The 1,153,433-nt window shown below is 46.1% G+C and overlaps 1 protein-coding gene and 1 long non-coding RNA gene across 2 annotated transcripts; one reads left to right on the top strand and one right to left on the bottom strand.

Annotated features, from left to right (window-relative positions):
• The first annotated feature begins 130,196 nt into the window (after positions 1-130,196).
• On the top strand, positions 130,197-161,032 carry LOC141066304 (uncharacterized). The gene is made up of 5 exons (XR_012226430.1): positions 130,197-130,295; positions 130,373-130,448; positions 130,541-130,653; positions 131,056-131,090; positions 160,721-161,032. It is a non-coding gene; the product is annotated as an uncharacterized lncRNA (long non-coding RNA).
• Positions 161,033-184,990: 23,958 nt separating this feature from the next.
• On the bottom strand, positions 184,991-944,716 carry LRRC52 (leucine rich repeat containing 52). Its single transcript, XM_073558055.1, has 2 exons — positions 944,143-944,716; positions 184,991-185,383 (listed from the first exon to the last, which is right to left on the bottom strand). The coding sequence occupies exons 1-2, from the start codon at positions 944,714-944,716 to the stop codon at positions 185,091-185,093; spliced, it is 867 nt and encodes a 288-aa protein (XP_073414156.1). The 3' UTR covers positions 184,991-185,090.
• Between the last annotated feature and the right edge of the window lie 208,717 nt (positions 944,717-1,153,433).

The raw sequence follows: 1,153,433 nt of genomic DNA, 5'->3' as shown, positions 1-1,153,433 counted from the left end.
ATGCTGGGAACAACGTCTTTGCTGAGCAGCCTTCTCTGCGGCTGGGACTGAATGGAAGACTGCAGATGGCAAGGCTCGAGATTCCTCCTGTGCAGAGGCAGGAATCTGACGCCTAACTGTTACACCCGGTCCCTGTCCTGGTGCTGCTCCCAGGTCTGCCACTGTTACATCTGGCCTTCGTCCTGGCGCTGCGTCCAGGCCTGCCGCTGCTCTCTGTTCTGGTCACTCACCTCGAGCCTCTCATGCTGCTGCTCAGCATTCTGTCCTCCCTCCTGCCACCTCCTCCTGGCGTCCTGTGAGGAGATCTGTAACTAAGGCTATTAGGGCACGCCCGCCCGCTCTCTTGCCTTCTTAAAGGGGCGGCGTGCATTATTCAAAAAATGCAATCAACCAATGGCAGCACACTGGCTGCTATTTCTGGCCTCCTCCATAGGGAGAACGCCGGAGCAATGAGTATCTATCATTGCTACATCCGGTTCTCATGCTAACCTGTCTGCGCTGCATCTGCAGTCTCTGTGCATTTTCTAATGCTCTCTGTTTCCACAGCATATCAGTATCCTGTGTTACCTGGTTATATCAGCAACCATCTGGGCCTAAGCCATCACGTTCCGCCTACAGCCATCCGAGTCCAAGGACTGTGTGAAGGTCACTGGAACCGACTCCTACCAACTAACCGGATCCAGGACCCAGCGCATTATGGACTCTGCTGTAACTTTTTTTTATCCCTTTTGGTCCCGCTGGGACAGCTGCCACGTGTTCGGGGTCTAACTGGAGGTAGCACCTGTGTCCTCTGGGTATTCCAGTCTAGCCCTGCCTGAGGGGCTTTACTACGGGTGCCCGGGGCTCACTAGTCACGCCCAATTCGGAGCCCCCCGGACCGTGGTCCCGAGGTTCCACTTAAAAAAATAAAAACGAATGTGAACTTCACCATCTCTGCCTCCGCTTCCATTCGTTACACTAACATTACCCCCCCTCCTAGGGCCCCCTGTGCCTCGCTATGCTCGAAGGCTGCAATGAGCAGGGAAGCACGAATATTCTCCACAGGGTCCTATCCTCAGGGCCATGACCTGGGACAGCTGCCACGTGTTCGGGGTCTAACTGGAGGTAGCACCTGTGTCCTCCGGGTATTCCATTCTGGCCCTGCCTGAGGGGCTCACTAGTCATGCCCCCTTCGGAGCCCCCTGGACCGTGGTCCCGAGGTTTCACTTAAAAAAATAAAAACGAAGGTGAGCTTCACCATCTCTGCCTCCGCTTCCATTCGTTACAGATTGCTCCGGCCATGGAATCCACTGGACCCCAGAGGCCTCCGATGTTGGAGTTGTGCCAAGAGGTGACCCGTTTAAGAGATCAACAGGATAAGATCACGACGTATCTACGTAACCTGTCCACCCGCATGGATTCTCTGCAGAACCCGGCTGCTCCTGATTCACCTAGCAACACCCAGGTACCTGCTGTCATGACAAGCAAGGGCCCCCGCCTGGCGGCTCCTACCCGCTTCCATGGTGATCCCACTCAGTGTCGGGGTTTTCTCACTCAGTGTACCCTACACTTCGAAATCTTGGGGCATGTGTTTGCTTCTGACCGTGCCAAAGTGGGCTTCATTATGTCACATCTAGCAGGAGATGCTCTCGCCTGGCTGAATCCATTATGGGAGAGAGGAGACCCGCTGGTTAATGATCTTCAATCTTTCCGAGAAACTTTTTGCAGGACCTTTGATGAACCTGGCCGGGTCACGTCGACCGCTTCTGCCCTGCTTCGCTTACACCAAGGAACCCTCACGGTGGCTCAGTATGCTGTTCAGTTCCGCACCCTCTCGTCTGAGTTATCCTGGAACAATGAGCCTTGCTGGCTACCTTCTGGGAGGGCCTATCTGGAAAAATTAAGGATGAGCTGGCAGGACAGGACAGGCCTACCATCTTGGATGACCTGATTTCCTTGGCGACCCGGATTGACCTGCGTTTTCAGGAGCGTTCCATGGAGATTAAGCGTGACAGGAGGTTCTTGCCACCTGGACTCTAATTCTTCCAAGACGTCTACCTCATCCTCTTCTCCCAAAGCTATGGAGGTAGATCGAGTAAGTCTGGCCAGCTGCCGCCAGGAGGCGCGTCGCAAAAACGGAAGCTGTCTGTACTGTGGTAGTTCCGAACACCTGATCCGCTCCTGTCCAAAGAAGTCGGAAAACTCCTGTGCCTAGGCTCGGTAGGAGAGGCCACCCTAGGTAGAGAACGTTCCTCTCCTTCGTTGCAGATCTCAGTCTCCGTGACCTGCGGAGCAATAAAATTTTCTGGACTCTGTCTGTTGGACTCCGGAGCCGCTGGAAGCTTTATCCAGCAGACGCTTGTGGATCGCTACCACTTACCAGTTCAGGCTCTTCCCAACCCGTTGCGGGTAACCGCTGTCGATGGCCAGCCTCTGACCGAACCCGTCCAATTCCAGACTGAGCCAGTGGAACTCCGGTTAGGTCTTAGGCATTCTGAAAGAATCCGTTTTTGTGTCCCCTGGTTTGTCTCACCCGTTGCTTCTAGGTTTGCCTTGGTTTCAGAAACATGAACCAGTCCTTAATTGGAGAACAGGCGAAATTCTACGTTGGGGAGATTCCTGCTCGGACCGTTGTTTAACCCGGATTGAACCAGCTTCACTCCCGGTCCAACCTGCTACCCTGCCTGGATTACCATCCGCTTACTGGTCCTTCTCGGATGTCTTCGGGAAAAAGGAGGCTGAAAAACTTCCTCCCCACAGGTCGTATGACTGTCCAATAGACCTTCCTCCTGGAACATCTCCCCGTGGGAGAGTTTACCCTCTTTCCCAGGCAGAGACTCAGGCTATGACGGACTACATCCAGGAGAACTTGGCCAGAGGTTTTATCCGAAAATCGTCACCGGCAGGAGCAGGCTTCTTCATGAAGAAAAAGGACGGATCCCTGTGGCACTGTATCGACTAAGGAGGACTGAACCTGATCACGGTAAAAAATAGGTAACCTTTGCCTCTATAATTTCAGAACTGTTTGACTGTCTCCGAGGGGCCAGGATCTTCACCAAGCTGGATCTCAGAGGGGCTTACAATTTGATCCGAATCAGAGATGGAGACGAATGGAAAACAGCCTTCAACACCCGTGATGGCCACTACGAGTACCTGGTCTAAGCAATGCTCCCGCTGTTTTCCAAGAGTTCGTCAATGACATTTTCATGGATCTGCTTTACACCTGTGTTGTTGTTTACCTAGACGACATTCTGATTTTTTCTACTGACTTGGTCTCGCATCGCAGACAAGTGCGCCTGGTCTTACAGAGGCTCAGGGAGAACAGACTGTACGCCAAGTTTGAAAAGTGCCTCTTTGAACAATCCTCTTTGCCTTTCCTCGGTTACATTGTTTCTTCCACAGGATTAAAAATGGATCCAGAGAAATTATCGGCTGTACTCAAGTGGCCTCGTCCATCTGGGCTGAAGGCCATACAGCGATTCCTGGGCTTCGCCAACTACTACAGGCAATTCATTCCTAACTTCTCCACTCGAGTGGCGCCCATCTCAGCTCTAACCCGGAAACGTACAAATCCGAAGGATTGGCCTCCTGAGGCTGAGGAGGCTTTTGTTTCTCTCAAAAAGGCCTTTGCTGTCGCACCTGTTCTTCATCATCCTAACTCCAATGAACAATTTTTTCTTGAGGTCAGTAGGTGCGGGAGCTGTACTAACCCAGAAATCGTCCTCCGGGCGAATGCATTCCTGTGGTTTTTTTTTTCCAAGGTTTTTTCTTCCGCAGAGAGGAATTATTCTGTTGGAGATCGGGAATTGTTGGCTATCAAATTGGATCTGCAGGAGTGGAGGCATCTTCTAGAAGGAGCTCTTCATCAGGTAGTCGTATACACCGATCACAAAAACCTTGCTTTCCTCCAAACTGCACAAAGGCTGAATCCTCGTCAAGCCCACTGGGCTTTGTTTTTTGCTCGTTTTAACTTTGTTCTTCATTTTCGCCCAGCTGACAAAAATGTCAAAGCTGACGCACTTTCCAGAGCCTTTCTACCTCCTGATCAAGAAGAAGAACCGCAACACATCATTGAACCCTCAAGTTAGTTGCGGTCGCTTCTACTGATCTTGCCCGGCTGCCTCCCGGGAAGACTTTCATGTCAGCTTCTGAGCGTACTCGTGTCCTTCGGTGGGGTCACTCGTCCAAGTTGGCTGGTCACGCCGGCCAGAGAAAGACTCTGCAACTCATCTCCTGGTACTACTGTTGGCCTGCCATGGCTAAGGACATTCTGGAGTACGTCATAGCCTGTCCTTCCTGTGCTCGTAACAAGACGGCCAAGCATCTACCCGCAGGTAGGCTTCAGCCTCTTCCAATTCCGTCTGCCCCCTGGCAACATATCGCGATGGACTTCATCACAGATCTCCCGATCTCATCTGGCTGTTCTGTGGTGTGGGTAGTGGTGGATCGCTTCTCTAAAATGGCTCACTTCGTTCCACTACCCGGTCTTCCAACTGCTCCTGAGTTGGCGGACCTATTCATTCGGCACATCTTCAGTCTCCATGGTTTCCCTCTCCACATCGTGTCCCACAGAGGAGTCCAGTTCACCTCAAGATTCTGGAGAGCAGTTTGTAAACTGGTAAGAATTGAACTGGATTTTTCCTCAGCATACCATCCCCAGTCCAATGGACAAGTGGAGAGGACAAATCAAATCCTGGCTGGATTCCTGCATCACTTTGTCAACGCCCATCATGACGACTGGGTAGACTTACTGTCCTGGGCCGAATTTTCTTACAACAATCAAGTAAGTGAATTTTCTGGAAAGTCTCCCTTTCAGATTGTCTTCGGATTACAACCTGGAATACATCTTCCCATCTCCGGATCATCTGGCGTTCCAGCTGCCGATACTTTCTCCGAAGATTTTTCTAAGGTCTGGAGGGATACCAGAACTGCTCTGGAGAAAGCCTCCCAGCGTATGAAAAGTCATGCGGACAAGAGACGTTTGGATGCGCCTATCTTTCATCCCGGAGACAAGGTATGGCTCTCTTCTAAGTACATCCGGTTAACCCCTTTCTGCCATTAGACGTACTATCCCGTCCATGTGCCCTGGGACTTAATTCCCAAGGGCGGGATAGTACGTCTAATGCGATCAGCGGCGCCCACGTGGTGAGCTCCGCTGATCGCGGCCGGGTGTCAGCTGATTATCACAGCTGACACCCGGCACAATGTGTCAGGGGCGGTCACGGACCGCCCCCGACACGTTGACCCCTTGTACACCGTGATCAAACACGATCGCGGTGTACCGGGGGTTAAAGGGAAGCATCGGCAGGGAGGGGGCTCCCTCCGTGCTTCCCTGAGCCCCCCACAGCAGCGCAATGTGCAGCGCTGCTGCGGGGGACTCCTTCCCTACAGGCCCCCGGATCCAAGATGGCGACGGGGGCCTGTAGGGAGCTGACTTCCTCACTGCCTGCAAAGCGCAGGCATGAGGAAGTCTGCAGAACTGCCTATGACAGATTGCTGATCTGTCACAGTGATCTGTGATGTGACAGATCAGCGATCTGTCACAGGACAGTGATGTCCCACCTGGGACTATGTAATAAAGTAAAAAAAAAGTGTAAAAATAATTTAAAAAAAATCGCTAAATAAATTGGTAAAAAAAAAAAAAAGTATTCCCCAATAAATTCATTTTTTGAAAATAAAAAAACAAACAAACAATAAAAGTACACATATTTGGTATCCCCGCGTCCGTAACGACCCGCCCTATAAAACTGTCCTATTAGTTAACCCCTTTAGCGAACCCCTTAAAAAAATAAAAATAAAAAACGAAGCAAAAAATTATGATTTATTATCATACCACCGAACAAAAATGCAATAACGCGCGATCAAAAAGACGCATATAAATATCCATAGTACCGCTGAAAACGTCATCTTGTCCCGCAAAAAAACGAGCTGCCATACAGCGTCATCAGCAAAAAAGTAAAAAAGTTATAGCTCGCAGAATAAAGCGATGCAAAAATAATTATTTTTTATATAAAATTGTTTTCATTGCAAAAAACCGTCAAAACATAAAAAAAGACCTAAATGAGGTATCGCTGTAACCATGCTGACCCGAAGAATAAAACCGCTTTATCAATTTTACCGCACGCGGAACGGTGTAAACGCACCCCCCCAAAAGAAATTCATGAAACGCTGGTTTTTGTTAATTCTGTGTCCCAAAAATCGGAATAAAAAGCGATCAAAAAATGTCACGTGCCCGAAAATGGTATCAATAAAAACGTCAACTCGTCCCGCAAAGAATAAGACCTCACATGACTCGGTGGGTCAAAATACTCAAATACTAAATATTCAAAAAATTCCTGTGACGCACCTAAAGGGTTAATAAACTTCTTGAATGTGGTTTTGAGAACCTTAAGGGGTGCAGTTTTTAGAATGGTGTCACTTTTGGGTGTTTTCTATCATATAGACCCCTCAAAGTGGCTTCAAATGTGATGTGGTCTGTAAAAATAAAATGGTGTTGCAAAAATGAGAAATCGCTGGTCAATTTTTAACCCTTATAACTTCCTAACAAAAAAAAATTTTGGGTCCAAAATTGTGCTGATGTAAAGTAAACATGTGGGAAATGTTACTTATCAAGTTTTTTGTGTGCCGTATCTCTGTGATTTAAGGGCATAAAAATTCAAAGTTGGAAAATTGCGACATTTTCAAAATTTTCGCCAAATGTCCGTTTTTTTCACAAATAAACGCAAGTTATTTGAATGAAATTTTACCATTAACATGAAGTACAATATGTCACGAGAAAACAATGTCAGAATCACCGGGATCCATGGAAGCATTTCAGAGTTATTACCTCATAAAGGGACAGTGGTCAGAATTGTAAAAATTGGCCTGGTCATTAACGTGCAAACCACCCTTGGGGCTTAAGGGGTTAAAATCCGCCAAAAAGGCGGAAAGCGGATCCGTTCCTAACTGATGTGAACGGATGCCACCGGATCCGTTTGTTTGACGGATCCGCCGAATTAAGAATTTTAAAGGAACCGCTGCCCGAGAGAGAGAGAATTTTTCTTTGTCCGCCAGAAATGATTTCAGGGTTAAATTTCCTCCTGACTTCATTTCTTTGGGCATGCGCTGTATAAAAATGCGGATCCTGCAGTAAAAAAAAGTTACATGGTCCGTCCAGGCATCTCGGCGGACACAAAAAAATTGACGGATCCGCAAAAAAACAGATGCAACGGATGGCCATCCGTCAAGATCCGCCGGCAATGCAAGTTAATGGGGGAAAAAAACGGATCCGCCAAAAAAAAATGGCGAATCCGTTTTTTTGCAAAACCGGCGTATTTTGACTGATGGTCAAAAACGGAAGTGTGAAATAGGCCTTAGGCTATGTGCACACGCTGCGGATTGGTCTGCGGATTTGTATCTGCGGGACCGCAGGTAAAATGACCTGCGGATTAGCCTGCGGTTTTCCCCTGTGGTTTATCACCTCTACAATGGAGGAGATGGTAAACCGCAGCAGAATCCGCAGAAAGAATTGACATGTCATTTCTTTCTGCGGATTCAAAACCGCAGCTTTTCCGCAGTTAAAAATCCGCAGCATGTGCACAGCAGAATGTAAATCACATAGACTTACATGCTACTGTACACTGTCTGCAGAACTGCTGCAGATCCGCAGCGGCCAAAACTGCAGCGGATCCGCAGCAAAAACCGCAGAATGTGCACATAGCCTAATAGGGTGTGTGCTCACACTGTGGATTAAGGCTACTTTCACACATCAGGTTTTCGGCGTCAGGCGCGATCCGGCGTCGTGCCGGAGCGCCGGATCCGGCAAATATTTCGTAAAACCGGATGTGACGGATCCGTTTTTCTGCCGGATCCGTCTTGTTCTTCACAGACAAAACCGGATCCGTCTCATCCGGTTCATCCGGTTTTTGTTCCGTTTTTCGACGGATTACGCCGGATCCGGTTTTTAAAATCGCCCCTTGTGGCCTTCCGAACGGGATTGGCTACTGAAAAACTATATATAACATGTTCCTACAGCCCTTCTTTGACAGGTTGGAGAGGAGAAAGTGCAGGTTGGAGAGAAGAGCAAGTTACTGGCGAAGATGGATGTTGTGATTGGAAATATTTTGAAGAATTTGGCGGATTTTACAGCGGAGGCGAATCGTTTGAGGGTGATTGTTCTGGAGAAGGAGAGAGCGAGACAGCAGCGCATCAGGCATCGTAGACGACGTTTGTGGATCCACCCCATCACAGCCAAGAGAATGACGCGTGGGGTCTATTCTACACTCTGCATGGACCTTAGATGAAACCCGGATAAATTTTTTGGATATGTTAGGATGAAAATGGAGAATTTTGATTACTTGGTGGAGCGCATTGCACACCTCATAAGAAAAGCGGACACCTATTGCCGCTTCTCCGTTTCACCCGCAGAGCGTCTGATGGTGACTTTAAGGTAAGCCACATTTATTGGATGTGCTCGCATCAGAGCACACTTTCACTGCAATCTTGTTGGTGGTAGTTTGTATCTCCAAGTGTTATAGGTGAGTTTTGGTATGTAATGCTGTGATTTTAAACTAATTGATTGTTTTTTAATTCCCCACAGATTTCTTGCAACTGGAGAATCCCTTTCGTCACTGCATTTCCAGTACAGACTCGGGATTTCCACCATATCTGGAATAGTGAAGTACACATGCTGTGCACTGTGGGACTCCTTAGCTGAAGAGTTTTTACCAGAGCACACAACAGAGAGGTGGATTGAAATTTCAGAAAAGTTTCAACAGATATGTCAGTTTCCCAACTGCTTGGGCGCTGTGGACGGGAAACATATCCGCATTGTAAAGCCAGCGGGATCGGAATATTTCAATTACAAGAAATATTTTTCCATTGTCCTCATGGCCATCGCTGACGCAGAATACAAATTTATTGCTGTTGATATTGGGGCCTATGGCCGCTCCAATGACTCTCAAGTTTTCAAACTGTCTGCCATGGGGCGTAAACTGTATGGATACACCTTCCAGTTCCCACCCCCTAGACCGCTGCCGCAAACATCTGGTCCACCTATGCCATTTGTCTGTGTAGGGGATGAAGCCTTCCAGCTGTCAGAACACCTTTTGAAACCGTACTCTAGCAGAGAATTGTCAAGAACAAAACGCATTTTTAATTACCGCCTCACAAGAGCAAGAAGAATGGTTGAATGTACCTTTGGTATTCTGACAGCCAAATGGCGGGTCCTATTGACTGCGATCAACCTCAAGACAGAAACTGTGGACGAGGTGATCAAAGCTTGCTTGGTACTCCACAATTTTGTTATCTGCAAGGAACCCATTTCCATTGAGGACACCTCTGAAGAAACCACCTTGCAAGATTACCAGGACATTACCACTAGAAGTTCTGTGACTGTTTCAGTAATGAGGGACAATTTTGAACTATACTTTATGTCACCTCAAGGCAGAGTACACTGGCAGGATGACAGAGTGTGAAAGATTTGTGCCCTTAACCAAACTTGTGTACAAACAGTATATACCTTTGCCAACCAAAGTTGGCTATCTTGTCATGGTCTTACTATTTTTACCTTTAGGCCACAGGTGTGTACCTGGTTGTGTTTTATGCAAAGTATTTCACCTTTTAACAAAAGTTGTGTACATTGTTAGGAAATCACCAACAATAAACACAACTTTTTAGGTGAAATACTTTGCTTCAAACACAACCAGGAACACAACTGTGGCAAAAAGGTCAAATTTACCCACAGTTATATACCAGGTTTTGAATACCATTTGACCTTTGAAATTATTTTACCTTTTTTTGTAAACATATTTCGCCGCAGAAAGAAATGACAGACAACCATTGTAAAAGTAATTTAACTTTTATTTAAATTTTTTTTTTTTTTTTAAATGTTTTTAAAGTTAAAAAAACTTTTTGAATAAATGTTTGAAAACAAACAAATGGCCATTTTTATTAAAAAAAAACATTACAACTCGGTGTAGTGTGGGGTGGAAATACTGCTGGAGGGGCTGCGGGACACTTCCACACTGGGAGTGTGGAGAGAGGACTGGGATCGTGGTGGGGAAGGAACAGTTAGAGGTGAAGGTGTGGAAAAAGCTACAGAATGGGTGGACATGTGGGAGGCAGAAGAGGTGGTGGGCGGTGGAGTGGAGGGTTGGGCAGGGACTGTAGGAGCAGATGATGTTGATGGCAAGTTGTATGGGGAAGGAGTTTGGTACGGGGCAGGTTGCTGGAAGTGGGGAGATGTCTGGTACTGGGGAGGTTGCTGGTACTGGGGAGTTTGCTGGTACTGGGGAGTTTGCAGGTACTGGGGAGGAGGCTGGTACTGGGGAGGTGGCTGGTACTGGGGAGGTTGCTGGTGCTGGGGAGGTGGATGGTATGTAATAGGAGGGGGAGGATGGAAAGTGGCTGGAGGGGGTGCAGGTGGAGGAACTACTGTGGTGGGAGGCGGAGGTTGGGAGGTAACGTGCTGGAGAGCACCGTGGCATGAATGCATTACATGCATCTGCTGGGTAGGAGAGAGCGTTTCCATGCGCTCCACAACAGACCTGAAAAAGGTGTGGTTTGGTGAAGATCTTGCTTCTGAATGCATGGTTTGCAGAAGTGTCTTCACCTCCAGAATGCTGGAGTTGATCTGCTGAAAGCCTGCGGAGATTTGCTCTGACAAGACTTTTAGACAGTTCTGGAAAGATGCATTCAGATGCAAGAACTCTGGCGCATAAGTCTTTTCCTGACCCCTCTGCCGCTGCCGCCCAGTACCCGCAGGTGTACTAGAGGTGGCAGGGGCAGAAGGGTGGGGTAAAGGGAAAGCGATCTCCTCACCAGCAGCTTCATGTAATGTAGGCGGCCACGATGCTCCTGTGCTGGTGGATGGGACAGATGGGTCGAATGTGTGGGAAGGCTGGGAAGGTGCAGATGTACAGGGGCGGTCGAAGTGTCCCTCGGTGCCGGTCTCCTCAGGGATCGCCTCAGAAGGGTCCAATCGTGCAGGCTCCCGAGTGCTGCTCACCGTGCTGTGGAATAAAGAGAAAAAAAAACAATTAAAATAGTGACATGGTATGGCCCTGGCTGAAAAAAAAAAGTTACATCTAAACATTTTTTTGTCACATGTGGTGAGTAATATTTACCTTCTGGTGACCATTGTATCCCGGAGGAACGACAGGGCTCGTGCGTACTTGTACTTGCTCCTGCGTCCTCCAGATCCACTCGGGGCCCGCATCTCTTTATTGAACTCCTTCTTGAAACGATCCCTCACAGACCGCCACCGCTTCACAATTCTCTCCCCTGAAACGAGAAAGGACAAAGTGGTTAGTATACAACATCAGTGTTTCCCAAACTCCAGTCCTCATGGTCCCCAGGGGTCATGTTTTCAGGATTTCCAAAGTAAATAGAAATCCTGAACACATGATCCGTGGGGACCACGAGGACTGGAGTTCGGGAAACACTGGTTTAAATCAAGCAACCGGTACTGTATATACTTACGCTCTTTAATCTGGGCCCGAGCATCGAGGTCCTCCCAGCGGTCCACAAGGAGCGAACAGATTTCCTCCCAGAGTCGTCGGGTAACGATAAGGTCAGCATGGCGGCGGTCAGCCATATTCTATAGCGGCTCCCTTTCTCTGACGAGATCGATGAGGCGGTCCACATCAATCCATCCTCACCGTCAGAGTCGGGAGCACGCTGTGAAGGCTGTTAAAGAAAAAGACAAAATAACATAATTAGCCTCCACAAAAGAAATGAAATAAAAAGTGCAAAAAAACAAAGCAAAAATATTTATACTTACACGCTGGTGACCGCCGCGTTGCTGTCGCCGACGACCCTGGGAGGCACTGCGAGGACCTCTTGGCCGAGCACCAGATTGGGAAGACTAGAGAAGAAAACAAAAAATGTTATGTCTTTGGATGTAGGCATTTGTTTGCTGTGTGTGGTCTGCAGAACATTGTTTTCTATGTGTTGTGTGTAGTGTGATGTTGTGTTTCTGCGTTTGATGCAAAAATCTTACCAATTGTGAGCCCACTCCAGGTGTCTGTCCACCCCTTCCTTCTTCTTCTGGGAGCTCCTCTTCATCTTGTGATTCCTGTTTTGAAATAAAAGGCAATGAATAGACATATATTACAGAGATGATGGATTTTGGAAATAAAAACTTACCGTCAAACGCTGACGATGCGAGGGAGGGCTCCCAGAAGAAGATGTGCTGTCTTCCTGCTGGCCAGACTCCATGCCTGTGGGTGGTGTTATTGCTGCTGCCATTGCTGCTGCTGCTGCATCTCTTGGGCGGCTGTTGAATAAAGAGAAACAAAGGGCCAATGAATATCTTTATATTCCATGGCCCTAGTTTGGAGGAATGGGGGATTTGATAATTACCGTCTCTCATCTGCTGCTGGACTCCCCTCCCGTTGTTCAGCATGCTGCTCCATTTGGGGTGGTGGTGGTGCTGATGGTGCTGCTGCAGATGTCTCCTGCCTTCTCCTGCTCCTGGTTCTTGGCTTGGGTGGCATGTTGGGTGTGGCTGAGGGTCCCACTGTCTTGCTTTTATATATGTCTTGTGGGCAGAGCTACTGAGCATGCTCAGACCAAAAAAACCGGATCCGGCCACCGGGTCCGGCTGTCGCCGGATCAGGCGCATTGCGGCGCTCATAGGCTTTCATTGTGTGAAAAAGCCAGACACGCCGGATCCGGCGTGTCCGGCTTTTTCGCCGGAGACAAAAAACGTTACAGTAGCCGTTTTTTCCAGACGCCGGATTGCGACACATTGCCGGATCCGGCGAAAACCGGATGAAACGCATGGCCATCCGGCTCGATCCGGCTCTAATGCAAGTCAATGGGGGGGAAACCGGATCCGGCATTGCATTTCGCCGGATCCGTTTTTTGTCAAAAGCGCCGGATCGCGCCTGACGGCGAAAACCTGATGTGTGAAAGAGGCCTAATCCGCACGGATTTAGCAAAATCTGCAGGTCAAAAGATCTGCGGATTAGCCTGCAGTTTATCATCTCTACAATGGAGGAGATGGTAAACCGCAGTGGAATCCGCAGAAAGAATTGACATGTCAATTCTTTCTGCGGATTAGAAACCGCAGCAAATCCGCGTGGAAAAATCTGCTCTGTCTGCACAGCGGTTTCCATTACCCATAGGATATTATGGTACTGTACACCGCAGCAGAAACTGCTGCAGATCCGCATAACCAAAACCGCTGCGGACCCGCAGCAGAATCCGCAGCGTGTGCACACACCCTAAGGGTTGGCGAAACGCACCAAATAAAATATAATAGTAAGGTGTGTTCGCAACCCGGAGTCCACGGTGCAGAGATGGTATACTGCTGCTCGATAATGGCGAACACTGACTGAACACCGGTGGGTAACCGCTGACCCGGAGTGTACAGGAGCGAACTCGGTTACTGCACAGAGCCGCAGAACACAAGTGCCGGAGCCTGTTAACCTCACAGGGCTCGGCAAGGTGAACACTAATTAAGAGACAAAGGACTCTGCCCCAAGGACGCAGGGTTAGAGTCCCTCTATCCCACTAGCGTTCGACACAACTACGATGCCTAAACTAAATAATATAGTCGCACCATGTGCGCACTGCATCGGTTCAGCGGACGCCACCAACCACCCAGAGCAGGGAGGTAAGCGCTAGACTTGCGCACGGCGCCCCTGAGAGGAACGCTGCTGCACATGCGGTCCAGTGGTGCCTTGTGCTGACTAGCGCTATCTGGTGCTAACACTCGTGTAAAGAGCGGGATGCTCTGCAGCACATAGATTATGCCACTACTGGCGTTGACTCTAATTCCCTAAACCCTAACTCATGTGTATGAGTTATGAAACCCGAGGGTAGGGGTTTCATGATGAGTCAGTCACCAATCTCATACATCCGTCATCACACACAACTAACCATCAGAGTCTATATTAGCGCATGGCCAAGCGGCCATGCGAACCTTTTATAGCAGCGTCCTTCCGGGACCTTCCTGATGGTCCAATCCGAGCTGCTTGAGAACCTGAGCATGTGACCTCCGACCTACAATGAGGTCGTCCCACGGGCATACTCAGTAGCCCGAAAGAAGTACTTAGTCCCAGGAACTGCTTGCTGCTGAGCAGTGCAGGCTGCTATCACTGACCCTGAGATAGCAGCAGCAACTGGACCGACAGCACTGGCTTGATCAAGATGCTGGGAACAACGTCTTTGCTGAGCAGCCTTCTCTGCGGCTGGGACTGAATGGAAGACTGCAGATGGCAAGGCTCGAGATTCCTCCTGTGCAGAGGCAGGAATCTGACGCCTAACTGTTACACCCGGTCCCTGTCCTGGTGCTGCTCCCAGGTCTGCCACTGTTACATCTGGCCTTCGTCCTGGCGCTGCGTCCAGGCCTGCCGCTGCTCTCTGTTCTGGTCACTCACCTCGAGCCTCTCATGCTGCTGCTCAGCATTCTGTCCTCCCTCCTGCCACCTCCTCCTGGCGTCCTGTGAGGAGATCTGTAACTAAGGCTATTAGGGCACGCCCGCCCGCTCTCTTGCCTTCTTAAAGGGGCGGCGTGCATTATTCAAAAAATGCAATCAACCAATGGCAGCACACTGGCTGCTATTTCTGGCCTCCTCCATAGGGAGAACGCCGGAGCAATGAGTATCTATCATTGCTACATCCGGTTCTCATGCTAACCTGTCTGCGCTGCATCTGCAGTCTCTGTGCATTTTCTAATGCTCTCTGTTTCCACAGCATATCAGTATCCTGTGTTACCTGGTTATATCAGCAACCATCTGGGCCTAAGCCATCACGTTCCGCCTACAGCCATCCGAGTCCAAGGACTGTGTGAAGGTCACTGGAACCGACTCCTACCAACTAACCGGATCCAGGACCCAGCGCATTATGGACTCTGCTGTAACTTTTTTTTATCCCTTTTGGTCCCGCTGGGACAGCTGCCACGTGTTCGGGGTCTAACTGGAGGTAGCACCTGTGTCCTCTGGGTATTCCAGTCTAGCCCTGCCTGAGGGGCTTTACTACGGGTGCCCGGGGCTCACTAGTCACGCCCAATTCGGAGCCCCCCGGACCGTGGTCCCGAGGTTCCACTTAAAAAAATAAAAACGAATGTGAACTTCACCATCTCTGCCTCCGCTTCCATTCGTTACACTAACATTACCCCCCCTCCTAGGGCCCCCTGTGCCTCGCTATGCTCGAAGGCTGCAATGAGCAGGGAAGCACGAATATTCTCCACAGGGTCCTATCCTCAGGGCCATGACCTGGGACAGCTGCCACGTGTTCGGGGTCTAACTGGAGGTAGCACCTGTGTCCTCCGGGTATTCCATTCTGGCCCTGCCTGAGGGGCTCACTAGTCATGCCCCCTTCGGAGCCCCCTGGACCGTGGTCCCGAGGTTTCACTTAAAAAAATAAAAACGAAGGTGAGCTTCACCATCTCTGCCTCCGCTTCCATTCGTTACAGATTGCTCCGGCCATGGAATCCACTGGACCCCAGAGGCCTCCGATGTTGGAGTTGTGCCAAGAGGTGACCCGTTTAAGAGATCAACAGGATAAGATCACGACGTATCTACGTAACCTGTCCACCCGCATGGATTCTCTGCAGAACCCGGCTGCTCCTGATTCACCTAGCAACACCCAGGTACCTGCTGTCATGACAAGCAAGGGCCCCCGCCTGGCGGCTCCTACCCGCTTCCATGGTGATCCCACTCAGTGTCGGGGTTTTCTCACTCAGTGTACCCTACACTTCGAAATCTTGGGGCATGTGTTTGCTTCTGACCGTGCCAAAGTGGGCTTCATTATGTCACATCTAGCAGGAGATGCTCTCGCCTGGCTGAATCCATTATGGGAGAGAGGAGACCCGCTGGTTAATGATCTTCAATCTTTCCGAGAAACTTTTTGCAGGACCTTTGATGAACCTGGCCGGGTCACGTCGACCGCTTCTGCCCTGCTTCGCTTACACCAAGGAACCCTCACGGTGGCTCAGTATGCTGTTCAGTTCCGCACCCTCTCGTCTGAGTTATCCTGGAACAATGAGCCTTGCTGGCTACCTTCTGGGAGGGCCTATCTGGAAAAATTAAGGATGAGCTGGCAGGACAGGACAGGCCTACCATCTTGGATGACCTGATTTCCTTGGCGACCCGGATTGACCTGCGTTTTCAGGAGCGTTCCATGGAGATTAAGCGTGACAGGAGGTTCTTGCCACCTGGACTCTAATTCTTCCAAGACGTCTACCTCATCCTCTTCTCCCAAAGCTATGGAGGTAGATCGAGTAAGTCTGGCCAGCTGCCGCCAGGAGGCGCGTCGCAAAAACGGAAGCTGTCTGTACTGTGGTAGTTCCGAACACCTGATCCGCTCCTGTCCAAAGAAGTCGGAAAACTCCTGTGCCTAGGCTCGGTAGGAGAGGCCACCCTAGGTAGAGAACGTTCCTCTCCTTCGTTGCAGATCTCAGTCTCCGTGACCTGCGGAGCAATAAAATTTTCTGGACTCTGTCTGTTGGACTCCGGAGCCGCTGGAAGCTTTATCCAGCAGACGCTTGTGGATCGCTACCACTTACCAGTTCAGGCTCTTCCCAACCCGTTGCGGGTAACCGCTGTCGATGGCCAGCCTCTGACCGAACCCGTCCAATTCCAGACTGAGCCAGTGGAACTCCGGTTAGGTCTTAGGCATTCTGAAAGAATCCGTTTTTGTGTCCCCTGGTTTGTCTCACCCGTTGCTTCTAGGTTTGCCTTGGTTTCAGAAACATGAACCAGTCCTTAATTGGAGAACAGGCGAAATTCTACGTTGGGGAGATTCCTGCTCGGACCGTTGTTTAACCCGGATTGAACCAGCTTCACTCCCGGTCCAACCTGCTACCCTGCCTGGATTACCATCCGCTTACTGGTCCTTCTCGGATGTCTTCGGGAAAAAGGAGGCTGAAAAACTTCCTCCCCACAGGTCGTATGACTGTCCAATAGACCTTCCTCCTGGAACATCTCCCCGTGGGAGAGTTTACCCTCTTTCCCAGGCAGAGACTCAGGCTATGACGGACTACATCCAGGAGAACTTGGCCAGAGGTTTTATCCGAAAATCGTCACCGGCAGGAGCAGGCTTCTTCATGAAGAAAAAGGACGGATCCCTGTGGCACTGTATCGACTAAGGAGGACTGAACCTGATCACGGTAAAAAATAGGTAACCTTTGCCTCTATAATTTCAGAACTGTTTGACTGTCTCCGAGGGGCCAGGATCTTCACCAAGCTGGATCTCAGAGGGGCTTACAATTTGATCCGAATCAGAGATGGAGACGAATGGAAAACAGCCTTCAACACCCGTGATGGCCACTACGAGTACCTGGTCTAAGCAATGCTCCCGCTGTTTTCCAAGAGTTCGTCAATGACATTTTCATGGATCTGCTTTACACCTGTGTTGTTGTTTACCTAGACGACATTCTGATTTTTTCTACTGACTTGGTCTCGCATCGCAGACAAGTGCGCCTGGTCTTACAGAGGCTCAGGGAGAACAGACTGTACGCCAAGTTTGAAAAGTGCCTCTTTGAACAATCCTCTTTGCCTTTCCTCGGTTACATTGTTTCTTCCACAGGATTAAAAATGGATCCAGAGAAATTATCGGCTGTACTCAAGTGGCCTCGTCCATCTGGGCTGAAGGCCATACAGCGATTCCTGGGCTTCGCCAACTACTACAGGCAATTCATTCCTAACTTCTCCACTCGAGTGGCGCCCATCTCAGCTCTAACCCGGAAACGTACAAATCCGAAGGATTGGCCTCCTGAGGCTGAGGAGGCTTTTGTTTCTCTCAAAAAGGCCTTTGCTGTCGCACCTGTTCTTCATCATCCTAACTCCAATGAACAATTTTTTCTTGAGGTCAGTAGGTGCGGGAGCTGTACTAACCCAGAAATCGTCCTCCGGGCGAATGCATTCCTGTGGTTTTTTTTTTCCAAGGTTTTTTCTTCCGCAGAGAGGAATTATTCTGTTGGAGATCGGGAATTGTTGGCTATCAAATTGGATCTGCAGGAGTGGAGGCATCTTCTAGAAGGAGCTCTTCATCAGGTAGTCGTATACACCGATCACAAAAACCTTGCTTTCCTCCAAACTGCACAAAGGCTGAATCCTCGTCAAGCCCACTGGGCTTTGTTTTTTGCTCGTTTTAACTTTGTTCTTCATTTTCGCCCAGCTGACAAAAATGTCAAAGCTGACGCACTTTCCAGAGCCTTTCTACCTCCTGATCAAGAAGAAGAACCGCAACACATCATTGAACCCTCAAGTTAGTTGCGGTCGCTTCTACTGATCTTGCCCGGCTGCCTCCCGGGAAGACTTTCATGTCAGCTTCTGAGCGTACTCGTGTCCTTCGGTGGGGTCACTCGTCCAAGTTGGCTGGTCACGCCGGCCAGAGAAAGACTCTGCAACTCATCTCCTGGTACTACTGTTGGCCTGCCATGGCTAAGGACATTCTGGAGTACGTCATAGCCTGTCCTTCCTGTGCTCGTAACAAGACGGCCAAGCATCTACCCGCAGGTAGGCTTCAGCCTCTTCCAATTCCGTCTGCCCCCTGGCAACATATCGCGATGGACTTCATCACAGATCTCCCGATCTCATCTGGCTGTTCTGTGGTGTGGGTAGTGGTGGATCGCTTCTCTAAAATGGCTCACTTCGTTCCACTACCCGGTCTTCCAACTGCTCCTGAGTTGGCGGACCTATTCATTCGGCACATCTTCAGTCTCCATGGTTTCCCTCTCCACATCGTGTCCCACAGAGGAGTCCAGTTCACCTCAAGATTCTGGAGAGCAGTTTGTAAACTGGTAAGAATTGAACTGGATTTTTCCTCAGCATACCATCCCCAGTCCAATGGACAAGTGGAGAGGACAAATCAAATCCTGGCTGGATTCCTGCATCACTTTGTCAACGCCCATCATGACGACTGGGTAGACTTACTGTCCTGGGCCGAATTTTCTTACAACAATCAAGTAAGTGAATTTTCTGGAAAGTCTCCCTTTCAGATTGTCTTCGGATTACAACCTGGAATACATCTTCCCATCTCCGGATCATCTGGCGTTCCAGCTGCCGATACTTTCTCCGAAGATTTTTCTAAGGTCTGGAGGGATACCAGAACTGCTCTGGAGAAAGCCTCCCAGCGTATGAAAAGGCATGCGGACAAGAGACGTTTGGATGCGCCTATCTTTCATCCCGGAGACAAGGTATGGCTCTCTTCTAAGTACATCCGGTTAACCCCTTTCTGCCATTAGACGTACTATCCCGTCCATGTGCCCTGGGACTTAATTCCCAAGGGCGGGATAGTACGTCTAATGCGATCAGCGGCGCCCACGTGGTGAGCTCCGCTGATCGCGGCCGGGTGTCAGCTGATTATCACAGCTGACACCCGGCACAATGTGTCAGGGGCGGTCACGGACCGCCCCCGACACGTTGACCCCTTGTACACCGTGATCAAACACGATCGCGGTGTACCGGGGGTTAAAGGGAAGCATCGGCAGGGAGGGGGCTCCCTCCGTGCTTCCCTGAGCCCCCCACGGCAGCGCAATGTGCAGCGCTGCTGCGGGGGACTCCTTCCCTACAGGCCCCCGGATCCAAGATGGCGACGGGGGCCTGTAGGGAGCTGACTTCCTCACTGCCTGCAAAGCGCAGGCATGAGGAAGTCTGCAGAACTGCCTATGACAGATTGCTGATCTGTCACAGTGATCTGTGATGTGACAGATCAGCGATCTGTCACAGGACAGTGATGTCCCACCTGGGACTATGTAATAAAGTAAAAAAAAAGTGTAAAAATAATTTAAAAAAAATCGCTAAATAAATTGGTAAAAAAAAAAAAAAGTATTCCCCAATAAATTCATTTTTTGAAAATAAAAAAACAAACAAACAATAAAAGTACACATATTTGGTATCCCCGCGTCCGTAACGACCCGCCCTATAAAACTGTCCTATTAGTTAACCCCTTTAGCGAACCCCTTAAAAAAATAAAAATAAAAAACGAAGCAAAAAATTATGATTTATTATCATACCACCGAACAAAAATGCAATAACGCGCGATCAAAAAGACGCATATAAATATCCATAGTACCGCTGAAAACGTCATCTTGTCCCGCAAAAAAACGAGCTGCCATACAGCGTCATCAGCAAAAAAGTAAAAAAGTTATAGCTCGCAGAATAAAGCGATGCAAAAATAATTATTTTTTATATAAAATTGTTTTCATTGCAAAAAACCGTCAAAACATAAAAAAAGACCTAAATGAGGTATCGCTGTAACCATGCTGACCCGAAGAATAAAACCGCTTTATCAATTTTACCGCACGCGGAACGGTGTAAACGCACCCCCCCAAAAGAAATTCATGAAACGCTGGTTTTTGTTAATTCTGTGTCCCAAAAATCGGAATAAAAAGCGATCAAAAAATGTCACGTGCCCGAAAATGGTATCAATAAAAACGTCAACTCGTCCCGCAAAGAATAAGACCTCACATGACTCGGTGGGTCAAAATACGGAAAAATTATAGCTCTCAATATGTGGTGATGCAAAAACTATTTTTACAATAAAAAGCGTCTTTTAGCGTGCGACAGCCGCCAAACATAAAAACCGCCATAAATAGTAAATCAAACCCCCCTTTATCACCCCCTTAGTTTGGGAAAAATAATAAAATAAAAAAAATGTATTTATTTCCATTTTCCCATTAGGGCTAGGGTTAGGGCTCAGATTAGGGTTAGGGGTGTGTTGGGGTTAGGGTTGGAGTTATAATTGGGGGGTTTCCACTGTTTGGGGACATCAGGTGCTCTCCAAATGCAACATGGCGTCTGATCTCAATTCCAGCTAATTCTGCGTTGAAAAAGTCAAATGGTGCTCCTTCCCTTCCAAGCTCTGCCATGCGCCCAAACAGTGTTTTACCCCCACATATAGGGTATCAGCATACTCAGGACAAATTGCAAAACAACTTTTGGGGTCCAATTTCTCCTGTTACCCTTAGGAAAATAAAAAATTGGGGGCAAAAATATCATTTTTGTGGAAAAAATGATTTTTTTATTTTCACGCCCAGGCGTTATAAACTTCTGTGAAGCACTTGGGGGTTCAAAGTGCTCACCACACATCTAGATAAGTTCCTTGGGGGGTCTAGTTTCCAAAATGGGGTCACTTGTGGGGAGTTTCAATAGTTTAGGTACATCAGGGGCTCGCCAAAAGCAACATGACACCCGCAGACCATTCCATCAAAGTCTGCATTCCAAAACGTCACTACTTCCCTTCCGAGCCCCGACGTGTGCCCATACAGTAGTTTTCTCCCACATATGAGGTATCAGCGTACTCAGGACAAATTGGACAACAACTTTTGGGGTCCAATTTCTCCTTGTACCCTTGGGAAAAAGGAAAAATTGGTGACTAAAAGATCATGTTTGTGGAAAAAATACGATTTTTTTATTTTCACGCCCGGGCGTTATAAACTTCTGTGAAGCACTGGGGGGTTCAAAGTGCTCACCACACATCTAGATAAGTTCCTTGGGGGGGGGTCTAGTTTCCAAAATGGTGTAATTTGTGGGGGGTTTCTACTGTTTTGGTACATCAGGGGCTTTCCAAATGCGACATGGTGTCCGATCTCAATTCCAGCCAAAAACGTCAAATGGCGCTGCTTCCCTTCCGAGCTCTGCCATGCGCCCAAATAGTGGTTTACCCCCACATGTGGGGTATCAGCGCACTCAGGACAAATTGCACAATATCTCTTAGGGTCCTGTTACCCTTGGAAAAATAAGAATTGAGGGAGAAAAGATCATTTTTGTGGAAAAAATATGATTTTTTAATTGTACGGCTGTATGTTATAAACTTCTGTGAAGCCCTTGGGGGTTCAAAGTGCTCACCACACATCTAGATAAGTTCCTTGGGGGGCTCTAGTTTCCAAAATGGTGTCATTTGTGGGGGGGTTTCCACTGTTTTGGTACATCAGGGGTTTTCCAATCGCGACATGGTGTCCGATCTCAATTCCAGCCAAAAACGTCAAATGGCGCTGCTTCCCGTCCGAGCTCTGCCATGAGCCCAAATAGTCATTTACACCCACATATGGGGTATCAGTGTACTCAGGACAAATTGCACAATAACTTTTGGGGTCCTGTTACCCTTGGAAAAAAAAAATTGGGGGTGAAAAGATCATTTTTGTGGAAAAAATATGATTTTTTTAATTGTACCGCTGTACGTTATAAACTTCTGTGAAGCCCTTGTGGGTTCAAAGTTCTCACCACATATCTAGATAAGTTCCTTGGGGGGTCTAGTTTCCAAAATTGGGTCACTTGGGGGGGTGTCCGATCTGAATTCCAGCCAATTTTGCATTGAAAAAGTCAAACGGCGCTCCTTCCCTGCTGAGGTCTGCCATGCGCCGAAACAGTGGTTCTTCCCCACATATCAGGTATCAGCCTACTCAGGACAAATTGCACAATAACTTTTGCAGTCCAATTTGTCCTGTTACCCTTGGTAAAATAAAAAAAATTGAACCTGAAGTATTTTTTTTAGTGAAAAAAGTTAAATGTTCATTTTTCTTTTTAAATATTCAAAAAATTCCTGTGACGCACCTAAAGGGTTAATAAACTTCTTGAATGTGGTTTTGAGCACCTTAAGGGGTGCAGTTGTTAGAATGGTGTCACTTTTGGGTATTTTCTATCATATAGACCCCTCAAAGTGGCTTCAAATGTGATGTGGTCTGTAAAAATAAAATGGTGTTGCAAAAATGAGAAATCGCTGGTCAATTTTTATCCAAAATTGTGCTGATGTAAAGTAAACATGTGGGAAATGTTACTTATCAAGTTTTTTGTGTGCCGTATCGCTGTGATTTAAAGGCATAAAAATTCAAAGTTGGAAAATTGCGACATTTTCAAAATTTTCGCCAAATGTCCGTTTTTTTCACAAATAAACGCAAGTTATTTGAATGAAATTTTACCACTAACATGAAGTACAATATGTCACGAGAAAACAGTGTCAGAATCACCGGGATCCATGGAAGCGTTTCAGAGTTATTACCTCATAAATGGACAGTGGTCAGAATTGTAAAAATTGGCCTGGTCATTAACATGCAAACCACCCTTGGGGCTTAAGGGGTTAAAGATGCCATCCTACAAATTGGGTCCCCGGTTCATCGGACCATTTGAGATCTTGAGACAGATCAATCCAGTCTCGTACAAGCTGAAGTTGCCCACTTCCCTACGTGTGCCTAACTCCTTTCGTGTTTCTCTCCTCAAACCAGTAGTTTTGAGTCACTTCTTTAAGGATCCGGGTACCACTCCTCACCCTGTCTCAGAGGATGATGTTTTTGAGGTAAAACATATCCTGGCCATAAAAAAAGTAAGGGGTAAGACCTACTACCTGGTGGACTGGTAGGGTTTTGGTCCTGAGGAGAGATCTTGGGAGCCTAGGGAGAACATCCAGGCTCCTCTTCTCCTTAAACGGTCCTACGCAGGCTTGAAGAAGAGGGGGTGTAAAGAGCGGGATACTGTTACACCCGGTCCCCGTCCTGGCGCTGCGCCCAGTTCTGCCGCTGGTACACCTGGCCCCCGTCCTGGCGCTGCGTCCAGGCCTGCCGCTGCTCTCCGTTCTGGGCACTCACCTCGAGCTTCTCATGCTGCTGCTCAGCATTCTGTCCTCTCTCCTGCTTCCTCCTCCTGGCGTCCTGTGAGGAGATCTGTAGCTAAGGCTATTAGGGCAAAGCCCGCCCGCTCTCTTGCCTTCTTAAAGGGGCGGCGTGCATTATTCAAAAAATGCAATCAACCAATGGCAGCGCACTGGCTGCTATTTCTGGCCTCTCCTCCATAGGGAGAGCGCCGGAGCAATGAGTATCTATCATTGCTACATCCGGTTCTCATGCTAACATGTCTGTGCTGCATCTGCAGTCTATGTGCATTGTCTAATGCTCTCTGTTTCCACAGCATATCAGTATCCTGTGTTACCTGGTTATATCAACAACCATCTGGGCCTAAGCCATCCCGTTCCGCCTACAGCCATCCGAGTCCAAGGACTGTGTGAAGGTCACTGGAACCGACTCCTACCAACTAACCGGATCCAGGACCCAGCGCATTATGGACTCTGCTGTAACTTTTTTTTATCCCTTTTGGTCCCGCTGGGACAGCTGCCACGTGTTCGGGGTCTAACTGGAGGTAGCACCTGTGTCCTCCGGGTATTCCAGTCTAGCCCTGCCTGAGGGGCTTTACTACGGGTGCCCGGGGCTCACTAGTCACGCCCCATTCGGAGCCCCCCGGACCGTGGTCCCGAGGTTCCACTTAAAAAAATAAAAACGAATGTGAACTTCACCATCTCTGCCTCCGCTTCCATTCGTTACACTAACATTACCCCCCCTCCTAGGGCCCCCTGTGCCTCGCTATGCTCGAAGGCTGCAATGAGCAGGGAAGCACGAATATTCTCCACAGGGTCCTATCCTCAGGGCCATGACCCTTTCAGTCCACTAGATAATATTTTTTGCCCTGTACCACGTTACACCCCACGATGGTGTTCACCTCGTACTCGTCCAAGGACAAGCTTGATGTCCCGGTAGATGACTCCGAAAACCGGGACATGTGAATGGGCTTATGGAGGGACACGTGGAAGGTGTCAGTGACAACCCAGCTGTGGAGGAAGGGCCAGACAGTAGACCACAGGGTTAACCTGCTCAAGGACCTTGAAGGGACCTTTAAAGCGAGGCGCGAACTTGGTGGACTCAACCCGCAGCCTAATGTTACAAGCGGAGAGTCACACCAAGTCGCCGGTGAGAGCGGGGCGCCGGTGTGCATCAGTGGAGGACCTCATTCTCTCTTTGGAGGCCTGGATGGCATCCTGAGTGCGGTCCCAAATGTCACGTGCTTCCACCGCCCAGTTTTCCACCCTAGAGTCGGTGGACGACACGGGCATGGGCACAGGAATGCGTGGATGCTGGCCATAATTAAGGAGGAATTGGGTCGGACTGGTGGAGTTGGCCACAGCGTTGTTCAAAGCGAGCTCTGCCCATGGCAGCAAGGATGCCCAGTCAGCCTGCCTAGCCGAGACAAAATGTAGATATGTGACTAGGGTCTGGTTGGCACTCTACCAATCCGTTCGTTTCAGGATCATAGAATCGTAGAGTTGGAAGGGACCTCCTGGGCCATCTGGTCCAACCCCCTGCTCAAAGCAGGATTCGCTAAATCATCCCAGTCAGATGTCTGTCCAGCCTCTGAAGACTTCCATTGAAGGAGAACTCAGTACTTCTCGTGGCAGCTTGTTCCACTCTGATCACTCTAACTGTCAAAAAGTTTTTTCTAATATCTAATCTGTGTCTCCTCCCATTCAGTTTCATCCCATTGCTTCTAGTCTTTCCTTGTGCAAATGAGAATAAAGTTGATCCTTCTACAATGTGACAGCCCTTTAGATATTTGTAGACAGCTATTAAGTCTCCTCTCAGTCTTCTCTTTTGCAAACTAAACATTCCCAAATCCTGCAACCTTACCTCATAAGACAGGGTTTGCAGACCGGTCACCATTCTGGTCGCTCTTTTCTGAACTTGCTCCAGTTTGTTGATGTCTTTTTTAAAATGTGGTGCCCAAAACTGGACACAATATTCCAGATGAGGTCTGACCAAAGAGGAGTAGAGGGAAATAATGACTTCACGTGATCTAGACTGTATGCTTCTGTTAATACATCCTAGAATTGCATTTGCCTTTTTTGCTGCTGCATCACACTGTTGACTCATATTCAGTCTGTGATCTAATAGTATACCCAAGTCTTTTTCACATGTGCTGTTGCTTAGCCCTATTCCTCCCATTCTGTATATGCTTTTTTCATTTTTATTGCCAAGATGTAGTACTTTGCATTTTTCCCTGTTAAAAACCATTCTGTTAGTTGCTGCCCACTTCTCCAGTTTATTTATATCTTTTTGAATCCTCTCTCTTCTCTAGTATTAGCTATCCCTCCTAGCTTTGTGTCATCAGCAAATTTAATCAGTTTACCCTCAATTCCTTCATCTAAATCATTGATAAAGATGTTGAACAATACAGGGCCCAGGACAGAGCCCTGTGGTACCCCACTTGAGACATTCTTCCAACTGGATGTGCAGCCATTTACGACCACTCTTTGGGTCTGATCACTAAGCCAGTTATGAATCCACCTAACTGTTGCCTTGTCCATTCCATACTTAGTCATTTTTTCAATAAGGATTGTATGAGATACTTTGTCAAATGCTTTGCTGAAGTCAAGATATACTATATCTACAGCATTTCCTTGATCCACCCAATCAGTGATTCCGTCATAGAAGGAAATTAAGTTAGTCTGACATGACTTATTAGTTACAAACCCATGCTGACTCTGTTTAATCACTTCGTTCTTATCCAGGTACTGACATACATGTTGTTTAATAATTTGTTCAAAGATCTTTCCTGGTATAGAAGTCAGACTCACCGGCCTATAGTTGCCTGGGTCCACCTTCTTCCCCTTTTTGAAGATAGGAACAACATTTGCTCTTCTCCAGTCTTCTGGGACTTCTCCTGTTCTCCAAGAATTTTTAAAGATTATGGAGAGGGGTTCAAAAATTTCTTCTGCTATCTCCTTCAGTACTCTGGGGTGTAATTAATCTGGACCTGGAGACTTGAATTCATTTAGGTTAGCTAAGTGTTTCCTCACTATCTTTCTGTTTATAGATATCCTGGATTCTTCTATTCCCTTAATAGGACAGTGAAGAACAGTTGATGTTACATTTCCTTTCTGAGAGAAAACAGATGCAAAATAGGAATTTAAAAGTTCGGCCTTCTCAACATCCTGTCTTACCATTTCATCATTTTCATCCTGTAAAAATCCTATAGCATCTTTGACTTTTCTTTTACTTTTGACATATCCCCAAAATCCTTTATTATTGCTTTTGACATCTCTTGCAAGCCTCAATTCATTGTCAGCTTTAGCTAATGATAGGATGATAGCCCGAGGAGGCTACAGAGCTCTCTCCAGAACCGAGACAAAAACTGGGGACCTTGGTCGCTGACAATCTTGTCCGGCATGCCGTGCAGGCGGAAAACGTGCTTAATAAACAACGCTGCCAGGCCCCATGCAGAAGGTAACCTGGAGAGAGGTACCAGGTGTACCATCTTTGAGAAATGGTTGGCGACAACCCAAATGACCATGCTGCCACTGGACTTGGGCACTCCCACCGCAAAGTCCATACCGACCATCTCCCAGGGCCTGTCCGCTACCGGTAGGGGGTAAAGTAACTCAGCGGGCCGCTGCCGAGGGGACCTATTCTGGGCGCAAGAGACGCACGCCTGAATATAGTCCCTGATGTCACAGGCCATATGCGGCCACCAGTACGTCCTCGCCAGAAGCTCAGAGGTCCGTTTTGTCCCGAAATGTCCACCCATCCTGGACGAGTGAGCCCAAGAGAGGGCCTCTGGTTGCAGACAGGCAGGGACAAATGTCTTGCCCAGAGGTACTGACTCTAGGGCGACCGGAGCCACGGTCTTCAGGCGCTCGGACAGGACAATCAGCCGAGGCTCCGATGACACCACGGAGCAGGAGAGAGCATCGGCCCGGATGTTCTCATCGGAGAGAAAATGGAGGGTGAAGTGGAACTGGGAAAAGAACAAGAACCCTCTGGCCTGGTGAGAATTTAGCTGCTGGGCTGTCTGCAAATACACCAAGTTCTTGTGGTCGGTGAACACCTGGAAAGGGTGGCGAGCCCCCTCCAGGAGGTGTCTCCCACTCCAAGAAGGCCAACTTCATCGCTAGCAACTCCCTGTCCTGATGGAATAATTCCTCTCCCCTGTGTGAAGGTCTTGGATAAAAAGAAGCATGCGTGCTTCCAACCTTGCGTGTCCTTCTGGAACAGGACCGCTCCAGCACCGACGGAAGAGGCATCCACCTCCAGAATGAAGGGTTTATCTACATCGGGGCGATGTAGAATGGGAGCGCTAGCGAAATGAGACTTAATGGAGGAGAAGGCCTTGGAGACAGGTTCCGACCACAACTTGGGATTTGCACCCTTCTTGGTGAGGGCCACCAAGGGGGCTACCAAAGTTGAGAAATGGGGGATGAATTGGCAATAGTAATTTATGAACCCCATAAAGCGCTGCACCACTTTGAGAGAATGGGGCTCCTGCCAATCCATCACCACTTGTAGCTTGGCAGGATCCATGGCCAATCCCTGGGTGGATATGATATAGCCCAGGAAAGGCAAGGACCTCCACCGTCAGAGTGGATGAACCAAACCCAAAAGTCCCCTTAAAGGTCAGCTTGGAGGAAAACGCCGCTGATTCTAGTGAGCCCCCTCCTATGACCACTAGGGGCGAGCATTTTCCCAACGGCTGTGGGCACTGGTTGGCAAGGTGACTACACTGCGGGAATACATGACATACCACAGGTGCTCGAGCGGGCTGCGGCCTGGATCCCGCACGAAGAGCTTCCCGCGGCTCAGACGCCCGATCGGGAGATTCCAGAGGTTTAGCAAAACTGGGTGCCAATCTAAACCTCTGCCTACACTGGGATTGCTCCAACCTTTGCTCGGAGAAGCGAAGGTCTATACAGGTGGACATGGAGATAAGCTCCAGTGTGGCAGGAACCTCCCTGGTGGCCAGGGCGTCCTTCACATGGTCAGCCAAGCCTCTCCAGAAGGCCAGAATGAGAACCTTATCTGGCCACTCCAACTCAGAGGCCAGCGTCCGGAACTGGATGGCGAAGTGGCTGACCATGGACGAGCCCTGTGACATAGCCAGCAGCCGGGGCTCGGTGTCATGGGTGACTTGCGGTCCCAAGAAGACCTTCAGAGTGGTCAAAAACAGAGAAGCACTCTGCACCACATGATCACCACGCTCTCACAGCGGTGTGGCCCACTCCAAAGCCCTGCCCAACAAGAGGGAGATGACAAATTCCACTTTAGCCCGCTCAGAGGGGAATCGTGCAGCCAGCAGCTCTAGCTGTATAGCGCACTGACTCACGAAACCCCTACATGAGGCACTATCGCCCGAGAACTTCTCGGGTAGCGGGAGGTGGGACAAAGTCGGGGGCAGGGATGGCAGTGGTCACACGGGAGACAGCCTCTGTGGCTGCCTGGAGCGCGACCGCAGTAACATCTGCAGCTGAGGCTGAATGCTCAAGAGCCACCAACCTGCCCTCCAGCTGCCCAATGTACGCACGGAGTTGCTGTTCGTCCGCCATCAGAGTCAGACTCTGGCGCTAATATACTGTTAGGGTTGGCGAAACACACCAAATAAAATATAATAATAAGGTGCGTTCACCACCCGGGTCCACCGTGCAGAGATGGTATACTGCTGCTCGTTAATGGCGAACACTGACTGAACACCGGCGGGGTAACCGCTGACCCGGTGTGTACAGGAGCGAACTCTGTTACTGCACAGAGCCGCAGAACGCAAGTGCCGAAGCCTGTTAACCTCACAGGGCTTGGCAAGGTGAACTGTTATGAATGAGTCACCGGAGGAGGAAAAAACAAAAATGCAAGCTAAGTCCTGAAAACCGGAGAGGTTGGTAGCTAGCGGATTGCAGACCCCTGATCCTATTCACAACAACTAACAGTAGCCATAGAGCGTTCCTACGGTGGTCCTAGATTCCTCTTCACAGCCGGAGAACTAAATAAGCCTAAAGAAAGAAAGGAGAAGTCTAAACTGCCCCAGAGCAGACCCCAAAGCAATAGACAGGCCCCAACATGTATTGTCGGTGAAAACAGATGAAAACACAGACAGAAAGACAGGCAGAGCAAACGATGGGGCCCAACTAACTAGATAGGAAAGGACAGAAAAGATGCTGGCTGCAATCCGGAAAAACCCTACCAAAAATGTCCCAACACGTCTGATAGGAAAAACGGCCCTGAAGTCACTAGACTTCAAAATCCCTATATCAGCACTCCGATATATTCTGAAGACAGAGCAAAAGAGATTTAACCGATCAGGGACAAAAATAGAAATTCAGCAGAGCCCCAGCCGGGGCTGGCAGAACACAAAACTAAGCAAATCAGACAAAATCTCATGGAAAAATAACGGAGCAAAACTTAGCTTTAGAAGACAGGAACTGAACTGGAGGCCAGAGCTCAGAGCAGAGAAATGACCAGCAACCCTACAGGGCGTCGGCTGCCTTATATCAACTCAGAGATTCCGGATGTCCAATCGCAATCCACCTGTTCAGGTGACAGGTTTCTCCCATCCAAATCCGTTTCACCACCTCCTTTCACCAGCAGAGGGAGTTCATCGGACATCAAAGGTGAACGAGAAAATGAGCTTACAACAGTGAACCCTAGTTAAGAGACACAGGACTCTGCCCCAAGGACGCAGGGTTAGAGTCCGTCTAGTCCCACTAGCTTTTGACACTGCAACTGCGATGCCTGAACTAAATAATGTAATCGCACCACGTGCACACTGCATCGGTTCAGCGTACGCCACTAACCACCCAGAGCAGGGAGGAAAGCGCTTGACTTGCGCACGGCGCCACTGAGAGGAACACTGCTGCACATGCAGTCCAGTGGTGCCTTGTGCTGACTGGCGCTATCTGGTGCTAACGCTCGTGTGGAGAGCAGGATGCTCTGTGGCACATAGAGTCAGCGCCAGTAGTGGCATAACCTATCTCCCTAAACCCTAACCCATACACACCCGAGGGAAGGGGTTTCATAATGAGTCAGTCACCAGTCTCATACATCCGTCATCACCCACACAACTAACCATCAGAGTCTATTTAGCGCATGGCCGAGTGTCCATGCAAACCTTTTATAGCAGTGTCTTTCCGGGACCTTCCTGACGGTCCAATCCAAGCTTCTTGAGGACCTGAGCATGTGACCTCTGACCTGCAATGAGAGGTCATCTCATTGGCATTCTCAGTAGCCCGAAAGAAGGACTTAGTCCCAGGAGCTGTTTGCTGCTGACCAGTGCAGGCTGCTATCACTGACCTGAGATAGCAGCAGCAAAAGAACTGACAGCACTGGCCTGATCAAGACGCCAGGAACGACGTCTTTGCTGAGCAGCCTCCTCTGCGGCCGGGACTGAATGGGAGACCGCAGAAGGCAAGGCTTGAGATTCCTCCTGTGCAGAGGCAGGAATCCGATGCCTAAATATCTGTCACCACTTTTTTCGACTATGAACCGCCGTCACCGACATCAGGGGCTTATCTACAGCATCTTGGTCTTGGTCCGATGGGTGTTGTGGTCCGGCGCCTCCCTTCTTCTAATGGTGACGTCTTCTTTGCTGCCTGTTGTGGCTCCTGCGCAGGCGCACTGCTCTGATACCCGGCAGGGGGGCCGGTCGCTGATCCCCGTCACACACAGCAATCTCACTGGTGAGATCGCTGTGTCGTCACAAAATCAGCGATCTCGCTAGCGAGGTTGCTTGTGTAACGGGCCTTTAATGATGTGTCAGCAGGATAGGGGAATCCACATTAACAGGAGACATGTTTACCTGAAGAACAGTGCTGTTCCCCGACGTGCGTTTCGCATGCTTGCTTCTTCCTGGAGGGTGTAGTTATGAGGATTGTACCTATGCCGCTTTTTATAGCATATCTAATCAGTGGTGGCAGCGGTAGGAAGCGGCGCCTGCGATGACAAAGCGGACGTGACGTCACCGCCTATCAGCGTCCCATGACTCCAGACCACTCCCCCATCTGACGCGTCAGAGTAGGAGACTGGGCCGGACACATGATAGAGACGTGTCACCACGGCAACACACACCCGGAAGTCAGAGACAAGTGCTCACCGCATAATAGGTTCTCAATGAGAAAATGTTTGCATATGTGCATGAATATCCGTGCCAACAATTAAAAGAAATTGTAATTACATATATGATACACGTGCATAAATAATAATAGCGCTGCCTGAAATTAAATTAATAGTGTATTCCTAATTGTGCTTGAAAAAAATATAATATATGAATCATGAACACTCCCAATAACCCATATGTATATATATATATATATATATATATATATACAGAACTACTGCATATATCATACATACAATGTGCAGTTATACTATATATAAACAATATATAGTGCTAAAACAATACTTCATAAAATGTAAATAATATATAATTTAATATATTATGTCAATCTATATATACATATATCTAGTGCAAAGATGAAAGTACTTAACAAACTACATTACGTTATTAAAATTTATATTTAGTGAGTGCTAGACTATATAGTGCATAAATACAACTAAATATGTGCAAATGTCATCACATAATCCAAATTAGATTATTGGATAAATTTAATGAGTCTCAATGAATACCGTATTTCTGTGAAAATATTTTGTGAACAGTATGTACATAGAAAAAATCCAATCACATACACATATCAACTTATTAAAATCAGAAGTAGTAGACTGTTCCGTAGGTGATTTTCAATGGATAGCACTGAAGATAAGAACATCATATCACTCAAATTTTAAAAATTCAAAAACTGAAACTAAAGAAAAATACTGTTATTAAAACATACTGAAAAAATGGAATCTGTTGTGAGTTCATTCTCCCCTTCACCTTTGATGTCTGATGAACTCCCTCTGCTGGTGAAGAGAGGTAGTGAAATTGATTGGGATGGGAAGAACCTGTCATCTGAACAGGCGGAGTGTGATTGGACATCTGGTATTTCTGAGTGGATATAAGGCAGCCGACGCCCTGAGGGCTGCTGGTGATCCTTTCTGCTCTGAGCTCTTGCATCCAGCTTGGTTCCTGTCTACTAAAAGCTAAGTTTTTGCCCCGCTGTTGTTCCATGAGATTTTGTCTGGTTTGCTTAGTGTTTGTGTTCAGCCAGTCCCGGTTGGGACTGGCTGAATTCCATTTTTGTCTCTGATCAGTTGATCTCTTTTCTCTGTTTTCAGGATATACCTGAGTGCTGATATAGTGATTTTGAAGTCTAGCGACTTCAGGGCCTTTTTCCCTATCAGACGGTTGGGACATTTTTGGTAGGGTTTTTTGCGGATTGCAGCCAGCATCTTTTCTGTCCTGTCCTATCTAGTTAGTTGGGCCCCATCGTTTGCTCAGCCTGTCTTTCTGTCTGTTTGTGTTTTCATCTGTTTTTCACCGACAATACATGTTGGGGGCTGTCTATTGCTTTAGGGTCTGCTCTGGGGCAGTTTAGATTTCCCCTTTCCTTCTTTAGGCTTATGTAGTTCTCCAGCTGTGACGAGAGGTCTAGGGCACCGTAGGAACCCCCCACGGCTACTGTTAGTTGTGGTGTATAGGATCAGGGGTCTGCAATCCGATAGCTACCAACCTCTCCGGTTTTCTGGACTTAGCTTGTATTTTTGTTTTCTCCTCCTCCGGTGACTCATTCATAGCAGAATCACCAGCCATACCGCAGATTCTAGGGTGCTCAATAGCAGGAGAGAATTGTAAAGAAAAAAAAGAAAGAAAAAAGTGTCCGAATTTTTTTTTTTGTGTGTGTATATTTTTTCCTCTATTTCTCTGAGGCCGTAGGGGGAATTTTCTCTCAATGGAGATTAAGCAATTGTCTGATCGTGTGGAGCAGCTTACTGCTGAAGTGCGGGGAATTTCCGCCTATCTTGCTCATTCACATGCTGCTGAACCAAAGATCCCTACTCCTGATGTGTTTTTTGGGGATCGGTCTAAATTTCTGAATTTTAAGAATAATTGTAAATTATTTTTTGCCTTGAAGCCTAACTCATCTGGGAGCTCCGTGCAGCTAAAATTGTCATCTCTTTGCTGCGCGGCGATCCCCAGGATTGGGCGTTTTCTTTGAAACCTGATGATCCTATTCTGACTGATGTGAACACATTTTTTCAGGCCTTGGGGTTGTTGTATGATGAACCTAATGCTATTGATCAGGCTGAAAAGGCCCTGTTGGCATTGAGCCAGGGACAGGATTCTGCAGAGTTGTACTGTCAAAAATTCCGAAAGTGGGCGGTCCTTACTACGTGGAATGATGGTGCCTTGGCAGCTCTCTTTCGGAAGGGTTTGTCAGAAACCGTAAAAGATACTATGGTGGGATTTCCTGTTCCCTCTGGTCTTGACGATTCTATGTCTTTAGCCATTCAGGTTGATCGGCGTTTGCGTGAATGCAAAACTGCACGAGAGGTGTTGCCACCTGTTGAACAAATGTCTGAACCTATGCAATGTGATAGAGTTTTGTCTAGGGTGCAACGTCAGGAGTTCAGAAGGCGTAATAAGCTGTGTTTTTTCTGTGGAGATGCCTCTCATATTATTTCTGTCTGCCCTAAACGAGAGAAACGTTTTGCACACACATTTGCTGTGGGTGGTGTTCAACCTAAGTTTCTTCTGGCAATTACTCTGATCTGCTCCCTGTCCACATTTTCCGCTAAGGCTTTTGTGGATTCGGGAGCAGCTCTGAACCTGATGGACTTGGATTTTGCTAAACGTTGTGGGTTTCCTATGACACCTCTGCGGACGCCTATCCCTTTGAGGTGTATTGATGCTACTCCTTTGGCGAAGAATAAACCTCAGTTTTGGACCAAGGTGGTAATACGGGTCACCTCAGACCATCAAGAAAATTGCAGATTTTTGGTGTTCCATAATTTGCATGATACCATCGTTCTGGGGTTTCCCTGGTTGCAAATCCATAATCCAGTTTTGGATTGGAAATCTGTGTCTGTGGTGAGTTGGGGTTGTCGGTGTGCCCTTAGTGACGCTCCTATTTTCTCCACCTCTCCCCAGTCGCATGATGTTCCTGACTGGCTGATTTTTATGATGTATTTAGTGAGAATGAGTCTGCGTCTTTGCCTCCTCATAGGAGTTATGACTGTGCAATTGAGCTGAGCCCTGGGTGTAAATTTCCCAAGGGTCGACTTTTCAATTTATCTGTACCCGAGCACGAGGCTATGCGATCCTATATTAAGGAGTCGTTGGAGAAGGGTCATATTAGACCATCCTCTTCACCCTTAGGTGCTGGGTTTTTTTTTGTGGCCAAGAAAGATGGTTCATTAAGGCCTTGTATTGACTATCGTTCCCTCAACAAAATTACTGTTAAATATCAGTATCCGTTACCCCTGATTTCTGATCTGTTCTCCAGAGTTAAAGGTGCTTGCTGGTTTACCAAGCTTGACCTCAGGGAGGCGTATAATCTTATTCGCATTAAGCAGGGGGATGAATGGAAGACGGCGTTTAATACTCCGGAGGGACATTTTGAGTACCTGGTGATGCCTTTTGGGCTCACTAATGCCCCTTCTGTCTTCCAGTGCTTCATGAATGATATTTTCCGAGACTTTGTGGATAAATTTTTGATCATCTATCTAGATGATATTTTGATCTTTTCCAAGGATTGGGACTCTAATGTGGAACATGTTCGGACTGTGTTCCGGATTTTGAGGGAGAATTCCCTGTATGTCAAGGGATCGAAATGCCTTTTTGGTGTACAGAGGATTTCATTTTTGGGATTTATTTTGTCTCCGTCAACTACTGAAATGGACCCGGCCAAGGTACAGGCCATTTATGATTGGGTTCAGCCCACTTCTTTGAAGGCCCTCCAGAAGTTTTTGGGTTTTGCTAATTTTTATCGGAAATTTATAGCTAATTTTTCTGTTATTGCCAAACCATTGACTGATTTGACTAAGAAGGGGGCTGATGTGCTGAATTGGTCTCCGGAGGCTGTTTCTTCTTTTCAGGAGCTGAAGCGAAGGTTCACTTCTGCTCCAGTTTTGCGGCAACCTGATGTCTCACTCCCGTTTCAGGTAGAGGTGGACGCTTCTGAGATTGATGCAGGAGCTGTTTTGTCCCAAAAAGATCCTGTAACATCTAAAATGAATCCCTGTGCTTTCTTTTCCCGAAAGTTCTCCCCATCCGAACGTAACTATGATGTGGGGAATCGGGAACTGTTAGCCATGAAATGGGCATTTGAGGAGTGGAGACATTGGTTGGAGGGAGCTAAACATCAAGTCGTGGTCCTTACTGACCACAAGAATTTGATTTCTGCGGATTGCAGACAGCAGCTTTTCTATCCTGTCCTATTTAGTTAGCTTGGGCCCCATCATTTGCTCAACCTATCTTTCTATCTGTGTTAGTGTTTTTCATCTTGCTTCACAGTCATTATATGTTGGGGGCTGCTTATTGCTTTGGGGTCTGCTCTGGGGCAGTTTAGATTTCCCCTTTCTGTCTTTAGGCTAGTTTAGTTCTCCGGCTGTGATCGAGGGGTCTAGGGCACCGTAGGAACCCCCCACGGCTACTGCTAGTTGTTGTGGATAGGTTCAGGGGTCTGCAATCCGATAGCTGCCAACTTCTCTGGTTTTCTGGACTTAGATATTATTTTTGTTTTTTCCTCCTTCGGTGACTCATCCATAACAGATCTGATTCTTCTCCTAGAATCTCCCAACACTGACCCTCCACGACCTTGGTCACTGAACCCTCCAGGTACACAGTCTCTCTCACTGACCCAGGTCAGTACAACACGAACACCTGTCCATTACCTGTGTCAGCCCCACAGGTCCTCGGAGACCTCTTCTCCACAGAGGCACCCTAACAATCACCAGTCTCTTTCTCACTGACCCCGGTCAGTACAACACGGTTTTCATGACCGTCACCTGCTGGCCGCGCAGGTTCTCGGACCCCTCTACCGCAGAGGTATCCTATAAGTCTCTTTCTCCTGGGGAAATGGCTGCACTGGGCTCACCGATCCGGACAGTGCCTTACTCACTAGGCCGCCCCACGGTTCCAGAACCACAGCCGGGCAGTGGCTTCCCCAATCGACTTTGCAGTCCTCTTCTGTTCCTCCCAGCAACAAGGCTATAAATGCCCATAGCTTTCTCCACCAATTGTGAGGTAGCGCTGTCATTTAAGTAGGGAATTACTCGCTTGGCAGCCACAAAATCAGATCCGGCACAGGTTTTTCATAAACCAGTATACACTCACTGGCCACTTTATTAGGTACACCTGTCCAACTGTGTGTTAAGACTTAATTTCTAATCAGCCAATCACATGGCGGCAACTCAGTGCATTTAGGCATGTAGACATGGTCAAGACAATCTCCTGCAGTTCAAACCGAGCATCAGTATGGGGAAGAAAGGTGATTTGAGTGCCTTTGAACGTGGCATGATTGTTGGTGCCAGAAGGGCTGGTCTGAGTATTTCAGAAACTGCTGATCTACTGGGATTTTCACGCACAACCATCTCTAGGGTTTACAGAGAATGGTCCGAAAAAGAAAAAAAATCCAGTGAGCGGCAGTTCTGTGGCCGGAAATGCCTTGTTGATGCCAGAGGTCAGAGGAGAATGGGCATACTGGTTCGAGCTGATAGAAAGGCAACAGTGACTCAAATTGCCACCCGTTACAACCAAGGTAGGCAGAAGAGCATCTCTGAACGCACAGTGCGTCGAACTTTGAGGCAGATGGGCTACAGCAGCAGAAGACCACACTGGGTACCACTCCTCTCAGCTAAGAACAGGCATCTGATGGCTACTTTCAGCAGGATAATGCGCCATGTCATAAAGCTCGAATCATCTCAGATTGGTTTCTTGAACATGACAATGAGTTCACTGTACTCAAATGGCCTCCTCAGTCACCAGATCTCAATCCAATAGAGCATCTTTGGGATGTGGTGGAACGGGAGATTCGCATCAGGGATGTGCAGCCGACAAATCTGCGCCAACTGTGTGATGCCATCATGTCAATATGGTGCAAAATCTCTGAGGAATGCTTCCAGCACCTTGTTGAATCTCTGCCACGAAGAATTGAGGCAGTTCTGAAGGCAAAAGGGGGTCCAACCCGTTACTAGCATGGTGTACCTAATAAAGTGGCCAGTGAGTGTAGTCCATGTGGTTTATTAAACATCATAAACCATGACCAGAAATATACAAACGGCATAGCGTCCATGACAGAGCTTCACTCTGTCACATGACTGACCTCATCAAAGGTCCTTCAAGCATTTCCACACTCTTTCCAACAGTACTTTAAACACACCACCTGGGTGGGTTTGTAGGTAACCAGGTCCGCCCATCTCTCTAGTTACCTGGAGACTTCTCCCTTACACATTGAAACAACACCTCAGCAATATCATTGCTGAACAACACATAAGTCTCCATAAAAAAGCCACCCACTTTGGGATACATAACGGCCATTCCGCATTCTGCCATTCATCCTTTCTCCTGGGACATCCACACAGCGCCCCCTAGCGGAATCAGTGGTTACTACACTACCGTATGGGTCCCTATTACTGTATGCAATGCCCCAATACTGAGCCGCTGCTGCCGTATGTGTCCCTATTACTGCACCCGATGAACCAATACTGAGCCGCTACTGCTGTATGTGTCTCTATTACTGCACCCGATGTCCCAATACTGAGCTGCTGCTGCCGTATGTGTCCTACAGCGCCTGATACCCCAATACTGAGCTGCTGCTGTATGTGTCCCTATTACTGCACCCAATGCCCCAATACTGAGCTGCTGCTGCCGTATGTGTCCTACAGCGCCTGATACCCCAATACTGAGCTGCTGCTGCCGTATGTGTCCCTATTACTGCACCCGATGCCCCAATACTGAGCCACTGCTGCTGTATATGTCCCTATTACTGCACCCGATGCCCTAATACTGAGCCACTGCTGCCGTATGTGTCCTACAGTGCCTGATACCCCAATACTGAGCCGCTGCTGCCATATGTGTCCCTATTACTGCACTCAATGGCCTAATATTGAGCCACTGCTGCCATGTGTGTCCCTTTTACTGCACCTGATTCCTCAATACTGAGCCGCTGCTGCCGTATGTGTCCCTATTACTGCACCCGATGCCCAATACTGAGCCGCTGCTGCCGAATGTGACCCTATTACTGCACCCGATGCCCCAATACTGAGCCACTGCTGCCGTATGTGTCCTACAGCGCATGATACCCCAATACTGAGCTGCTGCTGCCGTATATGTGTAAGGGGGTGAAGTGCAAGAAGAGCCAGGAGAGGGCTGCCTCCTCTGCTCCATGCCCAGAACCATTGGATGGGGAAGGGGCTGAGCACAGGGGGCCAGGAGAGGGGAGCAGAGAGAGGGAAAGCAGCGCAGGCTTTTCCTCAGAGCAGCCTGGGGAGCTGAAGGGGGAGAACGCTGACAGAGACTGCAGAAGAGACAGAGCTTCCGGTCACAGAGTAATGTCCGGGTACCGCGCATAGGGACAGCAGATCGTGAGTACATGAGACTGTGTACTGTGGAGACAGCAGAACTGCGCCCTGACCCCCCGTGGACAGACTGAGACCTGCAGAGAAGCAGAGACAGTAGCCTGTGACTACATACAGTTGGAGTCTGCAGTAACAGATGAGGTGTGTCCTGATCGCCGTGTGAAGCCTGTGTCCTGAGCAAAGGCTGCAGCTGTAGAGGAGACAGCAGCATGTGCTGAGAGATCTAACAGGGGAAGTTGTTTCTCAGGGAGAGGCTGTATGCTGTGATTAGACACTTTCCTGTGACCTCCTAAGAGAGACTGTGACCGTGTTATGTGATGAGACGCTCCCCTGTAGCGAAGTGGCATACAGTAATGGGGCTGTGACCGGTACAGAGAGACTGAGCCCCGTACATGGTTGCGGTGACCTGTGTGCTTACGCAGAGCCCCTGATTCCGGTGGAAGTACTCCGCGGCAGAGCGAGAGAGAAAGACTTGGAGCTAAGGGGAATATCGTTAGTCTCATACCACCCTGGCTCCCGCAGTAACCCCTCATATCCCGGCTGGACCACTGTAAAGGCCCACGAGACAAAGGACTGCAAGCGCCGCTGGTGCCTCGGTGCCATCGTTGGACAAGAGTGATCCCTTCAAGCAAGATTCCTGAGGACTGATAAGTTCCCCCATAGGAAAATAACTTTTATACTGTTTGAATTCCATTTATGCTTTTTTGCCGCTGGTTTAACCTGTTCATATCATATTCTTTCTGATACTGTTTATTTTACCAGTATTGTCCCCTGTAAATAAACCTCTCCTTTAACTGTTGGTCCGTTTGTTCCATGGTGACATATTGCCATTCCTGTATGCTCTTACATTTGGCGTAGTCGGCAGTATGTCACACGAAGGCGCGGACGGGGCGGACCAAGCAGTCAGGGAAGGCCCCAGGGCTAGCATTCCACTTGGAGCCATGTTGAATAAGATGCCAAGGTTTAATGGGAGCAATGTGATGTTGTGGGGTTGGACGGAGCGTATCCGGGGAATGATGCGGATGCATCGCATGACACCAGCCCTGGAGGCAGAGATAGCATTGATGGCCCTGGAAGGGGAGACACGGGATTCTGTCATGCATAGGTGCTCCCCGAGAGAGATACCCTGGACAAAGTATTACAGATACTTGAGGAGACGCATGGGGACCCCGCTGACATAGGGGAGCTGCACATGCAACTGTTTTGCCGGGTAGAAAGAGAGGGGGAGACCGTGATTCAGTTTATGAATGCCCTACAAGAGCTCCACACTGCTATTAAACGGAAGGATTGTTGTTTCCTCAGATTGTCAGCTCTTGTGATCAGGCCCCTTCTCCTCGCTCCACTCTCTCCTGTACAGTGAGGCCTCATTATACACCTGTATAAGGATCTAGTGACGCAGTGTAGACTGTTATTCAGCATTGCTGTTTCCTCAGATTGTCAGCTCTTGTGATCAGGCCCCTGCTCCTCGCTCCGGTCTCTCCTGTACAGTGAGGCCTCATTATACCCCTGTATAAGGATCTAGTGATGCAGTGTAGACTATTATTCAGCATTGCTGCTTCCTCAGATTGTCAGCTCTTGTGATCAGGCCCCTGCTCCTCCTCGGTTGTAGTCTTAACATGTATTGTGGCATTTTTTGTTCATGTCCTTTGTGAATTAGTAAGTGCTGTGATATGTGTTGGTGCACCTGATGCATCCTGACCCTGATGCAAACGCAGGTCCATGAGTCCCTATGTTAAGTATAGAGATCTAATCTGGATCAGGATGCATCAGGATTGCTACGCATCACAACGCACCGTACCAAAACACTAGTGTGAACGCATCCCCACTCGTACAGCCCGTAACCAGGAGCCCCCATGTTATATACATGCTCTCAATACAATTTATTATCATTACCACACTGTAACATAGGGCACAAGCCCTTCTAGTGAGGCGGGAAAGATGACTGTATGACAGAGCAGCATACAGACGTAGTCTACACTCACTGGCCACTTTATTAGGTACACCTGTCCAACTGTGTGTTAAGACTTAATTTCTAATCAGCCAATCACATGGCGGCAACTCAGTGCATTTAGGCATGTAGACATGGTCAAGACAATCTCCTGCAGTTCAAACCGAGCATCAGTATGGGGAAGAAAGGTGATTTGAGTGCCTTTGAACGTGGCATGATTGTTGGTGCCAGAAGGGCTGGTCTGAGAATTTCAGAAACTGCTGATCTACTGGGATTTTCACGCACAACCATCTCTAGGGTTTACAGAGAATGGTCCGAAAAAGAAAAAAAATCCAGTGAGCGGCAGTTCTGTGGCCGGAAATGCCTTGTTGATGCCAGAGGTCAGAGGAGAATGGGCATACTGGTTCGAGCTGATAGAAAGGCAACAGTGACTCAAATTGCCACCCGTTACAACCAAGGTAGGCAGAAGAGCATCTCTGAATGCACAGTGCGTCGAACTTTGAGGCAGATGGGCTACAGCAGCAGAAGACCACACTGGGTACCACTCCTCTCAGCTAAGAACAGGAAACTGAGGCTAAAATTTGCACAAGCTCATCGAAATTGGACAGTAGAAGATTGGAAAAACGTTGCCTGGTCTGATGAGTCTCGATTTCTGCTGCGACATTCGGATGGTAGGGTCAGAATTTGGCGTAAACAACATGAAAGCATGGATCCATCCTGCCTTGTATCAACGGTTCAGGCTGGTGGTGGTGGTGTCATGGTGTGGGGAATTTTTTCTGGGCACTCTTTGGGCCCCTTGGTACCAATTGAGCATCGTTGCAACGCCACAGCCTACCTGAGTATTGTTGCTGACCATGTCCATCCCTTTATGACCACAATGTACCCAACATCTGATGGCTACTTTCAGCAGGATAATGCGCCATGTCATAAAGCTCGAATCATCTCAGATTGGTTTCTTGAACATGACAATGAGTTTACTGTACTCAAATGGCCTCCTCAGTCACCAGATCTCAATCCAATAGAGCATCTTTGGGATGTGGTGGAACGGGAGATTCGCATCAGGGATGTGCAGCCGACAAATCTGCGCCAACTGTGTGATGCCATCATGTCAATATGGTCCAAAATCTCTGAGGAATGCTTCCAGCACCTTGTTGAATCTCTGCCACGAAGAATTGAGGCAGTTCTGAAGGCAAAAGGGGGTCCAACCCCTTACTAGCATGGTGTACCTAATAAAGTGGCCAGTGAGTGTACATTATGTCTGCAGTCTGTTCCCATACAATTTCATCACTTTCCCATACAGCACATCCCTTGCTTCCAAGCATGCTCAGTGCCACAAAATGGATCCCTGCACACGGATCGGTGCTCTCCTGGATCCGTGCTCCATAGAGCTCCATGTTAATTCCAGACGTGTAGCCGCGGGTCCGTGCGTCTTCCTGTGCCTGCGTGTTTTTAAGATGACACAAAACTGCAACAAGTTGCGTTTTTGTGCATCTGATAAAATATGCAGACACAGCGATCCGTGGGAAAACGGTGACATCTGGATGCACACGCAAGACCCATCCGTCACCACTGAAAGTCAATGGAGACGAAAACGGATCCGTGTGCAGCCATTTTCACACGGATTGCAAAATATGCAAGTGTGAAACCAGCTTATCCCTATATAATGATTGGGGCTGGACCCAGATCTATCCACAGGTTTTGCCTAAAATCACTTTATATTACTTTCCCTACCCTTAGGGCTCATACTCACTTGCAAGAGACTCGTGTGATTCTCATGCGAGTCTCTCGCATGGAAACCTGGCACTGCTGCCGGCACTCGGACCAGAGGGGGCGGCTGCATAGAAGTACATGTAGCCGCACGCTTCAGTCCCAGTGCTGGTGGCAGTGCCAGGTTTCCATGCGAAAGGCTCGCATGAGAATCACGCGAGTATCTCACAAGTGAGTAGGAGCCCTTAGGAGCAACAACTGACGTTGTCTATCCTCCTCCCTGTAGTGTTGTCCTGAATCCTCCTGGCCCTGCATTCAACGGGATCTGTTACATAGCGGCACTAACGCTATGTAACAGATGTGTTAACACACCCTTTGGCCGCAATGATACTAATGCATCCAAAATCGGCATGATGCATTACTTCATGACGCACCCTTGAACGCGGTCTTCAGCATTTGGGGGTGCATCATGAAGTAACGCATCATGCCGATTTTGGATGCATTAGTATCATTGCGGCTAATGGGTGCGTTAACACATCTGTTACATAGCGTTAGTGCCGCTATGTAACGATCCTGTTGAACGCAGGGCCATTAACGCAATGTGAACCTGGCCTAACACTATGAAAAGATGATATACCAAACAATGTGCTGAGTCTCTCCTCCTGCACATACTATATACTGTATGTATATGGCATGGATGAGGGGCCAGTGAAGTATATCTTTATTTGGGACTAAAGGTAACGCACAGGTCATTGCAGATGATGATGATGACAATTTGCTGAGTCCCTCCTACTACACATCATCACATGCCATATACTGTATGAGGAACTGGCAGGATATATTTGGTACTGAAGGGTTAACTCACATGCATTTATTCACAGTACACAATTCCACATGTCCTCCTCTCCTGTCTGCTCTTCCCCCCAGATGAGTCACAGTCAGGCTTCACTAAGCTGCCAGGCGCCAGAAAAAAAAAAAAAACTCGGCTCGTTCACCCTGTAGAGCCGAATCATTTCGTTCACAGCAGGGAGCCGGCTCTTTGAATCGGATCGTTCACGAACGACACATCACTAGTGGGGCAGGTATGGAGCAGGGAGGTAGCTGCCCCTCAATGGGTGGAAGCCCTGAAAGAAGAGATTAAGCGGATCCGTGAGGAAATGGCCGAATATAAGAGGGCCCCTGCTGTAAAGACTGACCCCCAACATGAGACTACTGCCGCTCAGCGAAGAAGACCGTCTACATGCTACAACTGTGGAGTACTCAGCCCAAATGAAGAAGAGACGGCATGGACCCGGGCTTCCCGGCAGAAGATAAGAAGAATCTGGAAGGAGATTGAGAGTCTGGAGGAAGCCCTTACTGCTGTTTTGGGGACCAGCGGCATGTCATGAGGTAACCTGTGGAAGCACACAGAGAAAGATAGAGGAGAAGTGCGGAGCATGAAGAAGACTTCAGCGATGGCTCCAGAGCGTAATCATGTGTCCAGGAGTAAAGAGCAACCACCGATGAGAGACGCTTCCCACCGAGGTTGGCGATACAGATCAAAGCGCCCTCCAGATAGATGCAGACGTGAGTGTTTGGGCGTGCGGAAGAGTGGGACACCTGTCCAGAAATTGCCCTACCCAAGAACGGCAGTGGCAGAGATCCGATCACCCCTCTGAGGGTCCTGCTAATTGGAGGGAGCGTCGCCCCTGGAAGGAAAGGTATGGCGGGAGAAGGAGAGCCCAGCGCAGAGCAAGACAGTGTTCTGTTGTCAGACACCAAGAAGAAGTGGAGAGGATGTCAACTGTCCATGAACATATGTCTGTACTGTCCCAGCATGTGGAGGCGGGATTGGAAGAACCCCAACCTGGGTCTGGAGGCCATGACGGTAAAGTTCGACCCATAGAGGAGGAAGAGACTATTGCCCGAATGGTCCATCGAGATGAGTTACTATTGGACCCACCACAAACTACCGGCCAAGGAGAAAAGGAGACAAGAGTGTTGTGAGTTCATTTTCCCCTTCACCATTGAGGTGTGATGAACTCCCTCTTCTGGTGAAGGTAACATGGAATATGAGGTAGAGAAGATACTGGATTCCTGTCTGGCTAGACGGAGACTCCAGTATTTGGTTAAGTGGAAGGGTTATGGTCAGGAGGATAATTCCTGGGTCTCTGCCTCTGATATTCATGCCAAAAGTTTGGTGCGTGCCTTTCATCGGGCTCACCTTGATCGCCCTGGTGGCATGGATGAGGGTTAGGTGACCCCTCCTCAAGGGGGAGGTACTGTTGTGAGTTCATTTTCCCCTTCACCATTGAAGTCTGATGAACTCCCTCTTCTGGTGAAGGAAGGTAGTGAGGCTGATTACCAAGCACCTGAGCAGAATGATGATGACTGGGTGACTGGAATTGCTGACTGGATATAAGGCAGCCGACGCCCTTCTGCCTTGCGGGTGATTTCTCTGAGGGATTCTAGGAGACCAGTCTGATTCCTGCTCCTCAAAGCTAAGTTTTCTGCTCTGCTTTTTGCATTTGTGTTTTGGTTTTGTTTTGCCTTGTTTTTCTGGATTTCTGCCATTCCCTGCTGGGGTGAGCTGAATTCCTTTTTGCTCTGTCTTCTGAAAATACCTGAATACTGATATAGTCTCAGGGCTTTTTTCCCTATCAGTCTGTTGGCTCTTGTTTTGAGAGGGTTTTGGCAGATTGCAGACAGCAGCTTTTCTATCCTGTCCTATTTAGTTAGCTTGGGCCCCATCATTTGCTCAGCCTATCTTTCTATCTGTGTGAGTGTTTTTTCATCTTGCTTCACCGTCATTATATGATGGGGGCTGCCTATTGCTTTGGGGTCTGCTCTGGGGCAGTTTAGATTTCTCTTTCTGTCTTTAGCCTATTTAGTTCTCCGGCTGTGATCGAGGGATCTAGGGCACCGTAGGAACCCCCCACGGCTACTGCTAGTTGTTGTTGATAGGTTCAGGGGTCTGCAATCCGATAGCTGCCAACTTCTCTGGTTTTCTGGACTTAGCTAGTATTTCTGTTTTTGCCTCCTGCAGTGACTCATTCATAACAGAATCACCCGCCCTACCGCAGATCCTAGTGTACTCAACCGCAGGAAAGAACTGTAAAAAAAAAAAAGTGTGTATATTTTTTCCTCTATATCTCTGAGGCCGTAGGGGGAATTTTTTTTTCTCTCAATGGAGATAAAGCAATTGTCTGATCGTGTGGAGCAGCTCGCTGCGGGAGTGCGGGGAATTTTCGCCTACCTTGCTCATTCACATGCTGCTGAACCAAAGATCCCTACTCCTGATGTGTTTTTTGGGGATCGGTCTAAATTTTTGAATTTCAAAAATAATTGTAAATTATTTTTTGCCTTGAAGCCTAACTTATCAGGGAGCTCCGCGCAGCAGGTTAAAATTGCTGCGTGGCGATCCCCAGGATTGGGCATTTTCTTTGAAACCAGATGATCCTATTCTGACTAATGTGAACGCATTTTTTCAAGCCTTGGGGTTGTTGCATGACGAACCTAATGCTATTGATCAGGCTGAAAAGACCCTGTTGGCATTGAGCCAGGGTCGAGATTCTGCAGAATTGTACTGTGAAAAATTCCAAAAGTGGGCGGTCCTTATTACCTGGAATGATAATGCCTTGGCAGCTCTCTTTCGGAAGGGTTTGTCAGAAGCCGTAAAAGATACTATGGTGGGATTTCCTGTTCCCTCTGGTCTTGACGATTCTATGTCATTAGCCATTCAGGTTGATCGGCGTTTACGTGAACGCAGGACTGCATGAGAGGTGTTGCCACCTGTTGAACAAGTGTCTGAACCTATGCAATGTGATAGAGTTTTGTCCAGGGAGCAACGTCAGGAGTTCAGAAGGAGTAATAAGCTGTGTTTTTTTTTGTGGAGATGCCTCACATATTATTTCTGTCTGTCCTAAACGAGAGAAACGTTTTGCACACACGTTTTCTGTGGGTGGTGTTCAACCTAAGTTTCTTCTGGCAATTACTCTGATCTGCTCCCTGTCCACATTTTCCGCCAAGGCTTTTGCGGATTCGGGAGCAGCCCTGAACCTAATGGACTTAGATTTTGCTAAACGTTGTGGATTTTCGATGACACCTCTGCGGACGCCTATCCCTTTGAGGGGGATTGATGCTACTCCTTTGGCGAAAAATAAACCAGTTTTGGACCCAGGTGGTAATGCGGGTCGCCCCAGACCATCAAGAAAATTGCAGATTTTTGGTGTTGCATAATTTGCATGATACCATTGTTCTGGGGTTTCCCTGGTTGCAAATTCATAATCCAGTTTTGGATTGGAAATCTGTGTCTGTGGTGAGTTGGGGTTGTCGGTGTGCCCTTAGTGAGGCTCCGTTTTTTTCCACCTCTCCTCAGTCGCATGATGTTCCTGACTATTTGGCAGACTTTTATGATGTATTTAGTGAGAATGAGTCTGCGTCTTTGCCTCCTCATAGGAGTTATGGCTGTGCAATTGAACTGAGCCCGGGGTGTAAATTTCCCAAGGGTCGGCTCTTCAATTTATCTGTACCCGAGCACGAGGCTATGCGATCCTATATTAAGGAGGCGTTGGAGAAGGGTCATATTAGACCATCCTCTTCACCCTTAGGTGCCTTTTTTTTTTCGTGGCCAAAAAGGATGGTTCATTAAGGCCTTGTATTGATTATCGTGCCCTCAACAAAATTACTATTAAATATCAGTATCCGTTACCCCTGATTTCTGATCTTTTCTCCAGAGTTAAAGGTGCTTGCTGGTTTACCAAGCTTGACCTCAGGGGGGCGTATAATCTTATCCGCATTAAGCATGGGGATGAATGGAAGACGGCGTTTAATACTCCGGAGGGACTGTCACGCGGGGCTTAGGTCAACTAAGGCGAAAATACCCGGGGCCCCTGTGGTGTCCCTTTCACTAGGGGAAACCCTGTCTGACCCTCAACTCAGGGTTTTTGCTGAAGGTGCAAATGCCTGAGCCTCCACCCTTTCCTTATCTCCTGCTCAGCCCTGCACTTAACCCTCCACCCTCCACCCAGTGAGGAGACACACCACCAAAGCTCCCACACAAAGACAGACAGGGAGAACTTAAACTGCACTGCGCCGCACACACACAGGAATATACAGTAATGTGAACAGGGCACAACTAAACACAAATATGGGAAGGAGAAAGGATAAAGACGGATCATACGACACCAGATACGAATCTTTCTCTCTCTGCAACACCTCCACTCCAGACCGGAACCACTTGGTATGAAACACAAGCTATAATCGGCGACGCCCATAGGCCAGCATGACTATTTAAAGACCGTGGGCGTGACTAACCATCCAACCTGGTCCCAGCAGGATTAACCCCCGAGAGCCTGAAGATCAGGCCGGCGCCACTGAGGCTATAGTGGCTGGAGGTGGAACTACCTCTGCCTGCCGGACGCTGTGGTGTGAACAGCGTCCGACATGACATTACCCCGTCTTCTACGAGGGACCTCCGGACCCTCAAGACTCATAGGACCCGGCTTGTCTGGATGACAACGGTGAAAAGAACTGACCAGCCGATCTGCATGTATGTCCGAGGCTGGTACCCAAGACCTCTCCTCCGGACCATACCCCCGCCAGTGTACCAAATACTGAAGAGTACGGCGCACTACTCGAGAGTCCACTACCTTGGAGACCTCAAACTCTAAATCGCCATCCACCATGACTGGAGGTGGCATTGGCGTCGTGTCCACAGAGCCTACCACCTTTTTCAATAAAGCCCTGTGAAACACGTTGTGTATCTTGTACACCGCAGGAAGTTCCAACCGATAAGCAACTGGGTTAATGATGGCAGCAATCTTAAAAGGCCCAATAAACCTTGGACCCAATTTTAAAGATGGAAATTTGAGTTTTATATTTTTAGTCGCTAACCACACCCATTCACCCACACACAGGTCCGGACCTGGCACGCGTCTACTGTCAGCCACCCGCTTGTACCTCGCACTCATGCTCAACAATCGCTGTTTCACCCTCCTCCAGACTGATGATAATTGAGCTCCTAGCTGGTCCTCCTCCGGGACGCCCCCCGAGTCACCCTGGCGTAAGGTACAAAACTGAGGATGTTGACCGTAAACACAAAAGAACGGAGACTCTCCCGATGACTCTTGACGGTGATTATTTAACGCGAACTCAGCCAGAGGAAGGAAAGTAGACCACTCCTCTTGGTTGTCGGACACAAAGCATCGTAAATACTGCTCCAGATTTTGGTTCATGCGCTCAGTTTGACCATTTGACTGTGGATGAAACGCCGATGAATGTGACAACTTGATCCCCAAACGTGAGCAAAAAGCTTTCCAAAACCTCGCAACAAATTGAGTTCCCCTATCAGATACTATGTCCGACGGAACTCCGTGGAGTCTGACCACCTCCTGCACAAACACCTGAGCCAACGTCTTCGCATTGGGCAAGGAGGGCAATGAGACAAAATGCGCCATCTTTGAAAATCGGTCAACCACCACCAGGATGACCGTGTTCCCCGCCGAGACTGGCAAGTCAGTGATAAAATCCATGGAGATTTCTGTCCATGGCCTATTAGGTACCCCCAGAGGCTGTAGCGTGCCAGCAGGACGGGTTCGGGGCGACTTGGCCCTTGCACACGTGATGCAAGCTGCCACGTACGAGACCACGTCCTGCCGGATTTTGGGCCACCAGAAACAACGCGATACCAGCTCCAAGGTGCCCTTAACTCCTGGATGACCAGCCAGTACTGAGTCGTGATGTTCCCTCAACACCTTAAGACGAAGATGAAGGGGTACAAATGATTTGTTGGCGGGAAGTCCTGGCGGTACCTCCTCTTGGGCCTCGGCAATCTCCGCCTCTACCTCAGTCGTGAGAGCCGAAACCACTACACCTTCCTGGAGGATGGGTACCGGCTCTTCCCGAGGTTCTACCCCCGGAAAACACCTGGACAAGGCATCCGCCTTGGTGTTTTTAGCCCCGGGACGGTAAGTCACCAGAAAATTGAAACGTGTAAAGAACAATGCCCAGCGGGCCTGCCTAGGAGACAGACGTTTGGCCGACTCAAGATAGAGCAGGTTCTTATGGTCGGTGATGACTGTGACCTGGTGAGCCGCCCCCTCCAAGAAGTGTCGCCATTCCTCAAAAGCCAATTTGATGGCCAACAACTCCCTGTTGCCGATATCATAATTCCGTTCGGCCGGCGACAGCTTCTTGGAGAAGTAGGCGCATGGATGCATATCGCTCAAAGATGAGCCCTGTGACAGTACTGCCCCCACTCCCACCTCAGACGCATCAACCTCCACCACAAAAGGTTTAGACACGTCCGGTTGCACCAGGATGGGGGCTGAAGCAAAACTGTTCTTCAGACGCTCAAATGCACGTATCGCCACCTCAGACCAGCTAGTCAGATCGGTACCTTTTGTTGTCATGTCCGTGAGCGGTTTGGCTATAGTAGAAAAGTGTTTTATAAATTTCCTATAATAATTAGCAAACCCAAGGAACCGCTGGAGCGCTTTCAGATTATCAGGCCTTTCCCATTGTAGCACCGCTTGCACCTTCGCGGTGTCCATTTTAAACCCTGCGGCGGACACAATATATCCCAAAAAAGGCAACTCCTGAACAAAAAATAAGCATTTTTCTAGCTTAGCATAGAGCTTATTCTCACGGAGCAACTGTAACACCTGCCTGACATGCTCTAAATGAATGTCCCGGTCGCTCGAATAAATGAGGATATCATCCAGGTATACAATCACAAATCTCCCCAGGACATGAGCAAACACGTCATTAATAAAATGTTGGAAAACAGCAGGCGCGGTGGTCAACCCAAATGGCATAACCAGGCTCTCAAAATGACCCTCAGGAGTGTTAAAGGCCGTCTTCCACTCATCCCCTTGATGGACCCTTATGAGGTTATACGCCCCCCTAAGGTCAAGCTTGGAAAACCACTTTGCCCCCGCCACCTGGTTGAACAAATCAGGGATCAAAGGCATAGGGTATGGATCACGGATCGTAATCTGGTTTAACTCCCGGAAATCCAGACACGGCCGTAACCCCCCATCTTTCTTCTTAATGAAGAAAAACCCCGCTGCTACAGGCGAGGACGAAGGCCGGATGTGTCCTTTGCTCAGACTCTCCGCGATGTAGTCTTTCAGAGCTTGTCTCTCTGGACCAGAAATATTAAACATCCTGGCCTTAGGTAATTTGGCCCCGGGTTTTAACCTAATCGCACAGTCATAGGCTCTATGTGGAGGCAGTTCTGAGCAACCCTTCTCAGAGAAAACATCCGCGAAATCCTGCAAAGCCTCCGGAAGGCTGGGCGTCACGGCGGACACACATGTGGCCAAGCAATTGTCCTGGCAGAAACCACTCCATTGGACTATGTCCTGAGTTTTCCAATCAATCACTGGGTTGTGCCTGGACAACCATGGAAAACCCAAGACCATTTGTGCTGGGAGATTACGGAGGACCCTACATGTAACCCACTCCGAATGTAGGACCCCAATGTGGAGTTTCACCTCAGCCACAAACTCCGTAATCTCCCCCTGAGGGAGGGGAGCGGCATTAATGGTAACCACCTGAATAGGATGAGGGAGTTTTTCGATCTTAAACCCGGCAGTGCGTGCAAACTCCTCATCTATGAGATTGGTGGCGGAACCGCTATCCACAAACACTGATATTGGTAGCTCTCTGCCCGCGATAATAACCTTGGCAGGGAGCATACATTGAGATACCATCATGGAGGATATGCATACGCTCAGTTGGGTCTCCTCCATACCCACTGAGCTTAGTAGTTTTCCGCCGGTGTGACCTTCTTCGGTAGCACAGGACAAGCGTTAACATAATGATTCCTTTTACCACAGTAAAAACATGCTCCGGGCTTCGTGAACCCAGGGACGCGACACTTAACCTGTGACACCCCCGTAATTTGCATAGGTTCAGTGGGCTCACCTGCAGCAACCACACTTGCACCCCTGCTTTCCCCCAGGGGTAGCGTCTCCTGTGCCCCCTGACGCAAACGGCGATCAATACGTATAACCAAACTCATGGCAGACTCCAACGATGCAGGAGTCTCATACATCAGGAGGGCCTGTTTAACTCTTCCTGAAACCCCATGAATAAACTGACTCCGCAGCGCTGGGTCGTTCCACTGTGTGTCTACTGCCCAACGGCGAAATTCGGAGCAATAGTCTTCCGCCATACGTTCCCCCTGACGGAGGGCGCGGATTTTAGATTCTGCTAGAGCTAATCTGTCGGGATCATCATAAATGAGCCTGAGTGCAGAAAAAACATTATCGACAGAATGAAATGTAGCAGAGTCAGCTGGTAAGGAAAATGCCCATGCTTGGGGGTCCCCACTCAGTAATGATAACACCAGGCCCACCCGCTGAGCCTCATTACCTGAGGAGACCGGGCGCATGCGGAAGTATAACTTGCAGGCCTCCCGAAATATGACAAATTTGCTGCGTTCCCCTGAGAATCGTTCTGGCAGCGGGATCTTCGGCTCTGCACCGACACCTGCAGATGCCGTTTGCACCTTCGCTACTACCAGGCCCTGCTGCTGAACTGCCCCTTTCAACTCGGAGACCTGTAAGGACAGCGCCGCCAACTGGCGGGTTATGGAATCCATGGAATCCATGGACTCCTGAAAAATGTCGGCCGATTATAATGTCACGCGGGGCTTAGGTCAACTAAGGCGAAAATACCCGGGGCCCCTGTGGTGTCCCTTTCACTAGGGGAAACCCTGTCTGACCCTCAACTCAGGGTTTTTGCTGAAGGTGCAAATGCCTGAGCCTCCACCCTTTCCTTATCTCCTGCTCAGCCCTGCACTTAACCCTCCACCCTCCACCCAGTGAGGAGACACACCACCAAAGCTCCCACACAAAGACAGACAGGGAGAACTTAAACTGCACTGCGCCGCACACACACAGGAATATACAGTAATGTGAACAGGGCACAACTAAACACAAATATGGGAAGGAGAAAGGATAACGACGGATCATACGACACCAGATACGAATCTTTCTCTCTCTGCAACACCTCCACTCCAGACCGGAACCACTTGGTATGAAACACAAGCTATAATCGGCGACGCCCATAGGCCAGCATGACTATTTAAAGACCGTGGGCGTGACTAACCATCCAACCTGGTCCCAGCAGGATTAACCCCCGAGAGCCTGAAGATCAGGCCGGCGCCACTGAGGCTATAGTGGCTGGAGGTGGAACTACCTCTGCCTGCCGGACGCAGTGGTGTGAACAGCGTCCGACATGACAGGGACATTTTGAGTACCTGGTGATGCCTTTTGGGCTCACTAATGCCCCTTCTGTCTTCCAGTGCTTCATGAACGACATTTTCCGAGACTTTGTGGATAAATTTTTGATTATCTATCTGGATGATATTTTGATCTTCTCCAAGGATTGGGATTCTCATGTGGAACATGTTCGGACTGTGTTCCGGATCTTGAGGGAGAATTCCCTGTATGTCAAAGGATCGAAATGCCTTTTTGGGGTACAGAGGATTTCATTTTTGGGATTTATTTTGTCTCCGTCAACTATTGAAATGGACCCGGCCAAGGTACAGGCCATTTATGATTGGGTTCAGCCCACTTCTTTGAAGGTCCTCCAGAAGTTTTTGGGTTTTGCTAATTTTTATCGGAAATTTATAGCAAAATTTTCTAGTATTGCCAAGCCATTGACTGATCTGACTAAGAAGGGTGCTGATGTGTTGAATTGGTCTCCGGAGGCTGTTTCTTCCTTTCAGGAGCTGAAGCGAAGATTCACTTCTGCCCCGGTTTTGCGGCAACCTGATGTCTCCCGTTTCAGGTAGAGGTGGACACTTCTGAGATTGGTGCAGGAGCTGTTTTGTCCCAAAAGGATCCTGTAACATCTAAAATGAATCCCTGTGCTTTCTTTTCCCGAAAGTTCTCTCCATCTGAATGTAACTATGATGTGGGGAATCGGGAACTGTTAGCCATGAAATGGGCATTTGAGGAGAGGAGACATTGGTTGGAGGGAGCTAAACATCAAGTCGTGGTCCTCACTGACCACAAGAATTTGATTTACCTGGAGTCGGCCAAACGCTTGAACCTTAGACAGGCTAGGTGGGCCTTGTTTTTTACATGTTTTGATTTTGTGGCCTCTTTTCTTCCTGGCACTAAGAATGTCAAGGTAGACGCCCTCTCTAGGAGCTTCTTTGCTGATTCTCCTGTGGTGACCAAGCCTGCTACCATCTTAGGCGAAGGGGTAGTTCTTTCTGCCATCTCGCCCGATTTGAGACGTGCTCTGGAAGAGTTCCAGGAGGACAAACCTGAGCGTTGTCCCAGTGGAAAGTTGTATGTTCCTGACTAGTGGAAGAAGAGAGTGATGTCTGAAGTTCATTGCTCTGCATTGGCTGGTCATCCAGGTATTTTTGGTACTAGAGATCTGGTGAGTCGGTCTTTTTGGTGGCCCACCTTGTCTCGTGATGTCAGGAATTTTGTGCAGTCCTGTGGGACTTGCTCCCGGTCTAAACCTTGTTCTCGCTCTAGTGGGTTGTTGATGCCTTTGCCGGTCCCCAGGAGGCCATGGACCCATATTTCAATGGATTTCATCTCTGATATGCCTGTCTCTCAGAGAATGACTGTTATTTGGGTGATTTGTGATAGGTTCTCTAAGATGCTTCATCTTGTACCACTCCCTAAGTTGCCATCTTCCTCTGAGTTGGTGCCCCTGTTTTTGCAACAGGTGGTTCGCTTGCACGGGATTCCTGAGAACATTGTATCTGACAGAGGAGTTCAGTTTGTGTCTAGATTTTGGAGGACTTTCTGTTCCAAGCTGGGAATTCAGTTGTCCTTCTCCTCTGCTTTTCACCCTCAGACCAATGGGCAGACGGAGAGAACAAACCAGACCTTGGAGTCGTATTTGAGATGTTTTATTTCCGCTGATCAGGATGATTAGGTTTCATTTTTGCCCTTGGCCGAATTTGCTTTAAATAATAGAGCTAGTTCTGCCACTTTGATGTCACCTTTTTTTTGTAACTTTGGGTTTCATCCTCTATTTTCTTCAGGGCAGGTGGAGCCTTCTGCCTGCCCAGGTGTTGACACTGTGGTGGAGAGAATGCACCAGATCAGGGACCAAGTGGTGGATAAGTTATCTCTCTCCCAGGAAAAGGCCCAGCGGTTTTCCAACCGACATAGGACCATTGGTCCCCAGTTTAAGGTTGGTGATATGGTTTGGTTATCATCAAAAAATATCGCTATTAAGGTGGCTTCTCCTAAGTTTAAGCCTAGATTTATTGGACCTTACAAGATTTTGGAGATTATTAATTCGGTCTCTTTTCGTTTGGCTCTTCCTGTCACATTTAAAATCCATAATGTGTTTCATAAGTCCTTGCTGAAGAGGTTTGTTGAACCAGTTGTTCCTGGGGTGGCACCTCCGGACCCTGTATTAGTTGAAGGTAACATGGAATATGAGGTAGAGAAGATACTGGATTCCCGTCTGGCTAGACGGAGACTCCAGTATTTGGTTAAGTGGAAGGGTTATGGTCAGGAGGATAATTCCTGGGTCTCTGCCTCTGATATTCATGCCAAAAGATTGGTGCGTGCCTTTCATCGGGCTCACCTTGATCGCCCTGGTGGCATGGATGAGGGTTCGGTGACCCCTCCTCAAGGGGGAGGTACTGTTGTGAGTTTATTTTCCCCTTCACCATTGAAGTCTGATGAACTCCCTCTTCTGGTGAAGGAAGGTAGTGAGGCTGATTACCAAGCACCTGAGCAGAATGATGATGACTGGGTGACTGGAATTGCTGACTGGATATAAGGCAGCCGACGCCCTTCTGCCTTGCGGGTGATTTCTCTGAGGGATTCTAGGAGACCAGTCTGATTCCTGCTCCTCAAAGCTAAGTTTTCTGCTCTGCTTTTTGCATTTGTGTTTTGGTTTTGTTTTGCCTTGTTTTTCTGGATTTCTGCCATTCCCTGCTGGGGTGAGCTGAATTCCTTTTTGCTCTGTCTTCTGAAAATACCTGAGTACTGATATAGTCTTTTTGAAGCCTAGCGTCTTCAGGGCTTTTTTTCCCTATCAGTCTGTTGGCTCTTGTTTTGAGAGGGTTTTGGCCGATTGCAGACAGCAGCTTTTCTATCCTGTCCTATTTAGTTAGCTTGGGCCCCATCATTTGCTCAGCCTATCTTTCTATCTGTGTGAGTGTTTTTTCATCTTGCTTCACCGTCATTATATGTTGGGGGCTGCCTATTGCTTTGGGGTCTGCTCTGGGGCAGTTTAGATGTCCCTTTCTGTCTTTAGGCTATTTAGTTCTCCTGCTGTGTTCGAGGGGTCTAGGGCACCGTAGGAACCCCCCACGGCTACTGCTAGTTGTTGTTGACAGGTTCAGGGGTCTGCAATCCGATAGCTGCCAACTTCTCTGGTTTTCTGGACTTAGCTAGTATTTCTGTTTTTGCCTCCTACGGTGACTCATTCATAACACAAGAGTTTCTGAAATACACATTCCTGCGGTTCCGGTCAAAAAGGAGGAAGAGCCACTAGTGTCGTCACCTGATGTGGGGCCTATGCCAGCTTTCGGCTCACAAGATTCCGACTTGACAAATAAGATAGAACAGCGGTGCGAGACAGGGAGTGTGGCTGAAAAATCCTGTGAAGTGACGCCCGCAGAGCCCAGTGTGGATGGTGAAGATTCCCGCTTGTATGATCCTAATCCATCCAGTTCTAGTTTTGACAAGGGTACTCCCATCAAAGAGGGGGGAGCTATGGAGAAGAATTGCCAGGACTAAGTCCCCAAACTGAGGAGCCCAGGCAAGAAGTCCCTTCGTTTCCCGCTGATGGTAAAGTAGAGAGCAAAACGCCTGTTAGCGGCAAAGCCAAGAAGAAGAAAAAAAAGAAGAAGACATTAGTTGCTGTCGGAAAAGTTAATGCGATAACACAAAATGCGTCTGAGTAATTTTCTTGTATGGCTGCCGATGAAGTAGAAGAAGAACATCCCAACCTAACTGATGCGCAACTCCTAAACCAGTTAGTTCGGGAGTATCTTGCAGAAGAAAGGCAGGAGCAGATGCGAGGTTTACAGGTATCTGTCTGCCCTCAACAAAGCAATGAGGAGCGCAAAGACCCCTCGCCCATGGAATGGCGAGCTAAAAGAGAGAGGGAATGTAATGGGGTGAAGTGCAAGAAGAGCCAGGAGAGGGCTGCCTCCTCTGCTCCATGCCCAGAACCATTGGATGGGGAGGAGCTGAGCACAGGGGGCCAGGAGAGGAGAGAGCGGGAAAGCAGCGCAGGCTTTTCCTCAGAGCAGCCTGGGGAGCTGAAGGGGGAGGATGCTGACAGAGACTGGAGAAGAGACAGAGCTCCCGGTCACAGAGTAAAGTCTGGGGTACCGCGCATAGGGACAACAGATTGTGAGTACGTGAGACTGTGTACTGTGGAGACAGCAGAGCTCTGCTCTGACCCCCGTGGACAGACTGAGACCTGCAGAGAAGCAGAGACCGTAACCCGTGACTACATACAGTTGGAGTCTGCAGTGACAGATGAGGTGTGTCCTGATCCCCGTGTGAAGCCTGTGTCCAGAGCAAAGGCTGCAGCTGTAGAGGAGACAGCAGCATGTGCTGAGAGATCTAACGGTAAGCTGTTTTTCAGGGAGAGTGTTGTGAATACTATCTCTGGCTTCCCTCTGGTGATTACTGAAGATAGTGGAGCTGGTTAGATTGAGAGTTCTTTTTCTGGGCTCCCTCTGGTGGTTACTGGAGGTAGTGGAGCTGATCTGATTGACAGAGGCTTGCCACCTGATAATGAGGAAGATGATTGGAGATCTGGGGTTTCTGACTGGGATTTAAGACAGCTGACTCCCTCTATCCCTGCTGGTGATTTTCTTCCTGTGCCTCTTGAGGTCTGATGTCTCCTGCTCTTTCCCTGCATGTTCAGCTAAGTGGTTCATTTGCTATTCTGTTTGCATTTGATCTGGTTTTGTTTATCTCTGCTTGGTGCGGGTCAGCTAGCTCTGGCTGGGGCTGTGCTGAATCACCGCCCATATGTTACTGCATGTGCCATTTTGCTTTGTCCCCTTTTATATTGGTCTCTTTTTTCTATGCTTTCAGAATATACCAGAGTGCTGATTTAGTGGGGGGCGAAGTCGTGCGACTTCAGTGTTTTTGTGCATCAGACGTGTTGGACTTTTGCAGGGTTTTTTGCGTGATTGCAGATAGTGTCTTCCCTTTCCTGTCCTGTCTAGTCAGTGTGGGCCCCATTGTTTGCTCAGTCTATTTTTCTGCCTGCGTTTGTGTTTTCATCTTGTCTCACCGACAATATATGTTCGGGGGCTATCTATTCTTTTGGGGTTTGCTCCGGGGCAGTTTAGATTTCCCCCTTCTTGCTTTAGGCTTAGTTAGTTCTCCAGCTGTGCCAAGGCGTCTAGGATCATCGTAGGTATGCTCCATGGCTACTGCTAGTTGTGTGGACAGGATCAGGGGTCTGCATCCGCTTAGTTACCAACCTCTCTGGTTTTCTGTGGTTTAGCATGGGCCTGCTATCCTCCTTGGTTACCCATTCATAACAGAATCACCAGCCTAACTGTAGACTCTAGGGTACTCTAAAAAAGGAAAGAATTTAAAAAAAAAAAAGTGTCAGAATTTTTTTTTTTTTTCATATATCTTTTCCTCTTTTTTTTTCTTGGGCTGTAGGAGGATATTATTTGTCTAAATGGAGACAAAGCAATTGTCTGATCGTGTTGAGCAGCTCGCTGCTGAAGTGCGGGGAATTTCTGCCTATCTCGTTCAATCATCTATTTTTGAACCAAAAATCCCTACTCCTAATGTGTATTCTGGGGATCGGTCTAAATTTTTGAATTTTAAGAATAATTGTAAATTATTTTTTGCTTTGAAACATAACTTATCGGGGAGCTCTGTGCAGCAGGTTAAAATTGTTATCTCCCTGCTTCGCGGTGATCCCCAGGATTGGGCCTTTTCTTGACACCCGGAGATCCTATTCTAGCTAATGTGGACGCGTTTTTTCAAGCCTTGGGGTTGTTGTATGATGAACCTAATGCTATTGATCAAGCTGAAAAAACTTTACTTGAATTGAACCAGGGTCAGTATTCTGCAGAGTTATATTGTCAAGAATTCCGAAAGTGGGCTGTCCTTACTAAATGGAATGACGATGCCCTAGCAGCTCTCTTTCAGAAGGGTTTGGCAAAAACCGTAAAAGATGTTATGGTGGGATTTCCTGTTCCCTCTGGTCTTGACGATTCTATGTCATTGGCCATTCAAATTGATCGGCGTTTACGTGAACTTAAAACAAAACGAGAGGCGCTGCCGCCTTTCGAACGAACCTCTGAACCCATGCAATGTGATAGGGTTTTGTCTAGGGCGCAGTGTCAGGAGTTTAGAAGGCGTAATTAGTTGTGTTTTTTTCTGCGGGGACGCCTCTCATACTATTGCTGTCTGCCCTAAACGAGAAAAGTGTTTTGCTCACACATTTGTGGTGGGCAATGTACAGCCTAAGTTCCTTTTGGCGATTACCCTGATCAGCTCCTTGTCTACATTTTCCGCTAAGGCTTTTGTTGATTCAGGAGCAGCTTTGAATCTGATGGATTTGGACTTTGCTAAACGTTGTGGTTTTCCCATGATACCCCTGCAGACTCCTATCCCTTTGAGGGGTATTGATGCTACACCCATGGCGGAGAATAAACCCCAGTTTTGGACCCAGGTGATAATGCGGGTCACCCCGGACCACCAAGAAAATTGTAAATTTTTGGTGTTGCACAATTTGCATGATACTATTGTTCTGGGTTTCCCTTGGTTGCAAACTCATAATCCTGTTTTAGATTGGAAATCTGTGTCTGTGGTGAGTTGGGGTTGTCAATGTGTTCTTAGTGACACTCCTGTTTTCTCCACCTCTCCCCAGTCTCATGATATTCCTGACTATTTGGCTGATTTTTCTGATGTATTCAGTGAGAGTAAGTCTGCGTCTTTGCCTCCTCATAGGAGTTATGAAAGTGCAATTGAGATAATGCCCAGGTGTAAATTTCCCAAGGCTCGGTTTTCAACTTATCGGTACCCAAACATGATGCTATGCGATCTTATATCAAGGAGTCATTGGAGAAGGGTCATATTAGACCATCCCCTTCACCTTTAGGTGCTGTTTTTTTTGTGGCCAAGAAAGATGGCTCATTAAGGCCATGTATTGACTATCGTTCCCTTAACAAAATCACTGTTAAATATCAGTACCCGTTACCCCTGATTTCTGATTTATTTTCCAGAGTTAAAAGTGCCTGTTGGTTTACCAAGCTTGACCTCAGGGGGCATATAATCTTATTCGCATCAAGCACGGGGATGAATGGAAGACGGCGTTTAATACTCCGGAGGGACATTTTGCGTACCTGGTGATGCCTTTTGGGCTCACTAATGCCCCTTCTGTCTTCCAGTCTTTTATGAACTATATTTTCCGGGACTTTGTGGATAAGTTTTTGATCATTTATCTGGATGATATTTTGATCTTTTCCTGTGATTGGGATTCTCATGTGGAACATGTCCGGACTGTGTTCCGGATTTTGAGGGAAAATTCTCTGTATGTTAAGGTATCGAAGTGCCCCTTAGTGTACAGAGGATTTCATTTTTGGGATTCATTTTGTCCCCGTCGGCTATTGAAATGGAACCAGCTAAGATACAGGCCATTTATGATTGGGTTCAGCCCACTTCTTTGAAGGTTCTTCAGAAGTTTTTAGGTTTTGCTAATTTCTACCGTAAATTTATAAATAATTTTTCTGGTATTGTTAAACCACTGACTGATTTGACCAAAAAGGGCGCTGATGTGGTGAATTGGTCTCCAGAGGCAGTTTCGGCATTTCAGGAGCTTAAGCGGAGGTTCACTTCTACTCCGGTTTTGCGGCAACCTGATGTCTCACTCCTGTTTCAGGTAGAGGTGGACGCTTCTGAGATTGGTGCAGGAGCTGTTTTGTCCCAAAAAGATCCGGTAACATCTAAAATGAATCCCTGTGCTTTCTTTTCCCGAAAGTTCTCCCCATCTGAACGCAACTATGATGTGGGGAATTGGGAACTGTTAGCCATGAAATGGGCATTTGAGGAGTGGAGACATTGGTTGGAGGGAGCTAGACATCAAGTTGTGGTCCTCACTGACCACAAGAATTTGATTTCTTTTGAATCAGCCAAACGCTTGAATCCTAGACAGGCTAGGTGGGCCTTGTTTTTCATGCGTTTTAATTTTGTGGTCTCTTTTCTTCCGGGCACTAAGAATGTTAAGGCGGACTCCCTTTCTAGGTGTTTCTTTGCGGATTCTTTTGATATGACCGAGCCTACTACCATTCTAAATGAGGGTGTAGTTCTTTCCACCATCTCACCTGATTTGAGACGTTCCCTGGAGGAATTTCAGGAGGACAAACCTGAACGTTGCCCTATGGGAAAATTGTATGTCCCTGACCAGTGGAGGAAAAGATTAATGTCTGAAATTCATTGCTCCGCTTTGGCTGGTCATCCAGGTATTTTTGGTACCAGAGATTTGGTGAGTCGGTCTTTTTTGGTGGCCTGCCTTATCTCGTGATGTCAGGAATTTTGTGCAGTCATGTGGGACTTGTTCTCGGTCCAAGCCCTGTTCTCATTCTAGTGGGTTGTTGATGCCCCTGCCGGTGCCCAGGAGGCAATGGACTCATCTCAATGGATTTTACTTTTGATCTTTCTGTCTCTCAGAGAATGACTGTTATCTGGGTGATATGTGATAGATTTTCTAAGATGGTCCATCTTGTACCACTCCCAAAGTTGCCATCTTCTTCTGAGTTGGTGCCCTTGTTTTTTGAACAGGTGGCTCGGTTGCACGGGATTCCTGAGAAAATTGTGTCGGACAGAGGAGCCCAGTTTGTTTCCAGATTTTGGAGAGCTTTTTGTTCCAAACTGGGAATTCAGTTATCTTTCTCCTCTGCATTTCATCCTCAGACCAATGGGCAGACTGAGAGAACAAACCAGACTTTGGAATCCTATTTGAGATGTTTCATATCTGCTGATCAGGATGACTGGGTCTCATTTTTGCCCTTGGCCGAATTTGCGATAAACAATTGGGCTAGTTCTGCCACTTTGATGTCGCCCTATTTCTGTAACTTTGGGTTTCATCCTCAATTTTCTTCACGGCAGGTGGAATCTTCGGCCTGCCCAAGTGTGGATTCTGTAGTAGAGAGAATTCAGCAGATTTGGGACCAAGTGGTGGATAAGTTGTCCCACTCTCAGGAAAAAGCCCAACGGTTTTCAAACCGGCATAGGACCATTGGTCCCCGGTTTAAAGTGGGTGATATGGTTTGGTTGTCTTCAAAGAATATTCCTATGAAGGTTGCGTCTCCAAAATTCAAGCCAAGATTCATTGGACCTTATAAGATTTTGGAAATCCTTAATCCCGTTTCTTTCCGTTTGGCTCTTCCAGTTACGTTTAAGATTCATAACGTGTTCCATAAATCCTTGTTGAAGAGGTTTGTAGAGCCAGTAGTTCCCATGGTGGTGCCTCCTGACCCTGTATTGGTTAAAGGTAATTTGGAGTATGAGGTAGAGAAAATATTGGATTCTCGTTTGGCTAGACGGAGACTCCAGTACCTGGTCAAATGGAAGGGTTATGACCAGGAGGATAATTCTTGGGTCTCTGCTTCTGACATTCATGCCGAAAGATTGGTTCGTGCTTTTCACCAGGCCCATCCTGACCGGCCTTATGGCGTGGATGAGGGTTCGTTGACCCCTCCTCAAGGGGGGTACTGTTGTGAATTCTCTCTCTGGCTTCCCTCTGGTGATTACTGAAGATTGTGGAGCTGGTCAGATTGAGAGTTCTCTTTCTGGGCACCCTCTAGTGGTTACTGGAGGTAGTGGAGCTGATCTGATTGACAGAGGCTTGCCACCTGATAATGAGGAAGACGATTGGAGATCTGGGGTTTCTGATTGGGATTTAAGATAGCTGACTCCCTCTATCCCTGCTGGTGATTTTCTTCCTGTGCCTCTTGAGGTCTGATGTCTCCTGCTCTTTCCCTGCATGTTCAGCTAAGTGGTTCATTTGCTATTCTGTTTGCATTTGATCTGGTTTTGTTTATCTCTGCTTGGTGCGGGTCAGCTAGCTCTGGCTGGGGCTGTGCTGAATCACCACCCATATGTTACTGCATGTGCCAGTTTGTTTTGTCCCCTTTTATATTGGCCTCTTTTTGCTTTGCTTTCAGAACATACCAGAGTGCTGATATAGTGGGGGGCGAAGTCGTGCAACTTCAGTGTTTTTGTGCATCAGATGTGTTGGACTTTTGCAGGGTTTTTTGCGTGATTGCAGACAGTGTCTTCCCTTTCCTGTCCTATCTAGTCAGTGTGGGCCCCATTGTTTGCTCAGTCTGTTTTTCTGCCTGCGTTTGTGTTTTCATCTTGTCTCACCGACAATATATGTTTGGGGGCCATCTATTCCTTTGGGGTCTGCTCCGGGGCAGTTTAGATTTCCCCTTTCTTGCTTTAGGCTTAGTTAGCTCTCCGGCTGTACCGAGGCATCCAGGATCATCGTAGGTACGCTCCACGGCTACTGTTAGTTGTGTGGACAGGATCAGGGGTCTGCATCCGCTTAGTTACTAACCTCTCTGGTTTTCTGTGGCTTAGCCTGGCCCTGCTAGCCTCCTCGGTGACCCATTTGTAGCAGGAGAGGCTGTATGCTGTGATTAGACACTTTCCTGTGACCTCCTAAGAGAGACTGTGACCGTGTTATGTGATTAGAGCTCCCCTGTAGGTAGCGAAGTGGCATACAGTAAAGGGGCTGTGATCGGTACAGAGAGACTGAGCCTCGTACATAGTTGCGGTGACCTGTGTGCTTACATAGAGACTGTGGGGCTGAGGAGAACCAGAAGTGAACCCGCAGAACCGCGACGACGAACCTCCTCGGGGCGAGCTGGCCAAGTGGACCACCCCCTATACAGGGAGCGTCTGAGGTAAGCCTCGGGGAGACTATCACCGCGGAAGCTGATACCCGGGGACAAATAGCAGGAGGAAGACCAGAGGAAACCACAGGGGCTGCGGCAGGACCAGCAGGAGAGGGTTTTGTGGACAGGAACGGATCAGACTGACGGCGGTAGATACTGCAGGAGAAGACTTGAGGACAGGTACGGGCGAAGCAGGCACTAGGAAAGAACACAGGGAGATTACAAGGAGGTACGGGAGCACAGGGCGCAGGACAGAGTGCAAGGCTGGGAGGGCGCAGGGATGCGTGGACCTGAATCAGAAGTGCAAGACACAAATTATAGTCAGGCACCGGGCAGGAGGCGAGGCTACCTGATATAGGACTGCTGGCAGTACTTCCGGGTCAGGGTCAGCCAGGAGGTGGAGCAGCAGCAGAGCAGGGGAGATGAGTGGCAGGGTCACTGGCGCGCAGTGCGCAGGCGCACCCGACGAGCATGGAAGGCCGGCTGCAGCGGCGGTAGTGAAGGAGCAGGATGACGCGCACGCACCTCGGGAGCGCGCCGGGTGAGGTGAGTGCGCCGGTATTCGGGAGGAGCCGTGGAAGCGGAGGGCGCAGCCGCAGGTGGCATGACAGGTGCAGTGGGAGCGGGGAACGCGGCAGCGGGCGGCATGACAGTACCCCCCTCCTTACGCCCCCTCTTCTTGAGACCGGCAAGGAACCTAGCTAGAATCCAAGGAGCTTGGATGTTCTGCCGGGGTTCCCCAGATCTTTCTTCGGGACCAAAACCCTTCCAATCAATTAAGAAGAGGGTTTTTCCTCTAGATTTTTTTACGGCAAGAATGTCTTTAACCTCAAAGACATCCTGGGCAGAAACTGGCTGAGGAGAGTGACCCACCGACGCATGGAACTGGTTGAGTATAACAGGTTTCAGGAGGGACACGTGAAAAGAATTGGGAATTCGTAGCGAGGCGGGGAATTTTAACTTGTAGGCAACGTCATTGATGCGGGCTAAGACCTCAAAAGGACCGATATACTGAGGACCTAGCTTATACGAGGGAACTTTAAGACGAACAAACTTGGAGGACAGCCACACTTTATCCCCGGGATGGTACAATGGGGAATCCAGGCGCCTTTTGTCCGCGTGTTTCTTTATTCTGTCCCGTGCTCGTACAAGCGCGGACTTGGTCTCCTGCCAGACCCTGGAGAACTCCTCAGTCAGAAGGTCGGCCGCCGGCACACCCGAGACAGGGGGTACCGGCAGAGGTACACTAGGATGTTGCCCATAGACGATGAAAAAAGGTGATTTAGACGAGGACTCGGTGTGGTTGTTGTAGGCAAATTCGGCCCACGGGAGCAGGTGGGACCAGTCATTGTGGTGAACGTTGGAGAAGTGGCGAAGATAGGTTATCAAAATTTGATTTGTTCGTTCAGCCTGACCATTAGTCTGGGGGTGGTAGGCAGAGGAGAAGTCCAAAGTCACATCCATCAGTTTGCACAGAGCCCGCCAGAACCGTGAAGTAAACTGGACTCCTCTATCTGAAACGATATGCTGAGGAAAGCCGTGAATCCGGAAAACATGGGTAATGAAAATTCTTGCCAATTCAGGAGCAGAGGGTAGTCCAGGCAGGGAGATGAAATGGGCCATCTTGGAAAATCGATCTACGACCACGAGGATGACTGTGTGACCCGAAGACCGAGGCAAATCGGTAATAAAGTCCAGAGCGATGTGTTGCCAGGGAGCAGAAGGAACTGGGAGCGGGTGAAGAAGACCAGCGGGTAGGTGTCGGGGAACTTTATTTTTGGCACAAGATGGACAAGAGGCGACAAAACTTTGAACATCTCGAGCAAACAAGGGTCACTAATAGTAACGAGAGATGAAGGAGAGGGTCTTTTTGAGACCGACATGACCTGCTAGCTTGGAGGCATGGCTCCAATGTAAGACTCGCTTCCTATTGTTCTCCCGTACAAACGTCTTACCCAGGGGCAAGGAAGTCAGGTTTACAGGAGCAACCATAATGACCTTGTTAGGGTCCACGATGTGTGAAGGCTCCTCCTCACAGTCGGTAACCAAAAAGGATCTGGATAGAGCATCCGCTTTGAGGTTCTTATCGCCGGGGCAGAAATGGAGTTCGAAATCGAACCGGGCAAAGAAGAGTGACCACCTGGCTTGTCGCGGATTAAGTCTTTGCGTTGTCCGGATGTATGCCAGGTTCTTGTGGTCAGTGTAGATCCTGACTGGGTGCACCGCTCCCTCGAGGAGGTACCGCCATTCCTCCAGAGCCAACTTGATAGCGAGCAGCTCTCTGTCACCAATGGCATAGTTCCTCTCCGAGGAGGAGAATGTCTTGGAGAAGAAGCTACAGGTGACCAATCGTCCAGAGGGTGACCTCTGAGAAAGTACTGCACCGGCTCCGGTGGCAGATGCGTCTACCTCCAGAATGAAGGGTTTATTGGTCTCTGGGCGATGGAGTATGGGAGCCGCAGCAAAGGCTTGTCTCAGGGTGCGGAACGCGTCTTCGGCCTCAGGTGACCAGAGGTGGGGATTGGCCCCCTTACGGATCAGAGCGGAGATAGGACTGGTCAGGGTGGAAAAGTGTGGGATAAATTGCCGGTAGTAATTGGCGAACCCCAGGAATCGTTGGATGGCTTTCACCCCCTGGGGACGCGGCCAGTTGAGTACGGCAGACAGTTTTCCCGGATCCATACGTAGACCAGTATCAGAAATGATGTAGCCCAAAAACGGTAGAGAAGACTGTTCAAAGGCGCATTTCTCGAGTTTTGCATAGAGACGATGCTCTCTCAGGCGCAACAACACTTGACGGACGTCTTTTCTGTGAGTAGCCAGGTCCAGGGAAAACACTAGAATATCATCCAGGTACACCACCACGCAAGAATAGAGAAGATCTCGAAATACATCATTGACAAATTCTTGAAACACGGCGGGTGCGTTGTACAAGCTGAAGGGCATAACCAGATATTCATAGTGGCCATCGCGAGTGTTGAAAGCAGTCTTCCACTCATCTCCCGGGCGAATGCGGATTAGGTTGTAGGCTCCACGCAGATCCAATTTGGTAAAGATTTGCACCCCTCGGAGACGGTCGAATAACTCCGGGATGAGAGGAAGCGGATATTTGTTTTTAATTGTAATATCGTTGAGGCCACGATAGTCAATACAGGGACGAAGGGTCCCGTCCTTTTTCTTGACGAAAAAGAAACCCGCACCTGCGGGTGAGGAAGACTGACGAATAAAGCCTTTGGCCAAGTTTTCTTGAATATATTCGGACATGGCTTGGGTTTCAGATGGCGACAGCGGATAAATCCGGCCTCGGGGTGGAGTGGAGCCAGGAACGAGATCAATTGGGCAATCGTATGGGCGGTGCGGAGGCAGACTCTCTGCTTCTTTCTTGCTGAAGACATCCGTATAGGCCCGATAGGCCGAAGGTAAATCTGGAGATACTGACGTTGGACGGGGAGTGTCTCTTGGCTGGACGGAAAGCAAACACTTACTCTGACAGAACTGTCCCCACCGCAAGATGTCACCAGACCGCCAGTCTAAAGTAGGTTTGTGTTTTCTTAGCCAAGGAAGACCCAACAGGATAGTGTGTGATAAGGTCGGCAGCACATAGAAGGCTATCCTCTCCCGATGCAAGGCTCCGATATGAAGTTCCAACTCTTCGGTGACCTGCGTAACGGACACCCGCAGGGGTTGGCCGTCGACCGACGCAATCTGCCGAGGAGTCTCCAGGGACCTGACTGGAATACGAAGCCTCCTGACTGCCTCAAGCTGAATTAAATTTCCGGCCGCACCAGAATCTATGTACGCCCACTTGGAGGAACGTTTGGGACCCAGATGCCTAAGAACAGAAAGAGTCAAGGGTAGAGAGGAGTCATAGGTACCTAGGGAGGCCTCTCTTACCTGTCCTAGGCGGAGGCGTTTCCCGGGCGCTCAGGGCAGGAACGCAGGAAGTGTGATGCACTCCCACAATAGAGGCAAAGACCCTGAGTGAGCCTCTCCTTTCGGCGTTGCTCCACCGGCTTGAGATGGTCTACTTGCATGGGCTCAGGTGCGGAAGGTGCCGAAGCCAGAGCAGGGCGCTAGCGAGGTGGGCTGCGGTTAGCTGGTGGGAAGCGAGGAAATCTTCTATCCCTGGCGGTTTCTCGAGAACGCTCCTGGAAGCGCAAGTTGATGCGGGTAGCCAGGGAAATTAGATCCTCCAAAGAGGTTGGAGTATCCCGTCCCGCCAGTTCGTCCTTAATTCGGCCCGAGAGTCCCCGCCAAAAAGCTCCTACCAAGGCCTCGTTGTTCCATCCTAACTCGGAGGCCAGGGTACGGAAGCGAATGGCGTACTGGCCTACGGAGAGCGTGCCCTGATGCAAGTTAAAAAGTGACTCGGTGGCAGAGGCTACGCGGCCCGGCTCGTCAAACACTTTACGGAAAGAGTCGAGGAAGATGGAGAGTTGGGAGACCAAGGGGTCATCACGCTCCAAGAGAGGGTTTACCCAGGCCAAAGCCTCACCCTCCAAATGGGAAACGACAAAGGCCACCTTGGCTGTCGGTGGGGTACTGTTGAGGCAGCAGCTCAAAATGGAGCTGGCATTGATTTAAAAAATCCCTGCACGACTTAGGATCGCCACCATAACGCGGGGGTTTTGCCAAACGGGGCGGCGGATGACAGACCGCAGCCTGGGCCGGGGTCGAGGCCACAGATTGCAGGGCAAGGAGACGGTTATCTATGGATGCCATATAGTTCAATATATGGGCCTGGGTGTCTCGCTGCTGAGCCAGCTCCTGCTGGAGGCTGCCCAGCTGGGAGGCAGTCCCAGGATCAGAGGCCTGTAGAGACGACAAGCGGGACTCCATGGACTTAAGGAAGGACATTATCCTTGCTTGATTCTCCCGTAGGAATAGGAGCGCCTTTTGGGTTGGGGTCGGGGTACCAGCGGGTCCATGGCCTGACTATACTGTGGGGCTGAGGAGAACCAGAAGTGAACCCGCAGAACCGCGACAACAAACCACCTCGGGGCAAACTGGCCAAGTGGACCACCCCCTATACAGGGAGCGTCTGGGGCAAGCCTCGGGGAGACTATCACAGCGGAAGCTGAAACCCGGGGACAAATAGCAGGAGGAAGACCAGAGGAGACCACAGGGGCTGCGGCAGGACCAGCAGGAGAGGGTTTTGTGGACAGGAACGGATCAGACTGACGGCAGTAGATACTGCAGGAGAAGACTTGAGGACAGGTACGGGCGAAGCAGGCACTAGGAAAGAACACAGGGAGATTACAAGGAGGTACGGGAGCACAGGGCGCAGGACAGAGTGCAAGGCTGGGAGGGCGCAGGGATGCGTGGACCTGAATCAGAAGTGCAAGACACAAATGATAGTCAGGCACCGGGCAGGAGGCGAGGCTAACTGATATAGGACTGCTGGCAGCACTTCCGGGTCAGGGTCAGCCAGGAGGTGGAGCAGCAGCAGAGCAGGGGAGATGAGTGGCAGGGTCACTGGCGCGCAGTGCGCAGGCGCACCCGACGAGCATGGAAGGCCGGCTGCAGCGGCGGTAGTGAAGGAGCAGGATGACGCGCACGCACCTCGGGAGCGCGCCGGGTGAGATGAGTGCGCCGGTATTCGGGAGGAGCCGTGGAAGCGGAGGGCGCAGCCGCAGGCGGCATGACAGGTGCGGTGGGAGCGGGGAACGCGGCAGCGGGCGGCGTGACAGAGCCCTTGATTCCGGTGGAAGTACATCGCGGCTGAGCGAGAGAGAAAGACTTGGATCTAAGGGGAATATCGATAGTCTCATACCCCCCTGGCTCCCGCAGTAACCCCTCGTATCCCGGCTGGACCACTGTAAAGGCCCACGAGACAGAGGACTGCAAGCGCCGCCGGTGACTCAGTGCCATCGTTGGACAAGAGTGATCCCTTCAAGCAAGATTCCTGAGGACTGATAAGTTCCCCCATAGGAAAATAACTTTTATACTGTTTGAATTCCGTTTATGCTTTTCTGCCGCTGGTTTAACCTGTTCATATCATATTCTTTCTGATACTGTTTATTTTACCAGTATTGTCCCCTGTAAATAAACCTCCCCTTTAACTGTTAGTCTGTCTGTTCCGTGGTGACATATTGCCATTCCTGCACGCTCTTACATGTGTCCCTATTTCTGCACCCGATTCCCCAATACTGAGCCACTACTGCCGTATGTGTCCCTATTACTGCACCTGAAACCCCAATACTGAGTCACTGCCAGAGTTGGACTGGCCCACCAGAGAACCAGAGATTCCTCCGGTGGGCCCTGGCTTCTTCTTCTGGAGAGTTCACAGTGCAAAACCGTGAGTGGGGGAGAAAGGTGGGCCCTCAGAATCAAATCCTCTGGTGGGCCCAATGTTCTTCAGTCTGACACTGGTCACTGCTGCCGTTTGTGTCCCTATTACTGCACCCGATGTCCCAATACTGAGCCGCTGCTGCTGTATGTGTCCTTATTACTGCACCTGATACCCCAATACTGAGCCGCTGCTGCCGTATGTGTCCCTATTACTGCACCCGATGCCCCAATACTGAGCCGTTGCTGCCGCATGTGTCCCTATTACTGCACCCGATGCCCCAATGCTGAGCCGCTGCTGCCGTATGTGTCCCTCTTACTGTGTAGGGTTCAGACAGTTTCTCAGGATGCAGTGACGAGACACGAGACTGAGTGTGATTGGTAAAATAAAGATTTATAAATTGGTGCTGCTGGGGCTGTGCTGAACAAATCAAATGGGCAACAACAAACTGTCCTCGCAGGGACTCAATAACATTTACAACACTTTTCCTTATACTAAATGCAACTAATCTGGCTAGACCGGGTGTTGTAGGCCACGTACGGCCAAACTAAGGGTCCTTATTTCCTATGGACAACTTATTCTTCCAGGCGTCGTTCAGGATCACAGATGCGGCCGCTCAGAGGTCGCTGATGTGGTTGCCTTGACGCCCCGATGTCCCGGGATGATTTGGGTTTGACGGGCCCTGGAGGATCTGTGCCAGTGGGGCACGACAGGCCCTGAAGAATCCGTGCTGGCGGGGCACAACAGGCCCTGAAGAATCGGTGCTGGTGGGGCACAACCGGCCCTGAAGAATCTGTACTGGCGGGGCACAACAGGCCCTGAAGAATCGGTGCTGGTGGGGCACAACAGGCCCCTGAAGAATCGGTGCTGGTGGGGCCCAACAGGTCCTGAAGAAACGGTGCCGGTGGGGCGCAACAGGCCCTGAAGAAATGATGCCGGTGGGGCACAACAGGCCCTGAAGAAATGATGCCGGTGGGGCACAACAGGCCCTGAAGAAATGATGCCGGTGGGGTGCAACAGACCCTGAAGAAATGATGCCGGTGGGGCGCAACAGGCCCTGAAGAAATGATGCCGGTGGGGCGCGGTGATGACGCAGTCTCTAAATCTACCGTTCACCAGTCTCTGCCCAGAGTCCCTCAGCAAACCAGATGGGGGCCTCTACTGCCGCCTGTAGCGAGGTGGCGCCCCCTGGGGCTGGTGATGACAGGGCCACAGCTGTGGAAGAAGGCAAGGGGGCAGTGTCCTGACCGCTGTAAAGGAATGGTCTATAGTCGCAGTGGTCAGTGGAGGTCGTGGACTTGTCACAGCAGGACGGGAAACAGCGGGGGCGGCTGTATGCGACCGTATGAGGGGAGCGGCCGCCGGTGCAAGGCTCTCACGTGTCACTAGTCGGTAAGTCCGCGGCTTTGCTTTCACAGGGCCCTGTCGGTCTCTCCACAACACACCGTTCGCTCCCTCGGTCCTCTCTGTCTCACCCGACTTCTTGTCTGTTGTCTGGCTCTCTGTCAACTGCCACTTCAGCGCGCCCCCTGCTCCTGTTAAGCTTGCCCCACCCCCTGTTTCCCTGACAACTTCAGTCAAGTCTTTTCTTTTACTGTCCTCCCAGCATCGTTCCCTCAGGAACCCTGATGGCGGTCTCCTGGGCACCTGCCCCTTCACTGTCTGGGAGTCCTCCTCCCCACACCCCCCCACCCTGTAAGCTCGCCAGTCCTCGGGCGAGGGCTTTAGTCTATTGAGTTCGGTCTGTAGGGGTTTCAATGTTCGTTGCCATATGAATTGATCTTGCTCATATCGTTCAGGGGGTTTGCCGGCTGTTGACTGCTCAGAGCGTCTAAGTTCAACCGGGATAGAGTCATCTGGGGTGGTGGACATCGGTGGGCTGGTTGGTACAGGCGGGCTAATTGTGTCAGATGATTCATTACTGAGTGGAGGGCCTCCGGGTCCTGGGAGATAATCTTCGTTGTCGTCCGGGTCCCAACATACGGAAGACGGTTCAGATGTCGACGGGATAGGCTCCGGTTGCTTCGGGTCGGAGGAAGAACATGGGCGTAAAATATTACAATCCACAACACGAGTGGGCAGTGTTTCATCCTCTTCAGGTCGTACTTCGTACACCGGTCCGTCAGGATGGATACGGCATAAGACCCGATAAGGACTTTCTTCACAACGGGGCTCCAGTTTGTTCTGGGGGCATTGATCTAGTACAAGCACCCGGTCCCCGCTTTGGAGGTGAGGAGGTGGGGTTGCATTCTTCCCTGGGTGCTCCCAGTCTCGGAGCTTGGTGTGTACAATCCGGTGAAGAGTTTGCAGCTGGTGGCGATGATTTCGGACCCAAGACGACACTCCAGTCCAGTGCTGAGGCTCTTCGGGGTCTAACTCCACCTCCGTGATCCCTTTACCTTCCCGCCCAAACAACAGGGAATAGGGGATATAGCCAGTCACTCAATGTACCCTATTGTTATAGACCCAAACTAATTCGGAAGCATATTCGGGCCAACGAGCCTTCTTGTCACTCTCCAGAGTGCGCAACATCTGAATCAATGTCCGATTAAATCGTTCACAAGCCCCATTCCCTTGCGGGTGATACGGTGTGGTCCGGGATTTGTCAATTCCATAGAGGTGATGTAATTCTTCCATGACTTTTCCCAAAAAACATGCTCCCTGATCAGAATGTATTCGTTGAGGACAGCCGTATACTTGTATAAAGTTTCTACAAATTGCGGAGGCAGCTGACTCTGCGGTCTGATCCCGAGTGGGGGTGACCACAGCGAACTTGGTGAAATGATCTACCATAACGAGACAATGTTCGTATCCCTGAAATGCGTGTCCAATGGTCAGATAATTCACCGTCAGGAGCTCAAGGGGGGCTGAGGTCACAATAGTCTGTGTTGCGGCTCGCTGAGCGGGTGGTTTGGCTAGTTCACACAGGCGGCAGGTCCAGCAAATTTCATCCACAACAGCCGGCAAGCGCGGGTGGTAAGCTTTCTGTTGCAGCCATTGCAAAGTTTTTTTTGTTCCGAAATGGGCCCCTTTTTCGTGAGCCTCCCGAGCCAGTACGTGAAGTTGGGCTCCTGGCGTAACCACCTGCCAAACCGTCATTGAGGTTGTTTGTGATGTTATTTTACGATACAATAATCCCTTTCGGATAACCAACCTCTCCCATTGTTGCAGGATAAGCAACAGGTCATGGGTCAAATTTTGCCGTTGAGAGTCAGTGGGTAATTGCCCAGCGGCGACCCATGTCCTGAGAAGGCCAGTCTCTTCGTCTTCTTGTTGCAGTTGTATCCACTTATCCCGGGATTGTTCCAGTATGCCCCTTGGGGTCTCAGAGGAAGATATCTTTTTATGGTCGGTTGTGAGCACGGTATCAGTGAGAGTGAACGGTATCTCCTCTCCTTCCAATTCTTCATCTCGATTCTGCCCTGGAGTTGTATGTTGAATCCTGGAGAGGGCGTCTGCATGGATATTCTCGGCCCCTCTTTTGTAGATAATCTTATAATTGTACTTCGCCATCCGGGCCACCCATCGTTGTTCCAGAGCCCCCAATTTGGCGTTTTCCAAATGAGCCAGCGGGTTGTAGTCAGTTCGCACTACCACCTCGGAGCCCGCTAGGTACTCTGCGAATCTCTCCATCATAGCCCACACCACTGCGAGGAGCTCGAGCTTAAAAGAGCTGTAATTGTCAGGGTTACGCTCGGAGTCATGGAGTGAGCGACTTCCAAATGCGATCACTCTCTCCCGGCCATCCTGAACCTGTGACAACACAGCCCCCGGCCCGTGAAGACTCCCGTCAGTGTGCAAGATGAACGGTTGAGAGAAATCCGCATAAGCCAACACTGGGGCATCCAAGAGCACAGCCTTGAGGTCTCAGAAGGCCTCTTCCTGAGGGTGTTGCCACTGGATCTTTCGCCCATGAGCCCCAGCGGGAGCCAACTTCAGCAGGTCGTGCAGGGCTTGAGCTCGACATACAAAATTCTTTACGAAGCGACGGTAATATCCGGCTATCCCCAGAAAAGCCCGCACATCTTTCACCGTCTCGGGGGTAGGCCATTCCTGGATAGCAGCCACCTTCTCCCAGGATGGCCTCACACCCTTCGCCGAAACGACATGACCCAGAGCGAAATAGGTGGCATTTCTGAGGCTTCACCTTCAACCCGTACTTTTGCAACCGGCTGAGTACCTGTCCCAACCGCTTCAGGTGGTCCTCAAAGGTGGCGGCATAGATGATGATATCGTCCAGATAGATCAACGTAGCCTCAAAATTGAGATCTCCCAGACACCGCTCCATCAATCGCTGAAAGGTCCCGGGGGGCGTTGGCCAGCCCAAACGGCATCCGATTAAACTCAAACAGTCCCATGGGCAATATGAACGCCGTCTTGGCTTTATCTTCCTCTGACATGGGCACCTGCCAGTACCTACTGGCCAAGTCCAGGGTCGAAAAATATGTTGCCTTCCCCAAGGCGGACAGGGATTCTTCTATGCGGGGCAGTGGGTATGAGTCTTTAATAGTGCAAGCATTCAGTTTACGATAATCCACACAGAATCGTAGTGTACCATCTTTCTTCCGGACCAACACGATTGGGGCCGCCCAGGGGCTTTGACTTTCCCGTATCACCCCTTTTCGCAGCATTTGGGCCAGCAAAGTTTTCACCTCTTGATAGAGTTGTGGCGGAATCTGTCGATATCGTTCCCAGATAGGGGTCGCTCCTGCTGTGGGGATTTCATGAGTGATGGCGGTGGTACACCCAAAATCGTCCTCATGACTAGCAAATACTTCATGGTACTGTCCCAGCAATGTTTTTATCTGTGAAAGCTGGGCTGCAGTTAATCCAGAAAGCTTGGCCCACATCTGCTCCAAAATATTTCGGCCCTTCTCTTGTGCTGAGACTTCGGGGGCCTGTAAGGTTCGTATTGTTACTTCCCAAGGATCCTCGGGGTGTACTCGTAATTGAACCGCAGGGGCTGGCAGCACTTCTTCTAAAGGCCTTACTAGTTTGGCAGTACAGTCCGTACATTCAGAACGGTGTCTCGGTCTTCAAGGTTAACGCAGCGCACCAGGACTGCTCCTTTTTGCACAGTTGCACAGTAGCCAGGGAACGAGCCACCAGTATGCCAGGAGGTAAGCGCTCTGAGAAGACACGGCTCCACCTGCACCTCCACACTCTCCAAGGGTATCGGGGCTCGAATGGGCAGGGCCACCAAAGTCTGTCCAGGAGGTAACACAAGCAGGTGAGTCGCTGGCGTGATGACCTTACCCAGAGCCTCGCCTTCCTGACGGTCCTGATGTACCCATGCTCCCCAGACGAGCTGCTGGAATACCTGTCCCTGGGCTGTGCGAGAACCCCACTGCTTCAGAATCCTCTGTGTAGGGTCATTGAGCAGTAGGTTGCCGAACTCTCGTAGGACATTCATGCCTAGGGTGACGGGGTGTTGCTTATCAGCTTCTCCTTGAGTCAGTACCACTCCTCTGCGACCAAGGGATTTACCGCACAGCGTCACTTGCACCCACACCACCCCGGCAACTGGCACCGGCAGTTAGTTGGCAGCTACTAGTCTGATCACGGGCCCCCACTGAGGCCTGGCTGCTTCCGGGAAGTTCTGTTGAAAGTACGTTGCAGGCATAGTGGTTACTTGTGACCCCATGTCCACCAGGCACCGGACGGCCCGGCCCTCCACTTCTGCCCAAACCACCGGACATTTTGCTACCAAATCTTCAGGACTTCCACCACCCCTAGTTGTGGTTTTCGGCTCCCAGCGGCGTCCCCCCAGCCCGGATCCCTTTAGTTTTAATGGCCGCCGGGGTGGGTATCTCCCACACCGCGGACACTCTCAGGCAAAGTGGCCTGGTTCTCCACACTCAAAACACCGGGCCTGTGTAAGTTGACCACCCCGCGGGGAGCGTGATCCCCAGAAGCCGGGGTTAAAGCCAGGTCGTCCAGTCCCGGTCTCGGTTCTTCTCTTTACTTCAGCCAACTCACCCTTAATACTTTTCAGCTCTTGCTTCATCTCTTCCACCCACTGAGGCTCCTCGACTACATTCGCGGAGGCCCCCACACCTCGGACTTTTCCCACGGGGACCGCCATCCCCTGCTCCTGCTCTCGAGCACGTGCCTGACTTCCCACCTCTGAAAAATCTATTTGGGGATTCATTCTGATCTGTTCCCGCAGTGCCTGTTTGTCTAATGGATCTCGGAAACCAGTCACCAGTAGGTCACGTAGGGTAATGTCAACAGGTCCTGCCCCTACCCTGTCCTTTCTTTCTATAGCCGTATGCAATTCTTGGAGGACATTCATGTACAGTACTCTGTGATCGTCTCCCCCTCTACTTGCATCCGACTAAACAAACGGGTTCTTAATTATCCCAAATCAGTAGGGTCCCCATGGGTCTGTTCTACTTTCTGTAACAGTTTTTCAAAAGTGTTACGGTGCCCCGGAGGTTTCAACATCACTGACCTCCGCGCCTCCCCATCCAGTGCCATGAGTGCCACCTCGGCCTCCAGATCAGGGGTCATTGGGTGCATCCGGAAGAGCTACCGCATCCGCTCTGACCAACTCCATAACATAGTATTGGAGCCGGAAAATCTAGGCAGGTTGTTCAGCATGGCCCCCAATGATATGCTGGTACGGGGACCCTCCTCATTTGTAGAGTTTACAGCTCTGCCCTGATCTGGGGCAGCACTGTCTGTGCTCGGAGACTGCATCCTGCCGACTACACCAAGTGTAGGGTTCAGACAGGTTCTCAGGATGCAGTGACGAGACACGAGACTGAGTGTGATTGGTAAAATAAAGATTTATAAATTGGTGCCGCTGGGGCTGTGCTGAACAAATCAAATGGGCAACAACAAACTGTCCTCGCAGGGACTCAATAACATTTACAACACTTTTCCTTATACTAAATGCGACTAATCCGGCTAGACCGGGTGTTGTAGGCCACGTACGGCCAAACTAAGGGTCCTTATTTCCTATGGACAACTTATTCTTCCAGGCGTCGTTCAGGATCACAGATGCGGCCGCTCAGAGGTCGCTGATGCGGTTGCCTTGACGCCCCGATGTCCCGGGATGATTTGGGTTTGACGGGCCCTGGAGGATCTGTGCCGGTGGGGCACGACAGGCCCTGAAGAATCCGTGCTGGCGGGGCACAACAGGCCCTGGAGAATCGGTGCTGGTGGGGCACAACCGGCCCTGAAGAATCTGTACTGGTGGGGCACAACAGGCCCTGAAGAATTGGTGCTGGTGGGGCACAACAGGCCCTGAAGAATCGGTGCTGGTGGGGCCCAACAGGTCCTGAAGAAACGGTGCCGGTGGGGCGCAACAGGCCCTGAAGAAATGATGCCGGTGGGGCGCAACAGGCCCTGAAGAAATTATGCCGGTGGGGCACAACAGGCCCTGAAGAAATGATGCCGGTGGGGTGCAACAGACCCTGAAGAAATGATGCCGGTGGGGCGCAACAGGCCCTGAAGAAATGATGCCGGTGGGGCGCAGTGATGACGCAGTCTCTAAATCTACCGTTCACCAGTCTCTGCCCAGAGTCCCTCAGCAAACCAGATGGGGGCCTCTACTTCCGCCTGTAGCGAGGTGGCGCCCCCTGGGGCCGGTGATGACAGGGCCACAGCTGTGGAAGAAGGCAGGGGGGCAGTGTCCTGACCGCTGTAAAGGAACGGTCTATAGTCGCAGCGGAAACAGCGGGGGTGGCTGTATGCGACCGTATGAGGGGAGCGGCCGCCGGTGCAAGGCTCTCACGTGTCACTAGTCGGTAAGTCCGTGGCTTTCCTTTCAAGGGCCCTGTCGGTCTCTCCACAACACACCGTTTGCTCCCTCGGTACTCTCTGTCTCACCCGACTTCTTGTCTGTTGTCTGGCTCTCTGTCAACTGCCATTTCAGCGTGCCCCCTGCTCCTGTTAAGCTTGCCCCGCCCCCTGTTTTCCTGACAACTTCAGTCAAGTCTTTTCTTTTACTGTCCTCCCACCATCGTTCCCTCAGGAACCCTGATGGCGGTCCCCTGGGAACCTGCCCCTTCACTGTCTGGGAGTCCTCCTCCCCACAACTGCACCCGATGCCCCAATATTAAGCTGCTGCTTCCGTGTGTTCCTATTATTTCACCCAATGCCTCAATACTGAGCCACTGCTGCCGTATGTGTCCTACAGCGCCTGATACCCCAATACTGAGCCGCTGCTGCCGTATGTGTCCCTATTACTGCACCTGATTCCCCAATACTGAGCCGCTGATCCCGTATGTGTCCCTATTACTGCACCCGATGCCCCAATACTGAGTCACTGCTGACGTATGTATCCTACAGCGCCTGATACCCCAATAATGAGCCACTGCTGCCATATGTGTCCTACAGTGCCTGATACCCCAATACTGAGCCACTGCTGCCGTATGTGTCCCTATTATTGCACGCGGTGCCCCAATACTGAGCCGCTGCTGCCGTATGTGTCCCTATTACTGCAACAGATTCCCCAATACTGAGCCACTGCTGCCGAATGTGTCCCTATTACTGCACCCGATACCCCAATACTGAGCCGCAGCTACCGGATGTGTCCCTATTACTGCACCTGATTCCCCAATACTGCTGCCATATGTGTCCCTGTTACTGCACCCTTTACCTCAATAATGAGCCGCTGCTGCCGTATGTTTCCCTGTTACTGCACCTGATGCCCCAATACTGAGCCGCTGCTGCCGTATGTGTCTCTATTACTGCACCTAATACCCCAATACTGAGCCGCTGCTGCCGGATGTGTCCCTATTACTGCACCTGACACCCCAATACTGAGCCACTGCTGCCATATGTGTCTCTATTACTGCACCTGATGCCTCAATACTGTGCTGCTGCTACCGTATGTGTCCCCATTACAGCACCTGACACCCCAATACTGAGCCGCTGCTGCCGTTTGTGTCCCTATTACTGCACCCGATGCCCCAATACTGAGCCGCTGCAACCGTATGTGTCCCTATTACTGCACCTGATACCCTAATACTGAGCCGCTGCTGCCATATGTGTTCTTATTACTGCACCCGATACCCCAATACTGAGCCGCTGCTGCCGGATGTGTCCCTATTACTACACCTGATGTTCCAATACTGAGCTGCTGATGCCGGATATGTCCCTATTACTGCACCCAATACTTCAATACTGAGCCGCTACTGCCGTATGTGTCCCTATTACTGCACCCAATGCGCTAATACTGAGCCGCTGCTGCCGCATGTGTTCCTATTATTGCACCTGATGCCCTAATACTGAGCCGCTGCTTCCGTATGTGTCCCTATTACTGCACCTGATTCCCCAATACTGAGCCGCTGCTGCCAGTTGTGTCTCTATTACTGCACCCGATGCCCCAGTACTGAGCCACTACTGACGTATGTGTCCCTATTACTGCACCTGTTACCCCAATACTGAGCCACTGCTGCCATATGTGTCCTTATTTTGGCACCTGATTCCCCAATACTGAGTAGCTGCTGTCGTATGTGTCCCTATTACTGCACCTGATACCCCAATTCTGAGCCACTGCTGCCGTATGTGTCCCTATTACTGCACCCGATGCCCCAATACTGAGCCGCTGCTGCCGTATGTGTCCCTATTACTGCACCTGATACCCTAATACTGAGCCGCTGCTGCTGTATGTGTTCCTATTACTGCACCCTATACCCCAATACTGAGCCGCTGCTGCCGTATGTGTCCCTATTTCTGCACCTGATGCTCCAATACTGAGTCGCTGCTGCCATATGTGTCCCTATTACTGCACCCAATGCCCCAATGCTGAGCCGCTGCTGCCGTATGTGTCCCTTTTACTGCACCTGTTACCCCAATACTGAGCCGCTGCTGCCACATGTGTCCCTATTACTGCACCTGATACCCCAGTACTGAGCCGCTGCTGCCGGATGTGTCCCTATTACTGCACCTGATTCCCCAATACTGCTGCCAGATGTGTCCCTATTACTGCACTCTATACCCCAATACTGAGCCGCAGCTACCGGATGTGTCCCTATTACTGCACCTGATACCCCAATACTGAGCCGCTGCTGCTGGATGTGTCCCTATTACTGCACCCGATGCCCCAATACTGAGCCGCTGCTGCCGGATGTGTCCCTATTACTGCACCTGATACCCTAATACTGAGCCGCTGCTACCGTATGTGTCCATATTACTGCACCTGATACCCTAATACTGAGCCGCTGTTGCCGTATGTGTTCCTATTACTGCACCCTATACCCCAATACTGAGCCATTGCTGCAATATGTGTCCCTATTACTGCACCCGATGCCCCAATACTGAGCTGCTGCTGCCGGATGTGTCCCTATTACTGCACATGATATCCCAATACTGAGCCGCTGCTGCAGCATGTGTCGCTTTTATTGCACCCGATGCCCCAATACTGAGCCGCTGCTTCCGTATTTGTCCCTATTACTGCACCCGATGCCCCAATACTGAGCCGCTGCTGCCGTATTTTTCCCTATTACTGCACCCCATGCCCCAATACTGAGCCGCAGCAGCCGTATGTGTCCCTATTACTGCACCCGATGCCACAATACCGAGCAGCTGCTGCTGGATGTGTCCCTATTACTGCACCTGATGCTCCAATACTGAGCTGCTGCTGCTGGATGTGTCCTTATTACTGCACCTGATGCCCAAATACTGAGCCGCTGCTGTCGTATGCGTCCCTATCACTGCACCTGATACCCCAATACTGAGCCTCTGCTGTCGTATGTGTCCCTTTTACTGCACCCGATGCCCCAATACTGAGTTACTGCTGCTGTATGTGTCCCTTTTACTGCACCCGATGCCCCAATACTGAGCCGCTGCTACTGGATGTGTCCTTATTACTGCACCTGATATCCCAATGCTGAGCCACTGATGCCGGATATGTCCCTATTACTGCACCCGATTCCCCAATACTGAGCCGCTACTACAGTATGTGTCCCTATTACTGCACCCGATGCCCTAATACTGAGCCACTGCTGCCGCATGTGTCCCTATTATTGCACCCGATGCCCCAATACTGAGCCGCTGCTTCCGTGTGTGTCCCTATTACTGCACCTGATACCCCAATACTGAGCCGCTGCTGCCTTATGTGTCCCTATTAATGCACCCGAAGCCCCAATACTGGGCCGCTGCTGCCGTATGTGTCCCTATTACTGCACCTGATGCCACAATACCGAGCCGCTGCTGGTGATGTGTCCCTATTACTGCACCTGATGCCCCAATACTGAGCTGCTGCTGCTGCTGGATGTGTCCTTATTACTGCACCTGATGCCCAATTTCTGAGCCGCTGCTGCCGTATGTGTCCCTGTTACTGCACCTGATACCACAATGCTTAGCCGCTGCTGCCGGATGTGTCCCTATCACTGCACCTGATACCCCAATACTGAGCCGCTGCTGCCATATGTGTCCCTATTACTGCACCTGATACCCCAATACTGAGCCGCTGCTGCCGGATGTGTCCCTATTACTGCACCTGATACCCCAATACTGAGCCGCTGCTTCCGTATGTGTCCCTATTACTACACCTAATACCCCAGTACTGAGCCGCTGCTGCTGGATGTGTCCCTATTACTGCACCTGATGTCATATCATCGCATCAGCTGTGCACACTGGAAATCAGGGAGAGAAGTAGAGCACCGGTGTACAGGACCCAGGTGATTATATGGTGTATTTTTTTATTCTTGTGTATGGGCTGTTTGGTTGGGCATGGGAATGCGATGGGGGGTGACATGGTGCTGCGGGGGGGTGAAATGGTGCTGCACACAGGGGGGTGACATGCTGCATATGAGGGTAACATGTGGCACATGGTGCTGCATATGGAGGCAACATGCTGCACATGGTGAGGCTATGGGGTGACATGCTGCACATGGTGAGGCTATGGGGGTGAAACATCGGGAGGCTATGGGGGCGACATGCAGTGTATATAGGGAGGCTGTGTGGGGCTCATTCAATGTATATAGGGAGGCTGTGTGGGGCTCATGCTGTATATGGGGAGGATGTGTGGGGCTCATGCCATATATGGGGAGGCTGTGTTGGGCTCATGCTGTATATGGGGGAGGCTGTGTGGTGCTCATGCAGTATATAGGAAGGCTGTGTGGGGCTCATGCTGTATATGGAGGAGGCTGTGTGGGGCTCATGCCGCATATAAGGTGCTGTTGGGGGGTCTCATACGATATACTGAAGGGGCTGTGCTTGAGTTCAAATGAAATATTGGGGGATGTCAGCATACTTAATTCTGCTCAATATTAAGTGATACAATTAATATTAATAAAATTATTAATAATATAATTAGTATATCAATATTAATATTGAGCAGAATTAATTTTGGCATATTGGTTCGGCCCTTCACAACAGTCACGGTCTTTCATGTGGCCCCTCGAGAAAATTAATTGCCCACCCCTGCTCTAGAATATAGTAATGCCGGGAGCAAGTGCCCTAGAAAACAGTGCCCACATTTTATCCCCTAAAAAGTAATATTGCCCTGTGTGCCCCTTTGACAGTCACAGTAAGCTGAGTTCCCCTATAACAATAAGTGCCCACTGTACATTTAATAATGTCTCAATTCCCCCCCTGTACAGCTCCCCTATACACAGTATGATGCTCTCTTATACACAGTATAATGCCCCCTCACTGTATAGTACCACCATCAGTATAATGACCCCTTAGTAGCCCCCAGACTGAAGGCTTCAACACTGATGGCCCCCTTACTGTAATCTCCACACTGTATGATGGCCCCTAGATTGCCTCCATACATATAAATCACCAGACAGTCCTCAATATAGTATAATGAACTCCCCATATGCCTCCATATAGTATAATGCACTCCTCATAGGCCTCTACAGTACATTGACTCCCCATAGGCACACTGTATAGTATAATGCTTTCCCCATAGGCAGACTCTATATAGTTTAATCCACCACCCATAGGCGGCAGACTCCATATAGTATAATACACCCTCCTTACAAAAACTCTGCATAGTATATTGCAACCCCATAGGGTGACTCTATATGCTATATTGCACCCCCCCAAAGTCAGACTCTGTATAGTATAATCACCCCCCCACAGGCAGACTCTATATTGTATAATGCATCCCCCTAGGCAGACTATATATTGTATAATGCACCCCATATACAGATTCTATATGGTATAATGCACCCCCTATAGGCAGACTCTATATTGTATAATGCACCCCATAGGCAGATTTTATATTGTATAATGCACCCCCCATAGGCAGACTCTGTATTGTATAATGCACCCCCATATGCAGACTCTATATTGTTTAAAGCACTCCCCATAGGCAGACTTCATATTGTATAATGCACACCCCACAGGCAGACTCTGTATAGTATAATACACCCTCATAGGCAGACTCTATATTGTATAATACACCCTATATGCAGATTCTATATGGTATAATGCATCCCCCACATGCAGACTCTATATAGTATAAAGCACCACAATAGACAGACTCTGTAGTGTAATGCACCCCCCATAGGCAGACTTTATTGTATAATGCCCCGCAAAGACAGACTATAATATAAAGCACTCCCCCCATAAGCAGACTATACAATATAAAGCACCCCCTTAAAATAAATGCACCCCCAAAGGCAGACTCTGTATAGTATAATGCACCCCCCATTGGCAGACTCTATATAGTTTAATGCACCCCCATAGGCAAACTTTATAATATAATGCACCCCCATAGGCAGACTATATAGTGTAATTCACTTCTCATAGGCTGACTCTATATAGTACAATGCATCTCCCTAAGCAGAATCTATATACAGGGTGTTAGGTGTCGGGTTCCTGTCGCTGAACTGCGAGAATCCCGAGCCTTGCATTCGGCAGTCTCCCATTCCTCTCCGGCCGCAGAGGAGGCTGCTCAGCAGACTCGTCGATCCCGGCGCTCTGCTCAGACCAGCTCTGTGGGTTTGGGTGCTGCTGCCACCTCTGGTCCAGCTATAGCAACACATGCTGGTCAGCAGCGAGCTACTCCAGGGACTAAGTCCTCCTTTCGGTCCACTGAGCATGCCCGTGGGACGATCTCTCATTGGAGATCGGAGGTCACATGGTAAGGTCCTTCTCCAGTTCGGATTGGACCATCAGAAAGGTCAGGAAGGTCCCGGAAGGATGCTGCTATAAAAGGTTTGCATGGCCGCTCGGCCATGCGCTAGTATAGACTGCATTACCAGACTATGAGGAGTGAGTGATGTGTGCATGTATGAATGTCTCTGGTGAATGATTCATTAAGAAACCCCTACCCTTGGTTCGCATGTGTTGTGCAGCCTAGCCTGTTAAGCGCCCAGGCTTAGGTGTAGGCAGAGTCTGAGACTGGCATCAGTGACCACCACTGGCTCTGCACGCCACGGTGCACGTGCTCGACACTCCACAATAGTCAGCGTCTATAGTGGCGTCCGCAGGTGCGACACCACACGCCCAGAAGGTCTAGAGGGACTCTGACCCCGTGTCCTTGGGGCAGAGTTCTGTGACTGCATTCTGTGTGCTCCCTTGCCGAGCTCTGTGAGCTTTAAACAGGCTCCGGCATTTATGTTCTGCGGTAGTGCGGCTCTGTGAAGCAACAGAGTCCGCCCCTGTACATACCGGGTGACGCTAACCCGCATGTGTTTTTCTATTATACCGCCTTATAGCGTCTGCCATTACTGAGCAGCAGTTTACCACCCCTGCACGGTGGACCCCGGGCTGTGAACGCACCTTATTACCATCTTTTAATATTTGGTGCGTTTCACCAGCCCTAACATTATACTAGCGCCAGGGTCTGGCTAGTAATGGCGGACAAACAATGACTGCAGCTGTACATCCAGCAGGTGGAGGGTAGGCTGGTGGCTCTTGAGCGCTCAGCCTCAGCTGTGGATGTTACCGTAGTTGCTGTTCAGGCAGCCACAGAGGCTGTCTCCTGTGTGTCCCCTGTCATCCCTGCTCTGACTTTGTCCCGCCTCCCATTGCCCGAGAAGTTCTCGGGCAATAGTGCTTCTTGTAGGGGTTTCGTGAGCCAGTGTACCATACAGCTGGAGCTGCTGGCTGCACGTTTCCCCTCCGAGCGGGCTAAAGTGGGATTTGTTATTTCCCTCCTGTCGGGCAGGGCTCTGGAGTGGGCCACTCCACTGTGGGAGCGTGGTGATCATGTGGTGCAGAGTGCCTCGCGGTTCTTGGGCACTCTGAAGCAGGTCTTTTTTGGGACCGTGAGTCACCCATGATATCGCGCTCCAGCTGCTGGCGTTATCGCAGGGCTCGTCTCTGGTCAGCCATTATGCCATCCAGTTCCGGATGCTGGCTTCAGAACTGGAGTGGTCAGATAAGACCCTCATTCTGGTGTTCTGGAGAGGTCTGGCTGGCCATGTAAAGGACGCCCTGGCCACCAGGGAGATTCCCGCCACACTGGAGGAGCTTATCACCATCTCCACCCGCATAGACCTTAGTTTTTCAGAGCGAAGGTTGGAGCGGTCCCAGTGTAGGCAGAGGTTTAGGTTGGCACCTAGTTTTACTAAATCTTTGGAACCTCCCGTTTGGTCGTCCGAGCCACAAGAGGCCATGGGGAATTCTTGCGCGGGATCCAGGTCCCGGTCCACGCGGGCACCTGTTGTCTGTCACATTTGCCGGCAGTCTGGTCACCCTGCCAACAGGTGCCCACAGCGGCCAGGAAAGCGATTGCGTCTAGTGGCTGTTGGAGGAGGCCTACTAGATACTACAACGTTTTCCTCCAAGCTGTCCTTTGAGGGCACGCTTGAGTTTGGCTCTTCCACTCTGACAGTGTAGATTTGTGTGGATTCCGGGGCGGAGGGCAATTTCATGTCGTCTGCCTTCGCCCAACGGCATGCAATTCCTCTGGTTTTACTACCTCAGCCAGTCACCATCAGAGTGGTGAATGGAGCGATACTACCCTCTCAGATCACACACCAGACCACCACGCTGATACTCTCTCTGTCTCCGTTCCATCAGGAGACGCTATCTCTCCTTGTCATGCCCGAGGGTATCGGCCAGGTCCTCTTAGGGGTCCCTTGGTTGCGTCATCACTCTCCCCACACAGAGTGGTCCTCAGGGAGAATTCTCGGGTGGAGTAAATCCTGTGAGGGAAGATGTCGGAGGGAGTGCATTCAGGTTGCCTCCACTGAAGTCCCCGCAGATCTTTCCTCTCTCCCCAAATGCTATCGACAGTATGCAGACGTATTCTCCAAGAAGGCAGCGGAGACCCTTCCACCTCACCGCCCCTACGACTGTCCTATTGACCTCTTGCCTGGTGCTGAGCCTCCCCAGGGTCGAGTCTATCCCCTATCTCTCCCGGAGACAGAGGCCATGTCTCAGTATATCAGGGAGAATCTGGCAAGAGGATTCATTAGGAAGTCAGTGTCACCAGCGGGGGCGAGATTCTTCTTCGTCCAGAAGAAGAATGGAGAATTACGTCCCTGCATCGATTACAGGGGTCTTAACGCCATCACCGTTAAGAATAAGTATCCTCTGCCCCGGATATTGGAACTGTTCGATAGGCTACGGGGAGTGAGAGTGTTTACTAAGCTTGATCTGCAGGGGGCTTACAACCTGATTCGCATCCGTGAGGGGGACGAATGGAAGACAGCTTTTAACACCAGGGATGGGCACTATGAATACCTGGTGATGCCCTTCGGGCTCTGTAATGCTCCGGCAGTCTTCCAAGACTTTGTAAACGACATCTTCCGGGGTATGCTCACCACCTCAGTTGTAGTCTATCTGGATGATATCCTCATCTATTCTCCAGATATTGACTCTCACCGGAGAGATGTTTGCAAAGTTTTCAACCTCCTACGGGCAAACTCCCTCTACGCCAAGTTGGAGAAGTGTGTGTTTTAGCAGAAGTCCTTGCCTTTCCTGGGCTATATCATCTCTGCACAGGGATTGGCCATGGATCCTGCTAAGCTACAGGCGGTGATGGATTGGCAGGAGCCCCATTCTTTCAAAGCGTTGCAGCGCTTTATGGGGTTCATAAATTATTACTGCCAATTCATCCCTCACCGAGAAGGGTGCAAATCCCAAGTTGTGGTCGGAAACTGTCTCCAAGGCCTTCTCCATTAAGTCCCATTTCGCTAGCATTCCCATTCTACATCGCCCCAATGTAGATAAACCCTTCATTCTGGAAGTGGATGCCTCTTCCGTTGGTGCTGGAGCGGTGCTGTTTCAGAAGGACACGCAAGGTGGGAAGCACCCATGCTTCTTTTTCTCCAAGACCTTCACACCGATGGAGAGGAATTATTGCATCGAGGACAGGGAATTGCTAGCGATGAAGTTGGCCTTCTCAGAGTGGAGACACCTCAAGGAGGAGGCTCGTCACCCTTTCTAGGTGTTCACCGACCACAAGAACTTGGTATATTTGCAAACAGCCCAGCGGCTAAATTCTCGCCAGGCCAGATGGTCCTTGTTCTTCTCCCTGTTCCACTTCACCCTCCATTTTCTCTCCGGGGAGAAGAGCATCTGGGCCGATGCTCTCTCCCGCTCCGTGGTGTCATCGGAGGAAGAAGAGTGGCCTCGGCTGATCGTCCCATCCGAGAGCCTGAGGACTGTGGCTACGGTTGCCCTTGAGTCAGTACCTCCGGGCAAGACTTTTGTCCCTGCCCGTCTGCGACTGGAGGTCCTCTCTTGGGCTCATTCGTCTAGGGTGGGTGGACATTTCAGGACAAAACGGATGTCTGAGCTTCTGGCAAGGACGTACTGGTGGCTGCATATGGCCCGTGACGTCAGGGACTATATTCAGGTGTGCATCTCTTGCGTCCAGAATAGGTCCTCTCGGCAGCGGCCCGCTGGGCTACTTTACCCCCTGCTGGTAGCGGACAGGCCCTGGGAGATGGTCGATATGGACTTTGTGGTGGGGCTACCCAAGTCCAGTGGCAGCACGGTCATTTGGGTTGTCACCGACCATTTCTCCAAGATGGTGCACCTGGTACCTCTCTCCCGGTTACCTTCTGCATGGGGCCTGGCAGTGTTGTTCGTTAATCACATTTTCCGCCTGCACGGCATGCCGGACAAGATTGTCAGCGACCGGGGTCCCCAGTTTGCATTTCGGTTCTGGAGAGAGCTCTGTAGCCTGCTCAGCATTGAGCTAAATCTCTCCTCGGCCTATCATCCCGAGACGCACGGGTTGGTAGAGAAAGCCAACCAGACCCTGGTCACATATCTACGACATTTTGTGTCGGCCAGGCAGGATGACAGGGCATCCTTGCTGCCATGGGCGGAGTTCGCTTTGAACAACGCTGTGGCCAGACCTCATTCCTCCTAAATTACGGCCAGCATCCGCGCGTCCTTGTGCCCATGCCCGTGTCGAACACCGATTCCCAGGGTGGCAGACTGGGCGGTAGAGGCACGTGACATTTGGGATCGCACTCAGGATGCTATCCGGGCCTCCAAGGAGAGAATGAGGCCCTCTGCCGACACGCACCGTGCCCCGCTCCGACCTTTGCTCCTGGCGACTTGGTGTAGCTTTCCGCCCGTAACATCAGGCTGCGGGTCGAGTCCACAAAATTCGCACCTCGCTACATTGGCCCCTTCAAGGTCCTTGAGCAGATCAACACTGTGGTCTACCGTCTGGCCCTTCCACCACATTTGGCTATCTCTGACACCTTCCATGTGTCCCTCCTTAAGCCTGTCCTCATGTCCCGGTTCTCTGAGTCATCTGCCGGGACATCTGACCTGTCCACGGACGAGTTTGAGGTTAATGCCATCGTGGGATATGGTAAAAATGTTATTTGGTGGACTGGAAGGGTCATGATCCAGAGGCTCGGACATGGGAGCAGGTGGAGAACATCCCCGCTCCACTTCTCATTGCAACATTTGAGCGTAGCGAGGCTCAGAGAGGAGGGGGGGTAATGTTAGGCGTCGGGTTCTTGTCGCTGCACAGCAGGAATCCCGAACCTTGCATTCGGCAGTCTCCCATTCCTCTCCGGCCGCAGAGGAGGCTGCTCAGCAGACTCGTCAATCCCAGCGCTCTGCTCAGACCAGCTCTGAAGGTTTGGTTGCTGCTGCCACCTCTGGTCCAGCTATAGCAACGCATTCTGGTCAGCAGCGAGCTACTCCAGGGACTAAGTCCTCCTTTCGGTCCACTGAGCATGCCCGTGGGACGATCTCTCATTGGAGATCGGAGGTCACATGCTCAGGTTCTTCTCCAGCTCGGATTGGACCATCAGAAAGGTCAGGAAGTAAAGACTGCATTACCATGAGGAGGAGTGAGTGTTGTAAGCATGTATGAACGTCTCTGGCTCATTGAGGCTGTGTGCCCACGATGCGATTTTTAAGCGTTTTTGCCTCGATTTTCGGTGCGAAAACGCTGCAAAAACGTTTAAACGCTGCGAAAACGTTTAAAAATCGTGTACATGACGCACCCCATGCATTCCTATGGCATTCCGCACATGCTGTGCTAATGCTGCGCTTTTTTCTGCGACGGAATCGCATTGCGCAAAAAATCGCAGCGTGATCTTTCTTTTGTGCGGAATCGCAAAGAATTGCCGCGATTCCACACCCATAGGAATGCAAGAGAATCGATTACTTCCCGCATGTGGCTATGCCCACCATGCGGGAAGTTAAGCGTCTCATGTGCGGTTGGTACCCACGGTGTGGAGGAGAGGAAACTGTCCTCCAGGCCCTGGGTACTATACCCCTGTAAAAAAAAGAATAAAAAATCAGGGTATATTTACCTTCCGACGTCCCGCGCTGCATTCCCGGCCTAAGCGTTCCCAGTAATGCCTTGCGGCAAGGTCCTGTGATGACGTAGTCTCGCGTGACTCTAGCGGTCTCGCGAGATCGCTATAGTAACGCGAGACCAACGTCATCACAGGTCTCGCAAGGCATTACTGGGAGCGCTGAGGCCCGGGATGGCAGTGCGGGACGTCGGAAGGTAAATATAACCCGATTTTTTATTTTTTTATCATTTTTAACATTTTATCTTTTACTATTGATGCCGCATAGGCAGCCTCAATAGTAAAAAGCTGCTCACACTTGTCAAACACTATGTTTGACGAGTGTGACCAACCTGTCAATCACTTTCCAAGCGATGCTTCAAATCGCTTGGAAAGTGCTTGAGAAAATCACGCCAAAATCGCGAACAGAATCGCGGTAAAATCGCTGTGAAATCGCGCAGAAAAAAACGCGCAATTTCTGGGAAGGAGTCCGGTTTTCAGTGTGCGTTTTAACACGCAACGTGGGCACATAGCCTGAGGGTGGTTTCACATTAACGTTTAAGGCCACAGCGTCGGCCTGCGCACGGCCGCCACTAAGTCCCACCCACTGCTGCGCCTCCGCCGGTAGCTCCGCCTACGGGCGCATGACGCTGCATGTGTCCTGTGTCCCCTATCTTTAGCACTGGGGATGCAGGCCATGCGCAGGTATGCGTTTGGCGGCGCATGCGTCCTTTTGACGGTGCGCCGAGCGCACCAAATTGCAACAGGTTGCTTTTGCCGCTGGTCGGCGCACCCGTCAAAAGGACTTAGCGGCGGCCGTGCGCAGGTCGACACTGCGGCCTTAAACACTGATGTGAAACCACCCTTAGAAACCTCTACCCTTGGTACGCATGTATTGTGCAACCTAGCCTGTTAAGTGCCCTGGCTTAGGTGTAGGTAGAGGCAGAGTCTGAGGCCGGAGTCACACTGGCGAGGAATACAGGCGCGTGAGAGGCGCAAAAAACACGCATTACACACGGACAAATGATTTTCAATGGGGTCACTCGCACCAGGCGTATTTTTCTCTTCCATATCCTACGCTCCGTGCCAATCGCAGCATGCTGCGATTGTCAGCGTACTACGCCCGTAGTACGCCAATGCAAGTCAATGGGTGCGCAAAAAATACGGATTACACACGGAACACACGTGTGACCTGCGAGCAATACGCAGGTCTTTTGGCTGGTGACAGGAAATGGGCCAATCCATCATCAGGAAGCCTAGACATGCAAATGAGCTCAAAAACTGCTCCAGACATCCAGGAAGTACGCCTCCACGGAGTACAGCAGCAGCATGGCGTCCACATATATTAATGTTGAGATGCTCATTGTGCTGGTGCAGGAGCGTCCCGAAATATGGGACCCACGCGATGCAAATTATGCGAACCGGACAAGAAAGGAGGCGTCATGGAGGCGCATCTGTCGCCAGATGTACCATGAGTTTGGTGACAGACCACGTGATGAGCAGCATAAAATTCGTAAGTGCAACCATGAAAACATCATTAACCTTAGCGCACGCTTAAAAATGATTCTACAATCAGCACCCCCCTTCCTGGGCATGTAATTTTATTAGCCTCATTAGGCCGTTACATTTGGATGTGACACGTGGCTTCACACAGCCATAATTAGGGGTTAGGCCACAAGCTCCTCATCCTCCTAGCCAATAAAATTATTTTCAGTGTAGCTAATGAGACCCTGTGTATCGGCCCAATTACATATGCCACCATGGGTAGAAAGCACACCCCAGAAGGCCCCATGCCTAGACTACTGTTAGAAAATGTGACCTCTCAAATATGTGATTTTGACAATCTTTCCTGTCACATTGCAGTGGAAGATGTGATGAAACGCTGGCGAAGCATCCGGGACCAGTTCCGCTGGGAACGCCAGCAGCGGTCCAGGAGTGGGAATACTGGGCATGTGAAGAGAAAATATATCTACTATGACCGGCTGAACTTCCTCGCCCCAATTCTGGATCTGAGACCGTAAGTACATAGCTCACACCACATTACACAAATACATTACACAAATACTTTACAGGGACAAAAATATTGATGTATTTTTGCCTCTGTTCTATTTCATAACAGAACTCAATCCAACCTTACGGATCGAGGAACGGCCTCAGAGGCAGAGCCCATTATAGATCCTGTAGGGGATGAGGTGGCTGGCTCATCTTCTCCCCCCTACAAGAAGGATGGCTGAAGATGAGGCATCACAAGACCACACAATGGCTGCCCTACACACCACACCACCAGGACGGTCTGCTGCTGCCACCTCACCCATCCTGGAAGAGCCGGGCAACTTGAGCAGCAGCCCAACTGCCCAGATCAGGTCCTCCCCACAGGCTGCTGTAGTATCACAGCGAACAAGAAGAAGGCGCCAGGTCACTCTTCAAGAGAGCAGGACCAATGTGGACACAGGGGTGCTAAATTATTTGTCCAGAGTAACAACAGATGATGGTGAGGAGGCCTATGCACGTAGCCTCACCCTTTATCTCCGTGCCCTTACCCGTGAGGTCAGGCTCCGTATTAGGGGATGTATTCAGATCCTGCTTGATGCAAGCACCCCCCCAATACCCCATATGAGGTTTTTGAATTTCTGGAGAGGTGGCAGCTCTCACCACGAAATTGAATGCGCATGAGACCATCTACACAGATGCTTGCTCAAGCAGGGTCTGAACAGCCCCTAATACGTGGGCCAACACCTCAACCCCTTCCTCCCCTACCCAACCGTCTATACCGCAGCACCAAATGTCTTCCTCAAGCCAACCCCACCAATATGGCCACTTGTACCCACCCAGTGTTGGAGGCTGGTCCCAACCTGGTTGGGGATGATCTGGCTATCTTGGTGGGTATGAGCCACGGGCCTACCAGAGCCAACAAGAAGCCCCTCACCATCATCAGTACTCTGGCCAGTATCCCCAACAGTCCCAGGAGGCTGGACAATTCCAGCATCATGGGCACCAGTATGGCCCCACACAGGGCGATGTTGGCCACAATGTCCAGCAGCACCCACAGGCTGTTGATCCACGTTCCCCTTCCCCAACATATGAGGATTTATGATTTTGATGGTTGGAGATGTCCAGTCAGATGTAACTGGTGCTCCTAATCTAAATGTAAAAACAGGTGTTCTCCTTCACCAACATTTATAACATAATGTAACATTCACATTTTTAAACAATGTTTTCCAAACATATGAAACAATCCATCATGACAGGCAACGCTACCTCACGCCTTTCAGACAGATATTACATGTGTGTAGAAAAGAGAATCTTTAAATGCGCTATGCTGTAAACTGAAAGGATGAAAATACACTACTCACTTGCTAACGCATAGGAAAGGCGTGCTCGCCTTAGTTAAGTAGTCACCTTTTTTGTTAGCAATCTCTAGGACAAAATTTCTAGGCGACAAGCATTCAGAATAACCCGCTTTCTCTATGTATTAACAAGTGAGTTTTGTATTTTCATCCTTTCCGGTATAGCATGCTTAAATATTGTCTGGTGTACAGACAGGTAATTGTTAAATATTAATAATCCGTTAATTTCTTATAAGACTCAGTTCTGTACATTGCTTTAGCTTACACGACATAGGCTATTTTTAAGCTTGGCTCATGGTACAGGACAACTCCATATATACCAGGATCACGTGCTTCAAGAGACGTATATAATTCATGGCTAACTGTAGAGGTCGCTCGATCATTCCCTCACCATCATGAGACACAGACGCAAGATGTCATCTCTGCACGGACATAGCTGAACAGCTGGTATGTAACCTTGCTATTTGAGAAGCTGAACAGAGCCAGATGCCATTTTACCATTTGCCATCCCAGAGAAAGAAGGTTACAAGCTTTTGCTATGAACTAATGGACAATCTCTCTTTCACCTATTTTTATGTTTTTCTGTAATAATCTTTTCTTTGATGGAAGAATCCAAATAAACCACTACATTTTTATCTGGTAACTAGTCCTGAGTATTTTACAGGATAAGCATTATTTTACATTGGAGAGCCAGCCAGATCTGAATTTTTGTGTTTTTTTGCGGATTTTCCTCAACTTGCCCAAAAGGGGATTGAACTTTGCTAACGTCAGTCATATGTGCAAGTTATCAGGAACTCCACTACTCACAAGAATCAGACAGAATCTAGAAGTGAGGACTAAGAATTGCCAGATAGATTGAGAAGTACTGCAAGTGCCAAAGTGCCAGACGTGCTGAAGCCAGACGTGTGAAGACAAGAGCCCAGCGTTGTCCATCAAAGGAACAAGCTGAGACATTTCAAGGTAAGAGAAATAAAATGGATGTCATTAATTCTCTTGCTAAGCAGAGTAAATTGAAATTTAAGTCTGTAGACAAGTCTAATCCAGAAGTATTATGGCTTAGCTTATATGCAGAGTGTGAACTGGAGAATCAGAAGTTAGATTGTAAGTTTTTCAATAGAGAAAGAGAGAGATTAAAAAATATTCTACAGATGGTAGATATATATCATAGATCTGTGTCAGAGAAATCCAAAAATGATTGTGTAAAGGAAAATAGTGATGTTCCCGAGATTCACTGTAATGTGGAGAAACAGTTACAAGTAGCAGCAGCTATTGAAGGTGACCTTGCAGACGTGGAACAAGATGGAGAAGTAGGAGGAGACTTCAGAACTGACGTAGAGGACGTACAAGGGAAAGACGTACCACTAAAAATAGACGACTCACAGGCCCAAATCCGAAGGAAAGTAAGGAAAAGTTTGCTAAAAATATGCAAAATCATTCCTGCATATGATAACAAAATCCATGTTTGTAGAAACTCTGAGGTTTTTGAAAGCTGTGTTGACAAATTTGATTTATCTAACGAGGAGAAGAATCAGTTGTTCAAAATGTGGATCCCTGTAAATTTTGCTAGGAGATTGACTTTAAAGTTATCTGGTGAAAAACATGATAATTTATCTGATAAGGATAGATTACAAATTCTCATTTTTTGTTCAAATGAAAATCATCCAGATATTGATATTCTTCAAAAATTAAGGATTGGTCGGAAGGAATGTACTTTTACGTTTATGTCCATATATGAACGTCTGTACAAAATGCTGAGTGAGAATGTCAAAACACAGTCCCTCATAAGGAGTTTTGTAAGCAAATTTTGGTTTTTAAATCCTGCATCTCGTGTTATTGCGTCACAAAAAGATTCTTTATTTGAATGTGCGCAATCCCTTGATTTTGCCAGAAAACACGAGAATCGTGAAAGGAAAGTAAATTGTGCTAATTTTGTGAAGACAGGCAGAGTAAAATCTTATCAGAAGCCTGTATTAGCAAAGCCTTCTAAAATGAGTTTTCCCCAAAATCAAATCTATGAAGAACGAAGAAAATCACATGTTTGTTATAAGCCATATGGAATGATGCAAAGGATCACCGAAAAAACTTCACAGTTTAAGCCCTATAAAATTCCAAGTTCTGATTTTCTTTCTGTAACAAAGATGGCCGAATTTGACAGACAGAAGCAGGTGGTGAGTGACATCATGGCCTGTAAACTGAATACTCTGCTCCAAGAATCTATCAGCTTCAAAATGGCAAGAACTTTTCAGGATATTTTTTGCAGAGAAAGAGTGGGTGTAGGAATTGGCTAAAAAAAAGTATATATATATTGTGTAAAAGTGTTATACAATGTATTAGTCAGTTATATGTAATTATTTTATAGAGTATAATCCTGTAGTTCTATGGTTTGTGGGTATATACGTATTCATACAGTATATATAGAGTGTTTGTAGGAGTAGAGATTGTAGAACTGTATTTTTTAGTGAAAATTAAAATCTACTTCAGTAATAATATTTAGAATTATGAATATGATATTAACGTTATCTTTTATTTTTCCTTAGAATTTTTATTTCAAAGCAGGACTTAATCGGAAAAATTCTCTTACAAGGATTTCTGCCTTTATTTACACAGGAAGTTGCAACAATTGCATGATTTTATATTTAACACTTAAAAAGAAAATAACTAACTGCATTTTAAATGTGTTCTGTGTGTGCCTTTACTGCATGGCATGACATGACAACCACAGGATGTGAAATTTGAACCTTATTCTAATAATAAGTATACCAGTATACTACGTCCCTGTTCTTTAGGAAAATAATTTTAAGGGGGTCTCAACTTTTGCAAACCAATGGAATTTTTTTTCAGGCCTAAATGTCAAGTATAGCTATACAACATATATTTATGTCATGTGTATTTGGGGAATATTCAAAGAAATATTAAGACTAAATTTAAATAGTTTACAATGCATTGATAATTTGGGTTAAAATACGTGTATTCATCACACCTTCGTATGTGAGGTATTTGGTTTAAACTTAAATATATGACACAGTCTGAGTGACAGTGACTGAGTGTATGAGCAGCTGCTGAGCAAGTAATGTGATACGTTTGATGTATGAGGCCTCAGGATTCTGAATGCAAGAGAGAGAGAGAAAGAAAAAAAAAACAAAAAAACTTTATCTTTAGAAGAAATATGCAGATCAGTTAAATTATTAGAATATTAAGATACATAATGAAATATTATCTACACAACATATATTTCTATATTTCTATAGTAATTATTATTTCTTGACTTAGTTAATTGTGAATAAGTGCAATCGCACATCAAAATGGTTTATGAAGAAAATCTACATTTAAATTAATTTTTCCAAAGGATAATTTTATGATATTCAAATTAATTTTAATGGTCACACATCTTCCACCAAATAATGGTATAAGCAAGTATAAATTCACACAATTAATAAATTAATTATTTTTCATTTTGGTTTTGATAAATGAATTATTTCATGAAACAATATTTTTTGGTATTAAGGGGGAAAATATGTTTTTGATCCTGACTACATCATCACATTTGATTAATACCTCTTCTTCACACATTTTAATAAAAAATAAATATTAATAAGGTACAATGGTATAATATTGGGTATAATAACAAGTATATAAAGAGTCATTTCTTTACACTAAAAGGAGTATTACATGCAAAGTTGCATAATTTGAATATTTTGGTAACACAAGTTTATGACAATTATGAAATAATCCAGATCATGGAAATATTAAGGGTATATGTTACTGAAGACATAACTACTCTGCATCAACATAAAGGCCTTATTTTTATTCTTATTCTTATTCTTATTTTTAATTTTCAATTTTTTAATCTATTTTTATTTTAATTCTTAAATTGTTATTTTTTCTTTCATCATGATGATATGGTTTTATTACAAAGGAAAATGTTTCACTTCTGAGTTATATGCAACAATTCTTTTATTCATTCATTCGCTCACTCATATATTCTTATTTTGGTTCATGGCTATACATTCCTACATATTATTAGTATAATAAATATATTCCTTATTAATAAAGATGAAAACACTGGTTACATAAAACACACTGACACCTATGGGTTGAAAAAAGGTAATTACACCTGTGACATAAAAAATGTTCTATCACATGAAGAATGTGGATAATAATGTATTATCACTTATTATTGGTTTATTATTTCAATCATTAAAATCCATATACGGTACAAATTCTGATAATAAGATTACTGATTGCTATGGTACGCTGTGATATTATAGGATAGGAAAATTACCAGATTTGGTATAGAATAGGGAATGAAGACTTCAAGCAAGATACTGGAATTACGTTAATAAAGACTTTTTATATTTCTAAACTTTATTGATTCTTATCAGTTGCAAGAAGAAGAATGCTGCTATCCAGAAGTCCCAGAAGGTAACAAAGCTATGATTTCTGTGTTACTCACAAGTGCAGAATCTACCACTGACAGTCACAAGTGCAGTATCCACCACTGACAGTCACAATTAAAGTGTTAAAGTGTCTAACCTGACAACCAGAGGACGATGATCCTATGATGCTGAGATGAACTGTGTTATCACGTTCTTATCAAGTTCCAGAGGTTTCAATCACCTGTAAAGCTTCGATGAAGGCTGGTGAACAATAAGGTAATTGTCAGGAAGCTACAACCCTGACATGTGTCCTGTGCATTAGGACAAGGACTGGTTATGGTGCTATGTTTAGCAAGGAAGAGTCATTTTAACCCTTGCTTTGTTGACCAAAGATGTCACACCTGTTCAAGGACCAGTACCGATGGAGGATTCCAGAATATCCAAGGCGAGCCAATGTAAGCCCAGGTTTTTAAAGATGACACTGCACAGATATTAAAGCTGCATTTCATTTATAAACTTTGTTTTCGTATTAACATTTGAATTTATGGACTTTGATTTGATACACAACACGATTTCTACAACATCTATATGCTATAGAAAAAACTGTATTTTTAAAAGAACCAAGAAGAAGACAGAAGACATCAAAATGAAGACCAGATGATACCAGATAATGATGACTGGACCTGAGATGCTTCAATTTAGACTTAGGGAAGTATAATTATACATATTTTATATGAATATTGTTCACGGCTTACCATAACATGAATTCACATCAATTATGTCATTGAGTACTTATAACAGTAATCTGATATTATTATTATTATTGATATTAAATTATTTTGTCAAAGAAGAAGAAAAGAAGAAAGATCTTGTTATATTTTGAGGGTTCCAATTAATGTCTGTCTCCCTCAAAAGGGGGAATTGTTAAATATTAATAATCCGTTAATTTCTTATAAGACTCAGTTCTGTACATTGCTTTAGCTTACACGACATAGGCTATTTTTAAGCTTGGCTCATGGTACAGGACAACTCCATATATACCAGGATCACGTGCTTCAAGAGACGTATATAATTCATGGCTAATTGTAGAGGTCGCTCGATCATTCCCTCACCATCATGAGACACAGACGCAAGATGTCATCTCTGCACGGACATAGCTGAACAGCTGGTATGTAACCTTGCTATTTGAGAAGCTGAACAGAGCCAGATGCCATTTTACCATTTGCCATCCCAGAGAAAGAAGGTTACAAGCTTTTGCTATGAACTAATGGACAATCTCTCTTTCACCTATTTTTATGTTTTTCTGTAATAATCTTTTCTTTGATGGAAGAATCCAAATAAACTACTACATTTTTATCTGGTAACTAGTCCTGAGTATTTTACAGGATAAGCATTATTTTACAGTAATATCTGTGTGAAAGCTGTGAGGTAGCCTTGCCTGTCATGGTGGAATCTTTCTATGTTTGGCTAACATTATGTGGAAATGTGAGTGTTATCTCGTTGCCTTTATTTTGGTGATGGAGCTCACCTTTTGTTGGCAAATCTAGGTTAATCTAGTGATGCAGCAATGTTTTTTTGGCCTAATGTTTATGGCTGTTTTGTTCTGTTATGTTCATTTTACAACAAGTTAAAGAAGGCACAAAGGGTCATTTTGGCCATTGCCAAATTTGTGTTATGGCAAAATTATGTTTGCCTTTAAGTGAAAAAAAAAAAAAAGGCAAAACGAAATATTTGTCTACTCTACTTAACGTCTCTGTGTGATTTTTCACAATCCCTCACAACATACTAACAGACACCAACCAATGCACTGAAACACTCATAGAATCATAAAGGCTTGAGTAATATATATTTTGACACACTTAAAGCAACAAATTATAACATAGACACAGCATGCTCTTGCCAAGAAGTTGCCCCCTCAGGTGAGATAAAGTAATTAGTGAAAATATCAAGCACTTTGAGGCCAGAGAGCGGTCTACGTTGAGGGTTGATAGGTGGTCTCACCCTGCGCACATTGTCCGGCCTACGCACAACACCATCAGAGGAGGAGCAATCATGTATCCTGGTGAAGTTATGCAGAACAACACAGGCTTTCACAACTTCATTCACATTTTGCTCACTCAACTGAATGGCAGACTGGAGTACTCGCCATTTGGCAGAAAGAATCCCAAAGGAACACTCCACCAGTCGCCTAGCACGTGATAGGTGCAAGTTAAAAATTCTGCGCCTGTGGTCAAGGTTGCGCCGGGGATATGGCCTCATGACATAACTGAAAGGCCTCATCTGCCACAAGGACATAAGGGACTGATTGTTCGGGGGAGCCTGGTAGCTGGCGTGGTGGTGGTAGATCCAACTGGTTGGTGCGTAGCCGCCGAGCCATTATGGAAGTATTGAAGACTCTAGAGTCTCCCCTCCTTCCATAGGCCCCAATGTCAACAATTAAAAACTTATATTGAGGGTCTACCAGAGCCAACAATACAACAGAAAAGTATTGCTTATAATTGAAGAATTGGGAGCCTGAGTTCGGCGGCTTACGCACCCTGATATGTTTGCCATCCAGGGCCCCAATACAATTTGGAAACTGGCAGTCCTCCTCAAACTCCCTTGATATCCTTAACCAGTCTTCCATCCTGGGCTCGAGCATGACCACTTGATGGAGTCTTGTCCAGATTTGTGCACATGTAGACCTCACTATGCCTGAAATGGTTGATTTTCCTATGAGAAACTCATGGTGGAGGGCGGCATAAGACAGGCCAGTGGACAGGAAGTTGTAGAACAACAGAAATAATAAAGATTAGAATGGCTAAAGTAAAAAAAAATCATTTACATGCCGACCAAACTTGTTAGGAAATGATAGAGAAGAACACACACATATTTGGTGGCACAATGACTGATATGCTGGACATATTAGATGTAACATTCTGCTGTGTCAGGTGATTCATATTTGGAGTAAGATGATGGCATTCAACTTTGTCCAAGAAGGGCAAAAACCATAATTTAGCACACACATTAGGAATATAGAGAATGTGGTTATGTAGTACATACCGTATTGTGAGTAGAAGTCGCTCCTCTGCAGATATGGCTTTGCGCATCCTTGTATCCTGAAAGGTTATCCCAGGGCGCACTGTCTCCAAGAGTCGATCAAATGTGGCAATGCTCATGCGACAGTACTGGTAAAATTTCTCCGGATGCTCCCGCAGAGAAGAATAGAGGCGGTGAAAATGCCCTCTTGTGAGTCGTTGCCTCAAAAGTGGATGGACCCACATGCGTCTCCTCCTCCACGGATCCACTATCACAGGATATGGTTGCCCAAAGCGCCGTGACAAAAGCCAGGTAAAGAGAACCTGCTCAGTTGTATTGAATCGCAGACCCTCTGCCATGCTGCACAAAGAACACCAACACACCTCTTTAAAGCAAGGTGACAAATGTACAGAATGTAGGCATCCACCTGTTTCTGACTGTCTAAATAGGGTGCAGGCTAATGATTTAAATTGTTTGCAGGCCTGAAAACTGTTAAATGTCCATTTTGCAAGGCTGCGAGAAAATCTCGCCATACGGATTGCATACGGATGCCACACGGATTACATACGGATGCACACATGCGCAAAATACGCGACCTCACCTTGCTTACGGATGACCTACGGAGCACTATTTAGTGGTCATTCATCCGTATTACGCAAGTAAACTATGGACCGTATTTTGCGCAGGTTAGTGTGACTCCAGCCTGAGACTGGCATCAGTGTCCACCGCTGGCTTTGCACGCCACGGTGCACGTGCTCGACACTCCTCCATAGTCAACGTCTATAGAGGCGTCCGCAGGTGCGACACCACGCGCCCAGAAGGTATAGAGGGACTCTGACCCCATGTCCTTGGGGCAGAGTTCTGTTATCGCATTCTGTGCGCTCCCTTGCCGAGCTCTGTGAGCTTTAAACAGGCTCTGGCATTTATGTTCTGCGGTAGTGCGGCTCTGTGAAGCAACAGAGTCCGCCCCTGTACACACCGGGTGACGATAACCCGAGTATGTTTTTCTATTATACCGCCATATAGCGTCCGCCATTACTGAGCAGCAGTTTACCACCCCTGCACGGTGGACCCCGGGCTGCAAACGCACCTTATTACAGTCTTTTAACCCCTTCACTACCAAGGGTGGTTTGCACGTTAACTCCCGGGCCAATTTTTACAATTCTGACCACTGTCCTTTTATGAGGCCATAACTCTGGAACGCTTCCATGGATCCTGGTGATTCTGACATTGTTTTCTCGTGACATATTGTACTTCATATTAGTGGTAAAATTTCATTCATATAACTTGCGTTTATTTGTGAAAAAAATAGAAATTTGGCGAAAATTTTGAAAATTTCGCAATTTTCCACCTTTGAATTTTTATGCCCTTAAATCACAGAGATATGGCACACAAAAAACTTAATAAGTAACATTTGCCACATATTTACTTTACATCAGCACAATTTTGGAACCAAATTTTTTTTTTGTTAGGAAGTTATAAGGGTTAAAAGTTGACCAGTGATTTCTCATTTTTGCAACACCATTTTATTTTTACGGACCACATCACATTTGAAGCCACTTTGAGGGGTCTATATAATATAAAATACCCCAAAATGACAACATTCTAAAAACTGCACCCCTTACGGTGCTCAAAACCACATTCAAGGAGTTTATTAACTCTTCAAGTGCTTCACAGGAATTTTTTGAATATTTAAAAAAAAATGAACATTTAACTTTTTTTTCACAAAAAAAATAATTCAGGTTCAATTTTTTTTATTTTACCAAGGGTAACAGGAGAAATTGGACTGCAAAAATTATTGTGCAATTTGTCCTGAGTATGCTGAAACCTGATATGTGGGGGGGAACCACTGTTTCGGCGCATGGCAGAGCTCAGAAGGGAAGGAGCGCCGTTTGACTTTTACAATGCAAAATTGGCTGGAATTCAGATCGGACGCCATGTCACGTTTGGAGAGCCCCTGATGTACCTAAACAGTGGAAACTCCCCACAAGTGACCCCATTTTGGAAACTAGACCCCCCAAGGAACTTATCTAGATATGTGGTGAGAACTTTGAACACACAAGGGCTTCACAGAAGTTTATAACGTACAGCGGTACAATTAAAAAAATCATATTTTTTCCACAAAATGATCTTTTCACCCCCAATTTTTATTTTCCCAAAGGTAACAGGACCCTAAAAGGTATTGTGCAATTTGTCCTGAATACGCTGATACCCCATATGTGGGGGTAGACCACTATTTGGGCGCATGGCAGAGCTCGGAAGGGAAGCAGCGCCATTTGACTATTTTGGCTGGAATTGAGATCGGACACCATGTTGCGTTTGGAAAGCCCCTGATGTACCAGTGGAATCCCCCACAAATGACACCATTTTGGAAACTAGACCCCCCAAGGAACTTATCTAGATGTGTGGTGAGCTCTTTGAACCCCCAAGGGCATCACAGAAGTTTATAACGCCAAGGCGTGAAAATAAAAAAATCATTTTTTTTCCACAAAAATGATATTTTTGCCCCCAATTTTTTATTTTCCTAAGGGCAACAGGAGAAATTGGACCCCAAAAGTTGTTTTGCAAATTGTCCTGAGTAGACTGATACTCCATATGTGGGGCTAAAACACTGTTTGGGCGCATGGCAGAGCTTGGAAGGGAAGGACCACCATTTGACTTTTTCAAAGCAGAATTGGCTGGAATTGAGATCAGACGCCATGTTGCGTTTGGAGAGCACCTGATGTGTGCAAATAGTGGAAACCCCCAATTCTAACTCCAACCCTAACCCCAACACACCCCTAACCCTAACCCTAGCCCTAACCCTAACCCTAGCCCTAACCCTAACCCTAGCCCTAACCCTAACCCTAACCCTAGCCCTAACCCTAGCCCTAGCCCTAACCCTGGCCCTAGCCCTAACCCTAATGGGAAAATGGAAATAAATACATTTTTTTAATTTTATTATTTTTCCCTAACTAAGGGGGTGATAACGGGGGTTTGATTTACTGTTTATGGCAGTATTTATATTTGGCAGCTGTCACACGCTAAAAGACGCTTTTTATTGTAAAAATAGTTTTTGCATCACCACATATTGAGAGCTATAATTTGTCCATATTTTGACCCACCGAGTCATTTGAGGTCTTATTTTTTGCGGGACGAGTTGACATTTTTATTGGTACCATTTTCGGGAGCGTGACATTTTTTGATCGCTTTTAATTTTGTTTTTTGGGACGCAGAATTTACAAAAACCAGCGATTCATGAATTTCTTTTGGGTGGTGCGTTTACGCTGTTCCGCGTGCGATAAAATTGATTAAGCGGTTTTCTTCTTCGGGTCAGTACAGTTACAGCGATACCTCATTTGTCTTTTTTTATGTTTTGGCGCTTTTATGCAATGAAAACTATTTTATATAAAAAATAATTATTTTTGCATCGCTTTATTCTGCGAGCTATAACTTTTTTATTTTATCGCTGATGATGCTGTGTGGTGGCTCATTTTTAGCGGGACAAGATGACGTTTTCAGCGGTACCATGGATATTTATATGCGTCTTTTTGATCGCGCGTTATTGCACTTTTTGTTTGGCGGTATGATGATAAATCATTATTTTTTGCTTCGCTATTTATTTTTATTTTTTAAGGGGTTCGCTTAAGGGGTTAACTAATGGGACAGTTTTATAGGGCGGGTTGTTACGGACACGGCGATACCAAATATGTGTACTTTTATTGTTTTTTTTTTTAGTTCCAAAAAATGAATTTATTGGGGAATATTTTTTTATTGTCTTGAATTTATTTAGCGATTTTTTTAAAAATTATTTTTACACTTTTTTTTTTTACTTTATTACAAGCAGATCACTGTGACAGATCAGCAATCTGTCACAGGCAGTGTGCAGGTTTCTTCCTTGCCTGCGCTTTGCAGGCACTGAGGAAGCCAGCTTCCTGCAGGCACCCGGAGGTCCCCGCCGCCATATTGGATCCGGGGACCTGCAGGAAAGAAGACCCCCACAGCAGGGTTGCACATTGCGCTGCTGTGGGGGGCTCAGGGAAGCACGGAGGGAGCCCCCTCCCTGCCGATGCTTCCCTTTAACCCCCGGTACACTGCGATCGTGTTTGATCGCGGTGTACAAGGGGTTAACGTGTCGGGGGCGGTACGTGACTGCCCCTGACACATTGTGCCCGGTTTCAGCTATGATAATTAGCTAACACCCGGCCGCGATAAGCGGCGCTCACCACGTGGGCGCCGCTTATCGCTATGACGTAATATTCCGTCCATGGTAATTAGGGCCCAGGGCACATGGACGGAATATTACGTCCAATGAAGGAAAGGGGTTAATATTTGGTGCGTTCCGCCAGCCCTACCACAGGGTGGGCCATTTATATGAATACACCTAAATAAAATGGGAATGGTTGGTGATATCTTGTTTGTGGCACATTTGTATATTGGAGGGGGAAACTTTTCAAGATGGGTGGTGACTAGAGTTGAGCGACTTTTGCTTTTTTAGGGTCGAGCTTCATTTCATGAAACCCGACTTTTCCAAATGTCGAGTCGAGCAAAATCGGCCGACTATAGGGAAAAGTCGGGGGTCCAACCGAAACACGAAACCCAATGTAAGTCAATGGGGAATTGAGAGAGAGAGAGTGAGAGGAGGACAGGAAACACACCTACAGTGCCCATTTGAATGCCAAAAGCATCAATTCTTATTACTTAAGCTTGTCAACCTTAATTTACTTCATAAAACTAGTTACGCACTGAAAAATGGGGGTTATTTGGCTAAAGTTGTGGGGGGGGTAGGGCTGGCTCCAGGTTTGCATGTGCCCTGGGCGAAAGAGCGCCCCTTTAACACATACTACAACTCATGATGCTCCGATACAGCAGAGAAATAGCAGTATAGTACAATGAAAAATACTTCACTTTTTACATCTCATGACGAGGCCCATCTATTTCTCCATACAGAATCATTGGTCCCATATAATGTTTGAAACAGTATATGATGAGCTCCACATAATGCTACAGTATATGTTGGTCCCCATGGATGAAGCTCCACTGTCTTATGGGCCCAAATAATGCTCCAAACATAATGGGCCCCATTTCTAATGCTCTAGTGTATAATGGGCCCTGTAAATGCTGCTCCAGTGTCTGATGTCCACCTTTGGAATGTTCCAGTGTATGGTGGGCCCCATCTATCATTCTCCAGAGTATAGTGCTCCCCAAAAATTGCTGTCCCAACATTGAAAACAATCAAATAAGTCTCCTCGCTAGGGAATCCCTGTACTACTCTGGACTCCTCGTCGTCCCCATCTTCCATCTCACTGCACAGTATTTCAACCTTGCAAATGCTGTGATCCTGAGCAAGCAGGGGGGGCCCACTTGTTGGCGATGGCACTGGCACAGGGCCCCTGATAGTACGGTGGTGTGTCTGACGGCGGGTGGGCCGAACCTGCACTTTCATCTGCAGCTTCCTCTTTGTCACCGTGTAAGATGGAACGTATATGGGAAGGGTAACCTGAGTTTCATCAGGGTCAGATTCAGGCCGTGTAGCGTGCGAGGGGAATGTAGTGGTCTGGGTCAATGTACCAGCAGATTCATCGAGCAGTGGCTGGGCATCAGTGCACTTGTGTCGCCCCCAGGAGTACGGTCGCCACAGTGGCATTACCTTCCTCCTAGGGAGTGTGATGTCATGCCTGGGAGCAACGAAGGATCTCTCTAGTAGGTTAACTGATTGGGCGGCGTTATTCCCATGAGTCACGACCCTCCAAACAGCGTTCATGAAGGCAAAGTGTTTGTTTTACGTGGGCAGTATGGTTGCAAAGCTGAACCTTAAAGGAATGTCCAGAAGGGGAGCCTACGGCGTAATTTGACTCAACACGGGCAACCTCAACCATCCAGCAACAAAAAAGATGCACACATTGCAAGCTTAATTCCGTTAACTACCGAGACTCCGTCATGCCCCGCGGTCCGAGTCTGGCTTACTAGAGGGACACGCGAGGCTCTGGCACGTGAGATTGGCCAATAACTGGTGTGTCATGCCCTTACATGTCCGTGGCTGCATGTGTGCTACACTGAAAAGGCCAGCGTTTGTCGCTTACAGATGCAGATAACCCGCTGAACAACGTTAGTGATGGGGATCTGGGATTACAATTATTACCCGCGAACTATGATTTCCCAGTAAGTGCAGGTCAACCGCAGTTCCGGAATTAGGCCTAACCGTCATTCCTGAAAAAATGAAAAACTTACGTGTGCAAACCACAGGTGCTGTCGCTTGCTTAACAGCTCGCCAGCTGTTCTCAGGCCCAGTATGGATTACACGTGATTGCACAAAGGTGAGAAAGGGTGCCGTATCCCCGGATAACATGTATGGATAGCATAGTGTACACATTCAAAATATATGTCTATAGATCAGGAGGCAGGCTCAAACGGTGTCAGGCCCAGTATGGATTACACGTGATTGCACAAAGGTGAGAATGGGTACCGTATCCCCGGATAACATGTATGGATAGCATAGTGTACACATTCAAAATATATGTCTATAGATCAGGAGGCAGGCTCAGACGGTGTCAGGCCCAGTATGGATTACACATGATTGCACAAAGGTGAGAAAGGGTACCGTATCACCGGATAACATGTATGGATAGCATAGTGTACACATTCAAAATATATGTCTATAGATCAGGAGACAGGCTCAAACGGTGTCAGGCCTAGTATGGATTACACGTGATTGCACAAAGGTGAGAAAGGGTACCGTATCCCCGGATAACATGTATGGATAGCATAGTGTACACATTCAAAATATATGTCTATAGATCAGGAGGCAGGCTCAGACGGTGTCAGGCCCAGTATGGATTACACATGATTGCACAAAGGTGAGAAAGGGTACCGTATCACCGGATAACATGTATGGATAGCATAGTGTACACATTCAAAATATATGTCTATAGATCAGGAGACAGGCTCAAACGGTGTCAGGCCCGGTATGGATTACACGTGATTGCACAAAGGTGAGAAAGGGTACCGTATCCCCGGATAACATGTATGGATAGCATAGTGTACACATTCAAAATATATGTCTATAGATCAGGAGGCAGGCTCAGACGGTGTCAGGCCCAGTATGGATTACACGTGATTGCACAAAGGTGAGAAAGGGTACCGTATCCCCAGATAACATGTATGGATAGCATAGTGTACACATTTCAAATATATGGAAAAAAATTCCAGCATCCAGATCAGTAATTAGATTAAAAAATTTTTTATTCCTTTATTCCAAAATTTAAAAAAATCATAAGATTTGGACTTATTCAACACTATGCTTGATGTTAATCACTTTATGAGAAGATTGACTCTTAGGAGACATTTTTTTGCAGAAGATGTGGAACGTGAAAAAACTTCCAATATCAATGATGAATATGTTGATAAAGTTCCTGAGGAATTTATGCCTACTTCTTTCCAGGAGCAAGTTACCCTAAAGAATTTGAGGGACTTGTCTGAATCTGGTTCTAAGTTAATGTATTTAACTGATGTTAATTTTTCCTCTAGAGTCCCTAATCCTAGATATTATCCTGAGCAGTCAAAATTGCAAGTTATGGATGATTTTCAATTTCTTGTTGAGGATGAACTTATGAAAATCTATAATGCTAATCAGAATGGTCGTTCTAACATTTCTCGTACTGAGAAACAGGCACTTGATTTGCTATCTGCTAATGTCAATATTGTGGTAAGAAATTCTGACAAGGGGGGATCTGTGACCATATTAGATACTGGGCTGTATGAAAGAGAGGTGAGGGCTATGCTTTTTAATAGTGAGGTATACAAGGGAATTAATTATAACCCTACAGATAACATCAGAATGGAATTACAGGAATTGTTACATAGGGGTTTTAGTTTGGGAATTTTTAATCAAAAACAATGTGAATTTTTCTGTCCTTTATATCCCAGAGTTCCTTTGTTACATGCACTTCCAAAAGTTCATAAGGAGGTTTTTCCACCTTTGTTTCGTCCTATCATATCGGGCATAGGATCTCTTAATGAAAATTTGTCAGAATGGTTGGATGCAAGATTAAAACCTCTAGCCACTATTTCACCTAGCTATGTGCAGGATTCCAAGCATGTTCTTAGTATTTTTTCTCAGGTGGAATGGCGAAGTTCCTTTTGTTGGCTCACTTGTGATGTACAAAGTTTGTACACTTCCATCCCACATGATTTGGCTATTTTGGCTCTTACTACTTATTTACAGAAATACAGTAATTTTTCAGAAGATTTACAGATGTATTTGATTGAAGTGACCTATTTTTTGTTAAAAAACAATTTTTTTTCTTTTTTGGATGATCTTTATTTACAGGTGCAAGGCTGTTCCATGGGTTCCAAGTTTTCGCCGTCTCTTGCTAATATTTTTATGGCCTGGTGGGAGGAGGAGTATATTTTTTCTGAAAAAAATCCTTTTTCTTCTGATATTTTTCTTTTTTTGAGATTTATTGATGATGTTATAATTGTGTGGGATGGTGATGTATTTAATATTGAGAATTTCATGTTCTATATTAATAATAATCCATGCAATATACGTTTCACATATCAATTTGATGCCAAGACAATTTCGTTTTTGGATATTCTTTTGTCGGCAAATTTGGAAGAAAAAAAGATTGATTGTGATATTTTTAGAAAATCTACGGCAGGTAATTCACTGTTACACGCATCTAGCTGCCATCCACGTCATGTTATAGCCAATATACCTACAGGGGAGTTTGTAAGAGCAAAAAGAACATGTACCACGCCTAATTTATACGATAAACAATGTGAGATCATTGGTAAACGTTTTATAAAGAGGGGTTATACTAAGGTAGACATTCAGAAAGCTAAGCATAGAACGGATGAAAAAAGTAGAGAGGATTATTTGCAGAAGGAAAGCAGAAAAACACCAAATTCTGTGGAGGGTCGGTCACCTATTGTTTTTTCAACTAATTTTAGTACTGACTACTACAGGATTGTTCATATTATTAAAAAATTCCTCCCTATTTTGTATGTTGATGATACATTAAAGAATATACTGAAGGATGGGATCAGATTTGTTTCAAGGAGGAATAAAACTATTGCTAATAAGGTATCTCCAAGTGATCATACTAGTGCCAATAGACATGCTAATAAAATTTTTTCAGACAGTTCAGCAAGTATAACTAATTGGTTACCCACTTGTGGATCTTTTAAATGTGCTCAGAAAAACTGTGGGCTATGTAGGTTTATGTGGAACACAGAAAAAATAGTATCTTCTGTTAATGGAAAGGAATTTAAAATAAAATCTTTTTTGAACTGTGGTTCTACTGGTGTGATCTATGTCATAACATGCGTGGATTGTAATATTCAGTATGTGGGAAATACTTCACGCACCTTGAGACGTCGTATTTCCGAGCACGTTTATGACGTAGGTCACACTACCACACGCAGTTTGTCTGCTGCTTCTCGACATTTTTTGCATATACATAAAGGAGATCTCAGCAACTTTAGGGTTAATGCCATAGAGAAGGTGCAGACAAAAAGGGTAGGTGGAAATTTAAATGATTTATTATTACGCCGAGAGGCAAAATGGATGTTATTGTTACAAAGCAGAGTTCCAACGGGTATGAATATTAGGAGTGAGATTTTGAGTGTTTTGTAAGTGTGATTTTGACTTGCTACCCTCTATTAATCAGCTGGCTATGTTTAGTCTTGATTGTTCCTTGACTTCCTTTGTTTCCCTTTATAAGCATGTGTTCAGATGTATTATGTGTTGTCTTAGAATAAGGACTGTTTTTTTGTCCGAAACGCGTCCAACTACACGTCCTGATGCGTCTCTTATCATGATGGAGAATCTTATGATTTTTTTAAATTTTGGAATAAAGGAATAAAAAATTTTTTAATCTAATTACTGATCTGGATGCTGGAATTTTTTTCCATATTACGCTTTGCTGCAGAGGGATCCTGTTTCCACATTCCGTGCACCGATCGGACTTATAGCTGTCTTCTTTGTGGTGAGCTGAAAAAATTTTCTTTTTTTACCTTACATTTCAAATATATGTCTATAGATCAGGAGGCAGGCTCAGACGGTGTCAGGCCCAGTATGGATTTGACGGCCCAGACTACACAGCGGAGGAGCAGGGAGAGGTAAAGATTGCAAATGCTGGGGCCCTGCCCAAGCAAGGGGGGCCCACTCGTGGGCATCGGTACTGGCACTGGGCCCCTCATAGTATGGCGGTGTGTCTGACGGCGGGTGTGCACCACCACCGTCAGAGACACTTGATTGCACTATGAGGGACCCTGTGCCAGTGCCCGTGCCCAAGAGTCGGCCTACCCACCGGTCCAGGGCAACGGCACTCGCATGGTTTCGTGCGCTAGGTGGTGACCCCGGCCATGGGGGGGGGAGGCATTACAGTTAGGGAGTTTTAGAAAGTGGCATATGTTGATGTTGGACATTCAGCTGATGCAAAAGGTGAAATTGTTCAAGTCCCAGGAAGAGGAGGACCAAAGCAAGCCATTTTTCTGTCACCCTATGTGTCATCAGGGGATGGTGGGATAAAATCCTTGGAAACCCATGCATGGTTCATTTTAATGAAGGTTAGATCATCCACATTTTGGGTTGACAGACGAGTCCATTTTTCTGTCAGGATTGATCCAGCTGCACTGAAGACTCTTTCCGATAGCACACTTGCAGCTGGGCAAGCGAGCTCCTGTAAGGCATATTGTGCCAATTCAGGCCAGGTGTCCAGTTTAGCGGCCCAATAGTCAAAGGGGAATGACCTGTGCGGGAGAACATCGATATGGGAGGAAAAGTAGTTTGTAACCATAGTTGACAACTGCTGTCTCCTGTCACTTTCCATCGATGCAGTATTACCAGTTGTGTGAGCGGTACTTGAAAAATCAGTCCACAACATTGTCATGAAACCCCTGTCTCCAACGCCACTTCTGCTGTGTGCACCACGAACACCTTTGCCAAGCTGCCCCCGGCCCGTACGGCTCGTGTGAGAACCATCACCGCTGCTGTGTGCTGGGAATGCCTCAACCAACCGGTTTACCAGAGTTGCTTGTTTAGTAGCCAATATTAGATCAAGGTTCTCGTGTGGCATGATGTTTTGTAATTTGCCTTTATAGCGTGGATCCAGGACGCTGGCCAACCAGTAGTCGTCATCATTCATCATTTTGGCAATGCGGGGGTCCCTTTTTAGGATCTGTAAGGCATAATCTGACATGTGGGCCAATGTTCCCGGTGTCAATGATGCACTGCGAGTGCTGGTTGGAGGAGCACTTTCTGGCAAATCCACATCCCTCCAGTCACGCACAAACCCTGTACCAGACCTTGCCACGCCAACATTTTCACTTGCCCCACAAGATGCATCCTCCTCCCCTAAGTAATCATCCCCATCATCATCCTCCTCCTCCTCTTCTTCCTCCACCTCGTCCAGGAGAGTTCCCTGAGCAGACAATGGCTGAATGTCATCAAGGATTCCCTCCTCCTCTTCCTCCTTGTCAACATTGGCTGCAGACGCCTGCTCCTTAAGGTGCGTCAAAGTTTGCATGATCAGACGCATAAGTGGGATGCTCATGCTTAGGATGGCGTCGTCTGCGCTTACCAGCTGTGTGCATTCCTCAAAACACTGAAGGACTTTACAGAGGTCTTTCAGCTTTGACCACTGCACACCTGTCAACTCCATGTCTGCTCTCAAAGTGCCTGGCCGTGTATCCTCCCACAAATGCATTATGGCCTGCCTCTGTTCGCACAGCCGCTCAACCATGTGCAGGGTGGAGTTCCACCTTGTTGCAATGTCGATAATGAGGCAGTGGTTGGGAAGGTGGAGCAATCGCTGCAGCTTCTGCATACGAATGGAGTGTACAGGCGACCGGCGGATGTGCGCGCACAGTCTTTGCACCTTCTGGAGCAGGGCTGTTAACTCCGGATAATTGTTGAGGAAGCACTGCACCACCAGGTTCAAGGTGTGAGCCAAGCAAGGTATGTGGCTGAGTTTTGAAAGGGCTATGGCTGCCACAATATTACGGCCATTATCACTAACTACCTTGCCTGCCTCAAGATGTATACTGCCCAGCCATGACTCAGTTTGTCGCTGAAAGTACTCGGCCAGCACCTCCGCGGTGTGTCTGTCGCCCAAACACATCATCTGCAACACAGCCTGCTGACGCTTTCCACTAGCTGCTCGATAGGGGGACACCTCGTGTGCAACAGTGGCAGCTGCAGATGGAGTGCTCGTACGACTGCGCTCTGTGGACGAGCTTTTGCTTCTGGAGGAGGAGGAGGGTCGAACGTCTACAGCCAACTGTTTCCTATACCGTGGGCTAGGCAGCACTGTCCCACCACCGCTGTCCCCTGTGGACCCTGCAACCACCACATTAATCCAGTGCGCAGTGATGGACACGTAACAGCCCTGGCCATGCCGACTGGACCATTCATCTGTTGTGAGGTGCACCTTTCCACTCACTGACTGCTTGAGTGCATGGACAATGCGGTCTTTCACATGATGGTGGAGGGCTGGGATGGCTTTGCGAGAGAAGAAGTGGCGACTGGGTAGGTCATAGCATGGTACTGCATAGGCCATGAGTTCGCGGAAAGCTGCGCTTTCCACCAAACGATAGGGCATCATCTCTAACGAGATTAGTTTGGCAATGTGGGCGTTCAAACCCAGTGTACGCGAATGAGAGACTGAGTACTTTCTTGACCTACTCATAGTCTCTGGGAGGGTGAGCTGGACTTGAGAGTTGCATATGGTGGAACTAGCGGTGGACAGGGCGGACTGAGAGAGGGTTGATGATGGTGATGGAGTTGGTGTTCTTTCTGATGGCCTAGATTCAGTCTTTCGTTGATATAACAGTGGGATTCCCTGACTGCTTTGGCCTTGCAAGGACACCTCAACATTTGCTGCTGTGCTAACCGGTGGGCTTACAGTGGGGGAAACAATGTAGCATTGCTGACTACCTTCTTTGTGATCAGTTGCACATGTGGTACTTGAGGTTTGGTGTTGTGTCCACGCTTGCAAGTGCATGCTGGTTAAATGTCTAAGCATGCAACTGGTATTCAAATTTTTCAGATTTTTCCCTCGGCTAAAGGTCTTTGCGCACTTCTTACAGATAACCTTGGCCTGATCATGAGGATTTTGTTCAAAAAAGTGCCACACTGCACTCTTCCTACTTTGGAAGACATTTTGCGGCCTAGCACGCTGTGCTATTTTGACCGTCTGGACAAGCTGTCCAGCAACTCTTTTGATTTTTGGAACCTGTCTTTGGAGTGCTCCGGGCCTGCCAGATAACAGCTGTTGCGATGTCGATGTCTGCTGTGGATGCTCCTCCTCCTCGTCTGAGCTATTGGAAGCAGCACCCTCTTCCCCCAATGGATGCCAATCTGGGTCAACAACTGGATCATCCATCACCTCCTCTTCAATGTCATGTGCACCTTCCTCTGTGTCACCGTGTATGGTGGTATAGTATGCTGGAAGAGGCACCTGAGTCTCATCAGGGTCAGAATCTGGCTCATTACACTGCGAGGACAATGTAGTGCTCTGACTGAATGTACCAGCAGAATCATCTATCAGTGGCTGTGCATCAGTGCACTCCATGTCAGATTCATCTTGGCCTGGGTAATTCACCATTTCACTTGATAACCCAGGCATGGTATGTGAAAACAGCTCCATGGAGTAATCAGTTGTATGGCCTGCGTCATCCTTCAATCTTGGTTGGGGTGAAGGACACAAGGAAAGGTGTGGTTCATGAACATGAGCCTCCAATAACGACTCAGTGCTTTTATTTTTTACAACTTCAGAAGAGGAGGCGATAGAGCTGGAGGCTGAGTCAGCAATGTAAGCCAAAACTTTTTCCTGAAGCTCTGGCTTTAAAGCGGTTTGCCAACTCCTAGAAAACTAAGCCTTCAAGGCCTTGTGGAGCCAGACGATGACGCAGGCTCAACACCTCCTGCATTCGGTCCTATTTTGCTTTTGCCACTACCATCAGATCCACCACCAACACCATCATTACCAGCTGGCAACCCCCGCCCAATTCAACGGCCTCTTCCACCAGCCTTCCTCATTTTTGGTAAAAATGTACACAAAATCCCACAAACTATATAGTAATGTAAAACAAGGTACAAGGTGTCTATAGGACAGGGGAGACGTAGAATTTCTGAACACACTTGTGGACACTGTTGGATTGTGTGAGGCCCAGTTAATATCACACCGCTATGTCACAGGCTCAATGTCGCAGGTGTGAAAAATGTCACTATAGGACAGGGGAGATGTAGAATTTCTAAACACACTTGTGGACACTGTTGTGTGAGGCCCAATTAATATCACACCGCTATGTCACAGGCTCAATGTCGCAGGTTTGAAAAATGTCACTATAGGACAGGAGAGATGTAGAATTTCTGAACACACTTGTGGACACTGTTGGATTGTGTGAGGCCCAGTTAATATCACACCGCTATGTCACAGGCTCAATGTCGCAGGTGTGAAAAATGTCACTATAGGACAGGGGAGATGTAGAATTTCTGAACACACTTGTGGACACTGTTGTGTGAGACCCAGTTAATATCACACCGCTATTTCACAGGCTCAATGTCGTAGGTGTGAAAAATGTCACTATAGGACAGGGGAGATGTAGAATTTCTGAACACACTTGTGGACACTGTTGGATTGTGTGAGGCCCAGTTAATATAACACCGCTATGTCACAGGCTCAATGTCGCAGGTGTGAAAAATGTCACTATAGGACAGGGGAGATTTAGAATTTCTGAACACACTTGTGGACACTGTTGGATTGTGTGAGGCCCAGTTAATATAACACCGCTATGTCACAGGCTCAATGTCGCAGGTGTGAAAAATTTCACTATAGGACAGGGGAGATGTAGAATTTCTGAACACACTTGTGGACACTGTTGTGTGAGGCCCAGTTAATAACACACCGCTATGTCACAGGCTCAATGTCGTAGGTGTGAAAAATGTCACTATAGGACAGGGGAGATGTAGAATTTCTGAACACACTTGTGGACACTGCTGGATTGTGTGAGGCCCAGTTAATATCACACCGCTATGTCACAGGCTCAATGTCGCAGGTGTGAAAAATGTCACTATAGGACAGGGAAGATGTAGAATTTCTGAACACACTTGTGGACACTGTTGGATTGTGTGAGGCCCAGTGAATATCACACCGCTATGTCACAGGCAGAAATTGGCTAGTGTATGACAAACTACAAGGTGTATATAGAATTGGGCAGAATAGGAATCTCCCTAGAGTGTAGGTCTGTAAGAACGGAACATGTCCTCGACTTATCCTTACAGAGTGACACACAGATAGCTTCACTGTGGCCGTGATAACAGCCGTTACACAGTACTGAGAAAGGAGCGTGCACGTACACCGCTGTCCGGTGTCCGTAAAATTGTCAAGCTCCGTGTTTTTTAAGTATACGGACTGACACACGCTGTCTCTATAGTTTTGAATGTGATCAAACAGCAAATATTCTTAACTGTTTGAAAAGCAGACAAAACTAGAAGGTGGAGGTCTGTAAGAACGGAACATGTCCTCGACTTATTCTTACAGAGTCACACACAGATAGCTTCACTGTGGCCGTGATAACAGCCGTTACACGGTACTGAGAGAGGAGCGTGCACGTACACCGCTGTCCGGTGTCCGTAAAATTGTCAAGCTCCGTGTTTTTTAAGTATACGGACTGACACACGCTGTCTCTCTATAGTTTTGAATGTGATCAAACAGCAAATATACTTAACTGTTTGAAAAGCAGACAAAACTAGAAGGTGGAGGTCTGTAGGAACGGAACATGTCCTCGACTTATTCTTACAGAGTCACACACAGATAGCTTCACTGTGGCCGTGATAACAGCCGTTACACGGTACTGAGAGAGGAGCGTGCACGTACACCGCTGTCCGGTGTCCGTAAAATTGTCAAGCTCCGTGTTTTTTAAGTATACGGACTGACACACGCTGTCTCTCTATAGTTTTGAATGTGATCAAACAGTAAATATACTTAACTGTTTGAAAAGCAGACAAAACTAGAAGGTGGAGGTCTGTAAGAACAGAACATGTCCTCGACTTATTCTTACAGAGTCACACACAGATAGCTTCACTGTGGCCGTGATAACAGCCGTTATACGGTACTAAGAGAGGAGCGTGCACGTACACCGCTGTCCGGTGTTCGTAAAATTGTCAAGCTCCGTGTTTTTTAAGTATACGGACTGACACACGTGGTCTCTCTATAGGTTTGAATGTGATCAAACAGCAAATATACTTAACTGTTTGAAAAGCAGACAAAACTAGAAGGTGGAGGTCTGTAGGAACGGAACATGTCCTCGACTTATTCTTACAGAGTCACACACAGATAGCTTCACTGTGGCCGTGATAACAGCCGTTACTCGGTACTGTGTGAGGAGCGTACACCGCTGTATGGTGTGAAAAAATGCACGCTCAGTACCTCACCAGGACAAAAAAAAAATTTGGATTGCTTTTAAAAAAGCAGTTTGCAGAGCAGTGGGAAAACAGTAATGCAGCTATCAGGAAGGCTTATAAGGCAGCCTAACACCCAACACAGCTGATCCAGCAAAATATAGCCTCCACTTGCACTGCACAGACTGTGACTGGTGTGTTGTACAGGCAAAATCGCTAGCAGCAGAAGCAGTTTTTGGTGTCTTCTTCCCTGCCTAACGCTCTCCCTACAGAATCAGCAGCAGCAGCAGCTCTCCCTATTCTGAGATCAGCATGAGTAACATGGCGGTCGGCGTGCACGCCCTTTTATACCCCCTGTGACGCCCCCCAACGCAAGCCAATCACTTGCATGCCCTTCTCAAAGATGGTGGTGACCCCTGCCTATGTCATCACGTTCCCCACAGTGTCCGTGGATCCTGATTGGCTGAAAAAGGGCGGAAAAAAAACTTTTGAAACGCGACTTTGGCGCTAAAGTCGCCGAGCTCGTGGCCGACCTCACCCTAGGGTCGGGTTTTGTTTCATGAAACCCGACTTTACCAAAAGTTGGCGACTTTTTAAATTTTTCGACCCGTTTTGCTCAACTCTAGTCGTGACCATGGCGGCCATTTTGAAGATGGCCATATTGGATCCAACTTTATCTTTTCCAATGTGAAGAGGTTCATTTGACACATGAAACTTATTGAGAATTTCACAAGAAAAACAATGCTGTGCTTGGTTTTAATGCAACTTTATTCTTTCATGAGTTATTTACAAGTTTCTTTTTGCTTACAGCCATTAGCATGTCGCAGAGGTTAACACGTGAGGAGCTGATAGAAATTGTGTTGATGTCTGGTGAACGCAGTACCTAGACATTGCAGCGGATTTCAATGCAAGACACCCTACGCAAGAAAACTGTCACCATTCCAATTTTAGTTAGGTGTATCCATATAAATGGCCCACCAAAAAAAGTTTGCCTCATCACTGAACATAATGTTCTGTGTAAACTGAGGGTCCTGTTCCAATTTTTGTTTTGCCCATTCTGCAAATTCAGCGTGCCGATCTGGGTCACCAACCATTCCCATTTTATTTAGATGTATCCATATAAATGGCCTACCCTGTAGTATAATGTAACTCCTACAGGCAGACTCTATATGGTATAATGCATTCCCCATAGGCAGACACTATATAGTATAATGTACCACCCACAGGCACCCACCTTAGGCAGACTATACATAGTATAATGCACTACCCATAGGGAACCTCTATATACTATAATACACCCCCCATAGGGAGACTCTATATAGTATAATGCACCCTCCATAGGCAGACTCTATATTGTATAATGCAACCCCCATAGGCAGACTCTATATTGTATAATGCACCCCCCATACTCAGATTCTAGTATAATGCATCCCCTATATGCAGACTCAGTATAGTATAATGCATCCTCATAGGCAGACTATAGTAGAATGCACCCCCTATAGGCAGAATCTATATTGTATAATGCACCACCATAGGCAGACTCTAGTATAATGCACCCCCCATAGGTAGACTCTATTGTATAATGCCCCCCCAAAGGCAGACTCTATATAATATAAGCAGACTATATGATATAAAGCACCCCCATAAAAGATAAATACACCCCTAAAAAGCAGACTCTGCATAGTATAATGCAACCCCCATAGGCAGACTCTATATATTTTAACCCCTTCAAGACCCTGCCATTTTTCGTTTTTGCGTTTCTGTTTTTGCTCCCCTTCCCAGAGTCATAACTTTTTTATTTTTCCATCAATATGGCCATGTGAGGGCTTGTTTTTTGCGGGACAAGTTGTACGTTTGATCTACACCATTGGTTTTACATATCATGTACTCAAAAATGGGAAAAAATTCAAAGTTCGGTGAAATTGCAAAAAAAGTGCAATTCCACAAAGTTTGTTTTGATTTTATTTTACCATGTTCACCAAATGCTAAAACTGATCTGCCATTATGATTCTCCAGGTCATTAAGAGTTCATAGACGCCAAACATGTCTAGGTTCTTTTTTATTTAAGTGGTGGAAAAAAAAAAATCCAAATTTTGTTAAAAAAAATATGCGCCATTTTCCGAAACCCATAGCATCTCCAGTTTTCGTGATCTCGGGTCAAGTGAGGGATAATTTTTTTGCGCACCAAACTGACGTTTTTATTTATAGAATTTTGGTGCAGATACGATCTTTTAATTGCCCATTATTGTATTTTAATGCAACGTCGTGGCGACCAAAAAAAACATAATTCTGGCGTTTTGATTTTTTTCTCACTACGCCGTTAAGCAATCAGGTTAATCCTTTTTTTATTGATAGATTGGGCTGATTCTGAATGTGGCGATACAAAATATGTGTATGTTTGATTTTTGTTTTATTATGAATAGGGCGAAGGGGGGGTGATTTAAACATTTGTATTTTTGTATTTTTTTAAATATTTTTGAAGACTTTTTTTTACTTTTGGCAAGCTTCAATAGTCTCCATGGGAGACTAGAATCTGCGATAACCCGATTGGCTCTGCTACATAGTGGTGATGATCAGATTGCCTCTATGTAGTAGAATTACTGACTTGCTCATAGAAATCCGGCACTGACAACTATAGAGGTCTCTAGCATACCTCTGGTTGTCATGCCAACACACCGGTGACCCACAATCATGTGATGCAAGTCACCGGTGGGAGGATTTCCGGCCCGATAGCCAGGAAGAGCATGTTAAATGGGTGGATCAGGGAAATGCTGTAGATATAGTATATTTTGACTTCAGCAAAGCATTTGACAAAGTATCTCACACAATCCTTATTGAAAAAATGGCTAAGTATGGAATGGACAAGGCAACTGTTAGGTGGATTCATAACTGGCTTAGTGATCCGACCCAAAGAGTGGTTGTAAATGGCTGCATATCCAGTTGGAAAAATGTCTCAAGTGGGGTACCACAGGGCTCTGTCCTGGGCCCTGTATTGTTCAACATATTTATCAACAATTTAGATGAAGGAATTGAGGGTAAACTGATTAAATTTGCTGATGACACAAAGCTAGGAGGGATAGCTAATACTAGAGAAGAGAGAGAGAGAGGATTCAAAAAGATATAAATAAACTGGAGCAGTGGGCAGCAACTAACACAATGGTTTTTAATAGGAAAAATGCAAAGTAGTACATCTGGGCAATAAAAATGAAAAAAGCATATACAGAGTGGGAGGAATAGGGCTAAGCAACAGCACATGTGAAAAAGACTTGGGTATACTAATAGATTACAGACTGAATATGAGTCAACAGTGTGGTGAAGCAGCAAAAAAGGCAAATGCAATTCTAGGATGTATTAACAGAAGCATACAGTCTAGATCACGTGAAGTCATTATTGCCCCCTACTTCTCTTTGGTCAGACCTCATCTGGAATACTGTGTCCAGTTTTGGGCGCCACATTTTAAAAAAGACTTCAATGAACTGGAGCAAGTCCAGAAAAGAGCGACCAGAAAGGTGACCGGTCTGCAAACCCTCTCTTATGAGGAAAGGTTGCAGGATTTGGGAATGTTTAGCTTGCAGAAGAGAAGACTGAGAGGAGACTTAATAGCTGTCTACAAATATCTCAAGGGCTGTCACATTGTAGAAGGATCATCTTTATTCTCATTTGCACAAGGAAAGACTAGAAGCAATGGGATGAAACTGAATGGGAGGAGACACAGATTAGATATTCGAAAAAACTTTTTGACAGTTAGAGTGATCAATGTGTAACAGGCTGCCACGAGAGGTGGTGAGTTCTCTTTCAATAGAAGTCTTCAAACAGAGGCTGGACAGACATCTGTTTGGGATGATTTAGCGAATCCCACTTTGAGCAGGGGGTTGGACCAGATGGCCCAGGAGGTCCCTTCCAACTCTACGATTCTATGATTCTATGATTATGTGAAATGCCGCTGTCATAATTTCACAGCAGCATTTAACTAGTTAATAGCCACTGGTGGATCGCGATTCCACCTGTTGCTATTGTGGACACATGTCAGCTGTTCAAAACACCTGACATGTCCCGGGAAAGATATGAGCTCAGCACTGGAGCGCACATCAAAGGGAGGGAAGCGACCTCTGCAGTACTAGTACGGCGGAGGTCGTAAAGGGATTAATGCACCCCCAGAGGCAGACTTTATATAGTATAATGCACCCCCCATAGGCAGACTCTATAGTATAATGCACCCCCTTAGGCAGACAATATTGTATAAAGCACTCCCCATAAGCAGACTTTATATAGTATAATGCGCCCCGATAGGCAGACTCTGTATTGTATAATGCACCCCCATAGGCAGATTTTATATAGTGTAATGCACCCTCCCAAGGTAGACTCTAAATAGTACAATGCATCCCCCTAAGCAGAATCTATATAATATAATGCACCCCCCATAGGCAGACTATATATAGTACAATGCATCCCCCTAAGCAGAATCTATATAGCATAATGTACTTCCCATAGGCATACTCTATATGGTATAATGCATTCCCCATAGGCAGACACTACAGTATATAGTATATTGCAACACCCATTGGAAGACTCTATATAGTATAGTACACCCACCTTTGGCAGACTCTACATAGTATAATGCACCCCCCATAGGGAGACTCTATATACAATAATTCTTACCTCATAGGGAGACTCTATAAAGTATAATGCACCTCACATAGACAGACTCTATAGTATAATGCACCCCCATAGGTAGACTCCATATTGTTTAATGCACCCCCCATAAGCAGACTTTATAGTATAATGCACCCCCCATAGGCAGACTCTATATTGTATAATGCCCCCCCAAGGCAGACTCTATATAATATAAAGCACCCCTCATAAGCAGACTCTATATAATATATAGCACCACCATAAAAAAATAAAAACATCCAATACTCGCCTCTCCTCCTGGTTCCTCCGCTACTCCGAACGTCCACACATCTCTGAACAGCGGACGCCGAGTAGTGACGTCATTGTAACTGTGGTGGCGCCCCTGAGGGTCCAGTCGCCACAGAGGTACTGCACCTCAACCAGAGGTGTGGTATCCCACCTTTCAGGTAAGATGGAGACACCTGACCTGGCTCTGACACAACACTGCATCCACCACACGTGACAGCAGCAGGTGATGTGCTTCACCATCCCTGTTGGCTAGGAAAGGGTGCTAGAAGGTGGGTGGAGTTGGAAGGTTAGAGCGGGAGAATAGAAGGGAAGTTAGGATCAGTCTTCCCGTAGGGGAAGAAGGGGAAAGACGTGCATAGGCACCCTTCCCATAGAGGAAGGAGGGAAGAGATAGAATTGTACAGCAGACCCATGGTCTGAGGGGCTGCTGGTACGGACTGAAGGACTGAAGAAAGATCCCTGAAGTGGGAAAGGGATTCTCAGAGGCACAGGTAAGCGAGTGCTACCCGTGGGGCTTGTTCCATGCTGATGGATGTCAGATGGGGGAAATCCAGGTCGCAGAAAGGGTCTTGGCCCCTTAGCCTAGTGGAGTGGACAACAGGACTCAGCTAGCAAGCGACAGCTGTGGCAACTTTAGGGGCCACAGCCAACTACCACAGTTATCTTCTCCGGAAAGGCAGCCAGAAAGGATCAAGGAAACGCATTGGGCATGTTATCTGACAGGGTTCACGGCTGCTGGCCTCAGACACTGACTGTGAGGTGCTGGGAAGGAAGAGAAGTGGAAATCAGCACTGTGAGAAGGGAAGGCATACACTGACTGAGAGATTGGGAAAGGTGTTCTGTTATGAATAGGTCACCGAGGAGGATAGCAGGAATAGGCTAAGCCACCAGAAGACCAGAGAGGTTGGTAACTAAGCGGATTGCAGACCCCTGATCCTATCCGCACAACTAGCAGGAGCCTTGGAGCGTTCCTATGATGACCTAGATGCTTCGTCACAGTCGGAGGACTAACTAAGCCGACAGACAGAAAGATGAAATCTAAACTGCCCCGGAACAGATTCCCAAAGGAATAGACAGCCCTCAAACATATATTGTCGGTGAGACAAGATGATACACAAACACAGGCAGAGAACAGACTGAGCAAACGGTGGGGCCCAAGCTGTCTAGAAAGGACAGGACAGAAAAGATACTGTCTGCAATCATGCACAAAACCCTGAAAAAGTCCAACACTACTGATATACAAAAAACCTGAGATCACACGATCTCACCCCGCTAGATCAGCACTCTGGTACAAAACTGGCAGCAAAGCAAAAAGATACTAACATAACAGGGGACTGAACAAGCTGCAACATATGAAGCAGAGCCCAGCGCTGCCCCCAGCCCTTAACCCAGCAGGGAGCACGCTGAACCCTAGCAGCAAAACAGAAAGCAAAAAAAGACACAAACAGGTTAGATGCAAAGGATTAGCAAAAGAATCACTTAGCTGAACCATGCAGATCAGGCAGTGGACAAAAGAGCTCCAAATGCACACTGAGGAAATCACCAGCAACCTCCAAGATCAGCCAGCTCAATTATTTGCTCCCAACCAGTAATCCCAGGTTTCCAATTATCATCATCAGGTGGGGAACTTCCATCCACCTGGCCAGCTCCACTACTCTCAGCAACCACGAGAGGGAGGAGAGGGAGCTTCGGCTCAGAACTCCGAGCAAGAGAATTCACAACAGTGTTCTCTATCTGCCTGGAGGTTGGCTGGATCCCTCACCTAGAGGACGCAGCACCGAGTGGGCATCTGTGTGCACAAGAACTGTGAGTATAGCTTTGAAACTGCATTCAGCTGTGTCTTCTGCATTCGTCCTGCGTCACCAACTCAGCACTGCTACATCCCTTGCTCCACACTACATCACCATCTACTTCAACATCTTTCTTCTGCCCTGTGACTCAGCTCTGCCTGTGGAGAGCTATTCCAACTCTGCTGCATCCCACCATCTGTCCCAGAGGATCTGCACTGCAGCGCTGGTCACCTCTGACCAGATATCACAGGTGGCGTCACAAACACTCATTACAAAAACTCTTTATTTTTCATCCCTTGTAAATATACCCCTTTTATTGGACGCCCAAGGTCACATACCGGGTCACCGCCGATGTGAGACTGCCCCTTTAAGAAATGACCCGGTACCGAGTACCCCATGGCCCTGGCGGGTGCTCCAACTTGGCGTCACATACAGGATATCAAAGCCTGATGTCACCGGGTCATGTGTGCCAGAAATTTGACTGAACTGAGAAACAACAAACCAAAATGTGCAAAGGAACAGATTTATTGAACTGTGATTTGGACTGTGAAAATGGCTGCCATGGCGGTCCCACGAGGTGTGTGGTCATGGGCAATACCCAGGAAAGATCGCGAAGCAGCATGAACCTCCCCTACCTGTACTCAGTGACGTCAGACACTGAGAGGGGGATGATGGCAGAGGGAGCTTGACGCTCCAACTCTCATCAATGCGGTCAACCATATCGGCATCCAGCTGATACAGTTGAACTTGTGATGACGGGCTCCACAGTTTGCTCTGTGACCCCATAGCAGCGAGGTAGCAGAGCAGGGAGATCAAGTAGAATGTAACTGTATAGGTGCGCTGCAATACAGTTACTGTAGCGTAGCTCCAGGTGGGCCCCCTCAGAGCCAGGGCCTGGGGTGACTGCACCCTCTACTCCCCAGGCAGCTATGCTACTGGTCTGCAGTAATTCTGTGTAACTGAAGACTTAATAATCCCGGCATTGAACAGTGTGAGCGCTGGGGTGATTCATAGGGCTCATACTCACTTTCGAGAGAATCGCACGATTCTCATGCGAGTCTCTTGCATGAATACCCAGCACTGCCGCTGGCACTCAGACGGGAGCGTGCGGCTGCATAGAAATACATGTAGCCGCACGCTCCGGTCCGAGTGCCGGCGGCAGTGCCAGGTCTTCATGCGAGAGACTCGCACGTGAGTGTGAGCCCATAAGGGTATGTTCACACTGGGCGTTTTTCCAGCATTTTTTATGCTAATTTTCAGCTGCTTTTTACAGTACCAGCAAAGCCTATGAGATTTCAGAAATCTCATGTACACACATTGTTTTTTTGTGTCATCAGGATTTTGTGCTTTGCTGCTTTTTTTGGACATAGAGCAGGTCACTTTTTTCAGCATTTTTGGCTGGAATGGGTGTTGAGAAAATGCTGCAAAAGCGCAGGTATCATTTGCTGCATTTTTTCTGCAGAAAAGTCATGGACATTAGTATGGACAAAGAGACACAAAAAAATGCATCAAATCCGCACCAAAAAACACAGCAAAAATGCACCTAATCCTGCGTTTTTTCCGCAGCTTCTTTCCTGCCAAGAAATCAGGTTTTTCTGCAGAAAAAAAAGCCCAGTGTGAACTTACCCTAAGTGTGCAGTCACACAGAGTGACTGCAGACTTATTGGTTTTAACTGTACAACCCCTTTAAGGACATAGTGAGAGATTTGTTGGTGTAAGACCCAGGAACAGCCTCGCTCCATACACTGGTACTGACCCGAGGCCGCACACCGGCCCTGTGACACGAAAGGACAGTTGACGTGTCCGATTATAGAGTGCACCTAGCTCCATACAAGTGTATGGAAAGTGAGGCTACGCCCACTGGTCAGGAGTATGTATAAGGCCGGGGTCACACTGGCGAGGAATACGGACGAGTGAGAGGCGTTAAAAGCATGCATTACACACGGACAAATTATTCTCTATGGGTTTGCTCCCAACAGCCGTATATTTCTCGGGCGTATTCTACGGTCCGTGCCAATCGCAGCATGCTGCGATTGTCAGCGTACTACGCCCGTAATATGCCAATGCAAGTCTATGGGTGCGCAAAAAATACGGATTACACACGGACCACACATGTGACTTGCGAGAAATACGCACCCGGTGTCTTTTACAAAAGCCGGCAATTCAGTGCGCTATACAGTAAACTCACACTGACAGGTTTAACAAAGAAAGAAAGAATAGATATATACACATATCATATATATATATATATAAATATATATATATATATACATGTCATTGTGACAAACATATATATATTTATATTTCACAGAGTTCTTCATAGCAGAATAGCCGCTAATTAAATTGCCGGCTTCTATCAAATAATTCCCCAACCCGACATGAAATGACACATGGTTTACATTCAGTAAAGCATTTCATTTCATGTTTTTTTTATAAGTCCTTGACTGATAATTAGATGAGGGATTGTGTGCAAAATTTGGGAGTTGTAGTTGTTATTTTAAGGGGTTAATTCTTTGTTAAAAAATGCGTGGGCTTCCCATTGCCCTATATTGGTGGCGAGTGGGTTAATCTAACAAAGGGTTAATGTCACCATTCGATTGTAAGGTGACATTGACACTTTGCTAGATTAATTCATTCGCCACCGCTACAGGGCAATGGGAAGCCCACGCATTTTTTAAAAATGAATTAACCCCTTAATATAACAACTACAACTCCCAAATTTTGCACACAAACCCGCATCTAATTATTAGTCAAGGACATATAAAAAGCATGAAATGAAATGCTTTACTGAATGTAAACCATGTGTCATTTCATGTCGGGTTGTAGAATATATATATACTCACTATATTGTATGACCAATAGTAAATTAGGTGCTATTGGAGGTGATACCATCCACCATGTAAGAACTGGTATATAAACCTGGTTCAAAAAAAAAATAGATATATATATATGTGTCTGTGAGCAAACATTACAGTAGTGTGGGAATATTACAATGTATGACGATACTTGAACTAACCTGTAGATTTCAATGAGAAGGGGTAGTAGAGAAATATTCCAAACGAGATCATATACAGGATCTAACATGAACACAGTATACCCTTAGAACTTATTTAACCTTAGGCGTTATAATGTATATCATGTTGAGATTTACTCACTATTAGATCTGTGACTTTGAAAAGCTCCAAAGGTTGCACCAACCAGAAGTTGGCATAAACATCCTATGGCTATACCTGAAGGGAATTGTCCCAAAAGGGATTACTCGTGGGATCTAACATAAAGGAAAATGCAATCAATCATAATAATAGGCTCTGGGGCTCCCTATCCTGGTTATCAGGTATATCTTAATGAGCTTATACTCACTGTTAAATCCTGTGACTCATAGAAAACCCCAATTTCACGCTGTAAGAACAGCAGCTGGCTGTAGTTTCAAATGTCTCTGTAGGGACAGTGAGGGGATAAAACTGATAGAGTACTCATGGAACTCTTGCAGACTAAGGAAGCCAGCTTGCTTACTGTTGGTGGGTGGCAGCAGGACCTGTGTGAACACGGCATCCACCGCTCTCACAGTGGAACATTTGCAGGAAGCCATTAATACCAGTCATGACACCATTAAGAATATTGAATCACAATTGGCCTCGTCCAGTACACCTGAGGAACTCACCACTTTAAAAGATAAACTCAAAGGGGTCATTGACCAACATAGATGGGACACTGAACAGAGGAAGAGAATTAAATTCCAGAGAGATACTGAAGATTACAACAATAATAGGGTGTACCATTGGCGCTATAACACTACCTCTCGATTTAATTCCTCCAGGTTTGAGCAACAGTCTTCAAACGATCCCTCCACATCGGGTTCAGAAACAGATAGAAGAGACTATCGTTCAGGACATTTTTTAGATCAACGAAAAAGACGTCCATGCAGAAGAGGATCCGCCGCAGCCAACGGAGGAAGAGGCTCAGATTCCTACAGGATAACGAGGTCCCAGGTACGAATTCCCTAGTCATTAACATTTCCTCTAGATCTCTCAGTATTGCAGAACATAACCTCCTACAAAAGGGCCTGTCCTATTGCCCTTCATTCAGGTTCAGCACCTTCCAGATGGACATGGACTTACAGCGATTTTATCGTCGCATAAGGTTATTGGTGCATTTTACCAAAAAGGACAAGGAGATGCCCCCTTCCCAAACTACCACCCTGTGTCCCATTTCTATAGACCGTTTAGGGCTCCGTAATAAAAGTACCTACCGACCGCCACCTAGTTCACATGCGGTTGAATCTTTTATTGAATTCATTGACGGAGCCTTTTCAAAATTACGACAGAACATTGAGAAAGGAGTTCTACATGTTTCCCCTAACCTGGATACAGCTGATTTCCAGGCACTGGAGGCGCTATGACAGGATCCAGATATCATTATCAAACCCGCCGATAAAGGTGGGGCTATCGTCGTAATGGATAAACAGGACTATATAAGAGAAGTGATGCGCCAACTAAGTGATAGCTCGGTTTATACGGTTTTACCACATGACCCTGTGAGATCTATTAGAGAATGTATCAATACTGTCACCACTGAATATACTATAAAAGGAGTGATTGATATTAAAACACGCGACTTCCTGACTAAAACAGATCCTATCACCCCGGTTTTTTACATCCTCCCTAAGGTACACAAGAGACTGGAGCACCCTCCGGGCCGACCGATAGTGGCATCGACAGATTCTATTCTGTCGCCATTATCAATACTTCTGGAAAAAGTACTAACTCCCCTTACACGCCAGGCATCATCATTTCTGCTGGATACAGGGGACTTCCTTAGAATAATACGGTCCTTAGGTCCTGTCCCTGGAGATTCCTTTCTGGTGTCCTTTGACGTAAAGGACCTCTATACATCCAACCCACATGATTTGGGTATCAGTTGCGTAAGAAGACGTTTATTGAGATCAGAGATGGATGGTAATATGGTCAACTTCTGTATTGAACTATTGACATTGGTATTGAGTAAGAATTACTTTCTTTTTGGGGATACATTTTATTTACAGACGAAAGGGACCGCGATGGGGTCCAATGTCGCACCACCTTACGCTAATACGTTTATGGCGACCTTTGAGGAAGATGTAGTGTACCCCAACCCCCTCTTCAGGACCTACTGTCTAGTCTGGAAAAGATTCATTGATGATGTCTTCTGTATCTGGACTGGTCCAGCAGACACATTAGATGAGTTCCATAATACATTAAACACAGCTTGGTCTGGCCTGTCCTTTACCATCACTAGGGACACACATGAGGTTAGCTTCTTAGACACGAAGGTCATAAAGAGTGAAGAGGGACTACTGAGCACTGATCTTTTTGTCAAAACCACGGATCGTAACAGTTTGTTACATTACAGAAGTTTGCACCCCCTCTCTACAAAGAGATCAATACCTTCATACATCAATACCTTCAATACAGTTCAGGAGGGTAGAACGCATTGTCTCTGACCCTGTGGTCAGCAAAACTAGACTAAATGAAATGTACACGAAATTTCAGGCAAGAGGTTACCCGCCTGACCTATTGGACCATGCGCTCCAACCTCCAACTGCCACTCGTAGTTCAGTAACGGGACGGATACCATTTGTCCATACATTTCACCCATATGCAAACATCATACACCGTTCCATATGGAAATATTGGGGCATTTTGAGGGAGGCTCATCCGGAGGTTGTAGAATTTCACCAGAATTTTTTACCTTGCTATTAACGCCCTAAAAACATTAGAGACACTCTCATCAAGGCAGACATGGGCTCAGGAGTTAGAGTTACAACACAGAGATTTCTCTCTACACCTAAAGCAGGTACTTACCCATGCCTACACTGTAACCAGTGTAGTAACGTGTTGAAAGGTGATCATTTTTATCACCCTCACTCAGGCAAGCGGTATAAAATCAAAGACTTCACTACATGTTACACTACACATGTAGTATATCAGATCAAATGCCCATGCGGACTTCTTTATATCGGGGAAACTACCCAACCGATTAAAGATCGTATCAGCAAGCACAAGTCCACGATCAGATGTGGGAATACTTTACTGCCACTACCACATCATTTTATTACGGCTGGACATACTATTCCACAGTTGAGATTTTCAGTCATCGAACATGTCCCCCCTCCCCGGCGGGGTGGCAACCGTATCCAAATTCTTAAACAGAGAGAAGCCTTTTGGATACACGAATTACAGACACTGGCACCAAAGGGCCTCAACAGAGATTATGACCTATTGGCGTTTATTTAACAGAAGGTTTCCGTATTATGTGTCTGGCTTTTCTAATTTACTCATCTCCATACAATATGATGTAATTGTACTATATATGTGGATATTTTCTAGCAAATATCTTTTGAGGCACATTGTTTTTTTTCATGGAATTAGCGTGTTCCGGATATGTAATATCTAACATATTGTCTTATCTTTACAGAGTCGCCTATACTGACCGTCACGCAAATGTCACCTTCCTGATGTTGTTCTCCCCTTGGACTTCCCCTCCCCATTTCCTACAGGCTCACTTTTACCTCCCGTCTGCTTTTATTCTCTGAGAATGGTATTCTCTGCATGTTTTTCATGATTTTTTTTTTTTCTCTCTTTCTCCCTATGGCCTTCTATTCATTCCCCACTAGAGGGAGCCCAACACATAAATGTGGGCACGTTATATATAACAGCAGAGATATATGCAATTTCCTATAGGGCGATTTTAGGACCCTTTATATAACAATACATAGGGCGCTTGTCCAGTGCTACTTCTGATATAAGCACCAGATAGTAACGCTTTCATTTTCCCTTGCCTAACAGGCTTTTATAGTGACATTGTTTTTCCTATGACTCTTCCTGGTTTCTCAGGACAACAATCTCCTCCCCACAAGCTAGTGAAGCAGCCATGACGTCATTTCCTGGAACACGGCTCTGTCACTCCAGCAGTAGTCCCGCCTACTCCCTACTTAAATCACAGTGATTCTAGTCTGAGTCACCTGCCACACCAGCGGTGGATGCCGTGTTCACACAGGTCCTGCTGCCACCCACCAACAGTAAGCAAGCTGGCTTCGTTAGTCTGCAAGAGTTCCATGAGTACTCTATCAGTTTTAACCCCTCACTGTCCCTACAGAGACATTTGAAACTACAGCCAACTGCTGTTCTTACAGCGTGAAATTGGGGTTTTCTATGAGTCACAGGATTTAACAGTGAGTATAAGCTCATTAAGATATACCTGATAACCAGGATAGGGAGCCCCAGAGCCTATTATTATGATTGATTGCATTTTCCTTTATGTTAGATCCCACAAGTAATCCCCTTTGGGACAATTCCCTTCAGGCATAGCCATAGGATGTTTCTGCCACCTTCTGGTTGGTGCAACCTTTGGAGCTTTTCAAAGTCACAGATCTAATAGTGAGTAAACTCAACATGATATACATTATAACGCCCAAGGTTAAATAAGTTCTAAGGGTATACTGTGTTCATGTTAGATCCTGTATATGATCTCGTTTGGAATATTTCTCTACTACCCCTTCTCATTGAAATCTACAGGTTAGTTCAAGTATCGTCATACATTGTAATATTCCCACACTACTGTAATGTTTGCTCACAGACACATATATATATATATATATTTTTTTTTTTAACCAGGTTTATATACCAGTTCTTACATGGTGGATGGTATCACCTCCAATAGCACCTAATTTACTATTGGTCATACAATATAGTGATTATATATATATTCTACAGTTATAGGCTCCATTGATTACTTCTTAACAGGATAATTTTATTGATTTAAATCTTGTCTCACCATAGATGTCCAGAAAATTGAAGAGATAGGAGCAGTCTTGGTAGGTTTGATGTCTTTTCTTTTACTTTTATGTGTATTTCTGTTTCTTTTCCTTCCATGAGCCACATTTCCGATATACCTTGTCCTGTCCTCCCTACCACTTGTGCACATACCAGTACTTGTTTCTTCTGTTATTGATATCTTCATGGATTGATTATCTGTAGTATCTGATTGTATATTGTATATACTTTTGTCGACTTTGCAGTTTACTGATGAAGGCTAGTTGATACAGCCGAAACGTCTTTATTTGTGACTGCAAAATAAAAATAAAAATTCTTCATCTTTGCAACGAGTTGAGTGCCAAACATTTTTTGATTATTCTATACTTGTGTGGGAACCTTCTTTTGTGCACCGACACAGCTGTGCCACGTTATACTATTGATTGACGCATCTTAATACCCGGCACTGCCGCCGGCACTCGGATCGGAGCGTGCGGCTGCATAGAAATACTTGCAGCCGCACGCACCTCTCCCGGGTATTAAGATGCGAGACTCATCCCAGTTTCTCGCATGTATGATTCCGGCCTTACTCATACACACCCTCTGTTCCCCTGTATGAAATCAGTGAATCCTCACACCAAACAGTGCGTGAGCTGGGTGAATTCTTAAGAGTGACTGCAGATTTATTCATTTTGACCGGACAAGCCCTATAACAATGTTACAGAGATACTGTGAGTTGTTATGTGACACCCCAGAGTCCGGTTGTCACAGTGACATTGCCTCCCTCGAAAAGGTGAAGTCATGCTTGGAGGCAGGTGGAGGGCCCCCATGCCAGGTAACATAGATTAAATCACAATTCCTGCTGCAGGTCAGAAAAGGGAGCTGCCTTATAAATTCTGGCCAGCAGAGGGGGTTGGTGAGTCAGCTAGAAGTCAGCTGAGAGAGTTGTCATGGAAACGAGAGCAGCTGTGAGCTGAGAGGAAATGACAGGACAGTTAAACGTGAGCTAAAAGGATCTTTCTGGAAGATCCTGTCAGTTCAAGACAGGGAGCTGATCTGTGAAGAGGGAAAGGACACGAGCAGACCCCAGAGCGAAGCGGTAATAGAGAGAAAGGGACGCCAGAGTCCTCGGTGGGCAGGAGCTGTATGTCCTGCCGCCGAATCTGGAAGTACAAAGGATTGTAAACTCCTGAGCGACACTGAACACCTGAGGGCACAGCAGTAGATAAGGAGCCCGGGGCTGACGGTGAAAAGGACTATACCCGTGGAATAGGCTCATGCTGACAGCCGTACAGGTTAGTGAAATCATCACACAATTGAGGGTCTCAGCTTAGTTACAAACAGCAGAGACCCACACAAAAAGCACAGAAGGAAGGTCCTAAACCCCCACCTGGCAAGGTGGATCCCCTGAATGCCTCCAGGCGAGCTGGACTCAAGCCATCACCTGTATGTGTTACTCCAGATTGCAACCAATTGCCAGTAAAAGGTAAAGAAACTATACCTCTGTGTCCTTCTCTCATTTCTCTGCACCCCAACATTCATAGCCATCTTAACTATTAATCAAACATCTTTGCCCTGGGACTATTGCTCTACCTGTGGAGAGCTATTTTCACCTCAGCTGCGACACACTAACAGTCTCAGGGGAACAACACCGCAGCGCTGGTCACCTCTGACCAGAATACCACAGGTGGCGTCACGTATTTAATCATCTATAAACTTTATCTTCATTTTTACCACATCTAACAACATCACAAACAACTTCCCCCCCCTATTTTATTACTTAATGGACGCCCCAGGGCCACAGACTGGGTCACCGTCGCCGTGACAACGTCCCCCATTGAATTTGATGGGCCCGGTACCGAGTACCCCAAGGCCCTGCGCTGCCGCTGCGAGCGCGGGGCGCTCCAACTGGCGTCACGAACAGGATTTAGCAAGCCTAGCAAAGCTGGGTAAAGGAGCCTGGCAAAGCTGGGTACTGTGCGCCATAGACTTTATTAAATTGAGTGCTAAAGACTTTATTGAGCTTTCAAATAACCTCCATAACTGCGTCACACAGTGCGTGCGAGCAGAGAGGGGCGTGCCAGTGAAGCTGGAGCTGCGCTCTATTGTGAGCAAGTGAAACACAGGAAGAAAATGCCCAACTCGGGCGAAGATTTAGCAGCAGTCGCGGCCGCAGCCTCAATAATGCTGCTATCAATGCCATATATACCAGGAGCAGCCTGGTTACCACAGTACTCAGGGGAGTCTAACACCCTGAGCGATTTTAATGAAAGACTATGTAGTTTGTTCAAAGTGTACCCCCTGTCTGAGAGTCAAAAAGTCAGTATCCTCATTGGCCAATTAACTGGTGCGGCCCAGAGGGAAGTAAAGTCCTGGCCGCACTCTGATTAAAGAACTGTCAAACAAATCTTTGCCAGACTGAAAGACACTTTTGATACCCGCACTGCAACAGAGATAAAAATGAGATTCCTTGGGTGCAGAGAGTACAGGACAGTATACGGGACTATGCCCTTAATCTTCAGGAGGCACTACGGGCTGTAAAGCAGGTTGACACTGAGAGCGTGCAAGATGAAGATAGATTACTGACAGAGCAGTTCATAGAAGGACTCCAGTCTAACAATCAAAGGACACAGCTGCGCATAATGGCCCTACAAAATCCTGAATTGGACTTTGCACACTTTAAGGATAGAGCCATCTGAGTGCTGCGTGAACCGAATCCTAGCAGCACAGAGCCCTCTAAGCATCCTGCAATTACATACCAGCAGGAGGCAGCATCCTTTCCAAAGACCCCTATTGAGACTGACAAGCCATCCCAAGATGATGATTCTGCTGCAGAATTACGTCTCCAAGTCAAGGAACTAACCAAGAGTGTGGCTGCACACACAAAAACTGTGCAGTCCCTGCAAGTGACTCCAAAGAAGAAGATCCAGCTGGCCTTCAGTCCAGATGATGTCCCGTGGTGACAGCAGAGGAGAATCCCACCGACCAGAGGGAGAGACAGCGATCTTTACGACGAGGATGGACAACCCATCTGTCGCCGCTGCAACAAGGCGGGACAACTAGCAAGATCCTGTCATATAAACAAGCAACCCCTGGGGCAAAGGGCCAACCCCCAGGAGTAAGACAACCAGGCCCACCAAATTGTCAAGACCAGTATGTAGGAGGACAACCAGTCCTGCCTGTCGTGACTGACGGGTTTTCGATGAACGCTTTACTGGACATCGGAGGCTTATCTACAGCATTACAGAATGCTGTAGATAAGCCCCCGATGTCTATGCCAGCAGGTGAAAGGCCAAAAAAAGGGTGACAGGTTCCCTTTAACTACATGCCGTTCGGGCTCAGCAATGCACCAGGAACATTTCAGCGGTTAATGGAATGCTGCCTTGGACATAAAAACTGAAACCGTTCTGCTGTACCTGGATGACATCATCGTCTTCTCCAAAACCTACGAAGACCATTTGAAGCACCTGGCCAAGGTATTTGAAGCCCTGTTCAACTTTGGCTTGAAAGTAAAGCCGTCCAAATGTCACCTTTTGAAACCCAAGGTGCTACTAGGCCATATGATGAGCACGGAAGGTGTGGCACCCGATCCTGACAAAGTCACCGTTATCCGGGACTGGAAAAGACCCAGCACTATTCATGAAGTAAGGCAGTTTCTTGGGTAAGTAGGCTACTACCAAAGATTTATCAAGGACTTCACCAAAATAGCAGCACCGTTGCAAGATCTTCTAGTGGGCCAATCCAAGAAGGCCAAGAACAAGAGTCTTCCGTTCGAGTGGAACAAAAGGATAGAAGAGTCCTTCACCAAGTTGAAACTGGCCCTCACGGGAGATGAGGTCCTGGCCTACCCTGACTATGACCAACCATTTGTACTTTACACTGACGCCAGCAACGTGGGATTGGGAGCAGTGCTTTCACAAGTGCAGAAAGGCAGAGAGAGAGAGTGATTGCCTTCGCCAGCAGGAAGCTTCGTCCCACTGAGAGGAACCCCGACAACCACAGTTCCTTTAAACTGGAGTTCCTCGCCATAGTCTGGGCGGTAACAGAGCACTTCAAGCACTACTTGGCTTCAGCAAAGTTCACCATCTACATGGACAATAATCCGCTAACCCACCTTGAAACGGCAAAGCTTGGGGCACTTGAGCAGTGATGGATGGCCCGGCTGTCCAACTGTGAGTTCACCATCAAGTACCGAGCAGGACATAAGAACGCTAATGCGGATGCATTGTCCTGGATGCCCAATTCACCAGATGGGGAGAAGATCCAAAAGAACGAGAAGAAATCGAGTTACCAGCCTTCCACCGTCCAATTGCAGCCCCTCGCTCCCAAGGGGTGAGGAATAAGCGCTTTATCGTACGAGAGGTAATGTTGAACCCATTACCCCATCATGAGTGGGCAGAGACACAAGACAGTGATCCAGCTGTTCGCCTAGTAATGGAGTGGCTGACACAAGCTGATGCACACCCTGGTCCAGATGACCCACAGGAAGCACAGCAGTTATAGAAGGAGAGAGGCAAGCTGTTCATCTACGAGGGTAAACTGTGTCGGAGGAACATCAACTCGCGCACACATGAACTGGTCTGGCAGGTGGTAGTCCCGAAGAGGGATGCGCCAATGGTCTTAGAGGCGTACCACAATGGAGCAGGACACTTCGGTTGGAAGAAGTTAGAGGTCCTACTTCGTGAAAGATTCTACTGGGTTGGCATGAGGAGTTCCATTGAGAAGTGGTGCCAAGAATGTGGCCCATGCAACCTGCGCAGAAAAGACCGAAACAGCCAGCGAGCCCCATTACAGCGAATCATCACAAAACAGCCGCTTGAACTGGTAGCCTTGGATTACGTGAAGTTAACTCCGAGTAGGAATGCATACAACTATGCTTTGACCATCGTGGACCATTACTCAAGGTTCTTGGTAGTCGTGCCTGTTAAAGACAAAACAGCGAAAACAGCAGCCAAGGCATTTCAGCAACACTTTTGTCGACCGCACGGATACCCTGAACAAGTGCTCACTGACCAAGGTCCAGCCTTTGAGGCAGAAGTGTTCCAGGGGTTCTGTAACATGTACGGTTGCAAGAAAATCAGAACGACGCTGTACCATCCACAGACAAATGGCATGTGTGAGAAGATTAACCAGGTGGTAATTGACTTATTGAAGACCTTACCTCTGGAAGAACAAAACCAGTGGCCAGAGAAGTTGCCAGATCTGGTAGATCTATATAATCATATACCGGTAAACTCCACAAATTTCACTCCGGCCTACTTGATGAGAGCAAGACCTGGCAAGTTACGCATTGATTTGGACATGGGAGTCTTAACACCTGAGACAACATCACCAAATGCAGACTTGGATACAGAGCGGCAGCAACAATACCGCAAAGTGCAAGAATGTGTGGAGAAAAGTTTGTCCCAAGCAAAACAGAGGCAGGAAAGAAATTACAATCAACCCGCCCCTGCAGTTCCCTTGACACCAGGAGAACAAGTACTCAAAAGAAAGAGACGTGTCCACAAACTAGATGACCAGTGGGAGGCAGAGCCATACACCGTGATACCTTCAGACTTTAATAACACCAAGGTATGCCTCATCAGCAAAGATGGAAGAGAAACCTCAGAAGCAGTCTCAAGAGATCATCTAAAGGTGTGCCCTGATCAACTGAAGGATAAGAAAGAAGTCTAAGACACTCCACGGCCCACAGTAGAGGTGGAAGAAAAGATCCAAACTATACTTGGAGAATTTCCTCGGACGTGGGCACAAGTAAATCAGGCAATATTAGTGTCAGACAAACAAAAAGCACAGAATGACAAATGTGCAAAAATACTTTGCAATAAGACATATAGCAGTAATTAGCAAGTGCTGATAAAAGGTCATAACAAACACAGGGTATTTAGTCGATACTTTTTTTGCAAAAAAATGTATGCCAAGTTGCTTCACCAACGTCAAGGTAACCCGTATTGAAGCAGTCCCTATCTAATGTATTTAAAACCTGAACATATGAACAGTGTCTAAATGAGCAGGATTAAGACAGGCGCTTTCTAGTATGGGCACGTGGTGCAAGACAGCTCCTTATGTGCATGTCACACAAGAGAGGGGTGGGGTCTCTCAAATCATGCATAAGCACGAAAAAAACTGGATTAAAAACACACATGTGACATGCACAATGTGAACTAAATACCCTGTGTTTTTTTTTTATTACCTTTTATCAGCACTTGCTAATTACTGCTATATGTCTTATTGCAAGGTATTTTTGCACATTTGTCATTCTGTGCTTTTTGTTTGTGTTTCAGTCATGGTGGTGTGAACATGGTCCAACAGACTTGTTCACATTGTGCATGTCACATGTGTGTTTTTAATATTACTGTCAGTCCTAACCTTTCATCAGCCTACTGTCATGATCCAGGTTGGATGATAACAGTTAAAAGCACATGTAACCTTTTTTTTTCCTTAAGCTGTGTGCTTAAGTTTGGGTTTGTCCCTGGTGGCCATTAGGATTATTACACAGTGGTGTATTTTGCTCTAGTTTGCCCCCGGTGGTGGTTAGCGTTATTACACGGGAATCACTAACAGGTGTGATTCCTCTGGCTTAACTATAAAGGTGTGTCATGTGCTCTCACTGGTGTTGGTGATAGGGTTCATTTCCAACCATCCTTGGTGGAGGAAGGAGCGAGAGAGAGTTCCTTGCAGCACAGTCAGAGTCCTGGTGTGGAAGGAGTCAGAGGGGATTTCCTTGCAGCTCTGACAGAGCTTGGTGGCAGCTATTCAGGAGGAAAGCTGCATTCTGGTGGTGGACTCTTTTGCTGGGAGCAAGAGCGACAGAGCAAAGCTAAGTGGTGTTTCCCTGTTTGTGCCTTTCCTTTATTTGTGTTTCAGTGCAGTGGTGGGATTAGTCTCTGCACTGGCCATTTCACTAGAAAGGAGTAGGTGCAGGGTGAGCTAGGGTTTAAAGGTATCCTGATTGGAGTCCGGTGTGGAACCGGCCTAGGGATCGGTAGGAGTGTAGAAACACTGACTCAGGGGAGTGCAGGAGGTCTCCACATCCCTGTTCCCTATCGCAGGGCCCACCATTGTAATTGTTTCCCTGGTGTTTCCCCTTATTTAAATTCGCCCTGCTGGAGGCGGTGTATCCAGTTTCATGTGTATTTCTGAAATTCACCTGCTGGAGGTGGTGTATCAGGCTGCATGCCTTATTATTTAGATTCACCCTACTGGAGGCGGTGTATCCAGGGTCGTGTGTGTTATATAAATTCGCGCTGCTGGAGGCGGTGTGTCCAGTCACACATTGACCATTACACCTACTGCACCAGATGAAGCAGAGACTCATAATGAAATGGCTCCAGTAACAGATACCACATCTGCAGTGGAATGCAGAAATCTGTCCCCTGCTAACAGCGAATCTTTCAATCTCATGGTGAGTCTAGGAGTCAAGAGAAGGCAGTCTAGAATACCTATCTTACACAAGTCTACTTATAGCGTAGTGACTAGTGCACCAACAGTGGACAGCAGAGAACAGGTCAGGTCATCAGAAATATCTATACTGCGTAGATTCACTCGTAGTACTAGAGGTCAGATCCCTGCCCGTTACAGAGATTACATAAAGTAATAAGAATGTATAGTTGTAACCGTTAAGCATGAGAGCCTACAGAGACTTACTGTATGAACCTTTTTAAGTATTCGTAATAACCAGTTAAAGGACAATTGGGCCACAGGACTATGTGTGGTCAGAACTTTTATTTGTAAATCGTTACTCCAACGTGGCCTTGAAAATAAGCCGCTGGCGTGGCCGAAAAACAGGCCCATCTACAGAGTGCCCTGTAGTCACGCCCAGGGATGACACACAAAGTGGGTTAAGGCGGTTCCCACCAACCAAACTCCAGGTACAAGCACAAAGACAATTCCTGGATAGCAGCTTAAGGACTGGTCGCTGCAGTAACTGTGCTATTGTTTCTTTTTCTTGTCTGGTTTTTGATAATTTTTACATTTTAAGACTTTGTAGATTTTCATTAATTGTTGTTGTTAACAATTCTTGTTATGTTTTCCTCAGTCCGGGAGTACTGAACTTAACTGGGGGGAATGTGACACCCCAGAGTCCGGTTGTCACAGTGACATTGCCTCCCTCGAAGAGGTGAAGTCATGCTTGGAGGCAGGAGGAGGGCCCCCATGCCAGGTAACATAGATTAAATCACAATTCCTGCTGCAGGTCAGAAAAGGGAGCTGCCTTATAAATTCTGGCCAGCAGAGGGGGTTGGTGAGTCAGCTAGAAGTCAGCTGAGGGAGTTGTCATGGAAACGAGAGCAGCTGTGAGCTGAGAGGAAATGACAGGACAGTTAAACATGAGCTAAAAGGATCTTTCTGGAAGATCCTGTCAGTTCAAGACAGGGAGCTGATCTGTGAAGAGGGAAAGGACACGAGCAGACCCCAGAGTGAAGCGGTAATAGAGAGAAAGGGACGCCAGAGTCCTGGGTGGGCAGGAGCTGTATGTCCTGCCGCAGAATCTGGAAGTACAGGGGATTGTAAACTCCTGAGCGACATTGAACACCTGAGGGCACAGCAACAGATAAGGAGCCCGGGGCTGACGGTGAAAAGGACGGTACCCGTGGAATAGGCTCATGTTGACAGCCGTACAGATTAGTGAAATCATCACGCAATTGAGGGTCTCAGCTTAGTTACAAACAGCAGAGACCCACACAAAAAGCACGGAAGGAAGGTCCTAAACCCCCACCTGGCAAGGTGGATCCCCTGAATGCCTCCAGGCGAGCCGGACTCAAGCCATCACCTGTATGTGGTACTCCGGATTGCAACCAATTGCCAGTAAAAGGTAAAGAAACTGCACTTCTCTGTGTCCTTTCATTTCTCTGCACCCCAACGTTCACAGCCATCTTAACTATTAATTAAACATCTTTGCCCTGGGACTATTGCTCTACCTGTGGAGAGCTATTTTCACCTCAGCTGTGACACACTAACAGTCTCAGGGGAACAACACCGCAGCGCTGGTCACCTCTGACCAGAATACCACAGGTGGCGTCACGTATTTAATCATCTATATACTTCATCTTCATTTTTACCACATCTAACAACATCACAAACAACTTTCCCCCCTATTTTATTATTTAATGAATGCCCCAGGGCCACGGACCGGGTCACCGCCTCCGTGACACCGTCCCCCATGGAATTCGACGGGCCTGGTACCGAGTACCCCAAGGCCCTGCGCCGCGCGCTGCTAGCGCAGGGCGCTCCAGTTACCTGCCATAATCAGACTGCGACCATTCCTGTTTCACCTGTTTAGTACTTAAGGGCTTGGGCCAGTTTTGGATGGCCTCAATCTTGTTTACTTGGGGCTTGATCACCCCGCGACTGACCACGTAACCCAAGTACTGAGCTTCTGTGAGCCCTATCACACATTTCTTTGGATTTGCTGTTAACCCCGCGACTCGGAGCGAGTCTAAAACTGATTGTATCTGGGACAGGTGGGTCTCCCAGTTGGTACTAAAGATGACTATGTCATCTAAATAGGCCTATGCGTATTTCCGATGAGGTTCTAATACTATGTCCATCAGCCTCTGGAATGTGGCCGGAGCCCCATGTAATCCAAAGGGTAAGACAACATAGTGAAACAGACCCTCTGGCATGATAAATGCGGTCTTCTCTTTAGCCGATTCTGTCAGGGGAGCCTGCCAATACCCTTCAGTGAGGTCGAGCGTGGTGAAGTACTGGGCCTTTCCCAGTCTTTCAATTAGCTAGTCCACCAGAAGCATTGGGTAGAGGTCAAATTTTGACACCTCATTAAACTTCCTGAAGTCATTACAGAAGCGTAACGACCCGTTCGGTTTCGGTATTAGCACAATGGGGCTAGCCCACTTACTCCAGGACTCTTCAATGACTCCCAACTGGAGCATTTGCTTCACCTCGGCTTTGATGGCTTTCCTTCGGGCTTCTGGTACTCAGTACAGTTTCATCCACACCCTTACCTGGGGCTCAGTGATAATGTCATGTTGTATCACCGAGGTCCGACCTGGCAGCACTGAGAATATGTCCGTATTCCTCTGCACGAGGGCTCGAGCCTCCCGCCGCTACTGTTTGGTGAGCGAGTCATTTATTTTAACCTGTCCCCTGGCGGTGTCCTTGGCCAGTGCCAGAGGGCCCTCTGTTGGTACGACCAGAGTCGCCTCCATGACCAAACATTCCCGGTCCTTCCAGGCCTTTAGCAGGTTTACTTGGTACAGCTGCTCGGGTTTCCTTTTTCCGGGTTGGTAAACTTTATAGTTCACTTCCCCCATTTTCCCCCGTATCTCATAAGGCCCTTGCTACTTGGCCATGAGTTTACTCTCTGGGGTGGGTACTAGTACCAACACCCGGTCCCCTTCTTTAAAGGTCCTGACCGTGGCCCTTTTATTATACGTACGGCTCTGAGCGGCCTGCGCATCCAACAGATGCTCCTTTACTATGGGCCGCACGACCGCAATCCGATCCTGCATTTTTGCCACATACTCGATGACACTCTTATGGGGAGTGGGCTCCTATTCCCACGTCTCTTTGGCTACATCCAGCAGTCCCCTCAGGTGCCTGGCATACAGTAGCGCAAATGGGTAGAACCCCGTTGACGCCTGCGGTGTCCACGCTGTGCAGTTATGAGGCAGTGACCCAGCAAGTTCAAAAACAAAAAACTCACTCAGTGCACAGCACGTTGTATCTTCCAGATCGCAGACGGGAAGCAACAAAACAGTCCGTGGCCAGTTGCTGTGAGCGACCACGTTGCCTGGGTATGAAAGGGGTGCCAGACCTTGGCCCAGCTTGGCCCTGTGTTACCTCACACAGGGAGCTCTGCAGACCACTGCTTTGTCTCTGTGCAAGCCAGAACTGACACACCCAAACCCTTTCTGCAGGTTTTTTTTCTTTTCTCCAATCTGTGGCCATAGGCCACTTATAAGACCTGGGCTGGAGGAAACCCCACTACCTTCCTGCAGTCCGTTTAAAAAATAAAAGCCCATACCGGGTTTTCCTGAAAAAACTCCTTGATCTAAATAACTTGACCAGGCTCAAACTCACTTTTATTCTGCCCTGTGAGTCACAGGCACACTGCTGCGACAACAGGGCACTCCAGCGGATCTAATATGCTTCTGAACGCATTCTGGGGGACACATAGCGACCCTCACATATGACTCCGGTCGCTGCCTCACACTGTATATTGGCACTGAAATAGCCCAGTAAACAATATAATGGCCATCACATAGTCCTGCAAACTGTATAATGGCCACTACACAGCCCTCCAAACTGTATAATGGCCCCAACATAGCCCTGCAAAATGTATAATGGCCTCCATAAAGCCCTGCAACTATTTTGCACTCCCCACACAGATCTTCAAAAATTATATTGGCCCCATTGATTTAAAAAAATATATATTGTGAATCAGTGAGGGGGATCATATGCGAGGGTCGATATGTATCCCCCAAAATGCAGACAGAGTCATATTAGACTTGCTGGAGTGTCTTGTGGTCACAGCAGGATGCCTGTGAGTCACAAGTCAAAATAAAAGTAAGCATGGACCTGGTCAAGCCACTGGGCCAAGGCATTGTTCAGGAAAACCCGTTATGGGCTTTTATTTTTGAAACGGACTACAGGAAGGTAGCAGTGCGGTCAGTTTCCTCCAGGCCAGGTCTTGCAAGTGGCCCATAACCACAGATTCCAGTTTAAAAAAAAACCCTGCAGCAAAGGTTTGGGTGTGTCAGTTTGGAGTTTGCAAGACGGCTCTACAGAAGCTCAGCCTGTGTGTGGCTGTGATCTGGAGGATACCATGTGCTGTACATTATGTGAGTGTGAAAATTAAACATATTTGCTGTGAACTTTTCCTCTTGACATTGAACCAACACTGCTGCACTTCAATATATATTCACCTCTTCTTGTTCCTTCGCTGCTCCAGGCTCCATAACATGTGTTCAGAACACTTTGCACAGCTCTGCAGAGCACTCGCAATGTAGTGTAGAGGCATCAGAGCTCTGTAGCACAGGGAGAATGATAGAGCAGGAAGCTGACGACTCCTTCTTCCATAGGGATGAGTGAACCTGTAAGTAAATGCTCACACAGATATTTACTATAAGGCCGGGGTCACACTTGCGAGTGTGATGCGAGAAACTCGCATCAATACCCGTCAGAAGCTGCCGGCACTCGGGACCGAAGTGTGCGGCAACACAGAAATACATGCAGCCACACACTCCAGTCCCGAGTGCCGGTGGCAGTGACGGAAATTGATGTGAGAGACTCGCATCACACTTGCAAATGTGACCCCGGCCTAAGTCCAGTTTCATGTTTGGGCTTGCCAGTCTAATAAAACTTGCTGAAAGGCTGTAGCGCAGCCAATTAACATGCTTTTAGACTGTGGACACTTCTGGAGCCATCACAACCATGCCAAGTATTGTCATGGCTGTGATTGGCCAGCGCATCATGTGACCCATCCTATATAAAGGCCAAATCACCATTGGCTCCACCATTCTGCTCTTGCTAGTGTAGAGATAGGACGCAGCTGGAGTGAGGGACAAAAAGAAATGAGATCCTAGGGAGACAGCTGAATCCCACAAAACCCAAAAAGAGTGCAATACAACTCCAATATAAAAGTTACAATTTTTATTAAGGTGTTTATTAAGATCCAAATGCATAAAAACTAGTAGACAAGCAAAGAAGTTCATCTAAGAAGTTGGAACACAGATGTATCTATAAGGCCGGGGTCACACTGGCGATTAAATCAGACGAATGCAATGCGATAAAAAAATCGCATTGCATTCATCCCAATGTTATTCTATTGTAAATTCTTAAAATCGAACAGAAAAAAGTGTGGATAACGCAGTAAATTCACAAGAGACAAACGCGACTTTGAATTGAACCAGGTCTATTCCTGGAAGAAAAGCCGTCCTTTTCAAGAAGGTAAAAAACGATATCAGCATGGTTTTTCAGGCTTTCACCATAGAGATCGCAGGGTCAGCTTCACCAGGTCTCATGATTCAACAGTGTCTTCCAGTTCTAATCTGAATACGTCAGAAGAGTTCTTAGATGCTTCCTTCAACACTAATCATTCTGAGGATATCCGTAGCGATGGAATTATCGTAAGGAGATCAAAAAACGACGGAGAAGAGCGGGGAGGAAACATAAAAAGAAACTACCACTTCAGAAACAGGAGGAGATATCAACATGCCCTGTAATAAATCTTTCAAGCTATATTCTATCAGAAGCTCATATGACTCTCTTGAGCAAAGGCTTGGGATTTAGTCCAGTCAACAAATTTGATATTTATCAGACTCTTCTAGATGTGAATAAGTTTGCCAGAAATTTAACTTTGAAATGTCATTTTGACTACCAGTTCACCTCTTCAGAGACCTTGTCACGGTCTGGATCTACAAATATTCCTGAGTTAATTTTTCCCTATGGAAATTTTTCTTTTAAAGATCTTATAGGCTATTCCACTCTTAGAGACTTACAATCACATTCCTTACCAAAAAATAGGACTTTAAATGATCTCTTTAAAATGCCCAATCCAGGGTTTTATCCAGTTCAGTCCAGACCTGCTATTCTAGATATATTCCAAGAACTAATAGAGAAAGATTTAGTGGAGCTTGATAAAATAACAGAAATGACATATGACAATTTAACAGCACAAGAGAGAGCAGCTATGAAAGAGTTAAAAGAAATGCTGACATTCTGGTGAGACAGGCAGATAAAGGGGGTGGAGTAGTCGTGCTTAATGCTGGCCTGTATTATTCAGAAAATCTGCGCATTTTGAATGATTCTGCTACCTATTCCAAGATTTCTAGTGATCCCACGTCTAAATTTCAGTGTGATTTGTCAAAATTATTAAACGATGGTTTAGTCACAGGGGCCATAACACAGAAAATTTATGATTATGTTAATATCAAGAACCCTGTGATTCCCATTTATCATGCGTTTCCTAAAATCCACAAGGATTTGTTCCCCCCCCCCTTTAGAACTATAATTTCGGGGATAGGGTCTTTTTCAGAGAAATTGGCAGAGTGGGTTGATCATTATCTACAACCTTTGGTCATTGATCTTCCAGGATATATCAGAGACACCAAAATGTTAATCTCTGCCTTGGATGATTATCATTGGTCACCAGAATATTCATGGATTACCTGTGATGTGGTGGGTTTATACCCGTCCATACCACACAATGTGATTATTTCTAGTCTCACATTCTCTTTGGACAAATATAGTACATATGTGATAGAAATTCAATCCTTCATTGTGGATGCAGTTTCCTTTCTTCTCTCACATAATTATTTTTCATTTGATGGAATTTTTTTCTTACAAAAACAAGGAGTAAGTATGGGGGGTAAATGTTCCCCAGCTTTAGCTAATATTACAGTAGCTGTTTGGGAAGAGAAATATATCTTATGTAACAATAATCCCTTTTCACAAAATATACAACTATATGGTCGCTTTATAGATGACCTGATTTTGATTTGGAAGGGAGACATCTCAGGGATTACTGATTTCATTAGCTATATTAATATGAATGAGTTTAATCTTTCATTTACATTTACAGTGTCAGATTTTTCTATTAATTATCTGGATGTGACTTTGTCTGTGAATTCTGACAGCCAAAAGGTCTGCGTTTTTCCTTTCAGAAAACCCACAGATACAAATTCAATTTTACAAGCTTATTCTTGTCACCCCAAGCACGTGGTTAAAAACATTCCAGTGGGAGAATTAATTAGGTTAAAAAGAAATTGTAGTTCACCTATAACATTTGCTAAAGAATCAAACAAAACCCTCTCTAGACTTAAGGACAGAGGATATGCTAATTGGATGCTAAGGAAAGCTGATAATATTGTCAGCAGGATTGATAGACACACCCTGCTGAATGAATCTCCTTTGAGCCTTGTACACACTGGAATTACTGCTAACAAGAAAAAGAATCGCACACGGGCCCCCTGTAATAATTATGACCGTCCTATAGTTAGTTTTTCTACCATGTACAGTCCACAATTCAATAAGATAACGGACATTGTCAAAAAATACTTACCTATTTTACACAATGATAATAAACTTGGTCAAATTCTGGACAATACCCAGATACGATACATAGCCAGGAAAGCTCCTGCTTTGAGCGATATCTTATCCCCCAGTCTTTTTATCAGTAATAGGAGAACTAAAAATAATACTTGGTTGTCATATAAAGGCTTTTCCAAATGTGGACATCATCCCTGTAAAGTCTGCAACTATGTGGTTAAAACCAGCAGATTCACTTCTAGTGTTACTGGCATGTCATACCCTATTCAGTCTCACATAAATTGTAATTCAGAAGGAGTCATATATGTTATTGAATGCGTTTTTTGTAACCTACAATATGTAGGCTGCACAATAGGACCTCTTAAAAAGAGAATTAGGAAACACTTGTCAGAAGCTACTAGTAGCAATTATAATATTTCAGCAGTTTCTTATCATTGTAAAACTGTTCATGGAGGTAAAACTGATAGCCTCAAAATTATAGCAATAGAGAAAGTCTATAGATCTACTAGGGGAGGTGATTTCAGGAGAAAATTATTAAATCGTGAATCCTTTTGGATTTTTAAATTAAATACAAGAGTACCATTAGGTCTGAACAAACGACTTGATTTAATATTGCAATTAGATTGATATTTTCTTCTGTATATTTACATTCTACTTAGTCCTATTCTATTCTGGTTATTCTGATAATTTTTGTGATTGTTATTATATTCTTATGATATCTTTTTATTAGTTTTTTTTTTTTCTTGTTTTTCCGACTAGTTTTTGTTTCAGCTCCACATTAGGCTGAGTGTTTGCAAGAGTTAACTGGTAGGGATACTCCCTATTTTCATTAATTCTTTTGTCCAACACCTGTGATTTACTAGTTTTTGTACTATTTGTAGTCGTCAGTATTGGTCTAGTGTGAACCATGAGTAAGACCCTCTAGGTCGAAACGCGTTGGTTGGAGACCACCAGAGACCCCATCTGCCTGTATGTCCTTATCCACACTTTTTTCTGTTCGATTTTAAGAATTTACAATAAATGATATATTTTTAACTGAAGTCCAGCGCTGGAGATTCCATCCTTTATTTTGCTTCAGTCAACACCCCTGATCAAGGTGACTCCGTGCGCAGGAGGATTATGGATCGCAACCGAGACTGGTGAGCTGACCTCCCTTCATTTTCCCTATCCTTCTATAATTAATGTTATTCTATGGGGCAGCTCCCATCATGCGATATTTGATCTGATCCGATCCTCGGACCGAGACAATCGAAGCATGCTGCGATTGTCACCGATTTTTGGATCGGATTCGACAATACAAGTCTATGGGGGCGAGAAAAAATGGGACAAAAAACGGACTAGATGTGTGACTTGCGATAAAATCGCACCCGGTGTCCTTTAGCAAAAGCCGGCAATTCTTCCAATACAGTAAAATCACAGAGACCGGTTAAATAAAGAATGAATAGATCTAGACACACATATATATATATATATATATATATATATATATATATATATATATATATATATATATATATATTTTATACATGTCATAGAGACACATTAATATATATATTACAAATTCATACAGTTCATCATAGCTGAATAGCCGCAGAAACATTTGCCGGCTTTTGTATAATTATTCTCTTGCCTGACATGAAATGACACATGGTTTACATATAGTTAACCATTTCATTTCATGTTTTTTTTGTTATGTCTATCACTATTAATTAGATAAGGGTTTTTGGGTAAAATTTTGGACTTGTAGGGGTTAATTTAAGGGGTTAATTCATTGTATGAAATTACGGGGACTCCCTGCAGCCTCAGTGACGTCAGCGGGAGTCCCAGCAATTTAATACAACGAATTAACCCCTTAAATTAACCCCTACAAGTCCAAAATTTAACCCACAAACCCTCATCTAATTAATAGTGATAGACATAACAAAAAAAAATGAAATGAAATGGTTAACTATATGTAAACCATGTGTCATTTCATGTCGGGCAGGAGAATAATTATACAAAAGCCGGCAAATGTTTCTGCGGCTATTCTGCTATGATGAACTGTGTATGAATTTGTAATATATATATTAATGTGTCTCTATGACATGTATAACAAATATATATATATATATATATATATGTGTCTAGATCTATTCATTCTTTGTGTGGGGAAACCTGTCATTGGGCTCCATTATATGTCCATTTAGCTACCCTGCGAGAAAATCTCGCCAGATGGATGTCAAACGGATCCTTACATGCGATTAAAATCGCATCAATTAAGAAAAATCGCATCAAAAACGGATCAATGGTTAAGATACCTTTGTGCGATTTCGGACCGTTAAAATGGGACCTTTTTTTTAATGGTTGTGTGTAACTCCAGCTTAAATCAGAAAGGTGTATGATGGTGTACATTATAAGGACAATCAAAATGCTAGGCAGCAACAAATATACAGCTCAGGGAAAAATTAAGAGACCACTGCACAGTTTTATAAAAATCAGCTTCTCTACTTGTCTGACAGCCATTCCATTCCAGTGTCAATTGAATTCCAACCAGAGTACACCTCATTCTACTTAATGTGCTTCTGATTAGGTGATCACCTGAACCAAGTCTTATTTAACGAAGGAAAGTATAAAAAAAAACCCTGTTGTGGTGTTCACAATCCTCTTGCAATAGGACAAGCTGGATGGCAAAACAAGTGCTAGTAATATCCCAAAAGTAATAGGCATGAAAAAATAACTTTTAACCATGCCAAAGGAGTTGAAAAGAAAAGTCTTGAGTGAGGAAAAGAAGGGCTCAATTCTGGCTTTACTAGCAGAGGGATGCAGTGAGCATCATGTTGCCTCCATCCTTAACATTTCTAAGACGGCAGTTCATTACATCAAGCAGCAGATATTGGGGACAACAAAGCTACAGATGGGCACAGGGCGAAAACGACTCTTCACTGACCGAGATGACCGTCATCTTATTCGAATGTCACTCAGCAACAGCAGGATGACATCAAATGATCTACAAAAGGAATGGCAAATGGTAGCTGGGGTGAAGTGGTGTGCAAAAACAATGCGTAACAGGCTCCTAGAGGCAGGGCTCAAGTCATTTAAAGCTAGAAAAAAGCCTTTCATCAATGCGAAACAAAGGAGAACCAGGCTGAAGTTTGCCAAAGACCATAAGGATTGGACCATAGAGGTCTGGAGTAAGGTAATCTCTGATGAGTCTAATTTTCAGTTTTGCCCAACACCTGGTCATTTAATGGTTAGACGGATACCTGGAGAGGCGTACAAGCAACAGTGTCTTGCACCCACTGTGAAATTTGGTGGAGGATCAGTGATGATCTGGGGAAGCTTCATCAAGGTTGTAATTGGGCAGGTTAATCTTTGCGAAGGATGTATGAATCAAGAAGCATACAAGGTTATCTTGGAAAAAAGTTAATTCCTTCTGCTCAGGCAATGTTCCCAAACTCTGAGGACTAGTTTTTCCAGCAGGACAATTCGCCATGCCACACAGCTAGGTCAATCAATGTGTGGATGAAGGACCACAACATCAAATCCCTGTCATGGCCAGCCCATATCATGGTCATTCCACAAAATATTGATTTCTGAACTCTTCCTGAGTTAAAACATTAGTATTGTTGTTTCTAAATGATTATGAACTTGTTTTCTTAGCATTATTTGAGGTCTGCAAGCACTGCATTTTTTTGTTCTTTTGACCATTTCTCATTTTCTGAAAATACATACAAAATTTAGTGCTTGGAAATTCAAGGCCATGTTGTCAGTAGTTTATAGAATAAAAGAGCAATTTACATTTTACTCAAAAATATTCCTATAAAGAGAAAAATCAGACAAACTGAAAATTTTGCAGTGGTCTCTTAATTTCTGCCAGAGCTGTATATAATAACCCTAAAAAGAGTTAAAGATTGAGGTGTTCAAAATTTGAAACCGGGCATTCTGCATATGGTAAATGTTAATATACACAGTCTTTTTAAAGGGAACCTGTCACCAGAAATAACGCTGTTAGGCTACGCCCACACTATCTGTATATAGTCAGTATTTCACATCAGTTTTTGTAAGCCAAAACCCGGAGTGGGACAAACATGCAGAAATGGTGCACTAGTTTCAATTATACCTTGTCCTCGCATTGTTCCTCACCTGGTTTTGGCTTACAAATGCCGAGAAAAAATACTGAACAAATACTGATAGTGTGGCCCTAGCTTTAGGTTTATGTTCACACTGGGCTTTTTTGCATACTTTTTTTGCTGTGTTTTTTATGCTAATTTTCAGCTGCTTTTTCAGCTGCTCAACAAAGGCCTCTCACGTGCTTTAACTTTGGTGGACACGGACAAAAGGTGCGAGAGTGCACGCTTCGGGGAAGAGTTCAGCCCTGACATCTGATAAACTACAGGGCTCCACGTTGGGGGGACGTTGGCCGGAGCCAGGTCAGATGGAGAGTAGTGGAAGTCCTGCAAATTTAGTGGCTACGTGCCCTCTGGTCTGGGCTGAGTTTGACGGTCATGCAGTACGCTGACTAGTGGATATAGGCTTCCAAGTGACAACAATGCCAGAGGCCTATTTCCAGCAACATTTTTCTGAAATCGAACGACCCAAGTGGGGCCCAGTGATAACATTGATGGCTGCCAATCAATTACCCATTCCGGTCGCAGGGGTAGCATGGATGCAGATCTTCATGTGTGGCAAAGGCCTGGGACGTAGGGGTGTAGTGTGGACCCGTGGAGAAGTGAACAACGGACACACTGTTACTCTGGGTATGAACGTCTTAAAAGAATTTAGAAGTCTTCTAATGAATGAATCCTCCAATGAGACCCTGAAGCAGTGGAGTTCCCCACACACCTCAGAGAAGAATATTCCAAAAGTTAATCCGTGTAGCTCAATCGCAGGAGTCATACCAGGAGGGAAAAGCATTAGGAAAAGTGATTGTGCCCTCTTCTGACAAACTTGTGCTTCCCCCTGGACAAACGGTGGTGTCTCTGCCTGATCGAGCTCGTATTCCACTCGAGGGAGTCGAGATTCAGATTGAGCCTTCCTGGTCGGAGAAACTGCCTCCGGGATTTTTGGTAGCCTGTAATGTTGGCCACTGTACGAGATGGAGCAGTGCCCATACGATGCATTAATTTAGAGGACCAGGACATCACAGTTTGCCCCAGAAGTGAAGTGACCTGAGTTGTGGACATGCCTGAAGAAATAATACCATCTCAACCCGTGCAGTTGAAAGTACATCATGAAGACCCCTGGACCATAACAGGAAATGCTTTGGTGTCATCGGAGCCTTAGCATATTGAAGAGGGGGGAATTATCCTTGACCAAATGTGAGCAGAATTGGCTGAACTCACTCAGAAACAGATGCAGCAGGTGGAAGCTCTATTAGGAAGATATAGGGATGTGTTTTCTCATCATGAAGATGACTTTGGCTGTACACGGCCATAGCTCAAAAGATCCCCATGGAAAATACCACACCTATAAGAGAACAATATCGACAAATTCCACAATTATATCAGGAGGTGAAAGGTATGCTGGGACAGATGTTGCAGAAAGGAGTCATCAGAGAAAGCCAGAGCCCCCTGGGCTGCTCCAATAGTTTTGGTACGAAAGAAAGATGGGACTCTGCATTTTTGTGTGGATTATCGGAAACTCAATGCCTGTTCCGTGAAGGCCCGATTCTTTTCAACATTAGACCTCACCAGCGGCTATTGGCAAGTACCGATATCCAAACAAGATCGAGAAAAAACTGCCTTCATTCTGCCCATGGGCTTATTTGAATTCAACCGAATGCCTTTCGGGTTGGCTAATGCCCCTGGAACTTTTCAACGTCTCATGGAAAGATGTCTGGGTGATCTGAACTTTGAAGCTACACTAATCTATTTAGACGATATCATAGTTTATGCGGCTTCATTTGAGGAACACTTACAACATCTAGAGCAAGTGTTGACTTGAGTCGCTTGCAGAAATACGGGCTGAAGGTGAAACCCCCAAAATGTCATGTGTTTTGCAATCAGATTGAGTACTTGGGTCATGTTGTGTCGGCTGAAGGAGTAAAACCCTCTTGGGAGAAGATTGCGGCGATACAAGATTGGCCCACTCCAGAGACAGTAAAGGATGTTCAAGCATTCCTAGGACTGGCTGGATACTATTGCCGCTTTGTGAAAAATTTTGCTCGCCGGGCCAGACTGCCACAAGAACTGTTGAAATGAGCGCCCTCTGGCGCAAAGAACTGGAAGATTTGTTGGAAAGAACAACAAGAGGAAGCTTTCCAAGACTTGAACAAAGCCTTGACTGAAGCTCCTGTGCTGGCTTATGCAGACTTTCCTCAACCATTTATTTTCCACACAGACGGGAGTTTGCATGGACTTGGGGCTGTGTTGTCGCAGATACAGGGCGGAAGAGAGAAGGTGATCGCTTATGCGAGTCAGTCCCTTCACGATTCTGAACATAATCCGGTCAACTACAGTTCCTTCAAGTTGGAGCTGCTTGCGTTGGTGTGGGCTATGACGGAGAGGTTCGCAGAATATCTGTCTGGGTGTGAAGTTCTAGTGCGCACCGATAATAACCCTCTGGCTCATCTGGAGAACGCAAAGCTAGGAGCCCTGGAACAACGATAGGTGGCCAGAATGGCAAAGTTCCGGTATAGAATCACGTACAAGAGAGGAGCAGAGAACATTTATGCTGACGCTCTATCCGGGATAAAACATCGGGAACCTGGGCGGAATAGAGATGAGGAACTGGAAAGTGAAGAGATTCCCAGGATGGTGGTGGCAACGCAAGACCAGATACAAACACACAGTTCACTAATATAGGCATTTCAGTTTATTGTGATTGTTAACAATAGTCATATGCATTTTGGCCATTGGGTTTGGTCCTTTAAAACAGACAAATGTAAAAATAATGTTATTACACAGACAATATTTACAGAACATGCGGCACTAGGCACTTTGGATTTATATAAAATCATGATTTGGTGGTTGTGTGGTGGAATTCTGACAACTTGTTGTAGCACTAGCACTTTAATTTAATTTATTTGCTGCTGTACACTATTAATTTACTTAGGCACTGAAGCACTTTACATTAGTGTATTAATTACTGTTTTATCGTGTGTCTGTGTTAACACTTTGCTATATTTATCATGGATTAGCCCATATAAGAACTTTTTCTAAAGTAGTATATTGTGTAGCTTTGGGCTATACAGTACCTATATAGAGCTGGAATCAAATGTGATCTGTTTGGCTAGAGGCATCATTATAATGTGATTTGTCATCACATCAAAAAAACATTTTGTGTAAAAATAATAAAATATGTATTTTTAAACAATAACATTCCTGTGACTGTCCAGTTCATTGGGTAGCCTTGTTTAAAGTATATACTAATGGAGAGGCGTCTATAAGACATCTATCCATTACTTATCCTATAGTTGTATTGTAAATAAAGACACCGCCGGAATAAAGTCCTTTACTTGAAATAAAACAAAACGCTTTTACTTTTTTATTTAAAAATAACAAACAGTTATACTCACCTAACACCTAATTCCACTGAATCCCTCATCTCCTGTAATAAAACAAAAAACAACAATATCCCTCACCTGTACATCATTCTGTTCCACGCTGTAATCCATGTCTAGGGGATAAACAGTTTTCAACATAGATGGTGCCAAGATGTGACCATCCCGGCTATTAAACACTGATTAATGAACTGCTGGGAGCCCTGTCCATAACAACAACCCCACCCCCCTTATCTGCATTCTTTATAATAATGTCGTTATTATTATTCCTTAAGGAATTCAAAGCCATTTTCTCAGCTAAGCTAAGATTAGAGTGTTTTTTAAAACACCCCCTTTTTTAAAAAACACACTAAGCTTAGCTGAGAAAATGGCTTTGAATTCCTTAATGAATAATAACATTATTATAAAGAATGCAGATAAGGAGGGTGGGGTTGTTATGGAAAGGGAATGGTATATTAATGAAGGCCTCAGAATCCTGAATTATCCAGAGTACTATGTTAAATTGGAGTTTGACATCTCATCCACTATTTTCTCTCAGTATATTCTACTTATAAAACATGCCTGGTCCCTAGTAATCCTGAACAAAAAGGAGTTCAAATTCCTTAATATTTCTATGTACAAAATCCCTTTTTTTATTTTCTCCCCAAAATCCACAAAGACCCCATAAACCCTCCTGGCAGCCCTATCATCTCAGGCATCGACTCTGTCACAAGCAATCTTTCACACTATGTGGACTTATTTCTGGAAAAATATGTTTTAAATCTTGATTCTTACCTTAGGGACTCACCCCATCTAATTGATCTCCTATTATCATTACCCAGTACCCCCAATTGTTATCTATTGACTATGGATGTTCAGGCCCTCTATTCTAACATCCCCCATGAACTAGACCTTGAAGCGGTGCTTCAATTTTTGTTGAAGGATGACCAATTACCTACTTTACAAATCGACTTTCTCAAGACAGCGATAACATTTGTTCCCACTAACAATGTTTTCTCTTTTGAGGGGGCTTTCTATTGTAGTAATTGCAGGCACGCGGGAGGCAGTAACGAGACGGGAGACGGGATGAACTTAAGATGTAACTTTTATATATATATATATATATATATATATATATATATATATATATATATATATATATGCCTCTAGGGCTATCTCGAGCAACCAAACAAGCTAACAATAGTTATCCTTGCAGGGATCAAAACAAGAATAGAGTGGTAACACGAACACGACTAACCCGGCAAAGACCGGTCACTATAGAGCCACGGAATGGCCAACTACGGGTCCTGAGTCTTAACTACAACGTGTCACTTATCCTCTCTGACGTCCGGCAGAGCGATGGTCGATGATTAGTGTTGAGCTTTCCGATACCGCAAGTATCGGGTATCGGCCGATATTTGCCGTATCGGAATTCCGATACCGAGTACCGATACTTTTTTCGTATCGGATACCGGAATCGGAAGTCCAAAATGCAATGAGCCACTTTTGTGGCTCTGATTGGCTGCCGAAATGACGTCATCATGATGCGCTGTCTGTGCGCATCATGATGCGCCATCAGTTCGGGCCTTCGGGGGGTCTGTGCCGACTGTCCGGGGGTCTGTACCGGCCTGCCGGTGTTCTGTGCAGGCTCCGGTGGTCTGTGCCGGCCTGCCGGTGGTCTGTGCAGGCTCCGGGGGGCTGTGCCAGCCTGCCGGGGGGCTGTGCCGGCCTGCTGGTGGTCTGTGCAGGCTCCGGTGGTCTGTGCCGGCCTGCCGGGGGGCTGTGCCGGCCTGCCGGTGGTCTGTGCAGGCTCCGGGGGTCTGTGCAGGCATCGTCCGATGGGACTACAAGTCCCATCGGGCGATGCCTGCTACCATGACAGTGATTGACACATTAGCCAATGATGGGACAGTAGTAGTCCCATCATCCGGCTAATGTGTTGAATGTAAAAAAAAAAAAAAAAAAAAAATTTTACATGCTACATACATGCTACATGCATACTACATATATACTACATGTAACATACATGCTACATACATACTACATACATAATACATATATACTACATGCATGCAACATACATACAACATATATACTACATGCATGCAACATGCATACTACATATATACTATATATACTACATGTAACATACATACTACATATATACTACATGCTACATACATGCAACATACACACTACATGCTACATACATGCAACATACTACATGCATACTACATACATACTACTTACATGCTACATACATACATACTACATACATACATACTACATACATGCTACATACATACTACATACATACACTACATGCATGCAACATACATACTACATACTGTATATACCACATGCATGCAACATGCATACTACATATATACTGCATATATACTACATGCATGCAACATACATATATACTACATACAATACATACATATAGACATACAGTACATATAACATAGAGTACATACTCACCATCACTTGTCACTTTGATCCCCGAAGCCATTGTCGCCTGAGGAATAAATATCAAAATAAAAAAACACCAATATACTTACCCCGATCCGCAGAAGTCCACGAGGGTCCCACGTCCATCTTGCGTGGAGAACAGCAGCATCAGCTGATGCTACCGTTCTCTACCAGCTCCAGGAATACAATGACGGAAGGTAGGTATCCTTCCGCACTGTATTCCTCCACCACTGTAAAAAAAAAGTCCCTAGTCTCACTTTATGCCATTGCTGCTTGGGCATTTCCCACGCAGCAATGGCATAAAGTGAGACTAGGGACTTTTTTTTTTTAAAGTGGTGGAGGAATACAGTGCGGAAGGATACCTACCTTCCGTCATTGCATTCCTGGAGCTGGTAGAGAACGGTAGCATCAGCTGATGCTGCTGTTCTCCACGCAAGATGGACGTGGGACCCTCGTGGACTTCTGCGGATCGGGGTAAGTATATTGGTGTTTTTTTATTTTGATATTTATTCCTCAGGCGACAATGGCTTCGGGGATCAAAGTGACAAGTGACAGTGAGTATGTACTCTATGTTATATGTACTGTATGTCTATATGTATGTATTGTATGTAGTATATATGTATGTTGCATGCATGTAGTATATATGCAGTATATATGTAGTATGCATGTTGCATGCATGTGGTATATATGTAGCATGTATGTTGCATGCATGTAGTGTATGTATGTAGTATGTATGTAGCATGTATGTAGTATGTATGTATGTAGCATGTATGTAGTATTTATGTAGTATGTATGTAGTATGCATGTAGTATGTTGCATGTATGTAGCATGTAGTGTGTATGTTGCATGTATGTAGCATGTATGTAGTATGTATGTAGTATGCATGTAGTATGTTGCATGTATGTAGCATGTAGTGTGTATGTTGCATGTATGTAGCATGTAGTATATATGTAGTATGTATGTTACATGTAGTATATATAGTATATACGTAGTATGCATGTTGCATGCATGTAGTATATATGTATTATGTATGTAGTATGTAGCATGTATGTAGTATGTATGTTACATGTAGTATATATGTAGTATGCATGTTGTATGTATGTAGCATGTATGTAGCATGTAAATTTTTTTTTTTTTTTTTTTTTTTACATTCAACACATTAGCCGGATGATGGGACTACTACTGTCCCATCATTGGCTAATGTGTCAATCACTCTCATGGTAGCAGGCATCGCCCGATGGGACTTGTAGTCCCATCGGACGATGCCTGCACAGACTACCGGAGCCTGCACAGACCACCGGCAGGCCGGCACAGCCCCCCGGCAGGCCGGCACAGCCCCCGGAACCTGCACAGACCACCGGCAGGCCGGCACAGCCCCACGGCAGGCCGGCAAAGACCACCGGAGCCTGCACAGACCCCCCGGCAGGCCGGCACAGCCCCCCGGCAGGCCGGCACAGACCACCGGAGCCTGCACAGACCCCCCGGCAGGCCGGCACAGCCCCCCGGCAGGCCGGCACAGACCACCGGAGCCTACACAGACCCCCCGGCAGGCCGGCACAGCCCCCCGAAAGGCCCGTACAGACCCCAGAGAGGCTGTACAAGGCAAAAATAGGGTTTTTCTTATTCCGATACCGGAAGTCCCATAGACTTGAATGGGACTTCCGGTATCGGAATCGGCGATACCCGATATTTTTTTTAGATCGGCCAATCCATTCCGATCCGATACTTTTAAGTATCGGACGGTATCGCTCAACTCTATCGATGATGCTTCGGCGTATCAGCCGCTGGGCCCAGCCGACGAGGATTTGGCAGAGACTTTGGGCGTTCCTACGCCTGACAAAGTGGGGGCACAGCAGGCCCCTGAATAGTTCCTCTGCGTTGCACCTCCCAGTGGCGGTGGGACAGCGTTGCCCCGCGACCGGATGGTGAAGGCCGCAGCCACCTGCTGGGGACCGGCAGCTGCAGGTCACGGTACACAGGCCGCAGCTGCAGGCTGGAACCGAGCTGCGGGGTACGTGGGTGGCAGCAGACAGGCCGCAACCGCGGGCTGGAGTTGGGTGGCGGCTGCGGGCGACAGCGGACAGGCCGCACCCACGGGGTGGAGTCGGGTGGCGGCGGCCGTGGGCAGCAGCGAACAGGCCGCACCCGCGGGGTGGAGTTGGACGGTGGCGGCTGCGGGTGGCAGCGGACAGACCGCACCCGTGGGGTGGAGTCGTGCAGCGGCAGCCGCTGGGAGCGCGGGCAGGCGGTCTGTGCCACTCCATTGGACAGCTCGGTGCCGTCTCCCTTCTGTCGACGGTGAGTCTCCCTTCTGTCTCTCCCATTGCTGCTCTGCTGTCCTTGCTCTGGCTCTGGCTCTCTGGCGCCCTCTAGCTTCCTTGCTCCTTCTCTCCTGCTCCGTCGACTGCCCTCTGCTGGCGTCCTCAGCCCCTTTTATATTAGCTCCTCCCCCAAACTTTCTAGAAGTCTCTGTGTTCCGTCCATAAAAATTATGTCTCCTGGAAACAGTCCCCCTAGGAACCTTGGTGACATCCCCCTTAGTTCCGGCCCGGACACACAACGGGGACTCCTCCTCCTACACTCCCCCATCCTGTATGCTCGCCAGTCCTCGGGCGAGGGCTTTGGGAGGCCTGGGCCGGCTTCTCGAGATGAAAGTTTCCTCTGCTATACAAACTGGTCCTGTTCGTAGCATTCGAGGGGTTTAGATCTGTTGACCGCTTGGAGCACCGTGGTTCGACTGTGGTGGAATCCTCTGGGGTGGTGGAAAGTGGCGGGTCGGTCGGGTCTGGTGGGTCGATTGGGTCCGCTAGAATATTATTTCTCGAAGTGTCTGCTTGTACTGCTGGGAGGTCTTCCTCATTGTCCTCATCCCATACTGCTGACAGAGGTTCTGAGACCTGAGGTGTGGCCTCAGGTCGTGTGGGGTCGGTGGAAGTACAGGGCCGTAACATATTACAGTGCACGGTACAGGTAGGGAGATCCCCATCTTTTTCGGGTTGTATTTCGTACACCGGCCCATCAGGGCTTACTCGGTGCAACACTCTATATGGAGTCTCTTCCCAGCAGGGTTCCAGCTTGTTTTGAGGGCGCTGATCTCGTACGAGTACCCGATCCCCGGCCTGGAGGTCAGTGGATTGAGGCAGAGTCTCCCCTGGATGTTCCAGGTCCTGGAGTTTTGTGTGGATGATTTGGTGCAGGGTTTGTAGCTGATGTCAGTGGTTCCGGACCCACGAGGAGACCCCTGTCCATGGTTGTTGCTCTTCCAGATTTAATTCCACCTCCGTGATCCCCCTTCCTCCCGGCCAAATAGCAGCAAGTAAGGGGTGTAACCGGTGACTCGGTGTACCCAGTTGTTATAAACCCACACCAGTTCAGGGATGTTCTCAGGCCACCGGGCCTTTCGGTCGCTCTCCAGGTTGAGTAACATTTGGACAGGCCGCACCCGCGGGGTTGAGTCAGGCAGTAGCGGCCGGGGGTGGCAGCGGACAGGCCGCACCCACAGGATGGAGTCGGGTGGCGGCAGCCACTGGGAGCGCGGGCAGGTGGTCTGTGCCTCTCCATTGAACGGCTCAGTGCCATCTCCCTTCTGTCGGTGGTGAGTCTCCCTTCAGTCTCTCCCGTCACTGCTCTGCTCTCTTTGCTCTGGCTCTGGCTCTCTGGTGCCCTCTAGCTTCCTTGCTCCTTCTCTCCTGCTCCGTCGACTGCCCTCTGCTGGCATTCTCAGCCCTTTTATATTAGCTCCTCCCCTAACCTTTCTAGGGTCTCTGTGTTCCGTAACCTAATTATGTCCCCCTGGAAACAGTCCCCCTAGGAACCTTGGTGACAGCCACCTTGGTTCCGGCCCGGACACACAGCGGGGACTCCTCCTACACTATCACCAGGTGAGGGGCTGTGCGATGGGGACGAGATTCACCCCCAGTTATGCAAACTTGAATATGGGGGCCTTTGAGTCAGTCCTCATAGCGCAGTCCCCTCTTGCAGCGGGTAAGATATGCCTTTACAGCCGCTTCATTGATGATCTCTTTCTAATTTGGACTGGTTCAGAATCAGAGGCCCTACATTTTGTCCAATCTCTTAATAACAATACTTGGGGTTTGAAATTTACGGCCAATATTTCTAACACAACAATCCAATTTCTAGATCTTATCAGTCAAGTTGACTCATTTGGCTGTTTCTCAACCTCCACTCATTTCAAAAGGGTTGATGTAAATAGCTGCTTCAATTTTAGCAGCAGCCATCTCCCCAAGTGGATTTCAAACATCCCCTACGGACAGTACTGGAGGATAAGGAAAAACTGCACAAAAGACAGTGATTTTCTTAGAGAAGCCGTTATTTTGAAAAATCGTTTTAAGAACAAAGGGTATCCCAAAGAATTGGTCTCTGATGCATTTACAAAAGCAAGAGCTCTTACACAAAAAGATTGCATTGAGCGTATTAAAAATAGGAAAAGTAGGCTTGATGATTCCCCTGATTTTACTAAATAGAGTTTTATCTCCACTTTTAATCAATCGCATGGGGTGGTACGCAACCTTTTGAAAAAATATTGGTTCATTTTAAGAGCAGATCAAGTTTTATCAATGCATATTCCTGCACAACTGTAAGGTTCTCAGTCTTTTTGGACATGTTTGTGAAATTCAGTTTTTCCGTCTGCCATTTTGCTTTCTGTCCTGTTGCAGCTATCTTGCCCTCAGTTAGTATGGAGTTTCCAGCTTTCATGTTCCCACCCTGAGTCTCTCCCTTTTGCCTCTTAAGCAGCCTCAGCTGAGCAATCAGTGCTTCAGAATCAAGTCTGCAGTTAGCCTGTGACCTGCTCCTGGAAGTCTTGGACTTGGTACTCCAGCCATCTGCTGCTGAGGAACTTTTGAACACTTGTGGACACTGGAAACCTGCTGCCTGATAAATCCACAGTTGGAAGGGAAGTAACAGAGAGAGACCATGAACCTGTTGTGGAAGTTCTGCTGTGCTTAATGTTTACTCTGGCCTGCTGTGTCTCCTGCCTCTGTATCTGCAAACTGTGTGAACCCTTTTGGCTACTTGTATGAAGTAATAAAAGTCCTAATCACACCTGTGTCTCCTGTGTTTTTCCTCGCACCCAAGCACAAGATGCCATATGAATTGTACACAGTACATCACAACAACCAAGAACCATTTTTAGAAAAAATCGTACCCTTTGCAACCTTGTTGCCCCCAGCAACACAACCCGTAGACTCTTAACTTCTTCTCATCCCCGGACACTTCCCAATCCACGCTGCTTTTCATGTAAAACAGCCAAATGTTTATGCTGTATGTCCATTAATAATGGAACATTTGTTTTTCGGTCACACACCACGGGTTCAAGTTTCACTATCAATTGCTGTGTGAACTGTCAGTCCTGTTATGTTGTATACCTGATTGAATGCGCTTGCGGGCTGCAATATGTTGGGAGAACAATACAGACTATGCATGCGAGGATGAACAAACACTGCCAGAATATCCGTAATGGATATCTAATGCATGGTCTGTCAAAACATTTCCTTGTAGCACATAACAAAGACTTAAGTTCTTTAAAACTCACTATAATTGACCAGATACCAGCAGAGACCCCTGACCGTTATGTGGCTTTAATAAGAAGAGAGAGAGCTACTGGATTTTTAAACTCGACACTTTAGCACCTGAGGGGTTAAATCTTATTATTGAAAAAGTCATTTAACTATACCCCTTTTTTAGTATATTTTAATATAATATTTTATTCTGTTTTTTCATATATTGTCTTATATATTTCCCTTAATTTTATTGTTGTAATTGTGTTTTATATTATGCCTGTGTAATTGCTCTTTTCCTCCTTTTATTTTAATTATGCCTCCTACTCAAGTGTCCCTAATGATTGCACCTTAATCGTAATTGGCTGTCAGCCCTTTTTATGCTTCCTTTACCCCACTTCCTGTACCTACCACCTGATGAAGATGGAGGTTATCCGTCGAAATGCGTAGTAGAACTTAATAAAGAAGAAAACCTTTCAAGCTTCTCCCTTTCCTTTGCTCTCCCCTGCGATCGGGTTACCCTGCTTCCCATGTTTATATCCCTTCTAGAGACTCCCGACAGGAGCAGCATCGGATTACTTTTACCAACGCCCTGAGACCTGTCAGCCTGGCGCTCCATATATCTGTCTCACTCTGACTATTTCATAACGTGTATGAAGGCAGAACAGCTTAGCTGGGACAAGGACGTGGGTGGGCTTGATGATGGTGTTGGTTGACTGTGTGCAACAACAGGTGCAGGGCTGTATTTAAACTAAAGTGACAGCTAGGCCCAAAAACTAAAACAGCCGTAAACTGGCCAACGTTTGAGCACGCACAGATATGATCTGCCATGGAGATACCACTACACTGAATGTGTGGTGTTTTTTTAATTTGTGGGCAAAATACTGCTGTATTTAAACTAAAGTGACAGCTAGGCCCAAAAAAATAAAACAGCCATAAACTGGCCAACGTTTGAGCCCGCACAGATATGATCTGCCATGGAGATACCACTACACTGAATGTGTGGTGTTTTTTTTATTTTGTGGGCTAAATACTGCTGTATTTAAACTAAAGTGACAGCTAGGCCCAAAAAATAAAACAGCCGTAAACTGGACAACGTTTGAGCATGCACAGATATGAGCTTACACGGAGATACCAGTACAATAAATGTGTGGCTTTTTTTTATTTTGTGGGCTAAATAATGCTGAATTTAAACTAAAGTTACAGCTAGCCCAAAAAAAATGAAACAGCTGTAAACTGGCCAACGTTTGAGCATGCACAGATATGAGCCGCCACGGAGATACCACTACAATGAATGTGTGGCATTTTTTTTGTGGGCTAAATACTGCGGTATTTAATCAAAAGTCACAGCTAGCCCCAAAAAATGAAACAGCCATAAACTGGCCAACGTTAGAGCATGCACAGATATGAGCTGCATGGAGATACCACACCAAAAAATGTGCGGCCTGTATTCCAATTGCACCTGGGGCTAGCTATACATGGCTAATATAGCCCACAGGTAGCAGCAGCACCAGAACACAGGAAGGGAATGGACCCTCTTGATGTATGCAATGCTCTATATACACACATACAGTGCCTGCAGGCCTTGCATTGATGTGTATAGATTGACGCACACTACCCTGCCTGCCTAACACTGGAACCTGTATACTTCGGAATTAGTCCTTAGAAGGACTGTTGGTTTAGCTGGATGTGAGGATTTAGGATGGTAGACCCCACACTAACTAATAAAGCACCAATTCTGACCCTATTTTGGCAGCCCCTCTCCCTACAATTTCTGATTCCAGACGTGACTGTGCCTGAGCAGGGAGGTGTCCAGTCTCTTATACTCCTGATGATGCTGTGCGGCCAGCCAATCACTGCCCGACCACAACAAAGATGGCTATGGCGTTTCATAGCCTGGCAGACAATCCCTGCAGCGTGATTGGGTCTCTAAAGTCTGCCAAATTTGCTGGGTGGAGACCCGAGTTCCCGCTGCGCAATCCGGGAAATGCTCGCTGCTCGCCGAGTCATCCAAGTACACTAATACTCGGGTGAATAATGAGTAGTGGCGAACACGTTCGCTCATCAGTATCACACATCTAGGTCATTTCCATGAGGGTCTAGTTTACAAAATGATGGCACTTGTGGGGGATTTTCACAGTTTAGGCATATCAGGGGCTCTCCAAATTTGACAATTGTTCCTGCAAATTTTGCATTCTAAAAGTCAAATGGTGCCCCTTCCCTTCCAGCTCTACCATGCACCCAAACAGTGGTTTTCTCCCTCATTTGGGGTATCATCATGCTCAGGAGAAATTAAAAAACAAATTTTAGTGTCCATTTTTCCTATTACCCATGTCAAAATAAAAAAATTTGGATCTGAAGGAATTTTTTTGTGAAAAAAAGTTAAATATTTTTTTTTCACATTCCAAAAATTCCTGTGAAGCACTTGAATGGTTATTAAACTTCTCGAATGTGGTTTTGAGCACCTTGAGGAGTGTGGTTTGTAGAATGGAGTCACTTTTGGGTATTTTCTGTCAAATAGACCCCTCAAAGTCAATTCAAATGTGATGTGGTCCCTAAAAAAATGGTTTTGTAAATTTTGCTGGAAAAATGAAAAATCGCTAGTCAACTATTAACCCCCTTATAACTTCCTAACAAAAAAGTTTTGGTTACAAAATTGTGCTGATGTAAATTAGACATATGGAAAATGTTATTTATTAACTATTTTGTGTGACATATCTCTGTGATTTTAGGGCATGAAAATTCAAAGTTTGAAAATTCAAAATTTTTGCCAAATTTCCATTTTTCTCACAAATAAACTCAAGTCATATCAAATAAATTTTACTACTATCATGAAGTACAATATGTAATAAAAAATATTCTCAGAATCACCGGGATCCATTGAAGCGTTCCAGAGTAATAACCACATAAAGTGACAGTGGACAGAATTGTAGAAATTGGCCTGGTCATCAACGTGTTTACCACCTTCAGAGGTAAAGTGGTTAAATAACTTTTTAGGGGGCTTTTGAGGTCCAACTGTAGTACGCTAAATGAAGTTTAAAATTTTACAGAAGAGAAAAAAAAGGGTAGTCAGCTTACCTGTCTGTAGTTAAATCCCCCAGCCTGCCAACGCCCAGCACAGATTGTGGTGAGCATCCAAATCAAATAGGAAAAGGGAAGAAAAAAACTGTGATCCAGCTCAGGACAAAGGTGGCTGCAGCTTTACAAATTTTATTGGACAACTTCAAAATATATATGTGCTTTACAAAAATATGTGCATAGCAAACACCGAGCACACCAGTAGGAACGATCTACGCGTTTCAACTAAACAGTCTTACTCATGGCCATGAGTAAGACTGTTTAGTTGAAATGCGTAGATCGTTCCTACTGGTATGCTCTGCGTTTGCTATGCACATATCTTTTTAAAGCACATACAGTATATATTTTCAAGTTGTCCAATAAAATTTTGTAAAGCTGCAGCCGCTTTTGTCCTGAGCTGGATCACAGTTTTTTTTTCCCTTTTCCTAAAATTTCACAGCTCCAGAAAAAGGCTATATTACAATGCCAGGCAAATATGCCCAACTGATATGGACATATGAGGCTGCAGTATCAATATACCTATGCTATTGATATCCAACCAAGTCTGGCTGTATGGTTTTGACACACAGCTACCACAGTAAAAATTTAATATTTACCTGACCTTACAAATGCTCTTGTGCATGAATGGGCAAAAATTGTCACAGACACACTTCATAATCTTGTAAAAAAAATCCTTCCAATAAAAATTAGAATACAAGCAAGGTGCAAATTAAGGACCAGTTATGTATTAACCCCTTTCTGACATCAGACGTACTATCCCGTCCATGGGACCCGGGCCCCTATGCCCATGGACGGGATAGTACGTCTAGCGCGATCAGCGGCGCCCACGGGGTGAGTGCCACTGATCGCGGCTGGGTGTCAGCTGATTATCACAGCTGACACCCGGCACCGCCCCCGACACGTTAAACCCTTGCACACCGCGATCAAACATGATCGCGGTGTACCGGGGGTTAAAGGGAAGCATCGGCAGGGAGGGGGCTCCCTCCGTGCTTTCCTGAGCCCCCCACGGCAGCGCAATGTGCATCGCTGCTGCGGGGGGCTCTTTCCATGCAGGCCCCCGAATCCAAGATGGTGACGGGGGGCCTTCGGGGGCTTGCAGGGAGCTGACTTCCTCAGTGCCTGCAAAGCGCAGGCATGAGGAAGTCTGCAGCAGTGCCTGTGCAAATCGCTGATCTGTCACAGTGTGATGTGACAGATCAGCGATCTGTCACAGGACAGTGATGTCCCACCTGGGACTATGTAATAAAGTTAAAAAAAAGTGTTAAAACAATTTTAAAAAAATCGCCAAATAAATTAGAAAAAAAAAATATTCCCCCAATAAATCCATTTTTTTAAAATAAAAAAACAATAAAAGTACACATATTAGGTATCGCCGCGTCCGCAACGACCCGCTCTATAAAACTGTCCCATTAGTTAACCCATTTAGCGAACCCCTTAAAAAATAAAAATAAAAAACGAAGCAAAAAATAATGATTTATTATGATACCGCCAAACAAAAAGTGCAATAACACGCGATCAAAAAGACGCATATAAATATCCATGGTACCGCTGAATATGTCATCTTGTCCCGCAAAAAACGAGCTGCCATACAGCATCATCAGCGAAAAAATAAAAAAGTTATAGCTCGCAGAATAAAGCGATGCAAAAATAATTATTTTTTATATAAAATAGTTTTCATTGCATAAAACCGCCAAAACATAAAAAATAACCTAAGTGAGGTATCACTGTAACCGTACTGACCCGAAGAATAAAACCGCTTTATCAATTTTACCGCACGCAGAACGGTGTAAACGCACCCCCCCAAAAGAAATTCATGAAACGCTGGTTTTTGTTCATTCTGCATCCCAAAAATCGGAATAAAAAGCAATCAAAAAAGTCACGTGCCCGAAAATGGTACCAATAAAAACATCAACTTGTCCCGCAAAAAATAAGACCTCACATGACTCGGTGGGTCAAAATATGGAAACATTATAGCTCTCAATATGTGGTGATGCAAAAACTATTTTTACAATAAAAAGCGTCTTTTAGCGTATGACAGCTGCCAAAAATAAAAACCGCCATAAATAGTAAATCAAGCCCCCCATTATCACCCCCTTAGTTAGGGAAAAATAATAAAATTAAAAGAAAATGTATTTATTTCCATTTTCCCATTAGGGCTAGGGTTAGGGCCTGGGCTAGGGTTAGGGTTAGGGCAAGGGTTAGGGCTAGGGTTAGAGTTAGGGCTAGGGTTAGGGCTGAGATTAGGGTTAGGGGTGTGTTGGGGTTCGGGTTGGAGTTAGAATTGGGGGTTTCCACTGTTTGGGCACATCAGGTGCTCTCCAAATGCAACATGGCGTCTGATCTCAATTCCAGCCAATTCTGAGTTGAAAAAGTCAAATGGTGCTCCTTCCCTTCCAAGCTCTGCCATGCACTCAAACAGTGTTTTATCCCCACATGTAGGGTATCAGCCTACTCAGGACAAATTGCAAAACAACTTTTGGTGTCCAATTTCTCCTGTTACCCTTATGAAAACAAAAAATTGGTGGCAAAAATATCATTTTTGTGGAAAAAAATGATTTTTTTTATTTTCACGCCCGAGCGTTATAAACTTCTGTGAAGCACTTGGGGGTTCAAAGTGCTCACCACACATCTAGATAAGATCGGTGGGGGGTCTAGTGTCCAAAATGTGGTCACTTGTGGGGAGTTTCAATAGTTTTGGTACATCAGGGGCTCTCCAAACGCACATGACACCCGCAGACCATTCCATCAAAGTCTGCATTCCAAAACGTCACTACTTCCCTTCCGAACCCCGATGTGTGTCCATACAGTAGTTTTCTCCCACATATGGGGTGTCAGCATACTCAGAACAAATTGGACAACAACTTTTGTGGTGCAATTTCTCCTGTTACCCTTGGGAAAATAAAAAAATTGGGGACTAATTGATCATGTTTGTGGAAAAAATACAATTTTTTTATTTTCATGCCCGGGCATTATAAACTTCTGTGAAGCCCTTGGGGGTTCAAAGTGCTCACCACACATCTAGATAAGTTCTGTGGGGGGTCTAGTGTCCAAAATGGGGTCATTTGTGGGGAGTTTCAATAGTTTAGGTACATCAGGGGCTCTCCAAACGCACATGACACCCTCAGACCATTCCATCAAAGTCTGCATTCCAAAACGTCACTACTTCCCTTCCGAGCCCCGACGTGTGCCCATACAATAGTTTTCTCCCACATATGGGGTATCAGTGTACTCAGGACAAATTGAACAACAACTTTTTGGGTCCAATTTCTCCTGTTACCCTTGGGAAAATAAAAAAATTGGGGACTAATTGATCATGTTTGTGGAAAAAATACAATTTTTTTATTTTCATGCCCGGGCATTATAAACTTCTGTGAAGCCCTTGGGGGTTCAAAGTGCTCACCACACATCTAGATAAGTTCTGTGGGGGGTCTAGTGTCCAAAATGGGGTCATTTGTGGGGAGTTTCAATAGTTTAGGTACATCAGGGGCTCTCCAAACGCACATGACACCCTCAGACCATTCCATCAAAGTCTGCATTCCAAAACGTCACTACTTCCCTTCCGAGCCCCGACGTGTGCCCATACAATAGTTTTCTCCCACATATGGGGTATCAGTGTACTCAGGACAAATTGAACAACAACTTTTTGGGTCCAATTTCTCCTGTTACCCTTGGGAAAATAAAAAAATTGGGGATTAATTGATCATGTTTGTGGAAAAAATACGATTTTTTTATTTTCATGCCCGGGCAATATAAACTTCTGTGAAGCCCTTGGGGTTTCAAAGTGCTCACCACACATCTAGATAAGTTCGGTGGGGGGTCTAGTTTCCAAAATGGGGTTATTTGTGGGGGTTTCCACTGTTTAGGTACATTAGGGGCTCTCCAAAGGCAACATGACACCCACAGACCATTCCATCAAAGTCTGCATTCCAAAACGTCACTACTTCCCTTCCAAGCCCCGACATGTGCCCATACAGTAGTTTTCTCCCACATATGGGGTATCAGCGTACTCAGGACAAATTGGACAACAACTTTTGGGGTCCAATTTCTCCTGGTACCCTTGGGAAAATAAAAAAAATTGGTGACTAAAAGATCATGTTTGTGGAAAAAATACGAATTTTTTATTTTCACGCCCGGGTGTTATAAACTTCTGTGAAGCACTGGGGGGTTCAAAGTGCTCACCACACACCTAAATAAGTTCCTTGGGGGGTCTAGTTTCCAAAATGGTGTCATTTGTGGGGGGTTTCCACTGTTTTGGTACATCAGGGGTTTTCCAATCGCGACATGGTGTCCGATCTCAATTCCAGCCAAAAACGTCAAATGGCGCTGCTTCCCTTCCGAGCTCTGCCATGCGCCCAAATAGTGGTTTACCCCCACATGTGGGGTATCAGCGTACTCAGGACAAATTGCACAATATCTTTTAGGGTCCTGCTACCCTTGGAAAAATAAGAATTGAGGGTGAAAAGATCATTTTTGTGGAAAAAATATGATTTTTTTTTGTACGGCTGTATGTTATAAACTTCTGTGAAGCCCTTGGGGGTTCAAAGTTCTCACCACACATCTAGATAAGTTCCTTGGGGGGGGTCTAGTTTCCAAAATGGAGTCATTTGTGGGGGGTTTCCACTGTTTTGGTGCATCGGGGTTTTCCAATCGCGACATGGTGTCCGATCTCAATTCCAGCCAAAAACGTCAAATGGCGCTGCTCCCTTCCGAGCTCTGCCATGCACCCAAATAGTGGTTTACCCCCACATGTAGGGTATCAGCTTACTCTGGACAAATTTGCCAAATAACTTTTAGGGTCCTGTTACCCTTGAGAAGATAAAAATTGTTGGGGGTGAGAAGATCACTTTTGTGGAAAAAATATGATTATTTAATTGTACCGCTGTACGTTATAAACTTCTGTGAAGCCCTTGTGGGTTCAAAGTTCTCAACACATATCTAGATAAGTTCCTTGGGGGGTCTAGTTTCCAAAATGGGGTCATTTATGGGGGTTTTCCACTGTTTAGGTACATCAGGGGCTCTCCAAACGTGACATGGCGTCCAATCTGAATTCCAGCCAATTTTGCATTGAAAAAGTCAAACGGCGCTCCTTCCCTTCTGAGCTCTGCCATGCGCCGAAACAGTGGTTCCCCCCACATATCAGGTATCAGCATACTCAGGACAAATTGCACAATAACTTTTGCAGTCCAACTTCTCCTGTTACCCTTGGTAAAATAAAAAAATTGAACCTGAAGTATTTTTTTCGTGAAAAAAAGTCAGATGTTAATTTTTTTTAAATATTCAAAAAATTCCTGTGACGCACCTAAAGGGTTAATAAACTTCTTGAATGTGGTTTTGAGCACCTTAAGGGGTGCAGTTTTTAGAATGGTGTCACTTTTGGGTATTTTCTATCATATAGACCCCTCAAAGTGGCTTCAAATGTGATGTGGTCCGTAAAAATAAAATGGTGTTGCAAAAATGAGAAATCGCTGGTCAATTTTTAACCCTTATAACTTCCTAACAAAAAAAAATTTTGGTTCCAAAATTGTGCTGATGTAAAGTAAACATGTGGGAAATGTTAGTTATCAAGTTTTTTGTGTGCCATATCTCTGTGATTTAAGGGCATAAAAATTCAAATTTGGAAAATTGCGAAATTTTCAAAATTTTCACCAAATTTCCGTTTCTTTCACAAATAAATGCAAGTTATTTGAATGAAATTTTACCACTATCATAAAGTACCATATGTCACGAGAAAACAATGTCAGAATCACCGGGATTCATGGAAGCGTTCCAGAGTTATGATATCATAAAGGGACAGTGGTCAGAATTGTAAAAAGTGGCCCGGTCATGAACGTGCGAACCACCCTTGGGGGTGAAGGGGTTAATGTCTATGGATTTGGAATGGAAAGTTTTAAAACTCTTGTAGATGGAACATGTAGATGTTCATCACTTACACCTCTGCTGTTTTGGGGATTTTTGGTCCTGTGTGTGGTCCTACCAGTGACTGACAGCTATCTGTGTACAAGTATGTACACTTATGCAAAGAAACCTGTCAGTCACTGACCGGACCACCCACTGGGCTGAAAATCCCAGAAAGAGCAGAGGAGTAAATGAATAAAACACACGTTATTCACTACTTCTGTCTATATAGCTTAATACTGTGTTAAAATAAAGATAAAAATGCAAACCATTTGGTAATAATTTCTTTAATGTGCAGTATGTTTCTTGTCATTTAAATAGATCATGATTTAATAAAATATCCATAATCATACTAAATGGAAAATATATTAATTTATACAATAATGGAAATAGATATGTTTTATTATAAAATAACTTTAATATTCTAGATTGTGTTTACTGAAAAGGATACAAAGTTGTTTGGTTTTGATGACTGTAATGTATTTATTGCTGAAATTATAAGGGTGTGTGCACACGCTGCGGATTCTGCTGCGGATCCACAGTACCATAATATCCTATGGATATTAAAAACCGCTGTGCAGACAGTGCGGATTTTTCCGCACAAATTTGCTGCGGTTTACCATCTCCTCCATTGTAGAGATGTTAAACCGCAGGGCAAAACCGCAGGCTAATCCGCAGGTAAAACCGCAGGTCTTTTGACCTGCAGATTTACCTGCGGATTTTTCAAAATCCGCGCAGCCAAATCCGCAGAGCATTCCGCAGCGTGTGCACGTACCCTTAGAATTCTTGTTTTATGTGCTTATTTTATGGAGAATAAGAGACAATTCACACATAATATGTGATCTACATAAGATAAAATAATTGGGTAAGCTTGCAATTAATAGACATAAAAGAAATCTGTCACCCCATGGGACGAATATGACCTATATATATGGGCATACAGGTAATAGAAATGTTATACTAGTCCTACCTGTATGACTCATATTAATGGTCTTATTGCTGAGAAATATTGTATTCTGGCTTTATGTTAATGATTTCTTCCAAGCTCTGGGGCGTGCGGTGCCTGGAAGAAATCCCTGCCTCCTGACTTCATTGTAATACTTACCCGCTCCCATCAGCGCCAGTTGTGGACTCAGAATCCTGTGCCCTGCAGTTCCTCAGAAATACATATGACTCGCCCCCAGAGGCCATGGGGTACTCGGTGCCGGGCCCGTTGATTCCAATGGGAGATGTCACAGTGGCAGTGACCCGGTCCGTGGCCTCAGGCGGTCAATGTAAAAGGGGTAGAGTGATGAAGATAAAGTTATTGAGATGACTCGTGATGCCACCTGTGGTTTCTGGTCAGTTTGACCAGAGTGGTGCCCCTGAGGCTCAGTCGCCACAGAGGTACTGCACCTTCTCCTAAGGTGTAGTGCCCCACCAAATAGGTAAGTTGGGAACTCCTTTCCACACTCCAACACCTGCACCCCACACACAGGATAGTTCAGCAGGACCACATTGCGGCTCCATGCTTAGAGAGTAGCAGAGCACCTTTCGTGGGTCCTTGCTTCGTAACACGAGATGTGCTGGGAGGTGGGTGGAGTTGAGATATATAAAAGGTTGGGAAGGTTTAGAATTACAGGATCAGTCTGTAGGTTCAGTCTGAAGGTTAGGCTGACAGAGGGTCAGAGAGGAAGGAGGCCACTCGGGAGGAGTGGGGATCCCTGGAAAAGGGATGGAGGCAGGAGTGCTGCAGCTGCCTCAGTGACCTGAGCCAGCTGGCACGGGAAAGGAACAGAAGGAGAAAGACGTAGAACTGCAACCTAAGCTTCCATAAGAGAGAGAAGGAACAGCGCGGAGCGAAGGAGTAGGAGAACAGAGAGGAGTTGTGGGTTGGAAGAGGAACCCTGCCTATAGGTTCTCAGCGCAAGGCCGGGGCCCGGTCCCCGAGGTTGTATGGACACTTATGGTTCTGCAGCAGACACCGGTGGAGTAGTTGGCTGTAAATGCACTACTCCCATCCAAGACTTGGGGCACAACAGCAACTGAATAGAGAGCCAGGACTCCGGAGAAGGGAGTCCCCGAGAGAGGCTACAGCTGTCTGTCATACAAGTAGAGTTGTTAGGAACATCTGACAGGAGGAACTTCAGAGTACCACGGTACTGGAGCTCTTCACACTACAAGGCGCAATAGAGGAGTCGTTCAGGAGAGGTACATGTTGGCGGAGTGTTGGAGAGGAGAATCCTGACTTGCCCGGGAGGTTGATTGAGTCTCTACTCCGGAGGACACGGCATGGAGGCAGGCACCAGTGTGTTCCACGAACTGTGAGTAAAGCTTTTGAACTACAAGCCTTGGTGTCATCCATTCATTTGTGCGCCAACCCCGTCAGCACTGCTACATCTGGGTACCAACATTCCTCACACCGCCTGTGCCTATACACTGCCCTGGGGTTACAGATTCACCTGTGGGGAGCTACACCATCTATGCTGCAACACACCATCAGCCCCAGAGGATCTGCACGCAGCGTTGGCTTAACATCTTGCTTTCCAAACACCACAGGTGGCATCACAAACTTTCACATAAACTATATCTCAAACCACCATTGATTTGGGTGCCCAGGGCCACGGACCGGGTCACAGCTGCCGTGACATATCCCACTGACACCGGCCCGGTACCGAGTACCCCACAGCCCTGGGAGGGCGACTCACCAGCGCTGCAGGGTTGCTTCTCTGGGACAGATGGTGTGGTGCAGCAATGATGTTGAAGCTCCCCACAGGTGGAGCTGTAGTCCCAGGGCAGAGTAGATGAGGTTGGTAAATGGGGAGATAGTGTGAAGAAGTAGATGTAGCAGAGCCGGGTGCAAGGCGCAGGAATAAGTGGAGGACACAAGGGCTTCTAGTTCCATGGCTTTACTCACAGTCTGTTGCGCATACAGGTGCCCACTTCGGTGCCTTGTCCTCCAGGTCAGGGGCTCAGCCAGCTCCCAGGCAAGGTAAAGTCCACCTTTTCAGCACGCCTACAACATGTGCCTTCTCTGAACGCCTCCTCACTAGCGCTTAAACTAAAGTACTTGTAGTTGTGTATTAAACTCAAGTTCCTCCTTCCAGATGTCACTTGGAACTCCACTCGTACGGCAGATAGCTGCAGCCCGCTTCGGGAACTTCCTACTCTCAGGTCCCGACTCACACACGCTGCTATTGTGCCCCGAGTTTTAGATGGGAATAAAGTGGTGACAACTTCTATTCCTCCGGTTTCTGCTGCAGGAACCTAAGTATCCATACAACCTCAGAGACCGGACACCGGCAATGTGCTTCAAACTTGAGGAAGGGCTCTGCTCTGACCCTAGTCCCTAGTTCTCTTCTCCTTACGTTCCACACTAATCTTTCTTCCCTCTGAAGAATCAGGCTTCCTATTGCTCTTTCCTGTCCCAGCAGCTCCAGGTCACTGAAGTCTGCTGCAGCACTTCCTTTCACTCCATCCCTCTCTAGGGATCTTCACTCTCCAACTGACTCTTTCCTAATATTCTCCCGCTCTCTTGTGCAGTCTAAGCTCCACCCACCTCCCAGCACTCTTCGTGTTCCAAGCAGGGAGCCATAAAGGTTGCTCTGCTACACTACTGGTGTGCGTGTGGGATGTGAGTGTTGGAGTGTGGTCAGGTGTCTCCACCTTACCTGGATAGTTGGGCACCACACCTCAGGAGGAGGTGCAGTACCTCTGTGGCGACTGAACCCATAGGGGCGCCAAACATACCTCATCCTCCCTTCTGCAGGAACTGCATTCAGGGATCTTCTGCGTAGATGCTGGTGGGTCACTGTGACCTCCGGCATGTGTGATGATAAGATGCTCTCCCCACTTCCTCCCTACATAGTCATCACCATGTACACATGGTTCCTAGCAATGAATATGCAAGGAGCAAGTGGGGAGAGCATATTGTTGGCGTGCACACCGGAGGTCACTGGAGCAGAAGTCGATGACACCTGCGCAGAACTTCGTTAATCCACTGCCCATAGAAACGAGAAAAAGGCACGGATTGTGGAGTGAGTGCGGGGTGCAGGTGTGGAATTCTGGGGCCATAATAGATGTGCATGGAAGGAGGGTGATATTACAATGAAGACAGCAGGCAGGGATTTCTTCCAGGCACCGTTCATCCCAGAGCCTGGAAGAAATCATTAGCATACAGAAAGAATATAACTTTTCTCAACAACAAGACTGCTAATACGAGGCATTCTGGTAGGACTAATGTAACATTTCTATCTTCTGTGTGCCTATATTAATAGGCTATATATGTAATAGCATGCAGGAGCTGAAGATGTCACCACGAATCAGAGACAGACCAAGAGTTAAAGGGTTTATTTACAGGGGACAGAATCTCCTCACAGGGAGAAGCAGTGGGGGTTAAACTGACAGCGTAAACATGATTTAACAGTAAGATTAAGCTAAACAGGGTTATCAAAACAGTTTAGCAAAACAACAGAAGTTAAATGGGTATTCTTGCAACTTATCAGTCCGATGAAACCTTGATTGATAGGTCATCTTCTCCAACGTAGGCACCGTCAAAAACGGCACTTGTAGTCTCCGAAGTCTCTCTCCTCCATTGGGAAACAGAAACTCCGGAGTTAAAGCGGGAAGGCAGGGGGACGCTGTGGAACTGGGTCTCCTCTACTCTGAGTCTCTTTATGTCCAGCTAACAGTCTCTCCGCAGGAACGATGCTGCACACTCTGAAAAGTCTCTCTGCCACACTCAGGGGCTCTGGCCTGTCACCACGGGACACAGGGGCTGTGCGCACGGTTCTCTGTCTCTGTCTCTGTGCTGTCAGGGGGAAGCCTTCTTTGGTCACTGGGGCTTCTGTGTTCACATACTTACAGACAGCATTCTATATCACGTCCTTCTGCCTCAGTACTCTGACTGGGAGACCACTCTCTCCTGGAGCACAATGCTGCAGCCTGCTCTCTCTGTGATGCGCACTGCTGTCCCCCTCGCGCGCTCTGCTTTCGCACGCTCAGCCTCTCTAGCTTCCGGTCGACCGCACCTCTCCTTCCCCCACTGCTCCTGACTGTCACATGGTGCAGTCGGTCCAGGTCACTAAGTCTTCCCCCCTGGCAACCCCATTGCCCAGCTATGTGGTTCTGGACATGGAGCAGGGAAGGTAACCCCCTTCTGACTCTTCTTGCTCTTCACCCCCTTACTTGTACATCCCAGGGGGATTACAGATTTCTTTTAAGATAAACCTGTCACCATGAAAATGCAGTCGAATCTGCATCTGCAGTTTTCATCATTTACACCTCTGCCCTTTTGGGGATTTTTGGTCCTGTGTGTGGTCCTACCAGTGACTGACAGCTATCTATGTTTGTACACTTATGCAAAGAAACCTGTCAGTCACTGATCAGACTGCCCACTGGACAGAAAATCCCAGAAAGAGCAGAGTAGTAAATGAATAAAACACAAGTTATACATTACTTCTGTCCATATAGTTTATTACTATGTTAAAATAAAGGCAAAAATACAAACCATTTGGTAATTATTTCTTTAATGTACAGTATGTTTCTTGTCATTTAAATACCGTAGATCATAAATGATTTAATAAAATGTCCATAATCATGCTAAATGGAAAATACATTAATTAAGGCCTCTTTCACACATCAGGTTTTCGCCGTCAGGCGCGATCCGGCGCTTTTGACAGAAACCGGATCCGGCGAAATGCAATGCCGGATCCGGTTTCCCCCCCATTGACTTGCATTTGCGCCGGATCGCGCCGGATGGCCATGCGTTTCATCCGGTTTTCGCCGGATCCGGCAATGTGTCGCAATGTGTCGCGATCCGGCGTCTGGAAAAAACGTCTACTGTAACGTTTTTTGTCTCCGGCGAAAAAGCCGGACACGCCGGATCCGGCGCGTCCGGCTTTTTCACGCAATGAAAGCCTATGAGCGCCGCAATGCGCCGGATCCGGCGAAAGCCGGATCCGGTGGCCGGATCCGTTTTTTTTGGTCTGAGCATGCTCAGTAGCTCTGCCCACAGGAGATATATAAAAGCAAGACAATGGGACCCTCAGCCACACCCAACATGCCACCCAAGCCAAGAACCAGGAGCAGGAGAAGGCAGCAGACATCTGCAGCAGCAGCACCATCAGCAACACCCCAAATGGAGCAGCATGCTGAACGGGAGGGGAGTCCAGAAGCAGATGAGAGACGGTAATTATCAAATCCCCCATTCCTCCAAACTAGGGCCATGGAATATCAAGATATTCATTGGCCCTTTGTTTCTCTTTATTCAACAGCCGCCAAAGAGATGCAGCAGCAGCAGCAGCAGCAGCAGAAATGGCATCACTGGCAGCAGCAATACCCACAGCCATGGAGTCTGGCCATCAACAGGACAGCACATCTTCTTCTGGGAGCCCTCCCTCGCATCGTCAGCGTTTGACGGTAAGTTTTTATTTCCAAAATCCATCATCTCTGTAATATATGTCTATTCATTGCCTTTTATTTCAAAACAGGAATCACAAGATGAAGAGGAGCTCCCAGAAGAAGAAGGAAGGGGTGGACAGACACCTGGAGTGGGCTCACAATTGGTAAGTTTTTTGCATCAAACGCAGAAACACAACATCACACTACACACAACACATAGAAAACAATGTTCTGCAGACCACACACAGCAAACAAATGCCTACATCCAAAGACATAACATTTTTTGTTTTCTTCTCTAGTATTGCCAATCTGGTGCTCGGCCAAGAGGTCCTCGCAGTGCCTCCCAGGGTCGTCGGCGACAGCAACGCGGCGGTCACCAGCGTGTAAGTATAAATATTTTTGCTTTGTTTTTTTGCACTTTTTATTTCATTTCTTTTGTGGAGGCTAATTATGTTATTTTTGTCTTTTTCTTTAACAGCCTTCACAGCGTGCTCCCGACTCTGACGGTGAGGATGGAGGGATTGATGTGGACCGCCTCATCGATCTCGTCAGAGAAAGGGAGCCGCTCTGGAATATGGCTGACCGCCGCCACGCTGACCTGATCATTACCCGACGACTCTGGGAGGAAATCTGTTCTCTCCTTGTGGGCCGCTGGGAGGACCTCGAAGCTCGGGCCCAGATTAAAGAGCGTAAGTATATACAGTAACGGTTGCTTGATGTAAACCAGTGTTTCCCGAACTCCAGTCCTCGTGGTCCCCACGGATCATGTGTTCAGGATTTCTATTTACTATGGAAATCCTGAAAACATGACCCCTGGGGACCATGAGGACTGGAGTTTGTGAAACACTGATGTTGTATACTAACCACTCCTTTCTCGTTTCAGGGAACAGAATTGTGAATCGGTGGCGGTCTGTGAGGGATCGTTTCAAGAAGGAGTTCAATAAAGAGATGCGGGCCCCGAGTGGATCTGGAGGACGCAGGAGCAAGTACAAGTACGCACAAGCCCTGTCGTTCCTCCGGGAAACAATGCTCACCAGAAGGTAAATATTACACACCACATGTGAAAAAAATGTTTAGATGTAACTTTTTTTTTTCAGCCAGGGCCATACCATGTCAGCATTTTAATTGTTTTTTTTTCTCTTTATTACACAGCACGGTGAGCAGCACTCGGGAGCCTGCACGATTGGACCCTTCTGAGGCGATCCCTGAGGAGACCGGCACCGAGGGACACTTCGACCGCCCCGGTACATCTGCACCTTCCCAGCCTTCCCACACATTCGACCCATCTGTCCCATCCACCAGCACAGGAGCATCGTGGCCGCCTACATTACATGAAGCTGCTGGTGAGGAGATCGCTTTCCCTTTACCCCACCCTTCTGCCCCTGCCGCCTCTAGTACACCTGCGGGTACTGGGCGGCAGCGGCAGAGGGGTCAGGAAAAGAGTTATGCGCAAGAGTTATTGCATCTGAATGCATCTTTCCAGAACTGTCTCAAAGTCTTGTCAGAGCAAATCGCCGCAGGCTTTCAGCAGATCAACTCCAGCATTCTGGAGGTGAAGACACTTCTGCAAACCATGCATTCAGAAGCAAGATCTTCGCCAAACCACACCTTTTTCAGGTCTGTTGTGGAGCGCATGGCAACACTATCTCCTACCCAGCAGATGCATGTAATGCATTCGTGCCACGGTGCTCTACAGCAGGTTACCTCCCAACCTCCACCTCCCACCACTGTAGTTCCTCCACCTGCACCCCCTCCAGCCACTTTCCATCCTCCCCCTCCTATTACATCTGCACCCCCTCCAGCCACTTTCCATCCTCCCCCTCCTATTACATACCAGCAACCTCACCAGTACCAGACATCTCCCCACTTCCAGCAACCTGCCCCGTCCCAAACTCCTTCCCCGTACCAAACTCCTTCCCCGTACCAAACTCCTTCCCCATACAACTTTCCATCAACATCATCTGCTCCTACAGTCCCTGCCCAACCCTCCACTCCACCGCCCACCACCTCTTCTGCCTCCCACATGTCCACCCATTCTGTAGCTTTTTCCACACCTTCACCTCTAACTGTTCCTTCCCCACCACGATCCCAGTCCTCTCTCCACACACCCAGTGTCGAAGTGTCCCGCAGCCCCTCCAGCAGTATTTCCACCCCACAGTACACAGATTTATGATGTATTTTGTAATAAAAATGCCCTGTTGGTTTCAAACCTTTATTAAAAAAGTTTTTTTTAACTTTAAAAACAGTTTACAAAAAAAAAATATTTTAAATAAAAGTTAAATTATTGTTTAAACTGGTTGTCTGTCATTTCTTTCTGCGGCGAAATATGTTTAAAAAAAAGGTTAAATACAGGGTATTTAAAAGGTAAAAAGGTATTCAAAACCAGGTATATAACTGTGAGTAAATTTTAGCTTTTTGCCACAGTTGTGTTCCTGGTTGTGTTTGAAGCAAAGTATTTCACCTGAAAAGTTGTGTTTATTGTTGGTGATTTCCTACCAATGTACACAACTTTTGTTAAAAGGTGAAATACTTTGCATAAAACACAACCAGGTACACACCTGTGGCCTAAAGCTAAAAATAGTAAGACCATGACAAGATAGCCAACTTTGGTTGGCAAAGGTATATACTGTTGGTCCAGAAGGTACACAAGTTTAGGGCACAAATCTTTCACACTCTGTCATCCCAGTGTACTCTGCCTTGAGGTGACATAAAGTATAGTGGAAAATTGTCCATGAAACCGTCACAGAACTTCTAGTGGTAATATTTCCAATGACAACATCCATCTTCGCCAGTAACTTGCTCTTCTCTCCAACCTGCACTTTCTTCTCTACAACCTGTCAAAGAAGGGCTGTAGGAACATGCTATATCTAGTTTTCCAGTAGCCAATCCCGTTCGGAAGGCCACAAGGGTCAATTTTAAAAACCGGATCCGGCGTAATCCGTCGAAAAACGGATAGAAAAACGGATAGAAAAACGGATGAACCGGATGAGACGGATCCGGTTTTGTCTGTCAAGAACAAGACGGATCCGGCAGAAAACCGGATCCGGCACTTCAGGTTTTACAAAACATTTGCCGGATCCGGCATTCCGGAACGACGCCGGATCGCGCCTGACGCCGAAAACCTGATGTGTGAAAGTAGCCTAAGACAATAATGGAAAAAGAGATGCTTTATTATAAAATAACTTTAATATTCTAGATTGTGTTCACTGAATTGTTAATACTGAATCTATTCTCATTAAACCATGCTCAGCTCTCCTTGCTCTCTAACCTGCTGCTTGCAGATTGCACTATGTTTTCATGCTGACAAATTCCCTTTAAATTTTAGCATTTGCATGGTATGTTAAAAAATAACAAACAAAGTCCTACTCACTTTTCCGGCACTTACCTGGAGCCAGTACAGATCAAACTATAGTCTGCATTTCACACAGGAAGGAATACGTGTCACAGTTCAAAGCGTCAGCAAGACCGCTGCGGCCTGTGATTGGCTGCCATAGCGAGATGTCTTCATTGCTGATATCACCATTGACGCGTTGCTGAACTCCTTTGACCATTGCAGACAATCACAGGTCCCAGAGATTCATCTAACACCTTGAATGGTGATTATTCCTGGTGTAATCATGGACCATGCAGGGTTCTGCACTGGATCCCGGTAAGTGGCAGTAGGTGAGTATAGTTTTGTTTGATATTTTTCATTATACCAAGCCACTGCAAAATTTTAATTTTGTCTGTACAACATTTAAAGGAAATCATAAAGGACATAAAGTTCATACTGCAATAATTATGTAACATATTTCTCTATGACAAATGAGAGCCTGATATACACAAGAGCAGTGGCTAAAACAATGGCTCTGCCCTGCATACAGCGGCCCCTGTTCTCAGTGAGAGTGGAAGCTCCTGTCTGCATTATTGTATTGTGCAGAATTCGCAGGCTGAACTATTGAAATCTCTTAGCATCCTTTCCATACTCAACATCTGCTTTCTGGGAATTCATTATTACACTAGGTGCTGTAATCTGATATAGGCAAAATATTTGCACTGTTTTCTGTGACAACCAGCAGTCGTGTCAATACATATAATTTATGCCAGAAATTATCATAAATTAGAGCGCAAACCTACATAATCTCGTAGCTGCCACAGGATTGACTTTCTGGCACATGATAGCCACGACATGTCCAAGTTTATTAAGAGGTACGCACCTCTTAATAAATGAGGAGTTTCTTACTCCAACTAATTGCATATTAAAGCTGGAATATTGAATACCACTCTTAATAAATTCTACAAAGTTTATTAAATGTTTGTTAATGTTGTTCAAATGTTAGGCTGTGTTGACACGTAGCGCTTTTTTGCGTTTTTTCAACAGTTTTAAACGCGCAGTTTTGCCACAAAACGAAAAAAAAAGCATCCCATGCAATCCTGTGGGATTCCGCAATGCTGTGCTAATGCTGCGGATTTTCCCACGGCGGAATCGCATCGCGGAAAAATACGCAGCATGCTCATTTTTTGTGCGGAATCGCGGCAATTCCGCCCACATAGGAATGCATTGTTCTGCTTACTTTCCGCATGTGGCTGGGCCCACAATGCGAAAAGTAAGCAGAACATTTGCGGATGGTACCCAGAGGGTGGAGGAGAGGAGATTCTCCTCCAGGCTCTGGGTACCATATCCCTGTAAAAAATAGAATTAAAATTAAAAAATTGTCATATTCTCACCTTTCGATGTCCCTTGCAGCGTCACCAGGCCTCAGTGATGCTCCCGGAAGATCCCGTTCCCAGTGATGCATTGCGATAATGACCTTTGATGACGTCGCGATCTCGCGATACCGTAGCGGTCTTGGGAGACTGTGACGTCATCAAAGGTCATTGCCGCAATGCATCACTGGGAACGGGACCTGCCGGGAGCATCGCGATGATCGGCAACGCTGAGCGGGACGCCGGAAGGTAAGAAAAACCCGATTTTTAAATTTTTTTCATTATTTTTAACATTAGATCTTTTTACTACTGATGCTTCATAGGCAGCCTCAATAGAAAAAGTTGGTCACACTTGTCAAACATTGACGAGTGTGACCAACCTGTCAATCAGTTTTCCAAGCGATCTGTAGCATTCTGCAAGTTAATTACGCTTGCAAATCACTAGTTTTTCAGCGGGAAATAGGCGGAAATTAAAATGCGATTTGCTCACATATTTCCTGTGGAATGGAATTCAGGAATTCCTGCAGAAATTTCCACGGCAATTCTGCAATGTGTGCACATAGCCTTAATGTGTTTAACAAATTTTCATCAGTCTTCATTGCTGACATGTTTCATCTGTCCTATGGTCAAATATTCTGAATTGTTTCCTACATGGATTGCATCATCAATCAGAAGCAGAATGTAAAGACAAAAAGAGCATCATATAGGAAAACAAGTAAGAACAGAACTGGAGCTTCCACATTGTACATATGTGACATGTAATTACAAAAAACAATATTGGGGGGGTACAGGAAAGTTGTTCACGAGTCCAAATACAACAGTTATATGTCCCTATCTAAAGAATGTTTATGAAAATATTGCACTGTGACAACTTTTCTTTTGGAGCTGTTATTAATTGTGTCAAATGTTTATATCACTTTCAGTATTTCAGTTTATGCGTATTTAGTACATATTTTATTCTAACGTAAACTATTCACCACGACATTAAGTTTAATTTCTGTTTTAGATTGTTGAATATTGCCATAGGGTGATCATTAGTTTCACTGCAGGTTTTCTTTATGCTGTATTCTAGTACAATATAGTCTGGTTTGCATCTAGCTCTCCCCTCCAGATGAAAATGATCTCTCTAATTCCATAATTTTCTCACCCTGTAGGTGAGCTAGTTTTCCCATGTAGAAATTGCTTAAAGGAGTTGTTCCCTTTCATTAACAACTAATTCCCGGTTGCAGGCTATTATAATGGAACACACCTTGCTCTACTCACCTTCCCCAGGTCCACTGGCGTGTCTCAGCCACTGATCCTGGTGTCTGACTTTGACTGTGAAACTGACATCACTTTGATGGCATGGGAGCCAATCAGGGAGCTCAGTGGCTCCGTGCTGGCCGTTCTGTGTACTTAGGAAGCCAGCTAATAGATGCTGAGCTCCCTGATTGGCTGCTATGATGTTGATGTGATGTCAGCGCCATGGCCAGAGCCAAACATCGGGAAGCAGTTTGTTTCTTTATAACAGCCTACAGCTGGGTATTAAAGTATAATGAAAGAGAACAACCCCTTTAAATATGACTTATCAGCACTATACAATGTGCAGAACTGCAAGGACTAAAGAGATTTTTTCAGATTATTTGTGACTAATAAAACAATAGCAGAATCGGGTAGGTGACTTAGGCTAGGTTCAGATTTGCGGATGTTAGAGCTGCGGAGGGCTGCGTAGTTCCTCTGTAAAGCTCCGCCCACTGCCGCACCTCCTCCATTCAGCTCCGCTTATGTCTGCATGCGGCCTGCGTACCTATTTTTAACATTGGGTACGCAGGCCATGCGGATGTATGTGGATGCATCTGCATGTGTCATTTTGACGCTGCCGGGACCTGCGTCGAACGCAACATGTTGCATTTTGTTGCAGTCACTGAAGCGTCAAAACGATGCATGCGGATGCATCCACATACATCCGCATGGCCTGCGTACCCAATTTTAATGACAGGTACGCAGGACGCATGCAGACGTAGGCAGTGCTGAACGGAGGAGGTGTGGCAGTGGGTGGAGCTTCATAGAGGACCTCCGCAGCCCTCCGCAGCTCTAACATCCGCAAATGTGAAACCAGCCTTAAATACACATGGAAACATACCTCTGTGGCTGTTTATAAAGTTAAGGTCTATTTACTCTTCAAGATTATCCTAGAAACACTCATTTCACGATAATGCTCTACTCTAAACAGACTGCCAATCACTAGACGAACAAGCAAAACACTCATTTGATGAGTGAAATTATGTTTTATTCTGTAGAAAAGATGGCTGTTCTCGGTAGCTCAGAGTACAGTGTAAACGCTGCTGAGAACAATGATAGTCGATGCACCTTGAACGATCTATGGCCATGTTCACATACCCAGTAATAATCCATTAGAACACATCCAGTAGAAATCCGTTGACAAAATACTTGTTCAGACACAACTTTTTTTTTCCAGCTGAAAAAACTGATTTCCACTAAATATGTTTCATTAACATTTCAGTCTATAGAAGATGGATCCGTTAGTTAGCCATCCGTTTTTCATTCATTTGAAAAGGATCCATTTTTTGCTTACTGGATCAGTTTCTAAATGGAAGTAAACTGATGTCTAATTAACGGATCGCTTTGCCATAGACTTCAATGTTAAAAAACAGATCCAGATGAAATTAGGTTTTTTTTCAACAGACAAAATAGCTGCATCTGGAAAGCTTTGTTATTAATGGATTGCTGCTGGATCTGTTCTAATGGATGATTACTGAACATGTGAACATGGCCTATTACAGATCATCCAATGTGGATCTGAAGAGATGTTTGTCTGTGTGAACAGGCTATTAAATGGCCACTGCTTGGGCCACTGGTTGGTTTGTGTAAGTGAACTGCTGCAAAGTGTTAGACTTTCTGAGAAAATAACATTTTGTGCTCAGATTAGTTTTCTAGTGTCCCACTGTTATTTAACCAGCACCACGCTAATCACTTACAGCGAGATTATAGACTTAGAAAGCAAAGACCACTGTCTCCTCCATAAATGCAACAATTACATATTTTGGAAAATGAGATGTCCAAATAATATTGAGGAGCTATTTTAATCAGCATGCTTGAAATTCCTCTTCGATCAGTGCTTTCCACAGTATAGGTCTTCATATTGAATATACATATTTAAAGCTGCCCAGTATATCAGCATCTTTAGCTGTTACTAGAAAGTGACTTGAACTCTCAGAGTTAAAAAACTGTTCCCTATTGCTCAACCTGCTAGCACAAAACAATTCAAAATTACCAGTATACACAGGTATATATTTGAGAACCGCTCTTAATATTATTTCCTAATATGTTAGTTAAAATTGAACATCTTAGGAACTTTAATTTATTTTAAAGTATATGTGGTTTCATGATATACTGGTACATTGTTTTAATGAAAAGATTAGTAAAGTATCCAGTTAGGCAAGAGATTGGATTTACATTCAATAGACAAGTGGCAGTCATATTTCATATTTTTTTCTTTAAATCCACATCATAAAACTGTTAGAAGGCAGAAGGGGGTTGTTGCATTGATATAGAAGCTTTTTTTAGGCCTCTTCTTCCTTTTTTTTGGGTTTCGGAGGTGGCGGAGGTTCTTCATCGTCTTCATCTTCATCATCTTCACTAGGACCACATAATCGATCATAGATTACAACACAGACACCAGTTAGCCATGCTACTACTGTACCAGAGCCAAAGATGACAAATCCCACCAGCATTAGGAAGATGTAGTCTCTCTCATACAGATTGGTGAAACACATTAGATTAATATGTTTTTCTGTCTTTTTCAGCTGTTCTCCATGAATTTGTACAGGAGTTGTACATGTCATGTTTTCTTCATCTGAAAAAATCAAGAAAGAACACAGCAGAGTCAAATGTACAGTAGTTTAAGTACACAAGAAAATTATAAACATTATTTTAAATAACATGGTACAATAAAATGGTGAAGTTTTCTGGACATAAAGCGGTAGCTCATAGTAGCCAAAGAGACATTTGCTTTGATTGTCAAAAGGAGTCTTCAAGTTAAATCTTTATTACATAAAAAAATAAAATCAGAATTGCTGGCACTGCTAACACACCCTCCAGGAAAGCATTCATGCAAACATTGATTGCATATTGCCAGATATAGCGGTGCACGGATTGAGATAAAACAGTGCAAAACTGTGAGCCAAAACAGCATGAAAAACTGAATGACAGCGACACGCACCACTAGTACATGAAAAATTAGGACTTTATTGTGGTTGTCATGTAAGCAGGTTGCGGGATGCAATGACGGACAGAAGGCAGAGCAAGGGTTAACAAATTTAACAGTTTTAATTTAACAGGGTTAACTCCTTGCAGGGAGATGAATGGTTAAATGAGGGTTAAACAGTTCAATGCCAAGCAATAGAATAGGCAATAAAAAAGATAAGGGCTGTTCTTTACATCACTTATCGTGTCAAAGGCTTCCCAGTCCACAACTGAAGCTTTGAAAGCAGTGGCGCCAACAATGACTGGCGTGGTGCTGTTCCAGTGGGGTCCTGCAAATAATGGTCCGTCTTCTGGTGGTAGCGGTTGGTCTCCAGCACATTCCGCTAAGCCCCTAGTCCATAAGTTGGTGCAGCCAAAGCAAACAGGGTCGCAGCACTGACAGAGTTCAACGTGGACTGGCATGTGTCAACTGGCAAGGTAGGCCGCAAATGTCTTTCCAGTACTCAGCTTTCTCTATGTGGCATGTTGCTTGAACTCACAGTCATGGAGCGCACGTGTCTCTCTCTGAGCAGCTGCCATCACCTGAATGGCTGCTCTGCATGGCTCTGCTCGATTTGCACTGCTCTGCGCGCCCACCGATAACAGTAAAACTCTCACGCAGTAAGTCTCTCACACAGCTGTCCCAGATCTGTGCTCTGCGGCTGGGAGCTTTTCCCAACCAACTCTCGCTCAGAGTACTCTGACCAACACAGGTGCTGCTTCGCATCTATCAGTCTTGGAGAACATATCTCAGGATCCTACACTTGGACCCCGCTCCTACGCGAGAGCACCACACTCTGCACAGCCGGGCACACGGTGCTCTGCACACACACTGTCTCTCCAGAGCACCTGCTGAAGTTCTGCTGGAGCACAGCTCCACGTTACATCTCTCACTGCAGAGCATGCCGCACCTACCTGCCTCACTGCTGGTGGGGAACTGACCCTTTCTTGGCATGCTTTGTCCTCACTGATTGGCTTAGCCACACACCCTCTTCCTGGGTCATGAGGCCTGTCCTGTCCCCTATTCTTTTCCCCCTGGCAACATGGGAAGCAGCCTCAGCAGTTCCGAACCCAGCATGTTGCAGGCACCTGCAGCCTGGTCTTCCTCTTTACAGTTACCAACGAGAGAAGACATACAGAGGTAAATAAGTGACAGCTGTTTCGCATAGACTACGCTTCTTCAGGCAAATTACAACATAAAATACAAACCCCTTTTATTCTCCACTCCCAATGCCATGTGCCAAAATAGAAAAAAAGGGAGAAAAGGGGAAAGTACAACACGGTTAAATGCAACCAACTTACTGATAAAAAACCTATTTAAAATGTAACTTTTATTAAGTGTATTCTAAAAATGCAATAATACGGATATCCCCTATATAGTATACCTAACCAGAGTGGGCTTCTGAAATTGCTGTGGAAACATGAATCCTCCAAAAATCTTAAAGGGATTCTGTCACCTACTTTTGGCGGGCGATGAAAATGAGGTCGGTCCGGTCCGATGGGCGGTGTTCCATGTAAGCAATCTTGGCTAGTGCATGCGCAGCATGCTTTGCCCAACTGCGGGCAAAGCCGAAAAGCCTGACTGTGCATGCGCCGGTTAACTAAGCTCCGGAACACAGCAAAATACTTCCGGGGCTTAGTTAACTGGCGCATGTGCAGTCAGGCTTTTCGCCTTTTCCCGCAGTTGGGCAAAGCATACTGCACGTGCGCTAGCCAATATTGCTTAGCGCAAGCGTAACAAATGGCGGACACCTACTCCTATTCCTCAAGAAACTGCGGACGGCGTCCAATGATGGGGAGGCGGCACACATCGGGAACACCGCCCACCGGACCGACCTCATTTTCATCGCCCGCCAAAAGTAGGTGATAGATTCCCTTTAAAGCCAATTTCACCTGCCAGTACAATTATCTGGCCAAAAAAACTCTGTTTGAACGAAGTCAATAGATGCTGTAGAGATCCGCCCTGAAAAAAAACACCAAAAAAGAGAAAGAAAAAAAAAGGGAATGAGAGAAATAACTATAAAAAAGTGATAAATGGTGCTAAACACTAGTAAGGCCGGAGTCACACTAGCGAGAAAATCGGACGAATGCAATGCGATAAAAAATCGCATTGCAGTCGTACCAATGTTATTCTATGGTGTAGCTCCCATCATCCGACTTTTTATCGGATCTTTTCCTCGGGCCGAGACAATCGCAGCATGCTGCGATTGTCACCGATTTTCGGAACGGACTCGCCAATGCAAGTCTATGGGTGCGATTAAAAATCGGATTAAAAACGGACCACACGTGTGACTTGCGATAAAATCGCAAGACTTCTCCAGGTGACAGGAAATAGCATCAGGCAACGGTTATTTGTCCATTTTGGTAGCCTCCGACAAAATATCAGCAGATGGATGTCAAACAGATGCTTAGATGCGATGAAAATCGCATCATCGCTGGAAAATTGGATGACAGACGGATCACTGTTCAGGAAACATTTGTGCAATTTTGGTCCGTAAAAATTGGACCAATTTTATTGTCGTTGTGTGTGACTCCGGCCTATCAGTTTCACTCAACCGATGTGTGGAAAACAGTGAACTGACCCTACATATATTCCTGTCTGGACACCTACCTAAGTGCGGAGGTTGGCACCCTAAGAAAAACGAGAATTGTGCCCCCCGCTCGTTCAACGGCTGTCCCTTCTCTCCTATTACACCCTATAAGCCACAGTAGGCTTTATCTGCTCAGAAGGCTGAGAGCCTTCAGAGTTAGGGGGGCACTCCTTGCATCCTTCTTCAACTCTGTTGTGGCATCAGTCATCTTCTTTGGTGTGGCGTGCTGGGGTAGTGGCATATCAACCAGGGACAGGAATAGGCTGGACAAACTGATTAGAAGGGCCAGCTCTGTCCTGGGATGCCCCCTTGATCCAGTTCAGGAAGTAGGTGACAGGAGGATGCTGGCCAAGGTGAGCTACATGGTGCAGAATGATTCCCATCCCATGCATGAGACCGTGACAAAGATGTGCCGTACTGTCAGTGACCGGCTACTTCATCCTAAATGTGAGAGGGAGCGCTATCGAAAGTCCTTCCTTCCTGCTGCAGTTAGGCTGTATAACCAGCACTGTCCAAAACGGAGAACGACCCAAACAGTGAACTGATAGATCCAAAGTTGTGATAGTCCGGTTATATCTTTTTTTTTCGTATATGTACCTACCTACTGTCAATGTAATGCCTTTATGCATTTGTATTTGTACTTGTTCCTGCCTTGCTGCTGTAATGCTCTGAATTTCCCCATGGTGGGACGATTAAAGGATTATCTTATAAGACGTAAAGTCAGAAACAGAGTGCCAGATGGCCCGTATCCACTGGTTAACTAGGTTCTTGAGTCTTCATAGGTGCAAAGAGATGTATCCACAAAATCATATATAAATGTAAGAAAAAGTAGAGAGTCCAGACACACTAAATTACTGTACTTCAAAACACTCTCATTCAAATATATATAAACCACTAGTGTTTAGTTATCAGTATGGCACCACATCCACAATTGTCTCAATATCCCTAGACAAGGATTTCCACTGAAAACATATGGGGTTTTCATATAAATCATCTCAAAATAATAAGTTACATGTCAATGTACCTTATGAATTACTGCAGATAATACATGAAAGCCAATTCACCATGCTACTAAAACAAATATCTACAGTATATGGTGCTACATCCATATTGCTGAGAGTCCAGATGATATACTTCCTGACATGAGGGCTCAAAACTCTCATAACGTGAAATTCATATTACACCAGAGCACCAGATGTATTGTTGCAGATGTTTTCACATAACATACACATGAATTGGTCATAATAATAGATTCACATGCTGATAAATCCAGTATTTAGCTGTATACAAGTGGCATTGCATATAGGTGGCTAAAAATCCAAAATTGATATAATTACACACATGAGCGTTAACACCCTCATAAAGTGGTATTAATATTTTAACAAATTGCACACCATTGCCCCAAATGAAATGTAACAACTATTTTCACATAACACATGCAAATCAATTGGTCATGCTACTAAGTTTTTAGTACTTATCTGTAACCATATGGTACTGCATAGGGATAGCTGAAAACCCATAGTGATATAACTCCTCAAATGGGGTCCACACAGTCTCGACACGTTTCATCAGGAGATAGACATAACAGTATGGCAGTGGAGCGTTATCCAACTGATGAGGCTGCACATGTAGCAAGGCATCCCCTCTTTATATACAGTAACTATCTTACTCCATGCAGTGATCATTTCCTGTTTGACAAAATCATTGGGCATGTCATTAACAGCAATAGAAATTTCAAGAACTGACCGTCACATCCAAGTATAAGCATAGTGTGAACAGGTGCTTAACCTAGAGTCACTAACTCGTATACATTCAAGCAAAAAAGGAAGCACACTGTAGCGCCATAACATGCAAACATGAAAATTGAAAAATGAATTGCATTACTGCATTAGAAATATGAAAAATTGAGAAAGTTTAGCACATAAAATGGCCAAGTTATGTGTACCTGGAAGCCACGGTAAGGCATTTCTCATTTTCCATAACCCTATCTAATCTAATTAACAGCAATAGAGGCACACTCAATGTGTACCAGCAAACACCAAAGCGTCTTCATATATAAATTGCGCATGCCCGGTAAATACCCAGACGCTAGAGAGATCACATGACCGGGACTATTCCACATTAATGCACTGTATCGTGCATGTGTCAGGCGTCCAACCTCCTAACAGGAGAGGCCCAATCAAGCCATTCTAGCGCACACCGAGGTGTCCTCACGTTGATACTGAGCATGCCCGAGATACCTACACATGCCAGTGGTAGAGGTCACATGACCGGGTCCAGCCACGCTTCCTATACATATCGCGCATGCGTCAGGCGTCAGAGTACACACCATCATCACAGCCCACACCGCAAGCGTCATATACCAAGGCAATAGCTAAAAGTGCTTTGTGCACACAATAAAGCACACTGATATAGCGCCCTATTCAGAATTAGATGGTCGCGCAAATGTATACCTATATCCTATATCTTATACATATATTACATATCCTTAGGTATTCTTATTGAACTTACTATGGATATACACTATTGCCTAGGAGGCTTATAAATATCCCTCACGCAGATATATACATTATTACTACCTCCACATCCTAGTGCTTATCACCAAAAATAATAACGAGAAGAAAAACACAAAATGGGGTAAATAAAAAAATCAAAATAATAATCTGTCACATAACTGGGTCACAGGCACCAGTTCTGGTCCCGGCTTAATGATAGTGAACAAAGAATCAAATAAAACAGCAATAATTTTGCTGTTCATTAAGACCATCCGGCACAAGAGTACATATTCTAAATATCCACTGACAGTCTTTCTTTAAAAAAGACTTATCAAAGTCCCCACCATGTGGGTTACGCCGCACTACCTCAAGGACACAAAGGGACACAGCTTTAGGGTTATTCTGATGGACCGATCTAATATGTCTCACCAGAGGCGTATCTCTGTCATGTCTAATATCACCTAAGTGCTCCCCCACATGTCTACGCAGTTCTCTCTTAGTTTTCCCTATATAGTTACGTGGGCAGGAGCACGTGGCCAAATACACTACACCTTCCGTTTTACAATTGGCAAAATCTCTCATATATTGTAAATTCTCTCTGATGTAGTACTCTTGAACGATTTTTTTCTTCTAATCCAAGGGCAGACTTTACAGTTAACACATTTAAATGTCCCACAAGGTTTGCGATCTAACCATGTGCCCTGTGGTTTAGGCTTATCATAAAAACTGTGGACAAACCGATCTCGTATTGATGTACCCTTCCTATAGGTGATTTAGAGGGTAGGTGGAATAAAGTCCCTTAGTTCAGGATCAGCCCTTAAAATCCCCCAATGTCTTCTCAGTATACTGGACGGCATTCGATCTATTATCAAACATGCCTATGATTCTCAGTACCTCTGATGAGTCCTCACTAGGTATTGGATGCAATAAATCATGATGGTTACATCCTGCTGCATGATCCCATGCTTTATCTATTACTTCCCTCGGATAACCTCTCTGATGGAACCTTCTCCCAAGGTCATGAGCTTGTATATCAAAATCTTGTTTGTCCGAGCAATTCCTCTTGATGTGCAGGAACTGACTCTTAGGTATTCCCCTCCTAATGGGACCAGGATGGTAACTATCCCAATGCAAAAGACTATTTGTAGATGTCGGCTTCCTGAAGGTCTTTGTGATGATACCCCCCTCCCCATTTTTACTGATCTGGAGGTCGAGAAAAGTAATTGTGTCCCTGTGTATTTCTGATGTGAATTTCATATTAATGTCATTCTGATTAAGACATGACACAAATTGATTGAAGTCCTCAAGTGAGCCAGTCCACAGGATAAACACATCATCAAAAAATTTGAAGCAAAGGAGGATATATGGATACCACCACGCTTCTTCCAGAAAAACCTTTGTCTCCTGCCCCCATCCCAGGAAGAGATTTGCATATGATGGGCCACAGTGGCTCTCCATCGCAGTCCCCCTGAGCTGGTGGTAGGTCTTGCCATTAAAGAGGAAATAGTTATGATTAAGGATGCACGTCAACAGCTCGATAACAAAGTTATTATGCGCCGTCAGCTGGGATGCCCTAGTACTGAGAAAAACCTCAATCCCCTGATACCTGCCATGTGTGGAATATTACTGTTAAGTGCTTCCACGTCAATAGAAGCCAAATATGTCTCAGTATTTATGTTGATATCCTCAAGCTTCAACAAGAAGTCAGACGTATCTCTTAGGTAAGGCCTGTTTCACACTTACGTTTTTCTTGTCAGTAGTCATCCACCAAAAAGGCGGAGAATGGATCCGCAGCCGTGGAACCACCAACGGGAGCCACCGGACCGTTGGTGTGCCGGATCCGCCGACCTGGGACAGTTAAAGGAACCGCGCTGAAAAAATAAAAAAATACTGCCGATGTAGCCGGATCCGAGGGCAGGCAACTTGCGGTATCAAGAGCCGTGCCGGGATATCGTGGGATGATGAGCCGTGCCGGGATATTGCAGGATGACGAGCCGTGCCGGGATATCGCGGCATGACGAGCCGTGCCGGAATATCGTGGGATGATGAGCCGTGCTGGGATATCGCGGGATGACGAGCTGTGCCGGGATATCGCGGGATGACGAGCTGTGCTGGGATATCGCGGGATGACGACCTGTGCTGGGATATCGTGGGATGACGAGCCGTAATGAGAGAGAGAGTTTTTGCTGCGGCTGGTACGGTATTTAGGGTTAAATCTCCAGAAGTAGCATAAATGCTGATCCGACGTTGCAAAAAATGTTGCATTGTCCGTCCAGTGATGTCAGTGGATGCCAAAATTTTGGCGGATCCGCAAAATATCGGATCCAATGGATGAACATCCGTCAAGATCCACCGATAATGCAAGTCTATGGGGGAAAAAACGGATCCGCCAAGAAAAATGTTGGATCCGTTTTTTTTTCCAAATCGGCGGATCTTGACTGATGCTGACAAATGGATGTGTGAAACAGGCCTAAGATGGTAATGTCATAGCAAGCAGAAGAAGAATCTTATAAATATATGTCCCAATATTTTGACCTATTGAGTCAATACCTGAGAAAATAGGCCGTCCTTTCAAGGGAGTCAATCCCTTATGAATTTTAGGTAAACAGTAAAAGGCAGGTATCAGGGGAAAAGAGGGTAGCAGATAATCAAACTCATTCTTAGTAATAAGTCTAAGATCCAGTCCTGTTGTCAGGATCTCTGTCAATATGCCCAAGTACTGAGAAGTAGAGTCATTTTCAAGGACTTTGTATGTATCTCTATCAGTTGACACATCATGATGTACTGCACATGATCCATTAATACCAGGTTGTACATCCTTAATCATAATTATTTCCTCTTTAATGGCAAGACCTACCACCAGCTCAGGGGGACTGCGATGGGGAGCCCCTGTGCCCCATCGTATGCAAATACCTTTCATCATTTATTGCTTGACATGGCACTGATAGGAAGCTTTTTATTAGGATGTTGCTTGCATGGCAGACTTTAGTTCAGGTTGCAGCCACTTGGTATTAATGAATGCAGTGATCACAGCCATACATAGGAGGTTTTAGGATTGTGTTTTGTCTGCCTATTTACTGCCATTATCCCGTATACTAGCATTCTACTGATTGCATGATTTGGAATTTTTTCATAGTGCTATTTATTATCTATTTTTTATGCTTCCTATCGATTGTTATATATTTTTGGTCTCATGTTTTTGTGATTCCCTATGATATAGAAGTCCCTCTTCATTGGATCCAGCACCTTTTTTTCATCTTTTTTAATGTTTTTAATTGTATTATCAATAAAATTACATTTTATTCAAAGTACCATTATCTGGGGCTATTATTTATTAATATGGTCTCTTATCGTGAATTAAAATTACATTACTGACTGACAACATTATCTGTTGTTAAATTAAGTCTTTCAGGAGCCAAAGTACCCAATTTGAAAATCCATGAAAACACATAAAGAAAAAAAGTATATGCACACAAAAAGGGATCACCACAAGGATATGATAATCAAAAAGTATCAATTTTATTAATGGACACAACAGACAGACACTTTGTTTAAAAACAATTAAAAAGTCTGAACAACCAGACACTGATAACAAAACAAAGACAATGGGTCATTTGGGTCACCTGGTTTCTGAGGATGAACAAGCTACCGGGTAGGTTACATGGGACCCCCAAACCCACGCGTATCGACACAGTGATGTGTCTTTCCATCACTGTGTCGATACGCGTGGGTTTGGGGTCCCATGTAACCTACCCGGTAGCTTGTTCATCCTCAGAAACCAGGTGATATCATGCTAGGGAAAGGGACTTGTTAATGTATGTTTATTTGTGTTGGCAACATGATAAGTATTCAATTTTCTATTCATGGCATATGTAGAATCTCTATGTAACCATAGTAGTTATTGATAATATGGTATTTTTGATCCAAGGTCATGATTGTCATTACAATTGATTTGATAGACCCTAGGTTATGGTAACTAGCAGATACCTGGCATTATACTGAATGGTTGGCCTTGGGACCCATAGTATTTAACTATTTATCAAAATGACCCATTGTCTTTGTTTTGTTATCAGTGTCTGGTTGTTCAGACTTTTTAATTGTTTTTAAACAAAGTGTCTGTTGTGTCCATTAATAAAATTGATACTTTTTGATTATCATATCCTTGTGGTGATTCCTATTTGTGTGCATATACTTTTTTTCTTTATGTGTTTTCATGTCAATCTATTTATATGCACTAAGTGATCCCACCTAAATTGACATTGTGGATGGTGCCCGTTTATTCTATATCTTGTCAGCAATTTGAAAATCCAGTAACTTTCTTTATTAATGAGACTTCCCAAACGATCTGGAACATTGTCAGCGACCTGGTCAATGATAATGAGACTCAAAATTTTAGGATATTTCTGATGTGCAACACTAAAATGCTTAGATACACTATGCAACTGATACCCATTACGAATATTGTGACAATGCTTATTAAGCCGGGCGTGCATAGTTTGAATAGTCCGGCCTACATACTGCAGGCCACACTTGCATTGTAAAAGATATATAACAAAGGATGACTGATAATCAGCATGGCAATTAATAACAAAAGTAGTGCCCGTTGTGTTTAATGCAAAAATTTTTACCCCATTTAAAATGGTAAAACAACATAAAAATTTAGGGGTTTTGCAAAAAAAAAATAGTGGATTAGAAACATTCACCCCAACGAGTGATGTTTCAATGTAGTGTTACTTGGTGTTACAAAATTACGCAAATTACAATTCCTTCTGTAAATAACCTTAGGTTTATTGGGGAGTTGCTTAGATTTAACAGGGTCCCCTTTTGATATAAACCAATATTTATTAAGTAGATTCTGGATAGACATGTGAGCCTGGTTATATGTAGTCAGTAGACTCCATTTAGCAAGCTCAGAGGTGACCTTTGCACTAGTCACATTTGACTCGATTTTATTAATACAATCCTCTTGCAAAAAAGATTTCATTTTAGAGAAAGCATCACAAAGTAATTTTTGGGGGTAACCCTTCTGCTGGAAACGCTTATTAAGAACCTTGGATTCATCCACAAAATCAGAATAATTGGTGCAATTTTTTTGTATCCTCCAGTATTTGCCATAAGGTATGTTGGCAATTCATTTAGGAAGATGTCCACTATCAAAACGGAGATATCTATTAAAATCAACATGTTTAAAAAAATGTGGAAGTGGAAAACCTACCTGTCTCATCTACATGTACCATCAAATCCAAAAACTGGAAGGCAGTATCGGACCAAGAGGCTTTGATGGAAAGTCCCTAAGAATTTTTGTTGAGAGACTCAACAAACTCAAGGGCCTCTTTTTCTGTGCTAGACAAAATTAAAAATAAATCATCAATGAAACGACAATACACGGCTATTCGTCCTAAGGCCAGAGGGGACTGTGCGATGAAGACGGACTTAAAAACCCCCATAAATAGATTTGCATAACTAGGTGTGAATTGCGCAGCTCTTAATCTGACGATATGTAGAATTTTCAAATGTAAAAACATTGTTGTTCAGGATGAATATAACAGCAGCCTTCAAAAGTCTTTTTGTATAGAGGGCATTGAGTCATCTAAGGATAAAAAATGATCAATTGCACTTAGCCCAAGACTATGAGGAATGTTGCTATTAAGCACATTAACATCCATGGTGAGAATCAAACAATTAGGTAATGGCGAAGATCTCGAAGATGTCTAATTAATTGGGAAGAATCCCTCAAATAAGAATCCAACTTTAAAACATATTTTTGAAGAAAAAGATCAATATAGTGGGTCAAATTACAAGTGATAGATCCCACCCCCGAAATTATGGGACGACCAGGGGGATTTTTCGGGTCCTTATGCATTTTCAGGAGAAAGTAAAAGAAAGGAACCGAGGAATATTCAAATATTTTTTCTCTTTCTTATTAAGAATCCCTCTTGTATATGCATTTTTAATTTACTCATTTAAAGAGTCTTTAAAAAACAACCAGACTCGAGAAGACCTAACAGTTGGACTGACAACTTCCGTCTTGTTGGTGTTACGGGGAACGGTTCCCCACCTTCTGTGTGCGAACACCACACTGCTTCTTCCTGCATGTTGCAGTGCTACGCCTCCCTCCCCCTGTGTTCTGCTGTCCTCACTCTGCATGTCCTCCTGGCAGGATGGGACAGTTACTATATCATCTGCCACCTCGTCTTCCATTTCCGCACCCTGGTCCTCCTCCTGACTTTCTGGCAATTGTGTCTCATCATCGTCCACCTCTTGTGACATGTTCCCACCGTCGCCTTCATGTGACCGTGTCTGCTCAAATATTTGGGTATCGCTACATGCCATCTCCTCTTGCTTTGCTTCAAGTTGACCGGATGAGAGGCCCGAATCTATAAATGGAAACATGAACAGCTCTTCGGAGTGTCCAAGTGTGGGATCAGTTGTCTCCGGGCACTCAGCATGGTGGGAGGAAGGAGGATCAGGATGAGGAATATGCAGTCAAGACTCACGGCTACTGAGACTTGACCGTGTGAAAGACAGGGTGGTGGTGGTGATGACAAACTGGAAGCATTATCCGCTATCCAACCAATAACCTTTTGACACTGCTCTGGGTTCAATAATGGTGTGTCGCTAAGGTCCCCTAGTAATTTGAAGAAAAAGATCGGGCGAGAAGATGTGGGTGTTTGTTGTGGCACAATTTCAGTTTGGCCACAGCCCCGCCTCTACATGCACCAAAACCATCACATCCAGTTCCCCGTCTCTTGCCACGCACCTGGCCATTTTAAATAGAGGACAATATTTTCCACGTTCACTGCAAATGGCTGAATTTGGAGCGAATATATGGGAACCGTGTGATGATAAACCACAGTTTGAAATATCTGGCCTGTAGGTAACTATTTTTTTTGTTCAGAAAACTAGTCTCAATAAGTTGCCTAAAACACTGCCAAAAAATTAAATTGAGGCCTGAAATGGCACAATTTTGAGCGCACTTTGTGATCCGTTTGACAGACAAACCACATTTTGAAATATCTGGCCTGTAGGTAACTATTTATTTTCCAGAAAACTTGTCTCAATAACGTGCCTAAAGCAGTGCCAAAAAAATTAAATTGAGGCCTGAAATGGCACAATTTTGAGCGCACTATGTGATCCGTTTGATAGATAAACCACAGTTTAAAATATCTAGCCTGTAGGTAACTTTTTTCTTCTTCTTCAGAAAACTGGTCTCAATAACTTGCCTAAAACACTGAAAAAAAAATTAAATTGAGGCCTGAAATGGCACAATTTTTAGCGCACTGATATGTGATCCATGTGACAGACAAACCCCTGTTTAAAATAGCTGGATTTTTATGCTATAATATGGAAAGGATCTGGCTGTATTCTGCAGTGCCCACAAGCAAATGGAGCAGTAAAACGGTGTTCTTTGGATTGCTTTTAAAGCAAATAATCAGGATTAAGATCCCCCAAAAAATATTCTTGTCCCCTGATACCTGGGGCTATGTCTATAAATATCTGTAATAGGCAGCAACAGCAGCAGACAGGACCGGAATGGACCCTCTTGCTATATGCAATGAAGTCTGCCACATACACTGCCTGCCTGCCGAACACTGATCTCTATGCACCTTTATTAGTCCTCAGAAGGACTGTTGGTTGAGATGGATTTGTGTATTACAGATGGTATACCCACACTCTCTACTAAACAAATAACTCTCCCTATACTGCCTGAGTCTGGAGCAGACTGTGACGAGCATGGCGCTGCCCGGTCTGCTATAGACTTGATGACGCTGTGCGGCCAGCCAATCACTGTAATGCCACAACCAACATGGCTGCGGCATTAGAGTGTGTGGCAGACAATACTGGCATGTTCATTGACACTCTAAAGAGCGCCAAACATGCAGGGCAGGGACACGAGCTCCCACAGAGCAATTCCAGAAATACTCGGCAAGCTCCGAGCATCTCGAGCAGTGAGATGCTCGGGCAAGCACTGAGTAGTGACGAGCATGCTCACTCATCACTAACTATAATGTCCCAGACAGGACCCACAAACATGGAGAATAGCGCAATGTAAAAGCACTTTTGCTGCAATCTTTGTTAGTTAGAATGATCAAATCAACAGCTGGCCAAGAATTGTTTTTATTTATTTTTTATGCTGTTCACCATGCGGTATAAGTGATAAGACAACTTTATTCTTCGGCTCAGTATGATTACAGTGATACCACACATATCCCTGGCTAATACACAGCTACAATTTAGTCACTCTCTTGTCAGCAGTTCTCCATACACTGCCTGTGTGTGGGGTACAGTGATCGTGTCACCGGTCTCATATAGACCTGGTGACGCTATGCGGACAGCCAATCACAGTAATACCACAACGAAGATGACTATGGCATTACAGTGACTGTCAGGCAGTCCCACATGTTAATTGGCTGTGTACAAAACTCCAAACAGGTGGGACAGCGATTCGAGCTCCTACTCGAATATTCAAACAATAGTCACCAGGTAACGAGCATCCCGAGCACACTGATGCTCGAGCGAGTAACAAGTAGTGATGAGCACACTGGCTCATCACTAAAGTTTTCCCATCAGCCAGTGATTAAATCCATGGACAGATGAGTCCATGATCTTTTTGGAATTGGCAGTGGAGCCATTTCCATAGTGGCCAGTTATGGCAGAGTTAATTGCGTGTGCAGACTTTACAAGTGGATACAAAATCAATATAATATCATTAGAGTCTAATAATGGCTTTCAGTGTAACAGTAACGCCATGATGACCACTCAAAATGGAATCATGAAATTCCTTTAACAGATGCAATCTTGGGTACACAGGCACAAATAATTTGGAACCTGTGGTAGCAGAAGGGGCCAGTATCTGGACTTTAGGGATCTCCTCTTCCAACTCAACTTTCTCAACAATGAAGTCTCCTGAACAGAAAAACACATTCTTATAATTTAGCAAACAAAGAATTCTCCTTCAACCTTTGTAATACAAAACGGTCATATTCCTGATGAGAGTCCAAATTGGGCGAGAAAATTAGAACATCATATTGGTAAATCACAACATATCTTCCAATGCAATGCACTCAGGGAAAATATAACTCATAAAATTTTGAAAAACAGCAGGGTCATTGGATAACCCAAATGGCAGAACAAGATTTTCAGATAAACCCTCAGACGTTAACATCGCTTTCCATTCATCACCCTAATGGATGCATATCAAATATTTAGCTCCTCTAAGATCAAGTATAGAAAACCACCTTTCCCCCAGAAGCTGATTTATGTAGGTCGGGGATGAGTGAAAGTGGGTAAGTATTTTTATCCTTCGTCAGGCTGCATAATTTTACAACGTTAACAGGCTGCAGAGGTTCAATTGTACCTTCATATATACCTCCACTGTGGGAAGACTTTCTCCTTTACTTGGTTTCAGAAAATAAAGTTCATTCAGCTACAAATGTTATGCTGATATCTATTGGCCAGTGTTGTTACTGCTCACTTATGTTGCTGTCAATTATGTTGATTCAAACTGGGAGTGGCTTCTACTTCTCTTCCTGCCTCCCTCCTCTCAGTAGCCATTTTGCTGTTCATCTCATTGCTGTGAGCACACACATTTCTAGGCTTGTGAAGTCTTCAATTTCTTGGATACGAAGGTAGGAAAGTCTCACAGCATCTAACAGCCAGTTATACCTTCATTCGCCTTATGTGGGGACAGAACAGTCAGAAATTGTCTTTGAGCCTGGACTTGGCTTACATATATTTTATATGAAACTTATCACTATAGGTATGATTTTTATACAAAAAATGGATAATAATTAGTATCTACATATTGTTTTACGATGTTTTACTTAAATTCAGCACAAAATAAAGATGGTGGCTCTGTTACAATTTTCCTATTGGTCGAAAAAACAGTCGAAGATGGAATGAAAATTCTGAAACCGTATACGGTTTACATAATATATAAATGACATTTATAAATAATTATCACTAGAAATAATTTACTTTTTTATCTAACTAAATTACGAAGCCAAAATTCATCTACCAAGTCATCATGAGTGATTGTCATGCTGGATCTAGTTTCCGCCATAATCCAAGAAAACATGTTTGCAGGTTAGTATCATTTTGTGAAAAGCCAATAATGTAGTATTGTGTAGTATTTAGGAAAATTATTTATTTTTCATTTTTTCATATTTACAGATTTACGTCTGACAAAATAATGCGAATGCTAGAAGAATCTGATTCTGAGCACGAGGAAGAACCATATGTTGCATCTGATGATGAAAACTATGTACCACAAGTGGATGTTACTGAAGAAGATTCAGACATTGAACAAGAAATGGTCATAGAGCAGGAAAAAGAATACGACTCAGACGAAAGTGTTGAGGATGAGTCTGTGCCTCAAAGTGCAGGCGACATTTGGACTGCTAAGGATAAAACTCAATGGTGTAGTGATCCACTGCCAAATGCACAAACAATATCTCGTAATGTCCTACGACAAAGAGGTGGCCCTGCAGCAATCAGCAACCTGTATACAGCAAAAGAGATATTCAAGTCAATCATGACTCCCGAGATGTGTGACATCATATTACGAGAAACGAATCGAAAGGCCAAGAGAGTTTGTGATGCTTACAACAACGAACTGGTACAACGTTTTCCTGATTCTTCTGAACGGCCACCACAAAAAGCATTCAAGCAATTTACTGAAACTGAACTCCATGCATTTTTGGGCATACTGATTGCTGCTGGGGTGCACAGAGACAACAAAGAGAATCTGGAGGAAATGTGGAATGTTGATGCTCTGCCTCTTATACGTGCAGCCATGTCTCGTGACCGCTTCAAGATGATACTCAGATTTAACAACGAAAATACACGTGCAGAACATGTGCAAACAGATAAAGCTGCACCAATACGGGACATCTGGACAATGCTGAACAGAAATCTGAAGAGAGCCTACAAGCCATATAATTGTATCACCGTCGACGAGCAATTATTTCCATTTAGAGGCCATACTAAATTTACCCAGTATATACCTTCAAAACCAGCTAAATATGGCATAAAGATTTTCTGGGCTTGTGACTCGTCAAACGCCTACCCATTACAAGATCAGCTCTACACTGGGAAACCAACTGATGGTCCTCGACAAGTAAACATTGGTGAACGAACAGTATTGGACCTAGAGAGCTCGTATAAAGGCTCTGGAAGAAATATCACCACCGATAACTTCTTTACAACCATGGAACTAGCTAAGGTATGGAACTCCTGGAACATGACACAAGTTGGTATAGTGAGAAAAAACAAAAGGTTCCTACCTAACAACATGCAGCCTGCCAAAGAAAGGCCTGTAAACTCGACAAATTTTGCCTACAATCATGATGCAACAGTCTGTTCATATGTACCAAAGAAGAACAAATCAGTCGTGCTTCTATCATCTATGCACATGATGGGAGAAGTTGAAGAGACACTAGCAGCCAAGCCAGAGATAATACAATACTACAACAAAACAAAAGGCGGAGTTGATGTTATGGATAAAATGTTGGGAGAGTACACTGTGAAACGACGAACATTACGTTGGCCTCTGGCATTTTTCTACAATATGATTGACATCACTGGGTTTGCATCCTACATCATCTACAGAGAACACAATCCAAGCTTCAGGACAAAGGATCAACGAAGAAAGTTCCTGAAAGATCTCGCAAATCAGCTGTGTATGCCAGCAATTGAAGATCGTAGTACAAACCGAATGATGATGAGAAACCATTTTCTTCGAGGTGCAGTAGAAATGGTGCTTGGACAATGCATTCTGGTAGCATCGCAAGCAGCAGCTGGCCCTCAAATACCTCATGGTAGTCGTGGACCCTCCCCTGTTGTTGGTAGTTGCTATGTCTGCCGAGACCTGAGGCGAAAACAACGTAAGACTAGAAAGTCTTGTGAGGTTTGTGTGAAACCCATTTGCGATGAACACTCGGTAGCAAAGACAACATGCATTCTTGAGAAGAAAATCAATAAAAAAAGTTTTTTACATTTTCTTTTATAATGTAAATGAACAGTTTTTTTACTTGTTTATAATAATAAAATAGCATTATCATTAAAAAAAATATTATTCTTTTTTCCTTGCATTATCTTCATTCAAAATATATGAGGGTACATTTGTACCTATGCAGCTTGTTATGGATGCAAAAATATCTCGAACCCTTATCTCGGAAGGGGATGGAGATATTTTATTGAAATTTGGCCAATATATTCTGGACCAAAACTGCAGAGATGTCACGAAATTTCAGCCCTCTACGGCTTTTCGAAAAAAAAGTTATTGCAATTTTAAAACGGAATAGGTACAATTGTACCTACTCAGCCGGACGAAGGTTAATCATGAATTTGTTTAGATCTCAGAAAGCAAGGCTAGGACTGAGAACCCCATCTTTCTTCTTTGCTAAGAAAAATCCTGCAGCTACACGAGAGAAGAAAGGATGAATTTGACCCTTCCATAAACTTTCATTAACATTATTGTTATTATTTATTATAGCGCCATTTATTCCATGGCGCTTTACATGTGAGGAGGGGTATACATAATAACTACAAGTACAGTAATCTTAAACAATACAAGTCACAACTGGTACAGGAGGAGAGAGGACCCTGCCCGCGAGGGCTCACAGACTACAAGGGATGGCTGAGGATACAGTAGGTGAGGGTAGAGCTGGTTGTGCAGCGGTTTGGTGGATTGGTGGTTACTGCAGGTTGTAGGCTTGTCGGAAGAGGTGAATCTTCAGGTTCTTTTTGAAGGTTTCCATGGTAGGCGAGAGTCTGATATGTTATGGTAGAGAGTTCCAGAGTAGGGGGGATGCGCGGGAGAAATCTTGTATGCGATTGTGGGAAGAGAAGATAAGAGGGGAGTAGAGAAGGAGATCTTGTGAGGATCGGAGGTAGTGTGCAGGTAAGTAATGGGAGGCGAGGTCACAGATATATGGAGGACTCAGGTTGTGGATGGCTTTGTATGTCATGGTTAGGGTTTTGAACTGGAGTCTTTGGGTAATGGGGAACCAGTGCAGGGATTAACAGAGGGAAGAGGCTGGGGAATAGTGGGGGGGGACATGTGGATTAGTCGGGCCGCAGAGTTTAGAATAGATTGGAGGGGTGCAAGAGTGTTAGACGGGAGGCCACAGAGCAGGAGGTTGCAGTAGTCAAGGCGGGAGATGTTGAGGGCATGGACTACAGTTTTTGCAGATTCTTGGTTGAGGAATGTACGGATCCGTGAAATGTTTTTGAGTTGAAGTCGGCAGGAAGTGGAAAGGGCTTGGATATGTGGTTTGAAAGAGAGATCAGTGTCAAGAATAACCCTGAGGCAGCAAGCTTGTGGGACTGGAGAGAGTGGGCAGCCGATTACTTTAATGGATAGCTCCGTTGGGGGGGTCGTGTGAGATGGGGGAAAGATGATGAATTCTGTTGTGTCCATATTAAGTTTTAGAAATCTAGCGGAGAAGAAGGATGAAATAGCAGACAGACATTGAGGGATTCTGTTTAGTAGGGAGGTGATATCTGGTACAGAGATTTAGATCTGTGTGTCATCAGCATAGAGGCGATGCTGAAAGCCGTGAGATTCAATGAGCTGTCCGAGGCCAAAGGTGTAAATGGAGAAGAGCAGGGGCCCTAGGACTGAACTTTGTGGGACTCCGATGGACAGGGGGCATGGTGAGGAGGTGGTGTGCGAGTGAGAGACACTGAATGTCCGGTCTGTTAGGTATGACGCGATCCAAGATAGGGCCAAGTCTGTGATACCAAGAGATGAGAGGGTCTGTAGTAATAGGGAATGGTCCACTGTGTCAAAGGCAGAGGACAGGTCCAGGAGGAGGAGGACAGAGTAGTGTCGCTTGGCTTTGGCGGTTAATAGGTCATTGGTGACCTTAGTTAGGGCATTTTCAGTGGAATGGTGTGGCCGGAAGCCAGATTGTAAGCGGTCAAGGAGGGAGCAAGAAGAGAGGTGGGAGGACAGTTCAAGATGGATGTATTGTTCCAGTAGTTTTGAGGCACAGGGGAGAAGTGATATAGGGCGATAGCCAGATACAGAGGATGGGTCAAGAGAGGACTTTTTGAGGATAGGTGTGATTGAGGCATGTTTAAAGCTTGAGGGGAAAACACCAGTTGTTAGTGATAGGCTGAAGAGATGGGTTAGGGTTGGGATGAAGACTGCGGTGAGGTTTGGGATGAAGTGGGATGGGATCGGGTCAAGTGCACAGGTAGTGAGATGTGATCTTGAGAGTAGAGTGGAGAGTCGATCTTCTGTAATGGTGGAGAAGTTGGTTTTTGAGGAGGAGGGCTCGGCAGTTAGGAGGAAGTGCTCTGGGGGTTGTCAACCAAAACTGTGTCTGATGTTATCAATCTTCTCCTTGAAAAATGAGGCAAAGTCTTCAGCTGAGATGAGTGGGGAAGGAGGAGGTGCTGGGGGCAGAGGAGAGAATTGAAGGTGTTGAATAACTGTTTAGGGTTGTGAGACAGGGAGGATATGAGAGATCAGAAGTAGGTTTGTTTTGCTGCAGCGAGTGTGGCCTTGAAAGTAGTGAGGGACTATTTGAATGTGATGAAGTCCTCATTGGAGTGGGATCTTTTCCATCTCCACTAGCAATATTAACATATTCTTTCATGGCTGTCCGTTCAGGCACAGACAAATTGAAAAGATGAGCCTTAGGTAATTTGGTGTTAGGGACAAGGTTAATAGTACAATCATAAGGACAATCGGGAGGGAGTATCTCCACCTCTTTTTCAGAGAACAGATCTCCGAAGTCCTTCAGGTTCCCCAGAGACCATTCAGACTAGCATGGGGTGGAAAAAAAGGTTTGTGGATGGTTTTCATGCTAGCTGACAGCTATGACACATATATCCCAAGATATAAAACAAAATGGTGGTTTATTTGACGCGTTTCAAAGTACAAATGACTTCTTCATCAGGAAAGACCAAAAGTAAAAACCATCCACAATCCTTTCCTTCTACCCTTTGATGTCTTATGGTTAATTGCTGACCTGTGGATCTGCTGCAGCTGATATTTCACATGACATGCTTTCCAAATACTTCAAAAAGGTGAGCTTAATCTGATTATACCACCAGTTATATCTCTTGGATAAGATCCTATTTTTGCGCTGATCTGTCCTACAGCTTTTTGACTTTTGGAGCATATTTGTACAGACTATAGACACTTTTTCTAACAACTGCAGCTTAATTTAACAATTTCATTCTGACAACAATCAATAACAGGATTGTTAATAGGCAAACAAGGATGCACCAGTACCTACCCTGCAGGTAAATTATCCAAAACATAAAAGGAGATAGATTCAGAGTGGAGTGCTCCCACTGGGAGAGTGAAAACCCACCGCTACCCTCTTGACCAAATTCTGGGCTAATGGTGTCTTGTCAAATGTCAATGGCAAAAATGTGAATGGGTCTTTCGAAACTAAATGTCCCTAATCCTACCTCCAGAACCAGTCCCAAATAGATAAAGTTAGCATCAGACCCACGGTCAATGAACAGCAATGTTGATGACACCTGGTTCTTGAAGGAACACTGTGTTTATCAGTACTTTATCAGAAGAAGAAAAAGGTACCTGAGAGTCTGGGTGACCTCATTAGCCGTCACCCAGACTCAGAGGTTCTCCCGATGGTTTGCATTTCTGAGGAGGAGTTTGGTAATTCTTGAGAAAATGTTGCTAGTTTTCAGGTTCCTGTACTTGCATGTCAGTGCTCTGCTACCCCTCGCTAATACTGGTTTGTCTCCTCAGAGTGTTCTATAACTCTGCTACCTGCTTCTGCAGCTCATCTCCTGCCGGTTACTCCATTACTTGCAGTACCAGCCTGCCCGCCAGACTGATCGAGTCAGCTTCCACATACCCGGGGTCTAACTGGAGGTAGCACCTTGCATCTCTTGCACTTTCCATTCTGGCCTGTTTGAGGGGTCTTACTACAGAGGTCTGGGACTCACTTAGTCACGCCCCCTTCAGAGCCCCTGGGCAGTGGTCCCATGGTTCCACAAAAATGTCAATAAACGAATGTGCACTTCACCATCTGTGCCTCTGTTTTCATTCATTACAGATTGCTCAGGCCATGGAACCCCCTGGCTCTCATCTACCCCCAACCGCGGAGTTATGACAGGAAATCACCCGCCTCAAGGACAAGCAGGAGAAGACTACGACGTATCTGTGTAACTTAAACGTAGACACAGAAAAAAACAAGCGATCAAAAAAAGTCCAAAAGACTAAACGAATTCAAAAGGTAAAACATTGAATCTTTATTGTGATTTGACCAAGGTATAGGGAGGGTGAAAACAAGTCAAACATGACCATGGTAGCACGAGGGCGACCAAGTGGGGCATACATAGGGCTTATGGACAATGTAGGGGAGAACAGGTTGCTTAGACATAGTTATGCTAGTAACATTGGAAATATAGCACCCTTCCCCAAACTAAACATATTGCATACACAACTCAACAGGATGTACTAGTATAAAGATAACACTGAATCATAATGCAAACATCTTTACCTGTTGGAATGGTAAATGGAGGTCCACCCAGGTATGACCCCCCCAATGCACGTTTCGGCAAATGGCCTTTCTCAAGGGGTGATGGGAAAAGGGAAGTGAGGGATATTTAAGATAGAGTCCACCAATAAGATGGTAGATCACACACATGTGACAAATCAGGCCAATCATGCATATAACAAGAATCACTCACAAAGATGGCGCTTGTAACCATGGTTACAGCACATAAGCCACACAGCTTCATATGACAACATCTCATGTATCAGTGCCCAGCAGGGGAAAGCGGACAAGTACCACATCCGAGGTTTAATTATAATAAAAGCGCCATCACTATCCCATAGAAGATATCACAAAGGATCTCTAATATTGGGGCATAGAAAACCTGCGCTCCATCCTATATTGATGACATCAGCAGGCGCGATAACAATAAACAGTAGTAGCGTCAGATCGGCCGCTCCCTGTTATGATTGAGTCACCGTAGGAGGCAAAAACAGAAATGCTAGCTAAGTCCTGAAAACCAGAGAAGTTGGCAACTATCAGATTGCAGACCCCTGAACCTATCAACACAACTAGCAGTAGCCATGGGGGGTTCCTACGATGACCTAGACCCCTCGATCACAGCCGGAGAGATACATAGGCCTAAAGAAGGAAAGGGGAAATCTAACTGCCCCAGAGCAGACCCCAAAGCAATAGGCAGCCCCCCACATATAATGACGGTGAAGCAAGATGAAAACACTTACACAGACAGAAAGACAGGCTGAGCAAAGACGGGGCCCAAAAACTACCTAGATAGGAACGGATAGGAAGGCTACTGTCTGCAATCTGCCAAAACCCTATCAGAGACAAAAGCCAACAAGCTGATATAAAAATGGCCCTGAAGCAACTAAGCTTCAAAAACTAAATCAGCATTCAGGTACTTTCAGAAGACAGAGCTCACGGAACACTGCACACTCCAGCAGGGAGTGGCAGAATCCAAAAAGCAAGAAAAACAAAAACAAATCTTAGATGCAAAAAGGCAAAACAGAAAACTTAGCTTTAGGAGAGCAGGAATCAGACTGGTGTCCAAGAGTCCACAGAGAAATCACCCGCAGGGCAGAAAGGGTGTAGGCTGCCTTAAATCCAGTCAGTGACTCCACTCAGCCAATCATCTTCATTAGTCCCAGGTGCCTGACAATTAGGCTCACTACCTTCCTTCACTAGAATAGAGAGTTCACCAGGCCTCAGTGACGGAGGGGAAAATGAACTCACAACAGTAGCCCCCTTGAGGAGGGGTCACCGAACCCTCAGCAACGCTACCAGGGCAATCAGGGTGAGCCCGATGAAAGGCACGCACCAATCTTTTGGCATGAATATCAGAGGCAGAGACCCAGGAATTATCCTCCTGACCATAACCCTTCCACTTAACCAAATACTGGAGTCTCCGTCTAGCCAGACGGGAATCCAGAATTTTCTCTACCTCATATTCCAAGTTACCTTCAACCAATACAGGGTCCGGAGGTGCCACCTCAGGCACAACTGGCTCAACAAACCTCTTCAACAAGGACTTATGGAACACATTATGGATCTTAAATGTGACAGGAAGAGCCAAACGAAAAGAGACCGGATTAATAATCTCCAAAATCTTGTAAGGTCCAATAAATCTAGGCTTAAACTTAGGAGAAGCCACCTTCATAGCAATATTTTTTGATGATAACCACACAATATCACCAATCTTAAACTGGGGACCAATGGTCCTATGTCGATTGGAAAACCGCTGGGCCTTTTCCTGGGAGAGAGATAACTTATCCACCACTTGGTCCCAGATCTGGTGCATTCTCCCCACCACAGTGTCAACACCTGGGCAGGCAGAAGGCTCCACCTGCCCTGAAGAAAATCGAGGGTGAAAACCAAAGTTACAAAAAAAAGGTGACATCAAAGTGGCAGAACTAGCTCTATTATTTAAAGCAAATTCGGCCAAGGGCAAAAATGAAACCCAATTATCCTGATCAGTGGAAATAAAACATCTCAAATACGACTCCAAGGTCTGGTTTGTTCTCTCTGTCTGCCCATTGGTCTGAGGGTGAAAAGCAGAGGAGAAGGACAACTGAATTCCCAACTTGGAACAGAACGTCCTCCAAAAATTAGACACAAATTGAACTCCTCTGTCAGATACAATGTTCTCAGGAATCCCGTGCAAGCGAACCACCTGTTGCAAAAACAGAGGCACCAACTCAGAGGAAGATGGCAACTTAGGGAGTGGTACAAGATGAACCATCTTAGAGAACCTATCACAAATCACCCAAATAACAGTCATTCTTTGAGAGACCGGCATATCAGAGATGAAATCCATTGAAATATGGGTCCATGGCCTCCTGGGGACCGGCAAAGGCATCAACAACCCACTAGAGCGAGAACAAGATTTAGACTGGGAGCAAGTCCCACAGGACTGCACAAAATTCCTGACATCATGAGACAAGGTGGGCCACCAAAAAGAGCAACTCACCAGATCTCTAGTACCAAAAATACCTGGATGACCAGCCAATGCAGAGCAATGAACTTCAGACATCACTCTCTTCTTCCACTGGTCAGGAACATATAACGTTCCACTGGGGCAACGCTCAGGTTTGTCCTCCTGGAACTCTTGCAGAGCAAGTCTCAAATCGGGCGAGATGGCAGAAAGAACTACCCCTTCGCCTAAGATGGTGGCAGGCTTGGTCACCACAGGAGAATCAGCAAAGAAACTCATAGAGAGGGCGTCTGCCTTGACATTCTTAGTTCCAGGAAGGAAAGAGACCAAAAAATCAAAACGTGTAAAAAACAAGGCCCACCTAGCCTGTCTAGGGTTCAAGCGTTTAGCCGACTCTAGGTAAATCAAATTTTTGTGGTCAGTGAGGACCACAACTTGATGTTTGGCTCCCTCCAACCAATGTCTCCACTCCTCAAATGCCCATTTCATGGCCAACAGTTCCCGATTCCCCACATCATAGTTACGTTCAGATGAAGAGAACTTACGGGAAAAGAAAGCACAGGGATTCATTTTAGATGTTACCGGATCCTTCTGGGACAACACCGCTCCTGCACCAATCTCAGAAGCATCCACCTCTACCTGGAACGGGAGTGAGACATCAGGTTGCCGCAGAACCGGGGCGGAGGTAAATCTACGCTTCAGCTCCTGAAAGGAAGCCACCGCCTCCGGAGACCAATTCAACACATCCGCACCCTTCCTGGTCAGGTCAGTCAATGGTTTGGCAATACTAGAAAATTTTGCTATAAATTTCCGATAAAAATTAGCAAAACCCAAAAACTTCTGGAGGGCCTTCAGAGAAGTGGGCTGAACCCAATCATAAATGGCCTGTACCTTGGCCGGGTCCATTTCAATAGTTGCCGGAGACAAAATAAATCCCAAAAAAGAAATCCTCTGTACTCCAAAAAGGCATTTTGATCCTTTGACATACAGAGAATTCTCTCTCAAGATCCGGAACACAGTCCGAATATGTTCCACATGAGAATCCGAATCCTTGGAGAAGATCAAAATATCATTCAGATAGATAATCAAAAATTTATCGACAAAGTCTCGGAAAATATCGTTCATGAAGCACTGGAAGACAGAAGGGGCATTAGTGAGCCCAAAAGGCATCACCAGGTACTCAAAATGTCCCTCCGGAGTATTAAACGCCGTCTTCCATTCATCCCCCTGCTTAATGCGGATAAGATTATACGCCCCCCTGAGGTCAAGCTTGGTAAACCAGCAAGCACCTCTGACTCTAGAGAATAGATCCGATATCAGGGGTAACGGATACTGATATTTAATAGTAATTTTATTGAGGGCACGATAATCAATACAAGGCCTTAAAGAACCATCCTTCTTGGCCACAAAAAAAAAGGCACCTAAGGGTGAAGAGGATGGTCTAATATGACCCTTCTCCAAAGCCTCCTTAATATAGGACCGCATAGCCTCGTGCTCGGGTACAGATAAATTGAAGAGCCGACCCTTAGGAAATTTACACCCCGGGTTTAGTTCAATTGCACAGTCATAACTCCTATGAGGAGGCAAGGACGCAGACTCATTCTCACTAAATACATCATAGTAGTCCGCCAAATAGTCAGGAACCTCATGCGACTGAGGAGAGGTGGAAAAAAACGGAGCCTCACTAAAGGTACACCGGCAACCCCAACTCACCACAGACACAGACTTCCAATCCAAAACTGGATTATGAATCTGCAACCAGGGAAACCCCAGAACAACGGCATCATGCAGACCATGCAACACCAAAAATCTGCAATTTTCTTGGTGGTCTGGGGCGACCCGCATGACCAACTGGGTCCAAAACTGAGGTTTATTTTTAGCCAGAGGGGTAGCATCAATCCCCCTCAAAGGGATAGGCGTCTGCAGAGGTGTCAACGGAAATCCACAACGTTTAGCAAAATCCAAGTCCATTAGGTTTAGCGCTGCTCTCGAATCCACAAAAGCCTTGGCGGAAAATGTGGACAAGGAACAGATCAGAGTAATCACCAAAAGAAACTTAGGCTGAACCCCACCAACAGAAAACGTGTGTGGAAAGCGTTTCTCACGTTTAGGACAAACAGAAATAACATGTGAGGCATCTCCACAGAAAAAACACAGCTTATTACGCCTTCTGAATTCCTGATGTTGCGCCTTAGACAAAACTCTATCACATTGCATAGGTTCAGACGTCTGTTCAACCGGTGGCAACACCTCTCGTGTAATCCTGCGTTCACGTAAACGCCGATCAACCTGAATGGCTAAAGACATAGAATCGTCCAGACCAGAGGGAACAGGAAATCCCACCATAGTATCTTTTACGGCTTCTGGCAAACCCTTCCGAAAGAGAGCAGCCAAGGCACTATCATTCCAGGTAGTAAGGACCGCCCACTTTCGGAACTTTTGACAGTACAACTCTGCAGATTCTCGACCCTGGTTCAATGCTAACAGGGTCTTTTCAGCCTGATCAATAGCATTAGGTTCATCATACAACAACCCCAAGGCTTGAAAAAATGCGTTCACATTAGTCAGAATAGGGTCATCTGGTTTCAAAGAAAACGCCCAATCCTGGGGATCGCCGCGCAGCAAAGAGACGACAATTTTAACCTGCTGCGCGGGGCTCCCTGACGAGTTAGGCTTCAAAGCAAAAAATAATTTACAATTATTTTTGAAACTCAAAAATTTAGATCGATCCCCAAAAAATACATCAGGTGTGGGGATCTTTGGTTCAACAGCATGTGAACGAGCAAGATAGGCGGAAATTCCTCGCACTTCAGCAACGAGCTGCTCCACACGATCAGACACTTGCTTTATCTCCATTGAGAGAAAAAAAAAAATTCCCCCTACGGCCTCAGAGATATAGAGGAAAGAATATACACACACCTTTTTTTTCTTTTTAAACACAATTCTTTCCTGCTATTGAGTACCCCAGGATCTGCGGTTTGGCGGGTGATTCTGTTATGATTGAGTCACCGTAGGAGGCAAAAACAGAAATGCTAGCTAAGTCCTGAAAACAGGAGAAGTTGGCAACTATCAGATTGCAGACCCCTGAACCTATCAACACAACTAGCAGTAGCCGTGGGGGGTTCCTACGATGACCTAGACCCCTCGATCACAGCCGGAGAGATACATAGGCCTAAAGAAGGAAAGGGGAAATCTAACTGCCCCAGAGCAGACCCCAAAGCAATAGGCAGCCCCCCACATATAATGACGGTGAAGCAAGATGAAAACACTTACACAGACAGAAAGACAGGCTGAGCAAAGACGGGGCCCAAAAACTACCTAGATAGGAATGGATAGGAAGGCTGCTGTCTGCAATCTGCCAAAACCCTATCAGAGACAAAAGCCAACAAGCTGATATAAAAATGGCCCTGAAGCAACTAAGCTTCAAAAACTAAATCAGCACTCAGGTACTTTCAGAAGACAGAGCTCACGGAACACTGCACACTCCAGCAGGGAGTGGCAGAATCCAAAAAGCAAGAAAAACAAAAACAAATCTTAGATGCAAAAAGGCAAAACAGAAAACTTAGCTTTAGGAGAGCAGGAATCAGACTGGTGTCCAAGAGTCCACAGAGAAATCACCCGCAGGGCAGAAAGGGCGTAGGCTGCCTTAAATCCAGTCAGTGACTCCACTCAGCCAATCGTCTTCATTAGTCCCAGGTGCCTGACAATTAGGCTCACTACCTTCCTTCACTAGAATAGGGAGTTCACCAGGCCTCAGTGACGGAGGGGAAAATGAACTCACAACAGCTCCCCCTACTGAATCACAGGAAAAAACTTCCAATCATAGTGACGCGGTCATAGGACCGAGATCCACGTCACAAGCTCCTCCCCTTGATGAGTCATATGTGACGACGCGTCCAACCATGATGACGCGCTCCGTCACCCTGGCAACCCTGACGGCGGCCAGCGTCGGCATCGCCCAGTCATGACGCCACATCACGTGGTTGGTCACATGACCCGATGCCAAGAGCCGATCAACGTGTGGGAGACAGCGGCGCGTGCGCGTACGGCGGGAGCGCCTGTCACATAACAGGGGGATATGTTAATACAAAATCTATAGACATAAGGGTGCCAATACTATAATCACAAAAGGGGAAAAGGGACAAATGTGGTAATAACAGTTAGATAGACATATATGACATTAATTTCTAATGCCTGGAGCATATGTGGCTACTGGACCATATGTACAGCCATGTAAAATCCTGTATATACAGCGCCAGCAGAATGAACAAGGCATATACAAACAGAGGAGAAGAGACATTACATAGATATATTGTAAGAACATCATATAATAGCATGGGCAAAACTAAGCAATATATTAAACATCATTATAGGTACACTAGAGACCATGAATATACGATGTGCATTGCCACGAAGATGCCCATAGCATTCCTCATCTCCAAGATTCGATATGCCCGAATGTATCCAAATGTAGAAGGGCCATATAGATTTCCAGGAGTTAAAATACAGATGTGTAATATTGGAGAACTCTAAAGATAAAAACACACAAAATTAGAAACTAAAAATAATATATTAAAAACATGGGCCCAAGGCCACAACATGGCCACATGAACAGATGGAAGCCGTTTAAAGAAATGGAGCAAAGCTGATAGCCTCATTTAGTCCCTTCGGATGAACCGTATCTAATAACCAAATCCAGCGTGTCTCACATTGTAGGAGTCGCTGGGTTAGATTACCACCACGAACCCCTGGGTTGATAGCATCTATGCCGCGAACGCGGAGCAGCGATGCATCACAATCATGTTTCAATTTGAAATGACGCGGTAGCGTCCTAAGTGTGGCCGGATCATCATGGCCGACTGCCGCCTGTATCCCCAATACATGCTCACGGACTCGAATCTTCAATGGCCGGGTAGTCATGCCTATATATATCAGGTTACATGGACATAATGCAAAGTATATGACATATCGAGTAGTACACACTATACGATGCCGAATAGTGAATGTCCTATTCCCTGATGAGTTGAAGAACGTGTCCGCTTGGTCAATATTGGGGCAGGCGACACAACGGCCACAGGGAGCACAGCCACACCTAGGACGACTCACGTTCAAAAAACTATGTTTTGGTTCAGGCTGGTAGTGACTATGAACCAAATAATCTTTGAGGTTCATAGAACGTCGAATAGTAACACTTGGTTTATGTGGGATTATCTGGTTCAAAATGGGGTCCGTTTGAAGTATGGGCCAAGCCCTTTGTAGACAACTTTTCATTTTAGAAAATTGAGCGTGAAAATTAGTGATAAAGCGAATTTTATTACTAGATCTATTTTTTCTCTGCTTATATAGCAGAGATTGACGTGTAGACCATCTAGCACGATTGTAGGCTCTCTTAATGGCTCGCCTGCTATATCCCATCTCCAAGAACCTATCCGAAAGATCCTGGGCTTGGAATACAAAATCTTTATCGTTGGAACAGATCCTGCGTAAACGCAGGAACTGGCCTATTGGGATAGAATTTATCAGTGATTTAGGATGAGCTGAGGAGGCATGAAGCAACATATTGGAGGATGTTTCCTTCCTAAATATGCTAGTCTGAAGTGTGTTATCATTGTCTCTCCACACATTGACATCAAGAAAGCTTACTTTGGTCATATCATAATGATATATTAGATGAATATTCCTATCATTTGAGTTTATCCCCTCCATAAAATTGGATAGTTGTACCTCATTTCCCTGCCAGACCAGGAAAATATCGTCGATGTACTGCACCCAGAAGGGGATGCGGTCCATCGACTGATACTGGTCAGACAGGGGGAGGTCCCTCTCCCACAGCCCCAGGAACAGGTTGGCATAAGATGGTGCAAAAGATGCCCCCATTGCTGTCCCCTGGAGCTGCAGGTAGAAGGACCCCATAAAGGTAAAAAAATTGTGTGTTAGGGAAAACTCAAGCAGTTCAAGAACCAAAGAGACAATCTCAGGAGGCAGGTTGGACATATTAAGAAAATATCTTGTAGCTGATAGTCCATCATTATGCCGGATGCTGGTGTACAAGGATTCAACATCACCTGTCACCAGCATAATACTGGTGCTAATATGAAGCCCATCAATTCTCTTTAGAAATTCTCCCGTATCCAATGAAAAGGAAGGCAGGCTCTCCACTAGAGGTTGCAACTTAGAGTCAATCCAACGATTAACTCTTTCTAGATAGTTACCAGAACCAGAAATGATCGGACGTCCTGGGGGGGCCTCCAGACTCTTGTGTACCTTGGGCAACAGATAGAATGTTGCGATGGTTGGTTCCTGTACCTGAAGAGAGCCAGCCAGTTCCTTAGTAATAACCCCGTTGGAAACAGCGGAGTTAAGGATTTTATTTAGTTGTGTTACAAATGACAGAAGGGGGTTAAACGTTAGGCGCTTGTAACAGATATTATTGTTCAGTTGTCGAAAAGCCTCCTTCTCATAAAGAGATTTGGGCCAAATAACCACGTTTCCCCCTTTGTCAGCTGGCTTTAACACAACATCTGGAAGCCCCCTCAGGACGTCCAACCTACTACGTTCATCACGACTAAGATTGTCTCTGCCAACTCCTCTTGGGATATTCATAAAGTCTCTAGTGACTACCTGAACAAAGAGATCGACAGCTGAACATGATGTGAGAGGAGGACATTTTTTGGACTTAATTTTAAGAGATTGAGGAATCTTACCTCCCTCGCCAGATTCATGCTCGGTGGAAAGATCCTCAAGGTCTTGCAAGGCTAATTGTTCCTTTTCTGTGGGAAAAAGACTTTGCAAATCAGGGTCAAAAAAATGTTTTTTTAAAAATTAGGGATCTAGCAAACAAATGTAGATCCTTTATTGCCACAAAGGTGTTGAAATGAGACTTGGGAGAAAAAGTGAGTCCTCTGCTCAATAGTGACAAGTCAGAGTCGGTCAAAATATGAGAACTAAGATTAATTACCTTATTACTTTTCTTGCGTTCAGGAGACTTGAATTGCATCCGCTTGTAAGGATGGAAATTGACATCTCTCACTCTCTTTGGCCTAGGCCCAGACCGTGTTGTTATGGAAGATGTAGACCACTCTGAGGAGTCACTCATAAAGGATAGAGAACTCACTGAAGAGACTCCACGTAAATTTGGAGCTTTGATGTTGGATTTCCTCCAATAATAGACACTCTTATTTGCAAAATCTTTTGTATCACGTTGAAATTTGGAAGCCTGAATTTCATTTATTTTTTTAACACAAGTCCAGATTCTTCTCAATTCTAGATTCAAAGTCAGCAATCTTCTCAGATGGACATACTGCCTTAAAGTTGCGTTCTACATCATCTATTGTTTTATCAAGGTCTATAATGATCTTAGAATTACGTTCAATTAACAACTTCAAAAAGATTGAGGAGCAGGTACCACATGCTTCCTCCCAACGTTTGATGAAATCATCATCCTCAATTGGAAAAGAAGGTGTGACCCTAATCCGCAGACCCCTCGGGATCATTTTGGAGGAGACATATTTCTCCAGAAAAGCCCTGTTCCACCATATTTTTTTACGTTTTGTTAGCAACTTTTCAATCTCAAGGGCTTGGCTATCAAGTGATTGGTCCACAGACGGCTGTGACTCGATCCCACCGGATCCGAAAACCTGGTCAATTTGTCCAAGCCAGGCCTTGTCTTTAGCCCGGAAATCCATATCCAAAAAACAAAGTAAACCTGTGCATCACACAGAAAAATTAGAGCATAACCAAATTAAGGATAAGAAACCCATATACACTAATATGTACTATTGAGTATAGGGTTAATATGCAAAAGGAAAATATGGACAATCGCAAACAACATAAACGTAGACACAGAAAAAAACAAGCGATCGAAAAAAGTCCAAAAGACTAAATGAATTCAAAAGGTAAAACATTGAATCTTTATTGTGATATGACCAAGGTATAGGGAGGGTGAAACCAAGTCAAACATGACCATGGTAGCACGAGGGCGACCAAGTGGGGCATACATAGGGCTTATGGACAATGTAGGGGAGAACAGGTTGCTTAGACATAGTTATGCTAGTAACATTGGAAATATAGCACCCATCCCCAAACTAAACATATTACATACACAACCCAACAGGATGTACTAGTATAAAGATAACACTGAATCATAATGCAAACATCTTTACCTGTTGGAATGGTAAATGGAGGTCCACCCAGGTATGATCCCCCAACGCACGTTTCGGCAAATGGCCTTTCTCAAGGGGTGATGGGAAAAGGGAAGTGAGGGATATTTAAGATAGAGTCCACCAATAAGATGGTAGATCACACACATGTGACAAATCATGCCAATCATGCATATAACAAGAATCACTCACAAAGATGGCGCTTGTAACCATGGTTACAGCACATAAGCCACACAGCTCCATATGACAACATCTCATGTATCAGTGCCCAGCAGGGGAAAGCGGACAAGTACCACATCCGAGGTTTAATTATAATAAAAGCGCCATCACTATCCCATAGAAGATATCACAAAGGATCTCTAATATTGGGGCATAGAAAACCTGCGCCCCGTCCTATATTGATGACATCAGCAGGCGCGATAACAATAAACAGTAGTAGCGTCAGATCGGCCGCTCCCCCTACTGAATCACAGGAAAAAACTTCCAATCACAGTGACGCGGTCATAGGACCGAGATCCACGTCACAAGCTCCTCCCCTTGATGAGTCATATGTGACAACGCGTCCAACCATGATGACACGCTCCGTCACCCTGGCAACCCTGACGGCGGCCAGCGTCGGCATTGCCCAGTCATGACGCCACATCACGTGGTTGGTCACATGACCCAATGCCAAGAGCCGACCAACGTGTGGGAGACAGCGGCGCGTGCGTGTACGGCGGGAGCGCCTATCACATAACAGGGGAATATGTTAATACAAAATCTATAGACATAAGGGTGCCAATACTATAATCACAAAAGGGTAAAAGAGTTTAGGGACAAATGTGGTAATAACAGTTAGATAGACATATATGACATAAATTTCTAATGCCTGGAGCATATGTGGCTACTGGACCATATGTGTTAAAAAAATAAATGAAATTCAGGCTTCCAAATTTCAACGTGATACAAAAGATTTTGCAAATAAGAGTGTCTATTATTGGAGGAAATCCAACATCAAAGCTCCAAATTTACGTGGAGTCTCTTCAGTGAGTTCTCTATCCTCTATGAGTGACTCCTCAGAGTGGTCTACATCTTCCATAACAACACGGTCTGGGCCTAGGCCAAAGAGAGTGAGAGATGTCAATTTCCATCCTTACAAGCGGATGCAATTCAAGTCTCCTGAACGCAAGAAAAGTAATAAGGTAATTAATCTTAGTTCTCATATTTTGACCGACTCTGACTTGTCACTATTGAGCAGAGGACACACTTTTTCTCCCAAGTCTTATTTCAACACCTTTGTGGCAATAAAGGATCAACATTTGTTTGCTAGATCCCTAATTTTTAAAAAACATTTTTTTGACCCTGATTTGCAAAGTCTTTTTCCCACAGAAAAGGAACAATTAGCCTTGCAAGACCTTGAGGATCTTTCCACCGAGCATGAATCTGGCGAGGGAGGTAAGATTCCTCAATCTCTTAAAATTAAGTCCAAAAAATTTCCTCCTCTCACATCATGTTCAGCTGTCGATCTCTTTGTTCAGGTAGTCACTAGAGACTTTATGAATATCCCAAGAGGAGTTGGCAGAGACAATCTTAGTCGTGATGAAAGTAGTAGGTTGGACGCCCTGAGGGGGCTTCCAGATGTTGTGTTAAAGCCAGCTGACAAAGGGGGAAACGTGGTTATTTGGCCCAAATCTCTTTATGAGAAGGAGGCTTTTCGACAACTGAACAATAATATCTGTTACAAGCGCCTAACGTTTAACCCCCTTCTGTCATTTGTAACACACCTAAATAAAATCCTTAACTCCGCTGTTTCCAATGGGGTTATTACTAAGGAACTGGCTGGCTCTCTTCAGGTGCAAGAACCAACCATCGCAACATTCTATCTGTTGCCCAAGGTACACAAGAGTCTGGAGGCCCCCCCAGGACGTCCGATCATTTCTGGTTCTGGTAACTATCTAGAAAGAGTTAATCGTTGGATTGACTCTAAGTTGCAACCTCTAGTGGAGAGCCTGCCTTCCTTTTTATTGGATACGGGAGAATTTCTAAAGAGAATTGATGGGCTTCATATTGGCACCGGTACTATGCTGGTGACAGGTGATGTTGAATCCTTGTACACCAGCATCCGGCATAATGATGGACTATCAGCTAGAAGATATTTTCTTAATATGTCCAACCTGCCTCCTGAGATTGTCTCTTTGGTTCTTGAACTGCTTGAGTTTTCCCTAACACAATTTTTTTACCTTTATGGGGTCTTTCTACCTGCAGCTCCAGGGGACAGCAATGGGGGCATCTTTTGCACCATCTTATGCCAACCTGTTCCTGGGGCTGTGGGAGAGGGACCTCCCCCTGTCTGACCAGTATCAGTCGATGGACCGCATCCCCTTCTGGGTGCGGTACATCGACGATATTTTCCTGGTCTGGCAGGGAAATGAGGTACAACTATCCAATTTTATGGAGGGGATAAACTCAAATGATAGGAATATTCATCTAACATATCATTATGATATGACCAAAGTAAGCTTTCTTGATGTCAATGTGTGGAGAGACAATGATAACACACTTCAGACTAGCATATTTAGGAAGGAAACATCCTCCAATATGTTGCTTCATGCCTCCTCAGCTCATCCTAAATCACTGATAAATTCTATCCCAATAGGCCAGTTCCTGCGTTTACGAAGGATCTGTTCCAACGATAAAGATTTTGTATTTCAAGCCCAGGATCTTTCGGATAGGTTCTTGGAGAGGGGATATAGCAGACGAGCCATTAAGAGAGCCTACAATGGTGCTAGATGGTCTACACGTCAATCTCTGCTATATAAGCAGAGAGAAAATAGATCTAGTAATAAAATTCGCTTTATCACTAATTATCACGCTAAATTTTCTAAAATGAAAAGTTGTCTACAAAGGGCTTGGCCCATACTTCAAACGGACCCCATTTTGAACCAGTTAATCCCACATAAACCAAGTGTTACTATTCGACGTTCTATGAACCTCAAAGATTATTTGGTTCATAGTCACTACCAGCCTGAACCAAAACATAGTTTTTTGAACGTGAGTCGTCCTAGGTGTGGCTGTGCTCCCTGTGGCAGTTGTGTCGCCTGCCCTAATATTGACCAAGCGGACACGTTCTTCAACTCATCAGGGAATAGGACATTCACTATTCGGCATCGTATAGTGTGTACTACTCGATATGTCATATACTTTGCATTATGTCCATGTAACCTGATATATATAGGCATGACTACCCGGCCATTGAAGATTCGAGTCCGTGAGCATGTATTGGGGATACAGGCGGAAGTCGGCCATGATGATCCGGCCACACTTAGGACGCTACCGCGTCATTTCAAATTGAAACATGATTGTGATGCATCGCTGCTCCGCGTTCGCGGCATAGATGCTATCAACCCAGGGGTTCGTGGTGGTAATCTAACCCAGTGACTCCTACAATGTGAGACACGCTGGATTTGGTTATTAGATACGGTTCATCCGAAGGGACTAAATGAGGCTATCAGCTTTGCTCCATTTCTTTAAACGGCTTCCATCTGTTCATGTGGCCGTGTTGTGGCCTTGGGCCCATGTTTTTAATATATTATTTTTAGTTTCTAATTTTGTGTGTTTTTATCTTTAGAGTTCTCCAATATTACACATCTGTGTTTTAACTCCTGGAAATCTATATGGCCCTTCTACATTTGGATACATTCGGGCATATCGAATCTTGGAGATGAGGAATGCTATGGGCATCTTCGTGGCAATGCACATCGTATATTCATGGTCTCTAGTGTACCTATAATGATGTTAAATATATTGCTTAGTTTTGCCCATGCTATTATATGATGTTCTTACAATATATCTATGTAATGTCTCTTCTCCTCTGTTTGTATATGCCTTGTTCATTCTGCTGGCGCTGTATATGTAGGATTTTACATGGCTGTACATATGGTCCAGTAGCCACATATGCTCCAGGCATTAGAAATTAATGTCATATATGTCTATCTAACTGTTATTACCACATTTGTCCCTTTTCCCCTTTTGTGATTATAGTATTGGCACCCTTATGTCTATAGATTTTGTATTAACATATCCCCCTGTTATGTGACAGGCGCTCCCGCCGTACGCGCACGCGCCGCTGTCTCCCACATGTTGGTCGGCTCTTGGCATCGGGTCATGTGACCAACCACGTGATGTGGCGTCATGACTGGGCGATGCCGACGCTGGCCGCCGTCAGGATTGCCAGGGTGACGGAGCGCGTCATCATGGTTGGACGCGTCGTCACATATGACTCATCAAGGGGAGGAGCTTGTGACGTGGATCTCGGTCCTATGACCTCGTCACTATGATTGGAAGTTTTTTCCTGTGATTCAGTAGGGGGAGCGGCCGATCTGACGCTACTACTGTTTATTGTTATCGCGCCTGCTGATGTCATCAATATAGGATGGGGCGCAGGTTTTCTATGCCCCAATATTAGAGATCCTTTGTGATATCTTCTATGGGATAGTGATGGCGCTTTTATTATAATTAAACCTCGGATGTGGTACTTGTCCGCTTTCCCCTGCTGGGAACTGATACATGAGATGTTGTCATATGGAGCTGTGTGGTTTATGTGCTGTAACCATGGTTACAAGCGCCATCTTTGTGAGTGATTCTTGTTATATGCATGATTGGCCTGATTTGTCACATGTGTGTGATCTACCATCTTATTGGTGGACTCTATCTTAAATATCCCTCACTTCCCTTTTCCCATCACCCCTTGAGAAAGGCCATTTGCCGAAACGTGCGTTGGGGGGGTCATACCTGGGTGGACCTCCATTTACCATTCCAACAGGTAAAGATGTTTGCATTATGATTCAGTGTTATCTTTATACTAGTACATCCTGTTGGGTTGTGTATATAATATGTTTAGTTTGGGGATGGGTGCTATATTTCCAATGTTACTAGCATAACTATGTCTAAACAACCTGTTCTCCCCTACATTGTCCATAAGCCCTATGTATGCCCCACTTGGTCGCCCTCGTGCTACCATGGTCATGTTTGACTTGTTTTCACCCTCCCTATACCTTGGTCATATCACAATAAAGATTCAATGTTTTACCCTTTGAATTCATTTAGTCTTTTGGACTTTTTTCGATCGCTTGTTTTTTTCTGTGTCTACGTTTATGTTGTTTGCGATTGTCCATATTTTCCTTTTGTATATTAACCCTTTACTCAATAGCACATATTAGTGTATATGGGTTTCTTATCGTTAATTTGGTTATGTATCTGTGTAACTTGTCTACTCGTGTGGACTCGGTGATATCCACGACCTCGTCTGTTTCCGTTCAAGCTGTGACCACCTCAGCTGCTAGTCTTCTGGCTCCCGGCAATATTTCAGGTAAAGGACTTTGTCTAGAGGCTCCCATCCGGTTCAACGGCAATCCCACTCAGTGTCGGGGTTTCATTAATCAGTGCACGCTGCACTTTGAGCTTCTGGGTCATCTTTTCGTGTCTGATCTGGCTAAGATAGCATTCCTTATGTCCCATCTTGCAGGAGAAGCCCTTGCTTGGATATATCCAATGTAGGCGAGAGGAGATCCTTTAGTCAACGACCTCCAGTTCTTCCTAGAGGTGTTCTGCAGGACGTTTGATGAGCCCGGTCGCACCACTTCGACAGCTTCCTCCCTTCTCCACCCATGCCAGGAGAATCTCATGGTAGCCCAGTATGCTGTTCGGTTCGTACTCATTCGTCCGAGTTGTCCTGGAATGACGAGGCATTGATAGCTGCCTTCTGGGAAGGTGTGTCTGGTAGGATAAAGGATGAGCTGGCAGGACGGGATGCTCTTACATCTTTGAAAGACCTGATTTCACTCGTGAACCGGATTGATCTTCGGTTTCACGAGCGCTTCAAGGAGGCTAGGCAGGAGAGGAGACCTTTTCACTCTGCACCCAGTTTCTAAAGGCCTATTGTTTCTCATAACTCTGCCTCTTCCTCAGAGCCCATGCAAGGTGACTGTGAGACTGGAGTGCTCCGGGAGTTGAACCCTCAGGACCGCGACGACGAACCTCCCTCGGGCGAGCTGGCCAGGTGTACCACCCCCTATACAGGGAGCGTTAGGGGCAGGCCCAGGGGAGACTATCGCCGCGGAAGCTGATACCTGGGAACAGCCGGAGGGAAACACAGGTGGGGAACGTGCTGGCGGGCAGAGGGGAGAAGGCAACGACCACAGGGGAGACTGCTGTAGCCGTGGGGACGGAGGTTGACGGCAAAGGAGGTGGCAGGAACGTGCTCTGGGGAAGATGCTGGAACAGGCAGACACAAGCTGGAACGGTCTGGACCTAGAAGGGAACACCGAGAGGTCACAGGTGGAGGATCAGCGGAGGCCAGGAGGGGTACAAAGCGCAGGAACAGAGGAAATGCAGGAGAATGTGGACCCGAGATCAAACGTGAACCACAGTTGATACTCAGGGTCAGAGCATGGGGTGAGACTGCCTGATATAGGGCACGCTGCATGACTTCCGGGTCAGGGTGCACCAGGATCATGGAGGCCAAGGGATAGGGCGGCTCAGTCTGGGAGAGGCGCGCTTGCATACCTGACAGGGGGCAGAGACCGGCCGCAGGACAGGAAGGGAGGAGGCTGATTGACAGGCGCCTGCAGTGGGAGCGGGCCGAGTGAGCCAGGAGTGATGGGAAGCCCTGAGCGGCGCGGAGACAACGGAGGCTGCAGGAGCCACTGGCGCTGTGACAGGAGGAGCTGCGGCAGAGGCGGCCAGAGCAGAAGCCGTGGGGAGAGCGGGAGCCGTGGAACGGGAGGTAGGTGTGACAGTACCCCCCTTACCCCACCTCTTCTTAAGACCGGAAAGGAATTTGGCTAAAATACGAGGAGCCTGGATGTTTTCCCGGGGTTCACAAGATCTCTCCTCTGGACCGAAACCCTTCCAATCGATTAGGAAGAGAGTCTTACTTCTAGATCTTTTCATGGCGAGAATGTCTTTAACTTCAAAGACATCCTGTGCGGACACAGGCTGAGGCGAGCAACCAGTGGAAGGATGAAAGCAGTTAAGTATGACAGGTTTTAAGAGGGAAGCATGGAAGGAATTAGGAACCCGTAGGGAGGAGGGAAGTTTTAACTTGTAGGCCACATCATTGATACGAGCTAAGACCTCAAACGGACCTATGTACCGAGGACCTAGTTTATACGAGGGTTGCTTCAGACGGACAAATTTTGAAGACAGCCATACTTTATCTCTGGGTTGGTACAGTGGAGAATCCAGGCGTTTTTTATCGGCATGTCTCTTGATCCTGCCTTGAGCTCGTTCACGCGCGGTTTTTGTCTCCTGTCAGACCCTGGAGAACTCCTCGGTCAGAAGATCGTCTGCCAGCACACCAGAGACAGGAGGTATCGGCAGAGGAACACCAGGATGTTGCCCATAGACAATAAAGAAGGGTGACTTGGAGGAGGATTCACTGGTGTGGTTATTGTAGGTGAATTCGGCCCACGGGAGCAGGCTGGACCAGTCGTTCTGGTGGGCGTTGGTAAAATGCCGGAGATAAGTCACAAGGATCTGATTTGTACGTTGTGCCTGACCATTGGTTTGGGGATGGTAGGAAGAAGAGAAGTCCAATGTTACTGCCATCATTCTGCATAGGGCTCTCCAAAACCATGAGGTGAACTGAACCCCTCTGTCGGAAACGATGTGCTTGGGGAAGCCGTGAATCCGGAAAACATGGGTGACAAAGATCCTCGCCAACTCGGGAGCAGAGGGTAAACCTAGCAGAGCAATAAAATGGGCCATATTGGAAAATCGATCCACCAAGACCAAGATGACGGTGTGGCCAGAAGACCGATGCAGATCAGTAATAAAGTCCATTGCGACATGCTGCCAGGGGGCCGAAGGAACCGGAAGCGGGTGCAAGAGACAGAGGGTAGGTGCCGAGGGACTTTGTTTCTGGCACACGACGGGCAGGAGGCGATAAAACTTCGGACATCTTGAGGAAGAGATGGCCACCAATAGAAACGAGAGATGAGAAGGAGCGTTTTCTTGAGGCCTACATGGCCGGCTAGCTTGAATGCATGACCCCAGCGTAACACTCGCTTCCTCTCGCTTTCTTGCACAAAGGTCTTACCCGGTGGTAACGAAGTCAAGCTGATGGGAGTGACCACGACTTTACTGGGTTCTACAGTGTGTGATGGCTCTTCCTCATTATCGGAGACCAGAAAGGACCTGGATAAAGCATCTGCTTTGAGATTCTTGTCACCGGGATGGAAATGAAGATCAAAATCGAACTGGGCAAAGAATAGCGACCACCTGGCTTGCCGGGTATTAAGTCTCTGTGCTGACTGGATGTATGCCAGGTTCTTGTGGTCGGTGTAGATTATAAATGGATGCACAGCTCCCTCCAGAAGATACCGCCTCTCTTCCAAGGCCAATTTGATGGCGAGCATCTCCCTGTCACCAATGGCGTAGTTTCTCTCTGCGGCGGAGAACATCTTGGCGAAGAAACTGCAAGTGACCAGTCAACCGGAGGAAGATCTCTGGGAAAGAACCGCCCCGGCTCTGTTGGCAGATGCATCTACCTTGAGGATAAAGGGTTTGTTAACTTCAGGACGATGGAGGACAGGCGCTGTAGCGAAAGCTTATCTCAAGGTTTGAAAGGCATTTTCGACTTCCGGGGACCAGAGGTGTGGGTTAGCTCCCTTACGGGTTAAGGCGGAGATAGGAGCGGTCAAAGTTGAAAAGTGTGGGATAAACTGCCGGTAATAATTAGCAAAACCAAGGAATCGCTGGATAGCCTTGATTCCCTGGGGACGCGGCCACTTGAGCACGGCGGACACTTTTCCAGGGTCCATACGTAGGCCAGAGTCAGAAATGACATAACCCAAGAACGGCAGGGAGGACTGCTCGAAGGCGCACTTCTCGAGTTTGGCATAGAGATGATGCTCTCTCAAACGCAGTGAGACTTGGCGGATGTCCTTTCTGTGGGTAGCCAGGTCAGAGGAAAACACAAGGATGTCGTCCAAATACGCCACTACACAGGAGTAGAGAAGATCTCGAAACACGTTGTTGACGAACTCCTGGAACACTGCGGGAGCATTGCACAGGCCGAAGGGCATGACCAAATATTCATAGTGGCTGTCTTGGGTATTGAAAGCGGTTTTCCACTCATCTCTGGAACGAATGCGGATTAGATTAAGGCCCCTCGGAGATCCAACTTCGTGAAGACCCGTGCTCTCTGTAGACGGTCGAACAGCTCCGGAATGAGAGGCAGCGGATATTTGTTTTTGATTGTGATATCATTGAGACCCCGGTAGTCAATGCAGGGACGGAGGGATCCATCCTTCTTCTTGACGAAAAAGAAACCCGCTCCTGCAGGTGAAGACGACTTGCGAATAAAGCCTCTGGCCAGGTTTTCTTGAATATATTCGGTTATGGCCTGAGTCTCGGAGGGGGATAGTGGATAAATCCGACCACGGGGTGGAGTAGAACCGGGAACAAGGTTGATTGGGCAATCATAGGGCCGATGTGGAGGCAGGACCTCCGCCTCCTTCTTGTTAAAGACGTCTGAGAAAGCCCAATAGGCCGAAGGTAAATCTGTAAAGACTGAAGTGGGAGGCAAGGAGTTCTTTTAGCTGGACAGAAATCAGACATTTGTCTTGACACGATTGTCCCCAACGCAGGATATCACCGGAGCGCCAGTCCAAGATAGGCTTGTGGGTTCTCAACCAGGGAAGGCCCAAGAGGATGGTGTGAGATAACGAGGGCAGTACATAAAAGACTATCTTCTCCCGGTGTAAGGCTTCAATTTGTAGTTCCATCATTATTTTTAATCTTTTAAGATTCCATAATTACAGGGTCTGTACCATAGGACTGGTGTATAGCAAATGTGGTGCCAATATTCAAAAAGGGGACAAAAACTGAACTTGGAAATTATAGGCCAGTAAGTTTAACCTCAACTGTGGGTAAAATCCTGGAGGGTTTTCTAAGAGATACTATACTGGAGTATCTGGAGAAGAATAACCTTATGACCCAATATCAACATGGGTTTACAAGGGACCGTTCCTGTCAGACTAATCTGATAAGCTTTTATGAAGAGGTAAGTTCCGGTCTGGACCAAGGGAATGCAGTGGACGTGGTGTACATGGATTTTTCAAAAGCTTTTGATACAGTGCCACACAAAAGGTTGATACATAAAATTAGAACAATGGGGATATGGGAAAATATGTGTAAGTGGGTTAAGAGCTGGCTCAGGGATAGGAAACAAAGGGTGGTTATTAATGGAGCACACTCGGACTTGGTCAAGGTTAGCAGTGGGGTACCACAGGGGTCAGTTTTGGGCCCGCTTCTTTTTAACATATTTATTAATGACCTTGTAGGGGGCATAGAGAGTAGAATTTCAATATTTGCAGATGATCAGTACAGAGGAGGACAATTTTATATTACACGAGGATTTATGTAAGCCAGAAGCTTGGGCTGATAAATGGCAAATGAGCTTTAATGGGGATAAATTTAAGGTCATGCACTTGGGTAGAACTAACAAGATTTATAATTATGTGCTTAATTGTAAAACACTGGGCAAAACTGTCACTGAAAAAGACCTGGGTGTATGGGTGGACGACAAACTCACATTTAGTGGCCAGTGTCAGGCAGCTGCTGCAAAGGTAAATAAAATAATGGGATGCATTAAAAGAGGCATAGATGCTCATGAGGAGAACATAATTTTTCCTCTATATAAGTCACTAGTGCGACCACACTTAGAATACTGTGTACAGTTCTGGTCTCCGGTGTATAAGAATGACATAGCTGAACTGGAGCGGGTGCAGAGAAGAGCGACCAAGGTTATTAGGGAACTAGGGGGTCTGCAATACCAAGACAGGTTATTACACTTGGGGTTATGTAGTTTGGAAAATAGAAGGCTTAGGGGTGATCTTATTACAATGTATAAATATATGCGGGGACAATACAAAGACCTTTCTAATGATCTTTTTACGCTTAGACCTGTGACCGGGACAAGGGGGCATCATCTACATCTGGAGGAAAGAAGGTTTAAGCACACTCACAGATGCGGATTCTTTACTGTAAGAGCAGTGAGACTATGGAACTCTCTGCCATATGATGTTGTAATGAGTGATTCCCTAATAAAATTTAAGAAGGGACTGGATGCCTTTCTTGAAAAGTATAATATTACAGGGTATATACACTAGTTTCCTTAATATTGCGTTGATCCAGGGAGCTAGTCTGATTGCCGTATGTGGAGTCGGGAAGGAATTTTTTTCCCCAATGTGAAGCTTACTGTTTGCCACATGGTTTTTTTTTGCCTTCCTCTGGATCAACATGTTAGGGCAAGTTAGTATAGGATATTGGTTGAACTAGATGGACTTAAAGTCTTCCTTCAACCTTAATAACTATGTTACTATGTTACTCTGTTACCTCTTCGGTGACCAGAGTAACGGACATCCGCAAGGGTTGACCGAAGCAATCTGCCGAGGCGTCTCCAGGGGTCGGACAGGGATACAATGTCTCTTAACCGCCTCAAACTAAATAAAGTTGCCAGCTGCACCGAAATCAATGTAAGCCCACTCAGAAGAACGTTTGGAGCCTATATGCAAAAGGAGTCACAACTACATAGGGAGGCCTCTCTTACCTGTCCTAGGCGGAGGCGTTTCCCGGGCGTATAGGCAGGAGTGAAGGAAGTGCACTCCTACAATAGAAGTAGAGCCTCTGTTCGACCCTCTCTCCGGCGCTCCTACACCGGCTTGAGACGATCCACTTGCATGGGTTCCGGTGCAGGGGCCGCAGAAGCCGACACTGGGTGGGAGCGGGGCGGACTACGAGTGGCTGGAAGAAAGCGAAAAGGTCTTCTCTCTCTAGCTACCTCTCGGGATCGCTCCTGAAAGCTTAGGTCGATGCGGGTGGCCAAGGAGATCAGATCCTCCAGGGAGGTTGGAGTATCTCGACCCGCCAACTCGTCCTTGATTCGACCAGAGAGACTCCGCCAAAAGGCTCCCACCAAGGCCTCATTGTTCCAACCCAACTCTGAGGACAGGGTGCAAAACCAAATGGCATACTGACCTACTGAGAGTGTGTCCTGGTGGAGATTAAAAAGCAGTAGAGGCCAAGCGACCTGGTTCATCAAACACTTTACGAAAGGTGTCCAAAAAATAGAAAGTTGGGAGACAATGGGGTTGTCCCATTCCCAGAGAGGGTTTACCCAAGCTAGGGCCTCACCCTCTAAGTGGGACACAACAAAGGCCACCTTGGCCCGGTCAGTGGGGTACTGCTGAGGTGACAGCTCGAAGTGTAGCTAACATTGATTTAGGAACCCCCTGCACAACTTAGGATCGCCATTATGCCGTGGGGGTTTTGCCAAACGGGGTGGTGGGTGGGAGATCGCAGCCGGGGCTGGAGCAGAAGCCATGGTCTGGAGGGCCAGGAGGCGGTTATCCACTGATGCCATGTAATTTAAAATATGGGCCTGAGTGTCGCGCTTCTGTGCGAGCTACTGCTGGAGACCCGCCATCTGGGGAGCGCTTGCAGGGTCAGAGGCCTGTAAGGATGACAGACGATATTCCATGGATTCCTCATCTGATTCTCCCGTAAGAACAGGAGTTCCTTTTGAGTCAGGGGCAAGGTACCAGCGGGGTCATGGCCTGATTATACTGTGAGACTGGAGTGCTCCGGGAGTTGAACCCTCAGGACCGCGACGACGAACCTCCCTTGGGCGAGCTGGCCAGGTGTACCACCCCCTATACAGGGAGCGTTAGGGGCAGGCATCATGGAGGCCAAGGGATAGGGCGGCTCAGTCTGGGAGAGGTGCACCTGCGTACCTGACAGGGGGCAGAGACCGGCCGCAGGACAGGAAGGGAGGAGGCTGATTGACAGGTGCCTGCAGTGGGGGCAGGCCGAGAGAGTCGGGAGCGCTGGGAAGCCCTGGGCAGCGCGGAAACACGGGAGGCTGCAGGAGCCACCGGCGCTGTGACAGGAGGAGCTGCAGCAGAGGCGGCCAGAGCAGAAGCCGCAGGGAGAGCGGGAGCCATAGAACGGGAGGTAGGCATGACATTGACTGGGTGGACTTAGCGAAGCAGCGCCAAGAGACTAATCGTATTGACCTGGGAAGAGCATTCCAAAGAACTGGCGCAGCACGTGTATAGTCTTGGAGACGGGAGTAGGAGGTTCTGATTATTGAGGATGCTAACCTCAGGTCATTAGCAGAACGGAGGGCACGGGTAGGGTGGTAGACTGAAATAAGGGAGGAGATTGTAGGGTGGTGCTGCTGAGCCATGGAGAGCTTTGTGGGTGAGGGTAGTAAGTTTGTGCTGGATTCTGGAGTGGATGGGTAGCCAATGTAATGACTGGCACAAGGTAGAGGCATCGGTGTAACGATTGGCGAGGAATATGATCCTGGCCGCAGCATTCAAGACAGATTGGATCGGGGAGAGTTTGGTAAGAAGGAGACTGATTACAAGAGAGTTACAATAGTCCAGACGAGAATGAATAAGAGAAACAGTAAGAGTTTTTGCGGAGTCAAAAGTAAGAAAAGGTCGAATTCTAGAAATGTTTTGAGGTGAAGATAACAAGAGCGAGCCAGTGATTGGATGTGGGGGGCAAAGGAAAGCTCGGATTCAAGTATGACCCCAAGACAGCTGATATGTTGCTGGGGAGTAATAGTGGAACCACACATTGAAATGGCATTGTTGGGTATAGGTACATTAGTTGCGGGAGGAAACAAAAGGAGTTCAGTCTTTGACAGGTTCAGTTTCAGATATAGTGAGGACATGATGTTAGGCTAGTTTCACACTAGCGTATCTACATGCAGCGCATGGCGCTGGCCGTGCGCTAGTAGGATTTTCCGTGCGCTGCGCCATTTTGACGGTGCGCCGAAAGCATCATGTTGCATTTTGGTGCGCTCGGCGCACCGTCAAAAGGGCGGAACGCATGTGAAATCCTACTAGTGCACGGCCAGCGCACGATCTGTGCACCCTATACTAAAGATAGGGTACGCAGATCGCATGCAGCGATGTGCGCTAGTAGGAGGAGATGACCGGAGGGGGCGCGGCAGGGGCGGGGCTTAGCGGCGCCGTGCGCTGCGTGTAGATACGCTAGTGTGAAACTAGCCTTAGACACAGCGCTTAGACAATCGCTGGTGTTTTCTAAAAAGGCAGGCGTGATGTCAGGAGAAGAAGTGTATAATTGGATGTCATCAGCATAGAGATGGTACTGGAAATCAAATTTACTGATTGTTTGACCAATAAGGGCAGTGTACAAAGAGAAGAGGAGGGGGCCGAGGACTGATCCTTGAGGAACCCCAACAGTAAGGATAAGATGAGAGAAGGAGGAACCAGCAAAAGATATAGTAAAGGAGCGGTCAGAGAGATAGGAGGAAAACCAGAAGAGAACGGTGTCCTTGATGCCAATGGAGCGGAGCATAGTGAGGAGCAGCTGATGATCCACAGTGTCAAATGCTGCAGAGAGATCCAAGAGAATTAGCATGGAGTAGTGACCATTAGATTTAACTGCTAGTAGATCATTAGAGACTTTAGTGAGGGCAGTTTCAGTAGAGTGTAAAGAGCGGAAACCCGATTTGGAGAGGGTCGAGAAGAGAGTTATCAGAGAGATAGTGGGTCAGACGTGAGTGGACCAGGCATTTCAGGAGTTTAGAGATGAAGGGAAGATTAGAGACAGGTCTATAGTTAGCGGCACAGTTTTGGTCGAGGGATGGATTTTTTAAATAGTGGATGCACGATGGCATACTTAAATGAGGAGAGAAAGATACCAGAAGAGAGAGAGAGGTTAAATATTTTAGTTAGGTAAGTGATGACAGCAGGGGAAAGGGACTGGAGGAGATGTGACGGAAATGGGTCACTGGTGCAAGTGGTTGGGCGAGAAGATGCAAGGAGCCTGCTTACTTCTTCTTCTGTGACTGGTTCAAAATCAGAGAGTGCGCTAGATGCAGTGGGGGAGGGAGGACAGTACATGGTATGAGGTGATTGGGAGATAATTTCCTGTCGGATATGGTCAATTTTTTGTTTGAAGTAATTGGTCAGATCATCAGCTCGAAGCTCTGTGGTTGGGGCCTGCACTCTTGGGTTGAGCAGGGAATGAAAAGTGTCAGAGACATTTAGGGTTATTGGACAATGAGGTGATGAGGGTGTTGAAATAGGTTTGTTGGAGAGCTGAAGGGCAGTGTTGTATGTTCTAAGCATAAACTTAAAATGGATGAAATCTTCATGTAGATTGGATTTTCTCCACAGACGTTCGGCACACCTGGAGCACCGCTGCAGGAAACGTGTTTGCAGGGTGTGCCAGGGTTGTCGCCATCTGTGTCATGTTGTTCTATGTATAGGAGGTGCAAATTCATCCAGGACACTTTGAAGTGTTTCATTGTAATGCTTCAGTGCAGAATCAGGACATGAGAGGGAGGAGACGGGGCCAATGAAGACTGCAAGTTCTTCATAAGCTTCTGGGTGTTAATGGCCTGTATGTTTCTATAAGTATGAACAGTGGGGGTGACCTGAGTGGTCTGGCAGTTCTTGATAGAGAATGAAAGAAGGTTGTGGTCAGGAAGCGGGAGAGGGGAGTTTGCAAAATCATCCACTGCACAAAGCCGAGAGAAGACCAAGTCGAGAGAGTTTCCGTCTTCATGCTTTGGAGAATTAGTAAGCTGCGTAAGGCCAAACGAGGAGGTTAGAGATAAAAGGTGAGTAGCAGATGGGGAGAGGGGAAGAGCAATGGGGATGTTGAAATCGCCCATGATGAGGGGCGTCACAGGAGAGAAAATGTGGAAGCCAAGTGGCAAAATGATCCAGGAACTGATGGGAGGGGCCAGGTGGATGATACACCACCGCCATGCGCATGGAGAAGGGGGTGTAGAGTCTGATGGCATGGACCTCAAAAGAAGGGTAGACAAGTGAGAGTACTTGAGGGTTAAACTGAAAGGTACATTTTGGTGATAGGAGCAGACCAACGCCTCCACCTGCTCTATTGTCTGATCTTGGGGTATGAGAAAAGTGTAGTCCACCATATGAAAGAGCAGCAGCAGCGGTAGTGTCTGACTGCTGGATCCAGGTTTCAGTAAGAGCCAGAAGGTTAAGAGAATTTGAAAGGAAGAAGTCATGGATGAAGGAGAGTTTATTACACACTGAGCAAGAATTCCAAAGGGCACAATTAAAAGAGATAGAAGGCATGCAGGGAATATTAATAAGATTAGAGGGGTTTCTGAGTGTAGCAGTTGGGGGGTTTGACTTTCTATAACATGGGGGACCAGGATTGGGAGCAATGTCTCCTGCGACTAGGAGAAGGAGGATAGAAAGAATGAGCAGATGGTTAAGTGATTTGTGAGATCATCTCTGATGTTGAATGGTAGAACTGAATGGATCTGTGCAGTTTAGCAATGTGAAAAGAGTGAGGGGCTGATATGGATGGAGTGTAGAAAGTTAATGCCAGGGCCTGGATGTGTGTGAATACAGCGGCCAGGGTATAAATTACACAAATGCATATGGTATAGATTTGCTGTAATCCAAATGTACAGGGAGTAGATGTATATAAATGTTTTACCTGTCTCCTGCCCTGTCTAACTGCCATGTTATAACTGCCTCATACTTTGATCAAATGTACTTCATTTAAATGTGCATAAATGCCCCCTGCATAAATGCCTTCCCCAAGCTATGTCTGAATATATAGGAGGCTAAGGCTTAGATCTCCTTTTTTTTTTCTTCTCTCTCTTCTCGTTAATCAATCAAACTAAACTAAGACAGAAGGGCACAATAAATGTAATTATCAGATAAACCAATGTCCAGGCCTATCATAAACCACTTTGAAAAGTTTCTTGACCTCACAACATAAGGGGACAAGCAGAGTAAGTTGAAATAAGTATCTACCAGATATAAGCTTGCATAGTTGAAAAGACATATGCAGCATTCAGGATTAACTGCTTGCTGGCATAGAATGGAGTGTATATACACAGGAGGAATATTTATTACTCATCATCATTCTGACCTGTTAGGGTCCCGTCACACACAGCGATCTCGCTAGCGAGATCGCTGATTTTGTGACACATCAGCGATCTCGCCAGCGAGATCGCTGTGTGTGACGGGGATCAGCGACTGGCCCCCCTGCCGGTTATCGCTGATCGTGCTCGAGCGGCTTGGGCCATTTTTCGATCGCTGGTCTCCCGCTGCCCAGCACGCATCGCTGCGTGTGGCAGTGAGAGACCAGCGATCAGCGACGCTGGTTTCTAATGTAAACGACGGGCATCCAGGAGCCGCTGTTTACCTTGGAAACTGGCATACACGCTGGTTTCCAAGGTAAACAGCAGGTATCCAGGAGTCACGCGGTTCCTAGATACCCGATGTTTACCTTGGAAACCAGCGTCCAGCATCGCTGGTCCTGATCGCTGGGGCTGTCTATGTGACAGCTCACCAGCGGTCAGCCTAAGGATGTCCCAGAGATCCCATCCATGTTGGATCGTTGGTGGGATCGCTGGGACATCGTTATGTGTGACAGGGGCTTTAGGATATGCTTTGTGATGTATTCCCATGATTCATATTGTTTGATTTTTGTTATATGTATATATGTATATATTTATACTGTAGATACATATATGGGTTTTTGGTAAATCTTTTTTAGGTTTAAAATATTGTTTTTTGATTTAGGGCAATGTTGGTAGCCTATATATATTTATTTTTTATTTATTTTATTTTTCATCAGTATTATTATATTTCTATTTAATTTATTTTTATTTTATTTTTATTTCTTACTAGCTGAAGAGCCCGGCACTGCCTGGGCATCGTAACTAACTGTGGTTAGTTATAGCAAATTATAATTAACCTCCATCCCATAGTCCCGTGCCCATATACCCATCATACATATCCACGATCCCATAGGCCCGTGCCCATATACCCATCATACATATCCTCCATCTCATAGTCCTCTTCTCGGTTTATACACGAGTCATATAGCCAGGGGGTAGGTGGGGGAGGGGGAGCCGGGGTGTCACATCATACTGACCCCCCGGCGCGGTCTCTGCAGCCCTCCTGCTTGTCCCACGGTCTCCCTTCCATCCTACAGCGGTCACATGGTACCACTCATTAAAGTCATGAATATGCGCATATTTATGACTTTAATGAGTGGTACCACGTAACTGCTGAAGGAAGGGAAATGGTGGGAGAACAGGGCTGCAGAGACGTGCTAGGGGAAGGTAAGTATTTGCTATATTCACCTGTCCCGGTTCCAACGCTGCTCGCCGCTGTCTGCCCACTGGGTCCCTCTGTCAGTGATATTCAGACAGCAGAGGGTGCGTTGGAACTGGGACAGAATATCTCAGATGCCGGATCCTGAGCCAGCGGCGACACCTGTCCCCCATAGCGCGCCGGTGTCTCTGCCTGCTCAGCACACCGGCTATTATGAATGGGTCACCGAGGAAGATGGCAGGAACAGGCTAAGCCATCAGAGAGCCAGAGAGGTTGGTAAGTAAGCGGATTGCAGACCCCTGATCCTATCCGCACTACTAGCAGTAGCCGTGGAGCGTTCCTACGATGCCCTAGATGGTTCGTCACAGCCGGAGGACTAACTAAGCTTAAAGACAGAAATATGAAATCTAAACTGCCCCGGAGCAGGTCCACAAAGGAATAGACAGCCCTCAAACATATATTGTCGGTGAGACAAGATGAGACACAAACACAGGCAGAGAACAGACTGATCAAACAGTGGGGCCCAAGCTGTCTAGACAGGACAGAACAGAAAAAGATACTGTCTGCAATCACGCACAAAACCCTGAAAAAGTCCAACACTTCTGATATACAAAAAAACCTGAGATCACACGATCTCACCCCCGCTAGATCAGCACTCTGGTATAAACTGGCAGCAAGAAAAAGATACTAACATAACAGGGGACTGAACAAGCTGCAACATATGAAGCAGGGCCTAGCGCTGCCCCCAGCAGGGAGCACGCTGAACCCTAACATCAAAACGGAAAGCAAAAAAAGACACAACCAGATTAGATGTAAAGAATTAGCAAAAGAATCACTTAGCTGAACATACAGATCAGGCAGGGGACAAAAGAGCTCCAAATGCACACAGAGGAAAAAATCACCAGCAACCTTCAAGAGCAGCCAGCTCCATTATATGCTCCCAGCCAGCAATCCCAGATTCCCAATTATCATCATCAGGTGGAGAACCTCCATCCACCTGGCCAGCTCCACTACTCTCAGTAACCACCAGAGGGAGCAGAGGGATCTTCGGCTCAGAAATCCGAGCAAGGGCGTTCACAACAACCGGCACCTGGCTCCCAGGGACTAGAGGTGAGTATGTCTTTTTTTCCTTAATACCTGCAGTAGCGGCAGCAGCAATATATGGGGGCATAATCTATGGGGCATCTTATGCGGCAGCATATAGGGGCATATTCAATGGAGCATCTTATGGGGGCATATTCAATGGAGCATCTTATGGGGGCAGCATATAGGGGCATATTCAATGAAGCTTCTTATGGGGGCAGCATATGGGGGCATATTCAGTGGAGCATCTTATGGAGGCAGCATATGGGGGCATATTCAATGGAGCATCATATGAGGGCATATTCAGTGGAGCATCTTATGGGGGCAGCATATGGGGGCATATTCTGTGGAGCATCTTATGGGGCCTATTCTATGGAACATTTTATGGGGCAGCATATGGGGCATAATCTATGGAACATCTTATAGGGGAGCAGATGGGGCATAATCTATGGAACATCTTATGGGGCCATTATTAACCTTTGTGCAGCATTATATGGGGCGTATTTTGTATGGAGCATCTTATGGGGCCCATCATGAACTGTATGGAGAATTATATGGGGCTCCTGATTCAATATGGCTATTCAAAAACCTTTAACCTACTGATGTCTCAATTAATTTTACTTTTATTGGTATCTATTTTTATTTTTGAAAATTACTAGTAGCTGTTACATTTTCCACCCTAGGCTTATACGCGAGTCAATAAGTTTTTTCAGTTTTTTGTGGCAAAATTAAGGGGGTCGACTTATACACGGGTCGGCCTACACACGAGTATATACGGTATATATTTTCCATATAATTTTTCTATATTTTTCTATCATTCTTTAATTACTATTATTTTTATTCATTTATTTTTTATTATTCCACCTTTTTTCTTTATTTCTCTGCATAATCCTTCTTTCTGTTTTTCTTTTTGTCACCACCTTCATTGCCTATGCATACTTTTTAATTAATCTGTCTCCTTAATTTACATCATTTCCATTGATACAATTCCACAGCAGGCACTTTCATTGGTGACAGTGAATCCGAGATGTGCGCATGCGCCGCTCGTGCTCCGGCTGTCCTCGGCTTCCGGCGTCTCCATGGTTTTGGAGACGCTGAGTCGCAATCACGTGTACCCGACGTCATCAGTAACTTGACGCTGGGGTCGCGGACTTCCGGAATCCTCGGACGTGCGCACGCTGCATGCTCTCGGGCCTCCTCTCACCCTCATCACTGAGCCCCTATTTAAACCTTCTGTTTCTGGATTACACACACTCCCTGACGAAGGAGTTATACTGAAACGCGAGTCGGGGTGCACTGTGCACGCATATCATCTTTCCCAGGTGCATCCTTACTGCTATATATTGCATTGTCTCTTTCTAATTGCAGCAGGGCCTGTGCAGGGCCTGGTTTGAGCAATAATATTTTGTTTTTTAGCACATTATTGGCACAATTGCACTTTATGATTAATTCATTTTATTTCATGTGATTTAATATTACCTTATGTGTATACTGGCATTTAATATGGCTGTTTGGTCATTATATTTAGATACTTTGGCACTGGTCACTTTCTATGATTTTTAGTCACTTTTTAAGCCCCATTTGGTCCCTGCTGCTTTATTATTATGGACTATTGATAGCAATATATATTTCTGTATACTGGTGATTCTGTATATTTTATTATTTTAATGATATATATTTTTTTCGTGCACAAGCACTTTTTTATGTAGAATACTACTTACCAATATGAATAAAGGTATTTTAATCTTCCCTTCATCATGTCTGATTTTATGATTTATTATCTCTAGTTCGTGTCCAGGGTCTTGTTTTGTGTACAGTTCATTCGAATGATGGGCCATTCAATCTGACACATCATTGAATATTGGTTATGTAACTATTTTATTACCATTATATTTTATTATAATTATTTTTATTCAATTGGTGTGTTTTATATGTTTCATCTTCTTACTGGTCATTTTACGACGTCTTCGATAAGAGTGAAGCGGAGATGTTGCCAACCCACAGGCCATATGATTGCCCCATTGATCTGCTCCCAGGCACATCCCCTCCTCGGGGTCAAATCTATCCTCTGTCCCAGGCAGAGACTCAAGCCGTGTCAGAGTATATCAAGGAGAACTTGGCCAGAGATTTTATCCAGAAGTCGTCTTCTCCGGCGGGTGCAGGTTTAATTTTCGTCAAGAAGAAGGATGGGTCTCTATGGCCGTGTATTGATTACAGGGGTTTAAACCAGATAACAGTAAAAAACAGATATCCATTGCCACTTATTTCAGAGTTGTTCGACCGTCTCAAGGGGGCCAAAATTTTCACCAAATTGGATCTCAGGGGGGCCTACAATCTGATTTGCATATGCCAGGGAGACGAGTGGAAGATGGCCTTCAACACCCGAGATGGCCACTATGAATACCGGGTTATGCCGTTCGGGCTAAGTACCGCTCCTGCTGTTTTCCAAGAGTTTGTGAATTATAATTTTAGAGATCTTCTGTATTCTTGTGTTGTTGTCTACTTGGATGACATCTTGATCTACTCTCCAGACCTGACCACACATCGGAGGAATGTCTGCCAGGTTCTGCAGAGACACTTCGGGAGAACAGGCTGTACACCAAGTTTGAGAAGTGTGTCTTCGAGCAGCCTTCTCTGCCCTTCCTCGGTTACATTGCCTCGTCCAGTGGTCTGAAAATGGATTCTGAAAAGTTGGCCTCTATCCTCAAATGGCCTCTGCCGAGTGGGCTTAAAGCAATTCAATGGTTCCTTGGATTCGCTAACTATTACAGTCAATTTATTCTACATTTCTCGTCTTGTGTGGCTCCCATCTCTGCTCTGTCCCGTAAAGGTGTCAATTCCAAGGATTGGACCCCGGAGGCAGAGGACCCGTTCACTTCTCTAAAAAAGGCCTTCTCTTCTGCGCCCATGCTCCTTCAGCTAATTGCAGACAAACAGTTCTTCCTTGAGTTGGATGCTTCCTCCATAGGCGCTGGAGCGATTCTCACCCAGAAGTCTTCCTTGAGTCGGATGGTTCCTTGCGCTTTTTCTCGAAGGTTTTTTCAGCTTCCGAGAGACATTATCCCATCGGGGATTGAGAGTTACTGGCCATCAAGCTTGCCCTACAAGAGTGGCATCATCTTCTCGAGGGAGCAGTTCACCAGGTCGTCATTTTTACCGACCATAAGAATCTCGCTTATCTCCAGTCTGCGCAACTGCTGAATCCACATCAAGCCAGACAGTCTCTGCTTTTTGCTCAGTTTAATTTTGTACTTCATTTTCACCCTGCCAGCAAGAACATCAAGGCCAATGCTCGAATAGTGAGTGTAGCTTCTCTCAATCTGTCTCAGATTCCTCCCGGTAAGACATTGGTAGGTAGATCGGACAGAAGGCAAGTTCTTCATTGGGGTCACTCTTCTGAACTGTCTGGTCACGCTGCGCAGAGGAAGACTTTGCAACTAATTTCCCATTACTTTTGGTGGCCTACCATGTGCAAGAACATCTTGGAATACGTCTCGGCTTGTCACTCCTGCGCCTGAAATAAAACTGTGAAGCATCTTCCATCTGGACATCTCCTGCTGCTTCCCGTCCCTTCAGTCCATTAGCAGCACATTGCTATGGACTTTATTACGGACCTCCCCGTCTCCCTGGCCTCACCCGGTACCCACATGAGTAAGGAGCTTTATTGCAGTTTAGGTACAGCTATGTATACGGCTTTCTTCTGCGGCAGCATGACATTTCTGTATTAAGGGATAGAGATTACCTCTCTTATGATTGTCTGCATTTGCATGTGCTTCTGTGAACCATTGATTGTTGCATTTATATATGGCACTATTATGCACACTTTACTTGTTTACTACTTCTGCATAAGCATCAATCTGGGTCCAGCAGTTACATGCAAATGCCTATCTAAATTATGTTTGTTTACTGCCTATGTGTAAAACTGGGCACATTTGAATAAGGCCAGCTGTTATTCACACCTATCTGTATTTGCACCTGGTGAGACCTTGTTGTAGTCTCTACCATATAGACTCAATTTTATGTACTTGTTTTTATTAATATTTCTAATAAAGTGTACAATTTTCTCACACAATTTTGGGTGAATGGTGTATTGTTGTGAGTTCATTTTTCCCGTCACCATTGAGGTCTGATGAACTCCCTCCTCTGGTGAAGGAAGGTAGTGAGGCTGATTACCAAACACCTGGGCAGCTAGATGATGACTGGGTGGCTGGAATTGAGGACTGGATATAAGGCTGCCGACACCCTTCTTCCTGGCTGGTGATTTTCCTGCTGGATTCTTGGAGACCAGTCTGATTCCTGCATCTCAAAGCTAAGATTCTCTGCTCTGCTTTGTACTCTTCAGTTTTGTTTTTGTTTTGCCTTGTTTTTTTGGGAGTTCTGCCATCCCCGGCCGGGGGTGAGCTGAATTCCATTTTTGTCTCTGATCTGTTGATCTTTTGCTCTGTCTTCAGAATATACCTGAGTCTTTTGAAGCCTAGCGACTTCAGGGCCTGTTTTTCGGTTGGCTCATTTTAATAGGGTTTTTGCGGATGGCAGACAGCAGCTTTCCTATCCTGTCCTATGTAGTTAGCTTGGGCCCCATCATTTGCTCAACCTATCTTTCTATCTGTGTTAGTGTTTTCATCTTGCTTCACCGTCATTATATCTTGGGGGCTGCCTATTGCTTTGGGGTCTGCTCTGGGGCAGTTTAGTTTTTCCCCTTTCTGTCTTTAGGCTATGTAGTTCTCCGGCTGTGATCGAGGGGTCTAGGGCACCGTAGGAACCCCCCACGGCTACTGCTAGTTGTTGTGGATAGGTCCAGGGGTCTGCAATCCGATAGCTGCCAACCTCTCTGTTTTTTCTGGACTTAGCTGGTATTTTGTTTTTTCCTCCTTCGGTGACTCATCATAACAGTGTATGATCTGAATCATTGACTTGGGCTATTAACTCCATGTTCTGTTATAGGTTATACACTCTTCTAAACTGTCTGGTCACGCTGCGCAGAGGAAGACTTTGCAACTCATTTCCCATTACTATTGGTGGTCTACCATGTGCAAGAACATCTTGGAAAACGTCTCGGCTTGTCACTCCTACGCCCGTAATAAAACTGTGAAGCATCTTCCGTCTGGACATCTCCTGCCGCTTCCCGTCCCTTCAGTCCCTTAGCAGCACATTGCTATGGACTTTATTATGGACCTCCCCATCTCTTCTGGCTGCTTCGTTATCTGGGTCGTGGTGGACCGTTTTTCTAAGATGGCTCACTTTATCTCTCTGCCTGGTCTTCCTTCTGCTCCTGAACTTGCTGACTACTTCATCCAACATATTTTCTGTCTCGATGGGATTCCTTTTTACATTGTATCTGATAGAGGAGTCCAATTCACTTCGAGGTTTTGGAGGGCGATCTGTAAACTTATGAACATGGAGTTTGATTTCTCTTCAGCGTATCATCCACAATCCAATGGTCAGGTGGTCAATCAGATTGTGTCCAGGTTCCTGCATCACTTCGTCAATGTGCATCACAATGACTGGGTCAAGTTGTTACCATGCGCAGAATAATCCTACAATAATCATGTGAGTGAGTCTTCTGCTAAGTCTCCCTTCCAGATTGTATTTGGACTCCGACCCGGAATCTCTCTTCCTGTCTCTGTGTCCTCGGGCATTCCAGCTGTGGATACACTTCTTGAAGATTTCTGCAAGGTGTGGAGCAACACCAAGACCACCTGTCACGCCGCGGCCGCAGGTCCCGCCACGGTCCCCGCTGCTCCCGGCTCCCTTGCCGCCGCCATCCCGCTCCCTGGCGGCTTCCACGCCGCGGTCGCGCCTGCCCCAGTCCTCACCGCGGCTCGCTCGTCTGTCTTACCCGGCACCTGCTCCTGCCCGTACCCTCTGCTCCAGACAGGCGCACGCCCCTGCCCTGCTTCCTGCTCCTCGACGGGCGCGCGCCCACACTGAATTCAGCAGCGCGTGCTCCCTTCATTCCCCCTGAGCGCACGCGCCCTCCTCAGCCTGCGCCTGCTAGGGTCACGACCCGGAAGTCCCTGTTCAGATGCCCAATATCAGGCCGCCTCTCCCTCCTGACAGTGCCTGATGATCGCTTGAGCCCTGCTTGTGATCCTGGCCCCCTTGTCTCTGTGCGCACCTCTGCGCTCAACCGGGCCTCTGCTAATAGTGCCTCTCCCCTATTCTCTGTCTTAGGTTCCGGAGTTCCCAGCCTGTTCTGCTACGACCTGGTCCTCCAGCTGTCTCCAGTCCGTGTCGTCAGCCTGTCGGCCCACCCGTGTTCCTTATCTGTCCTCCTGCCGTGTTCCTCTCACAGAGACTTAACCTGCCGACCTTTCTTGTGTTCCGTTGGGTCCCCACGGCCCTCTCCCTGGGTACCAGCTGCCGTGGTGATAGTTACCCGTGGGCCTGCCCCAAACACTCCCTGTATAGGGGGTGGTCCACCTGGTCAGCTCGCCCGTGGGAGGTTCGTTGCCACGGTCCAGCGGGTCCACTCTCGGAGTACTACCAAAGTCTCATACCACCCTAGAGAAGGCATCGCAGCGTATGAAGAGATTTGCCGATAGGAGACGTCTGGATGCTCCGACTTTTGAGCCTGGTGACAAAGTGTGGCTCTCCTCCAGGTACATTAATTTGAAGATGCCATCTTATAAACTGGGACCTCGTTTCATTGGTACTTTTGAGGTCTTAAAACAAATTAGTTCAGTCTCCCACAAGTTGAAATTGCCTGCCTCTTTACATGTGCCTAATACTTTTCACGCTTCCCTCCTCAAACCAGTAATCTTGAGCTCTTATTTTAAGAACTCGGGTACCACTCCTGATCCCGTCAGCGAGGAAGATGTCTTTGAGGTAGAAAATATTTTGGCCACAAAAAGGGTAAGGGGAAAGACCTTTTTCTTGGTGGACTAGAAGGGCTTTGGTCTTGAGGAGAGGTCGTGGGAGCCTAAAAAAATATTAGGGCCCTCTCCTACAGGAGAAAGTTTTTGCTGGCTTGAAGAAGAGGGGGCATAAAGGGGGGTGCTGTAGCGCCTTCGTCCCCACCTATGGCCTCGGGTCGGTTGCTTTGGCGCAGTGCCCAGCAGGGAAGCCGGTCTCCTGGGTCTTCCGTCCCATGACCTGCGCTGTGTGCTCCTCCCGCTGCTTCCAGGAACACTCCCGATCTTTTAAAAAGAGAACGCACCATTTTCAAAATAGGTCTCAGCCAATGGCTGTGCCAGGTTCATGATTTAGCCTCAGCGACTTGAATCCTGTTGGGATCATCATAAATTAGATCTAAAGTGTCAAAAATGGCATCCATGGGGGAGTGTTCTGGTGCTTGAGGGGACAAGTAAAATGCCTAGGTCTGAGGATCCCCTCGCAGTATGGACATGATTATTCCAGCTGCTGGAATTCATCCTGTGACAACCAGGGATGCAGTGTAAAAAATAATTTATAGCTCTCCCTGAACACTGTAAACTGGTCTTTCTCTCCCAAAAAATTATAATGGAGGGCTATTGCTGGTTCAAGAGACCAACTATAAGAAGTATTCAATAATAATAATGTGAAAATAATTAACTGACCCTGCAACTGATATTGTGGTGACTCCAGACTCCGTCATTCCTTAGCCAGATCCTGAGTCAACTGCAGCAAATTTGCCAACTGGTCACTAAGCATGTGAACAGGATCCATAGTAGCGAAAAAGAAAAATGTACTGTTCAGACGTAATGTGACACTGAATCACTTCTCATGGACAAACAGTGAGAGTCGGGAGAATCAAGGAGTCTGTTGTCGAAAGCCAGGCGAGTACTTCATAAACAGAGGGAAGAAACAAAGTCATAGTCAGTCAAATGTCAAAATACCAGGAGGTTAGGAGATCACAACAAAGTGGTTAAACAGACAGAAGGTCAGAATGAAGTCCAAAGTCAGGCAAGAACAGATAATCAAGCAAAACACTAGGCACAGAGACAGCCAACTGCACTTGGCTAAAGCAACAAAGAGGTCTGGGACTAACAGTCCAGCTAAGTAGCCTTGCAATTACCTGGGACAACGAACACCAGGAGACAGCCAAGCAAATTCCAGTTTCAGATTGGACAGCCAAACTTTCAATCAAAACACCGACAGATGAGCATGCCTCTGAACCAGACTGAACACTACGCTGTCAAAGTACAATTTAAAGCCAATTGGAGATAAAATATAACTTTGTATCAGTCACTATTAAAAAATTCTCTTTTTATATATATAAAAAGCTTAGGAGTGTATCACCAATCCCCAAAAACAGTGAAATTCCAAAAGGTAAAGTGCAAAAATAGTGCTACTCATACAACTGCACCAAGCAATTTTCAGCCATAGATAATTGTAGTACAAAACCTATTAATGACCTAATTTGCATATAAAACCAAAATCAACCTACCTTGGCCTGTAATAGGTCAAATAACACATATGGTGCCTACAAGTAGTATTCAACGCCCTGCAGATTTAGCAGGTTTGATAAGATAACAAAAAGCAAAAAACACAAATATCCTGAAATAAAAAGTAAAAAATATACTGCAAATAATACATAAAGGTAATAATAATAATAAGGGTATTTAGTAAACATAATTTTGATCAAAATAATGTACAAGCCATCCCGCCACGTCACGGCAACCCTTGTGGGACAGTCCCTACTCTAGTATTTAAAACCTTTTCACTTGCCAAGTGGCGTGAATGTGAATAAGGGTCGAGCGGCTGAACCACTAGTAACAGCTTAGGCCAGACTGGATGGCTTTCCCAGCTCAGAAAGAGGGCGGTCACACCCATATATGCACTGAATGCACAATGAAATGATTAAAAAACAAATCTGAACTGAGAAAAGTAAGTTATTGTGTATGCACAATGTAAGTGCATATTAACACATGACAATTAACCAGAGAAAACAAAAAGCAAAAAACACAAATATCCTGAAATAAAAAGTAAAAAATATACTGCAAATAATGCATAAAGGTAATAATAATAATAAGGGTATTTAGTAAACATAATTTTGATCAAAATAATGTACAAGCCATCCCGCCACGTCACGGCAACCCTTGTGGGACAGTCCCTACTCTAGTATTTAAAACCTTTTCACTTGCCAAGTGGCGTGAATGTGAATAAGGGTCGAGCGGCTGAACCACTAGTAACAGCTTAGGCCAGACTGGATGGCTTTCCCAGCTCAGAAAGAGGGCGGTCACACCCATATATGCACTGAATGCACAATGAAATGAATAAAAAACAAATCTGAACTGAGAAAAGTAAGTTATTGTGTATGCACAATGTAAGTGCATATTAACACATGACCATTAACCAGAGAAAACAAAAAGCAAAAAACACAAATATCCTGAAATAAAAAGTAAAAAATATACTGCAAATAATGCATAAAGGTTTTCTCTGGTTAATGGTCATGTGTTAATATGCACTTACATTGTGCATACACATTAACCCCTTCATGACCCAGCCTATTTTGACCTTAATGACCTGGCCATTTTTTGCAATTCTGACCAGTGTCCCTTTATGAGGTAATAACTCAGGAACGCTTCAACGGATCCTAGAGATTCTGAGATTGTTTTTTCGTGACATATTGGGCTTCATGTTAGTGGTAAATTTAGATCGATAATTTTTGCGTTTATTTGTGAAAAAAATCAGAAATTTGGCGAAAATTATGAAAATTTTGCAATTTTCAAATTTTGAATTTTTATTCTGTTAAACTAGAGAGTTATGTGACACAAAATAGTTACTAAATAACATTTCCCACATGTCTACTTTACATCAGCACAATTTTGGAAGCAAAATATTTTTTTGTTAGGAAGTTATAAGGGTTAAAAGTTGACCAGTGATTTCTCATTTTTACAACAAAATTTACAAAACCATTTTGTTTAGGGACCACCTCACATTTGAAGTCACTTTGAGGGGTCTATATGGCAGAAAATACCCAAAAGTGACACCATTCTAAAAACTGCACCCCTCAAGCTACTCAAAACTACATTCAAGAAGATTATTAACCCTTTAGGTGTTTCACAGGAACTAAAGCAACATGGAAGGAAAAAAAGGACATTTTAATTTTTCCAATAAAAATTTTCTTTCAGCATCAATTTTTTCATTTTCACATGGGCAACAGGATAAAATGGATCCTAAAATTTGTTGGGCAATTTCTCCTGAGTACACCGATACCTCATATGTGGTCATAAGCCACTGTTTGGGCACACGGCAGGGCTCAGAAGGGAAGGAGCGCCATTTGACTTTTTGAATGGAAAATATGCTGGAATATTTAGCGCTTGCCATGTCGCGTTTGGAGAGTCGCTGTGTGCCTAAACACTGGAGCTCCCCCACAAGTGACCCCATTTTGGAAACTAGACCCCCCAAGGAACTTATCTAGATGCATAGTGATCACTTTGAACCCCCAGGTGCTTCTCAAATTGATCCGTAAAAAAAAAGTACTTTTTTTTCACAAAAATTATCTTTTAGCCTCAGTTTTTTCATTTTCACATGGGCAACAGGATAAAATGGATCCTAAAATTTGTTGGGCAATTTCTCCTGAGTACACTGATACCTCATATGTGGTCATAAACCACTGTTTGGGTGCACGGCAGGGCCCGGAAGGGAAGGAGCGCCATTTGACTTTTTGAATGGAAAATTAGCTCCAATCGTTATCGGACACCATGTCGCGTTTGGAGAACCCCTGTGTGCCTAAACATTGGAGCTCCCCCACAAGTGACACCATTTTGGAAACTAGACCCCTTAAGGAACTTATCTAGATGTGTAGTGAGCACTTTGAACCCCCAAGTGCTTCACAAAAGTTTATAACATAGAGCAGTGAAAATAAAAAATCATTTTTTTTCCTCAAAAATGATTTTTTAGCATGCTATTTTTTATTTTCACAAGGGTAACAGGAGAAATTGGACCAAAAAAGTTGTTGTCCAGATTATGCTGGTACCCCATATGTGGGGGGGGGCACTGTTTGGGTGCACGGCAGGGCGCAGAAGGGAATGAGCGCCATTTGACTTTTTGAAATGAAAATTAGCTCCAATCGTTAGCGGACACCATGTCGTGTTTGGAGAGCCCCTGTGTGCCTAAACTTTGGAGCTCCCCCACAAATGACCCCATTTTGGAAACTAGACCCCCTAAGGAACTTATCTAGATGCATAGTGAGCACTTTGAACCCTCAGGTGATTCACAGAAGTTTATAATGCAGAGCAGTAAAAATAAAAATTCTTTTTTTTTCCTAAAAAAATTTTTTTTAGTTGGCAATTTTTTATTTTCACAAGGGTACTAGGATAAATTGGAGCCCAAAAGTTGTTGTCCAGTTTGTCCTGAGTACGCTGGTACCCCATATGTAGGGGGGAACCACTGTTTGGGCACACGTTGGGGCTCAGCAGGGAAGTAGTGACATTTTGAAATGCTGACTTTGATGGAATGGTCTGCGGGCGTCATGTTACATTTGCTGAGCCCGTGTGCCTAAACAGTAGAAACCCCCCACAAGTGACACCATTTTGGAAACTAGACCCCCCAAGAAACTTATCTAGATGTGTGGTGAGCAGCACTTTGAACCCCCAAGTGCTTCACAGAAGTTTATAACGCAGAACCGTGAAAATAAAAAATCTTTTTTTCCTCAAAAAATGATTTTTTAGCCCGCAATTTTTTATTTTCACAAGGGTAACAGGAGAAATTGGACCCCAAAAGTTGTTGTCCAGTTTGTCCTGAGTACGCTGGTACCCCATATGTGGGGGGAACCATTGTTTGGGCACACGTCAAGGCTCGGAATGGAAGTAGTGACGTTTTGAAATGCAGACTTTGATGGAATAGTCTGCGGTCGTCATTACGTTTGCAGAGCCCCTGATGTGCCTAAACAGTGGAAAACCCCACAAGTGACCCCATTTTGGAAACTAGACCTTCCAAGGAACGTATGTAAGATGTGTTGTGAGCACTTTGAACCCCCAAGTGCTTCACAGAAGTTTATAATGCAGAGACGTGAAAATGAAAAAATCATTTTTTTCCACAAAAATAATTTTTTAGCCCCCAATTTTTTTATTTTCCCAAGGGTAACACGAGAAATTAGTCCCCAAAAGTTGTTGTGCAATTTTTCCTGAGTACGCTGATACCTCATATGTTGGGGTAAACCACTCTTTGGGCACACGTCAGGGCTTGGAAGGGAGGGAGCACCGTTTGACTTTTTGAACGCAAAATTGGCTGGAATCAATGGTTGCACCATGTCGCGTTTGGCGACCCCCTGATATGCCTAAACAGTGGAAACCCCTCAATTCTATCTCCAACCCTAACCCCAACACACCCCTAACCACAGCCCTAACCCTAACACATCCCTAACCACAAGCCTAACCCTAATTCCAACGCTAACCCTAATTCCAACCCCAACCCTAATTCTAACCCTAATTCCAACCCTAACCCTAATTCCAACCCTAACCCTAATTCAACCCTAACCCTCTTTCCAACCCTAACCCTCTTTCCAACCCTAACCCTCTTTCCAATCCTAACCCTAACCCTCTTTCCAACCCTAACCCTCTTTCCAACCCTAACCCTCTTTCCAACCCTAACCCTAACCCTCTTTCCAACCCTAACCCTCTTTCCAACCCTAACCCTCTTTTCAACCCTAACCCTAACCCTCTTTTCAACCCAAACCCTCTTTTCAACCCTAACCCTAACCCTAATGGAAAAATAAAAATAAAAATATTTTCTTTATTTTATTAGTTGTGCCTACCTATGGGGGTCATAATCGGGGGGTTTATTTACTTTTTCTTTCATTTTGATCACTGTGAGAGTGATCAAAATGAAAGAATGGAATCTGCAGCCGGCAGATTAAGGCAGGCGCACTGCGCATGCGCCCGCCATTTTCTAAGATGGCGGCGCCCATGAACCGGACCCGCCGGACACCGGGAGCGACAGGGGGACTTAGAAGGTGCCGGGGGAGGTGAGAGGGGGTGAGGGGGTTATCGGAATCTGGCGGGGAGCAGAGGGAATGGGAGGGGGGCAGATGATTACAGCGGCGGCAGATCGCCGCTGTCATTCAGTGGCGGGGGGGCGATCGCTGGTGTGGGGGGGTGGAATCGGTGTCTCCAGCCATGGCCGATGCTACAGCAGCATCGGCCATGGCTGGATTGTAATATTTCATCATTTTTCATTGATGAAATATTACTATCGCTCTGATTGGCTGTTTCACTTTTAACAGCCAATCAGAGCGATCATAGCCACGTGGGGGCGAAGCCACGCCCCCTGTGGCAAAGAACAAAGCCCCCTATATCTGCGGGTCGGGTGACCTTTCAGTGACCTAGGTCACCCGACCCGCAGGGGGGCTTTAAAGTCATGACGCCACATAGGCGTCATGGGTCATTCTGGCACGGCTTTTCATGACGCCTACGTGGCGTCAAAGGTCGTGAAGGGGTTAACTTACTTTTCTCAGTTCAGATTTGTTTTTTATTCATTTCATTGTGCATTCAGTGCATATATGGGTGTGACCGCCCTCTCTCTGAGCTGGGAAAGCCATCCAGTCTGGCCTAAGCTGTTACTAGTGGTTCAGCCGCTCGACCCTTATTCACATTCACGCCACTTGGCAAGTGAAAAGGTTTTAAATACTAGAGTAGGGACTGTCCCACAAGGGTTGCCGTGACGTGGTGGGATGGCTAGTACATTATTTTGATCAAAATTATGTTTACTAAATACCCTTATTATTATTATTATTACCTTTATGCATTATTTGCAGTATATTTTTTACTTTTTATTTCAGGATATTTGTGTTTTTTGCTTTTTGTTTTCTCTGGTTAATGGTCATGTGTTAATATGCACTTACATTGTGCATACACATTAACTTACTTTTCTCAGTTCAGATTTGTTTTTTAGGTTTGATAAGATGCAAATAAGTTAGAGCCTTCAAACTTCACACAAGAGCAGGATTTATTAACAGATGCATAAATCTTACAAACCAAAAAGTTATGTTGCTCAGTTAAATTTTAATAAATTTTAAACATACAAGTGTTGGTCAATTATTATTCAACCCCTAGGTTTAATATTTTGTGGAATAACCCTTGTTTGCAATTACAGCTAATAATCGTCTTTTATAAGACCTGATCAGGCCGGCACAGGTCTCTGGAGTTATCTTGGCCCACTCCTCCATGCAGATCTTCTCCAAGTTATCTAGGTTCATTGGGTGTCTCATGTGGACTTTAATCTTGAGCTCCTTCCACAAGTTTTCAATTGGGTTAAGGTCAGGAGACTGACTAGGCCACTCCAACACCTTGATTTTTTGCCTCTTGAACCAGGCCTTGGTTTTCTTGGCTGTGTGCTTTGGGTCGTTGTCTTGTTGGAAGATGAAATGACGACCCATCTTAAGATCCTTGATGGAGGAGCGGAGGTTCTTGGCCAAAATCTCCAGGTAGGCCGTGCTATCCATCTTCCCATGGATGCGGACCAGATGGCCAGGCCCCTTGGCTGAGAAACAGCCCCACAGCATGATGCTGCCACCACCATGCTTGACTGTAGGGATGGTATTCTTGGGGTTGTATGCAGTGCCATCCAGTCTCCAAACGTCACGTGTGTGGTTTGCACCAAAGATCTCGATCTTGGTCTCATTAGACCAGAGAACCTTGAACCAGTCTGTCTCAGAGTCCTCCAAGTGATCATGAGCAAACTGTAGACGAGCCTTGACATGACGCTTTGAAAGTAAAGGTACCTTACGGGCTCGTCTGGAACGGAGACCATTGCGGTGGAGTACGTTACTTATGGTATTGACTGAAACCAATGTCCCCACTGCCATGAGATCTTCCCGGAGCTCCTTCCTTGTTGTCCTTGGGTTAGCCTTGACTCTTCGGACAAGCCTGGCCTCGGCACGGGAGGAAACTTTCAAAGGCTGTCCAGGCCGTGGAAGGCTAACAGTAGTTCCATAAGCCTTCCACTTCCGGATGATGCTCCCAACAGTGGAGACAGGTAGGCCCAACTCCTTGGAAAGGGTTTTGTACCCCTTGCCAGCCTTGTGACCCTCCACGATCTTGTCTCTGATGGCCTTGGAATGCTCCTTTGTCTTTCCCATGTTGACCATGTATGAGTGCTGTTCACAAGTTTGGGGAGGGTCTTAAATAGTCAGAAAAGGCTGGAAAAAGAGATAATTAATCCAAACGTGAAGCTCATTGGTCTTTGTGCCTGAAATACTTCTTAATACTTTAGGGGAACCAAACAGAATTCTGGTGGTTTGAGGGGTTGAATAATAAATGACCCTCTGAATAAACTTTTCACAATTTAAAAAAAAATTAAACAAAGAAATAACATTCTTTTTTGCTGCAGTGCATTTCACACTTCCAGGCTGATCTACAGTCCAAATGTCACAATGCCAAGTTAATTCCGAATGTGTAAACCTGCTAAATCTGCAGGGGGTTGAATACTACTTGTAGGCACTGTATAGGGTATTTGACAAAGACCCAATGATATGTTGATTTTTCCTATTTGAATAAATTAAACCAACACCTCAGCATAAAGAAGCAGAAAACCTGCCCATGTTAGACATCATCTTACAGGCAATAGTTACCACCAACATCAGTAAAACTCAGCAAAGTCAATAGAAAAAGCCTATATTGACCATAGAATTCCAAACAATCAGAACAGTCTCACCTTGTCCTTCACCATAAGGAACGATCAATTTCATCAGGTGATGTAATTGCTCCACCAAATAACGCCATTCCCGATGCGTTTCCTCTTATCTTGATTCTTCAGGGGAGTAAAAGGCAGATAATTGAAGTTATCCTGTTTCATCAGGCACTGTTGCCCACTGGTATGGCTTACAAACAAGAAGTACAGTGGCTTATCACACTGTGTGACAGCTATTCCCTTTTATACAATCTCAGCCGCGCGCTTTCACAAGTTCAGCCGACCACTTCCGGTTTTTGCAGCGCTTGACTTCCAGTCTCTGGAACACAGGAAACCAGATCTGCGGTTCAGGTGATGTCACATGACGAGTCATGTAATGATGACATCACCAAAGGTCCTATGCTCTGGACCCCAGAAGCGGTGACTCCCGCAGATAACTCATTATAAAACGGGCAATCAATAATACATAAAAATTGTCTACAATTACATAACAATTTACAGGCAAACACATTGAGCCTTTTTAGCCATTTAGTATTGACCTCATGCATAAGCATATAAAGTTCACAAAACCCAAAAGGTTGGCAAAAGTTTAATCTTACTCAATAAAAGCAATAGGGTCAGAAAAGGTAGTAATCAAGAGGCTGACAGAAGAACATACACTCTCCTCTCCATATTCAACATTATAGAGAACAGTACAGATTTAATCCAACATTGGAAAGCAGATTCACAGAAAATTAGAACAACCAAATAAGGACATAAACTAAAACCTTTTGAGAAAACTGTAAGTTACTAGCAAGTATAGATGTTAAATCGTTATATTCATCTCTCCCCCATGTGAAGGGGTTGGCAGCGGTAGAATTCTTCCTGAAAAAAAGTACGGGTCGTCAATTTTCCAATCACAATGAATTTGTGTTAAAAGGATAGGAATTTTGCTTATTAAGGAATGTCTTTGTGTTTGACAGGAAGTACTTCCACCAGCTCAGGGAAACCGCGATGGGGAGTCCATGTGCCCCATCATATATGAATCTTTTCCTGGGCAGGTGGGAGGAAACAATTGTCTTTGGTGATATCCCAGTGAGTGGAAGTGAGGGGATCTCACTGTGGACACGATTTATAGATGACATCCTGATTGTATGGAGAGGAAATGAGGTTCAATTTAAAGAATTTGTTGACACCCTTAATTGCAATGACCTTAATCTGTATTTTACATTTGAGATCACAGACAAAGAACTTCCATTCTTTGATTTGTTAATTCAGGGGAGGATGGTGGTACACTGCTGACAAAAACTTATAGGAAGAGTACTGCTACCAACTCACTTCTCAGATGGGAAACTAACCACCCTCTACCCTTAAAGAAGGGAATCCCAAAGGGCCAATACATGTGTCTATGCCGTAATTGTTGTAATGATTCGAATATACAGGAGGACAATTTGGGCAGCAGATTCACTGAGAGAGGGTATCCTAAAAATGTATTGACTAAGGCATACAGGTAGACAAGGGCTATGAAGCACTCTAACTTACTAGCTCATACAAAAGTAAATTGACTCTCCGTATGGTACCTGTAGGTTTATCACCACTAATTCTAACCGGGCATATCAGGTTAAAATTATTCTGACAAAATACTGATCCATCCTACAAATGGATAATGACAAACAACAAAGAAGACAGTGCATAGGGCTATACTAAATGATTATAATAGGTTTAGAAATTTAAACCAAAAAACTATAAGAAGTATTTAGGATCATAAGCCCAAATGCTAATCAGTATAGGACACACTGAAAATGTATACAAAAAAGCAAAAGAAAAAACAGTGCATAGACATCCAAAGTAGATATAAACATCACAGATCTTTATTTAGACACACAGGTAAAATATGGCAAAATGGCATAACAGGATTGACATAGAATGAGCACCAAGGTGATCAGTATCCTCACATATGTGCAAATAGTATAAAGTAAAATAGGGTGCCGACCAGTCAATATATCATAAGGGGAACCATCCCCAAGCGATCAGTGACCCAATGTAGAGTTAAATAATCAGAATTCAAATATATTGCACATACCGTAACAGCGGACAGCATTAGGTGTCCTGTGTCCGCTGTTACGGTATGTGCAATATATTTGAATTCTGATTATTTAACTCTACATTGGGTCGCTGATCGCTTGGGGATGGTTCCCCTTATGATATATTGACTGGTCGGCACCCTATTTTACTTTGTACTATTTGCACATATGTGAGGATACTGATCACCTTGGTGCTCATTCTATGTCACTCCTGTTATGCCATTTTGCCATATTTTACCTGTGTGTCTAAATAAAGATCTGTGATGTTTATATCTACTTTGGATGTCTATGCACGGTTTTTTCTTTTGCTTTTTTTAAATGGATAATGACGTTGGCAAGCTGGTACAAGCTGCCCCGAAATACTTCCGGGACATAGTGTACTGGCGCATGCGCAGTAATGATTTTCGGCTTTGCCTGCAGTTGGGCAAAGCATACTGCGCTTGTGTGAAGCAAGATTGCTTTGCGCATGCACAAACGATGGAGTAGACTACCGGAGAAGAATGTGGATGGGGGCCATGGATGGAGTGGAGAAAAAAGAAGAAACACCTTCCATCGGACCGGACCCAGGCCATTTACATAGGCCTGCAACTTCCGGTGACAGATTCCCTTTACACTACATACATATTCTAGACAGGGCCGGACTTAAGAGGTGGGTGGCCCGGGGCCCATTTTGGAGGGAGGCCCATTTTTCAAGGTGTTGCAATATGTAATGCAAAAACACAAAATGAAACGAACGCAAGTTAATTTACAAAAATCATTTACACAGAGTAATTCAGGTAAAATCATTCATTGTTTTACAATCCAGGCACTTTCCTTGATTTTTGTGCTGCAAAATCACTAATGATGTCACTAAAGTCCAATTCACGCAGTATACAGTGGGGAAAAAAAGTATTTAGTCAGTCAGCAATAGTGCAAGTTCCACCACTTAAAAAGAAGAGAGGCGTCTGTAATTTACATCATAGGTAGACCTCAACTATGGGAGACAAACTGAGAAAAAAAAATCCAGAAAATCACATTGTCTGTTTTTTTTTCATTTTATTTGCATATTATGGTGGAAAATAAGTATTTGGTCAGAAACAAGCAATCAAGATCTCTGGCTCTCACAGACCTGTAACAACTTCTTTAAGAGTCTCCTCTTTCCTCCACTCATTACCTGTAGTAATGGCACCTGTTTAAACTTGTTATCAGTATAAAAAGACACCTGTGCACACCCTCAAACAGTCTGACTCCAAACTCCACTATGGTGAAGACCAAAGAGCTGTCAAAGGACACCAGAAACAAAATTGTAGCCCTGCACCAGGCTGGGAAGACTGAATCTGCAATAGCCAACCAGCTTGGAGTGAAGAAATCAACTGTGGGAGCAATAATTAGAAAATGGAAGACATACAAGACCACTGATAATCTCCCTCGATCTGGTGTTCCACGCAAAATCCCACCCCTTGGGGTCAGAATGATCACAAGAACGGTGAGCAAAAATCCCAGAACCACGCGGGGGACCTAGTGAATGAACTGCAGAGAGCTGGGACCAATGTAACAAGGCCTACCATAAGTAACACACTACGCCACCATGGACTCAGATCCTGCAGTGCCAGACGTGTCCCACTGCTTAAGCCTGTACATGTCCGGGCCCGTCTGAAGTTTGCTAGAGAGCATTTGGATGATCCAGAGGAGTTTTGGGAGAATGTCCTATGGTCTGATGAAACCAAACTGGAACTGTTTGGTAGAAACACAACTTGTCGTGTTTGGAGGAAAAAGAATACTGAGTTGCATCCATCAAACACCATACCTACTGTAAAGCATAGTGGTGGAAACATCATGCTTTGGGGCTGTTTCTCTGCAAAGGGGCCAGGACGACTGATCCGGGTACATGAAAGAATGAATGGGGCCATGTATCGTGAGATTTTCAGTGCAAACCTCCTTCCATCAGCAAGGGCATTGAAGATGAAATGTGGCTGGGTCTTTCAACATGACAATGATCCAAAGCACACCGCCAGGGCAACAAAGGAGTGGCTTCGTAAGAAGCATTTCAAGGTCCTGGAGTGGCCTAGCCAGTCTCCAGATCTCAACCCTAAAGAAAACCTTTGGAGGGAGTTGAAAGTCCGTGTTGCCAAGCGAAAAGCCAAAAACATCACTGCTCTAGAGGAGATCTGCATGGAGGAATGGGCCAACATACCAACAACAGTGTGTGGCAACCTTGTGAAGACTTACAGAAAACGTTTGACCTCTGTCATTGCCAACAAAGGATATATCACAAAGTATTGAGATGAAATTTTGTTTCTGACCAAATACTTATTTTCCACCATAATATGCAAATAAAATGAAAAAAAAACAGACAATGTGATTTTCTGGATTTTTTTTTCTCAGTTTGTCTCCCATAGTTGAGGTCTACCTATGATGTAAATTACAGACGCCTCTCATCTTTTTAAGTGGTGGAACTTGCACTATTGCTGACTGACTAAATACTTTTTTTCCCCACTGTACCTGACTCGATGCTCATGATAGCCAAATTTACAAGTCGTTCCTGCTTCATGGATGTCCTTTATCGGTTTTCAACTAATTTTAGTTTTGAGAAGGAACGCTCACCACTGCAGTTTGTTACCATCAAAATTAGATATATCCTAAGAGCTATCTCAATATTTGGGAAAGTGTTCTTCACACCCTTTTCTATGATAAGCTTGTACATGAAAAGTTCAGTGCTGATATCTTTTGGCTCCTCATCTGTGAATAAATTGGCAAATGTTACAAATTGACACAGTTCATTGATAAATGTAATGTCTAAGTCATCTGAATAAGACCTGATGAGTTGCTCTGCTGTGACCTTAAGATCATCTGAAGACAGTTCTTTCTGATGGCTAAAAAAAGCTAAATTTGCTTGATATATCTTTATATGCTTGAAGACGTTGGTCAAGAGAAGCAATAAACTGATCAATGATAGGCAAGAAAGTTTCTGTTCTGTATTTTTCAGAAAGGCTGAGTTGTACTTCTTCCGTATGGCCATAATCCAATTGATTGAGGCACACGTTTCAGAGCCTGTGTCGAGTAATCGTCTGAACATACTCAGATGAACCAGACAGCTCTCTGCCTTGCTTCTCATAAATTTTGAAGGAGTCATGCTTTGATGCAACATAGTTTTTTAAGCTGGTCAGTGATGCCACAGCAGTGTTTAGATCGAGTTTTGCATGTTGTAGATTTTTACTAGTAGCATCTGTTCTTTGCAGGATATCATTCCAGAAGGTTGTGTTAATACCAATTTCAAGCTGATTCATTTGTCTTAACAGTCCTTCTGGTTCACACTGTACACAGCTTTTTTCTTCAAAGTCATCAGCAATCTGTTTAAGTACATCTTTAATCTGCTGATAGTCATGCTTAAGGGCCTTAGTAGCGTCAGCTCTGGAGGACCAACGCGTTGTTGTGACACGTTTGAGAGTCAATGCTGTTGCTGAGTCAATATTTTTCAAAGCCTCAGTCAGGAGCTGATGCTGATGCATTGAAACTGTGAAGAAGAGGAACAGCTTTTCAAGGAAGTCAAAAAAATGTACTGCACTCAAACAGCTTTCTACAGCATTTTTAGCAACCAGATTTAAAGAGTGTGCTGTACAAGGAATCCAGGATGCAAGATTGTTCTTCTCTCTCACTTTGGCTTGCAGGCCATTGAATTTGCCACTCATTGCAGATGCATTGTCATAACTTTGACCGTGGCAATTTCCCAGGTCTAGTTCATGTCTCTTCAAAAATTCCAACAAGGCATTGAACATGTCTTGAGCGCCATGGCCTTTGTTTGCCATGAATGTTCCAAAGCGTTCCACAAGGCCATCTTTCTCCATATACCTCAATACAAGGGTTAGTTGGTCAACGTGAGCTGCATCGGGTGTGGAGTCCAAAGAGATGGAGTAGTATTTTGATTTGTTAACTCGAGATATAATTTCTCTGAGAACTTGTTCGCCCATTACATTGATAATTTCTTCCATAATTGTAGATGACAGGTAGTTTGTATGACCCTTGCTGCGATTGGCTTGAGTTTTGATATGCTGTGCAAAAAAGTCGACGTACTGGGCGATGAGTTCAAGAATGCCCAGAAAGTTTCCATTTCTAGGTGATCCAACCAATTCGTTATCTCCTCTAAATGCTAAGCCACGCTTGGCAATAAACTGAATAACATTTACTACTCGTTTCAATACTGACCTCCAATAATGCTCCTGAGCCTCGACTTGTTGTGTTAGCTCCGTATCAATTCTCCTAATCACTTTTAACCTCATATTGAAAGCAATTGTAGAGTCCAGATGTTTCGCTGACTGCTCATGACTTTTTATACGTTCTTGTGAATGTTTCCAATCACAGAATCCATTAGAGATGAAAGCTGAGAAGACTCAGATGCTGTATCAAAGCACATCAATCTGCACGTGAAGCAGTAAATGCATCCTTTAGAGGGAGAGAAGCTTAACCAATTCCTCGCTATGACTTCTTCATTATGATTTTGATGATGGAAAAGCCCAAGTGTGCACATTCTTGGAATATTGCGGTCCTTTCTAGGTTGCTGAACTGAGTGTGCAATGAACAAACTTTCATCACAATGCTGGATTGTTGATACACCGCTTTTCATCCAGTAAACTCGCATCTGTTCCGAAATAATGGATGGCCAAAGTCCAATGTCATCGCCCCCTGGTGGACCTTCAACTTCACCTTCTTCATAAGATGTGCCACTATCAGTTTCCTTTTCTTTGTGTTCTTCAGTTGTACACGTTACTACTTCAGCCTTTTCTTTGCCAGGATCAACAATCATTTCCACTGAAGCATTGTCAGGTTGATCAGATTCTACAAGGTCATTACTCCTTTCCGACACTTGCCTTGAATGAACAGTGAAGAACACGTCCAATTTTCTTGTCTTCGCTATCTCTTCTGTTGATTTCATTGTTGCTTCTTTTGCCTTACGTCTTTTAGAAGTCCCAGACTCCCAAATACTCGTGCGATATCTGTGCCTATCTCCTTCACGATTGTCCATCATGGTAATCTAAAAGTAACAAAATGACCTTGTCAACCCTTGAAGTCCTGAAAGGGAGTTAAAGATTAAAATATGTATTTATGTATATTGTAGAAATGTGGGCTGTCTATATCAAAGACTGCTGCTGGGCTCTATATGTCAAAGGCTGCTGCTGAGCTGTATATGTTTGAGAGGCTTCTGCTAGGCTGTATATGTTTGAGAGGCAGGCTTTTGCTGGGCTGTATATGTATGAGGGGCTTCTGCTGGGCTGTATATATGAGGGGCTGCTGCTGGGCTGTATATATATGAGGGGCTGCTGCTGGGCTGTATATATTAGAAGCTGCTGCGGGGCTGTATATACTGTATATAAGGAACTGCTCCCGGGCTGTATATATATCAGAGGCTGTTGCTGTGCTGGCTGTATATAGAATAGAGGCTGAGGGGCTGTATAAAGTGTATACACAGCACTATACTGTAAACAGGTCCACACTATATACATACAGTACACACAGACACACTATAATGCAGGATATAGTGTGGACCAGTATATACAGTATTGTACTGTGTAGTACAGGAGCTGAAAGAAAGATACACAGACAGACACTCACAGACACACACACAGACAGACAGAGATCATACTCACCAACCGCGACACTGGGAAGACTGAACCACTTCACTCTGGATCTTCAGTGACTGAAGATCCAGAGTGAAGTCCTGCCGCTCTCCGCGGTGGAGAATCCTCTTCTCACGCTGACATCGTGGCTCCGCCTCCTTCCTCGAAGGTAGCTGAACTGAACAAACTCTCATCTGATCTAATCCGAGGGTCAGGGAGCGATATAGCTGAATAGGTAGCGTGGCGCACCTAGAAGCTTCTGTTGAGATCGGAGAAGGCTGCTGCATGTCATAAGCTAAGCACTAGGTACAGGTACTAAGGAAGTTTGGCTAGCCTGGTCAGTGGATGCTGACGCAGGTGCCATGACCCTGTCGTTCTGCGCCAGCCAATGAGATGTAGGATCGTAGCCAGGTTCCTACACTTTCAATAGTTTATCTTTTGTTAAATGTGTCTTATCATTAGAAACGGTTCACAGCAAAGAGAGACATGTATTTTACATGTTTTAACATATTTATCCCTATATTGGTGGGAGGCCCCCGCTTGGTGGGTGGCCCAGGGCCCGGGCCCCTTGGGCCCCCCTAAATCCGGGCCTGATTCTAGAATATCCGATGCGTTAAAATCGGGCAACCATCTACTATGCTATATTCTTCGTTTGACTTCTTTCTTAATTTCCAAATACTGGAAAAAAACCAATGTCCCTTCCATGTCTGACCTCCTCCTTGAAATCTCTAACATCTGCACTTATGGGAAAAAGGCAAAGTCTTGTATTTCCTTAACAGCAAGAATTATTGGTTTAAAGGGAACCTGTCACCCTCCCAGGGAATTTTTCAGATAAAGAGCCACCTTCAGCAGCACTAAGGCTGCATTCTGTGAAGGTGGCTGTTCTTTTTCTGACCTCTAGTAACACTGAAATATCGACTTTTATAAATAGCTCCTCATACTTGTAATGTGTCCATAGGTATGATGTGTCCCCCTGTATCAGCCGCCTACCATCCGTCCATCATGCCTGTCTGGTGTCTCGGCGCCGCCCGCCATCTGTCCATCATGATGCCCCTGTGCGCCGCTGCCTCCTCCTGTTTTGAATGCAGGCGCCTGCACTGTGACAAGAGTTCTTGGGCATGCGCAGTGCGCGCTGCCCGAGAACCGACATCAGGCTATTGTGCCTGCGTGTTGTGGAGGCCCCAGATCCCGCCCCGCAGTGTGTTATGATGTATTCACACTGCGGGGCTGGGGCCATAGTTATATCGTAAATAAACACACAACCAGAGTAAAGAATTTTATCCGAAATAAGCAAAAAACACTTTTACTTTTTTATTTAAAAATAACAAACACAGTTATACTTCCCTAACGCCTATTCCACCGAAGCCCTCATTGTTGTGAACACTTTTGACCTGGTTTCTGAGTTTGGGTTCCCTCTGTTGGTTGCTGCTGGTAATGGAGCTGGTCTGGCTGATAGAAGTCAATCACCTGAGCAGGATGATTGGAGGTCAGGTGTTACAGACTGGAGAGATTTAAGTGAGCAACCCAGCTCTTGCCGGTGATTTGGTTTTCTTCCTGAGCTTTTTGGAAGTCTGCTTGCCTCCTGCTTCATCCTGCATCTTTCAGATAAGTTATTTGTCTGCTTGAATCTTTTTGCATTTGATCCATTTTGTGCTTTTCTCTGATTTCTGCCTTGGTGGTGTGAGACCAGCCTAGTTCCCTGCTGGGACCTGTGCTGGACTCTGTTTCATTTGCCACAGCTTATGTCAGTCTTTGCAGTATTTCTAATCCCCTGTTATATCTGTATCTTTTGTTCACGTCCAGTTACACCAGAGTTCTGATTTAGTGGGGGAGAGGTCGTGTGGCCTCAGTATTTTTGCATATCAGACGTGTTGGAATTTTTCTTAGGGTTTTTTGTGTGATTGCAGACAGTATCCTTTCCTGTCTTATTCTATCTAGACTAGAGTTGAGCGACTTTTGCTTTTTTAGGGTCGAGTTTCGTTTCATGAAACCCGACTTTTCCAAAAGTCGGGTCGAGCAAAATCGGCCGACTATAGGGAAAAGTCGGGGGTCCGACCGAAACACGAAACCCAATGTAAGTCAATGGGAAATTAAAGTCGGCAGTGAGAGGAGGACAGGAAACACACCTACAGTGCCCATTTGAATGCCAAAAGCATCAATTCTTCTTACTTAAGCTTGTCAACCTTAATTAACTTCATAATACTAGTTACGCACTGAAAAATGTGGGTTATTTGGCTAAAGTTGTGGGGGGGTAGGGCTGACTCCAGGTTTTCATGTGCCCTGGGCAAAAGAGCGCCCCTTTAACACATACCACAACTCATGATGCTCCGATACGGCAGAGAAATAGCGGTATAGTACAATGAAAAATACTTTACTTTTTACATCTCATGACGAGGCCCAGCTATTTCTCCATACAGAATCATTGGTCCCATATAATGTTTGAAACAGTATATGATGAGCTCCACATAATGCTACAGTATATGTTGGTCCCCATGGATGAAGCTCCACTGTCTTATGGGCCCAAATAATGCTCCAAACATAATGGGCCCCATTTCTAATGCTCTAGTGTATAATGGGCCCTGTAAATGCTGCTCCAGTGTCTGATGTCCACCTTTGGAATGTTCCAGTGTATGGTGGGCCCCATCTATCATTCTCCAGAGTATAGTGCTCCCCAAAAATTGCTGTCCCAACATTGAAAACAATCAAATAAGTCTACTCGCTAGGGAATCCCTGTACTAGTCTGGACTCCTCGCCGTCCCCATCTTCCATCTCACTGCACAGTATTTCAACCTTGCAAGTGCTGTGATCCTGAGCAAGCAGGGGGGGCCCACTCGTTGGCGACGGCACTGGCACAGGGCCCCTGATAGTACGGTGGTGTGTCTGACGGCGGGTGTGCCGAACCTGCACTTTCATCTGCAACTTCCTCTTTGTCACCGTGTAAGATGGAACTGTATATGGAAAGGGTAACCTGAGTTTCATCAGGGTCAGATTCAGGCCGTGTAGCGTGCGAGGGGAATGTAGTGGTCTGGGTCAATGTACCAGTAGATTCATCGAGCACTGGCTGGGGATCAGTGCACTTGTGTCGCCCCCAGGAGTACGGTCGCCACAGTGGCATTACCTTCCTCTTAGGGAGTGTGATGTCATGCTTGGGAGCAACAAAGGATCTCTCTAGCAGGTTAACTTATTGGGTGGCGTTATTCCCTCGAGTCACGACCCTCCAAACAGCGTTCATGAAGGCAAAGTGTTTGTTTTACGTGGGCAGTATGGTTGCAAAGCTGAACCTTAAAGGAATGTCCAGAAGGGCACCACCAGGAGTGGAGCCTACGGCGTAATTTAACTCAACATGGGCAACCTCAACCATCTAGCCACAAAAAAGATGCACACATTGCAAGCTTAATTCCGTTAACGAACGAGACTCCGTCATGCCCCGCGGTCCGAGTCAGGCATACTAGAGGGACACGCGAGGCTCTGGCACATGAGATTGGCCAATAACTGGTGTGTCATGTCCGTGGCTGCATGTGTGCTACACTGAAAAGGCCAGCGTTTGTTGCTTACAGGTGCAGATAACCCGCTGAACAACGTTAGTGATGGGGATCTGGGATTACAATTATTACCCGCGAACGATGATTTCCCAGTAAGTGCAGGTCAACCGCAGTTCCGGAATTAGGCCTAACCGTCATTCCTGAAAAAATGAAAAACTTACGTGTGCAAACCACAGATGATGTAGCTTGCTTAACAGCTCGCCAGCCGTTCTCAGGCCCAGTATGGATTACACGTGATTGCACAAAGGTGAGAAAGGGTACCGTATCCCCGGATAACATGTATGGATAGCATAGTGTACACATTCAAAATATATGTCTATAGATCAGGAGGCAGGCTCAGATGGTGTCAGGCCCAGTATGGATTACACGTGATTGCACAAAGGTGAGAAAGGGTACCGTATCCCCGGATAACATGCATGGATAGCATAGTGTACACATTCAAAATATATGTCTATAGATCAGGAGGCAGGCTCAGACGGTGTCAGGCCCAGTATGGATTACACATGATTGCACAAAGGTGAGAAAGGGTACCGTATCGACCGATAACATGTATGGATAGCATAGTGTACACATTCAAAATATATGTCTATAGATCAGGAGGCAGGCTCAAACGGTGTCAGGCCCAGTATGGATTACACGTGATTGCACAAAGGTGAGAAAGGGTACCGTATCCCCGGATAACATTTATGGATAGCATAGTGTACACATTCAAAATATATGTCTATAGATCAGGAGGCAGGCTCAGACGGTGTCAGGCCCAGTATGGATTACACGTGATTGCACAAAGGTGAGAAAGGGTACCGTATTAACGGATAACATGTATGGATAGCATAGTGTACACATTCAAAATATATGTCTATAGATCAGGAGGTAGGCTCAGATGGTGTCAGGCCCAGTATGGATTTGACGGCCCAGACTACACAGCGGAGGAGCAGGGAGAGGTAAAGATTGCAAATGCTGGGGCCCTGCCCAAGCAAGGGGGGCCCACTCGTGGGCGTCGGTACTGGCACTGGGCCCCTCATAGTACGGCGGTGTGTCTGACGGCGGGTGTGCACCACCACCGTCAGAGACACTTGATTGCACTATGAGGGACCCTGTGCCAGTGCCCGCGCCCAAGAGTCGGCCTACCCACCTGTCCAGGGCAATGGCACTCGCACGGTTTCGTGCGCTAGGTGGTGACCCCGGCCATGGGGGGGGGGCAGCACAGTTAGGGAGTTTTAGAAAGTGGCATATGTTGATGTTGGACATTCAGCTGATGCAGAAGGTGAAATTGTTCAAGTCCCAGGAAGAGGAGGACCAAAGCAAGCCATTTTTCTGTCACCCTATGTGTCATCAGGGGAAGGTGGGACAAAATCCTTGGAAACCCATGCATGGTTCATTTTAATGAAGGTTAGATCATCCACATTTTGGGTTGACAGACGGGTCCTTTTTTCTGTCAGGATTGATCCAGCTGCACTGAAGACTCTTTCCGATAGCACACTTGCAGCTGGGCAAGCGAGCTCCTGTAAGGCATATTGTGCCAATTCAGGCCAGGTGTCCAGTTTAGCGGCCCAATAGTCAAAGGGGAATGACCTGTGCGGGAGAACATCGATATGGGAGAAAAGTAGTTTGTAACCATAGTTGACAACTGCTGTCTCCTGTCACTTTCCATCGATGCAGTATTACCAGTTGTGTGAGCGGTACTTGAAAAATCAGTCCACAACATTGTCATGAAACCCCTGTCTCCAACGCCACTTCTGCTGTGTGCACCACGAACACCTCTGCCAAGCTGCCCCCGGCCCGTACGGCTCGTGTGAGAACCATCACCGCTGCTGTGTGCTGGGAATGCCTCAACCAACCGGTTTACCAGAGTTGCTTGTTTATTAGCCAATATTAGGTCAAGGTTCTCGTGTGGCATGATGTTTTGTAATTTGCCTTTATAGCGTGGATCCAGGATGCTGGCCAACCAGTAGTCATCATCGTTCATCATTTTGGCAATGCGGGGATCCCTTTTTAGGATCTGCAAGGCATAATCTGACATGTGGGCCAATGTTCCCGGTGTCAATGATGCACTGCGAGTGCTGGTTGGAGGAGCACTTTCTCGCAAATCCACATCCCTCCAGTCATGCACAAACCCTGTACCAGACCTTGCCATGCCAACATTTTCACTTGCCCCACGAGATGCATCCTCCTCCCCTAAGTAATCATCCCCATCATCATCCTCCTCCTCCTCTTCTTCCTCCACCTCATCCAGGAGAGGTCCCTGAGCAGACAATAGCTGAATGTCATCAAGGATTCCCTCCTCCTCTTCCTCCTCATCAACATTGGCTGCAGACGCCTGCTCCTTAAGGTGCGTCAAAGTTTGCATGAGCAGACGCATAAGTGGGATGCTCATGCTTAGGATGTCGTCGTCTGCGCTTACCAGCCGTGTGCATTCCTCAAAACACTGTAGGACTTTACAGAGGTCTTTCAGCTTCGACCACTGCACACCTGTCAACTCCATGTCTGCTCTCAAAGTGCCTGGCCGTGTATCCTCCCACAAATACATTATGGCCTGCCTCTGTTCGCACAGCCGCTCAACCATGTGCAGGGTGGAGTTCCACTTTGTTGCAATGTCGATAATGAGGCGGTGGTTGGGAAGGTGGAGCAATCGCTGCAGCTTCTGCATACGAATGGAGTGTACAGGCGACCGGCGGATGTGCGCGCACAGTCTTCGCACTTTCTGGAGCAGGACTGTTAACTCCGGATAATTGTTGAGGAAGCACTGCACCACCAGGTTCAAGGTGTGAGCCAAGCAAGGTATGTGGCTGAGTTTTGAAAGGGCTATGGCTGCCACAAAATTACGTCCGTTATCACTAACTACCTTGCCTGCCTCAATATGTATACTGCCCAGCCATGACTCAGTTTGTCGCTGAAAGTACTCGGCCAGCACCTCCGCGGTGTGTCTGTCGCCCAAACACATCATCTGCAACACAGCCTGCTGACGCTTTCCACTATCTGCTCGATAGGGGGACACCTCGTGTGCAACAGTGGCAGCTGCAGATGGAGTGCTCGTACGACTGCGCACTGTGGACGAGCTTTCGCTTCTGGAGGAGGAGGAGGAGGAGGGTCGAACACCTACAGCCAACTGTTTCCTATACCGTGGGCTAGGCAGCACTGTCCCACCACTGCTGTACCCTGTGGACCCTGCATCCACCACATTAACCCAGTGCGCAGTGATGGACACGTAACGGCCCTGGCCATGCCGACTGGACCATGCATCTGCTGTGAGTTGCACCTTTCCACTCACTGACTGCTTGAGTGCATGGACAATGCGGTCTTTCACATGATGGTGGAGGGCTGGGATGGCTTTGCGAGAGAAGAAGTGGTGACTGGGTAGGTCATAGCGTGGTACTGCATAGGCCATGAGTTCGCGGAAAGCTGCGCTTTCCACCAACTGATAGGGCTCATCTCTAACGAGATTAGTTTGGCAATGTGGGCGTTCAAACCCAGTGTACGCAGATGAGAGACTGAGTACTTTCTTGACCTACTCATAGTCACTGGGAGGGTGAGCTGGACTTGAGAGCTGCATATGGTGGAACTAGCGGTGGACAGGGCGAACTGAGAGAGGGTTGATGATGGTGATGGAGTTGGTGTTCTTTCTGATGGCCTAGATTCAGTCTTTCGTTGATATAACAGTGGGATTCCCTGACTGCTTTGGCCTTGCAACGACACCTCAACATTTGCTGCTGTGCTAACCGGTGGGCTTACAGTGGGGGAAACAATGTAGCGTTGCTAACTACCTTCTTTGTGATCAGTTGCACATGTGGTACTTGAGGTTTGGTGTTGTGTCCACGCTTGCAAGCGCATGCTGGTTAAATGTCTAAGCATGCAACTGGTATTCAAATTTTTCAGATTTTTCCCTCGGCTAAAGGTCTTTGCGCACTTCTTACAGATAACCTTGGCCTGATCATGAGGATTTTGTTCAAAAAAGTGCCACACTGCACTCTTCCTACTTTGGAAGACATTTTGTGGCCTAGCACGCTGTGCTATTTTGACCGTCTGTACAAGCTGTCCAGCAACTCTTTTGATTTTTGGAACCTGTCTTTGGAGTGCTCCGGCCCTGCCAGATAACAGCTGTTGCGATGTCGATGTCTGCTGTGGATGCTCCTCCTCATCTGAGCTATTGGAAGCAGCACCCTCTTCCCCCAATGGATGCCAATCTAGGTCAACAACTGGGTCATCCATCACCTCCTCTTCAATGTCATGTGCACCTTCCTCTTTGTCACTGTGTATGGTGGTATAGTATGCGGGAAGGGGCACCTGAGTCTCATCAGGGTCAGAATCTGGCTCATTACACTGCGAGGACAATGTAGTGCTCTGACTGAATGTACCAGCAGAATCATCTATCAGTGGCTGTGCATCAGTGCACTCCATGTCAGATTCATCTTGGCCTGGGTAATTCACCATTTCACTTGATAACCCAGGCATGGTATGTGAAAACAGCTCCATGGAGTAATCAGTTGTATGGCCTGCGTCATCCTTCAATCTTGGTTGGGGTGAAGGACACAAGGAAAGGTGTGGTTCATGAACATGACCCTCCAATGACGACTCAGTGCTTTTATTTTTTACAACTTCAGAAGAGGAGGCGATAGAGCTGGAGGCTGAGTCAGCAATGTAAGCCAAAACTTTTTCCTGATGCTCTGGCTTTAAAAGCGGTTTGCCAACTCCTAGAAAACTAAGCCTTCGAGGCCTTGTGGAGCCAGACGATGACGCAGGCTCAACACCTCCTGCATTCGGTCCTATTTTGCTTTTGCCACTACCATCAGATCCACCACCAACACCATCATTACCAGCTGGCAACCCCCGCCCAATTCAACGGCCTCTTCCACCAGCCTTCCTCATTTTTGGTAAAAATGTACACAAAATCCCACAAACGATATAGTAATGTAAAACAAGGTACAAGGTGTATATAGGACAGGGGAGACATCGAATTTCTGAACACACTTGTGGACACTGTTGGATTGTGTGAGGCCCAGTTAATATCACACCACTATGTCACAGGCTCAATGTCGCAGGTGTGAAAAATGTCACTATAGGACAGGGGAGATGTAGAATTTCTGAACACACTTGTGGACACTGTTGTGTGAGGCCCAGTTAATATCACACTGCTATGTCACAGGCTCAATGTCGCAGGTGTGAAAAATGTCACTATAGGACAGGGGAGAATTTCTGAACACACTTGTGGACACTGCTGGATTGTGTGAGGCCCAGTGAATATCACACCGCTATGTCACAGGCAGAAATTGGCTAGTGTATGACAAACTACAAGGTGTATACAGAATTGGGCAGAATAGGAAACTCCCTAGAGTGTATGTCTGTAAGAATATACTTATCTGTTTGAAAAGCAGACAAAACTAGAAGGTGTAGGTCTGTAAGAACGGAACATGTCCTCGACTTATTCTTACAGAGTGACACACAGATAGCTTCACTGTGGCCGTGATAACAGCCGTTACATGGTACTGAGAGAGGAGCGTGCACGTACACCGCTGTCCGGTGTCCGTAAAATTGTCAAGCTCCGTGTTTTTTAAGTATACGGACTGACACACGCTGTCTCTCTATAGTTTTGAATGTGATCAAACAGCAAATATACTTAACTGTTTGAAAAGCAGACAAAACTAGAAGGTGTAGGTCTGTAAGAACGGAACATGTCCTTGACTTATTCTTACAGAGTCACACACAGATAGCTTCACTGTGGCCGTGATAACAGCCGTTACACGGTACTGTGTGAGGAGCGTACACAGCTGTATGGTGTGAAAAAATGCACGCTCAGTACCTCACCAGGACAAAAAAAAAATTTGGATTGCTTTTAAAAAAGCAGTTTGCAGAGCAGTGGGAAAACAGCAATGCAGCTATCAGGAAGGCTTATAAGGCAGCCTAACAACCAACACAGCTGATCCAGCAAAATATAGCCTCCACTTGCACTGCACAGACTGTGACTGGTGTGTTGTACAGGCAAAATCGCTAGCAGCAGAAGCAGTTTTTGGTGTCTTCTTCCCTGCCTAACGCTCTCCCTACAGAATCAGCAGCAGCAGCAGCTCTCCCTATTCTGAGATCAGCATGAGTAACATGGCGGTCGGCGTGCACGCCCTTTTATACCCCCTGTGACGCCCCCCAAAGCAAGCCAATCACTTGCATGCCCTTCTGAAAGATGGTGGTGACCCCTGCCTATGTCATCACGTTGCCCACAGTGTCCGTGGATCCTGATTGGCTGAAAAAGGGCGGAAAACAAACTTTTGAAACGCGACTTTGGCGCTAAAATAGCCGCGCTCGTGGCCGACCTCACCCTAGGGTCGGGTTTCGTTTCATGAAACCCGACTTTACCAAAAGTCGGCGACTTTTGAAATTTTTCGACCCGTTAAGCTCAACTCTAATGTAGACAGTTTGGGCCCCATCATTTGCTTACTCTATTTTCAGCCTGTGTTTGTGCCTCATCTTGTCTCACCAGCAATATATGTTTGGACACTATCTATTCCTTTGGGGTTCTACTCTGGGGCAGTTTAGCTTTTCCCTTTCTCTCTTTAGGCTTAGTTAATTCTTTGGCTGTGCTGAGGCATCTAGGGCATCGTAGGTACGTCCCACGGCTAACTCTAGTTGTCCAAGTGAAAGGGAGGATTCGACACTGCTTATAAACCCCAATGCAGTTCCGTGACTGCAGTCCAAATCACACACCTGGACCGAGCACCATAATACCATCAGAATGGGTGCGCAATCCAGTGAAAAACATGCAATTAAAAGGATACTGTTGAAGCGCAAGTGCGTGAAACGGCCGTTGTCCACTCTTTGTACATTCCTCCCGAACCAATGCTTTTTAACCGATAAAGAATTTCTATGATAGAACCGTGAGTGCCATCCTTTCTCTCTTTTGCTACACAATTTAATTCTAGTTGTGCTGTCAGTTTAGGGGTCTGCAATCCGCTATTACCAGCCTCTCTGGTTATCTGGTTGCCTCGCCTATTCCCCTGGTATCCTCCTAATCATAACAGAATCACCGGCCTAACTGTAGATTCTAGGGTACTCTATAGAAGGAAAGAATAGTAAAAAAAAAAGTGTCAGAATTTTTTATATATTTTTTCCTCTTTTTCTCTGGGGGCCGTAGGAGGATTTTGTTTTTAATGGTTACTAAGCAATTGTCTGATCGTGTTGAGCAGCTCGCTGCTGAAGTTCGGAGAATTTCTGCCTATCTCTCTCAGTTGTTTACTGTAGAACCTAAAGTCCCTATTCCTGATTTATTTTCTGGGGATCGGTCTAAATTTTTGAACTTTAAGAATAATTGTAAACTGTTTTTTGCCTTGAAACCTAATTCCTCAGTGAACTCAGTGCAGCAGGTTAAAATTGTCATCTCCCTGTTGCGCGGTGACCCTCAGGACTGGGCTTTTTTCCTGACACCTGGGGATCCTGTTCTGGCTAATGTGGATGCATTTTTTCAGGCTCTGGGGTTGTTGTATGATGAACCTAATGTTATTGATCAAGCTGAGAAAACCTTATTGGCATTGAACAAGGGTCAGGAAGCGGCACAGTTATATTGTCAGAAATTCCAAAAGTGGGCGGTCCTTACTAAATGGAACGATGATGCCCTAGCAGCTCTTTTTCAGAAAGGTCTAGCAGAGACCGTAAAAGATGTTATTGTGGAATTTCCTGTCCCCTCTGGTCTCAACGACGCTATGTCATTAGCCATTCGAATTGAAAGACGTTTACGTGAATGTAACACTATGCGAGAGGCGGTGTTGCCTTTCGAACAAACTTCTGAGCCCATGCAGTGTGATAGTGTTTTTTCTAGGGCTCAACGTAAAGAATTTAGAAGGCGTAATAAGTTGTGCTTCTTTTGTGGGGACGCCTCTCATACTATTTCTGTCTGCCCCAAATGGGAAAAACTTTTTGCTCACTCATTTGTTTTGGGCAATGTAAATTCATTTTGTCAGTTTTCTTGATCTGCTCCTTATCTTCATTTTCTGCTAAGGCTTTTGTTGATTCAGGAGCAGCCCTGAACCTGATGGATTTTGACTTTGCCAAACGTTGTGGTTTTCCCATGGTACCTCTGCAGACTCCTATTCCTTTGAGGGGTATTGATGCTACTCCTTTGGGGATAATAAACCCCAGTTTTGGACCCAGGTGATAATGCGGGTAGCCCCGGACCACCAAGAGAATTGTAAATTTTTGGTGTTGCATAATTTACATAACATTATTGTGCTGGGTTTTCCTTGGTTGCAGACCCATAATCCTGTTCTGGATTGGAAATCTGTGTCTGTGGTTAGTTGGGGTTGTCAATGTATTCCTAGTGACACTCCTGTTTTTTCTACCTCTCCCCAGTCTCTTGATGTCCCTGACTATTTGGCTGATTTCTCTGATGTGTTTAGCGAGAGTAAGTCTGCGTCCTTACCTCCTCATAGGAGTTATGATTGCGCGATCGAGTTAGCGCCCGGTTGTAAATTTCCCAAGGGGCGGCTCTTCAATATTTCTGTACCTGAACATGATGATATGCGATCCTATATTAAAGAATCATTGGAGAAAGGTCATATCAGACCGTCCTCTTCACCTTTAGGTGACGGCTTTTTCTTTGTGGCCAAGAAAGATGGCTCATTGAGGCCATGTATTGACTATTGTCTCCTTAATAAAATCTCTGTTAAATATCAGTATCTGTTACCCCTGATTTCCGATTCATTCTCCAGAGTGAAAGGTGCTAGTTGGTTTACCCAGCTTGACCTTAGGGGGGCATATAATCTTATTCACATCAAGCAGCATGGTGATGAATGGAAGACAGCGTTTAATTCTCCTGAAGAGCATTTTGAGTACCTAGTGATGCTTTTTGGGCTCACTAATGCCCCTTCCGTCTTCCAGTCTTTCATGAACGATATTTTCTGGGATTTTGTGGACAAGTTTTTGATCGTTTATTTGGACGATATTTTGATTTTTTCCAATGATCGGGATTCTCATGTGGAACATGTTCGGACTGTATTCCGGAATTAGAGAGAAAATGCTCTGTATGTTAAGGGATCGAAATGTCTCTTTGGCGTACAAAAAATATCATTTCTGGGATTCATTTTGTCCCCGTCCACTATTGAAATGGACCCGGTCAAGGTCCAGGCCATTTATGATTGGGTTAAAAACACACATGTGACATGCACAAATGTGAACACGTCAATCAGACAATGCTCACACCACCCACTAACTGAGATACAACTTGAAAACACAGAATGACAGATTTGCAAAAATACTCTGCAATAAAAAATGGCAGTAATCAGCAAGTGCTGGATAACAAATACAGGGTATTTAGTCGATACTTTTTTTGAGCAAAAAAATGTACACCAAGCTGCTTCACCACGTCAAGGTAACCGCTATTGAAGCAGTCCCTATCTAATGTATTAAAAACCTGAACATGTGAACAGTGTCTAATATGAACAGGATTCAGACAGGCCGCTCCCTAGTATGGGCTTCAGGTCTGAGACAGCTCTTATGTGCACGTCACACAAGAGAGGCGTGGGGTCTCCAAACCATGCTAAGCAAGGAAAAAAAAATCTGATTAAAAACACATTTGTGACATGCACAAATGTGAACACATCGATCAGACAATGTTCACACCACCCACTAACTGAGATACAACAAGAAAACACAGAATGACAGATTTGCAAAAATATTCTGCAATAATAAAAGGCAGTAATCAGCAGGTGCTGGATAACAAATACAGGGTATTTAGTCGATACTTTTTTTGCGCAAAAAAATGTACATCAAGCTGCTACACCACGTCAAGGTAACCCCTATTGAAGCAGTCCCTATCTAATGTATTAAAAACCAGAACATGTGAACAGTGTCTAATATGAATAGGATTCAGACAGGCCGCTCCCTAGTATGGGCTTCAGGTCTGAGACAGCTCTTATGTGCACGTCACACAAGAGAGGCGTGGGGTCTCCCAAACCATGCTAAGCAAGGAAAAAAAAATCGGATTAAAAACACACATGTGACATGCACGAATGTGAACACATCGATCAGACAATGCTCACACCACCCACTAACTGAGATACAACAAGAAAACACAGAATGACAGATTTGCAAAAATACTCTGCAATAATAAATGGCAGTAATCAGCAGGTGCTGGATAACAAATACAGGGTATTTAGTCGATACTTTTTTTGCGCAAAAAAATGTACACCAAGCTGCTACACCACGTCAAGTTAACCCCTATTGAAGCAGTCCCTATCTAATGTATTAAAAACCTGAACATGTGAACAGTGTCTAATATGAACAGGATTCAGACAGGCCACTCCCTAGTAAGCCCATTTAAAAAGCTCAATTTTAAATCGATTATAAAGTTACATCTACATAAATCTTTTGTTAATGCTAATGAGAACAAAGCTAATAGTAATTGGATTATGGAGAGTCCTGTTTCTATAGGAACCTTAGGCTTTATGCTTCAGTCATCTGACATAGTAGATGTGAATGATATTGTCACTTTGATGAGTATAGCTGATCCATCAGTGAGTAATGAGTCAGTGATCAATATTAACTCTTCAATCTCCTTAGAACCTTTCACAGGAGGAGTAAAATCTAATTATATGCCTCCAATCTCCCCAGGAAATGTCATCGATTTGTTTCAGGATTTAACAAGAAAAAGATGTGGAAGCTGTTTATTATGATACACCTAGAAAAAATCTATTGGATAAGGAGTTGAAGGCTTTACAGGATATACAAAAGTGGGATGATGTAGTAATCCGTAAAGCGGGTAAAGGAGGAAATATTGTCATTTTAGACAGGGTTTATTACATCAAGGAAGCTTTGTCTCAATTGGAGGATAGATCGATCTATGTACCTTTGGATTGTAATCCAACAGAAAGATTTAAAAATAAATTGAGAACTTTTTTGAGAAAAAATGTTGAAAATGGTGTATTAACAAAAAAGAGAGCTGAAAATTTGATGCCTGATTATCCAGAGATTGCTCATTGGTATAGCATTCCAAAGATACATAAGTCTATTATGCAACCCCCAGGTCGCCCTTTAATATCGGGCATTAATTCATTGACAGAACCGTTGTCACACTATTTAGACTGGCTTCTTAAACCATTACTCTCTCAGATTCCTTCCTATGTAAAAGATTCAGGGGATTTCAACTCCATTTTAAAAAACTTTGATTGGCAGTCAAGTTTTTCTCTAACCACAATCGATGTAGTGAATCTTTGTACACGGATTCCTCAAAAAAATGATATTGAGGCTATTCAAAAAATTCTGATGAATTCTGATAAGAGTCTTGATTGGATTGCTTTCATCTTAGATGTATTGGATTTTGTACTATCTCATAACGCATTTAAATTTTTGAATCAATGGTATCTCCCAAAAATTGGTACCGCTATGGGGACGCCTGTAGCATGTGTTTTTGCTAATTTGATTTTAGCAGCTTTTGAAGAAAAATATATTACAAGTACATCCAATCCTTTCTTATAGCACATCCGCATCTTTTTGAGATTTGTGGATGATATTTTCATCATATGGGACGGTTCTCAAAATGACTTCAATAATTTTGTTAAATATCTAAACGAAATTAACGTGGAAAATATGCGATTTACCTCTTGCTTTGGGCAAAAAAACAGAATTTTTGGATGTAAAAATGGATATTGTTGATGGTAATATGATCACCAAGGTACATAGAAAACCAACTGCGACTAATTCACTCCTACATTTCAAAAGCGTACACCCCATGCATACTTAAAAAGGGCTTCCTTTTAGCCAGATGGTTAGATTAAGGAAACTGAACAATAATGATGACATTTGCAACAAACAAATTGAGGAATTAAAAACACGTTTGTTGAGGAGAGGTTATCCTATTGGTGTTCTGAATGAAGCTCACGAACGAGTTAAAGCCATTTCACAAAGCGATTTATTAAAAAGGGTCACTAAACGTCACAAAAAACAAATGAACAGTGAAACAAACCCACAAAAGAGATTTTTCTTTAGTTTTAAACATAGTTCCATTGATAGGATTATACATACAGTTATCAGAAAAAATTGGCATGTTTTGCGCTCTGATAAAGATTTGCAAGGAATTTGTGCTTTGGCTCCGCAATTTGCATATAATCGCACTAATAATATAGCTGATCTTCTAGTACATAATCGTTTGCTACCTCTTGATAAAAATTGGTTACAAAAAAATTTACCAAAAGGGAATTTTAAATGCGGTAATTGTAATTACTGTCATTTACATATGACTTCCAATCCTCTAAAAATCGGACCCGTTCAGCATTGGGTAAAAGATTTTATTTTGTGTAAAAGTAAATTTGTGGTATATATTTTGTTTTGTCCTTGTTTATTTTTTTACATAGGAAAAACTATTAGACCACTTGTCCGCTTTTTCCTCGCATGCCTCATGTTACCTGCCCGTCCTTTATTGTGTGACCTTTAATGGTCGAATAAAGAAACACTGCACTGCAAATTGGGTGAGTGCCGCATCTCTTTTTCTCTGTTTAAAAATTCTACATGTTTTTTCTGATGCAGAGCACCGTTATCTGTTGTGAGTTCATTTTCCCCTTCACCATCGATGTCTGATGAACTCCCTCTTCTGGTGAAGGAAGGTAGTGAGGCTGATTACCAAACACCTGATCTGGTAGATGATGACTGGGTAACAGGAAATTCTGACTGGATATAAGGCAGCCGACGCCCTTCTGAGTCGCTGGTGATTTCTCTGCTGGATTCTTGGAGACCAGTCTGATTCCTGCTTCCCAAAGATAAGTTTTTGCTCTGCTATTGAACTTATTAGTTTTGTTTTGTTTACCTTGTTTTTTGGAGTTCAGCCATCCCCGGTCGGGGGTGTGCTGAGTTCCATTTTTGTCTCTGATCAGTTTGTCTCTTTGCTCTGTCTTCAGAATTTACCTGAGTGCTGATATAGTCTTTTTGAAGTCCTAGCGACTTCAGGGCCTGTTTTTCCTATCAGACGGTTGGGACTTTTTTTGGTAGGGTTTTTTATGGATTGCAGACAGCAGCTTTTCTATCCTGTCCTTTTTAGTTAGCTTGGGCCCCATCGTTTGCTCAACCTATCTTTCTATCTGCGTTAGTGTTTTCATCTTGCTTCACCATCATTATATGTTGGGGGCTGCCTATTGCTTTGGGGTCTGCTCTGGGGCAGTTTAGATTTCCCCTTTCTTTCTTTAGGCCTATTTAGTTCTCCGGCTGTGATCGAGGGGTCTAGGGCATCGTAGGAACCCCCCACGGCTACTGTTAGTTGTTGTGGATAGGATCAGGGGTCTGCAATCCGATAGCTACCAACCTCTTCGGTTTTCTGGACTTAGCTTGTATTTTTGCTTTTTCCTCCTTCGGTGACTCGTTCATAACAGAATCACCAGCCATACCGCAGATCCTAGGGTACTCAATAGCAGGAGAGAATTGTAAAAAAAAAAAAAAAAAAAAGAGAGTTTGTCAGAATTTTTTTTTTCTGTGTATATTTTTTCCTCTATGTCTCTGAGGCCGTAGGGGGAATTTTTTTTTTTCTTTCTCAATGGAGATGAAGCAATTGTCTGATCGTGTGGAGCAGCTCACTGCTGAAGTGCGTGGAATTTCCGCCTATCTTGCTCATACACATGCTGCTGAACCAAAGATCCCTACTCCTGATGTGTTTTTTGAGGATCGGTCTAAATTTTTGAATTTTAAGAATAATTGTAAATTATTTTTTGCCTTGAAGCCTAACTCGTCGGGGAGCTCTGCGCAGCAGGTTAAAATTGTCATTTCTTTGCTGCGCGGCGATCCCCAGGATTGGGCATTTTCTTTGAAACCTGATAATCCTATTCTTACTAATGTGAACGCATTTTTTCAAGCCTTGGGGTTGTTGTATGATGAACCTAATGCTATTGATCAGGCTGAAAAGGCCCTGTTGGCAATGAGCCAGGGTCGGGATTCTGCAGAGTTATACTGTCAAAAATTCCAAAAGTGGGCGGTCCTTACTACCTGGAATGATGGTGCCTTGGCAACTCTCTTTCGGAAGGGTTTGTCAGAAACGGTAAAAGATACTATGGTGGGATTTCCTGTTCCCTCTGGTCTTGACGATTCTATGTCATTAGCCATTCAGGTTGATCGGCGTTTGCGTGAACGCAAAACCGCATGAGAGGTGTTGCCACCTGTTGAACAAATGTCTGAACCTATGCAATGTGATAGAGTTTTGTCTAGGGCGCAACGTCAGGAGTTCAGAAGGCGTAATAAGCTGTGTTTCTTCTGTGGAGAAGCCTTGCATATTATTTCTGTCTGCCCTAAACGAGACAAACGTTTTGCACACACATTTGCTGTGGGTGGTGTTCAACCTAAGTTTCTTCTGGCAATTACTCTGATCTGCTCCCTGTCCACATTTTCTGCTAAGGCTTTTGTGGATTCGGGAGCAGCTCTGAACCTGATGGACTTGGATTTTGCTAAACGTTGTGGATTTCCTATGACACCTCTGCGAATGCCTATCCCTTTGAGGGGTATTGATGCTACTCCTTTGGACCCAGGTGGTAATACGGGTCGCCCCAGACCATCAACAGAATTGCAGATTTTTGGTGTTGCATAATTTGCATGATACCATTATTCTGGGGTTTCCCTGGTTGCAAATCCATAATCCAGTTTTGGATTGGAAATCTGTGTCTGTGGTGAGCTGGGGTTGTCGGTGTGCCCTTAGTGATGCTCCTGTTTTCTCCACCTCTCCCCAGTCGCATGATGTTCCTGACTATTTGGCTGATTATTATGATGTATTTAGTGAGAATGAGTCTGCGTCTTTGCCTCCTCATAGGAGTTATGACTGTGCAATTGAGCTGAGCCCTGGGTGTAAATTTCCCAAGGGTCGACTTTTCAATTTATCTGTACCCGAACACGAGGCTATGCGATCCTATATTAAGGAGTCGTTAGAGAAGGGTCATATTAGACCATCCTCTTCACCCTTAGGTGCTGGTTTTTTTTTCGTGGCTAAGAAAGATGGGTCATTAAGGCCTTGTATTGACCCATATTTCAATGGATTTTATCTCTGATATTCCTGTCTCTCAGAGAATGACTGTTATTTGGGTGATTTGTGATAGATTCTCTAAGATGGTCCATCTTGTACCACTCCGTAAGTTGCCATCTTCCTCAGAGTTGGTGCCCTTGTTTTTGCAACAGGTGGTTCGCTTGCACGGGATTCCTGAGAACATTGTATCTGACAGAGGAGTTCAGTTTGTGTCTAGATTTTGGAGGACTTTCTGTTCCAAGCTGGGAATTCAGTTGTCCTTCTCCTCTGCGTTTCACCCTCAGACCAATGGGCAGACGGAGAGAACAAACCAGACTTTGGAGTCGTATTTGAGATGTTTCATTTCAGGCTCCACCTGCCCTGAAGAAAATCGAGGATGAAACACAAAGTTACTAAAAAAAAGGTGACATCAAAGTGGCAGAACTAGCTCTATTATTTAAAGCAAATTCGGCCAAGGGCAAAAATGAAACCCAATCATCCTGATCAGCGGAAATAAAACATCTCAAATACGACTCCAAGGTTTTGTTTGTTCTCTCCGTCTGCCCATTGGTCTGAGGGTGAAACGCAGAGGAGAAGGACAACTGAATTCCCAGCTTGGAGCAGAACGTCCTCCAAAATCTAGACACAAACTGAACTCCTCTGTCAGATACAATGTTCTCAGGAATCCCGTGCAAGCGAACCACCTGTTGCAAAAACAGGGGCACCAACTCAGAAGAAGATGGCAACTTAGGGAGTGGTACAAGATGAACCATCTTAGAGAACCTATCACAAATCACCCAAATAACAGTCATTCTCTGAGAGACAGGCATATCAGAGATGAAATCCATTGAAATATGGGTCCATGGCCTCCTGGGGACCGACAAAGGCATCAACAACCCACTAGAGCGTTCCTGACATCACGAGACAAGGCGGGCCACCAAAAAGACCGACTCACCAGATCTCTAGTACCAAAAATACCTGGATGACCAGCCAATGCAGAGCAATGAACTTCAGACATCACTCTCTTCTTCCACTGGTCAGGAACATACAACTTTCCACTGGGACAATGCTCAGGTTTGTCCTCCTGGAACTCTTCCAGAGCATGTCTCAAATCGGGTGAGATGGCAGAAAGAACTACCCCTTCGCCTAAGATGGTAGCAGGCTTGGTCACCACAGGAGAATCAGCAAAGAAGCTCCTAGAAAGAGCGTCAGCCTTGACATTCTTAGTGCCAGGAAGAAAAGAGACCACAAAATCAAAACATGTAAAAAACAAGGCCCATCTAGCCTGTCTAGGGTTCAAGCGTTTGGCCGACTCCAGGTAAATCAAATTCTTGTGGTCAGTGAGGACCACGACTTGATGTTTAGCTCCCTCCAACCAATGTCTCCACTCCTCAAATGCCCATTTCATGGCCAACAGTTCCCGATTCCCCACATCATAGCTACGTTCAGATGGGGAGAACTTTCGGGAAAAGAAAGCACAGGGATTCATTTTAGATGTTACAGGATCCTTTTGGGACAAAACAGCTCCTGCACCAATCTCAGAAGCGTCCACCTCTACCTGGAACAGGAGTGAGACATCAGGTTGCCGCAAAACCGGGGCAGAAGTGAAACTTCGCTTCAGCTCCTGAAAGGAAGAAACAGCCTCCGGAGACCAATTCAACACATCAGCACCCTTCTTAGTCAGATCAGTCAATGGCTTGGCAATACTAGAAAATTTTGCTATAAATTTCCAATAAAAATTAGCAAAACCCAAAAACTTCTGAAGGGCCTTCAAAGAAGTGGGCTGAACCCAATCATAAATGGCCCGTACCTTGGCCGGATCCATTTCAATAGTTGACGGAGACAAAATAAATCCCAAAAACGAAATCCTCTGTACCCCAAAAAGGCATTTCGATCCTTTGACATACAGGGAATTCTCCCTCAAGATCTGGAACACCGTCCAAACATGTTCCACATGAGAATCCCAATCCTTGGAGACGATCAAAATATCATCCAGATAGATAATCAAAAATTTATCCACAAAGTCTCGGAAAATGTAGTTCATGAAGCACTGGAAGACAGAAGGGGCATTAGTGAGCCCAAAAGGCATCACCAGGTACTCAAAATGTCCCTCTGGAGTATTAAACGCCGTCTTCCATTCATCCCCATGCTTAATGCGGATAAGATTATACGCCCCCCTGATGTCAAGCTCGGTAAACCAGCAAGCACCTTTAACTCTGGAGAATAGATCAGAAATCAGGGGTAACGGATACTGATATTTAATAGTAATTTTGGTGAGGGCACGATAATCAATACAAGGCCTTAATGAACCATCCTTTTTGGCCACGAAAAAAACCCCAGCACCTAATGGTGAAGAGGATGGTCTAATATGACCCTTCTCCAACGCCTCCTTAATATAGGATCACATAGCCTCGTGCTCGGTTACAGATAAATTGAAGAGCCGACCCTTGGGAAATTTACACCCCGGGCTCAGTTCAATTGCATAGTCAACTCCTATGAGGAGGCAAAGACGCAGAATCATTCTCACTAAATACATCATAAAAGTCCGCCAAATAGTCAGGAACATCATGCGACTGAGGAGAGGTGGAAAAAACCGGAGCCTCACTAAGGGCACACCGACAACCCCAACTCACCACAGACACAGATTTCCAGTCCAAAACTGGATTATGAATTTGCAACCAGGGAAACCCCAGAACAATGGTATCATGCAAATTATGCAACACCAAAAATCTGCAATTTTCTTGATGGTTTGGGGCGACCCACATTTCCACCTGGGTCCAAAGCTGAGGTTTATTTTTCGCCAAAGGAGTAGCATCAATCCCCCTCAAAGGGATAGGCGTCTGCAGAGGTGTCATAGGAAATCCACACGGTTTAGCAAAATCCAAGTCCATTAGGTTCAGGGCTGCTCCCGAATCCACAAAAGCCTTGGTGGAAAATGTGGACAGGGAGCAGATCAGAGTAATTGCCAGAAGAAACTTAGGTTGAACACCACCCACAGAAAACGTGTGTGCAAAACGTTTCTCTCGTTTAGGACAGACAGAATTAATATGCGAGGCATCTCCACAAAAAAACACAGCTTATTACGCTTTCTGAACTCCTGACGTTGCTCCCTGGACAAAACTCTATCACATTGCATAGGTTCAGACACTTGTTCAACAGGTGGCCACACCTCTCGTGCAGTCCTGCGTTCACGTAAACGCTGATCAACCTGAATGGCTAATGACATAGAATCATCCAGACCAGAGGGAACAGGAAATCCCACCATAGTATCTTTTATGGCTTCTGACAAACCCTTCCGAAAGAGAGCTGCCAAGACATTATCATTCCAGGCAGTAAGGACCGCCCACTTTCGGAATTTTTGACATTACAATTCTGCAGAATCTCGACCCTGGCTCAATGCCAACAGGGTCTTTTCAGCCTGATCAATAGCATTAGGTTCGCCATACAACAACCCCAAGGCTTGAAAAAATGCGTTCACATTAGTCAGACTAGGATCATCAGGTTTCAAAGAAAACGCCCAATCCTGGGGATCGCCACGCAGCAAAGAGATGACAATTTTAACCTGCTGCGCAGAGCTCCCTGACAAGTTAGGCTTCAAGGCAAAAAATAATTTACAATTATTTTTGAAATTCAAAAATTTAGACCGATCCCCAAAAAACACATCAGGAGTAGGGATCTTTGGTTCAGCAGCATGTGAATGAGCAAGGTAGGCGGAAATTCCCCGCACTTCCGCAGCGAGCTGCTCCACACGATCAGACAATTGCTTTATCTCCATTGAGAGAAAAAAAAATTCCCCCTACGGCCTCAGAGATATAGAGGAAAAATATACACACTTTTTTTTTTTTTTTTAATTCTTTCCTGCTATTGAGTACCCTAGGATCTGCGTAAGGCTGGTGATTCTGTTATGAATGAGTCACCGTAGGAGGCAAAAACAGAAATGCTAGCTAAGTCCAGAAAACCAGAGAAGTTGGCAGCTATCGCATTGCAGACCCCTGAACCTATCAACAACAACTAGCAGTAGCCGTGGGGGGTTCCTACGATGCCCTAGACCCCTCAATCACAGCCTGAGAACTGCCTAGCCTAAAGACAGAAAGGGAAATCTAAACTGCCCCAGAGCAGACCCCAAAGCAATGGGCAGACCCCAACATATAATGACAGTGAAGCAAGAAGAAAAAACACTAACACAGATAGAAAGATAGACTGAGCAAATGATGGGGCCCAAGCTAACTAGATAGGACAGGATAGGAAGGCTGCTGTCTGCAATCTGCAAAAAACCCTATCAAAATAAGAGCCAACAGACTGACAGGGAAAAAGGCCCTGAAGACGCTAGGCTTCAAAAAGACTATGTCAGTACTCAGGTATTTTCTGAAGACAGAGCAAACCGACAAAAAGGAATTCAGCTCACCCCAGCAGGGAATGGCAGAATCCAGAAAAGCAAGGCAAACTAAAACCAAAATACAAATGCAAAAAGGCAAAGCAGAAAACTTAGCTTTTGAGGAGCAGGAATCAGACTGGTCTCCTAGAATTCCACAGAGAAGTCACCAGCGAGGCAGAAGGGCGTTGGCTGCCTTATATCCAGTCAGAGATCCCCGTCGCCTAGTCATCCTCTCCCAGCTCAGGTGCTTGGTAATCAGCCTCACTACCTTCCTTCACCAGAAGAGGGAGTTCATCAGACCTCAATGGTGAAGGGGAAAATGAACCCATAACAGCATACTGTGTGCCCGTGATTGATCCTGGACTAGTTGCTGGTAAATTAGTGCCTTGGTGCCGTTCATCTGTGTTTTCTTTGAATTGAGACCAATAACTTGTCTGAAAGATGCAGGACGAAGCAGGAGGCAAGCAGACTTCCAAAAAACCCAGAAAGAAAACCAAATCACCGGCAAGAGCTGAGGGAAGGTTGCTCACTTAAATCTCTCCAGTCTGTAACACCTGACCGCCTGTCATCCTGCTCAGGTGATTGACTTCTGTCAGCCAGACCAGCTCCATTACCAGCAGCAACCACCAGAGGGAGCCCAAAATCAGAAGCCAGGTAAAAAGTGTACACAACAGTACCCCCCTTGAGGAGGGGTCACCGAACCCTCACCCACACCACCAGGCCGATCAGGATGGGCCCGGTGAAAGGCGCGAACCAATCTCTCGGCATGAATGTCCGAAGAATTATCCTCCTGACCATAACCTTTCCACTTGACCAAGTACTGGAGTCCCCGTCTAGTCAGACGAGAATCCAATACCTTCTCTACTTCATACTCCAGATTACCCTTACAGGATCAGGGGGCACAGCCATGGGAACTACTGGCTCCACAAACCTTTTCAACAAAGATTTATGAAAGACGTTGTGAATCTTGAACGTTCCTGGAAGAGCCAAACAGAAAGAAATGGGATTAAGGATTTCCAAAATCTTATAACGTCCAATGAAACATGGCTTAAATTTTGGAGATGCAACTTTCATAGGAATATTTTTTGAGGACAACCAAACCATGTCACTCACTTTAAACCGGGGACCAACAGTCCTATGCCTGTTGGCAAACCACTGGGCCTTCTCCTGAGAGTGAGACAACTTATCCACTACTTGATCTCAAATCTGCTGCATTCTCTCTACCACAGAATCAACATCTGTACAGGCCGAAGCCTCCACCTGCCCTGAAGAAAACGGAGGATGGATCCCGAAGTTGCAGAAAAAAAGAGACATCAAAGTGGCAGAACTAGCCCTATTATTTAGAGCAAATTCAGCCAAGGGCAATAAAGAGATCCAGTCATCTTGATCAGCAGACACAAAACATCTCAAATAGGTTTCCAAGGTCTGGTTTGCTCTCTCAGTCTGCCCATTGGTCTAAGGGTGAAATGCAGAGAAGAAGGACAACCGAATTCCCAGTTTAGAACAAAAAGCTCTCCAAAATCTGGAAACAAACTGGACTCCTCTGCCAGACACAATGTTTTTCGGAATACCATGTAAATGAACTACCTACTGTAAAAACAAGGGCACCAACTCAGAAGAGGATGGCAACTTTGGCAATGGTACAAGATGGACCATCTTGGAAAATCTATCACAGATCACCCAGATAACAGTCATTCTCTTAGAGACAGGGAGGTCGGAAATAAAATCCATTGATATATGGGTCCATGGCCTCCTGGGCACCGGAAGTGGAACTAACAATCCACTAGAACGACAGGGTTTGGACAGAGAACAAGTCCCACAGGACTGCACAAAATTCCTGACATCACGAGATAAATCAGGCCACCAAAAAGACCGACTCACCAAATCTCTGGTACCAAAAATACCAGGATGACCAGCTAATGGGGAGCAATGAATTTCAGACATTACTCTTCTCCTCCACTGGTCAGGGACATACAATTTCGCCATAAGGCATCGTTCAGGTTTGTTCTCCTGAAATTCCTCCATGGCAAGTCTCAAATCGGGTGAAATAGCGGAAAGAACCACACCCTCATTTAGAATGGTAGTAGGCTCAGTCACATCAAGAGAATCCGCAAAGAAACTCCTAGAGAGGGCATCCGCCTTAATATTCTTAGTGCCCGGAAGAAAGGAGACCACAAAATTAAAACGCGTGAAAAACAAGGCCCACCTAGCCTGTCTAGGATTCAATCGCTTGGCTGATTCAAGATAGATCAAGTTCTTGTGGTCGGTGAGGACCAAAACTTGATGTCTGGCCCCCTCCAACCAATGTCTCCACTCTTCAAGTGTCCACTTCATAGCCAACAACTCCTGATTTCCCACATCATAATTACCCTCAGATGGGGAAAATTTTTGAGAAAAGAAGGCACAAGGATTCATCTTAGAGGTTACCGGATCTCTTTGAGACAAAACGGCTCCTGCACCAATCTCAGAAGCATCTATCTCCACCTGAAATGGGAGAGAAACATCAGGTTGCCGTAGAACAGGAGCAGAAGTGAATCTCCGCTTAAGCTCCTGAAACGCCGAGACTGCCTGTGGAGACCAATTCACCACATCAGCACCCTTTTTGGTCAAATCCATCAGTGGTTTAACAATACCAGAAAAAATACTTATGAATTTACGGTAGAAAAATTGTTTTTATCAGCGTTTGAAGAAAAATATGTTACAAGCACATCCAATCCTTTCTTAAAGCACATCCGCATCTTTTTGAGATTTGTGGATGATATTTTCATCATATGGGACGGTTCTCAAAATGACTTCAATAATTTTGTTAAATATCTAAACGAAATTAACGTGGAAAATATGCGATTTACCTCCTGCTTTGGGCAAAAAAACAGAATTTTTGGATGTAAAAATGGATATTGTTGATGGTAATATGATCACCAAGGTACATAGAAAACCAACTGCGACTAATTCACTCCTACATTTCAAAAGCGCACACCCCATGCATACTAAAAAAGGGCTTCCTTTTAGCCAGATGGCTAGAATAAGGAAACTGATCAATAATGATGACATTTGCAACAAACAAATTGAGGAATTAAAAACACGTTTGTTGAGGAGAGGTTATCCTATTGGTGTTCTGAATGAAGCTCACGAACGAGTTAAAGCCATTTCACAAAGCGATTTGCTTACTCTATTTTCTGCCTGTGTTTGTGCTTCATCTTGTCTCACCAGCAATATATGTCAGGGGCTAGCTATTCCTTTGGGGTTCTACTCCAGGGCAGTTTAGCTTTCCCCTTTCTCTCTTTAGGCTTAGTTAATTCTTTGACTGTGCCGAGGCGTCTAGGGCATCGTAGGTACGTCCCACGGCTAATTCTAGTTGTGTTGTCAGTTTAGGTGTCTGCAATCCACTAAGTTACCATCCTTTCTTGTTATCTGGTTGCCTCGCCTATTCCCCTGTTATCCTCCTCGGTTCCCTAATCATAACACCTCGTCTTCTATAATAAAACAAAAATAAAAAACAACAATATCCATCACCAATTCGTCATTCTGTCCCATGCCGTAATCCATGTCTGGGGATAAACAGTTTTCAACCAGGACGGTGCCAAGATGTGACTGTCCAGGCTGAGAACCACTGGTGACTGAACTGCTGCGAATGTCATCGAAGTTACCTCCGGTCACTGGGGCTGCATTCCCAGCCATCCTGAACTGTCATGATCTCGGTGAGATCCCCACTAGCACCATGAGAAAAACTCGCACAATCAACAGGTAACCCTGGCACACCAGCCTCACTAAAGAACTGAGTAGTTGGAGATAAACCGTGGCACAACCGTATGGGTGCACAAGTAGGGTTCCAAACCAGTGATTATAATATAATGAAACATGGCACTCAACTTAAGTAATATGATGAAAAGATTTAATATGATCCAGAAGTATATAAAATTCATAAAACGGGGACTGCACATTCAGGTGAAAATTATTCCATTAGACGTCTAGCAATCAAGTTGGATATAAATAAATAAATAGATAAAACCACATAAAAAATGCCAATATGTAGATTGAGTGGGGAGGGAGGAGGTGCTGGGGGGCGGAGGAGTGAATTGAAGGTGCTGAATAACTGTTTAGGGTTGTGAGACAGGGAGGATATGAGATATGAGAAGTAGGTTTGCTTTGCTGCCGCGAGTGTGGCCTTGAAAGTATTGATGGACTGTTTGAATGCGATGAAGTCCTCATTGGAGTGGGATCTTTTCCATCTCCGCTCAGCAGCCCTGAAAGCCCACCTCAGTTCTTTGGTCAGACTGCTGTGCCAGGGCAGTCTGTTGATTTTTCAAGCTTTGGTATGTTTGAGAGGGGCAACGGATTCCAAAGCTACAGCTATTGTGGTGTTATATAGAGTGGCAGCGGCATCGGCATTGTGTAGGGAACTTATGTCTGTAAGAGGGAGGAGGGATTCAGACAGTGAGTGTAGATCGAGGTGTTGAAGATTTCTGCGAGGGTGTGCAAGTTTTTGAGGTGGGGATAATGGACCTGAGGAGGAGAGGGAAGAGAATATAAGTAGGTTGTGGTCAGAGAGAGGAAGAGGTGAGTCGAGAGGCTAGATAGGGAGCAGAGGTGGGTGAAGATGAGGTCTAGTGTGTGGCCATCTTTGTGAGTGGCTGCAGAAGGCCATTGAGTGAGGCCAAAGGAGGAAGTGAGAGATAGAAGTTTAGTGGCAGCCGAGAGGAAGTGTCAATGGGGATGTTGAAGTCGCCCAAGATGATAGTGGGGATATCAGTGGAAAGGAAATGAAGTAGCCAGGTGGTGAAGTGGTCAAAGAAGGTGGAGGATGGCCCTGGAGGGCGGCATATGACAGCTAGTTGGAGATTGGAGGGGGAGTAGATGTGCACAGAGTGCACCTTAAAGGAAGGGAGGGAAACAGAGGGTGGCAGTGGGATTGGGGTGAAGGAGCAGTTATTTGACAGGAGAAAACCAACTCCTCCACCATGCTTGCTGCTGGGGCGGGGGGTGTGGGAAAGGTGGAATCCACCATACGAGAGTGCAGCAGGGGAGGCTATGTCAGAGGGGGTGAGCCAGGTTTCAGTGATGGCAAGGAAGGAAAGTTTGTTAGTAATAAAAAGATCATGGATGAAGGAAAGTTTGTTGCAGACATAGCGAGCGTTCCACAGAGCTCCTGTTAGTGGAACTGGGGAAGCTGGGGCAGGGCGAATGTGTATAAGGTTGGAGTGGTTACGAAAAGTTGTGATTGGGCATGGATGGGAGGTAGAAATGACTGTGGGAATGTGGTGAGGAGGGCAGGATTTGGAGAGACATCGCCGCCAGTGAGGAGGAGCAGAGAGAGTGTTAGCAGGTGAGAGCAGGAGAGAGCATGAGGGGGTTGTCTGTGTTTGGAGACAAAGGATTGTATGTTGAGGAACAGTTCTGAGGAAGAGGTGAAATGGATTGGAAGGATTGAAGAAGAGATGAACAGTTCCTTGCTTGGTGTAGGGATTAGTGGGGTTATAAGAAAGTGAAGGATTATAGAGGTCAGAATGGAAACAAACAGAAACATTGTTTACAGTGACTCTTTCCAGTTACCTTCTGTTCCCTTCTGGTTTTATTCATATATTCATATCATCTCACACTTTTAAGATACACACTTATAGGATACACACTGCAGACTAAAGTCTTGTACCAACAGGTCTGACAAAAACACATGATTATTAACCAAGTATATGACTGGATTAATACAGCCTATCATCAACTACTACATAGAATCACATGAAAAGATGATGATCTGAAGGCAATTATACTATATAAAAGATACAATTTTTATTTAAAGAACATTAAAATCACATTGCCAAACAATGGAACAGATAGGAATGTACAAAGCACTCATTGCTCATAGCACTCAAAGGACGCAAAGGCCCAGGGCAAACAGTTACCATAAGCATGGCATAAAGACCGGGAGTGTGCCAATAACTTATGCAGCTACATAGGCTTCACAGGAAGATATATACCCTCCGTCACCTGGAAAATCCCTAAAGATTAATTAGTCACACAAATTTATATCATGCTACACTATGGCACTTAACCTCCTTATTAACCAAAAATGGACGCCATGCAACTAATACCACCCTTTGTCCGTTATACAATATCCTTCATGATACATAATACTGCATTGTAAATTACCTATTCATGACAGTGGTACTGTCACGTCACCGTCAGACTCAGGGCCTGCTGTCCCGGCCTCGGCCACTAGGAGGCGCCGGACTGTCACATCACCGTCAGACTCAGGGCCTGCTGTTCCGGCCTCGGTCTCTGGGAGGCGCTGTGCTTCAACCCCGAGTGATGGCGGTGATAGTTATGAGGCTCTTGCGCAGGCGTCCGCTGGACGCAGGCTTCGCTCCTCGGTCAGTCATGAAGGGGCTGGTGCATCACCATCCAGCCTGGTCCTGGGGGCAGTCTGGATGACATCATCAGCCCAGGAGCCTGTGAGGGATGACCTGATCCCTCAAATACCTTGGGACTGCTCTTGCAGGTCGCCGGATATATTCTTGGTTCCCCTGCATGTTACTGTGTGAATTACTGTTTGACTGACTCGGACTGTTGCCTGGACTTCTGACCCTGCTTCTGCCTAACGATTCTGTACCTCTGCGACTCTCCTGGTTTATGACTCTGACTTCGGCCTGGATTCTGACTCTGCTTCTGCCTAACGATTCTGTACCTCTGCGACTCTCCTGGTTTATGACTCTGACTTCGGCCTGGATTCTGAGTCTGCTTCTGCCTAACGATTCTGTACCTCTGCGACTCTCCTGGTTTATGACTCTGGCTTCGGCCTGGAATCTGACTCTGCTACTGTCTACTGTTTTTATACCATTTCTGCCTGACTGGTTTAGTCTCGGATATCATTGCCTCTGTGTCCTGTATTGGAACACCTTTCTGGCGACCGTCCTGCTCTGGTCATTGCTCCTATTCAGACAGCACCTCCTGGGCCCTGCTATAAATCCAGATCCCTGTATAGGGGTAAAGGGTATCAGTGTTTCTCGGGGTGTTGTCTGGCTGCAGCCCAGACCGCAGGCAGACATCACATTATATCCGGCCCAAAAAATAAAACTGCTTTTTGTGTCTATACTTAACACATATAAAAGCAGTTTTCCTTACCTTTTTTTTTTCCTCTTCCTCCTGACTGAGCTGATTCTTGACCCAAACACCTGTTACATTGCACAGCCTGGAAGGTCACTCAGGCTCAAGCATGCTGCAGCCTGGAAGCTTCAAGGAAAATGCTGGCTGTTGGAAATCCACATTCCTGGATCATCACCCCCTGGACAGCTCTGGGGGTCAGGTATTGCCCGCAAATGCGGCCAAACTGTTGTTACCAGTTTCCCTTTCTTTTGCTAAGAAACGTCTGTGTGTGAAGGCTTTTGTGGATTGTGGTGCTGCCGGCAACCTTATGGATTTTTTATTTGCTAGGAGCCTTGGTGTACCTCTGTCAAGGCTTAAAGCGCCTATTCAGACTACTGCAATTAATGGTACATCTGTATTCCAGGGAGGCGTGGAATTCGTTACTGCCGAAATTTCTATGTCAGTGGGGACATTACATAACGAACAAATGTCATTTTTTGTTATATACAATTTAGCAGATCCAGTTGTGTTAGACATGCCATGGTTGCACCAGCATAATCCGGTTATTGACTGGCGCATAGGTGACGTTGTGCGCTGGAGTCCACGGTGTCAGAGTAACTGTATGTATTTTTCAGTAAACCAGATTAAAATTAAAACACCTTCTATTCCATATGCGTTTAGGGATTATAAAGATGTTTTCTCTATAGTGGAGTTGGAGAAACTACCTCCTCACAGAGAATACGATTGTCCTATTGACTTGGTCCCTGGTGCCCGTCTCCCTAAGGGGAGAATATTCAACCTCTCTGGTCCTGAGTGTGTAGCTATGAATGACTACATAGCAGACAGCCTACGAAAAGGCTTCATTAGACCTTCCACCTCACCTGTAGGAGCTGGGTTTTTCTTTGTAGAGAAAAAAAATGGTGGACTCAGACCATGCATTGATTACCGTGAGCTGAACACCATTACTGTAAAAAATCAGTACCCGCTGCCACTCATTCCTGATCTTTTTAATCAGTTACTGGGTGCCCGCTGGTTTACTAAACTTGACCTCCGGGGGGCATATAACCTGGTCCGCATAAGAGATGGGGACGAATGGAAAACGGCCTTTAATACACCCCTTGGCCATTTTGAGTACCTGGTAATGCCGTTCGGACTCAGTAACGCTCCTGCAGTATTTCAGCACTTCGTCAACGATATTTTCAGAGACATTTGTCTTGTGTATGTTGTCGTATATCTGGACGACATTTTGATTTATTCTGCTGACCCTGTGACACATGCTCAACACGTCCGTTCAGTACTGCAAAGACTGTGCGAAAACTCTTTGTTTGCGAAATTTGAAAAATGTGTTGTTTTTTTGCTGAAGAGGTGCAGTTTTTAGGATACATGGTCTCAGGCAAGGGGTTCTGCATGGATCCTGCCAAGATTCAACCTATTAAGGATTGGGTGCAACCCAAATCGCTGAAAGCACTGCAGCGATTTTTGGGATTTGCTAATTATTATCGCAAAGTCATCAGGGGATTCTCAGAGATTGCCAAGCCACTCATGGACCTTATCCGGAAAGGGGCGGACGTGACCAATTGGAATCCTGAGGCAACTCTGGCTTTTTCTACACTAAAAGAGTACTTTGTGGCCAACCCGGTGTTGATTCAACCAAACTTGGACCACCCGTTTATTGTAGAAGTAGATGCCTCCGAAGTCGGAGTGGGAGCAGTGCTCTCGCAAGGCACTGCATCCCTCACTTAGCATCGCCCATGTGCCTTTTTCGCCCGCAAATTCTCTGCCACAGAGAGAAACTATGACATCGGCAATCGGGAATTATTGGCAATCAAGTGGGCCTTCGAGGAATGGTGCCACTTCCTCGAAGGTGCCAAACACAAGGTTACTGTTATTACCGACCACAAAAACCTAACCTACCTAGAGTCGGCTAAAAGACTAAATCCTAGGCAGGCCAGGTGGGCCTTGTTTTTCTCCAGGTTTGATTTTTTAATCACCTTTCGCCCCGGAACTAAAAATGTGAGGGCAGATGCCCTCTCCCGCAGCTTTTGCCCCACAAAAACCGAGGACTATGAACCAGTTCCAATATTGGCTAATGGGATTGTCGTGTCGGCAGTATCTCTGGACCTTCTGGAGGAGATCCGTAGGTCATCAGAATGAGCTCCTGACACTACACCCCCAAAAAAATTATTCGTTCCAGCTACCTTTCGCTTACAAGTGTTAAAAGAATCACACGACTCCGTCCTGGCAGGCCATCCTGGTCTCAATAATACCACTAGGCTGGTAACCAGGAACTTTTGGTGGCCGACGGTGGCCAAGGACTGTAAGGACTACGTCTCAGCGTGTGAAGTCTGTGCCCGCGCCAAGTCCTCCCATAATCGCCCTACCGGCTGGCTTCAGTCCTTGCCCACCCCTGAGAGTCCATGGACCCACATCTCCATGGACTTCATTACAGACCTGCCACCCTCCGATGGGAAAACTTGTATCTGGTTGGTGGTGGACAGGTTCAGTAAGCAGTGTCACTTTGTTCCCCTGTCTGGCTTGCCTAACACTGAAACTTTAAGTAAGTTGTTTGTTCTTCACGTTGTACGTTTGCACGGCGTTCCGGCAAATATTGTGTCCGACAGGGGTACCCAGTTTGTCTCGAAGTTCTGGAGGGCGTTCTGTAAACGTGTTGGTGTTGAGTTGTCCTTCTCCTCGGCATACCATCCCGAAACCAATGGTCAAACTGAGCGTGTCAACCAAGCGCTGGAGCAATACCTCCGCTGCTATGTCTCAGCACATCAGTCAGATTGGGTGGAACATTTGCCATTGGCGGAGTTCGCTCTCAATAATAGATACCAAGACTCCATCAAAACTACCCCCTTTTTCTGTAACCTTGGACTACATTCTCGCTTTGGATCATTTTCGGCCAAGATGTCGGAACTCCCAGGGGTTGAGTAAAATATACATCGTCTGAAGACAATTTGGTCCGAAGTAAACTCAAATTTGAAAGGGGCTCAGATTAGACAGGCTTCGGTGGCAAATAGACGACGATCCCAGGGGCCGCATCTGGGAGTTGGTGACAAGGTATGGCTCTCTACAAGAAACAGAAAACTTAAGGTACCGTCTGCCAAACTGGGTCCCAGGTTCATCGGCCCATATGAAATATTAGAGGTAATTAACCCGGTAGCGTTTCGGTTAAAGCTCCCGCAGTCGTTTAAAATTCCTAATGTTTTCCATAAGTCCCTCCTCAAGGTGTACCGCTCCCCAATTCGTCCCGTCCAGTCCCCTCCTCCTCCAGTTTTGGTCAAGGGTGCCTTGGAGTACGAAGTCCAGGGCATCTTTGATTCCCGTCTAGTGAGAAACTCTGTGCAATATTTAGTGCATTGGAAGGGCTACGGCCCAGAGGAGAGGTCCTGGGTCCCCGCTAGTGACATTTGTGCAAAGCGGTTGATTAGAAGGTTTCACCTCCTCCACCCTGACAAACCGGGATTTGAGGGTCCGGAGGCCCCTCTTAGAGGGGGGTACTGTCACGTCACCGTCAGACTCAGGGCCTGCTGTCCCGGCCTCGGCCACTAGGAGGCGCCGGACTGTCCCATCACCGTCTGACTCGTGGCCTGCGGTTCCGGCCTCGGTCTCTGGGAGGCGCTGTGCTTCAACCCCGAGTGATGGCGGCGATAGTTATGAGGCTCCTGCGCAGGCGTCCGCTGGATGCAGGCTTCGCTCCTCGGTCAGTCATGAAGGGGCTGGTGCATCACCATCCAGCCTGGTCCTGGGGGCGGTTCAGATGACATCATCAGCCCAGGAGCCTGTGAGGGAAGACCTGATCCCTCAAATACCTTGGGACTGCTCTTGCAGGCCGCCAGATATATTCTTGGTTCCCCAGCGTGTTACTGTGTGAATTACTGTTTGACTGACTCGGACTGTTGCCTGGACTTCTGACCCTGCTTCTGCCTAACGATTCTGTACCTCTGCGACTCTCCTGGTTTATGACTCTGACTTCGGCCTGGATTCTGACTCTGCTTCTGCCTAACGATTCTGTACCTCTGCGACTCTCCTGGTTTATGACTCTGGCTTCGGCCTGGAATCTGACTCTGCTACTGTCTACTGTTTTTATACCATTTCTGCCTGACTGGTTTAGTCTCGGATATCATTGCCTCTGTGTCCTGTATTGGAACACCTTTCTGGCGACCGTCCTGCTCTGGTCATTGCTCCTATTCAGACAGCACCTCCTGGGCCCTGCTATAAATCCAGATCCCTGTATAGGGGTAAAGGGTATCAGTGTTTCTCGGGGTGTTGTCTGGCTGCAGCCCAGACCGCAGGCAGACGTCACAGGTACCGGATGCCAGGGGATGCCGGTTGATTATGCAGCTGCACAGGCTTAACAGAAGGATAAATACCCTCCGTCACCTGGAACTCCCTATAATCTAATTATTCACATAATACTCCATCATGCCGCACAGTGGCATTTAATCTTTTTACTAGCCTAATAATAGACGCCATGCATCTAACACCACCCCATGACCAACATACAATGACCTTCAGATTGTGTAATAATCAATGGTAAGTTACCTATTAGCAGCAGTGGTACCGGGTGCCGTTCCCTCCTGGGCCAGCGCGTCCGCTCCGACGCGCGTTTCGGACTCCTTTCTCAAGGGGCCTACCATTCAGACCGTGTCACCCTCATTTATATCTCCTGGCCACAGCGTACATTGCCGCGTGACAGTTAGTTAGGCAGTTAGGTGAGCTGGTATTCCTCTTCCTGTGCATACCTCTCTGAGACGTTATCAGAGACTGGTATCTTGCGTTCAGTTCCCACTGTATGGAGTTAACACAGAGTGTATGGATGAGGTACATTTGGGGTTACCTTGGCTGTGCCTCCACTCCCCCCAGATTGATGGGGCAACAGGAAGCATACAAAAATTGGGTAGCATCTGTGTCTGAAGGCCCAGGCACCCCCGGCAAGCTCTATGTACTATCTAGAGCTTTAGCCAATCAGCAAAAACATATCCTTGCCTCCCAGCATATGGCAGCTTTTAAGCATGGCAAATGTTGCCGGGGGGGGGTAATGTTAGGCACTGGGATTTTCCATGCAGCATGTGTAGTTGCTTCTGGCTCACCAGCTAAGCCTAAGGTGACTACTGGTATACACATGCAGCATTGTACTCTGGAGTCTAAGTCCAGATTTCATTCTTCTGAGCATTTCCGTGATGTGGCGCCTTCTCATTGGTGCTCGGACGTCAGCTGCTGGGGTGATGTGTCAGCTTCAGATTGGTACACAGCCAAGGTCCTGACAGTGTGTACATGAAACAAAAACACTAAGGTGGCAGCAAATTAATGAGCTCACCATAAAGAAGCGAACCAAAAAATAGATTAAAAATATTTTTTATTTGCAAGATTATATACATAAAAAGGGCCACATACCCATAATCACATCAGAAAATACCCCAAAAGGAGACTGCAGCAAAACAGATATTCAAAAATTTCTTAAATACAGATTTTTTGAAGGTGTATACTTATCAAATATACCATAGAATCACACATCTTATGTAAAAAATAACAGATTCAATTAGTGCCTTTATAGGCATCTATCAAAAAGATGATTTTTTTTTATTTATCAAAAAACCCTTCAAACAATCTGTATCAACTATTTAACAGCATCATCTCTTTTATCCTTGCATTTGTGCTTCATTGAAAAAACATATGACATCAGGCAAAACTGACCATACCATAAACACCATATATCTTGTTTACTGTGACAGCAATGAAAACCTATTTATACCTTAATGCTTAATTTTATTATGCAAAGTGCAATCAGTGTAGCTAATACGTAATTAACACCCACAGTGGGGATTTCAAAATAAACAAAAAGTAGATTATTGTTACCTAATGGAATGCTGATAAATTTCTACCAATATCCCCTGCACTCCACTATACAAAGTGCAACTAATGCGGGTCAGTACATAATTAACACCCACAATGGGGAAAGTGCGACTAGTGCAGCCAATACATAATTAACGCCCACAATGGGGAATTCAAATGGATGAGAGATATATTGTTATTACCTAATGGTATGCTGATGAAGTTCTGCTGTTGTCCCTTGCGCCCCGACGTGCGTTTCGCCCTACTGCTTCTTCCGGAGCGCAGGGGACAACAGCAGGACTTCATCAGCATACCATTAGGTAATAACAATAAGCAACCAATCAGCGGCAGGCGCAGGCCTTAATCTGTAAAAAAGAGAATTAAAATAAAAAAAATTATTCTCACCTTCCGACCGACTCCTGTCTTCCTTCCACACGCCCGGCCTCGCGTTCCCAGTAATGCTTTGCGGCTTAGACCGCTGATGACGTCACTCTCGCGAGAGCGAGACAGAAGACTGACGTCACTCTCACGAGAGCGAGAGAGAAGACCGACGTCATCAGCGGTCTAAGCCGCAAAGCATTACTGGGAACGTGAGGCCGGGTGCGTGGAAAGAAGACAGGAGGCCGTCGGAAGGTGAGAATAACTTTTTTTTATTTTTTAATATTATTTTTGTACAGGGCCGCGGCAGTGATTGGTCGCGGCTACAGGACCGCGTTGCTGATTGGTCGCGGACAGAGGGCTGCAACGCTGATTGGTCGCGGCTACACGGAAAGGGGGGTGAGGGGACCATGCATACCAGGAAAGGGGGGTGAGGGGACCATGCATACCAGGAAAGGGGGGTGAGGGAACTATACATACCAGGATTGGGGGGTGAGGGGACCATGCATACCAGGATTGGGGGGTGAGGGGACCATGCAAACCAGAATTGGGGGGTGAGGGGACCATGCATACCAGGATTGGGGGGTGAGGGGACCATTCATACCAGGATTGGGGGGTGAGGGGACCATGCATACCAGGATTGGGGGGTGAAGGGACCATGTATACCAGGATTGGGGGGTGAGGGGACCATGCATACCAAGAAAGGGGGGTGAGGGGACCATGCATACCAGGATAGGGGGGGTGAGGGGACCATGCATACCACGAAAGGGGGTGAGGGGACCATGCATACCAAGAAAGGGGGGTGAGGGGACCATGCATACCAGGAAAGGGGGGTGAGGGGACCATGCATACTAGGATTGGGGGTGAGAGGACCATGCATACCAGGACTTGGGGGTGAGGGGACCATGCATACCCCAAAAGGAGGGTAAGAGGACCATGCATACCAGGATTGGGGGGTGAGGGGACAATGCATATCAGGAAAGGGGGGAGAGGGGACCATGCATACTAGGAAAGGGGGGTGAGGATACCATGCATACCAGGATTGGGGGGTGAGGGGACCATACATACCAGGAAAGGGGGGTGACGGTGAGCATACATACCAGGATTGGGGTGTGAGAGGACCATGCATACCAGGATAGGGGGGTGAGGGGACCATGCAAACCAGGATTGGGGGGTGAGAGGACCATGCATACCAGGATTGAGGGGTGAGGGGACCATGCATACCCCGAAAGGGGGGTAAGAGGACCATGCATACCAGGAAAGAGGGATGAGAGGACCATGCATACCAGGGTTGGGGGGTGAGAGGACCATGCATTCCAGGATTGGGGGGTGAGGGGACCATGCATACCCCGAAAGGGGAGTAAGAAGACCATGCATACCAGGAAAGAGAGGTGAGAGGACCATGCATTCCAGGATTGGGGGGTCAGGGGACCATGCATACCAGGATAGGGGGTTGAGGGGTAGCATGCATATGAGGATTGGGGGTGAGAGAACCATACATATCAGGATTGGGGGTGAGAGAACCATACATATCAGGATTGGGGGGTGCATTATTGCATTATCATTAAATCTTCAAAAATAAACTGCATATAGTTGTATATTCTAGAATACCCGATGTGTTAGAATTGGGCCACCATCTAGTATTAAATAATTTACAAACATAGCAACTATAGCATAAAACAACAGTCACACATGAATGAGGGTGTGTTGTCAAAGACGGTAAGATGTCGTGAGGGGGAACCTCATATGCCCCTTATCATATTAAATAAAGGCAGGGTGTATGTTCTTATAGGTGATGAAATTTTCTTATAAGTGTATAGTAATAAAAATGTGTTCTCTATTGTAATTCTGAGAGTTGTAAGTTTGTCTCTAATTATAAGGGCTACCACTAGACGTCCCTGTAGCACCATAGACTTTGAAGGCTCACTCACATGAACATTTACAGGTGCTTCTCACAAAATTAGAATATCATCAAAAAGTTAATTTATTTTAGTTCGTCAATACAAAAAGTGAAACTCAATTTATATAGAGCCCATTATAAACAGAGTGATCTATTTCAAGCGTTTATTTCTGTTAATGTTAATGATTATGGCTTACAGCCAATGAAAACCCAAAAGTCATTATCTCAGTAAATTAGAATACTTTATAACACCAGGTTGAAAAATGATTTTAAAATCCGAAATGTTGGCCTACTGGAATGTATGTTCAGTAAATGCACTCAATACTTGGTCGGGGCTCCTTTAGTATCAATTACTGCATCAATGCGGTGTGGCATGGAGGCGATCAGCCTGTGGCACTGCTGAGGTGTTATGGAAGCCCATGTTGCTTTGATAGCAGCCTTCAGCTTGTCTGCATTGTTGGGTCTGGTGTCTCTCATCTTCCTCTTGACAATACCCCATAGATTCTCTATGTGGTTAAGGTCAGGCGAGTTTGCTGGCCAATCAAGCACAGTGATACTGTTGTGTGTACACCAGGCATTCGTACTTTTGACAGTGTGGACAGGGGCCAAGTCCTGCTGGAGAATGAAATGTCCATCAGAAAGCTTGTGGGTAGAGGGAAGCATGAAATACTCTTTAATTTCCTGGTAGACGGCTGCGCTGACTTTGGTCTTGATAAAACACAGTGGACCTACACCAGCAGATGACATGGCTCCCCAAACCATCATTGATTGTGGAAACTTCACATTGGACCTCAAGCAGCTTGGATTGTGTGCTTCTCTACTCTTCCTCCAGACTCTGGGACCTTGATTTCCAAATGAAATGCAAAATGTACTTTCATCTGAAAACAACACCTTGGACCACTGAGCAACAGTCAAGTTCTTTTTCTCCTTGGCCCAGGTAAGACGCTACTGGCATTGTCTACTGGTCATGAGTGGCTTGACACAAGGAATGCAACACTTGTAACCCATGTCTGTGTGTGGTGACTCTTGAAGCAATGGCTCCAGCAGCAGTGCACTCCTTGTGAGTCTCCCAAAATTTTTAAATGGCCTTTTCTTAACAATCCTTTCAAGGCTGCGATTATCCCAGTTGTTTGTGCACCTTTTTCCTTTCACTCAACTTTCCATTAATATGCTTGGATATATCACTCTGAACAGCCAGCTTCTTTAGCAATGACCTTTTGTGGCTTTCCCTCCTTGTGGAGCGTGTCAATGACTGCCTTCTGGACATCTGTCAAGTCAGCAGTCTTCCCCATGATTGTGGAGTCTACTGAAACAGACAAATGGACCTTTTTAAATGCCTAGGAAGCCTTTGCAGGTGTTTTTTGTTATTTATTCTAATTTACTGAGATAATGACTTTTGGGTTTTCATTGGCTGTAAGCCATAATCATCAACATTAACAGAAATAAACACTTGAAATAGATCACTCTGTTTGTAATGGCTCTATAGAATATTTTTTGAGTTTCACTTTTTGTATTGAAGAACGGAAATAAATTAACTTTTTGATGATATTCTAATTTTTTAAGAAGCACCTGTAACTCTGACTAGTGCTACAGTATCTGATGTTTTATCACATTGCACTCAGATCAATGTTATACTATAGGGCATGAGAAAACAATAGCAGCATGCTGTGAATGGCAAATCGGACCATGTGCACCCATGCAAGTCTATGGGTGCCTGTAAAACATTGGACATCACTCGGATGTCATCCAAGTGCTGTCCGATGTACACATACAGAGAAAATTGATAAATTAAGTTCTTCATCTTCTCAGCAGCAGTGCTCCGATTTTCTCATGTGAAAGAGCCGACTCACAGTAAAATGACACTCTGCTTAAAGACTGACGGAGTTTGAGCCAAGTGTCATTAGCATAATCGGTCTGATTCTCTTGCACAAGAGAATCTACGCTAGTTTGTACAAACCCTTAAAAAGGGTGGAAACCAGCATGCAAGTCTGTAACCAGATCACATGAGTGGCAGAAGACCCCAGTGCTTAGGAGAGCTAATAACTAAGGTACGAGCATGGTCAGGCTACCAAACAAGGGCTTGACAAAGTGGGAGCCATAGTACAGCCTGCTGTGAAAGCCACAGCTGCCGAAAGCTGTACACTGTGAAATTTTGCATATTTTGTTTGCTTTGGAGCAGGTTAATATACATTTCTCTTGCATGAGAGTTTGAATGCTTTCATACCTCCCAACTTTTGAAGAAGAGAAAGAGGGGCAAATAATGTGGCACATACAGCACACCGTGGCAAGTTTTGGTTACACCACTGGTCACATGTCAATCCACGCCCATTTATCATTTTTTTCCACCATGGCGGGAGGAGATGTCAGAGGGAAATTTAGCAGATGCCTGAGACTGCAGAGCATGGACCCACTTTCCTCCTGTCGTCAGGATGCTTTGGACTAGAGATGACTCCGGTCCAACATCCAGGACAGTGGTACCAGGTGGTTGGATGGGAAGACCGTGAATGTCTTACCTTTAGATGTCCCCGGCATGGCCTTTGAGTAGCTAGGGCTGACGCAACATCATTTGTGCAACATGCTCATCTCTAGTTGGAACCTATGGATTTCTTTTTGTTCATTCATTCACAGTTGTAGCAGCCAGAATGTTCTCTTCTTTATCCATCTGGATTTTTTTTATATCAGTAAGATTGTGTTCACACATAACATAAACACTGTGCTTTTAGTTTTCTCCAGGTGTCCGCACCAAACTACTGTACATGAATCAAGGAGAAAACAGATCAAGCAAATAATGGTATGCACACCTGATACAACATAAGGCCGAGGTCACACTAACCGACGCAAAATACGGTCCGTATTTTACATGCGTAATACGGATGAATGACCCCTAAATAGTGCTCCGTATGTCATCCATAAGCAAGGTGTGGTCGCGTATTTTGCGCATGTAAGTATCCATATGTAATCCGCATGGCATCCGTATGCCGAGATTTTCTCGCCAGCTTGCAAAATGGACATATAATGGAGCCCTATGACAGGGTTTCTAACAGAAACGAAAAAATAGATATAGACACATAGAATGCATATATGTATATGTGTGTATATATACATGTCATTGAGACAAACATATATATATATATATATATATATATTTCATAGAGTTCTTCATAGCAGAATAGCCGCTAATTCAATTGCCGGCTTCTGTCAAATCATTCCCCAACCCGACATGAAATGACACATGGTTTACATACAGTAAACCATTTCATTTCAGATTTTTTTATATGTCCCTGACTAATAATTAGATGAGGGTTTGTGTGCAAAATTTGGGAGGTGTAGGTGTTATTTTAAGGGGTTAAGCAGGTGAGTGAGGGCAGATTTTAATAGCCATGAGAGGAACCATTGTTTTTTGCCCCCCCCGGCTACAAAAATCTGCTCCCAGATACCCCAGAAATGGCGCATCTATAAGATGTGCCAATTCTGGCACTTATCCTCTCTATTCCCATTGCCCTGTAGCGGTGGCGAATGGGTTAATATAACAAAGGGTTAATGTCACTATTCGATTGTAAGGTGTCAATAAGACACTGATCCATTATTAACCCTATACTAAGAAAGGGTTAAAAACCACACACAGACATTAATTAAAAAGTCATTTAATGAAATAAATACACCAAGTTTTTGACAAATTTTTATTAGTCTGGTAACCCCAAAAAAACCATGACCTGCAAAAAAATAACAAAAAAATCACCAATATCCTTACCTCTCCGCCATTCAGTCATGTCCCACGCTGCAATCCATCAGAAGGGGTTAAATAGTTTACAATGAGGACCGGTGCTAATGCGACCAGCCTCACTGTAATCTACTAGAAAATGAATTGATTCAGCTCTGCGCAGCCTCAATGGCTGCCTGTAGATGATCTAATTACCGTGGGAAAGTTTCTGACTTTTTTCCCACGGTCATTAGTTCATTCACAGATCAGCCGGGGACTGTATTTATTTCAGTAAATGACTTTTTAATTAATGTCTGTGTGTGGTTTTTAACCCTTTCTTAGTATAGGGTTAATAATGGATCAGTGTCTTATTGACACCTCTCCATTATTACTTGGCTTAATGTCACCTTACAATCAAATAGTGACATTAACCCTTTGTTATATTAACCCATTCGCCACTGCTACAGGGCAATGGGAATAGAGAGGATAAGTGCCAGAATTGGCACATCTTATAGATGCGCCATTTGCAGCCAGGGGGGGGAACAATGGTCCCTCTCATGGCTATTAAAATCTGCCCTCACTCAACTGCTTAACCTCTCTGGTTGATAAATTACAGCGTAAGCACACACATTTTTTTTTTTACAACGAATTAACCCCTTAAAATAACACCTACACCTCCCAAATTTTGCACACAAACCCTAATCTAATTATTAGTCAGGGACATATAAAAAAACATAAAATGAAATCGTTCTCTGTATGTAAACCATGTGTCATTTAATGTCGGGTTGGAGAATGATTTGACAGAAGCCGGCAATTGAATTAGCGGCTATACTGCTATGAAGAACTCTGTGAAATCTAAATATATATATATATATATATATATATATATATATATATACACACACACACATGTGTGTCTTAATGATACGTATATACAGTGGGGCAAAAAAGTATTTAGTCAGTCAGCAATAGTGCAAGTTCCACCACTTAAAAAGATGAGAGGCGTCTGTAATTTACATCATAGGTAGACCTCAACTATGGGAGACAAACTGAGAAAAAAACCCCCAGAAAATCACATTGTCTGTTTTTTTTTCATTTTATTTGCATATTATGGTGGAAAATAAGTATTTGGTCAGAAACAAGCAATCAAGATTTCTGGCTCTCACAGACCTGTAACTTCTTCTTTAAGAGTCTCCTCTTTCCTCCACTCATTACCTGTAGTAATGGCACCTGTTTAAACTTGTTATCAGTATAAAAAGACACCTGTGCACACCCTCAAACAGTCTGACTCCAAACTCCACTATGGTGAAGACCAAAGAGCTGTCAAAGGACACCAGAAACAAAATTGTAGCCCTGCACCAGGCTGGGAAGACTGAATCTGCAATAGCCAACCAGCTTGGAGTGAAGAAATCAACTGTGGGAGCAATAATTAGAAAATGGAAGACATACAAGACCACTGATAATCTCCCTCGATCTGGTGCTCCACGCAAAATCCCACCCCATGGGGTCAGAATGATCACAAGAACGGTGAGCAAAAATCCCAGAACCACACGGGGGGACCTAGTGAATGAACTGCAGAGAGCTGGGACCAATGTAACAAGGCCTACCATAAGTAACACACTACGCCACCATGGACTCAGATCCTGCAGTGCCAGACGTGTCCCACTGCTTAAGCCTGTACATGTCCGGGCCCGTCTGAAGTTTGCTAGAGAGCATTTGGATGATCCAGAGGAGTTTTGGGAGAATGTCCTATGGTCTAATGAAACCAAACTGGAACTGTTTGGTAGAAACACAACTTGTCGTGTTTGGAGGAAAAAGAATACTGAGTTGCATCCATCAAACACCATACCTACTGTAAAGCATGGTGGTGGAAACATCATGCTTTGGGGCTGTTTCTTTGCAAAGGGGCCAGGACGACTGATCCGGGTACATGAAAGAATGAATGGGGCCATGTATCGTGAGATTTTGAGTGCAAACCTCCTTCCATCAGCAAGGGCATTGAAGATGAAACGTGGCTGGGTCTTTCAACATGACAATGATCCAAAGCACACCGCCAGGGCAACGAAGGAGTGGCTTCGTAAGAAGCATTTCAAGGTCCTGGAGTGGCCTAGCCAGTCTCCAGATCTCAACCCTATAGAAAACCTTTGGAGGGAGTTGAAAGTCCGTGTTGCCAAGCAAAAAGCCAAAAACATCACTGCTCTAGAGGAGATCTGCATGGAGGAATGGGCCAACATACCAACAACAGTGTGTGGCAACCTTGTGAAGACTTACAGAAAACGTTTGACCTCTGTCATTGCCAACAAAGGATATATCACAAAGTATTGAGATGAAATTTTGTTTCTGACCAAATACTTATTTTCCACCATAATATGCAAATAAAATGAAAAAAAAAACAGACAATGTGATTTTCTGGATTTTTTTTTTTTGTTTGTCTCCCATAGTTGAGGTCTACCTATGATGTAAATTACAGACGCCTCTCATCTTTTTAAGTGGTGGAACTTGCACTATTGCTGACTGACTAAATACTTTTTTGCCCCACTGTATATATATGTATTCTATGTGTATATATCTATTCTTTCGTTTCTTTATTAAACCTGTCAGTGTGAGTTTACTGTATAGCGCACTGAATTGCCGGCTTCTCTAAAAGACACCGGGTGCGTATTTCTCGCAAGTCATACGTGTGGTCTGTGTGTAATGTGTATTTTTAGCGCACCCATAGACTTTCATTGGCGTACTACGGGCGTAGTACGCTGACAATCGCAGCATGCTGCGATTGGCACGGACCGTAGAATACGGACGAGAAATATACGGCTGTTGGGAGCTGCCCCATAGAGAATCATTTGTCCGTGTGTAATGCATGCTTTTAACGCCTCTCACTCGTCCGTATTCCTCTCTAGTGTGACCCCGGCCTTAATGTAAAATGTACAAATAACTTTTCTTAGGACCTAAGACACACAACATATATTAACCCCTTTCTGACATCTGACTTACTATCCCGTCCACGGGACCCGGGCCCCTATGCCCATGGACAGGATAGTATGTCATAGCGATCAACGGCGCTCACGGGGGGAGCGTCGCTGATCGCGGCCGGGTGTCAGCTGATTATCACAGCTGACACCCAGCACTGTGTCAGTGGTGGTCACGGACCGCCCCGGCACATTATCCCCTGGCACACTGCGATCAAACACGATCGCAGTGTACCGGGGTTTAGAGAAGCTGCGGCAGGGAGGGGGCTCCATCCGTGCTTCCCTGAGACCCCCGCAGCAGTGCAATGTGCAGCGCTGCTCTGGGGGGTCTCCTTCCCTGCAGGTCCCCGGATCCAATATGGTGGCGGGGACCTTCGGGGGCCTGCAGGGAGGCGTCTTTCTCAGTGCCTGCTGAGAGCAGCCTCTGAGAAAGCCTGCAGCAGCGCCTGTCACATCACTGATCTGACAGAGTGCTGTGCAACCTGTCAGATCAGCGATCTGACATATTTCAGTGATGTCCCCCCCGGGACAATGTAATAAAGTTAAAAAAAGTGTAAAAATAATTTATAAAAAAATCTCAAAATAAATAATAAAAAAAAATATTCCCTAATAAAATCATTTTTTGGAAATAAAAAAAAAACAATAAAAGTACATATTTAGACTCCTATCAGTGCCACAGCTCCACCTGGTGGATAAATAAATATTTCTCCGTGACAACAGAGAAGATACACGGAAGGTGTCCCTCTTGCCGCCTTACTTATTTAAAGCTGGGAATTGGTCCACTCAAATTAGGGGACTCATTCTAAATAACTCGCTTATATATCATAATTCCCAAATGGAACAAAAGTCTGAAATTAAAAAACCACTACAAAGCCAAAGGAAAGCCTCTGCATCTTACTCCAGATCAAATACAGATATTCCCACCCTGTTGAGTCCAATTAAGTTCAGATCTCCCCAAAAAGCTGATGACTACAAAACTCATAAAATAACAACGCAATCAAACAGTGCTAAATCCACTTCTCAAAATACCACCCCAATTACTAGGAGCAAAAACTCACCCTCTGCGACAGCTGCCTCCTCAGCATCGAGTCAGCTGATGGATACTTCTGTCTCGACCAAGAGAAGTGCTCCAGAAGAGGAGAGAAATTCGGACTCAGAAAATAAAAATAAAAAAGACCGACCAGAATCTGAACAAAAGACTCCAAAAATGAGCCACAAAGAAATATTCTTTCAAAAAATAACCTCACTGATTGACGAAAAACTAAACTCGGGCTTTGCTAAACATAATGCCTCTTTCGAGGAGGTCTGCAGAGGTTTTACCCAAAAACTGGAAATCTATGAATCCAAAATAATTGACCTTGAAAATAAGACAGAATCACTAACCAGCCAAAATATAGTTTTAAAAAAAGAAATTAACGATCTCAGAACCAAAATGGCAGATTTAGAGGACAGGAGTCGGAGAAATAATTTGAAAATCAGGGGTATTCCAGAAGAAGTAAGCCGATCAGAACTACCAGAATTTGTCAAAACTATTTTCAAAAAAACAATACCAAACCTCAATGCTCTAGATCTATGCATTGACAGAATCCATAGACTCCCTAAACCCCAAGGCATCAAGCAGACAAACCAAGAGATACGATCCTTCGACTACATTTTTTTGGCACCAAAGAAAAGATACAGAATTACGTCAAATCCAAGGGTTCGCTCCCGGAACCTTATCACCAACTAAAAATATTTACAGATCTCTCAAAACATACTCTGGACACTCGTAGATCTTTCAAGCCTTAACAAACCTTTTAAGAGGAAAAAATATCCAGTACAGATAGGAATTCCCCACTAAACTGATGTTCAACTATAGAGATAAATTCGTAGTGATTAACACCTTGGAGGAAGGTATGGCATTATTCAAATCTCATTCCTGATCTGACTTTAAAGAACTAAAGAGACTTCGGAAAATTCAGGGCTATCGTCTCAATAACCATGGGGTAAAAATGGAGAGCTTTCTTCTTTTTCACGAACTTTTCCCCCAACAGGTCGAGACTTCCTCAGGGAAAAGACCCAGTCTTGAATTTCCTGCTCATACCAGTTATACTGTATTGTATTTGACAAATCCATTTGTTTCTGATTGTTAAACCTTTTTTGTTTTTTTTCTTGGTGTTCCTACAGCTCCTTTGACACTTCGAACTATGCAACTAAAGTGTATGTCCTACAATGTCAGAGGGCTTAACAGCCCATGGAAGAGGTACACATTGTGGAAAGAAATTAAGCATTCACATGCAGACGTCGTCTGCATTCAGGAATCGAAATTTAAAAAAGGTAATTATCCAAACTTCACCCACAGGGACTTTCTACACTCTTTCTCATCCTCATCTCCCAAAAAAAAGGCAGGAGTAATCACGTTAATAAAAAACACAGTGCCATTTCATTTTATAGAGGAGGTGGTGGACCCCGCCGGCAGGTACCATATTCTGATCTGTGAAATTAACTCGTCTCAATGTACAATTGTTAATGTGTACTGCCCTAACACAAAACAACTGAGTTTTCTCAATAAAGTGATGAGGAAAGTACAGTTAAAAAAGAAGGGCAATTTGTTCATTCTGGGAGACTTTAATATGGTGCCTGACGGAGATTTGGACTCCACTTCTTCAACTCGCCAATTATCGGGTAGTCTTAATAAATGGATTCAAAATAACGAACTATACGACACATTCAGGTGCCTAAACTCTTCATCCAGAGAGTATTCACATTTCTCATCAGCACATAAAACTTCTGCGAGAATAGACTTGCTTCTCACAGACTTATTCACTCTCACTAAAATAAAAAACTCATCCATACTAGACAGATCAATCTCGGACCACTCTCCCATCGTATCAGAAATGTGGATTGGCCCTTTTTTAAAAAATTACACATTATGGAGGTGCAATAATTTCCTACTGAACATTCCAGAATATAGAAACGAAATTGCCACGACATTAAAACAATATTTTAAGGAAAACGACACAGAGGAGGTGAACCCACTCACAGTGTGGTGTGCACATAAGGCGGTAATAAGAGGGAAATTGATCCAAATTGCAGCAAGACACAATTCGAAAAAAAGAGAAAAAATTAAAACTATACAAAAACAAATAAATTCAAAGGAAAATGATCTCTCTAAAACTAACATAAAATCACAGCAAATTTACAGGGAAATCCTCAATTTGAGACAAGAATTAAATAGGCCTATCCTTGATGACTTTTATAAAATCGTTAAAGTATCGAAGTTTAAAGTATACTCTGAAACGAACAAACTAACGAGATTCATGATGTCCAAACTGAAGAATGAGAGAGTCCGTAGTAGAATATACAAAATTAAAAACGCAGCCGGAGATACAAAACAACACCCGACTGATATTGTAGAGAAATTCGCATCTTACTATAGAAAACTATATAACTTAAACGGAGAGAATGCAATTCCTCAACCAGATCCCCAAAAAATAAATGAGTTCATTAAGAAACTACAACTTCCTAAAATCAGCCCACCAGACCTTTCACAACTTAACTCACCTATACCAATCTCAGAAATTATAGAAACGGTAAACTCACTAAAGTTACAAAAATCGCCTGGCCCAGACGGTCTAACAAACGAATACTTCAAAAATTTTGCAGATATTCTTATCCCTTATATGGCAAAAATTTTTAACCAAGTTTCGGGGGGTGGGACTTTCCCTGGGGAGATGTTGGAAGCAACTCTCATTGTGATTCCCAAGACACCAAATAATCTAGAAGAAGTGAAAAACTTTCACCCAATTTCCCTGATAAATTCAGATATAAAAATCTTTTCCAAAATACTAGCCACAAGATTAAAAGGAATCCTACCAAAACTAATCAACGATGACCAATCAGGCTTCATTGAAGGCAGACAAACATCTGACAGCACTAGGAGGCTTATCAACATTATTAATAGAATTAACTCTACCCGAACCCCCTCAATACTCCTAACATTAGACGCCGAAAAGGCTTTTGACAGGGTCAACTGGTCTTACCTAAAAACTGTTCTTCTAAATTTTGGTTTCAACAACAAATGGATAGAAACGGTTTTCACTTTATACTCCCAGCCAAGTGCCAAAATCTACACAAATAACACCTTATCCAAATCATTCTATATAAATAATGGGACAAGACAGGGGTGCCCCCTCTCGCCACTGCTGTTCGCCTTGGCGATAGAACCATTAGCCGAAGCAATTCGCATAAACGAAAAAATCACAGGGATCAACACCCCGTCTAAACAATTCAAAATAAGTCTATTTGCAGACGATATGTTGCTGTCACTCACAAATCCGATACAATCCATTGCAACATTGCTTGAGATAATAGAGGAATTTTCACAAATATTAAACTTTAAAATTAATAATAGTAAATCGAAAATCTTGCAATTCTACCTTTCAAACACCACAATAAACTCTATTAAAAATAAATCAGAGTTTGGTTGGGAAGAGGAACAAATATCACACCTAGGTATTGTGTTTAAAAAAACAGTACGCAACACAGTTAATGCAAATTGCGTGACATTTCTAGCCACTATCACAAAAGACCTCCAACCCTGGAAAAACATAGGCTTGTCGTGGATGGGCAGAGTGCTAGCAATAAAAACGGTGATTCTCCCGAAACTATTATACATTTTTAGGGCTCTCCCTCTTACCTTTCCAATAACATTCTTTAATAGCTGCAACAAAAAAATCTTCTCCTTTGTTTGGGGAGAGAAAAGAGCTAGAGTAGACAGAACAATTCTCTATAAACATAAATACAATGAAGGAATGGGGATCCCAAACATCCTAGCTTATTACCACGCCATCCTAATCAAACAAAGCCAATACTGGATAAATGAGGATGTCAAACCATCTTGGATGGTACTAGAAAGAGACCATAGCACTTCATGCCCCCTTAAAAATCTTCTTCTCAACCATATATTCAATCTAAAAATATACAGACTAAAACACCCTATTTTTCTGGCAATTACCCAAGCTTGGGATCATCTTGCCTCACTGAATAAAACTGGGAAGTCAAAACTGAAAGAAAATGTCCCAATATCCCTGATTGCTTCTGTCTAAGGATTCTCTGTACCTGAAATATGGCCAAAAAATGGCATTCGAAAGTTGGGAGATATTCTCGCAATGGATAAATTACTCAGTTTTTCCGAGATTAGAAACAAATTCAATCTACCCTCCTCAGGCTTTATGCAATATTGCATAATCAAGGAGTACCTACAAAAATGTATTAGCATGGTCCCTCCGAAAACAGAAGTAATTCACTTCCTTTTAAACAATTCAAACCATAAAATTTTCTGGAGCACTAAATTCCTCTACAGCTCTTTCAATAAGGATAGTGATTTCACAAAAAACAAATATATGTTCAAGTGGGAGAAGGATCTCCAGTTCTGCGCAACAAAAGATCAATGGGAGAGGGCAATAAAAGATTCATATTCTTCAAATATATCAATACCGCTTCACGAATCATTTTACAAATTATTAACAAGATGGTACCTTACTCCCTCTAGGATAGCACATTTCAAACCAGATTCATCCCCATTATGTTGGAGAGGGTGTGGGTTCAAGGGAGATTTGAAACACATATTCTGGACATGCCCAGCTCTCACAGAGTTATGGAATAAGATTTCCATATATATTGGTGGACTTCTTGATAAGAACTTTACTCTTTCCCCTCAAACAGCTCTCTTTTTCTTAAACATGGAGGACGTACACCACTCAACTAAAAAAGTCATAATACATCTTTTACTGATAACTAAAAATATGATAGCCACCTTCTGGAGGAGAACTGACATACCAAGGTTCTCTGACATTGTGGATAGACTAAAGACGCATAATACCTTGGACTTAAAATTCTCAATAGCAAATGGATGCTTGCATAAATACGACAAAAAATGGAGCTTATGGAACACTAAATACCAAGTCTTAGATTAGTTAAGGTTTCTTTGTTGATGACTTTTTTCTTTTTTTGTGTTAAAGGTAGCTTTCTTGCTAATTTCAATGTACATAGTTTGAACATAGAAATTCATGGAAGACCAAGACAGTTCAATATTGAAGTAGATATTCAAGTCTTTACAGATCTGTCTTTGTTACTATTAAAAATTCTTTCTCTCCCTTCCCTATCCCAAACCCTTTCCTTCCCCTTTTCCCCTACTTATCAATGCGAATTATTACACAAACAAAGAGCATGTTTTGTAAAATCTGTTAAAATGCCTAATAAAAATATTTTGAAAATAAAAGTACACATATTTAGTATCGCCGCGTCTGTAACGACCCGCCCTATAAAACTGTCCCATTAGTTAACCTCTTTAGTGAACCCTTTAAAAAATACAAATAAAAAACAAAGCAAAAAATAATGCTTTATTATCATACCGCCGAACAAAAAGTGCAATAACGCGTGATCAAAAAGGCGGAAATAAATAACCATGGTACCGCTGAAAATGTCATCTTGTCCCGCAAAAAATGAGCTGCCATACAGTGTCATCAGTGAAAAAATAAAAAAGTTATAGCTTGCAGAATAAAGCGATGCAAAAATAATTATTTTTTCTATATAATTTTTTTCATTGCATAAAAGCGCAAAAACATAAAAAAAGACATAAATGAGGTATCGCTGTAATCGTACTGACCCCAAGAACAAAACCGCTTTATCAATTTTACCACACGTAGAACGGTGTAAACGCACCCCCCAAAAGAAATTCATGAAATGCTGGTTTTTGTTCATTCTGCATCCCAAAAATCGGAATAAAAAGCGATCAAAAAATGTCATGTACCCGTAACTGGTACCAATAAAAACGTCCACTCGTTCCACAAAAAATAAGACCTCCTATGACTCAGTGGGTCAAAATATGGAAAAATTATAGCTCTCAAAATGTGGTGATGCAAAAACTATTTTTACAATAAAAAGCGTCCTTTAGCATATGACAGCTGCCAAACATAAAAACCCACCATAAATAGTAAATCAAACCCCCCTTTATCACCCCCTTAGTTAGGGAAAAATAATAAAATTAAAAAAAAGTATTCCATTTTCCCATTAGGGTTAGTTAGGGCTAGGGTTAGGGTTAGGTCTAGGGTTAGGGGTGTGTTGGGGTTAGGGTTGGAGTTAGAATTGGGGGGTTTCCACTGTTTAGGCATCTGATCTCAATTCCAGCCAATTCTGCGTTCAAAAAGTCAAATGGTGCTCCTTCCCTTCCAAGCTCTATCATGTGCCCAAACAGTGTTTTACCCCCACCTATGGGGTATCAGCCTACTCAGGACAAATTGGACAATAACTTTTGGGGTCCAATTTCTCCTGTTATCCTTGGGAAAATAAAAAAATTGGGGACTAAAAGATCATGTTTGTGGAAAAAATATCATTTTGTTCTTTTCATGCCCGGGCATTATAAACTTCTGTGAAGTATTGGGGGGTTCAAAGTGCTCACCACACATCTAGATAAGATCGGTGGGGGTCTAGTGTCCAAAATGGGGTCACTTGTGGGGGTTTCCACAGTTTAGGTACATCAGGGGCTCTCCAAAGGCAATATGACACCAGCAGACCATTCCATCAAAGTCTGCATTCCAAAACGTCACTACTTCCCGTCCGAGCCCCGACATGTGCCCATACGGTAATGTTCTCCCATATATGGGGTATCAGTGTACTCAGGACAAATTGTACAACAACTTTTGGGGTCCAATTTCTCCTGTTACCCTTAGGAAAATAAAAAAATTGGGGACTAAAAGATCATGCTTGTGGAAAAAATATGATTTTTTTTATTTTCACGCCCCGGGTGTTATAAACTTCTGTGAAGCACTTGGGGGTTCAAAGTGCTCACCACACATCTAGATAAGTTCCTTGGGGGGTCTAGTTTCCAAAATGGCATCACTTGTGGGGGGTTTCCACTGTTTAGGCACATCAGAGGCTCTCCAAACGCAGCATGGAGTCCGATCCCAATTCCAGCCAAAAAAGTCAAATGGCGCTGCTTCCCTTCCGAGCTCTGCCATGCACCCAAATAGTGGTTTACCCCCACATGAGGGGTATCAGCATACTCAGGACAAATTTCCCAATAACTTTTGGGGTCCTGTTATCCTTGGGAAAATAAAAATTGGGGATGAAAAGATCATTTTTGTGGAAAAAAATGTGATTTTTTAATTTTACGGCTGTACGTTATAAAGTTCTGTGAAGCCCTTGGGGGTTCAAAGTGCTTGCCACACATCTAGATAAGTTCCTTAGGGGGTCTAGTTTCCAAAATTGGGTCATTTGTGGGGAGTTTCAACAGTTTAGGCACATCAGAGGCTCTCCAAACGCGACATGACACCCGCAGACCATTCCATCAAAGTCTGCATTCCAAAACGTCACTACTTCCCTTCCAAGCCCTGACATGTGCCCATACAGTAGTTTTCTCCAACATATGGGGTATCAGCGTACTCAGAACAAATTGGAAAATAACTTTTGGGGTCCAATTTCTCCTGTTACCCTTGGGAAAATAAAAAAATTGGGGACTAAAAGATTATGTTTGTGGAAAAAATATGATTTTGTTCTTTTCAAGCCCGGGCATTATAAACTTCTGTGAAGCACTGGGGGGTTCAAAGTGCTCACCACACATCTAGATAGGTTCCTTAGGGGGTCTAATTTCCAAAATGGGGTCACTTGTGGGGGGTTTCCACAGTTTAGGTACACCAGGGGCTCTCCAAAAGCAATATGACACCAGCAGACCATTCCATCAAACTCTGCATTCCAAAATGTCACTACTTCCCTTCCGAGCCCCGACGTGTGCCCATACAGTAGTTTTCTCCCACATATGGAGTATCAGCATACTCAGGACAAATTGTCCAACAACTTTTGGGGTCCAATTTCTCCTGTTACCATTAGGAAAATAAAAAATTGGGGACTAAAAGATCATGCTTGTGGAAAAAATGATTTTTTTATTTTCACGCCCGGGCATTATAAACTTCTGTGAAGCACTTTGGGGGTTCAATGTGCTCACCACACATCTAGATAAGTTCCTTGGGGGGGTCTAGTTTCCAAAATGGGGTCACTTGTGGGGGTTTCTAGCCAAAAAAGTCAAATGGCTCTGCTTCCCTTCCAAGCTCTGCCATGCGTCCAAATAGTGGTTTACCCCCACATGTGGTGAATCAGCGTACTCAGGACAAATTGCACAATAACTTTTGGGGTCCTGTTACCCTTGGGAAAATAAAAATTGGGGATGAAAAGATCATTTTTGTGGAAAAAATGTGATTTTTTAATTTTACGGCTGTACGTTATAAACTTCTGTGAAGCCCTTGTGGGTTCAAAGTTCTCACCACTTATCTATATAAGTTCCTTGGGGGGTCTAGTTTCCAAAATGGGGTCACTTGTGGGGGTTTCCACTGTTTAGACACATCAGGGGCTCTCCAAACGTGACATGGCGTCCGATCTGAATTCCAGCCAATTTTGCATTGAAAAAGTCAAACGGCGCTCCTTCCCTTCTGAGCTCTGCCATGCGCCCAAACAGTGGTTTCCCCCACATATCAGGTATCAGCATACTCAGGACAAATTGCACAATAACTTTTGCAGTCCAATTTCTCCTGTTACCCTTGGTAAAATAAAAGAAATTGGACATGAAGTAATTTTTTTGTGGAAAAAAAGTTAAATGTTCATTTTCTTTTTAGAGGAGCATTGCATGGCGAATAAGCCTCCTTACCTTGACAAACCAGAGCTGGTATGTCACTCTCCACAAGGAGAAACCTTACCCTTAGACCTCAGTCCAGAGCCTCTCACCTAGCCAAATCAGATCTCATACTTTGCACTGACGAGAGCCAATAGCTCGAAACACCGTGTCTGCAAATTGAGATTCTGATTTGGCTGTTATCCTAAGTCATATTACAAGAGTCGTTGAAGGGTTGATTGTGACTTGTAGGATTGCTACAACCAATAGATGGCGCTGTAGAGTAAAAGTCCTTTTTCTTTCTGAAGAGGCAATTTGCATATACATTTTCTTTTTAAACATTCAAAAAATTCCTGTGAAGCACCTGAAGGGTTAATAAACTTCTTGAATGTGGTTTTGAGCACCTTGAGGGGTGCAGTTTTTAGAGTGGTGCCACTTTTGGGTATTTTCTATCCTATAGACTCCTCAAAGTGACTTCAAATGTGATGTGGTCCGTAAAAATAAAATGGTGTTGCAAAAATGAGAAATCGCTGGTCAACTTTTAACCCTTATAACTTCCTAAGAAAAAAAATTTTGGTTCCAAAATTGTGCTGATGTAAAGTAAACATGTGTGAAATGTTATTTATTAAGTTTTTTGTGTGCCATATCTCTGTGATTTAAGGGCATAAAAATTCAAAGTTGGAAAATTGCGAAATGTTCGCCAAATTTCTGTTTTTTCACAAATAAACGCAAGTTATATCAATGAAATTTTACCACTAACATGAAGTACAATATGTCACGAGAAAACAATGTCAGAATCACCAGGATCCATTGAAGCGTTCCAGAGTTATTACCTCATAAAGGGTCAGTGGTCAGAATTGTAAAAATTGGCCCGATCATGAATGTGCAAACCACCCTTGGGGATAAAGGGGTTAAAAACACTTAAAACCATGCACAGCACATGACAGATATATCACTATTGGGAGTAGCTAATTGGCCCTCCCAGCTGCAACCTAATATTAATCCTAAGGATTGTTAAGTAGAAATCTGACCTTCTGATTTGCCACTGAAACACCATTTTATCACAAATGACTTGGAGTAGCAAATGGGGCTTTCGGAGACTGCCACACAGTTTTTGCACAATCTACTTAGATGTTGGAAGATCGATTTCACTCAGAACAGGATCCTATCTTTTTAACTAACAAGTTCACTTTCAGTACAAGCACTAGCGCAGGAGCGACCTCTCTTCACTGTGACACTGAAACAATGGCGCCAGCAAAACATGATGTTTGCTTTTTGCATGGTCAGGGACATGTGACTTCGGCAGCTAATCACAGTCATGACATTGTGGATGGTTTCTGCACCCTCATTGGTTGCCGGAATCAACACACATAAAGTTAAGGGAAAGAAGTAATAACAGCACCACTATCCTAGGCAGAGTAATAACAAAAGCGTTAGTGGAAATACAATGATTTATCGAACTATGACTGAATTTTGCCGATTTTGAGTAAAAATGCTTGTGGAAGCAAACACCAAGCAGAATTTGCTACAATCAAGATTGGTGAATGTTTTCTGAACATGTTCGCTCATCTCTAGTAAGGAGGCTGGGAAACAAGCATGGAACGACTTCAATATTGTAGATCACGCTCGTTTAGCAGCCCGAGATCAGCGCACATAAATACAACTGTGTGATAATGCAATATGTTAGCATTTGGGGACCCATTTTAAACTTTTGCCCAGGGCCCTACTTTGCCTAAAACTGTCCCTGCATATAGAAATGCACAACAGCCCCTTTTGTCACTTGCACCATCTGCTGCATTGACAAAGTAGGTGGAGAACGCCAAGGACAGTATGCTCTCTCTTGGGGGTGGTAATAGCCCTATACTGAGCTACTTAAAAAGCCTCTCATGGCAAAATCATTCCTCAAGAAAGGTTTATCTTGCTCCATTCCTTCTGTGATAAGACAGACTGCCTACCAGCTATGTTGTACCTCCATTTTGAGGAACGTGACTCTGGTTCCAGCCATCAGCACCTTGCAGCCTTTGAGGCATAGTTGAATTAAATGTGATGACGGGTCTCAAACTCTTCAATATATCCCTTTCCCCACTGACGGTCATAAGTAACGACCTTCCCCCATGATGTCAACTCTCGGTACCTTGCAACTAGTGGGCCTGATAACATTTCTCCAGACCAGATCCTGGCTTGCCTCTTTGTTTCTTCCGATCAGCCTAGGCCCCAGTGTCCACTCACCATTTTCTGGATTATGGCACTCCCCAAGAACCTAAGTTGTAAAGGTTGCGGCCTGGGTCTAGGTCTTGGTGATTCCGGGAAATTGGTCTGATCCGGATCACAGACTTCTGCCACCTCTGCTGTTGCGTCAGCTTCCTTTGGCTCAAATATTCCTCTGCTCACTCCCTTGGGAGTTTTGCTTGGTTCTGCCATCTTTGTTGCCCACTAAGCAAGATACACTGTATGGATGACTAGTTGGATACAGTTAAAAAATTTAAACTTTTTGGGAGTGCTATATATCACAGAAATGTACCCCAGACCACAGAATACTGAATCGCTGAGAAATTTAACTCTGAAAAACTTTTTAACATTTTTTTCAGGTTTATAGATTACAGAAAATTGATGTCGGAATTTTGTCCGTCTGGACCCCACAAAACGATTCCCCTTTCCAGATATTGAGATAGCCAAAATTTGAGCTCGATCAAACGACGTTAACCCGTGCCGCTCGTCGCTGAAAGTTTGAAAAGATCCAAATTGAGGTATTTTAAGATTTAGGTATTTTGCTTTGTCTGTTAGACTATAAAGAATGTGACAACAACATTGCAGAAATAGCCCTGACCAAATTTTCGAACCATTTGTGGTATTTGAATGCAGAGTTGGTGGGATTATCGTTTTTTGATCCCACAATTACAGACAATGAAAAGTTGTTAATGGCTAATAAATTGCTCAGTAGCACAGATGAACCATCAGAGCACGCTAGGGTTGTAAATCCAAAAGTTAGGAAAGAAAAATTAAAAGAGGTAGTAAGTAACCGACTTTAACGACCTTCTGACAAAAGATGAAGAACAAAAGCAATATGTCCTGCAAGTTGTAAGCAAATGCCGAGCATTATATTCTGACGTTTCAAAAACTACTTTAACAAAAGCTCTAGAATAGATTAGATAACTAGGTAAAATTATCAACTCATGTAGGTTAGCGTGCTCTGATGGTTCATCTGTGCTACTGAGCAATTTATTAGCCATTAACAACTTTTCATTGTCTGTAATGGTGGGATCAAAAAATGATAATCCCACCAACTCTGCATTCAAATACCACAAATGGTTCGAAAATTTGGTTAGGGCTATTTCTGCAATGTTGTTGTCACATTCTTTATAGTCTAACAGACTATGCAAAATACCTAAATCTTAAAATACCTCAATTTGGATTTTTTCAAACTTTCAGCGACGAGCGGCACGGGTTAACGTCGTTTGATCGAACTCAAATTTTGGCTCTCTCAATATCTGGAAAGGGGAATCGTTTTGTGGGGTACAGACGAACAAGATTCTGACATTTTTTCCCCCCCATATGAGATCCGGTCACCCTAGTGTGCACACACCCTTACATATCACAGAAATGTAGCTCAGACCATTGAATAGTGTATGGGTGAGAAATGCAGTCTAGCCTATTTTTAAAAGCTTTTTTTATATAGTGTTAGGTATCACAAAAATGTACCCCAGACCACATAATACTATATAGCTGAAAAATTTCAACCTGAAAACATTTTAACACTTTTTCTCAGTTTTATAGATCCCAGCAATGTTCTCTAGACCACAGAATAGTGTATGGGTGAGAATTGTAATCCAGCCAATTTGTTTTACTCTTTTTTTGTAGTGTTAAATATCACCGAAATGTACCCCAGACTATAGAATAATATTGTATGGGAGAGAAATTGTTAGGGTTGGCGGAACGCACCAAATTATAAAATAAAAGTAGATGCGCTCGCAGCCCGGGGTCCACCGTACAGAGGTGGTACACTGCTGCTAAGTAAAGGAAGAAGTATAAAGCGGTGTGGGAAGGTCACACGTGGGTTAACGTCACCCAGTGTGAACAGCAGCTGAGCATAAACACCGGAGCCTGTTTAACTCACAGAGCCCAGCCAAGGAGCGCACAGAAAGCGTTCACAGAACCCTGCCCCAAGGACATGGGGTCAGAGTCCCTCTAGACCTTCTGAGCGCACGGCGTCACATCTGCGGACGCCGGTAAAGATGTTGACTTCATTGTGTAGAGCACGTGCACTGTGGCGTGCCGAGCCATTGGTGGAGACAAATGCCTGTCACTGACTCAAACCTACCTACACCTAAGCCTGGGCGCTTAACAGGCTAGGCTGCACAACACATGCGTACCAAGGGTAGGGGTTCTTAATGAGTTATTCACCAGAGACATTCATATAGGGTCTTATCTGAGGATAATGGTATAAAGATATATAAAATCCACTCACCCGCTAAAGGAGAGATCAGGCATATGGAAATCGTCAGCTGCTGCACATCCAAATGGTCAGACAAGTGACCGCCAGTATATTGCTTCTTATGGAACTTATTTTTTTGACTTTCATGCGCTGCTTGACATAATATACAATCGAGTTATATTAAAAGATCAATCATTTATTCCCATTTAATCCCAACGCGTTTCGAAGTGGAAAACACTTCTTCAGGGGTTGACAAATATTGACAAGATGCTGTTATTCAGAGGTTAAATACATACCACCTTTGAAAATTGGCGCCAAAACAGTCACATGTTATTTTTGCATAAATGTCAAAGTTCATGCTATGACGACTTAGATCAAACACGTAGGATTATATATATAATCATTAAAATAACATCACTTTATTGTATTATAGGTGAAAATTAAAAAGAAAAAAGTAAAAAAGAAGAAGAAAAATGAAATTAACAAAAGAGGAAAGAAAAAAGAGAAAAAAAGGAAGGAAGAAAGAAGGGGATATAAACCCATTTGTAAAAGAAATCCAGCTGAACCCTTTATCCACTGGACCAAGACAGAAATATATCTTATACACAAGCAAAAAATATTATTAGTGTCAGCTAAAAAAATAATAAATATATATAAATTCAATAAATTTGTGAGTGTCAAATTATTCTCAGCTTATAAAAATAAAGGGGGTGATCAAATAAAAATATACATTAATTATCAGCACCAGACTTTGGTCAAATTATCAGATAGAAATATATATTAATTATCAGTACCAGACATTGGTCAAATTATCATCAGAGAGGGTGTCAGCAATCACTGTGACGTCAAACATAAAGATCCAACTCAAAAGCAGATCACATCTGAACACAGATCTGAACAGCGCCTATATGTATTTCTAATAAAACCACATGGAAAAGTACCAAATAGAATCATATACATTTGTATAAGATAATTAAAGAAAAAAGAATCAAATCGCAACAGACTGCATATATTAAGGAGTAGAAAGTCGCATATAAGAATTTACAGCTAAAATATGAGGGATAGAGTAAAATAATTATAAATACAGGTTAAAAAATCATAGAATAAAATATAAAAACATCCTATAAGACAATTAAATAGAAAGGAAATTTTTTTGGATCTACAGGTTAAAAACCTTGAAACCGCATGGATTGAATGAAATTACTGAAGTATTTTTATAGGATGTTTTTATATTTTATTCTATGATTTTTTAATCTGTATTTATACTATTTATAATTATTTTACTCTATCCCTCATATTTTAGTTGTAAATTCTTATATGCGACTTTCTACTCCTTAATATATGCAGTCTGTTGCGATTTGATTCTTTTTTCTTTAATTATCTTATACAAATGTATGTGATTCTATTTGGTACTTTTCCATGTGGTTTTATTAGAAATACATATAGGCGCTGTTCAGATCTGTGACTTTATGGAGCGGATTTTGTGGTTGAAATGAAAGAAACACTTGTATAGAGGGAATGATCCCGTTTTTGTATTTGATGAAATGGCTCTTGCAAATGAGTTTATTTTATCTCCTGATAATTAATTATGACAAGTTGAGGATCAAGAAAAGCACTTCTGAGCAACCGCGCTGCCAGAGTGACACAAATTCTTCAGAAATCCATATAAATCTTTCAAGTTCTTTATTGAATGTACTACAAAAACTACACGTTTCGAGGAGACAAACCGCACCTCTTCTTCAGGTTACAGTACAGAGTTGTAATCGGTCTATACAAGTGATAGCTTTATATGCTGTGTGGACATGGCCCCCGTCGTAAGAAAATGGCGTCAACCCACACATGTTGCACATAAAGATATTTAAGAAGAAAACCAAAACCAGACAAAATAACAACATATACAGTGGGGCAAAAAAGTATTTAGTCAGTCAGCAATAGTGCAAGTTCCACCACTTAAAAAGATGAGAGGCGTCTGTAATTTACATCATAGGTAGACCTCAACTATGGGAGACAAACTGAGAAAAAAAAATCCAGAAAATCACATTGTCTGTTTTTTTTTCATTTTATTTGCATATTATGATGGAAAATAAGTATTTGGTCAGAAACAAAATTTCATCTCAATACTTTGTGATATATCCTTTGTTGGCAATGACAGAGGTCAAACGTTTTCTGTAAGTCTTCACAAGGTTGCCACACACTGTTGTTGGTATGTTGGCCCATTCCTCCATGCAGATCTCCTCTAGAGCAGTGATGTTTTTGGCTTTTCGCTTGGCAACACGGACTTTCAACTCCCTCCAAAGGTTTTCTATAGGGTTGAGATCTGGAGACTGGCTAGGCCACTCCAGGACGTTGAAATGCTTCTTACGAAGCCACTCCTTCGTTGCCCTGGCGGTGTGCTTTGGATCATTGTCATGTTGAAAGACCCAGCCACGTTTCATCATCAATGCCCTTGCTGATGGAAGGAGATTTGCACTCAAAATCTCACGATACATGGCCCCATTCATTCTTTCATGTACCCGGATCAGTCGTCCTGGCCCCTTTGCAGAGAAACAGCCCCAAAGCATGATGTTTCCACCACCATGCTTTACAGTAGGTATGGTGTTTGATGGATGCAACTCAGTATTCTTTTTCCTCCAAACACGACAAGTTGTGTTTCTACCAAACAGTTCCAGTTTGGTTTCATCAGACCATAGGACATTCTCCCAAAACTCCTCTGGATCATCCAAATGCTCTCTAGCAAACTTCAGACGGGCCCGGACATGTACAGGCTTAAGCAGTGGGACACGTCTGGCACTGCAGGATCTGAGTCCATGGTGGCGTAGTGTGTTACTTATGGTAGGCCTTGTTACATTGGTCCCAGCTCTCTGCAGTTCATTCACTAGGTCCCCCCGCGTGGTTCTGGGATTTTTGCTCACCGTTCTTGTGATCATTCTGACCCCACGGGGTGGGATTTTGCGTGGAGCACCAGATCGAGGGAGATTATCAGTGGTCTTGTATGTCTTCCATTTTCTAATTATTGCTCCCACAGATGATTTCTTCACTCCAAGCTGGTTGGCTATTGCAGATTCAGTCTTCCCAGCCTGGTGCAGGGCTACAATTTTGTTTCTGGTGTCCTTTGACAGCTCTTTGGTCTTCACCATAGTGGAGTTTGGAGTCAGACTGTTTGAGGGTGTGCACAGGTGTCTTTTTATACTGATAACAAGTTTAAACAGGTGCCATTACTACAGGTAATGAGTGGAGGAAAGAGGAGACTCTTAAAGAAGAAGTTACAGGTCTGTGAGAGCCAGAAATCTTGATTGCTTGTTTCTGACCAAATACTTATTTTCCACCATAATATGCAAATAAAATGAAAAAAAAACAGACAATGTGATTTTCTGGATTTTTTTTTCTCAGTTTGTCTCCCATAGTTGAGGTCTACCTATGATGTAAATTACAGACGCCTCTCATCTTTTTAAGTGGTGGAACTTGCACTATTGCTGACTGACTAAATACTTTTTTGCCCCACTGTATATCAAAAAACATATATTCCAGATAGTGATAGTATTGTGTATCCTGTTCAGACAATCAATATCATAACATAGACTTCTATCATTAAATAAAAAGAAATATAAGAAATATATAAAACACAAAAAAAAGAAAAGAAAGAGGATAAGAACCAATTTCATCGTGGTGAGTTTAGGACAAATGTCTGACGATTTCACCACAGAGCCATCATAAGTGATCAGTTACCAGTGGTGACAAGTAATAAAGAGTAATTACTCATTTGATATAACTAGTGTAAACAAAGAGTGCAAAAAGTATCCTTTCACCAATAATAGTGATAAATAGGAACATATAAAAATAAAATGAAACAATCGCTATATGAAGAATAAGTATGAAATAGAGAAAAAAAAAAAATATTTTATTTTTACAACTCTGTACTGTAACCTGAAGAAGAGGTGCGGTTTGTCTCCTCGAAACGCGTAGTTTTTGTAGTACATTCAATAAAGAACTTGAAAGATTTATATGGATTTCTGAAGATTTTGTGTCACTGTAGCAGCGCGGTTGCTCAGAAGTGCTTTTCTTGATCCTCAACTTGTGATTCTTAGTGGACGTTTCCACCTGCACGAGCTCTGCAGCAGCTATACAACTGCAAAAAATGTTGTGAGTGGTTGTGTCTGAACACAACCCATAAAGGGTGAGTATTTCAGAGTACTTTTTTCATTTTCATTGATTTATACCAGGTGAAGCCCTATGACTGCACCCCCTCCCTTGTTTTTCCTTGATAATTAATTATGAAAAGTTGTACATGGTGCTGATAAATATGTATTTAAAAGGGCATGTGTTTATCTGGAGGTGATAGCGCGGGGAGCGATCCTGGTTTCTTTTCTTGCAGCGACACACTTATTCCTCGGCAGCGCTGATCTGCTTTCGAGTTGGATCTTTATGTTTGACGTCACAGTGAGTGCTGACAACCTGACTGATGATAATTTGACCAATGTCTGGTACTGATAATTAATATATATTTCTATCTGATAATTTGACCGAAGTCTGGTGCTGATAATTAATGTATATTTTTATTTGATCACCCCCTTTATTTTTATAAGCTGAGAATAATTTGACACACACAAATTTATTGAATTTATATATATTTATTATTTTTTTAGCTGACACTAATAATATTTTTTGCCTGTATATAAGATATCTTTCTGTCTTGGTCCAGTGGATAAAGGGTTCAGCTGGATTTCTTTTACAAACGGGTTTATATCCCCTTCTTTCTTTCTTCCTTTTTTTTCTCTTTTTTCTTTCCTCTTTTGTTAATTTCATTTTTCTTCTTCTTCTTTTTTTCTTTTTAATTTTCACCTATAATACAATAAAGTGATGTTATTTTAATGATTATATATATAATCCTACGTGTTTGATCTAAGTCGTCATAGTATGAACTTTGACAATTATACAAAAAGAACATGTGACTGTTTTGGCGCCAATTTTCAAAGGCGGTATGTATTTAACCTCTGAATAACAGCATCTTGTCAATGTTTGTCATCCCCTGAAGAAGAAGTGTTTTCCACTTCGAAAGGCGTTGGGATTAAATGGGAATAAATGATTGATCTTTTAATATAACTGGATTGTGTATTATGTCAAGCAGCGCATGAAAGTCCAAAAAATAAGTTCCATAAGAAGCGATATCCGGGACCTTCCTGGCCTTTCGAATGGACCAATCCTAGCTGGAGAAGGACCTGAGCACGTGACCTTCGATCTCCAATGGGAGATCACACCACAGGCATGCTCAGTGGACCGCAAGAAGGACTTAGTCCCTGGAGATACTCGCTGCTGGCCAGCCTGCATTGCTAAATGTGGACCAGAGGTGGCCACAGCAAGCAAGCCCACAGTGCTGGTCTGAGCAGAGCGCTGGGAATGACAAGTCTGCTGAGCAGGCTTCTCTGCAGCCGAAGGAGAATGGGAGACTGCCTAGTGCAAGGCTCGGGATTCCTGCTGTGCAGCGTCAGAAACCCAATGTCTAACAGAAATGCAATCCAAAAGTCTTTTTAATGCTTTTCCAGTTTTAAAGATCACAGAAATGTACCCCGGACCACAGAATACTCTATGGATGAGAAATTTAACCTGATAAATTTTTAAACTTTTTTTGGAGAGTTATGAATAAAAAATGTGCCCCGAGCATGAAATAGTGTATGGGTAAAAAATTTAATTCAGGAACATTTTTCAACGATTTTTTGAGTGTTATATAACAGAAAAAAGTAACAAAAGTACATACGTAAAATTTGCAGCTAAATATTTGGCAACAGACTGCACATTCTTAATCCCTGTCTACAGACTTTTCCATCACAGTCCCTCACTAAACTAAATGCAAAATGTATGTGATGCAAACAGCAAACCAAATTATTAGCCCTTAGAAGTGATTTTAGTATGATGGGTCAGTTTCAGCACTAGTGTCAACACTACGGCTATGTGCACACATTGCGGATTCTGCTGCGGATCAGCAGCGTTTCTGGCCCTGTGGGTCCGCAGCAGATTTAACTGCATTGTACAGTACCATTGTTTTCAATGGTAAAATGAAAAACGCTGTGCACATGCTGCAGATTTTTCCGCGCGGATTTGCTGCGGGTTCAAATCCACAGCATGTTAATTCTTTGTGCGGAATTCGCAGCGGTTTCACACCTGCTCCATTGTAGAGGTGTGAAACAGGGCTAAATCGCAGGCTAATCCGCAGGTAAACCGCAGGTCTTTTGACCTGCGGATTTTTCCAAATCCGCGTGGAAAAATCCACAGCACCTTTTACTACGTGTGTGTTGTGAGTTCATTTTTCCCTTCACCATTGAGGTCTGATGAACTCCCTCCTCTGGTGAAGGAAGGTAGTGAGACTGATTACCAAACACCTGGGCAGCTAGATGATAACTGGGTGGCTGGAATTGAGGACTGGATATAAGGCTGCCGATGCCCTTCTTCCTGGCTGGTGATTTTCCTGCTGGATTCTTGGAGACCAGTCTGATTCCTGCGTCTCAAAGCTAAGTTTTTCTGCTCTGCTTTGTACTCTTCAGTTTTGTTTTTGTTTTGCCTTGTTTTTTGGGAGTTCTGCCATCCCCGACCGGGGGTGAGCTGAATTCCATTTTTGTCTCTGATCTGTTGATCTTTTGCTCTGTCTTCAGAATATACCTGAGTGCTGATATAGTCTTTTGAAGCCTAGCGACTTCAGGGCCTGTTTTTCCTATCAGTCGGTTGGCTCATTTTGATAGGGTTTTTGTGGATGGCAGACAGCAGCTTTCCTATCCTGTCCTATGTAGTTAGCTTGGGCCCCATCATTTGCTCAACCTATCTTTCTATCTGTGTTAGTGTTTTCATCTTGCTTCACCGTCATTATATGTTGAGGGCTGCCTATTGCTTTGGGGTCTGCTCTGGGGCAGTTTAGTTTTTCCCCTTTCTGTCTTTAGGCTATGTAGCTCTCCGGCTGTGATCGAGGGGTCTAGGGCACCGTAGGAACTCCCCACTGCTACTGCTAGTTGTGGTGGATAGGTTCAGGGGTCTGCAATCCGATAGCTGCCAACCTCTCTGGTTTTTCTGGACTTAGCTGGTATTTTGTTTTTTCCTCCTTTGGTGACTCATCATAACATGTGTGCACATAGCCTACAGGACTTTGATTCGTTATAGTGTGCAGACACAGTCCTGGACAAGCACTTTCTTCCTCCAATACGAAGTGTCACAGAGTTGTGCAATGGCGTTAGTGTGCCGATTGGGGTGGTGCCTATTCTCTTACAACTCCTGATGATTTCACACTGCCAATTAATCACAGTAATGTCAGAATCAAGATGGCGACAGCATTGCAATGATGCACAGTCAATCCCCGTATGCTTACTGGTTGTGTAACGTGTGCCAAACATGCCGGGCGGGGATTCGAGTTTTATATTGAGCACCACCCAATACTCGCCAAGTAACGAGCATATCCGAGCACCCAGATACTCAAATAATATCCGAGTATCACAGCGCACGTTCGCTCGTCCATAGTCATTATTTATCCTTGTTAGACTTGATTTAATTTTTGTGTATTTCTGTAAGCAGGTTGCAGGATGCAGTGACGCAAGAAAGGCAGAGCAAGGGTTAACAGTTTAATTTAACAGTAAAGATACTCCTCGCAGGGAGATGAACAGTTAAAGGGGCAAATGATAGGGAAATAGGCAACCACAATGTGATAACAGTCCATGTAATCAACTTATCTTGTTCGTAGCTTCCTCGGCCACGGGTGATCCGATGAGGGCTGTAATCTTAGCAATGGCTGGTGCAGTGTCCTCAGAGGAGATTCCACAGCTCAAGGTATATCTTCTGGTGGCAACGGGCGGTCTCTGTTTTTTACCTGTTGAGCTAGTTAGTCCATAAACTTGTGCAGCCAAAGTCAAGGGATTTGCACGCAGTCTATTAACAAGGGGGGTCTGCGGCGTGCTGTCCGGCAAAGAGGGCCACAATGAACAGTCCCGAACATGGCCCCCGTCCCTGTGCCGGCTCACAGCACTCAGCCTAATGGAGCCCACGGCCCTTCCTCTGCTGCCAGTCTCAATGGTGTGCTCGTGAGAAGCCGCCCGCGGTATGTTGCAGTGCTGCTTTACATTAAGCTGCGCACTTCTCTGCTCTGTCACTGTCAGTGAGAAACTGACCGTCGCTTTGCAAGCTTTTCTTTTTGCCGCGCCCCCTACTTCCAGGTCACTAGGTCTGTCCGGTCCCCTATTCCTTCCCCTGGACAACCTGGAACGCAGCCTCGACAGTTCCAGACCCGGTGCACTACAGGTGCTCGCAGTCCGGTCTTCCTCCTTATCCTCCCATTCTGCTTTAGCTCGCCATTCCATAGGTGAGAGTTCCTGTAGTAAATGTTGGCATTCTTCCATCTCTTGAATGATTCGCTGTCAAATAAAATGGTCTTGTTTATATTGAGTGGGGAGTATTCCAACTGTCGTCCGCTTGGTACGACGTAACTCTGGTTGAGTGGTAAAATCGGGTTTGGGTGTGGAGGACAGGGGTTCACTTGAGTTCTCTGGAGCAGCCATCTCTGGAGTTTCGGGTCCACATACTTCCTCTGGGCTGACGGGCACTGAGTAATCCCTTTCAGATTCTGAAACAACTGTGTCTTCTTCATCACAATCAGGAACTGTAGGGGTGAATGTTGTAGGAACACTCGGTACTCTCTCCTCTGCTTCGGGGTCTTGAGACAGGCAAAGACGCAACATACTTCAGTGGACTATTCGGGTTGATGCCCCCTCTTCCCCTTCGGGCTGAACTTCATAGACGGGACCCTTGGTTCTAACGCAATGTTACACTCGATAAGGAGTCTTCTCCCAACAGTGTTCTAACTTGCCTTGAAGCCGTTTGTCTTGGACCAACACACGATCTCCGGCCTTGAGAGCTGTCCCTCGAAGAGGTGCCATTTCATGATTCTCAAGCTCTTGAAAGCTGGTCTGCATCAGCCGATGAAGGGTCTGTAGCTGGTGTCGATGTTCTCCGACCCAGGAAGACATCCCCGTCCTTGGGTCATCCTCTGCTGGATCCAATTCCAACTCCGTAATCTCCAGTCCTTGTCACCCAAACAGCAGGGTATATGGAGTGTATCCGGTCATACTGTGTACCCGATTGTTGTACGCCCAGACCAGCTCAGCCACATGCTCAGGCCAGCGAACTTTCCTGTCCTCTTCCAATGTTCTCAACATTTCAGTCAGTGTCTGGTTGACGTGCTGACCATCGCTTCACGTGCTTTTGTTTTGCCCTGCCCCCTATTTCCAGGTCAATAGGTGTGTACCATTCCTTATTCCTTCCCCTGGACATTATGGGATGCAGCCTCGATAATTCCGGACCCAGCGCAGTACTGGTGCCCGCAGTCCGGTCTTCCTCCTCACATTTCCCTTGGGGGTTATTGTAAGCTGCCAAAAAGATATTTTATTTCTCATTCCCAGCCTTGTAGATGGTTACTAGTAATGGGCCATAGATGCATACAGCTCTTTAGCTCACCCTTCATTGCACTTTACCTGGTATCAGTATATACTGCCATTGAAATATTTACTTTCCTAACTTTTAAAGGTCAGGTTTATATTTATTTCTGTTTATACATAAATATGTGCTCAGGGTAATCCCACTTTTTTGTAATTTGTATTAGCCTACCATTTTGGGGAGTCACCAGACTGTCTTTACCTATTAACCAATAATTCATACTTAATGCCATTAAGGTAGGGTTTGCTATCACATACACTGATAAGTACAGTATATGCCCTTAAGGTAGGGTTTGCTATCACGCCCTCGGAACAAGCTTTGGGCGAAATGCGCGTCAGGGCGCAGGGGAACCATCAGACCACCCGCATTGTCTGTTGCTCTATATGTAAGATTGCATTAAGTCATGCTCAGCTCTGAGTAACTTGAGCCTTGATTTGGTTATATTTACAAAAAGATGCCTTAGGCACTTTGTCACAGTATTAATTCTCTGTACCAAGTCAAAGCTATTTGCTTCCTTACAAGAGCTATGTCTCTATATTAATACATTGTTTGCTAATGGTAATAATTCTTGCCTGATTTGGGGCTACTTGTATGCACTTGCACCTTATTTTTTGGGGTAGGTTTTTTCATTGGTCCCCCTACTGGGTATTTTTGTATTTATGTATTGTGACCTTTATTTTACTTATTTATTAATAAACTTTAAATTTTAATTTGATATTTTGGTTCTCTTCATTTAGCCGGTTGTTTATTTACATCTTGGCTGCTTGTGGTTCCTCTTTTCTTATATTTATTTCTGTCTTTACATATACATGTGCTCAGGGTAATCCCATTTTTTTGTCATTTGTATTAGCCTACGATTTTGGGGAGTCATTAGACTGTCTTTACCTATCTATATATATAAAACTCAAAATCTGTAGTAGCCCGCTCTATACAAATCCACAGTTCTCTCCCAATTTGGGTGAAATTTGGCACGCCCCCTCTCCACCCACAGGAGCAGAATACTGCGCATGTTAAATCTCGGTAGCGTCCCCCCGTCATGATATTGGGGCCCCCGAAATTAGGCCCTATACAATTAATAAAGAAATGTGAAGGTGAAAGTAAAAGTGCTGAGGGGAAAGCAACAGTTGTGATTGACAGGGACGGATTATAGCGATGGCGCCAAAGAGTCGCTGCTAAAGGGGCCAGACCACCACACACAACACACAAACATTTCACAAGCACCATATAAACATCACACAGACAGTACACATACACCAACCCACAAGCACAACACCACACAAATGCCACAACACACAACACAAACACTAGACACACACACACAACAAAAACACCACCCCATAAATACCACATGCACACCACACACACACGCACGCATGCAAGGACCACACATGAATGCAAACACACTCAGATGGATGCACCCTACGCACACGGATGAACATTACTGAGGAGCAATATTGGTCAGGCGAAAAATGCCTCATAGTAAGATTGTTATTATTGCTTATTATACTTGGAGCTTTCTTCACTGAAGCTGCTGAGGTAAAGTGAAAGCTGAGCTCTGATTTGGTGCTATGGGCAACTAGACAAGTCTGCCGGTGAGGCAGTTTTCATTACTGAGATGAGAGCTCATTCAGGTCATAGTAATACTCTGTGAGGGCTGCTCTGTATTTACTATTCATCCTATTAGATCTCTTATCAGTGTCAGGTGAATACTAAAGGGTCAAAATACAAAGGACTGGTTTCTAAAATGCCACCCAAAAAACGACCATCTATTGGGCAAGTTCAAAAGCTAAGAAAGCAAAATTGTGTCAAAGAACTGAGACAAGTGAGCAACGTGACTCACGGCTTGAAAACAAATGGATGAGACAGGCTAAATGTAAGGCAGCTGAGACATCAGAGCAACGGGAATGTCTAAACAAGAATCGGATAAAGCAGGCTGAATCAATGAATATGGAAACATCTGAACAAAAGGATGAACGTTGTGAAAATGACCACATACGACATATGCAACGTGTGCAAAGATGTAGGCAGACTGATTTGAGTTTGGAAGCATTTCACTACAACCCAATTCAAGACTATAGGTCACATCAGAAAGTCATAATTGGCAAAATGGACATAATATGCAAACATTGTCAAGCAAAGAAGTTTAACTTTGGATCACCTGGTATGTGCTGCTCCAATGGCAAAGTCAGTTTGCCACCTTTAGATCTACCTCCTGAACCACTTCTTTCATACATGTCAAGAAATTTTGAAAAAGAATTTGTGATGCCAGTTGGAGTGTTCGACTGTAAGATAGCCGGTACTGCAGAAGATCCCTGGGGGGGGGTAGATGGTGATGGCAGTGCAGGTGTTTAACCCCCTCCAACTAGGGCTCACCACCAGAGATTGTGTTGGAAGTAAATGGCACGGAGTAATAAGGCAGGAGACAAGGAAAGTCACTTTATCATTTACTGAAGTTCAGATGCAGTTCAGAAGATAAAATACAACTTTCTCACCAGGGTTACAGTCTCCTCTGCAAGATGGGAGTTATTCTTCTCTCTGCTGTGTCTCAGTGTAAACTTCCTGCTGTTCTAATCCTTTCAGGGACCAAGGCTTCCTGGAGTCCGAAACTTCCAGTACAGCCACTTACTTACTGTGTCTTCTCCCCCCCGGCACCTTGCAGCTTGAATCCTGTGTGAAGCACAAGTTTCCTCTTGCACAATCCTTCACTGATCCACGGTTGCTGTAGTTCTCCTGGGAGAAGACACTCCACTGTTGGTTGTATAAACCCACACAGTCTCTCAGCTTACCATCTGACTCTATAAGCATAGATTGCCTAGGGGCTGAAACCCTGATTTTCTTCAGCATTGATCAAGGGGAGAGCACATGTCGCTGCTCCCTGAACAATCTCCATTTTCTCTCCACCATCTTCTTCACAGAACAACTTGACTCCTCCCCCTCCCAGTTAGGATATGTCTCCAAAGCTCTAAGCTTCAGGGAAGTAAGGGAGTGAGGTAAAAATGTATGTGTGTGTGCAGTTGTCTCCAGCAGAGAAAGCACAACTCCCATCATATACAAAACACATACAACATAGTACATATTTGACCATTTTGTGGCGGCAAAGACACAGGGCGCCACAGTCTCATTTCCTTTCTGGAAGATTTTTGTGAAATGACATCTTCGATAATGGAACTTATTGACCAAGTTTTCCCTGATATTTGTAACAATTTTAACAACCATCAGTGGCTTTGTGAACGTGCAATCCTAGCGCCTATAAAAAATAGTGTCAGCTCCAGAAATCTAAAAATTCAGGGAAGGCTGCCTGGTCTAGAAACCCTTTGCATGTCCATTGATTCAGTCATGGAGAGTGAACAAGTCGTAATGTATCCATTGGAGTTCCTGAATTCTTTGGAGCCTCCTGGAATGCCACCGCATAAGCTCACTTTAAAATTAGGAGCCACAATAATTTTGCTTTGGAACCTTGACCCACCAAAAATGTGTAATGGCACAAGATTGTGCATTAAGAGTCTCATGCCTAATGTTATTGAAGCCACTATTCTTATGGGAAACTCTAAGGGAGCAAATGTTTTCATTCCATGTATTCCTTTGCTGCCAAGCGACATGACCTTCAATTTTAAGCTTCTGCAGTTCCCAATCCGACTTGCATTTGCTATGACTATAAACGGAGCACAAGGTCAATCACTTAAAGTAGTCAGCATTAATTTGGAGAGCCCGTGTTTTTCACATGGACAGTTGTACATTGCTTTCTCAAGAGTGGATAACCCCAAAAATCTTTTCATTTACTGTTTGCATCTGAAGGTAAAACCAGAAACATTGTTTACTAAAAAGCACTACAATAGATAGTTATTTAACTGTAAACCAATTTTTCTTACATTATAATTTTCTAAGGCTATGTTCACATTGTGTCTTTTGCGGTGAAAAACAGGATTTGGGCTGAACCACCGATGTTCACTTTGTGCTCTGTTGGACCTCCATTGTGGCAATGTCTGCCATTTAGAGGTAGACATGGAAGCATTGTAGACTTTTGTGCCTTCCTCAAAAAGGTGGTCATTGCCAAACAGAAGGTCAGACAAAGCACAAAGTCAATCTGTCTGCTTTGTTAACCCCTTCTCGACCTTTGACGCAACATAGGCGTCATGAAAAGTCGTGCCAATACGACCGATGACGCCTATGTGGCTTCATGAATTGATTGCCCCCCTGTGGGTCAGGTGACCGGGGTCACTGAAAGGTCACCTGACCCGCACACAGATGACCCTTCATAGTTAACCCCAGGGGGTGTGGCTTAACCCCCACATGCCTACGATCGCTCTGATTGGCAGTTTCACTTTTAACAGAATTGAACATTGAATTCCTTTTTGCTCTGTCTTCAGAAAATACCTGAGTACTGATATAGTCTTTTTGAAGCCTAGCGTCTTCAGGGCTTTTTTCCCTATCAGTCTGTTGGCTCTTGTTTTGAGAGGGTTTTGGCGGATTGCAGACAGCAGCTTTTCTATCCTGTCCTATTTAGTTAGCTTGGGCCCCATCATTTGCTCAGCCTATCTTTCTATCTGTGTGAGTGTTTTTTCATCTTGCTTCACCGTCATTATATGTTGGGGGCTGCCTGTTGCTTTGGGGTCTGCTCTGGGGCAGTTTAGATTTCCCTTTCTGTCTTTAGGCTATTTAGTTCTCCGGCTGTGATCGATGGGTCTAGGGCACCGTAGGAACCTCCCACGGCTACTGCTAGTTGTTGTTGATAGGTTCAAGGGTCTGCAATCCGATAGCTGCCAACTTCTCTGGTTTTCTGGACTTAGCTAGTATTTCTGTTTTTGCCTCCTATGGTGACTCATTCATAACAGTTGGGGTTGGGATTATGGTTAGGCTTGTGGTTAGGGTTAGAGTTGGGATTAGGGTTAGGGGTGTGTTGGGGTTAGGGTTGTGGTTAAGGTTATGATTAGGGTTGGGATTAGGGTTAGGGGTGTGTTGGGGTTAGGGTTGGAGATAGAATTGAGGGGTTTCCACTGTTTAGGCACATCACGGGGTCTCCAAACACGACATGGCGCCACCATTTATTCCAGCCAATTTTGCATTCAAAAAGTTAAACAGTGCTCCCTCCATTTCGAGCCCCAACGTGTGCCCAAACAGTGGTTTACCCCCACATATGGGGTATATGTGTACTCAGGACAAACTGGACAAAAACCTTTGGGGTCCAATTTATCCTGTTACCATTGTGAAAATAAAAAATAGCGGGCTAAAAAAATCATTTTTTGAGGAAAATTTTTTTTTTTTATTTTCACGGCTCTGCGTTATAAACTTCTGTGAAGCACCTGGGGGTTCAAAGTGCTCACTATGCATCTAGATAAGTTCCTTAGGGGGCCTAGTTTCCAAAATAGGGGTCATTTGTGGGGGAGCTCCAAAGTTTAGGCACACAGGGGCTCTGCAAACACGACGTGGTATCCGCTAACTATTGGAGCTAATTTTCCATTCAAAAAGTCAAATGACGCTCCTTCCCTTCTGAGCCCTGCCGTGTGCCCAAACAGTGGTTCCCCCCCAAATATGGGGTAAAAGCGCACTCAGGATAAACTGGACAACAACTTTTAGGGTCCAATTTATCCTGTTACCCTTGGGAAAATAAAAAATAGCAGGCTAAAAATATCATTTTTTGAGAAATTTTTTTTATTTTTTATTTTCATGGCTCTGCATTTATAAACTTCTGGGAAGCACTTGGGAGTTCAGAGTGCTCACTACACATCTAGATAAGCTCCTTGGGGGTTCTAGTTTCCAAAATGAGGTCACTTGTGGGGGTTTCTACTGTTTAGGCACATCAGGGGCTCTGCAAATGCAACATGATGACCGCAGAACATTCCATCAAAGTCTGCATTCCAAAATGGCGCTCCTCTTCTGAGCTCTCCCATGCTCCCAAACAGTGGTTCCCCCCACATATGGGGTATCGGTGTACTCAGGACAAATTGGACAACAACTTTTGTGGTTCAATTTCTCCTGTTAGCCTTGTGAAAATAAAAAATAGCTGGCTAAAAAATCATTTTTGAGCAAAAAAATGATTTTTTATTTTCACTGCTCTGCGTTATAAACTTCTGTGAAGCGCTTGGGAGTTCAAAGTGCTCACCACACCTAGATAAGTTCCTTCAGGGGTCTAGTTTCCACAATTGGGTCACTTGTGAGGGAGCTCCAATGTTTAGGCACACAGGGGCTCGCCAAACGCGACATGGTGTCCGCTAACGATTGGAGCTAATTTTTCAATCAAAAAGTCAAATGGTGCTCCTCCCTTCCGGGCCCTGCCGTGCGCCCAAACAGTGGTTTATGACCACATATGACTTATCGATGTACTCAGGAGAAATTGCCCAACAAATTTTAGGATCCATTTTATCCTGTTGCCCATGTGAAAATGAAAAAACAGAGGCTAAATAAAATTTTTGCAAAAAAAAGTACTTTTTTTTTTTACGGATCAATTTGTAAAGCACCTAGGGGTTCAAAGTGCTCACTATGCATCTAGATAAGTGCCTTGGAGGGTCTAGTTTTCAAAATTGGGTCACTTGTTTGGGAGCTCTAATGTTTAGGCGCACAGTGGCTCTCCAAATGCGACATGGCAACCGCTAAATATTCAAGCATATTTTCCATTCAAAAAGTCAAATGGCGCTCCTTCCCTTCTGAGCCCTGCTGTGCGCACAAACAGTGGTTTATGACCACATGTGAGGTATCGTTGTACTCAGGAGAAATTGCTCAACAAATTTTAGGATCCATTTTATACTGTTACCCATGTGAAAATGACAAAAATGATGCTAAAAAAAATTTTTGGTTGGAAAAATTAAAATGTCCATTTTTTCCTTCCATGTTGCTTTAGTTCCTGTGAAGCACCTGAAGGGTTAATAATCTTCCTGAATGTAGTTTTGAGTAGCTTGAGTGGTGCAGTTTTTAGAATGGTGTCACTTTTAGTATTTTCTGCCATATAGACCCCTCAAAGTGACTTCAAATGTGAGGTGGTCCCTAAAAAAAATGGTTTTGTAAATTTTGTTGCAAAAATGAGAACTCGCTGGTCAACTTTTAACCCTTATACAGTCATATGTAAAAGTTTGGGCACCCCTATTAACGTTAACCTTTTTTCTTTATAACAATTTTGTTTTTTTGCAACAGCTATTTCCGTTTCATATATCTAATAACTGATGGACTCAGTTATATTTCTGGATTCAAATGAGGTTTATTGTACTAACAGAAAATGTGCAATCTGCATTTAAACAAAATTTGACCGGTGCAAAAGTATGGGCACCCTTATCATTTTCTTGATTTGAACACTCCTAACTACTTTTTACTGACTTCCTGAAGCACTAAATTGGTTTTGTAACCTCATTGAGCTTTGAACTTCATAGCCAGGTGTATCAAATCATGAGAAAAGGTATTTAAGGTGGCCACTTGCAAGTAGTTCTCCTATTTGATTCTCCTATGAAGAGTGGCATCATGGGCTCCTCAAAACAACTCTCAAATGATCTGAAAACAAAGATTATTCAACATAGCTTTTCAGGGGAAGGATACAAAAAGTTGTCTCAGAGATTTAACCTGTCAGTTTCCACTGTGAGGAACATAGTAAGGAAATGGAAGAACACAGGTACAGTTCTTGTTAAGCCCAGAAGTGGCAGGCCAAGAAAAATATCAGAAAGGCAGAGAAGAAGAATGGTGAGAACAGTCAAGGACAATCCACAGACCACCTCCAAAGACCTGCAGCATCATCTTGCTGCAGATGGTGTCACTGTGCATCGGTCAACAATACAGCGCATGCATAACGCCTTTTTGTATGACCAAACAACTCAATCTTTGTTTCATCAGTCCACAGGACCTTCTTCCAAAATGTAACTGGCTTGTCCAAATGTGCTTTTGCATACCTCAGGCGACTCTGTTTGTGGCGTGCTTGCAGAAACGGCTTCTTTCGCATCACTCTCCCATACAGCTTCTTCTTGTGCAAAGTGCGCTGTATTGTTGACCGATGCACAGTGACACCATCTGCAGCAAGATGATGCTGCAGGTCTTTGGAGGTGGTCTGTGGATTGTCCTTGACTGTTCTCACCATTCTTCTTCTCTGCCTTTCTGATATTTTTCTTGGCCTGCCACTTCTGGGCTTAACAAGAACTGTACCTGTGTTCTTCCATTTCCTTACTATGTTCCTCACAGTGGAAACTGACAGGTTAAATCTCTGAGACAACTTTTTGTATCCTTCCCCTGAAAAGCTATGTTGAATAATCTTTGTTTTCAGATCATTTGAGAGTTGTTTTGAGGAGCCCATGATGCCACTCTTCATAGGAGAATCAAATAGGAGAACTACTTGCAAGTGGCCACCTTAAATACCTTTTCTCATGATTTGATACACCTGGCTATGAAGTTCAAAGCTCAATGAGGTTACAAAACCAATTTAGTGCTTCAGGAAGTCAGTAAAAAGTAGTTAGGAGTGTTCAAATCAAGAAAATGATAAGGGTGCCCATACTTTTGCACCGGTCAAATTTTGTTTAAATGCAGATTGCACATTTTCTGTTAGTACAATAAACCTCATTTGAATCCAGAAATATAACTGAGCCCATCAGTTATTAGATATATGAAACTGAAATAGCTGTTGCAAAAACCAAAATTGTTATAAAGAAAAAAGGTTAACATTAATAGGGGTGCCCAAACTTTTACATATGACTGTAACTTCCTAACAAAAAAATTTTGTTTCCAAAATTGTGCTGATGTAAAGTTGACATGTGGGTAATGGTATTTAGTAACTATTTTGTGTCATATAACTCTCTGGTTTAACAGAATAAAAATTCAAAATTTGAAAATGGCAAAATTTTCTAAATTTTCTCCAAATTTCCATTTTTTCCACAGATAACCGCAAAAATTATCGACCTAAATTTACCACTAACATGAAGCCCAATATGTCACGAAAAAACTTTCTCGGAATCGTTAGGATGCGTTGAAGCATTCCTGAGTTATTACCTCATAAAGGAACACTGGTCAGAATTGCAAAAAATCACCAGGTAATTAAGGTCAAAATAGGCTGGGTCATGAAGGGGTTAAAGTCAATGAAAGAGCTGTTGGAGAAAATAGCACAAAATAGGGTCTTATCTGAGATACAGGTGGCCAATATATTATGACTGCACTCACTAGACGTAGCTGTAATAAAGCATAAAAAAGATTCGCTGCAGCAGATCCACGGGTCCAACAGGACCGGCCGTTAAAAATCAAAGATGGGAGAAAGGGCGTGGTTACTGTTCTGCGCTGCTGAATCACTTACAAATCCAGACATATTAATAACTAGCTGATGAGCCCGGCGTTGCCTGGGCATAGTAACCAACTGTGGTTAGTTATAACAAATTATAATGATTATATTGCACATAAAAACATTTCACATCATATATTCAGCACTACAGATTTGCAACACAAGTTAACTAAACGATTACCCAAGTGTTGATAGTATTTTATTTTCAACTCATTCAAGAGCCTTTTGATAAACAACATTTTTGGTTTTTTCTTTTGGTGCAAAGATGAACAGATTTTTGGCAGTTCCAACTCTTGAACAGATCATGTAAAGTTGACCATGAGAAAAGCATGGGGATTGCAAATCGATCCCTACTACTTAAATCGATTCCTTACTACTTTCAAGGACTGTCCCTGAGCATTGTTAATGGACATTGCAAACAGCAGTTGAACATGAAACTGGAGGCGTTTAAAATAAAAAAACAAGTCAGATGGAACGAGTGGAATTCTTGGAATGAAACTGTCCTCTCCTTTGGCACATCCTGTTTCTGAGCTGTGTATCTAACCCTATCCTGTGTGATAATGTCTGCTGTGCTGTGTACGTAATCCTCTTCTGTGTGATACTTTCTGCTGAGCTGTGTATCTAATCCTATCGTGTGTTACTGACTGCTCAGCTGTGTATCTAATCCTATCCTGTGTGATACTGACCGCTGAGCCGTGTACCTAATCCTATCCTGTGTGATACTGACTGCTGAGCCCTGTACCTAATCATATCATGTGTGTTACTGACTGCTGAGCCATGTATCTAATCCTATTCTGTGTGATACTGTCTGCTAAGCCATGTATCTAATACTATCCTGTGTGATACTGTGTGCTGAGCCGTGTATCTAATCCTATCCTGTGTGATACTGTCTGCTGAGCTGTGTATCTATTCCTATCCTGTGTGATACTGACTGCTGAGCTGAGTATCTAATCCTCTCCTGTGTGATACTGACTGCTGAGCTGAGTATCTAATCCTCTCCTGTGTGATACTGCTGAGCTGTGTATCTAATCCTATCCTATGTGATACTGACTGCTGAGCCGTGTAGCTAATCCTATCCTGTGTGATACTGACTGCTGAGCCATGTATCTAATCCTATTCTGTGTGATACTGTCTGCTAAGCCGTGTATCTAATACTATCCTGTGTGATACTGTGTGCTGAGCCGTGTATCTAATCCTATCCTGTGTGATATTGACTGCTGAGCTGTGTATCTAATCCTATCCTGTGTGATACTGACTGCTGAGCCGTGTATCTAACCCTATCCTGTGTGATACTGGGCTCCCCCTGCAGTCTGTGTCAGAGGGTGGTCTGTGTTGGCACGGTAATAAATTGTGTTATTTCCAGCTTTACAGAAGGACGATAACACCATAGAAATGATAAGAATAATAGGCTTCAGTTACTACAATTGTCTACAAAGAAAACTGTTGCTGATAGCAACCAATCACAGCTCACTTTTCATCTTTTAAACAGCTCTGGGACAGCGTGGCGAGTTTTGAGTGGCGACTTTTGTGTTTCGACTTTTATGTGGCGAGGTTGGTGTATGTGCCTCCAACACTTTTCCTTTCACTTTTTCCTCATTATGTAGATAGGGGCAAAATTGTATGGTGAATTGGAATGCGCAGGGTTAAACTTTTGCCTCACAACATAGCCTATGACGCTCTCGGGGTCCAGACGTGTGACTGTGCAAAATTTTGAGGCTGTAGCTACGACGGTGCAGATGCCAGTACATACACTTTTTCCCCATTATGTAGATAGGGGCAAAATTGTTTGGTGAATTGGAATGCGCAGGGTTAAAATTTTGCCTCACAACATAGCCTATGACGCTCTCGGGGTCTAGATGTGTGAGTGTGCAAAATTTTGTGGCTGTAGCTGTGACGGTGCAGATGCCAATCCCGGACATACATACACACACATTGAGCTTTATATATTAGATTGTGGTTTTATTCAACACGTTTCAGAGTACAATAGACTCACTTTTTTCATTAATTTTATCAGAAATATTTATTTCTACATTTTACTTTGGCATTTTAATTGATCATTTGTGGCTCATATTATATATTTACATTTTTATTTCTTTGTCTCCTTTTGATTTTTGGTGTGAGAAGGTCTTGATCCTGTTCCTTCTGTTTTTCACTTGCATTTCCTTGTTCTTTTGTCTCTTGCTCCACAGTTATACTGTATGTATATTGGAACCAAGTTTTAAATAATACCTGAGTTTGGAATAGATCTATTTCCACCAAGTTGCTTTATGTTATAATTATTTTTTTTTCTCCTCATTATTGTTTAGATTAATAACCCTTTATAAGATCAGTCATCCACAATTTTTAATGTATGAGTATATTATGTATTTTGTCGGGGTTCATTATTTTAAGAGTGTACTATTGAGTGAATGTATTGAGCGGTGTCCTTTCTAAAATTGTGATTTATATCATCAGTTTTATATCACATCTCCAACCGTTTTGTGATCTAGGGCATAATTATGGATGATCCTGCATATATGTACGGTATATAATATTTTTTTTCCCCTAAATCACTGGGTCAGACAAATAATATAGACTGTGTTCCCACTTGATGTGGCTTGATCACGGCAGCATGAGCTGGTGTTTCCCTTGCACTGCAGTTGTCTCCTTGTTTTCTGATTGAGGCTGTGTGCCGACGTAGCGCTTTTTAAGCATTTCTGCAGCGCTTTTTGACAAGCGATTCTGCTGCAGAAACGCTTAAGAAAAGCCTCCCATTGATTTTTAATGAAAAACGCACATGTTGTGCCAATGGTGCGTTTTTAACCGCTGTGGAAACGCTAAGGCTAGTTTCACACTAGCGTTTATGAGCGCAGCGACGGCCTGCGCACGGCCGCTGCTAAGCCCCGCCCCCTGCCGCGCCCCGCCGGTAGCTCCGCCCACCGGCGCATGACGCTGCATGCGCCCTGCGTCCCCTATCTTTATCACAGGGGGCGCAGGCCGTGCGCAGTATGCGTTTGGCGGCGCATGCATCCTTTTGACGGTGCGCCGACCTGCGCCAAACGCAACCTGCTGCAGTTTGGTTGCGTCGGCGCACCGTCAAAAAGGCGCATGCGCCGCCAAACGCATACTGCGCATGGCCTGCGCCCCCTGTGATAAAGATACCGGCGGGGGCGGGGCTTAGCGACGGCCGTGCGCAGGCTGTCGCTGCGCTCATAAACGCTAGTGTGAAACTAGCCTTAGCGATTAAAAACGCAGCATGTTCATTAATTTTGCGGAATCGCATGCGATTCCGCATACCATCACTTATATGGGCAAAAACGCTTAGGAAAACGCATGCAAAAATGCTTGACAAACGCTTACAAAAGTGCGTCAAAAAACGCATGCGTTTTCCTGTGAGCAGGGTGTGCGATTCTGCTCAGGTTTATTCTGCTTCAGAATCGCTATGTGGGCACATAGCCTGAAGGTTCTCACCCCTCATTTTCCTTTTCTCTATTTTTTTGCTTTTTCGTTTTTTATGCTATAATAAAAAGAATGTTTTTAATTTTTTTCGGAGTGAATAATCTTTATCTTTGTGGATTATTTTACTTAATTTGGAAGTACATAATGTGTCCTGTCCTATTCATCATGTGCCCATCATGTGTCTTTTCAGTGAATTTTGACATTGCTCGTCAGGTGACCATTTTGGCGCTGATAATTGTTCCTCTATTTAAAGGTCTGTATATGCTGTAGTGACACATTTTTGTGGTATTTCCTGATGAAGCAGTCTACTGCACTCTGAAACGTGTTGAATAAAACCACATTTATAGTACATCTGGACTTGTAGTGATTCAGCAGTGCAAAACAGTAACCACGCTTTCTCCAATCTTTGATTGTTAAAGTCAATAGCAGAAGTTCTACCCAAATCCCGTTTTTCAGGGCTTTGGACACAAACCTCGACAGAGCCACAGACGTGTGACAAAGACACAATGTGAACGCATCTGAAGCTGTTATCATGACTGCAAAAAACCTGCAGGGAATTCCACACAGTCAAAAATGCTGCGGATCTATTGAAGAAATGCTGCAATTCAATAGGTGACGTGCAGCAAGAACTGACATACTACAGCTGAAATCAATTTCTGTTGCAGATTTTTTTCTGCAGCGTGTGGATGAAAATTTTGAAAATGTCATTCACAAAGCTGCTACTGTAATTTGCACTAGATTTTCCACCCATAAATTGTGCTGCATAGATTCACTGTGTGCATTTACTTAATAAACCTGACAGCTGCCACCGTTGGCTCTTTTATTTCAATCAGTTATGTTTTCTCTGAAACACTATGGCATTTTAGAGAAAACCTATTTAAATGCCAGGTGGTGACTGTGCTGCTCGGATGAGCAGTCTAAGAGGCCAGTCACTGGCAGCTTCTCCCTGCCCCATTTCTATTGAATGAAAGGTCTCTCCCTACATTAGTGTCACTCAAAGAAAGCGGGATATGGAGAAACCACTAGGGACCTGCCTGTTTGACTAGTCAGGGAAACCACAGGCTCCCTAACCAGATTTGAAATGTCTGTTTTTTTTTTCTCCAATAACAGATCATTTACATGTAAAACCTGTATGGTTGAAATAGTGGCACTGGTCTTGCATTCATGCTGCTCGTGGCTTGGGTAGCATGAATCAGCTATTAACTTTCCTTTGAAGGAAACCTATCAGAAACAATAAACCTGCTTCTGAAAAAAAAACCTTATGACTGACAAGCCCTTTAAAATATACAGTTGGTATGCAGGGCCGGTTTTAGGCAAAGGGGGGCCCTAGGCAAAGTTTAAAATTGGGCCCCAAATGCTAACATATTGCACATCTGTCATGGCTTGCTCAGCTTTTGTCATTAGGTAGTTCAGAGGTTAATGTGGATGACCTCACTCTGAGATTCTGGGAGGCTTTTTATAGCCTCAATGTGGGCTCATTCCTCGTCGCTTATACTCAGACCCTTGGCCAAGTGTGTGTGACCCTGGTGTGCTTTGTGACTGTGATACTTTATGCTTGTTTGGTTTTGATCCGGTTCTGTCCCTGTTACGAATTCTGCCTGTCCCTCTTGTACTCTGCTGCTATCTCCGTGTATGACTCATTGCTTATGACCTGACTATTCTCTGACTGACCCTCTTGTACTGCGCTGCTATCTCCGTGTATGACTCATTTGCCTAAGTTCTGACTATTCTCTGCTCGTCCCCTGGTACCGTGCCGCCCTCTCCGTGTATAATCCCCCGTTTGTCTGAGCTGAGTTCCCCTCTCCTCTACTCCAGGATCTCTGTAGGAGAATCCTGCATTCATCTTCAGCAGCAGGGTGCTAAGCCCCGCCCCCTGTGGTCACATGATCTCAGGTCCTTTACTGCTGGCTACCTTCAGCATCGCAGGTCCTGTCTGCCTGAACTTTCCCTGCAGTATCTGACCCAGGGTCCTCCCGCAGTGTGGGTGAGTCACCCTGCTCAGCCGTGGAAGTTCGCCGGCGCTGACAGGATCCTGATAATATCACACTAAGCATTTCAATTGTATTTACATGCGCTGAGTTCAGGCCGCTAAATGAGTGTGATCAACAATATTGAAGTCATTCAACACTTGTTTCCCGGCCTCTTTCCACTATCTGAGAAAGAATGATGGGGACAGAACGATCACTAATGGATCAATCTGTCCCCATGCAGTATCATGTTATCAGCAGCACATCTACAGTTTACACCTGTAAAAACCCTGCTGGCATCACTGCATGGCCTCCCATCCCCAACTCAATAACTTTCTCACTGATCCAGGACATGCTGTGATTTCTGTCTGCTGCCTGCTCCATGTTCTGTGCCTCTTGTCTCCTCTCTGCTCTGTGCATATTTCCTGGCTGTGTGTTTAGGGGGGGCGGCGCCAGAACTCTCTTGTTCTTATGGAATCAGTGTTCACCTGCCTGATGTGTCCCTGGCCAGTTACCAAGAGCCCTCTAGTATTTAGGGCAGCTGCTCCCAATGGACTCTGTCTGTGCAAAGTTTCTTGCTGCTGAGTAAGCCAGGCCCTGTCCTATGTCTTGCCTTCTATGGAGGCTTGATTGCTAATCTGTGTCTCTGTACCTTACCTAGTACTTCTCTGTCTGCCCTCCAGGAGGCTGTATTTCCTGGTCTCTGTGTCTCTGTCCTAGCTTTGTCTTGTACCTGACCTGCTGCCCTCCAGGAGGCAGTATTTCCTGGTCCCTGTGCTGTTGCTCCTAGCCTTGCTTTGTATCTGTGTATACTCTGATCCCTGTGTCCTAGGCTCTGTACCTTGTCTCGTACTGTTTCCCTGTCTGAACTCTGTCCTACCTCTGTCTGTCAGTCTCCTTGTCTTTTGCTTCTTTCCCTGCTGTCTTTCCTTCTGTCCTCCATGTCTGCTTGTGTTCCGCACTTTCGCAGCGCTCTGCCTGTACTCTGCAGTCTTGCGGCGCTCTGCCTGTACTCAGCACCCTTGCGGCGTTCTGCCTGTACTCAGCACCCTTGCGGCGCTCTGCCTGTACTCAGCACCCTTGCGGCGCTCTGCCTATACTCAGCACCCTTGCGGTGCTCTGCCTGACTCTGCACTCTCGCGGCACTCTGCCTGAGCTCTGCTCTCTGGCGACTCTTCCTGCTCTGTACTCTTTTGTGCTCTGTACTCTTGCGGTTCTGGTTCTGCTGCTGCAGAACCTCTTGCTGCTCTCCAGCTCTTACCCGCAGTCTTGTGGTTCTCCTTCAGTGTGAACAGGTCCAAACCTGTTCCTTCATTATCCACTCCTTCCTGCCTGTGTCTGTACCTGCACCTCCTGTGTGAACTGGTCCAAACCTGTTCTGTCATACTCCACTCTTTCCTGTCTGCACCCATACTTGCTCCTCCCGTGTGAACAAGTCCAAACCTGTTCCATCATACTCCACTCCCCCTGTCAGTACCCGTACCTGCACCTCCTGTGTGAACAGGTCCAAACCTGTTACATCATACTCCACTCCATCCTGTCTGTTCCAGTACTAGCACCCGCTGTGTGAACAGGTTTCCACCTGTTCCTTCATACACCACACCTGCCTGCCCCATGTCTCAGCCGTGCTTGCCTGCCCCGTGTCTCAGCCATGCTTGCCTGCCCTGTTTCTCAAACTGTGCCCGCTTGCCAGTGTATCAAGCCGTGCCCGCTTGCCAGTGTCTCAAGCCATGCCCACCTGCCAGTGTCTCAAGCCATGCCCGCCTGCCAGTGTCTCTGCCATGCCCGCCTGCTAGTGTCTCTGCCATGCCCACCTGCCCATGTCCCTGCCGTGCCCGCCTGCCAGTGTCTCAGCTGTGCCAACGTCTCCCCAAGTGGGATCAGCAGCCACAGTCAGACACTACCCTGGAGTGGCACCTGGCAGCTGCCTGTCGCACAAGCCTGACCTCACCATCAGAGGCTCCAGTGAAAACCTAGGCAGCTGTCCTAGTCACGCCCCTTCCAGGGTAGTCTGGTTTGTGGCACAATGGGGCCACAACCCCCTGGCTCACGCCTACCAGTCAGGGCGTGAGCATGGCAACACTCCATAGTCCTCCATATAATATAATGTGCCCCATAGTCCTCCATATAGTATAGTACACTCCTCAGTCCTCCATATAGTATAATACACTCCCTATAGTAATCCATATAGTATAATGAGCCCCATAGTCCTCCATATCGTATAGTACACTCCTCAGTCCTCCATACAGTATAATACACTTCCCATAGTTCTCTATATAGTATCATACACTCCTCATAGTCCTCCATATAGTGTAATACACTCCTCATAGCCCTCCATATATTCAAATATACTCAGTCCTCCATGTAGTATAATACACTCCTCATAGTGCTCCATATAATATAATAGACTCCTCATAGTCCTACATATATTAAAATACACTGCTCAGTCTTCCATATAGTATAATACACTCCTCATAGTGCTCCATATAGTATAATACACTGCCATTCATCCATGTAGTACAGTTCACTTCCCATAGTTTAATGCACCCCATTGTTCTTCAAATAGAATAATGTATTCCCCATAGTCCTTGATACAGTATAATGCAGCCCACATATAGTATAATGCAGCCATGCCATAGAGCATAATGCAGCCACCCGATAGAGTATAATGCAGCCCCGCCATACAATGTAATGTAACACTCCACAGAATATAATGCAGCCCCCTTCTTATAGTATAATGCAGCCACCCCACAGAATATAATGTAACCGCCCATAGAATATAATGCAACCCCCTTCATATAGTATAATGCAGCCCCTCCATAGAATATATGGCAGCCCCCTCATAGAGTATAATGCAGCCCCTCCATAGAATATAATGCAGCCCTCCTCATGTAGTATAATGCAGCCCCAATAGAATATAATGTAGCCCCCTCATAAAGTACAATAAAGCCCCAAAACCATATAATCTAGCCCCCCATAGAATATAATGCAGCCTCCCCATAGAATACAATGTAGCCTCCTCATATAGTATAATGTAGCCCATCATAGAGTATTATGCAATCACCCCCATAGAATATAATATAATACAGCCCCCATAGAATATAATGTAGCCCTGAATAGAATATAATACAGCCCACCTCCCCATAGAATATAATGTAGCCCCCATATTATATAACACAGCCTCCCCTATAGAATATAATGCATAATGTATCCCCCATGGTATATAACACAGCCATATAGTATATAGCACAGCAGCATAGTATATAGCACAGCCCATATTGCATATAACACAGCCCCACATGGTATATAGCACAGCCCACATGGTATATAGCACAGTCCCACATGGTATATAGCACAGCCCCACATGGTATACAGCACAGCACCACATGGTATATAGCACAGCACCACATGGTATATAGCACAGCACCACATGGTATACAGCACCACATGGTATACATCACAGCATCATGGTATATAGCACAGCCCACATGGTATATAGCACAGCACCAGATAGCATATAGCACAGCACCACATGGTATACAGCACAGCATCATGGTATATAGCACAGCCCACTTGGTATACAGCACCACATGGTATAGAGCACAGCCCCACACAGTATACAGTACAGCCCCACATGGTATACAGCACAGCCCCACATGATATACAGCACCATGGTATACAGCACAGCCCCACATGGTATACAGCACAGCACCATGGTATACAGCACAACCCCACATGGTATACAGCACAGCCCCACATGGTATATAGCACAGCACCACATGGTATATGGCACAGCCCCACATGGTATTTAGCACAGCCCCACATGGTATACAGCACCATGGTATATAGCATAGACCACATCTCTCCCCCCCTCAAGAGTGGCCCCACAGTCTAGTACTCACTGTTAAAATGAACAGAAACAATAATCTAAGGAATTAGATCAAAATTGGTGAACATATATTAACTTAAGAAGACTTTTTAATAATATTCATTTAACAACACACCTCCCCGGTGAAAAAAGGGACCATGGCCCTAAAATAGCTTTGACCAGAGACAAAAATCTAGGCGACCCTATTACTAGGCCTATCTGTCAGCCTGCCTTGCTGTGGAGGTTGGCACCCTAAAAGAAATGATGTTTTGGTACACCCACTTAACGAAGGCTCTCCCTCTCTCCCCTGTCTCACCCTGATTGCAAAGGTGAGAAAACAATAATCAAATATGATAGAGATGAAGGAAGCAAAAAAACTGGTCATAAAATATCACATAAAAAAGGCTGGTATTCCTAGATTGTAAAGGCTGGTATGCCTAGATTGTCAATATAGTAAAGGCATTCAATGTATACCACACTGCACAAATTTAGTGGTGGTCCATCCTAGCAAAAAATCACCGGATAGAGAAGATTAAATAGGCTATATTAATCAGCCCCATAGATACAAACACAATCATAATGGTGACTGTAACATTTGCAGGATGTGTCCCAAATAATACAAACAAGCTGCACAATAATACTAGCACAATGGTGGTAAATCATCCCACAGAAAGGTCACCAGATAGAAAACTCAGGCTCAAAATTAGCCCCATAAATACATATATTGTCATATGGTGACTTATCGTTTGCAGGACGTGCCCCACTGTTACATTAAAAAAAACACACACAATCCTCACCTCTCCTCGTGCCTTCGCTGCTCTCTGCGACTGCTATGCCTGCACACAGTGAGTGCGTGATGACGTCATCGCGCACCCTCAGTGTCAGAGGCAGAGCGGGGAATGATGGGGAGAGGGAGCGTCAGCTGGCGCTCTCTTTTCCATCATTGCTTTGAACTGTACCGGCATATATAACGATGGTATAGTTCATTGCAGCGGCGGGGAGAGTCGGCGCTGGCGGCAGGCGGGCCCCCATGCCTCACGGGCTCCATAGTGGCTGTGTGATGTGCTGCAAGCTGGGAGCCCCTGGGGAGCTGGGGCCCTAGGCAGCTGCCTGGGCTGCCTGCCCCTAACACCAGCCCTGTGGGTATGGAAAGTATTCAGACCCCTTTATATTTTTTACTTTTTGTTTCATTGCAGCCATTTGCATTCATTTTTTTTCTCATTAGTGTACACTCTGCACCCCATCTTGACTGAGAAAAAAGCAGAAATGTAGAAATTTTTGCAAATGAATTAAAAAAGAAAAACTGAAATATCACATGGTCATAAGTATTCAGACCCTATGCTCAGTATTGATTAGAAGCATCCTTTTGAGCTAGTACAGCCATGAGTCTTCTTGGGAATGATGCAACAAGTTTTTCACTCTTGGATTTGGGTATACTCTGCCATTCTTCCTTGCAGATGATCTCCAGTTCCGTCAGGTTGGCTGGTGAACGTTGGTGGACAGTCATTTTCAGGACACTACAGAGATGCTCAATTGGGTTTAGGTCAGGGCTCTGGCTGGACCAGTCAAGAACTGTCACAGAGTTGTTCCAAAGTCACTCCTTTTGTTATTTTAGCTGTGTGCTTAGGGTCTCTGTTTTGTTGGAAGGTGAACCTTCGGCCAAGTCTGAGGACCAGAGCACTCTGGGAGAAGCTTTCATGCAGGATATCTCTGTACTTGTCCGCATTCATGTTTTTTTCAATGGCAACCAGTTGCCCTTCCCCTGCAGCTGAAAAACACCCCCATAGCATGATGCTGCCACTACCATGTTTCACTGTTGGGATTGTATTGAGCAGGTGATGAGCTGTGTCTGGTTTCCTCCACACATACCATTTAGAATTATTACCAAAAAGGTCTATCTTCATCTCATCAGACCAGAGAATCCTATTTGTCATAGTCTGAGTGTCCTTCATGTGTTTTTTAGCAAAATACATGCAGACTTTCATATGTCATGCACTGGAGAAAGGCTTCTGTCAGGCCACTCTGCCATAAAGGCCCGACTGGTTGGAGGGCTGCAGTGATAGTTGACTTTTTGGAACTTTCTCCCATCTCCCGATTGCATCTGTGGATCACAGTGATCTTGGAGTTCTTCTTTACCTGTCTCATCAAAGTTCTTCTCCCATGATTGCTCAGTTAGGCTGGACAGCCAAGCCTAGGAAGACTTCTGGTGGTCCCAAACTTCTTCCATTTAAGGATTATGGAGGCCATTGTGCGCTTAGGAACCTTGAGTACAGCAGAAATTCTTTTGTAACCTTGGCCAGATCTGTGCCTTGCATCAATTCTGTCTCTGAGCTCCTTGGCCAATTCCTTTGGCCTCATGATTCTCATTTGATCTGACATGCACTGTGAGCTGTGAAGTCTTATATAGACAGGTGTGTGTCTTTGCAAATCAAGTCCTATCAGTTTAATTAAACATAGCTGGACTTCAATGAAGGAGTAGAACCATCTCAAGGAGGATCACAAGAAAATGGACAGCATGTGACTTAAATATGAGTGTCTGAGTAAAGGGTCTGAATACTTATGACGATGTGATATTTTGTTTTTTATTTTTTAATAAATTTGCAAAAATTTCTACATTTCTGTTTTTTCTATCAAGATGGGGAGCAGAATGTATATTAATAAGAAAAAAAAGAATTTTTTTTGAATTTACCAAGTGAATGCAATGAAACAAAGAGTGAAAAATTTAAAGGGGTCTGAATACTTTCCGTACCCACTGTAAGCTGTTGATTCCTTTATGAATCCAAAGTGCTGATTCCGCAGCCAGAGATACATTTCAAAGTTCATTCTGGAAGTGCATTGGGTTGTGAGGATGCACTTACAGTTTTTCAGGCTCTGCTGTGTTCCTAAACAAACAGTAATCTCCTCTGCCTGATAGGGCAGTGGCCAGTGTACCAGAGCAAACACCCTGTCAATCAGATAGGGGAAGGAACTGCTAGTTCAGGAATGCAGTGGAGGCTGACAAGTTAATTTGTTAATCAACAAGTGTCCAAATCAAATGCAAAGGGCACTTCACATAATTATATCCAAAAATCCCATATACCGCTATATAGGAAAACGGAGAGATCCCAAAGATTATAAAAACAATTTTTATTACATAATCAAGTTAAAATACATACAATAATAAAAAGCAAAATGCCATCTAGGGGACGCTAGAGCACACAATATTAATAAAAAGGGGCAAATGCAATATCAACAGTCTGAAATTTTATAAATATAACATGGTATGAAGTATAATTAATAATGCCACAAATGGCAATCATATGCAGGTATGGAGGTATATTGACTGAAAATATATAGATGATCAATTACCAATGCTCAAAAGAGCTATCATGTAATGGTATGAAGTGCCAATAATACCTATCTAATGAATATACCAGTGCCTCAATATACTTTTATACATAAATGTACAGTTGGTAATTGCAGTGAATTTGGGATTTTCCTTTTTGTTAAAAGATCTTACTGTGTTACCATACATTTAGATATGCTTATTCTCATTTTATTATTGTTTCCATTGGTCCTGCTTCCTTTTATTTGGGGCTATATTATTGTGTGCTATATACAGTGGGGAAAAAAAGTATTTAGTCAGTCAGCAATAGTGCAAGTTCCACCACTTAAAAAGATGAGAGGCGTCTGTAATTTACATCATAGGTAGACCTCAACTATGGGAGACAAACTGAGAAAAAAAAATCCAGAAAATCACATTGTCTGTTTTTTTTTCATTTTATTTGCATATTATGGTGGAAAATAAGTATTTAGTCAGAAACAAGCAATCAAGATTTCTGGCTCTCACAGACCTGTAACTTCTTCTTTAAGAGTCTCCTCTTTCCTCCACTCATTACCTGTAGTAATGGCACCTGTTTAAACTTGTTATCAGTATAAAAAGACACCTGTGCACACCCTCAAACAGTCTGACTCCAAACTCCACTATGGTGAAGACCAAAGAGCTGTCAAAGGACACCAGAAACAAAATTGTAGCCCTGCACCAGGCTGGGAAGACTGAATCTGCAATAGCCAACCAGCTTGGAGTGAAGAAATCAACTGTGGGAGCAATAATTAGAAAATGGAAGACATACAAGACCACTGATAATCTCCCTCGATCTGGTGCTCCACGCAAAATCCCACCCCGTGGGGTCAGAATGATCACAAGAACGGTGAGCAAAAATCCCAGAACCACGCGGGGGGACCTAGTGAATGAACTGCAGAGAGCTGGGACCAATGTAACAAGGCCTACCATAAGTAACACACTACGCCACCATGGACTCAGATCCTGCAGTGCCAGACGTGTCCCACTGCTTAAGCCTGTACATGTCCGGGCCCGTCTGAAGTTTGCTAGAGAGCATTTGGATGATCCAGAGGAGTTTTGGGAGAATGTCCTATGGTCTGATGAAACCAAACTGCAACTGTTTGGTAGAAACACAACTTGTCGTGTTTGGAGGAAAAAGAATACTGAGTTGCATCCATCAAACACCATACCTACTGTATAGCATGGTGGTGGAAACATCATGCTTTGGGGCTGTTTCTCTGCAAAGGGGCCAGGACAACTGATCCGGGTACATGAAAGAATGAATGGGGCCATGTATCGTGAGATTTTGAGTGAAAACCTCCTTCCATCAGCAAGGGCATTGAAGATGAAACGTGGCTGGGTCTTTCAACATGACAATGATCCAAAGCACACCGCCAGGGCAACGAAGGAGTGGCTTCGTAAGAAGCATTTCAAAGTCCTGGAGTGGCCTAGCCTGTCTCCAGATCTCAACCCTATAGAAAACCTTTGGAGGGAGTTGAAAGTCCGTGTTGCCAAGCGAAAAGCCAAAAACATCACTGCTCTAGAGGAGATCTGCATGGAGGAATGGGCCAACATACCAACAACAGTGTGTGGCAACCTTGTGAAGACTTACAGAAAACGTTTGACCTCTGTCATTGCCAACAAAGGATATATCACAAAGTATTGAGATGAAATTTTGTTTCTGACCAAATACTTATTTTCCACCATAATATGCAAATAAAATGAAAAAAAACAGACAATGTGATTTTCTGGATTTTTTTTTCTCAGTTTGTCTCCCATAGTTGAGGTCTACCTCTGATGTAAATTACAGACGCCTCTCATCTTTTTAAGTGGTGGAACTTGCATTATTGCTGACTGACTAAATACTTTTTTTCCCCACTGTAGGTTGGAACACACTAAGTCTGTTGTTGTACACTGTACATGTATGTATAAACTAAAGGTGTGCCCGATGCTATAGCATCGGGAGGGAAGTGTGTGTGGGGTGTGTGTGTGTGCGTGAGTACTTGTGTGTGTACATGTGTGTGAGTACATGTGTGTGTCCCGCAGCTGCCTGCCCACCCACCTCCGTGCAGTCACAGCCGGCAGGAAAGAGGGTGGATTGCGGTCTGTGCTGGAGATGTGAGTACGTGTGTGTGTGTATGTGAGTACGTGTGTGTGTGTATGTGAGTACGTGTGTGTGTGTATGTGAGTACGTGTGTGTGTGTATGTGAGTACGTGTGTGTGTATGTGAGTACGTGTGTGTGTATGTGAGTACGTGTGTGTGTGTATGTGAGTACGTGTGTGTGTGTATGTGAGTACATGTGTTATGAATGAGTCACCAAAGGAGGAAAAAACAAAAATACAAGCTAAGTCCAGAAAACCGGAGAGGTTGGTAGCTATCGGATTGCAGACCCCTGATCCTATCCACAACAACTAACAGTAGCCGTGGGGGGTTTATACGATGCCCTAGACCCCTCGATCACAACCGGAGAACTAAATAGGCCTAAAGAAAGAAAGGGGAAATCTAAACTGTCCCAGAGCAGACCCCAAAGCAATAGGCAGCCCCCAACATATAATGACGGTGAAGCAAGATGAAAACACTAACACAGATAGAAAGATAGGTTGAGCAAACGATGGGGCCCAAGCTAACTAAAAAGGACAGGATAGAAAAGCTGCTGTCTGCAATACGCAAAAAACCCTACCAAAAAATGTCCCAACCGTCTGATAGGAAAAACAGGCCCTGAAGTTGCTAGGACTTCAAAAAGACTATATCAGCACTCAGGTAAATTCTGAAGACAGAGCAAAGAAATAAACTGATCAGAGACAAAAATGGAACTCAGCACACCCCCGACCGGGGATGGCTGAACTCCAAAAAACAAGGTAAACAAAACAAAACAAAACTAATAAGTTCAATAGCAGAGCAAAAACTTATCTTTGGAAAGCAGGAATCAGACTGGTCTCCAAGAATCCAGCAGAGAAATCACCAGCGACTCAGAAGGGCGTCGACTGCCTTATATCCAGTCAGCAGTTCCTGTTACCCAGTCATCATCTACCAGATGAGGTGTTTGGTAATCAGCCTCACTACCTTCCTTTACCAGAAGAGGGAGTTCATCAGACATCGACGGTGAAGGGGAAAATGAACTCACAACAGTACCTCCCCCTTGAGAAGGGGTCACCGAACCCTCATCCATGCCACCAGGGCGATCAGGATGGGCCCGATGAAAGGCATGAACCAATCTTTCGGCATGAATATCGGATGCAGGGACCCAAGAATTATCCTCCTGGCCATAACCCTTCCATTTAACCAAATACTGGAGTCTCCGTCTATCCAGGCGTGAATCCAGTATCTTCTCAACCTAATATTCCACATTACCTTCAACCAATACGGGGTCAGGAGGTGCCACCACAGGAACTACTGGCTCAACAAACCTCTTTAACAGAGACTTATGAAACACGTTATGGATCTTAAATGTAACAGGAAGAGCCAATCGAAAAGAGACTGGATTAAGAATCTCCAAAATCTTGTAAGGTCCAATAAATCTAGGTTTAAACTTTGGAGAAGCCACCTTCATAGCGATATTCTTTGATGACAACCAAACCTTATCACCCACCTTAAACTGGGGACCAATGGTCCTATGCCGGTTGGAAAACCGCTGGGCCTTTTCCTGGGAGAGAGACAACTTATCCACCACTTGGTCCCAGATCTTGTACATTCTCTCCACCACAGTGTCAACACCTGGGCAGGCAGAAGGCTCCACCTGCCCTGAAGAGAATCGAGGATGAAACCCAAAGTTACAAAAAAAAGGGGACATCAAAGTGGCAGAACTAGCTCTATTATTTAAAGCAAATTCAGCCAAGGGCAAAAATGAAACCCAATCATCCTGATCAGCAGAAATAAAACATCTCAAATACGACTCCAAAGTCTGTTTTTTTCTCTCCGTCAGCCCATTGGTCTGAGGGTGAAACGCAGAGGAGAAGGACAACTGAATTCCCAGCTTGGAACAGAAAGTCCTCCAAAATCTAGACACAAACTGAACTCCTCTGTCAGGTACAATGTTCTCAGGAATCCCGTGCAAAGCGAACCACCTGTTGCAAATACAAGGGCACCAACTCTGAGGAAGATGGCAACTTAGGGAGTGGTACAAGATGGACCATCTTAGAGAATCTATCACAAATCACCCAAATAACAGTCATTCTCTGAGAGACAGGCATATCCGAGATAAAATCCATTGAAATATGGGTCCATGGCCTCCTGGGCACCGGCAAAGGCATCAACAACCCACTAGAGCGAGAACAAGGGTTAGACCGAGAGCAAGTCCCACAGGACTGCACAAAATTCCTGACATCACGAGACAAGGCGGGCCACCAAAAAGACCGACTCACGAAATCTCTAGTACCAAAAATACCTGGATGACCAGCCAATGCAGAGCAATGAACTTCAGACATCACTCTCTTCCTCCACTGGTCAGGAACATACAATTTTCCAATGGGACAACGCTCAGGTTTGTGCTCCTGAAACTCTTCCAGAGCACGTCTCAAATCGGGCGAGATGGCAGAAAGAACTACCCCCTCACCTAAGATGGTAGCAGGCTTGGTCACAACAGGAGAATCAGCAAAGGAACTCCTAGAGAGGGCGTCTGCCTTGACATTCTTAGTGCCCGGAAGAAAAGAGACCACAAAATCAAAACGTGTGAAAAACAAGGCCCGCCTAACCTGTCTAGGATTCAAGCGTTTGGCCGACTCCAGGTAAATCAAATTCTTGTGGTCAGTGAGGACCACGACTTGATGTTTAGCGCCCTCCAACCAATGTCTCCACTCCTCAAATGCCCATTTCATGGCTAACAGTTCCCGATTCCCCACATCATAGTTACATTCGGATGGGGAGAACTTTCGGGAAAAGAAAGCACAGGGATTCATTTTAGATGTTACAGGATCCTTTTGGGACAAAACAGCTCCTGCACCAATCTCAGAAGCGTCCACCTCTACCTGAAACGGGAGTGAGACATCAGGTTGCCGCAAAACCGGAGCAGAAGTGAACCTTCGCTTCAGCTCCTGAAAGGAAGAAACAGCCTCCGGAGACCAATTCAGCACATCAGCACCCTTCTTAGTCAAATCAGTCAATGGTTTGGCAATACCAGAAAAATTAGCTATAAATTTACGATAAAAATTAGCAAAACCCAAAATCTTCTGGAGGGCCTTCAAAGAAGTGGGCTGAACCCAATCATAAATGACCTGTACCTTGACCGGGTCCATTTCAATAGTTGACGGAGACAAAATAAATCTCAAAAATAAAATCCTCTGTACACCCAAAAGGCATTTTGATCCCTTCACATACAGGGAATTCTCCCTCAAAATCTGGAACACAGTCCGAACATGTTCCACATGAGAGTCCCAATCCTTGGAAAAGATCAAAATATCATCCAGATAGATGATCAAAAATTTATCCACCAAGTCTCGGAAAATATCATTCATGAAGCACTGGAAGACAGAAGGGGCATTAGTGAGCCCAAAAGGCATCACCAGGTACTCAAAATGTCCCTCCGGAGTATTAAACGCCGTCTTCCATTCATCCCCATGCTTAATGCGAATAAGATTATACGCCCCCTGAGGTCAAGCTTTGTAAACCAGCAAGCACCTTTAACTCTGGAGAATAGATCAGAAATCAGGGGTAACGGATACTGATATTTAACAGTAATTTTGTTGAGGGAACGATAGTCAATACAAGGCCTTAATGACCCATCTTTCTTAGCCACGAATAAAAAAACCAGCACCTAAGGGTGAAGAGGATGGTCTAATATGACCCTTCTCCAACGACTCCTTAATATAGGACCGCATAGCCTCGTGCTCGGGTACAGATAAATTGAAAAGTCGACCCTTGGGAAATTTACACCCAGGGCTCAGCTCAATTGCACAGTAGAATCATAGAATCATAGAATCAGAGAATCGTAGAGTTGGAAAGGACCTCCTGGGCCATCTGGTCCAACCCTCTGCTCAAAGCAGGATTCGCTAAATCATCCCAGTCAGATGTCTGTCCAGCCTCTGTTTGAAGACTTCCATTGAAGGAGAACTCACCAGTTCTCATGGCAGCTTGTTCCACTCATTGATCACTGTCAAAAAGTTTTTTCTAATATCTAATCTGTGTCTCCTCCCATTCAGTTTCATCCCATTGCTTCTAGTCTTTCCTTGTGCAAATGAGAATAAAGTTGATCCTTCTACAACGTGACAGCCCTTTAGATATTTGTAGACAGCTATTAAGTCTCCTCTCAGTCTTCTCTTTTTCAAACTAAACATTCCCAAATCCTGCAACCTTTCCTCATAAGACAGGGTTTGCAGACCGGTCACCATTCTGGTCGCTCTTTTCTGAACTTGCTCCAGTTTGCTGATGTCTTTTTTAAAATGTGGTGCCCAAAACTGGACACAATATTCCAGATGAGGTCTGACCAAAGAGGAGTAGAGGGAAATAATGACTTCACGTGATCTAGACTGTATGCTTCTGTTAATACATCCTAGAATTGCATTTGCCTTTTTGGCTGCTGCATCACACTGTTGACTCATATTCAGTCTGTGATCTATTAGTATACCCAAGTCTTTTTCACATGTGCTGTTGCTTAGCCCTATTCCTCCTATTCTGTATATGCTTTTTTCATTTTTATTGCCCAGATGTAGTACTTTGCATTTTTCCCTGTTAAAAACCATTCTGTTAGTTGCTGCCCACTTCTCCAGTTTATTTATATCTTTTTGAATCCTCTCTCTCTCTTCTCTAGTATTAGCTATCCCTCCTAGCTTTGTGTCATCAGCAAATTTAATCAGTTTACCCTCAATTCCTTCATCTAAATCATTGATAAAGATGTTGAACAATACAGGGCCCAGGACAGAGCCCTGTGGTACCCCACTTGAGACATTCTTCCAACTGGATGTGCAGCCATTTACGACCACTCTTTGGGTCCGATCACTAAGCCAGTTATGAATCCACCTAACAGTTGCCTTGTCCATTCCATACTTAGTCATTTTTTCAATAAGGATTGTATGAGATACTTTGTCAAATGCTTTGCTGAAGTCAAGATGTACTATATCTACAGCATTTCCTTGATCCACCCAATCAGTGATTCCGTCATAGAAGGAAATTAAGTTAGTCTGACATGACTTATTAGTTACAAACCCATGCTGACTCTGTTTAATCACTTCATTCTTATCCAGGTACTGACATACTTGTTGTTTAATAATCTGTTCATAGATCTTTCCTGGTATAGAAGTCAGACTCACCGGCCTATAGTTGCCTGGGTCCACCTTCTTCCCCTTTTTGAAGATAGGAACAACATTTGCTCTTCTCCAGTCTTCTGGGACTTCTCCTTTTCTCCAAGAATTTTCAAAGATTATGGAGAGGGGTTCAAAAATTTATTCTGCTATCTCCTTCAGTACTCTGGGGTGTAATTCATCTGGACCTGGAGACTTGAATACATTTAGGTTAGCTAAGTGTTTCCTCACTATCTTTCTGTTTATAGATATCCTGGATTCTTCTATTCCCTTAATAGGACAGTGAAGAACAGTTGATGTTACATTTCCTTTCTGAGAGAAAACAGATGCAAAATAGGAATTTAAAAGTTCGGCCTTCTCTACATCCTGTCATACCATTTCATCATTTTCATCCTGTAAAAATCCTATAGCATCTTTGACTTTTCTTTTACTTTTGACATATCCCCCAAATCCTTTATTATTGCTTTTGACATCTCTTGCAAGCCTCAATTCATTTTCAGCTTTAGATAATCTGATTTGTGCCCTGCAGGTTCTGCAGACAGCATTATATTCTTCTTTAGATATGCCTCCCTCTTTCCATTTTATAAACATTTTTTTCTTCCTTTTTAGCATGTGCTTAAGTTCTGTGTTCATCCATCCTGGTTTCCTTAAATGCTTCCTATTCTTCCCTCTTTTCGGAATTGTTAACAATTGTGCTTTGAGAATTTCACTTTTCAAGATTTCCCATCCTTCCTGGACATTTTTGTCTTTAAGGATATCCAGCCATTGGATCCCTCCAATTCTCTTTCTGAATCCCTTAAAATCTGCCTTTCTGAAATCTAACCTTGACGTCTGAGTCTTCACAGGTCTTCCTCCTCTAGTTATCCAAAATTCTAAAATAGCATGGTCGCTACCTCCTAGGGTCCCAGCCACTTTTACCTCCTCAACCATTTCCTCCCTGTTTATAAGGATTAGATCCAAGGTAGCAGTTCCCCTTGTTTCCTCCCCTACCTATGAGGAGGCAAAGACGCAGACTCATTCTCACTAAATACATCATAAAAATCAGCCAAATAGTCAGGAACATCATGCGACTGGGGAGAGGTAGAGAAAACAGGAGCATCACTAAGGGCACACCGACAACCCCAACTCACCACAGACACAGATTTCCAATCCAAAACTGGATTATGAATTTGCAACCAGGGAAACCCAGAACAATGGTATCATGCAAATTATGCAACACCAAAAATCTGCAATTCTCTTGATGGTCTGGGGCGACCCGCATTACCACCTGGGTCCAAAACTGAGGTTTATTCTTCGCCAAAGGAGTAGCATCAATACCCCTCAAAGGGATAGGCGTTTGCAGAGGTGTCATAGGAAATCCACAACGTTTAGCAAAATCCAAGTCCATCAGGTTCAGAGCTGCTCCCGAATCCACAAAAGCCTTAGCGGAAAATGTGGACAGGGAGCAGATCAGAGAAATTGCCAGAAGAAACTTAGGTTGAACACCACCCACAGCAAATGTGTGTGCAAAACATTTCTCTCGTTTAGGGCAGACAGAAATGATATGCGAGGCATCACCACAGAAGAAACACAGCTTATTACGCCTTCTGAACTCCTGACGCTTCGCCCCAGACAAAACTCTATCACATTGCATAGGTTCAGACATTTGTTCAACAGGTGGAAACACCTCTCGTGCGGTTTTGCGTTCACGCAAACGCCGATCAACCTGAATGGCTAATGACATAGAATCTTCAAGACCAGAGGGAACAGGAAATCCCACCATAGTATCTTTTATGGTTTCTGACAAACCCTTCCGAAAGAGAGCTGCCAAGACACCATCATTCCAGGTAGTAAGGACCGCCCACTTTTGGAATTTTTGACAGTACAACTCTGCAGAATCCTGACCCTGGCTCAATGCCAACAGGGCCTTTTCAGCCTGATCAATAGCATTAGGTTCATCATACAACAACCCCAAGGCTTGAAAAAATGCATTCACATTAGTAAGAATAGGATCATCAGGTTTCAAAGAAAACGCCCAATCCTGGGGATCGCCGTGCAGCAAAGAGATGACAATTTTAACCTGCTGCGCAGAGCTCCCCGACGAGTTAGGCTTCAAGGCAAAAAATAATTTACAATTATTCTTAAAATTCAAAAATTTAGACCGATCCCCAAAAATCACATCAGGAGTAGGGATCTTTGGTTCAGCAGCATGTGAATGAGCAAGATAGGCGGAAATTCCCCGCACTTCAGCAGTGAGCTGCTCCACACGATCAGACAATTGCTTCATCTCCATTGAGAAAGAAAAAAAATTCCCCCTGCGGCCTCAGAGACATAGAGGAAAAAATGTACACAAAAAAAAATATTCTGACAAACTCTTTTTTTTTTTTTTTTACAATTCTTTCCTGCTATTGAGTACCCTAGGATCTGCGGTATGGCTGGTGATTCTGTTATGAATGAGTCACCGAAGGAGGAAAAAACAAAAATACAAGCTAAGTCCTGAAAACCGGAGAGGTTGGTAGCTATCGGATTGCAGACCCCTGATCCTATCCACAACAACTAACTGTAGCCGTGGGGGGTTCCTACGATGCCCTAGACCCCTCGATTACAGCCGGAGAACTAAATAGGCCTAAAGAAAGAAAGGGGAAATCTAAACTGCCCCAGAGCAGACCCCTAAGCAATAGGCAGCGCCCAACATATAATGATGGTGAAGCAAGATGAAAACACTAACACAGATAGAAAGATAGGTTGAGCAAATGATGGGGCCCAAGCTAACTAAAAAGGACAGGATAGAAAAGCTGCTGTCTGCAATACGCAAAAAACCCTACCAAAAAATGTCCCAATCGTCTGATAGGAAAAACAGGCCCTGAAGTTGCTAGGACTTCAAAAAGACTATATCAGCACTCAGGTAAATTCTGAAAACAGAGCAAAGAGACAAACTGATCAGTGACAAAAATGGAACTTAGCACACCCCCGACCGGGGATGGCTGAACTCCAAAAAGCAAGGTAAACAAAACTAATAAGTTCAATAGCAGAGCAAAAACTTATCTTTGGGAAGCAGGAATCAGACTGGTCTCCAAGAATCCAGCAGAGAAATCTCCAGCGACTCAGAAGGGCGTCGGCTGCCTTATATCCAGTTAGCAGTTCCTGTTACCCAGTCATCATCTACCAGATCAGGTGTTTGGTAATCAGCCTTACTACCTTCCTTCACCAGAAGAGGGAGTTCATCAGACATCGACGGTGAAGGGGAAAATTAACTCACAACATACATGTGTGTATGTGAGTACGTGTGTGTGTATGTGAGTGAGTATGTGTGTGTGTATGTGAGTATGTGTGTGTATGTGAGTGTGTGTGCATATGTGAGTGTGTGTGCATATGTGAGTACGTGTGTATATGTGAGTACGTGTTTATATGTGAGAACGTGTGTGTGTGTATGTGAGTACATTTACATGTGTGTGTGTATATGTGAGAATGTGTGTGTATGTGACTACGAGTGTGTGTGTATGTGAGTACGTGTACGTGTGTGTGTATATGTGAGTACATGTGTGTATGTGAGTGCGTGTGTACGCGAGTACGTGTGTGTGTATGTAAGTATGTATGTGTGTATGTATGTGTGTGTATGTGAGTACGTGTGTGTGTGTGTAAGTACGTGTGTGTATGTGAGGACGTGTACGTGTGTACGTGTGTGTTCATATGTGAGTACGTATGTGTGTATGTGTGAGTACATGTGTGTATATGTGAGTATGTTTGTGTGTATGTGAGTACATGTGTGGGTATGTGAGTACGTGTGTGTGTATATGTGAGTACGTGTGTGTGTATATGTGATTATGTGTGTGTATATGAGTACGTGTGTGTGTATATGAGTGTGTGTATGTGAGTACGTGTGTGTGTATGTGAGTACGTGTGTATGTGAGTACAGTACGTGTGTGTGTGTATGTGAGTACGTGTTTGTATGTTAGTACGTGTGTGTGTGTATGTGAGCACGTGTGTGTGAGTATGTGTGTGTGTGAACGTGTGTATGTGAGTACTTGTACGTGTGTGTATATGCGAGTACGTGTGTGTGTATATATGTGAGTACGTGTGTGTGGTGTGTGTGTGTGTCAGTATGTGTGTAAGTGTGTATGTGAGTACGTGTGTGAGTGTGTGTATGTTGTAGGGATTCAACTCGCTTAGGTGCGACGGGAGACAACCAGGAGGCATGTTCCTTTAAATGTTCATAGGGTTTATTGCTCCATAACCCATAAACCAGCACATAATATAAGAAATAGCCTTTAGCTCAGGCGAAAGCAAGTATAAGTGTCCATGATTTCAGGCTGAGTCCTGGAGCCTCAGCAAATACAGGAGGCTTATCCATCCTCACATACAGCCAATATCCACAGGCCTCACCGGGCCAGCAGCCTCTGCAAAACACAGGAGTTTTGTCCCTCTTTACATACAGCCAATATACATAGGCCTCCCCGGGTCAGCAGCCTCAGCACGTGGTCTTCAGGAAGGTAGCACACCTTCTTATACCTAGGCCTGCCGGGACCTTTCACATGGCCCAATCAGATCCATATCACAGATCCATGCGCTCTCTCTCATGTGACCGGACCTCAGGTACCTTATATGGTCCATAACCACACCCACAGGTGATCACATGGCTATGACCTCACTAAAGGTCCTATTACACACAGCCACACATATACTTTATTATGACACTCTTAAACACACCCCTGGGTGGATTTGTAGATGATTGATCCCGCCCGTCTCAGCAATCATCTGAAGGCTTTTTCCTGACACATTGGAATGACAGATCAGCTCTGCTGATCAGCACATAAGCAAGCCTTCATCTCAAGGCCACCAACCTTGAGATACATAACGATCCTTCAGCATCCTATACCCATTACCACAATGGATATGACTGTAGGCCCATCCTGAGACACCCACACAGCGCCCCACTAGCGGACATAGTGGTCTGTTATGAATGAGTCACTGAGGAGGAAAAAACAAAAAGCAAGCTAAGCCCAGAAAACCAGAGAGGTTGGTAACTAGAGGATTGCAGACCCCTGATCCTATCCACAACAGCTAGCAGTAGCCGTGGAGCGTGCCTACGGTGGTCCTAGACGCCTCGTCACGGCCGGAGAACTAAATAAGCCTAAAGAAAGAAAGGGAAAATTTAAACTGCCCCAGAGCAGACCCCAAAGCAATAGACAGCCCCCAACATGTATTGCCGGTGAAAGAAGATGAAAACACAGACACAGGTATAAAGATAGGCTGAGCAAACGATGGGACCCTCGCTAACTAGAAAGGATAGTAAAGAAAAACTGCTGTCTGCAACCACGCAAAAAACCCTGCCAAAAAGAATGTCCAACACGTCTGATAGAAAAAAGGACCTGAAGTCGCTAGACTTCAATTCACTATATCAGCACTCAGGTATATTCTGAAGACAGAGCAAAAGAGATTAACTGATCAGAGACAAAATGGGGATTCAGCCCAGTCCCAGCCAGGGCTGGCTGAACACAAAAACTAAGTAAACCAGACAAAAACTCATATGAACAATAGCAGAGAAAACTTAGCTTTAGGAAGGCAGGAACCAAACTGGAAACCAGGAGCCACAGTCAGGAAAATCACCAGCAAGAAACTAGGGAGTCGGCTGCCTTAAATCCAATCAGAAACTCCTGATGTCCAATCGCAGTCCTCTTCCTCAGGTGGCCGGTCTCTGCCATTTAGATCAGCTTCATTACCTCCCTTCACCAACAGAGGGAGTCCAGATAGAGAACTCACTACTCCTCTGTCAGCACAGCTAGCTCCATAACCCTCACCAGAAGCCAGAGGAAAACCCGAAAATGAGCTCACAACAGTACCCCCCCTTGAAGAGGGGTCACCGAACCCTCATCCACGCCACCGGGCCGATCAGGATGGGCCCGATGAAAAGCACGAACCAATCTATCGGCATGAATATCAGAGGCAGAGACCCAAGAAATGTCCTCCTGGCCATAACCCTTCCACTTGACCAAATACTGGAGTCTCCGTCTAGCCAGACGAGAATCCTGTATTTTCTCCACATTACCTTCAACCAATACAGGGTCAGGAGGTGCAGCCATAGGAACTACTGGCTCAACATATCTCTTCAACAGCGACTTATGAAACACGTTATGGATCTTAAACCTAACAGGAAGAGCCAATCGAAAAGAAACCAGATTAAGAATCTCCAAAATCTTGTAAGGTCCAATAAATCTTGGCTTGAACTTTGGAGAAGCCACCTTCATAGAGATATTCTTTGATGACAACCAAACCATATCACCCACTTTAAACCGGGGACCAATGGTCCTATCCCGGTTAGAAAACCGCTGGGCCTTTTCCTGGGAGAGAGACAACTTATCCACCACTTGGTCCCAAATCTGCTGCATTCTCTCTACCACAGTGTCAACACCTGGGCAGGCTGAAGATTCCACTTGCCCTGAAGAAAATCGAGGATGAAACCCAAAGTTACAGAAAAAGGGCGACATCAAGGTTGCAGAACTAGCTCTATTATTTAAAGCGAATTCGGCCAAGGGCAAAAATGAAACCCAATCATCCTGATCAGCAGATATAAAACATCTCAAATAGGACTCCAAAGTCTGGTTTGTTCTCTCCGTCTGCCCATTGGTCTGAGGGTGAAACACAGAGGAGAAGGACAACTGAATTCCCAGCTTGGAACAAAAGACTTTCCAGAATCTGGAAACAAACTGAACTCCTCTGGCTAATACAATGTTCTCAGGAATCCCATGCAACCGAACCACCTGTTGTAAAAACAAGGGTACCAACTCTGAGGAAGATGGCAACTTTGGGGGTGGTACAAGATGGACCATCTTAGAGAATCTATCACAAATCACCCAGATAACAGTCATTCTCTGAGAGACAGGAAGATCAGAAATAAAATCCATTGAAATATGGGTCCATGGCCTCCTGGGCACCGGCAAGGGCATCAACAACCCACTAGAGCGAGAACAGGATTTAGACTGGGAACAAGTCCCACAGGACTGCACAAAATTCCTGACATCACGAGATAAGGTGGGCCACCAAAAAGACCGACTCACCAAATCTCTGGTACCAAAAATACCTGGATGACGAGCCAATGCGGAGCAATGAACTTCAGACATCACTCTCTTCCTCCACTGGTCAGGAACATACAATTTTCCCATAGGACAACGCTCAGGTTTGTCCTCCTGGTATTCTTCCAGAGCCCGTCTCAAATCGGGCGAGATGGCAGAAAGAACTACCCCCTCACCTAGGATGGTAGTAGGCTTGGTCACAGTGGGAGAATCAGCAAAGAAACTCCTAGAAAGGGCGTCTGCCTTAACATTCTTAGTGCCTGGAAGAAAGAAGACCACAAAATCAAAACGCGTAAAAAGCAAGGCCCACCTAGCCTGTCTAGGATTCAAGCGTTTGGCCGACTCAAGGTAAATCAATTTCTTGTGGTCAGTGAGGACCACAACTTGATGTCTAGCTCCCTCCAACCAATGTCTCCATTCCTCAAATGCCCATTTCATGGCTAACAATTCCCGATTCCCCACATCATAGTTGCGTTCAGATGGGGAGAACTTTCGGGAAAAGAAGGCACAGGGATTCATTTTAGACGTCACCGGATCTTTTTGGGACAAAACAGCTCCTGCACCAATCTCTGAAGCGTCTACCTCCACCTGAAAAGGAAGTGAGACATCAGGTTGCCGCAAAACCGAAGCAGAAGTGAACCTCCGCTTCAGCTCCTGAAAGGCCGAAACAGCCTCTGAAGACCAATTCAGCACATCAGCATCCTTCTTAGTCAAATCAGTCAGTGGTTTAGCAATACCAGAAAAATTAGCTATAAATTTACGATAAAAATTAGCAAACCCCAAAAACTTCTGGAGAGCCTTCAAAGAAGTGGGTTGAACCCAATCATAAATGGACTGGATCTTGGCCGGGTCCATTTCAATAGTTGACTGAGACAAAATAAATCCCAAAAATGAAATCCTCTGTACACCAAAAAGACACTTCGATCCCTTATCATACAAGGAATTCCCCCTTCAATCCCGGAACACAGTCCGAACATGTTCCACATGAGAATCCCAATCCCTGGAAAAGATCAAAATATCATCCAGATAGATGATCAAAAACTTATCCACAAAGTCCCGGAAAATATCATTCATGAAGGATTGGAAGACAGAAGGGGCATTAGTGAGCCCAAAAGGCATCACCAGGTGCTCAAAATGTCCCTCCGGAGTATTAAACGCCGTCTTCCATTCATCCCCATGCTTGATTCGAATAAGATTATACGCCTCCCTGAGGTCAAGCTTAGTAAACCCGCAAGCACCTTTAACTCTGGAGAATAAATCAGAAATCAGGGGTAACGGATACTGAAATTTAACAGTAATTTTGTTGAGGGAACGATAGTCAATACAAGGCCTTAATGAACCATCCTTCTTGGCCATGAAAAAAAACCCAGCACCTAAGGGCGAAGAGGATGGTCTAATATGACCCTACTCCAATGACTCCTTAATATAAGATCGCATAGCCTCGTGTTCGGGTACAGATAAATTGAAACGTTGACCCTTGGGAAATTTACACCCAGGTCTCAACTCAATTGCACAGTCATAACTCCTATGAGGAGGCAAAGACGCAGACTTATTCTCACTAAATACATCAATGGCACAGTGAGTAATAAAAAATGTAGAGTAGGACCCCCCACATGAGATTGCCCTGGCACGGCGGGGTGGCTCAATGTATTGATCAATATTTTGCCAAATGTCTCATTTTGATTACAGTTAGATGTCAATATGTGCATTGCACTTCATGTTATGCGTTCTGACCATCAGCAGCACTGGCTTCTCTCTTTTTATATTTGCATATTGCGTCATGGCTGACCACCACTGTTGCCGTGCGTGCTGGGTTATGTTCGCCATTTTTGCTGTATTCATTGTGATGGATCTAGGCTGCTGTGCACACACACAGCAGCCCCGCCCTGCCCCAGGCTTTATAATTTGTACATCTGTGTCTGAGCCTGCATCGCCCTTCATCTGTGTTTGCTGGTTGGGCAGTGTGTGGAGGTTTAACCTGAGATGTCTGTGTTCAGACCTGGTTGGCCTTTATCTGCACTTGTTTCATCTGGCTGCACGGGAGCGATTCAGACATGTTTCAGGTACATTTGTAATAGATATGGTCTTGCTTTTAAAATATTCAGGAGACCGTAATGGCACAGTGAGTAATAAAAAATGTAGAGTAGGACCCCCCACATGAGATTGCCTTGGCGCGGCGGGGTGGCTCAATGTATTGATCAATATTTTGCCAAATGTCTCATTTTGATTACAGTTAGATGTCAATATGTGCATTGCACTTCATGTTTTGCGTTCTGACCATCGGCAGCGCTGGCTTCTCTCTTTTTATATTTGCTCAACTCAATTGCACAGTAATAACTCCTATGAGGAGGCAAAGACGCAGACTTGCTCTCACTAAATACATCATAAAAATCAGCCAAATAGTCAGGAACATCATGCGACTGGGGAGAGGTGGAGAAAGCAGGAGTGTCACCAATAGCACACTGACAACCCCAACTCACCACAGACACAGATTTCCAATCCAAAACTGGATTATGGATTTGCAACCAGGGAAAACCCAGAACAATGGTATCATGTAAATTATGCAACACCAAAAATCTGCAATTTTCTTGGTGGTCTGGGGCGACCCGCATTATCACCTGGGTCCAAAACTGAGGTTTATTCCTCTCCAAAGGAGTAGCATCAATACCCCTCAAAGGAATAGGCGTCCGCAGAGGTGTCAGAGGAAAACCACAACGTTTAGCAAAATCCAAGTCCATTACATTCAAGGCCGCTCCTGAATCCACACAAGCCTTCGCAGAAAATGTGGATAAGGAGCAGATCAGAGTAATTGCCAAAAGAAACTTAGGTTGTACACCACCCACAGCAAATGTGTGTGCAAAACATTTCTCTCGTTTAGGGCAGACAGAAATAACATGAGAGGCATCTCCACAGAAAAAACACAGCTTATTACGCCTTCTAAACTCCTGACGTTGCGCCCTAGACAAAACTCCATCACATTGCATCGGTTCAGACATTTGTTCAAAATGTGGCAGCGCCTCCTGTGTAGTCTTGCGTTCACATAAACGCCGATCAACTTGAATGGCTAATGACATAGAATCGTCAAGACCAGAGGGAACAGGAAATCCCACCATAGTATCTTTTAAAGTCTCAGACAAACCGTTCCGAAAGAGAGCTGCCAATGCACTATCATTCCATGTAGTAAGGACTGCCCACTTTCAGAATTTTTTACAGTATTACTCTGCAGGATCCTGACCCTGGTTCAATGCCAATAGGGCTCTCTCAGCTTGATCAATATCATTAGGTTCATCATATAACAACCCCAAGGCTTGAAAAAATGCATCCACATTAGTCAAAACAGGATCTTCAGGTGTCAAAGAAAACGCCCAATCCTGGGGATCGCCGCGTAGCAAGGACATGACAATTTTAACCTGCTGCGCAGAGCTCCCCAATGAGTTAGGCTTCAAGGCAAGAAATAATTTACAATTATTCTTAAAATTCAAAAATTTAGACCGATCCCCAGAAAACACATCAGGAGCAGAGATCCTTGGTTCAACAGCATGTGAAAGAGTGAGATAGGCGGAAATTCCCCACACTTCAGCAGCGAGCTGCTCCACACGATCAGACAATTGCTTAATCTCCATCAAGGAGAAAAAGAAAAAAAAAAAAAATGAATTCTCCTAAAAGAGGAGAAAATATACATAGAAAAAAAAAATACTGACACTTTTTTTTTTTTTACAATTCTCTCCTGCTTTTGAGTACCCTAGAATCTGCGGTATGGCTGGTGATTCTGCTATGAGTCACCGAGGAGGAAAAAACAAAAAGAAAGCTAAGCCCAGAAAACCGGAGAGGTTAGCAACTAGCGGATTGCAGACCCCTGATCCTATCCACAACAGCTAGCAGTAGCCATGGAGCGTGCCTACAGTGGTCCTAGACGCCTCGTCACGGCCGGAGAACTAGATAAGCCTAAAGAAAGAAAGGGAAAATCTAAACTGCCCCAGAGCAGACCCCAAAGCAATAGACCCCAACATGTATTGTCGGTGAAACAAGATGAAAACACAGACACAGGTATAAAGATAGGCTGAGCAAACGATGGGACCCTCGCTAACTAGAAAGGACAGGAAAGAAAAGCTGCTGTCTGCAATCACGCAAAAAACCCTGCCAAAAAGAATGTCTAACACATCTGATAGAAAAAAGGCCCTGAAGTCGCTAGACTTCAATTCACTATATCGGCACTCAGGTATATTCTGAAGACAGAGCAAAACAGATCAACTGATCAGAGACAAAATGGGGATTCAGCCCAGTCCCAGCTAGGGCTGGCTGAACACAAAAACTAAGTAAACCAGACAAAAACTCATATGAACAATAGCAGAGGAAACTTAGCTTTAGGAAGGCAGGAACCAAACTGGAAACCAGGAGCCACAGTCAGGAAAATCACCAGCAAGAAACTAGGGAGTCGGCTGCCTTAAATCCAATCAGAAACTCCTGATGTCCAATCGCAGTCCTCTTCCTCAGGTGGCCGGTCTCTGCCATTTAGATCAGCTTCATTACCTCCCTTCATCAACAGAGGAAGTCCAGATAGAGAACTCACTACTCCTCTGTCAGCACAGCTAGCTCCATAACCCTCACCAGAAGCCAGAGGCAAACCCGAAAATGAGCTCACAACAGTGGTCACTGCACCACAATGTGAGTATGTGTGTGTGCATGTGAGTACATGTGTGTGTGTATGAGATTATGTGTGTGTGTGTATGTGAGTACGCGTGTGTGTATGTGAGTACGCGTGTGTGTATGTGAGTACGTGTACATGTGTGTGTATATGTCAGTATGTGTGTGTGTACTGTGAGGTAGCGCTGTCATTCAGTAGGGGATACTCGCTTAGCAGCCACAAAAACCAGATCCGGCATGGGTTTTCCATAAAATCATAACAGTCCATGCGGTTTATTAGGCATCATATACCATGACCAGCAACATAAAGATCATATAAACGGCATAGCGCCCATGACAGAGCTTCACTCTGTTAGCATTGTCCAAAACACAGGCTTTTCAGCCTCAAAGATATATCTCACCCCGTCAGGGTTCTCTCATGGCTGCTTCTCCATACTGCAGACATTCATTCCCTCCAGGGAACTCTCAGGCACTTGCAGCCATTAAACACAGCGTCCACATGCTGTCAGGAAGGTAGCCACCCACTTTGGGATACATAGCAGCCGGTTATGAGCTCATTTTTTGGTCTACCAGTTGTGAGTTCTCCTTCCAGGCTCCCTCTGGTGGTAACAGGAGGTAGTGAGGCTGATTTAATCAGTAGAGATCTGCAACCTGATAACGAGGATGACGATTGGACTTCAGGAATCTCAGACTGGATTTAAGACAGCCGACGCCCTACTCTGGTGCTGGTGATTCCTTCTGGCTTGTCAGGTCTTGGCTCTCAGCTCTGTTCCAGTCAGCTCAAGCTAAGTTTTTCTGCTAATGTTCACACTTGATTTTGGTGGTCTATTCAGTTTTTTTGTGTGGTCAGCCAGCCCCGACTGGGGCTGTGCTGAATTTCCACTCTTATTTATCTGTATTTGCCAATTTGCTTTTTGTCCCTTGTTAGATTGGCCTCTTTTTGCTCTGTCTCAGAATATTTCAGAGTGCTGATATAGTGGGAGAAGTCTAGTGACTTCAGGGTTAATTTTATCAGAAGTGTTGGACATTATTTTTGTAGGGTTTTTGGCAGATTGCAGACAGTGTCTTTCCTTTCCTATCCTGTCTAGTTAGTTTGGGCCCCATCGTTTGCTCAGCCTATTTTCCTGCCTGTGTTTGTGTTTTCATCTTGTTTCACCGTCAATACATGTGTGGGGGCTCTCTATTGCTTTGGGGTCTGCTCTGGGGCAGTTAGTTTTCCCCTTTTCTTGCTTTAGGCTTATTTAGTCCTCCGGCCGTGACGATGCATCTAGGAACATCGTAGGTACGCTCCACGGCTGCTGCTAGTTGTGTGGTTAGGATCAAGGATCTGCAATCTGCATAGTTACCAACCTCTCTGGTTTTTCTGGGGCTTAGCTTGTTTAGGTTTTTTCCTCCTTCGTGACCCATTCATAACAGAATCACCAGCCATACTGCAGATTCTAGGGTACTCAAAAGCAGGAAAAACTTGTTAAAAAAAGTGTCAGAATTTTTTTTTTATATGTATTTTTTCCTCTTTTTCTCTGGGGCCATAGGAGGATTTTTTTTTTCCCCTAATGGAGATTAAGCAATTGTCTGATCGTGTGGAGCAACTTGCTGCTGAAGTGCAGGGAATTTCCACCTACCTCATTCAGTCACATGCTGCTGAACCTAAGATCCCTACTCCTGATGTGTTTTCTGGGGATCGGTCTAAATTTCTGAATTTTAAGAATAATTGTAAATTATTTCTTGCCTTGAAGCCCAACTCATCGGGGAGCTCTGCGCAGCAAGTTAAAATTGTCATCTTCTTGCTGCGTGGCGATTCCCAGGATTGGGCTTTTTCTCTGACACCTGAAAATCCTATTCTGACTAATGTGGATGCATTTTTTCAAGCCTTAAGGTTGTTGTATGATGAACCTAATGCTGTTGATCAAGCTGAGAGAACCCTGTTGGCATTAAACCAGGGTCAGGATTCTGCAGAGTTACAGTATACTGTCAAAAATTCCAAAAGTGGGCGGTCCTTACTACATGGAATGATGGTGCCTTGGCAGCTCTCTTTTGGAAGGGTTTATCAGAGACCTTAAAAGATGTTATGGTGGGATTTCCTGTTCCCTCTGGTCTGGATGATTCTATGTCATTAGCCATTCAAGTTGATCGGCGTTTACGTGAACGTAAAAATACACGGGAGGCGCTGCCACCTTTTGAACAAACGTCTGAACTTATGCAATGTGATGGGGTTTTGTCTAGGGCGCAATGTCAGGAGTTTAGAAGGCGTAATAAGCTGTGTTTTTTCTGTGGAGACGCCTCTCATACTATTTCTGTCTGCCCTAAACGAGAGAAACATTTTGCACACACATTTGCTGTGGGCAGTGTACAATCTAAGTTCCTTTTGGCAATTACTCTGATCTGCTCCTTATCCACGTTTTCCACTAAGGCTTTTGTGGATTCAGGAGCAGCGTTGAATCTGATGGATTTGGACTTTGCTAAACGTTGTGGTTTTGCCATGATGCCTCTGCGGACGCCTATTCCTTTGAGGGGTATTGATGCTACTCCTTTGGCAGAGAATAAACCTCAGTTTTGGACCCAGGTGATAATGCGAGTTGCCCCAGACCACCTAGAAAATTGTAAATTTTTGGTGCTGCATAATTTGCATGATATTATTGTTCTTGGTTTTCCCTGGTTGCAAACTCATAATCCAGTTTTGGATTGGAAATCTGGGTCTGTGGTGAGTTGGGGTTGTCAGTGTGTTCTTAGGGATGCTAATGTTTTCTCCACCTCTCCTCAGTCTCATGATATTCCTGATTATCTGGCCGATTTTTCTGATGTATTTAGTGAGAGTAAGTCTGCATCTTTGCCTCCTCATAGGAGTTATGACTGTGCTATTGAGTTGATGCCTGGGTGTAAACTTCCCAAGGGTCAGCTTTTCAACTTATCAGTACCCGAACATGATGCTATGCGATTCTATATTAAGGAGTCGTTGGAGAAGGGTCATATTAGACCATCCTCGTCACCTTTAGGTGCTGTTTTTTTTTGTGGCCAAGAAAGATGGTTCATTAAGACCGTGTATTGATTATCGTTCCCTTAACAAGATGACGGTTAAATATCAGTACCCGTTACCTCTGATGTCTGATTTATTCTCCAGAGTTAAGAGTGCCTGCTGGTTTACTAAGCTTGACCTCAGGGGGCGTATAATCTTATTCGCCTCAAGCACGGGGATGAATGGAAGACGACGTTTAATACTCCGGAGGGACATTTTGAGTACCTGGTGATGCCTTTTGGGCTCACTAATGCCCCTTCTGTCTTCCAGTCCTTTATGAATGATATTTTCCGTGACTTTGTGGATAAGTTTTTGATCATCTATCTGGATGATATTTTGATCTTTTCTAGTGATTGGGATTCTCATGTGGAACACGTCCGGACTGTGTTCAGGATTTTGAGGGAGAATTCCCTGTTTGTTAAGGGATCGAAATGCCTGTTTGGTGTACAGAGGATTTCATTTTTGGGATTTATCTTGTCTCCATCGACTATTGAAATGAACCCGGCCAAGGTACAGGCTATTTATGATTGGGTTCAGCCTACTTCTTTGAAGGCCCTCCAGAAGTTTTTGGGTTTTGCTATTTTCTATCGTACATTTATTGGTAATTTTTCTGGTATTGTCAAACCACTGACTGATCTGACCAAGAAGGGCGCTGATGTGCTGAATTGGTCTCCTGAGGCTGTCTCAGCATTTCAGGAGCTTAAACGGAGATTTACTTCATCTCCGGTTTTACGGCAACCTGATGTCTCACTTCCATTTCAGGTGGAGGTGGATGCTTCTGAGATTGGTGCAGGAGCTGCTTTGTCCCAAAAAGACCCTGAGACTTCTAAGATGAATCCCTGTGCCTTCTTTTCTCGAAAGTTCTCCCCATCTGAATGCAACTATGATGTGGGGAATTGGGAATTGTTGGTCATGAAATGGGCATTTGAGGAGTGGAGACATTGGTTGGAGGGAGCTAGACATCAAGTTGTGGTCCTCACCGATCACAAGAATTTGATTTATCTGGAGTCGGCCAAACGCTTGAATCCTAGACAGGCTAGATGGGCCTTGTTTTTCACGCGTTTTAATTTTGTGGTCTTTTTTCTTCCGGGCACTAAGAATGTTAAGGCAGACGCCCTTTCTAGGAGTTTCTTTGCCGATTCTCTTAATGTGACCAAGCCTACTACCATCCTAGGTGAGGGGATAGTTCTTTCTGCCATTTCGCCTGATTTGAGACGCGCCCTGGAGGAATTTCAGGAGGATAAACCTGAGCGTTGCCCTATGGGAAAATTGTATGTTCCTGACCAGTGGAGAAAGAGAGTGATGTCTGAAATTCATTGCTCCGCATTGGCTGGTCATCCAGGTATTTTTGGTACCAGAGATTTGGTGAGTCGGTCTTTTTGGTGGCCTGCCTTATCTCGTGATGTCAGGAATTTTGTACAGTCCTGTGGGACTTGTTCCCAGTCTAAATCCTGTTCTCGTTCTAGTGGGTTGCTGATGCCCCTGCCGGTGCCCAAGAGGCCATGGACCCATATCTCAATGGATTTTATTTCTGATCTTCCTGTCTCTCAGAGAATGACTGTTATCTGGGTGATTTGTGATAGATTTTCGAAGATGGTCCATCTTGTACCACTCCCAAAGTTGCCATCTTCTGCTGAGTTGGTGCCCTTGTTTTTACAACAGGTGGTTCGGTTACATGGGATTCCTGAGAACATTGTGTCCGACAGAGGACAGACTGATTCAACAAACCCGACCTTGGAGTCTTATTTAAGATGTTTTATATCTGCTGATCAGGATGATTGGGTCTCATTTTTGCCCTTGGCCAAATTCGCGCTGAACAATAGAGCTAGTTCTGCCACTTTGATGTCACCCTTTTTCTGTAATTTTGGGTTTCATCCTTGATTCTCTTCAGGGCAAGTGGAATCTTCGTCCTGCCCAGGGGTGGACACTGTGGTTGAGAGAATGCAGCAGATATGGGACCAAGTGGTGGATAAGTTGTCACTCTCTCTGGTAAAGGCCCAGCGATTTTCCAACCGGCATAGGACCATTGGTCCCCGATTTAAAGTGGGTTATATGGTTTGGTTGTCATCTAAGAATATTCCTATGAAGGTTGCATCTCCAAAATTTAAGCCAAGATTTATTGGACCTTTATAAGATTTTGGAGATTCTTAATCCTGTTTCTTTTCGATTGGCTCTTCCAGTTACATTCAAGATCCATAACATATTTCACAAATCTCTGTTGAAGAGGTTTGTTGAGCCAGTGGTTCCTATGGCAGCACCTCCTGACCCTGCGTTGGTTGAAGGCAATGTGGAATATGAGGTAGAGAAAATATTGGATTCTCGTTTGGTTAGACGGAGACTCCAGTATTTGGTCAAATGGAAGGGTTATGGCCAGGAGGATAATTCTTGGGTCTCTGCCTCTGATATTCATGCCAATAGATAGGTTCGTGCTTTTCACCGGGCCCATCCTGATCGGCCTGGTGGCGTGGATAAGGGTTCGGTGACCCCTCCTCAAGGGGGGGTACTGTTGTGAGTTAATTTTCTGGTCTACCAGTTGTGAGTTCTCCTTCCAGGCTCCCTCTGGTGGTAACAGGAGGTAGTGAGGCTGATTTAATCAGTAGAGATCTGCCACCTGATAATGAGGATGACGATTGGACCTCAGGAATCTCAGACTGGATTTAAGACAGCCGACTCCCTACTCTGGTGCTGGTGATTCCTTCTGGCTTGTCAGGTTTTGGTTCTCATCTCTGTTTTGGTCAGCTCAAGCTAAGTTTTTCTGCTAATGTTCACACTTGATTTTGTTGGTCTATTCAGTTTTTTGTGTGGTCAGCCAGCCCCGGCTGGGGCTGTGCTGAATTTCCACTCTTATTTATCTGTATTTGACAATTTGCTTTTTGTCCCTTGTTAGATTGGCCTCTTTTTGCTCTGTCTCAGAATATTTCAGAGTGCTGATATAGTGGGAGAAGTCTAGTGACTTCAGGGTTAATTTTGTTATCAGAAGTGTTGGACATTATTTTTGTAGGGTTTTTGGCAGATTGCAGACAGTGTCTTTCCTTTCCTATCCTTTCTAGTTAGTTTGGGCCCCATCATTTGCTCAGCCTATTTTCCTGCCTGTGTTTGTGTTTTCATCTTGTTTCACCATCAATACATGTGTGGGGGCTGTCTATTCCTTTGGGGTCTGCTCTGGGGCAGTTAGTTTTCCCCTTTTCTTGCTTTAGGCTTATTTAGTCCTCCGGCCGTGACGAGGCGTCTAGGTTCATCGTAGGTACGCTCCACGGCTGCTGCTAGTTGTGTGGTTAGGATCAGGGATCTGCAATCTGCATAGCTACCAACCTCTCTGGTTTTTCTGGGGCTTAGCTTGTTTAGGTTTTTTCCTCCTCAGTGACCCATTCATAACAGCGGCCATTCCGTATTCTGCCATTCATCCTTTCTCCTGGGACATCCACACAGCGCCCCCTAGCGGACTCAGTGGTTACTACACCACATTCCTCCCCCCTCTGTTCAAACTTGTGGGGCTGAACACACAACATTACATCAGGCTCTCGAGACCGGGCACTCATTACACCTTGCCCCACAAGTCAAGAGAACCGTCTCCATCTATCATACGGCCTCATCTCTACGTTAGGCCTCTCCCGCCCCCAGCGGTCAGAATACTGGCCCTGATCTTTGTCCCTCCAGTTACAGTCTGTCTGCGTCATCAGACACTGTCTAGTCACCACATTCCTCTCCCTGTTTGTTCCGTTCCCCTACCAGCTCCCCCGGTTTGTATGGTCATCAGTCTTAATCAGGCCTACTGTCTGGCCTGAGTCTGACTCATTCAGGGTCTCATAGGAACTACAGTCTCTCAACGCCGTCCTGCCAGTCGAACTACCACTTGCTGACATTTTTCGGCCATCTGCCATGTCACTTCTTGGAGGAACCCTTTATATCTTGGGTTGAAGGAGGCCGCCACCTGGTATTCCGTACCTCTTTATTGATTCGCCGATGGTCCAGCCTCAACTGCTCAATCTCTTGCAGGTACCCCACTCGATACTCCAAGAGCATCCGAAAGTTTCTCAGGCTTTCCACGGAGCCAACCACCAGGATGGGAATCCTACCCTCTTCACTGGATACCTGGTCTTCATCATCAGGAGGGAGCCTCACCCTCACCACACCGGAGCTATTTACAAGGTCCTGCATTACCTTCCCGAATCTTCCAATTATTCTCCCAATCAGACCTTTGGGAACCGGAACTACCTCTTTCCGCAAACCCAACCGATCCATAGCCTCTCTTGCTAACTCTAGGCGTCAAGCAGCTTTCATATTACTCCGCCTAACCAACTGTTTGACATGGAGACACTGCAGATGCATGTTTTTCATGCTGTGTCTTCCCTGGCTGACATTATCACCAACTGCCGAGTCTCAGGTGCCCAGTGCACCTTACACGCTTTGACCGCCTCTTTGAAAGCCTCATGCACACCTTCCTCAGCACAGGCCTCTTGCATGTCTTTTGGTACATCAATCACAAACTGTCATGGGAAGCCTAGGTAACTTTAGGCTGAAACCCCGGGGCCCCTACGGTGTCCCTCAGACTAGGGGAAACCCTGTCTGTCCCTCAACCCAGGGTTTACACTGAAGGTGTGCCTGCCTGGGCCTCCACCCTGTCCTTGTCTCCTGTCCAGCCCTAAGCTGAACCCACCACCCTCCACCCAGTGAGGAGACCAAGCACCAGACCCCACAAATAAGTATGGACAGGGATAACGGAAATGCACCACACCGCGTACACACAGGGGAATACAGTAATGTGCAAGGGCAACCAAATAATACAACACAGGGAGGCAAAATGGCAACAATGGAATATACTACACCAGCAACCGTATGCTCCTTAGACCACCACTCCAGACCGGTATCGCTTAGCACAAGGCAAGAGCTATAGTCGGCGACGCCCATAGTCACACAGGGCAATTTAAAGACAGAGGGCGTGGCTAAGCCCTCAGCCAGAATGACAGCCTGGTTAACCCAATACAAGCCGGATCAGAAGACCAACCAGCGCCGCTGAGAACCATGTGGTAGGATGGGGTATTACCGCTGTCTGCCGGACACCCTGGTGCGAACAGTGTCCGACATGACACAAACTTGAAGGTTGTGGCCTTGCACTCTTCCTGGGCAGGAGGCTCTGGCTTTACCACAGACACTTCCCTCACTACAGTTGACCCGACCAGGTGACTGTCTTCTTCAGATCTTAGCTCCCCAACTTCACAAGATCTCATCTCTTCATGACTGTCTGCCAAGACGGGCACCAGTAGCTCCGTTCCACCACCAGTCGGACCCGGCCGCTGTTCATCACTGTCAAAGTTCTTCACCGGCAGAAGACCACTTACAGTTTCTTTGAGCTCCAAGACTTCTTTCTCGAGCTCCTCAACCCTGTGCTCGGCCATTTGTCTCAGGACTCTTTCTTGTTCGAGATGTTCTTCCATCTCTTCCCTAAGCGTCTTGTTCACGTTTTGCCACGTTGACAGGTGACCTCTGAGCTCAGAGACTTCCTTCTCTAGCCCTTCTATTCTGTGCTCTCTTTCTCTCTCAGAGCCACAGTCACCCCCAGAGTCTGAGTCACCCCGGCCTGTCGAGTAATTCTTCCAGTTACCCACTAACCGTGTTTTCCCCCCAATCGTCTCATCTCCCAGCCCACCATCCGTCATATCACGAGACGTCAGGTCTGTAAGTTGGGCAGATGTATTTCTTCTTCCGGTCAATTCTAGCTCTGACCTGTCCACGTCAGGAGCAGTCACCGTCTCAATATCTGTTAGCCCAACAGTAGAAACGTCTCCAACCTCCTGCCATATATGTCATCAAACACAACAAAGTCCCGGCCCCTCTCCAAGGCATAGACTAAGTCCCGTGGTATCCCGCCCCCTTGGCACTCACCACCTTTGGTCCCCTCAAACATTACTCTGTCTACGGCATAGTTCACCGTGACCCCATGTTTACAGCAAACCCTGGCGTTTTTCTCGGTCAGAGCTAAAACGAGAAGAGTTCCTGTCAGAGTCACCTGACTCTCTGAGTTCAGTCTACCAGAGACTCCTTCCCGGTGCAGCATCACGGTACACACCTGTGGCCCGTCAATATCCGGAAAATACATGCCGCACTCCTCAAAATGCATACAGACACACGGCGGTTCCCCAGACGTACCCACTGAGGCAACCAATTCTGCCATTTCCTGAACCACCCCAATTTGGGTCACCGCCCCCTCCTGGGACTCCACCCCTTTTTGGGTTACCACCCCAATTTGGGTCACCGCCCCCTTCTAGGACTCCACTTCTTTTTGGGTTACCACCCCAATTTGGGTCACTGCCCCTTCTGGGACTCCACCCCCTTTTGGGCTACCGCCCGCTTTCGGGACTTCCCCATATCTGTTATACTGGTCTTCTCAGACTACAGTTCACACAACACAGTTTGCATCTTTCACTCTTTCACGATACCACACAAGTCTTTGTTGGCACCACCACAGCTCCTGCTGTCACCGATTACTGACACCACCGGCTGCTGTTCACACACAGCAGCTGGTGTCCTCTTCGTAATCCCGCTGAGTTACAGGAAGCCGCTTGTCCCCTTCGTAACCCTGCTGAGTTGCAGGAAGCCGCTTGTCCCCTTCGTAACCCCGCCGAGTTACAGGAAGCCGCTTGTCACCTTCTTGACTCCCACTGAGCCACCGCAGGCTGAGTTGAGAAAAGAAAAAAAAAAAACACACAAAAAACTCACGTGTCCTTTCTGTGTGCTATTCAGGATGTTCCATCTCCTCTCCTGAGACCGTCTCACACACAGGGCGCACCGGGTGCTATTCAGGGAGCCGACCCTCCTCCCAGGGTTTCCCAAAACACCGGCCACACCAACACACCACACAAAACTCACGTGTCCTGTCTGTGTGCTATTCAGGACGTTCCGTCTCCGTCTGAGACCGTCCAACATACAGGGTGCACCGGGTGCTATTCAGGGAGCGGCCCTCCTCCCAGGGTTTCCCAACACACCGGCCTCACCAGGTCCAGGGGCTTAGCGGGTGCTCTTCAGGACATCCATCTCCTCCTGAGACTGCCCAACACTCACGCCTCACCAGGTCCAAGGTCATACCACGTGCTTCAGGGATCTGATTATTCTCCTAGAATCTCCCAACACTGACCCTACAGAACCTTGCTCACTGAACCCTCCAGGTACACAGTCTTTATCACTGACCCCTGTCAGTACAACACGAACACCCTTCCATTACCTGTGCCGGCCCCACAGGTCCTCGGATACCTCTTCTCCACAGAGGCACCCTTATAGCAATCATCAGTCTCTTTCTCACTGACCCCGGTCAGTACAACACCACGGTTTTCACGACCGTCACCTGCTGGCCGCGCAGGTTCTCAGACCCATCTACGCAGAGGTGTCCTATAAGTCTCTTTCTCCTGGGGAAATGGCCGCACTGGGCTCACCGATACGGACAGTGCCTTACTCACTAGGCCGCCTAACGGTTCCAGAACCACAGCCGGGCAGTGGCTTCCCCAACCGTCAGCCTTCCTGGCTCCGCGTTGCCCTTAACAACCGACTTTGCAGTCCTCTTCTGTTTCTCCCAGCAACAAGGCTACAACAATGCCCATAGCTTTCTCCACCAATTGTGAGGTAGCGCTGTCATTCAGTAGGGGATACACGCTTAGCAGCCACAAAAAACAGATCCGGCACGGGTTTTCCATAAAATCCTAACAGTCCATGCGGTTTATTTGGCATCATAAACCATGACTAGCAACATAAAGATCATATAAACAGCATAGCGTCCATGACAGAGCTTCGCTCTGTTAGCAATGTCCAAAACACAGGCTTTTCAGCCTCACAGTTATATCTCACCCTGTCAGGGTTCTCTCATGGCTGCTTCTCCATACTGCAGACATTCATTCCCTCCAGGGAACTCTCAGGCACTTGCAGCCATTAAACACAGCGTCCACATGCTGTCAGGAAGGTAGCCACACAAGACCTTCCCAACGGACCAATCAGGTCCCTGCATTCACCACCTGTGACCTACCCTGGCCACATTATATGGTTCATAGCCTTGCCCACAGGGTCACATGACTCTGACCTCATCACAGGTCCTTCAAGCATTTACACACTCTTTCCAACAGTGCTTTAAACACATCCCCTGGGTGGGTTTGTAGGTAACCAGGCCCACCCATCTCTCTAGTTATCTGGAGACTTCTCCCTTACACATTGAAACAACACCTCAGCAATATCATTGCTGAACAACACATAAGTCTGTGGCGGCCAGCCAGCAGGAAAGACCGCGGCTTGCGGCCTGTGCTGGAGATGGGGTGCAGCGCTACCAGAGGGTGCCCGCATCCCATCTCCAGCACAGGCCACAAGCCACGGTCTTTACTGTTGGCTGTGACGGAGGTGGGTGGGCAGGCAGCGGCGGCATCCGGTGGGGGGTCCCGGCGGTGTCCCGCTGGTGGTACTGTGGAAGGGCCTGGTGCCACCAGAGGGTGCCATTTTGGAATACTCTTCACCTGGGTATTCCAATATGGTGGTCGGTGTACTTCCGGTGCGTCACGGTGGAATGTGGGATTTGGGGACATCCAGACGGAAGTGGATGAAGGACAATTTAAGGCAATTATATATAGACGTATATTGAGGCACTTATATATTCATTAGATAGGTATTATTGGCACTTCATACCATTACATGATAGCTCTTTTGAGCAGTGGTAATTGATCTTCTATATATTTTCTGTCAATATACCTCCATACCTGCATATGATTGCCATTTGTGGCATTATTAATTATGCTTTATACCATGTTATATTTATAAAATTTCAGACTGTTGATATTGCATTTTCCCCTTTTTATTAATATTGTGTGCTCTAGCGTCCCCTAGACGGCATTTTGCTTTTTATTATTGTATGTATTTTAACTTGATTATGTAATAAAAATTGTTTTTATAATCTTTGGGATCTCTTCGATGTCCTATATAATGGTATATGGAATTTTTAAGTTAATTTGTTAGTACACTGGCCACTGACCTGTCAAGGTAAGGTAGAGTGCTGCTAGTCCAGGAATAGAGAGCAGCTATGGAGGTGTAAGTGCCATGTTACATGCCAATGCACTTACAGACTGAAATGAAAAACTCAACTTCTCGCTACTGCAGCAGCTGTAGGGAGATGGACCAAACTAGTGGTACCTCTCTCATGTCAGGGTAGGAACTATTGGGGCTGTCACCACTGTTGCCAGGGGGAGAGCTTTCTGACCAGGACAGACTTTTGCACTAGACTCCTGGGGGCTGGTCAGACTTAAAAGGGACAGCGCATGCCAATGCAGGGCTCTTGGTGGGAAGACAGAGTGAGCAGCAGGAGAAGGTTGATTCAATCACTGCAGAGAGACGCCAGAGTACAGGACCATGATGCATATTACCAGCCCGCGCATCTACTGACTGTGAGCAACTTGTGACTGTGTGCCTGCTCACCTCTGATAAGGAGAAGATGTCCCGTGCCATTCCGCTGACTGTTGCTGGCGCATGACTTAGTTCTGACCGAGTGGAATCCGCAGAGCCAGGTAGCATAGCCCCGGCCTCCGCCTATGAATCCAGTCATTCCACGGTGGTGCCACAGATTACTTTGCATTGTTTGCTTCGGCCCGAGACTGTGAGGCTGCGCCTTAGAGAGCCAGGATACGCTGCTGCTGTCAGGAGACAGTACCTCACTTTCCTACAGGACAAGTCTAGAGACTTCACGCGTCACTCTCGGCGCCACCATGGAATTTCAAGCCTTCACCATCCAGAAACATCAGACTGATAAGTTTACCTGTTATATGAACATTTATTCTCATTCTGTTACTATGCCCAGCCTTACCCTCTATACCTGTTACACTCTCCCTGTGTGTTGTGAATCAAGGATATGGAAAGGAAAAGAAGTGTGTAAAGTGGACGCAATACACAAGTGACAAGAATGAAATTAAAACCAATTAAAAAGTCCAAAACAAATTAGCCATGTAGGACACTCCAAATACACAGGTTCTGAGGTGAGAACCTGATATATTCCCCCTCCAATGTGCTGGGTAAAGACCTACACAATAATAATACATAGAAATATGAATGCATATATGAAAAAAGACCTATATGAACCATATGCTAGATATAATAATATAGCATAAATACACAAAATGCAACAATTTGTATATCATGGGGATAGAATAAATAACCCTAAATGCAAAAAAACACAAATGACCATGGATGCAAAAACCCTTGTTGTTAAGATAATGGTTTGCACAAAAGGTTTAAACCCAGTGCATGGTTTGCAGTTCCCAAAATAGGCTATCTAGATGAACCATATAAATGTGATGCCTCCAGGAAGACAAGGGGGCCCCCAAATATACAAAACCGTCTGCAGAATGAATGCACAGAAAATCACTGGAACCTGAAAAAAAGGCTAAATGTCTCTGAGTATGAGACATTCAAATGCATAGAATACCTAAAGATTACAAGTACCCATGAGGGTAAATCATAAAAAGGTCTGAAAGTGATGCCAAATACCCGCAAGGACTTAATAACTGGAGGGGGGGGTAACACCCCACGCGTATCGCCACCTCTGGCGTGGCTTCCTCAGGGGAAATGGACGTCCACCCTAGTCACAGGCGGCGTCCCTTTTATATGCCATAAAATTAAAGTAAATTACTTACACATGGTAGGCTAGATTGGCGTTCATGGAGCCGGCGTCCGGAAATGACAGAAGCGCATGCGCCGGGATTAAATCGAAACCGAAACCTAAGTGTCAGGAGACGGCGCAGTCGCAGTTTGAATTGATGCCACACAAATAATGCTGCGAATGTATCGGAAAAAAGGAGAGACCACAACTGGTTCAGCTGACACAGGGCTGGCGTCTAAAAAGCACGAGTGCGCAGGCGCCAGAGGTGAAACAAGGCCAAAGCCTAAAAGTCAAATATAACACAGGCGCTATGATGAATAAATGCCAGACAAGCACGACTGCGCATGTGTGGAAAAAGCAGACAGTCTGCAGTAACATGTAACCAATACAAAAGTATCAAATGAATGACGCTGGTACATAAGAGATAAAGACCTGGCAGATCTAGCGGCGCTAGCATATGACCTGTAATAAATAATAACAGGGAATAGAGTAATGCGCATGCGCCATGGAGACAATAATAAAAGTGCACTATGGATCCATCGCTGGCAGATGTCATATGGAGAAAAAGAGGGGGGGGTTTATGCACATAGATGTCCAAAATGAGATAAATACATGCACACAGCAAAGGCAGACACATATCTTATTAAATAAACAGATGTTGTTTATATATAAAGCTTCTATAGTAAAAGTATGAGGCCGCGCTAACATATAACCTGTAGTAAATAGTAACATGAGGTAAAGAAATGCGCGTGCGCCATAAAAGCACTAATACAAATGCATTATAGATACATCGCTGGCAAATAACATGTACAAAGAAAGAGGGACATACATATGCACAAATGTCCAAAATAGAATAAATGCACTCATAGCAAAGACATAGACGCATCTTGTTGGATAAACAAAATCATTTATAAATAACGCTTCTACAAAAAAATATATATCTGTTTTTGTAAATAAGTGGCGCTTTCGAACATGGCATGACCAGAAATGTTAAATTCAGAGAGTGTAGCGCCTTGTACCCATTTAGACTGACAAAGGCATGGCAGAATGGGTGTACCAATGTAATACAAATAATGATGAACAAACCCTATAACATAAGGATGAATAAAAATTGGCTGTATGACATACAGATGGAAAGACCAGGTAAGTAGATGGGGGGGGGATGCGCCCCATCAAAGGGGTGCCCCCCACACATGCACTACGAGTATGTAAATATTAATCAGATAATGATAAAAGATAGATAAGCAATTGTAACCCCCCATAATTCTTGGAAACCAAAATAACCCCCCCATAACCATGCATTGTCAAGCCCATGTTGTAAAGACACATGTACCATAGCCGACTTGTCTACATGCTCCCTATGCCATTATTATTGTAACCTGTCCCATTTTTCCTTATTCTCTCATCTCTTTTTACTGCAAACCTTCACTTCCAGATGGTTGCAGAACTCTGGGTGAAACATGGAAAAAAAAAGGAGGAAAAAAAAAAAAGGAGAAAAAACTTGCCAAGGGCCATATGAAAGAAATAGCCAAAGAGATTGATGGTCTGAGCCGTATAGACTGTCAGTATACTAGAGTGGTTTATAGATCTAAGATTAGGCTGAGGGATCCCATATTGAATATGGAAGCTGACAATTGAAACCACCCCCATGGACTCAAATACAGAGCATGGGGCAAAATTAGACAATAAATAAAAAATGCAGTATAAGGTAATTGATGGCAATGTATACCACACAAATGCAAATATTCAAAAAAATGATGAAGAAACCCAGTCCCTTAACCCAACATTATAGAGTGAAGCAATGCATGGCAAAAGAGTACGACTCATGGAATTTATTTCTTACAGAAACCAGTAAATAGCAATTCTTGATTGAGACCTTCTGGTGCCAAACTGTGTAGATCAAAGATCCATCTAGACTCTTTCTAAGAAGAGCATCAGTACACCGACCACCCCTTATTGAAGACTCCACTGTTATGAATGAGTCACCGGAGGAGGAAAAAACAAAAATGCAAGCTAAGTCCAGAAAACCGGAGAGGTTGGTAGCTAGCAGATTGCAGACCCCTGATCCTATTCACAACAACTAACAGTAGCCGTGGAGCGTTCCTACCGTGGTCCTAGATGCCTCTTCACAGCCGGAGAACTAAATAAGCCTAAAGAAAGAAAGGGGAAATCTAAACTGCCCCAGAGCAGACCCCAAAGCAATAGACAGCCCCCAACATGTATTGTCGGTGAAAACAGATGAAAACACGAACACAGACAGAAAGACAGACAAAGCAAACGATGTGGCCCAACTAACTAGATAGGAAAGGACAGAAAAGATGCTGACTGCAATCCGCAAAAACTCTACCACGTCTGATAGGAAAAACGGCCCTGAAGTCACTAGACTTCAAAATCCCTATATCAGCACTCCGATATATTCTGAAGACAGAGCAAAAGAGATTTAACAGATCAGGGACAAAAATGGAAATTCAGCAGAGCCCCAGCCGGGGCTGGCAGAACACAAAACTAAGCAAATCAGACAAAATCTCATGGAACAATAACAGAGCAAAACTTAGCTTTAGAAGACAGGAACAGAACTGGAGGCCAGAGCTCAGAGCAGAGAAATCACCAGCAACCCTACAGGGCGTCGGCTGCCTTATCTCCACTCAGAGATTCCGGATGTCCAATCGCAATCCACCTGTTCAGGTGACAGGTTTCTCCCATCCAAATCAGTTTCACCACCTCCTTTCACCAGCAGAGGGAGTTCATCAGACATCAAAGGTGAACGAGAAAATGAGCTCACAACAGTACCTCCCCCTTGAGGAGGGGTCACCGAACCCTCATCCACGCCACCAAGCCGATCAGGATGGGCCCGATGAAAAGCACGAACCAATCTTTCGGCATGAATATCAGATGCAGATTCCCAAGAATTATCCTCCTGGCCATAACCCTTCCACTTAACCAAATACTGGAGTCTCCGTCTAGCCAGACGAGAATCCAGTATCTTCTCAACCTCATATTCCACATTACCTTCAACCAATACAGGGTCAGGAGGTGCCACCACAGGAACTACTGGCTCAACAAACCTCTTCAACAGATACTTATGAAACACGTTATGGATCTTAAATGTAACAGGAAGAGCCAATCGAAAAGAGACCGGATTAAGAATCTCCAAAATCTTGTAAGGTTCAATAAATCTAGGTTTAAACTTTGGAGAAGCCACCTTCATAGAGATATTCTTTGATGACAACCAAACCATATCACCCACCTTAAACCGGGGACCAATGGTCTTATGCCGGTTGGAAAACCGCTGGACCTTTTCCTGGGAGAGAGACAACTTATCCACCACTTGGTCCCAAATCTGGTGCATTCTCTCCACCACAGTGTCAACACCTGGGCAGGCAGAAGACTCCACCTGCCCTGAAGAGAATCGAGGATGAAACCCAAAGTTACAAAAAAAAGGTGACATAAAAGTGGCAGAACTAGCTCTATTATTTAAAGCAAATTCTGCCAAGGGCAAAAATGAGACCCAATCATCCTGATCAGCAGAGATAAAACATCTCAAATAAGACTCCAAAGTCTGGTTTGTTCTCTCTGTCTGCCCATTGGTCTGAGGGTGAAACGCAGAGGAGAAGGACAACTGAATTCCCAGCTTGGAACAGAAAGTCCTCCAAAATCTAGAGACAAACTGAACTCCTCTGTCAGATACAATGTTCTCAGGAATCCCATGCAAGCGAACCACCTGTTGTAAAAACAAGGGCACCAACTCTGAGGAAGATGGCAACTTAGGGAGTGGTACAAGATGGACCATCTTAGAGAATCTATCACAAATCACCTAGATAACAGTCATTCTCTGAGAGACAGGCAGATCAGAAATAAAAGCCATTGAAATATGGGTCCATGGCCTCCTGGGCACCGGCAAAGGCATCAACAACCCACTAGAGCGAGAACAAGGTTTAGACCGGGAGCAAGTCCCACAGGACTGCACAAAATTCCTGACATCACGAGATAAGGCGAGCCACCAAAAGACCGACTCACCAAATCTCTAGTACCAAAAACAATTGGATGACCAGCCAATGCGGAGCAATGAACTTCAGACATTACTCTCTTCCTCCACTGGTCAGGAACATACAATTTTCCAATGGGACAACGCTCAGGTTTGTCCTCCTGAAACTCTTCCAGAGCACGTCTCAAATCGGGCGAGATGGCAGAAAGAACTACCCCCTCACCTAAGATGGTAGCATGCTTGGTCACAATAGGAGAATCAGCAAAGAAACTCCTAGAGAGGGCGTCTGCCTTGACATTCTTAGTGCCCGGAAGTAAACAGACCACAAAATCAAAACATGTGAAAAACAAGGCCCACCTAGCCTGTCTAGAATTCAAGCGTTTGGCCGACTCAAGGTAAATCAAATTTTTGTGGTCAGTGAGGACCACAACTTGATGTCTAGCTCCCTCCAACCAATGTCTCCACTCCTCAAATGCCCATTTCATGGCTAACAGTTCCCAATTCCCGACATCATAGTTGCGTTCAGATGGGGAGAACTTTCAGGAAAAGAAAGCACAGGGATTCATTTTAGATGTTACCGGATCTTTTTGGGACACAACAGCTCCTGCACCAATCTCAGAAGCATCCACCTCTACCTGAAACGGGAGGGAGACATCAGGTTGCCGCAAAACCGGAGCAGAAGTGAACCTCTGCTTCAGCTCCTGAAAGGAAGAAACAGCCTCTGGAGACCAATTCAGCACATCAGCACCCTTCTTAGTCAAATCAGTCAATGGTTTGGCAATACCAGAAAAATTAGCTATAAATTTACGATAAAAATTAGCAAAACCTAAAAACTTCTGGAGGGCCTTCAAAGAAGTGGGCTGAACCCAATCATAAATGGCCTGTACCTTGGCTGGGTCCATCTCAATAGTTGACGGAGACAAAATAAATCCCAAAAATGAAATCCTCTGTACACCAAAAAGGCATTTCGACCCCTTAACATCCAGGGAATTCTCCCTCAAAATCCGGAACACAGTCCGAACATGTTCCACATGAGAGTCCCAATCCCTGGAAAAGATCAAAATATCATCCAGATAGATGATCAAAAATTTATCCACAAAGTCCCGGAAAATATCATTCATGAAGCACTGGAAGACAGAAGGGGCATTAGTGAGCCCAAAAGGCATCACCAGGTACTCAAAATGTCCCTCTGGAGTATTAAACACCGTCTTCCATTCATCCCCATGCTTAATGCGAATAAGATTATACGCCCCCCTGAGGTCAAGCTTGGTAAACCAGCAAGCACCTTTAACTCTGGAGAATAGATCAGAAATCAGGGGTAACGGATACTGATATTTAACAGTAATTTTGTTTAGGGAACGATAGTCAATACAAGGCCTTAATGAACCATCTTTATTGGCCACGAAAAAAAACCCAGCACCCAAGGTTGAAGAGGATGGTCTAATATGACCCTTCTCCAACGACTCCTTAATATAAGATCGCATAGCCTCATGCTCGGGTACAGATAAATTGAAAAGTCGACCCTTGGGAAATTTACACCCAGGGCTCAGCTCAATTGCACAGTCATAACTCCTATGAGGAGGCAAAGGCGCAGACTTATTCTCACTAAGTACATAATAAAAATCAGCCAAATAGTCAGGAACATCATGCGACTGGGGAGAGGTGGAGAAAACAGGAGTGTCACTAAGAGCACACTGACAACCCCAACTCACCACAGACACAGATTTCCAATCCAAAACTGGATTATGGATTTGCAACCAGGGATACCCCAGAAGAATGGTATCATGCAAATTATGCAACACCAAAAATCTGCAATTTTCTTGATGGTCTGGGGCGACCCGCATTACCACCTGGGTCCAAAACTGAGGTTTATTCTTCGCCAAAGAAGTAGCATCAATACCCCTCAAAGGGATAGGTGTCCGCAGAGGTGTCATAGGAAACCCACACCATTTAGCAAAATCCAAGTCCATCAGGTTCTGAGCCGCTCCTGAATCCACAAAAGCCTTAGCGGAAAATGTGGACAGGGAGCAGATCAGAGTAATCGCCAGAAGAAACTTAGGTTGTACACCACCCACAGCAAATGTGTGTGCAAAACGTTTCTCTCGATTAGGGCAGACAGAAATATTATGAGAAAACATGTAAATCAAGAGCCGCGGAGACACCATCACATGTTTCTCAACGCAAGCAATGACTAGCCAGGTCTTTCACCGGGAAGGAACAACCACGGGAAGGGCAGTCTCCAATGAAGGAAACCAGCTATGCCAAAACATGGTATCCATCCACAGACAGCTGTTTCGGGGTTTTACCCCTCATCAGTGTGGAGTAGGAAACTGGCTAGTAGGAGCAATGCCTAGTAAAAGACTGTGAAAAATGAGGATGAATGAACTCATGGAGATCAACATGCAACACTGCGGAGACACCATCACATGTTTCTCAACGCAGTGATGCTAGTGCAATTAGGGGAAATATGCAAAAACATGTAAATCAAGAGCCGCGGAGACACCATCCCATGTTTCTCAATGCAAGCAAGCCAGTTTCCTACTCCACACTGATGAGGGGCAAAACCCCGAAACAGCTGTCTGTGGATGGATACCATGTTTTGGCATAGGTGGTTTCCTTCATTGGAGACTGCCCTTCCCGTGGTTGTTCCTTCCCGGTGAAAGACCTGGCTACTCATTGCTTGCGTTGAGAAACATGTGATGGTGTCTCCGCGGCTCTTGATTTACATGTTTTTGCATATTTCCCATAAGGGATGGGGGCATTGCTCTAGCATCACTGCGTTGAGAAACATGTGATGGTGTCTCCGCAGTGTTGGATGTTGATCTCCATGAGTTCATTCATCCTCATTTTTCACAGTCTTTTACTAGGCATTGCTCCTACTAGCCAGTTTCCTACTCCACACTGATGAGGGGCAAAACCCTGAAACAGCTGTCTGTGGATGGATACCATGTTTTGGCATAGGTGGTTTCCTCCCCTGGAGACTGCCCTTCCTGTGGTTGTTCCTTCCCGGTGAAAGACCTGGCTACTCATTGCTTGCGTTGAGAAACATGTGATGGTGTCTCCGCGGCTCTTGATTTACATGTTTTTACATATTTCCCATAAGGGATGGGGGCATTGCTCTAGCATCACTGCGTTGAGAAACATGTGATGGTGTCTCCGCAGTGTTGGATGTTGATCTCCATGATTTCATTCATCCTCATTTTTCACAGAATTAGGAGAGGCATCTCCACAGAAAAAGCACAGCTTATTACGCCTTCTGAACTCCTGACGTTGCGCCCTAGACAAAACTCTATCACATTGCATAGGTTCAGACACTTGTTCAACCGGTGGCAACACCTCTCGTGCAGTCCTGCGATCACGTAAACGCCGATCAACCTGAATGGCTAATGACATAGAATCGTCAAGACCAGAGGGAACAGGAAATCCCAGCATAGTATCTTTTACGGTTTCTGACAAACCCTTCCGAAAGAGAGCTGCCAAGGCACCATCATTCCAGGTAGTAAGGACCGCCCACTTTTGGAATTTTTGACAGTACAACTCTGCAGAATCCTGACCCTGGCTCAATGCCAACAGGGCTTTTTCAGCTTGATCAATAGCATTAGGTTCATCATACAGCAACCCCAAGGCTTGAAAAAATGCGTCCACATTAGTTAGAATAGGATCATCAGGTGTCAAAGAAAACGCCCAATCCTGGGGATCGCCGTGCAGCAAAGAGATGACAATTTTAACCTGCTGCGCACAGCTCCCCGATGAGTTAGGCTTCAAGGCAAGAAATAATTTACAATTATTCTTAAAATTCAAAAATTTAGACCGATCCCCAAAAAACACATCAGGAGTAGGGATCTTTGGTTCAGCAGCATGTGAATGAGCAAGATAGGCGGAAATTCCCCGCACTTCAGCAGCGAGCTGCTCCACATGATCAGACAATTGCTTAATCTCCATTAAGAAAAAATTCCTCCTACGGCCCCAGAGAAAAAGAGGAAAAAAATATACATTAAAAAATGATTTTCCTACAAAATAAAAACAGGTCTTCAATTAACACAAATTTATCAGTAGTCTGCATTGGGGAAAATGTGAGACCCCGCTGTAAGACTGACCTTTCAGGGTCAGTCAGCGTGTGAGCAGACAAATTGATAACTTGAAGTTGTTGGCTACCAGCATCTACCATTTGTATCTCCTCCTCTGGGTGGTCTGATGATTGCGTTGTCTCGTGTTTTTTCTTTTTCCGTCTCCCACGCCTGGTCCGCCGTCTATGTCGCTGTTGTCTGATGCTAAAAAAATCACTTGAGCTGTTCTCAGAGTGCAAGGCTAATGTGTTCTGGACCCTAGGAAAAATAACCCTTCTATTGCCTGAGTGCCTCCACTTATAAGCTTTCTCATAGTCCAGCTTATCACGTGCTAGCTTGCTTCTTTTACCATCAATAATTTCCTTTTCATACCTAAGAATAATATCCTTAAGTTTGTGTTGAAAGGGTTGAACCTGAGTAACCAAGTCAAAACTTTGTAACTGGGCTTCCAATCCCTTAATCTTAGTTTTCAGGGTATGTAAAAGGTTCTTATCGTGTTGAATTAACAGATTAATTATAATTTTGGAGCACTGTGCTAGACCCGCCTCTCATGTAGTTTTGAATGAAGCCGTGACTTCCCAGGCAGGGAAGAGCTGAACCCTCAACCCCCGTGGAAAAATAGAGAGTTTTAAATACTCCTCCAGCAGCGACACGCGTTGGGTTCTGTGGGCAGTGTGAGTATGCTTAGGTAGTTTTCATGTGATCCAGCAATTGCCTTCCCTCATCTATGGACTTGCATGGTAATCATTTGGATTGTTTACATACCTACAAGTGACTATTAGACTGATCGGACTTCATTGCTGCAAATTGTCCATATGTTTATACTAAACAATTTATGCATATTATATGGTGATAGAGGGCATTGTTGTGAATGCATTTTTTTGAAAAACTTATTTATATAAACATTTCTTCCTTTGTATACTGCATGTGTTCTCCACCTGCCCACTTTTGTTTCATTTGTGGGTTTTTATTGTACACTTGGATCTCTCTGGTTATTGTATGTCAATAAAAGCCTTTTTTCACATGGACATTCTGTTGTTGCGTGCATGTTATCCTGTGTCTCTTTTCTCCCTTTTTTTCATGTGATCTACTTGGCACAGTGTTGCACCCAGTTATCATATTCATGTCATATTTTCCGTGGTGCCCACCTATATACATATACACTATGTTCCAAATTATTAAGCAAATTATATTTTTCTATGATTTTCCTAAATAGTAGGTACAAATGACAGTCAGTCTAATAAAGGTCATCACCAGTTAGCGTATACATCAAATTTTATTGAAGAAACCTCCCAATGATAACAGTATAATCTCCAAAATGAATAAAAACGCAAATTGCACTGTTCCAAATTATTAGGCACATTAGAATTTCTAAACATTTGATATGTTTTAAAGAACTGAAAATGCTCATTTGTGGAATTTGCAGCATTAGGAGGTCACATTCACTGAACAAAAAAGCTATTTAACTTCAAAACATTCCTAACAGGCCAAGTTACATGTTAACATAGGAACCCTTCTTTGATATCACCTTCATAATTCTTGCATCCATTGAAATTATGAGTTTTTGGAGAGTTACTGCTTGTATTTCTTTGCATGAAGTCAGAATAGCCTCCCAGAGCTGCTGTCTTGATGTGAACTGCCTCCCACCCTCACAGATCTTTTGCTTGATGATACTCCAAAGGTTCTCCATAGGGTTGAGGTCAGGGGAAGATGGTGGCCACACCATAAGTTTATCTCCTTTTATGCCCATAGCAGCCAATGACTCAGATGTATTCTTTGCCGCATGAGATGGGGCATTGTCATGCATGAAGATGATTTTGCTCCTGAAGGCACATTTCTGCTTTTTATACCATGGAAGACAGCTGTCAGACAGAAACTCTATATACTTTGCAGAGGTCATTTTCACACCTTCAGGAACCTTAAAGAGCCCTACCAGCTGTTTCCCCATGATTCCAGCCCAAAACATGACTCCTCCACCTCCTTGCTGACGTCGCAGCCTTGTTGGGACATAGTGGCCATCCACCAACCATCCACTACTCCATCCATCTGGACCATCCAGGGTTGCTCGACGCTCATCAGTAAACAAGACTGTTTGAAAATTAGTCTTCATGTATGTCTGGGCCCACTGCAACCATTTCTGATTGTGAACACTGATAAGGGGTGGCCGAATAGTAGATTTATGCACCACAGCAAGCCTTTGAAGGATCCTACACCTTGAGGCTCGAGGGACTCCAGAGGCACCAGCAGCTTTAAATATCTGTTTGCTGGTTTGTAATGGCTTTTTAGCAGCCACTCTCTTAATCCAATGAACTTGCCTGGCAGAAACCTTCCTCATTCTGCATTTATCAGCACAACATGTCTGTGCTCAGAATCAACCACAAATCTCTTAACAGTACGATGATCAAGTTTAAGTTTTTGGGAAATATCTAATGTTTTCATCTCTTGACCAAGGCATTGCACTATTTGATGCTTTTCAGCAGCAGAGAGATCCTTTTTCTTTCCTAAATTCCTTGAAACCTGTGCCCTGCTTAATAATGTGGAACATCATTCTTAAGTAGTTTTCCTTTAATTGAGCTCATCTTGTAAACTAATTATCACAGGCGTTTGGGATTGATTTCAGTGATCCAAAGAGCCCTGATACACAATACCATCTATGAGTTTATTTGAAAAACAAAAAATTACATCTTTAGGACACTTAAATCCAATTTGCATAATAATTTGGAACACAGTGTATATAGACCCCTGATCCTATTCACAACAACTAACAGTAGCCGTGGAGCGTTCCTACAGTGGTCCTAGATGCCTCTTCACAGCCGGAGAACTAAATATGCCTAAAGAAAGAAAGGGGAAATCTAAACTGCCCCAGAGCAGACCCCAAAGCAATAGACAGCCCCCAACATGTATTGTCGGTGAAAACACAAACACAGACAGAAAGACAGGCAGAGCAAATGATGGGGCCCAACTAACTAGGTAGGAAAGGACAGAAAAGATGCTGGCTGCAATCCGCAAAAACCGTACCAAAAATGTCCCAACACGTCTGATAGGAAAAACGGCCCTGAAGTCACTAGACTTCAAAATCCCTATATCAGTACTCCGATATATTCTGAAGACAGAGCAAAAGAGATTTAACAGATCAGGGACAAAATTGGAAATTCAGCAGAGCCCCAGTCGGGGCTGCCAGAACACAAAACTAAGCAAATCAGACAAAATCTAATGGAACAATAACAGAGCAAAACTTAGCTTTAGAAGACAGGAACTGAACTGGAGGCCAGAGCTCAGAGCAGAGAAATCATCAGCAACCCTACAGCGCATCGGCTGCCTTATATCCACTCAGAGATTCCGGATGTCCAATCGCAATCCACCTGTTCAGCTGACAGGTTTCTCCCATCCAAATCAGTTTCACCACCTCCTTTCACCAGTAGAGGGAGTTCATCGGACATCAAAGGTGAACGAGAAAATGAGCTCACAACACTCCACCTTGTTGACAACTAGCAATTCTTCATTGAGACCTTCTGGTGCCAAACTGTGTAGATCAAAGGTCCATCTAGACGATTTTCTAAGAAGAGCATCAGTACAACGACCACCCCTTATTGAAGACTCCACCTTGTCGACAACTATGATATGGGTTTTCCCCGGAAGGCCATTATGACAAAGTAAATAATGGTTGGCCAGTGAAGTGATAGGTTTACCCAGTACCTGATCCCTCCGTGCACACGAAATGTTTGAAAAATGATGTTGAATACGTCGGCGGAGCTCTTGGCTCGTTTGGCCAACATAAATTTTCGGGCAACTGCAAACCATGACATAAATGACATTGCGTGTACGGCAATTAGAATAGAAAGTGGTAAGAATATAGCCTGGGAACACTGAAAGATTCTAAGTGTTATTAGAGACAACAAGTGGACAGATTGTACACCCCCCGCAGGGGCATGTACTGATTACTTTAGTCCCCCTGCCCAGAGGTTCCATGGGGCGTTTAAAGTGACTGACACACAGAGAGTCCCTCAGATTTTTCGCCCGTTTAGCAATAAGTCTAGGGCGTTCACCAACAAATGGAATCACTTTGGATTCGCTCAACAGAATGTTCCAGTTCTTGCGAAGAATATCGTAGACCTCCGTCCACCGGTTATTATAGGTGGTAATTATATTAGTACTTGAGAATTCTCTCCGCTGTCTTGGTTCCAAGAGTTCCTTACGTTCCTTGCAATCAGACGCCTGAAAAGCTTGTGCAATAACCTGTCTGGGATATCCCCTTTCCTTGAAATGAGTGGAAAGTGATCTGGCTTCCTTCAAGAACTGGCTCTGTTCACTGCAGTTTCTCTTGATCCTATAAAATTGTCCTTTGGGTATACCATTGCGGACATGTGAAGGATGGAAACTGCTATAGTGAAGCAGGCTGTTAGAGGCCGTTGCCTTCCGGAAGAGTGAGGTGCAAATCCGCCCTCCATCTTTAGTAATTCTCAAATCCAAAAAGTCCACAGAAATACTGGAAATGCTAGAGGTGAGAGAAATATTCCAAGAGTTAGAATTCAAGGTTGAAATAAAATTCTCGTATTCCGTCAATGACCCTGACCAAAAGAATAGAACATCATCGATGTACCGGTACCACCTGATAACATGTGCCTGAAAGGAAGGTAGACGATGTACATATGTGTCCTCCCACCAACCTAAATATAGGTTGGCATAAGAGGGTGCACACTTGGCACCCATGGCAGTACCGGACACCTGTTTAAAGAATGTACGATCAAAAACAAAATAATTGTTTTCGAGCACAAACCTCAATAAATCCAGTATAAAAGAGTCATTTAGATTATCTCCTGACGTCCATAAGTCCAAGAAATGAGAAACAGCTTGTATACCCAGTGAGTGTTTTATACAAGTGTAAAGAGATTCAGCATCCATCATGATCAGCAGGGCATTTTCATCCAACATAAATCCATCCAGTTGATTGATAAGATGGGAGGAGTCTCTAACAAATGAGCCTAAAGAGAAAACAAAAGGCTGCAAGTAAAAATCCAGATAGGTGCATGGACGCTCAAACAGACTTCCAATTCCCGAGACTATTGGACGCCCTGGTGGTTCCTGTATTGACTTATGGACTTTTGGAAGCATGTAGAATGTGGGCACTATTGGAAATTTCGTAATTAAAAATCACGTTCCTTTTTATTTATAGTGCCCAAATCAAAAGCTTTTTTGAGTAACCTGTCAATCTTAGTTTTAAAAGTCTCTGTAGGATCCGATGGTAATGTCCTATAATGCTTAGCATTGTGTAATTGTCTACAGGCTTCCTCCAGATACATTTCCACTGGCCACAGGACAACATTGCCCCCCTTGTCTGCCTCCTTTATGAGGAAGGACTTGTTATTCTGTAGATTCTTAAGGGCCTGTTTTTCCTCCCGACTTAGATTGTTACCCCGGTTGTTATCAGGTAAAAGATTCTGCATATCTTGGCATGTGGTATTAAAAAATACTTCTACCGCCAGGAACAAAGAAAGTGAGGGGGTAGCCTGAGAAGGAAGCCTTTGAGAAAAAGTGGTTCTTTTATCTGCACCACCCTGATTCTCAGTCAAAAGATCATTGAGTTGACAGAACGTCTCTCGATCGTCCTCTGGAAGAGTATCAATGATTGATGGCTGGTGGTACATCAATTTAAAAGTTACTTGTCTGCAAAAAAGATATATATCTTTGATCAGTTGAAATTTATCAAGTATTTTAGAAGGCGAAAATGACAGACCTTTTGATAAAAGATTAATTTTATGTAGAGTCAAGGGATAATTAGATAAATTGATCACCTGAAGTTTACCTGAAGCCAGATCACTCCCTAACGCCTCCGGTTCTGTCTCGTCTCCCTCCTGTAAATCGGGGACCATGCTCTGTACTGCCGATGTCGTCTCCTTAGATTTGGTGGACTTACTCCGCCGCTTGCCCCTCCTAGTAGATTTTCTTGGTCGGTGTCTGACGACAAAAAATCACTGGAAGATGGCGGATCCTGGGAGGGAGCTAAACAGGAAGCTGTTGGTTTAGTTAAAGGGACAAAACCCCTTTTTCCTCTATGATTACCATTATGCATCCATCTGTAAGCTTTTCTTTCATCAAAATCATTTTTATCCATGGCGAACTTGGCTTTCTTGCCACGTATTATCTCCTTTTCATATTTGTCCATTATGTCCTTAAGTCTTTGTTGGAAAGGTGAGACCACAGACTGCATATCAAAGGCTTTTAATTTGGTTTCTCCAACCTTCACCCTTTCCTTCAAATCCAATAGTAGTGCCTTATCGTGTTCTAAAAGCATATTAATCAAAATAGTGGAGCACTGAAATAATCCAGACTCCCATGTTTGCTGAAACCCAGATTCCACTTCCCATGCAGGGAAAATCTGAACTCTCAAACCCCTAGGTACCAATTTCAATTTGAGATATTCCTCTAAGCTTTTGATATTCCACCATGCTTTTGCAACCGCTTTATTAAGGTAGATGAGATCAGAGGAAAGTTTTTGAAATGAATCATCAACAGGCTCCACAACACTAGTGCCTCCAAAAATACCAGACACCTGGCCCAGCCAAGCCGCTTCCCTAGCCTCCATATCCATAATGAACCAACAATGTGTGACACCACTCAAGGAGAACAGGGAAAACAAGTAACCTTAAAAAATGGAGCCAAATACAGAAAAAACTTGAGGGCACTACAAACTATCTACAGGGGACTGCAATCCACACGCCTGATAGAGCAGAACATGGAGCGGAAAATAAGTGTGTAAAGTGGATGCGATCAACCCCAAAGTCAAAGAAATATAATGTAACATAATATCAAAAATAATTAATTTTTATTATTAGCATACAAAAGAGAAACACACAAGTTACAAGAATGAAATTAAAACCAATTAAAAAGGCAAAAACAAATTAGCCATGTAGTACAATCCAAATACACAGGTTCTGAGGTGAGAACCTGATATACACCCCCTCCAATGTGCTGGGTAAAGACCTACACAATAATAATACATAGATATATGAATGTGAAAAAGTAGAAAAGGCGGACGGCACCACTATTACCATGTATCAACTGATGGTATGTGTCTGGCAGCAAGCTGTCATCCAGGACTCCCAGGTGCTTGACCTCGCAGCAATCAAATCTTTGAATCCATGTAGAGGAAAGGTCGCACTCAGCAGGATGAAGTATATCTCTTTTATTGACACATACAATACATGTCAGGTTAGAGTTGGGGTGGCATGAGTGTTACAAGCTGACAACGGCCGTTTCGCGCTGTTCTAGCGCTTCCACGGGTCAAAGAGCAGGAGGAAATGATGGACTCATATGCTGCTTGCCTCATCTTGTCTCTCCTCCTGCTACAGCTGTTGATTAAGTGACAAGTGAATTAAAAACATATGACCATGAAATACACATTCCACTAACCGCTAAACTGCGGGATAAAAATTCATCATATAGAGAGACAACAAAATGACACTACCCTTACTAAATACTATTTTTTACAAAACGGACTATTACTTATTATAGTTCTTTTTGCTTCTTTTTGTGGAACAATTAGAAAAAACGTATGCCTATTCATGTAAACATATTTAACGCATGTACATCAATAACATTCTGCCCAATGTGTATTCTCATTAATGCAAATAATCGAGCAACTGCAAAATGCCACTAGATTGAATAACTACATAATATCTAGTATTAAAAAACTAGACAATAATGTGTTCCAGCCTGTAAATTATCAAAATGAATGTTTCTTATTATACAGTTAATCAACATACTTCTTAGTATGCAATCTCTACTAGCTGTTACATATCAATCATTTAAAAAAACATTACAATGTGTGTATGGCTCGGTAAAAATACACACACTTTTCCTCTCACCCACAGAAATAAAGCTAGATCTATATATTAACTCTGGTCAAAATATTTTTCTCAGGGCACTAACTGTTATGAATGAGTCACCGTAGGAGGCAAAAACAGAAATACTAGCTAAGTCCAGAAAACCAGAGAAGTTGGCAGCTATCGGATTGCAGACCCCTGAACCTATCAACAACAACTAGCAGTAGCCGTGGGGGGTTCCTACGGTGCCCTAGACCTCTCGATCACAGCCGGAGAACTAAATAGCCTAAAGACAGAAAGGGAAATCTAAACTGCCCCAGAGCAGACCCCAAAACAAAAGGCAGACCCCAACATATAATGACGGTGAAGCAAGATGAAAAACACTCACACAGATAGAAAGATAGGCTGGGCAAATGATGGGGCCCAAGCTAACTAAATAGGACAGGATAGAAAAGCTGCTGTCTGCAATCCGCCAAAACCCTATCAAAACAAGAGCCAACAGACTGATAGGGAAAAAAGCCCTGAATACCCTAGGCTTCAAAAAGACTATATCAGTACTAAGGTATTTTCTGAAGACAGAGCAAAAAGGAATTCAGCTCACCCCAGCAGGGAATGGCATAAATCCAGAAAAACAAGGCAAAACAAAACCAAAACACAAATGCAAAAAGCAGAGCAGAAAACTTAGCTTTTGAGGAGCAGGAATCAGACTGGTCTCCTAGAATCCGTCTGAGAAATCACCAGCAAGGCAGAAGGGCCTCGGCTGCCTTATATCCAGTCAGCAATTTGAGTCACCCAGTCATCATCATCCTGCTCAGGTGCTTGGTAATCAGCCTCACTACCTTCCTTCACCAGAAGAGGGAGTTCATCAGACCTCAATGGTGAAGAGGAAAATGAACTCACAACAACTATTTTTTATATATATTTTTTTATCAAAGAAAAATAGCCATGTCGACTCTATCATTAAAGCATGCTGGACCCGTTGCTCGTGTATTAAAGATCCATTTAGATTCCCTTCTTAATAATAATTTATTAAGATTCCCCCCTTGTGGGGGTAATACTACCTTTTCAGTCCCTGCAAAAGAGAGGACACCAGGGTCCATTCCGTGTACACTCCTGACATGGTCAATCAAACGTGGAACACCTTTGCCCGTTGTAATCGATTTGAAGTGTTCACGAAACTGGACATATAGGGGCCGTATTGTTTTACCTATATAATAAAAACGACATGTGCAAAAAATTACATAGACTACATGATCCGTCTTACATGTGATAAAATCCATCACAGTATGTTTAACTGCACCCATCTGTAACGTGCGATCAATACAATGATATCCACAATATGCGCAATGCCCACATTTGAAATTTCCCTTGGGGATACCTCGATCTAGCCAAGTGTCTCGTTTGGTTACTAGTCGGTTCTGGACCAAAATTTCCCTAATTCTGGTACTGCGTTTGCATGAGATTAACGGTCCTCTGGACACTACATCAATTAGTTCTCTATCCAGTTCCAAAATATGCCAATTCTTTCTGATTACCGATCTGATTTGTTAGTCCATAGCACCATACCGAAAGCAGAAAGTAAATCTTTTCTCCTTCTTAATTGGTCTATATTGCGAATACATCATACCTCTCTTTCTATCTGCCCATTGTAATTTCACTTTTTTAAGTGTAGCATCCAGCAAAGTGTCAGGATATCCTCGTTGTTTTAATCTATCGTATAATTCCCTAGATTGCAATTCCGCCCCTTCTAGTGTGTTGTTTAAACAACATATTCTAAGGAATTGACTGTATGGCAAAGAATTAACTGTATGTGGGGGATGAAAACTGTCATATCGCAATAGCGAATTGGTTGCTAACGGTTTCCTGAAAACCGAAGTACAGATATTCTCTTCTAGTAGGACATCTAAAAATTCCAACTTCGAACCTCCAAAATTGTATGTAAATAACATGTTCATTTCGTTCTCCTCATTTAAATAGTTAACGAACTCCTCAAAGGTATTCTCAGTACCCTCCCAAATTATAAACACGTCGTCCACATATCTAAGATATAATCTAATATGCCCCAAATTTTTTTTCATATTATAGACATACTTCTCTTCGAATGCCCCCAAAAACAAATTCGCGAATGTGCATGACACTGGAGTACCCATCGCGGTTCCCACATTTTGACGATACCATGACTGATCAAATGTAAAAGCATTATGGGTTAATATGAAGCTCAACGCTTCACATACAAAGTTCACAAAATTCCCTCCTTTTTCTGTAGTATCCAATATCTCTCTAATAACATCTACTCCCAATTTCTGGGGAATTCTCGTGTAGAGACTCTCTACATCTATAGATGCTAAATTATTATTATTATTATTATTATTTATTGTTATAGCGCCATTTATTCCATGGCGCTTTACATGTGAGGAGGGGTATACATAAAAACAAGTATAATAATGTTAAACAATACAAGTCATAACTGGTACAGGAGGAGAGAGGACCCTGCCCGCGAAGGCTCACAATCTACAAGGGATGGGTGAAAATACAGTAGGCGAGGGTAGAGCTGGTCATGCAGCGGTTTGGTCGATCGGTGGTTACTGCAAGTTATAGGCTTGTCGGAAGAGGTGGGTCTTCAGGCTCTTTTTGAAGGTTTCGATGATAGGTGAGAGTCTGATATGTTGTGGTAGAGAGTTCCAGAGTAGGGGTGATGCGCGAGAGAAATCTTGTATGCGATTGTGGGAAGAGGAGATAAGAGGGGAGTAGAGAAGGAGATCTTGTGAGGATCGGAGGTTGCGTGCAGGAAAGTACCGGGAGACGAGGTCACAGATGTATGGAGGAGACAGGTTGTGGATGGCTTTGTATGTCATGGTAAGGGTTTTGTACTGGATTCTCTGGGCAATGGGGAGCCAGTGAAGGGATTGACAGAGGGGAGAAGCTGGGGAATAGAGGGGGGACAGGTGTATTAGTCGGGCAGTGGAGTTTAGAATAGATTGGAGGGGTGCGAGAGTGTTCGAGGGGAGGCCACTGAGCAGGAGGTTGCAGTAGTCAAGGCGAGAGATAATGAGGGCATGGACTAGGGTTTTTGCAGATTCTTGGTTGAGGAATGAACGGATTCGTGAAATATTTTTGAGGTGAAGTCGGCAGGAAGTGGAAAGGGCTTGGATATGTGGTTTGAAGGAGAGATCAGCATCAAGGATTACCCCGAGGCAGCGAGCTTGTGGGACTGGGGAGAGTGGGCAGCCATTTACTGTAATGGATAGGTTCATTGGGGGGGTCACGTGAGATGGGGGAAAGATGATGAATTCTGTTTTGTCCATGTTAAGTTTCAGAAATCTGGTAGAGAAGAAGGATGAAATAGTGCACAGACATTGAGGGATTCTGGTTAGCAGGGAGGTGATATCTGGTCCAGAGATGTAGATCTGTGTGTCATCAGCATAGAGATGATACTGAAAGCCATGAGATTCTATAAGCTGTCCCAGGCCAAAGGTGTAAATGGAGAAGAGCAGGGGTCCTAGGACTGAACCTTGTGGGACTCTGACAGATAGGGGGCGAGGTGAGGAGGTGGTGTGTGAGTGGGAGACGCTGAATGTCCGGTCTGTTAGGTATGATGAGATCCAGGACAAGGCCAAGTCTGTGATGCCAAGGGATGAGAGGGTCTGTAATAGTAGGGAATGGTCCACTGTGTCAAAGGCAGCCGACAGGTCCAGGAGGAGGAGGACAGAGTAGTGTTGCTTGCTCTTGGCGGTTAAGAGGTCATTGGTGACCTTAGTAAGGGCAGTTTCGGTGGAGTGGTGTGACCGGAAGCCAGATTGTAAGCTGTTGAAGAGGGTGCAAGAAGAGAGATGGGAGGACAGTTCAAGGTAGACGTGTTGTTCCAGTAGCTTGGAGGCATAGGGGAGAAGTGATATAGGGGGATAGCTAGATACAGAGGATGGGTCAAGAGAGGGCTTTTTGAGGATAGGTGTGATTGAGGCATGTTTAAAGCTTGAGGGGAAAACACCAATTGTTAGTGATAGGTTGAAGAGATGGGATAGGGTAGGGATGAAGACTGTGGCGAGGTTTGGGATGAAGTGGGAAGGGATCGGGTCAAGTGCACAAGTGGTGAGATGTGATCTTGAGAGTAGAGTGGAGAGTCGATCTTCTGTAATGGTGGAGAAGTTGGTTTTGGAGGTGGAGGGCTGGGAAGTCGGGAGGAGGGGCTCTGGGGGTTGTTGACCAAAACTGTCTCTGATGTTATCAATCTTCTGCTTGAAAAATGAGGCAAAGTCTTCAGCTGAGATGAGTGGGGAGGGAGGAGGTGCTGGGGGACGGAGGAGAGAATTGAAGGTGTTGAATAATTAAACCCCGGTTGGCAAGCATACTCGTGTATCACTTGAAAAAAGCATTCGTATCTTTTATATATGACGAGATCTGGATAAGTAATGGTCGTAATAGCCAGTCCACATATTGCGACAAAGGCTCAGTGACCGACCCTATCCCTGATACGATTGGGCGTCCTGGTGGACTTGTGGAAGATTTATGTATCTTAGGAACATGGTACCAATGAGGACGTATGGGAAACTCAGGTAACAGTTTCTCTGCCTTTTTCTCAGAAATAATGTTACTCATAACATATTTCCTGAGTAAAGACCTTAATTCTCTAATGAACTTGGAAGTTGGATCTGCTTTCAACTTGGTATAAGTCACTACATCAGATAACTGCCGATGGGCTTCTGCGACATACATTTCTCTTGGCAGTAGTACCGTATTCCCTCCTTTGTCTGAAGGTCTTACTACAGTATCGGACCATAATCTAATCTCTCTCATGGCCTGTTGTTCCGATACTGTTAAATTAGGGGAAACTGTCGGATATATTATTGCCTCTATATCTTTTATGACTTGCTTCTCAAATATATCTATGGGATTTCCAGGGGAAATAGGGGGCATATACTGAGATGGTACTCCTCCTGTAAAAGGTGCATTTATCACCTGTGAAACACTATTGTATCTCTCTGGTTCCGTGATACTCAACAATAGGGCAGCATCTTCTCGTACGTCTGCCAATGTACCCGTTCCTGCCATAAATCCCAACGGACCCACCATACATTGCAATTCCCCTGATAATGAGGTATCATTAGCTGGTTTCATTAGAAAGTGCTTATGCAAATGGATCTTTCTAATAGACTTAATCGATTTTAAACTCAGTCAAATCAAAATTATTAGGTATACAGTAATTAAGACCTTTAGCTAATAATTCATGATGCGCATCTTCTAGGACATGACTAGTTAAATTGATATCTTCAAATGACGGAGTGTCTTCTAACGTCTTGGTCTCCACGAGACCTGTTTTCTCTTGCGATTTTGACCAAATTGTCTTCCTCCTTCCTCTTCTGACTCTCCGCCTAAAGGGATACTCGACCCCGATGCACCTGCGTCATGTGGTGATTGTGAGCCATGTGGAGCTGTAACTGAATAAGCTCCCTCCCCCGCACTTGAGTCCGAATCCGTAGTCAAATAGTCTTTCCTAGCTGGAAACTGCTTATGTTTCTGATTGTAACGTTTATACTTCCCCTTTCCCAATTGTCCAGCATACACATTACGATTAGTGCGTTGTTTATTCCAGCTAAATATCTGACCATTGTCAAAGTCATTTTTGTCACGTAAAAACTTATCACGTTTTCTTAATTTAATTTCTGCCTGTATAGGTGAGAGTTTACTGTCCATCTTTTTATTAAATAACAGCCATTGATTTTCCATCAATCTTGATTTTAATTCTTCTTGCGATTTTATTAATTCACTTTTAACCATATCATAGTTACGCAAATTAGTAGCCAAAGCTAATTGCAACAAATCTTGCGAGCATTTGAGCAGAATTTTTTCCCATTCATTGCAAAATACGGCATCACCTTTAAACTCAGAAATGTCTTTCCACACCCTTAATCCTCGGGGTACTCGTCCACAGTCACTATAAGACTTCAAAGAATTATTAGTCCAAAATAATTTTCTCTCTCTTTCAGCCAAATTGGTTAATTTAAATTCCAAGGCTTTTGTACTCAGGGTGTGCACTTCATCACGTTTCACACTCTTTAAAAAAATTATCCACATCTTCTCGACCTGCCTGTAGGCTCTTTCCAAATGACGCTGCTTCTGCCTCCATGTTCACAGACATAGTGAGACAACGTCTCAAACCGACAACCAGTAACCACCAGTATGTAATTAGGCGTGCTCAGTCCAGAAATAAATCCAATACACAACGTGACAAAGTAGAAAAGGAGGATGGCACCGCTATTACCATGTATCAACTGATGGTATGTGTCTGGCAGCAAGCTGTCATCCAGGACTCCCGGGTGCTTGACCTCGCAGCAATCAAATCTTTGAATCCATGTAGAGGAAAGGTCGCACTCAGCAGGATGAAGTATATCTCTTTCATTGACACATACAATACATGTCAGGTCAGAGTTGGGGTGGCATGAGTGTTACAAGCTGACAACGGCCGTTTTGCGCTGTTCTAGCGCTTCCACGGGTCAAAGAGCAGGAGGAAATGACAGACTCATATGCTGCTCGCCTCATCTCGTCTCTCCTCCTGCTACAGCTGTTGATTAAGTGACCAGTGAATTAAAACCACATGACCATGAAATACACATTCCATTAACCGCTAAACTGCGGGATAAAAATTCATCATATAGAGAGAGACAACAAAATTACACTACCCTTACTAAATACTAAATACTAAATGCTGTAGCAGGAGGAGAGACGAGATGAGGTGAGCAGCATATGAGTCCGTCATTTCCTCCTGCTCTTTGACCCGTGGAAGCGCTAGAACAGCGCTAAACGGCCGTTGTCAGCTTGTAACACTCATGCCACCCCAACTCGGACCTGACATGTATTGTGTGTGTCAATGAAAGAGATATACTTCATCCTGCTGAGTGCGACCTTTCCTCTACATGGATTCAAAGATTTGATTGCTGCGAGGTCAAGCACCCGGGAGTCCTGGATGACAGCTTGCTGCCAGACACATACCATCAGTTGATACATGGTAATACCGGTGCCGTCCGCCTTTTCTACTTTGTCACATTGTGTATTGGATTTATTTCTGGACTGAGCACGCCTAATTACACACTGGTGGATACTGGTTTTTTACATAACGGAATATAACTTATTATAGTTCTTTTTGCTTCTTTTTTGTGGAACAATTAGAAAAAACTGATGCCTATTCATGTAAACATATATAACGCATGTACATCAATAAAATTCTGCCCAAATAGTTTTTTCTAATTGTTCCACAAAAAAGAAGCAAAAAGAACTATAATAAGTAATAGTCCGTTATGTAAAAAATTTAAATTAACCAATTTGGCTGAAAGAGAGATAAAATTATTTTGGACTAATAATTCTTTGAAGTCTTATAGTGACTGTGGACGAGTACCCCGAGGAATAAGGGTGTGGAAAGACATTTCTGAGTTTAACCCCTTCCTGACATCCGACGTACTATCCCGTCCACGGTACCCGGGCCCGTATGACCGTGGACGGGATAGTACGTCTACCGCGATCAGCGGCGCCCACGTGGTGAGCGCCGCTGATCGCGGCCAGGTGTCAGCTGATTATCACAGCTGACACCCGGCACAATGTGTCAGGGGTGGTCACGGACCGCCCCCGACACGTTAACCCCTTGCACACCGCGATCAAACATGACCGCGGTGTACCGGGAGTTAAAGGGAAGCATCGGCAGGGAGGGGGCTCCCTCCGTGCTTCCCTGAGCCCCCCACGGCAGCGCAATGTGCAGCGCTGCTGCGGGGGGCTCCTATCCTCCAGGCCCCCGAATCCAAGATGGCGACGGGGGCCTTCGGGGACCTGAGGAAGCTGGCTTCCTCAGTGCCTGCAAAGCGCAGGCATGAGGAAGCCTTCGGCACTGCCTGTGACAGATCGCTGATCTGTCACAGTGATCTGTGATGTGACAGATCAGCGATCTGTCACAGGACAGTGATGTCCCACCTGGGACTATGTAATAAAGTAAAAAAAAAAAAAAAAAAAAATGTAAAAATAAATTTAAAAAAATCGCCAAATAAATTAGTAAAAAAAAAAAAAATATTCCCCAATAAATTCATTTTTTGAAAATAATAATAAAAAAAAACAATAAAAGTACACATATTAGGTATCGCCGCATCCATAACGACCTGCCCTATAAAACTGTCCCATTATTTAACCCCTTTAGCAAACCCCTTAAAAAATAAAAATAAAAAACGAAGCAGAAAATAATGATTTATTATCATACCGCCAAACAAAAAGTGTAATAACGCGCAATCAAAAAGACGCATATAAATATCCATGGTACCGCTGAAAACATCATCTTGTCCCGCAAAAAACGAGCCACCACACAGCATCATCAGCGAAAAAATAAAAAAGTTATAGCTCGCAGAATAAAGCGATGCAAAAATAATTATTTTTTATATAAAATAGTTTTCATTGCATAAAACCGACAAAACATAAAAAAACGACCTAAATGAGGTATCGCTGTAACCGTACTGACCCAAAAAATAAAACCGCTTTATCAATTTTACCGCACGCGGAACGGTGTAAACGCACCCCCCCAAAAGAAATTCATGAAACGCTGGTTTTTGTTCATTCTGCGTCCCAAAAATCGGAATAAAAAGCGATCAAAAAAGTCACATGCCCGAAAATGGAACCAACAAAAACATCAACTCGTCCCGCAAAAAATAAGACCTCACATGACTCGGTGGGTCAAAATACGGAAAAATTATAGCTCTCAATATGTGGTGATGCAAAAACTATTTTTACAATAAAAAGCGTCTTTTAGCGTGCGACAGCTGCCAAACTAAAAACCGCCACAAATAGTAAATCAAACCCCCCGTTATCACCCCCTTAGTTAGGGAAAAATAATAAAATAAAAAAAATGTATTTATTTCCATTTTTCCATTAGGGCTAGGGTTAGGGCCAGGGTTAGGGCTAGGGTTAGGGTTAGGGTTAGGGTTAGGGCTAGGGTTAGGGCTGAGATTAGGGTTAGGGGTGTATTGGGGTTCGAGTTGGAGTTAGAATTGGGGGTTTCCACTGTTTGGGCACATCAGGGGCTCTCCAAATGCAACATTGCATCTGATCTCAATTTCAGCCATTCGGAGTTGAAAAAGTCATATGGTGCTCCTTCCCTTCCAAGCTCTGACATGCGCCCAAACAGTGTTTTACCCCCACATGTAGGGTATCAGCCTACTCAGGACAAATTGCAAAACAATTTTTGGGGTCCAATTTCTCCTGTTACCCTTAGGAAAATAAAAATTTGGGGGCAAAAATATCATTTTTGTGGAAAAAAATGATTTTTTTATTTTCACGTCCGAGCGTTATAAACTTCTGTGAAGCACTTGGGGGTTCAAAGTGCTCACCACACATCTAGATAAGTTCCGTGAGGGGGTCTAGTGTCCAAAATCGGGTCACTTGTGGGGAGTTTCAATAGTTTAGGTACATCAGGGGCTCTCCAAACGCACATGACACCCGCAGACCATTCCATCAAAGTCTGCATTCCAAAACGTCACTGCTTCCCTTCCGAGCCCCGACGTGTGTCCATACAGTAGTTTTCTCCCACATATGGGGTGTCAGCGTACTCATGACAAATTGGACAACAACTTTTGGGGTCCAATTTCTCCTGTTACCCTTGGGAAAATGAAAAAATTGGGGACTAATTGATCATGTTTGTGGAAAAAATACGATTTTTTTATTTTCATGCCCGGGCATTATAAACTTCTGTGAAGCCCTTGGGGGTTCAAAGTACTCACCTCACATCTAGATAAGTTCCTTAGGGGGTCTAGTTTCCAAAATGGGGTCATTTGTGGGGGGTTTCCACTGTTTAGGTACATTAGGGGCTCTCCAAAGGCAACATGACACCCGCAGACCATTCCATCAATGTCTGCATTCCAAAACGTCACTACTTCCCTTCCGAGCCCTGACGTGTGTCCATACAGTAGTTTTCTCCCACATATGGGGTGTCAGCGTACTCAGGACAAATTGGACAACTTTTAGGGTTCAATTTCTCCTGTTACCCTTGGGAAAATAAAAAAAATGGTGACTAAAAGATCATGTTTGTGGAAAAAATACGAATTTTTTATTTTCACGCCCGGGCGTTATAAACTTCTGTGAAGCACTGGGGGGTTCAAAGTGCTCACCACACATCTAGATAAATTCCTTGGGGGGTCTAGTTTACAAAATGGTGTCATTTGTGGGGGGTTTCCACTGTTTAGGTACATCAGGGGTTTTCCAATCGCGACATGGTGTCCGATCTCAATTCCAGCCAAAAACGTCAAATGGCGCTGCTTCCCTTTCGAGCTCTGCCATGCGCCCAAATAGTGGTTTACCCCCACATGTGGGGTATCAGCGTACTCAGGACAAATTGCACAATAACTTTTAGGGTGCTGTTACCCTTGGAAAAATAAGAATTGAGGGTGAAAAGATCATTTTTGTGGAAAAAATATGATTTTTTAATTGTACGGCTTTATGTTATAAACTTCTGAGAAGCCCTTGGGGGTTCAAAGTTCTCACCACACATCTAGATAAGTTCCTTATGGGGTCTAGTTTCCAAAATGGTGTCATTTGTGGGGGGTTTCCACTGTTTAGGTACATCAGGGGTTTTCCAATCGCGACATGATGTCCGATCTCAATTCCAGCCAAAAACGTCAAATGGCGCTGCTTCCCTTCCGAGCTCTGCCATGCGCCCAAATAGTGGTTTACCCCCACATGTGCGGTATCAGCATACTCAGGACAAATTGCACAATAACTTTTAGGGTCCTGTTACCCTTGGGAAAATAAAAATTGGGGTGAAAAGATCATTTTTGTGGAAAAAATATGATTTTTTAATTGTACCGCTGTACGTTATAATCTTCTGTAAAGCCCTTGTGGGTTCAAAGTTCTCACCACATATCTAGATAAGTTCCTTGGGGGGTCTAGTTTCCAAAATGGGGTCACTTGTAGGGGGTTTCCACTGTTTAGGTACATCAGGGACTCTCCAAACGTGACATGGCGTCCAATCTGAATTCCAGCCAATTTTGCATTGAAAAAGTCAAACGGCGCTCCTTCCATTCTGAGCTCTGCCATGCGCCGAAACAGTCGTTCCCCCCCACAAATCAGGTATCAGCGTACTCAGGACAAATTGCACAATAACTTTTGCAGTCCAATTTCTCCTGTTACCCTTGGTAAAATAAAAAAAATTGAACCTGAAGTATTTTTTTTGTGAAAAAAAGTTAGATGTTCATTTCTTTTTAAATATTCAAAAAAATTCCTGTGACGCACCTAATGGGTTAATAAACTTCTTGAATGTGGTTTTGAGCACCTTAGGGGGTTCAGTTTTTAGAATAGTGTCACTTTTGGGTATTTTCTATCATATAGACCCCTCAAAGTGGCTTCAAATGTGATGTGGTCCTAAAAATAAAATGGTGTTGTAAAAATGAGAAATCGCTGGTCAACTTTTAACCCTTATAACTTCCTAACAAAAAAAAATTTTGGTTCCAAAATTGTGCTGATGTAAAGTAAACATGTGGGAAATGTTACTTATCAAGTTTTTTGTGTGCCGTATCTCTGTGATTTAAGGGCATAAAAATTCAAAGTTGGAAAATTGCGAAATTTTCAAAATTTTTGCCAAATTTCCATTTTTTTTCACAAATAAACGCAAGTTATTTGAATGAAATTTTACCACTAACATGAAGTACAATATGTCACGAGAAAACAATGTCAGAATCACCGGGATCCATGGAAGCGTTCCAGAGTTATGACCTCATAAAGGTACAGTGGTCAGAATTGTAAAAATTGGCCCGGTCATGAACGTGCAAACCACCCTTGGGGGTGAAGGGGTTAAAGGTGATGCCCTATTTTGCAATGAATGGGAAAAAATTCTGCTCAAATGCTCGCAAGATTTGCTGCAATTAGTTTTGGCTACTAATTTGCGTAAGTATGATATAGTTAAAAGTGAATTAATAAAATCGCAAGAAGAATTAAAATCAAGATTGACGGAAAATCAATGGCTGTTATTTAATAAAAAGATGGACAGTAAACTCTCACCTATACAGGCAGAAATTAAATTAAGAAAACGTGATAAGTTTTTACGTGACAAAAATGATTTTGACAATGGTCAGATATTTAGCTGGAATAAACAACGCACTAATCGTAATGTGTATGCTGGACAATTGGGAAAGGGGAAGTATAAACGTTGCAATCAGAAACATAAGCAGTTTCCAGCTAGGAAAGACTATTTGACTACGGATTCGGACTCAAGTGCGGGGGAGGGAGCGTATTCAGTTACAGCTCCACATGGCTCACAATCACCACATGATGCAGGTGCATCGGGGTCGAGTATCCCTTTAGGCGGAGAGTCAGAAGAGGAAGGAGGAAGACAATTTGGTCAAAATCGCAAGAGAAAACATGTCTCGTGGAGACCAAGATGTTAGAAGACACTCCGTCCTTTGCAGTTATCAATTTAACTAGTCATGTCCTAGAAAATGCGCATCATGCATTAGTAGCTAAAGGTCTTAATTACTGTATATCTAATAATTTTGATTTGACTGAGTTTAAAATTATTTTATTTAAGTCTATTAGAAAGATCCATTTGCATAAGCACTTTTTAATGAAACCAGCGAATGATACCTCATTATCAGGGGAATTGCAATGTAAGGTGGGTCCGTTGGGATTTATGGCAGGAACGGGTACATTGGCAGACATACGAGAAGATGCTGCCCTATTGTTGAGTATCACGGAACCGGAGAGATACAGTAGTGTTTCACAGGTGATAAATGCACCTTTTACAGGAGAAGTACCATCTCAGTATATGCCCCCTATTTCCCCTGGAAATCCCATAGATATATTTGAGAAGCAAGTCATAAAAGATATAGAGGCAATAATATATCCGACAGTTTCCCCTAATTTAACAGTATCGGAACAACAGGCCATGAGAGAGATTAGATCATGGTCCGATACTGTAGTAAGACCTTCAGACAAAGGAGGGAATACGGTATTACTGCCAAGAGAAATGTATGTCGCAGAAGCCCATCGGCAGTTATCTGATGTAGTGACTTATACCAAGTTGAAAGCAGATCCAACTTCCAAGTTCATTATAGAATTAAGGTCTTTACTCAGGAAATATGTTATGAGTAACATTATTTCTGAGAAAAAGGCAGAGAAACTGTTACCTGAGTTTCCCACACATCCTCATTGGTACCATGTTCCTAAGATACATAAATCTTCCACAAGTCCACCAGGACGCCCAATCGTATCAGGGATAGGTTCGGTCACTGAGCCTTTGTCGCAATATGTGGACTGGCTATTACGACCATTACTAATCCAGATCCCATCATATATAAAAGATACGAATGCTTTTTTACAAGTGATACACGAGTTTGCTTGGCAACCGGGGTTTAATTTAGCATCTATAGATGCAGAGAGTCTCTACACGAAAATTCCCCAGAAATTGGGAGTAGATGTTATCAGAGAGATATTGGATACTACAGAAAAAGGAGGGGATTTTGTGAACTTTGTATGTGAAGCGTTGAGCTTCATATTAATCCATAATGCTTTTACATTTGATCTGTCGTGGTATCGTCAAAATGTGGGAACCGCGATGGGTACTCCAGTATCATGCACATTCGCTAATTTGTTTTTGGGGGCAGTCGAAGAGAAGTATGTCAATAATATGAAAAAAAATTTGGGGCATATTAGATTATATCTTAGATATGTGGACGACGTGTTTATAATTTGGGAGGGTACTGAGAATACCTTTGAGGAGTTTGTTAACTATTTAAATGAGGAGAACCAAATGAACATGTTATTTACATACAATTTTGGAGGTTCGAAGTTGGAATTTTTAGATGTCCTACTAGAAATAAAAGAAGAGAATATCTGTACTTCGGTTTTCAGGAAACCGTTAGCAACCAATTCACTATTGCGATATGACAGTTTTCATCCCCCACATAGTTAATTCTTTGCCATACAGTCAATTCCTTAGAATATATCGTTTAAACAAGACACTAGAAGGGGCGGAATTGCAATCTAGGGAATTATACGATAGATTAAAACAACAAGGATATCCTGACACTTTGTTGGATGCTACACTTAAAAAAGTGAAATTACAATGGGCAGATAGAAAGACAGGTATGATGTATTCGCAATATAGACCAATTAAGAAGGAGAAAAGATTTACTTTCTGCTTTCGGTATGGTCCTATGGACCAACAAATCAGATCGGTAATCAGAAAGAATTGGCATATTTTGGAACAGGATAGAGAACTAATTGATGTAGTGTCGAGAGGACCGTTAATCTCATGCAAACGCAGTACCAGAATTAGGGATATTTTGGTCCAGAACCGACTAGTAACCAAACGAGACACTTGGCTAGATCGAGGTATCCCCAAGGGAAATTTCAAATGTGGGCATTGCGCATATTGTGGATATCATTGTATTGATCGCACGTTACAGATGGGTGCAGTTAAACATACTGTGATGGATTTTATCACATGTAAGACGGATCATGTATTCAATGTAATTTTTTGTACATGTCGTTTTTATTATATAGGTAAAGCAATATGGCCCCTATATGTCCGGTTTCGTGAACACTTCAAATCGATTACAACGGGCAAAGGTGTTCCACGTTTGATTGACCATGTCAGGGGTGTACACAAAATGGACCCTGGTGTCCTCTCTTTTGCAGGGATTGAAAAAGTAGTATTACCCCCACAAGGGGGGAATTTTAATAAATTATTATTAAGAAGGGAATCTAAATGGATCCTTAATACACGAGCAACGGGTCCAGCGTGCTTTAATGATAGAGTCGACATGGATATTTTTCTTTGATAAAAAATATATATAAAAAATAGTTAGTGCCCTGAGAAAAATATTTTGACCAGAGTTAATATATAGATCTAGATTTATTTCTGTGGGTGAGAGGAAAAGTGTGTGTATTTTTACCGAGCCATACACACATTGTAATGTTTTTTTAAACGATTGATATGTAACAGCTAGTAGAGATTGCATACTAATAAGTATGTTGATTAACTGTATAATAAGAAACATTCATTTTGATAATTTACAGGCTGGAACACATTATTGTTCTAGATGTTTAATACTAGATATTGTGTAGTTATTCAATTTAGTGGCATTTTGCAGTTGCTCGATTATTTGCATTAATGAGAATACACATTGGGCAGAATTTTATTGATGTACATGCGTTAAATATGTTTACATAAATAGGCATAAGTTTTTTCTAATTGTTCCACAAAACAGAAGCAAAAAGAACTATAATAAGTAATAGTCCGTTATGTAAAAAATAGTATTTAGTAAGGGTAGTGTCATTTTGTTGTCTCTCTACATGATGAATTTTTATCCCGCAGTTTAGCGGTTAATGAAATGTGTATTTCATGGTGATATGGTTTTATTTCACTTGTCAATTAATCAACAGCTGTAGCAGGAGGAGAGACGAGATGAGGCGAGCAGCATATGAGTCCGTTTTTTCCTCCTGCTCTTTGACCCGTGGAAGTGCTAGAACAGCGCGAAACGGCCGTTGTCAGCTTGTAACACTCATGCCACCCCAACTCTAACCTGACATGTATTGTATGTGTCAATAAAAGAGATATACTTCATCCTGCTGAGTGCGACCTTTCCTCTACATGGATTAAAAAAAATATGAATGCATACATGAAAAAAGACCTATATGAACAATATGCTAGATATAATAATATAATAATAAAATAACACAAATGACCATGGATGCAAAAACCCTTGTTGTTAATTTGCATTAGTGCTTTTATGGCGCACACGCATTTCTTTACCTCCTGTTACTATTTACTACAGGTTATATGTTAACACGCCCTCATACTTTTACTATAGAAGCGTTATATATAAACAACATCTGTTTATTTAATAAGATATGTCTGCCTTTGCTGTGCACAAGTATTTATCTCATTTTGGACATCTATGTGCATAAACCCCCCCTCTTTTTCTCCATATGACATCTGCCAGCGATGGATCCATAGTGCACTTTTATTATTGTCTCCATGGCGCATGCGCATTACTCTATTCCCGGTTATGATTTATTACAGGTCATATGCTAGCGCGGCTAGATCCGCCAGGTCTTTATCTCTTATGTACAAGCATCAATCATTTGATACTTTTGCATTGGTTACATGTTACTGCAGATTGTTTGCTTTTTCCACACATGCACAGTCGTGCTTGTCTGGCATTTATTCATCATAGCGCCTGTGGTATATTTGACTTTTAGGCTTTGGCCTTGTTTCAACTCTAGCGCCTGCGCACTCGTCCTTTTTAGACGTCAAGCCCTGTGTCAGCTGAACCAGTTGCGGTCTCTCCTTTTTTCCTATACATTCGCAGCATTATTTGTGTGGCATCAATTCAAACTGCGCCTGCACCGTCTCCTGACACTTAGGTTTCGGTTTCGATTTTATCCCGGCGCATGCGCTTCTGTCATTTCCGGATGCCTGCTCCATGAACGCCGAACTAGCCTACCATGTGTAAGTAATTTACTTTAATTATATGGCATATAAAAAGGACGCCGCCTGTGACTAGGGTGGACCTCCATTCCCCCTGAGGAAGCCACGCCAGAGGTGGCGATACGCATGGGGTGTTACCCCCCCTCCAGTTATTAAGTCCTTGCAGGTATTTGGCCTCACTTTCAGACCTTTTTATGATTTACAGTCATGGGTACTTGTAATCTTTAGGTATTCTATGCATTTGAATGTCTCTTACTCAGAGACATTTAGCCTTTTTTTCAGGTTCCAGTGATTTTCTGTGCATTCATTCTGCAGATGGTTTTGTATATTTGGTGGCCCCCTTGTCTTCCTGGAGGCATCACAATTATATGGTTCATCTAGATAGCCTATTTTGGGAACTGCAAACCATGCACTGGGTTTAAACTGTTTGTGCAAACCATTATCTTAACAACAAGGGTTTTTGCATCCATGGTCATTTGTGTTTTTTTGCATTTAGGGTTATTTATTCTATCCCCATGATATACAAATTGTTTGCATTTTGTGTATTTATGCTATATTATTGTCGAGATAGCTATCTCGACATTATTATATCTAGCATATGGTTCATTTAGGTCTTTTTTCATGTATGCATTCATATTTCTATGTATTATTATTGTGTAGGTGTTTACCCAGCACATTGGAGGGGTGTATATCAGGTTCTCACCTCAGAACCTGTGTATTTGGAGTGTCCTACATGACTAATTTGTTTTGGCCTTTTTAATTGGTTTTAATTTCATTCTTGTCACTTGTGTGTTTCTCTTTTGTATGCTAATAATAAAAATTCATTATTTTTGATATTATTATGTTACATTATATTTCTTTGACTTTGGGGTTGATCGCATCCACTTTACACACTTCTTTTCCGCTCCATGTTCTGCTCTATCAGGTGTGTGGATTGCAGTCCCCTGTAGATAGTTTGTAGTGCCCTCAAGTTTTTTCTGTATTTGACACCATTTTTTAGGGTTACTTGTTTTCCCTGTTCTCCTTGAGTGGTGGCACACATTGTTGATTCATTATGGATATGGAGGCTAGGGAAGCGGCTTGGCTGGGCCAGGTGTCTGGTATTTTTGGAGGCACTAGTGTTGTGGAGCCTGTTGATGATTCATTTCAAAAACTTTCCTCTGATCTCATCCACCTTAATAAAGCGGTTGCAAAAACATGGTGAAATATCAAAAGCTTAGAAAAATATCTCAAATTGAAATTGGTACCAAGAGGTTTTAGAGTTCAGATTTTCCCTGCATGTGAAGTGGAATCTGAGTTTCAGCATACATGGGAGTCTGGATTATTTCAGTGCTCCACTATTTTGATTAATATGCTTTTAGAACACGATAAGGCATTACTATTGGATTTGAAGGAAAGGGTGAAGGTTAGTGAAACCAAATTAAAAGCCTTTGATATGCAGTCTGTGGTCTCACCTTTCCAACAAAGGCTTAAGGACATAATGGACAAATATGAAAAGGAGATAATAAGTGGCAAGAAAGCCAAGTTCGCCAGGGATAAAAATTATTTTGATGAAAGAAAAGCTTACAGATGGATGCATAATGGTAATCGTAGAGGAAAAAGGGGTTTTGTCCCTTTAACTAAACCAACAGCTTCCAGTTTAGCTCCCTCCCAGGATCCACCATCTTCCAGTGATTTTTTGTCGTCAGACACCGACCAAGAAAATCCACCAGGAGGGGCAAGCGGCGGAGTAAGTCCACCAAATCTAAGGAGATGACATCGGCAGTACAGAGCATGGTCCCCGATTTACAGGAGGGAGACAAGACAGAACCGGAGGCGTTAGGGAGTGATCTGGCTTCAGGTAAACTTCAGGTGATCAATTTATCTAATTATCCCTTGACTCTACATGAAATTAATCTTTTATCAAAAGGCCTGTCATTTTCGCCTACTAAAATACTTGATAAATTTGAACTGATCAAGGATATATATCTTTTTTGCAGACAAGTAACTTTTAAATTGATGTACCACCAGCCATCAATCATTGATACTCTTCCGGAGGAAGATCAACAGACGTTCCGTGATCTCCTTGATCTTTTGACTGAGAATCAGGGTGGTGCAGGTAAAAGAACCACTTTTTCTCAAAGGCTTCCTTCTCAGGTTACCCCCTCACTTTCTTTGTTCCCGGCGGTAGAAGTATTTTTTAATACCACATGCCGAGATATACAGAATCTTTTACCTGATAACAACCGGGGTAACAATCTAAGTCGGGAGGAAAAACAGGCCCTTAAGAATCTACAGGATAACAAGCCCTTCCTCATAAAGGAGGCAGACAAGGGGGGGCAATGTTGTCCTGTGGCCAGTGAAAATGTATCTGAAGGAAGCCTGTAGACAATTACACAATGCTAAGCATTATAGGACATTACCATTAGATCGTACAGAGACTTTTAAAACTAAGATTGACAGGTTACTCAAAAAAGCTTTTGATTTGGGCACTATAAATAAAAAGGAACGTGATTTTTTAATTACAAAATTTCCAATAGTGCCCACATTCTACATGCTTCCGAAAGTCCATAAGTCAATACAGGAACCACCAGGGCGTCCAATAGTCTCGGGAATTGGAAGTCTGTTTGAGCGTCCATGCACCTATCTGGATTTTTACTTGCAGCCTTTTGTTTTCTCTTTAGGCTCATTTGTTAGAGACTCCTCCCATCTTATCAATCAACTGGATGGATTTATGTTGGATGAAAATGCCCTGTTGATCACGATGGATGTTGAATCTGTTTACACTTGTATAGAACACTCACTGGGTATACAAGCTGTTTCTCATTTCTTTTACTTACGGACGTCAGGAGATTGTCTACATGACTCTTTTAAACTGGATTGATTGAGGTTTGTGCTTGAAAACAATTATTTTTTTTTTTGATCATACATTCTTTAAACAGGTGTCCGGTACTGCCATGGGTGCCAAGTGTGCACCCTCTTATGCCAACCTATTTTTAGGTTGGTGGGAGGACATATATGTACATCATCTACCTTCCTTTTGGGCACATGTTATCAGGTGGTACCGGTACATCGATGATGTCCTATTCTTTTGGTCAGGGTCATTGGCGGAATGCAAGAATTTTATTTCAACCTTGAATTCTAACTCTTGGGATATTTCTCTCACCTCTAGCATTTCCAGTATTTCTGTGGACTTTTTGGATTTGAGAATTACTAAAGATGGAGGGCGGATTTGCACCTCACTCTTCCGGAAGGCAACGGCATCTAACAGCCTGCTTCACTATAGCAGTTTCCATCCTTCACATGTCCGCAATGGTATACCCAAAGGACAATTTTATAGGATCAAGAGAAACTGCAGTGAACAGAGCCAGTTCTTGAAGGAAGCCAGATCACTTTCCACTCGTTTCAAGGAAAGGGGATATCCCAGACGGGTTATTGCACAAGCTTTTCAGGCGCCTGATTGCAAGGAACGTAAGGAACTCTTGGAACCAAGACAGCGGAGAGAATTCTCAAGTACTAATATAATTACCACCTATAATAACCGGTGGATGGAGGTCTACGATATTCTTCTCAAAAACTGGAACATTCTGTTGAGCGAATCCAAAGTGATTCCGTTTGTTGGTGAACGCCCTAGACTTATTGCTAAACGGGCGAAAAATCTGAGGGACTCTCTGTGTGTCAGTCACTTTAAACGCCCCATGGAACCTCTGGGCAGGGGGACTAAAGTAATCGGTACATACCCCTGCGGGGGGTGTATAAACTGTCCACTTGTTGTCTCTAATAACACTTTGAATCTTTCAGTGTTCCCAGGCTATATTCGTACCACTTTCTATTCTAATTGCCGTACACGCAATGTCATTTATGTCATGGTTTGCAGTTGCCCGAAAATTTATGTTGGTCAAACGAGCCAAGAGCTCCTCCGACGTATTCAACATCATTTTTCAAACATTTCATGTGCACGCAGGGATCAGGTACTGAGTAAACCTATCACTTCACTGGCCAACCATTATTTACTTTGTCATAATGGCCTTCCGGGGAAAACCCATATCATAGTTGTCGACAAGGTGGAGTCTTCAATAAGGGGTGGTCGTTGTACTGATGCTCTTCTTAGAAAATCGTCTAGATGGACCTTTGATCTACACAGTTTGGCACCAGAAGGTCTCAATGAAGAATTGCTATTTACTGGTTTCTATAAGAAATAAATTCCATGAGTTGTACTCTTTTGCCATGTATTGCTTCACTCTATAATATTGGGTTAAGGGACTGGGTTTCTTCATCATTTTTTTGAATATTTGCATTTATGTGGTATACATTGCCATCAATTACCTTATACTGCATTTGTTATTTATTGTCTAATTTTGCCCCATGCTCTGTATTTGAGTCCATGGGAGATCCATGGGGGTGGTTTCAATTGCCAGCTTCCATATTCAATATGGGAGCCCTCAGCCTAATCTTAGATCTATAAACCACTCTAGCATACTGACAGTCTATACGGTTCAAACCATCAATCTCTTTGGCTATTTCTTTCATATGGCCCTTGGCAGTTTTTTTCTCCTTTTTTTTCCTACTTTTTTTTCCCATTTTTCACCCAGAGTTCTGCAACCATCTGGAAGGGAGGGTTTGCAGTAAAAAGAGATAAGAGAATAAGGAAAAATGGGACAGGTTACCATAATAATGGCATAGGGAGCGTGTAGACAAGTCGGCTAAGGTACATGTGTCTTTACAACATGGGCTTGACAGTGCATGGTTATGGTTTGGTTTTTTTTTGGTTTCCAGGAATTATGGGGGGTTACAATTGCTTATCTATCCTTCATCGTTATCTGATTAATATTTACATACTGGTAGTGCATGTGTGGGGGGCACCCCTTTGATGGGGTGCATCCCCCCATCTACTTACCTGGTCTTTCCATTTGTATGTCATACAGCCAATTTTTATTCATCCTTATGTTATAGGGTTTGTTCATCATTATTTGTATTACATTGGTACACCCATTCTGCCATGCCTTTGTCAGTCTAAATGGGTACAAGGCGCTACACTCTCTGAATTTAACATTTCTGGTCATGCCATGTTCGAAAGCACCACTTATTTACAAAAACAGATATATATTTTTTTGTAGAAGCGTTATTTATAAATGATTTTTGTTTATCCAACAAGATGCGTCTATGTCTTTACTATGCGTGTATTTGTTCTATTTTGGACATTTGTGCACATGCATGTCCCTCTTTCTTTGTACATTTTATTTGCCAGTGATGTATCTCTAATACATTTGCATTAGTGCTTTTATGGCGCATGCGCATTTCTTTACTTCCTGTTACTATTTACTACAGGTTATATGTTAGCGCGGCCTCATACTTTTACTATAGAAGCGTTATATATAAACAACATCTGTTTATTTAATAAGATATGTGTCTGCCTTTGCTGTGCGCATGTATTTATCTCATTCTGGACATCTATGTGTATAAACCCCCCCTCTTTCTCCATATGACATCTGCCAGTGATGGATCCATAGTGCACTTTTATTATTGTCTCCATGGCGCATGTGCATTACTCTATTCCCTGTTGTTATTTATTACAGGTCATATGCTAGCGCGGCTAGATCCGCCAGGTCTTTATCTCTTATGTGCCAGCATCATTCATTTGAAACTTTGCATTGGTTACATGTTACTGCAGACTGTCTGCTTTTTCCACACATGCGCAGTCGTGCTTGTCTGGCATTTATTCATCATAGCGCCTGTGGTATATTTGACTTTTAGGCTTTGGCCTTGTTTCACCTCTGGCGCCTGCGCACTCGTGCTTTTTAAACGCCAGCCCTGTGTCAGCTGAACCAGTTGTGGTCTCTCCTTTTTTCCTATACATTCACAGCATTATTTGTGTGGCATCAATTCAAAGTGCGTCTGCGCCGTCTCCTGACAGTTAGGTTTCGGTTTCGATTTAATCCCGGCGCATGCGCTTCTGTCATTTCCGGACGCCGGCTCCATGAACGCCGAACTAGCCTACCATGTGTAAGTAATTTACTTTAATTTTATGGCATATAAAAGGGACGCCGCCTGTGACTAGGTTGGACCTCCATTTCCCCTGAGGAAGCCACGCCAGAGGTGGCGATACGCGTGCGTTGTTACCCCCTCCAGTTATTAAGTCCTTTCGGGTATTTGGCCTCACTTTCAGACCTTTTTATGATTTACCCTCATGGGTACTTGTAATCTTTAGGTATTCTATGCATTTGAATGTCTCCTACTCAGAGACATTTAGTCTTTTTTTCAGGTTCCAGTGATTTTCTGTGCATTCATTCTGCAGATGGTTTTGTACATTTGGGGGCTCCCTTGTCTTCCTGGAGGCATCACATTTATATGGTTTATCTAGATAGCCTATTTTGGGAACTGCAAACCATGCACTGGGTTTAAACTGTTTGTGCAAACCATTATCTTAACAACAAGGGTTTTTGCATCCATGGTCATTTGTGTTTTTTTGCATTTAGGGTTATTTATTCTATCCCCATGATATACAAATTGTTTGCATTTTGTGTATTTATGCTATATTATTATATCTAGCATATGGTTCATATAGGTCTTTTTTCATGTATGCAATCATATTTCTATGTATTATTATTGTGTAGGTCTTTACCCAGCACATTGGAGGGGGAATATATCAGGCTCTCACCTCAGAACCTGTATGTTTGGAGTGTCCTACATGGCTAATTTGTTTTGGCCTTTTTAATTGGTTTTAATTTCATTCTTGTCACTTGTGTGATTCTCTTTTGTATGCTAATAATAAAAATTCATTATTTTTGATAATATTATTGTAACAACCCTGCTGGCATCACTGCATGGCCTCCCATCCCCCGCACACCAACTTACTTTCTGCTTCAAGCCATGCTGTGAATTCTGTCTGTTGCCAGCTCTGTGCCTCTGCTCTCCATGTTTCCAGACTGTGTGTATAGGGGGCGGCGCCTGAACTCTCTGGTTCTTATACAGTCAGGGTGCACTTGTGTAATCTGTCCCTGACCAATCACCTGGAGCCCTTGACTATTTAGTTTCACCACTCCCACTGAAACATTGCCTGTGCAATGTCTAATCTCAGTTAGTATCTTGCTGCTGAGGAAGCCAGGCCCTGTTCTGTGTATCTCCTTCTCTGTAGGAATACTCTTTGTCTCGCTTTGTACCTTGTCCACCTGCCAGGAGGCAGAATATCCTGGCCCTTGAGTCTTGTTCCCAGTACCTTGTCTGTACTCTGTCCGCCTGCCAGGAGGCAGAATATCCTGGTCCTTGTGTCTTTGTCCCTGTGCCTCTGTCTGAACTCAGTCTTACCTCTGTCTGTCAGTCTCCTTGTTTGTGGTTCCTTCTCTGCCGTGTCTTTCCTTGTGTCCTCCCTGTCTGTGCATCTGCACCCTCGCAGCTTTATCTGTGCATCTGCACCCTCACAGCTTTATCTGTGCATCTGCACCCTAGCCGCTCTGTCTGCACGGCTCCCTAGCCGCTCTGTCTGCACAGCTCCTTAGCCGCTCTGTCTGCACGGCTCCTTAGCCGCTCTGTCTGCACGGCTCCTTAGCCGCTCTGTCTGCACGGCTCCTTAGCCGCTCTGTCTGCACGGCTCCTTAGCCGCTCTGCCTGATCCGCACTCCTGCGGCTCTGCCTGATCCGCACTCCTGCGGCTCTGCCTGATCCGCACTCCTGCGGCTCTGCCTACCTGCACCTCCTGTGTGAACAGGTCCAAACCTGTTCCTTCATATTCCACTCCTTCCTGCCTATATCCATACCTGCACCTCCTGTGTGAACAGGTCGAAACCTGTTCTCTCATATACCACTCCTGCTTGCCCTGTGTCTCAAGCCGTCACTTACCTGTCCAGTGTCTCCAAGCCGTGCCTGCTTGCCCAGTGTCTCCAAGCCGTGCCTGCTTGCCCAGTGTCTCCAAGCCGTGCCTGCTTGCCCAGTGTCTCCAAGCCGTGCCTGCTTGCCCAGTGTCTCAGCCGTGCCGGTCGTGTCTACCTGCCTGCCTGTCTATAGCACCTGTCCAAGTGACTTGTCCCCGAGTGGGAGCAGCCACAGCCAGACACCACCCTGGAGTGGCACCCGACAGCTATCTGCCGCACAAGCCTGACCTCACCATCAGAGGCTCCAGTGAAGACCGAGGTAGCTGTCGTAGTCACGCCCCTTCCAGGGTAGTCTGGTTTGTAGCACAGTGGGGCCACAACCCCCTGGCTCGCGCCTTTCAGCCAAGGCGCGAGTGTGACAATTATATTACATTATAATTCTTTGTCAAATATAGCGTGGCACTACCGCAGGGTGCACAAGTAGGTTACCCAGACCAAAGTGAATAATAAAGTAACTTGGCACTCAACTGAATAATCATTTCCCAGGCATTTAAATCAGTATATCCACTCTTATAATAATAGGAGATACCATTTAGATCAACATGACATTCTGAAGTAGGTATGACCACAACATTCACCTATTGATATCACCATCAGTAGATATTTCACCACCATAACCATTCACCTGATTCACCATAGATCTCCATAGGAATCTTTACTTGGGTACCGGATTAGTATTTCGCGATAGCAGTCGGGTATGTCCCCTCTCTCTTCTATTTCAATTTTATTTCAACTTTATTTTTCCTTTTCACCTGGTTCTCCTCTCTCAATATTGTGATATATATTGTGATATATATTTCTCTGTATACAATGCGGATACTACTATATGATTATATCACCTGTGATTTACATCAAGATTATTAATCAATATGTTTGTACAACATTGTAAATTATTTTTATGAGGACCCATTATGATTTTCTTCTGTATATATTTTGTACCTTTATATAGCAGACTGAGGAAGGCCGATAATAGGCCGAAACGTTTCCAGGACTGCAATAAATTATAAAATAAATCTAATTTGTAAAGGATTATTCAGTTGAGTGCCAAGTTACTTTATTATTCACATTATAATTCTTTGACTTTGGGGTTGATCGAGTCCACTTTACACACTTCTTTTCCTTTCCATGTTCTGCTCTATCAGGTGTGTGGATTGCAGTCCCCTGTAGATAGTTTGTAGTGCCCTCAAGTTTTTTCTGTATTTTGTGAATCAAGGATGTTCCGTCGACAGAGACCCCCCACCTGCTTTAATTGTGGAGAGATTGGACATTTGGTTCGGGAGTGCCACGACGGAGTAGGCCCCAACAACGCTGTCCGTTAAACTAGAGGGCTCCGAGCCTGGGGGCCGCCGCCCAGAGCTTGAACAGTCACGAAGGAGTATTAGAAGTCCCACAAATCTATTGTCAGCGTGCCAACTTGTCTGGGCCGAAATGGACGATCGAGCTGTACGTTGTCTGGTGGATACTGGCTTGCAGGTGACTACGATGCCTGAAATCTACTTCCGGCGACATTTTCCTGAGGCAATGCGGCCTGAGTGGGGTCTGGTGATAAAGTTGACAGCTGCCACTCACCTGCCCATTCCGGTCGCAGGAGTGGTGTGGATGCAGATAGCCATCTATGGCAAGGATCTGGGATGGAAGGGTGTGGTGCTGACCCTTGAAGAAGTAAGTAACGGACATGCAGTCACACTGGGGATGAATGTACTAAGGGTGTTCAGGAGCCTCCTCATTAATGAACCCTCTGATGGAACTCTGAAGCAGTGGAGCCCTCACACTCCCCAGAGAAGAGTTTTCCAACAGTTGATCTACATGGCTTAAGCTTATGAGTCCTCCAGTGATGGAAGAACATTGGGAAAAGTGATCGTTCCAGCCTCTGCTAAACTCATTTGCCGCCAGGGCAGACAGTGCATACCTTGCCTGTCCAGGCTTGTACACCTCTAAAAGAAGTGGAGATCCAAATTGAGTCATCTACCATGGAACAACTGCCCTCAGGTCTCCTTGTGGTGCATACGATAGCCATTGTTCATGACAGAATGGTCCCCATATGCTGTGTCAAATTGGGAGAACAGGACATCACAATATCTCCTAGAAGTGAAGTAGCCCGGATTATGGGCATGCAAGAAGAAATGATACCCCCCAGGCTGTGCAGCTGATGGTAAAGCAGGGAGACCCTTGGACTGTGGCAGTAGATACTTCTCTGATGCCAGAGCTCCAGCATATCCGGGAAGGATGACAGATATTGGAACAGATGCGAGCCGATCTGACAGACCTTACTCCGCTTCAGATTCAGCAAGTGGAAGCTCTACTGGGGCGATATCGGGACGTATTCGCACGTCATGAGGATGATTTTGGCTGCACTACAGCAATCACACACAAGATACCAACTGGAAACGCCGCATCCATAAGAGAATCATATCGACAAATTCCTCCACAACTATACCAAGAGGTGAAAAGTATGCTAAGGCTACTTTCACACATCCGTTTTTTTAAATCCGGCATGATGCGGCGAAATTTGTGAAAACTGGATCCGGAATTGGATCCGTTTTTTTCACATAGAATGTAATGATCGCCGCATCATGCCGGATGGACATGCGGCGCCTCCGGGTTTTGCCGGATACGGCAAACATGCGCCGTCCTGCATCTGCAAAAAACGTTGGCTGCAACCCCACAAGTGCCCGGCGCGCATCTCTCTCTCTCTCCCCCTCCCCTTCTCTCTCTCCCTCACTCTCTCTCTCTCCATACGCTCCATACCTTTCTTTGGCTGGCTCTGTAGTCCCCCTCTGTCTCTCTGGCTGCTCTCTCGTCCCCCGCTGTCTCTCTGGCTGCTCTCTCGTCCCCCGCTCTCTCTTCGGCTGCTCTCTCATCCCCCGCTGTCTCTCTGGCTGCTCTCTCATCCCCGTTGTCTCTTTGGCTGCTCTCTCGTCCCCCGCTGTCTCTCTGGCTGCTCTCTCGCATCCCGATCTCTCTCTGGCTGGCTCTCTCAACCCCCGGTGCTGCGGCTCCTTTAAATGTCCTCCAAGCCGCATCAGGGGCCGCATGTACATCCGGTGTCATCGCTGCAGGCCGGATCCGGCGGCCTGGCTATTCGCCGCAGGCCGCCGGACCCCTGACACCGGATGTGTGAAAGAGGCCTAAGTCAGATGCTGCAGAAAGGTGTCATAAGGGAGAGCCAAAGTCCGTGGGCTACCCCTATAGCGTTAGTGCAGAAGAAGGATGGCACACTGCGTTTTTGTGTTGACTATCGTAAACTCAATGCCTCTACTGTGTGAGACTCATATCCATTACCCTGGATTGAAGAATCTTTGCATTGGGAAAAACCAAATTCTTTTCTTCATTGGACCTCGCTAGCGGCTACTGGCAAGAACCGATGTCGGAGCAGGACCAGCCGAAGACAGCCCATGGAACTGTATGAATTTAACCGGATGCCATTCGATTTAGCCAATGCTCCTGGAACATTCCAATGGTTAATGGAGAGGTGTTTAAGTGGTATAAATTTCGAAGCCACGCTCATCTATTTAGGTGACATTATAGTGTATACCGCTTCATCTGAGGACTATCTACAAAGACTGGAACAGGTGTTAAGTCACCTTCAAAGACACGGAATAAAAGTGAAACCTCAGAAATGTCATCTGTTCCGCACTCAAATTGAGTACTTAGGTCATGTCGTCTCTGCAAAAGGGTTAAGACAATCCTGAGAGAAGGTTGCTGTGGTAAAAGACTGGCCCACACCGAGGACGGTGAAAGACGTCTGAGCATTCTTGGGACTGACCAGGTTCTACCGGCGTTTCGTGAGGAATTTTGCCCGCATAGTGAATCCACTGCTGGAACTTTTAAAGGGAGTGCCCTCGAGCGCAAAGAACTAGACAATTCGTTGGGAAGAATGACAGGAAAAGGCCTTTCAAGACCTGAAGAAGGCATTGACAGAAGCACCTGTATTGGCTTATGCAGACTTTTCTCAACCGTTCATTCTTCACACTGACGAGAGCTTGCATGGACTTGGGGCTGTGTTGTTGCAGATGCAAGACGGAAGAGAGGTGATCGCTTATGCGAGTTGGTCCCTTCATGATTTGGAACAAAATCTGGATAATTACAGTTCCTTCAAGTTAAGGTTGCTGGCGTTGGTGTGGGCGATGACGGAGAGGTTCGCGGAATACTTGTCTGGTTCTGAAGTACTAGTGCTCACTGATAACAACCCTCTGGCTCATCTGGAAAATGAGAAGCTGGGAGCTCTGGAGCAACGATGGGTGTCTGGAATAGCAAAATTTTTATATAAGATCGCCTATAAAAGAGTAGCTGAGAAAACTCATGCTGACGCCTTATCCAGGGTGAAACATGCAAAGCCAGGGCGAAATAGGGATGAGGAGTTAGAACATGAGAATATCCCGAAGTTCCGAGACTCTGCAAGGAGGGTGGTAGCTATGCAGGAGCAGTTGCAAGTGTTGGCCCGGGAGGGTTTCTTGGGGCGAGGCCATGAAGAGTGGGTCCGGTTGCAATAGGAAGATGGGGAGCTTGCCCAACTTAGACAGTGGGTGATGTCAAAGCGACTGCCCAGTCTAGAAGAGAGAAATGTCCTATCTCCAGAGACTCTGTGGATTCTGCGACAGTGGGAACATCTTCAAATGAAAAATGGATTGCTGTATCGAAAGGTCCAATTACAACGGGAACTAGGTGTCACCTAGCAAGTTGTGATCCCAGAGTCGCTGTTACACAAGGTGGCCATAGAGGCACATGAAAGAGGAGCACACTTTGTCCAAGAGAAGACTTTTCAGTGGTTACAACGGTTAGTTTACCATCCTCAGCTAAAGGCTGTAGTGGGAGAGACTTGTTGGCTATGCAGGAGTTGTGAGTTAGCAAAACAACCAGAGCAAAGAGCTCCCACTCAAACTATCATTACTTCTGTTCCCCTGGAACTGTTAGTGATAGAGTATCTGACCATTGGGGCAGCTCATCAAGGGTATGAACATTGTCTGGTAATGATGAACCACTTCACGAAGTTCGCTGTTGTGACTCCAACATGAGACCAGACTGCGGAGTCTACCGCGCATGCCATCTGTAAAAATTTCATTCAAGTCTCCGGTTGTCCGAAGTGTATTCATTCTGACCAGGGGGCCTGCTTCCTAGGGAAAATGATGGAAGAATTACACCGTATGTACCATATTGAGAAGTCTCGCACCACGCCGTATCACCCTCAGGGAAATGGAGCATGTGAGCGGTTCAATAGGACTGTAATTCAAATGTTGAGAACACTGGAGTTAGACCGGAAAGCCCAGTGGCCTGAGTATGTAGCTGAATTAATATGGGTGTATAATAATCAAACACATCAAACCACCGGTTATACGCCCTACAGCTTGCTATTTGGTCGCTCAGGGAAAAAGATTACTGAGCTGGAGCTGGGTCCAGAGGAGGACTACCGATGGATGGGGTTGTCCACCTGGGTTCGAGAACATCACCATCATTTGCAAACTTTGCATCGCCTGGTGTGGATCAGATTCCAAGAATTAGAGCATGTGGAGAGGACTGCGCTGTGGGGGACAGATCTCTAAGTAGGGGACAATGTACTAGTACGTGAAAAGTGTCCTCGAGACAAACTGGAAAGCTGGTGGGAGAGGAACCTGAATCTGGTGAAGCGGCGAGTCAGCTCTGAAGGACCTGTATATAAGAACCAGTCTGAAGAGGGAAAGAATACTGCTACTCGAATAGTTCATCAAAATTTGCTTCAGCCCTGTCTGTCCAGGGATCCTGTCCAAGAGGAAGAAGTGCAAGATGCTCCAGAAATATCTCCACCAGTTGCAGTGGATTGTGAAGAGGAAGAAGGTCTTGAACGACCACCCGAAGATGTTCAAACCAGACAAGAACCCGAAGTTCCTGAAGGGTCTGCCCCAGTAGGAACAGATGAACTATCGCCCTCTCCTGTACTACCCGACTCGACCACTCAAGGTTACTCAACTAATCCTTATGATTTACGGCGCTCCGAACAAACAACAGCCAGAATACCCCCCAATCGATATATTCAAGACCAATTTATATGGCAATGAACTGTTCAAGAACAAAAAGAACGTCCACGCCTTTTACAAGAACCCTCGCCCATGGAATGGTGATCAAAAGGAGAGAGGGAGTGTAGGGAGACCAACCGGGCTAGTGGTACCTCTCTCATGTCAGTGCGAGAACTATTGGGGCTGTCACCACTGTTGCCGGGGCTGTCACCTCTGATACCGAGAAGACGTCCTGTGCCGTTCTGCTGACTGTTGCTGGTGCACAACTTATTTCTGACCAGGTGGAATACGCAGAGCCAGGTAGCATAGCCCCGGCCCCCGCCTATGAATCCAGTCATTCTACGGCGGCGCCACAGATTACTTCGCATTGTTTGCTTCGGCCCGAGACCGCGAGGCTGCGCCTAGGAGAGCCAGGATACGCTGCTGTCATCAGGAGACAGTGCCTCATTTTCCTACAGGACCAGGCCACAGACTTCACGTGCCACTTTCAGCGCCACCGTGGGATTTCAAGCCTTCACCATCCAGAAACATCAGACTGATAAGTTTACCTGTTATATGAACATTTATTCCCCTTCTGTTACTATACTGAGCCTTACTCTCTATACCTCTTACATTCTCCCTGCGTGGAGTATCCCCTGTAATAAAGCTCTGCCTCCTGCTCGTCACTGCATCCCGCATTCCTGCTATATCTAACACAACATTTCGAGATCTTAAATTAACTAACTTGCTTATCTTTTAATACACTATGGAGTTATATTAATGGTTTTGTAGGATGAGGAGGCGTGGTTCCATTGACAGAAACACAGACACTGCAAATTGCCTCATTACTTTTACTTAGGAGCCAAACTTTTATAAATGCAGTGAACTTTATAATTCTGGAGTGAAGAAAACGTTATTTGTAAAATATGGAAGATATTGATAAAAATGCAATTTCATATAAGTAAAGATAGATTACAAGAAAACCAGCCCCCTGTAGAAAAGAACATAACCTAATATTGAGTCAGAAACAAACTGCCGTAGTTATTTTACAGATGTTTCACAGGTAATAATAATAGCCATTATTTTAATCTGTAATAATGAGTGTCCACATATTCATCTATTAGCTGACACATGTTTATTCTACATGCTAGTAACTAGTAAGTTTACATATTTGTGCAGCTGACATTTTATTTCAATGATATAAAACAAATACTTATATTTCTACATGGACTTGGTTATGGTTTTCTTATACAAAGTATTGGTAACCTATTACCAATATGAACACAAGCCCAGCAGAACATTACAGCAAGTCAATAATCTTTCTTTACTTCTGTACTCTGTTTGTCTGCTGTCCTGCTCTAACTATACACTGAGAAAGACATAAAGAATTATAACTTTATCAGCTTACCCCATCATTCTGGCAACCAGCTCTTTCTGGAGCAAAGATAAGAGATACAAAGGGCTGTGAACAGCATACATTTAGGAGCCAGTTATCCTATATCGGTGTCACCTGGAGCGCGATTTGATCTCTTCACGTAACCCTTTTGTTGCCACTATCTGCTGCTTAGTGTTATGCAACTAAGCTGTCAAATTGCAATGGAAATATTTTTAAATATATAATGATAAGAAAACAACAGCATATTATATAAAAAGATATTTATTTTTGCTAACACATCAGCACCGCAATCAATAATTTTTAGGAGCAAAACAGATAAAATAGCACTCACCTAAACAGCTTGTAATATTTAACTCTACCCTTCCTCTTGTACTTTAAATTACCCCCCATCACCACTCCCTCATGTAAGCCCTCTAAGCAGGTGAATAATTTAGAATATTGTTTGTAAATGTTAAGACCTCTGAATGTTCCTTCTTCCTCAGATACCAATAAAAGTACAAGACCTGAACAAGTTTCTATTCATCTTCAGCTCAGGTCCTTCATTATTCCCTTGATGGAATTTATACCAGCGAGTTTTGTTCTTGCTGATGTATACAGTATAATGTAAGGACAAGTGATGAGAGAGCGTACTCGTCACTACTGATTACTCTCTGGAGCATCAATGTGCTCGGGATGCTCGATACTCAGTGAGTATTTTTTTTTAGATTGTTCGAGTGGTAGCTAGTGTCCCTGCCCTGCATGTTTTGCGCTTTTTAGACAGCCAATGAACATGAGGGGATTGCCTGCCAGTCACTCTAAATTCATAGTCATTTTGGTTGTGGCAATACTGGGATTGGCTGGCCGCATAGCATCATCAGGTCTTTATAAATCCCGTGATGCTATGTTGATCACACTGTACCCAGGAACAGAGTAGGGAGAGGTGCTGGTGAAAGAGGGACAGAATTGAAACTGCATATTAGTGCTGGATAGGATAGGGTGAATTGTACGTCCTTTATGCTGCAGCCTGCAACTCATACCAAAAGCCCTTCTCAGGGCTAATAAAATTCTTTCTGCTCTTAATCCTGCAGATTGTTCTTAGTTAGGAAATATTATACACCATTTTTACTGCAGCAGTTGTGAGTCAAAAGCATACAGCCAGACTTGGTTGGATCTCAGAGAAAACCAAATACAAAAAAACAAATATCATAAAATGAAAAAGCAATTTATTTTTTACTTTTTTCATTTTAGGATATTTGTTTTATTGTTTTTGGTTTTCTCTGTGTAAACGTCATGTGTTCATATGCATTTACATTTTGCATACACATTAATTTACTTTTTCAGCTCAGACCTAGTTTCTCATTTGGTTGGATCTCAGTAGCATTGCTATATTGATAATGTGTCAGGACTCTGGATCCTTGTGTCATCTGTGGTACTTTTTGCCCTTTTTCAAGATGGCATCTGCTGCCTCGCTTCAGCTCATGTGATCCGCCTTCCCTGTCTACGCTCTGTAAGGTGAATGTTAATGCATACTGTGGTGTAGTAACCACTGTGTCCGCTAGGGGGTGCTGTGTGGCTGTCCCAGGACCCAGGAGAAAGGATGAATGGCAGAGTACTGAATGGCCATTATGTATCTCAAAGTGGGTGGCTTTGAGATGGAGACTTATGTGTTGATCAGCAGTGATACTGCTGAGGTGCTGCTTTAATGTGACAGGGAGATGTCTCCAGGTAACTAGGGAGATGGGTGAGCCAGTTACCTACAAACCCACCCAGGGGGTGTGTTTAAAGAACACTGTTGTAAAGCGTGTGTAAGTGCTTGAAGAACCTGTGATGAGGTCAGAGTCATGTGACCTGGTGGGCGTGGCTATGAACCATATAATGTGGCCTGGGTAGGTCACATGTGAATTCTGGGACCCGATAGGTCCAGTGTGAACGGTCCCGCTGAGATGGAGCTTCCTGGCTAACAGCCTGTGAAGTGGCTGTGGTGAATGGCTGCACATGTCTGAGAGTTCCCAGGGGAGGGAATGAATGTCTGCAGTAAGCTGAAGCAGCCATGAGGAAACCCGGACGTGGGTGAGATAAGTGAGGCTAAGAAAGCCTGTATGCTGGGCATTGTACAACCTGTGTGAACACAGGGTTTACAGAGTGAAACTCTGCCATGGATGCTCTGCTGTTTATATGAAGTTTTGTTGCTGCTGTGGGTTTATGATGTTGAATAAACCGCATAGACTATGCTTGCTTTATGGAAAATCTGTGCCGGATCTGATTTTGTGGCTGCTGAGCGAGTATCCCCTACCCGAATAACAGCGCTACCTCACAATTGGTGGAGAAAGCTATGGGCATTGTTGTAGCCTTGTTGCTGGGAGCAATGGAAGAGGACTACAAAGTCAGTTGCTAAGGGCAACACTGAGCCAGGAAGGCTGACGTTGGGGAAGCCACTGCCCAGCTGTGGTTCTGGAACCGTGGGGCGGCCTAGTGAGTAAGGCACTGTCCGGATCGGTGAGCCCAGTGCGGCCGTTTCCCCAGGAGAAAGAGACTTATTAGATATTCAATTCAAAGTAAGCCCAGATGAACGGCATCAAGGCTCTAATACACCAGCAACAAGACCAGGATCAATCACAGGCACACAGTGTGTAAAACACTGCTGGGAATAACGGTGCTCAGCATCAGGAAAAACATGCTAAATTTGTAAAAGAAGGAAAAAGATGCAGCACTCACCCAGATTTGCAGTGCAGTGTTTCTTTATTCAACCATTAAAGGTCACACAATAAAGGACGGGCAGATAACATGAGGCATGCAGGGAAAAAAGACGGACGACAGCCGTTTCGCGTACACAGACGCTTCAACAGGTCCAGGTGTGTAATTACGTGATGTCATTTCCTTAAATAGGTCTATGACTAACAACAGGCGAACATTTAAAAAAACATGAATGGACATTTTCAATTAAAAACAAGTAACATAATTACATCTTTATGCTGACTGCAGGAACAATCATAAGAAATTTTTTCAAAAGGAGTGTATAAAGATCCTTACAAACAATTTTTTTCTTTACAGAAAAAATGTTTCTTGCTTACAAAAAAAATTTTTTGACAAAATTTTTTTTCTCTCTTTACAAAAATATAGACAGATCCAACCTATCATTCAGTCCTAAAGGACCCTGCGCTTTAGATTTAATTATCCATCTGGCTTCGTGTCTCATCAACAATTTATTATGATTACCACCTTGTGGTGGAAATTTTACAATTTCTAAACCAGCAAAGCGTAATAATTCAGGGTTGGAATTGTGTTTTTCTTGCATATGTTTTATTAAGTACAAAGACCCTTTTACTGTACTAATCGAATGATAATGTTCACGGAATCTTGTTGCAAGTGGTCTAATAGTTTTTCCCATGTAAAAAAATAAGGACAAAACAAAATATATTCCACAAATTTACTTTTACAAGAAATAAAATCTTTTACTCTGTGCTGAACGGGTCCGATTTTTATAGGATTGGAAGTCATATGTAAGTGACAGTAATTACAGTTACCGCATTTAAAGTTCCCTTTTGGTGAATTTTTTTGTAGCCAGTTTTTATCAAGAGGTAACAAACGATTATGAACAATAAGATCAGCTATATTATTAGTGCATTTATATGCAAATTGCGGAGCCATAGTACAGATTTCCTGCAAATCTTTATCAGAGCGCAAAACATGCCAATTTTTTCTGATGGCTGTGTGCATATCCCTATCAATGGAACTATGTTTAAAGCTAAAGAAAAATCTCTTTTGTGGATTTATTTCACTATGTATTTGTTTTTTATGGCGTTTAGTGACCCTCTTTAATAAATCGCTTTGAGATATAGCTTTAACCCGTTCAAGAGCTTCATTCAGAACACCAATGGGATAACCTCTCCTCATCAAACGTGTTTTTAATTCCTCTATTTGTTTATTACAGATATCATCGTTGTTGTTCAGTTTCCTTAATCTAACCATCTGACTAAAAGGAAGCCCTTTTTTAGTGTGCATGGGATGTGCACTATTAACCCCTTCCTGACATCCGACGTACTATCCCGTCCATGGGCCCCGGGGCCCTATGCCCATGGACGGGATAGTACGTCTACCGCGATCAGCGGCGCCCACGTGGTGAGCGCCGCTGATCGCAGTCGGGTGTCAGCTGATTATCACAGCTGACACCTGGCACAATGTGTCAGGGGCGGTCACGGACCGCCCCCGACATGTTAACCCCTTGCACACAGCGATCAAACATGATCGCGGTGTACCAGGAGTTAAAGGGAAGCATCGGCAGGGAGGGGGCTCCCTCCGTGCTTCCCTGAGCCCCCCACGGCAGCGCAATGTGCAGCGCTGCTGCCGGGGGCTCCTTTCCTGCAGGCCCCCAAATCCAAGATGGCGACGGGGGCCTTCGGGGGCCTGCAGGAAGCTGGCTTCCTCAGTGCCTGCAAAGCGCAGGCATGAGGAAGCCTTGTGCACTGCCTGTGACAGTGATCTGTGATGTGACAGATCAGCGATCTGTCACAGAACAGTGATGTCCCACCTGGGACTATTTAATAAAGTAAAAAAAAAATAAAAATAAAGTGTTAAAATAATTTAAAAAAAATCACCAAATAAATTACAAAAAAAAAAAATATTCCCCCAAATAAATCCATTTTTTGAAAAAAAAAACAAAAAAACAATAAAAGTACACATATTAGGTATCGCCGCGTCTGTAACGACCCGCCCTATAAAACTGTCCCATTAGTTAACCCCTTTAGCGAACCCCTTAAAAAATAAAAATAAAAAACGAAGCAAAAAATAATGATTTATTATCATACCGCCAAACAAAAAGTGTAATAACGCGCGATCAAAAAGACGCATATAAATATCCATGGCACCACTGAAAACGTCATCTTGTCCCGCAAAAAACGAGCCACCACACAGCATCATCAGCGAAAAAATAAAAAAGTTATAGCTCGCAGAATAAAGCGATGCAAAAATAATTATTTTTTATATAAAATAGTTTTCATTGCATAAAACCGACAAAACATAAAAAAACGCCCTAAATGAGGTATCGCTGTAACCGTACTGACCCGAAGAATAAAACCGCTTTATCAATTTTACCGCACGCGGAACGGTGTAAACGCACCCCCCCCAAAAGAAATTCATGAAACGCTGGTTTTTGTTCATTCTGCGTCCCAAAAATCGGAATAAAAAGCGATCAAAAAAGTCACATGCCCGAAAATGGTACCAATAAAAACGTCAACTCGTCCTGCAAAAAATAAGACCTCACATGACTCGGTGGATCAAAATACGGAAAAATTATAGCTCTCAATATGTGGTGATGCAAAAACTATTTTTACAATAAAAAGCGTCTTTTAGCGTGCGACAGCCGCCAAACATAAAACCCGCCATAAATAGTAAATCAAACCCCCCGTTATCACCCCCTTAGTTAGGGAAAAATAATAAAATAAAAAAAATGTATTTATTTCCATTTTTCCATTACGGTTAGGGTTAGGGTTAGGGTAGGGTTAGGGCTAGGGCTAGGGTTAGGGCTAGGGCTAGGGTTAGGGCTAGGGTTAGGGCTGAGTTTAGGGTTAGGGGTGTGTTGGGGTTCGGGTTGGAGTTAGAATTGGGGGTTTCCAGTGTTTGGGCACATCAGGGGCTCTCCAAATGCAACATGGCGTCTGATTTCAATTCCAGCCAATTCTGAGTTGAAAAAGTCAAATGGTGCTCCTTCCCTTCCAAGCTCTGACATGCGCCCAAACAGTGTTTTACCCCCCCATGTAGGGTATCAGCCTACTCAGGACAAATTGCAAAACAATTTTTGGGGTCCAATTTCTCCTGTTACCCTTAGGAAAATAAAAAATTGGGGGCAAAAATATCATTTTTGTGGAAAAAAATGATTTTTTTATTTTCACGTCCGAGCGTTATAAAATTCTGTGAAGCACTTGGGGGTTCAAAGTGCTCACCATACATCTAGATAAGTTCCGTGGGGGGTCTAGTGTCCAAAATGGGGTCACTTGTGGGGAGTTTCAATAGTTTAGGTACATTAGGGGCTCTCCAAATGCAACATGACACCCGCAGAACATTCCCTCAAAGTCTACATTCCAAAACGTCACTACTTCCCTTCCGAGCCCCGACGTGTGTCCATACAGTAGTTTTCTCCCACATATGGGGCGTCAGCGTACTCAAGACAAATTGCACAACAACTTTTGGGGTTCAATTTCTCCTGTTACCCTTGGGAAAATAAAAAAATTGGGGACTAATTGATCATGTTTGTGGAAAAAATACGATTTTTTTATTTTCATGCCCGGGCATTATAAACTTCTGTGAAGCCCTTGGGGGTTCAAAGTGCTCACCTCACATCTAGATAAGTTCCTTAGGGGGTCTAGTTTTCAAAATGGGGTCATTTGTGGGGGTTTCCACTGTTTAGGTACATTAGGGGCTCTCCAAAGGCAACATGACACCCGCAGACCATTCCATCAAAGTCTGCATTCCAAAACGTCACTACTTCCCTTCCGATCCCCGACGTGTGCCCATACAGTAGTTTTCTCCCACATATGGGGTATCAGCATACTCAGAACAAATTGGACAACAACTTTTGGGGTCCAATTTCTCCTGGTACCCTTGGGAGAATAAAAAAAATGGTGACTAAAAGATCATGTTTGTGGAAAAAATACAAATTTTTTATTTTCATGCCCGGGCGTTATAAACTTCTGTGAAGCACTGGGGGGTTCAAAGTTCTCACCACACATCTAGATAAGTTCCTTAGGGGGTCTAGTTTCCAAAATGGTGTCATTTGTGGGGGGTGTCCACTGTTTTGGTACATCAGGGGTTTTCCAATCGCGACATGATGTCCGATCTCAATTCCAGCCAAAAACGTCAAATGGCGCTGCTTCCCTTCCGAGCTCTGCCATGCGCCCAAATAGTGGTTTACCCACACATGTGGGGTATCAGCATACTCAGGACAAATTAAACAATAACTTTTAGGGTCCTGTTAACCTTGGGAAAATAAAAATTGAGGTGAAAAGATCATTTTTGTGGAAAAAATATGATTTTTTTAATTGTACTGCTGTACGTTATAAACTTCTGTAAAGCCCTTGTGGGATCAAAGTTCTCACCACATATCTAGATAAGTTCCTTGGGGGGTCTAGTTTCCAAAATAGGGTCACTTTTAGGGGGTTTCCACTGTTTAGGTACATCAGGGACTCTCCAAACGTGACATGGCGTCCAATCTGAATTCCAGACAATTTTGCATTGAAAAAGTCAAACGGCGCTCCTTCCATTCTGAGCTCTGCCATGCGCCAAAACAGTCGTTCCCCCCCACATATCAGCTATCAGCGTACTCAGGACAAATTGCAAAATAACTTTTGCAGTCCAATTTCTCCTGTTACCCTTGGTAAAGTAAAAAAAATTGAACCTGAAGTACTTTTTTTGTGAAAAAAAGTTAGATGTTCATTTTTTTTAAATATTCAAAAAAATTCCTGTGATGCACCTAAAGGGTTAAGAAACTTCTTGAATGTGGTTTTGAGCACCTTAAGGGGTGCAGTTTTTAGAATGGTGTCACTTTTGGGTATTTTCTATCATATAGACCCCTCAAAGTGGCTTCAAATGTGATGTGGTCCGTAAAAATAAAATGGTGTTGTAAAAATGAGAAATCGCTGGTCAACTCTTAACCCTTATAACTTCCTAACAAAAAAAAATTTTGGTTCCAAAATTGTGCTGATGTAAAGTAAACATGTGGGAAATGTTAGTTATCAAGTTTTTTGGGTGCCATATCTCTGTGATTTAAGGGCATAAAAATTCAAAGTTGGAAAATTGCAAAATTTTCAAAATTTTTGACAAATTTCCGTTTTTCTCACAAATAAACACAAGTTATTTGAATGAAATTTTACCACTAACATGAAGTACAATATGTCACGAGAAAACAGTGTCGGAATCACCGGGATCCATGGAAGCGTTCCAGAGTTATGACCTCATAAATGTACAGTGGTCAGAATTGTAAAAATTGGCCCGGTCATGAACGTGCAAACCACCCTTGGGGGTGAAGGGGTTAAAATGTAAGAGTGAATTAGTCGCGGTTGGTTTTCTATGTACCCTGGTGATCATATTACCATCGACAATATCGATTTTTACATCCAAAAATTCTATATTTTTTGGTCCAAAGCAGGAGGTAAATCGCATGTTATCCACATTGATTTCGTTTAGGTATTTAACGAAATTATCAAAATCATTCTAAGAACCATCCCATATGATGAAAATATCATCCACAAATCACAGGAAGATGTGGATGTGTTTTAAAAAAGAATTGGAAATATTTGTAATATATTTTTCTTCAAATGCTGCTAGAAACAAATTAGCAAAAACACATGCTACGGGCGTCCCCATAGCGGTACCAGTTTTCTGAAGATACCATTGGTTTAGAAATTTAAATGCATTATGAGATAATACGAAGTCCAATCCATCTAAAATAAACGCAATCCAATCAGAACTCTTGTCAGAATTCATCTTAATTTTTTGAATATCTTCAATTGTATTTTTTTGAGGAATCCGTGTATAAAGGTTCACTACATCAATTGTGGTTAAAGAAAAATTTGACTGCCAATCAAAGTTTTTTAAAATGGAGATAAAATCCCCTGAATCTTTTGCGTAGGAAGGAATCTGAGAAAGTAATGGTTTAAGGAGCCAGTCTAAATATTGTGATAACGGCTCTGTCAATGAATTAATGCCCGATATTATGGGGCAACCCGGGGGTTGCGTAATAGACTTATGTATCTTTGGAGTGCTGTACCAATGAGCAATCTCTGGGAAATCAGGTATCAAATTTTCAGCTCTCTATTTTGATAAAACGCCATTTTCAAAATTTTTTCTCAAAAAAGTTCTCAATTTGATTTTAAATCTTTCTGTCGGATTTCAATCCAAAGGGACATAGGTCGATCTATCCTCCAATTGGGACAAAGCTTCCTTTATGTAATAATCCCTATCTAAAATAACGATATTTCCTCCTTTATCCGCTTTGCGGATTACTACATCATCCCACTTTTGTATATCACGTAAAGCCTTCAACTCCTTATGCAGCAAATTTTTTCTAGGTGTATCATAATAAGAGAAAACAAAAAGCAAAAAACACAAATGTCCTGAACTAAAAAGTAAAAAATATACTGCAAATAATCCATAAAGGTAATAATAATAAGGGTATTTAGTAAACATAATTTTGATCAAAATAATGTACAAGCCATCCTGCCACGTCACGGCAACCCTTGTGGGACAGTCCCTACTCTAGTATTTAAAACCTTTTCACTTGCCAAGTGACGTGAATGTGAATAAGGATCGAGCGGCTGAACCACTAGTAACAGCTTAGGCCAGACTGGATGGCTTTCCCAGCTCAGAAAGAGGGCGGTCACACCCATATATGCACTGAATGCACAATGAAATGAATAAAAAACAAATCTGAACTGAGAAAAGTAAGTTAATGTGTATGCACAATGTAAGTGCTTATCAACACATGACCATTAACCAGAGAAAACAAAAAGCAAAAAACATTTCTCTGGTTAATGGTCATGTGTTGATATGCACTTACTAAATACCCTTATTATTATTATTATTATTATTATTACCTTTATGCATTATTTGCAGTATATTTTTTACGTTTTTGTTCAGGACATTTGTGTTTTTTGCTTTTTGTTTTCTCTGGTTAATGGTCATGTGTTGATATGCACTTACATTATGCATACACATTAACTTACTTTTCTCAGTTCAGATTTGTTTTTTATGTGTATCATAATAAACAGCTTCCACATCTTTTATTACTAAATCCTGAAATAAATCGATGACATTACCTGGAGAAATTGGAGGCATGTAATTAGATTTTACCCCTCCTATAAAAGGTTCTACAGAGATTAAAGATCTGGTGTTGCTCACTGACTCATTACTCACTGATGGATCAGCTATGCTCATCAGAGTAACAATATCATTAACATCTATTACGTCAGATGAATGAAACATGAAGCCTAAGGGTACTGTCACATTTAGCGATGTACCAGCGATCCCGACCAGCGATATGACGCTGTCAGGATCGCTGGTACATCGCTAAGTGGTCGCTAGTGAGCTGCCACACAGGCAGATCTCACTAGCGACATCGCTGGGGACGGGGGTCGCTACTTACCTGTCACACCAGGCGATCCTGCGTCCTCCCGCCAGGCTCCACGCATCGCTCGTCATCACAGCAGGAAGCTGACGACGAGAAACAGTCCAGCCTGTTCTCGCGCGATCAGCGATAACCAGCGGGGGAGCGGGTTGTAGGTAAGTATCAGACACAGCGATATCGCTAGCAATATCGCTATAACGTCACTAGTTATAGCGATATTGCTAGCGATATCTCTTAGTGTGACATGCCCTTAAGGTTCCTATAGTAACAGGATTCTCCTTAATCTGATCACTATTGACTTTGTTCTCATTGATATTAACAAAAGATTTATGTAAATGTAACTTGCTAATTGATTTAAAAAGCTCAATTTTAAAGTCCGTTAAATCGAAAGGTTCAGGTAAGCAGAAATTCAGTCCCTTAGAGAGCACCGACAGGTGATCTTCTGTTAAAGTTCTCTTAGATAAATTCAGAACTTGTAGATCATCACACGCATCTATTGCTTCCTCCACATTACTTGTTTGCGTTTTTTCTTGGAATGTACGATTTCTGCCCCCTCTTCTTGTCTTTTTTTCTAAAGGGGCTGACGATCCTGTTTCTTTTGGACAAACTATCATCTCCTCTGTAGCGCTAGAATTAGAGTCCGTGATCCAGCCATCAGAATAAACTTTTTTCTTTCTTAATCTCAAAGATCGATTTTTATTATAAAAAGCTCTTTTTTTATTTTTAGAATTCCATGAAAAAATATGTCCATTATCAAAATCCATTTTATCCTGCAGAAATTTTTCTTTTTTCTTTTGTTTAGTCTCCATTTGAATGACCACTAATTTCCTTTCTAATTTATTAAAAAAATTGGTGTTTTGACTTTCACTTAAACGTGAAGATAATTCCTTTTTTGCTTTCTCCAACTGTTCACATAAAACCGCATATTCTTTTTCATTTTGACTTGTGACTAATCTTAATAACTTTTGAGAACAATCCAAATAAATAAGTTCCCATTCTTTAAAAAAAATTCCATATCATTATTGAACTGTGAAATTTCCTTGAAAACTTGAAGTCCTCTTGGTACTCTTTCACATTCAATGTAAGATTTAAGTGACTTAACCCCTTCCTGACATCAGACGTACTATCCCGTCCATGGGACCCGGGCCCCTATGCCCATGGACGGGATAGTACGTCTACCGCGATCAGCGGCGCCCACGTGACGTGATTATCACAGCTGACACCCCGACACGTTAACCCCTTTCTCACCGCGATCAAACATGATCGCGGTGTACCGGGAGTTAAAGGGAAGCATCGGCAGGGAGGGGGCTCACTCCGTGCTTCCCTGAGCCCCCCACGGCAGCGCAATGTGCAGCGCTGCTGCCAGGGGCTCCTTTCCTGCAGGCCCCCGAATCCAAGATGGCGACGGGGGCCTTCGGGGGCCTGCAGGAAGCTGGCTTCCTCAGTGCCTGCAAAGCGCAGGGATGAGGAAGCCTTGTGCACTGCCTGTGACAGATCGCTGATCTGTCACAGTGATCTGTGATGTGACAGATCAGCGATCTGTCACAGAACAGTGATGTCCCACCTGGGACTATTTAATAAAGTAAAAAAAAAATAAAAAAAAGTGTTAAAATAATTTTAAAAAAATCGCCAAATAAATTACAAAAAAAAAAAATATTCCCCAAATAAATCCATTTTTTGAAAATAAAAACAAAACAAAACAATAAAAGTACACATATTAGGTATCGCCGCGTCCGTAACGACCCGCCCTATAAAACTGTCCCATTAGTTAACCCCTTTAGTGAACCCCTTAAAAAATAAAAATAAAAAATGAAGCAAAAAATAATGATTTATTATCATACCGCCAAACAAAAAGTGTAATAACGCGCGATCAAAAAGACGCATATAAATATCCATGGTACCGCTGAAAACGTCATCTTGTACCGCAAAAAACGAGCCACCACACAGCATCATCAGCGAAAAAATAAAAAAGTTATAGCTCGCAGAATAAAGTGATGCAAAAATAATTATTTTTTATATAAAATAGTTTTCATTGCATAAAACTGACAAAACATAAAAAAACAACCTAAATGAGGTATCGCTGTAACCGTACTGACCCGAAGAATAAAACCGCTTTATCAATTTTATCGCACGCGGAACGGTGTAAACGCACCCCCCCAAAATAAATTCATGAAACGCTGGTTTTTGTTCATTCTGCGTCCCAAAAATCGGAATAAAAAGCAATTAAAAAAATGTCACGTGCCCGAAAATTGTACCAATAAAAACGTCAACTCGTCCCGCAAAAATTAAGACCTCACAAGACTCAGTGGGTCAAAATACGGAAAAATTATAGCTCTCAATATGTGGTAAAGCAAAAACTATTTTTACAATAAAAAGCGTCCTTTAGCGTGCGACAGCCGCCAAACATAAAAACCGCCACAAATAGTAAATCAAACCCCCCGTTATCACCCCCTTAGTTAGGGAAAAATAATAAAATAAAAAAAATGTATTTATTTCCATTTTTCCATTACGGTTAGGGTTAGGGTTAGGGTTAGGGTTATGGCTAGGGTTAGGGCTAGGGTTAGGGTTAGGGCTGAGATTAGGGTTAGGGGTGTGTTGGGGTTCGGGTTGGAGTTAGAATTGGGGGTTTCCACTGTTTGGGCACATCAGGGGCTCTCCAAATGCAACATGGCGTCTGATTTCAATTCCAGCCAATTCTGAGTTGAAAAAGTCAAATGGTGCTCCTTCCCTTCCAAGCTCTGACATGCGCCCAAACAGTGTTTTACCCCCCCATGTAGGGTATCAGCCTACTCAGGACAAATTGCAAAACAATTTTTGGGGTGCAATTTCTCCTGTTACCCTTAGGAAAATAAAAAATTGGGGGCAAAAATATCATTTTTGTGGAAAAAAATGATTTTTTTATTTTCACGTCCGAGCGTTATAAAATTCTGTGAAGCACTTGGGGGTTCAAAGTGCTCACCATACATCTAGATAAGTTCTGTGGGGGGTCTAGTGTCCAAAATGGGGTCACTTGTGGGGAGTTTCAATAGTTTAGGTACATCAGGGGCTCTCCAAACGCACATGACACCCGCAGACCATTCCATCAAAGTCTGCATTCCAAAACGTCACTGCTTCCCTTCCGAGCCCCGACGTGTGTCCATACAGTAGTTTTCTCCCACATATGGTGTCGTACTCGTGACAAATTGGACAACAACTTTTGGGGTCCAATTTCTCCTGTTACCCTTGAGAAAATGAAAAAATTGGGGACTAATTGATCATGTTTGTGGAAAAAATACGATTTTTTTATTTTCATGCCCGGGCATTATAAACTTCTGTGAAGCCCTTGGGGGTTCAAAGTGCTCACCTCACATCTAGATAAGTTCCTTAGGGGGTCTCGTTTCCAAAATGGGGTCATTTGTGGGGGGTTTCCACTGTTTAGGTACATTAGGGGCTCTCCAAAGGCAACATGACACCCGCAGACCATTCCATCAAAGTCTGCATTCCAAAACATCACTACTTCCCTTCCGAGCCCTGACATGTGTCCATACAGTAGTTTTCTCCCACATATGGGGCATCAGCGTACTCAGGACAAATTGGACAACAACTTTTGTGGTTCAATTTCTCCTGTTACCCTTGGGAAAATAAAAAAATTGGGGACTAATTGATCATGTTTGTGGAAAAAATACGATTTTTTTATTTTCATGCCCGGACATTATAAACTTCTGTGAAGCACTGGGGGGTTCAAAGTGCTCACCACACATCTAGATAAGTTCCTTGGGGGGTCTAGTTTACAAAATGGTGTCATTTGTGGGGGGTTTCCACTGTTTAGGTACATCAGGGGTTTTCCAATCGCGACATGGTGTCCGATCTCAATTCCAGCCAAAAACGTCAAATGGCGCTGCTTCCCTTCCGAGCTCTGCCATGCGCCCAAATAGTGGTTTACCCCCACATGTGGGGTATCAGCGTACTCAGGACAAATTGCACAGTAACTTTTAGGGTCCTGTTACCCTTGGGAAAATAAAAATTGGGGTGAAAAGATCATTTTTGTGGAAAAAATATGATTTTTTAATTGTACCGCTGTACGTTATAAACTTCTGTAAAGCCCTTGTGGGTTCAAAGTTCTCTCCACATATCTAGATAAGTTCCTTGGGGGGTCTAGTTTCCAAAATGGGTCACTTGTAGGGGGTTTCCACTGTTTAGGTACATCAGGGACTCTCCAAACGTGACATGGCGTCCAATCTGAATTCCAGACAATTTTGCATTGAAAAAGTCAAACGGCGCTCCTTCCATTCTGAGCTCTGCCATGCGCCGAAACAGTCGTTACCCCCACATATCAGGTATCAGCGTACTCAGGACAAATTGCACAATAACTTTTGCAGTCCAATTTCTCCTGTTACCCTTGGTAAAATAAAAAAAATTGAACCTGAAGTATTTTTTTTGTGAAAAAAAGTTAGATGTTCATTTTTCTTTAAATATTCAAAAAAATTCCTGTGACGCACCTAAAGGGTTAATAAACTTCTTGAATGTGGTTTTGAGCACCTTAAGGGGTGCAGTTTTTAGAATGGTGTCACTTTTGGGTATTTTCTATCATATAGACCCCTCAAAGTGGCTTCAAATGTGATGTGGTCCGTAAAAATAAAATGGTGTTGTAAAAATGAGAAATCGCTGGTCAACTTTTAACCCTTATAACTTCCTAACAAAAAAAAATTTTGGTTCCAAAATTGTGCTGATGTAAAGTAAACATATGGGAAATGTTAGTTATCAAGTTTTTTGGGTGCCATATCTCTGTGACTTAAGGGCATAAAAATCCAAAGTTGGAAAATTGCGAAATTTTCAAAATTTTTGCCAAATTTCCGTTTTTCTCACAAATAAACGCAAGTTATTTGAATGAAATTTTACCACTAACATGAAGTACAATATGTCACGAGAAAACTGTCAGAATTACCGGGATCCATGGAAGCGTTCCAGAGTTATGACCTCATAAAGGTACAGTGGTCAGAATTGTAAAAATTGGCCCGGTCATGAACGTGCAAACCACCCTTGGGGGTGAAGGGGTTAATAGTCCAAAACAACCGGATTTCCTTTTCAGCAAGGGAAGAGAATTTATATTCCAGGGTCTTAGTGCTAATGATATGCAACTCTTCTTTGTAATTACAGGCAGCAAAAAATACCCCCGCATCCTCTCTGCCAGCTAACAGTCCTTGTTTAGTTGCAGTGTTCAGCCTGATCCATAGTATCTTCAGACAAATCCATGTTGCTATAAATTCACAAGTGAAAACTCAAAAAGCACGGGCCTTGTGCTCAGTTCTCAAAACAAGTATGCAATTCAATTCAAAGAAAGCCCAGATGAACGGCACCAAGGCTCTAATCCACCAGCAACAAGTCGAGGATCAATCACAGGCACACAGTGTGTAAAACACTGCTGGGAAAACCGGTGCTCAGCATCAGAAAAAAACATGCTAAATTTGTAAAAGAAGGAAAAAGATGCGGCACTCACCCAGATTTGCAGTGCAGTGTTTCTTTAATCAACCATTAATGGTCACACAATAAAGGACGGGCAGATATCATGAGGCATGCGGGGAAAAAGACGGACGACAGCCGTTTCGCGTACACAGACGCTTCAACAGGTCCAGGTGTGTAATTACGTGATGCCATTTCCTTAAATACGTCTATGACTAACAACAGGTGAACATTTAAAAAAACATGAATGGACATTTTCAATTAAAAACAAGTAACATAATTACATCTTTATGCTGACTGCAGGAACAATCACAACAAGAAATTTTTTCAAAAGGAGTGTATAAAGATCCTTCCAAACAATTTTTTTCTTTACAGAAAATTTTTTTCTTGTTTACAAAAGAAATTTTTTTACAAAATTTTTTTTTTTACAAAAGATTTTTTTCTCTTTACAAAAAAATAGACAGATCCAACCTATTATTCAGTCCTAAAGGACCCTGCGCTTTAGATTTAATTATCCATCTGGCTTCGTGTCTCATCAACAATTTATTATGATTACCACCTTGTGGTGGAAATGTTACAATTTCTAAACCAGCAAAGCCTAATAATTCAGGGTTGGAATTGTGTTTTTCTTGCATATGTTTTATTAAGCGCAAAGACGCTTTTCCTGTACTAACCGAATGATAATGTTCACGGAATCTTGGTGCAAGTGGTCTAATAGTTTTTCCTATGTAAAGAAATAAACAAGGACAAAACAAAATATATACCACAAATTTACCCATATATACTCGTGTATAAGTCGACCCGTGTATAAGTCGACCACCCTAATTTTTCCTCAAAAAACTGGGAAAAATGTATTGACTCGCGTATAAGTCGAGGGTGGGAAATGCAGCCTTAGTGGGAGACAGCAGGAGGCTGAGAGAGACAGCGGGAGGCTGAGAGAGAGAGAGGCAACTTATGACCGGCTAACAAGCCTTTCACTTTATTGTTTTTTTAATACAGTATTTCATAACCTCATAGCAGGCTCCGTACGGGCCGTGCTAGAGAAAAACCCAGCCACCCACCTCACCTCCGCTCTTTTCAGCACGCAGCTGCGTATGAGAATCAGAGCAGGGAGGGGGTGGGGGTGGGAATGCAGGACAGAGGAATTGAAAGTTAGAGCTGCAGAGCCGGAGGGGGTGGCGGGCCAGAGCGGCCAATTGCATTTCTCCTAAGTTCTCTGACTGGTGATTCACCAGTCAGAGAGAAAGCTTCAGCGCTGCAGAGCCAGAGGGAGAGGCGGCCCAGAGCGGCCAATTACATTCGTCGTACCTTCTCTGACTGGTGATTCACCAGTCAGAGAGAAAACTACAGCTCTGCAGAGTCGGCGGGGGAGGCGGGCCGAACCGCGGCTACTCATAAAGAAGACATGGCGCCGGTGCAACGCGGAGGACATCGCCGTGTGCTGGCAGTGTGCTGGCCGGACTGCCGCGTCCCCGCAACACCTCCCGAAAAGTAAGTTTGACTTAAAAACTTGCTTGACTCACGTATAAGTCGAGGGGGGTCTTTTTCAACCCATTTTTTTGGCTTAAAAAACTAGACTTATAAGCGAGTATATACGGTACTTTTACAAGAAATAAAATCTTTTACTCTATGCTGAACGGGTCCGATTTTTATAGGATTGGAAGTCATATGTAAGTGACAGTAATTACAGTTACCGCATTTAAAGTTCCCTTTTGGTGAATTTTTTTGTAACCAATTTTTATCAAGAGGTAACAAACGATTATGAACTATAAGATCAGCTATATTATTAGTGCGTTTATATGCAAATTGCGGAGCCATAGTACAGATTTCCTGCAAATCTTTATCAGAGCGCAAAACATGCCAATTTTTTCTGATAGCTGTATGTATAATCCTATCAATGGAACTATGTTTAAAGCTAAAGAAAAATCTCTTTTGTGGATTTATTTTAGACTTATTGGATACTTCTGCGGTAGAGGGGTCCGAGAACCTGCACGGCCAGCAGGTGACGGTCATGAAAACCGCGTTGTACTGACCGGGGTCAGTGAGAAAGAGACTGGTGACTGATAGGGTGCCTCTGTGGAGAAGAGGTATCCAAGGGCCTGTGGGGCCGACACAGGTAACGGACAGGTGTTCGTGTTGTACTGACCTGGGTCAGTGAGAGAGACTGTGTACCTGGAGGGTTCAGTGAGCAATGTCCTGGAGGGTCAGTGTTGGGAGATTCTAGGAGAAGAATCGGATCTCTGGAGCACGTGGTATGGCCTTGGACCTGGTGAGGCGTGAGTGTTGGGCAGTCTCAGGGGGAGATGGATGTCCTGAAGAGCATCCGCTAAGCCCCTGGACCTGGTGAGGCCGGTGTGTTGGGAAACCCTGGGAGGAGGGCCGCTCCCTGAATAGCACCCAGTGCGCCCTGTGTGTTGGACAGTCTCAGGCGGAGGCGGAACATCCTGAATAGCACACAGACAGGGCACGTGAGTTTTGTGTGGTGTGTTGGTGTGGCCAGTGTGTTGGGAAACCCTTGGAGGTGGGTCGCTCCCTGAATAGCACCCGGTGCGCCCTGTGTGTTGGACGGTCTCAGGAGAGGAGACGGAACATCCTGAATAGCACACAGAAAGGACACGTGAGTTTTTTGTGTGGTGTTTTTTTTTCTTTTCTCAACTCAGCCTGCGGTGGCTCAGTAGGAGTCAAGAAGGTGACAAGCGGCTTCCTGTAACTCGGCGGGGTTACGAAGGGGACAAGCAGCTTCCGGTAACTCGGCGGGGTTACGAAGGGGACAAGCGGCTTCCTGTAACTCGGCGGGGTTACGAAGAGGACACCAGCCGCTGTGTGTGAACAGCAGCCGGTGGTGTCGGTGATCGGTGACAGCAGGAGCTGTGGTGGTGCCAGCAAGGACTTGTGTGGTATCGTTAAAAGACATAAACTGTGTTGTGTGAACTGTGGTCTGAGAAGACCAGTATAGCGAACATGGGGAAATCCCAAAAGGAGCGGTGGCCCAAACCGGGCTAGTAGCCCAAAAGGGGGTGGAATCCCAAATCGGGGTGGTAGCCCAAAAGGGGGTGGAGTCCCAGAAGGGGGCGGTGACCCAAATTGGGGTGGTAACCCAAAAAGAAGTGGCATCCCAGAGGGGGGCGGTGACCCAAATTGGGGTGGTAACCCAAAAAGGGGTGGAGTCCCAGGAGGGGGCGGTGACCCAAATTGGGGTGGTTCAGGAAATGACCTAGAAAAACGCCAGGGTTCGCTGTAAACATGGGGTCACGGTGAACTATGCAGTAGACCGAGTATTGTTCGAGGGGACCAAAGGTGCTGCATGCCAAGGGGGCAGGATACCACGTGACTTAGTCTATGCCTTGGAGAGGGGACGGGACTTTGTGTTGTTTGATGATTTATGGTTGAATGAGGGAGATGTTTCTACTGTTGGATTAACAGACGTTGAGACGTTGACGCCTCCTAAAGTGGACAGGTCTGATGTAGAAGTGACCGGAAGAAGTACATCTGCCCAACTTACGGACCTGACATTTCGTGATATGACAGATGGTGGGCTGGGAGATGAGACGACTGGGGTAAAAACACGGTTAAACGGTAACGGGACGGTTCACTCGGCTGACAGGACTGACCCAGTGGTACCCTTTGACAATATAATCAAAGAAGTAGTGGTGCGACACATGCTGGCCAAAAGGGAACCAGATCATGAGATACAGTTAATAAAAGAGACAGTGGAAGAACATCTCGAACGAGAAAGAGTCCTGAGACAAATGGCTGAGCACAGGGTGGAGGGGCTCGAGAAAGAAGTCTTGGAGCTCAGAGGTCACCTGTCAACATGGCAAAGTGTGAACAAGACCCTTAGGGAAGAGATGGAAGAACTCAGAGGAGTAGTACAAGGTCTTCTGCGGGAGAAGAGCCTGGAAGGAGATGTACAGCGGCCGGGTCCGACTGGTGGTGGAACAGAGCTGCCGGTGCCCGTCTTGGCAGAGGGTCGTGAAGAGATGAGATCTCGTGAAGCTGGTGAGCTAAGAACTGAAGAAGACAGTCACCCAGTCGGGTCAATTGTAGTGAGGGAAGTGACAGGGAGAAGTCTCCAGATAACTAGGGAGATGGGTGGGCCAGTTACCTACAAACCCACCCAGGGGGTGTGTTTAAAGAACACTGTTGTAAAGAGTGTGTAAGTGCTTGAAGGACCTGTGATGAGGTCAGTCATATGACCCGGTGGGCGTGGCTATGAACCATATAATGTGGCCAGGGTAGGTCACATGTGGTGAATGCTGGGACCCGATTGGTCCAGTGTGGAAGGTCCCGCTGAGATGGAGCTTCCTGGCTAACAGCCTGTGAAGTGGCTGTGGTGAATGGCTGCACGTGTCTGAGATCTCCCAGGGGAGGGAATGAACATCTGCAGTAAGCTGAAGCAGCCATGAGGAAACCCGGACGTGGGTGAGATAAGGGAGTCTAAGAGATCCTGTATGCTGGACATTGTACAATTTGTGTGAACACAGGGTTTACAGGGTGCTGCTGTGGGTTTATGATGTTGAATAAACCGCATGGACTATGCTTGCTTTATAGAAAATCTGTGCCGGATCTGATTTTGTGGCTGCTGAGCGAGTATCCCCTACCCGAATAACAGCGCAACCTCACAATACACAATGTTGAATAAATGTTTCTAGCTCTTGTGGTGACTCAGAATGAGCTAACTCATCCTTTATAACACTAGAAAGACCTCTCCTGAAAATAGGCAATTGTGCATAACAATCCCAATTAGTATCCACAGCTAGTCTTCTAATATCAGTGGAATATTCAATAACTGAACGTTTACCCTGGCGTAAAGACAATAAAGCGGTCTCAGCAGAGGCACGGAGGTTAGGATCATCGAACATCAAGGCCATAGCAGGTAAAAGTCTTCCAAAACATTTAGACGTGGGTCACGAGACTCGATCATCGGATTCGCCCAGGCAAGTGGGCATGATGTCAATAGCATAATTATACACAACACTTTAGAATGATTGGTGGGAAAGCGGTCAACGTGCACATCAAAATACAACATTCACTGGTTTACAAAACCAAGAAATTTGTCACGATCGCCATTATATCGCAATGGTGGCAGCTTAGGAGGACTGGCTGCCTGTGGTTGCCCAGGGGGTATGGCCACCTGAGTGACCACCTGAGTACTTAAGTCCTGAAAGACTGTCCATACTTGGAATCCATGTTCTTAAATTTACTTTCCTGAACATCCATTCGAGTACTCAGATCTTGCAGAGTCTGTTCACACTCCTGCTGATTATGTTCCAAGCCTCCCACCTTACTCTACAGCATGCCCATCTCCTTTTAAAGAGATCTCATCACAGAGAACAATTGTTTCAACTAAGGGTATGTGCACACGCTGCGGATTCTGCTGCGGATCCGCAGCGGATTTGGCCCTGCGGGTCCGCAGCAGATTCTGCTGCGTTGTACAGTACCTTTATTTCCTATGGAAATAAAAAACCAGTGCATCAGTGCACCAGCTGCAGATTTTTCTGCACGGTTTTGCTGCGGGTTACAATCCGCAGCATGTCAATTCTTTGTGCGGATTTCGCTGCGGTTTTACACCTATCCATTATGAGGTGTGAAACCGCAGGGCAAAACCGCAGGCTCATCCGCACAACCTAAAAACTACGTGTGCACTTACTCTAAGGGCCCCGTCACACATAGCGACGCACCAGCGATCCCGACAATGATATGACCTTGTCAGGATCTCTGGTGTGTCGCTACATGATCGTTGGTGAGCTGCCAAACAGGCATCTTCACCAGCGATCAGCACCAGCGACACAGGGGTAACAAGCGACGAACGTCGCTTAGTTATGATAAGGAACTTCTAGCGATTATTGCAGCCTTTAAGGAATGGAGGAACCATCTACAAGGGGCCGCGCAACAGATCATAGTGCAGACCGATCATTGCAATTTAGAATTCCTCAGATCTGCTAAATGTTTGTCTCCCCTTCAGGCTCGGTGGAATTTATTTTTAAACCAATTTAATGTTGTTATTTCATATCTTTCAGGGTTCATATAATGGAAAGTGTTCTGCCCTCTGAATATAGGGCAAATATGTTTATATTATGTGCTGGTTTAGCTAGCACCATCTAGTGGTGGCTGAATTTATAGCTGTGTCTTTAACAGCTTTATAGCCTGTGTCTTTAACAGAGTGTTGCATTGTGGGATTGAAGCAATGTATTCTGGGATGAGGAAGATGCCATTTTCTTCTCTGCATTTCATGGGACGCACGTGTTTATTTGTCTCCTACTTGAGTTCGTTATCCGGGTAAAGCATATCTGGTAAGATTAATATCTTTTCTTGCAATTCAGTGTTGAACAGAGATGTTATTAATGGTATAGCAGTCAGTGCTCAGTAGATGTAATTAGACACCTGTGTATTCCATGTAAAGTTTGAATCACACTGTAGGAAGTATCCTGTAATTGTGTTAGCTGTGTGATCATCTGCCCAATACTTACCCATGTTGTTTGTATTCTTTATAGTTTTACCGCATGTTCTATACTCTTCACTAATAAACAAGTTAGACTACAAAGAACAGTATGCTTATTTTGGAAGACAGAAGGTGGTTTATGCTGTATGCTAGATTGTACACCGTGTCAACATGTATGAAGGCAGAACAGTAAAACAGACGATAGATGCCTGCGATAGCGAATATGACTTAAGAAGCCGCTTGTACCCACACCGCGTGGCCTGCGGATACTGCAACGGCCGCCATCCAGTCACAAGTACTGAGAGTGCAGCCCACCAACATGTGCTTCTTCTTTCCCGCTATGCGGAAGCCCGCCATGCATAAGCTCAGTTTCCCACCAGTATACTCAGTAATATACAACTAAGCCCACAATGTCTCGAAACAGCACATTCTCACTCAAAATGAGGTCATGAGCAAGTTCTGGCAGGTCGTCAATAGCATAGCTCGCTGCTGTCGCTCATGCCGAGGCTGAAGCAGCCAAAGCAAGATCCTCCTTCGCTGAACGAGAGATGCATCTAAAGCTGAGACAAGCAGAGCACGAGGCAGAGAGGGAGGCTGAAACCGCACGTTTGCAGGCAGAGAGAGGCTGAAACTGCACATTTGCAGGCTCAGAGAGAAGAGGAAACTGTACGCTTGCAGGCAGAGCTAGAAAAACTTGCAGCAGACAAAGAGACAGCAGCTGCAATAGCTAAGGCAGAGTATTTGGAAGCTGTGAAGAATCTTGATTCTGAGAGACGCAGCAGCATTCTCGGACCAGATCTAGAGCAGCAAGCCCCAGTGCAGCGCGTGTCAGAGTATGTCCGTCAACATTCCGGTGTGGATGACATATCATATCGATCAACCTATGCCGATGACCAGCGACCCAATCCTGAACTTTACTACCATAGACGAGGAGATGTTCAGCACAGAGATGTCGACCGCAGCTACCGTTCCACTGAGAAGGTGCAGCTCCCATCCCGCTTTAAAGAGCCACCATCTTCACCGAGAAGGTACTGCACAGATTATCCAGAGTCAGAAGCATCTTACAGGTTATGGTGATACACCACACACTAGACATGATTATAACACACCGGCTCGTACCAGCACTGACGGAGCCACCATGGACTTTGTAAAGTTCTTTGCCCGCCGAGAACTGGTTAAAAAAGGACTTGTAAAGTTCACTGACAAACCCAAGAACTATAGGTCATGGCGAACCTCGTTCCGGAACGCCATTCATGGTCTGGACCTTTCTTGTAGTGAGGAGTTAGATCTCCTAGTAAAGTGGCTTGGAAGTGAGACGGTCAAACATGCCAAAAGACTGATAGATATTAATGTAAAGCATCCTCGCACAGGTCTACGTAAAGTGTGGGAAAGACTTGATGAATGCTATGGGACAGTAAAAGTCATAGAAATGCTTTATATAAAAGAATTGGTGATTTTCCTAAGATAGGACCTAAAGGTTATCAAAAGCTTAGATAACTGAGTGATTTATTGATTGAATTACAGGTTGCCCAGGAGGAAGGAGACTTGCCAGTAGGACACTCGTGGCAGTCCACAAAACTAACATTGTTTCCACAGGCCCTCCTCACAACATGAATAAACCTCCTCCAGATGAGAGCAAACCTCAGGATGTCAGTAAACATTGTCCTCTACACAAGAAACCACTACTAAACTACTAAAATGCAGAGCCCAGAGCCTTCAGGGAGAAGTCTTTAGAGGATTGCATAGGTTCCCTCAAGGAGAACAGCATCTGCTTCAAATGTTGTGCCACAACCTCTCACTTCGCCAGGAACTGTGAACCTAGCGTGAAATGTGCAGAATGCAGCAGCACAGATCATAATACAGCCATGCACCCTGGATCAACTCCACAAGTGTTGACACAAGCAGAGGAGCACGATGAGAAGCAGAAAGACACCGACGAGGTCACCCCTGAGGTCAGCTCTCAATGTACGGAGATCTGTAAGTGACTCACAGGAGGAAGGTCCTGTTCAAAAGTCTGCCTTGTCCGAATCTATCCTGCAGGCCTCAAGGACAAAGCCCTCAAGATATACGCAATCCTGGATGACGAAAGTAACAGGTCCCTAGCCAGGTCCATCTTCTTTGACAACTTCAGCATTGTAGGCCCTGGTTCTCCCTACACACTGAGGACGTGTTCAGGTGCCGTTGAGACGGTGGGGAGAAAAGCAACCAGATACGAGGTGGAGTCCATAGATGGCCAAACCTGCCTATCACTACCGACCATCCTGGAGTGCAACCAGATTCCTGACAACAGGTCAGAAATACCTTCACGGGAGGTGGTGACACATCACCACCATCTAAAGTGTATAGCCCACCTGATACCTGACATGGATCCAGGAACCCGAAGAGCTCTACTTCTGGAAAGAGATATACTACAAGTCCACAAGGCAAGAGAATGTATAAACGGCTCCAGGAACGCTCCGTACGCACAGAGGCACAACCTTGGATGGGTCATCATAGGAGATGTCTGCCTAGAAGGAGCAAACAAGCCAGCCTTAGTCAACAGCATGCTTACCAATGCTCTTGAAAATGGACATCCATCTCTCTTCCAGCCTTGTAAGAGTAGCTTCCTGATAAAAGAGTTTCCACGCAAGGCTCCTCTACCTTGTCTGTTAGCTGATCCTTCCTGTGAAGACCACACATGTGACGGCGACCAAGATCACATAGGTTGCACAGTTTTCCACAGAACAAGAGGAGACAACAAGGTAGCAATGTCCATAGAAGGCAGACTGTTTTTGGACATCATGGATCGAGAGATGGTAAGATGAGTCAAAGAGTTGGATGGCCCCTCTACCATTTAAACCCCAGAGGCAACGCTTACCCAACAACAGAGAACCTGTCTACGGTCGATTTGTCTCCCTCAAATGCAAATTTCAGAAGGCATGTGAAATGAGAGAGCACTTCTTTTGCCTTAGACATTCAGCCAGAGATGACGAAACAAAGTACGGGTTCGATGTTAGATCGTTTGTGGAGAAGGATTTCTACATGGACGACTGCTGGAAATCCACACCCACAGGTGAATGGGCAGTCAGTCTCCTAAAGAGGACACAAGAAATGCTCACTTTGTCCAATTTGAGGTTGCACAAAATTGCTTCCAACAGCCAAAAAATGTTGGCAGCTTTTCCCTCTCAAGATTACTCAACTAATCTAAAAATCTTGGATTCAGACATGGACTCCCTTCCCATGCAGCGGAGCCTTGGTTTGCTCTGGGATTTGAAGAGAGATGCATTTACCTTTCTGATCAACGAAGAAGAAAACCCTTTCACACGTAGAGGCGTCCTGTCCATGATAAACAGCCTGTATGATCCTCTAGGTTTTGTAACCCCTGTAACTATCCAAGGTAAAATGATGTTGAGAGACGTCACCCAAGAGATGTCTGAATGGGATGATCTGCTTCCCATGGAGAAGAGAGATTTGTGGGTAAGATGGAAGAAATCTTTATAAGCCTTGTCAGATCTTTACATTGCACGACCATACGCTTCCGCGCCATCAACAGAAGTCAAGACGCAAAGGCTCTGTATCTTCTGCGATGCCTCAACCAAAGCGATTTCAGCAGTAGCGTATCTGAAAACTACTGACATCAAGGAACAATGCCATGTAAGGCTTGTTATGAGCCGGGCAAAACTAGCGCCAGTCCAGGAGCACACAATGCCCAGACTGGAACTCTGTGCGGCTGTGCTAGCAGTAGAGTTAGCTGAACTTATCTTGACATAAATTGACCTGGAAATCAAGGACGTTGAGTTCTACTCAGACAGCAAGGTAGTGCTTGGGTACATTTGCAACGAAACGCGACGCTTTTATTTTTACACCAGCAATCGGGTGCTAAGGATCAGAGGTCCACTTGCCCTAAACAGTGCTGCTATGTGTCCACACACCACAATCCTGCGGACCACGCAACTAGATCTGTTGAATCTAGACATGTTAAGGACACAACCTGGTTTATGGGGCCTGCATTCTTATACCGTTCAACGCCTTACAGTGATGAATCAGACACCTTTGAACTGGTAGATGCAGATGAAGAAATCCGCCCTTAGGTATCCGTTCTAAGTACGGTGACTTCAGACAATTACCTCAAATCCCACCATTTCAGCAGGTTTTCAACCTGGAACTCGCTTGTTCGTGCCATTGCTTGTTTAATTCATGTGGCTCAGTCTCACAAGTCAACATCACCCACCAGTCAGAAGTCTTGCAAAGTGACGTCAATTGATGCCAAGTGGGGAATGTTCTGCCCTCTGAATATAGGGCAAATATGTTTATATTATGTGCTGGTTTAGTTAGCACCATCTAGTGGTGGCTGAATTTATAGCTATGTCTTTAACAGCTTTATAGCCTGTGTCTTTAACAGAGTGTTGCATTGTGGGATTGAAGCAATGTATTCTGGGAAGAGGAAGATGCCATTTTCTTCTCTGCATTTCATGGGACGCACGTGTTTATTTGTCCTCTTGTAACTCCCCTACTTGAGTTCGTTATCCGGGTAAAGTATATCTAGTAAGATTAATATCTTTTCTTGCAATTCAGTGTTGAACAGAGATGTTATTAACTGTATAGCAGTCAGTGCTCAGTAGGTGCAATTAGACAACTGTGTATTCCATGTAAAGTTTGCATCACACTGTATACTTTCTGTAATTATGTTAGCTGTGTGATTATCTGCCCAATACTTACCCATGTCGTTTGTATTCTTTATAGTTTTACCTCATGTTATATAATCTTCACCAATAAACAAGTTAGACTACAAAGAACTGTCTGCTTATTTTGGAAGATAGAAGGTGGTTTATGCTGTATGCTAGATTGCACACCGTGTCAACTTGTATGAAGGCAGAACAGGAGGGATGATGCTTTGTTCCGAATCCATTCTACGGCTTCATACTCCACCCAAGACCATTTTATTGGATGCCAACTTCATCAGAGTAATCCATGATGGTGATATACTTCTTGCTAACCCATCTGTGGATCTCAATATTTTCCTTAAGGGAGGCTTGTGGTTCTGTGACTGACGTATCCACATTCCTGAGGTAGTACGTCTGCAGATCCTCAAGTTGGTACATGACTCCAAGTTGGCTGGTCATAGGGGGTACAGAAGACACAGGAATTCCTGAGCCATTTTTTCTGGTGACCAACTTGCATGAAGGATACTACAGACTATGTTCTCTCTTGTGAGGTATGTGCTCATTTTAAGACTCCTTGTGGTTCTCCTACGGGTCTACTTCAACCACTGCTAGGGATGAGTGAGTATACTCGTTAGGATTCGGTACTCGGCAAGTAATGCAGTACTCGCGATACTCGAATCTTAGCGAGTAAATTTCACTATTCGCCTCACAATATTCGGATCTCCCACCCGGCATGTGTCAGTCAATCACAGTAAAGCCACCACCTTCTTTTTTGTGGCATTACTGTGATTGGCTGGCCGCGCAGTCTCATATATGTGTGTGGGGTTCTGTGCGGGCTCTGCAGGGCTGATCGGGGGTCTGTGCGGCACAGACCCCCGATCAGCCCGGCAGAGCTCGCACAGACCCCCAATCAGCACAGCAGAGCCCGCACACACACAGCCCCAAAGACCCCCCGCATACATAGTCTCCAGCCATTACTCGCATTTCCCATAGACATACATTGGACTTGCTACTCGTTAAGAGTACCTGAGTATTAGGAGCTACACATAACGAGTACAGGGAGTCCGAGTATTTCACTACTCGCTCATCTCTAACCACTACCAGTTCCGTCTCGTCCGTGGGCCTCAAATTCTATGGACTTCATTGTTGATCTTCCTACTTCTGGTGGTATGAATACGATCCTAGTAGTGGTTGATTGTTTGACTAAAGCTGCTCATTTTGTTCCTTCCAGCCTCCCCTCGGCTAAAAAGACTGTGAACTTAGTGATTCAGAATATTTTTCAGCTGCATGGGGTCCCATATGAAGTTATCTCTGACCGTGGAGTACAATTCACCTCAAGATTCTGGAAGGGGATTTGTATTGCGCTTAATATTACTGTTCGTCTTTCTTCCACGTATCACCCTCAGACGAATGGTCAGACCGAGCTAACTAATCAGACTTTGAAGCAATATCTATGGTGCTACATCTGCCATCTTCAGGATGATTGGTTGGAACTACTTCCTTTAGCAGAATTCTCTCACAATAATTCTCAGAATACCTCCACTATGGTAACGCCTTTCTTCACTAGTCTGGATTATCATCCAAGCATCTTTCCTAGATCTCCGATGGATGTTCCATTTTCGGTAGTAGACCGGGAAGTTGACTGCTATGAGGGAGAATCTAGATGTCCTTAAGGAATCTTTAAGTTTAGCTCAGGAACGTTCAAGAAATCGACTGATAGATTCCAGACGCCAGCACCCATATTTAAGGTAGGAGACTCAGTGTGGTTATCCACTAAGCATCTAAGACTGAACGTTCCTTCACAGAAACTGGTGCAGAAGTTCATCGGTCCTTTAATGATCAGCGGTATTGTGAGTTCTGTGGCCTGCTGTCTATAGTTACCTGGGGAGGACTCTTGGGAACCTGTGGCTAACATCTGTGCCCCACAGAAGATTGTGGGGCACCATATTGGGCACCATATTGTGGTCGAAACGTTGTATGTTTTTTCAATGGCAGAATAAACTTTTGTGAGTATTTTTCACCCGGATTTGATGCTGCTTCTTCACATTATTTTCCTGGAATTTTTATGTCCATTTGGGTCTCTGGACTGGAAGCGTGCATCTCCTGAATGATCCTGTATGTGCTGTCGGCTGTTACTTTATTTTGCTGGTGATTAAAACTAGACACAGACACACTGACCACAGTCAAACAGTGTCAAACATCTGGCCAGAAAATAAAATACGCTAGCATTTTTAAAGATGAATCCCAATTAAGAAGAAAATCCTTGAAGGTTGATTAGATATGTAAAATTAGATCTATATTCAAAATATGAAAAAGAAATCTAATTTATGTCAATGATTGCACCCCAAAAGAGAAATACAATATTACAAAACCATGACTATTATTAACAGTATGTGTACACAATATAAAAAATAAAACACAAAAAGACAATGTTAAAAACACTTAGAGTGGTATGCATATATGCAAAAGGACATAAAAATAATTTAATTGAAAAGCATTAGTAACTGATAAATCTAATTTTTGAAAAACCAATATATCACAGTATGTGCGTGCTATGAGGCCGATCAATGATTTACAATAGTTAAATACATATAAATAATATGCAGAAAGTAAAGAAATATCACCATAAAAAAAAACGCAAATATAATGTAAAGTGACAAGTGCCACAGATACTGTATAATGGTATGCATGGTCACATAATACAACTTAATTAACTTAAATAACAAAATTAGATACACAAGCAGAGAAAGTGGTATATACTAACCAGATTTCCTGGTGTGGCCTGCTGCCTCTCACATACATTCCAACTCATGTTTCGCTACATTGCTTAGGGAGTGACGTAAGAGAGGAGGAGGCGGACTTAAATAGCAGAATGGAAGGTTGAACCAATATAAAGGGGGCGTGTCATGATATTGCGTGGCAGGAAGCATGCATCCAGAACATGTTATTGAGCACGGGAGGTGCTGTCTATGTCTCAGCAGGGCTGCCACTAGGAATTTCAGGGCTTCCTTGAGACTCTGCCCAGGCTCCACCCCAGCCCCGTCTCCCCCCTCAACCTGTCCACAATCAAAAGATTTTTTAAGCCACCACCACGACAAGGTAGACTCTTTTGGCCAGGCCCTACTCTACTCTAACCTATTAAACATTTTTTAAAATATCCAATACAATTTAGGAATATTTTTATTTATTTTTCAATTTTTAAAATGATCAATAATAACGCATACAGGGGACAAATACCACCACACCATGACCAGACACCATATTACCACCACAGTGACCTATAATACCACATACAAGGAACAAATACTGCCACACCATGGCCGGACAACATATTACCACCAAATAATGACTGAATACTACAATACTGATCAGTAATAAAAAAACATAATACTAATATCACCATAAGTGCCATGATACACAGGCGATCTGTATTTAGTATGCAGTATCTGTTTACAGGTAATACAGTGATCATCAGTAACATTATACACAGGAGCTCTGTATATACTGTATAGTGCCAAGGTAATATAGTGATCACTGGTGACATTGTACACAGGACCGCTGTACATAGTAAACAGTGTATAAGGTCAGTGTACAGGTAACACAATGACTCTCCAGTGACGTCTATAGGTGAAGTCCTTCTTCTTCACTTTTCATCTTCATCCAGCACAGACCGCCATCACTTCGTCCAGCCAGGGATCGTCTCTGCAGGAAATAACACAGTTATCTAGAGCACCGCTTGCTGAACACATTACTTATTTTTTCACAAATTCTAAACTACACCAGATGAAGAAAAAAAGGCGACAGTGTTGCTCTGCACAGTAACAGGACCACCTCTCCCATTTAAAACAGTATTCTCAAAAAATAAAACAAATACATCACTGCTGTAATAATATCCCTTAATTAACTCATATGGTAATAATATCCCCCATCTTGGCCCCCATGTGTCTCATTCCTGGCTCCAGCCATATGTTCTTCCATCTTGCCCCCAAGTGATGTCCCATCCTGCCCCATATGATCTCCCCATCCAGCCCCATCTGTCCCATGATCCTTCCCCATCTGTCCCATGATCCTGCCCCATCTGCAGCATGATCCTACCATCTGTCCCATGATCCTGCCCCAACTGTCCCCATTGTAGCCATCCTGTCCCATGATCCTGCACCATCTGTCTCCATCCTGCCCCATGCTCCTGCAGCATGTGATTCCATCCTGCCCCATCTGTCTCCATCCTGCCCTATCTGTCCCCAACCTGCCTCATGATCCATCTATCTCCATCCTGCTCCATATTCCTGCCCCATCTGTCTCCATCCTGCACCATATCTCCATCCTGCCCCGTGTTTCCAATCCTACCCCGTGTCTCCATTCTGCCTCCTGTCTCCATTCTGCCCCCATGTGTCCATTTTGTCCCTTGTCTCCATTCTACCCCTTGTCTACATTCTGCCCCCATGTCTCCTATCCTGCCCCGTGTCTGTCTCTATTCTGCCCCATCTCCATTCTGCCCCCATGTCTCCATCCTGCCGTGTCTCCATTCTGCCCTGTGTCTCCCTTCCTGCCTCCGTGTCTTTATCCTGCCCCCGTGTCTCCAATCTTGCCCCTGTGTCTCCAAATCTGCCCCTGTGTCTCCAATCCTGCCCCATGTCTCCATCATGCCCCCGTGTCTCCATTCTGCCCCTTGTCTCCATTCTGTCCCTTGTCTCCCATACTGCCTCCGTGTCTCCCATCCTGCCCCCATGTCTCCATCCTGCCCCCGCATCCATTCTGCCTCCTTGTCTCCCATCCTGCCCCTGCATCTCCCATCCTGCTCCCGTGTCTCCATTCTGCACTGGGTAGGATGGAGACACCTTGTCCATGTGTCTCCATCCTGCCGGTGAAACATATTGCGGCTTGCCACTTTCAATAAAAATAAAAAAAACCCTTTTTCCTTACCTGGCCGCGCTCCTGCGACAATGATCTCTCCAGCCGTTTCAAGCGTGCACTTGCTGGTGAATGACAATTACATCATATGCCAGCAATGTGCGCGCTGACATCAGCTGCCAGCCTCCGATTGGCTGGAGACTTTAACTGTCTTGGACACAGGTTCAGTTACTACACCGGCAGAATCCTGCCCCTGGGGCCTTATCAGCAGAAGAGACGCTGTGACATCTAGGGAATGACATGCTATGAGAGTGGACCCTCTGGGTCATGGCACTGAAGCTCCCACGAGCGAGCGGACCAGGTGGAGCCGACCCCTATACAGGGATCGTTAGGGGCAGACCCGAGGGAGTCAAGCACTGCGACAGCTGGTACCAAGAGGGGTGGCTCAAGAGGGGATTGACTGAGCATGACTGGGACTGGGGAGACGGGGCCACCCTGACAGATGACCTGGATGGAGGCAGAGGCTCAGGAAACAGGATGGGACAGAGAGATCAGGACAGAGTGGACAGACCGAATGGGGCAGGTAATCCGCACGGAGCGGGTAGTCAGGATGGAGTGGGTAGTCAGGATGGAGCAGGTAGTCAGGACGAAGCAGGTAGTTAGGATGGGCCAGAATACCGTACAATATGCACATGGTAATCAGGCACCTCCATTATGGCGGAGCCGCCTGATATACCCTGTGCTGGTGCCTGATTGGAGCTCTAACCCCTCTGGGAAGGTGCAGAGAGGGTTAAGAGGGGAGAGGAGCGTGCGTCCGTGACCTAAGGCGCATGCACAGGGCTGGAGCAGGCCGGAAGGAGGAGGGAGAGGAGACACCACGCTGGATCCCCCGGGTGGCAGGATGACAGGTTGGGGGAGCCACGCGGCACATGGTGCGGTGAGCGGGGGGCAGAGAGGAGGACCCGGGAGCGGTGGCAGCAGTGGGCACCAGCATGCCAGCGGGTCCCGGCGCCAGCATGACAGTACCCCCCTTTACGTCTCCCCATCCTGAAGTTGGCAAAGAATTTGTTCAGAATACGCGGAGCACTAATGTTCTCTCGAGGCTCCCAAGACCTCTCCTCAGGACCGAACCCTTTCCAATCGATAAGGACGAAGGTCTTTCGGCGAACTCTGTCCAAGGAAGAAGAGCTACCTAATTGTCTTGATGGGCGTTAGAAAAGTTGCATAGGTAAGAAGTCAAAACCTGATTAATTCGTTCGACTTGCCCGTTGGTCTGTGGATGATAGGCAGAGGAAAAATCCAGAGATATGCCCAAGAGATTACAGAGCGCTCTCCAGAATTGTGAGGTAAACTGGACCCCGTGATCAGACACGATTCGCTGAGGAAGCCCATGCAATCTGAAAATCTGATGGATGAAGATTTTACCCAATTGAGGAGCCATGGGTAAACCAGGCAACGGGATGAAATGGGCCATTTTGGAAAAACCTTCTACTACCACCAAGATAGTTATGCATCCGGAGGAGAGAGGCAAGTCAGTGACAAAATCCATGGCGATATGTTACCAAGGAGCCTTGGGAACAGGCAAAGGATGCAGGAGGCTGGGAGGCAACCTTCTAGGTATCTTGTTTCTTGCGCAGGTCATGCAGGAGGCTACAAAATCTGGCACATCTTGATGGAGGGAAGGCCACCAGTAATAGCGGGAGAGAAGAGCGAGAGTCTTCATGATACCAACATGTCCCGCAATCTTGGAGGAGTGTCCCCAGCGTAGTACTTCTACTCTTCTGTCTTGCGGGACGAAGGTCTTGCCAGGCGGGGCGGGAAGAAGACTCATGGGAGCTACTGTGATGAATCTGGCAGCATCGATGATATGCAAAGGGATCTCCACCACCTCTGGTGACTGCAGGGACCGGGAAAGCGCATCTGCCTTGGCATTTTGTCACCGGGTCGAAAATGAAACCTGAAGTTGAAACGAGAGAAAAACAACGACCACCTGGCTTGTCTGGAATTGAGTCTCTGAGCCGACTGAATATAGGCTAGGTTCTTGTGGTCAGTGAATATCATAAAGGGGTTGACAGCCCCTTCCAGAAGATAATGCCACTCCTCCAGGGCCACCTTTATGGCCAGCAATTCTCGATCTTCAATTGTGTAATTGCATTCTGCGGGGGAAAACAACTTGGAGAAGAACCCGCAAGGAACCAAGCGCCCTGAGGACGTCTTCTGGGAAAGAATCGCCCTGGCCCCCATGGAAGAGGCATCCACCTCCAGGACAAAGGGCCTGTTGGCCTCTGGCCGATGCAGAACAGGAGGCTGTGGCAAAGGCCCACTTCATGGCGAGAAAGGCGTCCTCAGCTTCCGGAGGCAAGATGTTAGGTTTTGCTCCCTTCCGGGTAAGAGCAGCAAGAGGCTTGGTCACTGAAGAAAAGTGAGGGATGAATTGCCTATAATAATTTGCAAAGCCCAAGAATCGTTGGATGGCTTTAACTCACTGGACATGGCCATTTGAGCACGGCAGACAATTTCTCTGGATCCATCCTCAACCCAGAGTCTGTGATAATATACCCCAAGAAGGGCAAGGAGGTTTGCTAAAACAGGCATTTCCCTATTTTAGCATAGAGTCGATTCTCCTGTAGACATTGCAGGACCAGTCAAACACTTTTCCTGTGGGAGGGCAGATCGGGTGAAAAGATGAGGATGTCATCTAGATGTACCACGACACAAGACTACAGGAGGTCCCAGAAGACTTCATTAACAAATTCTTGGAAGACTGTCAGAGCGTTACAGAGTCCAAAGGGCATGACCAAATATTCATAATGGCCATCCTGCATGTTAAAGGCGGTTTTCCACTTGTCTCCGGCACGTATTAGGACAAAATTATAGGCTCCCCACAGATCCAGCTTGGTAAAGATCCGGGCCCCTTGCAGGCAGTTAAAAAGCTTGGGGATAAGCGGAAGAGGATATCTATTCTTGACCGTGATATTGCCTCGGTAGTCGATACAAGGTCAAAGTAATCCATCCTTCTTTCTGACAAAGAAAAAAACGTCCCCCGCAGGGGAAGACGATTTCCAGATGAAGCCCTTGGCTAAGTGCTACCGGATGTAATCGGTCATGGCCGAGGTTTCTGCCGGTGACAACGGATAGGTTCTCTACCTGGGAGGTGTGGCTCCAGGAATTAGCTCAATTGGGCAATCCTAGGTCCAATGTGGAGGAAGGGTCTCCACCTCCTTCTTATCGAAGACATCCGCAAATGAGCGATAGGCCAATGGAAGGCCCAAAAGGTCAAAGGGTACTTGTTGAAGACCGGAATGGGTAACAGGCAGCAGACAGTGTTCATGGCAACAGTGCCCCCAGCGAAGGACCTCCTGTGAGTGCCAATCAAGGACTGGATCATGTGACCTGAGCCAGGGCAGACCAATAAGCAGGGTGTGAGACAAATTGGGCAAAACATAAAAGGCTATTTTTTCCCGATGCAGGGCTCCAATTTGCATCTCTAGCTCGAGTGTAACCATGGTGATGGGCACAGGTAGCAGTTTGCCATCCACAGAAGTAATCACATGCGGATCCTCAAGGGTTACAACGGGAATCCGAAACTTTTCCACTTCTTCAAGCCGAATAAAGTTGCCAGCCGCACCTGAGTCCACATACACCTCCACAGGTCTATGCCCCCGACCTATGATAATTAGAGCTGAAATAGTAAGGGGTAGAGAGGAATCAGAGTCACCTATGGAGGCCTCTCTTACCTGGCCTAGGCAGAGGAGTTTCCCGGTCTCTTCGGACAGGAACGCAGAAAGTGGTTAGCTCCACCACAATAGAGACACAAACCCTGCGCTAGTCTCTCCCTGCTCCGCTGCTCAGACAACTTTACGTGGTTCATCTGCATTGGCTCCAGAGCAGAACTACTGGGAAGCTTGGTCCGACAAGGACTAGGAGCCCGGCTAAACCTAGAGGGCCTCCTCTCCATAACCGGCTCGCGAGAGTGTTCCTGGAACCGTAAATCAATACGCGTGGCCAGGGATATAAGATCTTCTAAAGTGGTAGGGGTGTCCCGACCGGCGAGCTTATCCTTTATCTTACCCGAAAGCCCCCTCCAAAAGGCCCCTACCAATGCCTCATTATTCCACCCCAGCTCTGAGGACAGTGTCCGGAAGTGGATAGCATATTGTCCCACTGTGAGAGTTTCCTGTTGGAGATTGAAAAGGGACTCATTGGTGGAAGCCAAGCGCCCTGGCTCATCAAAGACCCTACGGAAGGTGTCCAAGAAGTTTTGTATACTAGATACAACCAGGTCATCCAGCTCCCACAGGGGGTTCACCCAAGCTAAAGCCTCCCCCTTGAGAAGGGTGCACAATAAACGCCACCTTGGCTCGATCAGAAGGGTATTGCTGGGGCAAAAGCTCGAAGTGTAGACAGTACTGGTTCAGAAACCCCGACACAATTTGGGATCCTCGCTATACCTAGGAGGTTTTCCCAAACATGGTGGCGGGTGAGGAGCAGAGTCATGAGGAGCAGAGGCCGCAAGAGAGGATTGGAGAGAAAGCAAACGGTCATCTACAGAAGCCATGTAGCTCAGGATATGGGACTGAATATCACACTGCTGCATGAGCTCCTGCTGGAGACCAGCCAGCAGGGGAGCGTTCCCTGGATCGGAGGTCTATATGGCGGACAGCCGGGTGTCCATAGACTTCATGAAAGACATGATCCGGGTCTGATTCTTCCGCAAAAAGAGCAATTCTTTTTGGGTTGCAGCTGAGGTACCAGCGGGGTCCATGGCCTGATTACACTGTGACGTCTAGGGAATGACGTGCTATGAGAGTGGACCCTCTGGATCGCGGCACTGAAGCTCCCATGAGCGAGCAGACCAGGTGGAGCCGACCTCTATACAGGGATCGTTAGGGGCAGACCTGAGGGAGTCAAGCACCACGACAGCTGGTATCAAGAGGGGTGGCTCAAGAGGGGATTGACTGAGCCTAACCAAGCCCGACTGGGGCTGGGGAGACGGGGCCACCCAGACAGATGACCTGGACGGAGGCATAGGCGCAGGAAACAGGAGGGGTGGTGTCTTTCTAACACCATGATTATGGGATGATTTCCTATTAATTTATATCACGTGCTATATCTAATGGCTCACTGCAGCATAATTGTTTTCAACTGTAACTGAATCCAGGTGATGCTGATACCGTTGAAATTGAGGTGTGCCACCCCCCAAAAAAAATATGGGTTCCATTGCGGTAACATGGTTTGCCCCTATTAATGGAAAGATTTTAAAATTAAGTCTGGGATATGAGCACAAGATCTTCGTGGGTTAACCCTTTCACCCCTCAACCTGTTTTCACTAGGGATGAGCAAGTAGTGAAATACTCGGACTCGCGGTACTCATTACGAGTACCTCCTAATACTCGGGTACTCATAAAGAGTAGCGAGTCCAATGTAAGTCTATGGGAAATGTGAGTAATGGGCTGTGCAGGACTGTGCTGGGCTGTGCTTGCCTGTGCTGGGCTGTGCGGGGACTGTGCCAGGCTGTGCGGGGACTGTGCCAAGCTGTGCGGGACTGTGATGGGCTGTGCGGGACTGTGCTTGGCTGTGCAGGGACTGTGCGGGACAGTGTTGGGTTGTGCAGGTCTGTGCTGGGCTGTGCGGGACTGTGCGGGGACCAATCTGGCCTGGTGGTATTGTGCTGGGCAGTGCGGGGACTGTGCCAGGCTGTGTGGGACTGTGCTGGGTTGTGCGAGGACTGTGCAAGACTGTGCTGGGCTGTGCAGGACTGTGCTGGGCTGTGCAGGGACTGTGCCAGGCTGTGCAGGACTGTGCTGGGCTGTGCGGGACTGTGCTGGGCTGTGCGGGGACTGTGCCAGGCTGTGTGGGACTATGCTGGGCTGTTCGGGACTGTGCTGGGCTGTGCAGGGACTGTGCCAGGCTGTGCGGGACTGTGCTGGGCTGTGCGGGGACTGTGACAGGCTGTGTGGGACTATGCTGGGCTGTGCGGGGACTGTGCAGGCTGTGCCGAATATTGTGAGAGGAGTAGTGAAATACTCGTAAGGATTTGAGTACCGCGAGTACCGCATTACTCGTCGAGTACCGAATCCTAACGAGTATACTCACTCTTCCCTAGTTATCACCTTAATGAGCAGGCCAATTTTTACAATTCTGACCAGTGTCAATTTATGTGGAAATAACTCTGGAATGCTTCAACGGATCCTACTGATTCTTAGATTGTTTTTTCAAGGCACACTATACTCCATAATAGTGGTAAAATTTGTTCTATATAATTTGCATTTATTTGAGAAAAAATTGGAAATTTGCCAAAAATGTTCAAATTTAGCAATTTTAAAACTTTTCAATTTTATGTCCTTAAATCAGAGTTATGTCAAATAAAATAGTTGTACCATGTCCATGTGAGGTGGGCAAATTTTCCTGTGCTAGTATTCCTGACTTTTTTTTAAGCAGATAAACATTATATGCCATTTATACTGTGCCAGTTTAACATCAAAATAAAAAATACAGACTTGATTGGTTAGAAATAGCATCACTATATTGCTCCAGCCCTGTAATAAATCCATCTGAGGTGGGCAAATTTTCCTACGGTAGTTTTCCTGACAAATTTTTTCACCAAATATTATATGCCATTTATACAGTGCCAGTTGTGCATCAAAATAAAAAAAGACATACTTGGTTGGCTAGAAATAGCTTTGATATTTTGTAACAATTCCATCAAATCTATCTGAGATGGGCACATTTTCCTGCAATACTAATCCTACAAAGTTTTCTCAACAGGGTGTAACATAGTCACTGGCGTTTTAAGTGTGGGAAGATATGTGTCATGAAGTTGCTATCTTCCGTGATGTGAAATCCAGAAGTGTTCTCCAGCATTTTATGTGCTGGAGGGTTAATCGGCCATGTCAGGGTTGGGGTTTTTGTGAGTGGCTGTAAGAGATGGGTGGGATGGCCATTCTCAATATCTCCTCTCCAAGGGTGTGATTAGTGAAGTTAAATGTACAGCTACTGTGTTTTTTTTCTAGGCTGTGTGTTTGGAGAGAGGAGATTCTTCAGATGATAGCTTCAGGGAAAGCTGCAGATTTATTGTATCCTGAACTGGTGAAACCCGCATGCATAAGATGCTATGCATTATCTTTTGTTTTGCCGTTATACCTGAAAGGTCATGTTTATTTTGTTAAATCCTGCCATGGTTATGTCATGTTTAATAAGCCAGCAGAAGATTAACCAAAGAAGCGTTCCTGTGTCAACCTCTGAAAGCAGCTGAGTGAGTCAACCTACCACAGTTGGTGTTTCGAACGCTGGCAACATTCCAGGAATACGTGTATCTGCTACAGTGAACATTGTATGTCCTGGGTAAAAGCCACCATCCAGCAGGAGATATCCAGTGGCATGGAGGACATAATCAAACACCTGGTCCAGATTCAGCAGCAGGAGGAGATGACCAAGCTACTGCTACAGCAGATACAACAGCAGCAGCAGGAGCAGTGGCAACAGATGCAGCTTCTGGTGACCGCCATCTAGGGCAGGTTGACTGCCCCACCCCGAAGTCTGGCTGATGATTCTACGTCTGGAAGGTGGTAAGATGGGCCATGCAGAAGATGACCCCAACAGGGATGATTTGGAGTCTTTTCTCACAGTGTTCGAAAGGGTGGGTGATAGGGAGAAACTTATGCCAGCGCAATGGGCGGAGGTACTGGCACCATATTTGACGGTTGAACTCCAAAAAGCATATTATCACTTAGCACTACAGGGTGCCAAGGAATACCCCAAGTTAAGGACAGAGATCTTGGAACACCTGGGTGTAACTATGTCGGTTAGAGCCCAACGAGTCCACCACTGGGCGTTTGCTGGTGACAACCCCCCCACTCGCACATATTTGACTTGTTACATCTAGTCATAAAATGGTTGCAGCCAGTCTTCCACTCCTGGCCAGATGGTCGAGCATGCGGTGATGGACTGATTTATCCACTCCCTTTCTATGCCAATACAGACCTGGGTTGTCCAGAGTGACCCTTGTAACATGGATGACCTGGTTAGCCTAGAAGGTTATTGAGAAATACCTCGGGAAACTGGACATCGTCACTTCCCCATGCTAGAATACCCAAGGGGGGTGGGCTCACCACATAGGAGGACTAGAGACACAAAGGAGGGGCATCACAATCCTGCTGAGGGCCCCCAAAGGCTGTTGTTAAGGACCTGGTTTGTTGGCGATGTCACAAGACTGGACACATAGCTGCTTGATGTCATATGTCCCCTGAACCAATGAACTGTCAACCAGGCGAGGGGCCGCAGGCATGTGCTGTGTCAATTATTGGGATAATGGCACTTGGACTGACTGAATCTGGAAGTCTGGTGACCCTGATCAGTGCTACACTTCCCTTCCATTTGATCCCTGACAAGTTTGTGTGTGTCCGCTGCATAAATGGGCCAGAATGACCATGGGAACAGACTGCAGAAGCAAGGCCCATGAGGTCGGGGTAGTGAAAGACTCACCGAGAAGCCCAACCTCCCTGTGTTGGAAGGGTCTGAAGAGAACTTTGGGACTGTTCAAAATAGAGACCTTACCTTAAAGGGGGTATTTGAAAATGTTACATTCTGTAACAGGGTTGCTCAAGAGCTGGGGACAGATGCCAGGTTCCTACACTTTGCCGTTAATGGGAAGTTATTAAATTGGGTAACCAAACTGAGGGGAGGTGAGAAAGTGGAGTGGCTGTTGGTCCCAGGACCCTACCAGCAGAGGGTTTTAGACATGGCCAATTCGCAAATTTTGGAGGGACACCTGGGTGTAGATAAACCTTAGGAGAGGATAATGCAGAGGTACATTACAACCCTTGACCTGTCAAAGGGCTACTGGCAGATCTCCATGTCCCAGACTGCCAAGGAGAAGACGACTTTCTCAACACCTGATGGGTGTTTTCAATACACCAGAATGCCCTTTGGACTACAGAGGGTCACAGCTACCTTCCAGGGGACTGAGGATTGGATCCAAGCTTCGCATAAGAAATATGCCACAGACTACATTGATGACATTGTGGTCTTCAGCCCTGACTTGGGTAGTCATCTACAAAAGGTATAGGCAATTCTGGATGTTTTGAGAAAAGAAGGGTTTATCTTAAATCTGAAAAATTGTGCCATAGGGAAGGAAGAGGCCAAGTATTTAGGCTATATCGTCGGGAGAGGTGAAATCAAGCCACAGATAAACAAGGCCGAGGTGAGGGCTTTTCTTGGAATTGTGGGATATTACCAGTGATTTATCCAAAATTTCACCAAAATTGCTGTATTACTGATGGATCTCCTTAAAGGTACCAAATCGACAATGGCATTTTAAGTGAGGGGAGATATGTATCACGAAGGTGGAGGTGATGCTGATGGTGAACGCAGAGGTCGAGGCCATGGGCAAGGTGAAACTGTGCCTGCTGCAGGAGCACAACAAACACACACATCATGGAGGCACGTGGAACACCACTCTTTAAGCCAGATCAGTGTGAAGAGGTTGTTGGATGGATAGCAGAAAATGCTTTGCCAGCACCACCCTGTCTTCCACACGGTCCATGCTTATTGATCACATAATCCTCACCCTGATCCTCCTTCCTCCCTCCATGCCGAGTGCCCAGAGACAAGTGATCCTACCCTTGAACACTCCAAAGTGCTTTTCACATTTCCATTTGTAGATTCTAGTCTCTCGCCCTGCCCAGTTCAAACAAGACATGAAGAGATCGCATGTAGCGATTCCTAAATATTGGAGCAGCCTTGCTCACAAAAAGGCGATGGTGGGAAAATGCAATTACTGTTGCAAGAGGTGGATGATGATGAAACACAATTGCCAACAAGTGAGGCTGTCAGCATGTCAGGAAGATGACCAGGGCGGAAGTGGAAGACAAGGTGGTGGATGATGAAGAAACTGACCCAAAGAGGGATCTGCAGCACCACAGCAGGCAGGAAAAAGCAGTAGGGTGGCCAGAAACACAAGGCAACTGTTCAACATGGATGAAGGTGCCAAGCCAAGGGTTAGGTGTTCCCGAGTCTGGCGCTTTTTTAAAGACAGTACAATTTACCCAAAAAGGCCATTTGTAACAGCTGCCATGCCAGCATCATCAGGAGCAGCACAGCTACCATACTGACCAACACTAGCATGCTCAGGCACATGCAAGCAAAGCACCCAACTACTTACTGTAGGTCAAACGGCAGGGTCCAGAAACAATGTCTGCAGGTGACACCACTACCTCTTTCCCTGGTCTATGTGCACGCCCATCCCCTGTTCATGATGTAGGTGAAGATGCCCCCCACCCTGCACCTGTTGGTGCACACTTGCAACCACCATCAGCATTCACGTCCTTGTCCCAGCACAGAATTGAATTGTCCCTGCTCCAGTATTTCAATTGCAAGCAAAAATACACAGCCACCTACTCACAGGCCACAATACTAAATGGCTATATTTTTAGACTGCTTGCCCTGGAAATTTTGCCATTTAGGCTTGTGGAGTTGGAAGCTTTCCGCAACCTCATGGCTGCGGCCATTCCTCGGTACTCAGTCCCCAATCACCACTATTTCTCCTTGTGTGTCATCCCTGCCTTACACAAGCACATGTCCCATAACATCAGCTGTGCCGTGACCAACACTGTTAGTGGGAAAGTCCACTTGATCACAGACATGTGGACAGGTGCTTGTGGCCAGGGATGCTACATTTCCCTGATGGCACACAGGGTGAACATTGTGGAAGCCGAGACCCAGTCAAACCCTTGGACGGAACATGTGCTACCAAGACCGAGGATTGCAAGCCCTGGTTCAATCAGGGTTTCACCCACCTTCTACAGCAGTTTCTGCACCTCCTCTTCCTCACCCTCCATCTTCGAAACATTAACATCAGTCACAAGCTGGAAGCACTGCAGCACTGCCTCGGCCAGGTGGCAACAGACTCTGCTGAAGCTAATATGCTTAGGTGATGTGAGGCAGTGACGCGTGTCACAAGTAGCGGACACTGTGTGTTTTTCCCAGGATACGCATGCAGGCGTATTGAGGCCATGAAGGGGCATTACGTCACAGGCGTAGCTATGATTGCAATGGTGAAGCAGTGACGGGTGTCACAGGTAGGGGTCACTGTTTGTTCTTCCCAGGATGTGCACGGAGGCATATGAAGGCCATAGGAATGCATAGCAGTCACGGGCCTAGCGGTAACTGCAATGCAGACTAAAAATAAGTGTTAGTCTTGGACATGCTAGTGTCCACGGCGGATGTAGGGAAACCTGCTCTGGGATGTTGTGTTGTGAAACAGTCTGCAGAATAGTAGTCATGCAGTCCGTTTCATTCCAGGCCCAGGTTTTCCATGTGGCTGAAGGCCACAGTTTCCTTTGTTAAAAGCCCTGCAGGAAAGGGTCTGGGTGTGTCAGATGTTATGTCAGTGTCAATCTGGTGTGAGCTATTGTGCAGAGCAGTTGCCTTTGCAGAGCTATCTTCGTGTGAGGCAACACAGGCCAGCGGAGCCAGCAGCCAGGGCAGCTGAATAACCTGGCACCCACAGCATACACAGCACTGCAGTCATCAATGGTAACTGGTCAGAGGAGGACTGGTGTGTTTAACAACTGCAAACAGGAGGATATGGTTCCCGGATGTAATCCGGAGGATATCATGGACAATGTAATGCTGTGAGTAAAGAGACATATATACGGCAGTGCAGTCACCCATGGTAACGGGCCAAAGGGAGGTCTAGTGTTTTTAATGACATTTTAAACTGAAGGAGGACGTGTCTTGTGAAAAGATGTGAGTAAGAGACATTGACACAGTGGTGCAGTCGCCCATGGTAACTGGACAAAGGGAGGTCCAGCATGTTTAGTGACTGTGTAAGTGGAAAGATGCCATGTAGTATGTAGTGCTGTGTAATGGACACTAATACTATGCACTAATATTATATGCACTTGTGCGAAGTGAATACTGAGATTATATACACTTGTGTGTGAATTTGAAATTTAATGCCATGAAGTAACGCATTAAAGGAGTTTTGTGTTTAAACCTTGTGGGTCACTGCCTTATCACTGCATATGGTGTTACCAGTGCACTACATATGGTGGAGAAAATGCGGGCAGTGTGAACTGAGGTATACCCCAAAGTGTGCTGCATGTCAGTGAGCAAGTCTGCTGGAGAAATGGAGAAGCTTCTGAAGCAGTTGTTCCTCAGTCAGCAACAGCATGAGATGCAGTGGCTGCAGCAGGAGCTGCAGTTCCAGCAGTAGCAAGAGGCGCTGCAGTTGCAGTTCCAGCAGCAAGAGACGCTGCAGTTGCGGTGTAAAGAGGAGACCCTAAGGTGAGGGGCAATCAACAGCTTAAAAAGGACACCCCTTAAGTGAGAGGCGATCAGCAGTGTCAAGAAAATACCCCTAAGGTAAGGGCCAATCAGTGGGCGTACCAGTGATCCTATGCAGAGTCTCGGCCCTCCAGGTCTCAGGCTAAAGACTTGTTGCAGTTGGTAGAGGAGTGGCTCCAGTCTAAGTTTTTGACCCCGACCGAGAAGGTAGAGAGATTGATGGTCAGTGGGATGGTACGGGCTCTGCAGGCCACCATACGGGCACTGCCGGCCATTGGGTAAGGCTAAGGGACATAAGTGTAAGGGGTTGTAAAGTCTCGATAACCCCTTAAGTTACATCAAGGTTGCTGTATATATAAAGGCTATATATATGTAATATATATATATATATGTGTATTTATGTGAATATGCTATTGTACTGGTAGGGTGAGTGTAGTACCCAGGTTTGGCCACAAGATGGGGGTACATTTTAGAGGTAAGAATAGTAGTGTAAATATTTAAGATAGGAGGGGCACGGTGGATAAGGTAGTAAGGACTTCCTTATAGAAGTCAGTTGGGACCAGGGCGCCCGTGCAGCTCACTTGGGCTAACTAGCCCCGGGCAACACCGTGTCACGTAATGTTGCCGAAGATTAATGCCCAGCCATTTAGTGTTCATGGCCAGGATTTCACCAGAGGGAGCAACAGCAACAGCGCTAGCGGTGCAGTATTAGTGGGACTGCAGTTGCAGGCAAAGGCTAAGCAGTACGGGCAGGTCTCTCACTATGTGGCAGCTTATTGTGTGGGCTGATGTCCCCAGGACCAGGGTGAAATGGCTGAGGGAGTTGTTACGGTACTGCAGCACAGGACTAGGGTAGGAGGGAGGAAAACTGACCCTACACTGCGACTAGGCTGATACCCTACGATGGAGTGGGCGACCCATTCCTAGCGAATAGACCCACCGACGATCCTAGGTTAATCTCAAGCAAAGACCTATAGATAGGGGGAAAGGGATCCCTGAAAGATCTAAGGACTGAGTACAAAAACGGGTCACTTCCTAATAGAAAACAAAGAGAAGGCTGCAGAAGCAAACTGAAAACAGAAACTAAGACTAGCAGAACCAGAGGCCCCAGCACTGCACTAATTAAACACACAGAAGGGAAAGCAAAGCTCCAAGCCAGAACTCAAGCGGATTAACACTGTTGTCCATCAAGGAATGGGAGACAGGTGCATGTTACTAAAGGGTGATACAATCACCTGACCCAAGACAAATCCAGCACCAGAGGAAAAAGACCAGCAGCCACAACACTACAAGAAAATGGCGGATAGTCACAAACTGAACAGATTCTAACAGTACCTCCCCTTTAACGAGGATCCCCCAGATCCTCTAGGCCGAGCCTTATTCAGAAATCTCCTGTGAAAGGCTTTAATTGATCTTGAGGCTGAGACGTCCACAGCTTTCACCCAGGAATTGTCCTTGGGACCGAAACCCTTCCGGGACATGAGATACTGTAAGCCTCCTCTGTGCCACCTGGAATCAAGAATGCGTGAAATCTCAAACTCACAGTCCTCATCAATTGGAGGAGCAGATGGCATCGCCACTTTATCTGGCATGTCAACTTTCTTCAGCAAAGATACATGAAAAATTGAATTAATTTTCCAGGATGAAGGAATGTCCAATCTGACCGCTGCCAAGTTGACAATCTGAACCACTTTGAAGGGTCCTACAAACTTAGTCCCCAAATTTTTAGAAGGGATCTTTAAACAAACTTCTCTTGTCAAAATATTTCTTAGACTTCCTATTAGCCTGATTCAGATTATGGCGCACACTGGTCCAAACCCTTTCCAAATTTCCAGAAAAACTCTCCTCCTCAGGCACCGCTGCCCTAATCCTAGAAAAAGGACCGAAAGATGGATGCTTCCCAGTACAACAAAAAATCGAGAACACAGCCGAAGAAGACGTATGATTATTGAGAGCAAACTCAGCTAATGGTAGGTATTCCGACCACATCTCCTGATTGTCTGCTACAAAACATCCCAAAAACTGCTCAACGTCCTGGTTCCTTCCTCTTGGTCTGTCCATTGGACTCAGGATGATAACTCGACGAAAATGACAAATGAACCTTAAGTCTGTCACAAAAGGCACGCCAAATTTGAGCCACAAACTGTGGTCCCCTATCGGAGACAATGTCCGTGGGGAAACCATGGAGTCTGACAAACTCTTTCACAAATGCCTTGGAAAGTGTCTTAGCACAGGGTAATTTATTGAAGGGGACCAGATGACACATCTTACTAACTGGTCCACCACAACCCAGATGACAGAAAAACCCTCAGAGTGGGCAGGTCGGTGATAAAATCCATTGCAAGATGTGTCCATGGGGAACTAGGAACCTCTAATGGGCACATCAACCCTGCCGCTGGGGCATGAGAAGCCTTAGACCTAGCGCACACGGTACACTGACGCACCCACTTGACGATTTCTCTTAGCCACCAGAAACTCCGTCCGATCGACTTTCTAATTTCTGCAATCCCTGGATGACCCGCCAAACAAGTCACATGACATTCCGTAAACAAAGCTCTCCTCAAAGCTCTCCTTTAGGCACAAATAATTTCCCATACGGAGTGTTAGTTGGTGCCGCATCCTGGGCTTTAAGGATGCTATTTTCCAACTCTGAACCTAAAGCTGCCACCACCACCCATCTCTGCAGAATAGATTCCTCCTTTTCAGTATTAACCACTGGGGAGAAACTTCGAGACAAAGCATCAGCTTTAACATTCTTGGTCCCAGGGATATATGTCACAGAGAAATGGAACCGGGCAAAAAACAATGCCCACCTAGCTTGACGAGAATTCAAACGTTTAGCAGCATCCAGATAGATCAGATTCTCATGATTAGTAAAGACTTGTATAGGATGTCTAGCACCCTCCAAAAAATGTTGACAATGCTCAAACGTAAGTTTAATAGCCAGCAATTCTCGGTTCCCAACATCGTAGTTGAGCTCCGCCTCCGAAAAAATTTCTTAGAAAAGAACGCAAAGGGATGTACCCCATCCTCTCCCTCCTGTGACAGAACAGTCCCCACTCCTACTGATGAGACATCCACCTCAGCACAGGAGCAGAGCGAAACTTCTCCTTGAGATGCTCAAAGGCTTTAACAGCCTCAGGGGACCATTGGACAGTATTGGCACCCTTCTTAGTCAGATCAGTAAGGGGTTTGGCGATAACAGAAAAATTCTTTATGAATTTTCTGTAATAATTAGCAAACCCCAAAATTCTCTGAATTGACTTCAAACATTCAGGTCTAGGCCACTCCAATACCGCCTGAACCTTCACCGAGTCCATCTCAAACCCATCACTGGAAACAATATACCCCAAAAAGCTAATTTTCTGTACCGCAAACTCGCATTTCTCCAGTTTAGCAAAGAGTGTGTTTTCTCTCAGAATCTCCAGAACCTCGTGGACTCTCTGCCAATGCGACTCCAGATCGGGCAAGTAGATCAAAATATCATCCAAATAAACGATAACATTCCTACCGATCAACGGCCTCAGAATGTCGTTGATGAAATTTTGAAAGAACGCTGGAGCATTTGTAAGGCCGAAAGGCATTACTAGACACTCAAAATGACCTTCTGGGGTATTAAATGCTGCCTTCCTTTCATCGCCTTCTTTAATCCGCAGAAAATTATATGCCCCACGGAGATCAATCTTAGAGAACCACTTGACTCCAACTAATTGGTTATACAAATCCGGAATTAGCGGCAAGGGGTAAGGATTGTGCACAGTGATCTTACTAATCTCCCTGAAATCCAGACAAGGCCTAAGACCCCCATCTTTCTTTTTGACAAAAAAGAATCCCACAGCCACAGGGGACTTGGAGGGTCTTATATGACCTGCAGCAAGACTAGTCTGCAGGTATTCCTTTAAGGCCTCCCTCTCGGGAATCGTCAGATTAAATAAAAGACTCTTAGGGAGAGCAGCACCTGGGACAAACTCAATAGCACAATCGTAATCTCTATGCGGTGGTTGAGCTTGTGACTCAACTTCAGAAAATACTTTCCAGAATTCCTGAATGGCTTCAGGTAGCTCATTTTTCACCACAGCAGCAATGTGTACATCACAACATTTCCCATAACACCCCTGACCCCAGGATCTTATTGTATTTGACATCCAGTTCAGTACAGGATTGTCCATTTTTAACCAGGGTAACCTCAGAATGACTGGAAAAGGCAATTTATCAAGTACAAACAAATCTAAAGTTTCCTGATGCTCCATATTCACAGTGAGTAGATACCCGGTGACCTTTCGAGAAAAAGCACCGTTGCTCTAGCGGAGTGTTATCAATCGCCACTACAGGAAAAGGGGATGATAAAGGTACAGACTCAATCTTATACTTGTCCAGAAATTGTTGATCGATCAAATTCAGTGCAGACCCACAGTCCACCATCACTTGAAAATCAATAGCATGACCATGACAGATAGAACTACCAGAAAAAGAAACTCTGGACCGTAAAAATGCAATACGAATGGGAGGGTTACTCTGACCCCTTTTTGTTTTCTTTTCCTGATTTATGCGCCCTTCACATTGTGTTAGGGCTGGCGGAATGCACCAAATAATAAAAGATGGTAATGAGGTGCATTCGCAGCCCGGGTCCACCATGCAGAGATGGTAGACTGCTGCTCGGTAATGGTGGAAAGAAACTGGCGGTATAGCAAACACACTCGGGTTAACTTCACCCGGTGAATAGGAGGAGGACCCTGTTGCTTCACAGGGCCACGATGCCGCAGAGTGAACACTAGTGTCTTGGTCACAGGAGCCTGCCCCAAGGGCACGGGGTTAGAGTCCCTCTAGATCCACTAGCGTTCGGTGCCGCAACTGCAACTCCAGGGAGAGACCCTTACTGAACTCTGTGCCCTGTTAACAGACACAGGGTGCAGCTGATAGAAGAGTACCGTCCAGCTGAGGCACTACAGAAAGTGGTCTGGGTTCCAAGGAAGGAGAAGCCTTCCTGTGTCTGCGGCTGCACATAGAGCGCTGCTCTGGACATTGCCCTGGTGTGCACAGGACCGGAGGGAACACAGCCCAGCTAAGGACTGTTTATGTGCTGTCTATGGTTTATGAAGCAATAAACCCCGTGAACTTTTAAAGGAACGTGCCTCATGTTTGTCTCCCGCTGCACCTAAGCGAGTCAAAACCCCTACAATAGATATAGAGCTAGATATATATAGATAATAGAGATAGATAATAGATAGATATAGAGATAGATATAGAGATAATAGATAGATATAGAGATAGATATAGATAGATATAGAGATAGATAGATATAGATAGAAAGATAGATATAGAAATAGAGCGATAGATAGAGAGAGAGATAGATATAGAGATGGATAGAGATAGATAGATATAGATAATAGAGAGATAGAGAGAGATATATAGAGATAGATAGATAGGTATAGAGATAGATATCTAGATAGATAGACAGATAGAGAGAGAGAGACAGATAGAGATTTAAAAAAAAAAAAACACAATACTCACCTCTCCTCCTCGCTCCCACGCTGATTCCGGCAGCTGGCTTCAGTGTCATGAGCTGTCTGCTCTGCCAGACACACAGCGGGTGCGTGATGTAGTGACGTCATCGCGCTCTGGCTGTGAGTCTGTAGGGAAGGTGACCTGACGGACAGAATGACTGGTCAGATTTAAAAAGGGAAAACAGCTAGGAAAGTGTAGGTGACATGCAGTACCTTGAACTGACATTAGAGGGCAGGGAGGAGTGTGAGCATAGGACTTGACATCAGCTTAGGGCTAAGAAACCGTTGGTCATGGGGGGCGGAGTTATAGGGAAATGGGAAAGTTATAAATTTGACAGGAGGGTTCCAGAAAGTTCCAGTCACCAGGGGGAGCTCAAGTGACGAAGAGACTGTGACAGTTGCTGCACTGTGAGGAAAACCCAACCAGGGGGACTGAGGAGAAAGGAAGTCAGGGGGGTGGTACTGACATAAAGTACCGCAGTATAGACGAGGCTCCGGGTGTAGGACACCGTATTTGGAACGACGTTTGACCAGTAAAATTACTGTTGGTGCACAGGCCTACGGCGGCCACAGTGACGGAGCTGTCAGAAGCGTCGCAGAGTGTAAATGGGGAGGTACGTACATATACGTCTCCGGAGAAAGTACGGTGTCGCAATGTGTTCTATAACCGGAGAGCTGTGAAGAGAAGTGCGGTGTGCTGTGAGGCCGTCCGAGAGAGAGAATAAACTTGGACCTGTTGCACCCAAAACTTGCCTCCAGCTTATGTCTGTACGTGACTGCGCGGTATACAGAGGGACCACCCCCCAGCCCACCGACCCTACACTTGGCATAGTCGGCAGGATCAACGCCGCTAATACAATATCTTCTGCGGCAGGCCTGCCTCTCAGGAATGGGAACAGACTTGGACTGCACTGTGTGGATTATAAACACCCGTGGATTACAAATTACCAACCTGTGGATTACAAATTGGGAGCGCTGTGGCGTATCTGTGTTGCTAGCAGAGGATCAGGGGCGGTACCAGGTCCGGAGCAAGATGGCGGTGCTGCTTCAGTGCAGAGGAGAGATCCAGGTGTTTGCCGTTGTCCCCAATGGACTGAGGCCCCCTCCGACGTAGCCTTGGGGACGGCGATATGTACCAGGAGGCCGACGCTCCCACATACTGGACCCTGACAAGTGGGTGGAAAGGCCTGCCATCACCCCACCCAGCAGAGGGAGTGGCACAGAGGAAAAGATTGTCTGCGGCTGTTTGTCGCCATTCGATTGCTGCCCACTGGACGGGATGCGACGCTGCGGTTGTAGAGGCATCGGCCGCCTGGAGTGGCGATGGCTGCGGGAGGTCGAGCTCCGCCAGAAGATCTATACCTCAGAGTCACGAACAGCCAGTCCGGTCTCGGGTGGAGGAGCGGAGCTATGGCGGATCCAACGGGAGCGGCCGCCCAAGATACCAGCAGAGAGCCCCTCCGCGGAACCTCTGGGCCTAGAGGCCAGCCTCACCGGTTGGTGGAGTGAAGAGCGGAGACTGCGGGAGCAGCCGCGGGAAGATGTGACGGATACCGCGGTGCCAGGGAAGGTGAGAGTTCCCCCGGCTTTGCCAGTGGCTCCGCAAGCGGCCCCCACCACTCAGCCGCAGTGCGCGGCCTCCTGTGATCCCGAAAGTCTGGCCAAGGAAGATCCCACTGTATATGCGGAGCTGAGTGGGGCCTCCACTCCCAGCCCCGAAGCCACCCTGCCCGGTGACGCCACGCCCGGTGTCGCCGGTGCAGAGCTTGTTTCCCGAAGACGCTGTTGCGACCCCCTGCAAGTGACGACATCCTCCCCAAAACCAGCTGTTTCTTCGGTTATGCCGGCTCCGGCTGAAGCTCCGGATGCAGTCCACCCTGCGGCCGCGGTTATGCCGGCATTGGAACTGGCTGCAGCCTATTTGTCAGGCCCTGTGGCCCAACATCCGGAAAACCTGTCTGCCCCTATCCGCCACCTGGCCCCAGCGGCTGCTGGGCCGCAGACATCACCAGCCACCTCTGCCCTGTTTTCGTCCCCGGCTAAGTCCCGCCCACTGGACTCCCGGGCTCACAACTGACCCTCCGTTTGGGTCGCAGAAGTGGTAAAAAAGAAGAAAGCCAGGGAGCAGGAAGTATGGAACCTGCTTCATGCAAAGGGGGAGGCTGGGATGGCGGCGACACGATCTTTGGGAGGGCTCGTGTATACGAATATACATAGGGGGTATGGGTTCATACGCGATCTGGCTACCGGCCAGAAGGTTTATATTAATGTGGCCTCTGTTCGTCATGGCAGGGCTCTACACGAGGGGGACTTGGTGTCGTACTACAAAGAGTACTGTCCCCGCGGCTACTACGCGGTAGCTGTGATTGCTGAATCCGAAGGTCACGAGTCCCCGTAGAAAGAACTCACAGGACACTCCTTACATCCCGGGAGCTCCACGGCTGTGGCGCCCCTCGCTGCCGGCCACTAGGAGGTGGCTTGAACTTTCAAAATTTCGTTGCACCGTTGTGCAAATCACAAGGACAGTTTGCGTCCAAGTTAATGGGAAAAAAAGTTTAATATAAAAGTTGAGGTTTTGTTTGTATTAAGCCTGGCAAAGCGGGGATGTGATGAGAGAGGAAGTGTCCATGTTAAAGGAAGGGGAAGGAGAAAATCTGTTATGTTTATGTTTATTATATGTTGGTTTTAACAAGCAATAGAAAAAAAATGTAAGAAAATGGGGTACTTGTGATATTATAGAGTTGTTCTGATGTATGATATGCACAAGAAAATCCGACAGGTCCGGGTAAGGGAAGGTCTGTGTGACCGAAGGAAGCGTGAGACCGAAGGGAAGAGTAGGAGAGTAAGATTGTCGGGGATGACAATAGACAAAGGAAGGGGGAGTGTAGGGAAGGTGACCTGACGGACGGACTGACTGGTCAGATTTAAAAAGGGAAAACAGCTAGGAAAGTGTAGGTGACGTGCAGTACCTCGAACTGACATTAGAGGGCAGGGAGGAGTGTAAGCATAGGACTTGACATCAGCTTAGGGCTAAGAAACCGTTGGTCATGGGGGCGGAGTTATAGGGAACCGGGAAAGTTATAAATTTGACAGGAGGGTTCCAGAAAGTTCCAGTTCCTAGGGGGAGCTCAAGTGACGAAGAGACTGTGACAGTTGCTGCACTGTGAGGAAAACCCAACCAGGGGGACTGAGGAGAAAGGAAGTCAGGGGGGTGGTCCTGACATAAAGTACCGCAGTATAGACGAGGCTCCGGGTGTAGGACACCGTATTTGGAACGACGTTTGATCAGTAAAATTACTGTTGGTGCACAGGCCTACGGCGGCCACAGTGACGGAGCTGTCAGAAGCGTCGCAGAGTGTAAAGGGGAAGGTACGTACATATACGTCCCCGGAGAAAGTACGGTGTCGCAATGTGTTATATAACCGGAGAGCTGTGAAGAGAAGTGCGGTGTGCTGTGAGGCCGTCTGGCGGACGGCGAGAGAGAGAATAAACTTGGACCTATTGCCCCCGAAACTTGCCTCCAGCTTGTGTCTGTACGTCACTGCGTGGTATACAGAGGGACCACCCCCAGCCCGGCCCACCGACCCTACAAGTCAGGAGCAGAGGGGACTGAGGGCGGCGCCGGCCCTAATTTACAGATGCAGAGCGGCTTACTGGGCTGGGGGCGGGGCCTATGGGGGTGGAGACTGTGAAATGATATTCACTGCTTCGCAGTGAATATTCATTTCTCTTTAGCAGCGGGGACAGTGGCTCCTGCCTCCTGTCACCCGCTGCTGCTCCACTGGCAGGGACCCCCATAGCACCTGCATGGTGTGCGACAGACCACTGGCTGGGGGCCCCTGGAGCAGCGGGGGCCCTAGGCAACTGCTAGCCCTGTATGCCAGCAGGTGCTAGGGCCCACCAGATGCCAGGGCTCACTGGAGAATCCTCTGGTTCTCCGGTGGGCCAGGCCGACGCTGCCTGAACCCACGGTTAAACTTCCTGTCACGTTTTCTGGTGGAAAAGATAGATTTCGCATGTCAGGGAGAGTTGTAAATTATGGTTTTGTCTTAGACCTCGATCGTCTGGGGATGAGACTCAGCGGGTAGGGATTATTATCTCCTTACTTAGGGAGAGTCCCCAATCATGGGATGACTCCACACTGAGAGGTCTGTTCTGAGATAGCCAAAAATCCACGATAACATGATTCCTCAGATATAATCCGCACACTGTCAACACGTTTCCCCCTACTGCGGGTTCATCAGGAGAGATGCATATCGGTCAGAGTGGTCTGGCAGTGGAAACTAATCCAATTGATGAGGCTGCCAATCATGTTATTGTGGATTTTTGGCTATCATGATGCAGTAGTATATAGTCACAGATAAGTACTGGTATTCTTTATGAATGGGCTTATTGATGTTGATATCTGGTGATTCAAATTAGGGGTATGTGATATATCTAATATCCAAAGTGGCTGTGGTGCCCCTGATATATTACATTTTGATATGTGAATCTAGCATGTTAAATGATGTTTCATATTGCTATGATATTTTTGATAATTTGATACCAGATAAGCCTGTTTTTTGCCTACCATTGAATAATCACTTTATAAGATGGGCAGTTTTGATCAGGGTACCTGCTATGACATTTAATATACACCATATACATAACGTAGTGGTTTTGGGAAAGGGCATAATTTGCTACAATTTTATATTTAGTATCATTAGAGCTATTGTATGTGAGTGGTGTATATTAATTTAGACTGTCTGGACTTTCCACTTTTTCCCACATCTATATTTGACTGTATAAATCCATTTTATTACATTCATGAAGATATTTTAAGCAAGAGGATACAGGCCATCTGGCCCCCTGTTTCAAATCTTTCGACTTATAGGATGATATAGGAGATTAGGTACAGCCGTCGCACGAGCTGGGGAGCCATTCTCGTATTTCTTAGGGTGCCAACCTCCGCACCTAGGTAGGTGTTCAGACAATCATTTTGTACAGGGCCAGGTCACTCTTTTCTACACATCGGCTGAGTGAAATTGTTATTAGGTGGTAGCATTAAGTATCAATTTTTATATATTCCCTTTATATCCATTCCCTTTTTTCTGTTTTGTTGAGGTTTCTCTGGGCTTATGATTTTTTTGCAGGTTTTTAACTGCATGGACTTAGTTTTTTCTCACCAGATGATTGTATTGGCAGATGTAGTTGGTTAGATTGGATTAATCTGTATTACCTCTTTTTCCAGCAATGCAATAGCCCAGTTTTTGCTAGGCTTAAGAATAGGGGATACCTGTGCAATTTTATATTGTTGTTTATGTACTTAATAAAAGTTATATTTTAATAGGGTTTTTTTCAGTAAGTCGGTTTTAGGTAACCCTTATTTACATATGTATTTGTAAGATCCTGGAATCTCGGCTACTCGTAAAGTCATCACTAGGTTGTTGTGGTGGCCCTCATTGACTTCTGATGTCACTGGGTTTGTGTCCTCCTGTGAAACTTGTGCCCGCACAAAAACCTCCCTCAACTGTCCGGCCAGGTAATTGGTGCCACTGCCAATTCCAGATAGACCGTGGACTCATCTGTCCATGGATTTTATCACTGATCTTCTCCCCTCTAATGGCAAAACCGTGATCTGGGTAGTTGATAGGTTCAGTAAACAAGCACATTTTGAACCATTAACGGGCCTTCCTAATGCTGAGACTCTATCTAAACTATTCATTGATCATGTGATCCGGTTGCATGATGTGCCTGTCAGTGTGGTGTCTGATAGAGGGGTGCAATTCGTGGCAAAATTCTGGAGGGCTTTTTGTAAAAGGCTGGGCATCAGTCTGACCTTCTCATCGGCCTACCATCCCGAGACCAACGGTCAGACTGAAAAGACCAATTTGGAGCAGATTTTACGGTGTCTTGTCACGTCTAGACAGGATGATTGGTGCTTTGCGATACCTATAGTGGAATTCGCTTTCAATAATCATGTCAATCAGTCCACTGGTACTTCTCCATTCTTCTGCAGCTATGGGTTTCACCCTCATTTTGGTGAATTTTCCCAGCTGGATTCAGGGTGTCCAGGGGCTGATTCTGCGGTTGGGGAAGGTCTGAAGGGAGGTTCAGAGAAACATTTGGGAGGCTCAGGGCAAACATAAATTTTTTGCGCATAAACAACCTTCTGTGGGGCTGGTTTATCAGGCGGGGTAAGGTATGGTTATCCACCAAAAATATAAGGCTGAGCATTCCCTCTGCTAAGTTGGGTCCCAAGTTTATTGGTAAATATAGAAAATTTTAGAGGTGATTAATCCTGTGGCCTTTCGCCTGCGTTTGCCTCTGTCATTGCGGATCCCCAATGTGTTCCATAAGGCACATCTGAAGCCGTCGGCGCCTTCCTCTAGTGAGTCACCCACACACCCGCTGCCTGTTGTGGTAGATGGCCAGACTGAGTACGAGGTGGAACAGGTGGTGGATTCTCATATGCTCCGCCGTTCACTTCAGTACTTGGTCCATTGGAAAGGGTACAGTCATTAGGACCGGTCATGGGTGCCGGCGTATTCGGTCCATGCGGATCGGTTGGTCTGAGCCTTTCACACTCGTCATCCAGGGAAGCCTGGGAGTCCTGTGGCCCCCCATTGAGAGGGGGGTACTGTCATGGTCCAGTCCACAGTTTATTTTCTGTGCCCTCTCTCTGGACTGGTCATGCGGGGGTTAATCTCCTCGGCCTTGTTCTGGAGCTAGCTGGACTATTTCAGTCCGTCACAGCCTGTTGACCAGTGTTTAGTGATAGCTCTAGCTTCCAGTTCAGAGCCTCTGACCCTTGCACCTTGGTGCTCCTCCTGCCTTTGAATTGTATCCACGTGTATGACCTGGACTGATCTCTGACCCCGTCTCTTGGTACTCGTCTCTGCTGCTATGTTCTCTGTCTGGATTTTGACTCCCCAGCTTGTATCTCAACCACGTCTTCTGTCTCACGTTTTTGGACCCCGCGCTCATGCTTGGCTTTTTGACTCTCGGCTTGGTATTTTGACTACGTGGATTGCTGCTACTTCTGGTACGTCTGCTCCTGATAGATTCTGACTCGGTTCATCTGACCATTCTCTCATTACCTGTGACACCTGTGCGGTTGCTCAGTGTTGCTACACTTAGTGTGTAACCTCTCTTCCCTCACCATCTCCCCCTGGTGGAGGTTTCACTACACAATGAAAACCCAAAAGTCATTATCTCAGTAAATTAGAATACTTTGTAACAGCTTGAAAAAATGATTTTAAAATCCGAAATGTTGGCCTTCTGAAATGTATGTTCAGTAACTGCACTCAGTACTTGGTCGGGACTCCTTTTGCATCAATTACCGCATCAATGCGGTGTGCCATGCATGCGATCAGCCTGAGGCATTGCTAAGGTGTTATGGAAACCCAGGTTGCTTTGATAGCAGCCTTCAGCTTGTCTGCATTGTTGGGTCTGATGTATCTCATCTTCCTCTTGGCAATACCCCATAGATTCTCTATGGGGTTAAGGTCAGGCGAGTTTCCTGGCCAATCAAGTACAGTGATACTGTTGTTTTTAAACCAGGTATTGGTTCTTTTGCAGTGTGGACAGGTGCCAAGTCCTGCTGGTGAATGATATTTTACCTTCTCCAAAAAGCTTGTAGGCAGAAGGAAGTATGAAGTGCTCTAAAATTTCCTAGTAGACGGCTGTGCTGACTTTGGTCTTGATAAAACACAGTGGACCTACTCCAGCAGATGACATCGCTCCCCAAACCATCACTGATTGTGGAAACTTCACATTAGACCTCAAGCAGCTTGGATTGTGTGCCTCTCCACTCTTCCTCCAGACTTTGGGACTTTAATTTCCAAATTAAATGCAAAATTTACTTTCATCAGAAAACAACACCTTGCACCACTGAGCAACAGTCCAATTCTTTTTCTCTTTGGCCCAGGTAAGAATCTTCTGGCATTGTCTGTTGGTCATGATTGGCTTGACACAAGGACTGTGACACTTGTAGCCCATGTCCTGGATACATCTGTGTGTGGTTTTTTTTCGAAGCAATGACTCCAGCAGCACTCCACTTAGTCTGAATCTCCCAAAAAATTTTGAATATCAATGTTTTTTTAGAAAAAATATATATGTGGTCAATTTAAGGAGAGCTATTAATATATTAATAAATATATAATTTAAGGATAGCCATAAAGCACACTGCAATGGATTAGTGGTAAACAAACTTTTTATTAGACCACTACGCGATTCTGCAGTGGACCACTACCTTCTTCAGGTGGATTTACTGGGATACCAGTCTAGACAAGCACTCACAGTGCTATTAGCGGCACACGTGCACACAGGGTCGTAAAGTAGCCATCAACACACCAAACACACATGATAATAGCATGCAGGCGTGCGCTCCAGAGGACCCTTTACACATACAGCTCAAGTCCAGACAGACAGGACCTTTCCTGTGGACCAATCACAAGCTGTCACATAACCAGAGCAGGTGATGTCTGAGCACCAACGAGAAGGTGCCACATCCTGGACATGCTCAGTAGGAAGAAATCTGGACTTAGGCTCCAGAGTACAACGCTGCATGTGTAAACCAGTAGTCACCATGGGCTTAGCTGGAGAGCCAGCAGCAAAAACACGAGCAGCATGAGCCTGGGCAAGGCGCTGGGGCTGAAGTCTGTCCTGGGCAGTCATCCCAGCGGGTGAGACTGAATGGGAGACCACAGCACCAGACAAGGCCTGGGATCTATCCCGTGCAACAAAAAATCCCAGCGCCTAACACACATCTTGAAATCCAGCCGAAATGTCAAAATCTCTAGATTCTGTTCTAGCAACTGCAGGTTCTCCTTTTTGACGTCATCATCATACAAGTACAGTATTACTAGGTGATGGCTTGTCAGATTTCAGCCCAGGAACACCAGGCATGGGTGGTTGTGAGTCCTGGCACCATGCTCTTCCACGTGCTCTTATTCTGGCTCTTCCAGTCATGATTTAATCTAGAAGCTTTTGCTTTCATAACTCGCTGACAGAGTACAACACCGCCAAAGCGTCCACCCTCTGCTCCTCATACTTTCTATCTGCGCAGTAAGTGACTTTAGGCATAAGATGATGGTGGTAGTAGTTGTTGCATTTGAGCCCCAGTCATGAAGCAGCCGTAAGAATTTGAAACAGAAGTCTTTTTACTGAAGGTAATGGGGCAAAATATTTACAAACAGCAGTAAACTGAGATACGGGATTAAACTCAAGGTTGATGATTGCTGTTTATCTGCAGACAGGCAGATGTTAGTAACCTCTGTTTTTTTAACTCTGAATATCTCTTCTTCAGCACCGTGCTCTGTTCCCTGAGGAAATTCTCTCTCATAGAGGTGCAATGGTATTTTTCCTCATATGAAGACTATTAACTAGAGTTGAGCGACTTTTGGTTTTTTAGGGTCAAGTTTCGTTTTGTGAAACCGGAATTTTCCAAAAGTCGGGTCGAGCAAGATCGGCCGATTATAGGGAAAAGTCGGGGTCGTCCCGAAACACGAAACCCAATGTAAGTCAATGGGGAATAAAAGTCGGCAGTGAGAGGAGGACAGGAAACACACCTACAGTGCCAATTTGAATGCCAAAAGCATCAATTCTTCTTACTTAAGCTTGTCAACCTTAATTAACTTCATAATACAAGTTACGCACTGAAAAATGGGGGTTATTTGGCTAAAGTTGTGGGGGGGTAGGGCTGGCTCCAGGTTTTCATGTGTCCTGGGCGAAAGAGCGCCCCTTTAACACATACCACAACTCATCATGCTCCGATACGGCAGAGAAATAGCGGTATAGTACAATGAAAAATACTTCACTTTTTACATCTCATGACGAGGCCCATCTATTTCTCCATACAGAATCATTGGTCCCATATAATGTTTGAAACAGTATATGATGAGCTCCACATAATGCTACAGTATATGTTGGTCCCCATGGATGAAGCTCCACTGTCTTATGGGCCCAAATAATGCTCCAAACATAATGGGCCCCATTTCTAATGCTCTAGTGTATAATGGGCCCTGTAAATGCTGCTCCAGTGTCTGATGTCCACCTTTGGAATGTTGCAGTGTATGGTGGGCCCCATCTATCATTCTCCAGAGTATAGTGCTCCCCAAAAATTGCTGTCCCAACATTGAAAACAATGAAATAAGTCTCCTCGCTAGGGAATCCCTGTACTAGTCTGGACTCCTCGTCGTCCCCATCTTCCATCTCACTGCACAGTATTTCAACCTTGCAAGTGCTGTGATCCTGAGCAAGCAGGGGGGGCCCACTCGTTGGCGACGGCACTGGCACAGGGCCCCTAATAGTACGGTGGTGTGTCTGATGGAGGGTGGGCCGAACCTGCACTTTCATCTGCAGCTTACTCTTTGTCACCATGTAAGATGGAACTGTATATGGGAAGGGTAACCTGAGTTTCATCAGGGTCAGATTCAGGCCGTGTAGCGTGCGAGGGGAATGTAGTGGTCTGGGTCAATGTACCAGCAGATTCATCGAGCAGTGGCTGGGCATCAGTGCACTTGTGTCGCCCCCAGGAGTACGGTCGCCACAGTGGCATTACCTTCCTCCTAGGGAGTGTGATGTCATGCTTGGGAGCAATGAAGGATCTCTCTAGCAGGTTAACTGATTGGGCGGCGTTATTCCCATGAGTCATGACCCTCCAAACAGCGTTCATGAAGGCAAAGTGTTTGTTTTACGTGGGCAGTATGGTTGCAAAGCTGAACCTTAAAGGAATGTCCAGAAGGGCACCACCAGGAATGGAGCCTACGGTTAAATTCGACTCCACCTGGGAAACCTCAACCATGCCAGCTACAGAACAGATGCACACATTGCAAGCTTAATTCCGTTAGCGAACGAGACTCCGTCATGCCCCGCGGTCCGAGTCCGGCTTACTAGAGGGACACGTGAGGCTCTGGCACATGAGATTGGCCAATAACTGGTGTGTCATGCCCTTACATGTCCGTGGCTGCATGTGCGCTACACTGAAAAGGCCAGCGTTTGTCGCTTACAGGTGTAGATAACCCGCTGAACAACGTTAGTGATGGGGATCACTGATTACAATTATTACCCGCGAACGATGATTTCCCAGTAAGTGCAGGTCAACCGCAGTTCCGGAATTAGGCCTAACCGTCATTCCTGAAAAAATGAAAAACTTACGTGTGCAAACCACAGGTGCTGTAGCTTGCTTAACAGCTCGCCAGCCGTTCTCACGCCCAGTATGGATTACACGTGATTGCACAAAGGTGAGAAAGGGTACCGTATCCCAGGATAACATGTATGGATAGCGTACACATTCAAAATATATGTCTATATATCAGGAGGCAGGCTCAGACGGTGTTAAGCCCAGTATGGCTTGCACGTGATTGCACAAAGGTGAGAAAGGGTACCGTATCCCAGGATAACATGTATGGATAACGTACACATTCAAAATATATGTCTATATATCAGGAGGCAGGCTCAGACGGTGTTAGGCCCAGTATGGCTTGCACGTGATTGCACAAAGGTGAGAAAGGGTACCGTATCCCCGCATAACATGTATGGATAGCGTACACATTCAAAATATATGTCTATACATCAGGAGGCAGGCTCAGACGGTGTTAGGCCCAGTATGGCTTGCACGTGATTGCACAAAGGTGAGAAAGGGTACCGTATCCCCGGATAACATGTATGGATAGCGTACACATTCAAAATATATGTCTATACATCAGGAGGCAGGCTCAGACGGTGTTAGGCCCAGTATGGCTTGCACGTGATTGCACAAAGGTGAGAAAGGGTACCGTATCCCCGGATAACATGTATGGATAGCGTACACATTCAAAATATATGTCTATACATCAGGAGGCAGGCTCAGACGGTGTTAGGCCCAGTATGGCTTGCACGTGATTGCACAAAGGTGAGAAAGGGTACCGTATCCCCGGATAACATGTATGGATAGCGTACACATTCAAAATATATGTCTATACATCAGGAGGCAGGCTCAGACGGTGTTAGGCCCAGTATGGCTTGCACGTGATTGCACAAAGGTGAGAAAGGGTACCGTATCCCCGGATAACATGTATGGATAGCGTACACATTCAAAATATATGTCTATACATCAGGAGGCAGGCTCAGACGGTGTTAGGCCCAGTATGGCTTGCACGTGATTGCACAAAGGTGAGAAAGGGTACCGTATCCCCGGATAACATGTATGGATAGCGTACACATTCAAAATATATGTCTATACATCAGGAGGCAGGCTCAGACGGTGTCAGGCACAGTATGGATTTGACGGCCCAGACTACACAGCGGAGGAGCAGGGAGAGGTAAAGATTGCAAATGCTGGGGCCCTGCCCAAGCAAGGGGGGCCCACTCGTGGGCGTCGGTACTGGCACTGGGCCCCTCGTAGTACGGCGGAGTGTCTGACGGCGGGTGTGCATCACCACCGTCAGAGACACTTGATTGCACTATGAGGGACCCTGTGCCAGTGCCCACGCCCAAGAGTCGGCCTACCCACCTGTCCAGGGCAACGGCACTCGCACGGTGTCGTGCGCTAGGTGGTGACCCCGGCCATGGGGGGGGGAGGCAGCACAGTTAGAGAGTTTTAGAAAGTGCCATATGTTGATGTTGGACATTCAGCTGATGCAAAAGGCGAAATAGGTCAAGTCCCAGGAAGAGGTGGACCAAAGCAAGCCATTTTTCTGTCACCCTATGTGTCATCAGGGGAAGGTGGGACAAAATCCTTGGAAACCCATGCATGGTTCATTTTAATGAAGGTTGGATCATCCACATTTTGGGTTGACAGACGGGTCCTTTTTTCTGTCAGGATTGATCCAGCTGCACTGAAGACTCTTTCCGATTGCACACTTGCAGCTGGGCAAGCGAGCTCCTGTAAGGCATATTGTGCCAATTCAGGCCAGGTGTCCAGTTTAGCGGCCCAATAGTCAAAGGGGAATGACCTGTGTGGGAGAACATCGATATGGGAGAAAAAGTAGTTTGTAACCATAGTTGACAACTGCTGTCTCCTGTCACTTTCCATCGATGCAGTATTACTAGTTGTGTGAGCGGTCCGTGAAAAATCAGTCCACAACATTGTCATGAAACCCCTGTCTCCAACGCCACTTCTGCTGTGTGCACCATGAACACCTCTGCCAAGCTGCCCCCGGCCCGTACGGCTCGTGTGAGAACCATCACCGCTGCTGTGTGCTGGAAATGCCTCAAGCAACCGATTTACCAGAGTTGCTTGTTTATTAGCCAATATTAAGTCAAGGTTCTCCTGTGGCATGATGTTTTGTAATTTGCCTTTATAGCGTGGATCCAGGATGCTGGCCAACCAGTAGTCGTCATCATTCATCATTTTGGCAATGTGGGGGTCCCTTTTTAGGATCTGCAAGGCATAATCTGACATGTGGGCCAATGTTCCCGGTGTCAATGATGCACTGCGAGTGCTGGGTGGAGGAGCACTTTCTGGCAAATCCACATCCCTCCAGTCACGCACAAACCCTGTACCAGACCTTGCCACGCCAACATTTTCACTTGCCCCACGAGATGCATCCTCCTCCCCTAAGTAATCATCCCCATCATCATCCTCCTCCTCCTCTTCTTCCTCCACCTCGTCCAGGAGAGGTCCCTGAGCAGACAATGGCTGAATGTCATCAAGGATTCCCTCCTCCTCTTCCTCCTCATCAACATTGGCTGCAGACGCCTGCTCCTTAAGGTGCGTCAAAGTTTGCATGAGCAGACGCATAAGTGGGATGCTCATGCTTAGGATGGCGTCGTCTGCGCTTACCAGCCGTGTGCATTCCTCAAAACACTGAAGGACTTTACAGAGGTCTTTCAGCTTCGACCACTGCACACCTGTCAACTCCATGTCTGCTCTCAAAGTGCCTGGCCGTGTATCCTCCCACAAATGCATTATGGCCTGGCTCTGCTCGCACAGCCGCTCCACCATGTGCAGGGTGGAGTTCCACCTTGTTGCAATGTCGATAATGAGGCGGTGGTTGGGAAGGTGGAGCAATCGCAGCAGCTTCTGCAGAAGAACGGAGTGTACAGGCGACCGGCGGATGTGCGCGCACAGTCTTTGCACCTTCTGGAGCAGGGCTGTTAACTCCGGATAATTTTTGAGGAAGCACTGCACCACCAGGTTCAAGGTGTGAGCTAAGCAAGGTATGTGGCTGAGTTTTGAAAGGGCTATGGCTGCCACAAAATTACGGCCGTTATCACTAACTACCTTGCCTGCCTCAAGATGTACACTGCCCAGCCATGACTCAGTTTGTCGCTTCAAGTACTCAGCCAGCACCTCGGCGGTGTGTCTGTCGCCCAAACACATCATCTGCAACACAGCCTGCTGACGCTTTCCACTAGCTGCTCGATAGGGGGACACCTCGTGTGCAACAGTGGCAGCTGCAGATGGAGTGCTCGTATGACTGCGCTCTGTGGATGAGCTTTCGCTTCTGGAGGAGGAGGAGGAGGAGGGTCGAACGCCTACAGCCAACTGTTTCCTATACCGTGGGCTAGGCAGCACTGTCCCACCACCGCTGTCCCCTGTGGACCCTGCATCCACCACATTAACCCATTGCGCAGTGATGGACACGTAACGGCCCTGGCCATGCCGACTGGACCATGCATCAGTTGTGAGGTGCACCTTTCCCCTCACTGACTGCTTGAGTGCATGGACAATGCGGTCTTTTACATGATGGTGGAGGGCTGGGATGGCTTTGCGAGAGAAGAAGTGGCGACTGGGTAGGTCATAGCGTGGTACTGCATAGGCCATGAATTCGCGGAAAGCTGTGCTTTCCACCAACCAATAGGGCATCATCTCAAACGAGATTAGTTTGGCAATGTGGGCGTTCAAACCCAGTGTACGCGGATGAGAGACTGAGTACTTTCTTGACCTACTCATAGTGTCTGGGAGGGTGAGCTGGACTTGAGAGCTGCATATGGTGGAAGTAGCAGTGGACAGGGCGGACTGAGAGAGGGTTGATGATGGTGATGGAGTTGGTGTTCTTTCTGATGGCCTAGATTCAGTATTTCGTTGATATAACAGTGGGATTCCCTGACTGCTGTGGCCTTGCAACGACACCTCAACATTTGCTGCTGTGCTAACCGGTGGGCTTACAGTGGGGGAAACAATGTAGCGTTGTTGACTACCTTCTTTGTGATCAGTTGCACATGTGGCACTTGAGGTTTGGTGTTGTGTCCACGCTTGCAAGTGCATGCTGGTTAAATGTCTAAGCATGCAACTGGTATTCAAATTTTTCAGATTTTTCCCTCGGCTAAAGGTCTTTGCGCACTTCTTACAGATAACCTTGGCCTGATCATGAGGATTTTGTTCAAAAAAGTGCCACACTGCACTCTTCCTACTTTGGCAGACATTTTGCGGCCTAGCACGCTGTGATCTTTTGACCGTCTGGACAAGCTGTCCAGCAACTCTTTTGATTTTTGGAACCTGTCTTTGGAGTGCTCCGGGCCTGCCAGATAACAGCTGTTGCGATGTCGATGTCTGCTGTGGATGCTCCTCCTCATCTGAGCTATTGGAAGCAGCACCCTCTTCCCCCAATGGATGCCAATCTGGGTCAACAACTGGGTCATCCATCACCTCCTCTTCAATGTCATGTGCACCTTCCTCTGTGTCACCGTGTATGGTGGTATAGTGTGCAGGAAGGGGCACCTGAGTCTCATCAGGGTCAGAATCTGGCTCTGTACACTGCGAGGACAATGTAGTGCTCTGAGTGAATGTACCAGCAGAATCATCTATCAGCGGCTGTGCATCAGTGCACTCCATGTCAGATTCATCTTGGCCTGGGTAATTCACCATTTCACTTGATAATCCAGGCATGGTATGTGAAAACAGCTCCATGGAGTAATCAGTAGTATGGCCTGCGTCATCCTTCAATCTTGGTTGGGGTGAAGGACACAAGGAAAGGTGTGGTTCATGAACATGAGCCTCCAATGACGACTCAGTGCTTTTATTTTTTACAACTTCAGAAGAGGAGGCGATAGAGCTGGAGGCTGAGTCAGCAATGTAAGACAAAACTTTTTCCTGAAGCTCTGGCTTTAAAAGCGGTTTGCCAACTCCTAGAAAACTAAGCCTTCGAGGCCTTGTGGAGCCAGATGATGACGCAGGCTCAACACCTCCTGCATTCGGTCCTATTTTGCTTTTGCCACTACCATCAGATCCACCACCAACACCATCATTACCAGCTGCCAACCCCCGCCCAATTCCACGGCCTCTTCCACCAGCCTTCCTCATTTTTGGTAGAAATGTAGACAAAATCCAACAAACTATATAGTAATGTAAAACAAGGTACAAGGTGTCTATAGGATAGGGGAGATTTTGAATTTCTGCAGACACTAGTGGACACTGGACACTTTTGGATTGTGTGAGGCCCACTGAATATCAGAGCGCTATGTCACAGGCTCGATGGCACAGGTGTGAAAAAAGTGACTACAGGATAAGGGAGATTTTGAATTTCTGCAGACACTAGTGGACACTGGACACTTTTGGATTGTGTGAGGCCCACTGAATATCAGAGCGCTATGTCACAGGCTCGATGGCACAGGTGTGAAAAAAGTGACTACAGGATAAGGGAGATTTTGAATTTCTGCAGACACTAGTGGACACTGGACACTTTTGGATTGTGTGAGGCCCACTGAATATCAGAGCGCTATGTCACAGGCTCGATGGCACAGGTGTGAAAAATTGACTACAGGATAAGGGAGATTTTGAATTTCTGCAGACACTAGTGGACACTGGACACTTTTGGATTGTGTGAGGCCCACTGAATATCAGAGCGCTATGTCACAGGCTCGATGGCACAGGTGTGAAAAAAGTGACTACAGGATAAGGGAGATTTTGAATTTCTGCAGACACTAGTGGACACTGGACACTTTTGGATTGTGTGAGGCCCACTGAATATCAGAGCGCTATGTCACAGGCTCGATGGCACAGGTGTGAAAAAAGTGACTACAGGATAAGGGAGATTTTGAATTTCTGCAGACACTAGTGGACACTGGACACTTTTGGATTCTGTGAGGCCCACTGAATATCAGAGCGCTATGTCACAGGCTCGATGGCACAGGTGTGAAAAAAGTGACTACAGGATAAGGGAGATTTTGAATTTCTGCAGACACTAGTGGACACTGGACACTTTTGGATTGTGTGAGGCCCACTGACGCGGTATGGTGTGAAAAAATGCACGCTCAGTACCTCAGCAGGACAAAAAAAAAATTGGGATTGCTTTTAAAGAAGCAGTTTGCAGAGCAGTGGGTAAACAGCAATGCAGCTGTCAGGAAGCCTTAGAAGGCAGCCTAACAACCAACACCGCTGATCCACCACAATATAGCCTCCTCTTGCACTGCACACACAGTGACTGGTGTGTTGTACAGGCAAAATCGCTAGCAGCAGAAGCAGTTTTTTTTTCTTCTTCCCTGCCTAACGCTCTCCCTACAGAATCAGCAACCTCTCCCTATGCTAAGATCGGCAGAAGTAAGATGGCGGTCGGCGTGCACGCCCTTTTATAACCCCTGTGACGCCCACCAAAGCAAGCCAATCACTTGCATGCTCTTCTGAAAGATGGTGGTGACCCCTGTCTATGTCATCACGTTGCCCACAGTGTCCATGTATCCTGATTGGCTGAAAAAGAGCGCAAAACAAACTTTTGAAACGCGACTTTGGCGCATAAGTCGCTGACCTCGTGGCCGACCTCATCCTAGGTTCGGGTTTCGTTTCATGAAACCCGACTTTGCCAAAAGTCGGCGACTTTTGAAATTTTTCGACCCGTTTCGCTCAACTCTACTATTAACTCCTCTTTTCCTGCCAGTCCACATTTTAAGCAAAACTGTAAGGGAGGTAGTAGGTGTAAGGGGAGGCCTGGACTGTAGTTGTGAACAAAGACACTGAAGCATCTGTGTCCTGACCTTTCCTCACAGAAAACTGTATTCCACTTCTCTGCGTACCTCCGTCTCCAGTTTCAGGTCCCCCTGGGCACTTCCCAGGCGGTGACGGCCTCTCTTCCAAGCGACCCCCAGTAATGGAGGCACAGTCATGGATAACTTGAACATTCTCTTTACTTAGTACTTCACACGTTACATCCACAGTTGACACATCATGGAATTCACTTGTTTCCTCATCTTTCCCTTCTTTGCTGGCGCTTCTGTGCGGCATAAGTCTGTACCGGACTGTCTTAGACTGCTCTCCAGTTCCTTCCTGGCCTAACCTCGCCATGATGATAATTCTTTCTGCCTGTTTCGCCCCAGACTCAAAATCATCAGCCATCCGGTTTGGTTGCCTCTGGCAAAGCATCCGGCCTCTCTGTACTGTTCCCATCGAAGCTCCTACTTCCTTCAGTTCCTCACTCCAACCGACTCCTGACCTAAAGGCGTCTGCCCAGGCTATGAGTTGCCACATCTTTCTTCTCCTGTACTGGCCCACTGCTGTGATGCCCAGTGGCTGTGGATAACGTGGGCTGCAGCTATTTAACGTTGCGTGCCTGCGAGCCATCCTGGGCCTATAGCCCATGTGGACACTTCGGGGACCCTGACCCTTTCTGACTAAACTTCCCTAAGGCTTGCAGGTTACCACCCGGCAGCCCCTCCTACATTAACCCCTTACTACCTTACCATAAACTACACCAACAGTGCACACTAGTATGCCCCCATCTAGTGGTTCCTGCAAGTACTACAGTTACCCTTAGTTATAATAACTGCAAACACTATAATGCCCCCCTCTATTGTCGGAAGAGTGCAATAGACTTTCCCTACCTAATGAACAAAACAGGACATACAATGATAACATGTACGGGAATGCAACATGATTTACAAAGGTATACAAGGAATGGTAACACATATACCAATGTGGCAGTTGTTGGCATATGCAACAGAAATGGACTTATTGTTTATGTAAAGGAGGACTTTACACTAGCCTGACAGCAGATGGCCATAGTGTAAAGTTAAATGTTTTGCTGTATTGTGGGGAGGGAAGCTGTTATGAGCTCATTTTCTGCTCCACCAGCTGGGAGTTCTCCTTCCGTTCTCCCTCTGCTAGTGAAAGGAGGTAATGAGGTTAGTTTAATTGGTAATGGTCTGCCACCTGACGAGGAAGATAGTGATTGGATCTCTGGAGTATCAGACTGGATATAAGACAGCCAACGCCCTATCCTGTTGCTGGTGACTCAGTCTGTTTCTCAGGTCTTGGACTTCAGCTCTGCTCCAGTCATCTCAAGTTAAGTTTGTTTTTTGCTAATGTTCACACTTGCTCTTTTTGGTCAACTCAGTTTTTGTGTGGTCAGCCAGCCCGGTTGGGCTGTGCTGAATTTCCACTCTTATTTATCTGTATTTGCCAATTTGCCTTTTTGTCCTTTATTAGATTGGCCTCTTTTTGCTCTGTCTCAGAATATTCCAGAGTGCTGATATAGTGGGAGAAGTCTAGTGACTTCAGGATTAATTTTGTTATCAGAAGCGTTGGACATTATTTTTGGTAGGGTTTTTTGGCAGATGCAGACAGTATCTTTCCTTTCCTGTCCTTTCAAGTTAGTTTGGCCCCATCGTTTGCTCAGCCTATTTTTCTGCCTTTGTTTGTGTTTTCATCTTGCTTCATCGTCAATACATGTGGGGGGGCTGTCTTTCCTTTGGGGTTTGCTCTGGGGAGTTAGTTTTCCTCTTTTCTTACTTTAGGCTTATTTAGCTCTCCGGTTGTGATGAGGTGTCCAGGACCACCGTAGACACGCTCCATGACTGCTTCTAGTTGTGTGTTAAGATCAGGGCTCTGCAGTCTGCATAGTTACCAACCTCTCTGGTTTTCTGAGACTTAGCGTTGTGTTGCTTTTTTCCTCCTCGGTGACCCATTCATAACAGAATCACCAGCCATACCGCAGATTCTAGGGTACTCAAAAGCAGGAAGGAATTGTTTAAGAGAAAAAAAAAGGGAAGAGAAAAAAAAGTGTCAGAATTTTTTTTTTTTTTTTTTTAATATTTTTTCCTCTTTTTCTCTGGGGCCATAGGAGGATTTTTTTCTCTCCTAATGGAGAATAAGCAACTGTCTGATCATGTGGAGCAACTTGCTGCAGAAGTGCAGGGAATTTCTAGCTACCTCATTCAGTCACATGCTGCTGAACCCAAGATCCCCACTCCTGATGTGTTTTCTGGGGATCGGTCTAAATTTCTGAATTTTAAGAATAATTGTAAATTATATCTTGCCTTGAAGCCTAACTCATTGGGGAGCTCTGTGCAGCAGGTTAAAATTGTCATCTCCTTGCTGCGCGGTGATCCCCAGGATTGGGCGTTTTCTCTGACACCTGAAAATCCTATTCTGACTAATGTGGATGCATTTTTTCAGGCTTTGGGGTTGTTGTATGATGAACCTAATGCCATTGATCAAGCTGAGAGAACCCTGTTGGCATTAAGCCAGGGTCAGGATCCTGCAGGGTTATACTGTCAAAGATTCCAAAAGTGGGCAGTCCTTACTACATGGAATGATAGTGCACTGGCAGCTCTCTTTCGGAAAGGTTTATCAGAGACCGTAAAGGATGTTATGGTGGGATTTCCTGTTCCCTCTGGTCTGCATGGCTCTATGTCATTAGCCATTCAAGTTGATCGGCGTTTACGTGAACATAAGACTACACGGGAGGCGCTGCCACTTTCTGAACAAATGTCTGAACCTATGCAATGTGATGGGGTGCTGTCTAGGGCGCAACGTCAGGAGTTTAGAAGGCGTAATAAGCTGTGTTTTTTCTGTGGAGATGCCTCTCATACTATTTCTGTCTGCCCTAAACGAGAGAAACGTTTTGCACACACATTTGCTGTGGCCAGTGTACAACCTAAGTTCCTTTTGGCAATTACTTTGATCTGCCCCTTGTCCACATTTTCCACAAAGGCTTTTGTGGATTCAGGAGCAGCTCTGAATCTAATGGATTTGGACTTTGCTAAACGTTGTGGCTTGTCCATGACGCCTCTGCAGACGTCTATTCCTTTGAGGGGTATTGATGCCACTCCTTTGGCAGAGAATAAACCTCAGTTTTGGACCCAGGTGATAACGCGAGTTGCCCAAGACCACCAAGAAAATTGTAAATTTTTGGTTCTGCATAATTTACATGATACTATTGTTCTGGGTTTCCCCTGGATGCAAACTCATAACCCAGTTTTGGATTGGAAATCTGTGTCTGTGGTGAGTTGGGGTTGTCAGTGTGTTCTTAGGGACGCTCCTGTTTTCTCCACCTCTCCTCAGTCTCATGATATTCCTGATTATCTGGCTGATTTCTCTGATGTATTTAGTGAGAGTAAGTCTGCGTCTTTGCCTCCTCATAGAAGTTATGACTGTGCAATTGAGTTGATGCCTGGGTGTAAATTTCCCAAGGGTCGGCTTTTCAACTTATCTGTACCCGAACATGATGCTATGCGATCCTATATTAAGGAGTCATTGGAGAAGGGTCATATTAGACCATCCTCGTCGCCTTTGGGCGCTGTTCTTTTTGTGGCCAAGAAAGATGGTTCATTAAGACTGTGTATTGATTATCGTTCCCTTAACAAGATGACGGTTAAATATCAGTACCCGTTACCTATGATGTCTGATTTATTCTCCAGAGTTAAGAGTGCCTGCTGGTTTACGAAGCTTGACCTCAGGGGGGCGTATAATCTTATTCGCATCAAGCACGGGGATGAATGGAAGATGGCGTTTAATACGCCGGAGGGACATTTTGAGTACCTGGTGATGCCTTTTGGGCTCTCCAATGCCCCTTCTGTCTTCCAGTCCTTTATGAATTATATTTTTCGAGACTTACATGATACTTATATGATCTTGTCTCCATCGACTATTGAAATGGACCCTGCCAAGGTACAGGCCATTTATGATTGGGTTCAGCCTACTTCTTTGAAGGCTCTCCAGAAGTTTTTGGGTTTTGCTAATTTCTATCGTAAATTTATAGGTAATTTTTCTAGTATTGTCAAACCACTGACTGATCTGACCAAGAAGGGAGCTGATGTGCTGAATTGGTCTCCTGAGGCTGTCTCAGCATTTCAGGAGCTTAAGCGAAGATTTACTTCAGCTCCAGTTCTACGGCAACCTGATGTCTCACTTTCATTTCAAGTGGAGGTAGACGCTTCTGAGATTGGTGCTGGAGCTGTTTTGTCCCAAAAAGATCCTGTGACTTCTAAGATATGAATCCCTGTGCCTTCTTTTCTCGAAAACTCTCCCCATCTGAACGAAACTATGACGTGAGGAATCGGGAATTGTTGGCCATGAAATGGGCATTTGAGGAGTGGAGACATTGGTTGGAGGGAGCTAGACATCAATTTGTGGTCTTCACCGATCACAAGAATCTGATGTATCTGGAGTCGGCTAAACGCTTGAATCCTAGACAGGCTAGATGGGCCTTGTTTTTCACGCATTTTAATTTTGTGGTCTCTTTTCTTCCGGGCACTAAGAATGTTAAGGCAGAAGCCCTTTCTAGGAGTTTCTTTGCTGATTCTCTTAATGTGACTGAGCCTACTACTATCCTAGGTGAGGGGGTAGTTCTTTCTGCCATTTCGCCCGATTTGAGACGCGCCCTGGAGGAATTTCAGGAGGATAAACCTGAGCGTTGCCCTATGGGAAGATTGTATGTTCCTGAACAGTGGAGAAAGAGAGTGATGTCTGAAGTCCATTGCTCCACATTGGCTGGTCATCCAGGTATTTTTGGTACCAGAGATTTGCTGAGTCAGTCGTTTTGGTGGCCTGCCTTGTCTCGTGATGTCAGGAATTTTGTACAGTCCAGTGGGACTTGTTCTCGTCTAAACCCTGTTCTCATTCTAGTGGGTTGCTGATGCCCCTCCCGGTGCCCAGGAGGCCATGGACCCATATCTCAATGGATTTTATTTATGATCTTCCTGTCTCTCAGAGAATGACTGTTATCTGGGTGATTTGTGATAGATTTTCGAAGATGGTCCATCTTGTACCTCTCCCAAAGTTACCATCTTCCGCTGAGTTGGTACCCTTGCTTTTGCAACAGGTGGTTCGGTTACACCGGATTCCTGAGAACATTGTGTCCGAGAGAGGAGTCCAGTTTGTTTCCAGATTCTGGAAAGCCTTTTGCTCCAATCTGGGAATTCAGTTATCCTTCTCCTCCGCGTTTCATCCCCAGACCAATGGGCAGACTGAGAGAACAAACCAGACCTTGGAGTCTTATTTAAGATGTTTTATATCTGCTGATCAAGATGATTGGGTCTCATTTTTGCCCTTGGCCGAATTTGCGCTGATCAATAGAGCTAGTTCTGCAACTTTGATGTCACCCTTTTTCTGTAATTTTGGGTTTCATCCTCGATTCTCTTCAGGACAAGTGGAATCTTCGTCCTGCCCAGGTGTGGACACTGTGGTTGTGAGAATGCAGCAGATATGGGACCAAGTGGTGGATAAGTTGTCACTCTCTCAGGAAAAGGCCCAGCGTTTTTCCAACCGGCATAGGACCATTGGTCCCCGGTTTAAAGTGGGTAATATGGTTTGGTTGTCGTGTAAGAATATTCCTATGAAAGTTGCATCTCCAAAATTTAAGCCAAGATTTATTGGACCTTATAAGATTTTGGAGATTCTTAATCCTGTTTCTTTTCGGTTGGCTCTTCCATTTACGTTCAAGATCCATAATGTATTTCATAAATCACTGTTGAAGAGGTTTGTTGAGCCAGTAGTTCCTGTGGCGGCTCCTCCTGACCCTGTTTTGGTTAAAGGCAATGTTGAATATGAGGTAGAGAAAATATTGGATTCTCGCTTGGTCAGGCGGGGACTCCAGTATTTGGTCAAATGGAAGGGTTATGGCCAGGAGGATAATTATTGGGTCTCAGCCTCTGATATTCATGCTGATAGATTGGTTCGTGCTTTTCACCGGGCCCATCCTGATCGACCTGGTGGCGTGGATGAGGGTTCGGTGACCCCTCCTCAAGTGGGGGGGTACTGTTATGAGCTCATTTTCTGCTCCACCAGCTGGGAGTTCTCCTTCCTTTCTCCCTCTGGTAGTGACAGGAGGTAGTGAGGTTAGTTTAATTGGTAATGGTCTGCCACCTCACGAGGAAGATAGTGATTGGATCTCTGGAGTATCAGACTGGATATAAGAGCCAATGCCCTATCCTGTTGCTGGTGATTCAGTATGTTTCTCAGGTCTTGGACTTCAGCTCTACTCCAGTCATCTCAAGTTTTGTTTTTTGCTAATGTTCACACTTGCTCTTGTTGGTCAACTCAGTTTTTGTGTGGTCAGCCAGCCCGGTTGGGCTGTGCTGAATTTCCACTCTTATTTATCTGTATTTGCCAATTTGCCTTTTTGTCCTTTATTAGATTGGCCTCTTTTTGCTCTGTCTCAGAATATTCCAGAGTGCTGATATAGTGGGAGAAGTCTAGTGACTTCAGGATTAATTTTGTTATCAGAAGTGTTGGACATTATTTTTGGTAGGGTTTTTTGGCAGATTGCAGACAGTATCTTTCCTTTCCTGTCCTTTCAAGTTAGTTTGGCCCCATCGTTTGCTCAGCCTATTTTTCTGCCTTTGTTTGTGTTTTCATCTTGCTTCACCGTCAATACATGTGGGGGGCTGTCTTTCCTTTGGGGTCTGCTCTGGGGAGTTAGTTTTCCTCTTTTCTTATGTTAGGCTTATTTAGCTCTCTGGTTGTGACGAGGCGTCCAGGACCACCGTAGTCACGCTCCACGACAGCTTCTAGTTGTGTGTTAAGATCAGGGCTCTGCAGTCTGCATAGTTACCAACCTCTCTGGTTTTCTGAGACTTAGCATTGTGTTGCTTTTTTCCTCCTCGGTGACCCATTCATAACAGGAAGCTCTCTTGCTATTGTTAACCTTTACTTTCGCTTTTGACTGTATTATACCAGCAGCACGGGCTGTGTGCTTCTGAATTCTTATCTCATGTTTACCCATAAGAAGTAAATGCTGTTTATTCAAGATAACTTGCTCAGTGAAGTTCTCCTGTGTACCAGTGGATTCTCAAAAGATACACTCTGCTACAGGTTATGGGCCAATACACCCAGAACAGAGACACCCAGAAGATAACTCCAAGCAATAAATCCAGACACTGGAGAAGCAGATAAGATAAAACCTGTTATGATTGAGTCACCGTAGGAGGCAAAAACAGAAATGCTAGCTAAGTCCAGAAAACCAGAGAAGTTGGCAACTATCGGATTGCAGACCCCTGCACCTACCAACACAACTAGCAGTAGCCGTGGGGGGTTCCTACAATGCCCTAGACCCCTCGATCACAGCCGGAGAAATAAATAGGCCTAAAGAAAGAAAGGGGAAATCTAAATTGCCCCAGAGCAGATCCCAAAGCAAAAGGCAGCCCCCAACATATAATGACGGTGAAGCAAGATGAAAATACTAACACAGGCAGAAAGATAGACTGAGCAAAGACGGGGCCCAAGCTAAACTAGATAGAAAAGGACAGGAAGGCTGCTGTCTGCAATCCGTGAAAAACCCTATGAAAATAAGAGCCAACAGACTGACAGTGAAAAAGGCCCTGAAGACGCTAGGCTTCAAAAAAGCTATGTCAGTACTCAGGAATATTCTGAAGACAGAGCTACAGGCAAAAGGAGATTCAGCTCACCCCAGCAGGGAATGGCAGAATCCAGAAAAGCAAGGAAAACAAAAACACTAATGCTAACAGGCAAAGCAGAAAACTTAACTTTAGAGGAGCAGGAATCAGACTGGTGTCCTAGAAGTCCACAGAGAAATGACCCGCAGGGCAGAAGGGCGTCGGCAGCCTTATATCCAGTCCGTGACTCCACTCAGCCAGTCATCCTCATTAGACTCAGGTGCCTGATAATCAGGCTCATTACCTTCCTTTACCAGAATAGGGAGTTCACCAGACCCCAGTGACGAAGGGGAAAATTAGCTCACAACAGTACCTACCCCTTGAGGAGGGGTCACCGAACCCTCAACCACGCCACCAGGGCGATCAGGGTGAGCCCGATGAAATGCACGCACCAATCTTTTGGCATGAATATCAGAGGCCGAGACCCAGGAATTATCCTCCTGACCATAACCCTTCCACTTAACCAAATACTGGAGTCTCCATCTAGCCAGACGGGAATCCAGTATTTTCTCTACCTCATATTCCATGTTACCTTCAACCAATACAGGGTCTGGAGGTGCCACCCCAGGAACAACTGGTTCAACAAACCTCTTCAACAAGGACTTATGGAACACATTATGGATTTTAAATGTGACAGGAAGAGCCAAACGAAAAGAGACCGGAATAATAATCTCCAAAATCTTGTAAGGTCCAATAAATCTAGGCTTAAACTTAGGAGAAGCCACCTTCATAGCAATATTTTTTGATGATAACCACACCATATCACCAATCTTAAACTGGGGACCAATGGTCCTATGTCGATTGGAAAACCGCTGGGCCTTTTCCTGGGAGAGAGATAACTTATCCACCACTTGGTCCCAGATCTGGTGCATTCTCTCCACCACAGTGTCAACACCTGGGCAGGCAGAAGGCTCCACCTGCCCTGAAGAAAATCGAGGATGAAACCCAAAGTTACAAAAAAAAGGTGACATCAAAGTGGCAGAACTAGCTCTATTATTTAAAGCAAATTCGGCAAAGGGCAAAAATGAAACCCAATCATCCTGATCAGCGGAAATAAAACATCTCAAATACGACTCCAAGGTCTGGTTTGTTCTCTCTGTCTGCCCATTGGTCTGAGGGTGAAAAGCAGAGGAGAAGGACAACTGAATTCCCAGCTTGGAACAGAAAGTCCTCCAAAATCTAGACACAAACTGAACTCCTCTGTCAGATACAATGTTCTCAGGAATCCCGTGTAAGCGAACCACCTGTTGCAAAAACAGGGGCACCAACTCAGAGGAAGATGGCAACTTAGGGAGTGGTACAAGATGAACCATCTTAGAGAACCTATCACAAATCACCCAAATAACAGTCATTCTTTGAGAGACCGGCATATCAGAGATGAAATCCATTGAAATATGGGTCCATGGCCTCCTGGGTACCGGCAAAGGCATCAACAACCCACTAGAGCGAGAACAAGATTTAGACCGGGAGCAAGTCCCACAGGACTGCACAAAATTCCTGACATCATGAGACAAGGTGGGCCACCAAAAAGAGCGACTCACCAGATCTCTAGTAACAAAAATACCTGGATGACCAGCCAATGCAGAGCAATGAACTTCAGACATCACTCTCTTCTTCCACTGGTCAGGAACATACAACTTTCCACTGGGACAACGCTCAGGTTTGTCCTCCTGGAACTCTTGCAGAGCAAGTCTCAAATCGGGCGAGATGGCAGAAAGAATTACCCCTTCGCCTAAGATGGTAGCAGGCTTGGTCACCACGGGAGAATCAGCAAAGAAACTCCTAGAGAGGGCGTCTGCCTTGACATTCTTAGTTCCAGGAAGAAAAGAGACCACAAAATCAAAATGTGTAAAAAACAAGGCCCACCTAGCCTGTCTAGGGTTCAAGCGTTTAGCCGACTCTAGGTAAATTAAATTCTTGTGGTCAGTGAGGACCACAACTTGATGTTTAGCTCCCTCCAACCAATGTCTCCACTCCTCAAATGCCCATTTCATGGCCAACAGTTCCCGATTCCCCACATCATAGTTACGTTCAGATGGAGAGAACTTTCGGGAAAAGAAAGCACAGGGATTCATTTTAGATGTTACAGGATCCTTTTGGGACAAAACAGCTCCTGCACTAATCTCAGAAGCATCCACCTCTACCTGGAACGGGAGTGAGACATCAGGTTGCCGCAAAACCGGGGCGGAGGTAAATCTTCGCTTCAGCTCCTGAAAGGAAGCAACAGCCTCAGGAGACCAATTCAACACATCAGCACCCTTCTTAGTCAGATCAGTCAATGGCTTGGCAATACTAGAAAATTTTGCTATAAATTTCCGATAAAAATTAGCAAAACCAAAAAACTTCTGGAGGGCCTTCAAAGAAGTGGGCTGAACCCAATCATAAATGGCCTGTACCTTGGCCGGGTCCATTTCAATAGTTGACGGAGACAAAATAAATCCCAAAAATGAAATCCTCTGTACTCCAAAAAGGCATTTCGATCCTTTGACATACAGGGAATTCTCCCTCAAGATCCGGAACACAGTCCGAATATGTTCCACATGAGAATCCCAATCCTTGGAGAAGATCAAAAAAACATCCAGATAGATAATCAAAAATGTATCGACAAAGTCTCGGAAAATATCGTTCATGAAGCACTGGAAGACAGAAGGGGCATTAGTGAGCCCAAAAGGCATCACTAGGTACTCAAAATGTCCCTCCGGAGTATTAAACGCCGTCTTCCTCCATTCATCCCCCTGCTTAATGCGTATAAGATTATATGCCCCCCTGAGGTCAAGCTTGGTAAACCAGCAAGCACCTCTAACTCTAGAGAATAGATCCAAAATCAGGGGTAACAGATACTGATATTTAATAGTAATTTTATTGAGGGCACGATAATCAATACAAGGCCTTAAAGAACCATCCTTTTTGGCCACAAAAAAAAAACGGCGCCTAAGGGTGAAGAGGATGGTCTAATATGACCCTTCTCCAACGCCTCCTTAATATAGGACCGCATAGCCTCGTGCTCGGGTACAGATAAATTGAAGAGCCGACCCTTGGGAAATTTACACCCCGGGCTTAGTTCAATTGCACAGTCATAACTCCTATGAGGAGGCAAGGACTCAGACTCATTCTCACTAAATACATCATAAAAGTCCGCCAAATAGTCAGGAACATCATGCGACAGAGGAGAGGTGGAAAAAACCGGAGCCTCACTAAAGGCACACCGACAACCCCAACTCACCACAGACACAGATTTCCAATCCAAAACTGGATTATGAATTTGCAACCAGGGAAACCCCAGAACAACGGCATCATGCAGACCATGCAATACCAAAAATATGCAATTTTCTTGATGGTCTGGGGCGACCCGCATGACCACCTGGGTCCAAAACTGAGGTTTATTTTTAGCCAAAGGAGTAGCATCAATCCCCCTCAAAGGGATAGGCGTCTGCAGAGGTGTCATCGGAAATCCACAACGTTTAGCAAAATCCAAGTCCATTAGGTTTAGCGCTGCTCCCGAATCCACAAAAGCCTTGGCGGAAAATGTGGACAGGGAGCAGATCAGAGTAATTGCCAGAAGAAACTTAGGTTGAACACCACCAACAGAAAACGTGTGTGCAAAGCGTTTCTCTCGTTTAGGACAAACAGAAATAATATGCGAGGCATCTCCACAGAAAAAACACAGCTTATTACGCCTTCTGAACTCCTGACGTTGCGCCTTAGACAGAACTCTATCACATTGCATAGGTTCAGACGTCTGTTCAACCGGTGGCAACACCTCTCGTGCAATCCTGCGTTCACGTAAATGCCGATAAACCTGAATGGCTAATGACATAGAATCGTCCAGACTAGAGAGAACAGGAAATCCCACCATAGTATCTTTTACGGCTTCTGACAAACCCTTCCGAAAGAGAGCAGCCAAGACATTATCATTCCAGGTAGTAAGGACCGCCCACTTTCGGAACTTTTGACAGTACAACTCTGCAGAATCTCGACCCTGGTTCAATGCCAACAGGGTCTTTTCAGCCTGATCAATAGCATTAGGTTCGTCATACAACAACCCCAAGGCTTGAAAGAATGCGTTCACATTAGTCAGAATAGGATCATCTGGTTTCAAAGAAAACGCCCAATCCTGGGGATCGCCACGCAGCAAAGAGATGACAATTTTAACCTGCTGCGTGGAGCTCCCTGACGAGTTAGGCTTCAAGGCAAAAAATAATTTACAATTATTTTTGAAACTCAAAAATTTAGATCGATCCCCAAAAAATACATCAGGTGTAGGGATCTTTGGTTCAACAGCATGCGAACGAGCAAGGTAGGCGGAAATTCCCCGCAATTCTGCAGCGAGCTGCTCCACACGATCAGACAATTGCTTTATCTCCATTGAGAGAAAAAAAAATTCCCCCTACGGCCTCAGAGATATAGAGGAAAGAATATACACACACTCTTTTTTTTTTTTTTTTAAACACAATTCTTTCCTGCTATAGAGTACCCTAGGATCTGCGGTATGGCGGGTGATTCTGTAATGATTGAGTCACCGTAGGAGGCAAAAACAGAAATGCTAGCTAAGTCCAGAAAACCAGAGAAGTTGGTAGCTATCGGATTGCAGACCCCTGAACCTACCAACACAACTAGCAGTAGCCGTGGGGGGTTCCTACGATGCCCTAGACCCCTCGATCACAGCCGGAGAAATAAATAGGCCTAAAGAAAGAAAGGGGAAATCTAAACTGCACCAGAGCAGACCCCAAAGCAAAAGGCAGCCCCCAACATATAATGACGGTGAAGCAAGATGAAAATACTAACACAGGCAGAAAGATAGACTGAGCAAAGACGGGGCCCAAGCTAAACTAGATAGAAAAGGACAGGAAGGCTGCTGTCTGCAATCCGTGAAAAACCCTATGAAAATAAGAGCCAACAGACTGACAGTGAAAAAGGCCCTGAAGACGCTAGGCTTCAAAAAAGCTATGTCAGTACTCAGGAATATTCTGAAGACAGAGCTACAGGCAAAAGGAGATTCAGCTCACCCCAGCAGGGAATGGCAGAATCCAGAAAAGCAAGGAAAACAAAAACAAAACACTAATGCTAACAGGCAAAGCAGAAAACTTAACTTTAGAGGAGCAGGAATCAGACTGGTGTCCTAGAAGTCCACAGAGAAATGACCCGCAGGGCAGAAGGGCGTCGGCAGCCTTATATCCAAGCCGTGACTCCACTCAGCCAGTCATCCTCATTAGACTCAGGTGCCTGATAATCAGGCTCAATACCTTCCTTTACCAGAATAGGGAGTTCACCAGACCCCAGTGACGAAGGGGAAAATGAACTCACAACAAAAACCCAGTGAATGGAGACTGAAACAAAATCCAGATACAGAGGGACAAAGGAATTTATGACCCAGGAACTGGAGGACCGCACACTGGAGATCATTACAGAGAATCACCACACACAGGATATACAGGAACTCTCAAGAAGAAAGAATAATATCTTCATAAAACAATTAAGATTATATAAAAATGATGTGTAGCACTGAGCTGAAACAGTAGCTAAGCTGAACAGTGAAAATTATCAGTAAGTGAAATTCAAAGTAGAGATCTTGTTATCTAAAGATGATTTATGAGAAGTAATTACTACAGATAGACCTGATGAAGATAATCAGACATGGGATAGAAAGAATAGAGAAGCTAGAGCCACCATTAGCTTATTAGTGGATGATGCTCAATTAATACACATAAGAAATGAAGAAACAGCGAAAGGAATGTGGGACGCATTAAGAAAATTACATGAAAGTCCCAGTTTAAATCACAAGTTATTTCTATGAAGAAAGCTTTACAGTATGAGATTGAGTGCAAATGACGATATGCAAAAGCACATATTCTCAATGATGGAAGTAATATCACAGCTAAGGTCTATTGTTGAAGACATTAAAGAAAGTCATGTACAGTAGCAGCAATATTATTATGCAGTTTACCAGATTCGTACACAGCCTTGATAAATGCCCTAGAGACAAGACCAGAAAAAGACATCACATTAGATTTTGTGAAAACAAGACTGATAGATGAATATCAGAGAAGAAAAGAACAAACAAATGATTCTTCTACTGAAAAGGTCAGTGGAAACGCTCTTAAAGCTACAGAATTTAAAAAAACCCTATAATAAAGAGACAAGAGAATGTTTCAGATGTAAGAAAAAAGGTCATTTAAAGAAAGACTGTACCATATGGAAAGCAGAACAACAAAAATTACAACATAGAGAGCATACACAGAAACTGAAAAACACAATTAATGATTCATGTGAGAATAATTGGAATGGCACATTTAAAGTAACAGACAAGAAATCATCACTTGGTTGGTTTATTGATTCAGGAGCAACGAGTCATATGACAAGTGACAAGAACTTCTTCACTGATCTTGATTTAGATAAGAAAGAAGCCATTTATCTTGCAGATGGAAGCAATATAACCGCAGAAAGTATAGGACAGGGTATGCTAAACTGTTCAAACAAGTTCAGACAAAATTCAAAGATACTTGTACAGAATGTGTTGTATGTTCCAAAATAGGAAGGCGGATTGTTATCTGTGAAGCATTTAACAGCCAATGGACTCACTGTAAAATTCAAAGACAATGAGTCTGCAATTCTAGCAGGAAACAAGGTGATAACTAATGTCAAGGCAGATTAACAATTATATCATCTTGACACACCAAAGGAACAGATGAAGGTATGTACACATGATCACAAGAACTGTATTCACATGTGGCATACACGTCTAGAACACAGACACTCTGACAGTATAAGGGAACTACAAAGAAAAGAATTGACAAAAGATCTAAAGATATCAGATTGCTCAATTACCGTAAGATGTGAATGTTGTATAAAATCTAAAGCCACAAGAATAACTATTCCAAAAGAAAGTGAGATGAAACGCAAAAGACCACTTGATTTGGTGCAAGGGACTACATCAGGAGGAAATAGATACATGGTGACTTTCATAGATGACTACTCAAGATACACAGTCACATACTTAATTAAGAACAAAAGTGAAGTTTTTGATAAACTTGTAGACTATGTAACAAGGTCGAGTAACAAATTTCAAAGGAAGCCAATTATCATCAGAAGTGATAATGGAGGTGAATTTACAGGTCACAATAATGCTGCACAGTGAGTGGCCCCAGATAATGCTGCACAGTGAGTGCCCCCCGTTATGCTGCACAGTGAGTGGCCCCAGTTATCTGCACAGTGAGTGGCCCCAGTTATCTGCACAGTGAGTGGCCCCAGTTATCTGCACAGTGAGTGGCCCCAGTTATCTGCACAGTGAGTGGCCCCAGTTATCTGCACAGTGAGTGGCCCCAGTTTTGCTGCACAGTGAGTGGCCCCAGTTATCTGCACAATGAGTGGACCCAGTTATGCTGCACAGTAAGTGGCCCCAGTTATGCTGCACAGTGAGTGGCCCCAGTTATGCTGCACAGTGAGTGGCCCCAGTTATGCTGCACAGTGAGTGGCCCCAGATATGCTGCACAGTGAGTGGCCCCAGTTATCGGCACAGTGAGTGGCCCCAGTTATGCTGCACAGTGAATGGCCCCAGTTATGCTGCACAGTGAGTGGCCCCAGTTATCTGCACAGTGAGTGGCCCCAGTTATGCTGCACAGTGTGTGGCCCCAGATATCGGCACAGTGAGTGGCCCCAGTTATGCTGCACAGTGAGTGGCCCCAGTTATGCTGCACAGTGAGTGGTCCCAGTTATGCAGCACAGTGTGTGGCCCCAGTTATGCTGCACAGTGAGTGGCCCCAGTTATCTGCACAGTGAGTGGCCCCAGTTATCGGCACAGTGAGTGGCCCCAGTTATGCTGCACAGTGAGTGGCCCCAGTTATGCTGCACAGTGAGTGGCCCCAGTTATGCTGCACAGTGAGTGGCCCCAGTTATGCTGCACAGTGAGTGGCCCCAGTTATGCTGCACAGTGAGTGGCCCCAGTTATCTGCACAGTGAGTGGCCCCAGTTATGCTGCACAGTGAGTTGCCCCATCATGTTGCTGCTGCTGCCGCTGCCTCCGTTACCAAAGAAAAACTGTATACTCACCTCCGTTGCTGCCTCCTGCTCATCAGCATTGCGGGCTCTGCAGTGACTGTGCAGGCAGAGGGTGCAATCGCGCCCTCTTACCTGAATGTCACTGCAGAGGACGCAAGACAGCAGAGCGACGTGCAGGGACAAGTGAATATGCCTCCCCCCTGTTCATACTCACCCCCATCATGGTGCTTGTCTCTGCAGCTCAGCCCCTGCTTCTTCCATGTTCTCGGCGCGCTGCTCTCTTCCTGCTTCAGCGGTCACGTGGTACCGCTCATTAAATATGCGCATATTCATGAGTTTAATGAGCGGTACCACGTGACCGCTGAAGCAGGAAGGAAGTAAACTGGGTAGTTAGCGTGCACTCTAGTCAAATATAGACGAGGTGCAGGTGCAACGGACCAGTAGGTCCTAATTACAAGTTAATTAAATTCACCGCACACTCAAACAGACTTTATGCAAATAGGTGTACATTTTATTACATGTGGGAGCCAAACAGGAATATAGCACAAAGTGGAAGCGATATAAATAAAAGACGTTTCGGCTCAGCCTGAGCCTTTATCATATGATCGCTTATTCCAATATTGGAGGTTTGTATAGGGTGCAGAAGGAGAGGAGAATCTCTCAAGAAGAAATACCAAGATAAATGGCTGATGTGTGCTGAGAGAAGGAAGCGCTCCCGCGCCTGTCAGAGGTGGCGCCACCAGAAAACTGTTCCTTACACACCTGAACAAAATGGAGTAGCAGAAAGGAAAAAACAGAACTCTGACAGAAATGATGAGATGTATGCTGACAGATTCCAAACTACCAGAGAAATATTGGGGTGAGGCAGCAATGACAGCTAAATATCTACAGAACAGACTTTTTTCCAGAAAACTGAAGAAAACTCCATATGAACTGTGGCAAGGTATGAAACCAAATGTCATTCATTTAAAAGTTTTTGGATGTAAAGTTTTTATATTCATTCCAACAGGAAAAACGTTCCAAACTTCAAAACAGATCCATGGAGGAAATATTTGTTGGATATAGTGAAAATTGCAAGGGATACAGAATCCTAGATCCCAAAACAGACAGAGTCACAGTGAGCAACAGTGTGATTCATTGAGGATCTAAATGAAGACACTATGATTTCAATTGACACAAAAAAAAGAGAAAAACAGCAGTGACATAGCTGAAGAAGTATTTGATGAGAAAGTAGTTGAAATTGATGAAGAACGGAATACTGAAAATTAAGAAATACAACTACAAACAGACACAGAACCAAGACGTTCAGTGAGAGAAAACAAAGGTAAACCACCAAAACGTCTCTCATACAAGACAAGCACAAGTAAAATGTATGAACCTACCTCTTGGGAAGACATATCTAAACTCAATAAAGAAGAAGCTAATAAATGGATAGAAGCAACAGAAACAGAAATGAAATCCATGCATGACTCAAATACATGGACACTGACAGATTTACCAGAAGGAAGAAAAGCCATAGGATGTAAATGGATTTTTAAAGTAAAATACCAAACAGATGGCACACCTGAAAGATACCGAGTAAGACTCGTAGCTAAAGGGTATTCTAAAAAATATGGAGAAGACTATGATGAGACATTTGCTCCAGTTGTCAAACATACTACAATAAGAACTTTACTTACAGTTGCAGTGATGAAACAAATGGAACTGATACATCTCGATGTAAAGACAGCATTTTTGAATGGAGATTTAACAGAAGACATTCACATGGAACAACCTCCAGGATTCAAAGATGAAAAAAACCCAAACAAAGTTTTCAAACTACAGAAAAGCATATATGGTTTAAAGCAAGCAGCTAAAGCGTGGAATGACAAAATCACGGAAGTGCTTACAAATGAAAAATTTCAAAGAAGCAAAGCTGATCCATGTTTGTACACAAAAAGGCTGATGAATAGATGGATTTATGTACTCATATATGTAGATGACATTTTGATTTGTTCTGAACAAGAAAGGGATAAAGAAAACATTCTTAAAACCCTGAAGCAACATTTTGAAATCAAAGACTTGGGAAATGTGAAGTATAATTTCTTGAAGGATTATCCTACTGAAGAAATGACAGCAGACATCTTCACGAAGGCGTTGAATGCTGATAAACACCAGAGACTAATAAAAAAGTTGGGTTTGACTGAATAAGTCCTTACTGTTGAGAAAGGATGTTGGCATATGCAAAAGAAATGGACTTATTGTTTATGTAAAGGAGGACTTTACACTAGCCTGACAGCAGATGGTGATAGTGTGAAGTTAAATGTTTGCTGTATTGTGGGGAGGGAAGCTCTCTTGTTATTGTTAACCTTTACTTTCGCTTTTGACTGTATTATACCAGCAGCACGGGCTGTGTGCTTCTGAATTCTTATCTCATGTTTACCAATAAGAAGTAAATGCTGTTTACTCAAGATAACTTGCTCAGTGAAGTTCTCCTGTGTACCAGTGGATTCTCAAAAGATACACTCTGCTACAGCAGTATCATAAATGTGGGCGGTAATACATACTGCTATGTAGCAATACCACCCGATATCGATAAAGGGCATAATAACTAATAACACATTTAAGAACAACGGGAGGGAGGGGAGCAAGGCAGTAATTCTATCTCATCCCCTTACATACAGTGCTGTGCAAATTAATTGGGATAAAGCATTTTTTTAAGCAAAATTTTAAGTTGGTTACCAGTCAGTGATTCAAACCAGTTTTAACTGCTTTGAACAGGTGTGAGTGCCTGTTCAAAGCAGTTAAATTGGTTTGAATCACTGTCTGGTAACCAACTTACGATTTTACTTAAAAAATGCTTTGTCCCAAATAATTTGCACAGCACTGTAGGTAATTCCTTCACCTACAAAATGGCCTCCTCTTACCAAGATGTCCGACCACCAACTGTCACTTCAAAGTTTAAAACTCTGTACCAGTGACACGCCCACCAGGGCCGTGGGGTACTCAGAACCAGGGTGGGACAGTTCTTTGGGGAGCACCAATCAGAAAGATACACAATTAAGTGACAATACACCATATAGCATATCTAAAATTATCTCAAACAATTAAGAATCAATGAAATATCTTAAAACCATCAAAACCTCCCCTTCTGATTGCTCCTTAATGCAGTCTGTGTATAGATCAAAGATATAAACACTCCGCAACCCACATAAACAATAACACAATCATAATGCAGCATTTCTGTCATCATAACGATCTTCAATAGCGGAGCCACCCAGCAGTCTTCCTTGCTAATCAGCGCATCACAAATCCTGTGCAAGCCCCGACATCTCTTCCTGAATGGTTTCCAAGTAATTCACTGAGCATGCTCCAACATCACATGATCCCAGGTCCTTTTTTTTAAATTAAATGTCCAGGAATGATTAAAGGGAATCTGTCACCTCATTTTGGCGGTCTATGTAAATGATTTCTTTCCGGTCCGATGGATGGTGTTTTGGGTCCTTTCCCCCACCCCTCTTTGGCCGCTGTCCACAATATTTCTGGGAATTTCCATAGTTGTCCTCCATATTACGCATGTGCACATTGCAATCTTGCCTCGCGCACGCACAGTATGCTTTGCCCAACTGCGGGCAAAGCTGAAATTAGTGCGCATGCTCAGGTGGACTATGTCCCGGAACAGAGCAAAATACTTCGGGACCCAAAACACTGCCCATCGGACCTGACCGAAATCATTTACATAGACTGCCAAAATGAGGTGACAGATTCCCTTTAACATTGGAAGTCTCTGCAACAAACTCCCATAAATCAGAGATTTTTCATGAAATGATGCGGACATAATAAACCACAATTAAACAGGCTAAAAGACCCCATATAAATCAACTACCAGACATAATTCAAATAATGTTATTAGATATGAGCGACTTTGCCTTTTTTCGGGTCGAGTCTGGTTTCATGAAACCCGACTTTCTTAAAAGTCAGGTTGAACGAAATCGGCCGACTATAGGGAAAAGTCGGGGTCCGACTGAAACACGAAACCCAATACAAGTCAATGGAGAAGCAAAGTTGGCAGGGAGTGGAGGACAGTAAACACACCTACAGTGCCCATTTCAATGCCAACGACATTAATTCTTATTACTTAAGCTTGTCAACCTTAATTTACTTTATAATAATAGTTACGCATTGAAAACTGGGGGTTATTTGGCTAAAGTTGTGGGGGGTAGGGCTGGTGCCAGGTTTTCGTGTGCCCTGGGCCAAAGAGGGTCAGTGCGCCCTTTTAACACATACCACAATTCATAATGCTCCGATACGGCACAGAAATATAGGTATAGTACCATGAAAAATACTTCACTGCTTACATGACATGACTGATATCTATTTTAAATTCTACAATAGCTCAAAAAACGGACAGTATATTACTTCATACAGTATTATGGCCACCACCTAGTACACCATACAGAATAATGAGCCCCATATATTTCTCCATACAGAATAATTGGTCCCATATAATGCTCCATACATGATGAGCTCCACATAATGCTACAGTATATGTTGGTCCGCATGGATGATGCTCCACTGTCTTATGGGCCCAAATAATGCTCATAGAGTCCATATGAAACAAGAGGGGATTATAGGGAGAAAAATGGGAAGCGCAAGCTTCTAAGTGTAGTAGTTAATTATCAAAGGTATATACTCAGTGTGAATACACTCACCTATTTGGTGTCTTGAGATACTGCATGTAGATCCAATCCCTGGATCACTCCATTCCTCTTTCCATTCAGTTTGCTGCAAAGATCTGGGAACTAGTGATAGCACTGGACAGTGCTTTCATAGGCTATAACACTTGGTGAATGTTTTTCCCAGCAATATGCGCTCCTGAAGGATGATGATGGAACTTGATATTTAGATTCAAGGATGATTTTTATTTTTAATTCAAAATAGAATACAACCGGTTTCGACTGCTAAGAGTCTTCCTCAGGTATAATGTCAAGAATATAAACTGATCTGTCTGAACACATTTTATAGCAGATCTCCCTGCATGTGGTTTTGGGTGGGGGCTGAAAGGTCTGTTTTTCAGACACACCCAGATACTCAGATATGCAGGATTTTGCACTCTGAGGAATCAAACAAAACCCATATACCAAATAAATGTTAAGCCCCCGTTACACACTGCGATATCGCTAGCAATATCGCTGTAAAGTCACCGATTTTGTGACGTTGCAGCGATATTGCTAGCGATATCGCTGCATGTGATACTTACCTCCGACCGGCTCCCCCGCTGGTTATCGCTGATCGCGCGAGAAGCTCCTGGACCATTCCTCGTCGGCCACTTCCTGCTGCGCTTCCTGTGGAGAGACAAGCGACGCGGGGAGCCCGGCAGGAGGACGCAGGATCGCCGCGTCTGACAGGTAAGTAGCGATCCACGTCCCCAGTGATGTCGCTGGTGAGATCTGCCTGTGTGGCAGCTCACTAGCGATCACCTAGCGATGCACCAGCGATCCTGACCGCGTCATATCGCTGGTCGGGATCGCTGGTGCATCGCTAGGTGTAACGGTACCCTTACACAAAAAGTTTCACACAAGAAATTTTTCACATAAAAAAACAATTAAAAAGTATATACAGTCATATGTTAAAGTTTGGGCACCCCTATTAATGTTAGCCTTTTTTCTTTATAACAATTTTGGTTTTTGCAACAGCTATTTCAGTTTCATATATCTAATAACTGATGGACTCAGTTATATTTCTGGATTCAAATGAGGTTTATTGTACTAACAGAAAATGTGCAATCTGCATTTAAACAAAATTTGACCGATGCAAAAGTATGGGCACCCTTATTTTCTTGATTTGAACACTCCTAACTACTTTTTACTGACTTCCTGAAGCACTAAATTGGTTTTGTAACCTCACTGAGCTTTGAACTTCATAGCCAGGTGTATCAAATCATGAGAAAAGGTATTTAAGGTGGCCACTTGCAAGTAGTTCTCCTATTTGATTCTCCTATGAAGAGTGGCATCATGGGCTCCTCAAAACAACTCTCAAATGATCTGAAAACAAAGATTATTCAGCATAGCTTTTCAGGGGAAGGATACAAAAAGTTGTCTCAGAGATTTAACCCGTCAGTTTCCACTGTGAGGAACATAGTAAGGAAATGGAAGAACACAGGTACAGTTCTTGTTAAGCCCAGAAGTGGCAGGCCAAGAAAAATATCAGAAAGGCAGAGAAGAAGAATGGTGAGAACAGTCAAGGACAATCCACAGACCACCTCCAAAGACCTGCAGCATCATCTTGCTGCAGATGGTGTCACTGTGCATCGGTCAACAATACAGCGCACTTTGCACAAGGAGAAGCTGTATGGGAGAGTGATGCGAAAGAAGCCATTCCTGCAAGCACTCCACAAACAGAGTTGCCTGAGGTATGCAAAAGCACATTTGGACAAGCCAGTTACATTTTGGAAGAAGGTCCTGTGGACTGATGAAACAAAGATTGAGTTGTTTGGTCATACAAAAAGGCGTTATGCATGGAGGCTAAAAAAACACAGCATTTCAAGAAAAACACTTGCTACCCACAGTAAAATTTGGTGGAGGTTCCATCATGCTTTGGGGCTGTGTGGCCAATGCCGGCATCGGGAATCTTGTTAAAGTTGAGGGTCGCATGGATTCAACTCAGTATCAGCAGATTCTTGACAATAATGTGCAAGAATCAGTGACGATGTTGAAGTTACGCAGGGGATGGATATTTCAGCAAGACAATGATCCAAAACACCGCTCCAAATCTACTCAGGCATTCATGCAGAGGAACAATTACAATGTTCTGGAATGGCCATCCCAGTCCCCAGACCTGAATATCATTGAACATCTGTGGGATGATTTGAAGTGGGATGTCCATGCTCGGCGACCATCAAACTTAACTGAACTGGAATTGTTTTGTAAACAGGAATGGTCATAAATACCTTCATCCAGGATCCAGGAACTCATTAATAGCTACAGGAAGTGATTAGAGGCTGTTATTTTTGCAAAAGGAGGATCTACGAAATATTAATGTCACTTTTATGTTGAGGCGCCCATACTTTTGCACCGGTCAAATTTTGTTTAAATGCAGATTGCACATTTTCTATTAGTACAATAAACCTCATTTGAATCCAGAAATATAACTGAGTCCATCAGTTATTAGATATATGAAACTGAAATAGCTGTTGCAAAAACCAAAATTGTTATAAAGAAAAAAGGTTAACATTAATAGGGGTGCCCAAACTTTAACATATGACTGTATATAAAAATATTCCAAACTTTTCACACAAAAATGTTTTGTTTTTTTTCCCCCTTTTTCTAAAAACACTATAAATAATATTATGTGTAAAATTTCTTTAAAATGTTATTAAACATACTGAAGTGTGATTTGATACAAAAATATAAAATCCTACAAACATGTACATTATAGCAAAATTTAAAACTCTTCCTTAAAACTCTTCCTAATATAAGTATCATATGCCCTCTATAACATCATTTAATCCATCCGGGTATAATGTACCCAGACGGAAGATCCAATATGATTCTTTCCGGTTTAGCTTTTGTATCCTATTAGTACAATTCTCAGGTATTTGCTCCAGCGGAGTCACAGAAATATTGAATGTTTATTATGCTTCAAAGATAAGTGCCGGGATAAACTCTGCTTTAAAAAATCATTTTTAGTATTGTGTCTGTGGCCATTCATACGGGATCGTAAGGACTGAGTGGTCCGACCCACATATTGCAGCCCACAGGCACAGGTGATAACATATATAACAAAATCACTATCACACGTTAATTTTTGCGTGATTGCTATGGTTTCACCCATACTGTACGATGTAATGCATTGAGCCATATGACTGATAATTTCACAGGTACAACATTTTCGGGAACCACATCGATAGATACCCAGTTTGAAAGCATGAGTTTCATTTATCCTAATTTTTTCTTTTTACATTCCCGTTCCTTATCTTTGGTCATTCTGAGATTACTAAGGGCAATTATACCCTTCACCGTTTGGCCCCTACGAAAGGTAATATTGGGTCTATCTGGTAAAAGTTTTTTCAAAAAAGTATCCTTTTTCAACAAGTACCAATATTTGTTTAAAATATTTCTTATCTCTGTATTACTACGATTAAAAGCGGTAATAAAATTGTACTGCCACCCATCTTTTTTTCTTTCCTTATTCCTATTTGTGTTTACATTAATTATCTGCTCAGGTTTTTCTCCTCCTCCTTTAGTTATCCCCTCTTCCACTTCCTTGTTTTTATTGTTCTCTCTAGATAAACACTCCTGCTGAGTTCTTTCTAGATTAGTTCTGTATGCATACAGGCAGCATACAGAACTAATCTAGAAATGCTCCAGTATATGATGGGCCAAATGGATGATGCTCCATTGTATGATGGGCCCCATATATCATTCTCCAGTGTACATTGCTCCCCAAAAAATCCTCCCAACATTTAAAAAAATTAAATAACTCCTCGCTGGGCACTGCTCTACTCTGGACTCCTCAGCATTGCCATCTTCAAGCTCTCTGAACTTGCACTGTTTCGGTAGAGGGCATACAGATGTGATGTCATCATGCTCTCTAACCTGAATGTCACTCTCAGGAAATGCGGAAGACGTCATGGCGGTGGAGCAGGGAGAGGTAAGTATTACAAGTGCTGTGGCCCTGAGCAAGCATGGGGAGCTCACTCGTGGGCGACGGCACTGGCACAGGGCCCCTCATAGTACGACGGTATGTCTGACGGCGAGTGGGCCCTCCCACCGGCAGAGACACTTTATTGTACTATGAGGGGCCCTGTGCCACTGCCGTCACCCACGAGTAGGACCCCCCCACCTGCTCAGGGAACCAGCACTTTCATCTGCACCATCCTCTGTGTCACCATGTAAGGTGGTATAGTATGCGGTAAGGTGCACCTGAGTTTCATCAGTGTCACATTCTGGCTCTGTAGAGTGCGAGGGGAATGTAGTGCTGTGGGTCAATGTACCAGCAGAATCATCAAGCAGTGGCTGTGCATCAGTGCACTCCATCTCCGATTCATGTTGGACTGGGGAATTCAGAATTTCACTTGATAACACAGGCATGGCATGTAAAAAGAGCTCCATGGAGTAATCTGAAGTGTGGCCTGCCGCATCCTTCACTTTTAGTGGGGGTGAAGGAGACAAGGAAAGGGGTGGATCCTGACCAGAAGCCTGCTCTGATGACTCAGTGCTTGCAATTTTTTAAACTTCAGAAGAGGAGGCGATAGAGCTGGAGGCTGTTTCGGCAATGTAAGGCAAAACCAGTTCCTGATGCTCCGGCTTTAAAAGCAGTTTACCTACTTCCAGAAAAGGGAGCCTTAAAGGCCTTCTTGTGCCAGACGATGACGCAGGCTCAACACCTCCTGCCTTAGCTGCTATTGTGCTTTTGGCACTACCAGCAGATGCACCACCACCACCATCAGTACCAGATGGCCCCCACACACCCACATCCGCAGCCTCTTCCACCATACTTAATAATTTTTGTGAAAATGGACTCAAAATACCAGCAGATATATGGTACTGTTTCAGAAGCGGACAGCTCTATACAGTCTAGGGATAATTGTAAATCTCCGTATATATTTCATGAGTCAGACACAGATGGTCACAGGCTCAGTATGGATTAGACAATAATATAAAAATTTGCAAAAGGGTACATTATCACTAGCTACAAGGTATACATAGTATGGTTTAAACATACTGAATCTCCGTATACATTTCAGGAGGCAAACACAGACGCTCTCAGGCCCAGTATGGATCCGACAACGATATAGAAAGTAGAGAAAGGGTACTATGGTGCCCCTGAGGGTACGGTCACCACAGAGGTACTGCACCTCATCCAAAGGTGTGGTATCCCGCCCTCAGGTAAGGAGGGATCACCACTCAGGGCTCCTAACCCTGCACTTAACACACACACTAGTTAGTCAGTGCTTTCTGGGTGTACCCGGCGGGAGGATGGCCTCATCCCAGACTGACTAGGAAAGGGTGTTAGTGTGGAAGGTAGATACAGTGGGAGGAGCATAGGTAGGGGAGTGATTGTGGGCATCCAATCAGAGAGAGCAAGATGACAGTTGGTGGGTGGAGCTAGTCTGAGGTAAATGGATCTTTCTAGAGAGTTGTCAGTCGGTGACAGGACAGAGTAAGAGCAGGATTGCTGTGAGAGGGCTGAGGGTCAGAGAAGCGAGAAAAATCTTATCCAAGCGCCTAGACTGGAAGGAAGCAGTCTTTGGGGCATGGGAAGTGCAATAAGCCACCTGTGAAGCCCGTTTCTGGAGAAGGAAGGACCAGGCCTCGTTGGGGAAGGTGGCTCCTGAAGGTAGTGGAGAAATACAGGGCTCAGCTAGAAAGATGGAGGCTGAGGTAACTTTAAGTGCCTCAGTCACAGCCGCATTCAATACTCAGAAAGGCAGCAGTTGGAATAAAGGACCCCAGAGCCTGACCCACGTCGCCCGGTGTGATCCGTGGTTGCTGGCTTGTCACACTGTTTGAGAAGGTGCACAGCAGGAAGGAAGGGAGAGATCAGCACAGAGACACGGCCTAGAAAGGATACACAAGGAGGAGTCTTGAACAGGTGTTTCTGATTTACCTTGGAGTTTGCCAGACCCCTCCCTTGGATGACACAGTACCAAGCGGGTCATCTTGTGCACAAAACTTTTGAGGAAAAACTCAGAAACTGCACCCAACTGTGTCCTTGATGTCATTTACAACTCGCCTGCTACACACGCTACACTCACCATCACCGTCAACGGCTCACAAACACCATCTCAACTGCCATGGGATACAGCTCTGCCCGTGGAGAGCTTCATCATCTTGTCTGCTTTAACACCGGCCCAGAGGATCTGTATTGCAGCGTCGGCTACCCTAGCCGAGTACCACGGGTGGTGTCACAATCCCACTTTTCCAAATTAATTATCATACCATCTTCCCCCTCATCTGAAATGTCATCTTCTTTATTGGACACCCAGGGCCACGGACCGGGTCCCAATCACCACCGTGACATACTTCCAGGCCCGGTACTGAGTAACCCTCATCCCTGTGTGGCGTTTCATTTTAACACCAGATAACAGGGATATATTGTATAGTTTCAACATGAAAAATCTCCATATTTATTTCATGAGGCAGACACAGACGCTCTGAGGCCCAGTATGGATTACACAACAATATAAAAAGCAGTAAAAGGGGAATGGATCCCAAGCATGTTGGGGTCATTTGCCGATCTACATATATATTTCAAGAGTAACACACAGCCTCTCACAGGCACGGTATGGATCACACCATAATATAAAAAGAAGATTCGCAAGAAATAATCACACATGTGGGCCAATGTTCCAGGTGTCAATGATGCACTTTGAGTGGTGGGTGGAGGATGAATTTCGGGCACAAAGGGTACTGGATCTACAGATACAAGGTATATATAGTATACTTAAAATACAAAAAATCTCTGTATGTATTTCAGGAGGCAGACATATATGCTCACAGGCTCAGTATGGTTTAGACAATAATCTAAAAAGTTGAAAAATGGTACAGTATCACCAGATACAAGCTACTATATATAGCATAGTTTAAACATTCTAAATCTCCATAGACATTTCAGGAGGCAGACACTGACGCTCTCAGTCCCAGTATGCATTAACCAAGAATATAAAAAGTATAAAAAGGTTACTGTATCACCAGATACAAGGTACATATAGTATTGTTTAAACAGTATAAATCTCCTTATTTTTTTCAGGAGGCAGACACAGAAGCTCGCAGGGTCAGTATGGATTACACAATTTAAAAAGCAGTGAAAGGGTAATGGATCAGAAGTGTACAAATGTATACAGTGTAGGGGTCATTGTAAATCTCAGTATATATTTCCAGAGTCAGAAACAGACTATCGCTGGCTCAGTATGGATTAGACCACTATATAAAAAACAGTAAATGGGTAAGGTATCACAAGCGTACAGCTGTGTACGATGTGGGAAATAATGAACATTCATTCACTGTGCAGAAAAAAAGAATAAAAGTATTAGTGCCGAGTAAAAAGCTGTCTGCACAGCACTGTACACACCGCAATACTGCTATAAGGCAGGCTAATAATCAGCGCTGCTGCACACAAGAAAATCCTCCCCTGTGACTGCACCCTAACTGTACCCAACAATTGCATTCAGCACAAGCACATCAGAACTTACAGGCCTAAGTGTCTCCCGAAAGACAGGGGCCAGAGCGAGCTAAACCCCCCCCTCTCCAGAGGCGTAAGTGGAGGCCCACATGACAATGTGTTGGAGGGAGGGGGTTAACTATCCCTGGGGGGTGGAGAATGGAAATAAGGGGGGTATTTGAAGTCGGCTTATGGGGCGGTTACCTCAGTTCTCGCTACGGAGCCGCAGAGACTGTCCCACGCCCAGACGGCATGGAGTCCATATCAGCCGGATTGGAGAGGCTGCGTGCTGCAGTGGAGTTGCAGCCTGCCAGCGTGGATCGAGGAGCAGGTCGCGGGGGTAATCGGTGGAAGCAGCGGGTCGGCCGCTGGTGTCTCTTCCCGTCTGAGGCGGCGGTCAAGGGCCACGATGCGTTTATCCCCCGACACAGATCCCAGGACCCAGCGCTGGTGATGGAGCCCCTTCCAGGGAACCTCCGGGTCGGGTGCCTGCTGGTAAGCATGCGGGCAGGCCCTGGGCTGGGAGGAATCCACGAGCTGGGCTTGGTCCAGTGACGGTTGCAAGTCCTTCTCCCCGAGCAGAGTGGGAGGCGGAGCCTGCACTCGCCGGGTTGGCGATGAACAATGACATCACGGCAAGCCGTCATGGAGCCGGGCTGTATGCCTCCTCTTCTTGGGGCGGCGGTGGGAGTTACCCGGAGGAGGGTCATCGGGCAGCAGCCCCCGTCGCCCAAGGCTGTCAGCTATGCCCAGTACCTCGGGCACCCTGATCGGAACAACAGCGGTGGATCAGGATGGACGGTGCATCAGGCAGTCATTGGGGGTTGCGGGGGGGTGGGTGTCCGCAGGCGGAAGCCCCCATGGCTGTGCAGCCCGCTTGCCTCAGCAGGGGCCGAAGTTGCAAGCAGCCCTGAACAGAGTTCCCCATGAGGGCGGCGGCATCGAGAAAGCCTGTTTCACAAGGTGGCGGACCTCTGGGGACAGAGGGTCTGAGGTGAAGCTCCGTAGTCGATGCACAGCGGGATATGGGATTGGCGGCTGGAGGATTCACAGCGTCATCGCAGCCCGGTGAGTATGGCTCCATGTCTTGTTTGTCCTCATCTCTAGTGAGGTCCCCTGCGGTCGGGAGTGGGTTGGGGGGCCAGCCGGTGGCGTTAGGTCAGGGAGTTGTGGACCAAGTTCCTTCATGGATTGGGGGGCTGGGGGAGATGTTGACTTCCATGCGGGATTTGTTGGCGTGGATGGAGGGATTTGGAGCGCACCTGGCGCATTTAGCCGCTTGGGTGGGGTCGCAGGAGCGAGGGACCAGATTGTCGGGGGCAGTTACCAGGGTGTCAGTTGGCCGAGCTGACCCTGTGTCTGTTTCAGTTCAGACTGAGAAGGAAAAGGAATGTCGGATCAATGTAGATGACAGTGCGCATGGGGAGGTATATGTATGCTTTGAGGGCCCACTGGGTGCTCATCGTAAAAAGGAGGTGCAGGAAAAGATATAGAAGGACGAATATGTTGCGATTTTGTCACTGCTTCCTTTGGAAAAGTTGAACTTTGACAAAGGGAAGAAGGATGATAGCCAAAAAGAGGAGGAGGAAAAACGGAGATGGCGATTCTGCACAGATTATCTAATTGGCTTCAGGCATTCGATATTTTGGCTAGCGTGTTTGGAGAGAAGGTGCCTGAGAATTGTTCTCCTCTTTTTTGTTCTTTGGATTCAATTGGGGAGGCTTATAGGGTGTAGGGGGTTCAGGCTTGGCTCCGTTATGACAAACCGTTTAGGCATAGGAAGGCAGTTCGTCCGGCAATTCGGTGGGAAAAGAAAGACATACGTCTGTGGTTGAAGGTTAAGACACCGACTAAGTTCGGTCATTCCTTTCCTAGGGGTGCCGGGGGTGCCGCTTCATGAAATGCACAAATCTGTGGACAAGGGGCAAGGGGGTCAGTCAGGGCATTCGGTCAGTCAGAAGCAGGGTCTCTGCTGGCCATTGAATGATGGCCAGTGTAAATTTGGGGCTACATTGCTGCAAATTCAAGCACCTTTGATCCCATTGCAAAGGAACCTCGCATGGTGCTTCTAGATGCTTTAGGAAGCAGAAAGGAGAAGCAGAGTGAGAGTGGTAATTCAAAAGGGGTAGACGCCATTGAAACTGGCAGCGGTGGTCCCTTATGTAAGTAGGTTTCCTGATGGGGTTAAGTGGGGACTGTTGTTGTCAGTTTTCAGTGACGGGTTTAAAATTCCCGCCCCTCCTTTTCAGATACCACGGGTGACTAACAATCTGAGGTCAGCTGACCAATATGTTGAGGTGGTGTCGTAACAGTTGGGGAAGGAGGTTAAGTTGTAAAGGATGTTTTTACCGTTCCATTTGAGGATTTGGTAGTCTCGCCCCTGGGTGTAGTGCCTAAGAAACAGCAGCATAAGTTCCGGCTCATTCATCATCTGTCTTTCCCTCATGGTAGGTCGGTGACTGATGGAATTGACCCGGAGCTGTGCTCTTTGTTTTATAAGTAATTTGAGGAGGCGGCAAAGTTTGTCCGGAAATGTTGGAAGGGGGCACTTTTGCCTAAAACGGATATTGAGTCGGCGTTTATGTTGATCCATGTTCATCCGGATAGTGATAAGTTGTTGGTGTGTTACTGGGGTGGGGCTTTTTGGGTTGATAGGTGTTTGACAATGGGTTGATCGGTGTCTTGTGCGTTTTTGAGGCATTCAGTTCTTTTCTCTAATGGGTTGTCCGTGAAGTATCGGCTTTTGATTCCTTGATTCATTACCTGGATGATTGTGTATCGGTCGGGCTAATTCTGGTTGTTGGGACAGGTTACTTAGAGCGGTGGAATGGGTGGCGGAGCGTTTCGTTGTACCGCTTTTCCAGGTAAAACAGAGGGGCCTTGTATGTGCCTATCGTTTTTGTGAATCGTGATTGATTCGTTAAAATGTGAGTTCCGTTTGACGGGGCGATAAGATAAAGGCATTGTGGGATGAGGTGTCTCGGGCAAGAATGTTGAAGAAATTGTCGTTGACATAGGTGCAGTCACTACTTGTGAATTTGACTTTTGCTTGTCACATTATTACAATGGTTCCGGTCTTTTCTCAACGGTTGTCGAGCGCTACGGCAGGAGTGCGGGCTCCGCATCATTTTGTTCGGCTTTACAGTGAACATAAGGCTGATTTTTAATTGTGGGACTATTTTTTGGAGCAGTACAACAGACGTTTTTGGCTCATGGAGGAGGCAGTTGTAAATGATGACATGGAGTTATTCACAGATGCGTGTGATGGAGTGTGTTTTTGGGTCAAATTTTAGGGGCCTGTGGTGCGCGGCTGCATGGCCTGAGGAGTGGTTTCAGCTGGGCCTTGTTAGGAATATTGCTTGGTTGGATATTTTGCCTATACTGGTGGCAGTGAACCTATGGAAGGAGGAGTTTTGTGACCAAAGGATCCGTTTTAATTGTGACAACCTGGGAGTTGTGTGTTCCATTAACAGCTTGACGCCGTCCTCTCCTCCAGTGATTCGAGTCCTTAATTTTGACTTGTTTAACGCTTAATGCTCATGTGATGGCTTCTCAGGTGGCAGGTATTAGGAATTCCATTGCTGATTCTTGATCTTGTTCACAGTGGTAGCGTTTTCGGTAATTGTCCCCGGATGCGGAAGAAGCTGGTTTCTTTGAGTCCAGCTGTGCTTTGGAAGGTGGTCACAGGGCTGCAGAACCTTTCATATGGGCATCTCTGTCTTCTATTACTTGGTTGATCTATCAGTCAGTATGGATTTAACCGTAATACAAAATATTGGAAAAAGGTACTGTATCAGCAGATCCCAGGTGTTTCCAGTCCAGGGGTAATTGCAAATCTCCATCTATACTTCAGGCTTCAGACAAAGACAATCACAGGCGCAGTATGGATTACACAAGAATATAAAAACTTGAAAAAGGGTAATGTTTTACAAGCGTTCAGCTGCATACAGTGTTGGTGTCATTTTAAATCTCCTTATATTTAACCAGAGTAAGACACAAACTCTCACAGGCACAGTATGGATTACACCAGAATATAAAAATGAGAAAAAGAGAAATGTATTTGAAACGTACACCAGTATACAGTGTTGGAGTACTTTGAAATCTTCATTTATATTTCAGTGTCAGTCAGCCAGTCCAGACTCTCCTCTAGAGGAAGCTAGATGGATAAAAGTACAGACATAAAGTCTAGTGATTTCAGAAGTGTTGGAATTACTATTCACAGGAAAACCTCCTGGGAGAATTCGCAGAGGCGATGCTGACCCTCAATAACTTTTACTGTGGATACAGCTAAAACACAAATTAGTGAAGAAAGGGTTGCTGTATCGCAGTGGCATCGATACCATCACCGTTACTCGTCTCCATCAAATTGTGATCACAGGGAGAGCTTTAGACATGGTCCTCACTGCCTATCTTGATCTGTCTGGTCACTTTGGAGTGCAAAACACAAGCCACAGGCCATAAGGGATTCTATTGGATTGCCATGAGAGCAGACATTGAAAAATGGTGGCAGGAATGTCACACGTCTGTGACTATGAAAAATGTGAAAGGTGATCATAAAGCACAACTGCATCCGATTGGGAGTTGACATCCATTACAAATTGTAGCCATTGGTAATCTGAAGGTAGAGCCAGCAGGACAGGACATAGCTACATCTTAACCATCATCGATTAGTACACCAAATTTGTAGTGGCAGTCCCTGTGAAGGATTTAACTGGCCAGACTACACAGCGGAGGAGCAGGAAGAGGTAAGTATTGCAAGTGCTGCGTCCCTGAGCAAGCAGGGGGACCCACTCGTGGGCGTGGGTACTGGCATAGGGCCCCTCATAGTATGCCAGTGTGTCTGATGGCGAGTGGGCCCCCCCACCGTCAGAGACACTTTATCGTACTATGAGAGGCCCTGTGCCAGTGCCATCGCCCAAGGGTGGGGCCACACACCTGTTCAGCGCAACAGCACTTGCCCGGGTGTGGCAGGTGGTGACCCCGGTCCTGGGGTAGGGGGGCAGCCCATTTAGTGAGGTTTAAAAAATGGCATATGTTGATGTGTAGGCTGGACTTTCAGCTGCTGCAAATGGAGGAATTGGAGAAGTCAGAGGAAGAGGAGGACAAAAGCGAGCCTTTTTTCTGGCAACCTATGTGTTATCGGGGGAGGGTGGGACAAAGTCTTTTGAGACCCATGCATGGTTCATTTTAATGAAGGTTAGATCATCAACATTTTGGGTCGACAGACGGGTCCTTTTTTCTGTCAGGATTGATCCAGCAGCACTGAAGAGTCTTTCAGATAGCACACTACCAGCAGAGCAAGCGAGCTCCTGTAAGGCATATTGTGCCAAATCAGGCCATGTGTCCAGTTTTGAGGTTTGTAACCATACTTGACAACTGCTGTCTCCTGTCACTTGCAATCGATTCTGTATTACCTGTCGTGTGTGCGGCACTTGAGAAATCAGACCACAACATGGTCAGGAAACCCCTGTCTCCAACACCAGTTCGGCTGTGTGCACCACAAACACCTCTTCCATTTTGCCCACTATGGCTCGTGGGAGAACCAGCTCTGCTGCTGTGTGCTGGGAATGCCTCAAACAACCGGTTTACCAGAGTTGCTTGTTTGTTAACTAATATTAGCTCTAGGTTCTCCTGTGGCATGAAGTTGTGTAATTTTCATTTATAGCGTGGATCGAGGATGCTGGCCAGCCAGTAGTCGTCATCCCTCATCATTTTGGCAATGCGGGGGACCCTTTTTAGGATCCACAAGGCATAGTCACACATGTGGGCCAATGTTCCAGGTGTCAATGCTGCACTGCCAATGGTGGGTGGAGGAGCACTTTCTGACAAATGCACATCCCTCCAGTCACGCACAAACCCTGTACCTGACCTTGCCACGCCCACATTTTCTCTTGTCGCCTGAGAAGCATCCTCCTCCCCAAAATAATCATCCCCCTCATCCTCCTCCTCATCTTCCTCTTCTTTGTCCACGCCAGTTCCCTTACCAGACAATGGCTGACTGTCATCAAGGCTTCCCTCCTCCTCCTCCTGTTGCTCCTCAGCTGCAGATGCCTGATCCTTAATGTGCGTCAAAGTTTGCATGAGCAGACGCATAAGTGGTATGCTTATTCTTATGATGGCGTCGTCTGTGCTTACCAGCCATGTGCATTCCTCAAAACACTGAAGGACTTTACAGAGGTCTTTCAGCTTTGACCACTGTACACCTGACAATTCCATGTCTGCCCTCAAACTGCCTGCCCGTGTATCCTCCCACAAATGCATTACAGCCTGCCTCTGTTTGCACAGCCTCTCAACCATGTGCATGGTGGAGTTCCATCTTGTAGCAACGTCTATGATTAGGCGGTGCTTGGGGAGGTTGAGTGATCGCTGCAGCTTCTGCATATGACTGGAGTGGACGGTTGAGTGATGGATGTGCGAGCACAGTCTTCACACCTTATAGAGCAGGGATGTTAACTCCGGATAATTATTTAGGAAGCACTGCACCACCAGGTTCAAGGTGTGAGCCAGGCAAGGTATGTGTGTGTTTTGAAAGGGCTATGGATGCCACAAAATTCCGCCGATTATCACTGAGTACCTTGCCTGGCTCAAGATGTAGACTGCCCAGCCATGACTCAGTTTGTCGATGCAAGTAGTCGGCCAGTACCTCCGCGGTGTGTCTGCTGTCGCCCAAAGACATCATTTTTAAAACAGCCTGCTGCCGCTTACCACTAGCTGTTCGATAGTGGGACACCTCGTGTGCAACACTGACAGATGTGGATGGAATGCTCGTGCGACTGCGCTCTGTCGACGAGCTTTCGCTTCAGGAGGAGGAGGAGGGTCGAACGCCTACAGCCAACTGTTTCCTATACTGTGGGCTAGGCAGCACTGTTCCACCGCCGCTGTCCCCTGTGGAGCCTGCATCCACCACATTAACCCAGTGCGCAGTGATGGACACGTAACGGCCCTGGCCATGCCTACTGTCATATGCATCTGTTGTGAGGTGCACCTTTCCAATCACTGATTGTTTTAGTGCATGGACAATGCGGTCTTTCACATGCCAGTGGAGGGCAGGGATGGCTTTTCGAGAAAAGAAGTGCCGACTGGGTAGGTCATAGCGTGGGACAACGTTGACCATTAGCTCTCAGAAAGCTTCGCTTTCTACCAAACAGAAGGGCATCATCTCTAATGAGATCAGTTTGGCAATGTAGGCATTCAAAGCCAGTGTACGCGGATGAGAGGATGAGTACTTTCTTGTCCTACTCAGAGTGTCTGGTAGGGTGAGCTGGATTTGAGGGCTGCATATGGGGGAACTAGCATTGGACATGACGGACTGAGAAGGGGTTGGTGATGGTGAGGGGGTTGATGGCCTAGATTCAGTGTTTCCTTGCGAAAATATTGTGATTGCCTAACTGCTTTGGCCTAGCGACGACACCGCAACATTTCTTGATGGTGGTGTGCTTAGTGGTGGCCTTACAGTAGGGGAAGCGATGGAGCGTTGCCGGCTAACTTCAGTCGGAGCAGGTGCACATGTGCTACCTGAGGTTTTGTAGTCAGTCCACGCTTGCAAGTGCATGTTGGTTAAATGTCTAAGCATGCAACTGGTATTCAAATTTCGTAGATTTTTCCCACTGCTAAAGTTCCTTCGGCACTTCTTACAGATAACCTTTGCGTCATCAGTAGGATTTTGTTCAAAAAAGTGCCACACTGCACTCTTCCTACTATGGTACAAATTTTCAGGGCTTGCATGCTGTGCTAATTTAACCATCTTGCCAAGCTGTCCTGCAACTCTTTTAGTTTTCTTAACAAGTTTTTTTGACAGCTATGGGCCTGCTGGATAACCGCTGCTGCGATGACGATGCCTGCTGCGGATCCTTCTCCTGTTCTGAACTATTGTCACCAGCACCCTCTTCCCCCAATGGATGCCAATCTGGGTCAACAACTGGGTCATCCATGACCTCGTCTTCAATGTCATCTGCACCTTCCACTGTACCTTCCTCTGTGTCACCGTGTAAGGTGGTATAGTATGTGGGAAGGGGCACCTGAGTTTCATCAGGGTCTGATTCGGGCTCAGTAGACTGCGAGGGCAATATAGTGCTGTGGGTGAATGTACCAGCAGAATCATCTAGCAGTGGCTGTGCATCAGTTCACTCCATGACAGATTCATCTTGGACTGAGGAATTCAGGATTTGACTTGATAACCCAGGAATGGTATGTGAAAAGAGCTCCATGGAGTAATCTGAAGTGTGTGCTGCAGCATCCTTCACTTTTGGTGTGAGTGAAGGACACAAGGAAAGGTGTTGTTCCTGACCAGAAGCCTGCACTGACGACTCTGTGCTTGCAGTTTTTGTAACTTCAGAAGAGGAAGCAATAGAGCTGGAGGTTGTTTCGGCAATGTAAGCCAAAACCTGTTCCTGATGCTCCGGCTTTAAAAGCGGTTTACCTACTCCCAGAAAAGGGAACCTTAAAGGCCTTCTTGTGCCAGATGATGACGCAGGATCAACACCCCCTGCCTTAGCTGCTATTGTGCTTTTGCCAGAACCAGCCGATGCACCACCACACCATCAGTACCAGCTTCCCCCCTCCGCCCACGTCCGCGGCCTTCCACCATACTTCCTCATGTTTGGTGAAAATATACCAAAAATACCAGCAGAGAAATTGTACTGTATGAGTAGCGTACAGCTGTGTAAGATGTATGTAAAAAATGAAATCTCCGTATATATTTTGTGAGTCACAGACGCTCACCCAGTATGTATTTCACCATAATCCAACAAGCAGATATACAGTACTGTATCAGAAGTGTACAGCTGTATACGTTGTTGGTGAAACTGTCAATCTCCATATATGTATTTACGGAGTGTCACACACACACGCTGACTCTGTATAGATGTGACCATAATAAGAACAGCAGATATACAATATTGTTTGAGAATTGGACAGCTCAATACGGTGTATGGAGAAATGGAAATGTCCGTATATATATTTATGGATTCTCACAGACACACGCTGACTCTGTGTAGATGTGGCTGTAATAAGAACAGCAGATATCCGATACTGTTTGAGAATTGGACAGCTCAAAATGGTGTATGGAGAAATGGAAATGTCTGTATATGTACTTACAGAATGTCACACACACACGCTGACTCTGTGTAGATGTGACCGTAATAAGAACAGCAGATATTCGATACTGTTTGAGAATCGGACAGCTCAATACGGTGTATGGAGAAATGGAAATGTCCGTATATGTATTTACAGAATGTCGCACACACACGCTAACTCTGTGTTCATGTGACCGTAATAAGAACAGCAGATATCCGATACTGTTTGAGAGTCGGACAGCTCAATACGGTGTATGGAGAAATGGAAATGTCCATATATGTATTTATGGAATGTCACACACACACGCTGACTCTGTGTAGATGTGACCGTAATAAGAACAGCAGATATCTGATACTGTTTGAGAATTGGACACCTCTATACGGTGTATGTATGGAAAAATGTTAATCTCCGTGTATTTTTTTTTACAGAGTCACACACATATAGCATGTATTTGTCCGTGATACCAGCTGGTACACGGTAGTGTGTGAGGAGCGTACACCTCTATACGGTGTGTGCAAAAATTTAAGCTCAGTAACTACTGTGCAGAGAAAAGGAATAAAAGTTTTTTTGCTTTTAAAAAAGAACTCTGCACAGCAGTGCGCAAACAGCAATGCAGCTATCAGGGAGCCTTATAAGGCAGCCTAATAACCAACAGAGCTGCTGCACACAAAAGTGTGAAAAAATGAACGCTTGGTAACTGTGCAGAGAAAAGGAATAAAAGTTTTTTGCTTTTAAAAAAGCACTCTGTACAGCACTGTGCCAGCAGCAATGCAGCTATCAGGGAGCCTTATAAGGCAGCCTAATCACCAACATAGCTGCTGCACACAAATATATCCTCCCCTGTCACTGCACACTATACCGTTGTGTTGTACAGTGAAAATCACTATCAGCAGAAGCAACTTTTTTTTCCTGCCTAAATATTCTACCTATTGAGAACGAGCAGCAGCAACCTCTCCCTATACTAAGATCGGCAGAAGTAAGATGGCGGTCGGTGGTCACGGCCTTTTATAGCCACTGTGATGCCACACAAAGCCAGCCAATCACTTGGATGCCCTTCTCTAACATCGTGGGGGCCGCTGCCTATGTAATCGCGTTGCCCACAGTGTGCGTCCTTGATGATTGGCTGAGAAAAGATGCAGGAAGCATTGTGGGAAATGCGACTTTGGCGCTCAAGTCGGCGACCTCATGGCCGACCTCACGCTATGGTCGGGTTTCGATCGGCGAAACCCTACTTTAGCAAAAGTCGGCGAATTCTGAATTTGGCCGACCCGTTTCGCTCAACTCTAAATGTTATCTAGCAAATATATCGCATGGAGACAGATCCAAGAAATTCTCCCATCTTAACAAATTATTAGCATATTCATATCAAATATAGAATAATCCACATAATTGAAATTTTATGAAATAACAAATCATAATTATGCATTTATAATTGACCCATCTGAGTGCCCATACAAAATACATACACCGGAACCAATACACCCACAAAATAACATAACTATACAGAAAATTAATTCATGACCTACATATAATTATATGCAAACAACTGCCCCATGCGAGTCAGGGATTCCCAGCTAGTCTCCCACGCGGGTAATTGCCCAGCCTCAAGCTGCTTAGCATCTGCGATCTGACAAGGGCAGGCACATTCTGCTTAGAATAGTTGTTGACTCACGTAATAACAAAACAAAATATGAAAGAGCCATAGCAGAGTGGGGAATCCATGAGTATTGAACCATGGACAGCCCAGTATGCTCTTGCTCGTACACTGTATCTGACCCCCTTACAGTACATATCATGTTAATATATGGACCCATTTAATCAGCATTTCAAGAATATGAAACCACCTTAATAATATCTATACCCCTACCAATGATAGGGTTACCTACAAAAGACCAATTAAAATTCACCCCAATACATATGCTAGAAACACCATGAGGTATACATGCAAAAAAAATTATATACAAAAAAATTAAAAAAAATCATATGCAATTATATAATCAATTCCCCAACTAGTAGTTGATCAATTACATAAAAGATGCCTTACAATGTTATATCACTATCAAAATATTGAGACATATTGTCACGGCCGCCACCGATACTCACCTGCAGGGTCCTGTGCGCACCTCCCGGCGCGCACCCGCTCCCCGGCGCATCCCCGCTGCTGACCTCCGGGCTCCCCGACTTCGCTCCCACACTCCTGTGACCGGCGCTCTGACGGCACCATGTGACGCGGTGGCTCCGCCCCCAACATGGCGGCGCCCATCGTCTATTTCTGGCAGGCGTCTCCCCAGGTAAGACGCCTGTGTATCGTTCCCGGGCTGCTGTCCTTTGGGCCAGCGCTCAGTAAGCTCTCAGGCCCTTCATACCCTGTATCTCCTTGCTCCGCTTAGTTAGGTTTTTCTGCTGTCGTTCTCTGGCTTCTCCACTCTGGCGGTTCTGGTTTTCCCTACCGTCCTCTCTGTGTGCTTGCGCTCCTGTGACCTCCTTGTTCGTGTACTCTCTTACCCTCTCTCTCTCTTGCAGCCTCCAGCCACTACCTGCTCCGCACCCTCCAAGTCTCTGCGTTCCTCTGGCTCCTACCGCTGTCTCCTGTACCGCTGCTCCGCTGACTCCGTAACACTAGTTCTCCTGGTGCTCACTCAGTCGTCCCTTTGGCTCCGGCTGTCACGGTTCCATCCCTTGTGGGCCTGCCCCTAACACTCCCTGTATAGGGGGTGGCTCCACCTGGTCCAGCTCGTCCGCAGGGGTTCTGGAGCCGTGACCCAGAGGATCCACTCCGTGTTGCTCTCTCTATTTTTGCCATCCTAAACACACTCCGTAACAGATACACAGGCCATGGACCCCGCTGGAGTCACGGCTACTCAGAAGGAGTTACTTTTTTTACGAGAGAATCAAACGTGCATAATGTCCTTTATGAATCGATGGACGCGCACCTCTCCGCCCTCCAAACCTCTGATCCTGGTAATGCGGCCCAGCTGGCCGGCTTACAGCAAGAGTTGGCGCAGCAGCGGGACGCACAAAGTCACATCCTCAGCTACATGGCTTCGGTTGATGGCCGCTTACTCGCGCTCCAGGCAGCCACGGCTGCTCCCCCTCCAGGTACTGGCCCTCATCCCCTTCCGCGGTTGGCCAAACCACCCCGCTATAACTGTGACACTAAACTATGCCGAGTTTTCCTGAACCAGTGTCGCCTCCACTTCGAGTTGCAGCCTCAGGCATACCCCACAGATCGCTCTAAAGTGGCCTTCATAATCTCCCACCTCGAGGGGGACGCTTTGGCATGGGTAAACCCCCTCTGGGAGCGTGATGACCCCCTGGTTGCCCATTTGTCAGTTTTTTTGGACACTTTTCGTCGCGTGTTCGACGAGCCAGGTCGTCTCGCCTCCACCACCGAGTCTCTGTTCAGTTTATGCCAGGGGTCCCTAACCATGGGGCAATATGCCATCCAATTCCGGACTCTGTCGTCCGATTTGGGCTGGAACAATGAGGCTTTGGTAGGTGCTTTTTGGAGGGGGCTTTCGGGGCGTATAAAGGATGAGTTGGCAGGCCGCGACACTCCCACAGCTCTTGAGGATCTAATCTCTTTGGCAACCCGAATCGATCTGCGGTTCCAGGAACGAGCTCGTGAGAGAAGACTCGCGCGCCCGCTGCCATCTCCTCGCAGACCACCCAGTCCTCGGTCTAGGGCTTTTCCCCCTGCATCAGGACACGAGCCTATGCAAGTAGATCGCTTGAAACTCTCCGAACAGCGACGCAAGGAGAGAAGTTCTCACGGCCTATGTTTCTATTGTGGTAGCTGGTCTCATTTGCTCCGTACCTGCCCGGATTGTCCGGAAAACTTCTCCGCCTAGGTCAGGTAAGAGAGGCCTCCTTAGGTGTGCATGATTCCTCTCAATCCCTTTCTCTATCTGTCCTATTGCATGTGGGTGGCAAGCGGGTTTCCTTGGCTGCCTACGTGGATTCGGGCGCCACTGGGAATTTTATTAGACTCGATGTAGTTTCCAAATTTTCGGTCCCTGTAAAGGCCCTTGAGAGTCCTCAAGTCCTTTCATCTGTAGATGGGAATCCCTTGCAACAGACCGTTAAGTTAGTTACGCACGAGGTCGAGCTTCAGATTGGCGCCTTGCACAAGGAGAAAATCTCGTTTTTTGTTTTAGCCGGTATCTCTCATCCTATTCTCCTTGGTCTTCCCTGGTTGCGACTTCATGAACCCACTTTAGATTGGCGTAACGGCAATGTTTTGTGCTGGGGGGACTCTTGTCGGTCTCGGTGTCTGCAGCCGGTGCATCCCGTAGGTGTTACCTGTCTCCTCCCTGGTTCCTCCAGTTTGCCGCCCGCATATCGGGTCTATGCGGATGTCTTCGACGAGAGACGCTGAGGTTCTTCCACCTCACCGACCCTATGACTGCCCTATCGAGCTCATTCCTGGTGCCACTCCTCCCCGCGGCAGAATTTTTCCTCTCTCTTTAGCCGAGACGCAGGCTATATCGGAGTACATCCAAGAGAACCTAGCCAAAGGCTTCATTCGAAAATCATCCTCGCCTGCTGGAGCAGGCTTCTTTTTTGTGAAGAAGAAGGACGGGTCTCTTCGTCCGTGTATTGATTATTGGGGTCTTAACCGCATCACGGTAAAAAACAAGTACCCGCTTCCATTGATTCCTGAACTCTTCGATCGCTTGAGAGGAGCACGAGTCTTCACCAAGCTGGACCTGCGAGGAGCCTACAATCTAGTTCGTATACGGGCCGGGGATGAATGGAAGACCGCATTCAACACACGGGGCGGGCATTACGAGTACTTAGTAATGCCATTTGGACTTCGCAACGCTCCTGCAGTATTCCAAGAACTCATCAACGACATCTTTCGAGATCTCCTCTATGTCTGTGTGGTGGTCTATCTGGACGACATCTTGATTTTCTCTCCCGACTTGTCTACCCACCGCCGAGATGTCCGTCAAGTTCTACATCGTCTCCGGGAGAATTGCCTGTTTGCTAAGTTGGAAAAATGCCTCTTTGAGCAGTCCTCTCTACCGTTCCTTGGCTACATCGTTTCGAGTACTGGCTTGGAGATGGATCCTGAAAAGGTCTCTGCCGTTCTCAAGTGGCCGCTTCCCCAAGGTGTGAAGGCAATCCAGCGTTTTTTGGGCTTCGCCAATTTTTACAGGCAATTCATCCCGCATTTTTCCTCCCTAGTCAAGCCTATCTCGGCTCTCACTCGCAAAGGGGTTAGTCTCCACTCCTGGCCGCCGGAGGCTGAAGCCGCTTTTAAAGATTTAAAGCAGGAATTTGCTAAGTCTCCGGTACTCCACTGTCCAGATGCCAATAGGCCATTTTTCCTGGAGGTTGATGCCTCGTCGGTGGGTGCAGGAGCCGCTCTTCTACAAAAAACCTCCTCTGGACGCGTGGTCACATGTGGGTTCTTCTCCAAGGTCTTCTCCGCCCCAGAACGTAATTACGCTATTGGAGACAGAGAACTACTGGCCATTAAACTCGCCCTCGAAGAGTGGCGCCATCTTCTTGAAGGAGCTGTCCGTCCATTTACCATATTCACGGATCATAAGAATTTGGATTATGTTCAGACCGCCCAAAGACTCAACCTGCGTCAAGCTAGATGGTCATTGTTCTTCGGGCGCTTTGATTTTCAGCTCCACTTCCGGCCAGGGAATAAGAACGTCAAGGCTGACGCCCTATCTTGTTCCTTTTCACCTGTGGACAGTGAGGATGATCCAGCGCACATCATCAATCCAGCTAAGATTATCACCGTGGCTCCCCTAAGCGTACTTTCTCCACCACCCGGTAAGACCTTCGTTCCAGGTAGGGACAAGGCTAGGGTCTTACGCTGGGGGCACTCATCTAAATTCTCGGGACAAGCTGGAGTAAGGAAGACTCTCTATCTCGTCTCCCGTCACTATTGGTGGCCATCGCTTCGCCAAGACGTCTTGGACTTCATCGCTTCCTGTCCTTCGTGTGCCAGGAACAAGGTCCCTCGATCCCGACCTTATGGGCTCCTACACCCATTACCCATACCCACGACTCCTTGGACCCACATAGCTATGGACTTCATCACCGATCTGCCAATGTCCTCGAGATGTTCGGTTATCTTAGTGGTCGTGGATCGGTTTTCTAATATGGCTCACTTTGTTCCATTGTCTGGTTTGCCTTCTGCCCCCGAGTTGGTGAAGATTTTATTGCTTCATGTCTTCCGTCTCCATGGCTTTCCTCGGCACGTTGTCTCGGACAGAGGAGTCCAATTCACCTCTCGATTCTGGCGACCTCTCTGCGGATTGATGAGGATAACTCTGGATTTTTCATCAGCCTATCATCCCCAGTCAAATGGACAAGTGGAACGGGTCAATCAAGTCCTGACTTCCTACCTCCGGCATTTTTCCAACGCGCACCAAGATGACTGGGTTTCTCTTCTTCCGTGGGCTGAATTCGCGTACAACAATCATTCCAGTGAAGCCTCTACCAAGTCTCCCTTTTTTGTGGTTTTTGGAAAACATCCCGGCATCCCCCTTCCCCCACCTCGGGTGTACCGGCGGCGGATGCTGTGTCGATAGATTTCTCCCAGATTTGGAGGGACACCAGGGAGGCCCTTGAGAGAGCCAGTCGCAAAATGAAGGATTACGCCAATAAGAGACATTTAGATGCTCCTCCGTACTCCCCTGGGGAGAGGGTCTGGCTTTCCTCATGGTATATCAGACTAAAGATCCCTTCCTATAAGTTGGGTCCACGTTTCATCGGTCCTTTTGAGATTCTAAGGCGCGTCAATGACGTGGCCTACAAACTAAAATTGCCTGCCTCGCTAAGAATTCCCAATGTTTTTCATGTATCCCTCCTCAAGCCTGCGGTATTTAATCACTACCACTCAACTGCTTAGCAAAATTTCCAACCCAGCAGTTCTGATAATACCTTTGAGGTTAAGGATATACTCGCCACAAAGACTGTTAGAGGTCGAACTTTGTTTTTGGTCGATTGGAAGGGTTTCGTCCCTGAGAAGAGGTCGTGGGAACCTCAAGTAAACATTAATGCTCCTCGGATCATGAAACGATTTCTCGACAACCTTAGGAGAGGAGGGAGTAGAGGGAAGGGTACTGTCACGGCCGCCACCGATACTCACCTGCAGGGTCCTGTGCGCACCTCCCGGCGTGCACCCGCTCCCCGGCACGTCCCCGCTGCTGACCTCCGGCCTCCCCAACGTCGCTCCCACGCTCCTGTGGCCGGCGCTCTGACGGCACCATGTGACGCGGTGGCTCCGCCCCCAACAGGGCGGCGCCCATCGTCTATTTCTGGCAGGCGTCTCCCCAGGTAAGACGCCTGTGTATCGTTCCCGGGCTGCTGTCCTTTTGGCCAGCGCTCAGTACGCTCTCAGGCCCTTCATACCCTGTATCTCCTTGCTCCGCTTAGTTAGGTTTTTCTGCTGTCGTTCTCTGGCTTCGCCACTCTGGCGCTTCTGGTTTTCCCTGCCGTCCTCTCTGTGTGCTTGCGCTCCTGTGACCTCCTTGTTCGTGTACTCTCTTACCCTCTCTCTCTTGCAGCCTCCAGCCACTACCTGCTCCGCACCCTCCAAGTCTCTGCGTTCCTCTGGCTCCTACCGCTGTCTCCCGTACCGCTGCTCCGCTGACTCCGTAACACTAGTTCTCCTGGTGCTCACTCAGTCGTCCCTTTGGCTCTGGCTGTCACGGTTCCATCCCTTGTGGGCCTGCCCCTAACACTCCCTGTATAGGGGGTGGCTCCACCTGGTCCAGCTCGTCCGCAGGGGCTCTGGAGCCGTGACCCAGAGGGTCCACTCCGTGTTGCTCTCTTTATTTTTGCCATCCTAAACACACTCCGTAACACATATTCAAAAGTCCTTATGACAAAGCCATACCCAGAACGTTATCCCTCACGTAAGTATTGGATGGAAAGATGGTTCCCAAGTCCTGATATCCATTATCATCATTCATAAACTCAAGCATCCGGGATGCCCCCTGAAGAAGTGTGGACGAAACGCGCATCGGGGTGGAGGGACACGGCACGAACTCCACACACTTAAGTACGTAATATTGCGTGGAGCCTTTTGTGCAATTTAAACAGTGGTGTTTAATGAAAAGGATGGTAGAATTAGTTCAATGGAATTGTCTTTTAGACTTTATTTTTCTTATGAGCGTTATTTGCATCATTCTATTTCCCCTTTTGCATTGTGTACTTTAATAAGTTTTGTATAATTCACCCTAAATCAGCAATATTCACTCCATCTATGTAATCGTGTGTTTTAAGGAGGTAGTAGCATTTAGTGTTCCTCAGTACTTGAGGTTACTATTGACTTGTAATTGATTGATTTTTGTCAATAAATTTTGTTGAATTCTAAGATAATTTTTTGAAACTTTGTGTTTATTCTGTCCACTTCTTCTTTATGTGGAGTTTTAGTGGAACAGATGGATTTTCTTGCTCCTAAAGTTAACCCTATGATTCTATGAGGTGCTGTGGATTTATTTTTCTTTTTGCCTAATTCCTTGGGGAAGTCACGGGGCCATGACCCATCTCCTTTTCCCTGACTGTGCCATAAAATGGGGATATGTATATGGGATTTAACATGATGCCACATATGGTGTTTGGCAACGGATGGCAGATGCTGCTAAAGGAAACCACTGGGGCTGATGGTGACACAGCTGGGATGGTTCTGCTCCCCACAGGTGGAGCTGGGCCACAGGGCTACCGGTTCCATTTATGTCAGGCTTCATGTACCTTGTGGTGCTGGACTCAGGGCGCAAGAGATCACTGGAAGACACAAAGGCTGTAGTTTTCTTTTCCTTTACTTGATGTTTGATAGTTCTGACCGGGGCACTGGTAACAGAACGTAATGAGAGCCGGGCAGCCTGGAAGCAATTTTGGATACACCTGGCCAGGTAGGTACATAGGCCTACCTTCTGCGCTGTCCTCCCTTTTTCCTTGCTGCATAACAGCTCACCCTCCTGCTGCTAACTGTCTCTCTCTGTTTTAAAAACAAACCGTTGCTCGCATGGCAGCCAGCTCAAGCCTATCACACGTGCTGCTTTTTTGTGTCGGCTCCAGGCTCTGGTATGCTGCTGTGCATCCGGGTATTAGATCGGGCCAGGAGACATGCAGTCCACTGCCCTCTGGATTTAGCTGCTGGGACTTCAGTACCCACGCAACCACAGACTCCGGTATCTGGTTTCTAGCGCTCAGCTCTGGGACGAGTTTAATCACAGCTCCACTCCCCATGTTCTGCTCAACTTCTCTCATACTGACAACTGTTAAGGGGACCCCTCCTTGCTTCCAGGCATGACATTACTCCCTGGGAGGGAGGCAATGCCACTGCGGCAACCGGACTCCTGGGATGTCACACCAGGATGACTTGGCTCATCTCCCTTCTATGTAACGTTAGAGCTGCAGTCATTAGCTGAGTGCCTTGAGTCGGTTTTCAAGAACCTTCAGCATATTAAAACAAAGCTGGGTCACATGATCAAGCCTGGAAGGAGAATATGAACCCTATTAGTGCTGCCTGTCAGTAGGTCTGACAATGTATTTAAAATGCCCAGTCCCCATAAACATTCACAGCATTTATATGACAACACACAACACACTATATATCCGTATCCCATACAAATGACCACTTTGTGGGATACCACAGTAGCAAAAACACGCCTGATATTCCACAATTTGTAACCTGCAGATAGATTAGGCGTCTGACAGAGATACCACACTGTTCAATATGTGGCCTGTATTTATTTACCGCAAAATAATGTATAGACCTAGGGTAACAGACAGCAAATACAGTAGAATGGAGGCCTGAAATGCCACAATTTCTTGCCCACAGATAGATCAGGCAACTGACAGAGATACCACACTGCTCAATATGTGGCCTGTATGTTTTGTTTTGTTTTTTTTTTACAGAAAAATACTGTATTGAATTAGAAATACGGTAAGACACAGCTAAAAAATGAGAATGAAGGCCTGAAATGCCATAATTTGTAGCCCACAGATAGATCAGGCGTCTGATGGAGATCCCAGACTGTTCAATATGTAGCCTGATTTTTTTTTAATTTTTCCCCCAAAATAGTGTATAGAACTAGTGTATGACACAGCAAAAGAAGGTGAATGTAGGCTTGAAATGCCACAATTTGTAGCCCGCAGATAGATCAGGCATCTGATAGAGATACCACACTGGTCAATATGTGATATGTGGCCTGTATTTATTAATTTTTTACCCCAAAATAGTGTGTAGACCTAGGGTTACAGATAGCAAATACAGTAGAATGGAGGCCTGAAATGCCACAATTTGTAGCCCACAGATAGATCAGGAGTCTGACGGAGATACCAGACTGTTGAATATGTGGCCTGCATTTTTTAATTTTTTTGCCCAGCTAAATTGCGTCAACAAGTAGGCTAAGATAAGACACAGCAAAAAAAAATTCTATGGAAGCCTGAAATGGCACAGAGCGCTGAAAATGCAGGGTGGGGACCCGAGCTCCCTCCGAATAATACCGGAAATGCTCGGTGCTCGCTGAGTACCGCGAGTACAGCGATACTCGGGCGAGTACCGAGTAGTGGCGAACATGCTCGCTCATCAATATTGACCACATTTATATTTTTTCCAAAAAGTTTGATATTCCCCTTGAGGGATTGTGGCTGGAGGAGCAGCTTGGGGCTATAGAGTTCATATCCAGGCAGCGGGACCTGAAGTGACGCCACATCCTGTGAAGTGGCATCACGTGAATGGATCTTGAGCCAACGTGGCCAGACCAGGAAGCACAGCACAGTAGCGATCCCGGAGCTACAGAGCAGGAGTACACGGAGACGTCCCCTACTGGAGTTTTGCAGGGGTGCACAACCCTTCTAGGTGAGAGGCTAATCCCCCCACCTTTCATTGTAACATCTCAATTAAACCACCTTGTGCTTTTCACGCTGCGCTCTTCCATGTTTATTGTCTTAAAAATTTTTGAATGGCATTTTCTTAACAATACTTTCAAGGCTGCAGTTATCCCAGTTGCTTGTGAACCTTTTTCTACCATATTTTTTCCTTCCACTTAACTTTCCATTAATATGCTTGAATACAGCACTCTTTGAGCACTTTCTGATCATATTTTAGTTTTGTGAGAAGTACCTGTATGTAACTTTGCAGGCACTGGTAGTTATTTACTGATCCAAAGTGGGTTCCGAATTCATAAGCTTCTTTGGCAATTTCTTTTGCCACACATCTAGGGATTACTAATTGCCACCTCGCCTCTAAGTCAGCAGGCTGTTGCCTCTTGCGGTATAGAACAGCTGTAAGGTTTCCGGATGTTCCATGGATCCTGTTTTGCCCTTGTCCAAGATGGAGTCTGATACTTCACCCTGTTCTTGAACTTCTTGTCAGTTCTGTTATTTACCGTAAGTCCGGGTCGGGAAATACTCCTTGCCTGAGTATTTTGTTGCTGCTGGCTTGCTTCTGGAGTTCCTGCTGCTGCTCATTTACTTGGTGCTCTGCCTCATCACTTCCAGCTGCCTTCAGTTCTCTGTGATGCTTCCTGATCCTGGCGGTGGTTACCTTTTGTCCAAACTTCTAAAGAGAGGATCTATACATTTTTTGTTCTACTGTGGTCTGTGAGAATTTCTGACATTATTATTATTAATTAAGTGTTACTTCTTGGACTGTGTTTGTGCGGGTTGCGGTGAGGGTCTCTTCAGCCCAAAAAGAAGTACATTGAAAAATCTTCTCCTTGCTGACACCACATGCATATTTCTGGACTTCCATGAAAAGTGTTGGCTCTACTGTCCGCATATTTCTGGACTACCACGTATAAGATATAAGTGGCGCTTGCACTTTGCTTCATATAACTGCTGGACTTGCTCGTATTAGGGGTCGTGCCCTGCTATCATAGTTGCTGGACATTTCCGTTTTGTGCTGTGCACTTCACTGTAACTTCAGGATTGTCTCTGTTAGTTTATGTTATACTCCTTGCTTTGTTAAATACAGTTTATTTGCCTCAACTTTCATCTCAGATTATTTTATACTACACAATCGGATTCCATAGTACCTTCATAATTATTACAACAGCTCCTCAAACTTCCAACTTATCCAACTGGTGTAGTAATCGCAGGTACGCGGGATGCAGTGATGATACCGGAGACGAGATGAACTTTAATATGTAACTTTTATATAAATATAGATGCCTATAGGGGCTATCTCGAGCAACCAAACAAGCTTACAGCAGTTATCCTCGCAGGGATCAAAATAAGAATACACAAACACGACTAACCCGGCAAAGACCGGTCACTATAGGGCCGCGGTATAGCCGACTACGGGTCCAGAATGTTAACTATAACGTGTCACTTATCCTCTCTGAGCGATGGTTCATGATGCTTCAGCGTATCAGCCGCTGGGCCCAGCCGATGACGATTTGATGGAGACTTCGGGCATTGCTACGTCCCGGCGAAGTGGGGGCACAGCAGGCCCCTGAAGAGTTCCTCTGAGATGCACCTCCGGGCAGGGGTGGGATGGCGTTGCCCGGGGACCGGATGGAGTAGGCCGCTGCCACCAGCTGGGGATGGGCAGCGGCAGCCACAGGTGGTGGTAAACAGGCCACAGCTGTGAGTCGGAGCTGAGCGGGCTGCGGGCGGCAGCGGACAGGCCGCACCCGTGGGCTGGTGTTGAGCAGCGGCGGCCGCTGGGGACGGGCCGCACCCGCGGGGTGGAGTCGGGCAGCGGTGACCGTGGGCGGCAGCGGACGGGCCGCACCCGCGGGGTGGAGTCGGGCGGTGTCGGCCGCTGGGAGCGTGGGCAGGCGGTCGGTGCGTCTCCATTGGACGGCTCGGTGCCGTCTCCCTTCTGTCGGCGGTGAGTCTCTCTTCAGTCTCTCCCATCGCTGCTCTGCTCTCCTTGCTCTGGCTCTGGCTCCCGCTCTGGCTCTCTGGCGCCCTCTAGCTTCCTTGCTCCTTCTCTCCTGCTCCGTCGACTGCCCTCTGCTGGGGACCTCAGCCTCTTTTATATTAGCTCCTCCCCCAACCTTTCTAGAAGTCTCTGTGGTCCGTCCTCTAATTATGCCCCCTGGAAACAGTCCCCCTAGGAACCTTGGTGATGGCCCCCTTGGTTCCGGCCTTGACACACAGCGGGGACTCCTCCTCCTACACTGATGCAGCAGGAACTTTATCATCTTCCTTGTCAGGTACTTTTCTCTGGGCTATCCATTATTTAACTTTTTGCTACCCTGAAATTTCATATTGTACTCCAACCCATTCTTCATTAGTTCTCCCTAGTGATTTGGGTAGAGAGCGGGCCACCCCATTTGTCTGTGCCACTACTGCGGGGAGTGTGAATATGCAGAAGTACAGAATTTCCTCTTCTTAAAGGTGTTCATTGAACTTCCTTTCCAGACTTTCAAAGGTTGCCCTTGACAGGCCTTCAGCTTGGTGTTCCAGTGGCAGAGCGGCAGTGGATCGAGAAATCAAATTTTGCGGAGCGTTTCGTTGGTCCCGGTAAAACAGAGGGGCCTTGTATGTGCCTATCGTTTTTGTGAATCGTGATTGGTTCGTTAAAATGTGAGTTCCGTTTGATGGGGGATAAGGTAAAGGCGTTGTGGGATGAGGTGTCTCGGGCAAGACGGTTGAAGAAATTGTCGTTGACATAGGTGCAGTCACTACTTGTGAATTTGACTTTTGCTTGTCACATTATTACAATGGGTCGGGTCTTTTCTCAATGGTTGTCGAGCGCTATGGCAGGAGTGCGGGCTCCGCATCATTTTGTTTGGCTTTACAGTGAACATAAGGCTGATTTTTAATTGTGGGACTATTTTTTGGAGCAATACCATGGACGGTTTTGGCTCATGGAGGAGGCAGCTGTAAATGATGACATGGAGTTGTAAACAGATGCGTGTGATGGAGTGTTTTGGGTCATATTTTAGGGGCCTGTGGAGCGCGGCTGCGTGGCCTGAGGAGTGGTTTCAGCTGGGCCTTGTTAGGAATATTGCTTGGTTGGAATTTTGCCTATACTGGTGGCTGTGAACCTATGGAAGGAGGAGTTTTGTGACCAAAGGATCCGTTTTAATTGTGACAACCTTGGTGTTGTGTGTTCCATTAACAGCTTGACGGCATCCTCTCCTCCAGTGATTCGAGTCCTGCGGCACCTAATTTTGATTTGTTTAACGCTTAATGCTCATGTGACGGCTTCTCAGGTGGCAGGTATTAGGAATTCCATTGCTGATTCTTGATCTCGTTCACAGTGGTAGCGTTTTTGGTAATTGTCCCCGGATGCGGAAGAAGCGGGTTTCTTTGAGTACAGCCGGGCTTTGGAATGTGGTCTCAGGGCTGCAGAACATTTCATACGGGCATCTATGTCTTCTATTACTTGGTTGATCTATCAGTCAGTAAGGATTTAACCGTAATACAAAATATTGGAAAAAGGTACTGTATCAGCAGATCCCAGGTGTTTCCAGTCTAGGGGTAATTGTAAATCTCCATCTATACTTCAGGCTTCAGACAAAGACAATCACAGGCGCAGTATGGATTACACAAGAATATAAAAACTTGAAAAAGGGTAATGTTTAACAAGAGTTCATCTGCATACAGTGTTGGTGTCATTTTAAATCTCCTTATATTTAACCAGAGTAAGACACAAACTCTCACAGGCTCATGTTATGAATGAGTCACCGAAGGAGGAAAAAACAAAAATACAAGCTAAGTCCAGAAAACTGGAGAGGTTGGTAGCTATCGGATTGCAGACCCCTGATCCTATCCACAACAACTAACAGTAGCCGTGGGGGGGTTCCTACGATGCCCTAGACCCCTCAATCACAGTCGGAGAACTAAATAGGCCTAAAGAAAGAAAGGGGAAATCTAAACTGCCCCAGAGCAGACCCCAAAGCAATAGGCAGCCCCCAACATATAATGACAGTGAAGCAAGATGAAAACACTAACACAGATAGAAAGATAGGTTGAGCAAACGATGGAGCCCAAGCTAACTAAAAAGGACAGGATAGAAAAGCTGCTGTCTGCAATCCGTAAAAAACCCTACCAAAAAATGTCCCAACCGTCTGATAGGAAAAACAGGCCCTGAAGTCGCTAGGAGTTCAAAAAGACTATATCAGCACTCAGGTAAATTCTGAAGACAGAGCAAAGAGACAAACTGATCAGAGAAAAAAATGGAACTCAGCACACCCCCGACCGGGGATGGCTGAACTCCAAAAAACAAGGTAAACAAAACAAAACTAATAAGTTCAATAGCAGAGCAAAAACTTATCTTTGGGAAGCAGGAATCAGACTGGTCTCCAAGAATCCAGCAGAGAAATCACCAGCGACTCAGAAGGACGTCGGCTGCCTTATATCCAGTCAGAATTTCCTGTTACCCAGTCATCATCTACCAGATCAGGTGTTTGGTAATCAGCCTCACTACCTTCCTTCACCAGAAGAGGGAGTTCATCAGACATCGACGGCGAAGGGGAAAATGAACTCACAACAGTACCTCCCCCTTGAGGAGGGGACACCGAACCCTCATCCACGCCACCAGGGCGATCAGGATGGGCCCGATGAAAGGCACGAACCAATCTTTCGGCATGAATATCGGATGCAGGGACCCAAGAATTATCCTCCTGGCCATAACCCTTCCATTTAACCAAATACTGGAGTCTCCGTCTAGCCAGGCGAGAATCCAGTATCTTCTCAACCTCATATTCCACATTACCATCAACCAATACCGGGTCAGGAGGTGCCACCACAGGAACTACTGGCTCAACAAACCTCTTTAACAGAGACTTATGAAACACGCTATGGATCTTAAATGTAACAGGAAGAGCCAATCGAAAAGAGACTGGATTAAGAATCTCCAAAATCTTGTAAGGTCCAATAAATCTAGGTTTAAACTTTGGAGAAGCCACCTTCATAGAGATATTCTTTGATGACAACCAAACCATATCACCCACCTTAAACTGGGGACCAATGGTCCTATGCCGGTTGGAAAACCGCTGGGCCTTTTCCTGGGAGAGAGACAACTTATTCACCACTTGGTCCAAGATCTGGTGCATTCTCTCCACCACAGTGTCAACCCCTGGGCAGGCAGAAGGCTCCACCTGCCCTGAAGAGAATCGAGGATGAAACCCAAAGTTACAAAAAAAGGTGACATCAAAGTGGCAGAACTAGCTCTATTATTTAAAGCAAATTTGGCCAAGGGCAAAAATGAAACCCAATCATCCTGATCAGCAGAAATAAAACATCTCAAATACAACTCCAAAGTCTGGTTTGTTCTCTCCGTCTGCCCATTGGTCTGAGGGTGAAACGCAGAGAAGGACAACTGAATTCCCAGCTTGGAACAGAAAGTCCTCCAAAATCTAGACACAAACTGAACTCCTCTGTCAGATACAATGTTCTCAGGAATCCCGTGCAAGCGAACCACCTGTTGCAAAAACAAGGGCACCAACTCTGAGGAACATGGCAACTTAGGGAGTGGTACAAGATGGACCATCTTAGAGAATCTATCACAAATCACCCAAATAACAGTCATTCTCTGAGAGACAGGCATATCAGAGATAAAATCCATTGAAATATGGGTCCATGGCCTCCTGGGCACCGGCAAAGGCATCAACAACCCACTAGAGCGAGAACAAGGTTTAGACCGAGAGCAAGTTCCCACAGGACTGCACAAAATTCCTGACATCACGAGACAAGGCGGGCCACCAAAAAGACCGACTCACCAAATCTCTAGTACCAAAAATACCTGGATGACCAGCCAATGCAGAGCAATGAACTTCAGACATCACTCTCTTCCTCCACTGGTCAGGAACATACAATTTTCCAATGGGACAACGCTCAGGTTTGTCCTCTTGAAACTCTTCCAGAGCACGTCTCAAATCAGGCGAGATGGCAGAAAGAACTAGCCCCTCACCTAAGATGGTAGCAGGCTTGGTCACAACAGGAGAATCAGCAAAGAAACTCCTAGAGAGGGCGTCTGCCTTGACATTCTTAGTGCCCGGAAGAAAAGAGACCACAAAATCAAAATGTGTGAAAAACAAGGCCCACCTAGCCTGTCTAGGATTCAAGCGTTTGGCCGACTCCAGGTAAATAAAATTCTTGTGGTCAGTAAGGACCACGACTTGATGTTTAGCTCCCTCCAACCAATGTCTCCACTCCTCAAATGCCCATTTCATGGCTAATAGTTCCCGATTCCCCACATCATAGTTACGTTCGGATGGGGAGAACTTTCGGGAAAAGAAAGCACGGGGATTCATTTTAGATGTTACAGGATCTTTTTGGGACAAAACAGCTCCTGCACCAATCTCAGAAGCGTCCACCTCTACATGAAACGGAAGTGAGACATCAGGTTGCCGCAAAACCGGAGCAGAAGTGAACCTTCGCTTCAGCTCCTGAAAGGAAGAAACAGCCTCCGGAGACCAATTCAGCACATCAGCGCCCTTCTTAGTCAAATCAGTCAATGGTTTGGCAATGCCAGAAAAATTAGCTATAAATTTACGATAAAAATTAGCAAAACCCAAAAATTTCTGGAGGGCCTTCAAAGAAGTGGGCTGAACCCAATCAGAAATGGCCTGTACCTTGGCCGGGTCCATTTCAATAGTTGACGGAGACAAAATAAATCCCAAAAATGAAATCCTCTGTACACCAAAAAGGCATTTTGATCCCTTGACATACAGGGAATTCTCCCTCAAAATCCGGAACACAGTCCGAACATGTTCCACATGAGAGTCCCAATCCTTGGAAAAGATCAAAATATCATCCAGATAGATGATCAAAAATTTATCCACCAAGTCTCGGAAAATATCATTCATGAAGCACTGGAAGACAGAAGGGGCATTAGTGAGCCCAAAAGGCATCACCAGGTACTCAAAATGTCCCTCCGGAGTATTAAACGCCGTCTTCCATTCATCCCCATGCTTAATGCGAATAAGATTATACGCCCCCTGAGGTCAAGCTTTGCAAACCAGCAAGCACCTTTAACTCTGGAGAATAGATCAGAAATCAGGGGTAACGGATAGTGTTGAGCATTCCGATACCGCAAGTATCGGGTATCGGCCGATATTAGCGGTATCGGAATTCCGATACTTAATTCCGATACTTTTTTCATATCGGATTCCGGGATCGGAATCGGAATAGGAAGTTCCCATCATGCTATGAGCCTGCTTGCTTTGATTAAGCCAATGGGAATCCTCCGAAGTGTGGGCACATCCTGTTAGGCATGTAGGCATGTTAACTATTGGCATGGCTGTGATTGGCTGCCGAAATGATGTCATGATGCACCATAAAAGCCACCGCAGCCGCCATTTCTGGTCACTCTGCTGTGAATTCAGTTAGGGACAGGCTGCTGTAGAAGACTGTGAGGGACAGTTAGAAATAGCGATTCCACCAAACATCTAGTGCTTTACCCAGGCTACATAAACCACCACTGTAGCGTTCTTTGCCCTAGCAGCAGTGTTCACAGCTGTCTGCAAGGGCTGTGTGAGTGCAGCTCACGCTGTGGAGTGGGTCCTGCAGCCACGTCAGGCTGTAGGCCACCCAGTGTGATCACTGCTGCCTCATACATCTTTTATTTTTTGAGCTGCATTTTTTAAATAATTTCAATCTAGTGTGCTTCCATCCGTATCCATATACGTTGGTTGCAAACACTAGTAGTAGACAGCGGAGCCTTTCTGCAGCCTTTCAGTGCTAGTGTCCACTTTGCTGCACTGTTCACGGCTGTCTGAGAGGTCTCTGACTGTGTGTGAGTGCAGCTCACGCTGAGTAGTGTGTCCTGCAGCTACGTCTGGCTGTAGGACGCTCAGCGTGCGTCACTGCCTCACATTTATTTTTATTTGAGTGCAGCTCATTTTTTCTTCTATTAGTGTGCATCCATCCATCTCCATCTACGGTGGTTGCAAACACTATATAGGAGTACACAGCGGAGCCTTTCTGCAGCCTGTCAGTGCCAGTGCCCACTTAGCTGCACTGTTGACGGCTGTCTGAGAGGTCTCTGACTGTGTGTGAGTGCAGCTCACGCTGAGTAGAGTGTCCTGCAGCTACGTCTGGTTGTAGGACGCTCAACGTGCGTCACTGCCTCACACATATTTGTCTTTGAGTGCAGCTCATTTTTTCTTCTCCTATTAGTGTGCATCCATCCGTATCCATCAACATTGGTTGGTTGCAAACACTATATAGGAGTAGATAGAGGAGCCTTTTTTTCTGGCTTGTGCCCTGCCGGCGCAGCCAGATTAGTATTACCCAATTTTTTGGGAGCTTCATCTTTTGCATTGTAGGTTACCTGCCTGCATTGTAATAGCTCCAAAAAGTTGGTGATACTATCAGTTTCAATTCTTTGTTCTCATACTTTGAGTTTGTTTCAAACAAAGAAACCACATAAAAAGTTCACCAAACACTACATTTTGAACTTGTGTAGGCCACATCAGCTCCTATTAAAGTCTAGTCCACACACACACACTTCATAAAATTAGTGTTTCTTGTACCTGTAACCAGCTGTTCAGGAATAAGCACACTAAGGCCCCCCTTTGTACTTTTTTGCCTATCTTAAGCAGTCTTGCAAGATGAAGAAGGCAGGGAGTAAGGCGCGGGGGCGTGGGCGTGGGCGTGGAGTTTCAGCAGGGAGAGGACGTGGGGATTCTGCAGGGAGAGGACGTGGGGATTCTACAGGTAGAGGACGTGGGGATTCTGGGCCTGCTGCGGGCACCAGTGGATCAGCATCCCCCAGTTTTAGCAGGCAACAGTCCTTTATGCGCAGCTTTGTAGGACCTCAACGTACCCCACTGCTGCGGGAGGAACAAATTGAAGCCGTTGTCGGATGGATGGCAGCTAACGCATCGACTTCAATTACTTCCGCATCCTCTCAGGGTCAGAGCACCGAAGAGCAACCATCTGTCTCTTCACCACCTGCCAAAGTGCCCAGGCAGTCAGAGAGACATGGACAGGAGCCATCACAGTCTCTACTTCTGTTCTCGGAATCTGTTGGCTTGGAAAGAGGGGGCCAGCCAAGCAGCATTCCTGAATGTGAAGAAGAGGGAGTATGCAGTGATGCGCAACTTCTTTGTCCCTCTGAATCTGAAGAGGCGAGTGGGCCAGTGCCTATGGTCAGCACACCTCAGTACGCATCAGATGATGACGAGACTCAGTTGCCACTTTCTGGTGCGTACGGTGCTGGCGAGACAACCCCGGAGAAGCAGCTGTTTGAAGAGGGGAGGGAAGATGATGAGGTCCTTGACCCATCATGGCGTGAGCAACAGGAAGGTGGTGGTAGCAGCTCTGAGGAAGAGATTCCCCTACCGGCCAAAACAGGAGGCAGAGGGAGGGGGAAGACTTGGTTGCCTGTACCCTCCACTTCGGCACCCGTTAGGAGCATTCCTCCTTCCAAAGGCAAACCGGGCGCTCACAAGAGTTGCAGTGCGTGGTCCTTTTTTGACACAGTTGCAGATGACATTTGCTTTGTCAAATGCAAGCTGTGTCATCAGAGAGTCAAAAGAGGGAGAAATGTCAGCAACCTCAATACCACAAATATGTGGAAACATGTGCGCACCAAGCACGAGTTGGAGTTGCAGAGACACCCTGAAGACGTAGGCCAACGTACAGCACCACCTACCACCTCTTCAGTTCGTGTTGGGCCCTCTTCCTCCAGCTCACACACTGCTGGTTCGGCTTCCTCACAGGATCGCCAAGGAAGAACCTCTGCCACTGTTGTCCGGAGACCCTGTCAGATTCCACCCATAACAGCACGTTCCCATCCATCACAGCCATCGGTAGCACAGGCATGGGATAAAAGGCGCCCTTACTCGGCAAACCATCCCCGAGCACAGTCTCTGAATGCTGGCATTGCCAAACTTCTGGCAGTTGAAATGCTGTCATTCAGGCTGGTGGACACTGACACCTTCCGGGACTTAATGGCATTGGCAGTCCCCCAATACAACGTGCCCAGCCGCTTTTATTTCAGCAGGCGAGCCGTCCCTGCCCTGCAGAAACATGTTGAGGGCAAAATAAAACATGCGCTACTAAACGCCGTTAGTAGCAAGGTCCACCTGACCACCGATGCGTGGACCAGTAACCATGGACAGGGACGATACCTTTCCCTCACTGCCCACTGGGTCAATGTTGTGGAGCCGGGTACGGATCTGGAGAGTGGCGCTGTACGTGTTCTTCCAACGCCACGGATTGCAGGACTCCAGTCTGTACACATAGACTCCTCCTCCTACTCAAGTTCCTCAGAAACAGCAGAGCAGGAGCCTGTTACGACCGATATGAGCACAGCCGTGGCCAAACGTCAACAGGCTGTACTCAAATTAATTTCTTTGGGGAATCGAAGCCACACAGCGCAGGAGCTCTGGAATGCTATCAAGCTGGAGAGCGATGTGTGGTTTGGGCCAGCGAATCTCCAGCCGGGCTTGGTAGTGTGTGACAATGGCCGAAATCTGGTGGCAGCTCTTGGCCTAGGCAACCTCACACACATCCCATGTCTGGCACATGTTCTTAACTTGGTCGTGCAGAGCTTTCTGAGGGACTATCCGGATCTTGATGCACTGTTACACAAGGTCCGCATAGAGTGCGCTCACTTGCGACGTTCCAGCACGGCAAGATCGCGCCTCGCTGCTCTGCAGCGACGATTTGGCCTTCCGGAACATTGCATCATATGTGACCTACCCACCCGGTGGAATTCAACGTTACATATGTTGGAGCGGTTGTGTGAGCAGCAGGCAGCAGTCATGGAGTACCAGCTGCATCAGGCGCAAACAAGTCGCACTGTGCGCCGTTCACACTTCAGCACCATTGAGTGGGCCTCTATGAAGGACATCTGCCTCGTTTTGCGTGCCTTCGATGAATCCACGCGGATGGCGAGTGCAGATGATGCACTAGTCAGCATGACTGTCCCCCTTATCTGCCTGCTTCAACAAACACTGCAAGCACTAAGGGATGAGGTTTCAGAAGAGGTGGAGGATGAGGAGTCCCAAATGCCATCTGCTTCTGGACAGTCTGCGCTACGTGTTTCCTCACAAAGGCCTAGGCAGGGGACACTTTGTGAGGAGGATGAGGAGGAGTCGATGGAGGAGGAAGACATCTCTCCAGAGGAGGGAGGTACACAAACCTCTACTCAGTATGTACAGCGAGGGTGGGGTGATGCAGAGCAGGTCGAGGTCACGCCTCAAACAGGGGACAGCGGTTCTTTGGCAGTTGGGAGTCTGCAGCACATGGTTGATTTCATGCTGCAGTGCCTGAGAAACGACCGCCGCATCGCCCACATTCTCGTCTCGGCTGATTATTGGGTGTACACCCTCCTAGATCCTCGCTACCAGGACAGCGTACAAAGGCTCATACCAACGTTGAACCGGGAGCGTAAAATGCGGGAGTACGAAGAGTCACTGGTGCAGTCCATAATGTTTTCCATTCCACCCGACAGCATTGTTGTTGCTAGTGCTTTACAAAGCAGCTCTGTGCGTCGAGGCAGTGGAGGAAACTCTGCACAAAGAGGGAGCAGAGGCAGTGCCGCAGCACAAGGCAAGACCACTATGGCCCAAATGTGGCAAAGTTTTGTGTGTCCACCACAATTGTCTACACCATCAGCGACGCCTCGAGTCAGCAGGAGGCAACGCTTCCGTCAGATGGTGTCAGACTACATGTCTTGCCCTGTCGCTGTACTCCCAGATGGCTCTTCCCCCTTCAAGTTTTGGGTCTCTAAGCTGGATACATGGCCAGAGCTTAGCCAGTATGCATTGGAGGTGCTGGCTTGCCCTGCTGCCAGTGTATTATCGGAACGTGTCTTTAGTGCCGCAGGTGGTGTACTAACAGACCGTCGCACGCGACTATCTTCCGATAATGTTGACCGGCTGACTTTTCTGAAAATGAACAAGGCCTGGATCTCCAAAGACTTTGCCATTCCTCTTACAGACTAAATTAGTGGTTGGCAACTGTATCCAGGTCTGCTGGTGTGTTCATTTTTCTACCACCTGAACTATAATCCCTGTGCTTCAACACAGCCAGTTGTCGCTCAGATGTGTCGTCTGCACAGAGAAACACACTAGCTCCTGTGTTACTGGGGTTCAGTAATGCCAGCTGATCCCCTGCTGTGTGGACGGCAGAGTCACCAGCTCCATCAACATTCAAACCACTACTGATTTTTAACCGTGCCCAACTTAGGTCTCTGGCTCCACTGTCTCTACTATTTCCCCTGACCTCCAACCCCGCCATCTACATCTCTGAAGTGGCGTCAGCACAATCTACACTTGTTCCGGTGTTCCTGTGGCTCAGTCCCATCAGTTTATCCCCTGATGTGTGTCCGGCAAGGTCTCCTGCTCTGTCCACATTCCCATAACCAGTAGTGGGAATGAGGACAGAGCTGGCGAACTTGCCGGACAAACATCAGGGGATCAACTGATGGGACTGAGCACCAGTAACACAGGAACAAGTGTAGATTGTGCTGACGCCACTTCAGAGATGTAGCTGGCGGGGTTGGAGCCCAGGGTAAATAGTAGAGACAGTGGAGCCAGAGGCCTAAGTGGAGCATGGTTAGAATCAGTAGTAGTCCACAACCTCCATAAAAACCGATGCCCATTGGCCTCTGCATGCGGCATGCGTAATCCTGGGCTCCAACAGCGTCAGTTGGTGTTCAGAAGTGTCGTCTCCACAGAGCCAAACACATTCGTTCAAGTGTTAGTGGGGTTCAGCACTGCCAGCTGTTCCCCTGCTGTGGAGATGGCAAGTCTCCTGCTGCCTTCACCTGCCAAAATCCAGTAGGCCCCAGCCTGCTCCTCGCCTAATCCTGGGCTCCAACAGCGTCAGTTGGTGTTCAGAAGTGTCGTCTCCACAGAGCCAAACACATTCGTTCAAGTGTTAGTGGGGTTCAGCACTGTCAGCTGTTCCCCTGCTGTGGAGATGGCAAGTCTCCTGCTGCCTTCACCTGCCAAAATCCAGTAGGCCCCAGCCTGCTCCTCGCCTAATCCTGGGCTCCAACAGCGTCAGTTGGTGTTCAGAAGTGTCGTCTCCACAGAGCCAAACACATTCGTTCAAGTGTTAGTGGGGTTCAGCACTGTCAGCTGTTCCCCTGCTGTGGAGATGGCAAGTCTCCTGCTGCCTTCACCTGCCAAAATCCAGTAGGCCCCAGCCTGCTCCTCGCCTAATCCTGGGCTCCAACAGCGTCAGTTGGTGTTCAGAAGTGTCGTCTCCACAGAGCCAAACACATTCGTTCAAGTGTTAGTGGGGTTCAGCACTGTCAGCTGTTCCCCTGCTGTGGAGATGGCAAGTCTCCTGCTGCCTTCACCTGCCAAAATCCAGTAGGCCCCAGCCTGCTCCTCGCCTAATCCTGGGCTCCAACAGCGTCAGTTGGTGTTCAGAAGTGTCGTCTCCACAGAGCCAAACACATTCGTTCAAGTGTTAGTGGGGTTCAGCACTGTCAGCTGATCCCCTGCTGTGGAGATGGCAAGTCTCCTGCTGCATTCACCTGCCAAAATCCAGTAGGCCCCAGCCTGCTCCTCGCCTAATCCTGGGCTCCAACAGCGTCAGTTGGTGTTCAGAAGTGTCGTCTCCACAGAGCCAAACACATTCGTTCAAGTGTTAGTGGGGTTCAGCACTGTCAGCTGATCCCCTGCTGTGGAGATGGCAAGTCTCCTGCTGCATTCACCTGCCAAAATCCAGTAGGCCCCAGCCTGCTCCTCGCCTAATCCTGGGCTCCAACAGCGTCAGTTGGTGTTCAGAAGTGTCGTCTCCACAGAGCCAAACACATTCGTTCAAGTGTTAGTGGGGTTCAGCACTGTCAGCTGTTCCCCTGCTGTGGAGATGGCAAGTCTCCTGCTGCCTTCACCTGCCAAAATCCAGTAGGCCCCAGCCTGCTCCTCGCCTAATCCTGGGCTCCAACAGCGTCAGTTGGTGTTCAGAAGTGTCGTCTCCACAGAGCCAAACACATTCGTTCAAGTGTTAGTGGGGTTCAGCACTGTCAGCTGTTCCCCTGCTGTGGAGATGGCAAGTCTCCTGCTGCATTCACCTGCCAAAATCCAGTAGGCCCCAGCCTGCTCCTCGCCTAATCCTGGGCTCCAACAGCGTCAGTTGGTGTTCAGAAGTGTCGTCTCCACAGAGCCAAACACATTCGTTCAAGTGTTAGTGGGGTTCAGCACTGCCAGCTGTTCCCCTGCTGTGGAGATGGCAGTCTCTCCTGCTGTCTCCGCATTACAAAGACAGTAGGCCTCTGCCTACACCCTCCTATTTCCTGGGCTTCAACACAGCCAGTTGTAGCTCGGAAGTGCCGTCCACACGGAAAGAGACACTTGCTCCCGTGTCTCAGTGGGGTTCAGTAACGTCAGCTGATCCCCTGCTGTGTGGATGGCAGTCTCTCCTGCTGTCACCTCATTCAAAATACAGTAGGCCTCTGCCTACACCCTCCTATTTCCTGGGCTTCAACACAGCCAGTTGTAGCTCGGAAGTGCCGTCCACACGGAAAGAGACACTTGCTCCCGTGTCTCAGTGGGGTTCAGTAACGTCAGCTGATCCCCTGCTGTGTGGATGGCAGTCTCTCCTGCTGTCACCTCATTCAAAATACAGTAGGCCTCTGCCTACACCCTCCTATTTCCTGGGCTTCAACACAGCCAGTTGTAGTTCGGAAGTGCCGTCCACACGGAAAGAGACACTTGCTCCCGTGTCTCAGTGGGGTTCAGTAACGTCAGCTGATCCCCTGCTGTGTGGATGGCAGTCTCTCCTGCTGTCACCTCTTTCAAAATACAGTAGGCCTCTGCCTACACCCTCCTATTTCCTGGGCTTCAACACAGCCAGTTGTAGTTCGGAAGTGCCGTCCACACGGAAAGAGACACTTGCTCCCGTGTCTCAGTGGGGTTCAGTAACGTCAGCTGATCCCCTGCTGTGTGGATGGCAGTCTCTCCTGCTGTCACCTCATTCAAAATACAGTAGGCCTCTGCCTACACCCTCCTATTTCCTGGGCTTCAACACAGCCAGTTGTAGTTCGGAAGTGCCGTCCACACGGAAAGAGACACTTGCTCCCGTGTCTCAGTGGGGTTCAGTAACGTCAGCTGATCCCCTGCTGTGTGGATGGCAGTCTCTCCTGCTGTCACCTCATTCAAAATACAGTAGGCCTCTGCCTACACCCTCCTATTTCCTGGGCTTCAACACAGCCAGTTGTAGTTCGGAAGTGCCGTCCACACGGAAAGAGACACTTGCTCCCGTGTCTCAGTGGGGTTCAGTATCGTCAGCTGATCCCCTGCTGTGTGGATGGCAGTCTCTCCTGCTGTCACCTCATTCAAAATACAGTAGGCCTCTGCCTACACCCTCCTATTTCCTGGGCTTCAACACAGCCAGTTGTAGTTCGGAAGTGCCGTCCACACGGAAAGAGACACTTGCTCCCGTGTCTCAGTGGGGTTCAGTAACGTCAGCTGATCCCCTGCTGTGTGGATGGCAGTCTCTCCTGCTGTCACCTCATTCAAAATACAGTAGGCCTCTGCCTACACCCTCCTATTTCCTGGGCTTCAACACAGCCAGTTGTAGTTCGGAAGTGCCGTCCACACGGAAAGAGACACTTGCTCCCGTGTCTCAGTGGGGTTCAGTAACGTCAGCTTATCCCCTGCTGTGTGGATGGCAGTCTCTCCTGCTGTCACCTCATTCAAAATACAGTAGGCCTCTGCCTACACCATCCTATTTCCTGGGCTTCAACACAGCCAGTTGTAGTTCGGAAGTGCCGTCCACACGGAAAGAGACACTTGCTCCCGTGTCTCAGTGGGGTTCAGTAACGTCAGCTTATCCCCTGCTGTGTGGATGGCAGTCTCTCCTGCTGTCACCTCTTTCAAAATACAGTAGGCCTCTGCCTACACCCTCCTATTTCCTGGGCTTCAACACAGCCAGTTGTAGTTCGGAAGTGCCGTCCACACGGAAAGAGACACTTGCTCCCGTGTCTCAGTGGGGTTCAGTAACGTCAGCTGATCCCCTGCTGTGTGGATGGCAGTCTCTCCTGCTGTCACCTCATTCAAAATACAGTAGGCCTCTGCCTACACCCTCCTATTTCCTGGGCTTCAACACAGCCAGTTGTAGTTCGGAAGTGCCGTCCACACGGAAAGAGACACTTGCTCCCGTGTCTCAGTGGGGTTCAGTAACGTCAGCTGATCCCCTGCTGTGTGGATGGCAGTCTCTCCTGCTGTCACCTCATTCAAAATACAGTAGGCCTCTGCCTACACCCTCCTATTTCCTGGGCTTCAACACAGCCAGTTGTAGTTCGGAAGTGCCGTCCACACGGAAAGAGACACTTGCTCCCGTGTCTCAGTGGGGTTCAGTAACGTCAGCTGATCCCCTGCTTTGTGGTTGGCAGTCTCTCCTGCTGTCACCTCATTCAAAATACAGTAGGCCTCTGCCTACACCCTCCTATTTCCTGGGCTTCAACACAGCCAGTTGTAGTTCGGAAGTGCCGTCCACACGGAAAGAGACACTTGCTCCCGTGTCTCAGTGGGGTTCAGTAACTTCAGCTGATCCCCTGCTTTGTGGATGGCAGTCTCTCCTGCTGTCACCTCATTCAAAATACAGTAGGCCTCTGCCTACACCCTCCTATTTCCTGGGCTTCAACACAGCCAGTTGTAGTTCGGAAGTGCCGTCCACACGGAAAGAGACACTTGCTCCCGTGTCTCAGTGGGGTTCAGTAACGTCAGCTGATCCCCTGCTGTGTAGATGGCAAAGTCTCCTGCTGCCTACACAGTCATACCACTACTGATTTTTAACCGTGCTCCAATTAGGCCTGTGGCTCCACTGTCTCTCGTATTTCCCCTGTCCTCCAACCCCGCCAGTTACAGCTCCGAAGTGGCGTCTGCACAATCCACACTTGTTCCTATGTTACAGGTGTTCAGTCCGGTCAGTTAATCCCCTGATGTGTGTCCGGCAATGTCGCCTGCTCTGTCCACATTCCCATTATGGGAATGTGGACAGAGCAGGCGACATTGCCGGACACACATCAGGGGATTAACTGACCGGACTGAACACCTGTAACACAGGAACAAGTGTGGATTGTGCAGACGCCACTTCGGAGCTGTAACTGGCGGGGTTGGAGGACAGGGGAAATACGAAAATCAGTGAAGCCACAGGCCTAAGTGGAGCTTGGTTCAAATTAGTAGTCTACAACCGATCTTAAAATTTCTTCAATGCAGCCTCAGCCTGCTCCGTGCTTGTCCCTGGGCTTCAACACAGCCAGTTGTTGCTCGGAAGTGCCGTCTTCACAGAGTAAAACACTAGCTCCTGTGTTTGTGGGGTTCAGTAACGTCAGCTGTTCCCCTGCTGTTTTGATGGCAATCTGTCCTGCTGCCTCCCAATTGACAGCACATCAGGCCTCAGCCTGCTAAGTGCTTGTCCTGGGCTCCAACATCGCCAGTTGCTGCTCATAACTGACTTTGGCACGGGTACTCCCTCCTGCCCAGCTTGGTTCCAGCCCTGCCTGCTGTTTCCGGGAAGTGTCAATGTCAGTTTGCCACCCCAAGTTGCCATGTCGTGTTGCGGTTGGGTTAGCCGAGGCTAGGGTGCCAGCAGTTTAGGTGCTTCCTATGTGGACTGCGGGTTCTGGTAAGAAAGGCTTGTTCCATAGTGCCAGTAGGACAAGCACCCCCTGTAGGACTGTGTGATTCGGTAACTGCGGCCAGCTTGCGGCATGCCAACTTTGCTTTTCAGGGGTAACTTCTGATACCCCTCCGTGTTCCAGCACCGTCAGCTGGTTCTCGTCAGAGCCTTTGGCCTAGGTGCCTCCATCTCGGTATCCGAGTTCCGGCAACGTCTGCTGGTCCTTGGTAGTGCTTTGTAGCACAGGTACCTCCTGCTTAGTAACCGGGTTCCAGCACCGTCAGCTGGTCCTCGGTTGTGCCATTGGCTCTTATTCCTTCTGCTGCCCCTCCGGGTGCCAGCACTGTCAGCTGGTCCTCGCTATTTCCATTTGCTCTTGCAGCTTATGCTACCCCTCCGGGTTCCTGCACCGTCAGCTGGTTCTCGGCAGAGCCTTTGGCCTAGGTGCCTCCATCTCGGTATCCGAGTTCCGGCAACGTCTGCTGGTCCTTGGTAGTGCTTTGTAGCACAGGTACCTCCTGCTTAGTAACCGGGTTCCAGCACCGTCAGCTGGTCCTTGGTTGTGCCATTGGCTCTTATTCCTTCTGCTGCCCCTCCGGGTGCCAGCACTGTCAGCTGGTCCTCGCTATTTCCATTTGCTCTTGCAGCTTATGCTACCCCTCCGGGTTCCAGCACCGTCAGCTGGTTCTCGTCAGAGCCTTTGGCCTAGGTGCCTCCATCTCGGTATCCGAGTTCCGGCAACGTCTGCTGGTCCTTGGTAGTGCTTTGTAGCACAGGTACCTCCTGCTTAGTAACCGGGTTCCAGCACCGTCAGCTGGTCCTTGGTTGTGCCATTGGCTCTTATTCCTTCTGCTGCCCCTCCGGGTGCCAGCACTGTCAGCTGGTCCTCGCTATTTCCATTTGCTCTTGCAGCTTATGCTACCCCTCCGGGTTCCAGCACCGTCAGCTGGTTCTCGTCAGAGCCTTTGGCCTAGGTGCCTCCATCTCGGTATCCGAGTTCCGGCAACGTCTGCTGGTCCTTGGTAGTGCTTTGTAGCACAGGTACCTCCTGCTTAGTAACCGGGTTCCAGCACCGTCAGCTGGTCCTCGGTAGTGCCATTGGCTCTTGTTCCTTCTGCTGCCCCTCCTGGTGCCAGTACCGTCAGCTGGTTCAAGAGGACAAAGAACAGGAAGACAACCACCAAGATGCAGAACAACAAGAGAGAGAAGACCAAGAAGCATAAAAAAAACAAAGCAGAAGAACATTAAGCATAAGACTAATACTCTGAGCAAATGATATTATCTTATTTATAAGCAGAAGAAGACTAAGCAGTGTATGGGGGTGAGTCCGTTCCTCCTCGTGGTGCCCCTGGAAAAGGCCTGCTGCTGCAGGCCAAACTGAACGCGGACAAATCCTGTTGTAAATCTTTTGTGACAGGCAGAACGGAAGGTGTAAACTTCTAACTTTTCCAGATAACAACTACAGGAATGCCTGACACAAACAAGAATATGATGAAGAAGAATAGGAAGAAGATGAAGAAGTTGAATATGTAGAATAATAATTGTTGAATAAGAAGAATATGAAGAATGTAAGAAAAGGAAGAAGAAGAAGAAGAATGTAAAAAAAGGAAGTAGAAGAATTTAAAAAAGGAAGAAGAAGAAGAATGTAAAAAAAGGAATAAGAAGAAGAATGTAAAAAAAGGAAGAAGAAGAATGTAAAAAAAGGAAGTAGAAGAATGTAAAAAAAGGAGGAAGAAGAAGAAGAAGAATGTAAAAAAAGGAATAAGAAGAAGAAGAAGGTAAAAAAAAGGAAGAAGAATAAGAAAGAAGAAGAAAGAAGAAGAAGACATACATGTCTGGCAAAATATAAATGAGGCTAACATAGTCAATATCTTTGTAACTCCTAACATCTTTAAAAAAAAAGTTTAATTCCTGCTATTCCATTTGATTGGGCTAAACCTCTATGGCTTTAATGTCTCCTCCACCTCCCACAATACATTCTACATTATTCTTAGTTGTTTTTCTTCATGTAGAATTAACCTACAAGGAAAGAAAGGTTTTTTTTTAATTCCGATATTTTGGCCCCATTGACTTGCATTGGTTCCCGGTATCGGAATCGGCGATACCGATACTTTTTTTTAAGATCGGCCGATCCATTCCGATCCGATATTTTCAAGTATCGGCTGGTATCGCTCAACTCTAGTAACGGATACTGATATTTAACAGTAATTTTGTTGAGGGAATGATAGTCAATACAAGGCCTTAATGACCCATCTTTCTTAGCCACGAAAAAAAAACCAACACCTAAGGGTGAAGAGGATGGTCTAATATGACCCTTCTCTAACGACTCCTTAATATAGGATCGCATAGCCTCGTGTTCAGGTACAGATAAATTGAAAATTCGACCCTTAGGAAATTTACACCCATGGCTCAGCTCAATTGAACAGTCATAACTCCTATGAGGAGGCAAAGACGCAGACTCATTCTCACTAAATACATCATAATAATCAGCCAAATAGTCAGGAACATCATGCGACTGGGGAGAGGTGGAGAAAACAGGAGCATCACTAAGGGCACACCGACAACCCCGACTCACCACAGACACAGATTTCCAATCCAAAACTGGATTATGGATTTCCAAGCAGGGAAACCCCAGAACAATGGTATCATGCAAATTATGCACCACCAAAAATCTGCAATTCTCTTGATGGACTGGGGCGACCCGCATTACCACCTGGGTCCAAAACTGAGGTTTATTCTTCGCCAAAGGAGTAGCATCAATACCCCTCAAAGGGATAGGTGTCCGCAGAGGCGTCATAGGAAATCCACAACGTTTAGCAAAATCCAAGTCCATCAGGTTCAGAGCTGCTCCCGAATCCACAAAAGCCTTAGCGGAAAATGTGGAAAGGGAGCAGATCAGAGTAATTGCCAGAAGAAACTTAGGTTGAACACCACCCACAGCAAATGTGTGTGCAAAACGTTTCTCTCGTTTAGGGAAGACAGAAATAATATGCGAGGCATCACCACAGAAGAAACACAGCTTATTACGCCTTCTGAACTCCTGACATTGCGCCCTAGACAAAACTCTATCACATTGCATAGGTTCAGACATTTGTTCAACAGGTGGCAACACCTCTCGTGTGGTTTTGCGTTCACGCAAACGCCGATCAACCTGAATGGCTAATGACATAGAATCGTCAAGACCAGAGGGAACAGGAAATCCCACCATAGTATAATTTATGGTTTCTGACAAACCCTTCCGAAAGAGAGCTGCCAAGGCACCATCATTCCAGGTAGTAAGGACCGCCCACTTTCGGAATTTTTGACAGTGCAACTCTGCAGAATCCCGACCCTGGCTCAATGCCAACAGGGCCTTTTCAGCCTGATCAATAGCATTAGGTTCATCATTCGACAACCCCAATGCTTGAAAAAATGCATTCACATTAGTAAGAATAGGATCTTCAGGTTTCAAAGAAAACGCCCAATCCTGGGGATCGCCGCGCAGCAAAGAGATGACAATTTTAACCTGCTGCGCGGAGCTCCCCGACGAGTTAGGCTTCAAGGCAAAACATAATTTACAATTATTCTTAAAATTCAAAAATTTAGACCGATCCCCAAAAAACACATCAGAAGTAGGGATCTTTGGTTCAGCAGCATGTGAATGAGCAAGATAGGCGGAAATTCCCCGCACTTCAGCAGTGAGCTGCTCCACACGATCAGACAATTGCTTCATCTCCATTGAGAAAGAAAAAAAAATTCCCCCTACGGCCTCAGAGACATAGAGGAAAGAATATACACACAAAAAAAAAAAAATTCTGACAAACTCTTTTTTTTTTTTTTTTTTTAACAATTCTTTCCTGCTATTGAGTACCCTAGGATCTGCGGTATGGCTGGTGATTCTGTTATGAATGAGTCACCGAAGGAGGAAAAAACAAAAATACAAGCTAAGTCCAGAAAACCGGAGAGGTTGGTAGCTATCGGATTGCAGACCCCTGATCCTATACACAACAACTGACAGTAGCCGTGGGGGGTTCCTACGATGCCCTAGACCCCTCGATCACAGCCGGAGAACTAAATAGGCCTAAAGAAATAAAGGGGAAATCTAAACTGCCCCAGAGCAGACCCCAAAGCAATAGGCAGCCCCCAACATATAATGACGGTGAAGCAAGATGAAAACACTAACACAGATAGAAAGATAGGTTGAGCAAACGATGGGGCCCAAGCTAACTAAAAAGGACAGGATAGAAAAGCTGCTGTCTGCAATCCGTAAAAAACCCTACCAAAAAATCTCCCAACTGTTTGATAGGAAAAACAGGCCCTGAAGTCGCTAGGACTTCAAAAAGGCTATATCAGCACTCAGGTAAATTCTGAAGACAGAGCAAAGAGACAAACTGATCAGAGAAAAAAAAGGAACTCAGCACACCCCCGACCGGGGATGGCTGAACTCCAAAAAACAAGGTAAACAAAACAAAACTAATAAGTTCAATAGCAGAGCAAAAACTTATCTTTGGGAAGCAGGAATCAGACTGGTCTCCAAGAATCCAGCAGAGAAATCACCAGCGACTCAGAAGGGCGTCGGCTGCCTTATATCCAGTCAGAATTTCCTGTTACCCAGTCATCATCTACCAGATCAGGTGTTTGGTAATCAGCCTCACTACCTTCCTTCACCAGAAGAGGGAGTTCATCAGACATCGATGGTGAAGGGGAAAATGAACTCACAACAGGCTCAGTATGGATTACATCAGAATATAAAAATGAGAAAAAGAGAAATGTATTTGAAACCTACATCAGTATACAGTGTTGGAGTACTTTGAAATCTTCGTTTATATTTCAGTGTCAGTCAGCCAGTCCAGACTCTCCTCTAGAGGAAGCTAGATGGATAAAAGTACAGACGTAAAGTCGAGTGATTTCAGAAGTGTTGGAATTACTATTCACGGGAAAACCTCCTGGGAGAATTCACAGAGGCGATGCTGACCCGCAATAACTTTTACTGTGGATACAGCTAAAACACAAATTAGTGAAGAAAGGGTTGCTGTATCGCAGTGGCGTCAATACCATCACTGTTACTCATCTCCATCAAATTGTGATCACAGCGAGAGCTTTTGACATTGTCCTCACTGCCTATCTTGATCTGTCTGATCACTTTGGAGTGCAAAACAGAGAAGCCACAGGCCGTAGGGAATTCTATTGGATTGCCATGAGAGGAGACATTGAAAAATGGTGGCAGGAATGTCACACGTCTGTGACTATGAAAAATGTGAAAGGTGATCATAAAGCACAACTGCATCCGATTGGGAGTTGACGTCCATTACAAATGGTGGCCATTGGTAATCTGAAGGTCGATCCCAGCAGGACAGGACATAGCTACATCTTAACCATCATCGATTAGTACACCAAATTTGTAGAGGCTGTCCTGTGAAGGATTTAACTGGCCAGACTACACAGCGGAGGAGCAGGGAGAGATAAGTATTGCAAGTGCTGTGTCCCTGAGCAAACAGGGGGGACCCACTCGTGGGCTCCGGTACTGGCACAGGGCCCCTCATAGTATGCCAGTGTGTCTGATGGCAAGTGGGCCCCCCCACCATCAGAGACACTTTATTGTACTATGAGAGGCCCTGTGCCAGTGCCGTCGCCCAAGGGTGGGGCCACACACCTGTTCAGGGCAACAGCACTTGCCCGGGTGCGGCAGGTGTTGACCCCGGTCCTGGGGTAGGGGGGCTGCCCATTTAGAGAGGTTTAAAAAATGGCATATGTTGATGTGTAGACTGGACTTTCAGCTGCTGCAAATGGAGGAATTGGAGAAGTCAGAGGAAGAGGAGGACAAAAGCGAGCCTTTTTTTCTGGCAACCTATGTGTTATCGAGGGAGGGTGGGACAAAGTCTTTTGAAACCCATGCATAGTTCATTTTAATGAAGGTTAGATCATCAAAATTTTGGGTCGACAGACGGGTCCTTTTTTCTGTCAGTATTGATCCAGCAGCACTGAAGAGTCTTTCAGATAGCACACAACCAGCAGGACAAGCAAGCTCCTGTAAGGCATATTGTGCCAATTCAGGCCATGTGTTCAGTTTTGAGGTTTGTAAACATACTTGACAACTGCTGTCTCCTGTCACTTGCAATCGATTCTGTATTAGTTGTCGTGTGCGCGGGACTTGAGAAATCAGACAACAACATGGTCAGGAAACCCCTGTCTCCAACGCCAGTTCGGCTGTGTGCACCACGAACACCTCTTCCATTTTGCCCACTACGGCTCGTGGGAGAACCAGCTCCGCTGCTGTTTGCTGGGAATGCCTTATACAACCGGTTTACCAGAGTTGCTTGTTTGTTAGACAATATTAGCTCTAGGTTCTCATGTGGCATGATTTTGTGTAGTTTTCCTTTATAGCGTGGATCGAGGATGCTGGCCAACCAGTAGTCGCCATCCCTGATCATTTTGGCAATGTGGGGGTCCCTTTTTAGGATCCGCAAGGCATAGTCACACATGTGGGCCAATGTTCCAGGTTTTAATGCTGCACTGCCAATGGTGGGTGGAGGAGCACTTTCTGGCAAATGCACATCCCTCCAGTCATGCACAAACCCTGTACCTGACCTTGCCACGCCCACATTTTCTCTTGTCGCCTGAGAAGCATCCTCCTCCCCAAAATAATCATCCCCCTCATCCTCCTCCTTATCTTCCTCTTCTTCGTCCAAGCCAGTTCCCTGACCAGACAATGGCTGACTGTCATCAAGGCTTCCCTCCTCATCCTGTTGCTCCTCAGCTGCAGATGCCTGATCCTTAATGTGCGTCAAAGTTTGCATGAGCAGACGCATAAGTGGTATGCTCATGCTTATGATGGCGTTGTCTGCGCTTACCAGCCGTGTGCATTCCTCAAAACACTGAAGGACTTAACAGAGGTCTTTCAGCTTTGACCACTGCACACCCGACAATTCCATGTCTGCCCTCAAACTGCCTGCCCGTGTATCCTCCCACAAATGCATTACAGCCTGCCTCTGTTTGCACAGCCTCTCAACCATGTGCATGGTGGAGTTCCATCTTGTATCAACGTCTATGATTAGGCGGTGCTTGGGGAGGTTGAGTGATCGCTGCAGCTTCTGCATATGAGTGGAGAGGACGGTTGAGCGATGGATGTGCGAGCACAGTCTTCGCACCTTATGGAGCAGGGCTTTTAACTCTGGATAATTATTTAGGAAGCACTGCACCACCAGGTTCAAGGTGTGAGCCAGGCAAAGTATGTGTGTGAGTTTTGAAAGGGCTATGGCTGCCACAAAATTCCACGCATTATCACTGACTACCTTGCCTGGCTCAAGATGTAGACTGCCCAGCCATGACTCAGTTTGTCGATGCAAGTAGTCGGCCAGTACCTCCGCGGTGTGTCTGCTGTCGCCCAAAGACATAATTTTTAAAACAGCCTGCTGCCTCTTACCACTAGCTGTTCGATAGTGGGACACCTCATGTGCAACACTGACAGATGTGGATGGAGTGCTTGTGCAACTGTGCTCTGTCAACGAGCTTTTGCTTCTGGAGGAGGAGGAGGGTAGACTGCCTACAGCCAACTGTTTCCTATACTGTGGGCTAGGCAGCACTGTTCCACCGCCGCTGTCCCCTGTGGAGCCTGCATCCACCACATTAACCCAGTGCGCAGTGATGGACACGTAACGGCCCTGGCCATGCCTACTGGCCTATGCATCTGTTGTGAGGTGCACCTTTCCAATCACTGATTGTTTTAGTGTATGGACAATGCGGTCTTTCACATGCTGGTGGAGTGCAGGGATGGCTTTTCGAGAAAAGAAGTGCCGACTGGGTAGGTCATAGCGTGGGACAGCGTAGACCATGAGCTCTCGGAAAGCTTCGCTTTATACCAAACAGAAGGGCATCATCTCTAATGTGATCAGTTTGGCAATGTAGGCATTCAAAGCCAGTGTGTGACGGACTCAGCTTCCGCTGAGCCCATTTTCCTTTTTAGAGTTGACCCTCTGGGCCGTGGCACCCACCCACCTAGGGCGAGCTGACCTAGTGAGAACCCACCCCCTGTACAGGGAGTTTCAGGGGCAAGACCAAGGGGGTGAGCCACCACGACTGCTGGGACCAGACGGCCGGCTCAGGGGGACACTATGGGAGTGTCTGACGACCAGGGACAGGCAGGAAACAAGACAAGAGGTAAGTGCAAGGTATCTTCATTAGGATAACTTCAGAATCACATTCAGTGTAAAAACGTGTGAACCAGCAAAACGTGCAAAGTGCGTGCGTGGGCACGCCAAGGTCCATAGCATGGTACGTGCCAGGTGGCACGCCTAGGTACAGGTAAAGACACAATGGCATCGGACTCCGGACCGCTGGCAACGATCAACATGATCAAGGCATCAGGCTGCGGACATCAGCTCCGGACATCAGGCCGCAGTCATCCAGCTTACGATCTCTGGCAGCGATCGTCAGGTTCCAGGCATCCGGCAGGCAAACCAGGGTTCAGGCAAGGAGGCACCTCAGATATCCAGGCATGGTGAGTGTTAGGGAACACGCCAAGGTGCAAGGCTAGGTGCAAAGCTAGGTGTGTGTGTAGGGGACACGCCAGGGTTCAAGGCTAGGTGCAAGGCAAGGTGCGTGTGTAGTGGACACGCCAGGGTTCAAGGCTAGGTGCGTGTGTAGGGGACACGCCAGGGTTCACAAAACGAGACAGGGTGCGTGTGTAGAGACACGCCAAAACACAAGGTAAGACAGAGTGCGTGTGTAGAGACACGCCAAGGCACAAGGTAACAAAGCAGAGTCCTGCGCGTGCAAAGAGGCACGCCAGGGTCAGGCGAGGCAGAGTCCTGAGCATGCAGAGAGGCATGCCAGGGTCAGGCGAGGCAGAGTCCTGCGCGTGCAGAGAGGCACGCCAGGGTCAGAGTTCCAGGACAGGGATAGGGCCTGTGCGTGCAAGAGGGCACGACAGGGGACATGGCAAAGCCTGCACGCACTTTTAAAGAAGCACGGGGAGGTATGCCATGGGCAGGCGAGGCCTGCGCATGCTATAGAGAGCACGTAGAGCACAGTGCAGAAACAGCGTGAGGTGCAAGGGAGCACAGAGAGCACGGCTGCGGCACTGACAGACGGGCAAGACTCCAGCGAACCCGGCTGAGGCATGGCAGGCGACACAGCTGTCACTGAACGACGAGCATGGCTGAGGCACAAGCAGGCGGGCACGACTAGGGCGGGCACGGCTGAGGCACAAACAGGAGGCTAGGAAGGCCAGGCGCATGCTAAATGGCACACGAAGAAACAGAGCAAGGGAAGACAAGACGAGAAACAAGACAGAGCTTAGGCAGTGTACGGAACCAGGAACGGAAGCATAGGCAGAAACACGGAATCAGGTCAGAGCAAGAACAGAGCTAGTAGCGGAGCGTAGGCCGAAGCCCAGAGCTGGGCCAAGGGAGAACCTTGGGACTAGCCTAGAAACGTGCAAGAGAGCATAATAGGAAAGAGTCTAGCAGCGGAGCGTAGGCCGAAGCCCAGAGCCAGGCCAAGGAAGCCTTGGGACTAGACATAGAAAAGAGCACAAAAGGAAAGAGAGGAGGAATGGTGCGTGTGCCAGGGAGCACTACATAGCACCATAGGAGAGAGCGAGGCAGAGCAAGCAAAGACTGAGACCAAAGGGAGGAACCAGGCAGAGTATAGCGAAGGCAAGACATGGCAAAAACAGGCAAGGCAGAGAGTAACAGAAGGACTACAAGTCCAAGCAGGACAAAGACGAACATAGCACAACGGACAAACATAACATAAGGCACGGAACAAGAGATGGAGTACGAGCACGGAGCGTGTGCAGAGACGCACAACAGAGCAGAGTGCAAGGGCACAGAATAGAGGGAGCAACCCCACAGACCAAACAGCCATGCAGAGAAGCAACACTATACTCAGGCCCTGAGCATAGGAAGGGGCGGTCTAATATAGGGCATAGCACCTCCTCTTCCGGGTCAGGACCAGGGGAGAACTTCCTAGTTCAGATGCTCCAGGATCACAGAGCGCAGTCACATGATCCGGGTTTCAGACATGACGAGATGATCACAGAACCAGACAGTGCAGGATCCTAGGAAGGACACATGATCAGGGATTCTAGACATGACGAGATGATTGCAGAACCAGACAGTGCAGGATCTTAGGAAACGTCACATGATCAAGGTTTCAGACATGACAAGATGATTGTAAAACCAGACAGTGCAGGATCCTAGGAAAGGTCACATGATCAGAGTTTCAGACATGACGAGATGATTGCAGAACCAGACAGTGCAGGATCTTAGGAAACGTCACATGATCAAGGTTTCTAGACATGACGAGAAGATCACAGAAGGCAAAGCAGAAACGCAGACATCTTGCAGCTCAGCAGACATGAGGTGAGTGTGCACACTGCTCTAGGGAACAAGCAGGATAGCAGACATGAGATGCGCGTGCACACTGCTCCAGGGTCATGAGGCAACACAGACATGGCGGACATAACAGACATGGCGAGCATGACACAGTGTACGCAGATGAGAGGATGAGTACTTTCTTGTCCTACTCAGAGTGTCTGGTAGGGTGAGCTGGACTTGAGAGCTGCATATGGGGGAACTAGCATTGGATATGACGGACTGAGAAAGGGTTGGTGATGGTGAGGGTGTTGATGGCCTAGATTCAGTGTTTCCTCGCGAAAATATTGTGATTGTCTGACTGCTTTGGCCTAGCGATGACACCTCAACATTTCTTGATGCTGGTGTACTTAGCGGTGGCCTTACAGTGGGGGAAGCGATGGAGCATTGCCGGCTAACTTCAGTCGGAGCAGGTGCACATGTGCTACCTGAGGTTTTGTAGTCAGTCCACGCTTGCAAGTGCATGTTGGTTAAATGTCTAAGCATGCAACTGGTATTCAAATTTCGTAGATTTTTCCCTCTGCTAAAGGTCCTTCGGCACTTCTTACAGATAACCTTTGCGTCATCAGTAGGATTTTGTTCAAAAAAGTGCCACACTGCACTCTTCCTACTATGGTACAAATTTTCAGGGCTTGCACGCTGTGCTAATTTGACCGTCTTGCCAAGCTGTCCTGCAACTCTTTTAGTTTTCTTAACAAGTTTTTTGACAGCTATGGGCCTGCTGGATAACTGCTGCTGCGATGACGATGCCTGCTGCGGATCCTTCTCCTGTTCTGAACAATTGTCACCAGCACCCTCTTCCCCCAATGGATGCCAATCTGGGTCAACAACTGGGTCATCTGTTGTGAGTTCATTTTCTGGTCTACCAGTTGTGAGTTCTTCTTCCAGGCTCCTTCTGGTGGTAACAGGAGGTAGTCAGGCTGATTTAATCTGTAGAGATTTGCCACCTGATAATGAGGATGACGATTGGATCTCAGGAATCTCAAACTGGATTTAAGACAGCTGATGCCCTATTCTGGTGCTGGTGATTCCTTCTGGCTTGTCAAGTCTTGGTTCTCAGCTCTGTTCCAGTCAGCTCAAGCTAAATTTTTCTGCTAAGGTTCACAATTGATTTTGTTGGTCTATTCAGTTTTTTGTGTGGTCAGCCAGCCCCGGCTGGGGTTGTGCTGAATTTCCACTCTTACTTATCTGTATTTACCAATTTGCTTTTTGTCCCTTATTAGATTGGCCTCTTTTTGCTCTGCCTCAGAATATTTCAGTGCTGATATAGTTGGAGAAGTCTAGTGACTTCAGGGTTAATTTTGTTATCAGAAGTGTTGGACATTATTTTTGTAGGGTTTTTGGCAGATTGCAGACAGTGTCTTTCCTTTCCTATCCTTTCTAGTTAGTTTGGGCCCCATCATTTGCTCAGCCTATTTTCCTGCCTGTGTTTGTGTTTTCATCTTGTTTAACCGTCAATACATGTGTGGGGGCTGTCTCTTCCTTTGGGGTCTGCTCTGGGGCAGTTAGTTTTCCCCTTTTCTTGCTTTAGGCTTATTTAGTCCTCCGGCCGTGACGAGGCGTCTAGGTTCATCGTAGGTACGCTCCACGGCTGCTGCCAGTTGTGTGGTTAGGATCAGAGATCTGCAGTTTGCATAGTTACCAACCTCTCTGGTTTTCTGGGGCTTAGCTTGTTTTGGGTTTTCCTCCATGATGACACATTCATAACAGTCGTCCATGACCTCGTCTTCAATATCATCTGCACCTTCCACTGTTCCTTCCTCTGTGTCACCGTGTAAAGTGGTATAGTATGTGGGAAGGGGCACCTGAGTTTCATCAGGGTCTGATTCGGGCTCAGTAGACTGCGAGGGCAATGTAGTGCTGTGGGTGAATGTACCAGAAGAATCATCTAGCAGTGGCTGTGCATCAGTGCACTCCATGTCAGATTCATCTTGGACTGGGGAATTCAGGATTTGACTTGATAACCCAGGAATGGTATGTGAAAAGAGCTCTATGGAGTAATCTGAATTGTGTGCTGCAGCATCCTTCACTTTTGGTGTGGGTGAAGGACACAAGGAAAGGTGTTATTCCTGACCAGAAGCCTGCACTGACTACTCTGTGCTTGCAGTTTTTGTAATTTCAGAAGAGGAAGCAATAGAGCTGGAGGTTGTTTCGGCAATGAAAGCCAAAACCTGTTCCTGATGCTCTGGCTTTAAAAGCGGTTTACCTACTCCCAGAAAAGGGAACCTTAAAGGCCTTCTTGTGCCAGATGATGACGCAGGATCAACACCTCCTGCCTTAGCTGCTATTGTGCTTTTGCCAGAACCAGCCAATGCACCACCACCATCAGTACCAGCTGCGCCCCCCGCCCACGTCCGCGGCCTCTTCCACCATATTTCCTCATGTTTGGGAAAACGTACCAAAAATACCAGCAGAGAAATTGTACTGTATGAGTAGCGTACAGCTGTGTAAGGTGTATGTAAAAGTGAAATCTCCATATATATTTTGTGAGTCACAGAGGCTCACCCAGTATGTATTTCACCGTAATCCAACAAGCAGATATGCGGTACTGTATCAGAAGTGTACAGCTGTATATGTTGTTGGTGAAACTGTCAATCTCCAAATATGTATATATGAAGTGTCACACACACGCTGACTCTGTATAGATGTGACCGTAAAAAGAATAGCAGATTTACAATATTGTTTGAGAATTGGACAGCTCAATGCGGTGTATAGAGACATGGAAATGTCCGTATATATATTTATGGATTCTCACAGATACACGCTGACTCTGTGTAGATGTGACCGTAATAAGAACAGCAGATATCCGATACTGTTTGAGAATCGGACAGCTCAATATGGTGCATGGAGAAATGGAAATGTCCGTATATGTATTTACGGAATGTCACACACACACGCTGACTCTATGTAGATGTGACCGTAATAAGAACAGCAGATATCCGATACTGTTTGAGAATCAGACAGCTCAATACAGTGTATGGAGAAATGGAAATGTCCGTATATGTATTTACGGAATGTCACACACACACGCTGACTCTGTGTAGATGTGACCGTAATAAGAACAGCAGATATCTGAAACTGTTTGAGAATCGGACAACTCAATACGGTGTATGGAGAAATGGAAATGTCCGTATATGTATTTACAGAATGTCACACACACACACGCTGACTCTGTGTAGATGTGACCGTAATAAGAACAGCAGATATCTGATACTGTTTGAGAATCGGACAGCTCAATACGGTGTATTGGGAAATGGAAATGTCCGTATATGTATTTATGGAGTGTCACACCCACACACTGACTCTGTGTAGATGTGACCGTAATAAGAACAGCAGATATCCGATACTGTTTGAGAATCGGACACCTCTATACGATGTATGTATGGAAAAATGTTAATCTCAGTGTATTTTTTACAGAGTCACACAAATATAGCATGTATTTGTCCGTGATACCAGCTGGTACACGGTAGTGTGTGAGGAGCGTACACCTCTATACGGTGTGTGCAAAAATTTAAGCTCAGTAACTACTGTGCAGAGAAAAGGAATAAAAGTTTTTTTGCTTTTAAAAAAGAACTCTGCACTGCAGTGTGCAAACAGCAATGCAGCTATCAGGGAGCCTTATAAGGCAGCCTAATAACCAACAGAGCTGCTGCACACAAAAGTGTGAAAAAATGAACGCTTGGTAACTGTGCAGAGAAAAGGAATAAAAGATTTTTGCTTTTAAAAAACCACTCTGTACAGCACTGTGCCAGCAGCAATGCAGCTATCAGGGAGCCTTATAAGGCAGCCTAATCACCAACAGAGCTGCTGCACACAAATATAGCCTCCCCTGTCACTGCACACTATACAGTTGTGTTGTACAGTGAAAATCGCTATCAGCAGAAGCAACTTTTTTTTTTCCTGCCTAAACACTCTCCCTATTGAGAACGAGCAGCAGCAACCTCTCCCTATGCTAAGATCGGCAGAAGTAAGATGGTGGTTGGCGGTCACGGCCTTTTATAGCCACTGTGACGCCACACAAAGCCAGCCGATCACTTGGATGCCCTTCTCTAAGATAGTGGGGGCCGCTGGCTATGTAATCGCGTTGCCCACAGTGTGCGTACTTGATGATTGGCTGAGAAAAGGCGCAGGAAGCATTGTGGGAAACGCGACTTTGGCGCTCAAGTCAGCGACCTCATTGCCGACCTCACACTATGGTCGGGTTTCGATCGGCGAAAGATTACTTTAGCAAAAGTCGTCGAATTCTGAATTTGGCCGACCCATTTCGCTCAACTCTAAATGTTATCTAGCAAATATATCGCATGGAGACAGATTCTACACATAACCAACATCACAAAGAAGCTTGGTCCCATATAGAATCCATCCCCAACAATTCATCCAAGAAATTCTCCCATCTTAACAAATTATTAGCATATTCATATCAAATATAGAATAATCCACATAATTGAAATTTTATGAAATAACAAATGATAATTATGCATTTATAATTGACCCATCTGAGTTCCCATACAAAATACATACACCGGAACCAATACACCCACAAAATAACATAACTATACAGAATATTAATTCATGACCTGCATATAATTATATGCAAACAACTGCCCCATGCGAGTCAGGGATTCCCAGCTAGTCTCCCATGCCGGTAATTGCCCAGCCTCAAGCTCCTTAGCATCTGCGATGTGACAAGGGCAGGCACTTTCTGCTTAGAATAGTTGTTGACTCACATAATAACAAAACAAAATATGAAAGAGCCATAGCAGAGTGGGGAATCCATAAGTATTGAACCATGGACAGCCCAGTGTGCTCTCGCTCGTACACTGTATCTGCCCTCCTTACAGTACATATCATGTTAATATATGGACCCATTTAATCAGCATTTCAAAAATATGAAACCACCTTAATAATATCTATACCCCTAACAATGATAGGGTTACGTACAAAAGACCAATTAAAACTCACCCCAATACATCTGCTAGAAACACCATGAGGTATACATGCAAAAAAAATTATATACAAAAAAAAAATCATATGCAATTATATAATCAATTCCCCAACTAGTAGTTGATCAATTACATAAAAGATGCCTTAGAATGTTATCACTATCAAAATATTGAGACATATTCAAAAGTCCGTATGACAAAGCCATACCCAGAACGTTATCCCTCACGTAAGTATTGGATGGAAAGATGGTTCCCAAGTCCTGATATCCATTATCATCATTCATAAACTCAAGCATCAGGGACGCCCCCTGAAGAAGTGTGGACGAAACGTGCATTGGGGTGGAGGGACATGGCACGAACTCCACACACTTAAGTACGTAATATTGCGTGGAGCCTTTTGTGCAATTTAAACAGTGGTGTTTAATGAAAAGGATGGTAGAATTATAGAGTTCAATGGAATTGTCTATTGTTTAGACTTTATTTTTCTTATGAGCATTATTTGCATCATTCTATTTCCCCTTTTGCATTGTGCACTTTAATAAGTTTTGTATAATTCACCCTAAATCAGCAATATTCACTCCATCTATGTAATAGTGTGTTTTAAGGAGGTAGTAGCATTTAGCGTTCCTCAGTACTTGAGGTTACTATTAACTTGTAATTGATTGATTTTTGTCAATAAATTTTGTTTAATTCTAAGATAATTTTTTGGAACTTTGTGTTTATTCTGTCCACTTCCTCTTTATGTGGAGTTTTAGTGGAACAGACAGATTTTCTTGCTCCTAAAGTTAACCCTATGATGCTATGAGGTGCTGTGGATTTATTTTTTCTTTTTGCCTAATTCTTTGGAGAAGTCACGGGACAGTGACCCGACTCCTTTTCCCTGACTGTGCCATAAAATGGGGATATGTATATGGGATTTAACATGACGCCACCTCTGGTGTTCGGCAACGGATGGCAGATGCTGCTAAAGGAAACCACTGGGGCTGATGGTGATGCAGCTGGGATGGTTCTGCTCCCCACAGGTGGAGCTGAGCCACAGGGCTACCGGTTCCATTTATGTCAGGCTTCGTGTACCTTGTGGTGCAGGACTCAGGGCGCAAGAGATCACTGGAAGACACAAAGGCTGTTGTTTTCTTTTCCTTTACTTGATGTTTGATAGTTCAGACCGGGGCACTGGTAACAGATCGTAATGAGAGCCGGGCAGCCTGGAAGCAATTTTGGATACACCTGGCCAGGTAAGTACATAGGCCTACCTTCTGCACTGTCCTCCCTTTTTCCTTGCAGCATAACAGCTCACCCTCCTGCTGCTAACTGTCTCTCTCTGTTTTAAAAACAAACCATTGCCCGCATGGCAGGCAGCTCAAGCCTATCACACGTGCTGCTCCTTTGTGCCAGCTCCAGGCTCTAGTATGCTGCTGTGCCGCCGAGTATTAGATCGGGCCAGGAGACATGCCGTCCACTGCCCTCTGGATTTAGCTGCTGGGACTTCAGTACACACGCAACCACAGACTCCGGTATCTGGTTTCTAGCGCTCAGCTCTGGGACGAGTTTAATCACAGCTCCACTCCCCATGCTCTGCTCAACGTCTCTCATACTGATACCTGGTAAGGGGACCCCTCCTTGCTTCCAAGCATGACATTACTCCCTGGGAGGGAGGCAATGCCACTGTGGCAATTGGACTACTGGGGTGTCACACCAGGACGACTTGGCTCATCCCCCTTCTATGTAACGTTAGAGCTGCAGTCATTAGCTGAGTGACCTGAGTCGGTTTTCAAGAACCTTCAGCATATGAAAACAAAGCTGGGTCACATGATCAAGCTTGGAAGGGAATATGAACCCTTTTAGTGCTGCCTGTCAGCAGGTCTGACAATGTATTTAAAATGCCCAGTCCCCATAAACATTCACAGCATTTATATGACAACACACAACACACTATATATCCATATCCCATACAAATGACCACTTTGTGGGATACCACAGTAGCAAAAACACGCCTGAAATGCCACAATTTGTAACCTGCAGATAGATTAGGCGTCTGACAGAGATACCACATCCTGAGAAGTGGCATCACGTGAATGGATCTTGAGCCAACGTGGCCAGACCAGGAAGCACAGCACAGTAGCGATCCCGGAGCTACAGAGCAGGAGTACACGGAGACGTCCCCTACCGGAGTTGTGCAGGGGTGCACAACCCATCTAGGTGAGAGGCTAATCCCCCAACCTTTCATTGTAACATCTCAATTAAACCACCTTGTGCTTTTCATGCTGCGCTCTTCCATGTTTATTGTCTTAAAAATGTTTGAATGGCCTTTTCTTAACAATACTTTCAAGGCTGCAGTTATCCCAGTTGCTTGTGAACCTTTTTCTATCATATTTTTTCCTTCCACTTAACTTTCCATTAATATGCTTGAATACAGCTCTCTGTGAATAGCCAGCTTCTTTAGCAATGACCTTTTGTGGCTTCTTTTGCTTGTGGAGAACGCCAAAATAAATTAACTTTCTGATCATATTCTAATTTTGTGAGAAGTACCTGTATGTAACTTTGCAGGCACTGGTAGTTATTTACTGATCCGAAGTGGGTTCCGAATTCATAAGCTTCTTTGGCAATTTCTTGTGCCACACATCTAGGGATTACTAATTGCCACCTCGCCTCTAAGTCAGCAGGCTGTTGCCTCTTGCGATTTAGAACAGCTGTAAGGTTTCCGGATGTTCCATGGATCCTGTTTTGCCCTTGTCCAAGATGGAGTCTGATACTTCACCCTGTTCTTGAACTTCTTGTCAGTTCTGTTATTTAAGTCCGGGTCGGGAAATACTCCTTGCTTGAGTATTTTGTTGCTGTTGGCTTGCTTCTGGAGTTCCTGCTGCTGCTCATTTACTTGGTGCTCTGCCTCATCACTTCCAGCTGCCTTCAGTCCTCTGTGCTGCTTCCTGATCCTGATGGTGGTTACCTTTTGTGTCCAAACTTTTAAAGAGAGGATCTATACATTTTTTATTCTACTGTGGTCTGTGAGAATTTCTGACATTATTATTATTATCTAAGTGTTACTTCTTGGACTGTGTTTGTGGAGGTTGCGGTGAGGGTCTTTCAGCCCAAAAAGAAGTACTTTGAAAAATCTTCTCCTTGCTGACACCACATGCATATTTCTGGACTTCCATGAAAAGTGTTGGCTCTACTGTCCACATATTTCTGGACTACCACGTATAAGATATAAGTGGCGCTCGCACACATCAGCAGTGCCCACACAGCGGCCGACATCAGAGTTACAGGACAGCTGGAGGCCCTGTGGTGACATCATCATTACCACAGGCCTTCACCATTGATCAGCCCACCCCCTGATCACATGACGATGACGTCACCACAGGTCCTTTCAACTCAGCTCACACAGCTGCAGCTCCATCTTCAACGTAGGAGCGAGGTCAGGTAAGAAGAAAGTTTTTATTTTATTTTATTATTGAAAGGGGCAATATGTTTCCCTGGCAGAATGGAGACTCGGGGCAGGATTGGAGACACACAGGGGCAAATATGGAGAAATGGGGGCAGAATGCAGACATGATGGGGGCAGAATGCAGACACGATGGGGGCAGAATGTAAGACACGATGGGGGCAGAATGCAGACATGATGGGGTAGAATGCGAGACATGGGGGCAGAATGCAAGACATGATGGGGGCAGAATGCAGACATGATGGGGCAGAATGCAGACATGATGGGGGCAGAATGCAGACATGATGGGGGCAGAATGCAAGACATGGGGCATAATGCAAGATATGATGAGGGCAGAATGCAAGACATGGGGGCAGAATGCAAGACATGGGGGCAGAGTGCAGACATGATGGGGCAGAATGTAGATATGGGGGCAGAATGCAGACAGGGGGGCAGAATGTGCCAGTAAGGCAGGATGGGGCAGAATGTGACAGTGAGACACAGGAGGGGGCAGAATGCGAGACATGGGGGCAGAATACAAAACATGGGGGCAGAATGTGACAGTAAGACACAGGAGGGGGCAGAATGTGAAAGTGAGACACAGGATGGGGCAGAATGTGAGACACAGGGGGCAGGATGGGAGACACATGATGCAGGATCATGGGGCATGATGGATACGATGTAGACGGGGCAGGATCGGGAGATCATATAGGGGCAGAATGGATACTCATGAGGGCAGGATGAGAGAAAATATGGCTGAAGCCAAGAATGAGACACACGGGGGCCAGGATGGGGGATATTATTACCATAGGGGCTAATTAAGGGATATTATTACTGCAGTGATGTCTTTATTTTATTTTTTTGAGGATACTGTTTTAAATGGGGGGGCGGTCCTGTTACTGTGCAGAGCGACACCATGTCGCCTTTTTTTCCTCCATCTGGTGTAGTGTAGAAGTTGGGAAAAAAATAAGTAATGTGTTCTGCAAGCGGAGCTCTAGATAACTGTGTTATTTCCTGCAGAGACGAGCCCTGGCTGGAAGACGTGATGGCGGTGTGTGCTGGATGAAAGATGAAAAATAAAGATGAAGGACTTCACCTAGAGACGTCAATGGTGAGTCAGTGTGTTACCTGTACACTGACACTGTACACTTTATACAGAGTGCCTTTGTACAATGTCACCAGTGATCACTGTGTTATCTGTACACTGACACTATATACAGAGCTCCTGTGTATAATGTCACCAGTGATCACTGTATTACCTGTACACTGGCACTATATACAGAGGTCCTGTGCATAATGTCACCAGTGATCACTTTATTACCTGTACACTGACACTATATACAGAGCTCCTGTGTATAATGTCACCAGTGATCACTTTATGACCTGTACACTGACACTATATACAGAGCTCCTGTGTATAATGTCACCAGTGGTCACTGTATTACCTATACACAGAGTGCCTTTGTACAATGTCACCAGTGATCACTGTATTACCTGTACACTGGCACTATATACAGAGGTCCTGTGCATAATGTCATCGGTGATCACTGTATTACCTGTACACAGACACTACATGCTAAGTACAGATCTCCTGTGTATAATAGCACTTATGGTGATAGTATTATGGTTTTTTTTTATTAATGATCAGTATTGTAGTATTCAGTCGCCATGTGGTGGTAATATGTGGTCTGGGCATGGTGCCGTGGTATTTGTTCCTTGTATGTGCTATTATTCTGTCACTGGTGGTAATATGTGGTCTGGTCATGGTGTGGCTGTATTTGTTACTTGTATGTGGTATTATTGGTCACCATGTGGTGGTAATATGTGGTTGGTGTTAGGCGTCGGATTCCTGGCACTGCACAGCGGGAATCCAGAGCCAGACATCCTGCGGTCTCCCATTCTCCTCCGACCGCTCGGGCTCCTGCTCAGCAGTCTCGGCGAACCAGGCATTCCCCGCAGACTCGTTCTGTGAGCCTGGATGTTGCTGCCACCTCTGGTGCAGCAATGATAACGCAACCTGCTTTACAGGGAACTGCTCTAGAGGCTAAGTCCTCGCGCCGTGCGACTGGGCATGCCCGCAACTTGTCCTCTCAGTGGAGAGCAGGGGTCACATGTGAAGGTCCTATGTCGGATCTGATTGGTCCTTCCTATAGTACTGGAAGGTCCCGGAAGCGCATGGCTATAAAAAGCCTCCATGGCGGCTCGGCCATGCGCTAGTGTAGCATATTATGCTGTGTGTGTATGGTGATGGATGCATGGACTGGTGTCTGACTTATTATGAAACCCCTTCCCTCGGATATTACGAATGGTGACAGTATGTTGGGTTAGTCAGCTCCAGATTGTGGCAGGCTACACGCCACTGAGCCTTCCTCACCTACACTAGCATCCGTCGGTGCCCGGCTCCTCCGGCATCGTCGCTTAGCGGCTTCAGTTACGGCCGCGCTGCAGTAGTAGCAGCTTTTGGTGTTCGCGGCTGCGACGCCACACGCCGGCTGACCTGTGCAGCTAACAGGTTCAGCCTCTACGTCTAGTTCATACTTTGGCGTCTCTGTGACTAAACAGAGTCCGCTCTCAGGCTCTCGGGTGACGTTAACCCGAGCGCTGTATCGCACTTCTAGCGTATCTGCCATTGTCCAGCAGCGGTCTTGTCATCTACCGCACGGTGGACCCCGGGCGGCGAACGCGCCTTCCATTATTTATATCTGGTGCGTTCCGCCGACCCTAACATTACACTAGCGCCAGGGTCTGGCTGGCAATGGCAGACGTGCAGCAGCTGCAGCGCTACATTCGGCAGCTGGAGAGCAGGTTGGCGGCTATTGAGAGCACCAACTCAGCTGCGAATGCTGCGCTAGCTGCTGCTCAGACAGTCGCTGAGGCTGTCTCACGTGCGCCCACACTTTTGCCCCTGCCGACAATGTCTCGCCTCCCGCTCCCCGATAAGTTTTCGGGTGATAGTGCCTCCTGTAGGGGATTCGTTAGTCAGTGCTCCATCCAGCTGGAGTTGCTGGCTGCACGGTTCTCTACGGAGCGGGCTAAGGTGGGATTTATTGTCTCTTTGTTGTCTGGCCGGGCATTACAGTGGGCCACGCCATTGTGGGAACGTGGTGATCCCGTGGTACAGGGGGCTGCTCAGTTCCTCGCGGCTCTGAAGCAAGTCTTCTTGGGACCACGGGTCACCCACGATACGGCTCTCCAACTGTTATCTTTAACACAAGGGTCACTTTCGGTTAGCCATCATGCTGTCCAGTTTCGGACACTGGCTTCCGAGTTAGAGTGGCCGGACAAAGTGTTGGTCCCAGTGTTTTGGAGAGGCCTGGCTGAGCACGTAAAAGATGCTCTAGCTACTAGGGAGATTCCCACCAGTTTGGAGGAGTTGATCGCCGTTTCCACCCGCATTGATCTCCGCTACACGGAGCGCGGGTTGGAACGAGCGCAATCCAAACGTAGGGTTAATTTGGCTCCCACCTTTACTGAGCCGCTGAAATTTCCCGCACAGGAGCACCTCTCCTCTGAGCCTATGGAGGTGTCTCGCACCGGCACTAAGTCGCGTCCGATGCGAACCTCTGTGCACTGTTATCAGTGCCGACAGTTGGGCCACTCGGCTGGCACATGCCCTCAGCGGCCGAAAAGACGACCACGTTCAGTGGCCGTAGGTGGTGGTCAATCCAAGGTGGGACCCTTTTCACCCAAACCGGTGTTCCGGGGTACATTAGATAGTGGGTCCTCCTCCTGGGAGGCAGAGGTCACCCTGGATTCCGGGGCCGAGGGGAACTTTATGTCCTCGACTTTTGCCCAGAGACACGCTATCCCTCTGGTGATACTCCCCCAACCTCTGACCATCAGGGTGGTAAATGGGGCACCATTACCGTCTCAGGTGACCCATCAGACAGCCCCACTCGGACTCTCTATTTCACCCTCACATCGGGAGACTCTGTCCCTGCTAATTATGCCCAATGGCATCGATCAGGTGCTCCTCGGAGTTCCCTGGCTTCGTTGCCACTCCCCGCATATTGACTGGGCTTCAGGGAGGATACTGGGCTGGGGCAAGGACTGTGAGGGAAGGTGCCTGAGGGGCAGCGTTCAGGTGGCTTCCACAGAAGTGCCTGCGGATCTCTCCGCGCTCCCCAAACCCTACCACCATTACGCGGACGTCTTCTCTAAGAAGTCTGCGGAGACGCTCCCACCGCACCGTTCCTATGATTGCCCGATTGATCTCCTGCCAGGCACAAAGCCTCCCCGAGGCTGTGTTTACCCTTTATCACTCCCTGAGACGGAGGCTATGTCCCAGTATATCCGGGAGAACCTGGCTAGGGGTTTCATCAGAAAATCAGTGTCACTGGCTGGTGACGGGTTCTTCTTCGTACAGAAGAAGAACGGAGAGCTACGCCCCTGCATCGACTACCGAGGTCTCAATGCTATCACGGTTAAAAACAAATACCCCCTACCGTTGATCTCGGAGTTATTTGACAGGTTGCGGGGGGCCCGGATCTTTACTAAACTAGATCTGCGGGGTGCATACAACCTGATCCGCATTCGCGAAGGAGACGAATGGAAGACAGCTTTTAATACCAGGGATGGCCATTACGAATACCTGGTTATGCCCTTTGGCCTTTGTAATGCCCCAGCTGTCTTCCAAGATTTTGTCAACGACGTCTTCCGCGACATGCTCTCTACCTCGGTGGTGGTCTATCTGGATGACATACTCATCTTTTCGCCAGATTTGACCACCCACCGGAGAGACGTCTGCAGGGTCTTTGACCGTCTGCGGGCGAACTCGTTATTTGCCAAGCTGGAGAAGTGCCAGTTTGAGCAGGAGTCCTTGCCGTTCCTGGGCTATATCATCTCGGCCCAGGGGCTGGCCATGGATCCGGCCAAACTACAAGCGGTAATGGACTGGCAGGAACCCCATTCCCTCAAAGCGGTGCAGCGCTTTTTGGGGTTCGTGAATTACTACCGCCAGTTCATACCACACTTTTCCACACTGGTGGCTCCTTTGGTTGCTCTCACCAAGAAAGGAGCTAACCCCAATGCTTGGTCAGAACATGTCTCCAAGGCCTTCTCGGCTATAAAATCACATTTTGCTGGCGCTCCCATATTACATCGTCCCGATGTGGATAAGCCGTTTATCCTTGAGGTAGACGCTTCTTCCGTCGGTGCAGGAGCAGTCCTTTATCAAAAGGATGCTCAAGGTCGGAAGCACCCCTGCTTCTTCTATTCCAAGACCTTCTCACCGGCGGAGAAAAATTACTCCATCCGCGACAGGGAGCTGCTAGCCATGAAGTTGGCTTTTTCTGAATGGAGACATCTCCTGGAGGGAGTCCGGTTTCCCTTTCTGGTATATACGGACCATAAAAACCTGGTCTATCTACAGACGGCCCAACGCCTGAATTCCCGTCAGGCCAGGTGGTCGCTCTTCTTCTCACGATTCCGCTTCACTCTCCACTACCTCTCTGGAGAGAAGAACGTCCGTGCGGATGCTCTCTCACGTTCAGTGGTCTCAGCGGAGGAAGGAGAAGCTGAGCCTCGGTTAATTCTCCCGCCGGAGAGTTTTACGACCGTGGCTCCAGTTGCGCTCGAGTCGGTACCACCGGGCAAGACCTTGGTGCCTCCTCAGCTACGGCCGGAGGTCCTCGCCTGGGCACATGCCTCCAGAGTGGGTGGCCATTTTGGTAAAAAACGGACCGCCGAACTCCTGGCAAGGTCATATTGGTGGCCACATATGGCTCGAGATGTCAAGGAGTACGTGCAGGCATGTGTTTCGTGTGCTCGGAACAGACCCTCTAGACAGAGGCCGGCGGGGCTGTTGTTTCCCCTGCCAGTGGCGGATAGACCATGGGAGATGGTTGGCATGGACTTCATAGTTGGCCTGCCCAAGTCTGGTGGCAGTACGGTCATCTGGGTGGTCACCGACCATTTTTCCAAAATGGTGCATCTGGTGCCACTCGCACGCCTGCCTTCCGCTCGAGGTCTGGCCACCTTGTTCATTAAACACGTATTCCGTCTACATGGCATGCCGGACAAAATCGTGAGTGACCGTGGTCCCCAGTTTGCGTCTCGGTTTTGGAGGGAGCTCTGCAGTTTACTCAGCATCGAGCTAAATCTATCCTCCGTTTACCATCCCGAGACGAATGGCTTGGTCGAGAGAGCCAATCAGACCTTGGTCACCTATTTACGACATTTTGTCTCTGCCAGGCAGGATGACTGGGCATCCTTGCTACCTTGGGCAGAATTTGCCCTAAACAATGCGGTGGCTGATTCCACTGGTCAGACGCCCTTTCTCCTAAACTATGGCCAACATCCACGTGTCCCTGTCCCGATGCCAGTGTCCTCCACTGACTCCAGGGTGGCAGACTGGGCAGTGGAGGCCCGGGACATTTGGGATCGCACTCAGGATGCTATCCGGGCATCTAAAGAAAGGATGAGGGCGTCCGCCGACATGCATCGGCGGCCTGCGCCAAGCTTCTCCCCTGGCGACATGGTATGGCTCTCCACCCGAAACATTAAACTGCGGGTTGAGTCTCCCAAGTTCGCACCGCGATACATTGGACCATTCAAGGTCCTCGAGCGACTTAGCTCGGTGGTCTACCGCCTGGCTCTACCTCCACATTTGGCCATTTCGGATGTGTTCCATGTGTCCCTCCTCAAACCAGTTCACATGGTCCGGTTTTCTGAGTCATCTGCCGGGTCATCAGACTTATCGTCTGATGAGTTTGAGGTTAACGCCATCGTGGGGCGCAGGTTTGTCCGTGGCAAAAAATTTTATTTGGTGGACTGGAAGGGTCATGGGCCCGAGGCTCGGACCTGGGAGCCGGTGGAAAATATTCACGCACCGCTCCTGATCGCAGCCTTTGAGCGCAGTGAGGCTCAGAGGGGGGGGGCCCTAGGGGGGGGTAATGTTAGGCGTCGGATTCCTGGCACTGCACAGTGGGAATCCAGAGCCAGACATCCTGCGGTCTCCCATTCTCCTCCGACCGCTCGGACTCCTGCTCAGCAGTCTCGGCGAACCAGGCATTCCCCGCAGACTCGTTCTGTGAGCCTGGATGTTGCTGCCACCTCTGGTGCAGCAATGATAACGCAACCTGCTTTGCAGGGAACTGCTCTAGAGGCTAAGTCCTCGCGCCGTGCGACTGGGCATGCCCGCAACTTGTCCTCTCAGTGGAGAGCAGGGGTCACATGTGAAGGTCCTATGTCGGATCTGATTGGTCCTTCCTATAGTACTGGAAGGTCCCGGAAGCGCATGGCTATAAAAAGCCTCCATGGCGGCTCGGCCATGCGCTAGTGTAGCATATTATGCTGTGTGTGTATGGTGATGGATGCATGGACTGGTGTCTGACTTATTATGAAACCCCTTCCCTCGGATATTACGAATGGTGACAGTATGTTGGGTTAGTCAGCTCCAGATTGTGGCAGGCTACACGCCACTGAGCCTTCCTCACCTACACTAGCATCCGTCGGTGCCCGGCTCCTCCGGCATCGTCGCTTAGCGGCTTCAGTTACGGCCGCGCTGCAGTAGTAGCAGCTTTTGGTGTTCGCGGCTGCGACGCCACATGCCGGCTGACCTGTGCAGCTAACAGGTTCAGCCTCTACGTCTAGTTCATACTTTGGCGTCTCTGTGACTAAACAGAGTCCGCTCTCAGGCTCTTGGGTGACGTTAACCCGAGCGCTGTATCGCACTTCTAGCGTATCTGCCATTGTCCAGCAGCGGTCTTGTCATCTACCGCACGGTGAACCCCGGGCGGCGAACGCGCCTTCCATTATTTATATCTGGTGCGTTCCGCCGACCCTAACAGTTGGGACATGGTGTGGTGGTATTTGTCCCTTGTATGTGCTATTATTCTGTCTCTATGGTGGTAATATGTGGTCTGGTCATGGAGTGGCTGTATTTGTTCCATGTATGTGGTGTTATAGGTCATTATGTGGTGGTAATATGTGGTCTGGACATGGTGCAGTGGTATTTGTTCCTTGTATGTGATATTATTTGGTCACTATGGTAGTAATATGTGGTCTGGTCATGGTGTGGCTGTATTTGTTCCTTGTATGTGGTATTATAGGTCACTATGTGGTGGTAATATGTGGCCTGGACATGGTGCGATGGTATTTGTCCCTTTGGATGTGATATTATTGGTCATTTTAAAAATTGAAAAATAAATAAAAAATATCCCTAAATTGTATTGGATATTTTAGCAAATGTTTAATAGGTTAGAGTAGAGTAGGGCCCGGCCAAAAGAGTCTACCTTGTCGTGGTGGCAGATTTAAAAAATCTTTTGGCCAAAACAAGAGCTGCTGGCTAGATGTGTGATCTGGTAATGGGAACTGTTAATGTGTGATTGATGAGAAGTGCAGTTTTTCCAAGAGAGAGCGGTGGAACTGTGGACAGTTTGAGGGGTGGAGGCGGGGCTGGGGTGGAGCCTGGGCGGAGTCTCAAGGGGGCCCCAAAAATTTTGCCAGTATGGGGCCCCGAAATTCCTAGTGGCAGCCCTGGCTGTCTGCGATACGAGGGAGTTCTAAAGAGAATAAGCAAGTGGAACTTCAGTGTAACACAGTGCTGCAAGTACCTAAAACTAAGCGCTAGGAAGGAGACTACACAACCCATCTGCCAAGAGAGATTCCTAAGTTGCTTCCAGCCTAGCCAGCTCCTGTGCCATCTGTAATCTGGACCTGGACTGCATTTGCCAAGCAAAGTAAAGGTAAAGAAACTGCACCCTATTGTGTCCTTGCCTTCTTCCTGCAACCTCTCCAGCACTGCTACATCTCTGTGCCAAACACTACACCCTCTTCCTCAACACCTTCCCTCTTCATCTACTCTGCCCTGGGACTACAGCCCTGCCTGTTGAGGGCTACAACATCATTGCTGCACCACACCATCTGTCCCAGAGGATCTGTCTGCAGCGTCGGCTTAACACCTTCATTGGCGAACACCACAGGTGGCATCACGAATCATTCACTCATAAACTTTATTCCATCACTTAATCCCTTTTACATGGGCACCTAGGGCCACAGACCCGATCACCGCTGCTGTGACATTCCCCTCTGAGAGACTGGCCCGGTACCGAGTACCCCACAGCCCTGGGAGGGTGACCCATTTTGACGTCACAAACAGGATTTACGGAGCCCGGTACCCCTGGGTCCTGTGTGCCAGAGACTGTGTTTTATGCCAATAGACTATTTGTGCAAATTGCCGCCATTACCCCGCTGCTTGGCGTGCGCGGGAAGCAAGAAGGGGCGGGCCGTTGTGGGCGGAGCCAGCCGAAAAGCGAGAAAAAGTGAAGTGCAGCGCGGGAAGAGGCCAGAGAGAGAGAAGTGAGAAGCTGAGGCCTGCAGTCCCGGTGTCCCCCGATCATCCAGCCGGTAAGCCAGCGCAACCCAGGGTCTGGCCAAACGTTAACTAGGGGGGGAGAGAATGTCTGAAGCAAGAGCAGACGCAGTGGCGGACACCACCGCAAACCCCACAGTGCCACAAGCTTCAGGGCCCAGCGCAGCTGCGGCTTCCATGGCGCCGCTGCCTCCAGCAGCCAGTGCTGCCTCCACAGCGCCGTAAGAATCAGCACCCACCACAGCGGTCCCCGTAATGCCGCTGTCCATACCCTATATCGTGGGAGCAGCCTGGCTACCGCAGTATTCAGGGAGTCACATACCCTGAGTGAATTTAAAGAGACACTGTGCAGTTTGTTTGAGGTGTATCATCTGTCTGAAAGCCAGAAAGTGAACATCCTTATTGGACAGCTAACTGGTGCAGCGCAAAGGGAAGTAAAAGCCTGGCAGGATACTGATAAAGAGACTGTTAAAAAAATCCTGGCTAAGCTAAAAAGCACCTCTGACACCTGTACTGCAGCTGAAATAAAGATGAGATTCTTTGGGTGTAAGCAGAGAGCGCAGGACAGTATACGGGACTATGCTCTTAACCTGCAGGAGGTGCTGCGAGCCATAAAGCAGATTGATCCTGACAGTGTGAAAGATGGAGACAGACTGTTAAAAGAGCAATTTATTGAGGGCCTCCTATCCAGTACCCACAGAGCACAGCTGCGCATCATAGCCCTACAAAACCCTGACCTAGACTTTGCAGACTTTAAAAACAGGGCTATTCTTGTGCCGCATGAACCAAATGTCAGCTGTCCAGCGCACCCTAGGCGCCCAGCAATCACATACCATCAAGAAGCAGCATCTTTCCCTCTCAGCCCTGTGGAGGCTGAGGCACAGACTCTGGACAAGGACCCATCTGCTGAACTGCATCTTCATGTCCAGGAGCTGACCAAAAATATGGCTGCACTTGACAAAACTGTGCAGTCCCTGCAGGTGTCATCAAAGGAGAAGATCCAGCTGGCCTCCAGTCCAGAGGATGTCCCATGGCTACGGAAGAAGAGGATCCCGCCACGTCGAGGGAGGGACAACGATCGCTATGACCCGGACAGACGTCCCATCTGTCGTCACTGCCACAAGGCAGGCCACATTGCAAGGTTCTGTTATTTAAACGAGCAACCCCTGGGGCAGAGGGCCAACCCCCAGGAGTAGGACCACAAGGCCCAAAGAACTGGCGAGCCAAGTATGTTGGAGGGCGACTGGTCCTCCCAGTGGTGATTGACGGCATCCCCATGAACGCTTTGCTGGACACTGGCTCTCAGGTGACAACTATGCCATATATCCTTTACAAGCGATATTGGGCTGACTCTGAACTTACTCGCGGCCCAAGTGATAAACTCACAGTAGTTACCAGCAATGGTCAGTCTTTGCCGCAAGTAGGATGTAAGGAGATTACCATTAAAGTGGGGCGAGTAGAGTTAAAATCTCAAGGTCTGATAGTTGTATACATTGATCGACGAGAATGTAACCCAATGATGACCCTTGGTACTAATGTGATTGAAAATTGTCTTGCCGAGGTTATTGTTTTGTTGCAACAGGTAGCCGAGACTGCTGGTTCCAGTGAACAATGAGTCCTGCAGAAGGAGATCAAGGCCCTGATGCAAAGACAGCAGGTAGAACTGTCTGGCGGAGAAATTGGCAGGGTCAGAGTGAGTGATTCTTTCCCCATTGTGATACCACCAAGATGTGAAATGTTAATTTGGTGTCGGGCAGCCATAGGCCTCAGAGGAAAAGATTACCAAGCATTGGTAGAGCCAGTGTACTCTGATAGCCGGCCCACTGTCCTGACAGCCAGAGGGGTAGTTGATGTCTGCAAAGGGAGAGTACCTGTTCGCCTCTTGAATTGTGTGGAGAAGGAGGCCACAATACCTCGGTATGCCACAGTTGCTAAGCTGCTTACTGTCAGTAACAATGCAATATGGGCAGCAGAGCCCTTGGTCTCATCTGACCAGGTGGAGGACAATGGCTCTGTAAAGCAGCTGCAGGTGAGGACTGATTCCACCCCTTCATACCAAAACAGTGGGGTTTACCGAGTGACTCAGGAGTATGAGCGGGTATTCAGTAAACACCCTCTAGACTTTGGGAAGGCAAAAGGGGTTCAACACCATATCCCCACTGGAGATCATCCACCCATTAAAGAAAGGTACCGGCCTATACCCCCAACACAATATCAATGTGCCAAAAGTATGTTGCGGGAAATGAAGGAGGCTGGGGTGATCAGAGACAGTTGTAGCCCCTGGACAGCCCCAATAGTCTTTGTGAAAAAGAAAGATGGTACCATGAAAATGTGTGTTGATTACAGAAAAATTAACAGCATTACACATAAGGATGCCTACCCATTACCCAGAATTGAAGAGTCATTAGCTGCACTTAAAACTGCTAACTATTTATCCACCTTAGATCTCACTAGAGGGTATTGGCAGGTTCCAGTGGCAGAGGCAGACGAGGAGAAAACAGTGTTTACTACACCAATGGGTCTCTGCAAGTTCAACTACATGCCGTTCGAGCTCTGCACCGCCCCAGGGACATTTCAATGGCTAATGGAGTGCTGTCTTGGACACAAGAACTTCGAGAAAGTCCTGTTGTACCTTGATGATATCATTGTTTTCTCCAAGACTTATGAAGACCATCTGAAGCACCTGGCTGAGGTTTTTGAAGCCTTGTCCAACTTTGGCTTGAAAGTGAAGCCATCCAAATGCCACCTCCTGAAGCCCAAGGTACAGTACCTCGGTCATGTAGTGAGTGCAGAAGATGTGGCACCGGATCCAGACAAAGTCACTGTCATCCGGGACTGGCAGAAGCCCAGCAACCTCCATGAAGTATGTCAATTCCTCGGGTTGGTAGGCTACTACTGAAGGTTCATCAAAGGCTTCACTGAGATAGCCACGCCTATGCAAAATCTTCTGGTGGGTCAGCCCAAGAAAGCTAGGAAGAAGAGTCCTACATTTGAATGGAATGAGGAACTGGAGAGGTCTTTCACTCGACTGAAGATGGCTCTCACAGGAGATGAAGTTCTGGCCTACCCAGATTATGAACAACCATTTGTTCTATATACTGATGCCAGCAACATGGGACTGGGAGCAGTACTGTCACAGGTACAGAATGGTAAAGAAAGAGTGATCTCCTACGCCAGCAGGAAGCTTCGTCCCACTGAAAGGAACCCTGACAACTACAGTTCCTTCAAACTGGAGTTCCTCACCATAGTCTGGCTGTGACTGAACGATTCAAGCATTACCTAGCTTCAGCCAAGTTTACCATCTTCACGGACAACAACCTGTTGACTCACTTGGAAACTGCAAAACTAGGTGCACTGGAGCAGCGATGGATGGCCCGGCTGTTTTACTATGAATTTACCATCAAGTACCGAGCAGGGCACAAGAATGCCAATGCTGATGCGCTGTCCAGAATGCCCAATCTGTCAGATGCAGGAGAAGACGCTGAGGCACTCGAAGAAATAGAGTTACCTGCCTTCCACCGGCCAATTGCGGCCCAACGTGCCCAAGGAGTGAGAAACAGACGGTCTGTCATGAAAGAGGCCACCCTAAATCCATTGCCTCATCATGACTGGGCAGAAACGCAGGATAGCGACCCCACAGTCCGCCTGGTAAAGGAGCTACTGTCACAAGCTGACTCACGCCCAGGTCCAGATGCTCCTGAAGAAACCCAGCAGTTGTGGAAGGAAAGATGCAGGCTGTTCCTCTATGAGGGAAAGCTGTGCTGGAGGAGTATCAATGCCCGCACTCATGAGTTGGTCTGGCAGGTGGTAGTCCCAAAGAGGGAGGCATCGATGGTCTTGGAAGCATACCACAATGGAGTTGGACACTTCGGATGGAAGAAGTTGGAGGCTTTGCTCCGGGAGAGATTCTACTGAGCTGGTATGAGGAAGGCCATTGAAAATTGGTGCCGGGAGTGTGGACAATGCAACCTGCGCAGAAAGGACCGTAACAGCCAGCGAGCTCCTTTGCAGCCAATAATAACCAAACAACCACTCGAGTTGGTCGCCCTGGACCATGTGAAGCTGGTTCCAAGCCGTTCAGGCTACATTTATGCTCTTACCATCGTTGACCACTACTCGAGATTCCTGGTAGTCGTGCCTGTCAAGGATCAAACAGCCAGGACAGCAGCCAGAGCATTCCAACAGCACTTTTGTCGACCACACGGATATCCCGAGCGAGTGCTTACAGATCAAGGTCCCGCCTTTGAGGCAGAAGTGATCCAGGAATTCTGTAATTTGTACGGTTGCAAGAAGATCAGGACAACTTCATACCATTCACAGACCAATGGCATGTGTGAAAAGATGAATCAGGTGGTGATCGATCTACTGAAGACCTTGCCTTTGGAAGAGAGGAATATGTGGCCAGAGAAGTTGCCAGATCTGGTAGACCTCTACAATCACATTCCTGTGAATTCCACCAACTGCACTCCAGCCTACCTAATGAGAGCGAGACCTGGCAAGCTGCCTATTGATTTGGATATGGGAGTCCTGACACCTGAGGTAACATCACCAGATGCTGACTGGGATTCAGAACGGCAGCAGCAATACCGAAGAGTACAAGAGTGTGTAGAAAAGTGTCTAGCTCAGGTGAGACAAAAACAAGTAAAGACCTACAATCAACATGCACCTGCAGTTCCCTTGTCACCAGGAGAACAAGTCCTAAAGAGGAAAAGGAGGATGTATAAATTGGATGACCAATGGGAAGCTGAACCCTACACCATCCTATCATCAAACTTTGATAACACCAAAGTGTGCCTTATCAGTAAGGATGGAGGAGAAACCTCATCAGCAGTATCGAGGGATCATCTGAAACTGTGCCCTTACCAACTAAAGGACAGAATGGAAGAGCAAAATAACCTTCAGCCCACAGAGGAAGAAGAAGAAAAGGTCAGCACTGTACTTGGAGAATTCCCTGCAAATTGGACTAGTGCGAATCAAGCCATAGTGGTGCCAGTTTTGACCTTTCCCCAACTGGTAGTGCAAGAAGAAGCGACTCAAGACCACTCTGAAAACCAGCAAGTACAGGTAGCGGATGCTACACCAGCAGTGGAACAAGAGAATTCTCACCCTGCCAATGGTGAATCTGTCATGCCCACAGTGAGTAGAAGTGGTCCTAGGAAATCTAGTATCCCTGTGCTACGCAGAACCAACAGTAATGTAGCCAGTGCAACACACACTACACCAGTAGTTAACACCAGGCATCCAGTAAGGTCCCCAACAACACCAGTGCTACGTAGGTCTGTCCGTAGTACCCAAGGTATTCCACCCTTAAGGTTTTGTATATAAATAAGTTTTGTAATTGTTAAACTGTTTCAAGTTTTGTGCCTACAGAGACTCTGTAAGACTTTTTGGATATTTTATTTTGTTTCTATGGACAGCTGGACCACAGGACTATGTGTGGTCAAAACTATCTTGCATATAGTTACCAACTTGCTCAGGAAATGGACCATGGACATTGACGCATGGACCAATCATCATCAGGACTATTTTTGAGCTTTGGTTCTTGTATTTTTTTCATTTTTTTGAAGTCTTGTTATATTTATAATTGATTACATGTTTTTCTTCAGTCCGGGAGTACTGAATTGCACTAGGGGGGAATGTGGCGCCCCCAGGAGTATGGTCGCCACAATGGCATTGCCTTCCTCCTAGGGAGTGTGATGTCATGCTTGGAAGCAATAAAGGATCTCTCAGGCAGTTAATCACAGCACACAACACAGCTCCCACTCCAGGCCAGCAGAGGGAGCTCTGAACCCAAATCTGAGGGAAGAGCTGCTCTCTGGGGGCCAGGAAGGGGAAATTAGGAGTTCGTGTGAGGGGGCAACGTGTGTGGACGTGAGGAGCAGAGCTGGGAGATTGAGCAGAGAGTTCAGGCTCATTCCCAGCTATAGCGCATGATCTGGAGCCCGATCTCCAAGGTTGTATGGATACTGATGTTCCTGCAACAGAAATCAGAGCAATAGGAGGCTGTAAATGCTCTATTCCCACATAAGACTCGGAGGCACAACAGCGACGTTTGAGCCAGAAGAGAAAGGCTACAGCTGTCTGCCATACAAGGGAGTTCTAAAGAGAATAAGCAAGTGGAACTTCAGTGTAACAAAGTGCTGCAAGTACCTAAAACTAAGCGCTAGGAAGGAGACTACACAACCCATCTGCCAAGAGAGATTCCTAAGTTGCTTCCAGGCTAGCCAGCACCTGTGCCATCTGTAATCTGGACCCTGGACTGCATTTGCCAAGCAAAGTAAAGGTAAAGAAACTGCACCCTATTGTGTCCTTGCCTTCTTCCTGCAACCTCTCGAGCACTGCTACATCTCGGTGCCAAACACTACACCCTCTTCCTCAACACCTTCCCCCTTCACCTACTCTGCCCTGGGTATACAGCCCTGCCTGTGGAGGGCTACAACATCATTGCTGCACCACACCATCTGTCCCAGAGGATTTGTCTGCAGCGTCGGCTTAAAACCTTCATTGCCGAACACCACAGGTGGCGTCACGAATCATTCACTCATAAACTTTAGTCCATCACTTAATCTCTTTTACATGGGTGCCCAGGGCCACAGACCCGGTCACCGCTGCTGTGACATTCCCCTCTGAGAGACCGGCCCGGTACCGAGTACCCCACAGCCCTGGGAGGGCTACCCACTGCGCAATCAGATTCCATAGTACCTTCATAATTATTACAACAGCTCCTCAAACTTCCAACCTATCCAACTGGTGTAGTAATCGCAGGTACGCGGGATGCAATGATGAGACGGGAGACGGGATGAACTTTAAGATATAAGGGCTATCTCGAGCAACCAAACAAGCTAACAGTAGTTATCCTCGCAGGGATCAAAATAAGAATACACTGGTGACACAAACACGACTAACCCGGCAAAGACCGGTCACTATAGGGCCGCGGTATGGCCGACTACGGGTCCAGAATGTTAACTATAACATGTCACTTATCCTCTCTGATGTCCGGCAGAGCGATGGTTGATGATGCTTCGGCGTATCAGCCGCTGGGCCCAGCGACGACGATTTGACGGAGACTTTGGGCATTCCTACGCCCCGGCGAAGTGGGGGCACAGCAGGCCCCTGAAGAGTTCCTCTGAGATACACCTCCTGGCAGGGGTTGGATGGCATTGCACGGAGACCGGATGGAGTAGGCCGCAGCCACCAGCTGGGGACAGGCAGCGGCAGCCACAGGTGGTGGTAAACAGGCCGCAGCTGCGGGGGCTGCGGGTGGCAGCAGACATGCCACACACGTGGGCTGGAGTTGGGCGGCGACAGCCGCGGGGGACGGGGCGCCACCGCGGGGCGGAGTCGGGCAGCGGCGGCCATGGGCGGTAGCGGACGGGCCGCACCTACGGGGTGGAGTTGGGCAGTGGCGGCCGCTGGGAGTGTGGGCAGGCGGTCGGTGCCTCTCCATTGGACGGCTCGGTGCCGTCTCCCTTCTGTCGGCGGTGAGTCTCCCTTCAGTCTCTCCCATCGCTGCTCTGTTCTCCTTGCTCTGGCTCTGGCTCTCTGGCGCCCTCTAGCTTCCTTGCTCCTTCTCTCCTGCTCCGTCAACTGCCCTCTGCTGGGGTCCTCAGCCTCTTTTATATTAGCTCCTCCCCCAACCTTTCTAGAAGTCTCTGTGGTCCGTCCTCTAATTATGTCCCCTGGAAACAGTCCCCCTAGGAACCTTGGTGATGGCCCCCTTGGTTCCGGCCCGGACACACAGCGGGGACTCCTCCTCCTACACTGATGCAGCAGGAACTTTATCATCTTCCTTGTCAGGTACTTTTCTCTGGGCTCTCTATTATTTAACTTGTTGCTACCCTGAAATTTCATATTGTACTCCAACCCATTCTTCATTAGTTCTCCCTAGTGATTTGGGTAGAGAGCGGGCCTCACCATTTGTCTGTGCCACTACTGCGGGGAGTGTGAATTTGCAGGAGTACAGAATTTCCTCTTCTTAAAGGTGTTCATTGAAGTTCCTTTCCAGACTTTCAAAGGTTGCCCTTGACAGGCCTTCAGCTTGGTGTGCCGGTGGCAGAGCGGTAGTGGATCGAGAAGTCAAATTTTGTGAGGTGAGCTACTCAACGATGTTCCAGGTCTCCCAGCTTGCCAGTGTCCAGATGAGTCAGCGGATTGTTGTCAGTCCGCACAAGGTTCTTGGCACCTGTCAGATATTCCATAAACTTCTCCATCATCGCACACACCAGGGTAAGGAGTTCAAGACAGAAGGAGCTGTAGTTGTGGGAGTTTTGATACATATCCTATAGAGATCTACTGGCATATTTGATAACTCTTTTGTGCCCGTCCTGCATCTGCAATAGGACTGCCCCGAATATATAGACTGCCATCAGTGTATAAAAGAAATTGGCTACAGCGATGGGCGAGCACTAAAATGATCTGGTGCTCAATTCTCGGGTCGAGCAAATCGGAATGCTCGGGTGCTCAACCCGAGCAACGAGACAAATATTGGTCTATGGGAAGCAAGCATTTTTGCCACGACCCCCAGGGTGTCTTTTTAGGGTCTAAATACTTCAGAAATCAATGGGAACAGCGCTCAACTGACATGGGAACATCATGGGGAAGACCCCTGGAAGCATTTCTGACTCCCAGGTCACTGCTGTGAACAATGTTGTCAGAGTCTTACGCCATTTTTCCGAGCGCACAATAAAACATACAAAAGCAAAACCAAAATTGATTTTCCTGGGAACATGTTAAGGAACATCCTTTACAGGGTAATGATTTGTATGTAAGGCAAAATTAATACCCTCCCAAAATGGTCCACCACCACTTGGGCTATGTTCACATGTAGCGTTTTTGATGCATTTTTTAACTTTAGCATTGTTTTCAACCAAGACAAATGCATTCACTGGGAAATGTCATTTTAACATTTTAAAACCTTAGCTGGCCATGTGATGTATGACACATCGTCAGACACATCCTGTTTCATTTATGAAGGAGGGACTGTTAAAGGCGGAAGGCCATCAGATGGACGTTAATATTCTTAAAGGGACAGCAGTTGGCCCTCATTATTCTTAGAGAGCCATCAGCCGGCTAAGCCTTGTTGTTCCCATTATTAAACAATGGGTCTCCTATACTGTTACTGCCTTTGCATTGAATGCAAGGCCTGCCCCAAAGTTTAACGCACTCCAAAAACCATTTGTTTTCCAAATGTTTTATTTGAGTTTCAATAAATGGGGAGGATGGGGGAGGAAAGATGGGGAAAAAAAAGGGGGGGAGGGAAAAATGTAAAGGGAAAGAAGGAAAAAGGAAGGACAATAAAGTCCAAATATAAAGAAGACATCAAATGAAACAAGTTAATGCAGAAACATATTATGCAGTGAATTATTACAAAGGTAGGTATTTAAGCATATAATATATTAATATATATGTTCCAAGACCCAAACACAAGGGGCCTTAGGCAGGTGCACTCTGGGTGAAGACTTAAGAGAACAACTCCAGCCATCTAGACCATTTCCTAGAATATTTAGCAAATTGATCAAGCACATTCGCAAATTTCTATTCAAAAGAATGATGAAGGCTAAGTTTGTCTATAATTTCATTAATTTGTGGGGGTTTGGGGTTTTTCCAAAGAAAGGCAATACTATGTTTGGAGACTAGTAAAATGTGCATAATCAATAGCCTGTTAGAAATATCAATTTTGTCTGAGAAAGAAGGGCAAGACGAGGAGACAAAATAAGTCGTGTTCCTAGGATAAAATCGATAAGGTTAGAAATCTTTCTCCAAAAGGGAACAATTTTGGGACATTGCCAAAATATATGCAAGATATTTCCTGGCCTTCCACAACCCCTCCAACAGAGTGGAGAATTGTCAGGGTTGATTCTATGAAGTCTAACGGGGTATAATACCATCTCGTTAAAAGCTTGCAGTGGGTCTCTTGTAGTGATAAGGAAATGGAAGAGGCATATGAGAGGGTACATGCCTGTTCAAGGTCAGAAGGGTCAATTGTCGTGTGCAATTCGGTTTCCCATTTGACAATATTTTGAGTCTTTACCGCTTCAAAGCTATTGTTACACCATTTGTACGTGTATTCAAAACTCCAAAAAATATTATGATCTATATTACAAATAAGGTTAACTGCTGGTTCAGAGATTCTCGGGTAGATAGTAGGGAACTCATTGTCTTTGAGGATAACATATTGTAAGAAAGCAGGGGTAGTAGATTGAAATCTTTCCTTGAGTTTATTGTAAGGTGTACAAGTAACGCCATCGTGTAAATCTTTAATTTTTTTAAGTCCAAGTTCAGACCAAATGGGGTCAATGGTCTGATTAGATGCTTGAAAGATAACTGATAGAGCCAGATTTTTTTATTGTAAATAAAGTCCGTGGAGCCTCATTTAAGAGTCTCAAACACGGGACTAGCCAGATCTTCCTCCAGGGAAGGACCCAGCCAAGGAGTGGCTCCTTTCAGAAACCACCATTACCACCATATTAAGTGGCCCTTTAAGTCAATATCCAGCTCTTTACCAGTTTACAGATATGACAAGGGAAATACCAAAGCCAGGTATCCATCCACAGACAGCTGTTTCGGGGTGTTGCCCCTCATCAGTGTGGAGTAGGATCCTGGCTAGGTGGGAGCAAAGCCTAGTAGACCAACATCACGAAACAATCATTGACCTCAGGAAGACCAGTCAAAGAAAACACTGCAGCAGCCGGCAAAGGCGCTCAATCAGTGAAATCCTAGGTGCATTGCTCCCTGGGAAATACGAATATGCCGGCTGCCGCAGTGTTTTCTTTGACTGGTCTCCCTGAGGTCAGTGATTGTTTCGTGATGTTGCTCCCACCTAGCCAGAATCCTACTCCACACTAATGAGGGGCAACACCCTGAAACAGCTGTCTGTGGATGGATACCTGGCCTTGGTATTTCCCTTGTCATATCTGTAAACTCGTAAAGAGCTGGATATTGACTTAAAGGGCCACTTAATATGGTGTAATGCTGGTTTCCGAAAGGAGCCAGTCCTTGGCTGGGTCCTTCCCTGGAGGAAGATCTGGCTTGTCCCGTGTTTGAGACTCTTAAATGAGGCTCCACGGACTTTATTTGCATATTCGTATTTCCCAGGGACCAATGCACCTAGGATTTCACTGATTGAGCGCCTTTGCCGGCTGCCGCAGTGTTTTCTTTGACTGGTCTCCCTTAGGTCAGTGATTGTTTCGTAAGATTTTTTATTGTGACTTCTTTGTTAGAGCCTCTAAATTTTTTCCAAGCTTCAGAAATAGCTTGAAAAATTGGATGAGAATTTGTAATTAATTTTTTATGAAGGAGTTGTTTCAGAATTAGTAGGTGAAGAGGTTTATAAGAACAGTTCTAGTTTATGCCAAGCTGGTGTCGTATCATGAGGCCACCAGTATGAACTTTGTTTGACTAAATTTGCAATGTAATAGGCCGTAATATTTGAGGAACCAGCTCCACCATAAGATTTATGGTTGTATAGAATATTTTTTGCTATTCTGGGTCTTTAGTTATTCCATATAAAGGAGTTTAATGAGGCTTGAAGGTTTGTGAGAGAGGAAGTGGGTATTTTTAAAGGCAGTGAACAAAGTAGGTATAGGATTTTTGGGAAAATATACGACTTGATCATCATGATTCTTCCCCACCAAGAAAGCCCATCATCTCTAGATGTACGGAATTCATTAAAAAGCTTTTTAGTAAGCAGCTCTAAGTTTATTTTTATTAGAGAGTTTACGTTTTTGACGAATTCTAGGCCTAGATATGTCAGCCCATCAGTGGCCCACCCCCAAGGTGAGAGGCCCTCAATTTCCTCTTGGTCTGATCCTAGGTTAAAGCCAAGTATTTTGGATTTTGAGTCGTTTGTTTTAAAATAAGAGATTTTAGCAAAAGTCTGGATTAAGGTTTGTAAGGCAGAGATAGAGTTGCTTAGATCTGTGAGGGTAAGAATAATATCGTCTGCATACAACGCTATTTTAAAATCTCTGTGCAAAGTTTTGATTCCCGAGATCTTTGTGCTGTTCCTGATTAGTTGGGCCAGAGGTTCAATAGCTAATGCAAAAAGCAATGGTGACAATGGGCAACCCTGTCTGGTCCCATTAGCTATATTAAACGTAGAGGAAAGATGATTGTTGGAATAAACCCTCGCACCAGGGCCGGATTACAAAGCCCTAATACCTCTCGGGATCTAAGAAACCATTCCAAATTTTTTGAGAGTTGCTTCGAGATATGACCAATTAAGGCGGTCAAACGCTTTCTCAGCATCAAGAGAGATAACAAGAGTTTGTTCCATCTATGGATTGTCTTCCTTTGATGAAGCGTATCTGATCATTGGAAATTAAACTCGGGAGGAATTGATTTAGTCTATTGGCCAGGATCTTTGCATAAATTTTTACGTCTGTTTTGATGAGGGATATAGGTCTATAATTAAAAATTTGAGTAGTGTCAGAATTTGGTTTTGGGATTACGATAATGGTCGCTTCCAGCATCTCTTTAGGAAATTGATCTGTTTGGAAAGCTGAGTTAAATATGTTGACAAGGTGGGGGGTTAATATATTACTAAAAAACTTGAAATAATCATTACTAAACCCATCTGGGCCGGGTGATTTCAATGTTTTAAGTTTGTTTATGGTATCTAGGCCTTCTTGTTCATTGAAGGGAGAAGACAAAAATGGTAAGTCTTCAGGGTTAAGCTTTGGAAGGTTCATGCCGGAAAGAAATGATCCAATCTCTGAGGTAATTGGATGCATATTGTGGTTGTCTTGGTTGATATTGTACAGATTTTTGTAATAATCGGCAAAAGCTCCTACAATATCTTTAGGGTGGACCAGGGATGTACCATTAGAGGAAGTTATACTGTCAATTCTATTCCGTTTCTGTATATTCTTAATTCTGTTTGACATGTATTTTGAAGGGCGATTTATAGATAAGTAATGTTTGCATTTTGCTGATCTAATAGCTGAGTCGTAAAAATTGAATATGATTTTCCTTAACTGCAACCTGAGATCAGTAAGTTCTGATAATACAGCTTGTTTGTTCGAGGAAACAGAGGATCGACATAGTTCCTCTTCTTTAGATTTAATAGACTGTTGTAGGGTAAGGATTTTATCCCTATTAATTTTTTTTTGTCTGGAGGAAATATGAATCAAGACTCACCTCAACACCGCCTTGTGAGCATTCCAATAGGAAAACGGATTGAAGAGGTTTGATTCGTTTTCACTAAAATAATTTTGTAAGGCTGAGGTGATTTCAGATTTGTTGGTGGGGTTATGAAGCAGAGAGGAGTTGAATTTCCACATGAATTGGGGACCCTATTATCAGTTCTGCAGTTACCGTGGAATGATCTGAAATAGACTTATTAAGTATGGAGCTGGAGGAGAACCTTGGCAAGGAGAAGACATCTGTGAGTAGCAGATCTATTCTAGATGCCGACTGATGGCCATCAGAAAAATGAGTAAATTCTCTAGATGTGGTGTTCAAACAGCGGAATGAGTCGAATAGCTCGTGATTATAAATCCAGATGTTCCAGGATTGCGTTTTTTGTCTGCTGAGAGAGGCGGCGTCTAGTACACCATCTGGCACCATATTAAGGTCCCCTAACAAAAGTAGGGTTCCTGATCGTAAGGTGTCTAATTTTTTCATTAACTTATTCAGGAAGCTAATTTGTCTGATGGTGGGAACATAAGTATTAACTATTGTGAAGGTTTGGCTGTTCAATTTGCACAGGAGAATATGATAATGTCCTTTTTCGTCTTTTACTTCAGAAAGCAATTCAAAGGAAATTGAGTTACTAATCAGGGTTAAAACCCCAGCTTTCTTTCGTGGGCCTCAAGATTCAAATACAAATGGGAAATTTTTGATAGTTACAGAAGGGTGGTTGTATTTTTTGAACTTGGTTTCTTGAAGGCATACAACCTCAGGATGCAACCCGTTAATCTCCCAACCAATGGAAAATCTCTTCCAAGGGCTATTTAGGCCCCTGACATTGTATGATACGAATTTTATTTTCATGTTGCAAGAATGGCTGGGTTCATATGAAGTGGGGTTGAGGAAATGCAGAAACCAGAGTGCACCTACCTTTGTAGAACTTAGTTGTCCAAAAACCTCAAACTATATGCCTATTTGAAACCAAAAAAAAAAGAGACACAAAAACAATAAGAACAAAATTGTCCTTCAGGAAGAGCCGATCTGGAAGGCTCTAATTCCTTAGTGGGGAAAGTTTGTGTATGGATCCCATTGGAGGCATCCCTTGGAATAACAACACTATTCCCAGAAGGAAAATAATCTCATGTGATATACGAGTCCATAAAGTAGTAGAGAAGTGAGAAAACCTGTGGAAAGAAGAATAATAAGCAGTACAGTACAATACATTGACCAAATAATCAAGAAGTGTAGAGAGGCCTTATAACAAGGTGAGTAAATATATTGGCCAGGTCTCTCCGTTGGATCATCCCTTCTCTGATGAGGGCCCAGGGTCTTGAGAGTTGGAGATTCTATGGCGGTCAGGTATCCTGTAGTAGGACAGGAAATCTCTTCCTTCTTTAGGTGAGAATAGGACGGTCGTCTTTCCTTTGTAGATTATCAAAAGTTTAAGTGGGAAGCCCCATTTATAGGGGCTATTATTTTTCCTCAAGGTGGAAGTAACTGGCTTAAAAGACTTTCTTCCTTCAATTGTTTCCTTTGAAAGATCTGTAAATAGCTGAAGGTGAGCATAGGGTTCTGGAAAACCTCCTAGATCTTTAACCTATTGTTGAATTTTTTCCTTAATCTTGAAGAAGTGTACCCTTAAGATGGTATCTCTAGGTAGATCTTTATCGATATTCCGTGGTTTGGGAGGTCTGTGGATCCTATCTATGATGAGATCTTGGTCTGTAAGTGTCGGTAGTAATTTTTTGAAAATTGTCTTGATGAAGTCTTCTAGTTTATCCGGTGAGATAGATTCTTGTATTCCTCTTATTTTCAAGTTGTTTCGTCTGTTCCTGTCTTCTATATCCGCAACTTTAATTTTAAGTCTGTGAAATTCAGATTTGAGGTCATGGGTGTCTTTTGATAAATCATCAGTGTGTTCTTCCAATACAGTTAGCCATTTTTCCTGGTTGTCTAACCTGCTGCTAAATTTATCCAAGGTGGACTGTAAAATTTTATTTTGGTTTTCAAATGATTGAGACATACTGGACGTGATTTTGTGGGCGAGAGTATCCATGTACGAGTGTATGGATATAACATCCAGATTTTGGGAAGGAGAAGGATTGGTGTTATCCATCTTAAATTTTGACCTTTCCAGCGAAAAGTTTGGTGAATTATCTCCAGACTCAGGACTTGAAGCGTCGGCTGGCGATGTGAATTTTTCAGAAGTTTTACCAGGAATTTTCCTTTTTGATGAGAGAGATGTATCCATGACCTCTTTATGAGGAGATCTGGCCTTAAACGGATTAACGATATCCACTTGATCTTTGAAGTGAGGATTGTAATAATCCTGAAATTTTTGTGCTTTTTGAGGAGTCGTATTAGACACTTTCGTTGATTTGGACACTGGAGTAGCCTTGTGACTCATCTTGTGCCCTTTTTTGAATCCTGCCTTGCAGGGATTATATTAGAGAGAATTGATATTATTGGTGAAGTTTATACTGAATAAACGTTAAAAATATAGAAAATTCTTGTGTCTTCCTATGCCTTTTTATAAAAGGGACCGTGAGGAATGTGATACACCATAGAATCAGATGGCACTTTTAATATTATGTGATGCATGCAGTAAAATCCTTTATTAACTGCGTGCCGATATAGACACGCTCCCTGTGACTTTAAATGCAGCTGTGGCAGGCGGCTAGTCTTCACACAGGGCTCAGTGACATCAGTCCCCGCTCATAAAATATGCAACAGGGGAGCCGGCAGCTGATACACGGCACCGCTGAAGAAAGGCAGATCACTCCAGTGGAGCCACACAGGAGCGGTGGGGAGTGGAGGTAACATAGAAATAGGCACAAATCATGGACTATTTTGTGTCCTTCCGCCTCACAGATCTGTTATGACAGGAAAATGGCGTACTTGAGATAGGACGTTGAGATGAAAGAGATCCCGCCGCAGCTGTTATAGCTCCCGCAGCCTCGCACAAAGCAGGGGAATATAGCTAAATTAGAACACCCTGGGACTTCCAAAGGGTCTAAAACAGACAAGAGGAGATTCCCAAAAAAGTCAATGTCTTTTAATTATGCAACGAGAGAAATCCTGTTAGATTAGGCACAGGGTGGGGACTATTTTGTATCCTTCCGCCAATCAGCTGGTATATGACAGGATTTTTGTAAAAATACCTCCAAAAGACACTAAAAATCTTTAAAATGTGGTAGACAAGCGTGGATATACTTTTTCTGTTAGCCTATGCATTGAATGCAAGGCCTGCCCTGCCCTAAAGTTACACGCACCCCAATAAACCTTTGAACCAAGATACTGGATGGCCACATGAAACCAAAGTTCCCATTATTATGATTTTTCTTATTCCCATAAAGTTTGCCCATGAAGTGAATGAAAGGCCTGCTCCAAATTTGGATATACCCCAATACCCCTTGGAAGAGATGTGGAGGAGGACCTTCTAAAAATCTTTTCCTAATTTAAAGGAGAGGGTCTCCTATACTTGTAATGCACAGTGCTATGTGAGTGTCATGCGATTTCCATGCGATTTTTCCACGGAACATCCGTATGACATGCGTATGCAATGCGATTTTAAAATAAGCTTTTACACACAGCAGTTCTCTCTACTTAAAAAGTCATAAAATAGCATTGTAAAAAAATACAACTGTACACCGTTTAAAAACCAAATAAATAAACACATATTTTTTGTAGATGGAAGAAATGTGTGTTTATTTCATTAAAAGTCTTTATTCTTAATGTCTGTGTGTTTTTGTGGCACCCCAGAGTCTGGTTGCCCTAGTGACATTGCCTCCCTCTAAGGGGTGATGTCATGCCTGGAGGCAGGAGGGGGGTCCCCATGCCAGGTAACACAGGTTACATGACAGTTCCTGATGCAGGTCAGAAAGGGGAGCTTCCTTATAAATTCTGTCCAGCAGGTGGGGTTAGTGAGTCAGTAAGAAGTCAGCTGAGAGAGTAAACAAGGGAGTTGTCATGGAAACAAGGGCAGCTGGAGCTCATGACAAGACAGTTAGAGGCAGTTGAGGTTGGTCTGTGAAGAGGAAAGGGACAGGAGCAGAGACAAGAGGCTCTGGGGGGAACTAAAATTGCATATAGCTGACCCCAGAACGAAGTGCTGATATAAAAAGGGACGCCAGAGTCCTTGGATGGGCAGGAGCTGTACGCCCTGACAGCCGAATCTGGAGTACAGGGGACTGCAAGTTCCTTGGACACACTGAATACCTGAAGGCACGGCAGCAGACCAAGAGCCTGGGGCTGACAGTGAACAGGACAGTGCCCGTGATATAGGCTCACGCGGTCTGCCATACAGGTTAGAGATCATCACGCAGAAGAGGGCCGCAGCTTAGATGCAAGCAGCAGGGATCTGAAAATAGAGTGCAGAAGGAAGGTCCCCAATCCCACCTGGCAGGGTGGATCCCCTGAATGCCTCCAGGCAAGCCGGACTCAATCCCTCATCTGTATGTGGTACCCCAGATTGCAACTTTCAAGTCAAAGGTAAAGAAAACTGCACCTCTCTGTGTCCTTCACTTATTCTCTGCACCCCAACGTTCACCACCATCTGAACAATCAAATATATTTGCCCTGGGGCCCCACTCTACCCGTGGGGAGCTGAACCATCTTTGCTGCATCACCATCAGCCCCAGAGGACCTAAACCACAGCGTTGAACACCCATTGCCGAACATCACGGGTGGCGTCACAATTAAACACCACATAACTATCCTTTATTTAATTACTGGATGCCCAGGGCCACGGACCGGGTCACTGCCACCATGATATCCCCTTTTGAGAGCCTGATCAGCCCGGTACTGAGAAACCTAAGGCCCTGTGGGGCGCTCCAACTGGCGTCACGAACAGGATAGCGAAGCCCGGTAACACCGGGTCATGTGTGCTGAAGATTTATTACATTTGAAGTTGCTGAAAATGTGTAAAAGAACCAAAATGATAGACTGTGAATTGGACTCTAAACATGGCCGCCAGAGCAGTGAAGAGAGGCGTGTCAGTGTGGGTAGCACCCAGAAAAGAGTGCAAACTGTCCTGGGCCTCTCCTGCCTGAATTTCTGTTACAGCGTTATGGACAACGCCCAGGGGAATGCGAGCGCTAGCCTGGTATGGTGGAAAAGTACAAGAAAAACTGAGAGATCATGAACTATGCGTGGTCCAAAAACTTTCCATGTAAATAGTTCTGCACCTCTTTAGGTGCTTCTCCTTGGTTTTACATAAGCCTTTTAAAATGATAACTGTTATGAATGAGTCACCGTAGGAGGCAAAAACAGAAATGCTAGCTAAGTCCAGAAAACCAGAGAAGTTGGCAGCTATCGGATTGCAGACCCCTGAACCTATCAACACAACTAGCAGTAGCCGTGGGGGGTTCCTACGATGCCCTAGACCCCTCGATCACAGCCGGAGGACTATATAGCCTAAAGACAGAAAGGGAAATCTAAACTGCCCCAGAGCAGACCCCAAAGCAAAAGGCAGCCCCCAACATATAATGACGGTGAAGCAAGAAGAAAGAACACTAACACAGACAGAAAGATAGACTGAGCAAAGACAGGGCCCAAGCTAACTAGATAGGGAAGGACAGGAAGGCTGCTGTCTGCAATCCGTGAAAAACCCTATGAAAATAAGAGCCAACAGACTGACAGTGAAAAAGGCCCTGAAGACGCTAGGCTTCAAAAAGACTATGTCAGTACTCAGGAATATCCTGAAGACAGAGCAACCGGCAAAAGGAGATTCAGCTCACCCCAGCAGGGAATGGCAGAATCCAGAAAAGCAAGGCAAACAAAAACAAAACACAAATGCAAAAAGGCAAAGCAGAAAACTTAGCTTTAGAGGAGCAGGAATCAGACTGGTCTCCTAGAAGTCCACAGAGAAATCACCCGCAGGGCAGAAGGGCGTCGGCAGCCTTATATCCAGTCCGTGACTCCACTCAGCCAGTCATCATCATTAGGCTCAGATGCCTGATAATCAGGCTCATTACCTTCCTTTACCAGAATAGGGAGTTCACCAGACCTCAGTGACGAAGGGGAAAATGAACTCACAACAGATAACATTTTACCATTACAGAACAGCAGACCTGAACAAAAACCCGCTGGGTGTGGCCGAAGACAGGGTCTGAAAGGAAAGAGTGGCACCCTGCGTCGTTACCGCCACAAAAGGGTTAAATATGTACTGTTTTGTATGTGTTTTGTGAGCAATGGGAGTTATGTGTTCTCTGCTAGAGACCACAACACACACACAATTCACCTCACTCCCTCACTTGTCTGAAGCTTAGAGCTTTGCAGACACACCCTAACTGGGAAGGGGAGGAGTCCAGACTTGTTGTTTTCAGTGTGGAGGAGAGGAAGGACGCTCTGGGAAGCCATGATTAGACATGTGCTCGACCCAGGAGTGAGAGCTAAGAAGCATCAGGGTGTCAGCCCCTAGACCATCCATGGTTTCAGAGCAGGGTGGTAAGCTGAGAGATTGTGTGGATTTATACAACCAACAGCATCGTGTTTCCTTCCCGGAAAACTGCAACAACCTAGGATCAGTGAAGGATAGTGCAAGTGGGAACTTGAGCTGCTTCACAAAAGGATCCAAGCTGCAAGTTGCCAAAGGAGAAATATACAGTGAGTAGAGGCTATATCGGAAGTTTTAAACTCTGGGAAGCCTTGGTCCCAGAAGGGATTAGAGTAGCAGGAAGCTTACACTGAGTCACGGCAGAGAAAGGATAACTCCCATTCTCCAGAGCAGATTGTAACCTGGTGAGAGTTGTAATATTGTAATATCTCTTCTGAACTGCATCTGAACTACAGTAAATGATAAAGTGAATTTTCTTGTCTCCTGCCTTATTACTCCATGCCTTCTACTTCCATCACAATCTCTGGGGGTTAGCCCTGGTTGGAGAGGGTTAAACATCTGCACTGCCATCACCATCTACTCCCCCAGGGACCATCTGCAGTGCCGGCTATACTACAGTCGAACACTCCAACTGGCGTCACGAATCACTACATAAACTTTATTCGCGATTCAATTTTTCCCCTTTTACATGACCACCTCGGGCCACCGCCACTGTGACATCTCCAATTGAAGTTAACGGGCTCGGTAACGAGTATCCCACGGCCCCTCGGGCGCCCTGCAGCCCGCCCAGGACCACCATTGGAGGTTTGGAGCGGGTCCTCCACCAGCAAAAGGGACACTTGAAGATACCCCGGTTGAGACAGAGTGCTCGCTGCTTACCAAGAATAGCTGAATGTCTAATGAAATGTTGACAGTATTTTAACATAGATAGGATTGAAAGCACTATTCGTAGAATATATTCCTAGAGTAGTAATGTTTAGTAAATAAAAATCTTGTTTCACAGATAAGATGTCCAAAGCAGGTGGTGAACCAGAGATGGCGGTTGTCACCTGGAAGCAGTTAGGTGTATAGGATATGATGTAGAAATAGTATAGACAAAGGTAATATAACTAAAGTTAGTTTGTAACGTAAAAGTAAAAGTACCTCTCGCAGGAGAAGTTTTTATAGTATTGTCTATATTGTTATCTACCGGTAGTAATGCTTTAAAAAAAATGTTTTTGTATGTTCCTTTGTAACATCTTGTGCTTTATTTTCAGCCCACGGACGTGCTGGGTTTAACGGGGGGGGGGGGAAATGTGGTGCCCCTGCGGGTCCAGTAGCCACAGAGGTACTGCACCTCACCCAGAGGTGTGGTATTCCACGACCAGGTAAGGTGGAGGCACCCGACCAGACTCCAATACCCACATTCCACACACACATAGCATAGCAGAGCAGAGCACCCTTTATGGCCCCTGCTTGGAACAGGAAGAGTGCTGGGAGGTGGGCGGAGCTTAGGAAAAGAGCAGGAGATTTGTAGTCAGTTGGTGAGTTCCCTCAGAGGGAGGGGAAGTGACAGGACGTATTTGAAGCAGCTCCTGTCAGGAGGAGCTGCTGGATGGATTGGCTTTGAAGGAAAGCTCCCTGAAGGAAAGAGTGGTTCTTCTAGAGGCACGGGTGGAGAGTGCTCCCCGTGGGCAGGGGTGGGATTCAGCCGGTTCTCCCCGATTAGGTGGAACCGGTTGTTAAAAAAGCAGCTGGTTCCCCGAACCGGGGAGATCCAGAGCCGCGATCTGGTACTTTGATGTTGCAGGCAAGGAGCCGGAGCAGAGGAGGACTCTTGCTTTGCCTCCTAGCCCCGCCCGTCGGATACCACGCACTGATATATGCTCTGCCTGACTACTGGGACAGAGCACAGCACACCCTGGCGGCCCCCGCGCACTGATTCCTGCGGTGGTGCAGTGTGGCTATTGGCGGGTAACTGGAGCTCGCTGGAGGAGTCACCATGCGCCGCTGCCCAGTCAGTGTGAGCTGAGCCTGTGCTGGATTCGTCTGTGGCCTGTCTCTGCCTGTGCTAGAATTTCTATCCCCGGCGGCCTGGTCACTGGCGGTGCGGACGTGGTTTGCTTTATGTGCACATCCAGAGGACCAGGACAGGCGGTGCGGGGCCTGGCCATCCAGGAGGTCTCAATGGCTGGACTACTTCAGTCAGAGGCGTCGCAGCCTGTGCATGGTACAGTCCAACGCCAGGTCAGTTACTGTATGTGCTGCCTACTTGGGACCTGTGCTGCCTATTGGGGACCTGTGCCTGCCTATTGGGGACCTGTGCTGCCTCTTGGGGACCTGTGCTGCCTCTTGGGGATTTGTGCTGCCTATTGGGGACTTGTGCTGCCTATTGTAGACCTGTGCTGCCTATTGGGGACCTGTGCTGCCTATTGGGGACCAATGCTGCCTATTGGGGACCTGTGCTGCCTATAGGGAACAATGCTACCTATTGGGGGACCTGTGCCTGCCTTTGGGGACCTGTGCTGCCTGTTGGGGACCTGTTCTGATCTCATTCCAATTTATTTTTTTTCAACTGTTTGACTGGGCCCCTACTTGTATATGTTTGAGGAAAAGGTGCATGTAAATGGGTGTGGCTTAAAATGGGTGTGGCTTAAAATGGGTGTGGTTTTCCTACACACAAACACAGAACCTGTTGTTAAAAATTTGAATCCCGCCCCTGCCCGTGAGGCTCGTCCCACGCTGACAGTCGTCAGGTGGGGGAAGAATCCAGGTCACAGAAGGGTCTCAGCTCCTAGCCTAGTGGAGTATACATTGTGACTTAAATAGAAAGCTGACAGCTATTGCTACTTTATGGGCCACAGTGAATTACCACAGTTATCTTCACCAGAAAGGCAGCTACACAGGATCAAAGAAACGCTTGAGTCACGTTATCTGACAGGATCCACGGCAGCTGGCCTGGGACACTGACTGTGAGATGCTGAAAGGAAGGAAAGTAGCAAGCAGCATTGTGGAGATGGCCAGGGAAGGTACAAACTGACAGGGAGTGCTGGAAGGGTGTACTTTATTTTGCCTGGAAGTTGACTGGACCCCCTTACCTGGAGGACTCAGAACTAAAGCGGGCATCTGTATCGTGAACAGAACTGTGATTAAAGTCTTGGAAGCACATTCAACTGCGTCATCTGTTTCCTTTCTGCGTCATCAACCCGGCACTGCTTCAATTTTCACTCCCCACTACATCACCACCTCAAAAACTACTCTCAACGGCCCTGGGACTGCTGCTCTGCCTGTGGAGAGCCATTTTCACCTCAGCTGCGTCATACCAACTGTCCCAGGGGAACGGCATTGCAGCGCTGGTCACCTCTGACCAGAATACCACAGGTGGCTTCACGAATCACATATAAACTTTATTCTCATTTAATTACACACCAAATTACATGATCGCCTGGGGCCACGGATTGGGTCACTGCTACTGTGACATTTCCCATTGAAGTTAATGGGCCCGGTACCGAGTATCCCACGGCCCTTGGGGCGCGTCATTTTTTTAACCCTTTCAGACTAGTGGATTAATAATGGATAGGTGTCTTATTGACACCTCGTCATTATTAACCAGGCTTAATGTCACCTTACAATAGCAAGGTGACATTAACCCCTTATTACCCCCATATGCCACCCGCTACAGGGCAATGGGAAGAGAGAGAGTAAGTGCCGGAATTGGCGCATTTTACAGATGCACCTTTTCTGGGGTGGCTGGGGCAGATTTTTTTCTCTCTCTGGCGGAGAAAATTGCACGGAAGCCAACACAAGTTTTTCCGTGAATTAATCCTTTAATTTAACACCTACAGCTCCAAAATTTTACACACACACTACTAACATTATTAGTGAGGGACATGTATAAATCTAACGGATATGCAATGGTTAACTGTATGTAAACCATGTCTCATATCCTGTCGGGTTCTGTAATGATTTTACAGATGCCGACAATTGAATTTCCACATATTCTGCTATCTATATCTCTATGAAATATAAGGAGATCTGTTTATATGTATATATATATATTTATTTATTTATATATTCACACACACCTACTCTATGTGTATACATGTATTCTATCTTTTGTATTCTAACATGTCAGTGTGATTTCACTGTATGGCCACATATGAATTGCCGGCTTTTCAAAGGACACCGGTGCGTTAAAATCGGACAGCACTCGCATTGTGCGAGTGCTGTCCGATTTTTTTTCTCGCATCCATTGATTTGCATTGGCAAGTTTTGTCAGAGAATCGCAGCAGTATGCATCATACTGCAATTTTCTTTTCTCGGTCCGATTTCGTTTGAGAGAAAAAAATCGCAAATGAGATGTCACCTATTGAATAACATTGGTCCCAGTGCAATCCGATTTTTTTATCGGATTGCACTCGTTCGTGTTTCTCGCCATTGAGTATGAGCCCTAAGGACTAATTATGGGGTAAATAGATTGCAGTGCTGTGTAGTCAGGGGAGTGTATGTGGCTATATACATATCAGTGCAAGGCATGCAGGCACTGTATGTGGGTATATAGATATCATTGCATACATCAAGAGGGTCCATTCCAGTACCATCTGCTGCCAATTACATATGTTGACCGTATATACCTAGCTCCTGGTATCAGTGGCTAGGAATTTTTTTTTTACATCTTAATCCTGATTATTTTACTCCAAAGCAATTCCAGAACCCCTTTTTTTCTCCATTTGCTTGTTGACACTGCAGACTACAGCCAGATCCTTTTTATCGTACAGTGTGAAAATCCAGCAATTTTAAACATCCCAGGCATCACATCTGAGTGTGCAGAAAAATCTGCCATTTTTTGTGGTACGGTCGAATTTGTTTTGGAGTGGATGAGATGGTGATGGTGCATGCAGAGTCCGAGGCCGTGGGCAAGCTGAAATTGTGCCACAGCAAACACCGACATCTTCTTGCTTGACCTGTCTGTCCGAATTCATAGGAGACCACAGAACAGTTATATTGACACTGGTATTAGTGAATTCTCTCAGGGATAACCACCTAACCGAACAAACTCCTTTAAATAAAGCAACTGACACCAAACTTCTTTGGAATAATTATGGCCACAGCAGCCTTTTATTTAAATAACAAACAACAAAACTCTCAGAATAAATAACATTTTTTAAACCCGCTGGGAGGAGTCCTTGAAGCTCTGAAATCTGGTGAGTACCAAATAGGAAGTGAACAACCACTAAAGTATTTACCCCAGACGTTACCCCACTGGCTTGGGAGAACCATAACCCCTAATATCCGATGTTCACTCCAAAAACCTTGGGGATTAGACCACTTAGCCGACTTCCCCACCTCACTTCACCAGATCCAATTAAATTGAATTCCAGACAGAGGAAACCATAATGCCAATGGATCCCTGTACCAATTTTCCACCAACTCCGAGGACTCCCCCCAACCGCCAAGGCCACCACGACCCGGATGTGCAAACCGAATAAATAACAATAGGTCGGGCAGGTGGGACCGAATCCAGGCCAGGAGAGCGGGAAATGGTAAGTCCCACCCAGATCCCCTGCCTTATAACTGCCACCTTAACCCTTTCCCTTCATGAATATCCCTATGCGTCACCCACCCATTGTCATGCCGGCCTCTGCCCACGCCTGGGAGGGGGGCCAGCTTTGCTCTGGCCTTCACTTGACACTGGTATTGGTGAATTCTCTCAGGGCTAGCCCCCTAACCGAATGAACCCCTTTAAATAAAGCAACTGACACCGAACTTCTTTGGAATAATTGTGGCCACAGCAGCCTTTTATTTAAATAACAAACAGCAAAACTCTCAGAATAAATAACATTTTTTAAACCTGCTGGGAGGAGTCCTTGAAGCTCCATTCCATACTTAGCCATTTTTTCAATAAGCATTGTGTGACATACTTTGTCAAATGCTTTGCTGAAGTCAAGATATACTATATCTACAGCATTTTTCCTATCCACCCAATCAGTGATTCTGTCATAGAAGGAAATTAAGTTAGCCTGACATGACTTATTAGTTACAAACCCTTGCTGACTCTGTTTAATCACTTCATTCTTATCCAGGTACTTACATACATGTTGTTTAATAATTTGTTCAAAGATCTTTCCTGGTATAGAAGTCAGACTCACCGGCCTATAGTTGCCTGGGTCCACCTTCTTCCCCTTTTTGAAGAAAGGAACAACATTTGCTCTTCTCCTGACTTCTGGGACTTCTCCTGTTCTCCAAGAATTTTCAAAGATTATGGAGATGGTTCAAAAATTTCTTCTGCTATCTCCTTCAGTACTCTGGGGTGTAATTTATCTGGACCTGGAGACTTGAATTCATTTAGGTTAGCTAAGTGTTTCCTCACTATCTTTCTGTTTGTAGATATCCTGGATTCTTCTATTCCATTAATAGGACAGTGAAGAACAGTAGATGTTACATTTCCTTTCTGAGAGAAAACAGATGCAAAATAGGAATTTAAAAGTTTGGCCTTCTCGGGGGGCGTGGCCTGCTGCACATGGAGACAGAAGCATAGTAGAACTTCTCCGGTGCATACTGACCCCATAAAGCGGCACACAGCTACGTACAGCAACGGCTCCAGACCCGAACGACGGCGGAAAGTAGTGGGAGTGTGGGGCCATGAAAGACCTTCGCAGCAACAGAGGGAAGGGCAGGAAAAGCCCCCTAAAGCTCACCCAGTTTTACCCGGCGGCGGAGAGTGAGCAAAATGGCGCTGGGAAGCTCAGACGCGGCATGGAGACACAGCGCTCATTGGCCCCACGCTCAAGGGGAGAGGTAGGAGAATCTCCACGGAGGCATGCGAAGGGGGAAAGCAGGGGGAGCAGCCTACCCGATTATAGCAAGGAGGATCAAGGTGGGGTTGATTCTGGAACCTACACGGTGCAGAGGGATGGAAGCGGCGGGGAGGACTCAGAAATCCAGCCCCAGGCATCCCCTCATGGAAGAGGCCTAAGGGCCTTAGGCGGCTCTAAAGAATACAGACCAAGCAATGTAGTCACCTCTGCTGGAGAACCACTAAATGAGCACACTATGAGACAACTTATGTCTGAAATAATGTCTACTTTTAAAAAAGATATGCAAAATATGCTTAGGTCTATGCAAAAGGACATTAATGTTCTGGAAGAACGCTCGTCTCACATAGAAGATAAGATGGCGGAGTTAACCGCTGCACACAATGAGGTGGTGGACACAGTGGTATCCACGGATGAAGAGGTAGATGCATTAAAACTGAAAGCAGCAGATATGGAAGACAGATCTCGCCGCAACAACATTCGTTTGAGGGGCATTGCGGAAACGGTGAAGACTGAAGACCTCAAAGAATTTCTTACTGACTATTTCTCATGTCTGTTGCCGGAAACCTCACAGCTTGACTTGATTATGGATAGGGCACATAGATTGCCCAAGCCAAACCGTCTCCCAACCGCAATACCGAGAGATGTTATAGTAAGAATCCACTTCTTTCATATAAAAGAGAAGGTGATGGAAGCTGCTCGAAGTCCGCCATCTCTGCCCGACCGCTTTAAAGACATAATTATATTTGCGGATTTGTCAGCTTTCACTCTAGCACGCAGGAGAACATTTTCATCATGCACAGGGATTCTCAGAGAACACAATATCCCTTACAAGTGGGGGTTCCCAGTGAAGTTGGTAATAATTAAAGATGGGCGTAAGCATGTGGCGAACAACCTGGAGCAAGCTTTACGCCTTTGTAAAGAATGGAATCTCCCTCTCAAAGCTGGGGAGCTTCGGGGGAAAAATACACTACTACGACCAATCTTGGAGGAATGGTCTCAAGCGTGAACAGCATGCAACAAGGAACTGGTTTAGTCTCCTGGAACAAGAAATGGTAACATGGAGGAGGTCCTCTGTTGGTTGATATTTTTCAGGGGAGCTCTTATGGCTCCGTTCTTTTCGGTTATACAAATTGAGAGCAGCAAAACCCGCTGGGGTAGGATTGTCCGGGTCTGAGAAACCGGGGGTAATGTATGGCAGGACCCCATCACTCACGGCTATCGGGACTTGGACATAGATCATTCACCAGGATCTTCGGTACTCTGGTTTTTGGTTTTGTTTTTGTTTTATTCTTTTCTTCATATGGAGATTTTTCATGCAGCCATTTTGATTTTTTATTGCGTCCCAAATTTTATGGGTTTTTTTGTGCTGTTTTTCTCCGAATTTGGTACTTTTCTGGTACTGGTCCAAGTTTGGGACTAATGTCAGGGCCCAGGCCATATATGGTCTATTAAGCTTTGGCTGGGGTCCCGATACCTTTGACAGGCAGCCTGTAAGGGCTCTCTGTATGTGTGCCTTAGAGGGCATAGTTATTAGTTTGAATGTTATTTGTGTTTGTGTTTGCTGTTCTTTGCATTCACAGTGGCAGAACTTCACAGTTGGATCTTCAGGGGTGGGGAAAAGGGGTGAGAAGCAATTTGAATATGTGGGCGCCAGTGCCCAGGATAAGTATGAGTTTGTATGTTTCATGGCATGTTTGGTAAACCTACACAGGGGAGTATATCCCACCAGTATACCAAATACACAGCAGTGAAGATACGAGTAGATTCAAACATAAAAGATTCCCTCATGTGATTCTAGCACCGGCGAATAGGAAAAAAGGTGGGGTGTCGATTGCAATAAGGGACTCAGTGGCCTTTTCTCTAACTAACCAAATTATAGATTCTCACGGAAGATACATTATACTACAGTGTTTAATAAACAATATCCCATACACATTAGTAACCATATATGCCCCCAACACAGGACAATATACTCACATTAAGAAAATAATAGTAAAGGCTATTAAAGTCAAGAAAGGTTCTCTTATAGTAGTAGGGGATTTTAATGTAGCGCTGTGGCCCAACATGGATACTACAACTAGATCAAATAAACTCAACCCTAGCCCACTTGCCAAATTGTTTCACATGCAAGAACTGTACGATATTTGGAGACTTAAAAACCCATCTACACGAGATTATACGTTTCTTTCTCACCCGCATAATACGTACACGAGAATTGATTTTTTTCTAGTTGATAAAACAATAATCCCTCAAGTATTAACTGCTAACATACTGTAGGTACTATAACTTGGAGCGACCATGCTCCTATCACATTAGAAATAGAAGAGAAGCATGTCATAGATAGATCCCCAATTTGGAGGCTCAATACTTATATCCTGAACCACCCCACTTATGCTTCACAAACGCAACAACCCATTCAAGACTATTTTATACATAATGATAATGGAGAAGTATCGGACGCAACCCTATGTTGTGCACATAAGGCAGTCATGAGGGGACATTTTATAAAGCAGGCTTTCCATTATAAAAAATCTATGCAATCTGCAGTATATGATATTCAAACCAAATTGGGAAGATTACATAGATTGCACAAAAGATCATACTCTCCCACAAGAGCGGCCGAGATTTCAGACCTTCATAAAAGGCTACATGAGCTTAATATACATACGAGAAAGACCTCAAAAAACTCAAAATGAAATATTATTGGCATGGAAATAAATCTGGGGAATTATTGGCTAAACAGGTGAAAATATGTGCAGCAAAAGCCCGTATCCCATATTTAAACGGCCCCAATAAGGGAAAAATAATAGACCCTCAGAGAATCGCAAACGAATTTGCCGACTATTATGAATCCTTATACAATTTAAAAGGAGATAATCAAACCCACCAACCAAGTGATGCAGAAATAGGGAGATTCTTAGACCCACACAGAAAGAAACATTATCTCAGGAACTCACAATATTGGAAATTCATAGAACTATTGATACCTTGAAGCTACATAAGGCCCCAGGACCAGATGGCATTCCAAACAACTATTACGTAAAATATAAAAATTTGATCTCTCCTTATTTGGTGAGAGTATTCAAAGAAGCCACCAAGAATGGTGCCTTTCCAGCAGAAATGCTGAAGGCTCATATTATCACCCTACCCAAACCAGGAAAGGATCCAAATACCCCGGCAAACTTTCGACCAATTTCGCTTTTGAACACGGATGTCAAACTATTTGCTAAAGTATTTTCCCTGAGACTTCTAGATATTCTTCCCGAGTTGATCCACTGGGATCAGGTTGGATTTGTCAAAAACAGGCAAACCAGTGACGGAACCAGACGCCTTATTGATTTAATTGCTGAGGTGGAGGGGAGTCGTACGCCTTCTCTGCTCCTGTCATTGGATGCGGAGAAGGCGTTTAACAGAATCCACTGGGGATTTATGGAAAGGACGCTTAGATGTTTTGGATTCGGGGGACCTATTCTGTCTTCCATTATGGCATTATACTCTGGGCCTTCGGCCCAGGTATATGCAAATGGGTATCTGTCTCCTGTGTTTAATATCACAAACGGAACGAGGCAGGGGTGCCCCCTATCCCCATTGATATTCGTCTTATTGATGGAACCATTCGCCCAGGCTATAAGAATGGAGAAAGAAATTTCTGGGATCAGAGTGGGCACTATGGAAAATAAGATAGGTCTATTTGCTGACGACGTTATATTATGTGTCACGAATCCTGAAGTCTCCCTGCCCCATATATTTAGACTTATTACCCAATTCGGAAAAGTTAGCTATTACAAAATTAATTTAAGTAAATGTTTAATTCTTGATATGGGTATCCCACAGACTACAAAGCAGAAACTAATGGAACAATATTCTTTGACGTGGAGGGCTGACTCAATTCCATACTTAGGGATTCAATTAACTTACCCAATCAAAAATCTGGGGAAAATAAATTACGCACGTTTACTGCAGAATATCCATGAGGAGTTGCAGTCATTTTCTAAAGCAATGATATCCTGGTTGGGCTGGATTTCGGTGGTAAAAATGATGGTATTACCCCAAATTTTATATTATTTTCGCAACTTGCCTATCCAAGTCCCACTTCACACCCTCCAAAGGCTCCAGTCCGCTTTAATGAGTTACATATGGAACCAACAGAGAGCGAGAGTATCAGCGAAATTCTTGCTTTTGCCAATAAGACGTGGGAGGCTGGGATGCCCATGTGTACGAGCATATTATCGTGCTACGTTGTTAGATCAGTTAAGATGTTGGTGGGATGGAAACTCTACAAAGGCTTGGGTAAAACTGGAAGCGCAGATAGTGGGGCATCCCTCTATGGCCTCGTATATGTGGCATCTCCGATTGACCAAAAAGGAGCAATTGCCAAAACACCCCACGATACGAGCAGGCGCAAACACCTGGTTGATGCAGATGATAGAACAGAAACTACTCCCTACAAGAATACATAAGCTTCCTATGAATATAGTGGGTAACTTGATCCAGAATTTGGATTTGGGTGACTGGATCTTGAAGGGACTACTTAAAATTGGAGATATTATGAATAACTCAGATATCAGACCGTTTGGTGATCTAGTTAGAATGTTTGGGGTTCATCAGAGGGATTTTTATAAATACCTCCAAATTAGACACCTATTAACAAGTATTAAAACAGATCAACAGGAATTGGTCTCACCATACGAAAACTTCTTTGAAGTCAACAAAGATACAAAAGGGGGAATATCAAAGGCGTATGAGGTCTTGAATGAAGTGGGCGGCACGCACTCCCTACCATTTGTGGGGAAATGGGAAATTGATTTAAAAACACATTTTCGGGAAGAACAATGGGATTATTCTTTCCAAATACACAAAAATATGTCCCACTGTATTAATCATTTGGAGATATCAAGAAAACTTTTATACAGATGGTACTATACGCCAACGCGTTTACAGAAAATATACCCTCAATTATCAGATGAGTGCTGGAGGTGTAATAAACAGCCAGGCTCGTTGCTTCACATCTGGTGGGAGTGTGGGCTGATTCAACCTGTCTGGGCGGAGACACAACAATGTTTAAGCTCGATACTGGGCTATGGTGTGGAGTTGGGGCCCGAAACTGCCTTGTTGTCCACAGGCCTGGAAGATATGGACCATAACGATGCAATAATAACCGTACAATTTTTGACTGTGGTTAGAGGGTGTATTGCGAGCAAATGGAAAACTTCGCAGGTTCCTACTGTTCAAGAAATAAGGGCCAAGATGCGACATAATTGTAGTATGGAAAAGATGATAGCAATCAGCAATAATAGAGGGTATAGGTTTGAAGTTACTTGGGGAAAATGGCTGGAGTACTCGGAATCCAGGTGAGATTAGGTCAAGGGGCATGCAGGAGCTCAGGCTGTCTGGTGTATAGGTGGAGTTCAATCATTGGGGTTTCAATGTTGCATAATGATTGTTAAACTTTGAAACTGGAAACCAGAAAAGAGATAATTGCTTATTATTAAAGATAACCGACTGGATGACTGACTGTAAAACGATTGTTACTGCCCATAATCTGTATGTTTAATTTCTATTTTTATTGCTATACTTCAATAAAAATTATGGTTTAAAAAAAAAAAGTTCGGCCTTCTCAACATCCTGTCTTACCATTTCATCATTTTCATCCTGTAAAAATCCTATAGCATCTTTGACTTTTCTTTTACTTTTGACATATCCCCAAAATCCTTTATTATTGCTTTTGACGTCTCTTGCAAGCCTCAATTCATTGTCAGCTTTAGTAATCTGATTTGTGCCCTGCAAGTACTGCAGACAGCATTATATTCTTCTTTAGATATGCCTCCCTCTTTCTATTTTATAAACATTTCTTTCTTCCTTTTAGCATGTGCTTAAGCTCTGTGTTCATCCATCCTGGTTTCCTTAAATGCTTTCTATTCTTCCCTCTTTTCGGAATTGTTAACAAGTGTGCTTTGAGAATTTCATTTTTCAAGATTTCCCATCCTTCCTGGACGTTTTTTGTCCTTAAGGATATCCAGCCATTGGATCCCTCCAATTCTCTTTCTGAATCCCTTAAAATCTGTCTTTCTGAAATCTAACTTTGACATCTGAGTCTTCACAGGTCTTCTTCCTTTAGTTATCCAAAATTCTAAAATAGCGTGGTCGCTACCTCCTAGGGTCCCAGCCACTTTTACCTCCTCAACCATTTCCTCCCTGTTTATAAGGATTAGATCCAAGGTAGCAGTACCCATTGTTTTCTCCCCTACCTTTTGGAAGATAAAGTTGTCAGCAAGAGAGGATAAGAATTTCCTTGACCTGTTAGTTTTGCCTGAGAGAGATTCCCAACAAATGTCAGGATAGTTTAAATCTCCCATGACAACTACGTCATATTTTTTGGAGAACTCGGCCATTTGATGCATAAAGAGTTTATCCATTTCTTCAGCTTGCACAAGCGGCCTGTAGTAAATGCCTACAATGGTGTCCTTTCCATTGTTCTGTCCTTGCATTCTTACTCCTTGTCAAGCCAGGGAGGTCAGTGGGTGAGCCCCCTGTAGAAGTGGCAGCTGGAGTACGGGAGCTGTGTGAAGAATCTAGAGAGCTGCAAATCTAGGACATGTACGGGAGCAACAGTGCCGTAAAGGGGTGAGCTGTAACGGAAAAGACAGGTACCTTCATGGGTTGAAGTCGGTCTCAGGAAGAGGGAAGTAGTTCGGTGTTCACCATTTTCCGTGTGACGTGTCAGCTTGCTTGCGTGGTTCATACGTGTGAAATGAAGGAAGAAGTAATGTATTGCTGTAGATGAAGATGTATTGCTGTTATCAAGTAAAGAGTCCTGTAGCCACTGTGGATATGCTGTGCCCTGAAGAGAATAAAGCTGAGTTGTTAAAGTTTTTTCCAGCCTCTGTCTGCAGTCATTTGAGTCCCCAAAGTGAGCAACATACGGCTGATGAAACAGCCTCAAGCACAATGAGTACTGGAATGACCGAGAAGACCTCCCCCGGCAGCAGTGGTATTACATTTGGCGTAGTCGGCAGGATCTCTGTTTTGAATGGGTCACCGAGGAGGAAAAAACCTAAACATGCTAAGCCCAGAAAAACCAGAGAGGTTGGTAACTATGCAGATTGCAGATCCCTGACCTTACCACACAACTAGCAGCAGCTGTGGAGCGTGCCTAAGATGAACCTAGACGCCTTGTAACGGCCGGAGGACTAAATAAGCCTAAAGCAAGAAAAGGGAAAACTAACTGCCCCAGAGCAGACCCCAAAGGAATAGACAGCCCCCACACATGTATTGACAGTGAAACAAGATGAAAACACAAACACAGGTAGGAAAATAGGCTGAGCAAAAGATGGGGACCAAACTAACTAGACAGGAGAGGAAAGGAAAGACACTGTCTGCAATCTGCCCAAAACCCTACAAAATAATGTCCAACACTTCTGATAGCAAAATTAACCCTGAAGTCACTAGACTTCTCCCACTATATCAGCACTCTGAAATATTCTGAGACAGAGCAAAAAGAGATCAAACTAGTAAGGGACAAAAAGCAAATTGGCAAAATACTGATAAAAAAGAGTGGAAATTCAGCACAGCCCCCAGCCAGGGCTGACAACACACAAAAAACTGAATAGACCAACAAAATCAAGTGTGAACCTTAGCAGAAAAACTTAGCTTTAGATGACTGGAACCGAGCTGAAAACAAAGAGCTGACAAGTCAGAAGGAATCACCAGCAACTGAATAGGGCGTCGGCTGTCTTAAATCCAATCTGAGATTCCTGAGGTCCAATCGTCATCCTCATTCTCAGGTGGCAGATATCCACCGATCAAATCAACCTCACAACCTCCTGTTACCACCAGAGTGAGTCTGGAAGGAGAACTCACAACTGGTGAACCAGAGAATGAACTCACAACAGTACCCCCCCTTGAGGAAGGGTCACCGAACCCTCATCCACGCCACCAGGCCGATCAGGATGGGCCCGTTGAAAAGCACAAACCAATCTATTGGCATGAATATTGGAGGCAGAGACCCAAGAATTATCCTCCTGACCATAACCGTTCCATTTGACCAAATGCTGGAGTCTCTGTCTAACCAAACGAGAATCCAATATTTTCTCTACCTCATATTCCACATTGCCTTCAACCAACACAGGGTCAGGAGGTGCTGCCATAGGAACCACTGGCTCAACAAACCTCTTCAACAGAGATTTGTGAAATTCATTATGGATCTTAAACGTAACTGGAAGAGCCAATCGAAACGAAACAGGATTAAGAATTTCCAAAATCTTATAAGGACCAATAAATCATGGCTTAAATTTAGGAGATGTAACCTTCATAGGAATATTCTTAGATGACAACCAAACCATGTCACCCACTTTAAACCGGGGACCAATGGTCCTATGCCGGTTGGAAAATCGCTGGTCCTTTTTCTGAGAGAGTGACAACTTATCCACCACTTGGTCCCATATCTGCTGCATTCTCTTAACCACAGTGTCCACACCTGGGCAGGACGAAGATTCCACTTGCCCTGAAGAGAATCGAGGATGAAACCCAAAATTACAGAAAAAGGGTGACATCAAAGTGGCAGAACTAGCTCTATTGTTCAGTGCGAATTCAGCCAAGGGCAAAAATGAGACCCAATCATCCTGATCAGCAGATATAAAACATCTCAAATAAGACTTCAAGGTCTGGTTTGTTCTCTCAGTCTGTCCATTGGTCTGGGGATGAAACGCGGAGGAGAATGATAACTGAATTCCCAGATTGGAACAAAAGGCTTTCCAGAATCTGGAAACAAACTGGACTCCTCTGTCGGACACAATGTTCTCAGGAATCCCATGTTACCAAACCACCTGTTGTAAAAACAAGGGCACCAACTCAGCGGAAGATGGCAACTTTGGGAGTGGTACAAGATGGACCATCTTCGAAAATCTATCACAAATCACCCAGATAACAGTCATTCTCTGAGAGACAGGAAGATCAGAAATAAAATCCATTGAGATATGGGTCCATGGCCTCTTGGGCACCGGCAAGGGCATCAGCAACCCACTAGAACGAGAACAGGGTTTAGACCGAGAACAAGTCTCAAAGGACTGTACAAAATTCCTGAGTCACGAGATAAGGCAGGCCACCAAAAGGACCGACTCACCAAATCTCTGGTACCAAAAATACTTGGATGACCAGCCAATGCGGAGCAATGAATTTCAGACATCACTCTCTTTCTCCACTGGTCAGGAACATACAATTTTCCCATAGGGCAACACTCAGGTTTATCCTCCTGAAAATTCCTCCAGGGCGCATCTCAAATCGGGCGAAATGGCAGAAAGAACTACCCCCTTACCTAGGATGGTAGCAGGCTCGGTCACACTAAGAGAATCGGCAAAGAAACTCCTAGAAAGGGCATCTGCCTTAACATTCTTAGTGCCCGGAAGAAAAGAGACCACAAAATTAAAACGCGTGAAAAACAAGGACCATCTAGCCTGTCTAGGATTCAAGCGTTTGGCCGACTCCAGATAAATCAAATTCCTGATTCGGTGAGGACCACAACTTGATGTCTAGCTCCCTCCAACCAAGGTCTCCACTCCTCAAATGCCCACTTCATGGCCAACAATTCCCGATTCCCCACGTCATAGTTGTGTTCAGATGGGGAGAACTTTTGAGAAAAGAAGGCACAGAGATTCATCTTAGAAGTCACAGGGTCTTTTTGGGACAAAACAGCTCCTGCACCAATCTCAGAAGCATCTACCTCCACCTGAAATGGAAGTGAGACATCAGGTTGCCGTAAAACTGGAGCTGAAGTAAATCTCCGCTTAAGCTCCTGAAATGCTGAGATAGCCTCAGGAGACCAATTCAGCACATCAGCGCCCTTCTTGGTCAGATCAGTCACTGGTTTGATAATACCAGAAAAATTACCTATAAATTTACGATAGAAATTAGCAAAACCCTAAAACTTCTGGAGGGCCTTCAAAGAAGTAGGCTGAACCCAATCATAAATGGCCTGTACCTTGGCCGGGTCCATTTCAATAGTCGACGGAGATAAGATAAATCCCAAAAATGAAATCCTCTGTACACCAAAGAGGCATTTCGATCTCTTAACAAACAGGGAATGCTCCCTCAAAATCCGGAACACAGTCCGGACGTGTTCCACATGAGAATCCCAATCACTAGAAAAGATCAAAATATCATCCAGATAGATGATCAAAAACTTATCCACAAAGTCACGGAAAATATCATTCATAAAGGACTGGAAGACAGAAGGGGCATTAGTGAGCCAAAAAGGCATCACCAGGTACTCAAAATGTCCCTCCGGAGTATTAAACGCCGTCTTCCATTCATCCCCGTGCTTGATGCGAATAAGATTATACGCCCCCCTGAGGTCAAGCTTAGTAAACCAGCAGGCACTCTTAACTCTGGAGAATAAATCAGACATCAGAGGTAACGGGTACTGATATTTAACCATCATCTTGTTAAGGGAACGGTAATCAATACACGGTCTTAATGAACCATCTTTCTTGGCCATAAAAAAAACCCAGCACCTAAAGGTGATGAGGATGGTCTAATATGACCCTTCTCCAATGACTCCTTAATATAGGATCGCATAGCATCATTTTCGGGTACTGATAAGTTGAAAAGCCGACCCTTGGAGAATTTACACCCAGGCATCAACTCAATTGCACAGTCATAACTCCTATGAGGAGGCAAAGACGCAGACTTGCTCTCAGTAAATACATCAGAAAAATCGGCTAGATAATCAGGAATATCATGAGACTGAGGAGAGGTGGAGAAAACCGGAGCGTCCCTAAGAACACACTGACAACCCCAACTCACCACAGACACAGATTTCCAATCCAAAACTGGATTATGAGTTTGCAACCAAGGAAAACCCAGAACAATAGTATCATGCAAATTATGCTGCACCAAAAATTTACAATTTTCTTGGTGGTCTGGGGCAACTCGAATTGTCACCTGGGTCCAAAACTGAGGTTTATTTCTGCCAAAGGAGTAGCATCAATACCCCTCAAAGGAATAGGCGTCCGCAGAGGCGTCATGGAAAAAACACAATATTTAGCAAAGTCCAAATCCATCAGATTCAACGCTGCTCCTGAATCCACAAAAGCCTTAGTGGAAAACATGGATAAGGAGCAGATCAGAGTAATTGCCAAAAGAAACTTAGGTTGTATACTGCCCACAGCAAATGTGTGTGCAAAACGTTTCTCTCATTTTGGGCAGACAGAAATAGTATGAGAGACGTCTCCACAGAAAAAACACAGCTTATTACGCCTTCTAAACTCCTGATGTTGCGCCCTAGACAAAAACCCATCACATTGCATAGGTTCAGACGTTTGTTCAAAAGGTGGCAGCGCCTCCCATGTAGTTTTACGTTCACGTAAACGCCGATCAACTTGAATGGCTAATGACATCGAATCATCCAGACCAGAGGGAACAGGAAATCCAACCATAACATCTTTTACAGTCTCTGATAAACCCTTCCGAAAGAGAGCTGCCAATGCACTATCATTCCATGTAGTAAGGACCTCCCACTTTCGGAATTTTTGACAGTATAACTCTGCAGAATCCTGACCCTGGTTTAATGCCAACAGGGTTCTCTCAGCTTGATCAACAGCATTAGGTTCATCATACAACGCCCCAAGGCTTGAAAAAATGCATCCACATTAGTCAGAATAGGATTTTAAGGTGTCAGAGAAAAAGCCCAATCCTGGGGATCGCCGCGCAGCAAGGAGATGACAATTTTAACCTGCTGCGCAGAGCTCTCCGATGAGTTAGGCTTCAAGGCAAGAAATAATTTACAATTATTCTTAAAATTCAGAAATTTAGACCGATCCCCAGAAAACACATCAGGAGTAGGGATCTTAGGTTCAGCAGCATGTGACTGAATGAGGTAGGTGGAAATTCCCCACACTTCAGCAGCAAGTTGCTCCACACGATCATACAATTGCTTAATCTCCATTAGGGGGAAAAAAAAATCCTCCTTCGGCCATAGAGAAAAAAGAGGAAAAAATATATATGAAAAAAATTCTGACACTTTTTTTTTAACTACTTTTTCCTGCTTTTGAGTACCCTAGAATCTGTGGTATGTCTGGTGATTCTGTTATGAATGGGTCACCGAGGAGGAAAAAACCTAAACATGCTAAGCCCAGAAAAACCAGAGAGGTTGGTAACTATGCAGATTGCAGATCCCTGACCTTACCACACAACTAGCAGCAGCCGTGGAGCGTGCCTACAATGAACCTAGATGCCTCGTCACGGCCGGAGGACTAAATAAGCCTAAAGCAAGAAAAGGGAAAACTAACTGCCCCAGAGCAGACCCCAAAGGAATAGACAGCCCCCCACACATGTATTGACGGTGAAACAAGATGAAAACACAAACACAGGTAGGAAAATAGGCTGAGCAAACGATGGGGACCAAACTAACTAGACAGGAGAGGAAAGGAAAGACACTGTCTGCAATCTGCCCAAAACCTTACAAAATAATGTCCAACACTTCTGATAGCAAAATTAACCCTGAAGTCACTAGACTTCTCCCACTATATCAGCACTCTGAAATATTCTGAGACAGAGCAAAAAGAGACCAAACTAGTAAGGGACAAAAAGCAAATTGGCAAAATACTGATAAATAAGAGTGGAAATTCAGCACAGCCCCCAGCCGGGGCAGGCTGAACACACAAAAAACTGAATAGACCAACAAAATCAAGTGTGAACGTTAGCAGAAAAACTTAGCTTTAGATGACTGGAACAGAGCTGAAAACAAAGAGCTGACAAGCCAGAAGGAATCACCAGCAACTGAATAGGGCGTCGGCTGTCTTAAACCCAATCTGAGATTCCTGAGGTCCAATCGTCATCCTCATTCTCAGGTGGCAGATCTCCACCGATCAAATCAGCCTCACTACCTCCTGTTACCACCAGAGTGAGTCTGGAAGGAGAACTCACAACTGGTGAACCAGAGAATGAACTCACAACAGATCTCGTTGCCCAAAATGGCTGCAAAACCACAGCAGAGTTGAAGAAAGTGACAGTGACCGCAGCGCCCTATAAAGTACAAATTGAAGTACAAATTGAAGAGAGCAGTGATGGGCAAGTGAAGATGATTAAAATACCGATTGTGACTGAAAAATGCTGAAAAGTGAGACCAAGGGACCATTTGTGGCCAAAGAAGATCTGCAAAGTGAACATGTGAAACCTAAAATGGCTGCCAACAAGATGGAGAATTCTGGCTCCAAACAGGACTGTCCTTGTCAACAAGGAGCACTTCGTGGGCATGACAGCATCTGGGTGAGGACTGTCAGGAATGTTGGGTCCGCCCCTGGAAGGAGTGGTACGTGCAGATGGACACCTGTCCCTTCCCACTGAATGCTGAGGAATGGGTGGAAAGGCCGGTGAGAGCCCACTGGAACGGGAGTGGTCCTGCAAAATGTGCTGAATGCGGTGGCCTGACATCAGTAGGACCCGAGAAATCATCTGCGATGTATCGGTGCAGCTGCGGGGCATCGGGCGCACGGAGTGGTGATGGCGACAGGAGGATGAGTCCAGACGTGTCACATGGAGCTAGGAGCAGCTGCAGGAGTGCCGAGTACTTACCCGGACCGAAGTCCCGCAGCCCACGAAGCAACTGACACTCACTGCAGGCTGCGACACAGGAGACCTCACGAGTAGAGTTGAGCGATACCGTCCGATACTTCAAAGTATCGGATCGGAATGGATCGGCCGATCTTAAAAAAAAGTATCGGTATCGCCGATTCCGATACCGGAAGTCCCATTCAAGTCTATGGGACTCCCGGTATCGGAATAAGAAAAACCCTGTTTTTGCCTTGTACAGCCTCTCTGGGGTCTGTACGGGCCTTTCGGGGGGCTGTGCCGGCCTGCCAGGGGGTCTGTGCAGGCTCCGGTGGTCTGTGCCGGCCTGCCGGGGGGCTGTGCCGGCCTGCCGGTGGTCTGTGCAGGCTCCGGTGGGCTGTGCCGGCCTGCCGGGGGGCTGTGCCGGCCTGCCGGGGGGCAGTGCAGGCTTCGGGGGTCTGTGCAGGCATCGTCCGATGGGACTACAAGTCCCATCGGGCGATGCCTGCTACCATGACAGTGATTGACACATTAGCCAATGATGGGACAGTAGTAGTCCCATCATCCGGCTAATGTGTTGAATGTAAAAAAAAAAAAAAAAAAAAAAAAAATTACATGCTACATACATGCTACATACATACAACATGCATACTACATACATGCTACATTCATACTACATACTACATACATGCTACATTCATACTACATATATACTACATGCAACATACATACTACATATATACTACATGCATGCAACATGCATACTACATATATACTACATGCAACATACATACTACATATATACTACATGCATGCAACATGCATACTACATATATACTACATGCTACATACATACTACATATATGCTACATACATACTACATATATACTACATGCATGCTACATACATACATACTGCATGCTACATACATACTACATGCTACATACATACTACATATATGCTACATACATACTACATATATACTACATGCATGCTACATACATACTGCATGCTACATACATACTACATGCTACATACATACCACATATATACTACATACATACTACATGCATGCTGCATGCTACATACATACCACATACATACTACATACATACTACATACATACTACATGCATGCTACATGCATGCTACATGCTACATACATAACACATATATACTACATGCATGCTACATACATACTACATGCTACATACATACCACATACATACTACATACATACTACATGCATGCTACATACATACTACATGCTACATACATACTACATATATACTACATGCATGCTACATACATACTACATGCTACATACATACCACATACATACTACATACATACTACATACATACTACATACATACTACATGCATGCTACATACATACTACATGCTACATACATACCACATACATACTACATATATACTACATGCATGCTACATACATACTGCATGCTACATGCATGCTACATACATACTACATGCATGCTACATAGATACTACATGCTACATACATACTACATATATACTACATGCATGCTACATACATACTACATGCTACATACATACCACATACATACTACATACATACTACATGCATGCTACATACATACTACATGCTACATACATACCACATACATACTACATATATACTACATGCATGCTACATACATACTGCATGCTACATGCATGCTACATACATACTACATACATACTACATGCTACATACATACCACATATATACTACATACATACTACATACAATACATTCATACAATACATACATAGACATACAGTACATATAACATAGAGTAACATACTTACCAATACATGTCACATTGTTCCCCGAAGCCATTGTCTTTTACGGAATAAATATTAACATAACAAACCACAAAAATACTCACCCACGATCCGAAGCAGTCCACGAGTGTGTCCCACGACGATCTTGGGTAGAGAACTGCAGCATCAGCTGATGCTGCCGTTCTCTATGGGCTGCAGGAATCCAATGACGGAAGGTAGGTATCCTTCCGCACTGTATTCCTCCGCCACTTAAAAAAAAAAAGTCCCTAGTCTCACTTTATGCCATTGCTGTGTGGGAATTTCCCACGCAGCAATGGCATAAAGTGAGACTAGGGACTTTTTTTTTTTAAAGTGGCGGAGGAATACAGTGCGGAAGGATACCTACCTTCCGTCATTGGATTCCTGCAGCCCGTAGAGAACAGCAGCATCAGCTGATGCTGCAGTTCTCTACCCAAGATCGTCGTGGGACACACTCGTGGACTGCTTCGGATCGTGGGTGAGTATTTTTGTGGTTTGTTATGTTAATATTTATTCCGTAAAAGACAATGGCTTCGGGGAACAATGTGACAAGTATTGGTAAGTATGTTACTCTATGTTATATGTACTGTATGTCTATGTATGTATTGTATGAATGTATTGTATGTAGTATGTATGTAGTATATATGTGGTATGTATGTAGCATGTAGTATGTATGTAGCATGCATGTAGCATGCAGTATGTATGTAGCATGCATGTAGTATATATGTAGTATGTATGTAGCATGTATGTAGTATGTATGTAGTATGTATGTAGTATATATGTAGCATGTAGTATGTATGTAGCATGCATGTAGTATATATGTAGTATGTATGTAGCATGTAGTATGTATGTAGCATGCATGTAGTATGTATGTAGTATGTATGTAGTATGTATGTGGTATGTATGTAGCATGTAGTATGTATGTAGCATGCATGTAGTATATATGTGTTATGTATGTAGCATGCATATAGTATGTATGTAGTATGTATGTAGTATGTATGTGGTATGTATGTAGCATGCATGTAGTATGTATGTAGTATATATGTGGTATGTATGTAGTATGTATGTAGTATGTATGTAGCATGCAGTATGTATGTAGCATGTATGTAGTATGTATGTAGTATGTATGTAGTATATATGTAGTATGTATGTAGCATGTAGTATGTATGTAGCATGCATGTAGTATATATGTAGTATGTATGTAGCATGTAGTATGTATGTAGCATGCATGTAGTATGTATGTAGTATGTATGTAGTATATATGTAGTATGTATGTAGCATGTAGTATGTATGTAGCATGCATGTAGTATATATGTAGTATGTATGTAGCATGTAGTATGTATGTAGCATGCATGTAGTATGTATGTAGTATGTATGTAGTATATATGTAGTATGTATGTAGCATGTAGTATGTATGTAGCATGCATGTAGTATATATGTGTTATGTATGTAGCATGCATGTAGTATGTATGTAGTATGTATGTAGTATGTATGTGGTATGTATGTAGCATGCATGTAGTATGTATGTAGTATATATGTGGTATGTATGTAGTATGTATGTAGTATGTATGTAGTATGTATGTAGCATGCATGTAGTATGTATGTAGTATATATGTGGTATGTATGTAGTATGTATGTAGTATGTATGTAGCATGCAGTATGTATGTAGCATGCATGTAGTATATATGTAGTATGTATGTAGCATGTAGTATGTATGTAGCATGCATGTAGTATATATGTAGTATGTATGTAGCATGTAGTATGTATGTAGCATGCATGTAGTATGTATGTAGTATGTATGTAGTATTTTTTTTTTTTTTTAACATTTAACACATTAGCCGGATGATGGGACTACTACTGTCCCATCATTGGCTAATGTGTCAATCACTGTCATGGTAGCAGGCATCGCCAGATGGGACTTATAGTCCCATCGGACGATGCTTGCACAGACCCCCGGACATCAGCACAGCCCCCCGGCAGGCCGGCACAGCCCCCCGGCAGGCCGGTACAGACCCCCACAGGGTGCACAGACCACCGGCAGGCCGGCACAGCCCCCCCGGCAGGCCGGTACAGACCCAGGGCAGTCCACACAGCCCCCCGGCAGGCCGGCAGAGACCCCCGGAAGGCCCGAAATGACGGCGCATCATGATGCGCACACACCGCGCATCATGATGACGTCATTTCGGCTGTCAATCAACTTTGAACTTCCGATTCCGATGCCGACTTCCGATATTGAAAAAATATCGGAAGTCGTTATCGGAATTCCGATACAGCAAGTATCGGCCGATACCCGATACTTGCGGTATCGGAATGCTCAACACTACTCACGAGAGGTAGAGCCCGCTCCTCACCCTGGGGAACCTGAGCATGCGGAGGCTGTTTCTGCAGGACGGCAGGAGGAAGAAGGACCCCAGCCTGGCAGTGACATTGCAATGGGAGAGAATACAGAGCCGGAAGAGATCCTGGCTTCCCGCTGGCAGAAGTTTATGGAGGAGCTGCGAGCTGGCCTGAGCGTAGCTGCGGCGCAGAAGGAGGTGAGTGCCACTCAGCCTCCACCAGTAGCGGATCACACGGCCCCAGCGATGTCACACTGTGGGGACACATGGCCCAAGGTCCGTCCCACTGAACACCCGCACTCCCGCCAGACACTCCCCGAGACTCCGGAACCTCCACTTTTTGGCCAGTCCTCTCCTGGAGGTACCGGTCCCCCGCCATCTGTGTACCCGTCCATGTGGATCATGGACATTATCGCCAGAAAGAAAGCGAAGGAGAAGGAAATCTGGACTCTCTTACATCAAGGCGGAGAAAGTGCCATGCCCTCCCCACGTACCTATGGGCAGCTGGTATACACAAACGTGGAGCGGGGTTACAGCTTTATAGAGGAGGAGGGCACCCGCAGTAAGATAAATGTTAATGCCGCCTCTGTGAAGCACGGTAGAGCCCTAAAAATTGGAGACTGGGTCTGCTTTTATGAGTATTGTCCCCATGGCTATTACGCCGTGGCTGTGATTCTGTGTCGGGAGGAGGATGAGACCTCTGGGAATGTTGCGGAACTGCATTCAGGAGCCTCTGGAAATGTGTCTGCTCATGATATGCACCGCTGAACGCTCTGACCGTATTACTCGTTTGTGCCTGTTGCACTCACCGGGACTGTTCCACGTCCCTGCAGGGTATGGGAATCCTGCTGCGCTCACACAGAGAGCTGTTTGCGGTCCATGGACTTGTTAAAGGAACTGTTTTTCTTTCTTTTTCTCTTCATCTGGCTATGGATTTTTTAAGGGCGCCTGTTGAGCCCCTTCTGTGGAACTGCGGCCACAGGGAGTGCTTGTCCCTGTCAGCAAAACTTGAACACTGGATGTGCCCCCCTCACTGGAAGAGGGGGAGGACATGTTTGTTTTCTTTCTCTTTTCTGTCATTGTCTGTATTTTGATATTGGTTCTACCTAAAATTAAAAACGAAAAAAAAAAATGATGTTTGCACTTTGATGTCTTTACAGCATTTTTCTTATAAAGACATCATGACAGGTTTGGGTGGCTGTAATTTGTAAAGTACAACTGTGTTTTCTGAGAAGACAAGGATGGTTGATATATTTTATGGGAAAAATATATTAAAAAAATGGTTCTTGCTATGAAGAAACGTATATATTTATATGTGCTAGTAAAAGTGTTTATGCTTAGTTAAAGCATTTAAGAAAAAAATGTGTAAAAAAAAAAAGGGAGAGAAAATTTTCCTTAGAAAGATATAGAAGTGTACATATTGTATAGATTAATATGTGTGGCTTTTTGATAAACTTTGGCATTGCCGGGGATGGCAAAGTTTTCAGGAAGGAAGAATGTAAGGAGGTGAGGGCCCAGCTCTGTAAATATTGTTATTAAGTATTAACTATGTTCCTTACATGTCTATGTGCAGTTTATATGTTGTGTGTGTGTGACAATAGATATTTAGAGTTAGTTGTAGTACCATTAAGGGACACAAGATGGGGGCACCGAGCATAACTGAGGGAATCTGTAGAGAGGGTTAAGTTAGAGGTGTGGCTAGCCATTGACAAAAAAGGAAGATAGTTTTCCCTCATGGGTTAACTTAGCCGGGGTAGCCATACTGGACAGTGGAGTACAGCGAAAGCCTACAGCAATAGCCAGTGAGGAGAGGTCACTGGAGGTCCCGCAGTTAGAGACTGGGAACTGCAGGACTAGGCAGACTAACAGAGAAGTCTCAGTGGTCAAGTCAGCTAGCAAGGAAGAGCTGATGTGACAACCAAGCCAGTCTATGGAAACCAGCCCGTGTCTGGAATTGTCAAGGCAGGGAGGTCAGTGGGTGAGCCCCCAGTAGAAGTGGCAGCTGGAGTACGGAGCTGTGTGTAGAATCTAGAGAGCTGCAAATCTAGGACACGTACGGGAGCAACAGTGCCGTAAAGGGGTGAGCTGTAACGGAAAAGACAGGTACCTTCATGGGCTGAAGTCGGTCTCAGGAAGAAGGGAAGTAGTTCCTTGTTCACCGTGTTCCATGTGACATGTCAGCTTGCTTGTGTGGTTCATACATGTGAAGTGAAGGAAGAAGTAACATACTGCTGTAGATGAAGATGTATTTCTGTTATCGAATATAGAGTCCGGTAGCCATTTTGGATATGCTGTGCCCTGAAGAGAATAAAGCTGAGTTGTTAAAGTTATTTCCAGCCTCCGTCTGCAGTCATTTGAGTCCCCAAAGTGAGCAGCATACAAGTGATGAAACAGCCTCCAGCACAGTGAGTACTGGAACGACCGAGAAGACTACCCCCCGGCGGCCGTGGTATTACATGGCAGCGCTCCTGCGCTTTGCCCCTTTGCTGCTGTTGTGTAAGGGCAGTGAGTGCGGGCGGTATTTGTGCTCGGCGTCTGGCACCGGCCGGAAGTGTGTCACAGGAAGTGACGCGGACTGCCCTTAGTGAGGCTGAAACTGGCAGCCCAGTGTATACGTCACCGGAAGTGACGTAGGGCCTGTTCAGTGTGTCAATACAGCATCCAGTGAAGCGCTGTTTTTGTGATGCGCTTTGGATTGTGGATGGAATCATCATGTTAAATGAAAGGGGTGCATTGTCACCATAAGGAAATGTTAAGGGACCGATACTGGGACAGGGTTTAAAAAAAGGGGCATGGAATACAAATAAATGAGAACTATGAACTAATAAGGGAAAAATTTTGTATATAAGGGCTAAATGGTGCTGTTCAGCAGAGACGACGGTCCCAGTGTCTTGCCCAGGCTAATGTTAGGCGTCTGGTTGCTACTCCAGGATCAGCTATTGTACCATGCATGAGTCAGCGGCGAGCAGATTCTCCTGGGACTAAGTCCTGCTTTTCTCCTACTGAGCATGCCCGTGGGACGACCTCTCATTGGAGGTCGGAGGTCACATGCTCAGGTCCTATTGCAGCTCAGATTGGGCCATCTGGAAGGTCCCGGAAGGCTGTGTCTATAAAAGGATTGCACGACCGCAAGGCCATGCGCTAATTTAGAAAAAGATTAGACCATGTGGAGTGAGTGTTGTATGCATGTATGAATGTCTCTGGTGAATGACTCATGAAACCCCTACCTTTGGTACGCATGTGTTGTGTAGCCTAGCCTGCTAGCACCCAGGCTGAGGTCCAGCTAGAGGCAGAGTCAGAGACTGGCATCAGCATCCACCGGTGGCTTTGTCTGTACGCCACGGTGCACTTAGTCTGCACTCCTCGGTGGTCAGCGTTCATTAGAGGCGTCCGCAGGTGCGACGCCGCATGCTCAGTAGTGTAAGGTACACCTGGGGTGGACCCGCTAGACCGTGGCAACGAACCTCCCGGGGGCGAGCTGACCAGGTGGACCACCCCCTATACAGGGAGCGTTTGGGGCAAGCCCGCGGGTAACTATTACCACGGCAGCTGGTACCCTGGGAAGTAACGACAGACAGACAGCTAGAGCCGAGTTGGGGATACAGGACTGATGGTACCGGCTGGGAACCACAGGACAGACGGGCCGCATGCTCAGTAGTGTAAGGTACACCTGGGGTGGACCCGCTAGACCGTGGCAACGAACCTCCCGGGGGCGAGCTGACCAGGTGGACCACCCCCTATACAGGGAGCGTTTGGGGCAAGCCCGCGGGTAACTATTACCACGGCAGCTGGTACCCTGGGAAGTAACGACAGACAGCTAGAGCCGAGTTGGGGATACAGGACTGATGGTACCGGCTGGGAACCACAGGACAGACGGGCACTGCTTAGAGACACGAGATAGGTGGGCACGGCCTGGAGACACAGGAGAGGCGGGCACGGCCTGGAGACACAGGAGAGGCGGGCACGGCCGGGAGACACAGGACAGGCGGGCACGGCTGGGAGACACAGGACAGGCGGGCACGGCTGGGAGACACAGGACAGGCGGGCACGGCTGGGAGACACAGGACAGGCGGGCACGGTTGGGAGACACAGGACCTAGGAGAGAGGAAAAATGGAGAGGTGAACGAGCAACGGATGGACAGGACGCGATAGCGTGCATAGAGGGCGGCCAGAATCACTAGGGAAAAGCAGTGATACTCAGGCCCAGCTGGCAGGAAGAGGCGGCCAGATATAGGGGCTAGTAGGAGGACTTCCGGGTCGTGACCTAAAGTGGAGGAGGAGCAGGCGCGCGTCCTCAGGAGGAGGAGGAGGAGGCGCGCGCGTGCCCAGGCACAGTATGTGCGCGCGCCCGCCGAGCAGGAGGAGCGGGAGCGTGCACCCGGCGCGGTCCGGAAGACCAGACGGAGGAGACCGCCGGACAGAGAAGAGTCGCCGGGGAGGACCGCGGAGAAGACCGCGGCCGCCGGCGCAGAGAGGAGCAGGACACCGGAGGATGGGTAAGCTGCGGCCGGGAGGAGGCAAAGAGAGGAGTGCGCGGCAGCCGCCGCGTGACAAGTAGGTCTAGAGGTACCTTGGGGCTGAGTTCTGTGACCATATACTGAGCGCTCTCTTGCCGAGTGCTGTGTGTTTTAACAGGCTCCAGCATTTATGTTCCACGGTACTGCGGCTCTGTGACAAAACAGAGCCCGCTCCTGTTCACACCGGGTGACGTTAACCTGCGTGTGACCTTTTGTATACCGCTATATCCATCTGCCATTACTAAGCAGCAGTTTACCACCTCTGCACGGTGGACCCCGGACTGCGAACGCACCTTACTGTAATTTTATTATTTGGTGCGTTCCGCCAGCCCTAACACCAAGGTAGTTGAAATGATGTTTACCTATTTACCCATATTATGCCGCCATTAACCCTTATTTAATACTATGCCGCCATTATCCCTTAGCTATATCTATCCCCACAGCATATTGCAGCACATTACTGCCTGAGGACCACAGGTATTTATACACTAAGACTGCACCCTTTCTGAGGATTACTATATCCATAATTCCCACATTATTCACATCTTTATTGCAGCCTGTGTTCATCAAACAATATTGGGGCTTCACCACACAGTTTTTCTGTATGTCCATTGAAGACAAGCTACTTACAGTAAGGGCTCTTTCTATTTGATCTTTTGACATATTATTGGAACTCAGTGACTCTGTTCTTTAATCGCATTTTATCGATATATTGATCTTTTAAAAACACACTATACTTACCTATGTTTTGCTTTGTATATATGTAAATAGAATACCTTTAGGGCACTATTTAGTTAATTTTTGTTTTAGTCACCTATCTATGTGAATACAACACTTATTCATGTTTCTCGTTGCAGCGACGTACTGAATAAGGCCGTGGATAGGCCGAAACGTCACGTTAATTTTTATCGCTTCCGAAACCCATTTCTGTGCTACATGTACTTTGGGCTGTTTCACCTTATGTATTAAATATTTGCATCACGTACAAGACAGAGAGTGCAGTGAATTTTTGATTTCTAACTTTGGTGCAGGGTAAGGCTGGTTTCACATTTGCGTTTTTTAGCGCTGGAAAAAAACGCATACCTGCGCATGCGTTTTTTCCCCTATATTTAACATGGGTGCGCATACCTGCGCGCTGGTAAGCGCATGTATGCGATTTTCATGCGCTGCGTTTTTTTGGGGTGTGCGTTGGTATTTTCCAGACGCAGCATGTTGCATTTTTTGGCCCTGCAAAAAAGCGCATGCGCACATATGCGCACGTTTTGCGCTAAAAATGGCCATTATAGCCTATGGATGCGCATATGTGCGCACTGGCATGCTCATGTATGCGTTTTTTTGCATATGCGTTTTTTTTTTTTAACCATGGAATTTAGGGGTTTGGGTTAGAGTTAGGGTTAGTTAAGGGGGTTTAGGGTTAGGGTTAGGGTCAGGGTTAGGGTTAGGGTTGGGGTTTGGGTCAGGGTTAGGGTTAAGTATGGTTTGGTTAAGGGTTAGGGTCAGGGTTAGGGTCAGGATTAGGGTTAAGTATGGTTTTGTTAAGGGTTAGGGTCAGGGTTAGGGTTAGGGTCAGGGTTAGGGTTAGGGTTAGGGTCAGGGTTAGGGTTAAGTATGGTTTTGTTAAGGATTAGGGTCAGGGTTAGGGTCAGGATTAGGGTTAAGTATGGTTTTGTTAAGGGTTAGGGTCAGGGTTAGGGTTAGGGTTAGGGTTAGGGTCAGGGTTAGGGTTAGGGTTAGGGTTAGGGTCAGGGTTAGGGTTAAGTATGGTTTTGTTAAGGGTTAGGGTCAGGGTTAGGGTTAGGGTTAGGGTCAGGGTTAGGGTTAAGTATGGTTTTGTTAAGGGTTAGGGTCAGGGTTAGGGTTAGGGTTAGGGTTAGGGTTAGGGTCAGGGTTAGGGTTAAGTATGATTTGGTTAAGGGTTAGGGTCAGGGTTAGGGTTAGGGTCAGGGTTAGGGTTAGGGTTAGGGTCAGGGTTAGGGTTAGGGTTAGTTAGGGTTTAGGGTTTGGGTTAGGGTTAAGTATGATTTGGTTAAGGGTTAGGGTCAGGGTTAGGGTTAGGGTTAGGGTCAGGGTTAGGGTTAGTAAAGTCATGGTTTGGGTAGTGTGAGGGGCCACCTAAAAATGTTGGAAAAAAACGCAAACGCGGTAAAAACGCACTAAAAACGCATACAAACGCATAAAAACGCTGCGTTTTTTTCATGCATGCTCATAAAAATGCTTGAAAAAAACGCAGCAGTTGTATGCTTATGTATGCGTTTTTTCAATGCGTTTTTTTGCGGGAAAAACGCGCTGCAAAAAAAAGCAAGTGTGAAACTAGCCTAAGCCTTGTATTCAATGCATAAGCAAACAGTATGCCAGTACCAAATGAATAATGTGAACTTGGTTTTCCTGTGGCCATCCAGTACCTCAGTTCAAAGGCTTATTGGGGTGCGTGTAACTTTGGTGCAGGGCAGGCCTTGTATTCAGGGCATTAGCAAACAGCATGGGAGTGCCAAATGAATGTGAATTTGGTTTTCCTGTGGGCATCCAGTACCTCGGTTCAAAGGCTTATTGGGGTGCATGTAACTTTGGTGCAGGGCAGGCCTTGCATTCAATACATAAGCAAACAGTATAGGAGTATCAAATGAATACTTGGAACTTTGGTTGCATGTGGTCATCCATGACATCTGTTGAATGAGTTGTTGGGGTGCGTCGACATTTTTTGCACCCCTGCTACTCACTGCATACGCAATAACAGTATAAGGGACCCAATGTTTAATAATGGGAACAACAAAGCGTAGCCGGTTCATGGCTCTCTAAGAATAGTGAGCGCCAACTGCTAGCCCTATAAAAATAGACTTTGTGATTTTTAGAGTCCCTCCTTCATAAATGAAACAGGATGTGTTTGATGTGTCACACACCATATGGCCAAATAAGGCTGTAAACTGTTAAATTTACATTTCCCAGTGAATGCATTTGCCTTGGTGGAAAGTAATGGTAAAGTTCAAAAACGCATCAAAAAGGCTATGTGTGAACATAGCCCAAGTGATGGAGGAACATTTTTGTTTTGGGTTATTCATATTGCCTTATACGAGTCATTATCCTGGAAAGGATGTTCCTTAACATACAGTTAGGTCCATATATATTTGGACAGAGACAACATTTTTCTAATTTTGGTTCTAGACATTACCACAATGAATTTTAAACAAACCAATTCAGATGCAGTTGAAGTTCAGACTTTCAGCTTTCATTTGAGGGTATTCACATTAAAATTGGATGAAGTGTTTAGGAGTTTCTGCTCCTTTACATGTGCCACCCTGTTTTTAAAGGGACCAAAAGTAATTGGATAATTGACTCCAAGGCTATTTCATGGACAGGTGTGGGCAATCCCTTCGTTATGTCATTCTCAATTAAGCAGATAAAAGGCCTGGAGTTGATTTGAGGTGTGGTGCTTGCATTTGGAAGGTTTTGCTGTGAAGGAAGCAGGCGGTCAAAGGAGCTCTCCATGCAGGTGAAACAAGCCATCGTTAAGCTGCAAAAACAGAAAAAACCCATCCAAGAAATTGTTACAACATTAGGAGTGGCAAAATCTACAGTTTGGAACATGCTGAGAAAGAAGCACTGGTGAACTCATCAATGCAAAAAGACCTGGGGGGCGCCCACGGAAGACAACAGTGGTGGATGATTTCAGAATAATCTCCATGGTGAAGAGAAACCCCTTCACAACAGCCAGCCAAGTGAACAACACTCTCCAGGAGGTAGGCGCATCAATATCCAAATCTACCATAAAGAGAAGACTGCATGAAAGTAAATACAGAGGGTTCACTGCACGGTGCAAGCCACTCATAAGCATCAAGAATCAAAAGGCTAGACTGGACTTTGCTAAAAAAACATCTAAAAAAGCCAGCACAGTTCTGGAAGAACATTCTTTGGTCACATGAAACCAAGATCAACCTCTACCAGAATGATGGAAAGAGAAAAGTATGGCGAAGGCGTGGTACAGCTCATGATCCAAAGCATACCACATCATCTGTAAAACACGGCTGTGATGTATGCTGTGATAACAAATAGGTTACGTCCGAGAGTGGACCCTCTGGATCGCGGCACTGGAGCTCCCAGGGGTGAGCGCGCCAGGTGGTGCTGACCCCTATACAGGGGCCGTTAGGGGCAGACCCTAGGAAGACAGATGCCGCGACTGCTAGAACCAAGAGGGGCGGCTCGAAGGACTGAGTGGAGGGTGCCAGACTGAGAACTGGAGTATAGGACTGGGCACTGGAGTACAGGACTGAGACACGGAGTGCAGGACGGAGACACGAAGCACAGGACTGGGCAGTGGAGTGTAGGACTGGGCAGTGGAGCACAGGATGGAGGCACGGAGTACAGGAGGCAGATACGGAGTACAGGACTGGGCAGTAGAGCACAGGACGGAGGCACGGAGTACATGGGGCAGATACGGAGTACAGGACTGGGCAGTGGAGTGTAGGACTGGGCACTGGAGCACAAGATGGAGGCAAGAAGTACAGGGGGCAGATACGGAGTACAGGACTGGGCAGTGGAGTTAAAGGAGTGAGAAGGGGAGAAACCCCTAAACACCCAGGCCAGGATACCGTACGGGAAATCCACACGATAATCAGGCGTCTCCACCATGTTGGAAACGCCTGATATACCCTGTAGAAGTCGGCTGATTGGGCGCTCAGACCGCTGGGCGGGCGCTGCAGGGTGAAAGGATCTGCAGAGCGCGCGCCCGCGGCCTAAGGCGCCTGCAGGAAGCCAGCACACGCCGGACAGAGGAGAAGGAAGAGGAGGCGGGCACAGAGCGGCGCGGTGAGCGCAGGTAAGTAAAGGCGGCGGCGGGCCCCGCTGTTGCTGGGACGGCGGCTACCGCCGCCGACGTGACAACGGCGGAGGCAGTGTGATGGCTTGGGCATGCATGGCTGCCAGTGGCACTGGGTCACTAGTGTTTATTGATGATGTGACACAGGACAGAAGCAGCCGAATGAATTCTGAGGTATTCAGAGCCATACTGTGTGGTCAGATCCAGCCAAATGCAGCCAAACTGATTGGTCGTCGTTTCATACTACAGATGGACAATGACCCAAAACATAAAGCCAAAGCAACCCAGGAGTTTATTAAAGCAAAGAAGTGGAATATTCTTGAATGGCTCAACCCAACTGAGCATGCATTTCACTTGTTAAAGACTAAACTTTAGACAGAAAGGACCACAAACAAACAGCAACTGAAAACCACCGCAGTGAAGACCTGACAGAGCATCAAAAAGGAGGAAACACAGCATCTGGTGATGTCCATGAGTTCAAGACTTCAGGCAGTCATTGCCAACAAAGGGTGTTCAACCAAGTACTAGAAATGAACATTTTATTTACAATTATTTAATCTGTCAAATTACTTTTGGTCCCTTTAAAAACAGGTTGGCACATGTTAAGGAGCTGAAACTCCTAAACCCTTCATCCAATTTTAATGTGGATACCCTCAAAAGAAAGCTGAAAGTCTGAACTTCAACTGCATCTGAATTGTTTTGTTTAAAATTCATTGTGGTAAGGTCTAGAACCAAAATTAGAAAAATGTTGTCTCTGTCCAAATATATATGGACCTAACTGTATTTCCCTGGAAAATCCATTTTGGTTTCGTTTTTGTATGTTTTAGTGTGCGCCTTTAAAAGTGGCGTCACACTCTGACAACATTGTTCATAGCAGTGACCTGAGAGTCAGAAATGCTTCCAGGGGTCTTTACCATGATGTTCCCATGTCATTTGAGCACTGTTTCCATCTTTTTCAGAGGTTTATACACTTAAAAAGGACCCCCGGGGGGAAGTCACGGTAAAAATACTCGGTCTTCCCATAGATTTACATTGGACTCGTTGCTCAGGTCGAGTACCTGAGTTTTCCTATTTGTTCAACCCGAGCAACGAGCACCCGAGCATTTTTGTGCTCACCCATCACTGGAATATACCTCCCAAAAAAAGTCACTGGATTTGAGGTTATGTTCTGCTGTTATTCGGAGGTGTAGAGAAGTTTGGCCCAATCCAGCCCTTCTTCATTTTTATAAGAGTCAGCCTGTCAGCATTCTCAGTTGACAGGTGGATGCGTTTATCAGTTATAATTCCACCAGCGGCACTAAAAACCCGCTGTGACAAAACGCTAGCGGCAGGGAAGGCCAGGACCTCCAAGGCATTGATAGCTAGTTCATGCCACGTGTCTAGCTTGGATACCCAATAATTATAAGGCACAGAGAAATCATGGAGGATGTTGGTATGTTCAGCAAGGTAGTCCCTCAGCATCTTCCAAAACTTTGCACTCCTTGTGACAGTACCTCGCGCCTCAGAGCCACTGTGATGGGAAGGTCTGAGAAAACTCTCCCAGAACTTTGCCAGTGTTCTCTTGCCTCTGCTGGATAGAAGTTATGTATCTCTCGCCTGTACTTCTTGGTTGTCCAATGAACTGCCTCTGCTGCCAATGTGGCGCCACTGAGGGTCCAATCGCCACAGAGGTACTGCACCTCACCCAGGGGTGTGGTATCCCACAACCAGGTAAGGTGTGTGCACCCGACCAGATTCCAACACCCACATCCCACACACACCAGTAGTGTAGCAGAGCACCCTTTATGGCTCCCTGCTTGGAACATGAAGAGTGCTGGGAGGTGGGCGGAGTTTAACTTGAGAGCGGGAGAAAAATAGAAAGTGAAAGTGAGATCCCTCTGAGGGAGGGAAAGCAGAAGGACGTGTCTGCAGCAGCTCTACTGCTTAGAGGCTGCTGGACGGATTGGATTACAAAGAAAGCTCCCTAGGAAAGAAGGTTCTTCTGGGACATGGCTGGAGCGAACTCTCCATGGGTCCCTTATCCACGCTGACTACAGGTCAGATGGAGGGAGAAACTGGTCGCAAAGGGAACGGCCCCCAGCCTTGATCGCATTCTTCAGGGTGCCACTAGCATGCCGATACCTTTGGTTACTTTATGGACCATGGCCCCTACCACAGTTAGTCCAACTGGAAAGGCGGCTATATAGAGTCACAGAAACGGTGAGGAGTTGTCTGAACAGGATTCGCAGCAGCTGGCCCAGAACGATAACTGTGAAGTGCTGGAGTGGAAGGAAGGAGTTTAAGCAGCATTTTGTGGAGACGGCCAGGAAAGGCACATTCTGACAGGGAGAGCTGGAAAGGTGCATTTCATCTTATCTGGAAATTGTCTGGACCCCTCACCTGGAGGACGCAGCACTGAAGCGGGCATCTGTGTGTACAGCAGAACTGTGAGTAAAGCCTATTGAACTACATGCCATTGTGTCCTCCGCCTTCTTTTTGCGCCACTCATCCAGCACTGCTACATCTTCTTCTCTACACTACCTCACCATCTACCAGCTCATCTCTACTGCCCTAGGACTACAGCCCTACCTGTGGAGGGCTACAACATCTCAGCTGCACCCAACATCTGTCCCAGAGAAGCAACACTGCTTCTCTGACCAGAGACCAAAGGTGCTGTCACGAATCACTTCATAAACTTTATCCCCATTCTATTCTACCCCTTTTACATGACTGCCTGAGGCCACGGACCGGGTCACTGCCACTGTGACATTTCCCATTGAAGTTAACGGGCCCGGCGCCGAGTATCCCATGGCCTCTGGGGCGCGTCACCAGCACTTTCAGATGGGAATTTTTTAATAATTCTGCAACAAATGCCTTCTGGTACTGCACCATTTTAGAACACCTGCCTGCCTCTGTAAGAAGAGATTGAAATTTCTCCCTGTAGCATGGGTCTAGAATTGTCACCACAGTAATGACTGTCACTCAAAATTTTGAGAATATGAGGGTCATGGGAGAGGCAGCGAAACATAAAGTCAGCCATGCGTGCCAAACTCCTAACAGGTAACACTTCTGTGTCCCCACCAAGAAGACAACTGACCATGCTCTCCTCCTCCTTCCTGTCCTCAGGCCATCCACGCTGAACAGACAGTATGACAGTTGTGCTTGTAGTAATTCCCCTCTTACAGTGCATGTAAGTAGCTCCTGTTCTTCCTCCTCATCCTCCTCTTCCCCATTGTCAACCAATCCACGTTGGGATGACATGAGGCTGGGTTGTGTGTAGTCACCCTCTATGGTTCCTTGCTCCATCTCATTGTTCTCTGCCTGCCATGCATCCTCTTTGATTGTGAGCAGAGAGTATTTCAGAACACAGAGAACCTGATGGTGACACTAATGGTGTCATCGCCGCTCACCATCTCGTGGACTCCTCAAAGTTCTGGAGGATGGTACATATGTCTGACATCCATGTCCACTCCTAGGTCTTATTGTAATGGCCTTCTTGATGCTGGTAGTCAGCAACTGCCCTGTTCTGCTCACAAATCCTTTCCAACATATGCAGTTTAGAGTTCCAAGGCCTGGAATACAGGCCAGATAATTTAAAGTGGGGGATCTCCGTCACAGGCCTCACTTATCTGTGGGTTAAAAATTGGGGCATTTTTTGGGCTTAATTGAACTGTTTTTGCTGTGTCTTAACCTAGTTATTGACACTCTTTTGCTGTTTAAATGATCTGGCCTGTATTTTTTTAAACAGCAAAAGTGTGTGAATAACTAGGCTAAGACACAGCAAAAGCAGTTCAATTGAGCCCAAAAAATGCCCCAATTTTTAGCTCACAGAAAGGTGTGGCCTGCGATGGAGATCCACCACTTTAAATTATCTCTTCTGTATTTTTTTTAAAAAAGAGCAAAATTGTGTAAATAACTAGGCTAAGACACAGCAAGAAAAGTTCATTAGAGCCCCGAAATGCCCCAGTTTTTGGCCCTCAGATAGGTGAGGCCTGTGATGGAGATCCGCCACTTTAAATTATCTCTTCTGTATTTTTTTTAAAAAAAGAACAAAATTGTGTAAATGACTAGGCTAAGACACAGCAAGAAAAGTTCATTAGATCCCCAAAATGCCCCAATTTTTAGACCACAGATTGGTGAGGCCTGTGATGGAGATCCGCCATTTGAAATAATCTGGCCTGTATTTTTTTTAAACAGCAAAAGAGTGTGAATAATTAGTCTAAAGATAAAAGAAACCACAAAAGCGCGTCCATAAGGCTTTACCAGATATAATAAGTAAAAATTGAATTGTTCAGGGTACTCACCCTCAGAGGTTGTGTAATGCCACAACTACTAAATACGCTCAATCCCATATAATGAAGCTGCAGTAGGAGGGTGTAGACAGACAGCGTCTGCTTCCATTAATCAAAGAGGAGATCCCAAAAGGGAAAAAAAAAAACACCTGGTTCCCGCGCTGCTATACTTCAAACCATGAAATAAGGCATTGATATTGGAACCTACTCCTAGAATCTACTGGATTTCCTCCATTTGAGGGTTGAAGTATAGCAGCGTGGGAACCAGGTGTTTTTTTTTTTTTCCCCTTTTGGGATCTCCTCTTTGATTAATAATTAGTCTAAGACACAGCAAAAGCAGTTCAATTGAGTCCAAAAAATGTCCCAATTTTTAGCACACAGATTGGTGAAGTGTGTGACGGAGATACCAGACTTTAACCCCTTTACTCCCAAGGGTGGTTTGCATGTTAATGCCGGGCCAATTTTTACAATTCTGACCACTGTCCCTTTATGAGGTAATAACTCTGGAACGCTTCCATAGATCCTGGTGATTCTGACACTGTTTTCTTGTGACATATTGTACTTCATGATAGTGGTAAAATTTCATTCATATAACTTGCGTTTATTTGTGAAAAAAATGGAAATTTGGCGAAAATTTTGAAAATGTCGCAATTTTCCAACTTGGAATTTTCATGCCCCTAAATCACAGAGATATGGCACATGGAAAACTTAATAAGTAACATTTCTCACATGTTTACTTTACATTAGCACAATTTTGGAACAAAAATTTTTTTTTGTTAGGAAGTTATAAGGGTTAAAAGTTGACCAGCGATTTCTCATTTTTACAACACCATTTTATTTTTAGGGACAACATCACATTTGAAGTCACTTTGATATGAAAGAAAATACTCAAAAGTGACACCATTCTAAAAACTTCACCCGTCAAGGTGCTCATTACCACATTCAAGATGTTTATTAACCCTTCAGGTGCTTCACAGGAATTTTTTGAATGTTTAAAAAAATGAACATTTACCTTTTTTCACAAAAAATATTAATACAGGTCCATTTTTTTTATTTTACCAAGGGTAACAGGAGAAATTGGACTGCAAAAGTTATTATGCAATTTGTCCTGAGTACGCTGATACCTGATGTGTTGGGTGCATGGCAGAGCTCGGAAGGGAACGAGCGCCGTTTGACTTTTTCAACGTAAAATTGGCTGGAATTGAGATCGGGTGCCATGTCACATTTGGAGAGGCCCAGATGTGCCTAAACAGTGATGTGCCTAAACAGTGGAAACTCCCCACAAGTGACCCCATTTTGGAAACTAGACCCCCCCCAAGGAACTTATCTAGATGTGTGGTGAGAACTTTGAACCCCCAAGGGCTTCACAGAAGTTTATAACGTACAGTCGTACAATTTAAAAATCATATTTTTTCCACAAAAAAGATCTTTTCACCCCAAATTTTTATTTTCCCAAGGGAAAGAGGACACCAAAAGTTACTGTGCAATTTGTCCTGAGTACGCTGATACCCCATATGTTGGGGTAAACCACTATTTGGGCGCATGGCAGAGCTTGGAATGGAAGCAGCGCCATTTGACTTTTTTGGCTGGAATTGAGATCAGACACCATGTTGCGTTTGGAGAGCCCCTTATGTGCCCAAACAGTGGAAACCCACCAATTCTAACTCCAACCCTAACCCCAACACACCCCTAACCCTAATCTCAGCCCTAGCCCTGACCCTAGCCCTAACCCTAACCCTAATGGGAAAATGGAAATAACTCGGGACGAGTTGACGTTTTTATTGGTACCATTTTCAGGCACGTGACATTTTTTGATCGCTTTTTATTCCGATTTTTGGGACGCAGAATGATCAAAAACCAGCAATTCGTGAATTTCTTTTGGCGGGTGCGTTTGCACTGTTCTGCGTGTGGTAAAATTGATAAAGGGGTTTTATTCTTGGGGTCAGTACGATTACAGCGATACCTCATTTATGTAGTTTTTCATGTTTTGTCGCTTTTATGCAATAAAAACAATTTTATATAAAAAATAATTATTTTTGCATCGCTTTGCATTGCGGGACTAGATGATGTTTTCAGCAGTACCATGTTTATTCATATCCGTCTTTTTGATCGAGCATTATTGCACTTTTTGTTCGGCGGTATGATCATAAAGTATTATTTTTTGCTTTGATTTTTTTTTTTGAAGGGGTTCACTAAAGGGGTTAACCAGTGGGACAGTTTTATAGGGCGGGTAGTTACAGACACGGCTATACTAAATATGTGTACTTTTATTGTTTTTTTTTATTTAGAAAAAAAAATAATTTATTAGGGAATATTTTTTTTTTCATTTATTTTGGGATTTTTTTAAAATTATTTTTACAAGTGTTTTTTTATTTTTTTACTTTATTATATTGTCCCGGGGGGGACATCACTGTCTTGGGTCAGATCGCCGATCTGACACTTAGAACAGTGCTGTGTCAGATCAGCGATCTGACAGGCGCTGCAGCAGGCTTCCTCATGCCTGCTCTCAGCAGGCAGTGAGGAAGCCACCTCCTTGCAGGACCCCGAAGGCCCCCGCGGCCATATTGGATCCAGGGGCCTGCAGGGAGGAGGACCTTCAGAGCGACGCAGCACATCTCTCCGGGGGATGCAGAGAAGCACTCAGGGAGCCCTCACCCTGCATGCTTCTCTCCTATGCCCCCGGTACACTGCGATCATGTTTGATCGCAGTGTGCCAGGGGTTAATGTGCTGGGGGCGGTCCGTGACCACCCCTGACACATAGTGCCAGGTGTCAGCTGTGATAATCAGCTGACACCCGGCCATGATCAGCGGCGCTCCCCCCGTGAGTGCTGCTGAGCTTGTTGGACATAATATTCCGTCCTTGCGACCTAGGTCCAAGGTCACATGGACGGAATATTACGTCCAATGTAGGAAAGGGGTTAAATTATCTGGTCTGTATTTTTTTACAGCAAAATTGTGTCACTAAGTAGGCTAAGACGCAGCAAAATACCCCATAATTAGTCCTTAGAAGGACTGTTGGTTTAGCTGAATTTGTGGATTCAACAATGGTATACCCACACTAACTGATATCCCACCTACTGTATTCTGTCCCTATAGCTGCAACAACTCTCCCTACACTGGTGATTCCGGAGCTGAGTGTGACGAGCAGGGCGGCACCAGGTCTGATATAGACCTGATGATGCTGCGCGGCCAGCCAATCACTGTAATGCCACAATCAACATGGCTGCAGCATTACAGTGCATGGCAGACAATCCTTGCATGTTGATTGGCGCTCTAAAGAGCTTCAAACATGCAGGGCAGGGACCTCACCTCCCGCCGAGAAAACCCAGAAATGTTCAGCTTTCGCCGTGCATCGCGAACACTGCGATGCTCGGGCAAGTAGTGAGCATTATCGAGCATGCTCGCTCATCACTAATGGTCTATTGAAATCTGCATAACCCAGGATGGGGCTGATGTCGGGATGTCTTTCAGTGTCTGGAAGATTTCCTCCTGCTTCTGTTCCCAGGGTATGCTTTGATTTTTGGGTACTACAACTGTTCTTCTTAGCAGCTCGTTCAGAGGGTCTGCTATTATGGAATAGTCTTTGATGAACCGTCGATAGTATGATCCTGCTAGTCCCTGAGCCCATCAAAGAAGATGTGCTTGTAGTACTGGGAATGAATATCCTATGAGAACTTGATCAGATAATGTTTACCAAATGGGGACCCAGTTATTGGAAGAAAGCTGCTACACACAAGCCTACTCAAGAAGCCCTTCAGCGATTGATCCACGTCTGTGGGACGCAGAAGAGTGTGCCATCTTATCAGACGGTAGGGGTCATCAGGGCCCCAAGGAAAGAGCCTGTAATCCTGCCTCCTGAGTGAGAAAGTATATTACACCTTCCAGTGGGGACTCATTGCAACCTTGATGGGCTGAGGTGATTGCTTAGCCTGTGGTCGGCGGAGGAGCGGACCAAGAGGTCATGATAGGTCGTACAATAGCGGTGATCCAGCGAGGACACGTGCCCATAAGAGCTTTGAACGTGGGCCCCAGGGAGGTCACCAAGGGACAGGGGTGGACTCTGGCAGTCGCGGCAGGGCCCGAAGAGACTCCAATCCTGGAGTAAAATGGGTGGGTCATCCTGGATCAAAAAGAATTGGATGTGAAGGTCCTAGGCCCTGAGCTTGTGCAGGCGATAGAAGCTATGCTGTGGGAAAATCAGGCCGCATTCGCTCATCACGCCGAAGATTTTGGCTGTACCGAAGAGATCACACACGAGATACCTACCGGGGACGCTCGTCCAATTCGAAAATGATACCAGCAAATCCCACCCAAGATGTATCAAGAGGTAAAGACATTACTCAGATGCTGGATTCAGGAGTAGTGCAGAGTAGTCAGAGCCCCTGGGTGGCCCCGGTGGTACTCGTAAAGAAGAAGGATGGGACCATCCAGTTCTGTGTCAATTACAGTAAACTCAATGCTTGCACTGTGCGAGACTCATACCCATTACCCTGCATCGAGGAATCCTTGACAGCATTGGGGAAGGCCAATTACTTCTCCACTTTGGACCTAGCAAGCGGATACTGGCAAGTAGCCGTGGCAGAAAAGGACAAGGAAAAAAACACCTTCATCCTCCCTATGGGATTGTTTGAGTTTAACTGGATGTCTTTCGGGCTCTCCAATGCTCCGGGCACATTTCAACGGCTGATGGAAAAGAGTTTGGGAGACTTAAACTTTGAGGCTACCCTGATCTACCTGGATGACATCATTATGTTATCTGCCTCGTTCAAACACCATCTTGCCTGGCTTGACAAGGTACTTGGAAGACTGAGGGCTCATAATCTGAAGGTGAAGCCAAATAAATGCCACCTCTTCAAGAGAGAGATCGAGTACCTGGGCCACATAGTGCCACATTACAGGGTTCTACCCTCACCGGAAAAAGTGGCTGCTATCCAGAACTGGCCAATCCCTCGAACAGTGAGGGAACTCCAGGCCTTCCTTGGGCTCGCCGGGTACTATCGACAGTTTGTCAAAGATTTCGCAAAAGTGTCGGGTCCCCTGAATAAGCTGCTGAGGGGGATCGCCGAAGACCCAGTGCATCCCTGGAGACTAGAGGCGAGATGAGGCCTTCCAGGCTATAAAGAATGCTCTTACTTCTGCCCCGATTTTGGCTTACGCATATTTCGATCAACCGTTCCTGTTATACACAGACAGTAGCCTTCATGGACTCGGTGCAGTACTTTCCCAAATACAGGATGGACATTAGAGAGTCATCAGGTATTCTAGCAGGTCCCTGCAAGACAGTGAAAGAAACCCCACAATTACAGCTCTTTTCGGTTAGACCATCTAGCCCTAGTGTGGGCCATGACAGAGAAGTTTGCAGGCTTTCTGGCAGGGACCAAGATTCAAGTTTGAACAGACAATAACCCCCTGGCCCCCTTGAGAATGCTAAATTGGGGACCTTGGGACAACGGTGGGTGGCTCGCCTGGCCAAGTTTGACTTTACCATCCGTTATCGCTCTGCCACTGAAAATGCAAATGCCGACGGCCTGTCATGAGTGGCGGTGGAAACACCAGTGGGGGATCTCGATGAACAACTCAAAGAGGAAGAAACCCCAGACTTCTGTAAGTTCAGGACCCCAGTGGTTGCTGTCCAGTCAAGTAGGGAGGCCTGCATGCTAGAAGCTAGGCAAACAAGAGAGTGATAGTCTGGACGCTGAGATGAAGATGAAGAGTGTCTTACACCAGTGGGATAGGCTGGAGGTGCTAGAATCGGTGCTATATCGCAAGAGATAACAGCCGAAAGACACTGAAGTAATGTGGCAGGTGGTCATCCCAGGAGGAATGGCCCAGGAAGTGGCTAAAGAAGCCCATGAATTCAGAGCCCACTTCGGGTCCACAAAGACCTACCAGTGGTTACAGCGGTACATGTACTGCCCCCGGTTGGAGTCCGTGGTAGAAGAAGTCTGCCGGCCGTGTCGGGTATGTGACCTTGTTGAGAGTACTGAACAAAGGGCACCCATCCAGACCATACACACTAAGGAACCGCTGGAATTCTTGATGATCGACTATCTCCTCGTGGGACACTCAGCCCACAGTACTGTTTGGTGATGACCGACTATTTCTCCAGGTTTGCGGTAGTCAGACCGACCAGAGATCAGACTGCCGAGTCGGTGGCATGGGCCATTTGTCAAGACTTCATCCAAGTGTATGGGTGCCCAAAGCGCAACCACCCTGACCAAGGTGAATGTTTCCAAGGCAAGGTGATGGAAGAACTGTATCGTTTGTATGGCATCGAGCGGTCCCATGCCACCCCTTACCATCCTCAAAGCAATGGAGCATGTGAACGATTCAACCGAACCTTGCTGCAAATGCTGAGGATGTTGGAAGAGGACAAGAAGGCATGCTGGCCAGACTACCTGCCAGAGTTGGTCTGGACCTACAACAATTGGGTCCATTCCACCACAGGTTACACCCCATATCTGCTGCTGTTTGGAAGAGCTGGACGAGAGATCATTGAGTTGAAGTTAGAACAGCCAGAAGAGCTGATGGAGCGAACCATCACTTCATGGGTGAAAGAACATCACGCAAAAAAAATGGTTCTGTCCTTCTTGTTGACAAGCACCGCTGAGGCTGCCCATGGACTATGTCTACTGTGCACCACTCCTGAATCCAACATCTTTTTCAACAAGGTCTTCATCCTTCAGCTTGGGAGGTACACTATTTGTCGATATCTTTCTCGGATCAGAGATGTGTCCCCCATTAGTATCTCATGGGTGATGGCGTATGTGCAGCCAAAGTGGGCAGCGTGGCCGGCAAACACAGCCTGATTCTCCCACATCATTGCTTTAACTGCTTATATATGATGCAGATCGATAGCCTTTGCATCCACCCCTATTTGGGCCAAGATGGCCCACCCTTTCCATTCCGGGGTCAAGGTCTCTTCTTTTTCTGTTGCGACTACCAGGGCTCAGACTGCATCACTGTGAGGCTGTGAAGACTCCAAAGGTGAACCCACAGGACCGTGACGACGAAGCTACCCCCGGGCGAGCAGGCCAGGTGTACCACCCCCTATACAGGGAGTGTTAGGGGCAGGCCCGGAGGAGACTATCGCCGCGGAAGCTGGTACTTGGGGACAACTGGAGGAGTAGACAGGCGAACACCGGGCTGGTCGGCAGGCTGGCGAACACAGGAGGGACGGCTGCAGGACTGAACGGCGAGCAGGCAGGAGGAACCGGAGTTGGCAGGAGCGGATCAGGAAGGCACACACGGGTGTAGGCAGGAACGGACAGGAATGGCGGACTCTGGAAGGGAATACAAAGATGGAGAGGGATCAATAGAATACACAAGGCGGGATAGGCACAAGGCTGGGTGCTAGCGAGAGAAACGCAGGAGACGGAGGACCTGAGAATCTGTCGTGGGACACAATAGATAATCAGGCACGGGTCTGAAAGTGCAGCTCCCTTTTATAGGAGCAGGACTTCCAGGTCAGACCTCCAGGGTCACGGGGCGGAGCGATGGGCGGAGCCAGTCAGTGCTGAGGTCTGGGGTGAGAGGCGCGCATGCGTCCTGGGCTGGTCAGAGAAGTTGACCATGGGGCAGGACGCAGGGGAGCAGGCGGGCGCGCGCCTGCTACAGAGCGCACCGGGAGCGGCGGACTGACCATGAGGCAGGACGCAGGAGAGTCGGCGGGCGCGTGCCTGCCGCAGGAGCGCGCGGGGAGCGGCGGATGCGCCTGGAGACCGTGGCCAGCGCGGGACCAGGAACGGGAGCAGCGGCAGGAGCCGCGGACGTGAAGGAGGAGGCGGGCACGGGAGCCGCGGTAAGCGTGACAGTACCCCCCTTCTTACGCCCCCTCCTCTTAAGGCCGGAAAGGAACTTTGCCAAAATCTGAGGAGCCTGAATGTTCTTTCGGGGCTCCCAAGATCTCTGCTCTGGACCAAAACCTTTCCAATCGATTAAGAAAAAGGTTTTACCTCTAGATCTCTTCATGGCAAGAATGTCCTTAACCTCAAAGACATCTTGCGTGGAAACGGGCGCTGGAGAGCGGCCAGCAGAAGCATGAAAGTGGTTAAGCACAACAGGTTTCAAGAGGGAAACGTGGAACGAATTAGGGATTCGTAGCAAGGCCGGGAGTTTTAATTTGTAGGCCACATCGTTGATACGAGCTATAATCTCAAAGGGACCGATGTACCAGGGACCCAGTTTGTATGAGGGAACTTTGAGGCGGACAAATTATGAAGATAGCCAGACTTTATCTCCAGGGTGGTACAACGGGGCATCCAAGCGTTGGAATGATAGTGCATTGGCAGCTCTCTTTCGGAAGGGTTTTTCAGAGACCGTAAAAGATTTTATGGTGGGATTTCCTGTTCCCTCTGGTCTGGATGATTCTATGTCATTAGCCATTCAAGTTGATCGGTATTTACGTGAACGTAAAACTACACGGGAGGCGCTGCCAACTTTTGAACAAACGTCTGAACCTATGCAATGTGATGGGGTTTTGTCTAGGGCGCAACGTCAGGAGTTTAGAAGGCGTAATAAGCTGTGTTTTTTCTGAGGAGACGCCTCTCATACTATTTCTGTCTGCCCTAAACGAGAGAAACGTTTTGCACACACATTTGCTGTGGGCAGGGTACAACCTAAGTTCCTTTTGGCAATTACTCCTATTCGCTCCTTATCCACGTTTTCCACTAAGGCTTTTGTGGATTCAGGAGCAGCTTTGAATCTGATGGATTTGGACTTTGCTAAATGTTGTGGTTTTTCTATGACGCCTCTGCAGATGCCTATTCCTTTGAGGGGTATTGATGCTACTCCTTTGGCGGAGAATAAACCTCAGTTTTGGACCCAGGTGATAATGCAAGTTGCCCCAGACCACCAAGAAAGTTGTAAATTTTTGGTGCGGCATAATTTGCATGATACTATTGTTCTGGGTTTTCCTTGGTTGCAAACTCATAATCCAGTTTTGGATTGGAAATCTGGGTCTGTGGTGAGTTGGGGTTATCAGTGTGTTCTTAGGGACGCTTCTGTTTCCTCCACCTCTCCTCAGTCTCATGATATTCCTGATTATCTGGCCGATTTTTCTGATGCATTTAGTGAGAGTAAGTCTGCGTCTTTGCCTCCTCATAGGAGTTATGACTGTGCAATTGAGTTGATGCCTAGGTGTAAATTTCCCAAGGGTTGGCTTTTCAACTTATCAGTACCCGAACATGATGCTATGCAATCCTATATTAAGGAGTCGTTGGAGAAGGGTCATATTAGACCATCCTCGTAACCTTTAGGTGCTGTTTTTTTTTGTGGCCAAGAAAGTTGGTTCATTAAGACCGTGTATTGATTATCGTTCCCTTAACAAGATGACGGTTAAATATCAGTACCCGTTACCTCTGATGTCTGATTTATTCTCCAGAGTTAAGAGTGCCTGCTGGTTTACTAAACTTGACCTCAGGGGGACGTATAATCTTATTCGCATCAAGCACGGGGATGAATGGAAGACAGCGTTTAATACTCCAGAGGGACATTTTGAGTACCTGGTGATGCCTTTTGGGCTCACTAATGCCCCTTCTGTCTTCCAGTCCTTTATGAATGATATTTTCCGTGACTTTGTGGATACGTTTTTGATCATCTATATGGATGATATTTTGATCTTTTCTAGTGATTGGGATTCTCATGTGGAACACGTCCGGACTGTGTTCCGGATTTTGAGGGAGAATTCCCTGTTTGTGAAGGGATCGAAATGCCTCTTTGGTGTACAGAGGATTTCATTTTTGGGATTTATCTTGTCTCCATCGACTATTGAAATGGACCCGGCCAAGGTACAGGCCATTTATGATTGGGTTCAGCCTACTTCTTTGAAGGCCCTCCAGAAGTTTTTGGGTTTTGCTAATTTCTATCATAAATTTATAGGTAATTTTTCTGGTATTGTCAAACCACTGACTGATCTGACCAAGAAGGGCGCTGATGTGCTGAATTGGTCTCCTGAGGCTGTCTCAGCATTTCTGGAGCTTAAGTGGAGATTTACTTCGGCTCCTGTTTTACGGCAACCTGATGTCTCACTTCCATTTCAGGTGGAGGTAGATACTTCCGAGATTGGTGCAGGAGCTGTTTTGTCCCAAAAAGACCCTGTGACTTCTAAGATTAATCCCTGTGCCTTCTTTTCTCGAAAGTTCTCCCCATCTGAACGCAACTATGATGTGGGGAATCGGGAATTGTTGGCCATGAAGTGGGCATTTGAGGAGTGGAGACATTGGTTGGAGGGAGCTAGACATCAAGTTGTGGTCCTCACCGATCACAAGAGTTTGATTTATCTGGAGTCGGCCAAACGCTTGAATCCTAGACAGGCTAGATGGGCCTTGTTTTTCACGCGTTTTAATTTTGTGGTCTCTTTTCTTCCGGGCACTAAGAATGTTAAGGCAGACGCCCTTTCTAGGAGTTTCTTTGCCGATTCTCTTAATGTGACCGAGTCTACTACCATCCTAGGTGAGGGGGTAGTTCTTTCTGCCATTTCGCCCAATTTGAGACGCGCCCTGGAGGAATTTCAGGAGGATAAACCTGAGCATTGCCCTATGGGAAAATTGTATGTTCCTGACCAGTGGAGAAAGAGTTATGTCTGAAATTCATTGCTCCGCATTGGCTGGTCATCCAGGTATTTTTGGTACCAGAGATTTGGTGAGTCGGTCCTTTTGGTGGCCGGCCTTATCTCATGATGTCAGGAATTTTGTACAGTCCTGTGGGACTTGTTCTCGGTCTAAACCTTGTTCTCGTTCTAGTGGGTTGCTGATGCCCCTGCCGGTGCCCAAGAGGCCATGGACCCATATCTCAATGGATTTTATTTCTGATCTTCCTGTCTCTCAGAGAATGACTGTTATCTGGGTGATTTGTGATAGATTTTCGAAGATGGTCCATCTTGTACCACTCCCAAAGTTGCCATCTTCCGCTGAGTTGGTGCCCTTGCTTTTACAACAGGTGGTTTGGTTACATGGGATTCCTGAGAACATTGTGTCCAACAGAGGAGTCCAGTTTGTTTCCTGATTTTGGAAAGTCTTTTGTTCCAATCTGGGAATTCAGTTATCCTTCTCCTCCGTGTTTCATCCCCAGACCAATGGACAGACTGAGAGAACAAACCAGACCTTGGAGTCTTATTTAAGATGTTTTATATCTGCTGATCAGGATGATTGGGTCTCATTTTTGCCCTTGGCCGAATTCGCGCTGAATAATACAGCTAGTTCTGCCACTTTGATGTCACCCTTTTTCTGTAATTTTGGGTTTCATCCTCGATTCTCTTCAGGGCAAGTGGAATCTTCGTCCTGCCCAGGTGTGGACACTGTGGTTGAGAGAATGCAGCAGATATGGGACCTAGTAGTGGATAAGTTGTCACTCTCTCAGGAAAAGGCCCAGCGATTTTCCAACCGGCATAGGACCATTGGTGGGTGATATGGTTTGGTTGTCATCTAAGAATATTCCTATGAAGGTTGCATCTCCAAAATTTAAGCCAAGATTTATTGGACTTTATAAGATTTTGGAGATTCTTAATCCTGTTTCTTTTCGATTGGCTCTTCCAGTTACGTTCAAGATCCATAACGTATTTCACAAATCTCTGTTGAAGAGGTTTGTTGAGCCAGTGGTTCCTATGGCAGTACCTCCTGACCCTGTGTTGGTTGAAGGCAATGTGGAATATGAGATAGAGAAAATATTGGATTCTCGTTTGGTTCGACGGAGACTCCAGTATTTGGTCAAATGGAAGGGTTATGGCCAGGAGGATAATTCTTGGGTCTCTGCCTCTGATATTCATGCCAATAGATTGGTTCGTGCTTTTCACCGGGCCCATCCTTATCGGCCTGGTGGCGTGGATGAGGGTTCGGTGACCCCTCTTCAAGGGGGGGTACTGTTGTGAGTTCATTTTCTGGTTTACCAGTTGTGAGTTCTCCTTCCAGGCTCCCTCTGGTGGTAACAGGAGGTAGTGAGGCTGATTTAATCAGTAGAGATTTGCCACCTGATAAGGAGGATGACGATTGTATCTCAGGAATCTCAGACTGGATTTAAGACATCCGACGCCCTATTCTGGTGCTGGTGATTCCTTCTGGCTTGTCAAATCTTGGTTCTCAGCTCTGTTCCACTCAGCTCAAGCTAAGTTTTTTCTGCTAATGTTCACACTTGATTTTGTTGGTCTATTCAGTTTTTTGTGTGGTCAGCCAGCCCCGGCAGGGGCTGTGTTGAATTTCCACTCTTACTTATCTGTATTTGCCAATTTGCTTGTTGTCCCTTATTAGATTGGCCTCTTTTTGCTCTGCCTCAGAATGTTTCAGAGTACTGATATAGTGGGAGAAGCCTAATGACTTCAGGGTTAATTTTGATATCAGAAGTGTTGGACATTATTTTTGTAGGGTTTTTGGCAGATTGCAGACAGTGTCTTTCCTTTCCTGTCCTTTCTAGTTAGTTTGGGCCCCATCATTTGCTCAGCCTATTTTCCTGCCTGTGTTTGTGTTTTCATCTTGTTTCACCGTCTACATGTGTGGGGGCTGTCTGTTGTGAGTTCATTTTCCCCTTCATTACTGAGGCCCGAGGAACTCCCTCTTCAGGTAAAGAAAGGTAGTGAGCCTGATTATCAAACACCTGAGGCTGATGATGATGACTGGCTGAGTGGAGTTACTGACTGGATATAAGGCTGCCGACGCCCTTCTGCCCTGTGGGTGATTTCTCTGTGGGATCCTTGGAGACCAGTCTGAATTCCTGCTCCTCTAAAGCTAAGTTTGCTGCTCGGCCTTTTGCTTTGGTGCTTTGACTTTGTTTTGCTTTGTTTTTCTGGATTTCTGCCATTCCCTGCTGGGGTGTGCTGAATTCCTTTAGCTCTGTCTTCTGAAAATACCTGAGTGCTGATTTAGTTTTTGAAGCCTAGCTGCTTCAGGGCCTTTTTCATATCAGCTTGTTGGCTTATGTCTTTGATAGGGTTTTGGCAGATTGCAAACAGCAGTCTTCCTGTCCTTTCCTATCTAGGTAGTTTTGGGCCCCGTCTTTGCTCAGTCTATCTTTCTGTCTGTGTTAGTGTTTCCATCTTGCTTCACCGTCATTATATGTTGGGGGCTGCCTATTGCTTTGGGGTCTGCTCTGGGGCAGTTTAGATTTCCCCTTTCTTTCTTTAGGCTTATTTAATTCTCCGGCTGTGATCGAGGGGTCTAGGGCATCGTAGGAACCCCCCACGGCTACTGCTAGTTGTGTTGATAGGTTCAGGGGTCTGCAATCTGATAGTTGCCAATTTCTCTGGTTTTCTGGACTTAGCTTGTATTTTTGCTTTTGCCTCCTACGGTGACTCATTCATAACAGAATCACCCGCCATACCGCAGATCCTAAGGTACTCAATAGCAGGAAAGAATTGTAAAAAAAAGGTGTGTATATTTTTTCCTCTATATCTCTGAGGCCGTAGGGGGAATTTTTTTTTCTCTCAATGGAGATAAAGCAATTGTCTGATCGTGTGGAGCAGCTCGCTGCGGAAGTGCGGGGAATTTCCGCCTACCTTGCTCATTCACATGCTGCTGAACCAAAGATTCCTACACCTGATGTATTTTTTGGGGATCGGTCTAAATTTTTGAATTTCAAAAATAATTGTAAATTATTTTTTGCCTTGAAGCCTAACTCGTCAGGGAGCTCCGCGCAGCAGGTTAAAATTGTCATCTCTTTGCTGCGTGGCGATCCCCAGGATTGGGCGTTTTCTTTGAAACCAGATGATCCTATTCTGACTAATGTGAACGCATTTTTTCAGGCCTTGGGGTTGTTGTATGACGAACCTAATGCCATTGATCAGGCTGAAAAGACCCTGCTGGCATTGAACCAGGGTTGTGATTCTGCAGAATTGTACTGTCAAAAATTCCGAAAGTGGGCAGTAGTTACTACCTGGAATGATAATGCCTTGGCTGCTCTCTTTCGGAAGGGGTTGTCAGAAGCCGTAAAAGATACTATGGTGGGATTTCCTGTTCCCTCTGGTCTTGTCGATTCTATGTCATTAGCCATTCAGGTTGATCGGCGTTTGCGCGAACGCAAAGCTGCACGAGAGGTGTTGCCACCTGTTGAACAAATGTCTGAACCTATGCAATGTGATAGAGTTTTTTCCAGAGAGCAGCGTCAGGAGTTCAGAAGGCGTAATAAGTTGTGTTTTTTCTGTGGAGATGCCTCGCATATTATTTCTGTCTGTCCTAAACGAGAGAAACGCTTTGCACACACGTTTTCTGTTGGGGGTGTTCAACCTAAGTTTCTTCTGGCTGTTACTCTGATCTGCTCCCTGTCCACATTTTCCGCCAAGGCGTTTGTGGATTCGGGAGCAGCCCTAAACCTAATGGACTTGGATTTTGCTAAACGTTGTGGATTTCTGATGACACCTCTGCAGACGTCTATCCCTTTGAGGGGAATTGATGCTACTCCTTTGGCTAAAAATAAACCTCAGTTTTGGACCCAGGTGGTAATGCAGGTCGCCCCAGACCATCAAGAAAATTGCAGATTTTTGGTGTTGCATAATCTGCAAGATACTATTGTTCTGGGGTTTCCCTGGTTACAAATTCATAATCCAGTTTTGGATTGGAAATCTGTGTCTGTGGTGAGTTGGGGTTGTCGGTGTGCCTTTAGTGAGGCTCCGGTGTTTTCCACCTCTCCTCAGTCGCATGATGTTCCTGATTATTTGGCGGACTTTTATGATCTATTTAGTGAGAATGAGTCTGCGTCTCTGCCTCCTCATAGGAGTTATGACTGTGCAATTGAACTGAGCCCGGGGTGTAAATTTCCCAATGGTCGGCTCTTCAATTTATCTGTACCCGAGCATGAGGCTATGCGATCCTATATTAAGGAGGCGTTGGAGAAGGGTCATATTAGACCATCCTCGTCACCCTTAGGTGCCGTTTTTTTTTTTGTAGCCAAAAAGGATGGATCATTAAGACCTTGTATTGATTATCGTGCCCTCAACAAAATTACTGTTAAATATCAGTCTCCGTTACCCCTGATTTCTGATCTATTCTCCAGAGTTAAAGGTGCTTGCTGGTTTACCAAGCTTGACCTCAGGGGGGCGTATAATCTTATTCGCATTAAGCATGGGGATGAATGGAAGACGGCGTTTAATACTCCGGAGGGACATTTTGAGTACCTGGTGATGCCTTTTGGGCTCACTAATGCCCCTTCTGTCTTCCAATGCTTCATGAACGATATTTTCCGAGATTTTGTCGATAAATTTTTGATTATCTATCTGGATGATATTTTGATCTTCTCCAAGGATTGGGATTCTCATGTGGAAGATATTCGGACTGTGTTCCAGATCTTGAGGGAGAATTCCCTGTATGTCAAAGGATCTAAATGCCTTTTTGGAGTACAGAGGATTTCTTTTTTGGGATTTATTTTGTCCCCGTCAACTATTGAAATGGACCCGGCTAAGGTACAGGCCATTTACGATTGGGTTCAGCCCACTTCTTTGAAGGCCCTCCAGAAGTTTTTGGGTTTTGCTAATTTTTATCGGAAATTTATAGCAAAATTTTCTAGTATTGCCAAGCCATTGACTGATTTGACTAAGAAAGGTGCTGATGTGTTAAATTGGTCTCCGGAGGCTGTTTCTTCCTTTCAGGAGCTGAAGCGAAGATTCACCTCCGCCCCGGTTTTGCGGCAACCTGATGTCTCACTTCCATTCCAGGTAGAGGTGGATGCTTCTGAGATTGGTGCAGGAGCTGTTTTGTCCCAAAAGGATCCTGTAACATCTAAAATGAATCCCTGTGCTTTCTTTTCCCAAAAGTTCTCTCCATCTGAACGTAACTATGATGTGGGGAATAGGGAACTGTTGGCCATGAAATGGGCATTTAAGGAGTGGAGACATTGGTTGGAGGGAGCTAAACATCAAGTCGTGGTCCTCACTGACCACAAGAATTTGATTTACCTAGAGTCGGCTAAGCGCTTGAACCCTAGACAGGCTAGGTGGGCCTTGTTTTTTACACATTTTGATTTTGTGGTTTCTTTTCTTCCTGGAACGAAGAATGTCAAGGCAGACGCCCTCTCTAGGAGCTTGTTTGCTGATTCTCCTGTGGTGACCAAGCCTGCTACCATCTTAGGCGAAGGGGTAGTTCTTTCTGCCATCTCGCCCGATTTGAGATGTACTCTGGAAGAGTTCCAGGAGGACAAACCTGAGCGTTGTCCCAGTGGAAAGTTGTATGTTCCTGACCAGTGGAAGAAGAGAGTGATGTCTGAAGTTCATTGCTCTGCTTTGTCTGGTCATCCAGGTATTTTTGGCACTAGAGATCTGGTGAGTCGGTTTTTTTGGTGGCCCTCCTTGTCTCGTGATGTCAGGAATTTTGTGCAGTCCTGTGGGACGTGCTCCCGGTCTAAATCGTGTTCTCGCTCTAGTGGGTTGTTGATGCCTTTGCCTGTCCCCAAGAGGCCATGGACCCATATTTCAATGGAATTCATATCTGATATGCCTGTCTCTCAAAGGATGACTGTTATTTGGGTGATTTGTGATAGGTTCTCTAAGATGGTTCATCTTGTACCACTCCCTAAGTTGCCGTCTTCCTCTGAGTTGGTGCCCCTGTTTTTACAACAGGTGGTTCGTTTGCACGGGATTCCTGAGAACATTGTATCTGACAGAGGAGTCCAGTTTGTGTCTAGATTTTGGAGAACTTTCTGTTCCAGGCTGGGAATTCAGTTGTCCTTCTCCTCTGCTTTTCACCCTCAGACCAATGGGCAGACAGAGATAACAAACCAGACCTTGGAGTCAAATTTGAGATGTTTTATTTCTGCTGATCAGGATGATTGGGTTTCATTTTTGCCCTTGGCCGAATTTGCTTTAAATAATAGAGCTAGTTCTGCCACTTTGATGTCACATTTTTTTTGTAACTTTGGGTTTCATCCTCGATTTTCTTCAGGGCAGGTGGAGCCCTCTGCCTGCCCAGGTGTTGACACTGTGGTGGAGAGAATGCACCAGATCTGGGACCAAGTGGTGGATAAGTTATCTCTCTCCCAGGAAAAGGCCCAGCGGTTTTCCAACCGACATAGGACCATTGGTCCCCAGTTTAAGGTTGGTGATATGGTGTGGTTATCATCAAAAAATATTGCTATGAAGGTGGCTTCTCCTAAGTTTAAGCCTAGATTTATTGGACCTTACAAGATTGTGGAGATTATTAATCTGGTCTCTTTTCATTTGGCTCTTCCTGTCACATTTAAAATCCATAATGTGTTCCATAAATCTTTGTTGAAGAGGTTTGTTGAACCTGTTGTTCCGGGGGTGGCACCTCCAGACCCTGTATTGGTTGAAGGTAACATGGAATATGAGGTAGAGAAAGTACTGGATTCCCGTCTGGCTAGACGGAGACTCCAGTATTTGGTTAAGTGGAAGGGTTATGGTCAGGAGGATAATTCCTGGGTCCCTGCCTCTGATATTCATGCCAAAAGATTGGTGCGTGCCTTTCATCGGGCTCACCCTGATCGCCCTGGTGGCATAGTTGAGGGTTTGGTGACCCCTCTTCAAGGGGGAGGTACTGTTGTGAGTTCATTTTCCCCTTCATTACTGAGGCCCGAGGAACTCCCTCTTCTGGTAAAGAAAGGTAGTTAGCCTGATTATCAAACACCTGAGGCTGATGATGATGACTGGCTGAGTGGAGTTACTGACTGGATATAAGGCTGCCGACGCCCTTCTGCCCTGCGGGTGATTTCTCTGTGGGATCCTTGGAGACCAGTCTGAATTCCTGCTCCTCTAAAGCTAAGTTTGCTGCTCGGCCTTTTGCTTTGGTGCTTTGACATTGTTTTGCTTTGTTTTTCTGGATTTCTGCCATTCCCTGCTGGGGTGTGCTGAATTCCTTTAGCTCTGTCTTCTGAAAATACCTGAGTGCTGATTTAGTTTTTGAAGCCTAGCTGCTTCAGGGCCTTTTTCATATCAGCTTGTTGGCTTATGTCTTTGATAGGGTTTTGGCAGATTGCAGACAGCAGCCTTCCTGTTCTTTCCTATCTAGGTAGTTTTGGGCCCCGTCTTTGCTCAGTCTATCTTTCTGTCTGTGTTAGTGTTTCCATCTTGCTTCACCGTCATTATATGTTGGGGGCTGCCTATTGCTTTGGGGTCTGCTCTGGGACAGTTTAGATTTCCCCTTTCTTTCTTTAGGCTTATTTAATTCTCCGGCTGTGATCGAGGGGTCTAGGGCATCGTAGGAACCCCCCACGGCTACTGCTAGTTGTGTTGATAGGTTCAGGGGTCTGCAATCTGATAGTTGCCAACTTCTCTGGTTTTCTGGACTTAGCTTGTATTTTTGCTTTTGCCTCCTACGGTGACTCATTCATAACAGCTGTCTATTTCTTTGGGGTCTGCTCTGGGGCAGTTAGTTGTCCCCTTTTCTTGCTTTAGTTCAATAAGGAATAAATTCTTGGACTTTGAGTGCGCTGCCAGACGGATTCAATAACCACACAAGGTTAAAAAAGTTAACCCTTTAATCCCTACGCGTTTCGAAGCATAACGCTTCTTCTTCAGGGGTTGATACATGACCACAGAGAGCTGTCATCACATTTATACATACAGGATTCAAATTTGGCGCCCTCAGAGACACGAGGAGCTCCGCAAAGGTCAAAGATCAAAGTGATTCAAGCGTCAAGAGTTCATAAAGGTTAAACATTCCCTAATTAAAAATAAATCTTTATTATGTTTTACAGATAAAAGAAAAAGAAGAAAAGAAAAAGGATGATAAAAAATAAATAAAGAAAAACGAGAAAAAAATATATATGTAAAATGAACCCACGACGTGATGAAAAAGAAAAAAAGGGATCAAAGTCCAGCGAACACACCGCTACACCAGGGAGAGTGTTTGAATTTAAAAGAGAATTTATAATCCGACCATTGGTATGAGTCTCCAAAATAGATATTTATAAAAGTGATAATTAAATACTGAATGTGTATGTATGATTAAAAATACGCTAATGAAATTGATGTGAAAAAAATGAATAAAGATAAAAATGAAAAAATATATAAAAATGTGTCACTAGTTATTTTATTTCAAATTCCATGAGAAATCCGTGGCGTGAGTTGGTAGACAAAAGGAAAAAAAAGGAAAAAAGAAAAAAGAAAAAACCACAAATGGAAGAAACCAAGATCGCATACCGCAGAAGAAATGTTAAAAAAATATTATATATATTAAAAAGAAGTCACCCAGAACAAGAACTGATTATTATAGAAAATCTGTATGCATGAAAAAAAAATTTTTGAACAGAAAAACGCATTATTAATTTCATTTCAGCAGTCTATTCGAGATGCGAGGTTCCAATAACACGAACCAGACAAACAGAAAAAAATTGTAGGAAACGAAAAAATGCAAAATAATGACCAAAAAACCAAGGGAAAATTAACACCTTAGTTTCCAGAACAATGTCACATTATATGGAATATGAACGAAAACAATACATAAAAAGTAAAAATTACGTCAAAACGCATGCATGAATGGATAAAAATATTATTAGATAAAAATATTATTATTATTATTATTAATATGAAAAAACGTGTAATAGATAAAATTATATACACCCGTATTAGCCATGATAAATGAAGGACTATAGTATGTATAGGTAAGATTAACCCACTAAGTGGGTGTAAAAAATGTGCAAGAAAAAAAAAAATATATATATACCGGGTGAGTCATAAAGGACGGATGTATTTGAAGTGGCTATAACTCACCACCAGGTGGAGGTAGAGATGTGCGGGAGGCGGGGTTATGTTTGTGAGGTGAAAGCATTGTTTTTATTTTAGTTTCAGTTTAAGCTATGGTACCGTGGACGATAGAACATCGTGTTTTTGCGTACGACAGTTTTGTCAAGAATAATGAGTGTATCACAGCCGTTCAGCGTGAGTTTCGGCGTCATTTCAATATTCACAGAAATCAAGCTGTTCCCGCTCGTAACACTATCCTACGTTGGGTTGAAGCACTCCGTACACGAGGTACACTAATGAACAAACGACCACCGGGGGCTCCACGAACGGCACGTACCGCTGCACAGCCCTAAGGTAACGGTGTGGTGCGCTATGGGCAAATATGGCGTGATCGGTCCGTACTTTTTCGAAGGCGATAATGGCAATACTGTTACCGTGAACTCACAACGTTATATCGCCATGATAAATAACTTCTTTGTTCCTGAGTTACGACGGCAACATATCCCCATCTCTAGTGTGTGGTTTCAACAAGATGGGGCAACGGCCCACACAGCCGGAGCAACAATGAACGTTCTTCGCCCTCTCTTCCCTGGTCGCATCATTTCCAGGTTTGGCGATATTAATTGGCCTCCTAGGTCCCCAGACCTGTCCATGTGCGATTATTACTTATGGGGTCACCTCAAATCACGTGTATACAAGCTTAAGCCTCGATCATTACAAGAACTGAAGGAAGCTATTCGAGTGGAAGTTGCCCAAATCGACAGAGTTGTGTTGGAACGTGTTGATGCCAACTTCCAAGAACGCCTTTGGAAATGCATCACTGATAATGGCCACCACATGGCAGATGTTGTTTTCCACACTTGAATTTGTCAAATGCTATTAGTATACGTAACCAAATCTGTGAATACATTTATATTTAATAAATATTTAACGATTTTATGATTAGTTTAAAAACGTCCGTCCTTTATGACTCACCCGGTATATACATAATATATATATATATATATACATAAAAAAGAGAGAAATTATTTATTATTATAAACATATGAAAAAAATCTATGTGAAGAAAGAAAAAATAACGGAAATGTGTGGAAATTAACCCTTCACCCCCAAATGAAAGAAAGGGGAAAAGACCACGTGTGTGAAACGTGTAGGAGAGGAATACACACCAAAATCACAGTGTGTGAAGAGACATAAAAACAAAAATTAATTGGTACAATGAAAACATATAAAATATATGAAACCTATAAAAATACAATAAAAACTCATAAATATACCTGATTATAAAAGACAATAGGTAGATTAATAAATTAGTGGACATTAGTGGACATTTTCCCCTTTCTTTCATTTGGGGGTGAAGGGTTAATTTCCACACATTTCCGTTATTTTTTCTTTCTTCACATAGATTTTTTTCATATGTTTATAATAATAAATAATTTCTCTCTTTTTTATGTATATATATATATATTATGTATATATATATATATATTTTTTTCTTGCACATTTTTTACACCCACTTAGTGGGTTAATCTTACCTATACATACTATAGTCCTTCATTTATCATGGCTAATACGGGTGTATATAATTTTATCTATTACACGTTTTTTCATATTAATAATAATAATAATATTTTTATCTAATAATATTTTTATCCATTCATGCATGCGTTTTGACGTAATTTTTACTTTTTATGTATTGTTTTCGTTCATATTCCATATAATGTGACATTGTTCTGGAAACTAAGGTGTTAATTTTCCCTTGGTTTTTTGGTCATTATTTTGCATTTTTTCGTTTCCTACAATTTTTTTCTGTTTGTCTGGTTCGTGTTATTGGAACCTCGCATCTCGAATAGACTGCTGAAATGAAATTAATAATGCGTTTTTCTGTTCAAAAAAATTTTTTTTTCATGCATACAGATTTTCTATAATAATCAGTTCTTGTTCTGGGTGACTTCTTTTTAATATATATAATATTTTTTTAACATTTCTTCTGCGGTATGCGATCTTGGTTTCTTCCATTTGTGGTTTTTTCTTTTTTCCTTTTTTTTCCTTTTGTCTACCAACTCACGCCACGGATTTCTCATGGAATTTGAAATAAAATAACTAGTGACACATTTTTATATATTTTTTCATTTTTATCTTTATTCATTTTTTTCACATCAATTTCATTAGCGTATTTTTAATCATACATACACATTCAGTATTAATTATCACTTTTATAAATATCTATTTTGGAGACTCATACCAATGGTCGGATTATAAATTCTCTTTTAAATTCAAACACTCTCCCTGGTGTAGCGGTGTGTTCGCTGGACTTTGATCCCTTTTTTTCTTTTTCATCACGTCGTGGGTTCATTTTACATATATATTTTTTTCTCGTTTTTCTTTATTTATTTTTTATCATCCTTTTTCTTTTCTTCTTTTTCTTTTATCTGTAAAACATAATAAAGATTTATTTTTAATTAGGGAATGTTTAACCTTTATGAACTCTTGACGCTTGAATCACTTTGATCTTTGACCTTTGCGGCGCTCCTCGTGTCTCTGAGGGCGCCAAATTTGAATCCTGTATGTATAAATGTGATGACAGCTCTCTGTGGTCATGTATCAACCCCTGAAGAAGAAGCGTTATGCTTCGAAACGCATAGGGATTAAAGGGTTAACTTTTTTAACCTTGTGTGGTTATTGAATCCGTCTGGCAGCGCACTCAAAGTCCAAGAATTTATTCCTTATTGAACTGTGGTACGGTTCCGCTGTGGACCGTTGGACGTGCAGCAGGCTGACTTACTATACAAGCTTTATTTTATCTTTGAGAAGGTGAGTTTAATACATTCAGTAATTGAACATTTTACCCGGATAAGACCCTATTGCGCTTTTGTTTCAACCTTCTAGTGAAAATAACCTTTTCTTGCTTTAGGCTTATTTAGACCTCCAGCTGTGACGAGGCATCTAGGTTCATCGTAGGTACGCTTCACGGCTGCTGCTAGTTGTGTGGTTAGGATCAGGGATCTGCAATCTGCATAGTTACCAACCTCTCTGGTTTTTCTGGGGCTTAGCTTGTTTTGGTTTTTCCTCCATGGTGACACATTCATAACAACAGACTGTCCAGGAGTTGGCGGATGCTTTAGTCCAGGTCTGGGAAGAGATCCCTCAGGAGACCATCCACCGCCTAATTAGGAGCATGCCCAGGCATTGTATAGTAGGGAGGTCATACAGGCACGTGGAGACCACACACAATACTGAGCATCTTTTCCTTGTCATGAGGCAGTTCCACTGAAGTTGTATCAGCCTGTAATTTGATTCTCCACTTTGATTTTGAGTATCATTCCAAATCCAGACCTCCATGGGATATTCATTTTGATTTACATTGATAAATGTTATGTTTTATTGTTCTGAACACATTCCACTATGCAATGAATAAAAATTTGCAACTGGAATATTTCATTCAGATACATCTAGGATGTGATATTTTAGTGTCCCCTTTATTTTTTGAGCAGTGTACATAGGTTCTACACAGATTTTAAAAAAGGTTGATTTTCACCTTGCTTTTGTCTTTGTTTTATGTTTTACACTAATTTTTTTGTAAAATTGCTAAAGATACAAAGTGATTTTATCTGAAGGGAATAGTTTTAGGAGCAAGTTTATTACTACTTTCAATGTTGGGTATAAATGAGTCAAGGAAATCAAGGAAGTTTTTTTACTACGTGGTAATGTGCTCAAATAATTAATGTATTATGTAAGAATTATATAAAAATATTAATAACTAGCTTGGTCCAAGCAAAATTTTTGCACATTGGTCGTCGGGGGAGCAGGCAATTTCAGAAAAAGCAAGATGGTCAAATGTAACTGTATTTCATGAGATGATGAGCACAGACAGGTATTTATATATGTAGATTGGTAATACAATAAATTGGTTTGATAAGTAGAGGTCAAAAAATGTCTTCTGGTTGAGGTGCCACCTGCGGGTCATTATTTCATTCTGCAGGTTTATGAAAATGAATGTTTAAACTGTATTTAGTGAAAAAAACTGTGAACGTGTGGTTTGTTTGGCTCTTTTCTTGCTGAAAGGGGCAAGTTTACCTTTCAAATGGTGCATCATTTGTGTGTGTTGGGAGAAGTAATCACCGAAAAAACAGTTCATGTATACAAATGTGTTTGCATATGTGACTCACTTGCAGTGACGTGTGCAATCTTCCAATGTGCCTGAAATAGGCTGGGCAAGCACTTAGGCAAGCTGGAAAGACCCCAAGGCAAATGTTTGGATTTGTTTGTGATGTCTGTAAGCAGCTTTGTGGTAGTGTGCTTTGGGGTAGTGTGGTGCCACCTGCAGGTCATTTTTCCTTACTGCAGGTTTATGAAAATTAATGTTTAAACTGTATTTTGTGATCAAATTGTGGATGTGTGGTTTGTTTGGCTATTTTCTTGCTGAAGGGGGCAAGTTTACTTTTCAAATGGTGTATCATTTGTATGTGTGGGTGCAGTATGAACGGAGATACAAAGTAATAATCGAAAAACAGTGCTTAGAAATAATAGAATAGATAATAAAATGTGTTTTTGTTTGTATGTTTCTAAAAAGGCAATATTTGTTTATTCAAGTTGGTAAGGCCTTAATATGAAAAATATAGATTTTAAAGAGAATGTACTTTTTCAGATGACTATACAATCTAGCATTTTTCCAGTATAGATTTTTCTTCTTAACTCTATTCCAATATACAAGCGCAATGGTGGATCATCAAGTAAAGTTTTTTGGAAACGTTGGGTGGAACAAGTTAGTTAAATCACTAAAACAAACCATTGAGGTGAAAAGTTTATATTGTTCATGATACAGTGAGATACAATCAACACAAGATGTTATTTCTAGGCTAAGTGCTCTCATGCATGTTACCAAGTGAGCTTGTGAGATAGCTCCTATAACAGTGACCCAGTCACTGGATATACAGTAAGTGTTACACATGAACCTCTTACCCCTGTCACTAAGTGCCAGCATTCAATGTGTACCTGTTTCCAAAGCCAACAGATGCAATTACATACGGCTATGAAAGATGAACTGCATCTCCTGAGACGCATACCTGAGGAACCCCTTCTACATTGCCTCTAATATACATGGCTATGCACACAACAGCCGTGACAAATTACAGTAAAGTGAAACTGTATACAGCTGCAACAAAGAAAAAAGTGCAAAGTGCATTCAATACCAAGCACAGTTATCTCTATTTAGAGCATGTAACATTGTCAACAAAAAAATAACAATTAGTATCTATGCATACCAAGTTTGAAAATGTTGCAACATTTGAAACGCATTCTTTTTGTCTTTGCATTGTTCCAACAGGTATGAAATATATCTAAAAAAATTATGGACTTTAACTATCAAGGATTCCACTCTTGAATCTAGGTTGTCAGTTACCTTTTTCCCATGGTTCCAAACACACCTGGCAGTAATGTACTTCAGACCTACCCACATGTGACCTGGTCTCCTTTTTTAGAGGTACATTTCCATATTTCATACCATAAGTTGGTGAGGGGAGTTTGGCACTTCGGACATCCTTTAATCCAAATTGGCAAGTTAGCAAATGGCCATCTATTAAAATCATACAAAGTGGCATGCATCAGTTTACAGTTAGTTTCCATCCTTGTTTCATTAATTATGCCTTTTTTTGCTGCTACAACTGTCCAGTATCTGTTCTGTAATGTCTTGATTTTGGGGATCACTTTAAGGAAGTGGTTTCTCAAACCATTATATAAGAGTATAGTGATACTCTGTGTGATGTCTGTCCCACCATATCATATGTTTGTAGATCTAGCACCCAGACTATCTGGAAGTGAGAACCGCCTCTCGTGAGAACAACCTCTTCTCCACACTCATAAGATTACTTGCTGTCAAGATGCTCTTTTGCTGCCACACCATGGCCCATCCACCCTCCCCACTCCACAAGATCTCTGGGTGCGCCCACACAAGCAAATCTCTACAAATAGAAAAAGGAAATCCACTAACTCTCCGATCCTCTTTTGACTATGGTGTTCTGCAAAGAGCGTAACATTTAACTACATTTTGGAAAATTTAATCTTCTTTTTGGTATGCATAATTTAAGTTTTTGCAATGTTGTTCAAGGCCTTTTTCCTGTTAATAAGACATTTACACATTTTATTTTAAGTAGGGAATAGTGATGAGCGAGTATACTCGTTACTCGGGTTTTCAAGAGCATGCTCGGGTGGTCTCCGAGTATTTACTAGTGCTCGGACATTTAGCTTTTGTCGCCTCAGCTGCAACTGCTTGACAGCCTGAATACATGTGGGGGTTGCCTGTTTGTTAGGAAATCCCCCCATGTATTCAGGCTGTCTAGCAGCCGCAAATCATGCAGCTTCAGCCGATGAAAACTAAATCTCCGAGCACTACAAAATACTCAGAGATCACCCAAGCATGCTCTGGGATACCCGAGTAATGAGTATACTCGCTCATCACTAGTAGGGAAACATTCGAGTGATTCAGAAATAGTAGCAAAGTGTGTAAGGAAAGGAGCATCCTTGTGAAGCTGACCATTTGGACCAAGTGGCATCTTCATAGGAAAAATGCAGGTAAATGTGATTATCATCCTAATTCTGACATGATTTTCCTTATGAGAGCAGGGTAATTTAAAAAATATAATTTTTCGGAGGATCTACCTATATTAATTCCCAATTAATTAATGTATGAGGTTGCCCATTTTAACTTTAAAGTAAGGCAGTATACAATACAAGAGATGTCAAGTTCTGAAATTTATTTTTAAAACTTTTTTTAAAATATTTGAAAAATAAAAAAACAACTGAAAGCACATCCATTTTCCCAATCCAAAACTTTAAAAATTGTATGCGTGAGATTGCCTTGTTAGTAATAGTCTGCTCTAGCAATACAGCTCTATTGACGGAAAAATATGGATGGATCTTACAAAAAAAGTTCTCAAATATAAAAAAGGACTGGGATATCAGTTTGGTATCATCATAATCTTACTGTCCTGAAGTATCATGCTGCCAGATAATTTTTACTGCATGTTGAAGGCTGTAAAAACAAAACCCCAAAAAGCAGTAGTAGAATTGCTTTACTGACTATCTCATCCCACTTTGATTTATGTTCCCATTTTTCAATAAATTATGTGGTAGAAAAAAGTGTTTCATTCAAAACTATATTCTGTTCTGCATAAAACAAGCTTAAATATGGCTGTATAGATGAAAAAATGTAACAGTTATGGCTCTTGGCGGAAGAGGGATTATTGCTTACATAACAATGCACATTTGCTGCGTCCTTAAAAGGCTAATGGTCCATTCACAAGAGGACCAGCAAAGCAATTGGTAAAAGTGATTTTAAAATAATGACTTATCTTTTTTTTTGGAAATAATACATATTTTTCTTTATGCTCAAAAAATTGCAGTGGTTGATCCCTGTATTTCTGTATGTTTAAGCACATATTTTTGTAAGACATTATGTATTCTTCTCAGATTTCTGACATCTGTGAAATGTACTTCCCAAACTGGGCAATTTGTTCTAGTGTTATATCAAAGTACCAGGTAGTTCTGAAATTCTTGCATTGTTACTTATATTAGGAGACATAATGGTATGCTGAGCATTCTTTTTGGGAATGCTGCCCTCTATCAGGCAGGAAATAGAATACCTTTTATCCATGGATGTTACATACAGTATGGTCACACTTATACCGTTACCAATTAAAGAAAATCTTTTAAGTGTTAACAGGTTTTGCACAAATGTCTGGAGTTTATCTATGTGATTACTGACTTGTGAATCCTCAGTGCATTCAGTCAGGACTTTTCGATGCCGGTGGCGAAACTGGGCGATCATGAGACTACAAGTATGCAATATGATTAACCTCAGCTACATTCCAATGAGACATGAGTGGCGTTGCTCAATACAAGTGAATTGAGTGAGGCCACAAATGACTTGTTGGAATATGGCCAGAAGTATGCATGTCACATACCTATAATATAGTTTTGATGAACATCATAGGTGGTAGCCAAGTACAAAAATTCTATAAGATTATATCAACCACCATAGTGTGGATATAATGTGGGCAACTGCAAAAAGGACTAATATACATGAAGAAAAACAGGCAGTCATAAAATCGATAGCAATCATTACCTTTATTAAACATATATATTAAAAGAAGTTACACAGACCAACGGACATATAGGGCTAAAAGATGGTAACATGATGACACCAGCATCAGAGAATTGCCCAAGGTTGGGTATGTCACTGGATGTAAACTATATCATCTCATAAAAAGTATAGCGTCTACACAAGAAAATTCAAATCACCATACAGTTATGGCCAAAAAGTATTGACACCCCTGCAATTCTGTCAGATAATGCTCAGTTTCTTCCTGAAAATGATTGCAAACACAAATTCTTTGGTATTATTATTTTCATTTGTCTTAAATGAAAAAACACAAAAGAGATTGAAGCAAAAAGCAAAACATTGATCATTTCAAAACTCCAAAAATGGGCTAGACAAAAGTATTGGCACCCTCAGCCTAATACTTGGTTGCACAACCTTTAGCCAAAATAACTGCGACCAACCGCTACCGGTAACCATCAAAGAGTTTCTTACAATGCTCTGCTGGAATTTTAGACCATTCTTCTTTGGCAAACTGCTCCAGGTCCCTGATATTTGAAGGATGCCTTCTCCAAACTGCCATTTTAGATCTCTCCACAGGTGCTCTATGGGATTCAGGTCTGGTCTAGTGCTTTTTGAAGTGGGTTTTGTGTCATTGTCCTGCTGGAAGACCCATGACCTCTGAGGTAGACCCAGCTTTCTCACACTGGGCCCTACATTATGCTGCAAAATTTGTTGGCAGTCTTCAGACTTCATAAGCCATGCACACAGTCAAGCAGTCCAGTGCCAGAGGCAGCAAAGCAACCCCAAAACATCAGGGAACCTCCACCATGTTTGACTGTAGGGACCATGTTCTTTTCTTTGAATGCCTTTTTTTTCTCCTGTAAACTCTATATTGATGCCTTTGCCCAAAAAGCTCTACTTTTGTCTCATATGACCAGAGAACATTCTTCCAAAATGTTTTAGGCTTTTTCAGGTAAGTTTTGGCAAACTCCAGCCTGGCTTTTTTATGTCTCGGGGTAAGAAGTGGGGTCTTCCTGGGTCTCCTACCATATAGTCCCTTTTCATTCAGACGCCGACGAATAGTACGGGTTGACACTGTTGTACCCTCGGACTGCAGGGCAGCTTGAACTTGTTTGGATGTTAGTCGAGGTTCTTTGTCCAACATCTGCACAATCTTGCGTTGAAATCTCTTGTCAATTTTTCTTTTCTGTCCACATCTAGGGAGGTTAGCCACAGTGCCATGGGCTTTAAACTTCTTGATGACACTGTGCACGGTAGACACAGGAACATTTAGGTCTTTGGAGATGGACTTGTAGCCTTGAGATTGCTCATGCGTCCTCACAATTTGGTTTCTCAAGTCCTCAGACAGTTCTTTGGTCTTCTTTCTTTTCTCCATGCTCAATGTGGTACACACAAGGACACAGGACAGAGGTTGAGTCAACTTTAATCCATGTCAACTGGCTGCAAGTGTGATTTAGTTATTGCCAACACTTGTTAGGTGCCACAGGTAAGTTACAGGTGCTGTTAATTACACAAATTAGAGAAGCATCACATGATTTTTCGAACAGTGCCAATACTTTTGTCCACCCTCTTTTTTATGTTTGGTGTGGAATTATATCCAGTTTGACTTTAGGACAATTCTTTTTGTGTTTTTTCATTTAAGACAAATTAAATGAAGATAATAATACCAAGGAATTTGTGTTTGCAATCATTTTCAGGAAGAAACTGAGTATTATCTGACAGAATTGCAGGGTTGTCAATACTTTTGGCCACAACTGTATAATAGAAATCCACTCAAATAGCAAAACAAGTCAGCTCAAATAGCAAAAAATAGAATTAGTCTTACCGGTAATTCGGTTTCTAGGAACCTTCCACGACAACTATATCGGAGGATGTCTCCCCGCCCTAATGGGGGACAGGAAATGCACAAGAGGTTAAATAACCCTCCCCTTCCTGCTACCTCCAGTGTTTTTTCTGTACACACTAGCATGTATAGTTACCACCAAAGTGCAGGAATCATCCAGTAAGCATCAGATAGGGAGGGAAATTAGTGCTGTCGTGGAAGGTTCCTAGAAACCGAATTACCGGTAAGACAAATTCTATTTTCTCTAGTCACCTTCCATGACAGCCATATCGGAGGAATACCAACAACTAATTTCTTAGGGAGGGACAACAGCCTGCAGCACACGTCTGCCAAACATTAAATCTCTGTTGAAATTTAGTCTATAATGTCTGGTGAATGTATGGACAGACGACCAGGTGGCGGCTCTGCATATCTGCTCAGAAGATGCGTTCCCTCTTTCTGCCCATGATGTTGATACTGAACAAGTAGAGTGGGCTTTCAAATATGTGGGAGCGGGAACGTTCTGTGATGAGTAGGCGAGGCTAATAGCTTGCTTGATCCAATTCGCAATTGTATTTTTTGCCGCCTTTTTGCCTTTATTCCGACCGGAAATTTGAATGAATAAATTCTGGTCAATCCTCCAACTCTCTGTCTGCTGGAGGTAGAGGAGAACTACTCTACAGACATTGAGGGTGTGAAAGACTTCTTCTTTCGTGTTGGAGGGGTTAGCACAGAAGGAAGGCAACACAATGTCTTGGAACCTATGGAAGTTCGAGACTTCCTTAGGCATAAAGGAGGGATCTAACCTCAGGATGATGCTATCCTCTGTGATGGTTAAGTATGGCTCCTGTAGTGAAAGGGCCTGCAATTCTAATATACACCTTGCGGTGTTAATTGCCATCAGGAACACAGTTTTTAGCGTTAAGTTTTTCAGAGTTGTGGAAGACAGTGGTACAAACGGCTCCCTGTTCAAATCCCTGAGAACTAGGTTCAAGTCCCAGGGGGGGACCTGACTACGGAGTCTGGGACGGATCCTAGATGCTGAGGTTATGAATCGCTTAATCCAACGATGGTTTGCCAGATCTTGGTTGTAGAATGCACTAAGGGCTGACACCTGGACCTTTAGAGTGCTAGGTGTGAGCCCCAGATCTAGGCTATCTTGAAGAAACTCTAAGATCTGTGCGATATTAGGATGGAAGGGATCTGGAGCATTTGGGGAACACCAAGATGAGAACTTCTTTCAAACCTTCCTGTAAATGGCGTTAGTCACTGGTTTCCTACTCTTCTGTAGAGTTTGGATTACGTTTTCGGATAGGCCTTTAGCCCTTAGAATTCCGTCTTCAGTAGCCAGGCCGCAAGGTTCATTTTGTGCGGGTCTGGGTGCAGTAGAGGGCCCTCATGAAGGAGATTGGCTCTCTGGGGCAGAAATATTGGACCTTCCTGAGCCATGTTTCTTAGGGCTCCGTACCAACTTCTCCCTGGCCGAGGGAGCTACTAGGATTGTAGTGACTTGCTCTGCCCATATCTTCTGCAGTGTTCTCGCTATCATGGGAATCGGAGGGAAAGCGTAGGCCAGATTGAACTGTCATGGATGGGAGAAGGCATCTACTTCCCACGCTTCATCAGTGGGACTGAGGGAAAAAACGTTTCCACCTTCGCGTTTTGTCTGCTGGCAGAAAGGTCCACATCGGGATCTCCCCACCTTGACACCAGAGACAAAAAAAGGTTTGGTCTAGGCTCCATTCCCCAGGATGAACATCCTTCCTGCTGAGGAAGTCTGCCTCTACATTGTCCAGTGCCCTTAGATGTACTGCTGATATAGACAGCAGCTGTTTCTCTGCCCAAGAAAAAATTCTTGCAGCCACCAATTTTAGGTTGAAGAACTTCATGCCTCCTTGGTGACGGATGTAGGACACTGTAGTCATATTGTCTGAGTAGACACGTACATGATGGTTTTTGACAAGGGTTGATGCTGCATTCAACGCTTCTTCTACCGCTTTCAGTTCTCTCACATTTGAGGAGCTGCCTCTGACGTCTGGGGGCCGTATTCCCTGGAAGTGTGATTTCTGCACTATAGCACCCCAGCCTCACTGACTAGCGTCTGTGGTGACGATTTTCAGGGGGAGCTGATCCCAGCTGACACCCCGTTGGAGATTCTGGTAGTTCAGCCACCATAGGAGGGATGCCTTCACATGACCTGGAAGAGGGGTTATCTTGTTCAGTGTATTCCAACATTTCATTGAGCATTGGAGTACATAGGACTGAAGGATCTGAGTATGGGCTTGAGCACAGGAGACGACTTGGATGCATGCTGTAAGCGAACCTAGGATGGACATTGAGTCTCTCAGCATTGGTGCCCTCTGGTCTCTGAACTTGGAGACTCTCTGAATGAGGTCAAGCTGTCGTTCCCTGGGTAGAAAAGATGTTCGCTTTTCTGAGTCCAGGAGTATTCCCAAGAACTTTTTCCTTGCAGAGGGATGAAGGTCTGATTTTTCCAGGTTGGTAATCCAGCCCAAGGACTGTAAAATTTCCAGAGATTTCTCTGCGTCCTGGTTCAGGCGAGATATGGATGGTGCTATTATTAGAAGGTTGTCTAGGTATGGGACAATGCAGATACCCTGCTGACGAATGAAGATCATTGCTTCTGCCATCACCTTGGTAAACACTCGATGGGCTGATGACACCGCGAACGGCAGGACAATGAACTGGTAGTGGTTGACCTGGGACCCCTGGGACACCACAAACCTGAGGAATCTCCTGTGGTCTGTTTGAATGATAGTAAGTGGACATGATACTAAGTGTCCTTCAGGTCTATAGTGGCCATCACCCAATTTTGTCCTATGAGGAGGAATGCTGATTTGACCGACTCCATCTTGAATCGTCCGTACTTCACCACTCGGTTTAAGGGCTTTAGGTTTATTATAACCTTGTGCTTCCCTGAGGGTTTCACAATTACAAAGAGGCGAGAATAGTGGCTTCTGCCTATCTCCTGTTGTGGAACTGGGGAGATCACTCTTGCTTGCAGAAGTGTTTTTATGTCTGACAGCAAGGATCTTTGGAGGTTATTCTCAGGCATTGAGGGGGAGGACTCTCAAATTCCAATCTCAGTCCGTCACGAATGGTGCGAAGAACCCATTGGTTTGAGGTTATGGATTGCCATTGATCTATGAAATTCGAGTCGGGCCCCCGACCGGAATGCTGTCATTGTTTGTCAGTAGGGTTTTGTTGTTCTTGGGGGGCCAGAATATTTCTGCCCTTACCTCCTTTCGTTTAACACCACCGGCCCGTTTTGCTCTTCCCTTTGAAATCTCTCTGGGAGGGCTGGTCACGGGGGGGACGAAAAAGTCGTTTCCTAGGTTTCTTTTGTTCTGGAAGCGACTTCTTCTTATCCGTGGCTTTCTCCAGAATGTCATCCAGAGCTGGGCCAAACACATAATTCCCCTGGAAGGGAATCGCACAGAGTTTTGTTTTTGATGTAAAGTCTCCTGACCAAGATTTCAGCCATTCTTCTGGCTGAGTTGGAGAGGACCGCAGACTTTGCTGCTACTCGTATGGATTCCACAGAAGCATCAGCTAGGAACCCTAGGTGGTCTTCCAGTGTACGCAGCCAGCGAAATAGGGACCTGGCTACACACGTAGAGGCTATGTTGGCCTTAATCAGGGTTGGATTTCCTGAGCAGGCTCTCCGTTTTTCGATCCATGGGATCCTTGAGCTGAGATGAATCTTCGAATGGAAGAGCCGTTCTCTTAGTCACCCTGGACACCTGCACGTCCACTTTAGGGACCTCCCATAGGGAGCAATCTCCCTCCAAGGGAAATGGATTCCTCAGATCTGAGGGGACACTACACTATGTTCCAAATTATTATGCAAATTGGATTTAAGTGTCATAAAGATGTAATTTTTTGTTTTTCAAATAAACTCATAGATGGTATTGTGTATCAGGGCTCTTTGGATCACTGAAATCAATCTCAAATTCCTGTGATAATTAGTTTACCAGGTGAGCCCAATTAAAGGAAAACTACTTAAGAATGATGTTCCACATTATTAAGCAGGGCACAGGTTTCACGGAATTTAGGAAAGAAAAAGGACCTCTCTGCTGCTGAAAAGCATCAAATAGTGCAATGCCTTGGTCAAGAGATGAAAACATTAGATATTTCGCAAAAATTTAAACGTGACCATCGTACTGTTAAGAGATTTGTGGTTGATTCTAAGCAAAGAAAGGTTTGTGCTGATAAAGGCAGAATGAGGAAGGTTTCTGCCAGGCAAGTTCATCGGATTAAGAGAGCAGCTGCTAAAAAGCCATTACAAACCAGCAAACAGATATTTAAAGCTGCTGGTGCCTCTGGAGTCCCTCGAACCTCAAGGTGTAGAATCCTTCAAAGGCTTGCTGTGGTGCATAAACCTACTATTCGGCCACCCCTAAACAGTGTTCACAAGCAGAAATGGTAGCAGTGGGCCCAGACATACATGAAGACTATTTTTCATACAGTCTTGTTTACTGATGAGTGTCGAGCAACCCCGGATGGTCCAGATGGATGGTTGGTGGATGGCCACTATGTCCCAAAATGGCTGCGACTTCAGCAAGGAGGAGGAGGAGTCATGTCTTGGGCCGGAATCATGGGAAAACAGCTGGTAGGGCTCTTTAAGGTTCCTGAAGGTGTGAACATGACCTCTGCAAAGTACTGTATATAGAGTTTCTGACTGACAGCTGTCTTCCATGGTATAAAAAGCAGAAATGTGCCTTCAGGAGCAAAATCATCTTCATGCATGACAATGCACCATCTCATGCTGCAAAGAATACCTCTGAGTCATTGGCTGCTATGGGCATAAAAGTAGATAAACTCATAGTGTGGCCACCATCTTCCCCTGACCTCAACCCTATAGAGAACCTTTGGAGTATCATCAAGCAAAAGATCTATGAGGGTGGGAGGCAGTTCACATCAAAACAGCAGCTCTGGGAGGCTATTCCGACTTCATGCAAAGAAATACAAGCAGAAACTCTCCAAAAACTCCCAAGTTCAATGGATGCAAGAATTGTGAAGGTGATATCAAAGAAGGGTTCCTATGTTAACATATAACTTGGTCTGTTAGGATGTTTTGGAGTTAAATAGCTTTTTTGTTCAGTGAATGTGACCTCCTAATACTGCAAATTCCACAAATGAACATTTTCAGTTCTTTAAAATATATCAAATGTTGAGAAATTCTAATGTGCCTAATAATTTGGAACAGTGCAATTTGAGTTTTTATTCATTTTGGAGATTATACTGTTATCATTGGGAGGTTTCTTCAATAAAATTTGATGTATACACTAACGGGTGATGACTTTTATTAGACTGACTGTCATTTGTACTGACTATTTAGGAAAATCATAGAAAAATATCATTTGCATAATAGTTTGGAACACAGTGTAAGCCCTTTCTCTGGGAGGGCCCATTCCTGCATAACCAAGTTTCGGGTGTTTTTGTGAATGGGAAACCCCTTTTGACTTTGGGCTTCAGTCCCCCAAACATCTCATCCTGGATAGAGCATTCCACTTCCGCATCCTCCAATCCCATAGTGCCCCTTACCATACTAACTAAATCCCCCTTGTTCTCAGACTAGAAGTAGTATTTTTTGTTATTGGGTTTGGGGGCGGAAGTGGAACTCTCATTTTCCCATGCATCCTCTGAGTTAGAGGTATCAATTTCGCCCGAGTCCGAGTCAGATTCCACAGGGGCCTCTTTCCTTTTCCTAGCAGGAGGGGGCTGCGGCGTCAGGGTCTGGGCAACAGTCATCATAGAAGTTTGGACATTTTGTTTGATGGGGGTTTTTATACTGTCCATTAGGGAGGGCTGCTCTGCACGTATTACGTCATCCATGCAGGGCTGACATAGCTTCTTCCTATATGTCGAGGGAAGTTTGGTACCACACACACACTTGCGGCTCAGTTTCTTTATATGGTCAGGGGCCTTGTCTCCCTAAAACAGAGAGAGAAGGCATACTAAGTCACCTCAGAGACCACTTGGACAGAATAAAGGGGGACCCACCCCGCTACTTACAGTAGGAGGGTGAACGCTGGGCTCCGCAGAAGCAGATCGTGAGGGCTTATCGCCGTCCATGGTCAGTCTGTCACAGTCACCAGTACAGAAATGGCCTTACCTGGATGCACCCAGACCAGGGTATTAATAGCCGAGGTCCACCAGCGTGTTCCGTGCTCCTCCTCCCCTGGTCCACAGGTGGGGGTCATTGTAATCACCCCTCATCATAGCTGATTCTGCAGCTGCAGCCGCCGTCCTGTTCCCCCACCCCATCTGGGGTTGCTGGCTCCGCCCCCTTGACCCGGTCCAGCCTCTTGCTTTAGCAACCAGTCGGTGTGATGCTAGGGGTCAGTAGAGCCACTGATGGGGGTCTGAGACGCTAACGGCGGCCCAGTAATACCGGCCGCATAAGCGTTCCATCCGGGAACGCAGGGAGGCCAAACCAGAAGTTCGGCGCCGGGCACTTCCGGTGTGCGCGTGCCCCTGCCGCATGGGGAGGAGGACGCTAGGGAGCTCACAGAGGACCCCGGCTGCACATCACCACCTCGTTTTACCCTGCAAAGGGGCGCAGGAGAGGCAGACAGGGGTCCTGAGTCTCGCCGAAGCAGAGACAGGGGCAACCATCACACAGAGGAGAGCGGAGCCTCCGACCGTTGGCCACCCGGCTTCAGGTAACCAACATAGTGCCTCCGGTCGCCGGCTACGGCAGCACTATCAAACCTCTTCATGCCCCATAGGGGACAAGGAAAACACTGGAGGTAGCAGGAAGGGGAGGGTTATTTAACCTCTTGTGCATTTCCTGTCCCCCATTAGGGCGGGGAGACATCCTCCGTTATGGCTGTCGTGGAAGGTGACTAGAGAAAAGTTACATATCAGTGTATACACAATGTCTTCTATATGGTGGACCACTCTCCAGGACAACACCTACCCACCTGTTATGAACAGGTCACCAAGGAGGATGGCAGGAATAGGCTAGGCCACCAGGAATCCAGAAAGGTTGGTAACTTAGCGGATTGCAGACCCCTAAGCCTAAAAATACAACTAAGAGTAGCCGTGGAGCGTACCTACGATGCCCTACACACCTCGACACAGCCGGAGAACTAACGCAAGAAAGGTGAAATCTAATCTGCCCCAGCATAGAACCCCAAAGAAATAGATAGCCCCCAAACAAATATTGTCGGTGAGACCAGATGAGGGACAAACAAAGGCAGAAAATAGACCAAGCAAATGATGGGGCCCAAACTGTCTAGATACGATAGGAAAGGAAAGACACTGTCTGCAATCATGCAAAAACCCTAAAAAATCCAACACGTCTGATGTACAAAAAACACTGAGGTCTCACGACCTTTCCCCCACTATAGCAGCATTCTGGTGTAAACTGGCAGCAAAGCAAAAGAGACTAATATAACAGGGGACTGAACAAACTGACACAAGCTGTAACATATGGAGCAGAGTCCAGCACATCACGGGTAGGGTCCAGCATATCGCCTGCAGGGAGCATGCTTACCCACAAAGCAAAGCAGAAAGAGGCAAAACCAGTTCAGAAGCAAAGGATTAGCAAATAAACAACTTAGCTGAAAAATGCAGGACCAGGCAGGAGACAACAGACCTCAAGTTGCACAGGAAGAACTAATCACCAGCAACAATTGAGGGAAGCCTGCTTACTTAAATACTCCCAATCAGTATCCCCAGATCTCCAATCATCAGACCTCTGTCATTCTGGCCAGCTCCACTACCCACAGTAACCACCAGAGGGAGCCCCGACTCAGAAGTAAGAGAATTCACAACACCCACCCCGACATGCATTTTGGCAGCAGTACTTTCCTCAATGCGGACTCCATTAGCACATGTTAGCACATGAGGTAATAGCACTTTGTGATTCCCTCTAGAAATCTAATTGTTCTACTATGTATTTTTTTTCTGTATAATATCATGCAATGACTCTTTAGGTCTCTTGTCATGTGTGACAAAATCTGCTGATACACTGGTATTGAATTTAATGCATTTGCAATGTATTATTTTTTACCAGCCCTATAATATTTTTGCACATACTTTTTTACGCATTTGCACTTTACCTGTATCTCATGTACAGCACATGATTGTGCTTATATGTAAATTTGATGTGTTGCACAATTTGGCTTTTATTGATATACTGTAATGACCCGTGTTGTGCCCTTTCCTAGGCATTGGTTTTCCGCCCCCCTTTTATTGTCCTTTACATTTCCTAAATAAATTTGCTTATTATTGGACATTATTTCGGTTTGTTTTGTTTGTTTTCCGGCGTATTTATTTGCAGATGTGAACGAACCTTTAGGCCAGTGTCACACTTGTGAGTGTGATGCGAGAAACTCGCGAGAAACTCGCGTGAGTCTCTCGCATCAATACTCGACGCTGTCGCCGGCACTCAAGACTGGAGCGTGCGGCTGCATAGAAATACAGTATTGATGCGAGAGACTCACGCGAGCTTCTCGCATCACACTTGCAAGTATGACCCCGACCTTAATGTCAAATTCAGCTAACGGGAGTTGTTCCACCCAATCAGACTGGTGATCTGAGATATAACATGCAAATATATTGCTCGATATTACTATGTTCTTTCTGATCATTGATCTCTGGGTGGTAGGCTGAAAAAAAGACTAAATATTGATGTTTTTACAGACTTCTCTCCAAAATTTGGACATGAATCCCCCCTTGAGCTCTAAGGCTGAATAGGCTAGCAAACAGATACATCAACTGAAGTGACGCTGTATCACCCCTATGACTGGAAGCTTGAGGCTTCCAGGAGGAATACAGTTCAGACTGCGGCGACCCCAGACAAACACCCCCCAATAATGTCTCTCTCCCTCCCCCTCCCAAAACCACAACTATAAATAACAAGTAATTGCTGTGTGAAGGTCACAGCTTTAATTTCTTTTATATAAACATATATAACAATAAAAGGAAGCACTTTAAATTTCACAACAGACCAGTAGCCAAATGCCCTGCAACAACTGCAGGCAAGTCAGCCTACTTAGCCTCAACATTCCGGTGCTTCCTTTGTTGAAACAGCCACTATGACTTTTGCATCTGTAATGAAAGAAGTATTAAATTACCCTTAAATAAGGGAGGGAGGGTGGGACGAGCACCTCCGGGACCCAAAGGGGAAGAGGAGGATCCCCACAGCTGCTGCCCTTAAATGCACAGGTATTGACGGGGGGGGGGATTGAAATAGCCCGATCGTTACCATTGACCAGCGTAAAACGGGCCAAATTACTAAAACCCAATAGAAGGGGAGGGAGAGGAAGGTCATTGCCAAATGTATATAATGTGTGGGGACAAGGGGCACCGCAGTGAATGACACATTCCTTATAGAGTGCTGTGTCATCCATATCCTCCCAGCAGCGGGACTGTCAGTGCAGGTGCCAGGCAGCTTCAGCTATTAACCTGCAGATTCACCCCATATCTGCAAGTTAATAGCACTTTTTACATGACAATTTCTCTCTAAGGCCACATGCACACTGAGTATTTGGTGTGTTTTTTACCCCAGTATTTGTAAGCCAAAACAAGGAGTGGTTGAAAAATGCAGAAGTGGTGCAAATGTTTCTGTTATGCTTTTCCTCTGACCGTTCCACTCCTGGTTTTGGCTTACAAATACTGGGGTAAAAAACTCCCCAATTACTCAATGTGTGCACATGGACTAAGAGGTAAATTTAATCGTATCACTTTATTAAAATCACTAAAATATACTGTTTTTATCAGCAACTTTATCTGTCAGTGCTGAGCTGACAGTTTGCGTAGCATAGGGATGCTGCTGAATCTCCATGCTATTCAAGCAACCAGCTTGCAAAAAATGATAGTCCCATAGTGGGCCAAAGTAAAAAAGTTAAAAAATGTTAAATTAAAAAAAAAAATTTGTAAAAAAAAAAAAATCAAGATATTGTACTCATAAATAAATATTTGAATGAAAAAAAAAAACAATAAAAGTACACATATTTGGTATCGCCACATCCTGACCTATAAAACTGTCTCACTAGTTAACCCCTTTAGTGAACACCATAGAAAAATAATAAAAAACAAGGCAAGAAACAATGCTTTATCATCATACCGCTGAACAAAAGGTTAAATAAAACACGATAAAAAAGAAGGATATAAATAAACATGGTACCACTGAAAACGTCATCTTATCCTGCAAAAAACAAGCTGTCATACAGTTCCATCAGCAGAAAAATAAAAAAGTTACAGTGATGCAAAAATAATTGTTTTTTCTATAAAATAGTTTTTATTTTGTAAAAGTGCTAAAACATAAATATAACTATATAACTGTGATTGTACTGACCCTAAAAATAAAACTGCCTTATCAGTTTTACTACACACAGGATGACATAAACCCCCCCTCAAAAAAAAAAATAAAAAAATTCCTGAATTGCTGGTTTTGTTCATTCTGCCTTCCAAAAATCGGAATAGACAGCGATCAAAAAATGTCATGTGTCTAAAAATCACTAAGCAATCACTGACCTCAGAGAGACCAGTCAAAGAAAACACTGCGGCAGCCGGCAAAGGCGCTCAGTCTCAGTGAAATCCTAGGTGCATTGCTCCCTGGGAAATACGAATATGCAAATAAAGTCCGCGGAGCCTCATTTAAGAGTCTCAAACACGGACTAGCCAGATCTTCCTCCAGGGAAGGACCCAGCCAAGGAGTGGCTCCTTTCGGAAACCACCATTACCACCATATTAAGTGGCCCTTTAAGTCAATATCCAGCTCTTTATGAGTTTACAGATATGACAAAGGAATACCAAGGCCAGGTATCCATCCACAGACAGCTGTTTCGGGTTGTTGCCCCTCATCAGTGTGGAGTAGGATTCTGGCTAGGTGGGAGCAATGCCTAGTAGACCAACATCACAAAGCAATCACTGACCTCAGGGAGAACAGTCAAAGAAAATACTGCGGCAGCCGGCAAAGGCGCTCAATCTCAGTGAAATCCTAGGTGCCCCTGACACACTGGGTTAGAGTCCCTCTTAGTCACACTAGTGCTCAGCACCGCAACCGCGATGCCTGAACACACACCTATAGAATGCTGTGCCCTGTTAGAAGTCACAGGGTGCAGCTGAACATTGCTTACCACACAGTGCAGCTCTGGTGGACGTCACTAACCAGCCCAAACTCAGGCCTGGAAAGCGCATAGGGGTGGCAGCAGCAACCAAACCCACAGTGCTAGACTGAGCAAGATGCCGGGAATTACATCTTTGCTGAGCCGGCTCCTCTGTGGCTGGAGAAGAATGGGAGACCGTAGAAGGCAAGGCTCAGAATTCCTCCTGTGCAGAGGCAGGAATCCGACCCCTTACATTACTCCCCTCCTCGCTATGCTCAAACACCGCAATGAGCAAGGGAGCACAAATATTCTCCACAGGTTCCCTGGTCCTATCCTCAGGGTCATGGCCCTTCCAGTCCACTAGATATTTTTTTTTACCATGTACCACTTTACACCCCACGATGGTGTTCACCTTGTACTCGTCCGAGGACAAGCTTGATGTCCCGGTAGGTGACTCTGAAACCGGGACATGTGAACGGTCTTAAGGAGGGACACGTGAAAGGTGTCAGTGATATCCAGGTGTGGAGGAAGAGCCAGACAGTAGATCACAGGATTAACCTGTTCAAGGACCTTGAAAGTACCAATGTAGCGGGGCGCAGACTTAGTGGACTCGACCCGCAGCCTGATATTATGGGCGGAGAGACACACTAAGTCGCCAGGGGTGAAGGTCAGAGCAGGGCGCCGGTGTGCGTCCACGGAGACCCTCATTCTCTCCTTGGAGGGCCGGATAGCATACTGGGTGTGGTCCCAAATATCACGTGCCTCCACCGCCCAGTCTGCCACCCTAGAGTCGGTGGAGGACACGGGCATGGGCACTGGGACGCGCGGATGCTGTGTTAGGGACGGCGGAACGCAATAAATAATAAATAATAGTAAGTGCGTTCACCACCTGGGGTCCACCGTGCAGAGGTGTTACGCTGCTGCTACATAATGGCAGACACACAATATGGCGGTATAACACACAAGGGTTGAACATCATCCGATGTGCGCTGGGCGGTCTCTGTTACTTCACAGAGGCGCTGAAGCGTTAAACACAAATGCCGAGCCTGTTGAACTCACAGATCTCAGCAGAATGCACGCACAGTATATGGTCACAGGACTTGGGCCCAAGACACAGGGTCAGCGTCCTTCTAGACCTACCGCGCGTGCGGCATCGCAACCACGGACGCCAATAAGTACTGCTGACTGCAGCGTGGCGACAGACACTGCCACTGTACGACAATGCCTGTGTCATGAACTCATTTTCTGCTCCACCAGTTGAGAGTTCCCCTTCCGTTCTCCCTCTGGTGGTGACAGGAGGTAGTGCGGTTGGTTTAAGTGGTAGTGATCTGCCACCTGATGAGGAAGATAACGATTGGATCTCTGGAGTATCAGACTGGATATAAGACAGCCGACGTCCTATCCGGGTGCTGGTGATTCAGTCTGCTTCTCAGGTCCTGGACTTCAGCTCTATTCCAGTCTTCTCAAGTTAAGTTTGTTTTTTGCTAATGTTCACACTAGCTCTTGTTGGTCAATTCAGTTTGTTGTGTAATCAGCCTGCCCCTCCTGGAGCTATGCTGAAATTCCAGTCCTATTAATCAGTATTTGCCAATCTGCTTTTTGTCCCTTATTAGATTAGCCTCTTTTTTGCTCTGTCTCAGAATATTTCAGAGTGCTGGTATAGGTTTAGAAGTCTAGTGACTTCAGGGTTAATTTTGCTATCAGAAGTGTTGGACAATATTTTTGTAGGTTGTTTTTGGCAGATTGCAGACAGTGTCTTTCCTTTTCTGTCCTTTTTAGTTAGCCGGGCCCCATCGTTTGCTCAGCCTATTTTCCTGCCTTTGTTTGTATCTTCATCTTGTTTCACCGTCAATACATGTAGGGGGTGTCTTTCCTTTAGGGTCTGCTCTGGAGCAGTTAGTTTTCCTCTTTTCCTGCTTTAGGCTTATGTAGTTCTCTGGTTGTGATGAGGCGTCTAGGACCAACGTAGGAACGCTCCATGACTTCTGCTAGTTGTGCGGTTAAGATCAGGGATCTGCAATCTGCATAGTTACCAACTTCTCTGGTTTTCTGAGACTTAGCTTGTTGTCTTGTTTTTCCTCCTCGGTTTCCCATTCATAACATGCCTGGTAGCAGGCACACTGTCGGACGCTAGTACCGTGGATGATATGCACTTTGGCCTGTAGCTTGCCACTGACAGGCGCTGACTCTATCACTAGTTCCCTATCCACACACGTAATATCAGAGGGAGGGGAATCTTAATGAGTCATTTGCAAGTCCATGCATCCGTCATCATTCACACAGGTAGCAACTAGAGTCTATACTAGTGCATGGCTGAGCGGCCATGCAAACCTTTTATATCCAGGACCTTACTGAAGCTTCCAGATCACTGATATGGACCAATCAGATCTGGAGAAGAACCTGTGCATGTGACTCCCGATCTCCAATTGGAGATCGTCTCGTGAGCATGCTCAGTGGAGCGACAGAAGGACTTAGCCTCTGGAGTGGCTTGCTGCTGATCAGCCTGCATTGCTATTGCTGGCCCAGAGGTGGCAGCAACAGCCAGACCCACAGAGCTGGTCTGAGCAGAGCGTCGGGAATGACGGGACTGCTGAGCAGGCTCCTCTGTGGTCGATGGAGAATGGGAGACCGCTGAATGCAAGGCTTTGGATTCCTGCTGTGCTGCTGCAGGAACCCGATGCCTAACATTACCCCCCCTTCCCTTTGAGCCTCGTTATGCTCAAATGCCACGATAAGGCGCGGGGAGTGGATATTCTCCACTGGTTCCCAGGTCCAGACCTCTGGACCATGACCCTTCCAATCCACCAAATAAAACTTTTTGTCACACACCACCCTGCGTCCCACAATGGCGTTGACCTCAAACTCGTCCAAAGACAAGTCTGATGTTCCGGCAGATGACTCAGAAAACCGGGACATGTGAACAGATTTGAGAAGGGACACGTGGAAGGCGTCAGAGAAGGCCAAGTGTGGTGGAAGAGCCAGACAACAGACCAACGAGCTGATCCGCTCGAGGATTTTGAAGGGACCAATGTATCGCAGCGCGAAATTGATGGACTTGACCCGCAGCCTGATATTTCAGGCAGAGAGCCACACTAAGTCGCCAGGGGCAAAAGTTGGAGCAGGGCGCCGATGTGTGTCGGCGGACGCCCTCATTCTCTCCTTAGAGGCTAGAATGGCATGCAGGGTGCGATCCCAAATGTCGCGAGCCTCCACTGCCCAGTCTGCCACCAGCAAGGGATATAGTAACCCAGCCGGCCTCTGCCTAGAGGACCTGTTCCGAGCACAAGAGGCGCATGCCTGAATGTATTCTTTCGTGTCCCGAGCCCTGTGCGGCCACCAGTAAGACTTTGCCAGGAGTTCTGTGGTCCGCTTGTAGCCAAAGTGACCACCCACCCTGGACATGTGTGCCCACGCGAGAACCTTTGGCCGCAGGTGAGGCGGGACAAAGGTCTTGCCCGGCGGCACTGACTCAAGGGTGACCGGAGCCACGGTCCTCAGATTCTCAGTGGGGGGCGCGGAAAGATCCGCGGGCACTTCCGCAGAGGCTACTTGGACGCTGCCCCCCATGTACCTTCCCTCACAGTCCTTGCTCCATCCCAGCATTCTCCCCAAGGACCACTTTATATGAGGGGAATGGCAACGGAGCCAGGGAACTCCGAGGAGCACCTGGTCGATGCCTTCTGGCATAATGAGCAGGAACAGCATCTCATGGTGAGATGATGGGATTGAGAGCCTAAGGGGTGCTGTCTGGTGGGTAATCTGGGATGGTAAGGTCGAACCGTTGACCTCCCAGATGGGCACGGGGTGAGGAAGTGGCACCAATGGAATTGCGTGCTGCTGGGTGAAGGCCGAGGACATAAAGTTCCCTTCTGCCCCGGAGTCCACCGTGACCTCTACCTCCCAGGAGGAAGCACCGCTATCTAACGTCCCTCGGAATGCCGGTTTGGGGGAGAAAGTCTCCATATCAAATAGGCCCCCACCAACTACCACTGGACGTGATCATTTTTTTGACCGCTGCGGACACCTGTTAGCCAGGTGACCAGGCTGTCGACACTGGTAACAGCATGCAGAGCTTTGTGCCGGGCGTGGCTTGGGACCGGTGCGAGACACCTCCATGGGCTCTGGAGGTATAATTTCCAGCTCGGAGGGTTCAAGAGGTTCAGAGAAGTTGGGAGCCAAGCTAACCTTCTGTCTGGATTGAGTTTGCTCCAGCCCGCGCTCTGAAAAACGGAGATCAATGTGGGTGGAAATAGCAATCAGCTCCTCCAGACTTACAGGAACCTCCCTGGTAGCTAGAGCATCATTGACATGCTCCGCCAAACCTCTTCAGAAAACAGGGACAAGTGTCTTATCAGGCCATTCCAGCTCGGAAGACTTGCTGCGACAGACACTGCCGCTGTACGAAATGCCCGGTAGCAGGCACACTGTCGGACGCTAGTACCGTGGATGATATGCACTGTGGCCTGTAGCTTGCCACTGACTGGCGCAGACTCTATCACTAGTTCCCTATCCACACACGTAATATCAGAGGGAGGGGAATCTTAATGAGTCATTTGCAAGTCCATGCATTCGTCATCATTAACACAGGTAGCAACTAGAGTCTATAATAGCGCACGGCCGAGCAGCCATGCAAAACTTTTATAGCCGGGACCTTCCGGAAGCTTCCAGATCCCTGAGATGGACCAATCAGATCTGGAGAAGGACCTGTGCATGTGACTCCCGATCTCCAATGGGAGATCGTCTCATGAGCTTGCTCAGTGGAGTAACAGAAGGACTTAGCCTCTGGAGTGGCTTGCTGCTGATCAGCCTGCATTGCTATTGCTGGCCCAGAGGTGGCAGCAACAGCCAGACCCACAGAGCTGGTCTGAGCAGAGCGTCGGGAATGATGGGACTGCTGAGCAGGCTCCTCTGTGGTTGCTGGAGAATGGGAGACTGCTGAATGCAAGGCTTTGGATTCCTGCTGTGCAGCTGCAGGAACCTGATGCCTAACATGCTGGCCGTAATTAAGGAGAAATGGGGTCTGAACAGTGGAATCGGCCACAGCGTTGTTTAAGGCAAACTCTGCCCACGGCAGCAAGGATGCCCAGTCATTCTGCCTGGCCGAGACAAAATGTCATAGGTTTGTGACCAGGGTCTGGTTGGCCCTCTCTACCAACCCTTTTGTCTTGGGATGATAGGCTGAGGAGAGATTCAGCTCAATGCTGAGCATGTGTAACATCCATCTGTTGCGAGTCTGAGCTGCAAGTAAGGCAGCACACCGAGAAACCAGAAGACCCTTTACCTCCATACAGGGATCTGGAATTACAACGGAGCCCAAGGGGTATGAGAGCCTATGCCTATGAGAGCAGCGGACCGGAGCAGGACGGTCACTAGGAAGGAATTATTAAACGGAACCGAAAGCGTAGTCAGGAGTTCAAGTCAAAACTGGGCGAGCAGCAGAGGTGCAAAATCAGCACGCTGTAGAAGGGTCGAAAAATCCAAGCTAAGGTCAGAGTCAAAACCGGGCAAGCAGCAGAGGTACAAAATCGGCAGGCTGTAGAAGGGTCGAAAAATCCAAGCTAAGGTCAGAGTCAAAACCGGGCAAGCAGCAGAGGTACAAAATCGGCAGGCTGTAGAAGGGTCAAAAAATCCAAGCTAAGGTCAGACTCAAAATAGTAATTCACAGTAGATCACTGGGGAAACCAAGACTATATCTGGCGGCCTGCAGGACAGACTCCAAAGTATTTGAAGGATGCGGCTACCTCTCATAGGCTCACAGCCTGTTGACCTAATCTGGACCGCTCCCAGAACCAGGCCAGATGGTGATGGACGACTGGCACCAGCCACTTCACCACTGAGCGAAGCCTGCGCCCACCAGACGCCTGCGCAGGGACCCCTTCTCTGTCACCACCATCACCCACAGGAGAAACACGGCGATGCCCAAGGACAGAGCCATGCGTCAAAGGAGTGGGACTATATGAGAATATAGCCCTCCTATCACCGGCACCACCAGTCGAAGGTGTCCGGCGCCTCCCAGTGACCGAGGCCGGAGCACCAGCCACTGAGTCCAATGGCGATATGACAGGAGTCTGGCACCTCCCAGCGGCCGAGGCCGGAGCACCAGCCACCGAGTCCAACAGCGACGTGACAGCAGGTTACAGAGCTCTCTCCACAACCGAGAAGCAAACTGAGGGCCCTGGTCACTGACAATTTTGTCCGGCATGCCGTGCAGGCGGAAAATGTGTTTAATGAACAGTGCTGCCAGGCCCCACGCAGAAGGTAACCAGAGAGAGGTACCATGTGCACCATCTTGGAGAATTGGTCGGTGACAACCCAAATGACCAAGCTGCCACTGGACTTAGGCAGTCCCACCACAAAGTCCAGACCGACCATCTCCTAGGGCCTGTCTGCTACTGGCAAGGGGTAAAGTAGCCCAGCTGGCCGCTGCCGAGAGGACCTATTCTGGGCGTAAGAGACGCACGCCCGAATATAGTCCCTGACGTCACGGGCCATATGCGGCCACCAGTACGTCCTCGCCAGAAGCTCAGAGGTCTGTCTTGTCCCAAAATGTCCACCCACCCTGGATGAGTGAGCCCAAGAGAGGATCTCCGGTCGCATATGGGCAGGGACAAATGTCTTGCTGGAGGTACTGACTCAAGGGCGACTGGAGCCACGGTGCTCAGGCTCTCGGATGGGACGGTCAGCCGAGGCTCCTCCCCCAATGACACCACGGAGCGGGAGAGCGCATCAGCCTGGACGTTCTTCTCACTGGAGAAAAAATGGAGGGTAAAGTGGAACTAGGAGAAGAGCAAGGACCATCTGGCCTGGCAAGAATTTAGTCGCTGGGCTGTCTGCAAATACATCAAGTTCTTGTGGTCGGTGAACACCTGAAAAGGTTGGCGAGCCCCCTCCAGGAGCCGTCTCCACTCCGAGAAGGTTAACTTCATCGCTAGCAACTCCCTGTCCCCGATGGAATAATTCCTCTACGCCGGTGTGAAGGTCTTAGAGAATAAGAAGCACGGGTGCTTGCAACCTTGAGTATCCTTCTGGAACAGGACTGCTCCAGCACTAACAGACGAGTCGTCCACCTCCAGAATGAAGGGTTTATCTACATCAGGGCGATGTAGAATGGGAGCGCTAGCGAAATGGGACTTAATGGAGGAGAAGGCCTTGGAGACAGGTTCCGACCACAACTTGGGATTTGCGTCCTTCTTGGTGAGGGCCACCAAGGGGGCTACCAAAGTCGAGAAGTGGGGGATGAATTGGTGGTAGTAGTTTATGAACCCCATAAAGCGCTGCACCGCTTTGAGAGAATGTGGCTCCTGCCAATCCATCACCTCCTGCAGTCTCTTCCCTGTCTGTGCATCTACACCCTTGCAGCTCCGTCTGTGCATCTGCACCCTTGCAGCTCCATCTGTGCATCTGCACCCTTGCAGCCCCATCTGTGCATCTGCACCCTGCAGCTCCGTCTGTGCATCTGCGCCCTTGCAGCTCTGTCTGTGCATCTGCGCCCTTGCAGCTCTGTCTGTGCATCTGTGCCCTTGCAGCTCTGTCTGTGCATCTGCACCCTTGCAGCTCTGTCTGTGCATCTGCACCCTTGCAGCTCTGTCTGTGCATCTGAACCCTTGCAGCTCTGTCTGTGCATCTGCACCCCTGCAGCTCTGTCTGTGCATCTGCTCTCTTGCCGCTCTGCCTGCTTGGCTCCCTAGCCGCTCTGCCTGCTCGGCTCCCTAACTGCTCTGCCTGCTCGGCTCCCTAGCTGCTCCGCCTGCACGGCTCTCCTGCGACTCCTCCTACTCCGCACTCCTGCGGCTCCGCCTACTCCGCACTTCTGCGGCTCCACCTACTCCGCACTCCTGCGGCTCAGTTCCTAACCTGTTCCTTCATATTCCTCTCTGTCCTGCCTGTATCAATACCTGCACCTCGTGTGTGAACAGGTCCAAACCTGTTCCTTCATATTCCGCTCCTTCCTGCCTATATCCATACCTGATCCCTCCTATACTACTCCTGCTTACCCTGTGTCTCAAGCCGTCGCCTACCTGTCCTGTGTCTCAAGCCGTGCCCGCCTGTCCTGTGTCTCAAGCCATGCCCGCCTGTCCTGTGTCTCAAGCCGTGCCCAACTGTCCAGTGTCTCCAAGCCATGCCCGCTTGCCTAGTGTCTCCAAGCTGTGCCCACTTGCCGAGTGTCTCCAAGCCGTGCCCGCTTGCCCAGTGTCTCCAAGCCGTGCCCACTTGCCCAGTGTTTCCAAGCCGTGCCTGCTAGCCCAGTGTTTCCAAGCCGTGCCTGCTTGCCCAGTGTCTCCAAGCCTTGCCTGCTTGCCCAGTGTCTCCAAGCCGTGCCTGCTTGCCCAGTGTCTCCAAGCCGCGCCTGCTTGCCCAGTGTCTCCAAGCCACACCTGCTTGCCCAGTGTCTCCAAGCTACGCCTGCTTGCCCAGTGTCTCAGCCGTGCCTGTCGTGTCTATCTCAGCCTGCTTGTCACTCGCACCTGTCCAGGTGTCCTGTTGCCGAGTGGGATCAGCAGCCACAGCCAGACACCACCCTGGAGTGGCACCAGGCAGCTACCTGCCGCACAAGCCTGACCTCACCATCAGAGGCTCCAGTGAAGACCGAGGTAGCTGCTGTAGTTACGCCCCTTCCAGGGTAGTCTGGTTTGTGGCACAGTGGGGCCACAAACCCCCCGGCTCGCGTCAATCAGCCAAAGCGCGAGCGTGACAGATAGAACAGATCGGCACGAAGGAGAATAGAAGGACGGTGGGAAGCTGGTTGAAGAAAGATAGAGAACCCTTCCAGTCCAGAGAGCGCAAAGGCCGGGGCCTGGTCCCTGGGGTTGATTGGATCTTTATGTCCGGCAACAGACACCGGAGGAGTAGTGAGCCACTAACGCCTTGCTCCCATCATAGACTTGGGACACAACAGCAACTGAATAGAGAGCCGGGATGCAGAGAGGAGTCCCCGAAGCAGGCTACAGCTGTCTGTCATACAAGTAAAGACTAGGAACACCTAGAGAGAGGCATTCCAGGGTAACTAAGTACTGGAGTGCTTCGCACCTAAAGGCGCATTGGAGGAGTTGTTCAGGAAGGTACATGTTGGCGGAGTGTGGAAGGGAGAATCCTGTCCTGCCTGGAGGTTGGCTGGAGCCCTGACCTGGAGAACACAGTACGGAGGCAGGCAGTTGTGTGAACTGCAAACAGTGAGTAAAGCTTTGGAACCGCATACTCTGGTGTCCTCCAGTTATTCCCGCACTACTACACCTGGGTACCAGCATCCATACCATTCTTCGCCTCTCCTCATCCATTGCACATACACTGTCCTGGGACTACAGCTCCACCTGTGGGGAGCTATACCATCTCTGCTGCACCACACCATCAGTCCCAGCGGATCTGTATGCAGCGTTGGCTTACCATCTCTCTTGCCAAACACCACGGGTGGCGTCACGAACTATTCATATAAACTTTAACACCATTAACATCACCGCCATTGATATTGGGCGCCCAGGGCCATGGACCGGGTCACAGCTGCCATGAATCTTTCCCCCCTGACACCGGCCCGGTACCGAGTACCCCGCTGCCCTGGGCGAGCGAGGGCGACCCACATGGGTAACATGTCCTGAAAAATGTCATTGACGAAATCTTGGCAGTCGGCGGGGGCATTAGAGAGACCGAACAACATTACCAAATACTCATAATTAGAGATGAGTGAGCATATTCGTGGGTATGCGGTACTCGGCGAGTAATGCGGTACTCGCGGTACTCGGTATATAGCGAGTATTTCACAACTTGCCTCGCACTATTTGGTTCTCCCACCCAGCAGTTGCCAATCACAGTAATGCTGCACCCTTCTTGGTTGTGGGCGGCATTACTATGATTGGCTGGCCACCCAGCATCATCATAGGCTATGACTCATCATAGCCTGGCACTAAGGCCTGCCGCCGCCATTTTCTGCACATTGCATGCAGAATACAGCTAGTGTAGGGAGAGTGTGAGCAGCTGTTAGGGAGAGTTGTGTTTTTTGGTGCAAATCATCCAGAAATCCTCTGTGAAACCCAAAAGCTCTTTTCAGAACTGAAAGTATAAGGTCAGGGATTGAGTAGTGACCGCTTTCCCAGTTTTTTTGGGGTCACATTTACCCCTGCAGGGCAGTTTTTTTGTGCTGTTGCGGTGCTGTGTTCACAGAATCACAGCGAATAGGACGCACACACGGTATTGCACAACTGACATGCAGCTAGCACCGCTGTCTTGTGTGGTGTCTGGGGTGCGTATTCTTGCCTTAAACCTCAGGGAAGTTTTTTTGTGCTGTTGCAGTGCGGTGTTCACAGTGAATATTACGCACACACGGTACTGTACAACTGACATGCAGTCAGCACCGCTGTCTTTTGTGGTGTCTGGGGTGCGTATTCTTGCCTTAAACCTCAGGGCAATTTTTTTGTGCTGTTGCGGTGCTGTGTTAACAGTGAATAGGACGCACTTACTTTACTGCACAACTGACATGCAGCCAGCACTGCTGTCTTCTGTGGTGTCTGGGGTGAGTGTTTGTCCCAGGAAAGCGTCCAATTGTCCATGCCCCAGATGTATGAAAGAAGGCGTAAATACCAAGCCACGCACCCTTCAAGCACAAATACTGAACGCGCACATTGCCAAGTTGCTAGCCGTGGAGATGTTGCCGTTTAGGCTTGTGGGGACACAGTCTTTCCGTGATCTTTTGGCTGTAGCTGCCCCACGATGCTCGGTTCCCAGCTGGCACTATTTTTCCCGCTGTGCCATCCCTGCGTTACACCAGTATGTCTTTAACAATCTAAAGTGTGCTCTCACTAACGCAGAAACTGGGAAGATCCATCTTACAACAGACATGTGGACAAGTACTTGTGGCCAGGGACGATACATCTTTGTCATGGCACACTGGCTGAACCTGGTGGAGGGTGGGACAAAGTCTCAAACTGGACCATCAACACATGTCCTACCCACGCCACGAATAGCAGGCCCAACCTCTGTAGGGTTGCTGGGTCGGGCTGGGGGGTGGTCCCTCTGGATACCGTGCAGTGACGTACAGACACAAGCTGGAAGCAAGTTTCGGGTGCAACAGGTCCAAGTTTATTCTCTCTCTCTCGCCGTCCGCCAGACGGCCTCACAGCACACCGCACTTCTCTTTACAGCTCTCCGGTTACAGAACACCTTGCGACACCGTACTTTCTCCGGGGGCGTATATGTACGTACCTTCCCCTTTTACACTCTGCGACGCTTCTGACAGCTCCGTCACTGTGGCCACCGTAGGCCTGTGCACCAACAGTAATTTTACTGGTCAAACGTCGTTCCAAATACGGTGTCCTACACCCGGAGCCTCGTCTATACTGCGGTACTTTATGTCAGGACCACCCCCCCGACTTCCTTTCTCCTCAGTCCCCCTGGTCGGGTTTTTCTCACAGTGCAGCAACTGTCACAGTCTCTTCGTCACTTGAGCTCCCCCTGGGGACTGGAACTTTCTGGAACCCTCCTGTCAAATTTATAACTTTCCCGGTTCCCTATAACTCCACCCCCATGACCAACGGTTTCTTAGCCCTTAGCTGATGTCAAGTCCTATGCTCACACTCCTCCCTGCCCTCTAATGTCAGTTCGAGGAACTGCACATCACCTACACTTTCCTAGCTGTTTTCCCTTTTTAAATCTGACCAGTCAGTCTGTCCGTCAGGTCACCTTCCCTACACTCCCCCTTCCTTCGTCTATTGTCCTCCCCGACAATCTTACTCTCCTACTCTTCCCTTCTGTCACTTTTCACAATCCAGTACGCCATGATTGAGGCCTTACACCTACCAGATCATTGCCAGCGCCCGCCTTCCTCTTCATGGGGTGTCCGTGGTGTCTGGGACCTGACCTACGACTACTGTCTGCTTCACATCTTCCATCTCTTCGTCTTTCTCTTAGTTACCAGTCATGGTCGGCGTCCCGATCTCCCAGACCCTCTCAACTCATAGACCCTTTCGGTCTCACGCTTCCTTTGTGTCAAGTATAGCGTGGCACTACCGCAAGGTGCACAAGTAGGTTACCCAGACCAAAGTGAGTAATAAAGTAACTTGGCACTCAACTGAATGATCCTTTACAAAAGAAGTTTTTATTTTATATGCAGTCCTAGAAGACGTTTCGGCCCACAATCGGCCTTCGTCAGTCTGCTATAGTAAATGCAAAATAAATACAGAAATCATAACAGGTCCTCATAATTAATACAATAATGTCAAATATACATTTTCAATGTTCATTTAGGCATATAATCCAAATCTCAAAGAAATACATCGAAAACTCTCATAGAAAAAAATCCCATAGTATATAGTGACAATGTGTCAGGAGAACCAGGTGGAAGAAAAGTGAAACTTTTCACTTTTCTTCCACCTGGTTCTCCTGACACATTGTCACTATATAATATGGGATTTTTTTCTATGAGAGTTTTCGATGTATTTCTTTGAGATTTGTGGGCCGAAACGTCTTCTAGGACTGCATATAAAATAAAAACTTCTTTTGTAAAGGATCATTCAGTTGAGTGCCAAGTTACTTTATTATTCATGCTTCCTTTGGTCACAGAGACCTTCCCTTACCTGGACCTGTTGCATTTTCTTGTGCATATCATACATCAGAACAACTCTATAATATCACAAGTACCCCATTTTCTTACATTTTTTTTCTATTGCTTGCTAAAACCAACATATAATAAACATAAACATAACAGATTTTCTCCTTCCCCTTCCTTTAACATGGACACTTCCTCTTTCATCACATCCCCGCTTTGCCAGGCTTAAAACAAGCAAAACCTCAACTTTCATATTAAACTTTTTTTTTTTCCATTAACTTGGACGCAAACTGTTCTTGTGATTTGCACAACGGTCCAACGAAATTTCGAACGTTCAAGCCACCTCCTAGTGGCGGGCAGCGAGGGGCCCCACAGCCGTGGAGCTCCTGGGATGTAAGGAGTGTCCTGTGAGTTCTTTCTACGGGGGCTCGTGACCTTCGAATTCAGCAATCACAGCTACCGCATAGTAGCCGCGGGGACAGTACTCTTTGTAGTACGACACCAAGTCCCCCTTGTGTAGAGCCCGGCCGTGACGAACAGAGGCCACATTAATATAAACCTTCTGGCCGGTAGCCAGATCGCGTATGAACCCATACCCCCTGGGTATATTCGTATACACGAGCCGTCCCAAAGATCGTGTCGCCGCCATGCCAGCCTCCCCCTTTGCATGAAGCAGGTTCCATACTTCCTGCTCCCTGGCTTTCTTCTTTTTTACCACTTCTGCGACCCAAACGGAGGGTCCGGTGTGAGCCCCGGTGTCCGGTGGGCGGGACTTAGCCGGGGACGAAAACAGGGCAGAGGCGGCTGGTGATGTCTGCAGCCCATCAGCCGCTGGGGCAGGGTGACGGATAGGGGCAGACAGGTTTTCCGGATGTTGGGCCACAGGGCCTGACAAATAGGCCGCAGCCAGTTCCAATGCCGGCATAACCACGGCCACGGGGTGGACTGCATCCGGAGCTTCAGCCGGAGCCGGCATAACTGGAGTAACAGCTGGTTTTGGGGAGGATGTCGTCACTTGCAGGGGGGACGCAACAGCATCTTCGGGAAACAGGCTCCGCACTGGCGACACCGGGCGTGGCGTCACCGGGCGGGGTGGCTCGGGGCTGGGAGTGGAGGCCCCACTCAGCTCCGCATAGACAGTGGGATCTTCCTTGGCCAGACTTTCGGGATCACAGGAGGCCGCGCGATGCAGCTGAGTGGTGGGGGCCGCTTGCGGAGCCGCTGGCAAAGCCGGAGGGACTCTCACCTTCCCCGGCGCCGCGGTCTCCGTCACATCTTCCCGCGGCTGCTCCTGCAGTCTCCGCTCTTCACTCCACCAACCGGTGAGGCTGGCCTCCAGGCCCAGAGGTTCCGTGAAGGGGCTCTCTGCTGGTATCTTGGGCGGCTGCCCCCCATGACCAACGGTTTCTTAGCCCTAAGCTGATGTCAAGTCCTATGCTCACACTCCTCCCTGCCCTCTAATGTCAGTTCAAGGTACTGCACGTCACCTACACTTTCCTAGCTGTTTTCCCTTTTTAAATCTATCCAGTCAGTCCGTACGTCAGGTCACCTTCCCTACACCTCAATCAGGGTTTCCGCCTCATCATATACGTCCAGTCTCTCCTCTTCCTCATCCTCTGCCTCGTCATCCTATGCTAAATTACCCACCACATCACTCCCAAGTTGGGAGCTGTGCAGGAGCACATCAGCAAAGCGGCAAAACGCTCTGCTGAAGCTGATCTGCTTAGGTGAAACACCACACACTGCAGCAGAGCTGTGGCAAGGAATAAAACAACAGACCGATCAGTGGCTCTCCCCACTGCAACTCGAACCTGGTCTGGTTGTCTGCGACAATGGGCGTAACCTGGTGTGCGGCTTTAAAGCTCGGGAAGCTGGTACACGTGCCATGCATGGCTCACGTGCTGAACCTAGTGGTGCAGAAATTTATAAAAGCATGCCCTGACTTGCCGTACCTACTTGATAAAGTGTGCCGGTCTTGCAGCGCTTCAAAAGCAATTTAATTTGCCAAACCACAGACTCATTTGTGACCTGCCAACACGGTGGAACTCAACATATAATATGTTGGCAAGGGTAAGTGGGCAGCAGAGGGCACTTTCTGAATACCAGCTTAAACATGCCTGTCACACTGAGACTCAGCCAAGACACATAACAACTGTCGAGTGGGTGTGGATTGCTGATATTTCTGAGGTGCTTGATAACTTTGAGTACTGCACCAAGCTTGTGAGCGGTGATCAGGCTATTATCAGCGTAACCATCCCTATGCTATGTCTGCTGAAAGAATCGCTGCAGAATAAAAAAAATGGAATCTTTGCGTGCCCAGCAGCTGGGTATGGAGCAAGATTTCACAATGGGTAATCCTACCCAGCCCAGCCAATATCATCAGGTAACATTGGGGGATGAAGATGATGATGAAAATGAAGAGGGAGAGGACTTCTTTTTCAGTGGTACCGAGGGGACACCTCATGCTACAGAGGGGAATCCCAACCCCAGCTTAATGTCTGTCCAGCATGGGTGGGCTGAAGAGGAGGAGGTGGAGAAGAGTCAGTGTGAGGAGATGGGTATTGTTTCTCCTTCAGGGGTAACAGAACATTTGCCTCTTTGCAGTTTGGCACACATGGCACACTTCATATCTGACTGTCTGTGCCAAGACCCTTGTGTAATCCACATTTTCAATAGCAACCTATACTGGTTGGCTACCTTTCTAGACCCATGGTACAAGGACAAATTTCCTTCACTACTGTTGCAGTCACCAAGGGATTTCACAATGGAATCCTTCAAGAAGGCCGTTGTCGATCATTTGATGGCAACAGCACCCTCAGACACCACTGCTAGCAGAGATACCAGCTCTGTGAACAGCATGCATTACTGGGGAGAGATATTGCCAAGCAGGTCCAAAAGAAGTGGTGGTAAAATGTCCAGAAACTGGACCATCTTCATTAAACCGGCTCATCATCAAGGACTAACTGGAACAGTAGCAATGTCAAGGAGGGAGAAGTTGAACAAGATGGTGAACGACTATTTAAATGACCATACCTGCGTCCTTCCTGATGCTTCTGTACCGTTTAATTACTGAATATCCAAGCTGCATAGTTGGCCCGACCTCTCCTTCTATGCCTTTGAGGTGCTGGCCTGCCCTGCTGCTAGTGTCACGTCAGAGCGTGTTTTCAGTGCCGCTGGGGCAATCATCACAGATACACGCACACGGTTGACTACAGAGGATGCAGACAGGCTGACTCTGATAAAATTTAGCAAGGACTGGATTTCGCAACAGTACTTAAGCCCTTCAGATGACAATATCCAAACCTAAAGTCACCCAAAACTTTATTTTTTTGAAAATTGGTGATCACATCCATCCCATTCCCTTCCCATACAAGCCCCTTTTCTTCTTCATACACATGTTTTCAAAACCTGCTTCTGACACATGTACCTCATGGTCAATAAGCTAAAAACAATGTTACGTTAATTAATATTTCCCATTGGAGGCACTTGTGATGAGAGTGAGACCCTTCTTCCTTCATCAACCATGGTATCATGCCCCTTGGGCTAATTTTTGAAGACACTATGGCTTTGTCTGGACACTGGGCACTGCCACCTCTATGCTAGTAGACCTAGCTTCATCATAATTGTTTGGCCCTTCAGACCTTTTTTGCTTCCTTCATCAACTATGATACAGCCCCTTTGGCTAATTTTTGGAGATGCTATGGCTATGCCTGGACACTGGGCACTGCAACCTCTATGCTAGTAGTCCTAGCTTCATCATAATTGTTTGGCCCTTCAGACCTGTCTTGCTTCCTTCATGAACTATGATACAGCCCCTTGGGCTAATTTTTGGAGACACTATGGCTATGCTTGGACACTGGGCACTGCAACCTCTATACTAGTAGTCCTAGCTATGTCATAATTGTTTGGCTCTGAGTCTTCAGACCTGTCTTGCTTCCTTCATCAACCATGATACAGCCCCTAGGGCTAATGTTTTGAAGACACTATGTCTATGCCTACACATTGGCCAGTGGCACAACAAGGACAGTAGTCCAAGCTTTATAATTGTGAATCCCTTGTGATGAAGATGATGATGGGTGGCTTCTTCCTGCATTAACCATAACACAGCCCCTAGGGCAGATTGCATTCCTTACACTACTTACACACTTAGCTGTCAGAAGATTGCCTCCATCATGACTTGCTCTTACGGCACTTCTGATATATCACTGCCACTGCGTAAGTGGCGTACGAGTCCCGCTCTTCCAGCAAAAAAACACAGGACTTCAAAGAGTGCTTGTACATTCTAGTGAAGCAGTGGTGTAAAACCACTCATGCAGCCCCTGACCAGGTGCCCCCCATGTTATATACATTTGTTTACAACATACTTTTTTTAACATTTACACATTTTTTTGTTACGAACGGTGGAACGCACTAAATAAAATAAATAAAAAAGTGCGTTCGCCGTTCGGGGTCCACCGTGTAGTAGGTGTTACACTGCCGCTAGGTAATGACAGATGAGCAATATGGCGGTATAATGCGCACGGGTTTATCTTCACCCGAAGTGCGCAGAGCGGGCTCTGTTCACACACAGCGGCGCCGCAACATAAACATACAAAAACGCTGAGCCTGTTAGTGTCACAGGCCTCAGGTAAGTGCACACATGGTATCTGGTCACAGGAGCAGGACCCAAGACGGAGGAGCTGCGTCCCTCTAGACCTACCGTGTGTGCGACGTCGCTTCTGCGAATGCCAAGAAGGGCTGCAACTGCAGCACAGCGTAGGACACTGCAGCTAGACGACAAAGCCAGAAAGCAAGCACAATGTCGGACGCTAGCGTAGAGGTGCGGTGTGCACAGCGGCCTAAGGCTTGCCACTGACTGGCGCTGACTGCTGAACTAATTCCCTATCCACATGCGTAATATCAGAGGGAAGGGGTTTCAAATGAGTGAGTCACCAGAATCATACATCCGTCACCATTCACACATCTAGCAAGTATAGCATATACTAGCGCATGGCCGAACGGTCATGCATGCTTTTTATAGCCGTGCGGGACCTTCCAGATCTCCGAGATGGACCAATGTGATCAGGAACAGGACCTGAGCATATGACTCCCGATCTCCAATGGGAGATCGTCTCGTGAGCATGCCCAGTAGAAGCACAGAGGGACTTAGTCTCTCGAGCGGTCTGCTGCAAAGTAATCTCCTCTGCAGTAGATAGACAGCAGGAGACCGCAGAATGTGAGGCTCTGGATTCCTGCAGAGCAGACGCAGAAACCCGACGCCTAACATTTTTTGGCCTTCTCCTCAGCCTCCAGACCACTTTGTAGGGTCCAGCAGACAATTACTCGCATTTTCCATTGACTATCATTGTACCTGCTACTTTTACCGAATACCCGAGTATTATGGTATACTCGGTACGAGTATAGCAAGTCCGAATACTTCACTACTCGCTCATCCCTACTCATAATGACTGTCCCGAGTATTAAATGCAGTCTTCCATTCATTACCTTCTCATATACGTATTAGATTATAAGCACCACGCAGATCTAATTTGGTAAATATCCTAGCATCCCGAAGTCTGTCAAAGAGCTCAGAAATAAGTGGCAAAGGATATTTATTTTCAATGGTGATGGCATCCAGACCCCTATAATCAATGCAAAGACAGAGTTCCCCGGTTCTTATTCTGAACGACGAAGAACCCAGCCCCAGTGGGAGACACTTCCTAATAAAACCCCTTGCCAGATTCTCCTTTACATACTCTGACATCGCCTCAGTCTACGGAAGAGACAAAGGGTAAACATGCCCATGAGGAGGCTCTGCCCCTGGTATGAGGTCTATCGGGAAATCATAAGGGCGATGGGGAGGAAGAGTCTCCACGGCTTTTTTGAAAACACATCCGCATAATGCCAATAGGGCATAGGAAGCAAGGTTAGATCTGGAGTGACCTCAGATGACCCAACTTGAACTTGGACCTTGAGACACCATCCCTCACATGACCTACTCCATCCCCAGCCCAATCAATATGGGGTGAATGGTGACAAAACCAAGGTATACCTAACAATACCTCATGAATACCCTCGGGGATGACCAACAAAAAGATTTTTTCCTGATGTTTTGAAGAGAACACAAGGGTAAGCAGGATGGTCTGATGAGTGATTTGAGGGGATAACACGGATCCATTAACCACCTGGATGGTAACGGGTTTAGGGAGCATCACTAGGAGTATTGCATGCCGTTTAGTGAAGGAGGAGGACATAAAATTACCTCAGCTCCAGAATCTACGCAAGCCTCTGTAGTGTGAGAGGTTGACCCGTAGAACAGTATCATCTTAAAGGTCAGTTTGGAGGACACATCCGACGAATCTAGAGAGCCTCCTCCAATAGCCACCTGTCACGATCCTGCCGCTGATACCGGTATGTCACGAACGGAGGGACGCGACGCACTGCCGACACATGGCTATCACATGCACAGGGGGCTTATCTTAGTTATTCCACCGCTGTTACAATGTGATAAAAACAGCAAGCTAGTCTTGCCCTAACAATTTATCGCAGGGGGGTTATTTTGGGTGTCACACCACTGCTAACAATATTTCACGAACTGCAGGGATTTATGTATATCCCACTTTTCAGTTCCGCTTTGGAACTCGCAGCTCTCCAGCACCCCCCCTTACCCTCAGGTCAATCAGAGAACTACACCTGGGATAAATGGTCACCGGCCGGCTGCTTCAATGAGGACTGGCCACCCGGCACGCTGCAGTGAGGGAATTATAAAATGCTCTGGCCGCAGCCACCCAATTAGCTTATAAAATCCCTTCTGTCACTATCAGCAGTGCTCAGGACCCAGACCACACTTCACCACCACCAGCTCCCGATTTCTCTGCTTAAGTTATAAACTTAATAGAGGGGTTCGAAGTCAACCCAATTCAGTAGTGAAATTATCTTAAAGGCACGTAAATTCGTTTCTAGAGCATGAAGACAGACTAATAAAATTATAATTTATTCCCAAAGGCGGGCGGTGATTACAAAGATAAAAAGGTTTTACAAAGTTGAGACATTAGATATGTACAATGCAAATATAAAATAAATGGGATTAACAAAACAGAGATTAACACTTACATTTGCTTAGATGGACTTAGGCTAACCATGTGGGGAGGCGGGGCCTGATGTCTCCCTGCATCTGGGATCCTAGCAGCACGGGACCTCCAGCAAGAATGACCTCCCAACCGAGTGAGTGTATGCTATAGTCCTGGGTCTTGACATCATAAAAGGGGCGGTTGGGTGATGGTCCTCCCCTGCTCTTGGAGTTACAATTCTGACTACAAAACTTATAATAACTATATCTTGCAGAGGGTACCTCGTATAAACACGCACATGGTATCATTTTCTTTAGGCTGTCGAAGGGCATAATTCAAAACCAAACATGCAGTAATTATGTCACACCATTTAGGAGGAATCCATTTCTCTGATTCTGTGGGTGCTAGAACCGTGAAAACTATGGGCTAGAACACAGGTTCGGTGCCCTACGCAGAAATGTAATTTTCGTGTTTTTACCATAAATGCGCCGCGTTTTATGACCAAATGATTAGAGCTCCATTATTGCCTATGAGAGCTGCACATGTTTCTTCAAACAAAGTAAAGTCTTTCCACAGCTAATTAACATTCCTTAGCTGGGGAGGGGGGGAATGTTGGCACAGGAAGTGTCTGGTGTCATGTTACAGATGCAGGCACAGAGCTGCCATGTGTGTGAGCTGTGGGTGAGGAAGGGGGGTTGCATCTCTATGGCAGGCAGAAGTCTCATCTGTAGTGTAATATTCAGGGAACGTTATGTCATATCTTACAGTATCCTTACACCACCAGAGGCGGTCGTTCTTCCTGACGCCTGGAACTACTATTGGCGAAATGACCAGCCTGTCTACAGACAAAACAAGTTGGCGGGGTATGTACGGAACGAAATTTAGCATCCGCCCGAAAAATCACCTTGGGCTCATCCAGTTTGCTTGTCCTAGTTGGAGACTCCAAAGGATTGGTAAAATTTGGTGCTAACCGAATCCTTTGTCTACACTGGGCTCGCTCCAATCTTCGTTCAGCACACCGAAGATTGATCCGAGTGGATATGGATATTTAATCCTCCTGTGTGGTGGGGACCTCCCTAGTGGCCGAAGCATCCTTAACGTGGTCTGCAAGGCCCCTCCAGAAAACCGGGACCAAGACCTTATCTGGCCACTCCAACTCAGAAGCTAATGACTGGAACCAGATAGCAAATTGACTGGTCAGAAAAGAGCCCTTAGTCAACACCAGTAGTTGGAGTGCGGCTTCATGGGTAACCTGGGGTCCAAGAAAGACCTGTTTCAGGGTGCCCAAAAAAAGAGAGGTGCTCCGGACCACCAGGTCCTTACGTTCCCATAGTGGCGCAGCCCACTCCAATGCCCTGTCCATCAGAAGGGATACCACAAATCCCACTTTAGAAAGTTGTGGGAAGCAGGGTGTGTTGCAGTCCGCGCTGCCGAGATTAACAAATCACCTGGGATGCAAGATGTTGTAGCAGTGTACTCCTTTATTTCCTCCTACGCGTTTCGGCGCCCTTCCTGGCACCTTCCTCAGGGATATTACATCAGCCATAGGAGCAGGGAATTTATAGCCCCTTACATTAGCAATTATGGGTGTGTTCTGTTTACATGTGATGTCATAATGGTCATCACTGGGGGAGGGGCCAGCATTTTTGGCGGAATTTCACATAAATAGCATAATAAAACAAGAAAATGGTCCAAAACACTTGCTAAAATGTACATACAAATCTTACAAACAGAATGATGTAAAAATTTCCATGAAAAATACAGCAGAAACGTTGCTAAAATATCCAGACTATCACTGCAGAAAAAATGTTTTATAAACCCATTGCCACACGACTTTCTGGGTAGTAGAACCCATGTATTTGCTGGTTTCAGTGTTTCCTCTTGTGACTAATGTTGAGCTCCACCGTCTCACTGGTATCAGAGCCGTTGGATCGAAGATTCTATAAACTGCTTTTTCATGACACTATCCTGTTAAATATATGGTCCTATGGTTGTTATAAAAGAATTGTTATGAAAAATTGTCAAAGAAATATGTCAAAAATAATATTATTATGTTGACAAACAATCTTCTTTATTTTTGTTTTAGGAGGGGAGCAAAGAGTGGTGCTGCTATTAAAATAAACTTCATAAAATATAAACCAGATTATTCCTAAGATCAACTGCTTCTTAAAAGTTTTTATTTTTATTTTATTTTAATTATTTATTATCAATAAAAAATTATCTAAAAAATTTGTATTAAAACTATTAAAAATGGCTTAAAAACTGTGTTTCTCATCTTCCATGTGTTTATGGTCACTATTTTATATATTGGTTGTGGTGGTATCACCCATAGATCATGTGTCTGTTGGTACAACAAGCCTAGGTTCTAATACCCAGGAAGATCATAGGTCTCCATACAGGCGCAAACAATATTGCACAAGTGTGGTGTGGGAATTCATATCAATTCAGAAACTATATTCAAGCGTTTTGGTTTTAATGTGTCCAGCTTAAACATCCAGTATTTCTCACGTTTTTTTAGGTGTTCGAACCTATTTGGTACATAGTCTGCTATGTGATCAATTGGGATTAGTTTGATTGCTCTTATATCTCTGTTGTGATGGGTGTCATAATGGAGTGACACACCATGGGCTCTATAACCATTCTTTATATTTGAACGGTGTTTGTTTAGCCTTTCGTGAAGCGGTCTGATGGTCCTCCCTATATATTGCAATCCGCACGGGCATTCAAGCAAATAGATAACGAATTCTGTTAAACAATTCATACCATGTTTGATGGAAAAGGATTCTTTTGTCGACAAAAGAATCCTTTTCCATCAAACATGGTATGAATTGTTTAACAGAATTCGTTATCTATTTGCTTGAATGCCCGTGCGGATTGCAATATATAGGGAGGACCATCAGACCGCTTCACGAAAGGCTAAACAAACACCGTTCAAATATAAAGAATGGTTATAGAGCCCATGGTGTGTCACTCCATTATGACACCCATCACAACAGAGATATAAGAGCAATCAAACTAATCCCAATTGATCACATAGCAGACTATGTTCCAAATAGGTTCGAACACCTAAAAAAACGTGAGAAATACTGGATGTTTAAGCTGGACACATTAAAACCAAAAGGCTTGAATATAATTTCTGAATTGATATGAATTCCCACACCACGCTTGTGCTATATTGTTTGCGCCTGTATGGAGACCTGTGATCTTCCTGGGTATTAAAACCTAGGTTTGCTGTACCAACAGACATATGATCTATGGGTGATGCCACCACAACCAATATATAAAATAGTGACCATAAACACACGGAAGATGAGAAACACAGTTTTTAAGCCATTTTTAATAGTTTTAATACAAATTTTTTAGATAATTTTTTATTGATAATAAATAATTAAAATAAAATAAAAATAAAAACTTTTAAGAAGCAGTTGATCTTAGGAATAATCTGGTTTATATTTTATGAAGTTTATTTTAATAGCAGCACCACTCTTTGCTCCCCTCCTAAAACAAAAATAAAGAAGATTGTTTGTCAACATAATAATATTATTTTTGACATATTTCTTTGACAATTTTTCATAACTATTCTTTTATAACAACCATAGGACCATATATTTAACAGGATAGTGTCATGAAAAAGCAGTTTATAGAACCTTCGATCCAACAGCTCTGATACCAGTGAGATGGTGGCGCTCAACATTAGTCACAAGAGAAAACACTGAAACCAGCAAATACATGGGTTCTACTACCCGGAAAGTCAGGTGGCAATGGGTTTATAAAACATTTTTTCTGCAGTAATAGTCTGGATATTTTAGCAACGTTTCTGCTGCATTTTTCATGGAAATTTTTACATCATTCTGTTTGTAAGATTTTTATGTACATTTTAGCAAGTGTTTTGGACCATTTTCTTGTTTTATTATGCTATTTATGTGAAATTCCGCCAAAAATGCTGGCCCCTCCCCCAGTGATGACCATTACGACATCACATGTAAACAGAACACATCCATAATTGCTAATGTAAGGGGCAATAAATTCCCTGCTCCTATGGCTGATGTAATATCCCTGAGGAAGGTGCCAGGAAGGGTGCCGAAACGCGTAGGAGGAAATAAAGGAGTACACTGCTACAACATCTTGCATCCCAGGTGATTTGTTAATCTCGGCAGCGCGGACTGCAACACACCCTGCTTCCCACAATTTTCTGAAGGTTTTTCCACGTGCGAGTGGTTGGTGGAGGTCCTGCAGCAGCTGATTCTGTGATATGCTCTCAAGCCAGATGTGGGTTACACAACTGGAATAGGTGAGTGGAACTGTATTATACCGCTCATACTTCAAGTGTCACTAGTGATAGGGCACTATTGTGCCTCTTGTTCCCCCCACCATTTTTTGTATTGATACAAATCCCACTTTGGCCCATTCAGACGAGAACCGTGAACCCAGTAGCTCTAGCTGGATCGAGATCTGGTTCACGAATCCCCTGCTATCCCCAGAAAACTTATTGGGGAGCGTGAAGTGTGGAAAAAACAGACCAGGCGTCGCAGCTGAAACCTTAGTAGTGGCTTCCTTGGCTGCCTGTACCGCCACTGTGGAAAGATCCACAGCTGAGATTGCTTGCTCTAATGTGGACAACCTGCCCTTCAGCTGCTGCATATTCCATGGGAGCTAATGCTCGTCCGCCATTAGTAGTGAGACCCTGGCGCTAGTGTACTGTTAGGGTTGGCGGATCACACTTTATTAGTTATTTATATAGTGCGATCGCAACCCGGAGTCCACCGTGCAGAGATGTTATCCTGCTGCTAGTAAACAATATAGTAACATAGTAACATAGTTATTAAGGTTGAAGGAAGACTTTAAGTCCATCTAGTTCAACCCAAATGCTATCATAACTTGCCCTAACATGTTGATCCAGAGGAAGGCAAAAAAAACCCATGTGGCAAACAGTAAGCTTCACATTGGGGAAAAAAATTCCTTCCCGACTCCACATACGGCAATCAGACTAGCTCCCTGGATCAACGCAATATTAAGGAAACTAGTGTATATACCCTGTAATATTATATTTTTCAAGAAAGGCATCCAGTCCCTTCTTAAATTTTAGTAGGGAATCATTCATTACAACATCATATGGCAGAGAGTTCCATGGTCTCACTGCTCTTACAGTAAAAAAATCCACGTCTGTGACTATGCTTAAACCTGCTTTCCTCCAGACGTAGAGGATGCCCCCTTGTGCCCGTCACAGGTCTAAGCGTAAAAAGATCATTAGAAAGGTCTTTGTACTGTCCCCGCATATATTTATACATTGTAATAAGATCACCCCGAAGCCTTCGATTTTCCAAACTAAATTACACCAAGTGTAATAACCTGTCTTGGTATTGCAGACCCCCCTGTTCCCTAATAAACTTGGTTGCTCTTCTCTGCACCCGCTCCAGTTCAGCTATGTCTTTCTTATACACCGGAGACCAGAACTGTACACTGTATTCTAAGTGTGGTCGCACTAGTGACTTATATAGAGGTAAAATTATGTTCTCCTTATGAGCATCTATGCCTCTTTTAATGCATCCCATTATTTTATTTGCCTTTGCAGCAGCTGCCTGACACTGGCCACTAAATGTGAGTTTGTTGTCCACCCATACACCCAGGTCTTTTTCAGTGACAGTTTTGCCCAGTGTTTTACAATTAAGCACATAATTATACATCTTGTTCATTCTACCCAAGTGCATGACCTTATATTTATCCCCATTAAAGCTCATTTGCCATTTATAAGCCCAAGCTTTTAGTTTACATAAATCCTCGTGTAATATAAAATTGTCCTCCTCTGTATTGATTACCCTGCAGAGTTTAGTGTCATCTGCAAATTTTGAAATTCTACTCTCTATGCCCCCTACATGGTCATTAATAAATATGTTAAAAAAAAGCGGGCCCAAAACTGACCCCTGTGGTACCCCACTGCTAACCTTGACCAAGTCGGAGTGTGCTCCATTAATAACCACCCTTTGTTTCCTATCCCTGAGCCAGCTCTTAACCCACTTACACATATTTTCCCATATCCCCATTGTTCTAATTTTATGTATCAACCTTTTGTGTGGCACTGTATCAAAAGCTTTTGAAAAGTCCATGTATACCACGTCCACTGCATTCCCTTGGTCCAGTCCGGAACTTACCTCTTCATAAAAGCTTATCAGATTAGTCTGACAGGAACGGTCCCTTGTAAACCCATGTTGATATTGGGTCATGAGGTTATTCTTCTACAGATACTCCAGTATAGTATCTCTTAGAAAATCCTCCAGGATTTTACCCACAGTGGAGGTTAAACTTACTGGCCTATAATTTCCAAGTTCAGTTTTTGTTCCCTTTTTGAATATTGGCACCACATTTGCTATACGCCAGTCCTGTGGTACAGACCCTGTTATTATGGAATCTTTAAAGATTAAAAATAATGGTCTATCCATGACTGTGCTTAAATCCTGCAGTACTCGGGGGTGTATCCCATCCGGGGCTGTGGATTTGTCAATTTTAGTGATTTTTAGACACCGCCATACTTCCTGCTGGGTTAAGCAGGTGACATTTAATGGAGAATTTTTATCCCTGATCATGTTATCCGTCATGGGATTTTCTTGTGTAAATACTGTTGAAAAAAAGTCATTTAGCATATTGGCTTTTTCATCATCCTCATCCACCATTTCACCCTAACTATTTTTAAGGGAACTGACACTATCATTTTTTATCTTCTTACTATCTATGTAAAGAATATTTTGGGATTATTTTTACTTTCTCTGGCAATGAGTCTCTCTGTCTCAATCTTTGCTATTTTGATTTGCTTTTTACAGAATTTATTTAATTTTCTGTATTTATTTAATGCCTCACTACCTACTTGCTTTAATTCTCTAAATGCTTTATTTTTGTCACTTATTGCTCCCCTTACAGCTCTATTTAGCCATAGTGGTTTCCTCTTATTTCTAGCATGTTTATTCCCATACGGTATATATTGTGCACGGGTCCTATTCAGGGTGCTAATAAACGTCTCCCGTTTTCTTTGTGTATTTTTATGTCTCAATATATCATCCCAGTTAATTGCACCAAGATCATCTCTCATCCGTTGGAAATTTGCTTTCCTGAAGTTCAGTGTCCTTGTAACCCCTCTACTACACATTTTATTAAAGGATACATGATTTCATTATTTGTGCCCAGGTCTCTATCTGCACTGTCTTCCCCTCCTATAAAAGGAATACCCGTCCCTAGTTTAAACACTCCTCCAACCTTCTAGCCATTTTCTCCCCCAGCACAGCTGCACCCTCCCCATTAAGGTGCAGCCCATCCCTAGCGTAGAACCTGTAGCCAACTGAGAAGTCAGCCCAGTTCTCCAGGAACCCAAACCCCTCCTTCCTACAGCAATTCCTGAGCCACTTATTAACCTCCCTAATCTCCCATTGCCTCTCTGGTGTGGCACGAGGTCCTTGCTTTAAGCTTGCAGCCTAATTCCCTGAAATCATCTTTAAGGACCTTCCACCTACCTCTAACTTTGTCATTTGTGCCAATGTGCACCATGACCGCTGGATCCTCACGAGCCCCTCCCAGTAATCTGTCAACCCGATCAGCGATGTGTCGGACTTGAGCGCCAGGTAGGCAGCACACCGTTTGACGATCCCTGTCTTTGTGACAGATTGCCCTATCTGTTCCCCTAATAATTGAGTCCCCCACTACCAGAACCTGTCTGGCCTGCCCTGCTCTCCTATTTCCCCCCTTACTGGAGCAGACACTCCTCTGCCTTTCAGAGGATATGCCTTGCTGCAGCAGTGCTACTCCTCCACTAACACTCCCCTCATCTGCCAACTTAGCAAACTTATTGGGGTGTGTCAGATCAGGACTAGCCTCCCTGGTGCTCTTCCCTCTACCCCACCTTCTAACTGTCACCCAGCTAGCTGCTTCATTGTCCTGCAGCTCCAGCCTAGCACCCCCCATCTATCCCATTCAGCCAGTGAGCGTCTGCTCAGTGAGCAGAAGACTCCTTTCCATATTGTCTATGGATCTCAGTGTTGCCAGCTGCACATTTAGATCCAGTATCTGGGCTTCCAAATGCACAACGTGCTCACATTTCGCAAAATAGTGGAGCCGTGAGGCAAGCGTTCACTAAGAAGCACGCTGTGTCAACTCCACACAGTGTGAACTGAATGCAGATGCCAAACTGACAACATCTCAGAGAGGTATGCACTGGCTGAGGTATACCAGCTCAGCTAACCGCCAAGTTGCAAAGAAAATATAAATAGCTAACTTAGGTGACCACTGAGTGGTGCAAAAATATGAGTATCAAGCTCAGCTAACCGCCGAGCGGTACAAAATGAGGCGTGTGCAATACCCAGTGGAAATCCAAAAGGGTTTAAGCAGATGAATTGACTGTGCCCCAAAACTGACCTGTGTTAACTGCACATGTGGATGAAACAGGCGCTAGGCCAAGCCAAAAGAAAAACCTGCCTCTCTAAGAAAAACTAAGGCACTCATACAAGCCAACAGAGTGGCAGCGTCTCCTCCCCCATACACATGACCGCAAATGACACTAGCACGCTGGCGTGCGCCTCAGAGGATCTTTTATATGTTCAGATCATGTCCAGTCAGACAGGACCTTGCTTATGGACCAATCCGGAGCTGCCACATCACTAGAGCAGCTGACGACTGACCACCAATGAGATGTTGCCACATCATGAGCATGCTCAGTAGGATGATTTCTGGACTTAGCCTCCAGAGCGACTGTTTGCTGCTGCCTATTTCTGATTACCATAGACTTGGCTGGAATATCTGTAGTAGCCAAGCGAACAGCATGAGCATGAGCAAGTTGCTGGGACTGATGTTTCTGCTCGACAGCACCCACTGTTGCTGAAGCAGAATAGGACACCGCAGACAAGGCTTGGGACTTGGAATCTACCCTGTGCAGTGGGTGAATCCTGGGGCCTAACACATACACCCTGCATTAGAGGTAAAGGAGGGTCTCTTACACACTTTGTTCAAATTGTCATATATTGGTACTTCTAATCCATAAAGGCTATGCACTAAGTGCAAATCCTGCCAAACATTACAAGCAGTGTCATCCATACACCCTGAAGGTACCAACTTTATTGTCTCATTCAAATATGGCAAAGTGTAGTCATGGTACTCCTACACTCAGAAATGCTTTGCACAAACTGCAAAGCCAGGAAAAATGATAAGTAGGATGATCCATATACCTTAGAAGGCACAAACTGGCTTGCCTCATTCAAATATAGAACTCTAAGGGTATGTGCACACGTTGCAGGTTTGCCTGCAGAATTCTCTGCACAGAATCTGCATCTCTTGGCAGAAAACGCAGGTAAAAATCCATGCATTTTTTATATTTTTTTCATGCGTTTTTGATGCGGACTTTCATGCATTTTTTTTTCATGCGGATTTGTATTGTAAGGGTTCCAATGGATTGTAATGAATAAGAAAATGCTCACACAAGAATTGAATTTACTAAATTGATTTACTATATAAAGTGATAAGATCAAATAATAAACAATATAAAACTATAAATACATATGCATTAATCAGAAACAGGCATTATTCATACATTCATACAGATAGTCTCATCTCAGTCCTCTCTGGTCTGTCACATCTCTTTCTCTGTGTCTCTCCTTCTCTGCTAATCAGTACCCTCCTTTTATATGTAAAAACTTCTCTAAAGCCTTTGATGTCCCAAAGTAAATGTGAGACTTAAACAGTATCTATCCTTGGATGCCAGTGAGATGACCCCCTGAGGCCAAATAGATGAGATTTCACCAGTTAACAATCCATGGGGAAAGTTAACACACCCAATCTAATTATGGCACCGAAGGTCCTTTGTTGGTAGATACCGTATATACTCGTGTATAAGTCGACCCCCCCCCAATTTTACCTAAAAAACTGGGAAAAATGTATTGACTCGTGTATAAGTCGAGGGTGCACAGTGAGTGGCCTCAGTTATCTGCATAGTATGTGGCCCCAGTTATGATGCACAGTATGTGGCCCCAGTTATGATGCACAGTATGTGGCCCCAGTTATGATGCACAGTGAGTGGCCCCAGTTATCTGCACAGTGAGTGGCCCCAGTTATGATGCACAGTGAGTGGCCCCAGTTATGATGCACAGTGTGTGGCCCCAGTTATGATGCACAGTGTGTGGCCCCAGTTATGATGCACAGTGTGTGGCCCCAGTTATGATGCACAGTGTGTGGCCCCAGTTATGATGCACAGTGTGTGGCCCCAGTTATGATGCACAGGGAGTGGCCCCAGTTATGATGCACAGTGAATGGCCCCAGCTTTTCTGCACAGTGAGTGGCCCCAGCTTTTCTGCACAGTGAGTGGCCCCAGTTATGATGCACAGTGAGTGGCCCCAGTTATTTGCACAGTGAGTGGCCCCAGTTATTTGCACAGTGAGTGGCCCCATCATGTTGCTGCTGCCGCTGCCTCCCTTACAAAAAAAGACAAAAACCTGTATGCTCACCTCAGTCGCTGCCCCCTGCTCATCAGCGTTGCGCTCTGCAGTGACTGTTCAGGCAGAGAGCGATAGCGCTCTCTGACCTGAATGTCACTGCAGAGGATGCAAGACAGCAGAGTGCAGGGACAGGTGAATATGCCTCCCAACCCCCCCTTCATACTCACCGGGTCCTGGCGCTTGTCTCTGCAGCTCCCCTGCGTGTTCCATGTTGTCGGCACTGCTCTCTTCCTGGTTCAGCGGTCACGTGGCACCCGCTCATTAAATATGCGCATATTTAATGAGCGGGTACCGTTTGACAGCTGAAGCAGGAAGAGAGCAGCGCCGACAACATGTAACAAGCAGGGGAGCTGCAGAGAAGGGTGAGTATGATCTGACACCCCAGCTCCCCCTCCCCCGCCGATCCCCCCGGTATATGACTCGTGTATAAGTCGAGAGGGGGACTTTCAGCCCAAAAAATGGGCTGAAAATCTCGACTTATACACGAGTATATACGGTAAGTGTAAGCCAGTTATTTGCTCTGCTTGGACAATTTAACCATCTCATTGAAACAAGTTTCAATGACCTTCTAGGAAGGTTCAAAGAGCTGAGTATAACTGATTGAAACTATATCAATAGTTGGTATTAGTTAATTGGAGTGTTGAAACCATTAAAAATAAATCATAGTATACATTCCACCCCTTGGTTTCAATCACTTTAATTAATTAACCTGCCACTAAACTATACCATTTATCATTATTTGCATTGCTCATTTATACATATATATTTATTTGCTACCAATAGAAAACCGCTTGGTAAAAAATAACATCCTGGGCTTAAAGCGGAACAAAACAACATTGGACCAACAGGTAATGAAATATCAAATGTCTGTAGAAATCTTCTTTCTTCGGATCTTCTTGACCGCAATTTTTAAATGGGTCTCTGTTGCAGGGAAGGCACGGGGATTATTATGCCCTCATCACTTTGGGGTGACTTCACTACTTTCCCTGGTTAGCAAAAGAACAGACTCTAAAGAGCAATCTGTCCCTGCCCTTCATGACATTAACCCCTCGGTGCAGGTGTCCAATGACTGAGCATAAGAGTCCTTTCATCTTCTATTGCTGCAGCTGTTCAGGGCCTCACTTTATATGCCATTTGCATCAGCTGGCAGTCATGAGGATTCACCCTGGTTGACGGTTCTGCATCATCTGGGCTCAGTCTCAGCACTCAATTGGACATCTTCAGTCTACACACAAGACCCACCCTGCACTGAGGGAAAGTGAAGTTCACAATCATACTTGAAAGTTCCAAAGTCTTGGCAGAGCTAACTCAGTCCAAAGCAACAGTCCAAAATAACTCAGTCCTGGTGGCTTGTTTTCCACCCCTTGATCAAATGAATCAAACAAAATTACTGTAGGTTTGTTGGTCCAAATTGTGCCCAGAATGACCTTTGAAATTTTCTACTGTAGCAAATATTTCTACTCTAGATAATAATACTACATAAAATATATCATATGTGTATGGACTTATACACTGATCAAACACATCAAATTCATGTCAATCACATTTGCATAAAAACGATGATCAAAATTACCAGTACAATCATGTTCATGGAGATCACAAAATAACTAGCATTCATTGAAATCATTTAACATATACACTCACTGGCCACTTTATTAGGTACACCATGCTAGTAAGGGGTTGGACCCCCTTTTGCCTTCAGAACTGCCTCAATTCTTCGTGGCAGAGATTCAACAAGGTGCTGGAAGCATTCCTCAGAGATTTTGGACCATATTGACATGATGGCATCACACAGTTGGCGCAGATTTGTCGGCTGCACATCCCTGATGCGAATCTCCTGTTCCACCACATCCCAAAGATGCTCTATTGGATTGAGATCTGGTGACTGAGGAGGCCATTTGGGTACAGTAAACTCATTGTCATGTTCAAGAAACCAATCTGAGATGATTCGAGCTTTATGACATGGCGCATTATCCTGCTGAAAGTAGCCATCAGATGTTGGGTACATTGTGGTCATAAAGGGATGGACATGGTCAGCAACAATACTCAGGTAGGCTGTGGCGTTGCAACGATGCTCAATTGGTACCAAGGGGCCCAAAGAGTGCCCAGAAAAAATTCCCCACACCATGACACCACCACCACCAGCCTGAACCGTTGATACAAGGCAGGATGGATCCATGCTTTCATGTTGTTTACACCAAATTTTGACCCTACCATCCGAATGTCGCAGCAGAAATCGAGACTCATCAGACCAGGCAACGTTTTTCCAATCTTCTACTGTCCAATTTCGATGAGCTTGTGCAAATTGTAGCCTCAGTTTCCTGTTCTTAGCTGAGAGGAGTGGTACCCAGTGTGGTCTTCTGCTGCTGTAGCCCATCTGCCTCAAAGTTCGACGCACTGTGCGTTCAGAGATGCTCTTCTGCCTACCTTGGTTGTAACGGGTGGCAATTTGAGTCACTGTTGCCTTTCTATCAGCTCGAACCAGTCTGCCCATTACCTCTGACCTCTGGCATCAACATGGCATTTCCGGCCACAGAACTGCCGCTCACTGGATTTTTTTTCTTTTTCGGACCATTCTCTGTAAACCCTAGAGATGGTTGTGCGTGAAAATCCCAGTAGATCAGCAGTTTCTGAAATTCTCAGACCAGCCCTTCTGGCACCAACAATCATGCCACGTTCAAAGGCACTCAAATCACCTTTCTTCCCCATACTGATGCTCGGTTTGAACTGCAGGAGATTGTCTTGACCATGTCTACATGCCTAAATGCACTGAGTTGCCGCCATGTGATTGGCTGATTAGAAATTAAGTCTTAACACACAGTTGGACAGGTGTACCTAATAAAGTGGCCAGTGAGTGTATATTCTTCAAAACCCAATTTGCACGGGAGCTCCCAAAAAATAAAAAAAATGTTAAAACTCAAAAATAAGTCATAAAATATAATCTTATATTGGGTAGATGGACTCCTTTTTCACTACTGCAGGAATGAACTATTTACTGTGCACTGTATTTACATGTTAATTAAATGGCCAAGGTTTTTTCTTTCACTCCTGCAAACAAACAAAAGGTTAATTACACACCCCACCCCCAATCCAACATGTAGTGGACTGAAAAGAGAAAAAAAACAATTCCTTTAAAAACCAAGAATGCTAAACACAGTACAATTAAAATTCAGAAAATGAGCTCATAAAAAAATAAAAATATACCAAATAAAAAGTAAAAATAAAAATACCACGTGGATTTTTTCTTTGGCTGTGAACCAATTTTAATCAAGGGATATCCATGACAAATACACAAAGCACATACAGTGACAAAGACAACACTTAGTACAAATAAGTCATCTATTTATCTTGTCAACCCCCCAGTGTATTATCAGTCATCTAACTTTAGGTCAGTCTTAAATTCATTGCCTGTACTGTCACTCCCTCTTTGCCTTGTATGTTTTCTCACATGGCTTCCACATACAGAATCATCTTATATCTGCTGTGGTCTTTTGCCTTTTAAAACACTAAGGTCTATTACAAACCCTCAGGTGAGGAATGCACATTTATGCATCTCCAAGACCAAACCCAATTCATCATATATCAGCCAGCGCATACGTCACAGTATGCTCACAGGAGTATTTCTCTAAGAAACTCTAGAATGAAAACAAACATCATTAGACATCAAAAAATGGCAAAACTGTTCAAACAACAGTTTTCAGGGATGTTCCACAACTTTTATAATTAGTCCATGAGGGAATCTCGGCAGGGGGTGTAGTATGCCATGGTATTGGAAGAGTGCAAGGGGTGGTTACAGTGGGGGCTTTGCATGCCTCCATCAGGTGTCCCACCTCTATCTTTCCAACCCCCTATCTCATTTGTCGCCACCCTCTTGGGTCTGGCGAGTTGCAATTTACCTTTTCTCCTCAGATCTTGCCATCTCCTCAACAGGTCACTTGTAGAGATCCCATCTATCTCCTGGAATGGAACTCCACTAGCTATCAGGTCACAAAACAACTCCTTCCTGCTCTTTCTAATTTGAGTATCATCCTCTTTTCTCCTTTCTTTATCTACTCTCTTTACTGTAGTATTTTTTGATACTTTTGCTCTCTCTAGAGCAGATAGCTTGGAGATTAAATTGCATGCTGTGTAGACATTATTGGAATTTCCCATAAGTGCACTGAACATAGTGAACAATGGGGCTTTGTATGATGCTGGGGCACCTTCTATGAACTTATTCTTCATCAATACTGTCAATATTGTAGCATCTGGTCCCTTCCAATCCTCAACAACAGCAAAATGATCATTCAGATCAGGCAAAGGATTGCGAGTTATGCCACCTATACCTGCGATTTCTCTCAATGTCTGAACTCCATCTGCAAGTCTCCCATCGTGTCTGTGGTATTAATTCCATGGGAGAGTCATACACTTGTGCCACAGAATCCCTCACCAAATGCAGCAAAGAGAAAGTCTCTATAGTGTTCCTTGAACGTCTCATTTTTAGACGCACCATAGGATCAATACAAATACTACAAAGTCCTACTGCCTCAAGACGGTTCAAGATTATAGTATCAGCTCCCTGATCCCATAATCTGAGAATCCATGCTAACAAAGGTTCTCCTGCTTGCTGCCTGTACCTGGTAGTTAATTCTGATAATTCTCCTGCTGTATAATTCCTAGTTTCTTCGGTCATTGAAGCTTCTGCTCCTGTAGCTGCGTTTCCTGCATCCATCCTATCTCCACTACGCTGTGTGACTTCTCTCCTAGTTTTAGTAGTCACAATCAGTCTGGCTTGCTTTTCTTCCCCATTTTTCTCGCTGTCAGAGCCTTCCCATTCTATCAAATCTGACCATTTCTCACGTGCAATCATGGTTCTAATCTGTGCAGTATGAATATCTGACACTGGCTGCTGTCTCCTCCTGTGCCTATTCTTATTCACATTTTTCATTACATAAGCTTCAAAATTCCTTTGCATATTGTCATGCCGTTTCATTTGGTCTCTCAAGGCTGATTGCAAGCTAATCCTTTGCTTTAAAACTGTATGCAGGTCTAAACGCAAATGATCTATCTCCTCCTGTAAGCTTTGAGACACTTGCACAAAAATCCATCCAACGGCTGCTGCAGCTTTCTGCTCTTTTGCATCATACCTTGAGAGATCAAATTTTGCAGTCACTTCCTGGGGATTTGATAACCGCTGTCCCTCCATATACTTGTTACATTCCTGTGCCATTTCAGTCCACTTTCCTGGTAACACCCATTCTGGCAAAGATCTGATACTACTCTCAACTGCTTTTCTACTCTTAACAAACTTATTCAATTTTGCAAACATTTTTATTAAAAACAATCCCACTTCTGACACCAATTTGTATTGTAAGGGTTCCAATGGATTGTAATGAATAAGAAAATGCTCACACAAGAATTGAATTTACTAAATTGATTTACTATATAAAGTGATAAGATCAAATAATAAACAATATAAAACTATAAATACATATGCATTAATCAGAAACAGGCATTATTCATACATTACATTATTCAGATAGTCTCGTCTCAGTCCTCTCTGGTCTGTCACATCTCTTTCTCTGTGTCTCTCCTTCTCTGCTAATCAGTACCCTCCTTTTATATGTAAAAACTTCTCTAAAGCCTTTGATGTCCCAAAGTAATTGTTGGACTTAAACAGTATCTATCCTTGGATGCCAGTGAGACGACCCCCTGAGGCCAAATAGATGAGATTTCACCAGTTGACAATCCATGGGGAAGTTAACACACCCAATCTAATTATGGCAACGAAGGTCCTTTGTTGGTAGATAAGTGTAAGCCAGTTATTTGCTCTGCTTGGACAATTTGACCATCTCGTTGAAACAAGTTTCAATGACCTTCTAGGAAGGTTCAAAGAGCTGAGTATAACTGATTGAAACTATATCAATAGTTGGTATTAATTAATTGGAGTGTTGAAACCATTAAAAATAAATCATAGTATACAGGATTATATGCGTTTTTGTAAGCTAAATAAAGATATTTTATTTAGCAAAAAAAAATTGTGATGTCATTTCTTGTCCAACCTCCTCTTTTACATTTGTCCAACCCACACTCCATTACACACAGATAGACAGATGGATAAATAGACAGATCTATAGATAATATATATCAATCTATGTATAGATCTATCTATCTATCTATCCCATATCTATCTATAGATAGATAGTTAAATAGATGGAATGAGATGGATAGATAGAATTATATAGAACGATAGATATAAAGATAGATCTATCTATCCCATATCTATCTATAGATAGATAGATAGATAGATGGAATGAGATAGATAGATATAGGATGGCTAGATAGATAGAAGGAATGAGATAGATGGATGGATAGATAGATATATATATATATACTAGATGGTGGCCTGATTCTAATGCATCGGGAATTCTAGAATATGTATGCAATTTATTTTTGAATTTTAATAATAATGCAATAATGCACCTCCCAATCCTGATATGTATGGTTCTCTCATCCCCAAATCCTGATATGCATGGTTCTCTCACCCCCAATCCTGATGTGCATGCTACCCCTCAACCCCCTATCCTGGTATGCATGGTCCCCTGACCCCCCAATCCTGGAATGCATGGTCCCCTCACCCCCCCAATCCTGGTATGCATGATCCTCTCACCCCTCTTTCCTGGTATGCATGGTCCTCTTACTCCCCTTTCAGGGTATGCATGGTCCCCTCACCCCCGCAATCCTGGTATGCATGGTCCCCTCACCCCCCTATCCTGGTATGCATGGTCCCCTCACCCCCCTTTCTTGGTATGCATGGTCCCCTCACCCCCCTTTGCTGGTATACATGGTCCTCTCACACCCCAATCCTGGTATGTGTGCTCACCGTCACCCCCCTTTCCTGGTATGCAGGGTCCATTTACCCCCCAATCCTGGTATGCATGGTATCCTCACCCCACCTTTCCTGGTATGCATGGTCTCCTCACCCCATAATCCTGGTATGCATGGTCCCCTCACCCCCCAATCCTGGTATGCATGGTCCTCTCATCCCCCAATCCTGGTATGCATGGTCCCCTCACCCCCCTTTCCTGGTATGCATGGTCCCCTAACCCCCCTTTCTTTGGTATGCATGGTCCCCTCACCCCCCTTTGCTGGTATGTGTGGCCCTCTCACACCCCAATCCGGGTATGCATGCTCACCATCAACCCCCTTTCCTGGTATGCATGGTCCTCTCACCCCCCAATCCTGGTATGCATGGTCCCCTCACCCCCCTTTCCTGGTATACATGGTCCCCTCACCCCCCCAATCCTGGTATGCATGGTCCCCTCACCCCCCAATCCTGGTATGCATGGTCCCCTCACCCCCCTTTCCTGGTATGCATGGTCCACTCACCCCCCTTTCCTGTTATGCATGGTCCCCTCACCCCCCAATCCAAGTATGCATGGGCCCCTCAGCCCCAATCCTGGTATGCATTGTCCCTGTCAGAGACACCGCACTGAACTTGCTCACTGAGCCAGTGCGCGTGTCCTGAGTAATGCGAACAGTGCTCAAAGCTACCTGTGGAGCGGGCAGCAACCAAGTAGATGTGTACTTCACACCCGCAGGACCTGAAGCACGTGACTGCTAGAGGCGTGGCCTAAACTCCACAGAGCTAGGAGCTGCAAGACAATTCCTAGCAGAGTAACTGCGAGACAAAGTTACCAAGGGGCATAGACCGTGAGAATAGTCAGGACGAAGCCAATGAGTCACACACAGAGATAGCTGCAAGGTACCAGAGGGGCGAGCAGAGAGTAGTCAGGTCACAGGCAATGAGTCATACACAGATAGTTGCAAGGTACAAGAGGGGCGAGCAGAGAGTAGTCAAGTCACAGGCAATGAGTCATACACAGATAATAACGCAGTACAAAATCAACAGGCAAACTCACAACGGGAAACAGAATCGGGTCAGAACCATATAAACAAGCTATAGCAACAACCAGGCACACGGGGGTCAGTACACTCGGCCAAAGGCAAAAGTATAACTGGCAGGGATCGAAGCTACCCAGGGGTTTATGAAGCTCTCCCAGAACCAGAAAGAGGCCACAATCATTAACCCCAAGTGTGCAGGTCAAAACCTGCACAGAGCTCCAGACATTAACCCCTGGTGTGCAGCACAAAAACCTGCACTGGGATCATGACAGTCCCCTCACCCCCCCAATCCTGGTATGCATGGTCCCCTCACCCCTCAATCCTGGAATGCATGGTCCCCTCACCCCCCAATCCTGGTATGCATGGTCCCCTCACCCCCTTTCCTGGTATTCATGGTCCCCTCACCCTCCTTTCTTGGTTGCATGGTCCCCTCACCCTCCTTTCCTGGTACGCATGGTCCCCTCACCCCCCAATCCTGGTATGCATGGTCCCGTCACCCCCCAATCCTGGTATGCATGGTCCCCTCACCCCCCTTTCCTGGTATGCATGGTCCCCTCACCCCCCTTTCCGTGTATCCGCCACCAATGAACGTCGCGGCCCTGTGTCTGCGACCAATAAGCAACGCGGCCCTGTATCCCTGAACAATCACTGGCGCGTGCCTCTGTCTGCGACCAATCAGCAATGCGGGTGCGCCCCCCGCTCTCCTATCCACGGGGTCGGCATTGCGGTGTCAGTATGCATGGTCCCCCCACCCCCCTTTCCTGGTATGCATGGTCCCCTCACCCCCCTTTCCTGGTATGCATGGTCCACTCACCCCCCTTTCCTGTTATGCATGGTCCCCTCACACCACAATCCAGGTATGCATGGGCCCCTCAGCCCCAATCCTGGTATGCATGGTCCCCTCACCCCCCAATCCTGGTATGCCCATGGTCCCCTCACCCCCCAATCCTGGAATGCATGGTCCCCTCACCCCCCCTTTCCTGGTATTCATGGTCCCCTCACCCTCCTTTCTTGGTATGCATGGGCCCCTCAGCCCCAATCCTGGTATGCATGGTCCCCTCACCCCCCAATCCTGGAATGCATGGTCCCCTCACCCCCCAATCCTGGAATGCATGGTCCCCTCACCCCCCAATCCTGGAATGCATGGTCCCCTCACCCCCCAATCCTGGAATGCATGGTCCCCTCACCCCCCAATCCTGGAATGCATGGTCCCCTCACCCCCCCTTTCCTGGTATTCATGGTCCCCTCACCCTCCTTTCTTGGTATGCATGGGCCCCTCAGCCCCAATCCTGGTATGCATGGTCCCCTCACCCCCCAATCCTGGAATGCATGGTCCCCTCACCCCCCAATCCTGGAATGCATGGTCCCCTCACCCCCCAATCCTGGTATGCATGGTCCCCTCACCCCCCAATCCTGGTATGCATGGTCCCCTCACCTCCCTTTCCTGGTATTCATGGTCCCCTCACCCTCCTTTTCTGGTATGCATGGTCCCCTCATTCCCCCAATCCAGGTATGCATGGTCCCCTCACCCCCCAATGCTGGTATGCATGGTCCCCTCACCCCCCAATCCTGGTATGCATGGTCCCCTCACCCCCCTTTCCGTGTTCCACCACCAATGAGCGTTGCGGCCCTGTGTCTGCGACCAATAAGCAACGCGGCCCTGTATCCCTGAACAATCACTGGCACGTGCCTCTGTCTGCGACCAATCAGCAATGCGGGTGCGCCCCCCCGCTCTCCTATCCACGGGGTCGGCATTGCGGTGTCAGTAATGTTTAGCACTAAAGACCATAGATGACGTAACTCTTGCAAGAGGGGACGTCATCAGCGGTATAACAAGATATGGAATAAACGGGCACCATCCACAATGTCAATTTAGGTGGGATCACCTAGTGCATATAAATGGATTGACATGAAAACACATAAAGAAAAAAAGTATATGCACACAAATAGGGATCACCACAAGGATATGATAATCAAAAAGTATCAATTTTATTAATGGACACAACAAACAGACACTTTGTTTAAAAACATTTAAAAAGTCTGAACAACCAGACACTGAATTGAAAATTGAATACTTATCAAGGTCCTTGAGAAAGACACATCACTGTGTCGATACGCGTGGGTTTGGGGGTCCCATGTAACTTACCCGGTAGCTTGTTCATCCTCAGAATCCAGGTGATATCATGCTAGGGAAAGGGACTTGTTAATGTATGTTTATTTGTGTTGGCAACATGATAAGTATTCAATTTTCTATTCATGACATTTGTAGAATCTCTATGTAACCATAGTAGTTATTGATAATATGGTATTTTTGATCCAAGGTCATGATTGTCATTACAATTGATTTGATATACCCTAGGTTATGGTAACTAGCAGATACCTGGCATTATACTGAATGGTTGGCCTTGGGACCCATAGTATTTAACTATTTATCAAAATGACCCATTGTCTTTGTTTTGTTATCAGTGTCTGGTTGTTCAGACTTTTTAAATGTTTGTAAACAAAGTGTCTGTTGTGTCCATTAATAAAATTGATACTTTTTGATTATCATATCCTTGTGGTGATCCCTATTTGTGTGCATATACTTTTTTTCTTTATGTGTTTTCATGTCATCAGCGGTATAAGCCGCAAAGCATTACTGGGACCGCGATGCCGGGCGCGTTGGAGAGGGAAGGAAAATAGTCTGAGGGCCGCCGGAAGGTGAGTGTTTGTATTTTTGTTTTTGTTACCCATGGCCACCTTCCGACGACCTCCGATGTCCTTTCCATGCTCCCGGCCTCGCGTTCCCAGTAATGCTTTGCGGCTTATACCGCTGATAACGTAGCGCTCTCGCGAGAGTGACGTAATCGTGGGTCTAAGTCGCAAAGCCTTCCTGGGACCGCGAGGCCGGGCGGGTGGAAAGGACATTGGAGGCCGTCGGTGATACTAATTTTTTAAAAATCTTTTTACTAATAATCCCTGCGGCTGATTGAGCACTGCCCCTGACTGCGCTGGCCGCCGGGTGGCCACAACCATTCGGCGACAGGCGCAGCTTACCGTTACAAACAGCTGCGCCTGTCGCTGAATGGTGGCGGCCACGACCAATCAGCGGCCCGCGATTTCGGCTACAGACAGACATAATAAGGCGTTTATATATATATATATAGATATGGGATAGATAGATAGATAGATAGAGATATATCCATAGATATATCCAAAGTATCGTTTGGCATGAATAATAGAATTAAAAACGCTTATTTAGTGTGCAATTTAAAAAATAGTGAATCATGATCATATGCCTCTTCCAAGATGGCGCTGGGATACTGCATAGTGTGCACTGTGCAAGCGCACTGAGTGAAATGCCACGCAAGAGAAATGACTGGCCATGGTGTTGTTACTGGTGTTATGTGAATGAGAGACATGCGCAGTAGTCTATAATGAATGCAAGAGATGGCTAATGGTGTCCTCCATGTGTGATGTGGATTCCTGAACTAAGTGAGTGTTTGTGTACACAGCTGCACTATCTTGAGATTAACAATGCAATTAATACTATTTTGTAAGATTTAGGCCTCTTTCACACATCTGTATTTCATCAGTATTTGTTATGCCAAAACCAGGAGTGTGTCCAAAACAAAGAACAGACATCAGTCTTTCAATTATATTTTTTTCTTGGTAAGTTCCATTCCTGGCTTTGGCATACAAACACTGATGCAAAATACTGACCAAATACTGACGTGTGAATGAGCCTTAGGCCGGGGTCACACTGGCGAGGAATACGGGAGAGTGAGAGGCGCAAAAAGCACGCATTAGACACGGACCAATGATTCTCTATGGGGTCACTCGCACCAGCCGTATATTTCTCCTCAGTAACCTACGCTCCGTGCCACTCGCAGCATGCTGCGATTGTCAGCGTACTACGCCCGTAGTACGCCAATGCAAGACTATGCATGCGCAAAAAATACGGATTACACACGGACCACAAGTGTGACTTGCGAGAAATACGCACCAGGTGTCTTTTAGCAAAGCCGGCAATTCAGTGCGCTATACAGTAAACTCACACTGACAGGTTTAATAAAGAAATGAAAGAATAGATATATACACATAGAATATATATATATATATGCATTCTATGTGTCTATATCTATTCTTTCATTTCTTTATTAAAACTGTCATAGGGCTCCATTATATGTCCATTTTGCAAGCCTGCGAGAAAATCTCACCATACGGATGCCATATGGATTACATACGGATGCTGACATGCGCAAAATACGCGACCACACCTTGATTACGGATGACATATGGATCACTGTCATCCGTATTACGCATGTAAAATACTGACCGTATTTTGCGCAGGTTAGTGTGACTCCAGCCTTAACACAGTGTTTTGTAAGCACTTTATGCACAATGCACTTTATGTAACGGAGGATATTATGTAATCACTGTGTATGATATATAAATATGAAAATATGTGAATTAATATGTGATATACACATTTGTAAATTAATTGGAGCACTTGAAAAATACATATATATATATGCACAGTTGTATTAGATTCATTGCTTGATAAAGGCTCTGCATGAGCCGAAACGTCGCCAACCATGTGGGTCTGAAATAAATCACATTTTTTTCTCATTAAAAAGGAGTGCTGCCTTCAGTTTTTTCATATGTGAATTTTGACTTTTGGGATAATTGCTTGGGAGGCCTGTGCACCTGAAGATTTTGGATTGTGCTGTTACATTTTCTCTTGTCATATATATATCCATAGATATATCCATAGATATATCTAACTTTTAATATATCTTTGGATAGGTATAGATAGATATATAATAGCAAGGCCGATGTTTACTAATGAACAATGTGTTAAATTGTGCTGTTCCATTTTCTCTTGTTATATTTATACCCGGAAATTTTTGCACTAAAAATTTTTTTTTTATTTTTTTTAGTTTTTCATTGCTCTATTTGATATATGGAACCTAGGAAAATGGAACCTGACATTTTCAACTACAAAGTGGAAGATGAGGAAAGAATACTGAAAGATATTGACAGGGATTCTAACTTCTTGAAAAATCCATCTATCCTGGAAATGAAATGCAAGTATACTAATGAAAATAAGAGGTTAATAAATTTGCAATTGCATTTAACAACATTGGGACAGTATTATAAGGAAAGGATGATTCCTAAAGGCCTTAGGTCAAACATACGCCCAAATTTGTTTGCTGGAAATGGATCTTCAATGCTTTTCGCAAATTTCTAATAAATATGCCATGGACATAACCCTTCTAAATATTGAATATCTACAAATGGACATAAAAAACCTACAGGATTTAGTTAAAATAATGGAGTTAAAGATACAAGAAAAATTAACACCTGAGGAATGGTCCAGTTTTAAAGAGAAATTGGATAAGGATATGAATAAGATGTGATGTGATCTAGAGGAAATAAAGAGAAAGACGTGGAGTAGAGATTTGGAGGACTATGACACTGTTCAAGTTTATTTTTTGCAAAAAGAAGGTTTAAAAACAACTTGGAAAAGAAGAGGTCATTTTGAAAACAAAAATGATGTAACTAATTATGCTGTACCTGTTAATAAATGTGTTTGTTGCAGATGTGGAAAGTGAAATGGTAGAACAAGAAAAACGAGAGGGGGCAAACGCCATCGTCCACAAGAAAAACAAAAATGAAAAATTCAGAACGCAACCTCAGAGGCTAGTAACACAGAAGAAAGAGGAGCAGAACTAGTAATTAATATCTCAAAAAAGGTATTGACAGACCCACAAATTTCTATACTTAGTAAGGGACTGACATTTAGTCCTTAATCACACATTGATTGGTTTGGGCTACAGATGGATATGGAAATTTTTTTTAGAAACATAGAAATTAAAGAATGGTTTCATACTGTAATAAAAATGTGGGGGGACTGAAAGGATAGTGAATTTGATTTACGTTGGGTTGGATTAAAAACAAAAAGCAATTTTGTCCCACCAACTAATTCGGCTGTAGTTGATGCATATATAAAAGCGGTTAAAATGGATATGGAAATTTTGAAAAAACTTTCCATGAATTGTTTTGAATATCCAAACATAACAAAAGAGGAACAAAAAGCTTAAAGAGAGTTAGTCCATGACGACGACATAGAGATCAAACCTTCTGATAAGGGGGAGCGGTAGTTGTAATGGACAAAACTATGTACATCTCTGAGATTAATAGACAATTGGGGGATAGTAGTAGTGTATCTACCGTATGACTCATCAAACTGAATTTGACAGGTGCCCTGCCCCTATCAAATTGCAGGCAGTTTGATTGTAGTTTGATATCCTAGAGATATCAAAGCTAGTGTCCTTCGCAGTAGTGTATCTGATTCTCATTTTGATATGGTTTTGATATTTCTAGCATTGTATTTATTTGATACAACAATTTTATATCCTATCAGTAAGATTCTCAATTTATAGGAATGAGCTTGATGTTGTTATCACAGCAATGTATTTTATTTGATAGTGTGATATTATAATATTGTATATTTCATGTATTTTATTTGATAGCATGAGGATCCCATAGACTAAAATGAGTGTGTGTTTCTGCAGCATTTGATATGATTTTATATCCTAGCAGTGTATTTATTTGCTACAGTGATTCCCACGTTATATCCTATCAGTAAGATTGTCATTTTATATGAGACTTATGACACATCAGTCTCATTGTATGGGCATATTATGTATATGGCCATGTTACAACACCAGCAAGTATAATGTGGGTGTTTTATATGCTTGTAAAAAAAGCAAAGACATAGTATTGTAAAAGTTTTAAAAGATTTTATTGTAATAAATAAATACATCTCAAAGACATTTCAATAATATAAAAATTTGTACAGAATACTATAAAAAGTATCATTAAATACAGCTCAAATACATTTCAATAATTTAAAAACTCATACAGAATGATATAAAGTGCCTCACAAGCACAATTAACATGCAGCATTACACTTCTTACAAAATAAATAATATAGAGCGTTACAATTCAATTGATAACTGCTACATCGTGAGCCACATGGATTGTAGTATAGGTAGAGACCTATTTTTAGGTAACAGAGTTCCTCGTGTGATACCTATTGACGGGGATTGCAAAGAATGAATTGTACGGGGCAACGGGGATAGCTTCTGCGGTGTAGAAACAGTGCTTCCCTCGCTGATGGAGATTTTTAATTCATCTAAAAGCTGTCTAGTAGTGGGATTACCCACAACTGTAGACGAGATATTTAGCTTGGCTATAGACTGCGTAAACGAATCCCAACCCTGAGGTAAATTCCGGCTGGTCAGGGCATGGCTCTGTGTTGTACTATGTACCAAATCCAGTAAGTTAGACCATTTGAAAGCATTTGAAAATAAATTTGGCTTTATCATTCCAGGCTGTCACATTTTTATTCTGTAGTATCCTGTTTAGTAAAAATTTTGCATTCTTTTTATATCTTTGGTTTATATAGCTTACAATTTCAGCAACCTCTTGATTTTTATTAGGGTCGCTATTTGGCAATTGTTGGCGATCAGGATCAGGAGTGCTAACGAGATTTAAAGTTGTTACTTCTTTTGAGCTGTGCCTCATATGGGCCAAGTAGTGCTGTAGAACGGAGGTCTAAATGTTAATTTTCACGTCATCTGGGATGTTACGACGCTGTAAAACGGCGCTAATTTCATCATCAAGGTGACGAATACAGTTTTGCGTATGTTATCAGTAGTTGGGGTCTTAGTTTGACCAGCTCCTTTTTGGGGACTAGATACATTTTCTCTGTATGCTCCATTATTTTCCTGTGAGCAGACTCGTTATTATGGGTACTGCAAAACCTAAAAGAGGGCGATAAACCCTCCGATCTGCTTTAGTAGTCATTTCTTTTTCTTTGTCGACTGCGATCTATCACTCAGGGTTCTTATAGCTTTATGCCACTTCTTTAGTATGCCTTTTTGTTGCTCTTTCAGCAGAATCCTGCCTTTTAAGATGTTTAAAGCAATTTCGCTTATGGCTGAAATTAAATTGTTGCTTGCATTGTGCAAAATAGATTTCCTGACAGCGGGGGTTGCCTTCACCAGGGTTTTTAAGAGAGTCCAGTTACGACGGAGTCTCTCAGACATCTTTACATCACAACGCGCACAGCGCGGAATGTGTGATGCCGCATAAAATTCACTTTTTAGAAATGTTTTTCTTTTGAACATAGACAGGCAACGCAGGTGGAAACAACCCGGTCCGTAAGCTAAGATCCTCAGGGGTATAAGCTCTCAAATCTACCAGCATACACCCATAACGCTCCTGCGTGGCATCCTCAAAAGGTTCTAGGAAAAAACGTGTTTTTCCGGGATACATCTGATGAGCTAGAGTTAAAATTTGCAATTTATCTCGAGGGTTATTCAAATCACCATGTACTTTGTGTTTAAACTCATGGTGCGGCTTTTCTTACCCTGACAAAATATATTTTGTACCAGGTAGAAAACACTGAGATTTCTGTGGTGCACATACTTGGTAAATGTTTTTCTATCTCACAATTTTCACTGGCACTCCCCATGACATCATCAACAATAGCCAAATTCACTTTTTCCGGTGGGAATAATTCATCATCTATGAATGTATTCGGCAGACCCTCCACAAATCTGGTATTGGAAAAATAGGGAGAGATTTGATCATATAGTTTTTGCCAGCATGAATAAAACCAAACAATATTATCTGGTTTGTGAGAAAAATTAGTTTCAATATTATATAGCAGCTGTTTTACAAAATAACTCTTTCCGAAATTAGACGGTCCCAATAGAATGCATGAGAATGGATGTTGTAGTCGCGTATCCATCACAATACTCAGCTAATAGCCAAATGGCAGGGTGGTGAAATCGTCCAATAATCTCCGCTTTGTGTAAACGCACTTTTGTGTTTTCTGCTTTATGTAAACGCACTTTTGTGTTTTGTGTAAAGGACGCGATTCAATATTCCAATATTCTTTATTTCTCACAATGGCCAGCGCCTGTACGACAACATGCTTCTGAGTTTCTGCGTCAGAATTACGTGGGTAGTCCAGAACTAGATCTTTCAGACTGCTAAAATTAATAGATTGAAAGTTACCAACATTTAGTGTTATTCCCTTCACTTTTAAGACAGTTTGCTCCGTGTTGAGTTTGTAGCCTTAAGTTTTGGGGCCAGCAGAAACAAATTCTGTGATGTATGTGCCGTCAGGTATTTCACTTGTCAACTCCCCCAGGTAATCGCCACCCTGCCATTTGGCTACTAGCCAAGTATTGTGATGGATACGCAACTTAGCGACTTAGACAACATCCATTCTCATACATTCTTTCGGGACCGTCTAATTCCAGAAAGAGTTATTTTGTAAAACAACTGCTATATAATATTGAAACTAATTTTTCTCACAAAGTAGATAATATTGTTTGGTTTTATTCATGCTGGCAAAAACTATATGATGAAATCTCTCTCTCTTTTCCCAACTTCCCAACACCAGATTTGTGGAGGGTCTGCCGAATACATTCGTAGATGACAAATTATTCCCACTGGACAAGTGAATTTGGCTATTGTTGATGATCTCATGGAGAGTGCTAGCAAAAATTGTGAGATAGAAAAAAAGCATTTGCCAAGTATGTGCACCACAGAAATCTCAGTATTTTCTACCTGATACAAAACATATTTTGTCAGGGTACGAAAAGCCGCACCATAAATTTAAACACAAAGTACATTGGTGCTTTTTAATAACCCTCGAGATAAATTACAAATTTTAACTTTAGCTCGTCAGATGTATCCCGGAAAAACAAGTTTTTTCCTAGAAGCTTTTGAGGACGCTACGCGGGAGCCTTATGGGTATTTGCTGGTAGATTTGCGAGCTATTACCCCTGAGGATCTTCGCTTATGGACCGGGTTGTTTCCACCGGCATTGCCTATTGACTATGTTCAAAAGAAAAACACTTCTAAAAAGTGAATTTTATGCGGCATCAAACATTCCACACTGTGTGCGTTGTGATGTAAAGATGTCTGAGAGACTCCGTCGTAACTGGGCTCTCTTAAAAACCCTAATGAAGGCAACCCCCGCTGTCAGGAAATCTATTTTGCACAATGCAAGCAACAATTTAATTTCAGCCATAGGCAAAATTGCTTTAAGCATCTTAAAAGGCAGGATTCCTCTGAAAGAGCATCAAAAAGGCATACTAAAGAAGTGGCGTAAAGCTATAAGAACCCTGAGTGATAGATTGCAGTCCATAAAGAAAAAGAAACGGCTACTAAAGCAGACCGGAAGGTTTATCGGCCCTCTTTTAGGTTTTGCAATACCCATAACAACGAGTCTGCTCACAGGCAACTAATGGAGCATACATTTTCTCTGTATCTAGTCCCCAAACAGGATCTGGTCATACTAAGACCCCTTGATGATGAAATTTGCGCCGTTTTACAACATCGTGACATCCCCGATTGTTAGGAGTCAGGTTCCTGCGTCTGCTCTGCAGGAATCCAGACCCTTACATTCTGCGGTCTCTTGCTCTTTATCTATCGCAGAGGAGATTGCCTTGCAGCAAATCTCTCCAGGGGCTAAGTCCTTCTGTCCTCCTAATGAGCATGCTCATGAGACGGTTTCCCATTGGAGATCGGGAGTCATGTGCTCAGGTCCTGCTCCAGATCTCATTGGTCCATCTCGGAGATCTGGAAGCTTCCGGAAGGTCCCGGCTGCTATAAAAAGCGCGCATGGCCGTTCCGCCATGCGCTAGTATAGACTATACTGCTATGTGTGAATGGTGACGGATGTATGAATCGGGTGACTGACTTATTATGAAACCCCTTCCCTCTGATATTACGCATGTGGTTAGGGAATTAGTTCAGTAGTCTGCACCAGTCTGTGGCAAGCCTTAGGCCACTGTGCACACCGCACCTCTGCGCTAGCGTCCAACATAGCGCCTGCTGTGTGGCTGTGTCGTCCAGCGGCAGTGTCCTGCGCCGCGCTGCAGTTGCAGCCCTTGTTGGCATTCACAGTAGCGACGCCACACAGACGGTAGGTCTAGATGGATGCAGCCCCTCTGTCTTTAGTTCCTGCTCCTGTGACCTTATACCGTGTGTGCATTTACCTGAGGCCTGTGACTCTAACAGAACAGGCTCAGCCTTTTGTATGTTTTTGTTGCGGCGCTTCTGTGTGTGAACAGAGCCCGCTCTGCGCACTTCGGGTGAAGTTGAACCCGTGCGCATTATATCGCCATATTGCTTTGTCTGCCATTGCTCAGCAGCGGTTGTAACACCTAAGGCACGGTGGACCCCGAGCGGCGAACGCACTTTACTATTATTTTTATTTATTGCGTTCCGCTGTTCTGAACATTATACTAGCGCCAGGGTCTGGCTAGTGATGGCAGAACAGCAGCAACTCCTTCAGTGCATTCGCCAGCTAGAGGGCCGATTGGCTACTCTTGAGAGTGTTATCGCAGCGGCGAAGTCTTTGGAGGCTGCTGTACAGGCGATCGCAGAGGCGGTTTCTCGTATGTCCACGTCCTCCCACGCGCTGACAGTTACCCGCCTCCCGTTGCCTGATACATTTTCTGGCGATGGCGCCTCCTGTAGGGGTTTCATGAGCCAGTGCTCTATCCAGCTGGAGTTACTGGCTGCGCGATTCCCTATGGAGCGGGCCAAGGTGGGGTTTATTGTTTCCCTTCTGTCAGGCAAGGCCTTGGAGTGGGCTACGCCACTATGGGAGCATGGTGACCCAGAGGTTCCGACTGATGCTCAGTTTTTAACAGCTATAAAGCAGGTCTTCCTGGGACCACGGGTCACGCATGACACCTCTCTACAGCTACTGGCTTTGACTCAGGGATCCCTCTCGGTTAGTCAGTATGCCGTTCGTTTTCGGACACTGGCTTCCGAGCTGGAGTGGTCTGACAAAGCCCTCATCCCTGTGTTTTGGAGAGGTTTAGCTGAGCATGTTAAGGATGCTCTTTCAACCAGAGAGGTTCCTGCAAGTCTGGAGGAGCTGATTGCCATTGCCACCCAAATTGATCTCCGTTTTTCGGTGCGCGGGCTGGAGCATGCTCAATCCAGACGGAAGGTTACTCCGGCTCCCAACCTCTTTGAACCTCTGGAATCACCCGAGCCAGAGTGTTCACTCCCAGAGCCCATGGAGGTGTCTCGCGCCAGTCTTGAGGCGCGTCCGACACTAACTTCCACTTGCGGCTGCCACTGTCAGCACTCTGTTCATCAAGTTAACGGGGCCCCGCAATGGCCAAACTCTGTGCTGCCGGGCAAGACCTTTGTCCCCCCTCACCTTCGGCCGAAGGTCCTCGCGTGGGCACATGCGTCCAGGGCGGGTAGTCACTGTGGCTACATGCAGACCACAAAACTCCTGGCAGGGTCGTATTGGTAGCCGCACAGGGCTCGGGACATTAAGAAATATATTCAGGCATGCGCCTCGTGTGCTCGGGTAAGCTTCCTTAAACAGAGAGTGGAGACGTTCGCCGACACACTGCGGCGTCCCACTTCAACTTATGCTGCAGGCGGTTTTGCAGCTCCCGTTGTCTCCCACGTGTCCCTTCTTAAACCTGGCTATCTTGCCGCCTGATACCTTCCACGTGTCCTGGGTTTCCTTATCACCTACCGGGACATCAGACTTGCCTTCGGTCGAGTCTGAGGCCTATGCCTCTGATGGGCACAGGGTGGTGGATTCGAAGGCTCAGAGAGGAGGGGGCCCTAGGAGGGGGGGTAATGTTAGGAGTCAGGTTCCTGTGTCTGCTCTGCAGGAATCCAGACCCTTACATTCTGCGGTCTCTTGCTCTTTATCTACCGCAGAGGAGAATGCCTTGCACCAAATCTCTCCAGGGGCTAAGTCCCTCTGTCCTCCTACTGAGCATGCTCATGAGACGGTTTCCCATTGGAGATCGGGAGTCATGTGATCAGGTCCTGCTCCAAATCTCATTGGTCCATCTTGGAGATCTGGAAGCTTCCGGAAGGTCTCGGCTGCTATAAAAAGCACGCATGCCGTTACACCATGCGCTAGTACAGACTTTACTGCTATGTGTGAATGGTGACGGATGTATGATTCGGGTGACTGACTTATTATGAAACCCCTTCCCTCTGATATTACGCATGTGGTTAGGGAAATAGTTCAGTAGTCTGCGCCAGTCTGTGGCAAGCCTTAGGCCACTGTGCACACCGCACCTCTGCGCTAGCGTCCCACATAGCGCCTGCTTTGTAGCTGTGTCTTCCAGCGGCAGTGACCTGCGCCGCGCTGCAGTTGCAGCCCTTCTTGGCGTTCGCAGTAGCGACGCCGCACACACGGTAGATCTAGACGGACGCAGCCCCTCTGTCTTTAGTTCCTGCTCCTGTGACCTTATACCATGTGTGCATTTACCTGAGGCCTGTGACTCTAACAGGCTCAGCCTTTTGTATGTTTTTGTTGCGGCGCCTCTGTGTGTGAACAGAGCCCGCTCTGTGCACTTCGGGTGAAGTTGAACCCGTGTGCATTATATCGCCATATTGCTCGTCTGCCATTACTCAGCAGCGGTTGTAACACCTACGGCACGGTGGACCCCGAGCGGCGAACGCACTTTATTATTATTTTTATTTAGTGCGTTCCGCCGTTCCTAACACCGATGACGGGTAAAATTGAAATGTATAGCTCCGTGCTACAGCGCTACTTGGTACATACGAGGCACAGCTCAAAAGAAGTAACAACTTTAAATCTCGTTAGCACTCCTGATCCTGATCGCCAACAATTGCCAAATAGTGACCCTGATAAAAATCAAAAGGTCGCTGAAATTGTAAGCCATATAAACCAAAGATATAAAAAGAATGCAGAATTTTTACTAAACAGGATACTACAGAATAAAAATGTGACAGCCTGGAATGATAAAGCTGAATTTATTTTCAAATGCTCTGTAATACCCAGGTCTAACTTACTGGTTTTGGTGCATAGTACAACACAGAGCCATGCCCTGGCCAGCTGGAATTTACCTCAGGATTCGTTTACGCAGGCTATAGCCGAGCTAAATATCCCGTCTACAGTTGTGGGTAATCTCACTACTAGACAGCTTTTAGATGAATTAAAAATCTCCGTCAGCGAGGGAAGCACTGTATCTACACTGCAGAAGTTATCCCCGTCGTCCCGTACAATTCATTCTTTGCACTCCCCATTAGGTATCACACGAAGAACTCTGTTACCTAAAAAAAGTTCTCTACCGTTACTACAATCCATGTGGCTCTCGATGTAACAGTTATCAATTGAATTGTAACACTCTATATTATTTATTTTGTAAGAAGTGTAATGCTGCATGTTAATTGTGCTTGTGAGGCATTTTATATCATTCTGTACGAGTTTTAAATTATTGAAATGTATTTGAGCTGTATTTAATGATACTTTTTATATTATTCTGTACGAATTTTTATATTTATTGAAATGTCTTTGAGATGTATTTATTTATTACAATAAAATCTTTTAAAACTTTTACAATACTATGTCTTTGCTTTTTTTACAAGCATATAAAACACCCGCATTATACTTGCTGGTGTTGTAACATGGCCATATACATAATATGCCCATACAATGAGACTGATGTGTTATAAGTCTCATATAAAATGACAATCTTACTGATAGGATATAACTACTACCCTAGCCAAATTATCAATAGTAATGCTCACCACAAATTAAGTACAAAAATCCAAGATCACCTCCAATTGGAGTACAGATCAACACCAGAGCATTTCAAATGGTAAAATATAATTACTTTTATTAATACAAATATCAAAACATTAAAAGACATACAAGTTTCCAAGATCAGTGCAAAAAGAGAGGGACCTGCAACTCCCATTATATGTATTTTTTTGCTGCATGGTATAGAACCTCATAGCTAATAAGCAATCAGTTGATGTATGCTCCTGGAAAGCTATACTATAAATGTCTGCTGTTTACTCAACATGCAGAGTATAATGACTACACAGCACAAGCTCATCGGCTCAGATAAACCAAAGTTATATAATAACATCCATGGTATACCTATGTAAACTAGTTAGCATTAAAGCTACTGAGGCCATTACCTGAATCCTGGCAGCGTTAATAGAAGTCCCCTGGGAGAAAAATCCCTCCACCCCGACATGCACGTTTCGCTCCCAGCTTCCTAAGCTGGGAGCGAAACGTGCATGTCGGGGTGGAGGGATTTTTCTCCCAGGGGACTTCTATTAACGCTGCCAGGATTCAGGTAATGGCCTCAGTAGCTTTAATGCTAACTAGTTTACATAGGTATACCATGGATGTTATTATATAACTTTGGTTTATCTGAGCCGATGAGCTTGTGCTGTGTAGTCATTATACTCTGCATGTTTGAGTAAACAGCAGACATTTATAGTATAGCTTTCCAGGAGCATACATCAACTGATTGCTTATTAGCTATGAGGTTCTATACCATGCAGCAAAAAAATACATATAATGGGAGTTGCAGGTCCCTCTCTTTTTGCACTGATCTTGGAAACTTGTATGTCTTTTAATGTTTTGATATTTGTATTAATAAAAGTAATTATATTTTACCATTTGAAATGCTCTGGTGTTGATCTGTACTCCAATTGGAGGTGATCTTGGATTTTTGTACTTGATAGGATATAACGTGGGAATCGCTGTAGCAAATAAATATGCTGCTAGGATATAAAATCATATTAAATGCTGCAGAAACACACACTCATTTTAGTCTATGGGATCCTCATGCTTTCAAATAAAATACATTAAATATACAATGCTATAAAATCACACTATCAAATAAAATACATTGCTCTGAAAACAACACCAAGCTCATTCCTATAAAATGAGAATCTTACTGATAGGATATAAAATTGTTGTATCAAATAAATACAATGCTAGGAATATCAAAACCATATCAAAATGAGAACCAGATACACTGCTACGAAGGACACTAGCTTGATAGTGATGTATATGTTGAACTTAGTAGGGACCCTAAATTTGAAATAATGGGAGAGATAAAAAGCTGTTTAGAAAATGCACTGGGTTTGCAAGTAATCAATCAGCAATTGTGGGTCGCCCTCCCAGGGCTGTGGGGTACTCGGTAACGGGCCGGTGTCAGCGGGATGTGTCACAGCAGCACTGACCCGGTCCGGGGAGATTGGAAATGATGGAATTTAAATGAATAGTTCGTGACGCCACCTGTGGTGTTCAGCAAGTGAGATATTAGGCCGATGCTGCATGCAGATCCACTGGGACTGATGGTATGGTGCAGCAAAGATGTAAAAGCTCCCCACAGGTGAAGCTGTAGTCCCAGGGTAGTGTAGATGTGGTTGGCACGGGGATGTAGCGGTGCTGGAGGGGTAGGAAGCAGACAAGACACAGCGGAGTGCAGTTTCTGTATCTTTACTTGACAAATGCAGTCCAGGGTCCTGATTACAGATGGTACCGGAGCAGGCTAGCCTGGAAGCAACTCAGGGATTCTCTCTCAGCAGATGGGCTGTGCAGTTTCCTTCCTAGCGCTTATTTGAGTGAAGTACTCCTAGTACTGAGTTACACTGAAGTTCCTCTTAATTCTCTTCTACTCTCACTCCTCGTATGGCAGACAGCTGTAGCCGCTATTCCTCTCTTGGCTCACTCCGTGCTGTTGTGCCTCCGAGTCTTAGATGGGGGTAGGGCATTTACAGCCTCCTACTCCTCTGGTGTCTATTGCAGGATCATTAGTATCCATACAACCGTGGAGACCAGGCTCCAGTTCATGCGCTCTCACTGGAGATGAGCCTTTCCTCTCTGCTCGATCTCCGCGCTTCTCCCACACGTCTGCACACTTCACCCTCCTCAGACTAACTGACCACTCCTTCCTCTTGGCCCTCAGAGAGCATTCCTCCCCTTAGTTCCGGTTCAGAGTCCCCCCTGCTGGCCTGGAGTGGAACTGTGTTGCATGTATAGGTTAACTGTGAGAGAGACCCTTCACTGCTCCCAAGCCTGGCATTACCCTCCCTGGAGGAAGGCAAAGCCATACTCCTGGAGGTGCCACATTCCCCCCTAGTGCAAGTCAGCACTCCTGGGCTGAACAAAACATGAAAACATATATTACAGTTAAACAAGGTGAACAATTATAATTGTACAAGATTTGAAAAAGGAAAAACATACAAAAACCAAGAGCTCCAAAAAAAGTCCTTTAATTATAAGTCCAGCATCAATGTCCATGGTCCATTCCTGGGCAAATGGTGAACTATATACAAATTGGTGACCACACAAGTCCTGTGGTACAATGTCCATAAAACAAAACTGGCAAATTCCAAGGAACCTCTTACAGATTAGGTTTAGGCACAAAACTTGAAAACAGTTACATATATACACAATTTCAACATTTACATTTTCTTAGCTATATACGATGTCTGATCGATGGTATACCTTGTGTAGTACGGGTTGACCTGCGTAATACTGGTGTAGTGTGTAATGTACTGGATACACTACTGGTGGTTTTGCATGGCACAGGGATACTAGATTGTCTGCGAACTCTTAGACTCACCAGGGGCACAACAGGTTCACCACTGGCAGGGCAAGAGTTCTCTGGCTCCACTGCTGGTGTGGCATCTGCTGCCTGATTTTCCTGATCTTCAGGATTTTCTTGAGTCACTTCTTCCTGTGCTACCAGTTGGGGAAAGGTCAACACTGGCACCCCTATTGCATCATTTACATTAGTCCAATTTGCAGGGTATTCTCCAAGTATGGTGCTGACCTTTTCTTCTTCTATGGGTTGGATGTTATCTTGTTCTTCCATTCTTTCTCTTAACTGGTCAGGGAATAATTTCAAATGATCCCTTGATATTGCTGCTGAGGTTTCTCCTCCATCTTTACTAATACGGCATACTTTGGTATTATCAAAATTTGAGGGTAGAATGGTATAGGGTTCAGCTTCCCATTGGTCATCCAATTTATGCTGTCTTCTTTTCCTCTTGAGAACTTGCTCTCCTGGTGACAAGGGAACTGCAGTTGCATGCTGATTGTAGTTTCTTTCTTGTTTTTGTCTTGCCTTGGCTAAACTCTTCTCCACACACTCTTGTACTCTATTGTACTGTTGCTGCCTCTCTGTGTCCCAGTCAACATCTGGTGACGTCACCTCAGGTGTAAGGACTCCCATGTCCAAATCAATAGGCAGTTTACCAGGCCTCGCTCTCATTAGGTAGGCTGGAGAGCAGTTGCTGGAATTCACAGGAATGTGGTTGTAGAGGTCTACCAGATCTGGCAACTTTTCTGGCCACAGATTCCTCTCCTCCAAAGGCAAGGTCTTCAGTAGGTCAATCACTACCTGGTTCATCTTCTCACACATGCCATTGGTCTGTGGGTGGTACAGTGTTGTCCGGATCTTCTTACAACCATGCAAGTTACAGAATTCCTGGAACACTTCTGCCTCAAAGGCGGGGCCTTGATCTGTAAGCACTTGCTCAGGGTATCCATGTGGTCTACAGAAGTGCTGTTGGAATGCTCTGGCTGCTGTCCTGGCTGTTTGATCTTTGACAGGCACAACTACCAGGAATCTTGAGTAGTGGTCCACAATGGTAAGAGCATAGATGTAGCCTGACCGGCTTGGAACCAGCTTCACAAGGTACAGGGCTACCAACTCGAGTGGCTGCTTGGTTACTATTGGCTGTAGAGGAGCGCTCTGGCTGTTTCGATCCTTTCTGCGCAGGTTACATTGTCCACACTCCCGGCACCACCTTTCAATGGATTTCCTCATACCAACCCAGTAAAATCTCTCCCGGAGCAATGCTTCCAACTTCTTCCATCAGAAGTGTCCAGCTCCATTGTGGTATGCTTCCAAGACCATTGATGCATAAATGAACTGCCGACCTATTTCCTTTCACAACTGCTGGGTTTCTTCAGGAGCATCCGACTCTTTGTGCGAGTCAGCCTGTGACAGTAGCTCCTTCACCACGTGGCCTGCAGGGTCATCATCCTGAGTTTCTGCCCAGTCATGATGGGGCAATGGATTTAGGGTGGCCTCTTTCAAGCCAGACCTTCTGTTTCTCACTCCTTGAGTACGTTGGGCCGCAAGTGGCCGGTGGAAGGGAGGTAACTCTATTTCTTCAAGAGCCTCAGGGTCTTCTCCTGCATCTGGCAGATTAGGCATTCTGGACAGCGCATCAGCATTGGCATTCTTATGCCCTGCTCGGTACTTGATGGTAAATTCGTAGTTAGATTGCCGAGCCATCCATCGCTGCTCCAGTGCACCTATCTTGGCAGTTACCAAGTGAGTCAACTGGTTGTTGTCCGTGAAGATGGTAAACTTGGCTGAAGCTAGGTAATGCTTGAATCTTTCAGTCACAGCCCAGACTATGGCGAGGAACTCCAGCTTGAAGGAACTGTAGTTGTCAGAGTTCCTTTCAGTGGGACGAAGCTTCCTGCTGGCGTAGGAGATCACTCTTTCTTTGCCATTCTGTACCTGTGACATTACTGCTCCCAGTCCCACGTTGCTGGCATCAGTATACAACACAAAGGGCTTGTCATAATCTGGGTAGGCCAGAACTTCATCTCCTGTGAGAGCCATCTTCAATCGGGTGAAGGACCTCTCCAACTCCTCAGTCCATTCGAATGTGGAATTCTTCTGTTTGGCTTTCTTGGACTGCCCCACCAGAAGATTCTGCATAGGGGTGGCTATTTCTGTGAAGCCTTTGATGAACCTTCGGTAGTAGTCTACCAACCCGAGGAATTGGCGTACTTCATGGAGGTTGCTGGGCTTCGGCCAGTCCCGGATGACTGTGACCTTGTCAGGATCTGGTGCCACACCTTCTGCACTCACCACATGTCCGAGGTACTGTACCTTGGGTTTCAGAAGGTGGCATTTGGAGGGCTTCACTTTCAGGCCAAAATTGGATAAGGCTTCAAACACCTCAGCCAGGTGTTCCAGATGGTCTTCATAAGTCTTGGAGAAAACAAAGACATCATCAAGGTACAACAGGACTGTCTCAAAGTTCATGTGTCCCAGGCAGCACTCCATCAGCCGTTGAAATGTTCCTGTGGCAGTGCAGAGTCCAAATGGCATATAGTTGAACTCACAGAGACCCATTGGGGTGGTAAATGCTGTTTTCTCCTTGTCTGCCTCTGCCACGGGAACCTGCCAATACCCACTAGTGAGATCTAAGGTGGTAAAGTAGTTAGCAGTTTTAAGTGCAGCTAATGATTCCTCAATTCTAGGTAATGGGTAGGCATCTTTATGTGTAATGCTGTTAATTTTCCTGTAATCAACACACATTCTCATGGTACCATCCTTTTTCTTTACAAAAACTATGGGAGCTGCCCATGGGCTACAACTGTCTCTGATAACCCCAGCTTCCTTCATCTCTCTCAACATACCTTTAGCACATTGGTATTGTGTTGGGGGTATAGGCCGGTATCTTTCTTTTATGGGTGGATGATCTCCAGTGGGGATATGATGTTGAACCCCTTTTGCCTTCCCAAAATCTAGGGGGTGTTTACCACTCCTTCCTCTTGGCCCTCAGAGAGCACTCCTCCCCTTAGTTCCGGTTCAGAGTCCACCCTGCTGGCCTGGAGTGGAACTGTGTTGCATGTATAGGTTAACTGCGAGAGAGACCCTTCACTGCTCCCAAGCCTGGCATTACCCTCCCTGGAGGAAGGCAAAACCACTGTGGCGGCCATACTCTTGGGGGCGCCACAATTGTATGATCATTTGTTGGTTATAAACCCAAGAACGCCAGTGCTATATAATACCAAAAATCCAAAAATCACTAAATAACCCGCCGGGATGCCCCATAGTGTCTGGAGTGGATTCATTATTCAGCAGTATCGGGACTTTCCTGGATAAAATTTTAAATCCATTGGCTGAAAATCTGGTGTCTTTTATACAGGCACTTCAGATTTTTTGAGAAAATTGAAGATGGTACATTTGAAAGAGAGTGTGATATTAGCATCTTTTGATGTGATCTCCCTGTACACCTCTATAGATCACAATAGAGGAACACAAGAAATAGAGAGGTCGTTGCAAGTTGAGAAAATATCTAGTGATGGGAGAGAATTCATATTAAATCTATTGAATATTATTTTAAAGCGTAATTATTTTATGTTTGGAGACCGTTACTACGGACAACGGCGAGGGATAGCTATGGGGGCCAATATGGCCCCTGCATATGCAAATTTGGTAATGGGTGAAATGGAGGAGGACCTCCTCTATGTATCCCACCACTTTAGACATGTGTTGGTGTGGTTTAGGTACATAGATGATGGGTACCCAGGATGAGCTCACACAGTTTCATGAATTTATTAATATGTTAGATGAGACAATCCAATTCACATTGGTGTCTTCAAGGGAAACTTTACAGTTTCTTGATGTGTTAGTGGAACTTAGGGATGGGGAATTAAGAACCACTCTCTATGTCAGAGAAACTGATTGTAACAATTGATTACTTTTTAACAGCCAACACCCACATAGTATGATCAAATCCATTCCACGCAGCCAAATGATGAGAGTAAAATGAATAGTCAAGGATGAAAACCAAGTAAATGAAGTCATGGATGATATGGTGAACATTAAATTTAGAAGCAGGGGATATCATAAAAAAACTTTTGGATTGTACAAAAAGTGAGGTTAACAAATTAAGGAGACTCCCATTTGTCTCAACTTTTGCAGAAGAAAGTGGGGAGGTTGCAAAAATTATAAGGAAACATTGGGGTATGTTGATTAAGTGTCTCCCCAATGTGAAAGAATTTTCAAAATCCACCACTTTTTTGATACAGGAAAAACAAAATATAAAAGATGCCCTTATTAAAGCGGATGTGGGTCCATTAACAAAAAATTTGCATCAAACATTTTTGACAGGTAGGGAAAGAAAGGAATGCTATCCTTGTTTAGCATGTGTTAATTGATCTCTGATGATGAAAGGAAGTGTTTTTTCACTTCCTATTACACAAAAAGAATATAGAATTAAACATTTCATTATGTGTAATTCATAATATGTTATATATCTGTCACAATGCCCTTGCAATCTGTGGTATATTGGGGAAACCATGTGCGATTTCAAAACGCGCATTAATCAGCATAGATATACCATAAAAAAGAAGAGGATGGATCTACCAGTCCCCAAATATTTTGTAGAGTTAAAACATACAGAGAAGGATCTGAGATTTAGAATTTTAGATAGGGTACTGTGGGGAAGGTGAATTGACGGACAGACGTGACTGGTAGTAGGAGGGGACGGTTTGTGCATTAGAGACGGAGATTGACAGGTTAGAGGGGTGACAGCTGGGAAAGGGAGATAGGAAAGTGCAGTACTGAGAAATGACCACAAGATGGCAGGGGAGAGTAGTTTTGGACTTAACAACAGCTTATGGCTCGAGAAACACACAGTCATGGGGGCGGGGAGATAGGAGCCCGGGAGGGGAATTTCCCTGTGAGAGAGGGGATAAATAGAAGTAGGCGGGGCTCGAGAGGAGTTTAGTCCTGGGAAGAGAGAAGAGCTCGGCCAGGGGACGGACAGAGAAGAGACAGTCAGGGGGTGGCCCTGACCCGACGGACCGCAGGACAGACGAGGCCCCGGGGGGTACCGACTGGACGACGACCTCGGACAGGTGAAGCGCTGGGGGTAGATTGGTCTAGGACAGCCGCCAGTGAAAGATCCGTGAGGTGCGTTACTGTTACTGGAACGAAGGTGCAGGTACCTGGGCCTGGAGACAGTGTGAAGAAGCTGCGGTGCGTGTTTGGTGGTCGTCAGGAGGACGGCGAATAAATTCGGAACTATTACACGTGAAATCTGTCTCCGCCTCGTCCTTTGAGTCGCCTGGTGTCTGCGGCGTCTGAACAGGGTAAGCAGTGGTCCACCCCCCCCCAAGCCCGGCCCCCTACCACAGTACCAGTACAGAGAAGATGGGGAGACAGGGAGCGTATGTTGAAACGAAAAGAACTAAAGTGGATATATGAATTATATACATGAAATCCTATGGAGTTGAATGTTGATTTCAAGATACACACTGTCTTTTAATCCCTGAGATATGTTGATGTATGCTTAACTCATCTAAATGGTGTAGAAAGATTTTTTATATGTTTATTTATGAAGGATAATTATTTATGAAACATATGGAGGATGAGTGCTACTGTAGTTTTTTGTATTTTTTGTATTTTTTTATGTGATGGAAAGCATTGGCCAACATATATCTAATAATAGACCTTGATATGGGATTGTTTAATGTACATATTATTATGGACCTTGGTTGCGACACCTCGGTCTTGGCGGACTGAGGAGTCACCTGAGGTATCCATAAGGTTGCAGGAGGTCACCTGAATAAGGGACTGTCAGGCATACCTGGGTGAAAGAAAATAAAAATAAAAAATTCCCAAAGGTCTTACTAAATAGGAATATTGGCATATATATATGCACAGCACTGAAATAGAAGTGATTGTTGGAACTTGAAAAGTATTGTTTGGCATGAATAATAGAATTAAAAACACTTTTTTAGCGTGCAATTGAAAAAATAGTGAATCATGATCATATGCCTCTTCCAAGATGGCGCTGGGATACTGCATAGTGTGCACTGTGCAAGCACACTGAGTGAAATGCCACACAAGAGATATGATTGGCCATGGTGTTGTTACTGGCGTTATGTGAATGAGAGACATGCGCAGTAGTCTATAATGAATGCAAGAGATGGCTAATGGCGTCCTCCATGTGTGATGTGAATTCCTGAACTAAGTGAGTGTTTGAGATTATCAATGCAATTAATACTATTTTGTAAGATTAACACAGTGTTTTGTAAGCACTTTATGCACAATGCACTTTACGCAACAGAGGATATTATGTAATCACTGTATATGATATATAAATATGAAAATATGTGAATTAATATGTGATATACACATTTGTAAATTAATTGGAGCACTTGAAAAATACCTATATATATGCACAGTTGTGCATGAGCCGAAACATCGCCAATAGAGATGAGCGACTTTGCCTTTTTTCGGGTCGAGTCGGGTTTCATGAAACCCGACTTTTGAGAAAGTCGGGTCTAACGAAATCGGCCGATTATCGTGAAAAGTCGAAGGCCAACTGAAACACAAAACCCAATGTAAGTCAATGGGGAAGCAAAGTCGGCAGGGAGTGGAGGACATTAAACACACCTACAGTTCCCATTTGAATGGCAAAAACATCAATTTTTATTACCGAAGCTTGTCAACCTTAATTTACTTCATAATAATAGTTATGCACTGAAAACTGGGGGTTATTTGGCTAAAGTTGTGGAGGGGTAGGGCTGGCTCCAGGTTTTCATGTGCCCTGGGCCAAAGAGCGCCCCTTTAACACATACCTCAACTCATGATGCTCCGATACAGTAGAGAAATAGCGGTATAGTACAATGAAAAATACTTCACCTTTTACATCTCATGACTGATATCGATTTTAAATTCTCCAATTGCTCCAAAAACGGACAGTATATTACTCCATACAGTTTTATGGCCACCGCATAGTGCGCTAGACAGAGTAATGAGGCCCATATATTTCTCCATACAGAATCATTGGTCCCTTATAATGTTTGAAACAGCATATGATGAGCTCCACATAATGCTACAGTATATGTTGGTCCCCATGGATGAAGCTCCACTGTCTTATGGGCCCAAATAATGCTCCATATATAATGGGCCCCATTTCTAATGCTCCAGTGTATAATGGGCCCTGTAAATGCTGCTCCAGTGTCTGATGTCCACCTTTGGAATGCTCCAGTGTATGGTGGGTCCCATATATCATTTCCAGAGTATAGTGCTCCCCAAAAATTGCTGTCCCAACATTGAAAACAATTAAATAAGTCTCCTCGCTAGGGAATCCCTGTACTAGTCTGGACTCCTCGTCGACCCCATCTTCCATCTCACTGCACTTGGCTGTTTAGACAGAGGGCGTACAGATGTGAAGTCATTGCACTCTCTGATCAGAATATCACTGTCAGGACACGCGGAATATGTCATGGCGGTGGAGCAGGGAGAGGTAAGTATTTCAACATTGCAAGTGCTGTGATCCGGAGCAAGCAGGGGGGGCCCACTCATTGGCGATGGCACTGGCACAGGACCCCTCATAGTATGGCAGGGTGTCTGACAGCGGGTGGGCCCTCCCACCAGCAAAGACACTTTTGTGTACTATGAGGGGCCCTGTGCCAGTGCCATCGCCCATGAGTATGCCCCCCACCTGCTCAAGGAACCTGCAATTTCATCTGCACCTTCCTCTTTGTCAAAGCATTTGACAAAGTCTCTCATACAATCCTTATTGAAAAAATGACTAAGTATGGAATGGACAAGGCAACTGTTAGGTGGATTCATAACTGGCTTAGTGATCAGACCCAAAGAGTGGTCGTAAATGGCTGCACATCCAGTTGGAAGAATGTCTCAAGTGGGGTACCATAGGGCTCTGTCCTGGGCCCTGTATTGTTCAACATCTTTATCAACGATTTAGATGAAGGAATTGAGGGTAAACTGATTAAATTTGCTGATGACACAAAGCTAGGAGGGATAGCTAATACTAGAGAAGAGAGAGAGAGAATTCAAAAAGATATAAATAAACTGGAGAAGTGGGCAGCAACTAACACAATGGTTTTTAACAGGGAGAAATGCAAAGTACTACATCTGGGCAATAAAAATGAAAAAAGCATATACAGAATGGGAGGAATAGGGCTAAGTGACAGCACATGTGAAAAAGGCTTGGGTATACTAATAGATCACAGACTGAATATGAGTCAACAGTGTGATGCAGCAGCAAAAAAGGCAAATGCAATTCTAGGATGTATTAACAGAAGCATACAGTCTAGATCACGTGAAGTCATTATTTCCCTCTACTCCTCTTTGGTCAGACCTCATCTGGAATATTGTGTCCAGTTTTGGGCACCACATTTTAAAAAAGACATCAATAAACTGGAGCAAGTTCAGGAAAGAGCGACCAGAATGGTGACCGGTCTGCAAACCCTGTCTTATGAGGAAAGGTTGCAGGATTTGGGAATGTTTAGTTTGCAAAAGAGAAGACTGAGAGGAGACTTAATAGCTGTCTACAAATATCTAAAGGGCTGTCACATTGTAGTAGGATCAACTTTATTCTCATTTGCACAAGGAAAGACTAGAAGCAATGGGATGAAACTGAATGGGAGGAGACACAGATTAGATATTAGAAAAAACTTTTTGACAGTTAGAGTGATCAATGAGTGGAACAGGCTGCCACGAGAAGTGGTGAGTTCTCCTTCAATGGAAGTCTTCAAACAGAGACTGGACAGACATCTGACTGGGATGATTTAGCGAATCCTGCTTTGAGCAGGGGGTTGGACAAGATGGCCCAGGAGGTCCCTTCCAACTCTACGATTCTATGATTCTACCTTGTAAGGTGGTATAGTATGCGGGAAGGGGAACCTGAGTTTCCTCAGGGTCACATTCTGGCTGTATAGAGTGTGAGGGGAATGTAGTGGTCTGGGTCAATGCACCAGCAGAATCATCTAGCAGTGGCTGGGCATCAGTGCACTTGTGGCGTCCCCAGGAGTACGGTCGCCACAGTGGCATTACCTTCCTCCTAGGGAGTGTGATGTCATGCTTGGGAGCAATGAAGGATCTCGCTAGCAGTTCAACACACAACACATTTCCCACTCCAGGCCAGGAGGGAGACCACTGAACCTGACTGCTGAGGAGCTGCTCTCTGTGGTTGGGAGGAGGTAAGTTAGGGCACTCTGTGCAGGGAAAGGGAAGTGTGTGGATGTGAGAAGGGGAGCTGGAGGATGAGCAGAGTTAAGGCTCACTCCTAGCTGGAGCGCATGGTCCGGATTCCGGTCTCCGAGTTTGTAGGGACACTGACGTTCCTGCAGCCGAAACCGGAGGAAGTAGCAGTTGTAAATGCTCTGTACCCAACTAAGGCTCGGAGGCCCCAGCATCGACATGTGGGAGCCAGAAGGAAAAGGCTACGGCTGCCTGCCATACGAGAAAGTTCCAAAAGAGTGTCAACTGGGAACTTCATTGAACTCAGCACTGCGAATACCTCAGATAAGCGCTAGAACGGAGCTCACACTACCTATCTGCAGAGAGAGAATTCCAAATTGGCTTTCAGGCTGACCAACTCCTCCATCTGTACTCTGGGTCCTGGACGGCACTTACCAAGTACAGGTAAAGGAACTGCATGACTGTGTCTGTCGTCTTTCTCCTGCGCCTGGCGCACGGCTCTGCTACATCCTGTATTGCACACCATCTACCAACTCTTTCATCTGCCCTGCGACTACGGCCCTACCTGTGCAGCTGCACCACAACATCTGTCCCAGAGAAGCGACACTGCAGCGCTGGTCAATCTAATCAGAAACGACAGGTGGCGTCATGTATCATTCACCTATAAATGTAATTCACCCCTTTGCATGGATGCCCAGGGCCACGGAACTGGTCACCACCACCGTGACACATCCCTGTGAGACACCGGCCCAATACCAATTAACCCCACTGCCCTGGCTGGCCACCCACACTCCATGTCTGATTCATCTTGGACTTGGGAATTCACGATTTGACTTGATAACTCAGGCATGGTATGATAGAAAGAGCTACATGGACTAATGTGAAATGTGGCCTGCTGCATTATTCACTTTTTGTGGGGGTGAAGGACACAAGGAAAGGGGTTCTTCCTGACCAGGAGCCAGCACTTGACGACTCAGTGCTTGCATTTTTTGAAACTTCAGAAGAGGAGGGCATATTTGCTGGAGTCTGTTTCAGCAATGTAAGCCAAAACCAGTTCCTCATGCTCCGCCTTTAAAAGCGGTTAACCTACTCCCAGAAAAGGTAGCCTTCCAGGCGTTCCGGTGCCAGACCATGACGCAGGCTCAACACCTCCTGCCTTAGCTGCTATTGTGCTTTTGCCACTACCAGCAGGTGCACCACCACCATCAGCACTAGCTGGCCCCACGTCCGCGGCCTCTTCCACCAAACTTCAAAATTTTGCAGAAAATAGACCCAAAATAACATCAGATATATGGCACTGTATCAGAAGTGCACAGCTCTATTCAGTCAAAGGATAATTGTCAATCTTCCTATATATTTATATATTCCATCAGTCACACAGAGATGCTCACAGGCTCAGTATGGATTAGACAAGAATATAAAAATTAGACAAAGTGTACAGTATCATCAGATAGCAGGTATATATAGTATAGTTTAAACATTCTAAATCTCTGTAGATATTTGAGGACACACACACAGACACTCTCAGGCTCAGTATTGGATTACAATTAGAGTTGAGCGATACCATCCGATACTTCAAAGTATCGTATCGGATGGTATCGGCCGATCTTTAAAAAAAGTATCGGTATCGCCGATTCCGATACCGGAAGTCCCATTCAAGTCTATGGGACTTCCGGTATCGGAATAAGAAAAACCCTTTCCTGCCCTTGTACAGCCTCTCTGGGGTCTGTACGGGCCTTTCGGGGGGCTGTGCCGGCCTGCCAGGGGGTCTGTGCAGGCTCCGGTGGTCTGTGCCGGCCTGCCGGTGGTCTGTGCAGGCTCCGGGGGGCTGTGCCGGCCTGCCGGGGGGCTGTGCCGGCCTGCCAGGGGGTCTGTGCAGGCTCCGGTGGTCTGTGCCGGCCTGCCGGGGGGCTGTGCCGGCCTGCCGGGGGGCTGTGCCGGCCTGCCGGGGGGCTGTGCCGGCCTGCCGGTGGTCTGTGCAGGCTCCGGGGGTCTGTGCAGGCATCGTCCGATGGGACTACAAGTCCCATCTGGCGATGCCTGCTACCATGACAGTGATTGACACATTAGCCAATGATGGGACAGTAGTAGTCCCATCATCCGGCTAATGTGTTAAATGTAAAAAAAAAAAAAAAAAAAAAATTACATGCTACATTCATACTACATACTACATACATGCTACATTCATACTACATACTACATACATGCTACATTCATACTACATGCAACATACATACTACATATATACTACATGCATGCTACATACATACTACATGCATGCTACATACATACTACATGATACATACTACATATATACTACATGCATGCTACATACATACTACATATATACTACATGCATGCTACATACATACTACATGCTACATGCATGCTACATATATACTACATACATGCTACATATATACTACATACATACTACATATATACTACATGCATGCTACATACATACTACATATATACTACATGCATGCTACATATATACTACATGCATGCTACATACATACTACATATATACTACATGCATACTACATACATACTACATGCTACATGCATGCTACATATATACTACATACATGCTACATATATACTACATACATACTACATATATACTACATGCATGCTACATACATACTACATATATACTACATGCATGCTACATATATACTACATGCATGCTACATACATACTACATATATACTACATGCATACTACATGCTACATGCATGCTACATACATACTACATGCTACATACATACCACATATATACTACATACATACAATACATTCATACAATACATACATAGACATACAGTACATATAACATAGAGTAACATACTTACCAATACTTGTCACATTGTTCCCCGAAGCCATTGTCGTCTACGGAATAAATATTAACATAACAAACCACAAAAATACTCACCCACGATCCGAAGCAGTCCACGAGTGTGTCCCACGACGATCTTGGGTAGAGAACTGCAGCATCAGCTGATGCTGCCGTTCTCTACGGGCTGCAGGAATCCAATGACGGAAGGTAGGTATCCTTCCGCACTGTATTCCTCCGCCACTTAAAAAAAAAAAAAGTCCCTAGTCTCACTTTATGCCATTGCTGTGTGGGAATTTCCCACACAGCAATGGCATAAAGTGAGACTAGGGACTTTTTTTTTTTTAAGTGGCGGAGGAATACAGTGCGGAAGGATACCTACCTTCCGTCATTGGATTCCTGCAGCCCGTAGAGAACGGCAGCATCATCTGATGCTGCCGTTCTCTACCCAAGATCGTCGTGGGACACACTCGTGGACTGCTTCGGATCGTGGGTGAGTATTTTTGTGGTTTGTTATGTTACTATTTATTCCGTACACGACAATGGCTTCGGGGAACAATGTGACAAGTATTGGTAAGTATGTTACTCTATGTTATATGTACTGTATGTCTATGTATGTATTGTATGAATGTATTGTATGTATGTAGTATATATGTGGTATGTATGTAGCATGTAGTATGTATGTAGTATGTATGTAGCATGCATGTAGCATGTAGTATGTATGTAGCATGCATGTAGTATATATGTAGTATGTATGTAGCATGCATGTAGTATATATGTAGCATGTATGTAGTATGTATGTGGTATGTATGTAGCATGTAGTATATATGTAGCATGCATGTAGTATATATGTAGTATGTATGTAGTATGTATGTAGCATGTATGTAGTATATATGTAGTATGTATGTAGTATATATGTAGCATGTATGTAGTATATATGTAGTATGTATGTAGTATATATGTAGCATGCATGTAGTATATATGTAGTATGTATGTAGTATATATGTAGTATGTATGTAGTATATATGTAGCATGCATGTAGTATATATGTAGTATGTATGTAGTATATATGTAGCATGTATGTAGTATGTATGTAGCATGCATGTAGCATGTAGTATGTATGTAGCATGCATGTAGTATATATGTAGTATGTATGTAGCATGCATGTAGTATATATGTAGCATGCATGTAGTATGTATGTGGTATGTATGTAGCATGTAGTATATATGTAGCATGCATGTAGTATGTATGTAGTATGTATGTAGTATGTATGTAGCATGCAGTATGTATGTAGTATGTATGTAGTATATATGTAGTATGTATGTAGCATGCATGTAGTATGTATGTAGCATGCATGTAGTATGTATGTAGCATGCATGTAGTATGTATGTAGTATGTATGTAGTATGTATGTAGTATATATGTAGTATGTATGTAGCATGTAGTATGTATGTAGTATTTTTTTTTTTTTTTTTTTTTTTTTAACATTTAACACATTAGCCGGATGATGGGACTACTACTGTCCCATCATTGGCTAATGTGTCAATCACTGTCATGGTAGCAGGCATCGCCCGATGGGACTTGTAGTCCCATCGGACGATGCTTGCACAGACCCCCGGACATCAGCACAGCCCCCCGGCAGGCCGGCACAGCCCCCCGGCAGGCCGGTACAGACCCCCACAGGGTGCACAGCCCCCCGGCAGGCCGGCACAGCCCCCCGGCAGGCCGGCAGAGACCCCGGGCAGTCCACACAGCCCCCCGGCAGGCCGGCACAGCCCCCCGGCAGGCCGGCAGAGACCCCCGGAAGGCCCGAAATGACGGCGCATCATGATGCGCACACACCGCGCATCATGATGACGTCAGGCCGTCAATCAACTGAACTTCCGATTCCGATGCCGAATTCCGATATTGAAAAAATATCGGAAGTCGGTATCGGAATTCCGATACAGCAAGTATCGGCCGATACCCGATACTTGCGGTATCGGAATGCTCAACACTAATTACAATACAATCAGTACAGCTGTACACAGTGTAGGTGTCGTTGTCAATTTCAGTATTTATTTCCACAGTCAGAAAATAACTCTCACTTGGTCAGTTTGGATTAGACCAGAATATAACAAGCAGTAAATGGGTAATGTATCCCAAGCGTAGAGCTGTATACAGTGTTGGGGTAATTTTTAAATGTACATCTAAATTGCAGGAGTAACCCATAGACACTCATACGCTCAGGATGGATCACACCACAATATAACAAGAAGATCCGCAAGAAATAATCACACATGTGTGACAATGTTCCAGGTGTCAATGATACACTTAGAGTGTTGGTTGGAGGAGGACTTCCTGGCAGAAAGGGTACAGTATCACCAGATACCAGGTATATATAGCATAGTTTAAACATTAACAATGTACTTCGATATATCAGGAGTAGTGTTGAGCCACCCCGCTAGTGTTTAGGTTCATCTCACAGGAGGCAAGTTCGTCGAATGTTCGTTGAACGTTCGAAGAACACCGTTGAACCCCATTCAAAACAATGGCAGGCAAACACAAACACATACAAACACAAAGAAAACAATTACAAAACACCTTTAAAGGTGTCCCAAAGCAGACAAAATGCTCAGAAGACAAAAATAACATATGAAAAAGGGCAACTACATTTAGAAAAGAGGTGGAGGAGTAAAAGGAGGAGGTGGAGGAGACACAGATATAGGCTTGTCATGCCCTTATGAAGTCAAGAAAGGCTGGAATAAAAATGTAAAATACAAACCAAAAGAAAAAAAAAAAATTCTGAAATCGAACACGATCATATTCCGTCGGACTGCCAACCAATAAATTATGGCAACTGCCAATGGGGCGGCGTTATTCCCACGAACCTCCAAACTGCGTCCATGAAGGCAAAGTGTTTGGTTTCCGGGGGATGTATGATTGCAAAGCTGAACCTTAAAGGAATGTCCAAAAGGGCACCACCACGAGTGGAGCCTGTGGCTTAATTGGACTCCACCGGGAAACCACAACCATACAAGCTACAGAAAAGATGGACAGATTGCAAGCTTTGTCGTTTCTGTGTGTGGTGTGGTATGTCCGTTTGTAGTTGTGCTAGTGATTTCTCAGCTTTATTCCGTTAACGTCCGAGACTCCGGCATGCCCTCGTGGTACGCGTCAAGCTTACTAGAGGGATACCCGAGGCTCTGGCATGCAAGATCGAGCAATAACAGGTCTATCATGCCCTTATATGTCTGGGGCTGCATGCGCGCTACACTGAAAGGACCAGTTTTTGTCGCTTACAGGTGATGATAACCCGCTGAACACCGTTAGTGATGGGGATCTGGGATTCCAATTATTCCCCGTGAACGATGATTTCCCAGTAAGTGCAGGTCAACCGCAATTACGGAATTAGGCCTAACCGGCATTCCTGACAAAATGAAAAAATTACGTGTCCAAACCACAGGTGCTGTAGCTTGCTTAACAGCTCGGCAGCCGTTCTCAGGCCCAGTATGGATTCGACAACATTGTAGAAAGTTGATAAAGGGTACAGTTTCACCGGATAACACGTAGCATGTAGCATAGTTTACACATTAAAAACCTATGTCTATCGATCAGGAGGCAGGCTCAGACGGTCTCAGGCCCAGTATGGATTAGACGTGATTGGACAAAGGTGAGAAAGGGTAAGGTATCACCGGATTACAGGTATGTATAGCATAGTTTACTCATTAAAAACCTATGTCTATAGATCAGGAGGCAGGCTCAGACGGTCTCAAGCCCAGTATGGATTAGACGTGATTGGACAAGGGTGAGAAACGGTACATTATCACTGGATAGCAGGTATATATAGCATAGTTTAACTCCTTTCTGACATCAGACGTACTATCCTGTCCATGGGACCCGGGCCCTTATGCCCATGGACGGGATAGTACGTCTAGCGCGATCAGCGTGGTGAGCGCCGCTGATCGCGGCCAGGTGTCCCCCGACACATTAACCCCTTGCACACCACGATCAAACATGATCGCGGTGTACCGGGGGTTAAAGGGAAGCATCGGCAGGGAGGGGGCTCCCGCCGTGCTTCCCTGAGCCCCCAATGGCAGCGCAATGTGCAGCGCTGCTGCGGGGGTCTCTTTCCCTACAGGCCCCCGAATCCAAGATGGCGACGGGGGCCTTCGGGGACCTGCAGGGAGCTGACTTCCTCAGTGCCTGCAAAGCGCAGGCATGAGGAAGTCTGCAGCAGTGCCTGTGACCGATCGCTGATCTGTCACAGTGATCTGTGATGTGACAGATCAGCGATCTGTCACAGGACAGTGATGTCCCACCTGGGACTATGAAATAAAGTTACAAAAAAAAAAAGTGTTAAAATAATTTTTCAAAAATCGCCAAATAAATTAGAAAAAAAAAAAAATTCCCCCAATAAATCCATTTTTGGAAATAAAAAAAACAACAATAAAAGTACACATATTTGGTATCGCCGCGTCCGTAACGACCTGCCCTATAAAACTGTCCAATTAGTTAACCCCTTTAGGGAACCCCTTAAAAAATAAAAATAAAAAACGAAGCAAAAAATAATGATTTATTATCATACCACCAAACAAAAAGTGCAATAACGCGCGATCAAAAAGACGCATATAGATATCCATGGTACGGCTGAAAACGTCATCTTGTCCCGCAAAAAACGAGCTGCCATACAGCATCATCAGCGAAAAAATAAAAAAATTATAGCTCGCAGAATAAAGCGATGCAAAAATAATTATTTTTTATATAAAATAGTTTTCATTGCATAAAACCGACAAAACATAAAAAAAGACCTAAATGAGATATCGCTGTAACCGTACTGACCCGAAGAATAAAACTGCTTTATCAATTTTACCGCACGCGGAATGGTGTAAACGCACCCCCCCAAAAAGAAATTCATGAAACGCGTGTTCATTCAACGTCCCAAAAATTGGAATAAAAAGCTATCAAAAAAGTCACGTGCCCAAAAATGGTACCAATAAAAACGTCAACTCGTCCCGCAAAAAATAAGACCTCACATGACTCGGTGGGTCAAAATACGGAAAAATTATAGCTCTCAATATGTGGTGATGCAAAAACTATTTTTACAATAAAAAGCGTCTTTTAGCGTGTGACAACCGCCAAACATAAAAACTGCCATAAATAGTAAATCAAACCCCCCCGTTATCACCCCCTTAGATAGGGAAAAATAATAAAATTCAAAGAAAATGTATTTATTTCCATTTTCCCATTAGGGTTAGGGTTAGGGCTAGGGTTAGGGCCAGGGCTAGGGTTAGGGCTAGGGCTAGGGTTAGGGTTCGGGCAAGGGTTAGGGTTAGGGTTCGGGCTAGGGTTAGGGCTGAGATTAGGGTTAGGGCTGTGTTGGGGTTAGGGTTGGAGTTAGAATTGGGGGTTTCCACTGTTTGGGCACATCAGGTGCTCTCCAAATGCAACTTGGCGTCTGATCTCAATTCCAGCTAATTCTGAGTTGAAAAAGTCAAATAGTGCTCCTTCCCTTCCAAGCTCTGCCATGCGCCCAATCAGTGTTTTACCCCCACATGTAGGGTATCAGCTTACTCAGGACAAATTGCAAAACAACTTTTGGGGTCCAATTTCTCCTGCTACCCTTAGGAAAATAAAAAATTGGGGGCAAAATATCATTTTTGTGGAAAAAAATGATTTTTTTATTTTCACGCCCGGATGTTATAAATTTCTGTGAAGCACTTGGGGGTTCAAAGTGCTCACCACACATCTAGATAAGTTCCCTGGGGGGTCTAGTGTCCAAAATGGGGACACTTGTGGGGAGTTTCAATAGTTTAGGTACATCAGGGGCTCTCCAAACGCACATGACACCCGCAGAGCATTCCATCAAAGTCTGCATTCCAAAACGTCACTACTTCCCTTCCGAGCCACGACGTGTACCCATACAGTAGTTTTCTCCCACATATGGGGTATCAGCGTACTCAGGACAAATTGGACAACAACTTGTGGGGTTCAATTTCTCCTGTTACCCTTGGGAAAATAAAAAAATTGGGGACTAATTGATCATGTTTGTGGAAAAAAGTACAATTTTTTTATTTTCATGCCCGGGCATTATAAACTTCTGTGAAGTCCTTGGGGGTTCAAAGTGCTCACCACACATCTAGATAGGTTCCTTAGGGGGTCTAGTTTCCAAAATGGGGTCATTTGTGCGGGGTTTCCACTGTTTAGGTACATTAGGGGCTCTCCAAAGGCAACATGACACCCGCAGACCATTCCATCAAAGTCTGCATTCCAAAACGTCACTACTTCCCTTCCGAGCCCTGACGTGTGTCCATACAGTAGTTTTCTCCCACATATGGGGTATCAGCGCACTCAGGACAAATTGCACAATAACTTTTAGGGTCCTGCTACCCTTGAGAAAATAAAAATTGGGGGTGAAAAGATCATTTTTGTGGAAAAAATGATTTTTTAATTGTACCGCTGTACGTTATAAACTTCTGTGAAGCCCTTGTGGGTTCAACATTCTCACCACATATCTAGATAAGTTCCTTGGGGGGTCTAGTTTCCAAAATGGGGTCACTTGTGGGGGGTTTCCACTGTTTAGGTACATCAGGAGCTCTCCAAACATGACATGGCGTCCGATCTGAATTCCAGCCAATTTTGCATTGAAAAAGTCAAACGGCGCTCCTTGCCTTCTGAGCTCTGCCATGCGCCGAAACAGTGGTTCCCCTCCACATATCAGGTATCAGCGTACTCAGGACAAATTGCCCAATAACTTTTGCAGTCAAATTTCTCCTGTTACCCTTGGTAAAATAAAAAAAATTGAACCTGAAGTATTTTTTTGTGAAAAAAGTTAGATGTTCATTTTTTTTTTTAAATATTCAAAAAATTCCTGTGACACACCTAAAGGGTTAATAAACTTCTTGAATGTGGATTTGAGCACCTTAAGGGGTGCAGTTTTTAGAATCGTGTCACTTTTGGGTATTTTCTATCATATAGACCCCTCAAAGTGGCTTCAAATGTGATGTGGTCCGTAAAAATAAAATGGTGTTGCAAAAATGAGAAATCGCTGGTCAATTTTTAACCCTTATAACTTCCTAACAAAAAAAATTTTGGTTCCAAAATTGTGCTGATGTAAAGTAAACATGTGGGAAATGTTACTTATCAAGTTTTTTTGTGTGCCATATCTCTGTGATTTAAGGGCATAAAAATTCAAAGTTGGAAAATTACGAAATTTTCAAAATTTTTCGCCAAATTTCCGTTTTTTTCACAAATAAACGCAAGTTATTTGAATGAAATTTTACCACTATCATGAAGTACAATATGTCACGAGAAAACATTGTCAGAATCACCGGGATCCATGGAAGGGTTCCAGTTATGACCTCATAAAGGGACAGTGGTCAGAATTATAAAAATTGGCCAGGTCATGAACGTTCAAACCACCCTTGGGGGTGAAGGGGTTAAACATTTAAAATCTCAGTGTTCTCAGTATGGTTTAGACAACAATCTAAAAAGTAAAAAAAAGGAAATGTTTTTGAAGCGTACACCAGTATACACTTTTGGTGGTATTTTTAAATCTTCATATATATTTCTGTCTCAGTATGACAGTCCAGCCTCTCCGACATAGGAAATGAGATGCATACAATTATTGACATAAAGTCTAGCGATTGCAGAAATCTAGGAATTAACAATCACGGGAAAAACTGCCATCACAATTCTCTGAGGCGATACTGACCCTCAATTAATTTGTGTGTGGAGACAGCGAAAACATAACTTTGTGAAGAAAGTGTTGCTGTATCGCAGTACCGTTGATCCCATCAGCGTTACTCATCGCCATCAAATTTTAATCACAGGGAGAGATGTAAACATGTTGCTCACTGCCTATCATGATTTGTCACGTAACTTTGGAGTGCAAAAGACAGAAGCCACAGGCCGTAGGCGATTCTATGGGATTGGCATGAGAGGGCACATTTAAAAATGTGCGCCGGAATGTCACGCGTCTGTGAGTAGGAAAACTGTGAAAGCTGATGATAAACTACCACTGCATGTCATTGTGAGTTGAGGTCCATAAGAAATGGAAGCCATTGATCATCTGAAGCCAAAGCCTGGCCAGCGGGACAGGGCATAGCTACGTCTTAACCATCATCTATCAGTTCAACAAATTTGTAGTGGCAGTCCCAGTGAAGGATTTGATAGCCCAGACTACACAGCGGAGGAGCAGGGAGAGGTAAGCATTGCAAATGCTGTGGCCCTGCCCAAGCAAGGGGGGCACACTCGTGGGTGTCGGTACTGGCACTGGGCCCCTCATAGTACGGTGGTGTGTCTGATGGCGGGTATGCACCCCCACAGTCAGAGACACTTGATTGCACTATGAGGGACCCTGTGCCAGTGCCCGCGCCCAAGAGTCGGCCCACCCACCTGTCCAGGGCAACGGCACTCTCACGGTTGGGTGCGCTAGGTGGTGACCCCGGCCATGGGGGGGGAGGCAGCCCAGTTAGGGCGGTTTACAAAATGGCATATGTTGATGTTGGACATTCAGCTGCTGCAAAAGGCGAAATTGGGCAAGTGCGAGGAAGAGGAGGACCAAAGTAAGTCATTTTTCTGGCAACCTAGGTGTCATCAGGGGAAAGTGGGACAAAATCCTTGGAAACCCATGCATGGTTCATTTTAATGAAGGTTAGATCATCCACATTTTGGGTCGACAGACGGGTCCTTTTTTCTGTCAGGATTGATCCAGCTGCACTGAAGACTCTTTCTGATAGCACACGTGCAGCTGGGCAAGCGAGCTCCTGTAAGGCATATTGTGCCAATTCAGCCGAGGTGTCCAGTTTAGCGGCCCAATAGTCAAATGGGAATGACCTGTGCGGGAGAACATCGATATGGGACGAGAAGTAGTTTGTAACCATAGTTGACAACTGCTGTCTCCTGTCACTTTCAATCGATGCAGTATTACCAGTCGTGTGAATGGGACTTGAAAAATCAGTCCACAACATGGTCATGAAACCCCTGTCTCCAATGCCACTTCTGATGTGTGCACCACGAAAACCTCTTCCAAGCTGCCCCCTGGCCCCTACGGCTCGTGTGAGAACCATCACCGCTGCTGTGTGCTGGGAATGCCTCAACCAACCGGTTTACCAGAGTTGCTTGTTTATTAGCCAATATTAGGTCAAGGTTCTCCTGTGGCATTATGTTTTAGAATTTGCCTTTATAGCGTGGATCCAGAATGCTGGCCAACCAGTAGTCATCATCGTTCATCATTTTGGCAATGCGGGGGTCCATTTTTAGGATCTGAAAGGCATAATCTGATATGTGGGCCAATGTTCCCGGTGTCAATGATGCACTGCGAATGCTGGGTGGAGGAGCACTTTCTGGCAAATCCACATCCCTCCAGTCACGCACAAACCCTGTACCAGATCTTGCCACGCCAACATTTTCTCTTGCCCCACGAGAAGCATCCTCCTCCCCTAAATAATCATCCCCATCATCCTCCTCCTCCACCTCGTCCAGGAGAGGTACCGGAGCAGACAATGACTGACTGTCATCAAGGCTTCCCTCCTCCTCCTCCTGTTGCTCCACAGCTGCAGAAGCCTGCTCCTTAATGTGCGTCAAAGTTTGCATGAGCAGACGCATAAGTGGGATGCTCATGCTTATGATGGCATCGTCTGCGCTTACCAGCCGTGTGCATTCCTCAAAACACTGAAGGACTTTACAGAGGTCTTTCAGCTTTGGCCACTGCACACCTGTCAACTCCATGTCTGCCCTCAAAGTGCCTGCCCGTGTATCCTCCCACAAAAGCATTATGGCCTGCCTCTGTTCGCACAGTTGCTCAACCATGTGCAGGGTGGAATTCCACCTTGCTGCAACGTCGATAATTAGGCGGTGCTTGGGAAGGTGGAGCAATCGCTGCAGCTTCTGCATACGACTGGAGTGTACCGGCGACCGGCGTATGTGCGAGAACAGTCTTCGAACCTTATGGAGCAGGCCTGTTAACTCCGGATAATTATTGAGGAAGCACTGCACCACCAGGTTCAAGGTATGAGCCAAGCAAGGTATGTGTCTGAGTTTTGAAAGGGGCTGCCACAAAATTCCGGCTGTTATCACTAACTACCTTGCCTGCCTCAAGATGTAGACTGCCCAGCCATGACTCAGTTTGTCGCTGAAAGTAGTCGGCCAGTACCTCCGCGGTGTGTCTGTCGCCCAAACACATCATCTGCAACACAGCCTGCTGATGCTTTCCACTAGCTGATCGATAAGGGGACACCTTGTGTGCAACACTGGCAGCTGCAGATGGAGTGCTCGTGCGACTGCGCTCTGTGGATGAGCTTTCGCTTCTGGAGGAGGAGGAGGAGGGTCGAATGCCTACAGCCAACTGTTTCCTATACCGTGGGCTAGGCAGCACTGTCCCACCACCACTGTCCCCTGTGGACCCTGCATCCACCACATTAACCCAATGCGCAGTGATGGACACGTAACGGCCCTGGCCATGCCTACTAGACCATGCATCAGTTGTGAGGTGCACCTTTCCTCTCACTGATTGCTTGAGTGCATGGACAATGCGGTCTTTCACATGAAGGTGGAGGGCTGGGATGGCTTTGCGAGAAAAGAAGTGGCGACTGGGTAGGTCATAGCGTGGTACTGCGTAGGCCATGAGTTCGCGGAAAGCTGCGCTTTCAACCAACCGGTAGGGCATCATCTCTAACGAGATTAGTTTGGCAATGTGGGCGTTCAAACCCAGTGTACGCGGATGAGAGGATGAGTACTTTCTTGTCCTACTCATAATCTCTGGTAAGGTGAGCTGGACTTGAGAGCAGCATATGGTGGAACTAGCGGTGGACATGGTGGACTGAGAGAGGGTGGATGATGGTGATGGAGTTGGTGTTCTTTCTGATGGCTTAGATTCAGTCTTTCGTTGATATAACATTGTGATTCCTTGACAGCTTTGGCCTTGCGACGACACCTCAACATTTGCTGCTGGTGGTGTGCTAAACGGTGGGCTTACAGTGGGGGAAACAATGTAGTATTGCTGAGTACCTTCTTTGGGAGCAGTTGCACATGTGGTACGTGAGGTTTGGTAGTCCGTCCACGCTTGCAAGTGCATGGTGGTTAAATGTCTAAGCATGCAACTGGTATTCAAATTTCTCAGATTTTTCCCTCGGCTAAAGGTCTTTGCGCACTTCTTACAGATAACCCTTGCCTGATCATTAGGATTTTGTTCAAAAATGTGCCACACTGCACTCTTCCTACTATGGAAGACATTTTGAGGCCTTGCACGCTGTGCTATTTTGACCGTCTGGCCAAGCTGTCCTGCAACTCTTTTGCTTTTTGTAACTCATTTTTGGACTGCTCTGGGCCTGCCAGATAGCAGCTGTTGCGATGTCGATGCCTGCTGCGGATGCTCTTCCTCCACTTCTGAGCTATTGGCAGCAGCACGCTCTTCCCCCAATGGATGCCAATCTGGGTCCACAACTGGGTCATCCATCACCTCCTCTTCAATGTCATGTGCACCTTCCTCTGTGTCACCGTGTATGGTGGTATAGTATGTAGGAAGGGGCACCTGAGTTTCATCAGGGTCAGATTCTGGCTCAGTACACTGCGAGGACAATGTAGTGCTCTGAGTGAATGTACCAGCAGATAAATCTAGCAGTGGCTGTGCATCAGTGCACTCCATGTCAGATTCATCTTGGACTGGGGAATTCACGATTTGACTTGATAACCCAGGCATGGTATGAGAAAAGAGCTCCATGGAGTAATCTGTAGTGTGGCCTGCCGCATCTTTCACTTTTTGTAGGGGTGAAGGACACAAGGAAAGGTGTTGTTCCTGACCAGGAGCCTCCACTGACGATGCAGTGCTTTTATTTTTTGAAATTTCAGAAGAGGAAGCGATAGAGCTGGAGGCTGTGTCAGCAATGTAAGCCAAAACTTGTTCCTGAAGCTCCTGCTTTAAAAGCGGTTTACCTACTCCCAGAAAAGGGAGCCTACGAGGCCTTGTGGAGGCAGACAATGACGCCGGCTCACCACCTCCTGCCTTAGCTGCTATTGTGCTTTTGCCACAACCAGCAGAAGCACCACCACCAACACCACCATCAGGACCAGCTGGCAACCCCCGCCCACGTTCACGGCCTCTTCCAACATACTTCCTCATTTTTGGGAAAATGTACCCAAAATACCACCAGCTATACGGTACTGTAAAACAAGGTACAAGGTGTATATAATATTGGGGAGAATTTGAGGATGCTGAACTATTGTCTCAGGCCCAGTATAGATTACACTGCTATGTGACAGGCAGAAATTGGCTGGTGTATGAGAAGGCAAAAGCTGTATAGAGTATTGGTGAGAATTTGAATCTCACTGTAGATTGGAGGACACTGAACTATTGTCTCAGGCCCAGTATAAATTACACCGCTATGTGACAGGCAGAAATTGTCTGGTGTATGAGAAGGCAGAAGCTGTATAGAGTATTGGTGAGAATTTGAATCTCAATGTAGATTGGAGGACGCTGAACTATTGTCTCAGGCCCAGTATAGATTACACCGCAATGTGACAGGCAGAAATTGGCTGGTGTATGAGAAGGCAAAAGATGTATAGAGTATTGGTGAGAATTTGAATCTCAATGTAGATTGGAGGACGCTGAACTATTGTCTCAGGCCCAGTATACTGTAGATTACACTGCAATGTGACAGGCAGAAATTGGCTGGTGTATGAGAAGGCAGAAGCTGTATAGAGTATTGGTGAGAATTTGAATCTCAATGTAGATTGGAGGACGCTGAACTATTGTCTCAGGCCCAGTATAGATTACACCGCTATGTGACAGGCAAAAATTGGCTGGTGTATGAGAAGGCAGAAGCTGTATATAGTATTGGTGAGAATTTTAATCTCACTGTAGACTGGAGGGCGCTGAACTATTGTCTCAGGCCCAGTATAAATTACACCGCAATGTGACAGGCAGAAATTGGCTGGTGTATGAGAAGGCAAAAGCTGTATAGAGTATTGGTGAGAATTTGAATCTCAATGTAGATTGGAGGACGCTGAACTATTGTCTCAGGCCCAGTATAGATTACACCGCAATGTGAAAGGCAGAAATTGGCTGGTGTATGAGAAGGCAAAAGCTGTATAGAGTATTGGTGAGAATTTGAATCTCACTGTAGATTGGAGGACGCTGAATTATTGTCTCAGGCCCAGTATAGATTACACCGCTATGTGACAGGCAGAAATTGGCTGGTGTATGAGAAGACAGAAGCTGCATAGAGTATTGGTGAGAATTTGAATCTCACTGTAGATTGGAGGACGCTGAATTATTGTCTCAGGCCCAGTATAGATTACACCGCTATGTGACAGGCAGAAATTGGCTGGTGTATGAGAAGACAGAAGCTGTATAGAGTATTGGTGAGAATTTGAATCTCAATGTAGATTGGAGGACTCTGAACTATTGTCTCAGGCCCAGTATAGATTACACCGCAATGTGACAGGCAGAAATTGTCTGGTGTATGAGAAGGCAGAAGCTGTATAGAGAATTGGTGAGAATTTGAATCTCAATGTAGATTGGAGGACGCTGAACTATTGTCTCAGGCCCAGTACAGATTACACCGCTATGTGACAGGCAGAAATTGGCTGGTGTATGAGAAGGCAAAAGCTGTATAGAGTATTGGTGAGAATTTGAATCTCAATGTAGATTGGAGGACTCTGAACTATTGTCTCAGGCCCAGTATAGATTACACCGCAATGTGACAGGCAGAAATTGTCTGGTGTATGAGAAGGCAGAAGCTGTATAGAGAATTGGTGAGAATTTGAATCTCAATGTAGATTGGAGGACGCTGAACTATTGTCTCAGGCCCAGTATACTGTAGATTACACCGCAATGTGACAGGCAGAAATTGGCTGGTGTATGACAAGGCAAAAGCTGTATAGAGTATGGTGAGAATTTGAATCTCAATGTAGATTGGAGGACGCTGAACTATTGTCTCAGGCCCAGTATACTGTAGATTACACTGCAATGTGACAGGCAGAAATTGTCTGGTGTATGAGAAGGCAGAAGCTGTATAGAGAATTGGTGAGAATTTGAATCTCAATGTAGATTGGAGGACGCTGAACTATTGTCTCAGGCCCAGTATAGATTACACTGCAATGTGACAGGCAGAAATTGTCTGGTGTATGAGAAGGCAGAAGCTGTATAGAGAATTGGTGAGAATTTGAATCTCAATGTAGATTGGAGGACGCTGAACTATTGTCTCAGGCCCAGTATAGATTACACCGCAATGTGACAGGCAGAAATTGTCTGGTGTATGAGAAGGCCAAAGCTGTATAGAGTATTGGTGAGAATGTGAATCTCAATGTAGATTGGAGGACGCTGAACTATTGTCTCAGGCCCAGTATAGATTACACCGTTATGTGACAGGCAGAAATTGTCTGGTGTATGAGAAGGCAAAAGCTGTATAGAGTATTGGTGAGAATTTGAATCTCAATGTAGATTGGAGGACGCTGAACTATTGTCTCAGGCCCAGTATAGATTACACCGCAATGTGACAGGCAGAAGTTGGCTGGTGTATGAGAAGGCAGAAGCTGTATAGAGTATTGGTGAGAATTTGAATCTCAATGTAGATTGGAGGACGCTGAACTATTGTCTCAGGCCCAGTAGAGATTACACCGCTATGTGACAGGCAGAAATTGGCTGGTGTATGAGAAGGCAGAAGCTGTATAGAGTATTGGTGAGAATTTGAATCTGAATGTAGATTGGAGGACGCTGACCTATTGTCTCAGGCCCAGTATACTGTAGATTACACTGCAATGTGACAGGCAGAAATTGGCTGGTGTATGAGAAGGCAAAAGCTGTATAGAGTATTGGTGAGAATTTGAATCTCAATGTAGATTGGAGGACGCTGAACTATTGTCTCAGGCCCAGTATAGATTACACTGCAATGTGACAGGCAGAAATTGGCTGGTGTATGAGAAGGCAAAAGCTGTATAGAGTATTGGTGAGAATTTGAATCTCAATGTAGATTGGAGGACGCTGAACTATTGTCTCAGGCCCAGTATAGATTACACCACTATGTGACAGGCAGAAATTGTCTGGTGTATGAGAAGGCAGAAGCTGCATAGAGTATGGGTGAGAATTTGAATCTGAATGTAGATTGAAGGACGCTGACCTATTGTCTCAGGCCCAGTATACTGTAGATTACACCGCAATGTGACAGGCAGAAATTGGCTGGTGTATGAGAAGGCAAAAGCTGTATAGTGTAGTGGTGAGAATTTGAATCTCAATGTAGATTGGAGGACGCTGAACTATTGTCTCAGGCCCAGTAAAGATTACACCGCAATGTGACAGGCAGAAATTGTCTGGTGTATGAGAAGGCAAAAGTTGTATAGAGTATTGGTGAGAATGTGAATCTCAATGTAGATTGGAGGACGCTGAACTATTGTCTCAGGCCCAGTACAGATTACACCGTTATGTGACAGGCATAAATTGTCTGGTGCATGAGAAGGCAAAAGCTGTATAGAGTATTGGTGAGAATTTGAATCTCAATGTAGATTGGAGGACGTTGAACTATTGTCTCAGGCCCAGTATAGATTGCACCGCTATGTGACAGGCAGAAATTGTCTGGTGTATGAGAAGGCAGAAGCTGTATATAGTATTGGTGAAAATTTTAATCTCACTGTAGATTGGAGGACGCTGAACTATTTGTCTCAGGCCCAGTACAGATTACACCGCAATGTGACAGGCAGAAATTGCCTAGTGTATGACTAACTACAAGGTGTATATAGAATTGGGCAGAATTGGAATCTCCCTAGAGTGTAGTTCTGTTAGAACGGACAAACTCCTCGACTTTTCCTTACAGAGTCATACACGTAGATAGGTTCAATTTGGCCGTGATAACAGCCGTTACACGGTACTGAGAGAGGAGCTTGCACGTACACCGCTGTACGGTGTATGTAAAATTGTCAAGCTCCGTGTTTTTGTATACGGACTGACACACGCTGTCTCTCTCTAGTTTTGAATGTAATCAAACAGCAAATATACTAAACTGTTTGAAAAACAGACAGAACTATAAGGTGTAGGTCTGTAAGAACGGATAAACGCCTCGACTTTTCCTTACAGAGTCACACACGTAGATAGCTTCAATTTGGCCGTGATATCAGCCGGTACACGGTACTGTGTGAGGAGCGTACACCGCTGTATGGTGTGTGAAAAAATGAACGCTCAGTAACTCACCAGGACAAAACAATAAAATGTGGATTGCTTTGAAAAAAGCAGTTTGCTCAGCAGTGTGAAAACAGCAATGCAGCTATCAGGGAGCCTTAAAAGGCAGCCTAATAACCAACAGAGCTGATGCACCGAAATATAGCCTCCCCTTGCACTGCACAGTAACTCGTGTGTTGTACAGGCAAAATCACTAGCAGCAGAAGTCGTTTTTGGTATCTTCTTCCCTGCCTAACGCTCTCCCTACAGAATAAGCAGCAGCAGCAGCTCTCCCTATTCTGAGATCAGCATAAGTAACATGGCGGTCGGCGTGCACTCCATTTTATACCCCCTGTGACGCCACACAAAGCAAGCCAATCACTTGCATGTGTGGTGCCCCTGAGGCTTCAGTCACCACAGAGGTACTGCACCTTCTCCTAAGGTGTGGTACCCCACCATCTAGGTAAGGTGGGAACTCCCTTTCGCATTCCAACACCTGCACCCCACACACAGGATAGTTCAGCAGGGACCCATCCATGCTTTATGCTGGAAAGGTCATAGGGTGCCTTTTATGGTCCCTGGGTTCGTAACACGGGAGGTGCTGGGGAGGCGGGTGGAGTTAGATATAAAAGAGAGGGAAGGTGTAGGATTTCAGGTCAGTCTGGGGTGAGTCCCAGAGAAGGAGGTCAGTCTGACAGAGGGTGAGAGAGATAGGAAGTCACTCAGACAGGAGTGAGGATCCCTGGAAGAGGGATGGAGGAAGGAGTGCTGCAGCTGCCTCAGTGACCTGAGCCAGCTGGCATGGGAAAGGAACAGAAGGAAGGAGACGTAGACTGGAGACTACAGATTCCATAAGAGAGATAGAACAGATCGGAATGAAGGAGAATAGAAGGACGGTGGGAAGCAGGTTGAGAAAGAGAGAGAACCCTTCCAGTCCAGACCACAAAGGCCGGGGCCCGGTCCCCGAGGTTGATTGGATCTTTATGTCCGGCAACAGACATCGGAGGAGTAGTGAGCCACTAACGCCTTACTCCCATCATAGACTTGGGACACAACAGCAACTGGATAGTGAGCCGGGACGCAGAGAGGAGTCCCCGAAGCAGGATACAGCTGTCTGTCGTACAAGTAGAGACTGGGAACACCTAGAGAGAGGCATTCCAGGGTAACTGTACTGGAGTGCTTCGCACCTAAAGGCGCATTGGAGGTGTCGTTCAGTAAGGTACATATTGGCGGAGTGTGGAGGGGAGAATCCTATCCTGCCTGGAGGTTGGCTGGGGCCCTGACCTGAAGAACACGGTGCGGAGGCAGGCATTTGTGTGAACTGCAAACATTGAGTAAAGCTTTGGAACCGCATACTCTAGTGTCCTCCAGTTATTCCAGCACCGCTACACCTGGGTACCAGCCTCTATACCATTATGCACCTCTCCTCATGCATTGCACCTACACTGCCCTGGGACTACAGCTCCACCTGTGGGGAGCTACACTATCTTTGCTGCACCACACCATCAGTCCCAGCGGATCTGCATGCAGCGTTGGCTCAACATCTTACTTGCCAAACACCACAGGTGGCGTCATGAACTATCCAAATAAACTATTACACCATTAACATCACCGCCATTGATATTGGACGCCCAGGGCCACGGACTGGGTCACCGCTGCTATGACACACATTCCCCCTGACACCGGCCCGGTACCGAGTACCCCACTGCCCTGGGTGTGAGGGGGACCCAATTTTGGCGTCACGAACAGGATAACGAGACCCGATGCCATCGGGTTTTGTGTGCCTTGGATTTACAACTTTTGAAAATGTGCAAAAGACCAAATTTAATAGACTGTGACATGAATCTCAAAAATGGCCGCTGGCACGGAGAAGAAGGGCGTGAAGAGTTGGGAGGTCCTAAGAAAAGACCGCGTAGAGTACTGGGCCTTCCCTGCCTGAATTACTATGTGACAGATGCATGGCCAACCCCCCGAGGGGTTCGTATACTGGCTTGGTATGGAGATGCTGGAAGAAGACGCCGCCCCCGGAAGGAGGGGCAGAGGAAGCCAGTGGCAAGCAGAAGGGCAGAGCAGGAAGAAGAACGCAATTTTGGAGAGTGAGGGAAGGAGGCCTGCGGAGTGCGGGGAAACGGATCTCCCTGGCGCCATGGCTGACGGCTCCAACCCGAACTCCGGAATAAACCGCCAGCAACTAGAAGCTGAAATAGCTGAATTGACAGCAAGTCTGCAGCTCAGGAAGGAAGCCTTGGAGAAGCTGAGACGGCAGTGCGCCCCGATGGGGCCTACACCAGCGGTACCCCCTCCATCGGTACCTGCCGCTACCACACCGGACTGTCCCCGGGCAGCACTGATCTACACCTCTACCCTGACTGTGCGGCTGAGTACCGCTTGCCCAAAGGAGTTACCGGAGGACCCGGGAGTGGAAGCAGAGCTCCCGCCCGGTCCTGACGCGGCTGCGCAGGTCCCTGCAGAGACCCCTGCGGATCCGGAGCCACCATCCGCTCCATCACCACCTGCACCGGAGCAGAGGCCGCACCGCCAGGAGGCCCCAGGTATGTCGGATGTTCCTCCACCTGGGAAGGCCCTGGGGTGTACCGCAGTTGCAGCGGCTGGCCAGGTCGTCCTGGATCTGGTCTGGGACCGGGAAGCCAATCCCCGGGGGAAGACACCGGAATCCCCAACGGTGGTACCGCAGGCCCCAGCAGGCAAAAGCAGGTCCTGGGAGGAGGGAGAAAATGAGGCCCATTGCCGAACTCTCATCAAGCAGCTGGCAGCTGAGCACCGGGAGAGGGAACAGCGGAGACTGGCTGTACTGGGCCCAGATCTTAAGAGAAAAGAGAGGACCCATGCTGGACATTACGGTTCCCAGGATGCCGCAGGATGGGGGCAGGTCCTCAATGTTAATCTGGAGCGGGGGTTCGGATTCATTGCAGACCCCAAGAGGATGAGTGACTTATTCTTTAACCGGAGGGACGTCGAATCTCACTTGCACAAAGGACACCCTGATAGAAATCTGCAGCCTGGGGAGTATGTCACCTTTACCCGCCATGAGGGGCTCAGGGGATGGTACGCCCTGAATGTACGACGTATCCCTACAGAGTTCATTGAGAGGTACCTGCCATCGAAACCAGTCAATGCTCCTCCACCTACGGTCAACACCCAAGACACCCAGGTACCTTCTACCAGGATTTCAGCTACGCCAAAGTCGAGTCAAACCCGGCAGACTAAGAAGATCCCTGGCTTAACACCGTGGGAAGAGGAGTACATACGGATTGCCAATGACTACCTTGAATCTGGTAGCCGCTAAAAATTTAAATCTCATTACCCAGGAGGGTTTGTTTGCAACAGTTGTGCCTTTTTCTGTTTTTTTTTTGCTGTCATGCTTTGCTTCTCTGGTAGCACTTTTGTTGCCTAGTTTTTGCAATGGCAGCATTTTCACAATTTGAACTAGCGATCATAAACTTGGAGTGATCCAAAAACTTTTATTGCAAATAGTTGCACCTCTTTAGGTGCCCTTTCTTGGTTTTACATATAGGACCCTTTTGTAAAGATAATGTTTACTGTTATGATGAGTCACCGAAGGAGGAAAAAACAAAATACTAGCTAAGTCCAGAAAAACCAGAGAGGTTGGCAGCTATCGGATTGCAGACCCCTGAACCTATCCACAACAACTAGCAGTAGCTGTGGGGGGTTCCTACGGTGCCCTAGACCCCTCGATCACAGCCGGAGAACTACATAGCCTAAAGACAGAAAGGGGAAAAACTAAACTGCCCCAGAGCAGACCCCAAAGCAATAGGCAGCCCCCAACATATAATGATGGTGAAGCAAGATGAAAACACTAACACAGGTAGAAAGATAGGTTGAGCAAATGATGGGGCCCAAGCTAACTAAATAGGACAGGATAGGAAAGCTGCTGTCTGCCATCCGCAAAAACCCTATCCAAAATGAGCCAACCGACTGATAGGAAAAACAGGCCCTGAAGTCGCTAGGCTTCAAAAGACTATATCAGCACTCAGGTATATTCTGAAGACAAAGCAAAAGATCAACAGATCAGACACAAAAATGAAATTCAGCTCACCCCCGGCCGGGGATGGCAGAACTCCCAAAAAACAAGGCAAAACAAAAACAAAACTGAAGAGTAGAGTTGAGCGAAACGGGTCGAAAAATTTCAAAAGTCGCCGACTTTTGGCAAAGTCGGGTTTCATGAAACGAAACCCGACCCTAGGATGAGGTCGGCCACGAGGTCGGCGACTTACGCGCCAAAGTCGCGTTTCAAAAGTTTGTTTTGCGCTCTTTTTCAGCCAATCAGGATCCACGGACACTGTGGGCAATGTGATGACATAGGCACGGGTCACCACCATCTTTCAGAAGGGCATGCAAGTGATTGGCTTGCTTTGGTGGGCGTCACAGGGGGTATAAAAGGGCGTGCACGCCGACCGCCATGTTACTCATGCTGATCTCAGAATAGAGAGAGCTGCTGCTGCTGCTGATTTTGTAGGGAGAGCGTTAGGCAGGGAAGAAGACACCAAAAACTGCTTCTGCTGCTAGCGATTTTGCCTGTACAACACACCAGTCACTGTGTGTGCAGTGCAAGGGGAGGCTATATAGTGGTGTATCAGTGGTGTTAGTTGTTGGGCTGCCTTCTAAGGCTTCCTGACATTCCTGCATTGCTGTTTACCCACTACTCCGCAAACTGCTTTTTTAAAAGCAATCCCAATTTTTTTTTTTTGTCCTGCTGAGAAGAAGAAAAAAAACTGCTTCTGCTGCTAGCGATTTTGCCTGTACAACACACCAATCACTGTGCAGTGCAATTGGAGGCTATATAGTGGTGTATCAGTGGTGTTGGTTGTTGGGCTGCCTTCTAAGGCTTCCTGACATTCCTGCATTGCTGTTTACCCACTACTCCGCAAACTGCTTTTTTAAAAGCAATCCCAATTTTTTTTTTTTGTCCTGCTGAGAAGAAGAAAAAAAAACTGCTTCTGCTGCTAGCGATTTTGCCTGTACAACACACCAGTCACTGTGCAGTGCAAGGGGAGGCTATATAGTGGTATATCAGTGGTGTTGGTTGTTGGGCTGCCTTCTAAGGCTTCCTGACATTCCTGCATTGCTGTTTACCCACTGCTCCGCAAACTGCTTTTTTAAAAGCAATCCCAATTTTTTTTTTTTTGTCCTGCTGAGAAGAAGAAAAAAAAACTGCTTCTGCTGCTAGCGATTTTGCCTGTACAACACACCAGTCACTGTGCAGTGCAAGGGGAGGCTATATAGTGGTGTATCAGTGGTGTTGGTTGTTGGGCTGCCTTCTAAGGCTTCCTGACATTCCTGCATTGCTGTTTACCCACTGCTCCGCAAACTGCTTTTTTAAAAGCAATCCCAATTTTTTTTTTTTGTCCTGCTGAGGTACTGAGCGTGCATTTTTTCACACCATACAGCGGTGTACGCTCCTCACACAGTACCGTGTAACGGCTGTTATCACAGCCACAGTGAAGCTATCAGTGTGTCACTCTGTGAGAATAAGTCGAGGACATGTTCCGTTCTTACAGACCTGCACTCTAGGGAGATTCCTATTCTGCCCAATTCTACATACACCTTGTAGTTTGTGATACACTAGCCAATTTCTGCCTGTGACATAGCGCTCAGATATTCAGTGGGCCTCACACAATCCATAAGTGTCCAGTGTCCACAAGTGTGTGCAGAAATTAAAAATCTCCCTTATCCTCTAGTCACTTTGGTCACAGCTCTGCCATCGAGCCTGTGACAGAGCGCTCAGATATTCAGTGGGCCTCACACAATCCATAAGTGTCCAGTGTCCACAAGTGTGTGCAGAAATTAAAAATCTCCCTTATCCTCTAGTCACTTTGGTCACAGCTCTGCCATCGAGCCTGTGACAGAGCGCTCAGATATTCAGTGGGCCTCACACAATCCATAAGTGTCCAGTGTCCACAAGTGTGTGCAGAAATTAAAATTCTCCCTTATCCTCTAGTGACTTTGGTCACAGCTCTGCCATCGAGCCTGTGACAGAGCGCTCAGATATTCAGTGGGCCTCACACAATCCATAAGTGTCCAGTGTCCACAAGTGTGTGCAGAAATTAAAAATCTCCCTTATCCTCTAGTCACTTTGGTCACAGCTCTGCCATCGAGCCTGTGACAGAGCATTCAGATATTCAGTGGGCCTCACACAATCCATAAGTGTCCAGTGTCCACAAGTGTCTGCAGAAATTCAAAATCTCCCTTATCCTCTAGTGACTTTGGTCACAGCTCTGCCATCGAGCCTGTGACAGAGCGCTCAGATATTCAGTGGGCCTCACACAATCCATAAGTGTCCAGTGTCCACAAGTGTCTGCAGAAATTCAAAATCTCCCCTGTCCTATAGACACCTTGTACCTTGTTTTACATTACTATATAGTTTGTTGGATTTTGTCTACATTTCTACCAAAAATGAGGAAGTCTGGTGGAAGAGGCCGTGGAATTGGGCGGGGGTTGGCAGCTGGTAATGATGGTGTTGGTGGTGGATCTGATGGTAGTGGCAAGAGCAAAATAGGACCGAATGCAGAAGTAAAAGCACTGAGTCGTCATTGGAGGCTCATGTTCATGAACCAAATCTTTCATTGTGTCCTTCACCCCAACCAAGATTGAAGGATGACGCAGGCCATACTACTGATTACTCCATGGAGCTGTTTTCACATACCATGCCTGGATTATCAAGTGAAATGGTGAATTACCCAGGCCAAGATGAATCTGACATGGAGTGCACTGATGCACAGCCGCTGATGGATGATTCTGCTGGTACATTCACTCAGAGCACTACATTGTCCTCGCAGTGTACAGAGCCAGATTCTGACCCTGATGAGACTCAGGTGCCCCTTCCCGCACACTATACCACCATACACGGTGACATAGAGGAAGGTGCACATGATATAGAAGAGGAGGTGATGGATGACACAGTTGTTGACCCAGATTGGCATCCATTGGGGGAAGAGGGTGCTGCTTCCCATAGCTCAGATGAGGAGCATCCACAGCAGACATCGACATCGCAACAGCTGTTATCTGGCAGGCCCGGAGCACTCCAAAGACAGGTTCCAAACATCAAAATAGTTGCTGGACAGCTTGTCCAGAGGGTCAAAAGATCACAGCGTGCTAGGCCGCAAAATGTCTGCCAAAGTAGGAAGAGTGCAGTGTGGCACTTTTTTGAACAAAATCCTCATGATCAGGCCAAGGTTATCTGTAAGTAGTGCGCAAAGACCTTTAGCCGAGGGAAAAATCTGAAAAATTTGAATACCAGTTGCATGCTTAGACATTTAACCAGCATGCACTTGCAAGCGTGGACACAACACCAAACCTCAAGTGCCACATGTGCAACTGATCACAACGAAAGTAATCAGCAACGCTACATTGTTTCCCCCACTGTAAGCCCACCGGTTAGCACAGCAGCAAATGTTGAGGTGTCGTTGCAAGGCCACAGCAGTCAGGGAATCTCACTGTTATATCAACGAAAGACTGATTCTAGGCCATCAGAAAGAACACCAACTCCATCACCATCATCAACCCTCTCTCAGTCCGCCCTGTCCACCACTACTTCCACCATATGCAGCTCTCAAGTCCAGCTCACCCTCCCAGACACTATGAGTAGGTCAAGAAAGTACTCAGTCTCTCATCCGCGTACACTGGGTTTGAACGCCCACATTGCCAAACTAATCTCGTTTGAGATGATGCCCTTTCGGTTGGTGGAAAGCACAGCTTTCCGCGAACTCATGGCCTATGCAGTACCACGCTATGACCTACCCAGTCGCCACTTCTTCTCTCGCAAAGCCATCAAAGCCCTCCACCATCATGTGAAAGACCGCATTGTCCATGCACTCAAGCAGTCAGTGAGCGGAAAGGTGCACCTCACAACTGATGCATGGTCCAGTCGTCATGGCCAGGGCCGTTACGTGTCCATCACTGCGCACTGGGTTAATGTGGTGGATGCAGGGTCCACAGGGGACAGCGGTGGTGGGACAGTGCTGCCTAGCCCACGGTATAGGAAACAGTTGGCTGTAGGCGTTCGACCCTCCTCCTCCTCCTCCAGAAGCGAAAGCTCGTCCACAGAGCGCAGTCGTACGAGCACTCCATCTGCAGCTGCCACTGTTGCACATGAGGTGTCCCCCTATCGAGCAGCTAGTGGAAAGCGTCAGCAGGCTGTGTTGCAGATGATGTGTTTGGGCGACAGACACACCGCCGAGGTGCTGGTCGAGTACTTTCAGCGACAAACTGAGTCATGGCTGGGCAGTGTACATCTTGAGGCAGGCAAGGTAGTTAGTGATAACGGCCGTAATTTTGTGGCAGCCATAGCCCTTTCAAAACTCAGCCACATACCTTGCTTGGCTCACACCTTGAACCTGGTGGTGCAGTGCTTCCTCAAAAATTATCCGGAGTTAACAGCCCTGCTCCAGAAGGTGCGAAGACTATGCACGCACATCCGCCGGTCGCCTGTACACTCCGTTCGTATGCAGAAGCTGCAGCGATTGCTCCACCTTCCCAACCACCGCCTCATTATCGACATTGCAACAAGGTGGAACTCCACCCTGCACATGGTGGAGCGGCTGTGCGAGCAGAGGCAGGCCATAATGCATTTGTGGGAGGATACACGGCCAGGCACTTTGAGAGCAGACATGGAGTTGACAGGTGTGCAGTGGTCGAAGCTGAAAGACCTCTGTAAAGTCCTTCAGTGTTTTGAGGAATGCACACGGCTGGTAAGCGCAGACGACGCCATCCTAAGCATGAGCATCCCACTTATGCGTCTGCTCATGCAAACTTTGACGCACCTTAAGGAGCAGGCGTCTGCAGCCAATATTGATGAGGAGGAAGAGGAGGAGGGAATCCTTGATGACATTCAGCCATTGTCTGCTCAGGGACCTCTCCTGGACGAGGTGGAGGAAGAAGAGGAGGAGGAGGATGATGATGGGGATGATTACTTAGGGGAGGAGGATGCATCTCGTGGGGCAAGTGAAAATGTTGGCATGGCAAGGTCTGGTACAGGGTTTGTGCGTGACTGGAGGGATGTGGATTTGCCAGAAAGTGCTCCTCCAACCAGCACTCGCAGTGCATCATTGACACCGGGAACATTGGCCCACATGTCAGATTATGCCTTGCAGATCCTAAAAAGGGACCCCCGCATTGCCAAAATGATGAACGATGATGACTACTGGTTGGCCAGCATCCTGGATCCACACTATAAAGGCAAATTACAAAACATCATGCCACAGGAGAACCTTGACCTAATATTGGCTAATAAACAAGCAACTCTGGTAAATCGGTTGCTTGAGGCATTCCCAGCACACAGCAGCGGTGATGGTTCTCACACGAGCCGTACGGGCCGGGGGCAGCTTGGCAGAGGTGTTCGTGGTGCACACAGCAGAAGTGGCGTTGGAGACAGGGGTTTCATGACAATGTTGTGGACTGATTTTTCAAATACCGCTCACACAACTGGTAATACTGCATCGATGGAAAGTGACAGGAGACAGCAGTTGTCAACTATGGTTACAAACTACTTTTCCTCCCATATCGATGTTCTCCCACACAGGTCATTCCCCTTTGACTATTGGGCCGCTAAACTGGACACCTGGCCTGAATTGGCCCAATATGCCTTACAGGAGCTCGCTTGCCCAGCTGCAAGTGTGCTATCGGAAAGAGTCTTCAGTGCAGCTGGATCAATCCTGACAGAAAAAAGGACCCGTCTGTCAACCCAAAATGTGGATGATCTAACCTTCATTAAAATGAACCATGCATGGGTTTCCAAGGATTTTGTCCCACCTTCCCCTGATGACACATAGGGTGACAGAAAAATGGCTTGCTTTGGTCCACCTCTTCCTGGGACTTCACCTATTTCGCCTTTTGCATCAGCTGAATGTCCAACATCAACATATGCCACTTTCTAAAACTCCCTAACTGTGCTGCCTTCCCCCCCATGGCCGGGGTCACCACCTAGCGCACGACACCGTGCGAGTGCCGTTGCGCTGGACAGGTGGGTAGGCCGACTCTTGGGCGCGGGCACTGGCACAGGGTCCCTCATAGTGCAATCAAGTGTCTCTGACGGTGGTGGTGCACACCCACCGTCAGACACACCGCTGTACTATGAGGGGCCCAGTGCCAGTACCGACGCCCACGAGTGGGCCCCCCTTGCTTGGTCAGGGCCCCAGCATTTGCAATCTTTACCTCTCCCTGCTCCTCCGCTGTGTAATCTGGGCCGTCAAATCCATACTGTGCCTGACACCGTCTGAGCCTGCCTCCTGATGTATAGACATATATTTTGAATGTAAAAACACAAAAATTGAGCTTGGTTTGAGATGATACACATGCAGCGTATAAATGCATGTTGATATATTTTGAATGTGTACGCTATCCTTACTTGTTATCCGGGGATACGGTACCCTTTCTCACCTTTGTGCAATCACCTGCAAGCCATACTGGGCCTAACACCGTCTGAGCCTGCCTCCTGATGTATAGACATATTTTGAATGTGTACGCTATCCATACATGTTATCCGGGGATACGGTACCCTTTCTCACCTTTGTGCAATCACCTGCAAGCCATACTGGGCCTAACACCGTCTGAGCCTGCCTCCTGATGTATAGACATATCTTTTGAATGTGTACGCTATCCATACATGTTATCCGGGGATACGGTACCCTTTCTCACCTTTGTGCAATCACCTGCAAGCCATACTGGGCCTAACACCATCTGAGCCTGCCTCCTGATGTATAGACATATATTTTGAATGTGTACGCTATCCTTACTTGTTATCCGGGGATACGGTACCCTTTCTCACCTTTGTGCACTCACCTGCAAGCCATACTGGGCCTAACACCGTCTGAGCCTGCCTCCTGATGTATAGACATATATTTTGAATGTGTACGCTATCCATACATGTTATCTGGGGATACGGTACCCTTTCTCACCTTTGTGCAATCACCTGCAAGCCATACTGGGCCTAACACCATCTGAGCCTGCCTCCTGATGTATAGACATATATTTTGAATGTGTACGCTATCCACACTTGTTATCCGGGGATACGCTACCCTTTCTCACCTTTGTGCAATCACGTGCAAGCCATACTGGGCCTAACACCGTCTGAGCCTGCCTCCTGATGTATAGACATATATTTTGAATGTGTACGCTATCCATACATGTTATCTGGGGATACGGTACCCTTTCTCACCTTTGTGCAATCACCTGCAAGCCATACTGGGCCTAACACCATCTGAGCCTGCCTCCTGATGTATAGACATATATTTTGAATGTGTACGCTATCCTTACTTGTTATCCGGGGATACGGTACCCTTTCTCACCTTTGTGCACTCACCTGCAAGCCATACTGGGCCTAACACCGTCTGAGCCTGCCTCCTGATGTATAGACATATATTTTGAATGTGTACGCTATCCATACATGTTATCTGGGGATACGGTACCCTTTCTCACCTTTGTGCAATCACCTGCAAGCCATACTGGGCCTAACACCGTCTGAGCCTGCCTCCTGATGTATAGACATATATTTTGAATGTGTACGCTATCCATACATGTTATCCGGGGATACGCTACCCTTTCTCACCTTTGTGCAATCACGTGCAAGCCATACTGGGCCTAACACCGTCTGAGCCTGCCTCCTGATGTATAGACATATATTTTGAATGTGTACGCTATCCATACATGTTATCCGGGGATACGCTACCCTTTCTCACCTTTGTGCAATCACGTGTAATCCATACTGGGCCTGAGAACGGCTGGCGAGCTGTTAAGCAAGCTACAGCACCTGTGGTTTGCACACGTCAGTTTTTCATTTTTTCAGGAATGACGGTTAGGCCTAATTCCGGAACTGCGGTTGACCTGCACTTACTGGGAAATCAGCGTTCGCGGGTAATAATTGTAATCACAGATCCCCATCACTAACGTTGTTCAGCGGGTTATCTTCACCTGTAAGCGACAAATGCTGGCCTTTTCAGTGTAGCGCACATGCAGCCACGGACATGTAAGGCCATGACACACCAGTTATTGGCCACTCTCATGTGCCAGAGCCTCACGTGTCCCTCTAGTAAGCCGGACTCGGACCGCGGGGCATGACGGAGTCTCGTTCGTTAACGGAATTAAGCTTGCAATCTGTGCATCTTTTCTGTAGCTTGCATGGTTGAGGTTTCCCAGGTGGAGTCAAATTAAACCGTAGGCTTCACTCCTGGTGGTGCCCTTCTGGACATTCCTTTAAGGTTCAGCTTTGCAACCATACTGCCCACGTAAAACAAACACTTTGCCTTCATGAATGCTGTTTGGAGGGTCATGACTCGTGGGAATAACGCCGCCCAATCAGTTAACCTGCTAGAGAGATCCTTCGTTGCTCCCAAGCATGACATCACACTCCCTAGAAGGAAGGTAATGCCACTGTGGCGACCGTACTCCTGGGGGCGACACAAGTGCACTGATGCCCAGCCACTGCTCGATGAATCTGCTGGTACATTGACCCAGACCACTACATTCCCCTCGCACGCTACACGGCCTGAATCTGACCCTGATGAAACTCAGGTTACCCTTCCCATATACAGTTCCATCTTACACGGTGACAAAGAGGAAGCTGCAGATGAAAGTGCAGGTTCGGCCCACCCGCCATCAGACACACCACCGTACTATTAGGGGCCCTGTGCCAGTGCCGTCGCCAACGAGTGGGCCCCCCCTGCTTGCTCAGGATCACAGCACTTGCAAGGTTGAAATACTGTGCAGTGAGATGGAAGATGGGGACGACGAGGAGTCCAGACTAGTACAGGGATTCCCTAGCGAGGAGACTTATTTGATTGTTTCAATGTTGGGACAGCAATTTTTGGGGAGCACTATACTCTGGAGAATGATAGATGGGGCCCACCATACACTGGAACATTCCAAAGGTGGACATCAGACACTGGAGCAGCATTTACAGGGCTCATTATACACTAGAGCATTAGAAATGGGGCCCATTATGTTTGGAGCATTATTTGGGCCCATAAGACAGTGGAGCTTCATCCATGGGGACCAACATATACTGTAGCATTATGTGGAGCTCATCATATACTGTTTCAAACATTATATGGGACCAATGATTCTGTATGGAGAAATAGATGGGCCTCGTCATGAGATGTAAAAAGTGAAGTATTTTTCATTGTACTATACCGCTATTTCTCTGCCGTATCGGAGCATGATGAGTTGTGGTATGTGTTAAAGGGGCGCTCTTTCGCCCAGGGCACATGAAAACCTGGAGCCAGCCCTCCCCCCCCACAACTTTAGCCAAATAACCCCCATTTTTCAGTGCGTAACTTGTATTATGAAGTTAATTAAGGTTGACAAGCTTAAGTAAGAAGAATTGATGCTTTTGGCATTCAAATGGGCACTGTAGGTGTGTTTCCTGTCCTCCTCTCACTGCCGACTTTTATTCCCCATTGACTTACATTGGGTTTTGTGTTTCGGGACGACCCCGACTTTTCCCTATAATCGGACGATCTTGCTCGACCCGACTTTTGGAAAAGTCGGGTTTCACGAAACCCGACTCGACCCTAAAAAAACAAAAGTCGCTCAACTCTACTGAAGAGTACAAAGCAGAGCAGAAAAACTTAGCTTTGAGACGCAGGAATCAGACTGGTCTCCAAGAATCCAGCAGGATCACCAGCAAGGCAGAAGGGCGTCAGCTGCCTTATATCCAGTCCTCAATTCCAGCCACCCAGTCATCATCTAGCTGCCCAGGTGTTTGGTAATCAGCCTCACTACCTTCCTTCACCAGCGGAGGGAGTTCATCAGAACTCAATGGTGAAGGGAAAAATGAACTCACAATAGTACCTCCCCATTGAGGAGGGGTCACCGAACCCTCATCCATGCCACCAGGCAATCCGGGTGAGCCCGATGAAAGGCACGAACCAATCTTTCGGCATGAATATCAGAGGCAGAGACCCAGGAATTATCCTCCTGACCATAACCCTTCCACTTAACCAAATACTGGAGTCTCCGTCTAGCCAGACGGGAATCCAGTATCTTCTCTACCTCATATTCCATGTTACCTTCAACTAATATAGGGTCAGGAGGTGCCACCACAGGAACTACTGGTTCAACAAACCTCTTCAACAAGGACTTATGAAACACATTATGAATTTTAAATGTGACAGGAAGAGCCAACCGAAAAGAGACTGGATTAATATTCTCCAAAATCCTGTAAGGTCTAATAAATCTAGGCTTAAACTTAGGAGAAGCCACCTTCATAGCGATATTTTTTGATGACAACCAAACCATATCACCCACCTTAAACTGGGGACCAACGGTCCTACGCCGGTTGGAAAACCGCTGGGCCTTTTCCTGGGAGAGAGACAACTTATCCATTACTTGGTCCCAGATCTGGTGCATTCTCTCCACCACAGTGTCAACACCTGGGCAGGCAGAAGGCTCCACCTGCCCTGAAGAAATCGAGGGTGAAACCCAAAGTTACAAAAAAAAGGTGACATCAAAGTGGCAGAACTAGCTCTATTATTTAAAGCAAATTCGGCCAAGGGCAAAAATGAAACCCAATCATCCTGATCGGCAGAAATAAAACATCTCAAATACGACTGCAAAGTCTGGTTTGTTCTCTCCGTCTGCCCATTGGTCTGAGGGTGAAACGCAGAGGAGAAGGACAACTGAATTCCCAGCTTGGAACAGAAAGTCCTCCAAAATCTAGACACAAACTGAACTCCTCTGTCAGATACAATGTTCTCAGGAATCCCGTGCAAGCGAACCACCTGTTGCAAAAACAAGGGCACCAACTCAGAGGAAGATGGCAACTTAGGGAGTGGTACAAGATGGACCATCTTAGAGAATCTATCACAAATCACCCAAATAACAGTCATTCTCTGAGAGACAGGCATATCAGAGATAAAATCCATTGAAATATGGGTCCATGGCCTCCTGGGCACCGGCAAAGGCATCAACAAGCCACTAGAGCGAGAACAAGGTTTAGACCGGGAGCAAGTTCCACAGGACTGCACAAATTTCCTGACATCATGAGACAAGACCAACTCACCAGATCTCTAGTACCAAAAATACCTGGATGACCAGCCAGTGCAGAGCAATGAACTTCAGACATCACTCTCTTCCTCCACTGGTCAGGAACATACAACTTTCCACTGGGACAACGCTCAGGTTTGTCCTCCTGAAACTCTTCCAGAGCACGTCTCAAATCGGGCGAGATGGCAGAAAGAACTACCCCCTCGCCTAAGATGGTAGCAGGCTTAGTCACAACAGGAGAATCAGCAAGGAAACTCCTAGAGAGGGCGTCTGCCTTGACATTCTTAGTGCCCGTAAGAAAAGAGACCACAAAATCAAAACGTGTGAAAAACAAGGCCCACCTAGCCTGTCTAGGATTCAAACGCTTGGCCGACTCCAGGTTAATCAAATTCTTGTGGTCAGTAAGGACCATGACTTGGTGTTTGGCTCCCTCCAACCAATGTCTCCACTCCTCAAATGCCCATTTCATGGCCAACAGTTCCCGATTCCCCACATCATAGTTACGTTCGGATGGGGAGAACTTTCGGGAAAAGAAAGCACAAGGATTCATTTTAGATTTCACAGGATCTTTTTGGGACAACACCGCTCCTGCACCAATCTCAGAAGCGTCCACCTCCACCTTTAACGGAAGTGAGACATCAGGTTGCCGCAAAACCGGAGCAGAAGTGAATCTTCACTTCAGCTCCTGAAAGGAAGAAAGAGCCTCCGGAGACCAATTCAGCACATCAGCACCCTTCCTAGTCAAATCCGTCAATGGCTTGGCAATACCTGAAAAATTAGCTATAAATTTCCGATAAAAATTAGCAAAACCCAAAAACTTCTGGAGGGCCTTCAAAGAAGTGGGCTGAACCCAATCATAAATGGCCTGTACCTTGGCCGGGTCCATTTCAATAGTTGACGGAGACAAAATAAATCCCAAAAATGAAATCCTCTGTACCCAAAAAGGCATTTCGATCCCTTGACATACAGGGAATTCTCCCTCAAAATCCGGAACACAGTCCGAACATGTTCCACATGAGAGTCCCAATTCTTGGAGAAGATCAAAATATCATCCAGATAGATAATCAAAAATTTATTCACAAAGTCTCGGAATATATAGTTCATGAAGCACTGGAAGACAGAAGGGGCATTAGTGAGCCCAAAAGGCATCACCAGGTACTCAAAATGTTCCTCCGGAGTATTAAACGACGTCTTCCATTCATCCCCATGCTTAATGCGAATAAGATTATACACCCCCTGAGGTCAAGCTTGGTAAACCAGCAAGCACCTTTAACTCTGGAGAATAGATCAGAAATCAGGGGTAACGGATACTGATATTTAACAGTAATTTTGTTGAGGGCACGATAGTCAATACAAGGCCTTAATGAACCATCCTTTTTAGCCACGAAAAAAAACCCAGCACCTAAGGGTGAAGAGGATGGTTTAATATGACCCTTCTCCAATGACTCCTTAATATAGGATCGCATAGCCTCGTGCTCGGGTACAGATAAATTGAAAAGCCGACCCTTGGGGAATTTACACCCCGGGTTCAGCTCAATTGCACAGTCATAACTCCTATGAGGAGGCAAAGACGCAGACTCATTCTCACTAAATACATCATAAAAGTCAGCCAAATAGTCAGGAACATCATGCGACTGGGGAGAGGTGGAGAAAACAGAAGCATCACTAAGGGCACACCGACAACCCCAACTCACCACAGACAAAGATTTCCAATCCAGAACTGGATTATGGATTTGCAACCAGGGAAACCCCAGAACAATGGTATGCAAGTTATGCAACACCAAAAATCTGCAATTTTCTTGATGGTCTGGGGCGACCCGCATTACCACCTGGGTCCAAAACTGAGGTTTATTCTTCGCCAAAGGAGTAGCATCAATACCCCTCAAAGGGATAGGCATCTGCAGAGGTGTCATAGGAAATCCACAACGTTTAGCAAAATCCAAGTCCATCAGGTTCAGAGCTGCTCCCGAATCCACAAAAGCCTTGGCGGAAAATGTGGACAGGGAGCAGATCAGAGTAATTGCCAGAAGAAGCTTAGGTTGAACACCACCCACAGAAAACGTGTGCACAACGTTTCTCTTGTTTAGGGCAGACAGAAATAATATGCGAGGCATCTCCACAAAAAAAACACAGCTTATTACGCCTTCTGAACTCCTGACGTTGCGCCCTAGACAAAACTCTATCATATTGCATAGGTTCAGACATTTGTTCAACAGGTGGCAACATCTCTCATGTAGTTTTGTGTTCACGTAAACGCCGATCCACCTGAATGGCTAATGACATAGAATCGTCAAGACCAGAGGGAACAGGAAATCCCACCATAGTATCTTTTACAGTTTCTGACAAACCCTTCCGAAAGAGGGCTGCCAAGGCACCATCATTCCAGGTAGTAAGGACCGCCCACTTTTGGAATTTTTGACAGTACAACTCTGCCGAATCCCGACCCTGGCTTAATGCCAACAGGGTCTTTTCAGCCTGATCAATAGCATTAGGTTCATCATACAACAACTCCAAGGCTTGAAAAAATGCGTTCACATTATTCAGAATAGGATCATCAGGTTTCAAAGAAAACGCCCAATCCTGGGGATCGCCGCGCAGCAAAGAGATGACAATTTTAACCTGCTGCGCGGAGCTCCCCGATGAGTTAGGCTTCAAGGCAAAAAATAATTTACAATTATTCTTGAAATTCAAGAATTTAGACTGATCCCCAAAAAACACATCAGGAGTAGGAATCTTTGGTTCAGCAGCATGTCAATGAGCAAGATAGGCGGAAATTCCCTGCACTTCAGCAGCGAGCTGCTCCACACGATCAGACAATTGCTTCATCTCCATTGAGAGAAAAATTCCCCCTACGGCCTCAGAGATATAGAGGAAAAAATATGCACAAAAAAAATTGTGACATTTTTTTTTTTTTTTTTTTTTACAATTCTCTCCTGCTATCGAGTACCCTAGGATCTGCGGTATGGCTGGTGATTCTGCCATGATGAGTCACCGAAGGAGGGAAATACAAAATACTAGCTAAGTCTAGAAAAACCAGAGAGGTTGGCAGCTATCGGATTGCAGACCCCTGAACCTATCCACAACAACTAGCAGTAGCCTGGGGGGTTCCTACGGTGCCCTAGACCCCTCGATCACAGCCGGAGAACTACATAGCATAAAGACAGAAAGGGGAAAAACTAAACTGCCCCAGAGCAGACCCCAAAGCAATAGGCAGCCCCCAACATATAATGACGGTGAAGGAAGATGAAAACACTAACACAGATAGAAAGATAGGTTGAGCAAATGATGGGGCCCAAGCTAACTAAATAGGACAGGATAGGAAAGCGGCTGTCTGCCATCCGCAAAAACCCTATCCAAAATGAGCCAACCGACTGATAGGAAAAACAGGCCCTGAAGTTGCTAGGCTTCAAAAGACTATATCAGCACTCAGGTATATTCTGAAGACAGAGCAAAAGATCAACAGATCAGACACAAAAATGGAATTCAGCTCACCCCCGGCCGGGGATGGCAGAACTCCCAAAAAACAAGGCAAAACAAAAACAAAACTGAAGAGTACAAAGCAGAGCAGAAAAACTTAGCTTTGAGAAGCAGGAATCAGACTGGTCTCCAAGAATCCAGCAGGATCACCAGCAAGGCAGAAGGGTGTCGGCTGCTTTATATCCAGTCCTCAATTCCAGCCACCCAGTCATCATCTAGCTGCCCAGGTGTTTGGTAATCAGCCTCACTACCTTCCTTCACCAGAGGAGGGAGTTCATCAGAACTCAATGGTGAAGGGAAAAATGAACTCACAACAGGTTACCCAAAGACACTTTGCGAAGATGATGTTTTTGAATGGACACTTTTCGAAGAATGATGTCTACCTCAAGGGACACTGCAAGAAATCCCGGCTGGGAGCAGTGTACAGCACTTTGCAAGAATCTTTGAATGTTTTATGATGACATATTTGATAATGTTGTGTCTTATGAAAAGTAAATATCTTTTATAGCATGTTTGATACAGAAAATTATAAAAGTTTTGAGATAGAATGTGAGAATTGAATAAAGAATGAAGAATTGAAAGTGACAGGTGACAGGCCAAGTACAGATGGCCAGTGTCTTGCGTCCAGTAGAAAGAGAGAGAAAGAATAATTGCACTTTGAACTAGGAATTGCACTTAAAGAAATTTTTGATACTAAGATAGGAAGTTAGCCTTTTTGTAACGTTTAAGAAATGTGCCTCCTACATTAGGAAGATTTTTGTGTGTTCCTGTATTGTGCTTTTGTTGTCTTGCAGCCTGTGGATGTGCTGTGTTTAATGGGGGGGTATGTGGTGCCCCTGAGGCTTCAGTCACCACAGAGGTACTGCACCTTCTCCTAAGGTGTGGTACCCCACCATCCAGGTAGGGTGGGAACTCCCTTTCGCATTCCAACACCTGCACCCCACACACAGGATAGTTCAGCAGGGACCCATCCATGCTTTATGCTGGAAAGGTCATAGGGTGCCTTTTGTGGTCCCTGGCTTCGTAACACGGGAGGTGCTGGGGAGGCGGGTGGAGTTAGATATAAAAGAGAGGGAAGGTGTAGGATTTCAGGTCAGTCTGGGGTGAGTCCCAGAGAAGGAGGTCAGTCTGACAGAGGGTGAGAGAGAAAGGAAGTCACTCAGACAGGAGTGAGGATCCCTGGAAGAGGGATGGAGGAAGGAGTGCTGCAGCTGCCTCAGTGACCTGAGCCAGCTGGCATGGGAAAGGAACAGAAGGAAGGAGACGTAGACTGGAGACTACAGACTCCATAAGAGAGATAGAACAGATCGGAACGAAGGAGAATAGAAGGACGGTGGGAAGCAGGTTGAGAAAGAGAGAGAACCCTTCCAGTCCAGAGCGCAAAGGCCGGGGCCCGGTCCCCGAGGTTGATTGGATCTTTATGTCCGGCAACAGACACCGGAGGAGTAGTGAGCCACTAACGCCTTACTCCCATCATAGACTTGGGACACAACAGCAGCTGGATAGTGAGCCGGGATGCAGAGAGGACTCCCCGAAGCAGGCTACAGCTGTCTGTCATACAAGTAGAGACTAGGAACACCTAGAGAGAGGCATTCCAGGGTAACTAAGCACTGGAGTGCTTCGCACCTAAAGGCGCATTGGAGGTGTCGTTCAGTAAGGTACATATTGGCAGAGTGTGGAGGGGAGAATCCTATCCTGCCTGGAGGTTGGCTGGGGCCCTGATCTGAAGAACACGGTGCGGAGGCAGGCATTTGTGTGAACTGCAAACAGTGAGTAAAGCTTTGGAACCGCATACTCTGGTGTCCTCCAGTTATTCCAGCAACGCTACACCTGGGTACCAGCCTCTATACCATTCTGCGCCTCTCCTCATCCATTGCATCTACACTGCCCTGGGACTACAGCTCCACCTGTGGGGAGCTACACCATCTTTGCTGCACCACACCATCAGTCCCAGCGGATCTGCATGCAGCGTTGGCTCAACATCTTACTTGCCAAACACCACGGGTGGCATCACGAACTATCCAAATAAACTATTACACCATTAACATCACCGCCATTGATATTGGGCGCCCAGGGTCACGGACCAGGTCACCGCTGCTGTGACACACATTCCCCCTGACACCGGCCCGGTACCGAGTACTCCACTGCCCTGGGTGTGAGGGCGACCCACATGCGCTTCACAAACATGGTGGTAACCGCTGCCTATGTCATCACGTTGACCACAATGTCCGTTCTTCCTGATTGGCTGAAAAAGGGCGCAAAAGCATCATTTGAAACGCGACTTTGGCGCGATGGTCGCCGACCTCGTGGCCAACCTTACGCTAAGGTCGGGTTTAGCGAAAACCCGAGTTTGGCGAAAGTCGGCGACTTTTGAATTTTTTCGACCCGTTTCGCTCAACTTTAGTCGTCAACCATGTGAGTCTGAAATAAAAGCACATTTTTTTCTCTTTGAAAAGGAGTGCTGCCTTCAGTTTTTTCATATGTGAATTTTGGTTTTAGGGATAATTGCTTGGGAGGCCTGTGCACCTGAAGATTTTGGATTGTGCTGTTCCATTTTCTCTTGTCATATATATATATCCATAGATACATCTATCTTTTGATATATCTATGGATAGATATAGATAGATATATAATAGCAAGGCCGATGTTTAATAATGAACAATATGTTAAATTTTGAAAAAAAAATGGGAAAAAAATGGCGTGGGCTCCCACGCAATTTTCTGCACAAGAGAGGGAAAGCCAACCGCCGGGGGCCAATATTTGTAGCCTGGGAAGGGGGTAATATGCATGGCCTCTTCCCAGGTTATGAATATCTGCCCGCAGCTGTCTGCATAGCCTTTACTGGCTATTAAAATAGGGGGACCCAAACAAAATGACGTGTTCCCCTGATATTTTATAGCCAGAAACGCTACACAGACAGCTGCGGGCTGGTATTCATAGCCTAGGAAGGGGCCATGGATATTGGCACCCCTGGCTACAAATACCAGCCCGTAGCAGCCCCAGAAATGGCACACCTGTACGATGCACCAATTCTGGCACTTAGCCTCTCTCATCCCACTGCCGTGTAGCAGTGGCATATGGGGTAATAAGGGGTTAATGTCACTTTGCTATTGTAATGTGACATTAAGCCCAGTTAATAATGAAGAAGCATCAATAAGATACCTATCCATTATTAATCTTATAGTTTCAAAGGGTTAAAAAAAGACACAGCCAGAAAAAGGTATTTTAATGAAATAAAACAGACACATTTTTTCATTATTTTTATTACACGCCTAAATCCAAGCGAAGCCATCGTCTCCTGAAAAAAAATTAAAAAAACAAACCAACAGTATACTCTCTGTCTGACGCAGTCCCTCTTTAATAAGTAGTGTCCCAGGATGATCTCCCCTATAGAGCTGACATACTGACCAGAGATAACTCTCCCGCAATGTGTCATCAGAGTTAAGCCTCTAGCTTTACGGCACTACAGCGTGAGAAAATGCTAAAGCTGTAGTGCCGCAAAGTGACAGGTGAACTCCGGTGACCTGTTGGTGGCTGTTAGGAACGGCGGAATGCACTAAATAAATAAATAATAAGGTGTGTTCGCCGCTCGGGGTCCACCGTGCAGAAGGTGATATCACTGCTGCTGAGTAATGGCAGACGCGCTATATGGCGGTATAACTCGCACGGGTTAAACATCACCCAAGTTCGCTAAGCAGTCTCTGTTTGCTCACAGAGATGTCTGCAGAGGTAAACACAAAAGGCTGAGCCTGTTAGTGTCACAGGTCTCAGGTAGAGATAAGCGACTTTGCCTTTTTTTCTCGGGTCGAGTCGGGTTTCATGAAACCCGACTTTGGCAAAAGTCAGGTCGAACGCAATCAGCCGATTATCGTGAAAAGTCGAAGGCCGACTGAAACACGAAACCCAATGCAAGGCAATGGGGAAGAAAAGTCTGCAGTGAGTGGAGGACAGGAAACACACCTACAGTGCCCATTTTAATGCCAAAAACATCAATTCTTATTACTTAATTTACTTTATAATAGATAGGCATTGAAAACTGGGGGTCATTTGGCTAAAGTTGTGGGGGAGGTAGGGCTGGCTCCAGATTTTCGTGGGTCCAGGGCCAAAGAATGTCACTGGGCTCCTTGAACACATGCCACAATTCATAATCCTCTGATACGGCAGAGAAATAGCGGTATAGTACAATGAAAAATACTTCACTTCTTACATCACATGACTGATATCCATTTAAAATTCTCCAATAGCTCCAAAAATGGACAGTATATTACTCCATACAGTGTTATGGCCACCGCATAGTGCACCATACAGAGTAATGAGGCCCATACTGTATATTTCTCCATACAGAATCATTGGTCCCATATAATGTTCGATACAGTATATGATGAGCTCCACATAATGCTACAGTATATGTTGGTCCCCATGAATGAAGCTCCACTGTCTTATGGGCCCAAATAATGCACCATATATAATGGGCCCCATTTCTAATGCTCCAGTGCATAATGGGCCCTGTAAATGCTGCTCCAGTTTCTGATGTCCACCTTTGGAATGCTCCAGTATATGGTGGGCCACATATATCATTCTCCAGAGTATAGTGCACCCCAAAAATTGCTCCCAACCTTTAAAACAATTAACTAAGTCTCCTCGCTAGGGAATCCCTGTACTCGGGACTCCTCGTCGTTCCCATCTTCCATCTCTCTGCACTTGGACTGTTTAGGCAGTGGGCGTACAGACGTGATGTCATGGCGCTCTCTGACCAGAATGTCACTGTCAGGAAACACGGAAGACGTCACGGCAGTGGAGCAGGGAGAGGTAAGTATTTCAACTTTGCAAGTGCTGTGATCCTGAGGAAGCAGGGGGGCCCACTCGTTGGCGACAGCACTGGCACAGGGCCCCTCATAGTACGGCAGGGTGTCTGACGGCGGGTGGGCCCTCCCACCGGCAGAGACACTTTTGCGTACTATGAGGGGCCCTGTGACAGTGTTGTCGCCCATGAGTATGCCCCCCCACCTGCTCAAGGAACCTGCACCTGCAAGGGGAACCTGAGTTTCATCAGGGTCAGATTCTGGCTGTGTAGAGTGCGAGGGGAATGTAGTGGTCTGGGTCAATGTACCAGCAGAATCATCTAGCAGTGGCTGGGCATCAGTGCACTTGTGGCGCCCCCAGGAGTACGGTCGCCACAGTGGCATTACCTTCCTCCTAGGGAGTGCGATGTCATGCTTGGGAGCAACGAAGGGTCTCTCTAGCAGTTAAACCACCACACAACACAGTTCCCACTCCAGGTCAGCAGGGAGAGCTCTGAACCTGACTGCTGAGGAGCTGCTCTCTGTGGTCGGGAGGAGGGAAGTTAGGGCAGTCTGTGAAGGGAAGGGGAAGTGTGTGGACGTGAGAAGGGGAGCTGGAGGATGAGCAGAGTTAAGGCTCACTCCTAGCTGGAGCGCATGGTCCGGATTCCAGTCTCCGAGTTTGTAGGGACACTGACGGTCCTGCAGCAGAAACCGGAGGAAGTAGCAGCTGTAAATGCTCTGTTCCCAACTAAGGCTCGGAGGCCCCAGCAACGACTTGTGTGAGCCAGAAGGAAAAGGCTACAGCTGCCTGCCATACGAGAAAGTTCCAAAAGAGAGACAACAGGTGGGAACTTCAGTGAACTCAGTACTGCGAGTACCTCAGATAGGCACTAGAATGGAGGCCACACTACCTATCTGCAGAGAGAGAATTCCTAATTTGCTTCCAGGCTGACCAACTCCTTATCCATCTGTACTCTGGGTCCTGGACGGCACTTACCAAGTACAGCTAAAGGAACTGCACGACTGTCTGTCATCTGTCTCCTGCGCCTGGCGCACGGCTCTGCTACATCCTGCACTGCACACCATCTACCAACTCTTTTATCTGCCCTGCGACTATGGACCTACCTGTGCAGGGCTTCTACATCTTAGCTGCACCACAACATCTGTCCCAGAGAAGCGAGACTGCAGCGCTGGTCAATCTGATCAGAAATCACAGGTGGCGTCACGTATCATTCACCTATAAATGTTATTCACCCCTTTGCATGGATGCCCAGGGCCATGGACCGGGTCAACACCGCCATGACACATCCCTCTGAGATACTGGCCCGGTACCGATTAACCCCACTGCCCTGGCTGGCGACCCACTCTCCATGTCAGATTCATCTGGGACTGGGGAATTCACGATTTGACTTGATAACCAAGGCATGGTATGTGAGAAGAGCTACATGGACTAATGTGAAGTGTGGCCTGCTGCATCATTCACTTTTGGTGGGGGTGAAGGACACAAGGAAAGGGGTTCTTCCTGACCAGGAGCCAGCACTTGACGACTCAGAGCTTGCATTTTTTTGAAACTTCAGAAGAGGAGGGCATATTAGCTGGAGTCTGTTTCGGCATTGTAAGCCAAAACCAGTTCCTGATGCTCCGGCTTTAAAAGCGGTTAACCTACTCCCAGAAAAGGTAGCCTTCCAGGCCTTCCAGAGCCAGACCATGACACAGGCTCAACACCTCCTGCCTTAGCTGCTATCGTCCTTTTGCCGCCTACATCCGTGGCCTCTTCCACCATACTTTTGGAGAAAATGTACCCAAAATAACATCAGATATATGGTACTTTATCAGAAGCGTACAGCTCTATACAGTCAAAGGATAATTGTCAATCTCCCTATATATTTCATGAGTCACACAGAGACGCTCACAGGCTGAGTATGGATTAGACAAGAATATAAAAAGTAGAAAAAGGGTACAGTATCATCAGATACCAGGTATATATAGTATAGTTTAAACATTCTAAATCTCCGTATATATTTCAGGAGGCAGAAACAGACGCTCTCAGGCTCAGTATGGATTACAACACAATATAAAAAGCCTAAAAAGCCGTAAAACGGTAATGGATCTGAAGCGTACAGCTGTATACAGTGTAGGGGTCATTGTCAATCTCAGTATTTATTTCCAGAGTCAGAAACAGACTCTCACTTGGTCAGTTTGGATTAGACCAGAATATAAAAACCAGTAAATGGGTAATGTATCACAAGCGTAGAGCTGTATACAGTGTTGGGGTAATTTTTAAATCTACATATAAATTGCAGGAGTAACCCACAGACTCTCACACTCTCAGGATGGATCACACCACAATATAAAAAGAAGATCCGCAAGAAATAATCACACATGTGGGTCAATGTTCCAGGTGTCAATGATACACTTAGAGTGGTGGGTGGAAGAGGACTTTCTTGCAGAAAGGGTACAGTATCACCAGATACCAGATATATAGCATAGTTTAAACATTAAAAATGTACGTCTATATATCAGGAGTAGTGTTGAGCCACCCCGCTAGTGTTCGAGTTCGGTTCGTCGAACAGGAGGCAAGTTCGTTGAATGTTCGTAGAACGTTCGACGAACACCGTCGAACCCCATTGAAAACAATGGCAGGCAAACACAAACACATGCAAACTCCTAGAAAACACATACAAAACACCTTAAAAGGTGTCCCAGAGCAGACAAAATGCTCAGAAGACACAAATAACATATGGAAAAGGGCAACTACATATAGAAAAGAGGTGGAGGAGTAAAAGGAGGAAGAGGAGACACAGATATTGGCATGTCATGCCCTTATAAAGTCAAGAAAGGCTGGAATAAAAATCTAAAATACAAAAAAATTCTAAAATTCTAAAATCGAAGATGATCATGTACCGTCGGACTTCCCACCATAAATTATGCCAACTGCCGATCGGGCGGCGTTATTCCCACGACACTCCGAACAGTGTCCATGAAGGCAAAGTGTTAGGTTTATGGGGGCAGTATGGTTGCAAAGCTGAACCATAAAGGAATGTCCAGAAGGGCACCACCACAAGGAGTGGAGCCTGCGGCTTCATTGGACTCCACAAGGGCAACCTCAACCATGCCAGCCACGGAAAAGATGGACAGATTGCAAGCTTTCTGGATTCTGTGGGTGGTGGTGCATGGCCGTTTTTAGTTGTGCTAGCGATTTGTCAGCTTAGTTCTGTTAACGAACGAGACTCCGGCATGCCCCTGTGGTCCGCGTCCTGCTTACTAGAGGGACACGCGAGGCTCTGGCACGTGAGATCGAGCAATAACAGGTCTGTCATGCCCTTACATGTCTGGGGCTGCACGCGCGCTACACTGAAAGGACCAGCTGTTATGAATGGGTCACCGAGGAGGAAAAAATAAAACAAGCTAAGTCACAGAAAACCAGAGAGGTTGGTAACTATGCAGATTGCAGATCTATGATCCTAACCACACAACTAGCAGCAGCCGTGGAGCGTTCCTACGATGAACCTAGACGCTTCGTCACAGCCGGAGGACTAAATAAGCCTAAAGCAAGAAAAGGGGAAAACTGTTATGAATGAGTCACCGAAGGAGGAAAAAAACAAAAATACAAGCTAAGTCCAGAAAACCGGAGAGGTTGGTAGCTATCGGATTGCAGACCCCTGATCCTATCCACAACAACTAACAGTAGCCGTGGGGGGTTCCTACGATGCCCTAGACCCCTCGATCACAGCCGGAGAACTAAATAGGCCTAAAGAAAGAAAGGGGAAATCTAAACTGCCCCAGAGCAGACCCCAAAGCAATAGGCAGCCCCCAACATATAATGACGGTGAAGGAAGATGAAAACACTAACACAGATAGAAAAATAGGTTGAGCAAACGATGGGGCCCAAGCTAACTAAAAAGGACAGGATAGAAAAGCTGCTGTCTGCAATCCGTAAAAAACCCTACCAAAAAATGTACCAACCGTCTGATAGGAAAAACAGGCCCTGAAGTCGCTAGGACTTCAAAAAGACTATATCAGCACTCAGGTAAATTCTGAAGACAGAGCAAAGAGACAAACTGAACAGAGACAAAAATGGAACTCAGCACACTCCCGACCGGGGATGGCTGAACTCCAAAAAACAAGGTAAACAAAACAAAACTAATAAGTTCAATAGCAGAGCAAAAACTTATCTTTGGGAAGCAGGAATCAGACTGGTCACCAAGAATCCAGCAGAGAAATCACCAGCGACTCAGAAGGGCGTCGGCTGCCTTATATCCAGTCAGAATTTCCTGTTACCCAGTCATCATCTACCAGATCAGGTGTTTGGTAATCAGCCTCACTACCTTCCTTCACCAGAAGAGGGAGTTCATCAGACATCGACGGTGAAGGGGAAAATGAACTCATAACAGAAAACTAACTGCCCCAGAGCAGACCCCAAAGGAAAGACAGCCCCCACACATGTATTGACGGTGTAACAAGATGAAAACACAAACACAGGCAGGAAAATAGGCTGAGCAAACAATGGGGGGGGCACAAACTAACTAGAAAGGATTGGAAAGGAAAGACACTGTCTGCAATCTGCCAAAAACCCTACAAAAATAATGTCCAACACTTCTGATAACAAAATTAACCCTGAAGTCACTAGACTTCTCCCACTATATCAGCACTCTGAAATATTCTGAGACAGAGCAAAAAGAGGCCAATCTAATAAGGGACAAAAAGCAAATTGGCAAATACAGGTAAATACGAGTGGAAACTCAGCACAGCCCCAGCCGGGGCTGGCTGACCACACAATAAAACTGAATAGACCAACAAAATCAAGTGTGAACAATAGCAGGAAAACTTAGCTTGAGCTGACTGGAACAGATCTGAGAACCCAGACCTGACAAGCCAGAAGGAATCACCAGCACCAGAATAGGGCGTCGGCTGTCTTAATTCCAGTCTGAGATTCCTGAGGTCCAATCGTCATCCTCATCAGGTAGCAGATCTCCACTGATTAAATCAGCCTCACTACCTCCTGTTACCACCAGAGGGAGCCAGGAAGGAGAACTCACAACTGGTAGACCAGAAAATGAACTCACAACAACCAGCGTGTGTTGCTTACAGGTGCGGGTAACCCGCTGAACCCCGTTGATGATGGGGATCTGGGATTCCAATTCATCCCCGCGAACGAGGATTTCCCAGTAAGTGCAGGTCAACCGGAATTCCAGAATTAGGCCTAACCGGCATTCCAGAAAGAATGTGCAAAAATTAAGTGTCCAAACCACAGGTGCTGTAGCTTGCTTAACAGCTGTGCTCCTCTGCTGAGTAGCACACAGTTCTTACATAAACAGGCGGCATAGCTTGGTTCACAGGTGGGCAACTCTGCTGAATAGCAGACAGTGCTTACATAAACAGGCGGCATAGCTAGGTTCCCGGGAGGGCTCCTCTGCTGAGCAGTAGACACTAGGCCCAAAGTATTGACTGGGCTAAATGGAGTTAAAAAATGGTTCTTACATAAATAAGTGGCACAGCTTGGTTCACGGGTGGGCTCCTCTGCTGAGTAGCAGACACAGTTACTAGGCCCAAAGTATTAACTGGGCTAAATGCAGTCAAAAACTGGTTCTTTCATAAACAGGCGGCATAGCTAGGTTCACGGGTGGTCTCCTCTGCTGAGTAGCAGACAGTGCTACAAGGCCCAAAAGGATTTTCTGGACAAGATGCGGTAAAAAATTATTAGAAACACACACGGTGTAGCTCCTTGACAGGTGTACTACACCGCTGGCTACTAGACACCGCTACTATGCCATGAAACTGTCTATTAACTTTGAAAAGAATTATTAATGTGAAAATAAAGTTACGCTTTTGGTGAACGAACCGTTCTTGAACGGAACCTCGAACAGCCGAATTTTAAGCAAAGTGTTCGAGTTCGACGAACGGCTCGAACACCGCCCAAAACAGCTCGAATTTGAACTTGGCAAACAGTTCGACTCGAACACTGCTCATCTCTAATCAGGAGGCATACTCAGATGGTCTCAGGCCCAGTATGGATTCGACAAGATTGTAGAAAGTTGAGAAAGGGTACAGTATCACCGGATAACAGGTATATATAGCATAGTTTAAGCATTCTCTGTGTATATTTCTGGAGTCTGACAAAGACACTCACAGACTCAGTATTGATTAGACAAGAATCTAAAAAGTAGAAAAAGGGTAATGTATTTGAAGCGTACACCAGTATACACTGTTGGGGTATTTTTAAATCTTCATATATATTTCAGTCTCAGTAAGACAGTCCAGACTCTCCGCAAGAGGAAACGAGATGGATACAAGTACAGACGGAAAGTCGAGTGATTGCAGAAATTTTGGAATTACTAATCACGGGAAAAACTCCCGGGAGAATTCTCAGAGGTGATGCTGACCCTCAATTACTTTGTCTGTGGAGACAGCAAAAACAGTTCTTTGTGAAGAAAGGGTTGCTGTATCGCAGTACCGTGGATCCCATCACCGTTACTCATCTCCATCAAATTGTGATCACAGGGAGAGATGTAGACATTCTCCTCACTGCCTATCATGATCTGTCAGGTAACTTTGGAGTGCAAAAGATAGAAGCCACAGGCTGTAGGCGATTCTATTGGATTGGCATGAGAGGACACATTTAAAAATGTGGGCAGGAATGTCACACGTCTGTGAGTAGGAAAACTGTGAGAGCTGATGATAAACCACCACTGCATCTCATTGTGAGTCGATGTCCATAACAAATGGAAGCCATTGGTCATCTGAAAATAGAGCCCAGCAGGACAGGGCATAGCTACGTCTTAACCATCATCTATCAGTTCACCAAATTTGTAGTGGCAGTCCCAGTGAAGGATTTAACAGGCCAGACTACACAGCGGTGGGGCAGGAAGAGGCCAGTATTGCAAGTGCTGGGGCCCTGAGCAAGCAGAGGGGGCCCACTCGTGGGCGGCGGTATTGGCACAGGGCCCCTCATAGTCCGCCGGTGTGTCTGACAGCGGTTGTGCACCCCCACCATCAGAGACATTTGATTGTACTATGAGGGACCCTGTGCCAGTGCCATTGCCCAAGAGTGGGCCCACCCACCTGTCCAGGGCAACGGCACTCACACGGGTGCGTGCGCCAGGTGGTGGCCCTGGGGGGAGGCAGCCCAGTTAGGGAGGTTGAAAAAATGGCATATGTTGATGTTGGACATTCAGCAGCTGCAAATGAAGGAATTGGAGAAGTCCAAGGAAGAGGCGGACAAAAGCGAACCATTTTTCTGGCAACCTATGTGTCAGCAGGGGAAGGTGGGACAAAATCCTTTGAAACCCATGCATGGTTCATTTTAATGAAGGTTAGATCATCAACATTTTGGGTCGACAGACGGGTCCTTTTTTCTGTCAGGATTGATCCAGCAGCACTGAAGACTCTATCGGATAGCACACTAGCAGCTGGGCAAGCGAGCTCCTGTAAGGCATATTGTGCCAATTCAGGCCAGGTGTCCAGTTTACAGGCCCAATAGTCAAAGGGGAATGACCTGTGAGGGAGAACATCGATATGGGAGAAGTAGTTTGCAACCATAGTTGACAACTGCTGTCTCCTGTCACTTTCAATCGATGCAGTATTACCAGTCGTGTGAGCGGTACTTGAAAAATCAGTCCACAACATGGTCATGAAACCCCTGTCTCCACTGCCACTTCGGATATGTGCACCACGAACACCTCTTCCATGTTGCCCCCTACGGTTTGTGTGAGAACCATCACCGCTGCTGTGTGCTGGGAATGCCTCAAACAAACGGTTTAACAGAGTTGCTTGTTCGTTAGCCAATATTAACTCTAGGTTCTCCTGTGGCATGATGTTTGGAATTTGTCTTTATAGCATGGATCCAGGATGCTGGCCAACCAGTAGTCGTCATCGTTCATCATTTTGGCAATGCAGGGGTCCCTTTTTAGGATCTGCAAGGCATGATCACACATGTGGGCCAATGTTCCAGGTGTCAATGATGCACTGCGAATGCTGAGTGGAGGAGCACTTTCTGGCAAATCCACAACCCTCCAGTCACGCACAAACCCTGTACCTGACCTTGCCACGCCAATATTTTCTCTTGCCCCCTGAGAAGCATCCTCCCCTAAATAATCATCCCCATCATCATCCTCCTCCTCCTCCTCTTCCACCTCGTCCTGGAGAGTTCCCTGAGCAGACAATGGCTGACTGTCATCAAGGCTTCCCTCCTCCTCTTCCTCTTCCTACTCGGCTGCACACGCCTGCTCCTTAATGTGTGTCAAAGTTTGCATGTGCAGACGCATAAGTGGGATGCTCATGCTTATGATGGCGTTGTCTGCGCTTACCAGTCGTGTGCATTCCTCAAAACACTGAAGGACTTTAAAGAGTCTTTCAGCTTCGACCACTGCACACCAGACAACTCCATGTCTGCCCTCAACCTGCCTGCCCGTGTATCCTCCCACAAATGCATTACAGCCTGCCTCTGTTCGCACAGCCTCTCAACCATGTGCAGGGTGGAGTTCCACCTTGTTGCAACGTCGATAATTAGGCGGTGCTTGGGAAGGTGGAGCAATCGCTGCAGCTTCTGCATACGACTGGAGTGTACGGGTGTCCGGCGGATGTGCGAGCACAGTCTTCGCACCTTATGGAGCAGGGCTGTTAACTCCGGATAATGATTGAGGAAAAACTGCACCACCAGGTTCAAGGTGTGAGCCAGGCAAGGTATGAGTTTTGAAAGGGCTATGGCTGCCACAAAATTCCGGCCGTTATCATTAACTACCTTGCCTGCATCAAGATGTAGACTGCCCAGCCATGACTCAGTTTGTCGCTGCAAGTAGTCGGCCAGTACCTCCGTGGTGTGTCTGTTGTCGCCCAAACACATCATCTTCAACACAGCCTGCTGACGCTTACCACTAGCTGTTCGATAGTGGGACACCTCATGTGCAACACTGGCAGCTGCGGATGGAGTGCTCGTGCGACTGCGCTCTGTGGAAGAGCTTTCGCTTCTGGAGGAGGAGGGTTGAACGCCTACAGCCAACTGTTTCCTATACCGTGGGCTAGGCAGCACTGTCCCACTGCCGCTGTCCCCTGTGGACCCTGAATCCCCCACATTTACCCAGTGCGCAGTGATGGACACGTAACGGCCCTGGCCATGCCTACTGGACCATGCATCTGTTGTGAGGTGCACCTTTCTACTCACTGATTGCTTGAGTGCATGGACAATGCTGTCTTTCTCATGCAGGTGGAGGGCTGGGATGGCTTTTTGAGAAAAAGGCCATGAGCTCGCGGAAAGCTTCGCTTTCAACCAGCCGGTAGGGCATCATCTCTAGCGAGATTAGTTTGGCAATGTGGACGTTCAAACACAGTGTGCACGGATGAGAGGATGAGTACTTTCTTGTCCCACTCAGAGTCTCTGGTAGGGTGAGCTGGACTTGAGAGCTGCATATGATGGAACTAGCGGTGGACATGGCGGAATGAGAGAGGGTTGGTGATGGTGATGGTGTTGGTGGTCTTGCTGATGGCCGAGATTCAGTCTTTCGCAGCAATAACATAGTGATTCCCTGACTGCTTTGTCCTTGTGATGACACCTCAACATTTGCTGCTGGTGGTGTGCTAACCGGTGGTCTTCCAGTGAGGGAAGCGATGTAGCATTGCTGACTGCTTTCATTCGGAGCAGGTGCACATGTGGTACGTGAGGTTTGGTAGTCCGTCCACACTTGCAAGTGCTTTGTGGTTAAATGTCTAAGCATGCAACTAGTATTCAAATTTCTCAGATTTTTCCCTCAGCTAAAGGTCTTTGCGCAATTCTGACAGATAACCTTTGCCTGATCATTAGGATTTTGTTAAAAAAAGTGCCACAATGCACTCTTCCTACTATGGAAGACATTTTATGGCCTTGCACGCTGTGCTAATTTGACCGTCTGGCCAAGCTGTCCTGCAACTCTTTTGGTTTTTGTAACCCGTTTTTGGACTGCTATGGGCTTGCTAGCTAACAGCTGCTGCGATGTCGATGCCTGCTGTGGATCCTCCTCCTCCTCTTCTGAGCTATTGGCAGCGGCACCCTCTTCCCCCAATGGATGCCAATCTGGGTCAACAACTGGGTCATCCATCACCTCCTCTTCAATTTCATGTGCACCTTCCTCTGTGTCACCGTGTAAGGTGGTATAGTATGCGGGAAGGGGCACCTGAGTTTCATCAGGGTCAGATTCTGGCTCAGTACACTGCGAGGACAATGTAGTGCTCTGAGTAAATGTACCAGCAGAAAAATCTAGCAGTGGCTGTGCATCAGTGCACTCCATGTCAGATTCATTTTGGACTGGGGAATTCACGATTTGACTTGATAACCCAGGCATGGTATGTGAAAAGAGCTCCATGGAGTAATCTGTAGTGTGGCCTGCTGCATCCTTTGGTAGGGGTGAAGGACACAAGGAAAGGTGTTGTTCCTGACCAGGAGCCTCGACTGACGACTCAGTGCTTTTATTTTTTGAAACTTCAGAAGAGGAGGCGATAGAGCTGGAGGCTGTGTCAGCAATGTAAGCCAAAACTTGTTCCAGTAGCTCTGGCTTTAAAAGCGGTTTACCTACTCCCAGAAAAGGGAGCCTTCGAGGCCTTGTGGAGCCAGACGATGATGCAGGCTCAACACCTCCTGCCTTAGGTGCTATTGTGCTTTTGCCACTACCAGCAGATGCACCACCACCATCACCACCACCAGTACCAGCTGGCAACCCCCGCCCACGTTCACAGCCTCTTCCACCATACTTCCTCATTTTTGGGAAAATGTACCCAAAATACCACCAGCTATATGGTACTGTAAAACAAGGTACAAGGTGTATATAATATTGGGGAGAATTTGAATCTCCCTAGAGATTTTAGGAGGCTGAACAATTATCTCAGGCCCACTATAGATTACACCTCAATTTAGCAGGCTGAAATTGGCTGGTGTATGACAAAGTACAAGGTGTATATAGTATTGGGGAGAATTTGAATCTCCCAAGAGATTTTAAGAGGCTGAACTATTATCTCAGGCCCACTATAGATTACATCTCAATTTAACAGGCTGAAATTAGCTGGTGTATGACAAAGTACAAGGTGTATATAGTACTGGGGAGAATTTGAATCTCCCTAGAGATTTTAGGAGGCTGAACTATTATCTCAGGCCCACTATAGATTACACCTCAATTTAACAGGCTGAAATTGGCTGGTGTATGACAAAGTACAAGGTGTATATAGTATTGGTGAGAATTTGAATCTCCCTAGAGATTTTAGGAGGCTGACAATGATGCTCTCAGTCCAAGTATGGCAGCAGGCAGACTAATAAGCAGGACTGCTGCTCACAAAAGTGTGGAAAAATGAACGTTTGGTAACTGTGCAGAAAAGAGGAAGAAAAGTATTTTTGCTTTTAAAAAAGCAGTTTGCACAGCAGTGAACAAACAGCAATGCAGCTATCAGGGAGCCTTATAAGGCAGCCTAATAACCAACAGAGCTGATGCACAAAAATATAGCCTCTCCTGTCACTGCACACAAACTGTTTTGTTGTACAGTGAAAATCGCTACCAGCAGAAGCAGTTTTTTGTGTTCTTTTTCCCTGCCTAACGCTCTCCCTTATTCAGAATCAGCAGCAGCAACCTCTCCCTATGTTAAGATCGGCAGAATTAAGATGGCAGTCTGCGTGCATGCCCTTTTTAGCCCCTGTGACGCCACACAAAGCAAGCCATTCACTTGCATGCCCTTCTCAAAGATGGTGGTGACCGCTGCCCATGTCATCGCGTTGCCCACAGTGTGCGTCCTCCATCATTGTCTGAAAAAGGGCGCTGGAAGCATCATTTGAAACATGACTTTGGCGCTCTGGTCACCGACCTCGTGGCCGACCTCACGCTATGGTCGGGTTTCGTTTCATGAACCCGACTTTAGCGAAAGTCGGCGACTTATGAATTTGAAAGACCCGTTTCGCTCAACTCTAGTCTCAGGTAAATTTACACACGGTATCTGGTCACAGGAGCAGGACCCAAAGAAGAGGAGCTGCGTCTGTCTAGACCTACCGTGCATGCGGCATTGCTACTGCGGACGCCAAAGAGGGCTGCAACTGCAGCGTGGCATAGGACACTGCCGCTAGACGATAGTGCCGTGAGGCGTGACACAATCGGACGCTAGTGTAGAGGTGCGGTGTGCACAGTGGCCTATGGCTTGCCACTAATTGGCGCTGACTAACTCTCTAATTCCCTATCCACATGCGTAATATCAGAGGGAGGGGGGTCATAATAAGTCAGTCACCAGAATCGTACATCCATCACCATTCACACATCTAGCAAGTAAAGTCTATACTAGCGCATGGCCGAGAGGCCATGTGGGCCTTTTATATCCGTGCGCTGCCGGGACCTTCCAGATCTCTGAGATGGACCAATCAGTTCTGGAGAAGGACCAGAGCACGTGACTCCCGACCTCCAATGGGAGATCGTCTCGTGAGCATGCTCAGTGCAGCAGCAGAGAAACTTAGTCTCTGGAGTGATTTTCTGCAAATCAATCTCCTCTGCGGTAGATAGAGAGCAGGAAACCGCAGAATGTGAGGCTCTGGATTCCTGCAGAGCAGATGCAGAAACCTGACGCCTAACATTACCCCCCCCTCCTAGGGCCCCCTCCCCACTGAGCCTTCCAATCCACCAACTTATGCCCATCAGAGGCATAGGCCTCAGACTCATCCGAAGGCAAGTCTGATGTCCCGGCAGGTGACACGGAAACACGTGGAAGGCATCAGAGGCGGTAAGATCGCCAGGTTTAAGAAGGGACACGTGGGAGACAACGGGGCGGAAAAAACGCCAGGAGCAGAAGTTGAGGTGGAACGCCGCAGTGTGTCAGCGGGCGTCTTCACTCTCTGTTTAAGGAATCTGTTCAGAGCACAAGAGGCGCATGCCCGAATATATTTTTTAATGTCCTAAGCCCTGTGCGGCCACCAATAAGACCCTGCCAGGAGTTTTGTCGTCTGCATGTAGCCACAGTAACCACCCACCCTGGACGCGTGCGCCCACGTGAGAACTTTCGGCCAAAGGCGAGGGGGGACAAAGGTCTTGCCCGGTGGCCCAGGGTTTGGCCATTGCAGGGCCCCGTTATCCTGGGGAACAGAGTGCTGACAGTGGTAACCGCAAGTGGAGCTTAGTGCCAGACGCGCATCGAGACTGGCGCGATACACCTCCATAGGCTCTGGGAGTGAACACTCTGTCTCAGGTAATTCCAGAGGTTCAAAAGGATTGGGAGCCGAAGTAACCTTCTGTCTGGATTGAGCACGCTCCAGCCCGCGCTCCGAAAAACGGAGATAAATGCGGGTGGCAATGGCAATCAGCTCTTCCAGACTTACTGGAACCTCTCTGGTAGACAGAGCATCCTTAACATGCTCCGCTAAACCTCTCCAAATCACAGGGGTGAGGGCTTTATCAGACCACTCCAGCTCAGAAGCCAGTGTCCGAAAACGAACGGCATGCTGGCTGACCGAGAGAGATCCCTGAGTTAATGCGAGTAGCTGAAGAGAGGTGTCATGCGTGACCCATGGACCCAGGAAGACCTGCTTGATAGCAGTTAAGAACTGGGCAGCGGTCTGAACCTCTGGGTCACCACGCTCCCATAGTGGCGTGGCCCACTCCAACGCCCTGCCCAACAGAAGGGAAACAATAAACCCCACCTTAGCCTGTTCCGTAGGGAATCGCGCAGCCAGTAACTCCAGCTGGATAGAGCACTGGCTCATGAAACCCCAACAAGAGGCAGCATCACCAGAAAATTTATCGGCCAACGGGAGGCGGAAAACTGTCGGCGCAGGGGAGGACGTGGACATACGTGAAACCACCTCTGCGATTGCCTGTACAGCAGCCTCAGTAGACTTCGCTGCTGAGATAGCACTCTCAAGAGTAGCCAACCGGCCCTCTAGCTGCCGAATGTACTGTAGGAGTTACTGCTGATCTGCCATTACTAGCCAGACCCTGGCACTAGTATAATGTTAGGAACAGCGGAACGCACTAAATAAATAATAAAGTGCGCTCACCGCTCGGGGTCCACCATACAGGTGAAATCACTGCTGCTGAATAATGGCAGATGCGCTATATGGCGGTATAACGCGCACGGGTTAAACGTCACCCAAGTGCGCTAAGCAGTCTATGTTTGCTCACAGAGATGTCTGCAGAGGTAAACACAAAAGGCTGAGCCTGTTAGTGTCACAGGTCTCAGGTAAATGCACACACGGTATCTGTTCACAGGAGCAGGACCCAAAGCAGAGGAGCTGCGTCCGTCAAGACCTACCGTGCGTGCGGCATCGCTACTGCGGACGCCAAAGAGGGCTGCAACTGCAGCGTGGCATAGGACACTGCTGCTAGACGATAGTGCCATGAGGCGTGACACAATCGGACTCTAGTGTAGAGGTGCGGTGTGCACAGTGGCCTATGGCTTGCCACTAATTGGCGCTGACTAACGCTCTAAATTCCCTATCCACATGCGTAATATCAGAGGGAGGGGGGTCATAATAAGTCAGTCACCAGAATCATATGACCATCACCATTCACACATCTAGCAAGTAAAGTCTGTACTAGCGCATGGCCGAGCGGCCATGCGGGCCTTTTATAGCCGTGCGCTGCCGGGACCTTCCAGATCTCTGAGATGGACCAATCAGATCTGGAGAAGGACCTGAGCACGTGACTCCCGACCTCCAATGGGAGATCGTCTCGTGAGCATGCTCAGTGGAGCGGCAGAGGAACTTAGTCTCAGGAGTAGTGTTGAGCATTCCGATACCGCAAGTATCGGGTATCGGCCGATATTAGCGGTATCGGAATTCCGATACTGACTTCCGATACTTTTGTCATATCGGATACCGGAATCGGAAGTTCCCATCATGCTATGAGCCTGCTTGCTTTGATTAAGCCAATGGGAATCCTCCGAAGTGTGGGCACATCCTGTTAGGCATGTAGGCATGTTAACTATTGGCATGGCTGTGATTGGCTGCCGAAATGATGTCATGATGCACTATAAAAGCCACCGCAGCCGCCATTTCTGGTTCACTCTGCTGTGAATTCAGTTAGGGACAGGCTGCTGTAGAAGACTGTGAGGGACAGTTAGAAATAGCGATTCCACCAAACATCTAGTGCTTTACCCAGGCTACATAAACCACCACTGTAGCCTTCTTTGCCCTAGCAGCAGTGTTCAGAGCTGTCTGCAAGGGCTGTGTGAGTGCAGCTCACGCTGTGGAGTGGGTCCTGCAGCCACGTCAGGCTGTAGGCCACCCAGTGTGATCACTGCTGCCTCATACATCTTTTAATTTTTGAGCTGCATTTTTTACATAATTTCAATCTAGTGTGCTTCCATCCGTATCCATATACGTTGGTTGCAAACACTAGTAGTAGACAGCGGAGCCTTTCTGCAGCCTTTCAGTGCTAGTGTCCACTTTGCTGCACTGTTCACGGCTGTCTGAGAGGTCTCTGACTGTGTGTGAGTGCAGCTCACGCTGAGTAGTGTGTCCTGCAGCTACGTCTGGTTGTAGGACGCTCAGCGTGCGTCAGTGCCTCACACATATTTTTATTTGAGTGCAGCTCATTTTTTCTTCTATTAGTGTGCATCCATCCGTCTCCATCTACGGTGGTTGCAAACACTATATAGGAGTACACAGCGGAGCCTTTCTGCAGCCTGTCAGTGCCAGTGCCCACTTAGCTGCACTGTTCACGGCTGTCTGAGAGGTCTCTGACTGTGTGTGAGTGCAGCTCACGCTGAGTAGAGTGTCCTGCAGCTACGTCTGGTTGTAGGACGCTCAACGTGCATCACTGCCTCACACATATTTGTCTTTGAGTGCAGCTCATTTTTTCTTCTCCTATTAGTGTGCATCCATCCGTATCCATCAACATTGGTTGGTTGCAAACACTATATAGGAGTAGATAGAGGAGCCTTTTTTTCTGGCTTGTGCCCTGCCGGCGCAGCCAGATTAGTATTACCCAATTTTTTTGGAGCCTCATCTTTTGCATTGTAGGTTACGTGCCTGCATTGTAATAGCTCCAAAAAGTTGGTGATACTATCAGTTTCAATTCTTTGTTCACATACTTTGAGTTTGTTTCCAACAAAGAAACCACAAAAAAAGTTCACCAAACACTACATTTGGAACTTGTGTAGGCCACATCAGCTCCTATTAAAGTGTAGTCCACACACACACACTTCATAAAATTAGTGTTTCTTGTACCTGTAACCAGCTGTTCAGGAATAAGCACACTAAGGCCCCCCTTTGTACTTTTCTGCCTATCTTAAGCAGTCTGGCAAGATGAAGAAGGCAGGGAGTAAGGCGCGTGGGCGTGGAGTTTCAGCAGGGAGAGGACGTGGGGATTCTGCAGGGAGAGGACGTGGGGATTCTGCAGGTAGAGGACGTGGGGATTCTGGGCCTGCTGCGGGCACCAGTGGATCAGCATCCCCCAGTTTTAGCAGGCAACAGTCCTTTATGCGCAGCTTTGTAGGACCTCAACGTACCCCACTGCTGCGGGAGGAACAAATTGAAGCCGTTGTCGGATGGATGGCAGCTAACGCATCGACTTCAATTACTTCCACAGCCTCTCAGGACCAGAGCACCGAAGAGCAACCATCTGTCTCTTCACCACCTGCCAAAGTGCCCAGGCAGTCAGAGAGACATGGACAGGAGCCATCACAGTCTCTACTTCTGTTCTCGGAATCTGTTGGCTTGGAAAGAGGGGGCCAGCCAAGCAGCATTCCTGAATGTGAAGAAGAGGGAGTATGCAGTGATGCGCAACTTCTTTGTCCCTCTGAATCTGAAGAGGCGAGTGGGCCAGTGCCTATGGTCAGCACACCTCAGTGCGCATCAGATGATGACGAGACTCAGTTGCCACTTTCTGGTGCGTACGGTGCTGGCGAGACAACCCCGGAGAAGCAGCTGTTTGAAGAGGGGAGGGAAGATGATGAGGTCCTTGACCCATCATGGCGTGAGGAACAGGAAGGTGGTGGGAGCAGCTCGGAGGAAGAGATTCCCCTACCGGCCAAAACAGGAGGCAGAGGGAGGGGGAAGACTTGGTTGCCTGTACCCTCCACTTCGGCACCCGTTAGGAGCATTCCTCATTCCAAAGGCAAAACGGGCGCTCCCAAGACTTGCAGTGCGTGGTCCTTTTTTGACACAGTTGCAGATAACATTTGCTTTGTCAAATGCAAGCTGTGTCATCAGAAAGTCAAAAGAGGGAGAAATGTCAGCAACCTCAATACCACAAATATGTGGCAACATGTGCGCACCAAGCACGAGTTGGAGTTGCAGAGACACCCTGAAGACGTAGGCCAACGTACAGCACCACCTACCACCTCTTCAGTTCGTGTTGGGGCCTCTTCCTCCAGCTCACACACTGCTGGTTCGGCTTCCTCACAGGATCGCCAAGGAAGAACCTCTGCCACTGTTGTCCGGAGACCCTGTCAGATTCCACCCATAGCAGCACGTTCCCATCCATCACAGCCATCGGTAGCACAGGCATGGGATAAAAGGCGCCCTTACTCGGCAAACCATCCCCGAGCACAGTCTCTGAATGCTGGCATTGCCAAACTTCTGGCAGTTGAAATGCTGTCATTCAGGCTGGTGGACACTGACACCTTCCGGGACTTAATGGCATTGGCAGTCCCCCAATACAACGTGCCCAGCCACTTTTATTTCAGCAGGCGAGCCGTCCCTGCCCTGCAGAAACATGTTGAGGGCAAAATAAAACATGCGCTACTAAACGCCGTTAGTAGCAAGGTCCACCTGACCACCGATGCGTGGACCAGTAACCATGGACAGGGACGATACCTTTCCCTCACTGCCCACTGGGTCAATGTTGTGGAGCCGGGTACAGATCTGGAGAGTGGTGCTGTACGTGTTCTTCCAACGCCACGGATTGCAGGACTCCAGTCTGTACACATAGACTCCTCCTCCTACTCAAGTTCCTCAGAAACAGCAGAGCAGGAGCCTGTTACGACCGATATGAGCACAGCCGTGGCCAAACGTCAAAAGGCTGTACTCAAATTAATTTCTTTGGGGAATCGAAGCTGCACAGCGCAGGAGCTCTGGAATGCTATCAAGCAGGAGAGCGATGTGTGGTTTGGGCCAGCGAATCTCCAGCCGGGCTTGGTAGTGTGTGACAATGGCCGAAATCTGGTGGCAGCTCTTGGCCTAGGCAACCTCACACACATCCCATGTCTGACACATGTGCTTAACTTGGTCGTGCAGAGCTTTCTGAGGGACTATCCGGATCTTGATGCACTGTTGCACAAGGTCCGCATAGAGTGCCCTCACTTGCGGCGTTCCAGCACGGCAAGATCGCGCCTTGCTGCTCTGCAGCGACGATTTGGCCTTCCGGAACATCGCATCATATGTGACCTACCCACCCGGTGGAATTCAACGTTACATATCTTGGAGCGGTTGTGTGAGCAGCAGGCAGCAGTCATGGAGTACCAGCTGCATCAGGCGCAAACAAGTCGCACTGTGCGCCGTTCACACTTCAGCACCATTGAGTGGGCCTCTATGAAGGACATCTGCTTCGTTTTGCGTGCCTTCGATGAATCCACGCGGATGGCGAGTGCAGATGATGCACTAGTCAGCATGACTGTCCCCCTTATCTGCCTGCTTCAACAAACACTGCAAGCACTAAGGGATGAGGTTTCGGAAGAGGTGGAGGATGAGGAGTCCCAAATGCCATCTGCTTCTGGACAGTCTGCGCTACGTGTTTCCTCACAAAGGCCTAGGCAGGGGACACTTTGTGAGGAGGATGAGGAGGAGTCGATGGAGGAGGAAGACATCTCTCCAGAGGAGGGAGGTACACAAACCTCTACTCAGTATGTACAGCAAGGGTGGGGTGATGCAGAGCAGGGCGAGGTCACGCCTCAAACAGGGGACAGCGGTTCTTTGGCAGTTGGGAGTCTGCAGCACATGGTTGATTTCATGCTGCAGTGCCTGAGAAACGACCGCCGCATCGCCCACATTCTCGTCTCGGCTGATTATTGGGTGTACACCCTCCTAGATCCTCGCTACCGGGACAGTGTACAAAGGCTCATACCAACGTTGAACCGGGAGCGTAAACTGCGGGAGTACGAAGAGTCACTGGTGCAGTCCATAATGTTTTCCATTCCACCCGACAGCATTGTTGCTAGTGCTTTACCAAGCAGCTCTGTGCATCGAGGCAGTGGAGGAAACTCTGCACAAAGAGGGAGCAGAGGCAGTGCCGCAGCACAAGGCAAGACCACTCTGGCCCAAATGTGGCAAAGTTTTGTGTGTCCACCACAATTGTCTACACCATCAGCGACGCCTCGAGTCAGCAGGAGGCAACGCTTCCGTCAGATGGTGTCAGACTACATGTCTTGCCCTGTCACTGTACTCCCAGATGGCTCTTCCCCCTTCAAGTTTTGGGTCTCTAAGCTGGATACATGGCCAGAGCTTAGCCAGTATGCATTGGAGGTGCTGGCTTGCCCTGCTGCCAGTGTATTATCGGAACGCGTCTTTAGTGCCGCAGGTGGTGTACTAACAGACCGTCGCACGCGACTATCTTCCGATAATGTTGACCGGCTGACTTTTCTGAAAATGAACAAGGCCTGGATCTCCAAAGACTTTGCCATTCCTCTTACAGACTAAATTAGTGGTTGGCAACTGTATCCAGGTCTGCTGGTGTGTTCATTTTTCTACCACCTGAACTATAATCCCTGTGCTTCAACACAGCCAGTTGTCGCTCAGATGTGTCGTCTGCACAGAGAAACACACTAGCTCCTGTGTTAGTGGGGTTCAGTAACGCCGGTTCAGTAACGCCAGCTGATCCCCTGCTGTGTGGACGGCAAAGTCACCAGCTCCATCAACATTCAAACCACTACTGATTTTTAACCGTGCCCAACTTAGGTCTCTGGCTCCACTGTCTCTACTATTTCCCCTGGCCTCCAACCCCGCCATCTACATCTCTGAAGTGGCGTCAGCACAATCTACACTTGTTCCTGTGTTCCTGTGGCTCAGTCCCATCAGTTTATCCCCTGATGTGTGTCCGGCAAGGTCTCCTGCTCTGTCCACATTCCCATAACCAGTAGTGGGAATGAGGACAGAGCTGGCGAACTTGCCGGACAAACATCAGGGGATCAACTGACGTGACTGAGCACCAGTAACACAGGAACAAGTGTAGATTGTGCTGACGCCACTTCAGAGATGTAGCTGGCGGGGTTGGAGGCCAGGGTAAATAGTAGAGACAGTGGAGCCAGAGGCCTAAGTGGAGCATGGTTAGAATCAGTAGTAGTCAACAACCTCCATAAAAACCGCTGCCCATTGGCCTATGCATGCGGCATGCGTAATCCTGGGCTCCAACAGCGTCAGTTGGTGTTCAGAAGTGTCGTCTACACAGAGCCAAACACATTCGTTCAAGTGTTAGTGGGGTTCAGCACTGCCAGCTGTTCCCCTGCTGTGGAGATGGCAAGTCTCCTGCTGCCTACACCTGCCAAAATCCAGTAGGCCCCAGCCTGCTCCACGCCTGATCCTGGGCTCCAACAGCGTCAGTTGGTGTTCAGAAGTGTCATCTCCACAGAGCCAAACACATTCGTTCAAGTGTTAGTGGGGTTCAGCACTGCCAGCTGTTCCCCTGCTGTGGAGATGGCAAGTCTCCTGCTGCCTACACCTGCCAAAAGCAACAGGCCCCAGCCTGCTCCTCGCCTAATCCTGGGCTCCAACAGCGTCAGTTGGTGTTCAGAAGTGTCGTCTCCACAGAGCCAAACACATTCGTTCAAGTGTTAGTGGGGTTCAGCACTGCCAGCTGTTCCCCTGCTGTGGAGATGGCAAGTCTCCTGCTGCCTACACCTGCCAAAATCCAGTAGGCCCCAGCCTGCTCCACACCTGATCCTGGGCTCCAACAGCGTCAGTTGGTGTTCAGAAGTGTCGTCTCCACAGAGCCAAACACATTCGTTCAAGTGTTAGTGGGGTTCAGCACTGCCAGCTGTTCCCCTGCTGTGGAGATGGCAAGTCTCCTGCTGCCTACACTTGCCAAAAGCAACAGGCCCCAGCCTGCTCCTCGCCTAATCCTGGGCTCCAACAGCGTCAGTTGGTGTTCAGAAGTGTCGTCTCCACAGAGCCAAACACATTCGTTCAAGTGTTAGTGGGGTTCAGCACTGCCAGCTGTTCCCCTGCTGTGGAGATGGCAAGTCTCCTGCTGCCTACACCTGCCAAAATCCAGTAGGCCCCAGCCTGCTCCACGCCTGATCCTGGGCTCCAACAGCGTCAGTTGGTGTTCAGAAGTGTCGTCTCCACAGAGCCAAACACATTCGTTCAAGTGTTAGTGGGGTTCAGCACTGCCAGCTGTTCCCCTGCTGTGGAGATGGCAAGTCATCTGCTGCCTACACCTGCCAAAAGCAACAGGCCCCAGCCTGCTCCTCGCCTAATCCTGGGCTCCAACAGCGTCAGTTGGTGTTCAGAAGTGTCGTCTCCACAGAGCCAAACACATTCGTTCAAGTGTTAGTGGGGTTCAGCACTGCCAGCTGTTCCCCTGCTGTGGAGATGGCAAGTCTCCTGCTGCCTACACCTGCCAAAATCCAGTAGGCCCCAGCCTGCTCCACGCCTGATCCTGGGCTCCAACAGTGTCAGTTGGTGTTCAGAAGTGTCGTCTCCACAGAGCCAAACACATTCGTTCAAGTGTTAGTGGGGTTCAGCACTGCCAGCTGTTCCCCTGCTGTGGAGATGGCAAGTCTCCTGCTGCCTACACCTGCCAAAAGCAACAGGCCCCAGCCTGCTCCTCGCCTAATCCTGGGCTCCAACAGCGTCAGTTGGTGTTCAGAAGTGTCATCTCCACAGAGCCAAACACATTCGTTCAAGTGTTAGTGGGGTTCAGCACTGCCAGCTGTTCCCCTGCTGTGGAGATGGCAAGTCTCCTGCTGCCTTCACCTGCCAAAAGCAACAGGCCCCAGCCTGCTCCTCACCTAATCCTGGGCTCCAACAGCGTCAGTTGGTGTTCAGAAGTGTCGTCTCCACAGAGCCAAACACATTCATTCAAGTGTTAGTGGGGTTCAGCACTGCCAGCTGTTCCCCTGCTGTGGAGATGGCAAGTCTCCTGCTGCCTTCACCTGCCAAAAGCAACAGGCCCCAGCCTGCTCCTCGCCTAATCCTGGGCTCCAACAGCGTCAGTTGGTGTTCAGAAGTGTCGTCTCCACAGAGCCAAACACATTCGTTCAAGTGTTAGTGGGGTTCAGCACTGCCAGCTGTTCCCCTGCTGTGGAGATGGCAAGTCTCCTGCTGCCTTCACCTGCCAAAAGCAACAGGCCCCAGCCTGCTCCTCGCCTAATCCTGGGCTCCAACAGCGTCAGTTGGTGTTCAGAAGTGTCGTCTCCACAGAGCCAAACACATTCGTTCAAGTGTTAGTGGGGTTCAGCACTGCCAGCTGTTCCCCTGCTGTGGAGATGGCAGTCTCTCCTGCTGTCTCCGCATTCCAAAGACAGTAGGCCTCTGCCTACACCCTCCTATTTCCTGGGCTTCAACACAGCCAGTTGTAGCTCGGAAGTGCCGTCCACACGGAAAGAGACACTTGCTCCCGTGTCTCAGTGGGGTTCAGTAACGCCAGCTGTTCCCCTGCTGTGTGGATGGCAGTCTCTCCTGCTGTCTCCGCATTCCAAAGACAGTAGGCCTCTGCCTACACCCTCCTATTTCCTGGGCTTCAACACAGCCAGTTGTAGCTCGGAAGTGCCGTCCACACGGAAAGAGACACTTGCTCCCGTGTCTCAGTGGGGTTCAGTAATGCCAGCTGTTCCCCTGCTGTGTGGATGGCAGTCTCTCCTGCTGTCTCCGCATTCCAAAGACAGTAGGCCTCTGCCTACACCCTCCTATTTCCTGGGCTTCAACACAGCCAGTTGTAGCTCGGAAGTGCCGTCCACACGGAAAGAGACACTTGCTCCCGTGTCTCAGTGGGGTTCAGTAACGCCAGCTGTTCCCCTGCTGTGTGGATGGCAGTCTCTCCTGCTGTCTCCGCATTCCAAAGACAGTAGGCCTCTGCCTACACCCTCCTATTTCCTGGGCTTCAACACAGCCAGTTGTAGCTCGGAAGTGCCGTCCACACGGAAAGAGACACTTGCTCCCGTGTCTAAGTGGGGTTCAGTAACGCCAGCTGTTCTCCTGCTGTATGGATGGCAGTCTCTCCTGCTGTCTCCGCATTCCAAAGACAGTAGGCCTCTGCCTACACCCTCCTATTTCCTGGGCTTCAACACAGCCAGTTGTAGCTCGGAAGTGCCGTCCACACGGAAAGAGACACTTGCTCCCATGTCTCAGTGGGGTTCAGTAACGCCAGCTGTTCCCCTGCTGTGTGGATGGCAGTCTCTCCTGCTGTCTCCGCATTCCAAAGACAGTAGGCCTCTGCCTACACCCTCCTATTTCCTGGGCTTCAACACAGCCAGTTGTAGCTCGGAAGTGCCGTCCACACGGAAAGAGACACTTGCTCCCGTGTCTCAGTGGGGTTCAGTAACGCCAGCTGTTCCCCTGCTGTGTGGATGGCAGTCTCTCCTGCTGTCTCCGCATTCCAAAGACAGTAGGCCTCTGCCTACACCCTCCTATTTCCTGGGCTTCAAAACAGCCAGTTGTAGCTTGGAAGTGCCGTCCACACGGAAAGAGACACTTGCTCCCGTGTCTCAGTGGGGTTCAGTAACGCCAGCTGTTCCCCTGCTGTGTGGATGGCAGTCTCTCCTGCTGTCTCCGCATTCCAAAGACAGTAGGCCTCTGCCTACACCCTCCTATTTCCTGGGCTTCAACACAGCCAGTTGTAGCTCGGAAGTGCCGTCCACACGGAAAGAGACACTTGCTTCCGTGTCTCAGTGGGGTTCAGTAACGCCAGCTGTTCCCCTGCTGTGTGGATGGCAGTCTCTCCTGCTGTCTCCGCATTCCAAAGACAGTAGGCCTCTGCCTACACCCTCCTATTTCCTGGGCGTCAACACAGCCAGTTGTAGCTCGGAAGTGCCGTCCACACGGAAAGAGACACTTGCTCCCGTGTCTCAGTGGGGTTCAGTAACGCCAGCTGTTCCCCTGCTGTGTGGATGGCAGTCTCTCCTGCTGTCTCCGCATTCCAAAAACAGTAGGCCTCAGCCTACACCCTCCTATTTCCTGGGCTTCAACACAGCCAGTTGTAGCTTGGAAGTGCCGTCCACACGGAAAGAGACACTTGCTCTCGTGTCTCAGTGGGGTTCAGTAACGCTAGCTGATCCCCTGCTGTGTGGATGGCAAAGTCTCCTGCTGCCTACACAGTCCTACTACTACTGATTTTTAACCGTACTCCAATTAGGCCTGTGGCTCCACTGTCTCTCGTATTTCCCCTGTCCTCCAACCCCGCCAGTTACAGCTCCGAAGTGGCGTCTGCACAATCCACACTTGTTCCTGTGTTACAGGTGTTCAGTCCGGTCAATTAATCCCCTGATGTGTGTCCGGCAATGTCGCCTGCTCTGTCCACATTCCCATAACTAGTTTAACTGACCGGACTGAACACCTGTAACACAGGAACAAGTGTGGATTGTGCAGACGCCACTTCGGAGCTGTAACTGGCGGGGTTGGAGGACAGGGGAAATACGAAAATCAGTGAAGCCACAGGCCTAAGTGGAGCTTGGTTAAAATTAGTAGAAGTCTACAACCGATCTTAAAATTTCTTCAATGCAGCCTCAGCCTGCTCCGTGCTTGTCCCTGGGCTTCAACACAGCCAGTTGTTGCTCGGAAGTGCCGTCTTCACAGAGTAAAACACTAGCTCCTGTGTTTGTGGGGTTCAGTAACGTCAGCTGTTCCCCTGCTGTTTTGATGGCAATCTGTCCTGCTGCCTCCCAATTGACAGCACATCAGGCCTCAGCCTGCTAAGTGCTTGTCCCTGGGCTCCAACATCGCCAGTTGCTGCTCATAACTGACTTTGGCACGGGTACTCCCTCCTGCCCAGCTTGGTTCCAGCCCTGCCTGCTGTTTCCGGGAAGTGTCAATGTCAGTTTGCCACCCCAAGTTGCCATGTCGTGTTGCGGTTGGGTTAGCCGAGGCTAGGGTGCCAGCAGTTTAGGTGCTTCCTATGTGGACTGCGGGTTCTGGTAAGAAAGGCTTGTTCCGTAGTGCCAGTAGGACAAGCACCCCCTGTAGGACTGTGTGATTCGGTAACTGCGGCCAGCTTGCGGCATGCCAACTTTGCTTTTCAGGGGTAACTTCAGCTGCCCCTCCGGGTTCCAGCACCGTCAGCTGGTTCTCGGCAGAGCCTTTGGCCTAGGTGCCTCCATCTCGGTATCCGAGTTCCGGCAATGTCTGCTGGTCCTTGGTAGTGCTTTGTAGCACAGGTACCTCCTGCTTAGTAACCGGGTTCCAGCATCGTCAGCTGGTCCTCGGTTGTGCCATTGGCTCTTATTCCTTCTGCTGCCCCTCCGGGTGCCAGCACTGTCAGCTGGTCCTCGCTATTTCCATTTGCTCTTGCAGCTTATGCTACCCCTCCGGGTTCCAGCACCGTCAGCTGGTTCTCGGCAGAGCCTTTGGCCTAGGTGCCTCCATCTCGGTATCCGAGTTCTGGCAACGTCTGCTGGTCCTTGGTAGTGCTTTGTAGCACAGGTACCTCCTGCTTAGTAACCGGGTTCCAGCACCATCAGCTGGTCCTCGGTTGTGCCATTGGCTCTTATTCTTTCTGCTGCCCCTCCGGGTGCCAGCACTGTCAGCTGGTCCTCGCTATTTCCATTTCCTCTTGCAGCTTATGCTACCCATCCGGGTTCCAGCACCGTCAGCTGGTTCTCAGCAGAGCCTTTGGCCTAGGTGCCTCCATCTCGGTATCCGAGTTCTGGCAACGTCTGCTGGTCCTTGGTAGTGCTTTGTAGCACAGGTACCTTCTGCTTAGTAACCGGGTTCCAGCACCGTCAGCTGGTCCTCGGTTGTGCCATTGGCTCTTATTCCTTCTGCTGCCCCTCCGGGTGCCAGCACTGTCAGATGGTCCTCGCTATTTCCATTTGCTCTTGCAGCTTATGCTACCCCTCTGGGTTCCAGCACCGTCAGCTGGTTCTCGGCAGAGCCTTTGGCCTAGGTGCCTCCATCTCGGTATCCGAGTTCCGGCAACGTCTGCTGGTCCTTGGTAGTGCTTTGTAGCACAGGTACCTCCTGCTTAGTAACTGGGTTCCAGCACCATCAGCTGGTCCTCGGTTGTGCCATTGGCTCTTATTCCTTCTGCTGCCCCTCCGGGTGCCAGCACTGTCAGCTGGTCCTCGCTATTTCCATTTGCTCTTGCAGCTTATGCTACCCATCCGGGTTCCAGCACCGTCAGCTGGTTCTCGGCAGAGCCTTTGGCCTAGGTGCCTCCATCTCGGTATCCGAGTTCCGGCAACGTCTGCTGGTCCTTGGTAGTGCTTTGTAGCACAGGTACCTCCTGCTTAGTAACCGGGTTCCAGCACCGTCAGCTGGTCCTCGGTAGTGCCATTGGCTCTTGTTCCTTCTGCTGCCCCTCCGGGTGCCAGTACCGTCAGCTGGTTCAAGAGGACAAAGAACAGGAAGACAACCACCAAGATGCAGAACAACAAGAGAGAGAAGACAAAGAAGCATAAAAAAACAAAGCAGAAGAACATTAAGCATAAGACTAATACTCTGAGCAAATGATATTATCTTATTTATAAGCAGAAGAAGACTAAGCAGTGTATGGGGGTGAGTCCGTTCCTCCTCGTGGTGCCCCTGGAAAAGGCCTGCTGCTGCAGGCCAAACTGAACGCAGACAAATCCTGTTGTAAATCTTTTGTGACAGGCAGAACGGAAGGTGTAAACTTCTAACTTTTCTAGATAACAACTACAGGAATGCCTGACACAAATAAGAATATGATGAAGAAGAATAGGAAGAAGATGAAGAAGTTGAATATGTAGAATAATAATTGTTGAATAAGAAGAATATGAAGAATGTAAGAAAAGGAAGAAGAAGAAGAATGTAAAAAAAGGAAGTAGAAGAATTTAAAAAAAGGAAGAAGAAGAAGAATGTAAAAAAAGGAATAAGAAGAAGAATGTAAAAAAAGGAAGTAGAAGAATGTAAAAAAAGGAAGAAGAAGAAGAAGAAGAAGAATGTAAAAAAAGGAATAATAAGAAGAAGAAGGTAAAAAAAGGAATAAGAAGAAGAAGAAGAAGGTAAAAAATGGAAGAAGAATAAGAAAGAAGAAGAAAGAAGAAAGAAGAAGAAGACATACATGTCTGGCAAAATATAAATGAGGCTAACATAGTCAATATCTGTGTAACTCCTAACATCTTTAAAAAAAAAAATTAATTCCTGCTATTCCATTTGATTGGGCTAAACCTCTATGGCTTTAATGTCTCCTCCACCTCCCACAATACATTCTACATTATTCTTAGTTGTTTTTCTTCATGTAGAATTAACCTACAAGGAAAGAAAGGGTTTTTTTTAATTCCGATATTTTGGCCCCATTGACTTGCATTGGTTCCCGGTATCGGAATCGGCGATACCGATACTTTTTTTTAAGATCGGCCGATCCATTCCGATCCGATATTTTCAAGTATCGGCTGGTATCGCTCAACTCTATGTTGAATGTGAGGCTCTGGATTCCTGCAGAGCAGATGCAGAAACCTGACGCCTAACAGTGGCGGAGTGATACAATGGAGAGGATTATCTCCGTCATTGTATCACCGGAGCCCTGGGAGATCGTCGTGGGACAATCGTTATTAATTGGATAACGTCGGACACAGTATAGTGTTTATTTTTTAATTTTTTTTGCAGGTGAGCGAGGGCTTCCGGGATTAGGTGTAGATGGTGAGTATGAACTTTACATGTGTATGTGTTTGTTTTTTTTTATCATTCAACACATTAGCCGGATGAAGGGACAACTACTGTCCCATCATTGGCTAATGTGTCACTCACTGTCACTGTAGCAGGCATAGCCGGATGGGACTTGTAGTCCCATCGGACGATGCCTGCATACACACACACAGCCCTGGCAGACCCCCCTGCATAGCCCCAGCAGACCCCCTCACAGTTCTGCAGACCCCCTACACAGCCCCGCAGATATGGCACACACATGCACCCAGTCACCGCCCACACTCCACCCACACACTTCACTCCTCCCAATTTGCAGCATTTCATCTGTAGCAAAACTGCAGATTTTTTTTACATCTGCAGTTTTGCTGTGAATTTGCCTGCTCAATGCAAGTCAATGGGTGCAGAACCGCTGCAGATCCGCACAAAGAATTGACATGCTGCGGAAAATGCTGTGAATCCGCACATTTTTTTCCTCAGCATGTGCACAGCAAATTTATTTTTCCAAAGGTTAACTTTGTTTTGATACACACTTGTGGATTTATAGGGGATCAGCAGCGGAAAATCCGCTGCGGATCCACAATAAATTCGCAACGTGTGCACACAGCCTAAAAACACTTTATATGCTTCTATCATCTGGTGGTGTGTAACAGATGGGTCTAAGCCAGGCTTTATTCACTGCTATCAGAGTGAGTCTGTTATCACTCTCTGTTGACAGGCGAACGTATCTGTCTGTTATGACCGCATTTGGCACTAAAAATCTGCTCAGGCAATATGGTAGCAGCAGGACATCCAACACCTCCAAGGCATAGAGGAACAGCTCATGCCAGGTGTCCAGCTTTTAAACCCAATAGCTGAAGGTCACAGAAGAATTAGTGAGTACGCTGGTTTGGTAGGCCAGGTATTGCTTGGTCATCTTTTAAAATGTTTCACTCCATGTCAAAAATGCCCGGTCATGAGGGCATGGATGCTGGGAGGGTGTAATGAAATTGGCCCAAAGCCTTAGATTGTCTGCTTTTTCTGTGCCTGATGTATCTCTCTCACCTTTCCTCATTAATTGGGCCAAGAAGCTTGCCCCCTACCACTTGTCTGATGGGAATCTTTTCAGCATATTTTCCACAATAGCCTTCGGGTATAGCACCTTTTTAGAAGACCTCTCTGCCTCAGGAAGAAGAGATACAAAGTTTTCTTTGGAGCGTGGGTCTAGCAGTTAAGGGAAAGGCAGCGGTACATAAAGTCTGCCATATGTGCCAAGGTCTCTACAGACAACACTTCCGTGTCTCCACCATGATGACTACTCTTCCTCCTCCTATTTCTCCTCATTCCCCACCTCAGCCCATCCATATAGGAGAGATGGGGCGAAAGTTGTGTGGCTACTAGCCTCTTGTCTGCTCAGCTATGTCCTGTTTCTCCTTCACTTCTTCAGCCTCAACCTCCTTTTTGTTACACAATCTGCACTGAGCAGATGAGATGAGGCTGGGCAGTATCTCCCTGTCTCATGTCTTCCTTCGTTTCTGCCTGGTCCACATGCAAAGCGTCATGTTTAATTGTCAGCAGTGACTGTTTAAGTAGGCACATAAGTTCTGGCAAATCTGTGTAGGTTTTCAGAAACTGCTGAACTGCCAAGTTGAGCACATGTGTAAAGCATGGAACGTAGGTTACACCCATTATGACACATGAATGACCATGCATGATTAGAAGTTCAGTGGAAAAAGCACAGATCTATCTGGTCTGTTATTACTTTAAGTAACTCTGCAGCAGTGTGTGATTTGTCTCCTAGACCAATTATCTTCAGCAGAGTATGCTGCCGCTTCGCTAAGGATGTGCTGCAGTTTCCAGCTGATGTGGATGACGTGTTCAGAGATAGTACATCAGAAATGAAGGATGAGTAGGAGCAGGAGGGGCTGCAGAAACTGGTGTAGATTAAGGAGGAAACCCTCATATAAGTAGGAGCAGCAATCCTTGGCACCGGTAGAACATGTGCCCTGCCATAATGGGACTCGGCCCCAGCCTCTATAAAGTTCACACAGTGTACCATCAGGGAAATGTAGCATCCTTGGCCCTAAGCGCTTGCCCACTTGTCGGTCCCAGTAACCGCGTTGGTGAGGGCAACGGTGCTGTTTCTGGACACGAGCTGGTGTAGGGGATTGGAATGGAACACCCCTTTAATGCCTCCTCCCATTTAAGATCTCTCATGTAAATATACTATTATGTTTTGGTTCTGCTACATGGCTGTGTATTACCGACCGTCTAATTGGTATTGCCACATTATGTGTTACCATATTGTACACACTGTAAGATATATTTTATTGTGACTATTTTATTATATTATCTTGTATGCCATTGTATTGTAATATATTCTTTATAGCTTAGGGTAAGTCAGTGCATCCATCGGGTTCAATAGAGGAGGGCACTTGTAGTATATACTATTCATAGAATGGGTAAGCGTAGTTCTGAAATGGGCCACGAGATGGGGGCATACTAGTGGGCCTTATTTGGTATAGCTGATAGAAAGTTTGCTTAGAGTTGACTGTAGGAGGAGCTGCTATAGGTTAAGCTAGTGTAGGTTGCAGGAATTTAGTCAGAAGGGCGAGCACACACGACAGGTCCACAATGGCTCTAAGCCCAGGACAACATAGCAGCTACACGTTGATAAAAAACAGGAAAGAAAGGGCACAGTCAGATGGGTGCTGGATAAGACTGGAGCATCCGGCGAAGTTACAGGTCACATCAGCAGGAACGGAGAAGGAAACTTGGTCCAAAAGTCATGCAGGGCGCAGAATGTTCATGATGTGGCAGATCCTCAATAGGGCTGAAGCTGGCAAGTCCAGGACTAAATGGATGAGCAGGATCCCTTATGCACTGAGGTCCTACAGTAGTGAAGCTGCGGTACCGCCAAGGGCGCTGCTACCCCGTAATGTACGTGAGAGTGAAGAAAGTCAGAAAGGGAAAGAGCAGGAGGAATGCTGTGTGGACTGTGTTGTAACTGATGTGTCTGGGACCATTAAAGAAGAAAGTAAATGGTTGAGTTTGCATCAGAACCGGTATCTGTGTCTGTTATTTCTTGTACATGCACTACACTGGAATCAAGTGTGCAGGAGCTGGGTCGCACCACAGTGGAATACCTGACTATGGACCAGCAGCAAGAACAGGTACACCGATAGATGCTGAAGATATTCCTGTGGGAGGAGTCAGGACACCAAACCCTGATGTCTTCGGCTGCGACTACCGTCCTGCCCTCCTCTTACACTGGTCCAAGGTGGGGACACCACAACAGGATAAATAGGGGCAGCTGGGGACCAAGTACCAAGGAACCAAATTTCTACACCTGTACCAGATCAAATTTTATTTTTATTTGAAAGAGACTAAATTTCACACAAACCAAGTTCTACAGTACTACAGTATATGTGAGAATAGTCAATTTTGGAGCAACTAAATTTCGACACTGGTAGACGGACAATTTTTGTTTTATTAGTAAAAGCCCAAATTTCACAGAAACAAAGTTCTACAGAATGTGTGACAATACTAATTTTTGAACAACCAAGTTTCAATACCTCTACCAGCCTATTTTTTTTTTAAACCAATGATATTTAATACCAACCAAGTTTTAGAGCATACTGTATGTGGAATAGTCAATTTTTGAGCAAACATATTTCTCCAGGTATACCAGGCCAATTTAAGATTTTATTTTAAACCAAAGACAATTTACATAAACCAAGTTGTAGAGTATATATGCAAATAGTCAATTTTTGGAACAAAAATATTTTAAATGTACCAGGATAAGCAGTTTGTAAAAATTTTAACCCATTGTAATTTTACACAAAGCACATTATACTGTATGTATGACTAATTGAAAGAGGAACAATATTTTGAAGGTTTTTTGGAGTGTTATATACCATCAAAATATACCAAAGAACAAGTAATCCTGTATGGGTGGACAATATAATATCAATAAATTGTTGAACAAGTATTTCGAGGCTTATATAGCAAGGAAATATACCCAAGAAGACGTAATAACATATGGATGAGAATTACAATACCGATAAATTTATGAACACGTTTTTTTAGGGTTGCATAGCAAAGAAAGGTACCCAAGAACACATTTTACTGTGTTGATGAGCAATATAATATCAATACATTTTTGAACAAGTATTTAGAGGCCTATATAGCAATGAAATGTACAAAAGAAGACGTAATATCCTATCAATGAGAAATATAATATCGATACATTTTTTAACAAGTTTTTGGAGGGTTCTATACCACCAAAATGTACCCAAGAATATGTGATACTCTATGGATGAGCAATATAATACTGATAAATTTTTGAACAAGTTCTTTGAGCATTATATAGTAAAGAAATGTACCCAAGAACAGAGTATACTGTGTGGATTAGCATTGTATTACCAATAAAATTTTGAACAAGTTTTTTGACGGTTATATAAGACCGAAATGTGATCAAGAAGATATAGTATTCTATGGATGAGCAAAATAATACTGACACATTTTTGAACTTTTTTTGTAGGGATAGATAGCCCCAAAATGCACCCAATATGACAAAATACCCTATAGATGAGCAATATAATACCAGTACATTTTTAAATAAGTTTTTGTGGGTTATATACCAATGAAATGTACCCAAGAACACGTAATGCTGTATGGGTGAGCAAGGCAATACCGATGCATTCTTTTTTGTAGGATTACATCCCACCAAAATAGACCCAAGAAGATGTAATACTCTATGGATGAGCAAAATAATACCAATAAATTTATGAAGCCTTTTTTTCAGGGTTATATACCAATGAAAAGTACCAAGTAAATTTGTGTGGATGAGTAATATAATACCGATCCATTTTTAACAAGTTTTTTGAGGATTATATAACAATGATAAGTACCCCAGAAGACAGAGTAGTGTATGGGTGAGAAATTTAACACAGCAAAAAATGTAACATTTTTTTGGAGTGTTATAAGTCATAAGAAATGTACCCCTGAACACGAAATAGTGTTTTATTTTTAGAAATTTAACCCATCAAATTTTTTTACACTTTTTGGGAGGGTTATATGTCATAGAAATGTGCTCAAAATTATGTAATAATCTATAGCTGCAAATTTTAACCTAGAAAAATTTGTTAACGCTTTATTCAAGTGTTATATATGACAAAAATGTACCTAGACCACATAATAGTGTATGGGTAAGAAGTGTAACACAGCAAACTTTTCAAATGCGTATTTAAAGTGTTATATATCACAGAAATGTACCCCAGACCACAGAATAGTTGATGTGTAAGAAATGTAACCAAGCAAAATATTTAAATGATTTTTTATACTGTTATATACCTGTCACGATCCATTTTTGGATCCGTGTCAGATTCTGGATTCTCTTATATAAACTTTTTTCCTTTCGGGCCATCAGGGGTTAATATTAGTTTTCCCCCCAGTGGTCGCTGGTGTTACTACATGTTTGGTTAGTCTGAGTCTGCTGATGGTGACCACTCCCACCTTCCTATAAGAGGTCACCTGAGGCATCAGCAGGTGTTGGTGATACACTTCCTTTTGGATACCAACCGTGGTCAAGACATGAGCTGGCTGAGAGCAGTGGTGCTTCTGCTGAATGTTGATCTGGAGCTTTACTCTGCTGCTCGGAGCATTGGCAGCAGAGAAAGCTAAGTGTTGTTTGTCTTACCTTGTCTGTTATCTTTCCTTGGAGTTATATTAGTGCACCAGTGGGACCAGTGTCCACACATACCAATTCCCTATTGAGGCATAGGTGCAGGGCAAGTGAGGGCTTAGGTATCCTGCTCGGCGACAGGTTGAAAGAACCTGTATAGGGATCATCAGGGAGATCAGGGTACATCCTTAGGAGAGTGCAGAAGGCTTTCCCCATTCCCTAAAGCAGGGCCCACCATTGTAATTGTGTCCCCGGTGTTCCCTTGTTTGTCCAGTTGTTTTGGTTACCGACTGATCGACGGGTTGCATTACGCAGGGCTAGTCACCTATCGTGACATTATCACCAACCATCCCATTTTGTCTGGTGAGCCATGGCCCAAATGCAGGCCTTTGCCCAACTGCTTCAGACCCTCACTGATGAACTTAGGGTGCTGCGTGGTGAGGTGGTGGAGCAGCTGCAGCAGTTGGTGGGGTTTGGGGCCTTGGTTCAGGTGCAGGTTCAACCAGAACCCAAGATATCTCTCCCCGACTGTCATGATCCAGGTTGGATCTGACAGAGTAAATGCACAAAGTAACCTTTTTTTCCCTTGGCTGTGTGCCAAAGGTGGTTTTGCCCCCAGTGCCCATTAGGGTCATTGCACTGTGGTGATTTCAGTTGTAGTTTTCCCCCCGGTGGCCATTAGGGTCATTGCACTTTGGTTACCTTAGTTTGTGCACGTAATCATGTAACAGGTGTGATAGCTCTATAAGAGAGTATCAGGTGTGTTAATCACTGTTAGTGATAAAGTATTCATTTGCAAGCAAGCCTGGGTGAAGGATGGAGCTAAAGGAGAGCCACGGGCATCTCAGTGAGATCCCTGGAGTGTCAGCTATGGTGTCTGTAAGGAGTGCTGGCATGGCGTGGTGGAGTCGCAGCTATGGTGTCAGCAAGGAGGTCGTGCATGGATTGATGGAGTGGAAGCTATGGTGTAGAGCTGCACTCAAAATGCTGGACGTTGTTGCTGAGAGCTGGACTCAAGCATGCTGGACTTTTTGGCAGAAAAGCTGGACTCATTTGCGGGACTCTGTTTCTGGACAGCTGCATGCAGGTGTGGACTCTGTTTGCTCCAAGGCTGCACTATGATGCTGAGAAGGTCCGTTTCTGGACAGTGCACCCAGATGTCAGACACGGTGGAGGAAGATGCACGCAGGTGGTGGGCTCTGTTGCTGGGAGCGTAAGCAACAGAGCAAAGCTAAGTGGTGTTCCTGTTTTGTCACTTTTCCTTATGTGTGTTTAGTGCAGTGGTGGGATTAGTTTCTGCACCGACCAATTCCCTAGTGAGGGTTTAGGTGCAGGGCGAGTCAGAGGTTTGAGGTTCCTGATCGGCGCCCGGTGCGGAACCAGCCTAGGGAACGTTAGGAGTGTAGAGACCCTGACTCAGGGGAGTGCAGGTCTCCACTTCCCTATTTCCCTATCGCAGGGCCACCATTATTATTGTTACCCAGGTTTTCCCTAATCCCTTGTCTTATTGTATTAGTTTTCCGGCCTGCGGGCCGCGTCACATAGGACAATTGCACGTGCCACGTCCTGTTGTATCAGTTACCGGCCGGCTGGCCATGTCACTCAGGACGGGGCATGTGACATTATCACCAACCTTACTTTTTCCTGGTTAGCCTCAGGCCATGTTCAGACCTGTGAGTATTTGCTGATGGGCCTCACTGAGGTGAGTGAGGAGCTGCATGGTGTGAAGCAGTTCAGCAGCAATTATCAGGGTGTGGGGCCTCCCATTTGGCTCAACCAGGAAATCAAATAGCGGCTGACAATGAAGCCCCTAGAGTCGCTGCTGGGGAGCGTGACTTGTTCATACAGGCGGACATACCCAGACAGGTGGGTGGAGATGGTCCCCATGGTGCTGTCTGGGGTTCCCCGAGGTGAAGGGGTGCGTCCCTGTAGTTAGCAGACTGGTGTGATAGTCCGCGGGGTTTACTCCAAATCTTCCTTACAATCGAAGCCGCCCCTCCTGGTCGTTTGGAGGAAGGCGACCAGGTAGTGTATTTTTCCTCCATTTCCCAGGCCCCTCCCTCACCGGTGTGAGCAGCAGGTGTGCTGCGGGGGAGTAGGGGCAAATCTCAACCCTCACCATTAGCCAACCCTGGGAGGCGTCAACCTCATGGTGAGGGGTTGGAGGGTGGTGTTCCCGTGGTGAATAGCAGGGGTGTGAGTGTGGTGACACAGGGGGATGCCACTGTTGTCGATCCCAGAATGAGTTCACCGAAATTTGACAAACGAATGTGTGGCAATAAACGTTCAGGTCCCGACCTGTGTGTGAACGAGCATGTATGGGTGGCCACCAAAAAACATCTTGTGGAAGTGTCTTGCGGAGTCTTACCAGCTCCTACCGAACATACCCATACATAACTCGTTCCCCAGGTCGACGCTTTGGAGATGAGTGGTGCCTCCAGAACTTATTTTGCCAATACCAGCGGTGCGTTTGTCATAAACCTGATGTACAGGTAGTGGTTGGGGTGAACTCTGGATCTAGGCAACTCTGCTGTAGGTGGTGCCCTGATGAGGAGTAGTCTTGAGGGTCCAGAGGCCCCTCATTAACGGGAGGGTACTGTCATGATCCAGGTTGGATCTGACAGAGTAAATGCACAAAGTAATCTTTTTTTTCCCTTGGCTGTGTGCCAAAGGTGGTTTTTCCCCCAGTGGCCATTAGGGTCATTGCACTGTGGTGATTTCAGTTGTAGTTTTCCCCCCGGTGGCCATTAGGGTCATTGCACTTTGGTTACCTTAGTTTGTGCACGTAATCATGGAACAGGTGTGATAGCTCTATAAGAGAGTATCAGGTGTGTTAATCACTGTTGGTAATAAAGTATTCATTTGCAAGCAAGCCTGGGTGAAGGATGGAGGTAAAGGAGAGTCACAGGCAGCTCAGTGAGATCCCTGGAGTGTCAGCTATTGTGTCTACAAGGAGTGCTGGCATGGCATGATGGAGTTGCAGCTATGGTGTCAGCAAGGAGTTCGTGCATGGATTGGTGGAGTGGAAGCTATCGTGTAGAGCTGCACTCAAAATGCTGGACGTTGTTGCTGAGAGCTGGACTTAAGCATGCTGGACTTTTTGGCAGAAAAGCTGGACTCATTTGCGGGACTCTGTTTCTGGACAGCTGCACGCAGGTGTGAACTCTGTTTGCTCCAAGGCTGCACTATGATGCTGAGAAGGTCCGTTTCTGGACAGTGCACCCAGATGTCAGACACGGTGGAGGAAAAGATGCACGCAGGTGGTGGGCTCTGTTGCTGGGAGCGTAAGCAACAGAGCAAAGCTAAGTGGTGTTCCCCTGTTTTGTCACTTTTCCTTATGTGTGTTTAGTGCAGTGGTGGGATTAGTTTCCGCACCGACCAATTCCCTAGTGAGGGTTTAGGTGCAGGGCGAGTCAGGGGTTTGAGGTTCCTGATCGGCGCCCGATGCTGAACCGGCCTAGGGAACATTAGGAGTGTTGAGGCACTGACTCAGGGGAGTGCAGGTCTCCACTTCCCCATTTCCCTATCGCAGGGCCACCTGTTATGATTGAGTCACCGTAGGAGGCAAAAATAGAAATGCTAGCTAAGTCCAGAAAACCAGAGAAGTTGGCAGCTATCGGATTGCAGACCCCTGAACCTATCAACACAACTATCAGTAGCCGTGGGGTGCTCCTACGATGCCCTAGGCCCCTCGATCACAGCCGGAGGACTACATAGCCTAAAGACAGAAAGGGAAATCTAAACTGCCCCAGAGCAGACCCCAAAGTAAAAGGCAGCCCCCCACATATAATGACGGTGAAGCAAGAAGAAAGAACAAAACACAGACAGAAAGATAGACTGAGCAAAGATGGGGCGCCCACGCTAGCTTAGATAGGAAAGGACAGGAAGGCTGCTGTCTGCAATCCGTGAAAAGCCCTATGAAAATAAGAGCCAACAAACTGACAGTAAAAAAGGCCCTGAAGATGCTAGGCTTCAAAAAAGCTATGTCAGTACTCAGGAATATTCTGAAGACAGAGCAACAGGCAAAAGGAGATTCAGCTCACCCCAGCAGGGAATGGCAGAATCCAGAAAAGCAAGGAAAACAAAACACTAATGCAAAAAGGCAAAGCAGAAATCTTAGCTTTAGATGAGCAGGAATCAGACTGGTTTCCTAGAAGTCCACAGAGAAATCACCCACAGGCCAGAAGGGCGTCGGCAGCCCTATATCCAGTCATTAACTCCACTCAGCCAATCATCATCATCAGCCCCAGGTGTTTGACAATCAGGCTCACTACCTTCCTTCACCAGAAGAGGGAGTTCCTCGGGCCTCAGTAGTGAAGGGGAAAATGAACTCACAACAGTACCTCCCCCTTGAGGAGGGGTCACCGAACCCTCAACCACGCCACCAGGACGATCAGGGTGAGCCCGATGAAAGGCACGCACCAATCTTTTGGCATGAATATCAGAGGCAGAGACCCAGGAATTATCCTCCTGACCATAACCCTTCCACTTAACCAAATACTGGAGTCTCCGTCTAGCCAGACGGGAATCCAGCACTTTCTCTACCTCATATTCCATGTTACCATCAACCAATACAGGGTCTGGAGGTGCAACCCCCGGAACAACAGGTTCAACAAACCTCTTCAACAAAGATTTATGGAACACATTATGGATTTTAAATGTGACAGGAAGAGCCAAACGAAAAGAGACCGGATTAATAATCTCCAAAATCTTGTAAGGTCCAATAAATCTAGGCTTAAACTTAGGAGAAGCCACCTTCATAGCAATATTTTTTGATGATAACCACACCATATCACCAACCTTAAATTGGGGACCAATGGTCCTATGTCGGTTGGAAAACCGCTGGGCCTTTTCCTGGGAGAGAGATAACTTATCCACCACTTGGTCCCAGATCTGGTGCATTCTCTCCACCACAGTGTCAACCCCTGGGCAGGCAGAGGGCTCCACCTGCCCTGAAGAAAATCGGGGATGAAACCTGAAAGTTACAAAAAAAAAGGAGACATCAAAGTGGCAGAACTAGCTCTATTATTTAAAGCAAATTCGGCCAAGGGCAAAAATGAAACCCATTCATCCTGATCAGCAGAAATAAAACATCTCAAATATGACTCCAAGGTCTGGTTTGTTCTCTCTGTCTACCCATTGGTCTGAGGGTGAAAAGCAGAGGAGAAGGACAACTGAATTCCCAGCTTGGAACAGAAAGTTCTCCAAAATCTAGACACAAACTGGACTCCTCTGTCAGATACAATGTTCTCAGGAATCCCGTGCAAGCGAACCACCTGTTGTAAAAACAGGGGCACCAATTCAGAGGAAGACGGCAACTTAGGGAGTGGTACAAGATGAACCATCTTAGAGAACCTATCACAAATCACTCAAATAACAGTCATCCTTTGAGAGACAGGCATATCAGAGATGAAATCCATTGAAATATGGGTCCATGGCCTCTTGGGGACAGGCAAAGGCATCAACAACCCACTAGAGAGAGAACACGATTTAGACCGGGAGCACGTCCCACAGGACTGCACAAAATTCCTGACATCACGAGACAAGGAGGGCCACCAAAAAGACCGACTCACCAGATCTCTAGTACCAAAAATACCTGGATGACCAGCCAAAGCAGAGCAATGAACTTCAGACATCACTCTCTTCTTCCACTGGTCAGGAACATACAACTTTCCACTGGGACAATGCTCAGGTTTGTCCTCCTGGAACTCTTCCAGAGCACGTCTCAAATCGGGCGAGATGGCAGAAAGAACTACCCCTTCGCCTAAGATGGTAGCAGGCTTGGTCACCACAGGAGAATCAGCAAAGAAGCTCCTAGAGAGGGCGTCAGCCTTGACGTTCTTAGTTCCAGGAAGAAAAGAAACCACAAAATCAAAACGTGTAAAAAACAAGGCCCACCTAGCCTTTCTAGGGTTCAAGCGCTTAGCCAACTCTAGGTAAATCAAATTCTTGTGGTCAGTGAGGACCACGACTTGATGCTTAGCTCCCTCCAACCAATGTCTCCACTCCTCAAATGCCCATTTCATGGCTAACAGTTCCTGATTCCCCACATCATAGTTGCGTTCGGATGGGGAGAAATTTCGGGAAAAGAAAGCACAGGGATTCATTTTAGATGTTACAGGATCCTTTTGGGACAAAACAGCTCCTGCACCAATCTCAGAAGCATCCACCTCTACCTGGAACGGAAGTGAGACATCAGGTTGCCGCAAAACCGGGGCGGAGGTGAATCTTCGCTTCAGCTCCTGAAAGGAAGAAACAGCCTCCGGAGACCAATTTAACACATCAGCACCCTTCTTAGTCAAATCAGTCAATGGCTTGGCAATACTAGAAAATTTTGCTATAAATTTCCGATAAAAATTAGCAAAACCCAAAAACTTCTGGAGGGCCTTCAAAGAAGTGGGCTGAACCCAATCGTAAATGGCCTGTACCTTGGCCGGGTCCATTTCAATAGTTGACGGGGACAAAATAAATCCCAAAAAAGAAATCCTCTGTACTCCAAAAAGGCATTTAGATCCTTTAACATACAGGGAATTCTCCCTCAAGATCCGGAACACAGTCCGAATATGTTCCACATGAGAATCCCAATCCTTGGAGAAGATCAAAATATCATCCAGATAGATAATCAAAAATTTATCGACAAAATCTCGGAAAATATCGTTCATGAAGCACTGGAAGACAGAAGGGGCATTAGTGAGCCCAAAAGGCATCACCAGGTACTCAAAATGTCCCTCCGGAGTATTAAACGCCGTCTTCCATTCATCCCCATGCTTAATGCGAATAAGATTATACGCCCCCTGACGTCAAGCTTGGTAAACCAGCAAGCACCTTTAACTCTGGAGAATAGATCAGAAATCAGGGGTAACGGATACTGATATTTAACAGTAATTTTGTTGAGAGCACGATAATCAATACAAGGTCTTAATGATCCATCCTTTTTGGCTACAAAAAAAAAACCGGCACCTAAGGGTGACGAGGATGGTCTAATATGACCCTTCTCCAATGCCTCCTTAATATAGGATCGCATAGCCTCGTGCTCGGGTACAGATAAATTGAAGAGCCGACCCTTGGGAAATTTACACCCCGGGCTCAGTTCAATAGCACAGTCATAACTCCTATGAGGAGGCAGAGACGCAGACTCATTCTCACTAAATACATCATAAAAGTCCGCCAAATGATCAGGAACATCGTGCGACTGAGGAGAGGTGGAAAACACCGGAGCCTCACTAAAGGCACACCGACAACCCCAACTCACCACAGACACAGATTTCCAATCCAAAACTGGATTATGAATTTGTAACCAGGGAAACCCCAGAACAATAGTATCATGCAGATTATGTAACACCAAAAACCTGCAATTTTCTTGATGGTCTGGGATGACCCGCATTACCACCTGGGTCCAAAACTGAGGTTTATTTTTAGCCAAAGGAGTAGCATCAATCCCCCTCAAAGGGAAAGGCGTCTGCAGAGGTGTCATCGGAAATCCACAACGTTTAGCAAAATCCAAGTCCATTAGGTTTAGAGCTTCTCCCGAATCCACAAAAGCCTTGGCGGAAAATGTGGACAGGGAGCAGATCAGAGTAATAGCCAGAAGAAACTTAGGTTGAACACCACCAACAGAAAACGTGTGTGCAAAGCGTTTCTCGCGTTTAGGACAGACAGAAATAATATGTGAGGCATCTCCACAGAAAAAACACAACTTATTACGCCTTCTGAACTCCTGACGCTGCTCTCTGGAAAAAACTCTATCACATTGCATAGGTTCAGACATCTGTTCAACAGGTGGCAACACCTCTCGTGCAGCTCTGCGTTCGCGTAAACGCCGATCAACCTGAATGGCTAAAGACATAGAATCGTCAAGACCAGAGGGAACAGGAAATCCCACCATAGTATCTTTTACGGCTTCGGACAACCCCTTCCGAAAGAGAGCAGCCAAGGCATTATCATTCCAGGTAGTAAGTACTGCCCACTTTCGGAATTTTTGACAGTACAATTCTGCAGAATCACGACCCTGGTTCAATGCCAGCAGGGTCTTTTCAGCCTGATCAATGGCATTAGGTTTGTCATACAACAACCCCAAGGCCTAAAAAAATGCGTTCACATTAGTCAGAATAGGATCATCTGGTTTCAAAGAAAACGCCCAATCCTGGGGATCGCCACGCAGCAAAGAGATGACAATTTTAACCTGCTGCGCGGAGCTCCCTGACGAGTTAGGCTTCAAGGCAAAAAATAATTTACAATTATTTTTGAAATTCAAAAATTTAGACGGATCCCCAAAAAATACATCAGGTGTAGGAATCTTTGGTTCAGCAGCATGTGAATGAGCAAGGTAGGCGGAAATTCCCCGCACTTCCACAGTGAGCTGCTCCACACGATCAGACAATTGCTTTATCTCCATTGAGAGAAAAAAAAATTCCCCCTACGGCCTCAGAGATATAGAGGAAAAAATATACACTTATTTTTTTTTACAATTCTTTCCTGCTATTGAGTACCCTAGAATCTGCGGTATGTCGGGTGATTCTGTTATGATTGAGTCACCGTAGGAGGCAAAAATAGAAATGCTAGCTAAGTCCAGAAAACTAGAGAAGTTGGCAGCTATCGGACTGCAGACCCCTGAACCTATCAACACAACTAGCAGTAGCCGTGGGGGGCTCCTACGATGCCCTAGGCCCCTCGATCACAGCCGGAGGACTACATAGCCTAAAGACAGAAAGGGAAATCTAAACTGCCCCAGAGCAGACCCCAAAGTAAAAGGCAGCCCCCACATATAATGACGGTGAAGCAAGAAGAAAGAACAAAACACAGACAGAAAGATAGACTGAGCAAAGATGGGGCGCCCACGCTAGCTTAGATAGGGAAGGACAGGAAGGCTGCTGTCTGCAATCCGTGAAAAGCCCTATGAAAATAAGAGCCAACAAACTGACAGTAAAAAAGGCCCTGAAGACGCTAGGCTTCAAAAAAGCTATGTCAGTACTCAGGAATATTCTGAAGACAGAGCAACAGGCAAAAGGAGATTCAGCTCACCCCAGCAGGGAATGGCAGAATCCAGAAAAGCAAGGAAAACAAAACACTAATGCAAAAAGGCATAGCAGAAATCTTAGCTTTAGATGAGCAGGAATCAGACTGGTTTCCTAGAAGTCCACAGAGAAATCACCCGCAGGCCAGAAGGGCGTCGGCAGCCCTATATCCAGTCATTAACTCCACTCAGCCAATCATCATCATCAGCCCCAGGTGTTTGACAATCAGGCTCACTACCTTCCTTCACCAGAAGAGGGAGTTCCTCGGGCCTCAGTAGTGAAGGGGAAAATGAACTCACAACAGCCACCATTGTTATTGTTACCCAGGTTTTCCCTAATCCCTTGTCTTATTGTATTAGTTACGGGCCTGCGGGCCGCGTCACATAGGACAATTACACGTGCCGCGTCCTGTTGTATCAGTTACAGGCCGGCTGGCCATGTCGCTCAGGATGGGGCACGTGACACTGTCAGGTTTTCTGGAGGGAGAGATAAATTTTTGTTTTTTCAGGAGGCCTACAAGTTATACTTCAGGCTCCGTCCTCGTTCATCAGGGAGTGAGGAACAATGGGTGGAAATCATTATGTCCCTTTTTAAGGGTGATCCCCAATCCTAGGCCTTCTCCCTGCTGGTTGATTCACCATCTCTACGATCAGTGGACAAGTTTTTTGCGGCATTGGCACCGGTGTATGGAGATCCTGGCGGAAACCCGACTCCGTAAGATCAAGCAGGGGAGCCGTCCTGCTGAGGAGTACTGCTCAGAGTTTAGGAGGTGGGCCATTGACACACAGTGGAATAACCTTGCCCTTAGGAGTCATTTTGTGCAGGGTCTGTCCCCAAAGTTGCAGGATACTCTGGTGCAGTACGCCGCCCCAGGTCGTTGGAGGCCGCCATGTCCTTTGCCATCCGGGTGGATAGACGCCTAAGGGAGAGGCATACACCAAATGTGCCCCCTGTAGTCCTTGCTAGAGAGGAGGACACGCCAGTGCTGATGGACGAACCCAAGCAGGTGGGAGGAGCTAGTTCCCAAACGGTGTCGAATGCAGTTCGTCATGGTGTGGGGGCATGTTTTTACTGTGGGCAGACTGGTCATTTTATCGGGGTCTGCCTAGCTCAAGCTAAAACATCTGTACCACTAAGAAGCCGTGTACCCCTGGTCGAGTGGAGGGAGGTGACCAGGGAGTGTATATTTCCTCCATTTTTCCTCTCCGTGTATCTTGTCAGCAGAAGTGGTGATTGGCAAGGTAACTGAGGGTATACCGGTGCTTGTGGACAGTGGAGCAGGAGTCAATCTGGTGGATGCTCACTTTGTCCAGACCCATGGCCTGAAGTGTAGGATGCTAGCAAAACCTCTAAGTGTCCAGGCCATTGACTCTGTCCCACTGAGCCAGGGGAGGTTGACCCAAGTCATGGATAATATACATCTGCGCATAGGGTCTCATCATGATGAGTCACTGTCATGCTACGTCTTGGGGGGAATGCCACCACCTATCGTTTTAGGCCTCCCTTGGTTGAAAAGACACAACTCGGTCATAGATTGGCGGTCTAGGGAAGTAGTCAGCTGGGATCAGTCATGTGAGGGCTGCTGCCCAGGGGCTACTGTCCTACTGTCTCTGCCATCATTTTACAACCATCACCTTCTTCTCCAGTGGGGGCAGCAGAGGTGCTGCTAGGGATTAGGGGCAAGTCTCAACCCTCACCATTAGACAACTATGAGAGGCGGAGTCCTCGTAGGAGAAGGGGTCGGAGGAGGGTGGTGGTTCCCTCTCTGAATTGTGGGTGTGTGAGTGTGGTGACACAGGGGGATGCCTCTGTTGTCAATTCACCATCTTGTGGAAAAGGTGTGCATGGCAATAAATGTTCAGGTCCGGACCTGTGTGTGAACGAGTATGTATGGGTGTCCACCAAAAATATCTAGTGGAAGTGTGCTGCTGGGGTCTGGAGTTCTCGGGTGATCAGGCCGTATCAGGTGTCGGCCATCCTTGAACAAGGGACATACCAGCTGGAGTTACCCTCTGTAATTCCCATACTCAATTCATTCCCAAGGTCGGCACTCTGGAGATTTGTGGCGCCTCCGGAGCATTCGTTGCCACCTTCATCAGTCCACATTTGCCATAAACTTGAGAGTCAGGTGATTGCCGAGGTGAACTCTGGTGGATCTAGGCATCCTCACCGTAGGTGGTTTTCTGGTGAGGTGCAGTGCTGAGGGTCCAGAGGCCCCTCATTGAAGGAGGGGTACTGTCACGATCCATTTTTGGATCTGTGTCAGATTCTGGATACTCTTATATAAACATTTACCTTTCAGGCCATCAGAGGTTAATAATAGTTTCCCCCCCGGTGGCCACTGGTGTTACTACATGTTTGGTTAGTCTGAGTCTGCTGATGGTGACCACTCCCACCTTCCTATAAAAGGTCACCTGAGGCATCAGCAGGTGTTGGTGATACACTTCCTTTTGGATAACAACCGTGGTCAAGACATGAGCTGGCTGAGAGCAGTGGTGCTTCTGCTGAATGTTGATATGGAGCTTTACTCTGCTGCTCAGAGCATTGGCAGCAGAGAAAACTAAGTGATGTTTGTCTTACCTTGTCTGTTATCTTTCCTTGTTGTTATATTAGTGCAGCGGTGGGACCAGTGTCTGCACTTACCAATTCCCTATTGAGGGATAGGTGCAGGGCAAGTGACGGCTTAGGTATCCTGCTCGGGGACAGGTTCAAAGAACCCATATAGGGAACATCAGGGAGATCAGGGTACATGCTTAGGAGAGTGCAGGAGGTGTCCCTTTCCCTGTCCCCTAAAGCAGGGCCCACCGTTGTAATTGTGTCCCTGGTGTTTTTTTGTTTGTCCAGTTGTTTTGGTTACCAACCGATCGACGGGTCGCGTCACGCAGGGCCAGTCACCTATCGTGATAATACCACCAAAATGTGACAGAAAGTACATAATACGCTATGGATGAGTAATCCAATCCAGAAATATTTTTCAATGCTTTTCTTGAGTTATACAAACCACCATAATGCCGCAATAACCATGCTAAACTGTATGGATGGCTCATTGAATCCATACAAAAATTCAGAACGTAAATATTTTGATAGTGTAGTTTATATTACTTATACAATCATAAGCGCTTTTCAGAAAGTGTAAAGACAGGCAAAAATTATGAGAGTCATCCGCAGAACCCTGAGCGGAAACAACTGGTAGGCCTCATTCAAGTATTAAATATTTCAAACACTTTATGTGCTGCTGTCATCTGGTGACAAAAATGTGTGCAAATCCAGGCTTTGGTCCTTTTTTCTAAGTGTGAGCCTGTCTGCATTCTCAGTTGACAGGCAAAAGCACCTGTTATGAACTCCCCGGCGGCACTAAAAACCTGCTCAGACAAGATGCTAGCGGGGGCGTGGCCTGGATCACTAACAGGGAGGACGCATGTCGGCTCAGCTCCCGCTCCCAGGCTGCTAAAGGGACATTTTTCTTACATCTGGACATTATAATTTAATTTCAGTGACCATCTAAAACCCTGGGGACAAGGCACGGATACGTAAGAAGAGAGTTTGGAGGCAGCAAGTGACAGAACCGGCGGCGAGGGAGATGCTGGGCCCTGTCAGCATGCAATCTTGCAACATGGGCGGCCCGCCCTGGTGCCTGGAGACGGAGGCGCTCAGACTGCCTGCCGGTATAGAGAGAACGGTACTCACCCGAAGCGGCGGCCTTGCCTGGAGCTGGGGAGCCTCATGGTGCTGCTTGCAGGGGGGCACTTGTCCTGGGACCTGGTGGAAGGTAGGCTACATTCGGGTGCAGGGCAGGGAGACTGGGCCCTGTGCGCCATTGTGGTTGTCAGCTTGCTGTAAGGGGAGCACTCGGAAGCGAGAAAACAACACAGAACTCTGCTCTGTCATTCCCCACTGCCAGGAACCCCCACAGAGTGCAGAGGGCACCATATTCTCTAATGTAGGCACCCCTGGAAAAAGCGTTTAAAATTAACTGTCGGTTAGCCGGATATTGCTGCCCGTCCTGGCGCTACTTGTTTGCTCTTCACCCACCACTCCATGGCTGCTAACCCCGTGGCGCCCGAGACTGTCAGCGCCAGTGGGATTATTACAAAACCTCTGTCTGTATTGGAGATCATTTTGGAGTCATTCTCTCTATCTCTCTACATCTGCTGAATTTCTTATATTGACATTCCTGCCACCCGGGCAGACGATCTTTGGAATTCTAGGTCTCCAGAAACGGGAACAAAGATGAAAGCGACTGCTCTTACAATGTGGTTGTAATTATCATTTCGATGCACGTGCGGTGACCCATATAGAGCGCGCTATATATAGATATAATGGTGAAGTCTCATAAAGAGCGCAGAAAAATCGTGGCCCCAGCTCTACATCAAGCCAAACAATACGAGATGGAAAAATTTTTGCAAAACAAATCCTCATCTACTCTGGCCACGCCGAAAACTTCTCTTCCTAATATTGCCACAGATGACCAGATGGACGATTCAGATTGGAGCAATGATGTCTCAGGCAGCGATCTACCTCAGCCAGACTCTGGTAGGATTTCAAAGTCATTTCTTAAAAAATCCCTGGCACAAGCAATGAAACCTCTGACTAACGAAATATCTGGCATGAGAGCAGACATACAACAAATCGGCGGTGGAGTTGAATCTCTGGAATCTACTCAATCATCACTCATAACTCACTCTAAGAGTATCAGAGACCACATGGAATTCCACAGAACCCAACTAAGCAATGCATCTCTCGCTCTAGAGGATCAGGAAAATCGAAGCAGCAGAAAGAACATTAGGATCAAAGGGATTCCAGAAAGTGTCTCTAATGAAATACTGGAAAAAACAACCAGAGAAATTTTTGCATTGCTACTTCCGCAAGAAAGATGCGAGCAAATGGTCATTGAAAGAGTCCATCGATCGCTTAGACCAAGACCTAAGCCTTCGGACCCCTCCGAGGGATGTTATTTGTGGCTTACTGAGCTATATTGATACTCATGCAGTTTTATTTGCCTCCTGGGACAGTGGAGCTATATCCTATAAGGGAGCATCTATTCAGTTGTTCCAAGACCTAGCTCCATGGACCTCGGCTAAACGCAGGATCATAAAACCACTATTGGATGCCCTTCGCTCCAACAAAATCCTATATAGGTGGCTGCTTCCATTTGGTCTGGCGATACATAGCAGTGGAAAACAGGTGATTGTCAGACACACAGACGACCTTCCAAAGGTGTGGGAATCCTTCAATATTCCTGAGGTGGAGGTGCCTTCCTGGCTGCCGCTGGATATAGATCTTCAGTCTCCCCCCGTCTCTGCCGACTCTACCGGTATTACAGGGGGAATGGACACCAGTAAAAAGACACCCATCACCTAAACAAGCAAGATCTGCTACCAAGAATAGGCAACCACCCTGATACCCTGGCCTGTTGTCTTGTCCTTTATATATTTCTCTCACGTTCCAGAGTTTGTTTTCCTACAAGTTGACTCAACTGGAGGCAACTTTATATGTAACTTTGTTTGAAAAAATTTGCTCCACTCATATTTTTCTTTAGTACGGGCCGTCGTCCGTAGTCATGGAATGATTTGACCTGTCTGCTATGGGAGGCTATTGCAACCCCCCCTTGGCTGCAGATGGGTTACTTTGTTGAATATATATGTTATCTAGTTATTTTTACTGTTCTTGTTAATAAGTTGATGTGGTACACATGCAGAGATGTCCCTTATTCATCCAAGCTCAGGGCATAATTAACAACAAAGTGTCAGCCACGATAGTAGTGGCTTCTTATAATGTTAAGGGTATGGGCTCACCATGAAAGCGAGGTCAAATACTGAGGTTTTTACATTCCAAAGGCTCTAATGTTTTATTCTCACAAAAACACATTTTAAGAAGGGTCGAGTACCAGACGTGACTAGGACTAGATTCCCAACATGGTACTTCAGCCAAAAAGGGTGTGAGTATAGTGTATAAGATACACCCTTTACATTACATGATACTCTGTCAGACTCTGAGGGGACATACATAATGATTAAACGCTTCTTGGCAAATACAAAGGTTACACTATGTAACATATATGCCCCGAATACTAATCAGATTGGTTGGTTGGGTAGGATTTTGAACACCCTCCGCCTTTTCACTGAGGGTCTTCTGGTTGTGGGAGGTGATCTTAATGTTTCATTGAACCCATTAATTGACACCTCATCTGGTAAATCTTTTTCACAAAAAGCCTTGAGGAAATTACATCTCAACTTGCAATCTTTAAACTTGGTAGATACGTGGTGAGTCTTGAACCCTTCGACTAGAGACTATACCTTTTTCTCATCTCCTCATAATAGTTATCATAGAATAGATTATCTCTTCATGTAGTCATCACGCATCCAGTTGGTAAAATCCGCAAAAATAGATGTGATCTCCCTCTCGGATCATGCTCCGATTTTTCTGGAAGTTAATATCTCCTCCTTGCCTTTACCCTCTAGAACCTGGACACTTAATGAGACATTATTATACTCAGATTCACATGTTTCTAAGTTGTCTGACACCCTTGAACTCTTTTTCCAAAAAAATTCCTCCTACGGCCCGCCGAAACCTATAGTGTGGGAGGCACATAATGCCGTCATGAGAGGGGAATTCATATCATTAGGATCACACTTGAAAAAAGATAAAAAAAAGATTGATTCAGTTTTATACCAAATAAATTCTTTTGAAAGGTTAAGGTACTGTCACTCTTAGCGATGCACCAGCGATCCCGACCAGCGATATGACGCGGTCAGGATCGCTGGTGCATCGCTAAGTGGTCGCTAGTGAGCTGCCACACAGGCAGATCTCACCAGCGACATAGCAGTGGTCGGGGGTCATTACTTACCTGTCAGACGAGGTGATCCTGACGTCCTCCCGCCCGCGTCCACGCATCGCTCGTTGGCGCCACAGGAAGCCCAGCAGGAAGCTGACGACGAAAAACGGCCCAGGACGTTCTTGCGTGATCAGCGATAATCAGCGGGGGAGCTGGTCGGAGGTAAGTATCACACAGCGATATCCCTAGCAATATCGCTGCTACGTCACAAAAACCAGTGACGTTATAGCGATATTGCTAGCGATATCGCTTAGTGTGACAGGCCCTTTACACAAGAAGTCGCAAGCGAGTAAGATTCAAGAAGAGTTAGTCAGGCTTAGACAAAATCTGAAAGACCTTTTAAATATTCAATCAGCCAAAATATACATGAGAAGTAAGCAAAGGTTCTACCTTCATGGTAATAAAGGCTGTAAGGCCGGTTTCACATTAGCGCTTTTTCAGCGCGCGCACGGCCGGGGGTAGCTCCGCCCCCGAGCCGGCTCTCTGCCCGGCGTGCCCGCCCTTTGCTTGTAGCGCCGCCTACTAGCGGACAGCGGCGCCTGCGATCGGCGCACCCTATCTTTAGCATAGGGTGCGCAGATCGTGCGCAGGCCGTGCGCTAGTTGCGCTTTGACCTGCGCTGCGCACCTTTGACGGTGCGCCGTGCGCGCCAAAATCAAACTTTTCGGATTTTGGCGCGCACGGCGCACCGTCAAAAGTGCGCAGCGCAGGTCAAAGCGCAACTAGCGCACGGCCTGCGCACGATCTGCGCACCCTATGCTAAAGATAGGGTGCGCCGATCGCAGGTGCCGCTGTCCGCTAGTAGGCGGCGCTACAAGCAAGGGGCGGGCACGCCGGGCAGAGAGCCGGCTCGGGGGCGGAGCTACCCCCGGCCGTGCGCGCGCTGAAAAAGCGCTAATGTGAAACCGGCCTAAGCTAATGACATCTTTACTAAAAAAACGTAAAGAGAAAACTTTCATTAAACAGCTCACAGCTGTGGATGGATTGCTGTTCAAGGAGACTGCCGACATTTCCGGGGAGTTTAGAGCCTTTTATGAAAAATTATATAATCCAGATATACCAGAAGACATCAGGGATCCTGTGGCAGCTATAGAAAAAATAGAGGATTTCTTGACCCCCTTAAGCTCCCTAAACTACCCCCAGAGGACCTTTCTTTACTGATAACCCCTGTTGCGCCTAAAGAAGTTTTAGATACCTTATCTTCGATCCCTAATGGGAAGGCGCCAGGCACGGATGGTTTGCCCATTATATATTTAAAAAAATTAATCAAATTCCTCCTACCACATTTAGTAACCCTGTTTATTTCCTATTTAAATGGGCTCCCTTTACCAAAACAATCCCTGGAGGCTTTTATCACTGTCCTCCCAAAGGAAGGAATATACCCTAACTTCTGTGCTAGTTATAGACCAATATCACTACTCCACCCTGATACTAAACTATGGGCTAAAATACTTGCGGGACGTCTTAGTAACATACTCCCTAAATTAATCCATAAAGACCAGGCAGGATTTGTGAGGGGGCGAGAAGGTAAAGACAATACGGCTAAAATCATCCAATCAATAACATACGCTAGGAGTCACGACATCCCATTGATCCTCCTGTCTACTGATGCCGAGAAGGCATTCGGCAGGGTGAGCTGGAGGTATATGGCTATGGTACTGACTAAGTTTGGTTTCCAAGTTTGGTTTCCCTCCCCAATACATCTCAGCTATTTTCTCGTTATACTCTCAACCAACAGCCAAAGTGAGGATAAACGGCACCCTGTCAAACAGCATTAGCATTAATAATGGCACTGGAGCGCCCTGTGGGGTCTGGGGGTACTCGGTACCGGGCCCGTCGACTTCAATGGGGGACGGTGTCATGGCGGCGGCGACCCGGTCCGTGGCCCAGAGGCATCCAGTAATAAAATAGGGGAAAGTTGTGTGGTATTTTTGTGGTAAAAATGAAAATAAAATTATTAGATGGTGAAACACGTGACGCCACCTGTGGTATTCTAGTCAAAGGTGACCAGTGCTGCAGTGTTGCTTCTCTGGGATGGATGTTGGGCGCAGCTATGATGTTGTAGCCCTCCACAGGTAGGGCTGTAGTCCCAGGGCAAAGGTGTTAAATAAATAGTAAAAATGGCTGTAAATGTTGAGGTGCAGATAAATGAGAGAAAGACACAGAGAGGTGCAGTTTCTTTACCTTTTACTGGTAATAGGTTGCAGTCCGGAGTACCACATACAGGTGATGGAATGAGTCCGGGTCGCCTGGAGGCATTCAGGGGATCCACCGTGCCAGGTGGGGATTTAGGACCTTCCTTTCTGCGCTATGTGTGTGCGTCTCCGCTGTATATAACTATGCTGCGACCCTCTATTCATGATGGTTTCACTAACCTGTATGGCTGTCAGCGTGAGTCTACTCCACGGGTACCGTTCTCTTCACCGTCTGCCCCGGGCTCCTTTTCCGCTGATGTGCCCTCAGGTGTTCAATGTGCACAGGAATTTACAATCCCCTGTAATTTCAGATTCGGCTATCAGGACTTACAGCTCCTTTCAGCCTAGGACTCTGATGTCCCTTTTCTCTTTATTAGTGCTTCACTCAGGGGTCTGCTATATGCAGTATTTTAGCTTCCCTAGAGTCTCTCAATCTCTGCTCTTGTCCTTTCCCTCTTCACAGATCAGCTCTGCCTATCGAGCTCTTCTCAGATCAGCTCCCTGTCTTCATCTGACAGGATCTTCCAGAAAGATCTCTTTACCTCACGTCCTCATGTTTAAACTGTCATTTTTCCTCACAGCTCACAGCTGTTTCGCTTCCATGACAACTCCCTCAGCTGATTTCTAGCTGACTCACCAACCCCCTCTGCTGGCCAGAATTTATAAGGCATCTCCCTTTTCTGACCTGCAGCAGGAAATTGTGATAAAATCTATGCTGTCTGGCATGGAGTCCCTTTCTGCCTCCAAGCATGACTGTACCCATTAGAGGGAGGTAATGTCACTGTGACAACCAAACTCTGGGGTGTCACATTCCCCCCAAGTTAAGTTCAGTACTCCTGAACTGAGGAAAATATAACAAGAATTGTTAACAACAACAATTAATGCAAATCTACAAAGCCTTAAAAATGTAAAAATTATCAAAAACCAGACAAGAAAAAGAAAACAATGCACAGTTACTGCAGCGACCAGTCCTTACGCTGCTGTCCAGGAATTGTCTTTGTGCTTGTACCTGGAGTTTGGTTGGTGGAAACCGCCTTAACCCACTTTGTGTGTCTCTCTGGGCGTGGCTACAGGGCACTCTGTAGATGGGCCTGTTTTTTGGCCACGCCGGTGGCTTATTTCAAAGGCCTTTTTGGAGTAACTATTTACAAATAAAAGTTCTGACCACACATAGTCCTGTGGCCCAATTGTCCTTTAACTGGTTATTGCGAATACTTAAAAAAAGGGTAGGCTCTCATGCTTAACGGTTACTACTATACATTCTTATTACTTTATTTACATTATGTAATCTCTGTAATGGACAGGGATCTGACCTCTAGTACTACGAGTGGATCTACGCAGTATAGGTATTTCTGAAGACCTGACCTGTTCTCTGATGTCTACTGTTGGTGCATTAGTCACTACGCTATAAGTTGACTTGTGTAAGATAGGTATTCTAGACTGCCTTCTCTAGACTCCTAGACTCACCATCAGATTGTCAGATTCGCTGTTAGCAGGGGACAGATATCCGCATTCCTCTGCAGATGTGGTATCTGTTACTGGAGCCATTTCATTATGAGTCTCTTCTTCATCTGGTGCAGTAGGCTGATGAAAGGTTAGAACTGGTACTACTATTGCCTGATTTACTTGTGTCCACGTTCGAGGAAATTCTCCAAGTATAGTTTGAATCTTTTCTCCCACCTCTACTATGGGTTGTGGAGTGTATTGGACTTCTTTCTTGTCCTTCAATTGATCAGGGCACATCTTTAGATGATCTCTTGAAACTTTTTCAAAGGTTTTTCCTCCATCTTTGCTGATGATACATACTTTGGTGTTATTCAAGTCTGAAGGTATCACGGTGTATGGCTCTGCTTCCCACTGGTCATCTAGTTTGTGAACACGTCTCTTTCTTTTAAGTACTTGTTCTCCTGGTGTCAAGGGAACTGAAGTGGCATGTTGGTTGTCTCTGTCTTGCTTGGGACAAACTTTTCTCCACACATTCTTGTACTTTGCGTTATTGTTGTTGCCGCTCTGTATTCCGGTCTGCATCTGGTGATGTTGTCTCTGGTGTTAAGACTCCCATGTCTAAATCAATAGGTAACTTGCTAGGTCTTGCTCTCATCAGGTAGGCCGGAGTGAAATTGGTGGAATTTACCGGTATATGATTATATAGATCTACCAGATCTGGCAACTTCTCTGGCCACTGGTTTCATTTTTCCAGAGGTAAGGTCTTCAATAAGTCAATGACCACTTGGTTCATCTTCTCACACATGCCATTTGTCTGTGGATGGTATGGCGTCGTTCTGATTTTCTTGCAACCGTACATGTTACAGAACTCCTGGAACACTTCTGCCTCAAAGGCTGGACCTTGGTCGGTGAGCACTTGTTCAGGGTATACGTGCAGTCGACAAAAGTGTTGCTGAAGTGCCTTGGCTGCTGTCTTCGCTGTTTGGTCTTTAACAGGTACGACTACCAAGAACCTTGAGTAATGGTCCATGATGGTCAAAGCATAGGTGTAGCCATTCCTACTCAGAGTTAACTTCACGTAATCTAAGGATAACAATTTAAGCGGCTGTTTTGTGATGATCGGCTGTAATGGGGCTTGCTGGCTGTTTCGGTCTTTTCTGCGCAGGTTGCATGGGCTACATTCTTGGCACCACTTCTCAATGGAACTCCTCATGCCAACTGTCATGGTTTGAACAGGGTTCTTGCCCTGCACTCACAGGGTTAAGTGTTCGTGGCCTCTTTCTGGATCTGGGAGGGGTATTTATACTCACTCTTTACCAGGGTTCTCTGTCAGCTATACTGTTGTTCTGGTGTGTCTGACCCCTGGTGTGCGTGTATTCTGCGTTGCTTGTTTGATTCCCGTGTATGACCCGGCCTGTTCCCTCACTCTGTACTCCGTCTCTCGCTTTGGTACTACTGTCTTCTCCGGTTCTGACCTCCTGGCTTGGCTATCGTTACTCCGTTACAGTTTGTCCCTATTGTACCGTCTATTGCCCGTTCTGGTTTTCTGACCTATTGCTACGTCCTAACTATCCTTTCTGTCTAAACCCCGTGGTACTGTATTGCTATCTGGTGCTTTGACCCTGGCTTCGTCTGGTTTCTGTCTCTGTCTATGCCCCTTGGTAACATTGCCCCGTAGTTACCTTTCTAGGAGTTTCCCTGCAGCTCCTAGATCTGTGGCGCTTAGGCCACGCCCCCAGCAATCATGTGCTTCAGGTCCTGATACTCTGAAGCACGCATCATCACCGCTGCTGCCCTGCTCCACAGGTATCTGTGAGTACTGTCTTTGTACTCAGGACACCCGCACTGGCACAGTGAGCAAGTGCAGTGCGGTGTTCCTGACATTATAGCTGACCATTTCATTTTTTTTTTTTCCCCTCTGAGAGAAAAAAAAAAAAAAAAAGTGTGTTATCCTCATGGATCCCATACAAGCCTTGGCTGATCAGGTCAAGCACCTGACCCAAATGTTCCACAAACTTAATGTGGAACAGCGCATGATGGCCCAGACCCAGCAACAGTTGGTGGATACGGTACAGGGGGCTGCCTCTACAGGGGATTCTTGTGCTGGGGATAGAGATGTGTCATTGGCATTCCCAGAATCTCCGGTCAAATTGCCAGACCTTTTCTCAGGGGATAAAAAGGAGTTCAGGTCTTTCAGAGAAGGATGCAAGCTTTTTTTTTCTCTGAGGCCCCGCTCTTCCGGGGATGAGTTCCAGAGGGTGGGGGTCGTCATTTCCCTACTTCGGGGGGCTCCACAGGCATGGGCTTTCTCTCTCTCTTCCTCTGCTCCTGAACGCATGTCTGTGAATTTGTTCTTTGAGGCTCTGGGGCACATTTATGATGAGCCTGATAGAGTGCGTCTGGCAGAGGATATGGTGATGAGTGTGACACAGGGAAGGAACTCTGCTGAATGGTTCTGCTCTGAGTTCAGACGCTGGGCAGCGGAGGTCTCCTGGGATGACGCTGCCCTCCGGGGTTTGTTCTGTAGAGGCCTGTCTGAACGTTTGAAAGATGCCCTAGCCCTTCATCCTCCACCGGATTCTTTGGAGGACACTATGATCCAGGCTGTCCGCATGGACCGTAGGCTGCGGGCAAGAGGGGTTATGCTGCAGGAGACCCCTTTATTCTCCAATCTGAGAGACTCTGCATCTAGTCCTGAGCCCATGGAGGTTAGTGCCATGTCATTGGAGGAAAAAGAGAGGAGACACCGAAGAAACAACCAATTGTGCTTTTACTGTGGATCCGCTGGACATTGGAGAAGGAACTGTCCTTCTTGCCCTTCTTCAGTGAAGCCGTCAGGAAAACGACTGAGTCTGGGTAACAATCGAGGAGGTTGCCCAGACTCCCAGGTACCCTTTTACTCGCTTACTAAAATTCTGCTTCCGGTGGAACTGGAACTTACAGGCGGCCCGGTTGGGACTACCGCCTTTGTTGACTGTGGTTCTTCTATTAATCTGATCGATGCCAAAGTTGTGACTTTTCATAAGATAGGGACAGTCAGGTTAAAAGATCCTGTTAAAATCGTGGCAATTGATTCTTCTCCTATCACCCAGGAGGGAATTTGTTTCATGACTGATACCTTTTCTCTGAAAGTGGGTTCCACTCACGTGGAAAAATTAAGATGTTTTGTCATAAATAATCTGCCGGCTGGACTGATACTGGGTATGCCTTGGCTTCAACGTCACAATCTTACTATTGACTGGGTCACAGGGGAGATCATTCAGTGGGGTTGTATGGCTAATGGTCTATGTTGTAACTTGACAACCCTTGTCACCCCAGTAAAATCTGTGTCAGTGTCGTCTGTCGATCTGGAAGGTATTCCGGAGTGCCTGAAAGATTTTCAAGACGTATTTTCTGAAAGTGAGGCTGAGGCACTACCACCACATAGACCCTTTGATTGTGCCATTAATCTAGTCCCTGGAGCCAAGTTACCCAAGGCTTGCCTGTTCAATTTGTCCGGGCCCGAACGTCTAGCCATGAAGGAGTACATTACTGAGAGTCTCCGCAAAGGGCATATTAGGCCTTCTGTTTCACCTGTGGCAGCGGGCTTCTTTTTTGTTAAGAAAAAGATGGTGGTTTGCGGCCGTGCCTCGACTTTCGGGAATTAAACAAAATTACTGTGAAAAATACATACCCTCTCCCCCTAATTCCTGATTTATGTAACCAACTCACCGGGGCCAAGTGGTTCTCTAAACTGGATTTACGTGGGGCATATAACCTTATAAGAGTCCGTGAAGGGGACGAATGGAAAACAGCATTCCTGACGACTGAAGGGCTGTTCGAAAACTTGGTTATGCCCTTTGGTCTCACCAACGCTCCTGCTGTTTTTCTGTTTTTCAGAATTTTATTAATGTAATTTTCTCTGACTTAATCGGTCGTTTTGTGGTTATCTATTTGGATGACATTCTGGTGTACTCGGTGGACAGTCAATCTCACTTGCAGGGAGAATCATTTGTATGCCAAGCTGGAAAAATGCTCATTTTTCATGCAAGAAGTATCCTTTCTGGGGTTGATTGTGTCAGGAGAGGGGTTCCGCATGGATCCTAAGAAAGTCCAGGCTGTTACGGAGTGGGTGCAACCTCATGACTTGAAAGGGTTGCAACGATTTTTGGGCTTTGCCAACTTTTATAGGAAATTTATTAAGGGCTTTTCGCAGGTGGTAAAGCCTCTAACGGACCTCACTCTCAAGGGAGCTGATGTAAAAAATTGGTCTGTAGCTGCAAAAAACTCTTTCATGACATTAAAAAAGTGCTTTTCTTCAGCCCCTGTATTGGTACAACCCGACCCGTCAAGACCTTTTGTCGTGGAGGTTGACGGCTCGGAAGTGGGGGTGGGGGCAGTTTTGTCTCAGGGCCCTCCTACCCTTACTAACCTGAGGCCTTGCGCCTTCTTCTCTAAAAAATTTTCCACTGCTGAGAGAAATTACGATGTCGGCAATAGAGAGTTGTTGGCGGTAAAGTTGGCTTTTGAAGAATGGAGGCACTTCCTGGAGGGGTCTGTTCATCCCATTACAGTCATCACTGATCACAAAAATTTGGCCTATATCGAGTCTGCCAAGAGATTGACCCCCAGACAGGCTCGGTGGGCACTCTTTTTTTCTCGTTTTCAGTTTACCATCACATTCCGCCCGGGATCTAAAAACATCAAGGCTGATGCCTTATCCCGACTGTCACGCGGCGGCTGTCGCGGTCTTCCTCTCTTACCTCCCTCCGGCCCCGGCTCACCCGCTCTCCGGGGGTCACCTCGCTGCCGCACTGGCCGCTGCGGGCCTCGGCGCGGTCTCTCCCGGCCTCCCGTCCACGGCCCACGGTCGCCTCTGTCCAGCCCCCTGGTGCGCGCTCCCGCTCCTCCTCCTCGGCGGGTGCGTCTCCTCGCTATGGCCGGGCGCGCGCCTTCCCCCACCTGAGGACGCGCGTCTCCTCCTCCAGCTGGAGGTCATGACCTGGAAGCCCTCTCTCTCCCTATATCAGGCCGCCTCCTTCTGGAGGCGATGCCTGACTATCACTAGAGCTTGCTAGTGACTCTGGCCGCCCTCCTAGTGCTCCCCTGCGTTCTTCAGTGCATTTACCCAGTCCCTCTTGTGCTTCCTCTTCTAGGTTCCGTGGCTTCGCTCCTCGTCCGTTTCTCTCCTGTCTCGCCAAGACTTTCGGTCCCTCCTGTGTCTTCTAAGCCGTGCCATCCCTCCTGTCTCGCCAAGACGTGCCGTCTCTCCTGTGTCTCCGAGCCGTGTCGTCTGTCCAGTGCCTGCTATTTGGATCTACCTGTCTGTCCGCTCTTACTCTCCCGGGTACCGGCTACCGTGGTAATAGTTACCCGTGGGCTTGCCCCATACACTCCCTGTATAGGGGGTGGTCCACCTGGTCAGCTCGCCCTCGGGAGGTTCATTGCCACGGTCTAGTGGGTCCACCCCAGGAGTACCTTACAGTATAGTCAGGCCATGGATCCCGCTGGTACCTCGACCCCGACCCAAAAGGAACTTTTGTTCCTTCGTGAGAACCAGGCGAGGATCATGTCGTTCCTCAAATCGATGGAGTCCCGACTTTCCTCTTTGCAGACCTCCGATCCGGGAATTGCCTCCCAGATCTCCGGCCTGCAGCAGGAACTGGCCCAGCAGCGCGACACCCAGGCCCATATTTTAAACTACATTGCCTCTGTAGATAACGGCTTACTTGCCCTACAGGCGGCAGCCGCAGTCCCGGCACCTGTGGCAGTCCCACACTCCTCTCCCCGGTTGGCCAAACCCCCACGTTATAGCGGAGATCCCAAACTCTGTCGGGGGTTCATCAACCAGTGCCAGTTGCATTTCGAGTTGGCCCCCCTACAGTATCCCTCCGACCGGGCCAAAGTGGCTTTTATGATTTCCCACTTTGAGGGTGAGGCACTGGCCTGGGTGAATCCCTTGTGGGAACGCGATGACCCGATAGTCTCCCAGCTCTCGACCTTCTTGGAGACTTTTCGTAAGGTCTTCGATGAGCCCGGTCACCTGGTCTCTGCTACCGAGTCTTTATTCTGCCTTCGCCAGGGTACCCTCTCGGTAGGACAGTACGCCATCCAGTTCCGTACGTTATCTTCGGAGCTGGGGTGGAACAATGAGGCCCTGGTTGGGGCTTTTTGGCGAGGCTTATCGTCCCGAATCAAGGACGAGCTGGCAGGCCGGGATACACCCACGACTTTGGAGGACCTCATCTCGCTGGCAACGCGAGTTGATCTGCGTTTCCGGGAGCGTTCCCGCGAGATTGCCAGGGAGAGAAGGCCCAATCGTTTTTCTCCTCCGACACACAGCCCACCACGCTCGCGGTCCTCCGCCGCGGCCGCAACTCCTGAACCCATGCAAGTGGACCGACTAAGGCCCGCGGAGCTTCGCCGCCAGGACAGACTCGCTCATGGCCTTTGTCTCTATTGTGGCAGCGCCTCCCATCTCCTGCGTTCCTGTCCTGTGAGGCCGGGAAACTCCTCCGCCTAGGACAGGTAAGAGAGGCCTCCCTAGGTGTCACTGACACCTCTCTACCCTTGACCCTTTCTGTTGTGTTTTTCCTGGGCTCCAAACGTTTTTCGGAGTTAGCCTATATTGATTCGGGGGCTGCGGGAAACTTCATCCAACTCGAGGCGGTGAAGAGATTAGGGATACCTGTCAGGTCCTTGGAGGTTCCCCGGCAGTTAGCCTCTGTCGACGGTGCTCCCTTGCGCGAAGCCGTTACACTGGTCACTGAAGAGCTGGAGTTACAGATCGGGGTCTTACACCGTGAAAAGATAACCTTCTTCGTGCTGCCGTCTTTGTCCCACACCGTGCTCCTGGGTCTTCCGTGGTTGCGGATGCATGAACCTGTTCTGGATTGGCAGTCCGGAGACATCCTTCGCTGGGGCCGCTTCTGCCAAACCAGATGTCTCCGCCCAGTACGACCCCTCAAATGCTCGTCTCCTGTCTCGGGCCCTGCGGACTTGCCTTCGGCTTACTGGGCCTTCGCGGACGTCTTCGATAAAAAGGAAGCGGAGGTCCTCCCTCCGCACCGGCAATATGATTGTCCCATCGAGCTTGTTCCTGGCTCGACTCCGCCCCGAGGGCGGATCTATCCGTTGAGTCCACTCGAGTCCCAGGCCATGACCGAATATGTACAGGAGAATTTGGCAAGGGGCTTCATCCGAAAGTCTTCTTCCCCTGCTGGAGCTGGCTTCTTTTTTGTCAAGAAGAAAGACGGGTCCCTGCGCCCCTGTATTGACTATCGTGGTCTCAACGAGATTACTGTTAAGAATAGATATCCGCTACCTCTCATCCCCGAGTTGTTCAACCGGCTACGTGGGGCACGAATCTTTTCTAAATTGGATCTCCGTGGAGCCTACAATCTCATCCGTATCCGCTCCGGAGATGAGTGGAAGACCGCCTTCAACACCAGAGATGGACACTATGAGTATCTCGTCATGCCCTTTGGGTTATGCAACGCTCCCGCAGTCTTTCAGGAATTTGTGAACGACGTCTTCCGAGACCTTCTGTATTCCTGCGTGGTTGTGTACCTCGACGATATCCTGGTCTTCTCTCCTGACCTGTCCACCCATAGAAGAGATGTCCGCCGCGTGCTGTTCCGTCTGAGGGAGAATCGTCTGTACGCCAAGTTGGAGAAGTGTGCCTTTGAGCAGTCCTCTCTTCCATTTCTGGGCTATATCATCTCCGACTCTGGTCTGCGTATGGATCCTGAGAAGGTTTCGGCCGTTCTTAACTGGCCACGTCCTCAAGGGGTAAAAGCCATTCAGCGTTTTCTCGGCTTCGCAAACTACTACCGGCAGTTCATCTCCCATTTCTCCTCTTTGACTGGCGCTATCTCATCTTTGATCCGTAAGGGAGCCAACCCACACGTCTGGACCCCTGAAGCAGAAGAAGCCTTTCTATCCCTGAAACGTGCCTTTGCCACGGCCCCCGTACTCCATCGCCCTGAGGTCAACAAGCCATTCGTCCTTGAGGTAGATGCATCCGCAACTGGAGCCGGAGCTGTTTTGTCTCAGAGGTCCTCCTCCGGCAGGCTCGTTACGTGCGGTTTCTTTTCAAAATCTTTCTCCACCCCAGAGCGGAATTATTCCATCGGAGACCGTGAACTGCTGGCCATCAAGTTAGCCCTAGAGGAGTGGAGGTACTTACTGGAGGGCGCCGCACATCCTTTCACAATCTACACAGACCATAAGAATCTAGCGTACCTGCGGTCTGCACAAAGACTCAACCCTCGGCAGGCCAGGTGGTCTCTGTTCTTCGGCCGATTCGATTTTGACCTGCATTTTCGTCCAGGCAACAAGAACCTCAAAGCCGACGCCTTGTCCAGGTCCTCTCTTTCCACGGATGTCGAGGAGGAACCTGCACATATCTTGGACCCATCCAGGTTCATCACCGTGGCACCGCTTTCTCTCCTCGCTACCCCACCTGGCAAGACTTTTGTTTCAGAGAGGGACCGAAGACGTATCCTCCACTGGGGCCATGCTTCTAAACTGGCGGGTCATCTCGGCCATAAAAAGACACTTCTTCTGGTGTCCCGCTATTACTGGTGGCCGACCCTTTCCCAAGATGTCCGGGATTTCGTCGCCTCCTGTCTCTCGTGTGCCAAAATCAAGGTGCCTCGGCAGTTGCCTTCTGGTCTTCTACATCCACTTCCAGTACCCTCGTCGCCTTGGCAACACATTGCCATGGACTTTATTACGGACCTACCCTCCTCTGCCAAGTGTACTGTCCTCTTAGTGGTAGTAGATAGATTCTCTAAAATGGCCCACTTCATCCCTTTGCCTGGCTTGCCTTCGGCTTCCGCCTTGGCGAAGATTTTCGTCCAGCACATCTTTCGTCTCCATGGACTGCCCCAACATATTGTCTCGGACAGAGGAGTCCAATTCACCTCTCGCTTCTGGAGAGCTCTATGCAAATCGATGGATGTCACCCTTGACTTCTCCTCATCTTATCATCCACAGTCCAATGGTCAGGCAGAACGGACGAATCAGAGTTTGGTGAACTACCTCCGGCACTTTTCTAATATCCACCAGAACGACTGGTCTGAATTACTCCCGTGGGCTGAGTTTTCCTATAATAACCACATCAGTGAATCTTCTGGCAAATCCCCGTTCTTTGTCATCTACGGTTTACATCCTGGTCTACCCCTACCAGTTCCCCCCGCCTCGGGTGTACCGGCGGCTGATCTTCTGTTCTGGCAGGAGACCAAGACTGCTCTCGAGTTGGTGCGTAACAGGGTAAAAGGATACGCAGACAAGAGGCGCCTGGATGTCCCACCATATCACCCAGGTGATAAAGTTTGGCTAGCTTCCAAGTTTATTCGCCTCAAAGTCCCGTCCCACAAACTGGGCCCCCGCTATATTGGACCTTTTGAGGTCTTGTCCCGTATTAATGATGTCTCCTATAAATTGCGTCTTCCCGCCTCTCTCCGCATCCCTAATGCTTTCCATGTGTCTTTGCTTAAGCCAGTTATTTTCAATCGTTTCCTTTCTGAAGCTCCTCTCTCTCCTCCGCCTGCCGCCGCAGACGATGTATTTGAGGTGAGAGATATCTTGGCCATGAGAAAGCAAAAAGGGAAAACCTTTTTTTTGGTTGATTGGAAGGGCTTTGGTCCTGAGGAGAGATCCTGGGAGCCCCAGGAGAATATCCAAGCTCCTCGTAAGGGGGGGGGTACTGTCACGCGGCGGCTGTCGTGGTCTTCCTCTCTTACCTCCCTCCGGCCCCGGCTCACCCGCTCTCCGGGGGTCACCTCGCTGCCGCACCGGCCGCTGCGGGCCTCGGCACGGTCTCTCCCGGCCTCCCGTCCACGGCCCACGGTCGCCTCTGTCCAGCCCCCTGGTGCGCGCTCCCGCTCCTCCTCCTCGGCGGGCGCGTCTCCTCGCTAAGGCCGGGCGCGCGCCTTCCCCCACCTGAGGATGCGCGTCTCCTCCTCCAGCTGGAGGTCATGACCTGGAAGCCCTCTCTCTCCCTATATCAGGCCGCCTCCTTCTGGAGGCGATGCCTGACTATCACTAGAGCTTGCTAGTGACTCTGGCCGCCCTCCTAGTGCTCCCCTGCGTTCTTCAGTGCATTTACCCAGTCCCTCTTGTGCTTCCTCTTCTAGGTTCCGTGGCTTCGCTCCTCGTCCGTTTCTCTCCTGTCTCGCCAAGACTTGCCGTCCCTCCTGTGTCTTCTAAGCCGTGCCATCCCTCCTGTCTCGCCAAGACGTGCCGTCTCTCCTGTGCCTCCGAGCCGTGTCGTCTGTCCAGTGCCTGCTATTTGGATCTACCTGTCTGTCCGCTCTTACTCTCCCGGGTACCGGCTACCGTGGTAATAGTTACCCGTGGGCTTGCCCCATACACTCCCTGTATAGGGGGTGGTCCACCTGGTCAGCTCGCCCTCGGGAGGTTCGTTGCCACGGTCTAGTGGGTCCACCCCAGGAGTACCTTACACCGAAGTTTTGATTCGGTGCCCCCTCCAGAACCTCCCTCCTCCATTCTTCAGCCAGGAGTAGTGGTGGCCGAAATCTCATCTGAGTTACAGAGAGGGATTTTGGAGGCCCAGGCTCGGGCTCCTGGTGGTAAACCCCCAGGTAAATTGTTTGTACCGGAACGTTTCCGTCTCGGACTTATGCAGGAATTTCAATGTTCTGTGTTGAGTGCTCATCCTGGGATTGCAGCTACCCGGGGGGCAATTGCGAGGGATTTCTGGTGGCCCTCTATGGTAACAGATATTAAAAAGTTTGTGACTGCATGTGGGGTGTGCGCTCGTTCTAAAAGTTCTCAGGTCCGGCCTACCGGGGAATTGGTGCCTTTGCCAATTCCGGATAGACCATGGACACATTTGTCCATGGATTTTATCACAAATCTTCCCCCTTCCAGGGGCAACTCGGTGATATGGGTGGTGGTGGATAGGTTTTCAAAACAAGCTCACTTTGTACCTCTCCCCGCGTTACCATCTGCTGAAACCCTGGCCCGCTTATTTATGCAGCATATAATTAGGTTACATGGAGTGCCTATAAATGTGGTGTCAGACAGAGGGGTACAGTTTGTAGCCAGGTTCTGGAGGGCTTTTTGCAAAAAGCTGGGGATTTCGTTGTCCTTCTCTGCCTACCACCCAGAGTCTAATGGACAGACGGAGCGCACGAACCAATCGTTGGAGCAGATTCTGAGATGCTTGGCCTCTTCCAGGCAGGAGGACTGGTGTGAGGTATTGCCCATGGCAGAGTTTGCATTCAACAGTCGTGTCTACTGGGAAGTCTCCTTTTCAGGTCAACTATGGCTTTAACCCACATTTTGGAGAGTTTTCCCGTATGGATTCAGGTTGTCCTGGTGCTGAGGATGTGACACAACGTCTTAGAATTCTTTGGAGGGAGGTTCAGAGGAATATTTCCAAGGCCCAGGAAAACTATAAGCGGTTTGCTGACAGGAGGGGGCCAGGTCCAGCATTTGCAGTAGGGGAGAAGGTGTGGCTATCCACCCGCAATTTCAAGCTTAAGATACCTTCTATAAAGCTGGGCCCCAAGTTTATTGGCCCATACAAAGTTGTGGAGGTTGTTAACCCAGTAGCCTACCGACTGCAGCTGCCCACCTCCTTTAAAATTTCTAATGTCTTCCACAGGTCCCTGTTAAAGCCTGTGGGGACGGTGAGAGAGGATCCCTCATCAAATGCTCCGCCAGTGCTGGTAGAGGGGCAGCTGGAGTATGAAGTAGGGCGCATTGTTGACTCCCGGTGGGTGCGCCGGAGACTCCAGTATCTGATACACTGGAAGGGGTACTCTCTGGAGGATCAGTCATGGGTTCCGGCCAGTTCGGTGCATGCCGATCGTCTGGTGCGGGCTTTCCACGCCAGATACCCAGACAAGCCTGGGGGTCCAGTGGCCCCCCATTAAGAGGGGGGTATTGTCATGGTTTGAACAGGGTTCTTGCCCTGCACTCACAGGGTTAAGTGTTCGTGGCCTCTTTCTGGATCTGGGAGGGGTATTTATACTCACTCTTTACCAGGGTTCTCTGTCAGCTATACTGTTGTTCTGGTGTGTCTGACCCCTGGTGTGCGTGTATTCTGCGTTGCTTGTTTGATTCCCGTGTATGACCCGGCCTGTTCCCTCACTCTGTACTCCGTCTCTCGCTTTGGTACTACTGTCTTCTCCGGTTCTGACCTCCTGGCTTGGCTATCGTTACTCCGTTACAGTTTGTCCCTATTGTACCGTCTATTGCCCGTTCTGGTTTTCTGACCTATTGCTACGTCCTAACTATCCTTTCTGTCTAAACCCCGTGGTACTGTATTGCTATCTGGTGCTTTGACCCTGGCTTCGTCTGGTTTCTGTCTCTGTCTATGCCCCTTGGTAACATTGCCCCGTAGTTACCTTTCTAGGAGTTTCCCTGCAGCTCCTAGATCTGTGGAGCTTAGGCCACGCCCCCAGCAGTCATGTGCTTCAGGTCCTGATACTCTGAAGCACGCATCGTCACCGCTGCTGCCCTGCTCCACAGGTATCTGTGAGTACTGTCTTTGTACTCAGGACACCCGCACTGGCACAGTGAGCAAGTGCAGTGCGGTGTTCCTGACACCAACCCAGTAGAATCTTTCATGAAGTAGAATTTCCAACTTCTTCCAACCGAAGTGTCCTGCTCCATTGTGTTTCGTCTCTAAGACCATTGGCGCATCCCTCATCAGGACTACCACCTGCCAGACCAGTTCATGTGTGCGTGAGTTGATGTTCCTCCGACACAGTTTACCCTCGTAGATAAACAGCTTGCCTCTCTCCTTCCATAGCTGCTGTGCTTCCTGTGTGTCATATGGACCAGGGTGTGCATCAGCTTGTGCCAGCCACTCCTTTACTAGGCTAACAGCTGGGTCACTGTCTTGTGTCTCTGCCCACTCATGATGGGGTAATGGATTCAACGTTACCTCTTGTACGACAAAGCGCTTATTCCTCACTCCATGAGAGCGCTGGGCTGCAATTGGATGGTGGAAGGCTGGTAACTCGATTTCTTCTCGTTCTTTTGGATCTTCTCCCCATCTGGTGAATTGGGCATCCAGGACAATGCATCCGCATAAGCGTTCTTATGTCCTGCTCGGTACTTGATTGTGAACTCGTAGTTGGACAGCTGGGCCATCCATTGCTGCTCAACTGCCCCGAGCTTTGCCGTTTCAAGGTGGGTTAGCGGATTATTGGCCATGTAGATGATGAACTTTGCGGAAGCCAAGTAGTGCTTGAAATGCTCTGTTACCGCCCAGACTATGGCGAGGAGCTCCAGCTTAAAGGAACTGTAGTTGTCGGGGTTTCTCTCAGTGGGACGAAGCTTCCTGCTGGCATAGGCAATCACTCTCTCTCTGCCTTTCTGCACTTGTGACAGCACTGCTCCCAATCCCACATTGCTGACATCAGTGTAAAGTACAAATGGTTTGTCATAGTCAGGATAGGCCAGGACCTCATCTCCTGTGAGGGCCAATTTCAACTTGGTGAAGGACTCTTTGCTCCACTCAAATGGAAGATTTTTGTTCTTGGCCTTCTTGGATTGGCCCACTAGAAGATCTTGCAGCAGTGCTGCTATCTTGGTTAAGTTCTTGATAAATCTTCGGTAGTAGCCTACTAACCCAAGAAATTGCCTCACTTCATGGATAGTGCTGGGTCTTTTCCAGTCAGGGATAACAGTGACTTTGTCAGGATCGGGTGCCACACCTTCCACGCTCACCACAAGGCCTAAGTACTGCACCTTGGGTTTCAAAAGGTGATATTTGGACGGTTTTATTTTCAGGCCAAAGTTTGACAGGGCTTCGAATACCTCGGCTAGGTGCTTCAAATGGTCTTCGTAGGTTTTCGAGAAGACGATGATGTCATCCAGGCACAGCAGAACGGTTTCAAAGTTTTTATGTCCAAGGCAGCATTCCATTAACCACTGAAATGTTCCTGGTGCATTGCTGAGCCCGAACGGCATGTAGTTAAGCTTGCAGACACCCATTGGTGTTGTAAACGTCGTCTTCTCTTTGTCTGCCTCTGCCACAGGAACCTGCCAAAACCCCCTGGTGAGATCTCAGGCAGAGAAATAATTAGCAGTTCTCAGTGCAGCTAGTGATTCCTCAATTCTAGGCAATGGGCACGTGTCTTTATGTGTAATGCTGTTAATCCGCCTGTAGTCTACACACATTCTCATAGTACCGTCTTTCTTCTTAACGAGAACTAATGGAGCTGCCCAGGGGCTACAACTATCTCTGATTACCCCAGCCTCCTTCATCTCTCGTAACATACTCTTGGCTAGAGTTGAGCGATACCGTCCGATACTTCAAAATATCGGATCGGAATGGATCGGCCGATCTTTAAAAAAAGTATCGGTATCGCCGATGCCGATACCGGAAGTCCCATTCAAGTCTATGAGACTTCTGGTATCGGAATTGGAAAAACCCTTTCCTGCCCTTGTACAGCCTCTCGGGGGTCTGTACGGGCCTTCCGGGGGTCTCTGCCGGCCTGCCGGGAGGCTGTGCCGGCCTGCCGGTGGGCTGTGCGGACTGCCCGGGGTCTGTACCGGCCTGCCGGGGGGCTGTGCCGGCCTGCCGGTGGGCTGTGCGGACTGCCCGGGGTCTGTATATATATATATATATGTATATATGTAGTATGTATGTAGCATGTAGTATGTATGTAGCATGTAGTATGTATGTAGCATGCATGTAGTATGTATGTAGTATGTATGTAGCATGTAGTATGTATGTAGCATGCATGCAGTATGTATGTAGCATGTAGTATGTATGATGCATATATGTAGTATGTATGTAGCATGTAGTATGTATGATGCATATATGTAGTATGTATGTAGCATGTAGCATGTATGTAGCATGCATGTAGTATGTATGTAGTATGTATGTAGCATGCATGTAGTATATACACTCACTGGCCACTTTATTAGGTACACCATGCTAGTAACGGGTTGGACCCCCTTTTGCCTTCAGAACTGCCTCAATTCTTCGTGGCAGAGATTCAACAAGGTGCTGGAAGCATTCCTCAGAGATTTTGGACCATATTGACATGATGGCATCACACAGTTGGCGCAGATTTGTCGGCTGCACATCCCTGATGCGAATCTCCCGTTCCACCACATCCCAAAGATGCTCTATTGGATTGAGATCTGGTGACTGAGGAGGCCATTTGAGTACAGTGAACTCATTGTCATGTTCAAGAAACCAATCTGAGATGATTCGAGCTTTATGACATGGCGCATTATCCTGCTGAAAGTAGCCATCAGATGTTGGGTACATTGTGGTCATAAAGGGATGGACATGGTCAGCAACAATACTCAGGTAGGCTGTGGCGTTGCAACGATGCTCAATTGGTACCAAGGGGCCCAAAGAGTGCCAAGAAAAAATTCCCCACACCATGACACCACCACCACCAGCCTGAACCGTTGATACAAGGCAGGATGGATCCATGCTTTCATGTTGTTTACGCCAAATTCTGACCCTACCATCCGAATGTCGCAGCAGAAATCGAGACTCATCAGACCAGGCAACGTTTTTCCAATCTTCTACTGTCCAATTTCGATGAGCTTGTGCAAATTGTAGCCTCAGTTTCCTGTTCTTAGCTGAGAGGAGTGGTACCCAGTGTGGTCTTCTGCTGCTGTAGCCCATCTGCCTCAAAGTTCGACGCACTGTGTGTTCAGAGATGCTCTTCTGCCTACCTTGGTTGTAACGGGTGGCAATTTGAGTCACTGTTGCCTTTCTATCAGCTCGAACCAGTCTGCCCATTCTCCTCTGACCTCTGGCATCAACAAGGCATTTCCGGCCACAGAACTGCCGCTCACTGGATTTTTTTTCTTTTTCGGACCATTCTCTGTAAACCCTAGAGATGGTTGTGCGTGAAAATCCCAGTAGATCAGCAGTTTCTGAAATACTCAGACCAGCCCTTCTGGCACCAACAATCATGCCACGTTCAAAGGCACTCAAATCACCTTTCTTCCCCATACTGATGCTCGGTTTGAACTGCAGGAGATTGTCTTGACCATGTCTACATGCCTAAATGCACTGAGTTGCCGCCATGTGATTGGCTGATTAGAAATTAAGTCTTAACACACAGTTGGACAGGTGTACCTAATAAAGTGGCCAGTGAGTGTATGTACTATGTATGTAGCATGTAGTATGTATGTAGCATGCATGTAGTATGTATGTATGTAGTATTTTTTTTTTTTTACATTTAACACATTAGCCGGATGATGGGACTACTACTGTCCCATCATTGGCTAATGTGTCAATCACTGTCATGGTAGCAGGCATTGCCCGATGGGACTTGTAGTCCCATCGGACGATGCCTGCACAGAGCCCCGGACATCAGCACAGCCCCCCCGGCAGGCCGGCACAGCCCCCCGGCAGGCCGGTACAGACCCCCACAGGGTGCACAGACCACCGGCAGGCCGGCACAGCCCCCCGGCAGGCCGGTACAGACCCCGGGCAGTCCACACAGCCCACCGGCAGGCCGGCACAGCCCCCCAGCAGGCCGGCAGACACCCCCGGAAGGCCCGAAATGACGGCGCATCATGATGCGCACACACCGCGCATCATGATGACGTCATTTCGGCTGTCAATCAAATTTGAACTTCCGATTCCGATGCCCAATATTGAAAAAATATCGGATGTCGGTATCGGAATTCCGATACAGCAAGTATCGGCCGATACCCGATACTTGCGGTATCGGAATGCTCAACTCTACTCTTGGCACATTGATAGTGTGCTGGGGGTACAGGCCGGTATCTCTCTTTAATGGGTGGATGATCTCCGGTGGGGATATGATGTTGAACCCCTTTTGTCTGCCCAAAATCTAGAGGATTTTTGCTGAAGATCCATTCAAATTCTCGAGCCACCCGGTAAGCCCCATGCTTTTGGTGTGAAGGGGTGGAGTCAGTGCCTACGTGTAGCTGCTGGCACCAATCCTCCTGTTGCCCTTCAGAGCCATTCTCTTCCACCTTGTCAGACGGAAACAAGGGTTCTAGTGTCTCGATTGCATTGTTACTGATGGTGAACAATTTAGCAAGGGTGGCATACCGGGGTAACTGGACCTCTCCCCACAATTTAAGATGTGTATTTGTACTCTCCCCTTGCGGACATCAACTACCCCTCTGGCTGTCTGGATAGTGGGCCTACTATCAGAATACATGGGTTCTACCAGGGCTTGGTAATCTTGAACCCTGAGGCCTATTGCTGCCCGACACCAAATTAACATTTCACTTCTGGGAGGTACTGCAATGGGGAAAGGATCACTTACTCTGACACTGCTGACTTCTCCACCAGACAGCTCTACCTGTTGTCTCTGCATCAGGGCTCTGATCTCCTTTTGCAGGACCCACTGCTGACTGGATCTGGCGGTCTCGGCTACCTGTTGTAACAAAACAATAATTTCTCCAAGACAATTTTCAATTACATTAGTGCCTAAAGTGATCATAGGATGGCATTCTCGTTTGTCAACATCAACTATTATCAAACCTTGCGATTCCAATTCTACTCGGCCAATTTTGATGGTCACCTCTTTATATCCCATCTGAGGCAAGGGCTGACCTTTACTGGCAAAAATGGGTAAGGGCTTTATCTGGGCGGTGAGTAATGTCTGAATCAGCCCAGTACTGCTTAAAAAGAACATATGATATCACTGTCAACTGGGAACCGGTGTCCAGTAAAGCGTTCATCGGAAAACCGTCAATCACAACAGGCAAGACTGGTCGTCCTCCTACGTACTTGTCTTGCCAATTTGGTGGGCCTGGTCGTCTTACTCCTGGGGGATGGCCCTTTGTCCCAGGGGTTGCTTGTTTAAATGACAGTATCTTTCTAGGTGTCCTGCCTTGTTGCAGCGGCGACAGATGGGCTGTCCGTCCTCGTCGTAGCGATCGCTGTCTCTCCCTTTGGTCGGTGGGATCCTCTTCTGCTGTTGCCACGGGACATCTTCTGGACTGGAGGGCAGCTGGATCTTCTTCTTTGGAGTCACTTGCAGGGACTGCACAGGTTTTGTGAGTGCAGCCACACTTTTAGTTAGTTCCTTGTCTTGGAGACGTAAGTCTGCAGCAGAATCATCATCTTGGGATGGCTTGTCAGTCTCAATAGAGGTCTTTTGAAAGGATGCTGTCTCCTGCAGGTATATAATTGCAGGACGCTTAGAGGGCTCTGTGCTGCTAGGGTTCGGTTCACGCAGCACTCTGATGGCTCTATCCTTAAATAATGCAAAGTCCAATTCAGGATTTTGTAGGGCCATTATACGCAGCTGTGTCCTTTGGTTGTTAGACTGGAGTCCCTCTATGAACTGCTCTGCTAATAATCTATCTTCATCTTGCACACTCTCAGGATCGACCTGCTTTACAGCCCGTAGAGCCTCCTGAAGATTAAGGGCATAGTCCCGTATACTGTCCTGCACTCTCTGTTTGCACCCAAAACATCTCATTTTTATCTCTGTTGCAGTACGGGTATCAAAAGTGTCTTTCAGTCTGGCTAAGATTTGTTTGACAGTTCTTTTATCAGTGTCCAGCCAGGACTTTACTTCCCTCTGAGCCGCACCAGTTAACTGGCCAATGAGGATACTGACTTTTTGGCTTTCTGACAGGGGGTACACTTGGAACAAACTACATAGTCTTTCTTTAAAATCGCTCAGGGTGTGTGACTCCTCTGAGTGCTGAGGTAACCAGGCTGCTCCTGGTATATATGGTATTGATAGTGGCATTATGGAGGCTGCAGCTGCGACCGCTGTTGAATCTTCACCTGCGTTGAGCATTTTCTTCCTGCTTTTTCACTTGCTCACTAACTTCAAAGCACGGGCAGGGGCTTCGCGTCGTGCTTTATTTCTGGCTCTGTCCACAATTGCACGTCCCTCTCTGCTCGCACACGCTGTTATGGCGGTTATTTGAAAGCTCATTAAAGTCTTTAGCACACAATTTAATAAAGTCTATGGCGCACAGTACCCAGCTTTGCCAGGCTCCTTTTTACCCAGCTTTGATAGGCTCTTTAAATCCTGTTCGTGATGCCAGTTGGCGCACCCTGCGGGGCCTGGGGGTACTCGGTACCGGGCCCGTCGACTTCAATGGGGGACGATGTCATGGCAGCGACCCGGTCCGTGGCCCAGAGGCGTCCAGTAATAAAATAGGGGAAAGTTGTGTGGTATTTTTGTGGTAAAAATGAAAATAAAATTATTAGATGGTGAAATACGTGACACCACCTGTGGTATTCTAGTCAGAGGTGACCAGCGCTGCGGTGTTGCTTCTCTGGGATGGATGTTGGGTGCAGCTATGATGTTGTAGCCCTCCACAGGTAGGGCTGTAGTCCCAGTGCAAAGATGTTAAAAAAATAGTAAAAATGGCTGTAAACATTGGGGTGCAGATAAATGAGAGAAAGACACAGAGAGGTGCAGTTTCTTTACCTTTTACTGGTAATAGGTTGCAGTCCGGAGTACCACATACAAGTGATGGAATGAGTCCGGCTCGCCTGGAGGCATTCAGGGGATCCACCTTGCCAGCTCACAGCTGTTTCGCTTCCATGACAACCCCCTCAGCTGATTTCTAGCTGACTCACCAACCCCCTCTGCTGACCAGAATTTATAAGGCATCTCCCTTTTCTGACCTGCAGCAGGAAATTGTGATTAAATCTATGCTTCCTGGCATGGGGTCCCTTTCTGCCTCCAAGCATGATTTTACCCATTAGAGGGAGGTAATATCACTGTGACAACCGGACTCTGGGGTGTCACATTACCAGACAAGGGTGCCCTTTGTCCCCATCCCTATTTATCTTGGTCATTGAGACATTAAAGCCCCCTTTACATTTAGCAATGCACCAGCGATCCCGACCACGATATGACCTGGTCAGGATCACTGGTGCATCACTAAATGGTCGGTAGTGAGCTGCCAAACAGGCAGATCTAACAGCGACATAGCGACGCAGCAGCAGTCGTTACTTACCTTTCAGACACGGCAATGATGACGTCCTCCCGCCCGCGTCCACGCGTTGCTCGTGGGCGCCAGCAGGAAGCCCAGCAGGAAGCAGCCGATGAGAAATGGACGTGGACGATCTCGTACGATCAGCGATAGCCAGCGGGGGAGCCGGTCGGAGGTAAGTATCACACATAGAGATATCGCTAGCAATATCGCTGCTGCGTCACAAAATCGGTGACGCTTTAGCGGTATTGCTAGCTGTCAGGAACACCGCACTGCACTTGCTCACTGAGCCAGGGCGCGTGTCCTGAGTACAAAGACTGTGCACAAAGATACCTGCGGAGCGAGCAGCAGTGGTGACAATGCATGCTCCAGGACCTGAATCACGTGACTGCTGGGGGTGTGGCCTAAGCTCCACAGAGCTAGGAGCTGCAGGGAAACTCCTAGAAGGGTAACTATAGGAAAATGTTACCAAGGAGCATAGACAGAGACATACACCAGATCAAGCCGGGTCAAAGCACGAAATAGCAGGACAGTACCAAAGGGCTTAGACAGAAAGAATAGTCAGGACGTAGCAATAGATCAGAAAACCAGAACAGGTATTAGACGGTACAATAGGGGTAAACTGTAATGGAGTAACGATAGCCAAGCCAGGAGGTCAGAACCAGAAAAGACAATGGTACCAAAAACGAGAGACAGAGTACAGAGTGAAGGAACAAGCCGGGTCATACACGGGAAGCAAACAAACAATGCAGAGTACACGCACACCAGGGGTCAGACACACCAGAATAGCAGTATAACTGACACAGAATGCCAGTATGGAGTGAGCATAAATACCCCTCCCAGATCCAAAGAGAGGCCGGCAATGTTAACCCTGTCAGAACAGGACATTAACCATGTCCTAACCATGACACTAGCGATATCGCTATGTGTAAAGCCCCCTTAATTCAGAAGATTAGGCAGGAAGACCAGATTTAGGGTCTGAAAATAAGCACACTTGAGATAAAAACATTGGCTTTCGCGGATGATCTACTCTTCCTCATTACCAACCCTTGAAAGGCATTCCCTAATATTCTTAATATACTTTATCAATTCGGACAACTGTCTAATTTTAAAATTAATACCACAAAATCGGAAGCCCTTAATATAACCCTTACAGACAATCAGCTGGCCGACCTCTGCAGACAAACTCCTTTTTGTTGGTCCACCAATTCCTTAAAATACCTGGGGGTATTGATCATTATAGACCCGACAGATTTGTTTAGAACTAACTACTCCCCCTTACTAAAGAAAGTAGAGGATCTGAAGAAATCATACAATTTACCTACTTTGTCCTGGTTGGGACGCGTTAATGTTTTCAAAACTTATGTAGTGCCAGTAATTCTATATACCATGACTATGGTCCCTGTAGGTGTACCGCAAACTTTCTTTAAGAATCTAAAAGCCCTAATTTCTAGTTTTCTTTGAAAGAAAAAACCTGCAAGGCTGCCCTATAAACTCCTCTCATACCCGGGATCCTTGGGGGGGCCTGGGTGTCCCGGATCCACTCCTCTATTATAAAGTTATACATCTGAGCAGATGGTTAAAGATAGTATATAGCTATTACAAAGGGGACCAGGACAATGTGGATTTGTTATTATTAGGCCTGGAAAATGTGCCTTGTCTATGGACCAGGGCAGAGCCACCTGATGCTCTGCAACTGGATGAAGTTACTTTATCCACACTGCAAGTAAAGCATATGATAATCAATGACCTCCCCCTTGATTCTTATCCGACCACACAGACACCTATTTCTGCTATACCGTTCTTGATAGACTCTGGTTTCCGAGACCCTTACAATCTCTGGACTAAATTACCCAAGGAAACATTAAACGACTTTTTAGATGAAAAAACCCTCAAAAATGAAGACTGGCCCGTCAATGCGCTGAACCATCCAAAAAATTTTCTCCAATCTCAACATATAAAATGTATCCTTAAACAATTCAAACAAACATAGCCCCACAAGTCAGCCTGGTCCTGGCTAGATATTATGAATAAACTCCCACACCCACGCTTAAAACTTAAATCCCGTGCATATTCCCGACTTAACGTCCCCCCCTTAGAGTTTAAGCCATTATTCTTGTATTATTGGGAGTCAGTGCTTCAAACTAATTTTTCTGAGACACAAATTTCTGAGGTTCTTCTCAATGCACATGGCTTCTCCAGATGTATGCTACTCCAAGAGAATTCTTATAAAATTCTAACTAGATGGCACCTGACCCCGGTCAAACTTCACCACATGGGGCTGTCTGACACAGATATTTGCTGGAGGTGCCATAATTTGAGAGGCCATCACACCCACATATTCTGGGAATGCCCTAAGATAAGGGAATTTTGGGATGGGATCAGTCTTATCCTCAAAGAGCTAAAGTTAATCAAACTTGACTTACAAGCTTCTGAAGCTTTACTTTCATGCCCATCAAAAAATTTTAAACCCAAAAAACATGGATTTCTCCCGTTATTGGTTGGTGCAGCAAAACATTTAATAACCTTACACTGGAAGGACGAGTCCCCCCATCTATATCTGAATAGAAACTTAAAGTGAACCAGATTTCTCACCTGGAGGAACTCTCAAGCTGGGAGATCCATAATCATGACTCATATGTAGGTGTCTGGGCTCCATGGAAAGAATTACAAAGCGAAAGTAAAAATTAAATTATCTGGAGTGAGTTCACCCCTCCCGGCTATATAATGCCCGAGCACTTGGTTAGCTCTGATGTCTACGATTAAAGCCTGTGTACCCATCTTGGTTTTTTGTTAACCCCATTTGTTATGAATCCTTGTTCCTTCCCCCCATATTGTCCCACCTTCTCTGCTTTTGATTTCCTTCTCACCACCCCTCCCTCACCGTATCCCTCATGTGACTTGATTTGATCAACGCTAACTGATATGACTGTAACTTGGATATGGTGCATTTTTCCTGTATTCTCTATTATAAATAAAGAATTTTCAAAAAAACAACAACAGACAAGACGCTAGAGGCAGGACAGCACTTCCAAGGCACAGAGGATCAGATCGTGCCAGGTGTCCAGATTTGAGACCCAATAGTTGAAAGTCGCAGAGGAAGTAAGGAGTACGCTGATTTGGCCAGCCAGGTATTGTTTCACCATCTTTAAAAACTTTTCCCTCCTTGTCAAAAATGCAAGACCATAAGGCCCTGGACACTAGGCTTGTGTCATGAAACTGGTCCACACCTTTGACAGTGCCTCCTGCATCTGCTGTGTGTCTCCCTGGCCTTTCCTTCTTGGTTGGGCTAGTAAACTTGCCCCCTGCCACTAGTGTTGTCTGATGGGTATTTTGTCAACATATTTTCCACAATTGCCTTCTGGTGAAGCACCAATTTAGAAAACCTATTCACCTCAGGAAGAAGAAATGCAAAGTTCTCCTTGTAGTGTGGTTCTAGTAGGGGGAAAAAACAGTACTCTTTTTTTAGCAAAGATGAATGTGACACGATGATCACAGGAAAGGTAGCAGTACATAAAGTCTTCCGTACGTGCCAAGCTCCAAACAGTTAACAGTTCCCTGTTTCCACCATGATAACTCTCCATCACCTCTTCCTCTCCTTCTTCCTCATTCCCATCCTCAGCCCATCCATGTGGGAGAGACAGGATGAAGTTTATGTTGCTACTGGCCTCTGTTATGCTAGCCACCAGCCCCTGTTCCTCCTCCTCAGTGTCCACTTCCTCATTGTTACCAAATCTGCACTGAGCAGATGAGATGAGGCTGGACTGGCTAGAAACTCTCTGTGTTATGTCTTCTTCCATCTCCATCTGGTCTGCATGCAAAGCTTCATGTTTGATTTTGAGCAAGTAGGCACAGAAGCAGGATTGTTGCGTTAAATATGACATCATCAACACTCACCATCTTTGTGGAGTCCTCAAAGTCTTGGAGAACTGCACAACTATCAGACATCCATGCCCACTCTTTAGTTGTTATGTGCGGAGGCTGACCAGAATGCTGATGGGCATGATGGAGTTGGTACTCAACCACTGGAGTCTGCTGTTCAAAAAGTCTTACCAGCATGTGCAGTGTGGAGTTCCAGTGATTGGTGATGTTGCACACTAGTCTGTGAGCTGGCACTTGAATGCTCTGCTGCAGCACTGTCAGAGGAGCAGCAGCTGTTGCCGACTTGCGTAAATGGGCTCTGACATGGCGTTCCATTACCAAAAGCTCTGGCAAATTTGGGTAGGTTTTCAGACACCGCTGAACTGCTAAGTTGAGCACATGTGCCAAGCATGGTACTTGTGTGAGGTTGCTAAGCTTCACAGCCGCCACCAGGTTGCTCCCTTGATCACACACAACCATGCCTGGTTGGAGGTTCAGGGGCAAAAAACACAGATCTTTCTGGTCTGTTATTCCTTTCAGTAACTCTGCTGTGGTGTGCGGTTTGTCGCCTAGAAAAATTAGTTTCAGCAGAGCCTTTTGTTGCTTCCCTGAGACAGTGCTGCAAAGCTTTCAGATTCCAGCTGATGTGGATGACTTGCTCTGAGATAGCACATCAGAGATGGAGGATAAGGAGGAGCCAGAGGGAGTATAGGAACTACTGTAGAAGGTGAAGGAAACCCTGATCGTAGTAGGGGTAGAAATCCTCATCGTCGGGAGCACATATGCCATGCCCGGATGTGGCTTGGACCCAGCCTCCACAATATTCACCCAGTGTACCATCAGGGAAAAGTAGTGTGCCTGGCTACAAGCTCTTGTCCAAGTATCAGTCGTGAAGTGGACAATCCCAGTAAGAGCGTTAGTAAGGGCACGTGTGATGTTCCTGGACATGTGCTGGTATAATGCCAGGATGCCACATCGGGAGAAAAAGTGGCGGCTGGAAACTGAGTACCGATGGATGGCTGACGCCATGAGTTGGCAGTAATCTTCAGTGTCAAAATTGCAACATGTCCATAGTAAGCAGCGTGGAAATGTATATGTTTAGCCTTTGAGCCTTTAGTTGGTTGGCTGTGAATTTTTTTTTTCGTTCCAAGACCTTAGGTAAGGACAGATGAACTTTGTGATGGGACAAGAATTTGAAATTGCCTGATGATGGTAAGTCAGAATGTGCAAGGATAGGTGCAGGGCTGGAGGCAGCTGTGGCAGTGTTTTGGACAGTGGATTGGGAAGCACCTAGCAGAGGGGAAGAAGCAGTGGTGTCACCCGATGGCATCAATCGTCGACCCTGGTGTTTGGCCCGAGTGTTTAGATGACATATGCCTTTCATGCTGGTGGTGGTTAGTAGAGATGAGCGAACTTGTTCAGAAAACATTCGGTAATCTCAAATTCGGTACAATCGTAATATATTCGGATTTGTGTTCAGATTCCCGAAATTTGGCAAAATTCAATCACAGTTCGGCAAATGATTGCGTTTCCAGTAATGCCTTTGTTAGGAATTTAGCTAAGATCGTAGTGCTGTATGATAAGCAGGGGGATGGGTTTTATTAGGCGAGAGGGTGTGTATAGGTCAGCAGTGGCACAGCGTAATTTTTTTAATTAACTTAATGTGTGTACATTCCGACAGCTAATCAAAGTGCAGAAACCATTCACAACATCCAGACACAAAGGCTTCTGTCATTGGCTGCTGAAATCACATGCCCCTCTCCATATTAAAAGCGAACATGTTATTTTGATGGCACCATTTTGTGAATGTAACAGCGCAGAGAGTCTGCTCCTGCTGCTACAAGTTGTCATATAGTTAGACAGGATCCTGTCTTGTGTGAAATCAGCCTTCCAGCATCTGACTAGTTTATGCTAAAATTGTTGTGAAGGCAGGAGTCCATATTTCCTAATACAAATCTTTTGCGCTAATATTGTGCTGCAGTCAGGACTCAGGAGGTAACATTTGCTAATCAAAATAATTTGGGCTAATATTGGGGTGCAGGCACCAGGCCCCGTTATCTAATCCAAACTGTTTAGGCTAATATTGGGGTGAAAGCATGAGGTTCAATTTCCTAATCAAAATCATTTGGGCTAATATTGGGGTGCAGGCACCAGGCCCATTTATTAATCAAAATTGTTTGGGCTAATATTGGGGTGCAGGCAGGAGGCCCCATTTGCTGATACAAATCATTTGAGCTAATATTAGGGTTCATTCAGGAGGCACCATTTCCTAATCAAAATCGTTTGGGCTAATATTGGGGTGCAGATAAGAGGCCCCATTTCCTAATCAAAATAGTTAGGGCTAATATTGGGGATCAGGCACCAGGCCCCATTTCCTAATCAAAATTGTTTGGGCTAATAACGGGGTACAGGCAGGTGGCCCCATTTCCTAATCCAAATACAGTAGTTTAGGAAATAGGGCCTACTGAGTCCTGACTGCAACACAGTATAAGCCTAATCAAAATTGCTTGGACTAATATTGGAGTGCAGGCAGGTGTCCACATTTGGGGTACAGTTTATTTTTCTGAAAGACCTGTAGCACCTGCCTGACATGTACCTGATGTGACTTGAGATCAGGTGAGTACATCAAGATATTGTCAAGATACACCACAACAAACCTACTCACAAGGTCTTGAAAAATGTTAACAAAATATTGGAAAATGGTGGGAACATTAGTCAAACCAAAGGGCTTAACAAGATTTTCATAAATCCCTGCAGGAGTGTTAAAGGTCATCATCCACTCATCCGCCTTCTTGATCCTAATCAGATTATAAGCTTCCCAGAGGTCCAATTTAGGGAACCATTTTTCCTCAACAATCTGATTGAATGTCGGGAGTGAGTGGGAGGGGTTAAAGGTCTCAAATAGTAAACCGATTTAACTCAGGAAAATCTAAACAGGGACGCCAGCCCCCATATTTCTTCTTAACAAAGAATAACCCTGCCACTACAGGTGAAAAGGAGGGTCTAATATATCCCCTAGCATGACTCTCAGAGATCTAATCTTTCATGGCCAGCCTTTCAGGTCCATACAGATTATATTTCAACTTTGTATGATACATTTGTAATTTTATGTACATTCCTATGTCCATGTACCACTGTGTGCCCTATTGTTTTTGCCCATGTACCTTTTATGGTCATCATTGTCTCACTTCTCCTCTTTTTTCGATAATCCTGATATACTTGAATAAAATTGTTTATAAATTTGCTAATTTTGTATTGGACTTCATCGCTGTTTTTTCTACATATTTTATATATTTCTTTGCGATTGCCCTCTATGTCCAGATAAATTGTACCCATTTGGTTGGTAATACTATGCATAAGTGTATTTGTTTTACTATTTATTGATGGGTTATCTTTCCATGATAATATTATGGTCCAGACAGATTGTATAATCTGGTTATGGGTAACTTCGCTCTAGGAAGTAAGTTTACAGGAAAGCATACACATGGTGGGGAGGCAGTTATTTACACCTATTATTTGAAAACACATTCACTTAATCATACAGAACAGAGGAAATGGTTTTAGTGGACACAGTAGAAATGATAATACTCAGGCAATTATTTTTGCAGAAATGACTCCACTTGACTATTTCTCTGGATCGCCATTCAATAATCAGTTTATGCACAGTTAGCCAGGGGAGGCCTAAAGCCCCCATTACACACTGCGATATCGCTAGCAATATCGCTGTAAAGTCACTGATTTTGTGACATAGCAGCGATATTGCTAGCGATATCGCTACATGTGATACTTACCTCCGACCGGCTCCCCCGCTGATTATCGCTGGTAGCGCAAGAAGGTCCTGGATCATTTCTCGTCGGGCGCTTCCTGCTGGGCTTCCTGGGGTGCCGACGAGCGACGCGTGGACGCGGGCGGGAGGGCGTCAGGATCGCCGCGTCTGACAGGTAAGTAGCGACCCCCGACCCCAGCGATGTTGCTGGTGAGATCTGCATGTGTGGCAGCTCACTAGCGACCACTTAGCGATGCACCAGCGATCCATATCGTTGTCGGGATCGCTGGTGCATTGCTAAGTGTAACGGTACCCTTACACAATAGGAGACCTGCCAAGATACAACAAGAAAGGAGCTTCCTGTGGAGAGCCCCTATGCGCAAGTTCACATTATGCACTACTTGCGTAGAATTTCCATGACCAAGAGGTGCAGCGTCAATCTCCAATATGGGGATGGGCGTCGCCAGTTTACGTCAGGGAATACCTTGTAAACTTAGCATTCACCACGTTGATTCCTGCCCCAATATCCAAGAGGATATGTATCATCCCAATGTTGATACCTATAGCCACTTCCAAAGGTAAGATAAACTGAGATACACATGCGGAGGAGATATATACATCCAGGTTGAAATCCCCCACACAACCTGGGGTTAAAAGTTTTCTGATGACTCCCTTCGGCTTTAGGGCTTTAGGGAGTACCATAAGGAGTAGATTCACAACCGGTCTATACTTGAGGCATCTATTGATGTGTAAGGCCAGAGCCATGTTGACCTCCAGTGACTCAGTAGTTTCGTATAGCACAATGCATCTTTTAATCTTTCAGATAGGCCCTGACAAAACTGACGCCTGAGAGCAGAATCGTTCCACCAGGTGTCAGAAGCCTATCTACGGAACTCAATGCAGAATTCCTCTGCTGGACGGTCTCCCTGCTGGAGTTTATGTAGTATAGACTCAGCAAGGAGGCAAGATCCGGAATGTCCTACACGAGGCCCAGTGCTACAAAAAAAACTTCAACCGATCAAAGAGAAAGACAGTCTAATGGGAGTGAAAAAGCCCAGGATGGAGTATCTCCTTGAAGGAGGGAAATAAAAATCCCACCCTATTGTTCCTCACTCCCAGAGGAATCCTAAAATAAAGCTTGCGGGTTTCAAGGAACACAACAAATTTAACCCTTCCCCTAAAAAACCTATAAATTTAGTACTTATTATTTTTCTCTATGGTTTATTTCCATGTATTTACTGATATGTGACTAATATTAATTTGTATTCGTATTGAAATCCCTCATGTGTTTATACATTTTTGCATAGGCAGTATATATTATTCATGTTTTTATTTCCTTTTTTTTTATTCTATAATTTTTTTCACATTATGCACGTATCCTGTTTTTCTTTACCAGATCATTTAGTACACGTAAGATGTACTCATCCTGTATTTCATTTTAGGACTCACCCCCCTTTTTTTTTTTACCTCCCCTGTTGATTTGAAAAGATGAAACCTGTTAGAAGTTTATTGGGTTGTATCAGATAGGGGACACCTGGAATCTGTTGCAGTGGGGCAATTTGTGGCAGTGTAATGGACAACCCGGAACCTTTGACATACTTGGAACACAGCCTGGCCTTACCTATGAATGGAACCAGGTGAGATTGCTTGTTTATTTACCTTATTTAACAAATATTAAGGTGTTCTACACTATATACAGAGCTCCTGTGTGCAATGTCATTGGTGATCCATGTATTACCTGTACACTGACACTATATACAGAGCTCCTGTGTATAATGTCACTGGTGATCCATTTATTACCTGTACACTGACACTATATACAGAACTCCTGTGTACAATGTCACCGGTGATCCATTTATTACCTGTACACTGACACTATATACTGAGCTCCTGTGTACAATGCCACTGGTAGAGTTGAGCGATACCGTCCGATACTTCAAAGTATCGGATCGGAATGGATCGGCCGATCTTAAAAAAAAGTATCGGTATCGCCGATTCCGATACCGGAAGTCCCATTCAAGTCTATGGGACTTCCGGTATCGGAATAAGAAAAACCCTGTTTTTGCCTTGTACAGCCTCTCTGGGGTCTGTACGGGCCTTTCGGGGGGCTGTGCCGGCCTGCCAGGGGGTCTGTGCAGGCTCCGGTGGTCTGTACCGGCCTGCCGGGGGGCTGTGCCGGCCTGCCGGTGGTCTGTGCAGGCTCCGGTGGGCTGTGCCGGCCTGCCGGGGGGCTGTGCCGGCCTGCCGGTGGTCTGTGCAGGCTTCGGGGGTCTGTGCAGGCATCGTCCGATGGGACTACAAGTCCCATCGGGCGATGCCTGCTACCATGACAGTGATTGACACATTAGCCAATGATGGGACAGTAGTAGTCCCATCATCCGGCTAATGTGTTGAATGTAAAAAAAAAAAAAAAAAAAAAAATTACATGCTACATACATGCTACATACATACAACATGCATACTACATACATGCTACATTCATACTACATACTACATACATGCTACATTCATACTACATATATACTACATGCAACATACATACTACATATATACTACATGCATGCAACATGCATACTACATATATACTACATGCAACATACATACTACATATATACTACATGCATGCAACATGCATACTACATATATACTACATGCAACATACATACTACATATATACTACATGCATGCAACATGCATACTACATATATACTACATGCTACATATATACTACATGCATGCTACATACATACTGCATGCTACATACATACTACATGCTACATACATACCACATATATACTACATACATACTACATGCATGCTACATGCTACATACATACCACATACATACTACATACATACTACATACATGCTACATGCATGCTACATGCATGCTACATGCTACATACATAACACATATATACTACATGCATGCTACATACATACTACATGCTACATACATACCACATACATACTACATACATACTACATGCATGCTACATACATACTACATGCTACATACATACTACATATATACTACATGCATGCTACATACATACTACATGCTACATACATACCACATACATACCACATACATACTACATGCATGCTACATACATACTACATGCTACATACATACCACATACATACTACATATATACTACATGCATGCTACATACATACTGCATGCTACATGCATGCTACATACATACTACATACATACTACATGCATGCTACATACATACTACATGCTACATACATACTACATATATACTACATGCATGCTACATACATACTACATGCTACATACATACTACATACATATTACATACATACTACATGCATGCTACATACATACTACATGCTACATACATACCACATACATACTACATATATACTACATGCATGCTACATACATACTGCATGCTACATGCATGCTACATACATACTACATACATACTACATGCTACATACATACCACATATATACTACATACATACTACATACAATACATTCATACAATACATACATAGACATACAGTACATATAACATAGAGTAACATACTTACCAATACTTGTCACATTGTTCCCCGAAGCCATTGTCTTTTACGGAATAAATATTAACATAACAAACCACAAAAATACTCACCCACGATCCGAAGCAGTCCACGAGTGTGTCCCACGACGATCTTGGGTAGAGAACAGCAGCATCAGCTGATGCTGCCATTCTCTACGGGCTGCAGGAATCCAATGACGGAAGGTAGGTATCCTTCCACACTGTATTCCTCCGCCACTTAAAAAAAAAAAAGTCCCTAGTCTCACTTTATGCCATTGCTGTGTGGGAATTTCCCACGCAGCAATGGCATAAAGTGAGACTAGGGACTTTTTTTTTTTATATATATGTGGTATGTATGTAGCATGTAGTATGTATGTAGTATGTATGTAGCATGCATGTAGCATGCAGTATGTATGTAGCATGCATGTAGTATACACTCACTGGCCACTTTATTAGGTACACCTGTCCAACTGTGTGTTAAGACTTAATTTCTAATCAGCCAATCACATGGCGGCAACTCAGTGCATTTAGGCATGTAGACATGGTCAAGACAATCTCCTGCAGTTCAAACCGAGCATCAGTATGGGGAAGAAAGGTGATTTGAGTGCCTTTGAACGTGGCATGATTGTTGGTGCCAGAAGGGCTGGTCTGAGTATTTCAGAAACTGCTGATCTACTGGGATTTTCACGCACAACCATCTCTAGGGTTTACAGAGAATGGTCCGAAAAAGAAAAAAAATCCAGTGAGCGGCAGTTCTGTGGCCGGAAATGCCTTGTTGATGCCAGAGGTCAGAGGAGAATGGGCATACTGGTTCGAGCTGATAGAAAGGCAACAGTGACTCAAATTGCCACCCGTTACAACCAAGGTAGGCAGAAGAGCATCTCTGAACGCACAGTGCGTCGAACTTTGAGGCAGATGGGCTACAGCAGCAGAAGACCACACTGGGTACCACTCCTCTCAGCTAAGAACAGGAAACTGAGGCTACAATTTGCACAAGCTCATCGAAATTGGACAGTAGAAGATTGGAAAAACGTTGCCTGGTCTGATGAGTCTTGATTTCTGCTGCGACATTCGGATGGTAGGGTCAGAATTTGGCGTAAACAACATGAAAGCATGGATCCATCCAGCCTTGTATCAACGGTTCAGGCTGGTGGTGGTGTCATGGTGTGGGGAATTTTTTCTTGGCACTCTTTGGGCCCCTTGGTACCAATTGAGCATCGTTGCAATGCCACAGCCTACCTGAGTATTGTTGCTGACCATGTCCATCCCTTTATGACCACAATGTACCCAACATCTGATGGCTACTTTCAGCAGGATAATGCGCCATGTCATAAAGCTCGAATCATCTCAGATTGGTTTCTTGAACATGACGATGAGTTCACTGTACTCAAATGGCCTCCTCAGTCACCAGATCTCAATCCAATAGAGCATCTTTGGGATGTGGTGGAACGGGAGATTCGCATCAGGGATGTGCAGCCGACAAATCTGCGCCAACTGTGTGATGCCATCATGTCAATATGGTCCAAAATCTCTGAGGAATGCTTCCAGCACCTTGTTGAATCTCTGCCACGAAGAATTGAGGCAGTTCTGAAGGCAAAAGGGGGTCCAACCCGTTACTAGCATGGTGTACCTAATAAAGTGGCCAGTGAGTGTATATGTAGTATGTATGTAGCATGTAGTATGTATGTAGCATGCATGTAGTATGTATGTAGTATGTATGTAGTATATATGTAGTATGTATGTAGCATGTAGTATGTATGTAGCATGCATGTAGTATATATGTAGTATGTATGTAGCATGTAGTATGTATGTAGCATGCATGTAGTATGTATGTAGTATGTATGTAGTATGTATGTAGTATGTATGTAGCATGTAGTATGTATGTAGCATGCATGTAGTTTATATGTGTTATGTATGTAGCATGCATGTAGTATGTATGTAGTATGTATGTAGTATGTATGTGGTATGTATGTGGCATGCATGTAGTATGTATGTAGTATATATGTGGTATGTATTTAGTATGTATGTAGTATGTATGTAGCATGCAGTATGTATGTAGCATGTATGTAGTATGTATGTAGTATATATGTAGTATGTATGTAGCATGTAGTATGTATGTAGCATGCATGTAGTATATATGTAGTATGTATGTAGCATGTAGTATGTATGTAGCATGCATGTAGTATGTATGTAGTATGTATGTAGTATATATGTAGTATGTATGTAGCATGTAGTATGTATGTAGCATGCATGTAGTATATATGTAGTATGTATGTAGCATGTAGTATGTATGTAGCATGCATGTAGTATGTATGTAGTATGTATGTAGTATATATGTAGTATGTATGTAGCATGTAGTATGTATGTAGCATGCATGTAGTATATATGTGTTATGTATGTAGCATGCATGTAGTATGTATGTAGTATGTATGTAGTATGTATGTGGTATGTATGTAGCATGCATGTAGTATGTATGTAGTATATATGTGGTATGTATGTAGTATGTATGTAGTATGTATGTAGTATGTATGTAGTATGTATGTAGCATGCATGTGGTATGTATGTAGTATATATGTGGTATGTATGTAGTATGTATGTAGTATGTATGTAGCATGCAGTACGTATGTAGCATGCATGTAGTATATATGTAGTATGTATGTAGCATGTAGTATGTATGTAGCATGCATGTAGTATATATATGTAGTATGTATGTAGCATGTAGTATGTATGTAGCATGCATGTAGTATGTATGTAGTATGTATGTAGTATTTTTTTTTTTTTTTTTTAACATTTAACACATTAGCCGGATGATGGGACTACTACTGTCCCATCATTGGCTAATGTGTCAATCACTGTCATGGTAGCAGGCATCGCCAGATGGGACTTATAGTCCCATCGGATGATGCTTGCACAGACCCCCGGACATCAGCACAGCCCCCCGGCAGGCCGGCACAGCCCCCCGGCAGGCTGGTACAGACCCCCACAGGGTGCACAGACCACCGGCAGGCCGGCACAGCCCCCCCGGCAGGCCGGTACAGACCCCGGGCAGTCCACACAGCCCCCCGGCAGGCCGGCAGAGACCCCCGGAAGGCCCGAAATGACGGCGCATCATGATGCGCACACACCGCGCATCATGATGACGTCATTTCGGCTGTCAATCAACTTTGAACTTCCGATTCCGATGCCGACTTCCGATATTGAAAAAATATCGGAAGTCGGTATCGGAATTCCGATACAGCAAGTATCGGCCGATACCCGATACTTGCGGTATCGGAATGCTCAACACTAGCCACTGGTGATCACTGCATTATCTATTGTGAATGAGTCACCAAGGAGTATGGCAGGAACAGGCTAAGCCACCAGAAGACCAGAGAGGTTGGTAACTAGATTTTGGAGGGCTTTCTGTTCCAAGCTGGGAATTCAGTTGTCCTTCTCCTCTGCTTTTCACCCTCAGACCAATGGGCAGACGGAGAGAACAAACCAGACCTTGGAGTCGTATTTGAGATGTTTTATTTCCGCTGATCAGGATGATTGGGTTTCATTTTTGCCCTTGGCCGAATTTGCTTTAAATAATAGAGCTAGTTCTGCTACTTTGATGTCGCCTTTTTTTTGTAACTTTGTGTTTCATCCTCAATTTTCTTCAGGGCAGGTGGAGCCCTCTGCCTGCCCAGGTGTTGACACTGTGGTGGAGAGAATGCACCAGATCTGGGACCAAGTGGTGGATAAGTTATCTCTCTCCCAGGAAAAGGCCCAGCGGTTTTCCAACCGACATAGGACCATTGGTCCCCAGTTTAAGGTTGGTGATATGGTTTGGTTATCATCAAAAAATATCGCTATGAAGGTGGCTTCTCCTAAGTTTAAGCCTAGATTTATTGGACCTTACAAGATTTTGGAGATTATTAATCTGGTCTCTTTTCGTTAGGCTCTTCCTGTCACATTTAAAATCCATAATGTGTTTCATAAGTCCTTGTTGAAGAGGTTTGTTGAACTAGTTGTTCCTGGGGTGGCACCTCCGGGCCCCGTATTAGTTGAAGGTAACATGGAATATGAGATAGAGAAGATACTGGATTCCCGTCTGGCTAGACGGAGACTCCAGTATTTGGTTAAGTGGAAGGGTTATGGTCAGGAGGATAATTCCTGGGTCTCTGCCTCTGATATTCATGCCAAAAGATTGGTGCGTGCCTTTCATCGGGCTCACCCTGATCGCCCTGGTGGCATGGATGAGGGTTCGGTGACCCCTCCTCAATGGGGAGGTACTGTTGTGAGTTCATTTTCCCCTTCACCATTGAGGTCTGATGAACTCCCTCTTATGGTGAAGGAAGGTAGTGAGGCTGATTACAAAGCACCTGAGCAGAATGATGATGACTGGGTGACTGGAATTGCTGACTGGATATAAGGCAGCCGACGTCCTTCTGCCTTGCGGGTGAATTCTCTGAGGGATTCTAGGAGACCAGTCTGATTCTTGCTCCTCAAAAGCTAAGTTGTCTGGTCTGCTTTTTGCATTTGTGTTTTGGTTTTGTTTTGCCTTGTTTTTCTGGATTTCTGCCATTCCCTGCTGGGGTGAGCTGAATTCCTTTTTGCTCTGTCTCCAGAAAATACCTGCGTACTGATATAGTCTTTTTGAACCCTAGCGTCTTCAGGGCTTTTTTCCCTATCAGTCTGTTGGCTCTTGTTTTGAGAGGGTTTTGGCGGATTGCAGACAGCAGCTTTTCTATCCTTTCCTATTTAGTTAGCTTGGGCCCCATCATTTGCTCAGCCTATCTTTCTATCTGTGTGAGTGTTTTTTCATCTTGCTTCACCGTCATTATATGTTGGGGGCTGCCTATTGCTTTGAGGTCTGCTCGGGGGCAGTTTAGATTTCCCTTTCTGTCTTTAGGTTATGTAGTTCTCCAGCTGTGATCAAGGGGTCTAGGGCACCGTAGGAGCGCCCCACGGCTACTGCTAGTTGTTGTTGTTAGGTTCAGGGGTCTGCAATCCGATAGCTGCCAACTTCTCTGGTTTTCTGGACTTAGCTAGTATTTCTGTTTTTGCCTTCTACGGTGACTCATTCATAACACCTCCCTATACCTCCACCATCCCCTGGGCCCTCCTGCTCTGTCCCCTGGCCCTCTGCACTCTTCCTGGAAAAATTGTAAGTCAAATCCCATTTTGTCACTCCCTTAGTTAGATAAAAATGATAAAATAAATAACATTGTAATTTTTTGCATTCTTTCAAGTTGGGGTTGGGGTTAGGTTTGGGGTTAAGGTTGGGGATGTGTTAGTGTTAGGGTTGGGATTAGGATTGTATTAGAGTAAGGGTTGTGGTTAGGGTTGTGTTAGGGCTAGGGTTAGGGTTGTGAGAGTGCTTGGGTATGCAGAGTATCACAGATCCTAATTTTTTTGGGGGGGTGTCTAACAGCCACAAGACATGTGGGTCAGAGACTCGAGCATGCCACTCGAGTACTCACGATATTTACCCGAGCACCTGATACAAACTGGAGTAGTGAGCACTTGCGCTCAACACTAATGGAGACATATTCAATGTGACAACCTAATGTTATCAAATTCTATGTCGTACCTGTGGGTTCAAAATCCTCACTATACCCCTGGATAAAATCCTGAAAGGGTGTGGTTTTCAAAATGGGATGGCTTGTAGGGGGGTTTCCACATCACAGGCTTTCCAAACGCAACAAGGCATCCGCTCTCAATTCCAACCAATTTTGCACCTAAAAAATCAAATGGTGCTCATTCTCTTCCAAGCCCTATCATGTACCCAAACAGTGAATTTCCCCCACATATGGGGTATCAGCATACTCAGGAGAAATTTCACAACAAATTTTGTGTTCCATTTTTACTTTTTATCCTTGTCAAAATAAAAAAGTTTGAGTGCTTGATGTTTAGGCACATCACAGGCTTTCCAAACGCAACAAGGCATCCGCTCTCAATTCCAACCAATTTTGCATCTAAAAAATCAAATGGTGCTCATTCTCTTCCAAGCCCTATCATGTACACAAACAGTGAATTTCCCCCATATATGGGGTATCAGCATACTCAGGAGAAATTTCACAACAAATTTTGTGTTCCATTTTTTCTTTTTATCCTTGTGAAATAAAAAAGTTTGAGTGTAAACTAAATTTTTTTTGTGAAAAAAGTTAAATTTAAATTTTTTCCTTCCACATTGCTCCAATTCTCGTGAAGCAATTGAAGGGTTAATAAACTTCGTGAATGTGGATTTGATCATCTTGAGGGGTGCAGTTTTTAGAATGTTGTCACTTTTGTGTATTTTCTGTCATATAGGCCTCTCAAAGTCACTTCAAATGTGATGTGATCACCAAAAAATGGTTTTGTAAATTTAGTTGGAAAAAATGAGAAATCACCGGTCAACTTTTAACCCTTCTAACTTCCTAATAAAAAAAATTATGTTTCCAAAAATGCGCTGATGTAAAGTAGACATGTGGGAAATATTATTTATGAACTATTTTGTGTAACAAATCTCTCCTCTCATTTAAGGGCACAAAAATCAAAAGTTTGAAAATTGCACAATTTTCAACATTTTTGCCAAATTTCCATTTTTTTCATAAATGTTTAAACGCAAGTCATATAGAATAAATTTTACCACTATTATGAAGTGCAATATGTCATGAAAAAAAATCTCAGAATCAATGGGATATGTTGAAGCGTTCCAGAGTTATTACCACAAAAAAGTGACACTGGTCAGAATTGCAAAATTTGGCTTCGTCGTTAATGTCAAAATTGTCTCGGTCACTAAGGGGTTAAAGATGCTGAATGATGTTTACTATTGTTTTTACAACAGATTCTAACTGTAAAATGGGCTGATTTTCATATACAATGCCTTGTGAAAGTATTTGGCTCCCTGGAACTTTTCAACCTTTTCCCACATATCATGCTTCAAACATAAAGATACCAAATACTTTGTTGCGCCACCTTTTGCTGCAACTACAGCTGCAAGTTGCTTGGGGTATGTCTCTATCAGTTTTGTACATTAAGAGACAGAAATTCTTGCCCATTCTTCCTTGGTAAACAGCTCGAGCTCAGTGATGTTTGATGGAGATCGTTTGTGAACAGCAGTTTTCAGCTCTTTCCACAGATTCTCGATTGGATTTACGTCTAGACTTTGACTTGGCCATTCTAACACCTGGATACGGTTATTTGTGAGCCATTCCATTGCAGATTTTGCTTTATGTTTGGGATCATTGTCTTGTTGGAAGACAAATCTCCATCCCAGTTTCAGGTCTTTTGCAGACTCCAACAGATTTTCTTCAAGAATGGTCCTGTATTTGGCTCCATCCAGATTCCCATCAATTTTAACCATCTTCCCTGTCCCTGCTGATGAAAAGCAGGCCCAAACCATGATGCTGCCACCACCATGTTTGACTGTGGGGATGGTGTGTTCAGGGTGATGAGCTGTGTTGCCTTTACGCCAAACACATCATTTGGCATTGTTGCCAAAAAGTTCAATTTTAGTTTCATCAGACCAGAGCACCTTCTTCCACATGTTTGGCATGTCTCCCAGGTGGCTTGTTGCAAACTTTAAACAATAATTTTTATAGATATCTTTGAGAAATGGCTTTCTTCTTGCCACTCTTCCATAAAGGCCAGATTTGTGCAGTGTATGACTGATTGTTGTCCTATGGACAGACTGTCCCACCTAAGCTGTAGATCTCTGCAGTTCATCCAGAGTGATCATGGGCCTCTTGGCTGCATCTCTGATCAGTCTTCTCCTTGTTTGAGATTAAAGTTTAGAGGGACGGCCGGGTCTTGGTAGATTTGCAATGGTATAATACTCCTTCCATTTCAATATGATCGCTTGCACCATGCTCCTTGGGATGTTTAAAGTTTTGGAAATCATTTTGTATCCAAATCCAGCTTTAAACTTCCCCACAACAGTATCATGGACCTGCCTGTTGTGTTCCTTTGTCTTCATGATGCTCTCTGTGCATCAAACAGAACCCTGAGACTATCACAGAACAGGTGCATTTATACGGAGACTTGATTATACACAGGTGGATTATATTCATCATCGTTAGTCATTTAGGACAACATTTGATCATTCAGAGATCCACAATGAACTTCTGGAGTGAGTTTGCTGCACTGAAAGTAAAGGGGCCGAATAATATTGCACGCCCCACTTTTCAGTTTTTGACTTTCCACAAAAATGTAAAATAACCAATAAATTTCGCTCAACTTCACAACTGTGTTCCACTTGTTGTTGATTCTTCACCAAAAATTTACATTTGGTATCTTTATGTTTGAAGCATGATATGTGGGAAAAGGTTGAAAAGTTCCAGGGAGCCGAATACTTTCGCAAGGCACTGTACAGTGGGGAAAATAAGTATTTGATACACTGACGATTTTGCAAGCTTTCCCACCTACAAAGTATGGAGATGTCTGTAATTTTTATCATAGGTACACTTCAACTGTAAGAGACAGAATCTATAAATCCAGAAAATCACATTGTATGATTTTTAAATAATTAAATTGCATTTTATTACATGAAATAAATATTGATCACCTACCATCCAACAAGAATTCTGGCTCTCTCAGATCTGTTAGTTTTTCTTTAAGAAGCCCTTCTACTCTGCACTCATTACCAGTATTAATTACACCTGTTTGAACTTGTCATCTGTATAAAATACACCTGTCTACACACTCAATCAATCACATTCCATCATTTCCACAATGGCCAGGACCAAAGAGCTCTCTAAGGACACCAGGGCAAAGATGTAAAACCACACAAGGCTGGGATGGGCTATAGGACAATAGGCAAGCAGCTTAGTGAGAAGGCAACAACAGTTGGTACAATTATTCGAAAATGGAAGCAACACAACATGACTGTCAATCTTCCTCGGTCTGGGGCCCCATGCAAGACCTTGCCTCATAGGGTAAGGATGATTCTGAGAGAGGTCAGGAATCAGTCTAGAACTAGAGATGATGAACCCAAACAGTAAATTTCGGGGACTGTACTGAACACCTACTGTTCAGGCATAGACCCCAAACATGGACTTTACCAGGAAGACCTTGTTACTTTTCAGGTTTGGCACCCTGTCACCAGGTTTTTCTTATGTTGTCATGTGCATGACAGCGTGGCAAACACTGTCTCTTAATAGTGGTAAAATCATTACCGCCAGTCAGACAGCTGCGATTCCCACGCTGTCAAATGTCAGCTTGAGCCCGCAGCTGTGATCGGAGGTAAAAAAATTTAACTATGGTCACTGGCATCAACTGATGGGACTACTACACCCATCAGCTAATGGCTGTTGCCATTAATAACAGCGAGAGCAGGCGGTAGCTGATGGAAGTATTCATCAGCCAGCGCCTGCACTCTAAATAATTTAAAAAAAACGGCGTGGGTACCCCTCTATTTTTGATAACCAACCAGGCAAAATTGCCAGCTGCAGGCTGCAATCCTGCAGCCAGCATTAGCAAGTCTGTTAATCAAGAATAAAGGGGTCCCCATGCCATTTTAAAAATAAAAAATTAAGTAAATAATTTAAAAAACGGCATGAGGTCCCTCCCATTTTTGACAACCAGCCAAGCTAAAGTAGACTGGCACCTTGTCCAGCTCTTCCCACTGTCCTGGGGTGGTGGCAAGTGGGGTTCATATTTGTGGGGTTGATGTCACATTTGTATTGTTTGGTGACATCAAGCTCATGGCTTAGTAATGGAGAGGCATCTATAAGACATGTATCACTTACTAATCCTATTGTTATATTGTAAATAAACACATATAGAGAATTAAATCCTTTATTTTAAATAAAAACACACTTTTACTTTTTATTTAAAAATAACAAACACAGCTATACTTACCTAATGTAATGGTGCTGCAGAGCAGTACAGCGCAACCTCCACCAAGGAGTGCTGATGAGAGAAGAGAGGTTGCACACACAGCACAGCACCACTAAGCAGAAGCACAGGTGCCAAGAGAGGTCAGACGACCTGAGCCAGAAGCCAAGAGGGAATGAAGTGCCAGAGGTCTCAGCAATATACGTAGTCAAATACAAGCCAGAAGTCAGAACCAAATGGGGATCCACCCATTTCTACCCAGAACTACACGACAGGACCTGGTCGATAACCTGAAGAGAGCTGGGATTACAGTCTTAAACATTACCGTTAGTAACACATTACGCCGTCATGGATTAAGGGCACGTTTTAGGTTCACTTTTAGGACTATCTGTGTCATGTGTCACTGTATACTCACCCTGGCTCCGCTCCCGCGCTGCAGCCCGTTGCCACCCGGCAGCCGCGGCGGCCCCTTCTGACAGGTCTGCGGCCGACGGCGTCTCTGCAGGCTATGCGCATGCGCCTCCCTCCTGTCTCTTGTGCTCCGGCGGTGCCCTGACCCAGAAGCACCGCCGGACCAATGGGAGACCAGGCAGGGGCATATCAGGCCACCCTCCTTTAATGGAGGCACCTGATCTTTATGTTTGATAGCACGCCATGCCCCCTGTATCACTTTTTCTCGCTTGTCTCCGCAGTCCTACTCCGGTCCAGTCTCTCGTGTCCCTGCTCCATCCTGCTGTCCGTGTTCCAGTCCCGCAGTCCTACTCCGGTCCTGTCTTCCTTGTCCCTGCTCCGTCCAGCTGTCAATGCTCCAGTCCTGCAGTCCTACTCCGGTCCTGTCTTTCGCGTCCCTGCTCCGTCCTGCTGTCCATGTCCCAGTCCCGCAGTCCTACTCCGGTCCTGTCTTCCGTGTTCCTGCTCCGTCCTGCTGTCTGTGCTCCAGTCCCGCAGTCCTATGCCGGTCCTGTCTTCCGAGTCCCTGCTTTGTCCTGCTGTCCGTGGTCCAGTCCTGTAGTCCTACTATGGTCCTGTCGCCTGTAGTCCTGTGGTCTTACTCCAGTCCGTTCTGAGCCACCCCTCTCGGTACCGGCTATCGTGCTACCTGAACCCCTGGGCCTGCTCCTAACGATCCCTGTATAGGGGTCGGCTCCACCTGGTGGCTCGCCCGGGGCCCCTCGGTGCCAAGATCCAGAGGGTCCACTCCTGGAGACTTTCCTCACCTGACTATCCCGCTAATAATCTGGATGATCCAGAGGAGGCATAGGAGAAGATCATGTGGTCAGATGAGACCAAAATAGAACTTTATGGCATCAATTCCATTTGCCATATTTGGAGGAAAAAGAAGGATGAGTACGACCCAAAGAACACCGTTCCAACCGTCAAGCATAGTGGGGGAAACATCATACTATGGGAGTGCTTTTCTGCAAAGGGGGCAGGATGACTACACCATATTGAAAGGAGGATGGATGGGGTTATACATCGTGGATTTTAGCCAACAACCTCCTTCCCTCAGTAAGAGTATTGAAGATGGGTCATGGCTAGATTTTTCAACATGACAATGACCCAAAACATATAGCCAGGTAAACTAAGAAGTTGCTCCATAAGAAGTATTTCAAGGTCCTTGAGTGGCATAGCCAGTCTCCAGACCTGAACCCAAGAGAAAATCTTTGGAGGGAGCTGAAACTCAATGTTGCTCAGCGACAGCACAGAAACCTGAATGATCTGGAGAAGATCTGTATGGAGGAGAGGGCCTAAATTCCTACTACAGTGTGTGCAAACTTGGTCGTGAAGTATAGGAAATGCCTGACCTCTGTAATTGCAAGCAATGGTTTCTGCACCAAATATTATGTTCTGATTTTCTATTGTATAAATACTTATTTCATGTAATAAAATGCAATTTAATTATGTGAAATGCATACAATGTGATTTTTTTATTTTTTATTTTTAGATTCTGTCTCCCACAGTTGAAGTATACCACTTACTAAAGACTAGAGGATGAATGGACGTAGAGTGGAGTCCACAGCTCTGAGGGATAAAGACTTTCTACAGCACGGAGCACCGGTTGCATCAGTATTGTTGTAATTTAATAGATACTTGCTTGCTGTATTTTATTAGTGTTTTGATTGCCTGTCAGTTCATCCTCAGGAATCAATGTTTCCATTCAGTGACAGCAAGCAGACGAAGGCGTGCAGATTGGATCTTAAGTGCCCGTTACACATAGCGATATCGCTAGCAATATCGCTATAACGTCACTGGTTTTGTGACGTTATAGTGATATTGCTAGCGATATCGCTATGTGTGATACTTACCTCCGACCAGCTCCCTCGCTGTCCATCGCTGATCGCAGGGCTGCCACTAGGAATTTCGGGGCCCCATACTGGCAAAATTTATGGGGCCCCCCCTTGAGACTCCGCCCAGGCTCCACTCCAGTTCTGCCTCCACTCTAGCTCCTCCTCCACCATGTGAACCTTCCAAAATCCCACTGCCCTTTCTTGGAAAAACGGCTGAGCTGCAGGTGGAGACAGTCAACATGCTGGTACTGTGCAGCACATTCTGTGCTGGCTAAAAGGATAGGACAACAGCTGAGCTGCAGATGGAGACAGTCAACATGCTGGTACTGTGCAGCAGCATCTGTGCTGGCTAAAAGGATAGGACAACAGCTGAGCTGCAGGTGGAGACAGTCAGCATGCTTGTAATGTGCAGCACAGTCTGTGCTGGCTAAAAGGATAGGACAACAGCTGAGCTGCAGATGGAGACAGTCAACATGCTGGTACTGTGCAGCACAGTCTGCTGGCTAAAAGGATAGGACAACAGCTGAGCTGCAGATGGAGACAGTCAACATGCTGGTACTGTGCAGCACAGTCTGCTGGCTAAAAGGATAGGACAACGGCTGAGCTGCAGGTGGAGACAGTCAGCATGCTGGCACTGTGCAGCACACTCTGTGCAGGCTAAAAGGATAGGACAACAGCTGAGCTGCAGGTGGAGACAGTCAGCATGCTGCCACTGTGCAGCACAGTCTGTGCTGGCTAAATGGATAGGACAATGGCTGAGATGCAGGTGGAGAAAGTCTGGCCAGCCTGGCCTATACAGAGAGGGCTCTGCAGCTGCTACCTGACAAACACAGCTCTGCTATATGCCTGTCCCATTATGGAGAGGGCTCTGCAGCTGCTACCTGACACACACAGCTCTGCTACATGCCTGGCCTGGCCTATACAGAGAGGGCTCTGCAGCTGCTACCTGACACACACAGCTCTGCTACATGCCTGGCCTATACAGAGAGGGCTCTGCAGCTGCTTCTGACAAACACAGCTCCACTACATGCCTGTCCCATTATGTAGAGGGCTCTGCAGCTGCTACCTGACACACACAGCTCTGGCAGGCAAATAGCAGAGCTGTGTGTGTCAGGTAGCAGCTGCAGAGCCCTCGCCTGTGTCTGCACCAGGCATGTAGGACTCAGTCAACATGCGGCATGCCTGTGGACGCTGGAGATTTGTCCCCCACAGCCCCACTCCTGCCCCATCCATTATGAACCTGGGCCCACACACACCACTGGAGACGTCAGAGAGAGACACAGACTGAGACACAGACAGACTACTTACCCTGCCGCTGCCTCATGGCTCTGCCTGCCATTGGTCTGCGCCTCGCTGTCCTCCATCTTCTGCAAGTCCAACTGCTCCCACAGCCTCCCAGTCCCACGTGGTGGTACACTGCAGCTCCTCTGCTCTGGGAATGAGGAAGTGGAGCAGACGCAGAGCAGTGTGTGATGTCAGGTGAGGGCGGCGCTGTGGCTAGCCTGGACCATTGTGAAGGGGGGAGATTGCGGCACTGGCTGGACTATGGTGCGGGGGGGGGGCCAGCCGGGGGGCCCAGCAGGCGCTGGGTTTTGATTATAAATAAAGCTGGAGAAGCCTGAACAAAATTTAGGGGTGCCCTAGCGCGGACCAGGCTGCCAGCGTGCTCGGGCCCCCCTAATCACCGGGCCCCATACACATGTAAAGGCTGTCATGCCCTGATGGCGGCCCTGGCTGATTGTGCGAGAAAGTCCTGGGCCGTTTCTCGTCGTCAGCTTCCTGCTGGGCTTCCTGTGGTGCCGACGAGCGACGCATGGACGCGGGCGGGAGGACGTCAGGATCGCCGCGTCTGACAGGTAAGTAGCAACCCCCGACCCCTGCCGGTTTGGCAGCTCACTAGCGACCACTTAGCAGCGCACCAGCGAACCATATCGTTGTCAGGATCGCTGGTGCATCTCTAAGTGTAACGGTACCCATAGGTATACAGTACATGAGGCCAGACAGGAGATTGACAAAGGTAAATGTAAAGCAACCATTCTATCAATTTCATCTGTATCTCAAGGTCTCACACCACTGTACTCCCAGCCTAGGCCCACTGTATGGATGGGGATTGTAAACCCAGGAGAACTTTTACTACAGGGGGTCACACATGCTGTTAGAGTTGGCGTAACGCACCAAATAATAAGAAGGTAGTAATAAGGTGCTTTCGCAGCCCGAGGTCCACCGTGCAGATGTTACCTGCTGCCCGGTAATGGCGGATGCTATATGGCGGTATCGCACTGGACACATGGGTTAAATGCCACCCAGTGTGTAGTAATGATGGGCTCTGTTGCTTCACAAAGCCACGGAACCAGAGGAATTGTGTTACGTTGGGCGAAGGCAAAAGACATAAAGTTGCCTTCCGCCCCAGAATCCACAGAAAGCTCTACCATATGAGTGGATGGGCTAATGGTAATAGTCCCCTTGAAGAACAGTTTGAAGGAAAACTCCGCTGTGTCTAGTGAACCACCTCCTACGGTCACTAAACGGGGACAATTTCCTGACCGGAGAGGACATCTGGAGGCAAGCTGTCCTGACTGCCAGTGTGGCGCCCCCAGGAGTATAGTCGCCACAGTGGCTTTGCCTTCCTCCAGGAGAGGGTAATGCCAGGCTTGGAGGCAATGATGGGTCTCTCTCGCAGTCAATCTATGCATGCAACACAGTTCCACTCCAGTCCAGCAGGGGGAACTCTGAACCGGGATTAAGGGGAGGAGTGCTCTCTGAGGGCCAAGAGGAAGGAGTAGTCAGTTAGTCTGTGGAGGGTGAAGTGTGCAGACGTGTAGAGAGAAGCTGGAGGTTGAGCTGGGAAAGGAGAGCTCCCTCACAGTGAGCGCATGAACTGGAGCCTGGTCTCCACGGTTGTACGGATGCTGACGGTCCTGCAACAGACACCAGAGGAGTAGGAGGCTGTAAATGCCCTACTCCCGTCTAAGACTTGAGGGCACAACAGCAGCTTGGATAGAGAGCCAGGACTCAGGAGAAAGGAGCCCCCGAGATAGGCTACAGCTGTCTGCCATGCAAGTAAGGTTCTTGAGAACATCTGACAGGAGGAATTTCAGTGTAACTCAGTACTAGGAGTACTTCATTCAAACAAGCGCTAGGAAGGAGACTGCACAGCCCGTCTGCTGAGAGAGAATCCCTGAGTTGCTTCCAGGCTAGCCTGCTCCATTACCATCTGTAATCAGGACCCTGGACTGCAGTTATCAAGTAAAGGTACAGAAATTGCACCCCGCTGTGTCTTGTCTGCTTCCTACCCTTACGGCACTGCTACATCCCCGTGCCAACCACCTCTACACTGCAATGGGACTATAGCTTCACCTGTGGGGAGCTTTTACATCCTTGCTGCACCCTACCATCAGTCCCAGTGGATCTGCATGCAGTGTCGGCTTAACACCTCCCTTGCCGAGCACCACAGGTGGCGTCACGAACTATTCCATGCCATTAACTACATTCCCCCATTACTTGGGCGCCCAGGGCCACGGACCGGGTCACCGCTGCTGTGACACAATCCCCTGACACCGGCCCGGCTCCGAGTACCCCACAGCCCTGGGAGGGTGACCCAATTTGGCGTCACAAGCAGGATTATGGAGCCCGGTACCCCCGGGTCCTGTGTGCCATAGACTGTGTTTGTGTAAAATGATAATCTATTCACCGCACACTCAGAGGAATGCTCAGCATGACGCCATTGCAGCCAGGCGCGGGAGCGCCACTCTTAAGCACCACAGCTACAGCCATCTTTCTTGGGCTATTCTCTTGGGAGTTCTCTTCCTATTTACTCAAAGATCCGAAACCGGATTCAGCGATAAACTGATAAAGGCTCGGACTGAGCCGAAACGTCGTAATATTTATATCGCTTCTACCTGGTGCTTTATATTCTTTTCTGGCTCCCACATGTTTTGTACATAATAAAATGAACACTTGTTTGCATTAAATTCCTTTGAGTGTGCGGTGAATAGATTATCACTGGTAATAGGACCTATTGGTCCATTACACCTGCACCTCACCATTAGGACTTGAGTGCACGCTAACTTTATAGTTGTGTTTGTGTAAAAGACTGTGTGTGAAATTGGCACCACACCAGCAGACATGACAGACCTTGAGTGTGTAGGAGGGAGAGTCCCACTGTATAACTGGGCCGGAACTAAGGGGACTGTCACCAAGGTTCCTAGGGAGACTGTTTCCAGAGGACATAATTGGAGGACGGACTAGAGACAGTTCTAGAAGGAGTGGGGGCGGAGCAGGCATAAAAGCAGCTGAGAACGCCAGCAGGGGGCACTCAACAGTGCGGGAGAGAAGGAGCAGGAAGCCTAGGTGGCGCCAGAGAGACACAGCAAGAAGGAGTGAGCGACGACCAGAGGGACTGTGGAGAGACTCACCACGGACAAGGAGGAGACAGCCCCGAGCAGCTCAGCAGTGGGGTACCGACTAAATGACCACGCTCCTATCACTCCAACCTGCAGCTGCGGCCTGTCCACCACCTCCCGCAGCCGCTACTGCTCGACTCCAGCCTGCGGTCGCGGCCTGCCTGCTGCCTCCCGCAGCTGCCACTGCGCGACTCCAGCCCACGGCTGCAGCCTGCCTGCCGCCTCCCGCGGCCGCCACTGCCCGACTCCAGCCCGTTGCTACGGCCTGCCCGCTACCACCCATGGCCGCCGCTGTGCGGCCCCAGCCTGTGGCTGCGGCCTACACGCCTCAGGCCCCATCTGTCCCCATTCTGCCTCTGCCAGGAGGCGCAACGCATAGGAACTCTTCAGGGGCTTGTTGCAACCATACTCCGCCTGGGCGTAAGAACACCTGAAGCTTGCGCCAACTCCTCGTCGGCTGGGCCCAGCGGCTGACACACCGAAGACACACCGACCACCACTCTGTCGGATGTCAGAGGAGCATAAGTGACACACTGTAGTTAGTTAAACGTAGTTTCTGGACCCGTAGTCGGCCACACCGTGGCCTCTTAGTTACCGGTTCCGACAGGGTAGTTATTATCATATTACCTGTGTAATATTGTTCTGATCCCTGCGAGGATAACTGTTGTTAGCTTGTTGGTTACTCAAGATAGCCCCTATAGACATATATATACAAAGTATAAGAAGTGAGGTTCTAAGCTCTACAAGTGCATGAGCGGTCCGGGACTTAGATCCCGCTTGTGACACCTCCATGGCCTCATGTGGCTCGGACGCCTGGACTGGAGATTCCAGAGGTTTGGCGAAGGTGGGAGCCAGCCAAAACCTCTGCCTACACTGGGTTCGCTCCAACCTCATTAAAACGAAGGTCGATGCAAGTTGACACTGCTATTAGCTCCTCCAGTGTGGCAGGAATCTCCCTAGTGGCCAAAGCGTCCTTCACATGGTCAGCCAGTCCAAAATACAGGGATAAGGACTTTGTCTGGCCACTCCAGCTCACATGCTAAAGTCCGGAATTATAGCTACCAACAACCATATCTAATCTTGTATAGGTAAAGAACTGAATGTACCCTTTCAGTCAGTTGGAACAATAGTGGTGTGACAAATAAACATATATTTATATGCTAAAGAGTACCTTCACAAACACCACCATGTATAATGGGGACATACAATAGGTAGCATGACGCCAGTGTATAATTTCACACAATGCAGCTTAGATCAAGGCAGGGATAAAGGCAGAGTATTGCTAATGAGTCATAATAAAATAACCATATTACCTCACTAAAACAGTGAGCATTCCAAATGACCATAAGCAGTTCAGAGACAGTAATGCAACACTAACAGAATGGTTTTTAACAGGGAAAAATGCAAAGTACTACATCTGGGCAATAATAATGTAAAAAGCATATACAGAATGGGAGGAATAGGGCTAAGCAACAGCACATGTGAAAAAGACTTGGGTATACTAATAGATCACAGACTGAATATGAGTCAACAGTGTGATACAGCAGCAAAAAAGGCAAATGCAATTCTAGGATGTATTAACAGAAGCATACAGTCTAGATCACGTGATGTCATTATTTCCCTCTACTCCTCTTTGGTTAGACCTCATCTGGAATACTGTGTCCAGTTTTCGGCACCACATTTTAAAAAAGACATCAACAAACTGGAGCAAGTTCAGAAAAGAGTAACCAGAATGGTGACCGGTCTGCAAACCCTGTCTTATGAGGAAAGGTTGCAGGATTTGGGATTGTTTAGTTTGCAAAAGAGAAGACTGAGAGGAGACTTAATAGCTGTCTAAAAATATCTAAAGGGCTGTCACATTGTAGAAGGATCAACTTTATTCTCATTTGCACACGGAAAGACTAGAAGCAATGGGATGAAACTGAATGGGAGGAGACACAGATTAGATATTAGAAAAAACTTTTTGACAGTTAGAGTGATCAATGAGTGGAACAAGCTGCCACGAGAAGTGGTGAGTTCTCCTTCAATGGAAGTCTTCAAACAGAGGCTGGACAGACATCTGACTGGGATGATTTAGCGAATCCTGCTTTAAGCAGGGGGTTGGACCAGATGGCCCAGGAGGTCCCTTCCAACTCTACGATTCTATGATTCTATGACTATAAATGGACATATAAGCTGTTTTTTTATTACATTTTACTATGGTAAGCTTTTGTGGAGTCTAACCAAACCGTAATGGTGACTCCTAATCAAAAGTGGTTAATTTTAGATGTACGGCGCAATGACAATGAATGCTGCAATATAATGGTTTAAGCATGGGGCTTTTTTCTCTTTGGCTTCAGATATTGCTATTGCAACAGGAGCGCTCCATAGCTTGCCCTGGTGTGATGTCAGCTAGAGCGCCGTCCCACTAAACATCGCGTCACATGCCGGGGGCGTGGCTTACAAAGGACGCGGCCTCCAGCTAAATCTATATGAATCACAAGAGCGGGAGGACTCTGTTAAGGCAGCACATGTTTTGCTATAACTCTCCTGATGAGTGCAATATAACGAAACGCGTCGGGAGACGCAGTCCTTAAGGCGGGTAGTACCTGGTAATGGGCAATATGGTTCCTTGGTCACGATAAAGGCTAATTGAAGCAATAGGACTCCTCAAACTTGGGTGAGATATTACAATTTAAAAACCACAACTGCATATGATAGTGTTGCATTACTGTCTATGAACTGCTTATGGTCATTTGAAATGCTCACTGTTTTAGTGAGGTAACATAGTTCTTTTATTATGACTCATTAGCAATACTCTGCCTTTATCCCTGCCTTGATCTAAGCTGCATTGTGTGAAATTATACACTGGCCTCATGCTACCTATTGTATGTCCCCATTATACATGGTGGTTTTTGTGAAGGTACTCTTTAGCATATGAATATATGTTCATTTGTCACACCACTATTGTTCCAACTGACTGAAAGGGTACATTAAGTTCATTACCTATATAAGATTAGATATGATTGTTGGTAGCTATAATTAGGTATTGATCAAAACCATAGTCACAGCATAGATTCTGTTTTCTGTGACTTCATTTAACCCCTTCACCCCCAAGGGTGGTTTGCACGTTCGTGACCGGGCCAATTTTTACAATTCTGACCACTGTCCCTTTATGAGGTCATAACTCTGGAACGCTCTATGGATCCCGGTGATTCTGACATTGTTTTCTCGTGACATATTGTACTTCATGATAGTGGTAAAATTTCATTCAAATAACTTGGGTTTATTTGTGAAAAAATGGAAATTTGGTGAAAATTTTGAAAATTTCGCAATTTTCCAACTTTGAATTTTTATGCCCTTAAATCACAGAGATACGGCACACAAAAAACTTGATAAGTAACATTTCCCACATGTTTACTTTACATCAGCACAATTTTGGAACCAAAATTTTTTTTGTTAGGAAGTTATAAGGGTTAAAAATTGACCAGCGATTTCTCATTTTTGCAACACCATTTTATTTTTACTGACCACATCACATTTGAAGCCACTTTGAGGAGTCTATATGATAGAAAATACCCAAAAGTTACACCATTCTAAAAACTTAAGGTGCTCAAAACAACATTCAAGAAGTTTATTAACCCTTTAGGTGCGTCACAGGAATTTTTTGAATATTTAAAAAAAAAATGAATATCTAACTTTTTTTCACAAAAAAAATACTTCAGGTTCAATTTTTTTTATTTTACCAAGGGTAACAGGACAAATTGGACTGCAAAAGTTATTGTGCAATTTGTCCTGAGTACGCTGATATCTGATATGTTGAGGGGAACCACTGTTTCGGCGCATGGCAGAGCTCAGAAGGGAAGGAGCGCCGTTTGACTTTTTCAATGCAAAATTGGCTGGAATTCAGATCGGACGCCATGTCATGTTTGGAGAGCCCCTGATGTACCTAAACAGTGGAAACCCCCCATAAGTGACCCCATTTTGGAAACTAGACCCCCCAAGGAACTTATCTAGATATGTGGTGAGAACTTGGAACCCACAAGGGATAACAGAAGTTTATAACGTACAGCCGTACAATTAAAAAATCATATTTTTTCCACAAAAATGATCTTTTAGTCACCAATTTTTTTATTTTCCCAAGGGTAACAGGAGAAATTGAACCCCAAAAGTTGTTGTCCAATTTGTCGTGAGTACGCTGACACCCCATTTGTGGGAGAAAACTACTGTATGGGCACACATCGGGGTTCGGAAGGGAAGTAGTGACGTTTTGGAATGCAGACTTTGATGGAATGGTCTGCGGGTGTCATGTTGCCTTTGGAGAGCCCCTAATGTACCTAAACAGTGGAAACCCCCCACAAATGACCCCATTTTGGAAACTAGACCCCCTAAGGAACTTATCTAGATGTGTGGTTAGCACTTTGACCCCCCAAGGGCTTCACAGAAGTTTATAATGCCCGGGCATGAAAATAAAAAAATCGTATTTTTTTCACAAACATGATCAATTAGTCCCCAATTTTTTTATTTTCCCAAGGGTAACAGGAGAAATTGAACCCCAAAAGTTGTTGTCCAATTTGTCGTGAGTACGCTGACACCCAATTTGTGGGAGAAAACTACTGTATGGGCACACGTCGGGGCTCGGAAGGGAAGTAGTAACGTTTTGGAATGCAGACTTTGATGGAATGGTCTGCGGGTGTCATGTGCGTTTGGAGAGCCCCTGATCTACCTAAACTATTGAAACTCCCCACAAGTGACCCCATTTTGGACACTAGACCCCCCACAGAACTTATCTAGATGTGTGGTGAGCACTTTGAACCCCCAAGTGCTTCACTGAAGTTTATAATGCCCGGGCATGAAAATAAAAAAATCATATTTTTTTCCACAAACATGATCAATTAGTCCCCAATTATTTTATTTTCCCAAGGGTAACAGGAGAAATTGAACCCCAAAAGTTGTTGTCCAATTTGTTCTGAGTACGCTGACACCCCATTTGTGGGAGAAAACTACTGTATGGGCACACGTCGGGGCTCAGAAGGGAAGTAGTGACGTTTTGGAATGCAGACTTTGATGGAATGGTCTGCGGGTGTCATGTGTGTTTGGAGAGCCCCTGATGTACCTAAACCATTGAAACTCCCCAAAAGTGACCCCGTTTTGGACACTAGACCCCCCACAGAACTTATCTAGATGTGTGGTGAGCACTTTGAACCCCCAGTGCTTCACAGAAGTTTATAACGCCCGGGCGTAAAAATAAAAAAAAACATTTTTTTCCCACAAAAATGATACTTTTGTCCCCAATTTTTTATTTTCCTAATGGTAACAGGAGAAATTGGACCCCAAAAGTTGTTTTGCAATTTGTCCTGAGTAGGCTGATACCCTACATGTGGGGGTAAAACACTGTTTGGGCGCATGGCAGAGCTTGGAAGGGAAGGAGCACCATTTGACTTTTACAACTCAGAATTGGCTGGAATTGAGATCAGATGCCATGATGCATTTGGAGAGCACCTGATGTGCCCAAACAGTGGAAACCCCCAATTCTAACTCCAACCCTAACGCCAACACACCCCTAACCCTAATCTCAGCCCTAACCCTAACCCTAGCCCTAACCCTAACCCTAGCCCTAACCCTAGCCCTAACCCTGGCCCTAACCCTAGCCCTAGCCCTAACCCTAATGGGAAAATGGAAATAAATACATTTTCTTTTAATTTTATTATTTTTCCCTTACTAAGGGGGTGATAACGGGGGGTTTGATTTACTATTTATGGCGATATTTATTTTTGGTGGCTGTCGCACGCTAAAAGACGCTTTTTATTGTAAAAATAGTTTTTGCATCACCACATATTGAGAGCTATAATTTTTCCGTATTTTGACTCACTGAGTCATATGAGGTCTCATTTTTTGTGGGACGAGTTGATGTTTTTATTGGTACCATTTTCGGGCATGTGACATTTTTTGATCGTTTTTTATTCTGATTTTTGGGACGCAGAATGAACAAAAACCAGCGTTTCATGAATATCTTTTGGGGGGGTGCGTTTACACCGTTCCGCGTGCGGTAAAATTGATAAAGCAGTTTTATTCTTCGGGTCAGTACGGTTACAGCGATACCTCATTTAGGTCGTTTTTTTATGTTTTGTCGGTTTTATGCAATGAAAACTATTTTATATAAAAAATAATTATTTTTGCATCGCTTTATTCTGAGAGCTATAACTTTTTTATTTTTTTGCTGACGATGCTGTATGGAAGCTCGTTTTTTGCAGAACAAGATGACATTTTCAGCGGTACCATGGCTATTTATATGCGTCTTTTTGATTGCGCGTTATTGCACTTTTTGTTTGGCGGTATGATAATAAATCATTATTTTTTGCTTCGTTTTTTATTTTTATTTTTTAAGGGGTTTGCTAAAGGGGTTAACTAATTGGATAGTTTTATAGGGCAGGTCGTTACGGACGTGGCGATACCTAATATGTGTACTTTTGTTGTTTGTTTTTTTTTATTTAAAAAAATGGATTTATTGGGGGAATATTTTTTTTTTTTCTAATTTATTTGGCGATTTTTTTTAAAATTATTTTAACACTTTTTTTTTAACTTTATTACATAGTCCCAGGTGGGACATCACTGTCCTGTGATAGATTGCTGATCTGTCACATCACAGATCACTGTGACAGATCAGCAATCTGTCACAGGCAGTTCTGCAGACTTCCTCATGCCTGCGCTTTGCAGGCACTGAGGAAGTCAGCTCCCTACAGGCCCCCGAAGGCCCCCGTCGCCATCTTGGATTCGGGGGCCTGTAAGGAAAGAGACCCCCGCAGCAGCGCTGCACATTGCGCTGCCGTGGGGGGCTCAGGGAAGCACGGAGGGAGCCCCCTCCCTGCCGATGCTTCCCTTTAACCCCCCGGTACACCGCGATCATGTTTGATTGCGGTGTGCAAGGGGTTAACGTGTCGGGGGCGGTCCGTGAGCGCCCCTGACACATAGTGCCGGGTGTCAGCTGTGATAATCAGCTGACACCCGGCCGCGATCAGCGGCGCTCACCACGTGGGCGCTGCTGATCGCGGTAGACGTACTATCCCATCCATGGGCATAGGGGCCCGGGTCCCATGGACGGGATAGTACGTCTGATGTCAGGAAGGGGTTAACTGAACCTTAAAGACTACCTATTAAATATATATGAATATATGTTTATTTGTCACACCACTATTGTTCCAACTGACTGAAAGGGTACATTCTGTTCTTTACCTATACAAGATTAGATATGGTTGTTGGTAGCTATAATTAGGTATTGATCAAAACCATAGTCACAGCATAGATTCTGTTTTCTGTGACTTCATTTACCTGAACCTTAAAGACTACCTATTATTACTAAGAGGCCTTATACTTATATTGAAAGCAGGAAAACACCTGCAAGTATTTTTATCTTTGTCTTCATGTTCTTGTGGTTTTTGCTGTGTTTTTTTTTTTTTTGGAGTCTATTCACAAGGGTGATGTTTGTCAAATCATTTTAATGATTTTTATTAAAAGTTTTATCCATTGCTTTCTATAAACACTTTTTTGGATATAGTCCCGCTATTATTAAAGTCTGGAATTAGATGGCAAATTGGCTTACTATGGATGAGCCCTGTGTCAGTGCCAGCAGTTGGAGCACCGTATCATGGGTGACTCGAGGTCCCAAAAAGACCTGTTTCAGAGTGCTCAGGAACCGTGGAGCACTCTGCACCACATGATCGTCGCTCTCCCACAGCGGCGTGGCCCACTCCAACGCCCTGTCCGATAGGAGGGATATTATCAATCCCACTTTGGCCCGCTCTGAGGGGAAACGTGCAGCCAGGAGCTCAAGGTGTATAGCACACTGGCTCACAAATCCCCTACATGGCTTGCTATCATCAGAAAACTTATCTGGCAGCGGGAGGCGGAAATAAGATCGGAACAGGGGTGGCAGAGGACAAACTAGCTGCAGCCACGCTAGCAGCCTGAACAGCTACTGTGGTAACATCCACGGCTGAGGTTGTGTGCTTAAAAGCCGCCAACCTGCCCTCTAACTGCTGGATGTACCGCTGCAGTCGCTGTTTGTCCGACATTACTAGCCAGACCCTGGCGCTAGTATAATGTTAGAGTTGGCAGACCCACCAAATAATAAGAATGTAGTGATAAGGTGCGTTCGCAGCCCAGGGTCCACGGTGCAGAGATGTTACCTGCTGCCCGGTAATGGCGAATGCTATATGGCAGTATTGCACTGGACACACATGGGTTAAATGCCACCCAGTGTGTAGTAGCGATGGGCTCTGTTGCTTCACAAAGCTACGGAACCGCAGAATACAGATGCAGTACCCTGTTGACTGTCACATGGCACAGCTGAGTCAGCGCTAGTGTACGGTCACAACACTCTGCCCCAACGACTACTTGGCGCTGATGCTAGTCCCTGACTCTGCCTCCTACTTGCACAATCAGCCTAGGCGCTAACTGGCAAGGCTGAACAACACATGCGTACCAAGGGTATGGGGTTTCATAATGAGTCATTCACCAGAGACATTCATATGTGCATACAACACTCACTCCACATGGACTATACTAGTGCACGGCCGTGCGGCCATGCTATCATTTTATAACTGCAGCCTTCCAGGACCTTGGTGATGGCCCAATCCGAGCTGTTGAGGACCTGAGCATGTGACCTCTGACCACTAATGAGCGGTCGTCTCATGGGTATGCTCAGATGGAGAAAAGCAGGACTTAGTCCCTGGAGCGTCTGGTCACCGCTGACTAAAGCTGAACCTAGGGCGGCAGCAACAACCAAACGCATAGCATTAGGATGAGCAAGATGCTGGGACTGAAATCTCTGCTGAGCAGGAACCTCTGCGGCTGAAGAAGAATTGGAGACCGCAGAGGACATGCCTTGAGATTACCCCTGTGCAGTGGTGGGAGCTTGATGCCTATGACATGCAGTCCCAGGTGATGGAATATTCTTCATTCTGTGAGCTAAAGTAAAATGTGGGAAGGAGAAAAAGACACATAGTTTGAATCAGACAGTTGTTGGAGTGACTTTAAAGGGAGAGGATCCAAGCTGGGAGGGGTGGATGGTCTATGGAATTTGGCTGTGCTCGATTCCACTGCTACGGTTCAGGGATCTGTCATCTGGATATAACAAATTTTGTTAACGATTGTTGGTCCTGGATACATGACATCGATTGTGATGTTTGTTATCTGGAGGAGCCTGGACTGTGACTATGGACTATAATTGCAGGAGATATAAAATCTGTGGGCCAAATAAAAGTTGGGAGATAGTGAGTATCGCTTGGTACGGGTGCAGTGGGACTATTGGCCCCAGCGAGGCGATCTTGAAGACACTGTATTTTTGCCATCTACCTGGATTTCTTGCATATCCATGGATGCATGGAATAAAGAATAGTTGCATCATTGACTTGTCCAGGTGATTATTATAACCCACAACTTCAGATCTTCACATCCAGTTAAAACAAATTGATGACCTCTCTATAGACTAGGTCATCAATAGTGGATTGATGGGACTCCAACATCCTACACGCTCACTGATCAGCTGTTATTTACTCTGGAGGATCTTGGCGGTAAGCACATGGAACAAAGCTGCTCTGCAGTTCCAAGCAGCATCCATTACACATTGAATGGAGCTCCAATCCACATAGTTACAACTTGCCATTGTTGGAATAAATACTGTAAGAGCTGTTTGGTGGGTGTACCAAGTGTTGCACCCCCCAGCAATCTGATACTGATGGCTTTTGGTACAGATACTGTAGGTCATCAATTTTTTTTTCAGGACAATACCGCTAATGTGCATTTTGTATTTTGTTTTATTTTTTTTTACACCAATTCTGATTCAGTTTAATTTACTCCAACACTTTTGGACCAGATACAAATTTTCATAAATTGGTCTAAAACTTAGATACAGGATAGCTACAGCCACTTTCAAGCAGTAAGATTAAAAGTGTCAAGCATGTTGAGTTTTCTCTATATCAAATGTTTTGCAAGTTTGAAGAGCAGTGTAAATAAACAACTGTGAGACATTTTATGATTAAAATCTGTCAGAAATGTATTAGTGAATCTACCATTATCAGGCACTCTCATGTTAACTGAAGTCACTTCACTTTGCAGTCCTTTGTTCTCTCACTGTTGATTAAATTATCTGCCAAATTGCAAAATGGGGCAAAATTTTGTCTCAACTTTTAGGCAGAGAATAGACAGCAGTGCTGCCACTAGGAATTTCGGGGCCCCATACTGACAAAGTTTTTGGGGCCCCCTTGAGACTCTGCCCAGGCTCCATCCCAGCTCCGCCTCCACCCGTCGAACCGTCCACAGTCCCACTGTCCTCTCTTGGAAAAACTCCACTTCTGTTCCACATCCTCACCAATCACACATTAACAGTTCCCATCACCAGATCACATATGTAGCCAGCAGCTTTTGCTTTGGCCACAAGATTTTTTAATCCACCACCATGACAAGGTAAACTCCTTTGGCTGGGCTCTACTCTACTGTAACTTATTAAACATTTGTTAAAATATCCAATACTCTATAGGTATATATTTATTTTTCAATTTTGAAAATGACCAGTAATATCACATACAATGAACAAATACCACCACACCATGACCAGACCACATATTACCACGGCATAGTGACCAAATAATATCACATACAGGGGACAAAAAACGCCACACCATGGATGAACCACATATTACCACCACAAAGAAATCACAAGCAAAATACTGCAGGAGAAAACAGCGCAAATAGGGTCTTATCCGAGGTTAAAATACTCCCTTAATCAGTTTGCACTCACCTGATTTTTTTGATACCAAGGCATATAGACACATCCAAGTCACAAGCTGCAGCAGATCCACAGGTGAAACCAATGACCAAATCGTAGTATAATAGGGAAAAATTGTAGTTATCATCCGCGCTGCTATCCAAATAATGGTTCAGTCATGTAGATGGTGAAGAAATGGTGTTTTATTCTCACAACGTGTTTCGAAGTCTACAGGACTTCTTCCTCAGATGATGAACTGTATTATCTCCTTGATAGAATAAAACACTATTTCTTCACCATCTACATGGCTGGATCACTATTTGGATTGCAGCGCGGATGATAACCACAATTTTTCCCTATTATACCACCACAAAGTAATGGAATAATACCACAAGCAAGGAACAAATACCGCTACACCATGACCGGACCACATATTACCCCCACATAATGATTGAATAATACCACATACAGGGGACAAATACCGCCACACTATGACCGGACAATATATTAACACCACAGTGACTGGCTAATACCACATACAAGGGACAAATACCACCACACCTTGACCGGACTGTTATGAACTGGTCACCAAGGATGATGGCAGGAATAGGCTAAGCCACCAGGAAACCAGAAATGTTGGTGTTGTAAATGGGTCACCGAGGATAGCAGGCCCAGGCTAAGCCACAGAAAACCAGAGAGGTTGGTAACTAAGCGGATGCAGACCCCTGATCCTGTCCACACAACTAGCAGTAGCCGTGGAGCGTACCTACGATGATCCTAGAAGCCTCGGCACAGCCGGAGAACTAACTAAGCCTAAAGCAAGAAAGGGGAAATCTAAACTGCCCCGGAGCAGACCCCAAAGGAATAGATAGCCCCCAAACATATATTGTCGGTGAGACAAGATGAAAACACAAACTCAGGCAGAGAAATAGACTGAGCAAACAATGAGGCCCACACTGACTAGACAGGACAGGAAAGGAAAGATACTGTCTGCAATCGCACAAAAAACCCTGCAAAAAGTCCAACACGTCTGATGCACAAAAACACTGAAGTCGCACGACTTCGCCCCCACTATATGAGCACTCTGGTATATTCTGAAAGCAAAGCAAAAAGAGAACAATATAACAGGGGACAAAACAAACTGGCACAAGCAGTAACATATGTGCGGTGATTCAGCACAGCCCCAGCCGGAGGTGGCAGACCCGCAAAAGCAGAGATAGACAAAACCAGATTAAATGCAAACAGAATAGCAAATGAATCACTTAGGCCTGTTTCACACATCCGTTTTTGACCATCAGTCAAAATCCGCCGTTTTGGAGAAAAAACGGATCCACCATTTTTCTTGGCGGATCCGTTTTTTTCCCCATTGAGTAGCATTATTGGCGGATTTTGACTGATGGTCGTCCGTTGCATCCGTATGTCAGCGGATCCGCCAAGATTTTGGCGTCCGCTGACATGACCGGACGGACCCTGCAACGTTTTTTCGGGCCGTGGATCCGGCATGTAGCGATTTAACTGCCAATTCTGTCTGGCTTCCGGTAGATCTCTCTCTCTCTCTCCTTACCCGACTTCCTTGCGATCTTGTCTACCTCCACGATCTCGGCCGAGTCATCGCGCAATCTTGACCGCCTCCCCGCTCTCGGCCGGCTCATCGCGAGATCGGGGAGGCTGTTGTGAGCTCATCTGTTCACTCATCTTTTGTGTCCGAGGATCTCCCACTTCTGGTGAAGAAAGGTAGTGAGGCTGATTACCAAACACCTGATCAGGTGGATGGTGACTGGGTAACGGGAACTTCTGACTGGATATAAGGCAGCCGACGCCCTTCTGAGTCGCTGGTGATTTCTCTGCTGGATTCTTGGAGACCAGTCTGATTCCTGCTTCCCAAAGATAAGCTTTTGCTCTGCTATTGAACTTATTAGTTTTGGTTTTGTTTACCTTGTTTTTTGGAGTTCAGCCATCCCTGGCCAGGGGTGTGCTGGATTCTTTTTCCTTGATCAGTGTTCTCTTTTGCTCTGCTTCCAGAATATTCTGAGTGCTGATATAGGGTTTGAAGTCTAGTGACTTCAGGGTCCTTTTTGCTTATCAGTTGTGTTGGTAATATTTTTTAGCAGGGTTTTCTCGGATTGCAGACAGCAGCTTTTCTATCCTGTCCTTTTTAGTTAGCTTGGGCCCCATCATTTGCTCAACCTATCTTTTTATCTGTGTTAGTGTTTTCATCTTGCTTCACCGTCATTATATGTTGGGGGCTGCCTATTGCTTTGGGGTCTGCTCTGGGGCAGTCAGTTTTTCCCTTTTCGCTCTTTAGGCTTATGTAGATTTCCAGCTGTGACGAGGTGTCTAGGATCACCGTAGGAACACTCCACGGCTACTGATAGTTGTGTGATAGGATTAGGGGTCTGCAATCCGCGAGTTTCCAACCTCTCTGATTTTCTGGGCTGAGCTTGTGTTTTGTTTTTTCCTCCTCGGTGACTCAATCATAACAGGAGGCACTCAAGATCGCGCGATGGGCCGACCAAGATCGGGGAGGCGGACAAGATCGCTCGATGGGCTCGGCCGAGATTGGGGAGGCTCCTCCATTCCTTGCGCGATCTCGGCCGGCCAATCACGCGATAGCACTTTCCCCAACCCGCGGTCCCTTTAATTGACGCCACTCACGGATCCGTAGTCCGCGATCATCTGTACTTCGCTCAAAGGGGCAGATCAGTTTTTTCCCCCTTTGGTGGATTTCAGCTGACCGCCGACTACGGATGTGTGAAACAGGCCTTAGCTGAACCATGCAGGGAAAGAGCAGGAGACATCAGACCTCAGAAGGCACAGGAAGAAAATCACCAGCAGGGATAGAGGGAGTCAGTTGTCTTACATCCCAATCAGAAATCCCAGATCTCCAATCGTCTTCCTCATTATCAGGTGGCAAGCTTCTGTCAATCAGATCAGCTCCACTACCTCCAGTAACTACCAGAGGGAGCCCAGAAAGAGAACTCGCAACCCCTCTGTCAATCTGACCAGCTCCACTACCTTCAGTAATCACCAGAGGGAAGCCAGAGAGAGAATTCACAACAGTACCCCCCCTTGAGGAGGGGTCACCGAACCCTCATCCACGCCACCAGATCGGTCAGGATGGGCCTGGTGAAAAGCACAAACCAATCTTTCGGCATGAATGTCAGAAGCAGAGACACAAGAATTATCCTCCTGGCCATAACCCTTCCATTTGACCAAGTGCTGGAGTCTCCGTCTAGCCAAACGAGAATCCAATATTTTCTCTACCTCATACTCCAAATCTTGGGCAAGCCAAAGATTCCACCTGCCCTGTAGAAAATCGAGGATGAAACCCCAAGTTACAAAAAAAGGGCGACATCAAAGAGGCAGAACTAGTCCTATTGTTTAGCACAAATTTGGCCAAGGGCAAAAATGAGACCCAGTCATCCTGATCAGCAGATATGAAACATCTCAAATAGGAATCCAAAGTCTGGTTTGTTCTCTCAGTCTGCCCATTGGTCTGAGGATGAAATGCAGAGGCAAAAGATAACTGAATTCCCAGTTTGGAACAAAAAGCTCTCCAAAATCTGGAAACAAACTGGACTCCTCTGTCCGACACAATGTTTTCAGGAATCCTGTGCAACCGAACCACCTGTTGTAAGAACAAGGGCACCAACTCAGAAGAAGATGGCAACTTTGGAAGTGGTACAAGATGGACCATCTTAGAGAATCTATCACAGATCACCCAGATACCAGTCATTCTCTGAGAGACAGGACGATCAGAAAAAAAATCCATTGAGATATGGGTCCATGGCCTTCTGGGCACCAGCAGGGGCATCGACAAACCACTAGAACGAGAACAGGGCTTAGACCCAGAACAAGTCCCACAGGACTGCACAAAATTCCTGACATCACGAGATAAGGCAGGCCACCAAAAAGACCGACTCACCAAATCTCTGGTACCAAAAATACCTGGATGACCAGATAACGCAGAGCAATGAATTTCAGACATTACTCTTCTCCTCCACTGGTCAGGGACATGCAATTTTCCCATAGGGCATTGTTCAGGTTTGTCCTCCTTAAATTCCTCCAGGGCATATCTCAAATCGGGTGAGATGGCGGAAAGAACTACACCCTCATATAGAATGGTAGTAGGCTCGGTCACATCAAGAGAATCCTCAAAGAAACTCCTAGAAAGGGTGTCCGCCTTAACATTCTTAGTGCCTGGAAGAAAAGAGACCACAAAATTAAAAAGCGTGAAAAACAAGGCACAGCTAGCCTATCTAGGATTCAAGCGCGTAGCTGATTTAAGATAAATCAAATTCTTGTGGTCGGTGAGGACCACAACTTGATGTCTAGCTCCCTCTAAGCAATGTCTCCACTCTTCAAATGCCCACTTCATGGCCAACAATTCCTGATTCCCCACATCATAGATACTTTCAGATGGGGAAAATTTTCGAGAAAAGAAGGCACAGGGATTCATCTTAGAGCTTACCGGATCTCTTTGAGACAAAACGGCTCCTGTACCAATCTCAGAAGCATCTATCGCCACCTGAAATGGGAGTGAAACATCAGGTTGCCGTAGAACCGGAGCAGAAGTGAATCTCCGCTTAAGCTCCTGAAATGCCGAGACTGCCTCTGGAGACCAATTCACCACATCAGCACCCTTTTTGGTCAAATCCGTCAGTGGTCTAACAATACCAGAAAAATTACTTATAACTTTACGGTAGATATTAGCAAAACCCAAAAACTTCTGGAGAGCCTTCAGCAAAGTGGGCTGAACCCAATAATAAATGGCCTGCACCATGGCCGGGTCCATTTCAATAGCAGACAGGGACAAAATGAATCCCAAAAATGAAATCCTCTGTACACCAAAGAGATATTTCGATCCCTTAACATGCAGAGTATTTTCAGTCAAAATCCGGAACACAGTCCGGACATGTTCCACATGAGAATCCCAATCACTGGAAAAAATCAAAATATCATCCAGATAAATGATCAAAAACTTATCCACAAAGTCCCGGAAAATATAGTTCATAAAAGATTGGAAAACGGAAGGGGCATTAGTGAGCCCAAAAGGCATTCTCAGGTACACAAAATGTCCCTCCGGAGTATTAATCGCCATCTTCCATTCATCCCCGTGCTTGATGCAAATAAGATTATATGCCCCCTGAGGTCAAGTTTGGTAAAGGAACAAGCACTTTTAACTCTGGAAAATAAATCAGAAATAAGGGGTAACGGGTACTGATATTTAACAATGATTTTGTTAAGGGAACGATAATATATACATGGCCTTAATGAGCCATCTTTCTTGGCCACAAAAAAAACAGCACCTAAAGGTGAAGAGGATGGTCTGATATGACCCTTCTCCAATAACTCCTTGATATAAGATCGCATAGCATCATATTTGGGTACCGATAAGTTGAAAAGCCGACCCTTGGGAAATTTGCAGCCGGGCATTAACTCAATTGCGCAGTCATAACTCCTATGAGGTGGCAAAGACGCGGACTTACTCTCACTAAATACATCAGAAAAATCAGCCAAATAGTCAGGAACATCATGAGACTGGGGAGAGATGGAGAAAACAGGAGTGTCACTAAGAACAAATTGACAACCCCAACTCACCACAGACACAGATTTCCAATCCAAAACAGGATTATGGGTTTGCAACCAAGGAAAACCAGAGGGGACAGGAAATCCCACCATAACATCTTTTACGGTTTCTGAGAGACCTTTCCGAAAGAGAGCTGCTAGGGCATCATCATTCCATTTAGTAAGGACCGCCCACTTTCAAAATTTTTGACAATATAACTCTGCAGCTTCCTGACCCTGGTTCAATGCCAATAAGGTTTTCTCAGCTTGATCAATAGCATTAGGTTCATCGTACAACAAGCCCAGGGCTTGAAAAAACGCATCCACATTAGCCAGAATAGGATCTCCAGATGTCAGAGAAAAAGCCCATTCCTGGGGATCGCCGCGCAGCAGGGAGATGACAATTTTAACCTGCTGCACCGAGCTCCCCGATGAGTTAGGTTTCAAAGCAAGAAATAATTTACAATTATTCTTAAAATTCAAAAATTTAGACCGATCCCCAGAAAACACCTCAGGAGTAGAAATCTTTGGTTCTACAGCAGATGAGCGAGATAGGCAGAAATTCCCCGCACTTCAGCAGCAAGCTGCTCAACACGATCAGACAATTGCTTAGTCTCCATTAAAGAAAAAATCCTCCTACGGCCCCAGAGAAAAAGAGCAAAAAAATATATATATTTTATATATTAATATAATATATATATATTTTTTTTTTTACAATTCTTTCCTTCATTAGAGTACCCTAGAGTCTACAGTTTAGGCTGGTGATTCTGTTTTGAATTGGTCACCGTGGAGGATGGCAGGAATATGCTAGGCCACCAGAGAACCAGAAAGGTTGGTAACTTAACGGATTGCAGACCCCTAATCCTAACAACACAACTAGCAGTAGCTGTGGAGCGTACCTACGATGCCCTAGATGCCTCGGCACAGCCGTAGAGCTAACTAAGCCTAAAGTAAGAAAGGTGGTGAAATCTAAACTGCCCTGGAGTAGAACCCCAAAGGAATAGATAGCTCCCAAACATATATTGTCGGTGAGACAAGATAAGACACAAACACAGGCAGAAAATAGACTGAACAAATGATGGGGCCCAAACTGACTAGATAGGATAGGAAAGGAAAGACACTGTCTGCAATCACGCAAAAACCCTAAAAAATCCAACATGTCTGATGTACAAAAAACACTGAGGTCTCACGACCTCTCCCCCACTTTATCAGCATTCTGGTGTGAACTGAAAGCAAAGCAAAAGAGACTAATATAACAGGGGACTGAACAAACTGACACAAGCTGTAACATATGGAGCGGGGTCCAGCACTGCCTCAGCAGGGAGCAGGCTGAACCCTCACAGCAAAGCAGAAAGAGGCAAAACCAGATCAGATGCAAAGGATTAGCAAATGAACAACTTAACTGAAAAATGCAAGATCAGGCATGAGACAGCAAACCTCAGAATGCACAGGAAGAAACTAGTCACAAGCAGCCACTGAAGGGAGCCTACTCACTTAAATACTCCAGTCAGTAACCCCTGATTTCTAATCATCGTCGTCAGGTGGCAGACTTCGGCCAGCTCCACTACCCACAGTAACCACCAGAGGGAGCCACGACTCAGAAGTCAAATCGAGAGAATTCACAACACCGGACCACATATTACCACCACATAGTGACCGAATAATACCACATACGAATACTACAATACTGATCATTAATAGATAAACACAATACCAATATCACCATAAGTGACATTATATGACATTATGCACAGGAGCTCTGTATACAGTGTCCATGTAAAGGTAATACAGTGATCACCAGAGCCATTATACACAGGAGCTCTGTATATAGTGTCAGTGTACAGGTAATACGGTGATCACCAGTGACATTACACACAGGAGCTCAACCTGCACATGCACCATACACACTGTATATACACATATATACTCACATTAAAACACACAGATTGGACACACACTATGCACACTGTATACATATATACTGTTTTCTTCATCATAAAGGACGGGAAATTGCAGGGGTCATGTAATTAGGAATCAGCACTGCAGGGAGCCCTCTTGTCAGCACTGCACACCTCCTGTGTCCCGACTGCTGAGCTGCTGGAAGCATTACAGGAGGGAGGGGGCTCCTGCGTGTGAATAGCAGCCATACAGGGGAACATGCTGTCAGGTTTCTCCCCTCTCCTCAGGAGTATTAATTACTCTCCTCTCCTATCCCCAGTATTGTGTATCAACCTCCCCTCAGTAGCTTTTCCCCTGTCCTCAGTAGCTTCTCCCATCATCACCCTTCTAATCAGCATGGTCTCACTCCCTCACATACCTTGCCCCACCCACCTCTTCTCTTTCTTGCTGGTTGCCATGGACTTTGTGCACCGCTATGCACACACAGGGAAACCTCTCTTGTCACTGGAGCCAAAGAGTAGATCCAGGAAGCAGTGAGGAGGAGCTCACAGCCAATCACAAACACGCACCATGCAGGGCTGTGTTTATACATCCTGCATGTGTGCGTAGCTGTGCTAGCAAATAAAGCTGACTGACGCTGCCCCTGGGGTCTGATGAGGAGAAGGACCTGGACTGGGTCAGACACTCTGCCTTCGTGTCTCAGGCAGTCTGTGCCTCTCCTCCTTTGCTTCTGCTCATCAGGCCCCTTACACTAGTAAGGGTAGTAGTCCCTGAAAGCGGCCCTGCTAGACAGTCTGAAAATGTACAAAAGTTACCAATAGAATCAATCACTTTAATAAATTTGGCAAATTTTACAACTGTATGGTAATGTTGAGCAAAACGATTTACAGGATCCTGGTCCATGTCAGTAGCAGTAGTCAATGGCCTCCGGACCAGAGTACTATAAATTTACTACCTGCGGTGATTAGTGAGTGGAGAACAACATGGCAGTGTGCGTGCTTTACCACTGCTCTATTCATTCACTATAGGGCTCCTGAGCGCTGTGCTTGCCTTATACCTAACACCACATGGAGAATGAGTGGCTCTACAGCTGGACATCCCGACCTGCTGATCCATTTTGTTAAGCAAATAAATGTGCCCTGTCAGACATAAAAAATCCTTTCACTGAAAATCGCTTGGACCCCCACTGATCAGTAAGTTATCAGCTATCTTGATTCCAAATTATAATTTATTTTCACTCACAAACCCCTTTAAGCTTGATCTCTTATAATACTTTTTTGTCTTAAATTGAGTAAATCCATTTAGGCCTTTATTAGGCCTTATTCTGATGTCTGTTTTTAACGGACAGAACGTTTATCCATTAAAGTGTATGATGCTACCTATTCACAGTCCTTATTTTTTTTCTACACCATGTGTCTGCAAAATCAGTTTATTATTGATTGGAGCCACTGATCAAAATTACCCACATAAGTCTAGTTCATTGTATCGGATGGTTGAAGTTTTATAATATATTGTCATGCTTGCGCCCTGACTGGTGGGCATGAGCCAGGTGGTTGTGGCCCTCTGTGCCACAAACCAGACTACCCTGGAAGGGGCATGACTAAGACAGCTGCCTTGGTTTTCACTGGAGCCTCTGATGGTGAGGTAAGGCTTGTGCGGCAGGCAGCTGCCAGGTGCCACTCCAGGGTGGTGTCTGGCTGTGGCTGCTGATCCCACTTGGGGAGATGGTACGGGTGACAAGCACGAGTAGCAGATGGACAGATGAGCACGGCGGGCAGGGCTGAGACACAGGGCAGGCACGGCTGAGACACAGGGCAGGCAGGCACGGCTGAGACACAGGGGCAGGGACCAACTGGAAAGGCACAGGGACATGGGCAGGAAGGAGTGGTGTGTGGAATAGGTAGGGCCCTGTTCACACAGCAGATGCAGGTACTGGTACAGACAGGAAGGAATGGTGTATGGAGGAACAGGTAGAGACCTGTTCACACAGCAAATGCAGGTATTGATACAGGCAGGAAGAAAAAGAGTATGAAGGAACAGGTTTGGATCTGTTCACACAGGGGTAGAGCCACAAGGCTGTGGAGAAGAGCTGTAGAGCAGCAAGAGGTTCTGCAGCAGCAGAACCAGAACAAAGCAGAACCGCAAGAGTACGAAGCACAGGCAGAGCCGCAAGAGTACAGAGCAGACAGAGCCTCAAGAGTGCGGAACACAGGCAGAGCCGCCAGATTACGGCGCACAGGCAGAGCCGCAAGAGTACAGAGCAGGCAGAGTCGCAAAAGTGTGGAGCACGGGCAGAGCCGCAAGAGTGCAGAGCACAGGCAGAGCCGCAAGAGTACGGAGCACAGGCAGAGCCGCAAGAGTGCGGAGCACAAGCAGAGCTGCAAGAGCACAGAGCAGGCAGAGTCACAAGAGTGCAGAGCATGGGCAGGGCTGCAAGAGTGCAGAGCACAGGCGGAGTACAGGCAGAGCCACGAGAGTGCGGAGCACAAGCAGAGCCGCAAGAGTGCGGAGCACAAGCAGAGCCGCAAGAGTGAGGAGCACAAGCAGACAGAGAGGACACAAGGAAAGACACAGCAGGGAAAGAAGCCAAAGACAAGGAGACTGACAGACAGAGGTAGGAGAGAGTTCAGACAAGGTAACAGTGAGAGACAAGGTATAGGACCAAGGACACAGGGACCAGGGTATACACAGGTACAAGGCAAGGCTAGGAGCAATAGCACAGACACCAGGATATTCTGTCTCCTGGAGGGCGGCAAGACATGCAAAAGACAAGGCTGGAACAAAGATACAGAGACCAGGATATTCTGCCTCCTGGAGGGCTGACAGACAAGTACAAAGCAAAGCTAGGAATAAAGCCTCCAGAGAAGGCGAAACACAGTGTTAGGTGTCGGGTTTCTGCGTCTGCTCTGCAGGAATCCAGAGCCTCACATTCTACGGTCTCCTGCTGTCTATCTACTGCAGAGGAGAGTACTTTGCAGCAGACCACTCCAGAGACTAAGTCCCTCTGTGCTCCTACTGGGCATGCTCACGAGACGATCTCCCATTGGAGATCGGGAGTCATATGCTCAGGTCCTGTTTCTGATCTCATTGGTCCATCTCGGAGATCTGGATGGTCCCGCACGGCTATAAAAAGCGCACATGACCATTCGGCCATGCGCTAGTATAGACTTTACTTGCTGGATGTGTGAATGGTGATGGATGTATGATTCTGGTGACTGACTCGTTTGAAACCCCTTCCCTCTGATATTACGCATGTGGATAGGGAATTAGTTCAGCAGTCAGCACCAGTCAGTGGCAAGCCTTAGGCCACTGTGCACACCGCACCTCTACGCTAGCGTCTGACATTGCACCTGCTTTCTAGCTTTGTTGTCGAGCGGCAGTGTTCTACGCCGCGCTGCAGTTGCAGCCCTTCTTGGCGCTCGCAGTAGAGACGCTGCACACACAGTAGGTCTAGACGGACGCAGCTTCTCTGTCTTAGGTCCTGCTCCTGTGACCAGATACCGTGTGTGCATTCACCTGAGGCCTGTAACACTAACAGGCTCAGCGTTTTTGTATGTTTATGTGTTTATGTTGCGGCACCTCTGTGTGTGAACAGAGCCCGCTCTGTGCACTTCGGGTGAAGTTGAACCCATGCGCATTATTCCGCCATATTGCTCGGCTGTCATTACCTAGCAGCGGTGTAACACCTACTGCACGGTGGACCCCAAGCGGCGAACACACTTTATTATTTATTTTTATTTAGTGCCTTCCACCATTCCTAACACACAGAACAAGGCCTGGCAGCTCAGCAGCAAGACACTAACTGAGTTAGGACATTGCACAGGCAGGGTCCATTGGGTGGAGCTGCCCTAAATACCAGAGACCTCTTGAAGATTACCCGGGAGCACATTAGGCAGGTGCACACTGATTCCATGAGAACCAGAGAGTGCCGGTGCTGCCCCCCCTATGCACACAGCCAGGAAGCGTGCAGAGAGCAGACAGGAAGCAAGTGGCACAGAGCATGGGGCTGGCAGCAGACAGAAATCACAGCATGACAGCAGAAAGTTGGTGTGTGGGGGATGGGCAGAGGCGTATCCAGGGGGGGGCAGCCGGGGCAGTTGCCCCAGGCGCAGTCAGCAGGGGGGCACAGTCGAGCCACCTAATGCAGCGGTCTGCAGTGTCTCCCCCCCGGCGGCTGCGTTCTGCCGCTCCCCGTCCTTTGAGTCGGCTGTTCTCTCTGACGGCAGAGAAGGAGGCCGCGCCAGCTACCAGGCAGCAATTGTACTGGCGTCTACACAAACGCCAGTACAATTGAAGCTCTGACCGCTGGGTCAGAGCGACGTCAGCAGCGTGATCAGGTCATGTGATCACGCTGCTGACGTCACTCCCCGCCGCCCAGAGCAAGCGCTGGTGGAGGTGGTAAGTGTGCTCCACTGTGGAGCTGAAGATCCACCGAAGATGGGAGAAGGGGGGGAGTTAATGAGTGGAGATGGGGGTTATTGTGGGGATGGGGGTTAATGAGTGGAGATGGGGGTTAATGTGGGGATGGGGGTTAATGTGCGGGGGTTAATGAGTGGAGATGGGGGTTAATGAGTGGAGGGGTTAATGAGTGGAGATGGGGGTTAATGAGTGGGGGGTTAATGAGTGGGGATGGGGGTTAATGAGTGGGGGGTTAATGAGTGGGGATGGGGGTTAATGTTTGGGGGGTTAATGAGTGGAGATGGGGGTTAATAAGGGGATGGGGGTTAATGAGTGGAGATGGGGGTTAATGAGTGGGGATGGGGGTTAATGAGTGGAGGGGTTAATGAGTGGAGATGGGGGTTAATGTGTGGGGGTTAATGAGTGGAGATGGGGGTTAATAAGTGGGGGTTAATGAGTGGAGATGGGGTTAATGTGTGGGGGGTTAATGAGTGGGGATGGGGGTTAATGAGTGGGGATGGGGGTTAATGTGTGGGGGGGGTTAATGAGTGGCGATGGGGGTTAATGTGTGGGGGGATTTGGAGGGGGGTACATAATGAATGGGGGCTACATAATGAGTGGGGGGTACATAATGTGTGTGGGGATTTGGATGTAGGGACGGGGGTTATTGAGCGGGGATGGGGGATACTTAATGTGGGGGATTTGGAGTGGGGATGGGGGATTTAATGTGTGTGGGGGGGATTTGGAGTGGGGATGGGGGGTACTTAATGTGTGTGGGGGATTGGGGATGGGGGGATTTGGAGTGGGGATGAGATTTAATGTGTGTGGGGAGATTTGAGGACACAAAATGAAGAGTATGTATGAGGGCATGTATGAGGAATACTGTAGAGAACGGTGTGCTCACTGCCAATTTAGGTGCTCAGAGTTAAAAGACATATATTGTACAGTAGGAAAACCTCAGCACACAAAATTTATTAAATATAATGCTCAACTTTATAAGACTAAAGCAATTCTGATAAAGTTATTTCAATACATGTATGCTGATACAAAGAAAGTACCTCAGATTACCACCAGAGAGATAAACAGTATTGTTTACCAAACCCTTAGTCCCCGACACCCACATCTCCTGCAACAAAAATAAAATAAGCCAACATATACTTACCTTTCCGCCGTCATTTAATAACGAGTGTCCAATAACGATCTCACGCATAAAACAGTTACATCGGGAGATGTGACTGCTCTACCCAGCCTCCGACGATACACTGACAGGAGTTGATCCTCCTGCAGTGTATCACTGCACCGCATCGCCATGAGAGTTCACCGGAGTTCGTGCAGGCGCTTGCTGCAACGCTGTGTGAGAAAATTCTCATGCAGGGGTGCTGTAAGTGAGAGCACGAACTCCGGTGAACTCTCAGTGATGCACTGCAGTAGCGATTATCTCTTGTCAGTGTATCTCTGGGGCCAGGTAGAGCAGTCACATCTCCCCATGTGACTGTTCTACATGTGAGATCATCATGGGATACTTGGTAAATGGACTACATCAGACAGGGAGTATTTATGTTTGGTTTATTGTTTTATTTTTGTTGCAGGAGATCGAGAGAGTCGGAGATTAGGCGATGCAGTAAGTATGGTAAATTAAAATTCAATAAAGGAGTCTGTGCGATTATTTCAATTAAAGGGAATCTGTCACCCCTTTTTTGAGATATCATATAATGATATCATTCAATTGTGTGTCACATAAGGATTCTCTTAGTACTTTTGCTTCCCCCTGACCCCGCACCTTTCATGCATAAATATCTTTTTTATATCGGTTCAGATGTATGTAAACTGCTGCAGTCCGGTCCGATGGGCGGGGCTTATTCACCTGCTCCCCCCTCCTTGTCTTGCTCTATGCATTTCTTCTTGCGTAGAGCAAGACAGGGAGGGGGGGCAGATGAATAAGCCCCGCCCATCGGACCGGACCGCGGCAGTTTACATACATCTGAACCGATATAAAAAAGGTATTTATGCATGAAAGGTGCTGGGTCAGGGGGAAGCAAAAGTACTAAGAGAATCCTTATGTGACACACAATTGAATGATAGAAAAAACTGATGGCACATCTAGAACTAGTCTGAATAGGTGCATACCAAAAAACAGATTATATATCAAATAAGGAAATGGTTGCACTCAATTGCATTAAGGCATATCAAATATGAAATATGTGAAATACGAATAGCATAATGGCTTTTGCAATCTAGAAAAACATATGAGATACTTAGCACAAGATTTGGCCAATTTCTAGATGTGCCGTCAGTTTTTTCTGTCATTTGTATGTTAGCTTTCTGACTGAGCACTCCGCCCTTTATCAGGCTGTGATTTTAATTACATCCAATCACATTTTGGTTCCTATCTTCCTATAAATACAGGCTTTGCCATGTTATTAGCCAGAGGTTAGTTCACACTAGGCAGTTAGTATAGGGACCCGTTCAATGAGATCACCTTGACGTTGGTGAATGGGCTCACATCTTTTGTCCAAATTTTGTGCTAAGTATCTCATATGTTTTTCTAGATTACAAAAGCCATTATGCTATTCATATTTCACATTTTTCATATTTGATATGCCTTAATGCAATTGAGTGCAACCATTTCCTTATTTGATACACAATTGAATGATATCATTATATGATATCTCAAAAAAGGGGTGAAGATTCCCTTTAAAGGACTTTATTCTGGACGTGTCTTTATTTACCATGTAACTATAGAATTAATAATGGATAGATGTCTTATTGATTCTTCTCCATTACTAATCCATGGGCTTGATGTCACCGCACAATACAAAGGTGACATCAACCCCACAAATAGTACCCCACTTGCCACTGCTAGAGGGCAAGTGGGAAGAGTGAGGCTAAGTGCCAGGATTGGCACATCTATAAGATATGCCATTTCTGGGGCTGCTGAAAGCTTATGTTTTTGGCCTGGGGACGCCAATATACATGACCCCTTCCCAGGCTATTAATATCAGTCAACAGCTGTCTGCCTAGCCTTTGTTGGTTTGATTTTATAGGGGGACCCCATTTCAATTTTTTCTGGGGTTCCCCTGTACACTAGCCAATAAAAGCTAAGCAAACATCTGTGAGCTCATATTATTAGCCTGGAAACCTTTATGGCTATTGGCTCCTTCCCATAATATTAACATCAGCCCTCAGCCATCGGCTTTCACTCTGCTGGTTATGAAAAATTACGCGGGCGCCCACACAATTTTTTTTCACATTTTTAAAAAAAATATACAGATATTGCGTTTCATGCAAATTTTGTGTGTGTGTCTTTTATTTAACTCTTTATGTACCATTTTATTAATAAGGACATATATATATATATATATATATATATATACGTATATATATATATATTCCCTTACATTTGTTTTGTGTGTATAAACATTATATTTGAACATGGCATGTAATAATATTAAGGTCAATGGAGAATGAAAAAGAAGAGGTTGGACATGGAAATGACATGACAATTCTTTTTTTTGTTAAATAATATATCTTTATTTAGCTTTCAAAAACGCATAGAAATCTGCACGAAAAAAACCATGAAAATCAGCGTCAAAAACACAAAAACCGCATGTAATTTCCACTGCGTTTTCTACCAAGAGAGGCAGAATCCGTGCAGAATTTTACAAAAGCAAGTCGGCAACGTGTTGCACATACCCTTACTTAAACATCCTCTTGCAGTGAGCTGTAGAGTTGTTGTAGCCTTTGTTAGTGGGCCTATCGCAAAACACAATACGATGTATATGGCTATAGGAAAAAACAGGAGCTGCAGGGATTTCAGGTGCAAGGTTTGCCAGGTAAAACCTTCCCTCTAATTGAGTTGAAAAATAGAAGAAGCCCTCCAATACAATGGATCAAATACAAAATGACTTTTAAATCACCCTCAATGGCAACATTTCTGTCCATGTGAGGACTTTTATCAAGCCTTGTAAAAGGTTTTCACATGGACTAAAACGATGCCATTATGGGCGATTAAATAATCACTTTGTATTTGAATGGATGTAATTTGTTTTCCAATAATTTTTATTAAGGTATTTCAAATTTAACAAACATAGGAAAAAAGGGTATGGGAAATGGGATACAGAAGGAAAGGGAAGGGAAAAGAAAATACAATAGGAAACTCAATGAGTGATCATTTATAGCCATTACTCCATAAGCATCTTAAAGCTAAAAGCTAAGAATATAACTAAAACTTAACATCTGAAGTCTAAAATCTAAAATAAACAGAAGAAAAGAAAAATAAGATCCTATCTGGATTCATCAGTGACAACAAAACTAGTTTTTTGTAAGAAAAGTTTTATTCCATACTTCCCACTTTTTATTATATTTGTCCAAGAAGTTATTATGTAGAGCAAAGCGTCTTTCTAATGCGCTATGTATCAGAAGATTGTGAAAAATATCTTCAAATTTTGGTATATCGGTTTTTTTCCAGTGTGCTGCTATTGAGTTTTTAACTACTAGTAAAATATGTACTATCATTAATGTATCTGAAAAGTCTAAATTTTCTAGATCTAATAAAAGAAGAGCCATACTAGGGGAAATAACCAATTTCCTTCCCAAAAAGGTGTTTATATGAACAGATACTTCCTTCCATAGACTCTTAACATTAGGGCATTCCCAAAATATGTGATATATGTTTCCCACCATTCCACACTCTCTCCAACATAAGTTGGAGTTACCTGGATTTATAAAATTCAGCCTCGAAGGGGTATAATACCATCTCACAAACATTTTGTAGTAAGGCTAGTTTCACACTAGCGTTTATGAGCGCAGCGACGGCCTGCGCACGGCCGCCGCTAAGCCCCGCCCCCTGCCGCGCCCCGCCGGTAGCTCCGCCCACCGGCGCATGACGCTGCATGCGGCCTGCGTCCCCTATCTTTATCACAGGGGGCGCAGGCCGTGCGCAGTATGCGTTTGGCGGCGCATGCGTCCTTTTGACGGTGCGCCGACCTGCGCCAAATGCAACCTGCTGCAGTTTGGTTGCGTCGGCGCACCGTCAAAAAGGTGCATGCGCCGCCAAATGCTTACTGTGCACGGCCTGCACCCCCTGTGATAAAGATAGGGGACGCAGGGCGCATGCAGCGTCATGCACCGGTGGGCGGAGTTACCGGCGGGGGCGCGGCAGGGGGCGGGGCTTAGCGGCGGCCGTGCGCAGGCCGTCGCTGCGCTCATAAACGCTAGTGTGAAACTAGCCTAAGACTCTTGTAGTGTCATTGAGATTGTTGCTATGTAAGAAAACTTCAAGGCATCTTGCCATTGTTCCAGTGTGGGTGTAATGTTTAATTCTGACTCCCATCGTTTCATATATGCGCTCTTTAGTATAAACGTGTCTTTATTGAAAATGTTATATATGTTCTTTAAGCTCCAAACGTTCTTTTTCTCTATGTTTCCCAAGTATAAAGATATAATGTCCAAATTTAGTGGCTTAGGCTGGTATCACATTAGCGCTTTTTCAGCGCGCGCACGGCCGGGGGTAGCTCCGCCTCCGAGCCGGCTCTCTGCCCGGCGTGCCCGCCCCTTGCTTGTAGCGCCGCCTCCTAGCGCACAGTGGCGCCTGCGATCGGCGCACCCTATCTTTAGCATAGGGTGCGCAGATCGTGCGCAGGCCGTGCGCTAGTTGCGCTTTGACCTGCGCTGCGCACTTTTGACGGTGCGCTGTGCACGCCAAAATCCGAAAAGTTTGATTTTGGCACGCACGGCGCACCGTCAAAAGTGCGCAGCGCAGGTCAAAGTGCAACTAGCGCACGGCCTGCGCACGATCTGCGCACCCTATGCTAAAGATAGGGTGCGCCGATCGCAGGCGCCGCTGTGCGCTAGGAGGCGGCGCTACAAGCAAGGGGCGGGCACGCCGGGCAGAGAGCCGGCTCGGGGGCGGAGCTACCCCCGGCCGTGCGCGCGCTGAAAAAGCGCTAATGTGAAACCAGCCTTAATTTGGGAGAATTTTTTAATGTATCTTTTTAGAATGGTGAAAAAGAGAAATTCTGAGGAGGGAAGATTAAATTTTGTTTTAATCTCACTAAAGGAAAGGAAGGTACCATTGTATATATCTCCTATTTTTTTAATATTACATGTAGTCCAAATTTCTGGAATAGTACACTTGTAAAAGATAGATATTAAGTTTAGTGGAAAATTACACATTTGTCTCACTTTGTTCCAATTTCTCCCTGGTCTAATAAAATTTTTCCAAGCCAAGAGTATGGCTTGGAATATGGGATGAGAAGGCAAACTTGGTCGGGAACCCAATACATTAGCAAAGAAAATATTGTGGAATATGTCATTATTACTTTGACTTTCTTCCAAGGCGATCCACGCAGGTGTTGTATTACGACTAAACCAATAAACGCTAGCTTTAATCAGTAAGGCTTGGTAATAAGCTGTTACATTCGGTAGCCCCAGACCTCCATATTTTTTACTTTTATAAAGGATGTTCGACGCAATTCTTGATTTTTTGCCATCCCAAACAAATGAGTTTATTAATTTTTGAATTTTTGGCAATTGCGCTGAAGGAATGTATACTGGAAGGATCCTAAACAAATACAATATCTTAGGTAAAACAAATGACTTGACAGCCAATATTTTCCCGAACAAGGATAAACCAATACGTTTAAAATTTACAAAATCTGTGGTGACATTGTGAATTAAGTTGTTAAGATTAATTGAGATAGTTGAATGTAATTTGTTTGTCAGCTTCATCCCCAAATATCCAACTTCCTCCTCCTTGCACGAAAATTTTGAGAGAGTTCCTAAACGTTCCACTTCTTGAGGATTTAAGTAAAAGGGTAAAATCTTTGATTTTGAATGATTTATTTTAAAATAAGATATATTTGAGAATAGCTTTAAATCTGATGACAATGCTGTGATAGAAATCTCTGGGTTTAAGAGTGTCAGCACTATATCGTCCGCAAACAGACTGATTTTAAATGTGCGTTGAGGAGTTTCAAGGCCAAAGATGTTAGGATTAGATCTGATTTTTTCTGCCAGGGGTTCTATTGCCAAAACAAATAAAAGTGGAGAAAGACGACACCCCTGCCTTGTACCATTTGAAATAGGAAATGACTTTGATAAATGATTATTCGTGTATACTTTTGCACAAGGCTCTGAATACAAGGCCATAACTGAAGAAATGAAGTGATTAGAGTTGAGCGACTTTTGGTTTTTTAGGGTCGCGTTTCGTTTCGTGAAACCCGACTTTTCTAAAAGTCGGGTCGAGCAAGATCGTCCGATTATAGGGAAAAGTCGGGGTCGTCCCGAAACACGAAACCCAATGTAAGTCAGTGGGGAATAAAAGTCGGCAGTGAGAGGAGGACAGGAAACACACCTACAGTGCCCATTTGAATGCCAAAAGCATCAATTCTTCTTACTTAAGCTTGTCAACCTTAATTAACTTCATAATACAAGTTACGCACTGAAAAATGGGGGTTATTTGGCTAAAGTTGTGGGGGGGAGGGCTGGCTGCAGGTTTTCATGTGCCCTGGGCGAAAGAGCGCCCCTTTAACACATACCACAACTCATCATGCTCCGATACGGCAGAGAAATAGCGGTATAGTACAATGAAAAATACCTCACTTTTTACATCTCATGACAAGGCCCATCTATTTCTCCATACAGAATCATTGGTCCCATATAATGTTTGAAACAGTATATGATGAGCTCCACATAATGCTACAGTATATGTTGGTCCCCATGGATGAAGCTCCACTGTCTTATGGGCCCAAATAATGCTCCAAACATAATGGGCCCCATTTCTAATGCTCTAGTGTATAATGGACCCTGTAAATGCTGCTCCAGTGTCTGATGTCCACCTTTGAAATGTTCCAGTGTATGGTGGGCCCCATCTATCATTCTCCAGAGTATAGTGCTCCCCAAAAATTGCTGTCCCAACATTGAAAACAATCAAATAAGTCTCCTCGCTAGGGAATCCCTGTACTTCTCTGGATTCCTCGTCGTCCCCATCTTCCATCTCACTGCACAGTATTTCAACTTTGCAAGTGCTGTGATCCTGGGCAAGCAGGGGGGGCCCACTCGTTGGCGACGGCACTGGCACAGGGCCCATGATAGTACGGTGGTGTGTCTGATGGCGGGTGGGCCGAACCTGCACTTTCATCTGCAGCTTCCTCTTTGTCACCGTGTAAGATGGAACTGTATATGGGAAGGGTAACCTGAGTTTCATCAGGGTCAGATTCAGGTCGTGTAGCGTGCGAGGGGAATGTAGTGGTCTGGGTCAATGTACCAGCAGATTCATCGAGCAGTGGCTGGGCATCAGTGCACTTGTGTCGCCCCCAGGAGTACGGTCGCCACAGTGGCATTACCTTCTTCCTAGGGAGTGTGATGTCATGCTTGGGACTGAGCAACGAAGGATCTCTCTAGCAGGTTAACTGATTGGGCGGCGTTATTCCCACGAGTCATGACCCTCCAAACAGCGTTCATGAAGGCAAAGTGTTTGTTTTACGTGGGCAGTATGGTTGCAAAGCTGAACCTTAAAGGAATGTCCAGAAGGGCACCACCAGGAGTGGAGCCTACGGTTAAATTCGACTCCACCTGGGAAACCTCAACCATGCCAGCTACAGAACAGATGCACACATTGCAAGCTTAATTCCGTTAACGAACGAGACTCCGTCATGCCCCGTGGTCCGATTCCGGCTTACTAGAGGGACACGTGAGGCTCTGGCACATGAGATTGGCCAATAACTGGTGTGTCATGCCCTTACATGTCCGTGGCTGCATGTGCGCTACACTGAAAAGGCCAGCGTTTGTCGCTTATGGGTGCAGATAACCCGCTGAACAACGTTAGTGATGGGGATCACTGATTACAATTATTACCCGCGAACGATGATTTCCCAGTAAGTGCAGGTCAACCGCAGTTCCGGAATTAGGCCTAACCGTCATTCCTGAAAAAATTAAAAACTTACGTGTGCAAACCACAGGTGCTGTAGCTTGCTTAACAGCTCGCCAGCCGTTCTCACACCCAGTATGGATTACACGTGATTGCACAAAGGTGAGAAAGGGTACCGTATCCCCGGATAACATGTATGGATAGCGTACACATTCAAAATATATGTCTCAGGAGGCAGGCTCAGATGGTGTCAGGCCCAGTATGGATTGCACGTGATTGCACAAAGGTTAGAAAGGGTACCGTTTCCCCGGATAACATGTATGGATAGCGTACACATTCAAAATATATGTCTCAGGAGGCAGGCTCAGACGGTGTTAGGCCCAGTATGGATTGCACGTGATTGCACAAAGGTTAGAAAGGGTACCGTATCCCCAGATAACATGTATGGATAGCGTACACATTCAAAATATATGTCTCAGGAGGCAGGCTCAGACGGTGTCAGGCCCAGTATGGATTGCACGTGATTGCACAAAGGTTAGAAAGGGTACCGTATCCCCAGATAACATGTATGGATAGCGTACACATTCAAAATATATGTCTCAGGAGGCAGGCTCAGACGGTGTCAGGCCCAGTATGGATTGCACGTGATTGCACAAAGGTTAGAAAGGGTACCGTATCCCCGGATAACATGTATGGATAGCGTACACATTCAAAATATATGTCTCAGGAGGCAGGCTCAGACGGTGTTAGGCCCAGTATGGATTGCACGTGATTGCACAAAGGTTAGAAAGGGTACCGTTTCCCCGGATAACATGTATGGATAGTGTACACATTCAAAATATATGTCTCAGGAGGCAGGCTCAGACGGTGTTAGGCCCAGTATGGATTGCATGTGATTGCACAAAGGTTAGAAAGGGTACCGTATCCCCAGATAACATGTATGGATAGCATACACATTCAAAATATATGTCTCAGGAGGCAGGCTCAGACGGTGTCAGGCCCAGTATGGATTGCACGTGATTGCACAAAGGTTAGAAAGGGTACCGTATCCCCAGATAACATGTATGGATAGCGTACACATTCAAAATATATGTCTCAGGAGGCAGGCTCAGACGGTGTTAGGCCCAGTGTGGATTGCACAAAGGTTAGAAAGGGTACCGTTTCCCCGGATAACATGTATGGATAGCGTACACATTCAAAATATATGTCTCAGGAGGCAGGCTCAGACGGTGTTAGGCCCAGTATGGATTGCACGTGATTGCACAAAGGTTAGAAAGGGTACCGTATCCCCAGATAACATGTATGGATAGCGTACACATTCAAAATATATGTCTCAGGAGGCAGGCTCAGACGGTGTCAGGCCCAGTATGGATTGCACGTGATTGCACAAAGGTTAGAAAGGGTACCGTATCCCCAGATAACATGTATGGATAGCGTACACATTCAAAATATATGTCTCAGGAGGCAGGCTGAGACGGTGTCAGGCCCAGTATGGATTGCACGTGATTGCACAAAGGTTAGAAAGGGTACCATATCCCCAGATAACATGTATGGATAGCGTACACATTCAAAATATATGTCTCAGGAGGCAGGCTCAGACGGTGTCAGGCACAGTATGGATTTGACGGCCCAGATTACACAGCGGAGGAGCAGGGAGAGGTAAAGATTGCAAATGCTGGGGCCCTGCCCAAGCAAGGGGGGCCCACTCGTGGGCGTCGGTACTGGCACTGGGCTCCTCATAGTACAGCGGTGTGTCTGACGGCGGGTGTGCACCACCACCGTCAGAGACACTTGATTGCACTATGAGGGACCCTGTGCCAGTGCCCGCGCCCAAGAGTCGGCCTACCCACCTGTCCAGGGCAACGGCACTCGCACGGTGTCGTGCGCTAGGTGGTGACCCTGGCCATGGGGGGGAGGCAGCACAGTTAGGGAGTTTTAGAAAGTGGCATATGTTGATGTTGGACATTCAGCTGATGCAAAAGGCGAAATAGGTGAAGTCCCAGGAAGAGGTGGACCAAAGCAAGCCATTTTTCTGTCACCCTATGTGTCATCAGGGGAAGGTGGGACAAAATCCTTGGAAACCCATGCATGGTTCATTTTAATGAAGGTTAGATCATCCACATTTTGGGTTGACAGACGGGTCCTTTTTTCTGTCAGGATTGATCCAGCTGCACTGAAAACTCTTTCCGATAGCACACTTGCAGCTGGGCAAGCGAGCTCCTGTAAGGCATATTGGGCCAATTCAGGCCAGGTGTCCAGTTTAGCGGCCCAATAGTCAAAGGGGAATGACCTGTGTGGGAGAACATCGATATGGGAGGAAAAGTAGTTTGTAACCATAGTTGACAACTGCTGTCTCCTGTCACTTTCCATCGATGCAGTATTACCAGTTGTGTGAGTGGTATTTGAAAAATCAGTCCACAACATTGTCATGAAACCCCTGTCTCCAACGCCACTTCTGCTGTGTGCACCACGAACACCTCTGCCAAGCTGCCCCCGGCCCGTACGGCTCGTGTGAGAACCATCACCGCTGCTGTGTGCTGGGAATGCCTCACGCAACCGATTTACCAGAGTTGCTTGTTTATTAGCCAATATTAGGTCAAGGTTCTCCTGTGGCATGATGTTTTGGAATTTGCCTTTATAGCGTGGATCCAGGATGCTGGCCAACCAGTAGTCGTCATCGTTCATCATTTTGGCAATGCAGGGGTCCCTTTTTAGGATCTGCAAGGCATAATCTGACATGTGGGCCAATGCTCCCGGTGTCAATGATGCACTGCGAGTGCTGGGTGGAGGAGCACTTTCTGGCAAATCCACATCCCTCCAGTCACGCACAAACCCTGTACCAGACCTTGCCACGCCAACATTTTCACTTGCCCCACGAGATGCATCCTCCTCCCCTAAGTAATCATCCCCATCATCATCCTCCTCCTCCTCTTCTTCCTCCACCTCTTCCAGGAGAGGTCCCTGAGCAGACAATGGCTGAATGTCATCAAGGATTCCCTCCTCCTCTTCCTCCTCATCAACATTGGCTGCAGACGCCTGCTCCTTAAGGTGCGTCAAAGTTTGCATGAGCAGACGCATAAGTGGGATGCTCATGCTTAGGATGGCGTCGTCTGCGCTTACCAGCCGTGTGCATTCCTCAAAACACTGAAGGACTTTACAGAGGTCTTTCAGCTTCGACCACTGCACACCTGTCAACTCCATGTCTACTCTCAAAGTGCCTGGCCGTGTATCCTCCCACAAATGCATTATGGCCTGCCTCTGCTCGCACAGCCGCTCCACCATGTGCAGGGTGGAGTTCCACCTTGTTGCAATGTCGATAATGAGGCGGTGGTTGGGAAGGTGGAGCAATCGCTGCAGCTTCTGCATACGAACGGAGTGTACAGGCGACCGGCGGATGTGCGCGCACAGTCTTCGCACCTTCTGGAGCAGGGCTGTTAACTCCGGATAATTTTTGAGGAAGCACTGCACCACCAGGTTCAAGGTGTGAGCCAAGCAAGGTATGTGGCTGAGTTTTGAAAGGGCTATGGCTGCCACAAAATTACGGCCGTTATCACTAACTACCTTGCCTGCCTCAAGATGTACACTGCCCAGCCATGACTCAGTTTGTCGCTTCAAGTACTCGGCCAGCACCTCGGCGGTGTGTCTGTCGCCCAAACACATCATCTGCAACACAGCCTGCTGACGCTTTCCACTAGCTGCTAGATAGGGGGACACATTGTGTGCAACAGTGGCAGCTGCAGATGGAGTGCTCGTACGACTGCGCTCTGTGGACGAGCTTTCGCTTCTGGAGGAGGAGGAGGAGGAGGAGGGTCGAACGCCTACAGCCAACTGTTTCCTATACCGTGGGCTAGGCAGCACTGTCCCACCACCGCTGTCCCCTGTGGACCCTGCATCCACCACATTAACCCAGTGCGCAGTGATGGACACGTAACGGCCCTGGCCATGCCGACTGGACCATGCATCAGTTGTGAGGTGCACCTTTCCGCTCACTGACTGCTTGAGTGCATGGACAATGCGGTCTTTCACATGATGGTGGAGGGCTGGGATGGCTTTGCGAGAGAAGAAGTGGCGACTGGGTAGGTCATAGCGTGGTACTGCATAGGCCATGAGTTCGCGGAAAGCTGTGCTTTCCACCAACCGAAAGGGCATCATCTCAAACGAGATTAGTTTGGCAATGTGGGCGTTCAAACCCAGTGTACGCGAATGAGAGACTGAGTACTTTCTTGACCTACTCATAGTGTCTGGGAGGGTGAGCTGGACTTGAGAGCTGAATATGGTGGAAGTAGCGGTGGACAGGGCGGACTGAGAGAGGGTTGATGATGGTGATGGAGTTGGTGTTCTTTCTGATGGCCTAGAATCAGTCTTTCGTTGATATAACAGTGGGATTCCCTGACTGCTGTGGCCTTGCAACGACACCTCAACATTTGCTGCTGTGCTAACCGGTGGGCTTACAGTGGGGGAAACAATGTAGCATTGCTGACTACCTTCGTTGTGATCAGTTGCACATGTGGCACTTAAGGTTTGGTGTTGTGTCCACGCTTGCAAGTGCATGCTGGTTAAATGTCTAAGCATGCAACTGGTATTCAAATTTTTCAGATTTTTCCCTCGGCTAAAGGTCTTTGCGCACTTCTTACAGATAACCTTGGCCTGATCATGAGGATTTTGTTCAAAAAAGTGCCACACTGCACTCTTCCTACTTTGGCAGACATTTTGCAGCCTAGCACGCTGTGATCTTTTGACCCTCTGGACAAGCTGTCCAGCAACTCTTTTGATGTTTGGAACCTGTCTTTGGAGTGCTACGGGCCTGCCAGATAACAGCTGTTGCGATGTCGATGTCTGCTGTGGATGCTCCTCATCTGAGCTATTGGAAGCAGCACCCTCTTCCCCCAATGGATGCCAATCTGGGTCAACAACTGGGTCATCCATCACCTCCTCTTCTATGTCATGTGCACCTTCCTCTGTGTCACCGTGTATGGTGGTATAGTGTGCGGGAAGGGGCACCTGAGTCTCATCAGGGTCAGAATCTGACTCTGTACACTGCGAGGACAATGTAGTGCTCTGAGTGAATGTACCAGCAGAATCATCCATCAGCGGCTGTGCATCAGTGCACTCCATGTCAAATTCATCTTGGCCTGGGTAATTCACCATTTCACTTGATAATCCAGGCATGGTATGTGAAAACAGCTCCATGGAGTAATCAGTAGTATGGCCTGCGTCATCCTTCAATCTTGGTTGGGGTGAAGGACACAAGGAAAGGTGTGGTTCATGAACATGAGCCTCCAATGACGACTCAGTGCTTTTACTTTTTACAACTGAAGAAGAGGAGGCGATAGAGCTGGAGGCTGAGTCAGCAATGTAAGACAAAACTTTTTCCTGATGCTCTGGCTTTAAAAGCGGTTTGCCAACTCCTAGAAAACTAAGCGTTCGAGGCCTTATGTAGCCAGACGATGACGCAGGCTCAACACCTCCTGCATTCGGTCCTATTTTGCTCTTGCCACTACCATCAGATCCACCACCAACACCATCATTACCAGCTGCCAACCCCCGCCCAATTCCACGGCCTCTTCCACCAGCCTTCCTCATTTTTGGTAGAAATGTAGACAAAATCCAACAAACTATATAGTAATGTAAAACAAGGTACAAGGTGTCTATAGGACAGGGGAGATTTTGAATTTCTGCAGACACTTGTGGACACTGGACACTTTTGGATTGTGTGAGGCCCAATGAATATCTGAGCGCTATGTGACAGGCTCGATGGCACAGCTGTGACCAAAGTGACGAGAGGATAAGGGAGATTTTGAATCTCTGCACACACTTTTGGACACTGGACACTTGTGGATTGTGTGAGGCCCAATGAATATCTGAGCGCTATGTGACAGGCTCGATGGCACAGCTGTGACCAAAGTGACGAGAGGATAAGGGAGATTTTGAATCTCTGCACACACTTTTGGACACTGGACACTTTTGGATTGTGTGAGGCCCAATGAATATCTGAGCGCTATGTGACAGGCTCGATGGCACAGCTGTGACCAAAGTGACGAGAGGATAAGGGAGATTTTGAATCTCTGCACACACTTTTGGACACTGGACACTTTTGGATTGTGTGAGGCCCAATGAATATCTGAGCGCTATGTGACAGGCTCGATGGCACAGCTGTGACCAAAGTGACGAGAGGATAAGGGAGATTTTGAATCTCTGCACACACTTTTGGACACTGGACACTTGTGGATTGTGTGAGGCCCAATGAATATCTGAGCGCTATGTGACAGGCTCGATGGCACAGCTGTGACCAAAGTGACGAGAGGATAAGGGAGATTTTGAATCTCTGCGCACACTTTTGGACACTGGACACTTGTTGATTGTGTGAGGCCCGATGAATATCTGAGCGCTATGTGACAGGCTCGATGGCACAGCTGTGACCAAAGTGACGAGAGGATAAGGGAGATTTTGAATCTCTGCACACACTTTTGGACACTGGACACTTTTGGATTGTGTGAGGCCCAATGAATATCTGAGCGCTATGTGACAGGCTCGATGGCACAGCTGTGACCAAAGTGACGAGAGGATAAGGGAGATTTTGAATCTCTGCACACACTTTTGGACACTGGACACTTGTGGATTGTGTGAGGCCCAATGAATATCTGAGCGCTATGTGACAGGCTCGATGGCACAGCTGTGACCAAAGTGACGAGAGGATAAGGGAGATTTTGAATCTCTGCGCACACTTTTGGACACTGGACACTTGTGGATTGTGTGAGGCCCAATGAATATCTGAGCGCTATGTGACAGGCTCGATGGCACAGCTGTGACCAAAGTGACGAGAGGATAAGGGAGATTTTGAATCTCTGCACACACTTTTGGACACTGGACACTTTTGGATTGTGTGAGGCCCAATGAATATCTGAGCGCTATGTGACAGGCTCGATGGCACAGCTGTGACCAAAGTGACGAGAGGATAAGGGAGATTTTGAATCTCTGAGCACACTTTTGGACACTGGACACTTGTGGATTGTGTGAGGCCCAATGAATATCTGAGCGCTATGTGACAGGCTCGATGGCACAGCTGTGACCAAAGTGACGAGAGGATAAGGGAGATTTTGAATCTCTGCACACACTTTTGGACACTGGACACTTGTGGATTGTGTGAGGCCCAATGAATATCTGAGCGCTATGTGACAGGCTCGATGGCACAGCTGTGACCAAAGTGACGAGAGGATAAGGGAGATTTTGAATCTCTGCGCACACTTTTGGACACTGGACACTTGTGGATTGTGTGAGGCCCAATGAATATCTGAGCACTATGTGACAGGCTCGATGGCACATCTGTGACCAAAGTGACTACAGGATAAGGGAGATTGGATTGCTTTTAAAAAAGCAGTTTGCGGAGCAGTGGGTAAACAGCAATGCCAGCCTGTCAGGAAGCCTTAAAAGGCAGCCCAACAACCAACACCACTGATATACCACAATATAGCCTCCCCTTGCACTGCACACACAGTGACTTGTGTGTTGTGCAGGCCAAATCGCTAGCAGCAGAAGCAGTTATTTTGTCTTCTTCCCTGCCTAACACTCTCCCTACAGAATCAGCAGCAACCTCTCCCTATACTGAGATCGGCAGAAGAAAGGTGGCGGTCGGCGTGCACGCCCTTTTATACCCCCTGTGACGCCCACCAAAGCAAGCCAATCACTTGCATGCCCTTCTGAAAGATGGTGGTGACCCCTGCCTATGTCATCACGTTGCCCACAGTGTCCGTGGATCCTGATTGGCTGTAAAAGAGCGCAAAACAAACTTTTGAAACGCGACTTTGGCGCGTAAGTCGCCGACCTCGTGGCCGACCTCATCCTAGGGTCGGGTTTCGTTTCGTGAAACCCGACTTTGACAAAAGTCGGCGACTTTTGAAATTTTTCGACCTGTTTCGCTCAACTCTAGAAGTGATCATTAAATCCAAATTTCAATAATGCTTTCTTTAGATACGCCCAATCTAGCCTATCAAAGGCTTTTTCAGCGTCTAGCGTAACTAGAACTGAAGGATCTGTAGAAAATTTAGTAGCGATTATTATATTCATGATCCTTCTAGTCCCGTCAGCAGCTTGACGACCTTCTACAAAGCCAATTTGATCGTCTTTTATTAAAAAAGGTAGAACCTTTTTAAGTCTTTCAGCCCATATTTTTGAGTACAGCTTTGCATCCCCATTAATGAGTGAAATTGGTCTGTAGCTCTGAACCTTGTCAGGGTCTCCCTTCTCCTTAGGTATCATAACAATCGTAGCTTCTAACATTTCCTTTGGAAAGGAGCCCTGACAGGTAGCCAAGTTAAATATGTTTTCCAGATAAGGAGCTAGGATAGTTTGAAAGGTCTTATAATATTCATTGGTAATCCCGTCAGGCCCCGGTGATTTCTGGGCTTTAAGTTTATTAATCGCATCAAATATTTCTTCTGTTGATATGGGTCTGTTTATATGTTCCAACTCTAAAGGATCAATTCGGGGGAGATCTAATTTGTCTAAGAATGTATCTATCAATTTAACATCTGGTTGTGCTGTTTCAGCATCCGAAGCTAAATTGTATAAGCCTTGAAAAAACTCTGCAAAGGCGTTTGCAATATCCTGAGGATGAGTCTTAACATTTCCGTGATTGTCTTTGATTTTAACTATTCTCTTATTAATTCTCTCTTGTTTGAATCTGTTCATCATATATGCAGTTGGTTTGTTAATAGATCAGTAAAATTTAAATTTTGAATTTTTGATAACTGCATCATAATCCGAAATGATTGCAGTTCTTAATTCCTGCCTTAATTTCAGTATTTCCGAGTGAACACTCGAGGATGGAACCGGCAAACTGTTTTGAAACTCTTCTTTCAGTTTTATCTGAGACTGTAAATTTGTGATTGTCTGTCTTTTTATCCTTTTTGATTTGGACGAAAGTTGAATCAAATGGCCTCTCAGGACCGCCTTGTGAGCGTTCCAAAGAACGAACGGATTTATATGACCAACGTCATTTTCATTAAAATAGTTAGAGATTGTATTTGAAATTATTTCCTTATATTCGGGATTTTTAAATAAAGTGGAGTTAGCTTTCCAGAGAAACATGTTTTCTGAATAGAATCCCAATTCAAACTCCGCCAGCACAGGGACATGATCTGATATAGATTTGCCCAAGATACTAATTTTTTTAAATTTAGAAATAGCAAAAACATCTGTCAATATTAGGTCTATTCTCGATGATGTTTTGTGCGTGTCCGAATAGTGCGTGTATTCACACGAAGAAGTATTCAGACAGCGATAAATGTCAAAGAGTTCATTAGAAATTAACCATTTACTAAGAGAAGGTGCTTTTTGGCGTACTGGTGATGAAGAATCCATTGTACTATCAGGGACTATATTAAAGTCTCCTGCGAACATAAGCATCCCTTTCTTAACTTTATTGATCTTATCCATTAATCTATTTAGATATGAAATGGTCTTTTTATTTGGAGCGTATACATTAATTATTGTGCAAAGTTTATGATTGAGTTGACATATGAGGATATGATATCTCCCTTGTGGATCTGTGATTTCTTCTATTAATTCAAATGGAATATTATTTTTTATAAGTGTAATGACCCCGGCCTTCTTTTTCCCTTTCAGGGATTGAAACATATGTGGAAATTTCTTATTTTGAAAGAACGGATGATTTTCCCTAGTAAACTTGACTTCTTGTAGACATACGATGTCCGCTTTGCTATATTCTATCTCCCTCCAAAGTGTATGCCTTTTATAAGGGATATTTAGGCCCCTAACGTTGAAAGACAAAATTTTAAGCTTCATGTTTATGTCGCTGTGAAATAAAGTAGGAAGTGGAACAAATCCAAATAAGACTTCTAACTACAGCACTGTAAATACCAAGTGATAGAAATAAGACTTCAGTAAGTCTGTGTAACAAACAACAATAAAAAAAAAGAGAGAAACAAAAGAAAAATAAAAAATCAAAAAGTAAACTCGAATGAGTTCCCCTGGAGGAATCCAACCTAGAAGGATTCTCACCTAGTTTGGGGTTATATGAAAAAAAAAGTGGTTCAACTCCTACCCTTACACCTAATATTTCTATTAATCCTTCTAATTTTTAAGCATTATAAACATTCCAAATAATGAAAGTGAAACCCGGTACTTCTTGACAATAAGTTCAGCCAATGTCATCCTGGAATGATTGGACGAAAAACATTGCTTCTTCTGGTGTAAAAAAAGGGATTGTCTTCCCCCTATACCACACCAAAAGTTTAGCAGGATAACCCCATCTATATGAAATGCCAAGATCTTTTATTTTTGTATTTACTTCTCTAAAAGATTTTCTGAACTCCATGGTTGCCTTGGAGAAATCTCCAAAAACTCTTATGTTGGTATAAGGATCTGGAAAGTTTCCCTTGTCTCTGATATAGTGTAAATTTTTTTCCTTTGTTTCAAAATAATGCATATGGAGGATAGTATCCCTCGGCTTATCGACAGACAAGCCTCTAGGACGCGGAATACGGTGGATTCTGTCAATCCTGAATTCAAAATCTGGAAGATCAGGTAGAGCCTTTTTAAATATAGTTTTCGTGTAGTTGGAAAGCTCATCTTGTGAGATATTTTCAGGGATACCTCTTATTTTAAGATTATTCCTCCTACTCCTATCCTCCACATCCATCAATTTAGTTTTCAATGTCTGTATTTCCATTTTCAATTCAGAATTCTGTTTAAGCAAAGTATCCGTTTTATTTTCAACAACTAAGATCCTGTTTTCATTCTGTTCTATTCTCTTAGTGATTTTGTCACTTACTTCATCCATTTTCTTATTCTGAGCTTCAAATCTCAAAGCCATAGAGTCACTAAGCATTTTACAAAATCTAGCCATAGAGCCTTCTGTCACTACCTTTTCAGAGGCTAAAAATATATCTAGATCAGTGGGAGCTAGCCCTTGTTTTAAAGGTTGAGGAGATGAAGGTCGATCTTTTTTAGTACGTTGTCTAGTTGGACTACCGTCAGGTGAAGAGTATTCTGAGTTGTTTCCAGATTCGGCTGGTGTTGAACATTCAAGTTCTTTTCTTTTTGTGGATTTGGAAGTATCCATTGCGTCAGAGTTAACCTCTTTAATTGTGGGCACCTGAATAGGATGATTAGGCTCTAGTCCTTTACCTTCTATATCCTTTTTTGGTGGTTTACTCTGAGCTGTTGTAGGTACCTGACTAGCCTGTGGATCCCTTTTTAATGGAGACCTTGATTTCATAGGACTTAATATGTTGGGGGAGTCTTCCCTGGGTTTATTATAAGACCTATGTGGAGGTTGCTTTCCTTTTTGATTTCTGTTTGAAGAGGTCATCTTATGAATTAAGACAGTTTAATATACAGAATATTAATTCCTGATTATTTGTAATTGAATAATCACCTTAATAGTATCTATGAATCAGATAGTTAGAATCCTGAATTCACTCAAGGGTCTACCCAAATTGGCAACAGGGATTATTATCCTATTAAATTAGTTAGGAGTTAGAGATATCACAAAAACAAACTCTATAACCTCAAAAAGGCCTAAGTTAGAATAATACCTGACTTATGTATCGTTGCCTATCAACAATAGTACTAAAGATTTCCTATAGATCTCTATATCCTATATCTTTCCTAAAAAGGGAAAAGAGAACAAAAGCCTATATATAGAGTTGTGTAGGATATACTGCTAATAAGCAGCTAAACCAAAGATTATTGTATATGATTTGAAATATTAGTTATGAGGATAGAAATAATATATAGTATATACAACCACAGTAATCAAGTAAGCATCTAACAATAGCATATAATATATATCTAATGTCGATTGGGGTATTAGAGCCTGGTGAATAATAGTAAAAATGTATATAATTTGTACTGCTATCCAGGTACCAAATTATAAGTAATAAAATATAAGTTATGTTCAGGAGCTCCGTAGCTTTAAATATCAAACAGCCGCAATCACCTAAAGCTCAGCTTCCACTCTCTATCCTCAGTAGCCTTAAGTATCAAACAGCCGCGATGATTTAAAGCTCAGCTTCCACTCTCTATCCTCAGTGGCTTTACGTATCAAACAGCCGCGATCATCTAAAGCTCAGTTTCCACTCTCTATCCTCAGTGGCTTTAAGTATCAAACAGCCACGATCATCTAAAGCTCAGCTTCCACTCTCTATCCTCAGTAGCCTTAAGTATCAGACAGCCGCGATCATTTAAAGCTCAGCTTCCACTCTCTATCCTCAGTGGCTTTAAGTATCAAACAGCCGCGATCATCTAAAGCTCAGCTTCCACTCTCTATTCTCAGTGGCCTTAAGTATCGAACAGCCGCGATCATCTAAAGCTCAGCTTCCACTCTCTATTCTCAGTGGCCTTAAGTATCGAACAGCCGCGATCTTTTAAAGCTCAGCTTCCACTCTCTATCCACAGCAGTCTTAAGTATCAAACAGCCGCTATCATTTAAAATTCAGCTTCCACTCTCTATCCTCAGTGGCCTTAAATATCAAGCAGCCGCGATCGTTTAGAGCTCAGCTTCTACTCTCTATCCTCAGTGGTTTTAAGTATCAAACAGCCGCTATCGTTTAAAACTCAGCTTCCACTCTCTATCCTCATTGACTTTAGGTATCAAACAGCAGCGGATTTTTAAAGCTCAGCTTCCACTCTTTTTCCTCAATGGTTTTAAGTATCAGACAGCCGCGAACACTTAAAGCTCTATCAAACAGCCGTGATCATTTAAAGCTCAGCTTCCACTTAAGTATCAAACAGCCGCTTTCAATAAAGCTCAGCCCCCACTCAGATATCAAACAGCCGCTTTCAGTAAAGCTCAACTTCCACACTCTCCTGACCCACCAATATCTGCTTATCAGGGATTACAAAGTTCTCCTTGTATTCCAATATATCAGGACTCCGTCTTCTTCCTTAAAGTCTCCTTGGCGCCAAAGAAAGGGATTTCCCACGGATCAAGCCAGCAAGAGGAATGCAACACCACAGCGATCGCGGCAAATCTGGGAGTATGGCAGTCACTCAAATCCAGTGCCAGTACCCTCTCTTCTCCTCCCCAGGGGCCCACTCAAGAAAGGACTCGGAGATCCGTATCGGCAAGGGCTCACAACAAACCTTAGACCGCGTTGAATCTGCGCACCGGCAGCAGCTGTCAATCATCTGCCTGCTCCTGCTTCTCCTGCCCTGCCAAGGATTTTAGCCAATAACTCCTCCAATTTTCAGCAGATTTCTTCGTGCCCGGTCTTGATCTGCTCAGAATATCTCTCCGGATCCTACTAAGCAGGATCCCCCGGGATCATGTCCACCGGCGTGGTACAACACCCCGAAAATCGCGGCGGGTCTGTGGATGCCGCGGCTGCTAACGTCACACTCCAAGTCCTGCTCTTCTCCTTCCTTGGTCTTCCGTAGCCACCTCAGAGTCCAGGAATATTACCAAACACCGGCCGCTTGCACTTTTCAGCAGTATGCTTCTCTCCTGAAGCCCTTTTTCTTCTCCAACAGGCAGGCAACAGCGGGTAGTGTAGAACGCGGGCCTGAACAGGACCCACGGACAAGCGCCAGTCCTCCGGTCTCTGCAAACAAACAGCCCGGTCACCTCCACTCCTCCTGATCACCGATACAACAGGATAGCTGTTCGGTAGATGTGAAACTCTTCCACCTCCTTTCTTCTTCTGCAGGAGTCAGCTACAGGCCCCTCTCCTCTGCTCAGCACAGGAAAACAACACTGCTCCTCCTCAGTAGCTGTAGTTCTGTTATTTTTGGTCCAATCTTCACATTCTTGGTATCAAAATGCTCCAGGCGACTTCTAGACTCTTGTTGTGAGTATGAATTCTTGAATGGAGGATTCCTGTCGCTTCAAAGTCGCTTCATATAGGTAGTTGAGCAGGAGCCCTGAGCAGACACTTCCTCACACCATCACAGCTCAGGCCACACCCCCCCTGAATGGATGTAATTTGAAGCTCTTATAACCCTGCCAATTTAATATTTATTATTCCTTAAAAGGGATTAGCTGTTAGAGATAACATTACGGTAGAATTTTATATGGGTACCGTTACACCTAGCGACTCACCAGCGATCCCGACCAGCAATATGACGCTGTCAGGATCGCTGGTGAATCGCTGGGTGGTCGCTAGTGAGCTGCCACTCAGGCAGATCTCACCAGCGACATCGCTGGGGACAGGGATCGCTACTTACCTGTCAGACACGGCGATCCTGCGTCCTCCCGCCCGGCTCCACACGTCGCTCGTCGTCACAGCAGGAAGTGCCGCAGGAAGTGGACGACGAGGAATGGTCCAGGAGCTTCTCGCGCGATTATCGATAAGCAGCGGGGGAGCCGGTCGGAGGTAAGTATCACATGCAGTGATATCGCTAGTAATATCGCTGTAACGTCACAAAATCGGTGACTTTACAGCGATATTGCTAGCGATATCGCAGTGTATAACGGGGGCTTTAGTCTTTCATTATGGCCCTATAATATAATCCTTAGAAATTTTCACTTCAAAATGATTGCAATCACAAGCAGGCAGCTTTACTAAAACTGTGTAAATTTAAGACAGTGGAAATCTGGACTAGACAAAATATGCCACATTTACTAAAGTGGTGGATGCTGTTTGATAAATTTGGAGCATTGCTAAGCTCACTGATCTAAGTTTCATCAAAAAATTGCGACAGAAAATTTAAGGCAAGATTTTTGTGCACAAAGCTGCATGTCCAATCATGTCCTTTCTAAACCTCATCAAGCAAGTCAGGCCAGTGTCGAAGGCGCACAATAAATGTGGTACAAGGCAAGAAGCACAGTTTTTATATTTTTTAGTACAAAGTAAGCCACAGTTCAAGCACTACTGAATAGAGATGAGCGAATTTGTTCTGGTTCCCTCTTATTTGGCAAGCTATAGCGCTTACCGAATAAGCTGCAGAGGGAATCCGGCTTCCTGGATTGTGCCTGCTGGTCAGCTGATTGGCGCCGCAGCTTCATGTGTCACGGCTGTGTCACAGTCACAGTACATTCATGGAGAGCCTGTGTGTTGGAATCCGAACAAATTCGCTCAGTTCTACAAATGAATGAAATACAGTACATTCAATAGAGTATTACTGATTCAAAAAAGGACAAAACAATTCTCATGTTGTAGGACCCAAAATTTTCAACTGCAAAAAATTGAAAGAAGAAAAAACATCACTGTATTACCAACCCAACTCCAGCAATCTAGTGCACAGTAATAGAAGCAGTAGGACTTCATTGTGGTTATTGAGTACAGTTGGCTGTAAATGCTAGCTACAACCTGCAGAGCAATGGTGCCATCGCTCAGCCCAGAAAGTTTACCATAAGATATACTTAGTTTCAAAAAGTGGGATTCAATAACTTCATAGTAGGTAATTGCTTATATAAATAATTCACTACAATAGTAACGTAGAGTCTTAGCTCAGCTTCACTTGGAAATGTGATTTCTTTGGCTAAATAAATTGTAAAACTAGGGTATACACCTTGGATTTCTCTGTTATTACAGTAGAGCTACAGGTTAATCTTGAACATTTTTTGCTATTCAAGAGTTGAGGTACATTTTAAAGATTATATTCCCAACAACTTATTTACAGTGGGGTAAAGTTATTACATTTAATAATGACGTTGAAAATAATTCAAAGATATTATATGTTAAAGTGAACCCTACAGCTGTGGCATGCTGCCTCAACCAGTCACTATGAATCAGACACTTGCTCTATCATATCAGCCAGGTATGATTTATTCCTTAAAACACTGATGTTTCAGAGAAAACATACTGTATATGTAAAAGTTGTTTGGTGACCAGGCTTTGCAGGCGATAAGATCAAGAGGTTGTCTCATATTATTATTCAGATTCTTCATCTTGCTTCTCTCTGCATGAGTGACAGGCTTCATACATGTTTGTATAGGAAGAGACCTATCTCTCAAGGGAAGAGGGGCAATGAGAAGCCACAAGGGAACAGACTATTGAAGTAGCCACCCGAGCAGATTGACTTGTAAATGCATGTTTTCTCTGAATTGCCACATAATTTACAAATTAAACATACAAGACTGAAATGATAGAGTTGGGCACCGATTCATGCAGTTCGTGGTTCGGGCAGCATGAATTAGCTGTCGGGTTCCCTTTAACATGAAAATGCATTGTACAGATATAATTATATATGTAATAGAAAACTGCAAACATTTTTTTGGCCCACTTGTCTCTTTCTTTACCTTTCTCCAGCTCACCTGTGAAGTAAATATCACTCTCTGTGACCCACTTAAGGAAGTCTTTCATAGGACAATAGCAGTCCCAGGGGTTGGAGCTGAGGCCTAAGGTTCGTAGACTCGGTAGTTCACTAACTGTCGTGACATCTAAGTAAGTCAGCGCTGTTCGACTTAGATCCAACTGACGGAGTCCTGTGTTGTTGGCAAAGGCATCCTTTTCAATCTCCTCCAAGTTGGGGTTGTCAGAGAGCTTTAAAACAACCAGACTTGTCAAAAGATAGAAAGTGCCTGTTGTAATTTTGGAAATGTTGTTGTGACTTAAATCCAGATAAACCAATGGCAATGCAATGAAGGTGGCATCCAAAGAGTCTCCTAAAACATTGTGGCTACAATCCAGGTACACCAAGTCAATTAACAGGTTAAGATCCATTGATGGAAGGTAGGTCAGATTGTTATGAGTTAGGATTAGCTGTCTGGTATCCATTGGGATGCCAGATGGAAATTCTTCAAGTTGTCTATCAGTGCAGTTCACTAAAAGATGTTCACAGCTGCATTCCCTTGGACAGCATCTGCCACTCTCTAATATAGAGACCATCGTAATAAAAAAAAGAAACTTCTGTCCGGAACTGTGTGACCTCTGAATGTAAATGCTTTTTTCATCCATGAAAAAGATTTGTCCAGCAGGTCTTCTCCAAGATAAGTAGGGGAACAGAAACATAACTATCTTCACAATGGCCAGCCCTATTAACACAGTCCCCTATCGCGGCAATTGATAGTAAGGCTGCAGTCATGTCACGTAACATGCACACCTCTCTTACCATGTGTATTGTAACTATTCTCTGTTGTCTTATTCAGAGTGTCACGTTGCTCTCATTCTTGAGGTCTCATTGACAGCCTATTTTCACTGTCTTGCTGTGAAAGTGCTGCTGCTACCATAAAGCCTCTTTGAACTTGAAAGTGAAGCGGACGGTTAAATAGCTGGCTCGGACACTGAGGAGCACACATCTACGGTCTCTGGTTGCCAGTTGACACCTTTGTGACGTCAGTGGCTGTTCCAAGACTGCTCTGCACCTGCTGAAGCTCAGGCACTGCTGGATACATGAATGTGTCCATCATGGAGCAGTGTGCATGCTTGTCATTCATGATAGGAGGAAACACATCAACACTGTTGTAAACCATTCTAGTAAGGATGTAGCTGATTAGCAGGACACGCAGCAGTGACTTCTGTGCTGTTGCTACTGCGACTTTCAATAACATAAACTACATGTAACACATATTTGTGTTAGCTTTACACACATTACATAAACATCATATACTAAAATGTATAGAAATTATTAGATGCAACATTAATAAAAAGAAAAACATTTTTAAAGGACTTTTCTGTGATCTTCAAAATTTGCAATATAGTAAGTAATAGAAAATGTAAAGAGATGTTTACCTCTTGAATCTCCTGACCAAATAATGGTCCCTGCCTATCGTGCATTGATAATGTCCTGTTTAATATCTGTAGGCTCAGTGAGGATGTCTGCATGTAAGACACATGATTGAAGAGGTCAGTGATTGACCGCAGTGGCCACATAAATGATGGTTAGGGTGTTACAAATGCAGGAAACAATAGTGACCACTGAACCCTGAAGCAGTGGAGGATTCAAGTGCTAATCAATAGTTATTCCTTTTTTTTTTTCAACTTTCACCTCTACTGCAAGTTTTTAAAAATCCCCAAAAACCCATCTGAGTGAGTACATTTGTTAATTTTTAGTATGTAATCAAATAACTGGTGTACTTTATAGACAGCAAATACAAACTATAATAAGAAAAAGCAAAAAATAGTTCATGACTCTATATCTAAGTTATTAATAAAAAGGGAACCTATTGTAGTGAGGTCTACAACATTGTGTCCAGAAAGGGTTAGTGTGACCAGTGTTATAGGATAATGTGTTTATGCTATATGTTTGATAAAGAGTGTTGCATTTTATCCTTATGGCCAGTTGGTGTCTCGGTTCTCTTGGAGGCTCTGCCTCAATGCTGCCCCCATGGTTAGGGGAGGTCTGTCCACTAGGGGAACCATTACAAAGGATAGGGATACAGTTTGTATGATACAGGGTAGAATACAGTTAACATATTGGGATTAGCCCACTAGTTGGGAGGAGTTAGATCAGTTATTAAGGGAAAAGGACTTCCTGCTTTAGTCAGTGTCAGAGACTAGTTTGGGGTCAGGTTGAGAGTCAGTGTCAAATGTGTAAGTGGGGTGCTGAGGAAGTGCTACATACTGACAGTATTCAATGGGTTCCAAGACAGTGGATGCAGCAATGATGAAAAGGTTCTGTCAGTGACAAGTCTGTCAACAGTATGAGGACACATCTTAAGATTCGTAAGGATGCCATGGCAGTCTTAGGCCTAAGGTCCAGAAGAGGTATTGAAGTCCATATCTCTGTTTCCCCTGTAAGTAAGATGTCAGTCAGATCTCAGTGAAAGGGAAGGATGGTGGGCCTCAGGGAAGCTGTTATGCCAGATAGAAGGTCCCTGGTACTGTAAGGGGGAAGACCGGTCTGTGGGTACCTGCACTGGTCCTGGACTGTCGGGGCTGCGTCCTATGTTTCCCATGGGTAGGAATAGGGGACTGGACAAATCCCATGACCCTGGGAGAGGGGGCGTGGACACAGGGGACTCAGAGCAAAAAGGGGACCCTCGGCTGGCGACGGCCCGGCTCTTGCCACGGACTGGAGTGGGGCAGTGGCGGCTGCAAGCGGCAATGGACAAACCACAGCCGCGGTCGGGAGTGGAGCGGCAGCAGCTGTGTGTAGCAACGGGCAGGCCACAGCTGCGAGCTGGAGTGAGGCGGCAGCGGCCGCAGGTAGCTGCGGGCAGGCCGCAACTGCCAGCTGGAGTGAGGCGGCAACGGCTGCGGGTTGGGTTGAAGCAGCGGTCTTCTGTCGGTCGGCTCGACGCCGTCTCTCTGCAGTCCACCGTGAGCCTCCCTCCCGTCGCTGTCCTCCTCTCTGGTTTCTGCTCGAGTCTCCTGCTCCATCTCTCTCGTTCTGCTGACTCACGCTGACTTTTATATAGACTCCGCCCTCGCCCGTTCTGTCAGTCTCAGCGGTCCGTCCCCTTACTCTGCTCCCCGGAAACAGGCTCCCTAGGAACTTAGATGACAGTCCCCTAGGTTCCGGCCCAGACACTCGGCAGGGGCCCTTCCTCCTACACTTACCCATCCTGTATGCTCGCCAGTCCTTGGGCGAGGGCCTTAGTTGGCTCGGGTAGGCTTTTGGATGCGAGAGTTCTTGTTGCCATATGAGCTGGTCCTGTTCATAACGTTCGGGGGGTTTGCCAGCTGTTGATCGCTCGGAGCGTCTTAGTTCAACTGTGGTGCTTTCTGGGGAGATGGAAGGTGGTGGCTGGTCGATTCTGGCAGGTCGACTGGGCCTACGGAGATGTCATCCCTTGGAGGGTCGACGGGTACTGCTGGAACATCTTCTTCGTCATCCAGGTCCCAGACCGTTGGCAGTGGGTCGGGGACCTGAGAAGTAGGCTCAGGTCGCATGGGATCAGTGGATGTACAGGGTCGTAGAATATTACGGTGCACAGTATGAGTGGGAGTGCCCCATCTTTCTCAGGTTGTATCTCGTAGACAGGTCCGTCGGAGCTTATTTGGCGCAACACTCGGTAAGGGCTTTCTTCCCACCGAGGTTCTAACTTGTTCTGGGGGTGCTGGTCTAGCACGAGTACTTGATTACCAGTTTGGAAGTCGGAGGGCAGAGGCAGACTTCCCCCTGGGTGCTCTAGGTCCTGGAGTTTTGTATGGACGATACGGTGGAGGGTCTGTAACCGATGTCGGTGGTTTCGGACCCATGATGACACCCCGGTCCAGGGTTGGGGTTCCTCTGGGTTCAATTCTACTTCTGTGATCCCTTTGCCTTCTCATTCAAATAGTAGCAAGTAGGGGGTATAGCCGGTAACCCGGTGTACCCGGTTGTTATAGACCCACACTAGTTCAGGCATATACTCAGGCCAGCGGGCCTTCCGGTCACTCTCCAGAGTACATAACATTTGAATCAAGGTCCGATTAAATAGTTCGCAAGCCCCAGTCCCTTGGGGGTGGTATGGCGTGGTCCAGGATTTATTAATACCATAGAGGCGATGTAGTTCCTCCATGACGTTTCCCAGAAAGCACGCTCCCTGGTCTGAATGTATCCGTTGAGGGCAGCCATACACTTGGATAAAGTTTTTCCAAATTACATAGGCGGCCGACTCCGCAGTTCGGTCTCGGGTGGGGGTTACCACGGCAAATTTGGTGATATGAGCTACCATAACGAGACAATGTTCATACCCCTGGTACGCTGGACCAATGGTCAGATTGTCCACTGTCAAGAGTTCAAGGGGTGCTGATGTCACTATCGTTTGCACTGGGGCCCGTTGTGCGGGTGGTTTAGCTAGCTCGCATAGGCGGCAGGCCTGGCAAGTTTCCTCCACAGCAGCATGCAAGCGTGGGTGGTAAACTAGCTGCTGCAAGTATTGCAAGGTCTTTTGAGCTCCGAAATGAGCCCCTTTTTTGAGGGCTTCCAGAGCCAGTTCACTGAGTTGGGCTCTGGGCACGGCTACCTGCCAAGTTGTTGCGGACGTCGCCCGTGATACGGCCTTACGATACAATAGCCCCTTTTTGATGATCAGTTTCTCCCATTGGCGTAACATCAGCACCATATCCTTAGTTAAGGCCTGTCTCTGAGAGTCGGTGGGTAATCTGCCGATGGTCACCCATCGGTGCAAGAGTCCAACTTCTCCGTCTTCTTGCTGCTGTTGGATCTATCTGTCACGTGATTGTTCCAGCATACCCCGTGAGGATCCTAGCTGGGATTCCTTCTGTGTAGCAGCTGTGAGCACAGCGGCGGTGAGGACGAATGACGTCTCTTCCCCTTCCAATTCGTCGTCCCGACTTTTCCCTGGGGTTGCATGCCGGATCCTGGAGAGGGCGTCAGCGTGTGCGTTTTCTGCTCCTCTTTTATAGATGAACTTGGCCATCCGGGCCACCCATCGCTGCTCCAGAGCCCCTAGTTTGGCATTTTCCAAATGGGCCAGCGGGTTGTTGTCTGTCCGCACCACCACCTCGGAGCCTGCCAGGTACTCTGCAAACCGCTCCATCATGGCCCACACTACCGCGAGGAGTTCGAGCTTAAAGGAGCTGTAATTGTCAGGGTTACGCTCGGAGTCATGAAGTGATCAGCTACCATAGGCGATCACTCTTTTCCGGCCATCCTGAACTTGTGACAACACAGCCCCTAGCCTGTGGAGGCTCCCTTCGGTGTGCAGTATGAACGGTTGCGAGAAATCCGCATAAGCTAACACTGGGGCATTTGAGAGTGCAGCCTTCAGGTCTTGAAAAGCTTCTTCTTGCGGTTGTTGCCAGTGGATCTTTCACCCATTTGCCCCGGCAGGAGCCCCCTTTAGCAGGTCCTGCAGAGCCCGGGCTTGGCATGCAAAATTATTTACGAAATGACGGTAGTATCCGGCCAACCCCAGGAAGGCCCGTACGTCTTTTACCGTCTTGGGAGTAGGCCATCCCTGGATGGCAGAAACCTTCTCCAGGGACAGTCTAACGCCCTTGGCGGAGACGATATGCCCCAGATATTCAATCTGGGTGTGGAACAGGTGGCATTTCTGGGGTTTTACCTTCAACCCGTACTTCTGCAGCCGGCCGAGCACCTGCCCCAACCGCCGCAGGTGGTCCTCAAACGTGGCAGCATAGATGATAATATCATCCAGATATATCAGCGTGGCTTCGAAGTTGAGATCTCCCAGACACCGCTCCATCAGATGTTGAAAGGTTCCCAGGGCGTTGGCCAGCCCAAATGGCATCCGGTTGAACGCAAACAGTCCCATGGGAAGAATGAACGCCGTCTTGGCTCTGTCTTCCTCCGACATCGACACCTGCCAGTACCCACTAGCCAGATCTAAAGTCAAGAAGTACGTTGCCTTCCCCAAAGTGGACAGGGACTCTTCTATGCAGGGAAGCGGGTACGAGTCTTTGATGGTGCAGGCGTTCAACTTCCGATAGTCCACGCAGAATCGCAAGGTGCCGTCCTTTTTATGGACCAACACGATGGAGGCCGCCCAGGGGCTCTGGCTTTCTCGCATGACCCCCTTCCGGAGCATTTGGCCCAGTAAAGTTTTCACCTCCTGGTAGAGCTGTGGAGGGATCTGCCGATATCGTTCCCGGATGGGGGCTGTTCCTGCCATGGGAATTCCATGCGTCATGGCTGTGGTGCATCCAAAATCATCCTTGTGGTTAGCGAATACCTCGTGGTATTGTCTGAGTAGAGTTTCTACCTGGAGGAGTTGGGCTGGAGCCAGGCCGGAGAGTTCGGCCCGCATTCTTTCCAGGATGTTTCGACCCTTCTCCTGGGGCGATGACTCGGCAGTCTGTAGAGTACGAATAGTCGCTGCCCAAGGATCCTTGGGTTGCATCTTTAGCTGGACCATAGGGGCTGGCAGCACCTCTTCCAACAGCCTTACCAGCTTGGCCATTTCGGCCCTGGGTTTCAAGACGATGTCTTGGTCTTCTAGTTTGACGCAGCACACCAGGATGGTCCCGCTCCGCACCGTGGCCTGGGAGCGGGCCACCAGTATGCTAGGGGGCAGGCGTTCCAAATAGCTTGGCTCCACCTGCATATCCACACCCTCCAAAGGCACTGGGGCCCGGATAGGCAGGGCCACCACTGTCTGCCCAGGGGGCAGTATGAGCAGAGGAGCTGCTGGCGCGATGACTTTGCCCAGTGCCTCGCCCTCCTGGCAGTCCTGGAGTACTCGCACCTCCCGTACCAACTGCTGGAAGACCTGCCCTTGGGCCGTGCGGGAACCCCACTGGTTCAAGGTCTCTTGCATGGGGTCGTTGAGGAGTAAATTGCCAAGCTCCCACAATATGTTCATGCCCAGGATAACTGGATGTTTGTTATTAGTTTCCCCTTGGGTCAGGATCACTCCCCGGCAACCGAGGGATTTGCCACACAGCGTCACTTGCATCCAAACCACCCCAAGGACAGGGACCGGCAGCTGATTGTTGGCTACCAGTCTTATCATGGACCCCCACTGGGGTCTCGCTGCCTCGGGAAAATGCTGCCAGAAATAAGTTGCAGGCATGGTCGTTACTTGTGACCCCGTGTCCACTAGGCACCGTACGGCACGGCCCTCGACCTCTGCCCATACCACCAGACATTTTGCGACCAGATCTTCGGGACTTCCACCACCCCATGTCATGGCTTCTGGCTCCGAGCGGAGTCCCCCCAGCCCAGAGCCCTCTAGTTTAATGGCCGCCTCCCATGCCACGGACACTCCCGGGTGAAATGGCCCAGCTCCCCGCACTCATAGCACCGGGGCTGCGAGGCCCTGCCGCTCCGGGCATTGCGAGGCCCCCAGGGCCCGGGATTGAGACTAGGCCGACTAGTCGTGGGCCCGGTCCTTCTTTTCACTTCGGCCAACTCGCCCCTGATGCTCTTCAGCTCTTGTCTCATCTCTTCTATCCACTGGGGCTCCCTGACAGCGGTCACGGAGGCCTCCACACTCCGGACCTTCCCCACGGGGCCCGTCATTCCCTGCTCCTGCTCTCGAGCACGCGCCTGACTCCCCACCTCAGAGAAGGCCAAACGTGGGTTTACTTTTACCTGCTCCCGTAATGCCTGCTTTATTAATGGGTCTCGGAGTCCAGTCACTAACAGGTCGTGTAGGGTAATGTCGATGGGTCCTACCCCTACGCCGTCCTTCCGCTCGATGGCTATGTATAACTCCTGGAGGACTTTCATATACTGGGTGATGGTCTCCCCCTCTCCCTGCATTTGACTGAACAACTGGGTCCTCAACTCCCCCACATTTGTTAGATCCCCATGGGTCTCTTCCAGAATCCGCAAGACCCTAGAAAAAGTGTTGCGGTGTCCTGGGGGCCTCAACATTACTGAATCTCGGGCCTCCCCATCTAATGCCATGAGGGCTACCTCAGCTTCCAGGTCAGGGGTCATCGCATGCATTCGGAAGAGGCCTCGCATTCGCTCTGTCCAGCTCCATAGCATAGTGTTGGAGCCGGAGAACCTAGGCAGGTTGCTTAGCATAGCCCCCAAAGAAATGCTGGACCGTTATTCACTGAATCTATGGCCCCACTTTGATCTGGCGCGTCGTCGGCGCTCGGAGACTGTATCCTGCCGACTACGCCAAATGTGGTCATGGCAGGTACGAGGGATGCAGTGACGAGGCGTGAGACGGATTATGCTTTTAGTAATAACTTTTATGGTTTGATGCCGGTAGGGCTATCCTAAGCAACCACACAAAATAACAGAACTTGTCCTCGCAGGGACTCAGTACAAACAAACACTGGTTATAAGAACACGACTATTCCGGCAAAGGCCGATTACTATATGGCTGCGGTATGGCCGGCTACGGGTCCTTAATTATGTGGTGTCACTTATCCGTCCTGACGTCCCTCGGCATCCTGGATGATGGTGCTTTGGCGTCGCAGCCACTGGGCCCAGCAGCTGAGGATGTGGCGTAGTCTTCGGGTGTACCGATGCCCAGGCGAGGCAGGGGCACAACAGGCCCTAGAAAGGTTCTTTGGTGGGATGTCAACCGGCAGAGGCAGCCGGACACAGCCTGGGGGTTGGAGAGTCGAGGACGCAGCCCCTGAACGGGAGCAGGCAGCAGCGGGGCTGAGTGGCGGTTGTGTTGTGAGTTCATTTTCCCCTTCACCATTGAGGTCTGATGAACTCCCTCTTATGGTGAAGGAAGGTAGTGAGGCTGATTACCAAGTACCTGAGCAGGATGATGATGACTGGGTGACTGGAATTGCTGACTGGATATAAGGCAGCCGACGCCCTTCTGCCTTGCTGGTGATTTCTCAGAGGGATTCTAGGAGACCAGTCTGATTCCTGCTCCTCAAAAGCTAAGTTTTCTGCTCTGCGTTTTGCATTTGTGTTTTGGTTTTGTTTTGCCTTGTTTTTCTGGATTTCTGCCACTCGCTGCTGGGGTGAGCTGAATTCCTTTTTGCTCTGTCTTCAGAAAATACCTGAGTACTGATATAGTCTTTTTGAAGCCTAGCATCTTCAGGGCTTTTTTCCCTATCAGTCTGTTGGCGCTTGTTTTGATAGGGTTTTGGCGGATTGCAGACAGCAACTTTTCTATCCTGTCCTATTTAGTTAGCTTGGGCCCCATCATTTGCTCAGCCTATCTTTCTATCTGTGTGAGTGTTTTTTCATCTTGCTTCACCGTCATTATATGTTGGGGGCTGCCTATTGCTTTGGGGTCTGCTCTGGGGCAGTTTAGATTTCCCTTTCTGTTTTTAGGCTATTTAGTTCTCCGGCTATGTTCGAGGGGTCTAGGGCACCGTAGGAACCCCCCACGGCTACTGCTAGTTGTTGTTGATAGGTTCAGGGGTCTGCAATCCGATAGCTGCCAACTTCTCTGTTTTTCTGGACTTAGCTAGTATTCCTGTTTTTGCCTCCTACGGTGACTCTTTCATAACACGGTTGGTAGGCCACTGGCGCAGCCAGCGGTTGCACTAGGGGACCCACGGCGGGCGACGGCCCGGCTCTTGCCACGGACTGGAGCGGGGCGGTGGTGGCTGCGAGTAGCAATGGACAAACCGCAGCTGCGGTCGGGAGTGGAGCGGCAGCGGCTGTGTGTAGCAGCGGTTAGGCCGCAGCCGCGAGCTGGAGTGAGGCGGCAGCGGCTGTGCGTGACTGCAGGCAGGCCACAGCCAGGAGCTGGAGTGAGGCGGCAATGGCCGCAGGTTGGGGTGAAGCAGCGGTCTTCTGTTGGTCGGCTCAGCGCCGTCTCTCTGCAGTCCACCGTGAGCCTCCCTCCCGTCGCTGTCCTCCTCTCTGGTTTCTGCTCGGGTCTCTTGCTCCCTGGCGCTCCCACGGTCTCCTGCTCCTTCTCTCCCGTTCTGCTGACTCACGCTGACAGGTGTGCTCCGTCCCTTTTATATGGGCTCCACCCCTACCGTTCTGTCAGTCTCAGCGGTCTGTCCCCTTACTCTGCTCCCCGGAAACAGATTCCCTAGGAACTTAGATGACGGTCCCCTTGGTTCCGGCCCGGACACTAGGCGGGGGCCCTTCCTCCTACACAACCACTAGCAGTTAACTAACTGTCACTGTATGAGTGGTCGTAACCACGGATACCTAAGCTACTGCAATACCCTGCACATGGAGTAAGCAACATCCTGCATCTAATCAGAATAACTATACCACATTTTTATTTGGATGTATTTGCTAACTTTATGGTACACATAAAGGAAACCAGCGTGTTTCAGCAATATGCCTTACTCATGCTATCTTACCATGAGTAAGGCGTATCACTGAAAACGCGTTGGTTTCCTTTATGTGTACCATCTGAACTGAGTCCCATACTGGTTGCAAACAAGTTTTCAATGGATTAATTATAAGTTACTTTTTTATCTTACTGGTGGATTCAACTTTCCTAATCGCTGGAGAACCCCTCCTTTCCTCCCTGCGTCATTGTCCACGTCTGAGACTGGGAAGACTCCATGCAGATGATTTTTGCAGACAAGGTGCAAGGCATTTCGGTGAGCTGACTTTTTCTCCACCTTCCCTCTCCCTCTTTTTAAATTGACCTGCGGTGCAGATTTTAATTCTTGTGTGGAATTCATTGTGGCCTACATTCTTCCAAAAAATAGGATGAAATTCTCAACAAAATCTGCAACAAAATCCTTCTGTAAGGGTGGTTTCACATTAGCGCTTTTTAAGCGCACGCACGGCCGGGGGTAGCTCCGCCCCCGAGCCGGCTCTCTGCCCGGCGTGCCCGCCCCTTCCTTGTAGCGCCGCCTCCTAGCGCACAGCGGCGCCTGTGATCGGTGCACCCTATCTTTAGCATAGGGTGCGCAGATCGTGCGCAGGCCGTGCGCTAGTTGCGCTTTGACCTGCGCTGCGCACTTTTGACGGTGCGCCGTGCGCGCCAAAATCAAACTTTTCGGATTTTGGCGCGCACGGCGCACCGTCAAAAGTGCGCAGCGCAGGTCAAAGCGCAACTAGCGCACGACCTGCGCACGATCTGCGCACCCTATGCTAAAGATAGGGTGCGCCGATCGCAGGCGCCGCTGTGCGCTAGGAGGCGGCGCTACAAGGAAGGGGCGGGCACGCCGGGCAGAGAGCCGGCTCGGGGGCGGAGCTACCCCCGGCCGTGCGTGCGCTTAAAAAGCGCGAATGTGAAACCAGCCTAACATGCACATTTTGATGCAAAAACACAAATGCTGCAGACATCCTGCATATACAGTACAAGATGGATAATTTCTATCAAATCCACCTTGTATGCAGTCAGCCATCTTTTTATTGCGTGCGTTTCAATCCACCCATGTGTATTGCGGGGACTCTCATTTATTGGCACACTAAAATATTTGGATTTCAAAAATAATGCAATAAAATCTTTACAAGCTTTCAGGTCTGTTTCCATGGAATAACCAGCGGCACTAAACAATTGCCGATTGGTAAATATTTACTGATCGGCAGTGAAATAATAGGCTATTTTTTTTTTAAAAGGCAACCAATCTTCAGACGCTAACAGAATGCAGAGGCTGCCATTGTTTTCAGCAGTGCAAATCTGCAGCATGATGATGATCTTTTGTGCATTCCAGAAGATCATTCCACCCAATGAATGATGAAGAGTGAGTGCTTAGCTCTTTTTTCGGGTGAACGGCAGCCTGTTTACACTGAACATCGTTAAGGACGTTCATTCACGATAATCTTTCAGTATTAGGTCTGTTTCACACTTCAGTTTTCAGCGTCAGTCAAAATCCGTCGAAATTAGTGAAAAACGGATGCAACTGATCCATTTTTTCGACCGATCCGTTTAGCGGATCCGCCGGAAAAATGGATCCGTTTAATCAGTTGCATCTGTTTTTTTCATCCATTTGTTCATTTTTTTTGACGGATCCGTAGAAACTGCAGATTTTGGAATGTAAAGGTACATAATTCGAGAGAGAGAGAGAGAGAGAGAGAGAGATTTTGTGCCAGAACGGGTTTTGGGGTTAAATTTCATGAAAGAAAATTCAGTTTAAAGAAACGGACTCCGTCAACGGATTCCGTCATGTGACGGATCTGTCGCCCATAGGCGTCCATTCTACCAGACAACGGACGCCGACAGATCCGTCATCGTCCGCCATTTTGACGCAGACAAAAAACGTTCCTATGGACGTTTTTTTTCCCTAATGGACCCAAATTTTATGACGGATCCGCCGCACAACAGACGCAACGGAAGGCCATCCATCACAATCCACCGCCAATACAAGTCTATGGGGGGAAAAACGGATCCGCCGGGCCAATCCGTCAGATCTGTTTTTTTGCCCAAACGGCGGACTGTGACTGACGCCTGCAAACGGAAGTGTGAAACAGGCCTAAGTCAGCTTTATTCACAAGGCATTATATGCAAAGGGCACATAAGTTATGGTAGTTTATACTACAATTCCCCCTAAATTTTAGGAATGTAGAGGTAAAAAAGCAATGTAAAAGCTAAACTACAGTAGAAAACTAACAGGTAGTGTCAGTGACAGTATAGCACAGAGGATGTGCGAAGGTTAGAGTCATCTGCTATGTGTAGACTCACAGGCGGAGTATCATACTGAGCATAGAGAGACTTGTGTTAAAATAGAACAGTAAACCAATTCCTTTCATCACAGTACCATGCATCTAGTATTTCAGCCTTTCATACTTAACCCTTTGTGACACCCACTCTGTGACCTAAAGAAGTAATCTGTGTGTATAATCTTGAGATTACCATTTGATAAAAGTTCATTTTGTCATATACAGTATTTCTGCATAGTTTACCGCCTGTTTTCCTTATGTTCTCCTGGAGATGCAGCAATGGCCTAATGAAGAATACAGATATTGCTACTATTCCTATGTTTCAGTAGTTTACTCCAAAGACTTTATTTATTATGGGTCGCCCTCCCAGGGCTGCGGGGTACTCGGTACCGGGCCAGTATCAGTTGGATGTGTCACAGTGGCGGTGACCGAGACCGTGGCCCTGGGCGCCCAAGTAATAGGAAGAAGTGAATGGTTTGAATGTTGTTAAATGAATAGTTTGTGACGCCACCTGTGGTGTTCGGCAAGGGAGGTGTTAAGCCAACGCTGCAGACAGATCCTCTGGGACAGATGGTGTGGTGCAGCAAGGATGGTATAGCCCTCCACAAGCAGGGCTGTTGTCCCAGGGCAGTTTAGATGTGGAGACACTTAGATGGTGTAGGGTCCGGCGCAGGGGGATGTAGCAGTGCTAGGCGGACGGACGCAGGAAGGAATGGAGGACACCAGGGCATGTAGTTCCAAAGCTTTACTCACAGTCTGTAGTGCCCGCTTCTGTGCCGTGTCCTCCAGGTCAGGGACTCAGTGAACCTCCAGGCAAGATGGAATGCTCCCTTCCACACTCCGCCAACTTATTTGCCTTTCCTGAATGTCTCCTCTATAGCGCCTTAAGTGTGAAGATCTCCTAGTACTGTATTACACTGGAGTTCCTCCTGACAGATGTTCCAAAGAACTCTACTTGCATGGCAGACAGCTGAAGCCTGCTTCGGGGACTCTCTACTCCTAAGTCCCGGCTCTCTATCCGTGTTGCTGTTGTTCCCTCAAGTCTTAGATGGGAGTAGTGCATTTACAGCCCACTACTCCACCGGTGTCTGCTGCAGAGCCATTAGTGTTCATACAACCTCGGGGACCGGGCCCTGGCCTTGCGCTTAGAACTTCTAGGCAGGGTTCTTCCTCTAACCCACGTCCTCTGTGTTCCCTTTTACTCCTACGTTCCATACTTGTCTTTTCCCTTCTATGGAAGCTCAGGCTTCAGGTCAATGTCCTTCTCCTTCTTTCCTTTCCCGTGCCAGCTGGCTCAGATCATTGAGGCAGCTGCAGCACTCCTTTCTCCATCCCTCTTCCAGGGATCCCCACTCCTCTCTGAGTGGCTTCCTTCCTCACTGACTTCCTGTCAGACTGACTCTTCATCCTAAACCGTCCCACTCATATATATTCTGAACTCCACCCACCTCCCAGCACGTCTAGTGTTCCAAGCAGGGAACCACCAAAGGTGCTCTGCTTCTCTCTAAGCAAGGAGCCGCAATGTGGTTGTGCTGAACTACTCTATTGTGTGGGGTGCGAGTGTTGGAGCGTGGTCAGGAGCCCCCAACTTACCTGGATGGTGGGGCACCACACCTTAGGTGAAGGTGCAGTACCTCTGTGGCGACTGAGCCTCAGGGGCGCCACAATTACACATCATGGGATATTTTAGTCATAAAATGAATAATAGTATCACCATAACAGCTCTGGCGAAAATTAAGTTTTATAAAAATCAGCTTCTCTTACTGAATCTATCCACCACCACCCAGGCCACAGTTTTGCCATTGGAAGGAGGGAGATCAGTGATAAAGTCCATGGACAAATGAGTCCAAGGTCTATCCGGAATTGGCAATGGCACCAATTCCCCGGTCAGCCAGTTGTGAGAGCTTTTAGCACGGGTACAAGAATCACAGGAAGACACAAACACAGCGACATCAGAAGCTATAAAGGACCCCCAAAACAGCCTAGCAATAGCTCTACGAGTGGCCGAGACACCAGGATGCCCACTAAGTGCAGAATCGTGGAACTCCTGGAGCACCCTCAACCGGTACTGAACTGAGACAAAGAGCTTGTTGTCAGACAATGACAGAGGAGCAAGAGACTGAGCCTCTTGAATTTCCCACTCCAATTCTGAGGACACCACTGCCACGACCACTCCATGCTGAAGAATGGAGGAAGGAGGTTCAGGAGGTGATATCGGATCCAAGCTTCGAAACAAGGTGTCCGCCTTGACATTCTTGGAACCAGGCCAAAAAGTGATTGAAAAATTAAAGCGTGAAAAAAAAAATGACCACCTACCCTGCCTGGGAGTCAAACGTTTGGCTGACTCAATATAAGACAGATACTTGGGGTCCGTAAACACCGTGATCCGATGAACAGCCCCCTAAAAAAAGTGCCTTAATTTTTCAAAGGTCAGCTTGATAGCTAAAAGCTCCCGATTCCCAACATCATAATTCCTCTTAGCAGGAGAGAATTTTTTCGAGAAGTTACAGGGACTCAAGTTAGTCAAAGTAGCGGGTCCTTGTGACAACATTGCACCCACCCCCACCTCCGATGCCTCCACCTCAACGATGAACGGTTTAGATGGATCAGGCTGGACCAAAACAGGGGCAGACATAAAGCATTTCTTTAATAAAGCAAATGCCTCCATAGCTGGAGCTGAACAGTTTTTGAGATCCGCCCCCTTACAAGTCAGATCAGTGAGGGGCTTGACCACCTGTGAAAACCCCTTAATGAATTTCCTATAATAGTTTGCAAACCCCCCAAAACATTGAAGACCCTTTAAGTCTCTTGGTTGTACCCAATCCACAATGGCCCGTACCTTCCCAGGGTCCATACGAAACCCCTTGTCAGACAGAATGGACCCCAGAAAGGACAATTCTTGGACAAAAAAATGTGCATTTTTCAAGTTTCGCTAAAAGCAAGTTTTTCCCGTAACCGCACATAGATGATCCTTGTGAACTTGTTTATTAGATGAGAACATGAGGATATCATCTAAATACACCACCATAAAGCACCTAATAAAATCAGAAAATACATGGTTAATAAAATTCTGAAAAACAGCTGGCACATTGGTGAGACAAAAGGGCATAACCACTTTCTCGAATAACCCTACAGAAGTGAGAAATGCCGTTTTCCACTCATCCACCTCCTGAATTTGGATTACATTATATGCTCCCCTGAGGTCCAATTTAGAAAGCCATTTGGCCCCCCGACAATTGGTTGCATAAATCAGGGATGAGCGGGAGAGGGTAGGTATTTCTCACTGTGATCTTACTTTATTCCTGAAAATCGAGGCACGGGCGCAAACCACCATCTTTTCTTTTTACAAAGAAGAATCCAGCCGCCATAGGAGAGACAGAGGGACGGATGTGGCCTTTACGTAGGCTTTCAGAAATATACTCTTTCATAGCGGTTTGCTCCTGGCCAGAGAGGTTGTACAGATGGGCCTTGGGCAATTTAGCACCCGGAATCAGATTGATAGTACAATCAAAAGGGCAGTGTGGTGGTAAGACCTCGGGCTCCTTTTCGGAAAAAACATCCTCAAAATCCTTCAGGTACTCTGGAATACGTTCCAGATTAACAGATGACACAAGTACAGTAGTAAGTAGTGTTGAGTGATACTTTCCGATATTGGGAAATATTGGATCGGATTGGATCAGACCGATACCCAAAAAGTATCGGATATCGCCGATTCCAATACCGGAAACAATGCAAGTCAATGGGACAGAAATATCGGAATTAAAATAAACCCTTTCTTTCCTTGTAGGTTAATTCTACATGAAGGAAAACAAATAAGAATAATGTAGAATGTATTGGGGGAGGTGGAGGAGACTTTAAAGGCATAGAGGTTTAGCCCAATCAAATGGAATAGCAGGAATAATTTTTTTTTTTAAGATGTTCGGAGTTACAAAGATATTGATATGTTAACCTTTTTTATATTTTGTCAGATATGTATGTTTCACTACTTCCATGCTCTTCACCTTCTTTTTTACTTCTCCCACACATTCTCCTTCATGATCCTCAGCAGCAGCAGCAGCATCTTTTTCATCAACTTCTTCTTCACCTTCTTCCTATTATTCTTTCTTTTTTACATTCTTCATATTCTTCTTATTCAACTTTTATTCTTCATATTCTACTTCTTGATCTTCTTCCTATTCTTCTTCTTCATCATATTCTTATTTGTGACAGACATTCCTGTAGTTGTTACAGTTGTGGCCTAAAGTATTGACACCCCTGCAATTTTGTCAGATAATACTCAGTTTCTTCCTGAAAATGATTGCAGACACAAATTCTTTTGTATTATTATCTTCATTCAGCCCAATACTTGGTTGTACAACCTTTAGCCAAAATAACTGCGACCAACTGCTTCCGGTAACCATCAATGAGTTTCTTACAATGCTCTGCTGGAATTTTAGACCATTCTTCTTTGGCAAACTGCTCCAGGTCCCTGATATTAGAAGGGTGCCTTCTCCAAACTGCCATTTTTAGATCTCTCCACAGGTGTTCTATGGGATTCACGTCTGGACTCATTGCTGGCCACCTTAGAAGTCTCCAGTGCTTTCTCTCAAACCATTTTCTAGTGCTTTCTGAAGTGGGTTTTGGGTCATTGTCCTGCTGGAAGACCCATGACCTCTGAGAGAGACCCAGCTTTCTCACACTGGGCCCTACATTATGCTGCAAAATTTGTTGGTAGTCTTCAGGCTTCATAATGCCATGCACACGGTCAAGCAGTCCAGTGCCTGAGGCAGCAAAGCAACCCCAAAACATCAGGGAACCTCCGCCTTGTTTGACTGTAGGGACCGTGTTTTTTTCTTTGAATGCCTCTTTTTTTCTCCTGTAAACTCTATGTTAATGCCTTTGCACAAAAAGCTCTACTTTTGTCTCATCTGACCAGAGAACATTCTTCCAAAACGTTTTAGGCTTTTTCAGGTAAGTTTTGGCAAACTCCAGCCTGGCTTTTTTATGTCTCGGGGTAAGAAGTGGGGTCTTCCTGGGTCTCCTACCATACAGTCCCTTTTCATTCAGACCCCGACAGATAGTACAGGTTGACACTGTTGTACCCTTGGACTGCAGGGCAGCTTGAACTTGTTTGAATGTTAGTCGAGGTTCTTTATCCAACATCCGCACAATCTTGCGTTGAAATCTCTTGTCAATTTTTCTTTTCCATCCACATCTAGGGAGGTTAGCCACAGTGCCATGGGCTTTAAATTTCTTGATGACACTGCGCACGGTAGACACAGTAGCATTCAGGTCTTTGGAGATTGACTTGTAGCCTTGAGATTGCTCATGCTTCCTCACAATTTGGTTTCTCAAGTCCTCAGACAGTTCTTTGGTCTTCTTTCCATGCTCAATGTGGTACACACAAGGACACAGGACAGAGGTTGAGTCAACTTTAATCCATGTCAACTGGCTGCAACTGTGATTTAGTTATTGCCAAGACCTGTTATGTGCCACAGGTAAGTTACAGGTGCTGTTAATTACTCAAATTAGAGAAGCATCACATGATTTTTCAAACAGTGCCAATACTTTTGCCCACCCTCTTTTTTACGTTTGGTGTGGAATTATATCCAATTTGGCTTTAGGACAATTCTTTTTGTGTTTTTTCATTTAAGACAAATTAAATGAAGATACTAATACCAAAGAATTTGTGTTTGCAATAATTTTCAGGAAGAAACTGAGTATTATCTGACAGAATTGCAGGGGTGTCAATACTTTTGGCCACAACTGTATCAATAAAAGTTTGAAGATTACACCTTCCGTTCTGCCTGTCACAAAAGATTTACAACAGGATTTGTCCGCATTTAGTTTGGCCTGCAGCAGCAGGCATTTTCCAGGGGCTCCAGGAGGAACGGACTCACCCCCATACACTGCTTAGTCTTCTTCTGCTTATAATTTAGATAATATCTTTTGCTCTGATTTTTAGTCTTATGCTTAATGTTCTTCTGCTTTTTGTTCTTCTGCCTCTTGGTCTTCTGTCTCTTGTTGTTCCGTATCTTGGTGGTTGTCTTCATGTTATTTGTCCTCTTGGTCATCTTCTTCAGGGTCATATTTTTGGTCTTCTTCGGGGTGGTCTTCAGGGTAGTCGTCTTCAGGGTCGTCGTCAGGGAGATCCAGAATGATTACCAAAAGCAATTTCAAAAAGCTTGAACTTGGAAATGTAGCAGAAGGTACAAAAAGGCTGAGGAACTGCCGAGAACCAGCTGACGGTACTGGAACCCGGATGGGTAGCAGAAGGAACAAGAGCCAATGGCACTACCGAGGAACAGCTTTATGGTACTGGAACCCGGTCACTAAGCAGGAGGTACCTGTGCTAGAAAGCACTAACAAGCACCAGCAGACGTTGCTGGAACTCGGATACCGAAACGGAGGCACCTAAGCAAAAGGCACTGCCGAGAACCAGCTGACGGTACTGGAACCCGGATGGGTAGCAGAAGGTACCCATGAAAAACAAAGTTGCAAGGCCACGAGCCGGCCGCAGTTACCGAAACCCACAGTCCTACAGGGGGTGCTTGTCCTATTGGCACTACGGAACCAGCCTTTATTGCCAGATCCCGCAGCCCACATAGGAAGCACCTAAACTGCAGGCACCAAAGAGTCGGCTATCCCGACCGCAACACAACAGGACAACGTATTGGTAGCAAAGTGACGTTGACACTACCCGAAAACAGCTGGCGTGCTGGAACCAGGCTGGGCAGGAGGGAGTACCTGTGCCAAAGACACTGCCGAGAACCAGCTGACAGAGCTGGAACCCGGATGGGTAACAGAAGGAACAAGAGCCAATGGCACTACTGAGGACCAGCTGATGATACTGGAACCCGGTTACTAAGCAGAAGGTACCTGTGCTAGAAAGCACTACCAAGGACCAGCAGACGTTGCTGGGACTCGGATACCGAAAAGTAGGCACCTAAGCCAAAGGCACTGCCGAGAACCAGCTGACGGTACTGGAACCAGGATGGGTAGCAGAAGGAACAAGAGCCAATGGAACTACCGAGGACCAGCTGACGGTGCTGGAACCCGGAGGGGTAGCAGAAGGAACAAGAGCCAATGGCACTACCGAGGACAAGCTGATGGTACTGGAACCCGGTTACTAAGCAGGAGGTACCTGTGCTAGAAAGCACTACTAAGGACCAGCAGAAGTTGCTGGAATTCGGATACCGAAAAGGAGGCACCTAAGCCAAAGGCACTGCCGAGAACCAGCTGACGGTACTGGAACCCGGATGGGTAGCAGAAGGTACCCATGAAAAACAAAGTGGCAAGGCCGCGAGCCGGCCGCAGCTACCGAAACCCACAGTCCTACAGGGGGTGCTTGTCCTATTGGCACTACGGAACCAGCCTTTACTGCCAGATCCCGCAGCCCACATAGGAAGCACCTAAACTGCAGGCACCATAGAGTTGGCTAACCCGACCGCAACACGACAGGACAACGTATTGGTGGCAAAGTGACGTTGACACTACCCGGAAACAGCTGGCGTGCTGCAACCAGGCTGGGCAGGAGGGAGTACCCGTGCCAAAGACCCTGCCGAGAACCAGCTGGCGGTGCTGGAACCCAGGGTAAATACTACAAACAGAGTGGAGACAGAGGCCTAATTGGAGCAAGTTTAAAATCTGTAGTTGTGTGAGTGTGGACAGAGCAGGGGAAATTGCCAGACACACAGCTGGGGATCAGCTGACATTACTGAACCCCACTAACACTGCAGCATATGTTGACTGTGCAGACGGCACTTCTGAGCAGCAACTGGCAGTGTTGGAGCCCAGGGTCATTAGTACAAACAGAGTGGAGGCAGAGGCCTAATTGGAGCAAGTTTAAAATCTGTAGTTGTGCGAGTGTGGACAGAGCAGGAGAAATTGCCGGACACACAGCTGGGGATCAGCTGACATTACTGAACCCCAATAACACTGGAGCATATGTTGACTGTGCAGACGGCACTTCTGAGCAGCAAATGGCGGTGTTGGAGCCCTGGGTTAATACAACAAACATAGTGGAGCAAGAGTCCTAATTGGATCAAGAGTAATATCTGTTGTAGACTACTACTGATTTTAAACTTGCTCCAATTAGGCCTCTGGCTCCACTCTGTTTCTAGTATTTACCCTGGGCTCCAACACTGCCAATTGCTGCTCAGAAGTGACGTCTGCACAGTCAATACTTGCTCCTGTGTTATTGGGGTTCAGTAATGTCAGCTGATCCCCTGCTGTGTGTCCGGCAATTTCTCCTGCTCTGTCCACATTCCCACTAGTAGTGGGAATGTGGACAGAGCAGGAGAAATTGCCGGACACACAGCAGGGGATCAGCTGATGTTACTGAACCCCACTAACACAGGAGCTAGTGTTTTTCTCTGTGTAGACGACACTTCTGAGCAGCAACTGGCGGTGTTGGAGCCCAGGGTCAATCAGGGTGTAGGCTGAGGCCTAATTAGAACAAGTTTATTATCTGATGTTGTGTGAATGTGGATGGAGCAGGAGATATTGCCGGACACACAGCAGGGGAGCAGCTGACATTACTGAACCCAACTAACACAGGAGCTAGTGTTTTTCTCTGTGCAGATGGCACTTCTGAGCAGCAACTGGCAGTGCTGGAGCCCAGGGTCAATCAGGGTGTAGGCTGAGGCCTAATTGGAGCAAGATTAATATCTGATGTAGACTAATACTGATTTTAAACTTGCTCCAATTAGGCCTCTTGCTCCACTCTGTTTCTAGTATTTACCCTGGGCTCCAACACCGCCAATTGCTGCTCAGAAGTGCCGTCTGCACAGTCAACACTTGCTCCTGTGTTGTTGGGGTTCAGTAGCGTCAGCTGATCCCCTGCTGTGTGTCTGGCAATTTCTCCTGCTCTGTCCACATTCCAACTAGTAGTGGGAATGTGGACAGAGCAGGAGAAATTGCCGGACACACAGCAGGGGATCAGCTGTTGTTACTGAACCCCACTAACACAGCAGCTAGTGTTTTTCTCTGTGCAGACGACACTTCTGAGCAGCAACTGGTGGTGATGGAGCCCAGGGTCAATCAGGGTGTAGGCTGAGGCCTAATTGGAGCAAGATTAATATCTTATGTAGTCTGAATGTGGAGGGAGCAGGAGACATTGCCAGACACACAGCAGGGGAGCAGCTGGCATTACTGAACCCCACTAACACAGGAGCTAGTGTTTTTCTCTGTGCAGATGGCACTTCTGAGCAGCAACTGGTGGTGTTGGAGCCCAGGGTCAATCAGGGTGTAGGCTGAGGCCTAATTGGAGCAAGTTTAATATCTGATGTTGTGTGAATGTGGACGGAGCAGGAGATATTGCCGGATACACAGCAGGGGAGCAGCTGACATTACTGAACCCCACTAACACAGGAGCTAGTGTTCTTCTCTGTGCAGATGGCACTTCTGAGCAGCAACTGGCAGTGTTGGAGCCCAGGGTCAATCAGGGTGTAGGCTGAGGCCTAATTGGAGAAACTTTAATATCTGATGTAGTGTGAAAGTGGAGGGAGCAGGAGACATTGCCGGACACACAGCAGGGGAGCAGCTGACGTTACTGAACCCCACTAACACAGGAGCTAGTGTTTTTTCTCTGTGCAGATGGCACTTCTGAGCAGCAACTGGTGGTGTTGGAGCCCAGGGTCAATCAGGGTGTAGGCCGAGGCCTAATTGGAGCAAGTTTAATATCTAATGTAGTGTGAATGTGGAGGGAGCAGGAGACATTGCCGGACACACAGCAGGGGAGCAGCTGGCGTTACTGAACCCCACTAACACAGGAGCTAGTGTTTTTCTCTGTGCAGATGGCACTTCTGAGCAGCAACAGGCGGTGTTGGAGCCCAGAGTCAATCAGGGTGTAGGCTGAGGCCTAATTGGAGCAAGTTTAATATCTGATGTAGTGTGAATGTGGAGGGAGCAGGAGACATTGCCGGACACACAGCAGGAGAGCAGCTGGCGTTACTGAACCCCACTAACACAGGAGCTAGTGTTTTTCTCTGTGCAGACGACATTTCTGAGCAACTGGCGGTGTTGGAGCCCAGGGTCAATCAGGGTGTAGGCTGAGGCCTAATTGGAGCAAGTTTAATATCTGATGTAGTGTGAATGTGGAGGGAGCAGGAGACATTACCGGACACACAGCAGGGGAGCAGCTGGTGTTACTGAACCCCACTAACACAGGAGCTAGTGTTTTTTTTCTGTGCAGATGGCACTTCTGAGCAGCAACTGGCGGTGTTGGAGTCCAGGGATTACAGTTCAGGTGGTAGAAACATGAACACAACAGGAGACCTGGATACTGTTGCCAACCAATTATTTAATCTGGAAGAGGACTGGCAAATTCCGGCGAGATCCAGGAATTGTTCATTTTTAGAAAAGTAAGCCGGTCAACGTTATCGGAGGACAGTCGCATGCGACGGTCTGTTAGTACACCACCTGCGGCACTAAAGATGCGTTCCGATAATACACTAGCAGCAGGGCAAGCCAGCATCTCCAATGCAGAAGGCAAGACATGTAGTCTGTCACCATCTGACGGAAATGTTGCCTCCTGCTGACTGGAGCCGTCTGTGATGGTGTAGACATTTGTGTCGGGGACACAAAACTTTGCCACATTTGGGCCATACTGGTCTTGCCTTGTGCTGAGGCGCTGCTTCTGCTCCATCTTTGTGCAGAGCTTCCTCCACTGCCTCAACGCACAGAGCTGCTTTGTAAAGCACTAGCAGCACTGCTCTCAGGTGGAATGGAGAACATGATGGAATGCACCAGTGTGTCTTGGTACTCCCGCATTTTACGCTCCCGGTTCAACGGTGTTATGAGGCTTTGTAAGTTGTCCCAGTAGCGAGGATCTAGGAGGGTGTACACCCAATAATCAGCCGTGTTGAGAATGTGGGCGATGCGGTGGTCGTTTCTCAGGCACTTGCGCATGAAATCAACCATGTGCTGCAGACTCCCAACTGGCCAAGAAACGCTGTCTCCTGCTTGAGGCGTCATCTCTGCCTGCTCTGCATCACCCCTCCCTCGCTCTACATACTGACTACTAGAGAATTGTGTACCTCCCTCCTCTGGAGAGATGTCTTCCTCCTCCATTGGCTCCTCCTCACAAAGTGTCCCCTGCCTAGGCCTTTGTGAGGAACAACGTTGCGCAGACTGTCCAGAAGCAGATGGCATTTGTGACTCCTCATCCTCCACCTCTTCCAAAACCTCCTCCCTTAGTGCTTGCAGTGTTTTTTGAAGCAGGCAGATAAGGGGGACAGTCATGCTGACTAGTGCATCATCTGCACTCGCCATCCGCGTAGAATCATCGAAGGCATGCAAAACGTGGCAGATGTCCTTCATAGAGGCCCACTCAGTGGTGGTGTAGTTCGAACAGCGCGCAGTGCGACTTGTTTGCGCCTGATGCAGCTGGTACTCCATTACTGCTGCTCACACAACCGCTCCAACATATGTAACGTTGAATTCCACCTGGTGGGTAGGTCAAATATGATGCGATGTTCCGGAAGGTGGAATCGGCGCTGCAGAGCTGCAATGCGCGTTCTTGCCATGCTGGAACGCCGCAAGTGAACGCACTATATGCGGACCTTGTGCAGCAGTGCATCAAGATACGGATAGTCCCTTAAAAAACTCTGCACGACCAAGTTGAGCACATGTGCCAGAAATGGGATGTGAGTGAGGTTGCCTAGGCCCAAAGCTGCCACCAGATTTCGGCCATTGTCACACACTGGCTGGAGATTCGCTGGCACAAACCACACGTCGCTCTCCTGCTTGATGGCATTCCAGAGCTCCTGCGCTGTGTGGCTTTGATTCCCCAAAGAAATTAATTTCAGTACGGCCTGTTGACGTTTGGCCACGGCTGTGCTCATATCGGTCGCAACAGGTAAGCATTCATTGGTCCATGTGGAGGTAGACCGTGACGGCTCTGCAGTGCTGATTCAGAGGAACTGGAGTATGAGGAGGAGTCAATGTGTACAGACTGGATTCCTGCAATCGTTGGAGTTGGCAGAACACGTATAGCGCCACTCTCAAGATCTGTACCCGGCTCCACAACATTTACCCAATGGGCAGTGAGGGAAAGGTATCGTCCCTGTCGATGGTTACTGGTCCACGCATCGGTGGTCAGGTGGACCTTGCTACTGATGGCGTTTAGTAGCGCATGTTTAATTTTTCCCTCCACATACTTTTGCAGGGCAGGGACGGCTTGCCTGCTGAAATAAAAGTGGCTGGGCACGTTGTACTGTGGGACTGCCAATGCCATGAAGTTACGGAAGGTGTCAGTCTCCACCAGCCTGAATGAGAGCATTTCAAGGGACAGTAGTTTTGCAATGCCAGCATTCAGAGCCTGTGCTCGGGGATGGTTTGCCGGGTATGGCCGCCTTTTCAACCATGCCTGTGCTACCGATGGCTGTAAAGTGGCGTGGGAGTTTGAGGATGACAGGGAACGTAGTGCTGTGGGTGGAATTACACTGGGTCTCTGTACAACAGTGCCAGAGGTTCTTCCATGGCGATCCTGTGAGGAAGCCGAACCAGCTGTGTGTGAGCTGGAGGAAGAGGCTACAACACAAGCTGAAGAGGTGGTAGGTGGTGCTGTAGGTTGGCCTACATCTTCAGTGTGTCTTTGTAACTCCACCACGTGCTTGGTCCGCACATGTTTCCACATATTTGTGGTATTGAGGTTGCTGACACTTTTCCCTCTTTTGTCTTTCTGATTACACAGCTTGCATTTGACAAAGCAAATGTCATTTGCAACTGTGTCAAAAAAGGACCACGCACCGCAAGTCCTAGGAGCGCCCGTTTTGGGTTTTGGAAGAGGAATGCTCCTAATGGGTGCCGAAGTGGAGGCTACAGGCAACCAAGTCTACTCCCTCCCTCTCCCTCCTGTTTTGGAAGTTCGGGGAATCTCTTCCTCAGAGCTGCTCCCACCACCTTCCTGTTCCTCATGCCATGATGGGTCAAGGACCTCATCATCTACACTACCCTTTTCAAACACCTGCTTCTCCTGGGTAGTCTCGCCAGCACAGTACGCACCAGAAAGTGGCACCTGAGTCTCATCATCAGATGCGTACTGAGGTGTGCTGACCATAGGCACTGGCCCACCCACCTCTTCAGATTCAGAGAGACAAAGCAGTTGCGCATCACTGCATACTCCCTCTTCTTCACATTCTAGAATGCTGCTTGGCTGGCCCCCTCTTTTCAAGCCAAGAGATTCAGAGAACAGAAGTAGAGATGGCTCCTGTCCAGGGCTCTCTGACTGCCTGGGCAATTTGGCAGGTGGTGAAGAGACAGATGGTTGCTCTTCGGTGCTCTGGACCTGAGAGGATGTGGAAGTAATTGAAGTCGATGCGTTAGCTGCCATCCATCCGACAACGGCTTCAATTTGTTCCTCCCGCAGCAGTGGGGTACGGCGAGCTCCTACAAAGCTGCGCATAAAGGACTGTTCCCTGGTAAAACTGTGGGATGCTGAGTCACTGGTGCCCGCAGCAGGCACAAAATTCCCATGTTCTCTCCCTGCTGAAACTCCACGACCACATGCCTTACTCCCTGCCTTCTTCATCTTGGTAGACTGATAAAGATAGGCAGAAAAGTACTAAGGGCTTAGTGTGCTTATTCCTGAACAGCTGCTAACAGGTATAAGAAACACTAATTTTATAAAGTGTGGACTACACTTTAATATGAGCTAATGTGGCCCACACAACTGTAAAGTGGAGTGTTTGGTGAACTTTATTTACGTGTTTTTTTTCACAAAAAAAAGGATGTGACCAAAGATGTAAAAGCGATAGTATCACAAACTTTTTGTAGCTATTACAATGCAGGAAGGTAACCTACAATGCAATAGATGAGGCTCCAAAAAATAGGCTAATACTAATTTGGCTGAGGCTGCAGGGCACAAGCCAGCAGAAAGGCTCCTCTATCTACTCCTACATAGTGTTTGCAACCAATCTAGCTGGATACGGATGGAAGCACACTAATAGGAGAAATCAGGAAAAATGAGCAGCAATAAAACAAAAAAAGGACTATGTATGAGGCAGTGATGCACGCTGAACGGACTACAACCAGAGTTGGCTGTAGAAGACACTACAGCGTGAGCTGCACTCACACACACGGACCTTGCAGACAGCTGTGAACAGCGCTGCAAGACAAAAGAAAGCTTCACACAGCGGTTGCTAAAGTAGACTGGGTAAAGCACAATATAGCAAATTGCTATCTCAAACTGTCCCTCAGAGTCAGAACAGCAGCGTCCTGTCCCTAACTGAATTCACAGCAGAGTGAACCCAAAATGGCGGCGGCGGTGGCTTTTATAGTGCATCATGACATCATTTCAGCAGCCAATCACAGCCATGCCATTAGTTAACATGCCTACATGCCTAAAAGGATGTGCCCACAATTCTTAGGATTCCTCATTGGCTGAATCAAATCAAACTGGCTCATAGCATTATGGGAACTTCCGATTCCGGTATTCGATATACAAAAAGTATCGGAACTCAGTATCGGAATTCCGATACCACGAAAATCGGCCGATACCCGATATTTGCAGTATCGGAATGCTCAACACTAGTAGTAAGGCAACTTCTACTACAATTAGGACCCCATTTAACAATGTCCTGAGATTCCCAGTCTATAATAGGATTATGTAACTGTAACCAGGGGAACCCCAACACCAGTCCCGCAAGCAGATTGTCCAGAACAAAACATGAAATATATTCCTGGTGCAAGGAACCCACTTTAAGGAGAAACTTCTCTGAGACAAATTTGATGACATTCTTAGCCAGTGGTGTTTTGTCAATGGCAACAACATGAATAGGAGTCTCCAGCCTAACTGTCCCTAACTTACACTTGGTCACCAAGTTAGAGTCAATAAAGTTCATGGATGACCCGCAGTCCACGAAAGCAGATGTGGGCGTGAAGCAACTCCTACAACTAAGTTCCACTTCCAACAATACTTTTGAAAATAAGGAAAAAGGTACCTGAGAGTCTGGGTGACCTCCACGATAGTCACCCAGACTCAGCCGCTTGTTAGTCGGTGGGCAGGAGGGGCAGTCCATTTTCTAAAGTCTGGGATCTCTGCAGTAAAAACACAGCTTTCCTTCACATTGCCATCTCCTCTCCTTCTCCTTGAGGTTGGTAGCCCCCACCTCCATAGGTTTAGACGGTGGCAAAACAACAGGAGCAGGTAGTAACGGAACCTCTCGCAGTTTAACACCTCTATCCCGTAGCCTCCAATCCATATGGATAGCCTGAGTCATAGCCTCCTCCAAAGAGCTGGGTGGTGGATAGAGATCCTGAGCGTCCTTCTGGTGATCTGAAAGTCCTCACCTGAACTGACATACTGTGGGCAACGCGATGACATGGGCAGCGGCCACCACCATCTTAGAGAAGGGCATTGAAGTGATTGGCTGGCTTTGTGTGGCGTCACAGTGGCTATAAAAGGCCGTGACCGCCATCTTACTTCTGCCGATCTTAGAATAGGGAGAGGTGCTGCTGCTGATTCTGAATAAGGGAGAACGTTAGGCAGGGAAGAAGAAAAAAAAATTGCTTCTGCTGATAACGCTTTTCACTGTACAGTTAGTGTGCAGTGAAAGGGGAGGATTTTTGATGTGTGCAGCAGCGCTGGTGGTGATTAGGCTGCCTTTTAAGGCTACCTGCTAGCTGCATTGCTGTGTGCACACTGCTGTTCAAACTGCTTTTTTCAAAGCTATCCAACTTTTATTATTTTGTTCTGGTGAGTTACCGAGCGTTCATTTATTCACACACAGTATAGCGGTGTACGCTCCTCACACACCATTTTTCCAGTCCTACACCTTACAGAGCTGTCCGCTTTTCAAACAGTTTCGTATATCTGCTGTTTGAAAATGGTCAAAACTATACAGAGACAGCGTGTGTTACTCCGTATAAAAATAGACGGAGATTGACAATTTTCCATACAGACACTGTATACTGGTGTACGCTCCTCACACACTACCGTGTACTGGCTGGTATCACAGACAAATAGAAGCTATCTGTGTGTGAGTCTGGAAAAACAAACCGAGGAAATTTTCGATTTTTCCAGACCAACACCTCATAGAGCTGTCCGCTTTTCAAACAGTTTTGTATATATCTGCTGTTTAAAAATGGTCAAAACTATACAGAGACAGCGTGTGTCACTCCGTATAAAAATAGACGGAGACTGACAATTTTCCATACAGACACTGTATAGAGCTGTCTGATTCTCAAACAGTATTGTAAATCTGCCGTTCGCATTACAGTCACATCTGTACAAAGTCAGCGTGTGTGTGTGACATTTCGTAAATACATACACGGAGATTGTTAGTTACACAAAAAACATATACAGCTGTACACTTCTGATACAGTTCCGCATATCTGCTTGTTGGATTACGGTCAAATGCATACTGGGAGAGCATCAGTGACTAACAAAATATATACGCAGATTTAATTTTCTAATACACCTTACACAGCTGGACGCTCCTCATACAGTACCATCTCTCTGCTGGTATTTTTGGTACATTTTCCCAAACATGAGGAAGTATGGTGGAAGTGACTGCAAACGTGGGCAGGGGGGCGCAGCTGGTACTGATGGTGGTGGTGCATAGGATGGTTCTGGCAAAAGCACAATAGCAGCTAAGGCAGGAGGTGTTGAGCCTGCGTCATCGCCTGGCCCAAGAAGGCTTGTAAGGTTACCTGTTCTTGGAGTAGGAAAACCGCTTTTAAAGCCGGAGCATCAGGAACAGGTTTTGGCGAACATTGCCGAAACAGCCACCAGCTCTATTGCCTCCTCTTCTGAACATTCGAATCCTGCAAGCACGGAGTTGTCAGTGCAGGGTTCTGGTCAGGAAAAACACCTTTCCTTGTGTCCTTCACCCCCACCAAAAGTTAAGGATGCGGCAGCCCACACTTCAGATTACTCTATGGAGCTCTTTTCACATACCATGCCTGTGTTATCCAGTCAAATCCTGAATTCCCCAGTCCAAGTTGAATCTGACATGGAATGCACTGATGCACAGCCACTAGAGATGAGCGACTTTGCCTATTTTCGGGTCGAGTCGGGTTTCATGAAACCCGACTTTCGCAAAAGTAGGGTCGAACGCAATCGGCCGATTATCGTGAAAAGTCGAAGGCTGACTGAAACACGAAACCCAATGCAAGTCAATGGGGAAGAAAAGTCGGCAGTGAGTGGAGGACAGGAAACACACCTACAGTGCCCATTTTAATGCCAAAAACATCAATTCTTATTACTTAAGCTTGTCAACCTTAATTTACTTTATAATAATAGTTAGGCATTGAAAACTGGGGGTTATTTTGCTAAAGTTGTGGGGGGTAGGGCTGGCTCCTGATTTTCGTGGGCCCAGGGCCAAAGAGTCTCACTGGGCTCCTTTAACATATGCCACAATTCATGATCCTCTGATACGGCAGAGAAATAGCGGTATAGTACAATGAAAAATACTTAACTTCATACATCACATGACTGATATCCATTTTAAATTCTCCAATAGCTCCAAACGGAGAGTATATTACTCCATACAGTATAATGGCCACCGCATAGTGCGCCATACAGAGTATTGAGGCCCATATATTTCTCCATACAGAATCATTGGTCCCATATAATGTTTGATAGAGTATATGATGAGCTCCACATAATGCTACAGTATATGTTGCTCCCCATGGATGAAGCTCCACTGTCTTATGGGCCCAAATAATGCTCCATATATAATGGGCCCCATTTCTAATGCTCCAGTGTAAAATGGGCCCTGTAAATGCTGCTGCAGTGTCTGATGTCCCCCATTTGGAAAGCTCCAGCATATGATGGGCCTTACGGATGATGCTCTAGTGATCGATTGGTCCAAATAATGCTCCATATATAATCTGCCGCATTTACAAGGCTCCAGAATATGATGGGCCCCATGGATGATGCTCCAGTGTCTTATGGGCCCAAATAATGCTCCATATATAATAGGCCCCATTTCTAATGCTCCATTGCATAATTGGCCCTGTAAATGCTGCTCCAGTGTCTGATGTCCACCTTTGGAAAGCTCCAGTGTATGGTGGGCCTCATATATCATTCTCCAAAGCATAGTGCTCCCCAAAAATTTCTCCCAACGATTAAAACAATTAAATAAGTCTCCTTGCTAGGGAATCCCTGTACTCTGGACTCCTCGTCGTCCCCATCTTCCATCTCTCTGCACTTGGACTGTTTAGGCAGAGGGTGTACAGACGTGATGTCATCGCGCTCTCTGACCAGAATGTCACTGTCAGGAAACGCGGAAGACGTCACGGCGGTGGAGCAGGGAGAGGTAAGTATTTCAACTTTGCAAGTGCTGTGATCCTGAGCAAGCAGGGGGGCCCACTCATTGGCAGCGGTACTGGCACAAGGCCCCTCATAGTACGCCTGTGTGTCTGACGGTGGCTGTGCACCCCCACCGTCAGAGACACTTGATTGTACTATGAGGGACCCTGTGCCAGTGCCGTCACCAAGAGGGGGCCCACCCACCTGTCCAGGGCAACGGCACTCGCACGGGTGCATGCGCCAGGTGGTGACCCCAGCCCAGGGGGGGAGGCAGCCCAGTTAGGGAGGTTGAAAAAATGGCATATGTTGATGTTGGACATTCAGCAGCTGCAAATGAAGGAATTGGAGAAGTCCGAGGAAGAGGAGGACAAAAGTGAGCCATTCTTCTGGCAACCTATGTGTCAGCAGGGGAAGGTGGGACAAAATCCTTTGAAACCCATGCATGGTTCATTTTAATGAAGGTTTGATCATCAACATTTTGGGTCAACAGACGGGTCCTTTTTTCTGTCAGGATTGATCCAGCAGCACTGAAGACTCTTTCGGATAGCACACTAGCAGCAGGGCAAGCGAGCTCCTGTAAGGCATATTGTGCCAATTCAGGCAAGGTGTCCAGTTTACAGGCCCAATACTCAAAGGGGAATGACCTGTGAGGGAGAACATCGATATGGGAGGAGAAGTAGTTTGTAACTATAGTTGACAACTGCTATCTCCTGTCAATTTCATTCGATGCAGTATTACCAGTCGTGAGAACGGTACTTGAAAAATCGGTCCACAACATGGTCATGAAACCCCTGTCTCCAACGCCACTTCGGATGTGTGCACCACGAACACCTCTTCCATGTTGCCCCCTATTGCTCGTGGGAGAACCATCACCGCTGCTGTGTGTTGGGAATGCCTCAAACAAACGGTTTACCAGAGTTGCTTGTTTGTTAGCCAATATTAGCTATAGGTTCTCCTGTGGAATGATGTTTTGGAATTTGCCTTTATAGCGTGGATCCAGGATGCTGGCCAACCAGTAGTCGTCATCGTTCATCATTTTGGCAATGCGGGGGTCCCTTTTTAGGATCTGCAAGGCATAATCAGACATGTGGGCCAATGTTCCAGGTGTCAATGATGCACTGCGAGTGCTGGGTGGAGGAGCACTTTCTGGCAAATCCACATCCCTCCAGTCACGCACAAACCCTGTACCTGACCTTGCCACGCCAACATTTTCTCTTGCCTCCTGAGAAGCATCCTCCTCCCGTAAATAATCATCCCCATCATCCTCCTCCTCCTCTTCCTCTTCTTCCTCCACCTCGTCCAGGAGAGTCCCCTGAGCAGACAATGGCTGACTGTTATCAAGGCTTCCCTCCTCCTCTTCCTCTTCCTCCTCGGCTGCAGACACCTGCTCCTTAATGTGCATCAAAGTTTGCATGAGCAGACGCATAAGTGGGATGCTCATGCTTATGATGCCGTCGTCTGCGCTTACCAGCCATGTGCATTCCTCAAAACACTGAAGGACTTTACAGAGGTCTTTCAGCTTCGACCACTGCACACCCGACAACTCCATGTCTGTCCTCAAACTGCCTGCCCGTGTATCCTCCCACAAATGCATTACAGCCTGCCTCTGTTTGCACAGCCTCTCAACAATGTGCATGGTGGAGTTCCACCTTGTTGCAACGTCGATAATTAGGCGGTGCTTGGGAAGGTGGAGCAATCGCTGCAGCTTCTGCTTATGACTGGAGTGTACAGGCGACCGGCGGATGTGCGAGCACAGTCTTCGCACCTTATGGAGCAGGGCTGTTAACTCCGGATAATTATTGAGGAAAAACTGCACCACCAGGTTCAAGGTGTGAGCCAGGCAAGGTATGTGTCTGAGTTTTGAAAGGGCTATGGCTGCCACAAAATTCTGGCCGTTATCTCTAGCTACCTTGCCTGCCTTAAGATGTAGACTGCCCAGCCATGACTCAGTTTGTCGCTGCAGGTAGTCGGCCAGTACCTCCGTGGTGTGTCTGTTGCCGCCCAAGCACATCATCTTCAACACAGCCTGATGATGCTTACCACTAGCTGTTCGATAGTGGGACACCTCGTGTGCAACACTGGCAGCTGCGGAAGGAGTGCTCGTGTGACTGCGCTCTGTGGAAGAGCTTTTGCTTCTGGAGGAGGAGGAGGGTCGAATGCCTACAGCCAACTGCTTCCTATACCGTGGGCTAGGCAGCACTGTCCCACCATTGCTGTCCCCTGTGGACCCTGCATCCACCACATTAACCCAGTGCGCAGAGATGGACACGTAATGGCCCTGGCCATGCCTACTGGACCATGCATCTGTTGTGAGGTGCACCTTTCCACTCACTGATTGCTTGAGTGCATGGACAATGCGGTCTTTCACATGCAGGTGGAGGGCTGGGATGGCTTTTCGAGAAAAGAAGTGCCAACTGAGTAGATCATAGCATGGTACTGCGTAGGCCATGAGCTCGCGGAAAGCTTCGCTTTCAACCAACCGGTAGGGCATCATCTCTAACGAGATTAGTTTGGCAATGTGGGCGTTCAAACACAGTGTACGCGGATGAGAGGATGAGTACTTTCTTGTCCTACTTAGAGTCTCTGGTAGGGTGAGCTGGACTTGAGAGCTGCATATGGTGGAACTAGCGGTGGACATGTCGGACTGAGAGAGGGTAGGTGATGGTGTTGGTGGTCTTGCTGATGGCCTAGATTCAGTCTTTCGTAGCAATAACATTGTGATTCCCTGACTGCTTTGGCCTTGCGACGACACCTCAACATTTGCTGCTGGTGGTGTGCTAACCGGTGGGCTTACAGTGGGGGAAGTGATGTAGCGTTGCTGACTACCTTCATTCGGAGCAGGTGCACATGTGATACGTGAGGTTTGGTAGTCTGTCCACGCTTGCAAGTGCATGCTGGTTAAATGTCTAAGCATGCAACTGGTATTCAAATTTCTCAGATTTTTCCCTCGGCTAAAGGTCTTTGCGCACTTCTTACAGATAACTTTTGCCTGATCATTAGGATTTTGTTCAAGAAAGTGCCACACTGCACTCTTCCTACTATGGAAGACATTTTGAGGCTTTGTACACTGTGCTAATTTGACCGTCTGGCCAAGCTGTCCTGCAACTCTTTTGGCTTTTGTAACCCGTTTTTGGACTGCTATGGGCCTTCCAGATAACAGCTGTTGCGATGTCGATGCCTGCTGCGGATCCTCCTCCTCCTCTTCTGAGCTATTGGCAGCGGCACCCTCTTCCCCCAATGGATGCCAATCTGGGTCAACAACTGGGTCATCCTTCACCTCCTCTTCAATTTCATGTGCACCTTCCTCTGTGTCACCGTGTAAGGTGGTATAGTATGCGGGAAGGGGCACCTGAGTTTCATCAGGGTCAGATTCTGGCTCAGTACACTGCGAGGACAATGTGGTGCTCTGACTGAATGTACCAGCAGAAAAATCTAGCAGTGGCTGTGCATCAGTGCACTCCATGTCAGATTCGTCTTGGACTGGGGAATTCACGATTTGACTTGATAACCCGGGCATGGTATGTGAAAAGAGCTCCATGGAGTAATCTGTAGTGTGGCCTGCCACATCCTTCACTTTTGGTAGGGGTGAAGGACACAAGGAAAGGTGTTGTTCCTGACCAGGAGCCTCCACTGACAACTCAGTGCTTTTATTTTTTGAAACTTCAGAAGAGGAGGCGATAGAGCTGGAGGCTGTGTCAGCAATGTAAGCCAAAACTTGTTCCTGAAGCTCCGGCTTTAAAAGCGGTTTACCTACTCCCAGAAAAGAGAGCTTTCAAGGCCTTGTGGAGCCAGACGATGATCCAGGCTCAACACCTCCTGCCTTAGGTGCTATTGTGCTTTTGCCACTACCAACAGATGCACCACCACCACCATCAGTACCAGCTGGCAACCCCCGCCCACTTCCACGGCCTCTTCCACCATTCTTCCTCATTTTTGGGAAAATGTACCCAAAATACCACCAGCTATATGGTACTGTAAAACAAGGTACAAGGTGTATATAGTATTGGGGAGAATTTGAATCTCCTAGAGATTTTAGGAGGCTGAACTATTATCTCAGGCCCACTATAGATTACATCTCAATTTAACAGGCTGTAATTGGCTGGTGTATGACAAGTTACAAGGTGTATATAGTATCGGGGAGAATTTGAATCTCCCTAGAGATTTTAGGAGGCTGAACTATTATCTCAGGCCCACTATAGATTACACCTCAATTTAACAGGATGAAATAGGCTGGTGTATGACAAGGTACAAGGTGTATATAGTATTGGGGAGAATTTGAATCTCCCTAGAGATTTTAGGAGGCTGAACTATTATCTCAGGCCCACTATAGATTACATCTCAATTTAACAGGCTGAAATTGGCTGGTGTATGACAACGTACAGGGTGTATATAGTATTGGGGAGAATTTGAATCTCCCTAGAGATTTTAGGAGGCTGAACTATTATCTCAGGCCCACTATAGATTACACCTCAATGTAACAGGCTGAAATAGGCTGGTGTATGACAAGGTACAAGGTGTATATAGTATTGGGGAAAATTTGAATCTCCCTAGAGATTTTAGGAGGCTGAACTATTATCTCAGGCCCACTATAGATCACACCTAAATTTAACAGGCTGAAATAGGCTGGTGTATGACAAGGTACAAGGTGTATATGGTATTGGGGTAGAATTTGAATCTCCCAAGAGATTTTAGGAGGCTGAACTATTATCTCAGGCCCACTATAGATTAGACCTCAATTTAACAGGCTGAAATTGGCTTGTGTATGACAAGGTACAAGGTGTATATAGTATTTGTGGCGTCCGCCCGCAGATCTGGGCTGCAGTAGGGACCGCACCCCGAGAAACCCCGAGACCCTTAACCCCTATACAGGGATCTGGAATTGTAGCAAGTCTCAGGGGGTGGCTGCCTAGAAGCAGTGCGCCAGAGCAGGACGGTCGCCAATAGGAAAGAAGGCAGGGAACCAAAAAACGTAGTCAGAAATCGGGCGAGCAGCAGAGGTACAGAAACGGCAGGCAGTGGCAAAGTCGTGAGTCCAGGCCAAGGTCACAAAACAGGAGGGCGGTAAAGGTACAAAAACGGCAGGCAGTAGCAGAGTCGAATATCCAGGCTGAGGTCAGAGTCAAACAAAAGCAAATCACACCGTAGCACATAGGGGAACCAAGAATATATCCGGCGGCTTGCAAGACCAGTCCCAAGGTATTTGAGGGATCAGGCCATCCCTCACAGGCTCCCAGACTGATGATGTCATCAGGACCACCCCCAGGACCAGGCCAGATGCCGATACACCAACCCTTCCATGACAGACAGAGGAGCGGAGCCTGTGTCCATCAGATGCCTGCGCAGGAGCCCCTTCTCTGTCGCCGCCATCACTCGGGGGCGAACCAAGGCGCCTCCCAGTGGCCGAGGCAGGAACAGTAGACCCCGAATCTGACGGCAATGTGACAGTCCGGCGCCTCCTATTGGCCGAAGCTGGGACATCTGGCCCGAGTCTGACGGCAGCGTGACAGTCCGGCGTCTCCCAGTGGCCAAGGACGGGACAGCAGGTCCCAAGTCTGACTGCGACATGACAGCCTGGCGCCTCCTAGTGGCCGAGGCCAGGACAGCAGGCCCTGAGTCTGACGGCGATGTGATAGTACCCCCCTTCTAAGAGGGGCCTCCAGACCCTCAAATCCCGGTTTGTCAGGATGAAGGAGAATAAATCTCCTAATTAATGCTTTGGCATGGATGTTCCCCGTGGGGACCCAGGACCTTTCCTCCGGGCCGTAGCCCTTCCAGTGTATAAGATACTGTACAGAGCCCCTCAGAAGGTGGGAGTCAAGGATACCCTGGACTTCATACTCCAAAGTTCCCCCAACCGAAACAGGAGAAGGAGGGGATTGGACAGGGTGAATTGGGGAGCAATACAGCTTGAGGAGAGACTTGCGGAACACGTTGGGCAACTTAAATGACTGAGGAAGTTTTAAACGGAAGGCTACCAGGTTAATCACCTCTATAATTTTGTATGGGCCAATAAATCTGGGACCCAGTTTGGCAGACGGCACTTTAAGCTTGATGTTTTTGGTAGAGAGCCAAACCTTGTCTTCAACTTCCAGGTGCGGCCCCTTAGATCGCCGTCTGTTCGCAGCCGAAGCCTGTCTAACCTGGGCCCCTTTCAAGTTCGAGTTTACCTCAGACCAAATCGTTTTTAAGCGATGTATATTTTTCTCTACCCCAGGGAGCTCCGACATCCTGGCTGAGAAAGAACCAAAGCGCGGATGCAGTCCATGGTTGCAGAAAAAGGGGGTAGTCTTAATGGAGTGCTGGTACCAATTATTTAGGGCAAACTCAGCTAGTGGCAGATGTTCCACCCAATCGGACTGATGTTCTGACACATAACAGCGGAGGTATTGCTCCAGAGCCTGGTTGGTACGCTCGGTTTGACCATTGGTTTCGGGGTGGTAGGCAGAGGAGAAGGACAACTCAATACCAATGCGTTTGCAGAACGCCCTCCAAGAATTTTGAGATGAACTGGGTACCTCTGTCGGACACAATATTCACCGGAGCACTGTGAAGACGTACAACATGCACAATGAACAGTTTACTCAAGGTTTCGGGGTTAGGTAACCCAGACAGGGGGACAAAATGACACTGTTTGCTGAACCTGTCCACCACCACCCAGATACACGTTTTCCCATCTACGGGCGGCAGGTCTGTAATGAAGTCCATGGAGATGTGGGTCCATGGACTCTCAGGGGTGGGCAAGGACTGGAGCCAGCCGGCAGGGCGATTATGGAGGGACTTGGCGCAGGCACAGACTTCACACGCTAAAACATAGTCTTTACAGTCCTTAACCACCGTCTGCCGCCAAAAGTTCCTAGTTACCAGTCTGGTGGTATTATTGAGACCAGGATGGCCTGCCAGAACAGAGTCATGCGATTCTTTAAGAACTTGTAGGCGAAACATAGCCGGGATGAACAATTTTTTGGGGGGGCGTAGTGTCAGGAGCTAGTTCTGGGGACCTACGGATCTCTTCCAGAAGGTCCAAAGACACTGCCGACACAACGATCCCATTGGCCAATATTGGGACTGGTTCACAGTCCTCGGCATGTGAGGGGCAAAAACTGTGAGAGAGGGCATCGGCCCTCACATTTTTAGTACCAGGGCGAAAGGTGATTAAAAAAAAATCAAACCTAGAGAAGAACAAGGCCCACCTTGCCTGTCTAGGATTTAGTCTTTTAGCTGACTCCAGGTAAGTCAGGTTCTTGTGATCAGTAGTTACAGTGATCCTATGTTTGGCGCCTTCGAGGAAGTGGCGCCATTCCTCGAAGGCCCATTTGATTGCCAATAACTCCCGATTACCTATATCATAGTTTTTCTCAGTGGCAGAGAATTTGCGGGAAAAAAAAGCACATGGGCGAAGCTGAGTGAGGGATGCAGTGACTTGCGATAGCACTGCTCCCACTCCGACTTCAGAGGCATCTACTTCTACAATAAATGGGCGGTCCAGATCAGGCTGAACCAAAACCGGGTTGGCCACAAAGCACTCCTTTAGCGTAGAAAATGCCTGAATTGCCTCAGGGTTCCAATTTGCCACACCTGCCCCTTTCGGGGTCAAATCCATGAGTGGTTTGGCAATTTCTGAGAAAACCCTGATGAACTTACGGTAGTAATTAGCAAACCCTAAAAATCACTGCAGCGCTTTTAGCGATTTGGGTTGCACCCAAGTTTTATTAGGTTGGATCTTGGCAGGATCCATGCAGAACCCTTTGCCTGAGACCATGTACCCTAAAAACTGTACCTCCTCAGCAAAAAAAACACATTTCTCCAGTTTAGCAAACAAGGAGTGTTCTTGCAGTCTCTGCAGCACAGAACAGACGTGTTGAGCGTGTGTCACAGGGTCAGCAGAGTAAATCAAAATGTCATCTAAATACACGACGACATACACCCCACAAATTTCTCTGAAAATATCATTAACGAAGTTCTGAAACACGGCAGGTGCGTTACTAAGTCCGAACGGCATTTCAAGGTACTCAAAGTGGCCAAGAGGTGTATTAAACGCGGTTTTCCACTCATCCCCATCTCTTATGCGGACCAGATTATATGCCCCCCCCGGAGGTCAAGTTTAGTAAACCAACGGGCTCCCATTAGCTGATTAAAAAGATCAGGGATGAGTGGAAGCGGATACTGGTTCTTTATAGTGATTGCGTTTAATTCCCAGTAATCAATGCAGGGTCTGAGACCACCATCTTTCTTCACTACAAAGAAGAACCCGGCTCCAACTGGTGAAATGGATGGTCTAATAAACCCTTTTTTTAAGCTGTCTGCTATATAGTCATTCGTGACCTGACACTCTTGTCCGGAGAGATTAAATATTCTCCCTTTTGGGAGACGGGCATCCGGAATTAGGTTTATAGGGCAATCATACTCTCTTTGAGGGGATAGCTTCTCAGATTCTACAATAGAAAAGACATCCTCATAGTCTCTGAAAGCAAACGGTATGAGCGGGTTTTTAACCTTAGCTTGGTTTACTGCTAATGATAAGCAGTTATCCTGACACTGCGTACTCCAGCGTACTACATCACCCAGGTGCCAGTCGATGACAGGATTGTGCTGGCATAACCACGGCATCCCCAAAATAACTGCAGAAGATAAATTATCCATCACAAAAAATGACATAAGCTCGGTATGTAATGCTCCCACAGACAAAGCAATTTTGGCAGTAACAAATTTAAGCCCCTCCTGAATAATAGATGTGCCATTAATAGCCGTGGTTTTAATAGGGACATTAAGTCTTAGTAGCGGTACACCAAGATTCCTAGCAGCCAAAGAATCCATAAAATTTCCTTCAGATCCACAATCCACCTAAGCTTTTAAACACATAGATTTATGACTAAATGAAAGAGAGATAGGTAATAAAACTTTAGCTGGATCTGCGGGCAGTACCTGAGCCCCTGGGCAACCATGGCCAGAGCTGCCTAGGGGCCGATGTCCCAGGAGTATGGATCTCTGACGTTCAGCTTTCTCCCTGAAGTCTCCAGACTGCAGCATGCTTGTGCAGGAAGATGAGTGTGATCCTCCACGCTGTGCACTGAAGCAAGTAACAGGTGTTCAGGCCAAAAATCAGCTCAGGCAGGAGAAGGGGAAAAAAAAAGTTCAGGGAGACCGCTTTTGTATATGTTGGACATATACACAAGAAGCAGTATGGCCAGATATAATGTGGAGTCCGCCCGCGGATCTGGGCTGCAGTAGGGACAGCACCCCGAGAAACACCGAGACTAGTGTTCAGCGATACCATCCGACATCGTGAAATATCAGATCGGATTGGATTGGACTGATACCCAAAAAGTATTGGGTATCGCCGATTCCGATACCGGAAACCCATGCAAGTAAATGGGGCACAAATATCGGAATGAAAATAAACCCATTCTTTATTTGCACATCCAGTTCGGGAGGGGGGAAGAGTGTGGACGGTGCGTGGGCGGACACTGTGCGTGTCTGTGTGTGCGGGCGGGGTCTGTGCGGGCCTGCCGGGGGTCTGTGCGGGCCTGCCGGGGGTCTGTGCGGGCCTGCCGGGGGTCTGTGCGGGCCTGCCGGGGGTCTGTGCAGGCTGCCGGGGGTCTGTGTGGGCCTGACGGGGGTCTGTGCGGGCCTGCCTGGGGTTGTGTGTGTGTGTGCAGGCATCGTCCGATGGGACTACAAGTCCCATTGGGCTATGCCTGCTACAATGACAGTGATTGACACATTAGCCAATGATGGGACAGTAGTAGTCCCATCATCCGGCTAATGTGTTGAATGTAAAAAAAAACAAAAAAACATACATACTACAAACATACTACATATATGCTACATTCATACAACATACATACATACATACTACATATATACTACATTCATGCAACATACATACATACTACATACATACTTCATATATACTACATTCATACAACATACATACATACTACATACATACTACTTTCATACAACATACATACTGTACATACTACATAATACATATATATGAAAAATACTCCAAAGAAACATCCTTATTCCATTATTAGTAAAGTACATAAATAGTGCCTCATTTAGTCTATTAATATGGAGACGATTCTCAGTTAGATGAGAAAGAAGGAGAGCATAGAATCCAAATCCATTACAAACATGTATATATTTTATTTATCAAAAAGGCACACATCAGAGATACAGGATAATAAGAGAAACCAATAAAATGGGTAGTCACATGAGGCCCGATACTAGAAGAAAACAAGCGGACAACCTGTGATGGGTATGAGTACCCGTGAGATAGTTGCCACAGGTTACAGTGCAATTACAATAATGGTTATGAATAGAGTTGAGCGATACCGTCCGATACTTCAAAGTATCGTATCGGATGGTATCGGCCGATCTTTAAAAAAAGTATCGGTATCGCCGATTCCGATACCGGAAGTCCCATTCAAGTCTATGGGACTTCCGGTATCGGAATAAGAAAAACCCTTTCCTGCCCTTGTACAGCCTCTCTGGGGTCTGTACGGGCCTTTCGGGGGGCTGTGCCGGCCTGCCAGGGGGTCTGTGCAGGCTCCGGTGGTCTGTGCCGGCCTGCCGGTGGTCTGTGCAGGCTCCGGGGGGCTGTGCCGGCCTGCCGGGGGGCTGTGCCGGCCTGCCGGGGGGCTGTGCAGGCTCCGGGGGGCTGTGCCGGCCTGCCGGGGGGCTGTGCCGGCCTGCCGGTGGTCTGTGCAGGCATCGTCCGATGGGACTACAAGTCCCATCGGGCGATGCCTGCTACCATGACAGTGATTGACACATTAGCCAATGATGGGACAGTAGTAGTCCCATCATCCGGCTAATATGTTGAATGTAAAAAAAAAAAAAAAAAAAATTACATGCTACATACATACAACATGCATACTACATACATGCTACATTCATACTACATACTACATACATGCTACATTCATACTACATAAATACTACATGCAACATACATACTACATATATACTACATGCATGCTACATACATACTGCATGCTACATACATACCACATATATACTACATACATACTACATGCATGCTACGTGCATGCTACATGCTACATACATAACACATATATACTACATGCATGCTACATACATACTACATGCTACATACTACATATATACTACATGCATGCTACATACTACATGCTACATACATACTACATATATACTACATGCATGCTACATACATACTGCATGCTACATGCATGCTACATACATACTACATACATACTACATGCTACATACATACTACATATATACTACATACATACTACATACATACTACATGCATGCTACATGCATGCTACATACATACCACATACATAACACATATATACTACATGCATGCTACATACATACTACATGCTACATACATACCATATACATACTACATGCATGCTACATACATACTACATGCATGCTACATACATACTACATGCTACATACATACTACATATATACTACATGCATGCTACATACATACTACATGCTACATACATACTACATATATACTACATGCATGCTACATACTACATGCTACATACATACTACATATATACTACATGCATGCTACATACATACTACATGCATGCTACATACATACTACATGCTACATACATACCACATACATACTACATATATACTACATGCATGCTACATACATACTGCATGCTACATGCATGCTACATACATACTACATACATACTACATGCTACATACATACCACATATATACTACATACATACAATACATTCATACAATACATACATAGACATACAGTACATATAACATAGAGTAACATACTTACCAATACTTGTCACATTGTTCCCCGAAGCCATTGTCTTTTCCGGAATAAATATTAACATAACAAACCACAAAAATACTCACCCACGATCCGAAGCAGTCCACGAGTGTGTCCCACGACGATCTTGGGTAGAGAACTGCAGCATCAGCTGTTGCTGCCGTTCTCTACGGGCTGCAGGAATCCAATGACGGAAGGTAGGTATCCTTCCGCACTGTATTCCTCCGCCACTTAAAAAAAAAAAAAGTCCCTAGTCTCACTTTATGCCATTGCTGTGTGGGAAATTCCCACACAGCAATGGCATAAAGTGAGACTAGGGACTTTTTTTTTTTAAGTGGCGGAGGAATACAGTGCGGAAGGATACCTACCTTCCGTCATTGGATTCCTGCAGCCCGTAGAGAACAGCAGCATCATCTGATGCTGCAGTTCTCTACCCAAGATCGTCGTGGGACACACTCGTGGACTGCTTCGGATCGTGGGTGAGTATTTTTGTGGTTTGTTATGTTAATATTTATTCCGGAAAAGACAATGGCTTCGGGGAACAATGTGACAAGTATTGGTAAGTATGTTACTCTATGTTATATGTACTGTATGTCTATGTATGTATTGTATGAATGTATTGTATGTATGTAGTATGTATGTAGCATGTAGTATGTATGTAGTATGTATGTAGCATGCATGTAGCATGTAGTATGTATGTAGCATGCATGTAGTATATATGTAGTATGTATGTAGCATGCATGTAGTATATATGTAGCATGTATGTAGTATGTATGTGGTATGTATGTAGCATGTAGTATGTATGTAGCATGCATGTAGTATATATGTAGTATGGATGTAGCATGTAGTATGTATGTAGTATGTATGTAGTATGTATGTGGTATGTATGTAGCATGTAGTATGTATGTAGCATGCATGTAGTATATATGTAGTATGTATGTAGCATGTAGTATGCATGTAGTATGTATGTAGTATGTATGTGGTATGTATGTAGCATGTAGTATGTATGTAGCATGCATGTAGTATATATGTAGTATGTATGTAGTATGTATGTGGTATGTATGTAGCATGTAGTATGTATGTAGCATGCATGTAGCATGCATGTAGTATGTATGTAGCATGCATGTAGTATGTATGTAGCATGCATGTAGTATGTATGTAGTATGTATGTAGTATGTATGTAGCATGCAGTATGTATGTAGCATGTATGTAGTATGTATGTAGTATATATGTAGTATGTATGTAGCATGTAGTATGTATGTAGCATGCATGTAGTATATATGTAGTATGTATGTAGCATGCATGTAGTATGTATGTAGTATGTATGTAGTATGTATGTAGCATGCAGTATGTATGTAGCATGTATGTAGTATATATGTAGTATGTATGTAGCATGCATGTAGTATGTATGTAGCATGTAGTATGTATGTAGCATGCATGTAGTATGTATGTAGCATGTATGTAGTATATATGTAGTATGTATGTAGCATGTAGTATGTATGTAGCATGCATGTAGTATGTATGTAGTATGTATGTAGTATGTATGTAGCATGCAGTATGTATGTAGCATGTATGTAGTATGTATGTAGTATATATGTAGTATGTATGTAGCATGTAGTATGTATGTAGCATGCATGTAGTATATATGTAGTATGTATGTAGCATGCATGTAGTATGTATGTAGTATGTATGTAGCATGCAGTATGTATGTAGCATGTATGTAGTATATATGTAGTATGTATGTAGCATGCATGTAGTATGTATGTAGCATGTAGTATGTATGTAGCATGCATGTAGTATGTATGTAGCATGTATGTAGTATATATGTAGTATGTATGTAGCATGTAGTATGTATGTAGCATGCATGTAGTATGTATGTAGTATTTTTTTTTTTTTTTTTTTTTTTTTTAACATTTAACACATTAGCCGGATGATGGGACTACTACTGTCCCATCATTGGCTAATGTGTCAATCACTGTCATGGTAGCAGGCATCGCCCGATGGGACTTGTAGTCCCATCGGACGATGCTTGCACAGACCCCCGGACATCAGCACAGCCCCCCGGCAGGCCGGCACAGCCCCCCGGCAGGCCGGTACAGACCCCCACAGGGTGCACAGACCACCGGCAGGCCGGCACAGCCCCCCGGCAGGCCGGTACAGACCCCCACAGGGTGCACAGACCACCGGCAGGCCGGCACAGCCCCCCGGCAGGCCGGTACAGACCCCGGGCAGTCCACACAGCCCCCCGGCAGGCCGGCACAGCCCCCCGGCAGGCCGGCAGAGACCCCCGGAAGGCCCGAAATGACGGCGCATCATGATGCGCACACACCGCGCATCATGATGACGTCAGGCCGTCAATCAACTGAACTTCCGATTCCGATGCCGAATTCCGATATTGAAAAAATATCGGAAGTCGGTATCGGAATTCCGATACAGCAAGTATCGGCCGATACCCGATACTTGCGGTATCGGAATGCTCAACACTAGTTATGAAATGGCATTAAGAGTGGTCAATGCACCAGCCAAAAAATACATAGGTAAATCTATTGTGCAGAAGTCGCTGGCATGTAGCTTCCCCTGGACAATATTGTATATTATATAGTACCCAGATTAAAAATCACAATGCCAATTGCTGGTGTACTAGGTATAAATCAGCCAATGTATTTTAAAGCTGAGTCTATTCAGAACTCAGCGGTGCGCCATATCAACATGTCATAAACCATGTAACAGAAAATCCTGTGGAAACAATCAAAAATGAGCTAAGGTAAGCTGGATGAACATACCCATCATGTCCCAGTGTGTAGCAGGCGCCGACTTGTGTACCCCTACGCGCGTTTCGCGGTGTAGGAAACTGCTTCCTCGGGGGGCGTGGCTAAAACTGTGAACGTCCCAGCTTAAATGCCTGGCTGAAAGCAGTCATCTGATCATTGTGAGCCAATCAATGGGGAGACTTTCACGCATGCGTGGTGCCACTGGAGCTGCCTCCCGATCAGGTGACGTCATCTGGGGACGGCCAGCACCAGACCGCTGCCTAGGCAACAGCCAGGACAGGCGGTATGTTGCTCCTAGTAAACAGACGCCACGTGTGAACGGCCGGCGCTAGACCGCTACACAGGCAGCGCCTGCCCCATGTATTGCACGTCTGTATGACGCGTGGCGCACATGAGTCCCGTCATGACAGGATCACAAAACAACAGATGATCAGAGCCTGTGAAACTAAGGAGGAGAGGAAGGGGAAGGGATAGGAATGGAGGGTGGTAGAAAAAATGGAAGGAATAGGAGTGAATGTTGTGCTTGTTAACTATGCGTATATTACACATGGATGGCATATATGTTAGACAAAAAAGATAACCCATATATTAATGCAGGCAATAAACATCAAACAGAACAAAGGTAATAAGCAACAGATGAGATGTAACCACAAGTACATATCCATCCATTTACATGAAGTCCTCCGTTTACGTGCTTTCTGCAGATAATATGCCAGCCACATGGTCATGTGCCATTGCAAATTCAATGATGATTTTGTCACGTAGATCCCATATCACGTACTATTTGCGTCACGGTTCTCCACTCCAAACCATCAGGACAAAGAAATATGTGATCTATAGCCAGGCAAATAGGAATAAAAAATGAGATTAAGTACGAGGTCCAAGGAACACACATACTTTAAAAACAACACATAATAAATTAAAAGAAGGGAGAGAAGGAGAGATACCTAACTAGGGATGGCAGGCAGAAAAGATTTTATAAATCATAAGAATGGCGCAAAGCTGAGTGATTCGTTTAGCCCTTGTGGTGTCATGGTACCAAGTACCATGATCCATCTGCATTTCTTCTGTGCAAGAAGGCGTTTGATGTCGCCGCCTCTAATGCCACTACTTACATGTTGAATGTCTCTCACCAAAAAAGATTTAGGGTCACTATTATGCACTAATTTGTAGTGTTTGGGTATGGTTTTTAGCTGTGTCACATCCGTTATCGTCTTTGATGCAAGAATGTCGCGGACATGTTCACGAACGCGTAATTTTAGTTGGCGACTTGTGAGACCTACATAAACTTTCGGACACCCGCACGTAGCATAGTAGATGACCTGAGCGGTGTTACAAGTTATATGCTGTTTAATCAAGTAGGTTCTTGTTCCATCAACAGATTGAAATGATGATGTCCGTACGACATTCTTGCATGCGACGCAATTACCACAAGGGTAGCATCCCAAAGGGGGGCCACGAGAGTCAAAAGGATTCTTAATGTGTGGGACATAATGCGAATGTACCAGTATATCCCCTAAATTGGGGCTTCTACGGTATGTCATAAGTGGGTACTCAGAGATTATATTCGTCAATGAGGACTCCGTCTTCAATATGTTCCAATGTTTAGCAAGTATGTCCCTCATTTGGTTCCATCCCCCATTAAAGGTTGAGATAAACCTAACATTGCCCTGCTCTTGTTTTTGCTTTCTAATATTAGGTTGCAAAAGGGCCGACCGATTTATTTTTCTCGCTCTATCAAAGCCCCTTTTGACACAGCGCCGACTATAGCCCCGTTTGAGAAAACGATCTCTTGTACACCAGCAATTGGCATTGTGATTTTTAATCTGGGTACTATATAATATACAATATTGTCCAGGGGAAGCTACATGCCAGCGACTTCTGCACAATAGATTTACCTATGTATTTTTTGGCTGGTGCATTGACCACTCTTAATGCCATTTCATAACCATTATTGTAATTGCACTGTAACCTGTGGCAACTATCTCACGGGTACTCATACCCATCACAGGTTGTCCGCTTGTTTTCTTCTAGTATCGGGCCTCATGTGACTACCCATTTTGTTGGTTTCTCTTATTATCCTGTATCTCTGATGTGTGCCTTTTTGATAAATAAAAATATATACATGTTTGTAATGGATTTGGATTCTATGCTCTCCTTCTTTCTCATACTACATAATACATACATACTACATTCATACAACATACATACATACTACATATATACAACATACATATGTAGGGTCAGTGGGCCGAGCTGGGGGGTGGTCCCTCTGTATACCGCGCAGTGACGTGCAGACACAAGATAGAGGCAAGTTTCGGGTGCAACAGGTCCAAGTTTATTTTCCACCGTCCGACTGACGGCCCTCACAGCACACCGCAATATCTTTCTCACGGCCCTCCGTGTCCAGGGCCACTTCACACACCATACTTTACACTAGGGACGTATTTATATGTACCGCCCCTTTTTCACTCTGTGACAATCCTGTCAGCTCAGTCACTGTGACCGCCTTAGACCCGTACACCATCAGCACTTTACTGGTCAGTTTCGTCGTTCCAAACACGGTGTCCTACACCCAGAGCCTCATCTATACTGCGGTTCTTCCTGTCAGGACCCCCCCCTGACTTTCTCTTTCCTCAGTCCCCCTGGTTTAGTTTTCCTCACAGTGCACAAACTGTCGTAGTCCTCCAGTCACTGGAGCTCCCCCTGGGGACTGGAACTTTCTGGAACCCTCCTGTCAAATTTATATCATTCCCGGTTCCCTGTATCTCCGCCCCCATGACCAACGGTTTCCTAAGCTCTAAGCTGATGTCAAGTCCTTTGCTCACACTCCTCCTTGCCCTCTAATGGTCAACCCAAGGTACTGCATGTCCACTACACTTACTATGTTACTATGTTACCAATCTAAACTGTGCAAGCCTTCCTTTCTCTGTTCTGACACGTCTGTACGTCCGTCAGGTCACCTTCCCTACACTCCCCCTTCCTTTGTCTATTGTCGTCCTCGACAATCGTAATCCCTGCCTTTGACATTCTGAAGCTTCACCTACACTCTGTTGTCGGACCAGTTGTTGGGCCAAACCCACTACCTGCGGGGGCCGAACCATACTGGGAGCACCATGCTCTGCGCAGCCTACTGCTATTCACCAGCGCGCACGCCACATGACAACGTCTTTCAAATTGGGCTAGGTACACCCATTTTCTCTCTATGGCATGTACCTTCCCCTACTCTCCCCTTCTGTTACCTTCCACTGTCCGGTATGCCATGATCGAGGCCTCACACCTAGCAGATCATTGCCGGCGTCCACCTTCCTCCTTCAGGGGTGTCCGTGGTGTCGGGGACCTGACCTAGGACAGCTGTCTTTCTCACATCTTACACCTCTTTTGCCTTTCTTTCAGTTACATGTCATGGTCGGCGTCTCGGTCTCCCAGACCCTCTTCACACATAGACCCCTCTTCGGATCTCACACTTCCTTTGGTCACACAGACCTTCCCTTACCCAGACCTGTTGCATTTTTCTTGTGCATATTATACAACAAAACAACTTTATAATATCACAAATACCCCATTTTTTATATATATTTTTTTCATTTTCCTTTTGCTTTTAAAACCAACATATAACAACATATAACAACATAACATTGCATATCTTCTCCCCCCCCTTCCTTGAACATGGACACTCCCTCTCTTCTTCATATCCCCGCTCTGTCAGGCAAACATATTTGCGAATACTCTCCTTTAAAAGGAATATAGAAACAACAGTTACACCACAACAACAAAACATTTTGTTTGTTTTGTTTGTTTTTTTTTAACACAACTGTCCATATGACCTGCACAATGGTGCAGCGAACTCCTGACAGTTCAATCCACCTTCTGGTGGTCAGTAGTAAGGGCCCTACAGCCGTGGAGTACCCGAGATACCGAGAGTGTCCGCAACAGTTCTCTTTACGAGGGCTCGTGTCCTTCGGATTCTGCGAGCACGGCTACGGCATAGTAACCACGGGGACAATACTCCTTATAATAGGATACTAAGTCCCCCTCCTGCAAGGCCCGGACGGACAGAGGCAATGTTGAGATAAACCTTCTGGCCTGTCCCAAGATCGCGGATAAACCCATATCCTCTGGGTATGTTTATATACACAAGCCGTCCCTGGGATCGTGTGGTTGCCATGCCATGCCTCATGGCATGCCATGCCTCATGTGTGGTTGCCATGCCATGCCTCTCCTTTTTCATGAAGAAGCCCCCAAATCTCCCGCTCTCTGGCCTTCTTCCTTTTGATGACCTCCGCGACGCAAACGGAGGGTCCGGTATGAGCCTGGGAGTCCGGTGGGCGGGACTTATCCGGGGATGAGAGCAGGGCAGAGGCGGCTGATGATGTTTGCGGCCCAGCAGCCGCTGGGACTGGGTGGCGAGTAGGGACAGCCGTGTTTCTCGCAGATTGGGCCACAGGAACCAACTCATTGGCTACAGACGGCTCCAACGCCGTATTGGCACTGTTCGAAAAATCATGTGATGCTTCTCTAATTTGTGTAATTAACAGCACCTGTAACTTACCTGTGGCACGTAAAAGGTGTTGGCAATAACTAAATCACACTTGCAGCCAATTGACATGGATTAAAGTTGACTCAACCTCTGTCCTGTGTCCTTGTGTGTACCACATTGAGCATGGAGAAAAGAAAGAAGACCAAAGAACTGTCTGAGGATTTGAGAAACCAAATTGTGAGGAAGCATGAGCAATCTCAAGGCTACAAGTCCATTTGCAAAGACCTGAATGTTCCTGTGTCTACTGTGCGCAGTGTCATCAAGAAGTTTAAAGCCCATGGCACTGTGGCTAACCTCCCAAGATGTGGACGGAAAAGAAAAATTGACAAGAGATTTCAATGCAAGATTGTGCGGATGTTGGATAAAGAACCTCGACTAACATCTGCCCTGCAGTCCGAGGGTACAACAGTGTCAACCCGTACTATCCGTCGGCATCTGAATGAAAAGGGACTGTATGGTAGGAGACCCAGGAAGACCCCACTTCTTACCCCTAGACATAAAAAAGCCAGGCTGGAGTTTGCCAAAACTTACCTGAAAAAGCCTAAAACATTTTGGAAGAATGTTCTCAGATGAGACAAAAGTAGAGCATTTTGGGCAAAGGCATCAACATAGACTTTACAGGAGAAAAAAAGAGGCATTCAAAGAAAAGAACACAGTCCCTACAGTCAAACATGGCGGAGGTTCCCTGATGTTTTGGGGTTGCTTTGCTGCCTCTGGCACTGGACTGCTTGACCGTGTGCATGGCATTATGAAGTCAGAAGACTACCAACAAATTTTGCAGCATAATGTAGGGCCCAGTGTGAGAAAGGTGGGTCTCCCTCAGAGGTCATGGGTCTTCCAGCAGGACAATGACCCAAAACACACTTCAAAAAGCACTAGAAAATGGTTTGAGAGAAAGCACTGGAGACTTCTAAGGTGGCCAGCAATGAGTCCAGACCTGAATCCCATACAACACCTGTGGAGAGATCTAAAAATGGCAGTTTGGAGAAGGCACCCTTCAAATATCAGGGACATGGAGCAGTTTGCCAAAGAAGAATGGTCTAAAATTCCAGCAGAGCATTGTAAGAAACTCATTGATGGTTACCGGATGCGGTTGGTCGCAGTTATTTTGGCTAAACGTTGTGCAACTAAGTATTAGGCTGAGGGTGCCAATACTTTTCTCTGGCCCATTTTTGGAGTTTTGTGTGAAATGATCAATGTTTTGCGTTTTGCTTCATTTTCTTTTGTGTTTTTTCATTTAAGACAAATTAAATGAAGATAATAATAGCAAAGAATTTGTGTTTGCAATCATTTTCAGGAAGAAACTGAGTATTATCTGACAGAATTGCAAGGGTGTCAATACTTTTGGCCACAACTGTACATATATACTATATTCATACAACATACATACATACATACAAGATACATACTACATATATACTGCATTCATACAACATACATACATACTACATATATACTACATTCATACAACATACATACATAGTACATACTACATACATACTACAGACATACAACATACATAAAACATGCTACAGACATACAACATACATACTACATACATACTACATACAATACATTAATACATTCATACAATACATACATATAGACATACAGTACATATAACATAGAGTACGTAAGCGTGGAGATCTTTGACGTAGGTTACGGGCTCACGTATTTTGGCCAAAATATCAGCTAATACTCCACATTTTTTTTTAAAATGTGTTTTTTGCACTTTTTCTTCGGGGTGCAGTTGGGCCCATTTGGTCTTGTAAACTGCGGTGTCTGTTCAAACGGCATGCATTTTGTTAGCGCTGGGCAGCCCGCCTGAACTAATAGAAGGGGGTTGGTACTAGGCTGGCCTGGATGCTGTGCATGGCCTTAGTGTGAACAGCGCCGCATACAAGTTGTTTTGTGCATCAACATACCAGGCAATCGCCCCCTCCATGTATTGGTAGGCTGGAGCAGTTGCTTGATTGGTATTTTTGCACCTGTGTTGCCATCTTTATTATATGGGTCCACTGCATCCTGATAGTGCATTTGTTTGGAGGCCTGTACGGGTAAACCTTGTTGTTCTTTTGCTGTTCTCACTACCCGGAAATAGCAGGCGTGCTGGAACCAGGCTGGGCAGGAGGGAGTGCCCGTGCCAAAGACACTTCCGAGAACCAGCTGACGGTGCTGAAACCCAGATGGGTAGCATTAGCTACAAGAGTCAATGGAACTACTGAGAACCAGCTGACGGTGCTGGAACCCGGAGGGGCAGCAGAAGGAACAACAGCCAATGGCACAACCGTGGACCAGCTGACGGTGCTGGAACACGGTTACTAAGCAGGAGGTACCTGTGCTCCAAAGCACTACCAAGGACCAGCAGACGTTGCTGGAACTCGGATAACAAGAAGGAGGCACCTAGGCCAAAGACTCTGCTGAGAGCCAGCTGACGGTGCTGGAACCCGGATGGGTAGCATTAGCTACAAGAGTCAATGGAACTATCGAGAACCAGCTGACGGTGCTGGAACCCGGAGGGGCAGCAGAAGGAACAACAGCCAATGGGACAACCGTGGCCCAGCTGACGGTGCTAGAACACGGTTTCTAAGCAGGAGGTACCTGTGCTACAAAGCACTAGCAAGGACCAGCAGACATTGCTGGAACTCGGATACCAAGAAGGGGGCACCTAGGCCAAAGGCACTGCCGAGAACCAGTTGACGGTGCTGGAACCCGGATGGGTGGCAGAAGGTACCCATGAAAAACGAAGTTGCAAGGCTGCAAGCCGGCCGCAGTTACCGAAACCCACAGTCCTACAGGGAGTGCTTGTCCTATTGGCACTATGGAACCAGCCTTTGTTACCAGAACCCGCAGCCCACATAGGAAGTACTGAAACTGCAGGCACCATAGACTCGGCTAACCCGACCGCAACATGACAGGACAACGTATCAGTGGCAAAGTGACGTCGACACTACCCGGAAACAGCAGGCGTGCTGTAACCAGGCTGGGCAGGAGGGATTACCCGTGCCAAAGACACTGCCGAGAACCAGCTGACGGTGCTGGAACCTGGAGGGGCAGCAAAAGGAACAAGAGCCAATGGCACAACCGTGGACCAGCTGACGGTGCTGGAATACGGTTTCTAAGCAGGAGGTACCTGTGCTAAAAAGCACTACCAAGGACCAGCAGACGTTGCTGGAACTCAGATACCATGAAGGAGGCACCTAGGCCAAAGGCTCTGCCGAGAAACAGCTGACGTTGCTGGAACCCGGCTGGGCAGGAGGGAGTAACCGTGGCAAACACACTTCTGAGCAGCAACATGCGATGTTGAAGCCCAGGGGTCAATCAGGCAGCAGGCTGAGGCCAACTTGGAGCGAGTTTTATATTGGTTGTACACAACTACTGATTGTAACCGTGATCCACTTTGGCCTCTGGCTCTACTGTCTCTAGTATTTCCCCTGGCCTCCAACCACAGCAGTTGCTGCTCTGCAGAGTTGTCTGCACAATCCACACTTGTTCCTGAGTTACTGGGGCTCAGTCACGTCAGTTGATCCCCTGATGTGTGTCCGGCAAGGTGTCCTGCTCTGTCCACATTCCCACAACTATAAATGGGAATGGGGACAGAGCAGGAGACATTGCCGGACACACTACAGGGGATCAACTGACTTGACTGAGCCCCAGTAACACAGGAACAAGTGTGGATTGTGCAGACGCCACTTCACAGCTGTAACTGGCGTGGTTGTTGGCCAGGGGAAATACTAGAGACAGTGGAGTCAGAGGCCTAAGTTGACCAAAGTTACAAATCTGTAGTAGTTTGCATGTGGAGGCAGCAGGAGACTTTGCCGTCTACACAGCAGGGGAACAGCTGGCATTACTGAACCCCCCTGACACAGGAGCTAGTGTGTTTTTCTCTGCGGAGACGGCACTTCTGAACACCAACTGGCGTTGTTGGAGCCCAGGATCAAGCATGGAGCTGGCTGAGGCCTGCTGTTTTTTGAATGTGGAGGCAGCAGGAGACATTGCCATCCACACAGCAGGGGAACAGCTGACGTTACTGAACCCCACTAACACAGGAGCTAGTGTGTTTTTCTCTGTGAAGACGGCACTTCTGAACACCAACTGACGTTGTTGGAGCCCAGGATGAGGCATGGAGCAGGCTGAGGTCTGCTGTTTTTTGAATGTGGAGGCAGCAGGAGACATTGCCGTCCACACAGCAGGGGAACAGCTGACGTTACTGAACCCCACTAACACAGGAGCTAGTGTGTTTTTCTCTGTGAAGACGGCACTTCTGAACACCAACTGACGTAGTTGGAGCCCAGGATGAGGCATGGAGCAGGCTGAGGCCTGATGGTGTTGGCATGTGGAGGCAGAAGGAGACTTTGCCGTCTACACAGCAGGGGAACAGCTGGCATTACTGAACCCCACTAACACAGGAGCTAGTGTGTTTTTCTCTGTGAAGACGGCACTTCTGAACACCAACTGACGTTGTTGGAGCCCAGGATGAGGCATGGAGCTGGCTGAGGCCAACTTGCAGCACGTTTTATAGAGGTAGTAGACTACAACTGATTGTAACCGTGCTCCACTGTGGCCTCCGGCTCCACTGTCTCTAGTATTTCCCCTGGCCTCCAACCCCGCCAGTGACAGCTCTAAAGTGGCGTCAGCACAATCCACATTTGTTCCAGTGTTACTTGGGATCAGTCCCGTCAGTTGATCCCCTGATGTGTGTCCGGCAAGGTCTCCTGCTCTGTCCTCATTCACACTACTAGTAATGGGAATGTGGACAGAGCAGGAGACCTTGCCGGACACACATCAGGGGATCAACTGACGTGACTGAGGCCAAGTAACACTGGAACAAGTGTGGATTATGCAGACGCCATTTAAGAGCTGTCACTGGCGGGGTTGGAGGCCAGGGGAAATACTAGAGACAGTGGAGCCAGAGGCCTAAGTGGAGCAGGATTAAAAATCAGTAGTAGTTTGAATGTGGATGGAGCAGGAGACTTTGCCGTCCACACAGCAGGGGAGCAGCTGACGTTACTGAACCCCACTAACACAGGAGCTAGTGTTTTTCTCTGTGCAGACGACACATCTGAGTGACAACTGGCTTTGTTGAAGCCCAGGGATTATAGTTCCGGTGGTAGAAACATGAACACAACAGGAGACCCGGATACAGTTGCCAACCAATTATTTAGTCGGGAAGAGGACTGGCAAATTCTGGGGAGATCCAGGCCTTGTTCATTTTCAGAAAAGTAAGCCAGTCGATGTTATCGGAGGAAAGTCGCATGCGACGGTCTTTTAGTACACCACCTGTGGCACTAAAGACGCGTTCCGATAATACACTGGCAGCAGGGCAAGCCAGCACCTCCAATGCATACTGGCTAAGCTCTGGCCATGTATCCAGCTTAGAGACCCAAAACTTGAAGGGGGAAGAGCCATCTGGGATTACACTGACAGGGCAAGACATGTAGTCTGTCACCATCTGACGGAAACCGTTGCCTCCTGCTGACTGGAGCCGTCAGTGATGGTGTAGACAATTGTGGCGGACACACAAAACTTTGCCACATTTGGGCCATAGTGGTCTTGCCTTGTGCTGTGGCGCTGCCTCTGCTCCCTCCTTGTGCCGAGTTTCCTCCACTGGGTCGACGCACAGAGCTTCTTTGTAAAGCACTAGCACCACTGCTGTCGGGTGGAATGGAAAACATGATGGCCTGCACCAGTGTGTCTTGGTACTCCCGCAGTTTACGCTCCCGGTTCAACGTTGGTATGAGGGTTTGCAAGTTGTCCCGGTAGTGAGGATCTAGGAGGGTGTACACCCAATAATCAGCCGTGTAGAAAATGTGGGCGATGTGGCGGTCGTTCCTCAGGCACTGCAGCATGAAGTCAACCATGTGCTGCAGACTCCCAACTGTCAAAGAACCGCTGTCCCCTGTTTTAGTCGTGATCTCTGCCTACTCTGCATCACCCCACCCTCGCTGTACATACTGACTAGAGCTTTGTGTACCTCCCTCCTGTGGAGAGATGTCTTCCTCCTCCATCAACTCCTCCTCATCCTCCTCACAAAGTGTCCCCTGCCTAGGCCTTTGTGAGGAAGCACGTAGCGCAGACTGTCCAGAAGCAGATGGCATTTGGGACTCCTCATCCTCCACCTCTTCCAAAACCTCATCCCTTAGTGCTTGCAGTGTTTTTTGAAGCATGCAGATAAGGGGGACAGTCATGCTGACTAGTGCATCATCTGCACTCGCCATCCTCGTGGAGTCATCGAAGGCACGCAAAACGAAGCAGATGTCCTTCATAGAGGCCCACTCAGTGGTGCTGAAGTGTGACGGGCCCACATTGCGACTTGTTTGCGCCTGATGCAGCTGGTACTCCATGACTGCTGCCTGCTGCTCACACAGCCGCTCCAACATATGTAACATTGAATTCCACCTGGTGGGTAGGTCACATATGATGCGATGTTCCGGAAGGCGTAATCGGCGCTGCAGAGCAGCAAGGCGCGATCTTGCCGTGTTGGAACGCCACAAGTGAGCGCACTCTATGCGGACCTTGTGCAGCAGTGCATCAAGATCCGGATAGTCCCTCAGAAAGCTCTGTATGACCAAGTTGAGCACATGTGCCAGACATGGGATGTGAGTGAGGTTGCAAGGCCAAGAGCTGCCACCAGATTTCGGCCATTGTCACACACTACCAAGCCCGGCTGGAGATTCGCTGGCAGAAACCACACGTCGCTCTCCTGCTTGATGGCATTCCAGAGCTCCTGCGCTGTGTGGCTTCGATTCCCCAATGAAATTAATTTCTGTACGGCCTGTTGACGTTTGGCCACGGCTGTGCTCATATCGGTCGTAACAGGCTCCTGCTGTGCTCTTTCAGAGGAACTGGAGTAGGAGGAGGAGTCAATGTGTACAGACTGGATTCCTGCAATCCGTGTCATCTGCAACTGTGTCAAAAAAGGACCACGCACTGCAAGTCTTGGGAGCGCCCTTTTTGCCTTTTGAAAGTGGAATGCTCCTAATGGTTGCCGAAGTGGAGGCTACAGGCAACCAAGTCTGCCCCCTCCCTCTCCCTCCGGTTTTGGCCGTTCAGGGAATCTCTTCCTCAGAGCTGCTCCCACCACCTTCCTGTTCCTCATGCCATGATGGGTCAAGGACCTCATCATCTACACTCCCCTCTTCAAACACCTGCTTCTCCTGGGTTGTCTCGCCAGCACCGTATGCACCAGAAAGTGGTAACTGAGTCTCGTCATCATCTGATGCATACTGAGGTGTGCTGACCATAGGCACTGGCCCACCCGCCTCTTCAGATTCAGAGGGACAAAGAAGTTGCGCATCACTGCAAACTCCCTCTTCTTCACATTCTGGAATGCTGCTTGGCTGGCCCCCTCTTTCCAAACCAACAGATTCCGAGAACAGAAGTAGAGACTATGATGGCTCCTGTCCAGGGCTCTCTGACTGCCTGGGCACTTTGGCAGGTGGTGAAGAGACAGATGGTTGCTCTTCGGTGCTCTGGCCCTGAGAGGATGTGGAAGTAATTGAAGTCGATGCGTTAGCTGCCATCCATCCGACAACGGCTTCAATTTGTTCCTCCTGCAGCAGTGGGGTACGGTGAGGTCCTACAAAGCTGCGCATAAAGGACTGTTGCCTGCTAAAACTGGGGGATGCTGACTCACTGGTGCCAACAGCAGGCACAGAATCCCCACGTCCTCTCCCTGCAGAATCCCCACGTCCTATCCCTGCAGAATCCCCACGTCCTCTCCCTGCTGAAACTCCACGGCCACGTGCCTTACTCCCTGCCATCTTCATCTTGCTAGACTGAGAAAGATAGGCAGAAAAGTACAAAGGGGGGCCTTAGTGTGCTTATTCCTGAACAGCTGGTTACAGGTATAAGAAACACTAATTTTATGAAGTGTGTGTGTCGACTACACTTTAATGGGAGCTAATGTGGCCTACACAACTTTCAAATGTAGTGTTTGGTGAACTTTGTTGTTTTTTTGGGGGGGTGGAAAAACTAAAAGGATGTGACCAAAGATTTGAAAGTCAGAGTATCACCAACTTTCTGGAGCTATTACAATGCAGGCAGGTAACCTACAGTGCAAAAGATGAGGCTCCAAAAAAATTGGGTAATACTAATCTGGCTGCAGCTGAAGGGCACAAGCCAGAAAAAAGACTCCTCTAACTACTCCTATATAGTGTTTGCAACCAACCAATGTAGATGGATATGGATGGATGCACACTAATAGGAGAAGAAAAAATGAGCTGCAATTAAAGAAATATATGTGTGAGGCAGTGATGCACGCTGAGCAGCCTACAACCAGACGTAGCTGCAGGACACACTACTCAGCATGAGCTGCACTCACACACAGTCAGCGACCTCTCAGACAGCCATGAACAATGCAGCTAAGTGGACACTAGCACTGACAGGCTGCAGAAAGGCTCCGCTGTGCACTCCTAGAGTGTTTGCAACCACCGTATATGGATACGGATGGATGCACACTAATAAGAGAAAAAATGAGCTGCAATAAAAGAAAAATGTGTGAGGCAGTGACACGCTGAGCGGCCTACAACCAGACGTAGCTGCAGGATACACTACTCAGCGTGAGCTGCACTCACACACAGTCAGAGACCTCTCAGACTGCCGTGAACAGTGCAGCTAAGTGGGCACTAGCACTGAAAGGCTGCAGAAAGGCTCCGCTGTCTACTACTAGTGTTTGCAACCAACGTATATGGATACGGATGGAAGCACACTAGATAGAATTTTTTAAAAATAAGCAGCTCAAAAAGAAAAATATGTATGAGGCAGCAGTGAGGCACGCTGGGCGGCCTACAACCAGACGTGGCTGCAGGACCCACTCCACAGCGTGAGCTGCACTCACACAGCCCTTGCAGACAGCTGTGAACACTGCTGCTAGGGAAAAGCAAGCTACAGTGGTGGTTTATGTAGCCTGGGTAAAGCACAATATTGTTTTGAGAATCGCTATTTCTAACTGTCCCTCACAGTCTTCAACAGCAGCCTGTCCCTAACTGAATTCACAGCAGAGTGACCAGAAATGGCGGCGGCAGTGGCTTTTATAGTGCATCATGACATAATTTCAGCAGCCAATCACAGCCATGCCAATAGTTAACATGCCTACATGCCTTACAGGATGTGCCCACACTTCTGAGGAATCCCATTGGCTGAATCAAAGCGAGCGGGCTGATAGCATTATGGGAACTTCCGATTCCGGTATCCGATATGAAAAAAGTATCGGAAGTCAGTATCGGAATTCCGATACAGCTAATATCGGCCGATACCCGATACTTGCGGTATCGGAAAGCTCAACACTAGTCATCTGTAATGCATGCCCTTCTCAAAGATGGTGGTGCGCTGCCCATGTCATTGCATTGCCCACAGTGTGCGTCCTTCATCATTGGCTGGAAAAGGGTGCTGGAAGCATCATTTGAAATGCGATTTTGGTGCTCTGGTCGTCGACCTCATGGCCGACCTCACGCTATGGTTGGGTTTCGTTTCATGAAACCTGACTTTAGCGAAAGTCGGCGACTTATGAATTTGACCGACCCGTTTTGCTCAACTCTAACAGCCAGTGCTAGATGATTCTGCTGATACATTTACCCAGAGTACTACATTGCCCTCTACTGAGCCAGAATCTGACCCTGATGAAACTCAGGTGCCCCTTCCAGCATACTATACCACCTTACACGGTGACACAGAGGAAGGTAAAGAGGAAGGTGCAGATGACTTTGAAGAGGAGGTGATGGATGACCCAGTTCTTGACCCGGATTGGCATCCATTGGGGGAGGAGGGTGGCGCTGGCAATAGTACAGATAAGGAGAAGGATCTGCAGCAGGCATTGACATTGCAGCAGCGGTTATCTGGCAGGCCCGTAGCTGTCCAAAAACGTGGACCAAAAACTAAAAGAGTTGCAGGACAGCTTGGACAGACGGTCAACTTAGCACAGCGTGCAAGGCCAGAAAATGTATACCATAGTAGGAAGAGTGCAGTGTGCCACTTCTTTGTCCAAAATCCTACTGATGAGGCAAAGGTTACCTGTAAGAAGTGCAGAAGGACCTTTAGCCGAGGTAAACAACTCAGAAATTTGAATACCAGTTGCATGCTTAGACATTTAATCAACATGCACTTGCAAGCTTGGACGGACTACAAAAACTCAGGTAGCACAGGTGCACCTGCTGCGACTGAAGGTAGTCAACAATGCTCCGTTGTTTCCCCCACTGTAAGACCACTGCCACCGTTAAGCACACCACCAGCACTAAATGTTGAGGTGTCGTCGCAAGGCCAAAGCACTCAGGGAATCACAATGGTTTTGCAACACAACACTGAATCTAGGCCATCACCACCAATGCCATCACCAACCCCCTCTCACTCCGTCCGGTCCACCGCTACTTCCTCCATATGCAGCTCTCCAGTCCAGCTCACCCTACCAGACACTCTGAGTAGGACAAGAAAGTACTCATCCTCTCATCCGCGTACGCTGTGTTTGAATGCCTACATTGCCAAACTAATTTAATTAGAGATGATGCCCTATTGTTTGGCTGAAAGTGAAGCTTTCCACGAGCTCATGGCCTACACAGTCCCACGCTATGACCTACCCAGTCGGCACGTCTTTTCTCGAAAAGCCATCCCAGCCCTCCACCTGCACGTGAAAGACCACATTTTCCATGCACTCAAGCAATCAATGAGTGGAAAGGTGCACAACAGATGCATGGTCCAGTAGGCATGGCCAGGGCCATTACGTGTCCATCACTGCGCACTGGGTTAATGTGGTGGATGCAGGCTCCACTGGGGACAGCGGTGGTGGAACAGTGCTGCCTAGCCCACGGTATAGGAAACAGTTGGCTGTAGGCTTTCGACCCTCTTCCTCCTCCATAAGCGAAAGCTCGTTCACAGAGCGTAGTTGCACGAGCACTCCATCCGCAGCTGGCAGTGTTGCACACGAGGTGTCCCACTATCGAACAGCTAGTGGTAAGAGTTATGAATGAGTCACCGAGGAGAAAAAAACAAAAAGCAAGCTAAGCCCAGAAAACCGGAGAGGTTGGTAACTAGCGGATTGCAGACCCCTGATCCTATCCACACAACTAGCAGTAGCCGTGGACCCTGCCTACGGTGGTGCTAGACGCCTTGTCATGGCCGGAGAACTAAATAAGCCTAAAGAAAGAAAGGGAAAATCTAAACTGCCCCAGAGCAGACCCCAAAGCAATAGACAGCCCCCAACATGTATTGTCGGTGAAACAAGATGAAAACACAAACACAGATAGAAAGATAGGCTGAGCAAACGATGGGGCCCTCACTAAGTAGAAAGGACAGGAAAGAAAAGCTGCTGTCTGCAGTCACGCAAAAATCCCTGCCAAAAAATGTCCAACACATCTGATAGAAAAAAGCCCTGAAGTCGCTAGACTTCAATTCCCTATATCAGCACTCAGGTATATTCTGAAGACAGAGCAAAAGAGATCAACTGATCAGAGACAAAATGGGGATTCAGCCCAGTCCCAGCCAGGGCTGGCTGAACACAAAAACTAAGTAAACCAGACAAAAACTCATATGAACAATAGCAGAGAAAACTTAGCTTTAAGAAGGCAGGAACCAAACTGGAAACCAGACGCCACAGTCAGGAAAAATCACCAGCAAGAAACTAGGGAGTCGTCTGCCTTAAATCCAATCAGAAACTCCTGATGTCCAATCGCAGGCCTCTTCCTCAGGTGGCCGGTCTCTGCCATTTAGATCAGCTTCATTACCTCCCTTCACCAACAGAGGGAGTCCAGATAGAGAACTCACTACTCCTCTGTCAGCACAGCCAGCTCCATAACCCTCACTAGAAGCCAGAGGCAAACCCGAAAATGAGCTCACAACAGGTAAGCATCAGCAGGCTGTGTTACAGATGATGTCTTTTGGGCGACAACAGACACACCATGGAGGTACTGGCCGACTACTTGCAGCAAAAAACTGAGTCATGGCTGGGCACTCTACATCTTGAGCCAGGCAAGGAAGTCAGTGATAATGGCTGTAATTTTGTGGCAGCCATAGCCCGTGCAAAACTCACACACATACCTTGCCTGGCTCACACTTTGAACCTGGTGGTGCAGTGCTTCCTTAATAATTATCCAGAGTTAACATCCCTGCTCCAGAAGGTGCGAAGACAGTGCTCACACATCCGTCGCTCAAACGTCCATTCCACTCGTATGCAGAAGCTGCAGCGATTGCTCCACCTCCCCATGCACCGCCTAATCATAGACGTTGCAACAAGGTGGAACTCCACCCTGCACATGGTTGAGAGACTGTGCAAACAGAGGCAGGCTGTAATGCATTTGTGGGAGGATACACAGGCAGGCAGTTTGAGGGAAGACATGGAGTTGTCGGGTGTGCAGTGGTCAAAGCTGAAAGACCTCTGTAAAGTACTTCAGTGTTTTGAGGAATGTACACAGCTGGTAAGCGCAGACAATGCCATCATAAGCATGAGCATCCCACTTATGCGTCTGCTCATGCAAAGTTTGATGCACATTAAGGATCTGGCGTCTGCAGCAGAGGAGGAGGAACAGGAGGAGGAGGGAAGCCTTGCTGACAGTCAGCCATTGTCTGGTCAAGGAACTGTCCTGGATGAGGTGGAGGAAGAAGAGGAAGAGGAGGATGAGGATGAGGGGGATGATTATTTTGGGCAGGAGGATGCTTCTCAGGGGGCAAGAGAAAATGTTGGCGTTCCAAGGTCAGGTACAGTGTTTGTGCGTGACTGTAGGGATGTGGATTTGCCAGAAAGTGCTCCTCCACCCAGCAGAAGCAGTGCATTATTGACGCTTGGAACATTGGCCAACATGTGTGATTATGCCTTGCGGATCCTAAAAAGGGACCCCCGCATTGCCAAAATGATGAAGGATGACGACTAGAGATGAGCGACTTTGCCTTTTTTAGGGTCGAGTCGGGTTTCATGAAACCCGACATTCGCAAAAGTCGGGTCGAACGAAATCGGCTGACTATAGGGGAAAGTTGGAGGCTGAGTGAAACACAAAACCCAATGCAAGTCAATGGGGAAACAAAGTCGGCAGGGAGTGGAGAACAGTAAACACACCTACAGTGCCCATTTCAATGCCAAAAACATCACTTCTTATTACTGAAGCTTGTCATCCTTAATTTACTTCATAATAATAGTTACGCATTGAAAACTGGGGATAATTTGGCTAAAGTTTTGGGGGGGTAGGGCTGACTCCAGGTTTTCGTGTGCCCTGGGCAAAAGAGTGTCAGTGCGCCGCTTTAACACATACCACAACTCATGATGCTCTGATACGGCACAGAAATATAGGTATAATAAGGTATAAATATAATATAATAATAATAATATAATATAATATAATAATATAATATAATAAGGTATAAATATAATATAATAAGGTATAAATATAGGTACAATGACAAATACTTCACTGCTTACATGACATGACTGATCTATTTTAAATTGTACAATAGCTCAAAAAAAGGACAGTATATTACTCCATATAGTATTATAGCCACCACATTGTGCGCCATACAGAATAATGAGCCCCATATATTTCTCTATACAGAATAATTGGTCACTCACATATAATTTTCCATACAGTATATGATGAGCTCCACATAATGCTCCAGTATATGAAGGGCCTCATGGATCATGCTTCAGTGTATGATGGGCCCTAATAATGCGCCACATATAATGGGCTCCATTTCTAATGATCCAGTGTATAATGGGCCCCGTAAATGCTGCTCCAGTTTCTGATGTCCCCCATCTGGAATGCTCCAGTATATGATGGGCCTCATGGATGATGCTCCAGTGTATGATGGGCCCTAATAATGCTTCAGATATAATGGGCCCCATTTCTAATGCTCCAGTATATCATGTGCCCCATAGATGCTGCTCCAGTGTCTGATCTGCCCCATTTATAATACTCAAGTATATGATGGGCCTCATGGATGATGCTCCAGTGTAATATGGGCCCTAATAATGCTCCATATATAATGGACCCCATTTCTAATGCTCCAGTGTTTAATGGACCCCATAAATGCTGCTGCAGTGCCTGATCTGCCCCATTTATAATGCTCCAGTATATGATGGGCCTCTTGGATGATGCTCCAGTGTATGATGGGCCCTAATAATGCTCCTTATTTAATGGGCCCCATTTCTCATGCTCCAGTGTATAATGAGCATCGTAAATGCTGCTCCAGTGTCTGATGTCCCCAATCTGGAATGCTCCAGTATATGATGGGCCTCATGGATGATGCTCCAGTGTATGATGGGCCCTATTAATGCTCCATATATTTTGGGCCCAATTTCTAATGCTCCAGTGTATCATGTGCCCCATAGATACTGCTCCAGTGTCTTATCTGCCCCATTTATAATGCTCCAGTATATGATGGGCATCATGGATGATGCTCCAGTGTATGATGGGCCCTAATAATGCTCCATATATAATGGGCTCCATTTCTAGTGCTCCAGTGTTTAATGGGCCCCGTAAATGCTGCTCCAGTGTCTAATGTCCCCAATCTGGAATGCTCCAGTATATGATGGGCCTCATGGATGATGCTCCAGTGTATGATGGGCCCTAATAATGCTTCAGATATAATGGGCCCCATTTCTAATGCTCCACTGTATAATGTGCCTCATAGATGCTGCTCCAGTGTCTGATCTGCCCCATTTATAATGCTCCAGTATATGATGGTCCCCATGGACAATGCTCCAGTGTGTTATTGGCACAAATAATGCTCCATATATAATGGGCCCCATTTCTAATGCTCCAGTGTATAATGGGCCCCATAAATGCTGCTCCAGTGTCTGCTGTCCCCCATTTGGAATGCTCCAGTATATGATGGGCCCCATTTTTAATTAACCCAGGCATGGTATGTGAAAAGAGCTCCATGGAGTAATCTGAAGTGTGTGCTGCCGCATCCTTCACTTTTGGGGTGGATGAAGGACACAAGGAAAAGGGTTGCTCCTCACCAGAACCCTGCACTTACGACTCAGTGGTTGCATTTTTTTAAACTTCAGAAGAGGAGGCGATAGAGCTGGAGGCTGTTTCAGCAATGTAAGCCAAAAACAGTTCCTGATGCTCCGGCTTTAAAAGCAGTCTACCTACTCCCAGAAAATGGAGCCTTACAGGCCTTCCAGAGCTACACCATGGCGCAGGCTTAACACCTCCTGCCTTAGCTGCTATTGTGCTTTTGGCACTACCAGCAGATGCACTACCACCACCATCAGTACCAGGTGGCCGACCATGCCCATGTCCGCGTCCTCTTCCACCATACTTCCTCATGTTTTGGAAAATGGACCCAAAATAACAGCAGATATATGGTACTTTATCAGAAGCGTACAGCTCTATACAGTCTAGGGATAACAGTAAATCTCTGTATATATTTCATGAGTCATACACAGATGCTCACAGGCTCAGTATGGATTACACAATAAAATAAAAGTTGAAAAAGGGTACAGTATCACCAGATACAAGGTATATATAGTATAGTGTAAACATTATGAATCTCCATATATATTTCAGGAGGCAGACACAAACACTCTCAGGCCTTGTATGGATTACACAAGAATATGAAAAGCTGTAAATGGGTAATGTAACACAAGCGTACAGCTGTATACAGTGTTGGGGTAATCTTAAAGCTCCAAATATATTTCCGGAGTAACAGACAGACATTCACAGGCTTATTATGGATTACACCAGAATCTGAATAGCAAAAAAGGCTACTGTATCAGAAGCGTACAGCTGTATACAGTGTTGGCCAAATTTGAAATCTCGGTATATATTTCCAGAGTCAGCCTCAGACGCTCACTCAGTCTGGGTTTGACCATAATAAAAAATGTTGTAAAAAAAGTACTGGATAACAAGATAGCAAACATATATATTATCAGGTACAATTGAAATCTCCGTATACATTGTCCCGTAGTCAGTCTCAGACGCTTACTCAGTATGGATTTGACCATAATACTAAATGTCGAACAAAGGTACTGTATAACAAGATACAAGCTGTATCGAGTAGAGGGTAAAAATTGGTATCTCCGATTCACCGTATATATAGAAGGCGTAAACCACACACGCTCACTCACTATGGATGATACCGTAACACAAAATTTTGAACAAAGGTACTGTATCAGCACATACCAGGTGTATCCAGTCGAGGGGTGATTGTAAATTTCCGTCTACACTTCCGGAGTCAGACACAGACACTCACAGGCTCACTATGTATTACACCAGAATTTAAAAAGTAGAAAAAGGGAAAGGTAGTCGAAGCGTACAACAGTATACAGTGTTGTGGTACTTTTAAATCTTCGGATATATTTCAATCTCAGTAAGCCAGTCCAGACTCTCCGCTACTGGAAACTACATGGATACAAGTACAGATGGAAAGTCAAGTGTTATCAGAAATTTGGGAATTACTCATCGCTGGAAAACCTCCCGGTAGAAGTTGCAGAGGCGATACAGACCCTCAATTACTGTGTCTGTGGAGACAGCGAAACGGTTCTTTGTGAAGAAAGGATTGCTTTATCGCAGTAGCGTGGATCACATCACCGTTACTCATCTCCATCAAATTGTGATCACAGGGAGAGATGTAGACATGGTCCTCACTACCTATCATGATGTGTCTGGTCATTTTGGAGTGCAAAAGACAGAAGCCACAGGCCGTAGGCAATTCTATTGGATTGGCATGAGAGGAGACATTGAAAAATGGTGGCAGGAATGGCACACGTCTGTGACTATCACAACTGTGAAAGGGGATCATAAAACACCACTGCATCCGCTTGTAAGTTGACGTCCATTACAAATGGTAGCCATTGATCATCTGAAGGTAGAGGCCAGCAGGACAGGCCATAGCTACATCTTAACCACTGTGTCGCCCCCAGGAGTATGGTCCCCACAGTGGCATTGCCTTCCTCCAGGGAGGGTGATGTCAGGCTTGGAAGCAATGAAGGGTCTCTCTAGCAATTAACCATAACATGCAACAAAGTTCCCACTCCGGGCCAGCAGAGGGAGCTCTGAACCAGAATTGGGGGAGGAGTGCTCTCTGAGGGACAGGAAGGGAAGTGAGGAGTTAGTGTGAGGAGGGCAACGTGTGTAGACGTGGAGTGAGAAGCTGGGAGACTGAGCAGATTTGGGAGCTCATTCCCAGCTGGAGCGCATGATCTGGAGCCTGGTCTCCAAGGTTGTATGGATACTGATGGTCCTGCAACAGAAACCAGAGGTATAGGAAGCTGTAAATGCTCTATTCCCACCAAAGACTCGGAGGCACAACAGCGACGTGTGAGCCAAAGGAGATAGAAGGCTACAGCTGTCTGCCATACGAGGTAGATCCAAAAGGGAAGAAGAAGGAGGAACGTCAGTGTAACACAGTACTGGATGTACCTCAAGTAAGCGCTAGGATGGAGACTACACAACCTATCTGCATAGAGAGATTCCTGAGTTGCTTCCAGGCTAATCAGCTCATGTGCCATCTGTAATCTGGACCATGGACTGCACTTGCAAAGTAAAGGTAAAGAAACTACATTCCGCTGTGTCCTTGCCTTCTTTCTGCTACTTCACCAGTACTGCTACATCTCTGTGCCAAACACTGCACCCTCTTCCTAAACACCTAATCTCACTCCCCTGGGACTACAGCCCTGTCTGTGGAGGGCTACAACATCATTGCTGCACTACACCATCTGTCCCAGAGGATCTGTCTGCAGCGTTGGCTTAACACCTCCCTTGCCGAACACCACAGGTGGCGTCACGAATCTTCCACTCATAAACTTTATTCCCATCACTCAACCACTTTTACATGTGCACCCAGGGCCATGGACTGGGTCACCGCTGCTGTGACAATCCCCTCTGAGAGACCGGCCTGGTACCAAGTACCCCACAGCCCTGGGAGGGTGACCAATATTGGCGTCACAAACAGGATTTACCGAGTCCGGTGTCCCCGGGTCCTGTGTGCCAGAGACTGTGTAGTGTGCTATAGACTGTTTATGAAAGTGTCACCATTATCCCGCTGCTTGGCGCGTGCGGGAACCCAAAGAGGTGGGCCATCGTGGGTGGAGTCAGCCGAAGAGCGCGAAGAAGTGAAGTGCCGCGCGGGAAGAGGACAGAGCGCGAGAAGTGAGGAGCTGAGGCCTGCAGCCGGTAAGCCTGCTCAACCCTGGGGCCTGGCTAACTTTAACTAGGGGGGAAGAGAATGTAGGAGGCACGCGCCGATGCAGCGGCGGACGCCCCTGCCAACCCCTCAGTGCCACAAGATGCAGGGCCCAACGCGGTTGCGGCTCCAATAGCACTCACCGCAGCAGTCCCCATAATGCCGCTGTCTATGCCTTACATACTGGGAGCAGCATGGCTACCGCAGTATTCAGGGGAGTCACATACCCTGAGTGACTTCAAAGAGAGACTGTGCAGTTTGTTTGAAGTGTATCCTCTGTCTGAAAGCCAGAAGGTGAACATCCTTATTGGGCAGCTAACAGGTGCAGCACAGAGAGAAGTAAAAGCCTGGCAGGACACTGATAAAGAGACCGTTAAAAAAATCCTGGCTAAGCTAAGAAGCACCTTTGACACCCGAACTGCCGCTGAAATCAAGATGAGATTCTTTGAGTGTAAGCAGAAAGCGCAGGACAGTATACGGGACTATGCTCTTAACCTGCAGGAGGCGCTGCAAGCCGTCAAGCAGATTGACCCAGACAGTGTGAAAGATGGAGACAGACTGTTAAAGGAGCAATTCATTGAGGGACTCCTATCCAGTACCCACAGAGCACAGCTGCGCATCATAGCCCTACAGAACCCTGATCTGGACTTTGCTGATTTCAAAGACAGGGCTATCCGGGTGCTGCATGAACCAAATGTCAGCCATCCAGCGCCCCCTAGGCGCCCAGCGATTACATACCACCAGGAAGCAACATCTTTCCATTCCATCCCAGTGGAGGCTGATGCACAGACTCTGGCCAAAGATCCATCTGCAGAACTGCATTTTCAGGTCCAGGAGTAGACCAAGGGTATGGCTGCACTTGCTAAAACCGTGCAGTCCCTGCAGGTATCCTCCAAGGAGAAGATCCAGCTCGCCTCCAGTCCAGAGGATGTCCCGTGGCTAAAGAAGAAGAGGATCCCGCCACTCTGAGGAAGGAACGATTGCTATGACCAGGACGGACGTCCCATCTGTCACCACTGCCACAAGGCAGGCCACCTTGAAAGATTCTGTTATTTAAATGAGCAACGCCTGGGGCAGAGGGCCAACCCCCAGGAGTAGGACCACAAGGCCCAAAGAACTGGCGAGCCAAGTATGTTGGAGGGAGACCTGTCCTCCCAGTGGTGATTGATGGTATCCCCATGAACGCTTTGCTGGACACTGGCTCCCAAGTGACAACTATGTCCTATATCCTTTACAAGCGGTATTGGGCTGATTCTGAACTTACTCGCGGCCCAAGTGATGAACTCACAGTAGTTGCCAGTAATGGTCAGTCTTTACCGCAAGTGGGATGTAAAGTAATTACTGTTAAAGTGGGTCGAGTAGAGTTAAAATCTCAAGGTCTGATAGTTGTGGATATTGATCGACGAGAATGTAACCCAATGATGACTCTTGGTACCAATGTGATTGAAAATTGTCTTTCCGAGGTTATTGTCTAGTTGCAACAGGTGGCTGAGACTGCTGGTTCCAGTGAACAACGAGTCCTGCAGAAGGAGATCAAGGCCCTGATGCAAAGACAGGAGGTAGAACTCTCTGGTGGAGAAATTGGCAGCGTCAGAGTGAGTGATTCTTTCCCAATTGCAATACCCCCCAGATGTGAAATGTTGATTTGGTGTCGGGCAGCCATAGTCCTCAGAGGAAAAGATTACCAGTCAATGGTAGAACCAGTGTACTCTGATAGCAGGCCCACTGTCCTGACAGCCAGAAGGGTAGTTGATGTCCGTAAAGGGAGGGTACCTGTACGCCTCTTGAATTGTGGGGAGGAGGAGGCCACAATACCTCTGTATGCCACAGTTGCTAAGCTGCTTACTGTCAGCAACAACGCCATACGGGCAGCAGAGCCCTTGGTCTCGTCAGACCGGGTGGAGGACAATGGCTCTGTAAAGCAGCTGGAGGAGTGGTGTCAGCAACTGCAGGTGGGAAATGACTCCACCCCTTCATACCAAAAGAATGGGGTTTACAGAGTGACCCAGGAGTATGAGCGGGCATTCAGTAAACACCCCCTAGAATTTTTGAAAGGCAAAAGGGTTCAACACCATATCGTGTTGTGAGTTCTTTCCCCTTCACCGTCGATGTCTGATGAACTCCCTCTTCTGGTGAAGGAATGTAGTGAGGCTGATTACCAAACACCTGATCTGGTAGATGATGACTGGGTAACAGGAAATTCTGACTGGATATAAGGCAGCCGACGCCCTTCTGAGTCGCTGGTGATTTCTCTGCTGGATTCTTGGAGACCAGTCTGATTCCTGCTTCCCAAAGATATGTTTTTGCTCTGCTATTGAACTTATTAGTTTTGTTTTGTTTACCTTGTTTTTTTCGGAGTTCAGCCATCCCCGGTCGGGGGTGTGCAGAGTTCCATTTTTGTCTCTGATCAGTTTGTCTCTTTGCTCTGTCTTCAGAATTTACCTGAGTGCTGATATAGTCTTTTTGAAGTCCTAGCGACTTCAGGGCCTGTTTTTCCTATCAGACGGTTGGGATATTTTTTGGTAGGGTTTTTTACGGATTGCAGACAGCAGCTTTTCTAGCCTGTCCTTTTTAGTTAGCTTGGGCCCCATCGTTTGCTCAACCTATCTTTCTATCTGTGTTAGTGTTTTCATCTTGCTTCACCATCATTATATGTTGGGGGCTGCCTTTTGCTTTGGGGTCTGCTCTGGGGCAGTTTAGATTTCCCCTTTCTTTCTTTAGGCCTATTTAGTTCTCCGGGTGTGATCGAGGGGTCTAGGGCATCGTAGGAACCCCCCACGGCTACTGTTAGTTGTTGTGGATAGGATCAGGGGTCTGCAATCCGATAGCTAGCAACCTCTCCGGTTTTCTGGACTTAGCTTGTATTTTTGTTTTTTCCTCCTTCGGTGACTAACAGAATCAACAGCCATACTGCCGATTCTAGGGTACTCAATAGGAGGAGAGAATTGTAAAAAAGAAGAAAAAAAAAGTGTCAGAATTTTTTTTTTGTGTATATTTTTTCCTCTATTTCTCTGAGGCCGTAGGAGGAGTTTTTTCTTAATGGAGATTAAGCAATTGTCTGGTCGTGTGGAGCAGCTCGCTGCTGAAGTGCGGGGAATTTCCACCTATCTTGCTCATTCACATGCTGCTGAACCAAAGATCCCTACTCCTGATGTGTTTTTTGGGGATCGGTCTAAATTTTTGAATTTTAAGAATAATTGTAAATTATTTTTTGCCTTGAAGCCTAACTCATCGGGAAGCTCGGCGCAGCAGGTTAAAATTGTCATCTCTTTGCTGCGCGGCGATCCCAAGGATTGGGCGTTTTCTTTGAAACCTGATGATCCTATTCTGACTGATGTGAATGCATTTTTTCAGGCCTTGGGGTTGTTGTATGATGAACCTAATGCTATTGATCAGGCTGAAAAGGCCCTGTTGGCATTGAGCCAGGGCCGGGATTCTGCAGAGTTGTACTGTCAAAAATTATGAAAGTGGGCGGTCCTTACTACCTGGAATGATGGTGCCTTGGCAGCTCTCTTTCGGAAGGGTTTGTCAGAAACCGTAAAAGATACTATGGTGGGATTTCCTGTTCCCTCTGGTCTTGACGATTCTCTGTCATTAGCCATTCAGGTTGATCGGCGTTTGCGTGAACGCAAAACTGCACGAGAGGTGTTGCCACCTGTTAAGCAAATGTCTGAACCTATGCAATATGATAGAGTTTTGTCTAGGGCGCAACATCAGGAGTTCAGAAGGTGTAATAAGCTGTGTTTCTTCTGTGGTGATGCCTCGCATATTATTTCTGTCTGCCCTAAACGAGAGAAACGTTTTGCACACACATTTGCTGTGGGTGGTGTTCAACCTAAGTTTCTTCTGACAATTACTCTGATCTGCTCCCTGTCCACATTTTCCGCTAAGGCTTTGGATTCGGGAGCAGCTCTGAACCTGATGGACTTGGATTTTGCTAAACATTGTGGGTTCCCTATGACACCTCTGCGGACGCCTATCCCTTTGAGGGGTATTGATGCTACTCCTTTGGCGAAGAATAAACCTCAGTTTTGGACCCAGGTGGTAATGCAGGTCGCCCCAGACCATCAAGAAAATTGCAGATTTTTGGTGTTGCATAATTTGCATGATACCATCGTTCTGGGGTTTCCCTGGTTGCAAATCCATAATCCAGTTTTGGATTGGAAATCTGTGTCTGTGGTGAGTTGGGGTTGTCAGTGTGCCCTTAGTGAAGCTCCTGTTTTCTCCACCTCTCCCCAGTCACATGATGTTCCGGACTGTTTGGCTGATTATTATGATGTATTTAGTGAGAATGTGTCTGCGTCTTTGCCTCCTCATAGGAGTTATGACTGTGCAATTGAGCTGAGCCCTGGGTGTAAATTTCCCAAGGGTCGACTTTTCAATTTATCTGTACCCGAACACGAGGCTATGCGATCCTATATTAAGGAGTCGTTGGAGAAGGGTCATATTAGACCATCCTCTTCACCCTTAGGGGCTGTTTTTTTTTCGTGTCTAAGAAAGATGGGTCATTAAGGCCTTGTATTGACTATCGCTCCCTCAACAAAATTACTGTTAAATATCAGTATCCGTTACCCCTGATTTCTCATCTATTCTCCAGAGTTAAAGGTGCTTGCTGGTTTACAAAGCTTGACCTCAGGGGGGCATATAATCTTATTCGCATTAAGCATGGGGATGAATGGAAGACGGCGTTTAATACTCCGGAGGGACATTTTGAGTACCTGGTGATGCCTTTTGGGCTCACTAATGCCCATTCTGTCTTCCAGTGCTTCATGAATGATATTTTCCGAGACTTGGTGGATACATTTTTGATCATCTATCTGGATGATATTTTGATCTTTTCCAAGGATTGGGACTCTCATGTGGAACATGTTCGGACTGTGTTCCGGATTTTGAGGGAGAATTCCCTGTATGTCAAGGTCTCAAAATGCCTTTGTGGTGTACAGAGGATTTCATTTTTGGGATTTATTTTGTCTCCATCAACTATTGAAATGGACCCGACCAAGGTACAGGCCATTTATGATTGGGTTCAGCCCACTTCTTTGAAGGCCCTCCAGAAATTTTTGGGTTTTGCTAATTTTTATCATAAATTTATAGCTAATTTTTCTGGTATTGCCAAACCATTGACTGATTTGACTAAGAAGGGTGCTGATGTGCTGAATTGGTCTCCGGAGGCTGTTTCTTCCTTTCAGGAGCTGAAGCGAAGGTTCACTTCTGCTCCGGTTTTGCGGCAACCTGATGTTTCACTCCCGTTTCAGGTAGAGGTTGACGCTTCTGAGATTGGTGCAGGAGCTGTTTTGTCCCAAAAAGATCCTGTAACATCTAAAATAAATCCCTGTGCTTTCTTTTCCCGAAAGTTCTCCCCATCCGAACGTAACTATGATGTGGGGAATCGGGAACTGTTAGCCATGAAATGGGCATTTGAGGAGTGGAGACATTGGTTGGAGGGAGCTAAACATCAAGTCGTGGTCCTTACTGACCACAAGAATTTGATTTACCTGGAGTCGGTCAAACGCTTGAATCCTAGACAGGCTAGGTGGGCCTTGTTTTTCACACGTTTTGATTTTGTGGTCTCTTTTCTTCCGGGCACTAAGAATGTCAAGGCAGACAACCTCTCTATGAGTTTCTTTGCTGATTCTCCTGTTGTGACCAAGCCTGCTACCATCTTAGGTGAGGGGGTAGTTCTTTCTGCCATCTCGCCCGATTTGAGACGTGCTCTGAAAGAGTTTCAGGAGGACAAACCTGAGCGTTGTCCCATTGGAAAATTGTATGTTCCTGACCAGTGGAGGAAGAGAGTGATGTCTGAAGTTCATTGCTCTGCATTGGCTGGTCATCCAGGTATTTTTGGTACTAGAGATTTGGTGAGTCGGTCTTTTTGGTGGCCCGCCTTGTCTCGTGATGTCAGGAATTTTGTGCAGTCCTGTGGGACTTGCTCTCGGTCTAAACCTTGTTCTCGCTCTAGTGGGTTGTTGATGCCTTTGCCGGTGCCCAGGAGGCCATGGACCCATATTTCAATGGATTTTATCTCTGATATGCCTCTCTCAGAGAATGACTGTTATTTGGGTGATTTGTGATAGATTCTCTAAGATGGTCCATCTTGTACCACTCACTAAGTTGCCATCTTCCTCTGAGTTGGTGCCCCTGTTTTTGCAACAGGTGGTTCGCTTGCACGGGATTCCTGAGAACATTGTATCTAACAGAGGAGTTCAGTTTGTGTCTAGATTTTGGAGGACTTTCTGTTCCAAGCTGGGAATTCAGTTGTCCTTCTCCTCTGCGCTTCACCCTCAGACCAATGGGCAGACCGAGAGAACAAACCAGACTTTGGAGTCGTATTTGAGATGTTTTTTTTCTGCTGATCAGGATGATTGGGTTTCATTTTTGCCCTTGGCCGAATTTGCTTTAAATAATAGAGCTAGTTCTGCTACTTTGATGTCACCTTTTTTTTGTAACTTTGGGTTTCATCCTCGATTCTCTTCAGGGCAGGTGGAGCCTTCTGCCTGCCCAGGTGTTGACACTGTGGTGGAGAGAATGCACCAGATCTGGGACCAAGTGGTGGATAAGTTGTCTCTCTCCCAGGAAAAGGCCCAGCGGTTTTCCAACCGGCATAGGACCATTGGTCCCCAGTTTAAGGTGGGTGATATGGTTTGGTTGTCATCAAAGAATATCGCTATGAAGGTGGCTTCTCCAAAGTTTAAACTTAGATTTATTGGACCTTACAAGATTTTGGAGATTCTTAATCCAGTCTCTTTTTGATTGGCTCTTCCTGTTACATTTAAGATCCATAACGTGTTTCATAAGTCTCTGCTAAAGAGGTTTGTTGAGCCAGTAGTTCCTGTGGTGGCACCTCCTGACCCGGTATTAGTTGAAGGTAATGTGGAATATGAGGTTGAGAAGATACTGGATTCTCGCCTGGCTAGACGGAGACTCCAGTATTTGGTTAAATGGAAGGGTTATGGCCAGGAAGATAATTCTTGGGTCCCTGCACCCGATATTCATGCCGAAAGATTGGTTCGTGACTTTCATCGGGCCCATCCTGATCACCCTGGTGGCATGGATGAGGGTTCGGTGACCCCTCCTCAAGGGGGAGGTACTGTTGTGACTTCATTTTCCCTTTCACCGTTGATGTCTGATGAACTCCCTCTTCTGGTGAAGGAAGGTAGTGAGGCTGATTACCAAACACCTGATCTGGTAGATGATGACTGGGTAACAGGAAATTCTGACTGGATATAAGGCAGCCGACACCCTTCTGAGTCGCTGGTGATTTCTCTGCTGGATTCTTGGAGACCAGTCTGATTCCTGCTTCCCAAAGATAAGTTTTTGCTCTGCTATTGAACTTATTAGTTTTGTTTTGTTTACCTTGTTTTTTTCGGAGTTCAGCCATCCCCGGTCGGGGGTGTGCAGAGTTCCATTTTTGTCTCTGATAAGTTTGTCTCTTTGCTCTATCTTCAGAATTTACCTGAGTGCTGATATAGTCTTTTTGAAGCCCTAGCGACTTCAGGCCCTGTTTTTCCTATCAGACGGTTGGGACATTTTTTGGTAGGGTTTTTTACGGATTGCTGACAGCAGCTTTTCTATCCTGTCCTTTTTAGTTAGCTTGGGCCCCATCATTTGCTCAACCTATCTTTCTATCTGTGTTAGTGTTTTCATCTTTCTTCACCGTCATTATATGTTGGGGGCTGCCTTTTGCTTTGGGGTCTGCTCTTGGGCAGTTTAGATTTCCCCTTTCTTTCTTTAGGCCTAATTAGTTCTCCGGGTGTGATCGAGGGGTCTAGGGCATTGTAGGAACCCCCCACGGCTACTGTTAGTTGTTGTGGATAGGATCAGGGGTCTGCAATCCGATAGCTACCAACCTCTCCGGTTTTCTGGACTTAGCTTGTATTTTTGTTTTTTCCTCCTTCGGTGACTCATTCATAACAATATCCCCACTGGAGATCATCCACCCATAAAAGAAAGGTACCGGCCTATAACCCCAACACAATACCAGTGTGCCAAAGATATGTTGCGGGAAATGAAGGATGCTGGGGTGATCAGAGACAGTTGTAGCCCCTGGGCAGCTCCAATAGTCTTTGTGAAAAGAAAGATGGTACCATGAGAATGTGTGTTGATTACAGAAAAATTAACAGCATTACACATAAAGATGCCTACCCATTACCCAGAATTGAAGAGTCATTAGCTGCACTTAAAACTGCTAACTATTTTTACACCTTAGATCTCACTAGTGGGTATTGGCAGGTTCCCGCGGCAGAGGCAGACAAGGAGAAAACAGTGAGTTCAACTACATGCCATTCGGGACCTGCACCGCTCCAGGGACCTTCCAACGGCTAATGGAATGCTGTCTTGGGCACAAGAACTTCGAGACAGTCTTGTTGTACCTTGATGATGTCATTGTTTTCTCCAAGACTTATGAAGACCATCTGGAACACCTGGCTGAGGTGTTTGAAGCCTTGTCCAACTTTGGCCTGAAGGTGAAGCCTTCCAAATGCCACCTCCTGAAGCCCAAGGTTCAGTACCTCGGTCATGTAGTGAGTGCAGGAGGTGTGGCACCGGATCCTGACAAAGTCACAGTCATCCGGGACTGGCAGAAGCCCAGCAACCTCCATGAAGTACGTCAATTCCTCGGGCTGGTAGGCTACTACCGAAGTTTCATCAAAGGCTTCACTGAGATAGCCACTCCTATGCAAAATCTTCTGGTGGGTCAGCCCAAAAAGGCCAGAAAGCAGAGTCCTACATTCGAATGGAATGAGGAGCTGGAGAGGTCCTTCACTCGACTGAAGATGGCTCTCACAGGAGATGAAGTTCTGGCCTACCCAGATTATGACCAACCCTTTGTGTTCTATACTGATGCTAGCAACGTGGGACTTGGAGCAGTACTGTCACAGGTACAGAATGGCAAAGAAAGAGTGATCTCCTACGCCAGCAGGAAGCTTTGTCCCACTGAAAGGAACCCTGACAACTACAGTTCCTTCAAGCTGGAGTTCCTCGCCATAATCTGGGCTGTGACTGAACGATTCAAGCATTACCTGGCTTCAGCCAAGTTTACCATCTTCACGGACAACAACCCTTTGACTCACTTGGAAACTGCCAAGATAGGTGCACTGGAGCAGCGATGGATGGCTCGGCTGTCTAACTATGAATTCACCATCAAGTACCGAGCAGGGCACAAGAATGACAATGCTGATGCACTGTCCAGAATGCCTAATCTGCCAGATGCAGGAGAGGACCCTGAGGCACTTGAAGAAATCGATTTACCTGCCTTCCACCAGCCAATTGTGGCCCAACGTGCCCAAGGAGTGAGAAACAGACAGGCTGGCTTGAAAGAGGCCACCCTAAATCCATTGCTTCATCATGACTTGGCAGAAACGCAGGATAGCGATCACGCAGTCCACCTGGTGAAGGAGCTACTGTCACAAGCTGACTCACGCCCAGAGTCGGATGCTCCTGAAGAAACCCAGCAGTTGTGGAAGGAAAGAGGCCGGCTGTTCATCTATGAAGGAAAGCTGTGTCGGAGGAGTATCAATGCCCGCACTCATGAGTTGGTTTGGCAAGTGGTAGTCCCAAAGAGGGAAGCGTCAATGGTCTTGGAAGCATACCACAATGGAGCTGGACACTTCGGATGGAAGAAGTTGGAGGCCTTGCTCCGGGAGAGATTTTACTGGGCTGGTATGAGGAAAGCCATTGAAAATTGGTGCCGGGAGTGTGGACAATGCAACCTGTGCAGAAAGGACCATAACAGCCAGCGAGCTCCTTTGCAGCTAATAATAATCAAACAGCCACTTGATTTGGTTGCCCTGGACCATGTGAAGCTGGTCTCAAGCCATTCAGGCTACATTTATGCTCTTACCATCATTGACCACTACTCAGGATTCTTGGTAGTTGTGCCTGTCAAGGATCAAACAGCCAGGACAGCAGCCAGAGCCTTCCAACAGCACTATTGTCGACCACACGGATACCCCGAGCGAGTGCTTACAGATCAAGGTCCAGCCTTTGAGGCGGAAGTGTACCAGGAATTCTGCAACTTGTACGGTTGCAAGAAGATCAGGACAACACCGCACCATCCACAGACCAATGGCATGTGTGAAAAGATGAACCAGGTGGTGATCGACCTACTGAAGACCTTGTCTTTGGAAGAGAGGAATCTGTGGCCAGAAAAGTTGACAGATCTGGTAGACCTCTACAACAACATTCCTGTGAATTCCACCAACTGCACTCCAGCCTACCTAATGAGAGTGAGGCCTGGTAAGCTGCCTATTGATTTGGATATGGGAGTCCTTACACCTGAGGTGAAGTCACCAGATGCTGATTGGGACACAGAGAGGCAGCAACAGTATCGAGGAATACAAGAGTGTGTAGAAAAGAGTCTAGCTCAGGCAAGACAAAAGCAAGAAAGGCACTACAATCACCATGCACCTGCAGTTCCCTTGTCACCAGGAGAACAAGTCCTAAAAAGGAAGAGGAGGATGCATAAATTAGATGACCAATGGGAAGCTGAACCATACACCATCTTACCATCAAACTTTGATAACACCAAGGTGTGCCTTATCAGTAAGGATGGGGGAGAAACCTCAGCAGCAGATCAAGAGATCATTTGAAATTGTGCACTGACCAGTTAAAAGAAAGAATGCTAGGGCAAAACAACATCCAACCCATAGAGGAAGAAGAAAAGGTCAGCACTGTACTTGCAGAATTCCCTGCAAATTGGACTCGAGCAAATAATGCTATAGTGGTGCCAGTTTTGACCTTTCCCCAACTGGTAGTACAAGAAGAAGTGACTCAAGAGAACTCTGAAAATCAGGAAGTTCAGGCAGCAGATGCCACACCAGCAGTAGAGCCAGAGAATCCTCTCCCTGCCAGTGGTGAATCTGTCATACCCATGGTGAGTCTAAGAGTCCGTAGACGGCTACTACCCAGTTAACCCACACCAGTCTTACGCAGGTCTGTCCGTAGTACCCAAGGCAAGTACCCTCAGGTTTCGCATCTAAATAAGTTATGCAGATAATGTAAATGTTAACCTGTACATGTATATATGAAGCGTTTAAGTTTTGTTCCTACAGAGACTCTGTAAGAAATCCCCTTTTTGAATTTTCCAGTTTGTTTTGATGGACAATTGGGCCACAAAACTAGGTGAGGTGAAAAACTTGTTTTGTATATAGTTCACCATTTGCCCAGGAATGGACCATGGACATTGACGCATGGACTAATCGTCACAGGACTATTTTTGGAGCTTTTGGTTTTTGTATTTTTCATTTTTTCTAAATCTTGTACATTTATAATTGTTCATTGTTTATATGTTTAAATGTTTTTTTATCAGTCCAGGAGTACTAAATTGCACTATGGGAGGAATGTGGCGCCCCCAGGAGTATGGTCGCCACAGAGGCATTGCCTTCCTCCAGGGAGGGTGATGTCAGGCTTGGAAGCAATGAAGGGTCTCTCTAGCAGTTAACCATAACATGCAACACAGTTCCCACTCCAGGCCAGCAGAGGGAGCTCTGAACCAGAATTAGGGGAGGAGTGCTCTCTGAGGGCCAGGAAGGGAAGTGAGGAGTTAGTGTGAGGAGTGCAACGTGTGTAGATGTGGAGAGAGAAGCTGGGAGACTGAGCAGAGTTGAGAGCTCGTTCCCAGCTGGAGCGCATGATCTGGAGCCTGGTCTCCAAGGTTGTGTGGATACTGATGGTCCTGCAACAGAAACCAGAGGAATAGGAAGCTGTAAATGCTCTATTCCCACCTAAGACTCAGAGGCACAACAGCGACGTGTGAGCCAAAGGAGGCAGAAGGCTACAGCTGTCTGCCATATGAGGTAGATCCAAAAGGGAAGAAGAAGGAGTAACGTCAGTGTAACACAGTACTGGATGTACCTCAAGTAAGTGCTAGGAAGGAGACTACACAACCTATCTGCATAGAGAGATTCCTGAGTTGCTTCCAGGCTAATCAGCTCCTGTGCCATCTGTAATCTGGACCCTGGACTGCACTTACAAAGTAAAGGTAAAGAAACTACATTCCGCTGTGTCCTTGCCTTCTTTCTGCAACTTCTCCAGTACTGCTACATCTCTGTGCCAAATACTGCACCCTCTTCCTAAACACCTATTCTCACTGCCCTGGGACTACAGCCCTGCCTGTGGAGGGCTACAACATCATTGCTGCACTACATCATCTGTCCCAGAGTATCTGTCTGCAGCGTCGGCTTAACACCTCCCTTGCCGAACACCACAGGTGGCCTCATGAATCTTCCACTCATAAACTTTATTCCCATCACTCAACTCCTTTTACATGGGCGCCCAGGGCCACGGACCAGGTCACCGCTGCTGTGACAATCCCCTCTGAGAGACCGGCCCGGTACAGAGTACCCCACAGCCCTGGGAGGGTGACCCACCATCATCGATCAATGCACCAAATTTCTAGTGGCCGTGCCTGTGAAGGATTTAACTGCCCAGACTACACAGCAGTGGAGCAGGGAGAGGTAATTATTGCAACTTGCAAGTGCTGTGGCCATGACCAAGCAGGGGGGGCACACTTGTGGGCGACGGTATTGGCACAGGGCCCCTCATAATATGCTGGTGTGTCTGACGGCGAGTGGGCCCCCCCACCGTCAGAGACAATGTATTGTACTATGAGGGGCCCTGTGCCAGTGCTGCCTGCCATCAGTGGGCACATCCACCTGATCAGAGCAACGGCACTTGCCCGGGTGCGCCAGGTGTTGACCCCAGCATTGGGGTGGGTGGGCAGCACACTTAGGGAGGTTTAAAAAATGGCATATGTTGATGTATTAGCTGGACATTCAGCTGCTGCAAAGGGCGGAATTGGGCAAGTCCAAGGAAGAGGAGGACAAAAGTGAGGCAGTTTTCTGGCAACCTATGTGTCATCAGGGGAAGGTGGGACAAAACCCTTTGAAACCCATGCATCATTCATTTTAATGAAGGTTAGATCATCAAAATTTTGGGTTGACAGACGGGTCCTTTTTTCTGTCAGGTTTGATCCAGCAGCACTGAAGACTCTTTCAAATAACACACTAGCAGCAGGGCAAGCGAGCTCCTGTAAGGCATAATATTGTGCCAATTCAGGCCAGGTGTCCAGTTTAGAGGCCCAATAGTCAAAGGGGAATGACCTGTGAGGGAGAACATCGATATGGGAGGAGAAGTAGTTTGTAACCATAGTTAACAACTGCTGTCTCCTGTCATTTTTAATCGATGCAGTATTAGCAGTCATGTGAGCGGTACTTGAGAAATCATTCCACAACATGGTCATTAAACCCTTGTCTCCAACGCCACTTCAGCTGTGTGCACCACGAACACCTCTTCCATTGTGCCCACTATGGCTCGTGGGAGTACCAGCACCGCTGCTGTGTGCTGGGAAAGCCTCAAACAAACGGTTTACCAGAGTTGCTTGTTTGCTAGCTAATATTATCTCTAGCTTCTCCTGTGGCATGATGTTGTGTAATTTGCCTTTGTAGCGTGGATCGAGGATGCTGGCCAGCCAGTAGTCGTCATCCCTCATCATTTTGGCAATGCAGGGGTCCCTTTTTTAGGATCCGCAAGGCATAATCGCAGCTGGTGTCACAGCTGCACTGCCGCTGCTGGGTGGAGGAGCACTCTCTTGCAAATCCACATCCTTAAAGTCACGCAGAAAAACTGTACCTGACCTTTGTGGTGTAATGACCACTATGTCGCTGGGGAGTGCTGTGTGGGTGTCCCAGGATGCGTGTACAGGCACATTCAGTGTGGTAACAGGAGCAGGGTCCTAAATGACCATTATGGGTCTCAAGGTGGGTGGCCTTGGGATGCAGGCTCCAGGGTGTATTGATCAGCAGAGGTACTGCTGATATTTCTGTTACACTGTGTCAGGGAAGCCTGTGTGTGTCTATGTGCAATAGAACCTTTAGTGATGTCATAGCCGTGTGATCACCTGTGGGTGTGGTTACAGGGCTATGTAATTGAGGTGTTTGGCACATGTGAGAGAGTGTCAGGGAGTCTGTCAGAGTGGGGACAGACTTCCCTGTGTCCAGGTGGGACACTATAGAAAGTGGCCTGTGTGCTAAGGAAGGAGAAGCCTTCCTGGGTCTGCGGCTGCAGATAGAGCGCTGCTCGGGACATTGCCCTGGCCTATGTATTAGTTGTATATGGGGAGGACTACATCTCCCAGCATGTGCTGAGGCTCTCGGTCCGAGTCTGAAGCCACAGACGTTTATGATCTTTATGCCTAAGCTAGAGGCTATGTTGGTGATATGCTGAGTTATGGTTTATGAATCAAATAAACCTCATGAACTTTGGGAAGAACCTGCCTCATAATTGTCTCCCGCTGCACCTGAGCGAGTTGAAACCCCCACAATTGGCGGAGAACGCGGGCAGCGATTCCCAGAAGCACGTGTGGCAGTGCTGGCGATTCTGAGCCAGGAGAGCAGATGGTCTGACAACCGTGAGAAATACTGACTGAGGTCAGAGAAAGTGACTGTATGAATATTGGTGGGATACCTCTGAGGAGAAGAGGCGTCCAAGGACCTGTGTGGGCAACACAGGAGAAATGGACTGGTGTTCGTGTGGTACTGACCTGGGTCAAGGAGTAAAACGGTGACCTGTGTGGCCGACACAGGTATCGGACAGGTGTTCGTGTGGTACTTACCTGGGTCAGTGAGGAAGACAGTGTACCTGGAGGGTTCAGTGAGAAAAGGTCCTGGAGAGTCAGCCCTGGGAGCAGAGTCGGATCCCAGGAGCACGTGGTGTGACCTTGGACCTGGTGAGGCGCGAGTGTTGGGCAGTCTCAGGCGGAGACCGATGTCCTGAAGAGCACCCGCCGAGCCCCTGGACCTGGTGAGGCCGGTGTGTGGGGAGACCCTGGGAGGAGGGTCGCTCCCTGAATTGCACCCGGTGCGCCCTGTGTGTTGGACGGTCTCAGGTGAAGACAGGAGCGTCCTGAATAGCACACAGACAGGACACGTGAGTTTTTCGTGCATGTGTTTTTTTTTTCCGTTTTCCTCTGCAAAACCTGAAGGTGCTTGCTGTGGCTCAGTGGGGTCACGAAGGTCTCGCAGCACAGGGACCTGGTGTTTTCTTGTTGGGATCTGCCCTGGGAGCATTGGTAGCAGACGCTGTCTGTCTACACCATCCTGCTGCAGCTTTATGGAGTGTAACTAAGCGGATACAGTAGTTGTGGCTTTACACAACTATTGAGGGTGAGTACCCTGTATTATTTCTTTGTACCCATTATACCTGCACTGGTAAGGCCCTATGGGTGCGCTTTTGTGGTTTTTTTATCTTTGAGGGTGACAAGCGGCTTATGGTAACCTGGCGGGGTTACGAAGGGGACAAGCGGCTTCCGGTGGACCGGCAGGTCCATGAAGACGGCGCAACAGGAGCTGCAGTGACACCAGCCGCTGTGTGTGTGAACAGCAGCCGGAGGTGCCGGTGGTTTGTGAAAGCAGGAGCTGTGGCAGTTCCAGAAGGAACTGGTGTGGTGTTGTGCTTAAAGGGACAGTACCAGCCTGAAGGAAAAAACTGTACTGTGTGAACTGTGGCGTAAGAAGTTCTGCAGAACGGTCATGGGGAAATCCCGAAAGGGTGTGGAGTCCCAAAAGGGGGCGGTGACCCAAATCGGGGTGGTAGCCAAAAAAGGGGTGGGATCCCAAATTGGGGTAGTAACCCAAAAGGGGGTGGAGTCCCAAAAGAGGGCGGTCACCCAAATTGGGGTGGTGGTCCAGAAAGGGGCCGAGTGTGAAGAAATGGCAGCACTGGTTGGCTCAGTGGGTATGTCTGGGAAAATGCACTGTACGTGCATGTCGTTTCCCGGATGTGGGATATACTTTCCGGAGCATGACGGGCCGCAAGTGTGTACAGTGATGCTGCACCGGGAAGGAATCTCGGGACGTTTGGACTCCAAGAGTCAGGTGACTCTGGTAGGAACTCCTCTCACTTTCTGTCTGACCGAGAAAATGGCCCAGGTTCGCTGTAAACATGGGGTCACGGTGAACTATATGCTAGACAGAGTGGTGTTTGAGGGGCCCGGAGGCAGTGAGTGCCAAGGTGGCGGGATACCACCAGACTTAGTGTATACCTTGGAGGGCGGCCGGGACTTTGTCGTGTTGGAAGACCTATGGTACGAGGAGGGAAACATTCCTACTCTTGGACTAACCAGTACGAAGACGCTGACGCCTCCTAACGTGGACAGGCCAGACGTAGGGGCGACCGGAGAAAGAATTGCGTTAAATCAATTAACTGACCTGACGTCACCTGAAGGGTACCACAGTGTGAATGAGAATGGTGTGGTAAACAACAAGAGCGGAGCTGGCACACAGATAGAGAGTGTCTTGGGGGTTCACCGTACAATGTGGTGTGACTGTGACGTGTTGTTGCCAGTAGCCACCACTAGGACAGAATCTAGTGCTGTGCTGACTGAAACTCGTGACAAAACTGATGCTGACCTGGTGGGTAAGACGGCGGAAGTAGTCACACGGTTAGTGAATAACTGGAGGGATGACTCAATCTCGGGGGGTGACTGTGGCTCTGAGAAAGAAAGGGAGCACAGAATAGAAGGGCTAGAGAAAGAAGTTTCTGAGCTCAAAGGCCACATGGTAACGTGGCAAGGACTGAATAAGGCCCTCAGAGAGGAGGTGGATGAGTGTATCAAGCGAGAAAGAGTCCTGAGACAAACGGCTGAGCACAGGGTCGAGGAGCTCAAGAAAGAGATCTTGGAGCTCAGAGGTCACCTGTCCACCTGGCAAAGTGTGAACAAGAACCTCAAGGAAGAGATGGAGGAACTCAGAGGAGTAGTTAACAGTCTTCTGCGGGAGAAATTGGACGAAGACTTACCGCGGGTGAGCGCGAGTGAGAGTAAGACAGAACTGCCAGTAGCCATCTTAGAAAAGGGTCTTGAAGACTGTAAATCTCAGGAAGATGGTGAGCCAAGAGCTGCACAAGACAGTCACCCGGTCTTGGCAGATACCTTGAGGGAAGTGTCTGTGGGGAACCCAGAGCCATCTGTCCAGGATGAGAGCAAGTCCATGGCCTTCAAGTGCGTGATGGAGATACCCGAAGACGTGCGAGAAGCGTGTGCCAGCGAAGGTGTGCATGAGACCTTTAAAAAGGCAGTAAAAGCCTATAGTGTGAGCTGGGCACCAGAAACATACCAGTTGGTGATACTGGCAGAAACGGAAGACACAGAGAGAAGGGTGGCTGTCCTGAAAGAGATGCACCTACAATGTCTCCGCACGAAACAGATGCTCGTGAAGCGTAATAGGAAAGCCGCTCGACGTCTGGAGCTTGCAAGGGAAGCTCAAAGTTGGCTGGGCTTGGTGGAAGACATAATTCCGGTACCCAGAAATCTGGTGGGGAAAGTCGTTGGCAGACTTGGAAAGGTGATGCAGGAGATGGTGAATCGATCCAGTGTGAAGAGAGTGAGGATCCCACCTGCTGGTGAAATCCAAGTTGCTGTTGAAGATGACATGGTTCCTGTCATTGTGGTTGGTTCGGTGGAAAGCATTGGGAAGCTTCGCATGCTCCTGGAATATCGGGTAGTGTACCTGAAGGAGATTGAGCAGCTAAGACAGGATCGACTGCAGGTGAATAAGCAGATACAGAATGTCAGGTGGCATCCACCTCCAACCCAAGGTGTAAGGACCCGAAGGGATTCTCCAAGGAATGAAAGGACAGGTAGTCGAAGGCAAGAACGTCGAGAGTCCGCAAGTGGCCGTTCTAATCTTAGTGACATAGGCACGAGACCCGGTGGTGGACATAGCGACAGAGGGTCAGACTCAGACCAGCCAGTTAGCCCAACTGGACGTGGGTCTCATGACCGTATGAACTGGGAGAGCCGGCCAGTGAGAGAAAAGTCGGGTGATGGAGCGCACTGCAGACAGGTGGAGACTAAAGAGTGTCTGGTCACACTGACGGACGTTGACGGGAAGGCCAAAGCCCAAGGCCGAGATACTGACCACTGGGGGCGGGGGAGGCCTAACGTAAATGTAATGCAGTATGATTACCGAAGCAGACAGAGATGGTCCTCTCGACTTGTAGGGCAAGGTGACATGGGTGCCCGGTCTCAAGATCCCTGGGTGATGTCATGTGTTCAACCCCACAAGTTTGAACAGAGGGGGAAAGTATGTGTTGTAATGACCACTATGTCCGCTGGGGGGCGCTGTGTGGGTGTCCCAGGACGCGTGTACAGACACATTCAGTGTGGTAACAGGAGCAGGGTCCTAAATGACCATTATGGGTCTCAAGGTGGGTGGCCTTGGGATGCAGGCTCCAGGGTGTATTGATCAGCAGAGGTACTGCTGATATTTCTGTTACACTGTGTCAGGGAAGCCTGTGTGTGTCTATGTGCAATAGAACCTTTAGTGATGTCATAACCATGTGATCACCTGTGGGTGTGGTTACAGGGCTATGTAATTGAGGTGTTTGGCACATGTGCGAGAATGTGAGGGAGTCTGTCAGAGTGGGAACAGACTTCCCTGTGTCCAGGTGGGACACTATAGAGAGTGGCCTGTGTGCTAAGGAAGGAGAAGCCTTCCTGAGTCTGCGGCTGCAGATAGAGCGCTGCTCGGGACATTGCCCTGGCCTATGTATTAGTTATATATGGGGAGGACTAAACCTCCCAGCATGTGCTGAGGCTCTCGGTTCGAGTCTGAAGCCACAGACGTTTATGATCTTTATGCCTAAGCTAGAGGCTATGTTGGTGATATGCTGAGTTATGGTTTATGAATCAAATAAACCTCATGAACTTTGGGAAGAACCTGCCTCATAATTGTCTCCTGCTGCACCTGAGCGAGTCGAAACCCCCACACCTTGTAACGCCAACATTTTCTCTTGCCCCCTGAGAAGCATCCTCCTGCCCAAAATGATCATCCCCCTCATCCTCATCCTCCTCCTCTTCCTCTTCTTCCTCCACCTCGTCCAGGACAGTTCCCTGACCAGACAATGGCTGACTGTCATCAAGGCTTCCCTCCTCCTCCTCCTCCACTGCAGATGCCTGATCCTTAATGTGCGTCAAACTTTGCATGAGCAAACACATAAGTGGGATGCTCATGCTTATGATGGCATCGTCTGCGCTTACCAGCCGTGTGCATTCCTCAAAACACTTAAGGACTTTACAGAGGTCTTTCAGCTTTGACCACTGCACACCCGACAATTCCATGTCTTCCCTCAAACTGCCTGCCCGTGTATCCTCCCACAAATGCATTACAGCCTGCCTCTGTTCACACAGCCTCTCAACCATGTGCAGGGTGGAGTTCCACCTTGTTGCAACGTCTATGATTAGGCGGTGCTTGGGGAGGTGGAGCAATCGCTGCAGCTTCTGCATACGAGTGGAGAGGATGTTTGAACGACGGATGTGCGAGCACAGACTTCGCACCTTATGTAGCAGGGATGTTAACTCTGGATAATTATTAAGGAAGCCCTGCACCACCAGGTTCAAAGTGTGAGCCAGGCAAGGTATGTGTGTGAGTTTTGCATGGGCTATGGCTGCCACAAAATTAGGTCCGTTATCACTGACTACCTTGCATGCCTCAAGATGTAGAGTGCCCAGCCATGACTCAGTTTGTTGCTGCAAGTAGTCGGCCAGTACCTCTGCGGTGTGTCTGTTTCTGCCCAAAGACATCATCTTTAACACAGCCTGCTGACGCTTACCACTAGCTGTTCTATAGTGGGACACCTCGTGTGCAACACTGCCAGCTGCGGATGGAGTGCTCGTGCGTCTGCGCTCTATGGACGAGCTTTTGCTGATGGAGGAGGAGGAGGGTCAAAAGCCTAAAGCCAACTGTTTCCTATACCGTGGGCTAGGCAGCACTGTTCCACCGCCGCTGTCCCCTGTGGAGCCTGCATCCACCACATTAACCCAGTGCGCAGTGATGGACACGTAACGGCCCTGGCTATGCCTACTGGTCCATGCATCTGTTGTGAGGTGCACCTTTCCACTCACTGACTGTTTAAGTGCATGGACAGTGCGGCCTTTCACAAGCTGGTGGAGGGCAGGGATGGCTTTTCGAGAAAAGAAGTGCCGACTGGGTAGGTCATAGCGTGGGACAGCGTAGGCCATGAGCTCATGGAAAGCTTCATTTACAACCAAACGGTAGGGCATCATCTCTAATGAGATTAGTTTGGCAATGTAGGCGTTCAAACACAGTGTACGCGGATGAAAGGGTGAGTACTTTCTTGTCCTACACAGAGTGTCTGGTAGGGAGAGCTGGACTGGATAGCTGCATATGGGGGAAGTAGCGGTGGACCGGACGGAGTGAGAGGGGGTTGGTGATGGTATTGGTGGTGATGGCCTAGATTCAGTGTTTTGTTGCAAAACCATTGTGATTCCGAGTGCTTTGGCCTTGCGATGACACCTCCACGTTTAGTGCTGGTGGTGTGCTTAACAGTGGTGGTGGTCTTACAGTGGGGGAAGCGATGGAGCGTTGCTGGCTACCTTCAGTCGGAGCAGGTGCACATGTGCTACCTGAGGTTTTGCAGTCTGTCCACGCTTGCAAGTGCATGTTGATTAAATGTCTAAGCATGCAACTGGTATTCAAATTTCTGAGTTGTTTACCTCGGCTAAAGGTCCTTCTGCACTTCTTTCAGGTAACCTTTGCCTCATCAGTAGGATTTTGGACAAAGAAGTGCCACACTGCACTCTTCCTACTATTGTATACATTTTCTGGCCTTGCACGCTGTGCTAAGTTGACCGTCTGGCCAAGCTGTCCTGCAACTCTTTTAGTTTTTGTTCCACGTTTTTGGACAGCTATGGGCCTGCCAGATAACCGCTGCTGCGATGTCAATGCCTGCTGCGGATCCTTCTCCTTATCTGAACTATTGCCAGCGCCACCCTCCTCCCCCAATGGATGCCAATCCGGGTCAAGAACTGGGTCATCCATCACCTCCTCTTCAAAGTCATCTGCACCTTCCTCTTTACCTTCCTCTGTGTCACCGTATCACCAAACACAGTCCTTTTGTAACAAAACCACCTCAATTCAAGTAATTTAAACAAAATCCCCAAACATGAATGGGGATATAGAGGCATTAACACAGTATTAATTAAAATAATTTTATTCAAACATGTTGAAATAATGACACCTAAACAAGGAATCCCCATAGGTAAAAAAAACAGAGGTATAGAAAAACCAGGAAAGCTATAATGTTATGAGATATATAGTTACACACATAGCAAAAAAGAAATATATATGAACATATATTATGTAACTAACAAAACAATGAAAAGTGCACCGTGCAATTGTGCCACATAATAATCAGTACAACAAAAAAAAAAATTTTAAAAAGTTTTTTTGCAATCAGAATAAGCAATATAAAGTGCACCATGTAACTGCGTTATATGAGGGCCAGTTTATGAAATGCAGTGTATAATACACCATTCCTTGCAATTTCCTGACCAAAATGTATCATACTGCATAAAACAAAAATGGCATGATAAAAATAAAGTGCTTCGTGCACTGCTCCAAAAAGCTACCAGCCAAAAATGTTTGATCCAGCAATCATTATATATCACAAACTGATACAAATGTATTACTCACAGTGAAAAGTTCCTGGTTAACCAGACCACCCGGGCATACCCCGACAGCACTGTTTCACCTGACCGGCTTCCCCAAACAGAGTAATCTGAAGTGTGGGTTGCCGCATCCTTAACTTTTGGTGGGGGTGAAGGACACAAGCAAAGGTGTTTTTCAAGACCAGAACCCTGCACTGACAACTCCGTGCTTGCAGGTTTCGAACGTTCAGAAGAGGAGGCAATAGAGCTGGTGGCTGTTTTAGCAATGTTCGCCAAAACCTGTTCCTGATGCTCCGGCTTTAAAAGCGGTTTTCCTACTCAAAGAAAAGGTAACCTTACAGGCCAGACGATGATGCAGGCTCAACACCTCCTGCCTTAGCTGCTATTGTGCTTTTGCCAGAACCAGCCGATGCACCACCACCATCAGCACCAGCTGCGCCCCCCTGCCCACATCCACGGCCTCTTCCACCATACGTCCTCATGTTTGGGAAAATGTACCAAAAATACCAGCAGAGAGATGGTACTGTATGAGGAGTGTCCACCTGAGTAAAGTGTATTAAAAAAATTAAATCTACGTATATATTTTGTTAGTCACAGACGCTCTCACAATATGTATTTGACCGTAATCCAACAAGCAGATATACAGAACTGTATCAGAAGTGTACAGCAGTATACGTTTTTTGTGTAACTAACAATATCCGTACATGTATTTGCGGAGTGTCACACAAACATGCTGACTCTGTATAGATGTGACTGTAATGCGAATGGCAGATATACAATACTGTTTGAGAATCGGACAGCTCTGTACGGTGTGTGTGGAAAATTGTCAATCTCTGTCTATTTTTATAGGGACTGACACACGCTGTCTCCGTCTAGTTTTGACCGTAATCAAACAGCAGATATACGAAACTGTTTGAAAAGTGGACAGCTCTCCAAGGTGAAGGTCTGGAAAAATGGAATATCTCCTAGGCTTGTTTTTCCAGAGTCACACACAGATAGCTTCTATTTGTCCGTGATACAAGGCAGTACACGGTTGTGTGTGAGGAGCGTACACCGCTATACGGTGTCTGTATGGAAAATTGTCAATCTCCGTCTATTTGTATACGGACTGACACACGCTGTCTCTGTCTAGTTTTGACCGTTATCAAACAGCAGATATGCAAAACTGTTTGAAAAGCAGACAGATCTCTAAGGTGTAGGTTTGCAAAAATGGAAAATCTCCTCGGCTTGTTTTTCCAGAGTCACACATAGATAGCTTCTATTTGTCCGTGATACAAGGTGGTACACGGTAGTGTGTGAGGAGTGTACACCGCTATACGGTGTGTGTATGGAAAATTGTCACTCTCAGTCTATTTTTATACGGACTGACACATGCTGTCTCCGTCTAGTTTTGACCGTAATCAAACAGCAGATATACAAAACTGTTTGAAAAGGGGACAGCTCTATAAGGTGTAGGTCTGCAAAAATGGAAAATCTCCTCGGCTTGTTTTTCTAGAGTCACAAACAGCTTCTATTTGTCTGTGACTCCAGCCGGTACACGGTAGTGTGTGAGGAGCGTACACCGCAATACGGTGTGTGAAAAAATGAACGCTCAGTAACTCACCAGAACAAAATAATAAAAGTTGGAGTGCTTTGAAAAAAGCAGTTTGAACAGCAATGCGCACACAGCAATGCAGCTAGCAGGTAGCCTTAAAAGGCAGCCTAATCACCACCAGCGCTGCTGCACACAACAATAATCCTCCCCTTTCACAGCACACTAACTGTATAGTGAAAAGCGCTATCAGCAGAAGCAATTTTGTTTTCTTCTTCCCTGCCTAACGTTCTCTCCCTATTCAGAATCAGCAGCAGCAGCAGCAGCAGCACCTCTCCCTATTCTAAGATCGGCAGAAGTAAGATGGCGGTCAGCGGTCACGGCCTTTTATACCCACTGTGACGCCACACAAAGCCAGCCAATCACTTCAATGCCCTTCTCTAAGATGGTGGTGGCCGCTGCCCATGTCATCGCGTTGCCCACAGTGTGCGTCCTCCATCATTGGCTGAGAAAAGGCGCTGGAAGCAATATTTGAAACGAGACTTTGGCGCTCTGATTGGCGACCTCATGGCCGACCTCACGCTATACACAAACAAGAAGTATTCAGCTCACCCCTCTTCACTCCTGATCACACCTCCAACGCACGGAAACACCCTGACCCGGGTGTATAGTGCATGCACAACATAAAGAAGGATTAAGCCCTCTTAGGGTGAAACGCGTAGGAAATTGCTCCCCTCCATACGCCTCTTTATGTCGTTTTTACCTGATGGTATGAAGATTTTATATTCTCAATAAAGCAATTATTATTTTATCTCCTGGAGACGCTGGAAAAATCCTTCTTTATGTTGTGCATGGACCTCACGCTATGGTTAGGTTTCGATCGGCGAAACCCGACTTCAGCTAAAGTCAGCTATTTTTTAATTTGACCGACCCGTTTCGCTCAATTCTAATGACGACTACTGGCTGGCCAGCATCCTTGATCCACGCTACAAAGGCAAATTACACAACATCATGCCACAGGAGAACCTAGAGATAATATTGGCTAACAAACAAGCAACTCTGGTAAACCGTTTGCTTGAGGCTTATCCAGCACACAGCAGCGGTGCTGGTACTCCCACGAGCCGTAGTGGGCACAATGGAAGAGATGTTCGTGGTGCACACAGTCGAAGTGGAGTTGGAGACAGGGGTTTAATGACCATGTTGTGGAATGATTTCTCAAGTACCGCTCACACGACTGCTAATATTGCATCGATTACAAGTGACAGGAGACAGCAGTTGTCAACTATGGTTACAAACTACTTCTCCTCCCATATCGATGTTCTCCCTCACAGATCATTCCCCTTTGACAATTGGGCCTCTAAACTGGACACCTGGCCAGAATTGGCACACTATGCCTTACAGGAGCTCGCTTGCCCTGCTGCTAGTGTGTTATCTGAAAGAGTCTTCAGTGCTGCTGGATCAATGCTGACAGAAAAAAGGACCCATCTGTCGACCCAAAATGTTGATGATCTAACCTTCATTAAAATGAACTATGCATGGGTTTCAAAGGATTTTGTCCCACCTTCCCCTGATGACACATAGGTTGCCAGAAAACTGCTTCGCTTTTGTTCTCCTCTTCCTCGGACTTGTCCAATTCCGCCCTTTGCAGCAGCTGAATGTCCAGCCAACACATCAACATATGCCATTTTTTAAACCTTCCTAAGTGGGCTGCCCACCCCTCCAATGGGTGGAGTCAACACCTGGCGCACACGGGCAAGTGCCGTTGCTCTGAACAGATGGATGGGCCCACTGATGGCTGACGGCCCTGACACAGGGCCCCTCATAGTACAATACAGTGTTTCTGATGGTGGGGGGGCCCACTCGCCGTCAGAAACACCAGCGTACTATGAGTGGCACTGAGCCAATACCATCGCCCATGAGTGTGCCCCCCTTGCATGGTCATGGTCACAGCACTTGCAAGTTGCAAGACTTACCTCTCCCTGCTCCAGCGCTGTGTAGTCTGACCAGTTAAATCCTTCACACAGGGACGGCCACTAGAAATTTGGTGTATTGATCGATGATGGTTACGATGTAGCCATGGCCTGTCCTGCTGGCCTCTACCTTCAGATGATCAATGGCTACCCTTTGTAATGGACGTCAACTTAAAAGCAGATGCAGTGGTGCTTTATGATCCCCTTTCACAGTTGTGATAGTCACAGACGTGTGACATTCCTGCCACCATTTTTCAATGTCTCCTCTCATGCCAATCTAATAGAATCGCCTACAGTCTGTAGCTTCTGTCTTTTGCACTCCAAAATGACCAGACACTGTGACGGACTCAGCTCCTGCTGAGCCCATTTTTTGAGTGGACCCTCTGGGTCGTGGAACCCACCCACCGAGGGCGAGCTAACCTTGTGAGAATCCACCCCCTATACAGTGAGTGTCAGGGGCAAGACGAAGGGGGTGAGCCACCACGACTGCTGGGACCAGACGGCCGGCTCAGGGGACACTAGACAAGTGTCTGACGACAAGGACGAGCAGGAAGCAAGACGAGACGAGACGTAGGTGCAAGGTATCTTCATTAGAATAACTCAGGATCACATACAGTGTAAACAAGCAAAACGTGCAAGGTGCGCGCGTGGGCACGCCATGGTCCATAACATGGTACATGCCAGGTGGCACGCCTAGGTACAGGTAATGGCATGATGGCATCGGACTCCGGACTGCTGGCAACGATCGACATCATCAAGGCATCAGGCTGCGGACATCTGCTCCGGAGGTCAGGCCGCAGTCATCCAGCTCGTGATCTCTGGCAGCGATCGACAGGTTCCGGGCATCTGGCAGGCAAACCAGGGTTCAGGCAAGGAGGCACGAAGATATCCAGGCAGGGCGCGTGTTAGAGAACACGCCAAGGTCCAAGGCTAGGTGCGTGTGTAGGGGACACGCCAGGGGTCAAGGCTAGGTGCAAGGCAAGGTGCGTGTGTAGGGGACACGCCAGGGTTCAAAGCGAGGTGCATGTGTAGGGGACACGCCAAGGTTCACAAACGAGACAGGGTGCGTGTGTAGAGCCATGCCAAAGCATAGGATAAGACAGAGTGCGTGTAGAGACACGCCAAGGCACAAGGTACAAGACAGAGTGCGTGTAGAGACACGCCAAGGTACAAGACAGAGTTCGTGTAGAGACACGCCAAGGCACAAGGTACAAGACAGGGTGCGTGTAGAGACACGCCAGGGACCAAGGTACAAGACAGAGTGCGTGTAGAGACACGCCAAGGTTCAAGGCAGGGTGCGTGCTAGGAGCCACGCCAGGGCACAAGGAAGGGCTGCGTGCTAGGAGCCACGCAGGGAGCACGCCACACTGGCCAGTGCACACGGCTGTACACAAACACGTGGCACTTACCACGGCACAGGAGACAGCCAAGGGGAACCCACGCCGGGGTTCAATGCAAGGACAAGGAACAAGCAGAAACAGAGCCAGGTCAGAGCGAGGACAGAGTCTAGCAGCGGAGCGTAGGCAGAAGCCCAGAGCCGGGCCAAGGGAAGACCTTGGGACTAGACATAGAAACGAGCACTAAGGAGAGGAGAAATGGTGCGTTTGCCAGGGAGCACTACAGAGCACCATAGGAAAGAGCGAGGCAGAGCAAGCAAAGACTGAGACCATAGGGAGGAACACAAAGCAAGGAATAGCAAGGCAGAGAACACAGGGAGGACTACAAGTCAAAGCATAGCAAAAGCAAGACATGGCAAAACAGGCGAGGCAGAGAACACAGGAAGTGTACAAGTCAAGGCATAGCTAAGGCGAGACATAGCAAAACAGACTAAGACAGAGAAAAGCAGAAGGACTACAAGGCAAAGCAAGGCAAAGACAAACATGGCACGAGAGACAGCACAAGACATGGCACAAGACAAGAGGCGGAATACGAGCACGGAGCGTGTGCAGAGACGCACTACAGAGCAAAGTGCAAGGGCACAGAATAGAGGGAGCAACCCCACAGACCCAGAGCCTTGCAGGGAAGCAACACAATAATCAGGCACTGAGCATAGGAAGAGGCGGCCTGATATAGGGCATAGCACCTCCTCCTCCAGGTCAGGACCAGGGGAGCACTTCCGGGATTCTAGACATGACGAGATAATAGCAGAACCAGACAGTGCAGGATCTTAGGAAATGTCACATGATCAGGGTTTCAGACATGACGAGATGATCACCGAACCAACCAGTGCAGGATCCTAGGAAGAACACATGATCCGGGATTCTAGACATGACGAGATGATTGCAGAACCAGACAGTGCAGGATCTTAAGAAATGTCACATGATCAAGGACTCCAGACATGACGAGAAGATCACAGAAGGCAGAGCAGAAACGCAGGCATCCTGTAGCTCAGACATGAGGTGAGTGTGCACACTACTCTAGGGGACATGCAGGACAGCAGACAAAGCATGCGCATGCACATCGCTCCAGGAGTTCTTGAGACAAACAGACATGGCAGACATGGCGGACGTGACAGACACATCATGATAGGTAGTGAGGACCATGTCTCTCCCTGTGATCACAATTTGATGGAGACGAGCAACGGTGATGTGATCCACGCTACTGCGATAAAGCAATCCTTTCTTCACAAAGAACTGTTTTCGCTGTCTCCACAGACACAGTAATCGAGGGTCTGCATTGCCTCTGCAACATCTATCGGGAGGTTTTCCCGCGATGAGTAATTGCCAAATTTCTGCTAACACTCGACTTTCCGTCTGTACTTGTATCCATGTAGTTTCCAGTAGCGGAGAGTCTGGACTGGCTTACTGAGATTAAAATATATATGAAGATTTAAAAGTACTGCAACACTGTATACTGTTGTACGCTTCGAATAACTTTCCCTTTTTCTACTTTTTAAATTCTGGTGTAATACATAGTGAGCCTGTGAGTGTCTGTGTCTTACTCCGGAAGTATAGACGGAAATTTACAATTACCCCTAGACTGGATACACCTGGTATGTGCTGATACAGTACCTTTGTTCAAAATTTTTTATTACGGTATCATCCATAATGAGTGAGCATGTGTGGTTTACGCCTTCTATACATACAGTGAATCGGAGATACCAATTTTTACCCTATACTCGATACAGCTTGTATCTTGTTATACAGTACCTTTGTTCGACATTTAGTATTACGGTCAAATCCATACTGAGTAAGCGTCTGAGACTGACTACGGGACTATGTATATGGAGATTTCAATTGTACCCTATAATATATATATACTTGTTATCTTGTTATCCAGTACCTTTTTTACGACATTTTTTATTATGGTCAAACCCAGACTGAGTGAACGTCTGAGGGTGACTCCGGAAATATATACCGAGATTTCAAATTTGGCCAACACTGTATATAGCTTTACACTTCTGATACAGTAACCTTTTTTGCTATTTAGATTCATTTCTGGTGTAATCCATAATAAGCCTGTGAATGTCTGTCTGTTACTCCGGAAATATATTTGGAGCTTTAAGATTACCCCAACACTGTATACAGCTGTATGCTTGTGTTACATTACCCATTTACAGCTTTTCATATTCTTGTGTAATCCATACAGGGCCTGAGAGCGTTTGTGTCTGCCTCCTGAAATATATACGGAGATTCATAATGTTTACACTATACTATATATACCTTGTATCTGGTGATACTGTACCCTTTTTCAACTTTTTATTTTATTGTGTAATCCATACTGAGCCTGTGAGCGTCTGTGTATGACTCATGAAATATATACAAAGATTTACTGTTATCCCTAGACTGTATAGAGCTGTATGCTTCTGATACAGTACTATATATCTGCTGGTATTTTGGGTCTATTTTCCAAAACATGAGGAAGTATGGTGGAAGAGGATGCGGACGTGGGGGGCCACCTGGTACTGATGGTGGTGCATCTGCTGGTAGTGCCAAAAGCACAATAGCAGCTAAGGCAGGAGGTGTTGAGCCTGCATCATGGTGTAGCTCTGGAAGGCCTGTAAGGCTCCCTTTTCTGGGAGTAGGTAGACTGCTTTTAAAACTGGAGCATCAGGAACTGTTTTTGGCTTACATTGCTGAAACAGCCTCCAGCTCTATCGCCTCCTCTTCTGAAGTTTAAAAAAATGCGAGCACTAAGTCATCAGTGCAGGCTTCTGGTCAGGAACAACCCCTTTCCTTCACCCACACCAAAAGTGAAGGATGCGGCAGCACACACTTCAGATTACTCCATGGAGCTCTTTTCACATACCATGCCTGGGTTAATTAAAAATGGGGCCCATCATATACTGGAGCATTCCAAATGGGGACATCAGACACTGGAGCAGCATTTACGGGGCCCATTATAAACTGGAGCATCAGAAATGGAGCCCATTATATATATGGAGCATTATTAGGGCCCATCATACACTGGAGCATCATCCATGAGGCCCATCATATACTGGAGCATTTCAATTGGGGGACATCAGACACTGGAGCAGCATTTACGGGGCCCGTTATATACTGGAGAATTAGAAATGGAGCACATTATATATTGAGCATTATTAGGGCTCATCATACACTGGAGCATCATCCATGAGGCCCATCATATACTGGAGTATTCCAAATGGGGGACATCAGACACTGGAGCAGCATTTACGGGGCTCATTATACACTGAAGCATTACAAATGGGGCCCATTATACATGGAGCATTATGTGGAGCTCATCATATACTGTATGGAACATTATATGTGACCTATTAGTCTGTATGGAGAAATATATGGGGCTCATTATTCTATATGGCGCACAATGTGGTGGCCATAATACTGTATGGAGTAATATACTGTCCTTTTTTTGCGCTATTGTACAATTTAAAATAGATCAGTCATGTCATGTAAGCAGTGAAGTATTTGTCATTGTACTATACCTATATTTCTGTGCCCGTATCGGAGCATCATGAGTTGTGGTATATGTTAAAGGGGCTCACTGACACTCTTTGGCCCAGGGCACACGAAAACCTGGAGCCAGCCCTACCCCCCCACAACTTTAGCCAAATAACCCCCAGTTTTCAATGTGTAACTATTATTATGAAGTAAATTAAAGTTGACAAGCTTCAGTAATAAGAATTGATGTTTTTGGCATTGAAATGGGCACTGTAGGTGTGTTTACTGTCCTCCACTCCCTGCTGACTTTGCTTCCCCATTGACTTGCATTGGGTTTTGTGTTTCAGTCAGCCTCCGACTTTTCCCTATAGTCGGCCGATTGCGTTCGACCCGACTTTTGCGAAAGTCGGGTTTCATGAAACCCGACTCGAACCTAAAAAGGCAAAGTCGCTCATCTCTAGCATTCAGCCAAAAGCTTCCCCTGAAAGAGACTCATGATTGTGTCCTCTGCCACTCTGACCCGGTCAGGCTCATCAAAAATAAGTCCTAAAGCCTCAAAGAACCTATTCACAGACACACGTTCAGGGGCAGAAGCAGGTAAAGAGAAAGCCCACGACTGAGGTCCCTCCCGAAGCAAGAAAATGATTATCCCCACTCTAACTCTCATCTCCAGAAGATCGGGGTCTAAGAGAAAACAATAGCTTACAACTCTCCTTGAACATACGGAACCTCTCCTTTTCCCTAGAGAAGGTATCTGGGAGCCTGTCCGTAGGTTCAGGATATTGCAATGAGACATCAACAGTGTTAGAGTGCTTACAGACAGACTGGGAAGAAAATCCCTGCAAAGATTTTACCGTGTCAGAAAGTTCTCTTTGCAGGTGGTTATGAGATGTGGCCAAGGTCCTATGTTCCACAGACAGATCCTGCATCATTTGTGTCAGGCTATCCATTTGATCCGCCAAGGTATGGAGAAGATCAATGGAAAGCAGAGTAGAGAAAAAACCTAGCTGTTTCTGGTCAGTTATAATATCATGCTGCTGCAATGCAGATAGGTTCAGGCTCCACAAGATAGCAGTAGAGTGGAAGCAGGACTGCAAACAAACAGACCTGGCCTGCAGTGCAGCAGTGAGACTACCACAGGTGGCAGTAGAAAAGTCAAACAAGCCAGATCCAACCCTTGACTGTAGCACAGTACCAAAGGAATAACCAAACTCACGGTCAGAGACAAGCCATTGAATCAGTAATGGTCAGGAGCGGATAAGCCAAAAGACTAAGGACAGAAGCAGGTCAGGATACAAGCCAAGTCAAAACTAGGGAGTTAGCACACAAAAGAGAAACACTGAGTCAGGACGGGAACAAGGCAAAACAGAAACACAGGATCAGATAGCAAACGTGCTGGACCAATCAGCAATCAGAGTCAGCTACAGCAGCCCTAAGCAAAAACTATAACTGACATCGCCTGCAGGAAGCAGCGGCGATAAATAGCAAACCTGGACCCAGACTGAGGCTGAGAAAGGTTAACCCCTACATGACCAGACCGGGAAAAAGGAAAAACAGGACTCCAACCCTGGTCTGGATTATGACAAGACTATATGGATTGGACCATAGAGTACTGGAGTAAGGTAATCTTCTCTGATGAGTAATTTTCAGTTTTCCTCAACACCTGGTCATCTATAGGTTAGACGGAGACCTGGAGAGGCATACAAGCCACAGTGTCTTGCACACACTGTGAAATTTGGTGGAGGATCGGTGATGATCTGTGGATGCTTCAGCAAGGCTGGAATTGGGCAGATTAATCTTTGCGAAGGACTTATGAATCAAGCCACATACAAGGTTATCCTGGAAAAACAATTAATTCCTTCTGCTCAGGCAATGTTCTTCAACTCTGAGGACTGTTTTTTCCAGCAGGATAATGCACCATGCCACACAGCTAGGTCAATCAATGTGTGGATGAAGGACCACCACATCAAATCCCTGTCATGGCTAGCCCAATATCCAGACCTGAACCTCATTGAAAACCTCTGGAATGTAATTAAGAGGAAGATGGATAGTCACAACCCATCAAAAAAAGAAAAACTGCTTAAATTTTTGTACCAGGAGTGGTATAAGGTCACCCAAAAGCAGTGTGAACTGTGAAAGACTGTTGGAAAGCATGCCAAGACGCATGAAAGCTGTGATTAAAAATCATGGTTATTCCACATAATATTGATTTCTGAACTCTTCCTGAGTTAAAACATTAGTATTGTTGTTTCTAAATGATTAATAACTTGTTTTCTTAGCATTTTTTGAGGTCTACAAGAACTGTATTTTTTTGTTATTTTGACCATTTCTCATTTTCTGAAAATAAATAAAAAATTTAGTGCTTGGAAATTCGAAGACATGTCAGTAGTTTATAGAATAAAAGAACAATTCACATTTTACTCAAAAGTATACCTATAAAGAGAAAAATCAGACAAACTGAAAATTTTGCAGTGGTCTCTTAATTTTTGTCAGAGCTGTATGTTTTAGCAGCTTATTCACTTTATTCATTATATTTATCATAGGATTTTATATCCATAAATGGAACAGTATCACCACTGAACTAATTTCTTGCTGGGAAACATTGCAGCATGCACTTATTCTGGTATAGAAGACAGCTTCTACACTCTTGTGAAGTACGACAGGTACATGGAGCTGCACACAGAGACAATCACTTCTGCATTTTGCAACAGTCAGTCAGCGCTAGTCAGTCATAGAATCATAGAATCGTAGAGTTGGAAGGGACCTCCTGGGCCATCTGGTCCAACCCCCTGCTCAAAGCAGTATTCGCTAAATCATCCCAGTCAGATGTCTGTCCAGCCTCTGTTTGAAGACTTCCATTGAAGGAGAACTCACCACTTCTCCTGGCAGCCTGTTCCACTCTTTGATCACTCTAACTGTCAAAAAGTTTTTTCTAATATCTAATCTGTGTCTCCTCCCATTCAGTTTCATCCCATTGCTTCTAGTCTTTCCTTGAGCAAATGAGAATAAAGTTGATCCTTCTACAATGTGACAGCCCTTTGGATATTTGTAGACAGCTATTAAGTCTCCTCTCAGTCTTCTCTTTTGCAAACTAAACATTTCCAAATCTTTCAACCTTTCCTCATAAGACAGGGTTTGCAGACCGGTCACCATTCTGGTCGCTCTTTTCTGAACTTGCTCCAGTTTGTTGATGTCTTTTTTAAAATGTTGTGCCCAAAACTGGACACAATATTCCAGATGAGGTCTGACCAAAGAGGAGTAGAGGGAAATAATGACTTCACGTGATCTAGACTGTATGCTTCTGTTAATACATCCTAGAATTGCATTTGCCTTTTTTGCTGCTGCATCACACTGTTGACTCATATTCAGTCTGTGATCTATTAGTATACCCAAGTCTTTTTCACATGTGCTGTCACTTAGCCCTATTCCTCCCATTCTGTATGTGCTTTTTTCATTTTTATTGCCCAGATGTAGTACTTTGCATTTCTCCCTGTTAAAAACCATTCTGTTAGTTGCTGCCAACTTCTCCAGTTTATTTATATCTTTTTGAATCCTTATCATTTAGGTCTCATTCTTATTTCCGTATTTCATGTACATGTTGTATCTGTGGTTTTTTTCAGACTGATTGTCAGCAAAAATTAAAAAACTAAGGCTAGTTTCAGACTAGCATTTCTGGGCACAGCGCAGGGCGGCCGCTAAGCCCCACCCCCGGCCGCGCCCCCTCCTGTCATCTCCTCCTCCGATCGCATGATTCTGCATGCGATCAGTGTACCCTATACTTTGCATTGGGTGCGCTGATCATGCGCTGGTCTGATTTTGCCTTGGCACTGCACCCAGCGCACAAAAACACTCTGTTGCATTTTTGTGCACTGGGCGCAGCGCCAAAAGGGCACAGCGCCAGCAAAATCAGTCCAGCGCATGACAAGCACACCCAACGCTAAGTATAGGGTACGCTGATCGCATGCACAGTCATGCGATCGGAGGAGATGACAGGAGGGGGTGTGGCCAGGGGCGCAGCTTAGCGGTGGCCCTGTGCTGCGCCCAGAAACCCTAGTCTGAAACTAGCCTAAGCAAAATAGACATGACAATTTTTTATTCAATTTACACATCTAGCTAATCAAGTGGGTGGTCACTGAAAATAGTATACAGCACTAAAATGACACACTAACTGCCCTCTTCTCTTATTCTAATTATGTTTTTCACTGTTTAGTGCTAAGAGAAGCTTAGGAAAGTTCCATAAATTGTTTGGCATATGAGAAAAACAGATGGCAAAAGTGATACACAGTTCAAGCACTTATGAAATTCTCATCCAAAATACTGATAAAAACAGTACTTTTTTAATTAATTAATGGGGTGTTGGTGGGTCTTCGGTCCTTGTGAAGGGGAAAGTGCATTCCATGGCTCCGCCACCTCACTGAGGTCACCCAGGGGGGATTGTGGGGTTAGGAGGCTCGTTCCAGGCGGCATTAAGACGTGTGGGAGACAGCGTATACCATCCATGCTGTGGACTGAATCCTTGCCTTTGGGAACCCCTTCCTCAACCAACCATCTACACATGGCTTACCATGGTCTGAGATAACTGTAAGTGTTGTTTCATCTATAATCCACTTCTATTTGTAATTGTTTGTACATAATGTAATTGTCTCATTTTGTAACATCTTTTTATACTTTTGTAAACACTGCCTATTCTTTTTGGAGTAAAATATAAAACTTTACTAACTTTGTTCTCCTTGCTCTAATAACTTATGGCCACGTCCTCCGACTAAGTCAACGCTACTGAATTGGGTGGGCTCCTTACCCTATATTAAGTCAAATCAGGGGCTGGTGGCAGAGAAGTGCATTTTGGGGTATTGGGGAGACCATGGCAGTGACGGACAGAGTTTGATAAGCGTATATCCCGCCTGGGACCGGGAATAGCCTTTTCACCCTCACTGCAGCGTGTCCAATAGCCAGTATGCAGCAAGACAGCCTTTCTGGCTACTATTTATCCTACAGTTTTTTTTTATCTTGGTGCTTAATGCAATCCACTTGACACAATTCACAATGAAGCTTACTTGGTACAGTTACTTGATATGGTGTCTTGTTTTAGCCTAAGAGTTTACTGTCTTCAACAGAGCATTCTGTGTTATACTGGTTCAAGATGCTGTCATGAACTGAAGGTGTTTGGTTGCCCCCAGTTCTTCTTCAGGAGGGATTTATGTATATCCCACTTTCCAGTTCCACTTTGGAACTTGCAGCTCTCTGGCTCCCCCCTTACCCTCATGCCAGTCAGGGAACTACACCTAGGATAATTAATCGTCGGACGGGCTACTTGTTGTGTACTGGCTATTAGGCCGCTGCAGTGAGGGAATTATAAATGCTTTGGCCCCAGCCACACAATCAGCTTATAAAATCCGCTCAGTCACTGCCAGCGCTACCCACCTAGCCAGAACACACTTCGCTGCCACCAGCTTCCGATTTCTCTTATTAATATGCAAAATTAATAGTGGGGTTCGAAGCTAACCCAGATTAGTAGCGTAAATAGCTTATAGGCACATGAACTCGTCACAGAGCAAGGAGGCAGAACTAATACATTTTATAGTTTATTCCCAAAAGATGGGCAGTGTTTACAGACAATAAAAAGGCTTTATGATATGAGACAATAACAGTATGTACAATGCAACTACAAATAAAAGGGATTTGAAAAAACAGATATAGACTTACATATTGCTTAGATCATTTCAGGCAGAACCATGCGGGGAGGAGGAGCCAAACGTCACCATGCATTTGAGATCTTATTGCCACGGCATCCCAGGCTAGAATGAGGGAGGGGTAGGGGAAAATACCATATACCTTTGGCTTTGTAACATCACTAAAGGGGCTGGCTTGTGACAGTCATACCCTTTCTCAAAGTACAGATTTGGGTTCTGAAAACTTATAACCATCATATCTGGGCTTGAGAACCTAGCAGACTCACGGCAGAACCATCATTCATCTTATATTGAAATTAGCTTTGCAATGACATCAAACACTAGCTTTCTATTCCGCTCTGTTCAGGAGAAATCCATTTCTTTGGTTCTGTTGGTGCTAAAATTTAGCAAGAACAACTGTAGTGAAAACCGATCGGAGCACGTCCCAATATGTCATTTTCATATTTCTGTCCCTGACGGAGCCAGAGTTATGGCCTCTTTAATATCTCCTATATATATATATATATATATATATATATATGAAGCACATGTTGGACTGACAAAGGAAATTCTCTCCTGGCTAATTAACATTCCTTGCAGTGAGGCTGTAGTCTCATGTTACATTGAGCACGTGTGAAATTGCAGGCAGAGGAAAGACAAGCTGCTGCAATGTGTGACAAGGGGGAAGGGGGGTCACTCTTGGCTCTGTGCTTCTATGAATCTCTCTGGAGAATGTAGAGAATGGAAGATTCTGGAATGTTCCTGAAAAGTCATACGTGATATTTTACATTACCATTATACCTCCTCCTTTTAGAGTGTGCTAAGGAGGCAGGACCTGTTGGTACGCCCCCAGGCACACCTCAGTGGGTTCGCCCTCATGGGAAAACGTATCGGCATTTCCATGCTCGCTGCCTTTTTTGTGTTGTACGGTAATGTCGTACTGCTGGAGGGCAAGGCTGCAGCGTAGCAACCTTCTGTTGGTTCCGGACACTGTATGCAGCCAGCTCAGAGGATTGTTGTCATTTACCACCATGAAGGTGCTGCAAAGGTTGCAACTCCCAGACCATGGCCAGGCACTCCTTCTCGATGGTGGAGTATGCCACTTCCCTCGGCAGAAGTTTCCGGCTTAGGTACAACACAGTGTTATGATGAGTCACCGAAGGAGGAAAAAACAAAATACCAGCTAAGTCCAGAAAAACCAGAGAGGTTGGCAGCTATCGGATTGCAGACCACTGGACCTATCCACGACAACTAGCAGTAGCCGTGGGGGGTTCCTACGATGCCCTAGACCCCTCGATCACAGCCGGAGAACTAGATAGCCTAAAGACAGAAAGGGGAAAAACTAAACTGCCGCAGAGCAGACCCCAAAGCAATAGGCAACCCCCAACATATAATGACGGTGAAGCAAGATGAAAACACTAACACAGATAGAAAGATAGGTTGAGCAAATGATGGGGCCCAAGCTAACTACATAGGACAGGATAGGAAAGCTGCTGTCTGCCATCCGCAAAAACCCTATCAAAATGAGCCAACCGACTGATAGGAAAAACAGGCCCTGAAGTCGCTAGGCTTCAAAAGACTATATCAGCACTCAGGTATATTCTGAAGACAGAGCAAAAGATCAACAGATCAGAGACAAAAATGGAATTCAGCTCACAAAACAAAAACAAAACTGAAGAGTACAAAGCAGAGCAGAAAAACTTAGCTTTGAGATGCAGGAATCAGACTGGTCTCCAAGAATCCAGCAGGAAAATCACCAGCCAGGAAGAAGGGCGTCGGCAGCCTTATATCCAGTCCTCAATTCCAGCTACCCAGTCATTATCTAGCTGCCCAGGTGTTTGATAATCAGCCTCACTACCTTCCTTCACCAGAGGAGGGAGTTCATCAGACCTCAATGGTGAAGGAGGGGGGGAGTGGAAACCACTCAGAAACGACCACAGATCAGATATAGAAAAATATATATCTTTATTGGGACATACAAACAGATCCTAGACAAAACAGTGCTAAGTGCACAGATTAAATCCATGCACCATGGAAAATACCGCAGGCCTCCCTAGAGCATACAGATGATACAGTCCAATAAGGGCATAAAACTCTCCTCACCAAATCGCATATACCATAGGGGCACTCTATTCCCTCTAACTGATTCATAGGTCAACCAGTCCTAATAATATAATATATACACATATCTATATAAAGTAAATAGATGAATATAAGCAAAACATATATGTGTATATACATAAACGCTAAATAAGGCAATAATGTAACAAGAACATATTGTCAAAAAGGCCGCTATAATAACGGCTAAAGGATACCATCAACATATAACACCAAATGGTGGTGTAACATCCTCATTATAATCATTACATATATTGTAAAAAAGCCTTAGCAGGGAAATACAAAAAACGTTTGAGAGAAAATCTCTCAGACCCTCACCCTCTATAACCATTGTGTGGTGACGATTGCTACCATGTTCAAAAATAGAGGCAGCAAAAAAATCGGTAATTATTACCAAAATGAATGATGGTGAGAGTGGAGTCTCAGGGGAGACCATGCGCGTACCCCGACGCGCGTTTCGGAAGCTCGTCCTTCGTCGATTTTTTTGACAATATGTTCTTGTTACATTATTGCCTTATTTAGCGTTTATGTATATACACATATATGTTTTGCTTATATTCATCTATTTACTTTATATAGATATGTGTATATATTATATTATTAGGACTGGTTGACCTATGAATCAGTTAGAGGGAATAGAGTGCCCCTATGGTATATGCGATTTGGTGAGGAGAGTTTTATGTCCTTATTGGACTGTATCATCTGTATGCTCTAGGGAGGCCTGCGGTATTTTCCATGGTGCGTGGATTTAATCTGTGCACTTAGCACTGTTTTGTCTAGGATCTGTTTGTATGTCCCAATAAAGATATATATTTTTCTATATCTGATCTGTGGTCGTTTCTGAGTGGTTTCCACTCCCCCCCTTTTTCATAGTTGCTGGTAGCGACTGATCTATATTTAGGTCCAACACTTCATTGGAGGCATCTAGGTGTCATTTATTATGCCAGGAATATGTTCTCCTGTCTGAGTGTGTTTATGAGTATTTTATTTTACTCAATGGTGAAGGGAAAAATGAACTCACAACAGTACTTCCCCCTTGAGGAGGGGTCACCGAACCCTCATCCATGCCACCAGGGCGATCCGGGTGAGCCCGATGAAAGGCATGCACCAATCTTTCGGCATGAATATCAGAGGCAGAGACCCAGGAATTATCCTCCTGACCATAACCCTTCCATTTAACCAAATACTGGAGTCTCCGTCTAGCCAGATGAGAATCCAGTATCTTCTCTACCTCATATTCCATGTTACCTTCCACCAATATAGGGTCAGGAGGTGCCACCACAGGAACTACTGGTTCAACAAACCTCTTCAACAAGGACTTATGAAACACATTATGAATTTTAAATGTGACAGGAAGAGCCAACCGAAAAGAGACCGGATTAATAATCTCCAAAATCTTGTAAGGTCCAATAAATCTAGGCTTAAACTTAGGAGAAGCCATCTTCATAGCGATATTTTTTGATGACAACCAAACCATATCGCCCACCTTAAACTGGGAACCAACGGTCCTATGCCGGTTGGAAAACCGCTGGGCCTTTTCCAGGGAGAGAGAAAACTTATCCACTACTTGGTCACAGATCTGGTGCATTCTCTCCATCACAGTGTCAACACCTGGGCAGGCAGAAGGCTCCACCTGCCCTGAAGAAAATCAAGGGTGAAAACCAAAGTTACAAAAAAAAGGTGACATCAAAGTGGCAGAACTAGCTCTATTATTTAAAGCAAATTCGGCCAAGGGCAAAAATGAAACCCAATCATTCTCATCGGCAGAAATAAAACATCTCAAATACGACTCCAAAGTCTGGTTTGTTCTCTCCGTCTGCCCATTGGTCTGAGGGTGAAACGCAGAGGAGAAGGACAACTGAATTCCCAGCTTGGAACAGAAAGTCCTCCAAAATCTAGACACAAACTGAACTCCTCTGTCAGATACAATGTTCTCAGGAATCCCGTGCAAGCGAACCACCTGTTGCAAAAACAGGGGCACCAACTCAGAGGAAGATGGCAACTTAGGGAGTGGTACAAGATGGACCATCTTAGAGAATCTATCACAAATCACCCAAATAACAGTCATTCTCTGAGAGACAGGCATATCAGAGATAAAATCCATTGAAATATGGGTCCATGGCCTCCTGGGCACCGGCAAAGGCATCAACAAGCCACTAGAGCGAGAACAAGGTTTATACCGGGAGCAAGTCCCACAGGACTGCACAAAATTCCTGACATCATGAGACAAGGCGGGCCACCAAAAAGACCGACTCACCAGATCTCTAGTACCAAAAATACCTGGATGACCAGCCAATGCAGAGCAATGAACTTCAGGCATCACTCTCTTCCTCCACTGGTCAGGAACATACAACTTTCCACTGGGACAACGCTCAGGTTTGTCCTCCTGAAACTCTTCCAGAGCACGTCTCAAATCGGGCGAGATGGCAGAAAGAACTACCCCCTCGCCTTAGATGGTAGCAGGCTTAGTCACAACAGGAGAATCAGCAAGGAAACTCCTAGAGAGGGCATCTGCCTTGACATTCTTAGTGCCCGGAAGAAAAGAGACCACAAAATCAAAACGTGTGAAAAACAAGGCCCACCTAGCCTGTCTAGGATTCAAGCGCTTGGCCGACTCCAGGTAAATCAAATTCTTGTGGTCAGTAAGGACCACGACTTGGTGTTTGGCTCCCTCCAACCAATGTCTCCACTCCTCAAATACCCATTTCATGGCCAACAGTTCCCGATTCCCCACATCATAGTTACGTTCGGATGGGGAGAACTTTCGGGAAAAGAAAGCACAAGGATTCATTTTAGATGTCACAGGATCTCTTTGGGACAACACTGCTCCTGCACCAATCTCAGAAGCGTCCACCTCCACCTGAAACGGGAGTGAGACATCAGGTTGCCGCAAAACCGGAGCAGAAGTGAATCTTCGCTTCAGCTCCTGAAAGGAAGAAACAGCCTCCGGAGACCAATTCAGCACATCATCACCCTTCCTAGTCAAATCCGTCAATGGCTTGGCAATACCAGAAAAATTAGCTATAAATTTCCGATAAAAATTAGCAAAACCCAAAAACTTCTGGAGGGCCTTCAAAGAAGTGGGCTGAACCCAATCATAAATGGCCTATACCTTGGCCGGGTCCATTTCAATAGTTGAGGGAGACAAAATAAATCCCAAAAATGAAATCCTCTGTACCCCAAAAAGGCATTTCGATCCCTTGACATACAGGGAATTCTCCCTCAAAATCCGGAACACAGTCCGAACATGTTCCACATGAGAGTCCCAATTCTTGGAGAAGATCAAAATATCATCCAGATAGATAATCAAAAATTTATCCACAAAGTCTCGGAATATATCGTTCATGAAGCACTGGAAGACAGAAGGGGCATTAGTGAGCCCAAAAGGCATCACCAGGTATTCAAAATGTCCCTCCGGAGTATTAAACGCCGTCTTCCATTCATCCCCATGCTTAATGCGAATAAGATTATACGCCCCCCTGAGGTCAAGCTTGGTAAACCAGCAAGCACCTTTAACTCTGGAGAATAGATCAGAAATCAGGGGTAACGGATACTGATATTTAACAGTAATTTTGTTGAGGGCACGATAGTCAATACAAGGCCTTAATGAACCATCCTTTTTAGCCACGAAAAAAAAAACAGCACCTAAGGGTGAAGAGGATGGTCTAATATGACCCTTCTCCAATGCTTCCTTAATATAGGATCGCATAGCCTCGTGCTCGGGTACAGATAAATTGAAAAGCTGACCCTTGGGGAATTTACACCCCGGGTTCAGCTCAATTGCACAGTCATAACTCCTATGAGGAGGCAAAGACGCAGACTCATTCTCACTAAATACATCATAAAAGTCAGCCAAATAGTCAGGAACATCATGCGACTGGGGAGAGGTGAAGAAAACAGGAGCATCACTAAGGGCACACCGACAACCCCAACTCACCACAGACAAAGATTTCCCATCCAGAACTGGATTATGGATTTGCAACCAGGGAAACCCCAGAACAATGGTATCATGCAAATTATGCAACACCAAAAATCTGCAATTTTCTTGATGGTCTGGGGCGACCCGCATTACCACCTGGGTCCACAACTGTGGTTTATTCTTCGCCAAAGGAGTAGCATCAATACCCCTCAAAGGGATAGGCGTCTGCAGAGGTGTCATAGGAAATCCACAACGTTTTGCAAAATCCAAGTCCATCAGGTTAAGAGCTGCTCCTGAATCCACAAAAGTCTTGGCGGAAAATGTGGACAGGGAGCAGATCAGAGTAATTGCCAGAAGAAACTTAGGTTGAACACCACCCACAGAAAACGTGTGTGAACAACGTTTCTCTCGTTTAGGGCAGACAGAAATAATATGCGAGGCATCTCCACAAAAAAAACACAGCTTATTATGCCTTCTGAACTCTTGACGTTGCGCCCTAGACAAAACTCTATCACATTGCATAGGTTCAGACATTTGTTCAACAGGTGGCAACATCTCTCGTGTAGTTTTGCGTTCACGTAAACGCCGATCCACCTGAATGGCTAATAACATAGAATCGTCAAGACCAGAGGGAACAGGAAATCCCACCATAGTATCTTTTACAGTTTCTGACAAACCCTTCCGAAAGAGGGCTGCCAAGGCACCATCATTCCAGGTAGTAAGGACCGCCCACTTTCGGAATTTTTGACAGTACAACTCTGCCGAATCCCGACCCTGGCTTAATGCCAACAGGGTCTTTTCAGCCTGATCAATAGCATTAGGTTCATCATACAACAACCCCAAGGCTTGAAAAAATGCGTTCACATTATTCAAAATAGGATTATCAGGTTTCAAAGAAAACGCCCAATCCTGGGGATCGCCGCGCAGCAAAGAGATGACAATTTTAACCTGCTGCGCGGAGTTCCCCCACGAGTTAGGCTTCAAGGCAAAAAATAATCTACAATTATTCTTGAAATTCAAGAATTTAGACCGATCCCCAAAAAACACATCAGGAGTGGGAATCTTTGGTTCAGCCGCATGTGAATGAGTAAGATAGGCGGAAATTCCCCGCACTTCAGCAGCGAGCTGCTCCACACGATCAGACAATTGCTTCATCTCCATTGAGAGAAAAATTCCCCCTATGGCCTCAGAGATATAGAGGAAAAATTATGCACACAAAAAAAAAAAAAATTCTGACACTTTTTTTTTTTTTTTTTTACAATTCTCTCCTGCTATTGAGTACCCCAGGATCTGCGGTAGGGCTGGTGATTCTGTTATGATGAGTCACCGAAGGAGGAAAAAACAAAATACCAGCTAAGTCCAGAGAAACCAGAGAGGTTGGCAGCTATCGGATTGCAGGCCCCTGGACCTATCCACAACAACTAGCAGTAGCCGTGGGGGGTTCCTACAGTGCCATAGACTGTTATGATTGAGTCACCGTAGGAGGCAAAAACAGAAATGCTAGCTAAGTCCAGAAAACCAGATAGGTTGGCAGCTATCGGATTGCAGACCCCTGATCCTATCCACAACAACTAACAGTAGCCGTGGGGGGTTCCTACGATGCCCTAGACCCCTCGATCACAGCCGGAGAATTAAATAGGCCTAAAGAAAGAAAGGGGAAATCTAAACTGCCCCAGAGCAGACCCCAAAGCAATAGGCAGCCCCCAACATATAATGACGGTGAAGCAAGATGAAAACACAGACAGAAAGATAGACTGAGCAAAGACGGGGCCCAAGCTAACTAGATAGGAAAGGACAGGAAGGCTGCTGTCTGCAATCCGTGAAAAACCCTATGAAAATAAGAGCCAACAGACTGACAGTGAAAAAGGCCCTGAAGACGCTAGGCTTCAAAAAGCTATGTCAGTACTCAGGAATATTCTGAAGACAGAGCAGCAGGCAAAAGGAGATTCAGCTAACCCCAGCAGGGAATGGCAGAATCCAGAAAAGCAAGGAAAACAAAAACAAAACACTAATGCTAACAGGCAAAGCAGAAAACTTAGCATTAGAGGAGCAGGAATCAGACTGGTGTCCTGGAAGTCCAGAGAAATCACCCGCAGGGCAGAAGGGCGTCGGCAGCCTTATATCCAGTCCGTGACTCCACTCAGCCAGTCATCCTCATTAGGCTCAGGTGCCTGATAATCAGGCTCATTACCTTCCTTTACCAGAATAGGGAGTTCACCAGAACTCAGTGACGAAGGGGAAAATGAACTCACAACAGTACCTCCCCCTTGAGGAGGGGTCACCGAACCCTCAACCACGCCACCAGGGTGATCAGGGTGAGCCCTATGAAAGGCACGCACCAATCTTTTGGCATGAATATCAGAGGCAGAGACCCAGGAATTATCCTCCTAACCATAACCCTTCCACTTAACCAAATACTGGAATCTCCGTCTAGCCAGATGGGAATCCAGTATTTTCTCTACCTCATATTCCATGTTACCTTCAACCAATACAGGGTCTGGAGGTGCCACCCCAGGAACAACTGGTTCAACAAACCTCTTCAACAAGGACTTATGGAACACATTATGGATTTTAAATGTGACAGGAAGAGCCAAACGAAAAGAGACCGGATTAATAATCTCCAAAATCTTGTAAGGTCCAATAAATCTAGGCTTAAACTTAGGAGAAGCCACCTTCATAGCAATATTTTTTGATGATAACCACACCATATCACCAATCTTAAACTGGGGACCAATGGTCCTATGTCGATTGGAAAACCGCTGGGCCTTTTCCTGGGAGAGAGATAACTTATCCACCACTTGGTCCCAGATCTGGTGCATTCTCTCCACCACATTGTCAACACCTGGGCAGGCAGAAGGCTCCACCTGCCCTGAAGAAAATCGAGGATGAAACCCAAAGTTACAAAAAAAAGGTGACATCAAAGTGGCAGAACTAGCTCTATTATTTAAAGAAAATTCGGCCAAGGGCAAAAATGAAACCCAATCATCCTGATCAGCGGAAATAAAACATCTCAAATACGACTCCAAGGTCTGGTTTGTTCTCTCTGTCTGCCCATTGGTCTGAGGGTGAAAAGCAGAGGAGAAGGACAACTGAATTCCCAGCTTGGAACAGAAAGTCCTCCAAAATCTAGACACAAACTGAACTCCTCTGTCAGATACAATGTTCTCAGGAATCCCGTGTAAGCGAATCACCTGTTGCAAAAACAGGGGCACCAACTCAGAGGAAGATGGCAACTTAGGGAGTGGTACAAGATGAACCGTCTTAGAGAACGTATCACAAATCACCCAAATAACAGTCATTCTTTGAGAGACCGGCATATCAGAGATGAAATCCATTGAAATATGGGTCCATGGCCTCCTGGGGACCGGCAAAGGCATCAACAACCCACTAGAGCGAGAACAAGATTTAGACCGGGAGCAAGTCCCACAGGACTGCACAAAATTCCTGACATCATGAGAAAAGGTGGGCCACCAAAAAGAGCGACTCACCAGATCTCTAGTACCAAAAATACCTGGATGACCAGCCAATGCAGAGCAATGAACTTCAGACATCACTCTCTTCTTCCACTGGTCAGGAACATACAACTTTCCACTGGGACAACGCTCAGGTTTGTCCTCTTGGAACTCTTGCAGAGCAAGTCTCAAATCGGGCGAGATGGCAGAAAGAACTACCCCTTCGCCTAAGATGGTAGCAGGCTTGGTCACCACAGGAGAATCAGCAAAGAAACTCCTACAGAGGGCGTCTGCCTTGACATTCTTAGTTCCAGGAAGAAAAGAGACCACAAAATCAAAACGTGTAAAAAACAAGGCCCACCTAGCCTGTCTAGGGTTCAAGCGTTTAGCCGACTCTAGGTAAATCATATTCTTGTGGTCAGTGAGGACCACGACTTGGTGTTTAGCTCCCTCCAACCAATGTCTCCACTCCTCAAATGCCCATTTCATGGCTAACAGTTCCCGATTCCCCACATCATAGTTACGTTCAGATGGAGAGAACTTTTGGGAAAAGAAAGCACAGGGATTCATTTTAGATGTTACAGGATCCTTTTGGGACAAAACAGCTCCTGCACCAATCTCAGAAGCATCCACCTCTACCTGGAACGGGAGTGAGACATCAGGTTGCCGCAAAACCGGAGCAGAAGTGAATCTTCGCTTCAGCTCCTGAAAGGAAGCAACAGCCTCCGGAGACCAATTCAACACATCCGCACCCTTCTTAGTCAGATCAGTCAATGGCTTGGCAATACTAGAAAATTTTGCTATAAATTTCCGATAAAAATTAGCAAAACCCAAAAACTTCTGGAGGGCCTTCAACGAAGTGGGCTGAACCCAATCATAAATGGCCTGTACCTTGGCCGGGTCCATTTCAATAGTTGACGGAGACAAAATAAATCCCAAAAATGAAATCCTCTGTACTCCAAAAAGGCATTTCGATCCTTTGACATACAGGGAATTCTCCCTCAAGATCCGGAACACAGTCCGAATATGTTCCACATGAGAATCCCAATCCTTGGAGAAGATCAAAATATCATCCAGATAATCAAAAATTTATCGACAAAGTCTCGGAAAGTATCGTTCATGAAGCACTGGAAGACAGAAGGGGCATCAGTGAGCCCAAAAGGCATCACCAGGTACTCAAAATGTCCCTCCGGAGTATTAAACGCCGTCTTCCATTCATCCCCCTGCTTAATGCGGATAAGATTATACGCCCCCCTGAGGTCAAGCTTGGTAAACCAGCAAGCACCTCTAACTCTAGAGAATAGATCTGAAATCAGAGGTAACGGATACTGATATTTAATAGTAATTTTATTGAGGGCACGATAATCAATACAAGGCCTTAAAGAACCATCCTTTTTGGCCACAAAAAAAAACCGGCACCTAAGGGTGAAGAGGCTGGTCTAATATGACCCTTCTCCAATGCCTCCTTAATATAGGACCGCATAGCCTCGTGCTCGGGTACAGATAAATTGAAGAGCCGACCCTTGGGAAATTTACACCCCGGGCTTAGTTCAATTGCACAGTCATAACTCCTATGAGGAGGCAAGGACGCAGACTCATTCTCACTAAATACATCATAAAAGTCTGCCAAATAGTCAGGAACATCATGCGACTGAGAAGAGGTGGAAAAAAACCGAGCCTCACTAAAGGCACACAGACAATCCCAACTCACCACAGACACAGATTTCCAATCCAAAACTGGATTATGAATTTGCAACCAGGGAAACCCCAGAACAACGGCATCATGCAGACCATGCAACACCAAAAATCTGCAATTTTCTTGATGGTCTGGGGCGACCCGCATGACCACCTGGGTCCAAAACTGAGGTTTATTTTTAGCCAAAGGAGTAGCATCAATCCCCCTCAAAGGGATAGGCGTCTGCAGAGGTGTCATCGGAAATCCACAACGTTTAGCAAAATCCAAGTCCATTAGGTTTAGCGCTGCTCCCGAATCCACACAAGCCTTGGCGGAAAATGTGGACAGGGAGCAGATCAGAGTAATTGCCAGAAGAAACTTAGGTTGAACACCACCAACAGAAAACGTGTGTGCAAAGCGTTTCTCTCGTTTAGGACAAACAGAAATAATATGCGAGGCATCTCCACAGAAAAAACACAGCTTATTACGCCTTCTGAACTCCTGACGTTGCGCCTTAGACAAAACTCTATCACATTGCATAGGTTCAGACGTCTGTTCAACCGGTGGCAACACCTCTCGTGCAATCCTGCGTTCACGCAAACGCCGATCAACCTGAATGGCTAATGACATAGAATCGTCCAGACCAGAGGGAACAGGAAATCCCACCATAGTATCTTTTACGGCTTCTGACAAACCCTTCCGAAAGAGAGCAGCCAAGGCATTATCATTCCAGGTAGTAAGGACCGCCCACTTTCGGAACTTTTGACAGTACAACTCTGCAGAATCTCGATTCTGGTTCAATGCCAACAGGGTCTTTTCAGCCTGATCAATAGCATTAGGTCCGTCATACAACAACCCCAAAGCTTGAAAGAATGTGTTCACATTAGTCAGAATAGGATCATCTGGTTTCAAAGAAAACGCAAAATCCTGGGGATCGCCACGCAGCAAAGAGATGACAATTTTAACCTGCTGCGCGGAGCTCCCTGACGAATTAGGCTTCAAGGCAAAAAATAATTTACAATTATTTTTGAAACTCAAAAATTTAGATCGATCCCAAAAAATACATCAGGTGTAGGGATCTTTGGTTCAACAGCATGCGAACGAGCAAGGTAGGCGGAAATTCCCCGCACTTCCGCAGCAAGCTGCTCCACACGATCAGACAATTGCTTTATCTCCATTGAGAGAAAAAAAATTCCCCCTACGGCCTCAGAGATATAGAGGAAAGAATATACACACATTTTTTTTTTTTTTTTTTTTAATCACAATTCTTTCCTGCTATTGAGTACCCTAGGATCTGCGGTATGGCGGATGATTCTGTTATGATTGAGTCACCGTAGGAGGCAAAAACAGAAATGCTAGCTAAGTCCAGAAAACCAGAGAGGTTGGCAGCTATTGGATTGCAGACCCCTGATCCTATCCACAACAACTAACAGTAGCCGTGGGGGGTTCCTATGATGCCCTAGACCCCTCGATCACAGCTGGAGAATTAAATAGGCCTAAAGAAAGAAAGGGGAAATCTAAACTGCCCCAGAGCAGACCTCAAAGCAATAGGCAGCCCCCAACATATAATGACGGTGAAGCAAGATGAAAACACTAACACAGACAGAAAGATAGACTGAGCAAAGACGGGGCCCAAGCTAACTAGATAGGAAAGGACAGGAAGGCTGCTGTCTGCAATTCGTGAAAAACCCTATGAAAATAAGAGCCAACAGACTGACAGTGAAAAAGGCCCTGAAGATGCTAGGCTTCAAAAAGCTATGTCAGTACTCAGGAATATTCTGAAGACAGAGCAGCAGGCAAAAGGAGATTCAGCTAACCCCAGCAGGGAATGGCAGAATCCAGAAAAGCAAGGAAAACAAAAACAAAACACTAATGCTAACAGGCAAAGCAGAAAACTTAGCTTTAGAGGAGCAGGAATCAGACTGGTGTCCTAGAAGTCCACAGAGAAATCACCCGCAGGGCAGAAGGGCGTCGGCAGCCTTATATCCAGTCCGTGACTCCACTCAGCCAGTCATCCTCATTAGGCTCAGGTGCCTGATAATCAGGCTCATTACCTTCCTTTACCAGAATAGGGAGTTCACCAGACCTCAGTGACGAAGGGGAAAATGAACTCACAACACTAGACCCCTCGATCACAGCCGGAGAACTAGATAGCCTAAAGACAGAAAGGGGAAAAACTAAACTGCCCCAGAGCAGACCCCAAAGCAATAGGCAGCCCCCAACATACAATGACGGTGAAGCAAGATGAAAACACTAACACAGATAGAATGATCGGTTGAGCAAATGATGGGGCCCAAGCTAACTACATAGGACAGGATAGGAAAGCTGCTGTCTGCCATCCGCAAAAACCCTATCAAAATGAGCCAACCGACTGATAGGAAAAACAGGCCCTGAAGTCGCTAGGCTTCAAAAGACTATATCAGCACTCAGGTATATTCTGATGACAGAGCAAAAGATCAACAGATCAGAGACAAAAATGGAATTCAGCTCACCCCCGGCCGGGGATGGCAGAACTCCCAAAAAAAAAGGCAAAGCAAAAACAAAACTGAAGAGTACAAAGCAGAGCAGAAAAACTTAGCTTTGAGATGCAGGAATCAGACTGGTCTCCAAGAATCCAGCAGGAAAATCACCAGCCAGGAAGAAGAGTGTCGGCAGCCTTATATCCAGTCCTCAATACCAGCCACCCAGTCATCATCTAGCTGCCCAGGCGTTTGATAATCAGCCTCACTACCTTCCTTCACCAGAGGAGGGAGTTCATCAGACCTCAATGGTGAAGGGAAAAATGAACTCACAACAACACGGGGTGCTCTTGGTTCCCCGAGTCGACCTGGCTGAGCACAGCACCGAGGCCAAACTCACTGGTGTTGGACTGTACCAGGAATGGGCGACTGCTGTTGACTGCTTTCAAAACTGGAGACTTGCACAGGGCTGTTTTCAAAGCTTGGAGGGCCGCCTCACAGCCATCTTCCCAGTTGACTGTTTGGGGTAGATTTTGCTTGGTGAGGTCTGTCAAGGGTTTTGCAAAGATGCTATAGTCCTGTACGAACTGCCTATAGTACCCTGCAGTGCTCAAGAAGGACATCACCTGCTTCTTGTCCTGGGGTGGGCCAGGACATGATTGCATCCACTTTCCCCAGTTCTGGACTCATGCAACCCCTGACTACCCAATGCCCCAGGTAGTGGACCTTGCTCATGTCCATTTGGCACTTTCCCGGCTTGATGTCATACCTGCCTGGTGAATACGCTTGAGCACTTCCTGGAGATGCTGAAGGTGTTCCTCCCAGGTGGAACTGAAGATGGCAATGTCATCCAGGTACGCCACAGCGTACTTCTCCAGTCCCCGAAGCAGGTGGTTGACCATCTGCTGGAAAGTGGCAGAGGCATTTTTCATGCCGAAGGGCATGACTGTGGACTCGTACAGTCTAAAGGGGGTGATAAAGGCGGATCTCTCCTGGGCCGCAGGGCTCAGGGGAATCTGCCAGTATCCGCGACTCAAATCCATGATGAATATGTATTTTGTGTTTGCCAACCGCTCAAGCAGATCCTTGATGCGATGCATCAGGTGTGCATCAGAGGTTGTAATGGCATTTAACCCCCTGTAGTCCACGCAGAACCGGGTGGTCCGATCCTTTTTGGGCACAAGGACTACAGGCGAGGCCCACACGCTGAATCACCCTCAGCTGTAACATCTCATCGATCTCTTGGTGCATAACTTGCTGCACCTCCTCAGAGATCCGATAAGGTGTTCGCCGTAGTGGGGCATGATTCCCGGTGTCCACCTCATCTACCACTAACTCAGTCCATGTCCTCAATGGACCCATTGGCCTTGGCTTGGGCCAGCATGTCCAGGAGGGGGTCTTCCTCCCCGTCCTCGGGCAGGTTGCAGACCGGTAGGATGCAGGCATCACGTTCATGATGAGGCTTCATCATGTTGACGTGAAAGGCCTTGCACCTACCCGGAGTGTGGTCAATCGTGACCACGTAGGTGACTGGGTTGAGCTGTTGGTGGAAGCCGTATGGGCCTTCCCAGGCTGCCTGAAGCTTATCCTTTGGTACAGGGATGAGCACCCACACCTTTTGACCCACCTGGTAGGTCCGCCCCCGTGCGTTCTGGTCGTACCAGTGCTTCTGATCAACCTGAGCCTGCACCATGTTGTCATGCACCAACTGCATCAAGGTCTGCTTCTTGTCAAGGAAGCGCATGACATAATCCACGATGGACACTTCAGTGGGGTTTGGCTCATCTTCCCAGGATTCTCTTACCAACCCAAGGGTCCCCGGACTCGCCTGCTGTACAGGAGCTCGAAGGGGGAGAACCCCGTCGAGGTCTGCGGAACTACTCTAAGCGAATAGCAGATGTGGGAGGTACTGCTCCCAGTCACGCCCTTGGGTCTCAACCAGCATGCGGAGCATCTGTTTGACGGTACCATTGAAGCATTTACACAAACCATTGGTCTGTCGGTGATACGCACTCGATACCAGCTGTGTTACCTGCATTTTATTACAGAGAGCCTCCATTAGGCGAGACATGAATTGGGTCCCTTGATCAGTAAGCATCTCCCAGGGAAATCCTACCCTTGAAAAGATGAAAGATGGTCACCAGTGCATCCGCCACCTTATCCTCCCTGGTTGACGACAGAGCTACTTCCTCTGGATACCGGGTAGAATAGTCTACCACAATGAGAATGTATTGCTTTCCAGAACTGATGGGGATGGCCAGCGGGCCCCCAATGTCCACCGTGATTCTCGGGAACAGCTCCTCTGTCTCTGGCAAAGGGATCAGGGAAGCCTTAAGAGCAGGCCCCGCCTTCTCCACAGGTGGCACAGGAGCAGCAGTATTGGGTCACGTCTGTCCCCATCTTGGGCCAATAGATGACAGCAGACCTTAGTTTTGCTGATCCCCAAGTGTCCAGCGAGTGGAATCTCATGGGCAATCTGTAACAACTCAGCCCTAAATTGATAGGGGAAAACCAGCTGTCTTTCCCTCAACCACTCCTTTTGGGATTTTCCGGGTACTGTCTCCCAGTACAACCTTCCTCATTCCCAGAACACCCCCTCCTTATCAGTAACGGAGGTGGGCGTCTTGGTGAGGTCTCTCAATTTCCCCAGGCTCGCATATGAGTGCAGAGCGGCCTGGAACACCTGGCTGGAGGCAGCCAGATGTGACGTCAAGGTCCCTTCCTCACTGGGACCCTCTCGAACCTGCTCTGAGTTCACCTCTGGTCTCTCCTGTTGTGTACAATGCAACTACAAATAAAAGGGATTGAAAAAAACAGAGATACACTTACATATTGCTTAGATAATTTCAGGCAGAATCATGCGAGGAAGAGGAGCCAAACGTCACCATGCATTTGAGATCTTATTGCCACGGCATCCCAGGCTAGAATGAGGGAGGGGTAGGGGAAAATACCATATACCTTTGGCTTTGTAACATCACTAAAGGGGCTGGCTTGTGACAGTCCTCCCCTTTCTCAAAGTACAGATTTGGGTTCTGAAAACTTTTAACCATCATATCTGGGCTTGAGAACCTAGCAGACTAACGGCAGAACCATCATTCATCTTATATTGAAATCAGCTTTGTAATGACATCAAACACTAGCTGTCTATTCCACTCTGTTCAGGAGAAATCCATTTCTCTGGTTCTGCTGGTGCTAGAATTTAGCAAGAACCACTGTAGTGAAGCCCGTTTGGAGCATGTCCCAATATGTCATTTTCATAGTTCTGTCCCTGACGGAGCCTGAGTTATGGACTCTTTAATACCTCCCATATATATATGAGAAGCAGATGTTGGACTGACAAAGGAAATTTTCTCCAGGCTAATTAACATTCCTTGCAGTGAGGAGGGGGGATCAGGAAGGAGTGAGTGGCGGTAGTCTCATGTTACAGTGAGCGTGTGTGAAGTTGCAGACAGCGGAAACACAAGCTGCTGCAATGTGTGACAAGGGGGAAGGGGGGTCTCTTGGCTCTGTGCTGCTATGAATCATTCGAGAGATTATAAAGAATGGAAGATTCTAGAATGTTCCGGAAAAGTTATATGTGATATTTTACATTACCGTTACAGGGGATATATGCCTTTAACCCCTTTCCGACATCAGGTGTAATAGTACGCTGATGTTGAACTCTCTCCCTTTGATGTGGGCTCCAGTGGTGAGCCCACATCTTTCTCAGGACATGACAGCTATTTTAAACAGCTGATACGTGCCTGGAATAGCCGTGGGTGGAATCACGATCCACCTGCGGCTATTAACCCGTTAAATGCCGCTGTCAAACTCCGACAGTGGCATTTAACTCGCACTTCCGGCCATCGGATCACCTGTCGCGGATCACCAGTTTGTAGGCGTGACAACCAGAGGTCTCCTGGAGACCTCTATGGTTATCACTGCTGGATTGATATGAGCACCATCCGGTGGTGGCCACTCATTGCAAGTCAGCAATTCTACTACATAAAGGCGATGTGATCATCGCCTGTATGCAGCAGAGCCGATCGGGTTGTGGCAGCTTCTAGTCTCCCATTGAGACTATTGAAGCATGCCAAAAGTTAAAAAAAAAGTTTTAAAAATATAAAAAATAAAAAAGATATAAGTTCAAATCACCCCCCCTTTCGCCCTATTCAAAATAAAACAAAAAAAATCAAACATACACATATTTGGTATCGTCGCTTTCAGAATCGCCCAATCTATCAATAAAAAAAGGAATTAACCTGATCGCTAAAAGGCTTAGCGAGAAAAAAAGTAAAAACCCCAGAATTTCGATTTTTTTTGGTCGTCACGACATTGCATTAAAATGCAATAACAGGCGATCAAAAGAATGTATCTGCACCAAAATGGTATCATTAAAAACGTCAGCTTGGCACGCAAAAAATAAACCTTCATCCAACCTGAGATTGCGAAAAATAGAGATGCTACAGGTATCGGAAAATTTTCTTTTTGAACAAAGTTTGGAATTTTTTTTCACCACTTAGATAAAAAATAACCTAAACTTGTTTGGTGTCTATGAACTACAGTCATTTTGGGTGGTCATGGGGTCATGGGAGCTTTAGGCAAATAGCAGAGCTCAAACAGCCCATATTTTAATCCAAGGGCTCATACCCATTTGCGAGAAATACGATAAAAAATGGGATTGCACTCGGACCAGTATTATTCAATGGGTAACATCTCATCTGCGATTTTTTTTCTCAGCTGAAATCGGACGAGACTTTCAGATGCAAGACAATGGGTGCGAGAAAAAAATCACACAGCACTCGCACCATGTGAGTGCTGTCCGATTTTTACCCACCGGTGTCCTTTGAAAAGCCGGCAATTCATGTGCGGCTACAGTAAAATCACACTGACAGGTTAGAATAGAAAGAGTAGATATATATATACTAGCTGAAGAGCCCGGGGCTGCCCGGGCATAGTAACTAACTGTGGTTACTTATAACAAATTCTAATTATCCTCCATCCCATAGTCCCGTGCCCATATACCCATCATACATATCCACCATCCCATAGGCCCGTGCCCATATACCCATCATACATATCCTCCATCCCATAGTCCCATGCCCATATACCCATCATACATATTCTCCATCCCATAGTCCCATGCCCATATACCCATCATACATATTCGCCATCCCATAGTCGAGTGCCCATATACCCATCACACATCCTTCATCTCATAGTCCCATGCCCATGTACCCATCATACATATCCTCCATCCCATAGTCCCATGCCCATATACCCATCATACATATCCACCATCCCATAGTCCCGTGCCCATATACCCGTCATACATATCCTCCATCCCATAGTCCAGTGCCCATATACCCATCACACATCCTCCATCCCATAGTCCTGTGCCCATATACCTGTCATACATATTCTCCATCCCATAGTCAACCATTATGACATCATAATGAGCGATGGGGCTTGATGACATCAGCGTCGCTATGGCAACCATTGTGACATCATAATGAGGGGCGGGGCTTAATACGCACACACTGTTTCCCCATTATGTAGATAGGGGCAAAATTGTTTGGTGAATTGGAACGCGCGGGGTTAAAATTTCGCCTCACAACATAGCTTAGGACGCTCTCGGGGTCCAGATGTGTGACTGTGCCAAATTTTGTGGCTGTAGCTGCGACGGTGCGGATGCCTATTCCGGACATACACACACACACACACATACATATATACATACATACACACTTTGAGCTTTATATATTAGATATATATATATATATATATATATCAAGAAAAATAGGCAGCACTCCAAATTAAATGTGAAAAAAGTGGATACTTTACTGATCCTCAGGCTTGATAAAGATGGGTCACCGTTGAAACGTCGCCACCTGAGGATCAGTAAAGTATCCACTTTTTTCACATTTAATTTGGAGTGCTGCCTATTTTTCTTGATTTATTAACTCGGTTGTTTGGACACTGCTGAATAGGTTTTGCACCAATTGTATAATTTTGGTAGTGCTGCCCTTTTTTTGAGATATATATATATATATATATATATATATATATATATAAATATATGTCAGTGACACACACATATATATGTATTTATGTTAGATAGATAGATAGATCGATCGTTATATAGAAGAAAAGCCGGTAATTTATGTGGGGTGTACAATAAAATCACACTGACAGGTTAGAAAAGAATAGATATATGCACTTAGAATACATATACCCTGTTTCCCCGAAAATAGGGCGCCCCACGAAAGTAAGGCATGCTAGGGGGGAGCACTATGCCTGCTAATATAAGGCACACCCCCCTGAAAATAAGGCATACCTTGTTCTGTGCATGGGGCATGCAGTTGTGTCTCACTCCCGCTGTCCGGTGCCCTCCGGTGCCCACCACTGCAGCCGCACTGTTCGCAGGAGTTAATCACAGCCTCGGAACTGTGTTCCGATCTCCACCCAAGAGCCCTGCGCCAATCACAGCGCAGGAACCATGGGCCAGCTGACGTCATCCATAGCCTCTGATTGTTCCTGGGCTCTGATTGGCCCAGGGCTCCTGCTCTCTGATTTGCCCAGGTCTCGTGCACACTGATTGGCCCAGGGCTCCTGCACCACCAAAGTACTGAAAGCAGCACCGCGGAGGAAACCAGTAAGAAAGTGAAAGTGTTTGTGTGTCTGTGTATGGGTGTGTGTGTGTGTGTGTACGGTACACACACGGGAGGCTGCAGTGGGATACTGTGATAATGGGAGGATGCAGTGGGATACCGGGATGATGGGAGGCTGCAGTGGGATGATGTGGGATAATGGGAGGCTGCAATACTGTACTGTAGAATGATGGGAGCTGTAATGGAATGATGGGGGTGCTGTATTGGGGACTGTAAAGGGATGATGAGGGCTGCAATGGGATGATGGGAATATTTGGGGCTGCAAAATGATGATGGGGCTGCTACGGTAGTGTGTTACTTTGATTTGTTGTCTGCTTTTCTGCTGAACGGTCTATATGTCTGACTACTGGTTTTACGCTACAGAACGCTCCTTATGTAAGGGTAGAGCGCGCTGGAATGTTTCTCATGAAAGTACGACACCCCCCGAAAATAAGACATGGTGCAACTTTCAGAGCAAAAATTAATATAAGACGGTGTCTTATTTTCGGGAAAACAGGGTATGTGTATATATATGTATACCGTATATACTCGCGTATAAGCCGAGATTTTCAGCCCATTTTTTTTGGCTGAAAATCTCCCTCTCGGCTTATGCACCGGGGGTTGGCGGGGAAGGGGGAGCGGGGGTGTCAGATCATACTGACCCCCCTGGCGTGGTCACTGCAGCCCCCCTGCTTGTCCCACGGTCTCAGGCACCCTCCTTCAGCGGTCACATGGTACCGCTCATTAAAGTCATGAATATGCGCATATTCATGACTTTAATGAGCGGTACCATGTGACCGCTGAAGGAAGGAGCCTGAGACCGGGAGAAGTGAGGCTGCAGAGACCATGCGAGGAGGGGGTAAGTATAAGCGATATTCACCTGTCCCTGGTCCATCGCTGCGGCTGCTCTGTCCTCTGCTTCCTCTGACTGTGATGTTCAGGACAGAGGGTGCGATGACGTAGTTAGTGTGCACTGTGCCCTCTGCAGCCTGAACGTCACAGACAGAGGATCCAGAAGACAGAATGGGTGCAGCGATGGACCTGGGACAGGTGAATATCACCAGTGCGGGGGTCCTGAGCCAGCAGTGACACCGGCACCTGTTTCCCACAGCATGCCTTTGTCTCCACCTGCTCAGGACACTGGCACCTGTTGCCCAGCGACGAGAGGTGAGTATCTCATTTTTTTTATTTGAAACAGAAGCAGCAGCATATGGGGCATAATGTATGGAGCAGCATATGGGGCATAATGTATGGAGCATCTTATGGGGGCATAATCTATGGAGCATCTTATGGGGAATAATGTATGGAGCATCTTATGGGGGCATAATATATGGAACATCTTATGGAGGCATAATGTATGGAGCATCTTATGGGGGCATAACGTATGGAGCATCTTATGGGGGCATAATGTATGGAGCATCTTATGGGGGCATAATGTATGTAGCATCTTATGGAGGCATAATGTATGGAGCATCTTATGGGGGCATAGTGTATGGAGTATCTTATGAGGGCATAATGTATGGAGCATCTTATGGGGCATAATGTATGGAGCATCTTATGGGGGCATAATGTATGGAGCATCTTATGGGGGCATAATGTATGGAGCATCTTATGGGGGAATAATGTATGGAGCATCTCATGAAGCATCTTATGGGGGCATAATCTATGGAGCATCTTATGGGGGCATAATCTATGGAGCATTTTATGGGGCAGCATAGGGGTCCATAATCGTTATGGGGCATATTATTCTATGGAGCATCTTATGGGGCCATCATTAACCTTTGTGCAGCATTATATGGTGTATATTTTGTATGGAGCATCTTATGGGGCCATCTTGAACTGTATGGAGCATTATATGGGGCTCCTGATTCAATATGGATATTCAAAAACATTTAACCTACTGATGTCTCAATTAATTTTACTTTTATTGGCATCTATTTTTATTTTTGAAATTTACCAGTAGCTGCTGCATTTTCCACCCTAGGCTTATACACGAGTCAAAAAGTTTTTTGTGGCAAAGTTAGGGGGTCGGCTTATACTCAAGTCAGCTTATACACGAGTATATACGGTGTATAGATAGACAGACAGACAGACAGAAAGATAGATAGATAGATAGATAGAAATGTCAATGACACACACATACAGCTCTAGCAAAAATTAAGAGACCACTGCAAAATTTTGAGTTTGTCTGATTTTTCTCTTTATAGGTATATTTTTGAGTAAAATGTAAATTGCTCTTTTATTCTATAAACTACTGACAACATGTCTTTGAATTTCCAAGCACTAAATTTTGTGTTTATTTTCAGAAAATGAGAAATGGTCAAAATAATTAAAAATGCAGTGCTTGCAAACCTCAAATAATGCTAAGAAAACAAGTTCATAGTTATTTAGCAACAACAATACTAATATTTTTAACTCAGGAAAAGTTTGGAAATCATTGTGGAATAACCATGATGAAAGCTGATTTTTATATGATATTGCATAGAGAGATAGATAGAAGAAAAGCCGGTAATGCATCTGCCGGCTTCTGTAAAATCACTGCAGGAGCCTACAAGATAGGAGATATGGATTACATACAGTAAATCCATATAGAATAGGTAGATATATACATGTCAGTGACAAATACTTTATTTCATGTAAAAAAAATGGAGTGGGGTCCCCTTATAATTAATAGCCAGCAATAGCTATGCAGACAGCTGAGGGCTGATGTTAATAGCCTAGCAAGGGGCCATGGATACTGGCCTCCACCCTGGCTAAAATCATCAGCTCTCAGCCGCCCCATAAAAAGCGCATCTCTAAGGCTACTTTCACATTAGCTTTTTTTAACGCTGCGCTTCGTGCGCAATAGAAATGCATGCAAAAAACGCATCATGCGTTTTGCATGCATTTGCGTTTTTTAGGCGCATGCGTTTTAACCAATTTCTAGCCATGTTAACTATTAAAACGCATTCTATTTTAAATGCAGGCGTGAGCAAATTCATGCGCACGCCTGCGTTCCCATAGACTGTAATGCGTCATTTTGTCGCATTCCGTGCGCAAGTTTGCACATGCGTTTTTTTACGCCATTGGACTGACCAAAAAATGCAACAGGTTGAGTCGGGCGTGCCTAGGCGCACACTACAAAAACGCATGCGCACGAAAACGCATACAAGTGCGTGCAAACGCTAGACCATGCGCCCGCCATGTTAAACATAGGGGCGCATGCGCATGGACGTGCACGATGCACTGCTCTAAAAAACGCTAATGTGAAACCAGCCTAAGATGTGCCAATTCTGGCACACTGCCATGCTCTTCCCACTTCCCTGTAGTAGTGGCATATGGGTTAATAGTTGGGGGTTGGATATCAACTTTCAGGTGACATCAAGTCCAAAGGTTAGTAATGGAGAGGCATCAATAAGACGCCCCTATTTCTAATCTCATAGTCAAATTATAAATAAAACACAAACACCCTGAAAAAAGTCCTTTAATTGAAATAAAGACACAGAAGACTTCTTTATTATTCTTAATTAAACCATACTTACAACCACATCTAATCCATGTGAAGCCCTCGATCTCCTGTAATAAAGGAGATCTCCCCTAGACATCTCCCCTGGACAAAGCCAAGTACGAAACGCGCATTGAGGTCATTGCTGCTAACAGGTATAGACACAGATTTTATATGGACACCTTTTGCACAACTATGGTTTTTTTGTAGCATTCACATATGCTAATGGGACTTGTTTGCTTCAGATATTTACATTAACTTGGCAATTCTAGCATAACAACTGAATGATATATCTTAGGAACTATGGATTTGCTCCTCTCATAGACTTGTTTGTCTGAATTTGGTTCCTCTGTCTGCATAGACATTTTACCTTTTTTTATTATTGTTATGCTGACATTGCTCTATTAATAGAGACTTCTCTTTAATTTTGATACTAGTCTTTTTACATATGATTTGGTCACTTAGGCTAGATTTTTGAACATTTTTTGCTAAAGGGATTTTCTTTGCACTTTATACTAAGAATAATTTTTTTCTACTTCTTGTTATCACACTCAAGTGCATATATTTATGCAGGGACTGCACTATCTATCTATGCCATAAGATTTTTTTGCAGCAATTCTGTTGTATTGGTGTTACCCGCTTTTAATTGGCATTGTTGCATTTATTAAATAAAAATTTGTTTTTTTATGATAAAAATGTAAAATTTGCATTGTTGCATATATTAAATAAATATCCATTTTTTTATGGTAATTGAGCTTCCATTGTTCCTTCAGTTTTTTCTCCTGTAATAAAGATAAAATAAAAAAGCAACAATATACCACACCTGTCCGTCATTGTGTCCCACGCCGTAATACATATCTGGAGGATATACATTTTTCAACCTGGATGGTGCTAAGATGCGACCGTCCCGGCTGAAAAACTCTGGTGAATGAGGATGTGCTGAGAGATCGAGAGCTTGGCATGGATTAGATGTGGTTTTAAGTATGGTTTAATTAAGAATAATAAAGGAGTCTGTGTCTTTAATTTAATTAAAGGACTTTTTTCAAGGTGTTTTATTTACAATTTGACTATGGTATTAGTAATAGGGGCATTTTATTCACACCTCTCCATTACTAACCTCGGGGCTTGATGTCACCTGAAAGGTGACATCAACCCCCCAACTATTACCCCATATGCCACAGATACAGGGCAGTGGGAAGAGCAAGGCTATGTGCCAGAATTGGCGCATCTTAGAGATGAGCCTTTTATGGGGCAGATGAGAGCTGATGTTTTAAGCTGGGGGGGTAGATTCCCCCTTTCTGCATAGTTATTGCTGGCTATTAATTATAGGGGGACCCCACACCATTTTTTTCCTGAAATAATCTTTTATCAATTAAATAAATGTCCAGTATTTTGCACACACACTGTACTAATTGTATTTTTCACTGAAATCTATATATCTACATATTCTATATTGATTTACTGTATGTAATCCATCTCTCCTATCCTGTCATCTCCTGCAGTGATTTTACAGAAGTCGGCAAATGAATTGCCAGCTATTCTTCTATATATCTCTCTGCAATATAAATACACACACACATATATATATGTGTATATATATATATATATGTCACTGACATATATATGTATATATACTGTGTATATATATATATATATATATATACACACATCTATTCTATATGTATATATCTATTCTATCTATTGTATTCTAACATGTCACTCTGTGATTATACTGTATGTGGCAGATCATTTGCCGGCTTTTAAGCTATCTATCTATTTATCTATCTAATATACAGCTCTGGCAAAAATTAAGAGACCACTGCAACATTTTCATTTTGTCTGATTTTTCTCTTTATAGGTATATTTTTGGGTAAAATGTAAATTGCTCTTTTATTCTATAAACTACTGACAACATGTCTCTGAATTTCCAAGCACTAAATTCTGTATTTATTTTCAGAAAATGAGAAATGGTCAAAATAACAAAAAAATGCAGTGCTTGCAGTCCTCAAATAATGCTAAGAAAACAAGTTCATAATCATTTAGAAACAACTATACTGATGTTTTAACTCAGGAAAAGTTCAGAAATCAATATTTTGTGGATTTTTAATCACAGCTTTTATGCGTCTTGGCATGCTTGCCTCCAGTCTTTCACACTGCTTTTGGGTGACCTTATGCCACTCCTGGTACAAAAATTTAAACAGTTCTTCTTTGTTTGATGGCTTGTGAATATCTATCTTCCTCTTGATTACATTCCAGAGGTTTTCAATGGGGTTCAGGTCTGGAGATTGGGCTGGCCATGACAGGGATTTGATGTGGTGGTCTTTCATCCACACATTGTTTCGTGATGTTAATCAATCACTGACCTCAGGGAGACCAGTCAAAGAAAACACTGCGGCAGCCGGCAAAGGCGCTCAATCACAGTGAAATCCTAGGTGTATTGCTCCCTGGGAAATAAGAATATGCAAATAAAGTCTATGGAGCCTCATTTAAGAGTCTCAAACACAGGACTAGCCAGATCTTCCTCCAGGGAAGGACCCAGCCAAGGAGAGGCTTCTTTCAGAAACCACCATTACCACCATATTAAGTGGCCCTTTAAGTCAATATCCAGCTCTTTACGAGTTTACAGATATGACAAGGGAAATACCAAGGCCAGGTATCCATCCACGGACAGCTTTTTTGGGGTGTTGCCCCTCATCAGTGTGGAGTAGGATTCTGGCTAGGTGGGAGCAATGCCTAGTAGACCAACATCACGAAACAATCACTGATCTCAGGGAGACCAGTCAAAGAAAACACTGCAGCAGCCGACAAAGGCGTTCAATCACAGTGAAATCCTAGGTGTATTGCTCCCTAGGAAATACGAATATGCAAATAAGGTTTGTGGAGCCTCATTTAAGAGTCTCAAACACGGGACTAGCCAGATCATCCTCCAGGGAAGGACCCAGCCAAGGAGTGGCTCCTTTCGGAAACCACCATTACACCATATTAAGTGGCCCTTTAAGTCAATATCCAGCTCTTTACGAGTTTACAGATACGACAAGGGAAATACCAAGGCCAGGTATCCATCCACAGACAGCTGTTTCGGGGTGTTGCCCCTCATCAGTGTGGAGTAAGATTCTGGCTAGGTGGGAGCAAAGCCTAGTAGACCAACATCACAAAACAATCACTGACCTCAGGGAGACCAGTCAAAGAAAACACTGTGGCAGCCGGCAAAGGCGCTCAATCACAGTGAAATCCTAGGTGCATTGCTCTCTGGGAAATAAGAATATGCAATTAAAGTCCATGGAGCCTCATTTAAGAGTCTCAAACACGGGACTAGCCAGATCTTCCTCCAGGGAAGGACCCAGCCAAGGAGTGGCTCCTTTCGGAAACCACCTTTACCACCATATTAAGTGGCCCTTTAAGTCAATATTCAGCTCTTTACGAGTTTACAGATATGACAAGGGAAATACCAAGGCCAGGTATCCATCCACAGACAGCTGTTTCGGGGTGTTGCCCCTCATCAGCTGTCTGTGGATGGTAATGGTGGTTTCCGAAACGAGCCACTCCTTAGCTGGGTCCTTCCCTGGAGGAAGATCTTGCTAGTCCCCTGTTTGAGACTCTTAAATGAGGCTCCATGGACTTTATTTGCACATCCACACATTGACTGACGTAGCTGTGTGGCATGGCGCATTGTCCTGCTGGAAAAACCAGTCCTCGGAGTTGGGGAACATAGTTGATGTCATGGTTTGATCAGGGTTCTTGCCCTGCACTCACAGGGTTAAGTGTACGTGGCCTCTTTCTGGATCTGGGAGGGGTATTTATACTCACTCTTTACCTGGGTTCTCTGTCAGCTATACTGTTATTCTGGCTGTGTGTCTGACGCCCCTGGTGTGCTTGTATATTGCATTGCTTGTTTGCTTCCCGTGTATGACCCGGTCCGTCCCCTCACTCTGTACTCTGTCTCTCATTTTGTTACTATTGTCTTTTCCGATTCTGACCTCCTGGCTTGGCTATCATTACTCCATTACAGTTTGTCCCTATTGTACCGTCTATTGCCTGTTCTGGTTTTCTGATCTATTGCTACGTCCCCACTATCCATTCTGTCTAACCCTTTGGTACTGTTGTGCGATCTCTTGCTTTGACCTCGGCTTGATCTGGTTTCTGTCTCTGTCTATGCCCCTTGGTAACATTGTCCAGTAGTTACCTTTCTAGGAGTTTCCCTGCAGCTCCTAGCTCTGTGGAGCTTAGGCCATGCCCCCAGCAGTCACGTGCTTCAGGTCCTGTGAGCCTGGAGAATGCATTGTCAACACTGCTGTCCCGCTCCGCAGGTATCTTTGTGCACAGTTTTTGTACTCAGGACACGCGCAATGGCTTAGTGAGCAAGTGCAGTGCAGTGTTCCTGACATTATAGCTGACCCTAAAACATTTAAACAAGGTTTGCACTTTTTTTTCCTTGAGTCATGGATCTGCTGCATGCTCTCTCTGAGCAAGTGAATAGCCTCACTCAAATGATGCAAAACCTGTCTGTGGAGCAGCGAACCCTGGCTCAGTCGCAGCAACAGGTTCAGAGGGAGGTTGCTAATGCCATGCATGGTTCTTTTCTTTCTGGGGCCCAGGGTGAGGGTACCCCAGGTGTTTCCTTAATCTCCCCGGAATCACCTGTTAAATTGCCTGACTTTTTCTCTGGGGACAAAAAAATATTTAAGGTTTTTAAGGAGGTGGTGCAAACTCTTCTGGTTAAGGCCACGCTCCTCTGGGGATGAGAGTCAGAGGGTTGGGGTCATTTTGTCTTTGTTAAGGGGCTCCCTTCAGGCTTGGGCTTTTTCCCTTCCCCCTACCTCCACTGAGAGAATGTCAGTGAATGCATTCTTCGAGGCCCTCGGGCATATCTATGATGAACCCGATCGTGCGAGTCTAGCCGAGGATATGGTGATGAGTGTGTGCCAGGGGAAACACTCGGCCGAGTGGTTCTGCTCTGAGTTCAGTCGCTGGGCAGCGGAGGTCTCCTGGAATGATGCTGCCCCCTGGGGTTGGTTCTGTAGAGGCCTGTCCGAATGTTTGAAAGATGCCCTAGCCCTTCATCCTCCACTGGATTCTTTAGAGAACGCTATGATCCAGGCTGTCCGCATGGACCGTAGGCTGCGGGCGAGAGGGGTCATGCTGCAGGAGACCCTTTATTCTCCAATCTGAGAGACTCTGCATCTAGTCCCGAGCCCATGGAGGTTGGTGCCACTTCATTGAAGGAAAAAGAGAGGAGACGCCGTAGAAACAACCAATTGTGCTTTTACTGTGGATCTGCTGGACATTGGAGAAGGAACTGTCCTTCTTGCCCTTCTTCAGTGAAGCTGTCAGGAAAACGACTGAGTCTGGGTAACAATCGAGGAGGTTGCCCAGACTCCCAGGTATCCTTTTCCTCACTTACTGAAATTCTGCTTCCGGTGGAACTAGAACTTACAGGCGGTCCGGTTGTGACCACCGCCTTTGTTGACTGTGGTTCTTCTATTAATCTGATCGATGCCAAAGTTGTGACTTTTCATAAGATAGGGACAGTCAGGTTAAAAGATCCTGATAAAATCGTGGCAATTGATTCTTCTCCTATCACCCAGGAAGAAATTTGTTTCATAACTGATACCTTTTCTCTGAAAGTGGGTTCCACTCACGTGGAAAAGTTATGGTGTTTTGTTCTAAATAATCTGCCGGCTGGACAGGTACTGGGTATGCCTTGGCTTCAACGCCACAATCCTACTATTGACTGGGTCACGGGGGGGGTCATTCAGTGGGGTTGTATGGCTAACGGTCTATTTTGTAACTTGACAACTCTTGTCACCCAAGTAAAATCTGTGAGTGTCGTCTGTCAATCTGGAAGTTATTCCGGAGTACCTGAAAGATTTTAAAGACGTATTTTCCAAAAGTGAGGCTGAGGCGCTACCACCACATAGACCCTTTGATTGTGCCATTAATCTAGTCCCTGGAGCCAAGTTACCCAAGGCTCGCCGGTTCAATTTGTTTGGGTCCGAACGTCTAACCATGAAGGAATACATTACCGAGAGTCTCCGCAAAGGGCATATTAGGCCTTCTGTTTCACCTGTGGCGGCAGGCTTCTTTTTTGTTAAGAAAAAAGATGATGGTTTGCGGCCGTGCCTCGACTTTCGGGAATTAAACAAAATTACTGTGAAAAATACATACCCTCTCCCCCTAATTCCTGATCTATGTAACCAACTTACCGGGGCCAAGTTGTTCTCTAAACTGGATTTACGTGGGGCATATAACCTTATAAGAGTCCGGGAAGGGGACGAAAGGAAAACAGCATTCCTGACAACAGAAGGGCTGTTCGAAACCTTGGTTATGCCCTTGGGTCTCACCAATTCTCCTGCTGTTTTTCAGAATTTTATTAATGTAATTTTCTCTGATTTAATTGGTCGTTTTGTGGTTATCTATTTGGATGACATTCTGGTGTACTCGGTGGACAGTCAATCTCACTTGCACCATTTGCGGATGGTTCTCATGAGACTGAGGGAGAATCATTTGTATGCCAAGTTGGAAAAATACTCATTTTTCATGCAAGAAGTATCCTTTCTGGGGTTGATTGTGTCAGGGGAGGGGTTCTGCATGGATCCTAAGAAGGTCTAGGCTGTTACGGATTGGGTGCAGCCTCATGACTTGAAAGGGTTGCAGCGATTCTTGGGCTTTGCTAACTTTTACAGGAAATTTATTAAGGGCTTCTCGCAGGTGGTAAAGCCTCTAACGGACCTCACTCTCAAGGGAGCTGATGTAAAAAATTGGTCTGTAGCTGCAAAAAATTCTTTCATGACATTAAAAAAGTGCTTTTCTTCAGCCCCTGTATTGGTACAACCCGACCCGTCAAGACCTTTTGTCGTGGAGGTTGACACCTTGGAAGTAGGGGTGGGAGCAGTTTTGTCTCAGGGGTCTCCTACCCTTACTAATCTGAGGCCTTGTGCCTTCTTCTCTAAAAAATTTTCCTCTGCCGAGAGAAATTAAGATGTCGGCAATAGAGAGTTGTTGGCGGTAAAGTTGGCTTTTGAAGAATGGAGGCATTTCCTGGAGGGGGCCATTCATCCCATTACAGTCATTACTGATCACAAAAATTTGGCCTATATCGAGTTTGCCAAAAGATTGACCCCCAGACAGGCTCGGTGGGTGCTTTTTTTTTCTCGATTTCAGTTTACCATTACAGTCCGCCCGTGATCTAAAAACATCAAGGCTGATGCCTTATCCTGAAGCTTTGATTCGGTGTCCCCTCCAGAAACTCCCTCCTCCATTCTTCAGCCAGGAGTAGTGGTGGCCGAAATCTCATCGGAGTTACAGAGAGAGATTTTGGAGGCCCAGGCTCAGGCTCCGGGTGGTAAACCCCCGGGTAAATTGTTTGTACCGGACGTTTCCATCTCGGACTTATGCAGGAATTTCACGATTCTATGTTGAGTGCTCATCCTGGGATTGCAGCTACCCGGGGGGCAATTGCGAGGGGTTTCTGGTGGCCCTCTATGGTAACAGATATTAAAAAGTTTGTGACTGCATGTGGGGTGTGCGCTCGTTCTAAAAGTTCTCAGGTCCGGCCGGCCGGGGAGTTGGTGCCTTTGCCAATTCTGGATAGACCATGGACACATTTGTCCATGGATTTTATCACAAATCTTCCTCCTTCCAGGGGCAACTCGGTGATATGGGTGGTGGTGGATAGGTTTTCAAAACAAGCCCACTTTGTACCTCTCCCCGCGTTAACATCTGCTGAAACCCTGGCCCGCTTATTTATGCAGAATATAATTCGGTTGCATGGAGTGTCTATGAATATGGTGTCAGATAGAGGGGTACAGTTTGTGGCCAGATTCTGGAGGGCTTTTTGCAAAAAGCTGGGGATTTCGTTGTCCTTCTCCTCTGCCTATCACCCAGAGTTTAATGGACAGACGGAGCGCACGAACCAATCGTTGGAGCAGATTCTGAGATGCTTGGCCTCTTCCAGGCAGGAGGACTGGTGTGAGGTATTGCCCATGGCAGAGTTTGCATTCAACGGTCGTGTGAGTCAATCTACTAGGAAGTCTCCCTTCCAGATTAACTATGGGTTTAACCCACATTTTGGAGAGTTTTCCCGCATGGATTCAGGTTGTCCTGGAGCTGAGGGTGCGAGACAACGTCTTAGAATTCTTTGGAGGGAGGTTCAGAGGATTATTTCCAAGGCCCAGGAAAACTATAAGCGGTTTGCTGTCAGGAGGAGGGGGCCAGGTCCAGCATTTGCAGTAGGGGAGAAGGTGTGGCTATCCACCCGCAATATCAAGCTTAAGATATCTATAAAGCTGGGCCCCAAGTTTATTGGCCCATACAAAGTTGTGGAGGTTGTTAACCCAGTAGTCTACCAACTGCAGCTGCCCACCTCCTTTTAAAATTTCTGATGTCTTCCACAGTTCCCTGTTAAAGCCTGTGGGGACGGTGAGAGAGGATCCCTCATCAAATGCTCTGCCATTGCTGGTAGAGGGGCAGCTGGAGTATGAAGTAGGGTGCATTGTTGACTCCCGGTGGGTGCGCCAGGGACTCCAGTATCTGATACACTGGAAGGGGTACTCTCTGGAGGATCGGTCATGGGTTCCAGCCAGTTTGGTGCATGCCGATCGTCTGGTGCGGGCTTTCCATGCCAAATACCCAGACAAGCCTGGGGGTCCTGTGGCCCCCCGTTAAGAGGGGGGTACTGTCATGGTTTGATCAGGGTTCTTGCCCTGCACTCACAGGGTTAAGTGTACGTGGCCTCTTTCTGGATCTGGGAGGGGTATTTATACTCACTCTTTACCTGGGTTCTCTGTCAGCTATACTGTTATTCTGGCTGTGTGTCTGACGCCCCTGGTGTACTTGTATATTGCATTGCTTGTTTGCTTCCTGTGTATGACCCGGTCCGTCCCCTCACTCTGTACTCTGTCTTTCCTTTTGGTACTATTGTCTTTTCCGGTTCTGACCTCCTGGCTTGGCTATCGTTACTCCATTACAGTTTGTCCCTATTGTACCGTCTATTGCCTGTTCTGGTTTTCTGATCTATTGCTACGTCTCGACTATCCATTCTGTGTAACCCTTTGGTACTGTCGTGCGATCTCGCGCTTTGACCTCGGCTTGATCTGGTTTCTGTCTCTGTCTATGCCCCTTGGTAACATTGTCCAGTAGTTACCTTTCTAGGAGTTTCCCTGCAGCTCCTAGCTCTGTGGAGCTTAGGCCATTCCCCCAGCAGTCACGTGCTTCAGGTCCTGTGAGCCTGGAGCATGCATCGTCACCACTGCTGTGCCGCTCCGCAGGTATCTTTGTGCACAGTTTTTGTACTCAGGACACGCGCACTGGCTCAGTGAGCAAGTGAAGTGCGGTGTTCCTGACAGTTGATTCCTTCTGCTCAGGCAGTTTTTCAAGGATAACCTTGTATGCAGCTTGATTCATACGTCCTTTGCAAAGATTAACCAGCCCAATTCCAGTCTTGCTGTAGCATCCCCAGATCATCACGATCCTCCAGCAAATCTCACAGTGGGTGCAAGACAATGTGGCTTGTAAGTCTCTCCAGGTCTACATCTAACCATTAGATGACCAGGTGTTGGGCAAAGCTGAAAATAAGACTCATAAGAGAAGATTATCTTCCTCCAGTCCTCTATGGTCCAATCCTTATGGTCTTTTGGCAACTTCAGCCTGGCTCTCCTTTGCTTCTCATTGATGAAAGGCTTTTTTCTAGCTTTACATGACTTGAGCCCTGCCTCTAGGAGCCTGTTACGAACTGTTCTTGCCATGGACTTCACCCCAGCTGCCATTCCTTTTGTAGGTCACTTGATGTGATCCTGCAGTTGCTGAGTGACATTCGAATAAGATGACGGTCATACCGGTCAGTGGAGTAGTTTTCGCCCTCGGCTGGTCTGTAGCTTTGTTGTCCCCAATGTCTGCTGCTTGACCTTGTTGTACTGGACTGCCGTCGTAGAAATTTTAAGGATGGAGGCAACATGACGCTCACTGTCTCTGCTAGTAAAGGCAGAATTGAGCCCTTCTTTTCCTCACTCAAGGGTTTTTTTTTATACTTTCCTTCATTAACTAAGATTTGGTTCAGGTGATTGTCTAATCAGAAGCACATTAAGTAGAATGAGGTGCACTCTGGTTGGAATTCAACTGACATGAATAGAATGGCTGTCAGACATGTAGAGAAGCTGATTTTTATAAAACTGTGCAGTGGTCTCTTAATTTTTGCCAGAGATGTATATATATTGTGGTGTGACTAGTGGTTGCATAGTTAATGGGAGGTATATGTCACAGGGGTGGATGTTCCCTGCGATGCAACCCGGAGTATTTTGTCTGCAGTGCACATGAGCACTAATATGTCGTTTAGTGCACCTGGGTCTGGGTTGTAGGTAGCTAGGAGAGATGGGAGGGTCTGGCTACCCATATTACCTCACCTCTGGGTGAGGGTGCTGACTGTACCTCTGCTTTCCTTCAGGACCTGCAGGTGTTTCAGGACCTGCAGTGAGGTCACGACCATGTGACCAGCCTATGTGATCCATACCACACCTGTGGGTGTGGTTACAGCCTACATAATGGATGCTGTGGTTTAGCACATAGTCTGTGACCTGGGAGGTAGAAGGCCTCCTGTGTGTATGGCTCAAGACGGAGCCTCCAGGCTGGACATTGCCCTAGCCTGTGTGCTCACAGGGCCTGAGGGAATAAAGCCCAGCTAAGGACTGTTTTTGCCTTCTGTGAAGGCTGGAAACCTTGTATTGTTGCTTTGGGGTTTATGGAGCAAATAAACCCACACGGACTCTTTTAAAGAGGCACACCTCCTGTTTTTCCTCCTTCTGTAGCTGAGTGAGTACAAATCCATACAATTGGTGCTAGACTGCGGGAAACGGTCCAAGAAGCACATGTTGCAGTGCTAGCTATTCTGAGCCAGGAGTGTGTACGGTCTGACAACCGTGAGTAATACTGACCGGGGTCAGTGAGAAGCAGCTATAAGGTGCCTCTGAGGATAAGAAGTATCCGGGAACCTGTGTGGCTGACACCAACAGGTAACGGACAGGAGTGCATGTTGTACTGACTGGGGTTTTATTTAAAACACGTGTGAGGTATTTGCTGTGGCTCGGCGGGGTCACAAAGTTTTTTCTCAAGACAGCTTGCTGTGGCTTTGCGGAGCCACAAAGATGACAAGCATCTGGCAGGGTTACGAAGCTTGCTGTGGATCTGCGGGTCCACGAAGTCTGCGGTGCAGAGATGTGCAGGGACTTGCGGCAGTAGGAGTTGCAGATGCAAGTTGCAGCAAGAGGTTCTGCAGCAGCAGGAGCTGCAGTGGCAGCAGCAGTGGCAGCTTATGAGTGGCAGACGGAGGTTTTGGCAGTTTGTGGCTATAGCAGGAGCTGTGGCTGTGCCAGTAGGAGCTGGTGAGGTGCCATAAGGACATCAGAGGTCCAGAGTGTGTGACCTCTTAAAGGGCCAGTACCAGCCCCAGAGATACATAAGGGTATGTGTGAACTGGGGCCTGGGAGAGCTGTGGGGGAGTCCACGGTGAGTACCCCAGAGAGGGGTGGTGTCCCTAAAAGGGTGGAGTCCCAAAAGGGGATGGTGACCCAAAGGAGGGATGGTTGCCCAAAAGGGGGTGGAGTCCCAAAAGGGGGGGTAACCAATTAGGGATGGGTGCCAAAAGGGAGCGGAGTCCCAAAAGGGGATGGCATCCCAAAATGGAGCAGTTGCCCAAAAGGAGGCAGAGTCCCAAAAGGGGGGTTAACCCAAGTTGAGGTGGTGGCAAAAAAGGGGCAGTGGCGAATGCACCGATGGACTGTTGCCAGGTTCAAGGTTCGAACATGTCCAGGATGTTGTACTGACTTTCCATCTGACAAGGTGTCACAGAGCTGTTCTGTAGAAATCAATGGAGAGTGCATGACTGCACTTCTAGACTCAGGCAGCCTGGTGACCCTGGTGAGCACCACACTCCCTGTCTATCTGATTCTCGGTAGGAAGATGGAAGTGCACTGCATTCATGGGGTTGCTAGAGATTATCCAGTGTCCAGGGTAATCATTGAGATGCCCACTATTATTTCCAGCCATGATGTCCCTGTTATCCCAGACTTGCCATACCCTGTAGAATCATAGAATCATAGAATCGTAGAGTTGGAAGGGACCTCCTGGGCCATCTGGTCCAACCCCCTGCTCAAAGCAGGATTCGCTAAATCATCCCAGTCAGATGTCTGTCCAGCCTCTGTTTGAAGACTTCCATTGAAGGAGAACTCACCACTTCTCGTGGCAGCCTGTTCCACTCATTGATCACTCTAACTGTCAAAAAGTTTTTTCTAATATCTAATCTGTGTCTCTTCCCATTCAGTTTCATCCCATTGCTTCTAGTCTTTCCTTGTGCAAATGAGAATAAAGTTGATCCTTCTACAATGTGACAGCCCTTTAGATATTTGTAGACAGCTATTAAGTCTCCTCTCAGTCTTCTCTTTTGCAAACTAAACATTCCCAAATCCTGCAACCTTTCCTCATAAGACAGGGTTTGCAGACCGGTCACCATTCTGGTCGCTCTTTTCTGAACTTGCTCCAGTTTGTTGATGTAGTAATAGGCTAGGACTTTGAATGGTTTTGGGACTTGGGGGAGGAAAGGGGAGTGTCTAATTGCTCAGGTGGAAGCCGGAATGACCCTAAGGGAGCCCCACCTCAGCAGACGGCTGTAGTGGTTCTTGGTGGTGTGATGTATAAAAAGGAGGTAGCACCACCTGAAGTCATCGACTTCAAGAGTTCCGGGTGACCGGAAGAAAGTGTGGGTCTGACCAACTTGGGGACTTAGCTGGGGTGACTAAACGTGGGACCATGAGAAACGGGGTAGCTCCAGAAAAGGGGTCCAACACCTGTTTAAGTGGGGACTTACTGTTCCAGGATGACAGAGGGAATGGGGATGACTCTCATTCTGACAGTGACGACAGTGGGAAGGAGTGCAGTAAGACTGACTCAGGTCTAAATGGCAAGTCTTCCTTCCGTCTCTGGAGATGTAAAGGTCGGAAATGGGCTGAACAAACTGCACCCTCTGCGAAGATAGATAAAGAGGTAGTCGAGGACGTGAGAAACATATATCTGTCCAAGGATGGTTGTAGGACTCCAACAGCTAAAAACACAGTTGGAGAATAGCTCCAAGATAAAATAGAGAGCCTGCAGGAGAAGCTGTCTAATTTGATTGCTATCACCCGACAACTAGAGGGTCAAATTGACAAACTGACCAAGGAAATGTGCACATGGAAAGAGCATATCGAACAAGAAAAGGCCCTGAGACAAACGGCTGAGCACAGAGTGGACGAGCTGGAGAAGGAAGTCTCTGAGCTCAGAAGTCACCTGTCAACGTGGCAAAGTGTGAATAAGGCCCTAAGGGAAGATGTGGAGGTGCTCAGAGAAGCAGTAAGAGGTCTTCTGCAAGAGGAGAAGTTGGTGGTTGGAGGCTTACAGTAGCTATGCCCGAATGATAACAAGGCGGAACTGCCAATGCCCATCTTAGCGAGGGGTCTTGAAGAGTGTAAAACTGAGGAAGAGTGTGCGCTAAGAGTGGAACAAGACAATCACCTTGACAGGGCAGAAGTCTTGTTGGAAAGGTCTGTGGCAAAGCAGGAGCCGCCCGTTCACAGAAAGAATGAGACTTTGCTCTTCAAGTGCATGATGGAGGTGCCTGAAGACATGCAAGAAGTGTGTGCCAGTGAGGGTGTGCATGAAGCCTAAAAAAGGCAGTAAAAGCATGTAGTGTGAACTGGGCACCAGAGACAAACCAGATGGTGATACTGGCAGATAGGGAAGTCACAATGAAGAGGGTGGCTGTCCTGAGGGATTTGCATCTACAATGTCTCCGCATGAAACAGATGATCATGTTAACGAATAAGGAAGCCACTCGACGTCTGGAGCTTGGGAGGGGAACTCAAAATCGGATGGGCTTTGTGGAAGACATCATTCCGGTACCCAGAGATCTGGTGGGGAAAGTCATTGGAATTCTTGGAAAGGTGATGCAAGTGCTCGTGAATAGATCCGCTGTGGCGAGAGTGAGGATTCCACCAGATGGTAAAGTCCAGGTAGCTGGTGAAGATGGCATGGTTTCTTCCATTGTTGTTTGCTCAGTGGAAAGCATTGGGAACCTCCGCATGCTGCTGGAATATCGGGTGACATACCTACAAAAGGTAGAGCAGCTGATCCGTGAAAAATGCAGATTAAGGTACAGCTACAGGAGTTGGAACGAAGATGGTGACCACTTCCAGCCCAGGAAATGGAGAGACGAGGGGCTTCTCTTGAGACTGGCAGTACGTGGTCTGAAGCAAAGGGGGTTAGAGGTGGCGACTCCTCTGTTAACTCAGGGATGAGTAGCATAAGCAGGAGACCCGGTAGCAGACGTAGTGACAAAGGGTCAGACTCAGATCAGCCAGTGGGCTCGACTGGACGGGGGACTCATGACCGCAACAACTGTGGGAGGCGGCCATGGAAAGAAAAGTCGCGTGAAAAGGCACACTTAGAAAGTGGGTTGACTAAAAAGGGTCTGATGACACAGACAGATGATGACTCAAGGGCTGAAGCCGCCCTAGGCCAACATACTGACCGCTGGGGGCGGGGGTGGCCTAACAAAGATGTGATGCGGAATGACACCCAAAACCGACTGACACGGTCCTCTCGACTAGAGAAGAGTGACTTTGCCTTTTTTGTGATCGAGTCGGGTTTCATGAAACCCGACTTTCTCAAAAATCGGGTCGAACGAAATCAACGGACTATAGGGAAAAGTCAGAGGCCGGCTGAAACACGAAACCCAATGCAAGTCAATGGGGAAGCAAAGTCGGCAGGGAGTGGAGGACAGTAAACACACCTACAGTGCCCATTTCAATGCCAAAAACATCAATTCTTATTACTGAAGCTTGTCAACCTTAATTTACTTCATAATAATAGTTACGCATTGAAAACTGGGGGTTATTTGGCTAAAGTTGTGGGGGGTAGGGCTGGCTTCAGGTTTTCGTGTGCCCTGGGCCAAAGAGTGTCAGTGCGCCCCTTTAACACACCCACAACTCATGATGCTCCGATACAGCACAGAAATATAGGTATAGTACAATGACAAATACTTCACTGCTTACATGACATGACTGATCTATTTTAAATTGTACAATAGCTCAAAAAAAGGACAGTATATTACTCCACACAGTATTATGGCCACCACCTAGTGCGCCATACAGAATAATGAGCCCCATATATTTCTCCATACAGAATAATTGGCCACATATAATGTTCCATACAGTATATGATGAGCTCCACATAATGCTACAGTATATGATGGTCCCCATGGACGATGCTCTAGTGTGTTATGTGCCCAAATAATGCTCCACATATAATGGGCTCCATTTCTAATGCTCCAGTGTATAATGGGCCCCGTAAATGCTGCACCAGTGTCTGATGTCCCCAATCTGGAATGCTCCAGTATATGATGGGCCTCATGGATGATGCTCTAGTGTCTTATGGGCCCTAATAATGCTCCATATATAATGGGCCCCATTTCTAATGCTCCAGTGTATAAAAGGCCCCGTAAATGCTGCTCCAGTGTCTGATGTCCCCCATTTGGAATGCTCCAGTATATGATGGGCTTCATGGATGATGCTCCAGTGTCTTATGGGCCCTAATAATGCTCCATATGTAATGGACCCCATTTCTAATGCTCCAGTGTATCATGTGCCCCATAGATGCTACTTCAGTGTATGATCTGCCCCTTTTAGAATGCTCCAGTATATGATGGGCCTCATGGATGATGCTCCAGTGTCAGATGTCCCCCATTTTGAATGCTCCAGTATATGATGGGCCCCATTTTAATTAACCCAGGCATGGTATGTGAAAAGAGATTCATGGAGTAATCTGAAGTGTGTGCTGCCGCATCCTTCACTTTTGGTGTGGGTGAAGGACACAAGGAAAGTGGTTGCTCCTGACCAGAAGCCCGCACTTACGACTCAGTGGTTGCATTTTTTTAAACTTCAGAAGAGGAGGCGATAAAGCTGGAGGCTGTTTCAGCAATGTAAGCCAAAAATAGTTCCTGATGCTCCGGCTTTAAAAGCAATCTACCTACTCCCTGAAAACAGAACCTTGCAGGCCTTCCAGAGCTACACTATGATGCAGGCTCAACACCTCCTGCCTTAGCTGCTATTGTGTTTTTGGCACTACCAGCAGATGCACCACCACCACCATCAGTATCAGGTGGCCCCCCACACCCATGTCCGCGTCCTCTTCTTCCATACTTCCTCATGTTTTAGAAAATTGACCCAAAATACCAGCAGATATATGTTTTGTGAGCTCATTTTCTCGTTCACCTTTGATGTCCGATGAACTGCCTCTGCTGGTGAAAGGAGGTGGTGAAACTGATTTGGATGGGAGAAACCTGTCACCTGAACAGGTGGATTGCGATTGGACATCCGGAATCTCTGAGTGGATATAAGGCAGCCGACGCCCTGTAGGGTTGCTGGTGATTTCTCTGCTCTGAGCTCTGGCCTCCAGTTCAGTTCCTGTCTTCTAAAGCTAAGTTTTGCTCTGTTATTGTTCCATGAGATTTTGTCTGATTTGCTTAGTTTTGTGTTCTGCCAGCCCCAGCTGGGGCTCTGCTGAATTTCCATTTTTGTCCCTGATCGGTTAAATCTCTTTTGCTCTGTCTTTAGAATATATCGGAGTGCTGATATAAGGATTTTGAAGTCTAGTGACTTCAGGGCCGTTTTTCCTATCAGACGTGTTGGGACATTTTTGGTAGGGTTTTTGCGGATTGCAGACAGCATCTTTTCTGTTCTTTCCTATCTAGTTAGTTGGGCCCCATCGTTTGCTCTGCCTGTCTTTCTGTCTGTGTTTGTGTTTTCATCTGTTTTCACCGACAATACATGTTGGGGGCTGTCTATTGCTTTGGGGTCTGCTCTGGGGCAGTTTAGATTTCCCCTTTCTTTCGTTAGGCTTATTTAGTTCTCCGGCTGTGAAGAGGCATCTAGGGCCACCGTAGGAACGCTCCACGGCTACTGTAAGTTGTTGTGAATAGGATCAGGGGTCTGCAATCCGCTAGCTACCAACCTCTCCGGTTTTCTGGACTTAGCTTGCATTTTTGTTTTTTCCTCCTCTGGTGACTCATTCATAACAGAATCACCAGCCATACTGCAGAGTCTAGGGTACTCAATAGCAGGAAAGAATTGTAAAAAAAAGCGTCAGAATTTTTTTTTTTATTGTATATTTTTTCCTCTTTTTCTCTGGGGCCGTAGGAGGAATTTGTTCTTAATGGAGATTAAGCAATTGTCTGATCGTGTGGAGCAGCTCACTGCTGAAGTGCAGGGAATTTCCACCTATCTTGCTCATTCACATGCTGCTGAACCAAAGATCCCTACTCCTGATGTGTTTTTTGGGGATCGGTCTAAATTTTTGAATTTTAAGAATAATTGTAAATTATTTCTTGCCTTGAAGCCTAGCTCATCGGGGAGCTCTGTGCAGCAGGTTAAAATTGTCATCTCTTTGCTGCGCGGCGACCCCCAGGATTGGGCGTTTTCTTTGACACCTGATGATCCTATTCTAACTAATGTGGATGCATTTTTTCAAGCCTTGGGGTTGTTGTATGATGAACCTAATGCTATTGATCAAGCTGAAAAAGCCCTGTTGGCATTGAGCCAGGGTCAGGATTCTGCAGAGTTGTACTGTCAAAAATTCCGAAAGTGGGCGGTCCTTACTACCTGGAATGATGGTGCCTTGGCAGCTCTCTTTCGGAAGGGTTTGTCAGAAACCGTAAAAAATACTATGGTGGGATTTCCTGTTCCCTCTGGTCTTGACGATTCTATGTCATTAGCCATTCAGGTTGATCGGCGTTTACGTGAACGCAAAATTACACGAGAAATGTTGCCATCGGTTGAACAAATGTCTGAACCTGTGCAATGTGATAGAGTTTTGTCTAGGGCGCAAGGTCAGGAGTTCAGAAGGCGTAATAAGCTGTGTTTTTTCTGTGGAGATGCCTCTCATAATATTTCTGTCTGCCCTAAACGAGAGAATCGTTTTGCACACACATTTGCTGTGGGTGGTGTACAACCTAAGTTTCTTCTGGCAATTACTCTGATCTGCTCCCTGTCCACATTTTCCGCTTAGGCTTTTGTGGATTCAGGAGCGGCTTTGAACCTAATGGACTTGGATTTTGCTAAACGTTGTGGGTTTCCTATGACACCACTGCGGACGCCTATCCCTTTGAGGGGTATTGATGCTACTCCTTTGGCGAAGAATAAACCTCAGTTTTGGACCCAGGTGGTAATGCGGGTCGGCAGAGACCATCAAGTAAATTGCAGATTTTTGGTGTTGCATAATTTGCATGATACCATTGTTCTGGGGTTTCCCTGGTTGCAAATCCATAATCCAGTTTTGGATTGGAAATCTGTGTCTGTGGTGAGTTGGGGTTGTCAGTGTGCTCTTAGTGACACTCCTGTTTTCTCCACCTCTCCCCAGTCGCATGATGTTCCTGACTATTTGGCTGATTTTTATGATGTATTTAGTGAGAATAAGTCTGCGTCTTTGCCTCCTCATTGGAGTTATGACTGTGCAACTGAGCTGAGCCCTGGGTGTAAATTTCCCAAGGGTCGACTTTTCAATTTATCTGTACCCGAGCATGAGGCTATGCGATCTTATATTAAGGAGTCGTTGGAGAAGGGTCATATTACACCATGCTCTTCACCCTTGGGTGCTGGGGTTTTTTTCGTGGCCAAGAAAGATGGTTCATTAAGGCCTTGTATTGACTATCGTTCCCTCAACAAAATTACTGTTAAATATCAGTATCCGTTACCCCTGATTTCTGATCTATTCTCCAGAGTTAAAGGTGCTTGCTGGTTTACCAAGCTTGACCTCAGGGGGGCGTATAATCTTATTCGTATTAAGCATGGGGATGAATGGAAGACGGCGTTTAATACTCCGGAGGGACATTTTGAGTACCTGGTGATGCCTTTTGGGCTCACTAATGCCCCTTCTGTCTTCCAGTGCTTCATGAATGATATTTTCTGGGACTTTGTGGATACATTTTTGATCATCTATCTAGATGATATTTTGATCTTTTCCAGGGATTGGGACTCTCATGTGGAACATGTTCGGACTGTGTTCCGGATTTTGAGGGAGAATTCCCTGTATGTTACGGGGTCGAAATGCCTTTTTGGTGTACAGAGGATTTCATTTTTGGGATTTATTTTGTCTCCGTCAACTATTGAAATGGACCCGGCATAGGTACAGGCCATTTATGATTGGGTTCAGCCCACTTCTTTGAAGGCCCTCCAGAAGTTTTTGGGTTTTGCTAATTTTTATCGTAAATTTATAGCTAATTTTTCTGGTATTGCCAATCCATTGACTGATTTGACTAAGAAGGGTGGTGATGTGCTGAATTGGTCTCCAGAGGCTGTTTCTTCCTTTAAGGACCTGAAGCGGAGGTTCACTTCTTCTCCGGTTTTGCGGCAACCTGATGTCTCACTCCCGTTTCAGGTAGAGGTGGACGTGTCAGAGACACCGCACTGCACTTGCTCATAGAGCCAGTGCGCGTGTCCTGAGTACAGAAGCAGTGCTAAAAGATACCTGTAGAGACGGGCAGCAGAGGTGACCATGCATGCTTCAGGCTAATAGTGTCAGGGTCCAGTCAGCGCTGGAAGGTAAAGAGGCACGGGACCTGCGGACACTGAAACTGAATAATCTGACACGGGACCTATAGTCATGTGACAGCAAGGGGGCGGGGCTTAGCGTCCTGTATTCAGATAGGACAGGACACCATACAACAACTCAGAGTCAGGCAAAACAGAGGTCACAGCAGTACGGGCAAACGAGGTACAGGATGGACAAACAGACGGGAGGTCAGACAAAGCCAAAGGTCATACACAAGAGGGCGACGTGGTACCAAGGGGACAAGCAGAGAGAAGTCGGGTCACAAGCAGAGAGTCATACACGAGAGGTAGCGCAGTACAAGAGGGTCAGGCAGAACTCGTAACAGGGACAGAACCAGATCACAACCGAACAAGCAGGCAAGATATCAGGCACAAGGCACACGGATACAAGAGGTCAATTAACTCAGCCGAGGGCAGGAGTATAACTGACACCGGACCCAGGTCCAGTGAGCACTAAATAGCCTCCTGCTGCCAGAGAGAGGCAGCACAATTAACCCATAGTCTAACCAGGACGGGTCAAAGCGAAATCCCGTCCTGGATCATGACAGTACCCTCCTCTCAATGGGGGGCCCCGGACCCCCAGGTCTCTCAGGGTTCTTGGCATGAAAGGCTCGGATCAACCGATCCGCATGAACTGATCGAGCAGGAACCCACGAGCGTTCCTCAGGAACGTAGCCCTTCCAATGTATCAGATACTGAAGGGCGCGACGGACCAACCTGGAGTCGACAATTCGTTCCACCTCGTACTCAGCCTGCCCATCTACCCGAACCGGTGTCAGGGAAGATGATGATCCCTCCCCACCGGACCTCACAGGTTTCAAAAGGGCCTTATGGAAAACATTAGGGATCCTTAGAGATGGCGGAAGACTCAACCGAAAAGCCACCGGGTTAACTGCTTCGGTAATTACATAGGGACCTATAAACTTGGGTCCAAGCTTCGCAGAGGGGACCTTGAGCCTTATATTTTTGGTGGATAACCATACCTTATCTCCGACCTGAAACACTGGACCCACGGATCGTTTTTTGTCCGCAAAAAATTTAAATTTGTCCAGGGCCTTCGTAATGTTATTCTGGACCTCCCGCCATAGCTCCCCCAACTTGCTGGATCGTCTCGTCCGCCCCAGGGCACCCAGAATTCAAGCGGGAAAATTCTCCAAAATGAGGATGAAACCCATAATTGCAAAAAAAAGGAGATGTACCCGTAGACTGGTTAGTGCGGTTGTTAAATGCAAACTCAGCCAATGGTAACACAGAACACCAATCATCCTGTCGGGCTGAGGTCAAACAACGCAGAATTTGCTCCAAAGACTGATTGGTCCGCTCAGTCTGCCCATTAGTCTCTGGATGGTAGGCGGATGAAAAGGACAGACCAATACCCAACCTCCTACAAAAAGCTCTCCAAAATCTGGACACAAATTCCACTCCCCTATCAGACACCACATTCAGGGGTACCCCATGCAACCGCACTACATGCTCCACAAACAATCTGGACAATGTTTCCGCATTAGGTAGAGCTGCCAAAGGTACAAAATGTGCCTGCTTACTAAACCTGTCCGCTACGACCCAGACCATGGTATCACCCTTGGAAGGGGGAAGGTTGGTGATGAAATCCATGGACCGATGAGTCCATGGTCTCTCAGGAATTGGCAGTGGTACCAATTCCCCGGCCGGCCGGTTATGGGGAGTTTTCGCACGGGCACAAACCTCACACGCAGACACATACTCCCCAACATCAGAGGCTAAAGAAGACCACCAGAATATTCTAGCAATGGCCTTCCGGGTCGCTGAGATCCCTGGATGTCCACCCAGAACTGAGTCATGGAACTCCTGGAGGACCTTGAGACGAAACTGAGCTGGCACAAAAAGTTTATCCACCGGCTTAGCTGGAGGTGCAAGAGCCTGGGCTTCTCGAATCTCCCATTCCAACACATTAGAAACCTCTGCCACCACCACCCCAGGCTGAAGAATGGAGGATGGAGGTTCCGGGGGGGACACCGGATCAAGACTGCGTGACAACGCATCCGCTCTGATATTCTTGGATCCTGGTCGAAAAGTGATCGAGAAGTTGAATCGGGAAAAAAAAAGTAACCATCTAGCCTGTCTGGGAGTCAACCTTTTAGCTGACTCAATGTAAGCTAGGTTTTTGTGGTCCGTGATTACCGTTATAGGATGAACAGCGCCCTCCAAAAAATGCCTCCATTCTGCAAAAGCCAATTTTATGGCCAGAAGTTCCCGATTCCCCACATCATAGTTTCTCTCCGCAGGGGAGAACTTCTTTGAGAAAAAGGCGCAAGGTCTTAAATTGGTCAAAGTGGCGGGTCCCTGGGACAATACCGCCCCCACCCCCACCTCTGAGGCGTCTACCTCAACAGTAAATGGTTCAGAGGGGTCCGGTTGGATAAGAACCGGGGCCGACATGAAACATTTTTTCAAAAACTGAAATGCCGCTACCGCTGCGGTTGACCAATTATTGATATCGGCTCCCTTTTGAGTCATGTCTGTGAGGGATTTAACCACCTGTGAGAACCCCCTTATAAATTTCCGATAATAATTAGCGAACCCTAGGAAACGTTGCAGACCCTTCAAATCACACGGTTGAACCCACTCGAGAATGGCCTGCACCTTATTAGGATCCATGCGATACCCTTCAGCAGACACGATGAACCCCAGAAAGGACAGTTCCTGAACAAAAAATAAACATTTTTCAAGCTTAGCAAACAGACAGTTCTCCCTGAGCCTTTGGAGAACTGCCCGAACATGACCAATGTGAGTCTGTTTATCAGGCGAGTAGATTAAAATAAAAATAATATTAGGCGCGTGCAACTCTGATACCGGCTCCAGTAGCAGCAAAATGTAGACAGTACCACTAAAAAAGTCCCAGGGTAAAAATCAAAAGTACATAAAATTCATTTGCGCTTACATGAAAAGCCGAGGGTATACTCAGTACATGTGCCTCTTATTCATATAAATTGATAGTAAGCAGTAACTACATGTGATTGGAGACTCAGACATCTGTCTGCGGACTGGAACTTTCAGCGCTATCATCGTTGTAATAAGGACCAAGTTACCTACATTTCTCACTCTTTCCAACCGCTACTATTCATGATCTCAGGTATGGCTCTATGCTTGCATTTATTAATGTGTATTTTGATGTGAACATTTAGCTCCCAAAACCACCAGCCCTGTCACCAATTAAGACAGATATCTTTCAGCTGCTTATGATCCCTTGGACTGTTAGGCTTTTTTGCCTTCTTTATACTATTTATTTTTTATTTTTAATACTTTAAACTAGGACTAAAAACACTATTTTTTAATAAAAAACTATTTTTAGTAGTCACTAATCACTTTCATTTATCCAAACCTTACTATCAATTTATATGAATAAGAGGCACATGTACTGAGTATACCCTCGGCTTTTCATGTAAGCGCAAATTAATTTTATGTACTTTTGAGTAGATTAAAATGTCATCCAAATACACCACCATAAAACGTCCAATCAAATCGGAGAACACATGATTTATGAAATTTTGGAAGACCGCTGGAGCGTTGGTCAGGCCGAAGGGCATGACCAAATTTTCAAACAACCCTTCAGTAGTGAGAAAAGCAGTCTTCCATTCATCTCCGTCCCGGACTCGGATAAGGTTATACGCTCCCCGTAGATCTAATTTCGAAAACCACTTAGCTCCGGACAACTGATTGTATAAATCAGGAATAAGTGGAAGGGGATAAGTATTCCTCACAGTTATTTTATTTATCTCACGAAAATCGAGGCATGGGCGCAAACCACCGTCTTTTTTTTTTACAAATAAGAACCCTGCCGCCACAGGAGAAACAGAAGGACGAATATGTCCCTTACGGAGGCTCTCGGAAATATATTCCTTCATCGCAGCCCGTTCCGGACCCGAGAGGTTATACAGGCGGGCTTTGGGCAATTTGGCACCTGGAACCAGGTCAATGGCACAATCAAATGGGCGGTGTGGTGGTAAAACCTCAGCCTCTTTTTCGGAGAAAACGTAAGTATAATCTATCAGGCACTCCGGAATGCCTTCTAGACCCACGGACGACACAGACACAGAAACAAGACATTTCTCAGAGCAATAGGGACCCCATTTAACAATATCCAGAGATTCCCAATTAATCACAGGATTATGCAGCTGTAACCAGGGGAACCCCAACACCAGTCCCGCAGGCAGGTTGTTCATTACAAAACATGAAATACCTTCCTGGTGTAAGGAACTCACTTTAAGTAGAAACTCTTAAGTACAAAACACAATGTCATTCTTAACCAGTGGTGTTTTGTCAATAGCAACAAGGTGAATCGGAGTCTCCAACCTAACTGTCCCTAACTTACACCTGGCCACCAAGTCAGAGTCAATAAAGTTCAATGATGAACCGCAATCCACGAAGGCAGAAGTGGATGTGAAGACACCCCCACAACAAAGTTCCACTGGAAATGACATTTTAGAAAATGCAGAAAAGGGTACCTGAGAGCCTGGGTGACCTCCACGATAATCACCCGGGCTCAGTCGCTTGTTGGTTAGTGGCCGGGAGGGGCAATCCTTTTTCCCATGTCCAGACTCGCCACTGTGAACACAGCATTTTCTCACGTGCCGTTGACTCCTTTCTTCCTCCTTAAGGTTGATGGTTCCCATATCCGTGATTTTCAATGAAGAACTGGCTCCCCTTCCTTGGGAGAATAATGATGTCTCGGTTTGTATCACTCGCCTTGCCCGTAACCTGCGATCCATTCGGACGGCCTGTGTCATAGCTTCCTCCAGGGCATCAGGTGGGGGGTGGAGAGCCAAGGCGTCTTTCAGATGCTCAGACAAGCCTCTATGGAACAACCCCCGGAGAGCGGCGTCGTTCCAGCAGACCTCAGCAGCCCAGCGTCTGAACTCTGAGCAAAACCACTCGGCTGAGTGTTTCCCCTGGCAAACATTCATCAGCCTGTCCTCAGCCATACGCACCCGATCAGGCTCATCATAAATATGCCCCAGGGCCTCAAAAAATGCATCCACAGTCATATGCTCAGGGGCCGTGGTAGGAAGGGAGAAAGCCCAAGCTTGGGGGGCTCCCCTTAACAGAGACATAATGACCCCCACTCTCTGACTTTCATCCCCAGAAGAGTGTGGTCTTAAGGAAAAAAAAAGCTTACAGCCCTCCTTGAAAACTCTGAAGTCATTTTTATCTCCAGAAAAGGTATCTGGTAACTTCACTGGAGACTCAGGGGAAATTAATGTAACATCCCGAGCCCCCAATGAAAGAACCCCCTGCACAGTGTCGGCGATCAGCTGCTGAGACTGAGCCAGGACTCTTTGTTCTCCAAAGAGTTTCTGAGACATCTGCGTCAGATGCTTAACCTGTTCAGAAAGAGTGTGCATAGGATCCATCACACACACAGGTGAATGGGAGCAGAGAAAAAAAAATGGTATGGGTCAGTTATAATGTCAGAGACACCGCACTGCACTTGCTCATAGAGCCAGTGCGCGTGTCCTGAGTACAGAAGCAGTGCTAAAAGATACCTGTAGAGACGGGCAGCAGAGGTGACCATGCGTGCTTCAGGCTAATAGTGTCAGGGTCCAGTCAGCGCTAGGAGGTAAAGAGGCACGGGACCTGCGGACACTGAAACTGAATAATCTGACACGGGACCTATGGTCATGTGACAACAAGGGGGCGGGGCTTAGCGTCCTGTATTCAGATAGGACAGGACACCATACAACAACTCAGAGTCAGGCAAAACAGAGGTCACAGCAGTACGGGCAAACGAGGTACAGGAGGGACAAACAGACGGGAGGTCAGACAAAGCCAAAGGTCATACACAAGAGGGCGACGTGGTACCAAGGGGACAAGCAGAGAGAAGTCGGGTCACAAGCAGAGAGTCATACACGAGAGGTAGCGCAGTACAAGAGGGTCAGGCAGAACTCGTAACAGGGACAGAACCAGATCACAACCGAACAAGCAAGCAAGATATCAGGCACAAGGCACACGTATACAAGAGGTCGATTAACTCAGCCGAGGGCAGGAGTATAACTGACACCGGACCCAGGTCCAGTGAGCACTAAATAGCCTTCTGCTGCCAGAGAGAGGCAGCACAATTAACCAATAGTCTAACCAGGACGGGTCAAAGCGAAATCCCATCCTGGATCATGACAGGACGCTTCTGAGATTGGTGCAGGAGCTGTTTTGTCCCAAAAAGATCCGGTAACATATAAAATGAATCACTGTGCTTTCTTTTCCTGAAAGTTCTCCCCATCTGAACGCAACTATGATGTGGGGAATCGGGAACTGTTAGCCATGAAATGGGCATTTGAGGAGTGGAGACATTGGTTGTAGGGAGCTAGACATCAAGTCGTGGCCCTCACTGACCACAAGAATTTGATTTTCCTTGAGTCGGCCAAACGCTTGAATCCTAGACAGGCTAGGTGGGCCTTGTTTTTCACACTTTTTGATTTTGTGGTCTCTTTTCTTCCGGGCACTAAGAATGTCAAGGCAGACACCCTCTCTAGGAGTTTCTTTGCAGATTCTCCTATTGTGACCAAGCCTGCTACCATCTTAGGTGAGGGGGTAGTTCTTTCTGCCATCTCGCCCGATTTGAGACGTGCTCTGGAAGAGTTTCCGGAGGACAAACCTGAGCGTTGTGCCATTGGAAAATTGTATGTTCCTGACCAGTGGAGGAAGAGAGTAATGTCTGAAGTTCATTGCTCTGCATTGGCTGGTCATCCAGGTATTTTTGGTACTAGAGATTTGGTGAGTCGGTCTTTTTGGTGGCCCGCCTTATCTCATGATGTCAGGAATTTTGTGCAGTCCTGTGGGACTTGCTCCCGGTCTAAACCCTGTTCTCGCTCTAGTGGGTTGTTGATGCCTTTGCCGGTGCCCAGGAGGCCATGGACCCATATTTCAATGGATTTTATTTCTGATCTGCCTGTCTCTCAGAGAATGACTGTTATCTGGGTGATTTGTGATAGTTTCTCTAAGATGGTCCATCTTGTACCACTCCCTAAGTTGCCATCTTCCTCAGAGTTGGTGCCCTTGTTTTTGCAACAGGTGGTTCGCTTGCATGGGATTCCTGAGAACATTAAATCTGACAGAGGAGTTCAGTTTGTCTCTAGATTTTGGAGGACTTTTTGTTCCAAGCTGGGAATTCAGTTGTCCTTCTCCTCTGCATTTCACCCTCAGACCAATGGGCAGACGGAGAGAACAAACCAGACTTTGGAGTCTTATTTGAGATGTTTTATCTCTGCTGATCAGGATGATTGGGTCTCATTTTTACCCTTGGCCGAATTTGCTTTAAATAATAGAGCTAGTTCTGCCACTTTTATGTCACCTTTTTTTTGTAACTTTGGGTTTCATCCTCGATTCTCTTCAGGGCAAGTGGAGTCTTCTGCCTGCCCAGGTGTTGACACTGTGGTGGAGAGGATGATTTGGGACCAAGTGGTGGATAAGTTGTCTCTCTCCCAGGAAAAGGCCCAGCGGTTTTCCAACCGGCATAGGACCATTGGTCCCCGGTTTAAGGTGGGTGATATGGTTTGGTTGTCATCAAAGAATATCTCTATGAAGGTGGCTTCTCCAAAGTTTAAATCTAGATTTATTGGACCTTACAAGATTTTGGAGATTCTTAATCCGGTCTCTTTTCGATTGGCTCTTCCTGTTACATTTAAGATCCATAACGTGTTTCATAAGTCTCTGTTGAAGAGGTTTGTCGAGCCAGTAGTTCCTGTGGTGGCACCTCCTGACCCTGTATTGGTTGAAGGTAATGTGGAATATGAGGTTGAGAAGATACTGGATTTTCGTCTGGCTAGACGGAGACTCCAGTATTTGGTTAAGTAGAAGGGTTACGGCCAGGAGGATAATTATTGGGTCTCTGCATCTGATATTCATGCCAAAAAATCGGTTCGTGCTTTTCATCGGGCCCATCCTGATCGGCCTGGTGGCGTGGATGAGAGTTCGGTGACCCCTCCTCAAGGGGTAGGTACTGTCGTGAGCTCATTTTCTCGTTCACCTTTGATGTCCGATGAACTCCCTCTGCTGGTGAAAGGATGTGGTGAAACTGATTTGGGTGGGAGAAACCTGTCACCTGAACAGGTGGATTGCGATTGGACATCCGGAATCTCTGAGTGGATATAAGGCAGCCGACGCCCTGTAGGGTTGCTGGTGATTTCTCTGCTCTGAGCTCTGGCCTCCAGTTCAGTTCCTGTCTTCTAAAGCTAAGTTTTGCTCTGTTATTGTTCCATGAGATTTTGTCTGATTTGCTTAGTTTTGTGTGCTGCCAGCCCCGGCCGGGGCTCTGCTGAATTTCCATTTTTGTCCCTGATTGGTTAAATCTCTTTTGCTCTGTCTTCAGAATATATCGGAGTGCTGATATAGGGATTTTGAAGTCTAGTGACTTCAGGGCCGTTTTTCCTATCAGACGTGTTGGGACATTTTTGGTAGGGTTTTTGCAGATTGCAGACAGCATCTTTTCTGTCCTTTCCTACCTAGTTAGTTGGGCCCCATCATTTGCTCTGCCTGTCTTTCTGTCTGTGTTTGTGTTTTCATCTGTTTTCACCAACAATACATAGGGGGCTGTCTATTGCTTTGGGGTCTGCTCTGGGTCAGTTTAGATTTCGCCTTTCTTTCTTTAGGCTTATTTAGTTCTCCGGCTGTGAAGAGTCATCTAGGACCACCGTAGGAACGCTCCACGGCTACTGTTAGTTGTTGTGAATAGGATCAGGGGTCTGCAATCCGCTAGCTACCAACCTCTCCGGTTTTCTGGACTTAGCTTGCATTTTTGTTTTTTCCTCCTCTGGTGACTCATTCATAACATATATGGTTCTGTATCAGAAGCGTACAGCTCTATACAGTCTAGGGATAGCAGTAAATCTCCATATATATTTCATGTGTCATACACAGACGCTCACAGCCTCAGTATGGATTACCCAATAAAATAAAAAGTTGAAAAAGGGTGCAGTATCACCGGATACAAGGTATATATATATTTAACATAGCATGGCCACATATACCAAGACTAGAAGAAGAGAACCATATATATATATAAAAAACAAATTTTATTAATTACTTTAAAAATTGTCAGTAAAAAACCACATCAATATTGACACTGCAATAGTACCCCAACATAGGGGACGCACGCCACAAATAGATCAAAAGATATTAGTTTGTGAAAAACACACAAATAAATCTATAGGCTTATATAGAAAAAATATGTTTTTGCATCCTTTTAAAATACATTTCCATGACAGAGAAAAGGGGCTATGCGTGTTATAAACAGTGCCTAAAGCATCTCATAGCATAACATATATCCTTCCTGAATCACTTCCTGTATTAATTATTTCAAGTGCAACATAACTAATATATAGCCCAATTAGAAAAATAGTGCTTCATATAACATCATTCATAAAGTAACCCACATATTTCTCAATATATTACTTACAAATAAGTCTCTATCAGGGTGTAAATAGTGGTGGTGCTCCCCAGCGCCCCGACGCGCGTTTCGCCCGCTAGCTTCTTCCGGGCGTCTGGAAGAAGCTAGCGGGCGAAACGCGCGTCGGGGTGCTGGGGAGCACCGCCACTATTTACACCCTGATAGAGACTTATTTGTAAGTAATATATTGAGAAATATGTGGGTTACTTTATGAATGATGTTATATGAAGCACTATTTTTCTAATTGGGCTATATATTAGCTATGTTGCACTTGAAATAATTAATACAGGAAGTGATTCAGGAAGGATATATGTTATGCTATGAGATGCCTTAGGCACTGTTTATAACACGCATAGCCCATTTCCTCTGTCATGGAACTGTATTTTAAAAGGATGCAAAAACATATTTTTTCTATATAAGCCTATAGATTTATTTGTGTGTTTTTCACAAACTAATAACTTTTGATCTATTTGTGGCGTGCGTCCCCTATGTTGGGGTACTATTGCAGTGTCAATATTGATGTGGTTTTTTACTGACAATTTTTAAAGTAATTAATAAAATTTGTTTTTTATATATATATGGTTCTCTTCTTCTAGTCTTGGTATATATGGCCATGCTATGTTAAATATATGTGTTTGGAAGTGCCATATGATGATTATTGGACAAATTTGGATTTACAAGGTATATATGGTATAGTGTAAAAATTCTGAATCTCGGCTTTTTTTTCCAGAGTCACACACAGATAGCTTCTATTTGTCCATGTTACAAGGCGGTAGACAGTAGTGTGTGAGGAGCGTACACCGCTATACTGTGTCTGTATGAAAAATTGTCACTCTCCGTCTATTTGTATATGGACTGACACACGCTGTCTCTGTCTAGTTTTTACCGTGATCATACAGCAGATACCCGAAACTGTTTGAAAAGCCGAGAGCACTCTAAGGCGTAGGTCTAGAAAAACAGAAAAACTCCTCGGCTATCTTTTCCAGAGTCACACACAGATAGCTTCTATTTGTCCGTGATACAAGGCGGTAGACAGTAGTGTGTGAGGAGCGCACACCGCTATACGGTGTCTGTATGAAAAATTGTCAATCTCCGTCTATTTGTATGCTGACTGACACACGCTGTCTCTGTCTAGTTTTGACCGAGATCAAACAGCAGATATACAAAACTGTTTGAAAAGCGGACAGTAGAGTTGAGCGAAACGGGTCGAAAAATTTCAAAAGTCGCCGACTTTTGGCAAAGTCGGGTTTCATGAAACGAAACCCGACCCTAGGATGAGGTCGGCCACGAGGTCGGCGACTTACGCGCCAAAGTCGCGTTTCAAAAGTTTGTTTTGCGCTCTTTTTCAGCCAATCAGGATCCACGGACACTGTGGGCAACGTGATGACATAGGCACGGGTCACCACCATCTTTCAGAAGGGCATGCAAGTGATTGGCTTGCTTTGGTGGGCGTCACAGGGGGTATAAAAGGGCGTGCACGCCGACAGCCATGTTACTCATGCTGATCTCAGAATAGAGAGAGCTGCTGCTGCTGCTGATTTTGTAGGGAGAGCGTTAGGCAGGGAAGAAGACACCAAAAACTGCTTCTGCTGCTAGCGATTTTGCCTGTACAACACACCAGTCACTGTGCAGTGCAAGGGGAGGCTATATAGTGGTGTATCAGTGGTGTTGGTTGTTGGGCTGCCTTCTAAGGCTTCCTGACATTCCTGCATTGCTGTTTACCCACTGCTCCGCAAACTGCTTTTATAAAAGCAATCCCAATTTTTTTTTTTTGTCCTGCTGAGAAGAAGAAAAAAAAACTGCTTCTGCTGCTAGCGATTTTGCCTGTACAACACACCAGTCACTGTGCAGTGCAAGGGGAGGCTATATAGTGGTGTATCAGTGGTGTTGGTTGTTGGGCTGCCTTCTAAGGCTTCCTGACATTCCTGCATTGCTGTTTACCCACTGCTCCGCAAACTGCTTTTTTTAAAGCAATCCCAATTTTTTTTTTTGTCCTGCTGAGGTACTGAGCGTGCATTTTTTCACACCATACAGCGGTGTACGCTCCTCACACAGTACCGTGTAACGGCTGTTATCACAGCCACAGTGAAGCTATCAGTGTGTCACTCTGAGAATAAGTCGAGGACATGTTCCGTTCTTACAGACCTGCACTCTAGGGAGATTCCTATTCTGCCCAATTCTACATACACCTTGTAGATTGTGATACACTAGCCAATTTCTGCCTGTGACATAGCGCTCAGATATTCAGTGGGCCTCACACAATCCATAAGTGTTCAGTGTCCACAAGTGTGTGCAGAAATTAAAAATCTCCCTTATCCTCTAGTGACTTTGGTCACAGCTCTGCCATCGAGCCTGTGACAGAGCGCTCAGATATTCAGTGGGCCTCACACAATCCATAAGTGTCCAGTGTCCACAAGTGTGTGCACAAATTCAAAATCTCCCTTATCCTATAGTGACTTTGGTCACAGCTCTGCCATCGAGCCTGTGACAGAGCGCTCAGATATTCAGTAGGCCTCACACAATCCATAAGTGCCCAGTGTCCACAAGTGTGTGCACAAATTCAAAATCTCCCTTATCCTCTAGTGACTTTGGTCACAGCTCTGCCATCGAGCCTGTGACAGAGCGCTCAGATATTCAGTGGGCCTCACACAATCCATAAGTGTCCAGTGTCCACAAGTGTGTGCACAAATTCAAAATCTCCCTTATCCTCTAGTGACTTTGGTCACAGCTCTGCCATCGAGCCTGTGACAGAGCGCTCAGATATTCAGTGGGCCTCACACAATCCATAAGTGCCCAGTGTCCACAAGTGTGTGCACAAATTCAAAATCTCCCTTATCCTCTAGTGACTTTGGTCACAGCTCTGCCATCGAGCCTGTGACAGAGCGCTCAGATATTCAGTGGGCCTCACACAATCCATAAGTGTCCAGTGTCCACAAGTGTGTGCACAAATTCAAAATCTCCCTTATCCTCTAGTGACTTTGGTCACAGCTCTGCCATCGAGACTGTGACAGAGCGCTCAGATATTCAGTGGGCCTCACACAATCCATAAGTGTCCAGTGTCCACAAGTGTGTGCACAAATTCAAAATCTCCCTTGTCCTCTAGTGACTTTGGTCACAGCTCTGCCATTGAGCCTGTGACAGAGCGCTCAGATATTCAGTGGGCCTCACACAATCCATAAGTGTCCAGTGTCCACAAGTGTGTGCACAAATTCAAAATCTCCCTTATCCTCTAGTGACTTTGGTCACAGCTCTGCCATCGAGCCTGTGACAGAGCGCTCAGATATTCAGTGGGCCTCACACAATCCATAAGTGCTCAGTATCCACAAGTGTGTGCACAAATTCAAAATCTCCCTTATCCTCTAGTGACTTTGGTCACAGCTCTGCCATCGAGCCTGTGACAGAGCGCTCAGATATTCAGTGGGCCTCACACAATCCATAAGTGTCCAGTGTCCACAAGTGTGTGCACAAATTCAAAATCTCCCTTATCCTCTAGTGACTTTGGTCACAGCTCTGCCATCGAGCCTGTGACAGAGCGCTCAGATATTCAGTGGGCCACACACAATCCATAAGTGTCCAGTGTCCACAAGTGTGTGCACAAATTCAAAATCTCCCTTATCCTCTAGTGACTTTGGTCACAGCTCTGCCATCGAGCCTGTGACAGAGCGCTCAGATATTCAGTGGGCCTCACACAATCCATAAGTGTCCAGTGTCCACAAGTGTGTGCAGAAATTCAAAATCTCCCTTATCCTCTAGTGACTTTGGTCACAGCTCTGCCATCGAGCCTGTGACTGAGCGCTCAGATATTCAGTGGGCCTCACACAATCCATAAGTGTCCAGTGTCCACAAGTGTGTGCACAAATTCAAAATCTCCCTTATCCTCTAGTGACTTTGGTCACAGCTCTGCCATCGAGCCTGTGACAGAGCGCTCAGATATTCAGTGGGCCTCACACAATCCATAAGTGTCCAGTGTCCACAAGTGTGTGCACAAATTCAAAATCTCCCTTATCCTCTAGTGACTTTGGTCACAGCTCTGCCATCGAGCCTGTGACAGAGCGCTCAGATATTCAGTGGGCCTCACACAATCCATAAGTGTCCAGTGTCCACAAGTGTGTGCACAAATTCAAAATCTCCCTTATCCTCTAGTGACTTTGGTCACAGCTCTGCCATCAAGCCTGTGACAGAGCGCTCAGATATTCAGTGGGCCTCACACAATCCATAAGTGTCCAGTGTCCACAAGTGTGTGCACAAATTCAAAATCTCCCTTATCCTCTAGTGACTTTGGTCACAGCTCTGCCATCGAGCCTGTGACAGAGCGCTCAGATATTCAGTGGGCCTCACACAATCCATAAGTGTCCAGTGTCCACAAGTGTGTGCACAAATTCAAAATCTCCCTTATCCTCTAGTGACTTTGGTCACAGCTCTGCCATCGAGCCTGTGACAGAGCGCTCAGATATTCAGTGGGCCTCACACAATCCAAAAGTGTCCAGTGTCCACAAGTGTGTGCACAAATTAAAAATCTCCCTTATCCTCTAGTGACTTTGGTCACAGCTCTGCCATCGAGCCTGTGACAGAGCGCTCAGATATTCAGTGGGCCTCACACAATCCATAAGTGTCCAGTGTCCACAAGTGTGTGCAGAAATTAAAAATCTCCCTTATCCTCTAGTGACTTTGGTCACAGCTCTGCCATCGAGCCTGTGACAGAGCGCTCAGATATTCAGTGGGCCTCACACAATCCATAAGTGTCCAGTGTCCACAAGTGTGTGCACAAATTCAAAATCTCCCTTATCCTATAGTGACTTTGGTCACAGCTCTGCCATCGAGCCTGTGACAGAGCGCTCAGATATTCAGTGGGCCTCACACAATCCATAAGTGTCCAGTGTCCACAAGTGTGTGCACAAATTCAAAATCTCCCTTATCCTCTAGTGACTTTGGTCACAGCTCTGCCATCGAGCCTGTGACAGAGCGCTCAGATATTCAGTGGGCCTCACACAATCCATAAGTGTCCAGTGTCCACAAGTGTGTGCACAAATTCAAAATCTCCCTTATCCTCTAGTGACTTTGGTCACAGCTCTGCCATCGAGCCTGTGACAGAGCGCTCAGATATTCAGTGGGCCTCACACAATCCATAAGTGTCCAGTGTCCACAAGTGTGTGCACAAATTCAAAATCTCCCTTATCCTCTAGTGACTTTGGTCACAGCTCTGCCATCGAGACTGTGACAGAGCGCTCAGATATTCAGTGGGCCTCACACAATCCATAAGTGTCCAGTGTCCACAAGTGTGTGCACAAATTCAAAATCTCCCTTATCCTCTAGTGACTTTGGTCACAGCTCTGCCATCAAGCCTGTGACAGAGCGCTCAGATATTCAGTGGGCCTCACACAATACATAAGTGTCCAGTGTCCACAAGTGTGTGCACAAATTCAAAATCTCCCTTATCCTCTAGTGACTTTGGTCACAGCTCTGCCATCAAGCCTGTGACAGAGCGCTCAGATATTCAGTGGGCCTCACACAATCCATAAGTGTCCAGTGTCCACAAGTGTGTGCACAAATTCAAAATCTCCCTTATCCTCTAGTGACTTTGGTCACAGCTCTGCCATCGAGCCTGTGACAGAGCGCTCAGATATTCAGTGGGCCTCACACAATCCAAAAGTGTCCAGTGTCCACAAGTGTGTGCACAAATTCAAAATCTCCCTTATCCTCTAGTGACTTTGGTCACAGCTCTGCCATCAAGCCTGTGACAGAGCGCTCAGATATTCAGTGGGCCTCACACAATCCATAAGTGTCCAGTGTCCACAAGTGTGTGCACAAATTCAAAATCTCCCTTATCCTCTAGTGACTTTGGTCACAGCTCTGCCATCGAGCCTGTGACAGAGCGCTCAGATATTCAGTGGGCCTCACACAATCCAAAAGTGTCCAGTGTCCACAAGTGTCTGCAGAAATTCAAAATCTCCCCTGTCCTATAGACACCTTGTACCTTGTTTTACATTACTATATAGTTTGTTGTATTTTGTCTACATTTCTACCAAAAATGAGGAAGTCTGGTGGAAGAGGCCGTGGAATTGGGCGGGGGTTGGCAGCTGGTAATGATGGTGTTGGTGGTGGATCTGATGGTAGTGGCAAGAGCAAAATAGGACTGAATGCAGGAGGTGTTGAGCCTGCGTCATCGTCTGGCTACATAAGGCCTCGAACGCTTAGTTTTCTAGGAGTTGGCAAACCGCTTTTAAAGCCAGAGAATCAGGAAAAAGTTTTGTCTTACATTGCTGACTCAGCCTCCAGCTCTATCGCCTCCTCTTCTTCAGTTGTAAAAAGTAAAAGCACTGAGTCGTCATTGGAGGCTCATGTTCATGAACCACACCTTTCCTTGTGTCCTTCACCCCAACCAAGATTGAAGGATGACGCAGGCCATAGTACTGATTACTCCATGGAGCTGTTTTCACATACCATGCCTGGATTATGAAGTGAAATGGTGAATTACCCAGGCCAAGATGAATCTGACATGGAGTGCACTGATGCACAGCCGCTGATGGATGATTCTGCTGGTACATTCACTCAGAGCACTACATTGTCCTCGCAGTGTACAGAGCCAGATTCTGACCCTGATGAGACTCAGGTGCCCCTTCCCGCACACTATACCACCATACACGGTGACACAGAGGAAGGTGCACATGACATAGAAGAGGAGGTGATGGATGACCCAGTTGTTGACCCAGATTGGCATCCATTGGGGGAAGAGGGTGCTGCTTCCAATAGCTCAGATGAGGAGCATCCACAGCAGACATCGACATCGCAACAGCTGTTATCTGGCAGGCCCGGAGCACTCCAAAGACAGGTTCCAAACATCAAAATAGTTGCTGGACAGCTTGTCCAGAGGGTCAAAACATCACAGCGTGCTAGGCCGTAAAATGTCTGCCAAAGTAGGAAGAGTGCAGTGTGGCACTTTTTTGAACAAAATCCTCATGATCAGGCCAAGGTTATCTGTAAGAAGTGCGCAATCTGAAAAATTTGAATACCAGTTGCATGCTTAGACATTTAACCAGCATGCACTTGCAAGCGTGGACACAACACCAAACCTCAAGTGCCACATGTGCAACTGATCACAACGAAAGTAGTCAGCAACGCTACATTGTTTCCCCCACTGTAAGCCCACCGGTTAGCACAGCAGCAAATGTTGAGGTGTCGTTGCAAGGCCACAGCAGTCAGGGAATCCCACTGTTATATCAACGAAGGACTGATTTTAGGCCATCAGAAAGAACAACAACTCCATCACCATCATCAACCCTCTCTCAGTCCGCCCTGTCCACCGCTACTTCCACCATATGCAGGTCTCAAGTCCAGCTCACCCTCCCAGACACTATGAGTAGGTCAAGAAAGTACTGTCTCTCATCTGCGTACACTGGGTTTGAACGCCCACATTGCCAAAATAATCTCGTTTGAGATGATGCCCTTTCGGTTGGTGGAAAGCACAGCTTTCCGCGAACTCATGGCCTATGCAGTACCACGCTATGACCTACCCAGTCGCCACTTCTTCTCTCGCAAAGCCATCCCAGCCCTCCACCATCATGTGAAAGACCGCATTGTCCATGCACTCAAGCAGTCAGTGAGTGGAAAGGTGCACCTCACAACTGATGCATGGTCCAGTCGGCATGGCCAGGGCCGTTACGTGTCCATCACTGCGCACTGGGTTAATGTGGTGGATGCAGGGTCCACAGGGGACAGCGGTGGTGGGACAGTGCTGCCTAGCCCACGGTATAGGAAACAGTTGGCTGTAGGCGTTCGACCCTCCTCCTCCTCCTCCTCCTCCAGAAGCGAAAGCTCGTCCACTGAGCGCAGTCGTACGAGCACTCCATCTGCAGCTGCCACTGTTGCACACGATGTGTCCCCCTATCGAGCAGCTAGTGGAAAGCGTCAGCAGGCTGTGTTGCAGATGATGTGTTTGGGCAACAGACACACCGCCGAGGTGCTGGCCGAGTACTTGAAGCGACAAACTGAGTCATGGCTGGGCAGTGTACATCTTGAGGCAGGCAAGGTAGTTAGTGATAACGGCCGTAATTTTGTGGCAGCCATAGCCCTTTCAAAACTCAGCCACATACCTTGCTTGGCTCACACCTTGAACCTGGTGGTGCAGTGCTTCCTCAAAAATTATCCGGAGTTAACAGCCCTGCTCCAGAAGGTGCGAAGACTGTGCGCGCACATCCGCCGGTCGCCTGTACACTCCGTTCGTATGCAGAAGCTGCAGCGATTGCTCCACCTTCCCAACCACCGCCTCATTATCGACATTGCAACAAGGTGGAACTCCACCCTGCACATGGTGGAGCGACTGTGCGAGCAGAGGCAGGCCATAATGCATTTGTGGGAGGATACACGGCCAGGCACTGTGAGAGCAGACATGGAGTTGACAGGTGTGCAGTGGTCGAAGCTGAAAGACCTCTGTAAAGTCCTTCAGTGTTTTGAGGAATGCACACGGCTGGTAAGCGCAGACGACGCCATCCTAAGCATGAGCATCCCACTTATGCGTCTGCTCATGGAAACTTTGATGCACCTTAAGGAGCAGGCGTCTGCAGCCAATGTTGATGAGGAGGAAGAGGAGGAGGGAATCCTTGATGACATTCAGCCATTGTCTGCTCAGGGACCTCTCCTGGACGAGGTGGAGGAAGAAGAGGAGGAGGAGGATGATGATGGGGATGATTACTTAGGGGAGGAGGATGCATCTCGTGGGGCAAGTGAAAATGTTGGCGTGGCAAGGTCTGGTACAGGGTTTGTGCGTGACTGGAGGGATGTGGATTTGCCAGAAAGTGCTCCTCCACCCAGCACTTGCAGTGCATCATTGACACCGGGAACATTGGCCCACATGTCAGATTATGCCTTGCAGATCCTAAAAAGGGACCCCCGCATTGCCAAAATGATGAACGATGACGACTACTGGTTGGCCAGCATCCTGGATCCACGCTATAAAGGAAAATTACAAAACATCATGCCACGGGAGAACCTTGACCTAATATTGGCTAATAAACAAGCAACTCTGGTAAATCGGTTGCTTGAGGCATTCCCAGCACACAGCAGCGGTGATGGTTCTCACACGAGCCGTACGGGCCGGGGGCAGCTTGGCAGAGGTGTTCGTGGTGCACACAGCAGAAGTGGCATTGGAGACAGGGGTTTCATGACAATGTTGTGGACTGATTTTTCAAATACCGCTCACACAACTGGTAATACTGCATCGATGGAAAGTGACAGGAGACAGCAGTTGTCAACTATGATTACAAACTACTTTTCCTCCCATATCGATGTTCTCCCACACAGGTCATTCCCCTTTGACTATTGGGCCGCTAAACTGGACACCTGGCCTGAATTGGCCCAATATGCCTTACAGCAGCTCGCTTGCCCAGCTGCAAGTGTGCTATCGGAAAGAGTCTTCAGTGCAGCTGGATCAATCCTGACAGAAAAAAGGACCCGTCTGTCAACCCAAAATGTGGATGATCTAACCTTCATTAAAATGAACCATGCATGGGTTTCCAAGGATTTTGTCCCACCTTCCCCTGAAGACACATAGGGTAACAGAAAAATGGCTTGCTTTGGGGTCCACCTCTTCCTGGGACTTCACCTATTTCGCCTTTTGCATCAGCTGAATGTCCAACATCAACATATGCCACATTCTAAAACTCCCTAACTGTGCTGCCTCCCCCCCATGGCCGGGGTCACCACCTAGCGCACGACACCGTGCGAGTGCCGTTGCCCTGGACAGGTGGGTAGGCCGACTCTTGGGCGCGGGCACTGGCACAGGGTCCCTCATAGTGCAATCAAGTGTCTCTGACGGTGGTGGTGCACACCCGCCGTCAGACACACCGCTGTACTATGAGGGGCCCAGTGCCAGTACCGACGCCCACGAGTGGGCCCCCCTTGCTTGGGCAGGGCCCCAGCATTTGCAATCTTTACCTCTCCCTGCTCCTCCGCTGTGTAATCTGGGCCGTCAAATCCATACTGTGCCTGACACCGTCTGAGCCTGCCTCCTGATGTATAGACATATATTTTGAATGTGTATGCTATCCATACATGTTATCCGGGGATACGGTACCCTTTCTCACCTTTGTGCAATCACCTGCAAGCCATACTGGGCCTAACACCGTCTGAGCCTGCCTCCTGATGTATAGACATATATTTTGAATGTGTACGCTATCCATACATGTTATCTGGGGATACGGTACCCTTTCTAACCTTTGTGCAATCACGTGCAATCCATACTGGGCCTAACACCGTCTGAGCCTGCCTCCTGATGTATAGACATATATTTTGAATGTGTACGCTATCCATACATGTTATCTGGGGATACGGTACCCTTTCTAACCTTTGTGCAATCACGTGCAATCCATACTGGGCCTAACACCGTCTGAGCCTGCCTCCTGATGTATAGACATATATTTTGAATGTGTACGCTATCCATACATGTTATCTGGGGATACGGTACCCTTTCTAACCTTTGTGCAATCACGTGCAATCCATACTGGGCCTAACACCGTCTGAGCCTGCCTCCTGATGTATAGACATATATTTTGAATGTGTACACTATGCTATCCATACATGTTATCCGGGGATACGGTACCCTTTCTAACCTTTGTGCAATCACGTGCAATCCATACTGGGCCTAACACCGTCTGAGCCTGCCTCCTGATGTATAGACATATATTTTGAATGTGTACACTATGCTATCCATACATGTTATCCGTGGATACGGTACCCTTTCTAACCTTTGTGCAATCACGTGCAATCCATACTGGGCCTAACACCGTCTGAGCCTGCCTCCTGATGTATAGACATATATTTTGAATGTGTACGCTATCCATACATGTTATCTGGGGATACGGTACCCTTTCTCACCTTTGTGCAATCACGTGTAATCCATACTGGGCGTGAGAACGGCTAGCGAGCTGTTAAGCAAGCTACAGCACCTGTGGTTTGCACACGTAAGTTTTTAATTTTTTCAGGAATGACGGTTAGGCCTAATTCCGGAACTGCGGTTGACCTGCACTTACTGGGAAATCATCGTTCGCGGGTAATAATTGTAATCACAGATCCCCATCACTAACGTTGTTCAGCGGGTTATCTGCACCTGTAAGCGACAAACGCTGGCCTTTTCAGTGTAGCGTACATGCAGCCATGGATATGTAAGGGCATGACACACCAGTTATTGGCCAATCTCATGTGCCAGAGCCTCACGTGTCCCTCTAGTAAGCCGGACTCGGACCGCGGGGCATGACGGAGTCTTGTTCGTTAACGGAATTAAGCTTGCAATGTGTGCATCTTTTCTGTAGCTGGCATGGTTGAGGTTTCCCAAGTGGAGTCGAATTAAACCGAACGCTCCACTCCTGGTGGTGCCCTTCTGGACATTCCTTTAAGGTTCAGCTTTGCAACCATACTGCCCACGTAAAACAAACACTTTGCCTTCATGAACGCTGTTTGGAGGGTCATGACTCGTGGGAATAACGCCGCCCAATCAGTTAACCTGCTAGAGAGATCCTTCGTTCCTCCCAAGCATGACATCACACTCCCTAGGAGGAAGGTAATGCCACTGTGGTGACCGTACTCCTGGGGGCGACACAAGTGCACTGATGCCCAGCCACTGCTCGATGAATCTGCTGGTACATTGACCCAGACCACTACATTCCCCTCGCACGCTACACGGCCTGAATCTGACCCTGATGAAACTCAGGTTACCCTTCCCATATACAGTTCCATCTTACACGGTGACAAAGAGGAAGCTGCAGATGAAAGTGCAGGTTCGGCCCACCCGCCATCAGACACACCACCGTACTATCAGGGGCCCTGTGCCCGTGCCGTCGCCAACGAGTGGGCCCCCCCTGCTTGCTCAGGATCACAGCACTTGCAAGGTTGAAATACTGTGCAGTGAGATGGAAGATGGGGACGACGAGGAGTCCAGACTAGTACAGGGATTCCCTAGCGAGGAGACTTATTTGATTGTTTTCAATGTTGGGACAGCAATTTTTGGGGAGCACTATACTCTGGAGAATGATAGATGGGGCCCACCATACACTGGAACATTCCAAAGGTGGACATCAGACACTGGAGCAGCATTTACAGGGCCCATTATACACTAGAGCATTAGAAATGGGGCCCATTATGTTTGGAGCATTATTTGGGCCCATAACACAGTGGAGCTTCATCCATGGGGACCAACATATACTGTAGCATTATGTGGAGCTCATCATATACTGTTTCAAACATTATATGGAACTAATGATTCTGTATGGAGAAATAGATGGGCCTCATCATGAGATGTAAAAAGTGAAGTATTTTTCATTGTACTATACCGCTATTTCTCTGCCGTATCGGAGCATGATGAGTTGTGGTATGTGTTAAAGGGGCGCTCTTTCGCCCAGGGCACATGAAAACCTGGAGCCAGCCCTCCCCCCCCACAACTTTAGCCAAATAACCCCCATTTTTCAGTGCGTAACTTGTATTATGAAGTTAATTAAGGTTGACAAGCTTAAGTAAGAAGAATTGATGCTTTTGGCATTCAAATGGGCACTGTAGGTGTGTTTCCTGTCCTCCTCTCACTGCCGACTTTTATTCCCCATTGACTTACATTGGGTTTCGTGTTTCGGGACGACCCCGACTTTTCCCTATAATCGGACGATCTTGCTCGACCCGACTTTTGGAAAAGTCGGGTTTCACGAAACGAAACTCGACCCTAAAAAAACAAAAGTCGCTCAACTCTAGCGGACAGCACTCTAAGGTGTAGGTCTGGAAAAATGGAAAAACTCCACGGCTTTTTCTTCCAGAGTCACACACAGATAGCTTCTATTTGTCCATGATAGAAGGTGGTACACGATAGTGTGTGAGGGGCGTACACCGCTATACGGTGTCTGTATGGCAAATTGTCAATCTCCGTCTATTTGTATAGGTACTGACACACTATCTCTGTCTAGCTTTGACTGTGATCAAACAGCAGATATACGAAACTGTTTGAAAATCGGACAGCACTCTAAGGTGTAGGTCTGGAAAAACGGAAAAACTCCTCGGCTTTTTCTTCCAGAGTTACACACAAATAGATTCTATTTGTCCGTGATACAAGGCGGTACACGGTAGTGTGTGAGGAGCGTACACCGCTATACGGTGTATGTATGGAAAATTGTCAATCTCCGTCTATTTGTATAGGGACTGACACACGCTGTCTCTGTCTAGTTATGACCTTAATTAAACAGCTGATATACGAAACTGTTTGAAAAGCGGACAGCACTCTAAGGTGTAGATGTGGAAAAATGGAAAAACTCCTTGGCTTTTTCTTCCAGAGTTACACACAGATAGCTTCTATTTGTCCGTGATACAAGGCGGTACACGGTAGTGTCTGTGGACCGTACACCGCTATGCGGTGTATGCATGGAAAATTGTCAATATCCGTCTATTTGTATAGGGACTGACACACGCTGTCTCTGTCTAGTTATGTGTTATGCGGGGCTTAGGTCAAAGGAGGCTGAAATACCCGGGGCCCCTGCGGAGTCCCTCAAACTAGGGAAAACCCTGTCTGACCCTCAACCCAGGGTTTTTGCTGAACCCTCCACCCTCCACCCAGTGAGTTGTCAAACCACCAAAGCCCACACAGTAATGACAGACAGAGAGAACTTAAACCGCACCGCGCCGCATACACACAGGACAATACTGTAATGTGAACAGGGCAAAACAAAGCACAAATATAGGAAGGCGAAAAGGTAACAACGGATCATACGACACCAGATATGAATTTCTCTCTCCAACACCACCTCTCCAGACCGGAACCACTTGGCATAAAACACAAGCTATAATCGGCGACGCCCACAGGCCAGCATGACTATTTAAAGACCGTAGGCGTGACCAAACATCCCACCTGATATCCAGCTAGATTAACCCCCGATAACTTGAGTAAAATCAAGCCGGCGCCACTGAGGCTATAGTGGACGGAGATGGAACTACCGCTGCCTGCCGGACGCTGTGGTGTGAATAGCGTCCGACATGACAGTACCCCGTCTTCTACGAGGGACCCCAGGGCCCTCAAGACTCATAGGACCCGGCTTGTCTGGATGACGGCGGTGAAAGGAACTGACCAGCCGATCCGCATGTATGTCCGAGGCTGGTACCCAAGACCTCTCCTCCGGACCATACCCCGCCATTGTACCAAATACTGAAGAGAACGGCGCAGTACTCGAGAGTCCACCACCTTGGAGACTTCAAACTCTAAATCGCCATCCACCATGACTGGAGGTGGCATCGGCGTCGTGTCCACAGAGCCTACCACCTTTTTCAATAAAGCCCTGTGAAACTTGTTGTGTATCTTGTATACCGCAGGAAGTTCCAACCGATAAGCAACCGGGTTAATGATGGCAGCAATCTTAAAAGGGCCAATAAACCTTGGACCCAATTTCAATCATGGAATTTGGAGTTTTATGTTTTTAGTAGCTAACCACACCCAATCACCCACACACAGGTCCGGACCTGGCACGCGTCTAGCGTCAGCCACACATTTGTACCTTGCACTCATGCTCAGCAATCGCTGTTTCACACTCCTCCAGACCAATGATAGTTGAACTCCTAACCGTTCCTCCTCTGGGATGCCCCCAGAGCCCCCCTGACGCAAGGTACAAAATTGAGGATGGTGCCCATAAACACAAAAGAACGGAGACTCTCCCGATGATTCTTGGCGGTGATTATTTAATGCGAACTTGGCCAAGGGAAGGAACGTTGACCACTCCTCTTGGTTGTCAGACACAAAACATCGCAAATACTGCTACAGATTTTGGTTCATGCGCTCAGTTTGACCATTTAACTGCGGATGAAACGCCGACGAATGAGACAACTTGATCCCCAATCGTGAGCAAAAAGCTTTCCAAAACTTCGCCACAAACTGGGTCCCCCTATCAGACACTATGTCCGACGGAACTCCGTGTAGTCTGACCACCTCCTGCACAAAGACCTGAGTCAATGTCTTCGTGTTGGGCAAGGAAGGCAACGACACAAAATGCGCCATCTTCGAAAATCGATCAACCACCACGAGGATGACCGTGTTCCCCGCCGAGGCAGGCAAGTCCGTGATAAAGTCCATGGAGATTTCTGTCCATGGCCTACTAGGTATCCCCAGAGGCTGTAGAGTGCCAGCAGGACGGGTTCTGGGCGACTTGGCCCTGGCGCACGTGATGCAAGCTGTCACGTACGAGACCACGTCCTGCCGGATTTTTGGCCACCAGAAGCGGCGCGATACCAGCTCCAAGGTGCCCCTAACCCCTGGATGACCGGCCAGGACAGAGTCGTGGTGTTCCCCCAACACTTTAAGACGAAGATGAAGGGGTACAAATGACTTATTAGCGGGAAGTCCTGGCGGTACCTCCTCCTGGGCCTCGGCAATTTCCGCCTCTACCTCAGTCGTGAGAGCCGAAACCACTACACCTTCCTGGAGGATGGGTACCGGATCTTCCAGAGGTTCTCCCCCCGGAAAACACCTGGTCAAGGCATCCGCCTTGGTGTTTTTAGCCCCAGGACGGTAAGTCACCAGAAAGTTAAAACGTGTAAAAAACAATGCCCAGCGAGCCTGCCTGGGAGACAGACGCTTGGCCGACTCCAGATAGAGCAGGTTTTTATGGTCGGTGATGACCGTGACCTGGTGGGCCGCCCCCTCCAGGAAGTGTCGCCATTCCTCAAAAGCCAATTTGATGGCCAACAACTCCCTGTTGCCGATGTTGTAATTCCGTGCGGCAGGCGACAGCTTCTTGGAGAAGTAGGCGCATGGACGCATAATGCTCAAGGACAAGCCCTGTGACAGTACTGCCCCCACTCCCACCTCAGACGCATCGACCTCCACCGTAAAAGGTTTAGATACGTCTGGTTGCACCAGAATGGGGGCTGAAGCAAAACGTTTTTTCAGAAGCTCAAATGCACGCACCGCATCATCAGACCAGATAGCGAGATTGGTACCTTTTTTCGTCATGTCCGTGAGCGGTTTGTTGATAGTAGAGAAATTCTTAATAAACTTCCTATAATAGTTGGCAAACCCAAGGAACCGCTGGAGCACTTTTAGATTATCAGGCCGTTCCCATCGCAGCACCGCTTGCACATTCGCGGCATCCATTTTAATCCCTGCGGCGGATACAATATACCATATTTTTCGGACTATAAGACGCACCGGACCATAAGACGCACCCCTATTTTCAGAAGGAAAATAGGGAAAAAAATAATAATGTGTCAAATGGGGGTCCATCTTACAGTCCGAATTCAGCTTACCTGGGAAGGGATCCGGCACAGGTGCAGAAGTAGTCACAGGGGTCATTCAGTGGTCCAGGCTCGTGCGGTGGCGGCTCTGTGCTGGGGCAGCTGCGCTGGGGCTGGGGTGAGTGGGCTGTGCTGGGGCAGCTGTGCTGGGGCAGGGGCAGCTGTGGCAGGGGCAGCTGTGCTGGGGCAGGTGGGCAGGGGCAGCTGTGCTGGGGCAGGGGCAGCTGTGGCAGGGGCAGCTGTGCTGGGGCAGGGGCAGCTGTGGCAAGGGCAGCTGTGCTGGGACAGGTGGGCAGGGGCAGCTGAGGCAGGGGCAGCTGTGCTGGGGCAGGTGGGCAGGGGCAGCTGTGGCAGGGACAGGTGGGCTCTGCGGTGGTGGCAGCGGGCGGTGCTCTGCGGTGCAGTGGTGGCAGCGGGCTGTGCTCCGGTGCAGGGGTGGCGGCTCCGCCGGCGTTTCTTCGCAGCCCGGAGGCCCCCGCACACCCCTTGCTGGGCGCCGCCATGTTGCAGTGGCCTCCGGGAGCATGGATGCCGGCAAGATGGCCGCCGGTTCGGGGACTGCGCATGCGCAGCTTCAGATCTCGTCCCGAGATCTCGGGAGACGAGATCTCGTTGCCGAGATTTGAATCTCGTCCCCCGAGATCTCGGGACGAGATCTGAAGCTGCACATGCGCCGTCCCCGAACCGGCGGCCATCTTGCCGGCGTCTATCCTCCCGGAGGCCACCGCAACATGGCGGCGCCCAGCAAGGGGTGTGCGGGGGCCTCCGGGCTGCGAAGAAACGCCGGCGGAGCCGCCGCCCCTGCACCGGAGCACAGCCCGCTGCCACCACCGCACCGCAGAGCGCCGCCCGCTGCCACCACCGCACCGCAGAGCCCCGCCCACTGCCACCAGCACACCAGGTACCGTGCATTGCGACCAGAAGACGCACCCCCCACTTTCCCCCAAAATTTTTGGGGAAAAAAGTGCGTATTATGGTCCGAAAAATACGGTAACCCAAAAAAGGCAACTCCTGAACAAAAAATACGCATTTTTCAAGCTTAGCATAGAGCTTATTCTCACGGAGAAACTGTAACACCTGCCTGACATGCTCTAAATGAGTGTCCTGGTCGCTCGAATAGATGAGGATATCATCCAGGTACACAATCACAAATTTCCCCAGCACATGAACGAATACATCATTTATGAAATGTTGGAAAACAGCAGGTGCGGTTGTCAACCCAAATGGCATAACTAGGCTTTCAAAATGACCCTCAGGGGTATTAAATGCCGTCTTCCACTCATCCCCCTGATGGACCCTTATGAGGTTGTACGCCCCCCTGAGGTCAAGTTTGGAAAACCACTTCGCACCAGCCACCTGGTTGAACAAATCAGGGATCAGAGGCATCGGGTAGGGATCACGGACCGTAATCTGGTTAAACTCCCGTAAATCCAGACACGGGCGTAACCCCCCATCTTTTTTCTTAATGAAGAAAAACCCCGCTGCTACAGGTGTGGATGAAGGCCGGATGTGCCCTTTACTTAAACTCTCCATGATGTAGTCTTTAAGAGCTTGTCTCTCCGGACCAGAAATACTAAACATCCTCGCCTTTGGCAATTTAACCCCGGGCTTTAACCTAATCTCACAGTCATAGGCTCGATGTGGAGGTAGTTCTGAGCAACCCCTCTCAGAGAATACGTCCACAAATTCCAGCAACGCCTCCGGAAGGCTGGACTTCACGGCGGACACACATGTGGCCAAGCAATTTTCCTGGCAGAAACCGCTCCACTGAACTATGTCCTGGGTTCTCCAGTCAATCACCTTGTTGTGCTTGGACAACCATGGGAAACCCAGGACCATTTGTGCTGGGAGATTATTGAGTACCCTACATGTAACCCACTCAGAATGTAGGACCCCAATGTGGAGTTTAACCTCAGCTACAAACTCAGTAATCTCCCCTGTTGTGAGTTCATTTTCCCCTTCACTAATGAGGCCCGAGGAACTCCCTCTTCTGGTAAAGAAAGGTAGTGAGCCTGATTATCAAACACCTGAGGCTGATGAAGATGACTGGCTGAGTGGAGTTACTGACTGGATATAAGGCTGCCGACGCCCTTCTGCCCTGCGGGTGATTTCTCTGTGGGATCCTTGGAGACCAGTCTGAATTCCTGCTCCTCTAAAGCTAAGTTTGCTGCTCGGCTTTTTGCATTTGTGCTTTGACTTTGTTTTGCTTGGTTTTTCTGGATTTCTGCCATTCCCTGCTGGGGTGTGCTGAATTCCTTTAGCTCTGTCTTCTGAAAATACCTGAGAGCTGATTTAGTTTTTGAAGCTTAGCTGCTTCAGGGTCTTTTTCATATCCGCTTGTTGGCTTATGTCTTTGATAGGGTTTTGGCAGATTGCAGACAGCAGCCTTCCTGTCCTTTCCTATCCAGGTAGTTTTGGGCCCCGGCTTTGCTCAGTCTATCTTTCTGTCTGTGTTAGTGTTTTCATCTTGCTTCACTGTCATTACATGTTGGGGGCTGCCTATTGCTTTGGGGTCTGCTCTGGGGCAGTTTAGATTTCCCCTTTCTTTCTTTAGGCCTATTTAATTCTCCGGCTGTGATCGAGGGGTCTAGGGCATCGTAGGAACCCCCCATGGCTACTGCTAGTTGTGTTGATAGGTTCAGAGGTCTGCAATCTGATAGTTGCCAACTTCTCTGGTTTTCTGGACTTAGCTTGTATTTCTGTTTTTGCCTCCTACGGTGACTCAATCATAACAGAATCACCCGCCATACCGCAGATCCTAGGGTACTCAATAGCAGGAAAGAATTGTAAAAAAAAAAAAAAAAAAGTGTGTATATTTTTTTCCTCTATATCTCTGAGGCCGTAGGGGGAATTTTTTTTTCTCTCAATGGAGATAAAGCAATTGTCTGATCGTGTGGAGCAGCTCGCTGCGGAAGTGCGGGGAATTTCCGCCTACCTTGCTCATTCACATGCTGCTGAACCAAAGATTCCTACACCTGATGTATTTTTTGGGGATCGGTCTAAATTTTTGAATTTCAAAAATAATTGTAAATTATTTTTTGCCTTGAAGCCTAACTCGTCAGGGAGCTCCGCGCAGCAGGTTAAAATTGTCATCTCTTTGCTGCGTGGCGATCCCCAGGATTGGGCGTTTTCTTTGAAACCAGATGATCCTATTCTGACTAATGTGAATGCATTTTTTCAGGCCTTGGGGTTGTTGTATGATGAACCTAATGCCATTGATCAGGCTGAAAAGACCGTGCTGGCATTGAACCAGGGTCGTGATTCTGCAGAATTGTACTGTCAAAAATTCCAAAAGTGGGCAGTACTTACTACCTGGAATGATAATGCCTTGGCTGCTCTCTTTCGGAAGGGGTTGTTAGAAGCCGTAAAAGATACTATGGTGGAATTTCCTGTTCCCTCTGGTCTTGACGATTCTTTGTCATTAGCCATTCAGGTTGATCGGCGTTTGCGCGAACGCAAAGCTGCACGAGAGGTGTTGCCACCTGTTGAACAAATGTCTGAACCTATGCAATGTGATAGAGTTTTTTCCAGAGAGCAGCGTCAGGAGTTCAGAAGGCGTAATAAGTAGAGTTGAGCATTCCGATACCGCAAGTATCGGGTATTGGCCGATACTTGCTGTATCGGAATTCCGATACCGACATCCGATATTTTTTCAATATCGGGCATCGGAATCGGAAGTTCAAAGTTGATTGACAGCCGAAATGACGTCATCATGATGCGCGGTGTGTGCGCATCATGATGCGCCGTCATTTCAGCCTTCCGGGGGTGTCTGCCGGGGGGCTGTGTGGACTGCCCGGGGTCTGTACCGGCCTGCCGGAGGGCTGTGCTGGCCTGCCGGTGGTCTGTGTACCCTGTGGGGGTCTGTACCGGCCTGCCGGGGGGCTGTGCCGGCCTGCCGGGGGGCTGTGCACCCTGTGGGGGTCTGTACCGGCCTGCCGGGGGGCTGTGCTGATGTCCGGGGCTCTGTGCAGGCATTGTCCGATGGGACTACAAGTCCCATCGGGCGATGCCTGCTACCATGACAGTGATTGACACATTAGCCAATGATGGGACAGTAGTAGTCCCATCATCCGGCTAATGTGTTAAATGTTAAAAAAAAAAAAAAAAATACTACATACATACTACATACATACTACATGCATGCTACATACATACCACATATATACTACATGCATGCTACATACATACTACATGCTACATGCATGCTACATACATACTACATGCTACATACATACTACATACATACTACATGCATGCTACATACATACTACATATATACTACATGCATGCTACATACATACTACATGCTACATACATACTACATACATACTACATGCATGCTACATACATACTACATGCTACATACATACTACATATATACTACATGCATGCTACATACATACTACATGCTACATGCATGCTACATACATACTACATGCTACATGCATGCTACATACATACTACATGCTACATACATACTACATGCTACATACTACATGAATGCTACATACATACTACGTGCTACATGCATGCCACATACATACTACATGCTACATACATACCACATATATACTACATGCATGCTACATACATACTACATGCTACATGCATACTACATGCTACATACATACTACATACATACTACATGCATGCTACATACATACTACATACATACTACATGCATGCTACATACATACTACATGCTACATACATACTACATATATACTACATGCATGCTACATACATACTACATGCTACATACATACTACATACATACTACATGCATGATACATACATACTACATGCTACATACATACCACATATATACTACATACATACTACATGCATGCTACATACATACTACATGCTACATACATACTACATATATACTACATGCATGCTACATACATACTACATGCTACATACATACTACATACATACTACATGCATGCTACATACATACTACATGCTACATACATACCACATATATACTACATACATACTACATGCATGCTACATACATACTACATGCTACATACATACTACATACATGCTACATACTACATACATGCTACATACATACTACATACATACTACATACAATACATTCATACAATACATACATAGACATACAGTACATATAACATAGAGTAACATACTTACCAATACTTGTCACATTGTTCCCCGGAATTTCCCACACAGCTTTTACCATAAAGTGAGACTAGGGACTTTTTTTTTTTTAGGTGGCGCAGGAATACAGTGCGGAAGGATACCTACCTTCCGTCATTGGATTCCTGCAGCCCGTAGAGAGCGGCAGCATCAGCTGATGCTGCAGTTCTCTACCCAAGATCGTCGTGGGACACACTCGTGGACTGCTTCGGATCATGGGTGAGTATTTTTGTGGTTTGTTATGTTAATATTTATTCCGTAAAAGACAATGGCTTCGGGGAACAATGTGACAAGTATTGGTAAGTATGTTACTCTATGTTATATGTACTGTATGTCTATGTATGTATTGTATGAATGTATTGTATGTAGCATGCATGTAGTATGTATGTAGTATGTATGTAGCATGTATGTAGTATGTAGCATGTATGTAGTATGTATGTAGCATGTAGTATGTATGTAGCATGCATGTAGTATGTATGTAGTATATATGTGGTATGTATGTAGCATGTAGTATGTATGTAGCATGCATGTAGTATGTATGTAGTATGTATGTAGTATATATGTAGCATGTAGTATGTATGTAGCATGCATGTAGTATGTATGTAGCATGTATGTAGCATGCATGTAGTATGTATGTAGTATGTATGTAGTATGTATGTAGTATATATGTAGCATGTATGTATGTAGTATGTATGTAGCATGTAGTATGTATGTAGCATGCATGTAGTATGTATGTAGCATGCATGTAGTATATATGTAGTATGTATGTAGTATGTATGTAGTATATATGTAGCATGTAGTATGTATGTAGCATGCATGTAGTATGTATGTAGTATGTATGTAGCATGCATGTAGTATATATGTAGTATGTATGTAGTATGTATGTAGCATGTAGTATGTATGTAGCATGCATGCAGTATGTATGTAGCATGCATGTAGTATATATGTAGTATGTATGTAGTATGTATGTAGCATGTAGTATGTATGTAGCATGCATGCAGTATGTATGTAGCATGCATGTAGTATATATGTAGTATGTATGATGCATATATGTAGTATGTATGTAGCATGTAGTATGTATGATGCATATATGTAGTATGTATGTAGCATGTAGTATGTATGATGCATATATGTAGTATGTATGTAGCATGTAGCATGTATGTAGCATGCATGTAGTATATATGTAGTATGTATGTAGTATGTATGTAGCATGCATGTAGTATATATGTACTATGTATGTAGCATGTAGTATGTATGTAGCATGCATGTAGTATGTATGTATGTAGTATTTTTTTTTTTTTTTTTTTACATTTAACACATTAGCCGGATGATGGGACTACTACTGTCCCATCATTGGCTAATGTGTCAATCACTGTCATGGTAGCAGGCATCGCCCGATGGGACTTGTAGTCCCATCGGACGATGCCTGCACAGACCCCCGGACATCAGCGCAGCCCCCCGGCAGGCCGGCACAGCCCCCCGGCAGGCCGGTACAGACCCCCACAGGGTGCACAGCCCCCCGGCAGGCCGGCACAGTCCCCCGGCAGGCCGGTACAGACCCCGGGCAGTCCGCACAGCCCACCGGCAGGCCGGCACAGCCCCCGGCAGGCCGGTACAGACCCCGGGCAGTCCGCACAGCCCACCGGCAGGCCGGCACAGCCCCCCGGCAGGCCGGCAGAGACCACCGGAAGGCCCGTACAGACCCCGAGAGGCTGTACAAGGGCAGGAAAGGGTTTTTCCAATTCCGATACCGGAAGTCTCATAGACTTGAATGGGACTTCCGGTATCGGCATCGGCGATACCGATACTTTTTTTAAAGATCGGCCGATCCATTCCGATCCGATATTTTGAAGTATCGGACGGTATTGCTCAACTCTAGTAATAAGTTGTGTTTTTTCTGTGGAGATGCCTCGCATATTATTTCTGTCTGTCCTAAACGAGAGAAACGCTTTGCACACACGTTTTCTGTTGGGGGTGTTCAACCTAAGTTTCTTCTGGCTATTACTCTGATCTGCTCCCTGTCCACATTTTCCACCAAGGCTTTTGTGGATTCGGGAGCAGCCCTAAACCTAATGGACTTGGATTTTGCTAAACGTTGTGGGTTTCCGATGACACCTCTGCAGACGCCTATCCCTTTGAGGGGGATTGATGCTACTCCTTTGGCTAAAAATAAACCTCAGTTTTGGACCCAGGTGGTGATGCGGGTCGCCCCAGACCATCAAGAAAATTGCAGATTTTTGGTGTTGCATAATCTGCATGATACTATTGTTCTGGGGTTTCCCTGGTTACAAACTCATAATCCAGTTTTGGATTGGAAATCTGTGTCTGTGGTGAGTTGGGGTTGTCGGTGTGCCTTTAGTGAGGCTCCGGTGTTTTCCACCTCTCCTCAGTCGCATGATGTTCCTGATTATTTGGCGGACTTTTATGATATATTTAGTGAGAATGAGTCTGCTTCTCTGCCTCGTCATAGGAGATATGACTGTGCAATTGAACTGAGCCCGGGGTGTAAATTTCCCAAGGGTCGGCTCTTCAATTTATCTGTACCTGAGCACGAGGCTATGCGATCCTATATTAAGGAGGCGTTGGAGAAGGGTCATATTAGACCATCCTCGTCACCCTTAGGTGCCGGTTTTTTTTTGTAGCCAAAAAGGATGGATCATTAAGACCTTGTATTGATTATCGTGCCCTCAACAAAATTACGGTTAAATATCAGTATCCGTTACCCCTGATTTCTGATCTATTCTCTAGAGAAAGGTGCTTGCTGGTTTACCAAGCTTGACGTCAGGGGGGCGTATAATCTTATTCGCATTAAGCATGGGGATGAATGGAAGACAGCGTTTAATACTCCGGAGGGACATTTTGAATACCTGGTGATGCCTTTTGGGCTCACTAATGCCCCTTCTGTCTTCCAGTGCTTCATGAACGATATTTTCCGAGATTTTGTCGATAAATTTTTGATTATCTATCTGGATGATATTTTGATCTTCTCCAAGGATTGGGATTCTCATGTGGAACATATTCGGACTGTGTTCCGGATCTTGAGGGAGAATTCCCTGTATGTCAAAGGATCTAAATGCCTTTTTGGAGTACAGAGGATTTCTTTTTTGGGATTTACTTTGTCCCCGTCATCTATTGAAATGGACCCGGCCGAGGTACAGGCCATTCACGATTGGGTTCAGCCCACTTCTTTGAAGGCCCTCCAGAAGTTTTTGGGTTTTGCTAATTTTTATCGGAAATTTATAGCAAAATTTTCTAGTATTGCCAAGCCATTGACTGATTTGACTAAGAAGGGTGCTGATGTGTTAAATTGGTCTCCGGAGGCTGTTTCTTCCTTTCAGGAGCTGAAGCGAAGATTCACCTCCGCCCCGGTTTTGTGGCAACCTGATGTCTCACTTCCATTCCAGGTAGAGGTGGATGCTTCTGAGATTGGTGCAGGAGCTGTTTTGTCCCAAAAGGATCCTGTAACATCTAAAATGAATCCCTGTGCTTTCTTTTCCCGAAAGTTCTCTCCATCTGAACGTAACTATGATGTGGGGAATAGGGAACTGTTGGCCATGAAATGGGCATTTGAGGAGTGGAGACATTGGTTGGAGGGAGCTAAGCATCAAGTCGTGGTCCTCACTGACCACAAGAATTTGATTTACCTAGAGTCGGCTAAGCGCTTGAACCCTAGACAGGCTAGGTGGACCTTGTTTTTTACACGTTTTGATTTTGTGGTTTCTTTTCTTCCTGGAACGAAGAATGTCCAGGCAGACGCCCTCTCTAGGAGCTTCTTTGCTGATTCTCCGGTGGTGACCAAGCCTGCTACCATCTTAGGCGAAGGGGTAGTTCTTTCTGCCATCTCGCCCGATTTGAGACGTGCTCTGGAAGAGTTCCAGGAGGACAAACCTGAGCGTTGTCCCAGTGGAAAGTTGTATGTTCCTGACCAGTGGAAGAAGAGAGTGATGTCTGAAGTTCATTGCTCTGCTTTGGCTGGTCATCCAGGTATTTTTGGTACTAGAGATCTGGTGAGTCGTTTTTTTTGGTGGCCCTCCTTGTCTCGTGATGTCAGGAATTTTGTGCAGTCCTGTGGGATGTGCTCCCGGTCTAAATCGTGTTCTCGCTCTAGTGGGTTGTTGATGCCTTTGCCTGTCCCCAAGAGGCCATGGACCCATATTTCAATGGATTTCATCTCTGATATGCCTGTCTCTCAAAGGATGACTGTTATTTGGGTGATATGTGATAGGTTCTCTAAGATGGTTCATCTTGTACCACTCCCTAAGTTGCCGTCTTCCTCTGAGTTGGTGCCCCTGTTTTTACAACAGGTGGTTCGTTTGCATGGGATTCCTGAGAACATTGTATCTGACAGAGGAGTCCAGTTTGTGTCTAGATTTTGGAGAACTTTCTGTTCCAGGCTGGGAATTCAGTTGTCCTTCGCCTCTGCTTTTCACCCTCAGACCAATGGGCAGACAGAGAGAACAAACCAGACCTGGAGTCATATTTGAGATGTTTTATTTCTGCTGATCAGGATGATTGGGTTTCATTTTTGCCCTTGGCCGAATTTGCTTTAAATAATAGAGCTAGTTCTGCCACTTTGATGTCACCTTTTTTTTGTAACTTTGGGTTTCATCCTCGATTTTCTTCAGGGCAGGTGGAACCCTCTGCCTGCCCAGGTGTTGACACTGTGGTGGAGAGAATGCACCAGATCTGGGACCAAGTGGTGGATAAGTTATCTCTCTCCCAGGAAAAGGCCCAGCGGTTTTCCAACCGAGATAGGACCATTGGTCCCCAGTTTAAGGTTGGTGATATGGTGTGGTTGTCATCCAAAAATATTGCTATGAAGGTGGCTTCTCCTAAGTTTAAGCCTAGATTTATTGGACCTTACAAGATTGTGGAGATTATTAATCCGGTCTCTTTTCGTTTGGCTCTTCCTGTCACATTTAAAATCCATAATGTGTTCCATAAATCTTTGTTGAAGAGGTTTGTTGAACCTGTTGTTCCAGGGGTGGCACCTCCAGACCCTGTATTGGTTGAAGGTAACATGGAATATGAGGTAGAGAAAGTACTGGATTCCCATCTGGCTAGACGGAGACTCCAGTATTTGGTTAAGTGGAAGGGTTATGGTCAGGAGGATAATTCCTGGGTTTCTGCCTCTGATATTCATGCCAAAAGATTGGTGCGTGCCTTTCATCGGGCTCACCCTGATCGTCCTGGTGGCGTGGTTGAGGGTTCGGTGACCGCTCTTCAAGGGGGAGGTACTGTTGTGAGTTCATTTTCCCCTTCACTAATGAGGCCCGAGGAACTCCCTCTTCTGGTAAAGAAAGGTAGTGAGCCTGATTATCAAACACCTGAGGCTGATGATGATGACTGGCTGAGTGGAGTTACTGACTGGATATAAGGCTGCCGACGCCCTTCTGCCCTGCGGGTGATTTCTGTGGGATCCATGGAGACCAGTCTGAATTCCTGCTCCTCTAAAGCTAAGTTTGATGCTCGGCTTTTTGCATTTGTGCTTTGACTTTGTTTTGCTTGGTTTTTCTGGATTTCTGCCATTCCCTGCTGGGGTGTGCTGAATTCCTTTAGCTCTGTCTTCTGAAAATACCTGAGTGCTGATTTAGTTTTTGAAGCCTAGCTGCTTCAGGGTCTTTTTCATATCCGCTTGTTGGCTTATGTCTTTGATAGGGTTTTGGCAGATTGCAGACAGCAGCCTTCCTGTCCTTTCCTATCTAGGTAGTTTTGGGCCCCGGCTTTGCTCAGTCTATCTTTCTGTCTGTGTTAGTGTTTTCATCTTGCTTCACCGTCATTATATGTTGGGGGCTGCCTATTGCGTTGGGGTCTGCTCTGGGGCAGTTTAGATTTCCCCTTTCTTTCTTTAGGCCTATTTAATTCTCCGGCTGTGATCGAGGGGTCTAGGGCATCGTAGGAACCCCCCACGGCTACTGCTAGTTGTGTTGATAGGTTCAGGGGTCTGCAATCTGATAGTTGCCAACTTCTCTGGTTTTCTGGACTTAGCTTGTATTTCTGTTTTTGCCTCCTACGGTGACTCAATCATAACACTCCCCTGTGGGAGGGGAGCGGCATTAATGGTAACCACGCGAATAGGATGAGGGAGTTTTTCGATCTTAAAACCTGCCATGCGTGCAAACTCCTCATCCATGAGATTGGTGGTGGAACCGCTATCCACAAACACTGATATGGGTAGCTCTCTGCCCGCAATAATAACCCTGGCAGGGAGCATACATTGAGATACCATCATGGAGGATATGCATACGCTCAGTTGGGCCTCCTCCATACCCTCTGAGCTTACCAGTTTTCCGCCGGTGCGACTTTCTTTGGTAGCACAGGACAAGCATTTACATAATGATCTCTTTTACCACAGTAAAAACATGCTCCATGCTTCCTGAACCCAGGAACGCGACGCTGCACATGTGATAACCCAGCGATTTGCATAGGTTCCGTGGGCTCACCTGCAGCATCCACACTTGCACCCCTGCTTTCCCCCAGGGGCAGCGTCTCCTGCGCCCCTTGCCGCAAACGGCGATCAATACGAATAACCAAACTCATGGCAGACTCTAACGATGCAGGAGTCTCATACATCAGGAGGGCCTGTTTAACTCTTTCTGAAACCCCATGAATAAACTGACTCCGCAGTGGTGGGTCATTCCACTGTGTGTCTACTGCCCAACGGCAAAATTCTGAACAATAGTCTTCCGCCATACGTTCCCCCTGACAGAGGGCACGGATTTTAGATTCTGCCAAAGCCAATCTGTCGGGATCATCATAAATGAGCCCGAGTGCTGAAAAAACATTCTCAAGCGAATGAAACGTAGCAGAGTCAGCTGGTAAAGAAAACGCCCATGCTTGGGGGTCCCCACTCAGTAATGATAACACCAGACCCACCCGCTGAGCCTCATTACCTGAGGAGACCGGGCGCATGCGAAAGTATAATTTGCAGGCCTCCCGAAAGATGACAAATTTGCTGCGTTCCCTAGAAAAATGTTCAGGCAGCGGAATCTTTGGCTCTGCACCTGCACCAGCAGAAGCCGCTTGCACATTAGCTACAACCAGGCCCTGCTGCTGAACTGCCCCCTTCAACTCGGTGACCTGTAAGGACAGCGCCGCCAACTGGCGGTTTATAGAAGTCATGGAATCCATGGAAAAATGTTGGGCCGATTATAATGTTATGCGGGGCTTAGGTCAAAGGAGGCTGAAATACCCGGGGCCCCTGCGGAGTCCCTCAAACTAGGGAAAACCCTGTCTGACCCTCAACCCAGGGTTTTTGCTAATGGTGCAAATGCCTGAGCCTCCAACCTTTCCTTATCTCCTGCTCAGCCCTAAGCTGAACCCTCCACCCTCCACCCAGTGAGTTGTCAAACCACCAAAGCCCACACAGTAATGACAGACAGGGAGAACTTAAACCGCACCGCGCCGCATACACACAGGACAATACTGTAATGTGAACAGGGCAAAACAAAGCACAAATATAGGAAGGCGAAAAGGTAACAACGGATCATACGACACCAGATAAGAGTTTCTCTCTCCAACACCACGTCTCCAGACCGGACCCACTTGGCATAAAACACAAGCTATAATTGGCGACGCCCACAGGCAAGCACGACTATTTAAAGACCGTGAGCGTGACCAAACATCCCACCTGATCTCCAGCTAGATTAACCCCCAATAACCTGAGTAAAATCAAGCCGGCGCCACTGAGGCTATAGTGGACGGAGATGGAACTACCGCTGCCTACCGGACGCTGTGGTGTGAATAGCGTCCGACATGACATTATGACCTTAATCAAACAGCAGATATACAAAACTGTTTGAAAAGTGGACAGCACTCTAAGGTGTAGGTGTGGAAAAATGGAAAAACTCCTCGGCTTTTTTTTCCAGAGTCACACACAGATAGCTTCTATTTGTCCGTGATACAAGGCGGTGCACGGTAGTGTGTGAGGAGCGTACACCGCTACACAGTGTCTGTATGGAAAATTGTCAATCTCTGTCTATTTGAATAGGGACTGACACATGCTGTCTCTGTTTAGCTTTGACGATAATCAAACAACAGATATACGAAACTGTTTGAAAAGCGGACAGCACTCTAAGGGGTAGGTCTGGAAAAACTCCTCGGCTTTTTTTTCCAGAGTCACACACAGGTAGCTTCTATTTGTCCATGATACAAGGTGGTACACGGTAGTTGTCACGCCGCCTCCGCATACTCACCCAGCCTCAGCTCCCGCGCCGCTGCCCCCCGCCGCCCGACAGCCACGGCGGTCCCTTCTGACAAACTCGCAGCCGACGGGGTCTCTGCATGCAAGGCGCATGCGCCATAGGCCATGGCTGCGCCTCCCTCCTGTTACTTGTGCTCCAGCAATGCCCTGACCTGGAAGCACCTACGGACCAATGGCAGACCTGACAGGGCCATATCAGGCCGCTCCCCCCTGAGGGAAGTGCATGATCGTTGTGTTTGCTAGCACACTGGGCCCTGTGTCCTCGTGTGCTCTCTGCAGTCTCACAGTCCTGACTTCCGTGGTCCCTGCAGTAGTCCCGCAGTCCGGTGCTCCGTGTGTCCAGCTATCTACACTCCAGTCCTGCCTCCGGTGTTCCTGCTCCACCCTGCTATGCTCACTCCAGTCCTTCAGTCCTACACCAGTCCTGCCTCCGGTGTTTCTGCTCCATCCTGCAATCCACACTCCAGTCCTTCAGTCCTACTCCAGTCCTGCCTCCGATGTTCCTGCTCCACCCTGCTATCCACACTTCAGTCCTTCAGTCCTACTCCAGTCCTGCCTCCGGTGTTCCTGCTCCATCCTGCTATCCACACTCCAGTCCTACAGTCCTACTCAACTCCTGCGTCCCGTGTTCCTGCTCCGTCCTGTTGTCTATGCTCCAGTCCTGCAGTCCTACTCCAGTCTAGTCTCCAGTGATCCCGCTCTGTTGTCTACGCTTCAGTCCTGCACTCCTACTCCAGTCCGTCCTGAGCCACCCCTCTCGGTACCGGCTATCGTGGTAACAGAACCCCTGGGCCTTCTCCTAACGATCCCTGTATAGGGTTCGGCCCCACCTAGCAGCTCGCCCGGGGCCCCTCAGTGTCACAGTCCAAAGGGTCGACTACTGGAGATTTGTCTCCTGACCAGCCGTGGTAACAGTAGTGTGTGAGGAGCGTACACTGCTATACGGTGTTTGTATGGAAAATTGTCAATCTACGTCTATTTGTATAAGGACTGACACACGCCGTCTCTGTCTAGATTTGACCATGATCAAACAGCAGATATAAGAAACTGTTTGAAAAGTGGACAACACTCTAAGGTGTAGGTTTGGAAAAGCGGAAAAACTCCTCGGCTTTTTTTTTCCAGAGTCACACGCAGATAGCTTCTATTTGTCCGTGATACAAGGCAGTACATGGTAGTGTGTGAGAAGCGTACACCGCTATACGGTGTCTGTATGGACAATTGTCAGTCTCCATCTATTTGTATACTGACTGACACACACTGTCTCTGTCTAGTTTTGACCATGATCAAACAGCAGATATACTAAACTGTTTGAAGAGTGGACAGCACTCTAAGGTGTAGGTCTGGAAAAACGGAAAAACTCCTCGGCTTTTTCTTACAGAGTCACACACAGAAAGCTTCTATTTGTCTGTGAAACAAGGCGGTACATGGTAGTGTGTGAGGAACGTACACCGCTATACGGTGTCTGTATGGAAAATTGTCAATCTCCGTCTATTTGTATAGGGACTGACACACACTGTCTCTGTCTAGTTTTGACCGTGATCAAACAGCAGATATACGAAACTGTTTGAAAAGCTGACAGCACTCTAAGGTGTAGGTCTGGAAAAATGAAAAAACTTCTTGGCTTTTTCTTCCAGAGTTACACACAGATAGCTTCTATTTGTCCGTGATACAAGTCGGTACACTGTAGTCTGTGAGGAGCGTACACCGTTATATGGTGTCTGTATGGAAAATTGTCAATCTCCGTCTATTTGTATACGGACTGACACACGCTGTCTCTGTCTTTTTTTGACCGTGATCAAACAGCAGATACACAAAACTGTTTGAAAAGTGGACAGCACTCTAAGGTGTAGGTCTGGAAAAAAGGAAAAACTCCTCAGCTTTTTTTTGCAGAGTCACACACAGATAGCTTCTATTTGTCCGTGATACAAGGCGGTAGACAGTAGTGTGTGAGGAGCGTACACCGCTATACGGTGTCTGTATGGAAAATTGTCAATCTCCATCTATTTGTATAGGGACTGACACACGCTGTCTCTGTCTAGTTTTTACCATGATCAAACAGCAGATACACGAAACTGTTTGAAAAGCCGAGAGCACTCTAAGGTGTAGGTCTAGAAAAACGGAAAAACTCCTCGGCTTTCTTTTCCACAATCACACACAGATAGCTTTTATTTGTCCGTGATACAAGGCAGTATACAGTATTGTGTGAGGAGCGTACACCGCTATACGATGTCGGTATGGAAAATTGTCAGTCTCCGTCTATTTGTATACTGACTGACACACGCTGTCTCTGTCTAGTTTTGACTGTGATCAAACAGCAGATATACAAAACTGTTTGAAAAGCGGACAGCACTCTAAGGTGTAGGTCTGGAAAAATGGAAAAACTCCTCAGCTTTTTCTTCCAGAGTCACATCAAGACAGCTTCTATTTGTCCGTGATACCAGCCCATACACGGTAGTGTGTGAGGAGCGTACATCGCTATACGGTGTAGGTATGGAAAATTGTCAATCTCCGTCTGTTTGTGTAGGGACTGTCACACGCTGTCTCTGTCTAGTTTTGACCGTTATCAAACAACAGATATACGAAACTGTTTGAAAAGCGGACAGCTCTATAAGGTGTAGGTCTGGAAAAATGGAAAATCTCCTCGGCTTGTTTTTCCAGAGTCACACCCAGATAGCTTCTATTTGTCCGTGATACCAGCCGGTTCATGGTAGTGTGTGAGGAGCGTACACCGCTATATGGTGTGTGAAAAAATGAATGCTCAGTAACTCAACAGGACAAAATAATAAAAGTTGGAGTGCTTTGAAAAAAGCAGTTTGAACAGCAGTGTGCACACAGCAATGCAGCTGTCAAGTAGCCTTAAAATGCAGCCTAATCACCACCAGCGCTGCTGCACACAACAAAAATCCTCCCCTTTCACTGCACACTAATTGTACAGTGAAAAGCGCTATCAGCAGAAGCAAGTTTTTTTTCTTCTTCCCTGCCTAACGCTCTCCCTGTTCAGAATCAGCAGCAGCACCTCTCCTATTCTAAGATTGGCCCAAGTAAGATGGCGGTAGGCGGTCACAGCCTTTTATACCCACTGTCATGTAGGGAGGAGGACTCCCGTAGAGTGTCTTGACCGGAACCGAGGGGACCTCCATCTAGGTTCCGGAAGGAACGGTACCGGGGGGGGCAACGAAGGAGAGCGGACGACTGAAGGTGACAGGGCAGCAGGGGACGGGGCGAGGGTAAAAGGAGCATGGAGTGCGCAGAGAGTTCAGTAGGCAGAAAGGCAGACAGGAGACAAGCGACTGTAGAAGGTAGAGAGAGCCTGCTTAACAGACGTTGATCAGCAGGGAGGCCTTCAGGGGTCTGTGGAGGGTAAGCGACGAACTCACCGACAAGAGACTTGTGCTTTACCCTGACCCGGTGCCGCTCTCCACCCACGGTCGGCCGTAGCCAGTACCGCTGTCCCCCGCTCCACTGTGGCTGGTCCGCTACCCCTATCCTCCGCTGTCACTTCACACCAGTCCGCTACGGCATCGTGTGTACTGCCTACCCCGCCTCAGCCCACGGCTGCGGCCTCTTCATCATCGGCCACTGTGGGCCCCATCTTGCCGCAGTCGGCAGTTGAGGCCTACTCCCCACATACAGGGGAACCCTTGGCATAGTTCCAATCCACTCACGAGGCCTGCCAACCGTGACTCCTGTGAAACTGCGACACAACCCCGCTTTGAGGCGGGAGCCTGTTAATACTTTCTGAGAGGCTGTATCCCGCTGTGTTTACAGGGGGTTATCTCCACAGAGGATTAATCCAGGGCCTGTTGCGCCCCAACGGCAAAGATCCTTCAGGGCCTATTGTGCCCCCAGCTTCAGGATTACTCCAGGGCCTGTTGTGCCCCCATCTCCAGGATTACTCCAGGGCCTGTTGTGCCCCAACAGCAAAGATCCTTCAGGGCCTGTTGTGCCCCAACGTCTCCTGTGTACTGAAACGCCTAAAAGATCACGACCGGTCTTCAGCAGCTGGGCCCAGCAGTTGCGACGTCAAAGCAGCCACAACAGCGACGTCAAAACAGCCGCATCAGCGATCTCGAAGCAGGCACGTCAGTGACACCGAAGGGCGTCCGGAAGGATAAGTTGACTTTAGGAAATAAGGACCCATAGTTGGCCGTTACGTGGCCCATAATAGCCGGCCTTGCTGGGCTAGTCGCATTCTCGATAAGAAAAGTGTATTTATTGTTGTTGAGTCCCTGCGTGGACAATTGGTGTTATCCCTTTTTGGTTGCTCAGCATAGCCCCAGCGGCTCCAGTTCATAAACATTGCTTTACAAAACAACACTCGGTCTCGTGTCTCGTCACTGCATCCTGAGAACCTGTTGGTACCTACATTTGGCGTAGTCGGCAGGATGCAGTCTCCGAGCATGGACAATGGTGCCCCAGATCAGGGCAGAGCTGTGAACTCTACAAATAATGAGGGTCCTCGTTCCAGCATTTCATTGGGGGCTATGCTGAACAACCTGCCTAGATTTTCCGGCTCCAATACTATGCTATGGAGCTGGACAGAGCGGATGCGGTGTCTCTTTCGGATGCACCCAATGACTCCTGACCTGGAAGCCGAAGTAGCTCTCATGGCAATAGATGGGAAGGTACGGAGGTCAGTGATGTTGAGACCCCCGGGACACCGCTATGGGTCGCCCTTACTCGGTACCAGGCCGGTGTCAGCGGGATGTGTCACAGCAGTGGTGACCCGGTCCGTGGCCCTGGGCGGCCAATGTAAAAAGGGGAGATTGGAAATGATGGAATGTAAATGAATACTTCATGATGCCACCTGTGGTGTTCGGCAAGTGAGATGTTAGGCCGACGCTGCATGCAGATTCTCTGGGACTGGTGGTATGGTGCAGCAAAGATGTAAAAGCTCCCCACAGGTGAAGCTGTAGTCCCAGGGCAGTGTAGATGTGGTTGGCATGGGGATGTAGCGGTGCCGGAAGGGTAGGAAGCAGAAAAGACACAGCGGGGTGCAGTTTCTGTACCTTTACTTGACAAATGCAGTCCAGGTCCTGATTACAGATGGTACCGGAGCAGGCTAGCCTGGAAGCAACTCAGGGATTCTCTCTCAGCAGATGGGCTGTGCAGTCTCCTTCCTAGCGCTTATTTGAATGAAGTACTCCTAGTACTGAGTTACACTGACGTTCCTCTCAATTCTCTTCTACTCTCACCCCTCGTATGGCAGACAGTTGTAGCCGCTATTCCTCTCCTGGCTCACTCCGTGCTGTTGTGCCTCCGAGTCTTAGATGAGGGTAGGGCATTTACAGCCTCCTACTCCTCTGGTGTCTGTTGCAAGACCGTTAGTATCCATACAACTGTGGAGACCAGGCTCCAGTTCATGCGCTCTCACTGTGAGGGAGCTCTCTTTCCTCAGCTCAACCTCCAGCTTCTCTCCACACGTCTGCACACGTGGACCTCCTCACACTAACTGACCACTCCTTCCTCTTGGCCCTCAGAGAGCACTCCTTCCTTCAAATTTGGTTCAGAGTCACCTCTGCTGGCCTGGAGTGGAACTGTGTTGCATGTATAGGTTAACTGCGAGAGAGACCCTTTACTGCTTCCAAGCCTGGCATTACCCTCCCTGGAGGAAGGCAAAGCCACTGAGGCGACCATACTCCTGGGGGCACCACATTCCCCCCTAGTGCAAGTCAGCATTCCTGGGCTGAACAAAACATGAAAACATATAAACATATAACAAATATAATTGTACAAGATTTTGAAAAAATGAAAAATGTACAAAAACCAAAAGCTCCAAAAACAGTCCTATGATAACAAGTCCAAGCATCAATGTTCATGGTCCATTCCTGGGCAAATGGTGAACTATATACAAGTTGATGACCACACAAGTCCTGTGGTACCATGTCCATAAAACAAAACTGGAAAATTCAAAGGAAACTCTTACAGGTTACCTGTAGGCACAAAACTTGAAAACAGTTACATATATATATATATACACAATTTCAACATTCACATGAACTCAGCTATATACGATATTTGATGGGTGGTACACCTTGTGTAGTGCGGGTAGACCTGCGTAACACTGGTGTAATGTGTAATGTACTAGATACACTACTGGTGGTTCTATGTAACACAGTGATACTAGATTGTCTAGGAACTCTTAGACTCACCATGGGCATAACAGGTTCACCACTGGCAGGGCGAGGGTTCTCTGGCTCCACTGCTGGTGTGGCATCTGCTGCCTGATTTTCCTGATCTTCAGGATTTTCTTGAATCACTTCTTCCTGTGCTACCAGTTGGGGAAATGTCAACACGGGCACCACTATTGCATTATTTACTTTAGTCCAATTAGCAGGGAATTCTCCAAGTACGGTGCTGACCTTTTCTTCCTCTATGGGTTGGATGTTATCTTGTTCTTCCATTCTTTCTCTTAACTGGTCAGGGCATAATTTCAAATGATCCCTTGACACGGCTGCTGAGGTTTCTCCTCCATCTTTACTAATAAGGCACACCTTGGTATTGTCAAAGTTTGAGGGTTGAATGGTGTAGGGTTCAGCTTCCCATTGATCATCCAATTTATGCAGTCTTCTTTTCCTCTTGAGAACTTGTTCTCCTGGTGACAAGGGAACTGTAGGTGCATGCTGATTGTAGTTCCTTTCTTGTTTTTGTCTTGCCTGAGCTAGACTCTTTCCACACATTCTTGTACTCTTCTGTACTGTTGCTGCCTCTCTGTATCCCAGTCAGCATCTGGTGATGATTCTTCTGGTGTCAGGACTCCCATGTCCAAATTAATAGGCAGTTTCCCAGGCCTTGCTCTCATTAGGTAGGCTGGAGTACAGTTGGTGGAATTCACAGGAATGTGGTTGTAGAGGTCTCCCAGATCTGGCAACTTTTCTGGCCACAGATTCCTCTCCTCCAAGGGCAAGGTCTTCAGTAGGTCAATCACTACCTGGTTCATCTTCTCACACATGCCATTGGTCTGTGGGTGATACGGTGTTGCCTCAAAGGCGGGACCTTGATCTGTAAGCACTTGTTCAGGATATCCATGTGGTCTACAGAAGTGCTGTTGGAGGCTGCTGTCCTAGCTGTTTGATTTTTGACAGGCACAACTATCAGGAATCTTGAGTAGTGGTCCACAATGGTAACAGCATAGATGTAGCCTGACCGGCTTGGAACCAGCTTCACATGGTCCAGGGCTACCAACTCAAGTGGCTGTTTGGTGATGATTGGCTGTAGAGGAGCTCTCTGGCTGTTTCGATCATTTCTGCACAGGTTACATTGTCCACACTCCCGGCACCACCTCTCAATGGCTTTCCTCATACCAGCCCAGTAGAACCTCTCCCGGAGCAATGCTTCCAACTTCTTCCATGCGAAGTGTCCAGCTCCATTGTGGTATGCTTCCAGGACCATTGATGCCTCTCTCTTTGGGACTATCACCTGCCAAACCAGCTCATGAGTGCGGGCATTGATACTCCTCCGACACAACTTTCCTTCATAAATGAACAGCCGGCCTCTCTCCTTCCACAACTGCTGGGTTTCCTCAGGAGCATTCGACTCTGGGCGTGAGTCAGCTTGTGACAGTAGCTCCTTCACCAGGCGGACTGCAGGGTCATTATCCTGAGTTTCTGCCCAGTCATGATGGAACAATGGATTTAGGGTGACCTCTTTCAAGGCAGACCGTCTGTTTCTCACTCCTTGAGCATGCTGGGCCACAAGTGGCCGGTGGAAGGGAGGTAACTCTATTTCTTCAAGAGCCTCAGGGTCTTCTCCTGCATCTGGCAGATTAGGCATTCTGGACAGCGCATCAGCGTTGGCATTCTTGTGCCCTACCTGGTACTTGATGGTAAACTCATAGTTAGACAGCCGAGCCATCCATCACTGTTCCACTGCACCTAGTTTTGCAGTGTCCAAGTGAGTCAACGGGTTGTTGTCCGTGAAAATGGTAAACTTGGCTGAAGCTAGGTAATGCTTGAATCTTTCAGTCACAGCCCAGACTATGGCGAGGAACTCTAGCTTGAAGGAACTGTAGTTGTCTGGGTTCATTTCAGTGGGAAGAAGCTTCCTGCTGGCGTAGGAGATCACTCTTTCTTTGCCATTCTGTACCTGCGACAGTACTGCTCCAAGTCCCACGTTGCTGGCATCAGTATAGAACACAAAGGGTTGGTCATAATCTGGGTAGGCCAGAACTCTATCCCCTGTGAGAGCCATCTTCAGCCGGGTGAAGGACCTCTCCAACTCCTCAGTCCACTCAAATGCGGAACTCTTCTGTTTGGCTTTCTTGGACTGCCCCACCAGAAGGTTCTGCATAGGAGTGGCTATTCCAGTGAAGCCTTTGATGAACCTTCAGTAGTAGCCTACCAACCCGAGGAATTGGCGTACTTCATGAAGGTTCCTGGGCTTCGGCCAGTCCCGGATGACTGTGACTTTGTCAGGATCTGGTGCCACACCTTCTGCACTCACTACATGACCGAGGTACTGTACCTTGGGCTTCAGGAGGTGGCATTTGGAAGGCTTCACCTTCAGGCCAAAAATGGACAAGACCTCAAACACCTCAGCCAGGTGCTCCAGATGGTCTTCATAAATCTTGGAGAAAACAATGGCATCATCAAGGTACAACAGGACTGTCTCAAAGTTCATGTGTCCCAGGCAGCACTCCATCAGCCGTTGAAATGTTCCTGGGGCAGTGCAGAGTCCAAATGACATATAATTGAACTCAAAGAGACCCATTGGAGTGGTAAATACTGTTTTCTCCTTGTCTGCCTCTGCCACGGGAACCTGCCAATAACCACTGCTGAGATCCAAGGCGGAAAAGTAGTTAGCAGTTTTAAGTGCAGATAATGACTCTTCAATTCTGGGTAATGGGTAGGCATCTTTATGTGTAATGCTGTTAATTTTCCTGTAATCAACACACATTCTCATGGTACCATCCTTTTTCTTTACAAAATCTATTAGAGCTGCCCAGGGGCTACAACTGTCTCTGATCACCCCTGCTTCCTTCATCTCTCTCAACATACCCTTAGCACATTGGTATTGTGTTGGGGGTATAGGCCGGTATCTTTCTTTAATGGGTGGATGATCTCCAGTGGTGATATGATGTTGAACCCCATTTGCCTGCCCAAAATCTAGTGGGTATTTACTGAATACCCGCTCATACTCTTGTGTCACTCTGTAAACCCCATTTTTCTGGTATGAAGGTGTAGAGTCAGTCCCCACCTGCAGTTGCTGGCACCACTCCTCCATCTGCTTCACAGAGCCATTGTCCTCCACCTGATCGGATGAGACCAAGGGCTCTGCTGCCTGCAAAGAGTTGTTATTAACAGTGAGCAGCTTAGCAACTGTGGCGTACCGAGGTATTGTGGCCTCCTCCTCCCCACAATTCAGAAGGCGTACAGGTACTCTCACGTTACGTACATCAACCACCCCTCTGGCTGTCAGGACAGTGGACCTGCTATCAGAATATACTGGTTCTACTAATGCCTGGTAATTAGAGTTGAGCGATACCGTCCGATACTTCAAAGTATCGTATCGGATGGTATCGGCCGATCTTTAAAAAAAGTATCGGTATCGCCGATTCCGATACCGGAAGTCCCATTCAAGTCTATGGGACTTCCGGTATCGGAATAAGAAAAACCCTTTCCTGCCCTTGTACAGCCTCTCTGGGGTCTGTACGGGCCTTTCGGGGGGCTGTGCCGGCCTGCCAGGGGGTCTGTGCAGGCTCCGGTGGTCTGTGCCGGCCTGCCGGTGGTGTGTGCAGGCTCCGGGGGGCTGTGCCGGCCTGCCGGGGGGCTGTGCTGGCCTGCCGGGGGGCTGTGCAGGCTCCGGGGGGCTGTGCCGGCCTGCCGGGGGGCTGTGCCGGCCTGCCGGTGGTCTGTGCAGGCTCCGGGGGTCTGTGCAGGCATCGTCCGATGGGACTACAAGTACTACATGCTACATACATACTACATATATACTACATGCATGCTACATACATACTACATGCATGCTACATACATACTACATGCTACATACATACCACATACATACTACATATATACTACATGCTACATGCATGCTACATACATACTACATACATACTACATGCTACATACATACCACATACATACTACATACATACTGCATGCTACATGCATGCTACATACATACTACATACATACTACATGCTACATACATACCACATATATACTACATACATACAATACATTCATACAATACATACATAGACATACAGTACATATAACATAGAGTAACATACTTACCAATACTTGTCACATTGTTCCCCGAAGCCATTGTCTTTTCCGGAATAAATATTAACATAACAAACCACAAAAATACTCACCCACGATCCGAAGCAGTCCACGAGTGTGTCCCACGACGATCTTGGGTAGAGAACTGCAGCATCAGCTGTTGCTGCCGTTCTCTACGGGCTGCAGGAATCCAATGACGGAAGGTAGGTATCCTTCCGCACTGTATTCCTCCGCCACTTAAAAAAAAAAAAAGTCCCTAGTCTCACTTTATGCCATTGCTGTAGTATGTATGTAGCATGCATGTAGTATGTATGTAGCATGCATGTAGTATGTATGTAGTATGTATGTAGTATGTATGTAGTATGTATGTAGTATATATGTAGTATGTATGTAGTATATATGTAGTATGTATGTAGCATGTAGTATGTATGTAGCATGCATGTAGTATGTATGTAGTATTTTTTTTTTTTTTTTAACATTTAACACATTAGCCGGATGATGGGACTACTACTGTCCCATCATTGGCTAATGTGTCAATCACTGTCATGGTAGCAGGCATCGCCCGATGGGACTTGTAGTCCCATCGGACGATGCTTGCACAGACCCCCGGACATCAGCACAGCCCCCCGGCAGGCCGGCACAGCCCCCCGGCAGGCCGGTACAGACCCCCACAGGGTGCACAGACCACCGGCAGGCCGGCACAGCCCCCCGGCAGGCCGGTACAGACCCCCACAGGGTGCACAGACCACCGGCAGGCCGGCACAGCCCCCCGGCAGGCCGGTACAGACCCCCACAGGGTGCACAGACCACCGGCAGGCCGGCACAGCCCCCCGGCAGGCCGGTACAGACCCCGGGCAGTCCACACAGCCCCCCGGCAGGCCGGCACAGCCCCCCGGCAGGCCGGCAGAGACCCCCGGAAGGCCCGAAATGACGGCGCATCATGATGCGCACACACCGCGCATCATGATGACGTCAGTCTGTCAATCAACTTTGAACTTCCGATTCCGATGCCGAATTCCGATATTGAAAAAATATCGGAAGTCGGTATCGGAATTCCGATACAGCAAGTATCGGCCGATACCCGATACTTGCGGTATCGGAATGCTCAACACTACTGGTAATCCTTCCCTCTGAGGCCTATGGCTGCCCGACACCAAATCAACATTTCACATCTGGGGGGTATTGCAATGGGAAAAGCATCACTCACTCTGATGCTGCCAATTTCTCCACCAGAGAGTTCTACCTGCTGTCTTTGCATCAGAGCCTTGATCTCCTTCTGCAGGACTTGTTGTTCACTGGAACCAGCAGTCTCAGCCACCTGTTGCAACAAGACAATAACCTCGGAAAGACAATTTTCAATTACATTTGTACCAAGAGTCATCATGGGATTACATTTTTGTCGATCAATATCCACAACTATCAGACCTTGAGAGTTTAACTCCACCCTCCCCACTTTAACAGTAATTTTCTGACATCCAATCTGCGACAAGGACTGGCCATTACTGGCAACTACTGTCAGTTCATCAGTTGGGCCACGGGTGAGTTCAGAGTCAGCCCAATACCTCTTATAAAGTATATAGTACCTCTTATAAAGGATATAGGGCATTGTGGTCACCTGGGAGCCAGTGTCCAGCAAAGCGTTCATGGGGATGCTATCAATCACCACAGGAAGGACCTGTCTCTCTCCAACATACTTTGCTCGCCAGTTCATTGGGCCTTGTGGTCCTACTCCTGGGGGTTGGCCCTCTCCCCCAGGGGTTGCTGATTTAAAGGACAACATCTTGCAAGATGACCTGCCTTGTAGCAGCAACGACATCCGTCCTGGTCATAGCGGTCGTTGTTCCTCCCTCGGAGTGGCATGGGACATCCTCTGGACTGGAAGCAAGCTGGATCTTCTCTTTGGAGGACACCTGCAGGGACTGCACGGTTTTAGTAAGTGGAGCCATACCCCTGGTCAACTCCTGGAACTGAAAACGCAGCTCCTCAGTTGGATCTTTATCCAGAGTCTGTGCATCAGCCTCCACAGGGATGGAAGGAAAAGACTGCACAGTCTCTCATTAAATTCACTCAGGGTATGTGACTCACCCGAGTACTGTGGTAGCCAGGCTGCTCCCGGAAGGTAGGGCATAGACAGCGGCATTATGGGGACCGCTGCGGCGGGCGTTACTCCTTGCGGCGCTGAGGGGTTGGCGGCAGCGTCCACCGCTGCATTGCTGCTTGGCACAGACATTCTCTTCCCCCTAGTTAACATTAGCCAGGGCCGGGGGTTGTGTGAGATTACGGGCGGCCGCTTCGCAGGCCCGATGCTCCGGGCTGTAGGCCTCAGGTCCTCCCCTTCTTGCGCGCTGTCCTCTCTTCCCACGCAGCACTTCACTACTTCAGGCGCTGCGGCAGGCTCCGCCCACGAAGGCCTGCCCCTTTTTCTTCCCACGCACGCCAAACAGCGCGGCAATGGTGGCAATTGGCGCCAATTTGACACACAGTCTTTTACACAAACACAGTCTACGGTACACAGGACCAGGGGGTACCGGGCTCCGTAATCCTGTTCGTGATGCCAAAATTGGGTCACCCTCCCAGGGCTGTGGGGTACTCGGTACCTGGCCGGTGTCAGCGGGATGTGTCAGCGGGATGTGACCCGGTCCGTGGCCCTGGGCGCCCAATGTAAAAAGGGGAGATGGGAAATGATGGAATGTAAATGAATAGTTCGTGACGCCACCTGTGGTGTTCGGCGAGTGAGATGTTAGGCCGACGCTGCATGCAGATCCTCTGGGACTGGTGGTAGGGTGCAGCAAAGATGTAAAAGCTCCCCACATGTGAAGCTGTAGTCCCAGGGCAGTGTAGATGTGGTTGGCATGAGGATGTAGCGGTGCCGGAAGGGTAGGAAGCAGACAAGACACAGCGGGGTGCAGTCTCTGTACCTTTACTTGACCGGAGCAGGCTAGCCTGGAAGCAACTCAGGGATTCTCTCTCAGCAGATGGGCTGTGCAGTCTCTTTCCTAGTGCTTATTTGAGTGAAGTACTCCTAGTGCTGAGTTACACTGACGTTCCTCTCAATCCTCTTCTCTCACTCCTCGTATGGCAGACAGCTGTAGCCGCTATTCCTCTCCTGGCTCACTCCGTGCTGTTGTGCCTCCGAGTCTTAGATGAGGGTAGGGCATTTACAGCCTCCTACTCCTCTGGTGTCTGTTGCAGGACTGATAGTACGTTAGTATCCGTACAACTGTGGAGACCAGGCTCCAGTTCATGCGCTCTCACTGTGAGGGAGTTCTCTTTCCTCAGCTCAACCTCCAGCTTCTCTCCACACGTCTGCTCACGTGGACCTCCTCACACTAACTGACCACTACTTCCTCTTGGCCCTCAGAGAGCACTCCTTCCTTCAAATTTGGTTCAGAGTCCCCTCTGCTGGCCTGGAGTGGAACTGTGTTGCATGTATAGGTTAACTGCAAGAGAGACCCTTCACTGCTTCCAAGCCTGGCATTACCCTCCCTGGAGGAAGGCAAAGCCATTGTGGCGACCATACTCCTAGGGGCGCCACAGCAATGCCTTTGATAAGGTTTTACAGATAGTAGAACAGACCCATGGGGACCCAACTAATGTGGAAGAATTAAGGACCCGATTGTGCAGTCGAATGCAGGGAGAGGGGGAGACGATCACTCAGTATAAGAATGTACTCCAAGAATTGCATATGGCTATTGAAAGAAAGGATGGAATAGGGGTAGGGCCTATTGACATTACCCTACGCGACCTACTGGTGACAGGACTGCGAGACCCATTAATAAAACAGGCATTGCGGGAGCAGATCAGAATGAATCCCCGTATAGACTTTTCAGAGGTGGGAAGCTAAGCACGGCCTCGAGAGCAAGAGCAGGGGATGGCGGTGCCCATGGGGAAGGTCCGGGGAGTGGAGGCTTCTGTGAATGCAGTCGAGGAGCCTCAGTGTGTGGAAGAGATGAAACAAGAGTTGAAGAACATTAAGGGCCGAGACCGGGACTGGACGGCATAGTTTTAATCCTGGCCCCTGGGGGTCACGCTTCCCGCTGGGCGGTCGGTCTACACAGGCCCGATGTTATGAGTGCGGAGAACCAGGTCACTTTGCACGAGATTGTCCGTGGCATGAGAAATACCCAGCGGCCATTAAACTAGAGGGCTCCGGGCTGGGGGGACGCCGCTCGGAGCCGAAAACCACAACTAGGGATGGTGGAAGTCCCGAAGATTTGGTTGCAAAATGTCCGGTGGTTTGGGCAGAAGTGGAGGGCCGGGCCATCCGGTGCCTGGTGGACACGGGGTCACAAGTAACCACTATGCCCGCAATGTATTTTCGACAAAATTTCGCGGAGGCAGCAAGACCTCAGTGGGGGCCCATGATCAGACTAATAGCCGCCAGTCAACTGCCGGTCCCGGTTGCCGGGGTGGTGTGGGTGCAGGTGACATGTGGTAAATCCCTTGGTCACAGAGGGGTGGTACTTACTCAAGAAGAAACTGATAAGCAGCATCCAGTCACCCTAGGCATGAACATACTACTGGAGTTCGGCAACCTACTTCTCAATGATCCTACGCATAAGATTATGAAGCAGTGGGGTTCTCGCACGGCACAGGGACAAGTATTCCAGCAGTTGGTGCGGGAAGCGCGGGTACACCAGGACTGCCAGGAAGGCGAGGCTCTGGGCAAGGTCATCGCGCCAGCGGCTCCCCTGCTTGTACTACCTCCTGGGCAGACTATGGTGGCCCTGCCAATTTGAGCCTCGATACCTTTGAGGGCGTGGAGATGCAGGTGGAGCCATGCCACTCAGAGCACTTACCTCCTGGCATATTGGTGGCCCGTTCCCTGGCTACCATGCAAAAAGGGACTGTCCTGGTGCGCTGCGTCAACCTCGAAGACCGAGACATCATTCTGAAAGCGCGGACCGAACTGGCTAAGCTAGTAAGGCCTTTAGAGGAAGTGCTGCCGGCTCCTGCAGTTCAATTGAGAGTACAATCCGAGGATCCTTGGAAAGTAACGATTCAAACTCTACAGGCCACCGAAGTCTCGGCTCAGGAGAAGGGTCAAAATATCCTGGAGCAGATGCGGGCCAAGCTCTCCGGGTTAACTTCAGCCTAGCTCTCACAGATAAAAACATTGCTCGGACAGTACCATGAAGTATTTGCTAGTCATGAGGAAGATTTTGGGTGTACCACTGGGCCGCCCTCCCAGGGCCGTGGGGTACTCGGTACCGGGCCGGTGTCAGCGGGATGTGTCACAGCAGCAGTGACCCGGTCCATGGCCCTGGGTGCCCAAGTAATGGGGGAGTAAAAATGGTGGATTATAGTTAATGGAATAGTTCGTGACACCACCTGTGGTGCTCGGCAAGAGAGTTGTTAAGCCAACGCTGCATGCAGATCCGCTGGGACTGGTGGTATGGCACAGCAAAGATGTAAAAGCTCCCCACAGGTGAAGCTGTAGTCCCAGGGCAGTGTAGATGCGGTTGGCACGGGGATGTAGTGGTGCCGGAAAGGTAGGAAGCAGACAAGACACAGCTGGGTGCAATTTCTGTACCTTTACTTGATATCTGCAGTTCAGGTCCTGATTACAGATGGTATTGGAGCAGGCTAGCCTGGAAGAAACTCAGGGATTCTCTCTCAGCAGATGGGTTGTGCAGTCTCCTTACTAGCGCTTATTTGAATGAAGTACTCCCAGTACTGAGTTACACTGGAGTTCCTCCGGACAGATGTTCTCAAGAACCTCACTTGCACGGCAGACAGCTGTAGCCTATCTCGGGGACTCCTCTCTCCTGAGTCCCGGCTCACTATCCAAGCTGCTGTTGTGCCCTCAAGTCTTAGATGGGAGTCAGGCATTTACAGCCTAGTACTCCTCTGGTGTCTGTTGCAGGACCGTTAGTATCCATACAACCGTGGAGACCAGGCTCCAGTTCATGCGCTCTTACGGGAGATGAGCTCGTCCTCTCCGCTCTGTCTCAGCGCTCCTTCCACACGTCTGCACACTTCACCCTCTGCAGACTAACTACTAACCACCCCTTCCTCTTGGCCATCAGAGAGCATTCCTCCCCTTAATCTTGGTTCAGAGTTCCCCCTGCTGGCCTTGAGCGGAACTGTGTTGCATGCATAGATTGACTGCGAGAGAGACCCATCATTGCCTCCAAGCCTGGCATTACCCTCCCCTGGGGGAAGGCTAAGCCACTGTGGCGACCATACCCCTGAGGGCGCCACACTCCCCCCTAGTGCAAGTCAGCACTCTTGGGCTGAACAAAAATATGAAACATATAAACAGTTAAACAATAATAATTGTACAAGAGTTAAAAATGAAAAAGTTACAAAAACCAAGAGCTTCAAAAATGGTCCTATGATGATAAGTCCAAGCATCAATGTCCATGGTCATTCCTGGGCAAATGGTGAACTATATACAGGAAAGTTTTTGACCACACAAGTCCTGTGGTACAATGTCCATAAAACTAAACTGGCAAATCTAAAGGAAACTCTTACAGGTTACCTGTAGGCACAAAACTTGAAAAACAGTTACATATATACACATACAATTTCAACATTTACATTTATCTATATATGATATCTGATGGGTGGTATCCCTTGTGTAATGTGGGTAGACCTGCGTAATACTGGTGTAGTGTGTAATGTGCTGGATACACTACTGGGGGTTCTGCATGGCACAGGGATCCTAGATTGTCTGCGAACTCTTAGACTTACCAGGGGCATAACAGGTTCACCACTGGCAGGGCGAGGGTTCTCTGGCTCCACTGCTGGTGTGGCATCTGCTGCCTGATTTTCCTGATCTTCCGGATTTCCTTGAGTCACGTCTTCCTGTGCTACCAATTGGGGAAATGTCAACACCGGCACCACTATAGCATCATTTACTTTAGTCCAATTTGCAGGGAATTACCCAAGTATTGTGCTGACCTTCTCTTCTTCCTCTATGGGTTGGATGTTATCCGGTTCTTCCAATCTTTCCTTCAGCAGGTCAGGACATAATTTCAGGTGATCTCTTGATATTGCTGCTAAGGTTTCTCCTCCATCTTTGCTAATAAGGCATACCTTGGTATTATCAAAGTTTGAGGGCAGAATGGCATAAGGTTCAGCTTCCCATTGATCATCCAATTTGTGCAATCTTCTCTTCCTTTTTAAGACTTGTTTTCCCGGCGACAAATGAACGGCAGGTGCATTAGATTGTAAAGCTTTTCCTGCTTTTGTCTTGCCTGGGCTAGACTCTTTTCCACGCATTCTTGAACTCTTCTGTACTGTTGTTGTCTTTCTGTATCCCAGTCAGCATCTGGTGATGTTACTTCGGGCGTAAGGACTCCCATGTCCAAATCAATAGGCAGTTTACCAGGTCTTGCTCTCATTAAGTAGGCTGGGGTACAGTTGGTGGAATTCACTGGAATATGTTTGTAGAGGTCCACCAGATCTGGCAACTTCTCTGGCCACAGATTCCTCTCCTCCAAGGGCAAAGTCTTCAGTAGGTCAATCACTACCTGGTTCATCTTCTCACACATGCCATTGGTCTGTGGGTGGTACGGTGTTGTCCGGATCTTCATACAACCATACAAGTTACAGAATTCCTGGAACACTTCCGCCTCGAAAGCTGGGTCTTGATCTGTAAGCACTCTTTCAGGATATCCATGTGGTTGTTGTCCATGAAGATAGTGAACTTGGCGGAGGCTAGGTAATGTTTGAACCTTTCGGTGACAGCCCAAACTATGGCAAGGAACTCCAGCTTGAAAGAACTGTAGTTGTCAGGGTTCCTTTCAGAGGGGTGCAGCTTCCTGCTGACGTAGGAGATCACTCTTTCCATTCTGTACCTGCGACAGTACTACTCCTAGTCCCTCATTACTGGCATCAGTGTACAGCCCAAAGGGTTTGTCATAATCTGGGTAGGCCAATACTATGCATAGGGGTGGCTATTTCAGTAAAGCCTTTGATGAATCTTCGGTAGTAGCCGACCAGTCCAAGGAATTGGCGTACTTCATGAAGGTTACTGGGCTTCGGCCAGTCCCGGCTGACTGTGACCCTATCAGGATTTGGTGCCACACCTTCTGCACTGACCACATGACCGAGGTAATGCACCTTGGGTTTCAGGAGGTGGCACTTGGAGGGCTTCACCTTCAGGCCAAAATTGGACAAAGCTTCAAACACTTCAGCCAGGTGTTCCAGATGATCTTCATAGGTTTTGGAGAAAACAATGACATCATCCAGGTAGAACAGGACCATCTCAAAGTTCATGTGTCCCAGGCAGCACTCCATCAGCCGTTGAAATGTTCCTGGGGCTGTGCAGAGCCCGAATGGCATATAATTGAACTCACAGAGACCCATTGGAGTGGTAAATGCTGTTTTCTCCTTGTCTGCCTCTGCCACAGGAACCTGCCAATACTCACTAGTGAGAACTAAGGTGGAAATGTAGTTAGCAGTTTTTAGTGCAGCTAATAATTAATGCCGTTAAATTTCCTGTAATCAACACACATTCTCATGGTACCTTCCTTTTTCTTTACAAAAACTATGGGAGCTGCCCATGGGCTACGACTGTCTCTGATAACGCCTGCTTCCTTCATCTCCCTCAACATACTCTTAGCACGTTGGTATTGTGTTGGGGATATAGGTCGGTACCTCTCCTTTATGGGTGCATGGTCTCCAGTGGGGATATGATGTTGAACCCCTTTTGCCTGCCCAAAATCTAGTGGGTGTTTGCTGAATACCCGCTCATACTCTTGTGTCACTCTGTAAACCCCATTTTTCTGGTAGGAGGGCGTAGAGTCAGTTCCCACCTGCAGTTGCTGGCACCACTCCTCCATCTGCTTCACAGAGCCATTGTCCTCCACCTGAAATGGATGAGACCAAGGGCTTTGCTGCCTGCAAAGAGTTGTTATTGACAGTGAGCAGCTTAGCAACTGTGGCGTACCGAGGTATTGTGGCCTCCTCCTCCCCACAATTCAGAAGGCGTACAGGTACTCTCCCCTTTCGTACATCAACCACCCCTCTGGCTGTCATGACGGTGGGCCTGTTATCGGAGTATACTGGTTCTACCAATGCCTGGTAATCTCTCCCTCTAAGACCTGTAGCTGCCCGACACCAAACCAACATTTCACATCTGGGGGGTATTGCAATGGGGAAGGGATCACTCACTCTGACACTGCCAATTTCTCCGCCAGAGAGTTCTACCTGTTGTCTTTGCATCAGGGCTCTGATCTCCTTCTGCAGGACTCGTTGTTCACTGGAACCAGCAGTCTCAGCCCTCTGTGTTGCAACAAGACAATAACCTCGGACAGACAGTTTTCAATTACATTTGTACCAAGAGTCATCATAGGATTACATTCATGTCGATCAATATCTATCATACCTTGAGACTCTAGCTCTACCCGACCCACTTTAACAGTAATTTCTTTACATCCTATGTGCGGCAAAGACTGACCATTACTGGCAACTACTGTCAGTTCATCAGTTGGGCCACAGGTAAGTTCTGAATCAGCACAATACCTCTTGTAAAGAATGTACGGCATAGTAGTCACCTGGGAGCCAGTGCCCAGCAAAGCGTTCATGGGGATACCGTCAATCACCACAGGAAGGATCGGTCTCCCTCCCACATACTTGGCTCGCCAGTTCCTTTGGCCTTGTGGTCCTACTCCTGGGGGTTGGCCCTCTGCCCCAGGGGTTGCTCGTTTAAAGGACAAAATCTTGCAAGATGACCTGCCTTGTAGCAGCGAGGACAGATGGGACGTCCGTCCTGGTCATAGCGATCGTTGTTCCTCCCTCGAAGTGGCGGGGCTCTCCTCCTCCGGAGCCACGGGACATCCTCTGGACTCGAAGCAAGCTGGATCTTTTCCTTGGAGGACACCTGCAGGGACTGCATGGTCACCACCATCACTCATGAAATTCCCACGGCAGCGGTGGCCCCTATTCGGGAACGATATCGACAGATTCCTTCACAACTCTACCAAGAAGTGAAAACTTTGTTGGCCCAGATGTTGCAAAAAGGGATGATACGGGAAAGCCAAAGCCCCTGGGTGGTCCCTATTGTGTTGGTCCAGAAAAAAGATGTCACATTTTGATTCTGTGTGGACTATCGGAAGCTGAATGTTTGCTCTATTAAAGATTATTAAAGACTCATACCCACTGCCCCGCATAGAAGAATCCTTGTCCGCCTTGGGAAAGGCGACGTATTTTTCGACTCTGGACTTGGCCAGTGGGTACTGGCAGGTGCCCATGTCAGAAGAAGATAGGGCCAAGACGACGTTCATATTGCCTATGGGACTATTTGGGTTCAATCGAATGCCGTTTGGACTGGCCAACGCCCCAGGGACCTTTCAACGGTTGATGGAGCGGTGTCTGGGAGATCTCAATTTTGAGGCCATGTTGAGCTATCTGGACAACATCATTGTCTATGCTGTCACATTCGAGGACCATCTAAAGCCACTGGGGCAGGTGCTCGGCCGGTTGCAAAAATACGGGTTGAAGGTAAAACCTCAGAAATGCCACCTATTTCGCTCCCAGATTGAGTATCTGGGTCATGTCGTTTCGGCAGAGGGTGTGAGGCCATCCCGGGAGAAGGTTGCTGTTATTCAGGGATGGCCTACCCCCAAGATGGTAAAAGACGTGCAGGCTTTTCTGGGGTTGGCCGGATATTACCGTCGTTTCATAAAGAATTTTGCATGTCGAGCTCAAGCCCTGCATGACCTGCTGAAGGGGGCTCCCGCTGGGGCAAATGGATGAAAAATCCAGTGGCAAAAACCTCAGGAAGAGGCCTTCCGAGACCTCAAGGCTGCGCTCTCGGATGCCTCGGTGTTGGTCTATGCGGATATTTCACTACCATTCATCCTACACACTGACGGGAGTCTTCACAGGCTGGGGTCTGTGTTGTCACAAGTTCAAGACGGCCGGGAGAGAGTGATCGCATATGGAAGCCGCTCAGTCCATGACTCCGAGTGCAACCCTGACAATTACAGCTCCTTCAAGCTCGAGCTCCTCACAGTGGTGTGGGCCATGACGGAGAGGTTCGCAGAGTACCTAGCGGGCTCCGAGGTAGTGGTGCGGACCGACAACAACCTCTGGCTCATTTGGAAAACGCCAAATTGGGGGCTCTGGAACAACGATGGGTGGCCAGGATGGCGAAGTTCAATTATAAAATCATCTACAAAAGAGGGGCCGAGAAGGTCCATGCCGACGCCCTCTCCAGAATTCGACATACAACTCCAGGAAAGGATCGAGACGAAGAATTAGAAGGGGAGGAGATACCGTTTGCCCTCACCACTGCTGTGCTCACAGCTGCCAATCAAAAAGTATCTTCCCCAGAGACCCCAAGGGGCCTACTGGAACAATCTCGGGATAAGTGGATACAACAGCAACAAGTTGGACTTCTCCGGTCGTGGGTCGTCGCTGGTCAATTATCCACTGATTCCCAACGACAAACTTTGACTCAAGACATGTCACTGATGTTGCGACAATGGGAGAGGCTGGTTATCCGAAAGGGACTATTGTACCGTAAAATAACATTGCAGACAACCTTAATGACGTTTTGGCAGGTGGTTACGCCCGGAGCCCAACTCCATGAACTTGCTCGAGAGGCTCACGAAAAAGGGGCTCACTTCAGAGCTAAAAAGACCTTGCAATGGTTGCAACAGAAGGCTTACCACCCACGCTTGCCAGCTGTTGTGGATGAAATTTGCCGGACCTGTCGTTTATGCGAATTAGCCCAACCACCCGCTCAGCGAGCCTCAATACAGACAATTGTGACCTCAGCACCCCTCGAGCTCCTGACGGTAGATTACCTGACCATTGGTCCTGCATTCCAGGGATGCGAACACTGCCTCGTCATGGTAGATCATTTCGCCAAGTTCGCTGTGGTTGCTCCCACTCGAGACCAGACCGCGGAGTTGGCTGCCTCCGCAATTTGCAGAAATTTCATACAAGTATATGGCTGCCCCCAACGAATACATTCTGATCAGGGAGCATGTTTTTTGGGAAAAGTTATGGAGGAATAACACCATCTCTATGGGATTGACAAATCCCGGACCACACCATATCACCCACAAGGAAGCGGGGCCTGTGAACGATTTAATCGGACTTTGATTCAAATGTTGCATACTCTGGAGAGTGACAAGAAGGCCCGTTGGCCCGAATATGTTCCTGAATTAGTATGGGTCTATAACAACCGGGTGCACCGAGTTACCGGCTATACCACCTACTCTCTATTGTTCGGACGAGAGGGTAAAGGGGTCACGGAGGTGGAGTTGGACCCCGAAGAGCCTCAGCCCTGGACAGGAGAGTTGTCCTGGGTCCGAAATCATCGTCACCGGCTGCAAACTCTTCATCGAATCGTACATACCAAACTCCGAGACTTGGAACACCCAGTAAAGAATACAACTCCACCACCCCACCTCCAAAGCGGGGACCGTGTATTTGTGCTAGATCAATGCCCCCAGAGCAAACTGGAGCCACGCTGGGAAGAGAGTCCCTATCGGGTCCTACGCCGTATCGACCCTGAAGGACCTGTGTACAAAATACAACCTGAGGAAGATGAAAACGCTGCCTACCCACATTGTGCATCGTAATATGTTCCGCCCGTGTATTTCCACCGACCCGAAGCGACCGGAACCTACCCCTTCGACCTCTGAACCGTCGCCCGTGTTTTGGAACCCGGACAACGACAAAGATTTTCCTCCAATACTCAGAGGCCCTCCACTCAATAATGAGACAGCTGATACCATTAGCCCAATTAACTCACCACCGTCCACTACCCCAGAAGACCTCACCCCAGTCATACTAAGACGCTCTGAGTGGTCAACAGCCAGCAAACCCCCCAAACAATACGAACAAGACCAGTTTACATGGCAGCAAAAATTGATACCCCTACAGACCAATCCAAATATACTGATACCCTCGTCCGAGGACTGGCGAGCTTACAGGATGGGGGAGTGTAGGGAGGAGGACTCCCGTAGAGTGTCTGGACCGGAACCGAGGGGACCGCCATCTAGGTTCCAGGAGGAACGGTACCGGGGGGCAACAAAGGAGAGCGGACAACTGAAGGTGACAGGGTAGTAGGGGGCAGGGCGAGGGTAAAAGGAGCAGGGAGCACGCAGAGAGTTCAGTTGGCAGAAAGGCAGAGAGGAGACAAGAGACCGTGGAAGGTAGAGAGAGCCTGATTCACAGACGTTGATCAACGGGGA

This window comes from Dendrobates tinctorius, unplaced genomic scaffold, assembly GCF_039654945.1.
Source record: "Dendrobates tinctorius isolate UK_male_01 unplaced genomic scaffold, ASM3965494v1 ptg000012l, whole genome shotgun sequence".
NCBI classification, from domain to species: Eukaryota; Metazoa; Chordata; class Amphibia; order Anura; family Dendrobatidae; genus Dendrobates; species Dendrobates tinctorius.
This window is presented reverse-complemented; position numbering and strand designations above follow the sequence as displayed.

Coding starts and splice junctions, on each gene's coding strand:
- LRRC52 (XM_073558055.1), bottom strand. CDS start 944,716: ATGGTCTCTATATTAGAGAGTGGCAGATGCTGTCCAAGGGAATGCAGC. Junction 185,384..944,142: donor GAGTGATATTTACTTCACAG/GTGAGCTGGAGA, acceptor TGATTTTTTCAG/ATGAAGAAAACATGACATGT.